Source organism: Rhipicephalus microplus, chromosome 1 (assembly GCF_043290135.1).
Source record: "Rhipicephalus microplus isolate Deutch F79 chromosome 1, USDA_Rmic, whole genome shotgun sequence".
NCBI classification, from domain to species: domain Eukaryota; kingdom Metazoa; phylum Arthropoda; class Arachnida; order Ixodida; family Ixodidae; genus Rhipicephalus; species Rhipicephalus microplus.
The window spans coordinates 43,921,171-44,810,999 of NC_134700.1; the positions used below are offsets into that span (position 1 = coordinate 43,921,171).

Here is an 889,829-nt window from a genome sequence, read left to right on the forward strand (position 1 = left end):
GGCGAATATGCGGGCGCTGGCGTCACCTCCCAATTCTAGCCACCATAGCGCTGGCTCGTACAAGTGAAAAGGGACCGCTGGGAGCCCACTGCTGCTTCTCGTGTTTGCGCTGCGAGTATTGCACCTCGCTTCATGTTTTCGCACGCGTACTTGCAGCGGCAAGGTTCCATTTGGCGTTGCATAAGTCTGTTGCCAGACTTTGGGGTGGTTATTGCCAGACTGCCGTTAAATTTGGCAGAAAATTTTTCTCCTGTAGTTGTGGCTTCTTCGTAAGAGTTTGGTGCTATCCGCGGAAGCGTAGCGTCCCCCGTCGTAGCGCGCGGTCGACGCGACACGATCAGCTGAGAGAGAAAAAAAAAAGTAAGGGGAAAGGGGGGCAGCGCATCCCCTCCTGCGACTCTAATCACTTTTCCCCGTAATCCCTAATACTGAGACGCGATATATTAATCGCACAGCTGCGCACACAGCAAGAGAACGCGCCTCGACTTCTGTAATGGGAGGTTTATTCCGTTAATTAAAACGGCCTCTTAATTGCGCAGCAGCGCCGCGCTCGACTTCTGCTAGGCTCGGTTCCTTCCGTTAAATAAAACGGAATTGAAACGGCCTCTTAATTGCACGGCAGCACTGCGCTCGACTTCTGCTAGGCTCGGTTCCTTCCGTTAATTAAAACGGAATTGAAACGGCCTCTTAATTGCACAGCAGCACCACGCTCGACTTATGCTAGGCTCCGCACCGAAGAAGTGCACCGCGGATAGCACCAAACTCTTGCGGAAAAGCCACAACTACAAAAAAAATGTTCTGCCATATTTAGCGGCAGTCTGGCGACAACCACCCTTCCAGTCTGGCAACCACTTATGCAACGCCAAATGGAACCTTGCCCTTGCAGCTATATTTTATTATGTAAGTGCTATGCACCTGCAACGCTTTCAGCGAGCGTCGTCGTGTCCTCAACCTTTCCTCCGTCGCCGTTGCGCGTCGGTAGCGGAGGCCATGGCCTGTTTTGATGGCTTCCAGCGACGGCTGCGCGTAGCCGAGCGGCAATTTAGCGTGCGAATGCAGCGTGCGTGCAAGTGGATGCTTTGCGTGGTTCGATTATGCCGGATTACGCATGCATGGAACGTGAATGTTCAAAACTAAGCCTGGTTGTAAAACATCCCCGAAAGGCCCGGACCGTTCACGCTTGCTAAAAAAAAAACAAACAAAAAACACGCGATTCTCGTCACTGCGACAAAAATTGGTCGAGACCAAGCGACAAAAGCGGTCACTAAGTGACTGCCACATCTTCGAACGCGCTGCAATTCATCGATTTTGAAGCTGCCGTGGGCTGGATATTCATCGGGTCGCTGAAAAAATTGGCTGTCGATCTCCCCCTCTACCGTAGACTCTCCTCGTAGGTGTTGTGAAATCCCCCCTACCGCAGACAGGCAATTGTTCCCTGCGTTGCTTGTGCTGATATTCCGCGCGGGGGTGGAATATATGATTGATTCTTTCTTGCAACACTGCCAAACTGCGTACGAGGGGTCACTAAAGTCTGCAAAGATCTGTGGCGAGCCGCCCCATAAAAATTCCCGTACTGCAATTAGAGGGCATAATCAATTTCCATTCCAAAAGATAAAAAACGCGCGAAAGCGGGCATTCTGCCTCGCTAGCGAGTAATTCAAATGCATTATGTGGTTTTCAAATATTGTTAAGATTGACTTTTTTTATTCTAGGCACATTTTGAAGATTCAAGTTTTGAGTAGCACCGACAAGATGGACTGAAAAAGCCGAGGCCGGATGCTGTCCCAACTCTCTTTCCCTATCGTGGTAAGAACATATCTGAACTCGTTATATCGAGCCGTAATATGTACACAAATTTAATTTTCCTTTGAATTTGAGAATAGAGTTTGGGTCATTCAGAGAAAAGACAAACTAATCTAAATGCATTGCCTCAATTGCATGTGGTTAAACCCCACAAATCAATTGCATGTGGCGTTTCGCTCTTATTTTTTACTCGGAACATCTATTAGGAACAGTAATATGCTTTGTGTGGTGCAGACCATGCAAGAAAGTGCATGATAACATTTTGCTTGTAATTTTTAGTCTGCAAAGCGAAAATGAGTATTGAAACTGTTTGCTGAGTGAGATTGCATAGGCAAGCATGTTATTGTAGTAATGTTCGTATGTTTAATTTTTTCCAGCTGCTCCAAAACACCGAAAGTCCCCGAAGAAACGCGCTTCTGCCATGAAACCTGCAAATTTTTCTAACACCAAACGTGTTTGCCCATCTGGAGACATTCCACAGCTGTCTATGGATCCTTGCGACATAATGAGTTTTGAGAACGGTGTTCAGTTGAGTGCTCATGTTTCAGCAGCCGTTTTACAGCCAGATGCTCTTCCTCATGACACTGCTGAATTCGCGAGAGGTGATCCTCCAGAAGCCCACTTGCTGTCACGTTTGCCCACCAACAAGGCAGCAAGCATCAGTACCAGTGATCCCGAGTCCAGGCTTGCTCACGCATTGGGAGCCGTCTCATTTCCTCTACTGCCTACAAACAATCTAGAAAGTGATGCGGACAGTGCTGCTGAGTGTAGGTGCGAGTGTACATATGTGTGTGTGCCCCTGCCATTTGTTCCTCTAGCCAATGACGCAGACAGCGCTGGTGAGTTTCGGTGTCATCATGAGACAGTAGCCGCCTCTCCACCACACCTGTCTGCCAACAATCTAGCAAGCGACACAAACGCTACTCCAGTTGCATTCGTAGCCATTCTGAAACAGCTCCCTCCCAACACCGTAGCGACTGATGCAGGTCTCACTCCTGCACAAGAGCAGTCGACCATGCCAGCTGCATTTATGTTTGGAGGCAACACAACTCCCACATTGTCGATGTTGCATCGGGAAAATTCCGAGCTCCGGAAAAAAAAAACGCCGACTTAAGCAGAAGGTTTAAAAACGTGGTAAAACTGCATGAGCAGATGAGATGAAAAGTACTTAGTCTAAACAAAAAACTAAGGTTAGTTCAGCAAGAACTGAACGCACTAAGATCATCGACATTTCTTGCTGCAGATCAAACGAAGGCTCTAACAACAAAAGACAGGGTTCGCAAGTGGTCAATTCAGACCATATGCGAAGCCCTCCAAATAAAGCACGCATGTGGTACAACAGGCTACGAATTGCTCAGGTCTCTATCGTACCCACTGCCATCTAACCGGACATTGATTCGAAGAATGCAAAACATTCGCTTTCTGTCTGGTGTACTTACTGAAGTGCTGGGTGTTCTGAAGCGCAAGGCAGAAACAATGGAGGACATTGAGAAAGATTGCGTCCTCTTCATGGATGAGATGGAAATTAGTCAAGGGTTTGAACATGACCGCTCTCTGGATTGCCTTTTTGGGGGTACAACACTTCCAGAGTCAACTGACAACGTTGCAAACCATGCTCTCGTGTTTATGATTGGAGGTCCAAACACGAGGTGGAAACAGGTCATCGCTTACCACTTCACTGGTCGTTCTACTGACGGAAGTCTTTTAAAGGAACTTATATTTCATTTAATTGCGCTTTGTTTTGAGGTGTCCTTGAGAGTTCTTGTTGTAACAAGTGACATGGGAAGTGCCAACAGGAAAGTGTGGCAGCTGCTGGAGTTTTCAAGCCACAGGCACTCGGAAACTGTCTGCTCTATACCACACCCTCACTTGGATGGTAGGGAGCTGTATTTCATGGCTGATCCTGCTCACGTTTTGAAAAACATATGTGGGCAGCTTCTCCGCTCAGGAAGTTTTACCCTGGGGAAGGAGACGCCAGAGGAGCATTGCATCCCAGGAAAAACTTAGTCTTGAACATGTTGAGGCTGTTCTCGAATATGACAAAAAAAAAATGACCTCAAAATCGCTAACAAGCTGTCGGACATTCATGTCAGCGATGGGCATTTGGCAAAAATGAAAGTAAACATCGCCGTGCAGTTGTTCCGTGAGGCACCTCCTGCCATTCGCTACCTAATCAAGCTCAAAATCTTGAAGCCGGAAGCTGAAGCAACTGCCTGGTTTTTTGACCTTGTCACTAAGTGGTACACTTTGATGTCATCACGACAACCCATCGTTGCTTTAAGTCATTTTGACCGCGCAAAGCACCAGGAAGCAGTTAGGACATTGCAGCTGGCATGTGCTACGTTCACTCGGATGAACATGGGAGCAACTGCACACTGGAAGCCATCGCAGGCCGGTCTTTTGGTGTCGACGACTGTTGTGCTGCGCCTGTCAGAGGAGCTCCTGGCGAGGCGTGGGTACTTGTACCTCCTCACTGCTAGGCTGATACAAGATTGCCTAGAAAACATTTTCTCAGTTGTGAGATTGAAGAAGCCAGTTCCAAGTGCGTATGATGTTACATGTGCACTGAAGGCCATTTGTGTCAGCCAGTTTGTACACACCCTTAAGACTTCGAGCTACAACATTGACGACAGCAGTCATCTGGCTGACTTGCGTGACCCAAGCTTAAAAAAGCTAGAGGAAGACCCCATTCAGCAGGCTGAGGAGTTAGAGAACTTGTTTGTAATTGGCCTGACGGAAGCAGAGTGCGACGTCGTAGCGTACATCGGTGGTTTCCTTCTGAGGTCTGTCTTAAAGTTTATAGACAACCGCAAAAGCTGTAAAGCAGTACTGACTGACGGTGCTCCTGGGAAATACAGCAGCCTCGTCCAGTTGAAGGAATACGTAAAAAATGCCGGGAATCTCATCCAGCCAAGCATGCCTGTAATGACAATTTTGATGGATTGTGAAGAAAACTTCAAAACTTTTGCTGAAATGGGTGAAGTCATGAAGGTGAAAAAACCATTTTCAAGCATGCTAAGTGCCCTGCAGAAGTCTGTAAAAATGCACTTGGGATGTTGCAGTTTGCACAAGCCTACTGTAGAAAAGCTGCTTCTCGAAAAATATGTCCGAACAAGACTAAAGATTTACCTAAGGCAGCAGCATATACAGAGTAAATGGGGCAGCAAGCAAAACCTGTGCTGCGGCAAACTTGGAGTAGTTCAGCAGCCAGCGAGAACCGTAGAGCGTAGGCAGCTGCGATCATTTTTTTTTTATGTGAGGACACTTGAACGACTTGGGTGGTACGTTCAATCATAATTTAGGACTGCCTTTGTTAAGGACTCTATGCAACTTCATTGCCATACAATGAGGATAAAGGAAAATTGATGCTTCTTTGTATAATTTACATTATAGTGTGTTCAAAATAGCTGTAAAATATTTTAATGCTAACATTTTCTTTTGCTGTTCCTCAGTACCAGCCCGAAAAAAGCATTCAAAACCAGGAATACTGGTGTGCCTTCATTCACATTGCACCTTTCTCTTCAGACGTTGCTCTCCATTGTGCCAGTTGCTCACGATGTGTTTTTATTCTCGACTAATGTCATGTAATTTTCAGTGGGGTAATTTAAATTAACCCAGTGGGGCTTGGGGGATTTTCTTACTGATTTATTTCCCCAGTACTTTGGTTCATGTATGTATCTGTGCTCAAAGTACTACTTATGCAGTCGTCGTGTAAAATGCTTTCTTCTCACTGTCATCAGTGTAGCAAGCCGTATTCTTCTCTACTTGCTTTCTTTTTCATTAGTTACCTCTGCGTTGGTCTCATCAGCATTGTCCACCTGTGTAGCCCATCTGGGCTTTAATCTTGCTCGTTGCCTGTGTGTTCAGTTTTTTTTCAACAGCTCCATTAGAAAAAAGTCACAAATGAGTGATATCACTTTTACATGCATTAGTCTGCTACATAAAGTGCTTCTTGAAATTCGATGCCTTTATTAGCTCGGACACATTTACTTTGTGTGTTTGTTGTATTTCCCATGTACTCCTGTTGTTCAAGAAGGGGGCATCTGCATGTCACGCAAGCAGTGCAATAAAATAATTTTACGTGAATTTTGTCTTGCTTTATGCGTGTAATAAATGTACGCTACAAGGCATGATGACTTGGATGTTCAGCCATAGATGTAATATTTTGTGTTGCCACCTCAACAGTATTTTTGTTAGTGTGTGTAAACATGTTAAATTACAGATTGGGCACGTGCCCAGTACGGCAGAACGATTCAAGCATAGGCTGGGGAGGTTCTATGGGCAACAGTGGTTTAGTCTGTGAGGGCCATTTTTTCTTGTATCAGAAACTTTACTACCACACCGATATTTTCTATGCTAAAGCATTTGCGGTGTAACCTAATAACATGTAGTGCCTTGTATCTGCACAAAAATGCGTAATTGAATAATAGTGCATAATAAATGAGAGGGTAAGAGTGCCAAAACAAATAAAATGACATAAAAGGCAAAAACCAAAACTGATAATGAAATTACCATCTCTCTAATCAGGCGTCATCGTGCAATTACCTAAACACAGAACCTTTCCGGGTTAAGAACGACGGCGAAGCAAGGCGACATAAAATCCCCGGCCATTTCCGCGCTTCTACGTGCAGCTAGTGCCTCCAAAGGAGGCACTGGCAAGCTTTTACCAAGGACGTGAATGCCGCATTAAACGAATAATCCCGCGATCTCAACTGTTCCTAGCAGCAGGAAGTTTTTGGAAAGCTTCTTGGCGATAACCGCTAATCGCGTACGATCGTTTTGAAGCAGGTCGTTCTAGAGATAGTCTGTTCCGCGCCTACGGAGGCGCAGCGCATGCCGGCTCCCTGGGTCGAGCGGGCACTAGGGGACCAATATGGTGGCCCGTCAAGTTTGGCGGCCGCCGCAGCCACCGTTAGGCAACCTTGGACTCTGCTGTCGCCACCCTAAACGACGAAGACGCCGCGTATGTAGGCTCCCTAAGAAAAATGGCACAGCAGCGCCACTAGTTCTCACGTTGGCCACGGCGACCACTTCATAGAGCGCGCCTACGGGGAGCTTCGAAACTGACCTGGTTCTAGTAAGGTTGCCTTACACTGCAGAATCTTGTGATTCCCAACTGCTTCCAAGGCGTGAAGCCTATGAAGGTGCCCACGACTGGCTGGACCACTTCGAACGGTGTGCGAAGTATAACCAGTGGGCCACCCCTGAAGAGGAGCTATTGAGTGTCTACTGCTATCTAAAAGACAATTCCCAGACATGGCATATCAACCGGGAACGAAGCTTGGCTACGTGCGACGATTCCGCACCCAGCTGTTCAACACATTTACTAGTATCGATAGAAAGGAGAATGCGCAACGTCTCTTAGAAGCTCGCATTCAGAAACCAAACAATAGTGTTGCTATGTTCGCCGAAGACGTGACCCGTCTTTTCCAGGACGGATCCCGAGATGCCAGAAGACAGGAAGTTACAGTCTCTCATGCGTGGAGCGAAAGAGCAACTGTTCGCTGAGCTAATGAGAAATTCACCGGCAACAGTAGCTGACTTCACAAACAAGGTCACTGTGATTGAGCGGGCCCTACAGCAAAGATACCGCCAGCATGACAACATAGTTAACTCCGTCGCGAACACCTCCGTTTCGACTGCAGTAAGCCTCTGCAGAAACGACAAGCGTCTACGTGAAGTGATCCAAGAGAATCTTCGAGAGGAGCTTCGTCAGCTCGGTTTAATCACACCACTACAACCAATGCCGGCGTTGTCGCTTGTCGCTGACGTTGTCCGAGAAGAGTACGTCAAGCTCTTTGCTAACCGCGCTATGGCGACATGCAAAAGCACCTTACTTATGCTGTCCGATGTCCCATTGTCACTCGTCTGATTACGACGGCTCCAGCCACTTGTCAACCACTGACCCTTCATACCCAGCCAATCCTATCGCCACCCACCTCATCACTGCCACCCGCGCTGACATGAAAAATTCCGTACAGTCGACATTCGAACCACGCACCGCGTTTCAACGGAGAACCCCCGCTGAACTACCGGTGCCGGAAAACCAATTTGTGGCGCACTGCTGACGGTCAACTGGTGTGCTATTATTGTGGCAAAGCAGGGCACGTCTATTGAGTTGCAGCTGTCACGATGCTCAACACTAGAAATTTCCTCCTCAACCAGACTACGCCACGTACGACAGTCCATGTACATACAACGACGCTTCTCCGAATCGTCCGCCTTCTCCGAACCACGCCCTCATCACGATCTCTATCTCTGTCGCGGTACAGTTCACCGAATCGTCGTAGTTTTGCCGATGTCACGGGGCTGGTCCCTCAGCTCACGATAGGAAAACTAGACACAGCGACTTCTGGGGGTGGTGTTGTTAATCATTGAAATTACCAACAGCTCTCATTACAGACGAGCGACCAAGCGAAGACGACGATTACAACAAAGACCGTAACAAACATGACGACCACGACGAACACGACACCTACCAGTATACGCGAAGTCATGAGCGCTGACCTCGCCATTCAAATTGACGGTCATCAAGTGATGGCTGTTGTTGACAACGGCTCTCATTTTTCGATAATAAGCCAGCAACTCGCCGACAGGTATGGTGAAGACGCCATGGTACAGATGCCCTATATAAGAACTGCCGGAGGCCAGTTGAAGACACCTGTTGCAAAGTGCACGGCCCGACTTATAATCTTCATCATTCTTCGTGAATGCTCTAAACAGGCGATTCTGGAAATAGATTTCTTGCAAGAATACGGAGCAGTGATTAATGTCTGTGCTAGGAGCAGCCGACCATGAAGAAAATCAGTGACCTCGTTTACGTATCACCGGCGACGACACCGTACTTCCTGCCACGGAGTTCTTTTTTCATACCAGTGCATTGCGACAGGCTACAGAGTGGAACTGGCATCACTGAATGCCTCAGCAAGCCAGCATTCACTTGTGGCATTTCCATCGCCAGGGGTGTCGTCAATGTCGTCGATGAATGCACTGAAGTATTGTTGACCAATTTCAGCAAGGAACGCTGACATTGTTAGAGGCACTGCCATCGCCTGTTTCGACGAACTTGCGCAAATAGAAGATTGTCATCTCGTGAAGGAGGCGGCACCACCTGCTATCCCAACAATAATACTTGTTGACGTTAGTGTGACGTTATGAACCACCGAGTGAGATTACTTTATTGAGCTATTAATCAAAAAGTTCTGCGGCTGCTTCTCTTCCACTTCTAGAGTTGGTCAGACACCACTCACGAAATGCCACATCATCACAGCTAGATGCCGACGCCAGACCCATTCGGCAAAATCCAAAGGAGCACGTGGTTATTTAAAAGCAAGTGAAAATAGTGCCGGAAGACGGCGTTATTAGGCCATCCAACAACCCTTGGGCATCACCTGTAGTACTCGTTAAAAAGAAGGATGGCACCTCGCGTTTCTGTAGCAACTATCGGAAGTTCAACCTGACTACAAAGAAGGACGTTTATCCGCTGCCACATATTGATAATTCCCTGGATGGGTTACGGAACACAGGCTACTTTTCGTCAATAGACTTGAAAAGCAGCTATTGGCAAACTGAAGTGGATGAGGGAGACTGTGAGAAGACCGCCTTTGTCACATTAGACGAACTTAACAAATTTCAGTTTCTCCCCTTCGGTTCGTGTTCGGCGCCAGCCACATTTCAGCGACTTATAGATGCAGTGCTATCGGGACTTGAGTGGCAGACCTGCCTGGTCTGCCTTGATGATGTCTTTTCTTTGACGTTTGAGGAGCACTTAGAAAGCAAGCAGCAGTTCTTGACCCAATACGTTTGACCGATCTTACACTGAAGCACGAAAAGTGTCACTTTGGCTTCAATTATTTCAATTTCTCGGTCACGTCAGCGGCCAAGGCATCCGACCTGATCCAGATAAAATTACTGCCATGGCAGATTTCGCAGTTTCGTCTGATAAAAAAAAATCAGTTCAGCGTTTTTTGGGACTATGCCTATTACCGCTGATTTATTGCCAATTTTTCACGCATCGCATGGCCATTGACTTAGCTCACTAGAGAAGATATCTCCTTGTCATGGGGCGGAGATCAAAAACGAGCATTCACGAGCTTCATCAGCGCATGCGAACCCCTCCCGTCCTCGCCCACTTCAATGAAGATGCGCCAACCATAGTGCACAGAGACGCTAGTAATGTGGGTCTCAGAGCAGTACCTTTACAGTAGCAGGATAACAGCAAAAAGGTGATTGTTACGTTAGTAGGCCCGAACAGAAGCCAACTACATGACGACCGAGAAAGAATGTCTCGCAATGGTAAGCAGTCATCAAATTTCATCCTTAGTAGAGTGAATGGTCATCAGCGATCACCACTCACTCTGCTGGTTAATGAATTTGAAATATCCATTCAGCCGTACTTCACACTAGAGCATTCGGCTCCAAGAGTTCGACTTCACCATTGTCTACAAATCGGGTATATGACACGCCGATACCAGCTGTTTCTCTCGGTCTCTCATTGAAGCAGCGGAGCACGAAGACAACAACACAGCCTTTTTGGGCGTTGTTGACACTGAAACCTTTTCAAGCCAGCAGCGGGACGATGCTGAACTGCTACCACTGATTTGTTACCTCAAAAGACAAACCAATTGCGTGCCGAAATTATTTGCAAGAGGGCTAGTGTCATACTACTTGCGCAATGACGTAGTTTACCAGAACTTCTCACCTAGCGGCAGTAGCTGTTTGCTCGTCGTTCTATTATCCCTTCGATGTAAAATCCTCTACGCCTACCACGAGCTGACCGCCGGTCACTTAGGCTACAGCAGGATATAGGCAAGGAGTAGACAGAACTACTACTGGCCGAAACTTGCCATGGTCGTGAAAACTTATGTGCAGACGTGTTTAGCCAATCAGCGCTGCAAATGACTACCTGTTAAGCCAGCCGGCCTGTTGCAGCCTGTTCAAGTGCCACCAACCCAATTTGCACCAATCGGTATGAACTTTCTAGGTCACTTTTCAACGCCTATAGCCAGAAACAGGTGGATAATCATCGCTACTGATTACCTCACGCGATACGCCGAAACAGGAGCTCTGCGGCAGCAACAGGAGCTGAAATGGCGCGATTCTTTGTCGAAGCCATCGTATTAGGGCACGGCACTCCAGCAATAATTATCACCGACAGAGGTACTGCATCATTGGACATTGTTTTGCGACTACTGGCACTGCACACAGGAAGGCATCTATACTATCCCCAGAATAATCGGCTGACTGAACGTCTCAACAGGGCCCTGGCTGACATGATCAGCATGTACGTAGACATAGCACACAAGAACTGGGATGACACCCTACCCTTTGTCGCATTCGTGTACAACTAGGCTCGTCAGGAGACCCCTCCGAAGACGCCATTCAGTATAATTTAGGGCTGTGATGTTATAACGTTAGGCGCAATGTTCCACCAGGAAAATGAGGCCCATGAGACGGACGCTAAAGTTTTTATGCAGCGAGCGGAAGCTGAACCAACATGACAGTGATCAGTATTATTCACCAGCATGACAGGGACTCCCGGCACTGCAATCTCTGACACAGATTCGTAACGTGGGCGACAAAGTGTGGGTCTGTACACCCATTCGTCGTCGTAGCCTCTCTGAAAAACTGTTGCGAATATACTTCGGCCCTTACAAGGTACTCCAACGCATCAGTGAGGTTAATTTAGAGGTTCTTGCCAACGGCTCTCAGTGTTCAAAGCGCCAAAGACATTTCGCAGAAATCGTTCACATGCTTCGAATGAAGCCATACCTTCAGTAACTATAGTTTTTTTTTCTGCTCATGAGCCTGCATTATCAAGAGAATTTTTCGTTTTTAAAGGAGGAGTAATGCCGTGCTTGTGTGCCAGTGGCGAGGACAAAGAAGCTGCGCGAAAACCTTTAGTCAGGACAAGGACGAAGATGACGTGGCTGCCTTTTTGCAGAGTCTAATAAATGCTATTTGTCTGTCGCCCTCCATTTCATCATCAATCCTGCATCGTCACAATATACATATCCAAGACATGGTGGCGATGACTAAAACCCGCTGAGAGTCTATGTAATTGCTATTGCAATAAAAGTCAAAGACACGTACAGATGAAAAGTAGCCCTTGTAGGCAAGCCTGCTCTGGACGGCCCCTGTAGTTTATTGACCAACGCCCCTCCTTTCTCCCCAAATCCATCATCATTTCATTTGGTTTGCACACACTTCTAGCGTCGAAAACAAAGTTCCCTTGCGGAACACTGTGATTTGACCACGTCGTCGAGGCGTTGCTCTTCAGGCTCCGAGGCTTTGTGCTTGTTTGTCGGCACTGCAGAGGCTGCACATCTGCGCAAGAACAGATTGACCAATGAGTAAACATTCAATGGCACCCTGTTTTTCGCTAGAAAAGAGCAGGCTTCACTATTGGTTTTGCGTCACGGTAACTCAGCATAACGGTGATATTTATGGCAGAATTCAAGCCAATAGAATTGTGATAAGTGGTTCCATCGGTGTTTCACTTGCAGTGCAATATTTTCCAGGCAATTGTTTTCAGATGCCTCCTTAATCCATCAGTAATTAAATCCTCATTAGACAGAGAAAAAGCATGACAGTTTGACTGCCGTGAATCTTGAAGTGCGTAACATGAGCAGTTTGCCACGGTAGATATGAGCTTACCGTGCTCAGCTGCTGACCTGAAGGTCGCGTGAGGTAAGATCCCGTAGGCAGCGTGGTCGCGTTTCAGTAGAGGCAAAATAGCAGAAGCCAGAGTATTTCAGTGCACGTTAAAGAACATCAAATGGTGGCTGCCCTCTACTATAGCGTCCATATAATCATATCACGGTTTCGGGACATAAAACTCCAGGTATTACTGTATACAGTAGCACGAGCACCCAGGGATTCCTGTTCGTATAGCGCCGAATGCTACATTTACATTCTTGTTGATACCCCTAATGTTGAAATAAGCTTGCAGAGTTTCCTCAGCACGAGTACAATAGTGTAGGAAGATTCACAAACTGGGTGTGCAACATGTTCATTACATTTAGCTGCACTTTCTCGAGTCCTGTGACCGAAACTTGAGGGATTCCTAATTGCTATGGACAACTCAAATAGATATCTAGTGCGAAAGAATGCCCTAGTAATCTCCTGTCCCGTGTGTCTGTTTCTTTGTCCTGTTTTCTCTGCACTAAGTCTCACCATGAATATTGATACGAAGTGTCACTACCAAGAAAAACAAGGAAAGTGCGGGTGGAGAAGGAAGACGACGTTGCTTTTACTGCGATCCCTCTGAGTGGGTACGAGCCATAGCTGTGGAATGATCATCATCATCATACTGTGATCACAGACTCATTGCCCATTAAAAACCCCCCTTAAGTTACCTTACCTAGCGTAACAATATTATCAAGTTTTGTGCAGCATGTCATTCAAGTCAGAACAAATATACCGTAATTACTCGAATCTAACGCGCACCTTTTTTCCGGTTAAGTGAGTTCGTAAAACGCATGCGCGTTAGAAGGGAGTACGAACGAAAAAATTACGGTCAATCTATTGCCATCTGCAAATCCAAAATGGCCTCTCCCTACGTGCGTCGGCATGGCGCGTCGGCCATTTCTGCCTATGTGTTTCCCATGTGCGGCACTTCGTACGTGTGCTGAGGAGTTCGTCATCTAGTAGTGCATTAGCATCGACGGCGTGGAAGGGCCGACTCCAAAAACTCGAGTGCACCACAATGCCGCTTTTAAAAGAAAAGTCATCGCGTGTGCAGAAACGGACGGAAATCAGGCCGCATCCAGGTCGTTCGGAGTTCCCGAAACGTGCGTGCGGGACCGGCGGAAACAAAAGCAGAAGATTGTCGACAGCAAAGCTTCACGCAGAGGCTTCAGTGGACCACAGCAGGGTCGGTTTCCCCAAATTAAAGAGCTGCTCGACGAGTATGTGCTTGAGCAACGAGCGGCACAGCGGCCCGTGACGACAGAACTGCTCCAAGTGCGGGCTATGCAATTAGTCTTAAAAAAAGGTCTAATGCAGAGCCAGTTTAAAGCGAGCAGGTGCTGGCTAACTAACTTTATGAAGAGGAAAGGCTTTTCCCTCCAAAGGGGAACATGCATATGCGAAAAGTTTTGCGGAGGAGTACGATGAAAAGCTTCACAGTTTTCAGAGGTTCGTCCTAAACTTGCGGCGCAACAACGGATACCTGCTTGGGCAAATCGGGAATGCCGATCAGACGCCTCTTTACTTCGACATGCCTGGCATCACAACCGTCGAGAAGAAGGGGGCGAAGCAAGTTCGCGTGCTGACATCGGTCCACGGTAAAACTACAGTGACGGCAATGCTGTGTTACACATCAGATGGGCACAAGCTTTGCCCGTACCTCATATTTAAATGAAAGACGCTCCCGAAAGGAGTCGTTTTTTGGAGTGGTGTGATCGTGCGGGCCAGCGAGAAAAATGGGTGCGCGTTGCAATCGATGTCTTACGTTGTTGTTTTTTTTTCGCGGTGGAAAACGGGTGCGTGTTACAATCGAGAGCGGGGTAGAATCGAGTAGTATTAGTGGACATCCTAAACGTCTAGATAAAAAGGCAGTGGCTTAATTTAAGTGGTGACTCAGTAAACAAAACGCGGCTTTTTGTTGTTCTATCGTCACCGGAACAGCACGGCAACACGTAGAATGCGTTCAGCACGGTAGTTCAGCTGTCTCCGCAAACAACACAGCAGATGTACAGACGGTAAGTCATGATGATTGTCACAGTGCGAGCTCAGGACAAGGACAAAAGGTACATGTCTTCGTGCATTTTTTGTCCTTGTCGTGACCTCTAGATAAACACACAATGCCATATGTCAGGCATGAATTTTCTTAAAATATTACACTTATTACTGTCCCACATGAAATGAAAGCTTTCAGAGGGCATATAATGTTGGTAAAGTTACAGGTGATTAAACATCGCTTGACCCAGAATTGCTGGCGAAGTTAGCGCACGAAAGCAGCACCCAAAAAACAAATTTTGTTATGCAGGCAGACATGTTGTGCCTATGAATATTAACTCTTTCGTTACGGAGAAAAAATGGCCGATTTTCAGTGCTTCCAGAAAAAAATTTTTTTCTCTTGAACAACTGCTAGCTTTTAGCATTGCTATATATCAAATCGTAGCTTTTTCATTTGGCTTTCCAACTATGAAAGGACAGTGCTGTGAGGTTTATAGTAATTGAAAGTTTATTTGTCAATTACAGACAAACATGCACAAAAAAAGTACAAACACAAAAAAGTGAGCGAGTATGCTTAACCAGAAAATTATTTTTGAAATTCTGAAATATACAAATTGTTCCCTATTCTATCAGCTATCGGTTAATATATATATCAATGCGGTGCTCTAAGTACTGCATTTTTGGATGCCCGTAAATCTAGCGGCCTTGACGGCTGTGCCACTCGGCAAAGCAGTCGCGCGAGGGCACGAAACAAAGATAAACTTTGCAGGTGGAGCAATAGACACTTGTTCTGTTTTGTGTTTTTGTTTTCTCGTAGCAAATCTTACAGTTTCTTCTTTTATCCATTCTTTTTGGTTGGTGCCGAAGAGGGTCCAATGGTTCGAAGGGGGGGTGAAATGGGGGCGTGTCCTTGCGCGACTTCGTCATAATCAAATATCTGATGAATTAGTTCTTCTCTAAAGGCCAATTGATCAAAATAAATGCTCCTGGAAAGTTCTGGGACTTCTGGGTTGTTTTTTCGGTGCTTTTGAAAGAGAATGAAGCTGTTCACGCACGCGATGTCAACACAGTGAAAAAAGAGAGTTTTCCACCATCGCACGCATTTTCTGAGGACGTTGTAAGTGCCAATGATTTGGTCCGATTTGTCCACACCTAACATCCCAGCATTGTATTCGTGGACAAGGAGCGGCTTTTTGATTACTTTCAGAGCCCACTGGCTCCACCTTCGCTCTCTTCTTTTGGCCGGCACATGCTGGTTTGCCGTGTGCATTGTACTCATCAAGTTCACAGCCCGGCGGTTTTTCCACTGCATGTAGAGGATGCTACCCTTCCGAATCCATCGAATGTCTCCACGCTGTGCCCGTTTTTCCCATGCAGTGTCTTTCAATTCAGCTGGAAAGCAGCGACGGTCCTTGTGAGTTGTCCCGCATGCAAGTGTCTTGCGCTGAAGCAGATGTTCAAAAAGTTTCCCTGATGTATAAAAATTATCCATATAAATTTTGTATCCCTGATCAAGGTACTGTGTACAAAGCCTGTTCACTACGTCATAGGCTAAGCCATGAGGCCCCGGTGCCTCACGCTTACCAGTGTACACGAAGAATTGAAGTGTGTATCCGGTTTTCGAATCTGCCAGTACCCAGAGTTTATAGCCAAATTTAGTCACCTTGTCCCTAATGTATTGCCTGATTCCTGATCGGGCTTTAGATTTGACCATACGTTCATCAACGGAGAGGTCGCGCTGTGGCTGGAAGAAATTTATTGATTGCTGATTTATGTGCCTCAGCAGCCACGACACCCTCCATGTCTTTCCATCGGATGCTGCCGCCGCTGCGTCTTCTGGGTCCCCTACACTCAGAAAGGCAAGCAGCGCGAAAAATCGGTCTCGTCGCATAATATTTGGTGGCAGCAGGCCACTGAATGTTCCTGTGGTCCGCCAATATAAGTGCAGTCGCGGTACTTCAACAAGGCCCATGTAGATGATGAGTCCAATTAGTCGCAGCATCTCCAATGGAGTGACTTCCTCCCAGGAGCCGTCACACCGAGAATAGGTTTGTTTCCCCAATATGTGCATCCAGGCGTACTTATTTGTGTTCTCGCACACCGTCTTGATCACTTCAGTCGTGAAAAACAAAAGAAAAAAATCCAGCGCTCTACAGAACCGACGCGCGTCGCTCCGCATCACTGCTCCAACATAGGCACCTGGTTCTCTCGTTGGCAAAAACTTGACACGGCGCGATGAGTTCGGCAAAGTATCCCGGCCATATGTTGTTGAGGCCCTAAAGAAACAAACAATAGCACTGTCGTGAAGTATGAAGTGCGTTTTTTTATATATACACAGCGCCAAGTCGAAAACGAATCTCACCTGCAAGCGCTTGTCGAAGCTTGAGGCCCCTGCGCAGCAGGAGTGTCGTCGTTCGAGCTAAAACCTGACGATCCCGCATCGTTGCTTGAGCCATCACTACTGCTTAGGTCAGAAAAATCGGCATGAGAAGCGACTGAAATACTTGCTGCAGGAGTCTGCTTTCGAGGAGCGCGACGCTGACGGGACGCCATTCTCGCACGCAACTCGAAACTACTTTCGGTTCAAGTGTCGTCTTCAGCGGCACGGCGGGGCGCGAAATGTAAACAAACCAAGCTGGAACTGTAAGAGGAGTTTTCAAAGAGTATGCCAGATGGCGCGACTTGTCTGTAAAGCGCTGCTTTTATTTTTTGCGGGAGCTTTGAAGTCATCGGACACCCGTGTCTGATGGCCTATGGCGCCGTACTGAAAGAGTTAAAGAGAAGGACACCGTCCTCATGCAATTTGCACACAGCGACTCATGGTGAAACTTGTGCAATTGACAGGGACAAAATAAAAATACATAAATGAGTGCTCACTTACAGCAGCTCACTTTAAAAAGAAGACTAAACACTTAAGCACGATTACGAGCAAAACGTGTAATGGAGCATGAATACAGAGAGCAAAAGATTAAGCAAAATTAGAAAAAAACAATTCTCTATTAGTGACTGCCACCTTCATTTGTCGGCGCACATTTTTATATGAAAAGCATTTGTAATTTCACGTGTTAGCTCTACCAGAAAACGAAAAAAGATTTTTGTATCACACACACACAAAAAATGGGTAGCAATTACATATATCTAAGCACTTGTTTCTCTCTTTGCGATTATCAATTGTTGCACAACAAGTTTAACCATGAATACCTACCGACTCACCCAACCATAAGTTCTACAGCAATTCATTACACAGGAAGTTAGGTAGGGAGTGGCATAAATTCATATACTCCTCAAGCGCAGTGAGAACGTAAATGCCAGCAGGTGTTTGCTTGCAGAAGAGATTCTCAATGAACTCCGTGGCCTCCCTTTTTTTTTTTTCAAAAGAATCCTTATGGGTACTATAGCGTGTCCATAAGAAATTAGGAATTTTTTCAAAAAGGGTACACACATTAAAAAAAATGTAAATCTGAAGGCTTTTTACACTTGTAATAGTTTTGTGCCTTGTGAAATAAATTCAGTTATTCCTACGTACTGTTGGAATGGATATTATGCGAAGCATGGGGCGGGAAAGTGATTGTAGCACATTTTTTAACTGATCGGACCTTTATACAAAATGGCATTAAAGATATCTACAAATTTTATACGCATACACATATGCTGAAGAGAAGCACATGAGTTATAAAACCAATTGTTTACAGCTGGGTGGAGATACTAAACGTCACTAGAGTACTTAAATTCTTTTCATTGCCGTCTCAGTTTGATGTGCAGCCAAGGGCCGCCACAAGAGGCACAGCTGTGCATGATAGGGCATGCGAATGCTGCTATCCTTGTGTGTGAAACAGCCTGGGTGTTCTAGCTTTCTAAACTTCCACGACGGTCGGCTTACTTTCACGTAGTTACCTGTCAAACAACATGGTTGAATGAAAGTTTGAGTGTGTCGTAAGTTTTGAATGAGCACCCAGGCGGAAAGAGTAGCCGCTAAAAACATGCAGCTCACGGCGGTCTGAGCCTTTCATAAAGAACACAAACATTTCGGCCTTGAAACACCATAATCGTCACATCAGTTATGAAGCAAGGTGTAAAAAAAGGCTCCAGATCCATTTTCTTGAAGGCATGTAAATATTTTAAAGGAACGTAAAAACACTGCTTTTTTTTCTCCTTTTCATCCCGACCGTAATGCTACCGCAGTGTACTGGTGAGCCTTAATCTGGGCACTTTAAAGGGGCCCTGCAACAATTTTTGAGCATGGTCGGGAAACACTGCCTATCGATAGTAGAGGCTCCCGAAAACACGCGAGCCAAATATTATAGCACAGCATGCGGCGTGGAATTCACAATTAATTATCAAAGTCAGCTAAAAATTGCTTTATCTTCACTCGACAAATCACCTTATATGCCCAAAAATCACCTGTCAATAACCCATCTATCAGCCATCGGCTGATTTGAACATGGCGCGCTCGCTCGTTACAGAGATTGTCGCGGGAGGCCGCTACTTGTCCGTGTGTGCGGTGGTCTCGTGGGATTAAAAGAGGGTAGTGGAGGCCAACTGTGTGATCAGGGGTATGAACCGGCAGCTCGGATACAGCGTAATGGAGGTGAACCAAGACATGTACGTGTCCGGCGCTCGCTCCTTTGCACAAGGTGGTATTCATCACAGTGGTGTGACGGGCAGGAGGGTCGGTAATAGGATGGGTCGTCAAGCCACAGCTTTTTTAGGGGGACCCAGAGCCCTGAGGCCAACAGTGTAGCCACAGACGGTTCTGAAGTGGCACCAATATTCAGGCCACATGGGGTACAAGGGAGAAGAAATTGACGTAAGCACAAGGGCCCAGCCAAGTCTGACATAGGCTATATTAACATGCAGAGTGGCAGGAATAGCTTAAATTGGGAAGAGATAGAAGAGCAGTTGAGGCAGGAGGAGCTGATGGCATATGAGGTTGTGGAAACACATCTTCGGGACATGGAGCAACCACCCTGCAATCCGGACTACGTATGGGAACATTGCAATAGGACAGAAGGCAGCAAAAAGGGGGGTGGAAAAGGTGCATTTAAACATAAGAGCATGGGTTGGCACACAGTCAAGCAGGGATGCATGAAACATTTATGGTTAAGAGGGAAAGTAGCTGGGCAGATGACACTCCTCGGTTTGGTGTACCTGTGAACGGGAGCAAAGGCCAGAGAGGAAAACCAGGCAATGGTGGAGTGTATATCAAAGGACATTGAGCAATTAGGAGGAGAGTGCGAGATAATTATATCAGGAGATATAAATGCGCACATAGAACATATAGATGGGTATACTGACTCAACAGGCAAAATGATCATGGATATGTGTGAAAGGCATGATCTGATCATTTGCAACAGTACCGATAAGTGTGAAGGGCAAATAACATGGGAAGTAGAAAGGCTGAAGTCAACGATAGATTACGCACTGATGTCACATAGGATGTATTATAAGCTCACGGGAATGCACATAGATGAAGGGGGCTCCAGAGGTCTGGGTAGTGATCACAAACGTATCAAACTAAGTTTTGGAAGAGCAATCAAAGTGGGAAGGAGACAAGATGAGCACCTACAGGGGAATTCATATTCAGAAAGGCTAATAGAATCAGCTACTACCGTATATACTCCCATAATGATCGCACCCCTAAATTTTATCGTCTAATTGCGATTACCCCCCTCCCCCCCCGCCCATAATGATCGCACCCCGAACTTGCCACATCGATATTTTGTGTACCAAGTCTAGCCGATGATCATCGCCTTTATTATCTGTCGAATGAAACTCGCCAACTGCACACACCAAATATATTCTTAATTTTTGCCCACCGTTGACGGAAACGTCCCATTTAGGATTTCAGCAAGGGCAAATGCCGCAGTTTTCACTGAATGCCCGCCATGTGTTTTTATGTCTGTGGCAGCTGAACGCACCTATCATTGTTTCTGTGATCTGAAAGCAGGCATCACTACGCTAATGCCGTAAATTTACTGATTTAAACGAAAGCATTCCTTATTCAGATGGAAGAAACTGTTTTAACGTGCGTGACGTACTCACAACCTCCATAACTGACGAAAAGAAGAAAAAAAAAAAATTGTGGTCACCTCGCTCCGTTAGCTGCCATGTTTGTTTTGACATCCCACACTGTTACCGCAGCGGCCGCCTGTTGGTCGACCTGTGTTCATCCCGCAGCAATGTTTTTTTTTCCTGAGACCAAGTTTTTTTTTGTGTGTGTGTGTGCTTTGTGATCGTCTGTTGAAGTGCCGTTTCACCATGGGGCGGTATGCGAGCTTTACTGCCGCGTTCAAGCTGAAGGCGCTTGACTACGCGCAAGAGCACGGCAACTGCGTTGCCGGCAGACATTTCGGCGTCGATGAAATCTGGATCCCATATTGGAAAAACAGCGCGACAAGCTCATGGCTACTAACAGCACGCGATGGGCTTTCCACAGACCCAAATCTGGCAAGTTCCCTGACATGGAAAAGGCAGTCCTCGAATACGTGAAGGACATGCGCAAGGACGGTTGTGCAGTGTCGTTGGACATGGTACGGACGGAGGCGCGCACAGTTTCTCGCAGGCTGGGAATAGCCACAAAGGCCTTCCGCGCCAGTTCCGGCTGGACGACACGCTTCATGCGGCGGAATGGACTGTCGCTGAGGCGGCGGACGTTGTCGTGCCAGCGACTTTCATACGTATACAAAGACAAGGTGATCGATTTCCACAGGTTCGCCATGAGGATACGCCAGAAGAACGGCTTCCTGCTGTTACAGATAGGCAACACCGACTAAACGCTGTTGACGTTTGACATGCGTCGAAGCACTACTGTGAACGAGAAAGGTGCTCGAAGCGTCCTCGTGAAAACGTGTGGTGTGGAGAAGCAGCGATGCACCGTGACGGCAGACGGGCGGAAGCTACCGCCGTATGTTATTCTGAAACTAAAAACAATTCTGAAGGAAAACTTTCTCCGTGGCATCCACATCTACGCTCAAGTGAAAGGGTCGATGACGGCAGACCTCATGGTCGATTGGATCAAGACGGTTTGAAAGCGAAGAGCAGGAGCACTTCTGCTTCCTTCACTTCTTGTGCTGGACAGCTTTCGAGGCCATCTCGTTGACATTGTCCGTACCGAGCTGAAGGAGCGTTGCACGGAAATCACAGTGATCCCTGGGGGTCTAACTTCGCTGCTACAGCCTCTGGACGTGTCACTGAACAAACCCTTCAAGGACAACGTCCGAAGGCTGTACGCAGAAAGGATGGCGGCGAGCGACCACGATTTCATGCCAAGTGGCAAAATCAGGAGACTGTCCGTGGAAGCCCTCTGCTCATGGATTCTCTTAGGGTGGAATACTATTTCCGACGAGGTGGTCGTCAAGAGCTTCAAAAAGACTGGAATTTCCAACGCGCTCGACGGAACAGAAGATGACCGTCTGTGGGACAGTGAATACACTGCCGGTTCCGACAGGGAATCGTGCGGCGACGACACTGACGCCAGTGACGCTTCGGAGTCTGAGAGAACGTTAGGGGGTCAGAGAGGTAAAAAATAAAAGGGCAGTGTGCCATGCATATAGCTGCTGCATAATGCGTGCATTTTATTACAAAGGTAAGCTTTAATTTACTTTTATTTTTGGCTATGTTCATGATAGTTATCGTAAGAATTATGATTAGCGCCTTTTTTGCGTTTTCAGTGCTTGGCATATTTTTTTCACGGAACATTTACCCCGCGAAATGATCGCATCCCGAAGCTGGAGTCAATTTTTTTGAAAAAAAAAAAAGTGTAATCATTATGCGAGTACATACGGTTTACAAGTTGTGAAAGTAATCACTGAGGATAATAAAAATGTGTGGACGTACACAAATCTAAAAAGACTGTTTTAGAGCTTGCTAAAGCACGTGACAAGTCACCCCGGAAAAGGAGACACAAATCCAAGAGTTGGTGGAATGAGGAAGTTAAGAGAGCCATAGCAAAACGTCAGGAAGCCACTAGAGAACACAGACATGCTAAGCAGCGGGGTGAACTGACAGATGGTGTTGAAAGAAAATGGGACATTTTTCTAAGCTGTAGAAGGGAAGCATCTCTTCTCATCAGTGAAAAGATTAGAAAAAAGGGGGCTCAGTGGCTGGCAGAAGTACATAAAAAGGATAGAAAGACAGCTGCAAAATTTTGGAACCGTCTACACTCCCTAAAAATGAGACAAGCCTAGAGCAGAGGTTTATAACTACCCCTCAAGGTGTTAGGCAAGAAGGGGACGAAGCAATTGAATATAGAAGAGCAAGGATGACAGAAAAACTCCAACAAGGAAGTATTATTTGCGGCCAAAGCATGTCAGTAAAAAAGTGCCTTAAGCACCTTGATAGACAAGGATGAATCAAGTGGTGCTGTGGCTCCATTTTCACGAGAGTGGGAAAGGCTGAGAAGGGTTCCTAGTAGTACATCAACAGGCCCTGACAGCATCCCGATTGCACTGATAAAGAAATTAGGTCTCAAGTCTAAGCGGACTTTGAGAGAGGCAGCGAGCAAAACAATAATCGATGGTGAAGTACCTGATGAATGGAAACTTAGCAGAATGAGCATGATCTATAAAGGAAAGGGGAACAAAGCTGACATAAACAACAATCGTCCTGTAACAGTGACATCAGTGGTTTACAGGCTGGTGATGCAGATTATAAAGGAAAGACTGCCGGCATAGATAGAGGATGAGGGGTGCTGGGGGAACTGCGAAATGGGTTTTGAAAACAAAGGAGATTGGGAGGAAATCTGTTCTCACTGACACAGAGCATCGAAACAGCAGAAAAGGAACACAGGCTCATGTGGCTAGCAGTTTCGAATATCAAGGGAACATACGATAGCATAGTTTAAGAGGTCTTGTGACGAATACTGGACACACTAGGTATAGAGTATGAAGTCACTAAGCTCTTAAAGTATATCTGTAAAAGTAACAAGGTAGTTACAAAATAGGAAAAACAGGTATCCGAGCCCACAGAGATAAAACGGGGGCTTAGGCAGGGGTGTCCTCTGTTTCCCTTGTTATTCATGATGTACCTACAAGGATTAGTGGGCAAAATAGAGGGGAGTGGACTTGGCCGCTTAGGCACAGGAAATGGAGCCTGAGAAACATTCGATACCCTAATTGGTAGAGATGTTTTCTGTCCCAGAAATAATATAGAGGAAAAGGCAAACAAACAGAGTGATTGAGGCGCGCCAGGCAGAACTGTGCTTTTTTGTGTAAAGAATAATAAGATGGGGAGCTTTTAAACGCCTAATATATAAATATAATGCACCCTTCTGATTACCAAGTTGTTTTACCCGCTTTGATTTTTATCCTTTAATCCAGCGTAAATTGAAGATTGCTGTTTGAAACCGGGGAAGATCTCATACTTTCTGAGGTACTCTGCGTTGCCGAGTGAATCGTGAGCCTGTGCAAATGAGGCATCATACTGATGTTCACAATTTATTTCCAAGGCTCGTGTTTCTGGCAGTTTATGTTAGTCTTAATTTCTGGTGGGCAGCTTTATAAGATGTTTTAGCAGCGAAGCTGTTTAAGCTGTCGTTAACCTTGCTCTGTCATAAAAAACCACTATCACTATGAGCCAGCACGTGCTCTCTTTATTCTTTTTACAGTAAAACTGTCTAAGCTATATGTAACTGGTTCTCCGTAGTGATGCAATACTCCTAAAGGTAGGTATGCGCCACATAAATCGGGTAAGCCCCCACTGCCGTGTACAGTAGATGCATGGATCAAACGAGAACAAACCCGTGAAAAGTAGAGAGATAGAAAGAGACAGAAAATATACAACTGAAAGAGAAGCAATAGAACGAAAAGTAGGTAAAATAGGGAATAAACACGTAAAGAGAATTACAACACACAAAATCATTAGCATAAATGAGCAGAGACAAGAAAAACAAATACACAGAGGGTTATCAAAAAAAGAAAGAGATTAGAAGAGAAAGAAATAGATAGAATAAGAAAGAATGTAATAGAAAGAAACAGATGAAGAATAAAGAAATTGAGACAAGGAAAAAGAGGTAGAAAGAAGGAGAAAAAAAATACTGGAACTAAGGCAGGCCACTCTTCCTTTACGCTAAGCACCACTAGAGGTAACCTCAGAGTCCCACAGAGCAGTGTTCTTCATTTTAGCGTCTCTGTTACCACATGTAATCCCCAACAAAAATTTTAGCCTGTTTAACTAGCCTCCCATTTCACTATTTTGTTGCTATTTCTCTCTACACTTTTTTTTCCCAAATGGAGGTCCAAGAACATTACACAAGTGGTGACATGAATCATGTTGGGGCGGGGGGGCAGAGCAGTTTTGACAAACTATGTGCTTGGGCTGGGGAACACCCCTTGCTAGTGTCCTCTTTTGAAATTTATCTTCCAAACATTCCATATATATAAACGGATTTGGCAGCGATGATGTAGTAGTTAGAGCATCAGCTTCCTATGCAAGAGGTCCGTGGTTCGAATCTCGGTGCTGCGCAATTCCCAACCGGATTGAACAAAAAGTCCACGTGGTGATGGAACTGCATTAAGAGGCCTGGGCTGCGGCCTCACCGGCGACCACCGCCAGTAACGCACTCCCTCACTAGAGAAGGATCGGCCACCCTGGTGCAGTATCTGGCCACTACCTCCCTCCCACATGCATACCTCCATAAACTCACGGCCCTCAGTCCCCAGTGACTGCGAAGCAACTGACCATGGCGGCCATCAGATCTTCAACGCAGCAGAGGGTGCTAAGAATCTCTGGATCCGAACAGGTCACCATTGAAACCTGAACTTGGCACTGTTTAACGCTTAGAACATTATCTAGTGAGGCAAGTCTAGCTGTACTATTCGAAGCTAGAGGGCATTAAATGGGATGCAAATAGGGCTCAGTGAGGTTAGGAGGACCGATGAGGCCTATACAATGCTACAGAATGGGCACGTCCTTTGCTATCTGGGCTTGGCTGACAGAATACAACTGGGAGTGGGGTTCCTTATCCACAGAAACATAGCTGGAAACAGAAAAATACTATAGTATTATTGAAAGGGTGGTAGGTATCGTAATTAAACTCAATAAGCGATACAAGATGAACGTGGTACAGGCTCGTGCGCCTATGTCCAGCCATGATGACGCGTCAGTTGAAAGCTTCTATGAAGACGTGGAATCAGCAATGAATAAGGTAAAAACACAGTATACTATACTGATGGGCGACTTCAATGCAAAAGTAGGGAAGAAACAGGCTGGAGACCAGGCAGTAGGAAATTATGGCATCGGAACGAGAAATTCCAGAGGGGAGCTACTTGTAGAATTCGCAGAACGCACTAATTTACGGATTTGGAATACTTTCTACTGAAAGTGAGGGAACTGTAAGTAGACATGGAGTCTATTTTGTTCTTATTTTCACCCTAACGGCGAAAATAAGAACGAAATAGACTGTATAATGAGTGCACACCCAGGCATCGTGTAGGATGTGGAAGTGCTTGACAAGGTATGATGCAGTGACCATAGAATGGTACGGTCCCGAATTCGTCAAGACTTGAAGAAGAAATGACAGAAACTGATACGCAAGAAGCCAATCAATAAGCTAACACTGAGAAGGAAAGTACAAAATAAGAGTCCGCTTCAGAACAAGTACTCGACTCTTATCGAGAAAAGCCGCCTTGGCATTGACGCAATGAATGATAATCTGATGAGTATCATTACGGAGTGTGCAGTGGAAGTTGGAGGTACTGCAGTTAGACAGGACATGGGCAAGCTGTCCCAGGAAACGAAGAATCTCATTAAGAAGCCTCAAAGCATGAAAACCTCAAGTACAACAGACAAAAAAGAGATGGTAGAGCTTTTGAAGTTGATTAATAGGTGTAAGGTATCCGATGTAAGAAGGTATAATATGGAGAAAATTGAACATGCTCTGAAGAAAGCAGGAAACATCAAAGCAGTGAAGAAAAAACTTGTAATAGGCAAAAACCAGATGTATGCACTAAAGGACAAGGAAGGCAAAGTAACTACCAATATGGATAGAATAGTAAAATTAGGGGAGGAGTTTTACAGAGATCTGTACAGCAGCCAGGACAACCACGAACTTAATATAAGAGCTGGCAGTAACCCAGGTGAAACCCCACCAGTAATGATAGAAGAAGCCAGAAAAGCCTTGGAGGGCATGCAAAGAGGCAAAGCTGCTGGCGAGGATTAGGTAACATCAGATCTGCTGAAAGATGGAGGACAGATTGTGTTAATAAAACTAGCGAACCTGTTTACGAGGTGTCTCCTGATGGGAAGAGTACCAGAATCTTGGAAGAATGCTAACATCAACCTAATACATCAGAAAGGAGATGTCAAGGACTTGAAGAATTACAGGCCAATCAGCTTGCTCTCCGTAGTATACGAGCTATTTACAGCTTGCTCTCCATAGTATACGAGCTATTTACAAAGGTAATTGCAAACAGAATTAAGACAACATTAGAATTCAATCAACCAAAGAAACAAGCAGGATTTCAAACAGGCTACTCAATAATTGATTGATTGATTTGTGGGGTTTAACGTCCCCAAAACCACTATTTGATTATGAGAGACTCCGTAGTAGAGGGCTCCGGAAATTTTGACCACCTGGGGTTCTTTAACGTGCACCCAAATCTGCGTACACGGGCCTACAACATTTCCGCCTCCCTTGGAAATGCAGCCGCCACAGCCGGGATTTGATCCCGCGACCTGCGGGTCAGCCACTAGACCACCGTGGCGGGGCGGCTACTCAACAATTGACCAAAATAATAGTATCAATCAGGTAATAGAGAAATGCTCAGAATATGGCCAACCACTATACATAGCCTTCATAGATTACGAGAAGGAGTTTGATTCAGTAGAAATATCAGCAGTCATGCAGACTCTGCAGAATCAGGGCATCGACAAAGAATATATAAACATCCTGGAAGAAATCAACAGGGGATCAACTGCTATCATAGGGCTTCAGAAAGAAAGCAACAGAATACCAATCAAGAAGGGTGTAAGGCAGGGAGATGAAATGTCCCCAATGCTATTTACCGCGTGCCTACAGGAGGTTTGCAGAGGCCTAGCATGGGAACAGTTAGGCATAAAAGTTAATAGAGAGTACCTTAGTAACCTGCGCTTCGCCGATGACATTGTATTGCTGAGTAACTCAGGGGACGAATTGCAACTCATGATTACAGAGTTAGATAACGAGAACAGAAAGGTGGGTCTTAAAATTAATCTGCAGAAAACTAGAGTAATGTACAACAACCTCGGAAAAGAGCAGCGCTTCGAGGTAGCTAATAGTGCACTTCAAGTTGTAAAAGACTATGTCTAATTAGGACAGATAATAACCGCAGAGCCGAACCACGAGACTGAAGTAACAAGAAGAATAAGAATGGGGTGGAGCACATTTGGCAAGCACTCTCAAATCATGACAGGTAGATTGCCACTATCCCTCAAGAGGAAGGTATATAACAGCTGCATCTTGCCGGTACTTAGATGATTGATTTGTGGGGTTTAACGTCCCAAAACCACCATATGATTATGAGAGACACCGTAGTGGAGGGCTCTGAAAATTTCGACCACCTGGGGGTTCTTTAACGTGCACCCAACTTGCCGGTACTTAGCTACGGAGCAGAAACCTGGAGACTTACAAAGAGGGTTCAGCTTAAATTGAGGACAACGCAGCGAGCAATGGAAAGGAAAATGGTAGGTGTAACCTTAAGAGAGAAGAAGAGAGCAGAGTGGATTAGGGAACAAACAGGGGTTAAGGATATCATAGTTGAAATCAAGAAGAGGAAATGAACATGGGCAGGGCATGTAGCACGCAGACAGGATAACCGCTGGTCATTAAGGGTAACTAAGTACGCTGCAACATTGCTATTTTATGTCTGTTTCTTAGGTACATTTATAGTAACGAAATTCACTGTTTGCCACTTTATTCTCCTGCGCGCACTTGCCAGCGCATTCACAATGCACGTAGTTTTATGCGCATTCATGGTCACACGCAGGCATTTAACTTATCATCACTACCTCGTGCCATTGCATATTGGAACGGTCTTCTGGATCATGTTGTATCCATTTGTAAGCGTGAAGTTTTTCGTGATAACCTGATTTCGTTGCACTCTAGTATTGTATAACGCTCTTGCACCTTGATGTTTGTAATCTTTTATATATATATTTTTTTCGTCTGCTTTTCTCCTTTATTGTTATTTTCTCCTTTATATCTGGCAAATATCTGGCGGACAGTATGAATGAACGGCTATCATTGCTTTTCCAGATTGTGCCGTGGTTTTGGATTGCGGCGACAACAGTACGGAGCACTCATGGAATGCACGACAAAATCCTGCTTCATCGGCACGACGTGTAGATGGTTCCATTATCCTGCTACCAGAGGGCGTCGACAGTGATGTCATCGGCTGGAAGACTACAAAGGGAGCGGCAAGACATTGACCATGCCAGAGGGCACGGCAAATATCTGGCGGACAGGATGAATGAACGGCTATCATTGCTTTTCCAGGTTAGTTCTGGGAGTCATACTGCTTTCTACCGTAGCGACGATAGATTTTTGTTGGTTTTGCCGTGCCCTCGGCGATGTTGTGCTATACTGATTGATGTTTGGTCAACAGTGATATTATTGTTGACATCGGGAGACGTTGAGGTGAATCCCGGGCCGCCGATAGAACAGATGTTGCAGACTATTTTGGACAACCAGGCTAAATCAGACGGCAGGCTGAATGCTATTACAGAGGAAATCTCGGCCCTGAACAGCAAAACAGACTGACTATCTGATATTCTTGAAGTAGTCCAGGAAATGAATTCTAAAATTGATTATCTCGAAAAGACGGTAACGTGCCAGGCTGAGCGATTAATAGATTTAGAAAATAGGAGCAGAAGAAATAATCTTCTACTTTTTGGTATTGAAGAGCAGCACAAAGAATCTGAGGCCGATTTGAGGAAAGTTGTTGTGAATCAAATATTTGGCAAGCGTCTGGGCATTGAAGTAAAGGCGATAGAAAGAATCCACCGAATCGGGAGAAAAGACGCAGCAAGATGCCGACCCATAATAATGAAATTTTATGACAGCCGGGAAAAGGAAAGTGTGGTGCATCATTGCAAAAAGCTGAAAGGAAGTTCTATCAGCATCAGCAACGATTATGCACAGGAAACTGTCGCAGTTCGCAAAAAATTGTGGAAGAGTGCCGCTGCAGACAGAACAAATGGCAAAAAGACAACTCTGCTTGGTGACAAGATTAAAATAGACAAGCAACTTTACGCGTGGGACACAGTGCAAAATGAGCATTGTCCGTATCAGTACCGCCCATACAAAAGCCATGGAAGCACAAGTTCTAAACCCGGCTCATTGCGGCATTCGACAAGGAATAAGCCACCTCAAGCATAGCTCCGCTTGATTCTTTTGAATGCTCGTAGTATCGTTAATAAAATCACTGACCTGGAATACATATTGCTGTCGGAGAGTCCCCATGTCGTGTTATTAACGGAAACTTGGTTAAGCACTTGCATTACCAGTGATTGTATTACACCTCCAGGGTAGCATGTTCAGATGGGACAGAGATGCACGCGGTGGGGGCGTTGCTATTATTGTAAAGGATTGTTGTCGGGCCATAATGGTGAACAGCGATATGTCCGAGTCAGTGTGGTGTAAAATAACTTTTGAAAACATTACGTACCTCATTGGTGTAGTTTACAGACCACCAGCGACTCTGCCTGAATTTTTAGATGAGCTTAATGAATTTCTTTGCACTCATGCCAACAGTACTACTCGACTATTATTGGCTGGTGACTTCAACTTGGGACACATTGATTGGGAGGCTTTGTCTAGTCAACATACTGAGATAATGAGTGTAAATAAGCTATTAGAGATTGCCTTCTTTCACAATTTAAGACAGATTGTTAACGATTACACAAGGGTAACACCGGAATCACGATCATTATTAGATTTGGTCTTTTTGTTCAGCAGGATTGAAGATTATAGCCTGTCGATACAGGAAGGTATATCTGATCATGAGATGATTTCGGTGAACATACTGCCATTGTCGAGCAAGCCTTCTGATGACTTAGGGTCTAAAGAACGATTGTTGGTCAAAGATTATGAGCGAGCGAATAATACTTCGATCTTAGATTACTTAGAACAATCATTTATTGAATTTGAAATTGCCTCCCACTCAGAGACAGTCGAGGAATTGTGGGAGCGCTTTAAATGCATCATTGCTACTTGCACGGACAGATTTGTACCAAATCGTTATAAAAGAAAGAAACAGCAAAATCCATGGATAACACGCGATATTGTTCACATGAAACGCAGAATAAAAAGACTATGCAGGCAGCCAAAGAAGTCAACTGAACTATCACAGGCACGCTGTAGACTAAAAACAGCATTATCAGAAGCAAAAAAAAAGTTCTTCAATGAGACGCTGGGAAACTTCCTTAAAAGCTCACCCACCAAATTCTGGCGTTTTTTGGGAGCAAAGAAATAAAAAATAAACCAGATAAGTATAGAAGATGCTCCTGTGACAGATGAACAAAGGATAGCAGATGGTTTCAACGAGTTTTTCCATTCAGTCTTTAATAGAGATGCACAAAGTTCCGTCGCAGACGAGATAAACTATTCCTGCGCATGCCCCATGGAGCCTCTTTCGTTTTATCAGGAGGGCGTGTTGGAAGAACAACTTAGATCCAAAGAAAGCCTGTGGTCCCGACGGAATACCAACAGTATTTTTAAAGCGATACGCCGAGTGGGTGTCTTTCTATCTGGTAATTATTTTTGAACAATCTTTACGTAGCCATTCCGTTCCACAAGATTGGCCTTGCGCTGCTGTTATACCCGTGTTTAAAAGTGGAAATTGTATGCATCCAAACAACTATCGCCCTGTATCCTTAACCTCTGTATGTTGCAAGATCATGGAGCACGCAATCGCTAAACATATTATTCATTTTCTGGAAACAAATAAGCTGCTTTGCGTCACTCAGCATGGCTTCAGAAGGGGCCTATCCACGGTGACACAACTTATAAAAATGGTTCACGACTTTGCGCGGGCTTTGAATGAACACCAACAAACTGATGTTATTTGCATCGATTTTAAAAAAGCATTTGACAAGGTTTCACATGGTAAGCTGCTTTATAAGCTGCGTCAAATTGTTATCAGTAATGATGTTTTAAAATGGATTGAAGCTTATCTAACAGGGCGGAGGCAAGTAGTGCGTGTTATTAATTCTGTGTCAAGCTTTTTGGATGTACTTTTCGGGGTACTACAGGGCTCGGTACTATGCCCTTTATTGTTTTTAGTTTATATCAATGATGTAGCCACAGTTGTTCAGCCGCCAGTGGTCTTGAGACTGTTTGCAGATGACTGTTTAATTTATGCTCCAGTTAACTGTGAAAACGACCCGGAAAAAATTAACCAGTGTCTTGAGGATCTCCATACCTGGTGTGGAAAATGGGATATGGAAATTAACTACGCCAAAACCACTTTTGCGAATATTACCCGAAAGAAAAACGTTCTTGATTTCCAGTATCGTATGGGAAGTCCAATTTTGACAAATGTTTCTAGTTTTCGATATCTAGGCGTTGTGATATCAAATGACCTAAACTGGCGCAGCAACGTTGAAAATGTGTGTTCTTCCTCGTACAAAAAGCTGTGTTTTCTTCGAGTAAAACTACGAAACGCAACCAAAGACGTCAAACTGATGGCATATAAAACTTTTATTCGGCCTGTTTTGGAGTATGCTGCCGTAGTTTGGAGTCCCCACCAAAAAGGCCTAATAAATGAACTGGAAAGAATCCAAAGACTTGCAGCCAGGTTCATATGTTCAAGATACAAAAAAACAGACTCAGTTACCGAGATGCTAAAATCATGTAAATTGGAACTGCTTGAAATCAGGCGACAGAGGAACAGAATAAAATTATTATTTCAGATTCTCCAAGGTCAAATAAATATTGATAAAAGTATGTACATACGGGAACCTGGTAGAATTAGCAGAAGAATAAACCATAGTGCAGCCATTAGAACATATGTCACCCGCACAAACGTCTTTCGGTATTCGTTTTTCCCCAATGTTATCGAAACTGGAATGCGCTACCTGCACATATTGCTGAGTGCACGGATGCAAGGGCTTTTGAACATTTGCCTGACAACTATATGTTACCCAAAAATCGTTGGATGATGTGTTGATGTGCTTTCCTTTTCTAATGCCAATGTTGATTTTTTTTTGTTATTGTTGACAGTTGACATTACTTGAGTGTTTTTATATACCAATTATTACTTTTATGTACTCCCTCCCTGTAATGACCCACAAATGTGGGTTAACAGTATGCTCAAACAAATAAATAAATTTCGTTTGTATACTGATGCCCCCCTTACTCAATGCCCTTCAGTGGGCCTGTAAGGTATTTTGAATAAATAAATAAATAAATAAATAAATAAATAAATAAATAACTGGATGCCTAGAGAAGGCAAGCACATCAGGGGGAGATAGGAGGTTAGGTGGGCAGATGAGATTAAGAAGTTTGCAGATATAAATGGGCAGCAGCAAGCACAGGAGCGAGTCGACTGGTGGAACATGGGAGAGGCCTTTGTCTTGAAGTGGATTTAGTCAGGATGATGATGATGATAATGGACTTGGCTTCAACATCTGTTTCATCAAACAAAGAAAACTCACTGAACAGGCACTGTCAGCATTGATGTACGCAGATGATGTAGTGCTAATGGCCGACCACAAGGGAGATTTTCAGAGATCGACGGACATCTGCAGTAATGAGGGAGATAAATTAGATTTGAGATTCAGTAAGAAAAAATCAGCAGTCATGATTTTTTATGATAATGAAGGTAGTGAGCTTACGATACAGGAGGTCACGCTATAGATAACGAATAAATACAAATATCTGGGCGTATGGATAAGCAATGGGATCGACTACTTAAGGAAACACGAAAGATACGTAACAACTAAAGGTAACAGAAATGCAGCAGTGATGAAAAATAGGGCACTGTGAAATTACAATAGGTATGATGTTGTGAGAGAAATATGGAAAGGAGTCATAGTTCCTGGCTGACGTTCAGCAATGCGGTCTTGAGCATGAGCTCAGAAGTTCAAGCAAGATTAGAAATTAAGCAACGTGGAATAAGTAAGCTTGCTTTAGGAGCTCACAGGAATACACCAAATCAGGGAGTACAAGGTGATATAGGATGGACATCATTTGAGAGCAGGGAAGCTATCAGCAAGATAAAATTTGAGTAGAGCAAGATAAAATTTGAGAAGCAATTGAGAGAAATGGGAAAAGAGCGTTGGGCTAGAAAGGTTTCAGCTACTTTCACATGACGAATGTCGATACAATATGGACGAAGCGAACCAGAAAATTGACTGGTAAATACTTAGAAAACAGCAGAGGGCCAAACCAAAAAGAATTACCGGTTAAGAAGAAGGTGAAGGAAGCTGAGATGACATGTAGAGAATTGGCATGATTAAGAAGTTCGCACTAGAGATCTATCGAACTTTTAAACAAGAAATTGCCAAGGAAAGGATCTATGATAATACTCGGTGTAGTTCTCTACTATTTAAAGCCAGGACGGGAGTATTGCGCACCAAGACTTATCGGGCCAAATACGAAGGGGTAGACACAGTATGCAATGCGTGTGAAGAGGAGGAGGAAACTGCCGAACACTTAAAAATGTTCTGTAAAGGACTTCACCTATAGTTCAACATGATGACGCAGAGTTTTTCAAAGCAGTGGCGTTAAGCGACAGGGAGGGCAAAGTACACTTCAAGCGGGTAGAATTAGCTAGAAGGAGGTTATCTGATTGGTGGCTAAAATCAAGGCATGAGTGAAAATTAAACCGTTCACTGCAAAAAACCTGTCGTCAATATCGCTATTTAAAGGAAAAAAAAGAAAAATACAGTTTTTGGTTCCCGAAGTATTACAGCTTGGAGGCATTAGCCGCCACCCGATCTGAAGGGTACTGCCATATCAATCCATCCATCCATCCGTCGGCTCCGAGGGCTGGAAGAGTTTGGTGGCGCAAGATCGTGCAAGACCGAGCAGGTCTGTTGGTGCAGGAGCAACGCGCAAAAAGAGACAAGTTTTCCTTTTAATATTAGCCCTCGTAGAACGACGCAGCACCTGCTTAACACGAGCACCCGAAAGATTATTCATAAAGCGCCATCGAACAAACTACTACACTCAAACACTGAGCTACAATGTACCCATCCAGTTACATCAATTACAAAAGTGCGTAAATACAAAAATGTTATTATCATGCATGCTTGATGTCTTTATCTAGGATAAATTTCAAATTTATGCCTGAAGCTTGCAAATTTACTTTGTATCAATGCTTTTTAAATTGTATTCATCACATGCATGCTCTTCCCTTTTTTACTGCTGTTTTTCTTCATAACCATTCTTGCATTGTGAGAGAATAATACTTTCTTGGTGGTGACATTATTCACACGTATTTTAACCTGTTAACAGCGTAAACGCATGTATTAATATCTATTCATCACCACACATGAATGTGTTGCATTCATGCAGCTGCAACAACGAAAAGGGTTGTCTGTATTGCACATGTGTGCATTGCTGCTGTTGCCTGGTTGTGCCCCCCCCCCCCCCCCCCCCAGCCTCGTCAAGCTGTATGTTTAAAGCTTTCTTGGTAAGGTAGCCTTCAATATTGTACTTTGTGCAAGTAGTAAATAAAATTTGACTTGACTGGAAATAGAACACATTCTTTACATTGATGATCGACTTTGCGTCATTTGGCGCCTTCGGACGCCGAAGGGCTAGTTTTCCTACGTTGATTTTTGGAGCCGACAACCCGGGAATCTAGCCAACAACGACCTGAGCCTTTCATTCCTGGTGTGAGTGAGCTTCACTTCGAGCTAGACCAGCATGGTGTGGGCGATCTAGTTAGAGCTGTGTAGTGATATGACAGTGGGGTCATTTTTATTGGCTTTCCGTGGGTTTGTGTCGCGATGTTGCTTGTCTATAACGTTGTTGATTCCGACGGTGCTCTGGCTTTTCGAGTTGCCAGTCATGACTAAAAGTAATGTACGAAATTTTGAGCAATTTTCAAGGGCACGACTTTTGCTCTGCTTATCACGTTAACTAGAAATTCATTGCAGAATGTGGTCAATAGTGGGGTGCATTTCGTGAAAGGATGATGCAAACTGTTCAAAGCTGCGTACAGGAAATTCCAGGAAAAAAGTGCTCCGATTTCGAGGAACTTCCGACCATCCTTGTGAAAGCAAAAAATGAAGTGAATTCTAGATCGCTAACGTACCTTCCCGCCGACACTACTGATTCAGCTGTATACTCACGCCTTCACACTTTCTAAACGGTAGGAAGTCCACTACATTGCCTAGTGCAAATACTGCTGAAATATTTGGAGGTCCCGCTAATACATTAGGGCATTGGTAGTACAGGAAGCTAATAGTAAGTGGTTTTTAGAAGCACTGATATAAAGAATACCTTGTGTGCTTGATAAGTGCGTACATTAGAGGAGTACAGCCTAGCAATCAGCTTAAGGTTAACGATATAGTCGTCATTAAGGAAGACAAGGTGCCCACAACTTTTTAGAAAGTTTGTAGATTAACTGCTGTGTACTTATCAAGCGATAATCATGTTAGAGCATGCAAGATTGTCCTAGCCGGAGGTATGGTAGTTACGATGCCAGTACAACTCTTGAGCCCGTCGGAGTTGGGCAAACGAACTTCGTTGGGCGTGGAGAGTGTTGTAAATTGTTTGAACCTTCTCGGGAATAGCACGCACATCGAAAGACTTCGAGAACGATAAGGAAAAAGAGAACGTTCAGTGAAATAGAACACCGTCTTTACATGAATGCTCAACTTTGCGTCTTTTTCATTTGGCACCTTTAGACACTGAAGCGCTGTTGCCCCGCACAAGGTGGGCGACACTGTTTCCAACTATTTCAGCACAACGCCGAAATCCCTCAGGCTGGTTAATATGATCGGCAATGAGCACCTTTATGACTTGATAAAACACTGCGATTCAATGCTGAAGTCCACAAAATTTGGCACGGTGTTAAGCAAAAGTACCATCGTGACATTAGATGCCTTAGTTAGGACGAGGACAATGTCATTGAAGATTATTGTAGCTTTGCGGGCATGCATACCCTTGGCTGCGTGTCATTAGACTTTGCAACATACATGCTGGTGTTACATGTGTAGATTAACTGACGGCCAGGCAGTAGTGACTACCATGAACAGTAGGCCATCAGGCCCGTGAAGAACACAAGAACATGTTGAGCCCCTTAGCCCAGAACAAACAGTGTTTTATTATTTCCCAAAACGTAATATTTCCCAAAAGTAATAAAACACAGTACGTTCTGGGCTAAGGGGCTCAACATGTTCTCGTGTTCTTCGCGGGCCTGATGGCCTACTGTTCACGGTAGTCACTACCGCCTAGCCATCAGTTAATCTACACATGTAACAACTGGCGACAAGGATGAAAGGAAGTTTTATGTAAGTCTTCGTTCCCGCAGCTCTCTGCCATCTGTTCACCATGTCAAGTTTCCGCAACCTCAAGCCATTCGAGAGGGGAGGAGACGAATGGCCCTGTTACGTGGACCAGCTCAAAGCATTTTTCCTGGCGAATGATGTCACCCCAGACAAGCGTACTGCCGTATTCATCAGCTGCTGCGGGCAGAAAAGGTATGCTTTGCTCCGCAATTTGGTCAAGCCCGCCAAGCCCAGTGACAAGACACTGGACAAGAGTCTTCAAGCTCTTGGAAGCCATTATTGTCCGAAGCCCTCTGCCGTCGTGCAGCATTTTCGTTTCAACTCGCGCGTTCGCGCGGAAGGGGAATCAGTCAGCAATTTTATCGCAGCACTAAAAAGCCTGTCCGAGCACTGCAGCTGCGGGGCTGAACTCGAAAACGTGCTCCGCGACCGCGTCGTGTTTGGCATAAACAACGTGGATGTCCAAACAAGACTTCTGGAAAAACCGGACCTCACTTTTGACGATGCTGTGCAGACCGCCCTGGCAATGGAAGCAGCAAAAAGGGACGCAGGTGAGATAGCGCAAGCGAACACAAGCAGCGCTTTCTCGACTCACCATGTTTCGTCAGGTTCTGGGGGCGTCACCTGCTACCCCTGTGGGGACGGACATCTTGCATCAAAATGCAAGCATGTGAAAACAATCTGCAATTACTGTCACAAAAGAGGTCATTTGGTTAAGGTGTGCAATTCGTGACGAAGGGACAGCCAAGCCCAAAGCAATAGCCCCACCAAGGCACGTTCGTTCTCGGCTTGCAGTTCACCGTTGTCGAGTAATCGTCATCGTGTTAATACGGTACGAAAGCAGGACGCCGCTACCACTTCATCTTACGAAGTTTTTGACATGTGGCCGGTCGACTATGCCACGCCGCCTCCGCCTTTCACCGTCACTGTTGACGTTTTTAGGCAAGCCGCTCCGCATGGAAGTGGACACGGGAGCAAGTGTCTCTGTCATGGCCAAGTCACGTCTTCTTAAGCTTTTGCCTTCGGTTCCTGTGCAGCCGTCACAAGTGCTTCTGCGAAGCTATTCAGGGTAACTAAAAAAGGTTCTGGGCAAAGCTGATGTCAGTGTGAAGTTTCATGGCAGGGAGGCCGACCTACTTATTTTTCTGACCGGAGACCGATCGCCCACTCTTCTTGGACGCAACTGGATGCGTGAGCTGGGCATTGGCGTCTCCGATGTTGAAGTGAACATCCACGCACTTTCCGACGTCAAACACCTAGTCCAAGACTACGCCGAAGTGTTTGAAGATGGCCTGGGTTCATTCAAGGGTGCTAAAGCTTCTCTACATGTTCCTTCAGATGCTCCGCCTCGGTTCTTCAAGCCACGTCCACTGTCGTACGCCTTGACAGATGGAGTAACTCAAGAAATCCATAGACTAAGATGAGATTCCATTCTTGTTCCAGTCAAGACACCGAAGTGTGCTGCACCTATTGTTCCTGTGACCAAAAAGGATGGACGCATCAGAATCTGTGGAGACTTTGGTGTTACTATAAACCCAGTGGCCACAGTGGAGCAGTACCCCATTCTAAGGATCGAGGACCTGTGGACTGTGCTTGCTGGAGGTGAGAAATTCACAAAATTGGGTTTGCGAGATGCGTACCAGCAGGTTGTCCTTGACAAGGCCTCTAGGGAGTATGTCACAATTTTGACGCATATGGGGTTATTTCAGTACACCCGGTTGCCTTTTGGTGTCTCATCTGCTTCTGCCATATTTCAGCGCGAGATGGAGAACTTGTTTAGGGGACTGCCCCATGTAGCAGTCTATTTTGACGACATTCTTGTGACTGGCGCAAATGATGCTGAGCACTTTCGCGACCTTTATACTGTACTTAGCAAGCTTCAGGAATCAGACCTCAAGCTGAAACTTGAAAAATGCCATTTCTTCGTGCCACAAGTTGAGTATCTCGGGCACATCATCAGCAAGGAAGGCCTTTCCCCGAATGTTGACAAGGTAGCAGCCATTCTGCATGCTCCTGTGTCTCAGGATGTCAGGGAACTTCGTAGTTTCTTGGGACTTGTAAACTTCTACAGGCGCTTCTTACCCAATCTTTCGTCACTCCTTCGTCCACTGCACTTCTTTGTGAAGGGAAGAAGTGGGAGTGGAGACATGAACAACAAGATGCATTTAATGCCTGCAAGCACTTGGTGACATCAGCTCCAGTTCTTGTGCATTTCAACCTTGCCAGGCCTGTTTGCCTCAGCTGTGACGCATCGCCTTATGGTATAGGCGCAGTTCTGGTGCACAAAGATGCTGATGGCGGGGAACATCCCATTGCTTTTGCCTAGAGGAGCTTGTTAAAAGCAGAACAAAACTACAGTCAACTCGACAAGGAGGCACTGGCTTTAGTGTTTGGTGTGGATCGATTCCACCAGTACTTGTGGGGCATCTCATTCGAAGCACACACTGACCACAAGCCACTTCTTGGACTGCTGGGTGCCAACAAGCCCGTTCCCGTGCAAGCTTTGCCTCGAGTGGTCAGGTGGGCTCTGAAGCTGTCTGCTTACAAGTACGAACTTGTATACAAGCCTGGCGAAGAGCTCGGCCACCCTGATGCTCTTAGTAGACTGCCTCTCCCAACTGACGCCACTGCATTATCACGACCTGCTGAAATCTTCTTGCTAGAGGAGGCATATCCGAGACTCCTTTCACTAGGTGTTGTGGCCCAAGCCACACGAAATGACTCACTTCTGGGTCATGTTGTTCTTGCCGTTCTGAAAGGAGAAAGCCTCCCAGTAGGACCAGAGTGGAACCCTTTCAATACCAGAAGCTCAGAACTCAGTCTCCATGAGGGTTGCCTACTCTGGGGATCAAGAGTAGTGATCCCAAAGTCATTGCAGGCCCAAGTTCTTGGTTTTCTTCATGCTAGCCACCCGTGTATCGAGAAGAGCAAAATGATTGCCAGGAGCCATGTTTGGTGGCTAGGCATTGACAATGATATTGCTAACAGCGTGAAGAGCTGCGCTACGTGCCAGACTCAACATCGAGCTGCACGGCCGGTTCAGCAGACGCCATGGCTTTTTCCACAGCGACCCTGGGCAAGGCTTCACATTGATTTTGGGGGACCATTTCTAGGTCACACATTCTTGGTTATTGTGGATGTGTTCTCAAAGTGGATAGAAATCTTTCCTGTGTCTTCCACATCTGCAGAAGCTACCATTTCTTTATTGAGAATTGCATTCGCTCAGCATGGCCTGCCTGATGTCATGGTTTCAGACAACGGTCCTGCCTTCACCAGTGCCCAGTACCTTGAGTTCTTAACTCGAAACGGAATACGCCGCATTCTTGTACCGCCGTATCACCCTGCCTCAAATGGTGCAGCTGAAAGAGTTGTACCAACTGTGAAGAACAAACTCAAGAAGTCTGGTTCTGGGAACTTCCAAACGCAGATCTCCAGGTTTCTGTTCCACTATAGGACCACACCACATGAAGCGACAGGTCGGCCACCGTGTGAACTCTTTAAAGGAAGAATGTTCAAGACTCTGTTGGATGTCCTCAGGCCAAGCCTACAGGCATCTGTATTCCTAAAACAACTCAAGCAGAAGTTGTATGCTGACAGAGGGTCCCGGCAGGCTCCATCACTGCAGCCAGGTGATGATGTGTACGCGTGAAACTTTCGCAGGGGCACACCCTGGGTGCCTGCCAGTGTCGTGGACGCCACTCCATCATCAGCCAATGTCTGTTTTAAAGATGGCACCTTGGGAAATGCGCCTTGTGCAGACAGAAACATTGGCCTTTCCTCAAACTGCTATCGCTGCAGCTCCACCACAGTTAGAGCCGCCGCTTCATCATGTGCCAGCTGTTCCAGAAGTGCCTCATCAGGAACAGCTACCAAGAACTACCTTCTCTGGGAGTAGCTGTGCCACGGGGAGTGACAGGACTGCGCTCAACAGTGGTGTGCATGTGAAGAGTGACTCTGTCGTGCCTATGCCTAGCACGCCGAAGTTGCGACGTGGCACAAGAACTAGGAAACCGGTGAATAGGTACTCCCCGTAGCCTTCCTCCTAAGAGGGGAGGAGTGTTACAATGTTGGTTCAAATGCAGCGCCCCCACGCGGCGCTGATAGTTGTGTTGAGCTGTGCAAGCCTGGCACAGCGGCAGGGTGGCCGTTTACACAGTTCGTTCTGGGCTAAGATAAAACACAGTTCTTTCTGGGCTAAGGGGTTCAACATGTTCTCATGTTCTTCGCGGGCCTGATGGCCTACTGTTCACGGTAGTCACTACCGCCTGGCCATCAGTTAATCTACACATGTAAGAGCTGGTACCCTAGCATACTTGTAAATGGCCAAGAAAGAGAGCTCTACAAGTTAGCGGTACAGTATAGGCCTTTTGATAAGGTTGAGCACACCGAAGATACAAAACAGTGCTGCCAGCACAAGCAGCAGATTCTGGAGTTGTGAACAGTATACTGATGAATGAATCGTTGGCAAAGCACACAGCGGTAAGGTAAAATAAGTAATGCTGCATGTCCTTTCCTTCTGCATTACTATGATCAGAGCTGCCTACATGAAGAAAAATTTTAGCCAATACATTTACTACACTGAGTCAAACCAAGCAAAAAACACTTACCGGTAGACTGGGTAGGCAGTTGCTGTGGAAAGCATGCTTGCAAAAGAAGACTACCACATCCTCCAAGTGGCGAACATCTGGACAAGCCACACACACACAAAATAAAAAAGACTGTAGACTCAAGTGCTAAACAAGAAATGCAATAGCAACCAAATGAAATGCCGCACCAAGAATGACAAGCAGCTCGACACTTGCAGAGCGCTGCTCGACCACACAGAAGGACGCACGAAAAGAACACACAGGTATAAGCAGGCTGTGCATGCACGAATTGTCACAGCTGTAACTTTAACAAGCACCTACTTTGGCTTTTCTAGCTAGCAACTCTCTCCTTTCTTGAACGCACGGCTCGCCTTTCTTGAACACACGACAATTTCAGCGAACAAAGTCACCTCAGCGAGCAAAATGACCTCCGTGCAGTCTATAGACTGATTGCGAACTTGACTGTGCAGCACAAGACACAAGAACCTCCCCCAGGACTTGGGAGGGCGGACAAGAGAATTCTTTGCTTCTGTGCCCGGCAGTCCTTATGTATTTTGATTCCTCATTTTCAGGCCTCTCCCAGTACAGTGCAGAGAAGGCTGACACCTACCACATGATATTATGGACATGCCAGCTCAATCCTTTTTTACTTCTCCCCCTATTTGGCAACCCAACATGAGGACTGGCAGTCGCCCTTCTCGGCTGCCAGGACTTTCCAGACTAACAAGCCATAGTCCTATGTGTCAGGACAGCGACCACGACCAAGGGAGTCCTGACTAGAGACTCCATCTGGCATTGTAAGGAAGCCTACCCATCAAGGGCTGGTTTTCCCAACAGCCTCTGAACATATTGTTACGTAGGTGTTTGTGCCAGAGTGGATTAGAGGACGCTAATAGCCTAAAAAAATGTCGAAGTGTGTCGGGCTTACAACCGATGGTGTCACATTTTCCTTAGGCCATCTCCAACTGCAACTTAGGATTACTGCAAATCTGTTACACTGTTATACATCTAACAGTAATGATAGGTACAATGCTTCAGTTTGACAATCTGCAATTGGCTGCTGCAGCCGTTCCCAGGGTGTTATCTTGTGTGGAGAAAACATGTGCTAAAGGACGTTCGTTCTAATTTCTATTAGTTTTTACGATGAACACCTACATGAGATATGGAACTGTGTGTTAAACACAAGTTTACTTTTCGCTCATTTTTTTTACCAATACCGGGAAAAAATTTTCAAAAGCATTGCCAACCACATGTTTTTTCTGCGTGTGCTTAAAAGGGTTCTGGACAACTTTCCAGCATGATCAGAAAATGTTGCTGATATGTGGTTTAGGCTATTGAGAACTATGGAGCGAAAAGTTATACTGCCGCACATGGCCTGCAATTTACAAATAATTCTCAGTCAGCAAGAAACCATTCTCTCTTATATCTACAAATGATGCCATAAATCGAAATGATGCCATAAATCGAAATGACGGCACCATGAACCCGTCGTACACTCGAAGGAGGCCGTCGGCTGATGTGTCTGCTGCACAGTTACAGCGGTCGCACTCGCTCACGCTCACAATCACGCTAAGTGAGCTGCACGTTCGCAGAGAAACAAAAACAATGCACAGCATATTCACGGAGTGAATGATGATGAGTGGTACTAAGCGTCCATTCGTTCGTCCATCCATTCGTTCATCCGTCTGTCTATCTATCGCTTATACACTATATGAAATCAACTATACGAAAACCACTAAGGCCATATAGTAATATTATTTTCAAGGACATTTACACACAACGCCGTCTATTGAGCAATTTAATAAGCTAAAGGTGGCTACTTACTATGTACTACTACATAGGAGGAAACGACCCACACCCCAAGGAGCTTCGCCCCTAAAAGAGAAATTGCTCAAGGTCATGATGCGCGCTAGTGGACACAATTCCTTTTGATTCCCTTCGAGTCTTTGTTATCAATTATGTCCTTCAATATTACTGCCAAGCATGTTATTTTGATGATCTAGGTGTCCTTTAGTATCCCTTTAAAGGGACACTAAAGAGAAACAATGAGTTGTTTCAGATTGACAAACTGCACTCAGAGAACTCCCATGTAAGAAATTTCAATGTCATAAGTCCATTCTTAGCAGAGAAAATCAAGGTTGAAGTTTCATGTTTAAATTTTGTGCTGTAATTTTCGCACGTGATATAGAAAATTCCACAGTGTACTTTTCGTATTTTAGCTACATTGGCTAGATGAAATTTTCTGAAACTTAGTTTATTATGTCTATGGCAGCCACTGACGACAATTTACCTCAGTTTTATCGATTAAAATTATGTGGGACTCAGTAAACGCCTTCAAACTTTATGATGTCACAGTGTCTGCTCCGGAAATCTCAAGCTGGCATCTCATTCGAAAGTTCTAAGATTATTTAGATAGTTCCCAGTCATTCGAGTGTGGTTTCCCCAAGCGCGCACTACACATGATTGTATGGTACCAAAAATAGAAAGAAGCACGTTTGGTATTACCATTACTACATTACATTTAGTTGTTACTGCATTCATCTCCTCGCCAGTGAAGATGATTTTTATTTCTTATTGTGATAATTATATGGACAGTCCCGGCTGGTTTTTACCGTTGTCAAAGCTGCCGTCATACACCGTATATGTATACATATTTATATATAGGAACACCCAAGAAAGATAAAAAAAGCTGCCCGCATTTGGCCCCCACGCTTGGCCTCCAGCTCGTCGCGATGTGCCAATGAGCGCTTATCTCTCACGCGTACTTTGCCTCGCACATAGGGGTGGGGAATTTAGGTGCTTATGCACTCGCGGTTATCCTTCAGTCGGGCGAATTGTGTGCCTTGGCCGTTCACCAGAATGATTGCGTTAATTGCCTGGGCCACAAAGGTCAACTTTGCTCGCTGGGCAGGCCTCATCTGCGGAAAGAGTGCTTTTCAAACATAGCGAAGTAACAACTAAGACACTCGTTAGTTCGCACTCATATCTGTACCTGTGATTACGTTTTGTGCATCGTTTTAATGTAAACAGTGCGTTAAGCATCGAGTTGTAGACTATGTTACTTAGTTCTCATCCTGTGTGTGTTGTTTTAGTGCATCATTTGTGCACGAGCAGCGCACTGCACGCTTCAATCTGTTGTCCTTTCTCAGCGTTACATTCCAATTATTACTATTGCATTCATTGCTTCGCCCTTGCAGTGAAACTGTGACTTCTTTTCACTTCTTATGCTTCAACGGTCTCTATCATCAAGCGCGTGTGATCCTCGATGGTTACCCGGCAACAGTGCGGCAAGTTTTTTGGACTAACATCTTTGCGACTAATACATAAATGCGACTAATACATAAATGCGACTAACACATAGAAAGTCGCATATTGAGGCATGCACACAAACGTCACTTCAACAAGATTCATGCACGAACCGAAATACGACATGCCCGAAGTAATTCAATATGAACACAGTTGTGTCCTTTATCTAGCCCACGCGTATTGCTCGCTTAATGATAAAACTTGACTAAATTTGGCGTTGAACACGCAAATTGTCATTTAGGCGCAGCTTTGCAGAATGATGCAATTGGTGCAGAACTTCTACAACAAAACATATATAAAATGTGTTCACCTTCGCTAGTTTTCGCGTCAAGAGTTGGACGCTTTGGTGCGACATGATGGCACAACTGAAGCGCAAATAGCTTCCCTTTGGGAACGACTAAGATAAGGCAGCCAGCCGATACAAAGCCCACACTAAAACTTGTAGAAGCGATATTTGTTGATTTAGTTATATACCATGTTGCGCAGCAACCAGACTGATTAGCTGGGTGATATCCTGCGCTTGAATTCCCTCTGTGTTCCTTCATTTTCCCAACAATACGAGTCTAGCCATGCAGATGTCATCGTTAAAGAACCAAAAAACTCTGCCCTAACGGTATCGAGGACGTCCTTTTTTAATTAGGGGAGGGTTCTCAAGTAATCAAGAAAGACAACCAGTTTAAGGAGGCCACGATGGTGGCTCGCACACGTGCAGCACTTTCCATGGAAACATCTGGAATTTCGTTTTGATTGTCAGTCGAGAGTTTCGCAGTCAAAATTAACTTCAATCGCTGCCTTTCAACAAAAGCTGTCTTCGCCACGCAGTGGTACAGAAGAACGAACCTACCCTCATAGCAACATTCGAAGTTTAGCCTTCCCTTCTGCTGCTCTTCACAGTTTTAGAAACGAGTCTTTCGATGGCCTAGTCGGTGCACGGTCAGTGGAGGAAGCACAGCGTGTGCTAATCGACATGACGATGGGTCGAAAAACTTAGAATTCGTGACAGAAACTCTTCACGTATTCGGTTGGGCGTTTGCAAGCGCTGTGAGAAGTGGCAGAGGGTTCGGTTAGTAGAATTCGAGCGCTTGGACTACCTTCGGTTGGTTCCTTCAGATTATCAACCGCTGACTCAAAGAGCTCCCGACTGCTCTGACAGAAGTAAAAGTGTGGCATGATCTGACAGGCACGACGGATCACCTGACACAAGCCACGTGACATGTGGCAGTAGGCAGCTGAATCATGTGAACAGTGCCAGTAGCGCGAGCACGCTTTTCGGAAGAAGACTTCACGGGGCATGTGCATTACTAGCGGCATTTTTGAGCGTGTGTGGGGCGAGTTCGTATCTACGAAGCCATAAATGCACCATGTAAAAAAGGAGGGGACAGTTAGCGAAGGCAGATGAAACGTCAATGTTATCGTTATGGCATCTCACAGGCATCTACATGATTTACCTTGAAGGTACCAGGTCGAACGTTAAGGTTGCCAGATTAATGTGCTGAGCTCGGAAGTCTGTCGCTACGTCCCCCTATGTGGAATATGGCCACTTAAGTGATCGGTGCCACTTGTTGATGCAGTGCAAGAATATTCACTCGGCGGTTTCTCGCGCTTACTGCACGGTGGCGCTACAGGCACGCTGCCCCTAGAGTAGTTGGACAGCAAAACGATGCATCGCCTGCTATGGTACTTTCGGTTCAAGGCATATCCTTTCGCGGCTTTAAGGTGCCTGCTGCGCAGAGTAGTCAGTGAGGAAACACGTACTATTCTACAACACGTTTGTTGTTTTGTCCAGTGATTGCGCTCTTGAACTCCTTTACGAATGGATCCATAATATTTTGTGGACTTTGTAGTGTACACGTATCCCTAAGGAGTATGGCCACTAGTCTAGGTTCGATCTTAGCGAGAAGGAGGGCTGCGTGCACCATTGCCTCACCTGACTAACGCCGCCGTGCACAAATAGCCAAGGCGCAACACTTTATTGCCTGCGGCAACACCAGTAACGCAGTACAGGGCCCGTTGCAAAATGGTGGCGGGAAAGCAAACAAGGCTTACTTACGCCATGGGCGAAAAGGACACAACAAAGGGTGTCGCGAGCACGTCTCTATGGGCAAAAGTGTTCACGCTGACACGGTGCTGAGAAAAACGGGTCCTTGTGACTATGCTGCGCACTCTCGCGATCAGGGACAACAGGGCCCGATCGCGCAGGCAAACGCAAAATCCATTCACCTTGGCTTCAAAAGGTACGAGTCGGCATAGTACGACCATGTGCGAAGACACCGCATCGCTCTTCGGCTTAGTGTTCAGAAGAGGGTAACGAAGGTAAGCGTTCCCCACGGGCACAAGGTGCCGTTGGCGAAGTTCGAGTGAGCCCCAAACAAAAGAAGCCGATGAACAGGCAAAAATGCCTGCTCACCCTTCGTCGTCTCAAGAGTTTTTTAATGGACACCCGAAGCGCGCGCGCGAAACGTCCAGAGGGACTTGAGCGCAGTGCCACGGTCGACATCAGGGCAAGAAGACTCAACGTCACTCTCGCTTCATCAGAGCCGACCGAGAGTCATGTTAGGACATGCTTGATTGATTGATTTGTGGGGTTTAACGTCCCAAAACCACCATATGATTATGAGAGACGCCGTAGTGCAGGGCTCCGGAAATTTAGATCACCGGAGGTTCTTTAACGTGCACCCAAATCTGAGCACACGGGCCTACAAGATTTCCGCCTCCATCGGAAATGCAGCCGCCGCAGCCGGGATTCGAACCCGCGACCTGCGGGTCAGCAGCCGAGTACCTTAGCCACTAGACCACCACGGCGGGGCTGTTAGGACATGGGGAGAGGCATGTTGGGACATGAGAATGGCAGAAATTTGCAAACACGAGGAATGGTGAGAAGCGTGTGTGGAGCACGTTCATGCTTTGAAACACGCAGTAATATTTTGCAGAATCACTTCAATTTAGCATTTTCGATCACAAACGATGACCACTCAAGAATCACTCACACATATGAACACATGCTGGTTGGTAGATGTCAACGTACATTGACAACATAAGTATGCGAACTCTGCTCCCGATGAAGCACTCTGATACAGTATATATTTATAACATATTCTACATTCTCTATTGTCTGTCAAATTTATGAAAACAGCTGAGCCTGTAAAAAGCCCATGGCACAAAACGACTGCTCAGTTTTTGAAGCAACAAGTTGCATGGTATAACGTCTCTATTATGTCAGACTTGCAAGCATGAAGTGCCAGTAGGCTGTGTTGTACTCTGACTCGTATCCTTAAGAGCTATGTTTCACAAGTCTACGTTAAGCATGCATTGAAACACAATGATCGAGTGTGTGAGGGAACAACACGCAAAGGGAGATTCAGGCACATAAAAAACGAAACACCACAAAAATGTCAGCACATTTGATTTTTAGAACATAACAAACAGTTTACTGTGGTCATTCATAATATCTAACCTTAGAGGGTACGTTTGCAACACAAAAGCAAATAAATATTTCTATGAGTGAGCAACATGAAAAGAAATTAATGAACGTTTCATAATGCTATGATGCACAGAAAAATCTTTGTACAGTCCAGCCCGCTCATAACGAACCTGAGCGTGACGCGGCATCCGTTCGCTGAATCCCGAAGTTTGTAGTAAATGAAACACAGCTTTTAAAAAAAGTTGAGAGTGATAACACGAACTTTTTTTTTTTGCTCCCAAAAGCCCGTGATGCATGAGTTTCGAAGAGCAGAAGCGATAAGGGCGGTCTCAAGTTCATTTAAAAAGGCAGGGTGCTCGTTCGCCAAGGCCCATGGCATAAGCTGCATGAGGCTGCTTATGCCACGATTTCGTCGTTCTCGCAATCCAATTCCTCCAAATTGCTCTTGCCACGTACTTCATTCCCAATGCCCCAATCTGTGCAAAGATCCGCAGTGTTGGCATCATGATCGGCCATAATTAAATTATCGCAACAGATGTCCCACCCGCTTTCCCAGGTCGGAGTCGACGACGCGCTGCCACAAATCGCCGCCGCAGTGGTCCTGTACAGAAGCTTCAGGCTCGGCGTTGGGCCCGACGTCGACGAAGTTGGCCTCGCGAAAACAGTTTTGCGCGCATGTAGCCGTCACTGCGGCCAACGAAATATTCACCATCTCCACAGCTGAACACCGGGACGCCCGAAGCGGCAAATTGGCTGCCAGGTGGTCAGCAGCTTTGAGCGAGTGCTCCGCAACACAGCACCTAACGTGCGGATCACGCTCAAGCCAAGTGGTCATACTTTTGACGTTTTGTTGAGCGGCAGGAAAAAGCATGCTAGTCCTCCCGTCGGCCATCATGACCACACTGCACTCCCAGAGCGAGCAAGACGCGCACATGCGACACACTTGCCAGAACGCGTGGAACAGCTCTGGGCCCGTTCCTAGCCAGAAAAGGAAACTAATTCGAGCCAGCATGGCGGACGTCGCAGAGCGGTGGAGACAGGCGAAGGAGTTGTTATCAAGAGAAGTGAGCAGACTTGCAAGAAAAGGGCAAGGAGTTGACGTAAAGAGAGAGGAGGATGCAGCAGGATATCCACCTTGAAAACCAAAACACACGGGAAGGAGGCAGGTTAGGTAGCTTGCTTAGAAGGTCCGCGAAACTCGCACGTAGAAAAACTTGAAAGAGCGCCTGCACGCGTAGAAGTCAAAGCACGGCTGCCTGGATCAGTGAGTGAGGCGGTGTTCGAAGAATCGGCGGCCGTGGTCAAAAAATCGTTTTGTTGCGCCGGCGGGTTTGCGTGGCCTCACGAACTTTGATATTGCGCGATTCATTCCACACAAATTAACAGCCGTTTTCGCCCTTCCGCACGTGCACGGAAGGCAAGCTGAGTCGAGTGCAAAGTGAGTGAGAACGAGTCCTAAACACGAAACAAATCGCAAATTATGAGAGTCTGTGGGGTAGCGTACGCGCATGCACTAGATGCAGACTGTCGAATACGGTCGGTGGCCGACGATGTTGGCAAATGGTTTGGTCACTCCCAGCCGGCGACGCCAACTACAGTACCAGCGATCAAAAACAGGGTATATGGCGGACCGGTCTTCGAAAGATCGGTGGCAGTGTGAAAAAAACAGGCCTCGTCTGGCAATTCGGGGTGCTCAGAGTAGCGGGGGGACAAAGGACGGAGGGGTGCGTAACAAAAAGCAGTCAGGGCATAGAGGAAGGAAACAGCTTTCCTACCTCCTTGGATTGGGAAGAGCAGCAACTAGAAGGTCGCGGAGGCAGGGTCGGGGTTTAACAATAAGATTGTATGGGCACCTCACCGATGCCTGAATGATGGTCGAAAGTGGTTTCCCAGGAAGTCAGCAAACCGCTGACACCATTCACTGTAACCGATCAGCGGCGCTCGGAGGCGTTCGTTGTAAGTGGGATTTTGTGCCATTGAGCCAATGTATACTTTCATGGCCATGCGGATATTGTTGGTTTTAAGCGAAAGTTCATTTTAAGTGGGGTCGTTATATGTGGGCTCGACTGTATGAAAAGAAACATGCGTGAAAATGCCCTTTGCTGGAAAACAATACGCAAGTGTCCGGAGGTGCATGCTGCTTGAATGAAAAAATGAGCGCTCGTACCATTGTAACCATCTAGCAGATACTGCATTTGTTATTCATCTAAGCTTCATAGCACTATAATGTATCATGCAGCTTTTTGTTAAAAAAGGCCTCCTTGAGAGCAAGGTGGAACACTCAGAAAGCGACGCCATTGGGCGGCACGGCATCTCGAACATGAAGTTGAAGCAGACAAGCGCCATAGCCCACAATCCTTTGCGTTAGCGACAATATTGCTATCCATCTGTTCTTGTATATGCTACCTTAAAATGGCATATATAGTAATTTAGTTGCTCTTAAAGCCCCTTGATCTAAAAAAGTAACAGCACTCTCTTCCATGCACACACTTCCTCCTCAATTCTCCTCACCCGCCTCCGGCGCACGCTACGACCGGCGCCAATTTCACCGAGGGAGCCCACAGATGCATTGCCAAAACGATGGCGCATGATTTCGGGTCACTTGTGCACCGTGATAGTGTAGAAAAATGTAAAAAATGATACGATGAAGAAAACTGAAATTAAAGATTATTACAAGATTGGTTTTTTTCGAAAGCCGTGTAATGCGGCATGCCATTAAAAGCAGCTTTATGGAGAGTTCTATGATGCAGCAGCTTTTCTTCTTCCAGACAATAGCATGCTTTACGTTCGCATCTTATATAGTTTTGCTTGTGAGAACTCTTAGAGATGGAAAAAAAAAGCAGGCAGCAGCGATCACTCACTATATTGGTCATGTCTCCTTTGAGAAGGCTTCCTGTGCTTCACAACAGGGTGGTGGGTTGAAACAGTGTCAGGCTTCAGGTTTTTTCCCCCGAATTGTCGCAAAATATAAGGCTCTAATTGGTATTCAGTGAAATATAGCAAGAATGCATAGAAAGAAGGCAATAATTTAGGCACGATTAATAATTTCATTTACAAAATGGCATGTGACTATTACTAAGTTGCAGTGCTAAAAATCATTAGTAAAGAACTTCTGTGAATCAGTTGGTAATAATTAGGGTCATTACTTACTGCTAAATCTTTGTGGTGAAAACACGATGCTATAATTTCAGCTCATGCTACATCAGTAGAAAAAAGTCTCTAAAAACTGCAGAAGGGTGATTTTAAAGTGTTCACTATCACAGTGAGGAGTTCAGGCATCTGCCTCAAATAGAATATTATCAGCAAGCGAGCGCGTTCATGTGAACATATTGTGTACGTCCCTGTATGCGCGAGAAAACCAATTAATAATCAGCCCCTCAGTCATACATGCGTGGCATTCAAATTCAATGGCAAATTAACAAACTAAAAAAAAGACACAATGTTTGCTAGCTGACGCTGCTGAACTGTTATATCACAGGTGCGCTTATTATTAAAGCGACTTCCTCATCAAACACATAGCCTGCATCCTACATCAAAGGCGCCTGGTGTCGTCGGGATCAGTTGATGTAAAGAATTATCACTGGATGATGTCACCATATGATGGATGACATCACCATATAGATGACGGCATGACGCCGCACAACGCAAAATTCTCGACATCACAGTGAGGTTACACTGCCGTCACGTGATGTTACGTAAATTGCCTTCATCACGCCATGTGACATAACAGTTCATTTTCGCCACCAGAGAGTTATTGTTTTTTCTTGATAAGTTATTCCTGCTGTGCTCAGGTTTTTCTTTTGTCCAGCCTGGATGACGATTGTGTCATTATTTTGCGTGTGAAAACCCCCCTCCCACTTTCATCAAGATACCTCATTTAGAGACCATCACCAGTGTCACCTCGATCTATTAATAAATTCACTTATTTTTTCATTCATGTTGAACGGATCCTAACAATCTCGACAAGCCCGATCGACAATAGTCTATTTCAAACTTAACAACAGTTGCTGACGTTCGAGTTGATAAAGTCTCGGAATATTAGTATTTAGCATATCGAGGAGAACCCCATTTTAATGCAACGCACAGTCAGGTGAGAAAAAAATTTAAGAGCTATACAGTAGAATCTCAATGATGCGCATTCAAATGAAGCGCGCAAAATATTTGTATCATCCCGAATTCTTATGAACCAAAAACAAGTTAAAGCTGATCATGAAGGTGAACAGCAACTTTATTGGGGCCACCTACTTTTTGCTGAAAAAAAGTCCATGATGTTCTTTTGAACTTTCCTCCCTTCATCACCTCTCAGTAAAGCACCGCGGTTTTCTCACCCGTGCAGCTGGCACAAAAAGCGAATCACACTTGGCATCAAAGGGAGAGAAAGCAGCCAAACTTCATGGAACTTCACTCGCTTTGCCACTTAAAGAAGCCAGAAAAATGCGGCGCGAAGTCGGCACAAAAAAAAAAATAGTCACACAGGAGAATCGGAAACGCCAGAGCAGCCACAAAACCATGTCCGCACCAGTCAGAATGTTCCGAAAGTTTTGCCTACTACTGCGAGCTTCGCCGCTTGAGAATTCATTCCGTTTTGCCCATATCCTGAGCATTAAAATTTGTACAAAATTCTAGTTATGCACGCAAAGCACTGAAAATAAACAGTTGACACCTGTACAAATGCTGTTTCGGGAGATACGACAGCAAAAACGACACAAGCGGACGCACCGGCAGCGGTGGCGATGAATTCAGCTGGCAGAGCAAAAGCGAGACATGTTAAATCATGTCGACTAGCTGCTGCTGCACCTTCTTTTACTTCCGGTATTCACAGCGATCGTAATCTAAACCAGGCTCTCGATGAACACGTCCCTGTCAAGACCGTGGAAGTTTGTCGTGCTGCGTTAGTAGTTTGCGATTGCACCAACGCGATTGCACCAATGCCTTTGCCGCCATGTTGAATTTGCAGCTCATTTTTTACATCATGAGGTTTGAGAGCTAGTGCAGCCGGTGTAGCCAAAACCATGAAGCAGAAAGGCAATCTGATATTGCATGAGAGAAAAATTGGTCTTGGGCTGGTTTTTTTGGGGTCAGCCTCGTGGTGTGGCTTTCCAGCCTCTTAGGCGGCAAAGCGAGAGAAATTCCCGTGAGTTTTGCCACGTTCACTGCCTTCGGGGCATAGTGTGAACAGGCCTTCTTCCCACACACAAGCCACGTTGTGTTGTTTGCGTGTAGCGGTCAATCGCGCATTCTTATCATATGCGGTGACTGGGGAAACCATTCATGTAACACCGAATCACGGCGTACTTTATAAAATATAGTTCATCGGAAGCAACCTTAAAATTCAAATCATCGCGAAATTTGCATCAACCGTAATCGTGTCACTGAAATTCTACTGCATTACTCAGGCAAGAAGAGTACTTAAGATATATACAGTATTTGGTGACGCTTTAAAGGCCAACTCTGGCGAGTTTTTGACGTAAATGGATATCAATGATATTTACTGGGTATGCTCATTTGCATGTTTGCATCAATCATTCTAAATTTCGGGCTTGAGAGTTTTGCAGATTCTTTTCAAATGAATTTTATAACTTTCCTCCAAACACTCACCTTGCTTGCTTGAATTAATGGCAACACTGTGTGTGTGTGACGTTTATTTTTGCCTGGCGGAAGTTACGAACTGATGTGCCACTAGAGCGTCTTCTTGTGTGCTATGAATTTTGTGGGTACGGCCGGCGCTTCCTTGGATGAGCGTGCGATTTTCTTTTCCGTTTTGGTGGTCATGCGAAAGGTGACAAATGACGTTGTGTTACGGGCCACACAGGATTCGCCATATGTTCATCATAACAGCGTAAGCGTACGGCACGTACAGGTAGTGGCATCTGGCGGGCATTTTGCGCAATCAGGCAGGTTTGGGCAAAAGATTACGTCAGACGTAAAAGCGCATTTGGTTGGGTTTCGGTTTCGATATTGGGGTTTTTCATTAATAATTATTTTCAAACCAGCTATCGGACGATTGACAAGAATGTGTAAGCAACATAAAAGCACCAGTATCCTGACATGATCAAAAATTGCCGGAGTTGGCCTTTAATATTAGCGAGAAGAAGAGCATCGTACCTCACAAAGAATATTTTCAGCTGATGTTGCGCAGCCACTGCTTCTTACCAAAGCCGTCGTGCTTACCTTGGATATCATTAAAAAATGCATAACAGTTTTTATTCTGGTAGCAACAGTTGCAGGCGCAACCGCACAGCATAGCGCCAGCAAAAAGCGCATAAAACAAAGTGCACAAACTGTCCGCTAACCGAGCTACGTGCAGCCATAGTGAAAAATGGCGTGAGGAAAAAAAAAAAACACAACAACAGATTCATCCGTCTTCAAAGGAAACAGCGAAGGAGACCAATTAGTGCGCAGAAACAGCGGCAAAGAACATGAGGACTCGATAGGGGCAAGAAGGGAGAGAAGAGGTCGCGCGTGCGGAGATGTGGTGGACCAGGCTGGCAACTAGCGCTTTCCTCTTTTCTGGAGCGTGCCGATGACGCAGAGTGTATAGCTTGATCCTAAGATGAGTGGCGTTATCGAACAATTTTAGCATGTTTTAGATAGAACTGCAGATTTTTTTCTTTTTTTTCGCGATGTCAGCCAATGAAGGTCAACTGGAAGCCACTGTGTTATGTTTGGTTGTTCTAAAAACCACAGAATAAAAAAAAAAAGAAACTGGTCATCACGCAACGTTTGCAGTTTCTTCATAGTGCATAGTGTTACGTGGCAAGTTTTATATTGGCAAGTGCCACAATACAGTAGACTCTGTGTAAATGAAAGCTGAAGGAACCAGGAAAATGTGTCCCATTTAACAGGAGTTCCATTTACTGAGAGGTGAACACAGGTGCAGAATACGAGCCCGAAACCAAGTGTACCAGAGGCAATAGTTCTGTTTAAGCAGTAATTCCGTTCAACAGATTTCCGTTCACTAAGAGTCTACTCTATACCCTGAATACCAAGTATTCCATTCGGCCAAATAATAATTGGATAATGTTAGATTGATCACCAAACATAAGCAGTCAAGTACGGCCCTGAGTGTTAAAGTGCAAAACATCTAAGCATCGCTTGAGTAGCCTCCTGTATTATTTTCGCGTTATTTTGTTATTATATATCAGTGTGATTAGATTGCTCAGAACAATTAGTCTCATAGCTTCACTCAAAATGGGGATCAATGTTGTTGACGTGGCTGTAGTAGCACGGACGAGAAACCGCTCACTTCTCAGTGGGGTAACTGGCATGACACATTTAATATGTGCTGCGCACCAGCGTTGTGACACCCGAACATTCACTGAATTTTACATGAAAATGATGTAGTAGAATACTTGTCATGAGTGTACAACTTTTGTAAGATGGTGGATGGATCGTGCACGATGAGCGATATGAAAGCCATATAGTAAAGAAAAAAAAAAAAAAAACAAGAGGGGGGGGGGGGGAGTTTTGTCAGTTTGTGCTTAAAATAACTACCTCAGGTATAAAATTTTTTGTGTGATCAAGAATCATGTCTGACAAGTTGCACAACCATATATGCCACGTAGTTAACTCTCTTAGAGCAAAACAAAATTTAAGGACGTTGTTGCAGTTGTCTGTTGTTTCTACTACTGTCAATTCGCTGCTTAGCTTTATGAACGACAGCCGAGATTTCGCAAAAGTCGTACAACTTGTAGACACAATAATTAAAAAAATAAAATGAACAGAAGAATGGCTCTTATGCCGATCATATGCTCGAGCCCGGGCGTGCTACCTGGTAGCTCATCAGCAGAAGGAACTAACTGTTCTCACCATAACACCACCGCAATCCAATCAAATGTCACGACTCTAACAAGAAAAAAAAAAAAAAAGCATGCTGGCAAGAAAATATTAAAATCACTTCTCTTAAAACAGTTCTACTTTTGTTCGCACCTGAGAGATGATAAACGATTGAGTAATAGGGTGTAATTAAAGTCAAGCAAAAGATAGACATAAATTTGTGAGCAAGAAACAAATGCTGTCATCGCCAAGAAATCGCCGACTGCGCGCTCAGGCACGATCCCAGATGTACAAAAACAAGCTTTAAAATATTAGTCCAGGAAAAAAAAAATCCACTGTATCCTAAAATGGTGCCAGCACTTGCTTTCTGTGCTGGACCGGGTCAAAGTCTTCTTACGTTTTTCCAAGAGAAAGTGCCGAAAACATTATTACACCGACCACTTGTGACAAGTTCACACCATCGCGTATTTTCGTATTTAATTCCGAACGAATAAAAAGGTTTCAGAACGTCTCACAGACTAATTTCCTGTCTAACTGCATCAATCGAGAAAAAATTCAGCACACGAGAAAGAAAAAAACAACAACTGCAACTTCAACCATACGAATGCCTTCCATAAAAAGCAGGGCTTCACACTCTCCAGCGGGTTGCCAGAGCAGGGACGGTGCCGCCCACTAAGCATTATGTCCTCGCTCCCAATAGAGGGGGGGGCGAGGGCATACCGTGGCACCATCTGCCAGAATACTTTTGCGACGTATAAAAAGACATCACCTGGTACCGGCTGTGTGAAGTTCTTGAAAATTCCTGTGATTCAGGTTGTTCTGCCTTGGCTATCCTCACTTCGCAAGCGTCGGTTCTGTTTGTATTTGCTGCGAAAGAATCTGGAGTGTTTGCCACCAAAGATTTTTTAGTGAGCCAACGTACGGTCATCGCTGCACCCTGCACTTTCAAAGGAACGTGTGTGCATGGTGCCATGGACGCACAGTGTGAAGATGCACTCTGGTAAAAGGCGAGTTCTTAAGAAAATTATCTAGTGATATGTAAATCAAAGCATTTTCACCTTTTACAAAAATTTATGTTTACTGAGGCAAGCGCAATAGCGCCCACCTGGCTCTTTCTTTTGCATGGAAAGTGTGCGGCAAAGAGATAACGTTTTGATCAGTGTGGACTGCCGTGTAGGATTCACAGCAACACCTCGCTCTAGTTTTCAGAGTAGTATCAAGTAGCCCAAGGGGAGCAGATATTTTGGTATTGATTAAGATCACTTGACCTTTAAATTCATAAGGGTATCAGAGCTCTTTTGCCGCAATAGCATTATTGTTCACAACAATCGTGGTTTGTGCAGCCTGGTACTTTCACCAGAATTATTACTGGATGATTTTTATAAGACATATAATTAAATAAATGGAGCTTTATCTGCATATATATTGTCTCCCTAATCATTGCTTTCACCACAAGCGCTTCTCTGCACGGGGTGTGTTAGCCACATTTAGCTGACCAATTTTGCAGTCTGCTCCCCGTTCTGCTAAACACTCTACGTTACTGGAGCGCAATGAGCATTGCTAGGTTTAGCCAAGCGTCGTTCGGTCAACCCAATCGCGATGCCACCGATGTATAAAAGTAAAAGAAAAATAGAAATTGTTCATATCTTGCAACAAGATAAAGAATTCTGTTTTGAAACATTGTGAATTTATTTACCGTTTAACGCATGAGAGTTTTTCAATATTTTTCGTCACCTTCACATGGAGCTGGACTACAATCAAAGCCTTCAAGGCAGCCAAAATGCATTTCAAATGCCCTGCCCTGAGGCAGTACATTCATTGCCTTGCCTTGTGGCAAATCAAACCAGAAAGCTTTTTTGAATAGGTGGAAGAGTGGCTGCTGTTAAAAACTAAATTGTTGCTATTGTTACACGAAATTGCTTACTATTGAAGATTCCCGAAAACCCTTTGACGGAAATACCGAAGAAGCATCTCGACATGCCCCTTAATGGTCCGAAGTGTCAGCTCTGGATGGTTTCGTAGAACTTCACCCACATGCACGAGTTCTCAAAGGGCTTGGCTGCGATGACTTCTCAGAGGAGGCACAGACCCTCGTGTGTTGTATAGTGCCGCCGGTGCTTACATGTTTGCTGAACAACTGCTGCGTTTCCCAAGCAGTGCGGATAGGGTGGCTAGCCACTCTAGCATGACTTGCAGCACAAGAGGCTGCCATTTTGACTGTTCCTCCTCGCGTCATGTGATCCCTCACTCCCTACAGTCCACGCTGATGACCCACTCACACCCTCAGCGCCCAAACGTCTGGCGCATGCGCAGTGGTGTAACCAGGCCCTGGAAACTCAGCGCTAGTTTCAGTTTCAAAGAACATGCACGCACGTAGCGGTTGCCGAGCATCCTAAGATCTAATTGAATGGAGTGAGATTGATGTGAACGTTCGCATTTACTAGCTTTCACAAGTTTCTACAAATGAAAAAAAATTGATACCCCTGTAAACAACTTCTCGTTTATATATCTTTTCTTATTCGTTATTTTGTGAATATTAAATCAGGTGAAGCACGGGAAGTGATTGACTTGCGTTCATAGTGCTTGCCTCCACTTTTTCTCGCCCCTCTCTCAGCGATATTAGAAGTTGGATCGCGCTCATCTCGCTCGGTTGGCATGTAAACTGCAGGAAAGATAAGAGAGGAAGTTTTGGCGGTCACGGAACGGAAGCCACAGTGAGCTATGCTGAACAAGTCCACCATGCATTCGTCGACGGTTGCTTAATTGAGCCACACATGTTTTTCCCGACTCTGCGGTATGCTAACCCAGGGATTTCTAGTTCCGCAAGATTTTTTTTAGCGTTTCCTAAAGGTAACACGTGAGTATAAAAATTTGGACGCATCATATGAGCAGGTATTGATTTTGCATGAGTACATATGAGTAAACTCAGTTCTCTGCAAGCCTAACTAGACTTACAGAAGTGCAGTGTCGCTTGACTAATAGGTGAATGCGGCAGCCAAGTTCCTGTCAGGGAAATGTATTTATTGCAAAGCTTGGATTCGAGTTGGCTCGGCTACATAGTTTAAGTTTCTTTTACATTCAACATGCAGTCCAAATGATGTCAAGTAATGATAAGCTGCTTCCTAATCATGAAATTCTTGTAGCCGCAATTTAAAAATTTGTGAGTCTTTACTTCTATAGGTTCACTCAAGTACACGTGATGGACTAAATGCTTCTAAAAAGTATTACAGAGAATATCAATGAAGCAACGTTCTGACAAGTGAACTTTTCTTCATCAAGGCAGCGTTGTTGCCCTGACGAAGACGAGTCAACTTGCCAAAACATTGTTTCTAGCGACATTCTTTCTCGAAAAATTTCTGATCGCTTTAAGCCTCTCCATGCTTCTATGAACCTAAGTCTCGTTTGATACTCATGTTTTGCGAAGAAAACTATGTGCTCCGTGATAACAGACGTGACTGGGTCAAATACGACGTGTTCTACTCGTGATCGTTAAAAATTTTCACATTTGTGCGAATATTCTGGTTTAATGTTTGCTTCCTATGTCTGTCAGAAGTTGAAGCTGCTTTTATAGATTGACAATTTTACACTATGTGTATGTCTATTTTTGTTTTACAAAATGTGCAATAAAAATTTAATTTGATTTGTGCCGATCGAGTTTCGTCTTACTGAGAAATCAGTCAGCATGACTTTTGCATCTTCAGAAAACATGAACAAAATTAAAAAAAAAGATATTTAAAAATTTTTATAGCCATAATGCCCAAGTAGCCAGCGGACCTGAAACAAGACACAAGCGCATTCAGTTGCATGCGAAGTTGGAAAGAAGGGCTTCCGTGGCAATCTTCCTCCTCTCGATTTTTCGTCCTTTCCCTCTATTTAGGGACCTCACCTGTGACGTCATAAGAGAAATTTTCTGTTGGTGACTTATTTCTAGTAGAAAGTCCGGCAACCGCCCGTGGTAAAAGCGGTGCTGCCGCTACCAAGAGCGAATACATGGTATTAGAGCGTTTCTGCCCCTTGTTGTAAAACCACCGACTGGCTCGCTGAGCGAAGCAGAAGGCAAAATACGGTCAGCTAAAAGCCCCTATCGCCTGATTTGATGTGCATACTTTGCAATAATACCTGCTCAACTCATTCATTCCAATATTAATGACAATTACTATATCTTATTTTCAGTGACTCTGCTGGTCTCTGGTATCAATCAATTTGTTTACTGGCAGCTCAGCACATTACAGCTGCTAGCAGAGCAGATGTCTGAATATGCAACACAAAATTACTGCATCAGGACAAAATCATTCTCGCTACCCTGAGCTACAGACAGCTGGAAAAAGCCTGTTGGCCTGGTGTGAATAAACATTGCAAAATTCTATGTGTACAATCAAGAAAGGTCACACATCGTACTCACTGGATGTCAATCCCAACACAGTACACAAAATATTTTCCTGAAAGTTCCTGTCGCACATGCGATAATCAATGCTGGGTTGTTTTCACATTCTTGGCTTTATCGAACATGCATCCAGCTGCTTCTTATTCTAGCGTATGCACGAAAACTAGCACCAAGGCGAGAAATAGATTCGGCATCATGCGTTGCTTAATCATACACGGGCAAACAAATCCTTGCTGTGATTACACGCAAAGAAATCAATCTTTCCAACCTGGTGGAAATAAAGGCAATAAATTCGTATACATATGGATCTGCGAAGTACACCGTCATACAAACCAAACATTTTATCTTCGATTCCAGACTAATCTTTGCGAATGCACAAACACTCAAAGAAAAAAAAAGAAAGAGGCCACTGAGTGATCTGCACATCTGAGGATGAATGCCGAGTTGTTTTGCCAATTTGAGTTTTATTCATCAAGTGTATCCGTGCCGCGACGCTTTCAAAGGACTCATTCACATTAAGACTTACTCATATGCATCAGGGACTGCGGCAACAAGCTTATGAACAAACCTGTAAGTTGGAAAATAAATTGAAACTGGTGCCACCTTAACGTGGGGGCATAGACGAGTGACATGATGTCGTTTACTACGTCATAGCAACAGCAGCGCGGGCCTTTCCAGCGGTCGCTCTCGCTCCCAATAAAGAACCATTGCTCATGTTTGCAGAGTGACGCCAACGTCGTGAATGGCTCTGGTGCAAACTCCGGGCAATTTGAGGATAGGTGCGGCAGAGGGCACAGTTAATGCAGTGCGTTTCGCTGAAGCGGGAGCGCATGCAACACGCGCAGAAGGTGTTCTGCAGTCGGTGTGGGAAACTTCGCCGCCATGTTTTCAGCTTGGCCTAGTAAAAGGACACGCTCCCTGCGCGAAGTTGCTTTTCTGCGATTGAAAAAGAGACCCCATAAAAGCATCAGCGAGGTAAGAAATATTGTTCTCTCGTAGGCTGCCACAACAATGCAGACAACACCAAGGGACGCTTCCCGCGTGCAAAGCTGTATCGGATCCCCGGCAAATCTTGCTGGGAAACCCAACACTGAGCCGTGTTCGCGAAAGATAGAGCAAGCATGACACGAGAGCTGGAAAAGAGAGGTGAGCACGTCAATTTGACTCGCAGTGGTTAAAGCTCAGCTTGCTACCTCACGGCAAAATCAGAGGGTCACGCTCCCATGGCACAGAGGACATGACTCTAAAAATTCTCAGACATTTTAACGCCATGACCGTATAGGCTTAGCTTTCATTTATTTCTCCAAGTACAGGGCTTCTACTGCTAGATGCCACATCAAAACAACAAATATATGACTTTCATAAGCATCAATGCAGCACATCGATAAAGTACAGGGCTTCATATCGACAAAAAATGGGACTGACCTCAAGGCATACGTCGTACACGGTATTGTCACGGACCTGAGAAATGCATTTCGCAGTGACTCAGGCATTCTCGTCTTTTATCGTCTGCTCCACATTATAAACGTGACAATTGAGCTTTGCTCCTTTAGTAAGATTCGCTTTTCGGAAGTGCTTGTCCAGCTTCGAGATCATTTTTAAGCTGCACTGCGTGAGTAAAACGCACAGTGGCAGCACGTTGGCGGAAAAAGAGAAGGCATGATATACATCCTCAATTTCTAATTTTCTACCAGAGATAATGCTGCCTGTCCAGAGTTGCGGAGCCACCATGCATTGCATTGGCGTCCTATGAGGTCCATAAATAAAGCGAGTTTTCAAGGTAGCGACACCCTCCCCTTTCCTCCTCACTTATTTGCCTGAAGCGCCCCTTAAAATGTTCAGAACTTTCATGAAAAAGAGAATGTGATGGTTGAGTTACTAAGGCAAATAGATCAGAATGAAACCAAATGAAAGAAAAGGAGACATAGAATAAAGTTTTCTATTCGAATATACAGCGGAACCCCGCTGCTACATTCCGCACTGCTGCGTTTTCTCCGCTGTTACATTGTTTCTCATTGGTCCCGGCATAGCTCCCATAAAATCTCATGTATTGCGAACCTTGCTGTTATGTCGCAATTGTGAAGACATTCCAGCATGATGTGTCACAACCTAGTCTGCTGAAACCACCTGAGCACCATCATTTTGATTTGACATTTGACACTCTTGGCCTGGCTTGTCTATGAAACAGGCTGCAAGAAGCCGCAAGCAAGTTGGAGCGATTGCTCCTAGATCACCATTTGTGAAAAGTGCTATTACATCATCACTATGCTTACAATGAAAGTTTCCCTACATAGTGCCGGAAGTACCTGACAGTCCCTACGCCGCATATTGCCGCGAACCATGCATTGGGTTTGTTTATTTGTGTTTTGTTTTTTCGGCCTGGCTGCGCCGGCCTGTGCTATCGCCGTTTTCACAGCGTTTCGAACAAACGCTATCGAACAACGCTTCAGGCATTGTTCGATAGAAACAACGCCTATTATGACTCATCTTCATAAGCATATTATGACTCATCTTCAGTCGCTGTTGTGTGTGCAAAGCTTGTTACCGTTGAACTTGTCAATGCAACCTTTGTCAAGCCCTAATGGTGTTGCGTAAGCAGAAAGTTGTTTCCCTTGAGGAAAAGCTGGACGTTCTTAGACTAATCGACAAGCAGCCAGCGCAAAAAAGGGTGGCCGTTGCCAAAGACCTTGGACTGCCACCATCAATGCTTAACAACAACGTCTCGAAACATGCCGAGGTGTAAGGTAATATCGCTCTCTTAGACCTGAAAGCCAAGCAAGCTCGTGGCACCATGAACGAGAACCTCTACGATTCTCTTCTCACATGGTTCAAGCAAGCTCTCACTGCTGCTATCAACTTTGACGGCAATATTTTACGCGAGAAGGTGATGAAAATAGCCGATAGACTGGGCATTGTTGATTTTGCGGTGTCAAATGACTGGATTGACCGTTTCTGCAAGAGGCACGGCATCACTTACAACATGACAAGCGGAGAAGCGGCAAGTGTAAACGTGGAAACAGCTGATGATTGGAAGGCCACATTATCTACTTTCATTAAGGGGTACAAGCCTCGTGACATTTACAGTGCTGACGCAACAGGCCTCGTATTTTGTGTAGCCATTGAAATTGTTAAGCTTGAAGGGCGAAGCGTGCCATTGAGGCAAATGCACTAAAAACTGACTGACAGTGCTCCTTTACTACAATATGGACGGCCCGAACAAACTAAAGCCGTGGGTGATCGGCAAGTGTAAAAACCCATGGTGCTTGAAAAACATTTGCCTGCTGCCATGCCACTACAGAAGTAGCAGTCGTGCTTGGATGGCGTGCACTTTGTTTAAAGAGTTTCTTCAATACATCGATAATAAGATAGTATCACACTGCAGGAGGGTTCTCCTTTTCGCAAAAATTGTGCTGCCCACCCGAGATCTGCCGTTTCTATGATACGCCAAACTTTTTTTTTTTTTTCCATTAAATACGCCAAGCCACTTGCAGCTGTTGGATGCTGGAGTCATAAAATGCGTGAAGCATTCGTATTGAAAAAGCATTGTTAATCGCTGTCTCATGCGTATTGATTATGAACAGCAGCCTAAGACAATTTCTGTACTCAACGCCATGCATTGCATCATATCAGCGTGGAGCGCAGTGAGCGCATCACCTGTAGAGCACTGCTTCACGAGGTGTTGCTTCCATATGAACAGCGAAAGAACAAGCCTGCCTGCCATCGAAGCTCAATAATCGGAAGCAGCCTCTTGTTAGCAAGAGCTCAATGAGACAATGAATCCACTGGGTGCCACGTGTACAGCGTACGATGACTACGTTGCTGCGAATGCTGTTGTCGTGACGTCGAAGCGCGAGACAGTCGCAGAGATTGTTGCAAACTCGATCGCAACTGAAGATGGGGCATCGATGACGACCACGAGCTGCACGATCCTGAAAAGTTGGCAGTAGAGTCAGCCAATCTCAACTTTGGAGAATCCATCGCGGCGCTGGACTACCTTCCCAGGTACATCGCACACCAAAGGTACGCAGAAAACAATGTGGCATTCAAGATCATTGCAAAACGCCTGGTGCTAAACAGTGAGCAAAAGAAGCAGCAGCCAACTATCTTCGAATATTATAAGTCTTAGGCTCACCTTGCCAAAATAAATTGTTTGTAGTCAAAGCGTCTGTGCTCTCATTCATTTTCAGAACTTTCCTCACTTTGAGTTTTTTTTGCTGTTACGTTTTTCCCACCCGGTCCGCTGAAAATTGTATGAACTGCAAATGGTACAACACAAGAGCAAGCGGGATGTCTGTTACTCAACTTGCAACGTTGTGCAGTACTATATTTCACACTGCTAGCCATAGCGTCTCGCATCGTACATCGTAGTTCGTCCAGTTTTCTGAATGTGTTTAGCTCGTGTTTATAATGTGGCACAGTGAACGTGCGTCTTGCTGGATCCTGTCAGTGACTGTGACGTTAGGAAGAGTGATCACAGCCGGCTTGTGCACACGCAAGGAAAAACCACCGCCAGATTGACAAGAACCCTTGACTACAGCACTGCGATGACAGTTTTCCTTTTCTCGAAAAATATGCTTAGTTTGACAAATCCTGATGCCAGGTAATTCTGGTGCGGTATGTGGAACTTCACAGGAAGTGAGAGTTCTACCAGTGAGGTGTCCCTAAGGAATGCGTTTTGGCTCTTTTATGCAATGTTACAGAGAAAGTTGCTCGCTCTATTCAAATGTGAAATGTTCTTGAAAGTGCGTTGAATAAACCCTCCAGCTGTGCTGTACGTGCATACGCACAAATATTTGTAGCAACAGGCATGCACTAGATAAGCATTAGATGCACCCTTGACGTTTCGACAAAAACCGACAAACTCGCCTCGCAGAGCCGCTTCGACGTACGTCTCCAGCGTTACCGAAAGCATTCGCGTGAAATGTTTCATAGCTAGACTTCACGGTGTGTACCATTTCGGATAGCTCGAGGTACATTGAAGAGAGCGAAATCGTTTCCATTTGTGAATCGCAACCCAGCATCACAAAAAAACTCAGATGTTGCATTGAAGGTGCACCCCGGAGCATCCTCGAATTACTTGGGGCAAACTGGAACACTCCTCCTCTGCATTTTGTCTTGGCTATAATTTCGTCTTTTGTATCGGGAAGAATCCGGCCAGAGCCATATGCGCATGTTTACTCGTTTAACCTTTTGAATATTACAGGGGTGAGAATGCTGAGACTAAATTGGGAGCAGTTTTTGGAGCAGCCGATTTTCAATTCTTGAGCAGGAGAACCTTGCTTAGGAGCAGTTAGCCCCATTTAATATGTCGTCCTGAGAGCTTGAAAATACAACTCTTTAGCAACGTGGGGGCATCAGTGCATATTAATTGGCTCATAATATAGATGCATCACTGAAACAGATTTTGAAGGAAGCTTTTAAACAGATTATCACCAGGTATGAACAGCACTACCTTTTTTACATGCCACATGACCTATCTAGCTCTCATAACAAAAAGGAAGCTTTTAAACAGATTATCACCAGGTATGAACAGCACTACCTTTTTTACATGCCACATGACCTATCTAGCTCTCATAACAAACCTGCGAAATAATACTTCAAAAAAAAAAGGTTCGGTTGAAAACTAGGTTTCCCGGAAACATTTACAATGAAAAACACATCACATTCAATCGAAATTCAAAAATTGTGATTGCACAAGAATCTTTGGCAACAGTGACCCTTCGCTTAAAAACAGAAAGTCTGACTAATAGCATCATGAACTTTTAACAGACAACAAAAGCGCGTTGCACTGCCGTTCGCGGCTACCTCGTGCGGGTCCCCTTCCAAGAGTGCAGCACAGGAGCCAAGTAACCTCGTTTCACCGACTACACTCAAACCTCAATATAACAAACAAATAATGAAATATTGGTTATAACAAAGTAAATGAAAAATAGTCTTGTAATAAATATAATGTTAAAAATAAACAATTAAAACAAATTTTTGGATATAACGAACTTATTCTCATGTAAGACGCAACTTTGTTATAATGAGGTTTGAATGTATCTCGCAAAGCGCTTGCATATGACACTAAGTGATAAGCGAATGGTACTGATAATGCCTCTCCATGTGAGCAACCATGCAATACTAACACGCCACATGTTGGCCAGTTCTATCATACGTCATCACCGTCGATGGGGAACTCCCAATAATACATCCACTTGCAATTGCCACCCTCGCCGTGACTCATGCAAAGGCCGTTTCACATGACACAAAAAGTAGCGATTTTCAGTCTGCGAATTCGCTCACAACGAAAAAAAAGCCAGTTCGCTCCTGCTGCAGCGGTCCGCGACGAGATTCCAACATGTTGGAAATTTTTGCTTTGATCGCAGCGGTGGGAGCATTTTTTCTTCGGGACCTGTCGAAATAGGGCCGGAGGGCCAGGGGCCAAGCCAACCAAGCTGTCAAAAAAAGGTTATGTGTCGAAGTTCCATTAACATGTTTGTTTGGTAATGGTCGCTATTGCGCATTTTAAAGTGCAGTTGAATCGGAAAGTGTTTTTAAATGACCAAACACAAGTTCTCTTCGTTACCGTTCATGGAAACTTGTAACGCACAGGTTGTTGCATTATATTTGAAAAATTTTACAGTGTCTGCCACAACGAACGGTGGCAAGAAATGTTGCTTGCTGCTCCAGTCGCAGAGCGAAAATCGGGAACCATTCGCGGTCCAAAACAGTCAGTAGCGGCAGTTGTGAACAGAGCGATTGGAGTGAATAGAACAACTTTTTTCGCTGCAATCGCAGCATGTTAAACGGCCTTAAAGCACTCGCACCGGGCAGCACAGGTAAGAAATTCATGTCCATGCAATCGAACCGCTGAACGTGCAGAGGCTGGTTTTATTGCAAAGAAAGAATAAAAGAAAATGAAGTCACACTGTGGAACGGCCGCCGACCGAAACACCGATCGAACATAAAGCTATGCTTAAAAGCTCGTGCAGCCCAGAGCCGGCTTGCAGCAACGCCTCTTAAAGTGCTCGTTGCGAGTTTCGGCTACAAAACAGAGCAGTGGCGAGGAAAACTGTGTCACGTGATCACTGACGCGTCACGAATAGTGTTGAGGAGCCAACATAGTTTTCAAATTGTTCTACTGGGCGTTCTGTCAACACGGTTTGCAAATAACCAAGTCTCTCTACCTGGGGATGCCGATATGTGGATTTCGCCCATGATGAATTTTTTAAATGCTTTGAGAACTTGCTTGTTTCAATAAATTAGTACCTAATGGGCGTAAACCGGGAATGGCTTGCACGCATTCTGTCACTCACAGAACCCATATTGAGACCCCATGTGGACACGCCGGAGCATCCAGAAGATGTGTCGCATGCAAAGAAAGGACTCCACGTTTACAGTTACTCGCTCACAGCAAGTGTGCACGCGTAGGTGACCGCACCCAGCAGCGTTGACATGAAAACCACAGCGAATGGAGGAATGCGTTATGCATAACAAAGAACCCGAGAGTCAACTCAGCTACACTTGCCACACGACTCCATGGTTTTCACACGGCCAAAGTGGCACCAGAACACACAGCCTAGCTAGTAGAAGCAGCACACTCTATGCACGGCAGCGCATTTTTGCGGGGTTACAGTTTAGAATAGATTATGGTAACACCATGCATGGGAGCCTTGGTCACCAGAGAGGTGCAAAGTAAAAAAAAACATAATATGGTGCGTCCTGTTGCTCAACTCGGCCTTTTTTCACCACTGAAGTTGAGGTTGGCATAAATATTCTAGCTTTCGAAGCTGTTTTAGAGCAGTTCGGCACAATCGTCGAGATTTTTATGCTTTTAGAGCAGCTTGGTGCAAGAAAACGGAAATGTATTAAAAATGCACAATATGCGCAGATGTCTCACCCCTGATAATAATAAATAACACCACCAGGAAAGATCACCTGCAAGGATTGCACCAATTACCTATGTGCATGGCGGAGAAAAAGAGGGGTAAGCGAGAAAGGGAGGAGGGGGGCGCCGAGAACAATGTGTGTCTCTATCTCCTTGAAAGTGGATGGCAATACTGCTCCCACTCGCGACTCCAACTGATCGCTTGCCACCTAGTGGCCGCACCTGGATACTGCGCTAACAGGGTCAACCTTATAAGGAGATATGTCGCCACGTTGCCACGCTTTGAGAAGTGGCTGCTTAGTTCTTTTATTTTCTTCATGCTGCATGCATGATCCCGAAAAAGAAGAAAAAAACGACGTCCAAAGATGATTGAGGTTTGCTGCAATGCATGCAATCGTGGTGGAAAGATGGCAACGTATCAATCTATCACTTCCCGAAGGATGCAGAAGATGCAAGATGAAGAAGTAATGCAAAAAAAAGGTGACGAACACTGCGGTAGTTTGTTCTAATCAATTCACTCTCCCGATGACTTAATTTTCTTTGGTGAGTACACCAGCTAGTGTGTATTTTCATCAATATTCGGGCTTTTATAGGTGTAGAATACAGTTTCATTTATGTAGTGCTTCAGAAATTTCGTTGCGTTATGTATGAGTGTATTTTTCGCATATGCTTGTTTTCGGCGCAAACTGTAGTGCTACCAATTCTCACATTAAGCTGCTGTAATCCTTCCGCCTGAACATTCCTCGTTTCGAATGTTTGTATGTACACGCACACAAACGCATGCGAGTTCAGATTACAGCGATGCCCACTGGCATTCATAACGGAAAACAGAGCGTCGGCCGTCGATTAAGTGGCAAGTGGCAAAACCTGTCGGCACTTATACACATGCCATCAAATATTCCAGTGATATTGTTAGCAATGACAAGGGTAGATTCCAGAATAATCTGCAATGTTCGCGAAGTGGATATAATCTTAAAGTGATCTACTGCAGTCCTAAAGCTTCTCAAACATAGCAGGTGCTGTTTACACTGAGCATCACTGGCAGTTAAACGGGATTACAAAACTTGAGGAGGGAATGTAGCATAGCCCCTTTCTGAAAAAGGCGTCGTCCTAATGCCTTATCAAAATATCACAGCATATTCACGAAGTGCATGATGATGAGTAGGGCGAAGCATTCATCAGTCCGTCTGCGCTGCCAACCGTTCGTTCGTTCTTGCTTCTGTCCGTCCGTGCGTCCATCTGTGCAAGTGTCTGTGCGTCCGTTCATTCGTGTGTCTGTCCGTGCATACACCCGTTTGTGCATCCATCCATCCCTCCATCCATCCATCTAGCACCGCCATCTCGCATCTTTTCATCATATATTCATCTTATAGCAGTATCGCCATCCAGTGGACATTCCAAGGACTAAATGAGAGGTGACACGACCAGACTAGAGGAGCAACACGCGCGCACTCTCTTACCGCCTGCTCTTTGTGTCTAGTTTCCACATTTCACTGCCTTTAGTTCATGGCACGGCAGCCACACCCTCGCTAAACATTGCTAGAACCAAAGACGTTATGCCAAGCGAGTTTAAAGTGTCAACCCTTTCTGGTCAGATAGTGCTCAAAATGTGTCCTTCTGACACTAGTTTTTTTCATCATCATCATCATCATCATCATCAGCCTGACTACGTCCACTGCAGGACAAAGGCCTCTCCCATGTTCCGCCAGTTAACCCGGTCCTGTGCTTGCTGCTTCCAATTTATACCCGCAAACTTCTTAATCTCATCTGCCCACCTAACCTTCTGTCTCCCCCTAACCCGCTTCCCTTCTCTGGGAATCCAGTCAGTTACCCTTAATGACCAGCGGTTATCCTGTCTACGCGCTACATGCCCTGCCCATGTCCATTTCTTCTTCTTGATTTCAGCTATGATATCCTTAACCCCCGTTTGTTCCCTAATCCACTCTGCTCTCTTCTTGTCTCTTAAGGTTACACCTACCATTTTTCTTTCCATTGCTCGCTGCGTCGTCCTCAATTTAAGCTGAACCCTCTTTGTAAGTCTCCAGGTTTCTGCTCCGTAGCTAAGTACCGGCAAGATACAGCTGTTATATACCTTCCTCTTGAGGGATAGTGGCAATCTACCTGTCATAATTTGAGAGTGCTTGCCGAATGTGCTCCACCCCATTCTTATTCTTCTAGTTACTTCAATCTCGTGGTTCGGCTCTGCGGTTATTACCTGCCCTAAGTAGACATAGTCTTTTACAACTTCAAGTTCACTATTACCTATCTCGAAGCGCTGCTCTTTGCCGAGGTTGTTGTACAATACTTTCGTTTTCAGCAGATTAATTTTAAGACCCACTTTTCTGCTCTCCTTGTCTAACTCCGTAATCATGAGTTGCAATTCGTCCCCCGAGTTACTCAGCAATGCAATGTCATCGGCGAAGCGCAGGTTACTAAGGTATTCTCCATTGACTCTTATCCCTAACTGTTCCCATTCTAGGCTTCTGAAAACCTCCTGTAAGCACGCGGTAAACAGCATTGGGGAAATTGTGTCCCCCTGCCTTACACCCTTCTTGATTGGTATTCTGTTGCTTTCTCTATGAAGCACTATGGTAGCAGTTGATCCCCTGTAGATTTCTTCCAGAATGTTTATATATACTTCATCTACGCCCTGATTCCGCAGTGTTTGCATGACGGCTGATATTTCTACTGAATCAAACGCCTCCTCGTAATCTATGAAGGCTATGTATAGTGGTAGGTTATACTCTGAGCATTTCTCTATTACCTGATTGATAGTATGAATGTGGTCAATTGTTGAGTAGCCTGTTCGAAATCCTGCTTGTTCCTTTGGTTGATTGAATTCTAATGTTTTCTTTACTCTGTTAGCAATTACCTTTGTAAATAGCTTGTATACTACAGAGAGCAAGCTGATCGGCCTGTAATTCTTCAAGTCCTTGTCATCTCCTTTCTTATGTATTAAGATGATGTTAGCGTTCTTCCAAGACTCTGGTACTCTTCCCGCCAGGAGACACCTCGTAAACAGGGTGGCTAGTTTTTCTAACACAATCTGTCCTCCATCTTTCAGCAGATCTGATGTTACCTGATCCTCACCAGCAGCTTTGCCCCTTTGCATGCTCTCCAAAGCTTTTCTGACTTCTTCTATCATTACTGGTGGGGTGTAATCTGGGTTACTGCTAGTTCTTATAGTATTAAGGTCGTGGTTGTCTCGGCTACTGTACAGATCCCTGTAAAACTCCTCCGCTATCTTAACTATCCTATCCATATTGGTAGTGGACTAGTTTTTTTAGTAAGTATCAAATTAAAAGCAAATTTTATTGGAGAGTAAGTCACCGATACTCGTCTCTGTAGATTATTTAATTAAAAACAACCATCTCTTTATTTATGACTAAGGTGCGTGGGTGTAATGCATAGACAAACTTTGTGTAGCGTAAATGCGTGTGCATGTGAATTTTAGTGGAATTCAACAATGCTTGTGTGGGTGTCCGAGGAAGAGAAATACGGTGACAAGAAGTTGAGCCAGTGACAGGTGGCAACGGGTGGCACGTGCGGCGGGGGCACAAGGAGAAAAAAAAAGAGAAAGAAGAGAGGTGCGTGGGGAACACGCGAAGAACCGAGCAAGACCTAGCAGAAGGGATCGCCGGACAAGGGCGCTGTCCTTGGAGGTTTCGGGGCTGTGCTTACAGAGGGCCTGGTGCTCGCCTGGTGGTCTTAACGGTGGTTCCAGCTGGGACACCCAGGACCAGGGCGCTGTCCGCGGAGCTCCTCCTGTCTGTTCCCTGGATATCGAGGTCCAGGAGCAGAGGTACCTGCCTAGGGCTACCAACACCGGGTGCAGCTCCTGCTACATCGGCGTGCGCGACAGAGACGACGGGTTCTAGATTACCGTTGCCACATGGGATGGCTGAAAGCCATCTACTAGCGTGAGGACTGACGAAGGCCTTGTCTCCTGCTGAGACCGTGCTACCTGCGCGCCTGAGCTCGCTACGAACAAGGGTCATCGCTGTGCATGGACTGTCCCCTCCTTGGGACGCTGGTTCAACAGACCATGAGCTATCGTGTAGCCACATAAGTTGGACAGTAGCCGCTCGGACTTTAGATAGTCGAAGTGCATATTTCTGTACTTATCTTAGTGATAGTCAATCGAGTCCCTTGTAGTTATAAATTTGTTTCAGATTTACTCCTGTGCCATCTCATATCGTTCATTTCGTTGACCATGCATGGGCGAACGTGACGACCCACCCTTGTTACATATTTTCTGGCATCTACGAGACAGGACGAAGCTCTCCCATACATCTTTGAGCCTCACGTTGCTTGTGTGTGGTGAACGACGATGGACAAGGAAGGGTACGCTCGTTGAGATAGGATAGGAGATGGGACTCCATGGAGAGGCGTTTCTAGCATGGGTTAGCACAGAGCAGAAAGACATGAGAAATCAGTGAACTAAAGAGTACGAAGAAGCAAAGATAGCGGCAGAGGAAGAACTCGCGAGAAAATTAGCGTGTATGGAAGCAGAGCCAGTGCTCCTGGAAGCACGAAGGCGTTTGTTAGAGGCAGAACAGGCGAGTCCAAGAACAGCAAGTAGCGGCAACGATGGTGGTCAGAGTTTCCACAGCCCTCACAAGATGATTCCTCTGTTTAACGAGAATAGGGATGAGCTAGACGCTACTATTCAAAGGTTTGAGAGAGTAGCGTCTAGTCAAGATTGGCCACAAGACAAGTGGCAATGAGTCTTTGTTTGACGAGCGAAGCACTGATGGCAGTAGTACAGATGCCCGCGGAAGACGCTACCGACTACGCTAAGCTGATGCAGAACCTATTGCAGCAGTTCCGCTACACAGAAGAAGGCTACCGTGTAAAGTTTCGAGATACCAAGCCTGAAAACCCTGAAGCAGCACAACAGTTTGTGGGTAACCTTCTTGGCTACTTTGACCATTGGATAGCTAAGACATTGAAGACTTACGAAGTGCTGCGAGACAAGATCGTGTTAGAGCAGTTTCTACGTCGCTGTGAAGAAAAACTGGCAATGTTTCTCAAGGAAAGAACATGTCATAACTTATACACACTGGTAATAGCAGCCAACCATTACTTGGAGGCCGAAAGGATTAGTAATCTAGCCAAAGGCAAGGAAGAAAAAGAAGAGAAGAGGAAGCTGCCTGGCAGTTATAAACCTGTAGGACGACAGGAAGCAAGAAAAAGCCTCTCTGCTTTCGTTGCAGCAAGCCGAGACATAAAGCTTCTGACTGTTGGAACAGATCTACAGCACCAACGTAATCACCATGCTCAATATATAAGCAGACTGGCCAGAGTGCGGACGTGTGTCCTACTAGCTCTGGCAGGCATGAAGCTTCATGTACTTTTCTCAGACATGACCAGATGCTGAGTGAGCAGGAGATGCCGTGCCCATCAAAGTGCATGTAATGAGAATGGTATGATCGACGTCGCCCAGAGCTGTATAATGTCCTGTGGAGGGGGCCAAGAGATGATGACGGTCACGGGTCGTCTTGATGGCTGTTCTCAGCAATACCAGCTTCAAAATGATTGAAGTGAAATGGTCCCTCGTTCCTGGCTTCAAGCATACTGGTAATCGCCACGTTATTCGCCTACTCGATCTGTCTGAACAGTGTTTGCCAGAGGCCAAAAAGTTCATCGATTCGACGTTTTTCAAGGGAGTTGTAGTCACTATTTGCATATAAGACTCTCTGTATAATGTTATCCTTGGCAACATAGAGAGTGTGGCCCTAATTGCCAACCTCAAAGCCAAGCAAACAGACTTAGCAAAGAAGAGAGGGAAAAAATAAGCGAGAAAGCACAGGAAGTTAAAAGAGATGGCTGCTACGAGAAAGATAGAAGAGCAAAGAAAATTACATGTACCACAAGTCAAACTGTTAGACGTCAGTCCGGGAGAACTGCGGGAATCGGAGAGAAGAGATCCAAAATTGAGGGTTTGTTTTCAAGGAATGAGCCAGCTGGAGGCTGAGATCAAGACTATGTCTACAAATGCCGTCGAGCTGAAAATGAAATTACAGAACACTTGTAGGATGGCTTACAAAATGCTGCAGAAAACAAACGCTTCAGGGATGAAACACTGCTGCGACTGGAAACGAAGAAACGAAACGAGCTGTCTGCGTGTGACCAAGTGTTGCTGCTCCGTTCATCGGACAAGAATGAGCTCATGCTTACTTGAGAAGATCCCTTTACAATCACAGAGAAGCGCAATGACAATTCGCAAGTAAGCTTATTTATTGCCAGCCTTCTCAAAAGACATGAGCGGATGGGAACTGAATCATATCACCGATAGGGTCTCTTAGAATAAACGTGTATACACTTTGTTCTGATCAGTCGTGAATTTATGATGAACACATATGTGTTGTTAGTATTCACAACTGTGGACAAGTTGTTTTTTTAAACAACTTTCTTGAGCGGGGGGGGGGGGGGGGGAATAGTTGTAATGCATGGACGAACTTTGTGTGGCGTAAATGCTGGTGCGGGTGAACTTTAGTGAAACTTGGAAATGTTTGTGCGAGTGTCCGAGGAAGGTCCGGACGGTGACAAGCAGCCGAGCCAGCGAAAGGTGGCAACAGGTGGCACGTGCAGCGGCGGCACAAGGAGGAAAAAGAAGAGAAAAAAGAGAGGTGTGTGGGCAATGCGCAGAGAGCCGAGCAAGACCTAGCTGAGGGGCACGCCGGACCAGGGCACTGTCCTTGGAGGTTTCGTGGCCGTGCTTACAGAGGGCTTGGTGCTCGCCTGGTGGTCCTGATGGCGGCTCCAGCTGGGACACGCCAGACCAGAGTGCTGTCCGTGGAGCTCCTCTTGCCTGTTCTTTGGGGATCGGGGTACGGGAGCAGAAGTACCAGTACAGGGCTACCGACACCGGGTGCGACTCCTGCTACATCGGCGTGCGCGACAGGGATGACTGGTTCTAGATCACCGCCGCCACCTGGGCGGCTGAAAGCCATCTACAAACGTGAGGACTGATGGAGGCCTTGTCTCCTGCTGAGACCTCACGTGAGACGTGCCACTTGCGTACCTGAGCTCTCTACGGACAAGGGTCATTACCGTGTGTGGACTGTGTCCTCCTCGGGACACTGGTTTCACGAACCAAGAGCTATCGTGTAGCCACGTAGATTGGACAGTAGCCACTCGGATTTTAGATAGTTTAAATGTGTATTTCTGGGTTTGTCCTGGTGATAGTCGATCAAGTTCCTTGTTATAAGTGTTGTTCGAGATCTACTGATGCGTCATCTCATATCGGTCATTTCGTTGACCATGCGTGGGCAAACGTGATGAACCACCCGTGTTGTTGCAGTGGGTTTCCTCCTCAATTCAAATGAGTGCATGCCATGGCTTAAAGAGCTTCGCCCCTAAAAAATAAACAATAAGTACAGGCAATAGCAATAAAGCACAGTAACAACAACAAAATACAGTCCTCAGGTTCACGCAAAAAACGGCTTGAGGCGCACGACATGGACAACTTTAGGTCTTACACGGTGCCATTAAGAGTTTGTAATGCTGTCAGGAGCGACCTCGTAGTCGATTTTACCGAGATGCTGAAACACTATGTATGGTGCAAAGTAGTGTCGCAGAGGTTTTTCATTGAGTCCACGACAGCATATCAGCGTCCACACCCAAACACGGTCACCAGGCTGGTATTGGTATTGTACTAAACTTCGTTGAAGATTGTAACGGCGGCTGTCGACCGACTGTTGGTTTTCGATGTGGAGACGGGCGAGTTGTCGAGCTTTTTCAGCGCGCTGAAGGTAATTTGTCATATAAAGGTTTTCTTTGTCGGTGACATTAAGTAATATGGCGTCGAGTGTTGTTGCCGAGGTCCTTCCGTAGACCAGCCTGGACGGCGTTGTCATTCAAGTCGCCAGATGGCGATGGGTCGACCGGGGCTCGAGGCAGCTAGTGGGCATCAGTGTTTACTCCTGTACTTTTAAATGACCGTAATGCTGTATTTTTGAAGTATCAGGCTCCATCGTGCAAGGTGACCTGAAGGATTTTTCAGGTTAGGTTCAAAGCGTGGTGGTTGCTCACATATTTGAAGGGCCTGCTGTAGAGATAAGGATGAAACTTTGACATCCCTCAGATGATGGCAATGCACTCCTTTTCTGTTGTGGAATAATTGATCTCTGCCTTGAATAGCGACAGGCTAGCGTAACTAATAACTCTGTTCGCTCCAATAGTCTTCTGAAGAAGGACACCGTTGAGTCCTACGCAGCTTGTGTCAATGTTCACTTCTGTTTTCACATTTTCGTCAAAATGCGCGAGTAACAGAAGCGCTTGCTGCCATCTTTTTAGTTTTTAAAATGCTTCCTCTTGCCTGTTTCTAACTTGAACTCGACATCGGTCCTCGTAAGATTTCCTTGGCGATGCGGGCAAAGTTTTTGACTAACCGCCTGTAATAGGAGTACAGGCTGAGAAATCAACGCACGGCCTTCTTGACGGTGGGAATGTAGTGATGGCAGACGTCTTCTGCGGATCAGGTCTTACTCCAGACTTGCTTATCACGTGGCCTAAGAAACGAAGTTCCTCGTACGCAAAGCTGCCCTTTTCTGGCTTCAGAGCGAGTTCAGAGGTCTTGACAGCTTGAAGTACAGCTTCAAGGCGCTGAAGATGGTCGTCGAAGCTCGAGGAAAACACGAAGATGACGTCGTCCAAGTAATTGAGATAGGTCTGCCACTTCAATCCTTCGAAAACTTCCTGGGCGCCACTAGCGTATCAGACTTGAGCAAACAGCAGCGAGATGACTCAGAGATTCGTCCAATCATCAATCATTTAGAGGGCCAGGGTGCAATCATACCATGCCATTTATCCTGCTCGTTGACGTCGTTCTGCCTGCGAGACAGTGTGCTGTACAAGAACGCTCATTCGAACAACCGTTCATATTTCCTGGTGGTTCCTCGAGATACAAGAGAAGACGTCCTCTTCGCTTGCCATGACGAACCAACATCCATTCATCTAGGCTGCTCAAGGACGCTTGCCAGAGTGAGCGAGATGTACAATTGGCCAGGACTTACGGCAAGCTTCACGAAGTATGTCAAGAGCTCTCCGGAATGTCGGCGCCGAAAGCAACCATCCGTTAAGCCAGTTAGTTTGTTTCAGCCCATTGAAGCACCTTGCACGCCATTCGACCAAGTCGGCATGGACATTCTCGGGCCATTTCCCCTGACAGCAACAAATGGGTGATCGTCGCAACCGACAATCTGACGCGCTACACTGTGTGGCGACGCAAAGCGGTGCTTCTGTGTGCGGTGCAGAGAGCGCATGCGCCCACATGAGAAAGTTACCTTCGAGAGGAAGGGTGATAATAAAAGTCAGTTGTTGTTTGAGACGCGAGTTGTTCACTTGCGCAGCTCTGCCGAGCGGCGCGTCTCAACATTGGTGACCCGGACGTGGAATACAGACACAGCGACCGGAGTGTCGAACCAGCCGCAATATGGATTCAACGTCCACGACCGACGCCCCTCCGACAGTCTCCTCAGTCGACGGTAAGCGGCCCCCATTTTGGACTGCGGACCCCGCACTTTGGTTCATACAAGTGGAATCTCAGTTCGCAGCCAGACGAATCACCGCAGACCTTACGAAATACCACTACGTAGTCAGCAGTCTGCCGCCCGCCATAGCTAGTGAAATCAGGGATCTGTTGCTCGCACCACCTGTCGAAAACGCATATGCAACGCTAAAAGAAACCCTTATTCGCCGAGTTACGCCCTCCGAACCACAACGACTGCAGCAATTGCTTCGCGGCACGAAACTCGGCCACCGTACTCCTAGTCAGCTTTTGCGGCACATGCAACAGTTGCTTGGCGGAACATCAAACCCGATAGATGGAGTATTGCTCCGAGAACTTTTTTTGCAAAAGTTGCCTTCAGGCGCCCGCATGGTCATGGCGGCCTCACAGCACAAGGATCTAACCGCAGCCGCCGAACTTGCTGACAAACTGGTAGCAATGACACCGCCCACACCCATGGCTGCCGTGCAAGCGCAACAGCCTCTAAACGAACTTCAAGAGATGCGTGAGGGGATTGCTCGACTTGCCGAAACAGTATCAGCTTTGCACGCTAGCAGGAGGGCGCAAACGATAACCGAGCCTAACACGCCGCTATCGCAAGAGCAGCACGAGCATATCTGCTCGTATCATCGGAGGTTCGGAAGTAGTGCGCGCAAATTTGTCCCACCGTGCGTGCACTCTGGAAACAGCCGCGGCAGGCACTGAGGGCGACCAGTGCTACTACGTTGCCTCCAAGTCGTCCCTCAGTATTTTTTATTACCAACCGCAACAACGGAGTACGTTTCTTAGTGGACACAGGCGCCGAGGTGAGCGTTATACCGGCGTCACAAGCTGAAAGAAAGAAACCTAGTACATCGCCCTTGCAAGCTGTCAATAACACGGTGATAACAACATATGGCCACCGTTCACCGTCGCTGAACTTCGGTTTCGGCAGAACGTTTAGCTGGGTGTTCATAGCTGCTGATGTCAAATTCGCCATACTAGGCGCAGACTTTCTCCAGTTCTTCGGTCTGTTGGTCGACGTCCGCAACAAACGGCTTCAAGATCCCGTTTCTCGGGGAGCGGTACAAGGCACGCCGTGTTGGCACCCCCCTATCAGCCCAGCCTTGCTCAGTCCGGCTGGAGAAGCGTACTTCACCGCAATACTACAAGAGTTGCCAGAGCTGACACGACAGCCACAGGCATTTCCAGAAGTAAAGCACGGCATCCTGCATCACATAAAAACCACAGGCCCACCGGTCTATGCGCGACCACTTGAGGCTAAACTTGAGGCTAGCACGACGTGAAAATTCGGCGAAGTTCTTTGCGCATTACAGCCTTTATGGTCTCATGCAGATCATTGGAGCATTGTGGTTGTATTTTTGCATAGCATGGAACCGAGCGGCGGTTGAATTATTGGGTGCGCATTTCCAGGGTCTTTTCACTAGTCGTTGCTTCTGACATAAATTCTTGATCACTGTTCAGTGAATTCCGCATCAGTCCGGCAAAAAGCTCCTGCTTAACTCCTCGCATGAAGAGGTGAACTTTCTTGTCATTAGAAATTATTGGGTCAGCGCGACAGAAGAGTTGTGTCATTTCTTCTACAAAGATAGTCAGATTTTCATTTTGGAGTTGCACCCTCGTCTTCAGCAACGTCACGGCTCTTTCCTTATAGGTGATGCTCCTGAACGTGTCCAGGAATGTGCCACGGAAGAGATCCCAGGTCTGAAGGGTAGACTGCCGATTCTAGAACCAGGTCCTTGCCACATCCCTAGATAGAATTAGACGCGACGGAGCTTCTCTTCCGTGTCCCACTGATTGAGGGCGGCCACTCGGTCATAAGGCTCCAGCCAGGACTCCGGGTCTTCAAACGATTACCCACGGAAAGTCGGTGGCTTCCTTGGTTGCTGCATCACAATCGTGGACTGTGGTGCAGCAATTATCATCGTTGCCGCAGTCAAGGTCATGGCCTTGGTAGATGGCCTTGTCAAGGTCATGGCCTTGGAATAGAGGCTCGTACTCCGGTGGTAAACCTTGCTGCCTGCGGCTTGTTCACAGCTCGTGGTCAGGGTCGGTGTCTTCTCCACAGTGTGGACTGGGTTTACAGTTTAACCGGGGCACCCGGTACATCAAAGAAGCACCAACTCTACTAGATGTCACAGGGTCGTGAGGTGGACGAAAGAATCAGACTGTAATTACGCGATGAAACTGTTTATTCCCGGAACTTGTGGCCAGTAAACAAAGGTGAGATTACAGCGATGCCAATTGGCTCTGATAGCAGCCAACAGAGCGTCGGCCGTCGATCAATTGGCAAGTGGTGAGGCACGTCGGCATTTATATTGGTGCCATTAAATATTCTAGCCTTATTGTTAGAGGCGATGTAGTTTCCAGAATAATCTGCAATGTTCGCGAAGTTGGCGTAATCCTAAAGTGATCTACTGCAGTGATGAAGCTTTTCGAACACTGCAGGTGCAGTTTGCGCAGAGAATCACTGTCAGTAAAATGGGGGGATAACAAAACTTAAGGAGAGAATGTAGCAATATATATTATGTCCGTACATTCGTAGTGACATAGTATGCATGCGTATTTCTGCTTTAAATGTCAAATACTGTCAACACGAAGAAGCGTCTATGTTCAGAAGCACACAACCTTATTCTTTAGAAGCATAACAACATGATATGGCAAACAAAAACAAAACATCATTCCTATTACAATCGAAACTACGATTTGCCTGATTTCAAAATACACTGAACCAGGCATAGCTCCGTTCTGTAATCAAGTGAACAGCATGCGTATCCAGCGTCTCCAGAAAACACTGGCAAACGTATCGCTCCAATTAAATTCAATAGGTTTTAAGCTGTCCTCCGACAAAAGTGTTGCCATGGCTTTCTTGAGGAGAAAAGTAGAAAATACCCATTAGTGTTGGGCGTTCGTACCTTTCCATACGTCAAAACACAACAGTTCCTTGGAGTGACTACTGATAGATATCTCACATGGTCTCCTCCAGTGAAGGAATTCGGGGAGAAGATTTTGTCTGCGTCACACATATCTCCATTTTTAGCCGGATTACAGTAGGCAGAGAGTGCCAGTCAATGGTGCTTCTACATACAGCCTACGTCAATGGGAAATTGCGGTATTACCTACCCGTCCTACATAATATATTGTATATAAGCAGGAGGAAACTCGAGGCAGCACGCAACAACAGCCTTCGAATTTGTCTTGGTCTTTCAAAGGTGTTCGATCATCTCAAGCGGACACTGTGGCAGAAGCAGGATTCATGCCTCTAGAAAGAATCTCTTTGCAGGAGACACTTTGGATTCTCCTCAGACATGATGTTATCCATTCCAAAACTCACTTGTTAAAGAATATTTCTCAAGCCAATCTTACATTTTGCTTCGAAAAGGCCGTCGAAAGTAAATGCGGATGAACCTCGATTCCTGCTCAGGTGTCACTTATTATGCCAAGGAACATCGCACTTTGGACACTGTCACTACTAAAAATTGTGCTTTATGTCCCTGAAATCAGTGCAAGAAGGAAAATGCCTCAAGCGGCAACCTATCAAACAGCGTTGCAGTATATCTACAAAGAATATGCTGACATAATGCACATATTCACAGACAGCTCTACAACACAAATGTCATCGGTGTACGGAGGCTTCGTGCCTTCTACAGGATAATCCCTTACCTTTCACCTAGAGAGAGCGACATCTTCGACGACTGTGGAGTTGTATGGAATTAAGGAGGCTCTAATGGTTATTCTATGACACCAGCCGCCTGAAAGATGGGCTGTATTTACAGAATCTAAAGCAGCCCTTCAAAGTAAGTTGAACAGGCAATAGAGTGGGAATCACCAACCTGTAACGTCTGATATCGCCTATTTCCATCACAAGGCTAAGACTGCTAGACATGTTTCAGTGGATACCTGGCCATGCTGGTATTTCGGGAAACGAAAAAGCTGACGAAGCTGCCTGGAATGAACTACAATTTTGAAATTTCAGAAGAGTCCATCATGTGCTCAAAAGTCGCGGGGGCATTGCATAACCCAAAAGGCATCATCTTGAACTGATAAAGTCCATCAGGAGTCATGAAAGCCGTCTTCTCTCTGTCTTTGTCGTCCACAGCGATCTGCCAGTAGCCTGAGCGAAGGTCTATTGAAGAGAAATATTTGGCACCGTGTAAGCAATCGAGTGCATCATCTATGCGCGGTAGGGGATAGATATCTTTCTTGGTAATATGGTTGAGATGGCGGTAATCAACACAGAATCTCCAGCTATTGTCCTTCTTTTTAACAAGTACAACGGGTGTGGACCAGGGGCTAGATGAGGCTTCGATTATGCCCTTATGAAGCATTTTATAGACTTCTCGCTGTATAATAGCACGCTCCGGGGCTGATACACGGTAGGGCCGTCGGCGAATGGATCGAGCGTCACCGGTGTCGATGCGATGGGTTACCACGGATGTCTGGCCCAAATTACGGTCGCTGAAGTCAAAGATCTCCCGATAAGAAGCAAGCACACTGCAGAGAGCAGATACTTGTTCAGAGGTGAGCTTGTCAGATAGCATTGGCTTGAAAAGGTCGGAACAGAAACATGACGAGGGCGACGTTGATGAAAAATCGGGTGGCGGATCGGTGGTCAGAGCGGAAACTGTGTGGTCGACCAGTGGTGTCAGATGCGCAAGTGACATGCCGCGAGGAATAACTTACGCTGAGAAGCCAAAATTGAGGACGGGAAATGAAGTTCGGTTGTCCTTAACGGTAACCACCATGTTGGGGAGTGCAATATTACGTGTCATGGCCACGTTAGAAATTGGGGCAGCAACATAATCACCATCGGGTACTGGAGGATATGGCGAGAGTTGGACTTGGACTGCGGCTTGCGGCGGAAGTCTGAGGAAATCGACATAGCGTAGACGAGGTGGTCTGGTAGAGACGGTCTCTGAGAAGGATGGTAGTTCAAGCCGAAGAAGACCTTTGGAACAGTCAATGAGCGCAGCGTGTGAAGTCAGAAAGTCGAGTCCAAGGATGAGGTGATGAGGGCAATTTTCCAGTATAGCAAACAGAACTGAAGTTTGATGCTCAGAAATCGTTATTCGCGCAGTGCACATTCCAAAAACAGCAGGAGTACTCCCATCCGCTGTACGAACGGTAGGTGCAATCGCAGGCGTCGGAACTTTTTGGAGGCGGCGGCGGAGGTCTGAGCTCATCACGAATATTTGCGCACCGGTATCAATAAGAGCAGTTACAGGTAAACCATCAATGAGAATTGTAAGAAGGTTGCACCGCTGGTCGGGCGTAATCAGAGGATTTGCAGTTCGAGTCGTGTATGCAGCGTCACCTCCGAGGGCTGCACCGGCTAGTTTTCCGAGCTACGGTCGTAGGGAGACTGAGAACAGCGGGGTTGGGGCGAGCGGGACTGACGACGCGCGGGCGATGGCGAGCGGCTGGTCCGACGTTCTGAATTATGCTCTGCACCTGTCTCTGCACGGTAGGACGGGGCATAAGGTGCACGTTCGGAGTGAGGTCCCCAATCATAGAAGCTCGGTCGAGGTGATGAGGTCCAATGGCTGCGGCAATGGCGAGCGATGTGTCCTATCCGATGGCACGTGAAACATATGGGCCGATCATCATGAGTGCGCCATTCAGCTGGGTTTTGTCTTGGGGCGAACGTACGGTTCGGAGTGGTAGCCGCAACGACTGGAGCCGAGCTGGAAGTAGCAGAGGCATTTTGATGAGGTGGCGAAATGCCCATATTCGTGATCTCTTGGCGAACCACGGCCTGTATCATTGAAACAGCATCGAGGTTGTGTCCTGGCGTGCTGACGCTAGACATAGCGGGTGCCATAACCTCAAGTTCCTGACGGATTTTTCTGGTGCCGTTTTCCGGCGCTGGTGGTTGATGTAGTGTGGGCAAATCTTCGCAAGAGGACGTAGCCGCCGTGTTGGGAAGGCAGTCAAATCGGTGAACTATGCGCCTACTTTTCGCCTGTTCGAAGCGACGACATGCTTCGATGACCGACTCCACCGTTGAGCAGTCCTTGCACCACAGAAAATTGAAGGCGTCATCGGCAATTCCTTTCAGGATGTGTCCAACTTTGCCCTCGTCAAGCATGTCCTTGTCGACCTTGCGGCACAAAGCCAACACGTCCTGGATGTACGCGATGTGCGGCTCTGTAAATGTCTGGGCACGAGTCGCAAGCTCTTTCTTTGCAGCCACTTGACGTCCGATGGGTTTCCCAAATAGATAGCGCAATTTCCGCTTACAGACGTCCCAGCTGGTCAACTCTTCTTGATGTGTCTCATACCAGAGTTTTGCCGTGCCATGCAAGTAGAAGATGATGTTCGCCAACATAAGCGTCGGATCCCAATGGTTGCTGCTGCTGAGGTGCTCATATAGAACCAGCCAGTCATCGACGTCTATGCTACTTGTGCCGTTGAATGGGCCTAGGTCACGAGATTGCACCACAACGATCGGTTGCGGGGCTGACGGATCTTGTTGACATTGAGTAGCCTGGTCAGTCATCGTGGTAGCTGCAATGCGCCGTCCGCTGCGAAGATTCAGCTTGTGAGGCTGTATAGCGAGTTGTACCCAGCACCTCCACCAATGATGTTACGAGGAATGAAGTATACACAATGAATATACTGGCGAGCAAATGCGTACAACGCTGCTGCAGTCCAAGCACGTTCCCCACAGCACTTTGTCGTCGTCATCCTCAGGCATCTACTTAGCCCGTGACAACTATTTTTAGAAAGACTGAAATTCGAAATATAGCAAAAAGATATGCCTACCAAGAAAAAGACCACCTTCCGAATTCGCCCCTTAACAACGATAGCTTTCAATTGTATTGACCCAAAAGCGAGCGTGGAACTTCCCCACTCATTCCTTCGTCACCTAGAGACGTTAAAGTATCCTCTTCGACTGAATGTGGCATACACGAATAGTTACATGTACCGCATAGAACGTACCACAAGTCCATGTTGTGATAACTGTGGCGTCATAGAGAAAGTGCAGCACATACTACTAGAATGCCTCACGTACCCCGATGAGATCTAACTGTTAGAATCAGAAATAGACATATTCTGCCAGGAACAATTAACGTTACACAACATACTAGGCCCTATGTGCGGACGTTCAAATCATCGAGTCATATTGTCATTGATCAATTACCTATCCGATATTGGCCTTGTCAGAAGGCTTTAATAATACGACATCTCATATAAGAAAGCCTTGATTTACCCGATACCCTAGCTGTAAATAGTTTTATCAGGTTCACTTGGCCACAACTTTTCTTTTCGTATTTTCTTCCCTCTCCCCTGAAATCTTTCAGTCCCTCAGTCCCCTTCCCCATCCCTATACAGATCTCATGCCAGCGATATATAGATGCCAGCAAAAATCTATTTTCCCAATAAAGAGAGTCTCTCTCTTTGGAATACATGCAATAAATACATGCAACTCAATGGAATACATGCAGTTGGCAGCACGAGTCACAGCGAAGTTACCCTGAAAACTGTTAACACCTTGCCTGTAGCAGTGTAGTGACGCAGCACTAAAGTGCTGGCACCTTCCGGAGAGGCCTGCTACACATAAGCAGCTCTCTTCTTCAACCTCGGGCTTGCTACAGGCTTTTCAACTTGAAGTAAATCTAATGTGGTTCGCCAAAGAGGCTCGATGTTTGTGTGCACAGCACAACTATTTCCACTGTTTAATCTGTGAAATTCTTTATGACAATGACAATGAGAATGAGGTGGTCTGTGGCCAGCACCCTTTCACTTTTGACAAAGCAATGTGATCCCATGCCACAATCAAGAAACTTCAGCACAGCACCAAGCGAAAGTCCCTCCTTGAACATGTTAAGCGTAGCCATCTTTGTTCTTTCGACCAGTGTTGCCAGCACACGAAGCAGTCTGTGGAGTTGCAAATAGCTGCTCCAGCTGCTCAGAGTCCGCCGATGTATTTGCTTGGTACGCTGCCTCTCTCACTTCGATTGCAAGCTGCCTCGGCATCTGGTGAATCCGAGCTACAGGATTAGAGCTGCCAACCAAATACACCGTCTCACAAACTGCACGGTTGAAAGGAACCCAGCAGAAAAGCCACCTTCCAGAACTGTCAACTGCTCAACAGCTTAATTTTTTTGGGCTCGAAATAATCCATTTTAGACCTCATCCTGGGTGGTTTTTAGTTATGATGGTTATTTCGTACGGTGATGTATTGGAGCACGAAAAAAAAACAACAACGCCATATTGTCACGGGGTCGTGACGTGGCCGAAGACAGGAGACATTATGTTAGGATTTAACTGTTCATTTTGGCAAACCTGTGCCCGGTAAACGGAAAGTCCGATTACAGTAGCGGTCTTGCACAGATAGCAGTGAACGGAGCGTCGGCTGTCGATCAACTACTGACAAGCGGCGAAGTGCGTCGGCATTACTCTTGCCATCGAATGTTCTAGCGTTATCGCTGGCGGTGACGTAGGTTCCAGAATAATCTGTACAGTTCGCAGAGTGGGCATGATCTTATCGAAATGATCTACTACAGTCCTGAAGCTTCTCGAAAACTGGAGGCACGGTTTGCGCTGAGAATTGTGTAGTGTATTGGGACGATAACAACTTGAGAATTGGAACGTGGCAATATCCACAAAGTGAATGGTGTTAGAGGACCTTGCTCGTAGATGCACAGCACATTTCTTAACAAGAACATTTCTGTAGGAAGGCTTGTTAACGAGCCTTCTCATGATGCGTAGGTTCAAGGCAGCGTTTTGAGGCACGTTTCGCGGCTGCCATGGCACTGTGTGGACCACGTTGATCGGCACTTCAACCATCTGCCTTTTTATGCCATACTGGCCGCTGCTGTGAGTCAAACGACTAATTCTTACAAATTATTATTATTATTATTATTTGATTTGCATACACAGATACACAAGGATACAGAGGAAAGAGGGAGAGAGCAAGCTGGCAACTGCCACCTGGAGGGGCACAATGCCTGCTCACTCTTTTGGGAGGAGGGAAGAAACAGAGGAAACAAAGATTAGAGGGAAGAAAGAGGAAAGAAGATGAGAAAGGAACAAGAAATGACAAAGTAAAAAAACATAATTAAAAATTAAAAAAAGAGACCGTCTATAAACAGGTGGCCAGGTCCGTTTGGTTCATAAATGTAAGGAGAGCTCAGTGGGACTGGTCGCGTCAGGAAGCACTACCACTCGGAAAGAGGTAGTCGTCTAGAGTTGCGCACTTAAGACCTCGAAATTTATATTCCTTAATCAGCAAAGACCGCTGCGTAGCAAATGTGGGACAGTGCGCTACGAGATGCTCAAGTGTTTCGCAGGAGCCACAAGCTGCACACAACGGGCTGTCCACACATCCTTGACGGTGTAATAGTTCACGCACCAGCACAGAGCCTACTCTTAGTTTGTACAACAGCGCTCGGGAACTACGAAGCAAGCCGGGGCCACAAACACGGGAAGGAAACGATCCATTCGCCACACCCTGGTCTGGGTGCTGCTTTAGGAGGTGTCGGCGTATAAGCAGACGAGCATTGTCCATCATACATAGAATTCCCGGACAGTCACATCCATCACGGTTGCATGACGAAGCAAGGCAATCCACTTCTTCATTGCCCGCAATACCCACGTGCGAAGGTACCCACTGTGCAGATAGACATAACCCACGTTACAGAATATTGTTAATGTATTCTATGATGCTGCTCAAAATAGGGCTGTTGGTCTCCTTGCTGATGAGTCTGCTAAGGGCACCACGAGAGTCGGTGAGGATGAAAACCTTCGATGCTGGTAACCCTTGTACGTACTTAAGGGCGACATCAATCGCTGCTAGTTCGGCTGTCACCGACGATGAGGGACGCGGTATTTTGAAGAACCGCCTGATATCTGTTGAAATGCAGAAGAAAGCTGCAGAAGCGCTCAGGCCATCGCTGTGTACAGAAGCGTCCGTAAATACTTTTGCATAGTCTTCGAAGTTTTCAAATAAGTGTGAATAGGCTAATTGGTGTAGTTCCAAAACAGGTTGGTCACACTTTTTGCATATTCCTGCAATTGACAGATTGGTAGGGAAGGCACATGGCCTGTGCTCTGCTGATGTTGGCAACTCCATAGTTTCGCCACAATTGCCAGTAATGTCATTGAACAAAGCCGCCATTTTACACATCCGAGAAAGTGAGTGCTGTAACAGCCTGTTAAGGAGTGTCTTGCCATGTGGGGCTCGGTTCAGACGCTCAATATGACGTAGCGCTCTCTGGTCAGCTTGCAGCCTTAGTGGCAACTGGTGTGCTTGAGTCAGTAGTGGGATAGATTGTGCTTCACGAGGTAAGCCAAACAGTACTTGGAGGGCAACACGATGATCCCGCTCCAGCTGAGACATTCAAGCAGGCGGTACATTCAAGACTGGCAAGGCATACATCACGCAAGAGAGTACAGTTGATTGGTGAACCTGTAAGGCCATCTTCTGATCAATGCCCTCACCCCTATAAGTCAAGGCGGCTACATACTTGAACAGGGACAGCGATTTTCGCCTCACAGTTTTAACAGCAAGGTGCCAAGAAAGGCGATCATCGATGATTACACACAGGTAGCGATGTTGGTGTACCCACTGTATTGGTGTGTCTCTGAGGTAAATCATGCTAAGGCTTCGACAAGCACGTTGCCTTGGATGATACGCGATCACAGCTGACTTCACAGGTGAAACCTGCAGGGCAACTTCCACCAAGTATTCTGAAGTTGCATTCAGAGCTCGCTGCAATATACCACGAAGACATGGACCATGGTGTGACGGACCACTGACTCAGAGTGTGATGTCATCAGCATAAATCGCTATGCCTATAGGAAAGTCACATTCTTGCGGTAATCGGCCTGCAAGTCCAGCAAGTACGCTGTGAAAGAGAAGTGTTGACAAGACGCTGCCTTGCGGGATGCCACATTTAACAGCGCGAAGTTGACTCTGTACTTCGCCAATGCGCACTTTCATTCTGCGCTCAGATAGAAAATCACGGAGAAAGTGTAACAGACGACCTGAAATTCCTCCATTCGTCAGTGCACAAATAATCGCCTTATGTGGCACCGAGTCAAAGGCTTGCTGTATGTCAAGAAATAGAACATACGCTGAATGTCTGTTTTCTCGAGCAGATTCAAGCGATGACACAAGATCTGCTATGCTGTCGAGGGCTGACGATGGCGACGAAATCCGTTCATGACATCAGGGAAGAAAGTGAGCTCCTGTAATCTGGCGTCCAGTCAAAACAGTACCATAGTTCTATCAGCTTCATAACATTAGAAGCTACTGTAGTGATATTGGCTGGTATGACTTCAGTAGTTGTGCAGGGCAGACGTAGAGCTATCAGGCGTTCTTCAACGGAGTTGAGAGCAGGCAGTTGAAGGGCCTTGGGAAGATATTGGTAGTTGTGCGTAACACTCATCATAGGAACTTATCACATGCTGCCGTGCCTACGAAGTTACGAGATCAAAGTGGATGTAGTCGCGAGGAAGTGAGCGCGCAGACCATCGAAAACCAATGCTTTGGGTGGCGATGTGAGAGAAGGCAGGTGAGGCGGCTTGGGAGGATATTGGTACCCGTGTGTAACACGTGCTGCCGTGCCTACGAAGTGATGAACGAAGTGAACGTAGTCGCGAGAAGGAGAGCGTGTGGGCCATTGAAAACCGATGTGTTTTAGAGTGCCTTGATGCACTCGCTCGCCTCTGATTCATTCATAATGAAGAATCTGCTACAGCGGTCGCCATTACTTGGCCTACTCTTCAATGCACACACTGCAAGCGCGCGGCTTCATAACCTTTTTCTCTCGAGCAAAAGCACTTCATGCTGAAATTGCCTTCACAAACGCAAAATCACTCATGAATGTTGCTAGTTTGAGTTTTCGGGCACGCGCTTCAACAAGTAAATGAATATTTTGTGCCTGAAAGTGTTCCAGAACGTATTAACTTTGATTGGCAGAGCGGTCGCGCAGCTGCTGGCTGCAGCTGAGTTGTGGACAGCTGCAGACATCACTATTCACTTTCATACTTTGCAGGTGGGTATGTTCGAGGGTTTATTTTAAGGACGAAGCTCCTACAGCCGTGGATCTGTCCCTCCTAGATCATGGTACGTGATAGTCCAGTACGAGGACCAACAGACGAACATACAGACAGACAGATGGATAAACAGACAGATGGACAGACAGACAGATGGACGGACAGGCAGACGGATGGATAGACAGATAGATGGACGATTCACGGTTTACCGTTAAAACCCTTCAAAGCTTTGTCCCACTCATCATCACTCACTCCATGAATATGCTGTGATTTTTTTTTTTTTTTGAAGGCACGACAGGTTAGCTTCATCAAGGCAAGTTAGAGATGCAGAACACTGTGTATCAGAAAACAGTAATGGAAAGTGTGATGCCCTGGACTGTCTAAACAAAAACAGGTGCAATAATACATCTACCATTAAGGCACAGAATATATGCTTTTATGCACCACTGACACTATTTTAGCTGGAATATTCAAAGTTCGACACACTGTATTTAGGCAAGCACTATAAATGTCCCAGTCTTTCTTAATATGAGCTTGCAACGCATCTGCTGAAGCAAATAAATTAGTGAAATAAAAAAATCACAGGAAATACACAGAGTGAATGATGATGAGTGGGGCAAAGCGTCTGTTCGTTCGTGCATGCATCCACCTGCCTGTCCATGCATGCATCCGTCCGTGCATTCGTTCATCTGTCCGTGTCTCTGTCTGTCTGTCTGTGAATATGCTTTGCTGGCTACGCCAGAGGGATGCAGGACTGCCCTAGACCATAAAAAGCTTCATCCCTAAAATGTGAAGACAGCACTCGCAGATTTGAAAGTTGGATTAGATACGGAGTGATAATAAACTAAAATTGCATATATAGGAGCCTGAAAGTTCCGTATAATTCCTTATTGTACGCTCGTTCAGGCAGGTTCTGATTTTATACCAGCTAACTCTGCTATCAGCTAACTGGTGCACATGCACCAATGATATTCAAATCCGTTTTAAGCCAGCTGAGACATACTTATGCATATGCAAATAAGGTTTTGTACTGCTGTAGGCAGGCGATCAAATGATCTTATTGCCACAGTTGGTCATTTTCAAGCAATATCAGAACCTCATGCAGGTGCGGAAACTTCACTTCAATTTTGTTTCCTTAAGGATCCCCTGTAAGGGTATTACATAAGGGGTGGTGTATAACAAAAAAAAGAGAAAATATAACGGTGTTTTTAATGGCTTCTGCAAACATAGATGGGTTAGTGATGGCACAGATGGCATTATTGGAAAAGGCTATGACATTATTGGAAATGACATTATTGGAAAAGGCTGTTTGTTCAGTGCAATGGCTATTTCGTCGCAGTTATGTTTGCGGCACGCGAAGGATGGCCAGTCGGTAAACGGTGCCTGACAAAAAAGGGAAGTTGATGAAAAGAAGCTGTGCAGATGCGAACTAAGTTATTAGCCTCTGCACCCGCTTTTGTTGCCAAACCTTGCGAGTTTTTGTTCCCTGCACCTTGTGCAGGTGACTCACCCGCACAGCGGAAGCGTTCTCACGGTGAGTCGGAACGAGAAATAAGTGGTCCCTGTCGCGACACCACTCCTGACAAGATAATGTGGGGCGGTGCTGCCACAATACGTGTGGATGGACGGTAGAATTGTGTGTACTAACTCGATCCAGACAGCCGACCGGCTGTCTAGTCAGGCTTGTTGTCGCGCTAAAGTATTATTTAAGCTGTACATTGACGAAATGACGGAGTTCTTCTTTAGCCGAATAAGCAGGGACAGAGGTCGTGCTTGCTGCCGACTCTGATTCAAGGTTGACACTACAACGAGAAGTTAGTGTCGATGTGTGAAGTGTACGAAGGGCTTGGCAAGTAATGCCAACATTGATACAGCTCAGTGAATACTGTGCGTTTGGTTTAGTGGCTGCCTTGGTCTTTGTTTGTAAATAAGTGTCAGTGTGTAAATAAACAAAAGTTTGCCAGGAAGTGAGCCGTCGAGTCCTTCAACGTGTAGTCGTGATCATCTGAACAATCGGGATTACATCCATCATCCCAATCTTAACTGGCCCAGTCGACAGGATGATCATGGCAGCTTCCTGGAGAACAATGAGACATCCTGCCTTCCTGGCACACACACACACACACACACCAAAAGTCAAAGGTGGGAGTAAAAGAAAAAGATCATCAGGTGATGATAGAGCAGAGATGAAGATATGCACTGCAAGAAACGTGAACTCAGTGCAACACTGATCGGGACGATCAGCTTAGCTGGAATTGGGAGTGACGGCCTCTTATGCTCGGGCATCGGCTTCTCACCCAGAGGGGCTGGCGACTACTGGAGTTATGGAGAGAGCCAGCGGGCGATCAGCGACCAGCACACCTATCAAGGGAGAGACTGAGTGGTGCATGTACACCCAATAACAGCGGAAAATTGGTTCCACTGCCTGCTGACTGGAACTTCTACCCGGAGGTCGTGTGTTGACTCATCTATGCACAGTGAACCACTCGTGGGTCCCTGTTTCGTTTTCTCCGGGAGGACCATGGCGACCAGGGTGACGAGAAGTCAAAGGGCAGATGGGACTACTGAGGACCAGGAGTCGGATCGTAATGGGGCATCGACTGACACGATTGGCGCAAATGTGGTTGCTAGTGAAAGCGCGGATCCTGCTGTTCAAGCTCGAATAAAAGAACTAGAAATAGAGAGTTTGAAGCTCCAAGTTTAGCTACAAAAATTGAAGCTTCAGTCAGACAAACGTTGAGGTAGAACGGAGTGACAGATCTGGTTTGGCACAGCATGCACATCAGTTGCAAGCAGTTCTTCCGCCAGTGTCGGTTTCCAAGGAGCTGGTGCCTGCGTGGTTCTGCAGGGCTGAAAGTATGCTTAGAAGTTGTAGTAATCCCGAAGATGTTCAGGGCGCTATTATTATTTCATTTTTGAATGATAAAGCCATGACATTAGTACCAAACCGAGCTAAGCGGCGGGTCTTTATTACAAGAAGGTGCCTGACTTCATCCTACAGGAACTGAAGCTCACCCTTGAGGAATACAAACGCCGTCTTTACACCTGTCGGAAGGGAAATGAGACATGGGGGCAATTTGTAAGCAGGCTTAAGATCATACTTGACTATTACCTTCGTAGCAAAGAAATTAGCAGTGCAGAAGCTGCGGGCGTTGCTCATCTCAGACCGAGTCAAGCAGCTGATGCGCAAAGACATGCGTACATACGTGCTTCAGCATGAAACAGCCGAATAGCTAAGACCTCATGAGCTGGCAAAGTTGGCGCAGAAATATGATGAGAGCACGAAATCCAACTACTGGACACTCGAAGAATGGTGACACATTCAATCGCCGCTCGACAGATAAGCTAGCTCAGGGAAACGAGAGAAGAGGCTTCCGATGTATGCTTGTGGGGAGAGCAGACACTATCAGTGGCAGCGCTCGCAAACGACATGACCAGCAGCAGAAGAGGAAGAGGACCGTTCCTCTCCCGAGAGACTCACCGCGAGGGCGGCATGTGAACCGTTGGAGGAGAGCTTAATGCCTGGGAATGATGGTGCTAGAATGTCAAGGTTAACATAGATAGAATTAATAAGTGCGGATCGCAAGTTCAACGCGTGTTTAGATTCTGGGGCGGATATCACAGTGATCAGAGAAGAGTTAGTGCCTCAATCAAAGAAACTTCAGGGAGTAGCCCAAGTACGCTTGAGAGGAACATTTGGGCAGGCTGTTGCAGCTGACCTAATGTACGTCCCTTTAGCGCTATACATTCCTGGTGGTGATTCTACCCCTGAGCTGATTGAACTGTGTGCGATCACAAATAAACTTGCAGGAGTAGATGCCCTACTAATGCAGAGCACGTTGGAGAAACTTGAGCAGATTCAAGCAGGGTCGGCGGAATTGGCGGTTCATATAGTGAGAACAGAGCAAGTTATCGTTGAAGAGGTCGATCGTAAAGAGAAATGAAAGTAGATGAGAAGCCAGAGTGGCCAAATACAAAGGTTTCATTTGCCGAGCCTGCGATACAAGTACAGGCTTCAAGTAGGGAGACCAGGGGTGAGATGTCCGTGAGAAAACAACGAGCAGAAAGCTCAGTGAAGATGACATGCGAGCACAAACTAGACAGTGATCGGGCAATGTTTATAGGACAGAAGATAAGAGTTCATTCGGAGTGCTTATTTTTGGCTCACTCTAACTTTGGTTCTGGTTGTTATAGTGTCGATGAACCTAGTGATGAACATGGACAGATGTTCGGTCCCACAAACGCAGATGAGCTCTCCGGACACATTGTTGACTGTTGTCACTATCCTGAGCACGAGAGGCTAGGTGCGGTTGCATAACTTAACACTCTACACGCTCAGAGATATCTCGACAGTGTGATGGCACATGTAAAATATTTCAGGAAATATATACCCACACACTCAAAGTTAATAAGCCCATTTACGGACCTTACAAACCACTTAGTATCTATTTTGCTAGGAAGCTCGAAGGGTATAAATTACTTCAATGCTGTTACACTGGCCCTGAAGGCCGTATTTTTGGCAAGCATCCCTCATCTGAAAAACGAGTTAGTGTTAATTACAGGTGTTTCAAAAAGGCGAGTAGCAGTTCATGATGCTCAAGGGATAAACGGACAAGAAAGACCAATCGTCTTTCTCAGAAATAATATCACTCTTCAGCAAATAAATCGGTCGGCAAGTAAAAAAGAGGTGTTTACTGTTGTGTGGCCACTTAGCCTACCGAATATGCGACCAGTTGGTGCCAGAATCAAGGTAGTAATGGTACGTGACTTGCTCGCTGAATAAAAGGATGTCTTAATAAGTGCGCCGATGCCTTGTCATGATTATACAGCGGGGATCAGTAGAGAAAGCTGAGGGGGACGGGTGAAAGGATGGCCTTGCCGCGGTGGTCTAGTGGCTAAGGTACTCGGCTGCTGACCCGCAGGTCGCGGTTTCGAATCCCAGCTGCGGCGGCTGCATTTCCAATGAAGGGGGAAATGTTGTAGGCCCGTGTGCTCAGATTTGGGTGCACGTTAAAGAACCCCAGGTGATCCAAATTTCCGGAGCCCTCCACTACGGCGTCTCTCATGATCATATGGTGGTTTTGGTACTTTAAACTCCACATATGAAATGAAGGGTGAAAGGATGTTTTTTTTTTCATTTTTTGACTACTACTAATAAATGGGCACGTTGTGAAGTAGTAGTAATGAAGTTTGTTAGATTTAGGCAGGTAGCAACCGCATAATGTCTGAATGTTCATTAAATTGCCATAATGCACTAAGGAATGTACAGGATAGGGTCTATCCTGCGAGTTACAATCCGACCAGTGCGCAGGTGTGGCTACTTGAGTGCGTGCATTTCTCTTCATTTTTTTAATTTCCTCTGTGTGCTCCTCCTCATGGTATTCTGCGTGACTTTGTGCGTTTAGGTGACAACAAACAATTTTGGAAGGGACACTGTGTGATAGTGCTTTGTAATGATGTAGCGATGCTAGCTGAATCCCCTGTAACATATTTTTTTGATGTGTTGTTTTGGTTATTTTTATATGGTGTTTACGCGTGACTCGAAGTGTCAGCAGTGTACCTAGTGTGACCGCACCCCCCCTCCTCTACCCGTACGGTTCTCGAAGTTGTATGTGCAACAAGTGTATATACAACATTCTTGGGTTGGAAGGAAGGAGTTATGTTTGGGGCGCGCGAAGAATGGCCAGTCAGTAAATGGCACCCGACGAAAAGGGAAGTTAATGAAAAGAGGCTCCGCAGACGAGGACTAAGCCATTTGCCTCTGCACCCACTTTTGTTGCCAAACCCCATGAGCCTTTCTTCAGCGCACCTTGTGCTGGTGAGTCACCCGTACAGCGGAAACGTTCTCACGGTGAGACAGGCTGAGATATAAGCGGTCTTTGTTGCGACACCGCTCCAGACAAGATAATGTGACGCTGCGCTGCCACAATACGTGTGGATAGATGGCTGAATCGTGTGTACTAACTCCAGACAGCCGACGGGCTATCTAGTCAGGCTTGTCGCACAAAAGTATTTTTTAAAAGAGTGGCTACTTCGGCTGTTTGGTATTGCAATTTTGAAAGAAATATACTTTCTTAGTGCGCAGGGAACGTTTTCAGAAGGAAGATAGAGCCGAGAGATAGGACAGAGCGCACAGTTACAACCAATTTTATTGCACAGATGGCTGAAATATATATACATTTAAGAGGGCGAGGAGATCACGCACAAAAGAAAGGACGACGCATGCGCCAGACCACCTTATTCCTACCTTGAAATGACAACCTAACCGAGAAGATACTCGTATTTATTATCCGACAAATTGACGGGCGGGGAACTTACACACTCAGTTCCTGCTTTGTGAATCAAAAAAGCTTTATATATTTCATGTGCCTTTTTGTCTTTATATCTTGCCATTACTTGGCATTCGTCAAACTTCGGTGTGCACCCACAATTTGCACAGTGACTTGCCAAGTGGCTGCTCACTGATCTGCGCATCAGATTCGCGTGCTCCCTAAGGCGATCGTTCAGACACCGCTCCATCTGACCGATGTAGTATCCACCACATGATAAATAAATCAGATACACAATGCCTATAATACATTCTACAAACATCTTTGCATGCTTCCTATTGCTTCCTACATTTAAAGTTCTTTCGTAGTTAACTTTTTTACAAAGAGAGCTCAGCTTGTTTTTTGCTGTGAAGACAACCTTTACCCTAGTTTTCTCAATGATTCTTTTTAAACAGTGCGAAACTTTGTGCACATAAGGAATGGCAGACACTCTCAACTTTTGCTGGTCCTGAGATGTGTGCCGTGCATTATTGCCCTACTTAAATACATTCAGAACTGATTCTGATATGCCCGAGAGAAGGTGATCAAGAAAGCCTGCTTTCCTAAGTCGGTTAACTTGGTTGTCAAAACTGGTCTGAACCTGGTGATGGCAAGACCTTGACAATGATGCCATCACACGTGCTTTGGCGATTCCTCGTTTAACAAGCTTGGCGTGTGCTGAACTAAAGGGTAACAGGGACATCTTGGAGCGAGGAGCGTATTTCCAGCAAAAAAAAATGTTCCAGCAGGATCTGCGGGAGGCCTCGCAAACTACTGAGTTTCTTTGGCGTTCTATGGTGATTAGACTAACACAGAAAAAATTGAAATCACCCGTTTTTGGGCAGAAAGTGGTCGTTCTTGGCAATGAAAGGATTCCAAATGACGTGGAGTGCCTTCTGGAACTCAAACCAAAATAATGCGTCCATCCGAAGCTTGATAAGACTGAATTGGTCAGTCTCGTCAGGCAGGCTTCGGGAAGAACCAAAGCTGGTGAATTCGAGAGCTGCGTTCAACAGGGAGTCAAGTGTCTGCCCAAGGAATCCATGAGAGAAGGAGCTTCAACGATTCCGCATGTGGTGTCTGCTCTTAAAAAAGCAGAAATCAAGCTACTTCAGTCCGACAAGAAAGGAGGATTTGTACTTGTTCCAAAACCACTCCATGAAGAAAAGGTGGTAGCACCCTTATCAAGAAACTTCAGAGAACTGCAAAAAGTAGCTCCGGCAAAAGTAAAGCGAGAAGCTGAGAAGCTGTGCGAAATAGCGGGGCTCACTAGATTGGCCCTGTCGGTGAGGACGTGCAAAGGTACAAGCCTCTCTGTTTTTTTCACCACCAAGACCCACAAGAAACTGTGTCCTTTTCGGGTCATCGTATCAAAGCGTGACTCCTGGCAAAAACTCGTTGGAAAGTATCTACAAATGCATATTACAGCCCTGACCATTGAAGATCCGTTCATCATAAGAAAACCCCAGCCCGTCTCAGACTTTCTACCTGATAGGTGTCCCCCAAATGCCTGGGCATTTTCCGTGGACGTTAGGGACTTATTTTATTTCCTACCTCAGGACATTCTGTGCGAGGAGGTGAAAGAGTGCATCCAGCGATATGGTGAGGATATTTTTTGTAAACTTTGTGGAACTGACGTTGATAGCTTTCTTGAACTTCTGAACTTTTATTTGCAGTCAACATTGATAAAGAAATATGACAAATGGTACATTCAAAGACAGGGAGTGTGTATTGGTTCTTGTTTAGCTCCAGTCCTCAGTGACATTTTATTGGCTCGTTATGACAAACGCATACAAGCGAGGCTTGCAGAGACACATGCCGTTGAGGTATTCCGCTACGTTGATGATTTTTTTTAGTATTTTATAGTGCAGAACAGTGCGACACAAGGCAGCACTCCAACGAGATTTTTAGCATTTTTTTTTTTTTGAGAACATGACCAATCTGCAGCTGACGACGGAGTTCCCTGACAATAACCGACTTAGATTTTTAGACCTACAGCTTATGTTTCTGCCAGAACATGTTTGCTGGCAGTACGCTCCCCGCTCCAAGAAGTCCCTGTTACCCTTTGGTTCAGCACACTCCAAGCTTGTCAAGCGAAGAATTGCCAAAGCATGTATGATGGCATCATTGTCAAGGTCTTGCCATCACCAGGTTCAGACCAGTTTTGGCACCCAAGTTAACAGATTGAGAAAGCAGGCTTTTCTGATCACCTTCTCTCAGGCATATCAGAATCACTTCTGAATGTATTTAAGCAGGGCAAGAATGCACGGCATGCATCTCAGGACCAGCAAAAGCCGAAAGTGTCAGCCATCCCTTGTGTGCACAAAGTTTCGCACTGCTTAAAAAGAATCATTGAGAAAACTGGGGTAAAGATTGTTTTCGGGGCAAAAACAAGCCGAGCTCTCTTTGTAAAAGAGTTAACTACGAAGGATCTTTAAATCTCGGGTGCAACAGGAAACATCCAAAGATGTTTGTAGAATGTATTATAGGCGTTGTGTATCCGATTTATTTATCATGAGGTCGATACTACATTGGTCAGATGGGGCGGTGTCTGAACGATCGCCTTAGGAAGCACGAAAATCTGATGCGCAGATCAGTGGGCAGCCACTTAGCAAGTCACTGTGCAAATTGTGGGTGCACACCGAAGTTTGATGAATGCCAAGTAATGGCAAGATATAAGGACAAGAGGGCACGTGAGATATATGAAGCTTTTTTGATTCGCAAAGCAGAAACTGAGTGTGTAAGTGCCCCATCCGCCAATTTGTCGTATAATGAATATGAGTATCTTCTCAGTTAGGTTGTCATTTCAAGGTACGAATAAGGTGGTCTGGCGCATGCCCCATCATTTGTCCTTTCATCTGTGTATGATCTCCTCGCCCTCTTGAATGTATATATATTCCCGCCATCTGTACAATAAAATTGGTTATAACTGTGCGCTCTGTTCTATCTCTCGGCTCTGTCTTCCTTCTGAAAACGTTCTTTGTTCACTAAAAACTGTATTTAAAAAAAAAGTATTTTTTAGGCTGTACATTGAGGAAATCCAATTCCTTGGAGGATGAGGATAGCAAAGTGTGGGAGCACAGAGGCGGAGACACGTCTTTGAGGAAAGAAGAGTTGTTTGCTGCATCAGTGGAGTATCGAGAAGGGGTTCGTCCCACGAGGCGGTCTCAGATAAGACGGGAGGTATTCAATAGAGAGAAACGGAGAGGAGGAAAGCTTGGTGCTTGAGAACGAGATGGGGAAGCGGGGACAGAGGTCGTGATTAGCACCGACTCTGACCCAAGGTCGACACTACATCGAGAAATTGGTGTCGATGTGTGGTTTAGTGGTTGCCCCAGCCTTTGTTTGTAAATAAGTGTCAGTGTGTAAATAAACAGAAGTTTGCTAGGAAGTGGGTAGTACAGTCCTTCAACATGTCGTCGTGATCATCTGAACCATCGGGATTACATCCATCATCCCAAGTTTAACTGTCGCCCTCTCCTCATCGTTGCCGTGGGATCCAATGAAAAACAAAGCATCCAATAGAAAGATGTCATCGCTTTTGACTACAATTAAATACTAAATACTTTACATGTCTGAAAGCACTTGCATGTATCTCTGTGCATAAAATGCGAAAGAAATCAATGTAATATAGTGCATATGTTGAGTCGGTGTATATATATTTCTGAGAGAATGTATACAACAAGTAGCAGTTAAGGGGCATGCGTGTTATGGGGGGCTAATACATGCAGTCAAAACGTATGATCGAGAGTTATGTGAGCATGAACCCCGAATTTTCTATTTGTAATTCTTGCTCCGCAAAAAAAAGACAACGGAGTAAATTCTCGCAGTTAATTACAGATGCGACAATTTCATAATCACACCTTCATGCATAAGAAAAAACAAAGAAGACGTCTGCGACAGGGAAAGTACTATTTCCAGGCACACCCAGAAAAGAACACCAAATTTATGAGAACGGCTCAAACACCATGAAACCATTTGGGGTTGCCAGTTTGCTCAACATTCGATCGTAATAAGGAGCAACAAGTATGTGCACCAACATGAAGTCGAAACCATGCACATAACTTGTAATAGTCTAATCTGTGACTGTGTCAGTAGTAATTTATGCGCCATTTCGAAAAATTCCCCGAAGTACCCGACGTAGCAATGGAAAGGTGATAAGAAACAGTAACAAAGCTCTCAATACTCAGCTGTGTGCAAGAGAGGCATTCGTAGGTTGTCACTGGTCACTCTTTATTTTCACTGTCAATAAAAATCTTATGTGATCGCTTGAGAAAGGAAACACCTTCCATCCATTCCTAGACTGGTTTGTTCACTGTGACATGCAACATGCAGTCATCTTGTGGGACTCATGATGAATCAGACGGGTGACAAGGCAGCAGGCACCCCGTGCGCGTTTAACTGAAGCGCAGTGTGGGCCTATACATGGCGGATGCCCGCAGTGAGGCAGCGTGACCCTTTCTAAGAATTAACACACTATAAGCAGAGGCGCGTGCATCGAGGCACTCTTTCCCCCCTTAGAGTGTCTCGATGCGCTCATTCGCCTCTGATCCGTTCACGGTGAAGGCAAGTGTGTCGTCTGCTACAGCGGTCGCTATTACTTTGCCCACTCCTCAGTGCGCGCACTGCAAGCGCAGCTTTTCAGCCTTTTGCTCTCGAGTAAAGGCACTTTGTCCTGGCTTTGCCTTCACAAACGCAAAATCAATCACGAATGCTGCTAATTATGAGTTTTCAGGCACGCATCGCAACAAGTAAATCAGTGTTTCATGCCTAGAAGTGTTGCAGAATAACACGACCCTTTTTGGAGGTGCAGCATTAGGCTGCTGGCTGCGGCTAAGTGGTGCACAGCCGCTGACAACTATTCACTTTTATTATACTTTCCTGGTGGATATTGTCACGGGGTCGTGACTTCGATGAAGGGAGCCAAACAGTAGGTTGAAGATTAAACTGTTTATTCGACCAAACTTGTGGGTACGTAAAAGGAAAGTCAGATCACAGCAAGACACTGGCACTGCTAGTGGCGAACTGAGCGTCGGCCGTCGATCAACTGACAAGTGGCGAAGCGTGTCGGCATTTATACACCCCCTTGCCATCGAATATTCTTGCATTACCCCCAGCGGTGACGTAGGTTACAGAATAATCTATAATCTTCACGAAGTGAGCGTAAGTTCAACAAAATGATCTACTGCAGTCCCAAAGCTTCTCGAACAGTGCAGGTGCGGTTTGCGCTGAGAATTACTGACAGTGAAACGGGGCGATAACAAAACTCGGAGGAAATGTGGCATTGCCTACCTCTGAAAAAGGCATCGTGCCGGTGCTGTGACAAATTATTAAAGTAAAATAAAAAGAAAATAAACAATAGATACAAGCAATAAAGTACAGTAACAAAATACAGTCCTCAGGTTTGGGCATAAAATGGCTTGAGGCACATGACACGGTTGACTTCAAGTCGAGCATGATGCCGTTGAGAGTTCGTAATGTGTTCTGTCTTAAGCGGGGCGTTGCGCTGTTTGGCATCGGGACGTCGCGGCGCTTTGTGAGCTTTGATTGCGTCTAGTTCGACAAGAATAATATCTTTGGCTGTTCCTTTTGCCGCTTTTTCTTTCTCGGCGTCTTCCCGCTGGTGTGCCAGAGTCCAAGCTTTCATTAGTGGCAACTTTGAATTACGGCATATTTGCTCCGAGAGGCGAGAATCTCTGAGGCCAACAACGAACGGGTCACGCACGAGACGCTCTTGGGCTTGAGGAGACAGATAGCTGCAACGCTTCACAAGTCGGCATAATCCTGCATAGTAAGAATCAACACTTTTGCTCAATTTCTGAGTGCGCTTACGAAAGTGAGAAGACTTGTGGAGCTGCTTGACCGGATGCATGAAGTGCTTGGTAAAATGCTTGATGATGATCGCGTAAGAAAACAGCTCATCCGAAAACAGCAAGAAAGTGTCGAGCAGAGGACGACTTTCGGAGCCCCTACAGTACAATAGTGAGCGTACCTGGACATGTTACAACCTTGTTACGACTTTTACTTCCTTTAAATGATCATGTTTGGTCATCTTTCCAACAGACCGGCGCAACGGAAAGGCCGCGCAGGACATCGGTCCAAAGACCTCACTAAATCATTCAATCGGTAGTAGCGAAGGGCGGTGTGTACAAAGGGCCGGGACGTAATTAATGTGAGCTTATGACTCGCGCTTGCTGGGAATTCCTCGTTCAAGGGGAAAAATTGCACGCCCCTATCTCAATCACGAAAGAAGTTCCCTGGGTTACCCAGTCTTTTCAGACAGGGATAAAGACACGCTGCTTCTTCCAGAGTAGTGCGCTTGCGGCTCCGGACATTTAAGGGCATCACAGACCTGTTATTGCTCTGTTTAGTGCGACTAGGAGCCGCTTGTCCCTCTAAGAAGGTTGTAAGATGCTGGCAACCCCACACCTATTCAATAGGCTAGAGTCTCGTTCGTTATCGGAATTAACCAGACAAATCACACCACCAACTAAAAACGGCCATGCACCACTATTCGCCGAATCAAGAAAGAGCTCTCAATCTGTCAATCAGGCATGTCAGACTTCAAAATGGTTGCGTAGTCCTTGTAACGCGTTTTTCACGTTGGCCAAGATGCAGCGTTGGTGAAGTCGAATGCGTCTGGTTACGGAAGAGAAATGCCGAGCCACTTGCTTTCGAGATTCTGCTGCTTGTTAGTTATCGCTTCTTCCACTTCCTCGGTCAAGGGAAATGATAGCACCTACTTGTTCACTACTGACACCATTTTGTGTTTTGGAGGTTGGCTGAGACACCATATGCTTTGGAGCCAGACACGAAAGATGTGACTGCACTTGTCAGCATCACAAAACCAAGTTCTTTATCAAGAGATGCCCAGTCCCAGTCACCAACGCGGGCGGCACCACAAGGCAGCTGACAATAACACAGGTGGCACCACAACGACGTGACTTGGCTCACTCATGGGCCCTTGTCCCGCATTTGTGTGGGAACTGTAATAGAACTGTTTTCGGGCTATGTGCTTGACTTCAAAGTTCTCTCAAACTTCTGTTTGGGTTGTGAGATCGACCCCAAGGATGATGACCCTCGATACAGTGAATGGAGAGCTCTGCATAAAGGAAGACACTCCTCAAAAAAACTTTTTTTTTTTTATTTCTAGTCATAACACTTGAAAATTTTGTTATTAGCATAGTTCTTCATGCAGATTTCAAATGTGCAATCATTTTTTGTGTAGCTGCTATAAGTATTGAGTTACACCATGCACAACAGCAAAAAGTTACATGTTTTGCCGGTACTCTTTTATGTACTTGACTTTCAGTAAAAGCATTGTGTCTGATCTTAAATGACTCTTGGGAGATTGTGAAGTGCAAATATCTATCTAGATATGTCACTAAAACATTAGAACCAAGAAAAAAATTTTTGTTGAATGACTAATTCTTTTCGATCTGCCTCGAAACAATAACCTAATGCTGGTAGGCGTTGCAACTTCAAGTGATATTTGCATTCTGCATGTGTTAAAGACTATGCGTGCCAAGTTTCGTTACTATAAAATAAGTATAAATGTCTAAAAGACTGCCTGGAAAACGTGAAATGGTCAAAGAAATGAAAGTGAGAAAAACAAGTTCAAAAGCTTGGAAAGTTGGTATTGACAAGGAAACCATTCTTTTTGCATCAAACTGGGGCACAATGAAAAGCAGCTTGCACTGAATGCACTCTAGAAGTCTCCCGCACCATAGCTTGGTCCTTCATGGCTTTTACGGTCAGTGTTCTCGAGACGAGCGCTCTTCGCTGTGTTGCGACGGTGTGCCCTTTTTCCTGCAGTTTGCTTCAGGTTCATCTTCCTGATGCACATGACGTCACAGTGGTCACCATGTGTAGGAGAAAATTCCGATGCCTTCAAGCACTTTTTCAAAGCCCCTGTGTCTTTTATTTTACCAGAGTGCAACAAGGGCCGTGGCTGTCTTCACAGTTGTTCTGGAGGCAAAATTTGTTTTTGGACATAGCAGCCATATCTTGCTGTTCTGCTATTTGGCTGCATTCTGTGTCTTGCCATGAAGGCACCAAATAAGCAGTTTCTCCTCTGTAAGACGCTTGTAGATAGGCATAATTGCCAATCCTTGAGCCCTCCTCAACAGTGTGGTGTGGTGCGGTGCAGGCTCTCCCAGTGCTTCAGCACGCTTGTGTATGCACCAAGAAATCGGTCCTGCGGGGCAAAAGTTGTGGTTACTGGCACCATCACTACAGCAGCAATGAAAATATGATGCCTATATAACAGTGTACATACTTCGGACACTGTCCTTGTTGCTCGTGATGGTGATGTTGTAGTATGTTCGAAGTTTCATAATTGTTGCAACTCTCAGCTTATCGCCTCGTAGCAGTGGTGTTGCCAATTTTTCGTAGCGCAGTTCCCAAGTGTTTTGCAGCATGTTTAGTGCACTCATCTTTGTCAACGCATGTATCACAGTACACATTTGCCTCACAGACTGCAGTGTAGGCCTTATTGTCACCATCCCTTAGGAAGCTGGTGAACGGTAGTGGAGTTTCATAAGACAAGGTCCTCTACCATATATTGACAGCTGCCGCAGGTCCCATTGAATGGGATGAGCAGTCAGTGTTTTTTCGCAAACTGGAAGATGAAAAGCTCACCATAACATTTCATCCTCCCCAAGGTCCCTGTGGATACTGCGAACATGGCAGTACTTCGCAAGAACTTCATAATTGAGGCAGAACCCCATTTCCAGAGACACGACTGTGCCCTCTTTATTGTGGCTTTTATTACCTTTTTTTGTGCCAGGTGCCATTAAACATGACTGGCACATCTCTGCCACCAACTGCATCCATCGTGATGTTTCTTGCCTCTTTCAAGTTTTCGCTCACTGCCGTTATCGCCGCATCACGGAGCTTCTTGGAAGTGCCGTCGATATGTATTCTAATGCATCTGGTTCGGAAGACCGAGAATCACACAAAATGGTGAAAGTTAGTCATGGCCTGCATCTATAGCATGTGCTGCCAGAACTGCCTTCAAGTTTACAGCACAACTGTCACGCAAGCTGCCGCTGTTGATACGAGCGCTCGTTCCTTGGTCCCCGGTCAAAGTACTACGTCTTGATGTGTGCGTGAATGAAAGTGCAGATTCAGGGCAATCCGGATTTTCACAGCACAGTATGATGAATGCTGAAAGCCCTTTGCACTTTCCAGCTGCCTTTTTGCGGCGTCTGGCATCAATGCTGACACGAATAAACATAGTGTCCTGGCAACTCTGAGTGTGTGTGTGGGGGGGGGGGCACGTGCCTTTGTAAATGGTGTGGTTTTTGGTCTACCCGCGTATCCACCATGCATGCGATTTTAAACAGTCAATAAATGTTTGTTACAACTAACAATACTGGTGACAAGGATGGGATAGACTCTAAGCATTTTGCCAACGCAACGAGCACTACCGGGAACAACCTGCAGCTCAAAACAAGGTGGGGACTGAGCACAAAGAGGGTGATCGCAGACAATGGCTCAGGCTGCTCTGGCACAACTATTGATCGCGGCGCCATTACCGTTTGAGGCAACTTCGGAATCGTGGATCAACTATGTTGAAAGGCTAGAGGCATTCTTCGAAGCCAACGACGGGACTTTGGATTCCAAAAAATTGGTCTCTCCTAATCTCTGTCCTGAACCCCGAGACCTACGCTCGTCTATAGAGCTCGTTGGCACCGAGCAAGCCGAAGGATGAAACGTACCATACCAGTGTTCGTGTCCGGATGTGACTGTGTGTTCGAAGAGGCCCTGGAAAGGAATACTCGTGACTGTTTCATCATCGGACTCTGCGAAAAAAAAGTACAGCGGCTACTGCTTGCTAAACCTCGTAGTTTGACCTTGAAAGACGCGCTGGACAACGCCCTGGCCGCGGAGTTTGCCATCTCGAATACAAGTCGCCTTCCTAGATCAAGCAACACGCCAGCCGCTATGGTGGCAACCGGCATGAACGTTTTGGAGCAGAAGAAGCGTCACGGTAACCAAAAAGCCAGTCGGCTACCGGGCAAGAAGCTCTCGTGCCTTCGTTGTGGCGAGAAAAGTCAAGCACTGCCGGAATGCCCACACAAAAACACAACAAGTGCAACAAACGTGGACATTTAGGAAGCCAGTGCTTCGAGAACAGTACTCCAAGCCATCAAGGCATCTTTCAGTCGAACATGGTGGTTGAAGAAGAACCCGAAAGCTTCTATCTGTCCACCGATCAGAGCCCCAAGAACGTGGGCAGCATTGCGTACACTACTACACTCAACTGAGGTGGAGTAGAGCTCCAAATGCAAGTGGACACTGGATCCCTTGTGTGCGTGATTGCAGAAGAGACCTATAGGTGTAAGGCACATTTTTGGCCAAAGTTGTAGCCAACAGACAAAACTCTATATTGTTACACTGGGAAACTGCCTCTACTGGGAGTTTTGAAGCTGGTGGTGAACAACCCAACCAGTGAAATGGAAGGGGAGCTGTATGTGACTTAGTGTTCCGGCCTCATCTCTCTGTGGTCGCAACATTATCCAGAAACTGAACATTCTTGGACCAAACAGCGTCACCTTTGTGCAGGTGGACAGTTCCACTCAGGAAATAGTGACAAAGCTGGAGAGGAAATTCAGCGGCTTGTTCCAACCTGGTTGATGAAGGGGACACCAGCACACATCAACTTGAAGAAAGAATTCTTCAAAGCACACTCACTACCTTATGCCATATGTGACAAAGTGGCTAGGGAGTTGGACTGGCTGTGTGAAGAAGGTATGCTATTACCAGACACCCACAGTGAATGGCCACCCTAGTGGTAACAGTGCTAGAAGGGGATGGCAGTTTGAGGTTGTGTGGTGACTTCAAGGTTACTTTGAACACAGCAAGCAAAGTAGACCAGTACCCACTGCTTAAGGTGGAGGACATGTTCACCAATTTGAAAGATGGCTATTGGTTCACAAAACTGGACTTACAGGAAGCATACTTCCATGTACGGTTAAATGAAGAGTCAAAGAAGGCAGCAATGCTAAATACTCACAAAAGACTATTTTCGTACAACCTTTTGCCTTATGAAAAAGCATCAGTGCCTGCAATTTTTCAGAGTAAAATGGAGGCAGTGCTCAAGGACATTCCAGGCACTCAGGTGTTCCTGGATGACATTTTGGTGACTGAACACCAGCATATGAGTTTGGCACCACCCTACGGAAGGTGTTGTCAGCTCTCCGCGACAATGGTATTAGGCTCAGGAAGGAGAAATGCATTTTTGGTGAAGAAGGAGTGACTTACCTGGGGCACCGAATCCCAGAGAAGGTCTGCATCCCAGTGAAAAAAAAATGGAGGCCATTAAGAAGGCCCCTGAGTCACCCAGCGTCCAGGAACTTCGTTAATTTTTGGGCCTCACATCTTACTATCAGAGTTTCTTATTAAATATGTCCACTATGTTTTCTCCACTCCATACGCTTTTGGGGAAAGACTCAAAATGGTAATCGGGCCAAGAAGAAATGGCTGCATTAAGGGCGATCAAGCAAGCACTGCAAAGTTAAAACCTACTGGTCCACTTTGACTAAACAAGCAAGTCATCTTGGAATGTGACCCATCACCCGAAGGAGTGGGAGCAGTACTTTCACTAGTCATTAATGGGGTGGAACGGCCTATTGAGTTCTGCTCAAGAACACTCACGAATGCAGAAAGAAACTGCTCTCAATTTGAACGGGAAGCCTTTGCACTTGTTTTTGTAGTCACGAAGTTCAGGGACTACATACTAGGTCGCTTGTTTGTTCTGAAAATAGATCATGAGCCAATGGTGGGGTTATTTAAAAAAAACCAAGGCAGTACCTGAAGTGCCAACAGCCAGAATACAGAGATGTAGTCTTATCCTGGGAGCGTATCAGTACATCATTAAATATAAGCCGGGACAGAAGAATGGAAATGCCAATGCCCTCAGTAGGCTTCCTGCAGAAGAAGCTGAAGACACAAGCTGTCAGAGTGAGCAAGTGAGCAAGTACTGTCAACAAGTCTTCTGGAAAGCAGCCCACTGTCACGTCAGCAACTTGAGGAGCTGACCAAAAAAGACCCTGTGTTTATGGAAGTTCGCCACTGAATCGAACAAGGATGGCCAAGAAAGGTTAAAGATAGCAAGTTGCAACCTTTCTGGCGGCTACGACAGGAACTCACAGGGGACAATGAAGTGATCTGCCGCGGTGATTGTGTGGTGATTCTTCAGCAAGAAAGAAGGGCGTTTCTGCTAGAACTACATGACACACATATCAGAGTCAACTCTACGAAAGCTCTGGCAAGGAAACTCGTGTGGTGGCCAGGCATAGGGTTGGAGGTGGAACAACTCTTGCACAATGCAGTGCTTGTCAACAAGCAGCAGCAATGCCTGTATCTAAGGGACCTTTGAGCTGGCCAGTCACAATGCAGCCATGGACTCGCATCCATGTTGACTATGCAGGCCCAGTGGATGGCCAGATGATCCTGGTGATTGTGGACAGCCATTCCGGGTGGGTGGCAGCCACTCCAACTTCATCAGTTATGGTAGCCGCGACCCTAGAACACTTACAAACTGTGTTCGCACGTTTTGGCCTGCCTGTATGCCGAGTCACGGACAATGAAACGTCATTCGCCGGAGTCGAATTCCAAAATTTTATACGCAAAATGGCATACGGCACATTCATACGCACCTTACAAACCACTATCAAATGGTTTGGCGAAAAGAGCTGTACATTTCATGAAAAAACGTCTGAAAAGTATGATAGAGGAAAGCATTACCACAAGATTGGCCAGGTGGTTGCACATTCACCACAGAACGCCATCAGGGCAAAAAACACGTTCACCAGCAGAACTAATGTTTTCATTCACACCAAGAACCAAGCTAGATTTGACAGTAAGGGTTACAGAAGTGCCATTGCTGGGAAAGAGAAGTGGCTACTAGAAAGGTGACCTAGTCTTCTGTAAAAACTTTGGTACTGGTGAACCGTGGCTACCAGGAGAGATGGTTGAAGTGCAAGAAAATTGCCTCTTGGTACTGAAAACTCAAAGAGGGATTCTTAGATGACATCTGGGTCAGATACATGGGAGACACACAGCAGACCTGTCGTGTAGCCGGCACGGCGACACGTGAAAGTAACCACGCTACACCACAGTACGATCCATGACAATAACCCAGTTTAATCAGCGAGTATCGTTTGTATACACACGAGCGCAGTGGCGCCATCTATTGTGAGTCCAATGACTCAGAAGGCCATCTGGTGTAAACGCACAACACTACATCTACCCCCTCCCTTGATAATAGAACACAGATTATGTGCATAGAAAAGAAACAGTCACTACCCGTGACAGAAAACTATAGTAAGTCTCCACTGTAAACAAGTCACTGCACATAGTCCCCGAGTCTCTCTGGTGGTCTTCGCTCCCGTGTAGAGCGACGGAGGGGCACCGGCTGCTCTTCTGGCTGATGGACGACCTCTCGTTCGTCGACACGATCAGCACCCAGTCCTGCGGTCGTGTTCCTCGTTGGTGGAGGCCGTGGTGGGCTTGGCGTATGAGGAGGCAGTGCTGACCCCCCCGGAGACTGTGCAGCTTCCTGTATTGGGATATTTTGGGTCGTGTGGCTCTTTGCCTTCGAGGACGGTTTTCGTGCTGTGGCGTTTCCTGCCGACCCGTCTGTCTCCATGTCCGCCCACAGCGGTTCTTGTCTTGCCCCCGTTTCTTCGTGAACAGCTTCATGGGGTACAGCCGACAGTTGGGAGGCATTCCAGGTATGGCTGTCCTCCAAGTGGAATGACCATCGTCCTACCCGCCTCAGTATTTTGAGTCGAGCCCCAAAACTAGGGGTGCCTTTTATTCCAGGTACCGGGCGTTTCACCCGCACGTAGGCCCCCACTTTAAATTTGGGCTCCCGGGCTGCTCTTCGCTTGTCTGCATACGCCTTATTTCTTTGTTGGTATTCGCAGACACGACGCCGAAGTCTACGCAGTTCACGTGCGGGATGTGTGCCGAAATCCGCTGATGGCTGGCCAACAACATCTAATGATGTCCTCATGTGGCGGCCATGAAGCAACACTGCTGGAGAGATGCCAGTGGCGCTGTGGGGTGTGGCTCGGTAAATACCCAGGTACTCTATAACTGTGGTCTTGATTGGTCGCTGCTCTAGGAGAGCTAGTTGTATATACGATTTCAAGACCCTGTTGAATCTTTCCACTAAGCCATTGGCTTGAGGGTGGTAAACTGCCGAGAAGAAATTCTTAATTCTTGATGCCCCTGTCTGCAAGGAAGCACTCGAATTCACTCGACGTAAACTGTCGGCCGTGATCTGAGACTAGTTCAGTCGGGTAACCCTCTCGCGCAAAGACAGCAAGTAGAAAGTTGATCACAGTGCGAGAAGTGATGTCACTGCAGAACGCAATCTCTGGCCATCTGGAGAAGTAGTCCACTACCACGATGACAAATCGACAGTTGGCCGGAGCACGTTCAAAGGGGCCCATGATGTCTATTGATATTTTGTCCCAAGGCCTGTCAGGAAGCGGGACAGGCTGTAGTGGTGCTTGCCAGTTCTTGACACTCTTGTCCGAGGCTTGACAGGTTCTGCAACTCCGGACGGCGGCCTCCACATGCTTGTCAAGGCAAGGCCACCAGTACTTCTCCCTGATGCGCTGCTTAGTCTTCACAATTCCCGGGTGTGACTCATGAGCTAACTGGATGAATGTATCCCTTAGCTTGGCAGGCACTACAACCCGTTCTGTGCGCAGAAGCAACCCATCTACTACCGAGAGCTCGTCTCGTATTTCGTAGTACGGAGTCAGTTCTGCGGCAAGTCTTTTCCTTGTTGGCCATGATGACTGGATGAATTGCATTACCTGCTATAGTATGTCATCCTCCGCGGTAGCAACCTGAAGATTCTCCCGATGTACAGACGATGTAACCAAGGACACAACCTCTTCATCAACATGGAAGCCCCCTTCTGTGTCTGGCACGGGCAGTCTGGACAAGGCATCTGCTACCTGGTTGTGGGCTCCGCTGCGGTACTGTATTTTGAAGTTGTAGAGCAGCAGTCGTGCGGTCCACCTTGCAATACGAAGTGGCCGCTGTCCTGTGCTATGGGATGAGAGCAGTGCCACCAAAGCCTGGTGATCCGTCAGTAGAGTAAATGATCTGCCCCAGAGGTAAACGTGCCACTTCTCGCAGGCCCACAGACAGGCAAGGGCCTCGCGCTCTCCGGCCGAGTATTTTCGTTCTGTCTCTGTTAATGCCCGCGATGCAAATGCCACAGTACGCACATGGGACCCCTCACTTGCTGCAGTACGGCACCGAGACCGTACGCAGAGGCATCTGTTGCGACAATAACAGGTAGCGTCGGGCCAAACATTCGGAGGACCTTGTGGGATGCTAGAAGTCTTTTTACTCTCGCGAAGCTCTCTTTCGCAGCATCATCCCAGTCGAAGTGCACGTTTTTGCGAAGTAGACGACGCATTGGCTCTACTTGCTCTGCCAGTCGCGGCACGAATTTGGAATAGTATTCAACTAGCCCCAAAAAGGAGCGTAGCGTGGCTGCATCTCTAGGCGCAGGAGCATTGATGATTGCATCAATCTTGGTCTGGAGCGGTGCTATACCCTCTGCGCTGACGCGATGTCCTAAGAACGACAGCTCCGACGTGTTTAAGACGCATTTTTCGTTGAGCTTGAGCCCAGCTTCTGCTATTCGTTCCAGCACTTGCTCCAGGTTTTGCCTGTGTTCGCTCTCCGTCTTGCAAAAAATGATTATGTCATCCAAGTAACATAAGACCCCTTTGCAACCTCCAAGAATTTTCGTCATGATCTGCTGAAACGCAGCTGGTGCCGATGCCAACCCGAAGCAGACCCTCTTGAATCTAAAGAGGCCATCGTGAGTTATAAATGAAGTTAGGTCCCTGCTGTCTGGGTGCAGCACAACCTGGTAGTAGACTGATGCCAGGTCCACCTTGGAAAAGCAGGGGGCTCCATTGAGGGCATGAAGCAGCTCCTCCATATGAGGCAAAGGGAAGTTGTCTGCTACTATAGCTTTGTTGGGTTCCCGGAAATCGACACACAGTCGAATGCTACCATCTGCTTTGCGGGCTACTACAATAGGAGATACCCACTCGGAAGCATTGACTCTCTCAATGACATCAGCAGCAAGTAGCTTCTCAATCTCGTCAAATACCGGCTGGCGGACTGAAAATGGTAGGGGTCTCAGCTTCTGTGCGACTGGCGCGATGAAAGTTTTCATCTTAACTTTGTGTTGCACACCTCTTACAAGTCCCAGGCCAAGCAAAAACAAGTGGCCAAACTTGGTCCACAGTGTTGGCGGCATTCCAAACTTGGGAGGGCCAAGGGATTTTTCATGCCTGGGGCTTTGGGGAAGACTCGAACTCATTGTTGGAAGCTCTCGGCATTCCTGCGTGGACATTTGCAGGCAGCGCAATTCCTCTCCCATGATGCGAAGGCCAAGGGCTTGGACAGCATCCAGGCCAAGGAGAGATGTACCACATGGCGTAACATGAAAAGTTACAATGGCTTCTTTCCCCTTGTATGTGACTATGGCTTGAAATGACCCGAGAACGGGAATCTTCCTGCGCGAAAAATCCAGCAATGTAAGATGGGAACTTGTCAGTTCTACTGCGTTTGCGAACAAGCCTTGGAATTGGTGCTCACCCATATTAGACACGGCCGAGCCTGTGTCCACCAAAAAGTTCATGGTATGCACCCGTGTCGTCGCGGTAACTGACGCGACATTGACATCCACGTAGACGCCTGTGCTCTTATCAGTACGGACCGCCAAGATGCTAATGACACTGGTAGCATCCTCTTCCGGAACGATTTCCTGGACCTCTGCAGAATACCCTTCTCGACCGCGACGGTAGCTGCGGCATGCTCTCTTAAAATGGCCGCGGCGTCCGCAGGCAAAACATGTGCGACCGCGCGCGGGACATTCTGTAGGCGAACACCGTGCTGCGCCGCAGTTTCCGCAGGCATTTACATTTCTAGGCCCGGGGACAGCAGCGGCAGCGGCATTCATATCAGGTGAAGGTGCGCTGTACGTGCGTGAGCAGCTGAAGTGGCGACGGCCCGGGAGGCGCGTGCCATTATCGCCGTTATCTCGTCGATCGTGCCTGGCTGAGCTGTCTCGCAACTGCTGCTGAATGCACTGCACAGGATTGGCGAAGGCTTCGGATTCACGCTGGGTTTCCTCACGAAGCCGTGCTACCTCGACAGCATGATCGAACGTAAGGTTATCGCCCTCCAGCAGCAATCGCTCTCGTAGCCGCGCGCTCGTGACGCCTGCTACGAACTGTTCACACAGGTTTTCGTCCGCTTGAGTGGCGAAATTCCAAAGAGCTGCTAACTCCCGAAGCGCTATGGCGAAATCAGTGATGGGCTCACCCTGCAGTTGACGACGCTCCCGGAATCGATGGCGTTGAAGGCGGACGTTGCAAGGGGCGGCGAAATGCTTCAAAAGCATCTCAACGGCTACTTCGTACTCGTCGGATGGGCGTAGGGCTTCCGTGGTCATGTCTTGCGTTCCAGTAGGTGCAGTGGTTCCGACGATTCCAGCGACGGCATCTGGCGTGGCCGTGACACCGGGTGCAGCACTCGTTGTCTCTGCCTTGGTTTGCGTCGTACTAGGTGGAAGCGCGTCGAAAATGCGCTGTCCTTCCGTCCCAAGACAGTGCAGCAGGAGGGCTCGGCGACGGGGTGCGGGTAGCTCGTTCGCTCCGGACGCCAGCAGAAACCTTTCAAACAGTCGTAACCATCGGGCCCATGGCACATCGGGCGTGCCGGGGGTGGCCAGAAAAGGAGGAGGTGGCAAAAGGCCCGTGCAAGCCATCCTCATCGCCAGAATGTCGTGTAGCCGGCACGGCGACACGTGAAAGTAACCACGCTACACCACAGTACGATCCATGACAATAACCCAGTTTAATCAGCGAGTATCGTTTATATACACACGAGCGCAGTGGCGCCATCTATTGTGAGTCCAATGACTCAGAAGGCCATCTGGTGTAAACGCACAACACTACAAGACCCAACAAGATCCAAGGTGGAATCAAATGAAAACCCATCAGAGAAATCCTTCTCCGAATGGCAGCGAGAAGAACCAGTGCCAAATGCTTCCGCTCCAGCAGAAGAGCAACCACAGCAGCAACAACTAGTTGTGAAAAACCGAGTGCAGCGCTCTCGCCAACCTCCAAATTGATTAGACATTTAGGGGAAGTTTGGAAATAATGCCCTGGCAACCCTGAGTGTGTGTGGGGGGGAGGGGGCGTCTTCGTAAATGGTGTGGTTTTTGGTGTACCCGCGTATCCGCCAAACGTGTGGTTTTAAATAGTCAATAAATGTTTGTTACAACATAACATTTCAGATGCCAAGCTTCCATTTGCAGCAGGTTAAGCATGGCACACCCGCCCCAAGTGTAGTCGGCGCGTCAATTTCACAAAGCAGCATGTTGGCAGTAGCAGCATCTACTGGTCTATGTTCATTCTCGAAAACTGCAATCTTCATTTGGGATGCACTGACGAATTCCATGGCAATGACTATTTCACAACCACTGTCACGAGTTTGGTGTCGGTGTTAGATCTATCCGAAGTTGGTAGGCAGTGACGTTGTCGTTCGTTGTCCCTTTGGAAAGTGTCCGATGCCATTTCACTCGATCTACTTGTGGCCAGTTCTGAACTTTTGATTATCTAGATTGTGCTTCTTGAGGCTTACCATGATGCAATAATGCAGAGAAGCGCAGAACTCGATCGCGACGTTCAAGACTTCGCTCTTTTGCCGGAAAGATAAACGAGAGAGGAGCGCACCACCGCCCAATGGCGGTCTTGCGCTGCTTGCGATATTCAAAATGCGTAATGTACACATTGTTCTTGTTTTTTCTTTATTCTGCGCAAAGCTATGAAACTGGCTACCACTAGATTGTGAAGGGAACGGCCTTTGCAGCATGCGTGCATGATTGGAAAAGGCGGTCAACGCGTCGTTTTTGCGCCAGGACAACGAGAACTACGGCAATTTTAGTGACTTTCATGCATTTTTGAAATCACTTACTTGGAAGCATTTTTAGATAATTACTCGTGCCAATTTTAGCTTGATATTTTCAAAAGTGAAAGATTATAGTCCAAGGATGCCAATACAACTGGAAAAAGAAGAAAAAATTTTCTGAAAAACCGCGACTTTTCGATCCGCGTCTTCCCCATAAATGCCAAAAAAAAAAAACTCTTCCAGCAACCCTGGCTAAATGGCGGCTGCCGAAATTCTGTTTCGCCGGTCCTTCGAAAAGCATGGAATTGCACTACACAACGACGTTGTGTGATAGCCATAGCCGCACCTTTAACAGCCTTCAGGAGGAGCAAGTGAATGGCTCCGTGGCCATCAAAAAGGAGGACTGTGTGAACCACATACACAAAAGCATGGGTGCTTCACTGAGAAACCTCCCGCAGAAGAAAGCCTCAGTGGCAAAGGAAAGCTTGTAACGAAGCTTACAAGTTAACATGATTGGGCACTCAAGGCATGCCAAGAAAACGTCCACGAGATGAAGAATGCTGTCCTTGCCACTTACTATCATGTGATTTCCACAGATGCAAAGCCACAACACTCACGGTGCCCGAAGAGAGAAGACTCATGGTGTGTACACAACAAGGCAGTGCTAAGGCAGCAGGCTCCTCTTACCACTTTCGAGATTGCGCCTATCTACATTGATAGTATGTTTTTGATATTTACAACTTGTATATTTGGCCTGTTTTGAACCCTTTTGGACACCTTGCACTATCTAACGCGTAAAAGAAGCAGTATTTTATCAGTTTTGCTTTTGTGTTTCTTTTTTTTCACCGTGTGGTGATTTTAAAGAGTCTTTCTATGCATGCGAGTGAGCGTGCATAGTTTCAACCATGACGCCGACGTCGCGTGTGATTGCTTCACAAAAACGGCAAATTTCAGGGGATTCTCGTGCATCTGAGCTGCAATATGCAAATGATGACAACAGCACAGGCTCAGAAGACGACATCCACAATTTTGATATCAGAGCGAACGACGAGAGTTTGTCAGACCGCCCCGGAACATCAGCGGTCGTCCACTGGTGAGTTTGGCTTTGTGCTCGGGCCGCGTTATTGCCGGCGCGCGTCGGTGTAGGTTGACCTGATGTCTTGTGAGGATTGGAGCTCTGATCTGCAGGGCGTTCACTTCTTTTGGGCGAGACTACTTGCCGGCGGCAGCGCACAGAGTGCAGTTTCGTGGGCGGAGGCAGCCGTGAGTGAACCTTGGAGCTGCGTTACACAGTGCCGCGCGGCGCTTCGTGAGCACTGTCGACTTTTTGTTTTTTACTGTTCAAGTTATTGGAGAGCTATGCAAAAGCACAAATAAATATGCCTTTGCAGTAGTCTGAATTAACCACAAAGTGCATAAGCGTGCACAGGGTTTCTCTTCAGAAAGGAGGGGAGGGGGGCGAAGAAGGTCAGTCGCAGCATCCCTTCCTTATCATGGCAGTGTGTGGAGCGAGCTTTGCGCCCTGCTGCTCCCCCCCCCCTCGTGTGCATGCCTGTGACTAAGCACTAACTTGCATTTCTTTAAGCACATCATCACCGCTAAAAAAAGAATAAATGCAGTGTCACAGCAAATATTGCCTAAACTGCCTACATTGAAATTATTTCTTTCTTGTTGCCAACGTTAAAAAATCACCGGCATTCTCGCAGGACCGTCCGATGGCATGCGGTGGCGACACAGAAGAACATAAAACAGACATAATCGGATGTACGTGATAAATGTGTACAGTAATATGCTACTTAGCAACACTTGACAGTGTTTTTTAGATGAGGTACGGTCGTCAGGAGCCGATTGTCTACTGACTAGTTACGTGCAGTGCTTCGCATACTTGGTGTACACACCGTGCCAAACCGCTTGCGCCCAACTCCGTTAAAGACCATGCACAGATGCAGCGAGAAGCCTGTTGCCTTAACGCGATGATGCGAGCTTTCTGCAAGTGATGCCCTAGCGGTCCTGGCAGCGAACAGAGGCGCATTCTGGGCTTGGCCTGCCGCCTCATAAAAGGTGTGCTACGCTTGTTGTCTCGCGCTGCCCGCGATTCACAACGCTCAACTCCGCAACAATGAGCTGCTTTCGTTTCTGCAAAGCGGTGCACCCTGAACATGGTCCTGCAAAACGATTCAAGCGGCAACGATCGGCGCCTCAGCGCTCTCAGGTAGTTGCCAGCTATTAAAAGCGTACATTAGGGATCAAGCAGCCCTATGCCAAACACGTAGGTTTTTTTTTTTCGTTCATAAGTCATGCTGTCGTGCTTTTCAGTAGTTGTCACATTGCCTTCGTTCTTTGCCAATGGCATCAGAAAAAGCACCACCGCAATCGTGCTGAAGTTAGAATAATTTATCGGCCAATTTTGTGCTTTTACAGCAGCACAACTGTACACAAATGTGGCAGCATACGTGTACAATATGGCGACTATCACGTAATATCTGCTCACGATGGGTGCTGTCAACATCACTTTGGTGGTAGTCTCAGGTAGTCGCCAGCTATTAAAAGCGTACATTAGGCATCAAGCGGCCCTATGCCAAACACGTAGGTTTTTTTTTTTTCATTGATAAGTCATGCTGTCGTGCTTTTCAGTAGTTGTCGCATCGACTTCGTTCTTTGCCAATGGCATCAGAAAAAGCACCACCGCAATCGTGCTGAAGTTGGAATAATTTATCGGCCAATTCCGTGCTTTTACAGCAGCACAACTGTACACAAATGTGGCAGCATACGTGTACAATATGGCGACTATCACGTAATATCTGCTCACGATGGGTGCTGTCAACATCACTTTGGTTCCAAAACCACCTTGTGGTGCAGCGATGACGGGAACTAGAAAAAAAAGTACCTTTTTGGAGCAGTATGGTCAGCAACTACCTAGTGGCGCAGGTTGGCACAGCTTTCCCACTACAGAGAGCACTGATGCAGTTAAAGTTTTAAATTTGCAGACAATTACTTCATTTTATTTGATTGATAATTGATTGATTGATAAGTGGGGTTTAACATCCCAAAACCACCATAAGATAACGAGAGACGCCGTAGTGGAGGGTTCCGAAATTTTTGAAGACCTGGGGTTTTTCAACGTGCACCCAAATGTGAACACACGAGGCTATAGCACTTTCACCTCCATCGAAAATGCAGCCGCCGCAGCCAGGATTCAATCCTGTGATTTGCGGGTCAGCAGCCAAGTACCTTAGCCACTAGACCATTGCAGAGGGGCTATTTCGTTATATTTGACATCAGCGCTTCCAAAAAGGCAGACGTTGCACAGGTTCTGACTATCTTCCAGAAGGTTCTGCATTCATTGGTGATCATGCATGAAATGATAGCAGACGACGCTATGAGATTTCCTGACCTGAAACTAACATTTACTGATTAACACACATTTCGGATATATGAACTGAACGCTAACAAATTTTTGCTTCAGTTTAATTCTGCGCATTTCAAGACTCGTCAAGCGAGGCATACCTGAGGTATGTTTTACTAATGTGGTGAAAAAAAAAGTCATGTCCTCATGCAATGACCGAGAGCATTAACAGGCAAGCTCTTCCTTTAACATATGGGAGGTTGCCCAAATTTTTGGTAACTTCAGAAGTGGATAGGTTACTCAGAAATGAGCACTTCTAGCAACTGACTTCCTGGGTGCCTACAGAGAAGCGAAAAACTGCAGTTATTTTGTATTTGCATACTATTTCCATAATCTGAAAAAAAAAAAAAAAAGCTCAGCAAATGGCTTAGCGAGATAATGCTAGCATTGCATCATCTACACCTGACAAGTTGTCCAAGATATACAGCAACACTGATCCGAACCGCAAAAAGTTGCAGCTTGTACGATCAACCACAAGATTAATCACCATCAAGATCAATCACAAGTTTGTCCAGGGCACAGTGAATGTTGTATATCGCGTGCCATTATCATGTGAAAAATGATAGATAGGCCAGCTGGGCAGGTGCCATAATTCAAGATTATTTGAGCACAAGTAAAATGCAGAAGAATTTGAGCAAGGCAACCAAGGCAACATCATTGCTCTTGCTGAGAGAGCATTTTATTGTATGCCAAGTCAAGTATATATATAAGACCGAGAATGGATCACGCGAGAAATAACAGAAGCAGACTTGATTGATAAACTGGGTGACCAGTGTGTTAGCGCTCCTTCGATAGCCTTTCTTCATACAAACAGGAGTTCCTGCACATGTAGTGATGATGTTTTTTGTGATGTGTGAGAGCTATAAATTATGTGTATCTTTAGAAATAAGCCAGTTGCAAGACAGCCCTCATTTGTCTGTGTGTGTTAGTCTATCATTTTTTGTGCTCTTATTTTCAAGTTCATGATTAACCAACTAGGCAGAGTCAACGGAATTGTGAAGTTCGTTATATCGAGGTTAACTGCACTGGCATTGCTGGATGTCATACTTGTGACAATTTGCTGGAATATATTACATAGCTGACATTAACTTAAACCATACTTTAGATTCGAATAAACCAAGCTCTTGACTTCATGCGATAGGTCTTGATATTGCTTTTCCTGAAAATACAGCATTTCTGTAGTCACAAAAATAAATAAAAACAACTTGCCTTTGGAGAGTATTCGTCGGTTACAAGCATGGCATAGTTGGTCATCTGTAGAAAAAAAAGGAAATTATGTTTAGTGTGTGGAGTCTCGCAATGAGGAATGCTCTTGGAACACAGGGACAGAGCAGACACCTGTTGAACCAAACAAAACATCACGTACATTTATTCAATGACTTTTACATCGACGAAATCGCCAGCCGAATGATATAGATCACCAGTGACATGCTAAAGTAGTCTTATACAATATTCCAATACGCTCAATTAACATAATAGCAAACACAAGGTAGCGTGAAATTGTAGTTGTCGACTCGCCACGAGACGCCCATGGGAATCGGTGTCATCCTCATGGATCCACTACGACGGACGATCACTCGCGCCCACGGCCTAAGAGAGCTGCTCATGTGCCACCACCCAGCCTTGCCTGCTGGCGCTACCACACTAACCATGATGATGATGATTATAAAACGCACGCCAGCACAATGCCATCTACCACTCGATGATTTTCAACCCTAAATGCTGCCTATCCACGATACACATTAGCACCGCAAGGTGCAAACGACTTTACAGGTGATAGCAACCCCCGAAGCGTCAGCTCAGATCAAGCATTAGCTAGCAGGTCAATGCAGAACTCATTTGCATTACAGCTAACAACAAGTGTAAAACATTTAAAAAATCAAGTACACAATGAGTACTCTTTATGGAGACATGCTGAAACAGCAAAAGGCCATGCCAGGTAAATGTACGATTAGGGTAGTAACTGTTTGCTAAAATACTTAACTAAGCTGAACAGTAGTTTCCTGAAGCATATGCTCCCCACTCTATCGCAGGCCTCTGCGAGAATACTGCTTATAAAGTTGAACTTCATCATCAAAATGCCACATGAGCCACAACGATTTGTTCAATACAAATGGGTACTGCGGAGACCCTCAAGGTGGCAGAAGCATTAAGAAAGAAAAAATAAACAACCAATAAGAGCCTTTTCTTTCTGAGAAATACCTACTTATTTCCTTGTGGCTTTGTGCCACAAACGAGTGGTTGTCTATTTCCATTTTCTGAACAATACGTGCACTATATGATTTAAATCAACAATTTGTTTTACCAAAACGTTTATATATAATGCCAGAAAATCATGCTTATCTCAGCAGAAAAGGAATGAAACAGGAATGCCTTCTATGCACCAACAACAAGCTGCATTTCTTTCACATATAAACCATGTTCTCAGTGACCTGTACCTATATAAAGTACTCTCAATAAATAGAACCCAAAGAGACAAATGAAATAAGTTCCATTTACTGGAGTACTTCTGTTACTGACCAGGGGTGCAGAATACAAGAACGAAACCAATTTTATCAAAAGCACGTGTTCCATTTTATTAAGCAGAAGTTCCCTTTCCCAGATTTCCCTTTACTGAGAGTCTACTGTATTTTAAAAGAGAACTCTAGTGTTTTTTCAATATTCACTGATTTTATAAAACTTTGAACATGTTATCTCGTCGGTACTGTGGTGATATGTACCAAATTATACAACCTCAAGTCATTCAGTTTTTGGAAAACAAATTTTAAAATTTGTAGCCGATTTTATAATCACACTTGTAAACAAGGGCCACCCTGTGTATATGACGTAAGAGACTACTCTTTTAAACACTCATCTTTCCCAGCAGGCGGATAGAGCACTCGCTTTCTTGTACAAGGCGACGATAATGCGAGCGCCGTTCAGTTTTGTCAGCTGCATACAGCGTGTTAGTTGTGGTTGACATCGGGTCTTACAATATTCAGCAAAGAGAAAATAGGTACGCTGAATGTCAGATACTTCATGTGCCCAAGGGTTGAAATCAAAAAGCGATGCTTCTGCGCTCAGAAAGTAGCAGCAATCATCGCTGAACTGATAAGTTTAGACGAGTTGGCACAGCTTGATTCAGCATTGGATGACATCGCCAACTTGCTTTTCGCGCGTCAGAAGATGCACGTGAGCTATGTTTGCACACTGGCCAGCCATGGCAGGGGGTAGCGGATTTTGTGACGTGATTGGCGACGGATTCTCGTGACGTCACCCGATACCCACCATGGACGGCAAAGCAGCTCCCCGTTTTGGTTTTGATTCATTGTTTACTGACATGAAAAATTCGTGTTCTTCGTTTGAAGTACGCTTATGTAAAAGTTCTTGCACATCATAGATTTCTCAAGAGTCCTCTGACGTTCTACTGTAAAACTTGTGTCTCCATGTTTCATGTAGTTAGGTGCTGTCTGCCCAAAAGTGTTGCCTCAGGCTACAGGACCTTTTTGTGGGCCCCGTAATGCAGTGTTTTTCTTTTTCAGTGCACTTCAAAGAGTTGCGCCTGTCCTTTGGCGCAGCATGTGCCAGAGGAGTTTGGCTTGTATCTATCACCTTTTCGGGGTGGTGGACGGTGCCTGCGCGGCAGGCACTTTCACAGTGATTTCGGACCTAACTGCGCTTGCAGAGGCCCTGGGTCCGGCAGACTCTGAAGTCTGTTAGCCCTCTTTAGTCGGGGGCAGAGCAGCTGAGGCTGCTTCAGCCGGGCGCGCTGGTGCTGCAATAGTGGGCACACTTCATGTGAAATTCGCGAGCACAATGAGATGTTTTGCGGCACCTTGGCACATCTCATCAGCAAAGAAAGAAAACGACTAGTTATGTCAGGCAAAACGCTTGTCTTCAAACGACAAGTTGAATTTATACTCTCTTATTTTCTTCTCTTTTTTTCCAGGAGGGGTATGTTTGCGAGTAGGGTGCGTGGATGCCTTCGGCAGTTCACACAGTGGGCGGCAAAGTTGTAAGAATTGGACAGATGTTCATTAGATGCCCATGTAGCACATGTGGCATGCCCTCTGCAGCTCTACGACCCATGTCCGAAGCCCTGACGCTTGAAACAGCGACGGGGATTTGTTATTTTAGGGTCGGACATGTAGCTTGCAATAACTGGTTTCAATGAATTCTGACAGATCGCTGGTTCCAAAGGTATTTATGAAGTATTTTGTAGAGATTTGCTTGTCATCACATATGATGATTATTCTTTGTACCTTCACAACATTCTGATCTTGCCATCCTTCTAACAGTTTGCTTTTGCTCAGCTCGAGGAGGCCATCGTCAGAAATTACACCATGAACTGCATTTGTAGACTTGTGAGGGCCCACTGAAACAGGAATGTTCCCTAATGATATGAGTTTAGATAGCTTGTCATACTGTGCCTTGTCTCGAACTTCCAAAAGGAGGTCGCCGCTTTTCATCTTTGCGATTTTGTAACCTGGACCAATTCCTTGCTTACGCAAGGTTTGTACAGGTTTCCGAAGCGAAAATTCAAGGATATTCAAGGACTTTCCAGGACCTGTCACAAGTTTTTCAAGGACTACAAGCGACAAGCAATGTAGGCAATTTTTTACTTTAAATTTTTCAAAATTGACTTATTTTTATTGGACTTATATAGTACATGCATACTGCAATTATAACAAACATGTCTAGTCTGCACTTTAGCACACTTTAGCTTCATTAGCTTCACCACTCGTACAATAGGAAAGGAGCCAGCATCGAACAGCAATAAGAGTCTCTCACTTCGTTTGCTCGTGGTTTGAAGCAGTCAAACATTATTCCCCATTCAGTTTTGGAAAACGAAAGCATATCAACTCACGCCAAATTAGTTTCTGAAATGGAGAGTTGGTCAGGTTGATGCCGATCCATACCTGCCAAGTTCAAGGATTCTGAATCTGGTATCATCTGTGGCTGCTGGGGAAACCGTTCTTATAACACCAAATCCCGGCATATATTTATATAATGTAGTCCATCCAAGGCAACCTTAAAATTCGTATTATAGTGAAATTCACATCAACCATAATCATATCATCAAGACTTTACTCGATATCTTCTAAAAACTTTCATGCCATTTTACATTTTTCTGACCTGAGCAACCACCGAACTTGATTCATATGAGAATATAATGAAGAAAGTGGCTGAACAAGCGTTGGCTTAGAACTAACAACTCTTCCGAAAACGTAGCATTTGAAGCGATAAAGTAAGGTCAAACCATGCTTTACTATATAAAAAGTAATTTCTCATTACAAAATTTTGTATTGTTTCTTGACGAAAAGAAAGCAATAGTCTTGTAACTTTCATAAAAGTGCATGTACTCACAATGCATGCACTGCGGCAAATGCCATCAGCATTGTTATCATTACTAGACCGCGCTCCTTTGTAAACACATGCCACAGCAGACAAAGGTCACCAGCTTAACCAGTGTGTTTTATGTCCAGCGTCTTTGCAGTATTCATGTTGGCATGATCCATCGATTCAGCCTTATTTTTTTACAATGAAGGCAAGCATTTTACTTTTGAACCACTGTAACCGTCCTATTATGAGCACTTTTTGCATATTTCGTTTGTTACCGTAACTAGTGTTAGCTCGCGACTGCAGCAGGCACGGTGCTCAGGCCCAGCAAGCATGTTTGAGAGCTACTTTACAGGGTAAGTCTTGTTACATTTCTAACATTTCCATCTTTCGCGCAGAGGTCACCAAACTTGTCTACAACAATCAAATGACGCCCTCCGAATTGCACTGTCGACGTTCGCATGCATGATGTTAGGCTAAGGACCAATGCTCAAGTGTGGACTATCTCGAACTATACTCCTGTTGGAAAGTGCCAGAGTGTGCAGTTCTAGTGATATAGACTAGTGTGTTAATTACTACAGTCATGTAGCTAATTCTTTTCTGTCTCATCATATTTTTCTTTTATGCAGCTTGGCTGCATTGTTGCTGATGCAATGCTAAACAATGAAAAAAAAAAAACCGCGAGCGAAAGGAATGTGTCAGCAGCCTCCTTTCCAGAAGCTACAGCAGAACGGGCAGCAGTGCGACTACAAATACTCTTACTAACAGAAATTGGAAGTTGTACTGTGAAGCTCGCTCTGTGTGAGGCACTTTCACCAAACTATTGTTGTCTAATAAAGGCTTTTTGTGTTGAGCAACAGCTCTCCTTAATTGAGTGACCATTTGCGTTCAGCTGGTTAACCAGTAAGGAGCCTGCCTATTTCAATTGGCTGACCAGTTGAGCCCCAGCTTTACCTTGAATTAAATGACCACATCTATTCAATTGGTTAACCAATTTAACACCACATACTTTCGACTGGCCGACTGGTAGAACACCAGTTCTCTCACTCTGGCTAATTATTCGGACACCAGCTAGCTTCATTTGAATGACTACATCTATTTGACTGGTTAATCAGCTGTTCACCACCTAGTTTCAACTGGGTGACCATTTACGGTTTCCTGGAATAACAGTTGCACACCAGCTCACTTTAACTGGTTAGCCCTTGGGGCACCAGTTAGCTTCAATTAGATGACCAATTGAAACCTAGCCTACATCAACAACGAATTATTCACCAGTTATGCACAAATGGTTACAACCCATTGAATATGAACTAGTTTACCAATTGAATATAATGGGTACGTTTCCAAATGGTCGCAAAATTCCAATGAGTTGAAAACCAATTGCTGGCAATTAGTATTTTTCCAAATGGACCAGTTGAACTTTTTTGACTGAGCTGGCTTCCCTAAAACTATTCTTGAATCAGTAACTGAGACAAAACTAGAAAAGTTGAAAGAGTTAACGAAAGAGAAATGAGCAGTGCTAACAAAACTGCTCATGATGGCTAACAGAGTTGAAATGATGGTTTACTTTCTCAAGGTCTCGCACAACATGAAAAAGGTTGCCACAGAGCATGTGTTTTTGGCATCCTGTAAGCTATGAAGCCACTGTAGCAAGGTTGATGGACGGAAACCTAGGAGTGCCATCTATACCCGCCATAAATCTTGTTTCACTTTGTGCATTGCAAAGGTTGCTTCTTGCATACTATTGTCGTGTAGTTGCATGTATATAAAAAAAATGAGACAATGCATCAAGTTCTGCTTAAAAGAACATGAAGCGTCTATCACTTTGGGACGATAAGCAAATCTGCCTGCACATCGCCGGGTGTGTGGCTGTTCTAACATGAAAGGCATGCAAATTATTGGTAAAGGAACCATGCAACATGAATGTGCAGTGATTAAAGCACATTAAATCTGGAAACATGGTTCAAACAAGTGTATTAGTGTACCCTCGCTATCACTATCAAAGAAAAAATTGCTTATTTAGAAAAATATGATTACTGACATCATTCTCTCTGTTTGTGAATTGCATACGTTTGGAGATGCGATTGGTCGCGGCGGCAGTCAGGCGCATGTCACGCCGGCTCCGTCGGAAATCGACAAATGTTGTGGACTTTTGGCAAATATTGTTATGCCTGCGAGTCCACAGCGAACGTCCATGCCTCTGAAAAAAAGCAATCTGTGTCAAGGCCAGCCCGCGAGCCCGCCTGACGTGAACAACTCAACGGAATCATCACGCGGCGGTGCCTCTCTGCCACGCACGCACAGTGAGTCACCTCAGCCAGCGAGCCCGTCGAGCAAGCAATCGGCGCCTTCCTGTCTGGCGAGTCTGACGCAATGCGTGGCGACGTCACTCGTCCTTGGGTGCAGCCACGTGCAGCGCAGCGGCTCCAGATTCGATGAGAATGACCCGGCCCAGCGGCGACCACATTGGAGGATTCTGACCTCCCGACCAGCGGCGCTTCTGGTTGGACATTTGGTTACTCAAAGAATCCACCCGGTGCATATAAAAAAAGCCCTGCGGCGCGTCGCAAGCAGTTGACTTATGTGTCAGAGAAGAGAGCTCGACTCTTCGCGTCTCTAAACTCTCGGCACTAGTGCCGAATTTGTAACGCCTCTGTATATATGCTGTGCATAAACCTTGTTTAACTCACCGTCGTCTCGTCCGCTCGTCTATCAGCTCTGCGCAGAAGCAGTCCCGAGCTGAGAAACCTATGCTGCCAAACGGCTGGTGACCTTCCCGGCGGAGTTCGAAGCAGAGGAGCCTTCGGGACCGTGTTGGCGTCGCCGTCTTTCGTAACAGTGGTTGCAGCGGTGAGATTTCGTGGCGCCCTTCGTAACGTCGTCAAAGGCGCGCTTCGCAACAGTGGTTGGCAGCTGCGGGATCGGCCGGCATCAGCGACATCGATGCGGTGAGTGCCTGACGTTTCCCCTCAGTTCAACAGACTACTCTAGCTCAGGTTGTAATAGTTTAGAGAAGGGCTGTGTGAAGTATTAGAGTGAGCGTTGATCGTTTCAAACAAAGTCAGAGTGCTTTGAAACCAAAGTTAATGCGGAGGGGGTAAACACAGGAGTGTTAAAAATTGCTTGCGCGTCTTGCTAGTAGACTTATAGTGGGTACGGCAAGTAAATTCTTAACAGGGGCAAACAACAAGAGGCTAGTGTGAACGATGGAGAACCTTAAAGTGAAGGAACTCATCGAAATTTGTGAGGAACTTGGCATTACTTTGGGCCGTGCGAAACGAAAGCAAGCGATCCTTGAGATCATGAGAGATGAAGGAGTTTCGGCTGAGGAAGTCGATGGGGCCTGGGAGGATATCAAAGCACGCCGCGAGGAGGCTGAAAGGTGGGAAGTAAAAGCTCGCGAACGTGAAGACGCTGAAAGGCGAGAAGTTGGCAAATGTGAAGAAGCTGAAAGGCGAGAACGCCGTGAGGAGGCCGAGAGACAGGAGCGCCTTGAGTTGAAACGAATAGAATTGGCAATCCTACAGTGTTCGCAGGCGCCTAGCGTAGCTTCTGCGACAGTTCAGGTCAGCGGCCAGAGAATTCGCGACCAATAACCACCGTTCGTAGTAGGCGAGGACATGGCGCAGTATCTCGTCAAGTTTGAACACGTCTGTGAGCAAAATGCTTTGGAGCGGTCTCTTTGGGCGCGGAACCTGTTAGCTGTTCTTCCCGGCAAAGTGTCCAACGCGATAACTTGCTTGTCGAGGAAAGCATTTGAGAGCTATGACGAGGTTAAGGAAGTGCTCTTGAGACGTTATAAGTTGTCACCCGAGGCTTTCAGGCAAAGGTTCCGGTATGCTAAAAAGGGGAATGAGTCGCACATTGACTTCACGTTTAGTCTTAAAGCCAATTTAATTGAATGGCTCAAGGGCGAAGGTGTTTATGACGACCGCGATAAAGTGGTAGAATGCATTGCATTGGAGCAATTCTACCACTGCATCGAGAAGGATGTCAAGTTTTGGCTGCAGGACAAACTTGGTGAAGTACAGCTAAACAAGGCAGCAGAGCTAGCTGAGGAGTATTATACTCGCCGAAAGTTGCATAGCAGGACAGTGCGCGTTGAAAAGGATGAAAGGAAAGAGGGCTTTTCAAAGAAACCTGATCAACGGAAACCCGCTCCGCACTGTAATTTCAAGAAGGACCCGTCTCTTACGAAGGACACCATAGGGGAAGGGGCAAACGGAAGCGGAGAAATCGAGTGAGGTTCCTAAACAATGCACTGATACCACACGGGCGTTTGAATCATGGAAGCCGCTAATCTGCTACAACTGCAAAAAGGAAGGGCACATCGCGATAAACTGTAAGCAAAAGTTTGCTTATGCAACAATCCGAGAATCGGAAAAGAACATGCGGTTGTTAGAGCCGTATCTCGAAGCAATTAGTGTGAATGGGAAAACATGTCGAGCACTTAGAGACTTGGCGGCAACCATGGACGTTGTCCATCCTTCATTGGTGTCTCCGGACGACTTTACAGGAGAATGCGCGTGGATTAGGCAAGTCGCCGAGGAGCAGAGTGCTTGCTTAGTAATCGCTACAGTTGTCATTGAAGGCCCGTTCGGTAAGCTTCGCACCGAAGCGACTGTGTCTGTCGCGCTTCCCGGTAGTTTTCCTTATCTTTTCTCTAATAACTCAGAGCAGCTTCTCGAAGAGCAGGGTAAATCGTTCTTCCCCAACTTAGCGTACATGGCCCTCAGGCGATCGCAAGCGCGGAAGCTTTCGCAGGAGCTTGATCTTGTTCAATGCTGTGAACCTTCAAGTGACCTTGGCGGCAAGTCGACGGAACCTCAGAGAGGAAATTCTCCGTGTGAGTCATGTGAGCAGTCACTCGAGCAGCCCGTCGCTGAAGCGATTGGCGCGGTTTTCGTAGCAGGGGGAGACGACATGGCGCCATTGAGTGAGAGCGAAAGGGGTGCAACGCTCTCGCCTGTAGCGGAAAGTTGGAGTGAGCTGTCGAGGGTTGATCGAGAAACGCTCATTCGAGAGCAGCGCGAGGACCTCTCGATAAAAGCACTAACGGAAAGCGTAAACATAAGGAAAAAGAAAAAGAATGTTTCATTTTTTGAGAAGGCAGGGCCCCCGTATCGGAGCTACACAAATGTGCAAGGCAGCAAGTATGAACAGCTCTTGGTGCCACAAAAGTATCGCCGCCACCTATTGGAACTGGCGCATGAAAATGCGTTGGCAGGGCATCTCGATATGACAAAGACCAAGGCTAGAGTTTCCCTTGAGTTTTATTGGCCGTTTTGCTGAAAGGATATCGAAGACTTTGTACGCTCATGCGACACTTGTTAGAGAGCGGGGAAATCCACGAACAAGTGGAAGGCACCCATGAAGCTTGTGCCAATTATCACAGAACCTTTTCGGCACCTAGTAATTAATATTGTCGGGCCACTGCCAGAGTCAAGGCAAGGTTGTCGGTACATCCTGACGGCTCTCTGTGTAGCCACAAAATTTCCGAGAGCGATACCACTTAAGGAGCTCAATTCTCCTCATGTCGTGGATGCACTGCTATCTATATTTGCACGCGTCGGATTTTCTTCTGAATTCCAATGCGACAATGGTAGTGTCTTCACCAGCTGCCTTACCTCTACCTTTATGGATAAATGTAGAATAAAAGTAGTGCACAGCTCGATCCATCACCCGCAATCTAATCCGGTAGAGCGTATGCATTCTGTTCTGAAACGGATACTAAGAGCTCTCTGCTACGAGCACGAATGTGACTGGGAAGCGTGTATTCCTCCCGCTATGTTCGCTTTGAGATCAGCTTCTCATGAGAGCACTGGTTTTAGCCCTGCAGAGCTTGTGTATGGCAGGAGTTTGAGAACACCATTGCGAATGCTACGCGTGTCCTGGCAGCGATTCGATGAGGACCCTAATGTAGTTGCGTATGTTCTAGACCTCGTTCAGAGGCTTGGAAAAACGAAAGATCTTGTGGAAAGCCATATGAAGGCTGCACAAGTGTTGTTGAAGGAGTACTACGATAAATCGGTGAAGAAGCGTGCTTTTGAAGTTGGTAGTAAGGTAATGCTGCTGCGGCCGTCTAAAAAGAACAAGATTGAGGTTCATTGGGAAGGGCCCGCCAAAGTAATATCGAAGCTTTCTGATACCAATTATGAAGTGAAATTAGGAAGGCGGCCAAACAAAATTTACCACAGTAACGTGATGAAACAATACGTTCAACGTCAAGCGGTCGTAAATTTGCTGTTGAATGCTTCAGAGGAAGAGGGAGCAGAAATTTTGAGTTCTAGTGATGTAATCGAAAGGGGATTGAAGGTAATCTTGGAGCAGTTGAACCTAGAGCCTAAGGCCTAGGTCAAGTGAAGTCCAAAATGAGGACCTGAGAAGGATTGTTTTCGAGTTTGAAAACGTGTTTCCGGACCGTCCCGGAAACACAACAGTGATCGAACATGATATCGAGCTAACTTGTGAGGACCCAATCCGTAGCAAGCCGTATCGTTGTTCCCTTATGCAAAAGCAGATCATGAAAGAGGAGATCGATAAAATGCTGGAGTTGGGAGTCATAGTACCGGGCGAGAGTGACTATACATCTCCTCTAATATTGGTTCAGGTGCAAGGAAAAGATCGGCGTCTTAACGCCATAACTCGAGACCAAACTTACTTGATACCAAACCTAGAGGAGAGGGTGAAAACTGTGTCACAGTCCAGCTATATTTTCATGTTAGACCTCGTGCGAGGGTATTGGCAAGTCCCCCTTACAGAGCGTGCTAGCCGCTATGCCGCATTTGTTTCTCCAATTGGAACGTATCGTCCACTTAAGCTGAGCTTTGGATTGAAAAATGCGCCCTTTTGTTTTTCAGGCTTAATGGACTGCGTTCTTAAAGGCTTCTCTGAGTTCGCTCTGCCGTATCTTGACGATGTCGCCATCTTCTCCAGCAACTGGGAAGAACATGTCGAGCATTTACGCGCCGTGCTGAACAGGTTGAAAGAGGCTGGCCTTACCGTGAAACCTACTAAATGTCACCTAGGGTGTGGCGAGGTTCTTACCTGGAGCACGTTGTGGAGCGTGGCCGGCGTAGACCTTCAGAAATTAAGGTAGCTGTCGTCGTGAGCTATCCATGACCAACCACAAAATCTGAAATAAGGGCATTCTTGGGCCTGGCTGGATACTATCAGCATTACGTGCAAAATTACTCTAGCATTGCCAGCCCTCTAACTGACGCAAAATCCGAGCCGGTTAAAGTAGTATGGGACTCAGAAAAGGAGAATGCGTTTTGCCAGCTAAAACAGGCCCTAAGCGAAAAGCTCGTTCTCATGGCACCCGATTTCTCTAAGAGATTTGTGATTCAATGCGACGCGAGTGATCGCGGCATGGGAGCTGTATTGTGCCAGGAAGACAGTGCTGGTAACGAAAGGCCAGTTTTGTATTTATACAAGTCGATAACTCAGCGGCAGGAAAGAGGCATACAGTACCTCTGAAAAGGAATGCGCCTGCCTCGTGTGGGCCGTTCAAAAGCTAGCTTGTTATGTCTCCGGTTTGAGATTTGTGGTTGAAACGGACCACTGTCCTCTAACCTGGTTAAATAACATGTCGCCTAAAAGTGGCCGGTTACTGAGGTGGAGCATGATACTCCAACAGCACAACTGTGACGTTCGCTACAAAAAAGGAAAGCTAAACGCTAATGCAGACGCATTGAGCCGTGCGTTTAGTTAGTACCTTCTCCACCTTTCGGTTTCTCGCTGGCGATTCGGGGCAAAATTTTGTCCTCATCACGGCCTTAGCTGAGCGCTCTCGTCTAGAGTAAGCTCAAGGAGCCAACTTTATGTTCTATTCTATTTCGTTACCTGGTTGCACGTGTAAAAAAAATTGAGTTCTTATTTTAAGAGTCTTGTGTTCCACATGTGCCTCTTGATGTCGAGGGAACGAAATTCCGATAGACACGTAGCTAGGTATGTGTTGTACTATACTTTGTCTGGTGTTCTGTCGGGTGACCGAGGGCACTTGCTTGTGTCGTGTGTTGTCGAATCATTCTTGACAAGTTGCAGAACCATCGACAAGTGCTGAAACCAAAGATCGTCAGAAGAGATGAGCGAAGCTGGTCGACAAGTTGTGGCGACAAGCCAGTGGAGCTGGGATCCGTCCTCAAGAACGGGATGTGTTCCCGGAACAGAGTCTGGAGCTGCATTCTCCCCATGGCCCTGGAGACGAACCTGGAGGGACCTGGCGAACGAGCGCACCTGACATCCGAGCAACAAGGAACCAGCTCGTCTTTCCGGCGCATTGTCTAGCGGCGGAGGTGCTGTTATGCCTGCGAGTCCACAGCGAACGTCCATGCCTCTGAAAAAAGCAATCTGTGTCAAGGCCAGCCCGCGAGCCCGCCTGATGCGAACAACTCAACGTCGTCATCACGCGGCGGTGCCTCTCTGCCACGCACGCACAGTGAGTCACCTCAGCCAGCGAGCCCGTCGAGCAAGCAATTGGCGCCTTCCTGTCTGGCGAGTCTGACGCAATGCGTGGCGACGTCACTCGTCCTTGGGTGCAGCCACGTGCAGCGCAGCGACAACCACATTGAAGGATTCTGACCTCATGACCAGCGGCGCTTCTGGTTGGACATTTGGTTACTCAAAGAATCCACTCGGTGCATATAAAAAAAGCCCTGCGGCGCGTCGCAAGCAGTTGACTTATGTGTCAGAGAAGAGAGCTCGGCTCTTCGCGTCTCTAAACTGTCGGCCCCAGTGCCGAATTTGTAACGCCTCTGTATATATGCTGTAAATAAACCTTGTTTAACTCACTGTCGTCTTGTCCGCTCGTCTATCAGCTCTGCGCAGAAACAGTTGCGAGCTGAGAAACCTACGCTACCAAACGGCTGGTGACCTTCTCGGCGGAGTTCGAAGCAGTGGTGCCTTCGGGACCGTATTGGCGTCGCCGTCTTTCGTAACAGTGGTTGCAGCGGTGAGATTTCGTGGCGCCCTTCGTAACGTTGTCGGAGGCGCGCTTTGCAACAATATCCACCAGAGACTGGTTTCAGCATTTCAGCGAAGTCGTCAGGAATTTCTGGATACCTATTTTATCCAGGTAGGCCCATTTTCCGGCAATCCACGACTGGTTGAACATCACGCGACGCCCGAGCCCAGCTGAGCCCAACGCCGACGAGGCTTACGCCCGGGCTCCCCAGCCATGGCAGCGTCCACGAAAACGGGCTACGACCGCGGCACGATGCAGTGGGTTAACATCGAGGTGGCAGGAACACGGGAAGACCCCCATACCAGGTGAAGACGAATATCTTCAGATCATGGTTCGCCAACTGCAAGAGAAGCTCACTAAAATGAAGCGCCGAGGCTCAACGGCCGCCGCCCAGCCACAGGCTTGCAAAACAGGATCAACACCCACAGTTTGCGTTGAGTCCCCACGGCAGCTGGCGACGTGCAAGCCAACGCACACGCCTCGAATCCGTTCGGACGAGTTGGTTATTGTGCTTAAACCAAAAATAACCATGGATCTGCATGCTGCGTTGGGCCCAGGTGGGATTGGCACCGCAGTGCAACGCTTCACCGGCAGCACCACGAACGCTGGTATCTCCGTGGGCCGGTGAGGGACCAAAACATTGTTCTTGTAGGTGTGAAAACGGAAAGCCTGGCCTCGAAGCTCATCGGGGACATCACGCTGACGATCGGGGACCGCCACGTACCATTTCAAGGACATTTGAAATCAGCCGGAGAAACCTGCAAGGGTGTCGTCACCGTCGCAGACAATGAAACTTCGGAATCCCTTTGACGCAAGCTCGAGTGGATCGACGGCGAAATTTTGTATGTGCGGAAACTCGGAACATCCAACGTTGCAGTGGTGACCTTCAAAGGACGCTGCATTTCAAGATTCATTCACTACTGCTGTAAAAACGTGCCAGTGCGCTACTACAAGAAAACGGTTCCGGCATGTTACCGGTGTGGAACAGTGGGCCACAGACTGGATGCATGCCCCAATCCGGACAATCAGCAGTGCATTCACTGTGGTGCGAAGCTGGAACTCACTCTGGAGGGCCTCGCGAAGCACGACTGTCAACCCGAGTGGTTTATATGCGGTGAAAACCCTTTCACCAGCTCTGCGCAGTGCGTCAGAAAATTCTGGAAGGCATGGAAGCCCGCTCTACCACAGCGGCAGCATAAACTAAAAAAAACGAAAGAAGAGCCCTCAGCACCTCTCAAGACGGACGAAAAAGCGAAGCTCATGCCAAGCCCAAGCCGATCAAAGCCCCAGCCGGACAGAAGTCGAGGCCGCCTACCTTCGGCGCCGAGGATTTCCCGTCACTGGCAAACCCGCCCAAAGAGGCGAGCAATTGGGTAGGGGTCTCCTCTCAGTCTCCCATCACCACCACTGCCTCCTCCTCCAATCCCGATTCAAAACAATTGGAAGCCATGAAAAAACGCATTGAAACTCTGGAACGCGAAAATCGGCGGCTGAAGGCGTCGCATGCTGCTACTCCTCCACCAGAGTCGCAACTGGTGGCTATGCACACCTCTGACTGCTCGGACGATGAGCAGGACACTCATTAAGACGTATCGGGTAACACTGGTGTGTCTAAAACTGTAGTAGGTGCTTCGAACGACATAGAAGGTCGACTAAGCAGACTAGAGACTAAACTTGAGGAGCAGAGCAAAATGATCCTAGAACAAACCAAGCTTACAGTACAAGAAATTATTCCACAGCAGCTGAACCTATCAGTCCAAGCGACTATGCAAGACCTCAAGCAGAGAGTTTTGCCAATTCTCACAGCCAGTGTACTACAAACCATTTAAATTTGGCTCATACCCCAATTGGACCAACTCAAAACTAGCATTAAGACAACGGAAGAACCCAGACGCAAAATTGTTCATCGTAGCCTGGCAAATTCTGAATCCGAGAGCAACATATCCCAACCGTTAACAACCAAACTGAGTCCCCAACGCCTCTCCAGGCTCGCACGCTGGCTGCAGTGGCGAAAATGACACCTCCTCAATAATAAATCCATGATGGCAGACAGTTCTAAGCATAATAATAAAAGGTCCAAACAACAGCAACTCGATATTTTCCAGTGGAACTGCAGAGGGTTTAAAGATAAGAAAAAGAGGGCCACTCTTAACCTTTTCCTGCAGAATCAACATTTTACCCCTGCAGTTTTGGCGCTACAAGAAATCGGCTTACAGGCGAAATTGCCTAGTTACAACTCACTTCAGGGAAGTGCGTTCACCTGTGTTCTCGTACACGAGGAGTATACCGCTTGTCAGATAGACCTTGATCTCTCAGAGGCGCATGAATACACAATGGTCAAAGTCCTTCCCAATAAAAGACGAAATCCTAGCTTGTACATTCTAAATGTATACAGTTCTCCAAAATCTAGGCAATGCGTCTTCAACGAAATGTTTTATAAAGCGATTAAGGAAGCAGATAAGTACCCGCTGGTGATTTTGGGTGACTTTAACGCCCCCAGCTATCACTGGGGTTACACCCGCGAAGTCCCCAAGGGACGGAAATTGGCAGAACTCATATCCACTCTTCGTCTATCGCTTCTCACAAATCCGATGAAACCCACTAGAATTGGGAATTCTGTAAACTGAGATACTTGCCCGGATCTATCACTGACTAAGAACATTTCCTACGCAACATGGGAAAACTTAGAAGAAACGCTCAGCAGTGATCACTGTCTCCTCAAAATCGCACTCTCCGCCAACATAGGGCGTAGAACATGGAGCCAAGCTAAGCTGACAGATTGGACAGCCTTCCGCTCACAGGTGATCTCCTCTGTGCCAGGGGCGGGAGGATATACGGGATGGGAAAATCAGCTCCTTGCAGCCAATTCCAAGTGTCTTAAAACTATGAAGACCACGGAAGACACCCCCTCCGTCGATAAGTACCTGCTCCACCTTTGGGACGCCTGCCGAAGCTTAACTAAACGATGGCGGAAAAACAAATTCAACCGCAAGCTTAAACTTAGAATAGCCGAGTTGAGTAAGCAAGCGGAGGAATATGCTGCACAACTGAACGAATCCAATTGGACAGAATGATGCAATGTTGTAGCTCAGAAAATGAATACAAGGAAAGCATGGCAGCTTTTTCGAACTCTCGTGGACCCCGCCCAAACCAGAGAAGCGCAAAAGCGGCTCCGTCGAGCCCTGCACAGTTTTCAAGGAACCAACTCCCAGCTGGCTGATGCTTTGTGTGCTAGATACCTATGTCGCACCACGGATTTCAACAGGAACGCATATGAATACGCAGGTAGAGAAAACAGTCAGCTGGATGCCTTTTTCGAAATGTGCGATCTGAAAGCAGCACTGAAAAAAATGCGCAGGGGCACTGCCCCGGGCCGAGACCTGATCACGGTAAAACTGTTAGCAAATCTGTCAGACGATTCTTATCGGCATCTATTGCAGTACATTAACGCGATCTGGGATGGCCAACCACTGCCAACTGAATGGAAAACAGCAGTTGTCACACTCATCTCCAAACCAGGCAAGCAAATCAGCACGGACAACCTCAGACCTATATCATTAACTTCATGTGTCGGCAAATTAATGGAAATAATGGTTAGAGACCGTCTCGCCACGTACCTCGAGCGCAAGGGGTATTTCGCAGATTCCATGTTTGGCTTTAGGCCACACCTGTCTGCGCAAGATATCCTCTTGCAACTAAAACGAGACATTTTCCAACCCATTTTCTCGACGCACAACGACAGGGCAATCCTTTGTCGACATATTGCATGGAATGTAGGAATGCAAAGTATTCATTTTTATAATAAAAAGTGTGCATCTCTAGACATTACCTTGCGGCACTCCAGTCTCCTGGACAAATGTTCGTGACAAAACATTCCCTACCAGGACATGAAAAGTACAGTTGGACAAATTGCTTTCGAGTATGCTCAGCATGTTGCTTCGGACACCTAAATGTGAGAGGTCTCGCAGTATGCCAAAGTGCCATGTGGTGTCGTATGCCTTTTCCACATCTAAGAATACTGAAAGAAAAATCTGCTTATGAACAAAAGCGTCGCTAATTTGTGTCTCAATAGGTGACACGTGGTCAGTAGTGGATCTGCCCTCGCGAAAACCACACAGGTATGGGTGCAGAAGGTTGTTTGTTTCCAGGAAATGTAGTAATCCACGGTTAATAATCTTTTCGAAAAGCCTACACAAGCAACTTGTTAGTGCGATTGGCCTGTAACTCGCTACAGAGAATGGATCCTTGCCGTTTTTCAGAATTGAAATTGCAATGGCCCCTTTGCAAGAAGCAGGGACCTCACCGGAAGACCATATGGCATTACACTGGGAGAGTAAAGTTTTTCGACTTTCGGAGGTAAGTTTTTCAACATCTCGTAAAGCACATGATCAGAACAAGGGGACAAATCACTGCAGCAACCCAGCGATGTCTGTAGCTCAGCTAAGCTAAAAGACTGGTTGTAAGCCTCGTATTTTGTACATTTGCATTCTAGTTTCTGCTTTTCAATTCATGTTTTATATTTTTGGAAAGCTTCACTATAGTGTGACGAGCTGGACACTTGTTCGAAGTGTGCACCGAGGAAGTTTACTTGATGTTCCAAGCTGTCACCTAGTGTGTTCACGAGAGGGAGAGAATGTACTTGTCTTCCTGCCATTCTCCTAACCATGTTCCAGACTTTAGCCTCCTGTGTATATGAATTGATGCCTGATATAAAGTTACTTGTTCCAACTTTTCCTTCTGGCCTGTCGGCGCGTCCTCCGCTGACGGAGAGTCCCGAAGAAGCTTCCATGTTTTATTTTGATTTCTACGTGCATTCCGACACTCACTTTGCCATCAAGAAATGTGTGGCCTGGCAGACAGTCCAGTTTGTGGGTACACTTTGTTGGAGCATCAATAAGAAACACTGTCAAAAAGTCTTAATACTTAATTCTTAATACATAAATGTTCAACCAACTTAAGCAAGTAGCTTCTCTAAACTTTTCCAAGGCCGCTTTGTCTGTCTGCCATCTGGGAACTTGTGGAAGACCTTTGTATATCGATGTGCTTAGAATGATCGGAAAGTGGTCACGTTGAAAAGGATTGTTGATCACCTCCTATTGAAGCAGGGGTACAAGCGATGGGGACACAATGCTGAGATCTATGCATGAGTCAGTTTTGTCGCGTTAGCTACACTGGCCTCGCTGAGCCAATTTCTCGTGGCACTGGTCTGCGCATGCGCAATGATACTCCGTCGCGGCCGCGCGCGACTCGCCGCCGGTTTGCGTGCGATTCGATGCGCTGCGCAGAGGATCAGTGGTGTCACGCACAGGAGCGGGCACCTCCCTCGCACTCGGCCACGGCCGCTAGCGACCCACCGCCGCCGGTGTGCACTTTCCAGAAGAATGCCGTCATAGCTTGGTAGACATATGGATGCCGATGTCCACGCCTTCCCTGTGCAGTCGCCATCTGACACTGCGCTAGAGCCGCATAGTGCCTCTGACTGGCGTTTGCCCCTGTGGTATAGCCATGGAGAAGGAGAGTGCAAATGCTGCTCAACGGTGCTGTAGAGCGAAGAAACTTAACTCATTGGATACCGAAGTATTTGCCAGGCAAAATAAATATACGTGTGTCATTGCAGCACCAGTAAGCATGATAATCAAGCTACTCTTCTGGAAAGCACTTTGGAAAGCTTAGCAAACTGGAAAGCTAAGAAAAATCAGCCAAACCTTTGCTAATGCTACGTATATCTTGGCATAGCTGAGCTAAGCCACTGTCATTTTTTTTTTTCATTCCTTTCATTCATTGCATCCTTAAAGGCCCGAGGGCATTGCATAAGTGGGGGGGGGGGGGCAACAAATACACTGTGCAGGTGTACAATTCAATGTGAATAAATTATTATAAACAATACACATAAGGGGGGCAACATACGTAAGGGGGGGGGGGGCAACAAATACACTGTGTGGGTGTACAATTCAATGTGAACAAATTAATATATACAGTACAGTTCTAAATACGCATATGGTAGTTTGGTCAATAATGACGACAAAAACTAATCAAACAATAAACAAAAAAAACTTTTGACTGGGAACTAGAGTACAAACAACGTGGCAAAAAAATTATACATACAGTACGCTGGTAGGATATATCTACAGCCATGGGTTATTGGGTGGAATCAAAGTGGGATTCCAATTTTGTGCGGAATGATGTGCTGTCAGGTGTCGCAACTATGGAGTCGGGGAGGCGATTCCAAAGTGCAATTGCTTGGGGGGAAAAGGAGTCGTTCATTGCAGATGCATGGCCGTTGATTGGTGCAATGGGGATAGAATGCTTAATGCTAGAAGTTCTGTTAGGTGGCCGTAAAAGTTCGTGTCTTGATTTCCGGCAGAAAAAGAAACTGTGCAGGAGGCATAGGCGCGAGATCAGGCGGCGTGACACGAGAGATGGTAGTTGGATTGATTGTTTTAGGGCGGTAATGCTGATTTCTTTGGAGAACTGTGAGGTTATAAAGCGGGCAGCGCGGTTTTGGACTGATTTTAGTTCGTTAGCGAGATATGCCTGGGATGGATTCTAAATGAACGATGCATATTCGACCTTTGGGCGTACGTATGTCAAGTATGCTAGTTTTTTTAATGTCAGGAGATGCTGATTTTAGATTACGGCACAGAAATCCAAGCGGAGCATCTGAGCAGATGGACTGCACGTGCGGCGCAAATGAAAGAGTTGGGTACATGTGCACACCGAGTTTTGTTGGCAAAGCTAAAGTATGTTGGCTCTTTCCTATTCAACAGATAGGCAACCCAAGAAAAGACGAACTGTTTGGTTAGGCGACCTTGTGCATCGCAGCAAAAGTTGCCCCATAGACCATTATGTGCATTGAAGCCTGCCTCCAAGGACCACATAAGGTTCCGGTAGTTCATCTATCAGAGACTGGAATTCATGTTTTTCCAGACGGTACTGTGGAGATATGTAAAGCGAGCAGACGGTGACAAGTTTGTTCAAAAAAACTGCTCGAACAGCCACTGCCTCAAGGGATGCTTGTAGTGGTAGATGTGTTCACGCTACCCACTGATCAACTATATAGCCACACCACCAGATGATGCAACAGCATCACTGTGGTCCTTTCTGAATATTACATAACGAAGAAGAAAATTGATGTTTTTGGAATTTAAGCGTGTCTTTTGTTCACACAGCTCTCTTGGCGAATGATTGTGTAAGAGTTCCTGGATATCGTTGAGGTTTCTAAGCAGCCCTCTGACGTTCCATTGTATTATTTGTGTATCCATTTTGATTTGATTGTAAATGAGTGCTGTGTGTACTAAAGAAGTATTACGTCAAGTCAAGAAGCCTTGTCAGGCCCCGTAATGATAATTTTTGACTTTCTGGCGCGCTCCAAAGAGCCGCACCTGTGCTTTGGCACCGAAGACACCGTTGGACTTGCTGTTGTGTCCATCACCTCGGACGAGGTGCTGGATGCCTGCTCGCGGTTCACGCATGCAGGCACGGAAGTATTAAGGCTATCTGTCAAAGCAGAAAGCCCTGGGGCTTCAGGTCCGGAGGCCTGCAAGCCTTTTGGTGGCAGAAGATCCTGTGCTACTTCCGCTGAGGGGGTGAGTGGCACTGCCCCCCATCTACTTTGTGTGGTACGTGCGGGCGCTGCGGATTTTGTTCACACTGCCCCCTTTGATGCCACCTCCGCGAACGAAGGACCCTGCAAAGGTAGATGCTTGCGCCTCTCCCTAAACGAGATGGTTTCGTTTACTTTGAGTCCAAGCATTTCTTTTTCATGTTTCCATGAGGACATGTGGGAGAGTAAGCAGGGTGTCTTCCGCCGCAGTTGGTGCAGTGGGGAGTTTTTTCTTCCCAGTTGTCTGTAGCATGTTCGTATAAACTGCACTTTGCACAGGTTTGACAGCCGTGGCAGCTCTGAAAGTTGTGACCAAAACGCTGGCACTTAAAACAACGTCAGGGGTTGGGGATGTAGGGTAGGACCTTCAACTTCAAGTAGCCTGTTTCGATATTGTTACGTAACAAGTCATTATATTGCAAACATATTTACAAAATATATTTGCAAAAGTGGTTACAGTGCTAGCCAGTCTGGTTCCGTGCTCGAGCCGCAAGCGACCTTCCTTCTCTTCGTCGGGTGCACACGCCCATTCACAATATTCATTGCAGCAGCCTGCATGTAGCAGAACCCCCGTCGGCAAAGGAGCCGTTTCAGCGCATCTAGATGTCAACATTGTTGGGTGAGTGGTACTGCTTCAGGCGTGTGACATGTACGATGTCGCTGGCCCGAGAGGTGGATGAAGACGACGAGGCAGCACGAGCGATTTCATAAGTGATGGGAGTCACTGCATGAAGCACTCTGCATGGTCCTGTGTACCTAGAGAGCAGTTTGTCAGACAGGCCAACATGCCTGGTTGGAGACCAGAGCAGAATCAACGAACCGTGCGAAAAGTGCACATTGCGGTGTCGTTGATCATACCAACGCCGTTGGTTTTCTTGGAAGGTCAGAAAGCGAGCACGAGTAGCTACCCGTGCATGGGCAGCCGGGTTGATGGCATCCAGGGCATATTCTGGGGTTGGAGCTCCTGGCAACGGAATGACTGTATCGACGAGCAATGGGAGTTTGTGGCTGAACAACAGGAAAAATGTGGAGTAACCAGCGGTGTCATGGCGCAAAGAATTGTACGTAAATGTCAGGTATCATAGAGCGAGGTCCCAGTCAGAGTGTTCTGGGGAAACGTACTTTGAAAGCATGTCGGTTAGGGTTCGATTCAGATGCTCCCTGAGGCCATTTGTTTGCGGATGGTACGATGTAGTGAGTTTGTGGCACGTTGCACATGAGCGTAGGATGTCCGCTATGACACTCGATTGAAACGTGTGGCCTCGATCGGTGAGCAGCTGGCGTGGAGCACCATGTTTCAAGATCACGTCGTGTAGAAGAAAAGCGGTGACGTCTGTGGCGCAACTTGTTGGAAGGGCGTGTGTGATGACGTAGCGTGTGGCGTAGTCAGTGGCCACAGCTATCGACCTGTTGCTAGCAGAAGACAGAGAAAAAGGGCCGTGTAAGTCTAAGCCAACGTGAAAGAAGGTTGAGAAGAAATGTCGAGAGGTTGGAGGCGTGCAGCCGGAAGCGTCGACGGTGTTTTGTGGCGCTGACATTCCTCACACATCGCAATGTATCTTCTGACGGAGCGTGCGATACCTGGCCAATAGATGCGACCACGAACACCGTCGTATGTGCGGGACACGCTGCAGTGACCGGCAGTAGGAACGTTGTGAAGTTCGCGGAGTATAGCTGAACGGAAGTGTTTGGGTGTAGCAAACAGCAGAGATGGGTCGTCTGGATGGAAGTTATGCCGGTATTATGTACCATTCTGGAGTACGAACGAACGAGCAATGGAATCGGTTTGATGGAAAGGGGTCGAGGCGCTCGATGATAGCCTGTAATACTGCATCACGGCATTGCTCGTCGGCTATGTGGGTCAGTTGGCAAACTGAGCACACGCAGGCGCTATGTCAGGTACGGCGGCCGATTCACCAACTGAACTGCGAGAAAGGCAATCGGCGTACTGATGCAGGCGCCCCGACTTGTATGTCACAGCAAAGGTATATTCTTGCAGTCACAGTGCCCAGCGATCATATCGACTTGTAGGATCTCTTAAGGATGAAAGCCAACAAAGCGCATGGTGGTCGGTGACGATGGAGAAGTGAGTGCCATATAAATATGAACAGAACTTTGAGGGCAAGGCGTTGCGCTCTGCAGGTGTAGGAAGGCGGCTAGCATAGGTGATAACGCGGTCGTGTCCCTGTTGTCATTGGGCAAGAACAGTTCCGATACCGTGACCACTGGCATCCGTTCGGACACCAGTTTGGGGGGATGGGTCAAAATGGGCCAGGATAGGGAGCGTCCTCAAAAGTGTGATGAGGCAAGAGAAGGTGAAAGCTTGAATGGACCTTCATGAAAATGGGGTGTCTTCAGAAGATCGATAAGTGGCTGGGTAATTGCTGCAAAGTATTTCATGAACCGCATGAAGTAGGAACAGAGTCCCACAAAGCTCAGGACATCTTTCGTGGATTGGGGTACTGGGAAACTCGTGACGACACAAATTTTCTTATGGTCTGGACGCACACCAGAAACATTGACAAGGTGGTCCAACACTGTAATCTGTCGGCGGCCGAAGTGACACTTCGAGGAGTTCACCTGGAGGCCAGCAATGCAGAAGACCTCAAAAATGGCCAACAGACGCTCAAGGTGGGTCTCAAATGTAGGTGAAAATACGAGGATGTCACCTAGGTAACACAGGCATGTTGACCATTTCAACTTGTGTAGCAGAGAGTCCATCATACGTTCGAACATGGTTGGCGCGTTGCATAGACCGAAGGGCATAATCTTAAATTGGTACAGGCCATCAGGAGTGATGAAGGTGATCTTTTCTTGGTCGTTCTCGCCCACGGCAATCTGCCAATAACCAGAGCGAAGGCCGATCGATGAAAAGTAGCGTGCGCCATGGAGATAATCGAGAGCATCAGTACGGGGCAAAGGATACACATCCTTTCCCTAATTCAATTTAGATGATTGTGTTGTCCTTTTTTTTAACCAGGATGATGGGTGATGCCCATGGGATTGATGAGGGCTCAATAGTGCCTTTAGTTAACATCTTGTACACTTCGGCTTGAATAATCTGGCACTCCAATGCTGACACACGATAGGGTCGACGGTGAATGGGAGCAGCATCAACTGTGTTGATACGGTGCTGGACAAGAGAAGTTTGGCCAAGTGGTCGATCGTCAAGGTGGAAGATGCCGCGGTAGGAAACTTAAAGACAGATGAGGGCGGCTGATTGCACTGGGGAAGGTCAGGAGCAATCATGGAATGTATTGACATGTCGAAAAGTGTGGCATCGAGTGGGTGACAAAACACATTAGTGCATACGTCGGCTGCGAAAGTGGTGACGTGGTCAATGGCTAAGGACCGCAACGTGGCAATTAACATACCTTCAGGGAGGACTTTCTTCATGAAGCCGAAACTTCTGACGGGAAGATGTATCTGGCTGGTCGCTATAGTTACGACGCAGTGAAGGACGGTGACGTCACGTGCCAGTAGGACATCAGGAATCGGCGTGACGATGTAATCCCCATCCAACACGGGTGAGGTCGTGGCAAATTCGGCGAATTTGAGGTCTTTAGGCGATAAGCGGAAGAAATCCGTGGCACAGAAGCCACATTAAAGTTCAGGTTGAATATCCGGCTGAAAGGGAAGGTCTAAGCAAAGAGTACTAGCGGAACAGTCTATCAGAGCAGAATGGCTCGACAGGAAGCCCATCCCTAAGATAGGTCATGAGGACAGTTATGGAGCAGTATGAATAGAACAGGATCGTAGCAGTCGGCGATGCTTATGCGAGCCGTACACATTCCGATGACAAGAACAGTTTCGCCATCGGCGACACGTACAGCTTCTGTAGCAGGAGGCATGAGTACTTTTCTTAAACGGAGACAAAGATGAACAATGAGGCTCTTTGATTTTCAGGCCTGGCAGTTTTCTTACAGCCAGAGGCTAGTCAGCTAGTTCCGGTCTGGTCAGGAAATAACGTCGTGGTCACGTGTGTGGGGAATCCGAGACAACCTGAAGCTGCCCGAAAATCTCAAAATCGAACGCTGGGACAGCCAGCATAAATGTAAACAAACTCTACAGTCGTGGCAGCAAACAAAACAATGCGCCGCGTGCGCGTTGATTTTTTTCTGCATTGTCCGCTTCGAAATACGTAGCTAAGCTGCTCGCCAAAAAACTTAAATAATATCCTCGAGTGTACGCATTTGGGGTCTGACTTCGTACGCTCGCAAGATCCCTCGCTGTATTCGCGAACGAAACAGCCAGCTAGCGCACGCCTCCTTGAGAACGATGCAAGGTGAGCTGCCGCGGCGCTGATGGCTTAAAAAGCTCACGTCTTTTTAGTACATGAATCAGTCACCGCACAACACGACGCGAAATCACGCGAAAGTGATCGTGTCCCTAAAAGAGCTCGTGGATATATACCCACTCAGCTATCGCGTACTATGTGTCTCAAACATGCATTGACCAACTTACGTTTTTGTCTAAAGCTTAGACATGTTTAGGTATCAGTACCACGAATGCGCATCATATATAAAATAAACTTACACATGAGATGTTTTCGATTTGTTCTGGAACTTGCCTGGGCCTGTTTTCCAGTCATAAGTGGTACTTAACAAGTGTCATGTATATTAGCTTTGATTTGACCTACTAGAGTACATACTGCACGGTATTATTACAAAGAGGTGAAACAAGACAAAGCGAACAATGAAATGGGTATCGAAAGGACGTATACATTTCTAAATTCATTCTCCTTTTTTTTCTCCCGTCATATCGTATATATAATATCATACCACATATGCTGGCCTATACAACGAAGTGGGCTCGCACACCACTCGCGACCACCGAGCACCACCGACAGTCGTGATCTAGGGCCTTCTATCACTATCGAAGATCAATCGAGTAGTCAGGACAGAGGTTTTAAGAGGTTCACGTACCCAAACATACAACGGAGCGAGCTACTTCGATCACAATCGTCTTTGCTAAGTGCACAGAAAGCAGGCACAGCTCCACAAATGACTACCAAGATCTCGACTACTACGAAAAAAAAATATAACTCCAAAGTTGTCACTATGCGTGCGAACGAACATGTAGTACATAACTTTTGAGGCATCTGCATGACGCAATCAGCAGGCAACAGTTCGCCGTGTTGTTCACAGGAGGAAGCTTCACGGGAAACATAACAAAAGCGATGAACAATAGCTTCGAACATTCGCCACCACTCGTAATGGCCTCATCTCACAAGACGGAATAGGCTTTAGAAGATAACGCCATGCATAACGACAAGTGAAGGCACAGTCCTCAAGCGCCCACATTGCAATCCGTCAAGTCCTCACAACGATGGCACCGAGCGCGTATCGTACTTTTCGGTGTCTGCTAGCCCGAAACCTGCCCAATACCTTCCAGAGAGCTTCCACAACTTAATTGTCGTGGAAGCGTCTGGCGGCCCTCGGGCTCCCCGAGGGTAGCCAGAACCGCCCAACCCGAAAAAAACGAACGCCAACGAGAAATGCGCCGCGGGGGGGACGAAGCAGCCCGAGAAAAACAAGCGCACTCAGGCTGGCTCTGGCGGCTCGTGGGTAGCCAGAAGTGGAAAATCGAAGAGCCCCTATAATTATGGACACGTGAGCGCCAGTATCCACTAGTCCTTCTAAGAAATACCCTTCACGTGCACATCAATAAAATTCTTGTTCGTAGGAATCATCAATGGAGGGTTTGGTTCAGACGGAAATGATGTAGCAGTACCTTCAAGAGCTGCACGGTCTAGTTTTCCGCCGGGTACGATAGAAAGTTGGTCGGCAAGGGATGGCGGCGTGGCTGCAGCGACAGGGAACGACGGCATTGAGGGGACGGAGAACTAGCACGAAGGCGACTGTTGGGTGTGTCGAAAGCAGGGTCAGTACGGCTGGGCGAATACTGGCTAAAATCTTCATATGGGTGACAAGGTGCAAAAGACAATTTCCTATGTGCAGGCGTCCAGGAGGCACGGCAGTAGCGGGAGACATTTCAAACGCGGTGGCACCGGAAGCAGATCAGTTTGTCATCGATGTTACATGTGAATAATGGCTTGTATGACGCCGTTCAGCTGGGCGCAAGCTGAATGTTATCAGTAATAACATCGTTGCGGCTCCTATGCTGACCGCCTGCGTGCCCGCCCACGTGTCTATGATGCAACGTCCTGGCCAAGGCTGCGAAAAACCGGCTGTTATCTGTATCGTGGGTCTTATGTTCCGCTCCTTGTACTGTTTCGATTTTTGTCGAATAATGCAGTAAGCCCCTGCTATCAAGTTCACCTGGTTTCCGACTTCCTGGGTCAAGTTATAACATTGGCGACGAAGATGTTGCAAATCAAACTACGGCTTGAACGCCTAGTACCATGGTGAACAGTGGGGTTCTGGTTCACCTGCCAGAGTTTTCACCGGAGAAGGGTGACTTCGACGTCTACGTGCAACGCTTTGAGGCACTCGTTACTGCTAAAAGATAGGCAAGCAAACGAAGCAACAAGTGTTTTTGACGCTTATTGGAGAAGTCGCGTTTATCACGCTTCAAAATCTGCTTTTTTCGAAAACTCCCTAAGAAGCTAGCTACGAAGATGTTGTGAAGACCCAGCAAAACCACTACACGCTCAAGCGTTCTGTAGTATTGGAACGGTACAAGTTCTACCGAAGAGACCAGCCCCCAGGTGAAGGCATCAGTGACTATGTTGAGGAACTTAAAAAGATGGCAGCCACGTACAACTTCGGCACGTTTTTTGAAAAAGCGATTCGGGAGCGCCTTATTGTGGGATTACACAACGACGCCATCAGGTGCAAGCTCCTCGCAACGGAAGACAAGGACCTCACCTTCGGCAGGCTTACAGTGCAGCGCTGGGAATGAAAGTAGCGCAAGGACAGAACAAGGAAGTCCGTAGCCATGACGTGACCAGCAGTACCAGCGCCACTGAAGACGACATCAACTGGCAACGCAAATCTCCAGTACAAGGTAAAAAGAACTTTCCGCCTGAAAGGACCAATGTTGCCTGTACTAGATGTTGTACCTCCCATATCGCAAAGAAGTGTTCGCATTTGTTTAGCAAGTGCTATAAATGCTCGAAAACAAGACACTTGGCAAAAATGTGCAGAACTAAAACTAGCTCGGTGACAAATGTAGCTTTGTGAGAAATGTACATGCTACCAGTGATAAAAATGTTGTTTAGAGTGGAAATAATGCCTAAGGCGGGGGCATACAGTGTAAACGTACTGATTGACGGCAAACTAGTTGAGATGCAGTTTGACACAGGAGCTGCAGTCTCACTAATGAGCGAAAGTGAGTTCCGGAAATTGTTTCCGCACAATCACTGTGGAAAGACTAACGTAAGGTTTAACAGCTTATAATGGAAGTTCCATTACAGTAACCGGACGAGTTGAAGTCCGGGTAACCTATGAAGAGAAGGACAACATTTTGCCGTTGATTATTGCACAAAACGTGGAGGGCTCTGTCATGCCAAATTTGATGGGCCGGGATTCGTTGTCTCAAGTTCAGTTGAACTAGCGAAGTGTAGTGTCTGAAAATACAGTGACACCTGAAATTTTTTCTGACATTTATTTGAAGTGTAAGTAGAGCGAAGTGTTTGAGAAAGGCTTCGGCGTTATAAAAGGTTTCAAAGGAAGCTTGGTGCCGAACGACACCGACCAGCCAATTTTTTGCAAAACAAGGTCAGTGCCTTACCCAATTCATGACAGCATGAAAACGGGGCTCAGAAATTCGGAACAGGCTGACATTATCTAGCGAGTCTAACACAGTGACTGGGTGACACCCCTCGTAATGGTGTTAAAAGTCAATAAAAGTGTGGGACTTCGCAGTGACTATCGTGTGACTGTAAACCCGCATCTTAATATAGATAACTATCAGCTTCCCTTGCCTAAAGATATTTTTGCAACGGTATCAGCAGGTAGAGTTTTCACTGTTTTGGATTTATTAAAAGCATATCTTCAACTCGAGTTCGATGAAAGGTCGCAAGAAATTCTTATAGTGAACACGCACCTCGGTTTGTTTGGATTCAAACGTCTTCCGTACGGTGTAGCAAGCGTCCCTGCGTTGTTTCAGTCGGTCATGGACCAAATCATAAAAGAAATTCCAAGCCCCGCGTGCTACCTGGACAACGTTATGATTGCAGGAAAAACTCCAAAAGAATGAATGCGCAGAAAACACTGAGCGTGTTCTAGAGCAGCTTAAGAAGCACGGCATTGGCGCAAATGCCGAAAAATGCAAATTCTTTCAGAGCAGCGTTAAGTATCTCGGGCATGAGATTAGCAGTGCAGGACTGAAGCCGACAAAAGAAATAGTTGAGGCCGTATTGAAAGCGCTCGAACCTAAGAATAAAGGCGAGCTACTTGCTTTCTTAGGACTTTTGAACTTTTAAAGTTCTTGCCGTGTCTGGCCGAAACACTAGAGCCTATGCACAAACTGCCGAGAAAAGAAAATCAATGAAATTGGTCCCAGGAATGCAAATAAAGTTTCAATGTAGCAAAAAACTTCTCTGTAGTGACGCGGTTCTCGAGCTGTACGACGCAGCAACACGGCTGAAGCTACCGTATTTCCTCGCATAATCCTCGCACTTTCTTTGGCGGAAAACCGATGCAAAGTTGAGGGGTGCGAGAATTACGCGAGGAAAACTTTTCACGAAAACGTACAGAGCGAAAAAGACAACAATTTGTCTGCAGATCGAAATTCGCACACCAGCAATTAACAGCAAGGTTCGAGAAGTACTAATTATAACTTACTTCAACAATAAGAGCACTAATTCAACCCAAGGAGAGATTTATTTGAGACACAAAAAGTGCAAGCTAATAGTCGAGAATCAGAATACCATACGCAAAGCTTGTGGGTGTTACGGACGTAGCGGTAGCGTTCATCACTGAGCAAGAGTCCTCAAATGGTAAGCGTAGGACGTCAGTATTGGGTTGATGGCTATTTAACAGAATCGTCGGTAGCTTCCTTCTGAAGAAATAATGTTTACCATCAATCCCAGTCTTAGGTACACGGCAGGCCCAACGCATCTTGGTGGCTTTCAGCCGCTGTCACCAGTAGCGATCACAAAACTCGTCGACTCTGAAGGGCCTACCAGAGGCCCTGTTGCCATTGTTTAGTGCATGATTAATCACTTTCAACTTGAAAGCAGCTGTGTAGTTTCAGCATCGCCCCGTAACGTGACAAGATTATTGACACAACATACAAAACACGCCGGGACGCGCACTTGCCACTTTGGCTTGGCTTGGATTGGATTGAATCCCAATGCAATAATAGTACGCTTGATGGCATCAGATGGTATCAGATGGTACGTGTTATCATCATCAATGGCTGGAACGAGCAGACAACATTATTGCGGCAATTTTGGGGGGTGCAATAATTACTCGAGGGAAAAAAGAAATCGCATTTTTGTTGGGCAATGTGGGGGTGCGAGAATTATGTGAGTGCGAGGATTACGCGAGTAATTACGGTAACATGTGATGCGTCAGCACATGGCATAGCTGCAGTTATCCCTTATGTGATAAAGGAGGAAGCAGACCGGTGGCATACGCTTCTCGAACGCTACATGCAGCTGAAAGAAACTATGCCCACATTGAAAGAGAAGTGCTTGCAATCGTGTTTAGCCTTGAGAAGTTTCATAAATATCTGTATGGCAGACAGTTTACTATCGTGACGGATCATCAGATGCTCATCTATATTTTTGACCCAAAGAAACAGGCAAGTTCTGTTGCAGCAGCAATGATCCACCGCCGGTCGAATGTACTTTCCAGTTATCAGTATACGAGTGAGTACCGGAAGGGTGGCTCAATTGGAAATGCAGATGGGCTGTCTAGGTTACCGTTGCCGCGGGTGCGTACTCAGGAAGCCGTAAACTATTTTTCACCCGTCTCAGAGTTACCGCTGACGGCTAAAGAGCTAGCGAAAGAAACAGATGAAGACAGCAAGCTGAGAATGGTGAGTGAAATAACATGGCACGGGTGGCTGAAAGCAGTCGACAAAGCTCTAGAGCCATATTTTATCAGAAGGTACGAACTTTCATTAGATATGAACTGCCTTTTTTGGAATAACCGGGTAGTGATCCCCAGTTCATTGGGACAGAGCGTCTTAGACTTGTTTCATGAAGAGCATCCTGGAAAAACCAAAACTAAGATGCCTGCTCGCGTACTTGTGTGGTGGTCTAACGTAGACAAAGACTTTGATAAGTGTGTAAAAAAACGCGAAATTTGTGACAGTGTTCGAGCTTCGGTTCCAGCCGCACCATTATAGCAATGGATGTGGTGTTCCAACAACTGGGAGCGCGTACACATGAACTTCGCGGAAAAAGATGAAAAATCCTTTACGGCCATGGTAAACTCGCACTCTAAGTGGGTGGAAGTTAAACTAATGTCCAATGCCACTGCGCAGAAAACAGTTGAAGTCGTCCGTTCTGTGTTCGCGTCTTACTGTCTACCAGTTGAAGTGGTCACGGACAATGGTCCCCAGTTTGCATGCTCCGAGTTTTAAGAATTTCTTCGCAAAAATGGCGTAAAGCACATTTTCACTCCACCCTACCACCCTCAGTCCAATGTTGCAGCCGAGCGGAATGTACAGACAGTGAAAAAGGCCCTTTTCAAAACACTACTTGTTGATCAAAAGACCAACTGCAGCAGAAGCTTGCAGCACAAAGTAGATCATTTTCTTTTTTCATACAGAACGACATCATTCGTTCATGAATAAGACACCTAGCGAACTGTTCTTTGGTAGGAAGTTACGAGCGCGTCTATCTTTGTTGAAACCAGATACGACTCAAGCAATGAAAAATAAAATGAAAAGGACTGAGAGCAGTGCTAACAAATGTCGCGGTGCGACTAGACTTTTTGCTTCTGGGGATGTAGTCATGGTGAGATCCGTCATAGGAAAAACTATTAAATGGTTTCCTGGCAAAGTGATCAAAGTTGTGTCTAATGTTAGATTTCTGGTTCATGTGCAACCGTGCACAGGGTTCGTACATGCATACCATTTGAGGACAGCAAATAGAGTGCCTGAGAGTACCAGCGATCACGATGCACAACCTGATTAGCCATCTTTCCCTGACAGCAACACTAACACATGTGTGAGAACCGCTTGTCCCCCAACCACCCCTACTGCCACTCTAGCGTTGATGCAACGCAGCACTCGTACTCAACAGCGGCCGGACCGGTTTATGTGCGAATGAATTGATGTAAAGGCAATGAGTGATGGCAAACGAGGTTGTTTGTACTTAAACAGCATTATTGTAAAAAAAAAGGGTGCTTATGTAATAACTTTTTGCCTAAGAAAGAAAGAAGGGATGTTACATGTGAATAATGGCACGTATGACGCTGTTCTACTGGGCGCAAGCTCGGTGTTATCTGTGATAACATCGTTGCGGCCCCTATGCTGACCGCATGCGTGCCCGCCCACATGTCTATGATGTAACGCCCAGGTCAAGGCTATAAAAAGCCGGCCGTTATCTGTATCGTGGGTCTAGTGTTCCAATCCTTGTACTGTTTCGATCCTTGTCGATTAAAGCAGTAAGCCCCCTGCTATCAAGTTCGCCTGGTTTCCCTCTTTCTGGGTCAAGTTACCACCGTCAGGAGTTCGCAATTCCTTGGGGTTGCGAGATCGTGGAGGAATGAATGGGTCACATCGAGATGCATTGATGGGCATTGGTCTGGAGGAGGGGCGAGAGATGGGACAGACGACAGGGAACCCGAGGTTGGCAAATTCGTGTCGTACGACCGCCCGAATAGCGGAGATCGCGGGGTTGTTCGTATTGTAGCATGTTCGAAAGGAGAGGGGGGCTGAAGCGGCGCTGGACTTGCTGCTTTAAGTTCCCGTCGAACGATTCGCGTGACACTCTGGTCAAAAGACGATGTGGCGGCGAAATCCGAGCAGGTGGAAGTAGCCGCCGTGTGTAGCAAATGAGAAAAAGCAGGGTGCACCCGACGGCTTTTTGCTGTTTTGAAACGGCAAAATTCTTGAATAATGTGGACGATAGTCGAGACGTTGGTATAGACCAGTGAATTGAAAGCGTCGTTCGCAATTCCCTTCAAAACGTGACCAACCATGTCAGCTTTAGACACTGCCTCATGAACTTTTCGACAAAGAGCGAGAACTTCTTGTATGTAGGACATATATGATTCAGTTGGCGACTAGAGACGGGTAGCCAACTGCTGTCGTGCAGCTGCGTGGCAACCGGTAGGGTCCCCAAAGATGTCACGTAGCTTCTCCTTGAACGTGATTCAGCTGGTGAGTTTGGACTCATTTGTTTTGCACCAGACACACAGGGTTTCGTCCAAGAAGAAAACATTATCGAGCATCATGGCAGGATCCCAGCGGTGAGTTTGACTGACTAGTTCATACAGGCGAAGCCAGTAGTCGACATCGAGGCCAGGTTGCCTAGAGAATGTCCTGAGACCACGGGGTGTGGGGACCGCGACAAAGGTTGTCGGAGAAGCCGCAGATAGAGAAGGGGACGGGTTGTCACTGGAAGCCATGACGGGAAGCTGGAGGATGCGGCCACTGCGAAGCTGCGTGGTGAAGACGGGGAACGTTCCACCTCCACCAAATATGTTACGTGAGTAACAAGTCAATATATTGCAAATATATTTATAAAATATCTTTGCAAGAGCAGTTGCAGTGCTGGCTAGTCTGGTTTTGAGCTTGAGCAGCAAGTGACTTTCATCGTCTTTGTCAGGCGCACACACGCATTGACAGTATGATTTGCGGCAGCCTACATGTAGCAATATATTCTGGAATTGTGCTTGCGTAAAATGTAAAAATGAGGGGCTTTGTCGTGGTTTCCTTATTTTCACACCTGATCTTAATACTCTGTACATGCGTTACATGCTGTTGGTTCCAGCCCTCAAAGAGCTCACTCTCTGTCAGGTTATTTAGGTTTTGATCAGATACTGCACCTCGGTAATGTTCAAGCAATGATGTGATGTGATAGGTACAAGTGTGGTTCGAAAAGAGGTGAGTTTTGTCAGGTTTTCATACTGGGTCTTTCTTTGAACTTCAAGAAGAAGGTTGCTGCTAGCCATACATGTAGCCTGATGACCTAAACCAAGGGTATTGGTGAGGCATTTTGAAACGACAAACGGAGAGATTGCTCTTGCATTGTTTTCTTGTGTATCACAGAGAATCACATTGAAGCGCAGGAAAATTTCTTCTGGCTTTAAGAAGACATTCAGTGTTGCTTTGGTGCGCCCCATCTTAGGGGGAGGGCGACCAGAATGTTTGGGGAATAAAAAAGAGGCCATAAAGTATACATAAATTCTGCAGCCATACCAGCCGCCCACCATGAAGCCTAACATGGGGACGCAGCAGCACAATTATAAAAAGGCATACCAGCACCAGCTGTAAAAAGCCACTATAACCCAATATTATGTGATCAAGATAGGGCACAAACACAAGGTTAACCCTTGCCGCCTGGAAGATGGAACAGAAGTGAGGAGATGACAGGAAAGATTGAAAGAGAGAAAAAGACAACGAATACGGGAGAGAGAGACAGGAAAAGGTGACCGCCGATTTCCCCTGAGCGGGTCTGACCAAGGGTGCCGTCTACGTGAAGCTGGGGCCAAAGGGGTGTGTTGCGTCTGCCAGGGGGCCTTAAAGGTCCAAGCACCCAGCGTCAGCTCAACCCCCAGGATGCCATTTTTCCCTGGACACAGTTAAGCCACGCACGGCGAGGTGTGGGAGGGACTCGAAACGCCCCTGTTGGCCCGAGTCCGTGGTGTTGCCACACACCAGAAGAATACAAATTTTACAGCCTTGATATAAGGTGCCCCTTATAAATGGATTGCAAAGCTATCCTTGAAAGAAAGCGCACTTTTATTTGACATTTCCCGCATGCCTGTGAATGAATGACATGAAATCTACTGGCCATTAGAGGTTATACTAAGCCATTGCTCAAGTACCTAATGTTTGAAGCATAGTGGTCAATTACTTTCCTGCATGAAGGGAGCTCTTTCTTTAATCAGCACTCATTACCTGCCACGATTGGAGTGCAGTGAACTTTGCGTTGTCGCTACGAACACCACAGTGCCAGCATTTTTGTTGACAACAGCAATAGCAGCCATCTCAGAGTGTCAGATTTTTCTTTTTTATGATAGTTTCTGATACAAATGCAAAATACTAACATATTTTATAATATAAAATATTACATTAAAAGTAAGCTGCATTTTTTTTATTTACAAGTAACAACAATACAGACGGCAGTCAAACATTATTGTGACGCCGTAGTTTTGGCACTTTCCCACATAGCGCGGCTAGTCATAGTGCTCTCTTTCCATGTGTGCGTGTGGCATGTTCTATCGTGCAGTGCGTTTGTGAAAATAACCTTGACGACATTTGGATGCGGTTTTTATTTTCAGTCGCTTTTACCTGTAGATAGGGTGACAAGTCAAGACGAGATGTTTGAGCAGTTTTTTCATGTTGTGTTGGTTGTACCATGTGGTGATCACTTCGCCAGCGTTGATCGAGGGTCATCGTAGTTTCCTCTGCTCTGATCCTTCCATGTAAGTATTGCACTAACACATTTCCAGTATATGCGAACGTTTGTCTTGAGAATTTGTATTCTTTATTATAAGCACTGTGTCATTGTATACCTTGCTGCAGTATATGATGAAATGTGTGAAGTGCACTACATGCTGGTTAGTGTAAGCATCCTTTGTGTTGTGCTTGTACCTTAAGGTGCACATTCATTTTTGCAGCAAGCGCTAGTAATTATGTGCAAGTGAACTCCTTTCACGTCTAGTCAGTGTAGTATTTAATGAAAAATAATCAGTTGCCTTCAGGGTCACATTTTGCCCTCATGAAAATGTGACTGCCGCACACAAGATTGAGCCCGTATTTTTCGGGTCATCTAATTGTCAAGCACCATAAATAATGGGCCACCACAACAGGGAACATTAATAATCGTTACATAGTTTTCCTACGGCCATATGTCGGCGACTGCTGTTCAGACTGGGCTAAGGATCATTTTAATGTTGCACTGCTAAACACGAATGGGTTCACACCATCTATGTTAATTGGTAGAGCTAGTAGTAGTAGTAATAGACTTTTATTCAGCCAAATTTACAGGCCGAGCATTTCGACCGCCTGTGCGATCAGTCGACGCTGTTCTTCTTCCCCTTCGGCGCCGATCCAGTCGAGCCAGGAGGTGATGGAAAGGGATGGGGGAGGGTAATAGCTGGATTGCTGAGCAGTTGGGCAGTAAAACAGGCAGTGTGACAGGTCAGCGTATGGGGAGGGACAATTAGGACAGCAGGGGTTAGACCTATATTTATAAAGGAAAAGGCGAGAGGGGGTTATCAAGCAGTTCATTTGGATGTGCCGTAGAGTTCGAGCCTCGAGCGCCGTGAGTGATGGATGAGGGGGAGGGTAAAGACGCTTGTCGAGCCGGAGCTGGAGATATACCTCCTTGATAGTGTGACGCAAGGAGATCTGCCCATCGTTATTCGCGGAGCTCTCACTGTCTTCCGAAGGTGTGGGCCAGGGAATGAACGGTGCCCGGTGCAATATATCGCGGGCAAGCTGATGAGCTAGCTCATTGCCGTTAATACCCGAATGCCCAGGAACCCAGTGGAGGAAGACAGTGGAGGGTTGAAGAGCAGAGGCCGCTCGCTCGACCTCCTGTTGAAGAGCAGGGGGCAACGTGTTGTTCTGTATGTGACGGATGGCGGCGTGAGAGTCGCAGTAAATCGTGTACTCGGGGAGAGAAGGGAGGGAGGAAAATGACTGCATGGCGTGGACCATGGAAAGGACCTCGAGCGAAAGTACATTTGGCGGGTGTAAGTATGGCCCGCTGGTGTGCGTGTCAGGTGCCGAAAGGTGTGGATGGTAGATAACGTAGCCACACGAGCCCCGAGGAGCCATGTATGAGGCATCTGTGTAGGCGACTCCCTGTGTAGAGAGAGGAGGAGAATGATGCTGTGCTGCCGCATGACGCCGGCCGGCGTGAAGAACGGGAGACATATTGGATGGGAGGGGAAGGATGCGAAGGTTAGAAGCAGCGGTGCTAGCGGCAGAAGGCAAGGTGGGAACGGAAACGGGAATGTGAGGGATACCAGCTTGGGCTAATAGCCATTGGCCTTGACGAGTGAGAGAAAGACGGGCAATCTGAGAGTCGTGGTGCAGAGAAATAAGAGAACGTAATGGATGGAAGAGGCCTGTGGCAAAGAGCTTAGTGGTAGAGGTAGTGAGAGGGAGGTTTAGAGCTGCCTTGTAGAGGCCTAATAGAGCTCTTTCGAGTGTGTTGAGTTGCATTTCGGTGAAATGAACGTAGGGTACAAAGTACAAGAACTTGTTAAGGGCAAGCGCATGTGCAACCCGGCACGCATGAGCCTCGTGGAGCCCCGACTGCCGAGTGACAACGCGTCGCAGGAGGTGGGTCACCGAATGGCAAGTCCTCACAGCGTGATGTAGGGCCTGTGCGTTCTTTGTCGCGTGCAAAGGGAAGCCAAGAACTTTGCATTGCTGAACAGTGGGAATGAGAGAGCTAGAAAGATGTAGGGAGATGAGGGTATTGTGGGAGCGCTGGTACGCAGACCGGTTTAGCAAAAGTAGTTCACATTTCTCCGGTGCAGGGGACAGGCCAGCAGTAGCGAGAAAGGAAGCGATAAGGTCCAGGCCACGTTGCAAAGTATCCTGCACGTGGCCGGGACATCCAGACGTACACCAGAGAGTGATGTCGTCTGCATAAAAAATATGGTGGAGGTCAGGTATTTGGGACAGTTGGGAGGCAAGGGGGGCCATAGCCATATTAAATAGAGTAGGAGATAGTACGGCACCTTGAGGAGTGCCGCGGGTGAGGGAGTGTGGGTTAGACAAATGAGTATCGACTCTGAAGCGAGCAACTCGATTGGAAAGAAATGATCGGATGTAAGAATACATGCGGGAGCCACATGATAGGGAGGAAAGCTGAGCGAGTATGTGGTCATGACTCACGCCATCGAATGCCTTCCGTACATCGACGGTTACAAGCGCATGGATCTGACTACGAGAAGGTGAAAGAAAAGTATGCTGAAGAACAAGGAACATGTCCTGCGCACAAACGTGGCGTCGGAAGCCAATAAGAGAAGGAGGGAAAAACTCTTTCGCCTCAATAAAATCAGACAGTCGAGTCAAGGCCATTCGTTCAAGAGTCTTGCCAACGCATGACGTCAAAGAGATAGGGCGAAGGTTAGAGAGAGATGGAGGTTTGCCGGGCTTCGGAATCATGCAAATTAGAGATGATGTCCAAGAGCTTGGAAGACAGCCGCTGTTCCATGCTTCGTTGAATGTGTGTAAGAGAAATTCCTTCGCGTTGTCGGGGAGATTACGTAATGTAGTATATGTTATTTCATCCTCACCGGGTGCCGAGCGGGTAGATTGAGTGGCTAAGGCAGCTTCCAGCTCCCTGAGCGTGAATGGGCGGTCCAGGTCTGGGTTAGCTTCGCCACAGTAATCTGGGTAGGAAGGTGTGAGGGGGGGTGGGAGATACAGAGATTTTAAATTTTCAAACACATCAGAAGGAGTCCCTTGAGTGAGAGCTTTAGCTAGGGTGGGAGCAGCGGCAGGCTTGGTACCTAAGAGAGACCTAAACAGAGACCATGTAGAGCGCGAGTGCAGTGCGGAGTCAAGGCCGTCACACAGCGTGTTCCAACGAGAGTGCTCGAGAGAAGTGCCGTAAGCGATCATTTCAGCCCGCAGAGCATCAATTCGGAAGGAAAGTTGGAAGTTGTGTGGCTGCGAGCGGAGAGCGCGTTTCAAACGTTTATGACGTCGCCATAATCGGAGGAAGTGAGGATCAGGGTCAGAAATGGGGAGTTGAAAACGAGCGCGGCGACTACAGGATGTCATTGCTGCGGAGATCCGCGACGTCCAGTCGTCGTAAGTTTTAAATGAGTGAGACAAAAGGTTATTACGGAATGCTTCCCAGTCAGTGTGAGCGACTCGTTGTTTCCGCCTATTGTGGGAAAGAGGGGTGGTGATGTGTATGAGAAAGTGATCACTGAAAAAATTTTCAGCAGAGACCTGCCAGTGAAAAGGAAGGGAACTCCGAGAGAACGTGAGATCGGGTGTAGTGGAACGCTGTGAAATAGTGCCCGCTCGAGTAGGGGTGTCAGGAGTATTAAGAAGGGTGAGATGGCGTTCCTGGGCGAGGCAGTGTAGAAGGCGACCTGGTTTGAGTGTTTGGGGGTAACCCCAGAGCCTATGAGGAGCATTAAAGTCACCCCCAAGGAGGATATGGGTGGTCGATGGAAGGGAGTGCAGAAATTTGCCAAGAGCACTAAACAAAGCGGACGTCACAGGGGGGTTATAAAATGACATCAGAGCGAGAGAAATACGGGTAGATGGTTGGTAATAGACCACACCAACTAAATGTTTCAGGAGGGGGGAGGGTACGTCTAGTGGTTCAACGAGAACGTCATTGCGTACATAAATGGACGCAAGTGGCTTTCCCGTCGTAGCGTGATATGCACGGTAGCCTGGGACGGCAAGGGCCGCCCGAGTCTCCTGTATAAGGAGAAAATGGGGTAATGTTTGGCGGGTGAGAAGATATTGGTGGAGAGGGGTCCTATTATGACGAAAGTTGCGGCAGTTCCACTGCAAAATATCGAGGTCCTTTTCACGCGCCATCTAGGTCTTTTGAGTAGAGGAAGCGCCTACGCGTGCGCGTTCCTTCTTTTTTGCCGGGGGAAGTGACTCCTGCAGGGAGTTAAGCATATAGGTGAAAGATTCCAGTTGCTTAGATTGGGTTTCGAGGGTCGTAAGAATCCGGACAATTGAATTTTCTAGCTGGACCAAACGAGTGTGATGTGCAGTGGTGGTGGTTTCGACCATGTCGGCCAATTTGGTTACATGGGAGCTGGAGGTCGGGGCGGTGAGTGTGGTGAGTTGCTTATTTAGCTCCGTGAGTTGAGAGGTAAGAGAGGATGTGGTAGTTGCGAGTGTCTGTGTTAGTGCAAGTATTTTCTGTTGTAGCTCATCTGAGACGCGTTGTTGCTCGCGCTGGTTGCGCTCCAACATAGCCAGTCGCAGATCGAAGGAGCGGCTCTCGTTACTTGTAGATGGTGAAGGTGTGTTTGATGAAGAAGTGCACATGGGAGGTGTTCCCTTAACCTTAGCGGCCTATGAGCCCGGGGGGGATGTTGCGGGAGGTGATAGGAGCTCATGCGCTGAAGAGGAGGGCGGCGAAGGCTGAGTGGCTCGGCGCATGGCTGTGCGACGGATAAAAGCTGCTTTGGCGCATTCGCGTTGCTTAGCTAAAAGGTAGGGGCAGGTGGAGTCGAGAGATGAGTGGGTGTTGACTTGGCAATGAATGCACCAGGGTTGGGCGCAAACGTGAGCATCGGGATCTGCCGGTAGAGGAGACGCACAGCGGCGGCACTTGGCCGGAACGCTGTGTCGGGGGCATTGATGAGCACGGTGCCCTATAGCAAGGCACCGAGTGCAAGTAGGGGGCTTGGGTTTATGTGGACGGCATCGGAAAGAGACGCGTTTGAAGTACACAAAGCGAGGGATGATGGTTCCAGCAAATGTTATGAGGACGGATTCAGTGGAGCCCATCATACGTGCAGCGAGTATATCTGAAGTAAAGGATTCGAGGTCATGCAAGAGCTGAGTTGTTGTGAAGTGACCACCGACGTTGTGTATGACGCCGAGACATGATATTGGAGGACTGAGGGCATAGGGCTTAATGGTGATCGGCTTACCATTAAGTTCCAGACTTGTGAGGGAGAGTAGGAGGTGGGCAGTGAGAGGTGAGTGCGTTTTCAGAAACACAAGGCTCTGAGCAGATTTGGCTTGAAGGGTGACCTCCGCACTGGTCTTGGGAGAGAGATTTGCGGCGGCTGTGATGGTAGAAAGCAGGTCATAGAGAGGCAGTTTCGGCGTGAGTGTTCCGGGTGGAAGTTGGATTCCGACGGTGATGAGCTCGGAGCGGGGGCGGGCGGTCGAGGCAGGTTTTCGATTGGCACTAACGGTGTTCCAGCTGCCTTCAGGGGATGGCGTATTGTCTTCGTTGACTTGCGATGCCGTGAAGTACATTTCCGTCGATAAGTCGGCAGCTGAAGTGATGGAAGGCAAAACTTCGGCGATGGAAGGAACGACGCTCGTCGAAACGCGCTTGTCGACAGACTCGGAATTTCCAATGGGTAGGCCAGATGCAGATAAGGTGGGGAGAGCAGCAGGCGTGGTTGCTTGCAATGCCAACGCTGCATTACGGCTCTCGGGCTCCGGCGTTTGCGTGGCTATCAAGCTGAGAGTAGCAGAGACGCCACCAGCGTTGCACGTTGCTGGACCGTGCGCGCTGTTGAGGAACGCTGCCTGTTGCTGTACTGTTGTCGGCGCGGGGCTGGTGATATTGCCAGATGGTGACAGCGGAGGCACGGCTGTATCAGGCGTACGACCGGAGGAGGCTGGGCTTACCGAAAGGGCGTAAGTTGTCGTTGGTGTCGAGTGCTGGGCGGGACTCTGCATCGTGGAGGTGCAGGCGCGGCGCGTTAGGGTTAGCGCGGCGCCGCGCCGCTTCGTACTTTTGATGGGGCCTGGGGGGCCAGCCTGGGGTCGGACCGGGGCCCGGATGTTGTCGGCGTGTCCCGGAAGTCTTCCAGAAGGAATAGTGAGCTTGTCCAGACACGGGCGGGGCCCGGTAACGGGCCAAGAACACGTGAAAGTGGAGCACTGTATGCGGCCAGCCAAACAAAACGGCGCCACCTGGCGGATGGTAGAGCTATACATTTGCTATAATTGTGTACTCTCGACAAGTCATTGTTGCCTAAATTTCTTTCGAAGGTGTAAAAGAATGCCCGCAAGCACATTGCTTATTTGAGGATATTTTCCCATTATTAGAGCACCTACTGCAAGTGTTCACATAAATTTCCGAGTTTCGACACCTTGATCGTGTGAAGTTCGCTTGATCAGCAGGTCCTGGGCCTATCAAAGAACTAACTGCGTGCAAGCGATATACCAGCTGAGATTCATGCAAGTTCTCGCCAATTTTGTGATTAATCTTGGAATTGCACCAGGGCACTGGTTCACTACTAGGGTGTATAGCTTGAACACTTTCAGAAACGAATGTGCTAACTGCACCATTTGACCCAATTGGCATACAACCAATTGGTCCAATCGGTTCAAATGGCCTAACTTTATACCAATTCCCAAATGGAACCGGTTGAAACCAAGTAGAAATTTTCCTATTGGTTCCAATCGCTTTGTTTAACTGGGTATGCTGTACCTTTTTCGCCAGGGTGGCCTTGAAGATCGTGCTAGTTGTACATAAATATTGACTTGATTTACTCAGGAACAAGTCTTCTGACAATATCGGTGCCCCCTACTGGCTTGCACTTCATGAATTCAATAACTGCCAAATCAGCTTGCTTCGACTGTTGCAGAGAAGCATTTTTTTTCATCGACACAATAGGCGTTTCTTTCAACTCGGCGGATGCACATAACTTCAATGTGAAAACAAGCAAGATGAAGCACCACTCACAAGCGATGGCTATGCCCCGACTTTGCTGCCGGTGCAGCTTCTGCAGCAGGCCGATGCAATCCGACACCAGGATCTTCTTGCAGCCTTCACGCAGGGAGATCTGCAAAACGACCTTTCAATCACAGTAGCCCACTTTTCTAAAACATTTTCAATACGTGGCATATCAATTACATCTAAGTTGTTAAGAGTAAAAATCACACACAACCAAAAAGACAAGGGGCAAAAAAAATGATTTCAATCTAAAAATTTTTTTTACCGCCAAGCTTAGAGAAGCTTTTTACCGCCAAGCCCCGCCAAGCTTAGAGAAATGCTGGCACCCAGAAGCAGGCTCTCAAAGATGCATCAGCCATCTCTAAATGTGCGAGCACTGTTTTTCAACATCAATGCTCTCTCGATCACGGGCTTTTCAGCAGTCAGCCATTTCCCATATGGCAATCTGCCATCTTATAGAGGTCAGTGTCACTTTATAGTGCCACAGTTCATTGTTGGTTTTTGCTGTTTCACGTTTGACTGCTACTGTTGCCTGCAGCAACTAAAGAGTTGTGCTACTAGCATGTGGGCGAAGTTCCCAGGACGTAGGAAGTCAGTAAAAAGCACCACGTAATGCGATAAAAAGAAAGAAACATTGTACTAAGCTTTGCTTGCCCCATGTGGTCGATAAGAAAATGGCTTTTTTTTTTCTTTTTGTTAAGGATTTTAAAAGATGCAGTCTCCTGCAATCGAACAACTTGAAAAAAAGCAGTCTCACTAGTTTGTTTTAGCACCAATTCTGTAGCAAGTATGAAACTATCAACCTGCACAGTAAAAAGCATTTGCTTGCTTTCTTGGTTTTACCAGACTTTCTTGTTTAAGTACAGAATGCTGTTAGTCTAGTCAGTTTATGGTTTCAAAAAGATTTAAACTGCATAAGGAAAAGAGAACGAAAACAGGAAAACATACACACACACAAGTGAAGAACTTCCAACTAACTATTTAGGAAAGCAGGTGGTTTACAGGCAATATAAAGAGCAAAGTACAGTTGCAATGATACAATGAACTACAATATTTTTGTTGCGACAGAAGCCAGGCGCTTCTTGAGACGCTCAAAAAGCTGACGCCGCCAGTGGCACTGCAGTTGCTACCAAGAGGTGCTTCTGCGGGGAAACAGGTAAGGCGCGATATATATAGTGCCGCAAGCTTTTATTTTTTTATATACACCAATGTATCGTGTAAAAACAACATAGATGCTCAGTGATCCTTTCAGCCCTGCGGAAGACTTTCATTTTGTTATTTTCAGGACAGTGAACCACATAAAGTTATTTACCAGGCAATTAGTGTTCACTTTCATGAAAGCAAAACGTGCACACGCTTTTTTATTTGCCATCATTTTTGCAAAAAAAAAAAACACAAGTATAATAATAAAAAGACATGCTCTTATATAGTCACAAATAGTGTGATGCAGTGGTATAGTCTGGGGCAGAGGAGGTTGTGGTGAGAGTGTGGCACACCGGGCCCTTCACACATATTCTCACAATGTTTTTTTCATGACATACAGAGCAGAAAATGATGCTGATAATATCTACCTACCGGCCCCCACTCCAGATCGAAATGATGCACCCCCCCCCCCCCCCCCCAAATCTGCCTAGGCCTCCTGGTGTGATAAGATTACCACGAGGTCACGGCGTCGACACAGGTAACACACGGCAAGTCAAAGAGGGAACTCTTTTAATTGGCTAAACTTATGACCAATAAACTGAACACCAGACTACAGCAATACAAACTGGCACTGATAGCAGCGAACACAGTGTCGGCCATCGATGAACTGACAAGCGGCGAAGCACGGCAGCATTTACAGATGTGCCGTCGAATATTCCAGACTTATCACTTTTCATTATGCAAGCTCTGGAATAAACTCAAGTGTTTGTGTCTTACGCAAAATCTTAACAGAAAGATCTACAATAATTGCGAACCTTCTCAAACAATGACGTGCAGGTCGTGCTGAGCATTCGTGAGAAGTTCTGTGGGGGGGAACTGAATGAAACAACAGTGAAAATAAGGAATGCACATAGCAATATGACGCATGACATAATTTTAATGCAATAGCAGTAAAAAGCTAGTTTGACAAAAACTGGGGTGGCGGCAGTCTTTGGCAGCAATAAAAATTTAGGGCAATGGAAATGAAGACAAGAGCGAAATGGCGTATACAGTTTGGTTTGTCTTGCGGTGCAGTTTGGGCCTCCATCAAGAAACGAAGATAGGCTAATGATTCAGAAGGAATAGCGTGTGTGTTTGTATGTCAATGTGTAGAATTTATGTGAATGTGTGAACTGCACTATTGCGTTCAACTCTTTAAAGGCAAAGCTACAGGGTCCCCCAATTTTTTATTTTAACACTTCATCAAGTTCACTTAGTTTGCCAAACTTTATCAAGTTCACTTAGTTTGCCAAGCTAATTCATTGGGGTTTTTCTATTTCTATGAAAACTCAAGACCAATGATGGATGTCAACAAATCATTTAAAATAACAAACCAAGATCACTTTGCAGAAATCACAGCTAATTACCATAAGTACAGTACATCAAAAGGCAGTCCACACCCCATGTACCAAATTAAAAAAAGCCCTGAATATTTAAAAAAAAATTTAAACTACACATATACACAGACAAATCTTAATAAGAACGCAAATGGCCCACACTGTCAGGACAACCACAAGATAAATATGCAAGCACTGAAGTGGTATAAATATTACCCTCCTTCCTCACATTGGCAAAACAATTACCTCACTTTCTACGCCGACACACACAAAAGAACATCGCGACGCTTTCTCTTTTGTCTTGGCTTCACAACTACTTTTCAAAGGTATAGAGGTAGGCCCAGTAACAGCATTGGCACCGCACCTGCAGCAAGAGCAGGCCTTCCCTGCGAGAGTGGCACTTCTTTACAGCCGATTAAATGTACCTAATCATGAATAACAAAATGTTCAGCCAAGTGCCTTTCGTACACTACAGATATCTCAGCTGGAGGTTTGTCCTTCTATCAAAGTTCCGCTTCCAAACCTTCCTGCGGTCTTCCCCATGCAGCACTGAAAACAACAAAATCTCTTGTTTATTTCCTACAAAATGGCTGGGGTAGTCTATACAGCAACCACGATCGAGCGAAGCAATGAGGGTCCGGCTTCCTTTCCTATACATTAGGATCTTCATCACCTCCGAGCAGACAAAAACATGACAAAAATCTATCACCACAATGCAAAAGTGCACTCAGCGCAGTGGTCACTCGCCAGCTGAGCTGCGCCGAGCACTCATGTGAACATGTTGTTTCCTGTTTTCCCCTCGGGTTAGCTATGGAAGCACCACATGCAGTCGTCAGCTTTTCTTATCACAGCGGCACCCAGGTGCGCTCGCTTTGCTCTTTCCACTACAAAACTTTCTAGAATACTTTAGCAATGACACAGATTAAGTTAAGAGCAAAAAAATAAAACACGAGCACGTGTAAATTACATACACAAGAGTATGAGCTCATCTAAGAATTCTACTTCATCCCTTGGTAATGATATCGAAAAAGATCTCACACACCTATCTCCTCTTTTTGCAATGAAAAACACCTCACCGACTTCAGTTCTCGACTTAGCCTTCAAAGAGCTTTTTGTCTTTTCCAAATAAGGTAAACCACTCTTGCTGTTGCACCTCTCGCAATGCAGGGTGGCATTGTTGCCTGTGCCGGCAGGCCAAGATCGGCTGTGCTCCTGTGCATGCTCATTTCTTTCAGCCCAAGCTCTTTACTTCATCTTGGGAACAAACAATCAATAATCAATCAATCAATCGATAATTTATTTTTTACTTTAGCAAGTAGAGGGCATGGGAAGAAAAAGATCCTGCGAGCTTGACCAGGCTTCCCAGCCAGTTACAGTTCCGCAGGCAGTGATAACATATAGAAACTGGCATATGCAAATAAAAGCACAAAAAAACATACATTATTCTTATGCATACTCACCGAAAGAACACTACACGTACATGCAATTCAGAAAAAAGGAGTACAACATCAAAAAAAAAAGCAAGAAACTGACATTTCAGTTATCTCGAGAAGAAAGCATGCAGCACAAGCCTGGTAGAAGAAATACAAAGACCATTTTACGATAAAAGGCTTAATACTCAGAGCAAAGTTATTCGTAACATCTGGGCTCCATAGTTTGTGATGTTCTTGTTTCAAACTTTTTGAAGAACTGTAAGGAATACAAAGAAGAATATTCAGCTACCTCTCCTAAGTCGGCCAGCATTGAAACATTGTTTATTTCATACTGATAGTGGTAAGAACAAGATGCAAGTTGCAAGTTTTGAAAGCCGTTGGAATATCAACAGCTTGGAAGAGTTGTGCCGAAGGATGATCTTTGGCTAAGTTGTACACGATGCCTAAAGCCTTTTTCTGTAGAATATAGAGCTTTTTAAAGGCTGTATGCGTGCCAGTGCCCCATACAAGTTCACAATAATTCACTTGAGTCATAAACAAAGATCTGAAGAGCAACAACTTGAATCAGTTGGAATAAAGTAACTATTGCGGTATAAAAGACCAACAAGATGTGAGAAAGCTAAACACACGTGACTGATATGCACATCTCATAGGAGCTTTTCTGTGAACCAAACACCAAGAGTTTTAAATGCCGGTACAATTTTTATATTTTTTGAGCCATAAGTCAAAGACTCACAAAATGATACTGTCCCACCCCTAGGGCGGAAAATGACCGCTTTTGTCTTGGCCGCGTTAATTTCTAGTGCATTTAATTTCAACCAGTTCCAGCGCAACTAATATTTCATTAGCCTTTCTTATCAATTCATCAGGATTTCGACCGCTGATTTCTACAAAGAACAAGCTGCTATCATTTACGTAAATTTGACCGCCCTGTCAAAGTTCCAGTTGACAATTGTGGCCTACTACAACCTAACGCGGAAGATTGTACTGCCGAAAATCTGCGACTTTTTGACGCACCACGACTTTCATGGGGCATGTCAGAAAAGAGGACTGCGTGAAAGACTGAGCACTACAAAAGAAGGGGACACAAACATTAGTGTTGACTTGAACAAAATTTATTTGTTAACACTGCTCAATATATATTTCAATTGTCCTAAATAAAAGAAAGAACAACAACAAACAATCATAAATGGTTACAACGAACAAAATATCACCCTCATCGCCAAAGAATAAACTATCAGCCTCATCACTGCTGCTCATGTACACTACGTATACAGCAATCTGAAAGATAATGAATTTCTTTACCTGTCAGGGCAACTGAAGGCCTGCTCACACACATGCAGCCTGTGGTGACCCCGCTCGTAACTGCAGCGGACGATCACCGCGGGTTCACGCTTAGCGATCCACAGGGCCGCTACTGCGTTCACTCGCGTGTAGCGCACCGCTCCGCGCGCGCTCAACTGATAAGGCGTTTAGCGCGGCGCGGCAAATAGACAGTGTTCTAATGTAAAAGTACACAACACTTTATTGCCTCTGGCGGCACCCCGAACAACAGTATAACGTTCGCTCCCGGGACGCGGGTAGCAAAGGCACCCACACGCGGACGTTCACAATCAGGGGAAAACCGCGAGCACGTCGCAGCTGGCAATGGCGAGCTTTGACACGCCGGTCGGGAAAAGGCCCCTCGCGGCTATGCCGCGCACTCTCACGATGGCCAATGGCCCTGGTCGCGAGTGTTAAGGCAAACTTCGTACGCGTAGGCCTAACGCAAGTGCGGCTCGTTGTGGTACGACCACTTCAAGCACTAGGCACCGCTCTGGGCTTAGCGTACGCTACCGAAGCCGACACTCAAGTAAACACGCCTGCCGAGGTGCCCAAGGCACCCCAGGCAGGCTACCGTCCGCGATTCCCAAAGGGGACGCGCACGAAGGAAAAGACGTGCTTACCTAGCGCCGTCCACGGAGAAAGAGACCGCTCCCTCGGCGCGCGCCAGGGGGCGCGCGCAGTGGCGCGCGCCGTGCCCGCACGTGGCGCCATCTATCGCCACGTGGTGTTAACAGAGCAGGAAAGCGAAAGGGTGTGGCCGTGTGGCGGAATGCCCGCGAAATGGTCGCAGGCGCGCCTCAGATCCCCACATCCTCCTCTCCTTAATTCACCCTATATACCGGTCTGCGAAGGCAGCCGGTCGTCGCCCATGCATGCAAAGGCGTCATGCAATGGGCAACAGCTAGCCTCAGCCTCGCTCTGCAACTGCTGCTGAAGAAAAAAAATAAACAGCACAAGAATACACTTGACAAATACAAGGGCTCCGCGGAAGAGGGGTAACGGGAGTTCGTGATGCTCACGCAAGAGCGCGTCCACGGCTCGGAGGGGCAGCGTCACGTAATGTCTGACTTGGGTGATTGCGTGGATGCGAGAGTTCAAGGGGAGGGTTCTGGTTGAGGCCTTCATGCGAGGAACGGGCTCACGTTCATTTCGTCGATGTTGACGACAGCCCTGCGAGTCCGACGAACGCCGCCTCGGTGGGTGTTCGGATGGACCTCGCTGCGACAGCCGGCCCTTCTGCTGGAATAATGGTCGCCAAATCCATTGGCTGCGAGGCGTCCTGCGGCGTCGGTCAAGTCGTGCACAGCGTCTGCGACAGCTGGCCTCGTGCAGGTCTCCAAACACCTCCAGAGCCCAAAGTGGTGTAGGGGTCGGTGGCTTCTTAAGTTGTCGCCACACGCACACACACACGCACACACTCCTCCGATGGTCGGGTCTCTCCAAACGCGCACCGCAAGGGAAGCGCAGAGTGTCTTTGTCCCTCCCCCCACGCTAAAGCACCAATTCACAATCCCCTCCTCCAGCGAGAAGGAAAAAAAAAGAAAACACGAATAAAACATCAAGTAAACAGCAACACTCAAATGACAATCAGCAGCAGTAACTGGGCGGAACAGACTTTTTTGCACGCACTGGCTATAAAGAAGTTAGCTATCTGAGGCTCGAAAGTAAAAATGAGGGCCTTCGGTTGCGGAAATAAGCCCGCCGTCCGGCGCGAAATCACTAAGGTGACCGCTTCCTCAGATTCTACCGGTGCGTGGTCCGAATGCGGTCCGCCGCACCGGGTGTGCGCCGTTGCTTGCACGAAGAGCCACTGGGCGCTGGTACAGGCTCGTCAGACCTCGACGCAAAGGCTTTCAGGTCTGCGATATGGGCACGGCTGAGTTATCCCGAAAGCGGGTCTTTCAGCAAGTACGCGAGTGGAGTCCAAGCTTTTTCCACTCGGTACGGACCAAGCCACTTTGGAGCGAGCGAAGTTGAGAAACCCTTGCTCGCGTCGCTAAGAGCGTGGTTGCGCTTCAGGACGAGGTCACCCACCTTAAATGAAAGGTGGCGACGTTTTCGGTCGTACTGGGCCTTTTGCTCGGCCCTGGCCGATGCCAAACTTTGCCTCGCTCTACTGAGAGCTCGACAAAGCCTGTCCCGAAGCGTAGAAGCGTAAGCAGAACAGTCTGCCGGTTCTTCCTCGTCTCCGAGCTGGCATTGCATGACACTGGTCACCGGATTTGCAAACTCCCTTCCGAAATTAAGGAAGGCGGGAGAGAAACCAGTAGAGCGACTCTCGGAGGTTCGGATTGCAAACGCGAGTTCACTTAAATGGTCTGCCCCGTCCCTTTGACTTTCGGCAAAGGCCGCCAACATCGGTTTGAGCATACGATTGGTTCGCTCCGTCAAATTGGACTGGGGATGGTAGGGCGAAGTGGTGCAGTGATCTATTCCTAGGGAACGGTACGTATCACCAAACACCCGAGCGGTGAAATACGACGCATTGTCCGTGAGCAATCTTTTCGGAAAGCTGAACCGACAAAACACTTCCTGTAGCCTCTCTAGCACCGCTCGCGCTGTCACTTTCCGCAGCGGAAACAGCTCCACCCATTTGGAAAAATGATCAACAACTACCATCAGATGTATGAACCCCTGCTTACTCCTGGGGAACGGCCCCATTAGATCGCAGGTGGCTACTTGCCACGGACGCTCACTGACAATCGGTTTCATCAAGCCGGGCGGCTTGCCACCCCTTGATTTCACCGTTTGACAGACGTGGCAGAAACAGCAATAGCGAAAAATGTCACGCTTCATGCCAAGCCAAGTCACAACCTTGCTCAGTTTCGCAAAAACTTTAAAGCCACTCAGGTGACCGGCAATGGGCTCGTCATGAGAGGCTCGCAACAGTGCCGCTCTCAGACTTTTGGGCATAACAACCTTAAACGGGTCTATGGACTCGTCGTCAGTGGCTATATACTTCAGCAGGAGGCCGTCATGGTCCAGCAAAATGAATCCGCCGGGGACTCAGCGACACACGCTGTTTCAGCCCCCTAATCGCGCCCGCTGCAGAACAAGCAGCGTAACGGCGCGCCTCTCAAGACGGTTTAACGGCGCCCGCCGCAAAGGAAGCAGCGTATACGGCGCTCCGTCCCTCCGAGACTCGAAACAGAATCACTCTGCTAAGCCTTCAGTAGCTCTTCGCTGCCGAAAGCAACTCCCATTCTCCCAAATGGGGGAGTCTGGTATCGCGCCCACTCAGGACCGCAGCAACCGCCGCGTGCACGGCGTCACGGGTTCGCTCTCGGCACGATGGCCTTCGGAAAGTTCCCCCCCGCTCGACCGCTACGCAGTGCGCCGCTTACCTGGATAGCAGCCAAGGTCGTCCTCATGGGGACTCCCCCTTTTCGCCGCTGTTTCACCCCCGCCGCTTGTCAGTGCTAAGGCACCGCGAGCGGCCGTCGCACCGGAATCCAGGTTCTCGGCAGACAACAGGGGGCACGAGATAGCGCGTCAGCTACCACGTAGGAGTGTATTCACCACAAAAGGGGTGACGACACAGGCGAGTGCCGAAGGGCGCCCGTCAATAGAGGCGGTGGCCTCTTTGTGCAACGCGGCATGCCACGGAGCAGACATGTTGCAACGAGCCCGAATCGCGCAGGCGAACTGGCTCGCTAAGACTAACCAAAGGCTTAATGAGCCTTTGATACCGCATTGGGTACCAGGCTGCTAGGTTGCATAGCAGCCAGCGGGCAAAATTCGGCAACGGCTGAGGCCGCGGTGCCGATCTGCGCCCCGGAAGCTCCACTGGGAGCCGTTTCGGAGCGCTGTGACATGAAACTGCCATGCATTCCAAAGGGAGCAGTAGTAGTGCAATTTGCCCTTGTGCACTGTTTGGGTTGGGCTATGGCCCCGGACCTAAAACACGCTACCTCTCCAGTGGGAGCTGATACGTAGCGCCTTGTGTCATCCCGACTGGGGCTTGTGACAAGTGAGGGTGCGCGATTGTGATGCTCATGGGGAGCACTGGCCCTGTTCTCGAGCAATGCGGTATCTGCTAAAAGTGTCAGCGGACAGAACTCACGCGGAGCAGACATAACGCGGGCAAGCGCGGCGAGCCTGATTCGCAAAGGCGGGCCGACTCGGCTAAGACTAATCAAAGGCTTAATGAGCCTTTGATACCACGTTGAACGCCAGTATGGGTGACCCCGCTCGTAACTGCAGCGGACGATCACCGCGGGTTCAGGCTTAGCGAGCCATAGGGCCGCTACTCCGTTCACTCGCGTGTAGCGCACCGCTCCGCGCTCAACTGATGAGGCGTTTAGCGCGGCGCGGCAAATAGACAGTGTTCTAATGTAAAAGTACACAACACTTTATTGCCTCTGGCGGCACCCCGAACAACAGTACAACGTCCGCTCCCGGGACGCGGGTAGCAAAGGCACCCGCACGCGGACGTTCACAATAAGGGGAAAACCGCGAGCACGTCGCAGCTGGCAATGGCGAGCTTTGACACGCCGGTCGGGAAAAGGTCCCTCGCGGCTATGCTGCGCACTATCACGATGGCCAATGGGCCTGGTCGCGAGTGTTAGGGCAAACCTCGTACGCGTAGGCCTACGGCAAGTGCGGCTCGTTGTGGTACGACCACTTCAAGCACTAGGCACCGCTCTGGGCTTAGCGTGCGCTCCGAAGCTAGCACTCATGTAAACACGCCTGCCGAGGTGCCCAAGGCACCCCAGGCAGGCTACCGTCCGCGATTCCCAAAGGGAACGCGGACGAAGGAAAACACGTGCTTACCCGGCGCCGTCCACGGAGAAAAAAGGGCGCTCTCTCGGCGCGCGCGTACCGCGCGCCGTGCCCGCACGTGGCGCCATCTATCGCCACGTGGTGTTAACAGGGCAGGAAAGCAAAAGGGTGTGGCCGTGTGGCGGAATGCCCGCGAAAATGGTCGCGGGCGCGCCTCAGATCCCCACAAGCTTTAGCCATTTCCCGCGTCATGTATCAACATCTATATATTGACATCACCAAGACCCAAAAATCGAAGCTCGAGACCCTGCTTCATCATATTTCTCGCACGATACTGGTTACCCCTCATCATGCAAAGTCTGATAGGGTTCAAGGAACTGTGATCCTACCAAACCTCGAAGAGTTGGCCCAAATTCACCGTTAAGCACAATTCACGCGCCTCAAACATTCCGCACAAGGATTCGCCCTGCTTCGTGAATCAAGCTACGACATATCTGCACCTGTTGCATTTGAAGCAACCCGACCCCCTTGGGTGACGCTCGACCAGATCACCGCCGAACCAGTTCCGCGGCACATGGATAGAGATAACCAAACAGGACGACGTAAATCAAGAGTACAACATCTCCAAGAAACCACTGGAGAGTGGATCTTGTACACAATGCACCTCCATCTCATACCGGCGAGGGTTTTCGAACGGGAATAGCTTCCGATGGACTACCACTGTCACGGGGCTTCCATTACAACATTAGTACGCAATTCATTGCAGAAATCACGGCCATAGTAGAAGCAGTTACCGTGCCCTATCAAAATGCCCATAATTTACTGATACGCACATATAGCCAAGCTGCATGTCGAGCCCTCGCGACAGGTGACATTCCAGACGCGCATTACAACAAACTTACGAAGCACTTAGCTGACCACCCTTCGTTATGTGTTCGTATACAATAGATACCTGGTCACTCGGGGATAAGAGGGAATGAAGTGGCACACGCCATGTCCTGCGTAAATCTCCCAGGCCCTCCTCTGTGGTGGCCGGATTCACTGAAACGCACCGAATTACTTGCTATGACACGTTTAGAAAGGCGCGAACGATTAGATGAGATGCGCAACAATCGCAGGGTTTATCCCAATCCTCCTCATTTCATGACAAGACTCGAGGCATCCCTGATAAGGAGTGCCCAAACTCACTCTTTAATGACACCACACATTCAACACTACATACAAGAAAAAGACGGGTCTCCTGCTTGCATGGCATGTGGTGGCTTTTTGGATAATGCTCACGTTCTGTGGGATTGTCCGGGTAGTCGCGCAGCCTTGGGCGAGAGCCTCAAGCACATACCTATAAACCTAAGACCTGCGACCCTGGAGGAGTGGCTGGCGGACTCCCCCCGGACATCATGAAGACACAGCTCCAGCCTTTGCAACTTCTAGGCCTGTCTGATGAATAGTTTTTTTTTTTAGTAGACCCGGACTGGGGTTATGTTATTTTTAAATAAAGTTGTTCTCGCTTTCTGGAATACACATAGCTTTGATGGGACCTCAAGGTGAGTTCGAATTAAGCTTGTTCGAATTAATGAGGTTCGACTATGTTTATTTTTTGTCGCACACGTGGTCGCGTAATGGTACATCAAGCAGCGAGGCAGTTTCCTTCTTTGCATGCTTATAGGTGTGCGCCCACCTGAGCATACATTGCTAGAAACTGTTATAATCGATAAAATGAAATAGTGGATATAACGAAATAACTGTGGCTCCCTTTCAACTTTGTTATAACGAGGTTGGAGGGTGTTACTAAAATGTACAAAAAATAAATTGCAAATTATTTCTTGAAAAATAAAAATAAAAAAATACAAATGAATCAAATGAGAAAATGAAAGCAAATACCATACAGAAAGACTGGAATTTTGAGCTGACAGGACAGTTTATTCCACCCAACCAAAATCGAATGCATGACCTAAATTTCTTGACATTACCAATTATACCACTTGTATTCGTTAAGAGTATATTAAAGCAAACGTGGCAAGGATTTACGTGGCATGCATACTGACATGCATTTAGATTCCTGAATAAAGTTGCATACTGCATCTAATACATTCTGTGGCAATTTACTAAGCCAGAGGCGCCGAAACTAACAACATTATCTTCAGTTAAATTTAAATCTACTGTGGAAAATGGAATAACTAGAAGTCTTTTCCTATTTAATGAATAGTTCTGGCATAATATAAAATATTGCTCATTTGTTTCTGTTTCTTCGCAGAGTGGGCACAGGGGAGACGTTTTCAGACCAGCTCTGTGTAAATAAAAGGTTATTGGGGGGACATGACATTGAAATTTGGTCTAAAGAACTTTTAACTTTCTAGATTGACTCCACTGAAGTTTCCAGGAATATCTGAGGTACTCATAGTCAGTTCCCTTAGTATCTGTTTGCATAGAAAATTGGCTGTTTGTACATCATATCTGTACAAACAGCCAATTTTCTATATCTCATTAAAACTATGTATTCAATTTTAAGGAGTACCGAAATCACAGGACCATCAAGTGATGCTCGGGCTAACATATCAGCCAGTTCATTTAACTGTATGCCACAGTAGCCTGGGAACCATACTAACTTTAGACATTTCTGATGAGACGAAACTAATGTGTGCAATGTCAATATTGTTCCGAAGCTGTGAGAGCAGTTACACACCGAAAGTGTAATTATGATTGCACTAACTTTGCTTGAAGGCAGTCTTCGAAGCACCTGAGCTCAGCTTGAAAAAGAAGAGTGAAGTCTGGCTGCCCCACTGAGAATGACCAGTCGAGGTAACCAGAGGCGATTCCTACACCTGACTTTTTATTATTCACAGAAGCGTCTGTGGCTATTATGTTATTTGTTTCTGCATGAACTATGAAATCTTTTAATCTACTATTCAAAAATCTCAGAGAGTGGAACATGGAATGTGTAGAGAAAAGTTCATCATATTCTATAGTAATATTCCGATTTAATCCGATAGTTTCAAGTACCGATCTAATGTACGCCTTTATGCTTTACAGTTTCCTTTGGAAAAAAATATTCTGGGGAGTATGAAACCGTGGCCAATGAGAACCAAATAAGGCAATGGTTGCCGGTGCACTTCTTCCTCCCTCAGGGAGCTGGCAAGTGCTGCCACGGTCTTGTTTTTCTCTGTTTTTTCCCTGCTTCAGTTAACATAAGAGGGCATCGAATTGTAACCTGCTAACACGGTAAGAACTACTAATCACGCCCAAGTTCGGGTATTATGCACAGAAATTTAAAAAAAAAAAGTGACTTCTTGTGACCATTTGGGGGTGTGCTTATTATGAAAATGCACCTATTATGCAGTTAAAAACAATATTGTGATGATTTGAACCATTACGATACCTGTAAACAGCTGCTTATGTAAAAAATACGAGACCCTCAAGCTTCGCCGATAAAAAAAAACGCGATAGCAATATCCTGTTCCTATAGTGCATACTTCTAACACTTCGTGCATGAAACCTTTTCGAAGTTGCTATGCACCCACTACGTGGCCTTTAGAGAACAGGTGCAGTAGCGTGTGTGCCTTTTGTAGTCGGTTGCCGGCTTTAAAACACGAAGTCATTATGATAACCGCATGTTATAATGCCCGACTGCAATGGGCGCTTGTACCACGCATTATTACTGCAATATTTCATGTTGTACTGTGAAGCACATATACAAGACGCGTGTGCTTGTTAGAGCATGTGTTACTTTCACTGCATTTCTAAGCAGAGGAAATTATTTTCACTGTGTTCACAATTTCCTATTACAGCTCATTGTGTTGGGTTCCTACCGTTCAAAAAGACAATCAACAATAATACACCATACAATTTAATTATGTTATTGGGCCTTTATTCCTTAAGGAGGAGCCGCATGATTGACACACATGCTGAGCCACCTCGCTCAACAAGATTTGTTTTTCGAGAAGAAGCAGCCAATATGCCTAGTGTTGTTGAGACTTTCCACCCCATTTCAGAGTGGCTTGTCTCCTAGACAGGTGTGTTTGTTTACAGAACTTTTGAAGGTTCGTTGGACTGTATGAAATTGTCTCTTGTACATGCGAGCATAACTTTGAAGCGATGAATTGTAGAGATATATGGGACATTTGATTGCATTATTTCTATGCACTGAAGAAAAAAAAATCAGATGTGTTGCTGTGTGGCAGAACATCCACTTGCCAAACAAATGACCCGAGTAGTTTAGAGTCAAGATTTTTGAAAATATTTATTTTATTTGCATCGTTCTCAATTTCCAAGTCCCCCATAGGATGATGATTTTTCGCTAACAACCAATGAGCCGATGCCTGAATTTCTGTGAAAAATTTTTTTAACACTACTGCATACACACATTTGCAACTTCCCAATATATGTCTGTGCGTACAACATTTTTAGTTACTTTTAGCGCCATTTTGTAACCCAACTACAAAAATACAACACAGTCACCTTCCCTTTGCATGCTTCATATAACACTGAATCCCGAAGCAAATGGAATTTACCTTTTTTTTTTTTTAAGCAAGAGGCGAACGTGGAATAAGGTGTAGCTGCTTCATAACAGGCCTTTTAATACCAGGGCAGCCAGCGATAAGCCTGCTACCGAAAGCTGCATGTACAGTATTAAATCCGAATTGCAACAGCTCCGACCAAGAAACATGCTTTTATTAAATAAATGAAATTTTTATAAATGCCCGCAAGAAAATCAAATTGGTACTCTGAAGCACCCACGAGCTCGAAAGGGCAAGACCTTCTTGAGGCATTTGCCTCAAGCAATTACAAACACAGATCTGCTGGTGGAAGGAATTATAAAAAAGCTGTTATGGATGAAGATCCATCTGATATATACCATAGACTGTTAGCTGCACACGCCGAAAAACATGATGACAGCAGGAACCTTCACCCCTCAGCACGGCGCATGCTTCGGCCTCGCACCAGGGTATTAAAGTCCACACAGCAGCCTCATCAGTAAGCATTTCGTTCTTGCTCTTGCCTTATTCTTTGGGCTTGCTTAAGATACTGCAGTGGCGACAAGGGTGACACCCGGTCAATTGCGTTTCAATGATGAGACCGGTAAAAAGATTGGAATCCTGACCCCCTATCTTCAACGACACCGTGAGTAGCTGGAGCCAGTATCGTGCCTTGTTGGAAGCCTACTTCGAGGGCAACGAGATTACCTAGGCAACAAAATGGCGGGCCCTACTTATTCCATCGTTGAGCGACAGCGTTTTCTGGAAGGGCGTAAGCCAGGTGCCCTAATCAACTCTGACGTACAGCGATGTTGGGAAATGCCTGGAAGAACATTTCAAACTTCAGGCAAACGAAATAGCAGCAAGCTATTCCTTCTTTATGCGAAGATAAAATGAGCGAGAAAGTGTCCGAGACTACATTGCGGAGGTCAGAAGACTGGTTGTAAATGGTAACTTTAGGTCGACACTTGACCGTACGTTGCAAAACCGAATAGTTTGTGGGATTCAGGATGAGGAAACGCGCCGGTGTGAGCTGGGCCGCAAGAAATTGATTCACGAAAAAGCCGAAGAATAATTAGCCTTAGCTTCTGAGAAAACAAAGACACTCAGGGCATGCGGACTCTATAAGCACCAACCGAAGGCAGCAGCGTCAAAGTGGCACAGCAACAACAGAGGCAGGGGAGGAGGATTTGCAGCCTGTGAATTACAGCCAGTCTTTCGTGCGACAGATGCAAAGGGACACATACAATGGCGCTCTATCGACATCTCAGTTTTATTTCCCGTCAATGTGGCAAAAGAGGGCATCTTGCAAGGGCTTGCAAAAGATCTGACACTCCCAGGTCACGAACATTTGCTGTCGATGGAACAGAATGCGAAAGCAAAGAAGAGATGTATGCTCTCATCGCAGCTCAGCCAATAAGCATTTGGTGCAGCCAATCAAGCATACCCTAAGTAACCACGAATATCTGCTGGCGGTCCATTATGAATACAAATGTCTAGCCATACGGATATTCAACACGAATAGCCAATGAACGTACTCTGAAAATCCATGTCCAGTGAGGCTGTTTTCTGGGCGTCCGAACTGTATGTCTAATCAGACATTAAGTTTTGAATTTTGACCGGCTGTCTATATAAGGACATGCCAAGGATATGTGCATTTGCTCATTCATTATTGTAAAATTGGAATCTAGCAAAAAAAATATATATAGATCTGTAGAAACCTGGGTGACCATCTAGTAAAATTTCATTAGGAATGCTACTACAAAATCATTCACACTTTGGCACACGCATTTGACCTTAGGATGCAAATAATTTTGCTCTCTGAAGCAGAAGGATCTGTTTGATTCAATATGTGTATCATTTGTCATAAGAAACAATGTATTTAGTGTTATTATTATCGCATGTGAACTGACGAAAATGCGGATCGAGCACGTCATAGCAGTCATCATGTAGGCAAACTTTTATGCGCCAGTCTTGACACTTCTGACAAGTGGTGCACCGCAGTTACTCGAATTCCTCGAATGTACACGTCATGCTAAACGTGCCCCTCCGGATGTGTTGGGAGAAAAACGCGCGTTATTGCGCCTATTGTCTCAAAACCTGCTTGACCAGCGGGGCGCACTGAGGGAAGGAACACGGGAATAGAGGGTGTCTGTGTCGCGTTGCACGTATGTACGCTAACAACAGATATTAGGTGCCTTCTTCCTCTTCTAACCACTACCATCACCACCGCCCTGAACCTGTCTCTCAGCGGCAAATATTTTTTTTTTAAGTGCGGCCGTGTAGACATCAACAGCAACATTTGAAGTTACAAAAGATATTTTTTTTTACAAGAAACATTGAAATGCAGCACGAGCCCACCACTGTTCTTGACAGAGATTACCACGGCAAGCAGCAGTAACCACGCTCACTCGCACGGAACAGATAAGGCCACGTGTTACATATATGTTCTTTACCTCTCATATCGGACATTTATCTGTTCTTCTGGCACGTAAACTATTGCCCATCATTGGTATAAGCCATGCTAATACGTGGCATATTTCCGGTTCTTCATTTTCTTGCATATTCCTAGCTATTAACCGATTTAAGACGAGCACGTGGTCAGTGCCTGTGGACCTTCTTCAGAAGCACGAGCTACACCCATTAGTTTTTTTCCTGTGGTTGTCTGTATGTAGGTATTGCAGTTACAAGAATAACATTGCCATAAACATGTGCGAGTTGGGTTTGTTGCTGATAACTTCATTTAATAAACCCGCGAAGAAGCAATTTATGCGGCCTAAGAAGTCATCATACTTGAAAGCGGAAGGGCATTGAACACTGAAATCATGTAAACCTACGTATACACTTTCACAATCACAGCTGCGGACTGCGAGTTGTGTGCCTTCATATATGTCGATATTACAGGCTCAATTGACCATCTGCGGAAAAGTGAGCGCCCCCTGTCGTGTAAAGAGGAAAGCTTCACTCAAGCTTTTGGTTGGAAAATCGCTTCGCCAACTAACATGCTTAAGGCAGTGTTTAGCGGCTTAAATGCGCTTGTTTTGCTGCTTTAGGGCCAAAAATGCATGCTCATTATTAAAAAAAGATGGTAAAAGAAGAAAACATTCTGTTTACGTTTGTATACATGGTGTAAAACAAGGATTTCTCGAGTTTCAGCCTGAGCAACAACCAAGTGAGGTGATACCTGCACTCAGCTATCTCGACGGTTCACCAGGCTCATCCCACCTGCTCCTTCAAGGAAGAACATTATGTTATACACTTAAGGTTAAGCCTTGAAATATGTGACGATGAACTAGGTTCGGTGAGGGTGGCTTGTGCACCATCTGTGAGGTGCGGTGTTTGCGTGAAAATTGCAGTGTTCGCCATTACTACGGGTCACATCGTTGGAACGCACTGGGAGAGATTTTTATATATATTGCCAAGCGTGTGACAAAATATATAAGTAGAGCACACTATAAGCATGTCTAGTACAATCTAATATAAGTGCCTCTAGTCAAAATCGCCAAAGTGTCAAATGATGATGTAATAATGAATACACACTTTTCTAATGTGCTTCGCTTGATTTATTCATGTAACAGGATTTTATCCTAATAGACATAAAAGAGCTACAGAAATTCTCGTGCTTCTATGAATAATGGTTCGAGCAGATACATGAAAGCACATCCTCGCGTATAACTGAAAGTATTGTGCGGTCTATTTGAAATGCTGATGTATGCAAGACTCGTGTGTTGCCGTGGTACACTAAAGAGATCAGAGAGTGTTAGTTCAACCAGCGCTGGTACGGCACCCATGGTAAGCCACTTGCGCCACACTCCTCTCTTTCAATAAAGGCTCCTCCTCCTCCGCCAACATTTCACATGCCGTTATCCGAGCACTCTTTTGAGCCCACAGCCTCGTGGATGAGAACCTGTCAAAGTTAGGGCTAATTTCTCTGTTTTGCTGGGACAAAAGCCACGAAAACTAAAAAGAAGGACAATGAAGGCACAACCGATTACACACAGTCACCGGTAGTTTTCGTAGGTACTTTCCCCACTTAAACATGAACTAACAGGCCCAGTTCTTCGCGTTTCTATCTCGCTAAAATAATTCACGCACTGTGTTGGCATATTAGCCCTAATTACAAAAGCAAGCCGGTCAACCACGGCTAACAAATGTATGACTGGCGGCTGGCCGGGCTGATGTTTTCCTACCAATACCAAAACGCCTGTAGAGGGCACTGCCTGTGCCGTTACTGCGCATGCACAGTAGTTTTTTCACAAATAATCAATTGTTCTTGAAAGCCCACTTGGACTCTTTTTTTTTTTTTTTTTGAGAATTCATTCGCAGCAGTGAAGTTCCCGCAGAAAAAAGACAGGTCTTCGAGCTTTGTGTGGGTACGCTGTTCACATGAAACGTTTTTCTTGAATATGCACTAGCTATATACACACAATTATATATACATATATATATATGTATATCCTCTGAAGGGCCTGTCAATGTCCGTGTTGACTGTCCTAGATGGATGTCGAGCAAGTGTACAAATTTTTTACCTTTTTACATTCAATGTACATCCATCAGAGATGTAGGTACAGTGTACATTCATGGACATTTGATGGACATCTGGAGCATCCGCAATGTACATCCTGTCGTATGCCTACCGGATATTTGTCGTTACTTGAAACCTTAGCGCGGGAAGGCCGTAGGCTGCGAGTGATTGTCGATGCTGGATCACCCCTAAGCGTAATTCCCAAGAGCTTGTACAAGAAGCATCGCATGTGGTGGCTGTAGTGCCGAAGATCAAAACTAGGTGACTTTAGTTATGTTCAACTGCGTTGGGTCTCGAAGTGAAGAGTGCCACTCCATGCTCTTGGAGTAAACAGACACAGCAGACACCGTCAGATTGAACCAAAACAACACACATTTATTTAAATGCTTTAAAGTGACGATATTGTCAGCCAGCTGAATTGTTACATCAATTGTGACGAGTATGATATAACATATTTACACAATATTACCATAGACTCAACAATGTAACATACATAAGTTGGCGAACGCTTGACTCCCCATAAGGATGCGCGAGCGATGACCCACGGTGCCGTTCTCACGGGCACATCGTGAAAGACAACCGTTCGCGCCAACCAACACACGCCAAAAGCCCGCTTCTCTCTAATGTGTCGCTACACAGGCTTGCCGCCAGCTGTCATCATCGGCGCTACTGTTCTTACCATGATGGTGATGGTGATAATACAAGCTCGCGAGCACAACGCCACCTACTGCTTGACAGTTGCGACACCGAATGCGGCCTCTGGGCGAGACACATGCGCCACGAGGAGCAAACACCTTTACAGTGAGCATGAGCACCCCCACAACTGTCACGAAGATATTGCGCCACCTCAAACATATATAAATATAAGTGCCACTAGAATAAAAAAAGTTCTTGTGTGGCATGGGTTGAGTGTGTTTGTTGTCCTCAGTCAGGTCGTGCTGCCGACACTACAATCTGGCGACGAGGTTTTTGATCACACCGCAATGGCTACCGCCACACATTTTTTGCCGTCCACCTTTCTTGCCGTCCACCTTTCTTGCCACCCTGGGCACTCGAGCCATACCATGGACCCGCTGGATACACCTCTTCGAGAATAAAAATACACCCTACATTCATCATTGAAGTCCCACTAACTGACACATAGTGCCTCCTTGCCCGTTGGAGTTGGATCTCTTCCGTTTTTTATTATTATGCCAACCCACCTCAACTTGCCCCCCCCCCCCCCGCCCCCCACCTTCGCCCGCTGCCGAATTGTTCTTCTTTCTACCAGCACGCGACACATCTTCTGTCCTTTTCTTTTATTTATTATCCGTGCGCCAGGGCAGGGTTCACAAAGTGTAGAGACATTGCAGCTGATAGGCACAGCGAGCAAAGGTCACGAAACTGCCTGCGCCAACCAACCGACGGTCACTTCTTGCAAATATGAAACCCACCGACAGGGTCGTGTTTTTCGAGCGACGCCGACAGGTTTTGTCGTCGCCACAGCTGTTGCAAAAGGCCCATCGTCGCCATCCTGTAGCGGATGTCTAGAAAACCAGCAAAAATCGCTTGTCGCCCAGAAAAGATCGTGACGACTAGTGCCATATGGTCGCACCCTCGATTCTCGCTTTGGTTGCAATTTGCTTTCATGCTTGTCATTTGCACATACTTCAAGGAACGCAAGACATCGGCTACCTTTTTTACAGTAGCTTCTCATGATTGATTGATATGTGGGGTTTAACGTCCCAAAACCACCATATGATTATGAGAGACGCCGTAGTGGAGGGCTCCGGAAATTTCGACCACCCGGGGTTAGCTTCTTATGTGAGCAGCGAGATGGCATCCATATTTTGTCGTTAATCTTGTTATCGACAGTTTGTTTTGACACTTCGGCGATAGCTTGGTGCAATATCAACGGCGGAGGTGCCGTCGTCGTGCGAGGTTTCCACAAGTTGCCAAAGTGCATCGTAGCACACGCTTCTGGGTGCCCCTCTAGATCATGGCAGATACCACTGCTGCAGTTAAACGATTGTGAGAAAAGAAAGCTGGGAGATGCTTTTATGGAGTGCGCGGGCGGCGCAGGGACAGCTTGAAGAAGATAGCACCTTTAAGGGGGGACGTGGCAAGTAAAACTAATTTTTTTATTAATGTACTGTTTGTGATGAAATTTGGTGTGTGTATGTGGATGATTGTGAGGATTCCAAATATGAAAACCGTTTTCAAATACCTCTTGTACTTTTTGAGTTACAAGCATAATTATACTAATTAATGCTCTTCACACTTAAAGAGATAATTATTGCTAAATGAAATTATTTTTTCATATTATTATGTTCCCAAAGCATCAACTTGTGCAAAGAAGCTATTAGTTGATTTTTCTAGTTCTTGTAACCATAAATAAAATTTCCAAAACATGGATGTTGTTTTGCGCACACATCGCAGTAATTATAAAATGTGTTCTGAAAATTTTAAATGATGAGTAAGAAGAGAGATAAAGCTTTATTGCACTGCTAAAGGCCTCCTGAGCCTAGTGCAAAAAACGGAACGACTCTATCAGTCTTTGTTAGAAAATGACAGATGTTCTAGCGAAGGCACATAGGCGAAAATCAAGAGTTGAGAAAACTGACTTTGAAAGTTCACTCTTGTTTGGAAGTTCACAACATGCCTAAAACACTCAGAATCCTCCTGGGCAGTAATCCTGAGATGCTGTGGCCTTGGCCTCTGTAGAGCGCAACCCAGTTTTGCGCTTCTTTGTCATGGAACAATGCGCCTTTTGAGCCCTCTTTACCCTTTTGGCATCCTTTTCGGCTGCTCGCCGCAAAGAGCAGTCTCCTGGATTGAAGCCCAGTTGAGCAGTGATCTCTTGCAGCGCACTCTTGCAGCCACCATTGAAACGGCAGACTGCATCTGCAACTGCACTTTCCACACTTCGAAGGGAGGCGAACTGGCTCTTGGACTGGAGTGACCAAATGAGGCTGTTCATACTCTCCACAGCGTTCTGGGTTTTTCCCTGCGCACACCTTTCAAGGAGCTCTTTGTTCGAGAGGCGCTTGTAGATTGGCAGCAGTGCCACTCGCACGTGAGGGGGCAGTTTATGTTTGTGAGGCGGCAGCGGCTCTCCCTTGGCCAATGCCTGATTGCGCGGGCACCAGGAGTCAGTCCCACTTGGGCACAGGTCGTGGTGTGGATCCTGGTCTGTGGATGTTACATGGTAATAAGTGGCCATGATGGCCCTCTCCATGCCAGGAACATCGTTGGGGTGGCTCTTAATGGCCCAGCCATAATAATTCGTCAACTTCTTTATCAGGCCCTGCGTCAGCCGGCCTTTGCCACCCATGCTCAGTCCTCGGCCTTTGGATTTGTGCTCATCAAGAAGGTTGCGCAAGGAAGTGCCCATTCTTTTTTTCACATGGTTCACACACTCCTGTTTCTTAATCACCATGTAGCCATACACCTTGTCTTGCGTGAGGGCAAGGTACGTACGGCTGTCACCGTCGCAGAGCACATTGATGTATCGAAGCTTGTACTTGGTAAACGATCTTTCAAACATGATCCTAGCTGCTTCTACTTCCATTTGGCCTGCATTAGCATCGGTGTTCTTTTGGCACTGTGGCTTGTGTTTCTCAAGCCACTCCTCATAGTTGTCGTCACCAGGCTTGGGGCCAACAGCACAGCCTTGGCAGTAGTTGGACAGGACACAGTGGTCCAAGACCAAGCCTGTGTACAGCTCGATTACACAGCCCACGCCAATATGACTTCTGTGCCCCCTCGTCATCCACGTGCCGTCGTAAATGACGTCAATGTTGCCTGGCACTCCTCCTAGGTCCTTGTAAATGTCATGCACCTTCTGTGCACTTTCTGCTTCAATGCGGGTGGCAGCTGATGTGGTGGCAGGGTGGCTGTACTTCCTTTGCAGTCTCTGGTAGGACTTGTGGTGCAGTGCTCGATGCGAAATGTCCATCGCAGAAAAAATGTCATTTATGGCAGATTGTTTTCTGCCAACTGACTGCACAGCCCTCAAAGCACGCACGTTTACCTCAAAGGGGTTCGTTTTTTGTTGCCCGGAGCACCTCGGGGACGACCACGCACTGTTCACTCTGCCACAATTGTCACAAAAAAGTTCCATCCTCGCCGCGAGTCCAAGGCAGTGCGGCGTAGTCTCAAGGCGTATCGACCCTTCGTCGCACTTGTTGCACTTTACTGACGAAAGCAGACCGTTCAGCATCTTCTTATTTACAATGAAGAATGTGGAGTCCTTACCGCCGTCATTTTCGTCGCAGCCTTCGTTCAGAAGCTCGAGCTTCCGCTTTGAAGCGGACTTCGATGCTACGGCATCCAAAACATCCCGCCTTGTCTGCGCCCGCTGCGCGATTTCTTCACTGCTCGGAATCTGGGCCGAAACTCGCGATAGAATGTTCGACGCGCGCACGCCCGGAGTTGCAACGGCTGCCGACGCGGTGCCACCGCAATCGGGTTCGCGAGAGCGTCCATCACGGTCGACGGCATCCGGCGGTCTGACATACGACGATGTGGCACCTTCCACACTCTCGGCCTCACAACAATCAGCGAAGGGTCTGAGTAGAGGCTCCGTGACGCTTGAAGAGCATGCTCCGTCCGGAACTGCGACTGGGACGGCAGCCGCAGTCGTCTGCCCTTTGTTCCAAGCTTTCCGACGCTTGCCGTACTTGTGGACGCTCCGGAACTTTTTTGCGGCAACATAGCACCGCAGTATGAGCAAGCACTCAGAAGAGACCACCGATGTAAACAAAGCTTGGTTAAAAAAGCACGCGAACTATCACAAAAACAGCAAACTGGCAAAAAACGAAGCGCACGCCGGATGATTCTCGACACGGCGGCCGCAGATGCGCTCGCGCTTCCAAGGTTGCCAAGGTGCGCGGCGCAGCTTTGACCAGTAAGAGGTCGCGCCTGCTACCACGTGACCCGCGCAGCCAATTGCCGTTCTTCGTTTTCGTTTTTTTACTTGCTCCTCGCGCTTTTATTTTCACTCGGCGAAATACGAGACCGCGACCATCGGGAAGCCGGCTTTCTCCTCTTTCCAAAGCTACCAAAATGGCGGCCCACGGTCAACAACTTGGCGCGTTTGTGCGGCGTGAACAACACCGTTTCAGGGGCTTTTTTTTCGCACTTTTCGGCGACTAGCCTCGGCAAAAACACTATTTGCGGGATTTGTAGCGCACGTTTCGCTGTAATATTTTAGAACAAGGAAGTTGAAGGTCTGAAAATTACGAAAAAAAAATAAATCAGAAAATCGCATATTTTGACCAAAATCGGCACTTTACTTGCCGCGCCCCCCCTTAACTACCGAAGATGAATTAAGCGCAACTATATCTCTTCACTATACATGCTACAATGAAGCTGTTTGCAAACAGCATAGGCATATGTCAATTGGGAAAGGCTAAGCGACCTAACTTTTTTTTTTCACATTACCGCACTTTTTGCTCATTTCGAAGTTTTCATAAAAGCCGCCTCACATAATAAACGCATTCTCATCTTTTCTCCCATATTTCGAAGAAAAAAGTTCATTCATTACACGAGTAAATACAGTACTTTGCATTTAAAATCTTCCAGCGTGTGCTCTCTGCTGGCTATCCACAACACTTGATCCGCGGCACATTGGAAAGCCTGCTTCAAAAACTCAAATTTTCAGAAAAGCAAGAGAAACGTTTGGAGCACAAGCCACCATTTGCTATGCCTTATTTGAATTGTCTGTATCACAACGTTGTAAAGGCTGCACAGCGGTATAAAATTTGCATCGTCTTCTCCACACGTTGCAAACTTCAAAAACTGTGCCTACTTCTGACTAGAACAGAAAAAAACAGGATATTCCATGCAAAAAGAACCATCAGATGAAATTCACTTGTTGCGATTCCAACATAAATGTTTGAGATGGCTGAGCACAATGTGGCCCGTGCATATGTGCACGCTTTATTGAAGATGACGCTTTAATTTTGAAAAATTTGTGGTTTTAATGCACACCCTATGTTATACATTTTTTTATGTGAACTGTGTGGAGATGTGGCATAGTTCAAATAGTCAGCAAGGGACAGCATGCTTTCTTTGCACTCTCAGAGCTGCCACCATCATCGCTACTTGTGCTAACAGTCATGAAGTGATCTTTCATGTCTATGGGTAACTAAACTGAAGCTTACTGCAGACTGTGAATAAAGCTATGTGCCTAAAATTTTTGATACTGTTGTCGATGCTTCTCTTTAGGGGCAAAAACGTGTTATTTTTGTGACTAAACTATACATTTTTTTGTAAATGCTTTGGCCATCACATTTTTTTTTTCAAAAATATACAAACAAGTTTTTGCTGTATTCATTTTAACAAAAGCTAGAAAGCGACTTCATTTTAACCAAGTTGAGTTGACTTGTAAGAAATAGCTGATGAGTGAACGATTCATACCTGAAGGTTGTAGTCCCGCATGATCTTGACTAGCGAGTCCCGAAGCTGGGGGATGTCCAGCCCCATGGGGATGTGCGAGATCAGCAAGATCGGGTTGACATGTGCACCAATCTTGTGGAGCAATGTCGTGATGAAGGCTGCACAAAAACACATGCACTTTTAACGTAGAGATGATATTTTTTTATACTGCAGACAATCCTCATAAGCGAATAAAGGTGATGAAACTTTGGTACAGGAAGATTCACAATGCCTGAAAACTCGACTTGCTGTGCAAGCTGAAGGAAAAACGAGAAGGGAGACAGGAAAGAGTGCAGACTACCAGCTGTTTAATGTCACTTCACTAAGCCAATATATAATCATGCCACACTGCACTATCACAATGCGCAAAAAAAAACAATAATCCTTTACAAAGATACGGCAGGCAGAGCAGTGAAATAAAAAGAACTTCATTTGTAGCAAACCCCACAATCTTAACCTACGTAATCACGAGGTGTACACTTTTTTTATACCTTTTAACTTCTCCTGAGAGAAACGAGGAACCTCATCAGAGATGAAGACGGTAAAAAAGTTTTCACCTTGCAGATGCCTGCGTCGAGCAAGAAAAAGCGGCGCGCAACCCCGCAAGCGCACCCATCAAGCGGCAACAACGCAGGGCCCCGTGAACCCCTGTTCGACTTTTCCAACCAGCCCTAGCCCCTCCTCATCGTTCGGAGTGCCCAGAAAGCTGTAGAAAATTCAGCCATGACAATCTTGGCTTCGCCTGGCTCACAAGGCCGCCATATTTCTTCAGAACGTTTCTAGCAAATTGAGCCTGCACATGCAGACCCAGAAGAGAATCGCCCTTTTTTAGCTTCGCCACTGCGCCTTCCCTGTACTGGTAGCATTCCTGAGACAGGCATCGAAGCATCATAGCCCTCAACTACGAAAACTTCGAGGATAAAACCTCCCCTACCTTGGGCATTGTTGACACAGCACCTTCATCCTCTTCTGCCATCTCCACTTAGGAGAGCAGCGCAACAAGTTTCTTTACTGCCCCTTCCTCTACTGCTCTGACGTAACTGGGTTATCAGGAACAACCATAGCCCCTTCTTCTGGCATGCTTTCCAAGCGCGCCTCACGGCAAAGCTGTGTTTCAGGCCCTTCTCCTCCCTCTCATCAACATAAATGAAACAGCACTATGCACCCTGCTTGCCTCAATCCCATGGCCCCAACACAAGCTAATTGAAAAAGCCACCCTAGCCCCTGCCCAAGCACAGCAGTCACATACTCTCAAACATGTGGACACTGTCCTCTTTTGCCCTGCTGAAAGGAAGGCATCGTTCCGGCCTGTCACGCAAGAAACCATCTCTTCCTCCCGTTTATGAGATTTTGCATGTGCGAGTTCACTAACGGCGCATTGTGGTTGCACCCGATGTTGCTCCAGGCACAGCCCTCACCAACCTCCTCCACACTGCCAAGATCTGCGGCATCCCAGTGCAAGCAAAGAGGGCGACCACTACCACTAACACCGCAGTGGTGTGGTATACAACGTTGACCCTTCCATAGGCACAGAAGACATCATTGCGAATGTTATGTTGCAACTGCCAATCATAGAGAATTTCCATAATGGTTAGAACATTCTTGCGACGTTTAGCGAGTCCTAGCCCTCCGATGACATCGAACTCAACAACCAGCGCCGCACTGTGTGCGCCTTACCGCTGCGCCCCACTCAGTGCACCTGATGCGCCCACTACGGTCACATAGACGTTACACGCACATCTTTGAGGCGTTGTGCACGATGTGGAGGGCCCCACCTCCAGGCTGAGTGCACGACTGAGCAGCCAAAGCTTTTGTTCTGTAGCGCAAAACACCTTGCCAAAGAACTGCGTTGCCCTTGTAGGCCGGAGGAACATCACGTCCTCGAGCTGCGCAAAGAGTCTACGACGCCCATTTCGCGTAGCGAGGCCTTCGTTTTCGTGTGGGCATCTGACACCAACGCTTCCGGTCCCCCCGAGAAGCAACAAAAATACCACCCAGTCACTAAGGAACTAACCTATGCAGCCACCACCGGTGTCACTGCTCCTGCAGCCACAACCAGCGACAACAGTAGCTCTGCCATCTCAGTCTTGGTGGCAGCAGTCACAGCGGCACTGGAGTTTCTGTTGTCAGATTGCCCCATTTGCCCGCTCTGCAGTGCAGCGCTGGCGACTCAACTGACACTAACCAAGGATACCAAGTGAACGTCCCTACAAAACTAGCCCACGCACATTGCAGACGAACTGCAACTCACTGCGTCGCCGACAAGCTGTGCTTACGGCGATCCTTACTCTGTGCAACTACCATGCCCTGGCCTTCAAGAAAATGAATATTTCCATAAAGGAGGTTGCCTGATTACATCGGTTACAGCAGCCCCATGCAGTGTGCGCGGCCTGACTGTATCAGTGTGCTATGCAGAGACACCCTCCACCCACTCGGGAAGCTGTGCGCAGCTCTCTACAATCAATCAAGGCTTCCTCACGCACGCCTCTCCACGGAATGCTATACCAGTGAAACTTGTGAGTCTGTAGCTGGGACAGTTTCCATTGATAGTACCGTATAAACTGGAATATACGTCGAGATATTTTCAATAAAACAACGAGCTAAAGTTGCCCCTCGTCTTATATAGCGGTGTCTAGCCGACAGTGCACCGCTGTCTGGCAACATGTGGCTTGCATGCGCATGAGAAGCTGGACACGGCCATATTCGCAGCCAAATCCAATAGCAGGTTGTTTTTTTTCTCTCTTGTATGTTTTTTTTGTGTTCGCGAGTAGCCTCCGATCTGTTCCAAATTCTCGCTCCGCTTGACATAGTGTTTCATTTTTAGTGGTCTTTTTTTCGTTCAGTGAATACGAGTAGCGGTACGAGAAGGCAGTACTCAGCTTGATTGATTGATTTGTGGGGTTTAACGTCCCAAAACCACCATATGATTATGAGAGACGCCGTAGTGAAGGGCTCCGGGAAATTAGACCACCTGGGGTTCTTTAACGTGCACCCAAATCTGAGCACACGGGCCTACAACATTTCCGCCTCTATCGGAAATGCAGCCCCCGCAGCCGGGATTCGATCCCGTGACCTGCGGGTCAGCAGCCGAGTGCCTTAGCCCCTTGACCACCGCGGCGGGGCGGCAGTACCCAGCTGCGTTTAAACTAGAGGTTGTTGAGTTTGCAAAAGCGAATGGGAATATGGCTGCTCAGCGCCGCTTTGGTGTATCAGAAAAAAGCGTGCGCTATTAGAGGGTGCAGATAGGGAAGCTGCAGATGTGCGATCCTCGGAAAATGTAATTTCGTAGGCGAAGTGAGGTTCAGCCGCAGCTGAAGATTACACTAGGGAAGTTTGTGTGGGAAGTTCGTGCGTGCTCGCTGCCAGTGACCGTGGATACCATTCGCAAGAAAGCTGTGGAACTCGCTCGCGAAGCTGGGCTCACGAGAGAAGAGCTTCGTGCACCAAACTCTTGGGTGCGTTGATTCATGAGACGCAAAGGATTTTCTTTCCGGTGGCGCACATCCATCTGTCAGAAGTTTGCAGAAGAGTTCGAGGACAAGCTTATAAACTTCCAGGGCTTCATGAACCGGCTTCGGGAGCAGAACAACTACATGATGGGGCAGATTGACAATGCTGATGAGACCCCCGTGTGGTTTGACATGCCTTTGTCGACCATGATCATGCAGCGTGCCGCCAAAGATATGAAGCTGTTGTCCACTGGCAACGAGCATTCGCGCTTCACCGTCATGCTGGCATGCATGGCAGATGGTAGAAAGCTTCTGCCCTTCATACTTTTCAAACCTAAGACAATGCCGAAGGATGTGTTCCTGCCTGGGGTTGTCGATCACGTCAACAAAAAGGGATACATGGACGAGGCTATGATGCTCGAATGGATATGAGTAGCCTGAAACCGTCAGCCAGGTGCACTGCTGCGTCTTAGCAGCATGCTGGTGCTAGATGCGTTTTGTGGTCACTTAACCGACGATGGAAAAACGGACATCGGCATGATACCCGGTGGTATGACGTCCACCCTTCAACCGATCGTGTGCTAAACAAGTCGTTCAAGGACCAAGTGCGGCTGGAGTACCAAAAGTAGATGTCCGGCGACAACCCAAAGACACCGACGGGCGGCCTACAGAGGCCTCCGCTTGCGACTGTTTGTAGCTGGGTGCTTTTCGCCTGGCATTCCTTGCCAGGTACCATGGTGGGAAATACTTTTAAGAAATGTTCTATCAGCAACTCGCTGTATGGCACGGAAGACAACACACTGTGGGAGGCGGCTAGCGACAAACTCTCGTTTTCAGAAGACAGCGGTGCTTCGTCTGACGAATAGGAACAGTTGCGATGGTGGTTGAGGGGAGCTCCGACGATCGGGATGCGGTGCGCCCGATTCACAAATAAATGTTGTTCGGCAATTTTGGATTGTTTTCGTTTTTTTTTTTCTTTTTCGGTAACCTGAACTTGGGGGGTCGATCTATATTCCCACTCGACCTTTAGTCCAGTTTATACAGTATTGACACCTCTGTCGTGAGTGTTTATGTGCGCCCAGTTGCTGCAGCCAGCTACTCGTTTCTCCCGCCTCTTGTCGCTGCACTCTCACGCGACGACATCCAGTATGGGGACTTTAACAGGCACTATACACTATATCAGCTGGAGTGACCCTAGCACAAATATGCGTGGCCGAGAGCTCTCCAAAGCGATACACAGGGCTGGTCTCCTCGTTCTGAACACTGGGGAGCCAACTTTGATACGTCGCAACAGCGCTGCAACTGTGATCAACCTGGCCCTGGTGTCGGAACACTGCTCCTATAAGTGGAAGTTACATTCTGACAGGGCCGGCTCCAAGCACTACTTGATCACGCTCTTATTGTCTCAACCCAGCCGCGGTGCTGTGCACGAGTACAACGTCATGTAGTGGCCACTTTACTGCGAGCTTTGCACGAGTGTCTAGTCCAGCAAGGACTTCTTGGCGTGCATCGCCGACTGCTGAGCGTGCAATCACTCGCTGTGTGGTGCCTGTTGGAACCCACTGGCGCACACTGGCGTAAGGCGCCAGTGTGCGCAGAAGCGGGCACTACACTCTTCCGGACCCAGTGCCTGGTCAGAGTACAACCGCCTGGACGCCGTGTACCGACGAAACTCAACAGTTGCGGGACCACAGCCAAAAGGGCGTGTGCTTGTTTCTCGTGACTTGCGCCGGTGCAGCTGGCACATCGTGAGCGTTATGCTCAACCTGAACACCAAGATGTCTCACTTCACTATTCTCGCCATCGCAGTAGCCCAATAAAACGCGGAGCTGGAGTTTGCTGAGCTGATTTCCTCTTCCTGTGAGATTCCTCCTGCTGCCGCCGAGGCTCCGGCGCAAGCCCTGACCCACACAGCGCCACCCCTCCTGCCACCCGAATCTGCTTTTGTGACGGTCACCAGCTCACTTTGAGGGAAGGATTTCACTCACTCTGAGCTGCAGCGAACACTCCAAAGGAAGGGAACACGCAGCACTCCTGGTGCTGATGGCAACACATATCAGCTGTTGAGAAACTTGCATTCATTTCAGCGCGCTCACCTATTAGAGGCATACAATCGAGTTTTCGCTAGGGGAGGTTTCTCGGATCAGTGATGCTCTGCTGAGGTTGTGTCAGTCTTAAAGCAAGGCAAGCCGTCTTGTAAACTCAAATTGTATTGACCCATCTCACTCACATCTGTGGCTGGGAAAACCATGCAGGGAATGGCCCTTCAGCGACTTCAGTAGCTTGCCGCAGCTCGCATTGTATTTTTACCCTAACAACAGTGAAGCTTCCAACCTGGTCGCGCAACAGCTGACGGCCTCGCTGCCGTCGTCAGTGCCCTTGAACAGGTTCTGCACTGGGAAGATGGCAATCTTGCTCCTACTTGACATTCAGTCCCCCAACCGTTCATCATAACTGTGTGCGCACTTGGTGCTGAGGGCAAACTCCTGAACTATGTGCAAGCCTTACTTTAAAAAGTTCTCGCTTCATTCTCGGCTTGCAGTTCACCATCGTCAAGTAACCCTCACCGTGTTAATACTGTACGCAAGCAGGACGCCGCTACCACTTCATCTTATGAAGTTTTTGACATGTGGCCAGTCGACTACGCCACGCCGCCTCCGCCTTTCACCGTCCCTGTTGACCTTTGCGCAAGCCGCTCCGCATGGAAGTGGACACAGGGGCAAGTGGCTCTGTCATGGCCAAGTCACGCCTTCTTCAGCTTTTGCCTTTGGTTCTTGTGCAGCCGTCACAAGTGCTTCTGCGAAGCTATTCCGGGGAACTAAAAAAGGTTCAGGGCAAAGCTGACGTCAGTGTGAAGTTTCATGGCAGGAAGGCCGACCTACCTATTTTTCTGACCGGAGACGGATCGCCCACTCTTCTTGGACGCAACTGGATGCCTGAGCTGGGCATTGGAGTCTCCGATGTTGAAGTTAACATCCACGCAATTTCCGACGTCGAACACCTAGTCCAAGACTACGCCGAAGTGTTTGAAGAAGGCCTGGATATATTCAAGGGTGCTAAAGCTTCTCTACATGTTCCTTCAGATGCTCCGCCTCGGTTCTTCAAGCCACGTCCACTGCCGTACGCCTTGACAGATGGAGTAACTCAAGAAATCCATAGACTAAGAAGAGATTCCGTTCTTGTTCCAGTCAAGACACCGAAGTGGGCTGTACCTATTGTTCCTGTGACCAAAAGGGATGGACGCATCAGAATCTGTGGAGACTTTGGTGTTACTATAAACCCAGTGGCAACAGTGGAGCAGTACCCCATTCCAAGGATCGAGGACCTGTGGACTGTGCTTGCTGGAGGTGAGAAATTCACAAAATTGGATTTGCGAGATGCGTACCAGCAAGTTGTCCTTGACGAGGCCTCTAGGGAGTACGTCACCATTTCGACGCATATGGTGTTATTTCAAAACACCCGGTTCACTTTTCGTGTCTCATCTGCTCCTGCCATATTTCAGCGAGAGATAGAGAACTTGTTCAGGAGACTGCCCCATGTATCAGTCTATTTTCACGACATTCTTGTGACTGGCACAAATGATGCTGAGCACCTTCGCAACCTTCGTGCTGTTCTTAGCAAGCTTCAGGAATCAGGCCTCAAGTTGAACCTTGAAAAATGCCATTTCTTCGTGCCGCAAGTTGAGTATCTCGGGCACATCATCAGCAAGGAAGGCCTTTCCCTAAATGTTGACAAGGTAGCAGCCATTCTGCATGCTCCTGTGCCTCAGGATGTCAGAGAACTTCAGAGTTTCTTGGGACTTGTAAACTTCTATAGGCGCCTCTTACCCAATCTTTCTTCACTCCTTCGTCCACTGCACTTACTTCTTTGTGAAGGGAAGAAGTGGGAGTGGAGACATGAACAACAAGATGCATTCAATGCCTGCAAGCACTTGGTGACATCAGCTTCAGTTCTTGTGCATTTCAACCCTGCAAGGCCTGTTTGCCTCAAATGTGACGCATCGCCTTATGGTATAGGTGCAGTTCTGGCGCACAAAGATGCTGATGGCGGGGAACATCCCATTGCTTTTGCCTTGACGAGCTTGTCACAAGCAGAACAAAATTACAGTCAACTCGACAAAGAGGCACTGGCTTTAGTGTTTGGTTTGCATCGATTCCACCAGTACTTGTGGGGCATCTCATTCGAAGCACACACTGACCACAAGCCACTTTTTGGACTGCTGGGTGCCAACAAGCCCGTTCCCATGCAAGCTTCGCCTCGAGTGGTCAAGTGGGCTCTGAAGCTTTCTGCTTACAAGTACGAACTTGTATACAAGCCTGGCAAAGAGCTCGGCCACGCTGATGCTCTTGGTAGACTGCCTCTCTTAACTGACACTACGGCATTACCTTGACCTGCTGAAATCTTCTTGCTAGAGGAGGCATATCCGAGACTCCTTTCACCAGGTGTTGTGGCCCAAGCCACACGAAATGACCCAGTTCTGGGCCATGTTGTTCTTGCTGTTCTGAAAGGAGTAAGCCTCCCAGTAGGACCAGAGTGGAACCCTTTCAATACCAGAAGCTCAGAGCTCAGTCTCCATGAGGGTTGCCTACTCTAAGGATCAAGAGTAGTGATCCCAAAGTCATTGCAGGCCCAAGATCTTGGTGTTCTTCATGCCAGCCACCCGGGTATTGAGAAGAGCAAGATGATTGCCAGGAGCCATGTTTGGTGGCCAGGCATTGACAATGACATTGCCTACAGCGTGAAGAGCTGCGCTACGTGCCAGACTCAACATCGAGCTGCACAGCTGGTTCAGCAGACGCCGTGGCCTTTTCCACAGGATTGCGGCGTATTCCAAAATGGAATACGCCGCATGCTTGTACCGCCGTATCACCCTGCATTAAATGGTGCAGCTGAACGAGTTGTACGAACTGTGAAGAACAAACTCAAGAAGTCTGATTCTGGGAACTTCCAAAGGCAGATCTCCAGGTTTCTGTTCCACTATAGGACCGCACCACATGAAGTGACAGGTCATCCACCGTGTGAATTCTTGACAGGAAGAATGTTCAAGACTCCGTTGGATGTCCTCAGGCGAAGCCAGCAGGCATCTGTATTCGTAAAACAACTCAAGCAGAAGTTGTATGCTGACAGAGGGTCCTGGCAGGCTCCATCACTGCAGCCAGGTGATCACGTGTACGCGCGAAACTTTCGCAGGAATACACCCTGGATATCTGCCAGTATTGTGGACATCACTCCGTTATTAGCCAGTGTCCGTTTTGAAGATGGCACTTTGGGAAACCGACACAGAGACCACTTGCGCCTTGTGCAGACAGAAACATTGGCCTGTCCTGAAACTTCTATCGCTGCAGCTCCACCACAGTTGGAGCCGCCGCTTCTTCATGCACCAGCTTTTCCAGAAGTGCCTCATCAGGAACAGCTACCTAGAACTAGCTAGCTGCTCTGGGAGTATCTGTGCCACGGAGAGCGACGGGACTGCGCTCAACAGTGGTGTGCATGTGAACAGTGACTCTGTCGTGCCTACGCCTAGCACGCTGAAGTTGTGACGTGGCACAAGAACTAGGAAACTGGTGAATAGGTACTCCTTATAGTCTTCCTCCTAAGAGGGGAGGAGTGTAACAATGTTGGCTCAAATGCAGTGTCCCCACACGGAGCTGATAGTTGTGTTGAGCTGTGCAAGCCTGACACAGCAGGGGTGGCCGTTTTGGAAACAATAAAAACAGTTCGTTCTGGGCAAAGGGCTCAACATGTTCTAATGTTCTTCGCGGGCCTGATGGCTTATTGTTCACGGTAGTCACTACCACCTGGCCATCAGTTAATCTACACATGTATCAACTTCGAACCTTAATCGACCGAACACTTCCTCATCGTTCTATCAGCACTACATGCTAACAGTTTATTTGCCTGCTCCGACAAGCCTTCATCCGACCACATAGGCTTTGTGTGTACCCTTGCCCGAATTCAAACTCACTACTACTGGTCAAAGCTTACCTAGGATGTCAAGAATTACATTGAAAGGTGTAGTGATTGACACTACAGTAAAGTCCCACCTGTGCGCCCTGCTGGTTTATTGCAGTCTGTTGCATCACCATTGCAACCGTTTGAACAAATCGGCATAGACTTGCTTGGGCCCTTTCTGAAGTCACATGATGGTAACCGCTGAATCGTAGTCGCTACTGACTTTTTAACAAGGTACTATGAAATGAAAGCCCTACAACGAGGCACTGCCAATGAGATTGCGTATTTTTTCATGAACAACATCGTCCTCCACCATAGGGCGCCAACAGTTGTTATAACTGACCGTGGAACAGCTTTTACAGCCCAACTGATGCAAGATGTCATGAGGCTTTGTGGAACCACTCATCGCAAAATGACCGCTAACCATCCACAAACCAACTGTAGTGTTTATGGGAAAGGAGTCAACGGCATAGCCATCACTATGTACAGAACAAGAACAACCTTTATTGACAATGTACATGGTCTATATAATGAGTGAATGCACCCCCTGGGGATGAAAAAACAGAAGCGAAACCGAAACAGAATACATACAACATACTCCCTCCCTTAGTTTTAGTGGTTAGTTGTTAGTACGTATAAGTAACAAAAACCCACGTACACACTACTTCAGTACAGAGTACAGAATAGACACAGTTCAGACAGTAACTAAAAGTTTGTCTGATAGCCTCGAAGCCAAGTCGGTGGCCGGCGTTTTTGGGTCGGCCGCCCTGATTGCTGCGCTGCCGAGGTTGGCTGCTGCAGTACAGGAGATAGAGCAACAGGATCAAAATGTGGGCCAACTGGCCCACATTCAAAATGTGGGCCAGTTGGTTGTGGGCCAGTTGGGCAGTTGGTTCGCTGAACGAAGAAAACAGGAGATAGAGATTGCGTCCCAGAAGGCAGCTGCTGCACAGGAGGTTGCACTATGCCAAGGGACAACAGCCGCGGCTCGCCAGGTTGCAGTACGCTAGGAGACTGCGGGGGTGGCACAGCAGGTTGCTGCACATCAGGAAACTGCGGCTGCGGTACGGCAAGTTGCAGTGCACAAGGAAACCGCAGCTGCGGCACAGGAGGTTGTAGCCCGGCCGGCTGTGGTACAGGGGCTGGAGACTGCAGCACAGGTAGCTGCGACTGGTGGCAAACCCCGTTCTCCGGAACCCTGGACAGCTTGGAGGCATTCCACGTACGGCCGTCTTCAAGCCTGTAATACGCAGGTCTCTTCTCCTCCAACACTTTAGTTGGTGAAAACAAGAAGCAACTGCCCTTAAAGCGAACGAATAGTTTCTTGACATTGACAATGTCTTCTACCGCTATCCTAGGTTTCTTGGCAGCTCTCCTTTTATCCGTGTACAGCTTGCTGCTGTGTTGTTGATGCTGGATTCTACGACAAAGTCACGCCAACTCTTCAGCTGGCTCCTTAGCGAAGGCTGATGCTGAGAGGCCGACAATATCCAGCCTGGTTCGGGGCATTCTACCATGCAGCAGAACAACAGGGGCAACCCGAGTGGTTGCCTGTGAAGTAGCCCTGTAAATTGCAAGGTAGTTCATAACTGCTAGTCAAAGGGGTCGTCCTTCGAGAAGTGAGACTTCAACAAAGTTTTTGAATGTTCGGTAGAACCGTTCTGTTTGTCCATTTGCCTAGGGGGGGGGGGGGAAGGGGTAGCATACTGATGAATGCAGCAGTCTGATGGCCTTGTCTTCCAGGAACGTAATGAACTCATGTAAAGTGAACTGAGGTCTACTGTTGCAAACGATTTCTTCAGGGTATCCTTCGGGGGCGAAAACACTTGTTAAATAGTCTTTCACTGTGCTTGTTGATACCTCACGACAAAAATATACCTCTGGTCACTAGGAGTGGTAATCCACAAGCGATTTGGCAAATCTGCTGTTGTGAGGTGTGCGCTCCAAGGGACCAACAATATCTGAAGCAAGCTTTCGCCATGGTCTTTGAGGCCATTCAACAGGTTGCAATGGTGCTGGTGAAGTCCTGAGAGATTTATCGGCCTCCAGGCAGATGGAACAGTTTTTCACTGCTGCTTCCACTTTTTTTATCCATTTGCGGCCACCAGAACTGCTCACGAAGTCGCGCTACAGTGCGCGTGATACCAGGATGCATCTCATGTGCAGTGAAAATGATCTGCGCAGTGAGAGAGGATAGAACCACAAGGCGATCTGCACGCAGTAGAAGATCATCAACAACAGGAAGTTTCTCTCTATAAAGTGGAACGGCTTCACATCTTCTGGCAAGGACTTGTGTGGCGGCCAGAAACTCAGCACAAAAGACTACACGGTTTCTAAAGAACCATCGTCGAGAACAGCCTGCCTGAACGCTTCCTTTGCCACAGAAACTGGCTCAACAAGCGACACAATTTCTTCCTCCTGTCCACGCTCTGTTTCGGATGTAGGGGCTGGCAGGCCAGAAAGTGCATCTTCAACAGTGTTCGTGCACCCTTCAAGTATTCAACAGTGAAGTTATAACAGATAAGTCTTGCAGAACAGCGTGTGATTCGAAGTGGGTGTCTTCCAGGTCCCTGTGATGACAGCGAAGAGACAAGTGCCCGGTGATCTGTCTGAATTTTGAAATGGCGACCCGAAAGGTACGTGGGCCGTCGCTCACAAGCCCAAATACATGCCAACGCTTCTCATTCACCGACTGAATACTTCTTCTCTTGTGGAGACAGTGTACGCAATGCGAAAGCGACTGTGCGAAACTCTTGGGCATCTTGTTGCTGGAGAACTGCTCTTAGCCTACAGTCTGAAGCATCTGTCGACACGATGACTGGAAGTTTCAGATTGAACATTTGAAGGACTGGACTCGTAAAAGCATTATTTTTACCCTTCTGAAAATTCTACCTGCTTCAGCTGACCAGACGAATGGCTCAATTTTGCGAAGTGGGACTCGCATAGGCTCGACCACTTGTGCCAAACGTGGAACAAATATCCAGTAGTATTCTACACGACCCAAAAATGAACGGAGGGCAGCAACATCGGTTGGCACGGGTGTGTTAACTATGGAGCCAATCTTCTCAGGAAGTGGAGAGATACTACGTGCAGTGACCTTATGCCCTAAAAATGCGAGCTCTGAAACATCAAAGGCACATTTGTTGTTCACTTTCTCAACCTAGTCACATGACCACAAACAAAAACTAAGGACATTCAAAAACCATATCTGCCTGTGGTGGTTTAGGCGTCTAGAAGATTCCTTCAGTACGCCCATGTCCTTTGTCTTAAGAAATATTAAAACACACAAGTGCAATGTGTGTGTCTTAAAATTTTTTCCCCCAAAATCACAGCGAGATTAATTTGCCTCCATTTCGCTTCTATACGTATCCTCACCATTCCGGCATCTTGCAGACACTAGCCCTCACAACACTCAGTGCATTTTGAATGCATAGCCTAAAACAGCAGTTTCAGCGATGCAATGCGGGATGTCACGGTAAAAGCCCATGATTTATGCCAGCCACTCCAAACGTGCATGCACTCTGGAATCAATCCCCCAGGAACACGGGAGACCACAGAGAACATTGATACAACACAATAACACTGCTTGCGAGCTCAGGCTGGCAAGCTTGGGCACATCACGCACATGTGAACTTGTGTGGGCATGATGTTTTCATGAGTTTGCGTCATGTGATCTCCGGCCCCAGTGCTGAAAAAGGCAGACAGATTTGGCCTAAGAAGTCAACATGGGGCGAGTGGGAGGTCACTCGTCTTCTCGCATCATAGTTCTACGCTGCTTTAAAATAGTATGTTTCTCAGCATATAAGAAACTGATTTGAAAAGTTCTTGTAGTGTAAAGCTCTTCATTAGGCACACAACACCTTCCAGTGCCTATGATACCCAGTGAAGAGCCTCCTAAACATATATACAAGTAAACAGTACAGCCAACAGCACTTGCCATTCAGTGTGCTTTTTTTTACTAGCACATCATGGGCAGATCACATTACATTCAAGAACCATATCCCAATGCTCAGTGCTTGTGCGAGACTGTTATATTATAAGTGTGTACTTTATCACTGTAGTTCTTACCTTGCTAATTTAGACGACTGGACACGGACACTTGAGCATAACGACCTCTTCTCACATTATTGAATGTGCATCTCGTTCATCCAGTGTACTTACATCAAGTGTACTTACGTGGCTTGTCAAGTGAATACTTGATCAGATCCCCCCAGAGTTCCGAGTCGTCATGCTCCTTGCAGAAAGCGATGGCCTGGTGAACATCTCCCAGCTTGTCCATGATCTGATGGAGAGCCTCTTTGGTGTTGCCCATGCGTTCTGCACAATCATGTTGACAAGGTTCAATGCTGCCCTTTCTTCAGGAAGTAAAAAAAGCGAGGACAATCATCACATTTACTCTAACGCACCTGTACATTTTGTCGATAAAGGTGCACTATCACTAAGGGTGAATTAGTCTGATATACTGTGAAACTTCTTCGAAATGAACATTATGTACTGCTTCCAGGACCTTCACTTCCAGCGAATCTCGCAGTGGGCAGACTGTGCATCTTATCACCAAACTTGAGCAAGTCTCCAAGCTCGCATTTCGTTTCTGAGGGTTGCACTTTTGCGATAGTTTGCTTGCCTTTTAAGCTGACCCTTGCTTCAGTGTTTATGAGTGCACGGAGAACACTGTCACTGATATAGATAGGGTTCAATAAATGGTTCTTCATTTCCGACTGTTGCAAGACTTTGGAGGAATGTTGAAGGGTTTGTGGGGGTGTTTGTATTGCTGGTAAAGTTGTTTTTACCACATGGCACTCATGTGTCTGGTAGAGTGTCGCACTGGCATCCCCCTGTCGGCGAGACTAGGCAGGTGCGTGGCTTACAGCAACCTCTTATCTTTCGGCTTGGCTCTGCTGGCTAATGGCCATCTCTTGCAGGAGGTCTGTGCATGCGATTCCACCGCTAGGTCTCATGGAGTCAAATGCATTATACTGGAATTTTAGAGCAATATTTATTGTGATACTGTAGCTATTAACGCGATAGTGTTAAAGAGCTGGTTACGCAGAAATTTCGGCATCAGTTTCGTTGGTTGTGAGCGAAAAATCATCATCTTTTGCGCGACTGAAAAATCGAAAACGATGCAAATAAAATAAATAAATGATAAAGATCCTCAAGCGGAGTGGGGTTGTTTGAGACCAGGGTTGTTTGGGTCCAAGTGGGGATTGAACCCGGGTCACTTGCATAGCAAGCGGATGTTCTACCACACGGTCACGGCTCCACTAATGAAAACAGTGAAAAGAAATTTCTCAGCTTGGAAATGCAGCGAAAGTAGCTTTCATGTTGCCCAAACACACACGTCTTGTATACATGCTTCCCAATGCAACACGAAATATTGCAGTAATAATGCATAGTACAAGTATCCATTACGTGATTACATATACGTGATTACATATCAAAATACGTAATTACATATAATATGGCTGCGTGGTTGAAAGCCGGTACCCCACTACAAAAGGCACACACGCTACTGAGCCTATTCCCTTAAAGCCACGCAGTGGGTGCATAGCAAATTCGAAAAGGTTTCATGCACTAAGTGTTTGAAGTACGCACTAGGAACAGAATGTTGCTATTGCAGTCAACTTCAAAAGGTGATGCTTTAAGGTCCCCTCATTTTTGTAGGATTTGGCAGGTGGAGGTTTCCCATTGTGTAAAAGGTGCCAGTACATGTCTAATTGTTCATTACATTACAGAGCGAACATACTCCATTTGTTCCGTGAACAGCTGACTAGACCCCAGCAGATGTCAGTTCTGCCCCGCTCGTGCATTTCACACGCAGTCTGCTTTCAGGTGCTTTAGCAAGCTGCAGCTGAAGCAACATAGTGGACTGCTTGCTCTTTATGTGCACTGGCATCAAAGTGCCAAAGCTACTACAACACCAACACATGACACCATGTTATGATGCCTTAAATCTTAGAACTCCGTGATTCTTAAATCTTAGAACCACAAGCTTGTTTGGTGCACGATGTGTCACTTTCCGTTGAAGTGATGCAGAATTGTATTTGCCATGTGGGTCTGGAACACGAGCAATCGGCAAAGTGGGAAGTTCCTTTAAGGTGTCCCAGCTCCATATACTGTATTTACTGGTATAATTTTAATATGCCCCTAATATTTAGCCTAAACAAATATTTACTCGCATATTTTGCGTTCCCCAACCCGTGCGTGCCAGCTCCCTGGACGGAGAGGCTCTTTGGATGCTTTGGACGGGTGTGCCCCTCGCTGAGGAAAGCAAGTGCAGTGATACATGAAACAGAGTGTGAGTGCAAAGTCCCTGCTTCCGAGGACTTCCCCCAAACTACAATCTTTAGAATACCGTACCCGAACACCCGAACCTGTTGTCGGGAAAAATGCTCTAACGTTTGCCGCCCTCTAACCTCCAACTCTCACAGCTCTTCCACCGTTTCAATTCTGGCTCATAGCCGTCAATATTTAAGAATATCTGATAACTTGAATGCTAAAAGTTTTGGTATGAAATTTTTTGGACTTTCTGCCCGAATTTTCAGTCTAGAACAGCATTATTTGAGCCCCTACCTCTGCCACATCTGTCATCTCAATTTTACAACCAGTGTTTCCTTGAGTGCAGCCGTATCAGAGCTTGAAAGGTAGCCTTCCCTTAATAAGAAAATACGATGAGACGATGCATATCGGAAATCTGAAGGGGTCACTGCCAAACGGAGGTCGACTGCATTGCTCTTCAGGAAGTTCGAATAGTTTGAATAGTAAAATTTCAGTGCGAATCAAATCAAATAGCAAGCACACATAAAAATCTCGGAATATTCGCACAGCCTTAATAATTTTTCTAGCTTCAGGGGCAAAAACCACAACATATTCAGGAGAGGTGTCATAATGGGAGACTATAGATTGATTTCAACTGTATTGGGTTTTTTTAAAGTGCACTTTGCAGAATTGCATGTACATCCAACCATCTGCTAAGAAGGGATGTGATGAAGAGAACATATTGCAGCTTGAGCTGTCTATCGTGCCTTGCTTTTAAGATGATATCTTCCGTTCCCTCCTACATCAAGGGAAGATTTCGTACCAGAACTTGAAAGCAAGTGTCGCTTTCTCCGGGGGCCTCTTTGTCTTTGACTAGTGAGGTGCAACCGATCGCACTGCAATGGAACCAGAAGGACCATGGGCCCATCGTCCCTGCAATGCCTCAGCCTTCAAGAACGACTCAATGCACCAAAACAAGAGTGTAAATCACGCAAAAAGGGAACTGAGCGATTGTTGCTCTCTCAGCCCTGTTACCGTTTTTCACTCAGTTGTATAAAATTTCCCTACACTGAATGTGCTGTGCTAATGAGATGTTGTCATGAACATGTCACCTGGTGGTTGAATAGGGAGAAGAAGAGGGAAAAAAAATGAGCGAAAAGAAGAATATCAATCGAAGAAATGAAGAATAAAGAAAGAATATGACCATACATTGAAGCCGGGTGGAGAAAAGAACACAAGAAAGAAGAGGTTACAAGGTGCATGAGAGGCAACATAGCCGGCAGGGAGAAGAGGAGGAAGACAGGGGGCTAGGAAAGGCGAGAGGAAGACGTGTGATGGCAGGGGCACCGAGTTCGACGGAAGTCCGCCAGCTGAGCTCATGGCCAGGTGCCCCTACCTTCTCAGCACGGTGTAAGATAAAAACACTTTAGGTGGGGACACTCGCAAGACCCGATTGACCAGATATGTAATAAGACCAGATAAAGTAACAGCGACGCGCGTCCGTCGGACCGCTGCCGGCAGCACTGCCCGCCGTGAGTAGACAACTTGAAAACAGAGAGAGGCGTTGCTATAACAATGCGTCCTTCGCAGGAAATTTGAATTTAATTACACAGGAGCGTTGTTCCTGCCAAAGAGTGAAAATTTATTACTATTCTCACCAAGCAGAATGGGGGTTTGAGATGCACGGCAAGCGTGCTGTCCATGCTTCTCTATGAAACGCATGCCGGTGTATGAAGATGGTTCTCGCACGTCCTGTGAACTTTATACTGCTTGGGGCGTAACAGACACAAACATAATTGACATCTTTTCCAAAATATTGTATGAAGCAGCTCATTTCAATGCCCTGGTTTCCACATATTCGCTGATGGTAGGTGGTGCACTCGGATTGGCAAGCTGGATCTGGGAAGCGTGCGAACAGCGTGGTGAGACACGCATGCTTTTGATGACCAGCAAAGCAGAACTTGAACAAAACTGCGTGATTGCTTGCAAAAAGAGAAGCAACTACTTCGATACCTAGACCAATTTGTTGGTGTGCGTTACAGAGCTAACGTTTGATAGCTCTGTAATGCACACGTTTGGTGTTCCAGCCAGCTCTCCGAAGTATATTTATTTTTTGTTTTTTTCAGAATCGTGTTATATGAGAAGTGCTTGCTACATATTGCATCCTTTGTGCTGAGCTGACGGTCCTTCCTAGAAACCGTTTGAGTCCATGCTTTTAGGCATTCGTGATCAGAAAAAACATTGAATGATATTACTTTTTATTTGCATGTAGGGCAACCTGACCGGCAACCACTAACGAAGCACTTTCTTCCCATATTCACTCACTGTGTAGATTTTTTCTTTAACCCGATTTCCTTCATGGCTGCTCACCACATCACAAGTTCATCTTGCAAACTGAAATGATGAAACGCCACTTCATGAAATGCACCAAAAGCATGCTAGCAGCTCTAGCAGCCGAATGGCTTGTTTTTCGCGAGTGACAAGCGTGATGCATTCTGAACGCCGGCATTTCCACTGGCTTTCCCGGTTGCTATAGCAATGGTATGTGAAATTTTTTTTTTTTTTATGTCGCACTGGCTTGCCGCTAGATGAGCTGCCGGCAGCGGTTCCATAAATGCGAGTCTCTGTTACTATATCTGGTTGATGGCGTCCCATAAGAAAGCCGAGAAGTGTCCCTACCTAAATTGTTTGTATCTTACACCGTACTTCTCAGCAATGCCCTGTGAACTAAGGGGTGTGACCAGAAGAGGAGCTTGGCCGAGTGACGTCGTCCTTGTAAGGACGCGAAAGATGTCTTGCGGCTTCGCTCCGTAAAGTGCACCTCACAAGGACGAGCGGTACAGCCACTGCAGGGATCCAACGCTGCTGTCACATAATACTGGAGGGAACGGACGGTGTAGCCGACGGTCGTGCACCTGTGGCATGACGGACTTCCTAAACGCAACGAGCCTCGACAACCTCGCCCCGGAGCCGCTGCCATGTCGGGCCTTGCACCTGTAGTGTAAATATCTTCTAGAATTGTGTATATAATCTGCAAGGGACTGTTATAGCGTAATTTATCACGTATTCTGCTATTCGAAAGTTTTTTATAATTGTTTTCTTTGCCTCATAATGATTTTCGTACTCCTTTCGTTCTTGTGTTGTGCTTAACACCTCGAGACCATGAAAGATGTGCTACTATATTTGTTGCAGTTGGCACATGTGTTGCTGAGCTAGGGGCGAATAGGCGCCTTCAGTTAAATCTCATTCTTGGCCTGAATCTCACCATGATCACGACATTGTGGGAACCGTGGATTAAGAGGTCAGAGCTTCAGCTGTTGCAGAACGTCAAGATAAAGTGACTGCCACTGCGCCAGCATGCAGTGCGACCAAAATAAAAGTCTGGTTTGTGCGCTCGAATCTATCTGCTCCTACGGATAAGCAGCCTTATGACCTCAATCTGAGAAAACAGGCATCTTTGCATGTCACACTGTCGGCATGCAGCTGTCATGGCTGGGAAATAAAGCCACATCTTCAAGATTAGCAGTGTTAACCTACCATAAAGGGCATAGCGGAGAGTAGCATTAACAGAGGTCATTCGTGGAAAGCCAAACCAGCCGCCCACTACAGGCAAAAACAGCGCACACCTGACAAAGATGGACTGAGGAAACGCAGGCACTGAATAACTTCAGTCGACACCTGTGTTTCTTCTGCCTGTCCTCATCAAGTGTGCACTGTTTCCGACTGCGTATGATCCACCAACTAGCTTGAGATCAGCTCACTGCCACTCTTATTATTGTGCCCATGATGTGCACAGGAAAGTCACTGAATGCAGGCTGTGAAGACGCTTTGGTGCACCTTGCACAGGCTTTGGTACCACACAAAGTCTATGATAAGGCCTTTTCTGTTTCTTGCAGGTACGCCAGCGTTTTGATGCTGGCTGTCGTGTATTGAAAGGCTGGATCACGGTGATAGAATGAACAGGTGGCCAAGCAGGGCGTTTCGCCAATGCAACGAGCATGTGATGAAGTTGCTCGAGCTGTCGCTATTTTTTTGCAAGGTGGCAGCAGGGGTACTCCAGGCTGATTTCTTTGCACTTGCCTATTTGAATTTACATAGCCAGCGTGCGTCGTGAGCATTTAAACTGCATGTTTTGTGTCCTTTACTTTTTAGAAAGAGCTTGGTGCAGTGCTGTACACCAAATAGGTCTGGAGTAAAAGTGAAGAGCTACCATCACTTCAACGGGCTTTTCAAGCGAATTACTGCTGGCATTTTGACTTCAGACGTGTGGTTTATTCCTTGCTTGTTTATTGTTACATTTTTTTATTGGTTGTGAGAAGCTTACAGTGACTAACTCTTCACTGCCAAATTAATCATGTTTGTGACATGTCTTTCTTCTGTGCATAAGAAATTTTTTAATAAATACACATATGTAAGGAACGGTTTGCTTCCCCTAACTACTATTGCACACACACACACATGCACACAAACAAATGCACAAAAATGCACACACACCATCACGGAGGTCACCGTGCCCCATTTGCCCTGCAATGATGTGAAAGTGGTGTCAAACACTAGCCTCGGTGCGTCAGTGAGAACCGGCCACCAGCAGCTCATAAACTCAACGCGAACCTAGCGACGGCCGCGAGCAACTAGAGCAGTTGGGTGACGTGTTCCCGGCGCTCATTGGGCCACCTTTATATTGTACCACCGTGGTCTGGATGCATATGGTGTCGCACGTTCAACGTCCTAAGCAAATGAAGTCAGCTCCACTATACAGACACAGTAGAGTGCAGACCACTTTTAATGTAACTATTTATAGTGCAGGACCCCCTTTTTAAACTCCCATTTAGCCTCCCACAGAACACCATGTATACTCAACCACTTTTTGTGCAGCCACCCCCAGATGAAGGACCAGTTATAATGTGGTTGCGAAAAATCTTCTGTGACAAATGCGGTAACGAGCAATGAAGTCGTTACGGAAGAGGGAGAGATACAAAGTGAACGAACAAAGGGTGTAGAGAGAAAAAAGAAAAGGCAAAATGACTGCAGTATGCTGTGCATGTTCTCCGAGTGAGGAGGGCAATTGCATAGGTGACGGATAAGCCTTTGCACTGGCACCGGCGCGGCTAGAACTCTCACTGCTTGCTGGCTCCTGCGCGACTCTACAAAGAACGTGCTGTCTCGCTTATAGATTTTCTTGAAATTAAGTAAAGGGCACTCTGGTGCTGCGATCATTCAGTGACCATGGGAATGATGGGTTTGCCTTGATTTCATGCTTGTAGGCTTCAAACTTACGTGCTTATTGCTGGGTTTTGTTCTGAACAAAAAAAAAAAAAAGAATGCTGTGAACTTCGTAACCTAATATATGAATTGGTGAGCATAAATGTTAAAGTGACGAAGTGCAACTGCTGAACATTTGACGATTCTACTTTTGTGACAAAGCAGCTCGTCACAAGTATGAGGGTGCCAGGCGCATGCCGGTGCACTGGAATGTGGTGGTGGTGCGTGGGATAGTACGCATGCATGCCACGTTCACATACAAGGTTGGACATAGAAAGGCTTGTGGCACGTGACCTAAGCCGTCATGAAAAATCACTGTACTGTGGGGCTTCGAGCTGTGAAGATCAGAAAGGTCAGCATCACTACAGCAATGGAAGCAGTAGGTACCCTGTTTTGAAGGCTGTCGACGTAGGGCCCCGCGAGTGGCCGTCAAGCTAAGAAGACCGGAGTGAAGCTGCCAAGATTTGCCACACCCTTTCACAGCAGTTCCGGGTAGGCTTACAGCTCTTCCACTTCGTGCCAGAATGTTTGCAGCCAGCACCACAGTTATCAAAGTAGCCCGTCGACATAGAACGACGCCATTGACAAGTTACATTTAACCTAGCTGGGCTGAAGATGACGAAGAAGACCAAGATATTGGCAATAAAGACAAGTGGCTCGTTGGGCGGAAACAACAAACGATGACCGTAGAAGGTCGTCGACAACAAACTCTACGAACCCTCAGCACAGCAACAGCTCGATCGACTCCGAACTGTGAGAACGTTTGGGTACCGAGATGCCATCTTGGATAGATGCCGGCTAGGACTAGAGACGACACTAGCGCGGCTTATCGTTAGTTTGGGTTTTGCTGTGTGGGGCAGCTTAAGAGTTTTGTCTGCATGCAGTGTTATTGAGTTAATTTCGAGTGTTTATGTTTTCCCTTGCATTCTTTTTTCGATGAAGTGTGTTTGTCTGGCCACTCCTGTCTCCATTCCTTTCTCAATCCATGCTATGCAAGTGCTGCCAAGATTAAATCATGACAATAATAGATGCCAAGATTAATGCCACTGCGTATATGTGCCATTGTGAGAAAGAAGAGAGCACAAGAAAGAAGAGTAGATGCGAGCTCGTGTTAGCGCTCTTTTCATGGCCGATCCGCCATAGTGGGTTGCACCAGGTGAAAAAGGTCAATTAATCATTCTGGTGACTGGTCTGGCTTAACATCCAATGCTCAGGTTCTGTTTAATCCATAAATCAGGTGACATTTTCTGGTCGAGGTGCGGAGTAATGTTGTACACACTTCAATAGGCAGGAAGGTCCCAGCTAGAGACTATATTGGCGTGGCTAGTGTCATCTCTAACAAAGAAATACTATAACAGTGTGGAGCCTGCAGCTACCACGGCCGAGACTGCTGACATCCTATAATGCTGCAAAGTTCCAACACAAAAGTGCATTGTACACCACCCCAAACTGCTTTACCACAAACATCTACTCTCACTTTAGTTGCACTTGGCATAGCTGTAGGCACAGAACCCACACAAACTTTCATGATTTCCCGCTTCACAAGTTCTCACTTCACCAAGTCATATGGCAACAGTGCCTTCAGCGCTCAAGGGCTGAGTGACCAACAAATGTGAGTTCTTAAACAAAGCCATAAATCTAAAATTGTAGTGAGTCAATGCAAGGGGATTTTATGGGCGATTTCCAGACTTGAAATGCGTCAAAAATAAAATTAACAGATTTGTCAAGAGCAAAAGCAGTGGGTTTCTTTAAGAAAAGTACTAAGAAAAATCTAGATATCTAAAAACTTAGATGACATTGTCTCTAGGATGCCTAACAAACAACGACACATGTCTGCTTAAAATATGTTACATAAAGCAGGTGCAACCGGAGAGACCCGATGCAAGTTCTTTGCCTTCGCAGATAAAACCCATTGTCGAGAGCAAAAAAGTAGAACGAAGATGAAATTTTAGTTAAGACACGAAGTCATTGACCAACATACCAACAAAATTTTGAAAGTTGATGAACCCACCAGTTTTGATGAATTCATGTAAAGCAACAAATAACTGTCCATGGGGAATTGAATCAAAATAAATCTTCAACATCTGCAGAAAACATGTAGTCAGTAGAATTTTGCTCCTACAGAAACCGCACATCGTCTCAACTCTTGGTACTAAAGGGATCATTGACTGGTAACCCAATGAGCTTTTATAGAAAGAATCGGCTTACTAGGTGATGCCAAGGCTCCTCTTCAATTATTATTGTATGAAATGGTACTTTCGGCTTGTGCATTTTTTCAGTTAAGAATGCGCTGAGTGAGTTAACTTTACAAGCAATACTGCTTTTGGCCAATTTATCAAGTTGAAGCTCTTTACATAATGAGCTGCTTTTGTCTTTACGCGAATGGCGCTACTTTTAACCTCACTGAAAGTTCTCACTGTAGTATACAGGCTATTTACAAAGGTAATTGCTAACAGAGTAAAGAAAACATTAGAATTCAATCAACCAAAGGAACAAGCAGGATTTCGAACAGGCTACTCAACAATCGACCACATTCATACTATCAATCATGTAATAGAGAAATGCTCAGAATATAACCAACCACTATACATAGCCTTCAAAGATTATGAGAAGGGGTTTGCAGACACTGCGGCATCAGGGCGTCGATGAAGTATATATAAACATCGTGAAAGAAATCTACAGGGGATCAACTGCAATTATAGTGCTTCATAAAGAAAGCAACAGAATACCAATCAAGGAGGGTGTAAGGCAGGGGGACACAATCTCCCCAATGCTATTTACCGCGTTCTTACAGGAGGTTTTCAGAAGCCTAGAATGGGAACAGTTAGGGATAAGAGTTAATGGAGAGTACCTTAGTAACCTGCGCTTCGCCGATGACATTGTATTGCTGAGTAACTCAGGGGACGAATTACAACTCACGATTACAGAGTTAGATAAGGAGAACAAAAAGGTGGGTCTTAAAATTAATCTGCAGAAAATGAGAGTAATGTACAACAACCTCGGAAAAGAGCAGCGCTTCGAGGTAGGTAATAGTGCACTTCAAGTTGTAAAAGACTATGTCTACCTAGGGCAGGTAATAACCGCGCAGCCGTACCATGAGATTGAAGTAACTAGAAGAATAAGAATGGGGTGGAGCACATTTGGCAAGCACTCTCAAATTATGACAGGTAGATTGCCACTATCCCTCAAGAGGAAGGTATATAACAGCTGTATCTTACCGATACTTAGCTACAGAGCAGAAACCTGGAGGCTTACAAAGAGGGTTCAGCTTGAATTGAGGACGCCACAACGAGCAATGGAAAGAAGAATGGTAGGTGTAACCTTAAGAGACAAGAAGAGAGCAGAGTGGATTAGGGAACAAATGGGGGTTAAGGATATCATAGCTCAAATCAAGAAGAGGAAATGGACATGGGCCGGCATGAAGCGCGTAGACAGGATAACCGCTCGTCATTAAGGGTAACTAACTGGATTCCCAGAGAAGGCAAGTGTGTTAGGGGGAGACAGAAGGTTAGGTGGGCAGGTGAGATTAAGAAGTTTGCGGGTATAAATTGGTAGCAGCAAGCACAGGACCGGGTTAACTGGCGGAACATGGGAGAGGCCTTTGTCCTGCAGTAGACGTAGTCAGGCTGCTGCTGCTGATGATGATTAAAGTTCTAGCGATCGATTTCCTAGCCTTCTCATTGAAAGTTTATGGATATCACTAACCCATCTTTTTAATCAGCTTGACGCAGTCAGAGGCTATTGTCCCTAAAACACTTCACGAGAAGATCTGTCGGAGTCTGATGCTAACAGATGTGTACAGCCCTTAGCATGGCATGAACACCTTCAAGTAGGCACCAGACGTGTTGATCCTGAGGTGCTCTATTAGAACATGCCTATTAAATGCCAGCAACTCATGAGACGGAAAGACTGGTTGAAGGGTAAACTTCGGCCCTTTTTCGACCAGACTGTAGATCTATAAAGAAATTGCGCATATGCTTTCACACATCCGAAATTGCACGTGAGCTCCAAATTTTTGAGCCATCAGAGTTCTGGGCAGAAGCCATGAGCAAGGCCAGAGAAGTGATGGGAGCCTTTTGTATTTCAACAAGAGATGATACCTGTGTTAGCAAACCATCAGTTTTTTGGTTAGATGGTGAAATGAGGTTCTTCAGTGGCCTGCCGCATTCTAAAGAGTGTGATAAAGTGATGATTGTTGATACCCCATGACTGATGGGCATATTTATCGACTACGACGAGAAATAAAGTTAGTTGGAAGTGTGCGCTCGTCAGTGTTTGCCATGTCGTTGTGTTCTAAGGGCACAACCATAGTTACCTACCAAGTATGAACCAACTTGCCTAGCAGCAAGTTTTATTAAATTGATACTGTTGATTGGCAGACCTTACGGATAATGCTGAGTTCAGCTGCTGAGAGTGGTCTCTGGAAATGCCCAAACAATGCCATACTTGGAGTAGACCTGCCAGAAATCCTCCATCATGAAAGCATGCCAGTAATCAGTAAACTTTGTCAGTTGAAAGTGCAAGCCTTTCTAAGGTTTCGCACTAATGTTACATTGGCTACCTCAGCAGTTTTTTCAGGCCTAGCTATGTCATTGAATTGTGGATGTGACCCACAAAGTTTGAATATCATCCGCAAGTTTCAGCTTTTTCATAGCGGTCCCTAATTTCAACGGCAACAGTTATTGGATGATCGAAGGCAGAACTGGAGGAGCAGCTTTACTTCCACGCTGCATTTTAGCAGATCTGTATGGCATTCCATGAGGGGTCGGGCTCCCACTTGTTAATAAAGTGGTTACTCAGTGCAGTGGATCAAGTTCTCTCATGCATGCAGTTTAAATTAGTCCTGCTGAGCAACATGTGGCTGACTTTTTGAGGCCGCTAGCTCACATCTTGACTTCTGCTGTCCACCTTCCCTGCACTGTACAACGGCAGCCCGGAAATAACATATTCTATTACTGTCAAAGAATAAATTTTGTTTAACCTATAATACACCACCTACTACCCCCTAAGTCCTCTTCACTGCAGCCATAAGTCATGCGCAATGCCAACACGCTAAGGTAATAGGGGAGAACCCTGACATGGTCTTTTGAAGTTTTGTCAGCATTCAGGCATCATCAAATCATTTGTACCACAAATTTAGCAGTAACGTCGTGTACCATGGCTACTACAGACAATTATATCTTTACCATTGGCAGAGATCAGCAGACGATGACCAAGAAAAAGCGATCATGGGCTGCTGTCTCCTCTGTCTTGTGCCAATAAGCGCATGCACCGCAAGCATAATCATAAACAGTTTAGTGTTCCGTAGTCGCCATTAATGGCATTCTGTTGCTTTTTCTGTCGGCTCCATCTTTCTGGCAGCGCTACACCTAATGAAGGCCGGCATTTCGTGACACATGGTGCTGAAACCTTGGAACGAACCAGATGCCTTCTTACTCGTGTTTTACCTAATCAACTCGTGAAACATGCTGGAATCCTTGGCTACCCTCATCACTCGATGGTATGAACTTGGAGCGGTAACGGCTTTCTAGATTGTGCACTGACACGTTGAACAAAACCAGAGCACCTAGCATCACACATGCCATTTGGCAACAGAGACAAAGATCGTAGAGTGATGAATATTTGGTCTGACAGGTGCCACCACACTACCAGGCAATTGTAGTTTATTCTCTTGTATGACGACAACCTGCAAAAGGCATGTACACCAACAAAAAGAATTTGAGAACGACCACTGATAAGCGTAAGCTCGGAATATGCGGTTGTGTCCTCAGGAGTGAAGTTACAACAGCAGATACATGAATTGTAGCGTTGACTAGACAGCAGGAGTGAGAGGCTCATTACAGCAACGAGCTCAAGTGATTTTGCTCTCCAGATGCCTCACAAACATCACCCAATGTCACAGCTTTACTAGTCACGGGATGCTAGATATGTGGTGCACAACACAGCTAGGGCAATTCATTCTGTCCAAAAAGAGAAACCTGGATGAGAAAAACAAATTTGACGCCAAGATTATTAGTCCTCTCCTTACATACATTTAATTAAAAAAAAAGATTGTTAGTACCGAAAATTACAGATGTTCTTATACGTTGGCATCTATAAGACAGATTGGAAACTCGAAATTAGAAGGGAGTGGCCTTTGTCTGCCAGATCAGTTGAGCCTCCACAGTAGTTGAAGGAGGAGGAGACATGGAGGACCTAGACTCTTTTCCTTTCACGTGTAGAGTGTTGTGACACCACATTGGTTGCACCAAATCATTTACGTAAATACAACTCGGCCTCCGCATTGCCTCAATCCTGACAAGGCAATATCAAATGCAACTTGCCAGCAGTTCATCAACTTAGTCAAAAGAAACACTTTCATGTTGCTATCTCATAAGAATAAGCTAAGAAATTCTCTTCAACCTTTATCAGCAAGTATGGTTGCAAATAAAGTAGATAAAATTATTAGTAGAAATATTCAAAAAATATTTGATTAAATTTGCATTTACACATAATTATTCAAATTTACATCACACCCAACATCTTGTTATTCACAGAGCTGTAATAAAATTACATGAAATAAAGGTGGCAACCTTAATTACGGCACCTCCATATATATACATGGAGGTGGCACTTTCTTTATGCAAGGTTGCGTGTGCTTGAAAAGTTGCAGAAGACCTGGTACGGCATTGTGAATTTCAGTCACTGCTATGCAGTTGCCAAAAAAAAAGAAAGCCTCATAAGTGAGCTTCACCAGAGGACATTTGCATAACTTGTAACAATGCAGCTAGCAGTTATGAGCACCTAGAAAACAAAAGAAACTGCACTGCATGTTGTACTTATTGAAAAAAAAAATTTTTTGTTTTTTTTTTGCCGTAGAGATGCTTTTGATTTCTTTCTCTGAGGAAGAGCAGTGCCTAGACTGTGACATGTGGAATTGTGGTGAGTGAGCTTTTGAAATAAGCCGTGCCGTCCTTATTTTCCGCCACCATTGCTTACACGCGAGCCACGGCAGCCGCAGTTTTTTGAGAGCTCTTTTCACTTGTTGCTATGTCTCTGCACACACGTGTTTGATGACACGTGGTGACCACACAAACAGAAAATAAAAAGCCCTGACGAAACGATTGCAGCCCTCTCCACTACACTGAAGGTGAGGAGATTCAGGTGAACCCTTTCTATTCCTGCACTGTATTTATTCATTTTGGCTGCCACTCTCTCTATTACGGCATGAAAATTGAAAAATCATTCACAAAAAATTACTGTAGCTGAACCATAGAAACAGAGGCCTCATCCATTTATTGCATTGCTTTTACTTTGTGGCAGCAGTGAATGTTAATTATATTGAGGTTAAAAACACGTGTCCTATCAACATGAGGTTGCAACATGTCAAACACTACATTAAATACAGAATTCCGTTTGATCTATCAAGGTTTACCTGTAGACACAAGAAGTAGCAACCAAGTTGCAGCAAACTTGGAACACAGCTTGTAAAAAAATAAACCATCACTTGCTAGATGAACTTTCACACTACGTTTGATGTTGCCAATCTTGCTCCCTTTGGGAACTTATTCAAATAGCCTTGCTCAAAACAGTTGCCCTTCTGATGACTTCAGAAGGCATAGTCCGAGACAGAATTTTATAATTAAACCAAACAAGTGTAGTAAGAGTAAATTTATAAATGCTTCTTAATGCTCTGCATTTTGCAGCTGTTTCTCACAGTAGTCAAATGTCCAATGCGCACTCCAAAAACAAGCACCAAAGACCCACTGAGTAGAAAGATGGTGGCTGGAGTAAGTTTTTTCTCCCGGCAGAGCCCAAGTGCCTCTTCCAGAGGGTAGCTGTGTGACTGTCGCAGCAGTGGTAGCAGCTTGTCGGGTGCGTACACCGCATACAGGCGTGCCAGCTCCATGTGCTGGGCCTCACACAAGGCGGGGCTGCGTCGGAATAGTGCATCCAGGTACTGAAAAAAACAGGCCAGAGGAAAACACAAGCATCACTGACCAAGTTAGTAGATGTAGTAAGTGACATATTTGTCATCAAAGGTGGCCATTTTATCCTGGTTATTCTTGTAATTAAACAATTAAACAGCTCTCCTGCATGCCACGAAACTGCTGTCCGCATGCTTGCAAAGAACTCCATTGGCTTTCTAATTTTGTGCTCCTGTGGTTTCCAGTAGCTGCCATACTTGTCGCTCCTCTGCCACAAAATTCCACAGATATCAATGTCGTTTTTTCAGCACCAAGCAAACTAGGTAACCCATGCCAAAAAACTAATCCAAATGGAGCCACGACACCTAAATGTGCAAAACAATACACAATATGAGCTGGTCATCAACCCAGGCATACTGACACCTATTGATCAGCCACTGAATGTGGTACTCAGTAGTAGTCTGGCCAGTTTAGTATACGGAACAATTTTTCGAGCAAGAAAAAGTCCGTTCGGAGCAAATTTGGTGCAGGAGAAACTGTGTTTTGGAGCAGTCAAAATGAAAGACTTTCAAATCACTTTGTCAGAACATGTTTACATTTTTGGTGAAAATTGTTATAATCATGCATACTGAAAATTCTGCTGCAATGTGAATAAGGACACAAGACCAATTGACATGCAGAAAGCAGCCATCAATCACGCTTCAAGAAGTGTCACACTATGACTTCACTGCACTGCATAATTGATTGATATGTGGGGTTTAACGTTTCAAAACCACCATAATATGAGAGACGCGTAGTGGAGGGCTCCGGAAATTTCGACCACCTGGGGTTCTTTAATGTGCACCCAATCTGAGCGCACAGGCCTACAATATTTCCGCCTCCAACTGCATTGCACAAGAAGTGTGTTGAAGCAAAACATCAGTGATGAGGCAGGCATGCACGCACGGTTTCTGCAAATAACCGGTGTCATAAGGTTATTCCAAAAAGAAAAAAGTCGTAATCAGAAAACCAGAAGCTTAACAATTAAAGAAAACTTGTTGCGACTGAGAACATACTTTTTGAAATGGCTTGCGTAATCAGTGCAATGAATAATCGCCCCAATTTACTATGGGTGAAGTTAGTTCCGTCGTACTCAGTAATATTTAGAGATTTGGACACCGAATTAAATTCTCCTTTCACATTTAAGGACTTAGGGTTTAGGATTTACCCTTGGCTTTCAAAATATTTAGGAAAATTATAAAAGTAAAACTGACACAAGATTAAATAACACAAAGAGGGCAGGGGCAGTGATCTATGTGAAGATAAAGCGGACAGGCGCTCTTCAAAGCAGCCTTGAAGAAAACAAGTCAGCCAGTTGAAACATTGATATCTACATCGACACCTTGGTTTCACAAATTTTCGCTCTCGACATGCTGTCAAGCTAAGATTGGTGGGTATGAGTCCACATGCTATTCACACTGTTGGGGAATAACAATGGCGTCGCGCGAACAGCCCAGATAACCGAGAACAACAGATTGGTTAGGTGAGAGAAATGCCCCTGTTGGCTTTTTTTTTTTTTTTTTTCAGGGGGGAGGCGGGAAGACGGGGTAAGTGAACATCTGATCACACCTCTCCTACAATCTTAAGTAACCCTTGGATCCGCCATTGACAGGGGTCCTAATAATGGTTCCAGGAAGGACATTATGCGCTTCAGCAAGTGCTGAAGATTCTTCTGCAGATTCTTTCTGTCGAAGGATTGCCTGCGGGTCAAATTCAACTGGGACGAAGACGCCCGACTTTTCTGTATCCTCACGTGATCCCCGAATGGAGATTTTGTTTTCAATGGACGAACTAAAGGCTGCGCTCGCTTTGTGTAGACGTTCTTCAGCGCCAGGACCTGAAGGCATCACTTACCGCGCTCTGTGTCACCTAGGAGATCAAGCTCAGAAGGCACTCTTGCAGCTGTACAACGACTCCTGGCCAACTGGCATGGTTCCACAGGAATGGAAGTCAAGTCACCTGATTCCACTTCTCAACGCCGGCAAATCACCCTTGGACATTTCCTCTTACCGCCCGATTGCCCTCACGAGCTGTGTGGGAAAAGTTATGGAAAGGATGATTTTAACGCATCTGGAATGGTACTTGGAGTTCTACGAAATATATCCAGATGCCATGTCCGGGTTCAGACGAGGCCGCTCGTCAATTGACAATGTAGTTGACTTGGTGACATATGTAGAACATCAGAAGGCCTGCAAACGGTTATCTGCTGCTTTGTTTCTTGACGTTAAAGGGGCATACGACAATGTCACCCACGAAGCCATTCTCAGCGCACTAGAAGGAGTGGGACTCGGTGGCAGGATATATACGTGGGTTCAGAGCTACCTACAGAATAGATCCTTTCACGTGCAGACAGAAAATGGCCCGACACTCGAGTATTACTGCAGCCGAGGAGTCCCGCAAGGTGGAGTGCTAAGCCCGACGCTGTTCAACCTAACACTTTTTGAGCTAGTTGGCAAGCAACGAAGCAGTGTACGACTTTCCATTTATGCTGATGACATTTGTGTGTGAACATCAGGTGTGACTCGACTTCAATTTCGCGCTCGACTTCAGAAGGCAGCATCAGTGACATCGTACCACTTACGCAAACAAGGGCTCGAAATCGCAAATGAGAAGTGTGCAGTCGTGGCTTTCACTAGAAAACCAATGTCCGCTTACGGCATATCAATTAACGGGCAGTTGGTGTCATGCAGCTGGAGTCACAGGTTCTTGGGAGTCGTGATCGACCGAAACCTGTCTTGGACACCCCACGTAAACTACGTGAGAAAGCGGCTGACTACCATTTGTCACTTATTCAGGTTTCCTGCTGGGAAAAGTTGGGGAATGTCTGTCTAGTCTATGTTACATCTGTACAAAGTATTATTTACTGGAATCCTGCGGTATAGCCTACCTGTTATATCTAACACGTGCAAAACAAACTTGCGTACAATCCAAAATATTCAAGTCCAAGCAAGCGCTTAGGATATGCCTTGGTTTACCCCGCTGTGCATCGACAGCGAAAACAATTGCCATTGCACAGGACTACTCGATCATGCCGCACATCACCATTGAAACAATGCGTACGTACCCCAGGCAACATGCTAGGAATCCTTCCCACTACTTGGCAACCCTCGCTACTGAGAGGCGCCGCACCAAATTTAGTGCAATTGTCTGTGCTCATAGTGCGTCGTTTACTGCAGGTTTTACGCCTGCTGAGAAACTGGTGTATCCTCCGTGTTGCCTGACACTTCCACAAGTACGTGTTTCAATTCCAGGAATACAGAAAAAATCAAATTTGCCTTCATCAGCCCTAAAACAATTGAGCTTGAGCCTTCTACACGAAATGTACAACAACCACATGCACATATACACCGATGGTTCAACCACAGCGTCTGGTTCTGGTGGTGCGATGGTGATCCCAGCTAGAGGAATCACTCTGCGAATCAAACTGTCACATGTCACTACATCTACGGCGGCAGAACTTGCAGCTTTGTGTGGCGCCCTAGAGTACATCAAATCCCAAAGACCGAGTAAATGGGCTCTGTTTTCCGACTCGAAACCAGCCCTACAGAGCATGCAGTCAGTCTTTCGACGAGGTTGCCATGAACAATTAACTTACAAAGTTGGCAAGCTTGTTCACCACGTCACAGAAACAGGCCATGAGGTCAAGTTTCAGTGGCTTCCTGGCCATTGTAGAATCAGTGGCAATGATTCCGCAGACAACGCAGCTCGCACATCGTACCAAGTAGAGCACACCCTTCCGATTCCTTTGTCAAGGACTGACGCTGCAAAGCAACTTCGTCACCTGGCACGTAGTCTGAGTCTGCAGGAGTGGAACACCTCAAGCTTAAGACTGTGGGGATCTGAGGCGCGCCCGCGACCATTTTCGCGGGCATTCCGCCACACGGCCACACCCTTTTGCTTTCCTGCCCTGTTAACACCACGTTGCGATAGATGGCGCCACGTGCGGGCACGGCGCGCGGTACGCGCGCGCCGAGAGAGCGGTCTCTTTTCCGTTGGTCGGCGCCGGGTAAGCACGTGTTTTCCTTCGTCCGCGTCCCCTTTGGGAATCGCCGGGCTGCAGCCTGCCTGGGGTGGCCTTGGGCACCTCGGCGGGCGTGTTTACTTGAGTGCTAGCTTCGGTAGCGTACGCTAAGCCCACAGCGGTGCCTAGTGCTTGAAGTGGTCGTACCACAACGAGCCGCACTTGCCGTAGGCCCTACGCGTACGAGGTTTGCCCTAAAACTCGCGACCAGGCCCAGTGGCCATCGTGAGAGTGCGCAGCATAGCCGCGAGGGACCTTTTCCCGACCGGCGTGTCAAAGCTCGCCATTGCCAGCTGCGACGTGCTCGTGGTTTTCCCCTTATTGTGAACGTCCGCGTGCGGGTGCCTTTGCTACCCGCGTCCCGGGAGCGGACGTTGTACTGTTGTTCGGGGTGCCGCCAGTGGCAATAAAGCGTTGTGTTTTGCATTAGAACACTGTCTGTTTGCCGCGCCGCGCTAAACGCCTTATTAGTTGAGCGCGCGCGGAGCGGTGCGCTACACGCGAGTAAACGGAGTAGCGGCCCTGTGGCGCGCTAAGCGTGAACCCACGGTGATCGTCCGCTGCAGTTAGTAGCGGGGTCACCATAAGACATACCAGACTATACCAAATAAACCCTCGACTAGAACTTCGACCTCCATCCTTGACTTCGTCGACGTGAAGCTTCACTTCTTTGTCGCCTTTGGTTGGGGGTTGCCTTCACAAAAGCATATACAGTCGAACCTCGTTATATCGAACGGCGCGGCGATCACGAAATAGTTCGATATATCCAGAATTCTATATAAAAAAATCACAAAAAAATGCGTCAACAGCTTGCTGAAAACGACCAACGAACCGTTCAAGCGTGGTGCAGTAAATACTCACTTGAAGATTCAAACATAGTATTTATTGTGTTGGTTTAAAATATTGAAAAAGAGTAGCCTGCTTTTTGTTGGCCATGGCGTGTTTGATGACTGCGTCCTCAATATAGTCCAGGCGATCCATAAGTGATAGGCCGGTGCCTTCAATCGCGCCGCAGCGACGGCGTACAAGGGCCAAGGCAGCTACGACCTCAGCTGATGTCGCGAGCGGGGCACCATCAGTGCTTGCGGGATCCACCTTGGCAGTCTTCATTTGGCTGCTAGCAATAGCTTCGGCGACAATCTCCACATCTGTGAGCTCCGCCGTGAGCTCCGCCGTTCGGAGTTAGGCCTGTCGCTCACCACAGGTCCAACTCCGAACAGTGCACGACAGGCCTAACTCCGAACGCACGAACACTGCGACCACAACGACCGATGCCTGTCGATGCTACGGGGGAGGAGCTTGCAACAAGTGCGCACTGTGCCAATGACACCATAGAGACTGCAACGACTGCAAGCTGCGGCGTGAGTCCGGGTGTAAAGTGCGCATATGGGGCGCCCATGCCGGCTTGCCTGACTGCTTTCCCTTTCCCGGCGGCAGCGCGGGCCGCGTCCGAGACAGTCGTCTGCGTCCTTGCCCTCCTATACTTTCCTCCTCAATCTTTACCTCTCACTCCCGCTTCCGCCGCGTGAAGCCGTGCCGGTGCCTTCGTATTGAAAGAAAATAACAGCTCCGCGCTTTTCTCTTCACTTTCCTCATTCAAGAACCTCTACCGCAAGGCTGCAGCGCGCGTACGCCGCTGCGTTAAAGTGGCGCTCTCGGCGCCGTCGATGTGTGCAGCATTCGTAAACGCCCGCCGCTCTACCGCTACTTTTGAGAGTTGCGGAAAAGCTCGCCGCCTGTCAATGGAGCGCGGGCGGTTTGGGGTGGCTGAGTTCGATATATCCATTATATGTCAAACTTTGTTCGAAATAAAAAATCAATAATGCATGCGATTTCCCGCGTGATATAGGAACCGTTCGATATAGGCAATAATTCGATATATCCGTGTTCAATATATTCAGGTTTGACTGTAGAATCCTCATCGGATTGACCGACAATGCGGAATGCGACATCTGCTGCACCAAAGAAGACATCGACCATCTGATATGCCACTGCCCTCAACTCTGAAAGACAGAAGCTTTTGGACGCATTGCGACAATTGGACGATCGGCCACTCTCTGTGCAGATGCTACTGGAACACCGTCATCGCCTTTCGAAGGCTCAAAAAGCAGTCAAAGCTGTCTTGTGCTTTTTGAGGACGACAGGCCTACGTGACCACCTTTAACTTTAGTGTAGTGCCGCCGCTGCATACGCGCCAGCCGATTGACTGACAATCCTCCTTTTTTGTTTTTTCTCTCTCTTTCTCTTCTCTTTCCTCTCTCTCTCATCTTTATGCCCCCTTCCCATTACCCCAGCGTAGGGTAGCAAACCGGGCATGTGCCTGGTTAACCTCCCTGCCTTCCCTCTTGTTGTTTATCCCCCCCCCCCCCCCCTCAGCAAGTGCTGAGGACTAATGCAAGTACACTCGAGCCTTGTTATAACAAAGTTGAAGTGGAGCCACAATTACTTTGTTATATCCATTATTTCGTTATAATGATTATAACAGTTTGTGGCAATGTATGCTCAGATGGGCGCACACCTATAAGCATGCAAAGAAGGAATCCTCATCCTTTTTATCACTATTCCGATAAAAATGAGACCTGGCAAGCTACTGAAGAGGCACTTACGAACTTGCTCTCTAGTAGCCTAGGCGCCGAGTTCGACCCGAATGCAGTAGAAAAGGCCCATCGTTTAGGTGGTCCATATATACGCGAGAAAACTCGACCAGTGATAGTAAAATTTGCAAGCCTTAAAGCAAAAGAACTTGTGCTGGCACGTCGATCGAAGCTGAGAAGTCATAAAGTCTCTGTATCGGAGGACTACTGTCAGGCTACAAGAACAGCGCGCAAGATGCTGCACAATTATGCAAAATCATTGCCTGGCTGACCCGCTTTTCAGCTTCGTTACGACAAGCTCGTTGTTAACCACAGAAACTATTGTTATGATGCTTCCGCGGGCATTGTTCGCGAGACTACTGCGCATTCTCGCAGTAATGGCAGCGAATCCCGCATCGAAAATGGGGCGCACTCAACTTCTGATCACAGCCATGACCTTCACGCACGTTTATTGCCTGATGCCGCACTTTTGTCCCGTGCGCGGACATCTAATGCCTCCTCATAACAATCAGCAAGGGGAAGTGGCAGTATCGTATCACGTCCTATTTCGGTGCTCTACACGAACATCCGTAGTATAATGGGAAAGCGGGACGCTTTTGACGCTTTTATCGATTCTTGTGAAGCCGACGTGATTGCCGTGACCGAGACTTGGTTGAATGCTCATGTTTGCGATAACGAAATTTTTACTACTTCCAAATCGTGGAACATTTACCGCCGTGATAGAGATGGAAGACAAGGTGGTGGCACTTTGCTTGCCATTTCGAAGCGTTTCAAGTCCTTTCTTATAAACGTGACGTCTACATTGGAAGTGATATGGTGCGGGTTGGTTGTGAATAATAAAACGCTTGTTCTTGGCGTCTGTTACCGCCCTCCAGATACAGACATCAGCTTTGTTCAGGAGTTTCACGATAACATTAATGAAATTACAATGCGGTACCCATCTTCTTCGATAACTATTCTCGGTGACTTCAACTATCCTACCATAATGTGGGCCTCATCGTTACCAGAAGTCGTACCATTTTCTTCAAATGGCCAATGTTTTCTCGATACTTGCAACCTGTTTAATTTTACGCAGATGGTGAATAACCCAACTCGCGTCACCAATTCTTCATCGCACATTCTTGACTTGATTCTTACAACAATGCCCGACAACATTCATGCACTAAACTCACTTCCTGGTCTCAGCGATCACTGTCTGCTACATTTTTACATACGCAACAGCATGCCAACTGCTACTAAGAAACGCAAGGTTATCTATAACTACAATGCTGCAAACTTTGAGGCAATCAACAACGAACTCTCTCTATTTTACGACACTTATTTACATGACTTTGATAATAGAACCGTGCAGGAAAACTGGGATCTGTTTGTTAACAAAATCTACGAACTTACTCGTACCTTTGTTCCCTTAAAGTCTATACCTGTGAGCTCTTGCTCACCCTGGTACAATACATACCTAAAGCGACTTTCTAACAAAAAGAAACGCTTGTTTCGTGCTGCGAAACTCCAGAGTACGGAGAAACGCTGGCGCTCCTACGAGAGTGCTGCGCGAGTTTACTCGTCAGCAGTTTCGGATGCTAAGGCTAACTTTCTATCTAACACTCTGCCATCAATGCTTGTAAGCAACCCTAGAAAGTTTTGGAAAACTATTACAAATACCAACGACAGTGAAATCGTACTTGTTGACTCGGACGGCCTTCCCGTATTTTCCGAGATGTGTGCAGCACGCCTGAACGAAAATTTTGTCCGGAACTTTTCAGGGTCGTCTACTTCTGCTACCGTCTCTTTACCAGCGCGCAACTATCCATCAACGTCCGTTATAGTGACTGAGGCCCATGGAATTGTAAAACTAATTGAATCGCTCAGAATATCCTCTGCTTGTGGTGTTGACAACATAAACGCAAGAATCCTTAAAGAAACTAAGCATGCCTCATCTATGTTCCTGTGTAAAATATTCCAACAGTCTTTGAATGAAGGTGTGGTGCCACGCGTTTGGAAAGAGGCAAAGGTGGTTCCGCTACACAAATCAGGAAACAAGCATTCTGTTACTAATTACCCACCTATTTCACTTACTTCTATACCATGCAAACTTTTGGAGCACATAATTTTCTCTTACTTGGTCAACTTTCTAGAATCAAAATCGTTCTTTAGCACGTCACAGCATGGATTTAGGAAGTCATTCTCATGTGAAACACAGTTGCTTTGTTTTACCCATTCGTTACATATCATTCTAGATCGGAGTTCACTGGTCGACTGCATCTTTTTAGACTTTTCGAAGGCTTTTGACAAGATTAATCATCACCTACTACTATATAAGCTTAGGACCCTTAATATTGATGGCGGCATTCTTGCTTGGATCGAGTTTTTCTTAATTAATCGCTCACAATTCGTTGTTGCTAACAACTACAGCTCACCCTCTTCTCCCGTTACTTCTGGTGTGCCCCAGGGTTCTGTGTTGGGCCCTTTACTATTCCTTATTTATATTAACGATTTACCCGATGTTGTAACTTCTTCGATTCACCTTTTCGCCGATGACTGCGTTGTTTACCGAGAAATCTCATCTAACTCTGACGCTAGTTCTTTGCAAAGTGACATTAATAATATTGCCACCTGGTGTAGAACTTGGCACATGGACCTCAACACTAACAAATGTAAAGTTTTACGTATCTCACGAACTACCGGACCCCCTGTTAACTACATCTTAAATGACGTTGATCTAGAGTCTGTAACTTCGTATAAATACTTGGGGATTCATATAACATCTGACTTGAACTGGAAACATCATATTACCTATGTTATTAACAATAGCAACCGTATGCTAGGGTACCTACGACGCAACTTTAGCCGTGCCCCTCAAGCCGTGAAACTAACCATGTATAAAACACTAGTTCGTCCAAAACTTGAATATGCATGCTCCATTTGGGATCCTTTTCAACTGAACTTGACTCACTCGCTTGAAATGGTACAGAATAACGCAGCACGCTTCATTCTATCTAACTACCATCGCACTAGCAGTATTACGTCAATGAAACAGAGCCTTTCACTACAGTCACTTGAATCACGTCGCAAAGCATCTCGTCTCATACTTTTTCACAAGATAATCAATCATCCACTTTTGAAAGCTCAGTTCATTACCACTCCTGCCTATTGCTCAGCTCGTTTAGATCATCAACATAAGGTACACGTCATTAGCTGCCGCACTAACACTTTTCATCATTCCTTCGTCCCACGCACATCCAACGACTGGAACCACCTTCCCTCAGACATGGTTTCCATTTAGAGTCACGACTTGTTCTCATCTACAGTACAGAATTACTTACGTGATGACACGTGAAGTGTATATTGTACATATATATTTTTGTACTCTGTTTGCCCCATTCTGATTATACTTACACGTACATTCATTGTACTGCCTAACATCGAATTTTCATGTTTTGTAATTTTTATAATTTTGATGTTACTATGTTTGCTCTTGGTTATAGTTTTTTTTTCTGTACCCCACTCCCCTCTGTAAAGCTATGTGCGATTGAGGGTAAAATAAATGAAATGAAATGAAATGAAATGAAACCGCCTGACAGCCCGATGTACCGCTATGTGACCATGCGTGTGATGAAAAATGAACACAGTCGAATCTCATTATTGCGAACACGCTTAGTAAGAAATTCCAGTTAATTCGAACTCATGCTGAGGTCCCATCAAAGCTATGTGTATTCCAATGGGCAAAAACGCCCTGTAATTTTAACACGCAAGCACTTGTGACAGTTAATTCGAACATACGGCGCTCCCAAAATGCTCTCAGCACCGTGCCCAATCCCGCGGCGCCACCCCTCAACAGTGCGCGTGAAGAAGGAAAAGAAGAAAAGGAAAGAAGACTTTGGTGGATTGTTTGCTCTCTCTCAAATGCCGGTCTGCAACAGGCTTGTGCCACGCTTCGCCCTTTTCCGCCTTTGCACGTAAAGACCCTTCTCCTTCCAAGGCCGTGCGCGGAGAGAGAGAGGAAAAAATTTAACTGTTGTGGATAACTGTTCTTCTTCAAAATACCCAAAAAATACTAAGAATTTTTCTAGATTTTTACGTAAACTCCTTTCTCGGTACTGAGGGTAGCAGCGGAGACGCAGCCGTTGCCGTCGTCTTTAAGGCGTGTAAGTGGACAAGATGTGCTCCGGGAGCCTTCTTGTAGTTAGGAGAAGCCCTGTAGCCAGCGCCAGCACACTCCACTCCAGCGAAAGTGGACCATGCACGTAACCAAAGCAGCATTAAGATTGTGCATAAAGACCGACAGCTACGTTCTTGTGACAGAGAAGACAACTTGAGGATGTATACAAAAAAACCCATGAACGGCTGCGGATGTCTAAGGCTGACCCAAAACACCATCGCCATAAAACTTGAAGCTGAGGTGCTGTCATCTTCAAACTCCAAGCTCATCCTCACTCAATTCAGGTGGGGTAACAAGAGAGGTTTGACGAGCGCATGAGTTTTGCAGCGCTGGTGCGTACCCATGTGCGCGTGACGACATAGGAGTGACTAGTGACCCTAGATGCAACCCTGTGTCCGATATAACAATGCAAGCAAAATTAAAGTTACTGAAAAGTGTCATAGAGGGCCACTTCGACACTTTAAACACGTGGCAGACTTTTGCAAATATTTTTTGTAAAACAAATTTTTCCTGAATCTTAGGAACAGCTCTCTATTGAATATCTGGCATATTAGTATGGCAATTATTACTGTTTAACATTGTCAAATTGCGAAGCTGACACTTTAATTTGATATTCGGCTTGCAAAGGTTCTTTTTAAGCTTGTTCGAATAGTGAATTTTTGGTTTGAAGCGAATAGTGATTTTGGTTGAATAATTTCGCATCAAATTCGAATGGTAGGTATGACATATTAAAAAAAAGAACATTTATCATGACCCAACTAACCTGCACAACATTTCTTTTGAATTGAAATAGGGGTTCTATGCAAATGCCATTTATTTTTTCATTCGAAAAAAGTCAAAACAATATTGAGTAGTAGTAGTAGGATGCGAGTGATAGCCTGCAAGACACTATATGTTTTAAAATTTATTATACTTAGATCATATAAGCCATCATAATAAGCTTCATAAAATGAAAAATTGATTTGAGGGTAACATATTCCTTTAAAGGGGCCCTGCTACACTTTTTCAAGTAGCCATGGAGCCAGTAAACATGCTTGTTACCTCACAAATTTACTGCCACAAAGTTTCTAGAATCAGTTCAGTACGAGCAGAGTTCCAAAAATTTGTCGCACGCTGCAATTGCATTTTCTTGTCTTGTCTTAATAAAATAGCTGGAAGCTATGTAGGGAGGAATGGCACAGCGAAAGAAAATACTCCACACGCACCTTACGACCTTGAGCACCTTTTTTTTTCTTCGAATATGCGGCTTTTCAGTACAATTGCAAATGTATTCGTGGACAACCGGCGGCCTTAGTAACGAGGAGCGCATCACGCTCAAATCAGCCAATGCCTGTGACCAGAGCCGTATATTTCTTCTTGGCTGTGACAAGTGATTTTTGAGCTCGTAGTGTTATTTGCTGAGGAAAGAAAGCAGTTTTGAAATTTTATTGTGAACTACAGGCCATGTGCTGCGCTAGAGTATTTGCCTCGTGTGTTTTCGGTAGCCTCGACTACCAATCGGCAGCGTTTTCTGACAATGTTCAATTAGTGTTGCAGGGCCCCTTTAAATTTGAAGGGGGGCTTCACGGCAAAGCAAATTTTCTTTAAGTAAGCTAACGTGCTTGCTTGAACGAGTTGCTACGACATGATTCACATAAAAAACACCACCAATTACGAGGGACAAGAAAAGAAGGAGACAGACAGCAGCACTGACTTACAACAAGATTTATTTGCTGAAACCGCACAATATACACTTGACCAGTATCCGACAAAAAAGGGAAAATACAAATCAAAGAAAACAGCATTCACCTAACACCCGAGTAATCATCGTGATAACGCCCCATGAACAAAATGTGTGCCAACGTTCTGAAGAAAATTAATTCTTTTTGTGATAGAGCAATCGAAGGCCTGCTGACACACGCACTGCCTAGCCTTTCTATTTCTGCAGCCTCATAAATTTCACGTATCAACTGGTCCCGATGACGCCTAATGACAGTACAATGCTGAAAGTCGGGGACACAACTGCAGTCTCGGCAATGAATGCTGAGGTGGCCCAATACTGTAGAAGAGACGTTGTAAGCGTGCTCTTTCAGCCGCTCATTTAAGCACCTGCCTGTTTGGCCGATGTACCACTTGTCGCAGGACAGGGGTAGAGAGTACACCACCCCTTCGATGCATGGAACGTACTTCTTGCGATGCTTGATTTTGCAGCCTTGCTCTTCCCTGGAACCAGGATTCACAGCCTTGCACAACCTAGCCAGCTTTTCTGGGGCAGAAAAAACCAGGTGTACGTCGCACCTGCTGGCCACTTTTTTGAGGTTGTGGGTGATGCCGTGAATATGGGGAATAATGACAAAGCTTCATTTCTCCCGCTCCTTATCCTTTGTACGGACGGGTTCGAGCATTAATCTCTAAGCTCATTCTGATTTGTCGGAGTGTTTTTACTGTTTAGCACTCCTACATTGCAGTGAAACCACCTTTACAAGCAGTAACCTGCGGCTTAATATAAATTTATTCGTTCATTGCGAATACTTCAAAAATATTCTATAATTTAAATTCGAATCAAAGTGAATTCGAATACACAACTATTAGTTTGAATATTCAAAGCATTCGAATATTCACACAAGCTAACTTCTTTTCAATTGAGAATGTCAATGTTACTGTACCATAATCACGAGAAGCACACACTTTTGTCACGCTCGCAAGTGTAGTGCAGTTTTCAAACAATAGACGCACATTCATTCGTGCAAAGGTCTGTCAAAAACCACTATGTTGCTGAAACAGGCAAATTCAAATTGTTTCTAAAAGTTGAGTGCCTGAATTGACTACTAGAAAGTGCTGGGTGCACGAGAAACAAATTTAACAAGCCGAAATCGACGATCCAAAAGCGTCGGTCACCGGTGATAGATTTGAATAGGCGTGGTAACGAAAGAGTTAGGTGAAACTAACAAATTGTACTTTTTGGACACGATATTGTCACGTGACTACAGAACGACCACAACATCTGTTCACAGGAGCAGCACTGGACATCGAGCCGAACCGATTGATTTGTGGGTTTTAACGTCCCAAAACCACCATATGATTATGAGAGACGCCGTAGTGGAGGACTACGGAAATTTTGACCACCTGGGGTTCTTTAACGTGCACCCAAATCTGAGCACACGGGCCTACGACATTTCCGCCTCCATCGGAAATGCAGCCGCCGCAGCCGGGATTTGAACCCGCGACCTGCGGGTCAGCAGCCGAGTACCTTAGCCACTAGACCACCGCGGCGGGGCGATCGAGCCGAACCGAACGTTAGAGCACGAGCACACCAACAGTCCTCTTCTATTTTCACACCATGGCACATACTCGTATCGGCATGGCTAAACCTCGTTTCATGCCTGTGGCATTACCCCCCTTCCAAAAAAAAAGTACCACCCTAATGATCAATGCCGATTAAAAGTTGAAATGAATGCGTACACGCACAAACAAGCATGACGAAGCAGTGTCAGGTGACTCAGGGGTAGTGTGGCTTCATCCGTGACACATGAACAATGTCGGCCTGCAGGGAACATCGAGGACGCCGAGCTGTGTCTTCAAGCAGAATTTCGTGGTTGACATCTGTGAGGCACCGTAGTACTCTATAAGGACCGAAGTAGCGGTGAAGTAACTTTTCCGAGCGGCCCCTTTGGCGAATGGGGATCCACAGCCAGACCAGATCACCGAGTTGGTAAATAACATGGCAATGACGGGAATTGTACCTCTGCGAGTCGATTTGTTGTTGTTTTCAGATCCGCTCAAGTGCAAGCTGGCGGGCCGCGTTGGCAAGCCGGATAAAGTCGTTCGCATCAGAAGGAATATCGGTCATGACAGGCAAGAGCATGGCATCCAGCATCGAATTGCTTCTCAGCCGTGAAGCAACTGGAAGGGAGTGAAACTCCTAGTCTCTTGAACCGCAGTGTTGTAAACGAACGTTACGCATTGCAAAATTTCATCCCAGTTTTTGTGATCGCGGATGACGTACATAGATAGCATGTCAGCGAGCATCTTGTTTAATCTCTCCGTCAGACCATTGGTTTGTGGATGGTATGCGGTCGTTTTGCGGTGAGCTGCTCCACTAAGTCTTGCATCAATTGGGCTGTAAAGGCTGTTCCATGGTCAGTGATAAGAACTGTTGGCGCTCCATGGCGGAGGACGATGTTGTTGATGAAAAAATATGCAATCTCGTTGGCGGTGCCTCGTTGCAGGGCTTTCCTTTCGCAGTACCTCGTTAAATAGTCAGTAGCGACTACGATCCAGCGGTTGCCATCATGTGACTTCGGGAAGGGCCCAAGCAAGTCCATGCCGATTCGTTCAAACGGCTGTGACGGGGGTGCAACAGGCTGCAATAAACCAGCAGGGCGCACAGGTGGGGCTTTACGGCACTGGCAATGATTGCACGTTTTAAAGTAATGCTTGACATCCTGGGTGAGCTTTGGCCAATAGTAGCGAGTCCGAATCCGGGCAAGGGTACGTGCGAACCCTAGGTGGCCGGAGGAAGGCTCGTCGTGACAGGCAGATAAAATGCCAGCACGTAGCCCTGGTGGAACGACGAGGAGGTATTCAGTCGCATAAGGTTCGAAGTTCTTTTTGTAGACGATGTCGTTGCGGAGACAAAATGACCCTGAACGTGCGAATGCCGATGGTGGACTCGAGCTGCGACCTTGAAGGTGTTTGATAAGTTGTTGGATCTCTGAATCATTCCACTGTTGTTGGGCCAAGTCAGATTCACTGACCGCACAAAGAAAATGGCCATCGGTATCATCGTCACGCGATGTCGTCGCGAGGGGAGCGCGCGAAAGGCAATCAGCATCAGTGTGCCTGCGGCCCGACTTGTAGACGACTGTAACATCAAATTCTTGAAGGCACAAGCTCCACCTCCCGAGGCGCCTTGAAGGGTCCTTGAGATTGGCCAGCCAACAGAGGGCATGATGGTCCATAACTACTCTGAATGGACGGCCATACAGATACAGTCGGAACTTCGTTATAGCCCAAATAACAGCAAGGCATTCCTTCTCCATGGTCGAATAGTTAGTTTCCGCAGATGACAGAATGCGACTAGCATAAGCGATGGGACGTTCATCGCCGTCTTGCCACTGGACGAGCACAGCACCAAGACCGATGTTGCTTGCGTCAGTGTGAATTTCGGTGGCGGCTTCTTCATCAAAGTGCCCAAGTAAGGGTTCACTCTGAAGGCATGGTTGAAGCTTGGAAAAAGCGGCTCTCTGCTCTGGACCCCACACAAAAGGTGTATCCTCCTTCGTTAAGCAGGTAAGGGGTTCAGCGGTGTTGGCAAAACTCTGGACAAAGCGGCTGTAGTTGGTGCATAGACCCAAAAACCGGCGCAAATCCCGTTTGTTCGAAGGTGGAGCAAATGCAGCCACGGCCATGGTCGTTTCTGGGTCTGGTCGAATGCCATCGTGATTGACAAGGTGGCTGAGGAACTTTAGTTCTTCGTAGCCGAAATGACACTTCTCCGGTTTTAGCGATAGGCCTGCGGATCGAATAGCGATGAAGATGGACTGAAGTCGTTGTAAATGTTGCTCAAATGTTTTGGAAAAAACAACGACGTCATCTACATACACGAGGCAGCATTCCCACTTCAGACCGCACAGGACGGTGTCCATAATCCTGTGGAACGTTGCCGGTGCAGAGCACAATCCAAATGATAACACTTTGAATTCGTAAAAGCCATCAGGAGTTGTGATTGTTGTTTTTTCCCTGTCACGTTCATCGACCTCGATCTGCCAGTAGCCGCTGCATAAATCCATTGATGAAAAATATCGGGCATGTCGAAGTCGATCCAGAGAATCATCTATGAGTGGGAGAGGGTAGACGTCTCTCTTCATCACTTTGTTGAGCTTCCGGTAATCGACGCAAAATCGAAGAGTGCCGTCTTTCTTTTAACAAGTACGACGGGTGACGCCCATGGACTGTTCGAGGGTTGGATGACGTCGTCGTCGAGCATCTGCTTGAAAACATATTGCCTCTTGTTCTTTTTGCGACACGTGGTAGGCGTGCTGTTGTATAGGCCGTTCGGTAGGGTGCGTAATAATGCGGTGCTTCACGGTTGGGGTCTGCTTGATTTTGGAGGTGGACGCAAAACAGTCACTATACGTGACTACATATCTACATATGTAGTCACGTATATGAATATAGTCATATGAATCATACATATCTGCTGCTGCAGCGCAGAGAATAGCTGGCAATTCACGTCAACTGTACTGGCTAATGCAGTGTCGCCTTCGGCAGCAGTGGCAATCGGAGCGATAGTGGAACATTCTTCGTAATCAATGGCTTCAAAGTTTGCGATCGCTGTTCGCTTTGCCAAGTGTTGGTACTGGCCACCGAAATTCGTGATCAGAAGCTGAGTCCTCCGATGTCTCAGTTGGACGATGGTGCGCACAACACAAATCTGCCGAGCCAGGAGCACCGAGAGGTTAGTTCGCGGTGACCATGAACATGGAAATGTTCATGGTCACCGCAAACTTCTCTGCTTGTACTCAGAGAAGGGGGCCGCTCAAGGGCAAACGTGCATCGCGTGAAACGGCAATGCAGTGCAACAGCGCTTCTTCTAGCTTGGAATGTGCTGCCGTTCAAAGCCTCTTCCTGTGGTCGCCAAACATGTCCCCTTCATACGCTTGCATAATCTGCTCTTCGTTCTACATGTAAGTGCTCAGTGTGCTTTTCTTCGCATTGAACTTTTCTATCACTTTGTTTCGAGATGCTCCCACTTGCAACGCCTTCAATATTTTCACCTTCGCAGCCAAATCCTTTGTTTCATACTTCTCGCTCTTTGCTGCGGTAGTTGGGGGCAGGAGACAGAGGGAAAACCATCAACGGCGTCACTCGTGCAGAGGTCACGCGTGCGCGCACGAAGTAGACAGCATAAACATGCACACACACACACACACACACACACACAAAAAATGCACGGTGATAAAAACAAAATAAAAACCAGCGAACTTTAAAAAAAAAACAGCACACAGTAAGACTGCAGGTGGCACCGATCACGTACAGATAAATATTTTAAAGCACACAATTTAAACCAGTGATTGCAAGTGTAACAGAGACGTGAGATCAGCCACATGTCGACCAGGAAATGTTTCCACGGACCAAAAATGTGAATATATCAGCTTCTTAGTCAGCTAAACCTACTCTATGAGGATGGAGCTTGGCTATACAGCTAACGACCCCGGATACGTATGCATTTGAATGAGGCATATGTAGAAGTGAATGAACTTCTGCGAGAATAAATTTTTCATTCGATGAAGATGACTCTACTTTTTCTGTAGTCCTCCTTGGGGTATGCAAGCTCAAATTTGGCACTCGTGAATATTTGGTCGACATGTGATTCGAGTAAAGGTGTTTTTTTTTTTCCGACGGAATCTGAAAGTTGTCGTAAGATGCGGGGTCAGTGTAAAACTGCGTCGTATAACCAAGGTCTTTAATACATTGTTTCTAAGGGAACTTTGCTGGAACCAAACCGATTCATAGTAAAATGCGCGTTGTCGCGAAACCAGGGGACGTATAATCGAAGTTTCACTGTATTTGTCTTTTGGAAGTTTGGATAGTAAAACTCTAGTGAAAGTTGGATGCGACCAGCATTTTGAAAATATTTAAAATACTGAATATTTGAACACCTCTACGCAAGTTTGAAAATTTTCAAGAGGGGAAGGGGGTTTAGACCTCTCTACTCCCCTGGCTAAACCAGTGTGAATGCCCACAACCAAGGCCGCGCGAGACGCTTTTTCGTCACTGTATTGGGCAAATTCAAAGCATCAACACAGTCTCAACCATACAAAACTTCACCTACTGTATAGAACCACATCATTAGGCACAAATTTTAGAAGAGGCTTACTTGCATTTAGAGAGTTCAACCTTGTATTGTTGCACAAGAATACCTAAATAACAGCACTGCAACTAAACTGTTTCCTGAGAATAAAATTGTCTCTATCTCAGCAAGTGAATTCCCTTCTAAGTTTGTCGGCCTTTTCCAGTTATGTCGAATTTTTCGCACACGAATGACAACTACAGCAGCGCAAGTCAAGAAACAGGTACAGCATAGACTGCTTGTAACATAATTCTTCGGAGTACTGAATATCTGTACTATAAACCAAAACAATACTTTTTAAAGCCTGATTAAGGGGAGACACGGGTCTTTTAGAGCAAAAAATTACCAAAAAATCAATTTTTCAAAATATTTTTTTTTTGAAATCTCGACGTCCAAAAGAATCTATTGCCGGAATATTAACGCGTTCCGATTAGTATTTATTTTGTAATTGCGTTCTAAGGAGACTTTCATGATCACTCTCGCTCGAAAACGCGCCCCCAAAACGGGCAATTTCAATGCCGTCGTCTGCGAAAACCGTTAGCCGCAGCACGGCCATTTTGGAATCATTTGAAAGCTAAATTCTTCAGCAATCCGGTTTTAGCGAGAAAACAACTTTAAGTCTGGCGACTATGGAGCTACACGCCACCGAAAAGGAGGGAATACTCGCACGGCATTGGCGCGTTTATACCACGTGGGGCAAATCCTGCTCTACGATTGGACGACCGAAAATTTTGTCTGCCCGACTGTGTGCAACAATGCGCGACTCCTTGTCACAAATTGTTCGGACGCGACGATGGCTGGCGGGCGACGCAAATTCGCGACAGCTCATGCCTACGGCAAAAAACGCAAGCGTCGGTCTCGGATACCTGAAGCAGCGTCGGGTGAATCGACGGCGACGAGCTCCGCGACATGCGCCAGCGAGTGTACGATATCTACCGAAGCTGCAGCCGCGCAAGCGATGCCTGTGGCCGACGACACGAGGACAACGCGTGTCGATACGCATTTTGTGACAGAAGCGGAAAAAGTGGCAATTGAGCATCGCGCGGAAGAGCAACGACAGAAGCTGTCTTCGTTATCAGCTACCCGCCGAAAGCGGTCGCTTATCGGAGATTCCCCGGAAGCGGGGGGGTCCGGCACCGAGTTTACGCTGCTAAGCCTACCGCTTCTGAACCAACTGCTTCGGTGCGCGAAGTGCGAATTCTGCTCTGGCCCATTGAACGTTTCACGGGGCGACCGTGAGTACGGATTGGCAGTTAGAATAGTGGTGAACTGTGCCGTCTGCGGAGATGTCAGCGCCGGATGGAGCTCGCCGAGAGCAGGGGGGAATGCGACCTGCAACCCTTTCGAAGTGAATGTGCTTGCGGCTCGTGCAGTTATGAGCACGGGCAATGGGCAGACCGTGCTAAACGACATTTTTTCGGCCCTGAACTTGTCTCGTCGTGGAATGCACAACAAAACGTACCAAGACTACGTCAAAACCAAGATGAACCCTGCCGCGATGAACGCATCCGCGGTTATTATGAGCGAGTGCGCAACAGCTGTGAAGGCCATCTATTCTGAACTGAATTTCGGGAACCCCGGCAATATCGCAGTTTCCTATGACGGGACTTGGCTCACTCGTGGCCACTTGTCACACATTTGTGTGGGAACTGTAATAGAACTGTTTTCGGGCTATGTGTTGGACTTTAAAGAACTGTAATAGAACTGTTTTCGGGCTATGTGTTGGACTTTAAAGTTCTCTCGAACTTCTGTTTGGGTTGCGAGATTGGCCCCAAGGACGACGACCCTCGATGCAGTGAGTGGCGAGCTCGGCACAAGTGCCAAAAAAACTCTTCGAGCAAGCCTGGCCAGATGGAGGTGGAGGCTGCCAAAATTCTGTTTCGCCGGTCCCTCGAAAAGCATGGATTCCGCTACACAACGATGTTGTGCGATGGCGATAGCCGCGCTTTCAACAGCCTTCAGGAGGAGCAAGTTTATGGCTTAGTGGCTATCGAAAAGGAGGATTGCGTAAATCATATACATAAAAGGATGGGTGCTGCACTGAGACACCTCCTGCAGAAGAGCAAGGGGGAAGGTCGGCCAAGCCTAAGTGGCAAAGGAAAGCTCACTGCTGAGCTTGTAACGAAGCTTACAAATTATTATGGTTGGGCACTCAAGGCACACCAGGGAAACATCGATGAGATGGAGAATGCTGTCCTTGCCACTTACTATCATGTGACTTCTACTGATGCAAAGCCACAACATTCACGGTGCCCAAAGGGAGAAGACTCATGGTGTGCCCACAACAAGGCAGTGGCAAGGCAGCAGGCTCCTCCTAAGCATCGGTACAACCTCCCGGAATATGTTGCAGAAGCGCTCCTTCCAGTGTACACTCGCCTCTCAGATCGAAAGCTGTTGGAGCGCTGCCAAAGAGGCAAAACTCAAAACTCAAATGAGAGCCTCCATTCAGTGATCTGGTCGCTTGTACCGAAAACCAAGCACGCCTCGCTCTTCACAGTCGAAACTGCTGTTGCGGAAGCGGTTGCTCGGTTCAATGCTGGAAAGAAACGTGCTTCTGAGGCCATTTTGAAGGAGCTGCATTTGAACCAAGGCAACACAGATGTTGAAAGATGTCTGGAAAAGGACCAGCAGCGGCTAGTGGCATGTGACAAAAAGCATACCAGAGCAGAAGACTTCAAGAATGCCATGAAGAAGAGGCGTGTGAAAGAGAGTGATGGTGATTATGAGCCTGGTGGCTTCTAGAGCAAAAAGGGCTCCCATCTGTTGCTTTTTTGACAAGAATTAAACCTATATATAGTCTTCAAACTTCTTTTTGTGTTTTCTCAAAATCAGTTTTTTGCCTATGTGCTATACTGTTGCCCACAGTATCTTTTGATCTAGTGATCAGATTTCAACGATTCTTGTTGCAATTGACAGCTTACGAGTTCCTATACACAATAAGACTACTAAAATTTATATTTAGTCAAGAGAAAAATTTTTATGCGCTGATAAATCTCATGAAAATTCCCATGTTCCCAACCATTATATTACATATGGCAATAACTTTTATAAAAATAGAGCTAAAATTACAGTGATAGTATAGTTGTGATCCTTGATTATTCTAGACTATGTCCATATAAAGTGCTCAAGGATATTTAATGATTAAATTGCAGAATTGGGCAATCCAACTATTCATTATTTATTCAATATCTCTAAAACTACTTGAGATAAAAGAAAACGGATTGCATATATCTTCACAGCAGGTTAAAAGATACGTTGCCTGAAAATTTCATTTGAATACGATAATAAACAAAATTTTTTTAGAACACCCTTAAGAGCAAAACATGACCAAGAGGCAACCCCATCATTCCGACAATCACAGCATGCAATTGGTGCGCAAGTTTGCATCCATTTATATCTGCGATGGCAATATAACGAATGCGAGCAATGAGTGGGTGGGGGGTGTATGCTGCATCGAAAAGTTGCAAATTAACTTCTCGAACCTCCTCATTTATGCATGCTTTGCATATGTCAAATGGCAATTTGAATTTAGCACACATTTGATTTTCAAGGTGCATACGCAATGTCGAAAACAGTGACAACCCCAAACCACCCCTTGAGTGTTGAACATTTTATTTTGCATATTTTTATGTTGTAGGCCCGTGTGCTCAGATTTGGGTGCACGTTAAAGAACCTTAGGTAGTAGAAATTTCTGGAGTCCTCCACTACAGCGTCTCTCATAATCATATAGTGGTTTTGTAACGTTAAAACCCATATGTCAATCAATGAATCAATTTTGCATATTTTTCAGAAAATGGTTACAGCTGAGGCACAGTCAGCCCTAACGGCTTAACTAGTGCTCGTTTTTGCCTGTCCACCCCCAAATAATAACGGTGGACATGGTTTCATAGACATATTTTAAATGTACAAAGATCGAGCTCTTCCATGATATGCCAGTTGACTAGAACCGTAATTACTCGCGTAATCCTCGCACTCGCCTAATTCTCGCACTTCCCACATCGCCCAACAAAAATACGATTTCTTTTTTCCCCGAGTAATTATTGCACCCCCCGAAATTGCCCCATTAATGTCATCTGCTCATTGCAGCCATTGATGACGATAGCCCGCACATCTGGCGCCATCTCTTAAGCATCAAGCGTACTATTATTTCATGGACATTGAATCCAATTCAAGCCAAGCCAAAGTGGCAAGTGCGCGTTACGGCGTGTTTTGTATGTTGGGTTGGTAATCTTGTCACGTTATGGGACGATACTGAAACTACACGGCTGCTTTCAAGTTGAAAGTGATTGATCATGCACTAAACAATGGCAACAGGGCCGCCGGTAGGCCCTTCAGACTCGACGAGTTTTATGTTCGCTACTGGTGACGGCGGCTGAAAGCCACCAAGACGCGTTGGTCCTGCCGTGTGCCTAAGACTGGGATTGATGGTAAACTTTATTTCTTCAGAAAAAAACTGCCGACGATTCTGTTAAATAGCCATATGCCCAATACCGACGTTATTCCAACGTTAGACGTAGAGGTCCCATAGCCGCCTACGCTTACCATTTGAGGGCTGCTGTTGAGCGACAAACGCTACCGCTACGCCGTAACGCCCACAACCTTTGCGTATGGTATTCTAAATCTCGACTATTTGCTTGCACTTTTGGTGTCTCAAATAAATCTTGCCTTGTGTTGAACCTGTGCTTTCATTGTTGAAGTAAGTTATAATTGGTACTTCTCAAAGCTTGCTAGTAGTTGCTGGTGTGAGAATCCCTATTTGCCGCCAATTTGTTTTCTTTTTCGCAAAAAGTTTTTCCCGCGTAATTCTTGCACCCCCCAACTCTGCATCGGTTTTACGCCAAAAAAAGTGTGAAAATTATGCGAGTAAATACGGTATATAAAACAAGTTGAACAGTTGCCCTGTCAGTTAGAAAAGTGGCAAAAACAGTTTGTTTGTGTTGACGAAGCAAAGCCACCGCCTCTGGTGATAAATGTTAAAAATGTGGGGCTCACAAGCAGAGTTTCCAGCTTGGCTTGTTACCAGCATTGTTTGAATACTATTTGTATCGAGAAGTCAGTAGGCAGTCACTTGTAGCGGCGAAACATTCTTTTGACAAATACCACTTTCTTTGTCATGCTAGTTATGAAGCCAGAATAGCCCCCCTTGCTCACACGAAATAAAGCTTGTGGCTGCTGCCTCAAACGCTCAGCTACGGTGTCTGGTGGCAGCTGGTCAGTGGATTTCACCAGCAGCTCGTTGGCCTTCTCCTCGTCCAGTCGAATGAGGAGTGCCAGCTTCTCTTGAACCACACCATACAGGCCATGCTTCTGGACCAACGAGAAAACTGCATCCGCTGCACCGATCCTGCACCAAAGACACGCAACACTCGGTCAGTGTGTCTCGTCATTCTCCTGTGCTTGCCATCGGTGCACTGTTGCTCCCCAGAAATAATTCCCCTGGCAATGGCTGCTCGAAAGCTCACCTTTATCAAGATAAAACGATTCCTCAAACCCCGATCATAATATATGTTTGCATTCTTGAACTGCCAATGGGTTAGCCATCAGGTCTATGCGTTAATGTACAAATGTACATGAAGTACAAGTGCTGCTGGTAAATGCCAGGCATTCTTTTATGCCAGGGATAACGGGATTTGACAGAACAACAAACAAAGCCTTCAGATTCCGAGCATCACTCACTCGAGGTAGATGGCAATGGCAAGGTCAAACTTGCCCTCAACAGAGTAAAGGTGGGCCAGGCCTTTGAGCAGCGGCACGCTGGACGGCTCATAGCTGAGCCGGTCTCTCACAGCATTCACAACAGTTGGCACGCTGTATAGTGCTGGGTCCCACACAGTGATGAGCTGGAGAAAGCCCTGTAAAGAAAGAGCACATTCATTTTGTGTCAGCACTGAAATTTGACACGTTACTCCTTTGCAATATACAAGACTGCAAGCCATCTAACAAAGGGCACACAACACACCAGAGACGTGCTTTCTTCTACCAGGTTTATTGAGACACCACCTGTATGTTCGAGCAGTTCGATATTTTGTGCTGTCATAAGGTATCATAACTCATTCTGTTCCTGGTGTCCGAGTGACAGCTAGACATGGTTGCAGTCAGCTGCCCTTTTTTATTTAAAATCCTGGTCAATGTGTCTTGTGCTACTGATCCAGTGTCAAAACTTTGATGTGTCATGCTTATGAAGATGATTGCAGCTTTTAAGAACAACTTGAGTGTCATGATAAAAAATTTCCCTAATCAAACATAATAACTGTGATATTTTTATGGGTGAGATGCATACCCCATACATTCCATAAGATTAAAAATATTTGTAATTGCTCCTTTAACTGTGAACGTCACTGTGGTGAAAAAGTGGCATTTATTATATTCTTTAAGAGAAAATACGATTCACAAGTGTTTCCTTTGCCTGTAGTGGGCACAATAAACACACAGTGGGCATCCTGTTTATAGAAACCCTCCTTTTGAGCAGTCTTCCAAGTTTTTTAGGGGCAAAGTTAAAGTGGCACCCGTTTGTCCCTCGTAGTAGTGCGTAATATGTCTTACGCTTTGACCTGCAAGGTGGTGCCGGAGGGAGATTTCTTTTGTGCGTTGTTGAACAATAAAAAATTCACAGCGTGCGCGTTGACTAAAAGCCGCATTCTTCTGTCTCTCATTCCCCATTAGCAGCCATTGGCATGTACATTGAGCACTATCTGACAAGAAAAAGTTGCTAAATTGTACTCGCTGGGCGTAACCTCCTTGGTTTTAGAAACGTTTAGCGAGTGTTGAGCCACAGTGCCATTAATACAGTGAACTAGTACATACCATGAACTCGTGGTGGTTAAAGGTGGGAAATAGACACGAAGCACAAGCTGTAAGAAAAAGTGCGTGTGGCATGTCTCGTTTAGTTCTTGGGATGTCCGTTGGATGACGGTGCTTCTATATGCGGAATATATGATGAAAAGATACGAGATGGTGGTACTTGGAGTGTTGACTAGATGGACAAACGCACACACAGACAGATGCATGGACGGATGGACGAACGCAGGGGCGGATGCATGGACGAAGGCAGGGACAGACGCACGGATGGACGTGCAGACGCACGAACAAGTGCACACACAGACGGGCAGATGGACGCACGGACGATCACACAGACAAACGCATGGGCGTACCGATGCTTTCCCCCCCTCTTTATCATTCACCTTGTGAATACGTCGCCATTTTTTGTTTTTTTGTTTTCATACCGTTTTTTCAGTGTAGGTATTGTGGGCATTACTCCTACACTTGATCTTTGCATCTTGTAAATATTCAACCCCGCTTACGTTTAAACAGTGCGACTCATGCACGAGGGTCAATAAAAGACAGAGTCTTGCTGCCTAAATGTTGTTTAACAATTGGTAGATTATGCTGTCTGGTCCCTTAGTCCTCTGGCTCTACCGGTGCTTCTACAACTTCCACTGCAATACATTCTTGGAGCTCTGTTCAGGTCACCGTTTGCACCAACAGACTTTAGCAATGTGGAAAGAAGAGCGCTCCAATGCTGGAGCATTCATCACACTTGCCCAGATGGGAACTCTTTTCTGCTTGGTAGCCATGCCTGAGAAAGATGCCTCTGGAGCTGGCTGGTCTTTATGGAGATGACGCTGAAGACTGGCTCAGTACACTTTGCCACTAGAACAACTTTGGCAAAATCACCTTCTATTTGACCGTGTGGTTAAGACCTGGTTTAGATAAGACCTGGTTAGAGACACTAACGGCGAATAACAATTTATGTCAGACTGAAAACTCAATATATGACCACATCTAAAACAGCAAAATTATCAACAATAGTGTCCTACATAACGAGAAATTAAGCTAAGTATCACGAAGTGTGCATCACGAACGGGACATTTTGGAAATGATCCCAATGACACGAGAGCCTCCCACTAGTACATTTAATTACTAGAAATCAAACTGGCTGCGATGAAAATAAAAAGCTTCTGAGCATCAAAAGATGTAATAAAATGCTGCTTGTCTGTTTCTGTTTGATTTATATAAAAATCAAGAACCATCTGGCGAAATTAGGGAATGGCACGAGCGGTTCAAAAGTTCCATTTTTGCCTGCTAAGGCTGGAAAGGTGGCACCATCTGGCACGGCCTGGTTGAACCACGCGAGCAGAAAATTGTTCATTCGCTGGTGTTGCTGCCGTGGCTCCCACTACTTTACCTCTGCTTCTACTAGTGTCCGCGGCCACACAGAAAAGGTGGGCGATGTTGGTCACGGCAACAGTGACACCAGACAGACTGCTTTCTGGTGCGTTATTTGAAGTGCACTATTGCAATGCGGATCACAAGTACGTGATTTTATTTCAAAACAAGCACTTCCTCGGCACAACAGTCGCCTTACAAGGTTTCTGCACTGCTCTTTCAACAATGAACGCAGACTTAATATGTGCCTTTAGCGTCCCTTTAACGATGAGCTGGGCCTGATCAATGGGACCTCATTTTAGGGGGACGTACTTTTCAAAAAAACTTTCTTGTGTATAGTTGGATATTGATGAAAATTGGCACCGACACTAACAATGGCCTCACAGTACTTCCATAAAAACTTTGAGGCGATACCACAAAAACTTAATGAGAGACACATTATTTCTTCATTGAACCTCGCAGAGGGGCTGGAGGATTTATAAAATGATAAAAATAGTTGGTAATTATTGTACATCCCGCCAAATGTATGCCACTGTACACCCCGCCAAATGTATGCCTAAGGGGGCTGCGTTTTAAAAAACATTTTTTGCTAAAACTTGTAGTTAACGTTTTCTCCTGCGACACTGCAATGAGCACACTTGCACTACAAACAAGAAGCCCTACGAAAAATTCTTTAAGAGTAAAATGAAAAACTAATATTGCAGCCCCTGAAGCACAGTTCAAGGAGCGTTACACAACAAACGGAATAAAAATCTGTGAAGTGGTTGCCAAGATGTCTGCTCCACAAGCTGAGCATAATGCCAAAAATGCCAGGCCTGCGCGGTAGGTGCAGCACAGTCACAGCAAAAGCTAAAAGAGCGGCCTTTCAGAGCCTTTTCAAAACACTCATTGGGTAAACACTGCAAACACACTTGCATGGTTCCCACTAGGACATTGATAATAAACTTTTGGGTAGTAGGCCGTCATGCGCTATGCTGTTTTTCGCCAATCTTCTAAGAAGCGTGGCATCTGCTAAACACTTGCAAGGAATTTTGTGTCAATTGTCCATGCGGTGGCTGATGACAATGAGGAACTATGGCTTGAGTGGGAATAGGGGTACAAGAACAAGCTTTTGCATTGGTTTGAAGCATTGGACGGCTCACTCGTTAGGCTATTCGCATTGTGCGACGACTGGTTGTTCTTTTGCTGTTGTAAAATGCTTTATAAGCCGTATTAACGTGATTGCTTTCCCGACATCAAGCCTACCTAAGGCAAGTTTGATAACAAGTCACAAGCACCGGTGTAGTTCAGTGCTAGAATACTGGGCTGGCACCCAGCGGACCCGGGTTCGAGCGCCATTTTCCTATTAGTGCTAGATCATGCCTGCCTAAGGCAGGCAAGTTTGACAACAAGTTACAAGCACCGGCGTAACTCAGTGGTAGAATATTGGGCTGGCACCCAGCGAACCCGGGTCCAGGCGGCACTGTGTTATTAGCGTAAGGTTTTTTTTTTAATTTCATGTGGTGTGGTTACGGACACCGGCGGCAGTGGCAGCGGAGGACTGCGTGTGGCCCGAAAAGTGATCTCATAACAGCTTTTGCTGTAAAAAACGGTATTGAGAAAACTGCGTTTAAAGTTTCACTTCCTCTTTATGTCTCTAAAACACCTAAAAATTGTGATCTTAGGTTTGTCTAGTGATATTCGACTTCTCAGGCATGTGGCCTCTGCTCAGTGTGCCCTTGTTGCCTATCTTTTTCTTGCAAGACCTCCATTTTTTGATCTACAAAGAACAAGTATGGATTTATAGCCAAGTTCTCTGTATGAAGGAGGGGTGAGATAGGCATGACAGAAAAGATTCTAATTGAATAAGACCATATACTGAAACGATTGCACATCTTTCTTGTGTTCAAGCTGTCATTAGCGTAATTAAGTACTTTTTGATCACAAATAATCACAGAACATTTTTTATATATAGAGAGATGTTTTATTACATCAGAAAAATGACTCCCTTCATCACAGTTTATGCGTTCTTTCCAAATAACAAACAATTATGGGCAGGAAACTGGTGGCACAGGAATTTGTAGCAGTTTATTAAACAACGCAAGTCGAGCATGTAAAAATTGATGCCCCTGCATCATACATGCTTTTTTGCCACTCAAGCTATGAACCGCATCATGATAAGGCCAGTCACGAAAACTCTAGTCTACGAAGCTTTCATTGTCTCAGAGCCTTCATAGACACTCGCGGCGCTAGAAAGCACAGCTCCAAGCACGTCTAAATCGCATCACAAAAGCTTATTGACAGCACTCCATATGACGGTGAAGTGCGTGGCCGCGTGGACAGTGCAGCCAGCGCGTGATACACTTGGCGGCGGCATTCGGTGACGATTCGCGAAATGTGTAGCTACAATGACATAAAATCGCTGTGCACTGTGCTTGATATCGCATTTTCAAGTGCCGACCCGCGAAACTGTTAGCCGCTGTTTCGAGCCATCCTTGGCCGTGGAGAACGGGGGGAGGGGGGGGGGGGATGACGAGCTTGACTGTAGGGTCCGCTGCCAATGCCTAAAATACCAGTCTGCGGTCTACGGTTCCGGGGAGCTAGCGAGTGATGTGCTTCGTTTCTTGCAAAGAAACAAGTTTCCACGAGTGCGCTAACACATTATTCTTGCCGGCAAAGTTCATTAGTTCATCTCCCCGTCAGCGAAGTTAGGCCAAAAGACGACTTCGATGACGCGCCGCGCTCGTAGACCACTCACCTGCTCGTAGTAATCTGATCGAGCATCCGCTTACAGCTCCTAACTAAAGTGTAATTATATTCTAACTGATCATCGAGCAGTGAACACATCATGAAATAGCGATTTTTGACAGCCATATCCTCCCGATGCACAAGCAACAGACGACGATCTCCCGGAGCGAGCATTGGGCCAATGGCAAGGTGAGCTGAGGCAAGGTGAGCTGAGGCAACATGGCAGACACAGCCAATCAGGGGCCTCGAATCAACCTTCAAACATTTGCTTTTTGTGTGTTTGTTTTCAAAGGGTGGAGCCAACTCAGGCAGGAAATTTGAACACAGAGAAATGCTCTTTCTGATCAGGCCAGAAAGCCGGCTCCTGGCCGCGTCATCGCAAAGCTATAATTTTTTGAAAATCGCTGTTTTCTCGCGATTTCCAGAATATTTTTCCTACCTAGGAGGTAAAACAAATTTACAAATCTTTTCTGCACGGTCTTCAGAGTAGATATTTTGGAATCAGATAGAAAAAAGGCACCACAAACTAAAAACTTGATTTGCGAAAAATCATTTTTTTTGTCATTTTTCGCTATACGAAAGCTGCGTCTCACCTTAAACACTGCATGACATATTTTCTTGCACAATTCCATCCACTCAGACAATATAGGGGAGCATGTCTGAAAAACCGACTCACACACTTACATAGAAGACGTCCTGGCAGAGACTGATAGCGTGCGCCACCTGCTTAAAGGCATTGAGGCTGCGGCATTCAACGCCCTTGAAGTGCCGCACCCGGCTACAATTTCAGAAGTCGTCCCCAAGACCCAGCACCTTGATGAACTCATCTGTTATGTTTGCATCCTGATACATATTGCATACCTGCCAAGTTCAAGGAACTTCAGCAACGAGGGGGGGGGGGGGGGGGACGTTGAATTATTTGCCCCTATTTTTTTTTTTTTCGGCACTAAAAGAAACCCAAGGACAAACAAACAAAAAAAACATCGCGAAAAACAAGAGGAGGTAGGGAGAGGGAGTCTTATTCGCAAGCGCCAACATGAGCATCACGATCTTATAGTAGCTTGGAGTGGCCGAACACACGAAATTAGGGTTTCCCACAGAGACGGACAAAGAGGTGTAAGTTCAGCACCTCGTCCTTCTCTCTCACTGTTCTGTGTTACGCGCTGTTTTTCCGCTTCGCGACAGAAATGTTTTACATTACTCCAAATGATTATCAGTGCTTTTCTCAAGTCAGCGATCACACTGCTTCTCACAATTAAACGGTGTGTATATGGACAAGTAATTTAAAATGTGCAGTACACCGCGGCTTGCGCCAACACCCCCTTTTGAAATAAAAATAGACTTTCCCGCAGGGCATCGGCAGGTGTACTGCGGTGAACGTAGCTTACGCAGCCTTGTGAATGGGATAGAAAAAGGTGGAAATACATTAAAACGCCGCTATGCCTGCCCCCCCTTTTTTAATAATGATGCTGGATTTAGGGCACAACTTTTTGGCTCTCTTCAATATCCCCGAATATCTATTGCCGAGACAACACAACACAACTTCAACAGAATGAAGTTTCAGCAACGACCAACGAGGCCGCCAGCAACGGCAACATTCGCAACACTTCGACTTTGTTCACATGCAAAAAACGCAGCATGCGCTTGCAGGTCAAATCGCAAACATGTCATAGCTATCATAACCAAGTTTGCTGACGTGAAAGTTTACAATTTCATTTCCCGTAAAGTCCAGCAACGCATTTTTGTCTTAAAGGTTTGTCTTTTTGTCTTGAAGCATTTTTGTCCTGAAGTTGCGTCATCTCACAGATAGGTATCCGTTGTGCTCAGCGGACCAATTACGAGAGGCATTGTTGCTTTATCTAGTTGATCGCGTCTCTCAAGTGCCCTGACTTCATTAGAATATACCTTGCACCGTAGTTTCGAGTTAAGGTTCGAGAGCTTGGTTTCATAATTGACGGCTCAAAGTGGAGGTGGTCAACATGAATTGCAATGAGTGCAACTGAGAAAACTTTGAGGCTGGTGGGGCACGTTGGAGCAGCGCAGCTCAGCGCAAAAATAAATTATTGTAAAAAATAATTGGCACTTGTATTTACTCGCTTATTATGGGATGTCTAGTCAACATGAAACTCCAACATGAGAGCACTTGAATGAAAGTGCAGAACTAAGCCAAGTTTGCAAAAACTTCCATTGCATCAGCTTATGATGACTTGAAGGCAAAAGCCATCCAGTGTGGCGATTTACTATGCATATTATGTCACACAAACACAGCCTAAATCTCATTTACTTATGCTAAAACTACAAATATTAAGTTAATGTGCTTCATCTTGGACATGCTACTCACTTCCATCTTTCGTTCAAGGTTGCATTAATGTGCTTAATCTTGGACATGCTGCTCACTTCCATCTTTCGTTCAAGGTTGCATGAGAGAATTTTCGAGAGAATGTTACAGTATGCGAATTCACTTGTAAATGTATGAACAAACATATATCCCTTTTTAGGCATATTCATGCACTATCTGTAACTGCATTGAATCAGCATGGCATGATTTCAAGGCTGTCAACATTAAATCCTAAGAAAGAAAATGAGGAAATGTGTTATTTAGCATAAGTTTTGGCAATTAATGTTCCTGTGTACGTAACTGAATAACTCTTCTGCAATCAGTCAGCTCCATTTCTAGCAAAAAAATAATAAAATATTAGGCTCAAAATGCATGCACAGTTTGTTTTTCACTTTGACTTCAAGCAAAAAAAAAAAAAAAAACTTTGTTCCTGAACAACTATCAAACATGGAATACTCAGCACAATGGAGTTAAATGGCCACTAGTTGTCCACTCAGCAAGCCTGCATGAATGTGAGCACCGAGTTTCAAGCCATTTGTAAAAAACACACGTCAGAAGTACAATGGTACACACTTCATTGAAGGAGCCATTTGATCGCATGTGACCCACTTGAAAAGTTGCTTCCACTAAAGCAGCTGGCAACAGTGCTGTGAAACCAGGAACAATAGTGCTGTGAGGCCATGGTTAAATGTAAATAGTACTTGCACCTCGATCAGTACTTTTTAAGGTTAGAAGCATGTAGTGCAGGTTTACATGTGCTAAACATCACAACTTTTACATTATAGCATGTTTGAAAAATCCCGCCTTTTAGTATTTAAATCCTGCCACAGTATTTGAGTTTGCCTTCACTTCGGCCCAAGAAAGTGACATTCGCACACAGGCCTAGCTTATATTTTTAAGAATATGTATTGAGAAAGTTAAACAAAAAAACACATTTTCTAAAATAATAATATATATAGTATTCAAACTATTAAATTAAAAACACTACTCAGCTAAATCACTATTTACTTTGAATTCCCTCTGAACCTCGTTTACCATATGCCCATTCTTACAGGAAGGCTGACAGCTTACTGAACACTGACAAAAACTGAAGCAGGCTAACCTCAAGCTCTAGAGTAAGCTATGTTTGGCCAGTTTGTGCATTGAAAGACATGGTGCCAAAATTCAAATGAGAAGAAAAAAGAGACAAAAAGAGGACCAATAGCCCCTACGGCTAGTCTCATTTTCCAGAAACAGGCAAAATATAATGGTACAGTGATAATGTGCGAACAGCTATTTTGCTACACATGCAGAAAAAACAAACATGAAAATTCAAATCGACACCTGAACAACCCAGAAACAGTTGAATCAAACTACAGACATTCACTGTTGTGAAGCAACGCTGACAGCCTACTGATGATAAATGACCTTTTTTTTCCCCTAATTTGAAAGCACTACTGTAAAAAGGCATGACTCTGGGTGTACGTGCAGAAAAAAACTCGCCTCAGGGTCCAGCTGGAGGAATTCGTTGAGCACCATTTCGTAAGCCGTGGGATCGAGGCCCCCCTGAGGCAGCACGTGGGCCAGGCTGCGCAATTGTCGAAGGCACGCAAAGCGGTACACTAACTCCTCCCAGAAGCGTGCATCAGCCCCGAACACAGTCGGACACATCTCGGCAGCACGTTCAAACTGTTGGTTCTGAATCAGCTGCTCCAGGTACTGCATGCCTACACCCTGTAACCACACACACACTTTCCTCACCCACAAAAAGCATAAAGCAAAATGTAAAAAGAAAGCAAAAAAAGAAAAAAATTGGAATCCTTAATGTATCGATGTACAAACAATAAAATTATAATCGCAAAAACAAAATGAAGTCACGGGACCCATAGAGTTTCCTAAATATACACTAGATGGAACTCTGGCGTTAGTGTCTACGGGAGCCGCAACGCACAGCGTTTCAACGAGCATGAAAATGATGGGTATTACACGAATTGTCTAATCTTCGTACTTCTGGGTCCGTGTGCGTTCGTGTGGCTTGGAGCTGTTTTGTCACGAAACAAAAATCAGCAAAAGTTCAGCGGTTGCACTCCACTACCTCATTATTTTAACCTTAGCTTTTGAAATCGGCTCACGAAGTTCAAAAGGCTTCATTGTTTCTTTCGAATCAAAACCCAAACACAGCAATGAGCGAAGGCACAAGTGCGGTTCGCCACCCGCAAGTACGAAGACTAGGCAAATTCGTGTACTGCCCATCATTCCCATGGTCGCTAAATGATCGCAGCACCAGAGTCCCCTCTAGTTAATTTTAGGAAACTCCATGACGAGACCAATGGAACCAATGCCAATCACACAACTTTTAAAGCAGCCTTACGAATCAATCAAGCATGTTGTTTTCGTAGCTTCTTTTGGTACCGAGGAACATACAGATATTGCTGTGCATGTGACAATGTCAAAAACAAAGTTATAATTTTGTTTCCATGGGGCAAATAGTGATTTTAGAGTGCAGAAATACATAACAGCTATTTTTGTGATCAGGAGTGATGCCTCATAACGTGGCAGTGATAAATAATGGCAGTTGAATTCTATAAGGGCTTGTTTTCTTTGTTAGCAAATATTAATGAGAACTAGTAGACAATCATGCCAAGGAAAGTAAAAGAGATGCTATTAGAAGTATAGTGGACTCTCAGTAAACAGAAAAAATAGAACTGCTGCTTAAAATGAAACGCGTGCTCCTGATATTATTAGTTTCATTCTGCTATTCTGCACCTTTGGTTATAATTAGTAATTGAAACTCCTGTTAACAGAACCTACAACCAATATTTATGGTACCCGTTTCCTTGAGTGCAACGAAAAGCTTACCGGTTAGAGCTTGTAATTACGGTATGGTAACGCGGAAAACACTGCAGAACATTTATAATCAGAATTTTTCTATTTGCGATGATTATGCAGTCTTAAGAAGAGATGCTACTCGAAGACAATTTTTTTTAATATTCACCCTAGAGCAATGAAACTTGAGCTGTTTATAGAACTTTTTATGCTGATTTCAAATATATAATTAGTTTTCTTGCAAGTTACACACTTTTAGCTCTGCAACATGACAAAGTGAAAGCCTTAACCCTTTTGCCCCCCCCTTTTTTCATCCCTGAACATCTGTAATTTTTTACCATTCCTAGTTCATAATACTTCAAATAAAGTGTACAGTGCAAATAACTAATTAGGAAGCACATACAAAATATGTAATACGCGTGAAAAATAATCGACTTAAAAAGTCCATATTTCATCTAGCCTAGTGAAGGCATACATAAAACTTTTATTATACATTAAAATATTGAAATTTAAACTAGATAATTGCATGTCATACTTTCGAAAAAAATTGGGCAAAATTTCATGCAGATCTGAGCACTAGAAGTGCCCGAAAAAGGAGGGGCACATTGAAAAAAACAATGGCAGAATTTGTGTTTTGAGAAAAACTAGTTTTAAAGTTAAAATTGAGTGTTTATTTATGAAAGATATCATTAAATCAGATTAAATTTGCGCACCAAAAAGAACAATCCTTCTTGTAGTGGCCACTGCAACTAAGATACGCCAGCGCCATGAGTTCGTCCCTCTCGGCTTTTTGGAGCCAACTCCTCACAGACATTTCACTCACAGACAGGGCCATGAAACGTTTGCCAAACTTCCGCTCCATCTGGCAGAGCCTTGTGCCAACTGCAAGCTAGGAAGAAGTTCGACAGGACTGCAAAATCCAAACTAAGTCCAGTGTCATGCCATTTGGCAGCTATGTTTGTGCCACATACCGTCGTACATAATGGCAATGTCGTCCCTGCTAAGTTCTCTCACTGCGAGCTCTTTTGACCTCTCCAGATTGGCGCTGATGTCATCCATTGCTGCATCACGAACTTTCCGGCTGACGGGTGTGAATGACTTTTGATGCATTGGCTTTTGCAAGCCAACAACTGCCGCAAATCGGACCAGCTGCTCGTAGCCTACTTCTACAGAGCGCGCCGTGCAACGGCTTTCACTTGCGAGCAATGCCTTTTTTTTTTTCATAACGGAGATAATTATACAAGAAAAGCATTGTTCGGCTGCGCTGCTCGACAAGACATGGACCCAGCAAATCGGTTTCACAGCACATACAGGCACGCAGCGGCCAATGGCGGTCCCCGATTCGTACCATGTGATAAGCCAGTCGTGGTGCTCGAAAAACGCGCAGAAGAGTGCTTCTTTTTATTATTTCTTGTAATGCATCAGAGAGAGAAACTGTTGTTATTTGAAGAGTGAGGCTCGACTCTTGGCCTCATGCAATCAACAATGGCGAGCGGCGGCACATTATCGGCGACAAGGTGCTCGAAGACTGCACACTTTCGACTTTTTAACAGGCACCTTGTGCTGTTTAGATGCAATTTTAAAGCATTTCCAGTTGCACCTTGTGCTGTTTAGATGCAATTTTAAAGCATTTCCAGTTAAGTCTCGACCTGTATAATTTTTTTCATAACAGCAGAGGTACTAATCTTATCAAAACAGGCGAAAATAAAAAATCGGTAATTTTGAAAAACACTCGTGTTTTTCGACCCGCATCTCCCTATAAGAGACATGCTGCAAACAGTAGATGTGATCTCGATAGTGATTATACGCCAGTGTAACGCCAGCAGTGATGAAAAGTAAAACCTTAAGTCCAAACACGCAATGTTTTGTTTGTCCAGCCTGCGGTCCCGCGACCACTGCTTTCTAGCATGATAAGCTATTTTACAAGAGTACCAGCACTTTCTCAAGGCTTCTTATCCAAGTACTTTTGGCCATGCACAGGTCGTTTTTTCCACTTTAGCCAAGTCGAACTAAGCCAAATATTCAAAAACAAAACAATGCGCTTACACGTGATCAATAATCCACACATAGTAGTTGACGTGCGGCCGTAGCTAGCTGGACGGCTTTGATATGTCATCGCTTGACAACTTGAGGGAGTTAAAGGAACGAATTTCGGCATGCATGCGGGCGCGAAATATGGACCTTTATCAAGTAGCTCCAGAGCGACATGCTTCTACGGACCACAGCGGTAGCGACGAATCTGACGGACCACCACTACTAGCTGCACGCATGAAGTGGTAGCAATTTTCCACAGCGCTGTAGGTCGACAGTTTTTCACATGCCGCAGCAATCACATTCACAAACTCGCATGCTCCTTCCAACCCGCCCTATGCGTGTTAGAGATTCTTCACTGATCTTCCACGTGTCACCGAGTGGCAGGGTATGCATACAAGCCTTTCTTTCAATATTCGATACACATCTACTCAGTTATGATAAAAGAGTAGTGATCAAGATTACCATGTTTTCACAATATTACGATGCATTCGGTACAAAGGAAAGGTACTGCACTACTGCGATACAAATACATTTTTTAAATGTATCTCAATACAGGAACTCAAAAGTATCTCTGAGATACAACTGCATTGCGACACTGTCCAGTTCTGTACTACAAATCTTGTGAAGGGTACAAACGACCACCACAAGTCATTCAGTGTAGCCAGAAGGCAGCAGCTTCATTCTGTTATACAAAGTTTTACAACCTGGCAAAAAATAATAAATGTCCTGGTGATGTTTTCTTATCTAAATAAGTGCTACTTTCATAACACCACCAAAAATACCATGCACAAGAGACTACAATCGTCAGTGACAACTGTTAGAACGCACATTGCTGGGCTGAGGGTTTAGGAGAAAGGTGCAGTGGCACCAGCACACCTTGTACAAAAATTTCCGTGTATTTCGCTTCCCCGCCACTGCTTGTGTTCACTCTCCGCTCGTCCCACTACCCCTATCTAGTTCACTATAGTCATCGATAAGGACAATCGAACTTTCTTAACCGTCCTTAATTTTGGCTTTTCAGCACATGTGATTTCTCGCGGCATATCACTTGCACATCTGACACCATTGACTGACCACACATTTCCTGCCCTGACCGCTAATTCGCCACCCGATTTTTCCTTACCGTCACTGTCGTCACGTTCCTGTTCCGACCACTTCACGTCAATAATATCCGGCAAGCTCAATTCTGAACAAGTCTCTGCTCTCCGTCACGTGCTCGCTTCTTATTAGGACATCTATGACTTCGGCAACCGTAAATTGGGCCAGACATTCGTGGTAACCCATCGCACCGATACCAGTGATGCTCGACCCATTCGCAGACGACCCTATCGTATCTCATCCCTGGAGCAAGCTATTATACAGCGGGAAGTGGATAAAATGCTTCATAAGGGCATAATCGAACCCTCATCCAGTCCGTGGTCTTCACCCGTTGTACTTGTTAAAACAATTACTGTATATCCAAAAAGTCAACGATGATGAGCGGGGCGAAGCTTCAAAGGGTTCTATCGGTAAACCGTGAATCCTCTGTACATCCGTCCGCACCTGCTGAGTGAGTCATAGGACTAGGCAGTCACGTACCAAAATAGACAAGCGTGTACACAACCACGGCTTTAGGAGCTTCAGTTCATCCCTAAAAGAAGGGCAATAGCTGAAAATTCTGTGTTGACTACCGCCATCTCAACCCTATTACCACAGTCCCTTAATACCGTTCTGGTTACGAAACTTCTCCGTCACTCTATGGGAGAGCTTGATATGGTGCCAAGAGCGGCCGCTATGCGGCGCAAGCAGTCCTAGGGGGGCCATCGCCCCGCTGCGCCCGGCGGAACGCACTGGCCGTGGCGGCATCCCGAAGGCGTTGTGTGGTGGCAGCTCGCGGTTTCTGCATCAGCGAAACGCGAACTTCATGTGCCAGTGCACCGTGCTCAAGGTGGACGGCATGAAAATTTGAATGAACAATGCCTAAGACGTGCTGTGTGACGGGTTGCAGCTCCGGATACCGAAGCAACAAAGAAAAGGCGTCGCTCTTCTGTTTCCCAAGTAGCTCCGAACTCCGAGAGAAATAGAAGCGAGCTATACCACCGTTGGAAGCTGGCGGTTTCAGCTTCGAAAGTAAGAACGTTCGGGTGTGCGAAAAGCATTTTGATGCTAGCGACGTTGTGAGAACCGTCGAGCACATCGTGAACGGGATGGTCGTGTCGCTTCAGCGACAGAGACCGAGGCTTCGCACGAACGCCGTTCCAAGAAGTTTCGACGGGTCCCGGCGTTCCTGACAAAGCCACAAACTAAATCGAGGGGCTATTTGAAAGTACCTAGCAGCCGTCTTCTTGCTCTCCTGAAAATTGTTGAAGAACATGTAGAGACGTACACGGTGCAAAACATTGCATGCGGTGACGTGTACGCGAGGATTGTTGAGGGCATTTTGCTCGACAGCCGCACAGCGTCAGCAAGCGTAGGTTGTCTGTTGCACTTTTTAGGGACAACAGCTGAGGTTGTACACTTTTTTTTTGAGATGTAGATTACATTTCATCACTCGGGAAAAAAACAGAGCCTCGCGGGCAACTGTGCGCAGTTCATGCCCTGCAAGTGGTGGGTGGAAGCCACAGTGTTAAGCATAATGGCTGTGTATGTGAGCACGCCTTCCCATTTGTATATAGTGTTGTATATCTTGTATACATTACACTGTAATATTTTCGTACTATTCATATTTATCTGCATATAGTGTAAATAGTGTATATTCAAATACAGTTTATTTTAGGCAGTGAGCTAAGGCAGAGTGCAGCTGTTAATGAAACGAAATACACATTGTACAGTAGAGTCACAGATTCTTCTCCAAAGTGTTGTTCTCAGTGTATTTTGTGTAAATAAATGTTTTCCAACTTTCTCCCCATTACATGCACCATATGTTAATCTCCCATTCATAAGTACACACCTGACTACTAGGCGGCGTATCATTAGCACCAAATTTACGATTTATTGCATGCCTTAAATCATAACCGCCCTTCCCCCCCCTCCCACCCAAAAAATAAAAACAAATGTGTGATGAGGTACCTCGGTAGTGGCAGAGGCGGCCAAGCGGCTAGCACTGGCATCAAAAGGAACTTCCAGATTAGGCTGCTGTACTTCCGTTCCCGGAGAAATCATGGGTTGTCGGCCGGTAAATAATAATGCCCTAAACAGTAAACACGAGGAAACGTCAAGCGGCGGGTGTCCCGTGTAAACTGCGTGGAAAGAAGTGATCAATCAAATGTTGGGCACGTTTAGAGCGGTCGCGAAAGCCCTCGGCATCGAAAGTCCCCGCGTCAAAAAAGCGATCGGCGCTCACAAACGTGTGTCCAAAACAACGGCGCATTTGGGCATAAACTCAATTGAAAGGTCTGGAATAAAACTTCCGGCTCAACCATTCAGTTCATTTGAATACTTGGGTAGTAGCGCGCGAGAGGCGAGCCGGATATAAACCAATGTGCTTGCTCCTGTACTACCCAGTCGTGTTTCATTTCGTTCACCTTCCTCCCCCTATTAGCGGCCCTACCAGAATATAAAGCTCACCTACCGCATAAACATAATCGCCCTTTGGCCGGGCGCAAATACAAACATGTTGTCGAGCAGATCAAGCAGTAGCTGCTCGCATCAAGAGCATGGAGCATAAGCACCGTCTTTCAACACTTGCGAGCGATAGCTCGCAAGTACCGCTTTGAGGCATCGTAAGTATGCATATAATTGGGCTATGAGACAATTATTGACACAATGCGTTATCGCGCGATGTGAGAACACTTTTAATGCGCTGCTGTTTATAAGGTGGGCCCGCCCTTCCAAGTAAACTACGCGTGCGTTCCAAAGTAAACAGCTCTCATTCGTCGTCGACACTGGATACCGTTTCAACTTATTTATCTGGTGGCATTGATGCGTTCAGAGACGTTTAAAAAAAGGCAACAGGAAGAACAGCACGCACATAATCGTGTCGAAACGTCGGCCGCAGTGCGCATACAAGCCCAGCAGTGGCGGCGGCTTGTGGCCCCCATACGACGGGTGGCGCCTCTAGTGACAGATTTTGTCCCTATATCAACATTCGGGCGGAGTTTCGTGACCAGAAAAGCATTGAAGAACTCTGCTATTACCAAGAAAAATGTGTATCCTCTTCCACGCATAGATGATGCACTCGATTGCTTGCACGGTGCCAAGCATTTCTCTTCATTAGACCTCTGCTCCGGCTACTGGCAGATCACTGTAGATGAATAAGACAAAGAGAAGACAGCGTTCATGACTCCTGATGAACTTTATCAGTTCAAAGTGATGCCTTTTGGATTAGCTCCCGCAGTCTCCTTCGAGGCATGAAGTGGTCTATCTGCCTTTGCTATCTTGACGATGTTATTGTTTTATCGACTACAGTTAAACCTGCTTATAAGAAATCTCCACGTAAAGGAGTCCTCAATATAACAAAGTGTTTCTATTCCCCAACGCTGCTCCATAGAAGCGCATGTATTTGTGACCTCTATGTAACAAAGTAACAGCGAGAGACAACCTTGATATAACGAATTTTCCCCGCGGACAATCTAGGAATTTCGCTTCGCATTTTAGAATTTTGATACGAGTATGCATTTCACGCAGCTGCTTTGTTGCCGACAAAGCACAAAGCGGCGACGGCGCGCACAACACACCAGGCGAGAGCGAGCGCTCATTACTGCGCACAGGTGAGCGAGAGGCAGGCATGCACCCCAACAGCCAGAGAGCCATAGTTGCCACCGTTCTCGCCGCCGGGGGTGCATGTGCAGGTGTGCCCACCCCCCTCCTCCAAACAAAAAAAAAACTTTACATATTCCACGTACCGTGCAAATCGATAATATGCGAAGCACAAAATAAAAAGGTTGATATGTCACTTTAAAACTAGATGGACGTAAGTTATGCGGTACATGACTTCCATGTCATGATTACCATGTTTAAACGCGTCATTCACCTTCGTCGTCTGTTCCCGTCTTGTGATACCAAATTTCATATATGTGGAGCTGGCGAAAGGGCCAATAGCACACTATGAGCGTAGCATGTAGTCATGTATTATATGACATGCAAGTAATGATAACGTTTAGGAGTGTCATTTACTTTCCTCGTTTATTCATGTCACGTGATATCAAATTTTGTGCATGTGGAGCAAGCAAAATGGCCATGAGCCTGCTATGAGCGTATCATATAGTCATGTTTTACATGACATGCATATCATGCTTATCATGTTTGGACGTGTCATTTACCTTCGTCATCTGTTCACCTCACGTGATACCGAATTCGGTATACAGTCGAGCCCGCTTATAACGAACCTCAGCGCGACGCGGCATCCGTTCGCTGTACCCCGAAGTTCGTAGTAAATGAAACACAGCTTATAAAAAAGTTGCGAGTTAAAACACAAGCTTTTTTTGCCACCAAAAGCTCGTGATGCACGTGTTTCGAAGAGGAGAAGTGATAAGGGCAGTCTCGAGTTCATTTAAAACGGCAGGGTACTCGTTCACCGAGGCCTGTGGCATACCGTAATTACTCGAATCTAACGCGCACCTTTTTTCCGGTTAAGTGAGTTCATAAATCACATGCGCGTTGGAATCGAGTACGAAAAAAAAAATGAATACGGTCATTCTATTGCCATCGGCATTTCCAAAATGGCCGCCCCCTTTGTGCGTTGGCATGGCACGTCGGCCATTTCTGCCTATGTGTTTCCCATGTGCGGCACATCGTACGTGTGCTGAGGAGTTCGTCATCTTGTAGTGCATTAGCATCGACGGCATGGAAGGGCCAACTCCAAAAACTCGAGTGCATCACCATGCCGTTTTTAAAAGAAAAGTCATCGCGTGTGCAGAAATGGACGGAAATCGGGCCGCATCGCGGTCATTCGGTGTTCCCAAAACGTGCGTCCGGGACTGGCGGAAACAAAAGCAGAAGATTGTCGACAGAAAAGATTCACGCAAAGGCTTCAGTGGACCAAAGCAGGGTCGGTTTTCCCAAATTGAAGAGCTGCTCGCCGAGTATGTGCTTGAGCAGCGAGCGGCACAGTGGCCCGTAACGACAGAACTGCTCCAAGTGCGGGCTATGCAATTAGCCTTGGAAAAAAGGCTAATGCGAAGCCAGTTTAAAGCGAGCAGGTGCTGGTTAACTAACTCTATGAAGAGGAAAGGCTTTTCCCTCCAAACGGGCATCTGCGAAAACGGGCATCTGCATGAACGGGCATCTGCGAAAAGTTTTGCGGAGAAGTGCCATGAAAAGCTGCACAGTTTTCAGAGGCTCATTCTAAACTTGTGGCACAACAACGGCTACCTGCTTGGGCAAATCGGGAATGCTGATTAGACGCCTGTTTACTTCGACATGCCTGGCACCACAACCTTCGAGAAGAAGGGGGCGAAGCAAGTTCGTGTGCTGACATTGGTCCACAATAAAACTACAGTGACTGCAATGCTCTGTTACACGTCAATGTGGGCACAAGCTTCCCCCGTACCTCATATTTAAATGAAAGACACTCCCGAAAGGAGTCCTTTTTTCAAGTGGTGTGACCGTGCGGGCCAGCGAGAAAAATGGGGGTGCGTTGCAATTGATGTCTTACTTTTTTTTCCGTCGTGGAAATCGGGTGCGCGTAACAATCGAGGGCGCAGTAGAATCGAGTAAATACGGTAAAAGCTGCATGAGGCACTGGCTCCAAAGTTTCGTTGTTCTCGCAATCCAATTCCTCCAAATTGCTCTTGCCACGTACTTCATTCACAATGCCCCAATCCATGCACAGGTCCGCAGTGTCGTCATCATCATCGGCTGCAATTAAACCATTGCAACAGATGTCCCACCCGCTCTCCCAGGTCGGAGTTGACGACGCGCTGCCACAAATCGCCGCCGCAGTGGTCCTGTTCAGAAGCTTCAAGCTCGGCATCGGGCCCGACGTCAACGAAGTCGGCCTCCCGAAAACAGTTTCGCGCGCATGTAGCCGTCACCGCTGCCCACGAAATATTCACCATCTCCACAGCTGAATACCGGGACGCCCGAAGTGGCAAGTTGGCTGCCAGGTGGTCAACAGCTTTGAGCAAGCGCTCCGCAACGAAACACCTAACGCGTAGATCACGCTTAAGCCAAGCGGTCACACTTTTGACGTTTTGTTGAGCGGCAGGAAAAAGCGTGCTAGCCTTCCCGTCAACAATCATGACCACACCGCACACCAAGAGCAAGCAAGACACGCAAATGCGACACACATGCCAGAACGTGTGAAACAGCTCTGGGCCCGTTCCCAGTAAAAAAACGAAACTAATTTGAGCCAGCGTGGCAGGCATCGCGGAGCGGTGTAGACAGGCAAAGAGATTGTTATTAAGAGAGGAGAGCAGACTTGCGAGAGAAGGACAAGGAGTTGCGATAAAGAGAGGGGGAGGATGTGGCAGGAGGTCGACCTTAAAAACCAAAACACACGGGAAGGAGGCAGGTTGGGTAGCTCAATTGAAAGGTCCGCGAGAGTCGCACGCAGAAAAACTTGAAAAAGTGGTTGCCTGCCCAGAAGTCAAAGCACGGCTGCCTGGATCAGTGCGCTGCGCGGTGTTCGAAGAATCGGCGGCCGTGGTCAAAAAATTTTTTTGTTGCAAAAAACTTGAAAAAGTGCTTGCCTGCACAGAAGTCAAAGCACGGCTGCCTGGATCAGTGCGCTGCGCGGTGTTCGAAGAATCGGCGGCCGTGGTCAAAAAATCTTTTTGTTGCACCAGCGGGTTTGCATGGGCTCACAAACTTCGATATTTCGCGATTCGTTCCGCGCAAATTAACAGTCGCTTTCACGCTTCCGCACGCACGCATACGGCATGCTTGGCCGAGTGCAAAGTGAGCGAGAACATGTCCTAAACACGAAATGAATCGCAAATTTTCAGAGTCTATGGGGTAGCATACGCTCGTGCACTAGACACAGACTATCGGATACAGTCCGTGGCCGACGATGTTGGCAAATGGTCTGGTCACTCCAGGCTGGCGACGCCAACTACAGTACCAGCGATCAAAAACAGGGTATATGGCCGACCGGTCTTCGAAAGATCGGTGGCAGTGTGAAAACACGGGCCTCGTCTGGCAATGTGGGGTGCTAAGAGTATCGGGGGAGACAAAGGACGAAAGGGTGCATAACAAAAAGCAGTCGGGGCATGGAGGAAGAAAACAGCTTCGGAGGCAGGGTCCGCGTTTAACAATAAGAATGCATGGAGACCTCGCTGATGCCTGATCGATGGTCGAAAGTGGTTTCCCAAGAAGTCGGCACACCGCTGACATTGTTCGCTGGAACCGATCAGCGGCGCTCGGAGAGGTTCGTTGTAAGTGCAATTTTGTGCCATTGAACCAATGTATATTTTCACGGTCACGCGAATATTCGTTTTAAGCGAAACTTCCTTTTAAGTGGGGCCGTTATATGTGAGCTCGAATGTATGTGAAGCTACCAAAACGGCCGCGAGTAGGCTATTAGCGTAGCAGGTAGTAATTTTTACATGACATGCATGTCATGATTATCATGTTTGGATGTGTCATTTACCTTCATAAGTTTGCATCACATAATACTAAATTTGGTATATGTGAAGCTAGCGAAACAACCACGAGCACACCATGAGCGCGACCTCTAGACAAGACTTACATGACATGCATGTCATGATTTCCACATTAGGATCTGTCAGATATGTTTGCTATGCAGTCATGCCATACCACACAGTTTTCCAATACGTGAGTGAAACCACCGCAAGATCACCAAGACCATAAAATGTAAATCATGACATTTATGACATACATGTCATGATTTTATCGTAATGACAAGTGACGTATGCTCGACATACAGTCATGTTATGCCACATCAACTTTGGTATAGATACCATTATCGAAACAGCCAAGAGAGCTAAAAGCCGTAGGAGGCGGCTAGATAGAAGGATAGATAGATAGATGGACAGATAGATACACTTGAAGTAGCCGAAGTTCACTATTAAATGCTAGGCCTTTATTTAAAAAAAAAAAAGAAAACTACTTTGCACGTCGGCCATGCCACACTGCATATGGAAGGTGCTTTACCAATAGTTCTCCACGGTATCTGTGTCTGTGTTTATCTCTTTCACTATTGGTTTTCGACGCCGGGCGTGCGTGCATAGTTTCACTGCACGCACATGGTATGGCCCGCGACGACGGTCAGCTTTGCTTTTTTTTTTTACTGTGATAACAAATATATGAACAGTCTTGGCTGTTTTTTTGCCATCGTCGCTGCTGCCATCATTCATCGTATATGTATACGTATCTATATACACGAAAACTCAAGAAAGTAAAAAAAAGCCACCCATGCTACGTGCCCAGCTCGTCACAATGTGCCGACACACGCTTATCTCCCACTCGCGCATACTTTGCCTCGCTAGGCGGGGGGGGGGGGGGGGGGGAGGGTATATGCTTGTGCACAAGCGCTAACCTTTAGGTCGCGAGGATTGCGGGGAATAGCCCGCCTCCGACTTTGACCCTAACGATTGCGTTTAGTTGCCAGGCGCACAAAGATCACTTCGCTTGCTGGACGGGAACCGTTTGCAAAAAGAGTGCACTTTTCGAACACAGCGAAGTATCAACTAGGGCACTTGTTCGCACTCATCTGTATTTGCAACTACGTTTCGTGCTTGGTTTTTGTTCAGACAGCACGTTAAGTGTCGAGCGGTAAACATTTTAGTTCGCTCTCCTCCTGTGTATGTTGTTTTCGTGCGTCATTTCTGCGTGCCCAGCACGCTCCACGTTTCGATCTGCTTGTTGTTCTCAGCATTACGTTTCAAGTTGTTGCTGTCGCATTCATTGCTTGGCCCTTGCGGCGAAACTGAATTTTTTTTTTTTAAATTTTGAAGAACCGTGTCGTCACCACTGAACAGATGCCAAAATAGGCGCTGATGGAAACTCTCCGAGACATCAGTGACGACGAATATTCGGAGGTCGATTTGTCACGTGCATTGTTTTGCGCTACGCCGCTAGTTCACAGGCTGGTAGCTTTCATGATTGGCCAATCAGTTCTGGCAACACAACGGCGCATTAAATGCAATGCAATGAACGAGATAGCGAAAAATTTTAAAGTTATAAGAAAAAAGGCTGGCAGCCAACTCTTTCGGATCCGATTTTGCAGAAATCCTACAAAACGCTGGAGTGAGCAAATACGGCCGCTCCAAGGAGAAATGCTCTCTTCACACAGTCTCTTCGCATTGAAGCCGCACTAATATTAAATGAACCGCTCTTAAAATTCAAGTTCATTATTGCTACTCGAGCGATTTCCCCCTCCCCTCCCAGCGTTGTTTCACATGCTCATTCAAGACGGGTGGTTTACTTTCTGTTTGAGCATTCAACGGCACTTGTAACACGCAGGAAATGTTATCTTATACGCTTTCCAGGTGATAGAAATGGGCCGGCTCATTTAGATCTCTGCTTCACCAGCGCTCGCACGCTTTTACCCGTTCATGAAAGTTTCCATACGCGGGAGCATGTTATCAATTTAGACTTGTTACGGAACATGGCGGCGATGACGAAAACCCGCCAAGAGTGTCCCCATAAATGCTATTACAATAATAACACAGTTTCTTACTGTAAAATAAGTCTTTTTGGTTAGCCCCCTTTTGTTTAATTAGCACATTTATTTTCCGAGTTGTACCGAACCTGCACATAACGAAATACTCTTTATAATGAATTTTTCTAGAAATTTATCAATTTCGTTATAACCACGTCTAACTGTACTTTCGAAAACCACCTTACCGGTTCGTCTACAGTTCTTGATGTTTTTTGAGCGCTTGATGTTTTTCAAAGTACCAACCTAGTGCTCGAGTTATTCTAATGTCACTTAGGGCAACGCCATATCTGCATATTCGGCCATCTTGTTGATGCTGCGGGCGTACAACTGGGCCCTGCTAGAGTCCGAGCAGTTTGGGACTTCCCCACACCTCGCTCAGCCAAAGACGTCTGAAGTTTTTTGGGACTGTGCTCCTACTTCCATCGTTCTGTCGAGAATTTTGCTGAAGTAGCCCATCCTCTAACCTGCCTACCCAAAAAGGATGTCGCATTCAGCTGGGGCCAACAGCAACCATACGTTTCCTTGTCGCTCGTTGCCATTTTTACCAACCGAACAGTCTTGGCACACTTCAACCCATCTGTCACCACGGAGCTCCACACCGATGTCAGTGGCCTTGACATAGGTGCAGTGCTGGGGCGACAGCAACAAGGAATGCACCGCGTCATCGCGTACTCACGCTGACTGTTGTCGTGTTCAAAACAAAATTATTCGATTACAGAACGCGAGTGCTTAGCTTTCGTCAGCTCTAATGCGAAATTCGAATTGTACCTGAATAGCAGACACTTTTCAGTTTATATGGACGATCATGCGCTTTGCTGGCTCTCTTCGTTTAGGGACCCTACGGAATGCCTTGGTTGCTGGGCGGTACGCTTACATACACTTTTTGATTGTGATATGTGGGGTTTAACATTCCAAAACCACCATATTATTATGAGAGACTCCGTAGTGGGCGACTCTGGAAATTTCGACTACCTGGGGTTCTTTAAGGTGCACCCAAATCTGAGCACACAAGTCTACAACATTTTCGCCTCCATCGAAAATGCAGCCACCGCAGCTGAGATTCGATCCCGCGGCCTGCGGGTCAGCAGCGGAATACCTCAGCCACTAGACCACTGCGGCGAAAGAAAAGTACACTATTCCGTATCCTATATATCCGGACAACTTCACAAGGATGTCAACTGCTTGTCCCGTCACCCATTCGATACCCCTGAAATGATCGAGGATGGACACGAAGACCTCGTTTTCTCGATTACAGCCTTCACCAACATAGCTGCTGACAAACGCCGCGACTCCTCCTTGCACCCTATTATCGTTATCGATAGTGACACGTGTCTACATGTGGACGATAACGATGATGGGGCATTTAGTGGGCACAAGGTAGTGGGGCTCTAGCTTCTCTCGAGGCCGAAGAAGACGATCTTGTGGCTCAGCTGTTGAGGACACGCTGCTTTCGTCGTCCCAAGGTGTACCTGTGTTTTATTCGCGTTGTACCGCGACACTGGTGGTTCTTGGCCGCAACCCTGTCTGATGCTCCACACGCCCGCTGGGAGTAGCTCATCTAGTCCAGATGCATTGTCACCTGTAGAAACACCGGTGCATCGCTCCAGTCGACAGTTGCGAGGCCTTGCGCCAGAGCCGACTCACTCACCGGAACCTGCTAGGCACCCCACACCTCAACCAATGGTCAACGCAAGCCCGCAACAGGTGCCCCAAGGCAGCTTTCCGACGCACCCATCTCAGGTGACCCTCTTTCAACCCCTCGTTCCCGATCGCTTTAGTGGCGGTGCCCACGAAGACGTTCACGACTGGCTTGACCACTACAAGCGTGTTGCCAAGGTAAATCAGTGGTCGGAACAGGAGAAGCTTTCACGTGCCTGTTTCTACCTTGACGACGGTGCTCGTACTTGGTATGAGAATAGAGAAGGCAATCTGTCAGCTTGGCCCGACTTTCGACAGAAGTTCGTCGATGCCTTCGCCAATATCAATAGAAGGGACCGTGCGCAGCAGTTATTGGAGCTACGGGTTCAAAAACCCAACGAAACCGTTGCAATGTTTGCCGAGGACATGACTCGTCTCTTTCAACGAGCTCTCTTTTAACCCGCACATGACGGAAGATAAAAAGTTGAGTTACCTCATGCGCGGTGTCAAGGAACAGCTTTTTGCCGGGCTACCGCGCAACCCTCCAAGTACCGTGGTTGACTTCATTAAGGAGGCTACGACTATCGAGAGGGCCCTTCATCAACGCTGCAGGCAATATGACCGCATGTCCTGCAATGTCCCAATCAATGCTATCGCCATGACGTCTGAGAGTCAGAGCTGCTTGCGAGACTTGATTAGGAAGATAGTTCGCGAGGAACTGCAGAAGTTGCGGAATCCGATTGCTGAAAATCCCATCGCGTCGATCGCTGAAGTCGTACGCGACAAAATCCACCAAGCGTTGTCTACGGCTAGTCCTGATGCTCAGCAGCATCTTATGAGCTACGCTGCCGCTCTCAGACGTCCACCACCCGCTATGCTGACGCTGTACCACCAGGTGCCGATGGCCCCTTCGTATCTGCCACAAGAGCAGACACTGCACCAACCACCCACGCTACAGCCATACAACCAGCCGTCCACAGCCACCCCATGGGCATCGACGCGTCCACCGACCCGGAAAACAGATGCATGGTGCACAGCGGACAGATGTCCACTATGCTTTCACTGCGGAGGTGCAGGACATATTGCCCGTCATTACTTGCATCGAGGTGATTCATTCCGTCCTCATTGACCTTGGTTTGACGGTCGACGTGCTAATGACGAATACACTCCGCGCCGTGACGACACCTCTTTCTATGGAGCCCGTTCTCACTTTGAGGACGGCTCTAGCACTGCAGAAAAGGCACTGCCTGCTCACCCTCCTGGTCCAAGTTGTCGATCCCGCTCTTCGTCCCCCGCGCATTCGCTTTTGTCGCACCACTGCACCTACGCGGACCTTAATACAAGAAGGTCACCTAGCCGGCGCCGGGGAAACTGAGAGCGGCGACCTCCGGGGGCAAGGTTGCAGGCCATAAAGATGTCAACAAGAAGCCCCCACAGCATGACGTCATACAGCCGAGAAGCCGTGAAAACGATGAAATCGTGACTGCTGACCTTAGTGTTCTTTTTGACGGCCAGAAAGTAACAGCTTTAGTCGACACTGGTGCCGACTTCTCCATTATCAGTCAGGACCTCGCCGACAGCCTCAGAAAAGTGAAGACGCCTTGGACGGGCCCTCATATAAGAACAGCAGGAGGCCAGTTATTGATGCCCTCGGGATGATGTACCGCAATAATTGACATCGGAGGTTCTCCTTTCACGGCGTCGTTCGTCGTAATCGCCGCATGCTGCAGAGATGCAATTCTTGGCATGGACCTTTTACGGGAATATGGTGCCGGGTTTAACGTCCCAAAACCACTATATGATTATAAGAGACGCCGTAGTGGAGGGCTCCGGAAATTTTGACCACCTGGGGTTCTTTGACGTGCACCCAAATCTGAGCACACAGGCCTACAACATTTCCGCCTCCATCGGAAATGCAGCCGCCGCAGCCGGGATTCGATCCCGCGACCTGCGGGTCAGCAGCTGAGTACCTTAGCCACTAGACCACCACGGCGGGGCAATGGTGCCGTCATCAACATACCAGAGAGCTTGATTACGTTTTGCAGCAGTTCGGGCTTACCCAATTTTCCAGAGGCGCGACCAAACCAACTGCGTCTTACTGATGATGATGTGGTTCTCCCTCCGAGGTCATGCACGCTTGTTTCTGTGGCCCCCGCTGCTCAGTTTGACGCCGAAGGAGTTGCAGACCGAATAAGCTCGCTGCTCTTTACCCACGGTATTTCTGTCACACGAGGTATCTGCAGAGTCGCTGCTGGACGCACGGACTTGCTGCTGACCAATTTTAGTGCTGAGCGCCGGCACCTCCCTAAAGGCACGGCTGTCGCTTACTTCGACGATGTCGTAGATGCCGAAGGCTGCTTGGCGGTAGTCGACGAGTCGCTAAATCTTGATTCAGCGCCTGTTCCGGACGGTAGCATTACTTTGCCGAAAGATGACCGACGCAGACTCCTTGAGCTACTGGCCGAATTTCAAGACTGCTTTTCGACAACATCAAGAGTTGGCCGCACGCCTATAACCAGGCATCGAATAATTACCGAGGAAATGGCGAGACCTATTTACCAGAATCCTTATCGCGTGGCTCCAAAAGAACGTGAAGCGATAGAACAGCAGGTAGACAGAATGCTTAAAGATGACGTCATTCAGCCTTCACAGAGCCCCTGGGCGTCGCCTGTAGTCCTCGTTAAGAAAAACTACGGCAGCCTGCGCTTCTGTGGGGATTACCGGAAGCTAAATCAGGTGACCAAGAAAGACGTATATTCACTACCGCGTATAGACGACTCTCTCGACAGACTTCGACATGCTCAATACTTCTCTTCAATGAACTTGCGGAGTGGATAATGGCAAATCGAGGTGGACCCGAGATACCGCGAGAAGGCCGCTTTTGTGACACCAGATAGGTTATATGAATTTAAGGTCTTGCTATTCGGTTTGTGCTCAGCCCCTGCTACCTTTCAAAGACTCATGAATACCGTGCTTTCTGGGTTGAAGTGGAAAACATGCTTAGTATATCTGGACGACGTCATAGTGTTTTCCGCGACGTTTGACGAGCACCTTGAAAGACTTGAGGTGGTCTTACGAGCCATACAGTCCGCGGGCCTGACGTTGAACCCTGAGAAGTGCCACTTTTGCTATGAAGAGCTGCGATTTCTCAGTCATGTCATCAGTCATGCTGGTGTTCGTCCCGATCCTGAAAAAAATCACAGCCGTAGAACAGTTCCCTATGCCGACCGATAAAAAGGCTGTCAGACGCTTTCTTGGCCTCTGCGCATATTATCGACCATTTATCGCGTACTTCGCACGCATAGCATCACCGCTAACTTGCCTCATGAGAGAAGACGTCACCTTCGAGTGGAATAACGAAGAGGAAGCTGCTTTTAACGATCTTCGCCAGCGACTACAAACACCCCCAGTCCTTGCCCACTTCGATGAGAGAGCCTCTACGATGCTTCACACCGATACTAGCAATGTTGGTCTGGGAGCTGTGCTTGTGCAGCAGCAAGAGGGCACAGAAAGGATAATCGCTTACGCAAGCAGAACGTTAACACGCGCTGAGGCTAATTACTCCACGACTGAGAAGGAATGTCTCGCCGAGGTATGGGCAGTTACAAAATTTCGTCCGTATTTATATGGCCACCCCTTCAAAGTAATTAGTGACCACCACTCATTGATTGATTTGTGGGGTTTAACGTCCCAAAACCACGATATGATTATGAGAGACGCCGTAGTGGAGGGCTCCGGAAATTTTGACCACCTGGTGTTGTTTAACGTGCACCCAAACCTGAGCACACGGGCCTACAACATTTCTGCCTCCATCGGAAATGCAGCCGCCGCAGCCGGGATTCGAACCCGCGCCCTGCGGGTCAGCAGCCGAGTACCTTAGCCACTAGACCACCGCGGCGGGGCAGTGACCACCATTCACTGTGTTGGTTAACTAATCTTGAAGACCCTACCGGCCGATTAGCGCGTTAGAGTCTCAGGCTGCAGGAATTCGATATGGCAGTCGTACATAAGTCACGGAAGCGGCATATGGACGCCGACTGTTTGTCTTGTTCACCCATTGAGTCTGCGGCCCTACCCGAGGAGGAGGAAACATCATTTCTCGGTGTCCTCGACATGACCACCATTGCGCGGCAACAACGTGACGACGCTGAGTTGCTTGGCTTAATTACCTATTTGGATGGCAGATCTCGGAAGGCGCCAAGAGTTTTCGCAAGAGCGTTGTCATCATTTTGTTTACGTGGCGGAGTACTCTATAAAAGAAATTTTTCGTCGACGGGATCTGCCTATCTACTCGTCATCCCAGCAGCCCTTCGCACCGAAGTACCAAAAGCATGCCACAACGAGGTTACCTCTGGCCACTTGGGTTACACAAGAACGTTGGCCAGGGTACAGCAAAGGTATTACTGGCCAAGACTAACCATAGCCGTGAAGCACCACGTTCGTACCCGTCTCGACTGCCAGCGACGCAAGTCACCGCCAACTAAACCAGCTGGCCTCCTGCAACCCGTACAGGTCCCAATGACACCATTCCACCAGATCGGCATGGACATTTCGGGCCCACTCCCTACTTCTGCTGCAGGCAACCGATATGTTATCGTCGCGACGGATTATTTGATCCGTTATGCCGAGACAAAGGCTATCTAGAGAGGTACAGCAGCGGAGGTGGCAAGATTTTTAATCGAGAATATTGTACTGAGGCATGGTGCACCAACCGTCGTAATAACAGACAGAGGAACCGCATTTACAGCAGCTCTGTTGGACCATGTTTTGATGCTGAGTGGAACAACGCATCGTAAGACCACCGCATACAACCCGCAAACGAACGGGCTGACAGAGCGTCTAAACAAAACCATTGAAGACATGCTTTCGATGTACGTAGACGTCGAACACAAAAATTGGGATACAATCTTGCCTTACATAACGTTTGCATACAACACGGCCAAGCAAGAAACGACCCGCATGACACCTTTCAGCCTTGTTCATGGACGGGAAGTACGAACCATGTTAGATGCAATGTTACCGCACGAAGGCGACGACATCGTCCCGGATGCCGACACGTTTACGGAACGCGCAGAAGAAGCTAAGCAACTTGCACGTTTATGGATCAGCGAGCAGCAAGACTACGATGCAGGTTGCTACAATGCTCACGGCAGAACATTCGTCTACCAAACTGGCGACAAAGTATGTGTTTGGGCGCCCGTACGAAAACGAGGACTTTCTGAAAAACTCTCAAGATACTTTGGACCGTACCTAGTTGTGCGACGAATGAGCGATGTCACTTATGAAGTTGTTCCCGACTGTTCGTATAGTACAAGGCGTCGCCAGCACCATCCTGAACTCGTTCACGTAGTCCGCATGAAACCTTACGTCAGCGAGTGATTGCGTGATACTTTACTTTAGAAAAAAAAACTGCATTACAGACTGCGCATCAAGGCGATGCTCTTTAAGAGAGAGGCAAATGACACGTGTCTACGTGTGGACGATAACGATGATGGGGCATTTAGTGGGCACGAGGTAGTGGGCCTCTAGCTTCTCTCGAGGCCGAAGAAAACGATCTTGTGGCTCAGCTGTTGAGGACACGCTGCTTTCGTCGTCCCAAGGTGTATCTGTGTTTTATTCGCGTTGTTGCTCCTTACAGATATTCGTCCTTCACGACGACATCTTGCACAGCTACAACGCCCACCCTGATATTGCCGAGCTTTTGCTTGTTGTTCCTGCGCATCTCCACTCAGAAGTTTTAGCTTAGTTTCACAATGCATCCACCGCTGGACGCTTAGGGGTGCCACGCACATACAACCACGTTCACCAATGATTCTTTTGGCCTGGCCTCTGCCGTTCTGTCGACAGTACAGTTCTGTCGGACAGTACGTTAAGGCGTGCGACCTCTGCCAGCATCGCAAGCCACCTACGCTGGGGCCTGCTGGTATCCTTCAGCCCAATGAAATACCAGATGAGCCATTTTTCCGAGGCGGCCTCGACCTCCTAGAACCTTTCCCCGCGTCGGCCACCGGTAATAAGTAGATTGCCATCCCTACCGACTACACAAAGTGGTATGCTGTTACACAGGCCCTCCCCACCAGCTGCGCTACTAATCTAGCCGATTTCATTCCTCATGGCATCATTCTGCATCATGGTGCTCCTTGTCAATTGATCACTAACGGCGAACATTGTTTTCTATCGTAAGTAGTCGACGACCTCCTCCGATCCTGCTCCACCCACAAGTTCACTACAGCATACCAGTTACAAACCAACTGCCTCACAGAACGCCTCAACCATACCCTGACAAAAACGTTAGCGGTGTACTTCTCCTAAAATCACAAAGATTGGGACATCCACTTACCTTTCGTTACCTTCACATACAGCTTTTCACGTCATGACACAGCTGGCTTTTCATTTTTTCACCTACTGTACTTTGGTTATGACTCGCCTTAAACCAGAGACACCATGCTCTATTCTAACGTTACCTCATCGACTGCCTATGCTTGTAATGCCTTGGCTTGTGCTGACATCGCCCGGGATGTTTTATGTGCCTCGCAGGTTAAACAAAATACTGTTTACAATCACCGGCACCGCGACATGCAGTACTCCCCTGGGTCGCTGGTCTTGATGTGGTTACCTTGACGACGCATTGGTCTCTGCCAAAAAACTCATGTCCCATAACAATAGCCCTTACCGCGTCATATGCAACGTCACCAGTGTGACCTATGAGATTGCTGCACTCTATCCCACGCCAGCAACAGCTTTAGTCCTGACCGATATAGTGCACATTGCGAAACGTAGACTCTACTACTCAAGCCCCGAGGATTGATTGCATTTTCTGCCGCCAGCGGGTAATGTCATGGGCTGAGTAGATACTGAAAAATGACAACGACGAAGTGCTGAGCAGAACTGAAACTGCAGCAGTGTTGTATGCATTTGCTAGCAAATATATTCTTCACATATAGAGTAAAACCTCGTTAGTTTGAACTTGGTTATTTCGAAATTCTACTTAATTCGAAGTATTTCCGCCGTTCGTTATTTTGCAGTGTATGTTGAGTTTATAACAAGCGGCAGTCAGCACAAGTCTGGTTGATTCGAAAACTTTGGGTGCAGTGTGACCATTCCAAATCCCGATTTTGCCACAAATCAACAGAAACAACAAGCCTTAAGAGCCACAAGCCAACGTACTTTAACGTTAATAATGAGTGGTAGCTGAAGCACCGCTGCCTCGCTACTTAGAGCACAAAAAATAAAGCTATATAAAAAATAACAGTCTCGTCATCAACTAAAATATGCGCTTGCGGGAAAACAAGACATGCTTCCCTCCAATACACCAATGACTTGCGGACAGCATGTCGCATGCTTCTCCCAATGTCAGCGTGCCCAAATTTATTCATTCTTTCCGAGAATTTAAAAAAATTAATAAAGGACAGTCTAGAGAAATCCGCGTCGTATGCGAACCTCTGAGTACCGGCTGCTCCAGCGATTCGCGCACCTGCACATCTGGCGGAGTTCTTGCCTGCAACGCCTACTTTCAAAAGACAGGTCGAAAGATTCAATGATGATGTTTTTCAGCCAAAACACATTGCGAATTTCGTCACACTGTCCATTATTAAATTCTTTGTTTTACGAGACAAAATGGGCGCATGATCGCATTATCACGTGCTAGCGCAGCGAGGAGCAGGCACAATGCTGCCTGCTTGTCACTAGTGTTGCAGTGAATATGTCTTGTTTTTCGCTAGCGCACAGTTGGTCACGTTTTTTTTTTCTTTTTTTTTGCGGTGACAACAATTAGGCCTTGAGTTCTCCCTTGTTTACGGCAAAACTGTGACCAGGTATTGCTGGAAAACATAACCCTTAGAGCCACAGACTAGCCGGCACAGCAAATGACCAGCCCTGATTAATTTGAATAATTTCAAGTTCTCTACATTCCATATTTTGTATGTTTTGTTCATTCAAAAACGCGCTTAATTCAAGATTTTTCATGTTCCCAGTGACTTCGAATTAACGAGGTTTTACTGCACCTTTTTTCCCTGTAACAACATCATGCATGTCATGTGCCTCATGACACCCATGAAAGTCGTAATGTTCCAACTGTCCTTCTATTAACTTTGTGTGTACTCGTAGTGACAGGTAATAATAACAGCGTAAAATGAAAAATAGACTGCTCATAACGCCAAAAAATGCCATGCATGCCGTGTGCGCCATGACATATATGATTCGGTCATAGAGCTCTAATGACGGTATTATTAACTTGTTGAGTACCAAAATATACATGACATATTAATAGATTATGAACAACACAAACAGCTGATCATAACACAAAAACCTTCTCATGCATGTCTGTAGCCATGACATACATCATCCGGTCATAGAACTCTGACAGCCACTTTATTATTTAGCATATACCAAAATTGACACATGATAAGAGGCCATAACTTCCATGACTAATTGGTCCCAACATAAAAATCATGTCGAGCATGTCACGTGCGTCATGACACACACGTCAAAGTCGGCTTCAATGGCAGAATTTTTATCGTGTTGAATACAAATATTGACATGCTTCGGTAAAAAAGCATGACTAACATAAATGACTAGCAATGACAGAAATTGGATTAGCTTAACCTGATCTGGATTACCTTAACCTGGCTTAATTCGAATAGCTTAACGTGACCATGCCTCGGAATGCAACAGGCTTAAAAATCTCAACTCACTCCAAATTCACTAGCTTGTGATTACCTTAATGTGGATTGGTTTAATCCAGCATCAGCATTGCCCTATTATGGTCCTACTCAGTCATCCAACTGACTAGGCAACCTCAACTTACTTAAAATTTGATGATTTGAGATTACATTAATTGAGCTTAATCAAAATTATGCATATTGGCTTAATGTGACCACGCACACAAACAGCTAGTCACTCATTGACATGTTCAGGATTAGCTTAACCCGTATTCGTTTAGTCATGCTTGATTTGAGAGAACATAGCTTAGTCAGGTCTAATCGACCTCATATGTGTCGAACGCAGTCGAGAAGGGTGAATTGAAAATTTCCGTGGTTGCAGCCATTTGCTATCCGTTTTGTCAAACAACTACGCTGAGATCATGTGTGTGCACCTGTGCGCAACTGCTACGCGGTGTTCAGCACATTGTCGTACCTAAGCTAAGCTAGCCCTTGTGTGTGCAAGGTGGTTGTCTGTGTTCCCAGCGATCTGGGCGCGATGAATATTCAGTGCATGGTCTGTGCAACGAATGCTTCGGAAATCGACCAAGATGTCCTACCCAAAACAGTACAAATTGCTAATGTTGGAGAGAAAAGTGGCTTTAATCAAAGAAGTGGAAAAAGCATGTCGAAGCAAGTCGTACATGGCCAAAGAATTCGGCATCCCTTTGTCAACCCTTTTGACGGTGCTTAAGAACAAGCAAACGGTTTCGGAAGGCTTTAAGCAAAGCTTCTCAAGCAAGTGGAAGCACGTTTGAGCTTCTCAAATCTCAGACGTCGAAGCAGAATTTCAATTGTGGCTCCACAACGTTCGAGCAGCCTATCTTCCAGGGACAACCCAAGTGATAATGAAAAAAGCAAATGTTTTGGCATTGCAGATGGGTCATGCGCATTCCAGCTGCAGCCATGGCTGGTTCGAGAGGTTTAAAAAGAGAAACTACGTGTCATCGAAGCCCATTCACGACGAAAGGGTAATTGTCGACGAACAGGCTGCAGATGGTAACTGCGATCATGTTGACGACAACAGGAGGCTAGAGCGAAGAAGTCAGGAAAGAGCCCGTTGTATTAGAAATAAAACTCAAAAAACAATAGGATTGGGCAACCCAATCCCTACTATCTTTTGAGTTTTATTTCTAATACATCGTGCCCTTTCCTGATTTCTTCACTTCAGCCTCATGTTGTCGTCAACATGATCGCAGTTACTAATAGTCGAGTTCAGTGCTCTGTCTCGTCTCTTCTCTTATCCCCTCCTGCCCTGTCGTTTGCGCTGGTAAGCACTCTTTATCATGTTATACCAACACGCCCAAAGGCTGCAGATGCATGTTGCAACCTACGCCTGGCCACGCTGCGAAATGAGTACTCGGACAAGAGCATTTGTAATGTTAACGAAGCTGCTCTCTTTTATAAGTTATTTGCTAACCGCCCTTACACACCAAAAGGCGAAGCCTGCTCACGCACCGGACAATGCAAAGACAGAATTACCATTCTTTTTGGTGCCAACCCTACCGGCGATGAAAAGCTGCTGCTCCTCATCATTAGCAAGTTGCTGAATCCCCGGTGTTATTGAAATGCACGGCTTCCGAGGGATATGACCTACCGCGCGAATAAAACGGCCTGGATGACAGCGGCACTTTTCGGAGAGTATGTCTGTGCACTTGACCAAAGGATGGCTAAGAAAGGTCAGAAGGTGTTGTTTATTGTCGATAATTGCCCTGGCTACGGAAAAATGGACAACTTGGCGGCTGTTACGCTAGAGTTCCTGCTGCCAAATATGAGTTCCGTTCTCCAGCCTATGAATCAGAGAGTCATTGAGATGGCCTGAAAATATTATAGGAAAAGCCTGCTGCATCATATTCTGTTGTCATACGACAATGAGAAGAAGTATGAGATCGATCTGCTGGGTGCAGCTAATCTGATGGCCCAAACCGGGTGCCAACTACGCCCGCTGGCGAGTGCGAACTGCTTCGCTCATGCAGAGTTTTCTCGCACACCGGCATGAATAGAAGAAGACATTGGAGAGAAATTCAGCGGCTGTGATGAGTTGTGCAGTGAAGTGCACAAGGCAACCAGCTGCGTGAGCAATACTGAAGACGGCAAGATTGCCTTTGAGGAGTACGCGCTCTACGAAGCGGACGTCCCCATTACCAGTATGCTGTCAGACGCGGATATTGTTGAGATGCCCATGAACGACGCAGATGACCAGGCGTAAGAGGAAGAGCACTGAGAAGTGCCTACCACGACATATACGGGTAAGATGCTACGCTTGCTCTGCAACAAGGTTAAATGCAGCGATGGTGGCCAACGGCTTATGCGATGTGTTGAGCAACTGGAAAACACCTTTGTCGGACTGAACGCGAACGCGAAACAGGCGAGCATCACGCAGTTTTTTTGTCCTCGGTAATAAATTATTTTTCCTTCCAATTCTCGTGCCTCTACTACAGTAGCTCTTTCGTGTAGTGGGGCTTTTCCCGACAACACTGGCTTTCTTTTTGCAGTGACCTGGGCAAACATTTTCGGCGTTTTGCTTAACTCGAAATACCACTTATCTCGAAACTTTTCCCCAATTTGACAGCTTCGAATTAAAGAGGAATTACAATATTTCAACTCAGCACACGACTAGCCTGACACAAGAGAATAAGGGACAAAATGCAGCGCTGACTCCCAACTGAATTCTTACTGGAAAACATCAACGAAAAAGGAAAACTTCAACCTTCACACCCATGTGACCACACTAAAGCAAAAAAAAGAGCAGGTCAGCTGACATTGTGATCAAAAAGCCCTGATTGATTGATTGATACGTGGGGTTTAACGTCCCAATACCACCATATGATTATGAGAGACACTGTTGTGGAGGGCTCCGGAAATTTAGACTACCTGGGTTTCTTTAACTTGCACCCAAATCTGAGCACATGGGCCTACAACATTTCCGCCTCCATCGGAAATGCAGCCGCTGCAGCCGGGATTCGGTCCCGCAACCTGCGGGTCAGCAGCTGAGTACCTTAGCCACTAGACCACCGTGACGGGGCAATCAAAACAAAAAAAACCCTGACACACCCTATGTGTACTCTCCAACAACATAAAACTTTAAGGTGTATTATCAGAGAACCTAACCTTACTATCATGTAGGGCTGAAGAAGGCACATTAAGAGGATTGAATCAAGCAAAGAGGAAGGAGCAACAAAAGAGAAAGCTAAAAAAAGAATGCCTGAATCTAGTACAAGTAAACGAATTACGTGGCAGCACATCGCGAACAAGACAATTCTAGCATAGCTTGCTCATTTTTTTATATTATAGGTATGCTTATATTATTTCTCGTGTGGTTTGATCTCTGCGTGTCGATAGAACTTAAGCTTCAGGAAAGATAGATGCGCAATGGCACTGCAGAACATGTTGAGACACATGTGAGTATACATCGTAATCATCATCAGCTTGACTACGCCCACTACAGGGCAAAGGCCTCTCCCATGATCTGCCAATCAACGTGGTCTTGTGCTTTCCATTGCCATGTTATAACTGCAAACTTTTTAATCTCATCGACCCACCTGACTTTCCGTTTTCGCTTTGAGCATTTGCCTTCTCTGGGAATCCAGTGAGTTATACTTGATGACCAGCAGTTATCCTGCCTACGTTCTAGGTGCGCGGCCTATGTCCATTTCTTCTTGATTTCAACTATGATATCCTTAACCCAGGCTTGTTACCTGACCTACTTTGCTTTCTTCTTGTCTCTTAAAGGGCCACTCATTAGGCCCCATACCGAATTTTAGTTAGACAGTGGAAGTTGTTGGGTTGGAAGTTGTTATTTATCTAGAGTTTTATTAGTCTTTTCAAGCAACAAATTACATTAACTACGCATGCCGTGTTGAATACTTTTCACCATATCACGTGCCAGTGTCTGCAACATCAGAGCACGCAGAGGACCAACATCACTGCATTGCCGTGTACGTAGGGCCATTCATACGGGCACGTCATGCCCTCATTCTCTAGGCGTGCGCCGGCGGAGGAGAGGGGAAGAAGCGTTCATCTTGAAATTTGATCCGTTTCCCCAGCGCCTAGCGTTGCAAATTTTGGCAGACGTGATCATGAACGCCTCGTCTACGCATTGCGCTTGTGAGCTCAAAATCGTCAAACCTGGTGAGTGGCCCTTTAAGGTTACACCTATGATATTCCTTTTTATCGCTTCCTGGGTCAATTTAGACCGAACCCTCATTGTAAGCCTCCAGGTTTCTACTCTGTAGGTAAGTACTTCCTTTTGAGGGTTAGGGCAGATTACTATTTATTATTTGAGAATGCTTGACGAATGTGATTCTAGTTTGTGGGGATCTGAGGCGCGCCTGCGACCATTTCGCGGGCATTCCGCCACACGGCCACACCCTTTCGCTTTCCTGCTCTGTTAACACCACGTGGCGATAGATGGCGCCACGTGCGTGCACGGCGCGCGCTACTGCTGCGCGTGCCGAGGGAGCGCTCTCTTCTCCGTTGGTCGGCGCCGGGTAAGCACGTGTTTTCCTTCGTCCGCGTCCCCTTTGGGAATCGCCGGACTGCAGCCTGCCTGGGGTGGCCTTGGGCACCTCGGCAGGCGTGTTTACTTGAGTGCTAGCTTCGGTAGCGTACGCTAAGCCCACAGCGGTGCCTAGTGCTTGAAGTGGTCGTACCACAACGAGCCGCACTTGCCGTAGGCCCAGCGCGTACGAGGTGCCCTAACACTCGCGACCAGGCCCAGTGGCCATCGTGAGAGTGCGCAGCATAGCCGTGAGGGACCTTTTCCCGACCGGCGTGTCAAAGCTCGCCATTGCCAGCTGCGACGTGCTCGCGGTTTTCCCCTTATTGTGAACGTCCGCGTGCGGGTGCCTTTGCTACCCGCGTCCCGGGAGCGGACGTTGTACTGTTGTTCGGGGTGCCGCCAGAGGCAATAAAGTGTTGTGTACTTTTACATTAGAACACTGTCTGTTTGCCGCGCCGCGCTAAACGCCTTATCAGTTGAGCGCGCGCGGAGCGGTGCGCTACACGCGAGTAAACGGAGTAGCGGCCCTGTGGCTCGCTAAGCGTGAACCCGCGGTGATCGTCCGCTGCAGTTAGAGCGGGGTCACCATAAGTTATTTCACTCTCCTAGGTCTTACTACCTGTCCTAAGTAGACGGATTTCTTTACAACTTCCAGTGTCATTCCACCTATCGCAAAATGCCGTTTTCTGCCGAGAATGTTGCACATTATTTTAGTTTTGTGCATATTAATTTTCAGACTTACTTTTCTGCTTTCCGTATACAGTATACAGTCCCTTTGCAAAACACGCCTGTGTTCCAACAACCTAACGTTAATGCACATACTTGTTTGGCCTATGTATACATGACCATAGGAAAACGGTAAAAGATACACGGTGCCCTTCCCACTCAGTACAAAAGGAGACCCCGCAGTCTTTTTTAGACAATCTTGGCACGTGCTTCTTTAGCTTTCGTTCAACCATCCCACATACCTTACTCAACTTATTAGCCAATTGTGACAGGTTCGGTAAATAATGCGTGTCGGGCTATGTAAATAATCCCGGTCGGTCTAGCTATCAAATGTTCTTCTTCGACAAGAGAAGAAGGTGAGCGTTTGATTTTCTTGAAAAAAAAAAATATATATATATATAATTTCACAAACACAATAAGAACACGAAAAGGGAATGCTAAAACACAGAAAAGATAAACTAACAAGCACTGGCCAGGCAGAAAGTAAATACAGTTCTCAATAAAGAAGGCAACCTCTAAATGTCTAAATGGTCTACGGAGTTGACCCATTAAAGTTCTCGTACGGTTAGACAGAATATGGACACAGTTCTCGTCAAAGAGGGGAACCCTCTACGAGTCCAAATGGCCATTGAGTACAGCCACTGAAGTTCTGGTATTGGAGTCCGGATGCACAAAGAGACAGATAAGGCTCACCAGCGGTTCCCGCCCATGAACGCTCTAGTAAGGAAGCCGCCATGGTGAGAGTGCACAAGCTCGGAGCCATAGCCCGATGACTCGCTCGCGCTTCCATCAGTAGACGAAGTCATCTGCGGCGCTGTCTTCTGTTCGAACATCAAAACCAGGCTGTGACAGGAACTCGCCAATAGCCTGGTTGGTTAAATGGTCGCCAGGACCCCGTGGTTGTCGTCGCCTTGACGTCTGGGTACCAGCACCCGATGACAGATGCCTTGACACCTGGGTACGTACCAGCACCCGATGAGCTCACACATCGCACCCTAACCACATTCTTCCAACCACCAGCACGACTCTTCTTCTTCCTCTTTCTTCCATGTAGTCGCTCTGCATATTTCTGCGATTTTCTTGTAATTTTCTTCTTTTTCAATGGCCAGTGTTTGCCACACTGGCGCAGGTAACACATTGTCACTAGCCCATCTTCCCGCGCCAAATTCGAAAATCACTTCACTCATAAAAAAAGTTCCCCCTTTTAAAAAGTTTGTTTTTAGAAAAAAAATAAACCACAGTTCAGTGCACGACCAATCAGTAAGTGTCATCTATGCAAAAAGCATCCTTAACAAATGTACAAACCATGCAACCCAACGCTAAGTATTGGCTTTTGATTGCACGTAGATGATTATGAGAGACCCCGTAATGGAGGGCTCCGGAAATTTCGACTACCTGTGTTTCTTTAACATGCACCCAAATCTGAGCACACCGTAGTATCTTTTCCACGAGGCTAACGTTAACAGCAGGCATATGACACAGCTTGGAGGAAGCCACCAATCTCTTGCATAAAAATAGCGCACATACAATACTCGGAAGCATCAGACCGAAGCATATATTCTCTTTTTAAGATCAGGTGCTTTGACTGCGGCTACGGAAAACAACGCTGCCTTGAGCAATCCAAGCGCTTGTCTTTTTTTTTTATGTACGTGGTATTGTTCTTCACCTTTCTAGTAATCTCAGTGAGCCGTTGCGCTTTTTCGCAATAGTGAGCCATGCGGTCTTGGACGTTGAAGTTCGGTAGTAGCTTCTCTGACCTCTCTTTCTCCATGATCACAAAGAATGATGATGACGTTTGATGTTTTATGGCGCAAGGGCCGTTTCACGGCCAAAGAGCGCCAGTTCATCTTACTAAAAAAAAATGGACAATGATTGTGATAAGCGGCTGTATAAGGGCCATAAAATTCCTCGCGGTAAGGCGGGTAAAAACATACAAGTGATAAAATCATGACCATGCCGTGAAAGGTGTGTGTGGTGTGAATAGATGACAAAAGTTGGTGATAATAAAAGACGATGGTGGATATGTATGGCATTAGCACAAGTGCCTCACTCCTTCATACCCTTGCGTCCAAGGGCCGTGAGGCAAGTGCTTTCTTGTGTAACCACCGCAGCAAAAACCTCTCTGGAGAGGTCATGCTACGGGATGCCCGGGTATATGATATGAAAACTATGAATTTCATTAAAAAACGCTAACAATGATTTATGGCTAAAAAGCGGTTCCCTATCGACGAACATTGCAGGGTGTAAAGGTATATGTTGTCGGTAGGGTAATGGAAAGTGTTGTTTTCTTACAGTGTCCAATTGTTTGCACTCAATTAAAATGTGAAGGACTGTCAATGCTTCACCACATCTGTCACACAATGGTGGATCGCCACCAGACAAAAGGTGTGTGTGTGTGGTGTATGTGTGTCCTATCCTGAGTCTCGTTAGTATTACCTCTGTATGACGCGATTTCGATACGGGCAGCCAATGACCAAGGTGTGGCTTAATATTGTGTAGTTTGTTTTGTGTGTGTGTATCCCACTTGCTCTGCCAGTATACTCTGAGGTTTTGTTTGAGAGATGGCTTAAGATCAAGGGCCGGGATTGATATGGGTGTAGGGGCAGTGCTTTTATGGACGGATGCAGCGAGCTGATCTGCCCTCACGTTGCCTTGAATCTCACGGTGCCCTGGCACCCAGCACACTACAACATGTTGTTTGAGTGTGTAGAGTGTGCATAAAATGGAGTAAAGTGAGACAAGGACTGGGTTTTTGTGTTTTTTAAGAGTGTGCAGAGCCGTTACCACACTGAGGGAGTCTGTATAAATTACTGCTTTTTGTATGTGTAATTGTTTGATGTGTTTAGCTGCCACAAGTATCGCGCAAGCTTCCGCTGTGAAGATACTTGTGCCTGGATGTAGAGGGCCAGCATCCGAAAAGGATGGGCCGACAACAGCGTAGGACACAGAGGAGTTGGACTTGGAGGCATCTGTAAAGAACTCAGGACGTGTGTATTTGTGTTGAAGTTCCAGGAAGTATGTTCGAATATGGGCAATAGGTGCATGTTTTGTTACTTCTAGGAAAGACACATCGCAGTCTATAGTCTGCCATTGCCATGGTGGCGGGTATGCTACAGGAGCCATTAAACTGTGTTCAAGTGACACTCCAGTTTCTTCAGCTAGACCCTTCAGGCGAACTGAGAGGGGCTGCCTCATCGAAGGCCTGTTTTGAAACAGAATGGAGCTCGACAGATCAATAATAGTAGAGTATGAGGGGTGCTTCTTGTCTGCTTTCACCTTAAAGAAATAAACAAAGGACATGTAAGTTCTCTGCAGATGAAGCGACCACTCATTTGACTCAACATAAAGGCTTTCTACGGGGCTGGTGCGAAAAGCACCCGTAGAAAGGCGGATGCCCAAATGGTGTACGGGGTCCAGCATCTTCAAGGCACTTTGAGTAGCAGACTGATAGACAACGGCCCCATAATCTAAGCGGGTGCGAATGAGACTTCTATAGAGGTTCATGAGACATTGCCTATCACTACCCCACATAGTACGTGACAACACTTTTATAACATTCATGGCTTTAAACATTTTGTTTTTAAATACTTGATGTACGGTACGAAGGTCAACTTGTTGTCCAAGATTAAGCCTAAGAATTTATGCTCGGCTTTGACAGACAGACGTTGGCCGTTCATTCGAATGTCAGGTTCCGAGTGCATGCCTCTCTTTCGAGAGAACAAGACACACGTGCTTTTTTGTGGGTTAAGTTGAAATCCGTTTTCATCTGCCCATTTGGAGACCTTATTTGAACCCAGCTGAACCTGCCACTCACACATGGCCAAGTTGCATGAATTGAAGCCAAGCTGAACGTCGTCGACATATGTAATATAGAACATATTGCGGGGAATGGACAGGTGCAAAGAGTTCATTTTGATAATAAAAAGTGTGCAAATAAGCACACCACCTTGTGGCACGCCTGTTTCCTGGACAAATGTTTGGGAGAGCACACTGCCCAGACGGACGCGGAATGTCCGGTTTGACAGGTAACTTTCGATTATATGAAACATTCTTCCGCGCTCACCAAGGTGAGACAGGTCTCTTAGAATTCCGAACCGCCATGTTGTATCATACGCCTTTTCGATATCGAGGAACACAGAGAGAAAATATTGCCTATGGACGAAGGCGTCTCTGATCTGTGCCTCGATACGAACAAGGTGGTCTGTGGTGGATCTACTTTCTCGAAACCCGCACTGAAATGGGTCGAGCAAATTGTTTGTTTCAAGAAAATGTACAAGTCGACAGTTTATCATTTTTTCGAAGATTTTGCACAAGCAGCTTGTAAGTGCTATAGGCCTATAACTCGAGGGTAAAGAAGGGTCCTTGCCCTCTTTCAAAATGGGAATAACAATAGCCTCTTTCCAGGAGGTAGGAATAGTGCCAGAAGACCAAATAGCATTGTACAAACAAAGTAAGGTCTTTCGGGTTTCGTTTGGTAGGTTTTTTAACATTTCATACATCACACGGTCAGAACCTGGGGCAGAAGTACTGCAGGAGTTTAGAGATGTTCGGAGCTCAGCTAGACTGAAAGCTTGGTTATATGCCTCGTATCTAGTGGATTTCTGTTCGAGTTTGTGCTTTTCTATTCTTGTTCTGTATTTTTGGAAAGTGTCAGTATAGTGGGACGAGGTGGATACCTGTTCGAAGTGTGCACCGAGGAAGTTTGCCTGATCTTCCAAGGTATCACCTTGAGTGTTTACGAGTGGAAGTGTGTGTACTTGTTTCCCTGCTATCCTACCGACCATGTTCCAGACTTTGGCCTCTTTGTGTGTATGAATTGATCCCTGACAAAAACTTCTGCCAGCTTTCTCTTCTGGCCTGCCGGCGCGTTCTCCTAGCTTGAGACTTTATTTTCTTGAAGGTGTCAAGATTTTCGGCTGTCGGTGAGTTTCGAAGCAGCCTCCAAGCTCTGTTTTGCTGTTTGCGCGCGTTTCGGCATTCAGAGTTCCACCATGGCACACGCCGTTTTCCAGGGTGTCCATTTGTTTGTGGGATGCATTTTGTTGCAGCATCAATCAAAAACGCTGTGAAGAAGTTGACAGCAACATCAATGTTCAAAGTACATATGTCATTCCAACCTAGACGAGCGATGGTATAAAACTGTTCCCAGTCGGCTCTGTTTATGAGCCACTTGGGAACACGTGGTGGACACTCAGTTACTGTATTTGTGCTCAAAACTACGGGGAAGTGGTCACTTCCGTACAGATTACTGACGACTTTCCACTGGAGTAGAGGCACAAGAGATGGAGATACTATGCTTAGGTCTATGGAGGAGTAAGTGTTATTGGCGAGATTATAATATGTTGGTTCTTTTCGATTTAGGAGACACGTGCTCTATGAGAGAAGGAACTGTTCGATCAGTCGACCTCGCGCGTTATACCGAGAGTCACCCCATAGCCTGCTATGCGCATTAAAGTCTCCAAGGAGAACATAAGGTTCCGGAAGTTCAGCAATCAAAGAGTGTAAATCACGTTTTTGCAGCTGATAGCTAGGAGGAATGTAAATAGTACAGATTGTGATCAGTTTGTCAAAAAGAACCGCTCGAACAGCCACTGCCTCAAGGGATGTTTGGAGTTGTAAGTGTGTGCATGCAATTCCTTGATTCACTATGATGGCAACACCTCCGGATGATGTCATGGCATCATCTCGGTCCTTTCGAAAAATAACGTATTTACGAAGAAAATTTGTGTGTTTTGAATTTAGGTGTGTTTCTTGTACACACAGCACTTTTGGTGAGTGTTCGTGTAGGAGTTCTTGGATGTCGTCAAGGTTTCTGAGGAGGCCCCTGACGTTCCATTGTATAATTTGAGTGTTCATGGTGAATGTAAAATAATGCTGTGTGTACGAAAAGCGAGTGGCTGTTTAGACGGGGAGTTTGAGTTCACTTAACAGGGCCGTCACCAGGCCCTGTTATTTGCTTTTTTGTTTTCTTGGCGCGCTCCAAGGAGCCACGTCGCTCTTTCGGCACCAAGGGTGCCGACGTATCCATTGCCTCCTCGGAGGCACTGGATGCCCGCACGTGCGGGCTGTTAGTTTGGATTTTGGGCCTCGCCTGGTGAGGGGAGGCCTTGAGACCCGAAGACTCTGGAGTCTCCGGTCTCTGTTTGGGAGTAGGCGGTGTAGCCTGGGCTACAGCCGCCTTGGGGGCAGGTGCCACAGCCGACGGCTCGCTCTGCGCGGGCCGAAGGGGTGGCGAGGGCTGGTGCAGCGTTGCCCCCTGACGCGCCGCATCAGCATATGTTGCGCCGTAAAATGGCGACACTCTTCGTCTTGCTTCCATGAATGTGATGTTTTCTTTGACTTTAAGAGTGATTATTTCTTTTTCTTTCTTCCAGTTAGGACACGAACGCGAATACGCGGCGTGTTCCCCGTCACAATTCAGGCAGTGAGGCGTAGTAACACAGTTATCAGATGGGTGGCCGTGGCTACCACATCTTGCACAAGTTTCCTGACCCCGGCAGTTCTGCGAGCCATGACCAAATCGTTGACATTTATAACATCGTCTTGGATTTGGAATGTAGGGACGGACAGAGAGTTTGATGTAGCCTGTGTCTATAGATGAAGGCAGTGTGCTAGATGCAAAAGTGAGTATTATATGTTTGGTAGGTATTTCTTTGTTGTCGCGTCTGATGACTATTCGTTTCACATCCGTGATATTTTGCTCTTTCCACCCTTCAAGCAGTTCCTGTTCAGACATTTCAAGAAGGTCTGCTTCTGAAACAACTCCGCGTGAGGTGTTCATCGATCTATGAGGTGAGACAGATACTGGGATATTACCAAATGCTACGAGACTGCCAAGTTTTTCATAGTGGTGTTTTTCAGGCAGCTCAAGGAGAAGGTCTCCGCTAGCCATCTTTGTAACCTTGTATCCTGGGCCAAAGAGCTCGGTCAGAGATTTAGCAACAAGAAATGGTGATATGGCTCTGGCTTGTTTTGTTAGGTTTTTGCTGTGCACAACATGGAATTCGGGAAAGCATTGTCTGGGTTGGCTGAAAATTGAGATGTCATCGGTGCGTCCCTTCTTAGGCGGAGGACGATCTAGGAGACGGGGAAATGCAGGTGTTCCCATAGTAGTGTACTTTTTTTCGGCAGCAATGGCGACCACCCACCATGGAGTCCAACCAGGGGACGCTGAAGCACTTAATAGCATAAGGCTGCAGACGCCAGCCGTACATTGCCACTATAACCAAATATAACTACTCAAGGTTGAGTAATTACACAAGGTTAACCCTTGCCGCCAGGAAAAATCGGAAGTAAATGGAAGAGAGAAGAAGACAGGACAGATTTAAAGACGAGAAAAGACTAAGATGTAGGAAAAGAGAGATAGGAAAAGGCGACTGCCGATTTCCCCTGGGTGGGTCAGCCCAGGGGTGCCGTCTACGTGAAGCCGGGGCCAAAGGGGTGTGTTGCCTCTGCCGGGGGGCCTTAAAGGTCCAATCACCCAGCGTCAGCTCAACCCCCAGGATCCCCTTTTCCCCGGGCACGGCAAAGCCACGCATGGCTAGGCGTGGGAGGGAGTAGAAACTCCCCCGTTAGCTCGGGTCCGTGGTGTCGCTACACACCAAACGCCTACTTTCGCAGGCGCCCCTGCGGGGCCTTGCCACCAGGAAAATTGGAAGTAAACAGAACAGAGAAGTAGACAGGAAAGCTAAAAAAGTAAGAAAGACGAAGATGTAGGGAGAGAGAGATAGGAAAAGGCGACTGCCGATTTCCCCTGGGTGGGTCAGCCCAGGGGTGCCGTCTACGTGAAGCCGGGGCCAAAGGGGTGTGTTGCCTCGGCCGGGGGGCCTTAAAGGTCTAATCACCCAGCGTCAGCTCAACCCCCAGGATCCCCTTTTCCCCGGACACGGCAAAGCCATGCACGGCTAGGCGTGGGAGGGAGTAGAAACTCCCCCGTTAGCTCGGGTCCGTGGTGTCGCTACACACCAAACGCCTACTTGCGCAGGCGCCCCTGCGGGGCACAAAGAATGATGTCTGGAGAAGCTTTTCTTGGTGGTGTTCTTCACATTTTTTCAGCATGTTGACGTGGAAAAGTTGGAAAAGTTTTCTGCTGTGTCTTAGGTCTAGCCAGGAGTCATAGTCATTCTTCTTACTAATTACTGGAAATGGTTTCTCACAATGCAAAAATAGCTTGTTGCTACTTGTGGGAAGCAAGATGAAAGCATGGTCACCAGCTTTCAGTTCTTGTTGCTCGCTGTAGGGGTCATAATACCTCTTTTGCAACACCTGTGCTTGGCTCAGATTTTGTCGTGCTAGCTTGAGTGTTTTTTGAATTCATTCCGCTAAACCCAAGACATATCTGTACGTTGTCTTAAGCTGTTCATTTTCCTGTTCTTTCATCCAGAAATCTTTCAATATACTCAGAGTTCCTCCAAAATGTCGACCATAAATAAGTTCAGTCTGTGAAAACCCGGACCTTCAAGATAAGCGGGGCTTCACGATAAGCGAACAAAAGAAGTGCTAGCAAGCAATCCCAACATTTGGGCTGTTCTTGAACCATATTGCGGAGCATTTTGTCTAGTGTGTCATTAAACCTCTATACCATCCTGTTGCGCATAGGGTAGTATGGAGTCCCGCTCAGATGCTTCACAGCCAGTAGTTTGTTCACCTCCTTCATTAGATCTGAGGTAAAACATCATGCCTGGTCACACCCGATTCTTCGTGGGAATCCGATGTGAAAAAACATCTTGACAAGTCCCTCGGTCACTGTAGCTGAATCGATTACTGTCAAAGGCACTGCATCAAGATAGCGTGTGGCGAAATCTACAAGAGTCAAAATATATCGATGACCTTTGCCGAAGGTGGAGTTATCAGTCTAAAAATGTCGACCGCCACACGTTCAAAAGCGGTGTCGATCGACGGCATACGCCCTAGAGGTACCTTGCCTTTTGGTAAAGTTCTTTGACAGGCGTTACATGATCGGACGTATCTGCAGATATCTTCTTGTACCCCAGGGCAGTAGAATACGTCCAGAACTCAATCTATTGTTTTTTGACACCCTGATGACCTGACATGACATTATCATGAGCCAAACGTAATATTTGGTCTCTCAGAGACTTCGGAACTATGACCTGTTGAATGCTCTTGCCAGGGGAGAGGAAGTACTGCCGGTAAAAAATACATTCTTTACAATGAAAGAAAACAATGTTAAGCCTTTGCCAACAAACCTCTTACCCACTCTGGCTTTGCAGGTGTCAAGTGTCTGGTCTTTTCCTTGTTCTTCACGAAAATCTTAGGGAGATATCTGCCCAGAGAGTTGCAGCCATTCGCGAACTCTTGAGACCTGTGACACCAACCAGTAAAGAATTTGGTCGATTCCCTTCGTCCGCAGAATGAATGCCCTTCTAGCTGAATTGATCCCGAGGTTTCCAGGAAACATCGGGGTCATTGGCGTCGCGGAAACCCGGTACGTTTCTGACTATGACATCACATAATAGGGACGGCATTCACTTGACAATTGTCGTGCCGGAGAAGTACAGAGATCTGATATGTATCGTCGCCTCATGGACTATGGCGGTGCTACAATCAGCCAAACACAACGTCGTGGTAGTGCCAGTCAGTGCTTCATCATGTACTAATGACGGGCTTACTACCAACGTGTTGCTTCCGGTGTCCCTTAGGACTCGAACAATTTGTCCATTCACTTCACGTGGTAACACTGGCATGGGACGTTTCTTACAATGCGCTTGCGTCTTCACTGTGCCCGTAACATTTGCATTTTGGTCCGAGCCGTCACCATCAATCGTGGATTGTTGTGAACCAGTCTCGTCTTAGGGTAAAATCAAACAAGAGGTAGTTGACTTTGAAGCCCAATTCATTTTCTGACAGCCCTTGAAATCATGTCCCCATTTACGATAGTTGGTGCAATATATTTGCTTTGGCTTACTTCGACAGTCGGAAGCCTTGTGCCTCTTACGGCCACAAAGCATTGTACCTCTGCTCTTGGGTTTGAACTCAACTCAGCCTTCCCAGTTGTGCCTTCACTGTTATCCTGAAATATCAAGAAGTTCTTCAATCTCTTCGCTTCGATATGTACATCACCTACCTCTGCCATGGCTTCCGTCGTCTTGCAGGTCTTCTCCTGAAGAAGAGCACCAGCTGACTGCTGCAGTTTGCCATGAATTGCCCGGCCACAATAAAGTCGCGGACAGAATCGAAGTTCCTCTCCGTCTAAGACATTTCTATCCACCTCTCAAAGAAAGTTTAAAGTCTTGTGGCACGGTCCCTGGATGAAAGAGTGCACGGGTACGGCCTGCTGCGTGCTCCGAAACCGGCGTGACAGGTCTAGTTCCCGAACCACCGCTGCGGCGCCACCGGAAAGGGGACAGTTTTCGCGAGCGCCCATAGAATCGCAAGTGCAGCGTACTTGCAGTAGCTGCAATTGAGCGCGTGCATCTGTGTGCAACCCGCGAAATATTTTATTATCCATCTAGCGTGTACCCACAAGGTAATTACCAATCTTGCTTTTACGTAGCTGTAGCCCTTGCAAATTTTCGGTATTGTCTTGCCCGAGATGCATGAAGATGCACACCGATCAGGTTTCGCAGAAGTAAGAATTGTGAGCTCATTTTACTCGGATCCCACAAGGTCACAACTAGCTGATTCGGAAGAGCTACATCTTTCCTAATGCATCGAAATTCATTATAGTATTTGTGAGTATGTCGCTCCAGAAAACGTAGCTTCAGATTTCATGATTTCATTTAAAATAAGCAACCTCAGCAATTGCAGTTGCCACTGTTCATTTAACACAAAATAAGATAGACTTTTTACTTCCTCCAAACACGTCCATAGTATTCATACAATACAGTATCAGATGCAACAGCCACGAAATATGCTTCGCATGTGTGCGATCTCATAACAGTGGACTCGAGCCTCTTTAAAATTTCAGTGACTGTAAGTTCAGTGCTGGCAACTAAGCGAGCAGTTATGAAGTGAATAATGTAAAAACTGTGAGAAGAAATACATTCAACACAGAACACACAATCGGAACAAACTGCGTGGAAATATTTTATTTATTCTCAATTTAGGGCTGATCCCGACGTTTTTTAATTTGCTTTTACTTCTTTACACCTTCCCGTAATAAACTAGTTGAAGATTGCTTCAAAGCTAGGTAGGCAATATTTCTCAGGGAGAATACCCGAGCGAGAGCATATTACTTGCTGACACTCACTCACACACACCAAAGGTGCCCCGTTTCATGGCCGACAAGCATATCTTTACCTTTACTCCCGCACAACCGCTGGCTGCAAATGTTGCTGCATCCAGGAATTTTGACATGACCCGTTTTCTCTTATCTCAAGTTTTTTTTTTTTTCTGATTCCCGGCTTATCTCTAGTTTTCTTCTAATGCCTGCCTTTAAGCTCTTGGCACCTTTGTCATTAGTTCCGGTTATTTCCGAATGCTGTCGCGTTGTGGACGCTGTGCATATCCCACAAGGTCATGTGGAACTGATGTTCGTTTTCGTAGAACAGCTCGAGCACCCCTTCCAGTGAAGAAGTTCGGCTGCCTGTGGTCATTTGCGGAACGGCACAAAGACTCAAACTTACATCTGCAAAACATGCGAAGGCAAAAAGGTGCCGAAGAGCAGCTGGTGGGCGACAAGATTTTATTTTCGAAAAAAAAATATATGTTGGCAGCCGACACACACGTCGAGAGCCTCTAGCTGGGAGATTGTGAAGAGAGTCATTTGGAAAGAGCTGCGGTAGGAAAAAAAAGATGGCATAAACAATCTGCTACAATAGTTTGTGTTTACTTTTCCCATTATTTGCTATTGTTGTTTTCTTCTGCCTCCATTTTGTACGCCCAACTTTTGGCTTATACGTCTATCGACAATAAAATCATCCATTCGGTGTTTTCATATTAGCCTCCCCACGGGCACTGGTGAATCCCGATAGCACTCCAACATGCTTGTCTGCTGGCAGTCTCCGTCACGCGGCTCTGTCATTCGTCACTGTTTATTTGTTCTACTACGTATCATCGACAAATTGGCACCTGTGCTCGCTGAAACGAAGGCACGTGTATCGGCTGCCCTACAGCAGCCATGGTTTTGCGATTTGTAAACATTAAAACGTGGCTAATAGTCACTTGACCCGGCCATATATATATATATATATATATATATATATATATATATATATATATATATATATATATATATATGAAGGAAAGGAGTGTACACCTAAGCGCTCGTTTTTCCGTGTTTTTACACAATTTAATGAGATCTAACAGACAATAATGCCAAGGAAAGTATAGGGGAAGATATTAGACCAAATTTTAATGTAAATATGAAGAAAAGTGGGTGAAAAGATAACTTGCCGTGGGCAAGATCAGATATATATATATATATCAATGAGATCTAACAAACAGTAATGCCAAGGAATGTATAAAGGAAGTTATTAGAACAAATGAAGCGACAATAAGAAAAAAGAACAATGGGTGAAAAAATAACCAGCCGTGAGCAGGAATCGAACCTACGACCTTCGAATAATGCGTTCGACGCTCTAACCACTGAGTTATCACAGCGGTCTGTGATAGCTCAGTGGTTAGAGCATCGAACGCGTTATACGAAGGTCGTAGGTTCGATTCTTGCTCACGGCTGGTTATTTTTTCACCCAATTTTCTTTCTCCTTATTGACATTCCATTTCTTTTAATAACTTCCCCTATACATTCCTTCGCATTATTATGGCACAGTTGTTATGTGAAAGCGCATCTACTTTCATATTTATAACCTTGCGGCAACCGAAGTTATTCTTCTGCATATAAGCCTTATATATATATATATATATATATATATATATATATTTCTGTTTAGTATGGACTATCAAGAAATTTGAATTCCACTTCTAATGATGTATAATTTCGCAGCCCCTTCAATAAAGTTACGAGGAGAGCGTCACAATGTTTGCAGAAACCACTTTTATCCAGCATGTGAAGCTGAATTACTTTCCATGAATAACAAGAAAAATATTCAAATTATGTTTGTTTTCTACGTTTTCAGCATATAAAAACTATGAACGTACATTTTCAAGTGTCCTAAAAATTATATGTCAAGCATTCTGGCTGAAGAAACGTGAAGGTGCTGAATAGACATCACAAAAATCGAAACACTTAGTTTAACACACCTCCATAAATAGAACAACGACTTTGTCATGCATTCAGTGCCATATAATTCAGCTACATCCATTGTAGTTTTTTTTTTTTCAACCTCAAAGCGAGAAGCTGGTTCTGAAAAAAAAAAATGTCTGGTGCTAGGCCCACAGACAAAAATTCAATTCGAGATAGCGCCTTTGTACTCTACTAAAAACGTGATATGTCATCACTGCAATATATGAGATAAAAAAACACTGATTAGAACAACTGAGTGGGTCACTGTTGTGACAACGACCAGCTAATTTGCTGCGGCTGCTGCCCCGAGGGAGCCGCTGCAACTCGTTTCCCCGTCCCTCCTGTCCCCGCCCTGTCGCGCTTCAGCGGCCGCAACTGGAACTACGGCTGACACGCGCTCTCCCACTGCAAGCGGCTTGACGCGGCGGGCCGTACCGAGCGCTTTTTCATCCAGCGGCCGTGCTTGTGGCATACTGTCTTCCAGCTGCGCCGTCTTCAGGCTTACTCTTTCGGAATTTCTCACGGTAGCCATCAGCCGTGAAGCTAGAATCTACGCTTGAGCAGTGCTAATTTGACTTTGTCGTACGAAATAGAATCGTCCGGCGACAACCATCCAAATACTTTCACAGCCTCTCCGCTCAGGCACTAACTAAGAGCGGTGGCCCGCTTTTCCCATGGGGAATCTTGACCTGTCGCCACTTTCTCGAACCTCTTCAGGTAGGCGTAGAGGTCATCTCTTTCCTCGTTGAAAATGGGTATAAAATTGTGCGGTTTCACTACCGCAGATGTGTTCCTTTGGATGTCCGTGTCAGCCACCGTAGGCTCACTGGCACCAGCCCCAGCTACTCTCAACTGTAGTTCCAGCGTCCTTTCTTCTATTTCCAAGTGTTGCTGGCTTGCTTCTCAGCTTTGGCTCTCCGTTTGTGCTACTTGAAGGCGTAGCTGTAAATTGTCGCCTTCCAGCTCCAACTGTCTTTCCTTCATATCTCTCTCCGCAGCTCGTCCATCGCACTCTCGCGCTTCTCGAGCGCCAAACCATGCCTGCTATTGCGCTCCTAACCCCATGCGTTCTGCCAGCGCCATAAACTCTTGCGAGCCCATTTTCCTCTTCTTTTTTGGTTATGCAAATATATCTGTAGTGTCAAATGCTCACGTCCTGTCGTAGCAGACGCCAATTTCTGATAGGTTCGGTAAATAATGCCTGTCGGGACAGCTATCAAATGTTATTCTTCAACAAAAAAAGGAGGTGAGCGCATTTGATTTGCTTGAAAAAATAATATATATATATATATATATATATATACTTGCACAAACACAAAAAGAACACGAAAGGGAATGCTAAAATGCAGAAAAGATAAACTAACAAGCACCGACCAGCCAGAAAGTAAATACAGTTCTCATTAAAGAGGGGAACCTCTAAAAGCCTGAATGGTCTACCGAATTGACCCATTAAAGTTCTTGCACAGTTAGACAGAATATCGATGCAGTTCTCGTCAAAGAGGGGAACCTTCTACGAGTCCAAGTGGTCTTTGAGTACAGCCGCTGAAGTTCTGGTATTGGAGTCCGGATGCGCAAAGAGAAAGATACGGCTCACCAGCGGTTCACGCCCATCAACAGTCTAGCAAGGAAGCCGCCGTGGTGGGAGTGCACAAGCTCGGACCCGTAGCCCAATGACTCGCTCGCGCTATCGGTAGACGACGTCATCTGCGGCGCTGTCTTCTGTTTGAACATCAAAACCAGGCTGTGCCAGGAACTCACCAATAGCCTGTGTGGTTTAATGATCACCAGGACCCCGTGGTTGTCGTCGCCTGCAAGGTGGGTGCCTTGACACCTGGGTACCCACACCCGATGAGCTCGCACAATGCATCCTAGCCGTCTTCTCCCAACCACCAGCACGACTCTTCTTCTTCCTCTTGCTTCCATGCAGTCGCTCTGAATCTTTCTGCGATTTTCTGGTGTTTTTCTTCTTTTTCAATGGCCAGTGTTTGCCACACTGTCGCAGGTAACACAATGTCAGTAGCCTATCTTCTCGCGCCAAATTTGAAAATCACTTCACTCGCGCACTTCACTCACAACAGCGACAAAAAAAGTACACATACTACAAATCAGCTAGCAACATTCTTCGAATTGTGGGACAGTCTGTGTATGTACGGAAGTATTGCTGAACATTTCCTATTATCAGGAACTGGATGAGTAGCGATACTGTCTGCATTCATTTTAACTTTCATGGTCGACATATAAACAGTAGGCTGGATGCTAGCGTCCAGAAAACCTGCGTCTGCTAGACTCGTCACTTGTTCCGAGAAACTGGTGCCCATCTGATGAGAGCAAGACCTAAAATGTGTAGAACGCAAGCATGAAAAAGCAATGCCATTCTTGACTTTCGAATGGCCTCAATTGAAATTTAGGAGCAGTTTTGCTGAATGAGGACTATACTTCCACACACATGATCGTTTTGTACTTATAATTGACTGCCTAAGAACTGTAGGTAGTTGTTAAGAGGTAACCCATAGGTGAATTCGAAAGCCCAGACCACATTTTTTGAAAACATTAATAATGCCAGTTACTGTTTGTTCAAAAGTGGATGCCTAAAGAAAAACAAGAAAATTGTCTACATACCTAATTATTTTAAACGCTAGGTCTTCAAGACACTGAAGACACCTGAAGACACCTGAAGACACTTTAAGACACCTGAAGAGACCTGTCTACCCTTTCTAGAAAAATGTTGCTCCGAACAGGAGCAACTTGCGATCCTATGCAAACACCAGAGTGTTGGAAGTAAAGGCGAAAAAAGCGAAGATAATACACTTAGATATATTTTTGCTGCAGAAACACACAAACTATTCAGGCCATTCGATGTTATTAAGAATAGTATTATTTTTTCATGTTTGCGTTCTGCGCAGTTTCGGTCTTGCACTCATCAGATGGGCATCAGCTTCTCATAACAAGTGACGAGGCAAACAGACACAGGTTTTCCGGATGCTAGCATCCGACAAACTGTTCGCAAGTTGACCAAGCATAACAAGTGACGAGGCAAACAGACACAGGTTTTCGGGATGCTAGCATCCGACAAAATGTTCGCAAGTTGACCAAGCGGGTTACGAATAACACAGACAGTATCACTACTCATCCAGTTCGAGAGCACTGGAAATCTTCAACAGTACTTCTGTACATACACAGACTATCCCACAATTTAAGAATGTTGCTAGCCATTTTGGAGTAAGTGTAGTTTTTTCGTCACCTAATAAGTTGAATAAGGTTTGTGGGATGGTTGAACAGAAACTTAAGAGCGTGTCAGGAGTACCTAAAGAAGGCTGCAGGGTCGCTCTTTGTACAGAGTAGGAAGTGTATAATGTGACTTTTACCATTTTCCTGTGGTCGTGTATACATAGGTAGAACAAGTATATGCATAAACATCAGGTTGCTGGAACAGAGGCATTGTTTTTAATAAATTTATACTTACATATGTCCCAACATGTTGCACAGTGCCACCTATCTTTCATGAAGCTCCAATTCTACCAACACACAGAAATCAAATTACATGAGAAATAATTGAAGCATACCTATAATATTGATAAGAAGTATCACTACCAGGAAAAACAAGGGAAGTGCGGGTAGAGAATGAAGACAACGTTGCTTCCACTGCGATCCCTCTGAGTGGGTACGAGCCATGGCGGTGGAGATCATCATCATTATACGGTGATCGCGGACTCAGGGCCCATTAAAAACCCCCATTAATTTACCTTGCTTTAAGTAACAATTTGGTGGAAGGTGCTGGGTAGGACGAACCCAAAGACGGAAGCTTCCCTACCAGGACTTCATCGCAGCCGCCGCCTCGCCGGACTTCCACCTTCCCCGATCGTAATGGCCCAAGAGCAGCCATCCAATGCTTCGAGGCTAACTCCGATGGATTCCGCGCCGTACTACACAGTGCCGCCAAACTTCGGCAGAACCTGAGGAGAAGACGTCCACGTGTGGCTCAAGAACTACAAGGAGGTGAGCAGAAGCAATGGCTGGGACTCGAACGAACAGTTCAATCATGTCGTATTCTCGTTAACTGACATCGCCCTCATGTGGTACGAGAACTAAGAGGACATGTTCCCTACTTGGGAACGTTTTGTTGAAGAAGTGCAGAAGTGTTTCGGTGATTCGGATGCAAAGAAGAAACGCGCGGAGCAGACTTTGTCTCAGAGGGCACAGCTTCCAGGAGAAACATGTACGACATACATTGAAGAAATATTGAAGCTGTGCAAGATCGTGAATGGGAGGATGTCTGAAGAAGACAAGGCTGGACACATTCTCAAGAGTATAGCCGAAGACGTGTACAATTTCTTAATTGGGAAAGAGTGCTTGAACTCCGTGTCCGACGTGATGAAGCATTGTCGTACCTTTGAATCCCTCAAGATGCGATGAATTTCTCCGAAATTCGGCCGCCTGTCCAACGTCCCCACTGTGGCTAGTGTTAAAACAGTGCCACCTAACGACTTTGCTTTGACCATACGGCAGATTGTCAGAGATGAGCTGTTTCGATGTCAGCAGACCTATCATCGCCCCAGCGATTTTCAGGATGTGTACGTAAACGAACCAGAACGTGTGCGGACTCCTGTTTCTCTTCCACCATAGCAACCATCGATCAACGTAGCAGACGCTTATGAATATCAAGGCACACGGCAGGCTGGATTTCCCCGTCATCCAACTCCCAACTACGAACGAAGTTTTCGGCCGCCTGTTTACCCAACATCGCCTGCCTACAGTGCCCCTGAAGGGCGGCACCACTATCCCATGCCTTCCGAGAGGAGTCGTTACTCTGAGCAGCCACGTGCCCCTCGACCAATTCCGGTATGCTACTACTGTGGCGTCCCGGGTCATATCGCACGTTTTTGTGACCACCGCCCATATCAGCGACAGTCTTGGCCCATGTATCACCAACATTTCGACCATCCGCACTCCACGTCACGGAAACCACGCGCACCTACCGGGTCACGCTATCCCTCGCCGGCCTCTGATCGAAGTTTGACGCCACCACCAGCTCCCCGTGCTCCACAATTGCAGTCGCCACGGCGACACGCACGTACACCGCCGCCGGAAAACTAGTCGGTGCGGCCAGTGGGGGTGAAGCCACAAGATCACAGGTGCTATCTAGAGATATACCCCCGTCAGCGTTTATGTTGAAGAACAAAGTTCATGTAGTTGTCGATGGAGTGTCTACTATGGCACTTGTGGATACAGGCGCGACAGTCTCGGTGATGAGTGTAAATTTTTAGAACTTGCTAGGACCAAAAGTGATGTTTTGCTTGAACCGTGGGGTGACATTTCGTGGTGTAAGTGGTGACATGTTGTGTCCGGTGGGATATTGTACTGTGGACGTCTCGCTGTGTGGCAAGGTGTTTTGTACAGAGTTTGCGGTTATTCCGCGGTCTACACATGACGTTATCTTGGGTATTGACTTCTTGTGTAAGTGTGGGGCAACTGTAGACTGCAGAAGTGGGCATTTTTCTATACACGGTACTTTCCCAACGGCGCTTTTGGAAAATTCCTGTCAGGAGGAATGCACCTTTTCCTCTCCGTGGATACAGTCGTTCCTGCATTTTCTGCTGTGTTTGTTCCCGTGACATGTTCCAGTAACAACTGTGGCACATTTGACGCCACGCTCGAACCGATTCCCTCGGCATGCCTGAAAAAGAACATTCTCATTCCCCATTGTATAGTGTCAGTCGTTGATGGACGGGCAGGTGTGTGGACAATGAACAGTTCCATGGAGCCTGCAATTCTGCCAGGCGGCATGAAACTTGCAGTATTTAGACCCGAATCATGTACGACGCTGGTTGCGCTTCTTGATGCTACAAGCCAAAATGAACATCTAGGCTTAGAAGGTTCAGAAGATGCCCAATTGCTACAAATGGTCAGCAAGTCACTTGACCAAAGCGAATGTCATACACTGCTCGACGTTCTGTTTAAGCACTCGAAAGTGTTCGATTTTTCTAAATACAGCCAAAGGCCCTCAATCCCAGCGTCCCGGATAGGTCATCGGATCCACACCGAATCGGTGCGTCCCATTAGGCAGAAACCTTACAGAGTGGCACCATCGGAGCGCAAGATCATCAACGAGCAAGTCCAAGAGATGCTGGAAAAGGGAATAATACAGAAATTGGCAAGTCCGTGGGCTGCTCCCGTCATTCTAGTGAGGAAGAAGGATGGTACATGGAGATTTTGCGTTGGCTACCACCGACTGAATTCTGTTACCAAGAAAGATGCCTATCCACTGCCGCGCATCGATGACGCTCTAGACTGCCTGCATTCCGCGTCTTACTTTTCATCTGTCGACCTGAGATCAGGTTACTGGCAAATTCCGATGCACGCAGCTGACAAAGAAAAGACAGCATTTGTTACAACTGACGGACTTTATGAGTTCAACGTTATGCCATTCGGATTATGTGATGCTCCTGTGACATTTGGAAGATTTATGGACTCTATATTGCGTGGTTTAAATTGGCATATATGCATGTGTTACCTTGATGATGTCGTAATTTTTGGGCGTACGTTTGAGGAGCACAATACTCGCCTAGACCTCGTGCTCAGCTGCATTGAAAAAGCTGGCCTTGTATTGAATTAAAAAAAAAAGTGCCACTTTGGCGAGCGACCGACATTGGTGTTAGGACATCTCGTCGGCAAAGATGGCATTAGACCTAACCCACAAAAGACAGCGGCCGTTGAATCGTTCGAGCGTCCTAAATCTGTGAAACAACTGCATAGCTTCATTGGGCTCTGCTCGTATTTCCGCCGGTTCGTACCCAAGTTTGCGGATGTCGTTCACCCCGTGACGAGCCTTCTACGCAAGAACAGCCCGTTTCAGTGGATCTCCGAGTGCGATGCCGCTTTTCACAAGCTGAAGTGTTTGTTAACTTCGCAGCGGATTTTTCGGCACTTCAATGCTTCGTCGCCCACGGAAATTCACACAGACGCAAGTGGCATCGGTATCAGTGCCGTTCTCGTTCAGCGTTCTGGCAAGAAGGAACACGTTGTGGCGTACGCAAGTCGTTCTTTAAGCAAGCCTGAACACAACTACACAGTGACCGAACAGGAATGCCTAGCAGTAGTCTTTGCCGTGCAACAGTTTCACTCATACATCTATGGTCGCCCGTTCACTATCGTCACAGATCACCATTTCTTGTGTTGGCTGGTCAACCTTCGTGACCCATCCGGCCGCCTCGCACAAGAACATGTCTTCACCATTTCATACAAGAATAGCCGTCTACACGCTGATGTGGATTGCCTCTCCAGAATGCCGCTACTATCGACAGATTGTGAATGCGATAACTTTGACCACCTTATCGCTGCTCTGTCGTCTGGCTTTCCCGATGCCGTGACTTTCGCCGCTGAGCAGCGTAATGACCCAAGCTTGAAAGCTCTCTTCCCTGGAGCGAGAAATTCATTAAGCGAAGGCCGATTCTGCGTCCGAAATGGTCTTCTTTACCAGAGAAACTTGTCCACGATGGGTGCCCACTTTCTGCTAGTTGTTCCTGCGTCTCTCCAAACGTCTGTTCTGCGGCATGATGACCCCACCTCTGGCCATCTAGGCACCGCACGAACACTTAGTCGCACGAAAGAGCGGTTCTATTGGCTGAAAATGAGCAAGACAATCGAGAACTACGTGGCCAGCTGTACGCAGTGCCAGAGCCACAAGCGGCCCTCCTCGGGACCAGTTGGTCACCTGCAACCTGTAAAGCCTCCCAGTTCCCCTTTTGAAAAAGTCGGCATTGATCTGATGGAACCATTTCCACGCTCCTCAAAAGGTAACCGGTGGATAATTGTATGCGCTGACTACCTGACGCGGTACTGCAAGACGGCTGCCTTATGCTCCGCCACGGCAGTCCAGGTTTCGGAGTTCCTGTTGAATTCAGTCATCCTCCGACACAAACCTCCTCGCGTGATAATAAGTGACCGTGGACGGCAATTTACCGCTGATATTGTCGAATCATTACTTCATTTGTGTGCTTCCAAGTTCCGACACTCAACTGCGTATCATCCACAAACTAACGACCTCACCGAGCGCACAAACTGAACGTTGATCAACATGTTGTCAATGTACGTCGCCTCCGATCAAAAAAACTGGGATGAAGTTTTACCATTCGTCACGTACGCCTTCAACACGTCGAAACACGAAACGACAGGCTACAGCCCTTTCTATCTGCTCTTCGCTCGCTCACATCGACATACGCTGGACACTATCTTTCCTTTTGTCGTCCATGACGATTTAACAATTGCGGAAACTTTGTGTCGTGCGGAAGAGACACGTCGACTTTTTTTGCCTGCCTACATACACTGGCAGCGCAAGAGTCCTCCAAAACTCGCTACAACAGTCAACACAGGCATGTAACCTATGCCCCCGGTGATCTAGTGTGGGTGTGGAGCCTGTAAGAGATGGGAAGGAAGGTCGCTGATGATGGCATCCCACCGCTGCCACCAGTTGTTAAGGTCGGAAGGAAGGTCGCAGGAGGATACGAAAAACAAAACAGGTTTATGGCACTATTTACACATATTTACAGAAAAGAAAGGTTAGTGGTTTCACAAACCACGAGCGTGATGGTTGAACCGTTACATGGTTCAGAGCGACGTCCAGCACACTGCGGCGTCGTTTTAAGCCCTGTTGGGCTCCTCCTCTCCGAGTGGAACACCAATCACACACACACAACAGGTGAGGGGGACGAGCATGCACGGTCCACGTGAACGTCCAATATTGAGTCGTGAACACTGCACTGCAAGGTGGCACCAGCAGGGCTCTTCGTCGTCGTGTGTGTGCCGCTAGTCAAGAGTTCCCACGATCCTGACAGCGTACATCAAAGGGTCTGCCGCACAGCTCGCCTAATTGGCGGGGTGATTTGCGGTGGCCGCCGCGGTCTCTTCTAGGAAGATGCTGTCTTTGTTGTCCTCCCTCGCCGTGGCGTCGTGGCGACATGACGACTCATCCTCCGGCTAGCCGGGACAATGCCTGGCGGGTACAGGCTGCTGGCCGGTCGTCTACTTGATTTTTTTATTCACATACCCTAAAGGCCCTTGCCGGGCATTACATAGGGGGGGGGGGGTTACAGTAAACGGGATGAGGGTTAGGTTACATTTGAACAAATAAACAGTTGGTAACACCACTAAAGCACAGCAAATAACAATGAAACACTATCGTACAAAAAAATAATTCACTTTTTTTTTTTTTTTTTTTTTTTCATACAATATTAGGTGAGCTTTTTAACATTTCTACAAAGGCGTCGAAGTTTCTTACAGACACAACATCATGTGGTAAGTCATTCCAAAGACGGAGTGCGCACAACAGAGGCGAGTTATAGAAGATGTTTGTACGCGCATATGGAACTAAAACTTTGAAGGGGTGATCTAGGCGCGGAAAATAGTGATGGGCAGGCAATATGTAAGTGGTAGCAAATGACGAATGATTATGATAAAGTTTGTGAAAATGGGATAGCAGGGCCAGCACTCTTCTTTTCTCTAGTAATGGGAGGCTCAGTGATGCTTTGATATTAGTGATGCTCGAATGACGCAAGTAGTTTCTGGTTATGAATCGGGCAGCTTTATTTTGCATGGATTCAAGTTTGTTAATTAAGTAAATTTGATGTGGGTTCCAAATGAATGAAGCATATTCTATTTTAGACCGAACAAGTGAGGTGTATGCTGTAAGTTTTGTCTTCCAGTTAGCTTGATGTAAGTGGCGTCTAATGAATCCAAGTGTTTTAGATGCTTTAGATGTTATTGCGTCAATGTGGGCATTCCATGACAGGTCGGCGGAAAGATGGACGCCTAAGTACTTTATTGATGAAACGTGTTCTATTGGCATTGCATTAATGAGATAGGAATTGATCGGGGGCTGGGTAGTATTCGTAAAAGTTATTACTTTTGTTTTGGAAGCGTTAATTTTCATTTGCCATTGATCGCACCAAGTAGCGATGCTATCAAGGTCTTTTTGTGAAGCAGTGTGGTCGTTTGGGTTAGTAATCTTTCTATAAATCACACAGTCGTCGGCAAATAAGCGAGTAGTAGATGCCAGATTTTTAGAAATGTCGTTAATGTAGATGAGAAACAGTATCGGTCCAAGTACAGAGCCTTGGGGTACCCCGGATTTAACTTGAATCAATGTAGATGAACAATCATTTACAGTCACGAATTGATAACGATTACACAAAAAGTTATTTATCCAAGTGGTAACGTTTCGGTTTATCTTAAGGCAGTCTAGCTTCATTAATAGACGACTGTGGGGAACTTTGTCAAATGCTTTGGCAAGGTCGATAAATACGGCATCAATTATTGTAGACGCATGAACGGCATAATGGAGGTCAGTAACTAATTCGAATAATTGTGTTTCGCATGAACGCCCGCGCTGGAAACCATGTTGGTTAGGAATAAAGTAATTTTGCTCGGTTAAGTACGTCATTACTGCAGATGATATGATGTGTTCTAATAATTTGCAGGGTATGCTGGTGAGTGAAATGGGCCTGTAATTAGATGGCATCGATGAATCACCGGATTTAAATATCGGCGTCACGCGAGCGATTTTCCATGTGTCAGGCACACATCCAGTGTCAATTGACTGCTGAAATAAAGCTACAAAAATACGGGATATGACTGGCTTAGTAATTTTAAGTAACTTCGGGCATATACCATCTGGTCCAGGGGATGAATTGTTTGCAAGACGTTCAATAGCCGATTCGATACCTTCCGGAGTGATCACGATGTCATTCATTGTGGCGTTAATGGAGTCAAATTTTAAATCGGCCGAAATGGGCTCCTCTTCAGTGTAAACAGATCCAAAGAATAAGTTCAGTTCTTCTGCAGCCTCTGACGGTGACAACAGTTTATCGTCTTTAGTTAGATGAATTGGCTGTCCCGAACATTTCCTAGGATTTACCACTTTCCAAAATTTTTTAGTATTGTTTGTTAGCAGCGCAGGTAGATCCTCATTAAAAAATTTGTCTTTAGCTGTTTTTATTTCTCTGTCGCATATCTTTGCATAGTTTCTGTACTCTTCCCATGCAGCATCGGTGCCCGAGAATCTTGCCTTAGAATACAAGCGCTTTTTTTTGTTGATGCACCGCTTGACATGCGAGGTGAACCATGAGTTGTGAGTCGAAGATGTGATTGTAATTGTAGGAATGTATTGGTTTTTTAGTTGCATGAGTTTCTCGTGAACGATTCGCCAGTTTTCATTCGTGTCACGAGAATGGAGGCTGGTGAGAAAGTGATCAGAGAAAGACGACAGGTCGGACAGAATGTTCAGTACGTCAGCTCGTTTGTAGTCGTACAATACTTTCATCTGTTTTTCTGGTTTTACCACTTTTGTCATGGCCTCGCAGTGTAGAACATTGTGGTCACTAATACAATCAAGTACGTGGACGCGCATATTCTCAGGTTCAGTAGTGAGCACTAAATCAAGAACAGAACTTCCGCGTGTAGGGACAGAGACCATTTGAGTCATGTTAAATAATGAAAGTGTATCAAGGAAATCAATACATTCATTTCTTCTTGTACCACCCGTAGGTGTGCATGTCCGCCAGTCTATTCCCGGATAATTAAAATCACCGGCTAATATTATTGGTGATGTTGGATGTTTGCATTGAACAAAACTAAGTGAGTCATTCAAATTATCGACAAACTCGATAGAAGCGTCTGGCGGACGATAGCATACCCCGACAATACAAGTTTCACCTGCTGACAGTTGCAGTACAATCCACAAAATTTCTAAGTGTGCGTCTGTGTCTAATAGTTGCGCCTTAAAATGACTTTTTACGGCAATCATTACGCCGCCACCCCGCTGGTATGACCTGTCCTTTCTGAAAATATTGAAATCAGCAGACAGAGCGAGTTCGCCGTTCGATACATCAGCATTTAACCACGTCTCCGTACCGAGAACTAGATCCGCAGTGCAGCATTCAACGATTGTGGCAAGTTGATCTTGTTTGTTCAAGATGCTGCGAAAATTACATACAACGAGAGATAAGGTATGCGCACAACGATTCCTGCGTCAAGCCGTGTTTACACGTGGTTCGTGCCTTGGTATTTGAACAATTGTGCTGTCATTAGTATTCCCTAATCCGTACAATCTATTTCCCAGGAGAACCTTATCAAAGAGCAGCTTATACTTTTCGCCAGGCTTTCGTTCTACCTTTACGAAATCGCGAAGTTTCTTTCTTATCATCTGTATCCTTGGCGAGAAATCCTCCTCTACCCAGACTCGAGGGGAAGATTTCTGTAGCTTGTAGGCGTTTCTTAGAATGCTACTCTTATCTTTGAAGTTCAAAAATTTCACTACAATCGGCCGAACTCGATCATCTGTGACTCGCCCTACTCTGTGGGCACGTTCTATTTCACCCGATTGAATTCCAAGATGCTGTGTGACAAATTCAGATACTATTTTTTCTGTGTCCTTCCATTTTTCTGCTGTCTGCTCCGGAATACCTTTGAAGACTAGGTTATTCCTTCGCATTCTGTTATTCAGATCGTCGACCAGTAAATCTGCTTGCTCTGTCTGTTTCGTTTCAAGGCTTTTCAGCTGGGCGTGTGATTCTTGTAGGACCTCGTTCACGCTTGTAACGTCTTTACGTAAGACGTCTATAACGTCAAGTCGCTCTTCTATTTTCGAAAGTCGCCGTTTTGTATCTGTAATAGTCGTTTGAAGGTCCTTCAACTTGCTTGAAGTTTCTTTCTGGAATTTGTCAATTGTCTGTCCTATATCTTTCACCAAAACTAATAGCTGCTCTACTTTGTCAGGCCCTGGATTTGTTTCGATGTCACCAGCGCAAAGCAGTATGTGTGCAACACTGAACAAAACTACAAGTAGACGGCATCCTGGTCTCCAGTAACCAAAAAACGCCGTTGAACGGAGCCAGACAGTGAATTGCTGTTTGAGTTGTATGTGGCGCGCAAGGAAGCGTCCTATGCGCGCGCGATACGTACACACATCAACACCCATAGCAAACAAGAAATAATAGAAAGTTGGGATTTGCAGCCAGTGACAATGGTAATAATCGAGGTGAAAAAAGGTGCTACACACTTACCTACACAAGGTAAACAGCCACCGTTAACATCGAGTACACGGCCGCAAATCCCGCAAGTCCGTCGTCGCCGCAGCTACTTGTAGGTAACCATGGACCACGGGGTGCCGCACTTGTCGATGCCGTTGACAGCGCAGTGCGATTAATTGGGGATTAAAAGGAGCGCCACTCTCCTGTCAGCTCCGGCGCCGATCACGCCAGCTTCCCCGTCGCCCGATGAGTCGCCGAAGGCATCAGTCACCGCTTCTGCTCGAAGAGACTACAAAAGGGTCCGCATTTGAAAGACGGGAACTCGCCTTTGCTTGCCGCATGGTCTGGATAATTGCTCAAATCTTCGACAGCATCTGTCAGACTGGGCGCCGAAGGGATTGAGAGCCTTCCCAGTGGACCGGCTTACGCACAATGGCGTCTGGCCTGGAAATTCGTCTGGGCAAACTTAACAGCTCCTCCGCCGCCCGGAAAACCTCGGCAGGCCAGCGCTCCCAACCCCTGGGCACGAAGAGAATGGTTGGTGACGAGGACGATGGCCTGGCTTTCTCCCTCCAGCTGCGAACTCGTAAGCAACTTCCAAACCAGCTCAAAAATGATCGACAACAGCAAGGCGAACCACACAACACAATACCATGCTGAAGTCAAGCACATTGGACCCGCGTAAAACCCTCCAGGCTTCTCAAGAAACACAAACAAAAGAGAAACCTGTACGCTAAAATTTTGAGGCAATTTGGTGCCGCCAAAGTTACAACAATCATGGACGGGGAGATGCTTACCAAAAATGGAACAAATAGCCGTGCGAGAAAAGCACACAAAGGCAAATACAATTTGGCCCCATATAACCATAATTACACTCTTTGAAAACTATCTTTTTCTTACCATCCGTTCTACTAAGTTGTAACTTACATCTAATTTCATTACTAATTTCATGAAACACAACCAACTACATGGTTTTTACATGAAAGCTGCCAGACACTATACACAAGGTATCTGTGCACATTCTTCATTCTCTCAATAAACCGAAATGTGTAAATCCTTAAAACGCATTCCTAATCTCAACGTTTGGTATATAACATAATGCTCAGCTAAAGAATTCACCTGATCCCTGAGCACATACTAAAATCACAAAGGGAAATGCAACTCCTGTACTAACACGCTCATTAACTGAATGTAGCCTCATGTCAACCCCTGTCTTTAAAGAACGCACAGGACTTTGCTGTGCGCCCTAGCACGACATCATACTCTCATTCAAAGAGCGCTAGCACACCAATCGCACACCTAACCATAGGCCATTTCCCAGTAACTCCACTAAAACACTTACAATGCTTTTAAAAAATCTAGAAGGGAAAAACTGCTGCTACACGAACTAGCCGGGGAGGTGCTACAGGAACACCACTTTAAAACCAAATATAAACAAATACATTTCCAATAAAACTCCTCTGTCGAACTCTCCTGCTTACAGCTGTCCCTCACTTTAGTCGCACACGCGGCGGTCGCGGTCTTGGCGGATTTCGAGGACGCCCGAGTCCACAACGTGTACGTGCTACCAGCTGAACGGCAGCGTTACGCCTCATTTGCGATTTCGGCCGACTTCTGTCAATCTGGCGGAGGGAACCCGAGAAATGCAAGGGAAAGAGCGACGGTGTCCTCTTTGGTCTAGCTCCCGAGCGGTGTTTAGCTATTGTGGCCTTTCTTCTAGGACCACGACGACACTCTTTTCCATGAAAAGCTCTGAATCTCCATCGCGCATTCCGTCGGGAGGGTGCGCGCTGTGGCCTACCTTTTCGCCGCTGGCGCCTTACTTCCCGCCACAAAGGCCTCTTCCCCGCACTGGCCGATGATCTACTCTTCCGTCGTTCGCCCGGCTGATTGCTACTTCTTTCATGCCTTCGCTTTGTCGCTCGCGTACGCTTACCTCTTTCCCGGCGACGTTTGTGACTGACCTGTCCCGCACTGCTTTGAAATTTGTCGCAGGTTGAGTCATCGATGGTTTTACAGCTCAAGGATGCACCATGACACTTGCTGTGGACGGAATCGGAAGACTGGCGCTTTACACGAGATTCTATTTGCGAATCCGCTTTCTTTGTACTTTTCTTCTGGCGGCTAGGACGCATGCAAACCGAGTCTGACGCCGATGCAGAACCCCTAGTTCTGTTCACTACGCTCAAAGATGTTGAGCTTTTCTTTACACCCTTACTGTCTTTTGTCTCGCTCGCAGCTCTCCGACGTCGCTTTCGTCTGCGCCGCATTTTGCAGTTCGTTTCTATGCCTTCCGATCGCTGCTTAAGTTCTATCACCCTATCACAGCACTTGTCAGCTGTCGACGCCGTGCCGTCTAAATGATTTTCGAAAAAATCACCCATTACACACTCTAGACCGGCGGACAGCTTGACGCTCTTAGGAACAGTGCAGCTGCTTTCCTTCAAACACTCTAGCTCGCATTGCTGAGAGCTGTCTGAGACTGCACTGATATCCCCGCTACCTACTTTCGTTGCTTCTGAGCTTTCTTCGGTGTCCTTGCGTACTTCCACACTGTTTGCAAGTTTCACCATTGCGACAAACACAGTTGAGGTCTGTACCAGCTTTTCTACAGCTATCCATCTGTTTCGCTACCATTTATCTGGCACAGCACCTCATCGCACTCGCTCTGACCTTCAGTGGCCTCTCTTATTAGAGCAGCATCTTTCGCAGCTCTCACATTTGGTTCGTCTTCGAACCTGCTGCGCTTTTCAAACGTGCTAGCCTTCTCTAAAGCTCTGCGCTGCACCTCGCACTTCTCGTGCGCTACACTTGCGAATGGCTGCAACTTTCGCCGCATTGCTTCAATTTTACGTTCCAGTTGTTCGAGCACCAAGGCGCGTGCTCGATCACGCTCTTTTCTATCCCTTTCCCGTGCCTCTCTTTCGCGTTCCTCTCGTTTCCGTTCCTCTCGTTCCCGTTCCTCTCTTTCGTGTTCCTCTCGGTCCCGTTCTCTTTCTCGTTCTCGTTCCTGTTCCTTTCTTTCGCGTTCCTCTCGTTTCCGTTCCTCTCGTTCCCGTTCCTCCCCTTTCCGTTCTCTCTCGTTTCTGATTTCGTTCTTCCAACCTTTTTAAAGCTTTCAATGCGTACCCAATATCCTCCTCATTAGCGCTTTCCAAAATTAGCTCTAAAATTTCTGACCTGCCCATTCCTTCCTTAATCCTAATACCAAGGTCTTCACAAATGTACAAAAGACCATCTTTTAGCAGTGTCTTCACCTCCATAATTGCCGTTGTACTTTAGTCCTGCATATCACACAAATGTATGGGATCCCTCTAACACACAAATAGGTGATCTCCCTAACTCACACACAATCCAGCTTCTAATCAACGCACACTCAAGAAATGAAGCCTGGAAAGTTATAGCAAAGACCAAGCACTCACTACAGCACAGCACCATGTCGTGAAGTCCATCTCACCGCTGCCAACCAGCTGTAAAGGATGGGGGAAGTTGCTGATGATGGGATCCCACCGCTGCCACCAGTTGTTAAGGTCGGAAGGAAGGTCGCAGGAGGATACGAAAACCAAAACAGGTTTATGGCACTATTTACACATACTTACAGAAAAGAAAGGTTAGCGGTTTCACAAACCACGAGCGTGATGGTTGAACCGTTACATGGTTCAGAGCGACGTCCAGCACTCTGCGGCGTCGTTTTAAGCCCTGTTGGGCTCCTCCTCTTCGAGTGGAACACCAATCACACACACACAACAGGTTGGGGGGACGAGCATGCACGGTCCACGTGAACGTCCAATATTCAGTCGTGAACACTGTACTGCAAGGTGGCGCCAGCAGGGCTCTTCCTCATCCTGTGTGTGCCGCTAGTCGAGAGTTCCCATGATCCTGACAGCGTACATCAAAGTGTCTGCCGCACAGCTCGCCTAATTGGCGGGGTGATTTGCGGTGGCCGCCGCGGTCTCTTCCAGGAAGATGCTCTCTTTGTTGTCCTCCCTCGCCGTGGCGTTGTGGCGACACGACGTCTCATCCTCCGGCTAGACGGGACAATGCCTGGCGGGCACAGGCAGCCGGCCGGTCGTCTACTTCATTGGGGATTAAAAGGAGTGCCACTCTCCTGTCAGCTCTGGCGCCGGTCACGCCAGCTTCCCCGTCGCCTGATGAGTCGCCGAGGGCATCAGTCACCGCTTTTGCTCGAAGAGACAACAAAAGGGTCCGCATTTGAAAGGCGGGAACTCGCCTTTGCTTGCCGCATGGTCTGGATAATTGCTCAAATCTTCGACAGCGTCTGTCAGACTGGGCGCTGAAGGGATTGAGAGCCTTCCCAGTGGACCGGCTTACGCACAATGGCATCTGCCCAGACGAATTTCCAGGCCAAACTTAACAAGCCCAATACGCAGACGTGGCTTGAGCCAAAAGCTACTGGCACACTACGCCGGTCCTTTCGTGATACCTCATCGTCTCAGCGAGGTCAACTATGAAATTGCACGTGTCACCACTAGTGGCCGACGTTCATGCAAGACAGAGGTGACGCATGTTGCCCGCCTGAAGCCGTTTACACGAAGGATGCGAGAATGACTCGCCCAGAGGGCTTCGTCTGAGACCGGAGGAATGATAAGAAGTATCACTACCAGGAAAAACAAGGGAAGCGTGGGTAGAGACTGAAGACAACGTTGCCTCCACTGCGATCCCTCTGGGTGGGTAAAAGCCATGGCGGTGGAGATCATCATCATTATACAGTGATCGCGTACTCAGGGCCCATTAAGAACCCCCATTAATTTACAGTAATTACATTTTTTTTACAAAAAAAGGGGCAAACAATGCATTAGCGTGCCTTCTACAGCCGTACATGACAGTAAAGTTAGGTTCTTAGATAGCACGATATTTATGCTGTTATGCTGTTGAATAGTACACGTCGGGTGTATCAGTGTTCTTTTTTTTTTCATTGCTCAAGATGCCAGCTGACCTGCCGTTTTCTCGATTTAGTGTGGTCACATAAGTGTGAAGGTTGAAGTATCGCATATTTCGGTCTATAAGTCGCACCCTTGTATAAGTTGCACCCCCCTCAAAATAGCAGTTTTTTTTTTTAAATAAAAAAAGTATATAAGTTGCACCAGTGTACAAGACACACCTGTTCACCGGCCATCGAGTGCCCCGTCATGAGAAAGCACTGCGAAAATTCATGCTTGAGGCGGCCGTCGCATTTGCAAGTTTCCAGATTTTGGCAGACACGCGTGCGAGCTCTTCCCAATATACATAAACACAATATTTTCAGTGAAAAGTATTTTTATTATTGTAATGGCTAGCAGCATCTAATCAAATCTATCAAAATTGTCTTCTTCAGGGTCACTTATGAATGGTGCAGCTATTTGGGGTTGTACTTCTGGCGCATCGTCCTCCGGCACGTCACTGCCGTCCTCTGACTCGCTCGATTCGGACTTATTATCATCTGTCACGCAGGGGATCAAACCGGCCTAGTGAAAGCTCGCCACAATGGTCTTATTAGTTGCTTATTTCCATGGTTCACTCCCTCATTTCCCCACTTCGTCAAACTCAGCATGTCTCATTCACTTTGTTTTAGTGAAGCTGTGTTCACCCCCTCACATCCATGATTCCCACAAACGTCACAGGATGGCCTCAAAGCTGCGATTAAAAGAAACATCGAGTGGCTGAAGAATCTTGGTCACGCCACCGGGTGATCACAGGCATACAATTTTTCGAATGAATGAATTAATAAACTTTATTTAAAGCCTCGCAGTGTTCTTGGGGCGAGGCGGGGGAAGAGGGGATGAACCACTGTCCTATCGCACCTTCTGTCGATAATGATGGCGATAACTCAGGTGACCCCTTGAAGTCCTTGGACCCGGGCGGCATCTTTGGCTTTCTGGACAGCCCGAAGTTGGTCAGCCAGCTCGTTGCTGGTGAATGCCTCCTCTCAGCGGCAGCGACGCTGACGTAGCCGATCTAGCCAATCTGCTGCAGCTACCGCGGCAGTGGCCAGCCCCTGCCCTCGTGCAGTGATAGCAGCAACGGTTTGCCTCGGAGTTCGTCCCTGCCTAACATGCGTTGGGAAGTGAGCAGCGGCAGCAACATAAACTTTTCCGGCACACTCCCAAAGCATATGCTACAGCGTGGCACGTTCTTTGCACACTTTACATGCGTTCGTCGGGTATAAGCTTGATTAACACAGGCGTAGGATCGCCGGGCTGAGCTATGCATTTGTTTGTAATAATATCAGGGCCTGTGTTTTGTTTAATTTGTTGTGTGATGGTGGGCATTTGCATCTGTTAAGTCTGTAATGTGTGGTGTGATTGAATGTGGTCAGGTGATCACCCCACCACCATTACGGTTGTTGTTGTGTTAATAATGTTGTCATCACTCCGCATTCAGAGGTATAGGTGGGGCAATTCAGTTGCAAGTTAGCACTGCGGTTTGTCCCTCTTCTGTTGTGTTCGCGTATTCATGCATTGAGTGATAACACGTTCAAACGTTCAAGTACTGTCTACAACTAGCCCAGTTTTCAGTCCTTCCCCAAGTTGATAACATCCCCTGTTCTACCTGTGAATCAGAGCCCACGAGTGGGGGCGACAAGTGCTGCTCAAGCAGAGATCTAACGAGCCATTTCTTCTGCGTTATTTGGAAAGTGAATGCAATACCATCTCGCCGCATCCTACACCTGCCATCAAATACTCAAGAAGATGGGAAATGCACTACTTGTATCTAACAAGCATGAAAAGATGCGGGGAAGGGGGGCCTCGAGCAGCCACTGTACATTTTAATTCTAGGGGTATGGTCGCAATCGCTGGGGCAGCATCAGTGCAAGGCTCGCAAACCCATCTACGTGCTGCGCTCTCCGCATAAAGAGACTGGGAAAAGGGAATTTCGCCCAGGAGCGGACGTATTTTCTTAGACCAGCGTTTTGTACAGTTACGTGATAACAGACCCAAGAGAGTTTTACAGCTGCCAGCATTACTTGAAAGAACGCTACAATTTCTCGCTATTACGTGTTAGAAAAAGATCAACGTAGATGACAACGAGCTGTTCTGGGCTTCGATTCGCACGCTACAGTAGGAACCCACCGAGTTTGGCTGCAGTTTATTAAAAATAAACCCCTCTTTCTACGCAACAAGAGGCTCGCTTTTCTTCAAGTGGCGCCAAAACTCATTCGAACAGCGAACCACATCGATGGCCACAAGGTAATCGACTTCATGCTTACGGGTTTAATGTACCGACTTACAGCTGCTCAATGCTTAGACCCAACATGGAAGCTCTCAAATTGAAGCGTAAATAAGAGAGAGCTCAATTAACACGCGTTATCAAGGAGGCAGAAGCTATGCTCACCTAAGACAGCGTTACGGAAGAGGAGCATTGCATTCTGCCGAATCTCAATAAACGCCTCAATCAACTGCACATTGACTTGAGAGTGACAGACTCCGACATCGTCCCTCTGCTGACAACCAGAAAAGTAGAGGCAGAGTTTGGCTGCATTGTCGATTACAACGATTGAGCCACAACTACGTCAGTGAAACTCAAGTACCGGATATGGCACTTGAGAGAGTCCCAGAACCGTGCACTAACGACAACACCAACTGAAACCGTTCAAAGCTCGCCATCTAACTTCTCAAAATCGACCTCAAGAGGTTCGATGGCCAACCCTCATCGTGGGCGCTTTTTTGGGAGCAGTTTAATCAACTGATCCACAAGAATGATGGGCTCAGCGACGTTGACCGCTTTGTCTATGTACGTTCGGTTCTGACTGGCGACACGGCATCTGTTATCGTGGGACTTCCAGCAATGACAAGCTGCTATTCTGAAGCCCTAAACATATTAAAACAATGCTTTGCCAAAACATATGCCATCATCTAGGCTCACATGCAGCGACTCAATGACATGAGACCCGTGAAGCCCTCCAATAATCTTCAAGGACTTCAATACCTTTACGACACAGTTAAATCTCAGATACGCGACGTCAAGACTTGGAGTATCAGAGGCTAATTACTCTCTAATGTTCTACACCATCCTTCTGAAGTCGCTTTCTCAGGACATTGTCCTCCTCTTCAGCAAGACCATCGCATGCCAACACCAAGAGCACACAAGCCAGCAAGGACAGTACACCCATGACCAGAAAGCAAGGATTCAGTCTTTACTGCTTTTACAGCGAAAGCTGTTATGAGATCACAACTCGGGTCTCGTGCGGCGCCGTAGTTGTCTGCCGTAGCCATCCCCGCCGGTGTCCGTAACCACTGTCGCATGAAATAAGAAAAAAAAAAAAAACCTAGTACCAATGACACAATAGGGCTCGAATCCATGTCCGCTGTGTGCCAGCTCAGTATTCTACCACTAAGCCATGCCGGTGCTTGGGACTTCTTGGCAAACTTGCCTCAGGCAGGCTTGATGTCGGGAAGGCGATCGCATAAATACGACTTGAACAGCGTTTCAAAAAAGTGAAAGAACAACCAGTCGTCGCACAATGCGAATAGCGTAACGAGTGGGTCAATCAATGCTTCAACCCATTACAAAAGCTTGTTCTTGTTCTACTATTAACTGTGGTGCGTACCCACTTCAGGCATAATTTCTCATCGACGTCAGCCAGTGCATGAACAATTGGCACAAAATTCCTTGCAAGTGTTTAGCAGATATCACGCTTCTCAGTAGAATGACGAAAAATAGCATAGTGAATGCTGGCCTACTACCCAAAAAAGTTTTATTATAATGCAAGTGTACTAGCAGCAGTTACCCAATGACTGTTTAGAAGAGGCTCTGAAAGGCCGTTCTTCCAGCTTTCGCAGTGACTATGCTGCACCTTCCGAGCAGGGCTTGCATTTTTTGTTAAAACAGAAATAGAGCCTCGAGAGCAAACAGTCTCCCACATTTTTGTAAGAAAGAACATGTCGAAAGGCCACGTTGACGAATTTCGAATTAGAACGACATCCTCTTTGCCATATCGTTTCACAATGGGGTGTTAATAAACTAGCTACACGAAAAAAACGACTGCTTTTTTTTGTGAGGTAAACATCCATTGCACAGAGCAATGTGACTGTCTGATTCCTCTCAAGGAAAAGAAAAAACTACTGAGTGCGACTCGATGCTTTCCCTGTACATTGCAAGATCATTTGGCAAAAAATTGCAGGAGAAATGTCACATGTACAAAATTCAATTGACGCCACGCAAAACAACGTGCGATTCTTGGTTGCTGAATTCAATTAGCAGTCTGCAGACGCCAACAGCGTCGACGCAACTCGAAATGATTGGAACTGGCAATTCTAAATGGCATGCATACCTCCAAATTGCTGTAGCTTGGGCAGCCGGCAAAGAAGGCAAAGTTCCTAGTTCGAGTTTTATTCAACGGAGGCAGTCGGTGCCGTTTCGTGCGAAATGATTGGCTGAGAAATAGCGTTGTCATGTACTCGATTACGAGAGCCTTGCAGTGGAACGTTTTAGGGGACAACATGGCAAGAAGATTTTTCCACGCGTGTTTGTCACCCCGAGTTCAGTGTGTGGTTGCTAGTCAATGCAGATAAAATAGAAGCTCTCTTCACAACAAATATCAGCCACCAATCAATTTCGCGACCGACTAGAGGCATCATGGACAAGAAGACCCCCGGGACATTACTTCTTTGACATCAATCAAGCTGAGAGGTCAAATGCTGTTGACATCTTGACCAGCGGCGACTATTACTGATCCTTTGTCCCTGGAACCATGGATAATTTAGGAAATGAACTATAAGTTCTCGAAACCTCTTTAGGCTGGACGCTACATAGTCGCTACATGACCGCCCAGTTCTGAGGATGTTGGCATGAAGAACTCAGGAAGTGGCCCTCGACCTCGGAGACAGTCGGGAGTGAGGCTGCCTGGAATTACCGCACCCTTACACAGCATTTCATAAGGGGCTTGCAGCTTCCCCACATCGCATTAGAAAGGGAGCAGCCCACACCAGTCAGCCATTTTTTTATGCAACGGGAGGCTCAGTTTTCTTCATTACATTTATTGTTTTGCACTTGCAGTGAAAATGATTTTTTTTTCTGATTTTGTGGTTCGATGGTTTCTATGGCAAAGAGCGTGCTGTCCTCGGTAGTTGCTCGGTAACAGCACAAGTTTTTCTAAACAGTTGGCTGTTCTGCACACAAATGCCACTTTAACAAGAATAACGCTTTGATAAGTGACCAAAATACATTGCTGATGATGATGTTTTTCGCATAATTTTGGCGCTCACCCACAAAGGGGGATCTGCGAAAAACCGAACAGCAGGATCTTTATAGCAGTCGGTTATGTACCTAAAAACGTCCAATGAAAATTAATTTTATAAAATGAAATCGTAAATATTGGACGAAAATGCTGCACAAACGCCTGCCCAGCCTGCCCGCCTGCCCGCCCGCCTGCCCGCCCGGCCCGCCCGGCCCGCCCGGCCCGCCCGTGTGCTCGCCCACTTGCACACCTTCCTGCGCCATTGCAGTACATGTGGCTACAATGCACTTTACTAGTAGGCAGACACCATGAGTACAACAAAGGGCAGGCGTTAGAGAAAGATCGCAGAGGCAGAACAGATTAGGATTGCTACAGCATGCATCAGAGCACCTTTGTTGCATCTGAAAATGGAGGAAACTTCCTTCAGTGCAGTTAAGTTTATAAACTGACTAAACATACCCCCTTCATGTGATCATAGATTGTTAGTGAGTTCTTTTACCAGGATATTTCTTATTAGCTGAGTGACAATCTGGTGTGACTGCCCCTGCGCATTTGTTTTCGTGGTGAAATTTTCTTCAAAATGAACTCAGTAGCAACTTGAGCATCTTTCTTTTAAGTAGTCTTCCTTTCCTTCCAACCCTGCACTCTTTCTTTCTTTCTTTAGTCTATCATTTCTTTCGTTTCAAAGAAAAGGAGCAAGAGCTAAAGACCATGTGGCCTGGCAGAGGCTAAGATGTCGATTCTGGTTGCAGTGCTGGCTGATACAAATTGTGAAGAAGACAAGGAGCGACGTTATCATCATTGGGAATTAGACCGGCATTTGAAACAAAGAAGAGATGGACGGGTGGGCTTCACCATGGGCAAGACGGCTCGATCTTTTTTCTACATTTTGGTGCCGAAGCCTGGGAGGACGGACGTTCAGAAGCGAGTAGAAGCGGCCTTCACGAACTTCGACCGCAGTCCCAGCCTCAAGGAGTTTTGTGAAGCCGCCGTTGGTTGAAGCTGATGTGCGAAGCCAAACCGTTCCCGAGAACCAGATCAAGAAGCATGACACCTCGACATTGCTTGAAACTTCGTGCTGCGAAGCATTTGTGACGGACACCACATTGACTGTGACTTCACCTAGTGACATGACCGGCCAGTGATCTCTCACGTTTCCAACACTGGACTGGATAATGGAGGCCCTGTTCGCAAGGCGGAATGAAGTGCGCAAGGCGGTCACAGAAGCCATCGCCAACATTGAACGTCTAATACACGTGGAGCGTCCGTCAGTGAGTGAGTTACGATATATTCATCGAATATTGATTGAGCCTTACAAGCTTCTTAAAGAAATGGACAAGGAAGTAGAAGACGCAGTTCATATCAATCGCTTGGAAACTGATACGGGCGAAGCAGGGTTTTATAAACACCAGATCATTCTAGCCAAGGTCAGAGTGGAGTATAAGATTGCGGACTTATTAAATGCTCGAAAAGCTCGCTTGGAGACCATGCGGCAAAGGATTTGGACAGAAGTACGAGCTGACATGTACTTTTTGTCTGTGGCGCCTCCATCTTGCCTCTGTTTTTGCAGCAGCAATCTTCTCCTACGGAAGCTAGAAGACTCAGACTCACGACGAATTGCTGAACGCGCTGCAACCCGAAAAGTCACTAATTTCACGACTGTAACGAGCACTCAAGCACGCACAGAACCGCTACTTTCAATGAAATGGCCCACATCATCAGAACTCCTGTCAGAGTACACTATGAATGAAGCAAAGGACACGACAGTTACAACAACTCAACTGCATATGGTGGAGGGAAAAAGTTCTACTAATGAAAAGTGGGAAGCCTTTGAAGTTCTAAACTCGGTGAATACGTCGTAACTCAGATTGGTGGGCGATCCAATTGCCGAAGACGTTCGATGTCTGCGATGACCAGCGTGACGACCTTGAATGTTTGACTCTGCCTTTCGTAGAGGGCCTCGATGATCAGGTCCAGTGTCGGAAACGTGAGGCCCTGTCACGAGGCAAAGTCTGAGTCAACTCGTCATTCATCGCAGACAGTTTGCACAACGAATACCCGTCACTTGTCGGGCTGTCGTTCATCATGACCTTGTGCATATCAGGCCATCGTCATGAAGAGCGAGTCAGTACTGAGCCAGAGAAGATATGAAGGCTCCCGTCTCGCGAGCCTACAGACGGTGCCTGCACTCACGGGGCTGCACTGCCAAGATGTACTTCGTTGACCTGTAGACTGCCTTGCCTTGTGAATATCGGGCCATCGTCGTGAAGGGCGAGTCAAGATGGAGCCGAAGTAGACGTGAAGGATCCCGTCTCGCGAACCTCTAGAGGATGCCTGTACTCACGTCAGTTCATAGGTGCTCCTGGTGGTCTCAGTTGCAACCGTAGTCGCGCTCCCAGGTCTCGGCGGTGGTTATGCCTTGCACATCAGCTTTACGCACGACGGCTTCACAAAAGTCCCCGAGACTATGACGGCGCTCGAAATTAATGAAGTCCGCTTCGTCTCAACTCTGAAGGTCCTTCCTCCCGGGTTTCATGGCACCAAAATGTAGAGAAAAAACGAACCGCTGTGCAAAAAAGCTGATAAGCGAGACCTAACCACCGCCAAGACCTGGGAGCGCGACTCTGGTTGCAACTGAGACCACCAGGAGCACCCATGGCCAGGAGCACCCATGGAGTGAAGTGAGTACAAGCATCCTCTAGAGGTTCGCTAGACAGGAGCCCTCACGTCTACTTTGGCTCCGTCTTGACTCGCCCTTCACGACGACCGCCTGATATTCACAAGGCAAGGCAGTCTACAGGTCAACAAAGTACATCTCGGCAGTGCAGCCCCGTGAGTGCAGGCACCGTCTGGAGGCTCGCGAGACGGGAGCCCTCACGTCTTCTCTGGCTCAGTACTGAACCGCCCTTCACGACGATGGCCCAATATGCACAAGATCTTGATTAACGACAGCCTGACACATACCGTATTTACTTGCATAATTGACGCACCCCTAGTTTAGTCACGGAAAATGCGATTTTTTTTAATTCCGCCCATAATAGCCGCACCCCGAACTTGGCCATGATCAGAAACAATTCTGCCCCCCCAGCGGTACAGTTGGAATGCGATCCCTGTACCTGAATAAACAAAGAAAACAAATCGACGAGCAAATAGAAAAAATTTGAAGTGCAACAACCTAACCAACGAGTTTGTCGAAATAAAACTTGAGAAAAAAACTGTCCATAAGTGAAAAAAAAAAAAAGGCCGATCCCACGTACAGTGGGCGTCGATGATATGCGAAGCACGAATGAGGAAGGTTGATATGCCACTTTAAAATCAGCACAAAGTAACGAGGCGAAGGTAAATCATTCTGTAGATGACTTCCAAGTCATGATTATCATATTTAAGCATGTAATATACCTTCGTCGTCCATTCATGCCACGTAATACCAACTTTGGTATATGTGGAACTAGATCGACGTCTGCGAGCACACTATGAGCGTCGCATGCAGTCATGCTTTACATGACATGCATATCATGATTATCATGATTGGCCGTGCCATTTACCTTTATCGTCTATTCACGTCACGTGATACCAAATTTGGTATACGGGGAGCTAGCGAAAGGATCGCGAGTGCATCGTGAGCAGGGTATTTTGCTATTTTCTTACGTGGTATGTGCATCATGATTATCATGCTTTCACGAGCTATATACCTTCGTCATTCATTATGTCACGTAACACCAAATTTTGTATATGTGGAGCTAGCGAAATGGTTGTGAGCACATCATGAAGGGCCCAATGTACTCCGACGTAACCTTAACGTGCACGCACGCTAAGCGCAGCAACGCTACGCTAGTGAAACGAAGAGCACTCCAGGTGTGATCGGCGCGACCAGGTGCCGTCGACGCGGCCCGGCGACAACCGGCACGAAACTCAACATGCTGCATTTCGCACCGATGACGTTACCCAACTCAACCCAAACAGCACTGCATCTGCCTCTTCATGATGGAGGGATGCCAGGCGCGCTCTAATGTGCATGCGTCAAAGCAACGCAGCGCGGCGCATGCTCCGACTACATGACAGGCAGATTGGCGCCTGCCATGGAATCGCCGACGTGAAGAGACGAAATGAATGCCGGCAGGCATACACACCGGGCCACGTTGAAGTGCATTGGCACCTTGAGTGTGGCATTTAGTCATGTTCTTACATGACACGCATCTCATGATTATCATGTTTACAACAGTCACATACCTTTGTGATCCATTAATGCGACGTAATACCAAATTTGCATTTGTGAAGCTAGCAAAATGGCCGCGAGCACATCATGAATGTTGCGTGTAGTCATGTTGTTGCATGACAGATATGTCATAAATATCATGTTTGGACGTGTCATTTAACTATGTCGCTCGTTCAGGTCGCGTAATACTGAATTTGGTACATATGAAGCTAGCGAAACGGCCGCGAGCACATCATGAGCGCAGCAAGTAGTCATGTTGTTACATGACACGCATCTCATGATTATCATGTTTGCACCCCTCTCATACATTCGTCATCCATTCATGTTCCATAATGCCAAACTTGTATATAAGAAGCTAGCGAAACGGCTACAAGCGCATTATGAGCGTGGCCTGTAGTGATGTTACATGACACGCACATGATGATTATCATGTTTGTACCAGTCACATACCTTCGTCCCTCATTGATGTGCTGTAATACCAAATTAGGTATAAGCGACCATGAGCGCGTCATGAGCATGGCATGTAGTCATGTTGTTACATGACACGCATCTCATGATTATCATCTTTGCACCAATCACATACATTCGTCATCCATTAATGTCCTGTAATACCAAGTTTGGTATATGCGAAGCTAGGGAAACGGCGACGGGCGCATCATGAGTGTGGTATGTAGTCTTGTTATTACGTGACACGCATGTCATGATTTTCATGTTAGGGTCTGCCGCTTGTCTGCGCCATGCAGTCATGTCATACCATACCAGTTTTTCAACATGTCATGCGAACGAAACCACCGTGAGAGCAGCAAGACTACGAAATGTAAATCATGACATTCATGACATACATTCGTGACTAGTCACTTACGCTCGTCATACAATCATGTTATGGCGTACCAAGATTGATATCGAAACCATTATCGAAATGGCCAGGAGAACTAAAATCCCTAAGCTGCTAGATATATAGATGGAAAGAAAGATAGATGAATAGATAGAAATATGGACGGACGGACGGACAGACGGACGGACAGACAGACAGACAGACAGATAGATAGATAGATAAGCTTAAAGTTGCTGAAGTTCGCTAAGAAATGCTTCACATTTAAAGCAGCTGTTCCATCGATTCCTAATACCCTCCAAATCGCCGTGCTCCTCGGAGGTCACGTGTACAACGTCGGGGGCTCGATCGCCATCAGTACCATCAAAGAAAAAGAAAGAAAAGCCATTTTGCAAGCGATGTGCATATGTTGTGGTTTTGTATTGAACTTTGGTTCCACCATGGGGAGGTACGCAAGCTACACAGCTGGATATAAACTGAAGGTAGTGCAGTACGCCCTGGAGCACGGCAATCGATCTGCAAGCAGGCATTTCAGTGTTGGAGAAACCAGTATTCCGTACTGGAGGGATCAAGAAGAAAAACTTAAGGCGACGAAGAAAACACAACAGGCTTTCCGTGGTGCCAAGATCAGCAGGTATCTGAACGTCGAAGAGCAACTGGTCTGGCATATATGAGAGCTATGACAAGGGCTGTGCTGTGTCATTGGATATTGTGGCGACTGAGGCGCGGAGAATAGCCAGAGCGCGGCGCATCCAAGCAAAAGAGTTCAGGCCAGCACTGCATGGACAACTCATTTCATGCGATGACATGGCCTCGCACTGCGAAGGTGAACCATTTTGTGCCAGCGCTTGCCCGTAGCATATGAGGACAAAGTGGTGGACTTCCACCATTTTGTTATAAAGCTCTGACAGCAGAAAAACTTCATTTTGTCCCAGATTGGCAACGCGGATCAGACCCCTCTTTGCTTTGATATGCCACGGAACAGGACAGTGGAGGAAAAAAAATGCCAAAGCATCATCGTCAGAACGTCGGGCGCTGATAAACAACGATGCACCATAATGCTGGCGGTGACAGCGGATGGGCGCAAGATACCGCCTTATGTTATTTTTAAATGTAAGACGCTCTTAAAGGCAAATTTCCCTCAAGCATCTTCGTCAGAGTCCAGGAAAAAAGCTGGCTGAGCGCGGAACTTATGGTGGATTGGGTGAAAACAGTCTGGGGTAGGTGGCCGGGTGGTCTGTTGTTCCCGTCCATGCTTGTCCTGGACAGTTTTTTATGGGCACCTAGTAGACCGTGTACGAGATGAGCTAAAAGAGCTTCGCACATATTCTGGCAGTGATTCCGGGCGACCTCACATCAATACTGCAGCCTTAGGACGTGTCCTTGAATAAGCCTTTCAAGGACACTGTTCGAAGGCTGTACACCACCTGAATGGCTGGAGGACATCCAGGTGGTGGACAGGTGATAAGATTAAGAAGCCACCAGTGGAAACACTGTGCGCTAGGATCGTGGAAGTGTGGCAGGCGATCTCTGACAAAGTCGTCAAAAAAAGCTTCAAGAAGACAGGTAGGGAGATGATTTAGACTCCAACCAAAAGTTTCGAAGAAACCAGACGTTTCGGAACCGACTTGATTCCTTCCTCAGGAGTGAATGCGGAGGCTACGTAGCAGCGTCGTCTTCAAAGCACTCGCGGGGTGGCTCATGACCCACCCCTCTCTCTCTCTCTCTCTCTCATTTCGCTGTGGAGCGCAGTCCGTGTGAATACACTGGGGGAAGGGTTCCGAGGGAGCGATTGATATCATGGGCTGTCCTCTGTATGTGCCACGACTCAAGTAACAACCTTCTCCTCCAGTTCAGCTCGCTTTCAAGGATGGCCGTCGCTTCAAAATTTATTTTGTGATCCAACGTCTCAGCATGTTCGGCGACTGCGCTGTGCCCTTTGTAGAACTTCCGCACATCGTTGGCGTGTTGCTTCAGTCGTTCCGGTAAGTTTTTCATCTCGCCGATATACGACGAGGGGCACTCGGCACACGCAATTTTGTAAATGACACCGGGGCGCCTGTCCACTGCTGGCCGGTCTTTCTGCACACATGCAGAAAATCCTGCACGTGTGCAGAAACTCCTGCACACATGCAGGATTTTCTGGCGCCCCGGGATCGACCGAAGAAGACTGGCACAGAATTCAGCAGCTGTGATGAGCTGTGCAGTGAAGTGCACAAGGCAACTGACTGCGTGAGTCATACTTGAGATGGCGAGATTGCCCTGGAGGAGTATGCGCTCTATGAGGCACTGCAAACAATGCATATGACCATGCAGACGAGGAAGAGCCTTAAGAATTGCCTACGACGACAGCAACACGTAACTTGCTGCGCTTGCTCCGCAACATGGTCAAATGCAGCGGTGGCAACCGTGGCTCATGTGATGTGTTGAGCAACTGAAGAACGTCTTTCTCGGACCAAATGTGAATGTGAAACCGGCGAGCATCACGCAGAAACATCCCCGGTAATTAACTTTTTTCCCCTGCAAATTCTTGTGTCTTTACTACTGTAGCTCTCCCGTGCAGTAGAGCTTTTCCTGACAGCACTGGCTTTTCTATTACAGTGACCTGGGCAAAAATGTTCTGCGTTTTGCTTAACTCGAAATACCATTTATCTCAAAATTTTCTACGAATTTTACGGCTTCAAGTTATCGAGAGATCACTGTATATCAAGACGCACGAAATAAGCACGCAACTTAGTAAGCTGCATATGGCAACTCATTTTAACAAAATTCACGAGTGCATTTAGCTCAGCCAAATGAAGTGTACAAAGAGCGCAGCTGTAGAATTGCGTAAGCATGTGCACAGCATAATGATAGAGGTTCGTGCTTTGTCAGAAACATTTCCTTTATAGGCTAGTTCATGCATACTGAGCTGTAATAGAATGCAAAAACAATCAAAATGATAAGTGATGCTATTTGCTTCTGTTAATCCGGTGATGTGCAACAACCCCTAAGTGCCTTGTTTGTACTTTTTCTTCCTCGTCTCGATAGATGCACTAAGGTGCATCACTAACTCACCCAAATTTTCAGGCTACTGTTTTTGTCAGTGACTCACTTGTAATGTGTACCTCTTGAGATCACGACTGGACAATGCAAACTGCACGGCCTCCTGCGGATGGAGAGAAAGTACACAATCAGCCTAACAACATCAGAAAAATAGTTTACTGGTCACTTTTCTACATCAGGTACCAATTCAAGATTCAATGCTCATGCTAGGAATTTTTCAGCCTCACTTTGAGAGAAAAAAGCACATAACACTTACAATTACGTATTTCTAAACATTGTAAAAAACGAAGCCATTCTTCAGAGCTCAGCTAGGTAGTCTTATTGAATATTACAAGATCACCTTTGAGTGCCCAAGCTTCACCTAAGTAGCAGAACTGGCACTGGACTGCTTAAAAGGGGCCTCAAACACTTTTCATGGCCTCATTAGTTTACATGTTTTTTTTTTTTTAGCTGGTCGCGTACGCTGAAGGCTTAAAAGATAAGTGCAGCCAGAATGGCGGCAATAGGGGCACTCTGTGCAAAGTTATTCGGCGTACAGATACCGAAATACAATGAAATGAATGTTTACCCTCAACTCGATTTTTGCGAGCTCACCTGACTGTTTTTCCCTCGACCTGTGACGTCGGATCATTGCCAATGAAATGAACTAAAAGCCCTACCCTACAGGAAGGTCGAATGCCATATTGGTAGTTATGAGTAACATATTTAGGATGCCATTGCAATGGTAACTAATAATGTGGTGCTTGAAAAGGGACCGACACGTACGAAGTGAGGCTGCTCGCGAACGCTTTTATGTTTTGTAGCTTTACTTATCTTTCTTTTTGCGATGGCGTCTATATATCAATGCTCTTACATTTCATTCTCTGAGTTTCTTCAAACAACAGTGCCTGGAGCGTCCCCAGCGCCTTTTCTCCAGCACCATGGCGATCAGCGCATTTTTTTACTGCTTTTGCAGTTTTCAAGCTGAAAATGTCGGAGAGCTTTATTCCCTTCTGCATTTGGTGAAAAACCTTGCTAAAGAAAAAAAAATCCAATAGTAATCCCTAATTTGATGCGATGCTGCGATAACAATTAATGTTAAATTTATCGAATTACAGGCCTGCACCTTCCGTTGTTATTCGCAATAGCTCTAGCGAGTACCCCTTATTTGCAGTTATGCAGTCAGCACTGATGTTTTCCAGCGTTAGAGGGTCCCTTTAAAAGCCACTGACCGTCTTCTGTGGGCTCAGCATTACATGCGGACGCATAAACCACTGTCCTTTCTCATGCAGGTGAGGATATGTACCGGAAATGTTTTTTTTTTTTTCATCTAACGAGCTGTACTTAGTTGTGCTACCGAGCCCAATGTGCTGTGTTCAATGATTTGCGATGTTGTTTGTTTTGCCAAGCTATCATTACTTGCTGGTAATATTGAGAGCGATTCGGGACCTGATATGACCCCACTTTCTAAACAGCTACAGCTCATTGCTAATAATATAAAGGAAATAAAATAATAACAGTTATTTGCGATTGGCAAAAAAATGAAAAATCTCACAAAGTAACAAAAAATTGTGCAGTCTAAAGGTAGATGACCTGAAAACTGTTACAAAAGAAATAACTTGTTATTATACAGTGTACAAGAAAATGCTGACAAAACTGGTCAAAAGCTCGAGACAAGTGTTAAAAAAGATATTCTGAGAACATACTCAAGGTTTATTATTGTTACTATAGAAAGAATCCAGAGGCATAACAAACTTACTAAAAAGCCAAGGCCAATCACCTTTAAATTGCTCGACTCACGTTACAAAGCCAGCGTCTTAAAAAACTGTTTGAAGCTGAAGGGCACGAATTATGAAATAGGCGAAGACCTCTCAGCTTGCGTGTGCGATATTAAAGGCAAACTTTGTCACTTTACTAAGGAGCACAGGGCATTTGAAGCAAAGGTATCTCTACTATATCTCTGATTGTGGACAAATTATGACTCAATTGGGCGCTTTACCGCTGGGACGATACTAAAAATTATAGTTATCTCTTCATCCACATTTATTTGCAACCATTTACATTTCAATTGCTTCTTAAGACATCTCCTATACACTCCCTGGCATTTTTGTCTATTAGTTTCCATTAATAATATGCCTAACAAAGATAACAAGCCCTAAAGTTTTGACTTCTCTTCATTTAAAAATGATGCCATCCTTTAAAGAACGAATGCACTCAACAGGTAAACCAGCCAAAGCAGCATCGAAGCAACACCCACGACAGCTGAAATAAGCGTCATCAATCTAAACGCTCACGGCATTGTCAACAAAACGAATGACCTTGAATCATTGCTTTTCTGCCTCAAATCAGACTTCATTGCACTGAGACGTGGCTTACAAGTGACGTTAGAGATGTCGAGGTGATGCTCCCTCATTATGCAATATTTTGTAAACATAGATAATCATGAAGGGTAGGCACAGCCATTCTTATAAACAAGAGAGACCACTTTCAGGTGCTCCCTGATATACGCTTACATGTGGGTCTTATTGATTGATTGATATGTGGGGTTTAACGTCCCAAAGCCACCCTATGATTATGAGAGACGCCGTAGTGGAGGGCTCCGGAAATTTCGACCACCTGGGGTTCTTTAACGTGCGCCCAAATCTGAGCACACGGGCCTACAACATTTCCGCCTCCATCGGAAATGCAGCCGCCCCAGCCGGGATTTGAACCCGCGACCTGCGGGTCAGCAGCCGAGTACCTTAGCCACTAGACCACCGCGGCGGGGCTACATGTGGGTCTTAATCTAACGTTCTAGATTCAATCAATGTTTCTTAGTGAGCACTTCCGATATGATCGAGTGGAAATTGACGTCATGAAGAGTATAGGGGACCAAAAACCTATCTTTTGTAATATACCTCTTCGCGGGAACATGTTGTACTTAAATACTCCAACCACTTATCACGATTTCTGTAATGCCGATGCCCGCATCCTTGGTCAACTAATCGAGGAGTATGCTGCCTTTCCAGAGCTATTCAATATTGCAACCTGTGGGGGTGCTGATACCCCCTGTAAAGTTGTTTGCGGCGTGCAGTGCATATGTCTCGCCCCAAGGTCGCATTTCGGGTGACGACCGCCGGGTGATATGGCGTTGTGTTCGCGTTGAGTACCACTGTTGGTAGAGTGAAAGCGCCAGTGGTGACCCCTGGCGGAAGGCAGGCCTTGGTGGCGGGCGAGAGTTGAGCGAGCCTCTTCTACGCGTGGCGGCTGCCGTGAACGGTTGTCTCTCGCGATGGGTCTGCCGTGGACGGCACCGCGGGCCGCCTGCGGTAGGCCCTTGTGGTAAGTCAAGCGTTGGCGACGCCGCCTTGGGTGTGTTATTGTGTGTTTGCCATGTTTTGGAGTGTATGGAAATTTTGTGTAAGAATGTCTTAGTGGGTTGATCACGATTTATGTAACGATTTGGCGAACGATATCGTCGTTGTAAATTAGTTAAATAAATATATGTATGTTATTTGGTTTGTACCGACCGCGTCTTCTGTGTCCGTTCACTCCAAGAGCGTGGTGTGGCGAGGCGCTCACCTCGTCGAGACCCCACACTGGCTGTCCAACGTGAAGCTCTTGGAGTATCGGACGACAGTTTTTGCGGTTCTGTACAAGCTTTTGTTGATTGATGTGTGGAGTTTAACGTCCCAAAACCACCATAAGATTATGATATGAGAGACGCCGTAGTAGAGGGCTCTGCAGATTTCGACCACCTGGGGTTCTTTAACGTGCACCCAAATCTGAGCACACGGGCCTACAACATTCCCGCCTCCATAGGAAATGCAGCCGCCGCAGCCGGGATTCGAACCCGCGACCTGCGGGTCAGCAGCCGAGTACCTTAGCCACTAGACCACCACGGTGGGGCTACAAGCTTTTGTTAGAGCCAGGATGGAGTAGGCCTGGGGGGGGGGTGGGGGGACTTCTTTGCGAGCGTCGGTGGTGTGGTTTGTTGAGAAGCGAGAAGATTGGTTTTATCACGTGTTTGAATTTGTCGGCAGGTTGACTTTTTATTTTTTTTTGCTCGCAAGTGTTGTTCTTTTTTGTAGGTGTTTAGTTTTCAAAACCGTTGTTCAATTGGGACGAGAGCCATGCGGTCTGCATCCTGGGGTGAGCAAGGCCAAGAGCACGTGGTTTGTAGGCCAGGCCCGAAGCGAGTGAGTATGAAAGCCTCAAGGGTGGTCCGATTTTCTGTAAATAGCTTCTTCTATCTCTTTGGGCCCAGGGAGCCGGGCGTCGTTGCTGACTTGTATTGCAGCTCGGCGCCGGGGCGTCGTGACACTGCCCGGGGCAGTGGACGCCGATCGCTCGGTAAGCTGCTGTGTGCGGCGAGCGATAGGGCCACCTCACAGAGTGGACGTCTCCTCGCGGCTGCCTCTTCTGCGCCTAGGCTGGGTGCTGTGTGGATGCCGGTTGTTGCCGAGCGACTCATTAGGCCTAAGCCTCTGCGCAGCCGCCTGTCGCACGTGGCACAACTAGGTGGATCGTGGCGTTGAGGTGTTGCGCTCTGCTTCCCTCACTTTTTTTTTTTGTCTTGCGATGCACGAGTTAAGAAAAGTGATTTTTGTTTTATTTTGATGGGCGTCTCGGCCGCCGCCGATGTATTAGCTAGCAGTACTGACCATCGTACCACGTGGCCGAAAAGCCCGAAGCTCCCTTCCCTAGGCCCTGCTCCATTGTTTGTTTCGAGTTTTTTTGTTGTTGATGTATTCAGCGGGAGGGATGTCAACCACAGCCAGCTGTCTTCTGCACATCGTCAGAGACACTGGCCAGGAATGCGGTCGTGAAATCGGGCGATGAAGATGCCTGGGACCTGCGCAACTGCCTGCAGTCCGGCGCCCTCGTGAGTGCTGGTCGCAACTGGAAGACATGTCGGCGCTAGCGACGGTTCATCGCGCTGACGGCAACGTTGCTGTTACAGGGCCGGTACAAAGGTGAAGTCGAGCTGGACAGTGCAGCAGTGTCGACCGGCGGCGGTGTCGTGGTGCAAGGACATTATGGACATGCGATGTAATTTTTTTCGTTAAAGCTTGTGTAGCTGTTCTTTGTTTTCAGGATATGGTTTGATTTAAAGTTGGGGAAATGTGGGGGTGCTGACACCCCCTGTAAAGTTGTTTGCGTTGTGTGGCTCACTCCTACTTATACTCATCAGTATTCACTCATACTCACCAGTACTCACTCATACTCGCACTCACCATGCTCAAATGAGTATCAATGAGTGTGAGTGAGTGTACTCATTAGTGAGTATGCCGAGCTATGCCGGAGACCCGCGCTACAGACAACCGTTCACGGCAGCCCCTACGCGCAGAAGAGGCTCGCTCTACTGTCACCCGCCAACAAGGCCTGCCTTCTGCCAGGGGTCACTGTCGGCGCTACCACTCTACCAACAGTGGTACTCAACGCGAACACAACGCCATCTATCGCCCGACGGTCGTCACCCGCGTTGCGTTGCGTTGCAATGTGTGGCGCACGTGGCGGCTTATTATGCCTTCAACAGTGCAGACACAATGTCCAATAAGCCCCCAATCACCCTTGATAATTTATTCTATCATTCACATAACGCGGGCTTGTACAAAAACACACAACGCAACTCGTAATTACCTTTTCATTCGGCTGTCCGCGATAACCCTACGTACGCACACTGCCAATGAACTTTAACCGCGTACGCAGATCCATAAATAAGGCCCCCTGCAATCGTCAGTGCGGGCACGGAGCCAACGAAGTCTCCGCGTGAGCGCGACCCACAGAGGAAGAAAAACATCTTCAAATATGCGCACAATTTCTCGAATGCAAAACTGCCGTACGCAACGCATTCCAGCTGAAGGTGAGGCAGAGAGGGGAGGCGCCGTCTCGACGGTCGCGCCGGGCCACAGAACACCTACCAGTGGCCAGGCGGCCCGGGTGGCCGCGGCGCCGACGTGGGGGCGAGGCCTCGGCGCCCGCCTGTCCCGCTAGTGCAGTCAGAAGGGGCTAGGGGCAGTGGAACGAACGAAGCGGTCAAGCCGGATGGCATGGCAACGTCTTGGGTTCTGGCGGGTAATCATAGCGACGGCCGTGTAGTATACTGAAGCTGTCGAGAGCGTCTCTATTTCACGCGCGTGCGTCGTAGCCTAGGAAAGCGCGTTTTGGGTGCTTGTAACACATTACTGAGATTATAAACGATGTCTCAGCGTCTCCTACGCGTCATGGCACACAAATGAATGTGCAGGTGCATCGTAATTGCGCTGAGTAATTGCCTGTTTGTGGAGCCTACCGAGCCTAAAAGAAAGCAACAATTGTTCAGCTCGATTGTTTCTTGAGTAAGCTGAGTACACGTAACGCAACCTCAATGTTAATATTGATTATCGGCCTGACAACGACCACTGCAGGACAAAGGCCTCTCCCATGATCCACCACTCAACTCGGTCCTGTGCTTGCTGCTGCCATTATGTACCCGCGAACTTCCTAATCTCATCTGCCCACCTAACTTACTGTCTCCCTCTAACCTGTTTGCTTTCTCTGGAAATCCGGTCAGTTATGCCTAATGACGAGCTGTTATCCTGCCTATGTGCTACATGCCCGGCCCATGTCCATTTCTTCTTCTTGATTTCAACTATGATATCCTTAACCTCGGTTTGTTCCCTGATCCACTCTGCTCTCTTCTTGAGTCTTAAGGTTACAACTACTATTTTCCTTTCCATTGCTCTCTGCGTCGTCCTCAGTTTAAGCTGAACCCTTTTTGTAAGCCTCCAGGTTTCTGCTCAGTAGGTAAGTACCGGCAAGATGCAGCTGTTATTTACCTTCGTCTTGAGGAGATAGTGACAATCTATCAGCCATGAGCTGAGAATGCTTGCCGAATCTTCTCCACCCTCTCTTATTCTTCTAGTTACTTCAGTCTCATGGCTCGGCTCCGCAGGTACTACCTGTCCTAAGTAGACGTATATACCTTTTCTAATTTCAAGTGCACTGCCACTTATCTCGAAGCGCTGTTTTCTTTCGAGGTTGTTGTTCATTACTTTCGCTTTCTGCCGGTTATTTTGTAGATTCCAAGAGAAGGAAAGCGGGAAAAGGGGAGACAAAGTTTGGTGGGCAGATGAGATTAGGAAGTTTGCGGGTATGACGTGGCAACAGCAAGCAAAGGACCGAGTTGACTGGCGGAACAGGGAAGAGGCCTTTGTCCTGCTGTGATGATGATGAGTATGTGAATGTAAAAGTACGTGGGTGAGTGCGCCTGAGTATGGGTAGGCGTAAGTATGAAGGTGACTTCTTATGTGAGTGCGGAGGTGAGTGAGGGCTTATGATCTTGAGCAGGTGTGAGTATGAAGGTGAGTGAGTAACTGCGAGTCTTAATTGAGGTGCACGAAGAATTGAAGTACAAAAAGGAGACACCTGGACACGGCGTGCTGTCTCGAGGAGTCTTCCTTTTTTCGCACACCTCAGTTAATATGAATTACCAACTCGCCCAGCAGTCCGCGTTTCTCTAGGAGTGTGAGTAGGCGTGAGTATGAACGTGAGTGACTGTGAGTAGGTGTGAGTATAAACGTGAGTGACTGTGAGTAGGCGTGAGTATGAACATGAGTGAGTACTCATCAGTGTGAGTAGTCGTGAGTATGAACGTGAGTGAGGGCCTATGAGTGCTAGCTGGCGTGAGTGTGAACGTGAGTGAGTACTCACAAGTGTGAGTAGTCGTGAGTATGAAATGAGTGAGTACTCATCAGTGTGAGTAGTCGTGAGTATGAACGTGAGAGAGGGCCTAGAGTGTGAGTTGGCGTAAGTTTGAATGTGAGTGAGTACTCATGAGTATGAGTAAGAGTGAGTATGAACGTGAATGAGTACTTTCAGTGTGAGTAGAAGTGAGTTTGAACGTGCGTGAGTACTCATGAGTCTGAGTAGGAGTGAGTATGAACGTGAGTGAGTACTCTGAGTGTGACAAGGAGTGGGTATGAACGTGAGTGAGTACTTTGAGTGTGAGAAGAAGTGAGTATGAACATGAGTGAGTGTGAGTATGCGTGAGTATGAATGTGAGGAAGTACTTTGAGTGTGAGAAGGAGTGAGTATGAACGTGAGTGAGTACTCTGAGTGTGACAAGGAGGGAGCATGAACATTAGTGAGTACTCATGAGTACGAGTAGGCGTGAGTATGAACGTGAGTGAGGGCCTATGAGTGGGAGTAGACGTGAGTATGAACGTGAGTGAGGGTGAAGGCTGAAAAAATTGTGGTGAGTGAGTATGAGTGAGTAGTCTCTCAAAGTGCCGATCTATGGTCTCCGGTGCGCGGCACCGCGGGCTTCGCGCCGGGGTCCCACGTAGTAAGTCAAGCGTTGGCGACGACGCCTTCGGTGTGCTCTTGTGTTATGTTGTTTGAGTGTTTGGTAATTTTGTTTAATGATGAGTTAGCGTGTTGATAACGATTGATGTATCATTCGGCGAACGATATCGTCGTCTAAATTAGTTAAATAAATGTATGTATGTTGTTTGGTTTGTACCGACCATGTCTACTGTGTCCTTTCACTCCAAGAGCGTGGCCTGGCGCACGCTCGCCTCGTCGAGACCCCACAAACCTCAGACATAGAACAACTATGGCACAGATTCAAAGAAATCATATTTTTCTAGCTATAAAAATGAAAAAGACAAGAAAAAACAATTTATGGATTAATCGTGACACCGTTCATGCTAAACATAAAGTAAAATACTTAAGGAATACATAGAAAGCTAATACCAACAGCACATCAACACTGTCATTGGTAACATCAAAAGTCAAACACAGGCGTCAAAGCAAACTATTTTAACAATACTCTTTCAAACTTTTTAAAAGCTTTCTCTCAGAAGTCACTGAATCATCTTAAAAGTAAAAAGCAAAGCAAATTCCCAGTTCCATCAGAAGGCCTATGTAGAGTGAATCATTTTAATGAATATTTAGATCAGTTTTTACCGTGAATGACGGAAACATTCCACATGCTCACTGATGCAACCGAATACACTTAAAAGCAGCTGTTGTAACTGTTTAGACTATTACTGAATGACAACACTAAAAAGACACTGGGTGTCATGAGTATGTGAATTATTGGAAAAGAGTGAGATGAGGAAGAAGGAATAAAATGGTATCAATAAAGGTATTTAGAGTAAAAAAGAAGATCGTACACTGCAGAAGGTAGAAAAAAAAAGAACACAAAGAAGAAGAGGTTAAAGAAGGAGACGAGAGGTGACGTGGCCTGCAGAAAGAAAAGGAGAAAGAAAGCGGTTTGAAACAGCAAGAGGCGTGGACGTGCGGTGTTCACGGCAAGGCGTTCGCTGCAAGTCTGTAAGCAGAGCTTTGGTAAAGTGCCCGAGTATTCGCAGCAACGCACTGTAACCTGCAGGGCGCGACCAGGAGGGCGACCAGCTCAGCCCAATGAGACACAGCTTCTGGAGCAGCCCTGAGGTTCGGCGGCTATCCTCTGTGGGCTGGGCTCCTGAGGACGAGCGAGCCAGCCGTGGCGTGTACCTGACGCAATGGTTACCAGATACTACAGGGAACCCAACCAGCACCCCGACTATGTATTGAACGGTCGTGCTGCATTGAAGCTTCATTCTTCAGGGACACCACGGCACTTTGACCTGGATCCAGAGCAGCCACGTCTGGCCCAGCAAGCCATGTTGAAACTGTAAATAATCTTTATGTGTTTTGGGGACATAGTGTGTGCTAGGGACCTTGGTTTATATTGTTGGGTTTTCACCACTAGTTATATACATAAATTAATTTTTATCGCATAAAGAATTTGTCGTCATTCAAAGTGTTCCTGTTTCGTTTACCATCTAGAGATCATGACACTGGGACCAGATAATATGCCGAATATATTCCTAAAAAGATGTGCAGAGCGGTTAGCAAATACTTGTGCTTAATTTTTAATAAATCATTATCAACCTCTACAGTACCACAAAACTGGAAAGTCATAAAAATCGTTAAAGTAAATAAATGCAGTGACAAAGCTGATGCCTCAAACTACAAGATTATCTCCCTAACCAAGCTCAGTCAGTAAACACCTTCAACACATGGCGCGTAAAAGCATAACCACATACTTTCAAGAAGAAAACATGCTTTTGCATTATAAACACTGCTTCCGAAAAGGTCTATACATAGTCACCCAGCTTGTTGAGCTAATCCACACAATATTACTCTGCATCAGTAAGCAAACACAAATAGATCTTCTCCTACTAGACTTTTCAAAAGCTTTCAATTGTGTCTCACACATTAAACTCATGACTGAAATTAAATCAACTCTAGTAAATGATCCGATCATTTCCTAGATACAAGGTTACATTATCAATCGTTTCCAGTTTGTAAATATTAACCATAAGGCATGATGATGATGATGATATATGGTGTTTTTTGGCGCAAGGGCCATTTGATGGCCACAGAGCGCCAGTTCATGAGACAGGAATGTGGACAATGGTTGTGATTAGCGGCTGTATAGGGGCCATAAAATTCCTCGCAGTAAAGCGGGTAAAAACATACAAGTAATAAAATCATGACCATGCCGTGAAAGGTGTGTGTGATGTGAATAGGTTACAAAAGTTGGTGATAATGAAAAACGATGGTGGACATGTATGGCATTAGCACAAGTACCTCACCTGCTAGTACCCTTGCATGCAAGGGCCGTGAGGCAAGTGCTTTCCTGTGTAGCCACCGCAGCAAAAACCTCTCTAGAGAGGTCGTGCTACGGTATGCCCGGGTATATGATATGAAAATTATGGATTTCCTTTAAAAACGCTAATAATGATTTGTAACTAAAAAGCGGTTCCCTACCGACGAACATTGCAGGGTGTAAAGGTATATGTTGTCGGTAGGATAGTGGGAAGTGTTGTCTTCTTAGAGTGTCTAAATGTTTACATTGAATTAAAACGTGAAGAACTGTTAATGCCTCACCACATTTATCACACAATGGTGAATCACCACCGGACAAAAGATGTGTGTGTGTCGTGTATATGTGTCCTATCCTGAGTCTTGTTAGTGTTACCTCTGTTAGACGTGATTTTGATACTGGTGGCCAATGGCCAAGGTGTGGCTTGATAACGTGTAGTTTGTTTTGTGTGTGTGTATCCCACTTGCTCTGCCAGTAGTCCCTGAGTTTTCGTTTGAGAGACGGTTTAAGATCAAGGGCCGGGATTGATGTCGGTGTAATGGCGGTGCTTTCGTGGGCGGATGCAGCAAGCTGATCCGCCATCACATTGCCTTGAATCTCACGGTGCCCTGGCACCCAGCACACAACAACATGTCTGTTGAGTGTGTAGAGGGTGCACAAAATGGAGTAAAGTGAAACGAGGACAGGGTTTTTTTGTTTTTTAAGACTGTGCAGAGCCGTTACCACACTGAGGGAGTCTGTATAAATTACTGCTTTTTGTATTTGTGATTGTTTGATGTGTTTAGCTGCCACAAGTATCGCGTAAGCTTCCGCTGTGAAGATACTTGTGCCTGGATGTAGAGGGCCAGCATCCGAAAAGGAAGGGCCAACAGCAGCGTAGGACACAGAGGAGTTAGACTTAGAGGCATCTGTAAAAAACTCAGGACGTGTGTATTTGTGTTGAAGTTCCAAGAAGTATGTTCGAATATGGGCAATAGGCGCATGTTTAGTAACTTCTAAAAAAGACACATCGCAATCTATTGTCTGCCACTGCCACGGTGGCGGGTATGCTACAGGAGCCATTAAACTGTGTTCGAGTGACACTCCAGTGTCTTCAGCTAGACCCTTCAGGCGAACTGAGAAGGGCTGCCTCATTGAAGGCCTGTTTTGAAAAAGAATGGAGCTCGACAAGTCATTAATAGTAGAGTATGAGGGGTGCCTCTTGTCTGCTTTCACCTTAAGGAAATATACAAAGGACATGTAGGTTCTTTGCAGATGAAGCGACCACTCATTTGACTCAACGTAAAGGCTTTCTACGGGGCTGGTGCGAAAAGCACCCGTAGAAAGGCGGATGGCCGAATGGTGCACGGGATCCAGCATCTTCAAAGCACTTTGAGTCGCTGACTGATAAACAATGGCCCCATAATCTACGTGGGTGCGAATAAGGCTTCTATACAGGTTCATGAGGCATTTCCTGTCACTACCCCACGTAGTACGTGATAACACTTTTATAACATTCATGGCTTTTAAACATTTTGTTTTTAAATACTTTATGTGGGGTACGAAGGTCAACTTGTTGTCCAAGATTAAGCCTAAGAATTTATGCTCGGCATTGACGGACAGTTGTTGCCTGTTCAGTTGAATTTCGGGTTCCGAGTGCATGCCTCTCTTTCGAGAGAACAAGACACACGTGCTTTTTTGTGGGTTAAGTCGAAATCCGTTTTCATCTGCCCATTTGGAGATCTTATTTAAACCCAGCTGAACCTGCCGCTCACACATGGCCAAGTTGCATGACTTGAAGCCAAGCTGAACGTCGTCGACATATGTACAATAGAACATATTGCGGGGAATGGACAAGTGCAAAGAATTCATTTTAATAATAAAAAGTGTGGAACTAAGCACACCACCTTGTGGCACGCCTGTTTCCTGGACAAATGTTTGGGAGAGCACACTGCCCAGACGGACACGGAATGTCCGGTTTGACAGGTAACTTTCGATTATATGAAACATTCTTCCGCGCACACCAAGGTGGGACAGGTCTCTTAGAATTCCGTAACGCCATGTAGTATCATAAGCCTTTTCGATATCGAGGAACACAGAGAGAAAATATTGTTTATGGACGAACGCGTCTCTGATCTGTGCCTCGATACGAACAAGGTGGTCTGTGGTGGATCTACTTTCTCGAAACCCGCACTGAAATGGGTCGAGCAAATTATTTGTTTCAAGAAAATGTACAAGTCGACAGTTTATCATTTTTTCGAAGACTTTGCACAAGCAGCTTGTAAGTGCTATAGGCCTATAACTCGAGGGTAAAGAAGGGTCCTTGCCCTCTTTCAAAATGGGAATAACAATGGCCTCTTTCCAGGAGGTAGGAATAGTGCCAGAAGGCCAAATAGCATTGTACAAACAAAGTAAGGTCTTTCGGGTTTCGTTTGGTAGGTTTTTTAACATTTCATACATCACACGGTCAGAACCTGGGGCAGAAGTACTGCAGGAGTTGAGAGATGTTCGGAGCTCAGGTAGACTGAAAGCTTGGTTATATGCCTCGTACCTAGTGGATTTCTGTTCGAGTTTGTGCTTTTCTATTCTTGTTCTGTATTTTTGGAAACTGTCAGTATAGTGGGACGAGCTGGATACCTGTTCGAAGTGTGCACCGAGGAAGTTTGCCTGATCTTCCAAGGTATCACCTTGAATGTTTACTAGTGGAAGTGTGTGTACTTGTTTCCCTGCTATCCTACCAACCATGTTCCAGACTTTGGCCTCTTGTGTGTATGAATTGATCCCTGACAAAAACTTCTGCCAGCTTTCTCTTCTGGCCTTCCGACGCGTTCTCCTGCCTTGGGACTTTATTTTCTTGTAGGTGTCAAGATTTTCGGCTGTTGGTGAGTTCCGAAGCAGCCTCCATGCCCTGTTCTGTTCCTTTCGCGCATTACGACACTCTGTGTTCCACCATGGGACGTGTCGTTTGCCGGGCATTCCAGATGTTTGCGGTATGCACCTGGCTGCTGCGACAGTTAGAAAAGCTGTGAAGTACTGCACAGCTTCATCTATGTCTAACCTACATATGTCTGTCCAACTCAAACGTGTAGTGTTGTGGAACTGTTCCCAGTCTGCTTTGTTCATCAGCCATTTGGGAACATGTGTAGGACATTCATATGTTGTTTGTGAACTCAACACTACAGGAAAATGGTCACTTTCATATAGATTATTTATGATTTTCCATTTCAGTAGGGGTAGGAGTGAAGGTGATACGATGCTGAGGTCTATAGACGAGTAAGTTTTGTTGGCAACGTTATAGTATGTTGGCTCTTTCCTATTCAACAAACAGGCACTGGAAGAGAAGAGAAATTGTTCAATGAGACGACCTTGTGCATCACAGCGAGAATCGCCCCACAGTCCACTATGTGCATTTAGGTCCCCAAAAAGCAAATAAGGTTCAGGCAGTTCGTCTATTAAGGACTGAAATTCACGTCTTTCAAGACGTTGGTGGGGAGGTACATACAAAGAGCAGATGGTGACGAGTTTGTTTAAAAGTACCGCTCGAACAGCCACCGCCTCAAGGGATGTCTGGAGTGGTAAATGTGTACACGCTACTCCTTGGTTAACAATAATGGCTACGCCACCGGATGACGCCACAGCATCATCTCGGTCCTTTCGGTATACGACGTAAGCACGTAAAAAATTTGTATTGGAGGATTTTAGGTGTGTTTCCTGTACACACAGCACTTGAGGTGAATGTTTGTATAAAAGCTCTTGGACGTCGTCGAGGTTTTTAAGCAGGCCTCTGACGTTCCAATGAATAATTTGTGTTTCCATATTGGAAGTAAAGTAGTGCTGTGTGTACGTTAAGGGAGTGACTTGTTTAAGGTGAAAGGTCAAGCTCAAGTAAATGGCTATTATCAGGCCCTGTTATGAGCTTCTTGGTTCTCTTGGCGCGCTCCAGAGAGCCGCGCCGCTCTTTTGGCACCAAGGGTGCCGCCGTATCCATTGCCTCCTCGGAGGCACTGGATGCCCGCTCATGCGAGCTGGTTTTTTGAAGCTTGGGCCTCGCCTGGCGAGGGGAGGCCTTGAGACCCGAGGACCCTGGAGTCTCTGGTCTCTCTTCAATAGTAGGCGGAGTAGACTCAACTACTGCCGCCTTGGGGGCAGGCGCCACAGCCAATGGCTCGCTCTGCGCAGGCCGAAGGAGTGGCGAGGGCTGGTGCGACACTGCCCCCTGGCGCGCCGCATCAGCATATGTGGGGCCATAAAATGGCGAGACTCTTTTTCTTGCTTCTTTAAATGTAATGTTTTCTTTTATCTTTAAAGTGATGATCTCTTTTTCTTTTTTCCAGAAAGAACAGGAACGTGAGTACGCAGCCACAGTTCACACAGTGTGCAGGTGCTTCGCAGTTGTCGGACGCATGGCCCACGACTCCACACAGAACACAAGTTTTCCGGCCACGACAGCTTTGCGAGCCGTGGCCATATCTCTGACATTGGAAGCAACGGCGGGGGTTGGAAATATATGGTCTCACGGATGTCTTTGTGTACCCAGTCTGAATAGTTTCCGGCAAATCGCTCGAAGCAAAGGTCAGTACTAAGTGTTTGGTTGGGATTTCCTTTTGATCTCTTCTGATCTTAATACGCTGTACGTCTGTCACGTTCTGGCTCTTCCATCCTTCCAGAAGTTCAGCTTCCGTCAGCTCAAGCAAATCTACGTCCGATATGACCCCGCGAGATGAGTTCATGGACCTGTGTGGCGTAATACTGATGGGTGTGTCTCCAAACGTTGTGATGGTGTTCAGTTTATCGAATTGGTCTTTGTCACGTATTTCAAGGAGTAGATCTCCACTGGCCATTTTGGTAACCTTGTACCCGGCACCGAGACTTTCGGTTAAGCATCTAGAAACTACGAAGGGGGATACAGTTCTGGCTTGCTTGTTAGTTTTTTCGCAGTGTATAACGTGGAAATGAGGAAACATTTGTCTTGGCCGGATGAAAAAATTGATGTCTTCGGTGCGTACCCGCTTTGAGGAGGCACGATCACTGAGTAAAGGGAATGCTTTCTGCATGCTAATTGTATGTTGTTCAGCAGCGTTGGCGGCCACCCACCACGGAGCCCAACGAGGGGACGCTACAAGTTTGCGGATGCTGAAACCTGCAGACGCCAGCCGTACAACGCCACTATAACCCAATGCGCCTAGACCAAGGTAGGCTATTTGCACAGGGTTAACCCTTGCCGCCAGGAAAATTGGAAGTAAACAGAAGAGAGAAGTAGACAGGAAAGCTAAAAAAGTAAGAAAGACAAAGATGTAGGGAGAGAGAGATAGGAAAAGGTGACTGCCGATTTCCCCTGGGTGGGTCAGCCCAGGGGTGCCGTCTACGTGAAGCCGGGGCCAAAGGGGTGTGTTGCCTCTGCAGGGGGGCCTTAAAGGTCCAATCACCCAGCGTCGGCTCAACCCCCAGGATCCCCTTTTCCCCGGACACGGCAAAGCCATGCACGGCTAGGCGTGGGAGGGAGTCAAAACTCCCCCGTTAGCTCGGGTCCGTGGTGTCGCTACACACCAAACGCCTACTTGCGCAGGCGCCCCTGCGGGGTTAACCATAAGGCATTTGCTCTTTCTGCCGTCACATACCGAGTGCCTCAAAGCTGCGTATTGATTCCAGTTCTTTTTCCAATTTTTCGTTGATGATTTACCATGTGACATAGGTGTTGAAATTTGATTGTTTGACTATTGTATACTTCATCACAAAATGAACTCTGCCGAGGGTCACATAATTTTAATGAAGCTGCGCACTCAGTTTTTAAATGGTCTACTGACTGGCAAATGACCCTTAAGGCTCATTTACACTGAAGACAGCGCGGCAAGGCGGGCAAGCAAGCTTTTCGTAGCGATGAGGTGGCCAGTGTGCGCACCTGTTCAGACCACTCGCATCCTATGAATAGCCGCGTAGCAGAGAAGACGGGCACCTGGCGCTTTTGCATAAATGTCGCTATGACGTGTCAGAGTCTCTCCAAAACATACACTCGCACCACCACCACACCTCTGCTGCATGGCGTTCTGATTGGCTGTGGCAAAGTGAAGAGCCTCGGCAGGCAAAAAAAAAAATTGCTCGAAGAGTGATCGCCCTTGCTGCTTTGTTTTTCTCCCGTTTTGGCAAACTCGAGAAGATGTTTTTCCCGCTTCCCACCTTGCCGCTTCATCGCTTTGGCTGTCCCACATTCAGTGTGAACGAGCCTTTGACATTAATAAATCAGCTGCCCACACAATAACCAGAAAAAGATATGTCCGAGTTCGCATATACTGCAAATTTGTACAGCTAGCTTGAGTTCAAGAACACAAACACCTCGCTTTGTTACTTTCACACATTTTTAAATAGGACTCCCACATTAACACAATTACACAAATCGCCTTAAAAAAGTTCTTTCTGAGAAGAAACTTCCATCTCGCGCCACCTGACATCAAGCTTCTAGCATAAGAAACATTTATCAGAACTGTTATCACATATGCTAACATTAGATGGTTCCCATACACTCAACATAACACTGGTGGTCTAGAAAGGATCCAAAGAAACACCATAAGTATAGTGCCCACAAATACACCGGTTAGTGTGCGGAGCGCAAGCAATCCGTCCAAACAGAGGATGGTTCCGCACGTGATCGCTATGTGCAGATGCCCCAATTGGCGCTGCATGTCGACTGGGTCTCATCCTGTTGTTGCAGGGGCATCGCCACATGTAAAATCAGTGTGCGAGATCTACCCCCTGCTGTACTGTGAAGTTCAACGGTGCCAAATGTAGGCAGCAACATCCCAAGATGTTAAGAGCTATCGCGCAATACAAAGACAGGACATTTCTTTTGCGCCGCTGGGTCAAAGCAGTTATTGGTCGAAGAAAAAAAGGTACTTAGTTCGCCGCACTGACAGACGCAGTACGGCTTGCAGAATGAGAAATAGGATTCAAAGGTCTGACAGAAGACTGTCGTGTGCGAAAAACATTCCGAGAGTGTCTGACTTCATCGAACCATCTGTCTAGGTTACGGTGTCGTGTGCCAAAAACATTCTGAGAGTGTCTGACTTCATCGAACAATCTGTCTAGGTTACGGTGAACAATGTCGAGAACAAAATCACCATTCAGATACAATTTCAAATATAATCTTTACCTAGAACAAATTGAGAGCATCGCTTGACATTCGAGTTATGTATTTCTTCCCAATTTCAATATCGTATTCCCAGAGCAACAATGTGTTGTGTCGTGTTGTGTCTTGGTGGCCCCGGCAACGACGAAAAAGAACAATCAAACGTTCAAAATATAGCCCACCGACGCCACCGGCCGGCACGAGCCACCACATGATGGGGCACAGACGGCCGAAAATAATCTTCGCTTCACTCGAGTGCTCGTCACCAACTGTCTTTATTTACAATATATACACACGATAATACATATCTCTGCCATGCAAGGTGTCACATGACAATGAAACCGAAACTAACACAACCTCGCATCATTTCCCCTTATAAAGAAATAACATGTGGAGCTCTAAGAACCTTATACAAACAAAAGACAATAAGAAAAATGCCAGGCCTGCGCAGACGGCACAGCATAGTCACAGCAAAAGCTAGAAAAGCGGCATTTAGAAGCCTTTTTTGAACACTCATTGAGTAACTGCTGCAGGCACACTTGCTGTGTACCCATTATGGCATTATTAATAATAATTTCTGGGTAGTAGGCCGGCATTCGCTATGCTATCTTTCGTCATTCTTCTGAGAAGCATGGTATCCGCTAAACACATGCAAGAAATTTTGTGCCAATTGTTCATGCAGTGGCTGACGATGATGAGGAATTGTGCCTGAAGTGGGTATGCGCTACATTTATTAGGCAATCAAGAACAAGCTTTTGCGATGGGTTGGAGCATTGGATGACCCACTTGTTATGCTATTCGCATTCTGTGGCGCCTGGTTGTTTTTTTGCTGTTGTAAAATGCTTTATTACTCATATTAACGTGATTCCATAATCGACATCAAGCCTACCTAAGACAAGTTTGCAAACAAGTCCCAAGCACCGGCTTAGCTCAGCGGTAGAATACTGGGCTGGTACGCAGCGGACCCGAGTTGGAGCCCAACTGTGTCCTGGGTACTAGGTTTTTTTTTTAAATTTCGTGCAACAGTGGTTACCGACACCAGCGGCGGTGGCAGCGACGGCGGACAACTATGGCACCGCCCGTGACCAGGGTTTAGATCTTATAACAGCTTTAGCTGTAAAAAATCAGAGTATATCAGCGTTCCAAGCTGTAGAATTCGAACGTTATACAGTAAATACACAGAACAACACACGAGTGCAGTACACTGATTCCAAAATACAAAGAAAAGAAGAATTTAGGACAAAGTCCTTAAACCTGGACCACTTTATAGGCAAATTTTTACAGCACCGAAGCACATTGCGCTCTGAAGTGCTCTCTTGCGCAGCAGCAAGTTATGTTTCCAAAGATGCGCCTACCTGCTCGCTTACACACTGCTCAGGCACAGCGGGGAGCGTAGAGGAATAACTTGAGTCTGACGACTTATTTGCAATAGCTGTGTTAGTTTCAGCATGACTTTCAGCATAACTTCTTTACGGTCGCCGTCGGTTGCTCCCGCCGATGAGACACTCGTCTTTAACGCCTGTGCCCCGATCCTCATCTCAATCTGTAGCCTCGCTAGGACCCACTCGTCAGGGACTCCCCCGCTGACGTGCCTACTCGGCTGACTTTGTCAGCGCCCCGGTCTCGTTCATCATCTTCGGTCCGCTTGGTCGGACCCAACTCGTCCGTAGCCTCATTGATGACGCACTCCGATGACTGGTGTGGGCAGCTCCCTTCCTAGCGCAATATGGAGAAGCGGCAAGTCCACCAGGAACTGCTGGGCAGGGTGCAGCAAGTCGGGGCAGCCTTACTCTGGACCATCTCAAAGGTCAACGGCCACTTCCCGGGCCCCTTCACGCCGACATCCTCATAACCGGGCGGTCATGCTACTCTTGTCCCGGTGGCGCTGGTCGTTTCCCACGCCTTCACAGCTCGGCGTTCCAACACCCAGTGCCAGCTTATCTTCTAGGAATTTTCTTTCTCAGCTCGGGTTGCCTTCAGCACAGCTTGCTTCTTGTTCGGCACGTCTTGCCTCTAGTTTGACTCACGGCACTTCTGCCCCTTGTTTTCCCACTCTTTTAGGGGCGAAGCTCCTTAAGGCGTGGGCTGTGCGTCCCCTGTATGTAGCCACCTCTCGTTTAGTTCTTGCAGTGTTCACTAGATGACGGTTGATTGATTGATTGATTTGTGGGGTTTAACGTCCCAAAACCACCATTTATTTATTTATTTATTTATTCATGATACCTTACAGGGCCCGATAGGGCATTGAGTAAGGGGAGCAAGTACGAAACAAAAAATATCAGAGATAAATGCATTATTAAATACAGGGAAACAAAATTGAAAAAAAAGAAAAAACGGGTACAGTGTAGTTACACATTTTTACACATGGCAAAAAACAGCAATTAATTGAAAAAAAAAGAAAAAAAGGGTACAGTGTAGTTACACATTTTTACACATGGCAAAAAACAGCAATTAACAAAAGAAAAAAAAAAGGTGACGACATGATACTATTTCAAGAAATGCTTACGCAATTGGTCAAGAAATGCTTTATGGTTACTGATAGATGCAATATTGTCGGGAAGATCATTCCATAGAACAATGGCTCGGGGAAGTGCTGATGAATTGAAAGTGTTAGTTCGTTCACTGATGCGTTTAATGCTATATTGATTATGCAAGCGGCGTGATATGCGTGAAGGCGCTTCCAGTGGTAAGGGAGATGGCCTGATGCTATAGCGATATTTATGGAATAAAGATAAAAGAGAAATGGAACGTCGTACATTTAATGGCACAAGCGGTATGTCATGTTTGATCTGCGTTATGCTGGAATGTGGGCTGTAGTTGGAAGTAATGAAACGAGCGGCTCTGTTTTGTACAGACTCAAGCTTGTTAGTCAGGTAGATTTGATGAGGAGACCACACTGGTGAAGCATATTCTAATTGCGGACGAACGATGGTTTCATAGGTGAGTTGTCTTAGACTGCTTGGCGAGTTCCACAAGTTCCGGCGCAGGTATCCAAGTGACCTGGATGCCTTGGCAGTAATGGTGTTAATATGCATGTCCCATGAAAGATTGTGCTTGAGATGGACGCCTAAATATTTATACGATGATGCCTGGGCTACTAATGTGCTATCTATGAGGTATGAAAAATCGGAATTGATGCGCTTGCGGCTGAAAGTGATAACCTTGCATTTAGTAGAGTTAAGATTCATCTGCCATTTGTCACACCACTTTGCAATTAATATAAGATCATTTTGAAGTACGAGGTGATCTTCGGTGGATTCAATTGAGCGGTAAATGATGCAGTCGTCAGCGAAAAGACGCAGGTTAGAAGATATGCCTGTGGGTAAATCGTTAATGTATATTAGGAACAGTAAAGGACCAAGGACACTGCCCTGGGGCACACCTGATGTTACGTCACAGAGAGATGAGGTAAAACTGTTAGCTGAAGTAAACTGCTGACGGAAAGAAAGAAAGTTACGAAGCCATGATAATGTTAAAGAATCCAGACAGAGAGCTGATAATTTCGAGAATAAACGCGAGTGTGCCACACAGTCAAATGCTTTAGCAAAATCTAAAAAAATACAATCCGTTTGAAGATTAGCGTCCATGTTAGAGTGCAAGTCAGTTGTGAATTCTAGCAGCTGCATGTCACATGACAGTCCTTTTCTGAAACCGTGTTGCTGAGGAAAAAAGAAGGAATTATGTTCAAGATGAGCGTAAATATGGGAGGCGATAATGTGTTCAAGTAACTTACAGCAAATGCATGTTAGTGATATGGGTCGGTAGTTATGCGGGGAATTTTTATTACCGCTTTTCAAAATTGGGATGACCTTGGCGATCTTCCAGTCCGTGGGTAATAAGCCTGATGATAATGATTGCTGAAAAATATAGCAAAGAATTTTACTTGATATTAGGACTGTGTTTTTTAATATTTTATAGTTAATGTTGTCAACTCCAGCACTGGTTGAGATCTTGAGATTTCCTATGAGATTAGCGATACCTTCAGCGGAGACATCAATCGCACTCATGTACTGATAATCATGGTCAGGAACAATGGGTATGTTGGAATGATCTTCCCTCGTAAATACAGAAGCAAAATATCTGTTAAAGACATGCGGGCATTCGCTATCATCAAGTGGCTGCTGTTTGTCGTCACACAGTGAAATGTGATTACTAATGCTATTAGGAGACACAACACGCCAAAACTTTTTAGGATTAGATTTCAAGAGAGAGGGAAGATCCTGGGAAAAATATTTCTTTTTTGAAGTTCGAACGGCGCAACAGTAGCTTTTTAAGCATTCGCGATATTTTTTCCAAGCCGATGATGTAGGTGCAAGCTTAGCTTTTCTGTAAAGACGCTTCTTTTTATTACGATGACGATTCAGATGTTTGTTAAACCAGGGATTAGTTTTATCATTGGAAATGGACACCACGGGAACGTATCGGTGCACTAAATTTGTTAGCACGTTCTTAAAAAGCACCCAGTTCTGCTCAACGGTCCTATCAAAAAACGAAGGTAAAAATGTCCGAACGAAAAATTTGTTAAGTGCAATATTCATATCCTTATAATTAGCTCGATTGTAATCGCGGATTTGAGTGATCGTGCTACCTTGAAATGCAAGAGGAATGGTAAGTTGTAATTGGATAAGCCTGTGATCACTAAAACCGTCAAGGTATAAAACATCACCAATTGACTCAGGAGCATTGCAGAAAACGAGATCTAGAATATTAGTACCGCGGGTTGGCTGATTAATTGCTTGGAAAAAATTGAAGTCTAAGGTGAGGTTTATAAGCTCTGTTGCATTTTGGCAAGAAGATGACAATTGAGACCAATCTATTTGCGGAAAGTTAAAGTCACCAACCAGGTAAGTAATGTCGGCTGGGTATTTACCGATAGCCGAAGTAATGGAACTTCGAAGTTCGTCAATGAAGGAACTATTGGAATCCGGCGGACGGTAGCAGACGCCAACCAGTACCTTTGCCGTTGATGTAGTACAGGCGGCCCACACTATTTCAAGGCAGGAGTCGGTATTCACCAGAAACGGCGCTAATCCTTTTTTGATAGCTATAAGAACACCACCGCCTTTTTTAGCTTTGCGGTCATGTCTATAAAGGCTATACTTATTTGGGTTGGCAAAAATTTCACTGTCCATTACATTCGGATGCAGCCAGGTTTCCGTAAGTGCAACAATATCGCTATCAGCATCTTCCAAGAAGGAACACAAATCATCACGTTTAGGAAGAAGGCTTCGAATATTAGTAAGAAATAAAGATAGTGTTTGAGAACTGCTGCGACTAGGTCTAGGTATTGCTCGAGTTTTTTTATCCCTGCCTAGCTATCTAGCAGCTGCTATAACAGTGTCTGTCGCACTATCATACACATACGTTTGTTGATCAATCAGTAGTTTATCAAAGACCAGCTTGCCTCTCTTATCCTGCATCTTGGCAAATTCAAGTAACTTTCGCCTTGCTAACCTGGTCGCAACAGAAAAGTCTTCTCTAATTGAATAAGTCGAGCCTTTGAGCTTATGCGCAGATGCAAGAATTCGCTGCTTGTCCTTGAAGAATGCAAGTTTCGCAACGATAGGTCTGCGCTTATTCAAGGCAAATTTCCCTAGTCGATGAACACGCTCAAAATGGCTCTCAGTGATAGTAACATCCAGCTTTTGGGAGCAGAAGGTAATAATTTTCTGCTCAGAATCATCCCATTTTTCTTTTTCATCATCCTCAAGCCCAAAGAAAAGCAAGTTCGACCGCCGAGACCTGTTCTCAGCATCGTCACATCTTTCTGTAACCTTATTTAGTTTCGCAGCCAGGTCACACAAGGAAGGATCAAGGCCACTGTGCTTAGGTATGCTAAGTGACTCTATTGTGTTTTCCAGTGACGTAACACGGCCAGACAGCTGCGTAATTGCCATATCTGTAGCACGTTGCTTTTGCTTTATGCCCTTCAGCTCATTAAGTATTTCCGTTTGACCGGTCTCAAGCCTACGCATGGTATCCAATACTAATGAAAGCACACCCTCCTCTGTTGTTTGCACAGGGGGCGGACCAGGATTTGTCTCTACATCGCCGGCCATTAAGAGCAGCAAGGACATAGCAGCGGAACAACATCGCGACACTGAGCAGATAAAGCGCTTCATCATAGCACAGTACTTTGGTGGGCACGACACCGCGAACAAACAGTAGTCACTACTCCTTGGACCGGCAGCACCGCCTAGGTAACTAACCTGCACAATCAGGACGGGTAAATGACGCATGTCTGATGCGGTGTAGTGCCCAAATCCGTCGGTGGTACGGTAGCTTTTATATCCTGGACCAGCTGTGACGTGGATCGTTGACGGAAAACTTTGTTGCCAGGTAGAAGCAACGATGTCATCCAGTATCAGCGTAGCTGGCGATGAAACATGGAAAGGCGGCAGCAGAAGGTCGTGACCATGCTCACGCTGGGCAGCCGTCCAGCACACCGCGCCACAGAGGAGAGCACCCTGCACGATCAGGACGGGTAAATGACGCATGTCTGATGCGGTGTAGTGCCCAAATCCGCCGGTGGTACGGTAGCTTTTATATCCTGGACCAGCTGTGATGTGGATCGTTGACGGAAAACTTTGTTGCCAGGTAGAAGCAACGAATCATCCAGTATCAGCGTAGCTGGCGATGAAACACGGAAAGGCGGCAGCAGAAGGTCGTGACCATGCTCACGCTGGGCAGCCGTCCAGCACACCGCGCCACAGAGGAGAGCACCCTGCACAATCAGGACGGGTAAATGACGCATGTCTGATGCGGTGTAGTGCCTCTCATTTGATTATGAGAGACGCCGTAGTGGAGGGCTCCGGAAATTTTGACCACCTGGGGTTCTTTAACGTGCACCCAAATCTGAGCACACGGGCCTACAACATTACTAGATGACGGTACTTGTAGATAATGATGAAAAGATGCAAGATGTTATAAACTAGACGGCGGTACTTGTAGTTGATGATGAAAGATGTGAGATGTTATAAAACAGGAATGATATCACATATGGCGTGTGTCATTGGTGGAAGGCAATCGTTTGATTTAGTGCGGCGACGTATGCTAGGGGGGGGGGGGGGGGCGTTGTAATAAAGTCGAGTGGGCAAAATGTAGGGAGGATTCATGGTTTACCAGGTTTACCTTTGGAGGTTCGCCCACTCATCATCATTCACTTCGTGGATATGGCGGCACTTTATGAACATGGTCCCTTTCATCTTCAATAAACTTTAGACTTAGTATTGACTCTCAATGTCTTCTCCCAGTCCATCCTTGCAACCTCCGACGACAACGTGACTGGGCAACACAAGAGAAAGATCCTGGCAGAGGCTCGCCAATTAAATGTCACGAATTTATTTATCTTGCTTGCGAAGAATGGAGTTGAGAGAGAGATGGGAGATGCATGTGGCAAAACAAACACACTTTATCACCCAAGACAGACAAAAACAATACACAAAATTGACGTTATATAACACTCAATATTACTCAAAAACCCACTAACAATCAATAGCTTAATAACTCTCAAGAACATTTGCATACATGGGCGAACCCAAACTGACTATCGCTCAGTCCCAATCCATTGCTAGCTCTAGCCGCTAGCCCTAATACAATATGGCACCTACAAATGAATATTGTTACGGCTTCTCGCGTTGCGACTCGTTGTTTCTGTTGTGTTAATGGTTCGTTGCTGCTGCCATAGACGTATTCCCCAAGTTCCTACTGTCATTGTCCTCTTTCGCCGAACGAGCCCCTCAATCTCATTGCCGGTTGGTTCCGGTCTTCCTTGTATCCTCCGGATCAGTTAGGCTATGCCTAACTCGTCAATGACGTCTTGACTGTAGTGCGGGCCGCATACGTTCTGTCTCAAAGCCTAGAAGCTGTAGTCCACCCAGGAACTGCTGTGACAGGTTGCAACAAGTCTGGGCAGCCTCAGTCGATTTTTTCGATATGAATGGCCACTCCACAGGCCTCTTTGTGGACAGCCTCAAAACCAGGCGGTTCTACTGCTTTCATTGCCGTGTGACACTCGTTTCCCACGTCTTCGCAACTCGGCATCCCAGAAACCAGAGCCAGCTCATCCTCTAGAAATTTTTCTTTTTGGCTCGGGTCGCATGCCACGAACCTTCCTCCGACCAATCTCACATGGCTAGTGCACGTGCTCTCGAGTGACTCTTTTCTCCTCGTGCACCGTCGCTGCGCTTCCACGTTCGGCACATTCCTCGTGGCTCTCCTTTACTGATCAGAATTTTTTTCTCACAGGTTATTTCTACTGCACCCACATAACACCATGGGATAGTTCACACCCAGACACGGCTGCGAGAGCAATTTTGTTGGCCTAATTGGACGAATTCTCCATTAAGAGGATTAAAATGGAACGCTATGCACAAGATTGTTGTCAGTGAGCCCGGTGTTTTATCTCTTCTAGTCATCAAGTTGTGACCATTTAGGCTTCAATAACAAAATCACATAGTATTTCCTTGATCTTCACAGCCTTATTTTCCCAATCGCCAACAACCGCTTGCATCTTAGATGGCTGGCGCATAGCCAAAATCATACCTATTTTGGAATCAGGTGATAGCGTTTCACCTCTTAATTATCATCTTGTCTCATTAACCAGCACAATCTGTAAATTACTTGAGCATACTGTACATACTGAATTCACCACCTATCTTGAAGATCACAGCATTATTTTAAGCACGCACTATTTTTAAGCACGGTTTTCGCAAGGGCTACTCATGCGACACCCAACTCGCCGGCTTTATTTAACGACATCTGCGAACCGATAGATGCTGGTTTTCAAGTTGATGCCATACTTTCAGATTTTTCAAAGGCATTTAATCGCGATCCACACCAGAAGTTGTCGCCAAAACTTTCCTGACTTAACATTCACCTTGAAATAATCACATGGACCCTCGATTTTCTCTCTTTGCGAATTCAGTTCACATGTATTAACGATTCGAACTCATGTTTTTCTGATGTATCATATGGAGTTCCTTCAGGCAGTGTGTTTGGACCTCTACTTTTTTAAGTATATATTAACAATTTACACACTTGCATAACGTCACAAATCAGGTTATTTCCCGATGAATGTGTGCTTTACTGACTAGTAATATGTAACACAGATAGTCAACTTTTACAGACTGATTTAGATGCCATAAAAACATGATGTTCAGGCTCCTTAATGCTATTAAATATTCTAAAAACTAAGCTCAAGTCATTTACTAATAAGCCTAGTGCCACCTAGTGCCTTGACAACAGTACCGTTAAGCTTGCCCCTATAAATGAATACCTGGGCATTATTTTTCAATCAAACTTATGTATCAACCACATTAATATTACGCTTGTCTCTGCTTAATGCACGCTTGAACTCCTCAAACATACTTTATAAGAAGCCCCAAAGCATGTTAAACTAGCATACACAACGTTGCTCCGTCCAAAATTAGAATATGCATCTGCCGTTTGGAACCCTCAACAAACATATACAGTCGATCCCTGATATATCAAACTTGGATATATCAAATTATTGGCTATATCGAACAGTTGAGAAATCCCCTTCAATATCCCATGCAAAAGTATGGGTCCGGTGCACCCGTATATCGAACACTTGCACAGCAAGACATTCATTATATTGAACGCTGTGCCGCGCCGAAGCACAGAAAGTGCATTTTTCCTAGCAAATAGTATTACTCATTTTTGGCCGCATTCTAACAACTGCTGATCCTTTTTCGCGTGCAGGCGATAAAAAAATAGTGTTATTCCATCAAGCTGATCTGGTTCGTTGCGCAGCACTTGCAAGTACACCTGTAAGTTTGATGTGCAATCTGCAGGTCTTAGCATGCGGGCATAGTGTTTTCTGATAGACCGATTGCAGAGGGCACCGAAAGGAGAACGCGGAACGACTCGGCGATCTCATTGCAATATTGGCATTCCCTTCCTTGTTTGTTGGCGCACAATGGCATGCGAGCCTGAAAAGCATGGCCTTCGAGATGTGCAACCTTGTGATGTACTTTTAGAGTTTTCGGTTTTAAAATAGGCGTCACGGAGGCTACGCTTTTTTTATCATTTTGCATCAAAGCCTCTGAAGCAGCGACTTCCAGCTACAAAGCCACAAGTGACATCGATATCCCCAACATGTTGGCAATAGGAACTTGGACGAACTCGGCGTTGTGCCTTTTGCCGCTTGTGGTCTTGTGTACTTCTTGCCTTGTTCTTGACAAATCTTCATTCGGAAGTTGAACTGAACGTTGACCCTCACGTAGCAATAAGAATTATGAATGGTACTTGAAGGGACCTCAAGTAAAACACCGTCGTTAATGTTACTTATGGGTCAAGTGACGACTTCGGGTGCGTCATGATCGCTGACAACCACGTACGGTGCCTCATTGAATTCTGCGACTTATCAAGGATTCCGGGCACCATCTCCAACAGTGAGCGACTTCGTCAGTACAGATGACGACGTAGATGTTTCTGACTGCATCGATGCTGAGATTTTGGCTGCTGTGTTCGATGCCACAAAAGTGTAGCCGTGCAGTTATGAATGCTAACGTCTTCGCTGCCACTGCTAACCAACCTTTTGCCACGCTACAAAGCTTGCATCCGCATACTGCATCAATCAATGCTGTTGAGGCTGAATGAGCTGAATTCGCTTACTTGAAAAGCTTCAATGATATTGAGGATGACTTGAACTTGATGGCTTGCAAGAAGCAAGACAATTTTCAAACTATTTTCATGCGAAATAAAGTGTGGTAACTTGCAGTTTGCACCTTGTTTTTACTATACTGTGAGCAAATCATTATGTTAGTGCTTGTAACGATTTCTGAGGCCTGAAATGCTTCAGTTTAGGTTTGAAATACGCATATATTGTATTTTAAATTCTTGAAATATCGAACTATTTCACAATCTCCTTCAAGTTCGATATATCCCACATCAACTGTATCACTATAGCATAGAAGCCCTGCAGAATCAGGCTGTGTGATTTATTATTATTTTTTTTATGACTGACATTACAGCAGTGTGACCTCGTTAAAAAGAAAGCCGAGTTAGAGAACTTATCACTTCGCCGTAAAATTTAACGGTTATCACTGTTCCATAAACTTTATCATCATCATCATCATCATTTTCTCCACGATGAATTTTTTCAGTCACCACCAGCTATCTTCCCCGTCGTGATCATGCATATAACGTCAAACTTATAAACTGCCAGTCTTTATATTATGATCATTCGTTTTTGCCCTACACAATAAACTAGTGGAACACATTACCATGAGACATGGCCGCGAAACAAAATCGTAGCCAATTTCAAGATTTTAATCATGCACAAATTGCCACCTAATCATAGTTTGTTAATTTTCCTTTTTCGTGTAATCTGAGTAAATTTCCTGATGAATTCAGTTGATGTTTCATGTTGTTGGTTTGTTTGAAAATGATTTTTGAATATTGTTTCTCTACAGTTACATTCCACAAAAATTTTTCCCAACTTTTGAATTGCATAACATGTAAGCGATGTCTGTCTTTACCATGTAATACCCTCATCATGACGGCCTTTGGAGGTTTTTCTGAAATAATTAAATAAGTGGAGCTTGCAATCCACTATTGCAGAGTTTGCCAGAATACAGACAATAGTGCTAAGACTGCAGTGACTCCGCTTCCAAATGTTCTCCTTTCGGAGAAGCCATGGCTGAAGGCCGCCCTAAATATTAACGCTGCCGAATAGAGTCAAATAAAATTCTTGCTAAGCATTGTTTCTTCCACAGTTAAACGGTCAAATAACAAGGAATAGATAAACTTCGCCCCGCAGTCAATGATGATAAGCTATCACAACCTAAATTTGAGGCCTTGCTACGCTCGAACTATTGTGTTTAAGTTCAGTGTTTTTCCCCATTCCATCGAATACTAGAATTCATTACCTGGTTCTGTTCGTTGATGCCCATCGCAAAGTTCTGTAGCCGAAATCTTTAACACGTGTAAAACACACTCATCTGTTTGCAAATCGTATTTGTTTGTTCCTTTTTTTCTATGTTCTCATATTTTTGCCTTAACATTTGCACGTTACTATGCTATTTGCTAACATTATTCTCATTTATTTTAGTTTTATTTTTGTGTATCCTTGTATACCCACTCCTGCCAGAGTGCAGTTGGCACTGCAGTATGAGTAAATAAATAAATAAATAAACATTATCTGTCCCATGGAAAGAGTGCCACATGATTACCGGTTCCCCAATAGCCTCATAGACTACTACTCCAAGTGGACGGAAGTACAGTTTCGTAATGAGGTGTCGATGCACACAGAAACAAGCTTTCTACTTCTCAGTATTCATTTGAGAGGGCTACCCCGACAAAGTTGTGTGTGACAACAGCCCTCAGTTCTGCTCCGGAGAATTAATCCAGTTCTTGAAGAATTGTGCCATTTGCCTCTCTCTATTCGATGTAGTACTCCCAGGCAAATGAACTTGTATAGTGCTTCAGCCTTGTGTTCAAAAACTTCATACAGACAGCTTTGCTGGAACATCGGCCACTGTTCCCGGCGGTCATAGAGTACACTGGCATTTATCCATGGATACCGTACGTGACAACGGGGTTTCCCTGGCTCTGTTGATGCATATAAAGCTGCCAAGGACACGTGTGGACGTTGTCGGATACCTGTTCTCTTATTTCTACAAAGACCAAGCCATCGAGCTCAGTTTGCTGCGTCGTAGAATGAAGCAAAAGCAAGAGAGCAGCAAGAAGAAACAGTGAGCTGCTAAGACGACCAGCATTGCTGTTGGAGACTTTTTTCAGGTGAGGAAACCCTCTGTCAAGAGGGACCTCTCGTTTCAAGAAAACTCTTTTGCTTCAAAGGAGACCTCTCGTTTGGCAGTCCCCATAAAGTGGTGGAACGGCATGGAGTCTTTTTTCACTTCCATGATGACAAGACATGGAATTATTTTAACCTTGCCAAAGTTTCTTCCAATCCTTATAATTTGTATTCACAGGAGAGTTGGAATGTGCCAAGGGCTAGCACACCTGTGTCGCTGTCACTGGGAAATCCAGAGCTACCAGCTGCTCACGAGACACCACAATGGCGGCTGCAGCTCTGCTTGTTCCTGTGGCCACCCATGAAGCTCACGACACCGGCACACCTCAACCACAAGCAGGTGCGCCTCTTCCTGCTGGGGTGGCCAACCAAGCTGCTTCAGACCAGGGCTTCCATGAATCACAAATGTCCTGCTCCGGCACATGTCAACCACAACGTCAAGGCGCCCTCTGAAATGTGACGACTATGTGTTTTTTTACTCTTGCAGTCTGTTTCTTTTCTTTATTAATAATTAGTTAGTGACACCTTCTTTAGAGAGAAGAAAGTTCCAAATGTGTTGTATAAAGTATTCTCTTGTAGTCATGTCAACTGTTTCTGGGTTGGTGCCTGGTCACTGGTTTGGTTTTACACCTAGTGACGAGAGTTGTGCACTCAGTTTACAACTGCACAACTGAGTTGTGCACTCAGTTGTTCACTCAATTTAAAACACTAACAGCGTACTAACACTAAAAATTTTAAGGGGATGAATATGTTGTGTCGCTAGTTTCGGTTTCATTGCATAGTCTAACAACATCGGTAGCGCTGTTGTTGTCTTGTACATATATGGGCGTCCTAAAATAAAGTGGGATTTGAGGCCCCAGGTTGCAACCTTCCTTCTTTGCTAGTTCAGTTATTAGCAGGCATTAATGGTATCCTGGCTTCCTTCCTGAGTCTGTGTTTGCACGCCCTGTCTTTTGCATTCCTCGAAGAATGCATAAGTCCCTTATACATTCCCCTAAAATTACTCAAAGGCAAAAGCCACGTTCCTCAGTTGGTGCAGTGATCTTGCCCGACCACCTACCGGAGGCATTGCACATTTCTAACATGGTTATTCACAACCTCCAAGATCGGATGTGTTGCAGCACTTGACCTAGTTTTTCATGGCCTCCACTATGTGGGACAACCTTTGACGAAGAGACGATGTCATGTGATGATGTCATCATGTGGTACAACTTTATTAGGTTACAGAGTACTAGAAAGGCGCAGCGGAATGAACAAAGCAGCTGCGCCACATCTCGGCTGATTCTTCGGCCGATGACAGTAGCGGCGGCGCTGTAGTCACTTTGTACTGAAGATGTGAAAAGCACCAACATTAGAAGCTTATGTGTAATAGGCTGAGAAACCGCGTAATTGGTTGCTTTTAGCATGTCTAATGCATTGCCTTTATCGGTGTATGCACGCCTGCTAATCGCCATGGTGCATGAGTGAATATGCAAGCGTGCCAAATTGTGTCGAAGCGTTCCCTGTTTCAGGAACCTGCCGACCCAGAAAAGATAAAGAACGACGTACAATCGGGATTCACAAGTAACTTTTAGTCTTTTCAAGAAAAAAGTGACTGTTTTGCCACAAGGGCAAAGCAATGAACGCGATACCAACAACTCGGAATGTAACGCTGAGAACGACAAGCAGATCGAAACGTGCAGCGCGCTTCTCATCACAAATGACGCAAGAAAACGACACAGGGCGAGAGCCAACCACAGTCGCACTCCGCTAATATGAACACCGCTTCAACGAAATTTCCACTACAACGAAAAATTTACGATTCCCCGTCAGCAGTCTATAGAGTCAATGCATAAATATTGTCGCCACAACGAACACTTTTTCTTCAATCGTCCTGTTTCAATGAAATTTTACGATGCAATCCCAGGCTCAGAAATTAATTGCTATGCAGTAAATCCAATCTTTAACATTTTGATGCATTTTCAGAGCCTGAAGATGCGTCAACGAAGTCTAAAACACGCGTTGGCACCACCAGAAATTGCCGCTATACCGCCGCTACGGTGGCTAGAATAGGGAAGTGTGATGAACGCGCCGGCTAGTGCGCAACGCATTGGGAGGATGCGGATGATGCGGAGGATGGCCCAATGCGGCTCAAGCACCGGAAACATGGCTACTAAGCGCCCAACTTGGTTTCAGCATGGCTTCAGGCCAGATCCCCTCGAGGCACTCGTTTCTGCTTGACCCCATGGCAACAAACTTGATCTCATTCGATGCGTGTGAACCTGACAGCATGAGATATGGTCAATTCAGCGGCCTTCTGCTTTTGGTCCCCAGGAGTGATCTCTTTTTTGGGGCCCTCTATAATGATGCTAACTACTCGAATGTAGACTGCAGGCTCAGCCCAGTGAGTTGCGGGCTCTGTCAGCTGTTTGAGATGCACTGAAAGCCCGCACTTACGAGCCTTGTTCTTCTGTCCTGGCTTTCATAGAGATGACACCAACCTTTTCAGCATTGCTCTGTTGGCCAGCCCACTTGCGGCTAGGCTCACCTTACCACTTGGCCTCAGACAGCGTCTTTCACAGGCTGACCTTGGTCTTTCGGAGGGGGTAATGTGGAAATTGAGCGAGCCCTCACATTTGGTGTATCAGTGGCCAGCTAGTGCGAGCACTGGGAACCGCCACTAATAGATTACATGGCCACCGTGCTTTTGCCACCAGGACTTTTTTTATCTGCCGCGAGCAATGCGTCGGTCTTCCCTGCACAGAGCTGCGCTGACACACGTATCTGAACACGCTGGCAGACATCATGATGATGATGAATGATGCTTTATGGCGCAAGGGCCACCGATGGCCAAAGTGCGCCAGAACATGATGTGGCGTGTGAATGGTGATGGTGTTAAGTATGGGGGCCTGATATTCTGTGCAATAACATGCATAAAACAAATAGCATTAAAAATCACGAGATAGACATCAGTAAGCACAAAGAGAATGAGTGGCGGGAGTTCGTATAAGTAGCACTGCAAAAATAATTGATTAGCCCAAATGCTTCGTCAATTCCCTTGAAACTAAGGGCTGGGAGGCCAGTACTTTGTTTAGAGTAAATATCGCAACAGCAGCCTCTATTGAGCGGCCTTGCTACGAATTTCTAGGACAGCTGACCTTGAAAGTATAAACAGTTTATAAAAACTCTAAAAGTGACTAGTGTTTCATGAGAAGTTCTTAACCTAAAAAACATTAAAGGACGGAAAAGAATTTAGTGCTTCTATAGTAATGGAAATTCTTTCTGCTAAAGAGCTCTAGTTCTGCCCATTGTAGGAGGACATGCAACACTGTCACTGGCTCAACACATTTATTGCCCACTAGGCGAGTGACCCCCGGACAAAAGTTGTATGTGAATACTGTAAGGGTGCTCCATTCTTAATCTACAAATTGTGGCTTCTGTAAGACGTGTTTTTGATGTTCGTGGCCAATTAGCTGTGATTTGACCATGTGCAGCTGATTTTGTGTCTAACTGTCCCATAGATGCTGCCAGTGTGACTTCAGTGTTTTAAGCAAAGAATTGCCCTCGCATCATGCTAGCACTTGTCAAGGTGCTTTGCCAATCCTCACTGGCCACCCATTGTAGCCCCCTTTGCACTTAGTTTGCTTTCGTTCAGCACTTACACTGGATGAGATGCTAGCACACTAAGGGGAGAGAGGCGGGTGGCCAATAAGGATGGGCAAAGCACTGTGACATGAGCTGGCATGACACAAGAGGAAGGCACTGTCCGGGCAAGTTTGGACATGGTGTCTACATGCAGGGAAGACCAACACATCGCTTGCATCAGACAAAAAGGCCTGGCAGCAAAGCCACGGTGGCCATGTCAATGGCATTTGAGCCGCACATGGCCAACACTCGAGCTAGGCAACCAAGCCGAGGGCACACTCGATTCTCACAAGTCACACACAAAAAAAAACAAACCTGCATATCCCTATTGTAACTTCCATCCACAGCGATCGAAAGTACCTTCTGTTCTAGGGCATCTAACAAAGGAGCTTCTATGTTGGCCGCCTTATATGAAACAAGTGACATTGTCTTCATTTTTCCACACAGTTCTTCATACTTGCCAAACATATCCCAGAAAATTAGCCCAGCACTATCACTGTTCCTAAGCGGGATGTTACATTGAACTAAGCACACCATGAACAAGCATCCTGCTCGCACGAACCACACTGAAGGTACTGTCACTGTGCACAAAACTGGATGGTGTGCACTATGTCACTGCACTGTTTTGGTTTCAGCTGATGCCAATAGTTTTTATAACATAAATGTCATGTCGGATTAACAACACTTTTGGTTCCAGTGTTGACTCTGCTTCTATAGCACTGTAGCAAACATTACATTTGTACTGCTATGATTCAGCAAGCTTTATTCAAGTTAACAGGTCAGAGCTAGTTGGTACAGTGACGTGTTGAAATTGCGAAGAACATGAACACAGAGATAATGAAAATGACACACAGAGAACTCCTGGAGTTTTTAATCTGCATGCTGCCCTGCATTCGTGCATGATATTAGGCAGTACCTTAACCATGGAAGTAGGAAAAGGTAATTTTATTATTCAGTTGTGTTCCTCATAATCACTATGATGGCTGTCACGCTGGCTCTCCAAAAGTGTCATGAGTGACAGGGCATGAGGCCTGAGAATGCGGCGGTGGTGTACAAGACCCCGACGGTGCCCATACGCGCCACGTTGACAACGACATTGGACACAGATGCTCGGGGCACACAACCCAAGACGTGATGAAAAATTCCAGAGGATGAGCTGACACTGCGCTGTGGGGCTTCGAGCTGCGAAGGCAGGGGAAACCAGCATCGCTAAAACTACGGAAGTAGCATAGCCACCCGGTTCTAAGGGATGTCGGCGTGAGAGGCCCGGAAAGTGGCCGTCGACCTCGGAGGCCCCCAATGAGGCTGCCCGGACATGCCGCATCTTTGCAAAGCAGTTCCTGGTGGACTTGCAGCTATCCCACTTCGTGCCAGGATAATAGCAGCTCACACCAGTTAGCAGAGTGAACTTGTCAGCAAGGGAGCCCATGGCGAGCTAAGCCTACAGGGTTCGTACAGGTTTCCAAAACGAAAATTCAAGGACATTCATAACTTTTCAGGACCCCTTGCAAGTTCTTCAAGGACTCAAAGCGACATGCTAAGTTGAAATTTTTCACTATAAAATTTTCGAAAATGACCAATCTTATTGCACTTACAATAAATATATAGATATTGTTACGTACAATCCAAATGGTGTACGAATAACTGTTTATTGGGGCTAACTTGTGCCCGAAAAGTAAAAGAAAATGCAGCGGCGTTCCTAACAGGCGATCAGCAAAAGGGGATCAATCTCTGAGAGAACCCTCGAGCAGTGCACCACTTCTTTTTCATCAAAATCCCGTGCTGAGGAGGCGTGCGCCGTCACGGCCTTTTCTTGTTCGATCATCAAGCCGCTGGTCTCTTGAGGGGCGCACGAACTAGCGCGCGCAGTTTGAATACTGCGTTTGCCTTGCGTCATTATCCCTCCTCCAAAAACGCATCGTCGCGATGCGTAAAAGCAGTGTTGCTGAGATGGTCTGAATGCGTGGTTTTCATTGGAGAAATAGGTATTCGTCATGATCGGGTGTGTATAGTTCGATGTTCATTGCCTGTCGTAGTATGGCTTCATTCTGACTACATGCACGATTTCTGTGCTCCTTCGGCACCTTAATGAGCTCACTTGTCCTTCCGGTGACACCTCGTAGTTCAAGGAGCTGACGCGACGAAGGACTCGGTAAGGGCTGAAATAGCGGTGCATAAGCTTTTCGGAAAGGCCAGGCGTCCACACGGGAGTCCAAATCCAAACTCGGTCGCCTGGTGCGTAGTTGGCTCCTCTCCGACGAAGATTGTAACGGTTTGCATCCACGCATTGTTGTTGCTTTATGTGATGTCGCACCAACTGCCGTGCTTCTTTGACTCGCTGAATGAATTCGCTGGTGTCAGGCTTGTGCTCTGTATTGTCGCCTACAGGCAGCATTGCATCTAATGGTGTGGTAACTATTCGACCATAGACTAGCTGGAATGGCGTCACTTTAGTAGTCTCCTGCATAGCAGTATTGCAAGCGAAAGTGGCGTACGGCAGTATTTTGTCCCACGTACGGTGCTCCAAGTCAACGTAAATGGACAACATATCGGTTAGAGTTCTATTAAGTAGCTCGGTTAGCCCATTCGTTTGGGGGTGGTAAGCTGTTGTTTTCCTATGACATGTGTGGGTAAGTATCATAATGGACTGCGTCAGATTGGCTGTGAATGCAGTTCCTCTATCCGTGATAACCACCTTTGGGGCACCATGCCGTAGTACAATGTGTGGGGATCTGAGGCGCGCCTGCAACCATTTCGCGGGCATTCCGCCACACGGGCACACCCTTTTGCTTTACTGCTCTGTTAACACCACGTGGCGATAGATGGCGCCACGTGCGGGCACGACACGCGGTAAGCGCGCGCCGAGGGAGCGCTCTCTTCTCCGTGGTCGGCGCCAGGTAAGCACGTGTTTTCCTTCGTCCGCGTCCCCTTTGGGACTCGCGGACTGTAGCCTGCCTGGGGTGTCCTTGGGCCCCCCAGCAGGCGTGTTTACTTGAGTGCTGGCTTTGGTAGCGTACGCCAAGCCCAGAGCGGTGCCTAGTGCTTGAAGTGGTCGTACCACAACGGGCAACACTTGCCGTAGGCCTACGCGCACGAGGTTTGCCCTAACACTCGCGACCAGGCCCATTGGCCATCGTGAGAGTGCGCAGCATAGCCGCGAGGGACCTTTTTCCGACCGGCGTGTCAAAGCTCGCCATTGCCAGCAGCGACGTGCTCGCGGTTTTCCCCTTATTGTGAACGTTCACGTGCGGGTGCCTTTGCTACCCGCGTCCCGGGAGCGGACATTGTACTGTTGTGCGGAGTGCCGCCAGAGGCAATAAAGTGTTGTGTACTTTTGCATTAGAACACTGTCTATTTGCCGTGCCGCGCTAAACGCCTTATTAGTTGAGCGCGCGCGGAGCGGTGGGCTACACGCGAGTAAACGGAGTAGCGGCCCTGTGGCTCGCTAAGCGTGAACCCGCGGTGATCGTCCGCTGCAGTTAGTAGCGGGGTCAACATACTGGCGCCCAAAGCGGTATCAAAGGCTCATTGAGCCTTTGATTAGTTTTAGCCGAGTCGGCCCGCCTTCGCGAATCAGGCTCGCCGCGTTTGCCCGCGTTATGTCTGCTTCGCGTGAGTCCTGTCCGCTGACGCTTTTAGCAGATACCGCACTCCTCGAGAACAGCGCCAGTGCCCCCCTTGAGCATCACAATCGCGCACCCTCAGTTGTCACAAGCCCCAGTCGGGATGACACGAGGCGCTACGTATCAGCTCCCACTGGAGAGGTAGCGTGTTTTGGGTCCGGGGCCACAGCCCAACCCGAACAGTGCACAAGGGCAAATTGGACTACTACTGCTCCCTTTGGAATGCATGGCAGTTCCATGTCACAGCGCTCCAAAACGTCTCTCAGTGGAGCTTCCGGGGCCCAGATCGGCACCGCGGCCTCAGCCGTGGCCGAATTTTGCCCGCTGGCTGCTATGGAACCTAGCAGCCTGGTACCCAACGCGGTACCAAAGGCTCATTCATTAAGCTTTTGGTTAGTCTTAGCGAGCCAGTTCCCCTGCGCGATTCGGGCTCGTCGCAACATGTCTGCTCCGTGGCATGCCGCGTTGCACAAAGAGGCCACCGCCTCTATCGACGGGCGCCCTTCGGCGCTCGCCTGTGTCGTCACCCTTTTTTGTGGTGAATACACTACTACGTGGTAGCTGACCCGCTATCTCGTGCCCCCTGTTGTCTGCGGAGAACCTGGATCCCGGTGCGACGGCCGCTCGCGGTGCCTTAGCACTGGCAAGCGTCGGGGGCGAAACAGCGGCGAAAAGGGGGAGTCCCCATGAGGACGACGTTAGCTGCTATCCAGGTAAGCGGCGCACTGCGTAGCGGCCGAGCGGGGGGGAACTTTCCGAAGGCCACTGTGCCATGAGCGAACCTGTGACGCCGTGCACGCGGCAGTTGCTGCGGTCCTGAGTGGGCGCGATACCAGACTCCCCCATTTGGGAGAATGGGAGTTGCTTTCGGCAGCGAAGAGCTACTGAAGGCTCAGCAGAGTGATTCCGTTTCGAGTCTTGGAGGGACGAAGCGCCGTATACGCTGCTTGCTTTGCGGTGAGCGCCGTTAAACCGTCTTGAGAGGCGCGCCGTTACGCTGCTTGTTCTGCGGCGGGCACGATTAGGGGGCTGAAACAGCGTGTGTCGCTGAGTCCCCGGCGGATTCATTTTGCTGGACCATGACGGGCTCCTGCTGAAGTACATAGCCACCGATGAGGAGTCAGTGGACCCGTTTAAGGTGGTTGTGCCCAAAAATCCGAGAGGCGCACTGTTGCGAGCCTCTCACGACGAGCCCATTGCCGGTCACCTGAGTGGCTCTAAAGTTTTTGCGAAACTGAGCAAGGTTGTGACTTGGCTTGGCATGAAGCGTGACATTTTTCGCTATTGCCGTTCCTGCCACGTCTGTCAAACGGTGAAATCAAGGGGTGGCAAGCCGCCCAGATTGATGAAACCGATTGTCAGTGAGCGTCCGTGGCAAGTAGCCACCTGCGATCTAATGGGGCCGTTCCCCAGGAGTAAGCAGGGGTTCATACATCTGATGGTAGTTGTTGATCATTTTTCCAAATGGGTGGAGCTGTTTCCGCTGCGGAAAGTGACAGCGCGAGCGGTGCTAGAGAGGATACAGGAAGTGTTTTGTCGGTTCGGCTTTCCGAAAAGATTGATCACGGACAATGCGTCGTACTTCACCGCTCGGGTCTTTGGTCATACGTGCCTTTCCCTAGGAATAGATCACTGCACCACTTTGCCCTACCATCCCCAGTCCAATTTGACGGAGCGAACCAATCGTACGCTCAAACCGATGTTGGCGGCCTTTGCCGAAAGTCAAAGGGACTGGGCAGACCATTTGAGTGAACACGCGTTTGCAATCCGAACCTCCGAGAGTCGCTCTACTGGTTTCTCTCCGGCCTTCCTTAATTTCGGAAGGAAGTTGGCAAATCCGGTGACCAGTGTCATGCAATGCCAGCTCGGAGACGAGGAAGAACCGGCAGACTGTTCTGCTTACGCTTCCACACTTCGGGACAGGCTTTGTCGAGCTCTCAGTAGAGCGAGGCAGAGTTTGGCATCGGCCAGGGCCGAGCAAAAGGCCTAGTACGACTGAAAACGTCGCCACCTTTCATTTAGAGTAGGTGACCTCGTCCTGAAGCGCAACCACGCTCTTAGCGACGCGAGCAAGGGTTTCTCAACTTCGCTCGCTCCAAAGTGGCTTGGTCCGTACCGAGTGGAGAAAGCTTGGACTCCACTCGCGTACGTGCTGAAAGACCCGCTTTCGGGAAAACTCAGCCGTGCCCACGTCTCAGACCTGAAAGCCTTTGCGTCGAGGTCTGACGAGCCTGCGCCAGCGCCCAGTGGCTCTTCGCGCAAGCAACGGTGCACACCCGGCGCGGCGGATTGCATTCGGACCACGCACCGGTATAATCTGAGGAAGCAGTCACCTCAGTGATTTCGCGCTGGACGGCGGGCTTATTTCCGCAACCGAAGGCCCTCCTTTTTACTGTCTAGTCTCAATTAGCTAACTTCTTTACAGCCAGTGCTTGCAAAGAAGTCAGTTCCGCCCAGTTACTGCTGCTGATTGTCATTTGAGTGTTGTTGTTTACTTGATGTTTTTTTCGTGTTTTCTTTTTTTTTTCTTCTCGCTGGAGGAGGGGATTGTGAATTGGTGCTTTAGCTTGGGGAGAGGGACAAAGGACACTCTGCGCTTCCTTCGCGGTGCGCGTTTGGAGAGACCCGACCATCGGAGGTGTGTGTGCGTGTGTGCGTGCGTGTGGCAACAACTTAAGAAGTCACTGACCCCTACACCACCTTGCACTCTGGAGGTGTTCGGAGACCTGCGGTCGTTAGGCAGCCCGGTTGTGCCCTGCTCCCGACCGTCGCTGATAAGCTCTGCTGGCCTTTCTATCACTGCTGCTGCACGAGACCAGCTGTCGCAGACGCTGTGCACGACTTGACCAACGCCGCAGGACGCCTCACAGCCAGTGGATTTGGCCACCATTATTACAGCAGAAGGGCCGGCTGTCGCAGCAAGGACCATCCGAACCTCCCCTGAGGCGACGTTCGTCAGACTTGCAGGCCTGTCGTCAAGATCAACAAGATGAAGGTGAGCCGTTTCCTCGCATGAGGGCCTCAACCAGAACTTTCGCCTTGCACTCTCGCATCCAAGCAGTCACCCAAGTCAAACATTACGTGACGCTGCCCCTCCGAGCCGTGGACGCGCTCTTGCGTGAGCATCATGAACTCCCGTTACCCCTCTTCCGCGGAGCCATTGTATTCCTCAAGCGTATTCTTGTGTTGTTTTATCTTTTTTTTCTTCAGCAGCAGTTGCAGAGCCAGGCTGAGGCTAGCTGTTGCCCATTGCATGATGCCTTTGTATGTATGGGCGACGACCGGCTGCCTTTGCAGACCGGTATATAGGGTGAATTAAGGAGAGGAGGATGTGGGGATCTGAGGTGCGCCTGCGACCATTTCGCGGGCATTCCGCCACACGGCCACACCCTTTTGCTTTCCTGCTCTGTTAACACCACGTGGCGACAGATGGCGCCACGTGCGGGCACGACACGCGGTAAGCGCGCGCCGAGGGAGCGCTCTCTTCTCCGTGGTCAGCGCCGGGTAAGCACGCGTTTTCCTTCGTCCGCATCCCCTTTGGGACTCGCGGACTGTAGCCTGCCTGGGGTGGCCTTGGGCACCCGCAGGCGTGCTTACTTGAGTGCTGGCTTCGGTAGCGTACGCTAAGCCCAGAACGGTGCCTAGTGCTTGAAGTGGTCGTACCACAACGAGCCGCACTTGCCGTAGGCCTACGCGTACGAGGTTTGCCCTAACACTCGCGCCCAGGCCCATTGGCCATCGTGAGAGTGCGCAGCATAGCCGCGAGGGACCTTTTCCCGACCGGCGTTTCAAAGCTCGCCATTGCCAGCTGCGACGTGCTCGCGGTTTTCCCCTTATTGTGAACGTCCGCGTGCTGGTGCCTTTGCTACCCGCGTCCCGGGAGCGGACGTTGTACCGTTGTGCGGGGTGCCACCAGAGGCAATAAAGTGTAGTGTACTTTTGCATTGGAACACTGTCTATTTGCCGCGCCGCGCTAAACGCCTTATTAGTTGAGCGCGCGCGGAGCGGTGCGCTACACGCGAGTAAACGAAGTAGCGGCCCTGTGGCTCGCTAAGCGTGAACCCGCGGTGATCGTCCGCTGCAGTTAGTAGCGGGATCACCATAGTTATCACTGCGGCGAAGCTGGCCATCTTTACCGGATGTGTGAATATCGCCGAGCTGGACTTCGCTGATGGGCTGATGGGCTTTAACGTGCATGTGTAGTCGGCCCTTAAAGGGGCCGTGCCACAATATTTGTGGCTTGCACGCTTTTTGCTGCAAGCTTTAATTATAGCTCCAACAAGCATAATACACGCACCAAGATTCATTTATTCTCACTAAATAATTTATATCATCATTGATATGAATTGTTTCCAGTTCCTGCTTGTAGACATCGAGTTGGGCAGGCACGTAGCAGTGTAGCTGACTTAATCACGTGACCACAAAGCTTTGCACGTGACATGCTGAGCATTGTCAGCTCTGGCACACATGGGCCACACAAGCACCTGCAAAACAAACTCGCCGCTACCTGCAGCAGCCACGATGCTTTGCCGGCATGTACGGGGCGGAAGTCCAGAGGTCGCTAACCTGGCTACAGATCTGGTGTGATGTCACCAGGTCTTTCATTGCACTTCCCATAGAGCTACGTCAGTGTTGAACACTCTCGCGATGGACCTCTATTAGTAGAATGAGCGTTTCGGTATACTTGAAAAGTGACTTAGAACCTATTCTTAAACCCACACCGTGCTTGCTATAGCCTTGAAATTTGGTGGAACCACTTCATTAAAAGTGTTGGCTCGTGCGCAGTTGACACTCGCAGCACTTTGCTTCACAACCAAGAAGTAACAACAGTGACAGCAGTTAACTTACACTCATCCTGTGGATGCATGTGTGTTCTTTTCTAGCACCCTTCTTGGTTTGTTTAAGCAGCACACTTCTAGTGTCAAGCTGCGACAGTTGTTCATCAGAACTCGTCCTGTGTGCTTTCGTTTCGTGCGTCCATGCTTGACGACACGTGGCATGTATGGTGTTTCGTGGCATGTATTCTAATTTCTTGCTATCACATTCACTGCTTCACCCTCACCACAAACTAACTTTTTTTTTCACATGCACTTTTGAAAAATAGGATCATGTGAGCCCACGCCCTATTACTAATTCAGAAATGGGAAGTTTGACGGGTTCACACACTGATGTACAACATTTAGGAGGTCGCGATATCGATATGAGAGTGCACTGCTCAGGAAATTCAAGGATTTTGATGGATGGCCGAAAATTCCAGGACTTTCAAGGGCTTGAAAATGCATTTTTCAAATTCGAGTGTTTTCAAGGATTTCAAGGACCTGTATAAACCCTAAGCCTAGTCTAGCGAGGCTGAAAACTGCGACCAAGACTGGGACACCAGTGATGAAAACGAGCGGCTAGTTCGGCGAGATCAACTTATGGCAACCGTAGAAAGTAAAGCAGGACGTCAACCGCGTACTCGACAAAGCGTCAACACGGCAACGGAGAGAAACTGATGTGAGTTGCAAGAACGTTGAACTGTTGAGGCGTCGTATTAAATTAGAAGTAGCGACTAGGGCTAGGAATGGATTTAGACTGATTTACAGTCTGTTGATGGTGCTGTTATTAAGGTAATTTTGTGTCTGCGAGTGTTTGGTTTTCCTTTCGTTTTTTGCATTTTTGTTATTTTTGGGCGTGATAAAAGGCCTTTGTTTGCCACGCCCATCTCCTGTCTCTCTCGATTCCACCCGCTGCAAGCACTCCTGGGATAATCTCGACAAAGACACACCATGTTTTAAAATGACATGTGTTTGTTCGTGGTGTTATATCAGGGTTTGTACAGGATTACCAAGCGGAAATTCGAGAATATTCAAGGACTTTCCATGACCTGTCACAGGTTTTTCAAGGACTAAAAGTGGCACGCAATGTTGAAATTTTTTCACTCTAAATTTTCAAAATTGAGTCATTTTTTACTGCATTTATATAGTGCTAGCATATTTCAGTTATGGACATTTAGACGAACACCTCCTAAATTCTTTTACGAAAAATGCGATGGGCTGGCAAAAAACCTGGACTGGGCTGCATTTTCTTTGTCAATGCGGCCAGATCATGCACAAAAATTTCAATTTCCGGCAGATGTTTTTGACAACCGTACAAACGTATGTGGTTCAAATCCAGGAGACTTGGCAAGTATGCCAATCAACCACATGAAGGAGGCCGCAATGTGGATTTGGAATGCTCAGAAAATTCAAGAATTTTCAAGGATGGAAAAAATTTCACTTTCAAGGTCCTTCAAGGTCCTTAAAAATCCATTTTTTAAATTGAAAAAGTGCCACACAGGTGCTCTGAGGTGGCGGCAGTATTACTCCCAGCCACAGTATGAAGGAACAAATTTGCCAGACGCATGGTATACAATCGGGTCCACATATAACATTCCCCCTTAAAACGAACTTCTGCTTCAAACAAAAGATACTCACGTGACCATGGAAATATACATTATTTTAATGGTGCAAAATCACACAACAAACGTCTCTGAGCCCCGCCGATCGGTTACAGTGAACTGAGTTGGTGCTCCGGTGACTCCCTAGAACACCACTTTCGAACATCAATAAGCATCGGTGAAGTGCTCATAAATTTTCATTGTTGAAGGGAAACTAAAGGCAACTATTAGGTCGACGTTGACTGTTGAAGTAGCGGTCCAGAAACCTCATAGTGTTACTTTTGTGCCAAGGAAGAGCTGATCTTGAAATAGAACCCCGTTTTAGTGGTCAGCATCAGGTTAGAACACTTCAAATTACCCGCCTCAAGAAGCAGGCCGATTCACATCACTGTTGCCATGCACAACGTTGCCTGGCTTTACTGCGCGGTCACTAACACTACTAGACAGAACGAAAACAGCGGGAGTCACAGCAGCAACAACTCCCATTGATCAATTTTTTGCCATTAGCTCCAAGATGGCAGACGTATTTTGGTTCAACTGCGCCCCTCTAGATGGCATGACCTGGCCAGTGTAACTATGCGAAAATTGAATTTTTGAACCACTCCTGCTATTCTCCATAGTAACATCTGGCAGTTCTTTTTCCGACAGAAACAAACAAGCAGCATTTTATTGCGTCTCCTGATGCATGAAAGGTTCTTTATTCAGTGCAGCTAGATTGATTACTAGTGATCAATTGTAGGCGGTTCGTCTGGCGTCATCGGTATCATTTTGTTTATGTCCTACTGCGGAGCATGTATTCTTGTGCATTTACCTTAATTTCTCGGTAAGTAGGGCACTACTGTTGGTAATATTCTTGTTTTAGATGTTGTCATACATTGAGCTTTCACTCTAATGTAAATTGTTATTTCACTTTAGTGTCCATTTAAATGCTGACTATGCCTCCACAGCAATCTACTTGTCGCTCTTCCCAACCGCTCTTCCCACCCCTACATGGTGCAGTACCTTGTAAGGATGGGGGAACTGGTTAAAAAAAATAGTGAAAAAATAAAGGAGCGAGAGCACTGGCAGCACTGGAGCGACAGAAAGAAGAGGGAAAAGATAGGAAAGAGGGGGGACATCGTTGAATGAGTTTTAGGGCAGGGCACCACTCGGCGAGAGCTACATAGCATCAGGAAATTGCAAACAGCAGGTCGATCAGTGAGAGCTATGCCGGCGCCGGAGATCATGTACGACACAACCGTTCAGCACAAAATTCAGCTAGCGAGTCCCTTCATATGTCCCTGTATTCAGCTGTGATGGTGACGGCTTCGTGCGCAAAGGTAACGGCTACATTTCTGCTAAAATGTTTTCACCAGGCCGTCTTCGTCGACGTCCAAACTGATGCAGAGCCTGAAGCTTCCAAACAGGACCACTCCAGTGGCAATTTGTAGCAGTGCATGATCGACTTCGACATGGGACAGCAAGACACTTGCTGGGATGATTTCATTGCAACTTTTATCGTGTTCTTATAGTGCCTATAAATTTCTATTTTCAAAACTGGTGCCAACAACAACACTATTTAACCTGAAATTTCGCTTTAAGCACAGTTAGAGACCATTATTCATGTTACCGGGCAAACCTTACCTTGCGGAACTCTATGGGGTGTGATCTAGTTCTCTAATTCAACAAGCAAAAGCTAGCAGCACTGAAATGGGACACGCCGGCCATCTTACACCACTGCACTGACATGACGCGAGTGGTTGGAAAGAGAAAAAGGCGCTATTTCTGCTACTCTAAATGGCAGCACAACCCAGCATATTCGCCTCGCGGCGGTGCTCTAGTGGCTAAGGTACTCAGCTGCTGACCCGCAGGACGCGGGTTCGAATCCCGGCTGCGGCCGCTGCATTTCCGATGGAGGCGGAAATGCTGTAGGCCCGTGTGCTCAGATTTGGGTGCACGTTCAAGAACCCCAGGTGGTCGAAATATCCGGAGCCCTCCACTACGGAGTCTCTCATAATCATATGGTGGTTTTGGGACGTTAAACCCCACATATCAATCAATCATCATCAAATTAAATCAATCAACCCAGCATATTGAGTGGAATGGGTAGAGGAAAATAAAGAGACAGGTAGAGGAGAGGGTAATAGCAGGAGAGTGGCATTCATCGCAGAGTACGAGGAGGATGGCTTTTACAGTCATGTTCCAGTTCAGTGCTCCGAAAGCATTAAAGCATTGCTTTGAAGGCCTGGTTGTGTGTGGGAAAGGAGGAGCGAGGAAATAATAAAACAAGAGGTGCCTTTGGGCAGACACAGGAAGGTGTAGAACGAATGCAAAACCATGGAGCACACGCCATCAGGAAAAAGTACAGTGTTGGTAAAAAAAAAAGCTGATGTCTGCGTGGCTCTTCTGTTTGTAATTTACTTAACAAGCGATTCACCAGATCACATAAGAAATCTTGGACACTGGAAGTTGTTGCATGGCCAGTGAGAAGCTTTGTACCACTTTAAGTTTTTAATTGGTTCATTATGAGTCATCAAAACATGATGCAAAGAGGTGAGCTTGAAATCTTTGCCACTCGCCCCATGTAGACTTCGCAAGCCAAATTCTCACCCAGCCCTCTTCGGTATCGGAGAAACTCGGAGTTGGAAGATCACACAACACAGATGCATCAACACGTCATGTGCAAGCAAGGTTACATTCGCATGACATGCCCATGCTAGGTCGTGCACGCATGTGATGTTTTGTAGTTTCAATGTTCTTTGTATTGTACTGGCTGTTTCTGTGAGATGGATCTCTCTACGCGAGCACATTTGGAGAGGATGGCATGGATTATGTATCCTTACCCCGATACACAGCATCCCATCACTGGAACTGCTGTAAGAGACGATGCACCAAAAACGCGTCAAGCGTCATGAGCGCTGGCGCCAGCATGAAAGAATGGCGAAAACACGAATGTAAACAAAACGGAGGCAGCTTAGCCTCGTATCATTCGAAGTAAATAAAATAAAAATGAACACGGATTCCGTTTACATGCTTCTATAAACATAAATTCTTTAAATCACGCAACAGGTTGCAGAAAAAAACATATGTTACCTCGAGTGATTTTTGCAGTCCTGTACTACTGCGACATACGCTGACCATTCCTCGTGGCATGTCACCTCCACCACATCGGGGTGCATGCGCGCCTATGAGGTGAGGGGCAATTGGCATTCAGTCTGACATTTAACCTCTTTTCGGGGCACATAGCATTGTAAATCTTGGCAGGTGAGATCGTGAGTGTCCAGTGAATGCATTTCTCTTGCTTGCTCGAAATTCTTAAACCTGGTGACGGGCTCTTTGAGGTGTTAAGACAGAGAAGACATTGACCTTGTGCAATTAGACCCGATTATTACAAGGCTAAAAGACTCCTGGCTTTTTAGTGGTGTAGCCATTTTCTCCTGCGCTGCCATTCACTGCCTTGCCGGAAAAAAAAACTCGGAAACTCGATGGTGGACACTTAACTAACGACAATAAAAAGAGAGACTGTGTTCTGCAAACTGAGTGAGAAAAAGGACAATTTCATGGCTATGCTAAACCATTGGTGCCTTTGTGCCATCATAAACTATAAGTTTTCTTTTTCTTCTTTTCTTGTCCTAGCACATGTCACGCACATCTTTCTTTAAAAATTTGTAATTTACTAAAATTTATCATTCTTATATTTACAATTTCGGGGGCCTAAAATTGTGGTTTGCCTGCTTATTTTTGGCACCTAGAACCCAATTTTTTAGTGCCTATATATCTAGCTTCTAGTGATTATAAAGAAACTCTGAACGATAAGACGGTGTCTTCTTGAAAGGAAATAGCAAAGGAATAGGCTGACCTAAATTTAGGACTTCAACACCCTCATTCATATCAGATTAAAGTGAGATAAAGCCGAAAAATTAAACTTTGGTACTTGAGGAGCTTTGAGAACCATGCAAAATACTGACAAAGTTTGGTTGAAAAGATCGCGATGGCATACCTCATACTTTTCATGCTGCAGGAGCCAGTCCATGTGGTCATCCTGGTCTCGAGGCTTGGCTACTATCACATCCTTAGGGCTCACTACAAAGAACAAACCCTCCTCCGGGAGGCTCTCTGCATGAAAAATAGAAGAGAAATCGAATACACTTGTCTAGGGATGTGCCAGCACACAAACATGAAATAAATTACTACCAAAGCTTGAATGCCCAAACAAGCCTTTGCAGCCTAGTTTTTTCCCTCATGAGGATGGTTTCGCTGAAGAGAGCGAATTCGCAAGGGTGAATTTATGCTTTCATTTGCATGCCATGAAAACAATTATCCAGCACATTTGATCATGAGAAGTTAAACCTGAAAAGGCATATTGGACATACCTGGGAACTAGTGATGGGCAACTAATAAATTTGAGGCTCAAAGCAAATTTCGCTTTGTATATTTCAAGTTGCATATCCAACATATTATAAAAAAAAAACCTAGCATTTCTGTCATAACTCAACTAACTAGCTAAGAATTTTCAATAATTGGAACTAGTATATGTTCGTATAAATGCGTGGGGGTGCTATCACCCCCTATAAAGTTGTTTGTGCCTCGTGGAGCACACGTGCTTCGTGTATAGGCCGCATTTATAGTTAACCACCATCGAAGAATTTGTGGCATCGAGTTTGCGTGCGAAATCATCATCATCATAATTAGCGCGGTAGCGCCAGCAGTGACGACTGGCAGCAGGGCTGAGTCGCGCTTCTTTCTGGTGTGTAACGACTGGCGTGAATGGTGTCTCCAGACAGGGTACCGTGAAAGCTTGTGACCACGGGCCATTTCCTGCGGGTCCCTAGCAGTGAGTCGAACAGCGAGGCCAACGCCTTCGAGTTACTTTGTGTTTGTTCTTATGATGATGATTGAGTGCATTGCAATATTGTATAAAGTAGTGTTTTAGCCTGTTGATCATGTGATCGCTAGTGATGTATTTGATTTGGCTGACGATATTGTTGATGTAAAAGTAGTTCAATAAATATTTTGTTTAGTTTGCTTCTACCTTGTGTTCCGAGAGCGTGCCTCATTTCGAGACCTCACAAATGTCACATTGATCTGAAGGAAGTGGAAGCAACTTTGAATAATAGAAAGATTTGAATAGCAGTTATACAAGCAGTAATACATGTTACAGTTTAAGATTCACTATAATTAACAGATATGAGCCTATCTAACAAGTTTCTAAACATAAAAAAATAATAACAGTGAACATAATGTATTGTAAATGAGTTCTGCAGAATCCCACAAGGTGGTGGAGGAGTTAAGAAAGGGCAAATGAATAATCACTCATTTAAAGCACGAAGCCAGTCACAAGAAATCAAAATAGATTTCTCAAAAAAAAAAAAAGCTTCAGAGTTTTCCAAAAACTTGTCCTGACCCAGAGTTTGAACCCAGGACCAATGCCTTTCAGGGACGGTTGCTATACCGATTGAGCTAAGCAGGAAGCTGGCTATTGGCAGCGCAAGGGCAAACTCATCGACAACTCCCAGCACAAGGACAGAAGTAATGCAAATGAGTTCTGCAGAGACCCACAAGGTGGCAGAAGTGTTAAGAAAAGGCAAATAGACAACCACTTATTTGCAGCACTAAGCCACAAGGAAATCTGCACTAATTTCACAAAATGGCGAATCAGTTGACAGCTCGAAGTGCACGGACACAAGTAATGCAAATGAGTTGTCCTAAACTCCACAGAACTACAGTGGACTACTCTTAAATGAAACTCGAAGGAGCAAGAAAATTTGTTCCATTTATGAGAAGTTTCATTTAAGTAAAGCCCACAAAATGAATGAAATATGACTTTATTTCAAAAGCACCAACTGTGGCTGACTGAACAAAAACATTTTGAAGTATACAATACTACTAGAGAATTACAGTCTAATCTCTATAATTCCAACTCGAAGGGACCAAAAATTTGTTTGAAATAAAAGAAGTTCAAATTAATGAAAGCTAAGTAAACGGAGGGCTTCCCATGCAGTGGCGCATGTGCATTGAGCTAACACACGAGGGGAAGTTTCAGAAGACTTACAATTATTCACAAATCACAGGACATCCATCATTAATTGAAGTAATGGGTGATGCATGTCTGTACACGTTTGCCTTGCAGCGAGTCAATCATTTCGCACGCAGCTTGCAAAGCATATCTACTTCGGTTTCAGCATTCTCCTGGCAAGAGAAGTTGAGCGTGGCAATGTCCAGCGCCGAAACTCGAAGACGACAATGACGACTGCATCGCCGCTACTACCCTCAGCGCCAAAGGCGCAGCGTGGCCAGCACGTGACAAGAAAGGAAGAGCGTCTCCACGCGGAGAGAAGCAGATCGGCATTTGAGATAAACCAACACTCCACCACTGTTTTTTTTTCCCGCTCCCTTCACATGCGTCCTTGAAAGGAGAAGGGTTACTTGGAAAGGACGAGAAAGAGGAAAGGGTGACACCGGCGCATGAGAGAACCACACATTGCGAAAGCTTTTTCTCTCTCTCCTTTCCACGTGGCAATCAAAGGAGAAGGGTCTTTATGTGGCAGGGGCGGAAAAGAAAGAAGCGTGCACCGGCACATCGCAAATCGGCATTTGAGAGAGAGCAAATATTCCACCGCAGCCTTTTCTTTCCTTTTCCTTTCCTTCGCGCTCAGCGTTGAGGTGTCGGAGGTGCGGCCACGGGATGGAGCGGGGTGCTGAGAGCCTTTTCGGAGCGCGGTATGTTTGAACTAACCGTCGAAAGTGCTTGCACGTTCGAATTATCGGGCATTTTCAACCAATGAAATACACATAGCTTTGACGGGACCTCATAGTGAGTTCGAATTAGCGTGTTTGAATTAATGAGATTTGACTGTAGAAAGAAAAATGTTTCTGATATTTCTAACTCTGAAAAAAATTTGGTGATAATAATTAGCTTGACCTTGTTAAAGGACTTTCTCACAATATAGGAGCGCATTGCTGAAAGATTGGGCAGGAACTCTGTACCACCATCGTGTTCAAAGTAGCACTGCAACAAGATGACAGCATCTCTTGCTGCACTGTCAGCCACTGAAATGGGCTCTGGATCACACACCATCTCATTACCCCTTGAGCACGGGTCCTCATCTTGAACTTCAGCTATAGGTTCCTCAAGGCTGTCCTCGAGTTCATGATGAGACGTCGATTGCTGCTCGGCGTGCACGGACATGTGCAATCACTGAATTGGCTTGGCTAGGCTAGCGTTGGCATGTTTCATGGTTGCGAGACCATGAAATGTTCCGATTACCCGAAACTTGTTATCATTAAAATATAGGAGACCAACCAAATGTGCCTAAATAGCTTCAATTATGCGGCTTTTTCATTTAGCCGAGTTTCGTTTAATGGGAGTCCACTGTAATTTGTATTACTTGTGTTCGTGTGCTTCAGTTGTCGATAAATTCATCCTTGTGTTGCCAATACCTAGCTCCCTGCTTAGCTCAATTGGTCAAGCAACTGCCCGGAAGGTGTTGGTCCCAGGTTGTTGGTGAAACCCCGGACCTGTACGAATTTTTTTGAAACTGAGAAGCTTTTCTTTTGGAAAAATTCGTACGGATTTCTTTATCCACTACAAATGGGAGGTTGTCTAACTACTAGCATTGCACATCGAGGAGGCGTGTCTGCGCTTGCATGCTTGGCAGTGCACTCTCCGCCGGCAATTGCGGACCAGATGTCCTTTTGACGTGCACCGGAAGCATCGACCGTCTGTTACAAGTTTGTTGCGCTTCTCGGCCAGAGTCATGTCACTCGTGCAGTCCTCTGTCTTGTGATCGGTAGCAGCGCAGAAAAAACAGGACGAGGGGGAAGATAGTGTCTTGTTTTGAAGAACGGATGCTGTAGGAGTCGCGGACTGCTTCTTGAATGATCTATTTAATACAGGTACGCTGTTGTTCGATGTCGTTGGCAAATTGTTCACTAAAGAACTCTTTTCTCGACATTCAACTTCGATGCGGAGAAATTTCATCAGCTGCTCAAGTTCCTGATCAGATGAAGCCTGGCTCGTTTCCGTCGTGTTCTCCATACTTTCTTTTTTGAAGTATTCTACGACAATGTCAGCTGGTATGACTTTGAGCAGAACTTCATTCAGCATAGCCGCGTAGGATGACTCCGTGATTCCAAGACTACGCAGTCCCCTCCTGTTTAGTTGAACTGTGTCGAAAAGCTTGCGCAGAGCAGTGACATCACTCGCTAATTTCACTGGTTTGAGCGTGCGCAAATTTCCTAAGTACTTCTGCTCAATGACTTTCTTGTTTCCAAACCGACGTTTCAAAATTTCCAGCGCGTCATCGTAACAAGAATCTGTCACCTGAATACCGGCGACGGCCTGAGCTGCAGGTCCATCTAGAAGTGAGGCCAAGTAGTGAAACCGGTCTGTGTTGGACAGCCTTGGGTTCTCGTGCACGGAGTGCAGGAACATATCCCAAAAGGGTTGCCACTTGATCACGTTTCCATCGAAACGAAGAAGCTCCAGCTTGGGAAGTCGTGCGCCGAACTCACGTTGTGGAAGTCGTTCATGCTCGCTCGGTGCACCCTCACAGGTCCTTGCGCCCATGGCTGGAGTTGTAGACGACGCCGGCGTAGCAGAAGTCTTCAGAACTTCAATGTGGTGCTCGAGCAACGCCAGAGTACTGTTAGCGGCGTCATCGTATTGCATGACCACCTCATAGTCGTCTGCCGCCAGGTCGTCAGTGATCAGGGTTTCAACCTCGTTGTTCAAGGCTTTAAGTTCCACGTTGCTGGCGCGTAGGCGGCCGTGCAGCATTCGAAGTCCAGAAAGCTCGAACTCATTGGACTGGAGCACCTGGTTGACCTCGTTGATGATTCTCGTGTTCATCGATCGCCGCGAGGCCCGCTTGCTCTTCGCTCGCTCCATGTCGGTCTAGCTCGCAGCGCAGCTCACCCACACCAGGAATGAAAGGCTCGGGTCGTTGTAGGCTTGATTCCCGGGTTTCGGCACCAAAAACGATGTGGGAAAGCCACGCTTCGGAGTTTAAAGGCACCAAATGAAGGAGACGCAAACGCCAGCATCCATGGTAAAAGAGCGTGTTCTATTTCGGCTGGTCTCTTCCTCTTCCTCGTCGTTCTCCGTCTCTTGGTGCGCGCGCTATTCGCGCGGGAGGTTCAAACAGCCCTTTCATTTGAACCTACTGTGTACATATAACCTCAGCACCTTTGTGACCACGCCTATGCTCCTCATCAGCGTGTTGTCAATGACTTCAAGTTCAAATTTCAGCCTATTCTGAGTGCTCCTGCACAGCTAACTTCATTTAAGTAGTAAAAGAGGCAGTGTTCCGTCAATTTCCCTTTTGTGCTTGAGTTATGGCGTTGGCATAGTTCACAAGTACTGCACAAGAACGGCAAATTTCGACAGATTCCAAGCAATCTGGGTGTCAATCTTTGATTATTCGTTCTGCAAACTGGGATCGCAGAAAAACACATACAGAGGAAGAACCACATAGCGCAAGCGCTCACTGCGTGGTTCTTGCTCTGTCTGTGCGTTTTTTCTCATGCTCCCAGTTCGCTGAACGAATATGGTCTACCAGCTGGCCCAACTTTCTATACTTTTGCAATCAATCTCTGAATGATGGTAGCAGCCAAACTTTGTTTCAATGCTTCAAGACAATGCTCTGCGTGGTGGCATGATGGATACTATTGAAGTTATATTTTTTTTGTAGGGGTCTAGCCTTTATACCTATAGAGCTCGTATTTGCTGTATTATTATTTAAGGGCTTTGTGCTGAGAACATTTTTTTTTAATCTTCACTTTGAGCAGAATAGCGATGTTTTCATATCATGTTTACTTGCGTAATGATCGCACTCGCATAATGATCGCACCCCTAAATTTTGTCGTCTAAATTCGACTTCTCTTTTCACCGCGTAATGATCGCACCCTGAACTTGCCGCATCGACATGTCATGTGCCAAGTCTAACTGAACGCGCCTATCATTGTTTCTGTGATCTGAAAGTGGGCATCACTATGCTAATGCCGTAAATTTACCGATTTAAATGAAAGCATTCCTTATTTAGATGGAAGAAACTGTTTTGACGCGCGTGATGTACTCACAACCTCCATAACTGACGCAAAGAAGAAAAAAATGCGGTAACTTCGCTCCACGGTGTGCTTCGCTGCATCAGCCGCCATAATTGTTTTGGCATCCCGCACTGTTACAGCGGTGGCCGCCTGTCGGTTGACCTGTGTTTGTCCCGCAGCCTAATTTTTTTTGCTGCCTAATTTTTTTTTTCCCGAGATTACTGGTTTTTTTTGGTGCTTTGTGATCGTCTGTTGAAGCGCCGTCTCACCATGGGGCGACATGCGAGCTTTACTGCCGCGTTCAAGCTGAAGGCGCTTGACTACGCCCTAGAGCACGGCAACCCCGCTGCCGGCAGACATTTCGGCGTCGACGATATCCGGATTCGATATTGGAAAAACAGGGCGACATGCTCATGGCTACTAACAGCACACCATAGGCTTTCTGCGGACCCAAATCTGGCAAGTTCCCTGACATTGAAAAGGCAGTCCTCGAATACGTGAAGGACATGCCCAAGGACGGTTATGCAGTGTCATTAAACATGATATGGACGCAGGCGTGCACAGTTTCCCGGAGGCAGGGAGTAGCCACAAAGGACTTTCGCGCCAGTTCCGGCTGGACGACACGCTTCATGGGGCGGTATGGACTGTCGCTGGTATTTCCAACGCGCTCGATGGAACCGAAGACGACCCTCTGTGGGACAGTGAAGACACTGCCGGTTCCGACAGGGAATCGTGCGGCGACGACATTGACGCCAGTGATGCTTCGGAGTCCGAACGAACGTTAGGGGGGTCAGAGAGGTAAAAAAATAAAAGGGAAGTGTGCCATGCATGTAGCTCCTGCGTAATGCGTGCATTTTATTACAAAGATAAGCCTTAATTTACTTTTATTTTTGGTTATGTTCCTGATAGCTACTGTAAGAATTTCGATTAGCAACTTTTTTTGCGTTTCCGGTGCTCAGAATATTTTTTTCACTGAAAATTTACCCCGCGTAATGATCGCATCGCGAAGTTGGAGTCAATTTTTTTTTTAAACAGTGCGATCAATATGCGAGTATATACGGTAGTTGGGTAGAGCACAAATTGAAAACAGACAAGAAGGGAACAGGACAAGCACTAATCTAACAAATGAAAATTTATTTGAAAGACTGCATAGATATATACAGTCAAACACAGATATATCGAACCCACATATATCCAATTTCAGGGCATATCGAACTCGTAAGCTATCCCCTTGAAATTTCATTGAAAAAGTACAAAAATTCGCACGTTTATATCAGACGGTATTTTTACCCACTTTCGGATATAGCGAACAGCACGTGAGCTGGAAGGTTCCCTTTGGCACTCGCAACGCCAGACGACCTTTGCGTGACTCCACGCTTCCGCCAAAACCCGAAACGCTCGAAAAAAGGTAAGGGAAAGAGGGCTCGGACTGCAGAGTGTCAAACTTGCTGAATGGCTCTTTTTTCTTTTTTTTCGTTCCTCTCTCTCTCATGCTTTCTCCGAATACCCGTTGGCTCGGAGAGCAGGAACGTAGGAGCCGACGTCTTCCTCTTTTCGCCTTTCCTTTTCATTTTTGTTGCTGTTTTGCGAGTTTTGATCAGCCAACCACAGCTCGTGCCTTTTGCTACTGCCCGTACAGGCGGCCATCGCCTCATGAGCACTTTGTTGCTTCCATTGTCGCATCGCCTACGTACCAACACATGCGCAGCATTCCTTTTTTGCGTGTGTGATGTGCAAAGCTACTGCGAACTCCTTGAATTGTCGACTTCTCGCGTATCTATGGCCAGCGTCAAGAAGCGCAAAGCCCTTGACTTTGCGACGAAGTTTAAGGATATTCAGCGTGTTGAGCCAACCACAGCTCGTGCCTTTTGCTACTGCCCGTACAGGCGGCCATCGCCTCACGAGCACTTTGTTGCTTCCGTTGTCGCATCGCCTACGTACCAACACATGCGCAGCATTCCTTTTTTGCGTGTGTGGTATGCAAAGCTACTGCCGTCTCCTTGAATTGTCGACTTCTCGCGTATCTATGGCCAGCGTCAAGAAGCGCAAAACCCTTGACTTTGCGACGAAGTTTAAGGATATTCAGCGTGTTGAGCCAACCACAGCTCGTGCCTTTTGCTACTGCCCGTACAGGCGGCCATCGCCTCACGAGCACTTTGTTGCTTCCGTTGTCGCATCGCCTACGTACCAACACATGCGCAGCATTCCTTTTTTGCGTGTGTGGTATGCAAAGCTACTGCCGTCTCTTTGAATTGTCGACTTCTCGCGTATCTATGGCCAGCGTCAAGAAGCGCAAAACCCTTGACTTTGCGACGAAGTTTAAGGATATTCAGCGTGTTGAGCCGGGCGAGAAATGTTCGATCATCGCAGACAGCTTCGCGATACCACGGAGCACTCTGAGTACCTTGTTGAAGAACAAAGCAGATATAGAGGCAAAGGCGGCAGAGCAGCGAATGTCGGGAGCTTGTCACGTACACGAGAATGTAGAAAAGGCACTCTATGCCAGGTTTTTAGAAGTGCGCGTGAAGAACATTCCGGTGGACGGCCCGATGCTGATGGCCAAGGCCAAATAGTTAGCCGCTGCGCTCAGTGAAGACAACTTCGCCAACAACACTGGGTGGCTTCACCGATTTAAGCAGGGCTACAACATCATTGGCAAAACTATTTCTGGAGAAAGCGAAGCTGTCAGCAGCCAGGACATCTAGCAGTGGATGACGGAGTGGCCGGAAATCTCCGTGTGACGTTTTCTACTGCGAAGACCTTCGATGCCTGGCGAGATGTGAAGACGGACACAGTGATCAACTGCTTCTACAAGGCAAACTGAGACGACGGAACTTGCAGAAATCGGTGAAGACGGCAATAAAAAGGGCATAGACGACGCATTTCGCGAATTGTTGTCCGTCTTCCCGGCAACAGTTCCACACGAAGTGTCTGCAGACAACTTCGTGGAAGCGGACTGCTATGTCAAGGCTGACAGCTCATGTGACGAAGAGGATTGTCCAGACAAGGCACTGGCTACACGCACATACTCTACCGCTGTAGTGGCGGCAGCGTTCGGCGTCATTCGCCATTATATCGGCCACATGGAGGGAACCGGGCTGTCGCACCTAGAAAGCCTTGATAAAATTAAGACTAGTGTCTTCAACTTCACTTTAAAAACAAAAAAGCAGGCCGAAACCAGCGTTTTCTTTTTCACGCAAATAAATAAATTTGTTGCAGCATGTCTGTGGAATTAGTTGTCATTCTTGAAAGCCTCTATTGTACGTGATGGTCCGCTACAGGTAAGCTCACAAAGCATGTATCTTTATATCAAATTTTTTATATATTGAACTAATTTGCGATTTTCTTCGAATTCGATATATCCGTGTTCGACTGTATACAGGAAACCATACGCACTGCAAGATTATACCCGATCAATAAAACGAATTTCTTGTTTTTATAACGAAACTGATGGCTGACTAATGCAACTGCCAACCCACTTGGCAATGTGGTATGCCTCAGCTATCTCACGTGAACATTGATAATGATGGCTATCGATGATTGAGGTCTGTGCAAAAGAAGGGGGCAACTGCAATCCCGGCAATGACTGGCAAGGTGAGGCAAAACCTCACCTTTCAAAGGAAATGTCTAAATTGGGCAGCCTATGCAGCAAAGTTGAAAGATGCATAAGAAGGGCTGCAAAGGCTGCTGATAATGCTTCCACAACCAAGCACATTGAGAAGTATACCGCATGCCCTAACAGGGTATTACATAGAATATCTTCCTTGTGCGGCAGTCCCTACATCGGAAAGACTGCCAGATGTGTCAATATCAGTCTGCGAGAGCATGACAAATCGTCGAAGAATGGGGTTTCGTCTCACCTCGTCAGCCATTGCCCTGATTTCGGTAGCACGCCTTCCTTTGTACAGACCTCGATCATTGATAGCCATCATAATTAATGTACAGATCAGATAGCTATACCACATGACGAAGTGTGTTGGCAATCGCATTAGTCAGCCATCAGTTTCCTTGTCAAAACAATCAATCCGTTCCATTGATCAAAGTAATCATGCGTGGCGTATGGTTTTCTGTATTCCTTGAAATTCCTTGAAATAAATTTTCAGTTTTTAGACCAGCGCTTGTCCTATTCCCTTCTTTTGTGTTTTCAATTTGTGCGCTACCCAACGATAAATAAGTTCCAACACTTTCAGTTCTACGGTTTATTGCTTGTCTTTTTGTTCCATTCTCCTTTGTTTTGATAAATTTTTCATAGTATTTGAAATAAATATCCTTGAAATTAATACTGTTTGAAAGAGCGAATCCTCAATCAATTGATACCTGCCACTTCAGCATCAACCAATTTCAGTGCGGGAAAAAACAATTTTCTGAGCATCAACCAATTTCTCTGCGGGAAAAAAAAATTTTCTGAACTACCCAAAAATTTTATGGCATGGCACTTGGTTGCAACAAAACCACCATAACACGGGATGTTACGTATGGTAGAATATACCATATAATGCCGAGCAAGCACCCTCATCTGAGCAAGCCAACCCCTTCCTTTTTTGGAACATCTGAAATAAACGCCAAATAAGCGCCAATGGCCGGTCCAAAAAAAAGCAGCACCCCCTTTCAAATCTGGTCTGATTGTCCTTCACCGCAAAGGGGGCACTAGCTCAGTATTTCATGGTACAACTATATACAGTCGATCTCAGATATATCGAACTCAAAGGATATCATGAAATAGTTCCATATATCGATAATTTGAAATAAAAAATATGCATATAGCGGGCTTACATCAAAGCATCCAAGGCTTCGAAACAGCTTTCGGAAATCATAACAAGTGCTAACATGACAATTCACTCACAGTATGATACAGAACATAATGTAAACTTTGCAAGTTCCCACATTGCACTTTATTTCACATTAAAATAGCCCGTAAATTTACCTAGATTCTTGCGCGCCATAAAGTTCCAGTCATCCTCAATATCCCTGAAGCTTTCTAAATAAGCAACTTCATTTCCCTCGGCCCCAACAACATTGACTGACACTGAATACCGATGCAAGCTCTGTAGCGCGGTGTAAAGGTTGGTTACCGGCGGAAACCACACAGGCAGCAGATCTCCACGGCACCGGCAACGTCAGCCATCGATGCAGACAAAAACATCGATGCAGGCAAAAACCTCGACATCGATGCAGGCAAAAAAAGCTACGTCATCTGCACCGATGAAGTCACTCACTGTCCAAGATGGTGCCCGAAAACGCGAAGCACTATACGCTGTCGTCAACGTAGTGGAACTCCACAAATTAAGAACTTGGCATACACAACCTTAATACGACCCATACACCAAAATAGTGTGGGACCCTCACACAGCAATAAAATGACACAAATCGGATCGAGTCCAATGCCTAGCAGCTAGATTCATCTTAAACAAATATCGTTGTTGTCCCTCCCCTACTGAACTATGCTGAAAGGCAAATCTTCCGGCCTTAGAAACAAGGATAGCTGTGGAAAGATTAAAATTCCTTTTTTCTGATTGTCCATGACAAACTTAATTTTAATGGCCCGATTTTTTCACATTATCCCCAAATCCATGTTTCAGGCACATACATAGTATATTTATTGAAGCTCCACTGATGCAAAATCGACTCCTTTAAGTGTAGCTATTTTCTGCGAGTAATTAATTAATAGAACAAGACTGAGAAAATTGCGCTACAGTTGCTGCGGAGAACGAAGTTAGGGAGACGACAATGAATTAAGTGGACACTACCAGCACAAACTATCAACTGAAGTTTATTGAAAAAACTTGGAAGAAAAAAAGACTTCCAGGAAAAAGAAAGGTCAGTTTACGAAAAGGGTGGGGCGCGGCCATCCATCTTGCTCAACTGTTTTCAGATGCTACACGTGGGTTGACTACGATTACCATATGTGGTGCTGATTCAAACTAATTATCCGAGTATGTTGATTCCATTGGTATTTCTGGCTTCTGATGAATTCGATTTTCGCAGGAGTTAGTATTATGGAGCTGGAACTGACTCATGCACTTTCTTGGTCTGATAAGTGAAAGAATTCCCCTATTGTGCGTGTAGTCTTATTCTTTGATTTGGCCAGAATTGTCGTTTTTTCAAACATTGGGCTGCACCCATACTCCCTGCAGTGCATGGAAAGTTTGCCTGTGATCGCTGTCAGCTGGCATGCATAGCGATGCTGCTCTTTGAGCTGCTGCTTGATGCTTCTTCCCGATTGTTCAATGTATGCCTTGCCACATATTAATGGGGTAGAGTATGCGACGCCTACTTCATATTCAATGGATTTTTTAGCACGACGTGTTTGGCATGCTTCTTTCTTTGCATCGAGGTTTTTGGCACATTCCTCTCATTTTAACTGGAGCTGAGAAGACAAAATTCAGCTCATGCCTATCTTCTTCAACTTATGAGATGCTTTGAGAATGTATAGGACCACTACCGCTTTACCATGCTTGATGGCTTCCTCACTTTTCTTTCATTTCATCTCTTAATAATGAATGCAAAATGCTGCCTAATTCACTGGCTTCTTCTCCTTTTCTTACTGCATTCTTAAACGAGCTCCATAAACTTGGGAATTTAGATTGATTGATTGATACGTGGGGTATAATGTCTCAAAACCACCATATGATTATGAGAGACGCCGTAGTGGAGGGCTTCAGATTTCGACTACCTGGGGTTCTTCAAAGTGCACCCAAATCTGAGCACACAGGCCTACAACAATTCCGCCTTCATCCGAAATGCAGCCGCCACAGCCGGGATTCGATCCCGCGACCTGCGGGTCAGCAGCCGAGTACCTTAGCCACTAAACCACCGCGGCGGGGCACTAGGAAATTCAGGTGATTCGGTGTTCTTGAACATTAATCATTAACACCACAGTGCAAACACGACGAGTGCATTTATGTTTTTTTTTTCTTTTCTACTTTTACTCTTCCCAAGCAGTGTTCTTGAATCCATGTTCACAGTTAAGTGTTTATTATTGCATTGTACCTTATTGCTTATCCATTCCTGTAGTGACCCTCCTAAGATTAACAGTACTAATAAACAAACAAACATGAAAATAGAGAAAATAAGCGTGTGGTAACAAGTCCTAATTAAGTCGAGGCTTAACTGGTGTTGCTTGATTACTTGAAAAAAATTGGCAAGGACGGCGACAAAAAGAACCACTTATTATACAGCTCAGCTTGCTGCATATTACCTTGCTTGGCAGAATGTGTGTGTGTGTGTGTGTGTGTGTGTGTGTGTGTGTGTGTGTGTGTGTGTGTGTGTGTGTGTGTATATATATATATATATTGTTACGTTTGAAAGAGACTGGTAGACGTTGAAAGGGGCCGTTTATTAGGTCGCGAGGGGCAGCTCAGAAGCGGCCGACTGGGTAACGATCCTCCTGATCCTCTTCTTCTTCTCTCGCTCTGGGCGACAAGTGCGTTCACCGTATACGCTTCTTTTTCTTCGTGCATATACGCAACATTCCTCTCCGCGCAGACGAAGGCCGCCGGACGAGTCAGTCGAGTTGTCGTGGCGTGTACAGTTTCAGGCGGGCAACATGAACCACTTGAGTTTTGGCAGCTCGTCGACCACTCGCCGTGAGACGAGCTATTACATAGTTGACCTCTGTAAGTCTGTCGACAATCACAAAAGGTCCATCGTAAGTGGCCAAAAACTTTTGGCATAACCCGCGCTTGCGCATCGGAGTCCACAACCACACCAGATCACCACGGCGATAAATCACTGGTCGATGGTGAATGTCATAGCGTGCCTTCGCCTTGTCTTGCGATGCCAATGTGCGCAGTAGAGCTATGCGACGCGCCTCTTCGGCGAGGCAGAGAGTCTCGGCGACAGTGACGTTGTCGTGGTCACAGAAAGGCAATATCGTGTCGATTGTGTACCGGGGCGAACGGGCATAAAGCAAAAAGAAAGGGCTATAGCCTGTAATCTCATGCTTCGCGGTGTTGAACGCGTAGGTAATGAAAGGGAGTACGTCATCCCAGTTCTTGTGGTCGCAGGAAACATACATAGACAACATGTTGATAATGGTGCGGTTGGTACGCTCCGTCAGCCCATTAGTTTGGGGGTGGTATGGTGTCGAGTGACGCAGGCGAGATTCACATAAACGGAGTAGCTCCTCCACGACATCCGCTGTGAATTGTCGTCCACGATCACTGATAATCAGGCGAGGTGGGCCATGTCGGAGGATGACGTACTGTAACAAAAACGACGAGACTTCACTGGCAGTTGCGGAGGGGACGGCCGCCGTCTCGCAGTAGCGTGTGTGGTAGTCGACGCAAACAATTATCCATCGGTTGCCCTTAGCCGATTTTGGGAAGGGGCCCAGAAAGTCAATGCCCACTTGTTCAAAAGGTGCGCCTGGAGTAGGCATCGGCTGTAGAAGACCAGCTGGACCAGTTGATGGACGTTTGTGACGCTGACATTGCATGCAGCTTGCAACATAGCTCTCAACAGACTTCTGCATACCAGGCCAATAAAAGCGCTCTTTAGTCCGGTGAAGTGTCCGCGCCAAACCTAAATGTCCAGATGTAGGGTCGTCGTGCATGACACTCATAATAACTGTTCGCAGGCTCTCCGGGACCACTAGAAGGAAACGCGCGCCACTACTGGAGAGGTTTCTTTTGAACAACAGTCCATCACGCATACAGAAACGGCGGGCACTAGTAGAAGCGGATGCAGCGGCGAATAGTGGTGCCAGTTTAGCATCCTTCCGCTGTTCTGCTCTGAAACTGGGATAGTCCGGGAACGTAGGCGACACAGACGCTACAAGCTGGTCAAGGTCATCGGATTCACAGTCTGTTGTACTAAGTGGCATACGTGAAAGACAGTCCGCGTCAGCATGTCGACGACCACTCTTGTAAGCGACGGTAAAACTGTATTCTTGTAGCCGGAGTGCCCAGCGTGCAAGGCGACCACAAGGGTCACGGAGGTTGACAAGCCAACACAACGAGTGGTGGTCGGTTACGACTGTGAATGGGCGTCCGTACAGGTAAGATCTAAACCGCTGAATTGCAAATAATACCGCCAGGCATTCTTGTTCCGTAACAGTGTAGTTTTGTTCCGGCCTGCTTAGGGAGCGACTTGCGTATGCGATGACGTGTTCGCGGTCGCCGTAACGTTGTACTAGGACGGCGCCAATACCTATGCCGCTAGCATCCGTATGAAGCTCTGTCGGAGCAGAAGGACTGAAGTGCTGAAGGACGGGTCGTGACGTCAGCAAAAACTTCAATTGACGGAATGAAGAATCGCACTCCGGAGTCCACTCAAAGAAATTGTCCTTTCGTAAGAGGCATGTGAGAGGATACGCCACGTCGGCAAACTTCGGAATAAAGCGGCGGAAGTACAAACAAAGCCCCAGGAAACTACGAAGCTCCTTGACGGAACGCGGCGCATTGAACGCCTCAACTGCTGCTGTCTTCTGGGGGTCAGGGCGGATGCCATCCTTGTCAACGAGATGCCCGAGCACAAGCGTCTGGCGGTCTCCGAAGTGGCATTTCTTCGAGTTTAAAATTAGGCCAGCGTTTCGGATGCAGTTCAAAACAGTATCCAGACGAGAGTTGTGTTCACTGAACGTGCGGCCAAAGATGATGACGTCGTCGAGGTAGCACATGCAAATGTTCCACTTCAAGCCACGCAGAATGGTGTCCATAAACCTCTCGAAGGTTGCCGGTGCATTGCACAGTCCAAATGGCATTACGTTGAATTCATAGAGCCCATCAGGGGTTACAAAGGCAGTCTTTTCCTTGTCCTCTGGGTGCATCGGAATTTGCCAATAACCGGATCGTAAGTCTACGGAGGAAAAATAAGAGGCCGAATGTAAGCAGTCTATTGCGTCCTCTATACGGGGCAGCGGGTATACGTCCTTTTTAGTCACGGCATTCAGTCGGCGATAGTCGACGCAAAATCTCCAAGATCCATCCTTCTTCTTAACAAGGATTACCGGTGCTGCCCACGGACTGGCTGACTCTTGTACTACTCCCTTTTGCATCATTTCCTGCACTTGGTCGTTGATAATTTGTCTTTCTGACGGGGAAACACGATACGGTTTTTGGCGAATCGGACTTGCCGCGCCAGTGTTGATGGTATGGCGCGTTCGAGACAGGGGGATAGGGATTACTTTGCCCTTCTGCGCAAAGTCAAATACCGAAACGTACTTCAACAGCACATTCATTAAAGTTCGGCGCTCGCTTGAGCTAAGCGACTTATTTATCGTTGCCATAAGCGCCCCGTCTAAATTGTGACAACCAGTTCCGTCACGTTCTTCCGGCACGTCTGTGAGCTCGACCACTGATAAGGTCGCGTGTTCTTTGCTGACCGAAGCTAATTTCAAACCATTGGGTAGGGTCACGGGCTCAGAGGAACAGTTTACAGTCCATAGGCCAGTTCTTCCGCCATCAATCGACACCACACAATGGGGAACCAACACATTCTTCTTCACGCAGTTTATGTGCATTGGTTCTACGCTCGCATCGAAGCTGTCAGAATCAGCGCCGCGACAAACAACAGGAACACGTACGGTAGACAACGCAGGTATGAACGTATCGCCACAGACACACAGCGTAGTTTGGTCATTCACTGGAGTTTCCAGAAGTTCTGAAGGCATCTGGCCACTCACAAAGACTTTCCCCGTGCGACAGTCTACAGTGGCACCACATTCTCGCAAGAAGTCCATGCCGAGAATGACATCGTGTGTCGACCGAGGAATAATCGCAAACTCTGTCGTTATCATAAGGCCTCCCAAAAATACCTCAGCACTACACACACCAATAGGGCGCAATGGCTCTCCACTCACTCCACAGAACGTCGAAGTTTCATCCCAGGTAAAAACAACTTTCCGCCCTAACACGTCTTTAAAAGAACCACTCATCACGGAAATCGTTGCACCTGTGTCCACCAACGCCATCACAGGCACATGATCCACCAAAACACGCACTTTGTTTTTAAACATACACACAGGAGGTATTTCTCTTAGTAGCACGTTTCCAGCGACCTCACCCCCATTGGCCGCGCTGGCTAGTTTTCCGGTGGCGAAGAGGGCGCTTTGCGACGCAGCGGTGAAGGAGAACGATTAGCACGAGGTCGCGGTGGGGGCGTTAAACTCCTGTCAGATGCCGGGGAGTAGTTGCGGAAGTTGCTGGGCCAATAGTTGTCATCAGGTGGTATGTGGGCCGGCCGCCGGACACCATGAGGCTGTTCGAAGGGTCGTGAAAAATCGCATGGTTGGTGATACCGAGGAGTCACCCGACGGTTGCAAAATCGCGATATGTGGCCTGGCACACCGCAGGAATAGCACACCGGCCGAGGTCGAAACGTCGGTCGCTCGTCGATGAATAGAGCGTCATCATTTGCTCTTGTGTGACGGATGTACTGGTTGGGTGCGTCGTACCGAGACGTCGGGCGTCGCGGAGGCATGCGCTGAGAGCGTCGGTCATACCGCGACGCGGGAAATCTGGTTGTCATTCTTGACTGTGGGGCTGGGCTGTACTCCACAGTTGCCGCGCTCATCGTCGGTTGGCATTGGGTCAAAGGAGGCACATCCATAGCCTCACGTGGCAGACACAACTCGCGATGGTCAGCTGTCGAACACGACATTTCTCGGTGCGACAGTTCCTCACGAACAATCTGTCGAATGGTAGAGAAAAGGTCGAGGCCAGGATTCGTGTCCACACTGGCAACAGTTGTAACGTTAGCCAGCCGACCAAACTTGGGCGCAATTCGACGCATCTTGAGCGTTTCAAACGTTCGGCAATGCTGAATGACGTCGGACACAGAACTGAGGCTTTCTTTTCCAATTAGAAAATTATACACGTCCTCAGCAATCCCCTTCAGCAGATGCCCAACTTTGTCCTCTTCCGACATGGTAGCACAGACCACCTTGCACAGCCTTAACACTTCTTCTATGTAAGTGGTGCATGTCTCACCTGGTAGCTGTGCCCGTTGCGACAGTGTTTGCTCAGCCCGCTTCTTTCTAGCAACCGAGTCGCCGAAACACGCCCTGAGCTCTTCAACAAAAAGATCCCACGTCGTGAGTGCGTCCTCGTGGTTCTCGTACCATAGCAGTGCGGTGTCGGTCAGGGAGAACACTACGTTGGCTAGCATAGCGGCTGCATCCCAACCGTTGGACTTGCCCACACGTTTGTACTTGGTGAGCCAGGCGTCGACATCTTCTTCGGCTTTTCCTCCAAAGGGCGGTGGAACTCGGTAGTATGGAAGCGGGCCAGATGGTGCCGTCCTGGAAACGCCTGCTTCTTCGGGCATGTCGAAGTCACTCACGGCAGATGGTGGGAGACCGGCAAGTCGACGGCTTCGTCGAAGCTGTGGCAGTGATCGTTCCGTAGTTGAAGCGCTTACCCAGCTCCTCCACCACTCTGTTACGTTTGAAAGAGACTGGTAGACGTTGAAAGGGGCCGTTTATTAGGTCGCGAGGGGCAGCTCAGAAGCGGCCGACTGGGTAACGATCCTCCTGATCCTCTTCTTCTTCTCTCGCTCTGGGCGACAAGTGCGTTCACCGTATACGCTTCTTTTTCTTCGTGCATATACGCAACAATATATATATATATGTATGTATATATGCACACACAAAAGAACAAAGGGCGTTTGGGTCCAGTTCAATATTCATGGAAAAGTCAAAACAGACGCACGTACGAAGCAGTTTTATTGACGCTTCGCTCGGACCCCGAGCGAAACCTCAATAAAAGTGCTTCGCACGCGCGTCTGTTTTGACTTTTCCGCGCATGCGTGTGTGTGTGTACACACACACGAGTAATAATTCAATGCGAGTAATAATTCAATGGGCCAGTTAGTCTTCGTAAAGGTATGGAATATGGCACAATGGGAGCGTTGTCAACAAGGATGAATATATTTATTTCCCAACAGTTTCGGGAGGGGTCATCCCTTCGTCAGGGGATAATATATATATATATATTGTTAAGATGTTTATTGGCGGGCACTCGGCGCTCGGCGATGATGCACAACAGCGACAGCGACAATCAATGCAGGGACGGACTCTCTGCACGAGCTGCTCTTCTTTTTACGAATAGAAGGCGCTGAAGAGGATGACCCACTGTTCGAAGGCTTCGCCACAACTACCCCTGGTACGAAGAGGGAGCCGCCTGGCGACCTAACAGGTGGTTACTATGAGCGGGTCGAAGTAGGCCTTGAGGCGCTCCACGTTGACAAAGTCGCACCCTCGACGGCGCATGTCCGAAAATGGTTCGATGGGTTCGATCAAGTAATTTACAGGGGAAGTGCATTTGACGACACAGTAGGGGCCTTCGTATTTGGGCGATAGTTTTGAAGATAGGCCAGTTGCAGTGGTAGGGATCAAGAGCCAGACGAGCGCTCCAGGGAGGAACGTGGGCGCAGTAGTGCTGGTGTCAGCACGAATGCTTTTTCGCCGCTCTTGATCATGCGCAGTAAAGATCTTTGCAAGCTCTCGACACTCTTCAGCAAGCTTGGCTGTAGCAGAAATAGGCGCCCACTAGGACGGATCTGGCTTGTACGGAAGTATCGTGTCGATGGTGTGTGACGTGTGCCTTCCATATAATAAAAAGAAAGGTGAAAAGCCAGTAGTGCTCTGAGGGGCGGTATTATGTACGTAGGTGACAAAGGGTAGAATGGCATCCCCATTTGTGTGATCGGCGGCGAGGTACTTGGAGAGCATGTCGCCGAGCGTACGGTTGAAGCGTTCGGTGAGGCCATTCGTCTGCCGGTGATAAGCAGCAGTTTTGCGGTGAACAACGTTGCACTCTTTGAGAATGGCTTCGACGACTTCAGACAGGAAGATGCGGTCTCGATCACTGAGCAGGTCCCGAGGTGGACCGCGTCGATGGAGGAGGTCGTCGCAAACAGCGAAATAGTGAGCTTGACGACGCAACGCGAGAGTGGATGGAATGGATGGATCAGTCAGCAAGTCTATCGGTGAGGCAATCCATTGATCCTTGCGCTGTTCAGTAGCAACGCCATGAATGCTAATGGAAGAAATGGCAAGGTGAGACGCTGAGTTGTGGGCATTGTTGTCAGGCAAGGGAGAGCGCGACAGGGCGTCAACGTCAGCATGTTGCCTTCCGTTGCGGTACAGCAATTGGATGTCATAGTCTTCCTGGCGAAGTGCCGAATGGGCGAGACGGCCTAAGGGATCTTTCAATGACAACATCCAGCATAGTGCGTGATGGTCGGAGACGAGATCAAATGGGCGACCATACAAATAAGGTCGGAACTTTGTAAGGGCCCAGACGATTGCCAGACATTCTTTCTCAGTGACGATGTAATCAGTCTTAGCTTTTGTAAGCGTACGACTTGCATACGCCACGAAATATTCCGGGAACCCTGGTATGCGCTGCGCAAGGACAGCGCCGAGGCCGACACCACTGGCATCCATGTGTACCTCTGTAGACTGATTGATTGATTTGTGCGGTTTAACGTCCCAAAACCACCATTTGATTATGAGAGACGCCGTAGTGGAGGGCTCCGGAAATTTTGACCACCTGGGGTTCTTTAACGTGCACCCAAATCTGAGTACACGGGCCTACAACATTTCCGCCTCCATCGGAAATGCAGCCGCCGCAGCCGGGAATCGAACCCGCGACCTGCGGGTCAGCAGCCGAGTACCTTAGCCACTAGACCACCGCGGCAGGGCATGTACCTCTGTAGAGGCCGTAGGGTCGTAGTGGCAGAGTATGGGAGGCGACATCAACAAACGACAAAACGTTGTGAATGCGTCGTCGAGCTGTGATGACCAGAATGAAGAAGCCCGTTACTTCTGAGGAGCTTCATCAGCGGCGATATGATAGTCGCGAAGTTTCGAATGAAGTGCCGAAAGTAGGAACACAGTCCTACGAAACTGCGCAGTTCCTTGACGGATGTCGGATTGGGGAACTCGGTCACCGCCCGAAGCTTTGCTGGATCGGGAAGAATTCCATCCTTGGACACGACGTAGCCACTTATTGTCAGCTGCCTCGGCACTTCTTTAGGTTAAGTTGCGGACTGGCGTCACTCAGACGTGTTAAAACATGCCGCAGGCGTTGAAGATGTGTGGAGAAGTCCGGAGCGAATACGACAATGTCATCGAGGTAGCACAGGCACGTGTGCCATTTCAGATCACGCAGAACAATATCCATCATGCGCTCAAAGGTGGCGGGCGCATTGCACAGCCAAAACGGCATGACGTTGAATTTGTACAAGCCGTCAGGGGTGACAAAAGCGATCTTCGGTCGAGCGTCCTCAGCCATAGGTACTTGCCAGCACCCTGAGCGCAAATCGAGGGATGAAAAGAATTCGGCTTCTTGCAGGCTGTCAATCGCGTCATCTACCCGCGGTAGTGGGTACACGTCCTTACGAGTGATCTTGTTGAGGCGTCGGTAGTCCACACGAAACCGCACAGAACCGTCCTTCGCAACGAGAACGACAGGAGTGCCCAGGGGCTGTTAGAGGGTCGAATAACATCGCGGTGAAGCATGTCGTCGACTTGCTCGTTGATTACACGCTGTTCAGTGGGAGATACGCGATATGGACGTTGTCGTAGTGGTGTTTGTGCACCTGTGTCGATGCGATGCGTAACTGCGGATGTGCGACCGAGAGAAGGTTGAACGACATCGAAAAAAGAGCGGAATTCTTCGAACAGGCCCAGAAGCTAGGAACGCCCGACCGGCGTAAGGTTGTCGAGAATGAAGGGACCGAATACATCAGCGGATGATGAAGCAGATGTGGAAACAGCACTAAGCGTACTGGAACTTCGGCAGTGCGTGTCATCGGGTTGTTCCACGACTTGTGCGTCTTTGATGGGTTCCACGCTGCCGAGATTTCCCCTCGCACCAACGTAACACTGTACGGGAATGAGTTCAGAACAAAAATAGTGGTGCTGCCGTGAGTGACTTGCACGACCACGAAAGGAACCCGCAAGCCTTTTCTGATGAAAACACAATGAGATGGCGAGAGGAGTGCAGCGGTGTAGACCGACATTGCCACGGACGAGTTTGCAGGCACTTGCGTGTCGTCGCTGATGAGTAACTTGCTTGCAGCAGATGGACTGTCGGCCAGCGTCAAAGAAGAGAATTGTGTGAGCTCTATTTCTGCTGGTGCGCAATGAATGACGGCGTCGTGGCGGGAGAGAAAATCCCATCCTAGGATGATGACCCGAGAGCATGAAGGAATTATGATGAATTTGACGGCATACATCTTGTCCTGAATCATGAGGCGGGCTGTGCACATCACTGTAGAATTAATGCTTTGGGCGCTGGCTGTACAGAGGGAGAGCCGGAAAGTGGCGTGATCACTTTGCGCAGTAATCGGCTAAGTTTTGCGCCCATGACGAATATGGCGGCTCCAGTATTTACAAGGACAGATGCACGAACACCATCTGTAGAAAACAGATTGAAGATGGAGCTCGGAGGCGAGGAAGAAGTAGCAGGGGCACGCTCTGCATATTTTTTTTTCCTGTTCTGTAACAATAAACCGAGGACGTATCGGTTCTGCGGTCTCTCTGGTCCTTCTGAAACTTGGTGCCGTGACCAGGATTATCTGAAGACAGACGCAAAGACTTCAACCCCATTCGCAACAACGGGTTGAAGAACGAAGCAGCGGCGTCTGGCTCAAGGACGAACCGTCGAGAGAAGGACCACGACCGACGACTGTTGGAGACGCACATAAAAAGGCAAGAGCTCTTTCAACTCGTTTTAAGCATGAATAAAGAGGTCCTATCAAAGAAGCGGAAGACGCTTCGAGCAGCAAATGTGACGACGCTTACGAGCGAAATCGATAAAAAGATAGAAGAAGACGCCGATCGAGCGCAACTTATGACGCTTCTGAACCAGATGAAGAGCGTGACACAGACGCTAAGACAAGTTAACGAACAGATAGAACCGTTCATTAAAGAAGACGACGCGGAGGCAGAATTTGAAAGAGTTTTGCATTATGAGATAAAGATCGTCGCTGCAACGACAAAAATAGAGGAGCAATTACGCGCGTTAGAACAAGCGACGCAACTGACTACGAGAATAGTCACAGAACAGGCGAGATCAGTGCAAGGTACTAACCAAATCTCGGAGACGCAAGAGCTTGTTAAGTTGCCACGCCTTGAAATGATCAAGTTTGATGGGAAAAAAACAGCATGGCCAAGGTTTTGGCATCAGTTCGAGACATCGGTACATAACAGAGTGAACATGCCGAAAAATAAAAAATCTAATTACCTTCTGGCGTCTCTGAGCGGGGAGGCTGCATCCCTCATAGAAGGTTTGCAATTTTCTGATCAGAATTATGAGCACGCAGTCGCTCTTCTGAAAGAAACCTTCGGACGAGAAGATAATTTAAAAGAGACCTACATAAAAGAGCTTGCAAATTTGGAAGCAGTGAAGAGTCCTAAAGATGTAGATGGGTTGAAGAAACTCTTCCAAAAGTTGCAAGTGAACACACGAGCATTGCAGTCTTTAGAAGTGGAAATGGGTAGTTACGCCACAGTGATAAACACTGTTGTAAAATCTGCGCTACCGGTGGATGTAAGGATTGAGATGAAGATGAAGGAGATAGAGAAAGGTGACAACAGACAAGCAACCACGGAATCGAACTCGGCGTCAAGAGACAGCATGAGCAGTTTGAAAGAAATAATGCAGTTTTTAAAGATATACATACGCAGCAGAAAAGAAACTCGAGAGGAAAAATACGACGTTACCCAGTCACCACACAGTACGAGGCAGACTAGAACATCTGCGCTTCAAAGCACCTTGATGAAAAAATGCATCTTCTGCGAGATGACTGGACACTACACGGAAGATTGCAGAAGTAGCATTAGTATGCAACAGAACAAAGAAGCCTTGCAACGGGAACGAAGGTGCTTCATATGCACCAGACCTCACCACACGGCGAAGATATGCCGCGCTAACGTACGCTGCAAAACATGCAAGGGAAGGCACGCGACATCCATGTGTCGACCACGTGCGCCTGCAGAAAAGTCAACACAGAAGCAAAGCGGTAATGATGTTGAGCAAGTGTGCAAAAGCGCGCAACCTGACCGGTTAGACACCAGCAAGTCCTGCAATATGCACGCACAGCAGTCTGATGAACACAAGTGCATACTACTGCAGACAGCCTTTCTGTGAACGGAGGAAAAAGACAGCGGTTGCTACGCACGGATTCTGCAGGACAACGGGAGCCAGAGGACATTCATCCTCAAAAGATTGTCGAGAAAACTAGCGTGCAAGGTAAAAAGATCCGAAAGGATTACCGTAGAATCATTTGGAGGAGGAGAGATGGAACTAGACATGAAAGTCGTCGAGGTCAGCGTGAGGAAGGATCCCACATCGGAGCCAGTCACGATTGAGGCACTGGAGAAAGAAGTTATATCCTGTGACGTGCTACCATCGCCACCGTTGACAATACACGAAAGAGCAAGATCGATCGGAATTTGTTTGGCTGATGACAACGAGAAGACGGACAAAGAAAGAAAAAATATGGACACTTCTATATTAATTGGAGCAGATTATTACCGGACTGTAGTCACTGATTGCATTTGCGAGATTCATCCAAAAGTAATGACAATAGAAACAATATTAGGATGGACGATCCAAGGTCCTGTAGGACTTCATTGTGCGCCGATAAAACCATCGACGGTTATGGTACTCAAAGTCAGTGCCAAGTCGGACACGGCTGTGGACGAACTGCAGAGATTCTGGGACCTGGAAAACATGGGCATCAAGGAGAAACCAGCAACAAAGATGAACGATGAACATGTGCTGAAGTACGTCCGACAAACAATGGAGTTCAAGGAAGGAAGATACGATGTACGGCTACCATGGAAGGAAAATGTGACATTGGACAACAACAACACCGTTGCAGAGAAGAGGCTTATCCAGATGACCAAGAATTTATGCAAGGATAAAGATGAGCTCCTAGCCTACGACAAAGCTATTCGAGAGTACTTTCGAGAGAGCAAGAAATATTCGAGAGAGCAAGAAATAGCAGAAAACGTCGAAGAAGATGCTGGATCCGATATACAGAACGAATTTGTATACTACATGCCGCATCAAGTAGTAATTAAGAAGGACCGAACAACGACAAAAATACGAATCGTCTTTGACGCATCGTCAAGCCATAATCCAGGTGAATCCTTGAATGATAACTTGGAAAAGGGGCCAAACCTAAACCCCGACATCACAAGCTTGCTATGTCAGCAGACGTGGAAAAAGCATTCTTGCAGATCAAGATACATGAAAATGACTGAGACGCACTGCGATTCATGTGGTGGGAAAGAATACCCAGCGAAGATATGCCAACCCCGAAGATAAAAACGTGGAGGATGACGAGGGTTACTTCCGGAACTACACCAAGTAGCTTCCTTCTAGCAGCCACGATTCATCGACATTTGGATAAATTAGAAGAAAAATATCCTGCAGTTGTGGAGCAACTCCGGAAAGGAATCTACGTCGATGACGTTTTACTAGGAGCCGACGAATACTCGACATCGACAAAGATCTACAAAGAAGCACGATGACGTTTTACTAGGAGCCGACGAATACTCGACATTGACAAAGATCTACAAAGAAGCACGAGATATTTTTTGCTATGCGGGAATGAATTTAAGAAAATGAATTTCAAATGACGCTGAGCTAAGAAAACTCTTTGATGATGAAAAAGAAGATCTGGATCGAGGGATAAGAAAAGAGGGACAAATCAAGATTTTGGGACTGAAATGGAATTTCGTAGACGACAGGTTGAGCTTTCCCGACACTACATGGTGAAATGACAAGGACATGAGACAACTCTCAAAAAGACAGGTTTTTCAGGACACGGCAAAGCTATATGACCCTTTAGGTTTTTTGGCAAAGCTATATGACCCTTTAGGTTTTTTGACACCATTTTCAGTTAGAGCAAAAATATTGCTGCAAAAAATTTGGATGGATAAACTGAAATGGGATGACCCGTTACCAAGCCAGCATAGATCAGCTTGGAAGGACTGGTCGGAGGAGCTTCAGCACTTAGATGACTTCACTGTTAACAGACGTTATGACAACAGGCAAGCTGAAGTGAAAGCATCAACTCTACACGTGTTCTCCGATGCGAGTCTAATGGCATATGGAGCAGCAGCATACATTGTAACAAAATACTCCGATGGAAGCAATGAAGCAAATTTAATCATTGCAAAGGGTAGAGTCGCTCCAATCAAAAAGAATACACTAGCAAGATTGGAGTTGTTGGCGGCCACACTCAGACTGGCTAGTCATGTAACTGAGAATTTCATCAGGAAACTAAGGAATGTGAAATTCTGGACTGACTCTCAAATCGTATTATGCTGGATAAAGTCTAACAAGGCGAAAGATCTGTTTGTTCGCAACCGCGCAGCAGAAATTTAGAGCAAGTCCAATGAGATGTCAATGGGGTTATGTTAAAAGTGATGAAAATGCTGCGGATTTGATGACAAGGGGGATGAAGATGAAACGTTTGCAGGACAGTGAATTATGGTTGAAAGGCCCCACGTGGATCAAGAATGAAAAACAAAGGCCTGATTATGACATCACGCAAGAATCGGACAGTGATGACAACAAAGACGAAGAAAAGACCGTGGCAAGCTTAACTACCACCACGAGTGAAGAAAAAATAATTGATGTGAGCAGGTTCGGATCATATAGTTACGAGTTAGCGCGTGGGTGATGCGTTATATAGGAAACCAACGAAAACAAAAGAAAACAGGTTCGCTGACAGGAGAAGAATTGGACAAGGCAGAGTTTGTGCTGATAAAGCAGTAGCAGAAAACGCTACAAAATGCAGTTACACGAATATATGACAACATGAATCTGTACGGCACGAACATCTTCGAAGATGATCAAGGTGTCCTAAAAGTAAAAGGGAGGCTTCGGTGGAGTGATTTGAGCTTTGGTGAGAAGCATCCTATTATTTTACCAAGAGAAAGTCACTTTTCAGAACTCCTAGTTCTGAACGCGCATCAAGTGACAATGCACGGTGGCGTTGCGGCAACATTGACACATCTAAGAACGAAGTTTTGGATTGTGCGTGCCCGACAGATGGTGAAATATGTGATAAAGAAATGCATCACATGTAGGAGATTCAATTCTAGACCAATGGCACAAGAAATTGCACCAATACCAGCTGACAGGATAACACAGACGAGGCCATTCGACACAGTTGGTATAGACTTTGCTGGACCGCTAAATGCTCGAGAGGAGAAAAGCAAGAAAATTACAAAGTTTTACATTGTGATATTTACATGTGCAGTTACAAGAGCCATACAACTGGAGTTGGTCAAGAGGATGTCATCAGAAGCGTTTATACAAGCATTCCGAAGATTTGTAGCTAGAAGAGGATTGTGTACAACTAGTTACAGTGATAATGCAAGAGCATTCAAGAAATCTGAGAAAGAGATGAAGAAGATATTAAAGATGGAAGATGAAAGGGTTCAACAGTACACCAGTAACCTGAAAATAAAATGGAAGTTTATTGTAGAGTTAGCTCCATGGTGGGGAGGATTTTATGAAAGACTGATCACAAGCTTTAAGACATCCATGGCAAAAACTATAGGTGCTCGACTTTTGGATGAAGAAGAACTACGGACTGTGGTTGTTTAAGCAGAAGGAGTACTTAACAACCGGCCTCTTACTTATGTGTATGACGATCGTAACGAGCCACAACCCATCACCCCGGCGGAAGTTATAGGAGGCAGGCAAGCAATGAACAAGCAGGAAGAAAACAGACTGGGAGAATACAGTTTGCTGAATTACTGGAGTGCAAGAAAACAGGCAATGATAACATGGTGGACCAGATGGAAAAAGGAGTACCTGAGGGAGCTTAAGTGTGCCAGCAAAAAAAGCGTCACGCAAATGTACAAGAAGGAGATGTACTTCTGCTTGGAGAAGCGCAAAAAAGAACTCAATGGAAACTCTGCAAGGTCGTAAAGATTTTCCCAGGCAAGGATGGACTAGTGAGAACGTGCTTGCTTCGTACACCTGAAGGAAAATTAGTCAAGAGGCCGATTCAACTGTTGTATTCGCTTGAAGGTTGCTTCGGTTGAATCTGGCCGGCGGGAAGATGTAAAAAACAGATTGAAGATAGAGCTCGGAGGCGAGGAAAAAGAAGCAGCAGGGGCACGCTCTGCATATTTTTTTTTCCTGTTCTGTCAACAATAAATCGAAGACGTATCAGTTCTGCGGTCTCTCTGGTCCTTCTGAAACACCATTCACAAGCACGTCTATCACGTTCGGTGGGCTTTCCAGAGGGCTTCCGCAGTTCGACAGTATCGCAGCTTGCCTCGTGGACAGCGACGACTAGTTTTCCTGGTCAGCGTCGAGTGAACGTGGCTACATCGGCGACCGTGAACGTCACCGAGATGGTGAACGGCGGGTAGACAGAGCGGGGCGGGACGACGGTGACATAGGCGGCAATTGGTCATAAAAGCGGCTCGATTGCCTGGGAAAGTTGGAGGCGACCTGCGGTTGCGGCACACGATTGCTATAGTGGTGCTACATGACCGACGCAACCACAAGCAAAGCAGATGGGGTGATTGTCAGCAGTGCGCCATCGGTTCGTGGGTCCCATCCATGTCGCAGAACGCGATGGGCGAGCCGGTTGCTGATATGAGTGCATGGTAGGCGGCACTCGGGGCACGTGGGTGTCGCCGGCGTATGTAGGCGAGACAGTTTCTCCGAAGGCCTGAGGCCTCGCGACGGGTTCGGTGTAACTTATGGGAACAGCGACAGAAATTTGTGGGGGTGGCCAGGCGACAACTTGGGCATAGCTCAGTGCCGCAGATACAGGAGGCGGCTGGTGGTATTCAGGAATGACCTCCGCGATTTCCTGCTGAATGGCTCGGCGGAGCGGAGATAGAAGTGTACTTGATAGCTGTTGAGCATGTTGATTTCGGCGAGCAAGGTTGCGTGGTCAGGAACTACTGACAAAAGATCAGCATCACGTGGTGGTGGTCGACGGGTCATCAAGCGCTGCCACCGCAGCTCGTCATAACTTTGGCATAACGTAATGACTTCTGCCACAGTGCGGAGGTTCTTTGCCAGGAGCATGGTGAAGGCATCGTCGGCGAGGCCTTTTAGAAAATGCGTAAGTTTGTCAGCTTCTGACATGTTCAGGTCGACTTTCTTGCACAAGCCAAGGATGTCCTCGATGTAACTTGTGAAGGACTCACCGGTCTGCTGGGCTCGTTCAGGTAAACGTTCGGCTTGCAGCTTACGAACGGCAGGACGGCCAAACACGTCGACAACGGCGGTTTTAAAAGCGGACCAAGTCGGGAAATCAGATGCGTGGTTGTTGTACCACATGCCGGCCACACCCGCGAGGTAGAAAAACAGGTTGCCGAGTTTACCTGCCTCGTTACAATGGTTGGGCACGCTCACGCGGTCGTACATGGCCAGCCAGTTCTCGACGTCGGTGCCATCCACGCCGGTGTTTCGGTGCCATCCACACCGAAACATGGCGTCGGCGCAGGAAGAAGCGCTTGCTGAGCAGCGTCTTGGCGCATGGTAGAAGGCACGGTATGGGATCGAAGCTCCAAGGGCATCGAGTGCGAACCGAAGGTGTTTGAAGGACACAGCACCTCCAACAAATTGTTAAGACGTTTATTGGCGGGCACTCGGCGATGATGCACAACAGCGACAGTCAATGCGGGGACCAACTCTCTGCACAAGTTGCTCTTCTTTTTACGAAAAGGGCGACCCAGTAGAAGGCACTGGAGAGGACGACCCACTGTTCGAAGGCTTCGCCACATTGTGTGTATGTGTGGTAAAAAAACGCTGCCCTGGAGAGTTTGCGTCATGCTTTGACGTAGAAAATCGGTGTGCGGGGCCGATTTAGTATTTCAAGGTGCGCGAGAATCATCATGATGGTGATAGCGGTAAAACTATGAGCGCGCCTATGCGCGTGCTCGTGCGCGTGCTCGTGCGCGTACCACGTGCGCGTACCACGTGCGCGTACCACACTTTCGCCGAAGTGGGGTTCCATGACACGTAGCTGAGGACGACTGTTCTCCTGCACCATAGAGAGGATGAAAAAAAATGATAGAAAAAAAAGGCTGGTGTCAATGGCCCACCATTACCCTACTCCACAGACAATTATGTCTACCCAGAGAACCTCGAACTTTCTGTTCTCGCTCCAATGAGCTTAATCTGCTGCATTTGCGATGCATTACTTATCAATGCCGCCAGACAGTCTGCACCTCTATGGCAGGCCTTTCAAAGTTGTCAGCAACCATCACAACTTCTGTTGGCTAGCTAACTAGTCTGCACCTCAATGGCAGGCCTTTCAAAGTTGTCAGCAACCATCACAACTTCTGTTGGCTAGCTAACTAGAAGGACCATTCAGGTTGCCTCGCAAGGTGGAGCCTGCGACGTCAGGAATTCAAAATCACCATTGTTTACAAGTCGAGGCAAAGACCTCCGATGCTGATTGCCTATCCTGCGTCAACAGGTACCTAAGGTCCCTAGATGAAACAAGCTTTCAAGGTAGCTCCCGAGCCACGGGGACAGCTCGGCTAACCACAGAGAGCAGAGAGCAAGGACAAGTTCGGGCCACGCCCCGGCTGCTCGTTCTGACCCTCCGTGTCCGGGCCTCGTCTCGGCGTTGAAGTCCTCGGGTGTGTCCTGGACTGGGCGTCGCCCCACCTCGCCACCCACGTTGGTCTGAAGTGGCGTTCGTCACGGCCAGCTGCTGTTCTCGTCTCGAAGCGAGACGCTGTCCCAGGTTTGTTCACGGCAGTAGGCGGTACGCTGTTCTCGGTGGTGTACAGGCAAGCCCAGGCGTTGCCCACCGTACTGGGATGCCCCTGGCGGTTATCTTCTAGACCGGGCCCCGCCTCGGTACGAACTTCGCAAGCACAAGGCACACCGCCTCCCGACTACCAGAGAGCTCAAGGTCAAGCCAACGTTCACGCCCCAAGAGTAGAATGTGAGTGGACGAACAAGAACATTAACTCCCTTTCGCGTAGGACCGTGAACGCGTGTATATATGTGTGAGTTTATGTTGTGTGTATCCCCTTGTCCGTCTTCCTGTATATAAAAGTCTCTCGTTGTCCTCGAACATTCTCTGTCCTCATCTGGCTAACCTGCGCCCACAGTTGCCCACATATGTATGTATATTATATATATTGTAACGAGGAGAAATAAGACAAAGAGACAACGCCTTTGCTGCAGGCCGGCTGTTCTTTTTCTGCCTCCTCTTCCTCGTCCTCCTTCTCTTCCAGGTATGCGCCGAGCACGATCGCCGCTTTGTCATCATTACACTCGGCCACGCTGCAGCTGGTCTACTCCTGTAAGAAAAACACAAACCAATGTCACGTTTGCCGCCGTATGCAGTTCTTCATCCGCGACACATGCACCGTAAAGTTATTCCGTTTTCTCTTGTCTCTGCGCGTATCAGAAGCTGTGGATCGTACTCGCCAAGTGTTATCTCCCAAGCGCTCAGAAATAATGTAAGGGCCGTCGTACTTTGGGTGCAGTTTGTTTGAAGACGATGGCGCACCTCGCTGTAGCCACACCTCATCACCTACACTGTATTTCGGCGCGGGACGGTGGCGTCGGTCGTAGTATCGCTTTTGTGCCTGTTGAGCATGCACAATCCTCCTACGCGCCTCCACACGGATATCGCGACAAAGTGTCTGGCGTGCAGCGGAACGCCCTACTTTAACGGGAGTGTCCAAACCGAACGTAGCATTCAGTTGCGGGAGCTGACCATAGACAATCTCGTAGGGGCAAATTCCTGTGGAGCTGTGTGCCGCCGTGTTCACTGCGTACGCAGCTGCTTGGAGATGATCATCCCAGTCGGCCTCACCTCGTTTGTGATTCTTACAGTACGGTGCGAGTCTAGCCTGGATAGTCTGGTTCGACCTTTCGGTCAGTCCGTTCGCCTGTGGATGGTATGCCGACGCGAAGTGATGGTCCACTCCAGCTTGTTGTAGGTAAGTGCGGAGCTCGCGACTGCGAAAGGTGGTCGACCGGTCTGAGATCAACTTGTTAGGAAGACCGTGTCGCCATTCGAAGCGATCTTTCAGGAATCGGATGACATGGCTAGCAGCAAGCGAAGGCACGGCCGCGACCTCTACGAACTTGGACAAGTAGTCCACAGCGAGTATAATGTAACGATTGCCCGCTGTCGTCATTGGAAGAGGCCCGATGTGATCTATGCCCAACGTGTGGAAAATTGTCTCTGGAGGCTTGATCGGCGTAAGAAGTCCATGTCGAGCTCCAGGACGTCGTTTGTGTTGCTGACAAATCTCGCAACTGGCAACGTATGAACGCACGCTTTTATCCATTTTCGGCCACCAAAAACGTTCTTGTGCCTTGCGTAAGGTGGCTCTGTAGCCAACATGGCCTCCCTCGGGAGTGTCATGGATGGCGCGTAGTACGCTCGATCTTAAGGTGTCAGGAATGACCAGGAGATGACACTCGGTGCTTTTATCGGCCCAGTGACGCCGATACAGCGTTCCATTACGTAAGACAAACTTGGCATTGCGTCCCGCATCGCCAATGGAGTCTATAACGGATGCGAGTCTTCCATCGGCTTGCTGAGCCTTGGTCACGTCCTGTTGCGAAAACAGGATCCAGGTTTCTCGATTTCGTGTGGAGAATTCCTCGATCGGATTTCGCGATAAAGCGTCCGCAAGCTGATTTTGTGCTCCAGCACGGTGACGGATGTCGTACGTATAGTCTTGGAGCCGAACAATCCATCGGGCAAACTTGTGCTTGAGGTGCTGCTTCTGGAACATCCACGCAATCGCGGAGTTGTCTGTTACTACCGTGAAGTGTCGGCCAAACAAGTAGTGGCGGAACTTTTCATCCACACTCCATACTACAGCCAAACACTCCAGTTCATTCGAATGATAATGCCGTTCTGCGTCCGATAGTTTACGACTGGCGTAGCAGATGACGTGCCCACGCCCACTCGAGTCACGTTGAAGTAAAACCGCCCCCAGGCCAATCTGACTCGCATCAGTATGGACTTCTGTCATCCAATCTTCATTAAAGTGGCAGAGCACCGGGCTATGTGTAAGCTGGTGTTTGAGGGTTTGGAAGGCGTTATCCTGCAAAGGACCCCACTGAAATTGGGCGTTTTTCTTCAGTAAGTCCGTGAGTGGAGCAGCAGTTGACGCAAAGCTCGGTACAAACTTGCGCAAGTATGACGCCATTCCTAGGAATACCTGGAGCTGTTTTATAGATGTTGGTGCAGGGTATTTGGCAACGGCGTCTATGCGTTCAGGCAAGGGTCGTACGCCATTATGAGATATCTGATAACCAAGATAAGATATTGTCGTCAACCCAAACTGGCACTTCTCGCGGTTAAGTCGAAAGCCGGTGTTGTGTAGCCTCTGCAGAACCGTGTCGAGATTTTGTAGATGTTGTTTTTCTGTTTCCCCGATGACTAGAACGTCATCGAGGTACACGACGCAGGCACGGTCTATCAGTGTGCCTAACACTGTGTTCATGGCACGCTGAAAGGTGCTTGGAGCAGTTCGCAGACCGAACGGCATCCGATTAAACTCGTACAAGCCAGATGGTGTTCGGAAGGCCGTCTTAAACTTATCTTCTTCAGCCACGTTGATCTGCCAATACCCTGCTTTTAAATCTAGCGACGAAAAGAACCTCGCTTTTCGTACGGCGTCAATAGCGTCGTCAATGCGTGGCAGCGGGTACGAGTCTGGTATGGTGTGCTTGTTCAGCTCTCGGTAGTCAACACAGAATCGGAGATTGCCGTCCTTTTTACGGACTAGGACAACAGGTGCTGCCCACGGGCTAGAAGATGGCCTGATTATGCTTGCGGCAAGCATTTCTTGCACCTGCTGGTCAATTAATATCCGCTCTCGTTCGGCATATCTACGTAACGGTATGGACACCGGCGGATGATTGTCGGTAGTAATATGGTGCACTAGCACGCTAGTTCCGGGAAGCTGAGTAGTAGTATCAGCGAAGAGCGATGCGTGCCTCTCGAGTATTGCGGGAAGTGTAAGTGGCGTCGTCAGCTCACCTTGGGATTGCGCCGGAGGCACACTTGGAGCCACAGGATGGAGGTTGACGGTACTTCCTTCCACCGTGAGGCGCACTTCCCCGGAGAGCAGGTAGTCGGCCCCTAAAACCATGTCTGTGGGCAGGTCGTCGAAGACGGGCACCGAGGACAAAAACTTGCTGCCGGCCTCGGTGTTGAGTTGCAGGTTTAGGGCACCGACCGGTAGTACGTCGCCACCGAGACCCCGCAGTGGTGGCTCAGTCCAAGGCTGGAGAGGTTCGGAGGCGTGGCGGCGAAGCAACGCCGTACGTTGAGCTCCGGTATCAACGAGAGCTGTCAGTTCTCCGATGCCGTCGACGCGGACCTTGAGGGTTGGAAGTGGGCGTGATTGATATTGCATCGCTTGAGGTTGGCTTTGTGGGCAGCTTTTATACCCATGCCCGATGCGGCCACACGTATAGCATCCGCGTCTCGGTGAAGCTGACTCCTTTGGGCCAACTGCAGCCGCCCGGCGATGAGACGTGTCCTGCAACTCCATTGCCTGGCGTACGAAAGTGGAGATGTGGACTGGGTGGTTGTAGGCGGACAAGACGGCTGCGTGCGTCGAGTCATGGATCCCGTCGATGATGTACTGCCTGGCTGCGGAGGAGGTCCACTGTATATCGCAAGCTTGTAAAAGGTCCAGCTTGTCGTAGATGTAAGTCGCGACGTCCTCGGTTGCACCTTGCCGGCGTGACCGCATGGTCATGAAACGGTCGTCGTAAGCGCTCGGAAGCGGCGCAAACGCGGATATCAGGGCCGCGCTCCATGTTTGCCATGTAGCGTATGTACTGCCTTGGAAACGATGCCACGCTTGGGCAGATCCTCGCAAACGTCCTTCAGCGACCGACTTCTTAATCGTGTCGCTCCACGAGTATTTAAGGGCAACCGAGTTTATCACGCTTACCCAGTTGGTAGGGTCATCCTTGAATCCATGAAAATATGGAATTTCGTTCTCGTTGAACGATCCAAAAGAGGCGCAGCCAAACCCGGATGTCTTGAGCTCTTGGGCGAACAGAGAGAAGCCTCGAGAAATGGCCTCGCTGCAGTCATGATGCGGTGCCGCCGTGGAGGCTTGGACGCCGTCCGTGATCGGTGGGGAGTTCGAGAGCACTCGTCCACTTCGAAGTGTAGTGGACGCAGGGATATCGGGGTCAGTAGTTCGCGACTGCGCCATTGTAACGAGGAGAAATAAGACAAAGAGACAACGCCTTTGCTGCAGGCCGGCTGTTCTTTTTCTGCCTCCTCTTCCTCGTCCTCCTTCTCTTCCAGGTATGCGCCGAGCACGATCGCCGCTTTGTCATCATTACAATATATATATATATATATATATATATATATATATATATATATATATATATATATATATTCAAATACCACGGGTTCAGCTAACGCTTTATTCAAGCAACAGCGAAATGGCGCCGATGATGAAGAGGCACAGGCGAAGACTGATGATGGTTATTGACAGATGAGGATGACGTCCAATAAATTCTTACACTAATTTCCCCCGTCGACGGAAGCGGCCAGCCTGGCCGCGAATTACGCTAGAGAACGCATACGATAGGGCTTGAGACGCGAAACGTGAACAATCTCTGTCCCGCGGCAGCGTTGGTCAGTTGAGACATGAACAGGTGTGACAAGGTAGTTCACCGGTGAGGTCTGTTCGATAACTTTGTAGGGGCCAAGATAGCGTGACTCAAGCTTCTCGCATAAGCCAAGCGTTCGCGCAGGAGTCCACAGATGTACATCGTCTCCAGGGCGGTAGAGAACGACACAGTGAGTGGCATCGTAACAATGTTTGCGATCTTCTTGGCTAGCTTTGGTGTTTAAACGAGCAAGACGACGGCATCGAGCAACACGGGACAGAAACTGGTCGCAAACGAATGGTGAAGAGTTGACGGCGCCAGAAAAGAATGAAACGTCGAGTGGTGATGTCGGTTGGCGTCCGTATACTAGGAAGAATGGAGAATAGCCTGTGGTTCGTTGAACTGACGTATTATATGCATACGTGACAAAGGAAAGTATGGCATCCAAATTGCGATGGTCCGGTCGGATATACTTGGACAGCATGTCACACAGCGTGCGATGAAATCTTTCCGTTAAGCCATTGGTTTGCGGGTGATAGCTAGATTTGTTTTATGAACTGTTTTTGATGCTTGAAGAACTTCACTGAGTGTGCTTGAAAGAAATGCCTTGCCCCGGTCGCTCAAAAGAACACGAGGGGCTCCGTGACGTAGGTAAATAGAATGCAAGAAGAAAGTTGCTACTTCCGAAGCAGTTCCTGAAGTGATCGAGGCTGTCTCAGCGTACCGGGTCAAGTGATCAACCGCGGTGACGATCCATCTCTTGCCGTCTGATGTAGTTGGGAGGGGCCCGAAGAGGTCAATTCCGACGACGGAGAACGGCTCTGATGGACAAGGAAGTGGTTGTAGGGTCCCGACTGGAGCAGTAGTGGGCCGCTTGCGGTGTTGGCAAAGTGTGCACGAGGCAATATATTTAGCTACCGTCGTGGAAAGACCTGGCCAGAAGAATTGACTGCGGATGCGCTCGTATGTTTTGTAGTAACCCAAGTGTCCTGACGTTGGGTCGTCGTGGGAAGCGCGCAGAACTTCAGTGCGTAGTGCGCGTGGTACGACGGGAACCCATCGGTGGCCTTCCGGGTGGAAAATGTATCGATGTAGCACATCGTCCTCCAACTTGAATAGTCGAAGTTGTTTCCGGAGTCTGGCATTTGGGGAAGATGAAGCGCCAGTAAGCCGACCGATGATGTCAGTGCAATAAGAATCGGCTCGCTGGTGAGTGGTAAGTACTGACGGACGGGTGGATGAAGGTAGAGAAGAAATCGATGATATCGACGAGGCGTCCTCCGTATAGCCGATTTGACAAGGGGATGTGACGTGCGCCGATGACTGCGGCAAAGGGCACCGTGACAAAGCGTCGGCATCTTGGTGTTATCTTCCAGTCTTGTAGATGACGTCGAAGTCATACGATTGTAACCGGAGAATCCAGCGGCCAAGTCGTCCCGACAAGTTTTTGATTGTGGACAACCAGCAAAGAGCATGGTGGTCTGTCACAACAGTAAAATGTCGACCATGTAGATACGGACGAAATTTTTGGATGGACCAGACAACAGCCAAGCACTCTTGTTCGGTTATTGAGTACCTCTTCTCTGCAGAGGTCAGAGTGCGGCTTGCATACGCGACAACTTTCTCGCGAAAGGCATGGTCGCGCTGGAGGAGTGTGGCGCCGATTCCTTGTCCACTAGCGTCAGTGTGTAATATCGTAGGTGCCTTGTCATCGAAATAACAAAGCACCGGTGGGGATGTGAGTGCCTGCTTGAGCTCTTGAAACGAGGCTTCGTATTGATCATTCCAATCGAAGGAACCGGTACTAGCAAGGAGCTTGTGGAGAGGAGCGGCAATAGTGGCAAAGTTGCGAATGAAGCGGCGAAAGTACGATGCGAGTCCAAGGAAACTGCGTAGTTCTTTGGAACGAAAGGGTCGCGGAAAATTGAGGACTGCGGAAATTTTGTCCGGATCGGGCTGGATGCCATCTTTACTAACGAGATGTCCTAGAACTCTTATAGCTGTGTTGCCGAAATGGCACTTCTTGTGTTTAATTGAAGTCCAGCATTGGAGAGACATGTGAGCACTTGATCTAGGCGTTGTAGATGATCAGCAAAAGTGGAAGAAAACACGACAATATCATCGAGGTAACATAGACAAGTTTTCCACTTGAGGCCACGAAGAACAGTGTCGATCATCCTTTCAAATGTGGCGGGAGCATTACATAGGCCGAATGGCATTACGTTAAACTCGTAAAGACTGTCCGGCGTGGAAAAGGCGGTCTTTTCTTTGTCTTCTTCGTTCATTGGTATTTGCCAATACCCGGACCGAAGGTCAAGGGTGGAGAAGTATTGGGCGCCTTGCAATGAGTCAAGTGCATCATCTATATGGGGCATCGGATATACATCCTTTCGGGTAATCTTGTTGAGCGCGCGGTAATCAACACAAAAACGTACCGATCCACCCTTCTTTTGTACCAAGACAACGGGTGATGACCAAGAACTGGTAGAGGGTCGTATGATGTTTCTTTTTAGCATATCGGTCACGTTTTCGTCGATGATTTTGCGCTCGGCCAAGGAGACTCGGTAGGGACGACGGCGTACAACAGTCTGACCTCCAGTGTCGACGCGATGATGCGCAACTGTGGTCTGTCCTAGTGCCGAAGCCTTAGCATCAAAGGAGACCTAATGTTTTGTTAGCAAATTTAGCAACGCCTCACATTGAGAAGCCGAAAGGTCAGGATTTATACCGGGAGCAAAGGAGGAGGAAGTAACAGACCGGGCCTGTTGTGGCTGAGCTGTCAAGGCGTCAAGAGAGATCAAAGATACTGGTTTGGTATCCACATAACATGACAATGCAGAACCTTGAGGTAGGAGGACAGGCTCCGGGGTAGGGTTCAGGCCAAGGATTGTCGCAGCACTGTCTTTGAACCGCACCAGGCTGGAGGGGACTACAACGCCGCGAGCTAGACAGTGGCTGGAAGGGGTGATAAGGACGTCACCATTGGCAATATTCGGAGAAGTGATGGCGATGAGTTGCTCCAGACCCGGGAGCAGTATGGTATCGGAAGCTGTGAAAAAACGCAATGGTTTCTCGTCGGCACGTTCGCTGCAGTGATCGGTCTCGGTCATCTCGACTACACGTTGACGGCAAGAAATTAATGCAGATGCTGATGAAAGAAAGTCCCAACCTAAAATTAGTTCATGAGCACATGAAATTAAGACAGCGAAGGTGATGTGGTGACAAATACCATCAATGAAGACACGCGCTGTACATTGGGCCGATGGTCTAATTATTGCTCCATATTGGCCCCAATCAAAGATGATCCAAGGTAGGGAGGGTGTCTTCACTTTCCGCAATCGAGAACACAAGTCGGCACGCATAACTGAAATAGTTGCTCCCGTGTCCAGCAAAGCCAACACCCGTACACCTTGCACAGTTACCAATAACATGTTTGATGGTCGTTCAGGAGGACTTGTGACATTTCGCCGCGATGCAGTTTTCCCTCCAAAAACTGCACTGTTTAGTTTTCCGATCGCTGGGCAGCCAGTTGAGAGACAGGTCGAAGGGGTGAAACAGAGCGTCGGCGTGGCGAAGGGGAGCGTGGTCGGGAGGCACGTGTATTGTTGGTCGTGTTGGAAATGCGCATAGGAGACGGGGATCGGTGGTTGGCAGGACTGTCGCCATAACGGTAGTAACCTCGTGCACATGTGTCGTCTCGTTCAAACGCGGCATAACCACGACATTCATCTTGCTGCCGACGTCGACAGACCCGGGAAATGTGTCCTCAAATTTCGCAGTAGTAGCGAATAGGCCGTGGGGCCCGCCAGGAGGAATGGTAGCTAGGGTTCGGTGGACGGGCGACTACAGGTGCGAGATGTTCGTGATCAGGCACAGGTGGTGGTACTTGAGACGGCGAGGGTTGCATTGAAGCGATCTGTGCATACGAAGCGGGTTGGGTGCATGGTGGAGCACGGTGGGTGCTTTGAAACGCTGACATTTCTTCCCTAATAATGCCACGCAGATCGTTAGAAGCGGGTTGAGCGGGAACGTTGTGAGAAGGAGGTAAACTGTAGGCTTGCAGTTCCTCACGAATTATGGTTCGAATGATGGATCGGAGCTCCATACTGTTTGCCAGGGGGTTCTCAGAGAAGTCGGGTCGCAGGCGGATTGACTGCAAAGTATCAAGCCACTGGCATACAGAGACGACGTCGGAAACCGTCGAAGGGTTGTGCGCGACGAGGGCGTTGAAAGCGGTAGGTCCGATACCCTTCAAAAGGTGCCGGACACGATCACTTTCTGGCATGGTGTCGTCGACACGGCGGCAAAGTGCAAGCACATCCTCAATATAGGAAGTGTAGGACTCACCGCAATGTTGAACACGTTCTGCCAATTTCTTCCGAGCAACTTCTGGACGGACGGTCGGTGTGCCGAAAATGCGTCGGAGCTGGTTTTTGAAGGAAGACCAATCGCGGAAGTCGCTCTCATGATTTAGGAACCACGCCTTGGCAACCTGAGAGACGTAAAACTGGACGCGTGCTGATTTCGATGCCTCGTTCCAGTTGTTGTAGACACCTACGCGGTCATAGTTGTCGAGCCAGTCTTCGACATCTTCGGCAGGCAGACCGGAGAAGATTGGAGGCTCCCGAGGAAGGTTGTTGACCGGGCTAGGGTTGGCGGTGGGTGGTTGAGCCGGCGGGTGGTTCGGTTGGGCTTGCTCTTGCGCCATAGTGCTCTGCTGGCGTAAGCGACGTCCCGAACGGAGCTCCAGGAGGTGGCTTTGGATGGAGAGAGGTCGAAGAGATCGGGAAGCATCTTCCACCACTTGAAATACCACGGGTTCAGCTGACGCTTTATTCAAGCAACAGCGAAATGGCGCCGATGATGAAGAGGCACGGGCGAAGACTTATGATGGTTATTGACAGATGAGGACGATGTCCAATGAATTCTTACTATATATATATATATATATATATATATATATATATATAGAGAGAGAGAGAGAGAGAGAGAGAGAGAGAGAGAAAGTTTTAGTGGATCTAGTGTTTTGCAAAGTTCAAAATAGAAGACGAACGTGCGAAAACTTTTTGTTCTAACGTTTCAGTCGGGGTCCGGCTTTCGTCAGGAAATACAAAGCCTAATAGACTGGCACTCCTTATATACATGGTACTACAGGGCCCCTAACACATGTGTAACTATATCATCACAGATATGATATATAACAAATGCATAAATAGATGTGAACATTCGTTCGATGTGAGTGTGGCATGATGGTACGACAAGACTTGCATATAAATCATACTTTGCAATGAAAAAAAAAATTTAAGTGTAGGCGCATGTGCCATAAAAAAAAGATAACTAAATCAGTGCTAACATCGAGAAAGATAGAAAAAGTCTACAACTGCAATGCCTCATAAAAACATAACATTAACAGGTGTAGAGCAACCATAAACAACGGTGAAAATGTGCAGTGAAATTGTGCAACAAGATGCGCCAAAATAGGCTAACATGAGTATACCAATAACCAACAGACAGTGAGAATGTGGAACAAGATGTATCAACGGGATGACATGAGTATACCAACAACAAACAAAAAGTGGAAATGTGGAGCAAGATGTACAAGAAGTTGACATGTGTATATCAACAACAAACCAAGGACAGAAGTAGCAAAAGCGGTGAGTGCAGTGAAAACCTTCTAAAACGAAGCGTACGCGTCATAACGGCTAATAAAAGCAGGTAAAAAAAAGTAAATGCATGGAACTGCGAAAAATGCCACAATCACTGAAATGAAACACTACGTTTAATAGAGCAAGCTAGTGTGGGTTTTACGTTGGTAGGAATGTCAGTGCACTTGCACTTTTGTTAATGCCAGACGATACTACTCTGAATTTGTAGATGCAATTCTCGCGTCTCTCTTTTATGGTGCGTTTTAATACCAGATCCTAATACCGTAGCCATTAGCTCTTTGGGCGAGTGTCCTGGCATGCTGACATGTTAATATAGAGGCAAGTTGGAAAATATGACAAAGTGCTCCTTGTGGTTGTTGAATCGTAATCTAAATGGTGTTTCGGTATGCCCTATGTACTGAAAATGAGAAGTTGAGCGTTCAAGCAGATAGATGCAGTTGCTGGTGTCACAGTTAAAGTTTCCTTTAATTCTGAGTGTCAAATTTGAGTTTGAGCTCTTAACTAATGCTGTGGTTGTCATGTGGTTGCACACTTTGCAATGTGGCTTGTGGCACAGACGATGACCAGAATGAACGGAAGGGGTCGTTGTTTTAGACCATTGTTTATGGTTTCTCTACACATGTTAATGTTATGTTTTTATGAAGCATTCCAGTTGTAGACTTTTTGTATCTTCCTCGATGTACGCACTGATTTAGTTATATTTAATACACATGTGCCTACACTTCAATTTTTTTTTACAAAGTATGACTTCTGCACAAGTCTTGTCGCACCATCATGCCACAATCACACCGAACGATGTTCACATCCATTTATGTATTTGTATATATCATATCTGTGAGGATATATTTACATACGTGTCGGGGGCCCCTGTAGTACCATGTATATAAGGAGTGCAATTTTATTAGGCCTTGTATACCCCGACAAAAGCCGGACCCCAGCTAAAACACTGGAATAAAAAGTTTACAATATATTTATATACATATAATACCCAGCCAGCTTGCATCCAGCCTTCGAAATGATGCCCCTGGGCATCTCCAGTCGTTCTCGCTAAGAAGAAGGACGGGTCAATTCACTTCTGTGTTGACTTCCTTCGTCTTAACCAAATAACTCAAAAAGACGTTAACTCCTTACTGAGAATTGATGATTACCTTGACTGCCTCCAAGGTACAAAGTTCTCTTCTATTGACTTATAAAGCAACTACTGGCAAGTCCCTCTGGCACCTGAAGGTCAGCCTAAGACGGCCTTTGTTACGCCTGATGACGTTTACGAATTTTGTGTCATGCCTTTTGGTCTTTGCAACGCCCCCGCAACATTCGAGCGGATGATGGACAATCTTTCGCGTGGCCTGAAGTGGAAAACATGCTTGTGCTACTTGGATGACGTAGTTATATTTTCACCAGATTTTCCAACGCATCTCCGCGGGCTAGATGAAGTACTGCAGTGCCTAACTGACGCTGGCCTTCAGCTCAACCTGAAGAAATGCCGCTTCGGCGCAAATCAGCTCACCATCCTCGGCCATGTTGTCTCTAAAGACGGTATTCTTCCTGACACCGCCAAGCTTCGTACAGTAGCAGAGTTTCCTAAACCTGCGTCTCTGAAGGATCTGCGCAGGTTTCTTGGCCTCTGCTCCTATTTCCGCCGCTTTATTCGGAATTTTGCGATGATCACCGCCCCCTTGACTGAACTTCTGCGCAGTGACTCGAAAAGTTACGCTTGGTCACCCGCCTGTGACGATGCTTTCGAAAAGTTGCGCCGCCTGTTAACCTCGCCGGCAATCTTGCGTCACTTCGACCCGACTGCTGCGACGGAGGTACACACCGATGCTAGCGGTGTTGTACTCGGCGCCGTGCTCGCGCAGCGCAAATCAGGATTCCAGGAGTACGTAGTCGCACATGCAAGCCGCACCCTCACTAAAGCGGAGAACTATTCTTCTGTGACGGAGATGGAGTGTCTGGCAATTATTTGGGCTCTAGGTAAATTTAGACCCTACCTACTTGGTCACCGGTTCGACGTAGTCACCGATCACTGTGCGCTTTTTTGGTTATCCACATTGAAAGACGCCTCCGGCCGTTTAGCTCGGTGGGCTTTGCGGTTGCAAGAGTTCGACATGAGTGTTGTCTATAGGTCTGGCCAACGTCACACTGATGCTGATGCCCTCTCCCGTTCACCTGTCTCCTCCAAAAACTCTGCATGTGTATCTGCCGTGGACGAAACAGTTGTGTTCCCAGCAAACTGCGACACGGCGTCTGAGCAATGTAAGAATGACTGGATCAGCGCACTTCTGCTATTCTTTTCAGACTCATCGACTTCTTCTTGAACATTGTGCCGTCAAGTGGCTCACTTTGAGATCTGCGATGGCTTCCTTCATCACAGGAATTACATGTGTGACAGCCGAAAGTGTTTAATGGTCATATCTCACCATCTTCATGCTGCAATATGTTCTGCTTTCCACACTTACCCTCAGTGCGCACATGCGGCCGTCTTCAAAACACACGCTCGACTTTCCTTCCGGTTGCATTGGTGAAGCATGTAAACCATTGTGCGCAAGTAGATTCAGTCATGCCCACAGTGCCAACAATGCAAAGCTCTCCCTCATCATGCCTCTGATCCGATCCAGCTACTCTCTTGCCCAGCCAGGCCTTTTGACCGCGTCGGAATTGATCTGCATGGACCTCTTCCATTCATGGCTTCCGAAAACCATTGGATTGTTGTCACTGTCGACTACTTGACACGATACACAGAAACAGCCGCTTTGCCTGCTGCCACAGCATGCAACGTATCGTCTTTTATCCTGCGGAACTTCATTCTCCGTCACGGCGCACCGCGTGAACTTCTCAGTGACAGAGGACGTGTTTTTCTCTCTGAAGTCGTCAACGCACTCCTAGCCCAATGCCGGATCAATCACCGAACTACCACCACCTACCATCCGCAAATGAATGGCTTTATGAAAAGATTCAATCGTATTTTAGGCAATATGATATCCAACAGAATCGAAAGTTGGGCTAGTTGGATATGCATGATATAACTGTCCGTTCAAACGCACGAATAAACAGAAAGGAAGAGAGGACAAGCGCTTTTTTGCAGCTAAACGGTTTATTAGAAAGGGAAGAATATATAATCAGGCAATCAAAAAACAATGCATGCGTGTGCAGGCAAAAAGTACACTTGTGGCACCTCGAGAACGCATAGTAAAAGAAGAAAGATTATCCCGGAACATAATCTTTTTCAGAATACTGAAGTGGTTTTTCTATCTAACAATCAACTTGTGAGTTGACGGAAGCTTTTCACATAAGAAAAAGAGGAGAACAATGCGTCAGTCAGCCAGCCTTCGGTTTTGCTGCACGATAAAGAGTTTGCTTTTCGTGATTATGTTCCGGGATAATCTTTCTTCTTTTACTCTGTGTTCTCGAGGTGCTACGGGTGTACTTTTTGCCTGCACACGCATGCGTTGTTCTTTGATTGCCTGATTGTATATTCTTCCCTTTCTAATAAAAAGTTTAGTTGCGAGAAAGTGCTTGTCCTTTCTTCCTTTCTGTTTATTCGTGCACTTGAATGGACAGTTATACCATGATATCCAAGTTTGTTGCCTCAGACCACTCCGATTGGGACCTCATTCTGCCTTTTGTGACGTAAACATATAACACTGCTCCACAGGCGACTACGGGTTTTTTGCCTATTTCCTCTTATATGGCCGAGACCATTCCACCACACTAGATACTATCCTGCCGTACCACCCTAATTCCTCCGAGTCTATGCCCATCTCTGAAGCTGCCCACCGCGCCGAGGAATGCCGTAAGCTCGCTTTGTCGTTCACAACCATCGAACAACGAAGACGAAAATTTCGACGTGTCGATAACCAGCCGTACCCTAACTTTGTTCCGGACATCCTTGCGTGGCTTTGGGTTCCTGCTGTCCCTACAGGCCTTTCCTCGAAGCTTGTTTAAAAATACCAGGGACCCTAACAGGTTGTCCCACAGACTTCACCTGTTAACCACATCGTCGAACCAGTTATGCCATCCACAGACCAGCGCTTTCGCGATCATGAAACCGTTCACGTACAACGTTTGAAACCGTGTTACGATACGCTCGTACTCTATTCTCCGTGAGTCACCAGGATGGCTTCTTTTCCAACGGGGGACGAATTGTAATGAAGGAGAACGCCCACTACTGCAGTGACATCGACACATTGGCACGAGGCGCTAGCTAGGACTGCCAGGTTGCTGCTGCAATGCTGCCCGTATACTCGGCCAGCTCTTGCTGCTTCTGTTCCAACGCCGGTACTGCTTTTGATCTTGCATTTACATTATAATATTAAATATATACGTGTCAGAATGGTTTTTGCTAAGGTGCAGTTGGAAGTTGCCACTCGTGTTCATCCATTTATGTCACTGTTCCAGTCCTTTAACACTTCTACCCATTTATGGCCGAGGGCTGTAGCGCACTACTAGATGGCACAGGCAAGCAGTTTAGCACAGGCAAGCAGTTTAGCACAGGCTTGCCTAGCTTGTAAACTTTACAGCCGATTGTACATTTACAAATGTAGTACACCATCAGCCTTCAATGGACAAGAGAAAGTGTTGCTTACCTAGGCAGTAGTCACTGGCTCGGTAAGCCCGGAAACCCCGCACAGAAAGAATGTCACTCGAATGCTCAACACTTTCGCCGAAGTGGGGTTCCATGACACGTAGCTGAGGACGACTGTTCTCCTGCACCATAGAGAGGATGAAAAAAAATGATGGAAAAAAAAGGCTGGTGTCAATGGCCCACCATTACCCTACTCCACAGACAATTATGTCTACCCAGAGAACCTCGAACTTTCTGTTCTCGCTCCAATGAGCTTAATCTGCTGCATTTGCGATGCATTACTTATCAATGCCGCCAGACAGTCTGCACCTTTATGGCAGGCCTTTCAAAGTTGTCAGCAACCATCACAACTTCTGTTGGCTAGCTAACTAGAAGGACCATTCAGGTTGCCTCGCAAGGTGGAGCCTGCGACGTCAGGAATTCAAAATCACCGTTGTTTACAAGTCGGGGCAAAGACCTCCGATGCCGATTGCCTATCCTGCGTTAACAGGTACCTAAGGTCCCTAGATGAAACAAGCTTTCAAGGTAGCGTCACTCATTGTTCTCGAGCTGTCCTCCTCACTCTCTCGCTTACCCCTTCTTTTCTCTGCCATCCGCGTCTGTAATTGGTGCATTCCTTGCACCTAATCTTGCAAATAGCTGGTGGTGTTATTTATTATTATGCAAAAGATTCAAAACGAGTACGCATGCGCACGTGGCTCCAGCTGGATTCTTGACGTGATTAAACATGAAATCGTAGACAAGACGTAAACTGAAGAGGAGGAGTGTTTCAGTGTGCGCCAAGTCAGCCAAGATTGTTTCACGGTGCTCGTTCAATGCAACATCGGCATTTTTCAGCAATGCTGTTTTTCTGTAAAACAACAAAAAATGGTTTCGCTCTGTTCAACTTACCTCGTGCTATCCGAGATGAAGCACACCGCGAAGTGTAGCTATGAAACAATTCACACGAATGCTTTCGCAGAACTCCGTTGATGTGGATCTGCGAAGCGAGTTTATTTGTCATTTTTTATTGAAATGCCAGGCGTGCGTCTAATGCGCGCCTAGTGCATGCCAGTTGGTACAAATACTTGTGCGTATGCACATATAGAGAGCAGCTGGAGGGTGTAATCAACGCACCTTCAGAAACATTTCACGCTCAACCAGTTGACCAGAACGTGACATAAAGGAGCCGAAATGCACTGGTTCGGGACACCTCACCAGTAGAACTCTCACTTTTCACGGAGTTCCGTGCACTGAACCAGAACCAGCTGGCATCACGATTGTCCAAATGGGCACATTTAAAAAAACCGTCATCCAAGTAGTGCTAGTCAACCATTCGTACCAGTCTTGCCATGGTTTTTTCTTGCATGTGCACAAGCCGGCTGTAATCACTCGTCACAACGTCACACCCTGTAGTCACTGGCAGGTTCCAGGAAGAAGCACGTCCACTGTGTAACAGCCCAAACAAAACACATTCCGAGAACTGGACTAGTTATAACTGGACGAACTAAAATGTACGACGCGAGATGCCATGGCTAGTGGTGTAAAATATAGATTGCACAACGCTGCCAGTTGAGTAACGCACACCCCGCCTGCTTTTGTATTGTACTGTTTATGTTTATATAGGTAACCGTTGATTTTACAACTCATTTCCTTTCACTTCATTTCATTTACATCTATTCACCGTGGCAACTAAACTCACACATTCTCTTTTTTATGAAAGTTTTGAACCTTCTAGGGAGTACTCCAGGAACGTAAGTGAGTAGGAAAGGGGAAGGTGCCGCTACCTTGAAAACTTGTTTTATCTAAGGACCTTGCATTGACCCACAGCCGCAGGACAAACAGGATGACAATTGCTTCTCGGGAACCTTAAGCATCAACGGCTTTGCAGAACGACAGCGAGCCGACCCTGAAATCAAGGGCCTTGTGGAATACGTTGCGGGCACGGCACGTTGTTGCGGGCGTTGCGGGCACGAAACAGCAGTTGCGGTCACGGCACGAATACAAGCATGGTGTTCAACGTGTTCGTATTTGCTTGTTTGTAGGTTCCACTTCTTGTCACCGCTGCGAATTCAAGTGCAACTACCGCATTCACCAAGACGGAGCACGAGCCACCGTTCTCAAGCTATCTGAATCTGTCGCCGATGCCACTTCTATTCACGTGCAGCAAAGACGCCTGTATCGGAAGCATCTACCAATCAACGACAACCACGCCCTGAACTGCTGCCGACTTAACTAGCCCACCGGACGCCCACCTACTCAGTTGCGGGCACGGCACGAATACAAGCATGGTGTCCACCATGTTCGTATTTGCTTGTTTGCAAGTGAGGCACGATACTTCATTTAAAAGCAATCGTTTGTCACTAATAGTCGTGCCGTGCCCCCAAACACTGGCGCTGATAGTGTGCGATTGTTGGCCTATATTTCTTAAGCATGTCACAAGTGGTGACGTCGAGTTCAATCCAGGCCCGAGCTCAAACTCAGATGACAAACTTGAGCAGATTTTGCAAACTTTGAAGGAGCAGTCAAAAAAAATTAGCTGACATTAACGTGATCAGAGAGCAGTCCAAAAGGAAGTAAAAGAAAATGGTACTGCCATAAAAAATATTGAAGACCGCCTAGCTAAACTTGAGTCCTCTCTGTCTAAACTGGATGACGCACAAGAAACAGCGACCTGACTGAACGAAGTAGTCGAAGTGTTATATAGAAAGGTTGATGACATTGGAAATCGCCAGCGCCGCAATAATCTTGTTATTTTCGGCCTGCATGAGCAAGACAGGGAAACACAGGAAGACCTGACGAAAGTGGTACAGGACAAAATTTTTTCTGTAATCAGTTTATCGCCTAAAAGCGTGGAGCGTATGCACCGCATTGGAAAAAGACAGTCAAAAGCGCGACCGGTTATTCTCCGACTATACGACTTCAAGGAAAAGCAGGAAATTATGCGAAACTGTTACAAGCTAAAGGGTTTGCACGTCTCAATCAGTGATGACTTTTCAAAACGCGTGCTACACAGCAGAAAGTGCCTTTGGGAAAGCGCTAAAGACGAGAAGTTGAGTGGAAAGCGGGTGCGCTTAGCTTACGATAAGCTCTACGTAGACGGCAAGGCGTATTACAGGGACGATTCCACTGATTCGCGTAAAGAGTGCCGAAACGCTCGCCATTACGAGAAAGACACCAGCTTGGACGGCAGTGAAAATTTTTCCTGACGAGTTAACAGTTATGAATGTTAATGCACGCAGTATCTGTAACAAGTCATCACTCTTTGAGGCTGCGCTCTTTGAACATGAACCGGATGTTGTAATCATGACAGAAACCTGGTTAAGCGAATCAGTTGAAAATACAGCGTTCCTGCCTCCCAATTATACTGCCTGTCGCAAGGACCGAGGATCCATGGGAGGAGATGTTGCCATTGTTCACAAAACTTCAATTCATTGCACTGAAATTTTCACCCCACAGGAATTAGAATGCGTTGCGTGCACGATACAAATGGATGGGCAGTGTTTTGTAGTTATCGCAGTGTATCGCCCACCTGGCACCCCTGAAGAATATATGATACTTCTTAATAATTTCTTAACTGATAAGTTTAGCCATTCTAATCATAAGATCATACTGGCTGGAGACTTCAATTTACCGCATATCGATTGGGTGAATTATCAGGAAGGTCAAAATGAACAAACTATGTCTCAGGTTTTTTTTGGATTTGGCTTTCTCCCTTGACCTAACACAAATTGTAACTACACCTACGCGAATCCACGAATCAGGAGAATCACTGCTCAACTTGGTCTTCTTGAGCAGATCTGCCGCGCAATCTAAATATCAATGTGAAGTATTAGAAGGGATATCTGATCACAAAATGGTGATCACGCATATAGATACCACGCGCACTCGGGTAAAAAAGAATAAACCTACGACAGTTCTCAATTTTTCTAAAGCAGATGATACTGGAGCAATAGATCATTTAGAGCAGGGATATGATGCTTTCACTCAATATATCTCTCTGAATACTACATCAGTAAATGATGCATGGAACATGTTTAAATGCATTGTTTTGAAAGCAAGAGAACTATTTGTTCCAAAACCCACCAAGAAAGTTAACAGAAGAAACCCATGGACTAAGCGAAAAATAATTCAGAAAAAACGACTCTTGAAAAGAACGAGGGCTAAAAAACCATTGTTAGCAAAAACACGTCATTACGTCAGTTCCCTTTCTCAGGAACTCAAAATGGAAATTATTCAAGCGAAACACAGGTACATGAATGAAACTCTTACCAATTTCATTAAAACATCACCGGGAAAATTTTCGAGGTACCTTTCAGGACCAAAACCTGGCATCCGATTTCTGAAGAGTGATAATGTAACTATCACAGATAATTACAAGATGGCTTGCCGATTTAATGAATATTTTGAATCTGTTTTCATTAGGGACGATGGTTCAACTCCTCAAGTGCGAATTATTAATGAGGAGCAATGTCTACCTGAGCTAACTATATCACAAGAAGGCATTTTGGGTCTCTTACTTAAAGTAGATGTGAAAAAATGCCCAGGACCTGATCAAATTCCCAATGCCTTCTTAAGGCGTCATGCCGAGTGGTGTTCATTTTTTCTGTTTCGACATTTTCACAAAATCACTTCAATCCAGTGACGTTCCGATAGATTGGAGGTGTGCCAAGGTAATACCGATCCATAAACAGGGTTCCAAAAATGACGTCACGAATTTCCGACCAATTTCCTTGACAAGTACTTGTTGTAAAACACTGGAACATATTTTGACTACTCCAATAATGAAGTTTGTAGAAGAAAATGGTATTTTAGGTAATAATCAGCACGGTTTCGCAAAGGGTATTCCACAATTTCAATTCTTACTGAGGTTACGCATGAAATTGGTCAGTGTTTAGATGGAAAAGGTCAAGTAGAAATCATATTTATTGATTTCCGAAAAGAATTCGATAAAATATCTCACAGAAAGTTGTTTAAAAAGTTGTCTTGTTTGACTGGTGACAGTCAGCTATTAAAATGGATAGAGGCATATTTGTCAAATAGACAACAATTTGTTGAATTAAATAATGTCTCCAGCACCAATAAACCAGTCAAATCAGGCGTGCTGCAAGGGTCCGTAATAGGCCCTTTACTTTTCTCTATATCAGTGACATGGGTGCCAATTTTTCTCAGCAAATAGCTATAAAACATTACGCAGATGACACCATTGTGTATGTGAGGATAAGCTCCACTGACAATCAGCTGGAGCTTGATAACCATTTACAAAAAATTAGTCTTTGGTGCGACGAATGGCAAATAAAATTGAATGCATCAAAAACTCTCTTCATGCACATGACACGTAAAAAAGACCCGTTATCCTTTTTTTACAGCATTAAAGGCTCAGTGCTGACTAAAGTAAAGAATGTTAAGTATCTAGGTGTCCATCTTGCACATGACTTGAACTGGTCCATGCATGTTGACAGTGTTTGCAATAAAGCCATGTGTAAACTTTGGTCGTTACGACGAAAACTTCACGATGCCACCCCGAAGCTAAAACAATGGCGTATAAAATGACTATTCTTCCAGTACTGACCTACACAAGTCATCTATGGGAACCATACATTAAAACAAATGCACTAAAATGTGAGCGTATACAAAACAAAGCCTTAAGGTTCATTTTCAACTCCTATTCCAGAACTCAGTCTATTAGTGAGCTCAGAGACAGAGCCAGTTTAATGACGGTGAAACGAAAAATGCAACATAATCGACTGATATTCTTTTTTCACATACTCAATGGAGACTACAAGGTTCACCTAAGGGAACACATCGAACTACAGCCATTTACCACATCCAGAACAAAACACTCGAAACATATCACACCACTTAGCTACAGAACAGATTTATTCAAGTATCCGTTTTTGGTTCAGAGCATCGATGACTGGAATCAATTACCTCAACACATAGTCGAACATTGCGGTTTACAAAGGTTCGAAAAGGCTTTGTCAGAATATTTGTAACCAAAATGCTTGTTCCTTGTTGGTTGAATATGTTCAATGTACTATATCAATATGTTCAATATGTACTATATCACTTCAAATCTTTTTTTCTTTTTAGTGACGCTACGAGATGTATTCGAACATGTTTCTTTTATCCGTGACCTATGCAGGATGTATGCTGATATAGTTTTGCGTTTTTGTTTTGTTTTTTCATATAGTGTGCGTCTTGAGCGTACAGTGTAAAACTTGTTTCCACATATGTTCTTTGTAAATGCCAGATATGTAACCCCAACTCCCGTCTTGGCCCTTGGGCTGACAGTATGAATAAATATATAAAAAAGAATACCTCGAGGGCAAAGTTGCCGTTGTTTCAAAGGGATTAAAGCGAGGACTACCGTAATTTTTCTTGCTTAACGGCATACTCGTCAAGAAAAACTTTGCACCACACCAGGCCAACTACCTCACCATGGTACCTTCAGCGTTACGTCCAGAAGTTCTGCATGCTCTGCATCACGACCCGATGGCTGGACACCTTGTATTTTCCCGTATGCTAGCAAAAATACAGAAAAAGTACTACTGCCTGCCTCCCTGCCAACGTCACCCACTACGTGAAAACCAGCCGAGACTGTCAGCTACGCAAGACACCACCAACTAGTCCAGCTGGACTTTTGCAGCCCATCAAGCCACCTCGCCGGCCATTCCAGCAAATTGGCATGGACCTACAGGAACTGTTCCCGACGTGAAATTCCGGAAACCAATAGATCTCCGTAACTACTGACTAAATCACCCACTACGCCGAGACAAAGGCGCTGCCCAAAGGCAGTGCCCCCGAGGTAGCAGTTCTTCATCCAAAACATTGTCCTGGGTCATGGTGCCCCAGATATGCTCATTACCAACAGAGGTATGGCCTTCACCGCGGAGTCAACTCAGGCGATCTTGGCACACAGCCAGACAAACCACCGCCCGACGACAGCGTATCACCCACAGATTGACAGCCTCACCGAGCGGCTAAGCAAGTTAATCGCTGACATACTGGGCATCGACGTCGAACCCAAGACATGGAACACCATCCTTCCGTATGTGACCTTCACATACAACATGGCAGTGAAGGAGACGACACAGATACCGCCATACAAGTTAGTCTATGGAAGGAATCCGTCCACTACGCTCAAGGCCATGCTGCCTAACATCACTGACGAAGAAAACCTCAACCTCACAGGCTACACAAAAGTCACAAGCTGTAGAAGAGAGCATGGTTACCTTGCATCCTCGCTCCCAGAGGCACCATAATTTGTTTGCAACTGCCAAGGCGCGCCTTGCTAGCATGGCATGCAGTGGCTCTGGGAGTTCGAAAACGAAAGAAGAGCCTGTTCACGCTGCGCCCACTTATAAAATGTCATTTGGGTACCAGTGCACTGTGATCTGATGTGACAACAACCAGGGAAAGAGGAAGAGATTGCTGAGCACAGCCAGTGAAGTTCACAGGGTATCGCGGCAATCGTACCGGTGCAGTGTTTTGCGATTGCACAGATTTCCGTCCACAACGAAAACGCTGAGCTCAGCCCCCTATAGGGTATAATCGCAATCAGCCGGAAAAACTACGAGCCCAGTGAAGTGTACGAGTAAGTATACTTAGTGCGTATATTCAAGCGCGACTCCAGCTGTTCCACTTTACAGCAGCGATTTGCGTGCAGTATGCCTGTAGTATGCGGCACAAAACTATTGCTATACTCTTTCGCAGGCCGCATGTCAATAATAGGATATACGTATTGCGACTCACGTGTGGATGCACGCGCCGCGCATGTTTAGTACAACTGTAAGGGCCTACTATCGCGATGAAAAGAGATGTGAACGGCGCGGGAAGCATGGCTTTTGACTTGGTCGAACTGCGTCATGCCTCGACTGTCACTAGGCAAATCTACATGTGCTTTCGGCCGGCGTCACCATAGCATTTTAAAATCTTGTTCTGGCTGGCAATTTTGCACCGCATGCGAGTTCCCAGTTAAGACGCACAAAGGTTAAGATGCACAAAGAAAGCAGCTTTAAAACAACACTAAGATGGCAGCGCCCGGTCGTCACATTCAGACGTTATGAGCCCGCGAACTTCGAACACATTTAATCGATTTTTAGTCACTTAGCCTTCACTTAGGCATGTAAAACATTCTTTTTTTATTATTGCTCGAATGAATTCAGCTTTCATATATCACCCGGAGATTATTAAATGTTTGAACTTTGTGAAAATATATTTTTTTACAATTTTTTGCCTTTTCCAGACCCACTTCTCCCCTTAAATTAGTAAGTCGATATCTGCGGCTCTATTTCTCTTTCAAAAGTATGCCATGCAATGTTTAAAGTCAGAAGCTATTGAATACGGACTGCCTGCAGTAGAGAAGTCCGCTGTAAAGAAGTCCAGACCACCTTGCTCACCTCACATTTTAGTCAATAATATCCGAATGTCCGTTGTACCAGAATCTATAGCAAACAAAGCTCAATCAATGAAATAAATAGGACTGTCGGAATAACACCGCAAGTTAGCATGTCAACTGAATGTCTGTTGTGCCCGATCCATTGTAAAGAGAATGTACTCAAGTTTTATCACCTCTGATAGAAAAAAAACTGCATCTATAGACAATATTTCGCTGACCATAAAATGCATCTAGCTGCATGATTTGCAACGAGTTTACTATCAAAAGGTTCTTCAATGTGCTTAGTGAAATGCAGTTGCCTTAATTCAGTTTAACATGGCCTACTCTAAAGCTAACCAATGTAGGGCTTGGCCACCAGAGATAAAAGAGATCAAAGACATTAGAGTGCTGTGGCTGAGACAGGGGATGGATGTGCCATATGCTAGGTGAGGCTGCTTTGGCTTAAAGACCATGCCAAGCGCCTGTTCGTGGAGTGGATGAGGTCCAAAGAACCAGAAGTCACCCCTGCCAGGCGGCTGAAACAGGCCTCGCCAGGAATGCTGTGCTCATGGATAGTCGAGGCTTGGGCTTGCATTCCCGAGGCGCTCGTTTGTCGCTCATTCAAAAAGTGCTCCATCTCGAACGCGCTTGATGCCACTGAAGATGATGTGCTATGAGAGAACATTTCCGACAAGGGAGCTTTGGAAAGGAGTGCATCCGACGACAACGATGAATGAAGTGTGTCAATAAATGCATTTTTCCATTTTACTTGGGCTATATTCAGGTGAAAATATTTTTTCTCGCATTTGCTATGCCCAAATTACACCCCGGACTATATGCGGGTTCGAGCTATGTGCGGGCTTTTCAGTATTTTCTGGGAAGTTCATGCGCTTCTACATACACCTCAATTATGGGCCTACAGTGGACTCCTCTTAAACGGAACTCGAAGGGGCAAGAAAATTTATTTCATTTATGAGAAGTTTCATTTAGGCAAAGCCCACAAAATTAATGAAATATGACTATTTCAAAAGCACCAATCGTGGCTGACTAAACAGTAACGTACGCAATACTACTATAGTTGATTAGAAAGAAAAATGTTTCTAATATTGCCGACTCGGGAAAAAGGAGGCGATAACGATTTGCTTGGCCTTGTTCAAGCACTTTCTCACAAAGTAGAAAAGCATTGCAGAAAGGCTGGGTAGGAACTCTATAACTCTATGCCACCATGTGTTCAAATTAGTGCTGCAACAGGATGACAGCATCTCTTGCTGCACTGTCAGCCAATGAAATAGGCTCGGGATCACACACCATCTCTTTACCACTCAAGCAGAGGTCCTCATCTTGAACTTCAGGTATACGTTCCTCACGGCTGTCTTCTCAAGTTCACGACAAGACGTCGATTGCTGCTCGGCATGCGCGGACATGTGCAATCGCTGAATTGGCTTGGCTAGGCAAGCTTTGGCATTTGTTTCATGGTTGCTAAGCTGCTGTGGCCACTTCCGCCGTTCATGGATTTTGCCCGTTTTGGTTTCATTTAACCAATGTAAGCTAAGAAAATTGTTCCAATCACCCAAACTTTTTGTCATTAAATATATAGGAAACCAACCAAATGTGTCTAGATAGCTTCACTTACGCAGCCTTTCCGTGTAACCGAGTTTCGTTTCAGGGGAGACATGGAACTTGATAGTGAAATATATTAGTATTAGGCCTATAAACATGATTTTTTCAGGGAATATTCAGTTTTGTACACTGATAGAAAATATGTAATTACATTTGCTTTAGATCAATCCAAAAAAAAAGTTACAATTATTCTTATTTTATGAATTCGGGATGTGACTTTCATAAAAAGTAATGCATCAAAAGAGCTATAATTGCACCTACATATTGCTGAATATTATAATAGTGCAAATATGCAATTTTATGCTGGTATCTAAATTTTACCCAAAGTTATGAAGTTTTTATGACACAGTTTCTCAGCTCTCAATTTTCACTGGTGATTTCTGGAAAATTTCAAAATTTTGCAATGTCCTTAAACATTTTATAAAGGTTCTTGCACACTTCAATACCCTAGCATTCAAAAAAAAAAAAGATCAAGAAAATCAATTCAGTATTAGCGACACAGTGCTCATCCCAAAATTCAAAACATGCGAAAATCTGTATTTGAGAAAAATGCGAAAAATCGAGAAAGTTGTGGAAATGAAAATTTCATGCATGAAAGCCAAAGCACTTTTATTCGCAATCACTCAGAAAGCCCCTGCAAAGTAGTCTGAAGCAGGCTTTTGCTTGTGCTTCTTCTTTGCGGCTGCCTGGAACGCCTCTGAAGATGCACGTTTTTTCTCCGAGCCGACGGCACGGCGATAGTCTTTTTCAACCGCCGGCTGGTTGCCTGTGCATGTTTGATCTAGCTGCACTTCACGCAAAATAAGTGAACTAGACTCCTTGTTCCCTAAGTTGAAATGCATAACAGCATCTGCCATGGCATTCTCAACGGCAAAGAATGACGCGTTCTTGTCCTTCGATGAGAGGCTCCAAATGACCGTATGCAAGGCCTCATTCGCATTCTGCGTCTTCCCTCTCGTGCATCTCTGCAAGAGCTATTTGTCGGACAAGCGTTCATAAACATGACGCAGTGCATTGCTCACAGCCTCTGGCAAATTGTACTCGCTTTTTGGGATGGGCGCATTCCTTGCCATAGCTGCATTATGCTTGCACTAAGACTCGGGGCCATGTGGACAGAAGCTGTGGTTTGATTTCTCGTCAGTGGATGTCACATGATGATACGTAGCCCACACAGCCTTGTGCATCTCATCCACATTCCCAGAATGAGATTTCAAAGCCCAGCCGTAATAACATGTCAATTTTGTGATGAGGTCACCCGTGAGGCAGCCCTTGCCACTAATGCGCTCGCTGCTGTCCCCTTTGTGCTTCTGCACGAGGTTCCGAAGCGAAGTTCCCATGCGCTCCTGCACATGGTTCGAGCAGTCTTGTTTTCAACATTTATGAAGCTGTACACCTTAGCTTCTTTGACAGCATTGTACGACCGTCTGTCACCATCACAAAGCAAGGTGATGTAGCTGAGTCCATGAAGCGAAAGGGAACGCTGAAATCAAATCATTGCTGCCTCTGCTTCCATTTGGCCAGGCTTGCAGGAGGTATTTTTCTGGCATGAATATTTGGCTTTCCATTCGGAGTATTCTGGGCTCTCGGGTTTTGGACCACATTCACAGCCAAGGCCAAAATTAGAAAGCACAACATAGTCTAGCACATAAGCTGAAAAAACTATCACAGTGGCTATTCCAATGTGAGAGGTGCGTGTTCTTGTGTGCCAGCTTCCATCAAAAGAGACGGCAATATTTTCTGGGTTGCTGAAATTGAGGTCCTTGTAGAGGCACTTTACCACTGTGGCACACTTAGTCAAATGTTCCGCACAAGCTCTCGTTGCTGCTGGATGAAGCTTCATTTTCAAGTACTCTTAGTACGTTTTCGTGTGAAGGCCCTGATGTGAAACACCGATAGCGGCAAATATGTCATTCAGAGCTGTCTGACCATTCCCAGTGCTCTGAAACGCACGCGCCGTGCGAACGTTGATTTCGAACGGGTTGCAGTTACTGCTGCCACCAACCTGTTGCGAGCTTCATTTCGAACCAACTTCTCCGCAGTTGCTGCAGTGAAGCTTCAGCTTAACGACTACGCCGTACTCATGCGTGTCCCATTCAATGGTCAACTGATCACGGCACACTTAGCAAGCAGAATGTTCGTTTAGTAAACTGTTCACCATGTGAAGGTCAACCATGGTATATGTCGGGGCCGACGAACTTTCGGTGCCATGTTAACTCGCGAGAACCCTCATTTTGCGATCAATTGCCGAAACCGAGGAAAGCTTCGCTGCTTTTTGCTGGGCACAATGCTAGATGAGTTCTCGGTCAGCCAATGTCAAAAATGTCGCGTCTATCCTCGCAGCTCGATCGCACATACTTGAAGTACTGCAGGCAGCGGTCGCAATCGCCGCCACGCTTCCTTCGGCTGCGAGATCTGCTGCAGCAGCATTCTCTGCTATCTTAATCACAAGCGGCGGCGTTGTTTCCTGGCGCCTTGTTGAAGTATCACCACAATCAGCTGATTCTGACGGCACCGTGGTCGCCATCGCGATCACTTGTGTTGCAACGCCGCTTTATCGCAGCATCCGTTGCACTCTTCCGCCAAGATCTGCAGATATATTGACGTGCGTATGTGCCAGTGGTGAGGATAACGAAGGAGCGCGAGTGTTTTTGGCCGAGGGCAAAAGACGAAGAAGTCGTTGCAGTCCGTTTCCTGCGATCGATAAATCGTATTTGTTTGAGGCGCTTTGTGTGCTCGTCAATCTCGCGTCGTCACATTGGTGGAAGTGCTGGGTACGTCTTCATGCTTGGCACCCCTTCGCGGACCCGACATTCAAGCCCGGAATCACTACCACCCGTCGACACACCAGTCCACCGTTCCAGCCGCCGTCTGCGAGGCCTAGCTCCCGAGCTCAATCCCTTTCCAGAAACTGCCAGCAATCGCTTGCCTCCTTCAACCACCATGGCCATTTCAGCTACATCGCACATGACACTTCAGAATCCCATGATTCCTGACTGCTTTCATGGTGAGACCTATGAAGATGCACAAGACTGGCTGGACCAGTTCGAACGCTGCGCGAAGTACAACCAGTGGGCCACCCCAGAAGACAAGCTCGCGAATGTGTACTTCTACCTGAAAGACGACGCCCAGACGTGGTACATCAACAGGGAAAGAAGCATGGCTACGTGGGATGACTTCCGCCACCAGCTGATTGACACCTTTAGTAGTCTTGACAGAAAGGAGAATGCGCAATGTCTCTTGGAAGCTCGAATTCAAAAACCAAACGAGTGCGTCGCTATGTTCGCCGAGGACATGACCCGTCTTTTCGGCAGGGCGGATCCCGAGATCCCGGAAGACAGGAAGCTGCGGTATCTAATGCGAGGCGTGAAGGAGCAACTGTTTGCTGGACTTGTGAGAAATCCGCCAACAACAGTAGCTGAGTTCACGAAAGAAGCCACAGCTATTGAACGGGCCCTACAGCAACGGTACTGCCAGCAGAACCCGGTCAACGTTCGAGCGAGTAGCCCTGTCACGACTGCGGCGAGCCTCTGCGACAACGACAGGCCTCTGCGGGAAGTCATCCGGGAGATTTTGAGGGAGGAGCTTCGGCAGCTTGGTTTAATTCCAGCAACTGAACCGACGCCGGCATTGTCTTTTGTCGCTGATGTTGTCCGGGATGAGGTCCGCCATGCTCTCTCTTCATCCGGCTATAATGGTGTGCGACGACATTTTACTTATGCTGATGCAGTCCGACGCCCCGTCGTCGTTCCTTCAGCACAGCAGACCCCAATGACTGGACCACCACTAACCCTGAAAACACAGCCACTGTCAGCACCGACCACTTTCGCAACCTCACCGATTCCTCCGACAAGACGAATGCCGTATAACCAACATGCCCCACAACGTCGCCCCACAACTTGGCCCAATAGTGAGTCTCCACTTACCTACCAGCGTCGGAAAACCGATTTGTGGCGTACCGCTGACCGTCGACCGGTATGCTTTCATTGTGGCGAAGCTGGGCACGTCTACAGAGTTTGCCGTTATCGCGACGCTCAGTACTAGAGATTTCCTCGCTACCCTGATTACATTGCGTACGACGATCAACGCATGTACAACTACACCCATGTGAACACACCGCCGCAGAATCCAGTAATGCCCAGATCACGTTCTCCATCTCCTGCGCGGCCCAGTTCACCTAATCGTCGCTGTTTTGCCGACGTCACCAGGGGCAAGTCCCCTAGCCCGCGACGGGGAAACTAGACGCAGCGACCTTGGGGGGTGGGGTTGCCAATATTCGAAATTCCGAACAGCCCCCATTGCAGACAAGTGAATGCTCGAAGCCATCGATACCGAAGAAGACGACAGCAACGACTAATTCGACGAATGAGACAACTGCCGACGCAGCCAACGTTATCAGCGCTGACCTCGTCGTTCACATTGACGGCCACCAAGTGACGGCACTTGTGGACACTGGCTCCCACTTTTCTATAATAAGCCTACAGCTAGCCAAAAGACTAAGGAAGGTGAAAATGCCATGGCAGGGACCCAATATAAGAACTGCAGGAGGTCAGTTGATGACACCGGTTGGAAAGTGCACGGCCCGACTCTTCATTGCTGGTTTCACCTTTGTCGCCACCCTCGTCATTCTCCAGAAGTGCTGTAAACAGCTCATATTGGGAACGGATTTCTTGCGCGAATACGGGGCTATGATTGACATCCGTGACAGAAGCGTAACGTTCACTGTAAGCTCTGAGACTGCTACAGATGAGGAACACCAGCCACCTCGCTTCCGTATTGCCGATTACGACGTCATACTGCCGCCACGAAGTTGTTCTCTCGTATCCGTGCACTGTGACAAATTACAAAATGGTACTGGCATCGCTGAACACATCAAGGAGCTCGCATTCACTAGCGGCATTTCTGTTGCCAGGGCTGTCATCACTGTTATTGACGGATGCGCTGAACTGCTATTGACAAATTTCAGCAGAGAACGCCGACACATGGTTAAAGGCACAGCTATTGCCTATTTTGACGAACTCTCGCAAACAGAAGATTGTCATTTAGTGGAGGAAGCAGCAGCGTCTACTATCACTACACCGACACCTGTAGACGTTGGTCCAATGTTATCTCCCATTGAGCGAGACCGCCTTCTCACGCTGATCAACAAGTTCCACGGCTGCTTCTCATCAACATCAAGAGTTGGTCTCAAACGGCACTGACGAAACACCACATCATCACGGATTCCAATGCCAGACCCATCCGGCAAAATCCTTATCGAGTCACCCCAAAGGAGCGTGAGGTAATTCAAAAACAGGTGAGAACGATGCTAGAAGATGGTGTTATTCGGCCGTCTAAAAGTCCTTGGGCATCACCTGTAGTACTCGTCAAAAAAAAGGATGGTAGCTTGCATTTCTGCGTCGACTACCGTAAGCTTAATGAGATCACAAAGAAGGACGTCTACCCTCTGCCGCGTATTGATGATTCATTGGATAGACTACGAAACGCACGCTACTTTTCGTCTATGGACTTAAAAAGCGGCTACTGGAAAATTGAAGTGGATGAGAGAGATCGTGAGAAGACCGCCTTTGTTACGCCCGACGGACTTCATGAATTTCAGGTTCTTCCTTTCGGTTTGTGTTCGGCGCCAGCAACATTCCAGCGTCTCAAGGACACGGTTCTGTCGGGACTTAAGTGGCAAACCTGCTTGGTGTACCTCGATGACGTGATTGTCTTTTCGGCGACTTTCGAGGAACACTTACGAAGGCTCGAAGCAGTTTTTGAAGCAATACGCTTGGCCAGTCTTACTCTAAAACCAGAAAAGTGCCACTTCGGCTTCCACGAACTTCGATTCCTCGGTCACGTCGTGAGCAGCCAAGGGATCCGACCCGACCCGGATAAAATTGCTGCCGTGGCAAACTTCCCAACGCCATCAGACAAAAAATCAGTGCGACGTTTTTTAGGACTTTGTGCCTTTTACTGCCGGTTTATTGCTAATTTTTCGCGCATCGCATGGCCATTGACACAGCTTACTTGGGAAGATACCCCCTTCAGATGGGGCGAAGACCAACAGCAGGCATTTCACGAGCTTCGTCAGCGAATGCAAACACCCCCCGTGCTGGCCCACTTCGATGAAGACGCACCAACAATACTTCATACAGACGCTAGTAATGTGGGTCTTGGAGCAGTGCTCGTACAGTCGAAGGACAACAATGAAAACGTGATCGCCTATGCCAGCAGGACGCTGTCCCGAGCTGAAGCTAACTACACTACGACGGAAAAAGAATGTCTTGCAATGGTATGGGCAGTCCTGAAGTTTCGCCCTTATTTGTACGGCCGCCCATTCACCGTTATCAGCGATCACCACTCTCTCTGTTGGTAAGTCAACTTGAAAGATCCGTCTGGCCGCCTTGCGCGATAGAGTCTTCGGCTCCAAGAATTTGACTTCACTGTTGCCTACAAGTCGGGAAAACGACACGCCGATGCCGACTGTCTTTCTCGGTCTCCTGTTGAGACGGCATCCCCGGACAACGACGATGACGACACGGCCTTTCTTGGAATTGTGGACACTGCCACCATTTCTCAACAGCAGCGTGGCAATGCTGAGCTGCTACCACTTATAGATTACCTACAAGGGCGAGCGAATAGCGTTCCGAAGTTATTTGCGAGAGGGCTGCCGTCGTACTGCATGCGAAATGACGTTCTTTATAAGAGGAACTTTTCACCCACCGGCAGCAGCTACTTGCTCGTCGTTCCTTCTTCGCTTCGCCGTGAGGTACTGCAAGCCTGTCACGACGAACCTACCGCTGGTCACTTGGGTTACGCAAGAACATTGGCGAGGATAAGGCCGAACTATTACTGGCCAGGACTTGCCGAAGTTGTCAAAACTTACGTGCAGGCATGCCTAGATTGCCAGCGCCGCAAGCCACCATCCATCAAACCAGCTGGCCTGCTGCAGCCTGTTCGAGTGCCGGCGACACCGTTTGCACAAATCGGCACGGATTTTCTGGGCCCCTTCGCAAAGTCTGCCACTGGAAACAGGTGGATAATCGTCGCCACGGATTACCTGACCCAATACGCGGAGACAGGCGCTCTGCCACGGGCAACGGCAGCTGAAGCGGCGCAATTTTTCATCGAAGCCATCGTCTTAAGACACGGTGCCCCCGCAATAGTCATCACCAACAGAGGTACTGCGTTCATGGCTGAGCTTTTCGACACCATTTTCCGACTAAGTGGTACAGCTCACAGGAAGACAACGGCGTATCATCCCCAGACCAACGGGCTCACCGAACGCCTCAACAAAACCCTGGCTGACATGATAAGCATGTACGTAGATGTAGAGCACAAGAACTGGGACATCATTTTGCCCTACGTCACGTTCGCGTACAATACGGCTCGTCAAGAGACCACTCGGAAGACACCCTTTAGTCTCCTTTACGGACGCGAGGTTACAACAACGTTAGACGCAATGCTCCCTCATGAAAATGATGGCAATGAGAAAGACGCCCGAGAGTTTACCCAGCTAGCAGAAGAAGCCAGACAACTAGCCAGGGTGCGAATCACCAAACAGCAAGACGACGATGCCAAGTATTACAACCTCCGGCACAGACCCGTCATATACAATGTGGACGACAAAGTATGGGTCTGGACACCTGTTCGTCAGCGTGGGCTTTCCGAAAAGCTGTTGCGAAGATACTTCGGACCCTACAAGGTTCTGCGACGCATTAGTGACGTCAACTACGAGGTTGTTCCGGATGGCGTGCAGTGTTCAAAGCGGCGCAGACATTCACCAGAAATTGTCCACGTGCTTCGGATGAAGCCTTACTTTCATTGACTAACTGTGCAGTTTTGGTTTCGCCTTGCTTCTCAAACGTTTAACATCGGGACGATGTTTTTTTAAAGGGGGAATAATAATAACGCGCGTATGTGCCAGTGGTGAGGACAACGAAGGAGCGCGTGTGTCTTTGGCCGAGGGCAAAAGACGAAGAAGTCGTTGCAGTCTGTTCCCTGCGATCGATAAATCGTATTTGTTTGAGGCGCTTTGTGTGCTCGTCAATCTCGCATCGTCACAATATTCTTTGGCAGTTGCAATGATTTATGGCACTCTGAGTGCGTATCGCCACTGGTAGAAGTTGTAGCGATCGAAGGCTGCCTTTGTGTCGGGCTGCTGCATCGTGGCGACTGCCGGTCTCCTGTCCCGCTCGGTTCTGCCGACGTAGCCTGTGCTGGCTGCGATGACTCCATGGTCTGCACAGCACATTTTTCTCCGTCACTTGCCGAATTTTCGTAAAGTGTGCGGAACTTTTGAGCACCGTTCTGTATCTCAATTTTGATCGCAAAACTACAAAACTTCCGAATGGTGGTGACAACGCGCGTGTTTGCAGCCGTGCACGCGTGATCACCAGTGTTGTCAGTCCCCGCGCTCCAATCACAAGCTGCTGTTCACTCACGTGACTGCTATGGACCAATGATACCGCACGGTTTTGTCGCTTGTTTTTTGCCTGGTAGCGCAGACTGGCTGCAACATTAAAGGTTTGTCCTGGCGGGAAAGCGAGCTCAACAGAAGCTCTTTAAAACGAGACTAAGATGGCCGCAATCCGATGAGTGGTTAGTGCGATCCGAGCAACGCAAAAGAGGGCTGTTGTCAGCAATTTCATATGCGAAACCAAGTGCTGGGATGAATAAACACGACATTTTTTGGCTCAACGACGCATCATTTCGAGTTCATTTTTTTGCTGGCAGATGCGGGACAACATGAAGATAACGAAAATCACCAAACTGAAAAATCGATTTTTTTGGCGCTTTTTTCGTCGCCAAGACCCGTGTCCCCCCTTAATGGGAGTCCACCGTATGTACATCGTGCGCGAAGTATGTGATTAGGTCATTACTTGTTTTATCAGCACAAAGTAGCTCCAGCTAGCCAAGGAGCTGATACTTTCACATTTTCTGTCTGTGTAAACTTCTCCCTGTCGACATACCGCTTCGCCTGTGCTTTCGATGCACTCGCAGTCACAGGCTCGTGCACCCATAAGGACGGTACGCAGCTGTTGATGATGATGATGTTTGATGTTTTATGGCGCAAGGGCCATTTCACGGCCAAAGAGCACCAGTTCATCTTACTAAAAACATGGACAATGATTGTGATAAGCGGCTGTATAAGGGCCAAAAAATTCCTCGCGGTAAGGCGGGTAAAAACATACAAGTAATAAAATCATGACCATGTCGTGAAAGGTGTGTGTGGTGTGAATAGATGACAAAAGTTGGTGATAATAAAAGACGATGGTGGATATGTATGGCATTAGCACGAGTGCCTCACTCGTTCATACCCTTGCGTCCAAGGGCCGTGAGGCAAGTGCTTTCTTGTGTAACCACCGCAGCAAAAACATCTCTGGACAGGTCGTGCTACGGAATGCCCGGGTATATGATATAAAAATAATGTATTTCTTTTAAAAACGCTAACAATGATTTATGACTAAAAAGCGCTTCCCTACCGACGAACATTGCAGGGTGTAAAGGTATATGTTGTCGGTAGGGTAATGGAAAGTGTTGTTTTCTTACAGTGTCCAATTGTTTGCACTCAATCAAAATGTGAAGGACTGTCAATACTACACCACATCTGTCACACAATGGTGGATCGCCACTGGACAAAAGGTGTGTTTGTGTCGTGTATGTGTGCCCTATCCTGAGTCTCGTTAGTATTACCTCTGTATGACGCGATTTCGATACGGGGAGCCAATGACCAAGGTGTGGCTTAATAACGTGTAGTTTGTTTTGTGTGCGTGTATCCCACTTGCTCTGCCAGTAGTCCCTGAGTTTTCGTATGAGAGACGGCTTAAGATCAAGGGCCGGGATTGATATGGGTGTAGGGGCAGTGTTTTGTGGACGGATGCAGCGAGCTGATCCGCCCTCACGTTGCCTTGAATCTCACGGTGCCCTGGCACCCAGCACACTACAACATGTTGTTTGAGTGTGTAGAGTGTGCATAAAATGGAGTAAAGTGAAACAAGGACTGGGTTTTTGTGTTTTTTAAGAGTGTGCAGAGCCGTTACTACACTGAGGAAGTCTGTATAAATTACTGCTTTTTGTATTTGTAATTGCTTGATGTCTTTAGCCGCCACAAGTATCGCGTAAGCTTCCGCTGTGAAGATACTTGTGCCTGGATGTAGAGGGCCAGCATCCGAAAAGGATGGGCCGACAGCAGCGTAGGACACAGAGGAGTTAGACTTGGAGGCATCTGTAAAGAACTCAGGACGTGTGTATTTGTGTTGAAGTTCCAGGAAGTATGTTCGGATGTGGGCAATAGGCGCATGTTTTGTAACTTCTAGAAAAGACACATCGCAGTCTATAGTCTGCCATTGCCACGGTGGCGGGTATGCTACAGGAGCCATTAAACTGTGTTTTAGTGAGACTCCAGTTTCCTCAGCTAGACTCTTCAGGCGAATTGAGAAGGGCTGCCTCATCGAAGGCCAGTTTTGAAACAAGATTGAGCTCGACAAATCATTAATAGTAGAGTATGAGGGGTGCTTCTTGTCTGCTTTCACCTTAAGGAAATAAACAAAGGACATGTAAGTTCTCTGCAGATGAAGCGACCACTCATTTGACTCAACATAAAGGCTTTCTACAGGGCTGGTGCGAAAAGCACCCGTAGAAAGGCGGATGCCCAAATGATGCACGGGGTCCAGCATCTTCAAAGCACTTTGAGACGCAGACTGATAGACAACGGCCCCATAATCTCAGCGGGTGCGAATGAGGCTTCTATACAAATTCATGAGACATTGCCTATCACCACCCCACGTAGTACGTGACAACACCTTTAAAACATTCATGGCTTTTAAACATTTTGTTTTTAAATACTTTATGTGCGGTACGAAGGTCAACTTGTTGTCCAAGATTAGGCCTAAGAATTTATGCTCCGCATTTACAACAGACAGACGTTGACCGTTCAGTTCAATGTCGGGTTCTGAGTGCATGCCTCTCTTTCGGGAGAACAAGACACACGTGCTTTTTTGTGGGTTCAGTCGGAATCCGTTTTCCTCTGCCCATTTGGAGACCTTGTTTAAACCTAACTGAACCTGCCGCTCACACATTGCCAAGTTGCATGACTTGAAGCCAAGCTGAACGTCGTCGACATATGTACAATAGAACATATTGCGGGGGATGGACAGGTGCAAGGAATTCATTTTGATAATAAAAAGTGTACAACTAAGTACACCACCTTGCGGTACGCCTGTTTCCTGGACAAATGTTTGGGAGAGAACACTGCCCACACGGACACGGAATGTCCGATCGGACAAGTAACTCTCGATTATGGAAAACATTCTACCGCGCACGCCAAGGTGGGACAGATCTCTTAGAATTCCAAAGCGCCATGTTGTATTATAAGCCTTTTCGATATCGAGAAACACAGAGAGAAAATATTGTTTATGGACGAAAGCGTCTCTGATCTGTGCCTCGATACGAACAAGGTGGCCTATGGTGGATCTACTCTCTCGAACCCGCACTGAAATGGGTCTAGCAAATTGTTTGTTTCAAGGAAATGTAAAAGTCGCCAGTTTATCATTTTTTCGAAGACTTTGCACAAGGAGCTTGTAAGTGCAATAGGTCTATAACTCGAAGCTAAAGAAGGGTTCTTGCCCTCTTTCAAAATGGGAATAATGACAGCCTCTTTCCAGGAGGTAGGAATAATGCCAGAAAACCAAATAGCATTGTACAGACAAAGTAAGGTTTTTCGCGTTTCGATTGGTAGGTTTTTTAACATTTCATACATCACACGGTCAGAACCTGGGGCAGAAGTACTGCAGGAGTTTAGAGATGTTCGAAGCTCAGCTAGACTGAAAGCTTGATTATATGCCTCGTTTCTAGTGCAGTTGTGTTCGAGTTTCTGCTTTTCTATTCTTGTTCTGTATTTTTGGAAAGTGTCAGTATAGTGGGACGGGCTGGACACCCGTTCGAAGTGTGCACCGAGGAAGTTTGCCTGATCTTCCAAGGTATCACCACGAGTGTTCACGAGTGGGAGTGAGTGTACTTTTTTTCCTGCTACCCTACGAACCATGTTCCAGACTTTGGCCTTTTGTGTATATGAATTTATCCCTGATAAAAACTTGTGCCAACTTTCTCTTCTGGCCTGCCAACGCGTTCTCCTGCCTCGAGATTTTATTTTCTTAAAGCTCTCAAGGTTTTCCGCTGTCGGCGAGTTTGAGATTTCTCCTGTGCTCCTTTCAATTGTACGATAGTTTCGTTACTACACTACAGGTAAACCTGAAGGTTTACCTGTAGTGTAGTAATGTTGTGAGAGTCCTCGTGCATAAAAAGCACACCACAATACACCGAGGTTGTGCACTGAAGATTTTGCCAACTAGTTCCGCTTCACCAAGGTGTCAATTCTGGCTCTCATATCACATATGCAACACAGAACATCTAAATATAACTGAAAGACAGCAAGGACCTTCCGTTCTTTTGTGAAGCATGTCTCATGTTTGTTTTGTTTTCACGTTCAACATGAGTGGAACCACTTAAGTTTGTTTCACAACACTGGCGTGCCGGCGTTGCCGGAACAGATTAACATTCCCGCTCGACTGCGGTGGTTTGTCAAATTGACAAATAAAGCAGAAGAAACTGTGTAACTGACAATTTCTTTGCTGTAGGTGACCACTATGGTATTTGTTTTACTGTCAAACAAAATTCCATGAAGCCTGCAAAAACTTCACACTAAGTTTTTGACTTTCACCAAAACTACAGTTGTCGTCACTCCCACCAAACAGTGTTGTGGACATTCACCACACCATTGGAGGAAGACCGAACGCAGATATGATTCTGTTTTAAAAACTGCTACTCACTTTCCAGAGAAACTGCTGCAATGTTGGACATTTCAGACTGTATGCTTTCTATTGCAATACAAAACAAAAAAGCGATGAAGGACGGTAGACAGTCCCTATAATATTCAAAGATATTTTTTTTGCCTCATTTGTTCAATTCAAAACTTATTTTTCGTACACCCCTACTTGTTCACTACATATCATTGAAAGTGCTACCATGAGGGTCTCACCTGTACAGTGTTCCCACAGGCACATAATATTGCTTACTCAATGGAGCTGACATCCCCAATTATATTGCCACATTTGTTGTTCTTGCAAAAGCTCGGAATTTATACTGATTATTGGTGATGATTACAATATATTTCTTAGTTGCCTTGTATGAACTTGCACAGGCAGTGATGTCTGCTTTTATGAGTGCACTGAAGGATACCACCGGCTTGAATTAGGAAAATAAACTGTGGTATGAAGTTGGTGCTTGTGCTCTGTGCTTTACCTTCACGTGCCCCCCCCCCCCCCTTTTTTTTAACTACAATACCAGCATGCAACAAGTACAATACGATCTTTGAAAACTTTTCAGTTTCTCAAGTGCAGCTGAAAGAGATGGCAAGCAAGATTGGCCACTCACAGCTGAGTTGTCATCGGTGTTCTTGAGCACAGTGAGAGCCACAAGGCTCCCGGAGCAGAGGTGTGCTAGGCCGCACACATAATAGTCAGTCTGGAACATGGACACTGCACAAGCAGAGTTAGCACAACATTGTTAGGGGCAGTGAGAATGAATCGAAAACAAAAATGAGTAGTTTGGAAAGCGAATTCGATAAAATATTTCTTGGAACACTTTAGAATAGTCCTTATGCTTTACATGCAGCAGTTTTCACACAACAGTGTTTAAAAGCACTCAATAAGGGCAGATAACTGAGCTATGTAGTCTCCACTGGAAATATACTGCTGTTCCTAGATTAAATCCTAACACTTTCGAAGGACTACGTTTGCAGATGCTATATGCTGCGAGTTTGAAAACAACTTCTGCCCTACAAGTCTGCCCACTCCAAACTGAAGGAGAGGGTCATTGCCACACTGTGTCTGGGATCTTCAAGCCTTGCAAGCATAAGATAAAGTATAGCCTGATATACCAATTGGCTCAGCTGTCACAAGCTAGTTACCCTCATTTGGCCATTGCATCACTTCGCGTGAAAGTTCACTGCGACGCTCAACTCTCCGGCACCACCATGAGCCGTTAAGGGTTTTCTACCTTTTGGTACGGGCAAAGACCGGTCAATTAGTGATAACGGCTTCTGCCCGGTTGTGGTGGTGCCTTAACAGATAAGCATAAAAAAGAGCATTAGCGAGGTGGCCGGTGGCGATGAACGTGCCATTTTGACTCTCTGTCGGCGAGCTTATCACAGTCATCTGCCGATAACTGCTCCGCGAGGTGGTACAAGCGCGTTATGGTGCCGTTCATAAAATAGCCACCGCTGCATCCTGTTAGGCCGCTTGTGCAAGCTGCTCGCAAAAAACGGAACAGGCTACTAGCGTCACCCTAGCATGACCTCGAGTGAATCATGCGCGAAGAGCGCACAAACACACGTATATATACATTGGACTGCAAGCAAATTGGCATGCATAGGGGAAAATAGCTAGGGCAAGCGACATACTGCCCGCAACTAGCCAGGGGTGACTGGTTCGACGTGGCCGTACTGCGATTCAGTGGAACGGTGTGAGTTGATTGCGCACGGGCGTCGCTTAACACCCGAAAAACCCTAACTTGTTAGCGGAGGGGTTGTTTTCACTTTTCATTAAAAAATACACAGAGAAAAAAAAAGGTTCGGCCACTATGTTGGTTATAGAACTATATAGAACGAACTACTGATATAAGGACCGTTTATAACGGCCCTTTCAAGTTCGTTTTAAACAAGTTCGACTGTATCGACTGGTGATCACAAAACTTGAGGAAAGCAACGTGGCATTGTCCCCCTCTTAAAAAGGCATTGACCCGATGCTTTAACAAAAGACAAAGGTACAATAATAAAGACAAACAATAAGTAGAGCAACAACAAATGCAAACCTAAGGTTCAAGCATGGAATGACTTCAGGTCAAGCGCGGCACCGTTGAGAGTTCGTAATGTCGTCAGAAAAGACCTCGTAGTTGAGCAGGCCGATACGTTGAACTATTTTGTACGGCCCGAAGTACTGTCGCAGCAGTTTTTGACTGAGTCCACGTTGGCGTATCGGCGTCCATACCCAGACACGGTCCCCGGGCTGGTACCCAACGAAGCTTCGTCGATTATTGTAATGACGGCTGTCGATCGCCTGCTGATTCTTCATGCGCAGGTGGGCGATTTGAGGAGCTTCTTCAGCGCGCTGAAGGTAGGCGGTGACGTCGAGGTTCTTTTCGTCAGCGAAGTATGGAAGCATAGCATCATTTCCGGGCTCCTTCCAAAGACCAACTTGTACGGCATCATCTGCGTCGTTTCTTAGACAACCGTATTGTATGCGAAGGTCACGTACCGAAGAATTTCATCCTACGTCTTGTGCTCGATATTGACGCACATAGCCAGTGTATCAGCGATAGTCTTATTAAAACGTTTGGTGAGGCTGTTGATCTGTGGACGGTAGGCGGTGATGCGGCGGTGACTTGTCTGGCTGCACCTCAGAATCGCCCGAGTTAGATCCACCATAAAGGCTGTAACTGTATCAGTAATGAGGACCTGTGAAGCTCTGTCACACAGAACAATGCCGATCCCTTGCTACCTCGGAGGCGCTGCCCATAGAGAGGGCCTTTGTTTCGGCTTAGCGTGTGAGGTAGCCAGTAGCTACAACAATCCACTTTTTCTTGGAATTCTACGTCGGAAACGGCCCCAGTAAGTCTATGCCGATTTGCTGGAACGGCCAGTGAGGTGGCTCGATGGACTGGAAAAGTCCGGCTGGCCTAGTCTGTGGTGTCTTTCGTCGTTGACAGTCGCGGCAAGTCCTGACGTAGCAAGTGACATCAGCGGAAGATCGTGGCCAGTAGTACTTTTCTTCTATTCTTGCGAGCGTATAAAAAACAAGGTGCCCTGCCGCCGGGTCGTCGTGTAGGAACCAGGTCCTAGCCAGGTCCTCCAAATAAAAGTAGACGCAACGTAGCTTCTCTTCTGTGCCCCAGTGGTTCAAGGCGACCACCCTGTCGTAGGTCTCCAGCCAGGTCTCCAGACCTTCAGACAATGACCCACGGAGAACTGGTGGTTCCCTTGGCTGCTGCATCACGATTGCGGGCTGTGGTGCAGCTGTTGTCATAGTTGCTGCGGTCGATGTCATGGTCTTGGCCTTCCGAGTCTGTTCTGGTAAAAGCACGTACTTTGATGGCAAAGCTTGTTGCCTGCGGCTAACTCGCTGCTCGTTGCTGGCAGCAGTGTCTACTTTGTGGCGTGGGCTGAGTTCACAGCTTGACAGGAGTGTCCCGTACATGGAAAAAACAGTACCTCCACCAGATGTCACGTGGTCGTGACGTGGTTGAATGGAGCACACTGCTAGTCGAATAATAAACTGTTTATTTTGGCGAACCTGTGCCCAGTAAACGGAAAGTCTTATTACAGTAGCAGACTTACACTGATAGTGGCGAACAGAGCACCGGCCGTCGATCAACTGACAAGCAGCGAAGCGTGTCGGCATTTACACCCTTGCGACTGAATATTCTAGCGCTATTGCTAGCGGCGACGCAGGTTCCCGAATAATCTGCGACGTTCACGAAGTGGAAGTAATCTTAACAAAATGATCTACTAAAGCCTCGAAGCTTCTCGAACATCGTAGACGCGGTTTGCGCTGAATGTAGTGTAATGGGGTGATCACAAAACTTGAGGAATGGAACGTGGCAGTTTTGAGATTGTGGGAATTGAGGCTGGCCCGCTGCCTTTGCGCGGGCTTTCCCGCCTTTTCTGCCATTCTCATGCCCCGACATGTCTGCCCTTCTTTGCTGTCTGCCGCGCTGGGAAGGGCGAAGTGACGTTTAACTCCCTCACCCGGTAGCGGATGTTGACTGTGGCGCCGCGCAGGGAGCCTCCCGAGAGGTTTTCGCGCGCTGCGTCAGGGGCAGGCAGCACTCTCCGGGACAGCAAACGGTGAGCCACGCAATCTTTTCCGTTTGTCGACTCCCGTCGCTCGAGGCTCGTCAGACTTCGCTGACGGCGCCTCGCGCCCGATGCGAACGCTCACCTTTTGTTGCCCCACTGCGTACTCACGGCCGAAGGGCGGTACGGTGTCCTAGTGTGTGGCCTAGCTACGCCGACCCGTCTCCCTCCGAAGCCATCGCGAGCGCCTTTGCCCTCGCTCGAGCAACCGGGCCTTGGTCCCGGTGTCTCCATGGATCACCTTTACCGCGGAGACGTGCTCGTGCCATCCTGTGTAGTACTTTGTGCCCGTGGCGTAGATAAGCCTACTTGCTTTCCCGCCGCGCCTTTTTGCAACGGGCTGTACTGCGTTTGGTGTTGCCACAATAAAGTGTTGCGACTTTGAGCAGTATCGTGTTCTCGCCACGGCGACGGTTAACGCGTGCCCTGTGGCTCACTAAGACCGGACCCACGCTGGTGGCCGTACTCCTTCGGGATACGTGTACACCACACTGGCGCCCAACGCGGTATCAAAAGCTCTAGCTTTTGACTGCTCTTAGCGAGTCAGTTCGCCTGCGCGATTCGGGCTCGTCGCAACATGTCTGCTTCGTGGCATGCCGCGTTGCACAAAGAGGCCACCGCCTCTATCGACGGGCGCCCTTCGGCGCTCGCCTGTGTCGTCACCCCTTTTTGTGGTGAATACACTCCTACGAGGTAGCTGACGCGCTATCTCGTGCCCCCTGTTATCTGCCGAGAACCTGGATTTCGGTGCGACGGCCGCTCGCGGTGCCTTAGCACATGCAAGCGTCGGCGGCGAAACAGCGGCAAAACGGGGTAGTCCCCATGAGGACGACCTTGGCTGCTATCCAGGTAAGCGACGCACTGCGTAGCGGCCGAGCGGGGGAACTTTCCGAAGGCCACCGTGCCGAGAGCGAACCCTTGACGCCGTGCAAGCGGCGGTTGCTGCGGTCCTGAGTGGGCGCGATACCAGACTCCCCCATTTGGGAGAATGGGAATTGCTTTCAGCAGCGAAGAGCTACTGAAGGCTCAGCAGAGTGATCCGTTTCGAGTCTCGGAAGGACGGAGCGCCGTATACGCTGCTTGCTTTGCGGCGAGCGTCGTTAAACCGTCTTAAGAGGCGCGGAGCGCCGTTACGCTGCTTGTTCTGCGGCGGCCGCGATTAGGAAGCTGAAACAGCGTGTGTCGCTGAGTCCCCGGCGGATTCATTTTGCTGAACCATGACGGGCTCCTGCTGAAATAGCCGCTGACGACGAGTCCATAGACCCGTTTAAAGTGGTTATGCCCAAAAGTCTGAGAGCCGCACTGTTGCGATCCTCTCACGATGAACCCATGGCCGGTCACCTGAGTGGCTCGAAGGTTTTTGCAAAACTGAGCCATGTTGTGACCTGGCCCGACACGAAGCGTGGCTTTTATCGCTATTCCGTGCCTGCCACGTCTGACAAACGGTTGAGCCAAGGGTTGGAACGCTGCCCGTTCGTATGAACCGATTGTCAGTGAGCGTCCGTGGCGCGTACTAGCTGAAAGATCCCCTTTGGAAAAACTCAGCCGTGCCCACATTGCAGACCTGAAGCCCTTTGTCATGGTCTGACGAACTCGCGCCAGCGCCCTGCGGCACTTTGCGCAAGCAACGGGCACATCCGGAGCGGCGGACCGCATTCGGACCCCGCACCGGTATAATCTGAGGAAGCGGTCACCTTTGTGATATCGCGCTGGACGGCGGACTTCTCCGCAACCGAAGGCCCTCAGTTTACTGTCTAGCCTCAGTATAGGTTGGCTTCTTTACGGCCTTTTCTCGTAAAGAAGTTGACCCCGCCCAGTCTGCTGCCAGTGTTTCCTTTTTAAGTGTTCATGTGTATTTTATGTTTCTTTTGTCTAATATTAAGTGTTATTTGTATTTTATGTTCCTTTGGCGAGATATTGAATGTCATTTTGCTCTGTTTTTACTTTTTTTCCCGTGTTTGTTTCGTCTACCGCAAAGGGAGCTGTGTGTGACCTTGAGTGTCGGTGCTCGCCGAAAGAGAGAGACTAAGGACGCTATGCGCCTACGCTCGCGCAGCTGTCGGCGGTGTGTGTGCGTGCTTCTGTGCATGTGTAAGTGCATGACGCTTCAGTGCGAGCCCGCGAAGAGTGCGTCATGGCTTCCCCCATCAACGCAGACACTGGAGGTGCTGGGGGGGCATTGACCCACTGACGTCAGACCGTCTGGCTGTTCTCTGTTCTCGGCTGTCGCCGAAGAAGCCCTGCTGCCTTTCCCACCATGGCTCCTGCGCGAGGCCAGCTGAAAGCAGCTATATGCTGCCGGCCAACGCCAGGGCGCCTCGCAGCCAATTTTGGTTCGGCCTCCCTGACCACTGGAGAGGCCCGGCTTCCCGCAACGTCCAGCTCCGTCATCGAGCCAGAAATGCGGGGCCTCCGAACAACCGAAGCGGCTTTCGTCGAACTCGCGGATTATCAAGAGCAGCAACAAGCCATCAGTGAGCCCCCTCCCGTACCTCTGACCTCGCACTCGGGCATCGCACCCAGCGGACACTGTCACGCCCTTCCGCCCCTCCGCGCAGTGGACGCTATCCCCCTCCAGCACCGCGAACACTAGTGCCACTTTTCTGTGCTCCTTTCCGCAGTTATTTTCATAGTGTCATGTGTTTATTTTGTTATTTATGTTTTTGTTTCTCCTTTGTCATTATTTTTTTAGCAGCAGTAACAGGGCTGGACTGAGGTTAGCTGTCGCTCATAGCAGTGTCATTTTAACTGCATGGGCGACGTCATGCTGCCTTTTGCAGACAGGTAAAGGGCGAATTTAGGAAAGGGGGATGTGGGAATTGAGGCTGGCCCGCTGCCTTTGCGTGGGCTTTCTCGCTTTTTCCGCCGTTCTCATGTCCCGACATGTCTGCCCTCCTTTGCTGTCTGCCGCGCTGGGAAGGGCGGAGGGACGTTTAACTTCCTCACCCGGTAGCGGATGTTGACTGTGGCGCCGCGCGGGGAGCCTCGCGAGAGGTTTTCGTGCGCTGCGTCAGGGGCAGGCAGTACTCTCCGGGACAGGAAACGGTGAGCCACGCAATCTTTTCCGTCCGTCGACTCCCGTCGCTCGGGGCTCGTCGGACTTCACTGACGGCGCCTCGCGCCCGATGCGAACGCTCACCTTTTGTTGCCCCACTGCGTACTGACGGCCGAAGGGCGGTACGGTGTCCTAGAGCGTGGCCTAGCTCTGCCGACCCGTCTCCCTCCGAAGCCAACGCGAGTGCCTTTGCCCTCGCTCGAGCAACCAGGCTTTGGTCCCGGTGTCTCCGTGGATCACCTTTACCACGGAGACGTGCTCGTGGCACCCTGTGTAGTACTTTGTGCCCGTGGCGTGAATAAGCCTACTTGCTTTCCCGCCGCGCCTTTTTGCAACGGGCTGTACTGCGTTTAGTGTTGCCACAATAAAGTGTTGCGACTTTAAGCAGTATCGTGTTCTCGCCACGGCGACGGTTAACGCGTGCCCTGCGGCTCACTAAGACTGGACCCACGCTAACCAGCATAGAATAGAGGCTTTTACCAAATCCATAAATGCCTCTAAAGCATGGGGCCTGAAGGTTTGTCACCTGCATTGCTTTCTTTGGGCCCCGGGCGAAGTATCCAAATATCTGTGGATCATTTGCACTAAGTCCTTAGAAGAATTTTCATTACCCAATGACTGCAAACTTCCCAACGTAGTGCCGGTTCACAAGAGTGGACCGTGAAGTACCGTAATTACTCGAATCTAACACGCACCTTTTTTCCGGTTAAGCGAGTTCATAAATCGCATGCGCGTTAGAATCGAGTACGAACAAAAAAATTACGGTCAATTTATTGCAATCGCAAATCCAAAATGCCCCCCCCCCTACGTGCGTCGGCATGGTGCGTCGGCCATTTCTGCCTATGTGTTTCTCATGTGCGGCACTTCGTACGTGTGCTGAGTTGTTCATCATCTAGTAGTGCATTAGCATCGACGGCGTGGAATGGCCGACTCCAAAAACTCGAGTGCACCACGATGCCGCTTTTAAAAGAAAAGTCATCGCGTGTGCAGAAACGGACGGAAATCGGTCCGCATCGCGGTCGTTCGGAGTTCCTGAAACCTGCGTGCGGGACCGGCGAAAACAAAAGCAGAAGATTGTTGACAGCAAAGCTTCACGCAAAGGCTTCAGTGGACCATAGCAGGGTCGGTTTCCGCAAATTAAAGAGCTGCTCGTCGAGTATGTGCTTGAGCAGCGAGCGGCACAGCGGCCCGTGACGACAGAACTGCTCCAAGTGCGGGCTATGCAATTAGTCTTAGAGAAACGACTAATGCGGAGCCAGTTTAAAGCGAGCAGGTGCTGGCTAACTAACTTTATGAAGAAGAAAGGCTTTTCCCTCCGAAGGGGAACATGCATATCCGAAAGTTTTGCGGAAGAGTACGATGAAAATCTTCACAGTTTTCAGAGGTTCGTCCTAAACTTGCAGCGCAACAACGGCTACCTGCTTGGGCAAATAAGGAATGCCGATCAGACGCCTCTTCGACATGCCTGGCACCACAACAGTCGAGAAGAAGGAAGCGAAGCAAGTTTGCGTGCTGGCATCAGTCCACAGTAAAACTACAGTGACGACAATGCTCTGTTACATGTCAGATGGGCACAAGCTTCGCCCGTACCTCACATTTAAATGGAAGACGTTCCCGAAAGGAGTCGTTTTTTCGAGTGGTGTGATCGTGCGGGCCAGCGAGAAAAATGGGTGCGCGTTGCAATCGATGTCTTACGTTGTTTTTGTTTTTTTTCGCGGTGGAAATCGGGTGCGCGTTACAATCGAGGGCGCGGTAGAATTGAGTAAATACGGTAGTTTTTTGAAATATAGGCCAATTTCACTCACAAGTGTTGCATGCAAAATACTTCAACATGTTTTGTTTACCAATGTTATGATAAAATGGAAAGTTCGATGACGTGTGAGACATGCAAAAGTACTCAATGGTATGTGCCACTGCCACGTTTACGCACAAAAATGGTCAAAGAAAAGCGCCCCAAGCAGTGATGTGAAGCCCACAGAGGAGAAGCGAGGATTGTCCTGTGGAGCATCGAATGATAAAGAAGATCAAAGGAATCAGCGTCGCTCTTCTGGCCAAAGCAGCAGGCGTCTGGCTCTGGAGGTGCTGGGTAGCAGCTGTCGACCATGGTAGACGATGGAAGACACTCCGGCACTGGACCAGTGGTACTTCGCCACACCTGCTGCTCTTCACCTCTTTAGCAAGATGGCTGCGACCCACTTGGCAGTTTCCAGAGTGTCACGTCATTGCTTTGGCCAAGTGGTACATAAGACACACCAAAGACACAGTTATGCCAAACCTGCCAAGACCAACGACCACCTGGGTACAAGTAATGGAGACAAACAGATCATAAAGCGGATGCTGACAGGCAGCGATGATATGACATCTTCCAGAACGTCAGCGACAAACACGACGGGAGAGAGAGTTTGGCCAAAAGGTACATAAAAGACACCAAAGACTGAGTTAGGCCTAGGCGGCCAAGACCCATGACCACCCAGGTACAAGTAATGGAGACAAGCAGATGATAGGGCGGATGCTGACAGGCAGCGATGGTATGAAATCTTCCAGAATGTCAGCGACGGACACGACGGGAGGGAGAGGCTACGTCACTACTAAGCAAACACCATAAACCGTAAAGGCGTTCGACTAGTGCGTGTCCGCATGAGAGTAGCCACAGAGAGGCCATTTCAGCTAGAGTCTGGCTTAGGGCTAAAGCACTGAACCTGACTTTGCTTTACAGTGAAATCTTGATACAACCAATCTCAAGCAACTGCTAAAAATTGTTCGTTATTTTATAAAGTCGTTGTATCGATAGTACTAAAAATGTGCGCAAAAATTCTAAACGCAAACACGTGAGTCGCCTACCTATGTTCAACCACCTTAACTTTTTCGTTACCGTGCCAAATCGGTTGTTTTTCATTTCTCCGGAAGATCATTTTTGCCAGTTTGAAAAGAACTCCAGCACGCATTGCAGCATACCAAACTTTGCGCCATGAAATTCTCTTTCCAAAAAATGTGTTTTAGAGCAACAAAAATATTTTAGAATGAATAAAAATATTAAGTGTGGAATTTTTGGTTGCCAGATGATAAACAGTGCAATGAAAAACATTTATGTGCGAAAACATTCAAAACAAAGAAAATTCAGAATATAAAAGTTGTAGATAAATTACCCAGAAATAGTATAACAAATAATAAATATTGTACAAAATGTTTCTCTTCACGTAGACAAAGAAAATCAGAACCGCAATACTGCTCCGTTACTAGTGCCATGCAGTAAAGCATTGCATGGTTTTTTCCTGAGACACAAGTGTACTCGTACACTTTTCTCAGTAAATCTTTGTTGTCTTGTGATAAAAGTCTGCAGGTGTTCCAATATAGATGGATACCCATGATGTGAGTAATCCCTCTATAAATGAGATGTCCAATGAACTTCGCTACAGTCGAAGACGGTTATATCGAACCCACATATATAGAATTTTCAGGTATATTGAACTCCCAAGTTATCCCCTTGAAATTCTTCGTAAAAGTATGAAAATTCACACGTTTATATCGAACGGTATTTGTACCCACCTTCGCATATATCGAACACCGTACGGGCAGGAAGGTGCGCTTCGTCACTCGCCGACCCCCTTCCCCCCCCCCCCCCCCCCTTGTGATTGCCGTGGCAGCGCAGAGCTGTGCTCACGCGTGGAAGGCGTGCTTTGGCACTTGCAGCGCCTGGCGACCTCCAGCGTCGCCACGCCTCCGCCAAACCCCAAACGCTCGAAAAAATATAAGGGCAAGAGGGCTCAGAGTGCACAATCTCTAACTAGCGGAACGGCCTTTTTTTGTTTTGTTTTTTTTTTTTCTCTTTCTCTGTCATGCTTTCTCCATGTGCCCGTTGGCTCGGCGAGCTGGAACAAAGAAGCCGAACACCTCGTTTCCTCTTTACTTTTATTTTTTGTTGCTGTTTTGCGAGTTTTCATCAGCCAACCACAACTCGCGCCTTTTGCTGTTGCCCATACAGGCGGCCATTGCCTCGCAAGAGCTTTGTTGTTTGCACTGTCGCGTCGCCTACGCACCACGGTATGTGAAGCATTTCTCTTTTTGCGTGCATGGTGTGCGAACCCGCTGCGGACTCCTTGAATTGTTGACTTCTTGTATAGCTATGGCCAGCGTCAAGAAGCGCAAGACTATTGACTTTGCAACGAAGTTGACAGCTATTCAGCGTGTTGAGGTGGGCGAAAAATGTACGACCATCACGGACGACTTCAGGATACCATGGAGCACTTTGAGTACCTTGTTTAAAAACAAGGCAGATATCAAGGCAAAGGCGGCAGAGTGGCGAACTTCAGGAACCCGTCATGCGCACGCTTCTGCCCACGGGAATGTAGAAAAGACACTCTATGCCTGGTTTTTAAAAGTGCACGCGAAGAACATTCCGGTGAATGGCTCAATGCTGATCGTCAAGGCCAAATTGTTTGCCGCTGCACTCGGTGAAACAACTTCGCCAACAACAGTGGGTGGCTTCACTAGTTTAAGCAATACCACAACATCGTTGGCGAAACCAATTCAGGAGAAAGCGAAGCTGTCAGCCGCCAGGACATGCAGCAGTAGATGACAAAGGAGTGGGTGGAAATTTCCGCGAAGTTTTTTCTCGCGGAGGTCTTTAATGCCTGGCAAGGCGTGAAGACGGACACAGTGGTCAACTGCCTCTACAAAGCAGGCTTCGAGGCGGCAGAACTTGCGGGAACCGGTGAAGACGTTAGACGAGCGCATAGACGACGTCTTTGGCGAGTTGTCGTCCCATTTCTCGGCAGCAGTTCCACACAAAGTGTCTGCGAACGACTTCGTGGAAACGGTTCGCGATGTCCAAGCTGACAGCTCATGTGACGAGGAAGATCGTCCGGAAGAGGCGCTGGCTACACGCGCGTACTCCGCCACTGAAGTGGCGGCAGCATTTGGCATCATTTGCCGTTGTATCGGCCACATGAATGTAACCGGGCTGTCGCACCTGGACAGCCTTGATAAGATCGAGACTAGCGTATTCAACATTTCAGAAATAAAGAAGCAGGCCAAGATTAGTGATTTTTTTCATGCAAATAAATCATTCTGTTGTGGCGTGTGCGCAATTAGTTGTTACTCTTGAATGCGCCTATTGTAGGTGATGATCTGCTACAGGTATGCTTTCAGTGCCTCTATTTTTTTTATATTGAATTTTTTATATATCGAATTAATTCGCGATCCTCTTCGAGTTCAATATATCCGTGTTCGACTGTATTTCATCTAGCGTCACCTCTTTCCATGAGCCACTTCATTCCGTATAGGTTGGCGTTCCAATAAATGCATCCAAGCATATTCCTGTGCATTCCATATTTAAAAAAAAAAAGACAATACTGCGCACAGTTCAAAAACGTTTCGCACTGCTCCGTAGGCAGGGCCAAGAGGTACTCCGGGGGCCTTCTTGTCATTAAAAGCTTTGCAGCCAGTGCCAGCACACCACGCCCCAGCGAAGTGTGGACCCCGCAAATATTCAGAGTAGCTACAAGATTGTGCACAAAGGTCAGACGCTGTACGCACTTGCGGCGGAGGAAACAACGTGGGGATGTAAAAAAAATAAGCCCATGAATGGCTGCGGATGTCTGAGGCTCACGCAAAACATCGTCACCATAAAACTGCTGAGGTGTCCTCATCGTCCAACTCTAAGCTCGTCCTCACTCAATTCAGATAGGGTTGCAAGAAAGTTTCAGGCAGAACATATGTGTTGCAGTGCTGGTGCGCACCTATGCGCGCAAGACGATGTCATAGGAGCGACTAGTGACGCTCTGCATCTGATATAACAACACAATCAAGACCAAAGCTGCTGGAAACTGGCAGAGGAGGTTAGCTCAACACTTGAAACACTTGGCAGATTTTCATAAATATTTTTTGTAGGAGAAATCTTCCTCGATTTCTAGGAACAGCTTTCTATTGAATAGCTGGCATAAATTTCTCACAATTATTAATGCTTAACATTTTCAAATTGCAAAGCTCACACTTAAGTTGAATATTTGGCTTTCAAAGGTTCTTTTCATAACAGAACTTCGATGTTACTGTAGCATAATCACGAGGGGCACACACTTCTGTCAAGTGCGCCAGCCTAGTCCACTTTTTTAATAACACACGCACATTGGTTCACACAAAGGTCTGTCAAAAGTCCCTATGCTGCTGAAATGGGCGAACTTAAAACGATTCTGAAAGTTCAGTGCCTGGACTAACTACTAGGAAGTGCTGGGTGCTCGAGAAGTAAATTTAATATGCCAAAATCGACGATCCAAAAGCTACGATCACCGGTGATCGATTTAAATAGGCATGGTAACAAAAGAGTTAAACAGCGATGCGACAAGTGCCCAGGTAAAACTGCCCAACGAAAACTAACGCACCGGGGCAAAACCTGACGAGAGATATGGGTGGGACCGTTTTCTCAACAAATCTGTGCAGGGTTGGGCATCGCCTCGTTGACGTAGGCACCATTTTTTTTTCTCCTCTCTCAGTTGCGGTGTGGTGGTCACCCTTTTTGTGTTCTTTTTTTCACGGGCTTTCTCGGTTTGGCGGTGCAAGCACCGTCTGTTTACGGCATATGTGTGGTGCGTGCGGCGTGTTTTGTCTGCTCTGTGTGCAATTTGCATGTGGCGTGCATTGTATTGTTTCGCTTGTGGCATGAGGTGCGATGCGATGAGCCACAAGCCTTCTGTTCGAAGGAATGTGATCGAAAAGTACTTCCAAGGGTTATATCATCATGAAGACAGCTACTCCCATGGCTACATTAAGTGAGACGATGAGCTTAAGGGGGGACACGGGTCTTTGGAGCCGAAAAATCGCCAAAAAAGCAATTTTTTGTAAACAGCATTTTCAGAAACTACAGGTATTCAGAAACTACAGAATCCCACTACAGTAGTGTCAATACACTCCAATCCGATCTTGACGCCATGGCCACCGCCACCACCCAGACAGCTACCCAGGTCTCTGTACTGGAGGCTCGACTGGACGATGCGGAGAATCGTTCCAGACGAAACAACTTGTTGTTTTACGGCCTAGCGGATGACAAGCCATCCGAAACGTATGTGCAGTCTGAGGAGCGTATTACTGGGTTTTGTAGGGACCACCTAAAAATAACTGTCGAATCCAAGGATGTCGAGCGTGCCCACCGTCTTGGCCGCCACTCGCAAGGCCGGTGTCGGCCTATTATAGTGCAGTTTACATCCTTCAAAACCAAGGAAGCCGTCCTTGCTAAGGGCCGCCAGCTTAAACATACAGATTTTAGCATCGGGGAGGATTTCTCGCATCGGGTCCGGAACGCACGGAAGCACCTACTGGCTTTTGCTAAAGTAAAATCAGGTCCCTTCCTTTTACGGTATAAGACCCTTTTTATGAGCTCCAAACGATAAGTATTTAAGGAGGCAACTGAAAATGTAGAAGAAAGCTCGTAGCAGTTGCCTTCACGCCCCAGATCTTCTAATTGTCCCGTTTTTGGTCACAAAGCCAATCTTTCTTTTTCGGTCATTTTAACCAACATACGTAGCTATCTTTCCAAACGCGACCACGTGTCCGACCTTGTATCTTCATCTAACAGCAGCCTACTTATACTAACTGAAACGTGGTTGACCTCTGACGTCACCGACAGCGAAATTTTGACCGACTTGCCTCACTTTAATCTTTTTCGAAAAGATCGTCCCGGCACCCGGGGCGGCGGCGTCCTGATTGCTACTAACGAACAACTTTCATGCTCCCTTATAAACATTGATTCCGACCTAGAAATATTGTGGTTGCTTTTTCGTTCCGTACCACAGTCTGTACTATTAGGTGTTTGTTATAGGCCTCCCAAAAGTAGTCCGGATTTCGCGCGCCAGCTTAATGGTATTTTAGCCGAACTTACGACCAAATACCCAAATGCTCACGTCCTCCTCCTGGGGGACTTCAATTTTCCTAACATTGATTGGTGTAATCTAACTTCATCTGCACCCAATGCAAAGGAGGCCAACGATTTCCTTGATGTTTGCCTCAACTTTAATCTCACTCAGTTGATAACACAACCTACACGTGTTACTCAAGATACTGCTAACATTCTTGACCTAATCTTAACAACTGATCCTGAGAGCCTTTCTTCTATAACATATCTTGATGAAATAAGTGACCATAAGGTCATTCACGCTAATTTTACCTTCGTTCCTCAAATGCGCCAAGCCTGCACTAAAGCTATTAGGTTATATGACAAGGGTAACTACGCGGCCATCACTCGCGAACTTGAAGTTTTTCTTCCGACGTTCCGTGATGGTTTCTGGGAGCGACCCATTAACGATAACTGGTTAATTTTCAAAAACAAGTTAAACCAGCTAGCTGACCAATTTATCCCTAAAGTAAGCTTTCGTCCCACCCGCCAAAAACCTTGGTTTACTAAAACATTAAAAAGGCTTGAAAATAAGAAGAAACGCCTCTTTCGGGCTGCGAAGAATAAAAACACTGATTCTGCATGGGAAAAATACAAGGTTGCCGAGAAAGCATATTCAAGTGAAGTGCGCAACGCCAAGCACTCATTTTTTCATACGGAACTTCCAAAAATTCTTGCTGATTCACCGAAGCGTTTCTGGCAAATAATAAACCCTCCTAACATGCCCCCCATCACCCTTACTAATGATACTGGTCAAGAATTAAGTTGTTCAGAATGTGCCAATATATTCAATCCCGCCTTTTCGTCTGTGTTTACGAATGAATCTGACCCCGTTGAAACAGAATTAGTCCCTGTTAATCTGCCTGAAATGCCACCCTTTAACATAGGTTTCAATGGTATCCTGTCTTTAATAGAAAAAATGAAACTGTCATCCTCGGCGGGTACCGACGAAATTACATCCAAGCTGTTAAAGAACACAAAGCACATATCAGCCGAGTTTTTGTTTTTGCTGTTTTCCCAGTCACTTTCCTCAGGTATTCTGCCTCTCGACAGGAAGTGTGGGAAGGTCATTCCGGTTCACAAGACAGGTAAAAAAGACTGCCCGTTAAATTATCGCCCCATATCATTAACCAGCGTGTGTTGCAAACTCATAGAACATGTCATATACACTCATGTCATGCATTTTCTTGATTCTAACAATTTCTTTCATTCCTCTCAACACGGATTTCGAAAAGGCCGCTCATGCGAAACCCAACTAGCCCTTTTTCTTCACGACCTGCATGCTAACCTCGATGGTAACCTTCAAACTGATGCTATTTTTCTCAACTTCACTAAAGCTTCCGACAAAGTTCCACACCAGCGCCTACTAAAAAAACTTTCTCAAATAAATCTACCAGCTGAACTTCTTAATTGGATTGCTCAATTTCTGACTAACCGCCCTCAGTTTGTTTTCGTTAACAACGTCAAATCTAACTCGCTTCCTGTTAGGTCTGGAGTGCCACAGGGATCTTGGCCCGCTTTTGTTCCTAATCTACATTAACAACTTACCTAACAATTTATCCTGCAACCTTCGTATGTTTGCAGATGATTGTGTCATCTACCGCAAAATAACCAACACTTTTGATCAAGCAGCACTACAGAATGACCTTAATGAAGTATTAAACTGGTGTGACCATTGGCTTATGACCCTTAATCCTAACAAATGCAAATTAGTTTCCTTCCACCGCCGCAAAAACCCACTCCAATTTTCCTATGAAATTGCTAACATGCCAGTCGAAACAGCCGTATCCTATAAGTATCTTGGTGTAACATTAACCCCTGATCTTTCCTGGCGAACGCATATCACTAACATGATTTCATCAGCCAACCAATCATTAGGATTTCTAAAACGTCACCTACGTCACTCACCGTATCACGTTCGTCTTGTGGCCTATCAGTCGCTAATCCGGTCCAAACTAGAATACGCATCACCCATCTGGAGCCCTCACCAAGTTTATCTGATCAACGCTATCGAAGCAGTTCAAAATCGTGCCGCTGGCTTCATTCATTCTTCTTATTCTTACGATGTCAGTGTTTCATCCCTTAAAAATGAATCCGGTCTATTAAGTCTTTCCTTTCGCCACAGAATTGCTACGTTGTCACTGTACCACAAGTTGTATCACAGCTCACTCCACCAACCACCTTACATCGCTCCCGCCGCACGCATTTCTCCCTGCACTGGCCATCCACTTCAAGTCTTCCGACCCCGATCTGGCACCTCAACATTTTCTGCATCATTTCTCTGCCGCGCCGCCAAAGAATGGAATGACCTTCCCCCCGATGTTGTTTCAATCACCTGTCCATCACGTTTTATTCAAAGTGTGTCAATGCATCTGCAATGTTAATCTGTGGCTTTTGTATCTTTGTTGTACAACCCACCCCTTATGTAACACCCCCCCTGTGGGGTACTTAAGGAAATAAAGTGAAAGTGAAAGTGAAAGTATTTTTTTACAGGTGTACTGACTTTCATATCCCTCCGATCAATATTTTAGCTGTAATATTAAATTCCTAGCCCGTGCGCGTGCGGAATTCGCGCAGCTCCGGACACCAAAAACCAGTTTTTTATAAATTCGTAACTCCATGCCCACAGCTGCACTCGCGGCCATTTTGGTATCGTTTGAAAGAGCACTTTTTCGCCTTCAAATTCCCGCCACTGTGCCTTCTGTGTGTTCATTGGTTGCGGAGAAAACAACCATCAAAAAAGAGTAAAAACGCATGCTACGATTGGTTGTTTAGTGCACGTGACCGTTTCTTAGAGCATGATTGGCTGAAGTCGGCTTGTGGCGTCTGCTCTGGCTGCGTTGTGCGCGCTTTGCTGGCCCCCGTCGGCGCTATCCTGAATTCTGCGATCGACGATGGAGCGGTGTGCGTCGGCGTCTCGAGCGGGAAAGTTCCACTCACTACACAGATTCGGAAAGAAAAGAAAAAAAAAGCCTCATCGCTAACACCACGAAGCGTCGGGCAGCACCAGCAGCGAGCGTCGAGGACGGCCGGTCATCAGCGCCAAGCATCGCCGCCGCCGAGCCGGCTGGTGTAGGCCTAACGGCTCCACCAGCGTGTGAAAGTGCGAGTGGAAGTGGCCGCGTTCGCATTGATACAAAAATCCTGCAGCCAGCAGAGTTGCACGAAAATGCGAGAAATGCCGAAGCCAAGCTATAAGAGCAGCCGTCAATTTCAGCAACGACGCGAAAACAAGATCGCCTGGCTGCTGCCGGTGACGGTGCCGCGGCCGACTCGGCTGACAACGTGAGCTTCGTCGTCATCAGCTTAGACTGTGTGAATGACTTGTTGAGGTGCGTGAAGTGTAAAACTTGCGGCGGTGATGTGAATATCAGCAAATGCGATCGGGAGTACGGTCTGGCTGTGAAGCTTTTGATTACGTGCGTCAACTGTGGTGACATTTCGTCAGCGTGGAGTTCGCCGCGTGTGGCCAGGGACCAAAACATAAACCCATTCAGCGTCAACATCCTCGCAGCGCGTGCAATGCAAAGCACCGGCAATCGTCAAACGGCGCTCAACGACATTTGTTCTGCCATGAATATATCGCACCGGGGTCTGCACATGAAGACGTGGCAAAACTATGTGAAAAAAAAAACTGACGCCTGCAGTGGCCTCTGCTTCCGAGGAGTTGATGACCGAGTGCGGGACTTCCGTTCGAGAGCTCTATCGCGAGCTCGGTACAAACATACCTGGCAACATCGCCGTTTCCTACGATGGGTCTTGGATGACTCGCGGACATTCTTCCCACATCGGCGTCGGAACGGTGATTGAGCTTTTTACAGGGTTTGTATTGGACTATGTTGTCTTAAGCAATTTCTGTGCAGCCTGTGAGCAGAAGCCTAAGGAGAACGACCCTTCGTACCAAACGTGGGTGGAAAACCACCAATGTCAAAAAAACACCAGCAAGAAAGCTGGTGAAATGGAAGTTGAGGCCGCACTTATCCTTTTCCGAAGGTCTCTCTCCAAACACAACCTCCGCTACACAACCGTGTTGTCAGACGGAGACAGTCGGGCCTACCTCGCTTTGCAGGAAGAAAAGGTGTACGGCTACATGGACATCCTGAAGGAGGACTGCGTCAACCACGTCCAGAAGCGCATGAGGACAAACCTGCGAAAGCTGCTTTCCCAGCACAAGGGGCATGGCCTTGGGGGCAAGGGCAGACTCACTGGAGATTTGGTCAACAAGTTGACATCATATTATGGGTGAGCCTTGAAGTCCCACAAGGGGGATGTAGATGCAATGCACAGGGCTGTTATGGCAACCTACTTACATGTCACTTCACGTGATGATGCACCCAACCACAGCCTTTGTCCAACAGGCCCTGACTCGTGGTGCCGGCAAAATGCAGACGAGGCCAAAGGACAGCCGCCGCCAAAGCACCGCTACAGCTTGCCCGCCCATGTGTGTGAAGCGTTGCTGCCTGTCTACGAGCGCTTATCGGATAGGAAGCTGCTGGAGCCGTGCCAGCGTGGCAAGACGCAGAATAACAATGAAAGCTTGCACACCATGATCTGGGCGCTTGCACCAAAGGAGCGGCACGCTTCACTGTTTACTGTTGAGGCTGCTGTCGGTGAGGCCGTCATGAAGTTCAATGCTGGCTATACAAGAGCTGCAACAGGCATCCTCAAAAAGCTCAGCCTGACCCCTGGCCGGCAAAACTCGAAACACCTGGCAGAGAAGGACAAGCGGAGGATGACCGCATTTGCTCGAAAGCATGTGTCGACTGAAAATGTGAAGCAGGCCCTGGGAAAGCGCCACAGAGTTGACAAAGGTCAAAAGGACTATGTTCCTGGTGGATACTAGGCACTTGCTAGTGTAAGCATGTAAATATTTCCTGGTGTTTCTCATTAAATTTGACGTTTTGTGTTTTTGCTCAATTTCTCAAAAGCTGAATTTCTGACTTCTTGCAAGCTTGCCGAAACAATATCTCAGCACTGCGGGTAGATAGAGCTATACCGTATTTACACGATTGTAAGACGACCCTTTTTTTCAAATTTGACAATCCAATGTTGGGGGGTCGTCTTAGAATCGAAATCGAACCATGTACCTTAGAATCGAAATCGAACCATGTATTGTCATCTCGAATAGTTTCCCGCTCAACCCAAAGCGCATAGTTTTCCGCGTGCTTATACAAAAGCTTTTCTTTTTTTAGCATCTACTGCGCGCATTACGAGTGCCTTTATGACGAGCGCACGGCTCTTGAGGGAGCACCGGTAATCGATGGAAGAGCCGCCGTAGGGGGGTACTGGTAGTTGACGGAAGAGCTCCTCTTTGTGATACAATTTTCTAAGCGGGCGCGTCGCCACGTGCTCCTGTCGCTTGCGTCCACGACCGGCTCTCTCGAGTCACTTCTGTCTGACATGAGTGCCGTGGGCTCGAAGAACACTCGGCGCTCGTTTACGGCAGTGTTTAAGCGGGCTGCTATTCTTCATGCGGAGGAAACCAACAACTGTGCAGCAGGACGGAAGTTCGGAATCAGGGAATGTGTGGTGCGGAAGTGGCGGCTTCAGCGCGAGGAAATTTTCTCGTGCGACTCCAAGCGCCGTGGCTTTCGCGGGCCGAAGTCTGGCCGCTTTTTGGAACTAGAGGCGAAGCTTGCGGCCTACTCACACTTGACGACGACGTGCTGTGGGACTGCAGCAGCAATGACGGCAGCAGCACCAGCGAGGACGACTCCAGCGACGATGAATAGTCCTCCGCAACCACGTGAATAAATTTCCCTTGTGTAAAATGCACGAGTTCTTTTTTTTTTTTTTTTTTTGAGATGCGATTTTGGGGGGGTCGTCTTACATTCGAGTCGTCTTACAATCATGTAAATACGGTAATTCTTTTTTTACGACAAAGCCAATGGGGTGGTGTTTGAAATGTAGCAAACAGATTTTTGAAATTTCTTTCGAGCAAATTTTAAATTTGCTTTATTTCTGGGTGACTGGTGGCACAATTTCAAGTGCTCAAGTTTAGTTAGCTGTAAAATCTCTTACAAGCAATTAATGAAAAAACTGCTTGCTATGTTGCAATCACCAGTGTTTCTAGTATCTGACATATGCAGATTATAGTTTTTTGATGAATACTTTTTTTTCTATTGTTACGGAAAAACATGGCGGATTACCTCTAATTATCTTGAGAACTCATTGGCTGATGGAAAAAATAATTGCATATTTCAAATCAGCAGAAAAAAAGCAACAAGACTGGCAAGTTTCGTTAAGTTTGCTTAAAAAGTAAGCGAAATTGTTCCAAGACCCATGTCCCCCCTTAAAAAGAGGTGCTTGGCATGCCACCAATAAGAGGTATGCTGTGCGGACATCAAGAAGCTTGAACAAGTCACCTAATATAAGAATCTATCGATTGCTTCATAATGTGTCACTATGCACTTTTATTTACCATTCAAGAACGCAGTAGTAATTTCAACCAGAGACTCAATCCAACAGACTGACAAAACTAATTGTTCGGGGGTGCAATCGCAGTACGATTCCATTTTTTTTTTTCTGTGCTTTTCGCCACTTTCAGTCGTGTGTGATTGTTCCACGACGCACGCACTATGCGTGCGTTGACCACACAGCATACCTCTCATTGACGGCAGTCAATAACTTTTGAAAGAGCTTAAGCTCATTGTCTGACTTAAGGTAGCAATGGGAGTAGCCATCGCCGTAATGATCGAACCCTTGAAGGTACTTTTCAATTACATTCTGTTGGTCAGATGGCTCATGCATTGTTGCATCGCACCTCCGTCCACAAACAAAACAACACAACGCACGCCACATGCACGCCATGAACCGTGCAGACAAAACACACCGTGTGTCCGCGCCTCACGCATGTTGCAAACAAACGACGCTTGTATCACAAAACAGAGAGAGAGAGAAAGAGGGTGAAAAAAAGAAACAAAAAGGCGTGACTACCACCCTGCAACTGGGAAGGAGAAAAAAAAAAGACATAACAATGCCGCAAAGGCGAAGTAATAAATGTGATAGCGACAAACTGGAGCATCACGCAAAAAGTGGCAAGCAGATCAAAACATGTTTTACATTGCTTGCACACAATTGACGCACAAAACCTACTCACAGGTACATACGAACGCCAATAATAGTCTCAGTTGTTACTTCACTGTGTCTGAAAAGCATGCCTTTTTCGCAAACAAGATTGTGCAGCGAGTGCAGTAACCTTTATGCGCCCGGCAACTATAACAGAATTGTTCCAGTGAAAGCCCAAGGCATACGATTCTCCCCACCGCGAGATAAGCACATGCATGCGTGAGCGTCTACTCCACTTCACGGGTCAAAGTATGCGTGGGCGATGAGTGCATCAGCGTGCGTCGCCAGGTCATGATGATATGGCGACGCGCGCTCATCGCACCACCTCGCTGCTAACGCTCGAAACCTGATAGCCCTCCCCAAGATCGCCATCAGCACTGGTAAGTGGTAGATATAAATAGCTTGCCGTTTCACCGTTGAAGGATGTGCTCCTTCGTGGCTCAGTAGCTAACGGCTCGCACTCACAAGCAAGAAGTCAGACATTCGATTACGCGCGCCGGAGTCTTTTTCTGGATTATTTTTCTTTCTAGCGTTTTCATATATATAGATACGTATACATATACAATGAATGACGGCAGTCACCAACGTCAACGCGGACGGCAAACTTTCAGCCAAGAGTGTCCATTTATTTTCCATCGCAATAAAAAGAAAATGTTGCATACATCATCAAGGCGAGGCCCCACCCAGCACCGATTTGTTGTGAAAAAAGCCACGCGCTAAAACAAGTAGCAGGCAACGACGATGGCCATAGGGCTATTGCACATTTGAATGGGGCGGGCAAATAAAGAAATATGCGGCCGTTCTAATGATGATGATAGTCACAAGTATGAAGCTGGGCATTATTTTTATTACAGCCGCGAGTAACTTTTTAAAATCGCTATTAGTTATATTAAGGTGTTCTAAAAATTCATGAGGATAAAATTCGATATGCTATTGTGAAACCTTCTGTTGTCTGAATTTCGTACTAGTGAAAAGTTTTTGCATTAAATGAATAGACATTTGGTGGGAAATTTTCGAAAAAGTTGTTAATTTGAAAAGTCTTTATTCTGAAGTTCACTATATTGAGATTTGACAATGGTTAGTTCCTGCATTGAAATCTAGTAGATTATTGCATACATGTTTATTCGTGGTGTGAACGTTAAGAGTTTGTTTTCTCTTTACGTTGTTGTCTCATGATTATCTCATGGCAACACGCCCATAAAGAAAAATGGCAGTGGCTTAGCTCAGCTATGCCAGTATATACGTAGCGTTAGCAAAGGTTCAGCTGATTATTCTTAGCTTTCCAGAGTGTCTAGGATTAGCTTGATTATCATGCTTACTGCTGCTGCAATGACACACGTGTATTTATTTTGTCGGGCAACTACTTCGGGATCCGATGAGTTAAGCTTCTCCGCTCTACTGCACCGTTGAGCAGCATTTGCACTCTCCTCCATGGTTATATGACAGTGGCAAACGCCAGTTAGAGGCGCTATCAAGCGGCTCCAGCACAGTGTCAGATGGCGACTGCACAGGGAAGGCGCACGCGTCGGCATCCATATGTCTACCAAGGCTATGACGGCACTCCTCTGGAAAGCGCACACCTGTGGCAGCGAGTCGCGCGCGGCCACGGCCGAGTGCGAGGGAGGTGCCGGCTCCGGTGCGTGACACCACTGATTGTCTGCGCAGCGCATCGAATTGCGCGCACACCGGCGGCGAGTCGCGCGCGGTGGCGGCGGAGTATCATTGCGCATGCGCAGACCGGCGCCACGCGAAATCGGCTCAGCGAGGCCAGAGTAGCTAACGCTACAAAAAGTCCTTCGCGACCCTGCTGCATACTCATCATAATCAGTGATCCCAGGGCCTGACGGCTGAGGGAGGGCTACTCTTTTATCGCATTGGCTTTCGCTAAGTGTGGCTTGGGATAGCATGACTGCGTGGGAGCATACCCCACAGCTCTGTGGCCAGGTGTTAAAGAGAGACAACGTAAGGTAAGCATTCACTGCAAGCACTTTAGAAAAGTTCACCCGAGTATGCCTCGAAAACAAAGGAGCTGACAGAAGGTAAGCAAAACACATGCTTAGGAAATGCTTTCCGAAGAGAAAGTCCCTTCCCTCTGCACCCGCTGAAACGTCTCGCGACACAAGTGGTGCCACCGTCAAGACTGCTTAAAGTGAGAGAAGCTGACAGCAGCCCCGCTTTCCCAACAGCATAGAATCAGCGGAGAAGGGAGAGTGTGCTCCGACATGTGAACAACCGAAAACCCACACAATGGCAACCGACGAGTCTCAACCCCAATAATATGTATGCTGGTTTTAGTCTTACTGGTGCTACGTGAGAGCTTTCAGGCACATTCAAGCTGCATGGTGCATCTTTTTGCCAGAAGGACCCCAACGATTTCATTGAAAAATAAAAACATTTCTGATGGTCTCGCCTTTCCATGCAGGCGAACGACATGATGACAGTACTGGATTATCAGCATTGCATTGTTCGGCCAAACATTTTATTTTTTACTACTAAAGCTTTTTTTTTTCTTTTTCTGGAACAAAATAAAATGACAGGAAGCAGAGGATTGCATTGAGAAATGTGTTAGCAGGAAGTGTGCTGGAGCCGATATTTCAATACGTGGACTTGTCTCTTTGGTTTCCATTGATATTCTTAGTACTTGTGTGTATATGCTTTATATCGTCTCCTTCAACAAAAACAAAGGAGGTGGAGAAGGCAACCGCAAAAGTGGGGGTGGGTAACAATGAAAGGCCAGCACAACAAATTGGGCGAGTCAAAAGGAAAGAGAGATTCTGTGAAAGAAAGAACAAGGAGGGAACGGGGGCATACACTTTTTGCTGAATTATGATTGTCAAAAGAAACCACCCCACTTGAAATGGTGGGTTACAAGTTACTAGAAGAAGGAGTCAACTCATATCTGTTTTTGTTGTGTATATGCCACATTGGATGAATGCAAGAGCCTTCTTTCAAACATTTATACTGGCTGGCTAGAGCATATTGAACTTGTGGATAGATACAACTTTGTAAATTTTTTGTTTCTTGGGCACCGGAAGTTCAGCTAAAAGGTGTAAAGTTTGAGGTCATCGAAGTTGTGACCTGCTACAAGTTCTGTGCCACTGATGCCAGAGATTTCCTTGCCGTGTCCGCGTGATGTCTACTAAATGTAACATGCTGTCCAACATGCCTGTTTTTTTGAGAAAAGCATGCGAAAATGACAGCTGCCGTACCAATCTCAACATAGATGTCAGCCGAGTTGCGTGGTGAGGAGTCCTGCTTTGGCTGGCCCTTGTCCTCGGCCAAGGTGCTTTGTGATGGGTCTCGGTGGCGGATACAGCATACCTTGACACGGTCGGCCCAGCCCACAAGCAGGCATCGCTCATCCCGCCAAGTCAAGATGCACCGATAGAGCTCAGGTTTCAGCCTGCATAGACCCTTCTGCTGAAACACTGCAGTCACACAGCGATTATAAAATACACCAAGTCAGGTTAAATTACCGTGTATGCATCGCCGACTTATAAGTAGACTCCAAATATAAGCCAACCCTCAAACTTGCATCCCCTTCTGGGCAAAAAAACAAACAAAAGCAAACAAACTTGACTACGAACACAGACTCATGCTGCGGCCTTAACTCACCCTCACCAATCATTTTTTCAGAAGAGGTAATGATTTAAAGGAAATATTGCTCGTCATCACAAGAGAGAATGACGCAGTCATTGCCAGTATGTGAATCACTGCTGCTGCTCACAGTTAGACGGAATACCGGTGGTACTGAGATGCCACATGTGGACAATGCTGAAAGGGTTGCTGGCAGTCCATAACAGGCATCTTTGACCCTTCATGAAGTTCGTGACCCATTTGTTGAATACTTCGAATATGCGGGATGCACATACGCTTGACAATACGTGCTTTTGCTTCAATATTGCCACGGTCCATTTACCAAGTTTTGTTACCGTCCCCAAACACTGCACAATTCTCAGCGCAAAACGCACGTGCAGTTTTCGAAAAGCTTCCGGACTTTAGTAGATCATTTCGATAAGATCTCGCCTACTCTGCGAACTTTACAGATTATTTTGGAACCTACGCCACCGCCAGCGATAACGCTAGAACATTCGACGGCAAGAGTATAAATGCCGACGCGCTTCGCCGCTTGTCAGTAGTTGATCGACGGCCGACGCTCCGTTCGCCGCTATCAGTCCAAGACTGCTACTGTAATCGGACTTTCCGTTTACCGGGCACAGGTTCGCCCAAATAAACAGTTAAATTTCAACACAAAGTCTCCTGTCTTCGGCCACGTCACGACCCCGTGACATCTCCCAAATGCCCCGTTCCATTTACCAAGTTTTGTTATCGTCCCAAAACACGACACAATTCTCAGCGCAAACCGCACCTATACGAGAAACTTCCTGACTGTAGTAGATCATTTCGATAAGATCACGCCTACTCTGCGAACTGTACAGATTATTCTGGAACCTACGCCACCACCAGCGATAACGCTAGAACATTCGAAGGAAAGAGTATAAATGCCGACGCGCTTCGCCGCCTGTCAGTAGTTGATTGACGGCCGACGCTCCGTTCGCCGCTATCAGTCCAAGACTGCTACTGTAATCGGACTTTCCGTTTACCGGGCACAGGTTCGCCCAAATAAACAGTTAAATTCCAACACAAAGTCTCCTGTCTTCGGCCACGTCAAGACCCCGTGACAATATCATCGTAACAAACACTCAGGCTCTTGCTTTCCTGATCGTAAGTGCAATCTTGTACTGCCTCTCCAACAGCAATCGTCATCCAGACTTCGGTCTGCCAAAAGAACAGCTTGTAGCATCATATGCGAAGGTCTTTGTCCTTTGTTTCATCCCTCCTCTCACGTACTTTTTCTAGACATCAAACTTGCGCTCTGTTGCAACATTGCTTTCTGACTCAGCTTACAGAATCGCTTGTCACTTCAAAGCAGCGCTGTATTGTTGGCGGCATGGCGGTGGCATCTTGGCATCTGTAGGGCAGTGTCGCAATTCGTACACACCACTGTTCACAAGCAAAGCGAAATGCAGAAATAGTGAACAGGCGTGAGCGCATGAGTATAAAAAGATGCAATGACAGGTGAAGATGCTTGTGGGCACATGTAACTGGTCATGTGGTTTTGTCCTTGCAAAGGGTTGCCAGCCCACATGGCACTGCCAGCTTTTTCTTAGAATGCCCATGATCTGTCAACAAATTGTTTCTGTTGTATGAAAACAAAAATGCAGGGCTTACCGCAAGATAAATCTTTTTCTTTTCCGGAGAGAATTGTTAGCCCTCTATCAAAGGTTTGAAGTGACACTTCTGAGGCCTTTTTTTCCCAAGCAGCTCGTATTAATGGCAAGCAGCGATCTTTAAACGCGCTTTGTAGTTTCGTGTGGCTTCGCTATAGTTTTGCAATACACTCAAATTTCATTATAACGAAATTGAAAGGGAGCCACAATTATTTCGTTATATCCATTATTTCGTTATATTGATTATAACAGTTTGTGGCAATGTATGCTCACATGAGCTCACACCTATAAGTATGTAAAAAAGGAAACCGCCTCGCAGCCTGATGTACCGCTAAGCGACCAAGCTTGTGACAGAAAATAAGCACAGTCGAACCTCATTAATTCGAACACACTTAATTCAAACTTCTGGTTAATTCAAGCTCACGGTGAGGTCTCGTTAAAGCTATGATGTGTATTCCGATGGGCGAAAACATCCAGCAATTCGAACGCGCAAGCACTTGTGACAGTTAATTCGAATGTACCGCGTTCGAAAAATGCTCTCTGCGCCATGCCCAATACCGCGCCGGCACCTCTCAATGCTGCGCGCGAAGAAGGAAAAGAAGAAAAGGAAAGAAAAGAATGAGGCGGATTGTTTGCTCTCTCTCAAATGCCGATCTGCGATGCGCCTGTGCGATCGCCCTTTTCCGTCTCTGCACAAAGAGACCCTTCTCCTTTCAAGGCCGCGCGTGGAGAGAGGAAACAAAAAAGAAAGCTGTCGCGGAGAGTCCTCCTGTCTCGGTGCAGAGGGTAGCAGCGGAAACGCAGTCGTTGCCGTCGTCTTTAAGGCGTGGAGAGGGAAATCGCTTTGCACAGCGACGCCGCCTCTCTGTCAAGTGACCCGCTGAGCGCTCTCTTAATCCTCTCCGCTGGATGTGTAAGGAGGACAGCTCTCTCAGCCACGCGTGGCGTGGCTGTAAAGTTAGCCCGGTAGTTATGACAGAGCTGCGCCGAACGAGCGTCAAACTCCGCAGAAAACAATATAATTGACACACTACGGTTGTTCTTTTTTTTTTTTTTTTGACAGACTATTTGATAGACTAATTCAGTTCATTATATCCCTTTACCGGTCAATTTTACTTTGTTACAAAGAGGTTTAAGATGCATGGTTCTCAATGGAGCTTTCAAGGTGCATTTCATTTACTTCCTTACATCCATTGTTTCGTTATAACCCATTACGTTATAACAAGGTTTGAGTGTAGATGGAAAAATGTCCGGCTCTGAAAGCGGTGCTTGCGCATTGGGAAATAGCTGCTTCTGCGACTAGCAGTATCAATGATTCGAACAGCACTCAATCCGAAGGATGACGACCTTTGTCGGACTTGACAGATGACTCAAATTTCCACGTACAGGTCGACCCCCGAATTTGGAAGGTAATTTTATGAAGAAAAAAAAAAGATTCGTAATCAGCAATGTAGAGTAGATTACTGGCACCTATGACTCTAGAACTTCACCAATGGATGTACAATGTCAGGGGTTGGACTTCTGGCCTGGAACATTACAGTTTAATATAATGTAAAGAACACTGGCATTTTTCAGGAGACTAAAATTTATGGAAAGCACTCTACTATTGTGCCTTTCACAGCTCTAGCATTGTCTTCGGACATTAAAGTCGTGATGCTAAATTGTCTGTCAGACCCACCAGCACCTCTCTTTTTTTCAGTGCCCAGGCAAACGCTCTGATTGATATGTGGAGTTTAACATCCCAAAACCACCATATGATTATGAGAGATGCCATATGGAAGGGCGCCGGAAATTTCTACCACCTGGGGTTTTTTAACGCGCACTCAAATCTGAGCACAAGGGCCTGCAATATTTCTGCCTCCATTGGAGATGCAGCCGCCACAGCCGGGATTCGATCCCGCGAACTGCGGGTCAGCAGTTGAGTACCATAGCCACCAGACCAACGCGGCGGGTCTCGGGCGAAGACCACCGCGGCGGGTCTCGGGCGAATGTTCTTTTCAGGCCGTCGAGCGCGCACTCCTCCTCCGCTCGCCGCTACTGCGGGGTGGCGCTGCGCGAGTAGACTACAAGATGCTGGCGCTGAATGGCCGCACCTATTCAGAAGCCTGCAAATTTATGTTTTCATGCGTGTTAATTTGCACTCGTGCTTCTTGACAGCTTTCAGGGATGCAGGGAGGATAAAAAGTAACACGAACATAGTGGCACGCTTTCACCGAGCTTTGTCAGGCCATTCTGCCAGTTTGATATATGCGATCGAGTTTTGTAGCATTCGCCTTTTATTTTATTTTTCAAGCTTTTATAGCCACATTATTTGCATGCCTCAGTACATAATACTGCTGTGTACCATTCTGCATATCTGACAAAAAAAAACTAAGACAGATTGCTTTTGATTGCTTTTGTTTTCATTTCTCATTATTTACAAAAAAAAGCTCGCCAGTCCTCTTATGGATTCACCTGACACGACTTGTTTGCTTGTTTGTTTGTTTGTTTGTTTGTTTGTTTGTTTGTTTGTTTGTTTGTTTGTAGCCTGGAGCCCATAGCACATACCCACTCTGGGGGAATGGCCAAGAAAACATATAGCATCTTAAAGACAATAACTGCACTAAATGCTTACAAAAAAAAAGAAAAAAGATGTAGTAGGAAGACATTATAAAAAAACAAAAATTCAGAGAGTGAGAAAAAACAACAAAATATTCAATAATATATTAACTGTACCTTGATTTTGGGAGCTGTCGGAACAGCTGTGTGTGCCAAACCCAATTAATTTGGTATGTATGTCTCATACTTATTGACATTTCGAAAATTACTTCCCGACTCTTTTTTCTTTGAGTATTTGTTAAAGTGGACCTTGTGTTGAAATACCTTCAGTGCCTGGAATCAAATTGCCCACCGCATCAAATACATCTATGTGGCGATTTCCCAAAATGGAGGCTTCAAAATTTAGAACAGTTTCTGCAGTTAAACTTGTCAAACGGAATAGCTTCCCAGAGAGAATAGGTAGCAGTTTTTTCCTAATTACTGCATAGTTACGACATGAGACAGAATAATGTTCAATAGTTTCAGATTCTTCACAGAATGGACAAAAAGGGGAAAGTGTCAGACCAGCTCTGAGTAAATAAAACTTTAATTGGGGAATACATCACCGGCAGCTGCAGATAATGAAGTCGAGTTTTTTCAATGGACTCCACTGGAAATTTGAGACGACTGAAAGGCAAAAACTATTTTTGTTTTTTTTTCAGATTCAATTCACTAAATGTTTCCTACTTCCCTCCAAATTATTTCTGCACCCAACATGCTTTTCTTACTGCTTGAAGGATAGGAGACAAAACTAGCTTTCTGCCCCTCAGCTGGTTGTGCACTGCTCTCATGATCGGCCAATTTTAACCAGGAGAAGACGTTATATGACGCCATCAAGTTATGTGACCATCCGATAAGTCACAAACATTTATGATATGTGACGTCATATGGTGACGTTTTCACGTAATGATGATTTCTTCCATCACTCGTGTTCACGCCGCCGACACAAGAAGACGTCGAATACCGCCGACAATCAATTTTCCCTTTGATGAGAAATTTAAAGCTATTGCCTTAATGCACTGTACGGCTGTAGCTCCGTGAAATGGAAGCTTCCGCTGGTGTTCGGGGGAGCAGCTTGCAGCAATCAGGCAGAACGATTGGTCTCCTAATAAATATTTGTACTACACTATAACATGTAGCAATCATTTACAACCCGAGTATTTCGTAGATTATGAGTACTGGCGGCTGAAGACAACTCGTCAGGTTTGGCAACGTGGCAATCGGAATCACTGAACGGGAGCGCGCTGCATCTGAACATTCAACCACTTAGTCTGTCAGTCGCAACGCTGCCTCGCGACTGCTGCCGTGTACTATGCTAACATTACGCCCCGAAGGTGAATGGTAGCCCATGGCCACCACACAGCCATTTGGCCTCTACTCTGCTTGTTACCGAATTAGGGTGCCTGAGGGAAGCAGAAAAAACAGAGCTGAGCAGCCGGACAACAACAATCCGTCCAGGATTGATTGATTTGTGGGGTTCAACATCCCAAAACCACCATTTGATTGTGAGAGACGCCGTAGTGGAGGGCTCCGGAAATTTCGACCACCTGGGGTTCTTTAACATGCACCCAAATATGAGCACACGGGCCTACAACATTTCCGCCTCCATTGGATAATCCGTCCATGAATACACAGACAAGCTCAAGCATGACCACAGGCCACATTTTTCATGCCTGTCACCTTGGCTCAAGTTCAAAGTCGGCATTACACTTCAGGCTTTAGCAGCGCCAGTTCAAAACACAGACAATGATCGCAGATATCACCCCGCATATGTAGCTGTTCTTGTTTATTTCACGATGATTTCATTGTTTAATCTAGTGATGAAATAACCTGCCATAGTTCCTCATTTTCTGACACTTGCTTTTTCTCGGTGACAACACATCTGAGGCTTTGTGAAAGGAACGGATGATGACTTAAATCCCAGGAAGCAGTCTAGTGACATTTTGTGCTATTTAGTGCATGAACTCCAGGCTGGCTCATAATGTGCTACGCCAATAGAGAGTAGCAAGCATTGGGGAACATTAGGCCCCCAATCTTTTAGTATTAGCTTCTGGCAAAAGCTTCTCTCAAAAATCGACTTCTAGTTAGTCAGAAAAGCAACTCTCAGTCTAGCGAATGCCACGGTGACAAAACGATCTTCCACAGATTACTTGCATGAGCTAACTGATATCGACCTAGCTAGCAGACGACGCGCGAGCACCTCAATCAAGTAGCTGCGAACGACTCAAGCCTTTGAAATGAGCTGAATGCCCAGAACAACAAGTGCTTCACGATTCTCAATTCCAAGTTTTCATTACACCTTAAACAATGTGAATACAGCTGAAAACCGAGCTGTATAGCAGCTTCGAATGCAGCCACGGCATTCGTTTGCGCCAGAGACAACGCAGCAGCATCTCTACTCCAGTTGCGGCACGTGGCGGCTTAACAATGCACTCGCACTGACGGCCGCTTCCCATTGAAATCTGCTCTTTCACCCAGGCACTGAAAAAGTAGAGGAGGTGCTAGACCCACTTAAGTGACCAGAAATATACCAATAAATCAGTTGACTGAGCTTAACTGGCAGCATACAAATGTTTGCGTTAGACTTGTAGAGCCAGGTTGTACGAGATGAACACGTCTTTTCAATAACGTCTACTTTATTTGGACAACCAGAGAGTCGAAAATAGAGCAGGGGCGCGCAGTGTGCCGGAAGTGGCAAGAGTGAAAGAGACCAAGGATAACAGAGAGGAGAGCAGCACGTTGCTTGGAATGCTGCTCCGCAGGTTTTTATGAACGCGTGGTGCGCGGTGGCGGCCGCATCGCTACAGATTTCTCCCCCCTTAGAGAGGAAGCTGGTGCGACGAACGATTCTCAGTTGAAGTATCATCCCAATGAATGCAGCGCAGAGGTAGTGACGGGAGGAACACTGGCAAGGAGGGGCCCTCGTGTCCAGCGAAGGGAGGCACGGTGAGGCAACTAAGATCGGGCACTTCACTGAACACTGACTTGAGTCGCTCGAGCGTGATTCGCGTGCCCTATTGATGTCAACAATGAAGTTAGCAGGCCAGCGCTCTAACACACGGAAGGGGCCGAGGTAGTGTGGTTGAAGCGGGGCGAACACAGGGCCGTACCGCACGAACACGTGTGTTGCTGTTTTTAGGTCCTGAGCGATGCACGCTGCACGTGGCTGGCTGCGTGTAGGCTGCGGACGAATGTGTCGAAAGACGTCGTGCAGCTTGTCAACGTACTCTGTTGCTGTTAGCTGGGTGGCACTGCCGCTTTCTTTGAAGAAATCCGCAGGCAAGCGAAGCAAAGTGCCATAAATAAGTCCAAAAGTGAAGCAGGAGAGGTCCTTCTTGAAAGAAGATCGAATTCCGAGTAGCGTGAGCAGGAGGCGCTGTCTGAGCGACCGTGTGCTGTGAGTGCTGCTTTGAGGAACCATTAAAATCTCTCGATGAGGCCGTTTGTTTGCAGATGGTATGACACTGTGCGCAGACATGAAATATCAAGAAGTTTCAGGAGCTCCAAAAAGAGGGAATATTCGAACTGGCGACCCTGGTCTGATACAATCGTCAGACATACAAATCAGGATATGCAGGTAGAAACAAAAGCCGCTGCGACGATAGCTGCAGACATATCGGGCATAGGAGTCGCTTCGGGCCAGCGGGTGAAATGATCTACGCATGTCGGAAGGTAGCAATAGCCCTGACATGAAGGTAACTGGCTAACAATGTCAATATGCACAACGGCGAAACGTTCGGTGGGTTGCAAGAAAGGTTTTGATAGAGGAACGAGGTATTGTTGAACTTTTGCACGCCGACACGATGCACACTCACGAACCCAATCCCTGATGTTGGCGTTCATGCCGGGCCAGAAAAAGCGTGAAGAAACAAGCTTTTGAGAAGCGCGAATACCGGAGTGGGAAAAGCTGTGATAAGCGTCGAATATTTTATTACAGAAGGAATTGGTTAGAAATTGTCTGGGTGTGCCTGTGGAGGTGTCACAAATAATTGGCACATCATCAAAAATGACGGCTCCGAGCTGAAATGATGTGGATGCTTCACATAGGTGTTCAAGCTCCATGTCTTTTGATTAGGCTGCAGCTAGATCCTGGAGTTTGAATGAAAAGGATGTTGAGGTGGAGGTTTTGGAGTGACAGCGGGTGGTGGCATCCACACGACTGAGAGCGTCAGCATGAGCGTTGTCAACACCGCTGATGTGGCGCATATCAGTTGAAAACTCCGAGACGAAAGCGAGCTGGCGCACTTCGCGCGTTGTGTATAGTGAGTCAGATTGGCCGATTGAATATGCGAGAAGTTTGTGATCAGTGGAAATTGCAACATAGCGGCCTTCAAATAGGCGTCGAAAATGGCGCACGGCGAGAAAGATGGCGAGCAACTCGTGGCCGAAAACGCTGTATTATCTTTGGGCAGAGGTCATATGCTTGGAAAAAAAGGCAAGGGGGTGCCTGCCACTGATCGTTCACTTTTTTATGGAGTCAACCCCAAGTGCAGAACAGGATCCATTCGTCATGAGTGCCAAGGGGTAACTGGGATTGTGGTGCGTCAGCAGTGCGGCTTCAGCCAAAGCGTTCTTGATGGAGTTGACAGCTTTTTCCGCAGCAGTGTTCCATGGTAGTACAGTTTTCGTGGGTTTGCCACAGACCAAATTGTCGAGGGGCTCCAACAGCATAGCACAGTTTCTAATAAATCGGCGGTAAAAATTTACAAGCCCTAGAATTTGGCACAGCTTGGTTATTGATGTAGGCTTGGGGAACTCGACAAGCGTTTGCGCTTTGTCAGGAAGGGGCGAATTCCACTGCTGTCCAGCCGATGACCCATAAAATCAAGAGATGACACTTAAAACTCACTTCTTGCAGTGTTCACAATGATTCCATTGGCTGACAGACGCTCGAAAAATTGACGAAGATGTTGCCAGCGCTCCTCATGGGATGAGCTTGCCATCAGCAGGTTGTCGACGTAGGTGAAACCAAAAGGCAGACCGTGTATGACCATGGCAATGAATAGCTGAAACATTAGTGCAGCATTGAGGAGGCCGAATGGCATTCTCAGAAACTCAAAAATGCCAAATGGGGTGGTAATTGCCATCTTTGAAACATATTCTGCAGCAACAGGAATTAGGTGAAAGGCTTTGACTAAGTCGATTTTAGAGAACACTGTTGTGCCATGTAGAGCTTATGCGAAATCCTGAATATTAGGCAGGGATAACGGTTGGGAATAGCTTTTGCGTTCAAGGAACGGTAGTCTCCGCAGGGTTTCCAGTCACCTGACTTTTTGGGGACGAGGTGGAGAGGAGACGCCCAGCTACTCGATGATAGTCATATTATTCCAAGTTCCAACATGTGTTCAAACTGAACCCTGGCTACTTAGAGGTTATCTGAAGCAAGTCGCAGTGGGTGAGCGAAAACAGGTGGACCAGTGGTGATAATATGGTGGTGAACATCATGCTGCACAGGTTTCGTCCAGTCAAGCAGTTGCATGCTGTTAAGAAATTCTCGAAGAAGTCCTGCAAAACGGTCATCGGCCACTGTTGTAGTTGGGGCGATTATGTTCGAGTCATGGGAAACAACACCATGGACAGAGAGCAGTGTAATAGTGTCTAGCAGGTGTTGGCGTTTCACGTCGACCAGCATTCCGTGGTGTTTTAAGAAGTCGGCACCAATAAGGGCACGGCATATGTCAGCGACGAGGAAAACCCAACAAAATACACGGCTCAAGCCTAGGTTTAGAGTGAGCAACTGGGATCTGTTAGGGGGACCTTGCTACCGTTGACAATTTGCAGGCAGGGGATCGGGGGTATTGTTCGGTAGGATTCTTGAGCCAGAATAATGCTAACCTCTGCACCAGTGTCCACCAGGCACAGCTGGCCTGTGATTTTGTCCATGACGTGAAACAGGCGACTTTTGGGTTGGCCTTGACCAGTCATCATCATCAATGGTCGGCCTGCCTGTTTCCCTGCCACGAGCAAGGTTGTAGGTAGTGACGCGCGTCCTGTTTAAAATGGCAATGGTGATAACATATCCCAGGTGGTGTGGAGGATCGAGAGCGTTGCGCGCGTCCACAATGCGGGGAGCTTCGGCTGCGGTTTCATTGACGTGGAGTGATGTAATGACGCTCCGTGGCACAAACCAGTTGTTCTAGGCAATCATAAAGTGCATCAATGGGAGAAGCAGGGTCAGATGGCGTTTGTGGAGCGGCACTCGCGTTGTTGAATGACGACGTGACGTTGCACACAGACAGTATGGCCACCTCCAAGACCTTGTCCGCCAGGCTGGCCAGACCGTAGAGGTCCATTGTGAACACAGTGGCGAGTACCATTTGCACATTGCCAGGAAGGCGCTGCAGAAACAGTTCTCGCAAATAGTTCTCGTCAATAGTAGTGGTGTAGCCACTCATGAGTTAACGCATATGACGAAGAAGCTGGCTAGGCCAGCGGTGGCCTAATTCCTCCGCAGAGAGCAACTGCTGTATGCGGGAACGCAGTGATGCCGTTGTTCGCTCCAGCAGAACAACCTTGAGCATGCTGTACGGTGTGATGGAGGGGGGTCCAAAAAGCAGGTCATATACCTTTTCGGCAGCAGCTGGTGACAGCACCAAAACAACAAGATCGTACTTACGTTGTTCCGTGCACACGCCAGAAAGCATGAATTGCGACTCAGCTTGAATGAACCAGATCGAAGAGTTATGGTCCCAGTAAGCTGGTAGTTGGAAAGAGATGGCAGAGACATCATGATTGGTCAAGCCAGTAGCTTCCTTCTTTAGGCACGTCTCATTGCTCAGCATGACTCTACAATACTTCGGCAGTGACGCGAAGGGCTACGGGTCACCACTTTGTAGAGCCACGTTGTACAAGACTGACACGTTTTTTCCGTAACAATGTCTACTTTATTTTGACAACCAGTGAGTCAAAAATAGAGCAGGTGCACGAAGTTACCGGAAGTAGCAAGAGTGAAAGAGACGAAGAAGAAACAGAGAGGACAGCAGCACGTGGCTTGGAATGCTGCTCCGCAGGTGTTTATGACCGCGGGTGCGCGCTGGCGGCTGCATCGCTACAGACTAAAAAATGTGCTGTTATTGATGTTACCACTGACATAGCTTATTATTACAGTGCTCTGCCACACTTGATGTACGTTTGTGCACCATGATGGGACGTTCGACAGCTGTGTGAACGAAGCGTCAGGATGATGATTCTTCAAGAGCACAACCACATCACTTTATGAGGAAGGAAATTCTAATGTGTCGGGAGCACAACCATATCACTTTATAAGGAAGGAAATTCTAATGTGTCAAGTGTGTGTGAATGATGCAAGGCACTCACAAGGGGTCATGGTCCCTGCTAATCATGCAGATGAAATCGAGCACTTGCATGTCATACACCAGGATCGTCTGCAAAAAAAAGGCACATACAATAGTTAAATCACAATGCAACAAATTTCAGTGAAATGAAAGCCTTCATGCAATGACGAGTTTAACAATTCATGACCTCATGTCTAAATACCGCATCTCTTTATTAACATTATTATAGCAAAATTTCACTCCTCTAGAGGAACAAGACAAAAAAGGAAATAGAAAATTCAGCAAAAACCAGCTGTCAAAACTGTTTAAATTACATGATGCTTGCACAATGTGTGCAACTTTGAATCTGCATGCAGTATGGCAAAATGGAGAGGTGGATTTGCTGGCAGAGGTCAGTTTAGCTGGTGACACCTTCAAAGATGTGTGCCCAGCTTTGGGAAATACAGCACCAACTTTAAAGAATAGCGCTGTGTACCAGCCCTGGTGCACTGAAACATGCTGTGTTTAATTTACTCCTAAGTGGCTTTAACTGATCTGTGCACATGGGATACCATAGTTCTCGAACTCAAAATTATAATATTGATTGTTCTCTCACATGACTTTAATGATAAAAAGAAAAACAGTGAAGTGCACATTACAAAGTACACAGTGGACAGACATAACGATGACGACAAGCGCTAACTTCCAACGATCATTTATTAAACCAACGCACAAAAATATATACTTGTCACATGACAACACAATCATATCAGTCAAAGCACAAGGGTGATAAGATAAAACAAAACAGCAGGATACTACACAGCAACACGTACCGGTGAAATTAACTCTTTTGTTACCACACCTATTCAGGTAGATCACTGGTAATCAACCCTTTGGATCGTCGATTTTGGCATGTTAAATTAGTTTGTTGCGCACCCAGCACTTTCTAGTAATTAGTCCAGCCACTCAACTTTCAGAACCAATTTATATGCCCGTTTGGGCAACATCATGATTTTTGATAGACCTTTGCGCGAACCAATGAGCGTGCATTGTTGAAAAAATGGACAAGGATGATGAACTTGACAAAAATACGTGCCCCTCGTGATTATACTCCAAAAACATCGAAGTTCTGTATTGAAAGAAACCTTGGCAAGCCAAATATCGCATGAAAGTGCCAGCTTCGCAATTGGATAGTGTTTAGCAATAATATTTGCCAGAAAAATAATGCCAGCTATTTCAATAGACAGCTGTTGCTAGGAAAGAGGGAAAATTTATTTTGCGGAAAATATTTCCGATGGTGCACCGCATGTTTAAAATGTTGAGACGGCCTTCTCAGCCAGTTTCCAGCAGCTTTAGTTTAGCTTGTGTCGTTATATCAGACACAGGGTCGCATATAGTGTCACTAGTCGCTCCTATGGCGTAGTCGACACAGGCAAATGGGTGCGCATCAGCACTGCAAAACACATGCACCACTCAAAACAGCCTCGCATCGCCGCCTGAATTGAGTAAGGACGAGCTTAGAGCTCGAGGATGACGGCAGCTAGCTTCAAATTTTATGACATTGCAATTCGATTGCAATGTCTTAAATTAGGCACCATGTGCGCCTGTGATACCAAATGGATGGAGTCTTTCAAATCGTCAAATTCTGGATGTGATTCGACATAGCTTCAGTGTACTGTGCATAATCGAGTCGGTCCGGTAGTCGGCGAATTTTCGCAATGGTGCTTTGATTTGTTAGACACCCCCCCCCCCCCCCTTTCGCGTTCATTTCATTGTCAACACGTGTCTTTGAACATTAAATTCTCTTGACATTAAGAAATTTAAATGTTACCAAGCACGCATCCCATGTTTTGATTCTTAGACACGCGAAGCTGCATGCTCAACAAGTTTTGCGCAAGTGCGCTTCTTGAAAAAGGTTGTTTTGATTATAGTGCGGTACCACTTATAGTGCAGATATTTGCTACTCCTGCGACTTACGTTACAAACGGTCCATACGGTAGTTTTTTTTTTTTCATTACTGCAATGAATAGCTCGGTAACACAGCTTCCATTTCTAATCGCCGCCGCCTCAAGATGAGCCTAGTGCTAGCATTAGAAAGAGTTGCCAACACAGTTGTTTCGTCAAATAATGGCACGAATATTCTTAGGCACCAGCTGGTACCCGTATCAGAAAAACTGCGCAAGTACTCAGTGACACGTGCACTGCTTCCTAGGCAACCGTGCATAAGAAGGTGGCTGCAATTTCGCACCTGCATGACACACCACACAATCTAAAGTTAAATTGGTCAAAGAGCTGAGCTTTCAGTGGTGCTTCTTTTTTTTTTTTTTTGACCAATAGGTTGTCACAGTTATGTGCTAGAACTAGTCCGGTATGAAGCCTTCAAATAGGTGTAATATTATGCACTGAAATAAATTACTTAGTTGGAGGAGGTGCGAGCAAATCTTTATTCTCAACTTTAAAAAATCTAAGCCAATACACATGTTTCTATCTATAAACAGAGTCCAAAAATTGCCGGCATGTTAAAATGAGACTGGCAACCTGTCAGAAGAGTCAGACACAGTGTCATCACTATCACATAATGGCAACAGTCCAAAAAATGTCTTCGTGCGCGACCAAGCTGTGTGCATTGTGATTTGTTGCCTTGTGAAATGCAAGTAGTGATGTCCCGCTGTGATTACGGACGTTAAAGTCAAGTAAAAGTAATTTTGCACGGTGAAAACAGCTGCGTAGCGCCCTTGTGGGTGTGTAAGCCTAAGACTGCAAATGCAAAAAAGGAGGAAGATCAGCTGTATGTCAACCAGAAAAAGTTTCCATGGACCAAAAACGTGAAAATATCACCTTTTCGGCCTGCTGAAACTACTCTTTGTGGATAGAGCTTGCCTAAATACTGACCCAGAATACATCTGCACACAATAGAGGTATATGTAGAAGCGCATGAACTCCCCAGAGAATGAATTTTCCATTCTCAGAAGACATCTCGTCTCTCAACTTTTCTAATCGTCAACCTAGGGAAACGCAAGCTCATATTTTGCGCTCGTGAATATTTAGGATGACATTTTGATTCAAGTAAAGGTGCTTTTTTTTTCTGATGGAATCTTAAAGTTGTAGTAAGATGCAGAATCGGCATAAAACTGCACATATAATCAAGAATTTTCATACATTACTTTTATGGGGGTTTTGCTTAGACCGATCCAATCCATTGTAAAATGCGGTCGTTGCAAAACCAGGGGATGTACAATTAAAGTTCCACTGTACTTAAAAAATTTCAATGTTTTCAATTGAATTTTAAGCGAATTAGAATATTGGAATATTCGTTCAAATATTTGCAGTGCTGGAATATTCACAGAAACCTAGTAATGAGTTTATCAAGAAATACACCTCTGATGGCCACTGCCTCAAAGACAGTTTGGAGCTAATGTTGTTGATGTGCCATAAAGCTATGTATCACAGCTACGTAGCCAAAAGACGCAACATTACCCTAACAATTTTTGATGAAAGGTACCTGTTGTACTGTCTTAAGTCTGTGCCAGTCTATTCTTTAGCAGTTATAATCTTTCTGCATTTGCTTTTCGATGTACTCAAACTGCACATTACCCACACTCAACATAACGATCACATGAAAGTAGTAGCCAATTAGTTTGCAAAACAGGAATGCACCACTCGGCAGTAGAAAGGAAACATCAAATTAGGAGTGCTATCTCTCGAAATCAGATAAACTTGGACATAGCGGACATGCTGAAGCCAGAAATATTAAAACTGAGCAAGACACAATCAGTTACATGACGATAAACCCATGAGAAGGAGGGTCATCCAGAGTACTCAGCTAAGCTATAGTGCATATGGGGTAGTGTGTTCAGGCACCCTCATTTGCCAAGCATCGTGTTCAACATGATCCGCGAGGCGGCACTGCTACCGCATAGGCTGGTGAAATAATCAGTGTAGGCTGCTGTGCAGTGACCGTTGCGCGTGTTCGTGCCAGCTTGCTGCTTAACTAATTTATTTTTCTTGCGATTTTTTTGCTGGCCAGTGGCCATGATATACGGTAGCAATGCCGAGTCGTCAGCGTTAATGATCTTGCTTCACACCAGGGCGGAAAACAGGTTATCAGTAGGCAAAAGATGAGCAGCCTTCGCTTTTCGTTGTTCCAAAAGAAGAAGCAAGAAAAAAATTTTGGGAGCAAAAGTCGCATTGCAAAAATGGTGAAGTTTGCATAACACGTGGGAGACCAGAGTTGGTGCCGGGCGTCGTGCTGACGTTGCCGGCAATGCTCCATGCTACTTATCAAAGAAAGCATTGCATCCAAGACATCTGAGAAAGCAGAAAGCTCTGCGGTTGATTCTACCATCTCGAATAAAACTGCAGTGCGCAGTGCTGATGATGAAGCCACTGGTTCAGCTCTGTCAATGGACATTCCTACGGACCCCGAAGCTGATGTAGCTAACACTACACAGACAGCTTTACAGAAACACTTATTTTTTATTTATTTCAAAATACCCCTAAAGGCCCTCGATGAGTATACTACATAGGGGAACATATACAGTATACTCTCAGTAAACTGAAATCTGTTAAACAGAACTACTGCTTAAACGGAACTATTGCCTCTGCAATACTTGGTTACGGGCTTGTATTCTGCAATCATGCTCACCTCTCACTAAAGAGAACTCCTGTTAAATGGAACATATTTTCCCGATCCCTTCAGGTTCCGTTTACTGAGAGTGTACTGTAATAATAAATTGGAAAAGTAAGAGAGTGAAAGTAATGGTAAAAAAGTACAATCTTTACAATTTCCTGGTATACATTGGGTAAGAAAACAACAATACCAGCAAAGAAATAAATGAAAACTACAACATACTTCGAAACTAGGAACTGAAGTAAGTATACACAAGTGGTAGATAAGCTACAAGTGGTAGAAAAGCTAGAAGTGCAAGCATAGAAGGCAGTTACAGAATGCCCTCTCAAACTGGTTACATGAAATACACGAAATCTACAAGAAAGTACACAGATACTAACAAAAGGGATATGCTAATAAAAAAAGTCACGTAGGACACCACATTTAGGTGCTCAGTGCGTAGAATATCTTGAAATTTCGTTATGTTTTTTCCGGTAGCTAGGCGAGATGGTAAATGATTCCATTCAAGGATAGTATGTGGTATGAAAGAATTAGCAAAACAATGAGTGTGACATATGGCTCGTTTTGCTTGGTACTGGTAATCGTGGCAACGAAAAATGACTGCAGAGGGCTGAAAGATATCATCAGAAAGAATTAAACAATATAGTTTATGAAAAAGCAGCGATAAGTGAGCTGTTTGGCAATGATGGGATAATGGTTAAAGTTCGGCACAATCTCTTAGTGCAGTGATGCTTGAATGACGTGAGTAATCTGAAAAAATAAAATGCACAGCATGGCTTGGCCAGGATTCAATATTCTGGATAAGATAGGCTTGAAATGGGTCCCAAATTGCTGAAGCATATTCGATTTTGGGTCTAACAAGTGTTAAGTAGACGAGCTTACGTATAGAGGGAGGGGCATTTTTTAGCGAATGTTTGATAAGACCGAGTGAACGATTAGCTGAAGCAAGGATGACGTCAATGTGACAATGCCACACGAGATCTGTTTGAAAGTGAACATCGAGGTATTTATAACTACTACTAAGAGCTAATTCGGTATTATTTAAACGTAAGATGTTGGTATGCGAGTTTTGTATATGGCAAATGACATTAACTTTGTTTTGGATTGTTTAAGGGTCATTAACCATGAGGTGCACCAAGTATTAATGATTGATTGATTGATATGTGGGGTTTAACGTCCCAAACCCACCATATGATTATGAGAGATGCAGTAGTGGAGGGCTCCGGAAATTTTGACCACCTGGGGTTCTTGAACGTGCACCCAAATCTGAGCACACGGGCCTACAACATTTCCGCCTCCATCGAAAATGCAGCCGCCGGCACCAAGTATTAATATTAACAAGGTCGAATTGGAGGAGCTCACTATTAGCTTTACTAAATATATTGTGGTATAGTACACAGTCATCAGCAAATAGTCTAATACGGGCGACACACAATTAGGCAAATCATTAACAGTGATGCCACCAATGTCTTCCATTTTGAAGCACTTTGGAGCAGCAAAATTTTCTATTTAGAGCGCTTTGGAGCAGCAAAATTTTCAATTTCGGAGCACTTTGGAGGAGCAAAATTTCCTATTTTGGTGCAATCTGGAGCAGCCAACTTCAAACCTGGAGGAGAAGCAAGCTGCATTTACAATCAAGGTCATGAAAGTTCTTGTGAAGAGCTAGAAATAATTACATTCATTGCAAATTTTGCAAATTTCATCGAGCCAGTAATCTTAGAAGCACTACTTCAGTTGATGATGAAAAAAATTGTGGCGTCATGCTGTTGAGCATTCAGGAAAAACTTGTTCGGGCATTATTTTTGTAGCAAATAAATAAAATACTGGTTGAATAAAATTGTATGTCATGAAATAACAATATAAATACACCTATGTGGCAATCAGCAGATATAGTAGACAAACGCTGTGGTGTACAACGCTAGAGACTCACACAGTCTCAACTGAGTTTCCCGAAGATGACTTCAACAAGAATAAAGAAAGGTTCTTTTTCTTTACGACAGATTAGACTGGTAGGCGTAACATGACGTCACTCAGGCAGTCTCAGAAAGCCAACCTTCTCTAGTACCACAAAATTTAACAACTACACAATTTAACAAACTTCATTTATCTTTTGCAGCGATATTTTATGCGACTCCAAAAAATGTCTTCTAGAAAGCACTGCATAGAAAAACAAAACCTCACAGGGTACCTTATGAAATTCAAGGGGAGGGGGGTTGCAACTTGACCTGAGGGGGCGAGCCAGAAAAAAAGGTGGTTGAAAATTTCAGAGGTGGGGGGGGGGGGGGGGGGGCACGTTCCTAATGCGCCCCCCACCCCCTTCCCTGGCTGCTCCACTGGTCAACATGTTTTGTGTACTGTCCAAATAGATTTCATCCCCCAGCGCACCGTGTGTTTAACATGCAGGTAACAACGCACGAGCTGGGGCGACGAACGCAGCCGGAAATAAGAAGAGCCGACCTTTTCAATTCACCCAGCCGACCTATTCAATTCACCCACGAAACAGCACTTTTACGACCTATCTCCCTTTCACTGAGGGCGGATTCGATAACATCACCCCACGTGTTAGGCCTCCCATAGATTGTTACTCAAACAGAAAGGGATGTGCCGCCCGTGCCCAAAGAGCAGGAAATAGCTAAGAAGACGACGGGGAGGGCTTTGTTGCGAACTTTGACTTCAAGGTCGTGATGGCTGGCACGCACGGTACTTAAGACTGGTATACCTTTCTACCTTGTAGACTCAACGTGAACAAACTGTGCGAAAAGTGCTTCGCTTTCTGGAGCGGCCATATAAGAGCCATAATCGCAAGGCGGCCACACCATCGTGGAGTCATTCATATGTGCCATTGGCGCTGTACAGATAGAATCACGCAGTTGTCTAGAGAAGCGGAGTGCATGACTGTCGACACTGTTGTTGGCCGCGGCTTCTATCTCACATTAGCTACAAGCTTCTGTTGATGCTTACATTATAGCACAAGGTCTTAACACGCAGTATGACCATGTTTAGTATCATTACAGCGTGTCTCGTTACATACTTCTGAAGAAAACTCCAGCTGGAGCGGCTGGCTGGGCGCTCTAGACAAGTCTGATTCCATCTGTATGTGCGTCGATGTGCTGGTGACGTTCTGGGCCTGTCTAGTCACCCAAAGTCACAGATATCGAACAAGGCATGAGCAGCAAGTGTTTGTGAGTGCGCCAAATGCGCGGACTTTGGAAATGGCAACCCAGCCACAAGCGCTTCTCATGGATGACCTCAAGCCTTATTATTTGGTATAACAAAACAATGTTGGTTTCATATTCATTGCTAAGAGTGTAAGTGAAACTAACAAATTGTATCTTTTGAATCCGATATTGCGTAACTCAAAATAATGCTAGCCGAAGGGACAATGGTCACTCCAGTTTCCGAAGCAGTTTTCGTGCTGTCAGTTTTCTAAACGCAAAGTGGAGGTTAGTAGCACAGACAATTTATGAGCAGTCTCATTATTTCTCGAGATAGCGCACGCCAGCTACTGCACCCTTCAAGCGATGCGGCAGCCTCCCCTTCCCCTCTCTTCAAAACAAAGCAATGGATAAGAAGCCATCATGTCCGTTTTTTTCTTTAATCGTCAGCTATTGACCCTGCAAAGCTAGAGGCAAATGCGTGAAAAGGCGTAGTATCACAGGCCTTCTGATATTAGAGACGCGAGCGATGGCCTCACTATAGCTGCGTGTATTAAAACCATTGTGCGTCTGCTCCAACCAGGAGGCATGCTTTTACTAATGAGATGACATTTAAAAAGAAAGACTGCGAGAATTTTCCATTTGGATCCTAGCAACCTCGAGTTAGACAGGGCAGGGTCTTTATAAGGGCTTTTACTGCCACAGCGATTATAAACGAGAATGTGCTGGAGGAAGAAATCACGAAAAAGCTCTTCTCTATGATGATCCATGAATAAAGTATATTACAGGAAAAGTGTCAACGCGTTCCCACCATTCGCGTGTTCATTTGCAGATGCAAAACACGAAAAATTAAATCGGGTGTCCAGAAAAAGACGTGACAAACATTCTGGCGGCACCTATGTAGTTATAAATGAAAATTGCTTTATTACATGCCACGCATCTCTTCAAACGAGCTATCAGCAGCATTCCTGGATTGTACGACGTCTGCCGGTGAATCGCTGATAAATCACTGCCGCATTTCACGCAACCGATTAGACTAGACATTATGAGCCCATTTAGACTAGACGTCAGAGCACATTTCGTCGTTAAGCGAACTTGCACTACAGAAGTTGCGTTGGCATCAAACATAGCACCGTGAATTTTAGGATGCATGCACGACCACTGTTTATTCAGCGTAATAAAATAGGTACGTGATTGTGACTTCGATGGTCGGAAGACAATATGCACATGTATTGATGCGCCGCGTAGCTATTGCCAGTGATAGACAGTCTGAAATCCAACCTGGGCACAGTTTAGCGCAATTTTGTTGATATGATCAGGATGGCGCAGTAAATCTGATTTGGCACACTTTGGCGAATTTGGCGCAGGAGTGGGATCACTGCATCAATATAGATGAGGAAAAGCAAGGGACCTAAACACTACGCTGAAGGACACCTGATGTTACGTTCACATAATTAGAATAAGAGTTATTTACCACTGTGTACTTTGTTCTGTGTGAAAAGAACTCTTGCTCAAGCTTTGTGTGCCCGCAATTTATTGGTGCTTTCATCACATTCTAAACCACGAAAGACTTGTTTACTGCAAGCTGTGGGAATTGAGGCTGGCCTGCTGCCTTTGCGCGGGCTTTCCCGCCTTTTCTGCCATTCTCATGCCCCGACATGTCTGCCCTTCTTTGCTGTCTGCCGCGCTGGGAAGGGCGAAGTGACGTTTCACTCCCTCACCAGGTAGCAGATGTTGACTATGGCGCCGCGCGCGGAGTCTCCCGAGAGGTTTTCGCGCGCTGCGGCGGAAGCGAGAGAGACCTCTCCGGGGACCACATTGGGTAAGCACGCTTTTCTTTTCCGCCCGTCAGCCCCCTGCGGGGCTCGTTTGGACTTCGCCAACAGCGCCTTGTGCCCACGGCAAACGCTTACCTTATGTCGCCCCCCCCCCCCCCCCCTTCCGAACGCTAGGCCGAAGGGTGGTACGGTGTCCTAGTGCGTGGCCTAGCTACGCCGACCCGTCTCCCTCCGAAGCCAACGCAAGCGCCTTTGCCCTCACTTGAGCAACCGGGCCTTGGTCCCGGTGTCTCCGTGGATCACCTTTACCGCGGAGACATGCTCGTGGCACCCTGTGTAGTACTTCTATGCCTCTGGCGTGGGTAAGCCTATTTTCTTTCCCGCCGCGCCTTCGCAACGGGCTGTACTGTGTTTGGTGTTGCCACAGGCAATAAAGTGTTGCGACTTTGAGCAGTATCGTGTTCTCGCCACGGCGACGGTTAACGCATGCTCTGCGGCTCGCTAAGACCGGACCCACCCTGGTGCCCGTACTCCTTCGGGATACGAGTCACTACACTGGCGCCCAACGCGGTATCAAAAGCTCTAAGCTTTTGACTGCTCTTAGCGAGTCAGTTCGCCTGCGCGATTCGGGCTCGTCCCAACATGTCTGCTTTGTGGCATGCCGCGTTGCACAAAGAGGCCACCGCCTCTATCGATGGGCCCCTTCGGCGCTCGCCCGTGTCGTCACCCCCTTTTGTGGTGAATACACAACCAACGTGGTAGCTGACGCGCTATCTTGTGCCCACTGTTGTCTGCCGAGAACCTGGATTTCGGTGCGACGACCACTCGCGGTGCCTTAGCACATGCAAGCGTCGTGGGCGAAACAGCAGCGGAAAGGGGGAGTCCCCATGAGGACGACCTTGGCTGCTATTCAGGTAAGCGGGGAACTTTCCGAAGGCAACCGTGCCGAGAGCGAACCCGTGACGCCGTGCACGCGGCGGTTGCTGCGGTCCTGAGTGGGCGCGATACCACACTCCCCCATTTGGGAGAATGGGAATCGCTTTCGGCAGCAAAGAGCTACTGAAGGCTCAGCAAAGTGATCGGTTTCAAGTCTCGGAGGGACAGAGCGTCGTATACGCTGCTTGCTTTATGGCGGGCGCCGTTAAACGGTCTTGAAGAGGTGCGGAGCGCCGTTATGCTGCTTGTTCTGCGGCGGGCGCGATTAGGAAGCTGAAGCAGCGTGTGTCGCTGAGTCCCCGGCGGATTCATTTTGCTGAACCATGACGGGCTCCTGCTGAAATAGCCGCTGACGACGAGTCCATAGACCCGTTTAAAGTGGTTATGCCCAAAAGTCTGAGAGCCGCACTGTTGCGATCCTCTCACGACGATCCCATGGCCGGTCACCGGAGTGGCTCCAAAGTTTCATGCAAACCGAGCAACATTGTGACATGGCCCGGCACGAAGCGTGACTTTTATTGCTATTCTGTGCCTGCCACGTCTGACGAACGATTGAACCAATGGTTGGAAAGCCGCCCGGTCTTATGAACCGATTGTCAGTGAGCGTCCGTGACGCGTACTAGCTGAAAGATTCCCTTTGGGAAAACTCAGCCGTGCCCCCATCGCAGACCTGAAGCCCTTTGTCACGTCTGACGAGCTTGCGCCAGCGCCCTGCGGCACTTCGCGCAAGCGTTGGGGCACACCCGGGGCAGCGGACGGTATTCGGACCCCGCACCGGTATAATCTGAGGAAGCGGTCACCTTTGTGATTTCGCACCGGACGGCGGACTTCTCTGCAACCGAAGGCCCTCAGTTTACTGTCTAGCCTCAGTATCGATTAGCTTCTTTACGGCCTCTTCTCTTAAAGAAGCAGACCACACCCAGTCTGCTGCCAGTGTTTCTTTTTTTAAGTTTTCATGTGTATTTGGTGTTTCTTTTGTCTAATATTAAGTGTTATTTGTATTTATATTTTTACTTTATTTTTGCCACAGATTAATGTTTTTGTTTCTCCTATGTCATCATTTTTAGCAGCAGTTACAGAGCTAAACTGAGGTTAGCTGTCGCTCATAGCAGTGTCATTTTAACTGCAAGGGTGACGTCCGGCTGCCTTCGCAGACCGGTAAAGGGCCAATTTAGCAGAGGGGAATGTGGGAATTGAGGCCGGTCCACTGCCTTTGCGCGGGCTTTGCCGCCTCTTTCTCCATTCTCATGTCCGGACATGTCTCCCCTCCTCTGCTGTCTGCCGCGCTGGAGGAGCAGAGTGACGTTTAACCCCCTCACCCGGTAGCAGATGTTGACTATGGCGCCGCGCGCGGAGTCTCCCGAGAGGTTTTCGCGCGCTGCGGCGGAAGCGAGAGAGACCTCTCCGGGGACCACATTGGGTAAGCACGCTTTTCTTTTCCGTCCGTCAGCCCCCTGCGGGGCTCGTTCGTACTTCGCCAACAGCGCCTAGCGCCTGCGGCGAACGCTTACCTTATGTCGCCCCCCCCCCCCTCTTCCGAACGCTAGGCTGAAGGGTGGTACGGTGTCCTAGAGCGTGGCCTAGCTACGCCGACCCGTCTCCCTCCGAAGCCAACGCGAGCGCCTTTGCCCTCCCTCGAGCAACCGAGCCTTGGTCCCAGTGTCTCCGTGGATCACCTTTACCGCGGAGACGTGCTCGTGGCACCCTGTGTAGTACTTTTATTATGCCTGAGGCGTGGGTAAGCCTATTTTCTTTCCCGCCGCGCCTTCGCAATGGGCTGTACTGCGTTTGGTGTTGCCACAGACAATAAAGTGTTGCAACTTTGAGCAGTATCGTGTTCTCACCACAACGACGGCTAACGTGTGCCCTGCGGCTCGCTAAGACCGGACCCACGCTGGTGGCCGTAATCCTTTGGGATACGAGTCACTACAAAGCTTAATGTGTGGAAAAATAGCAATCCTATATACGAGACCGCAGCAATTTTCTCACGAGACTTTTTCGGGATACCGAGACAATCATGCCAATCAAGGGGGGAGAGCTGCACTGCAATGAAGGCTGAGCTAGGATGGGAGTGTCTTTCTGACGGCCAGAAGCAGCGATTAAAATTTTTTTACTGCATCTACTACAATAAAACTGGAATTAACAGAGAAATATACCTACACAACCCTCATTACACTTCAAAACGTTTTGATCATAGTTGCGAAATTCGGGAATACCCAGCTAAAACGAACATGTACGCCAATTCATTTTTCCCTAGAACGATTAAACAGTGGAACAGGCTAACTGAAATTCAAGTACATAGTTGGAACGAAGGTATATTTTATTCACTGCTGTAAACCCGTGTTGTAACCTGAACGAAGATGTATTGATGTGTGAACAAAATTCTACTATGTGTGTGAACGAAAATGTATTTCAGTTATTTATGTGTGAACAAAGTTGTATTGTGTGTGTGAACGGAGATGTACGTCATTTATTGATGTAACCCCCCTGCTATAACGCCTTCGGGCGCTGCGGGGTATCTGATGAATAAAGAATAAACCATCATCTCGCACCAACGAAATGTTTCATCAACTGCTTGTCATTTTACAGCCTCACAAAAGCAGTCAGCTCATGCCAGGGGCGTAGCCAGGGGGCGGCCTGGGCCTATCCTCTCTCCCCCCCCCCCCCCCCCATAATTTTTTTTGCCACGGCATAGAGAGTGAAAAATGACCATTCCGAGGGGATGCCCACTGGCCACACCAAAATCATGGTGGTGCCTCCCCCCCCCCCCCCCTCACGAAATAAAATTCTGGCTGCTGCACGCCTTGCTCAGGCAATGCAAACCGTGGTGAAGCAATTAGCTCTCTCCTTCAACCATGTCATGGCTGTACTCGAGAAGCAAGAGTTAGTGACGATTTGAACAATGAGATCGCAGAAGGCAACCTTGACTTAGCAGACCGCTTACTCAAGAGGATTCCATCTGATAATAAATATGTGGCACAAAAAAGTGATTACCGGTTATGTAGCATGAAAGTGTCTAAAACCAAATGACCACGCAGAGCATCTATTTCTTTCTCGCCAGAGCTAAACAACTAAACTGAGATAAAGTTTTGAGTTTCCACATATTTGTGACAGAGTTGGGCCTTTCAACCCTTCTGATAGCTTATTTGATGCAGCGAAGAAACCAGAGAGAATATTTGTTGCCTTTTTCAGCAAGCTATGGCTGCGCAGCAAGAAAAACAATGTGATGCTGCTCGCAAATAATCTCTCACTGTACCCTGGACTGCAGCCAGCACGCAGACCTACTGACAAGTTCTGTGCGTTTGCAAGACCTAATTTTTTCACTGAGGGTGTCAACTGCCTTGAGAGGCATACTGAAGCAAAAAGAAGATGCGTCCAAAAATCAGTCGACATTTATAAAGGTGCAACCGTGAAAATTTATCATGAAATGATAATTCTTCGGAATGGTGATGAATTTGACCAGTGCTTCTACTGACAGCAGTATGCACACCCAAGTGCAAATAAACAGCTTGTTCCCACAGCCCGGCTGTTGTGCCCAGTGAAGTTTGCACAGTGACTTTGACTGCAAAATGCTAAGTTTTGACAACGGCGCGGCCGCATTTCAGCAAGCGCGAAATTCAAAATCACACGCGATGTATTAAATTTAGGTGCATGTTAAAGGACCTAACATGGTCAAAAATATCCCGCAGTGTTCTACTACACAATGCCCCAAAGTCAAATGGTAGTTTTGGCCCCTAAGCCTCATAATTATTATTGCGTAAGGAAACTATCGACAATAACAGTGCCGCACACGTAACGAAGAAAATCAAAGCAGTGGCAGGGTGCAGGCTAAGACTAATTAAATAATAATTGAAAAAAAATTTCGGGTTCATAAATCTTCCTTTGATCTATCATCTCCCCCTTCCCCTTTCTCTTCCGTTCATTGATCGAGTTATAAAAACTGCATAGAGTTTTGTTTACCAAGCTTTGAAAGCTTTGCTGTCATGTGCTAGTCTCTGCTTCTCAATTCGAACTGCGCGCAGTACCACTATTGTATTTTGTTTCATTTCATATGCACATATGACCGCTTGTCGCTGATATGTTAGTAATTAAAAACAAGATATTATAAAGCGCGACATATCAAACCTTCAAAGTATCTGAAGCACATCGGGAGTGCTGTGCGATATGACAGGGTAGTGTCTATTCTCCCGGCAACCGGGATAATTGTTCAAAAAAATTTCTCCCGGCAGTAGCCTCCCATTGGCTCTCACATGTCACGTGACTAACTGCCGGGGAGAACACCCCACCACCCGTTCTGGGACCACCTGAGACCGGACAGACGAAGCCTTGCGTGCGTGACGAGCCCATTCGTACACGTGTCTCCGCTCGCAACACGTGCAACGTGTGTTGCTGCTTCGTTGCCGTATTTATTTTGCTCGTGGTATCTTTTATTTATTACGAGGCATCAGACCATCGAGTGTTTTACTAATGCAAGAGGCTGAGGACGGCAAAGTGCAGCTTGCGGTCGGTGATCGCTTCGGCACTTTTGAAAACCTCAAAGCGTGTATCTCCCGCTTCAGTGCAGAAAACTGCGTGCAGTTATGGAAACGGGACGCAAGGACCATTGCGGCGGCGAAAAACCGCGTGGGGAAACTGGCCAGCAAGATGTCGGAGTCACTGAAGTATTACCAGCTTCGATACTGCTGTATCCATGGCGGCGCGAAGTTTATCAGCACCAACAAAGGCGCGCGGAAATCATCGTAAGTAGTTTTATGCGGCTATGCGTGTGCTCTTCATTTGCATTTTGGGTTGAGTTACTGAACTGTGCTGCACTAGTAGGTGGTTCACCTTTTCCGGCACCTTCTACGCCGTGGTGCCGGCATGGTGCAGCCGCGTGGGCCGCTGAGCAGACGAGGTTGCACTTAGGCGTAACTTAAGCAGCGTGTTTTGCCCAGATATTTGCACCTCATAATCTGTGCACATGTACGGTTTGCCATCGGTGGGTGTTAGTTGAATGAATGGAGTAATTAAGCAAACAAAAATACGGCCTGCACCGTCTCGGCATCTTGTCATTCGTTTGGGGTGGCGCATTGTGCCTGCACCCCTGAACTCGCGTTGCACATTTTCTCAACTCAACTTCTCGTGCACAGCCGTGAAGCGGTTCCGATCGCTGCAGGTGATTCGAACGGACCTCTAGTATTTGCGAACCGTCTACCACTTCAAATCGCAAACCCGGCGAGTCATCACTGTTGCTGGCATGAGAGCGTCTTCCCGTAACAAATGTGGCACGTCGTTAAACTGTTAAGCTTGCCTATTCATGAGCTGCTAATGGAATTTCGCCCTTGTAATGCATATACTATTTCTATTTTCTTTCCCCCATTCTTTTTAGGACATTCAAACGGGACTGCAGCTTCAATATCTACATTGCTGCGGAGAAGGAAGGAAAGTTCCTGGAAGTGAGGTCACTCGACTTGACACACAATCATCCCGTTGACCAGGAACTTTTTCGGCATTTACCTCAACAGAGAAGGTTGGCACCAGAGCTTCAAAACAAGGCTCGTGAGCTGATGAAAATGAAGGCCAACAAGATGATGGTGAGAGAACAAATGGAGAAGGAGAGTGGTAGTGCTGTTCTTCTCAAGGACTTGTCAAATATTGCAGCCAAACATAGACTGTTGCAACCAACGAATGATTTGCCCGAAGTTGTACGCATGCTTCAAGAGAAGCACAACGCAACAGTACGTTTGCTTACAGATGAAAACCGTGAGCTCCAGGCTGTCTACTTTCAAGATGATGTGATGAAGAAATCATTTCAATGTTGGCCTGAAGTCATCTTTATCGACGCTACGTACAAGTTGTTAGAGACAAGAATGTCTTGCTTTCTTGTCATCATTGAGAATGGTAATGGAGAGAGTGAAATTGTCGCTGTTGGGTTGTTTTCGACTGAAGATGCCGACACGCTTCGCTGGTTTTTCGAAGAGTTCAAAGATTTGAATCCCAGTTGGAACTCAGTGAGGGTGACCATGGCGGACAAAGATGTGAAGGAACGACCGGTAATAAAAGAATTATTTCCATCCTCGGCACTCCATATATGTGCTTTCCATGTCCTGCAAGCATTCCGCAGAGAAGTAAGTGTGCAGAAATTGGGAATCACAAAAGCTGAACAAGACACTGCTCTGGACTTATTGCAGCAAATGGTCTATGCAAAAAATGAAGACCAATATGATGAGCTTTTTGCCTTGCTGCAGCAAACAGCAGCAAAGGGAGTAGTGGAATATTTCACTACCAACTGGCATGCCATTCATACAGAATGGACAATGGGATCATAGTGGTCGTGCGGCAACTTTTTCAACTCCACGAACAACCGAGCAGAGTGCTTGAACTCTAAGCTAAAGCAGATTGTAGAGCGCTTTAGTTCTCTGGAATTGTTTGTTGAGCGATTCTTCGCCTTGATCAACACTCAGCGAAATGAGAAAGCTCACAAAGCAGCTGTTATGCTGCAAAAGAAGATAGTAATACCAAATGGCGATGAAGCAGCCAAATTGTACGCCACCCTGCTTACTCCCTATGCATTTCGTCATTTAAATGAAGAGCTACAAGCTTCCATGACTGCGACAGAAAAAATCAATTCTGCTATTACTGATGGCAAGATTTGTACAACTGAAGATTGTTCGTGTGCCTTCAGGAAATCAATGCTGTTGCCCTGTCGACACATTTTCGTTGTACGAACGGCATCCAACATGCCCAAGTACGATAAAGGACTATGTGCTGAGCGCTGGTTTTTAGATACTTATGTAGCCAATATCCAACTAAGAAAGAGTGATATGTGCAGTGACGTAGAGCATGTGCAAGTAAGCACTCACAGCAATGAAAAAAAATTGTCAGCACATCAAAAGTTCAAAAAAGCAGCTGGCGTTGCATCGAAGCTTGCAAGTATGGCATCAGAATGCTCCACGGAAATGTTCAAGGAGAGGCTGGCTCTCCTAGAGACAATTCTCGACCATTGGAGAAATGGCTCTAAAGTTCATGTTACTGCACATGAGCCTGCACATCACTTGACAGCTGCAGTTGCAGCTGAAAGTGCAAACTCGGAAGGTTTTCCGGGGTCTGTTGTGGATGTACAGAGCAATGCTGATCAGAATTTACTGTGCAGAGCCTCGGAAGAGGCGAAACATCACCAGGAGCTCTCGGAAGCAAGCACTAAAGTCAGCGAGCATTCAAGCAGCCAACACTGCAATAGACAAGATGAAGCCAGCACAGATGAGAATTCTTTGTCGCAGCCTTCTGACCTTCAAAATATCAAAGTGCCAGTTGCTATGAGAAAATGTGGTCGTCCTAAAGGTCATGTGCTAACAGTTATTGGCCTTCCAAAAAAACGCAAGAGAACGGCAAGTCTGGGACCATTCTCTGAGCTTACAATGAGAGAGAAAAAGCTAGCCATGCTCAGTTGGCTGGTGGGGAAGCGGCAAGCATCAGATGCTATCAAAGGCAAACTACTTGACGAAGAATCTGTGGAAGCAAGGCCTGAAGACATACACGACGGCATTCGAGATGAAATGGTTGACATTAACCTAGTACGGCGTTTTTTCACAGATGATGCTTGGAAAGCTGTGCAAATGGTCCTTAGTGTAAAAAAGGACGAGGAGTGGAAGTGCACAAAATGCAAAACAAAACTAGATGACCATGATGCAGTATTGTGTGACTGGTGCTTATTATGGTACCACCTTCCATGTGTTGGTGTAAAACAGAAACCCAAGACAAAACTGTGGAAATGTGGCTCGTGTACAACCACTGCTACAGCGCAGTAGCATGTTGCCTTTGTGAAAAAAGCAGCACCTCCATATACAGGGTGTCGCACATAACTTGAGCCAAGAATTCGAAAGTGAAAGGCACTTAGGAGGCGAATTGAACCTAACGCATACTACTCGCACTAGCCTGTAGATATTCACAAGCTAGTGAGTACCTACAGGCTAGACCCCCTGATTAAAAAAAGCCCGTGAAATGTGAAAAAGAGCCGTGTGACGGACTGCGAGCGCACTGCTATAGTGCTGCTATAGGCTTTCTTTACAACATGGAAAAAATAACAGCGCTAGATGTTTCGTACAGGAAACAATTTAAACGGTAGTTTCTGAAACATGTCAGTGTTCATATTTTGGGTTTCCAGCCCATAAATATTAAAATAAATAATTAAGAATGATTAGTTAATTAGTATGGGGAGAAAAACTAGCCAGAGTCTCTATAGGCTAGTGCGAGTAGTACGCGTTTGGTTCAATTCACCACTGAAGTCTCCCTCATTTTCAAATTATTGGCTCAAGTTATGTGGGACACCCTGTATAGTATAATAGAATTTCGGGATTGTGCAATAAAATATTTTTCTACACTTTTCTATTTTCTAATCTCACCTACAGTATTGGCTGGCCGTGAGAGGCAAAGTTGGAATTACATATGAGTTGGCTTTTGTGCTCCTGTAGAAATTCAATTAACAGTGCTCTCAACTTTCAAAAAAAGGTAGTAGTACTTGCTAACATTGGGATAGTAATGGTTTGCCACATGTGTTGCAATCCAGGTAGTTTGTGCAGTTAGCAATGTTAGGGGTGGTAACTCTTACTACCTTTGCCTTTATTAATGGCATTTAGTAACTGTTCCTACCCTAGCTATTACTAATTACTACCATAGGTAGCATCTTCTAGAGATTTTAAGAAAAAGAAAGGTAGTAACTGATAGTACCCTGTCCATTTTGCCACATCATTTCACCATTGATAACACTGGTCAATTTATGTCTCATTACTATGCAACTTCCAGTAATTTTGCGTTGTGTCACCATCAACACGAAGATTACATGGTTGTAAAAAGTACACTAATGCTACAGTACTAAGTAAATGACTCGCGCGGTCTATATAGCCCCTACTTTAGGATGCATGTCTGGCACAGGTCGGCACTTGTGTCTCGGGGTGAATTATAAAAAATGCCTGCCTAGAGCACTATATCATACTAACTGTTAGTGTTTGGGTCAGCCGTGCTTATAAAAAATTATGTCGTTTCTATTTCATATAAAAGTGAAAGTTATATCTACAGCAGCCGAAACTAGGTACCGACTCATTAACACAGTCTCAGTGCAATTTAATGGTTCACTGTGCCAATATATCCGCTGTTAGAAAGTAATAGTTTCTGAGATTTTATGTACCAAAATCATAATATTAATATGAGACACGCCGTAATGAGGGATTCTGCATTAATTTTGACCATCTGGTTCATTTCTATCTGCCTGTCATATTAGTTTATTATAATTGTGTATTACAATGCATGCAGCACTTGCTTATGGGTCTTTAACTTGAACCTCTTCGTTGTGATAATAGCTGAATGATGCTTAGATATCTCTATTGCGCAACTTTTTTTTTATCTAATGCATCATGCAAGTGACCTTTTATTTTTTTTATGTTACCAGCCCACTGCACGTGTAATTACTGCCTTGCACAAGCGCCGAGAGAATTCCCGGGAGCAGTCCAGATTATTTCGAGATCAACTGTTGGGCTTGAGTGCGCAAATGCAACAGTTAAGTTTCACTGCTCGAATAAATGCGGCCACCAGCGATAACGCTCAGGTCGCGGGTTCATATTCCGGCTGTGGCGGCTGCATTTCCGATGAAGGCGGAAATGTAGGCCTGTGTGCTCAGATTTGGGTGCACGGTAAAGAACCCCAGTTGGTCGAAATTTCCGGAGCTCTCCACTACGGCGTCTCTCATAATCATATGGTGGTTTTGGGACGTTAAACCCCACATATCAATCCGTTTAAAGATGAAACGTTGAGACGATTCGTCTTGTATATGATACAATATGAGTTACTTATTATTTTAATTTGCATAGTTCATGGCCGGATTGCAAAAATTTAGAAGCAACATCAGTTACTACCTATTTCATTCCAACTACTGGGTACTAATGCAGGTAGTAAACAAGTAGTAAACAGTTTGTAACGGTTGCAGCTAGTAACTATTTACTAGCATACGTAGTAAACAGGTTGCAAAAGGTTAGCAATGCTTCAAGAAAAGTAGTAAACTTTGCAGTTACTACTTATTTGCTTGCAGACGCTAACTTTTTACTCACTTTTTTAAGAGTGTATAGGGAGTGCATGTTCGTCTGCCGTTAGAATGCTGACAAATTTTACGCTGCCGGGAGAACTGCCAGGAGATTTGTCCCGGCAGTTACTCACCTGACATACGAGAGCCAGTGGGAGGAGACTGCCGGGTGAAATTTCTTTGAATAATTCTCCCGGCAACCGGAAGAATTCTTCAAACAAATTTCTCCCGGCAGTCGCCTCCCATTGGCTTTTATATGTCAGGTGACTAACTGCCGGGAGAATTTTTTTTCAATAATTCTCCCGGTTGCCGGGAAAATAATACAAAAAATTTTTCCCGGCAGTTAGTCACGTGACATGTGAGAGCCAATGGAAGGCGACTGCCGGGAGAAATTTTTTTGAACAATTATCCCGGTTGCCGGGAGAATAGACACACCCATATGACAGCCCATGCTGTGGTAGCACCATGCTGTGGTAGCACCATCTCGTGGCTTTCAGTATGAAATGCGGCAGCCTAGGCTCCTCCTTGAACACACTACCTCATATTCTAGTACACTATAGCTAGGCTAAGCTCTTAAGATCGAAAAGTCGAGCAGGGCCGACGAATGCATTTGAAGCAGAGATCAAACAATCGGACTCATCTCTGTCGCTCAAAGGGCACGTGCGATATTATCTGATAACCCCGCCCAGGAGACCTGAAGTTGAAGAAGAGAGGATGCACTCCGCCCGTTTTGGAAACGGGCGGAGTGCATCGCCTATAATCCACCTTATGCCGCTATAATCCGCTATAATCCACCTTAAATGCCGCTATAATCCACCTTTAATGCCGCTATAATCCACCTATAATGCCGCTATAATCCACCTTATTTCGTCTGCCTTCTCCATCATCAATGCTGTGGTGACGGGAAGGTTGGCTGCTTTGGCATTTCACAGCCACACCGTCAACACCGCTTCAATGTCCAGGAACTTCAAGCTTCGAACCCACTTCCGCTGGCTGTAGAAGCTCTGCTGATATCTATTGAGAACCTTCTGCTGGTTCTTCAGCACCGCTGAAACCGTAGACAAAGGAATGCCAAACTCCTGCACGATGATTGATTTCGTTCGGCCTCCTTTCGCCCCTTTTTTAATAAGGGCCACCTTCCTTTCTAGCATTAGCAACTTGCACTGCTTTTGTGATGCCATGCTTGCCGAACTCAAGCCAAATTGCCGCTCCTCAAAGTAAGCGTTACATTTGTATCGCGTGCGTTGCGGAGATAAATCACACCTCAGAAAAACAACGAGCACTGCCAAACGAGCGAGAAAAACGACACAACTACGCGACTACGCCAAGCGTGGGGCAAGGAGCCAGGCCTGATACGTGGGAGTCACATGACGTGTCACAGGGTTGCTTGACAAAGTTGATATGCCGCTAGGCTCAGACTTCACATTCGCGGAAAGTATCAACATAGCGGCAGGCACGACTAAATAAGAGATAAAAAGTAAATATTTGACGGATTTCAAGTGTACCAGCATCGTACGAATTTTTTGTAATGGCCTGGTGGCGGATTTTACATTCAGCTCCCAATCAAAATTTCGAGATATCCACAATCCAATCCAGAAATACTTCGAGATAAAGGGAAAAAAATACATGGGACAAAACGGAGAAGGTTCGGTGCCGCGGGAAATTTCGACTTAGCGGATTTTTCGAGACATGCGATTTTGAGTTAACCAGGTATTACTGTACAGCCGTGCCAAAAAGAGACGCTCTTCTTGCAGTCTCCTCGCATTGAGAGCGCAGCATGTAGAAGAGTTCACGAGCTATCCACGCTGATGCCTGTTATGATAGCATGCGCATAGCAATCGTGATCACGCCTTTAGGATTATAGTTCACAGCTCCTCCTAGAGAGATCACAGCCGTCACGAATCCGAAACTACAAACATTGCGGTGAATAGTCTCAGTGAAACCAACAAGGCAATGTTTCAGCCACGTTTCTGAGTACGGCGCTTGATAGCTTTCATGCTTGGCAGCTAATTCTGGTGCTGCAGAGCAGTACGGCACTGATAGACGAGCTTGGCGCAGCAGGGGTGGTACGGCGCAGGATGGCGCAGGTAGGCAAGTTGGGCGCACAATGGTGCAAAATGGCGCAGCTGTTCCAACCCCCAAATGGTACAGGCATATGTGCCTACATCGAGCCATGATGATCATTTAGTTGAACTCTTCTATGAATACGTAGAATCAGCCATTAATAAAGTAAAGTCACAGTATACTATTCTGATGGGCGACTTTAATGCCAAAGTAGGCAATTAACAGGCCAGAGACCTTGCAGTGGGGGAATATGACACTGGTTTTAGGAATGCCAGAGTGGAGTTATTAGTAGAGTTCGCAGAACATAATAATTTACGGATCTTGAATACCTTCTTCATAAAACGGGCTAACTGTAAGTGGACGTGGCAAAGTTTTAATGGCGAAACTATGAATGAAATAGACTTCATTTTGTGTGCACACCCATGCATTGTACAGGATGTAAAAGCAGTTGGCAAGATCTGATGCAGTGACCATAGAATGGTAGTAGCTTGTATTCACCTTGATTTAGAAAAGCAATGGCAGAAACTGACGCACAAGAAGCCAATTAGTGAGCTAGCATTGAGAAGGAAAGTACAGGAGCTCCGAGTTTCGCGTCAGAATAGATTTCTGACAGGAATGCCCTTTTAAAGAGGCAAATTTTCAAGTGGCACTGGAAATCTTGTTGTTTTAGTGACCTGTCACTTTTTAGGGGCGAAGCTCCTTAGGGCGTGGGCTGTGCGTCCCCTGTAGCCTGTATGTAGCCACCTCTAGTTTAGTTCTTGCAGTGTTCACTAGATGGCGATACCGTCTCCTGTATGTAGCCACCTCTCGTTTAGTTCTTGTAGTGTTTACTAGATGGTGGTACTTGTAGCTGATGATGAAAAGATGCAAGATGCTATAAACTAGAAAGCGGTACTTGTAGTTGATGAAAGACGCGAGATCTTATACAGGAACCGCTCTCCCTTCATTTCACAGACCATAAAGCCGTCATAATGAAGGGACATCGCAAGCCATCCATCGTCTAAGAACAAATAAAAGTTGATTTGTGTATATACACACACAGCCTTTCTCACGTCTTTACATGATGATCGACTGGGCGAATTACACGGAAGATTCACAGTTTACCGATGAATCCCTTCGGAGCTTTGCCCATTCATCATCATTCACCCCGTGAATATGCCGTAATTTTTTTTGTGTGTGTGCCTGTTTTGTGTGTTATATGTTTAGTAGAAAATTTTCGTTGATTGCTAGCAGCAATAAAAATTTGTAATCCTGATTTCTTTGTTTACTTTGTTGTTCTTGTTTATGTTGTTTATCTTCAACTCCTGCTTGAGCATGTTATGACCTGCAGTGTTGCAAAATAAAGTAAAATAAAATATTATGACCACGTCATAAATTGTGGTTAGCAAGAGCCTGCAAGGGAATTTAGCACACAACATGTGACAATACATTGACCAATCGATTCTGTGGTATCTTTATAGCTCCGTTATTTTAGTGTCGTACCAGGTCAGTGGCCCAAGCGGAGAAGCGTCCTTTCCATGAGATGTTGCGAACCGGTCCTTCCCCCTGGTGTAGGATAGTGGTGCGGTACCGAGACAGGAAACTCTTTTCATACAGCACCACCTGAAGAGCAACACGGCAATGCATGCACCATTACAAAATGAAATGTATTCATTGAAGCATTCAATACACCACAAAATCACTATTAATAACCTACCTACCTACCTACCTACCTACCGCCTACCTACCGCCCTACCGCCCGCCCGCCCGCCCGCCCGCCTGCCTGCCTGAGATGCGTGTCATGTAACAACATGACTACATGCTACGCTCATGATGCGCTCGCAGCCATTTCGCTGGCTTCACATGTATAAAACTCGGTATTACGGGACGCAAACGAACGACATAGGTAAATGACACATCCAAACATGATAATCACGACATGCATGTCATGTAGCAACATGAATACATGCCACATTGATGATGCACTCCTGGCCGTCTCGCTAGCTTCACATATGCCAAATTTGGTATTACGTGACGCCAATGGATGGCGAAGGTATGTGCCTGGTGCAAACATAATAATCATAAGATTGTGACGTCCCCACAAACACGGACTGAACCGCGGACCTTTGGGGATGTTTTCGCTCGTTTCTCAAATCCACGCATAAAAAAAAAGGAAAAGAAAACCTTTGGTGTAACGGATGGGCATTCCGGAGTGAAGTACCAGAAGGATTATTTCTACTATTCTCACGGGCTCCCCCGCGCAAACGCGAGGACCGGGCGGCGCCTTGTCGTCTACAGACCGTGTGACAGTGTACGGTAGAGATAATCGGCGCGCACCCTTCAGATCTGTGGCATGGGGGAGCAGCAGAGCACCTTTTGTTGGTTCGGGGAATGCGACCTTTGCGGCAAGCGCCTGTGCCGGGTCCAGTATGCCTTTCCGTCAGCCTCCGTGGCTCCAGGGCTCATTACTGCGTTCTGCGCGGACGGCCGCCCGCGGCGGTGAACGACGAAGAAGCGGCGGCTACGGAGAATTTCGCGGAAGACACCGAGCTGCATGGAAACGTTGAGACTTGGTCTGGACATCGGTTCACCAAAGTACCGGAAGCATCGAGACCATTGTTCGCCCATAATTAAACTGTCTTCAGACGGCTCGCCCATCACTCTCACTGAGGCTTGAGTTTGTACATTGTTACTTGCTCGGCTTTGTTTGGGAGAGGGTTTTCTACTGGTGTAGGCCGCGGGGGCGGCCGCCGAAGATGATACACTCGGACTGAGAAGAAAAGATATGCCGCGTGGAGTGGCGACTGGTTTGGTGCCCCGGTAGGGCGGTGTCGGGTCCTACAAAAAGGGACTACGAGACGATACGAGGGAGGTCAGAGATACGATGCAGAGAGAGTCAGAGAGACGGAGCGTTGAGATTGAGATGGTAGAGAGACGGAATGGAAAAGGAAGATAACGGTGCGAAGAGATAGTGATGAGGGGCGATGAGATGATGAATGGGCAAGGACGATACGATGAGGAATGAAAGTTGGGGATAGGAGGCGAGTGAATGGAGCATTACAAAAGAGGACTAAGATGGAAATCACTGAGAGGCACGACGAAGGCAACGGTGACGAAGACGATGAAGGCGCCGACGAATCGGACAATGACTCCAGGAAGAAGCCCTGAGCATCGACTCGAACAGCCAGTTCCGAGGCCCCCGTCAACATGGACCTTTCGTGAGACGGACTTTATGCATCCTATTTAGATTAGCTTTGCGGAAAGGGAGGTGGCGTGTTAAGACATTTGGGGGGTTTTATTCATTAATGACTTTACCATTTGTGTCGTGATGCATCTACTTTGTATCGTCGCACCATTATATTGTCAAAGTTATTTCCCTTATGTATTCTGCGTCGCACGTCGCGAGTGTGTAAATCATGTGTCATAATTTTGTGTAGTGGTTGATGTACGCGGGTATACAATGTTTGCAGTTAGTATTAAATTCAATGAATCAGTTAACAGAAACAGGTCGTAGCGTCTCTTACTTCCCGGCCCCAGCACGAATCCCTGTATGTGGAAAGTGATTGAGACACGTAGCCAAGAGGGAACGGGATAGAAAAAGGGTTGAGTGTTCTTTCCTCTCTTTGGCGATCGGTGGCGTAGCGGGGGACGTCTCAAAATGCATGTCATGTGAGAACATGACTGCATGCCATAGTCAAGGCACCAATACATTTCGACGAGACAAGGTGCGCGTGCTCGCCGCCATTGCCACGTCAGGTGCCGGTTCTGCTATATACTTACAGGCGCACGCCGCGCTGCGTTGCTTTGGCGCATGCACGCTTCAGCGCATCTGGTATCCCTCCGTCACGAAAACAGGGAGACCCAGTGTTGCCTGGGTAACGTATCGGCGGGAATTGCCTCACGTCGCATTTCGTGCCGGTTGTCGTCGGGCCGCGCTGACGGACGCTGGTCACAACGGTCGCGCCTGGCGTCAGACTATAGAGTGCTTGCATTTTGATAACGAAGCGTTGCCGTGCCCACTGTGCGCGCGCGTCACCGCTACATTGGAGTAAAACGGGGCCCTCATGATGCGCTCGTGGCAGTTTTGCTAGCTCCTATATACCAAATTTGGTGTTACGTGACGTGAATGAATGACGAAATATATGACTGGTGCAAACATGATAATCCTGACACGCGTGTCATGTAAGAACATGACAACATACCCCACTCATAGCGTGCTCGCGGCCGTTTCGCTAGCTCCACATATACTAACTTTGGTATCACGTGACGAGAATAGATGACGAAGGCAAACGAAGGTTTGAATGCACTTCATACAACTCCTTGTCACTTGTTATAGTAATACTGCTGTATATAACGTCAAATTGGGGCATTGCTGCTTTCTTTATGGAACAGTATCTCCAATTTGGACCATGAAAGGGCAGGTTTATATTGAACTGCTTTTTAGTCTCAAGGGGCAGAATTCTAATGCAGTCGGTGGCCTGCAATATGATAAGGAGGTGTTGTGTGTGCCTTTGACAATTAATATGCAAAGTCTTATTATTATATACTACACATTTAAAGTACATTTGATATAAGCTGTTTTTATGATGTTTCAGGTATAGGCTGATGCGTGATCACATATCACCGGTGTGCATGATGAAATGATGTATCCTAAATGTACACGTTGGAGAGGATCCGATATCGTGCCCATACATGACACTGAGTTCACATTTTCGGTTTTGGTTTAAACTTCAAATTTATCTTTTTTTAATAGTCCTAGAGTGTTGAAAACGTTGAAAGCACGTCAGCATTACCCGACGAGATATTAGTTCAAACATTTTCAACACCTTCTGACTATCAAGAAACAGGGGAATGAAAATGGTAAACTCGCTTCAGAGTTCACTCCTTCGACGGAACCTCGCAGGTGCCGATTACTTCACCAAATGGCCAACGCCAGTCTGCAACCGGCGCCCCAAGGCCCCCCATCGACACAGCCTTCACAGGTAAACATCTTTCAACCGCTGGTTCCCGATCACTTTAGTGGCGGCGCCCTTGAAGACGTTGACGACTGGCTTGAGCACTATGAGCGTGTTGCCAAGATTAATCTGTGGCCTCAACAAGAAAAGCTCTCATGCGCCTATTTCTACCTTGATGGTGATGCGAAAATTTGGTATGAGAACAGAGAAGCGAGTCTCTTGGGGCGACTTCCGACAACAGCTCGTCGACACGTTCAGGTGAATCGGCGCGACATGGCAACAATGCTAGGAAATGGAACTGCCAAAGTAGTGTGGCAGGTGGTGCAGAAGCACCATTGAGCTGTAGAACAACCGATGACGCCACCCGAGGGGAACCTCCTAGGAGTGGGAGAAATGGTCGCAAACGTTGCCACAAGAAAGCGGAACGACTAAGGAATATAAAAGGCGGCTTTCGGCCGGGCGAACGAGCCCAGGGTAAATCATCGGCCAATTCAACAACAAGGCCTTTGTGTCGTGCAGCAAAATGCCAGCGGCGAAGCGGTAGGCCATGGCGCAAGTCCACGCGACGGTATGCGCGGTGGAGATTTAGAGCTTTTCATGGAAAAGAGTGTCGACGTGGTCCTAGAAGAAAGACCACAATAGCTAAACACCGCTCGGCTAGACCAAACAGGACACCGTCATTCTTTCCCTTGCATTGCTCGGGTTCCCTCCGCCAGATTGACAAAAGCCCGCAGAAATCGCAAATGAGGCGTAACACTGCCGTTCAGCTTGTAGCACTCACGCGACGTTGCCTCGGGCGCCCTCGAAATCCGCCAAGTCCTCGACCGCCACGAGTGCGATTGAAGTGAGGGACAACTAGTGAACAGGGGAGTGTTCTTAGTAGCATGCTTATGCTTATTTTTGGTTTTGAAGTAATACTCGTTTGTCCTCTCCCAGGCTAGTTTGTTTGGATACAGTTTTCCCTTCTAGATTTTCTAAGGGCATTGTAAGTGTTTTTAGTTGAGTTACAGGGAAATGGCATATGGTTAGGTGCGCGATTGGTGTGCTGACACTCTTTGGATGAGAGTATGATGTCGTGCTAGGGCGTACAGCAATGTGCGTTCTTTAAAAACATGGGCTGACATTAAACTACATCCAGCAAATGAGCGTGTTAGTACACGAGTTGCATTTCCCTTTATTATTTTAGTATGTGCTCAGGGATCAGGTGAAATTCTTTAGCTGAAGCTTTATGTTATGTCGAACGTTGACATTAGAGATGCGTTTTAAAGATTTACACGGTTCGATATCTTGAAAAAATTTACGTTCAGATGAGGGGTTAAGGATACCTAGGTGAGAGAGATATCGCCTATGGTTGGTGCGTGTTGGTGTGCTAGCGTTCTTTGGATGATAGTATGATGTCGTGCTAGAGCGCACAGCAAAGTCATGTGCGTTCTTTAAAAACTTGGGCTGACATGAAACTACATCCAGCAAACAACAAAACGAAGTAAACTTGGTGTTAGCACACCAAGTTTACTTCGTTTTGTTGTTTTTGTGATCACTTAGGGATCATATATGATCACTTGAGCTGAAAGCACTGCGTTCACCAAATTTTGAGATTAGATACCTTTATAGGATTGATAAGACACAGTTTGATCTGTTGTGAGTGAGTTTTCGTTGGCGTCAGGGTGTCCCCCAAGTAGGCACTCATGACTACGTTAAGTGTGCAATTCAGAGAATGAATAATGCTCACAGTTACCTTGAGTTGGGTTCAGGCTGCATTTGTGCGAAAACCATTGTAGATAGTGATGTTTCATTAAAGTTAATGATAGATTAAAAGATGTTAGTTACAACTCAGTAGTGCGGATGGTTGGAGAAAGCTAGTTGTAAAAGAGTGATTCTCGTTAATGGGGCCAAATTTTATTTGCCTTTGTGTGCTTTTCCCACGCGGCAATTTGTTTCATCTTTGGTAAGCATCTCCACATCCATGATTGTTGAAACTTTGGCGGCACCAAATTTTCTCAAAATTTTAGCGTACTGGTTTTCCTTTTTGTGTTGAGAAGCCTGGAGGGTTTTAAGTGGGTCCAATGTGCTTGACTTCAGCATGGTATTGTGTTGTGTGGTTCGCCTTGCTGTTGTCAGTCATTGTGAGCTGGTTTGGGAGTTGGTTTCGAGTTCGCAGCTGGAGAGAGAAAAGCCAGGCCCTCGGCCTCGTCGCCTACCATTCTCTTCGTGCCCAGCGGTTGGGAGCGCTGGCCAGCCGAGATTTTCCGGGCGGCGGAGGAGCTGTTAAGTTTGGCCTGGAAACTCGTCTGAGCAGATGCCTTTGTGCGTGGGCCGATCCACTGGCAGCAGCATGACTGATGGCCTCGTCGACTCGTCGAGTGACAGGAGGGCTGGCGTGGCCGGCGCCGGAGCTGACAAGAGGAGCGGCGCTCCCTTTTGATCCCCAATCACCAAGCCGACCAGCCGACTGCCTATGCTCGTCAGGCATTGTACGTACTAGCCGGAGGACGAGACGTCGTGTCGCCAAGACGCCGTTAACCATTCGAGAGAGGCCAACAAAAACAGCATCTTCCTGGAGGAGACCGACGGCCACCGCAAATCACCCCGCTAATTGAGCGAACAAAATCGGCGGACCCTTTGAAGTATGCTGCCAAGATCGTGGGAACTCTCGAGTAGCGGCATACACACGACGCGGAAGAGCCCTGCTGGCGCCACCACAGTGCAGTGTTCACGTGGACCGTGCATGCTCGCCCCCCTCACCTGTGTGTGCGTGATTGGTGTTCGACTCGGAGAGGAGGAGCCTGACAGGGCATAAAACGACGCGGCAGAGTGCTGGACGTCGCTCTGAACTATGTAGTGTTCAACCACCACGCTCGTGGTTTGGGAAACCACTATCCCTTCTTTTCTGTAAATATGTGTAATTAATGTCATTAAACCATGTTTTTGTTTCTCGCATCCTCCAACGACCTGCTTCCTCCTTCGTCAACCTTAACAACTGGTGGCAGCGGTGGGATGCCATCAGCGAGCGACCTTCCTTCTCATCTCTAACACTAGCTAAAGCGTAATTATATCTTAAGTGATCATCGAGCCGTGAACACGTCACGAAGTAGCAATTTTCGAGAGCCATGTCCTTGCGACGCATAAGGAGCAGACGACGATCTCCCGGAGCGAGCATCGGGCCAATGGGGAGACGAGATAAGGCAACATGGCGGCCCCAGCCAATGAAAGGCCTCGAAACGACCTTCAAACATTTGCTTCTTGTGCACTTGTTTTTAGAGGGGAGGAGCCAGCTGAGGCGGGAAAGTTAAACACGGAGAAATGTTCTTTCCGATGAGCCCAAGAATCGCTGTTTTCTCGCGATTTCCAGAAAAAGTTCCGCTACCTAGGTGGGTGAAATGAATTTTCCGAAGCACTTCAGCGCAGTTTTCAGTGTTGATATTTTAGAATCAGATAGAAAAAGGGTTCTAGTACCTGAAAATGGATTTAAAAAAAAAAACGTTTTGCCATTTTTCGTGATTTCAAAGCCGTGTCACCCCTGAAGTAAACAAAAATGGCGGTACCCACGCTAGCGCAGCAAAAGCAGACGTTTATAAATTTTGAGTATGCATAACACGCATACGAGCACATTTTCCACTGCTAACCTTTGGCGGGAGGGTAAAATTAGGCCCGCACCGTGTTAAGAAAATTCATTAATGCGGGATCCCTGTCCAAAAACACTTCGTTGCGGCGAGATACGTAATACATGGGCTTCTATAAACGTTCCCCGGGGATTCGGAAATATTTCGTTGCCGCGGAGATTTCGTGCTCGCAGGAGTTTATTATTGCGGGTTTCGACTGTATTATATAAATCATCTGGCCTGACACAGTTTCACTTGGGTAGCCAAAGTTTGAAAAGCCCTCCGCTCAACACAATATTATTTGCAAATTATAACGCCTCAATAAATACTTTCAAATTTACATATATCTGGACATTTTTTTCAACACAGTTGATTATGGTCGAAAATTGACCGGGTACACTTGATATGGAATGACCCATTCATACATACATATATATATATATTGCAAGGGAGTTTAATAGTGACGTCAGGTCGTAGGCAGGCAGCCGGTATGGACACAAATGCTCGAGCAGCCCAGCGTCTAGAGCTCGTGCACACGCTCGCGCTTCGCACTCAGAGATAGTCCCACTAGTCAGTGCTTTGCGAATTTTCCACTACAATATATATATACCCAGCACCTCCACCACTTGTGAGGAACCGGTTTATTCGGCCAGGCTCGAGCTAAATCACGCTGGTGATGATATTTTTAGATGAAGATGTACAGGTGATGATGATTACAAAGAGAGAGTCATTCGCTTGTCGCGCTCACAATATATATATATATATATATATATATATATATATGGGGAGCTATATGTACACAAGGTGAATTTCGCAAAACATGAAGTACCATCGCCTGCCTATCTTTTTGACACTTACTAAAACTGCATTTATATTATAAAACACTGTCATAAACAACTATTTTCTGGCTGACGTCATCCACTGGCTTTTATGAATTGTAGATTGACACTGCATGCATTGGCAGCAGACCCACGGCTAGCTAGCACACAGTGACAGCTCACAGCACCGGTGCAAGCAACTAGAGGTTTCACACGTCAGCGCCCTAAAACACAAGACCAAGCAGACCGCATGCCGGTTTATAGTCAATATATTTTCCCAAATCCTAAACCTTGAATACTAAAACTCCAGTGTGAATCGAATCGAACAGCAAACATTATTTGAAAAATATTTGAACATTTGCAAACCCCTAGTTTATTTTGGTACCGTGCTTTATAGTTGTCATATCTGCAGCGTTTATGTGGAGGTATTTTCTTTCGATGCAGTTAGCCAAGACACCTCTGGTTTGAGAGCCAACTAAATCACTCTATGAGAGGTTTGGTACCACTAATTCTAATGAAAGTGACCTGTCCAAAGTAGGCTGTTGGCGCCAATAGAATGCACCAAAAACGAGAATGACAAGCTGCTTCACATAACCGCATGCATGTTCTTTTCTCACGATGATTGGGACGATTAAACGTTCTTTGTGTCATGTTTCTTGTAAAGTGCCCATACAATTGAATCTCATTAATTCGTACACGCTTAATTCTATCTTCTGGTTAATTAGAACTGACGCTGGGGTCCCGTCAGAACTATGTGTATTCCAATAGATAAAAACGCCCTGTAATTCGAAGGCCGAAGCACTTGCGTTGGTTAATTCGAACATACCATGCTCCGAAAATGCTCTCAGCACCACGCCCAATCCCGTGGCGGCCCCTTTGACACCTGAACGCTGCATGCGAAGCAGGAAAAGACGAAAAGGAAAGAAAAGGCTGCGGCAGAATGTTTTCTCTTTCTGAAATGGTGATCTGCGATGAGCCTGTGCCACACTTCTCCCTTTTCTGTCCCTGCCACGTACACCCTTTTCCTTTCAACGCCGCGCGCAAAGGAAAAAAAAAACAAAAAACGCTGTCACGTAGTGTTGGTTCTCTCTCAAATGCCAATCTGCTTCTTTCTGCATGGAGACGCTCCTTCTTTCTCGTCACGTGCTTGCCATGCTGCCACTGCGGTGCAGAGGGTAGCAGCGGAGACGCAGTTGTCGCAGTCGTCTTTAGAGAGTGTGTGGCGCTAGGCATTGCTGCACGCAACTTCTCTTGACAGGAAATGCAGAAGCCATAGTAGAATTGCTCTGCAAGTTGTGTGCAAAATTGATTGACTCACTGCAAGGCGATTGTGTGCAGATGCGCATCACCTATTACTTCAGTTATTGACGGGTGCCCTGTGATTTGTGAATAAATGTAAGTTTTCTGAAACTTCCCCCTCTCTCCTGTGTTAGCTCAATGCACATGGGCCACTGCATGGTGAGCCCTCTGTTCATTTAGCTTTCATTAATTAGAACTTTTTTAAATGCGAACAAAGTTTAGAGCCCCTTCGAGTTCCAATTATCGAGATTCGACAGTACTTGAACGTGAACGCAAAGCAAGTGTTGATATAAGGCACGAAAAAAGACGAAGCAAGTTGTCTTATAATGTTACTTTGTTGGTATTGCTTTTTGTGCAAATAATCACTGTTGCCTTAAGTCTGATAATGACCATTTTGTTTAAACAAAACCTCAAATCAGAAGTACCTAGGCGTTCATGAGCTGCTCAAGGACTGCCAGAACCTCACAAATCAAGAAGACCCCAAAAAGAATCGAGGTGCTAGTCTTTTCACCCTCCTTTTTTTCTTTTAAAGATTATTTTGCTAAGCAAGATACAGCTCTGAAGCTATCTGAATTTTTCTCTTAACAGTTATTCCAAAATGACAGCACCACATCAACAAAAGGTCGTGCATAGCTGTGGAAACCTTCTGAAGCACAATTCTTAGTATATTTTTGTCGACAGCACATCAGAAAAATGCACTAGACTTCTCCATCTAACTTCCTAACAGTATATATTTGTCTGAAAGAGAAATGCCCTCTAACTTGAACCAGTCACTTCATATGTCAAGTTTCCGCTCAATGGCTGGGTAGTGAAACGTAGACAGCACCTTCACCACTGCTCTGGTGTGTGGAGTGCAGGTCTATAACAGTGCAAGCGCACAGTCACCTTGTCGACGCCGGTGACAAAACGCCTTCCCGAGCCGGAGCGATAGAAGTTAGGGTCGATAGCCACAGCACTGACGGGGCGGTCAAATGTCAGCATCTGGTTGTGGTCACTCGTGTACAAGCCATGAATGACAACCTGCATTCACAAGATATTTTTATAGATGCTCCATTCGTTCGGAGCAGAACTTAATTCCAGCAGCATTTTACAAAATGGTTGCCAGAAGGATAAAATGTAAAACCGCCTAGAGATGGCCCCATGTGCTGTATGATTATTGCCAGTGTGCAAGTTTGTACGAAGAGAGGAGAGAAAAGAAAAAAAAGAAAGGCATACTATAACACAAGCAGTCGTGCACCTTTCTATTAGAAAGATCTTTACATAGTGGAAACACAAAGTAATGTACAAAAAGCACCAGCATAAAAGTCAGACATGACTATATTCTCGTATTTACTCGTGAAATGAGTGCACCTTTTTCTATAAAATCAAAGGGAAGTTGGTGGTACATTTATTATGCGGGGCAAATTTCATAAAAAGTTTTTCTAGATGAGCATAAATGCGGTAATGCAAAAAATGTCCTTAGTCTTTTGCAATTGACATACGCATACAGTGTTTGCGAACAGCTTCTTTGTTCCACTTCACTCATCTTCGGTGGTTGATGGCACTATCGGTTGTTGATGGCACAGTGGTTGTTGCCAGCTGTCTCCGTGCTGCCCGCGCATGTCATGAAAGCGTTTCGCGGCTATCTTTACTCACAATTTTTAAACCGCAACAGTGGTATCAGCTGTGATCTAGAAAGGCGTCCAAAAGCGTGCGCTACGACACACTTTGCCAACACCCCGGCAACCTCGTACGACAACCGCTATGACGCCCTTGACATGGTAGCAAGTATTCAACATTCGAGCAAGCTATCACCAAAGCATCAAAACGAATCGTCCACAACAACATTAATGACAGAATACGGCTGCCCCCTCACTGTCCACATGAGAAAGAGAGAACAAAGTTTCTTTATATTCGCTCAATGGCTTCTGGGCAAGTGGGTGGGGTTCTCAGTCCAGAGCTCCACTGGCCTATGCAGTTCACTGGGCTTGGTCCAGCAAAGCCAGCTGGCTTACCCGACCCTTGCTAGAAAACCATCTCCATGAGAAGTTGCTGTAAAAAAAAGTAGCCTATGTCTTGCGTTCCTTGAACTACGCCTGGATAGCAAGCATGAAGAGCGAAACGCAACCAAAGCGAGAATCAGGGGTGCTACCAGATTACGGAATTCGTCACAATCCTTTCTGAGCGACAAGCGACTTTCTTCTGGTTTTCCAGAAAGCTGCGACGCGATGGTGACAAAGGGCCCTTTGCGACAGCCATGAGGACAGCAAATCCTGTCATCATCGCTCGAAAATTACGTGCATACAGTTGGGCCACAGAACACCTATATAGATTGGGCCTTAAAGTTTCGTATTTGCAGGAAGTGACCATCGGTTGGCGTGGGCACTTTCGTGACCTTTGCTCGCTGTGTGCTTACCAGCTGCTATGCCTCAATACTCGCACCATTCGTGCACCTTGATGTGGCGCATAGATAATTAAAAAAGACTGGGGACATGCCGTGCAAGGATAGAAAGAAAAACAATACGGGGCGCAGCAGCGGGGGAAGGTTGAGAGAAAGCGAGCAGAGGTGGCCGAAGGGGGTTGGCATAATAATAAAAAATGGAAGATATCCAACAGGCAAGGTGGTGCCATTTGTCGCTTAGTGGGACTGCAGCGGATGAATTTAGGGGGTGTGTTTATTACGCGGGGAAAAAATGCGAATTTAAATGACTGAAGTTGGGGGTGCGTTTATTATACGAGTGCATTCATTACGCAAGTAAATACAGTATTCAAATACCAAGAACAAAGTATGCCTGTCTGAAGCCCATCATTCTGTGCGCCACAAGCAGTATCTCCACATCATAAAATGTTGAAATTTTACAATTAGTTTACTCATAGCTGTGACAAAGACTTGAAAGCTTACACCTTAGTTGTTCAGTCAAATCCTGTGCTAACATGGTAAGGCCCTTTGCTTTCTCGCTTTCTTCGCTATGTGCACACCAGTGGTCTGCATGATAACCGCTGCAGCAAGAGTGCTTCAATGCGCGAAAGGCTTCACCCCACTACACAACTGGGTGGCAAAAAAGCTTCTTCATGAAAAAAAAAAAGAAGCAAATAAAATGCGTGCTTCATGAGCCACCCATTTTTTTACACAATTTGTAAATTTGACAGCAGAAGAAAAGAAATTTAGTGCTTTTGACAAGACATGAAACGATATTTAATGTAGCGTTACACAAGAATGAGAAGGGAGGAGGACACAACACATCCCTTGTCATCCCTCTGTTAATAAATGTGACTTTCAGACAGCAGAGATGCTTCAGCTGGCCATAACCTACCCAACGCAAAGGAAAAACCTTAGGCAAGTAGGTATGTGCCACAGGGCAAGCCCCACTATTAAGTACAGCAGGTGCAAGCATTCAATGAAAACACGTGAAAGAGACAAAAATAGAACTAAAATAAAAATAAAGTGAAACAGTCTATGGGAAGCTGCCATAATAGTATCTTTTATAACACACCTTGCCATCTCGTGAACAGCTGGCCAAGTGATCACCCTGTTCGTCAATGCTCAGCTGGAGCACAGAGTCCTTGTGCTGTACAAAAGAAAGAAGATGACAGAAACAAGTGCTAGGTTGACAAAGACAGGAGTCTCGACATTAGTGCCATTAAATACTGCTACTCAAAATTTTTAGCGATTTCTTTGAGCTCCGTCAATATCACACTTGCTTTTGCACAGAACTAAATGTGCTGATAGTAGAATTAGTGGAACACACACAAAACTAAGCTGACATAAGGATTACGCTATATGACATGACTTGACTGCAGTGCCATAACAAATTTCAAAAGCTGATGAAAGTGGCAGATTTGTTTTTAAGGAGAGACGAGAGTCGAAAAACACTATTTTCCAAAATTACATACTTTTCGTTTTCATTTGCTTCTGAAAGTATAGTCTCTCTACTTTCACGAAAAAAAAGCCTAAATTAAACACGGAGTAGGGTAAAATCGCTTTTGAAGAGCACAAAGTGGCTACTAAAAAGTAAAAGGAGCTCAGTGTTCCCTGGAAACCTGGAAACTGTCACCTGGCTACTTGCCTTTGCATTTCACATGAGCAGTTCCCCAAAGCCACATGCTCAAAATAACAATGATTGCCAAGCTCTCAAAATAGAAGAAATAGATATCTTTTCAGCACATAGCACATATACCTTTAAAATTCTTTTTTTCTTTTTTTCAGAATCCACTTCTGGGCAAATTCTAGAGTTTAAACATCATCTCTTTGGTATTTCTCATGGCCCAAATGAGATGAAATTTTGCCCACATACTCATTAACATGTGAAGGGTGCAAATATATCCTTTAAATCTTGATATTGCCTGTATAATTACTGTGAACCTAGGGTGAATAATCGGGGCTGATGATTCTAAGCATTCTTACATAATTGTTATGTATATTAAAATGTCTTGCATGCACTTTCTTGACAGTTATTTGCATTCCACAGTCAATGTAGAGCAATATGAGCAATGGCTGAGAACAATAAACTTTTTGCGGCATAAAAAGTTTCTCCAGAACTTTTTATGCCTTATGGTTGGTGGTGCAGTTTTAGTTTTATGCCATGACATTAAACATTGTCATGGCATAAAACTAAAACTGCGCCACCAACCATAAAACAAATTATGTTTTTGAAATCAGCATAAAAGCCTATATATACAGCAAAAGTTTCATTGCCCTAGGCTACAGATTAACACAACTATATATATATATTTTTTTTTTCTATCGCATCTCCCCTTAAAACCAACCTAGCCCTTTTTTTTGAGCAAAATGTTACAGCAGGAATGATTAGCTGAAACTGACAAAAAGTTTGCAAAATGCATTGAGTATTGCTTATTTGTGAAAATTACGAAGTAATGCAACACTGTCATGACGAGTTAAGTAAAGGAGGGGATTGCATGGAAACACTAGTGAGAGGCACACTCATATTTTCTACTTATACACAGTAAAATTTGCAGTAAATAAACAGTATTTATGTAAATAGAACAAATGCCACCAACACCCAGAATAAAAGAAAACAAGAAAAGAAAGTAGTAGTGCTGCATACTGTGTCACAAAATTTGAAGGTTCACCACAAGCAAAGGGTTGATGTCGTGCTCACAGCCCCTTGCAAACTGGCTAAGCTGTGCTACACGGCTAACAATTGTGGGAAAGAGAAAGTGAACAAGAAATGTTGCACAAAAAAACATAGCGTGCATTTTGTTTCGTGTACTGATGATGTGGCGTACACAATTCCATTCAACTCCACAAAAGTGTACATTAGACCATCTGGCCGATGTCTAAATGACAGACACACAGAGATTACATTGCCATTGAAGGCAGGTGGCACGCACCTATCTCTGCCCTGCAAAGAATTCGGGTGCAATCCACAATTCACGAGCACTAATGTTCTTTGAAAATCAAAACACACACTTGCCAGGACAGAAGCTGGATAGATAAATGCAAGCTCAACCACATGCATCAGTGTTCTTTCGGTAGCCTCCACTGATAAAGAAATGGCTTTCTTAAATAGTTAAAAGTTGACACATATTGATTTGGATAACGTCTTTGCTGTGTTAAAAAGACTGAACATGCACAATTCTGTGCTCTCGTGTGAGAAAAATGTCTCATAAACTGCAGTTGTAAGTTTTGCCCTGTGAAGTTCTTTCCTGCGCTCATACATATGTTGCACCAACTGGTGCAGCATAGGTCCAAAAATGAGAGTTTTCTTCAAAATTACCGATTTTTTATCTTCCCCTGTTTTGATAAAACTAGTACCTCTACTGTTCTGGAAAAAAAAAAGACATGTCGAGACTTAACTGCAAATGCTTCAAAATTGCGTCTAAAGAGCACAAGATGCCTGTTAAGAGGCCCAAAGTGTGCCATCTTCGAGCACCTTGCCAATGATAATGCGCGGCCGCTCGCCATTGTCGATCGCATAAGGTGAAGAGCCGAGCCTCACTCTTCAAACGACAACAGTTTCCCTCGCTGATGCAGCACAAGAAATAACAAAAAGAAGCATGCTTTTGTGCATTTTTCGAGCGCCGCGACTGGCTTATCACGTGGTACAAATCGGAGACCGCCATTGGCCACTGCGCGCCTGTATGAGCTGTAGAGCCTACTTGCGGGGTCCATGTCTTGTTCAGCAGCGCAGCTAAACAATGCTTTTCTCATGTACTTATTTCCGTTATAAATAAAAAAAGCCATTGCTCGCACGTGAAAGCCGTTGTGACGGCACGCTCTGAAGGAATAGGCTACGAGCAGCTGGTTCGATTTGCGGCAGTTGTTGGCTTGCAAAATCCAATTAATCAAAAGTCACCCACAGCCATCAGCCGGAAAGTTCGTGGTGCGGCAATGAATGACATCAGCGCCAATCTTGCCAGGTCGAAGGAGCTCACAGTGAGAGAACTTAGCGGGGACGACATTGCCATTATGTACGATGATATGTGGCACAAACGTAGCCGCAAAACGGCATCGGCACTGTAGTGTCCCTTGACACTGGACTTAGTTTATATTTCGCAGTCCTGTCGAACTTCTTTCAAGCTTGCCGTCGGCACAAAGCTCTGCCAGGTGGAGCAGAAGAAGTATGGCAAGCGTTTCATGGCTCTGTCCGTGAGCGAAATGTCTGTGAGGAGTCGGCTTGAAAAAGCCAAGAGGGACAAACTCATGGTGCTGGAGTATTTTAGGCGCAGTGGTCACTACAAGGATTTTTCTTTTTGGTGAGAAAATTTCATCACATTTAGCGACATCTTCCGCAAATAAAAACTCAATTTTTACTTTAAAACTCGTTTTTCTAACAACACAAGTTTTGCCATTTTTTTCTATGTGCCCCTCCTTTTTCGGGCACTTCTAGGGCTCGGATCTGCGTGAAATCTGGCCCAAATGTTTTCCAAAATATGACAAATTCAAATTTCAACACTATATTATATAATAAAAAATTGTATGTAAATATTTACTACGATAGGTGAAATATGAACTTTTTACGTCTATTATTTTTCACGCTTATTACATATTTTGTATACACTTCCTTAGTTATTTGTATTCTACACTTTATTTGAAACATCGTGAATTATGAATGGTAACAAATTATGGACGTTTATAGATGAAATAAGAAGGGGCAAAATGATTAACGTTTTCACTTTGTCATGTCTCGGAGCTAAAAGTATGCAACTTGAAAGAAAACTAAATTATATATTTGAAATCGGCAAGAGAGTTCCATAAACAGCTCAAGTTTCATTGCTTTAGGGTGAATATTTAAAAATAAGTGTCTTCGAGTAGTACATCTCCCCTTAAAGCTGCAAAAAAATTCAAGATAAAATGATGACCATTTGTAATGTTAGACATAGTAAACAACACGTGCCATGTAATGTGGTAGTAGTGCAGCATAGACGTAGATCACAAATATCTGCACTGTAAGCAGTACCACACTATAAACAAAATAACCTTTTTCAAAAGCCGCTGTTGCGCAGAACGTGCTAGGCATGCAGCTTTACGTGTCTATGAATTGAGGCATGTAATACAAGGTGCTCACAACCACTTGAATTTCCGAATGTACAAAAATGAATGTTTAAAGACCCACGTTGGCAACAAAAAAAAATGTGGAAAAACAGCATTACAGACATGTGTCGACATTTAAGACCGCCTAGATTATGCGCATTCGATTATGCGCCTAGATTATGAGCATAATCTAGGATTATGCGCCGAATCGTGATCAAAATTTAGCGCTGAACGATACCATTTGTTCGACTTCACAAGCGCACCCGATTTCAAGATGTTTCGACTGAATTCTGAACCACCCAATTTCAAGATCTTGCAACTGTATTCTGAACCCATATTTGAGTGTTACATGTACACCACAAAGAGTTTTGTTGATTCCTTCCCAAAACAATTTTTTTTCGCACCATGCCACAAGTGTCAGTAGTGGTCGGCCACGACCACAAGTGACAAGGAACCAACATTGATTAAGCCTAGCCTGCGGTTCAGCATGTTGCAGTGCCACAAATGAGAGCTCAACAAAGCGCGCGCCTCGAAATTCTAACCACTTCGTGAAATCGAGGCCCCAAGCAGATAAGCTGGCACAAAGAAGAAATAAGCATCAACGGATGCTGCATGCGCTTTTCCTCTCCCCCTTGAAGGCGCTGCCGCCTCGCTGACAAACCTCCTCAGATCTAACACCCAGTGAACTCCAGAAACATTCCGAAGAAAACGGGCGTGGTGTTGCAAATCTGCGTTACGTTACGAGAGAAGTCCCACCCTTTCCACAGCATTGGCAGTGCAACGCGCCGACGAAATGCCTAGAAATTTCGAGGCCCGGCAGCTAGTGCATATAAGTTAACAGCGGAGAAAGTCGCAGGGGAAGATGAAGAAGTTTTCCGCCTGCCGATGAATGTCCTACAAGCAGGAAAAAGTGTGTGTTAACCACCCTTGGGCGAAGACATATTACCTGCGAAGAAGTTTCGCTATAGAAGTGCGGTCAGTTGACGACTAGAGAGTTTCCTGAAAAAGAAACCTTGGAATCAGCGGCTCAACAAGCGGCCCCGGAAATTAAAGGGCCACTCACCAGGCCCCATACCAAATTTTAGTTAGACAGTGGAAGTTGTTGGGTGTGCGATGAGAAACATTTTGCCACAAACGTTTTTTGAATCGGTTCATCACGAGCGGAGAAAACGGGTTTTTTGAAGCCGCACGAAACGAGAATGAGAAGAGGCAAGCTCGAAATCCTTGCCGCTCCTCCGCGTAGCCTTCGCAAGCCATATCTCTTCCCCAACCTCTCCTGCATCCGACCAAGATATGACGTGCGCATGACGTGCCCAAAAAAGTCCAACCCCCGAGCACGCGAGCGGCATTGCTTTGTTGAACAGCGTAACTTTGTGGTCTTCTACCTGTTTCTACGGGATCGTTTGGAAACGCTGGCTTAGACGTGATAGAATAGATAAGCACTATGAGTGCGCAAACACGTAGGAGCGTTCCACGGCGGTCGTCTGCTCCATGCGCTGACCGCGGGGACACATGCAAAACGCCGACACATTAGCCCCACGTCTTGTTGTGATTCACGGGAGAAAAATGGAAAAAAGACGCTCACATTCGCTTATTGCGTCTCATTATTTATCTAGAGTTTTATTGGTCTTTTCAAGCAACAAATTACATTAACTACGCATGCCGTGTTAAATAGTTTTCGCCATATCACGTGCCAGTGTCTGCCACATCAGAGCAGAGTCATCTACGTAGAGGAACAACATCACTGAATTGCCGTGTACGTAGGGCCATTCATACTCGCACGCCATGCCCTCATTCTCTAGGCGCGCGCCGGCGGAGGGCAGGGGGAGAAGCGTTCATCTTGAAATTAGACCCATTTCCCCAGCGCCTAGCATTACAAATTTTGGCAAACGTCAACATGAACGCCTCGTCTACGCATTGTGCCTGTCAGCTCAAAATTATCAAACCTGGTGAGTGGCCCTTTAAGTGAGCGTTTACTTGAAGAGAAGCATTCAAGGTTTGTTCCAAGAACTTCAATTGAATACAATTGACGAACATTTTGTTGATGTTTGGTGCTTTGTGGCGCCTGGGTCATTCGATAGCCAAAGAGTGCCAGTCATGGGACTAGAGATGTGGAGAATGATTGTGATTAGCCACTGTATAAGGGCCTTAAAATTCCTCGCACTAAGGCAGGTAAAAACATCGAAGTAATAAAATCATGACCATGTCATGAAATGTGTGTAGCGTCAATGGATGACAAAAGTTTGTGATAATAAAAGCCATAGTGGACATGTATGGCATTAGCACAAGGGCCTCGATCGTTCACATCATTGCGTCCAAGGGCCATGAGATAAGTGCTTTGTTCAGTGTAGCCACCGCAGCAGAGACCTCTCTGGAGAAGTCGTGCTATGGAATGCCCGAGTATATCACATGAAAGGTACGGAGTTCTCTCAAAAAGGCTAACAACCATTTATGAGTGAAAAGTGGTTCTCTACAGACAAACATTGCAGGATGAAGCCGTATCTGTTGTCGATGGGGTAATGGAAAGTGTTGTATTCTCAGCGTGTCCAAATGTTTACACTGGACTAAAACATAAAGTACAGTGAGTGCTTCTCCACGTCTATCACACAAAGGTGGATCGCCACCAGACAAAAGAAATGAATGCGTAGTATATGTATGTCCTGTTCTTAAACTTTTAAGTACTACTTCTGTGTGGCATGACATTGATACTGGTGGCTAATCACCAAGTTGTGGCTTGATGACATACAGTTTATTACCTGTGTGTGTCCAATGGGCTCTGCAAACAACGCCTGAGCTCTCATTTTATTAAGTGTTTCATTTAAAGTCCAGTGCAAGAATTGGTATAAATGTATTGGTAGCAGTTTCGTTGGCGGATCTAGCTAGCTGGTCTACAAGATTGTTGCCTTGTATTTCGCGGTGTCCTGGCACCTAGCAGGCTACAACATGCTGTTGTAGATTCTGTGTATATTATTGCCTTCTGTAGTTTTATTTGTTTAATGTGTTTAACGGCCGCAAGTATCGCATAAGCTACGCCATGACAATACTTACATCAGAGTGCAGAACGCCAGCTTCCAAAAAAAAGGGTCGACGGCTGCGTATCAGACAAAAGTGTTGGACTTTAAGGCATCCGTAAAGAACTCAGGACGTGTATTTATGTTGTAGTTCTAAGAAATATGTCTGAATATGTGCTAATGGCGCGTGCTCCGTAACCTTTAAAAATGACGTCGCTGTCTATCGTCTGTCACTGCCACGGTGGCAGGCATACTGCGGGAGCCATCAAACGGTGTTCAAGTGGCACACCTATTGATTGATTGATATGTGAGGTTTAACGTCCCAAAACCACCATATGATTATGAGAGACGCCGTAGTGGAGGGCTCCGAAAATTTCGACCACCTGGGGTTCTTTAACATGCACCCAAATCTGAGCACACGGGCCTACACAAGTGGCACACCCGTTTCCATCGCTAGGCCACTCATATGGAGTGAGTAGGGCTTTCTCATAGAAAGCCACCGAACTTGAGATGTCTTTAATAGTGTAATCTGAAGAGTGTTCCTTGTCTGCGTTCACTTTAAGATAATATTTAAGACATGTAACATCGCTGTAGGTGAACCGACCATTCGTTCGATTCCACGTACAGGCTTTCCACGGGGCTAGTGCAAAAAGTGCTCGTAGAGAGGTGGATGTCTAGATGATGAACAGGATCAAGCATTTTAAGGGCAGTAGCTGCCGCAGACTGATATGTTATTGACCCATAGTCAAGGCAAGCACGTATGAGATACAAATTCATCAGACACTTCTTCTAACTTCCCCTGTAGTGCGTGACAACACTTTTAGGTGGCTTTCATGCACTTGTTTTTTAGATAGTACTTGATGTGTGGTATGAAGATTAGCTTGGTGTCCAAGATTAGGTCTAAGAATTTGAGTTTAGTATTAACAGAAAGACGTTGCCCATGCAGTTGAATATAGGGTTCGGAATCAATGCGTCTCTTCCTGGAGAACAAGACACACTTGCTTTCCTGTGCATTTAGTCAGAACCCGTTTTCTTATGCCTAATTGGAGACTTTGTTGAAACCAAGCTGAACCTGCCACTCACACATGACCAGATTGCAAAACTTAAAACCAAGCTGGATGTTGTCGACATGTATGCAGTAAAACATAACTCGAGAGATGGACAAGCGCAAAGAATTCATTTTGATAATAAAAAGTGTGCAGCTAAGTACACCACCTTACAGCACTCCTGTTTTTTGGACAAACGTTTGGGAAAGAACGCTGCCCACTCGGACACAGAATGTCCGGTTTGAAAAGTAACTTTCAATTATGGTAAACATTCTGCCCCGCACGCCAAGGCGGGACAAGTCTCTTAATATTCCAATGCACCATGTTGTATCATAAGCCTTTTCGATATCGAGGAACACGGAGAGAAAGTATTGCTTGTGGATGAAAGCATTTCTGATCTGTGCCTTGATACGAACAAGGTGGTCCGTGGTGGATCTACCCTCTCGAAACCCGCACTGAAATGGGTCGAGCAAATTGTTTGTTTCAAGGAAATGTACAAGTCAGCAGTTTATCATTTTTTCAAAAAGTTTGCACAAGCAGCTTGTGAGAGCAATCGGCCTATATCTCGAAACTGCAGAACGATCCTAGCCCCTTTTCAAAATGCAAATAATAATAGCCTCTTTCCAGGAAATAGGGATAGCGCCAGAAAACCAAGTAGCATTGTACAAGCCAAGTAAGGTCTTTTGCATTTCGATTGGTAGGTTTTTCAACATTTCGTACACCACTCGATCAGAACCTAGGGCAGAATTACTGCAGTAGTTTAGTGATGTTTATAGCTCAGCTAAGTTGAAAGGTTGGTTGTATGCCTCGTATTTTGTACTCTTGTGTTCTAAATCCTGCTTTTCTATTCTTGCTTTATATATATGGAAAGCTTCAGTACAGTTTCAAGAGCTGGACACCCGTTCAGAGTGTGCGCCGAGGAAGTTCGCCTGATCTTCCAAGCTATCACCCTGCCTGTTTACGAGTAAGAGCAAGCGTAATTGTCTTCCTGCTACCCTACCAACCATGTTCTAGACTTTAGCCTCCTGTGTATACGAATTGATCCCTGTTAAAAACTTGTGCCACCTTTCCTTTCTGGCCAATACCGACCCGTTCCCCTGCCTTGAAATTTTATTTTCTTGAAGCTGTCAAGGTTTTCCGCTGTCGGTGAGTTCCGCAGCAACCTCCATGCCATGTTATGCTTCTTTCGAGCATTTCGACATTCAGTGTTTCACCATGGGACACGTCGCTTGCCGGGCAGTTCAAATGTTTGCGGGATGCTATTGGCTGCTGCATCAGTAAGAAAAGCTGTGAAGTACTGCACGGCTTCATCTATGGTTAACCCATATATGTCAGCCCAACCTAAATGAGTAATGCTGCAAAACTATTCCCAGTTGGCTTTGTTTATCAGCCATTTGGAAACATGTCGAGGACTTTCATATGGTGTTGGTGTACTCAAAACTAACGAAAAATGGTCACTTCCATGGGTATATTTATGACTTTCCTTTCCAGTAGGGGTAGAAGTGAAGGCGGTAAGATACTGAGGTCTATAGACAAGTATGTTTTTGTTGGTGATGTTATCGTACGTTGCTGTTTTCCTATTTCACAGACAGGCACCGAAAGAGAAGGGAAACTGCTCAATGAGACGACCATGTGCATCCCAGAGAGAATCACCCCACAGAACGCTATGTGCGTTCAGGTCCCCAAGGACCAGGTAAGGTTGAGGTAGTTCATCTATTAGAGACTGGAATTCACGCCTTTCAAGACGGTGGTGTGGAGGTATATACAAAGAGCAGACGGTGATGAGTTTGTTTAAAACTGTTCGAACAGCCACCGCCTCGAGGGAAGTTTGAAGGGGTAATTGCGTACAAGCTATCCCTTGACTAACTATAACAGCTACACCACCAGCTACAAGATTACGTAGTTACGTAGAAAGTTTGTGTGTGTTTGTTTAAAGTGTGTCTCTTGTACACACAGCACTCTTGAATTGTGTCTATGGAGAAGTTCTTGTAGGTCATCGAGGTTTCGAAAAGAGCCTCGGATGTTCCACTGTACTATTTCTGTCTGCATATTAAGAAGAGATGCTGCTGTGCGTACTGAGAGTATCCTGTCTTGAAGGGAACTTGTTGATTCAGGTGGCAGGACTGTCATCTGGCCCCGTTACTGGCTTTTTATTTCTCTTGGCGTGCTCCAAGGAGTCAACGCCGCTCTTTCGGCACCAAGGGTACCGTTGTATCCATTGCCTCCTCGGAGACACTGGTTGCCTCCTCGGAGCTGGTGGTTCGGATTTGAGGCCTCGCCGGGTGAGGTGAGGCCTTGAGACCAGAAGACCCTGGAGTCTCCGGTCTTGATTCACTATAAGGCGGAGTAGACTGAATTACTGCCTCCTTCAGGCGCCACAGCGGACGGCTCGTTCTGCGCAGGTTGAAGGAGTGGCGAGGGCTGGTGCGGGGGTGCCCCCTGATGTGCCGCATAACCATATGTGGGGCCATAAAATGGCGAGACTCTTCTTCTTGCTTCTTTGAATGAGATGTTTTCTTTTACCTTCAATGTGATGATCTCTTTCTTTTTTCCAAAATGAACAGGACCGTGAGTAGGCAACATGATTTCCGCCACAGTTCACACAGTGTGTCGGTTCTTTGCAGTTGTCGTAATTGTGGCCAGAGACTCTACCTTGTGCACAAGTTTGGTGACCATGACAACTTTGTGAGCCGTGGCCATATCTCTGGCATTTGAAACAATAATAGGGATTAGGTATATATGGCCTGATCGAAGTCTTCATGCACCCAGCTTGAATAGTTTCAGGCAGATGACTGGAAGCGAACGTGAGTATTAGGTGTTTTGTTGGTGTTTGCTTGTTGTCTCTTCTGATAATAATCCTTTGTACATTGGTCACATTCTGACTCTTCCACCCCAACAGAAGTTCCGCTTCGGTCAGGCCAAGCAAATCAGCATCAGATACCACTCCACAAGTACAGTTCATTGATCTGTGAATTGTTACAGTGATCGGAGGGTCACCAAAAGTTGAAAGACTGTGCAGCTTCTCAAACTGTTCTTTCTCTCGAACTTCGAGAAGGAGATCTCCGCTGGCCATTTTGGTAACTTTGTACCTGGCCCTAAGAGTTTCTGTAAGACACCTAGCTACTACGAAGGGGGATACTGCTCTGGCTTGCTTGCCACTTTTCTCACTGTGTATGACATGAAAATGGGGGAAGTTTTCCTTTTATCAGTTGAAAATACCAAAAGTCTTTGGTGCAAACGCACTTTAAGGTGGATCACTTAACAAAGAAAAAGCTCTATGCAGGCCTGTTTAAATTTTTTCAGAAGCGTTGGCAGCCACCAACCACAGAGCCCAACGAAAGGACGCTACAAGTTTGCGGATGCTGAAACCTGCAAACGCCAGCCATTAAACGCTACTATAACCCAATGCTCCTAGACCAAGGTAGGCTTTTTGCACAGGTTTAACCATAGTCGCCAGGAAGTTTGGAAGTAAACGGAAGAGAGCAGAAGACAGGACCGATAAAAAGTGAGAAATACACACGAGTAGTATGTAGGGAGAAAGAGAGATAGGAAAAGGCGACGGCCAATTTCCTCTGGGTGAGTCAGCCAAGAGGTGCCATCTGCGTGAAGCCAGGGTCAAAGGGGTGTGTTGTCTCTGCTGGGAGGCCTGAAAGGTCCAATCACCCAGCATTGGCTCAACCCCTAGAATCCCCTTTTCCCTGGACACGGCTAAGTCACGCACAGCGAAGCCTAGGAGGAAGTTGAAACCCCCCCCTTAGCTCGGGCCCGTGATGTTGCCACACACCAAATGCCTGCTTGCACAGGCGCCTCAGCGGGTCGACGAACATTTTAGCCTACAAGTGTTTAGAGTTAATTATAGCATAAGATTGCATTGTGGCGCGTGTTCTTGTTTGTGTCCATTCTTTTGAGTGTATTTTGTAGTGTTGTGTAGCCCATTGTTTGAGCACCTTGTGATTGGTGACGTATTGTATTGGATTATTTCCGAGTGTGCCCATTTATGTGTTGTCGACTCTGCATCATCTGAGAATATATTTTTGTTATCAACTCTCGACTCTGCCTCGTTTGTGAAACCACTCTTTATCTTGATACCAGCCGATACTCTCTCCCCCATGCAGTGACAAAATTTTGAAAGCAAGATAAGATTGGATAGATTTGTGTGGACCCACAGACACATAATCTACGAAATATCAATGAATAGTACAGCATCGAATGTACTTGATTATAATTTTAAATTGCATGTCGCCCGACTGCACGCTCTATATGTATTCGTTTTTCGGGTAAACATATAACTGCCCCCTGCATCACGAGTTTTGTGTTGGCTGCCACAGTCTTTGCGAATGCTCTCTCCTCGAGGACCATTTCACAGAAACAGGCAGAAGACTTGTATGGGAATACAAAGGCTGATGTCTGTGCTTTAGCAGTGCTTTTTGGGAAGGTCACGCATATTTACAAGGCCCGAGATAAGGTCATAGCAATGCCCAGGAAAACTTTGTTGAAAATACATGACAACACAGTGCTTCATGTGCGCGCGGTTCCCTGTGTTCACCTAGCCAGCTTTTTCTCACGAGAGCCCAGCATTCTTTTCCTCCATGCGAAATCCCCTCTAGGTCACATCTCCCTCAGCACTCAGTAGAACCGAAATTTCGACCTAGCGAGAAAAAAAAAAAAAAAACTGGACGTGGGGATGGTGGTAAATTAAATTGTTGACACAAAGGCTTTAGCAACTCTCCAATGCACAAAGGATGCTCTCTTGTCATTTTGCTGTGATATTTTCATGCCTTCTCATGACACTCGGCTAAGATTTGTTTTGTGCTTGCCAGCTGTGGGTGAGGCGAGTTATAGCGAACCCCACCAGCCTCCCAAATCAGTTATTGCAAACTTCCTCTGAAAAGCAACCACGTACATACATATTTGTAGTCATTCCCACAAGCGAAAAAGTTTAATATCACCTGTCTCGGGTAAGAATAAAAGAAAAATCTGGACAACAGAGAAAACTGCCACTAAAGTAACCCATCATCCAATATCCCCACATCGGCGGAAAAAAGAAAGGGACAATAGAATCTGTCACCTTGGGACCAACAGCTTTACAAAGGCGTTTATTCGTAAAGTCCTTCGTAAGAGAAAAGATGAGGGCAAGCGTGACACCAACGACGCTATGTGTCGATTCCCTACATCGTGAGTGGCAGCGTATACTAAGAAAAGCAGGAGTTGACGCTGCCCACAAGCCTTTCACCACCATCGGCAATTTCATCCGCTGGCCCAAGGACCTTGCACATGCGGAAAAGTGCAGGGCGTCGTGTACAGGATGGCGTGTGCAGATTGGGAGAACCACGAACTTTTATAAAAGAATGCAACAGCACAGGAATGACTTTCATCAAATGAACAATGAATGAAGCACAGTGGCACAGCACTGTGAGCGGTTTGGCTATTATACCAGTCCCGACAGTGCAGTATCTTGGAAAAAAAGGAACCTTCACCGACTGCAACCCTTTAAATTCTTAAATTCTGGCACACTCAGCAGACATCGAGAAACATCAACCGCATCTCAGGGACACAACCCTACTTCTACTACCAGGGCTCGCGACGAGTCGCGGCAAACCTTACACGAGCAGCACATCTCAGGCTTTATCACCCCTGAAGAAAAAACCGATCAGGCTTCAAAACATCGCGTTTCTTAACACAAATACTTGCTGTAATTTTCTGTTTTTCCGTTCTTCTGTTATCCCATACAGGCAGACTTCTGGCGAATCTTCACCTTTGAAAGAATACAGATGTCTGTGTTGCACACCCTAAACCTAGGGTGTCGAGCTCATTGCTGCATTTTTTAGCCTGCCTGCATTACTTGGGGCGTACAAAGAGCGCAAAAGCACAGGTATGAGAAACTTGAGCCTAGAAAATGCCCTTGCCACCAAGTTTTTTGCAGTATAGACTTGATATGTCGGGTTTAACGTCCCAAAACCACCATATGATTATGAGAGACGCCGTAGTGGAGGGCTCCGGAAATTTCGACCACCTGGGGTTCTTTAACATGCACCCAAATCTGAGTACACGGGCCTAAAACATTTCCGCCTCCATCGGAAATGCAGCCGCCGCAGCCGTTATTTAAACCGGCGACCTGGGGGTAAGCAGCCGAGTATTGCAGTATCGACTGAGCGAACACAATGACGGGTGAGGTACCACCGAGATGCTTCCACGTGTCAAACCTGTCTATAAATAAAAAGGAGTTTGAACAGGAAAGAAAAGTAAAATGGGGGAAAAATGGGCGTTGTTATGTTGTGTTGGTATGGAGTACTGTACTGCAGGCGTGCTGAAAAAATATGGGAGTAATATCCTCTAGAGTGTCCTCCAAGAATTCGTTGAAAGGATGCCGTCGTGAACGGTATTAGCTCCATGACCAAATACACTGCAAAAAAGACTGCAAATAGCTATGCGCCTTGGCAGTAAACAATATACATTGCATCAGATTTTAGAGGTGTGGTGCTATCAATATTTCAGATTACATTGTGTTAGCGTAACATTAGGTTTTCAGTCATGATGGCATTTCAATGTATCTCACCTAATTAGTGTAATTTGTGGTGCCATTTGGATTCCACACCATTAAGTAAGAGTTACTAATAGTTATTATTCATTGAATATGTCTTTATTCAAAGATAAGAGAGGCTTTTTCTCAAGAACCTCCACTGAAACGAGTTCCAAGGGCGTGGGGGAAATGGACAGTTTTATAATGTAGAAAATCAAATCTGGGGCTTTACAAGACAGAACATATACGATTTCAAGTACAAAGCATGCCATAAAAGGGTATTTTAGATATTTGTAACCACAGGTCGGCAAAATAAATGTAGCCCACGCGAACTCCCTAAATAGTTTTTTTTTTTCCACGCAGGACTCACTAGGACCCAGAAAGACCAAAATTTTACTGAAGCGAACTTACTTGGACTCCAACTCATGCATATTTTCGTCAAATGAACTCACTCGGACTCATACTCGCCAAAATTTCAGCGAGTGGGCTCACTCGCACTCACACTCACAATAATGCAACTCAGCCAGACTCGCTCAGATGTAAACTGAAGAATATTTTCGTCAACCGGACTTACTCGAACTCAGAATCATCATAATTTTCGTGAAGCAGGCTCACTTGGACTCATACTCACCAAAGTATAACTCAGCCCGACTCGTTCGGACTCATACTCACAAAAGTACACTAAAACCTCATTACATTGCTCGGTTATTTCGAAACCCCCCTTAATTCGATGGATTTCTGCAGTCCCATATTTTGCAATGTAAGTTTGAATGGATATTTTGAAGCGGCGGCCGGCACCAGCCTGGCTAATTGGAAAACTTTGGGTGCCATGTACCAGTTCCAGATTCCGATTTCGCCGCAAGTCCGCGGAAACAACGGCCCTTAATAGCTACAAAGCAATGCAATGTAGCAGTACTAATGAGTGGCAGCTGAAGCACCCCAGCCTCGCTACTTCATACGCAAGAAAAAAGGAAAAATGAAAAACGGCTTCGTGGTCAACCAAAACGTGCGTCTGCATAAAACGAGACATGTTTCACTGTAACACAGCGGTGACGCGCAGGCAGAATATCGCATGTTTCTCGCAACGTTCTCGCAACATCAGCAGGTCATGCTTGACAACTTCTTTCTGGGATTGTAAAAAAATTAATAAAGAATAATTTGGAGGGGGAGACGCTGCTAGTGTCAGCCAGTGAAAATGGGGCCACGTCGGCTCCTGCTTTTTGAATAGTTTTCTGCGGTTTTCCCATCGGAACCTCGGAGAATTGTGCGTTTTGCGAAGCAGCAAGATGCACAAATTTTGGTGACATCAACTTTATTCCGGTGGGTGCTTTCCTGAACATTTCCTGGAACATTTAACATTTGGTCCGCATTAGGCCTACTTCGCTGGGCAGGTGGTGAGTGAGGCCTCGACCTAACTTCGCGGCCTCCTACGTCTTCGTGACGGAGGGAGGTGATAGCAATTATGCAAGCGACTGTAGAAGTGGAAGGGATGGACACGAGTCCTGGGGACCTGGAGGATGCTGGGTGGACTGCGGCATTTCGTTCCCGGAAGAGTGACGTGAGACACTGATCGTCAGCAGGCGGCGGTCACCATGGTGAAGTGAAGGCGTCCGCCGGCTCTGGCAAGGTACTGAAAGCGGTGCGACGAGACTCGAGGTGGGCTACAGGATTCTCACGGATGTCGAGGCTCCCAAGGAATGATATTAGGTTATAGTCTTTCACGAGGCGGGCTGAACGTGGCAAAGGCGGACATTGTTCTCGTAGTTCAGGCTCTATCTATGAAGGCAGGCCTGACAAAGGATCAGGCGAAGGAGGATATCGTAAGCCCCAGCAAGGTGCAAAATATCGTTGTCGTCTCTACCCTGCACGAGTTCAATGCGGTGAAGTATGCACGGGTCTGCAAGATTTACACTCGGATGGGGTCGTTTGAGGTGTCTGCGTATATCGCGGCCCCGGAAAACACCTGTATGAGTGTTCTTCGCAACATTGACCCATTCATTGATCATGAAGCGCTCAAGCGCATTGTTGTTACTGGTCAGAACCCAATGGTCTTGGAGGTGAAGCGCATTAAGACCACATGGGCTGTAGTGGTGCTCTTTTTTGCCGATATGAAGGTGCCTAACACAGTGGTGTGGGAAACGGCACTTGTGCCCTGCTACCTTTAGCGTCACCAGGTGGACGTTTGCTATGCCTGTAGTCAAGTAAGTCATCGGGCTGACGTTTGCCCTAGAAATGCGGAGGAGAAATCAAAGTGTCCTGGATGTGGAGTTCCAGTGATCTCGGGCCCGACAAATGAAGTTCAGCATCATGTGTGTGAGCCAAAGCGTAGGTTGTGCGGTGGCCCACATCTTGCAGATTGCAAGGAATGCAAAGAGCGCTTTGAGGTGCCGTATGTGGTTCAACGCTGAAGGCGGCGGCGTCGACAGCACAAGAAAGCAGCAGGAGGCGGTTCAGAACAACGTCAGCGGGGCTGAAGGAAAGACTTCTATCTTTCGCTCTCGCTCTCTGTCTCGGTCCAGAGAGTGCTTGCGCTCCCGGTCCAGGGAACGCTCTCGGTAGGCGACTCGGACAGGTGCGGCTGGGCAGATGTCTTCGCACCGTCAAGCGTCGGCGCGGTCCAGCAGCCGGAGTCGGGGGCAACCTGAGAAGCATACAACGTAGACAGATAAAGTCAAGAATCAGCCGAAGCCTGGGCCTTCTGAACGAAGAGGCCAGTCATCGGTGAGAGACAGGTCCGAGCATGTTGTAAATCCCCGTATTCAAGCTCTCGAGGCCGAGTATAAGCAGTTGAGGAGGAACTTCGTGGAACTTAAGGCGGCTTTTGAGTCAGTCTAGGAGAAGGCACAGGACGATCATAAAAAAGATGGAAGAGCAATCACAAAGTACGGCTGCGGTTGCGGCAGTAGAATTGGAAGCTACCCCATCTTCTTTGAAGGGTGGCGTAGATGATAGGTTGGCAAGTATAGAGACAACATTAGATCGTATGATCAATGTTCTGTCCTCTTTATAGGGTAAGATCACGGTATTGGAGCATCCAACGGCTCTTGCTAAGGGTACGCATGAGCTGGCACCCGAATCGCAGTTTCAGGGTCCCGGTCCTAGCAGGAAGACGAGCACGGCTGATGATATGATGGTGTGGGCTCCATAAACATGGCAGGGGCACCGAGGAGATTTAGGATCTTGCAGTGGAACAGTGCCAGTTTGAGCAAGCGTAGGGCTGCACTGGTGCAGGTAGTCCAATCAGCAGAAAATAAGCCAGAGGTCATTCTCTTACAGGAATTGTTGATGGGAGAGGATTTGACCTTTCCCGGGTACCAAGCTGTCGCCAGCCGTGGAGGCATGGGACGGGGCATAGCAATCCTGGTTGCAAAGGGGTTGTCTTTTCTCGCGCATGATATAGCTCAGTACAAGTCTCGGCTTGAAGCCCCATTGGTGGAGATTATTCCGGGTCGCAAATGTCGAGCCTGTATTTTTGTTTTGAATGTATATAGTTCTCTGCCAGACAGGCAGAGAGACTTTCGGACTTTGCTCTCTGCCGCGATTCCGAAAGCTGGGGGTAAAGCCTTGGTTGTTGCAGGAGATTGTAATGCTCCCAATATAGAATGGGGACACGCCCGCAGTACTGTTAAGGATACGCGTTTAGCGAATCGGGCCTCGGATTTAGAGTTGGTTTCTGACGAGAAGGGAAGATTCGGTTAAGAGAGATACCACTCCTGATCTGGTATTCCTTAGGGATGCGGACGGTGAGTGGGGTAACTTGCAGGAGGACTTAGGCAGCGATCACTACACTCTGGAGACACTCATTGGGATACGGCCACCGCCAACTTTAAGCATAGATATGTGGACTGGGATCTCTTCAGGTGCATTACTGGGGAGGATGCCTCGGATGACGATAATTTTGCAGGGCTTCTCTCTCGGCTGCAACAGGCAGCAGAAATGCTACAAAAGAGATCGAAACGCAGCTGGAAGTTACGAAAATGGATTCAAGATTGGCGCATTTACTGGAAGCTAAAAATGGCCTGCTTAGTCGGTGGCGTACGCAGAGGCATAATAGGAGGCTTAGGGCGAGGATATCCTTGCTCAATAAAAAAAATTGAGACTTACGCTAAAGAGCTTGGCCGGGAACAAAAGATGGCGAAGTGTAATGAGACGGACAGCCGAATGCGCAGAGGTAGCAGGTGGGACCTGCTGAAAAGTCTTCTTAATTACAAGGCGTCGAAGGGGGCGGCTTGTCTGACAATGAATTGTATCATTAGGAAGCAGTTGCATATGGGAATGACAGAGGAGGAGATGGCCCATGATCTTGCCACCCAGTACCTGCCTCTTGGAAAGGAAAATGTGACTGGGGATGACGTGTTGGGCGATTATGGAGTGCCGACAGGCCGTTGCTTGATGCTCCATTCAGGGTGTCAGAAATTAGGCATGTTCCGTTTACCCTAATGATAGATCTGCTGCTGGCACAGACAGGATCACAAATAGGCTCCTATGTAACCTTGACGATAAGGCGATTGAAATTCTTACAAAAGAAATTAATGACCTGTGGGCTACTGGGCAGGTGCTGATTGAGTGGCGTACTGCCACGGTGGTTCTCATCCCTAAGCCAGGTAAGCCTCTACATGTAGACAACCTGCGTCTGATTTCACTCACGTTGTGTCTAGGCAAGGTTGCGAACATGCGATTCATAATCCGGTCACGGAGCACATGAAGCAACACGAACTCTTCAAACACAATCTGGTCAGGTTCTGGCGAGCATTGTCCACACAGAACGCCCTTCTCATTCAGCGGGTCATCATGGATAATCATACACTTGATGTCAAGAGGATTTTGGCGTTGGATTTTGCTAAGGGGTTTGATACGGTTGCTCATAAGCGCATCCTGAGAGAAATCTCGTGTATGAGTTTGGGACGTAAATTTTATCTGTTCCCGCAATCTTTTCTTGCGGGGCGAAAAGCACGTCTTAGGTTTGGCTCAGCCTGGAGTGACGAGTATAAGTTAGGAGAGAGAGGCACGCTGCAAGGGTCGGACTTATCACCTTTTCTTATCAATATTGCTCTGCACAGGCTGTCGCAACTGCTGGCTGGAAAGCCTGGCATTAAGCATGCTATTTATGCGAACGATATTACTATTTGGTGCACGGGCGGCTCTCTGGCCACGCTTGAAGAGTCCCTGCAGGAGGCGCTGGACGTCACTGAGCGTTTTCTAGGGAGGTACGAGCCTCTCCCTCTCTCCGAAGAAGTCCGAGCTTTTACTCTTTCAGAAGGCGCGCCAGAGCATGCGGAATCTCGAGCCTTTCAATTCCCTTCCGGTGAAGCTGCAGTCTCGAGAGGCGACGGTAGTTCCTAAAGTGAATTCTATGAAGATTTTTGGTCTATGGATTGACACGTGAGGCTGTAACGGAGGTGCAATTGAGCGACTGAGGGGTCAGGTAAACAACATCTTGCGCCTGATCTCTCGGATTACGAGTAAGCGTGGTGGTTTGAGAGAGGATCTACTCCTATGGGTGTTTGACGCATTCTTTATTAGTCACGTAAGTTATACGGTTCCATATTTGCACTGGACTGGGACAGAGAAGAAGATTGGTACGCTTATCAGAGTCGGGCTCAAGAGGATTCTGGGAATTCCACAGACAACTAGCACTGAGTGGCTAATGAAGTTTGGTTTGAACAACACGGTTGAAGAGCTGATTGAAGCGCACTTTGCGGCGCAGGTGGCGCATCTGTCCTGCACCAAGGCTGGTTTGAGGATATTGGATGAGGCTGGAATTGCAGCTCCTAGAGTAGCGGTGTCTGCAGGAGTTCAGCTCACACGTGACGAGCAGGAGGATATCACGGTGGATTCTATTCCGCACAACGTTCATCCGGTGCACCATACAGGCCGCCGTGTGGCTCGAGCTTGGGCTATCCTGCGAAAAGTAGGTATTGGCACTAAAGCGTGCTTTTTGTGGACACTGCGCAGTACAATATGCGGCAGGCCTTTGGTGTGTGAGTCATCTACGGTAAAGGGCAGCTGGTGTCCCGGGTTACAGTCTGTACAGATCAGGTGACAGTTGCGGAAGAGGTCGCCATTGCGTTAGCTCTTCAGGCAGCAGAGGCGCCTTCTCTGATTTATTCGGAGTCAAGGTTGGTCGTTCAGGCCTTCTCTCAAGGTTTGATTTTGCAGCAGGTGGCCAGGCTCATTCGGAGTGGTCGCAAAAAGGCTAGATGGGTTGGTTGTCGCAATATGTCTTGGTTTCCAGCGCACGTTCAGGGCATTGATGGAGTCAATCCTAGTGGCAGCATTCATACCCTTGCATGTGAATGCACGAACCATGTGGGGAATGATAAAGCGTCTGGGGGGGGACACTGACCTCAGAAAGAATCCTTTGACAACGTTCCATGAGATTACGTCCAGCTACAAGCTCAGTCGGAGGCGTTTTCCCCTTCCTAATGCTAGGCTCAACAGAGCTCAGGGAATCACTTTTCGGATTCTACAGACGAGCACATATCTCTGCCCACGAACTTATCGCAGAATAGAGCCGGACTTTCATGAAGGGTGTATTCGCTATGGCCTCAAGAGTTGCTCGCTAACCACATGCTCTGGCAATGCCCTGCGAATGTGGGCGTTGATTTATGTGATGAAGACTCGTGGCGGTTGAGCTTACACAACCCGGACTTGGGTCTACAACTGCTGGGGTGTATTCGCTATGGCCTCGAGAGTTGCTCGCTAACCCACACGCTCTGGCAATGCCCTGCGAATGTGGGCGTTGATTTATGTGATGAAGACTCGTGGCGGCGGAGCTTACACAGCCCGGACTTGGGTCTACAACTGCTGGCTGTCCGGAGGGCCCGGGCCATCGTGGAGAGTTTTTGCCTTCCTGTGCCGCCCTGGGTAGAGCCGCCGACTGGTTGAGTGGGCTTTAGGACCTCGTTCAACTAGTCCCTCTGGTGTTAAAAAAAAGTTCTTTGTATGTATGTGTATGTAGGATAAAGTTTGGCAGAGTTTGCAATGTATGCAAACCCCGGATTGCAGGTTGCTTTAGCAATTCCCGCACTTGCACTGCTGGCTGAATTCTTGCCTTGCCGGCAAGACAACACCTACTTCGGAAACTAAGTTTGAAAGTTTCGAAGATACTCTTTTCCAGCCAAAACACATCACGAGTTTCGTCATACTGGCCATTATTAAGTTCCTAATCATACCAGAAAAAATGTGCGAATGGTCACATCATGACGTGCTGACACAGCGAGGAGCAGACGACATGCTGCTCGCGCATCACTACTGTGTTGCAGTGAAGATGTTTGTTTTTCGCAAGCAAACATTTCAGTTGACCAGGCCAGCGCTTTTTTTTTCCGATGGAAGCAGTGGGGCTTACCAATCCTCCTTGTTTGCGGCAAACCTGTGATCTGGTATTGCTGGATAACACAACCCTTGGAGCCGCAAGCTAGCTGGCACAGCAAATGACGAGCCCCGATTACTTTGAATAGTTCCAAGTTCCCTGCATCTTACTTTTTGTATGATCTGTTAATCCTAAAACCAGCTTAATTTCTCGTGGCCCCAGTGACTTCAAATTAATGAGGTTTTACTGTAGAACTCAGCCCGACTCACTCGGACTCAAACTCACCTAAGTAAAACTCAGCAGAACTCAGTCAAACTCAGCCTCATGCCCTAATCTGATACCCCTGTCACACATGACAACTTGACAACTTAAGCGCACTTTGGCGCGAGTACACTTCGGCGCGAGTTTCATTTGTAAGACGTCAGAAGGCTTAGTGTTGCTCCCTCCAAAGTAGCCGGCAAGTGTGTTCCCCAACCTCACTTCGCTACTGTGTGTATCCTCTGTACCAGCGGTTTGCACAAAAATATGCTGTTGCTTAAAGTGGCACTCGTAATATTTTTAAACCATTGTTTCCATCATAAGGAATCCTGCTGTGTATTCAAACAACTCCTACTAAAGCAAAAAACCTCGCTACTCTCACCCTTGTACAGTTTTCAGCCAAGTCCGCTAGAAGGATGCAACAGCACATGCTGTGCAACAACAGTGGTGTCCTACACAAAGGCCACACGTGTATGTGAGTCGTTCTCTAGTCATTTGCGATGGCTTGTGCCACGGGTGCTACTTTCACGAAGACAACTTGGTCCGACGATGAGACACGGGCACAAAAATAAAGATATGTTGCACTACAAATTTGCCAACTGCCACTGCCATCATTTCCAAAGTAGACTTCACTTTCTCATGTAGCAGCGAACAGCCAAAACGACACTCGCTCAAAGTTGCCATGTGTGAAAAAGGTATGACTCATGAGTGAGTTTGCCAACCTATGGCCTGCAGCCAATGCAGCCCCTTCCCCCTGTTTTGCAGTGACACAACATCTTCAAAAGAATAAAAGAGTCCCCCTCGGTTCTTTTGTCTCGCCAATAGAGAGGTGTCCCCTACATGAAGATATCTTATGCACACCTCATCGCTGTTCCTAGTTGCAATCTTGCGAGCAACAAATCCTGCAATCTAAGACAAAACAGAGCGAAGGAATGTGGAGAGGCTCTCTGGATACTCGATTCAGTCTGCGCAATCATGGTCCTCTGATTTTTGGACGGCAGACCCTGAAGGCAGACCTTCATAGATGCACCAGCTCAAGTGGGAAAGGCAGATGCACCCAGAATACAAATAATACTTTGAGAACTGAAGTGCGCAAAGCAAAGGTGATATTTATATCACTTTTCCTTTGCGCACTTCCGCAAAGGTGATAATTATATTACAAAGCACCTCGAACAAATACACTTTATCGATCACAGGAAGAAAGACTACAACGTCTTCTTCATCTCTGATTTCGGCCGGAAACCTTTGATCTGCTTCGTTGTCACCGCCACTGGCACATACGCGCATCATTATTCCCCCTTTAAAAAAAAAAAACAACGCCCCGATGTAAAACATTCAAGGAGCAAGGAAAAACCAAAACTGCACAGTTAGTCACTGAAAGTAAGGCTTCATCCGAAGCGCATGGACAATCTCTGGTGAATGTCTGCGGCGCTTCAAACACTGAATGCCGTACAGGACAACCTCGTAGATGATGTCACTGATGCGTCACAAAACCTTGTAGGGTTCGAAGTACTTCTCAACAGCTTTTCGGAGAGCCCACACTCTCCAAAAGTGTTGTGTCCAGGTGTCCAGACCCACACTTTGTCTAGGTGTCCAGACCCGCACTTTGTCGCCCACGTTGTATATGACGGTTCTGTGCCGGAGGTTGTAATGTTTGGCGGCGTCGTCTTGTTGTTTCATGATTGGCAACCTGGCAAGTTGTATGGCTTCCTCTGCTCGCTGCGTAAACTCTTCGGCGTCTATCTCATTGCCATCATTTTTATGAAGGAGCATCGCGTCTAACGTTGTTGTAACTTCACGTCCATAAAGAAGACTGAAGGGTGTTTTCCGAGTGGTCTCCTGGTGAGCCGTGTTGTACGCGAACGTGACGTAGGGCAAAATGTCGTCCCAGTTCTTGTGCTCTACATCTAGGTACATGCTTATCATGTCAGCCAGGGTCTTGTTGAGACGTTCGGTGAGCCCGTTGGTCTGGGGATGATACGCCGTTGTCTTCCTGTGAGCTGTACCAGTTAGTCAGAAAACGGCGTCTAAAAGCTCGGCCATGAACACAGTATCTCTGTCAGTGATTTCTATTGCAGGAGCACCGTGTCTTAAAACGATGGCTTTGAGGAAAAATTGTGACGCTTCAGCTCCATTGCACGTGGCAGAGCTCCTGTCTCCGCGTATCCGGTCAGGTAATCTGTGGCGACAATTATCCACCTCTTTCCAGTACTAGATTTTGGGAAGGGGCCCAGAAAATCCATGCCAATTTGTGTGAACGATGTCGGCGGCACTCGAACAGGCTGCAGCAGGCCGGCTGGTTTGATGGATAGTGGCTTGCGACTCGGGCAATCTAGACGTGCCTGCACGTAGGTTTTGACAACTCCGGCAAGTCTTGGCCAGTAATAGTTTTGCCTTATCCTCACCAATGTTCTTGCATAACCCAAATGACCAGCGGTAGGTTCATTGTGGCAGGCTTGCAGTACCTCAGGGCAAAGCAAAGAAGGAATGACGAGCAAGTAGCTGCTGCCGGCGGGGAAAATGTTCTTCTTATAAAGAACGTCATTCCGCAAGCAGTACGACGGCAGACCTCTCGAAAATAACTTAGGCAGGCTGTTCGCTCGCCTTTGTAGATAATTTATGAGTGGTAGCAGTTCAGGGTCGTCGTGCTACTGTTGAGAAAAGGTGGCAATGTCCACAATTCCCAAAAAGGCCGATCGTCGTCGTCAGCCGGCGATACTGTCTCAACAGGAGATCGAGAAAGACAGTCGGCATCGGTGTGTCATTTTCCCGACTTGTAGGCAACAGTGAAGTCAAATTCTCGGAGCCGAAGACTCCAGCGTGCAAGACGGCCAGATGATTAACCAGCAGAGCGAGTGGTGATCGCTGATAATGGTGAATGGGCAGCCGTACAAATAAGGACAAAACTTCAAGACAGCGCACACCATTGCAAGACAATCTTTCTCCATCATAGTATAGTTAGCTTCTGATTGGGACAGCGTCCTGCTGGCGTAGGGGATCACCTATTTCTTGCCCTTCAACTGTGCGAGCACTGCTTCAAGACCTACATTACTAGCGCCTGTATATAGTGTTGTTGGCGCGTCTTCATCGAAGTGGGTGGGCACGGGCGATGTTTGCATGCGCTGACGAAGCTCATGAAATGCCTGCTGCTGGTCTTCACCCCATGTGAAGGGGATATCTTCCCAAGTAAACTGTGTCAATGGCCATGTGATGCGCAAAAAATTGGCAATCAACCACCGGTAATAGGTACAGAGTCCCAAAAAACCTCGCACTGAGTTTTTTGTCTGATGGCGTCGGGAAATTAGCCACGACGGCAATTTTATCCAGGTCGGGTCGGTTCCTTGGCTACTCACGTGACTGAGGAATTGAAGTTTGTGGAAGCTGAAGTGACACTTTTCTGGATTTAGAGTAAGACCGGCCAAGTGTACCGCTTCAAAATCTACTTCGAGGCTTCGTAAGTGTTCTTTGAAAGTCGCCGAAAAGACAATCACGTCGTCGAGATACACCAAACAGGTTTGCCACTTGAGTCCCGACAGAATCATGTCCATCGGATGCTGGAATGTTCCTGGCGCCGAACACAAACCGAAAGAAAGTACCTGAAATTCATAAAGTTCATCGGGGTGTAACAAAGGCAGTCTTCTCACGATCTCTCTCATCCACTTCAATTTGCCAGTAGCTGCTTTTAAAGTCCATGGACGAAAAATAGGGTGCGTTTCGTAGTCTATCCAATGAATCAGCAATACACGGCAAAGGATAGACATCTTTCTTTGTGATCTGATGTAGCTTCCGGTAGTCAACGCAGAAACGCAAGCTGCCGTCATTTTTTTTTTTTTTTTGACAAGTACTACTGGTGATGCCCAAGAGCTGTTAGATGGCCAATTAAAACCATCTTCCAGCATCGTTTTCACCTGTTTTTTACTTGACTCACGCTCTTTTCAGACGACACGATAAGGATTTTGCCAGATGGGTCTGGCATCAGCATTTATGATGATGCAGCTTTTCGTCAGTGCCATTTGACCAACTTTTTATGTGGATGAGAATTAGCCGTGGAACTTGATCAGCATGAGAAGGCGGTCTCACTCAATGGGAGATAACGTTGGACACTAACGTCGACAGGTGTCGCTGAAGTGAAAGTAGATGCTGCTGCTTCGTCCACTAAATGACAATTTTCTATTTGAGTGAGTCCGTCGAAATAGGCAAAAGCCGTACCTTTAACTATGTGTCGGCGTTCTCTGCTGAAATTAGTCAACAAGAGTTGATTGATTGATATCTGAGATTCAACGTCCCTAAACCACCATATGATTATGAGAGACACTTTAGTGGAGGACTCCATAAATTTCGACCACCTGAGGTTCTTTAACGTGCACCCAAATCTTAGCACACGGGCCTACAACGTTTCCGCCTCCATCAGAAATGAAGCCGCTGCAGCCGGGATTCGATCCCGCGACCTGCGGGTCAGCAGCCAAGTACCATAGCCACTAGACCACAGCGGTGGGGCCAACAAAAGTTCAGCGCATCCGTCAATAATAATGATGACAGCCCTGGCAACAGAAATGCCGCTAGTGAATGGGAGCTCCTTGATGTGTTCAGCGATGCCAGTACCGTTTCGTGAGATCTCTCAGTGCACGGATACGAGGGAGCAACTTCGTGGCGGCAGTATGACATTGTCATCGGCAATATGGAAGCGAGGTGGCTGGTGTTCCTCAGCAGTAGCAGTGTCCGAGCTTATAGCGAACGTTACGCTTCTGTCGCGGATGTCAATCACAGCCCCGTATTAGCACAAGGAATCCATTCCCAATGTGAGCTGTTTACAGCACTCGTGAAGAATGAGGAGGGTGGCGACAAAGTGGAACTAGCGATGAAAAGTCGGGTCGTGCACTTTCCAACTGGTGTCATCAACTGACCTCCTGCGATTCTTGTATTAGGTTCGTGACATGGCATTTTGACCCTCTTTAGTCTTTCGGCTAACTGTAGGCTTAATATAGAAAAATGGGGGCCGATGTCTACAAGAACCGTCACTAGGTGGCCGTCAATGTGAACGACGAGGTCAGCGCTGATAACGTTGGTTACGTCGGCAGTTGTCTCATTCGTCGGATTAGTCGACGCTGTCGTCTTCTTCGGCATCGGTGGCTTCGAGCTGCCATTTGTCTGCAATGGGGCTGTTCAGAATTTCGATTATTGGCAACCCCACCCTCCAAGGTCACTGAGTCTAGTTTCCCCGTCGGGGGCTAGGGGACCTGCCCCTGGTCACATCAGCAAAACTGCAACGATTAGGTGAACTAGCCCGCGCAGGAGATGGAGATTGTGATCCAGGCCTTACTGGATTCTGCGGCAGTGTGTTCACGGGAGCATTGTTGTACATGCATTGATCGTCGTACGTAGCGTAATCAAGGTAGCAAGGAAATCTCGAGTACTGAGCGTCGTGATAATGGCAAACTCTGTAGACGTGCCCAGCTTCGCCACAATGAAAGCATACCGATCGACAATCAGCGGTACACCACAAATCGGTTTGCCGACGCTGGTAGGTAAGCGTGGACTCACTACTGAACCACATTGTGGGGTTCACATGTTGGCTATACGGCATTCGTCTTGTCAGCAAAATCGGCGAGGTTGGGAAATTCATCGGTGCTGAGAGCGGCTGTGTTTGCAGGGTTGGTGGTGGTTCAGTCACTGGAGTCCTCTGTGCCGAAGGCGCGACGACAGGGCATCGGACTGCATCAGCATAAGTAAGATGTTGTCGCACATCACCATAGCGGGATAAAGAGAGAGCCTGGCGGACCTCATCCCGGACGACATCAGCAACAAAAGACAATGCCGGCGTCGGTTCGGTTGCTGGAATTAAACTAAGCTACCAAAGCTCCTCCCGTAAAAATCTCCCAGATGACTTCCCGCAGACACCTGTCGTTGTCGGAGAGGCTCGCCGCATCCGTAACAAGTCTACTCGCTTGAAAGTTGACCAGGTTCTGCTGGCGGTACCATTGCTGTAGGGCCCGTTCAATAGCTGTGGCTTCTTTTGTGAAATTAGCCACTGTGGTTGGGGGACTTATCACAAGCCCAGCAAACAGTTGCTCTTTCACGCTTCGCATTAGATACCGCAGCTTCCTGTCTTCCGGCATCTCGGGATCTGCCCTGCCGAAAAGATGGGTCATATCCTTGGCGAACATAAGCTCTCATCTGGTTTTTGAATTCGAGCTTCCAAGATATGTTGCGCATTCTCCTTTCTCTCGAGACTAGAGAAGGTGTCAACCAGCTGGTTGCGGAAGTCGTCCCACGTAGCAAAGCTTCTTTCCCTGTAGATGTACCACATCTGGGCGTTGTCTTTCATGTAGAAGTACACATTCACAAGCTTGTCTTCTGGGGTGGCCCACTGGCTGTACTTCGCACAGTGTTCAAAATGGTCCAGCCAGTCTTGGGCATCTTCATAAGTCTCACCAAGAAAACAATCAAGAATCATGGGATCTAGTAGTGTCATGTGCACTATAGCTGCAGTGGCCATGAGTGGCTGAAGGAGGCAAGCGATTGCTGCCAGTTTCTCGCAAGGGATTGAGCTCGGGAGCCAGGCCTAGCAGATGGCGACTGAAACGATGGACTGGTGTGTTGACGCGTGGTAGCGATTCCGGGCTCGAATTTCGGGTTCGCGAAGGGGTGCCAAGCATGAAGACTACCCAGCACCTCCGCCAGTGTGACGACGCTGGATCGTCGAGCACACAAAGCACCTCGAAAAATACGCTTTATCAATTACAGAAAAAAAGACTGCAATGTCTTCTTCGTCTCTGCCCTCAGCCAGGGACACTTGTGCTGCTTCGTTGTCGCCGCCACTGGCACATAGGCGCGTCAATATGTCAGTTTCTAGTGTTAACGATTCACAGCTCCCACAGGATCCTTGTCTCAGCATCTTTAGAATAATTTCCAATAATTTATATTCCAAAAAATTATTCATCAAGCCTACCAATGAAAAACACGAGCCGGCCGTATTATCAGACTACATAAACACTACGTGCTTTCAATAAGCGCCTGTAAAATCTGATCTTGGAAGCAGGATGCACACATGTGCACCCATATGCTACTCATGATTGAATCCACATGCATACGAATGTACTGCAGAAACACATTTGTGAAGGAAAGATAGGCGCGTAAACCGCAATATATCATTGCTGCAGGCAAACAGGCAGCCGCCAATGGTCGTCGAGCAGACCTTTCTGCCCACCACAATATGACGGCATTGGCTTCACTTGGAGAGCACTCCCTTCACTCCAGCAGTTTTCTTTACATCCTCCGAAATTATAACTAAAGAAAAAAAGTGTACACTTAAATGCCCATTTTTTGTTAGATACAATATTATTGAGATCCAACAGACAATCAAGCCAAGAAAAGTATGGGGGATGTTATATGGTGTAATTGTAATGTAAATGTGAAGACAGAAAAGTGGTTGAAAAGATAGCTTGCAGTGGGCAGAAATTAAACCTGCGACCTTCGAATAATGTGTCCAATGCTCTACCAACTTACTCAACACAATGGCTATCCCCCATCCACTTTATTGGGTATATATGTGAATTAAATGTGCGTGTGTCAGTCAGCACCACCTGTAGCCACGATGACAAGTGGGAAAGACTCTTTTTTTTTTTACTGTTTTGGCGTCACAATGCGCGTGATCTAATTACGAGCCCGCAACAGACCAATAATCCCTCATATACCTTATTTACTCGCGTAATCCTTGCACTCGCATAATTCTCGCACCCCTCTGATTGTTAAAAAAATACTATTTTTTTTCCTCGAGTATTTATTGCACACCCAAAAACTGCTGCGAGAATGTTGTCTGCTTCCAACCACTGATGATAGCACAAGACAGGGCACCAGCTTAGCGCGCATCGTGCAAACTGCCACTAGGAGGTTATACTAAAACTTCTGGAGTGGCAGTCCTGCATAACCGCTATAGTGACTCTGCTACTCACCGTAGCGGATGATCACCGCGGGTTCACGCATAGCGAGCCACAGGGCCACGACTCCGTCACCTACTCGCGTGTAGCGCACAGCTCCGCGCGCGCTCAACTAATAGGGCGTTTAGCGTGGCGCGGCAAAACAGAGTGTTCTGTTACAAAATGGACAACACTTTATTGCCTTTGGCGGCACCCCAAACAACAGTACAACGTCCGCTCCCGGGACGCGGGAGGCAAAGGCACCCGCACGCAGACGTTCACAATAAAGGGAAACCGCGAGCACGTCGCAGCTGGCAATGGCGAGCTTTGACAAGCCGGTCGGGAAAAGGTCCCTCGCGGCTATGCTGCCCACTCTCACGATGGCCAATGGGCCTGGTCGCGAGTGTTAGGGCAAACCCGTACGCGTAGCCCTACGGCAAGTGCGGCTCGGTGTGGTACGACCACTTCAAACACTAGGCACCGCTGTGGGCTTAGCGTACGGTACCGAAGCTAGCACTCAAGTAAACACGCCTGCCGAGGTGCCACAAGCCACCCCAGGCAGGCTACAGTCTGGCGATTCCCAAAGGGGACGCGAACGAAAAAAACACGTGCTTACCCGGGGCCGACCACGGAGGAGAGCGCCGCTTTCTCGGCGCGCACGTAACCCGTGCCGCGCCCGCACGTGGCGCCATCTATCGCCACGTGCCGTTACCAGAGCAGAAAAAGCAAAAGGGTGTGGCCATGCGGCAAAATGCCTGCAAAATGGTCACGGGTGCGCCTCAGATCCCCACATCCTCCTCTCCTTAATTCACCCTATACACCGGTCTGCAAAGGCAACCCGGTCGTCGCCCATGCCTGTAAAGACGTCATGCATGTAAAGACGTCATGCAATGGGCAACAGCTAGCCTCAGCTTCGCTCTGCAACTGCTGCGGAAGAAAAAAAAAAGAACACAACAATACACTTAAGAAATACAATGGCGCCGCGGAAGAGGGGTAACGAGAGTTCATGATGCTCACACAAGAGCGCGTCTACGGCTAGGAGGGGAAGTGTCACGTAATGTTTGACTTGGGTGACTGCGTGCATGCGAGAGTGCAAGGCGACAGTTCTGGTTGAGGCCCTCATGCGAGGAACGGGCTCACCTTCGTCTCGTCGATGTTGACGACAGCCCTGCGAGTCCGACGAACGCCGCCTTGGTGGAGGTTCGGATGGACCTCGCTGCGACAGCCGGCCCTTCTGCTAGAATCATGGTCGCCAAATCCAGTGGCTGCGAGGCGTCCTGTGGCGTCGGTTGAGTCGTGCACAGCGTCTGCGACAGCTGGCCTCGTGCAGGAGCCATGATAGAAAAGCCAGCAGAGCTTATCAGCGACGGTCGGGAGCAGGGCACAACCGGGCTGCCGAACGACCGCAGGTCTCCGAACACCTCCAGAGCCCAAGGTGGTGTAGGGGTCAATGACTTCTTAAGTTGTTGTCGCCACACACACGTACGCACGCACACACACCACCGATGGTCGGTTCTCTCCAAACGCGCCCCACAAAAGGAAGGCGCAGAGTGTCCTTTGTCCCTCTCCCTACACTAAAGCACCAATTCACGATTCCCTCCTCCAGCGAGGAAAAAAAAGAAAAACACGAAAAAAAAACAAGTAAAAAAGAACACTCAAATGAAAATCAGCAGCAGCAACTGGGCGAAGACGACTTCCTTGCAAGCACTGGCTGTAAAGAAGTTAGCTAACTGAGACTAGACAGTAAAAATGAGGGCCTTCAGTTGCGGAAATAAGCCCGCCGTCCGGCACGAAATCACTCAGCTGACCGCTTCCTCATATTATACCGGTGCGTGGTCCGAATGCGGTTCGCCGTGCCGGGTGTGCGCCGTTGCTTGCGCGAAGAGCCACTGGACGCTGGCGCAGGCTTGTCAGAACTTGACGCAAAGGCTTTAAGGTCTGCGATGTGGGCACGGCTGAGTTTTCCCGAGAGCGGGTCGTTCAGCAAGTACGCGAGTGGAGTCCAAGCTTTCTCCACTCGGTACGGACCAAGCCACTTTGGAGCGAGCGAAGCTGAGAAACCCTTGCTCACGTCGCTAAGAGAGTGGTTGCGCTTCAGGACGATGTCACCTACCTTAAATGAAAGGTGGCGAAGTTTTCGGTCGTACTGGGCCTTTTGCTCAGCCTTGGCTGATGACAAACTCTGCCTCGCTCTACTGAGAGCTCGACAAAGCCTGTCCCGAAGTATTGAAGAGTAAGCAGAACAGTCTGCCGGTTCTTCCTCATCCCCGAGCTGGCATTGCATGACACTGGTCACCGGATTTGCCAATTCCCTTCCGAAATTAAGGAAGGTGGGAGAGAAACCAGTAGAGCAACTCTCGGAGGTTCGGATTGCAAACACGAGTTCACTCAAATGGTCTGCCCAGTCTTTTTGACTTTTGGCAAAGGCCGCCAACATCGGTTTGAGCGTACGATTGCTTCGCTCCGTCAAATTGGACTGGGGATGGTAGGGTGAAGTGGTGCATCTATTCCTAGGGAACGGCAGGTATAACCAAACACCCGAGCGGTGAAATACGACGCGTTGTCCGTGATCGATCTTTTCGGAAAGCCGAATCGACAAAACACTTCCTGTAGCCTCTCTAGCACTGCTCGCGCTGTCACTTTCCGCAGCAAAAACAGCTCCACCCATTTGGAAAAATGATCAACGACTACCATCAGATGTATGAACCCCTGCTTACTCCTGGGGAACGGCCCCATTAGATCGCAGGTGGCTACTTGCCACGGATGCTCACTGACAATTGGTTTCATCAAGCTGGGCCGGCTTGCCACCCCTTGATTTCACCGCTTGACAGACGTGGCAGGAACGGCAATAGCGAAAAATGTCACGCTTCATGCCAAGCCAAGTCACAACCTTGCTCAGTTTCGCAAAAACCTCAGAGCCACTCAGGTGACCGGCCATGGGCTCGTCGTGAGAGGCTCGCAACAGTGCGCATCTCAGACTTTTGGCCACAACCACCTTAAACAGGTCCACTGATTCCTCATCGGTGACTACGTATTTCAGCAGGAGTCCATCATGGTCCAGCAAGTATGTATCCGCGGAGGACCCAGCGACACACGCCGGTTCCCGTCCCTGCGCCCGCCGCACGACCAGCAGCGTCTCGGCGCTCCGTCTCCCTGAGACCGTCGCTCAACTCGCGACAAAATGGATCATCTTGCTGGGCCTTCAGTAACTCTTGTCTGCTCAAAGCGATTCCCATTCTCCCAAAGGGGAGCCTGGTATCCTTCCCACTCAGGACTGCTGCCATCGCCTCCGCTCGTATTGGCGTCATGGGTTCATTCCCTTTCGCTCCTTCTCTCGCCCGCTTGGCGGCGCGCTGCTTGCCTGGCCCGTGGAAAGGAAGAAAGAAATTTATGTAGCGCGAGGCGAAAAAACGGACACAGGAAGGAATAGACTGAGAGGACAGAGCGCTCGAAAAAACGGACACAGGAAGGAATAGACTGAGAGGACAGAGCGCTCTATTCCTTCCCGTGTCCGTTTTTTCGCCTCGCGCTACATAAATTTCCTTTAAATGTTTCACGAACAAGCCCACATCACCACTCTTGCCGTGGAAAGGGTTTGCTCGTCGGCGCACTCACCCTTTGCTCTACTCGGACGCTCCGCCGCCGTTTCGCCTGCGCCGCTCGCTTGCGCAAAGGCACAGCTAATGGTTGTCGCACCGGGATCCAGGCTCCTGGTAGACACTGGGGCACGAGATAGTGCGTCAGCTACCACGTTAGTGCTCCCCTTCCGATACTGCACCGAAAAGTCATCATGCTGTATTAGGAAAGCCCAGCGCGCTAGCCTCCCTGCAGGCTCACGGAGCCACATCAGCCAGCTAAGCGCGCTGCGATCTGTTTTCACCACAAATTTTATCCCATCAAGATAGACATCAAACTTCCGCAGTGCAAACACGAGAACAAGACACTCCCTCTCGGTCCCGGAATAATTCCTTTCCGCGGGTATGAACGAGCGGCTGGCAAAGGCCAACGGCTACAACACACCATCGTATTCCTGCAGGAAAACTGCTCCTAATCCCAGATCGCTTGCGTCAGTCTGGAAAACAAACGGTCTGGTCAGGTCGGGGAGCTTGCGCTGCGCCGTCTCCGCAATGGCGCTAGACAGACGGCAAAACGCCTCTTGCTGCTCAGGTCCCCATCGCTACTCAGCTGATTTACCCAAGAGCTTGGTCAAGGCCGCCTGCACTCGGGCACAGGACGGAATGAACGACCGGTAAAAATTGGCCATTCTGAGAAAGTGGCGCAGACCGCATACGTCTTTGGGCGCGGGAAATCGAGGATCGCTCGAAGTTTCTTACGATATGGCTCAATGGAGCCTTCGCCCAGCGTGAAGCCAAGTAACTGAACTCGGGTTTGCGCTAGTTGGGCCTTTGCGGGATTTAACGTAATCCCGGCGGCTCTCACCCTCTCGAGCACATCGGCAATGTGGGCCATGTGCTCTTCAAAGGTTGGTGAATAAATCACGATGTCGTCGAGGTAGCACATGCCGTAAGACCACTTTGCTTCCCCGAGGACGCAGTCCATGAGTCTCTGAAAAGTCGCAGGAGCATTGCAAAGACCAAAGGGCATACGAGTGAACTCAAATAACCCTCTGTTGAACGTGAACGCGGTCTTCCACCGGTCACGCTCATCCATCTGGACCTGTAGGTAACCTTTCGAGGCATCCAATGTGGTAAAATACCGCGCAGTGCCGAGGTTTCCTACGATGGAGCTAACCATTGGGAGCGGATAGGCATCCTTAAGAGCCACTCCGTTCAGACGGCGGTAGTCTACGCACAGGTGATAACTGCCATCTTTCTTAGGCACCAACACAATTGGAGACGCCCAGGCGCTGGAAGAACGGCGAACAATGCCAGCTGAGAGCATCTCGTCCAGCAAGCCATCAATTACCTGCCTCTTGGCCTGGCTGACGGGCCTGGGGTTACACTTCAAAGGAAGCGCGTCGCCAGTCTCAATCGAATGGCTCACCAAATCAATACAGCCGGGTTGATCGGTGAAGAGCTCATCGTATTCGCGTAACAGTGCCGAGAAACGAGCCTTCTGTGTATCATCCAATTGAGTCGCACAGGCGATCAAAGAATGCGGAGCCTCTTCGTGTCGTGCCGCTCGATCCCGATGGGGATTTTGAGCTGACGAGTGCGTAGCGCAGGAGCCTGGCCCCGAAATTTACACGTGACACGGTTTCGACGCTTCAACTGCACAGGCAACAGAAAGGGCCGGTGGGCTGATGAACGGCTTTAGCTCGGAAAAAGGTCCATCGCGATAGCCTCCATTCGCAATATCCACTACGATACCGGTTTTTAGGAGAGAATCCCGATCGAGAATCACAGGAACACTGAGCCCTGGAAGATGAATGAAACGCGTGCGTCTCTTTCGGCCTCCCCATCTGACAGTCAACCTCGCGGCGCCCGCCGACTGGGCCACACCTTTCGCGAGGGTGAATGTCGTTCGGCTGTACCACAAGCGCACCGAGCGCTTCTGGAAGTGGGACAACACCTGTTCGCCAAACAACGAAGCGCTTGCGCCCGTGTCCAGCAACGCCGAGAGTTTGCGACCAACAATGGTGACCGAAATAAATGGCGCGTGCCCACCAGCAAGACTGCTTGCCCGGTACGCAGAGGGGAGAAGCAAGGGTTCGACCGCTCGTGCCTTCACTAACAACCTGCGCCCCCGTTTCCCTGCCTTTAGAATCTCGGCTGTCCCGCTCCGCAGGTGCACCTCCGGTGGATGGCTAACAGAAGCAGTATCCCGGAGATAATCATCAGTCGGAAGAAGTACAGCCGAAGTGGAAGTAGCAGCAAGCAGGATGGGAGTAGCAAGCACAAGCGAGGTATAGACAGATGAGACGGAAGTGGGTAAAGTATGGTCAGCAGCAGCGGGCGGGATCCATACAGCCATCCTCGCAGTAGAAGTACTTCCAGTCGGAGCATGTATAGTTTGGGTGTGCCCAATTGCAGGCAACATGGCAGGAGCAGGCGCATCAAGAACACGATCAGCTGGGACGCCAACAGGTGCAGCCCCAGTGAGCACACTCTCAGTCTGTGCCTGAATCATCTTAACCACTTGCAGGACAGGACAGTAACTGTATTGGTCACCGTCGATGTGCCTTGATGACCAGTTGACTCCGCAGTAGTGCAGCAGACCCACCCAAAGTGTCCACTACACCGCAAACATGTCCTGCTCCTAGAGGGCCAAGCGGCGAAGTTAGCCCAATGCCGCGTCGCGCCACAGTGGTAAGATGTGGTATCGGGGTTTCGGTTTTAGAACCGGTTGGCTGGCCCCTAGGGGAGGTTGTACATATGTATATATTGTCACGTGATCACAGAACGACCACAACGTCTGTTCACAGGAGCAGCACTGGACGTTGAGCCGAACCGAACGTTAGAGCACGAGCACACACCAACCGTCCTCGTCTTCTTTCACACCATGGCACATACTCGCATTGGCACGGCTAAACCTCGTTAAATGCCTGTGGCATTACCCCCCCCCCCCCTTCGAAAAAAAAGTACCACCCCGATGACCAATGCCGATTAAAAGTTAAAGTAGTCGCGTACACGCACAAAGACGCGTGAAGAAGCAGTGTCAGGTGGCTCGGGGGTAGTGTGGCTTCATCCGTGACACATGAACAATGTCGGGCTGCTGGGAACATCGAGATCGCTGAGCTGTGTCTTCAAGCAGAATTTCGTAGTTGACATCTGTGAGGCGCCGTAGTACTCTATAGGGACCGAAGTAGCAGTAAAGTAACTTTTCCGAGTGGCCCCTTTTGCGAACGGGGATCCACAGCCAGACCAGATCACCGGGTTGGTAAATGACATGGCGATGACGGGAGTTGTACCTCTGCGAGTCGATTCGTTGTTGTTTTCGGATCCGCTTGAGTGCAAGCTGGCGGGCCGCGTCGGCGAGCCGGAGAAAGTCGTTCGCATCAGTAGTAATATCGGTCGTGTCAGGCAACAGCATGGCATCAAGATCGTAATTGCTTCTCGGCCGTGAAGCAACCGGAATGGAGTGAAACCCGTAGTCTCTTGAACCGCAGTGTTGTAAGCGAACGTTACGTATGGCAAAATTGCATCCCAGTTTTTGTGATTACGGTCGACGTACATAGATAGCATGTCGGCGAGCGTCTTGTTTAATCTCTCCGTCAGACCGTTGGTTTGTGGATGGTATGCGGTTGTTTTGCGATGAGCTGTTCCACTAAGTCTCGTGACGTCTTGCATCAATTGCGCTATAAAGGCTGTTCCACGGTCAGTGATAAGAACTGTTGGCACTCCATGGCGGAGGACAATGTTGTTGATAAAAAAATACGCAGCCTCATTGGCGGTGCCTCGTTGTAGGGCTTTCGTTTCGCAGTACCTCGTTAAATAGTCAGTAGCGACTACGATCCAGCGGTTGCCATCATATGACTTCGGGAAGGGCCCAAGCAAGTCCATGCCGATTCGTTCAAACGGTTGTGACGGGGGTGCAACAGGCTGTAATAAACCAGCAGGGCGCACAGATGGGGCTTTACGGCGCTGGCAATGATTGCATGTTTTAACGTAATGCTTGACATCCTGGGTGAGCTTTGGCCAGTAGTAGCGAGTCCGAATCCGGGCAAGGGTACGTGCGAATCCTAGGTGGCTAGAGGAAGGCTCGTCGTGGCAGGCAGATAAAATGTCAGCACGTAGCCCTGGTGGAACGACGAGGAGGTACTCAGTCGCATAAGGTTCGAAGTTCTTTTTGTAGACGATGTCGTTGCGGAGACAAAATGACCCTGAACGTCCAATGCCGATGGTGGACTCGAGCTGCGACCTTGAAGGTGTTTGATAAGTTGTCGGATCTCTGAATCATTCCACTGTTGTTGGGCCAAGTCAGATTCACTGACTGCACAAAGAAAATGGCCATCGGTATCATCATTCCTTGATGTCGTCGCGAGGGGTGCGCGCGAAAGGCAATCAGCATCAGTGTGCCTGCCGCCCGACTTGTAGACGACTGTAACCTCAAATTCTTGAAGGCGTAAGCTCCACCTCGCGAGGCGCCCTGAAGGGTCCTTGAGATTGGCCAGCCAACAGAGGGCATGATGGTCCGTAACTACTCTGAATGGACGGCCATACAGATACTGTCGGAACTTTGTTATCGCCCAAATAACAGCAAGACATTCCTTCTCTGTGGTCGAGTAGTTAGTTTACGCAGATGACAAAATGCGGCTAGCATAAGCGATGGGACGTTCAGCGCCGTCTTGCCACTGGACGAGTTCTGCACCAAGACCGATGTTGCTTGCGTCAGTGTGAAGTTCGGTGGTGGCATCTTCATCAAAGTGCCCTATTAAGGGTTCACTTTACACTCTGAAGGCACTGCTGAAGCTGGGAAAAAGCGGCTCTCTGCTCTGGACCCCACACAAAAGGAGTATCCTCCTTCGTTAAGCAGGTAAGGGGTTCAGCGGTGTTGGCAAAACTCTGGACAAAGCGCCTGTAGTAGGCGCAGAGACCAAAAAACCGGCGCAAATCCCGTTTGTTCGAAGGTGGAGGAAATGCAGCAACAGCCATGGTCTTTTCTGGGTCTGGTCTAATGCCATCGTGACTGATAAGGTGGCCGAGGAACTTTAGTTCTTCGTAGCCGAAATGACACTTCTCCGGTTTTAGAGATAGGCCTGCGGATCGAATAGCGACGAAGACGGACTGAAGTCGTTGTAAATGTTGCTCAAATATTTTGGAAAAAACAACGACGTCGTCTAAATACACGAGGCAGGATTCCCACTTCAGACCGGACAGGACGGTGTCCATCATCCTTTGGAACGTTGCCGGTGCAGAGCACAATCCAAATGATAATACTTTGAATTCGTAGAGGCCATCGGGAGTTATGAATGCTGTTTTTTCCCTGTCATGTTCATCAACCTCGATCTGCCAGTAGCCGCTGCGTAAATCCATTGAGGAAAAATATCGGGCATGTCGAAGTCGATCCAGTGAGTCATCTATGCGTGGGAGAGGGTAGACGTCTCTCTTCGTCACTTTGTTGAGCTTCCGGTAATCGACGCAAAATCGAAGAGTGCCGTCTTTCTTTTTAACAAGTACGACGGGTGACGCCTATGGACTGTTCGAGGGTTGGATGACGTCGTCGTCGAGCATCTGTTTCACTTGAAAACGTATTGCCTCTTGTTCTTTTTGCGACACGCGGTAGGCGTGCTGTCGTACAGGCCGTTCGGTAGGGTCCGTTATAATGCGGTGCTTCACGGTTGGGGTCTGCTTGATTTTGGAGGTGGACGCAAAGCAATCACTAAACGTACGTAAAATCATGCATATCTGCTGTTGCTGCGCACAGGATAGCCGGCAATTCACGTCAACCGTACTGGCTATATCAGTGTTACCTTCGGCAGCAGTGGCAATCGGAGCGATAGTGGAACATTCTGCGTCATCGATGGCTTCAAAGTTCGCGATTGCTGTTCGCTTTGCCAAGTGTTGGTACTGGCCGCCGAAATTCGTGATCAGAAGCTCAGTCCTCCGATGTTTCAGTTTGACGATAGCACGCGCGACACAAATCTGCCGAGCCAAAAGCACCGAGAGGTTAGTTTCCGCGATGCCACTACTCTTGTTGTCACAGTCGCTATCCACCGTAACCAACATACTGGCTCGCGGCGGCAGTGCGATGGTGTCGTCAGCAATTCGAAGTGTTGTGGTCGGCGCAACTGCATCCTTTCGTCGGGCTGTATGGTCGTTAGATAACGTTATGAGCAGGTCGCGAAGGTTAATAATGGCTCCATGCTCGCGGAGAAAATCCATTCCGAGAATCAGGTTTTGGGAGCATTCGCGCAATACAACGAAGGAAACAATGGACGTCGACTCACGAATTCGGAGGCGGGCAGTGCACATTCCTAGCGGTGTCAATAGGTGACCTCCCGCAGTGCGGAGGTTGGTTCCATGTCCCCAAGGTGTCGTTACCTTTCTTAGCTGTGCAGCGAGGTCAGCGCTTATAACAGAATAATCGGCACCCGTATCTACCAGAGCGGTCAGCGGGTGGTTGTCGGCAAGCACAGAGATACGAGCAGAGACCTGTTTGTCGTCGATGGCACACGTCAGTGAAAGAATGTCGTCGGATGTCGGCAGGCAAATCGGGGGAGGGTCTTGTAACGGTCGATCAACAGCGGCCTCACCCCCAGAGGTCGCTGTTCTTAGTTTCCCCGGCGCGGGCTTGTGGATCTAGGCGATCTTCCTGCAAGGACGTCCGCAAAGGTTGATTGTTGGCAAGGTGACGTGGAACGCCGTGGAGATGGTGAGCGGGATTGGCGACGCGGAAGGGTTGAGGATCGTTGGCTTGCCAAGTATTCGACGATAGCACGGGGCCGCTTACCATCTCTGGGTCCACGAGCATACGGACGAAAGCCGGGAAGACCCATGTGCCTGTAGACGCACTCACGGTAGATGTGACCTGGTTCACCACAGTGATAACATAGAGGCCGGTTGTCGGGAGCACGCCATACACTGGATTTCCGTGTAAGGGTGGGTTGCCGTACTGCGGTGGTCTCGAGTAGAACGACGGTACCGTCTGCAAGGTGGACGGACGGGACGGATAGCCAACAGCCGGTGCAGGAGTACGTAGTGCTTCCGCGTACGTTAATAGCGGAGCTTCGGCTGGACGCGGGGCCGTCATGGGTTGGACTTCGCCTGCACACAGAGTCGTCATGGGGTGCACCAGCTGCCGGACCTCTTCGCGAACGACATCCGTTAAAGCAGCAACATGGGGCGGAGAAGACACCACATGCAGCTTTTGCAGCTCCTCGCGCACAATACTGCGCACGAGCTCCGTCAGGTCTTTTACAGTCGTGACGTAAGGTGTTGGTAGGGCCGACGACACTGACGAAAGACTGCCAGGACGTTCATACTGGTACGAACGCTGCCTTAGCATTCTCTCCATTGTCGTGGCTTCGCGAAGGAAATCCTCTACAGTGCTGGGAGGGTTCCGCACTAGTCCCGCGAACAGCTGCTCCTTCACTCCCCGCATTAGGAGGCGCACCTTCTTCTCTTCAGTCATTGAAGAGTCGGCTCGCCTGAACAGCCGCGTCATGTCCTCAACGAACATGGCAACACTCTCGTTCGGACGCTGGTTTCGGGAATTGAGGAGTTGTTCCGCTTGCTCCTTTCGGTCAGAGCTTCGGAAGGTATTTCGCAACTGGTTGCAAAACTCTAGCCAGGTTGTTATAGTGGCTTCATGGTTTTCGAACCAAGTGCGCGCAGAGTCCTCGAGATAAAAGTAGACGTACCGAAGCTTTCGCTGGTCGTTCCACTCGTTGACGCTGCCGCAACGGTTGTAGTCGTCGAGCCAGTCGTCGACGTCCTCATAAGGGTCACCGTGGAACGGCTTCAGAGTACGCGGGACGTTGAAGAACCATGAAGGAGGCAGCGTTGATGTTTCTTGGGTTTGCGTTCCCGCACTAGCCATAGTACTGCCGAGTTGAGGAAATGGTCCAAATTCAGGAGGTAGGCCTAGTTGTCGCCTGCTACGCCGTAAGTCAGCTGGTTCTTCCAAGTCGCGGCTAGTGTCGGGACCTTGCTGCTGATTGCAGTGCATACAACACTACCCAGCACCTCCACCAGAAAATGTCACGTGATCACAGAACGACCACAACGTCTGTTCACAGGAGCAGCACTGGACGTCGAGCCGAACCGAACGTTAGAGCACGAGCACACACCAACCGTCCTCTTCTTCTTTCACACCATGGCACATACTCGCATTAGCATGGCTAAACCTCGTTCCATGCCTGTGGCAATTTAGTGATGCTTGTGTATATTAACAGAGTTCCTGCTTAGCTACCGGCTGCTCCATACTTCTTGTCGGCCGGCACTTCAGCGCCGTGCCCAGTGTTTTCCGTGAGGTGCGTCCGCCACACGATACTACATTTTGGCAATGAGGATGGGATCCACGTGCATTCAGACAAGTTCGTGACCACCGAGACTGCACAGTCCAGACCTTTACGCGTGGGGCAGCTCCATTTTTATTTCCTCCACATCTGGTCTGTCTCAGTAGCAGCATGTTCCCCACAATTCCACCAGCTCCGTTCCTGCAATGCCCTGGCCTGCCTCCGATTCCGTGGGAGATATAACGTTGCGCCGTGCAAGTGTACGCCGATGCAGCGGCCCCGGACGCTACGCCAGACACTAAAAAGGCATTGCTGCTCAACGCGCTTGGAGTGGGGGGGATTGCAAGCTTACTATAAGGCTGCTGACGGACAGACGCTGCTTGACGGCAGGGCTGCACTGAGGTTAGCTGTTGCTCATAGCAGTGTCATTTTAATTGCATGGTCGATGTCCGGCTGCCTTTGCAAACCGCTAAAAGGCAAATTTAGGAGAGGATGATGTGGGAGTCGGGGCTGTTCAGCCGCCTTTACGCGGGCTTTGCCATCTCTTCCTGCCATTCTCACATCCCGAGAAGATTCCCCTCTTCTGCTGCCTGCCGCGCTGGGTAAACAGAGAGTGACATTTACCCCTCTCAGCCAGTAGCGGATGTCGACTGTGGCAGTGCGCAAAGTCTCTCGAAACGTTTCGCACGCGCGCGTCGGGAGTGAGAGAGAATTTCTCCGGGACGACATGGGGTAAGCACGCATTTCTTTTCTGTTCGTCAGCTCTATTTGTTTGGAGCTCGTTCAGACTTCGCCAACGACGCCTTGCGCTTACGGCAAACACTTACCTTTTGTTGCCCTCTTTCGTAAGCTAAGCCGAAGAGTGGTGCAGTGTCCTAGTGCGTGGCCAGGCTACGCCAACTCGTATCTCTCCGAAGCCAACGCGAGCGCCTTTACCCTCCCTCGAGCAACTGGGCCCTCGTTCCCTGTGTCCAGGTGAATCACTTTTACCACGCAGATGTGCTCACGGCACTCCTGTGTAGTACTTCTCGCCCGTGGCGTGGATAAGCCCATTTGCTTTCCCACCGCGCTTTTGAAACAGGCTCTGTACTGCGTTTTGGTGTTGCCACAGACAATAAAGCGTTACGACCTTGGGCACTACCGTGTTCTCGCCACGGCAATAGTTAACGAGTGCCCAGTGGCTCGCTAAGACCGAACCCACGTTAGTAGCCGTTATCCTACGATATATGTGTACACTATACTGGCAACCAACGTGTACACTAGAACATGCAACATCACTAGCACAAAATCTACGTACACTACAATGCGCCTCTTCGCTTTCTGCCCTGAACAATATGGCGGAGCATCAGCTTCAGCCACGGAGCCCCTCCGCCACTCCAGAAGTTTTCGCTTTCTGCCCTGAGCAATATGGCGGAGCATCAGCTTCAGCCACGGAGCCCCTCCGCCGCTCCAGAAGTTTTAGTATAACGTCCTTGAACTGCCAACACCTCCTCTAGAATGATCTATGCAACTTGAGCCGAAGAGCTGGTTCCTGGCCCTCTCCTGTTCTCTCCTCCTCCACTTCCCCAAACAGTGTCGGCTGTGAGCGCTTGCTATGGCGGCCACTTTAACTCTCGCAGCCTTTGAGATTAAAGCGATGTCTACTGCCGTCTCGTAGGCAACACGGTCATGTTTCTGCAAAGGTGTCACTTCCAAATCCAGCGGATGTAGTAGTGACGGCTGTGAGCATTCCTTACAGAGAAAGCCCATAACTATGAGGAACCTCCCGTCCCCATGGGAAAGCGTGTGACGTTACAGCGACCTTTCTATGGCAGGCGTTGGAACTGCTATATCACGGAGCCTATATCACGTAATTTAATCTATATATTGCTATATCACGTAATTTAATGCTATATCACGCAATTTAATCCAAGCCAAGCCACAAGTAGCAACTACGCGTTTCGGCCTGCCATGGCGGCGTTAGTGCTAGTCCATGCAGAGTGTGTGTTACTTCATTCTGTGATTTTGCTACGGGTCGAGACGCAAGCTACACGGTGACCTTTAAGTTGAAGGGGATTGACCATGCATTGGAACAGGGCCGCCGACAAGCACTTTGGAGTTGATGAATTTTGTGTCCGCTACTGGCGACGGCAGTACGCACAGCTGAACGCCACCAACAAGACGCGCCGGGCCTTCCATGGGCCTAATAAGGGAAACTATCCGTAGGTAGAGGCGGCACAACTCGACTATGTCAAGGGTCTCTGTGCGGACGGGTGTGCCATATCCATCAAATTATTGAAGAACCAGGCGTGCAAATTGCCAGAAAGGAGGGCTTCCCAGCGCCAGATTTCCGTGTGACCAATGAATGGGCCACACGCTTTATGCTCCAAAATGGATTTTCCCTCAGAAGACAGATGACTTTGTGTCAGTGGCTACCCTCAAAACAAGAAGACGAGATTGTACATTTTCATCGATTTATGATCTGGATCCGGCAAGCAAAGGGCTTTTTGCTCTCGCAGATTGCGAATGTGAACCAAACGCCACTCATTTCGACATGCCACACAGCACAACAGTTGAACAAAAAGGTGTGCGGAGTGTGCACATCAGGACAACAGGCGCAGAAACCAGTGGTGCACAGTCAGGCTCGCTGTTACAGCAGACGGGTGTAAGCTGCCACCTTTCGTAATTTTTAAAGGAAAGACTCTCCCGAAGGCAAACTTCCCCCTGGTCTTCATGTACGGGTGCAGGAGAAGGACCGCATGACCGCTAATCTGATGGTCAACTGGGTGAACACTGTTTGGGGAAGGCGCACTTTTGTACCCGTCGCTGCTGGTCGTCGAGAGCCTCCGCGGTCATCTCGTCGACTCCGTTCGGACGAAGCTGCAGGAGCTGTAGCCCCGCGGCAGTGGTCTAGTGGCTAAGGTACTCGGCTGCTGACCCGTAGGCTGCGGGTTCGAATACGCGGCTTGCGGCGGCTGCATTTCCGATGGAGGCGGAAATGTTGTAGGCCCGTGTGCTCAGATTTGGGTGCACGTTAAAGAACCCCAGGTGGTCGAAATTTCCGGAGCCCTCCACTACGGCGTCTCTCATAATCATTTAGTGGTTTTGGGGCGTTAAACCCCACATACCAATCAATCAATCAGGAGCTGTGGACTGATTTGACTGTTCTTCCTGGCGGCTTGACATCGATGCTGCAGCCTCTAGAAGTCTCCTTGAACAAACCATTCAAAGATAATGTTCGGAGGCTGTATGTAGAACGGATGACCAAAGGCAATCATGCCATGACTCCCAGTGGCAAAATAAGGAAGCTGTCAGTGGAGCTCCTTGGCACATGGATTACCAAGGCATAGTCCATGATTTCTCCAGAAATCATAGTCTGCAGTTTCAAAACAACTGGAATTCCAATCACTTGGACGGGACGGAAGATGACATGGTGCACGACAGTGGCGATGGAGACAATGTCGAAGCTGGTGGTGACTCAGATGGGGCCGCTTTCAGCGACTGTAGTTTCGACTGACTCTGAGTAGTTCAGCCAAGAGACTTTATTTGTGGCCAAGAAACTTCATTTGCTAGTGCATTTAGTGCTGCAAATAAATCTTGCTTGTGTTGAACCAGTGGTGTTATTGTTAAGTTAAGTTTTGATAAGTACTTCTCAAAGCTTGTAGTTAGTTCCTAGTGCGAGAACCCCGATTTGCAGCCACTCTGTTTTCTTTCCCACTTTTCTTAGTGCCCTGTGCGTTTAGCGGAAAACTTTCCTCGCATAATTCTCGCACCACCCAACTTTTCATCGGTCTATCGCGAAAAGAAGTGCAAGTATCATGTGAGTAAATACGATAATACCCGATACTACTTCTTATACTAAATTTGATACTAATCAGGTAGTACTACCTGATACTAATCCCTCATATACTATCAGGTTCAGTCCCTGCCCAAGGCCAGTTATCTTTTCATCCACTTTTCTTTCTTTACATTTATAGTACAATTAGCTCTTACAACATTCCCCATACTTTCCTTGACATGTTTGTCTGTTAGATCTCATTATTATTGTGCCTAACAAAGAAAACAGGCCCTTAAATGTACACTTCTTTCCTTCATTTATAGCGAGGGTTTCATTCCGGCAGACTTGGTGCTTTCAGGTAATATACAAAAGATTATTGGTCAGCTGCTCGCTCGTAATAACATCATGTGCTATGTGATGCCAAAACAGTCACAGAGTGTTTCTGCCTTGCCGTCATAGCTACAGGTGGCACCGACAGACACTCCCTCTTTTAATTTACATATACAGTTAATCCCAGATGTATCGAACTCAAAGGGAATTGCGGAATAGTTTGGCATATCTATAATTGGTAATACAAAATATGCGTATTTAAAGCCTAAAATTAAGCATTTCAGGTCTTCGAAATCATCACAAGCGCTAACATGACAATTCACTCACAGTTTAATGAAGAAGATGTGGCCTGAGAGTTACCGCACCTCACTTCACATGAAAATAGTCAATAAAATTGTCTCGTTTCTTGCGCGCCATCAAGTTCCAGTCATCCTCAATATCACTAAAGTTTTTCAAATGAGCGCATTCAGCTTCTTCAGCCTAAACAGCATTGATTAACGCAGAACACCGATGCTCAGTAGTGTGGCAAAAGGTTGGTCATGGCGGCAGTGATGGCATGCATATTCATAACTGCATGGATACACTTTTGCAGCACTAACAACGGCAGCCATGATCTCAGCATTGATGCCGTCAGAAACAGCTACGTCGTCATCTGCACTGATAAGTCACTCACTTTACAAGACGGTGCCCAGAAATGCTCATAAGTCCCAGAATTCACTCAGGCACGGTACTTTAGCAGTCACAATCCATCCCAAGCTGTCACCTGGCCCGAAAAGAAAGTTTACGACGGTGCTTTACTTGACGTTGCTCTAAGCATTGAGTCCTTACGCATTTTTATCCTTACGTGCAGGTCAACGTTCACTTTAACACCAAAATAAGGATTTATCAGGAACGAGGCAAAAAAGTGCATAATATAACATTGAGTTTTCACAGACGACATGTTGGCGATATCAATGCCACTTGTGCCTTTGTAGCTGGCCACCGCTGCTTTCAGCTGCTTTAATGCGAAAAGCTAGAAGAAGCATAGCCTCCGAGACGTGCGTTTTAAAACCAAAAACACCCAAAAACACCCAAACATCACGAGGTTGCACATCTCGAAGGCTGAAGAAACTAAATCGACCCCTTATCTTCCCACCACCTTTTTAATGACATGCTTTGGCCGCAAATAACACACACACACACAAAGTAAAGAAACACTCAACGACAAGCACAAGCCGCTTGTGCTTGTCGTTGAGTGTTTCTTTACTTTGTGCGTGTGTTTTTTGCGGCCAAAGCATGTCAGTGAACAAGTACCAACTAGGCCAACAATCGGTATTGTTACCTTTTAATTGCTATGTGATACCTTGTGTAAATACAACATCCCTTTGACCTTCCGCCTTTCACTCTTCTCCGATTCATTCCCTACATTTGCCCTTGCGTTATCCTCGGCGGCCGTGGTAAACTGGCCTACAACCCTCAAAAGTGATTTTGCTACAGCCTGAAGCAGCGTATGCCGGAAACCTGAATTTTGGAAACGACTCACTTGTGAACAAAAAGTACCTTTGACTTTGTGGTGACATGAATTGGTCAAAGATGACCTTAAGCAAGACACTGCTATGCCTCTCTTCACAAGCTTCGAGTGAGAAGAATCAAAAGGCAATAGGGCCCTGTACGTGCGTGGTGAGTACGATTAGCACACATGTTTGCTGTCACTGTGAACTGACTTTAAATAAAAAAAAACTGCAGAGAAGCATTGTCAGGCATTCCAAAAGTAAAATTCAACCTAGTTGCATGAAGAATACACTTCACTATCTCTTCAAGGTCATTGTTAGAGTCAGTTTTTACAATTAATAAAAAGCGATCTACGTATCTACAGACACGAACAACGTAACCTTTTGTAAGCAGCCGAGATAACGAACAATTTACATCTGCTAAATATATCTCAGCGAGCACTGGCGCCACACAAGACCCCATGCATATGCCTCGTTTTTGCACGTAAAAGTTCTCCTGGAAACTCACAATCGTAGAGGTAAGTCTCCAGCAGTTCCAGAAATCCCTTTACCGATACACCACTTGAGTTTTGAAATGCCACCGCACCAGAACTTATATGCTATAAGTATAATAAATTTTGGAACGTAACATCTACAGATTATCACTTGCATTCTACTGAAAATCAAATCCTCCTACTATTCAAAGTTGTTTCCACTTTTTTTTTTTTTCAACAAAAATGAAAAGGGCATTTTAAGAGGCTTTGTTTCAATTCTTAAATATTATTGAGCAGTTTAGTTGTGTCACAACAAATATGCCCATTTTTCTTCATAATACGGCCCAACTGCTACATAAGATGCACTGACATAAGAGACAAATGGATATCAGGGATACCAGTGCGTCACAATAAATTACAGGTTGATAAGGAAATGCATACAAGGTACCCTGTTTATAAGAGAAATCTCATAAAAGAGACAATAATTGCTGCCCCGAGCATGCCTCTTATAATAGAGTAACTGTATGCGATATATACTACTCAATTTCGAGTTGCAATTATTTGTCCAAAATCACTATTCGCTTCGAATCTAGAATTCACTTGCACAAGCCTACTGCTTACAAATGTTTTTATCGTTCCTGAAAAAAAAATTCAGTAGTGAGTCAGTGCTTTGTTTTGTGCGCCTCTTTTGTATGATACCACTGCTGGTGCTCTTGTGAGCATCAGTGCTTCTCTTCTCCTGCTTGACACATGTCATAATGCTTACTATCAATATGACATACACCAGAACTGTTCCAGGAACATTCAGGACAATGGTCAACACTGACCCGTAGGAACTTGAGCTTTGCGAAATTCAAGAGTATACAATGAAACCTCGAGCGATAAAAATGTTGCAGTGATACAAATTTGTCTGTAATCCCAGCCAAGGCCCACTTGCCTGTGGTGTGCACGAATAAAATTGTTGCGAACTGACTTTCACCTCACCACACTTGATACAAACATAAGCTACCACTCAGATACGAACATTTTCATGACCCATGCTGCCACGAAGATTGCAAAAGTCACATGCCGGTGCAGGAACTCTAGTGCAGTCATGCACATTGCATTGCCGCTTTGGCAAACTGTTAGCACTGCCCATCAGCAGCTTGGGACTCTTCTGAAGTGCCACACCTCTGAGGTCCATCAGCAGTATCCTCCAAGATGCAGGCTCTGATGCCCTTACGTGTGCCTTCATTTTAATATTGCAGATCACAGTGACATCACTTCCTTTTTTTCTACACATTTACGCATGCTGCTGTTCTCAATGCAATATTATACTGCAATTACACACGCCTGCCATGTCAATGCAAGCCCTGTCCTCATAATCATAAATCCTGTGAAAAGTGGACGAGGACCTAATAAAGAAAGCATGGCAAGGGAGCTGAGCCTCAAAACATCAACGTGCACGACTGCTAGAAACGTGCCCCAACCCCACAATGTAGAAAAAAATTACAGTCAACATCCAATTCTATTGACGTCCTCACCCAAGAAGTCAAGCAATCTGATAAAACCAATTCACACTTTCTTTTAAATTCTGCTCATGTGGTCAAATAGGCACAGCCATAAAAAAAAAGAACTTCAATGCCTGGCAGTACACTCCGACATTTTGGTGGGCACCAAGGCCTTCATGAACGCATTCAGCCCATGCCACAATCCCCAGTCAACTACAAGCTATAACCAAATTGTAAATTTGGGTCTCATGACTGATGCCAACACCAGCGAAAGGCAAAATAAATTACCGACCCTCTCCCACGAAGCAGTTAAAAACGATGACACAGAACGCAAAGGCTGTGGTGGAAGACTCGTACGGCTTTCCTAGCTGTGAGTAGCATGTTGCCTACTGAGGTCACACTGTCACTGCCGAGGTGCTTGCAGTATCATATGCATGTGTTTGCCGAAAAGCGTGCATTACAGCATGCCCGCTCTGTTCCTGACTGCACACAGGCGTGGCAATGGCGAGTTGCTTTTGTTCTTGAAGGTGGGGCGTCTGTGCAGCTCACTTAGCCCTGTTGCACAGCGAGGCAGCATGAAGTAAAGTAGGATTACCAGCTGTCTATGTAGGATCGACAGCAACTAAGTAATACTGGTACACTTGCTGCCAGCCATCATCACGCCTCTGTGCATTTTAAATGCTTATTCGTAATGATATGGCCTCAATGTGCCGTCGCACTGGCACCTTCAGACTTTCAGTATGCTTCACCCTGTCACACTTTGGAATTGCGGCAAAGCAGACTCGGTCTCTGCTACAGCCATGATCGCATATTCATAAAAGAACTAATTAGAACCTATTTGATGGTAGATGGGGCACAGCGTGCCTTCAATTACGCCATGAACGCATACTCATAAAAGAACTGATTAGAACCTATGTGATCATAGATGGTGCACAGAGTGCCTTCAATTAATGCCGTTCACGACCTGCAGTGTGGGCAGAAAATTCGAAAAATTGAACGACAAAGAGTTGCAGCGTGCACAACTTTAAAACGTTCTAATACAATGACATCTACAGGACTTGCAAATGTGAATTAAAAGCATCTCAATATTATGGCATGTAACAACAAAGGACAGTGATTCCGAAATTTGGTGGCGTTCATTTAACACATGTGGAGCGCTTTGCTGCAAAACGTTGGTATGTTACAGAAAATCATTTGAACGTTAGGAAAGGGATGTGAAGAGTCACAAGATATTTGCTTTCAATTACACAAGCACATGACCTGTATCTCTGCAAGTATCAGTACAGTTGCTCATGACATTGCTGGGCCCTGAGAAATTGAAAGGTACGCCAGTTTCTTATTTCACATACCACGTAGTTTTCATATTCCCCAGTGACACAAATATTTTTTGTGACCCTCCCCCTTCACTCTTTCGAGATTCGTATTACTGAAGTTTTACTGTACGAGAAAGCTTTCCACAGCAACTATGGTTTCTGTCATTATGTGGTTTGACAATATTAGAAGCCGGAAGCGCACTAGAGTGGATGAAATGTCAATTGTTATTGCAAGTTTTTTGCAGCTTTTGCTTGCTTACACCAATTACAATGTAGTATCACAATAACTTGTGCATTCAACAAAGGACAACACAATGCATAGGCACTTACCAGCTGAAGCTCTTTGTTGCGAATGTTATTGCCCTGGTGGTCCAGGATGTACACCAGACCAGAGTGCATGCCCAGTGCTATGAACTGAAAAATTTAAAAACACCTGCATTTTAAACACTGATGCAGCCTTTTAGTCCCTAATTTATCCAACTACGACAGACATACAGGAAAGGGAGAAAAGCCTAACCTTTCTTGCTTCTAGCAATCTTGCCATTAATAAGTAGAAAAGGGCCGACATAACAGGTACGGGCCGATTTCTTAACTGCAAGACTATTCTCAGTAAGTGCACAACTGCTAATTTTCAGTTAAGTAAACAAAAATCTGGATGTCTGTGATCTTCAAAAGAACAAAAATGTACACTTTAATCTCAATACAGCAAACTTCAACTTAAGAAAATTCTTCATTTAACAAAAGAATGAAAGAAACTGATCACAGCCTCTTTTTTTTTTTTCATATACTACAAACAAATGAAACCAATTGCTAATGAGGCCGTTAAGGCATTACTACTTGTAGTCTTCAGCTGCAATGTGCTTATTCTAATACATTTGTAAAGAAATTGATATAGAAAAAACCACTTGCTCCTAATAAGGAACGAGCCTGCAACCTTTGAATAACATACTAAGCTACAGTGGTGGTGAATAGTCATCTTTTGTTTCTTTGTGAGGTCAAGAGCAGTTACTGTGGCACTTCTTGCAGACAAGTTAAATAATTTTTCCTTCTTGTTTATGGTGTAGTGCATGGCGTTTGCGAAAAGGCAAACAGACAGGGAAGCTCGGACATCATAGCCTGTGACATTATCTTAGTTATATTTAACCTCTGTTTGCTCCCTGAATCACCGTAATTTTCATGTGGATATCTAAGAGGTGGCTTATGAGGTTCCGCAAACCTGTGGAAGGATGTGTACAAGGCGGACAGGAGGGCGTCTCAATCGACTATGCCAACACTAGTTTGCACAGTTGAGACAAAAGCAACAATAACTACAGTCATTCGTCTGCACATTTTTTGAAGTGCGGTTGCGCACCAATGTATGTCAATGCACTAGTCTGGTGAAGCACAAAGCTAAAAATGTGCCACAGATTATTAAAGCTCAAGCTATGTCTTTCAATACTGACACATGTGCCAATCAATTGACCTCTTAAATAAGGAAACAGACTTTACCATTGGCAAGTGATTGGACTGATATGGTGCCACTGTGCATGGTTAATAACACTCTTTGTTCAGCTAGCTGGTGCTTTGCATAAAGAAAAAAAAATCCAGCCAAAGGTGAACACAGGGAACGGTAAAGATATAAAAGCAACAAGTTATTATTTTTTTTTTAAGACTACCAACCTACCAACTGTTTTATCACCAAAGCAAAGCTCAAGCAATATATATACTCACATGGTCATGACACAATCACCTGCACAGCAATTGAGCAAACCAAACAGCAAAAATAAAAACTGATGTAAATTCACAGAGTCTTCCCTTTTAGATAATAGAAAAATTTGCAGGATTCCAGCTGCTTTCCAGTCTCCTTCTATTTTCGGTGTTTATTCACCTTTGGCTAGATATTTTTTTCATTGATGCATGAATGAATAGATTGAGATTTCCTCACAATAAAGTTTAAGGTAGCGCATGGTGATGCCCTCTCACTTACGCCATTGCCTGCTTGCACTGAGTATGTTTTCAAATATATGTTGAAATCCAATGGCGGAGTCGGGGCAAGTTTTTCTGCTCCTTTCAGAGCAAGTGTGTTCCAATGACAGAGTGAGAGCGAGAGTCAAAAGTTCCAATGAGAGAGCCGGAGGGGATTCAGAGCGGGAGTCCCTCCGTGGAGCAGGAAAAACTGCTCCGCCGAAATCGGTGGAGTGGACCGGAACTCAGCGCGACGCATTTTTCTTTAACACATTTGCCTGCTTGGGGGCGCGACTGGCGCGGCGCGAGTTGTGTTGATAATGGCGGACGGCATGGACGGCTCGGCTACCTCGGCAAAGCGTGCGGCAATGCTTCTGCTACTCGATAGCGACAGCTCTGAGTCGGAAAGCTCAAGTACCGACACAAGTGATTCGTCAGACAGTGACAGCGACGCTAAAGCTTGCGCTTACAAGCGGGAATTCAACAAGTTGTTCGGCATTCCCGCGAAGAGGCCCAAAGTCGTCGGTTTCATCGAGGACGTCGTTCGGCAGTACTCGGACTATGAGGTAAAGAAATAGAAAAAAAGAAGGAAAGCATTATGCTCAAGCTTTAACACGTTGTGGTGTTTTCGTTTGTTTCTTTTCTTGAGCAGTTCCGGAGGCACTTTAGGCTGGCTCGACCTGTGGCCGAAAAGTTGGTTGCGGAGTTTGCTGTCTCGTCAATGTGCCCTTCGAGCACACACGGAGGAGTTCAAGCGAAATCCGCGGAAACGCATGTCTTGACATTTATCTGGTTAGTTACACCTCCCCACCTTCACCCCCCCCCCCCCCCTTTTTTTTTTTTCTTTGTACGATGCCTGCACAAGAACGCATTTGACTATAAGCCCGTTGCTTACAGCGCAGTGTGATCTGAAGCTGTTTTTTTTCTTTCGGGTACCTGTAATCCCCCTGCGCAGGTACGCGGCCAACAAAACCTGCATGCGAGACGTGGCAAGCCGTTTCGACATGTCAGAAAGCACCGTGTACAGATTTCTTCAGAGAGTAGCGCAGTTCCTGACGACACTGGGACCATCGGTGATCAAGTTTCCCGCAGACTTGGAGAACCTCACTAGCAGTTTTGAGAAGGTTTGTTTTGATTTTATATATCGTCAGGACCAATAATATTGGCCGCCCAAGCTATACTGATCATATCACAAACACGAGTGCACATTTTATTCTGGGTTATTTCAAGCTCAATTTTACGCTGAGGTGGAACTTTAAGAAAAATGTGATAGGTCGTGATGATAATACCGAGCTTCATCCAGTTGTGTTCGAAACATTCAACTTATGTCTCTCCTGCAGTCACAGTCGATTCCTTGCATGCGGATGATGCTGCCTGCATGCTTTGTCATTTCTGTTCAGATGTATGATACAATATCGACGAGGTTTGGTTTTAAATTTAAGAATAAATTGCAATTACGTACTTCAACTCCCTTTAGGAAAAAACATACACAGGCTTTGTTTTGTTTTCTCTCCCATTTTACCATTGTAAAAAGATAGGTAGATAGCAAGAAAACGTGTAGTATATGGTGTGGACAGCAATGTATGTTATCTTAACTAGTTCTCAAAGTTGAATTTGGCTTGCATTTTGCATCTTTAACAAAATATATCGTGCTGAGTCATGAAGCGTATGCTGTGATTGTAAGTTAATGAGCTTGAGCACCAGTATTTCCTGTTAAAACTCCTCGCAAATGCTCATTTCTTGCTCAGGCATGGATGATATCACTCATTAAAAGAGTACAACTTGCTTGCAGGTGTCTGGAATGCCTGCTGTTATTGGCTGTATAGATGGATCGTATGTCAAGATACAGTGCCCAGCCAACAAGGTTGCCTCCACATACTGCAACAGGCACCATTACCTTTCACTAACGCTGCAAGCCGTCTGTGACCACAAGAGGCGCTTCCTCGATGCGTTCACTGGAACCTCCAGCAAAATGCACGATTCTCATGTGTTTAGCTTATCGCCTCTTTCAAAGAACATAGCTTCTGTATGTCAGGGCCGTTATCATATATTAGGGGACGCAGCATATCCGCTGCGGGAGTACTTGTTGTCACCATACAGGGATTACGGTGCAATGAATAAGCAACAAAAAGGCTTCAATTTTAAGTTTTCAGGCACACGAGTGCTCATTGAAAATGCATTCAGCACACTCAAGAAGCGCTTCAGGCAACTCATGTACCTGGAGTTGCACACTATCCACTGGCTCAATAAGTTTATCATAAGCTGCTGTATCCTTCATAACTTGTGCATCGATTACGGTGATGAAGAGCCAGACGATGATAATGATGACGATGGAGTACCCAATGCTATTCAGTGGGAGAACTGCACTGATAACCACAGTGATAAAACTGATGAGGAGCGAGCTTTGCACAAGCTTGGCGAAATTAAGCGTGCAAAGGTCTTGACTAAGCTCCTGCGAAGTGATTGTGGGAAATAACACCATAATTCTCTGTTTTGTCTGAACTAGCCCTTTAGCTCCCCACAGTAGTTGGGAGGCTGTGTGTGTGCACCAATGCGCAGCCCCCTTTATATACACAAGCACATGTTTTGCACTGCACATTTTACTTCAACATGCTAATAGTACTTTAGGCCACTGAAATCATTCATTGTCTAAGCCAAGAAAGCGGCTCAAAAGCTTCATTTTTTCTTCATGCTGTTTTGCTTTTTCTTGCCAAATGCGCTCCTTCTGTTCTTGCCTCTATTCATCACGCTTCCTTCTTTCATTCTCGCGTTCAGTTCGTTTTTTTTTTTTCGTTTTCTTCCTGAATTTTGCTCATTTCATCAAAAAAGTGATTCATTTCCAGCATTCTAGAAGCCGAGAGTTTCGGCTTTTTGGGCTCAGGTTCCTTCGTTGTGCTGGTCAACTCCTGGCTAGTTGAACCTTGGCTTGTCAGCTCCTGGCTCCTCGATGCTTGGCTTGTCGACGATTGGCTCGTCGACGGTTGGCTGGGCGATCTTTTAATAGAGACTATTCCAGAGCTGTCCCCGAGCTCTTCTGGCTCAAGGCTGTCATCTAGCCAACGTATTTTGGCTATGTGGTCTTCAAAGGGAACGTGGCAAGGAGAATTCCCCGATTTGTCGTTATGTGCTGCAGCGCTTCTTTTTTGTCGCATGACTATTTTGTAGCGGCTGCAGCACTGGTCCCCTGTTTTAGGGACCCCAACAGCCTCTGTGATGTTGGCCGCTATTTTGGCAAACATTGCTTTTTATTTTCAAATGTCTTCATTGGCCCTATTTGGGAAAAATACTGCTAGTAGTAGTCGAGCAACAGCTTTGTTTCTCCCGCCGTCCACTCTCAGCCTGTACCTGAAAAGAAAAAGTGCTTGAGACATTTGTACAGACGTTACCAGTTGCACGTCACCCGACACAGGTGTTAGAGAGTTGTGGTATTCTGCTGTGTTGGTATCACTGTAGAGCTTATAGGCATATATAAGCACCAACCTGTTTTAGTTTGTCTTGATATCGATTTTTCTACTTTGATTTTTGTCGTTACAGTGGTTGGTGTTCTTTGCACTGATCTAACTGTATATATCATGTATAATTCATTACTTGAATGCATTTGTATCCTCTCCTGCTAGGGCCTCTAAATGGGCCTGCAGTATTCTCTAAATAAATAAATAAATGGACTCACTGCGTTGCTCGCTCTTTTGGCTGTGTTCTGGCACTGTGAATAGAAAAACGAAATGCATTGTTATTCATACAGCTGGCATACATGAAGCGATATAACGACCAATGATTTGTGTTCTGTGACACAAATTGCTGTACATTAAAGCACCATGTGAATTTCATGCAACTATGTATGCAATTAAGCTAAGCCATGTGAGGCTTCCTAACACAGCTTCACAAAACAGTAACCCTATGTTTGCTATGCTATCTCATCACGACACAAACTTTTGAATAACAATTTCACGTAAGCATACATGGTGGCATGCAAGTTCTTCAACAGTAACTCAACACATTGCGCACATTCTTGATTGAATTCCACACTCTCATCGTGATGCACAGAGTTTCTGATCAGCTGACTGTTAATCAAAATGAAGCACGATCTTTCAGGCCTGAAACAGGCAGTGACACTCCAGGAAAAGCAACGTAATTTCTGTGGACTGAGACCAATTTCTAATTTGGATGTGCTCAATGTACTGACCTTGGTAACATTGCCAACCCATTAGATAGCAGAACATGCACTCAGGCTGCTACTTCTGCAGCTAAAATTTCCTGGGAGTCAAATTCTCGGGTGCGTAACACTGGCTTATAGCTTCTTCGAGACATATAAAGGCAGACAACTGCTTCTGTGCCGCTTCCACTGAAAGGAGAGTGCACTGGAACTTGCCAGATAGTAGTGCAGTACTGAAACGCTCGCGCTGCGTTGTGCTTGTACGATAAAAGCGTTACTTTGGAGGTATCTCGCCGCAAATGCGTACCTGCCAACCTAGGGACTTCTAAAATCGGGAGACTCGCCGCGGGAGCGGAGTAGGGGGCAGAAAAAAATTGTTTTGGACGATCGGTCAAATTGCCCTTATACCAAACACGCTTGTCACCAACACGGTTCGTTTCTATTCGTGTGGCTACATTCTAAAGTGATAGAAAGTCGCTTCTTACTAATGACGCCGTTCCGTGCAAGAACAGCGAAGTCGCGCACACGTTTACTTTTGGCTGTATATTTACAGCGGTGTTTGTGCAATCAATGCGTCGAAGGTTTTCGTTCTACACGGACACAGGCAAAAGAACAACGGTATGACACAGGCAATGCATTTCAGTGACACGATCGCATCAGCAGTACAGCAACGTTGCAACATGAACATAGCGCGTGCAGACAATCGCTCCACGCAACACGTGTGTTGCATTCAACTTACAATTACAGCACAGTGTTGAAATTGAGGAGACACTTACCATGTTGCTCCGCATACTGCGTGGTCACCATCGCAGACATCGTGGACAATAGCTGTTGCACGCTTGGCCTGATATCCATTCCACACAGGTGAATAGCGCTGAACAAGCAAACGAACGATGCGGCGATGCTGGTAAAGCACGTGGGAAATAGACAGCGGAAGAGACCACGCGCAAGGTATCCTGGGTAACGCGGCAGCTTCCGCCTTGCTCCAGCAGGGCGGGCTGTGTTCCGATGGCGGATTTGGAGGATTTGCTCTACGCCAGAGTCGAATGCTCGCTCGCGAAGTCGGTCGGCTGCACCGACTCCGCCATTGGAATTCAACATTAGTATAGAAACATGCCCAAAAAATGGCAATGCTCTTTGCCCGATTGAAGGACCTTGTGGTTGTCTTTAAAAAGGGACTGCCAAGCCCTCGGTGTCTGAATTGACTGGTAGGAAGCGGCCACACCTGGTGAATGTTGTGCAGTCTCTCCACAGGGATGACCTGAAGCTCCTTCAATCCAACAAAGAAGGCAGTATAGTGGTCTTAGCATCTCATGTTTAATGTGAGAACACCTACAAAAACACTGTAAAAAAAATTCCTAGGAGCAAAAGACTTATTCTGCCAAAGCCAAGAAAAAGGCTCTTGAAGAATTCACCAAAGACGGTCTTCGAAGTTTTCCTGAGAGGTTCCCAAGAACTATGACTTTAAGCATTTTTTACAGTGAAGATGGATAAAGGTTCCCCTTTTCGGAGCGATTGTTTCTGAAGCAGCAACCTGGCATAAATGTTTGAGAGTATGCCTGCATAAGGGCTTGATCTTACTTAACTCTTTCGTTACCATGTGACAACAGTCATTTTTCATATGTCTCAGGAAAAACGTTATTGCCAGCTTGAAAGTACTCCAGCATGCATTGCAGCATACCAAGCGGTGAACAATGAAGAGCTCTCTCCAAGAAATATATGTTGTAGAGTAAGGAAATATTTCAAATGAATAAATATTTGAAACAGTGTGTAATTCTTCATTGTCAGCTGGTAAACAGTGTCATAAAAACACCGTATCTTCAAAAATACCTACAACGAAGAAAATTCAGAATATAAATTTTGAGGATGAATGACCCAGGAGCAATATAAACAATAATCAATGTTGTGGAAAGTGTTTCTATTCATATGAGCAAAGAAAATCGGAACCGAAGTACTGCTTTTATGCTTGTTCTTTGCAGTGAAGCATTGCTTGGATTGTTTTTCTGAGACACGAGTGAATTCGTACACTTTTCTCAGTAATATTTTTTTTTTTTGCAATAAGAGTCTGCAAATGTTTTATAATAGATAGATGCCCTTGATGTGAATAATCTCTCTGAAAATCAGATGTCCAACAAACTTCGCTATTTCGTCTAGCGTCACATCTTTCCTTGAGTCATCTCACTCCACATAGGTTGACGTTCCAATTAATTCCAATATATTGCCACGTTCCTTTCCTCAAGTTTCGTTATCGCCCCATTACACTATGTTCAGCGCAAACCGCACCTACAGTGTTAGAGAAGCTTCGAGGCTGTAGTAGATCATTTTGTTAAGATTATGCCCACTTCGTTAACCTTTCAGATTATTCTGGAACCCACGTCATCGCTAGCGATAACGCTAGAATGTCCGATGGCCAGTGTACAAATGCCGACATGCTTCGCAGCTTGTCAGTTGATCGACGGCCAACGTTCTAGTCGTCGCTATCAGTGCCAGTGTCTTGCTGTAATTTTAGTTTTCTGTTACATGGCCACAAGTTCGGGCAATTAAATAAACACTTTTCATTTGTATAAGTCGTCTGCCCTTCGTCAGTGTCATGACTTCATGACAATATATGTAAGCATATTTTTTGCATTTTTGTACATAAATAAGTAAAGAATAATATCACGCACGATCCTAAAATGTCTCGCGCTGCTTCGTAGTCAGGGCCAAGATGGGCTGGTGACCTTCTTGTCATGATGAGAAGCTCTGCAGCCAGCGCCAGCACACTGCACCAGACGATGTGTGGACCTCACACATAACTAGGTAATAAGAGTGTGCACAAAGATCAGCAGCTACACACTTGCAGTGGAGAAGACAAGTTGAGCTCGAAAATAAACCCATGAACGGTCGGGAATATCTCGGGCTGATGCAAAACTTCGTCGCCATAATACTGAAGCTGAGATGCTGTGATCCTCAGACTCTAAGCTCGTCCTCACTCAATTCAGATGTAGTTGGAAGATTTTCGAGCAGTGCGTGTTTTTTGCAGCGCGGGTGCGCACTCATGCGGGAGTGATGATGATGCTGTTGAGGAAGGAGAGGCGAGACGGCGGCGATGAGCCTGTGTTGAGGTCACAGCTTTTATTTGGGATGCAGGGGTAGGCGGAGTCGCCGCTGCAGCGTCCAGCCAGGCCGGGAGCTAGGCCGTTCTGCCTTCCTCGTTGCTCGCGCATCAGGAGCCACGCAGCTCACCTCTTTTTCTGCGCGGCCTGCTGGCCAGTCTAACGTGGCACTACAATGCCATAGGAGCAGCTAGCGACACAAGATGAGGCCCTATGTCTGATATATTGATACAAGCGAAACCAAAGCTGCTGAAAAATGGCTGGGAAGGCCACCTTTATACTTTACACATACGGGGAACCTTCAGAAATACCTTTTTTTTGTAGAACAAATTTTGCCCTGCTCCTAGCAAGAGCTGTTTAATGAATAGCTGGCATAAATTTCTGGTAATTTTACTGCTCAATACTGTCAGATAATGAAGCTGACAGGTTGAACTGATATTAGAGCTACAAAGATTCTTTTGATTACAGAAATTTGATGTTACTGTAGCATAAGTACTAGGAGCATGCACTTGTGTCAAGTTCGCCAGCCATTTGCATTTTCTCAACAAAACACGCACATTGGTTAGCGAGAAGATCTATCAAAGTCACTATGTTGCCAGAATGAGCAAATTCAAATTCATTCTGAAAGTTGAGAGGCTGGACTGATTACTAGAAAGTTCTGGGTGTGCAACAAATTCCATATGCCAAAATCGAGGATCGAAAGCGTCAATAACGGGTGATCAATTTGAATAGGCGTGGTAACGAAGAAGTTCCCAGTGAAAGACTCGTTCATCGTTCACAAACCATCACAAGTATCGCTGTACTTTGCTCAACACATGCTCACTCGGGGCGCAAGGTTCTCTAGCTGACGTCAAGGATCGTTATTATTCTCTACCCCAGCCAGCTTTTGCTGATGGTGTCTAAGAAAATATTGAAAGGTATGGTGCAAATCGCTTTCAAAACGCAGTAGGAACAGGTGTCATACAGTTCACAGACCTGTTTCTGCTCTACCTTTCTTTCACCATCAACTGATAAGACAACGTCATGCATGAGGAGCTAGATGGGTCCTGCATAGTACTGATTCAAGATGACCTGCTGCTTGTTTCAGACTGCTTCAGGAAACTGCGAGGAGTCACCGGGTAATTTAGTGTCATAAGGACTTTCGGGTATGCCGACAATTTTCTGGTTCTGTTCTGGACAACATTTAAAGAGACCAGCGATAAGATCGATCGGACATCTGCCAACTCCTGGATGCGTTTTCTTTGATTGATTGATTTGTGGGGTTTCATCTGCCAACTTGTGGATGCATTTTCTTTGATTGATTGATTTGTGAGGTTTAACGTCCCAAAACCACCATATGATTACGAAAGACACCGTAGCGGAGGGCTCCAGAAATTTTGACCACCTGGGGTTCTTTAACGTGCACCCAAATCTGAGTACACTGGCCTAAAGCATTTCCGCCTCCATCGCAAAATGCAGCCGCCACAGCCAGGATTCAATACCGCGACCGGCGGGTCAGCAGCCGAGTACCTTAGTCACTAGACTACTGTGGCAGGGCTGGATGCATTTTCTTGGGTTCTTTAAAACCAAGGAGCTCTCCACAAACAGTCAACAACGTTTCCTTGACCTCGGGTTATATTTCAGTGCATGATTGATTGATATGTGGGGTTTAACGTAATAAAACCACCATATGATTATGAGAGACGCCGTAGTGGAAGGCTCGGGAAATTTCGAGCACCTTGGGTTCTTGTGCACTCAAATCTGAGCACACCAGCCTACAACATTTCCGCCTCCATCGAAAATGCAGCTGCCACAGCCAGAATTTGATCCCGCGACCTGCAGGTCAGCAGCCGAGTACCTTAGCTACTAGACCGCCCCGAGGAGCTATATTTCAGTGCGGCGCACAAATCCTGGCAGAAGTGTTGCCAAGTTAGCAGTTCTCTCGCTAAATTTAGCGGGTGAAATTTAGCAGGTGTTAAGTAGGTGAAATTGTTGCATTGCAGGAGGCGGGATTTTGGCGATATTAAAGCCTTGCTTGCTTTTATTTCGACAGTTTTTTTTGTTTGGACTGAAGACACAAAAGTAAAGCACTTTTCCCCAAGATCCCTGTAATTGCATATATTTATTCATGAAAATAAAGCTCATTGACTGATTGATTGATTGATATAAGGGCAAATTATCGTATTTACTCACGTAATGAACCCACTAGCATAATAACCCTCCTTCCCCTTGGTCCTTCAAAAAAGAAAAAAATACTAATGTATCTGTTCATTTTATTTCAGTGTGATAGCCAGTGCCATTTCCAATCAAAACAACGTTAAATCAAGACATTATAGCAGAAAATAACAACGCTAAAGAAGTCAGAGCATAGCTTTGCAACCATGCTAAACAGTTGCAAGCAACGCAAGCGCGGACATCGTCAATATAAATTTAAAGTCACGCTTTTTGCGCCAGAGCACCATCTGTCGAATACAGGAGAAACCTTTTTGCTATTAGGGCCACACAAGCAGAGTGGCACGAGAACAAGGCAAAAAACAAACGCATGGCGTTTGAGATGGCGGGTTGTCGACGTGTAACCCCGCGCACACCATCTCGGAGACCATGCAAATCACCCAAAGCAAAGCACCCACTGCGTTGACAGCATGTCGCCCGCAACGTTTGTGCGCCGCCATCCGATGCTGTGCTTTTGCTGTCGGGTTTGTCTGCTGCACAGGGTGCATTCGGTCTCTACGCTAGCTACACGGCTGGTTTTAAAGTTAAAGTTGGTTGAGCAGGCGCTGGAGCATGGGAACCAAGCGGCTGAACGACACTTCGGTGCCAATTCGTGCGCGTTCGTTAAGGGAGAAAACAAGAGCTTTGGGCTACAAAAACAACTCGTCGCCCATTTTCCAAGCAATAACAAGCAATGCCGTCATGCGAAATTGTTGTTGTTATAACTCCCGTGACGTTTTTCTCTCGTGTAATGAACCCTCCGCCAAAACAAGCTTCAACTTTTCAGAAAAAAAAAAAAAAAAGATGGGTTCATTACCCGAGTAAATACGTTATGTTGCATCTGCTGCTATGCCCTGCCGAACTATGTCGGAGAGCCGCAGGACTGCGAAGTGACTACACCGACTCAGTACCTCAAAGAACTCTGTTCTTAATGCATGATGTTTAATATACACATATGTCAGCTGACATAAGGCACTTGCGCGGGCATCTGCGCATGCCCAGGGCTTTCTAGGTTATAACGCACATGCAGAATACAACATTCTCCCTCCCCTCAAAAACTTGAACAATCATTCAGAAAGAGTAACAATAAGTAGACACTACATAGCACTCAATGTCATTCATAGTCCTTTAATGATGACGGTGGTCTTTGTTTCGTCAAACGCCTCAGTTCTGGAAAGTTCCAAGAAACTGAGATCCCAAGGTCTGACGGCTGAGGTGCATCATCGGAATCGTTGGCGAGTTGCGACTGTAAGATTCTAAAGGAGTAGCAGGCCGAGAGCAGGGTACCAGCCTATTCCGATTCCAGGTGCGACTATCGCATTCTCTCTTCTGTTGTCCTGACGAAAGCGTTCGAAGCTAAGCAGGGAGGGATGGGAGGGGCAAACAAAGAACGTCAAGCATGCCTTGTGACCTTCAGCACTTTTTTCTTTTTCTTTTTTTTCTTCGAATATGCGGCTTCTGCAGTGCGATCGCGCGCACCCGCGTGGACCAGTGACGGTCTTTTGCGGCGATCTCTGTAACAACCGAGCGTGCCATGTTCAAATCAGCCAATGAATAATAAATGGGCTTGCTATGAGTGATTTTTGAGCGTCTAACACCATTTGTCTAGAGAAAAGAAAGCAATTTTTAGCTGACTTTGGTAATTTATTGTCAATTCCAGGCCACATGCTGCGCTATAACATTTGGCTTGCATGTTCTCGGAAGCCTGTACTACCAATCGGCAGTGTTTTTTCACCATGCTCAAAAAGTGTTGCTCAAAAAGTGTAGCAGGGCCATTTTAATGTTTTCAGCTGGTGGAGCAGCCTTCGTCCGAGTGAAGTAATAAGAATTCATACAAGGCTTTGAAAGCCCGTTTCTATAATAGGTCAGCACCATCTGCACTGATTATTATTACAATGTGCATCAGAAAGTACTATGTGTTTCAAGAAAATAAAAAAGAGAACATGAGAGAAAAATAAAAAAAAGGCAAAAAAGCGAAGAAGCACACACACACTTGCGGCGATCACTGCGCACACACCTGCGCAGCCTCTGTCTCGTCACTGGTTAGCCCGGCGTGACAAGGCCACTTCCTGCAGCACGCTTCTAATAAGGAAAAAACCCACCACAGCTTCACCGGAGGCTTACGTCACCACTGGTGGCTATAAAATCGAAGCTGCCAAGCTTGGTTTCATCATTGCTCCGATGAAACTACGCTCATCAGAGATGACGCTACGCCATCTCTGATGAGCGTAGCGTCAGTATGCTTGATACGATGCCGTACCTATAGATCGAATAAACAGCTATGTTTTCATGTTGGGATCCATTCTTCCTCGACCCGGCATCCCACATCTGGTGGTCCCACGTGGTGACCCAGAAACCGACAAAACTACACCGCCATGGCCGACTTCCAAGATTATGCCGCTCTAAGCCCGCAAGTACAACTACAACAGCAACTGCCGAACTAGCAACAGAAGCATACTGGCAAGGCTTCCAAAAACCTCACTGTGCCTGCCAACTCTGACAAAGACATCAAAAGCTCCTGCAGACGGCATGCTACACATTGCTCCACACGACACCTGGCATGTTGCTCTCAAGTTTCCGCTGCTTTAGCCGAGCTCGCCCAAGGTATGGTTACACCAAGCTGAGGCCCAGTTCTCCTTAGCAGGCATCACTTCTCCTTAACAGGCATCAGTTCTCCTTAGCAGGCCGTCGCATCTTCATCACCGACCAAGTCATTAAGCAACGTTACCTTACCGACAGCGGTTTCAACATTTGCTGCTACCCAGGATCCCACCTTAAAGGTCTTCACCCGCCAACATTTTTCGAGCTCTGATCGGCGATTCAGTCCACAATCAAGACGTACGACTTGCTGCACCTGCACATTACCGACGTCTCCGAGACAATCACCGACTCGGACGTTCTGGCTCACTATAACCTCCTTCCGGACTGCCACAACGACCGGCTCATCGATGCGAAAACGGGACATTCCACACCAGTATTGAACTTCTCAGCACGAAAACTTCCGACAAATAACATGAGACAAGGACGAGCACAGAATTTCAACTAATTTATTACTGCTACGACACACATATTGTGTTACAAAAAAAGACGATAACATCACTTGCTTAAGCAGAAACCAAAAGACGCAAAAACAAAAAACTCACAAAACCAAAAAAAGTCAAAAAAGACTGCAAAAAGCCACATGCTCACCCCGGACCCTCACGTGCAACACCAATTCTTTACAGATAGTGCTATTGATCGTTTGCTGATGCAGCTGCCTCGAGCGATTGCTCCAGCTTCGATTACAAGCCTTATGCTTTCGTTAGAATGGGATGCGAAGACCCTTGTCTTTTCGAACAATGGCTGGCACCCACATTCGGAACAATGAGCGGCCAAAAAACCATCCCGTCCTGCGCTTCTTACTGTCTGGCAATGTTCCTGAAGTCTTAAATTAAGGCACCTGCCTCACTGACCTACGTACTCAAGTCCACAAGACCGAGGTACATCATAAACAATCCCTGTCGCACACTCAACAAACTTTTTACGGTGCTTAATCTTGCAGCTGCTCACGGTGGTTTCTAGGGGACTAGTTCCGACAGATAACCGAGACAATTTATTCGGTGTGGAAAGAACCACTGACACGCCCGCTCTTTGGCCTATTTTCATGATTTTATGCGAGATACCATGCAGATACGGTATCACCGCCACCGTCTTAGGAGTCGGTTCTTGTAAAGCGTCCCCATCAACACCTACTCTTGACTGTCTGCGAAGCTTCTCACAAACAGAAACTAGCAACGAATAGGGATAGATTGCTGCCTCTAGATGGAGAATCTGCCTGTTGGAACTTCACTGCACTGAGTGGAAGCAAGACTTCGTTAAAGAGTTAACCTCGCCCTCAGCCCCCGCCTCTCAAATTCGTTTATAATGAAATGCAGTGGCTCTCAAAAATCCTGGAACAGATTGAACAGCATTTTCGTCTATGCAACCAGGCCTCACACACAAATTTCGATTTCTGAGAGATTTTCATGGCAACTGTACAAATGAAAGAAATGGTCGAAATCCGGGAGTCTCCCAAACAATGCGGGAGACTTCACAGGTGTGTGATAATGATAACACCAATACATATTGTTCCATTCTGGTGGCAGAATATAGCACAATGCCGTTTTTGTAGCCTCCGGGACTAGCTGCGGCAATGCGCCGTAGCCAATCACAGAGGCCACTTTTTATTTTATTTTTATCAGAAATGAAATATTTTTCGTAAAATTTCAGAGAAGATACGTAAAATCGTAAGGCCGGTAGAAATTCCTACACTTTACGAAAAATCGAAAGAGTTGGCAGGTATGTCTCTGCCTTCCGGTTGCCGCCTCCTCCACACAGTCTTAGCACCCCTCTCCCCCCCCCCCCCCCCCCCGTAGAACGTGTGGAGATAGGTTTGCACTAGGCTTACCTACTAAGCGCAACCGTGTAGGGATGCGACGTCCTCCACTGCCGCTGCGTGCGACGACGCTGCGGCAGGGTTCATCGTTTTTTCCGAAACGGTGCAGAAACCACGCACGAGGAAGGAAAACAACAACGGGTTTATTAACCCAAGATGCAGCACAGTGCGACACTCACGGGCTTGCAGGCCGTATAGGGAACTCTGCAAGACCGAGCAAGTACGCTTGCCTAGGGCGCGACGACTCCTGCACATGGGCCGAAGTCGAACGCGCGACCGAGAATCCGCCTGCTGAGCAGCGTGTCGACTGCTCGTGGAGGCCTGAGAGCATCTGCCGTGACGAGCGAATCGTCGGACGCAACATAGCTAGTAGGAGAGGAGGATGTCACGCGCGCCCAAAGAGAAACGGTGCTACGTTGTGTCGTAGGCCCGTGCAGCACGCCAGCGTAGCGTGCCCAGACATGCCAGGGCGAGACTTAGCCGACGCTTGACTTGCCCAGACCAAGAGGTGCCTCGGCAGCCATCTTGGCGGATGCCGGTGCTTATGCGTGCCCGAGCTACACTGTTGGCGCGCGCGCGACAGGCCGGGGAACGAGGTGCCAGGTAGGAGGGCGCTTTCGATTCCCACAAACGTGAACCCATCGCCAACATGCCCAGTTGAGGTTGATGGCACACTGTCAGCTGGTCAGCCTGAGCTATGCTTTGACTCATTTTCAAAAGGGCAGCGTATCGACATGCTGCCCTTTTCAAAATGAGTACTATAAACGAGCTAGCTCAAACCAAAGTACTTCTCTAGCTTTCCCTTGATGGGGCCTAGTCGTGTCATCTGTCAGCAGGAAATCATTAGTGCCTATCTTCTTCATAACACTGTAGGGACCTGAGCGTCCTGGTGAGAGTTTGGTTGAGACGCCTGTTGCTGCATTACTTAGGGTATGGCTGTCCCAGAGAATGAGGTCGCCTGGCTTCAGAGTAACTGGCCGCTTATGGTGGTCGTAATATGCCTTTTGTTTTGCCTGAGCCACAGCTTGTTGCCTGTGAGTAAACTTAAGGATCTGGGGCAAACACTGGCAAACTTCTTCAGAGAAGGCATGATAGGCTGTAGCAGGCAGTTAAGCATTGTCCTTGGAGCAAGGCAACTCCCATAAAGTATGCAGCTCCCTGCCATAACAAAGGAAGTCTAGTGTAAAACCTGTCACAACACTCTCCCCGGTGCGGAGGGGAAAGGAAATTTCAGGGATATGTGAATCCCACTCCTTATGATTGGTAAAGTAGGCCCAAAGACATTTTTTAACTGTACTTTTATGGCGTTCTACCATCTGTCCTGCAAAGCGGCAAGGCACAGTATGACAGTCTTTGATGCCCCATTGCTTCAGAAGGCTTTACCGAAGTGTGCGGATGAATGGCCGGTCGTTGTCGCTAGAAATTGAAGACTTGCCGCACACAGTCAACAATGTTTTGGGTGGTGGCGGCTTTCAGAGGAAACAATTCAATGAACTTTGTAAACTTCTCTACCACTACCAGCAGGTACTGGTGGCGCCTTGTTGTGAGCGGTAGTGGTCCAATGACGTCTACACTAAGCTTCTCTATTGGCCCAGTGGCCCACTGGCTGTTCATAAGGCCTGCTAGCTTTTGGTGATGGGCCTTGTTGAGCTGGCAAACTTTGCAGCATCTGACATGGTCAGATATGTTTGCTCGCATACCTAGCCAAACGAAGCGAGAAGAATCATGGTGCAATGTCTTGAAAAAACCTGCATGACCGCCAGTGAGGTGATCATGTGTCATTTTAAACCCTAGAGTCCGAAAACACGCTGGTAGCCAAGGCACTTTTTGGTTTCCTCTTTGCTGGTTGAGTAACCCACTGGACTCCAGTTGTGTCGAAGCAGCCAAGTCCTTAATTAGGCGTGATAGGGGGTCGTTCTCCAGTAGTGGCGTACCCTGCATGACCCTTTTCAGTTTGGCAAGCAATGAATCATCGCTCTGTTGCTCAACCACATGTTCAACATCACTCAGGAGAGTGATATCATCTGCCGTAGAAAGAAGGGCAACTAACTCGGATGGTAACGGGGAAACAATGTTTTAGGCTGAGTCTGGCTTGGGTTGTCCGGACAGTTCAAGGGAGCTTAGCTAAGCGCAACAGCTGAAATGCTGGCAGGTCCTTTTTTATGCTTGACTTTGCAGTTGAGACCTTCCAGCCGAAGGACCTTCTGCGCAACCCTTCGTGAGGCCTGATCTGTATGAAACATCCAGGACAGAGCAGAATGGTCGCAATGAATTTCAAATTCCATAAATTAGAGGTAAGGCCTGAATTTATCTACTGCCCAAACCACTGCCATGCATTCCCATTTCTGAACTGTGTACTGTTTCTCTGCCTCAGTTAAAACCCTGCTTATAAATGACACAGGTCTCAATTCCTTAGCGCTTGCCTGGCGAAGTACAGCTGCTATTCCAATACCACTAGCATTCGTCTCAACCACAAAGGGCCAGTTGAGATCAGGGAGGTCCACCACTGCATCATGAACTAGAAAGTCCTTTAGTTTCTCAAATTCACCCTCTTACTGACTGGTCCACTGCCAGGTTGCACCTTTCTTCAAAAGACTGGTTAGGGGGTGAGCTATGAGAGAAAACTGAGGTATAAAGCTTCGATAATACCCCGCCAAGCCTAGGAAGACTTGAAGATGTTTGACTGTCTTTGGTCGAGGGTATTGCAACACAGCAACCACCTTGCCTTGATCAGGTCTACACTGCTCAGGTGAAATGACATGTTTAAGGAACTTGAAGGAATTGCGGCAGATTTGGATCTTGTCTAGATTAATGATGAGGCCTGCTATTCTGATGCACTCTAATACACACTGAATGTGTTCTACGTGGTCATCAAGAGTGTCTGAATAAACTAAGACATTGCCGAAGAATGCCATTGCAGATCTGTGATTTACACCATCCAAAACAGTGTCCATCAAAGTTTGGAAGGTTGCTGGCCCACCTTAACACTGAAGTGTATCCTAGTAAACTCATACGTGCCCTGGTGGCAGATAAATGCAGTCTTGAGAATATCCTGCTCAGACACTGGGAACTGGAAAAACCCTTGCGAATGGTCAAAACTTGAAAACCATTGTGCTTGAACCAACTCTGCCAAAAGCCAGTCAGTCCTGGGCGAGGGATACGCAGGCACCCTTGTACGGCTATTCAGTGATCGATAGTCAATACCAAGGTGGAAGCCACTGGACTTCTTTTCAACCAGAGCAGGAGCACTTGTCCACTCGCTGGTGCTTGGGCATATGAGTTCATTTTCCAGGAGATCAGTGATACAGCTGTCCATATTGGCCTTTTTTTTTTCTTCAGCATTGACAGGGCATAGCTTGCAACGTACAGGTTGGCTATGCCCAGTGTCAATGCAGTGTTCAGAAAGTGTAGTGCAACCTGGAGTAGTAATGATTGCACTGAAGTTCTCAAGCACTTATGCTAGATGAGGGTCTACGTTGACCTGAGCCGTGAGGTCTACGAGATTATTGGCAGTTGAGATCTCCGAGTTGGCAGCAGGCTCAGGTCGCTCGGCAAATATCACTTGCAGGTCATCGGTCTCTTCGCTGTCCAGCCCTCCTTTAACGTGGCACTCTCCTTTGACGAAAGGCACCATGCACTGTGATTCAGTCCTGATTGTCCAACCTCCAAGTGCAACATGAAGTGATATTGCGGTCACAGTCAGGAAGTCTCTCCCAAGTACTACGTCCCTACCAAGGTTGGGCACACACAAAAAACACTGCCAGCGAGAGCCTGCTACCCAGTGTATCTTGTATTGGAGCAAGGTAGAAGATTGGGACCAGCCTGCGGCCAAGCGGAGCGCACATATCTCTCTTTTATGGCTAGCCCTTGTGGCTTCGGCGGCAGCCATCGCCTGTTGTCCCAGAAGGCATACACTGTCTAGGAGCACCTGGAACGTCGTCACTACAATGCACATATCGAGCAGGGGTTCCTTTCGGCCAGAAGTAGTCGCAACAGTCGTAGATGCCCGCCGGTACAGCACCTACCAATGTCAGTTTCCTGGAAACCAACTGCCTGGGCACTCCGCCTGCTTGCGCCCCGGTCGACAGCAGTTGAAACACGTGGGCAGCACATTTTGCCTAGTCACAGTGAACTGGCGGGAAACATGGCCAATCCCTCCGCAGCGTTGGGAGGGGACCTGTCGTGTGTTGGGGGCTACTGCCAACAGCGGCCGGTGGTGAGGCGAAGGCTAACAGCTGCATTGGCATAGGAACCATAGAGGCCGGATGTAATGATCACGGACATATGACGATTGAACCACTGCAGGGTGTAGTAGCCAGTGGTATGGCGAGAACGATGCGGTAGGTGCAGTCATACCCACAGCGGCCGTCACTGGTCGCGGTCCGAGAGCGTTAGCGGCCGCCATGTGTGGTTGAAATGCCAGGTACTTTTCAACCCAATTTGCTGGCGGTGGCGGCGGTTTACACTGCCAACGCCGCCAAGCTCTCTGCATCAAACCATCTGCCGTCGCAGCGAGCTCCTTCAAGGTCGTAAATGAAGACCCTTCAGCCAGGTCTTGCAGATGCGGCTGTATCTGGCGGAGCACCCGCTGCCCCTTTTCTTCGTCAGTCACTGGCTCTCCGATGCGATCGTAGTATGTTAGTATCATGTATACGAATCCTTTTAACTTATCCTCGGGGTGCTGCATTCACTGCTCAAGCTCCTTCGTCAGGCAGCATTTTGAGTCAATGAAAGCGAACTCCGCGTGAAAAGCTTGTGCGAATTCGTTCCACGAGGCGAAAGCGCCTACGAACCGCCACCAAACCTTTGCGCTGCCCTCCAATTTGCGCTGCCCTCCAAAGATTTTAGGGCCAAGATGGTGAAAGCACAAAAGGCTGTTTGACAAGTAAAGATTAAATCTAGAGCCAGAAGACACATGTCAATATGACTGCACGCACGTATCAGGCTCCTTTGTATCACTCCCCGAAGCCCCTGTGATTGAAACCGGCTGGCGCTGATTGGGCTCTCCCCTTTACAGATAAATGCACAACGGAATGACTAATAATACAAAAAAGGTAAAACGTGAAAATGGAAAAAATAACAAACATGAGGGAATAGGTGATATTGTGAGAGAGAGATGTGCAAAAATATTTACATTCTGCGGACCCATTTATTTGCTTTTCGTGTATACGTACGACCCGTGCAGCACTTTGAATGAGGCCTCTCGCAGCCTTCTGTCTTTCTCTCTACTCTTTTTTGCTTGCTCCAGCGAATGAGACGAAGAGAACTGTTCGACACAGCATATGTCACCCATGTAAAACACCACTAATATGTCGCTCTCTCCAGTTTCCTTCTTGCACAACCATGTCTATGGGGCAAGTTCACATAGCGTCGCACTTGTTAGCGAATCCTGACGAAGACCGGTCCACCAGTCGAAACCGTTGGAAATAAAATTAAGACAACCGCTAAGTTGTGCCTCTCTTATATAGGCAACTTACTAGTTGTACACTGTATCCTCTCATCTTTGTCTAGTTTTTGCACCATACCACTCTGTTGGCTTAAATCGAGATTGATTGATATGTGGGATTTAATGTCCCAAAACCACCATATGATTATGACAGATGCCGTAGTGGAGGGCTCCCGAAATTTTGACCACCTGGGGTTCTTTAATGTGCAGCTAAATCTAAGCACATGGGCCTACAGCATTTTTGCCTCCATCAAAAATGCAGCCGCCACAGCCGGGATTCGATCCCACGTGTTGAAAATGATGTCGAAGACGAGGAGTGGTGATATCATCATTATGATCAGGGCAGTGCATTTGAAATAAAGAAGAGGTGGACGGGTGGGCTTTGCCATGGGCACGGCGGCTCGTTCTTTTCCTAAACATTTTGGTGCCGTGAAACCCGGGAGACAAGACCTTTAGAAGTGAGACCAAGCGGACTTTACGATTTTTCGCCCGCATTTGAAGCCTGGGGGACTTTAGTGATGCCGCCGTCGGTTTAAGCTGATGTGCGAAGCCAAACCGTTCCCAAGAACCAGATCAAGAAGCATGACATTTCGACATTGCTTGAGACTTCGTGCTGCGAAGCGTCTGTGACAGATACCACGTTTACTGCGACTTCACCTCGTGCCGTGATTGGCCAGTGATTTCTCACGTTTCCGACACTGGAACGGATAATGGAGGCCCTATTCGCAAGGCGGAATGAAGTGCTCAAAGCCGTCACGGAAGCCATCACCAACATTGAACGTCTAATACCCGTGGAGCGTCCCTCAATAAGTCAGTTACGACATATTCATCGAATTTCGATTGAGCATTACAAGCTTATTAAAGAAATCGATAAGGAAGTAGAACAAGCAGTTCATATCGATTGCTTGGAAACTCCGACGGGCAAAGCAGAGCTTAATGAACACCAGATCATTCTAGCCAAGGTCATTCTAGCCAAGATCGCGAACGTATTAAATGCTCAACAAGCTCGCTTGAAGGCCATCAGGCAAAGATTTGGACAGATGTGCAAGCTAACGTGCACTCTTCATCTGTGGCGCCGCCATCTAGCCTTTGCTTCTTCAGCAGCAGTCTTGTTCTATGGAAGCTAGACGACTCAGACTCGCGACGAATTGCTGAACGTGCTGGAAGCCGGAAAGTCGCCGATTTCACCACGGTAACGAGCATCCAAGCACGTACAAAACAACTGCTACTTGCAAAGAACTGGCCCACGCCTTTAGAACTTTCATCAGCGTACACTATCAATAACACAACAGTAACAGCAACTTAAATGCACATGCTGGAAGAGACTTGTACGAAGGAAAAGCAGAAGGCATCTGGAAATCCAAAAGATCAGTGGAAATCCAAAAGATCAGAGCTTGAGGGTGATTGCACGCCGAAGACGCCAGATTTTGTTGTATTGCAGTCCTCACGTCTGTGCAACCTAATGCCTGATGAAAGGATATCAAGGTCATTTCGCCAAGGAATGAGAAATTTAAAGTCAACGAGAAAACAGAAGCCTACTGCTAATACTTATCAAAACTACGGCACTTCAGGTAAGCCACAGAAGTCAAAAGATTATAGAGACTGTGGTTGGCTCTGCATACTTTTGCGAAGATGTGAAAGTCATGACGTCAACCCCCCCGAATAAGACTGGCCAGACAAATGCAGAGTGAAAAGGCTGATGCTCCCAAGGCAAGGGCATCCAATAAAAATAAATCAAAAAAAGTTCTGAGGAACAGTTACACCAGAAACTTGCGGAAGAGTCTGCGTAATAGACCTTCCTGCCCAAGGAAACCAATCGTAGAAAGCAGTTTCCTGAAAGTGACGTGTTCACTGGCAAGAGCGTGGAAGGCTAATTGCCGAAAGAAATCCGGATTATTCTATAAAAAGACTGACACAGAACTCGTATTGATTAACATTGTATAATCTGAACCCATGTGCGATCTTAGTGTTCTCCATCGTCATTCGCCACTGTGGGGGCCCGGAGGATTTTGAAAATTATGTAGAAGACGAGGACTGGTGATATCATCATTAAGATCAGGTCAGTGCATTCGGAATAAAGAAGAGGTGGACGGGTGGGCTTCGCCATGGGCACGGCGGCTCGTTCCTTTCCTCAACACCGCGACCTGCGGGCCAGCAGCCAAGTACCTTAGTCACTAGGCCACCGCGGCAGGGTCCTTTAGGTTTAAAAAAAGAACTGGTATATTAGGGCACATAATTTCTAGTCAAGAATTTTTTTTCGTTTACTGTATTTGTTCTTCAATTTTGTGCGAGTTTGGCACAAATGTTGAAAATACAGTTTTTAGCCGGTTTTCAGGGCTCCTGTCACGGGATAGTTCATTTGGAAGTGGAAAAACTGCCTGGAAGTGTTAGCTCCGCTCAGGGGAGGCACTTCTTTTATTTGTGTCTCATCAGTCCAAGGTCGACAAACGCACCATCACGCTCTCTGCCATAGAAAATGCTTTAATCAGTTCTTGCTCTGATCAAGTTGCAAAGAGCTTCTCTCATAAAGTTCACAGATTAACGATGGCAACCCGTCCCGACTAGTTCCATCAAGTTCACTGAAAGTCCTCCCAAAAGAGCAGTGATGTTCATTCTTAGACTGTCACCTGAGCTTTCGACAAAGGAGCAAGGGTTGCTGTCATACCCTATCTAAATGGCATGTCCAACACTGCATCAAGAAAGCTGCCGTACGTGTCAGGGTTAACGTGGGTTGTTCAGCACCCAAAAACTTGGTTAGCTGAACAGAAGAGTGAACAAACCGAGTCCTGCAGATCAACTATGCATGAAAAAACATGTCACATGCTTTGTTTGGTGTAAGGTTGGTGTCATCTACGAGGTTCTCACGTCTCACGGTAAAACAGAACAGGCGCTGTACAAATAAATTCCATGGACAACATTTCTATAACATCAGAGATAAAACAAGTAGCAATTTGAAAATACATTGTACTGAGTGTGGATGCACCCCAAACTTCCACCAGACGTGCCCAGTGCGCCACTATTGAGACATCTGTGCCCTTGAGATATACGAAGCCTTTGTCATCTGTATTGCAGGTTATTCATGTGTCAGCTCCCCATCTAGGAAGTGTCTAAGTGCCTCTGTAGTTGAGCACTTCGCACTATTAGTGATATCAGGGCACCTGCACATGCACTAGAAAATTTTCCTCTTGTCTTCACAGAAAGCATATATACATTTGCGAAGCAAAAAAATGCATCTGTTAGCAGTCAGCACTAGTCCTGTTTTCGTTCTTTTTTGGTTTGTATTGCACTCTCTTTCTGCTACGATTATGTACTACCAAGCTCAAGTTCATACACTTACATAGTTAATTGCTATTTCCTCTGTACAGTCACTTCAGTGCTCCCTTTCATTATGTTCCCAGCTGTAGACTGGTGACTTAAGAATCCTGAATCCTAAACAGTGCTCACCTTAGGGTGTACTGCAATACAGCTGGCAGCACCATTGCGCAAGATTTCCGGCATGTCGTTGAGGATTCGCTCATATCGAAGCTTTGGCTCCATTTCCTGCAAAATAAAGAAGACGATTTGCAGTGTTCTTCTGCTATGGCTATTTTACTGGCATCCTGCCAGTACAATCTCAGGTGTCTATGATGGTTGATTTTGCGTGAGGTTTGCAGAATTTTTGAAATGCTGCCAGAAATAAAAGACAGGCGACCGGATCAAGAAACATTTAGTGCCATTTAATTGTATCTAGTGAAATAATGTTTGGCTTGTGTATTGTGTGGTGACAACGCCAATATTTTTTCCCATGCTCAAGGAGTGCTGAGGGTCCCTTAGAACTTTTCTGAAACAATCTTTACAGCACCTAAATTCAGGAATAGATAATATCGTATTTATTTAATTACAATGTGCACCTTTTTTCGGAACGAAAATGGGCCTTAAAATTTCACCAGTGTTGAAATTGGGCACAAACCAAAACTGCCCTATAGCTACCCATCGTTATGGCTATTATGTGGTGTGACCATTTATTTGCCGACCTCTTCACACTGGCAACAATGATAGTGCATTTGCTTGCAGCTTTCTGCCTATTTGGAGGCATTTGCAATAGGTTGCAAAAATATTGAGAGAAATCTCTTCCCTTAAGCATTCTTCATTGATTTTAGTAAGGCATTCGATAGCATAAATCACAAAATCTTACTATAAAAATTATTGTCGAATGGCCTTAGAGGCACTTAATTAACATTATTTGAGCCTTATCAAATGGATTTCAAACAATGAGTTTGCATAAAAGACAAAAAATCCTGTTTTCTTTGCATACTAAACGCCATGCCACAAGGTAGACTATTAGGTCCGCTGCTTTTTAACCTCTACGTTAATAAGAGAACTAATATTGATACCACTGTTCAATTTATCATATACGATGATGACACTACTCTTCTTATTTCTTGTCTGGTTTGCATAAATTAATGAAGCAATGCAATGATTTACTTTTCAGCTATCTGAATGGTCAATCACTAACTGCCCCCAAAAAAATCATAGAAAAACTACATGTTATTTCACGCTAAAAAAAAATCTCTGACTTGCAAACAAACAATGTTTATTGGTACAGAACTGCAAATTCTGGAACATAAATTACTAGCCGTTACATTTTCTTTGCACCCTACTTGGAATAAACACGTAGAAAATGTCTCCAAAAAACTGTCAGCTATTACAGGTGTTTTGTCTAGATGTAGGTATCTTTTTCCACAGAAAGCAAAACTTAACATTTGATTTTCTTCCCATTTAACTTATTGTAGCTTCATGTGGGCGACTACTGGAACGACAAACATTATGAAAATATTTTCATTGCAAAAGAAGACGATTGGGCACATTGACAATAAGGGTTTTTCGGAGACAACACGGCCAGCTTTCCTAAATCATAAAATCAATAGACTATCTCTACACTTTTTGCCTGCTTCATATTTTTTTATTTCTCTAAAAGTGCCTTCAGAAATTTTCTTGTGTCTATTGCATCTTTGATATTTACAGTCACTTCCGCCAATACCAGAAAGTGACAAGTGGTATGTTCCTATGTTTCATAATAAATAGCCTACAGTCATTACAGCTCAATGTGCCACATATGTTAAATTAATATAAAGATGTTAAGCGCTTTTCAGCGAAGGAACTTAAGATGCATTTTGTAAACATGTGAGGATAGAACGTGATTCTTTTTTTTTCTTTGGTATTATTGTTTTCAATGTTTACTAGTCCAGAGTCGTTTATGTGAAATTTTTTTTAACTCTTGCATATATATATATATCTGTCTTCTTGTGAATCAAACTTGTTTTACAGCAAAAGCTGTTATGAGATTACAACACTGGTCGTGTGCGCTGTAATTGTCCGTCACCCCTACCACCGGTGTCCATAACCACTATCACGTAAATAATGAAAAAAAGCTAAGTGAATACAAAGCAGCAGCAACACAATGGGATTCAAACCTGAGTCCCCAGCATGCAAGCCCAGTGTTCTACCACTGATCCATGCCCATGCTTGCAACTCCAGTCGCAAACTGACCCCTAGGCATGCTTCATCTCCGGAAAATTATTGCGTTAGTATGATGCGAGTACTCAAGGACATAGACAAGACAATGATAGGGTGAAACCGGCTTTAATAAAGAGGAGCTACGGCATCAATGCAGTCGTGGTGCACATGCGCCTAGAACAATACTACGAAACGGCGTCTTGACTATGTCAACATGGAGCACAAGGCTGCCAGATTACGTGACGTCTCACATCCGACTCCTCTTTTTTTTTTTTTTTTTAAGTTGTCGATGGGTTTTTGAGATCACACCCGACCCCGTTTTTTCATGTCTCACAGTCTAACAGCAACCAAAACATCAATATCTTCCCAGAATATTGAAAAAATAAGGTTCTTCTTAAAACTCTTCATCTTTGTCTGAGGCTTGGTCTTTCTGCGTGTCTTAATGTTGTCCCGAAGTTTCTGCTAGCACTCTATCAGATGTTCCACTTGCTCAGTACATAAATCCCACATATTGTGCTGGTCTTCTGCCTCTTCTTGCACTGTTTCAGCGATGATTCCATCAATAATATGGTCACCTCTTACCTTTATCTCTTATTTCTTGTCCAGAGCCCAGTGATATTTGAGCTTCTTTTGAGCCTCTTTCGCACGGCTGTCGCGATAGAAGGCAGCTGCTTCCTGTGACACCTTTTCCATTTTCATGTACTTCACAGCAGCTAGGCTTCCTTGACTCGGCTTGTGTTGCTCATTCTTGATTGGCTTAGCAGCTGGCTTGGTGGCTTGTTTCTTGGCCGTGCCCCCACCACCTGCTGGTCCCTTATCTCTCGAAGCCTCAATCTTACAGCTGAGATGCCATCTGAGGACACAGAGAACTGACACATTTTCGTAGGTGGCTTCCTTTTGTTTCTCCCTTTTCAATTCATTATCTTGCAGTGGCTGGCTAACTCTCTGGCAACGTGCTGGTTCCAGCCGTGCCGTCTTGATGCTTGAGTCGCTAGCATGAAGCTCTTGAGATTGTCTTTGAATAAAATCGTCATCCTCCTTGCTGGATCTATGCAGGCAACATATGTATGATCATACATCTGGCAACAATTCAGTAGAATGGTCAGTACCTTTGTAGAGCCCAAATCATTGTCATCAGTGCCAAAGTTGTCTACATGCTGGTGCAATACGTGTTGAACTGCAGTGACTTCTTGTTGTAACTGGGGACTTACATAAGCATCGCGCAGCTGCGGCTATGGCGATTCCATTATGGTATCATTCGAGTAAAGTTGCGCCGCGTTTGGTTCGTGTAGCATCCCATTAGGTAACTCTTCATTTGATTTGACAAATAACCATGTGGGCTGGGGTTTGTGCGGCAATGGCGAAAACAGCGAACCGAATATAGAAGACGTTTGCGTAAACAAAGGCATAGAGCTATCAGATAGCACAACTGCATTAGACATTTATGGCAGCGGCTTGTCCATGCATTGCATAACAACACCCGTGCTAGGATGGCGAATTTCTGTTGGATGAGGTGGCCGGACAATGAGCTCAGCGCAAGCGGCTTCAAATCGGTCTTCCCCCAGGATCTAAGGCAAGAGGTTTCAAGCCCGAACTAGAACCTCAAGCACTGCTAAAATAGGCCTCACAGTGATGTGAGTACATAAGTGTCATGGCGGCACCACCACCTACAACAGATATGGCAGGCTTGGTCCATGGTAGCAGGTTCGAAGATTCAACAAGACTCAGCCAGAGCATTGTGTGTTTGGAACCACTGTCTGGAAACACATAAACAGGGCCTACAAGTGGAATGTAGGCTTCAATTACGGCACACTGCACAAATGGATCTTTGAGTGGCTCTGAAGCTTCAAAGCACACCATGGAAGGAAGACTCGTTTGCTAGCTCTGAGCATTACATCAAGAATGAGGGCACTTGAATGCAAGATGGCCAGTCTGCCGACAATGATAGCATGTGGCCTTGCTTAGGTCGTCCCCAGGGCGATAAGCAGGTGCGCCATTTCTAGAACTGATTGCAGAGTAACGACTGTCTTGCTTTTACAATGGTAACGAGGAAATGCTACACAAGACTGATGACTGAGCCAGATCGATTTGTGACGAAGATGTGTCGTTCATAATACTAATCTGCTGCACAGGCATGGGAGGCATTCGTGATGATGTTCTGGCTGCGATCGGCGGCTGACTTGGGAAAACAGAGGCATGCTCTATAGTTCGGTTGAGTTGGGCGGCGATGGCAAAAAATGCGCTCACAGTTGGCAGCCGCTGTGCAGTTGGTAGCCGCTGTGCCCCCTGTAGGGCATATTCGATGCGCTGAGAATCTGTCAGTTGGACTGAAATTCTTGAAATTAAGCGCAATTTCCATAGAGTAGGTAACGAGGCTCTCACTGGGTGACTAGACGCGTTTGGTGATTATGTGCTGCCACTACAAAAGTGCAAGTTTGTCTCTAAACTGGTTCTCAAACGCAGCTTTAAAATTCTTTCACGTGTCCAACTGGTTTCCTGCCATGCTTTTCCAATCTGCAGCAGTGACACGGAGCTTACCAAGCGTTACTGCTAGAAGAGTAGATGGCGTCCATGACGCTAAGCCTTAAGTATGCTCGAGTTCTTCAAGCCACTCGTGAGCTGAAATGTTACCATCACCACTAAAGGCTGGTAACGAGGCCGAAAGGTCAGGCAACGTAGTGACTTGAACTGGAAACGTCGGGCGTTGAGACAACATCGAAAACTGCTGTAGTAGGTCACTCACCACTTGCGTATTTAAAATCGATTCCTCAGCTGTCGAGTCGGGCCCACCGGACAATTGACGGTTCCGGGCAATGTCATGAATCAAGCGTTCTATCATGTCCTATCATGTCTTCCTTTGAGTCAGTCGTCTCTAGGTTACAGCGCGAAAGTTCATGGCGTATAAAGTCCGCTGTGAACCTATGGAGGTCTTCCACAGTGTCCTCATTTCACTTAAAACAAAAAACGCCAGGCCAGCGCGATAGGCGCAGCACAGTCACAGCGAAAGCTAGAAGAGCGGCCTTTCAGAGCCTTTTCAAAACACTCATTAGCTAACTACTGCAAGCACACTTGCTTGGTACCCACTAGGGCATTCATAATAAACTTTTGGGTAGTAGGCCACCCTTTGCTATATTTTTTGTCATTCTTCTGAAAAGCGTGGTATCCGCTAAACACTTGCAGAGAATTTGGTGCCCATTGTCCATGCAGTGGCTAACAACGATGAGAAATTATGGCTGTAGTGGGTATGCGCCACAGTTAATAGGGAAACGAGAACAAGCTTTTGTAATGGGTTAGAACATTAGATGGTCCACACGTTATGCTAATCGCATTGTGCGACGACTGGTTATTTTTTCGCTGTTTTAAAGCGCTTTACAAGTCGTATTAACGTGATTGCTTTCCCGACATCAAGCCTGCCTAAGGCAAGTTTGACAACAAGTCACAAGCACTGGTGTAGCTCAGTGGTAGAATACTGGCCTGGCACCGAGCGGACCCGGGTTCGAGCCACTTCATGCCATTGGTGCCACAGTGCCATTGATTGGTGCACCCAGCAGACCCGGGTTCAAGCCCCACTGTGTCATTGGTGCAAGGTTTTCTTTCTAACTTCACGCAATGTGGTTACCGACACCGGCGTCGGCGCCGGACAACATGCAACTGCGCGTGATCGAGTGATCTCATAACAGCTTTCGCTGTAATAAGCGGCATTGCAGTTGATGGACGGGCAGGCAAGCTTGAAGATGGCTTAACGCCGGCAAAGGCAGAGATGCGGGCCACCGGCACCAACCACTAACTCACACAAATTAATGAGTGGCTCGAGCTTCCGTGGCATGGTTCTTCGACGACTGCGCCAAATGTGAGGACTCGGCGACGTAGACACGGCGATGATAGGGCAAAAAACGGCTTTAATAAACAGGGGCTACCGCATCAATGCAGTCATGGTACACATGCACCTAGAACACTACGAAAGAGAGTGTCGACTAGCTCGACATGGAGCACAAGGCTGCCAGATTACGTGACATCACAAAAAATAATAAAGTATTTTAGCACAGCCAAGAAACAACCAGATGTCAAACAATGCTAATTGCATAACGAGTTGGTCGTGGAATGCTCCAACCCACTACTAAAGCTTCAGGCCTAATTCTTCATCGTCGTCAGCAGCAGCTTTAAAAAATGCACAAAATTCCTTGCAAGTGTACAGTGGATACCACACTTTTCCGAAGAATAACGAATGATGGCATGGTGAATGCCTACACAAAAATTATGATGAGATATAGCGCAGGGAGTACTGTGTAAGTGCACTTGTAGCAGTCACACAAACAGTGTTTGAAAAAGGCTCTGAAATGCCGCTCTTCCAGCTTTCGCTGTGAGTGTGCTTCGCATTGTGTGCATGCCTTGTGGTTTCTTTCATTAATCTTTATAACATCTACATCTTGTTTTGTACATTTGTGTTAATATTTTAGTTTATGTTTGAGTTTCTAACAATGTTCCTAATTTTTTTTCATACAAACGCCACGTATGCCTTGTAACAGAGTATCAGGCCAGTGAAGCTGTGGCATCCTCCAGAACTTTTGTATTTCTGGAAATAAATTTATTGTATTCTAGGTCTCGTGCGCTCATGCATTGTAGTAACGCCTCCTCTAATTTATGAATGCCAGTCAGATTTGCCCTATCCATCCGTTCACCACTCTCTACTCTAGCCCTTTCCTGTCTGGTCCATCGCCTAGCTTTCGTGCGTGCCTCGCAGTCATGGGAGAGAAAGCCCTTTATGCGTGTGCCTTGAGATGGAAATCCTATGAAGTAATTTTTTGTTCAGTTGTGTACAGATCTGTACACAAATGAATGTCTTGCATTTCTCGTGTTCCCAATGTCGCCGATCACACTGGCTCCGTACAAGATATAATGTACTGAGATAGCGCGTGTCACCGTTCGTGGCGCTATGCGGGGAATCAATGGGGAAGTGTCACTGCAGTGCCACTGCATGCTCTGCTCTGTGATGGGGCTGCGGCATTGCTTAGAGCCACAATAAAAGAGCACATAGGTATAAATGTGAGAGACGTATGATATTGGAGTGGGAAACATGTCTATCGCATCTCCGGAAAAGCGCCCAGAAGCACATGTGACGCAAGTAGCGCTACCCATCATGAACGTCGCATCATGACCACTCTTTGAACTAAAGTGGTTCGACGGCTCCGTGTTGAGAAGCGCTCGTTCCCACTGGCATTGAAAGAGATACAAGAGGCGTTGGTTGTACAATATGTCAGCCATCTTATTTAAGAATGAATGCAGCAGCCACGAAGACTTGTCAAGTCTGCCACGAGAACATTGTTAAACGTTAACAAAAATGTTATTTTTCATATAAAAAGACCAGCAACAAAAATGAAGCCTGTAATTTAGGCGTGCCGTAGACTTGCATTCATGACTTATAAAAGCTGTAGAAGTGGATCTTCGAGTGCACGTCTTCAAGCAAAAGCTGTCACGGTCCACACGCAGGGCGATCTCCAGATATTGAAGATGAGCTAGCGAATGAACAAAAAATATTTGCACATTTCATTTGTTCATGAATTTTGCATGTACATCAGGAGCTGGGTGCACAGTTTATTACTTTCTTCAGTGAAGCAGAACGAGTGTGCATTGAAATCAGGGATTGTAGTACCTTCTTTTTGGGTCATGTAAATCGGGTGTGCGTTGGAACCGGGGACACATTTGAATTAGGTAAGCATATGGTATTTTTCATCAAAAGCTCTCCTGGAAAAGTTTTATGACAGCTCGCGCAATCGAAAAAAGAAAGAACTGGGCAGAAGCAACCTCGAGCCATGCCACTCATAGACTTGTCATAGACTTGTCAAGTCTGCCACGAGAACATTGTTAAACGTTAACGAAAATGTTATTTTTCATATAAAAAGACCAGCAACAAAAATGAAGCCTAACTTGACACAATAGTCTTCCGATAATGGGAACATCTTCCACTACTGCTTAACTTGTTCTTTGTGTCATACCAAGTCTTCCGATAATGGGAACATCTTCCACTACTGCTTAACTTGTTCTTTGTGTCATACCCACAAAGTCTCTTCCTCTTTGTTGTTATTCTCAGTGAAAACAAGAATGACACAAACATCTGTTTTAAAACAGTCCTTAAATTATTTCAACATTGATCACATAACAGACTCATTAATTAATAAATTTCTACAAATCTGGCACCAGAAAGTTTTTTTCATACATATCTATTTAACTATAAGTGCATACAATTGTAGGTAAATAACGCATTCCTCGCTTCTGCCATACTGACCATGTCTACGGGCACATGTGCTCATATGCTGCTGGCCTCATTTTATCTTAAGAGATCTATTTGTGAACTGCCTACCTGAATAGGTGCATGCTAGAGCAGCAGGTCACAATTTTTTATTGATTACAACCACTGCAGAGATGACTGATCAGCCCTCTCAAGGGTCAATGATGCAAACATACAGCACCACAGATTAGTCCCAAATTGTTCATGCTGAACATGCATCTGAGTTTGAAAAATAGACGAGCTTTTTAACTCTTTCAAACAGCGAAATCTGTTATCCGAAGAGTATGTACAAGCTTTCTTCTACCACCGCTGCTCTGCTTCCATTCCGAGGTGTGTTAAGCCAAACACATCAGCAATCACTTGGACATCTGCGAGCGCGCAGCAGCAAGTTTGATTCTGTCTTGAGGGTAGACCCGTAAACCAGTCGTAACATCACCAGTGGTGGCGGGCTACTGTTTCCACCTCTGGCAGCCTTGAGAGTTGGTGGGACTTGAGACAGACTTGAGAGTTAGTGGGAGAGAAATTTGACCCACGAATATCTCTAACCCTGATATTACGCAGTAGTGTGAATGCAATAGCAAAATGCCTTAATGTTATACAAAGTAAGGAAATCAGCTAACTCTTTGTCAGTTATGTTGGTGCCGCAAAATGTACCAGGATACAGAAGATCGGAAGGGATCACAGGTGACGGAGCAAGCGTCGACTGGACGAACGGCGCACTGCTTTTAGGCATCGTGACTGGACGAAGGTGACGACCGCTACGGAGATCCAGAGTCGGGATGGTTATCAGTATTTTTTTTTTCGGTCGTCAGCGATTGTATCAGTACTCACAAATAATTATGCGGCGAATACACGCATGCCTAATTGAATATGGGCAGTGTCCCGTAAATTGTGCTAACAGCGCATTCCAAATCACAATACGCCTTCCCGCAGGGCACTGGTGTATTGGGGTGAATATGGCTTAAGCAGCATTCGGCACGGGTTAGAACAAGGCCAAGAAAGTTCGAACACCACAGTTGCACCCCTGCCTCACCAGTGTTTATGAGCTTTTACTCGCGGATAAAGCATATGATGCACGGAGTGATGCTTTCGATATGAACTATGGGTATGGACTCGATATGGATTGCAAAGAATATGTAAGCGAATGAAGAACTGGAAACACGTCGCGTATTAGCAGGTCTTATACGAAGGCTGCACAGTACACTTAACACGTAATATTTAAGCATATATATCCAATGAAACCTGAAGAGTGGTTACTAGCGGCCTTATCTGTGGCTTGCGAGTAAAAATTCCAATGCTTGCACGGTTGCTGTTGCTTGCTGCTGTAATCTCTGCCAAAAAGAGTGGTGGACCTATGCCGCGTTTTGGTGTTTCTAGTCAAAAAGTAATCCTTTGTAACTTGACATGCTGCTGCAGAGGTCCACATGGGTGCACTTGAAAAAAAGAGATCTGTTTCTTCTGCCACTCAGAAACCAGCTCACCGTATGCGCAACGCAACACAAACAACCTTCTTTCCCGTGCTCCTTTCCTCACTACACTTCGCTGGTCGAGCAAGTTTCGCGACAATAAGCACAATAGCGCGCGTTTTCTCACAACACATTCAAAGAGGCACAACTAGCACGATGGGTACGTTCAAGGAATCTGAGCAACTGTGGTGCACCGTTTTTTTGAGAAGTGTCGAGGCTGGAGCATGAAAGTTTGCCTGCTATGATGCGCTCAATGATCAATTTCGTCTAAGTTCAAATGAAATAATAATACTAATAAATGCATTGTTCCTTTTGACATACGACACATATATTAAATCAACCAGTGTTTTGTTATTTTTAAGAAGTGAAACTACTTGTCATCCTTGCATCAAATACATGTACCAAAGTTTGAATAAACTTTACAGTATAGTTTTTAATCAAATTTTACATGATTGGCACCTGGGCTTCTGCATACCCATATATATTTTCTCTACATTATAATTTTACAACAATAAATGATCATCAAATGCACACATCCTTGGCATGTCCCTGTATGGACATCCGGTCAACGTTAAAAACCGAATATCCGATCAGACATTGTCATAAGAGGTCACGTGCCAGGTGCTCGAATGCAGTGATGGTGCGCGAGGCCCCAATAGATTGCTTTGTGACAGATATCCAGTTTGAACGTAAAGAAAACAGCTACACAGGACATGGATTTTCATAGTACATCCACTGGCTGTCGATGTTGGATATCTGAATGGCCAGACTTTGTATCCATAAGGGACTGCCAGCAGATATCCGTGATTACTTTGGTAGTGAACTGATAGTGAAGTGAACAATTTCAGTGGTGGCTGAAATGGATAGTCCAAAACATGCACATCAAAAAGAGCTCCCCCGGCAAAATCACGTACTTGTATTTCCAGATGCCCAATTTGGGTTAAAAGACTTACGATCGTAGACACAATTATAGCACAAAGGCATGGGCAAAAACAGGTGGCAGTGGTGCATAAGTTCACTCGAAAGTGGTTCCAGTTAGTTACACCTGCAAAAAGTGATGTGCATTGATCTGGTATCTCCAAATATGACTATTCGATACTGGCTCACTGATTACTCACAGGAGTATGACTTCAGCTGTTCACAGACAGGCACTGATAATAAGAAACAATGCCACCTACAGTGCCAGTTTTTGCTGATTTATTGATTGATTAATCATATGTGGGGTTTAACGTTCCCAAACCACCATAGGATTATTAGAGACGCCATAGTGGAGGGCTCTGGAAATTTCGACAACCTGGGATTCTTTAACGTGCACCCAAATATGAGCACACGGGCCTACAACATTTCCACCACCATCGAAAATGCAGCTGCCGCTGCCGGGATTTGATCCCGTGACCGGCGGGTCAGCAACCGAGTACTTTAGCCACTAGACCAACGTGGCGGGCCACCAGTTCTTGCTGAAGAATCGAAAAAACTGGTTGCTTCTTGGTAGCGATAAGATCAGGTGTTACAACAGTTTCTTACCAGATTTGTTTTTCTTACGATCGCTGTCCCACAGCCCCAAATTACCTAAACAACAAATCAGAACAGGACTCATGGGATGACAACCATTGAGACGAGGAATAGCTAACCAGTTCGATGGTTAAAAGAGACAGTGATCTGGTGGAAGCATTTCAATAACTCTGTGAAACATATTCTTATAAATATACTTTGGATTCCTGAAAGATTCTATCTCATTTTTATTATTCATGAACAAGCAATGTGTCTATATCTATAACTTAGTGAATATAAAGGGGAAAAAGTCTTTCCCTCCATAGAAATGAATACTTTATTTATTTATTTTTAGAAAGGGCTTTCTGAAAATTTCGGATCTGTAGTGTTCAAATCAACCCGATGGGGTCCTATTTGGTGTGAGAATTCAAGCTTCAAAGAGCCAAAAATTACTTCTCTTGGTACCACTCTAAGCAAGGATGCAAATGAAGCAATAAAACAAGTGATAAGATGTACGATATCGGGTATTTACTAGTAAACAAAAAGTTGCACTGGGCAAGAAATTTCTATTTATAGGGAACTCGTTATCTATTTTACTACCCTGGACCTTACTCAAATTGTACAATCTCCAACTCACCTTAATTCTCTCCCAAGACTGTTTTCTTCAGTTTTCATTTATTTCAAACTGCACTTCAATGTGATTTAATTTATAGCACCTATGACCACAAAGCTGTGCACATATCTAAGTGGGAGCACAACGTTATCAGTTTCACGACTTTGTTCACACTGATAACTAGAGGCCGAGTTTTTAGGCACTAAAAATCGTGTTCAAGAATTAAAAATAAGTCAGCAAAATAAAGTTTTAGGCCCCCGAAATTGTGAATATAAGCACAACAAACTTTTCCAAATACTCATATTTTCAAGGAGAGACGTGCACGACCTATGTGCACAACAGGAAAGCAAAAAAAAAAGTATTCAGTTTGTGATGACACAAAGGTGCCAATGGTTTAACTTAGCCATGAAAAATTGCCCTTGTTCCTGCATGGTTTGCAGAGCACGGTCTCTCGTTTTATTGGCAAGCATGGTGAGCTAAGTGTCCACCGTCCAAATACACAGACTTCTGGATCTCTTTCTTTTTGGCATGGAAGAGAAGGGCAGCACAGCAGCAAATAGCCAGGCCACTAGAAGGCCAGAATGTTCTTATAGCCTTACATTGGCCAGGTCAAAAGCCTCATCTATATGTGCCAGGTCGATTTCTACTCTGTCTGTGAAGACTTTAAGGTATGAGGCTAAGTGAAAAGAGCGAATTTTTTTCTCAAAATATTGCTTTTCCATTTTTTGGTTAAGTTAAATGCACAATTTATTGCCCGTCATTTTGCTGCATAAAGCTTCCGTCTACACAGTTGGCTTCCCAAAATACAGTCAGAAATGTTAGACCACGCATCATTTGCTAAACCAAAACTCACAATGCCACTTTTGTGTGCATCATAAAATTAGCTTGATAAGTGGTATTTTATTGGCTATTTATAATCATATCAAGTATTAATGTGTCATAATGCTCTAAAAGCATTGTCAACACATCATTTTTAGTCATCAGTCATATAAACTTCTCACTAGATGAGCGCGCAAAGTGGTGCATGTGTTGTTCACGCTCAAAGACACTTATGTGAGCCCGTAAACTATTAAATTTATTTTCTTTGATGCGAGGGCACTTATGTGAGCCTGTAAACTGTCATTTTAATAATGGTAACAGAAGCACATTTGCTATTTTTAAGCAAATTGGGATCGAGCCTGGCCCCTATACTTCAAAAATGTGCCTCACAAACGATCAGCGCCCTATCATCAGAGCACCCCATCATGTCACTGATGCTGCAAAACCAGTTCGAAACAAATTAGGGTTGCCGCTCGAGAGAAGGCACAAAGTATTAAGGTCCATGATGAAACTGACTACAAATATTGAAAATTTGAGTTCTCCTGGGTATCTTGTGTAAGCACTACACCTTAAACCCTTTTTTTTGTCAATTTTCTCAAAATTTATATTTTTAGTCAATCAACATGTCTCATTAAAACTTGGCACTTCCTTGTCATATTATTATGCGTGCAATGAACCTCAATGAGCTAAATGCTGCCACAAGATTTAATATGGCTGCCTGTTATACGAAGGTGCCCCTAGGTCTAGTGCATACTTTTTTGATTATCTATTTACTATGTTTTTACGAGTCATGCGATCTCTACTGTTTTGGGTCATTGCACAGACTAAAGCTTTTTATATGAACCTGCAAAAAATTAAAATTTTTTTACCGAACGGAACTTGACTTAAGAGTGTTAGCGTAAGGCATACTTTTAATAAAATTTCTAACTATGAAAAATTAACAGATATGACTTGCTTTGTAACGCTCACATGTGCCTAAAAAGTTGTGCTTTATAATGCAGACTAAAAAACACCAGGCCCGCGCAGAAGGCGCAGCACAGTCACAGCAAAAGCTAGAAGAGCGGCCTTTCAGAGCCTTTTCTGAACACTCACTGGGTAACTGCTGCAAGCACACTTGCTGGGTACCTACTATGGCATAATTTCTGGGTAGTAGACCGGCATTCCCTATGCCATTCTTTGTCATTTTTCTGATAAGTGTGGTATCCACTAAGCCTTGCAAGAAATTTTGAGCCAATTGTTCATGCAGTGGCTTACGACGCTGAGGAATTATGCCTGAAGGGGGTATGCACACATTTATTAGGCGATCAAAAACAAGCTTTTGTAATGGGTTGGAGCATTGCATGACCCACACCTTATGCTATTCACATTGTGTGATGCCTGGTTGTTCTTTTACTGTTTTAAACGCTTTATTACTCATATTAACGCGATTCCTTCCCCGACATCAAGCAAGCCTAAGGCAAGTTTGCGAGCAAGTCCCAAGCACCGGCGTGGCTCAGTGATAGAATACTGGGCTGGCACGCAGCGGACCCAGGTTCTAGCCCCACTGTGTCCTTGGTACTAGGTTTTTTTTTTTTTTATTTCGTGCGAAGTGGTCATGGACATTGGCAGCGGCAGCCGCACGTGACCAGACCTGTGATCTCATAACAGCTTTTGCTGTGAAATTTCTCGCAATTATTGATTTTTAAAAACTTTTTTCCTCACATGGCCTCATACCTCAATGGGTTTGAGTGGTTTGAGCTTGCACGTGATTCGATTTATTAATATGTGGGGTTTAACGTCCCGAAACCACCATATGATTATGGAACGCTGTGGTAGAGGGCTCCGGAAATTTCGACCAACTTCCTCATTTAATATAATGTACGTTGCATCACTTGTTGAGGTTTGACATTCGCACGGAGTTTCTGACACGCCAGCGGAAGCTTGGCTGTCAGCAAATGCTCACTGCTCTTGCAAAGCAGGCCTCGGGGAGGCGTGCTTGCATGTTACAGCACTAGTGTCTCACGTAGAAGCTATGCAACAGCGCAGTCCACCATTACCGCTGAAGCATGACCCCAAAAATCACTTATGGGCACGCCTTACATTCCACGAAAGTATGTTGGTGCGACTGCATGCCGGGCGAGGGCGACAATAAATATAGATATTCAACCACTCCGAAGCTGGTGCTATCTTGGGTGCTTCACCCCTGTGCTGGGATCTTATGAGCAAAAACCAGTACAGGGAGTATGCACTGAAACTCGGCCGCAATATGGTGCAGCGGTGCCATTTTTTAATGTTTTCACGCAGCATAGAACCCATGCCTGCCACTGTGTTTATGTGATGAGTGCTGTGTGATGTTCCCCAACTTTCTGTGCTCTCGTGTGTTGCATTTATAATACTGTGGCGTTGGAAGTTTCAACTTTTGCGTGTTATGGACTTGTATAAATGACCTCGGGTAGCACGATGTTTTTGCTACGTGTTGATATTGTAACGAATGCAACCGATCCTTTTGCTTTGCCATGGTATTGCTGTGAAAAATGTGCTGCGCTGTGACTGTGCAGTCACTGTTCTGGCCTCTTGCGCGATGACCACATCACTGAAGCGGTGAGACCCCTTGGTGCTATCCGACGAGTACTTCACGAACTATGTTGCCTTTTATCTATAGTGTACACCGGGCGAATATTCTAGACTCCATGGTTCACAAGATAAACTTCTTGGCGTGGGAGACAATTGCTGGTGTGGTGCCCAGCCCATCACACTTTGTTATCACTCTTCACAAAATCGGTAGCCAAGTTACCAATATGTTCCTCATGTTTTTGCGCCTGAGCTTGAGCTCGCGCAATCTAATCGCGTCAGCTGAACACTGATTTATCTTACCGACGCTGTGCAGCTCCACCACTCAGAGGAGTTCAAGGAAAAGCTACTGTTACTGTGGCGACTGATTAAGGCTGACAGAGAAGTTCTGTGCGCACACTGCATGTGCATATAGCTGACTTCAGTGAGGCATGCTCACAAGTTGGAGCAGTGCACCGTGCAAACTCAGTATGTAATACAACACAGATTCGTCCAGGTCTTCACGACGGATTCTGCTCAACCCTAGAGTTCTGCGCCTTGACGACAGCTCTGTTGTTTACGCACACTTCTAGTTCGACTTTTGCCAACACATAGAAGCACGTCCATTGAAAATTTTCATCATTTTGCTTGTTTTTTGTGTGGTTGGAGCAACCATAAACGACGCTATTGATCATCACTGATTTGATGTAACTCAATGAGCAACAACGTGCTGCTTCGTGGTCACTTATACAAATCCAAACAGCACACAGTAATAGAAGAAACTTCCAATACTGCAGAGTTATAAATACAACACACAAGAACACGGAAGGCCAAGGAATACCACACAACACTCATGACATAAGCACTGCAAACACAGTGAGAAGCCTTGGTCGCCTACTGAGTGAGAACCTCAAAAATGGCACCAGGCCTGGCGCACCACAGTGCCACATTGCATTTGTGTTTTAGTACATACTCCCAATATGATCATGAGGCAAAGTAGCATATAAGTACAACAATACGGCGCTGCTCGTGCACAATTAATCCTTGTGGTGAAAACTTACTATACTCTCAGTGCTGCTGCAAGCTCGCAGTGGGGGGGGAGCTCAGACCAGGGCTTCGTGGCAGCTGCCACTCAGCGAGCCAGGTCCATTAGCGAGAACCTAAAATCTGCCGATTGTCCAGATTCTTGCTGGCCAGCGACTCCTCCCACAAATCCACTATAGAATGTTGCCTGATGCGATTGTCTGTTTAACATAAGTACCATTACTCCATACAATATGGAAAGCAGAAAAAAAAATTGAAAATTGCCTTGGTCAGTGCGATGTGAACTGAAGTTGCACCACTGCACCTTGAAAAATCTGTACGGTACTTGCCTAGCAATTGGCTCAAACAGGGACATAATTTCCTTGCAAAAAAGCAAAGTTGCGACTGCTTGAGAACAGTAACGTGGGAATCTTGATGCATTACCCCGCAAAAACAAGTGCAAAAAAAAAACAGTTCACAAAACGTGAAATCGAACTGACGACCTGCAGCACTACCGCTTCCTCAACTGCGCATCAACTCACCGTAACCACATAACAACAGTGTCTTAAAACTAGGTGTTAATATAAACGGAGCTCGTCATTTTTATCAACGGTAACAGAGCCCGTCACTATTGTTGTATCGCTATTATGGCGGGCCCTCATTAGTACGATTATACTATGCTGACGGGCCCCCTCACTCTAACGATAGTACTGCACTGATGAGTTCAGTCACGGTAGTCACTGCCTTCACTGCCAATACTGGACTTGGTTAATAATGATGATATGTAGGTTTCAGTGGCGCAAGAGCCATGCTTGGCAAAAGTGCGCCATGACAAATGATAAAGAGTAGTAATGATCCGTGCTTTACGATCGCATGTAAAAGGATGTAAACTATGATTCTGTTGTGTGGCTGTGCAGGGGCCTAAAATTCCATGTCCTAAGCAGGGATGGTAAAATCAGCAGGGATGGTGCATGATTAATCATAATCGATTTTTGTTTTTTGATTAACCAAATTAGTCTATTAAAGAACTTTTCGGTTAATCGATAATGGCTACCGCCACCCTAACTCCCTACACCAACCCTTGGCCAGTGCGCATGAGTGCGAGGTATGCGATGCCGAAACGCAAAAGTCGAGCTCACTTCATTTTTTTTTTCACTACAGTGCATATTAGTACGCTAGTAGAACAAGCCCAAAGCCGTCTGCGACCTTACTTCATAGAGACAAAAATGAACTCGCCCTGGTCTCTATCCAGGCTGGATTATGTGTGGGCATTCACTTCATTGAACGAGAGCAGCAAGGTAATGAAACAACGTACAACAGAGACGTTTGTTGTTTTCTGTACATTTCGAACGTGCAAGCGCATTGTCTATTTGCTCGTTTTGCTTGTGTTCGTTATCGGCAACGCACTGGTTCATCGTATTTTACCGCACAAACTTAGCTCTCCTTGCCTTCGATAACAAGCGAGCTTCTTCGCCTGCTGTGTTTGTGACATATTTTTAGATATTTTATTTAACTATCAGGCCGGCCATGGCAGATAGTAACTAAGTGCTTAGCTGCTGACACGAAGATCGGGGGGGGGGGTTCAATTATACTTAATGTATGCTCGTGCATGCGTTTGTGGCCCTTGTGACCTGGAACCCGAACTAACTTGATTAAATTTATGTGCTGTGAAACCAGTAATTTGAAAACACTCAGAATGCCTGAATGAGGGGTGAACATACCGATAGCGAATCCGTCAAAATTATTGCTGAGCTTATTGATGTTGCTATAGTTTACGCAGAGCTAGAACGACTGCTAGAAATTCTTCTATAAAGATGGGCAGGAAATTTGGAAGACGAAGAGAAAACGACCAATCTGGAGTAGGAGGGACAATTCGAATTACACATATTTTTCTTCACTTTGTGAAGCATCCATCCGTATGACTATATTTATTGGAGTATGTCACAGGTAATCGTTAATATAGCATTTCATAAGCGGAGCAACATTAGTTTTGCATTGTTTGAAAATATATAATCAAACCCTCTTTTAATAAGGTTGTAACTTTACTGATTATATAAAAGTCCTGAATTTGAATATTTATTTTGTCAAGAAGGCTTTGCATAACTAAAATTTGAGGCCTATGAAATGCTCCAAAAAGCAAGTAAGGATGGGTAATAAAAACTGTTTCTAAATGCCAAACAGGGGATTCACACAGCCTTAGAAATGACTGTACTGCTAAAAACATAAACTGGATAGCAAGTGAAGGGAGCCTAACTTTAATATACAAGACCTTGGTTGCCACAAAGTGCGGAAGACCTAAGAATAATCTCAAACCTTGTCTCTCAAGCTTATAAGCAGGAAGACTAGCGTTATAAGATGCACCCGAACTAAAGCACTGAGTGAGCATACATGCAGTGCGAGCATCTTATTTACTTCCTCCTTGTTGTCTCTGTGTACTTGTGTATCTGTATAATCAAATCAAATATTATTAATAATTATAGAATAATAATAATAATAATAATAGTAATAATAATAATACAGTGAAACCTCGTTAAACCATACCCATGTAAACCGTAGTTTCGTTTTAAAAGTAGTGAAGTCAAATCCCCGACTCGGTGGCCATTGAACATAATGCATTTTGTATCCTGGTATTTTGTAAGCTGGTGCATAATACATTATGCACCAGCTTATTGGGTATGTATCGGTTAATAAGTAGTTTTTCCAATTTTCATTGCGCACTCGCCGCGGCACGTCGTCCCCCACTGGGCGTCCTGACAGAACAGCAAGCCCCAGAGATCAAAACGCCTCACTTGTTTGTGTTGATGATGATGATGGCAGCTGTATTGGTGAGCGCCATCTCTTGGATTTTTCTGCAACAAGAAGCACTTGGCCGGCAAGGCTTCTGGTGTTGTCCACGCAATGGCGCTTTGCACAAACACGCAAAAGTCATTAATTTGAATATTCATGCATAAACTGTACCATTTCAGCAATGGCGATCCAGAGATCATAATGACTGACGATAACCCCATCAATGAATACTGCCTGAGCAACAAGGTGAAACGGGAAGTGACCCGTCCAGCCCTGGACAGAGCGATTAAACGCATAGGAGCACACACCGCCCAAGGGCTGGACGGCATGCCTGCGAGGCTGCTCAAATGCTTAGGAGACGGGGCCAGGCAGGCAGATATCTTCTCAAGCATCATTGCAAGAGAACCAATACCAGAGGATTGGCGATGTGGCAGAGTGATCCTAGTGCCGAAGAGAGGAGGAGATGCAGAGTTGCTATGTGAGTACAGACCCCTCACAGTAACCAGCGTGCTATACCAAACTTCCGCACAAATCTTAAAGACGTGGATGGGTGGCTGGGCAGAGCACGACAAAAAATTGATGGAGCTGCAGAATGGTTCCTGCAGCGGACGGCGCCTCGAGGACAATGTATTTGTGCTCACCCAGGCCATCGAGATAGCACAAAAGGAGAACAGAAAACTGTACACTTGTTTTCTCGACGTCGCAAAGGCGTACCACAAGGACCTTTGTTTCACTGCATGACACAGATTGGCATGCCGAGGACATGGGTTAGTCTGCTGCGACGGCTGTAGACGGACAATACGGTGGTGGCGTGTTTTGCCGAAACCCAAGCCGAACCAGTGACGGTAAAGCGGGGTCTCAAACAAAGATGTCCATTGTCGCCGCTGCTGTATATGCTGTATACGACCAAGTCTCGAGAGGGCGCTGCTGACGGATGGAGGTGGATTCTCTCTTGCCCACTCATATGGCGGAGCACCAATGTCTTGGAGGCTTCCGGGCATGGTATACGCGGATGATATTGTCCTGATGGCTGACAGCCTGGGTGACCTGCAGCACCTTGTTTCATTATCGGCAAATCACCTAAGCAAACTTGGACTCTGCTTCAATGCCAAGAAATCAGCGGTGCTGGTGTTTGCAGGCACAGATATAACTGCGGCAGTGTTGCTGCCAGAGGGTGGGCTGATTCCATGGAAGGAAGAGTACAGATACCTCGGTGTCCAACTCAGTACATCAGGGCAAGTTCTACACATTCACGAGGAAAACATCCGCCAAACATCACACAAAGCGGCGAACGTCATGCGCAAACGAAGTCTTTGGGGCTGTAGCTGATTCCTGCTGGCTCGGGAAATGTGGAAGTGTGTGCATGTCCCATGCTTGTCGTTTGCCAATGCTGTACTAACCTTTCAACCAGGAACCAGACAGTGGCTGGAACGAGGGCAGCGGGAGGTTGGTCGACTGGCCTTGGGATGCCACGGACGAGTTGCTATAGAGGCCATTCAAGGAGACGTTGGATGGTCTTCGTATAAGGCCCGAGAAGCCAGGAGCAAGATAGCCTACGAGGGCCACCTGCATCTCATGGATGACAACAGGTGGGCAAGACACTTGTTCCAATACACCAGCCTGACTGGAATAACAACCCACTGGACTGCGTGGGTGTACATACTGCGCCGAAAGTTTGGTTTCTTCGCCAAACCTGTGAAGGCAAGCACAGAGTGGGGATGGGCCCGTGCTGTCCAAGAACAGGTACGGGAAGAAGAGAATGAGCAGTGGCGGAGGGCGATGCGTTCCAAGGCAACCTTGACGGTATAACGAAGTTGCAAGAATGAAATAGAAAAAGAGCGCATGCACCAAAACAATGGCGGTAGTGGCCTTCTGTTCGAAGCGCGGGCTGGAGCACTACGAACCCTTGTGTACCGTCGCCGATTCGACGAGAATACCGATGACACGAGTGCGATGTGCCGGGTGTGCGGGCAGAAAGAAGAAACCATCCCTCATCTAGTTCTACGCTGTACATGTTTGGGCCCACACCAACGAAAGGGAACCACACTGCCCGAGGCTCTGGGGTTTGTTCACAAAGATGACCCAGGGCCACCCACAGGCGATGGAGCGGCTGGTACAGTGAACTATGCGGCAGTATGCACCACCAACACAGGGCTGATACAGTGGTGGCGCACGACGCAGCGGTAATGATTTATGTGGACAAAATTGAAGGTGCGCAGATGCGAGTGTGTACGTCTGTGGAGTGTTTTGTTTATTTACTTTTTAAGTATTTTTTTACTCTGGCTAGGGCAGATTAATCTGGCCCGCCCGATACAAAGGGATCAGCCTCAAATCATCATCATCATCATCATCAAACACGGTGTGCGCTTGCTTTGCTTTCTTTGTTCCTTTGGCGTCATGCATAGGTGTTCTCTGGTTGATCCATGCCGAACAACTCTCGCGTCGTTTTTCACGTGTTGTGTATGTGTGCCTGTGCTGCTCCGTACTTGTGTCATGCCGAAGCTGGAACAAAAGTATCGAGTGCTGAAAATAGAGAAGAAATTGGACATAATTCGTGCTATTGAAAGTGGCACGAAAAAATTGGCGCTGGCACGCGAAAAGGACCTGCCGTTAACCCCCGTGTGTGGAATTTGGAATTCCAGAGAGAAGTTGCTCAGCAGTGCTGCTGCAACTGCGAAAAGGTGCCGGCTACGCGGTTCGGCATTTTCGGATGTAGAAGAGGCGCTGGTGAAGTGGCTAAAAGCTACACGGTCAAAAAATCTGCCTATCAGCAAACACCTGCTCGTGGAAAAGGCCCTGGTTTTTGCCTCCCAGCTCAACCATGACAACTTTGTGTGCAGCAATGGCTGGCTGGCCAGATTTAACGCGAGGCACGGCATTACCACAAGGACCGTTTCGGGAGAAGGTGCTGCTGCTGACATGGATGGCACGGAGCAGTGGCAAAATGGTCAGCTGAAGAACATCTTGCGCTATTCTTTAAGCTGCTACCAGACAAAACGCTCGCATTCAAAGGCAAGACGTGCACCGGCGGCAAGCATGCAAAAGACCGAATATCAGTGGCGTTTTGCGTAAACATGACTGGAACCGACAAAACTCCGCTCCTCGTGATTGGAAAGTCGGCGAAGCCTAGATGTTTCAAAGGCGTCCGGTTGCCATCAGGGGTCATTTATCGCAGCAACACCAAAGCATGGACGACGGCAAAACTCTTTGAGGAGTACGTACGCCTCATAGATCATCGTTTTGCGGCTAAGAACAGAAGAGTTGTTATTATTTTAGACAACGCTTCGGCGCACGTCGCCCTGGACAACCTGACGGCTGTGAAGTTGGCGTTTCTGCCACCAAACACAACAGCGATTGCCCAGCCCTTGGACCAAGGCATCATTCGAGCTATAAAACAGCTCTACAAGAAGAATCTACTGCGCAGATTTCTTCTCGCCATTGAATGTGGCAAATTATTCTCCTTCGACCTGATTGGCGCGATTCACCTGCTCGAATACTCGTGGCGGCAGGTTGAAGCAACGACAGTTCCAAATTCCTTCAAGCGTGCTGGCTTCAGTGTATGTGCGGGCGACGCAGATGACACCAGTGACACCATCAACCAGACTTCGGACATCGTAGACGAAGCTTGCAAAACTCTGCAAGCTGAAGTGCTGGAGCGGCAGGAGGTTGCAGAAGGCATTTCCTTTCCCGACTTCAGAGACACAGACAACGATGTGCAGACATCTCCGGACATGTCGGACGAAGCCATTGTTGCTTCGGTTGTCGAAGTGTCGCCAAATGATAGTGATGAGGACGACATGGAAAGCGACAACACGGGTGATCCAGGTCCCACAGTGGCCGAAGCTGCGCATTGTGTCAGCGTCATGCGGGTATTTGCCGAGAAGAGGGGGCTGGCGGAAAAGCTGGCTCACAGCATAAGTGAGTTTAAGGCCGCTGTCATTGCTGCTAGGCCGCCCCGTCGACAAATGAAGATTACAGACTTTGTCATGCGAAGTTAATAAATTACTGCACGTTTCTTGTTCTTTCATCGCACTCCCTGAAGGCTTCTTTTTTTGACAGGTAAGTGAGCGACCTGACGCTATTTCGGTTAAGCAGTACTACCGTTTAGTACGTACTTTTTTCGAGCTCCGGCCAACTACAGTTTAACGAGGTTTTACTGTAATAATATTTTAACCAGTGTGGTCCCTGAAAACGCCTCCGATTTCATTGCATTCGAGGATGCAGATTTCGAGGAAATACAACCTGCTGCCAAATCATCCATGGATAATGGCCATAGATCCTTTATTCTCTGACATCACCCATAGACGACAATTTACGTGTATCCACTGGGCGAAAGTACGAATTTCTCGCATTGTCCGCTTGGAAATACGTAGCTAAGCTCCCCAAAAAGCTGAAATAATATCCTCGAGCGTACGCATTTGGGGTACAACTTTGCACGCTCGCACAATCACTCGCCGTGAACGAAACAGCCAGCTGGTGCATGCACGCCGCTTCTAGAACAATACAAGGTGAGCTGCCCCGGGGCTGATGGCTTAACAAGCTCACGTCTCTTTAGTACAGCCACTGTACAACACGACGCGAAATCACGCGAAAGTGATCAAGTCCCCAAAAGAGCTTTAGGATATATACCTGCTCAGCTATCGTGTATTATATGTCCCAAACACATGTTGACCAACTTACGTTTTCGTCTAAAGTTTAGACATGCGCAGGTATCGGTACCACGAGTGCGCGTCACATTTGAAATAAACATTCGCATGACACGTTTTCGACCCATTTTAGAACTTGCCTTGGCCTGTTTTCCAGTCCTAAGTGGCACTTAACGAATGTCATGTATATCAGCTTTGATTTGACCAACTAGGTCATAGTACATGCTGCGCGGCAATATTACGAAGAGGTGAAAAAAGACAAAGCCAACGATGAAATGGGCAACGGAAGGGTGTATACATTCCTGAATCCATTCTTTCTTTTTTTTTTTTTTCTCGCGTCATATCGTATAATGCCATACCACATATGCTGGCCTATAGATCTAAGTGGGTTCGCACGCCGTTCGCGACCAGCGAGCATCACCAACAGTCGCGATCTAGGGTCTTCTATCACAATCGCATATCAATCGAGTAGTCTTGACAGAGGTTCTAAGAGGTTCACGCATGCAAACACGACGAAGAGAGCTAGTTCGATCACGATCATCTTCGCTAAGTGCACAGAAAGCAGGCACGGCTCCGCCAACGACAACTACACAAAAAAATTAACTCAAAAGTTGTCTCCATGCATGCCTACGAACATGTAGTACATAACTTTTGAGGTATGTATACGACGCTGTCAGAAGGCAACAGTTAGCCACATTTTCCACAGGAGGAAGCTTCACGGGAAACATAACAAAAGCGATGAACAGTAGCTTCACACATTTGCCGCCACTCGTAATCACCTCATCTTGCAAGGTGGAACAGGCTTTAGAAGATAACGCCACACGTAATGACAAGCGAAGGGACAGTCCTCAAATGCCCTCATTGCAATCCATCAAGTCCTCACAAAGATGGCACCGAGCGCGAATCGTACCTTTTCGGCATCTGCTAGCCCGAAACCTGCCCAAAACCTTCCAGAAAGCTTCCCCGACTAAATTGCCCTGGAAGCGTCTGGCGACCCTCGGGCTTCCCGCGGGTCGCCAGAACCTTCCAACCCGAGAAAAACGAAGCCAACTGGAAGTGCGCCGCGGAGGGAGATGGAGTAGCCCGAGAAAAACTAGCGTGCTCTGGCAGCCCTCGGGTAGCCAGAAGTGTAAAATCGAAGAGCCCCGCTATCAGCCATGTTCCAATGGGCTCGATTTGCCCGCTGCCTTCCCGGATATCAAGTATATTATCACTCAACCGCATGGGCATCGCATGTATCGTCATGTGACCACGAACTATTTAAGAGCCTGTTTCACCAGTTGCCGCTGAGTTTCGGTGCTGTTATGAGGACGGGATACTTATTGCTCTTCAAGTCAGTATGGCTCACTGTCACGTTTCCGTTGAATCAATATGACTGATCTCGCGTGGCGGCACCCAAACCCTACTTTTCATGACTTGTGCATACATTTTTTCATTGCCTGTCTGAGACAATTGCTGAGAAATCTCGGGCCGTGTTTTCTGTGCTGTGGGGGTGTTTATTGTTGTCAGGAGATGTCGAGATGAATCCGGGACCAATCATAGAGAAAAAGAACAAGGTCTTCTTAAAGCATTGCATTCACTGCCAAAATACATGACAGTCAGAATAAGGTTCTGGAGGCGCTCAAAGAAATTAGAGCTAATCAAAAGGCTGCTGACGATAAGCTTACAGAACTTATGGCTTGACTGGCAGGGATTAAGCACAACCTTGGTTGCCTAAAAGAGTTGGGGGCAGAGTTTTAACAGCTGAAAGCTGTGAACTCCTCCCTTGCAGCCCAGATGGACCAGGTTGTAAGGCGCCAAGATGACCTTGAAAATAGGTCGTGCAGAAATAACCTCGTCATTTACGGAACGAAAGATACAGTAGGTGCGAGTTGAGAAGACTCTCACGTGCTACCTCTCTGCTCAGACCATCTGGGTGTCCAGGTGATGTCATCGGACATTGAACGGGCTCACAGGGTGGTTCGTTTTACTACCTCAAAGAATAGGCCCATTGTAGCACACTATCGTTCCTTCAAAAAAAAGCAAAATATACTTACGAAGGCGCACAAGCTGAGAGGAACCATTCTGTCAATAAGCGAGGATTACTCAAGCAAAGTTCATTCGGAAAGAATAAAACTGGTCGCATTTGCCAAAGAACGCAAAGAAACATTCAGGCTTTGCTTCAATAAGCTGATTATATGGGCCGAAACGTTTGTCTACCCTTCCTCCAGTGATGACGGACAACTGTTGCAATAACAATCAAAGCCTTTCGTTCGATGCCAAGGGCATGATCAGATAGAACTGGTGTTTATTGTTGTAAACTGTCGGAGCATAAAAAATAAGAAGAATGCGTTTTTAGACCTTGTAGCTACTATGAATGCCCACATAATTTTTGGCACCGAGTCGTGGCTCGACGACAGTATTTACAACACAGAAGTGTTCCCTTCACATATGAACGTCTATCGCAAAGATCGCGATGTGCCCGGCGGCGGAGATTTCATATTGGTTAATAGCACATTAAAAAGTGTGTCTGTATCAAGTACCAGCCTACAGTCTGAAGCCGTGTCGTGTAAAATTGAGCTGTCACAAGGGCAGCGCATTGCAGTGGGCTGTTTTTATCGGCCGCCTAACTCCAACAGTGTGCAGCCATCGAAAGCTTTGTACGAAGCACTGGCTACGTTAGGAACCGAATATATTTTAGTCGGAGGCGATTTTAACCTTTCGGATGTTGGCTGGATAAATAATGCTCTCGTCTTGCACTCGCGGTCTGGCTCCTACGTAGCACTGTAAGAGCTCATTAGAAAACACACATTGCATCAGTTCGTTGCATCTCCCACAAGGTGCACTGGGCAATGCGCTAACATACTAGATCTTGTTTTTTGTAATCGTCCTGCCTTCATAAGGTCAGTCACAATTATGAGAGGGATTAGTGATTATCAGGTAGTAGTTGGAAGTTTGGTTTGCCCAAACTTAAACTTAAAGAAAATGTCACCGCGAACCATTTAATTTTATGAAAACAGTAACTATGAGGCGATATCCTCAAAGCTTACTTCGTTTTTCACCGAGTTCCAAGAGTGTTCCTCGATCATGAATATCAACAGTCTTTGGGAACTTTTTAACACCGAGCTTGCTAGTTTCGTCAGTAGTCGTGTACTTTCCAAAGTTATTTCAGGAAAACGGAGAGCTGACAAACCCCAGCTTACCACAAGTCTAAGGAAGTTAATTAAAAATAACGCACTTTCAAGCCTTTCCATTCATCAGGTACTGCTGATGTTCAAGAACTATTCAAAAACAATTAAAAGAAGCGATAGCTTTTTTTTGCTTCCCTGTCAAAGAAAGCTTATTACTAAATTTCAAGGAAGTTTGGAAATATATGAAATCAAATAAGATGGACTCTGTTGGCATTCTGGGCATAACTGATGGAAAAACAACCTTTTCGGAAGCTGCAAAAAAGGCAGCCTGCTTAAACTAGTATTTTCAATTTGTGTTTTCCTAACCATTTCAAGGTGAAATGCCATATAAGACACCCTAGCAATTTGGACCTATGGATAAAATTGTTATTTCGGCTAGTGATGTGTGCACTTTTCTTGAATGACTTCAACTCAACTCGGCTCCAGGAACGGATGCCATTTCTAATCACGTATCGAAGAGGTATGCAAGTGCTCTAGCACCCCTCCCCCCCATTTTTAGCCATCTTATTTTCAATATCGCTAGAATGTCAGAAACTGCCGTCTGAATGGAATCTAGCTAATGTTGTGCCAATACCAAAGTCTGGAAACGAAAATCATGTTGCCAACTACCGGCCACTTCCTTTAACCAGCCTATGTTGAAAAACTCTTGAAGACATTATATATAGTGGTATGATAAAACACTTGGAAACAAGTACTTTTTCTGTACATTTAAGCATGGTTTCAGGTCTGGTTTGTCATGTGTTACATAACTGTGCGAATTTTCTCATGATGTTTTAAGTTCATATGATAAAAGTTATCAAGTCGATTCAGTATTTCTAGACTTTCAGAAAGCGTTTGACACTGTTCCACATGCTGTTTTATTATATAAATTATCTTTTTTAGGTCTCCCTGCATCTGTTTTTGGTTGCTTGAGGGATTATTTGCCTTCTAGAAAACAGTTCGTACGAGTAAATGGTTCATCTTCTTGATACCTCAGGGTAACTTTCGAGGTGCTACAGGGTGTGGTATTGGGTCCATTACTCTTTTTAGTCTATATTAATGACTTGTGTGAGACGCTAACATCAAAGGTGAGGCTGTACACAGATGATTGTGTTATCTATAGATCAATAAACAGTATGAACAATATCTGTGCTTTACAACGTGATGGTGACACTGTGGTAAAGTGGTGTAAGAAATGGAAGATGTGTTTGAATGTAAAAAAATGTGTTTTCCTTAGCTTTACCAGAAAACGCAAACCATTCCACTCATCCTAAAGCTTGTCAGGAGCATAGCTTGACTGTGTCGAACATTTTGATTACCTTGGTGTATACTTGTCTGCAGATTTATCTTAGAATAAGCATATAGATTATGTAGCTGGCAAGGCCAACAGTGTATTACACTTTATTCAACGCATTTTCAAGTCTCCCCAAAAAGTCTGAAAGAGGCTTTGTACATTACAAATGTCCGACCTATTTTTGAATATTCCTGTACAGTGTGGGATCTTTAGTGTCAAACTCTAATCTATAAACTTGAACGCATACGAAACCACACAGCATGGTTTATTAGTAATAATTACAATTTTAACTTCCGTGTTACATGAATTATGAATCACTTAGGATGGAAGCCTCTTGAGCAGCGCAGGAAATTCTTGCGATTAAAGTTTTTACATTCTATATTCTGTGATGAAATCTGCATTAACAAGAGTTTATACATGATGAGCCTACACTACGTGTCACATAGAAATGATCACACAAAAAAAATTCACGAGGTCGGTTGTCGTACCAATTCCTTTGCAAATTATTTTTTTTTTCTTTTGTCATTCGCAAATGGAATAATTTGGATGCACGTGTTGTTGATCTTTCATCAGATGCTTTTTGTTCGTCACTACAAGATGTGTGCTTTTTGTGAATGCGCAGGAGCTGGTGCAAAATGTATGCCATTTTCGACGTCACCAACATGCGTTTTGTTTGAATGTAATACTGCTTTTTTCCCTCACTCCCCCTACAATAATGCCCACTTGGGCGATGTAAGTTGTATTAATAAATAAATAGATATAGCGGACAAGAGTTGAAGAATAAGATACACAGGATCATGGAGTTTCGTATAAACATACTAGAGGCAACTTTGGCACTAGTGTCTGTGGGAGCTGCAACACACAGTGCTGCAGCCAGAACTGGAATAATGGGTAGTACAGGGGTTTGCCTAATCTTCGTACTTAACGTTCCGTTTGGCTTCGCATGGCTTGAAAGAGTTTTGTCACAAAACAACAATCGACAAACGTTCGGCAGTTACTTCACCACCGTAACCCTTTAGGCTCACCAATGCAAATCAGGTCACTAAGTTCAAAACGGCTTTTTCTTTCATTCAAAACAAAAATCAAAACACAGCAATAAACGAAGCCACAATTGCATTCACCGCCCATAAGCACGAAGACAAGGCAGGATCTATGTACTACCCGTCTATCCCATGGTCCCTAAACAATCGCAGAGCCCGAGTCCCCTCTAGTTAATTTTAGAAAATTCTATGCACAGGACAGGCACTGACAGGCGCGCTAGAGTAAACAGGCTTCGAGGCCAGTATGTTTCTTAATCTTCATCCTCCTCTCATGTGCACGGTATCAACCAAGATAAACGCATACTAACTCGCTCAAGCTTCCATTCTTATACAAACAATGTTTCTCAAGCAATGGGATATGTTTTTGAAAGCAGCCAATAAAAATGTTGATTAATCGATTAAAACATCTTGCCGAAAATAATTATACAGAGGCTAATTTGACTAACGATAAATCAATTAAAATTTTCAATCGACCATTCCTAGGTTTAAGGCGGGTAAAACATGTGGGTAATAAAATCAAGAGGGAGACACAAAATGTGTGCCGAGGAAATAAATTGCAATGTTCGAGTTGATAAAGCTTTTGTAGAGGTATGGAATTAGCACGATTTCTTCGTCAGCACCCTTGCAACCGAGGGTCCTGAGGAAAGTGCTTTCTTTAATGTGCCACCACAGCCGTGACCCTTGTTTAGAGGTCATGCTATGGATCTCCTTGAAATGTGGAGTGTAAACTATTGTATATTGCCGCATGTGAGTCGAAATTTTTTTTTTTAGTCGGAGTCGCTTATACGAGAATTTTTACATGACTAGAGGGAGGGGGTAACAAAGGAACGTAAGGCAATCAACCCTTACCAAGGTTATTACTATGTGCCTATTTTATATTTATATTATAGCGAAAACAATTAAAATTCATATAGTTTACCCAATTTCTGAGTACTGTACTAAGTGCTCTGATGGTATGATGGTTCAACGCGTCGAATGCAGCCTCCCGAGATCCTCTTGCACGCACGATTCTCGGAGGCCGGAGGAAAACCTTCGGCTTCAGCATGGGCTTTGGATCGGTTCGCGACCTGTGCCGGAGTGCATTCTGGGCGGTGCACGTTCATTCTGCACAGGCTTAGCAAGCTCACGCCGTGCTCACACTCTTTCGGTCGCTTTGCTCCAATACGCATAGAAATGGATCCAACGCATCAACGCACCTACAGTGCCGCGTTCAAGCGAAAAGTAATCCTTCACGCCGAATCGATGAGCAACCTTTTAGCGGAGTGCGATTTCGGCGTCTGAGAGAAATCTGTGCAATGCTGGTGCAAACAAAAGAATAAATTTTTCGCGTGCGCTGGATCGCAAAAATCGTTCCGGGGACTGAAGGAAAGCCCTGCTATCGAGGAAGCTGTCGACAAATGGATCGGCAAACAGTGGGAGAAAGGCCTCAGCCTGTCTTACGAGGACATTCAGGTGAAGGCTCGCAGTGTTGCGAATGGATTAGAAATCGCCTGCAGTGAATTTAAAATTTCTAAGAAATGGGTGACTAATTTCATGAATCGGCACGGGCTGAGCCTCGGACAGCGTAACACTATTTGTCAAAGAACACCTGAGGAATATGATGGAAAAAAAAAAGAAGCCTTCTTGAACTCCGTCAGTGAACAGAAGGCGGGGGGGGACACGCCTACACATTTGGCCAGATCGGCAACACCGATCAAACACCTGTCTGGTTCGATATGCCGAGCAAACGGACTGTGTCAGCAAAAGGTGAGTGGCAAGTGTGCTTGGCGACTACTGGCAATGAGCACAACCGTTTTACGGTAATGCTATGCTGCACCGCAGACGACCATAAGCTGCCACCTTGTATTGTCTTTAAGAGAAAGACGATGCCCAAGGAGAAAGTCTCCCCTAAAGTCATTGTACGTGTCAACGAGAAGGGTTTCTTTAGAGAGGAAACTGTGCTGAAATGGTTCCGCCTCGTCTGGCTCTGGGGCCCAGTGGGTCGGTCTTCTTAAGCTCAAAAGCATGCTTGTGCTGGACTCGTTCCGAGGGCACATCACGTAACGTGTGGCCAACGCGGATTGCCAGTTGGCGATAATCCCGGGTGGCTTGACCCCTGTGCTACAGCTGCTCGATGTGGCACTCAACAAGCAATTTAAGGACCGGGTGGTGGCACCTTACAAAGACTGGATGGACTAGTATGACAAGCCCTAGATGCCGACGAGGCGTGTGAGGCAGGCTCCTTTGAGCACTGTGGCACAGCGATTGTCCCGACATTTGGTACGAGCTGCTAGAGAGCATCGTGCGCGGAGCTTTTATAAAGTGCACAATCAGAACTACCACATGAAAACCTAAAGCTGGAGTATTCGGAGTTGGCTTATACGCGCCATTATACTTTTAAAACATGAACAGTGCTTCATGTTTGGAAAGTGAATCCCTGCCAATAAACATGACAGAATGCAGTAAAAATTACTGTCAGTAGGGCAACGATAAATAATTTTTCCAGGTAGTGTGCCATTCGCTGCGCTAGACGAGGATGTGTGAAAAACCATAAGTGCTTCTCTACATTTATCACACAAGGGTGGGTCTCCATCGGACAGAAGGTGTGCGTATGTACTATGAGAGTGCCCCATTTGTAGCCTGGTAAGTGTTACTGGTGTGTCGCATGACCTGGATACCCATGGCCAATTTCAAGATTCAGTTTGATAACATGTAGCTTAGTTTGTGTTTTGTTATCCCATGAGCACTGCCAATGAGTCCTGAGCATTTATTTTAGGAAGTGTTTCAAGTCAAGTGCAGGTACAACTGTGGGTGTATTGTGGTAGTGTTGTCCAGGGTAGATGCAGCTAGCAGGTCAGCCAACACATTTCCACCATTCTCACGGTGCCCTGTCACTCAGCACACTACAACATGTTTGATTGCATAGATTGTGCATAAGACAGTGTAAGGACACAAACACAAGAATAACATTTTCGTTTTTTCAGAGATTTCAAAGCTTCAACGGCAATGAGAGAATCCATATATATCACTGTACATTGTAGTTTCAACTCTTTAATATGTGTGAGCATCTGTCACAACCATATGGTGGTTTTCGGACGTTCCCACATATCAATCAATCAATCTTAATATGTGTGATGGCCACAAATATCCCATGAGCTCCTGCAGTAAATATGTTTGGGAGTGCAGGATACCCAAAGCAGTTAATGATGGGCCAACAGCTGTAGAAAACACCAGTGCGAGACTCGAGGCATCAGTAAAAATTCAGGACATGTGTGCACTGTAATTCAACAAAGTATGTACGTATTGTGGTATCGCAAAGCATCGAATGATAAGTCAAGACGATACATTGCCATGAAACCACTGTCTTATTTTGATGGCAATCACTTTTATACCAGTGATGTCATTGACTGTGCCCTCTATACACAACACATTCCCGTCTCATCAGGAAAAAAAAAAGGAAACAATAAAAGTCAGTCTACTTTTTGCGCACTCACTTCACAGCACATGACACGAACGATGTTCTTGCAGTCACGTGAGCTCACAGTCTTGATATCGCATTGGCATTCTGCTCCTTCGCTCTGACCTGATGCTTGATGGTGCAGTTGTGGCCAACTGCATCCAGGAGATGTCCTACTGATCAGGAACTTCTAGCATAGACTCCATTACTGTGCGCTGTGCACTGTCAAAAGGGGGTAGTACTTCCCTGGGTGTATTATGATGGCCCCACTTCTGATTAACTCATGACGATAGGGTTCTTTAGCTTAGCCATCTTCATTATGTGAAGATCCAGGTCGCAGGAAAACTCCGAGGCTGCCCTGCATCTCGCTGTAACCACGTCAACTATTGCTTGCATTTGTCCTGACCCTGCTTTACCAATTACTATTAACTGACACATTCCATCTCGTCCTGTTTGCCAGAAAAAACGTATTTGTGTTCACTCATCTTTGCATCTGGATCGGCAAAGAAAACTTGTGCCTCGCATTTGGTCTGCCTTGCCTTATTTTTACCCAATCTCTTGGCTCAATAGTAGACTCTCTTGTCCCTCGTTTTTCATCAACGTACTTCTTTGTTTGTTTTTGTTGCTTCAACTTTCATGGCGACACGCGACTCCTTGAAAAATTATTTCTCCGGGAGGCCAACAACATTCAGTCTTGTTTTGTGTTTTCTTCCATGCAGCAGCTAAGCCGGTGAACTTCTGTAGTTGCATATGGGGTGGCCCTGTACACACCAAGGTAGTCGCAGATTGCATCCTTCATTGGCCTTCGCTCCGATGCTGCAACCTGAATATACTCCTTGAGAATGCAGTTGAACCGCTCAATGTACCCATTGCATTGTGGGCAGTGCAATGTTGTAACACAGTGCCCAAATTGCGATCTCGCAAGAACTGCTCAAAACATGTCGACATGAAGTGACGCCCACTGTCAGTCACAATGCTTTTTGAGTACCCTTCTCTCAAAAGAATTTCCAAGAGTACTTCACTACTGCCTGTGCAGTTATTGTGAACACAAAGGCCACCTCTGGCCACTTGCTGTGGTAATCAATTATAGTGATTGCAAACCTGCACTCTAGAGGGGACCACTCCATCGGCCAAACGATATTGATTCCAAGCATTTCCCCGGCTTCTCAGGCCACTGTACAGGCTCCAACGAGGCTCTTACAGTTTTTGTAAATTTATCTAATGCTTTGCAGATAGCACAATTCCTAATCAGAGATTCAACATCACTGTCCATTCCGGGCCACCAGTAATGTTCTCTTAACCATTGTTTGGCCCTTACAATTCATCGTAACCAGCCTGGAAGTGAGTGCTGTTGGGTGAACAACCCGTTCAGCACGAAAGATCAGTTTGTCTATAACAGACAGTTCTTTTAACACGAAAAAACAACCTTAGCTTTCCCGCTAAACAGTCGTTTTCCAGCCATCTGAACATAACATACTGCACCACATCACTTAACACCAAATCTTCAGTTGCTTGCAACTCACCCTTTGTGATCATGCTGGAAACCACAGCCACTTTTTCTTCCACAGGGTCATTCTCTACAGGGGTCAAAGGCAACCTGGAAAGCGCATCTGCAACAATATTGGTATTCCCCTCTGTGTACTGCTCGGTGAAGTTGTGTCTCAAAAGTCTAGCACACTACCGTTCAATACAGAGCGGGCATCCTCCAACCCCTTGAGGATAGCAGTGTCACCAAAGCCTGATGGTCAGTTTGTAAGACAAACTTGCGACCCCACAGATAAGCATACCAATGTTTGCAGGCCCATAAACATGCCAGCGCCTCTGGTTCCTTGGTAGAGTAGTTGCATTCTGGTGGCGTTAGTGTCTTCGAAGCGAATGCATGCCACTGTACGTACTTTTTCGTTGAACACCTGCTGTAGCACAGCTCCCAGTCCATATGTCGAGGCATCAGTGGTCACTTGTAAGGCAAAGACTCATTGAACAAGGCCACCACCACACATTACAACAGCATATTCTTGACCTTGCAAAAATTCTCCTCGGTGCTCTGGTCCCACACGAACTTCTGTTCCTTAAAAAGGAGCCGTCAGAGCGGCTCCACAACCTCTGCCTAATTTGGAAAAGAATTGGAGTAATAGCCTACGAGCTTAAAAAAAGACTGCAGTGAAACTACATTGGCAGGCGTTCATGTTTTCATCAATGCTTCCACCTTTAACCCAAGCGGGGCAAGGCCACTTCCACTAACATGATGACCCAGAAAGGAGAGTTCCTTGGCAGTAAATAAACATTTGTGATTTAACTGCTGCCTCACCTCAGCGATCCAATGCAATACCTCGTGACGGTTATGGTTGTGCTCGTTCTTAGCCTTTCCAAAAACTATGATATCGTTGATACAAAACAACATGCCCTAGCAGCCCTTCAAGATATCTTGCATCATTCGCTGAAACGCTGCTGGTTTCCAACGCGAGACCAAAAAACTGTCTGCGGAACCCAGATAGGCCTTCGTCGTCGTTATTTCACGACTCTCTTCGACTAATTCCACTTGATGGTAGGCCGAAGCAAGATCCAACCATGCTGCTCTCCTCAACACATGCAAGAGCTCCTTTGTGTGCAGCAAAGGGAAACAATCAATGACTACTGCTTTGTTTGGCTCGCACAAATCGACACATAGGCGAATAGTTTCATCTTTCTTCTGTACTTGATCTGGGCGCACCTTCACCAAATATACAAAGTTTTCCCCTAGTCCCTACTTATCAGTGAAAAGAAAGGAAAACTCGCACAATTCAGGAGGAAGTGACTGGTGGCTGACCATGACTTGTAGGCACTCCAGTGTAGAATCAATGATCTGTAACTGTAGCTGGTGCATCGTATCTAGTCCCAGTAATGTCATGCCTTAGGGAGCAACGTAAGAGCGGAGGCAGCCAGAGTTGTTCCCACGTAAAACTCTGGCTGTAACATCCTGTCTGCACCAGATTGTGGAATCGCCAAGCGCCGAATTATAAGTCAAGATGATACATTGCCGGGAAGCCACTGTTCTTTATTTTGATGGCAATTGCTTAATACACCAATGACGTCTTTGACAGCACCCCCTATACACAACACGTATATGTGCTATAGGCATGTGCTTCTAACTTCTATGAAACACACATCGCAATCTCAGTGATGGTAGCAAAACTTTGCTTTTGGAGCAGATTCTGGAGCCAGAACAAATGGTGTTTTGGAGCAGCCTTAGATGTCTTTGGAGCAGAAAAAAAAATGCTAGTTTAGGGCTGCTATTGGTGTTTTCAGAGCAGACGCATAATTCTAACGACTCCTGAAGTCTAAAACAATATTTAGGCATCTCATGAATATTTATATTCATTATTAAACATGCAATATGCTCGTATGCAGCTAGTATACTAGGACAGCGCCTCCTAGAAAAATTATGCCTGGAACGTGAGCAGCAAACGTGCCGCCCTACCCTTGGATTTTACCCTCCCCTCCGGTATGGGGGCGAACGCCTGCGGCGGTCGCCCCCTGTGAACACAGAAATGCTCTCACAGTTGCCTCCGAGCAGCTGTGATGTCACGTGACAGAGCGGTACGGTAATGTCACGTGACAGAGCGGTATGGAGGCAAGTGGTCCCACGCGGCGGACGGTCGCAACACGCGGTAGGAGGCATGGCCTCTAAGATTTTGTGCTGGAAGCAAGCTCTCAATTGAAGAGAGAGCCACATTCCAGGTATAGTTTTCTAGAAGGCGTTTTGACTAGCAGTATAGTAACATCATTGGCATGCATCATGAGGGGGGGGCGGGGTCAGGAGACTTAGGAGGTGATTTAGCTTTAGCCTATAATAAAATTGGATTATTAGTCAAGTATAGAACAATGAATTTACTTAAAAGCTGTTTATTATTTAATGCATATCTGTATTTATTGCCTCTCAGCAGTGTGAACTATAGAAATCGTGAAAAGGTGAAAAAAAAAACGAGACTGAATAAAACAATGCCAATGCTCCAGCTCGACCCCATGCTTGATTGTTAAATTTTATTTCAAAGCACGACTTACTTTTGGTATAAATAAAAAAACAACCCATATTAAAAAAACTAATTGGCCATCATGGCTTGATTTGAGTGACTCCTAGTGATTTTTTTGGATATAGGCTACTGAGTAGGTTGCTTTTGTTTAGACTCACTGAATGGTCCCATGATTCAACTTCATTCTTTTTAGTTTGCCAACACCATTTTGGAGCAGGTTTGGAGGAGTTTTTAGCAAATATGGCACTTTGGAGCAGCATGAAGCAGCATTTCTTTTTTGAAGCAGTTTGGAGCAATTGGAGCCCCACTTCCATCACTGCAATCTATAATCTGCCACTGCCACAACGGGAGACCTGTAGCGGGATCTACCAGGTGGTGTTGAAAAAGTGGCACTCCCGTTTCCTCAGCAAAGCCCCTCACACGAAGTGAGAAGGGCTGTCTCAGCGAAGGACGGTTGTGAAATAGTACAGAATTGGACAGATTGTTGTTTGTGGAGTGTGTTGAAGATTGTGTGTTTACATTAACTTTGAGAAGGTTAATGTACATGTGAAGGACATGTACAATCTCTGTAGGTGCAGCGACCACTCGTTGGGTTTTACGTAAAGGCATTCTGCGCGGCTTGTTCTACACGGCTTGTTCAAAAAGTGCCCATACAAAGGCCAATGCCTAGACAGGGTCAAGCATCTTTAAGGCACATGCTGGCACAGATTGATATACAACAATCCTGTTATCTAGGCGCATGTGAATGAGGCTCTCATAAAGATTCATCAGGCACTTTCTGTCTCTGCCACATGTTGCGCCTGACAGCACCTCTTTAAGCCATGCCAACAGGGTTTGTAAGATTCATCAAGCGGAATGACAGAGGCATGGTCCCATATACAAGAACGCACTCTAAAGACAAGTTCAGATGAATAGAAACCAACCAGCTGTTAAGAAGAAAATATGGCGGCATTACTGTGCAGGCATTGATGTAACTGCAGACGGATTCTGGCGACCGACTCTACGTCTACTTCGAGAATCCCAGAGAGCCAAGGTTCCTGCCCGAGGTCCGTGTCTACACTGTAGGCGACGACGTGCTCCTGGATTTCGCAAGTTGGACATTATCTCTTGACCTAAGTTCATAGTAGAGCCTAAAAAATACCACCTGAGCTCCTTTCTCTCGTGAAACAGGTGGATAACCTTGCATCTGATGAAGACAAAACTGATAAGTTTAAAGTTTACTTGGTCTTTTCTTTGGTACATGTATTTGCACATTTAGGGACCCCGTCGAATTCGTTAAAGGGTCCCTAACAGCATTATAAAAAAAAACACTAAATGACAATTGTCATTAGCAATGCACTAAATAGCAATTATTATCAAAAACACAAGAAACAAAGTAACAAAGTATAGTTTTAAAGCAAATGGTAATCATTGCTAAACCATTAAAGTATAAATGACAAAATAATTTAATGTAAAGAATACAAAAAGGTGGATATATATGATATGTATAAGTGTGAATTTAAACATGTGTGTAAGTCAATACTAGAAATTTTTATATATAAAATAAAAAGAATTACTACGGATCTAATTTTTTGTTTGCGCTAAGAAAGAGGTGAGTGACGGGGCTGTTTTTGGAGAAGCAATCAGGCTATTCCAACCGGTAGTTCGTCTGAATTGAGCCTTGACATGTTTTTCTAAGCGAAAATGCACAAACCAGGTCTTCGGCTAAGGGTAATTGTATCTGAGAGTAACTATTGGCAAAGGTCTGTCGCAAGCTTTCTGCAGAGCAAGTTCACGTTGCTTGATGAAGATCCATTCCACACCAAAAACTCTGATACAGTGGTCACATTTCTGCAGCACAATCACAAAATGGAAACGTCGGAATTTTCAGTGGACATTAACTCTTTCATTACCACACCTGTTCAAATCGATCACCGGTGATCTACGCCTTTCGGTCATCGATTTTGGCATGTTAAATTTTTTTCTCGTGCACCCAGCACTTTCTAGTACTTAGTCCAGACACTCAACTCTCAGAATATTTTTGAATTTGCGGATTTAGGTAACATAGCGACTTTTTACGAACTTTTGCGTGAACCAACATGCGTATGTAGTTGGGAAAATGCACTTGGTTGGCGAACTTGACAGAAGTGCATGTCCCTCATTATTGTGTTACAGTAACATCGAAGTTATGTAATGAAAAGCAGCTTTGCAAGCAAAATATTGAATTGATGTGTTAGCTTTGCAATTTGACTAAGTTGAGCAGTAATAATTACCAGAAATTCATGCCAGCTAATCAATAAAGAGCTATTGCTAGGAGTTCTGGAAAATTTATTCTACGAAAAAATATTTGCCAAGGTCCACTGGATATATAAAGTGTGGAGGTGGCCTCCAAAGCCAGTTTCCAGCCACTTTGGTTTTGCTTGTATAGTTATATTACACACAGGGTCACATCTAATGTCACTAGTCGCTCCTATGATGCAGTAATCACGTGCGCATCAGCACTGCAATATACATGTGGTGCTTGAAATTGTTTTGCGGCCCCACCTGAATTGAGTGAGGACGAGCTTAGATTTCGTGGATGACAGCACCTCAGCTTCCAAGTTTTATGGCAACAATGTTTTGCATCAGCCTGAGACACCCGCCGCGGTTCATGGGTTTGTTTTGTTTACATTCTGAAGTTGACTCCTCTGCTGCAAGTGCGTATAGCTTGTGATCTTTGTACAGAATCTTACAGCTACTCAGGTTACGTGCGAGCTCCACACTTCGATAGGGCGTTGTGGGGTGGCGCTGGATGCAGAGCTTCTCCAAACGGCAACAAGTCCCCCGGAGCACATGTTAGCTCCGACTATAGAGCAGTGCGAAACGTTTTAGAACTACACGCAATATTGTCCTTTTTTTATTACGATATGCGCAAAGATGCAAATAAATATACTTAAATGCATATATTGGAAAGCCAACCTATGCGGAGTGAGATGGCTCATAGAAAAAGGTGACGCTAGATGAAAGAGAGAAGTTCATTGGACATTTGATTTATAGAGGGATTATTCACATCACGGGTATCCATTTATATTGAAATACCTGGCGACTCTTATCACAAGACAAAAATTTATTGAAAAAAATGTACATTTGTGTCCCACAAAAAGTTGACCATGCAATATTTCACCGCATGGCATGAGCAACGAAGCAGCACCTCGTTCTGATTTTTTTCGTCTATGTGAAGAAAAACATATTGTACAACATTCATTATTTTTACACTGTTCTTCGGTCATCTATCCACAAATTGTATATTCTGATTTTTCTTTTTTGAATGTTTTTGCAAATATAGTGTTTTTAGACGATGAAAGTGCTGAACAGCGCAAACGATAGGAGGAGATCAAGCTACAGGTCTTGATGTCAAGGACTTGTTTTATTCTTTACCTTGTGACATTGTGCGAGATGAAGTTAGCCAGTTCATTGAGCGTTATGGCTCCACCGAATTTCAGAATGGATGTGGAATTCATATTGACAGCTTTTTGTAACTTCTGCACTTTTATTTAAATTCGACCTTTGTACTTCACAAAGACCCCTACACTCAGCGGGAAGGAGTGTGCCTTGGCTTGTGTTTAGCTCCGGCTCTTAGTGACCTTCTACTCGTGCAGTATGATAAGAGTCTTGTGGTTAACCTTCATCAGACAAGCACAGTTAAAGTGTCCCGCTACGTTGATGATTTTTTAGTGTTTACCGCATCGATCAATCTGACCCTCGGCAAACCACGAGTGAGATTTTTTTACCTATTTCGGCGTGAAATGAAGCAACTAGAATTAACGTCGAAGCTTATTTCTGACAACAGGCTACCATTTCTAGACCTGGAAATTCTTTTTTTGGTTTACCATGTCTGTTGGCGGTAGGAGCCACGCTCAAAGAAAAGCCTTCTTCCTTTTACGTCCGCCCATTCCAAGCTAGTCAAGTGAAGCATGGCTTTTTCCTGCCTAAAGGCAGCTCTAACTCGCTCTTGTCACCACCAGACAGAATGCAGTTTGTCGCACCAAGTTCACTGCCTTCAACAAGCAGGCTTTCCTAATCCCCTGCTAACTTCCGTCACCGAGACTCTCCTAACGTCACTAAGAGTGCGTGATAAGGGACAAAGCAACAACCAACTCAACGAGCCTCATTCTAACACGGCTGCTATTCCCTGCGTACACGAAGTTTCCCATAAGCTAAAGAAGGTCGCTGGTAAAATAGGAGTAAAAGTTGTGTTCTGCGCACGTCACAAGCTCGCTAGGCTATGTCGCAGGGTCAATAGCAATGGATTTAGGAAAAATTGATTGATTGATTGATTGATCGATTGATTGATATGTACGGTCTAACATCCCAAAACCACCATATATGATTATGAGAAACGTCGTAGTGGAGGGCTCCGGAAATTTCGACCACTTGGCATTCTTTAATGTGCACCCAAATCTGAGCACACAGGCCTACAGCATTTTGGCCTCCATCAAAAATGTAGCCACCGCAGCCGGGATTCGATCCCGTGACCTGCAGGTCAGCAGCCAAGTACCTTAGCCACTAGACCACCGCGGCGAAGGAACCAAAGAAAAAAGCATGCACTAAGAAACGCGCTACGCGCTACGTTGAATGTGTTTTAGTGATTGTATACAAGATAATATTCACTAGTGGGCTCTGTTACACTGGCAAACAGGCCGATGCATAAATGATCCATTGAGAGAGCACGCTTACTCTCTAAAAGGCTTCGTTCCAAGCCACCTGGCGGACCATTGTAAAAAGTGTAGTTGTCAGCCAATTCTTGACAAGTGTGTGATCATGGGGCGATATAAAAATCAGCGCGAGCGCGAGATTACTCTAACCTTCCACATTCAACAACTTGGGATTTCTTGTGTTAGCGTGCCCTCAATTTTTCTTCACCCCTGTGAAATAAGTTATCTAGGGTCCACTGATATGACCAATTATTGATATTGCATGCCGTATGGCACATGTATGTGCAATTCTGATTATGCTGCATGGTTATGCGCAGATTCTGTTTTCCTATATATTGCAGTTCGTTTACAATAAACTTTGGTTGTTAGTTTAGCACTCTGTTCTCGTCTCTTCTAACCCTCCTGTCGTTTGCACTGTTCGGCAGTTTCTTTGTCTACTATACAGCACCAACCAGCCCAATCAAGCACTTTGTTAAAGTGTTTTTTTATTCCACGGTTTACCAGCTGGTGACAAAAAAAACTGCATTTGTCACATTTTAATTCATTGTTAATATTTTTTGTTGCTCGACAACATATGTTTTTGGAAAGAGCATTTATTTCTGCAAAGTTTGGTATGGTGCAATACATGCTGGATTATTTTTCAAGCTGGCAAAAAAGATGTTCCTGAAACAAATGAAAAACAAGCATTCGCGCGTGATAATGAAAGACTTAAAGACCTTTATTATTCCATCCCCCAGAAAGATTTTTAACATGTGTTGAACAATGTATTGATCCGTACGGTGTTATCAATTTTCAGAATGAGGTTTGTATGTCTGCCACAGGTTTTCTTGAGCTTTTAACAATGCACCTCACCTCAACTTTTGCTGAATGGTCCGACCAAGTGTTCTTGCAAAAAGAGGGAGTGTGCATTGGGTCGTGTATCGGCCCCATTCTGAGTGATCTGCTTTTGGCCAGCATCGACAGGCATATGTCAAAGAAAGTTAAAGATGCAAAGGTGTTAAAAATGTTCTGTTTCGTAGATGATTACCTTGTACTGTATCAATTGAGTGATGATAACCATGAAGGAATGGTTTCCTGCATCTAATCCATTTTTTCTGAAGGTTTACCGCCCATTATCATAACCCATGAATTGCCACAGAATAATGAAATCAAGTATCTAGATTTGAAAATTAGGTTTGCAGATGAGGTTTGCTGGATGTACGAACCGAGAGGCTTCAAGCATCCCCTACCATACCAATCTGCGCACGCAGAAATAGTCAAAAGGGCTATAGTTTGAATAATGTCTTGGAAGCGCGTTGAAGACATTGGACCCAGGTTCAACCACTGTGTCGTTCGTGCAAGGTTTTCTTTCTAATTTCACACGATGTGGTTATGGACACCGGCGGCGGCGGACAACAACTGCGCGTGACCCGAAAAGTGATCTCATAACAGCTTTTACTGTATTTAGAAAAACAGTCTCCTTCAAAGTCATAGTGACATCTATGTACATGTGTATAGCGAGTGTAATAAACAAGCGAGGCCCCCCAGTAATAGCCTTCTACATGCATATCGGAGTCTCTTCCCAGTAAACGCCTTGACCAACCCTCTGTGAGTGCCATCTGTCGCATCAAACGGAAACAGTCCAGGCGGCGAACACAATCTGGACGTGGCGCCAGGCGCAGTGTCATCACTTAACTTACTCTTACACTGTGGATCTAACACAATGGTAAACCACACAATCATCCACATACAGACATACTTTGTATGAGACGTCCTGAGCAATACTATTGGTGTAGACCAGAAAGAGCAAAGGCCCCAACGCACATCCGTGAGGAGCTCCCGAAGTAACAGCCACATATTCAGCTTGGTAGCCATTAACTGCGACACGTTGCATTCAGTCTTGTAGATAACACATTATCCAATCAAGCAATGCAAGAGTAATACCAAAGTCCTTCAATACTTTCACTGGTCACGAACCTTTTGCGAAAGTTTGATATAGATGACAGGAGCAACAGCTAGGGCTGCCCTCGCCCACGGCGGGGCATACGAGTGGCGACGGCGCTGCAATGGTACGGCACGCGACGGAGCTGCGAAATACTAAATGTACCCAAGAAGGTTCAATGCATCTTCAGAGTAATCTTAGCTTCAAAAAAATTCAGGAAAGCTCTTATACAATGAAATTCAGCGCCGAGTGAGGCCTTGTGGCTAGAAATTCAACGGAATGCTGATTCCACTGTAAGATATGCTACCACTATAAAAGCATGCTTTTTTTTGTGAAGCATGTAGTGAAAATTAGTGTAATATCCAGAGTTCCTCAACGATTCTGGTGGTTCTTAACATGTTGCGGAAGTGTTGTAGTTGCTACTTTTGACAGCACATATCCAACCTTATAAACAATCGTTTTTTTATAAAAAGATATATATCTTAGAATTGCCTCGTATTGACTAAACCAACAGCCACTTTAAATCAATCAGTGCTTTGAATTCAGCAAGTGATGAGGATCAAGCAATGCTTCGTATGAAGTTTGCCTCGTTTTTTTCTGTTTTGTTTTGCGTTGATTTATCACTAGAGTGTTGTGATGCATTCTAAGTTCGGTTGGCCATGCAATGTAGTTTCCCAGTCCTTTACTCTGCTGTGTAGCTTAGTCATGCTGTTTTCCTGGTCCTTCTTTATTGTTTTCACTGTTAAGGCGGAAGCCTTACATGCCTCCTCAAACGTGAAAATTGACTGACTGCGTCCCGCACTGGCAACGTCAACATGTGACGCAAAAAAGTTTTCTCGTGTTCATTACGCATTATTATTGAAAATTTACTTTTCACGCTTTTACAACTTGCTCAAGTTTTGTTATAGGCGGTAACAGCACACAAACTCACGGGACGAAGAGAAGTCGTCCCGTGAGTTTATGCGCTGTTACCGCCCATAATGTATCACCAACTAGCCCAACTATCAGTCTTACGCAAGTTTTGTACAGCATTGTGATGCAACCTCTTGGGCTGTCGCCCAGCAAACTTCTGTTGGTAGCGCTGAAGTCTCTGTTCCATGCAACGGGTCTGTGCTTTGAATTTTTCAAGCTCTGAGGAGATGCATGTAGCTCAGCCTGTTTGGAATAACACTCAACACGTTTGGTCATCTCAGTGCCTGTAAAATGAAAACGCTGAGCGTTTCACTCATCAGGCTTCTGCATTACCTACTGGCATAGAACGGGGAAGAGGCAGCCAGTATGCTCACCTTCATTAAATGCATCAATCAATCAATCAATCAATCAATCAATCAATCAATGAAGCTTTATTTTCATAAATAGATATATGCAATTACAGGGATTATTTGGACCGATAGCCTAAAGTGGCTAGTGGACGGTCCAATACAATGTGCAACATAAAAAAGTGTACAGGTCAGCTCTGAGGTAACAACATAAAAAAAAACAATCATGTGATACAGATAACACAGTAATACATTTTTTCTTGCAGATATGCATACTTATTAGCTTGCAGCTAGTTTCTATACATAGGCACTTATTAAAAAAATACAATGAAAATCGAATCACACACACATGCTTACATGTCTTGACTCCACAGAAAAAATGATTTACATGCCATGCTGAAATTACGTGCCGTTTTAATCTCTAGGGGGACCGTGTTCCATATTTTTGTTCCACTAAACTGTATCAGTCTTTCTCCGTAAACATTAAAGCATTTGGGCAGATTGAAATTACCATTCGAAGCATGTCGCGTATTGCGTTTAGGAATTGAAAAAAGATGAGCAGGCAAAGGTGAATTTCTATTAATTATGTTATTTACTGAAACAGCAATTTTTTAGTCACGCAACATCGGAACCGAGAGAATGCGTTGTGATTGGAAAATATTACTTACTGATTCACCTTGGCTTATGATTTTCAGTGTACGCTTTTGAAGTCGTTCAAGAGTTTTTAGATAACTGTTGTACGTCACACCCCACGATTCCAGACAGTAACCTATGTGACAATGACACAATGAAAAGTAGAGTGTGCGGAGTATAGCTTGTGGAAAATATTGGCGAGCTTTTATTAGAGAATAGCAGCCATAGGCTAGCTTTGCGCACACACTTTGTACTTGCTCATGCCAGTGTAAGTGTTCATCAAAAGTGACGCCTAAATATTTAAAACAAGGAACTTGTTGAATAGGAGTGTTGTTTATTGTTAGGTTAAGAGATTCAGCGTCAATATGTTTCCTACGAGAGTGAAACACCATATACTTTGTTTTAGTACAGTTAACTGTCAGCTGATTCCTGGCAAACCATTCCGAAATGTTCGATAAATCGGTCATCGCGTCATTTTGTAAATCTGCTAAGGAGTGTCCTGTGAAAACTAAAACAGTGTCGTCCGCGTACATCAGTGCCCTTGACCTTTGTAGGGATCGCGGGACATCATTAATATAAAGAGAGAACAATATAGGGCCCAAAACTGAACCCTGTGGCACCCCGCATTTAATATAACCGTAGGATGATTTGATGTCACCAATGACTACCTTTTGTTTGCGTGCCGATAGATAACTAGAAAAAAAATCAAGCGAGTTACCTTTTATCCCATAAGAATGCATTTTTTCCAGTAAAATGGAATGACTAATAGCATCAAATGCCTTTCGTATGTCTAAAAATACTGCTATTGCTATGTTGTTTTCATGTAGCGCGGAATTAATATATTGCGTAAGCATCGAAACAGCAGTTGAAGTGGACCTGTTTGCAACAAAGCCGTGTTGCTGGGGACAAAGTACATTCTGTTCACCCAGGAAGTGCCTTAATTGCGACGAAATTAGTTTTTCAAGCGTAGTGTTAATACTACTCAGAACAGATATTGGTCTGTAGCTGTCCGGAAGATTCCGATCACCAGATTTGTACACTGGTATTACTTTGGCGGTCTTAAGTATACTAGGATAAGTTTTAGAGGAAAATGCATGATTAAATATATGGCATAAGGGGCCACACAATACATCAATATTCTCCTTTAAAATCCTTGATGATATGGCGTCATGTCCAGCTGCCTTGTTCCCTGGTAACTTATTAATTACTTGTCGGATGTCATCCTCAGTTACATCACATAAATCAAAATTATTGGTAACAGTACAGGGTGCATTTAAATTCTGCATATGAGTAGGGAACTTCCTCGCAAGGCTGAGACCAATATTAGTAAAGTAATCGTTAAAGTTGTCGGCCACTTCACGAGTTGGGTTATCAGGTGTAATGCGTTCTTTGCTACCCATGCCAGTGACGTCTTTAACAATCTGCCATATTTTCTTCGTGTTACCATCATTTTTTTTCACTAGGTTGGTATAGTAGCACTTCTTGGATTTTCTTATCATTGCTACTGACTTGTTTCTGTAAAGCTTAAAATTTTGATGGTAGTATTCATTGCTCCTGTTATTTTTCCATTTGACGTAGTAAAAATCTTTCAGCTTCAAAACCTCAAGTATATTTCTATTCATCCATGGACATATGGCATGGTCATAATTTCGGCGCGACCAGCTACGCGTTGATCGTTCAATGACATCCATAATGCATTTTACATAATGCATCATTATCTATTGCAGCTATGTCAAAAGAGCTCATGCACAGCGTCGATGCAGCCACAGCATCCAGTTCAGCTGATGCTTCCCATCGACGCTTGGTAGGCGGGCGAGCTCTGCATCTTTTTGCACTATACAAATATGCCATGAGCCCGTTGAAAACCCTCAGCACAGCATCGGCAAAAGTTTCAAAACGTCGCAATGACTTCATAACACTTCCGATTAGCCACAGATCCATGCAAACGATGTCACTTTGATTAAAGTGCTTTTCCCACACACGCACATTTTGAGAATCAAATGTAAAACCACCACTGTCTTGTCACGACATTGCACGCTTCCACTTTTTCCGGCATTCGCTGCCCACAGGCAGCGAGAACTTGGTAGACTTTTTCGTCATTTGTTTCGTAACTGGATCGCCAATCAGGTACACAGCAGTTATACAGCGCCCTTCCAGATCTTCACGCATAACACATTAGGCGCAATAGTAAACATATGGTGAAGACTGCAAGATGACACGCCACGATATTAGGCATTGACCACATAGCGGCACCAGCATCCAGCTTCCCCCAGACTGCCCAATGCTCCGCGCAACGGTGCAGCATCACCCCGCTGCCTCCACTCGCAGCGCACAAAGCTCTTCCATAAAGTTACGGCAAAGCATCACGACCTGTAACATTATTGAAGGACTCTGGTAATACTAAAGTGTACTAGAATGAGAAAATGGGTCCACATGGGGCTCCGTGCTGAAGTGTTTTTTTCTGAAAATGCATATGGCGCCGCCGTCACCTTCACCTGAAGGTTACCATGGTTACCGTTGACGTTGCCATGGTTACGGCTGTACGCGGTGGCTGGCAGCGGCCACTGTCACGCATTAGTCGCGTTTCAAGTGTATTCCGGAACATTGCAGCAACATTCGTGCAAAGCCAGGGACAGTGTTGCCCCACGTCTCGCGAGTAATTTAGCTTACAGGAGGCACTACATTAATTTCGCTGAACACCCCACACGTGACTAACAGCCGCAGGGCTAGCTTCACTGCGTCCAATTCTTTTTTTCGCACTAACAAGGTTGAACAAAGCAAACAAATAGTAGAAATAACGCGTGAGCAGCCGTGCTTCGCACAGACAACGCCCCGCCAGGCAGACAACAGCTCGGTGCTCTTGCAGTCACCACAGGCGCTGCCAGTCGCTGCTCCACCGACCAAACGACCCGGATGAGCTAGTGCTTTAGGTGAAGGAGACTACAGTGCCACTGAAAAATTTCGCACATTTCACTTCACCCGCGTCACATGCCGCCTGCTCCAGTGCACCGACTCCCCTATTCTTGTACGCTGTAGTATTAGAGAGGGATGAGAATTTATGTAGCAGCAAAACATGGGGCACAAAATCGATTTAACGTCTCAAAACCACCATATGATCATGAGAAACGCCGTAGTGAAGGGCTCCGGAAATTTCGACCACCTGGGGTTCATTAACGTGCACCCAAATCTGAGCACACGGGCCCACAGCATTTCCGCCTTCATCGGAAATGCTGGGACACAGATACAAACGCTTTCTGAGAGTCTAGAAATATGCAGTCAGTCTGGGCATCATAGTCAAATGATTAAAAAAAGATCATCACTGAATTCTATGAGCTGCATTGAACAAGAAAGACCAGACCAAAACCCATGCCGAAATTCGATGAAAAAAGTTGTTACTTCCTAGATGGTTCCGTACGACGCTGTAAACTATGTGCTCCATTGTTTTACTACAAACACTCGTCAGGAAAATTGGCCTGTAGTAGGAGACAATACTTTTTGGGCCACCCTTACTTATTGGAATCGCATTCCCGACTTTCCATTCCCAAGGTAAACAAGGTGTTTGCAATGATTTCTCAAAGATTATAACAAGTAGTGGCCAATTATATTAGAGCAAGCCTTTACCATGTAAGATGGTATACTGTCAGGGCCATTTGCAGAAGAAGCCTTCATTTTGTCAAGCAGCTTAAGCGTACCATCATGTGTTACCACCAGCTCCAGCATAGGCTCAAAGACATTGTCTGGAATGCATGGTACATTACTGTACCAAAAGTGCGTAAAACAAACCTGCCGATTGAAAGAAGAAGCTTTATCGGTGTCATCAATTAAAAATACACGACCACTGTTTATGCTGAGGATGCCAATTGATTCTTTGCTGATCGATTGTAAACACTTCCACATTTTTTTCAGGTTATTTTGTAACTTTGGGCCCAATGCAAGGAAATATTTTTTTTGGCAATCTTGTTTTTATATCTTTCCCAGGCGACTTAAGCGCCACGACCACACCAGGATTGGGTTGCTTTCTATAAGCATTCAGGAAACTATGTCTCTTGTTGATAATTCACTTGACTTCCGAATTAACCCAAGGTACTATATTATTTGGCAAACATATGTTTACTTGGAACATGTTTGTATTTAGTGCTTTAGTGTGAAACAAAATGTAGCCCACAGGTTGTTGCAATCCATGGACTTGGCTAAATGATTGAATTCCTAATGAACTATGGCAAGCTCATTCGATAACAAAGCATAATTTCCTTTATCAAAAAGATACATTTTCTTAGGCCAATCATGCACACAAGAAAAAGGGACTATATGAACATAGGCCATAATAAAATCATGGTCACTAGTCCCAGGAATAATAGCATTATCATGCACAAGCGATGGTTCATTTGGAAAGAGCTGGTCTAAGACAAAACTATTGAGGCCACACCTAGTAGGTTGAGTGACAAACTGATATAAATCACTGACAATATTTGCCTCATTAAATGCCATAGATAGGGAAGATAAATTGCCAAGGACAGGTTTATTGTCAACCCACCTCACTTCAGGCATATTAAAATCACCACCTATAAGATAGTCGCTGTTTATTGTAGAGAGAAACTTGGAAAGGGATGTGAAGGGTTCAGGCAATGAGCAGGCAGGGGAATGGTAAAAAGAACCAATTGTCGGAGACTGCGCTGTTTTAAAAATTGACAATGCACCCAACTGACTCGGAACAATCAGATAGGGTTAACACGACAAACGACTCTAAGCACAAATCAACAAGAAGAATGACACCACCATCATGCTTGTTGCGATCAGAATGATAGACATAAAAACCAGGTGGAAAAACTTCTCAGCTACTAACGGATCTCCTTATAATTAGATTGTACCTCAATTATTTTTTTCTGCCACACGTTACTATGCTGGGAACATGAAACAAATTACAGCATATCCGCGGAGAGATTGATGATGAGTGAGGCGAAGCGTCTGCCTGTCCGTGAGTGCATGCGTACACTCCTATCCCTCTGGAGCACACATTGGACAAACCGACACTTCGCCCTACTCATCATCATTCACTCTGTGGATACGCTGGCTAGACAGAATGGAGGGACGACCGACCAGGTGACGCTGTAGGGAGCTTCGCCCCTAATTGTGAGTAGGCTCATAAAATACAAATGTCTGCATCATTCCTCCTGACAAGCTGAACAGCTGACGTGCCGAAACACAAATGATACAACAATGGATAAAATAAATATATGCGTAAGCTTTAAGCATTCGTTTGTGCTTCATTCGTAATTTTTCTGTTGCTTTAAAATATCAGCATGTATATGTAGAGAACGCTTAATCTATCTATTACAGATGCAAGCGTTCAAAATGTTTACTAGTAAATTTTAGTGCATACACAGGCAGCCATCAATTCTTTAAACAAGCACAAACTCGTCACATCGCAACAGCCGCGAAATGCAGTCCGGCCCACCATCAGAATGTGGCAAAGAGAACCATTCAGGTTTCGTGCCGAGCTCCAAGCTCTTTCCACCTTTATTTTGCAGCGGTTGTAGCGGCGAGCTCTAAATCTCACTAACCAGATTCTTTGAGATATGAAGTGCTCCTAGTCAGCAGGGCCATCTTTCGGAGGCGGTGTGCGGAATAGATGAGCAGATGATCTCCTGTTCCGCAAATGGATCGCAGCACCCTCCATTTTGAAGACGGTGAGCGGCCACGCCACTTTCGTGGTGAGCCCCTGCACTTCCCATCTGGCTCCATGCAGTAACATAGACTTATAGGGATGAGCTGACAGTGAGCCCTGGATTGTTTTATTGGGGCCACCGTGTCATTTCGCCAGAGAGAGCACACTCTTTCATGTTGGAAGAATTGCACGAACATCATATGGCCATCGCGGCAATGAGCAGCCTCGCACACGCGCTGCTTTCGATATCGTGCTATGGAGCACGATATAGAAAGTTTGGTAAAAAGTCGTCCACACTGTGTGCAGTTCAGGTTCTTTGACGTTTGCCAGAAATTGACAAGCACTGGTCTCGACTACATGTCGACTCATCTGGTCTGGTGGAAGGTAACATTATTATTGTGCTGGTAACGCAGGTACAAAATGGATAGAGGCAGGATAAAAGGGACGGCTGATACCACAATAGAAGTCCTTCAGAGTATTTTTACTCATTTTAGCTTGCCTCACACAGTTGTCTCATAATGTTCCTTAATTCCCTAGTGTTGTGACAAAGACATTCTTTTGGAATATCAACATATTTTTACAGCGCAAGACTACGAGTAGTTACCTCGTAACAACAGAAGAAGAGACAAGGAAAGAAAGAGCGCTGACTTTAACTGAAATTTTATTTTCGAAAACGCCGGAAATACATACTCGTGACAGAACATCACCGTGCAACCTATTGCATCACAGCAAGATAATCATCATCTCATTATATGGTTACAATGCCACAGCTCAGCACAAGTTCACAATCTATTGCGTCAAAGCCAGAAACTCGATTTCTTTTTTAGTCAGAGCAAGCGAAGGCATGCTGATACATCGATCACCCAGCATTTGCATTTCATTGGCCTCCGTAATCTCTCGTGTTAGCTGGTGACAGTGTTTGGCTACAACAGTGCACTTTTCGAATTCCGGTCTGCAACCCCAATCCCTACAATGAATGCCCAAATGACCTTGCACAGCTGAGTATACATTCTAATGATGCTCCTTTGAGTGCTTATTCAGGCACCGGCCCGTTTACCCAACATATATCTTGCTGCATGACAACGTGAGCAAATAAACCACGGCTATCACAGATGCTACGAATAGCCTTCTACGTTTGATAGTGCAGCAGCTCTTTCGTGTAGACTGCGCATTCACCCCTTTGCAGAGCACTGAAAGCTTTTCTGGGGCAGAGAAAACCACCTTCACATTTACCTTATCACCTATCTTTTTCAAACTGTGAGAAACCAAACGTAGATAGGGAATTACAGCCACACGCTTTGAGCTACTAGCCACGTAGTTCACTGGTGCTTCTCGTCCCTGTTTAATTGTCCTAAGCAACTTTTCCGTCATTGAGACCAGCACATGATCGGGGAAACCAGCGCTTATCAGACGGGAAGCCTTCTCAACGAAGCTGCTGATTAACGAGTGTCCCCAAGACTTTCGGAGGGCATTTCTTGAACAATGATTAGCAATCCCTCTCTTTACGAGCTTTGAATGAGACGACGAGTATGGTAAAAGAGGTTGGTTTCCTCTGGGCTCATATTTCCAGCAAAGGTGATCACTTGAGATGTTTAATCTCAAATCTAAAAACCTTAGCGAAGCATCCTGCGGAGGCTCATGCGTCAGAATAAGAGGTGCCATGCACTCATCAAAAAGACGTAATACGTTTGAAACGGCAGCTTCGAAGCCCCGATCATCGCAGTACAAAAGCACAAAAAAATCGTCAACAAAACAAAACACCTTTACAACAGCCGTTCGGTCGAAATGGCTAGCCAAGAGTCTGTCATGGTGAGCGAGAAAAATGTCACTTAAAACGGATGCTATGCAATTCCTGCTACACGTACTCACTTGAGAAGTTTTCTGGTGACGATGCACACTCCTCTTTTTTGAATAAAAATGCCTTCGTACCATGATACAAACATTGTCTTTAAGTAAAATAATGAGAAAATAATGATAAGGATGGCGATTTTGCTGTGTTGCCAAATGAAGTGCTCCTCTCAAAGGCCAGCAATGCTATAAGTTCAGTGTTTGAAAGCCGAAGCGACTTAACGCTGACAAAAGTAAAAACTGAAGCCAAGAAGTTGTGCGACGCGCTGAAAATAAGTAAGCTTGCAAGATCCATCGACAAAAGCAAGAAGCTTAGCTTAGATTTATTCTTTACGGTCAAGACTAGCAAAGTACACTGGCAGCTTCGTTTCATTGTTTCGGAAAATGGGATGTTGCAGAAGGCAGTGGCCTTGTTTTTATAAGATAAGCTAAACTTGCTGACCATTGATGACCCTTTTCTGGTGAAAGGTTCTAATGACATCATTTCATTTCTTTCCCGTAACAACAATGGCGTAAGCGCCTGACATTAAGGATATTTACTACTCTTCACCTCATGACACGCTACTACGGTGCGTTGAGGACTGCATTGACAACTTTGGTTCAGTTGCGTTCCAGAATGCTGTGGGCATAACAGTCAGTGGCTTTCTTGAGCTCGTTGGCTTTTACTTAAAAGTAACGTTTGTATCATGGAACGAAGGCACTTTTATTCAAAAAAGAGGAGTGTGCATCGGTTCATGTATAGCACCCATGGTAAGTGACATTTTTCTCGCTCACCATGACCGACTCTTGGCTAGCAACCTCGACAGAACGGCTGTCATAAAGGTGTTTCGTTTTGTTGATGATTTTCTTGTGCTTTTATACTACGATGATCGGGGCATCGAAGCTGCCGTTTCAAACGTATTACGTCTTTTTGATGAGTGCATGGCACCTCTTATTCTGACGCATGAGCCTCCGCAGGATGCTTCGTTAAGGTTTTTAGATTTGAGATTAAACATCTCAAGTGATCACCTTTGCTGGAAATATGAGCCCTGAGGAAACCAACCTCTTTTACCATACTCGTCGTCTCATTCAAAGCTCGTAAAGAGAGGGATTGCTAATCATTGTTCAAGAAATGCCCTCCGAAAGTCTTGGGGCCACTCATTAATCAGCAGCTTCGTTGAGAAGGCTTCCCGTCTGACCAGCACTTGTTTCCCCGGTCATGTGCTAATCTCAATGGCGCAAAAGTTGCTTAGGACAATTAAACAGGGACGAGAAGCACCAGTGAACTGTGTGGCTAGTAGCTCAAAGCGCGTGGCTGTGATTCCCAATCTACGTTTGATTTCACACAATTTGAAAAAGATAGGTGATAAGGTAAATGTGAAGGTGGTTTTCTCTGCCCCAGAAAAGCTTTCAGCGCTCTGCAAAGGGGTGAATGCACAGTCCACACGAAGGAGCTGCTGCACAATCAAACATAGAAGGCTATTCGTAGCATGTGTGATAGCCGTGGTTTATTTGCTCACGTTGTCATGCAGCAAGATATATGTTGGGCAAACGAGCCGGTGCCTGAATAAGCACTTAAAGGAGCATCATTACAATGTATACTCAGCTGTGCGAGGTCATTTGGGCATCCATTGTAGGGATTGTGGTTGCAGACCGGAATTCGAAAAGTGCACTGTTGTAGCCAAACACCGTCACCAGCTAACACGAGAGATTATGGAGGCCAATGAAATGCAAATGCTGGATGATCGATGTATCAGCATGTCTTCGCTTGCTCTGACTAAAAACGACAGCATGCCTTCGCTTGCTCTGACTAAAAAGGAAATCGAGTTTCTGGCTTTGACACAAGATATTGTGAACTTGTGCTGAGCTGTGGCGTTGTAACCATATATAAGATGATGCTTACCTTGCTGTGATGCAATAGGTTGCACGATTGCATGGTGATGTTCTGTCATGAGTATATATTTCCAGCGTTTTCGCTAATAAAATTTCAGTTGAATTCAGCGCTCGTTCTGTCTTTGTCTCTTCTTCTGTAGTTACGTCGTAACTACTTGTAGTCTTGCGCTGTGTAAATATGTTGATTCCCAATCACCAACTAGCCCAAGCAGTCTCATCTATCCAATAGTCTTATCCCATAGTCTTATATCCTAAACGTCTTACCTTTTGGGATATGTATCATGTGACAACTGCCCCTTATTATCCGCAGTCAAACAGGGCAGCCGAGCTAGCAGTGCGCACTGTCAAGTAAGCACTAGAGAAGAACTAAGTAGGGTAGCTTAAATGTCGACTTGCTAAATTCTTGCTTCGTTACAAGGTAACATTGGTAAAGGACAAGAAATCGCCCGCAGAGATGTTGAGTTGCCCAACCAAGAACCAGACTAAGTGGTCATTTGCCGGAGCGAGATGGCACAAAAAAGACGGTCAATAGGAAGGCCCCGGCACTGCCTTCCCGTATGTTCACTCCTAGAACAAGAGTTTAGTCACGACATTATAACGGCAGTGGACAGAGATTACTGCTTGGTACTGTGACGGCTACTAGCGGGGGTCGCTGCTCACTGCTGATCCGGAAGAACAGCGACAGCACGTCGACTAAGTGAGACTTCAAGACCAGCAGCAAGATGCCTTCGTGACTCATTCAAGAGAGAGTAAAACAAATATTGACATTGAAGGCTCACCGCCACATCAACTACCCGCAGGAGAACCCTGAACAAATCGACGAAGGGGCGGGTACTGACCAGCCTGCAAGCGTTGTGGAAGATCCAGTCCTACCCAAAACTTCAACTCGACAAATAAAAGTTCCAGGAGTACTATATCACGCTGATTGTGAAAATGCGCCAGGGCGATTCTGCATGGAGTGTGCACACAGCTCTTCGTAGACTGACGAACACGGCGATCTTATGTCTTTGGACATAAAACATTTGGAGGGACACTTCACAGCGAGATAAAAAGAGTGGCATCAGTATATTATGCCCCGCTCTAGACTGGTCCCTTTCACTCTGAATTCCAGATTTCACACCTATCTTTATTGCAGAACTTTTAGCCGTAGTATTGGCCCTTCGAAAACTGCCAACATCAATGAATTCTGCCGTAATATTAACAGACTCCTTGTCGGTCTGCAGTGCGCTCACGGCATCTGGTGATTTGAAAGCATTAGGTGAATTCAACTCCCTAGTACCGTATCACTTAACCCAGGTGCGATTAGTATAGGTGCCAGGGCATAGAGGCGTAACTCTAAATAAAACAGCTGATGCTCTAGCTAAAGTGGCGTTAGACGGACTAGCTATCAATATCACCCTTACAACAGCCTTTATAGTAGCTTCTAGATTTCTGAAGCAAATGATGATGCGATAAATTTCTACACCATCTTTAAAAAATTATTTGGTTTTCAACCATCTAATGACACCCTGGAAACCTTCCTCATGTCATAAGCGATGCCTGGAAGTTTTAATCACTCGATTACGCTGTCGTATTCCTTCATTAAATTTTTATTTGTTTAGAGCAGGCTTGACTTCCTCTCCACTTTGTTCTTTTTGTGGAGAAGAGGAAACTGTGGAGCATTTTTTCATCTCTTGTAGAAATTTTTCACCATTAAGAAAGGTATCACTAGAAATACCATTACGAATCTTTGGCTTAGGTTTGACAACCTCAAATTTACTATCCTTAGGTGCACATACTCTAGGGCACAGCAACGGAAAGTGCGCGCGGCCATGCAAGATTCATTGTACAGTCTAAGAGATTTACTTAATAACCTCAATGCCACAAGGTTCTTAGTTAACCCATGTTGGCTCTAAAAAAATATTTTTTTTCACATTTATCATTTTTTGTTCATTCAGTAAGAACTAATTCATCTAAATTTCTCTTAATAATTTACAAAAAAATCAAAATTTCTGTTAATTTTCTTCTTGCCAGTATTTAAATATATACATTCGCTTTTTTTTTTTGGTTAAGCTACCCGATTCTAGGCCGATCCCTCAGGGTGGGTGTGAGCCACAAGTTTAGGTTCTACATCTGCATCTACCGCTAATAAACCCTATTTCACTTGTGGTCCTGGCCTGTGTCCGCTACATTACTTCACCCACCATGAAGTCCAACTCGAGGACGCTGCAGCGGAGGATATCCCACACACGGCTAGACGTGGGATAATGTCGAACACGCCCCCCCCCCCCCCCCCCACCCGTTAGTTCGTGTCCTTGGTGTCGCCAGCCACACAGCAGGCGTCTGCGCGAAGCAGATGCCTCTACATGAACTCGGTTAATTACTCCAATGCAAAAGCAGTAACAAACTAGCTATTCAACAAAATGGATGAATGATAGCTTACCTCTTCTTCGTCCGACAGTTCCTGGTCCTGTCACAAAAGAGATGAACACAGAAAATGTGACACATCGTGGAAGGTACCACGCAATAACGTTTGTAAGCATCACTGCGCGCCGCTGCCGACGACTGCCACAACACATCGCAGCTCGGAGCAAACTTTCATATTTTTGGACGAGACCATGAAAACGGGGCAATATTTACCTGATCACCGTCATCAGCTTCCATTATGGCGAATCGAATGTCAGTTGATACAATACGTAAATACACTCAGCTGGGCCGATCACTCGCTGACATAACCTTACAGAGCACGAGACGTTAAGATCAGCAGCACGTTTCGTTTTGCTTTGGAAGCCGACGATTCGACTGCGTGTCCGTGAGATAGCGTATGCAGGTTGAAAGCAAGCATACGCAGGCGCACGTGAGCTGCAGCTTTCCGTATCAAACGCTCAGAGCGACTGTTGCCGCCGCAGCCGTGTTTTGTTCCCTGGTGTGCACGTGACCCCCACTGCGGCTACGCATCGGCTGCGCTTGGCTCGAAGATCGAGCTCGAAACGATGGTCATGGTGGCTGTATTCTTTAGATCGGGTGGCGGCTAACGTCACCTAGCCGTAATACTTGATGAATTAACCACTAGATTTCTCTTTTTTTTTTCTTTAAATAGTGAAGTTGATGACTGGTACTTTAACCTCTTTCTTGTTAATTATACCCGCCTAAAGTCTATTTTGCCCTCCCTGTCCCTAAACACCAGTGCTTCGAAAAACTCTGCGCCATCATCCTGAACTACTATAGGGTGAAGCCCGGGCAAAACTATTCAAGAACCCATCTCAGATTGGTATTTGCTCAGAAACAGAGAAAAAAAGTTGTGCTTGAAGGATGTGGCCAGTGTGTTTGCACATGAAAGTTGGATGTGTTTGCTATGTTGCTGGTGTACCAAACTTGTCTAAAACGTGTGACATATATAGCCAGTCTAAATGAGTTTAGCAAGGTAGGACAACTCAATGTTGGCTCGATCCTTTCTATTGTTGTTCTCTTCACAACTGAACTTTTCTCATGGTAGGAAGTTTCTTGTGTGTGTGTGTGAGTGCGTGTGTGTGTGTGCGTGCATGCGCGTGCGTGTGTTTTGCAGTCAAATGCTTTAGCCTTAATTAGTACATGGTTTTTCATTTATCAATCTTGTGAGGATTACAGGCGATTAATATAGCAGGTCTGTGCCGCCGCTTGGGCTTTGTGAAAAGACACACCTGTGAATAACATATGCTGCTATCAACATATCAGCCAAATCTTGCAGCTGCAAGTGACTTTTTTCATATAGATGACTGTGATCACTTCGAATTTTCGGATGTCTGTATGTGGTGTAAAACAACTGAAAGCATGCTATTGGCCTATAGCCAAAATAAATCAAGAGTAGCGTTTTAATCGAATGTGCTTCTTGCCACAGTGTGCTGCCACATGCTGGCACTGCTGTCCAAAATTTAACATTGCATAGTCACACTCGCACATGGGAATGGCAACACGAAAAAGCAACGGTGTTTCTTCAAGCATGCTCTAGCTCATAATGTGTGCTTACATATCGCACTTCTTTACTGCCATTCCTCCCTGTAGTTTTCGGCGCAGCTTGTTGGGACCGACAAGAAAAAAAAAGAGAAAGCGGTTGAAGTGCGCAATAAACCCTTCAACTTGCTTTGAAATATTTCTGGCAGTGGATTTGCGAGACATTAAGTTTTGATGATGAGGTCAATTAATGATTACTCAAAGAAGCATTTCATTGTTTATTTAAATTATCTCATTCAGTATGGATTATGACACTATAGTAGTGGCTCGTCATTAAAGGCAAAGCACTATGTGGGAGAGACAGCTGGGGTTGGCTAGTGTTGTGAAAGGTAGAAACTGCAGCACCACCCGAGGCTTTCGAATCCACGCCGTTTGGAGAAATTATTGTATCAGCAAGCTCATTTCACAGTAATGGACTGATTATTAAGTTATCTCCCTTGGAATGTTTACTGGCCCTGTAAATTAAAATTTAGAAATTATGTTAATTTTGCTCAGTTATGAGAAGTTTTTTTTTTATTGTTTCAAGTTATGTTTATACTGTCATCTGATAAGCTTTGGATACTAGTATCTTGAAATTTTTAGACGTCATCTATCATTGTCAGCATTAACTGTGTTGCTATCTGGCACCTGCAATCCCATTTGTACACAGAATAAAGCGTTCATCTAGGCTGAAAGCTGCTTTGCATATTTAAAGCTCAGTTTATCAATTATGCACCACCATGAAACATTGTACATTTTATTCTATGCATCCGAAATCTGCCAGTTGCACTCTTTGAGTCATCATAATATATCACGCAATAGTCGTCAAGTGTTCAATAGAAAACACTGATATACTGATATACATGCAGAAAGGACCAATGACTTATATGTGGGCAGTGTGTTCAAAAAAAAAAAGTACCGTTAAAATGACAGTAATGCATCTTGAAGATCCGATAAAGGAACAAAAGACTAAAAACCTAAAGACTAATATATGCCATAGAAATGACCAATCAAACTTATTCAAAAGCTGGTAGCACTGGTAAGACTGTGTATCAGCCTGATATGAGACTGGTAGCACTGGTAAGAAAATGTATCAGACTGATATGAATGTCTACAAGAACTGGTAAGACTTTGTATCACTCTGGTACAACTTATGGGAAACTGTATCAGACTTATTCAGATCTCTATCAGAATTTTTACTAGTGTCTTTACAGAACATTATCAAGTGTTCGACAGTTTCATCTTCCTCTGCACACGCACTGCATACCGTGTCTACCCCTTTGTATTTGGCCCGATATGTTTTGGTTCGCAATACTCCCGTCATCAAACAGTATACAGAACTACCCCGAATATTATCATAGATCTTTCCTTGGCAATTTCCTGCTTAAAAGTTCGATAGATCTGTAGTGCGGACATCTTAATCATGCCAAATCTCCACATGTCAGTCTCCGTTTCCTTCACTTTCTTCTTAACCGACAGTTCTTTTGGGTTTGGCCTCCTACTATTTTTTAAGTATTTACCAGTCAATTTCCTGGTTCCCTTCCTCCATTTTGTATCAACATTCTTCATGTACAAGTAGCTGAAAACCTTCCTGGCCCAACGCTCCTCCCCCATTTCTCTCAATCACTTCTCAAATTTTATCTTGCTGCTAGCTTCCCTGCCCTCAAATGATGTCCATTCCATATCAGCTTGTACTCCCTGATTTGGTGTATTCCCGTGAGCTCCTAAAGCAAGCCTACCTATTCCACGTTCCTTAATTTCTAATCTTGCTTAAACTTCTGATCTCATGCACAAGACCACATTGCCGATACGTCAGCCCAGGAACCATGACCCCTTTCCATATTCCTCTCACAACATCATACCTATTGTAATTCCACAGTGCCCTATTTTTCATCACTGCTGCATTCCTGTTACCTTTAGTCGTCACATATATTTCGTGTTCCCTTAGGCACTCGGTCCCATTGCTTATCCATACGCCCAGATATTTGTATTTATCTGTTATCTCTAGCGTGCACATGACTTCCTGTATTTAATAAGCTCACAACCTTCATTGTCATTAAAACCATGACTGCTGATTTTTCCTTACTGAATCTGAAATCTAACCTCTCTCTCTCATTACCGCAGATGTCCATCAATTTCTGCAAATATTTCTTGTTGTCAGCCTTTAGCACTATATCTTCGGCTTAAATTAATGCTGGTAGTGCCTGATTAACGAGTTTTCCTTGTTTGACGAAAGAGAGGTTGAAGCCAAGTCCACTTTTCTTTAATTCGGCCTATAAACCTTGTAGGTAAGCGATGAATAACAAGGGTGACAGAGGACACCCCTGCCTAAGCCCCCGTTTCACCTCTTTGGGCTTGGGTGCCTGTTTTTTCCACTTTATAACTACTTTGTTACTTTTATAGATTTCCTTTAAAAGATTTGTGACTCCATCTTCCACACCTAGTGTGTCCAGTATTCCCCACGAGTCCTCTTGATCCACGCTATCATATGCTCACTTGATATCCAAAAATGCTAGCCACAGGGGCCTGAGTTCCTTTTATGCTATTTCGACGCACTGCGTCAGTGAGAACAGATTGTCTTCCAACCTCCTGTGTTTCCGAAACCCATTCTGCAGTTCCCCCATGCATCCCCTAATCCTCCATCATTCCAGCAGTCTTTCCTTTATAAGCTGACGCCAGCCTGTAGACAACTGATGTCACTGTTATAAGACGGTAGTTGTTTATGTCAGCTTTGTCCCCCTTTTCTTTATAGATCATGCTAATCCTGCTAGGTTTCCATCCATCGGGGACTTCACCATCGATTATTGTTCTGCTCACTGCCTCTCTCAAAGTCTGTTTAAACTTTGGACCCAGTTTATTTATCAGCATAATTGGAATGCGATCTGGACCTCTTGATGTACTAATACTTGGAACCCTCTTCTCAGCCCTTTCCCACTCTCGTTGTGAAAATGAAGCCATTGCGCCATTTGATCCATCCTTGTCTATTGTGGTGCAGAAGGCACTTCTTTGTTGAAAATTTTCTGTCACCCTTGTCCTTATATTTTCAATAGCTTCGTCCCCTTCTAGTCTAGCCCCTTGAGCAGTATTTATAAACCTCTACTCCAGGCTTGTTTTATTTCTTAGGGAGTTTAGATGGTTCCGAAATTTCACAGCTGCCTTTCAGTCCTTTTTATGTACTTCTGCCAGCCATTGAGCACTCCTTCTTTTAATCTTTTCATTGATCAGGAGGGATGCTTCCCTTCTAGAGCTTAGAAAGATGTCCCATGTTCTTTCAACATCGTCTGTCGGTTCACCCTGCTGCTTAACATGTCTCTGTTCCCTAGAGGCTTCCTGACGTTTTGCTATGGCTCTCTTAACTTCCTCATCCCACCAACTCTTGGGCTTGTGTCCACTTTTCTGGGGTGACTTGTCACGTGCCTTAGCAAGCTCTAGCCCAAACAGTCTAATTAGGTTTGTGTATGTCGACACTGTTTTAATATCCTCAGTGATTACTTTCTCAATCTGTTTAGTAGCAATTTCTATTTCCCTTTCTGAATGAAAATTTTCCTGTAGTTGCTCATCTTCTCTCCTTCCCACTTTCGCTGCTCTTCCAAAAGTTAGCTTGATACGTTTGTGATCACAACGCAGACTTCTGGAGCCACCTTCATCTACTTGAATTCCCCTGAGCTTATCATACATCCTATGTGACATCAGTGCGTAATCTATTGTTGACTGCAGCCTTCCTACCCCCCCATGTTATTTCCCTTTCACACTGCTCAGTACTGTTGCAAATGATCAGATCATGCCTTTCACACATATCTATGATCATTTTGCCTGTTGAGTCAGTATACCCATCTATATCTAAGTGCGCATTCGTATCTCCTAGTATAATTATCTCGCACTCTCTTCCTAATTCCTCAATGTCCTTTGATATACACTCCACCATTGCCTGGTTTTCCTCTCTGGCCTTTGCTCCCGTCCACAAGCACACCAAACCAAGGAGTGTTATCTGCCCAGCTAGCTACTTTCCCTCTTAACCATAAATGTTCCATGCATGCCTGCTTGACTCTTCGCACACCAATGCTCTTATGTATGAATGCACCAATTTCACCACCCTGTTTGCTGCCTTCTGTTCTATTGCAATATTCCCATATGTAGTTCGGATTGCAAGGTGGTTGCTCCATGTCCCGAAGATGTGTTTCCACAACCCCATATACCATCAGCTTCTCCTGCCTCCACTGATCTTCTATCTCTTCCCACTTTAACCTATTCCTGCCACCCTGCATGTTATTATAGCTGACGTCTGACTTAGCTCGGCCCTTGTGCTTACGTCGATTTCTTCTCCCACGGGCTACGTGTGGCTTGAATATTTGTGCCCCTTTAGTACCGTCGTTGGCTACACTGTTGGCCTCAGGGCTCTCGGTCCCCCTAAAAAAGGTGTGGCTTGACGACCCATTCTATTACCTACCCTCCTGCCCGTCGCACCACTGTAGTGAATGCCATCCTGTGCAAAGGGGAGAGCGCCGGGCTCGTACACGCCTTGGTTAACTTCCATTACGCTGTATCCGAGTTGCTGGCTTATACCCTTGATCACTCAGTTGGCCTCCACTACCCTCTTTTCAATCCCACCAGACTGCCCCCAGACCGCTGGTACTGCGCATATCACATGCACCCTCCCAGAAGCTTTTCGGAGCTTACGCATCCCATCGTCCAACTGTCTTTGAAGGTTTTGATCCTTGCCCTCAACACATCATTGAGCCCAGCATGAATAATGACGAGATTTTTGCCCTCCATGTTGTTCTCTACAACTTTCTGAGCTTTGACCAGTGCATCCACCCTGACTCTCATATCTTCCTTCACTTTCTTGAAGACGCCATCCCTAACCCTCGCCCCGTTAGAGTCCCCCACCACCAGGACCCTTCTACGTTCCAAGCGCTGGCTTCCTGTTTGTGATGGTGCTCCTGTTGGCTTCACCTGTTTCTCTCTCTGCCGTCTGTCCTGTGTTTCTGCCCTGCTCGAAGACTGCCGCGCCACCGAGCTGTATGTTCTTGGATCCTCCGTGCTGTGGTCAAACACTGCGGCCCCCTGACCTCCCTTCTCACCTGTTCCTTCCCGCCTGTCGCCTTTTCCGCTACCCACGCCTTCCGTCTCACACTGCTCGGGGCCGGAACAAAGCGCCATTAGCTCCTTTACCCGCTGCTCGAGCTTGGTCCGCCCTTCCCGTTCTTTTCGAAGGTCACCTTTCATTTGCTCCAATAGGCTGGTGGTAGCCTCCTCTCACTCACGCGACGCTCCGAGCTGTTTTTGCAGTTCTATCCTCTGCTCCCGTTCTGCCCTAAGCTCTCCCTGAAGCCCCTTGATGCTAGCCTCCATGCGCTGCACGGCCGCCTTCAGTGTCTCGAACAGCCTGCACACGAAGCTCGCCTTCTGCGTGTCGGCCAAACTCGAGAATTCCGTCTCGTCGAAGTAGCACCAGCGCTTGCATTCTTTGCAGTGCGCCAGCTCACTCTCGCCCGTGGGTTTCCCAGCCTCCTTAGCCATCGCCCGCCTGACCATCGGACCAAGCGCCCGACAGCCCTAATCATCATCATCAGCAGCAGCCTGACTACGTCCACTGCAGGACAAAGGCCTCTCCCTTGTTCCACCAGTTAACCCGGTCCTGTGCTTGCTGCTGCCAATTTATACCCGCAAACTTCTTAATCTCGTCTGTCCACCTAACCTTCTGTCTTCCCCTAACTCGCTTCCCTTCTCTGGGAATCCAGTTAGTTACCCTTAATGACCAGCGGTTATCCTGTCTACGCGCTACATGCCCGGCCCATGTCCATTTCCTCTTCTTTATTTCAGCTATGATATCCTTAACCCCCGTTTGACCCCTAATCCACTCTGCTCTCTTCTTGTCTCTTAAGGTTACACCTACCATTTTTCTTTCCATTTCTCGCTGCGTCGTCCTCAACTTAAGCTGAACCCTCTTTGTAAGTCTCCAGGTTTCTGCTCCGTAGCTAAGTACCGGCAAGATACAGCTGTTATATACCTTCCTCTTGAGGGATAGTGGCAATCTACCTGTCATAATTTGAGAGTGCTTGCCGAATGTACTCCACCCCATTCTTATTCTTCTAGTTACTTTAATCTCGTGGTTAGGCTTTGCGGTTATTACCTGCCCTAAGTAGACATAGTCTTTTACAACTTCAAGTGCACTATTACCTATCTCGAAGCGCTGCTCCTTTCCGAGGTTGTACATTACTTTCGTTTTCTGCAGATTAATTTTAAGACCCACCTTTCTGCTCTCCTTGTCTAACTCCGTAATCAGGTTATAGCATCCGCCTCGCATGCAAGAGGTCCGTGGTTCAAATCCCGGCGCCGCTCAGTTCCCAACCGAAAAAAAAAAATCCGCGCGTTGATGGAACTGAAATAAGAGGCCTGAGGTGCGGCCTCACCGGTAACCACCGCCGGGAACGCACTCCCTCACCAGAGAAGGATTGGCCACCCTGGTGCAGTATCTGGCCACTACCTCCCACATGCATACGTCAAATAACTCATGGCCCTCAGTTCCCAGCAGCTGCGAAGCAACTGACCATGGCGGCGGTCAGATTTGCAACGCAGCAGAGGGTGCTAAGAATCTCTGGACTACAGGCCGCCTTTGGAACCTGAACTTGGCAACGTTTAACGCTAGAACCTTATCTATTGAGGGAAGTCTAGCTGTACTATTCGAGGAGCTAGAGGGTGTTAAATGGGATATAATAGGGCTCAGTGAGGTTAGGAGGACAGATGAGGCCTATACTGTGCTACATAATGGGCACGTCCTTTGCTATCGGGGCTTGGCAGACAGAAGGGAACTGGGAGTGGGGTTCCTAATTCACAGAAACATAGCTGGCAACATAGAGGAATACTATAGCATTAATGAAAGGGTGGTAGGTATTGTAATTAAACTGAATTAAAGGTACAAGATGAAGGTAGTACAGGCTTACGCGCCTACATCCAGCCAGGATGACGCTTCAGTTGAAAGCTTCTATGAAGACGTGGAATCGGCAATGAGTAAGGTAAAAACACAGTATACTATAGTGATGGGCGACTTTAATGCAAAGGTAGGGAAGAAGCAGACTGGAGACCAGGCAGTAGGAGATTATGGCATCGGCACTAGAAACGCCAGAGGAGAGCTACTAGTAGAATTCGCAGAACGCAATAATTTGCGGATTTTAAATACTTTCTACCGAAAACGAGAAAACCGCAAGTGGACATGGAGGAGCCCTAATGGCGAAAATAAGAACGAAATAGACTTCATAGTGACTGCACACCCAGGAATCGTGCAGGATGTGGAAGTAGTTGGCAAGGTACGATGCAGTGACCATAGAATGGTACGGTCTCAAATTCGCCTAGACTTGAAGATTGAAAGACAGAAACTGATACGCAAGAAGCCAATCAATGAGCTATCACTGAGAGGGAAAGTACATGAATTCAGAGTGTCGCTGCAGAACAGGTACTCGGCTCTTAGTGAGGAAACCAACCTTAGCGTAGATACAATGAATGATAATCTAACGAGTATCATTACGGAGTGTGCAGTGGAAGTTGGAGGCAGGGTAGTTAGACAGGACACTGGCAAGCTTTCCCAGGAAACGAAGAACCTAATTAAGAAGCGTCAAAGCATGAAAGTGTCAAGTACAACAGACAAAATAGAACTGGCAGAGCTTTCAAAGTTGATTAGTAGGCGTAAAGTATGCGATGTAAGAAGGTATAACGTGGAGAGAATTGAACACGCTCTGAAAAACGGAGGAAGCGTCAAAGCAGTGAAGAGGAAACTTGGGATAGGCAAAAGTCGGATGTATGCACTAAGGGACAAAGAAGGCAAAATAACTACCAATATGGATAGGATAGTTAAAACAGTGGAGGAGTTTTACAGAGATCTGTACAGTAGCCGAGACAACCACGACCTTAATATTATAAGAACTAGCAGTAAGCCAGATGACACCCCACCAGTAATGATAGAAAAAGTCAGAAAAGCTTTGGAGAGCATGCAAAGAGGCAAAGCTGCTGGTGAGGATCAGGTAACATCAGATCTGCTGAAAGATGGAGGACAGATTGTGTTAGAAAAACTAGCCACTCTATTTACGAGGTGTCTCCTGACGGGAAGGGTACCAGAGTCTTGGAAGAACGCTAACATCATCTTAATACATAAGAAAGGAGATGACAAGGACTTGCAGAATTAAAGGCCGATCAGCTTGCTCTCTGTAGTATACAAGCTATTTACAAAGGTAATTGCTAACAGAGTAAAGAAAACAGTAGAATTCAATCAACCAAAGGAACAAGCAGGATTTCGAACAGGCTACTCAACAATTGACCACATTCATACTATCAATCAGGTAATAGAGAAATGCTCAGAGTATAACCAACCACTAAACATAGCCTTCATAGATTACGAGAAGGCGTTTGATTCAGTAGAAATATCAGCCGTCATGCAGACACTGCGGAATCAGGGCGTAGATGAAGTATATATAAACATTCTGGAACAAATCTACAGGGGATCAACTGCTACCATAGTGCTTCATAAAGAAAGCAACAGAATACCAATCAAGAAGGGTGTAAGGCAGGGGGACACAATCTCCCCAATGCTATTTACCGCGTGCTTACAGGAGGTTTTCAGAAGCCTAGAATGGGAACAGTTAGGGATAAGAGTTAATGGGGAATACCTTAGTAACCTGCGCTTCGCCGATGACATTGCATTGCTGAGTAACTCAGGGGACGAATTGCGACAGCCCTAAGATCAACCCTAACCCCATTATCCAGCCGCCTCCGCTAACTCTCCCACCTCAACAACTGTTAGAAGCTGCCGCCTAGCCTGCACACACACACGTGTTCGTCTAAAACCGATGGTCTAAACCACGGTGTAAGTCTAAACCAATGCTTTCTCGAATATTTCCTTTGCCTGCCGAATTATTGGCGGTCACTTGGGAAGCGGCGGTCGTCGGAACTATGGTGGTTGCGCCACTCAAGTAGGGGTGTCCTTAAATATGTTTTTACGTTTTTTGGAGCTTATATGCAGCGAAAATAACGTAAAAAAGTTTTAAAAGGCGTAAGCGTAATAATATATGAACCCTCCGTAAGTGACACCGTCATTCAACAAACAACTTTTCCAACAAGGCAATGCCTTTAAAACCAGTAGCAAACACAAAAATTGCCATTCTCAAAGGCTGAGCACGAAGACCCTTATTACTACGTAGGCAGCGCCTCTAAAAAAGATGGGTGTTTCGCGTTCATCCGGCAGGCAAAAAAAAAAAAATCTAGGAGGCATTGGTCTAAACCAAAGCCTCCTAGATTTCTCTTGCCTGCCGGATGAGCGCGAAACGCCCATAATTTATGGCGACGCTGCCTACGTAAGAGTCTTTGTACTCGGCTTTTGAGATTGGCAATTTTCGCAATTTTGGCACTACCACGGCCGCTGGATAAAAAAGCGCACGGCACGGCCCACCACGTCAAGCGGCTTTCAATGAGAGAGCGCGTGTCAGCCGTAGTTCTAGTTGTGGCCGCTGCAGGGTGACGGGGCGGGGACAGGGGGGATGGGGAAACGAGTGGCAGCGGCTCCCTCGGAGCAGCAGCCGCAGCAAATTAGCTGATCGTTGTCACAACAGTGACCCACTCAGTTGTTCTAATCGGTGTTTTTTTTTTTAATCTCATTTATCGTAGTGATGACATATCACGTTTTTAGTAGAGTTGGTAGGCGTTATCTCGGATTGAATTTTCGTGTTGTGCCGACTACCAGACGTTTTTTTTTTTTCTGAACCAGGTTCTCGCTTTGAGGTTGAAAAAAACAAATTACAATGCACATAGCTGAATTATATGGCACTGAATGCGTGACAAAGTCGTTGTTCTATTTATGAAGGTGTGTTAAACTGAGTATTTCGATTTTTGTTACGTTTATTCAGCGCCTTCACATTTTTTCAACCAGAACGCTTGACAACTAATTTTTAGGACACTTCACAATATACGTTCATAGTTTTTGTATGCTGAAAATGTATAAGAGAAACATAATTTGGATATTTTCAATGTTATTCATTGAAAGTAATTCAGGTTCAAAGGCTGGATAAATGTGGTTTCTGCAAACATGATGATGCTCACCTCGTAACCTCACTAAGAGGCTCTGAAAGTATACATTATTAAAGTGGCATTCGTATTTCTTGATAGTTCATACTAAACAGAAATATATATATATATATGTATATATATATATATATATATATATATATATATATATATATATATATATATAAGGAAAAGAAGTGTATACCTAATGGCTCGTTTTTCTGTGTTCCGTGTTTTGACACAATATTAATGAGATCTAACAGATAGTAATGCCAAGGAATGTACAGGGGAAGTTATTAGAACCAATGAAATGTAAATAAGAAGAAAGAAAAGTGGAGGAAAAAATAACCAGCCGTGAACAGGAATCGAACCTACGACCTTAGAATAACGCGTTCGATGATCTAACCACTGAGCTATCACAACGGTCTTCCATCCATCCACTTTTCTGGGTTTAAATGTGAAGTTAGAAGTAGGAGTGTCAGTCAGCGCCATCTATAAAGCCAAGCGACGAGTGTGAAACACTCTTTTATGCGCATGTTTGGCGTCACGTAGCATGCGAACTTATTACGAGCGGGCAGCTGATTAATAGTCCCTCGTATACAACCTAATGACACCAAGTCTGCCAGTACGAGACCCTCGTTAATGAATAAGGGAAAGAAGTGCATACCTAAGGGCTGGTTCTTCCGTGTTGTGACACAATATTAATTATTAATGAGATCTAACAGACAGTAATGCCAAGGAATGTAAATAAGAAGAAAGAAAAGTGGGTGAAAAATAACCAGCCGTGAAATATATATCTATCTATATATATATATATATAAGTAAAAAAGTGTATACCTAAGGGCTCGTTTTTCTGTGTTTTAACACAACTTTAATGAGACCTAACAGAAAATAATGCCAAAGAATGTTTTGGCGAAGTCATCAGAATCAATTCAATGTAAGAAAAAAGGAAAGTGGGCGAAAAAATAACTTGCCGTGAACAGGAATCGAACCTACGACCTCCGACTAACGCGCTCCATACCCACTGAGGTATCACGGAGGCTATCCCCCCAGCCACTTTATTGGGTTTTATATATGAATTTAAACGTGGGAGTGTCAGTCAGCGCCATCTGTAGCCATAATGGAGTGTGTGGAACAACCTTTTATGAGCCTCTGTGGCGTCACGCAGCACGTGAACTTATTACGAATGGGAAGCTGACCAATATCTCCTCGTATACAACCTAACTAGAGTATACTAGAAGTGTTGAGTGACGTGACCACGCCTCGCCGCCTGATCCCTTCCACGTTGCCCGCAGCGGCGGCGCTGCAGTCGAATAGTACTGAAAGAGCCGCGCGCCGCGTGCAGGAACTGCTATGCGCTTAGGCTCCTCCGTCGCGATTTCTTGATGCAGATTTCTTTGCACCTGCTCATCATTCATGTTTAGCACATGATGCAATAGCCCTTGAAGTACGACACGCCCATCTACTGAATTTGAGCTCCATAAAAGCCCTTGTGAGAGATCAAGAATAATTCAGAAAGGGTGTGTCTTATACTGATTTCTTCTCTCTTAACTCTTTCTTCGTTGGTTATGCGTCTACAATATGCAGAATAACTGAACTGATTTATTGGGAGTTAGCTGTGCTCAGAAAGTTGTGAGATTAAAAAACAAATACTGTGTCAGATGCACACAGAACCCAAAAGCCACAAGGAAAGAGGGGAGAGGAAGGGAATCTGATTCCCCTACACCATAAAATGTTTTAGTAATTTAAGTTTTCAGGATATACTAAAATAGTTACAGTCGATCACAGCGATTACCCATTTATTTATTTATTTATTAGAATACCCTCAGGGCCCGTAGGGCATTACAGAGGGGGTGGGTACAACATATATAACACACAAGAAAAAAGACAAAATAAAGAAACAAGTATCAGATGCGCAAATCAGGAAGGCAACATAAGTCAACTAAAAATGTATAAGAATTCAAGCACATACAAGACAAAGATAGATAATGGAAACTGCGTATAGTTACAAGCATTGCTGAGAAATTGCAGTCTTGAATAACAAAGGGTCTGTTATTGATACAACGGAAGAGGGAAGGTGGTTCCAATCGGCGGCTGTTTTCGGTAAGAAGGCTGCTGAAAAAAATTTGGTGCGGCAAAACGGAATGGCAACCTTATGCTGATGATCAATGCGCGATGAGTGGTATGACGGTTGTGAAATGAGGTCTCGCTTCATTGATGGATTGTGAAAAAATATCTTATGAAAAAAATGCAGTCGCGCCAGTTTCCTCCGGACAGTTAAATTGGGTAGGTCAAGGTTAGATTTCATTTCTGATATGCTAGCAGTACGGGAATAATTAGAACAAATGAACCGAACTGAGCGGTTCTGAACAGATTCTAACGCGTTAATTAAATTTTGCTGCACGGGATCCCATATAGCGGACGCGTACTCAAGCTTTGGGCGAATTAGTGATCGGTATAATAGAATTTTGAGGGACAGCGGAGCGCGAGAAAAGTTGCGGCGTAAGTATCCTAGCGTTCGGTTAGCGTTATTACAGATGTAGGTAACATGCGTGTGCCAAGATAGATTGTTGGTAATGTAAACGCCGAGGTACTTATATGAAGATACATGCTGGAGGGGAACGGCGTTAATTCTGTAGGTACAGGGGGGAGAAATAGATCGCCGGGTTATTGACATGCATTTAGATTTGTTAGAGTTGAGAGTCATAAGCCATTTATTGCACCAGGTTGAGACAGTGTCAAGGTCTGACTGTAGAAATTGGTTATCATATTCATTGTTTATTTCGCGGTAAATTACACAATCATCTGCAAATAACCTTATAGCGGAGTTAATGCTGTCTGGGAGATCATTAATATATATAAGAAAGAGTAAAGGGCCTAATACGGAACCTTGGGGTACGCCGGATGTTACTTTAGAAAGAGGTGAGTTATAGCCATTAGTTGTTACAAACTGAGTGCGATTAGTCAGAAAGCATTCAATCCATTTAAGAATGTTCGGGTTTCTTGTATTGCCTAAGTTATTAGGAGTTCTGCTGCACACCACACCCCCTCAAAAGAAAAAAGAAATCCTGGGTAGCCCTGCGCCAATAGCTTACAGTAGGCAAAGCGGAACATAGCATGTCTCTACAAATGCGCACTGTAGATTTCACCTTTTCGTGTATTGCGGTCTCAAAACTAGTACAAGTCTAACGTAGTCGGACGAGAAAAGCACCGCCTAAAATAGTAGCTAGGCTTGGAGGCATTATATATATATATATATATATATATATATATATATATATATATATATATATATATATATATATATATATATATATATATATATATATATATATATATATATATATATATGACGCTATGATGACTGGGAGACGTGGCCTGGCTCATACGCCATGTTCATTCTATTAAGCACTTCTTCCTCATCGGCTTCTACCAACCATCGCTTCATACGTCACACGGTTCCCCCTCCCCCCGAAAGAAGGCATGGATTACGAACAAAAAAAAGTAAACAAGGAGAGGTTAAAGAGTCACAACTGCCAAAATTCACAATTGTTTCTATGCTCCAGGGAAGTTCCGAAATCTTTCCAATACTTCTGGGGAGAGCGCAGCAGTCCGGTTAACGCTGGAGTTCTGGTGGGCGAGGCTGGTGGTTGTGTCCTGGGTAACACAAAAATGTTTTGCACGTGGAAATAGGGGTAATCTAGGCTGGTATTCTTGTGAAGAACGAATGAGGTTCGAACATCTTGCATAATCGATAGTTCTGATAATGTAGGCATCGAATTCCTCGTCGTGGGTGATACACAGACCGTACAGGCAGCTTGCGTGCACGTTGATCGAGGTTGATTGGGCGCTGCCGGTGTTCCTGTCGAGTAAAGGGGTGTTTTTGTGGCTTTTGAAGATTTTTCTATAGAGACGTCGGAGATGTTTTGATCGAAGGCGAATTTTCAATCTCTGGTGGAGAATGTATCCACGACGATGGGCCTTGTTGCAATGTCCTTTGAGCCTTAAGAGTGGTTTCGATGGAGTTTTCTTTCGTCGTTGACATTGTTGAAGTATACGTTGACATTGTAGTTTCTTGGTTTCGTCGACTTGCTTGTGGTGTGACATTGATCGTGGTGTGCCAGGATTCTTAGAAAGTTTTCCGCAGGCTTCTACAACGCCGACCAACGCAGCTGTTTCTGGCGCAAGACAATGTGGGGGGTTTCGCGCACTTGAATCTTCTGTATTCTAAACCGCTCATTGTTGGTGGTTGCCCGAAGAGTACTTGTGTCATCCGAAGTTGCACCTGGGCTTTTGTTTTCATCGTTGACAGTGAGATTGTGTACTAGATTCACGTTGCTTCGATCTATTGATTGATGAACACTGGACGCTTCTGCAGAAGACTTTTCTTCACAAGATGCTGATTGTGAATGCTTCTGCCTTTCTTGAGCTGCTGAGCTGAATACTTTGAACGAATAAGATTTCTGTGAACATTCGTTGTCGGGTTTGTTTCGCGCGGATCTCATCGCGCGGAACTCATCATGCGTACATGCCGTCACACGTTAGAAACCATCTGGGCTTTGTGTGTGACACGAAGCATCATGAGATTCGGGTGGTTCAGTCACATCTGAAGTGTTGTGGTGCAGTGAACACGTTGAAAATGCCGATTTCATTGCTCTTGGGGAAGCTGGCCTTAGGTTTAGTCTTTTGGTGAAATAGTCTAGATTCCTTTCTGTATACGGAGGCTTTACCTTGTCTGTTGCGACGTGCAAGTTACCAGACGGTGTTCAAATGCGTGACGTTTTTTCGGAAGTGATATATGATGGTACAATGGTGGTATATTTTCTCTGAGGTCTCGTTTGGAAAATAGGCTTACTGCGGGAAGACTTCGCGTAACTGTGATGGGTGAGTTGAAAAGCCTTCCACTGATGAGGTATGGACAGGTCTTCATCGTATTCTTTGAAACGGGTGATCATTTCTTCTTTGATCCTTTTCCAAGACTCATCGTTCTCGAAGATGTGGGCAAGGTAAAATTTGAATGCCTCACCTGAGATGTAGTCAGTAAAGTTGGCGACCATCTCCCGTTCCGACCATGATGCAGCGGTAGCGTGGAGCTCGAACAGGTCGAACCAGTTCTGTACAGGTCCATCGTACGCTGCTCCGGTGTACTTGGGGATGGGAAGGTCAGTCGATGATTCCGTCATGATCCTCGTCGATGTGTACTGCTAGGTGCTGGTTCGGTAGTACATTTATGGTCAGGGTGTCTTGCGAAGAACCTTGTCGACGATGTGCGACTGATGAAGGGGCTGGCAGGTCTCCATCCTGTCGACTCATGTGACGCTATGATGACTGGGAGACGTGGCCTGGCTCATACGCCATGTTGATGATGATGATGATGAGCTCTTATGGATGGCGCTCACCCACAGAGGAGGATGGGCCAAGAACCGGGCAGCAGGATACTTAGATGAAACTAAAATGAAAATGAAGCCAATCTGAAAAAGTAGTTTAAATATAATACTACCAAAAAAAACAAAAATATTTGCTGAGCAAGCGGTCAAACCATCTCTTGTTTTTGATAGACATAACTACGAATTATAAACTAAAAATCTGAAAATGTTGGGGTTCACTAGCACGGTAATCTTTCTTTTAGCTGCGTTGATGTAATCACAGTGGAGCACGCCATGTTTATTCTATTAAGCACTTCTTCCTCATCGACTCCTACCAACCATCGCTTCATACGTCACACACACACACACACACACATATATATATATATATATATATATATATATATATATATATATATATATATATATATATATATATATATATATATTTATATATTGTTGTAAAGCCTTTGAACAGTGGGTCGCCCTTTTTCATAAGAAGAAGAGCAGCTCGTGCAGAGAGTCGGTCCCCGCATTGACTGTCGATTCCCATCCCGATAAGCTATTGAATATTGTTAACTGCTCCTTACAGCACACATGGATTCCAAGCGCCTGGAAAATTGCTAAAGTTGTGTGCTGCGAAAAAATCCAAGCCTCGGATATGTCCTGGATAACATTCGGCCATTTTTGCTTACTTCAAACCTAGTTAAAATAATTGAAAGAATTCTTCATAGAAGGCTCAGTGAATTCATCGCTCGCCAGGACATCTTTTCACCAAGGCAAGTAGAATTTAGACAGGGGTGCTCTGTATGGTCGGCTCATGTTGATTTGGAAAGCCGAATTCACCTTGCAAAAGTATCTGGTGAGCTTTCTGCACTAGTCACGTTAGACATCGCAAAAGCCTACGATAGTGTAGAATACAGTACATTAATTTCAAGATTAGTGGACTGTGAGGTGCCAAAGTACGTTATATCTTGGGTTCAGGAGTTTTTCTTTGAGAGACAATTCTTTTGTTGCCACGAGGGAATTACTCCTGCCTCATATAATAAAACAAGAGGTGTTCCGCAAGGATCAGTCCTGTCACCTCTTTTATTTAATATATTATTATCATCTATTCCCGTTCATAAAAATGTTCCTCTTTACGTCTACGCCGATGATATTTCTTTTTTCTCGTCATCCCGAGATATCAATAGTTTGTATCAAATCTTACAGTCATATTTGAGGGAGCTTGAGGTATGGCTTGGCGGGCTGTCTTTTTCACTTAATGTTAGCAAATGTGCTCTGCTTGTATTCCCTTTATCCGTTCCCGTATTTCTTTCACTGCATTATCGAAATGATCCGATTCCACAAGTAACAGTGCTAAAATATCTTGGTATTGTTTACGTGGACAATTTAAATTGGCAGCAACAAATAGAATCAAACACCCGTAAAGCAGAAAACGCCATAGGATTGCTCCGCCGGTTTTGCAATAGGAAGTCAGGGATGCACAGAGATACGTTACTTATGATATACAAACTTTACATACGCCCAATGCTGGAGTTTGGCTGCGTTCTGTTTTCTGAAAGTGCTGAGTACAAATTAAGACCTCTTATATTGCTAGAAAGGCAAGCTCTGCGGCTGTGTCTCGGGCTACCTAGGTGTGTCGCGAATAGCGTGCTTTATTTGGAAGCTAGAATCATTCCACTTGATGCTAGATTTCGACAGCTTACTGTGCAAACATTTTTAAAACTTTACGATGCACCCTTCTTGTGGTCACAGACAGTTTTCATCCAACATCCAGTTTCTTTCTTTCAGCGCCCGTGGTTTCGTTATAAAAGATCCCAAGTCATTTTCGTCGAGTCTCTTATCAAATCTATTAACTCCCCAAACACAATGCCCGGTGCCAGTTGACTTAATTTTCGATGATATTTTTCCGAAAAGTGCCAAGTTACTTCCAAAGCATGTTCTGGAGGGCCTCCTTCAAGACCATCTCAGTCATTTTCCTAAATACGTAGTAATTTCGACAGATGAAACGCAAAATCTTCAGAAGGCCGTAGTAGGTATTTTTTCTCATCAGCTTAATTGGTCTTTTGTGCTCCGATTGCCTGACTTCACACTAATTTATCTCGCAAAATTCCTGGCTAATACATTGGATCTTCTAAAACTAAATTATCAGCAATCAAAAGCTATTATTATTTCGGATGCTTTGTCTGTATGTACACATCTAACGTCCACAAAGCAGTCTCCTCTTCTCAGGATATTTTGGTCTCTCGTACCGCATAGCCTATCAGAAGTTCGGTTTATTTGGGTCCCCGGGCATGCTGGAATTGTACTAAATGAAATGGCTGATTCGCTCGCTTCCGCATCTTTAAATTTCCCTGTGGTGTTAGTAGTTCCACAGTTTCCTTTTATTACTGCCGAACAATTCAAACGCCTGTTAATCTTAAAAATCAACGAAACGTCTCTCCTACAATCTGAAGAATTTCGGCACTTGCAATTCACATGGAACACCGCAAAATGCCTTTCCCGTCAATGTGAGGTGAAACTCACAAGCTTTCGCTGTAGAGTTCCTCGATTAAATTTTTATCTCAACAAATCAGGATTTTCATTAGCTAACCTATGTGCAGTTTGCAATGAACCGGAAACAATAGATCACTTTCCTCTCACATGCCGCCGCTTCGCCTCACTGCACCGAATAATTCTTGAAAGACCGATTGGTATGCTCGGATTGCCAATCAATACATCCACCCTATTATCGTTTGGAGTCAGTCAGTTGGGTGTGGGCCACAGTGCTATTCTGTCAGCGCTACATAAATTCATTCAGGCAACCGGAAGGATACGCTGCTAGTGGCAGTGCAATATATATCCAATTCTTTGTCCCCCTTCCTAATTCTTGTTAATTTGTTTTATATATTCTGGTTTATCGCATTCTTCTGCACTTTTTCACGTTTTTTTCAAAGGAACATTATTATTGTTCCTATCTAATTTCTCTTTCTTTTATTTAGCAAGCGTTGTAAAAAAATTACCTATTATGAGGTACAGTGTGGCCAATCCACCATGTGGGTATGAGCTAAGATCTCGTAGGCGACAAGACAAGACTGTCGCTGTCGTGAATCATCGCGGAGTGTCCGCCAATAAACCTCTTAACAATTCGGTGAAGAGTGCTGAGAGTGCTGTTTCCTTCAAACACGTTTGGTCCGCATTCGATGCCCTTGGAGCTTCGATCCCGTGCCGTGCCTTCAACCATGCACCAAGACACCGCCCAGCAAACGCTTCCTCCTACGCCGTCGCCATGTCCCGGTGTCCCCCGCATCCGCGACCCTCCTGTCTTCACTGGAGCGAATGGCACCGACGTCGAGGACTGGCTGGCCATGTACGAATGCGTGAGCGTCCCCAACCATTGGGACGAGGCAGGTAAACTCGGCAACCTGTTTTTCTATCTCGCGGGTGTGGCCGGCATGTGGTACAACAACCACGCATCCGATTTCCCCACTTGGTCCGCTTTTAAAACCGCCTTCGTCGACGTGTTCGGCCGTCCTGCCGTTCGTAAGCTGCAAGCTGAACAGCGTTTACGTGAACGAGCCCAGCAGACCGGCGCGTCCATCGCAAGTTATATCGAGGACATCCTTAACTTGTGCAAGAAAGTCGACCTGAACATGTCAGAGGCTGACAAAATCACGCATGTTCTAAAAGGCATCGCCGACGATGCCTTCACCGTGCTCCTGGCAAAGAACCCCCGCACTGTGGCAGAAGTCATCATGTTATGCCAAAGTTACGACAAGCTGCGGCGGCAGCGCTTGATTACCCGTCGACCGCCACCACGTGATGCTGATCTCTCGGCCTTGTCAGCAGTTCCTGACCACGCAACCTTGCTCGCCGAAGTCAAGTCGTTCGTGCGTGAGGAAGTTGCCCGCCAGGTCTCTCTACTGACTTTTGCTTCCCCACAACATGCTCAACAGCCATCAAGTACACTTCTACCTCCGCTCCGCCGAGCCATTCAGCAGGAAATCGCGGAGGTCGTCCCTGAATACCACCAGCCGCCTCCTGCATCTGTGCCACTCAACTACGCCCAAGTTGTTGCCAGGCCGCCCCCACCGATTTCTGCAACTGTTTCCCTAAATTACACCGAAACCGTCGCGAGGCCCCAGGCCTTTGGAGAAACTGTCTCGCCTACATACGCCGGCGTCACCCCCGTGCCCCGAGTGCCGACTACCATGCACTCATATCAGCAGCCGGCTCGCCAATCGCGTTCTGCGACATGGATGCGACCCACAAACCAATGGCGCACTGCTGACAATCGCCCCATCTGCTTTGCTTGTGGTTGCGTCGGTCATGTAGCACGCTATTGCAATCGTGTGCAGCAACCGCAGGTCGCCTCCAACTTTCCCAGCCAGTAAAGCCGCTCTTATGACCAACCGCCGCCTATGTCACAGTCGTCCCGCCCCGTTCCGTCTACCCGCCGTTCACCATCTCCACGACGTCGCTCACTGTCGCCAATGCGGCCACGTCCCCTCGAGGGCGACCAGTAAAACTAATCGTCGCAGTCCACGAGGCAAGGGCTGCGACGCTGTCGAACTGCGGAAGCCCCCAGGAAAGCCCGTCGAACGTGATAGACGTGCTTGTGGATGGCGTTCGTGCATCTGCCCTTGTAGATACTGGAGCCGCCATATCCGTGATGGACGAAAAACTTAGCCGATTACTGCGCAAAGTGACCACGCCGCTTTGTGGGCTCTCCCTCCGTACAGCCAGCGCCCAAAGTATTCACCCTACGGCGATGTGCACAGCCCGCCTCATGATTCAGGGCGTGATGTATGCGGTCGAATTCATCATTATTTCTTCATGCTCTCACGACGTCATCCTAGGATGGGATTTCCTCTCCCGCCACGACGCCCTCATTCATTGCGCACCAGCAGAAATAGAACTCACGCCATTCTCTTCTTTGACGCCGGCCGACAGTCCATCCGCTGCAAGCAAGTTACTCGTCAGAGACGACACTCAAGTGCCTGCAAACTCGCACGTTGCGGTGTCGCTCTACTGCGCAAGCCTTTCTGACACCGCTGCACTCCTCTCGCCATCTCATCGTGTTTTCATAAGAAAAAGCTTGCTGGTTCCTTTTGCGACCGTGCAACTCACTCACGGCAGCACCGCTATTTTTGTTGGGAACTCATCTCCGTACAGCGTTACGTTGGTGCGAGGGGAATGTCTCGGCAGCGTGGAACCCATCGAAGACGTGCAAGTTATGGATCAACCCGATGACATGCACTGCTCAAGTTCCTGTACGCTTGGTGCTGTTTCGACATCTGCTTCATCATCCGATGATATATTCGGTACCTGCACACCCGACGACCTTACGCAGGGCCAGCGTTCCCAGCTTTTGGGCCTGTTGGAAGAATTCCGCTCTTCTTTCGATGTCGCTCAACCTTCTCTCGGCCGCACATCCACTGTTACGCATCGCATCGATACAGGCGCACAGCCACCGCTGCGGCAACGTCCATAACGCGTATCTCCCACAGAACGCCATGTAATCAACGAGCAAGTCGACGACATGCTTCGCCGCAATGTTATTCGCCCCTCTAGCAGCCCCTGGGCATCTCCTGTCGTTCTCGTCACGAAGAAGGACGGTTCTTTGCGGTTCTGTGTGCACTACCGACGCCTCAACAAGATCACTCGTAAGGACGTGTATCCACTACCGCGGGTAGATGACGCGATTGACAGCCTGCAAGGAGCAGAATTCTTTTCATCCCTCGATTTGCGCTCAGGGTACTGGCAAGTACCTATGGCTGAGGACGCTCGACTGAAGACCGCTTTTGTCACCCCCGACGGCTTGTACGAGTTCAACGTTATGTTGTTTGGGCTGTACAATGCGCCCGCCATTTTTGAGCGCATGATGGATACCGTTCTGCGTGACCTTAACTGGCGCACGTGCCTGTGCTACCTCGATGACGTCGTCGTTTTCGCTCCGGACTTCTCGACGCATCTTCAACGCCTTCAGCTTGTTTTAACACGTCTGAGTGACGCCAGTCTGCAACTGAACCTAAAGAAGTGCCGATTTGCAGCTTGGCAGCTGACAATACTCGACTACGTCGTGTCCAAGGACGGAATTCTCCCTGATCCAGCCAAGCTTCGGGCCGTGACCGAGTTGATTGATTGATTGATTTGTGGGGTTTAACGTCCCAAAACCACCATTTGATTATGAGAGACGCCGTAGTGGAGGGCTCCGGAAATTTTGACCACCTGGGGTTCTTTAACGTGCACCCAAATCGGAGTACACGGGCCTACAACATTTCTTCCTCCATCGGGAATGCAGCCGCCGCAGCTGGGAATCGAACCCGCTACCTGCAGGTCAGCAGCCGAGTACCTTAGCCACTAGACCACCGCGGCGGGGCCCGTGACCGAGTTCCCCAAGCTGACATCTGTCAAGGAACTGCGCAGTTTCGTAGGACTGTGTTCCTACTTTCGGCGCTTCATTCGAAACTTCGCGACTATATATGATATCGCCGCTGACGAAGCTCCTCGGAAGTAACGGGCCTCTCCATTCGTGGTCTTTACAGTGCGACGACGCTTTCACAACACTTCGTCGTTTGTTGACGTCGCCTCCCATACTCCGCCACTACGACACTACGGCCTCTACAGAGGTACACACGAATGCCAGTGGTATCGGACTCGGCGCTGTACTTGCGCAGCGCAAACCAGGGTTTCCGGAATATGTCGTGGCGCATGCAAGCCGTACACTCAAGAAAACTTTACTCCCTAACTTGTGTAAAACGGGTGTACGCATTAAAACACGCATATGAACACTCTTTTTGCGCTCCATTTTTAAGTTTGAGGTGTTTTTTAATAAACGCCCTCAAAGCACCCCATTTACACCCTTACATTTGGGGTGTTATGAACAAGGCTACAAATGATTTATTGATATGTGTGGTTTAACGTCCCAAAACCACCATATGATTATGAGAGATGCTGTAGTGGATGGCACCGGAAAGTTCGAGCACCTGGGGTTCTTTAACGTGCACTCAAATCTGAGCACACGTGCCTACAAGGCTACAAATGAACGGCATTTTCGGGCAGTTTTGCTTATACTGTTAGTATATACATAACCATTTTGATACCAGCAAGGTTCCTACTACTAGCTGCTTGCCAATCTAGTAATGAATCGAAGCAGGAAGTAATGTGACCGGAACGCAGTTTTTATCGATAAAGCACGCAAACTACTATAAGACGGAAGATACAATATGAGCGCCACTTGTTCAGTAGAGTAAGGGCCAATTCTCCTGTATCTGTTTCTTTTATCTGTGTAATTTGCGTGATTAGTCAACACTCACAAAGTGCACTGATTTGCCTGAACAAGGTACTGTTGCGCGCATTGGCATAGCCATGCATAGAACACTCCCCCCTCCCCCCGTCCCCCATAAGATCGAATCTTTTAAAGCTGGAGATAAAACGTCCGCAACCTGCAAAAAATACAAAAACAAACAACAACAGCCATAGTTATGTTTAGCCATAACCACCACGTCAGCAGGCCATCAAGTCCCTCAAAAACGAACATTGACGTCATGTATCTTTAGCAGGCACGTTTTATTTAATTACAGTAGCGAATGTTCCTCTTCATGTGTCCTTAAAAGTGCGTCATGGAAATTAGGAAGAAGACACTGACCATAAATAAAAATGCAGAATAAGGAAAATTTGGTGACCTTGACGCAGCCTTGCTCACAATGACGGGAGCCTTGTAGACTAAATTGCGAACAAAGCTCTCCTCAAGGGAGCCGAAACGCATTCTCTAGTTCTCTCTCATCTCTCTCTCTCTCTCTCTCTGTTTTTTTTTTTTTGTGGATCCCCTTCTTTGAATTTATGTAGCTTCCCCAGCAGACGTGCTTCGGTCAAAGCCTTGACTTTGTAGGTGGTGAGAAAACAACATTGATGAAATATTTTCAGCCGTGGTCTTGTTCCAAGGTCTGCAAGCTAAGTACAAATGTATTGTTGCAACGTGAAAACAGAAGTAGTAATTAACATGTTGAGAAAGTAGCAGCAGGTCAGTATTTTTTATTTACTGCGCGCCAGAGCGTTGCTCTACTTTCTTGTTATTGCTTGCTGCATAAAAGCGTGCAGATGCGCGTATGCGCTGTCGTCTTCGTCTTCCTAGCAGTACACTCGGGGCAATATGTTCTCATCGAATAGTGTGACGGCCGATGCATGCAATGTTGCAATGTCTTTACCGAAATGAAAGTGCTTATAAAATATCGCCTGCGGGACCCTGAATGTGCAGTCTCTAAAGACCCATAGAGCGAAGCAAAAAGTATCAGCTTAGCTTTTTCACCAGTATACACTACATTAGGTCGGTGAAGGTACGCTAAATATTGCTCCTGAATATTACAAATGCGCGTTCTGACTAGTAGCTCGTGCTGGCCGCACTGCACCGTCACAATGGTCACTCCGATTCAGATGCGCTGTTAAAGAACGAGTATAACGCAACAAATCAATAACCTTGGCTGCCCGGGATTGCTCTGCACGCGGGTGCAGAGCGCGGAAAAGGGACCGGCGTCGTCTTACATGTCACCTTGTGCACTGGCGAAAAACCCTCCCCTGTGTGGGCGTATGGTGCGCGTGGCTTCTCGATCGGTAGAGTTTATTAGTCGGTGTTTAGTTTGAAATGTGCCTGCGCTCTGTGCTCGACCTGTGTGTTCTGTCAGTGCTGATTATTGCTAATGTTGTTGTGGTTATGTGGGGTTTAACGTCCCAAAACCACCATAAGATTAGGAGAGACGCCGTAGTGGAGGGCTACGGAAATTTTGACCACCTGGGGTTCTTTAACGTGCACCCAAATCTGAGCACACGGGCCTACAACATTTCGTCCTCCATCGGAAATGCAGCCGCCGCAGCCGGGATTCAATCCCGTGACCTGGGGGTCAGCAGCCGAGTACCTTAGCCACTAGACCACCGCGGCGGGGCCCGTGACCGAGTTCCCCAAGCTGACATCTGTCAAGGAACTGCGCAGTTTCGTAGGACTGTGTTCCTACTTTCGGCGCTTCATTCGAAACTTCGCGACTATATATGATATCGCCGCTGACGAAGCTCCTCGGAAGTAACGGGCCTCTCCATTCGTGGTCTTTACAGTGCGACGACGCTTTCACAACACTTCGTCGTTTGTTGACGTCGCCTCCCATACTCCGCCACTACGACACTACGGCCTCTACAGAGGTACACACGAATGCCAGTGGTATCGGACTCGGCGCTGTACTTGCGCAGCGCAAACCAGGGTTTCCGGAATATGTCGTGGCGCATGCAAGCCGTACACTCAAGAAAACTTTACTCCCTAACTTGTGTAAAACGGGTGTACGCATTAAAACACGCATATGAACACTCTTTTTGCGCTCCATTTTTAAGTTTGAGGTGTTTTTTAATAAACGCCCTCAAAGCACCCCATTTACACCCTTACATTTGGGGTGTTATGAACAAGGCTACAAATGATTTATTGATATGTGTGGTTTAACGTCCCAAAACCACCATATGATTATGAGAGATGCTGTAGTGGATGGCACCGGAAAGTTCGAGCACCTGGGGTTCTTTAACGTGCACTCAAATCTGAGCACACGTGCCTACAAGGCTACAAATGAACGGCATTTTCGGGCAGTTTTGCTTATACTGTTAGTATATACATAACCATTTTGATACCAGCAAGGTTCCTACTACTAGCTGCTTGCCAATCTAGTAATGAATCGAAGCAGGAAGTAATGTGACCGGAACGCAGTTTTTATCGATAAAGCACGCAAACTACTATAAGACGGAAGATACAATATGAGCGCCACTTGTTCAGTAGAGTAAGGGCCAATTCTCCTGTATCTGTTTCTTTTATCTGTGTAATTTGCGTGATTAGTCAACACTCACAAAGTGCACTGATTTGCCTGAACAAGGTACTGTTGCGCGCATTGGCATAGCCATGCATAGAACACTCCCCCCTCCCCCCGTCCCCCATAAGATCGAATCTTTTAAAGCTGGAGATAAAACGTCCGCAACCTGCAAAAAATACAAAAACAAACAACAACAGCCATAGTTATGTTTAGCCATAACCACCACGTCAGCAGGCCATCAAGTCCCTCAAAAACGAACATTGACGTCATGTATCTTTAGCAGGCACGTTTTATTTAATTACAGTAGCGAATGTTCCTCTTCATGTGTCCTTAAAAGTGCGTCATGGAAATTAGGAAGAAGACACTGACCATAAATAAAAATGCAGAATAAGGAAAATTTGGTGACCTTGACGCAGCCTTGCTCACAATGACGGGAGCCTTGTAGACTAAATTGCGAACAAAGCTCTCCTCAAGGGAGCCGAAACGCATTCTCTAGTTCTCTCTCATCTCTCTCTCTCTCTCTCTCTCTGTTTTTTTTTTTTTTGTGGATCCCCTTCTTTGAATTTATGTAGCTTCCCCAGCAGACGTGCTTCGGTCAAAGCCTTGACTTTGTAGGTGGTGAGAAAACAACATTGATGAAATATTTTCAGCCGTGGTCTTGTTCCAAGGTCTGCAAGCTAAGTACAAATGTATTGTTGCAACGTGAAAACAGAAGTAGTAATTAACATGTTGAGAAAGTAGCAGCAGGTCAGTATTTTTTATTTACTGCGCGCCAGAGCGTTGCTCTACTTTCTTGTTATTGCTTGCTGCATAAAAGCGTGCAGATGCGCGTATGCGCTGTCGTCTTCGTCTTCCTAGCAGTACACTCGGGGCAATATGTTCTCATCGAATAGTGTGACGGCCGATGCATGCAATGTTGCAATGTCTTTACCGAAATGAAAGTGCTTATAAAATATCGCCTGCGGGACCCTGAATGTGCAGTCTCTAAAGACCCATAGAGCGAAGCAAAAAGTATCAGCTTAGCTTTTTCACCAGTATACACTACATTAGGTCGGTGAAGGTACGCTAAATATTGCTCCTGAATATTACAAATGCGCGTTCTGACTAGTAGCTCGTGCTGGCCGCACTGCACCGTCACAATGGTCACTCCGATTCAGATGCGCTGTTAAAGAACGAGTATAACGCAACAAATCAATAACCTTGGCTGCCCGGGATTGCTCTGCACGCGGGTGCAGAGCGCGGAAAAGGGACCGGCGTCGTCTTACATGTCACCTTGTGCACTGGCGAAAAACCCTCCCCTGTGTGGGCGTATGGTGCGCGTGGCTTCTCGATCGGTAGAGTTTATTAGTCGGTGTTTAGTTTGAAATGTGCCTGCGCTCTGTGCTCGACCTGTGTGTTCTGTCAGTGCTGATTATTGCTAATGTTGTTGTGGTTATGTGGGGTTTAACGTCCCAAAACCACCATAAGATTAGGAGAGACGCCGTAGTGGAGGGCTACGGAAATTTTGACCACCTGGGGTTCTTTAACGTGCACCCAAATCTGAGCACACGGGCCTACAACATTTCGTCCTCCATCGGAAATGCAGCCGCCGCAGCCGGGATTCAATCCCGTGACCTGGGGGTCAGCAGCCGAGTACCTTAGCCACTAGACCACCGCGGCGGGGCAAATGATTATTGCGAATGTGCACCATCCTGAATACTGGACCTGTGGATTCATATTGTGGAGCACTCTAAGTGAAATAGTGAGTACCGCTCTCACGTTATTCCGTTCAGCGCTTTGTTAACTGCGTGAGCACGAGAATAACGCCTTCAAACAATTTTGTTTTCAACTAGTTGATGACAAATCAGCATATGTTTACTTAGCGAGAATACTTGTCCGAACTGTTTCACGGGTATGATGGCGAAATGTGATTGTGGGCAAGTTTTTTGTTTGTTTGTTTAAATTGTTTGGAGTACAAAGCAGAGTGAGCGTGCGCCGCTGAGGTTCAGCGAAGAAATCAAACGGATTTTTGCGATGCCCTTTGTTGGCAGCCGTTTTTAACGGGGCCCGCTCGTGCTGCACATCAATTTTAGTTTACTAATTATTACATGTGTGGGGACGGCGCCTGTTAGCTCTAAGCATCAACCGTATTTAAGACGCATATGCTTGGGCATGTTGGTACTTCATTTACTCACTTTTTTTTCTTATTGCACAAAAAGACCGAGAACGGAAAACAAGGGCTTGGTGTCCATGTCGTTTTTTTTTTCGTTTCTTTTTCGTTTTGTGTGGTAACACTACCGTGAGAACTCGGATTGATGCATCGTGTGAAAACACACCATATTGCTTCGCGTTAGGTGTGCCTTGTGAAGTTTGCCTACTTGCTAATACATTCAATTTCGTTAAATTCGTCTTCACCGGTATTTTCATTCACCCGCAACGTAGCGTGACACTGCCGACAGCCGTGCCTATGTAGCGGATCGAGCACTGAAGCTGGACTTTTGTTTGAACAGACCTTTCGTCTGTGTGTGTGGTCGAATTGCCTACTTGAACAGCGCAGACGCTTGTTTGAACATAACTGGTAACGTTCGAGCACATTTTATTCAGACTGTTTCCATCATGTGTAACTTTCAAAATATTTCATTTCATTTCATTTCATTTATTTTCTCTCAATGCACAAGGCGTTACAGAGAGGAGTGGTGAAAAACAAACAAACAAACTGTACAAACAAATGGAGCATGTTTAAAAAGGGTATGCGTTTATGGTATTCTTGAAGTTGGTCGGGTCAGTGATGGATGCAATGGAAGCGGAAAGGTGATTCCAGTCCGTGCTTGTTTTGGGCACGAATGAATTAAAATGGAGGTTTGTACGGCTGCTTGGAATTCCAACTTTGAAGTGGTGATCGCTGCGGGATGAAATGTAGGATGGCGGCAAAAAAAGCGAGTTACTCAGTGAGTGCATGGTATGGTACAACTTGTGGAAGAGGCACAAGCGCGAGATTTTGCGGCGAAATGATAGGCTGGGTAGATTTAAGGTTGACTTCATATGGGTTACGCTTGCTGTACGGGAATAGTTCGACAAAATGAAACGAGCGGCGCGATTTTGAATTGCTTCGATGCTACTGATATGGATGTTTACGTGGGGATCCCATACAGATGATGAATATTCTAGCTTTGGTCGGACTAATGTTTTATAGAGCAGAAGTTTCAGTTGCATCGGGGCAAGGGAGAAGTTACGGCGTAAATAACCAAGTGTGCGGTTAGCATTGTTTTTAATAATGTCAATGTGAGACTGCCAGGAAAGGTTGTCAGAAATTGTAATGCCAAGGTACTTGTATGAGCTAACTTTAGTAAGGAGAGAATTATTAAGTACATAGTTAGTAGAAATATTACATGTTCGACGTGAGACTCTCATTACTTTGCATTTAGTAACATTAAGCTTCATTAGCCAAGTATCGCACCAAGATGAAACATTGTCTAAGTCACACTGAAGGGCAAGGTGGTCAGAAGGGGTTTTAATTTCTCGGTAAATAACACAGTCATCGGCGAAAAGTTTAATAGAAGAAGAGATGTTATGTGGCAAATCGTTAATGTAAATCAGGAAGAGTAGTGGGCCAAGAACGGATCCTTGGGGGACGCCAGAGGTTACGGGTGAGAGGGGAGAGTTGCATTCATTCGCAGTTACAAATTGGGAGCGGTCTATTAAAAAGCATTCAATCCATTTTAATATGTTAGCATCAAGATTAAGTTTGCTTAGTTTTAGCAGTAGAAGTTTATGGCATACAGTGTCAAAAGCTTTAGCGAAGTCGAGAAAAATACAGTCAACAATGGAAGAAGCGTCAATGGCAAGAAAAAGGTCATTAGTAAGGCAGAGAAGTTGGGTCTCGCATGAGTACTGTTTCCGGAATCCATGCTGGTTATCACTAAGGAACGAGTTGTTTTCTAAGAAAGTGATTATGTGGGAGTAGATGACGTGTTCCATGAGCTTACACGGTATACTTGTTAACGATATGGGCCTGTAATTGCGGGGGTTATGAACGTCACCTGATTTGTGAAGAGGAACCACCTTTCCCGCTTTCCAGTCGCCCGGGAGGCAATGACATTCCAAAGACTGTGTGAAAAGCTTACATAAAATGACAGATGAGTAAACAGAGGTATTATGCAAAAACTTTGCACAGATACCGTCTTCACCTGGAGCACTGGCTAATTTCAAGTTTTCTATCAATTTTTGTATGCCGACACAGTCAAATAAAAGGGGTTCCATGGCAACAAAGTTGTGGGTGGGGGTATCGGGAAACGAAAGCGCTGTAGGTTTAACAAAGCACGATGAAAACACAGAGCTTAAAATGACACAACACTCTTCTTTTGGTACACGGCTGTTATCATCATGAATTAATTCTATCGCCTTTTTTTCATTTCCCCTAATCATCTGCCAAAATTTCTGAGGGTTAGTTGCAAGCAGAGAGGGAAGCGTTTGTTGATAATAATTTTCTTTTGCGACGGATAATGCGCGAGTGTACTCGTCAGCTGCGTGATGATAAGCGGACCACCTTTCCGCGTTGTTAGTTAGCTTTGCCCTTCGAAAAATTCGTTTCTTTTTATTCAGTAGTCGTTTTAGTGTAAGCGTGAACCAAGGGGACTTTGCGCTTTGCCTAATTCTGCGGAGCGGAATAAAACGATTGGTAAGTTCTGCTACCTTCTGCTTAAACAAATTCCAGTTTTGTTGCACGGACCTTTCCAGAAATTGCGAAAGGTAATCGTTTAGGAAAAGCTGAAGCTCATTATTAATTGAAACATAGTCGGCTCTTTTGTAGTCCCTAAAAACTTTTGAGCTATCATTTCTTTTAGTTGCTTTAGTCATGTTAAAATGAATAGCTAGATGGTCGCTTATGCCCGGAATAACTGATAGGGATTTAATTAGGTCGGGATGCGTGGTCAGCACCAAGTCTAGAACTGAGGAGGTGGACGAGGTAATGCGGGTTGGAGCGTTAACCAGCTGGGTAAGGTTAAAGTCTGAACACACATCAAGAAAGGCAGCACTGTCAGCAGAAGTTGATGAAATTATTGGGAAAGGGGGAGACCACGAAACATCAGGGAAGTTAAAGTCACCTAGGAGAAACATAGGTGCAGCCGGAAACCTTACTTGCAACTTATTTAGTACATCGTGTAATTCATTTGCGAAACCGGTAGTAAGGCTAGGAGGCCGGTAGCAGCCACAAACAACGATATCTTTGTGGTTAATGTGAACACACGCGACAACAATTTCAAGCGGCGAAACAACAGGCACGCTGAACGAGCTATTCTCGTCGCTAATGGCAATCAATACGCCGCCCCCGCGCCTCGTACCCCGGTCACAGCGGTAGAACTTAAACTTTTTTGAACAGTTAAATATTTCGTTATTTTCAATTTCCGCGGACAGCCAAGTTTCAGTTACTACGACGACATCAGCTAGACATGTATCTATTAGCGCAGATAGGGCATCACGCTTGTTAGTAACACTTCGAGAATTACATAGCAAAAAAGAAAATTCATGAGCTCGAAAATGCTTATCTAGCTATCGATGTGAAGGAGGAGCGCTGGCCCCTGCGCATTCTGCATTGCTTACTTCGGGAGCAACGTGGACGGGGTTATCATAAATAGGTCCTGCCTCGGTTACACGATCGGTGACCGGACAATAAACGTAGGCTTTCTTGTTGATTAGTATCTTGTTATACTTCAAGTAATATGGCTGCCCAGTGCTTTTCGCGAAATTTAAAAGCTTTTTCTGCACGTGGCGCGTGGCCTTGCAGAAATCTTCGCTAACTGACACGGGGGTGCTGCGAAGCATCGATTTCTTAGTAAAGACACTTTCTCTTGTTTTAAACGAACTGAAGCGAACAATAACAGGTCGACATTTGTTCTGTACATATGTTCCAAGCCTGTGTGCACGGGAGATGGCTTCATTAGGAAGTTCCAGTTTAAGAGACGCAGACAGGATTTCACGGATTTTTAGCTCCGATTCGGCCCAGGTTTCTGAGGCAGAATCCAATATCCCATAAAAAATTAGGTTCTCCCTACGAGAGCGATCCTCGAAGTCATCAAGCCGTGAACTGAGAGCGATACTTTCGTGTCGCACGGCAGCCGTTACAAGACTTTGTATCTGTGCATTGTCGGGAACGCTCTCGAGGGTAAGAACCTTCTGTTCAAGTACAGTTAGTCGGGTGGTTAAATCTGTTACTTTGGCATCAAGTAGCAACTGGTTTTCTTTAACTTCGTTAATAGTCTTCTGCAAGTTGTCATGACGCTCATCCAAGTGTGCGGTTAGTTTGCTGATGGCGGCTAATACTTCGCTATTCGGACCAGGATTCTGTTCAATATCCCCGCAAAGAAGAAGTTCCTTCATAACAACAAAACACTCTGCGACTATATCAAGCAACACATGTGGGCATGGAAGGAGCAGCAGACAATAGTTGCTAGATCGCTTAGCGCTATAATCTTGGAAGGGACCAACCTGTACAAAAAGCAAAAAGTGGTTGGATGAGACCATGGTGGCGGCCGCTCCGTTCCACTGCCCACTGAGGCGCGCGGTGCAAGGCTGGCTGTATTTGTAGTTTTCTGGGTGGCTTGACGATGTCGATGCGGTTGGCTTGGTGGCAGCGTAAGGGGTTACCGGAACGGGAGGTTGAAGTGGCTCCGGGCAACAACGGCTCGGTTCGGGCTGGGGAGGGCACGTGCCGTTTGGCGTGCCAGGCGCATGTGGTTCCACGCAGTCTGGCGAGCTCGTGCTGATGACTGCGAGCAACTGTACAAAAAGCAAAAAGTGGTTGGATGAGACCATGGTGGCGGCCGCTCCGTTCCACTGCCCACTGAGGCGCGCGGTGCAAGGCTGGCTGTATTTGTAGTTTTCTGGGTGGCTTGACGATGTCGATGCGGTTGGCTTGGTGGCAGCGTAAGGGGTTACCGGAACGGGAGGTTGAAGTGGCTCCGGGCAACAACGGCTCGGTTCGGGCTGGGGAGGGCACGTGCCGTTTGGCGTGCCAGGCGCATGTGGTTCCACGCAGTCTGGCGAGCTCGTGCTGATGACTGCGAGCAACTGTACAAAAAGCAAAAAGTGGTTGGATGAGACCATGGTGGCGGCCGCTCCGTTCCACTGCCCACTGAGGCGCGCGGTGCAAGGCTGGCTGTATTTGTAGTTTTCTGGGTGGCTTGACGATGTCGATGCGGTTGGCTTGGTGGCAGCGTAAGGGGTTACCGGAACGGGAGGTTGAAGTGGCTCCGGGCAACAACGGCTCGGTTCGGGCTGGGGAGGGCACGTGCCGTTTGGCGTGCCAGGCGCATGTGGTTCCACGCAGTCTGGCGAGCTCGTGCTGATGACTGCGAGCAACTGTACAAAAAGCAAAAAGTGGTTGGATGAGACCATGGTGGCGGCCGCTCCGTTCCACTGCCCACTGAGGCGCGCGGTGCAAGGCTGGCTGTATTTGTAGTTTTCTGGGTGGCTTGACGATGTCGATGCGGTTGGCTTGGTGGCAGCGTAAGGGGTTACCGGAACGGGAGGTTGAAGTGGCTCCGGGCAACAACGGCTCGGTTCGGGCTGGGGAGGGCACGTGCCGTTTGGCGTGCCAGGCGCATGTGGTTCCACGCAGTCTGGCGAGCTCGTGCTGATGACTGCGAGCAACTGTACAAAAAGCAAAAAGTGGTTGGATGAGACCATGGTGGCGGCCGCTCCGTTCCACTGCCCACTCATATTCTTGTTATTCGGAGTTTTATTGCCATCGGCTGGCTTTGGCGTTTAACGTCGCTAAGTATTTCAGATGTTACAGGTATTTTAGCAATGTGGAGCGTATTATTAGTTTTTTTTTGTTGCACGAAATCATTTTATGTTATACATAATGCATGGTATCCAAGCATGTGTTGCAGCCAAAATGTAAGACTGGGAAGCATATTTATCTGGGAACACAATACGCACAGCCACTCAACAGCCTACGCTGCATCGGGAAGGAGTTATGCTCTCTCACCCTGCCAGCATGATTGAAACAAATGGCCCTAATTTAGCAGTATGCAATGGTCATTGAGCGAAAGTAACAGGGTCACTTTATTCGAAATTTCGCAGCCAATTTTGTGGCTATGGCAAATATGTTTGAAAAAAAATCGTGCTGATTTAATGCACTAAAAACAGTGAACTGCTTGAATATTTCGGAGAGAAAAAAATTTTTGGTCACGTGGTTGCTTTTCAAACTTTTCATACTGTTGTTTGAGTGTTGTTGGTGAAAAAAAAATATTTTACAAGTACCACTCCTCTTTTATATACCAAGTTTGGTACAGGTTAAGTAAAGGGGCTTATGTAAGGTGTTTGAAACTCAGCAATATTATTACAAATTTTCGGCCACATACGTCTGCAAGAATTAGCCAAAGTGGGTTATGTTTGCATTTTCTCATTGCTATACGGCACTTGGTATGAATATCTGAACTGTGACTACTTACTTCACAGAAAAGATATTTTGATGAAAAATTATTTTTAGACATCTTAAGCTGTTAACTTCTACGAGAAAAGATCACTCATTTCACAGAATTGTCATCTTTGTCCGTATTGAGACGCAATTTGCACCATGTGGTGGTCTAATTAAAAATCACCTTTTACCTAAATTGAAAGCAAAGAAACAGTTCTTTGTATGTGACAAGTTTCATCATTACAATTTCTATTTTAAGGAATAAAATGATTTTTGAATTTTATCATCAACGGCAATGGGGAACTTCGAGGCGTCGGCTGCCGTATGGTCAAATGGCTAATGGGGAACTTGGAACTTCAAAAATCATTTAGAGGCAAAGCTCTTGAGGCCGCGGGTCGTTCCCTACTCTGTAGTCGTACTGGTATTATGTAGCCACTTTATGAGTTGCAAAATAGATAGCGTTAGTGGTTTTCACAGCATACACACGGACAAAATGATGATTCCAGGGGCGAATCGTTCGTCCTGTGAGCGCGACAAGCGAATGACTCTTTATTCTCTTTGTAATCATCATCACCTGTACATCTTCTTCATCTAAAAATATCATCACCCGCGTGATTTAGCTCGAGCTTGGCCGAATAAACCGGTTCCTCACAAGTGGTGGACTGTGCTTTTCGCTCCCTCAAGTTCTCTCGCCCGTTCTCGCTCGCGCTCCGCTCGGGTCGTCGCATACAACCCCCTGCCATGGCGGCCCAAGAAAACCCTGGCCTATCCAACGTCACCGTCTCACTGCAGCCACCGCCACCCGCTCCGCCCAACAACACTCGCCTGCGTGATCCACCTGTGTTTTCCGGTCTCCGAGGCGATGATGTCGAAGACTGGATCAAGAGCTACGACCTCGTCAGCGATTTTAACAGGTGGGACAATCCACAGAAGTTGCGCAGCGTCCCATTTTACTTGTCCGATGTTGCGAAAACTTGGTTCTGGAACCACCACCCGGATCTTCCCGACTGGGACACTTTCGAGCAGCAAATTCGTCAGATATTTGGTGCCCCTGCAGTTCGCACTGAGGCAGCAAAAAAGAAACTCGCTCAACGCACGCAGCTGCCGGGTGAATCTTACACCTCTTATATTGAGGATGTCCTTGCACTGTGCAAGCGCGTTAACACCGGCATGTCTCAGAACGACCAAATACGCCACATTATTAAAGGCATCAACACCGTCCACTTTAACGCCCTCGCCACGCAAAATCCTGCCACCACCCAGGACGTGATAACCATCTGTCAGCGACTTGATGAGCTTCAGTCTCTTCGCCTTTGCTATGATGCCACCGACGTTCGTTTGCCTGCACCCCTCGACTTGCGTGCGCTTATTCGCGACATCGTTCGTGAAGAGCTGCACGGGCACTGCTCTTCCTGTGCTGCGGAAGTTACTTTACCTCCGGAAAAAGATAGCTTGCGAGACCTGATTAAACAAGAGATCGCCTCCGCATCGCGTGCGACGTGTTCCAACAGTCCCTGCGTGCGCCAGACGCGCACGTACGCCGAAGTTGCCGCGCTCTCTGCCGCACCCACCATTTCTGCACCTACAACAGCAGACCATACGCCTGTGGCTTCGTTATCACCGCCAGTGCGTGCACCACCTTACTACGCACCTCAGCGCCCACCTCGACCAATCTGTTACTACTGCGCCAATCGAGGACATATCGCTCGGTTTTGTCGAAGGCGCCAACAAGACGAGCAACGCGGCTACGCTCCCGAAGAACATCGAAGCTTCTGTCCGACCATGAACTACTTACGGCCACTCTCCCGATCGTCCTATTACCGTTCACCGTCACCTACTTACCATAAGGACATGCCTGGGAATTCCCGTACGTCTCGCCGCAGGTCGCCTTCACCGGGTCGCCGTTCAGTGTCGCCTCTACGGCCCGCCTCCCATTCCACGAACGCCCACGCGGAAAACTCCCCAATGCAGTTTTAGGAGGGGAAACCGCATCCCTTGGACAGCTAACAATTCCTCCAGGGCAGCCATCGAATTTGATAGTAGTGTTTGTAGAAGGTGTACGTGTTGACGCTCTTGTAGACACTGGCGCTGCCGTTTCGATTATTCGAGCTGATTTTTGTTCCCGCCTTCGAAAAGTCACCACACCTTATGGCGGCCCACCTCTACGTGCGGCAACCAATGCTCTCATTCGTCCACTTGCACAGTGTACCGTTCGTGTCTGCATAGAAGGCATTCGTCATCACATTGTTTTCGCGGTATTTCGTGAGTTCACCCACGCTCTCATTCCGGGGTAAGATTTCTTGTCTTCTGCGTCCGCTTTAATATCATGTCATCAGCGCCTCTTGCATCTAAATGCCACTGACTCTTCTCCGCTTGAACAAGATGGACGCATCCGCCTTGTCACCAAGTCAGATTATGTACTTCGGCCATACGTCGAAGAAATTATAAGTGTTAACTGGCGGAACATGGGAGAGGCCTTTGTCCTGCAGTGGACGTAGTCAGGCTGATGATGATGAATTGCACCGACATTGTGGATGGCAACGTACTAATTCTCCCTTACGGTCATACCCTACGTAGGGGCATTGTGATCACACCGGGGCTTATTCGCTTCTTCGATGGGTGCACGTACCTAACCGCCATAAATCAAACGCCTGAGTGTGTACTGCTCCCTTGTGGCTCAACAGTATCTTGCGCGGTCGACAGTGAGCCTGTTGCGATTGTTACTCTTCCGAACAACAACCACAACGATGTTCCGAAGTCGAAATCATTTCCATTCAATACCTCTGCCACACCTGTGTCCGCAACAATAAGCAATGACTTAACACCTGATCAAACTGAAGACTTGCTCGCCCTGTTAAATAGACACCGTTCTCTATTTGACGTGAACTAGCCCGTCCTCAGCATGACTACTACCGCTACTCACAGCATCCAGACTGACGGCTCTCGTATTGTACATCGGCGTCCATATCGCGTGTCTCCGGCAGAACGCAAGATCATCGAGGAAAACGTCTCAGACATGCTACGACGCAACATCATACGTCCTTCCTCGTGTCCCTGGTCATATCCAGTTGTTCTCGTTCAAAAGAAAGATGGGACAGTGCGTTTTTGCGTCAATTACCGTGCGCTAAACAAAATAACGCGCAAGGATGTTTATCCCCTCCATCGGATCGACGATGCACTGGATTCATTACAGGGAGCAGAGTATTTTTCCAGCCTCGACCTTAGGTCAGGCTACTGGCAGATACCAATGTCAGAGTCTGATAAAGAGAACACCGCCTTTTCAACGCCAGATGGGTTGTACGAGTTTAATGTGATGCCTTTTGGACTCTGTAATGCGCCCGCCACCTTCGAACGCATGATAGACGGCGTATTGCGTGGTTTGAAATGGAAAACATGTCTGTGTTATCTCGATGACATAGTAGTGTTTTCATCCACGTTCTCGCAGCATCTACAACGTCTCGACGAAGTCTTCACATGCCTTGCAAAAGCCGGTCTACAGCTTAACACCAAGAAATGTACCTTTGCTAGCAAGACAATCAAGGTTCTCGGCCATCTTCTCAGCAGAGAAGGAATTCGGCCCGACCCCGAGAAGCTTGCCGCTGTCCTCGATTTTCCTCGTCCACTACGTCAAAAGGACCTGCGCAGTTTTCTTGTGTTATCTTCTTACTTCCGCCGCTTCATACGTGGTTTCGCGGAACTTGCGTCTCCGCTCCATCAACTCCTCGCAAAGAACGTCCCCTTCATTTGGTCCGAAGACTGCGAAAGCGCTTTCACGGCATTGAAGCAAGCCCTCACGTCGGATCCGGTACTGTGCCACTTCGATTCCACCGCACCCACCATCCTTCACACCAACGCAAGTAGTCATGGTCTTGGTGCGGTACTCTTGCAGCGTGACAAAAACTCACGCGAACGCGTCGTTGCTTACGCAAGTCGTGCTCTTACCGCTCCAGAAAAGAATTACACTATCACCGAGCAGGAGTGCCTTGCTGTTGTTTGGGCAGTGCAAAGATTCCGACCATATCTTCACGGCCGTCATTTTACCGTCGTGACCGACCATAACGCCCTATGCTGGCTTTCATCGCTGATAAACTTATCGGGTCACCTTGGTCACTGGGCGCTTCGCTTGCAGGAGTATGATTTCGATGTCGCCTACAGATCTGGGAAGAAGCATCTAGATGCTGATGCTCTATCGCGCTGTCCTTTGCCCAGCTGAAGCAATTCACCATCGATACTCCAAAACGACAGCACCTCTCCAATCGCAGCGCTAAGTTCATCACCTGCCACCCTATCCGTTCTTGTTTCACAACAACGTGTCGACCCATACTGCCGCACCATTGTTGACCGCTTGACCGGCTCTACTACTCCTCCAAACGCCAGACTCCGTCGTGAACTTAAACAATTTAAGCTTGTCGGTGATGCTTTATGTCGCTACATTTACCACATCGATGGCAACAAGTGGGTACCCGTCATCCCACGTTCTCTGCAACGTGAAGTTCTGGAAGCCTTTCATGATGATCCAACCGCTGCTCATCTAGGCCACCACAAGACTTACGACAAAATACGAAGTCGTTGTTTTTGGCCTGGCCTCTCTTCAGCCGTCACTAAGTACGTCGCCTCCTGTGTCCATTGCCAACGGCGAAAACGACCGACAACTGCTCCGACTGGCTTAATGCAACCTCTTCCTTGTCCCGCCTCACCTTTTGAAGTCGTTGTAATCGACTTGTATGGCCCTCTTCCTATATCATCCAATGGGAATCGCTGGATTATCACGGCAGTCGACCACCTTACTCGCTACGCAGAAACAGCTTCTATACCATCTGGGACTGCCACTGAGATCGCCGATTTCTTTCTTCGCCACATCTTTTTGCGTCATGGAGCTCCACGCATTCTCCTCAGTGATCGTGGCAAAGTCTTTCTATCTTCCATTGTCGAGCAAGTTTTGCGTGCCTCGAAAACTGTTCACAAAACCACTTTTAGCTACCACCCGCAGACCAACGGATTGACTGAACGGTTTCATCGGACCTTATCGGACATGATCGCCATGTACATTCACCCCAACCACACGAACTGGGATGCAATTCTACCCTTCGTGACATTCGCCTATAATACGGCTGCTCAACGCACTACCGGCTTTTCTCCATTTTTTCTCGTCCATGGTCGCTCGCCGAGTTTCGCTCAGGATGTCTCCTTCCTTTCGGCCCCTGCACCCTCGACGGCTCTTTCTCTGAAGAATTCCTATCTCGTCTCGCACACTGCCGTCACCAGGCCCGTGTTAACATCAGCCTCTCTCAAGACACTCGAAAATCTCGCTATGACTCGTCTCGCCGTGTTGTGAGTTTTTCCCCTGGTGACGAAGTTCTTCTATGGACTCCACTACGCGTCCCCGGCCTATGCGACAAATTCATCAGTCGCTTTATTGGGTCATACACGGTGGTCGAACAGACATCTGTCAATTACCGCGTTTCTCCTCTTAGCGCTAGTCCTGATCATCGTTGCCGAGGAACAGAGATAGTGCACGTATCTCGTTTAAGGCCTTATGCGCGACGCATTTCATAATATTGTCAATTGACCAGGCGGCCGCTTTCACCGCGCGGGGGAATTAGTGTGAGCGCGACAAGCGAATGACTCTTTATTCTTTCTGTAATCATCATCACCTGTACATCTTCTTCATCTAAAAATATCATCGCCAGCGTGATTTAGCTCGAGCCTGGCCGAATAAACCGGTTCCTCACAGTCCATACATTTGTGATTTCGTCCATTCGTCTGTGCATCCATCCGTCCGGGCTTCCGTGTGTCGGTCTGTCCGTGAGTCCGTCCGTCTTTCTGTCCGTCCATACTGGCGTCAGACTGTCTGTCCATCTGTTTGTGCTTCCGGACGGACGAACGCTATGCCCTACTCATCATCATTCACTCCGTGGATATGCTGTGATCTTCTTCTCAAAACATAAATTGCTATGACAAAACTTGTCACCACAAAGTCTATTTTAATTCAACCACCACAAGGTGCAAGTTGGGTCTCACTATAGATAAAACAACTATTTTGTGAAATTAGCGAGTTTTTCTCGATAAGTTTTACAGCTTGAGAGGTCTAAAATAATTTTTCCTCGAAATATACCTTATGTGAATTAATTATTCACTCCTCAGATATTCAAAGTGCAGTATTGATACAGAAAATGCAGATATAACACATTTCGGCTAAATTGTTTGAGGCGTATGTGGTCGAAAAATGGTAATACTATTACTGAGCTTCAAACACTTTATGCAAGCCCTTCACTTAAATTGTAGACCAAATTTAGCACGGAAGAAGAGGTACTTATGAAACATTTTTTTTCACAAACATCCAGACGAGGTTTCGGGAAGTTCAGGAGGCAGCCACGTGACCGAAAAATTATTTGTCTGCGAAATATAGCACTTGCCTTTCTTAATGCAGTAAAATCAGCGCGATTTTTTTTTCGAATACATTTGAGATGGTCGCCAAAAAAACTGAGACCTCTGACGTGGAATGACCCAATAGCCAATTCTTCCATTATATAATTGTGTAAATGTGAGCCAGTTCAAGAACACTAGTATCATTCACACTTTAATACGTAACTGTACAGTACTTAATTTTACAAGTTACCTGCACTGAATAGCTTCTCAATGCGCATACCGTCATGTATGCTCAGTGGCATTGTGCTTTTGTGCAATACAGATAAAATATGTATATGTTCTTGCGCGTCATACTGGATTCCTTTTAATAAACTAATCGATTGAGTACCATGGTAGATCTGCCGGAATACACTTGCAGCTGTGTTGATGCATACTTAAGCATGGAACTTGACATTCACTTAGATTGGTCGATGCATGCAGCTAATGGAAGATTATCAACTTGGAGCAGCACCAACTTTTATTTGCCTGCGCGAGCAAGCTGAAAGGGTAAAGAAAGGTTCATATCTACGGCACGGAAGGTATAATGATTCTGCCAGAGCACGCTTTTTATAGAGTTTATTGCTCAGCATACTTTTACTAGCATTTCTCCCTACAGTGGAGCCCGTGGCCACTGAATATGCTTGCTATGCACTCAATTTATACTTACACATAAGAGAGCAGTTTGTTATGCAGGGTGCATACTGTATGTTGCACTGTTTGTGAAATTTTGGTCATTGTTCCTTGTGTATTTATTTTAGGTTTCCGGGATTGAATTTCCTGTACAGAAAGAACAGCTTCGCCCCACTTCTCTCGAAGGCACCAGTCATCTCAGCTGCTGAAGATGATTGTGCAAGCAGCAGTGACGAGTGGTTTTGCAGTTAGAAGTATACCAACACTGACATTACATTAATACAACACCAATTACATCACCTTGTTGAATGTCCTCATTTTTTGAAGTCGAAATTTTTACTGCGAGATATAATAGGTTGTAAATGTGACTTTAGAAACTCGCGTACTCTTTTTACATGTTTTTTATCTATTGTATAGGTGTTAATCAACGTCATACCTCTCAGTCGTTTGCCCGACTAGCGCGAAAATTTTTGAAAGTTGTGGGAATTTATTGTATTGAAAACAATGAATTTCTAATATATAGAGAGAAAAAAACTTGGTCACGTCAGATATTTCAAAATTTTGCAGAATGCCATCAGAGTCCTGTTTGTAAGACTTGCAGTTTTTCTATAATAAAGGCAGATGTTAACATATGGGCTTTATTGTTTTTTGCTTCGACGTTATGTTCGGTTGAACCTTACGCTACAGGTACTGCTTGCACTACTGTAATGTGGTGCGTGCGTGCATGCGTGCGTGCGTGCGTGCGTGTGTGTGTGTGTGTGTGTGTGTGGGTGTGTGCGTGTGTGCGTGTGTGTGCGTGTGTGTGTGTGTGTGTGTGTGTGTGTGTGTGTGTGTGTGTGTGTGTGTGTGTGTGTGTGTGTGTGTGTGTGTGTGTGTGTGTGTGTGTGTGTGTGTGTGTGTGCCTTCCGCGTCTTTGTCACTTACGGCCCAGTCTACGTACAAGTATATACACTGGTCTCATGCAGCTCATTCAAGACCATGGCACCTTATTTTGTCAGCCGCAGAGAAGGTTCATATATGCTTCTCCCTGAGAACAATTGAGGCTTGGGCCAACTGGTGATGCACATTTGATGGAATGAAGTGCTATGAACGGCTCTCCTCAACACACAAGTCTAAGCGTCACCTCCTGTATTTCTGCTTTTGTTGCCCGTCAATTGCGCTTCATTGATCAAGTATGCTCATCCATATAACTTGCATCGTTTCAAGGGTGTTTTTAGTGTTACACCCCACTCGCATGGGTGTAGCTTCATCCAACACCCATAGTTTAGGGGTCTTCATAAACACCTAATAAAGTAGGGTGTAACGTTTCTTTACACTCTACGGTTCAGGGTGTTTCTAAACACCTTATTGTTTAGGGTGTTCCTAGACACACTAAGAGGCTGTTGGCCATAAGACAAAACAAATACACCCTTAAGGGTCTAAAATGTTTAGAGTGCGGGAAACTTCGGGCCTGCTGGCAACGCAAGTGAACCTTGCGTTTTCCTCCTGCCTGTCACCCATGCTCCAGGACATTCAGCAGTGCCCCCAATCCCGCTGTGGGTCATCGAAAGGAATCTAGCTGCCCTATCGCCGTCGACAACATCTTATGCGCACACTATAATGCAGCAACCACCGTCCACCGCGCACTGTGGGCTTCGCGGCTGTGCCAATTCACAGACCGCTAACCCGTTCATCCTGATCATGCAGGTTTTTGCCCGCATCATCACCGACCTGCTCGTGTCTGCCTTTCTGACAGCTTCGTCTGCCACTCCGGGAAACTTGGGGCCTGCTGGAAACGCAAGTTTCACTTGCGTTTTCCTCCTGCCTATCACCCATGCTCCAGGACATTTAGCAGCGCTCCCAATCTCGCTGTGGATCATTGAAAGGAATCTAGCTGCCCTATCGCCGTCGACAACATCTTATGCGCAGACTATAAAGCAGCAACCACTGTCCACCGCGCACTGTGGGCTTCGCGGCTGTGCCAATTCACAGACCGCTAACCCGTTCATCCTGATCATGCAGGTTAGTAGCTCGTATCAAGCACTTACTAAAAATCAAGTGATTACTTTTTGGTGCAGCTGCCAAGCCCACAGTGCTGCCTTCTACTTGTTTCTGAATGTATTGATGTCACACGCGCCTTCCTACTGCTGTCGTGGGATGTAGAGACAAACCCCGGTCCTGGCAAAATCGTCCTCGAACAACTGAGAAAGTTGTTTCCGGCCAGGCCACTCTTATAACCAAGATGCAGAGCCTCAAAACCCAGTTAACAAGTACAAACAACACTATCACTAATCTAAGCACCCGTCTCGCCGACTAAGAAAAGCCTTACCAAAGCCTTCTAGCGCTCCGAACAGAAGTCGACGCCCTTAATTCTAAGACTGGTCAACTAACCCATCGTATGTGTGACATTGAAGAGCGCCTTGGTGACCTCGAGAACCGTTCCCAACGCGACAACTTAATATTTTACGGGTTTCCCGACACCAACCCGAAGGAAAGATACACACGATCGGAACAATAAATCATTAACCACTGCCTCGAAAGCTTTGGTCTCACAGTCGACGCACTGAAACGCGCTGAAAACGAGCAATTACACGCTTTCGCAGGCTTGGGCGCGCGCGCTCCCAATGCAGACGCTCCCGCGATCTTCAGTACCATGGAACTACAGCGCCGCTGGTACTGTCACCCGCCGGATACGTGGCGCGACCACGTCGTTAACTCCACGGTCCTATTATTTGCACCAATTCTGCCAGTACAAGACCCTCGGTAATGAATAAGGGAAAGAAGTGTATACCTCAGGGCTCGTTCTTCCGTGTTTTGACACAATAATAATGAGATCTAACAGACAATAATGCCAAGGAATGTATTGGGAAAGTTATCAGAACCAAAGCAATGTAAATGAGAAGAAAGAAAAGTGGCTGAAAAAATAACTTGCCATGAGCAGGAATCGAACCTACGACCTCCGGATAATGCGCTCGATGCCATAACCACTGAGCTATCACGGCGGCTATCCCCGTCGTGATAGCTATATATATATATATATATATATATATATATATATATATATATATATATATATATATATATATATATATATATATATATATATATATATATATATATATATATATATATATATATATATTGTAGTGGGGAAGAGGGAGATAGACAGTATCTAGTTCTAGTTGGAGCACCTGAAAGACGACGAAGAGCTAAGCTCGTGACACTGACTGACGCCCCTTGAACCAGGCAGTTGGTTTTATTCAATAAACCTCATTATAATTTGGTGGAAGTGCGGGGTAGTCTTCGAAGCTGGAACTACGAAGTCGCACCTTACCTGCAGTGCCAGCAATGCCGGAAGAACCCTCCACCCAAGGTACCTTGCAAGTTCCCGCCTCTACATGTCCCGGCGTGTGGCCACAGCGTCACCTACCGATATTCAGCGGCATTGACGGCCAAGACGTTGAGGATTGGCTGGCTACTTACCACAAGGTGAGCGCAGCGAACATGTGAGACGATGCGGCTAAGCTGAGACCTATGTAAGCTTTTACTTGTCCGGCGTCGCTAGTCTCTGGTTGCGCAATCACGAAGCCGACATTACCAGCTGGGATTCATTTAAGGCCTCCTTTTCGCAAGTCTTCGACCGCCCTGCTGTGCGAAAACTCCGCGCAGAACAACGACTTCGTGAGCATGCTCAACAGCCAGGAGAGACCTTTACCAGCTACATTGAAGACGTTGTTGACTTGTGCAAGCGGGTAAACCCAGCAATGCTCGAAGCTGACAAAATCAAACAAATCCTCAAGGGCATATGCGATGACGCATTTCAAATGTTGTTAGCCAAGGACCCACAAACCATTGCCGTACTCGTGAGCTTGTGCCAGAGTTTTGACGAATTGCGCGAGCAACGCGCCCAAACACGGCGCTCTCTGGAACAACGTGATTCGATCGCGGCCTTGACTTTCGGAGACCGAACGACATGTTGGCTCGCATAAAGCAGTTCGTGCGTGAGGAGGTCGCTCGGCAGCTCTCCTTTTTATCGAGCGCGCCCGAGCCAGCACAAACGCATCCTTTGGCCCCAGATCATCTGGCAGCGGCCATAAGGCACGTCATACAAGATGAGGTAGCAGACGCTTTGCCTTTCGCTCGTTCACCACCTCTGAAGGCTGCACCCTTGACGTATGTGCAAGTCGTTGCAGCCAGAGCACCTCGACAGCCCACTTATGCTACCTCACCGATCCCTGTTCGGTCATCACCAGTTCCGTTCAGCCGGCCGATGGCAGCGTTTCCGAATCCGTGGCGCACCGCAGACAACCGCCCGATTTGCTATTCTTGCAGTTACGCAGGACATGTGGCTTGCTTGTGCCGCCGCCGCCCTCTCGTTCAGAGCGACACCATGCAAAGATCATCGCACGACTCTCGATGCTTTAACAACACGGCACGTCAACAAGGATCCTCTTCAACCGACCGCCCTCCCTCAGTCAGTCACCGATCTCCATCTCCCCGACGGCGCTCCCTGTCGCCTATGCACCGTCGACCCTGCCCTTCAGACGCGGAAAACTAGATGCCGCAGTTCCGAAGGCACGAACTGCGTCGTCGTCGAAAAAATCAAGTCCTCGCATTTCTCCGACAAACCTCATCGACGTTTCTTTTACAGTGTTTTTTATTTTTATTGGGGCATAACACGTACAGGGTTTGCCCTCGAGGTAAGGCAAAACGAGGACTTAAACCCCCTGACTAGGCCGTATCTCGCTGGGGCAGCAGAGACAGCGGATTCGAAAGTTGAAATACCACTAGAACATAATAAGTCAACATGAACATAATCGCTAAGCAACAAGAAACATAACAATGCAGTGACCAGTAATGCTCATTTACAGTAACACTTAGTACCAATGCTAATGCAGTAACCAAAGATATTAACATTTACAGAACACATCCAATTCAGAAGCAAGAAACATGTTCATTATTGACTGTTCCAAGATGTTTTGTATACCGTTGAATTTCTTGTGCTACAGGCGTGTTCTCATGATGTGATCCTCGGCTGGGATTTTCTGTCTCGTAATCATGCGGTTATTGACTGTGCTTGTGCTGAAGTGGCCTTCTCTGCGTTGTGTGCCTCGTCTCCGGAATTTCCGTTGAACAATCTGTTTGCCGCTGACGACATCGACATACCACCGACTAGCGCAGCCTTTGTTCCCGTACCTTGTGCCGATGTGTCTAAGCCTGCAGTGTTGTCTACGCCTTCCCAAACATTCCACTCGAAAACGGAGGAGCGCATCCTGCGGCGCCTACAGACAAATACGCTGCTCTGTCCAGCCATACTAAAATATTACGACCCAAAAACAAGTGGGCAGTGCCAGTACTGTGGGGAAGTGGCCAACACTTACCATATGGTCTGGGCCTGCCAAATGAACCCAAAATTAACCCCCTTTCCCAACCCCACCAAAGAGGACTGGGAGACGACCCTACTCAATAGCTCCACACTAGAGGAACAGCGAACTCTAGTTCAGTGGGCTCGGGTGGCGGCCTCGACTAATGACATCCCGGACTAGGGATGTCAACCAGCCCGGTGGGGATAAGGGCTATCTGGCACAGCCAGCATCAATAAAGGTTTTTTTCCTCCTCCTCCTCCTCCTCCTCCTCCCAAACATTCCAAAGTCGCAAGAGCCTCACGTTGCCATTTGCTGTTCTAGATATTTCGGCGGGTGCTACCAATTTGTTTGTCACAAATTCCTTGCCGTCTCCCACAACCTTGCGTCGCGGAGAATGTATTGGAACATTCCAAGACTTAGACGTTTCCTCCATCTTCGACCTTGACGGTGCAAGTGATTTGCAGCTTAATGCATTAACACCATCTGTCCATTCAATTGTCCACAAAAACAATAATTTGTTTGGTCCCTCAATTATTGGCGAACTTAAAGAACCACACCGCGAAAAGCTTCTAGAGCTTCTTCACCAGTTTCGCGGCTCGTTTGATTGCCAGCAGACGTCCTTAGGCCGAACGCACACCGTTGTCCATCACATTAACACCGGCTCCCAAGCGCCTCTGCGACAGCGTCCCTACCGTGTATCTCCTGTTGAGCGTCTTGTGATCACCGAGCAAGTGGCCGACATGCTTCAATGGGGCATCATTTGGCCGCCCAGCAGTTCCTGGTCTTCACCTGTGGTACTTGTGAGGAAAAAAGACGGCTCGATTCGCTTTTGCGTCGATTACCGCCGTTTAAACAAAGTCACGCTTAAAGACCCTTTGCCGCGCATCGATGATGCCCTGGACTGCTTGCAAGGCGCTGAATTCTTCTCGTCACTAGACCTACGGTCCGGTTATTGGCAGGTCCCCATGGCACCATCATATCGTCCAAAAACTGCTTTTGTGACGCCCGATAGGCTATACGAATTTAATGTACTGCCCTTCGGCCTTTGTAGTGCGCCAGCCACATTCGAAAGGATGATGGATAGCGTCTTGCGTGGGCTAAAATGGAAGACATGCCTATGCTACTTGGATGATATCGTTGTTTTCTCCCCTGATTTCGACAGCCACCTCCATCGTCTCAGCGAAGTCTTGAGCTGCCTCACAAGCGCAGGCCTTCAACTAAACATCAAGAAGTGCCACTTTGGAGCTGGGAAGCTCACAATACTTGGTCACGTTGTCTCAAAACAGGGCGTCCTCCCAGACCCAGAGAAGCTTCGTGCTGTCGCCGAGTTCCCGAAGCCTACGACCGTGAAAGCGCTTCGCAGCTTTGTCGGACTATGCTCGTACTTTCGCCGCTTTGAGAAAAACTTTGCTTCGATAATCGCACCACTGACACAGCTGATCTCTGGCGATGGACACCTCTCTGATTGGTCGCCAGCATGCGATGATGCTTTTGCAACATTACGGCATCTACTTACTTCACCACCTATTTTACGCCACTTCGACCCTACTGCTCCAACCGAGGTGCGCACGGATGCCAGTGGCATAGGACTTGGCGCTGTCCTTGCTCAACGCAAGCCTGGCTTCTCGGAGTATGTAGTTGTGTATGCCAGTCGCACCCTAAACAAGGCAGAGCACAAATACTCGGTTTCTGAAAAGGAATGTTTGGCCATTGTTTGGGCATTACAAAAATTTCGTCCTTACTTATATGGACGCCCATTTTATGTAGTTACAGATCACCATTCACTCTGTTGGCTCGCTTCATTGAAGGATCCTTCGGGCCGGCTTGGACGTTGGGCGCCACGTTTACAGGAATTTGATATTCACGTCATTTACCGCTCAGGCCGCAAGCACACCGACGCAGATGCTCTTTCTCGTTCGCCCCTTCCTTCAGCCGTTGCACCTGTTTCCTTCGCCGAAGCATCGACAGCATCGTTACCGCTGACATGCCTTCGTAACAACGCAAGGACCCTTGGATAGCCTCGCTCATCGACGTTTTCTCCGCGTTTTTGGTGACACCACGCCAGCGTCTACCTCGTGCACTACGTCGGCAAATTCCCCATTATGCAATACGGGATGCCATGTTGTACCGTCACAACTATCAGCCGGATGGTAGGAAATGGCTTCTTGTTATACCTCACCATTTGCGCTCCAACATGTGCGCGTACTTCCACGCAGACCCTCAAAACGCGCACGCTGGCGTTTTGAAAACATACGACCGGCTTCGTCAGCGATTTTTCTGGTGTGGAATGTACTCGTACGTTCACAAATACATACGCTCCTGCACTGAGTGTCAGTGACGGAAAACAACTTGTCATGCCTCTGGCGAATTACAACCATTGCCGTGTCCAGGTCGGCCGTTTGATAGAATCGGCATCGACCTCTACGGCCCACTATACTTGTACTCCTGCGGGAAATTGCTGCATTATTGTGGCCGTTGACCACCTAACCCGTTACGCTGAAATTGCCACTTTGTCAGCCGCTGCTGCTCGTGATGTCACCTTGTTCATCTTGCATAGCTTTGCCCTTCGCCATTGCGCGCCACGTGAGCTGCTTAGCGACCGTGGGCGTGCGTTTCTATTGCAAGTCGTCCAGGAGCTTCTCAGTGAGTGCAATATTATTCATCGCACCACTACAAGCTATCACCCACAGACAAACGGTTTGACAGAGCGCTTTAACCGCACGCTCGGTGATATGCTTTCTATGTACATATCCTCCGACCATTCCCATTGGGACTTCGTGCTCCCTTTCGTGACGTATGCGTATAATACGGCCACGGAAGCAACTACTGGGTTTTCACTTTTTTTTCTGCTGTACGGACGTGAGCCCTCTTCTACGCTTGATACGATACTTACTTACCGCCAAGATGCTTCAGAATACCGCCCAGCCTCCGAACTTGTTCAGTGTGCTGAAGTGTGCCGCCAATTAGCGCGTTCATTTACGTCCGTCGCACAAGGTCTCCAAAAAGAACGACTTCACCAAGACAAGCCTGCTCAAAGCTTCCCCGTAGGCTCATTTGTATGGCTTTCGGTTCCATCCCAGTCCCCCGGCCTCTCCAGAAAGTGTGCACCCAAGTACAATGGTCCGTACCGCATCGTTCAATGCACGTCACCAGTCAACTACGTCGTCGAACCAGTGACACCTGCCGAGGACAGACAATGCCTTGGTCGTGAGACAGTCCACATCAGCCGCTTAAAACCTTACTATGATCCCCTTGTGCTTGCTTCGCCGTGAGTCGCCAGGGTGGCTCCTCTTCACCACCGGGGCAAATGTAGTGGGGAAGAGGGAGAGAGACAGTATCTAGTTGGAGCACCTGAAAGACGACTACGACGAAGAGCTGAGCTCGTGACACTGACTGAGGCCCCTTGAACCAGGCAGTTGGTTTTATTCAATAAACCCCCTTATAATATATATATATATATATATATATATATATATATATATATATATATATATATATATATATATATATATATATATATATATATATATATATATATATATATATTTATATATTGTCACGAACAAAACAAGACGCTGGGTACGTGTACTTCGGCTGTGTCGGCCATCGTGGAGACAGCTACATCTCCCAGAGCAAGAATCAGCCGCCGCCTGCGTGGGTTACCCCCTGAATTTGGTCCCTTGGCATCGACACCCAGAAAGATGGCAACTGCGATGACAAGCCAGGCGGTCCAAACCAGCGATGGCCATGATTCGCTTCTCGCCCATGTTTTTCACGTGCCACAGACACCAAAGCCGTTCCTTGGAGACATCTTCGAGGATGTTGATGACTGGCTAGACCACTTTGAACGGGTTGCCAGTATCAACGAATGGGACGATGTTCGCAAGCTGCGCCGAGTTTATTTCTACTTGGAGGATTCTGCGAAGACGTGGTACGAGAACCACGAGGGCTCCTTTGCAACATGGCAAGAGTTTAGCCGACAGCTCCGTGACGCCTATCGCAACACCGAAAGGAAGGAGAGGGCCGAACAAGCCATATCCAGCAGAAACCAACGGCCGAACGAACGTGTATCCATGTTTGTCGAGGACATGCTTCGACTCTTCAAGCGCGCGGACCCTGCCATGCCTGAGGAAAAGAAGGTGCGCCATTTGATGCGCGGAGTAAAAGAACAGCTTTTCGCTGAGCTCGTGCGCAATCCACCGACGACAGTCGCCCAGTTCATCAGTGAGGCAGCTACGATGGAACGTACGCTGCAGCAGCGGTCGTCACAATACGAACGCCAGATCCCGGCCACCACATGCTCTATCGGCTCTGACAGCGAGAGACAGACCCTCGCAGACTTCATTCGAAGTATCGTTCGGGATGAATTGCGACAGCTGCAGGCAGTGGGATCCCATCCACCCGTGTCAGCCCTCGCGGATGTAATCAGACAAGAAGTCCGGCAGGCCGTCACACCCCTAGCCCCAATCACACCGCCGATTCCCCAGGCCCCAGTCCTGACATACGCAGCGGCATTGCGATCCCCTGCGCCACCGGCTACAGATACTGCTATGCGGCCAAGGTACCAGGCTATGCAGCCATTCCTCGACACTGCTTCAAGCCCACCTCTCGGCTCAAGGTTTTCGAGCCCACCCACCTATCTGCCGTCCATCTCAAGACAAAGTGGTAGCAAGGCAAGCACGTGGCGCACCTCGGATAACCGTCCGCTCTGCTATCACTGTGGCGAAGCGGGTCACGTATACCGGAACTGTCAATACCGGCAACAAGGTCTCCGCGGCTTCCACCCTGATGCTCGATGCCCGCGCTACGGTGAGCGCCCCCGCGAAATTGAAGCCTATCTCACGGGCCAACGTACTCCTTCAGCTATTCGGCACCACCAGTCGAGATCACCATCGCCTCGCCGGTCTACGTCACCCAGTTTGCCCTCATCGTCTTCCGCTCCTTTCAGGAGCCGGTCACCAAGTCCCCGCAGGGGAAACTAGGAACGGCGACTTCTGGGGGTGAAGTCGCGGCCCGGCGAACTGTAAAAGACCCTCCTTCGACGCAACGACCAGACGAGGGCGATTCCGGTTTTGCAGTGTTCTCCGACAGCAAAAAGATTGTTTCTGCCGAAATTGCCGTCTTCATCGACAATCATGCTGTTAACGCCCTCGTCGACACCGGTGCCGACTATTCCGTAATGAGCGCAACACTGGCATCTGAACTGAGGAAGGTTACGACGCCTTGGCAAGGACCTCAGTTGCGCACGGCAGGTGGCCATCTGGTGACGCCTACTGGTATGTGCACGGCACGCATTCGAATACGTACGTCAACATTTGCGGGCTCTTTCCTCGTATTGCGCGTGTGCTCTCGGCCAGTCATTCTAGGAATGGACTTCCTTCGTGAATACGGCGCCGTCATCGACCTCCGTGAATTACTTGTGTCGTTCGAGGATCCTTTTTGCGCTGCAACTGACAGTATGCTATTCCGGAAAAGAGCGCTCCGCGTTACCGACGATTCTCTGACTCTCCCACCTCGAAGCAGCCTCTTTGTCAAAGTAGAATTGGGACAGGACTTGTCTGACGCGGTAATTGCAGAGGCCAATTTGTCTCTCCTTATTTCACAACAAATCTGTGTTGCCCGAGGAATCATTCAGCCTAGCAATAGGCATGCTCACCTGCTGGTCACGAACTTCAGCGACGAATATCGCCACCTAACGAGACACACTGCCATTGCATATTGTGAAAAACTTGCCGATGCCGATGGTCCATCTACGTTAGCTTCATTTTCATCGAATGGCCACCCTGACGAGGCCTTCGTGAGCACTCTCGACGTAAACGAGAGACTACCTTCGGCTCAACGAGAAAGCCTTTTGCAAATACTCGGCTCATTTCAAGACTGCTTTGCCACTACGTCAAAGGTTAAACAGACACCACTTGCTCAACATCGTATCATCACGGAACCTACTGAGAGACCTATCCGACAACATGCCTATAGGGTGCCGCAAAAAGAGCAAGATGCTATACGTGACCAAGTCCAGCAGATGCTTCAGGACGACGTCATTCAGCCATCGACCAGTCCCTGGGCTTCGTCAGTTGTGCTAGTAAAGAAGAAGGATGGTACGGTGCGTTTTTGCGTTGATTACCGTAAACTGAACAAGGTCACCAAAAAGAACGTCTATCCTCTACCCCGGATAGATGACTCGTTGGACCGTATACGCAACGCTAAATATTTTTCCTCCATGGATTTGCGTAGCGGCTACTGGCAAATCGCAGTGGACGAGCGCGACCGCGAAAAAACGGCGTTTATTACTCCCGACGGTCTGTACGAGTTTAAAGTGTTGCCTTTCGGTCTATACCCAGCACCTCCACCAGTATTGTCACGAACAAAACAAGACCTGCAGCTAGGAGTTCACTTGAACCAGAGCAACGAAGATGTTCTCTTCTTCTTCGCGCCCAAAAACGCGTATGAGCCACAGTGGCTCGTTCATCAATGGTGGCAATATATATATATATATATATATATATATATATATATATATATATATATATATATATATATATATATATATATATATATATATATATATATATATATATATATATATTGTAAGGCAACGTTTTGGTTGCAAGACACTTCTTTTACTTGCCGAGCCTCTGCCCCACAACACATGTCAGGCTGATGATGATGAGTATGTACATATGATAAAATGACGCGCATGAATAATGCTCACACCTATTCCCCCCCCACGCTTGAGCGGCCAGCCAGGACGCGTTTTAGACGGAAACGGAACGTCGAACGAATGGCTTCAGACGCGATACGTGGATAATCTCCGAACCACGACAGCGACGATCCGAAGAAAGGTCGCTGGGAGTGACACGGTAGTTCACTGGTGACGTTTGTTCATTGATTGTATAGGGTCCAATGAAGCGTGACTGAAATTTATCGCACAATCCTGGAGTACGATTGGGCGTCCAAAGCAACACTTCATCCCCAGGACTGAAGGAGACGTCGCGATGAGAGCTGTCGTAGCGCTGCTTGTGATCTTGCTGATTGGCTTCTGTATTAAGGCGAGCCCGTTGCCGACATTCCTCGAGCCTTGTGATGAACTGCTCTGATACGGTTGCCGAGGCGTCAGTTGGAACATTTAGGAAAGAGACGTCGATGGTGAATGTCGGTGAACGGCCGTACACGAGGTAGAAAGGCGAGTAGCCAGTAGTTCTTTGAACAGTGGTGTTATGGGCAAACGCCACAAAAAGCAAAATCGTATCCCAGTTGTCGTGGTTTGGTGTGATGTACATCGATAGCATGTCTGTTAGTGTCCGATGAAATCTCTCTGTCAGCCCATTAGTTTGGGGGTGGTAGGCTGACGTCGTCTTATGTACTGTGCCACAGGTTGTGAGCAGGTTTTCGATTATGATGGACAGGAACGTCTTGCCGCGATCACTCAGGAGGACGCATGGTGCACCAAGACGCAATAGAATGGCGTTGAGAAAAAAGTGTGCGACGTCTGAAGCAGAACTTGTGCGTAGTGCAGTAGTCTCTGCGTACCGTGTCAGGTGATCGACAGCAGTCGCAATCCAACGATTACCTGCTGGTGTGATGGGGAGAGGTCCCAGTAGGTCTATGCCAACGATGGCGAAAGGAGTCTCGAGACACGGGACGGGTTGCAGAAGGCCGCCAGGAGACAAAGTTGGCCGCTTCCGCCGTTGACATAGATTGCAAGATGCAACGTATTTGGCCACAAATGTAGAGCTGCCAGGCCAGAAGAAACGTTTCCTGATGCGGCTTTGTGTTTTGTGAAATCCCAAGTGGCCTGCACATGGGTCGTCGTGAAAGGCTTCGAGGGCTTGGTGACGTAGAGAACGCGGAAGTACTGGAACCTTTCAACGTTTTGGCTGCAAGACACTTCTTTTATTTGCCGAGCCTCTGCCCCACAACACATGTGAGGCTGATGATGATGAGTATTCTGAGTATGTACATATAATAAAATGACGCGCATGAATAATGCTCACAATATACACACACACACGCACACGCACACACACACACACACACACACCGATATATATATATATATATATATATATATATATATATATATATATATATATATATATATATATATATATATATATATATGGCCGGGTGAATTAACTATAACCCACGTTTTAATGCTTACACATCTCAAAACCATGGCAGCTGGTGGGCAGTCGAGTACAAGTGCCTTCGTTTCAGAGAGCACAGGTGCCAATTTGTGGATGATACGTAGTAAAACAAATAAAGAGGAAGGAATGACAAAACCACGTGACGCAGACTGCCAGAAGACAAGCGTGTTGGGGTGCTATCAAGATTCGTCAGTGCCCGTGGAGAGGCTAATATGAAAACACCGAATGGATGGTTTTATTGTCGATAGACGTATAAGCCAAAAGTTGGGCGCACTATGTAGAGGCAGAACAAAACAACATTAACAGATAACGTGAAAAGTAAACATAAAGGATTATAGCAGACCGTTTTGCCATGTCTTTTTCCCCTACCGCAGCTCTTTACAAACGACTCTCCTCACAATCCCCAGGCTAGAGGCTCGCGACGTGTGTGTCAGCTGCCAGTATATTTATATTTTTTTTTCAAAAATAAAATCTTGTCACCCACCAGCTGCTTTTCGGCACCTTTTTGCCTTCGCATGTTTTACAGATATAAGCTAGATAAGTCTGTGTGCTGTTCCACAAATGACCACAGACAGTCGAACTTCTTTACTGAAAGGGGTGCTCGAGCTGTTTTAGGAAAACGAACATCAGTTCCACATAACCTTGCGGGATATGCACGACGTCCACAACGCGACAGTATTCAGAAATAACCGGAACTAATGACAAATATGCCAAGAGCTTAAAGACAGGCATTAGAAGACAACTAGAGATAAGCCGGGAATTAGAAAAAAAACTAGAAATCGGAGAAAACGGGGAGGTGGTGTCAAAAGTCGTGGATGCAACAACGTTTGGAGCCAGTGGTTTTGGGGAGTACACGTAGAGATATGCTTGTCGGCCACGAAACGAGGCACCTTTTGTGTGTGTGAGTAAATGTCGGCAACTAATATGCACTTACTCGGGTATTCTCCCTGAAAAATAATGCCTACCTAGCTGTGAAGCAATTTTCAACTAGTTTATTACGCAAAGGTGTAAAGAAGTAAAAGCAAATTAAAAAAACGCCGGGATCAGCCCTAAATTGTGAAAAAATAAAATCTTTTCACGCAGTTTGTTCTGATTGTGTGTTCACTGTTGAATGTATTTCTTCTCACAGTTTTCATATTATTCACTTCATAACTGCTCGCTCAGTTGCCAGCACTGAACTTACAGTCACTGAAATTTTAAAGAGGCACAAGTCCACTGTTATGAGATCACACACATGCTAAGTATATTTCGTGGCTGTTGCATTTGATACTGTATTGTATGAATGCCAAGGACGTGTTTGGAGGAAGTAACAAGTCTATCTTATTTTGTGTTAAATGAACAGTAGCAACTGCAATTGCTGAGCTAGGTTGCTTGTTCTAAAAGAAATGATTAAATCTGAAGCAACGTTTTTTTGGAGCGACAGACTCACAATTACTATAATGAATTCCGATGCATTACAAAAGGCGCATCTCTCCCAAATCAGTCAGTTGTGACCTTGTAGGATCCGCGCAAAATTCTCACAATTCTTACTTCCGCGAAACCTGATCGGTGTGCATCTCCATGCATCTCGGGCAAGACAATACCAAAAAACTGCAAGGGCTGCAGTTAAGTAAAAGCAAGATCGGTAATTACCTGGTGGGCACGCGCTATATGGATAACAAAATATTTCGGGTTTCGCACACAGATACACGAGCTCAATTGTAGCTACCCCAAGCGCGCGGAGCGTGCGATTGTATGGGCGCTCGCGAAAACTGTCCCCCTCCAGTGACGCCGTAGTGGTGGTTCGGGAACTAGACCTGTCACGCCGGTTTTGGAGCACGCAGCGGGTCATACCCGTGCGCTCTTTCATAGAGGTGTGTGCCTAGACGTCGGTGCACCGCCGCCGACACCAACGATGTGTTTTTTGGGCATGACGATGAAATTTATTGTTTGGTTGTCAGTTTTCTTGGCTGGTGAAATTTTAGGGGCGAAGCTCCTTATGGCGTGGCTTGTGCGTCTCTCGTATGTAACCACCAGTGGCACATACTCGAAATAGCGGTCTTTACGATTTTGACCTCCAAGGTGGTTCCGGTGAGAGATTTCTTCTGTGCGTTGTTGAACAATTAAAATAGTGCTCAATGCACATGTTAATGGCTGCTAAGGGGGAATGAGAGACAGGAGCATTCGGCCTTTAGGTAACGCGCACGCTGCGATCCCCATTAGTAGCTATTGGCGTGTACATTGAGCACAATCTGACAAAAAAGGGTTGCTACGTTATACTCGCTGGGTGTAACCTCCTTGGTTTTAGACAGGTTTAGCGACCGTTGGGCCGCATAGCCACGAATACAGTGAACTAGTATATACCATGAACTCGAGGTGGTTAAAGGTGGAAGTATACCCGAAGCGCAAGACGTAAGAAAGTGTGCATGTGCCACCTCCCATTTAGTCCTTGAAATGTCCGCTCGATGGCGGTGCTTCCATATGGAGAATATATGATGAAAAGATGCGAGATGGTGGTACTTGGAGTGCTGAATAGATGGACGAAGGGACGCACAGACAGATGCATGGATGGACGCATGAACGGACGAAGGCGCGGATGCATGGACGAACGCAGGGACGGACGCACGAACAGACGCACGCACGGACGGGTGGATGGATGCTTGAACGGTTACACAGACGTACGCAGGAACGGACGGAAGCAAGAACGAATGGACGGACGAATGCTTCGCCCCACTCCCCATCATTCACTCCGTGGATATGCTGCCATTTTTATTTATATTTTATTTGTGTCGTAAAGCATCTTTGGCATTCAGCACGCCCTGTACTGGTACTCAAGACCTCTGCTCTGCTGGGGGGATCCTCCCTAGCTGCAAGTTCCGCTGTGGAGGAGATGGTGGTGGACCTGCCTAGCGGCATGGGTAGACCTGCCACTTCAAGGAAGCGGCTCAGCTCTTCAGTGACATCAGAAGCAGCTGATTCCGAGTCTGATGCTACGTCGGATGACTCGGATGCATTTCTACCTACTATGGGCGTGTGTGACGAGGCTGACATGTTGACGGGTGAAAAAGAACCTTGAGTCCTTTATTGCGCTTGCTTATAAAGCCACACCAACAGGAAAGAGGGAAGGGAAAGGACACGGCTCGTGTCGAGGGGAAATGATGACGTGTGTTGCACTATCACATCACGATACATCCCTCTCTTTTTGAAGGTGCACATAAAAGAATAACAACTAGTGTAATGCACGTATTAGCAGCACACAAACACAAAAAAAGGAAAGAGTTCAGGACAACTGTTTGAAATTTGAGTCGTATTGTAGGTGCTGAGGTGGTCTGGACTGGCGGCTGGATCTTCGTAATGATGTAGTGGGGTATGTCACCATGACTGGTGGTGCATTAAACAGGTCGGGCAGGCCGGGCGTAGCAGGTGCAGTTTGTTGGACTCTGTCAGTACTGGGTTCGCTTTCCAGGGCACCCTGGATGAAAGCTTCACTTGTAGAGAGGATGTTGCCTGTTCCGACGAAGTCTTTTGTTGTCTTCTGTCAATACTTCGTACGATCTTGGAAACACCTGCTTGACCACTTTCGGTTTCCGTGACCAATACTTTTTCTTGATCCTAACAGCCTGTCCCTTGTCCAGTGGTGGCAGATCCCGTTTGGAATGTTCCTTTTGAACACGTTTACACACTTGCGTTGTCTTCTGGTCACTGAAATCTGGAAGTGTCGGCCTTAATCGCCTTTCTTGGAATAGTTCTCCGGGAAATCGTCCATCTTCTAAGGGTGTTGACCTGTAGCTCAGGAGGCCCAGCCAGAAATCTTCTCGTGCGTCTTTTGTTTTCTTCAAAATTCCTTTAGCTACTTGCACACCCTTCTCTGCTAGTCCGTTGGACCTTGGGAATTGCGGGCTTGAGGTGACATGTCTGAAGTCATACTTGCTTGCAAACCGGCTGAAGTCGCGACTGCTGAATTGAAGTCCGTTATCTGTACACACCTCATATTGAATACCATATCGCGAAAATATGGCCCCCATCTTGTCGATGACGGTTGTCGCCGATGTGTCATGCAGCTCCTCCACCTCTGGAAAATTAGAAAGAGCGTCATACACGGACAGATACGACTTTCCTCCGCATTCGAACAGGCCGACGCCGACCCTATACCAGGGGTATTTTGGTGTCGGCCTCATGATAAGCGGCTCGTCAGGCTGACTATACGCATAGCGTTGGCACACAACTCACCTGCGTACCATGTCTGTGATCTCTGCATCAATGTTCGGCCAAAAAATGAATCTTCTTGCCCTCGCCTTACACTTATTGAGGCCCATGTGGCCTTCGTGGACTCGTCTCATTATCTGACTCCTCATGGACACAGGCACTATCACTTTGGTACCTTTCAGTAAGATGCCTTTCATGACTGACAGTTCACCTGTGAGAGGTTTCAGCTCTCCTTCAACGATATGGCCAGCGCGAATGGCCTGTATTATGGAACGTAAATAGGGATCGATCCTTTTCAGTTTCCTCTTGTAACCGCTTCAGTGTGACATCACTAACCAGAGCCGTAACCGTACTCACGGCATGTATTTCCACGTCGGCGTAAGTGTCCGCATCGTCCTGGTCCGGCTTCACGGTTGTGGCTCGCGACAGCATGTCCGCCAAGATGAGTTCTTTTCCTGGGACGTACAGAAGAACACAATCATACTTGAGCAGGCACAAAAAAAAACCTTTGTAATTGAGGTGGCATATCAGCGATTGCTTTTTGAGCTATCGCTATAAACGGCTGATGATCGGTTTCCAAGATTATCCGGCCACCATAGATGAAGTAGTGAAATTTTTGGCATTCGAACGTCACTGCTAATATTTCCTTTAAAATCTGTGAATAACGCTGTTCCGCGTCAGTCAGCACCCTTGATGCGTACGCCACAGGACGCCATTCACTTCCGTGATACTTCTGAGGGTCAAAGATTGTAAGCAGTGGCTCTTCGCTAAGACTGCCGCAGATACTCTGCCATTCATGCGTGTGGTTTGGGGTCCATGCAAATGCAGCATCATGCTTGATTAGACTGCGCAAGGAAGCTGTCCTCTGCGACAAGGAGAGTAGGTACTTGGAAAAATAATTGGTTACGCCCAAAAGACGCTGCACTCCCTGTTTATCAGTCGGCATGGGTGTCTATTTCATACACTCGATCAACCGTCGGTCGGGTTTTATACCGTATTTCGAGATAATATCCCCAAGAAATTCGATTTATTGAACACCAACCTTGCACTTCTCGGCGTTTAGCTTCAGCCCAGCTTGCCTTGCAGCTTCGAGGACTGATCTCAAGCACTGGTCATGTTGTTCCTGCGAGGTTTCCCAAATAAAAATGTCATCAACATACACATAAACGCCCGGCAAGGAGTCAAATATTTCGCTGAGACTCTTGAAATACTTTTGATGCTGACGCAATTCCAAAAGGCATCCTCAAGAACCGATACCTCCCAAAAGGAGTGGCGAAATTGCAATCTTTTTATGTTTTTTTTTCTAAAGGCACTTGGTGAAAACCAGCTTTCGCGTCCAGTCGACTGAAAACCTTTGCACCAGCTAGTTCTGCCTCAATGTCCTCCTGTCTTGGCATCTCGTAATGCTCCTGTTTTATGTTAGCGTTGATTGCCCGGGGATCCATGCAGACCCTTAACTTTCAATCTTTTTTCTTGACAATTACCAATAGCCTTACCCTTTCAGTTGACTCGTTCACTTTGGTCACAACGCCCGCCGCTTGCTCCATCCGCTTCAGCTCGCTGCGAAGGGGTTCCTTCAGGGCTAACGGGACTCGGCGGGTGGCTTGAACCACTGGGACAGCATCCGCGGAGAGGACCATCATGTAGTGTAGTTGCACACAGCCGGTACCTTCGAACAGTTCGCCGAATTTTGCATTACTTGTTCGGAGCTGTTTGCTGCCATGGCGTCGACTGTCCTGGTCACCAGCCCGAGCATTTCACTCGCCTTGAGCCCGAGTAATGCCTGTCTTCCTTTTTTTGAGACGTAGAAGGTCAAATGCTGGCGTCTGTCACTGATGACCACTTACTATCTGATGACGCCTATGTGTCCAATGATGGTCCCATCGTATGACTGCAGAGTGGTGTTGCTGGGTTTGGTAGGTGGCATTGGTCGAAGATTCCTGTAGACGGAATACGGTATGAGGTTAGCTTGAGATCCCGTGTCAACTTTGAATTTGACTTCCTTGCTGCCAAGGCTCGCTGTCACCATTCAGTCTCGTTCATTCTGTATGCTGCTGATATACACATCTAGAATTTCAAAGTCATTGCCATCGTCGTCACCCTGTAGCTCGTCAACGCGTGCAGCTCTTCTGCAGCAAACAGCAAAGTGATTCCTTGCCTTACAGATTCTGAAAGTTTTGCCATAAGCAGGGCAGTCGCGTGGGCTGTGTTCTTTACCGCAACGGGAGCACTTGAGGGCTTTGGGATGCTAGGTCGAAGCCCGAGCAACATTGACCTGTTCCACTGGTTCTACGCTATGTGCCCATGCTTCGCATTGCTGAGCAGCTGCCTCCGATGCTTTGCACATTTTTTTCGGCTTTTGCCACCGTGAGCTCATTGTCTTGCAGAAGTTTAGCTCGCAGGTCGTCGTTGCCAATGCCAATCACAATCTGGTCGCGTATCATGGAATCTGTCAGTTGTCCGAACTTGCACGATCAGGCTTGCATCCTAACGTCTCGAGAGAACTGTTCAAAGCTTTCCCTCGCTGTCTGCATCCTCTTACAAAACAGATACCGCTTGTAGACTTCGTTTGTTTGCGCAGCCCAGTATGCGTCAAACTTGCTAACGACAGTCTCATAATCGTCCTTGCTTACACCTTCGCTGAATGAGAAGTTGTTAAAAACTTCTAATACATCTTCCCCCCCGGGCCTCAATAGTATTGCTGTCGTAAGACGGTGAGTTAGGCCAGTTGGTTAGGATCCATCGTGAACTTACAGCGCAACTTACTTACAGCGCAACACCAGAAAAAATACAGGACAGGAAAGGAACAAAAGAGAAAGAAACGACGGCGCTGTCTTTTCTTTCTCGTTTGCTCCTTCCCTCTTCTGTATTTTTTCTGGTGTTGCGCTGTAAGTATTGCTGTCTTCGTCTCCTTGCTTAGGGGCTTGTCATGCGGCATTGTTACCGTGAAGTGTAGCTCCCGCTTTTGCTTAAATCGTAGCCAATTCTTGCCAATATCACCTGTCATTAGAAGTGGTGCTGGTGGCTTCAGCAAATCCATGTTTCTTCGTGAGCACGTTCGGGGTCCTGCTTCGGCTTGAAGGTGTTGCACTGGGCAGCCACTCCTGGCACCATGTAAAGTTCCGTGCGCTATGTGCATGCTGAGGCATTGACGAGGCTGACATGCTGACGGGTGAAAAAGAACCTTGAGTCCTTTATTGCGCGTGCATATAAAGCCACACCAACGGGAAAGAGGGAAGCGAAAGGCCACGGCTCGTGTCGAGTGGAAATAATGACGTGTGTTGCACTATCACATCACGATACACTAAGCATCGACGGCCAAGAAGGAAGTCGGTGGCATAATACTCAAGTGAAGAGACCATTATATACAACAGCATCGTGACTACGACAGTTGCTTATGTGCCCGTCGACGTCACGGTAAGCCTGAATGCTATTTCGAAACAGAAGCTTTATGACTTTTTCTTCAAACTTGCCCCTGGTCTAATTCAAGATGTTCGAGTGAATCCCAGGAAAAATATCATTGCCGTAGAAACAACAGATGAGAAGATGGTGCAAACCCTGCTAGGTTTATCTCAGCTATGCAACGTCAACGTGCGGGCTTTTGTTCCACAGGGCGCTAATGTAACAGCTGGGGTTATATCGGATGTAGACCTAGAGCTTTCAGGCGACGTTTTGAAAAGTATAATAGTTTGCACGCCACTATGCAGAGTCATCAGCGCTCGAAGGCTTGGCTCTTCGAAGTGTGTGAAGATTCTTTTCGGGTGCGAAAAGCTACCTAGTCTCATAAAGGCCGGACTAGTGTGTACCCGGTCCGACCACTCATACAAAAGCCTCTACAATGCTGCAAATGTCTGAAGCTTGGACATATACAGGGTTTCCGTACAAGTGTTGTGGTCTGTGCTAAATGTGGTGCAAATCACAACGTAAAACTTTGCAACAGTGCAACATCTCGCTGCCCTAACTGTAATGGCAAACACTTGGCAACGGACAAAGAATGTCCCAAGCTAAAGGAAAAAATGGAATGTCCTGAAAGAGAAAGCTAAAAAGATAGCATCACGAGAAAAGACGCCTAGTCATAGCAACCATCAAGGAGCTGGCAACGGCACAACTGAATATGCACCTGTACGTCCGAAGAATAGTACAGTCAGAGAGAATTGAAGCGTTGAAGGGAGGCGCAATTTCAGCATTTCGGCAACATTGTGGCCGGCGCTATTATAAAACCGTCGGACACAAGCTCCTCAAAGGCCACGCCTCATCAAGTTTCGGAACCAGCTTCCACCAAGGCCATGTCTACAGCAGAAAATACTGTAAACAGGGCACCAGAAACGGCTCCAGCCAACGATGATGCCCAAATTGTAACCATGCTTAAGATGCTTGTTAACGTCGTCAGATCTCTCATGGCGGGTCGTCAAACGCCAGCAGCATTAGCCGCACAACAGCTCTTGGATGCTCTCTTTCCAGCTCTTGACAGTCTTCACTAAAAACAACATGAACACCTGTCGCGAGCACCGTCCCTATGTGCTGCAATGGAACGTCAGGTCTCTACTACTGCGCCATTCTGATCTCGTTCTTAGGCTCCTTGCAATGAAGAATCCACCGGATGTTATAGCGCTCCAAGAAACCAGTGTGAGAAATGACGAGCTCAGACTTCCGGGTTACGTGGGCGTTCACAGCAATACCAGATGCACGGTAATGGCGTGTGCATCTTTCCAGTGTACAAACACCACGCATCCACGAAATGCTTCGAAAGCGTCATCGTACATATGATCTGATGTTCATTTCGCAGTGATTGGCGCAATTGAACTCTGCGACGCTGACTTTGAATGTGTAGCAGTTGCTATTAATCTCAGGAACACAACTACGACTGTGGCAAGCATATATTTTCGACCAATGCGATCTTCGGACCTCAAATTGCTGGAGTGCCTGCTATCTCGGTGTGGCTCGTCATTTCTCCTGTGTGGAGATTTCAATGCCCATCATCCTCGTTGATGTTGTTGCCCACAAGACAATCGTGGAGTGGAAATCAATGAGTTTATTGTTAAACATGATCTGCAGAATCTTAATTACGGCTCATCCACATTTGTCGGCAGGGGAAAAGAACAATCCACCATTGATCTTGCCATATCAACGAGAAATGTGCGTTTTGCTTGGTCAAGCGAGGTTGACCCATGGGGTTCAGATCATCTGCCCATTTGGCTGGTTCCAGAGAATTCTCCTAGCAGCCAGAGTGCTGCCTACACAGTGAAAAATTGGGACTGGTTCCGTCAGCTGATTGCGGGGGCGCCATCACACGATAACCTGTTCAGACTAGTGAGTGTATGTCTGCAGCAAGCTACAGTACGACGGCTGCGAATACAAGCATAGACAATCGAAACCCTGACCTAAAGCTCTTGAGACTACGTGCTTGTCGACGACGTGCTTACAAGAGGGCACATTGTTTCAAAAGACGCTCTGATTGAACACTTTATAACCGCTTAGATGCAGCAATTAGACGGCACACAAAACTTCGTTGAAGAAGCTGGGCCGCATTGTGTAGCTCGCTGCATATGGCGAGTGGTTTTAGGCGCATATTGAAGGCTCTCCGAACACCATAGGTCTGCAAGAACCCAACTACAGCATTGTGCATCGCGACTGGACGGTCTCCAAAAATTCTTGCGGAAGATTTTGCCAATATTTTCACCTTTCCTATGTCAAAAGACAATGCAAGTTATCGTTCCGTAACAATTTTATATGGGCCTTCATGTCAGATGGCTGAGGCAGAATTTACCGTCCAAGCTGCGTTATGCACTTAGCCTTTGTTGCCTTCGCAGCGCCCCAGGCGAAGATGGTGTTACGTACCAAGCCTTGCGAAACATCGATGAGGTATTTCATCAAAGTATACTGGACGAATACAACTAAGTCCGACAAGCGAGTCTGATTCCTGCTGAATGGAAATCGTCTGTGGTGAAGCCAATTTTAAAGCCTCGTCGACGTGCACAACTCCTGAAGTCATACCGGCCAATATCACTAACTTCTGATGTTATGAAACTGATGGAACGTATGGTGCTGTTTCGTCTGGACACAAGATTTCAGCAGCTCACTTTCTTCCCTAATGTCCTGAGCAGATTTAGTCGCCACCGTTGAGCGCTCGACAGCATAGCATATTTTGTATCATCGCTTGAATCTGCTCGAGCAAACAGACATTCAGCGTTTGTTTTATTTCTTGACATACAGCAAGCGTTTGACTCGGTGCCACATAAGGCGATTATTTGTGCACTGATGAATGAAGGAATTTCAGGTCGTCTGTTACACTTTCTCCGTGATTTTCTATCTGAGCGCAGGATGAAAGTGTGCATTGGAGAAGTACAGAGTAAACCTCGTCCCGCAAGGCAGCGTCTTGTCACTGCTTCTCTTTAACAGTGTACTTGCTGGACTTCCAGGCCGATTACCGCAAGAATTTCACTTTCCTATAGGCATAGCGATTTATGCTGATGACATCGCACTCTGGGTCAGTGGTTCGTCCCACCATAGTCCACGTCTTCGTGGTATATTGCAGCGAGCTCTGAATGCGACTTCAGAATAATTGGTGGAAGTTGGCCTGCAGGTTTCACCTGCGAAGTCAGCTGCCATCGCGTATCATCCAAGGCAACGCGCTCATCGAAGCCTTAGCAGGCTATACCTCGGGGACACACTGATACAGTGGGTACACCAACATCGCTACCTGGGTGTAATCATCGATGATCGCCTTTCTTAGCACCCTGCTGTTAAAGCTGTGAGGTGAAAATCGCTGTCCCTGTTCAAGTATGTAGCCGCCTTGACTGCTAAGGGTGAGGGCATTGGCCAGAAGGCGGCACTAAAGGTTTACCGATCAGTTGTACTCTCTTGCGTGATGTATGCTTTGCCAGTCTTGAATGTGCCACCTGCTTTAATGTCTCAGCTGGAACGGGATCATCGTGTTACCCTCCAAGTACTGTTTGGCTTACTTCGTGAAGCACAATCCAACCCACTACTGACTGAAGCACACCAGTTGCCGCTAAGGCTGCAAGCTGATCAGAGAGTGCTACATTATATTGAGCGTCTGAACCGAGCACCACATGGCAAGACACTCCTTAACAGGCTCTTACAGCCCCCACTTTCTCGGATGGGTAAAATGGCGGCTTTGTTCAATGACATTACTGGCAATTCCGGCGAAACTATGCAGTTGCCAACATCGACAGGGCACAGGCCATGTACCTTTCCTACCCATCTCTCAATTCCAGGAATACGCAAAAGGTTTGACCAACCTGTTTCGGAACTATACCAATCAGCCCATTCACACTTATGGGAAAACTTCGAAGACTACGCAAAAGTATTTATGGACGCTTCTTACGCAGCGATGACCTGAGTGCGTTCACCCCGCCGCGGTGGTCTAGTGGCTAAGGTACTCGGCTGCTGACCCGCAGGTCGCGGGTTCGATTCCCGGCTGCGGCGGTTGCATTTCCGATGGAGGCGGAAATGTTAGAGGCCCGTGTACTCAGATTTGGGTGCACGTTAAAGAACCCCAGGTGGTCAAAATTTCCGGAGCCCTCCACTACGGCGTCTCTCATAATCAAATAGTGGTTTTTGGACGTTAAACCCCACAAATCAATCAATGACCTGAGCGCATCTGCAGCTTTTTTATGCCCTTCAGCCGATATCAGGTGGTTGTTTAAAGGAGCACTGACATCAAATTCCAAGATCGAGATGTGCCCACTACCGATCACTTGGTATGCATTGGTCTTCTTGGCCAAACTTGAACGGAATCTGTCGCGTGGAGTTCATTTTAATTCGATGTCAAACACCGTAGAAAAGCTAAGGAGAAAAACGAAAAATAGACTGCCCTACGACATCGACACCAGTGCTACGTGTTCGGTGTGATGCATTCTACAAATACCATCCTGAGTGACGATGCCCTAGTAGCGATGACGTGTACGATCCAAGTGTTCTTATCGTGGCACCGACTGGCACCGAAGTGCAGAAACGTACTCGCTCGTCCACGGCTGGGTGAGCGCGTGCAGGTGAAGTCTAGCCCGGCCGTGGCTCCTCGCGTCTGATCTTCATCGCACTGGTTTGAATGATTTCGTGAAGTTATCAAGATAAAAACTACCTTAAAGGAATGACGAAAGAAAAGAGCATGCTTAAATGTGTGCTTGTCGGTCAGCATGTCGGGGAATCGTTGTGAGTTGCAGGCGTCTAGCTCGTAGCACGGAAAAAGCGCAATGAGGGTGTATATTCATACCACGTATGTGTTACACCTCAACACTACCACAAGCTGTCAAAAGATGAAGAGCGTGTAGTAAGATATCATCGCTAACAAGTAGCATGCAGGTATCGTTGAATCGTAGTTTATTGGTAGACTTTGCGTCCACGTAAAAGTGGTAATACCATGTTAACCGCTAGAGGCTGGATAGGTGGGGCCATCTGGAGGCGCGAAAAAGAACCTCACAAGCAGGCAACGTATTCTATTCTCCACTGATGCTCATTCGCGATACCCATATTGCACTGACCCCTCTGTGTATCTCTGAATGCTTTGCACGCCACACACACCGAAATAGCTGAGACACACGAGCGAGCAAGGCTGAAATGTGCATCCTCGGGCCCCTCTGCAGTGCTGCTTGGAACGGCGTCCATTTCGAAATCACTGTTCTGCAAAAGGTTGATCGAAGCAAAAATAATTTGCGACGCCGCTAATCACAGTGATTTCAAGCTCCAGACTATCGTATTGAACCGGAGTCGACACTTTGTACGACGACGACAGCAATGTAGGTGACAAGGCATGACTGAATGTGTCCGCCTAGCAGACGAAATGCTTGTGGAGCAGCTGAGCCTGACGTCACTCTTTTTGGTGGAGAAGTGGTCAGCTGTGGCGTGATCTGGAGGTGACCGTGCTGGAGGTGACAGTTCAGGCTGTCAAGGTGGATGGACGTGTTTTTTTAGCGCTCCGGGTCGACTGCGCAGATAAGTGTTGTTGCATGTTTTGAGCTTGTCTCTATAATTATAAGGCAGCGGTTGAAATCTTGGTAGCACTTATTTTACGGTACGGCTTTTTCGAGGGCCAGTCACCAGAAATTTATTAGTTAGTGCGGGTGTGTGTGTTTGAATTTTTTTGTTGTTGTTTTTTTTTCTTTTGCCACCCCGTTGGGGAGGTGCGCGTACATTGAACACGCAAATTTTTGTAGTAGAGCTTTGACTTTCTTTTTTTTTCGTAGTGCAGGGCTCGAGTTTAGTAATTATCGAGTATAGGGACAATTGGTGTCAGAAAGGCATGGTTAAAAAGACTGTAAAGTGTTCAGGATGTGGAGTGGGTTTGAAAGTGGACCCAAGCGTAGAAGCGGATGGAGAAGAGGCTGACGCGAAGTGTAGGCAATGTGAGGTCGAGGAAAAATGGAGAAAATGATGATTGCCCAGAGTGAACTGCTGATGAGATTCGCCAAACTCGAGACTGCGTTGGCGACAGAGCAAGAAAAAACGAGGGCAACGGGAGAAAGACTGAAGTCCGCCGAGGAAGTGCTAGCGAAGCTGAACAAAGAAGCGACCTACCGAGAGAACAGTAGGGAACCGGCACCCAGAACGGTGGAGAAGGAAAAGCAAGCAAGCTTGGAAAAAACAGGTTTAGCCGGTTCAACTGTCGCAAGGCCCAGCTTCAGCGAGGTAGTGGTGGGGCAGGAAGGGAACAAAAGAGCCGGCGTCACAGGTGCAAGTAGCCCCCAGGTGCAGAACGCTCCAGCGGAAAAGTCACAGCATGTGATAATCGCCGGGGACTCAAATTTAAATCGATGTACAGAAGCCATCAAAGAGAGGGTAAGAGGTGACAAGAGGGTTGCAGTAGGGGCGTTCGCAGGACGCAAGCTGGAAGCAGTCATGAAGCAAGCGAGCGCAAAGCTCAAAACGACAGCTGATAGACGCAACCTCGTGATAATTTCAGGCGGTTTAAACGATGTACTAAATGAAGATGCAGCAGGACTAGCAGCCACACTGGCGAAAGGCGTCGATGACATGCGCGCCACTTCTCCTAAGGTGCAGGTAGTGATATGCACGATACCGGAGGTACCGGTGCGTGATAGCAACCTGCAAAGAGCGGTGGTCAACGCAAACAAAGAGATATGGCGGATGAGTCGAGAGAAAGGCTTTGAGGTGGTGGAAATAAACAGAGAGGTGCATAGGTGGGGGGGGGGGGGTTTCAACGAGACAGAATTCACTTCGATGGGCGGCTAGGTCATGAGGTGGGTTGGAGACTTGCAGGACGCGCAGTAGCTTTTTTGGGGGGCAAGCGAGCCCTTCGGGGTGCAGGATAGCTAGTAACGAGGAAAACAACCAGGGAGACTCTTCGACAGGTGGTATGGACAGATACGATTCCAAAGTGGCACCAATATCTAAGATACGTAGAGTCCGGGGCATAAATAGACGTAGCCACGAGCGCCGAGCCAACTCAGACATAGGGTATATTAACATGCAGGGTGGTAGGAACAGGCTGAAGTGGGAAGAGATAGAAGAACAGCTAAGGTAAGAGATGCCGATGGTATACGGTTTTGTAGAAACACATCTCAGGGACATGGAACAACCTCCGAACAATCTGGACTACGCGTGGGAGTATTGTAATAGAACAGAAGGCAGCAGAAAGGGGGGTGGTATTGGGGCATTCATTCATAAAAGTACAGACTGGCAAAGGGTCAAGCAGGAGCGCAAGGAACATTTATGGCTAAAAGGGAAAGTGGCAGATCAAATGACGCTCCTTGGTTTCGTGTACTTGTGGACGGGAGCAAAGGCCAGAGAGGAAAACCAGGCAATGGTAGAGTGTATATCAAAGGACATTCAGGTGTTAGGAAGAGAGTGCGAGATAATTATACTAGGAGACATGAATGCGCACATAGAAGATATAGATGGGTATACCGACCCGACAGGCAAAATGATCATGGATATGTGTGAAAGGCTTGATTTGATCATTTGCAACAGTACCGAGAAGTGTGAAGGGCAAATAACATGGGAGGTAGGAAGGCTTCAGTCGACGATAGATTATGCACTGATGTCACATAGGATGTATGATAAGCTCAGGGAAATGCACATCGATGAAGGTGGCTCCAGAAGTCTGGGTAGCGATCACAAACGTATCAAGCTAAGTTTTGGAAGAGCAGTGAAAGTGGGAAGGAGACAAGATGAGCAACTACAGGAAAATTTTTATCCAGAAAGGCAAATTGAAATAGCCACTAAATAAATTGAGAAAGTAATCACGGAGGATAATAAGACAGTGTGGACATACACGAATCTAATTAGACTCTTTGAGATAGAGCTTGCTAAGACGCGTGACAAGTCGCCCCGGAAAAGAAGACACAAACCCAAAAGTTGGTGGGATGAGGAAGTTAAGAGAGCCATAGCAAAACGTCAGGAAGCCTCTAGGGAACACAGACATGCTAAGCAGCGGGGTGAACCGACAGATGATGTGGAAAGAAAATGGGCAACCTTTCTAAGCTGTAGAAAGGATGCATCCCTTCTGATCAATGAAAAGATTAGAAGGAAGGGAGCTCAGTGGCTGGCAGAAGTACATAAAAAAGATAGAAAGGCAGCTGCGAAATTTTGGAACCATCTAAACTCCCTAAGAGATGAGACGAGCCTAGAGCAGAACTTTATAACTACAGCCCAAGGTGCTAGGCTAGAAGGGGACGAAGCTATTGAATATATAAGAACAAGGGTGACAGAAAAATTTCAACAAAGAAGTACTTTATGCACCACAATAGACAAAGACGAATCAAGTGGTGCAATGGCTCCATTTTCACAACAAGAGTGGGAAAGGGCTGAGAAAAGGGTTCCTAGTAGTACATCAACAGGCCCAGATGGCATTCCAATTAGGCTGATAAAAACATTAGGTCCGAAGTCTAAGCAGGCTTTGAGAGAGGCAGTGAGTACAATAATATTCGATGGTGAAGTTCCCGATGGATGGAAACTTAGCAGGATGAGCCTGATCTATAAAGGAAAGGGGGACAAAGCTGACATAAACAACTACCGTGCTATAACAGTGACATCAGTGGTCTACAGGCTGGCGATGCAGATTATAAAGGAAAGACTGCAGGCGTGGATAGAGGATGAGGGGGTGCTGGGGGAACTGCAGAATGGGTTTCGGAAACACAGGAGGTTGGAAGACAATCTGTTCTCACTGACGCAGTGCATCGAAATAGCAGAAAAAGAACACAGGCCCCTGTGGCTAGCATTTTTGGATATCAAGGGAGCGTACGATAGCGTAGTTCAAGAGGAATTGTGGGGAATACTGGACACACTAGGCGTGGAACATGTAGTCACTAATCTTTTAAAGGGTGTCTATAAAGGTAACAAGCTAGTTATAAAGTGGGAAAAACGGGTATCCAAGCCTGCAGAGGTAAAACGGGGGCTTAGGCAGGGGTGCCCCCTGTCACCCTTATTATTCATGATGTACCTACAAGGATTAGAGGCAAAATTAGAGGGAAGTGGACTTGGCTTCAACCTTTCTTTAGTCAAACAAGGAAAACTTATTGATCAGGCACTACCGGCATTAATGTACGCAGATGATATAGTGCTAATGGCCAACAACAAGGAAGATTTGCAGAGATTGATGGACATCTGCGGTAATGAGGGAGATAGGTTAGATTTTAGATTCAGTAGGGAAAAATCAGCAGTAATGATTTTCAATGACAACGAAGGTAGTGAGCTTAGAATACAGGAGGTCACGCTAGAGATGACAGATAAATACAAATATCTGGGCGTATGGATAAGCAATGGGACCGAGTATCTGAGGGAACACGAAATATACGTGACGACTAAAGGTAACAGGAATGCAGCAGTCATGAAAAATGGGGCACTGTGGAATTACAATAGGTATGATGTTGTGAGAGGAATATGGAAAGGGGTCATGGTTCCTGGGCTGACGTTCACCAATGCGGTCTTGTGCATGAGATCAGAAGTTCAAGCAAGATTAGAAATTAAGCAACGTGGAATAGGTAGACTTGCTTTAGGAGCTCACGGGAATACACCAAATCAGGGAGTACAAGGTGATATGGGATGGGCATCATTTGAGGGCAGGGAGGCTAGCAGCAAGATAAAATTTGAGAAGCGATTGAGAGAAATGGGGGAAGAGCGTTGGGCTAGGAAGGTTTTCAGCTACTTGTACATGAAGAATGTCGATACAAAATGGAGGAAGCGAACCAGGAAGTTGACTGGTAAATACTTAGAAAACAGCAGGTGGCCAAACCAAAAAGAACTACCGGTTAAGAAAAAAGTGAAGGAAACGGAGACTGACATGTGGAGAATGGGCATGATTAAGAAGTCCGCACTAGAGATCTATCGAACTTTTAAGCAGGAAATTGCCAAGGAAAGGATCTATGATAATACTCGGGGTAGTTCTCTACTGTTTGAGACCAGGACGGGAGTACTGCGAACCAAGACATATCGGGCCAAATACGAAGGGGTCGACACAATATGCAGTGCGTGTGGAGAGGAAGAAGAAACTGCCGAACACTTGATAATGTTCTGTAAAGGGCTTCACCCTATAGTTCAGGATGATGGCGCAGAGTTTTTCAAAGCACTGGGATTTAGGGACAGCGAGGGCAAAATAGACTTTAGGCGGGTAGACTTAACTAGAAGGAGCTTATCTGATTGGTGGCTAAAGTCAAGGCACGAGTGAAAATTAAACCCTTCACTGCGAAGTACGAATCCTCAACATCATTATTTAAAGGAAAAAAAGATAAATGTAATGGTTAGTTCACTAAGTATTACGGCTAGGTGGCGTTAGCCGCCGCCCGATCTAAAGGGTACAGCCACATCCATCCATCCATCCATCCGTGAGGTAGCGCCACTGCTGGTGCTGCCAGCGCTAAAAGCCATTTTTGATTAGTGCTAGATCCCAGTAATATAAATCAATAAAAGAGATAGTTATCAACCCCCCAGTTGCGTTTTAGGTCGTGAATCGTTGCTACGGTCTCTATAGCTACTCGCTGACGCAAAAATATTGGCACGAGTAAATTTGATGACACTGCTCCTTTAAAATACTTCACCCCACATTGTCGGTGACGGCCAAGCTAGCAGCAACTGATGCTGCCCTTAAATACGTACAAGAAGAGTTACTAGCATCGAAGGTTGTCATCCTCACCGACTCTCGTGGTGCGCTTAGCAGACTTACCAGCAAGGAGACCAACAGCCCTATTCTGAGCAGCATCATGGAATCCACTAATACTGGTGTCACACGGGCACTTTTAATCGCGATCAATGTGAATCCGGATTAACCACAATCGGGATTAGGTGCTGCTACACTGTCATATTCAATCACGATCAGGCGGGATCGGGATCAAGACTATCGCGATCCGCTCTTCGCGATATGCGCGAGAGATCGCGATTTTGTTGTCGTCTTCATCTCCTGGCCGAGCTTGTTGAAAGCACAAAAAAATCCAGCACAGTTCATTAAAAACACTTTAAAACAGCTAGATCTTTATAAAAAGCAAATTTTCAGCTGTTTATATAGGGAAAACATCTGAAATATTGCATATTTTAACATTCGTTAGCATGTAGTTACGGGATGCGTGTTTGACGCCTGCGAGAGAGGGGAGACGCCCATGCCGTCTGCTACGGCGCTCATTGGCTACCACCTCTGCAAACGTCATTTCCGCGTAATGCTTGACGTCCTCTTCTGTCCGCACCGCGCACGCGCGGTGAGGAGCGGGTGATCGCGGTGCTGCGTTGTGTCGTTTGAGGTTGTTGCCGAACTACAGAAGCCGTAAGTAAACAGTGTCGGGGCTGACTGCGCGGACAGGCGGCATCTGCACACTCGTGGCATTACGAGGAGTAGTAGACGGACAAGATTCACGCGTTGGAGCGAGACGCACGGCCGTGGACACGGGGTTCCATAGCGTGGGGAGCTCGTTTTTCGCCACGCGTGTTTAGATTATGCCTAAGTTTTAACCACCCTAGTTGTAGTTTTAATCCCCGTTCTAACGGCCGCACCTAACAGCCGTACGCTACCGTTCATGTTTTGAGCAGTTTTCAGTTCATGGTCGTACTTGCGAGTTTTAAACAGATCGGTACGACTTGTATAAATCCAACATTTTGTAATGTACGTACCAACCGGCCCCGTTCAGTTCGATAATGAAGGTGAACTTTTTAATTCTGTTTCTGAAAACACTGCTTACACTCGAGCGCAGCGTGTTCAAGTGAATATATGTCAAGTTTATTAAAACTGTTATGGAAGAGCTATATTGCAAAAAATATCACATTAGCTGGTCCCAGAGTTAAGAAAAACTGCCAGGAACCTATTGTGAATATGCGTGTTGCCTGTCTGAAGCCATCCACATAAGGGCAGCAAGAGTGACTCACAGCAAAGGCTTATTGTGGAAGCGTAGAAATAATAAAGTGAGTTGGTTGCAATGAAAAATAAAAAAAAAATGCTGCGACAGGAGGAACCTGATGACATTATTTACAGGATTTTTGCTTTCTCTGTCCATTAGTTCTTGCTTACTTATAATAGAACACCTGATCCTCCCTGAAGCCCGCAACCTTATAGCTTACACTGTGAAGTTAGAAATTACTAATACTAATTACTTTATTTGTGTGCATTGAATTTTCGACTCCCCCTGTGATGCCCTCAGGCCTTGGGAAGTAATACAAATAAAACATCTCGCATACACAACCATGCTCTTGCAGAAATTTACTGAAAGCTAAAGCCACCCATAACCGACATTCTGTTTTTTTTTTTGCGCCATCTGCCTGTGATGTATCTTTTTTTTTTCTCTATTCGTCATTGCAGTAAGCTGGTCAGTACATCACAGTGATATAGTTGGAAGCCACGCACATCTTGTCAAATCTAGTTTTTGTTTCGCTCTGCAACTACCTCATATCTCCCTGATTTTGCTTCAAATATAACCCACGGTCACCTGCAAGTTATACACGTGCGGTATTTTGGAGAATGACTGCTGCACAAAGTCCGCAAATCTGCGGCAGGCATTACGAACCGACCCTGCAATGTTAAGTAACTCGGCAGTTTATTTTAAAACAGGACATGCTCAGTTATTGAACAACTGTTTCACGTTTTGCGCTGCTCTCGCTACAGGTAAAAAGAGGCTGGGGCGTATTATGAGCACTTCATAGTTTAAACTAGCAATTACGAACGATACGCATCGATCGTGTAGGCAATACCGTCGGTACCCTCGATATTGGTCAATACATGAACGTTGACAAACGGCCGTACCTGCACCAGCGTAATGAGCCGACCGGAATAAAACTTGACATGTGCTTAAGAGCCGTCACGAACACGCTGCGGTATCGACGGGAAAAAGCGAGCCCTCATGCTAGTGACGCTGCGGCAAACAAATACGTCTTGTGTGCAGTCTGTTTAAGCAATTTGCCCGAGACTGTTTACTTATGGTATCAGTAGTTCGGAAACAACCCAAACGCAATCCGATTCACAAAACACACCAAACCACACAGCTGCTCTCAGTACACCCCCGACGCAGTTTGCCCGAGACTGTTTACTTAAGGTGTCAGTAGTTCGGAAACAACCCAAATGCAATTGCATTCACCAAATACACCACACACAGCTGCTGTCAGTACCGGCGCTACCAGCGAGTCCGCGGCGGCCGTGGCTGCTGGCGCGGCCACCGCAAAAAAACAGCAAATTCTAACTGAACGCGGAAATGACGTTAGTGGTAGCCGCTACCAATGAGCGCCGTAGCAGACGACATGGGCGTCTCCCCTCTCTCGCGCGTTCTCCAGCATACGGTTGTCAAACACGCTTACGGGATAAGCAGACGACAAGCAGTCGACCGTTGCCTTCCACGCTTGCTTCAACCCGCACCATCGGAGCTGTTCGAGCAGCTCGAAGCAAATCGAATATGAGTGTTGCAAACCTATCGACTACGTCGCAGCGTACGCCCACTTCGTGGTTGAAAGAAGAGACCTCCACATTAATTGACCGCTGGCAGGAAAGACTGGGAGACTTGAGGTGCCAGAAGAGAAACGCTGGTATATGCAACGAGATCGCCACTTCGCTCAGACTGGACGGCTACGAGCGGGGGCCATCAGAAATCAAAGTCAAGATCAAAAATCTCACGCAGCAATACAGGTAAGTGCACGAAATACACTGTGAAATGGTGTATTTATGAAATTACATTGTAGTGGCACGCAGTTTTTCACGTCCTTGCGTTCTTTGCATGAATAACACTGCTGATAAAGCCTCTATAGAAATAGTGTTCGCTGATTTTTTGTCATTGAAGTGTTCAGTGCTATTCAGCCTTCTGAGTCCCAGCAATGGGAAATTTGTCAATATAATAAACAAATGGTAACACAGCACAACACGGCTTTCATAGCACTTGCCTCCTTCTGAAAAAGTGTTTTCTAAGCTGCTCGTGGAACCCGTGCCAAGATCTAGTGAATATTGTCGCAGTCGGTTTCTTTCCCGTTTCTCAGGAGCACTCGAAATAACGGGACTGAGCACGAACAACTTTTACTGCTACCGCCTAAGAAGTGAATGAGTTTATATTCATTTTTAGATGTCTTAAGTGTATTTAAGCATTAGTTTCTGTTCGTAAAAGGTTCAAGCACACACAGAAATCCATATTTGAGAAAAAAAATTGTTAGTTTTTTCCATGCGGAGCGAATCTGACAATGTACAACATAATGGGTGTTGGGTCACAATGACAACAAAAAAATGACAGTGTGCTCATGTGCTCTCTCGGAACTCTTCAGAGAAGAGCACTTTTTTCGCTGCAGTTATATTTAAGAGATTTTGACGTCACTTATTTTCCTTGGTAGGTTACGATGCCATGGCCGAGAAAATATTACCATTAGTATTCGTAGTGTCAGCTTTGAAGCAGTAAATGGAAGTATATATGTAATGCGATATGTCCTTCTCCGTCTCTGACCTCAACTATGGCTTACTTACTGTTTCCCAAAACAGTCCTCTAAGAGTGCCGATATAATGCACAACGTGCTGCGGGCAATTAACATCATCGTTTGAAAAACTACGCGACACTTCTCACCTATAGCACTAAGAAAAATCACCTTTGAAAGTTTAGCAAAAATACATCACCCTAAATTCTGGGTCTCAGGAGGTTAGAGTACGGGCCTATATTCCCCAGCTCAAGGGTAAAAAATGTGGTCAGGCGAACGTACCACAAACCCCTTATGTAAACTACAGTATACACGCTACAATTACTTCCTACTCTTTCATTTTGTGCATGCATTTATGCTTTTTGCAGACACTACGTGAAGAAGGGACAGGCGACTGGCTCAGGATCAGTTAATTGACCCTATTTCCGAAAAATTCATTCTTTCTTGGGATGCCTCCCGGTAAAAGACGCGAGTCTCGTGCAGAAGACAAGCTGCGGAGAGGAAGGCACCACTGTGGAAGAGGTATGTGAAATACTTTTTTTGTTTAGAAATTCCATGGCAACAAAAGTGTGCTGATGTGGCCCTCGTGCTCGCGAGTGAGAGATTGAAAGTGCGTATTCGAGATATTTTTAAATGAACAGAAATAATGTGCGAGACATACTGTTTTAGTAGCATTGTTTCTAGAAACATTTTTATTGAGTTCTGACCAGCCAGCGCAAGTCATTGCTGTTTCCCAGCTTTCTTTTTCTTTTTACGCAGCTCATCAGCGGTATGGTGTGCAGTGGTCGCCAGAACAATGAACATAGTAGCCCTGAAGTAAGCGAAAGCACGGGAATCTCTTAAGATCCACCGCCCGAAGCAGCTGAAGAGGAACCATCGGCTGTTCGTTCCACATCCCAGCTACGGCGCAATGCAACTAAAAGGAGGCGTGGCACCACCTCCTCAGAGCTGCGCACGCTGAAGAAATGGAGCTGAGAGAGTGCCACTTGAAGCTTCAAGAAAAAATGTTTGATGCAATAGGTACACCTTTTGGTACGCTTAACTAACACCCTTGTGTTGATAAATAATATTAAGGAAATAAAGAAAACAGTACTACAAAAGTAGGTGATGTCAGTGCCTCCTTAATTCTCTTTCCTCTGTTTGTAGTATTGTACAAGAGCTCTTCTAACTGCCTCTCCACCGACGGCGCTCTCACAAGTGCTGCTTTCTGGTTGTTCAAACTGTGTGTTGCTGGTTAGAACGTCGGAGGTCCAGTGTTGCATCACGCCTTCTCCGCACTCCTCGCAGGTCCCAGTGAACCACCGATATCCTGGCAACGTAGAAATAAGATCCATACGTCTATGTCTATCGATAACATCTAATTAACATCCCCATAATGTACCATCTTTACAGTATAGAGAGCTGACGTATTATTAACGTCGCATACACTTCTCCCTTAGACAAAAACCAGACGTTGCAAATGATGTCGCCTATACGTGCTCACAACATCAAATGCATCGCCGAACTTTCTGTCTTCTAAAACCCCTTAAGATGACTTTTATAATGCTAAATTTATTCTGGCATGTAAAATCTAGAAAGAGCTTGGAAATAAATTGACATGTAATGTTCAAGCGTACGTAATATGCATAGACTTACATGTGTGACCATAAAATTAGCATGCGTGGCGTTAGTGCTGCTGTACATGATAGCACGAAATAGTGCACGCTGAAGGTGTTTTTAGGTGTGGAGCACTTTAGGGGCCTGTGTGGTCGTCGCTTGGCGTACAATTAGAAAAGAGGTAGCAAGCGAGAATTAGAAAGAGATGGAAAAAGAAGAAAGGTAGAAAGGGCAAGGGAAATAGATAATTAGAGGAGCAATAAAGACAGAAAAAAAACTAAAAAGAAAGAGAACAGGCAAAAAGATAGCTCAAGAGAAACAAGGCAGACTTCCCCTCTTTCTTCAGGCTTCTTGAAACCACTAGTGCAAACCTGCCTTAATTTATGTTTTTAACCACCGTACTGCCCCGTTTGAGCAAACATACAAGGTTGACCACATCCAGAATTCAAGTCAGTAAATCCAGAATGTTTATTCAACCTCAAGAAGGAAACATATATGTCCTCTGATCAAAGTAACAATAAACACACTAACAATTTTCTTAGAATTATGTATGCAACACCAGCTTCTTCATTCAAGGGCTTCAATACAAGCTAGAATGAGGTGTTCATCTTGGATATAGACGAGCGTGCAGGGCATGGCTGCCCTTTGATGCGAAAAAATGTTGGAGAGAGTCCAAAGGTATGTTCTCTCTCAAAACACTATGCATAAGTTCAATGTAACGTTACTATACAGTTTACACATTACACTATAAATGAAAACACGGGTGTCGACAACACTAAAAAGAATGCTGGGGTGCCTGAGAATACATTGAATATATTTTTAATACCACCACATTAAAACTTATTTTGGTTTCGGTATCAAAGGTAGGCTTTGCTGTGACGTGTAAAGTCTTCCCGTGACGTCACGGGCAAAGTGCAACTCGTGAAAGATGCACCTGCTGTCCTTTGCTGTCAGTCACACGTGGTTCATGATGAGTGAACAGCTGTCCAGCACCCCCAAAAAGTGATTTCTGCAATTTAGGCTGCATGCTGGACGCAGATTTCACAAACCTACTGAGCTATTTCGAAACGGCATAACACTATGATGGTGGTGGAGCTGCTTTGCACATGCTGGGAGGCATGGGCATAGCCAGGAGGTGGCACATTGAGCCCGTGCTGCCCCTCCCCTCCGAATTTTGTTCGCCATAGCACAGAGAGAGAAAAATGACTATTTCAAAGGGGTGCTCTTCCAGAAATAAAGACGGTGCCCCCCCCCCTTCCCCCCATAAAAAATATCTGGAGTCCCTCGTGGACACCCTGGTGGCTTAAAGCTTAAACTCCTCAGGACCGTATAATAAAGTTCTTCACTGACTGACGCGTTTGCTGAAAGGTGACAACTTTAAAATCAAAGTGACATATTTTATAAGTGTTTCCCAGCTCCTGTTCGGGAAAGCGTTAGCACTGCATGTCAAGAAAACTAAAAACGTCTGTTTTGCTGCACCTCAAAATCGTGTCGGTACTCCTTTAGGCTTTTCGTTGTGCCAGGCAGAGCGAACAGAAATGATGAAATCTTTAATGATTGGCTCACACCCACTCTTAGAGATTGGCCAAGAAACTATTGAATTATATCTAAATATAATCACATGGACTATTGAATTATAGAATTGTTGGAGTGAATTAACAGTGCTAATGTGAACTTTCGAAATGATCATCAACATAAATTGGTACGCGCTCTCCTCGTCCTTTTTAATCTCTCAGTGCTCATCATCTTCTGCTTCGCTACCAAAACCAATGCCTCCTACACCTACGCCGATTTCTCCAGTGTGGCCTGTAATAAAGCTGATGGGTGTGAGGAGAAAAGTAACTGGGAGACTGAAAGAAACAGAGCCAGGACGAAGGATATAAAAAAAACGAAAATCATTGCAAAAAGAGAGAACCAAGGAAAGAGAACAAAATAGAGGAAAACGTGGAAAGAAAATGAAGAAAGTGAGAAATAGGAGAGACAGCGAGACAAAGGTAGGAAAGAAAAAGGTAGAAACAAAGATAAAAAATTTAAATGGAACAAAAAAAACAATAAATGGGTCTATTATCACCAGCTATATAAGAACGCTATTGTAGCAGCAGGTAGGTAATATTGTTTGAAACCACCTTAATTCAGCCCACGTATGGAGACCATACAGCCTAGACACACGCGAACACACGGAGAAATCGTTAAGGCTGTCCGCCCCCCCCCCCCCCCCACAAAAAAAATAGTGGTCCACCAGTTTCTTGCCATCATTTCGCTCCGCCTCATATAGTAGGCGCAATGAATACGCAGCACGAAAACTTGCTCTTCCACTCAGTGTACCGTAACCGCTTGAATTTACTGCTTGACGAGGTTGTATCATTATAGGTAGGTGTAAATCGGCTTCTTTGTAATTCCTTAGAACACGAGGCAGTAATTGGCAGACTAAGTTGCTGCGAACTATTGACGTGTCACAGTGTTGCTCACGGCAATCAGCATTTAATAAATGATGCCCACAGCTAACCTCATTAGTCCACCTAACTATATTAAACTGTCGAACAATTTGCCTGCTTTTCCGACTGACATGGTCTGACAGCGCTGAAGTACTTCCGCACTTCGCTAAAAAGCTAGCAATGTGCGCAGGTGACAGCGTTGAAGTACTTACACACACACTTCGCTAGAAATCTAGCAATGCAGGAGCAATGGCCACCGGAGATCACGGACTATGCCTCCGGGCACCTTGCGGCTCTATTCGCCGCGTCTGTGCAAAGTGACATACTGGCTGTGCGAGTGGGCAAATACCGTCCGTTTCAGATGAACTAGGCCATAGAACGGGTCCAAATTTTCTTAAACTTAGAAAAGTGGTTGACAAAAGAATACGGCACGAACTTCACGTGCAAAGCCTCGAACAATATGTACTGGCGGGTACGGCTCCGAAGGGGCTGCGCTTGTCGCTAACACCATCGATGCATAACTTTGCCGAAGGGGAAATGAAACGGTGGAATGAAATTCTCGATCACGCCACACAGGAGCTAACGAAGGTCACCATGGAACACTGTAGAAAGACTCTAAACGCACTGACAGACGAGGAGCGGTATTTAAGAAATAACTTTTCTCTTTCGGAGTGGGAAGCTAAAGAACTAGACGTATTTGAGCACAAAAAAAAAACGGAAGAAATTGAAAAACTTAAGAGGAAGAAATTTGCGCGGGACAATGTGTCACAAGCTATACCCACTGCTCCTTACAGAAAAAATACCAAATCATCTCACGTTCAAAAAAATTTGCCACCAAACCCCAAAGAGCCAAACGTTATTAACCTTTCCGACAAAGAACTTAGCAAAGAAGAATTGAGTATACTATCACGCAGACTTACATTCTGCCCTGGCAACGGAATGTATGATGAATTCACGCTCCTAAAAGACCTAGACAACTTCGCACGAAATTTACGATTGGAGGAATATTATTTTGATAAACCCGAAAAAGGTAACGCACTTTTTCGTGGGGTAATCGGACGGCAATGGACCCCAGACGCCAACAGAGATCGACATCTGGATCTCTATATAGACGCGGTTCAAAAAGATGTTATACATGCGTACAAAGTGCACAAACCAAGCATGAATAACATATCAAAAAGAGAAAAAGAGGCACTACTCACGTTGAGCAACTGCGAAGATCTCGTCATTAAACCAGCAGACAATGGAGGCGCGATTGTTGTTCTGAATAGATCGGACTACATTGAGGAAGGAAAGCGACAACCAAATAACAAACAATTCTACAAACACCTCGACTTTGACCCTACCACGGAGCACAAAAAGATCATTGTAACAACCCTAGAGGATCTCACACGTGAAGGCGCTATTATTTCAAAGCTTAAAAGGCACTTATTACGGTACATTCGGCGCCCCCTGGTCGTTTTTACATGCTGCCGAAGATTCATAAAGAGAATAACCCTGGCAGACCCATTATATCAGGCACGGGAACGTTAACGGAACCCATTTCCAGTTATATTGATTCTTTCATCAAAGACATACCACCCACACATGAGTCCTTCTTGCGTGACACAAACCACTTCCTTCGGGAAATAGCAGACGTGAAAATTCCAGACGGTGCATTTCTCGTAACATTGGATGTTAGCTCACTCTACACAAATATCCCACATGACGATGGTGTAAGGGCGCTTGTTGAATCGTATGGCACACACAACCCTGTCGCTTATCCAAGCAAAAAAGTAATTGAAATCCTCACAAGACTTGTACTCGATTTGAACAGCTTTGAATTTAACAACCAGTACTATCTTCAAATCAGTGGTACGGCAATGGGTACAAGAATGGCCCCAAACTACGCTAACATATTCATGCACCACATAGAGTCCAATTTTCTTTCATCTTGTAATATCAAACCATTACTCTATAAACGGTACCTAGATGATATATTCAAAATTTGGACACATTCGGAAAACGAGGTCCTTAAATTCATACAGGCATTCAACCAGGTACACCCCAGCATTTATTTTACACACACCTACTCTAACCCTGAAATAAACTTTCTTGATGTACTCATTCGAGTTGACGATGGTGCGTTAGTAACTAACGTATACAGAAAACCTACGGAAAGGCAACAACACCTGCACTTCAAAAGCTGCCACCCGCGACATTGCAAGACCAGCATTCCCTATTCCCAAGCACACAGATTCCGACGAATCTGCTCCCGCACCGAGGACTTCCACAAAAACAGCACACATATGCGCGAAGTACTCCTTAATCAAGAATACTCGCCAGCTATCATCGATGACGCCATCAAAAAAGCTGAAAATCTGGACCGCCAGATTCTTCTCAACCACCAGAAAAACACCGACCAACACCGCAACAAAAACTTGCTATTAACTTTCACGAGCAACCCACCGAACATAAACACGGTCCTAAGAAGACACTTTAACATATTGGAACACAGCGTGCGACTATCCAAAATTTTCACTTCTCCTCCTTGTGTTGTATACAGAAGGCCGAAAAATATAAAGGATCATTTAATAAATTCAAAGATAGGTGTGAAACCTCAAATTGGGTGTCACCCTTGCGGAAAAAGCAGATGCAAGGTATGCAAACACGTGCAGACTACGACAGTGGCGAAAAGCACCCACTCGGATTTTAAGCACAGGATAAGACGTGCACTAGACTGTGACTCAGACAACGTCATATACCTCCTGGAATGTGGGGTATGTGACAAGCAATACGTGGGCCAGACAGACACTCCGTTTAGAATTAGATTCAACAACCATCGGGCACATGTACGATCTCTGCCAGGCCTTCCACTTTCAAAACACTGCACGTTAAAAGACCACAGCTTTGATGACATCAGGGTTAAACTACTAGAAAACAACTTTCGAACAATCAGAGAACGGGAACAACGGGAATCTTATTTTATCTACAAATTTAACACGATAAAATACGGAATAAATGAACACCCAGGCAATCTGTCTGCGTTACGATCGCTAAAAGACGCAAACGCTTCTCTCTAATCAGTCCGGTTTCATTACGACAATAATATTACCCGCTAACAAAGCTTTTGGCCTATGCATCTGACAACATAGAAATGATTTGCCTCATCAGGCACAGCCGGAACGCACAGATAAGTGGTCCCGGATGTCGTACGGTCCCCCCCACCCTTTCTTCTTTCTTTTTTTTCTCTTCTTTAAGTTTCAACGCACATTCTGTTCCTTCACTGACAAGGAGCTGACAGCTAGGTGGTTTCGTTAGCTTTTTCATACATGCGCGCATGTCTTGCCAGTGAACCGCAACTTCGTGGTGACTGTCCCGGATGTCGTAGAGTCTCCCTTCCCCCCCCCCCCCCCCTGTTCTTTTTTTTCCTTCTTTAATTTTTAGCGCACATTCTGTTCCTTCACTGACAAGGAGCCAATGCATATAATGAATATCGATGGCGGTGCCTCAATCGCCGGCTTTTTCGTTCCTCCCGACGCCACCAGCACGCACTCAAAGTGCTTAAGCCCTCCCCATTAACTTGTCATACACTTCAAAGAGGATCAAGCCGCCAGCGGACTACACGGAAAGGTGAAATACAAAAACGGCGGCTCCCTGCCAACTTGGGGAATAGTGGGATCGGGGGAGGTATTGTTGACAATGATGACATTGCTCATCTACCTCTGCCCTACTCTGTTGAAATGCTGCCCCTTTCTAATTACGCCGTGCCGGTCTTGCTTCTTCTCCTAGATTTTATATATTTTATTTAATGTTTGTCCTCCCGTTTCACTGTTTTTTTTTCTCTCTCTCTTTTGACCCCTTCCCTCCTGTCTCGACAGTCTATAAGAAGACACGGAACATGTGTAAATAGTATTATGCCTTGAAAAAGACGGGGTTCCCGTCGAAACTTCGGCACAATAAACAGTTGTTATGTGAAAGTGCATCTACTTTCATATTTATGACCTTTTATTCTGCATATATATATATATATATATATATATATATATATATATATATATATATATATATATATATATATATATATATATATATATATATATATATATATTGTGGTAAAGCCTTTGAACAGTGGGTCGTCTTCTTCAGCGCCTTCTAGTGGGTCACCCTTTTCATAAGAAGAAGAGCTGCTCGCACTGAGTGTCGACCCCCCATTGACTGTCGCTGTCGTGAATCATCGCTGAGTGTCCGCCAATAAACCGCCTAACAATTTGGTGGAGAGTGCTGAGAGTGCTGTGCCCTTCAAACACCTTCGGTCCGCATTCGATGCCCTTGGAGCTTCGATCCCGTACCGTGCTTCCAACCATGCACCAAGACGCCGCCCAGCAAACTCTTCCTCCTACGCCGACGCCATGTCCCGGTGTCCCCCGCATCCGCGACCCTCCTGTCTTCACTGGAGCGAATGGCACCGACGTCGAGGACTGGCTGGCCTTGTACGAATGCGTGAGCGTCCCCAACCATTGGGACGAGGCAGGTAAACTCGGCAACCTGTTTTTCTATCTCGCGGGTGTGGCCGGCATGTGGTACAACAACCACGCATCCGATTTCCCCACTTGGTCCGCTTTTAAAACCGCCTTCGTCGACGTGTTCGGCCGTCCTGCCGTTCGTAAGCTGCAAGCTGAACAGCGTTTACGTGAACGAGCCCAGCAGACCGGCGCGTCCATCGCAAGTTATATCGAGGACATCCTTGACTTGTGCAAGAAAGTCGACCTGAACATGTCAGAGGCTGACAAAATCACGCATGTTCTAAAAGGCATCGCCGACGATGCCTTCACCGTGCTCCTGGCAAAGAACCCCCGCACTGTGGCAGAAGTCATCATGTTATGCCAAAGTTACGACAAGCTGCGGTGGCAGCGCTTGATTACCCGTCGACCACCACCACGTGATGCTGATCTCTCGGCCTTGTCAGCAGTTCCTGACCACGCAACCTTGCTCGCCGAAGTCAAGTCGTTCGTGCGTGAGGAAGTTGCCCGCCAGGTCTCTCTACTGACTTTTGCTTCCCCACAACAGGCTCAACAGCCATCAAGTACACTTCTACCTCCGCTCCGCCGAGCCATTCAGCAGGAAATCGCGGAGGTCGTCCCTGAATACCACCAGCCGCCTCCTGCATCTGTGCCACTCAACTACGCCCAAGTTGTTGCCAGGCCGCCCCCACCGATTTCTGCAACTGTTTCCCTAAATTACACCGAAACCGTCGCGAGGCCCCAGGCCTTTGGAGAAACTGTCTCGCCTACATACGCCGGCGTCACCCCCGTGCCCCGAGTGCCGACTACCATGCACTCATATCAGCAGCCGGCTCGCCAATCGCGTTCTGCGACATGGATGCGACCCACAAACCAATGGCGCACTGCTGACAATCGCCCCATCTGCTTTGCTTGTGGTTGCGTCGGTCATGTAGCACGCTATTGCAATCGTGTGCAGCAACCGCAGGTCGCCTCCAACTTTCCCAGCCAGTAAAGCCGCTCTTATGACCAACCGCCGCCTATGTCACAGTCGTCCCGCCCCGTTCCGTCTACCCGCCGTTCACCATCTCCACGACGTCGCTCACTGTCGCCAATGCGGCCACGTCCCCTCGAGGGCGACCAGGAAAACTAATCGTCGCAGTCCACGAGGCAAGGGCTGCGACGCTGTCGAACTGCGGAAGCCCCCAGGAAAGCCCGTCGAACGTGATAGACGTGCTTGTGGATGGCGTTCGTGCATCTGCCCTTGTAGATACTGGAGCCGCCATATCCGTGATGGACGAAAAACTTAGCCGATTACTGCGCAAAGTGACCACGCCGCTTTGTGGGCTCTCCCTCCGTACAGCCAGCGCCCAAAGTATTCACCCTACGGCGATGTGCACAGCCCGCCTCATGATTCAGGGCGTGATGTATGCGGTCGAATTCATCATTATTTCTTCATGCTCTCACGACGTCATCCTAGGATGGGATTTCCTCTCCCGCCACGACGCCCTCATTCATTGCGCACCAGCAGAAATAGAACTCACGCCATTCTCTTCTTTGACGCCGGCCGACAGTCCATCCGCTGCAAGCAAGTTACTCGTCAGAGACGACACTCAAGTGCCTGCAAACTCGCACGTTGCGGTGTCGCTCTACTGCGGAAGCCTTTCTGACACCGCTGCACTCCTCTCGCCATCTCATCATGTTTTCATAAGAAAAAGCTTGCTGGTTCCTTTTGCGACCGTGCAACTCACTCACGGCAGCACCACTATTTTTGTTGGGAACTCATCTCCGTACAGCGTTACGTTGGTGCGAGGGGAATGTCTCGGCAGCGTGGAACCCATCGAAGACGTGCAAGTTATGGATCAACCCGATGACATGCACTGCTCAAGTTCCTGTACGCTTGGTGCTGTTTCGACATCTGCTTCATCATCCGATGATATATTCGGTACCTGCACACCCGACGACCTTACGCAGGGCCAGCGTTCCCAGCTTTTGGGCCTGTTGGAAGAATTCCGCTCTTCTTTCGATGTCGCTCAACCTTCTCTCGGCCGCACATCCACTGTTACGCATCGCATCGATACAGGCGCACAGCCACCGCTGCGGCAACGTCCATAACGCGTATCTCCCACAGAACGCCGTGTAATCAACGAGCAAGTCGACGACATGCTTCGCCGCAATGTTATTCGCCCCTCTAGCAGCCCCTGGGCATCTCCTGTCGTTCTCGTCACGAAGAAGGACGGTTCTTTGCGGTTCTGTGTGCACTACCGACGCCTCAACAAGATCACTCGTAAGGACGTGTATCCACTACCGCGGGTAGATGACGCGATTGACAGCCTGCAAGGAGCAGAATTCTTTTCATCCCTCGATTTGCGCTCAGGGTACTGGCAAGTACCTATGGCTGAGGACGCTCGACTGAAGACCGCTTTTGTCACCCCCGACGGCTTGTACGAGTTCAACGTTATGCCGTTTGGGCTGTGCAATGCGCCCGCCACCTTTGAGCGCATGATGGATACAGTTCTGCGTCCTACTTTCGGCGCTTCATTCGAAACTTCGCGACTATCATATCGCCGCTGACAAAGCTTTTCGGAAGTAACGGGTCTCTCCATTCGTGGTCATCACAGTGCGACGACACTTTCAGAACACTTTGTCGTTTGTTGACGTCGCCTTCTATACTCCGCCACTACGACACTACGGCCCCTACAGAGGTACACACGGATGCCATTGGTGTCGGCCTCGGCGCTGTCCTTGCGCAGCGCAAACCAGGTTTCCCGGAATATGTCATGGCGTACGCGAGCCGTACGCTTACTGAAGCCAAGACTAATTACACAGTCACCGAGAAAGAATGTTTGGATCGTCTGCGCCCTTGCAAAGTCCCGGCCTTATTTTTATGGTCGCCCATTTGATGTCGTCACCGACCACCACGCACTATGCTGGTTGTCGTCATTGAAAGATCCCTCAGGCCGTCTCGCCCGGTGGGCACTTCGCCTGCAAGACTATGATATCCGTGTTCTGTACCACAATGGAAGGCAACATGCTGACGCCGACGCCCTGTCGCGCTATCCCTTGCCTGACGACAATGCCAACAACTCAGTGTCTCACCTTACCATTTATTCGATTAGCATTCATGCCATTGCTACTGAACAGCGCAAGGATCAATGGATTGCCTCACTGATAGACTTGCTGACTGATCCATCCACTCCATCCACTCGCGCGTTGCGTCGTCAAGCCCACCGTTTCGCCGTTCGCGACGACCTCCTCCACCGACGCAATTACAACGGTGACGGCCACAAGTGGCTACTAGTCATACCTCGCCGTCTGCGCTCTGACATATGCGAATTCTTTCATTCTGATCCGCAATGTGCGCACTCCGGGGTATTGAAGACTTACCACCTCATTCGCCAACGGTACTTTTGGCGCGGCATGTACCGCTACGTGCAGAAATTCGTTCGCTCCTGCATAGAATGTCAGCGCCGCAAAACTTCAACGCAATTGTCGCCGGTAGGTCTGCAACCTCTACCTTGCTCTGCCAGGCCGTTTGGGCGCGTTGGCATTGATTTGTATGGGCCACTTCCACTAACGTCTGCTGGTAACTGCTGGGCCATTGTTGCTGTGGACCACCTCACGCGATACGCCGAAACGGCCGCTCTTCCCGCGGCTACAGCGAGCGATGTGGCCTCCTTTCTGCTCCAACGATTCATTCTGCGACACGGTCCACCCCAGGAAGTGCTCAGTGACCGAGGCCGTGTCTTCCTGTCTGAAGTCGTTGAAGCCATTCTCAAAGAGTGCAACGTTGTTCACCGCAAAACTGCTGCTTACCACCCGCAGACGAATGGCCTCACCGAACGCTTCAACCGTACGCTCGGCGACATGCTCTCCAAGTACGTCACCGCCGATCACACAAATTGGGATTCCATTCTACCCTTCGTCACCTACGCATATAATACCGCCCCTCAGAGCACTACTGGCTTTTCACCTTTCTTTTTATTATAGTGAAGGCACCCGTCACACACCATCGGCACGATACTTCCGTACAGGCCAGATCCCTCTGAGTGGGCACCTATTTCTGCTACAGCCAAGCTTGCTGAAGGAGTGTCGAGAGCTTGCAAAGACCTTTACTGCGCATGATCAAGAGCGGCAAAAAAGCATTCGCGCTGACGCCAGCACTGCTGCGCCCACGTTCCTCCCGGAAGCGCTCGTCTGGCTCTCGATCCCTACTACTGCAACTGGCCTATCTTCAAAACTATTGCCCAAATACGAAGGCCCCTACCGTGTCGTCAAATGCACTTCCCCAGTCAACTACTTGATTGAACCCATCGAACCATCTTCGGACATGCGTCGTCGAGGACGCGACATTGTTAACGTGGAGCGCCTCAAGGCCTACCATGACCCGCTCATTGTAACCAGCTGTTAGGTCACCAGGCGGCTCCCTTTTCGTACCCGGGGTAGTTGTGGTAAAGCCTTTGAACAGTGGGTCGTCCTCTTCAGTGACTTCTAGTGGGTCACCCTTTTCATAAGAAGAAGAGCAGCTCGCGCAGAGAGTCGATCCCCGCATTGACTGTCGCTGTCGTGAATCATCGCTTAGTGTCCGCCAATAAACCGCTTAACAATATATATATATTTGAATGTAAATGCAAGGTCAACAGCGGTAGCGGCGTCGGTACCGAAGCAGCAAGAGCAGGCCGAGTATACGGGCAGCGTCGCAGCAGCAACCAGGCAGTCTTAGCTCGTGCCTCGCACCAACGTGTCGATGTCGCTGCCGTAGTGGGCATTCCTCTTCTACATATCGTCCCCCGTCGGAAAAAGAGCCATCCTGGCGACTCACAGAGAACAAAGTACGAGCGGATCATAATATGGTTTCAACCGCTGTACGTGAACGGTTTCACGACCCCGAAAGCGCTGGTCCATGGATGGCGTAAAGGGTTTGACGATGTAGTTAACAGGTGAAGTCTGCGAGACAATGTGGTAGGGTCCCCGGTAATTTGAAACAAGTTTCGAAGAAAGGTATGTAGAGACAACTGGAACTTAAAGCCACATAAGGATGTTCAGAAAAAAGTTAGGGTACGGGTGGTTATTGTCACGCCGAGATTTTTGTCTCCATTGGTCGATGGTTGTGAACGACTGGGCGAGCTTACGGCATTCCTCGGCGCGGCGGGCAGCTTCAGAGATGGGCGTAGACCCTGAGGAAGGGGGGTGGTAGGGCAGAATGGTATCTAGTGTGGTGGAAGGGTCTCGGCCATATAACAGGAAAAATGATGAAAAGCCCGTAGTCGCCTGTGGAGCAGTATTGTAGGCGTATGTCACAAAAGGCAGAATGAGGTCCCAGTCGGAGTGGTCTGAGGAAACATACTTTGATATCATATCCCCTTGGGTACGGTTGAATCTTTCCGTCGTCGGTGGATGGTAGGCAGTGGTAGTCCGGTGAATGATTCGGCATTCGGTAAGGAGCGCGTTGACGACTTCAGAGAGGAATACACGTCCTCTGTCGCTGAGAAGTTCACGTGGTGCGCCGTGACGCAGAATGAAGTTCCGCAGGAGAAAAGATGAGACGTCGCGTGCTGTGGCAGCAGGCAAAGCGGCTGTTTCCGCGTATCGCGTCAAGTAGTCGACAGCGACAACGATCCAACGGTTTCCGGAAGCCGTGAATAGTAGAGGCCCATACAGATCAATTCCAACGCGGTCAAAAGGCCTGGCTGGGCAAGGGATTGGCTGGATCGGACCAGAGGCGTGATGAGGGAGGGCTTTGCGTCGTTGGCACTGAGGGCATGACTGAATGTATTTGCGCACAAAGGTGTACATGCCTCGCCAATAAAACCGGGAGGAAAGCCGAGCGTATGTTTTGAAGACGTCCGCATGTGCGCACTGAGGGTCAGTGTGGAAAGCTGAACATATTGCAGCACGAAGATGGCGAGGTTTGACGAGTAATTACTTTCGGCCGTCGGACTTGTAGTTCCTGCGATAAGGGAGGCCATCGCGTACCTCGAAGTGAGCCGCTTGACGGCGCAACGTTCGAGAAGATGGAGAAGTCGACGGGTCTGAAAGGAATTGCAGAAGAGTGCTGATCCAGTCATCCTTACGTTGCTCAGATGCCATGTGACAGTTTTCTGGGAACGACACCATTTCGTCCACGGCAGATAGACATGCAGAGCTTTCGGAGGACACAGGTGAACGTGATAGGGCGTCGGCATCAGTGTGACGTTGACCAGACCTGTAGACAAGACGCATGTCGAACTCTTGCAACCGCAAAGCCCGGCGAGCTAAACGGCCGGAGGGGTCTTTCAATGTGGATAACCAGCAAAGCGCATGGTGATCGGTGACTACGTCGAAGGGGTGACCATATAGGTATGGTCTAAATTTACCTAGAGCCCATATAATTGCCAGACACTCCTTCTCTGTCACAAAATAGTTCTTCTCCGCTTTGGTGAGGGTACGGCTTGCGTATGCGACTACGTACTCCTCGAATCCCTATTTGCGCTGCGCGAGCACTGCGCCGAGTCCAACACCGCTGGCATCGGTGTGTACCTCAGTCGGAGCAGTCGGGTCAAAGTGACGCAAGATTGGCGGCGAGGTTAACAGGCGCAACGTTTCGAAAGCATCGTCACAGGCGGGTGACCAAGCGTAACTTTTCGAGTCACTGTGCAGAAGTTCAGTCAAGGGGGCGGTGATCATCGCAAAATTCCGAATAAAGCGGCGGAAATAGGAGCACAGGCCAAGAAACCTGCGCAGATCCTTCAGAGACGCAGGTTTAGGAAACTCTGCTACTGTCCGAAGCTTGGCGGTGTCAGGAAGAATACCGTCTTTAGAGACAACATGGCCAAGAATGGTGAGCTGATTTGCGCCGAAGCGGCATTTCTTCAGGTTGAGCTGAAGGCCAGCGTCAGTTAGGCACTGCAGTACTTCATCTAGCCTGCGGAGATGCGTTGGAAAATCTGGTGAAAATATAACTACGTCATCCAAGTAGCACAAGCATGTTTTCCACTCCAGGCCACGCAAAAGATTGTCCATCATCCGCTCGAATGTTGCGGGGGCGTTGCAAAGACCAAAAGGCATGACACAAAATTCGTAAAGGCCATCAGGTGTGACAAAGGCCGTTTTAGGCTGATCTTCAGAGGCCAGAGGGACTTGCCAGTAGCCACTCCGCAGGTCAATAGAAGGGAAGTACTGCGCACCTTGGAGGCAGTCAAGGGCATCGTCGATTCTCGGTAAGGGATAAACGTCTTTTCGAGTTATTTTGTTAAGACGACGGTAGTCAACACAGAAGCGAAATGACCCGTCCTTCTTCTTACCGAGAACGACTGGAGATGCCCAGGGGCTATTCGAAGGCTGGATGACGCCACGCTTGAGCATGTCAGCTACTTGGTCATCGATAACCTGGCGCTCGGCTGCGGACACGTGATAGGGTCTCTGACGCAAAGGCGCATTGGTACCCGTATTGATACGGTGACACACAGTGGACGTGCGGCCGAGGGGAGTATGCTGGCAGTCAAAGGAGGAACGGAACTTCTCCAGCAGTCGTAGCAGCTGACCACGTTGCTAAATAGTTAACGTGTCGGCGATGGAGCTGCTGAGTACGTCAGGCCTTGTAGTCTGCGGCGAAGAGGCACAAGTCACTCCGGCGACTTCGTGTTTGGCGGAAGGACCAGTCGACATGTCAAAAATTGCAGAAGGTTCGAGACTGCAAACCCGCCCGACGCACTCACCCCGAAGCAGTGTTAAAGGACATGACAAGAGGTTCGAGGTGAGCAGTCTGCTGACGCCGTCATGAAGTTCTAGAAGGGCATAAGGTAGCGGCGAACACTTGCGGCGAACGAAAAGGGCAGATGGCGGGAAAAGGGAACTCGACTCGGCGAGCGAGTTCATTTCATTTCATTTCATTTATTTACTCTCAAGGCCGAAGCATTACAGAGAGGAGCGGGTATACATCGTACAGAAAATCAGGAAATACAGCAAATCTAAATTATATGCGCACAATGGCGATCTGAAAACCATAAAAGAAAAGAAAGACTCCGTGATGTGAAGAAGAGGCAGGGTGGTTGTAACAACAATGTTCAACATGGTTGCGTCTTTGAATGACACGCGCACACAAAAAACTAACAAGAGAAAACACAGCGTGACTTAAGTGGCGAATTCACGCGAAATGGTTAGAGAGGGCGTTTTTAAACAAAGTGAGGTCAGTGATAGCAGCGATAGGGGCGGGAAGGTGGTTCCACTCATTTGCAGTTTTCGGGATGAATGATTCAAAATATAAATTCGTGCGGGCGCTAGGAACGCCCACTTTAAACTGATGATCGTTGCGTGAGGAAACGTACGATGGGGGCTGGAAAAGAGTGTTGCTAAAAGACGGAATACTATGGAAGATCTTATGGAACAGGCAAAGGCGAGATATTTTACGCCGCAGTGAGAGAGTGGGTAAGTGAAGATTGGCTTTCATCGAAGTAACACTGGACGTGCGATGGTAGTTTGACATGACAAAACGTGCCGAGCGATTTTGAACCGCCTCGATGCTGTCAGCGAGGTAATTGGTATGTGGATCCCAGACTGATGACGCGTACTCGAGTTTGGGTCGGACTAATGTTTGATAAAGCAGAAGTTTAAGGTTAGTCGGAGCCAAAGAAAAGTTTCTGCGCAGATAACCTAACGTGCGATTCGCATTGGTTGTAATATAATCGACATGCGTGTTCCAAGAGAGATTGTTAGAAATATACACTCCAAGGTACTTGTAGGACGAAACCAGATCGAGATTGCTGTGGTTAAGTGTGTAGTCGCACGGTACATTATGAGAAATACAACGGGAAATTCGCATAGCCTTGCATTTAGTAACGTTTAACTTCATTAACCATGCGTCGCACCATGATGAAATGTGATCCAGGTCTGTTTGAAGGGCAAGATTATCTGCGTTAGTCCGGATTTCACGGTAAATTACACAGTCATCGGCAAATAGTTTGATGGATGATGAAATGTCTTTAGGTAAGTCGTTGATGTAGATAAGAAATAGTAGGGGACCAAGAACTGAACCTTGCGGAACGTTGGACGTTACAGGGCTAGTCGGGGAACAATGGTCGTTAGCAGTTACAAACTGGGTGCGGTTAGATAAGAAACATTCAATCCACTTTAAGACGTTAGCATCAATATTTAGCGCGTTTAGTTTCAGAAGAAGTAACTTGTGGCAGACGGTATCAAAGGCTTTTGAAAAATCTATGAAAACACAATCAACAGTAGATGAACGATCAGCAGCAGAGAATAAATCGTTAGTGAAGGCCAGAAGCTGTGTCTCACATGAATAATATTTCCTAAACCCGTGTTGGTGAATGCTAAAAAAGGCGTTACTTTCAAGATAACTCACGACGTGGGTGTAAATTACGTGTTCGAGAAGTTTGCATGGTACACTGGTTAGTGAAATGGGGCGATAATTTCCGGGACTATGAGCGTTTCCTGATTTAAACAAGGAAGCCACCTTCCCCACCTTCCAGTCCTCTGGGAGAACACCTTCTAATGACTGATCAAAAAGTCTCGACAGAATAATTGAGGAATGAACGTCAGTGTTTTTCAAAAATTTAGAAGAAATGCCATCGACGCCTGGTGACGACGAAATTTTTAAATTTTGGATCAACTTGCGTATGCCAGCCCGGTCAACGTGTACAGAATTCATCACAATGAAATCGCGAGCTTGAACACCTGGAAGGACGGCAGGAGTAGTGTTCGTAAAGAATGAAGAAAATGCATGGTTAAGGGTGATACAAACGTTCTCACTGGAAATTACTTCGTCCGTGTCAGTGGTAAGTTCAATCTGTTTCCTATCACCCCCATTAACGACCTGCCAAAATTTGTGGGGATTGTTTTGCAGAATTAACAGTAGCGTTTGCTGAAGAAAGGACTCTTTTGCCGCGCGTAAAGCACGCCCGTATTCATCGGCTACCTTTTTGTAAACCTCCCATCTTTCAGATAAATTAGAACGCTTGGCTTGGCGGTAAAGGCGCTTCTTTTTATTGGACAGGCGTTTCAATGTTGGCGCGAACCACGGGGATTGACTGTTACATGCGATTTCGCGTAGTGGTAAGTACTTGTTAACTAGTTCGGCAACTTTATTTGTAAACAGCATCCAGTTATCGTTGACAGATCTTTGGTTGAAGTCTTCTAGAAAAACGGAGGTGAAATGTTCAAGTTCGGTATTAATGGTTCCATAATCAGCTCTACTGTAGTCCCTGAATCGCTTTTTACTTTTTTGTTTACGGGGCGATGCGCAGGGGAGGTTGAAAACGATTGGTTCGTGATCACTGAGGCCTGGCAAAACAGAAAGCGATTGCACGAGATCGGGGTGAGAAGTCAGAACTAAGTCTAAAGTTGAAGCACTTGAATGTGTAATGCGAGTTGGGCACATAACCAGCTGCGTTAAATTGAATTGCGCGCATGTGTTAAGGAAGCAGGCGCTTTCAGAGGAGCCAGAGCCAGGCGATAGATGGGAGTTGTTCCACGAAATATCAGGAAAGTTGAAATCACCTAGGATTAAAATTGGTGTGGCAGGGAACCTCACGTGCAAGTCACTTAAGACGTCATGAAAATCATTGGAAAAACCAGATGGCGCATTCGGAGGGCGATAACAGGCACAAGCAATGACATCTTTGTGACTTATGCGGATTCGAACGCACACCAATTCAAGGGAACATACAATGGGAATTTTAAAAGACATGAATTCCTCTGAAACAGCGATCAAGACACCGCCACCAGAACGCGAGCCACGGTCACACCTAAAAAAGGAAAATTTGTTGTCGCACTGCAGGATCTCACGGTTTTCAACTGTTGACGACAGCCAGGTTTCGGTCAAAACTATCACATCAGAAAGGCACGTGTTTACTAACGAAGACAAGGCATCACGCTTGTTGATAACACGTCTGATATTACAAAGCAAAAAACAACAGTCAGGGTTAGAGGTATTACAACTTGTGTTAGCATCTAGCTACAGTGGAGAAGATGGGCCTCTGATGACAGGATCATCGCGATTAGGAGGATTTGAGGGGTCAAGCGAGTCCGTTTCTATTTCGCACACGTGATCTGAAGATGCGCAGTAGGTGTATACATTATTGCCAATGACCACTTTATTGTATTTAAGAGAAAATTTGTGACCAGTCGACTTGGCGAAGTCGATTAGTTTTTTCCGGGTGGCGCGTGTAGCCTTGCAGAAATCCTCACAGATTGATGTATTTGTGTCACGAAACTTAGAATTCTGAGACAAAACACTATCTTTAGTTTTGGAAGAAGTGAAACGTGCTATCACGGGCCTAGTTTTATACCGCGAAAACGTTCCTAGCCTGTGAGCACGCACGATAGCATCGTCAGGTAGCTGCAAGTTTAACGTAGAGGTAAGAATCAATGGGACCTTTTCTTCAGAATCGGCCCAAGTTTCTGACGCTGAATCTTCAATTCCGTAGAAAATCAGGTTCTCACGACGAGACCTATCCTCGAACTCATCCAGACGCGCTCGGAGCGAAGCCTGTTCACTTTGAACGGCGGTGGCTATCATTTCCTGCACGTGAGGGCCGTCTAGAAATTCTTCAAACGAATCGGCTCGTTTTTCTAGATCAGTTAGCCGAGTGGTCAAATCTAACACTTCTAATCAATCAATCAAAGCTCGTTGGTCTCAGTATCCTGTCAGTGTGATGTAATTGAAAAGCACTGTAAAAAATTTTGTATCTGCTGTGTGGATTAGTTCGTGCTTGGAAAACGAGCTAGAAACAGTGATGCGTGAGCATGATAATGGTCATATGCCAGCATTTGTGTAAGTTAATAGGCTATATCAGTAGTTCCGCTCATCCAGTGGAGGCACCTATTTATGGTAAAACTAGTATACAGCTTTTCCAATCTCACATAAAGACTACAGTATGTGTAATTCCTCTTGAGTTTGCCTACAAAAGTAATCTAGTGCATCTCCATGCAATTTCGGACACCACAGTTCACAGCAGGCCTCTCCTGTTGCCGTGACGGCAGCTTTTCTTCGTAGATAATTTTATCTCATGATGCTATTTAATAAATAAACTGTACAACGTTGTGTGGCATACCACAGTTTTAAAGAACAAGTATAATGCATTAAATGACAAAAATGCATATATATATATATATATATATATATATATATATATATATATATATATCAATTTTGTGTCACATAGTACCAAGCCATCCCCGCATAAGCGGTACACGCATTTTTTTTTAAATTTTATGTCGCACTTTATACTTCCTACTTAAATCACAAGCAGCATGATCGATAAAGTCACGAAAGTTAGTTTTCATTTGCACTAGAATATTGTGACATGTTCTGGTGTATTGTTGATCCCTTTATTAGTTATGTTTCTCATCATCCTTGGACGTTAAGTCGCCTCTGAGAAATTCCGAGCAAGATGAATGTCATCCGATAGTTTTATGACACAATGTGGCAGACAATTACGCATACGCTGGATACTCAAGTTTGTGTCCAGTATAGCTTTTATCTGCTGCACTGTTGTACGAGAACATCAGTTTCTGTTGTAGTAGGATGTTTCGAAACAGACATTTACAATGAAGCACAAATTAGTGAAATGTCTTTGTATGTATTGATACTCGTAAGACCCGAGGGCATTTCAAAGAGCTTTTTAGATTCTAGAACTAGCTATACTTACATGTGCTGAAATGAGTAACATCGTTATCACTAATGCATGCATTAGTCATCTGCATTTGCTGTGTTTCTAAAGTAGGCATCATCTTTCTCAATTCTTCTCTAAGTTCAGGAGTGGAGCATCACAATTTAAGCCAAGCATTTTTTTTCTCATGATAATATAGAGTATCAGTACTGCTGGTGTGCTTTTGCTTGGAATGTCTTATAGTATTTCTTTTCACTGTTTCTGGATAGCTCATACTGATTCTCTTTTTTCTTGTTTTCTTAGGATCAACTACTTGTGATGAGTAGCCATGGTGCATTATGAAGCTTCCAAGAGGACCTTCTTTTCAAGAGGAACTTCGTTGAAGATTTTCGTGCAACAATTTTTCATTCACATCACTTGAAGCATTCAAAGCGACTTTCATTAAACTTTTGTACATTCTCATAACTTTGAAACTTTCAAGGGGAACTTCGTCGAGGATTTTTGGTCAGCAATTTTTTATTCACATCACTTCGAAGCTTTCAAGGCAAACTTCATTGTACACTGTTGTACAATAATTTTTCATTCACATAACTTCAGGCTTTCAAGGGGAACTTCGTTGAGCAATTTTTCATTCACATCACTTCAAAGCGTTCAAAGTGAACTTCATTGAACTTTTGTACATTCTCATAACTTTGAAACTTTCAACGGGGACTTCGTCGAAGATTTTTGGTCAGCTATTTTTTATTCACATCGCTTTGAAGCGTTCAAGGCGCACTTCATTGTAGACTTTTGTACAGTAATTTTTCATTCACATAACTTTAGGCTTTTAAGGGGAACTTCATTGTGCGATTTTTCATTCACATCACTTCAAAGCGAACTTCATTGAACTTCTGTACATTCTCATAACTTTGAAAATTTCAAGGGGAACTTCGTTGAAGATTTTTGGTCAGCAATTTTTTATTCGCATCTCTTCGAAGCGTTCAAGGCGAACTTTATTGAAAACTTTTGGACGACGAAGTGTCTCTTCATAGAACGCTTCTGCTTTCGGCTCCGAGCATTGTTATCAAGTTTTTCGCTTTCTACGGGAGACGCTGCTCCCTGCCCCAAGGCGACGGACGCGGAGTCATCCACTGGTCCGCCCAGCCAGAGGTCTGCTATGGCGAGCTCCTCGGTAAATCAGCGCGCCTGGCCCAGAACCAGTGAGGCCAACGGTGATAGTCACTGCATCATGGCTGTGGACGTGGAGCCTTCTGCGGCTATGTCCGACCATAGACCACTTTTGGCAAGCTCGTCGCGGAAACGAAGCACCTGTTCGAGCACCAGCGAGGACACGGAACTGTACTCGGCCACTGGCGACGACTCGTCGGATGACGACTTCGAGACCGTGAGAAGCAGGAAGGCCAAAAGAAGAAGTATCAAGTCGTCTTCACCAGCAGGGACATTAACGTCTCAGTCAAAAGGAGAATGCTGGCCGCACACCATCCTCTTCATGCCCGAGGACTCCACCATCAGCCTTCGAGCAGTAAACAGGCAAGCTCTCTCTATGTACTTTGAGGGGGTAGCACCAAACGACATTAAGGATATCCGGGTGAACACGCGGAAGAATATTCTAGCTGTGGACACAATGACTGCCAGCGCCATAGACAAGCTTCGCAGAGTATCAGATTTGGGAGGCATCAAAGTACGACCGGTTATTCCAATGGACGGTGCCTGCACGGCGGGAGTAATCTACGACATTGATTTGGCCATAGCAAACTCGGACCTCCCAACTCTCATAAAACCAGCGAACGAAGGAGTTCTCATCGCGAATGTACTTCGCCTCGGAAACACCCGATGTGTAAAGATAATGTTCAAAGGAGATTCCATTCCGTCGCATGTCAAAGTGGGACACTTCCGACATCCTGTTCGACCATTTGTCCCTAAACCACTCCAGTGCCATAACTGCATGAAAATTGGTCACATCAAGAGTGTATGTACAAACACCACAGTATGCCCCCGATGCGCTGAGCCGCACACTGCAGACGCATGTCGGGCAACAAGTCTGAAGTGCAGAAACTGTGATGGTCCGCATGATGCTGCATCCAAGGAATGCCCTCGGATTAAGAAGGAAATCGCCATTATCAAACAAATGGTTAGGGACAATTCAACCCACAGAGAGGCTGCTGAAAGGGTACGGCGGCGACGTAGTCGCCGACGGAGGCGTGGAGGACAGAGTGTTGCGCATAACCCATTTCCTCCGAGCACGAGTGAAGTAGTAAGCACGAAGCGAAAAGAAGTGGAGAAGCTCACAGCTGCGGATGAGTGGCCTACGCTTCCGCGTACACAGCCTGCAAAGGAGCCTCCTGCGAGGCCTCGCCGCCCTACACCTTTCACCGAGTCTACTTCCGTTGAGGATGTGTCAAGGGTCGATCGACAGATCATCCCGATGTTACGATCCCTCGTCGCTGTCATGGCAGACATACTAAGAAGCCTGGGAACTCCAACCGCTCGAAGCGGGTTACAGGTGTTGGACGCGCTGAGCCCAGTCCTCGCCTCCCTCGCGTAGAGTCATGGCAGGAGATCAACAATCGTTCCGCAAAGACGTCAGAGAAGCATCAGTCATCCAGTGGAACGCAAGAGGACTTAGATCACGGATTTCCGATTTTCGTCAGTACGTGTTTTCTAACCTTTTCCCAATCATCGTAATATGTGAACCGAAATTATCAAACCCGATCAGGCTATCTGGCTACGAATCAATCCCGTCCAAAACCCGAAACGAAAGCAGCAAGGTCATTGTGTATATTCGTCGGGAGCTTACCTACATCATTCAACCTGTGTCGCCTCATGATGAGAACCAATATGTTTGCCTGACTGTGAAGCAGAAAACCCTCACCTTCACATTAATAGGTGTCTACTTATCTCCCTCAGCCCGTTTTGATTGCCAAAGACTGGATGACATTCTTTCGAGCGTCCCGGATCCGTGGATAATTATAGGAGACTTCAACGCCCACCACCCAATCTGGGGAAGTTCAAAAGTCAATACCACGGGCCGGAGGCTGGCTTCATTTGTATCGACTCATGAACTGTCTCTACTTAATGATGGGAGCCCTACATTTCTGCGAGGATCAACGTACAGCAGCTGTTTGGACTTGACGTTCGTGTCACGTCGCTTCGCCACAAGCGTTAAGTGGTTTTTAGACATCGAGACACATGGTAGCGATCACATCCCCAGTTATCTCACCATCGAAGGCTTTGCTAGCGACCACCCGCCGAAAACCGTACGGAAGATCGATCTTTCAGCATTCAAAACCAACATTGAACACGCTTGTGAAAAAGGCTTAACCTCTGACATTGAGCAAGCGATCAAACAAGCAGCGCAGAGTGCGATGCGCACGCTGGCATATTCTTCAAGGCCCTCAGAAACGGACATGGAGTTAGAGCGACTCCGTGCGACTCGTCGGCGTGCGGAGCGTAGATATCGACGCACAAAATCCATTCAAGATCTACGGATGGCCAGGCGCATGCAAAAGAAGATCCAGCGTCGTATAGACAAACTGGAGTTTCAACGGTGGGCGAAATTTTGCGCGAGTCTAGACCCTCGCAAACCGCTTTCTCAAATATGGCGAACCGTGCGAGGCCTACGCACATTTCCCCAACAACGTTTTCCGTTTAAAGCCTTGGCCCTTTTCCAAAATAGAAGGGATATCGAGGTAGCGGAAGATTTTTGTAGGAAGATTGCGGGCCCACCAAATTGCACAGAAGCCCTTACTGCTCATTACACGCCACATTCCCTTGACCCGCACCTGGACCTGCCTTTTTCAATGGAAGAACTGAATGTGGCTCTTGCTTCATGCAATCGATTGTCATCGCCTGGGCCGGATGGCATATCATACCGCCTATTATGCAATCTCGGTGATCGAGCACGAAGTGCTTTGCTGGAAGTATTCAATGAGTCTTGGAGAGATGGAACGGTCCCCAGAGAGTGGAAAACAAGCCGGTTGGTTGCACTTCTCAAACCTGGAAAATCGCCTCTAGAACTGACATCATACCGCCCAATAGCGCTGGCTAGTTGCGTAGGGAAGCTGATGGAGCGAATGATCCTTGCCAGACTCGAGTGGTTCCTAGAACGCCATAGAATATATCCAGACGCCATGGCCGGTTTTCGTCGTCTTCGGAGCTCCATTGACAATGTCATTGACCTGGTGACCTACGTACAACACCAGAAAATGAGCAGACGGTTATCTGTCGCACTATTTTTAGATGTCAAAGGAGCATATGACAATGTTTCTCACGAAGCCATACTTGACGCCCTCGAGTCAGTTGGTTTGGGTGGGCGAGTGTACCGCTGGATCCAATGCTACCTACATATGAGATCATTGTTTATGCAAACTGATGATGGGCCGACTTCTGAACATTATACACACCGTGGTGTTCCTCAAGGTGGTGTATTGAGCCCCACACTGTTCAACCTGGTTCTGATCGGTCTAGTTGAACGCATACCAGATTCCGTGCAGATATCTCTCTATGCAGATGATATTTGTGCCTGGACATCAGGTGTAACACGTCCTCAGGTACGTGCGAGACTCCAGAAAGCAGCGAATTCAATATCGGCGTACCTTAGAGAACAAGGCCTCGAGATTTCTCCTGAGAAATCGGCGCTGGTCGCGTTCACGCGGAAGGCAATGACGTCATATCCCATCACCATCAATGGACACAGTGTCTGCTACGCCAGGACCCACAGGTTTTTGGGGGTCACGATCGATCGAAATCTCTGCTGGAGTCCCCATGTGGCCACTCTAAAGAAGCGCCTAACGGCCATCGCACAACTTTTCAAGTTCCTCGGAGGCAAAACGTGGGGCACATCAGTGCACGCGATGTTGCATTTGTACAAAACGCTGTTTCTGGGGTACCTGCGGTATAGCTTGCCGGTTCTGACGAACGCTTGCAAAAGCAGTATACGCACAATAGAAAACGCCCAGGGCCAGGCACTCAGAGTTTGTCTTGGATTACCACGCTGTACATCAACAGCGGAAACCATCGCAATCGCCAAAGATCATCCGGCCACAGTGCACATTACTTTGGAGGTGCTTAGAGCTCATATTAGACACCTTGCTCGCGCCCCTGCCCACCACCTAGCTTCGCTTCCAGAAGATCGACCGAGTGCCTCCTTCTGTAAGAGAGTATTGACTTTCCGTGAGTGCCTTCCAACAGTCTACACACCTCCGGAACGGATACTAACACCTCCTTGGTGCTTGGACCGACCAAAACTGCGCTTGACAGTGCCGGGGATTCGCAAGAAGGCGGAGCTCTCGGCGCCAGCTTTAAAGCAGATGATTCTACTCATGCTACACGAAGAATACAAAGATCATGTCAAACTTTACACGGATGGCTCGACAACTGTTGGAGGATCTGCAGGAGCTGTGATCTTCCCAGCAAGAGCCGAAACCATCCAGTTCAGAACGTCACACAAGACGACATCGACAGCCGTGGAGCTCGCGGCACTCCGCAGCGCACTCCGCAGGATTGACCAAGAGACACCACAAAAATGGAGCATTTTTACTGATTCGAAACCAGCTCTCCAATGTCTACACAATACTCTACGTCGTGGACCTCAAGATCAATTGGCGCTCGAAATACGACAACTGTACCATCACCTAATAGACGAAGGACATGACATATCTTTTCAGTGGTTACCAGGCCATTGCGGCATCATCGGTAACGAGCATGCCGACAATGCAGCTAAGAATGCTCACGAAAATGGAGTGATGGAACCCATTCCACTATCAAGAAGCGACGCAGCAGCAAAGATTAATACGCTTGCGCAGGATGTCGCAAGGTCTATGCGGAATACGCCCGGTTTTCTCCACACCCGTCTTCACCGCCTGGACCCATGCCTACGACTTACTATTCCATCTGGCCTACCCCGATCCGAGACGACCCTTCTCTGCCGTATGTGGCTTGGGGTGTCTTTCACGAACGCTTTTGCCTGCCGCATCGGAATGAGAGACAGCGCTACATGCGACCATTGCGACAATGACGAAACAATTGAACATATTTTATGTCAGTGCCCCCAGTACAGCTCTCAGCGACAGTCCCTCTCAGCAGTGTTTGCTCGCCTCGACGACCAGCCATTTTCTGAGCAGTCAATCTTGGAATGTCGGAAAGATCGAGCTTCACGCCAGAAAGCAACGAAGGCGCTGATGAAGTTTCTGCGAGCGACCCGCCTCGTAGAACGATTGTGACACTACTGTGTGCGAGTGTGTGTATGTGTGTTTGTGCTTCTCTTCCTCCCTTTCCCCTTACCCTTTCCCCAGTGCAGGGTAGCAAACCGGATATGTTTTCTGGTTAACCTCCCTGCCTTTCCGCATTAAAATTTTCTCTCTCTCTCTCTTATTGAAAACTTTTGTATAGTAATTTTTCATTCACATACCTTGACTTACATTCAAAAACCGATTTCTTTTTATGTTAATAAATGTGTTTGAAAACAATGTGCTGTCTGCTGCAATAAATCTCCAAGGTTTTAAGGACCCAGCATAAACATGCAGGTTAGACGGCAGCTTGTGTTTGATGATAATGTCAGGCTGTTTGGGCTTTCTTTACCAAATATTACTAAAATTTTGTGAATGAGAACCTTTTTTTTCTATGCACATCCTCAGGCTTACTGCGTGCATAGTTCTGTGTGCCAGACGCCCGCGCTCCCACTGCAGTCAGGCTCTTTGCTGGTGTGGTATGCCTATAGAAAGCATCAACGCCGTGAAAATGGCCTTATTAAGTTTGATGTCTGACAGCAATCCGGCCAGCTTTACATCTTTGATGCTTTACCGCATGTAGTTGGTGTGTTAGAACTGCAGTGCCATGGCAGTCTTGCTCATTGCTGCTCGGCTGTACTTTATAGTGTTCGATACCCACTATAAAGTACAGCCGCGCAGCTATGAGCAAGAGTGCCATGGGACTGCAGGTGTAACACACCTACTACATGCGGTAAGTGTGAACAGTGCATGAAAAAAGCTCTTATTAAATAAATGACAATGTCTTTGTATATCTAATAAATGTCTATTCAATGTCCATGTGCAACGTACCTGCAACCTTACTCGGATGAGCATTTTATAGTTGCGGGTACATATAGTCTTCGTAATTTGGATTTCTATGGCTATTTAAGAGGCGTTTACAATGTCCATGAGAAACATACCATAGATGTCGATACAATATTTGTGGTTCACTGGGATGTTGTTCAGTAAGCAACAGGCATGGATTACCGTCGGTGCATTGTGAATTTTGCCTTCCATGCGCTTCATTGTGTATCTGAACCTTGCCTTCAACCGCCCAAAGGCGTTCTTCACTATCCTTCTGGCTTCCGATAATTGGTAATTGAATGCTTTCATCTCCGGGCTAAGGCATGCACGAGACTAAAAGGCATGGAAAAGTTCGCCGTCACAGGAGAGGCTTGGTCACACAAGATCACTGGAGGGACCACCTGTTTACAAATCTCTACGACGGGCGTCTGGAACAATGGGCCTTCAATGCACTGGGCCAAGCCAGACCACACATATACAAAGGTGTCATGGCAGCGACCGGGTGATCCAACTTTCACGTACAGGGACCGGTAGCGGTGATCCACTAACGCGAGCAGGATGATGCTGTACCTGCAAATAGTATGGGGGGCATTTACAGAAAGCACAAAGCCTGTAATGTACTTCAATGACGCAAACGCCAGCAGGCGTTTTTTTTTTCTTATCCTCACCCGGGCGGCACAAGCACTTAAACAATCAATATTCAATGCAGGAGCCGAACAAGCTATCAATATATATGTCTCGAGTTTTACGACTTGTCAAGCCACTTTGCTACTACGTTCAACGAAATAACTTTTGTTTTTGCACAGATACATAATGTATTCTGTGTTTGCGTGATTATACGTCCATGTGCGTGCGCATTAAAAGTACTTACCACTTTTTGTAGTTGTAGTAGTCGTTTGCGAATTCTTCCGGCGGCGACACTGGAAAGTGGCACCCGTCAAGGGCGCCAACCACCTGAGGGAAGTCGCAGACAGCGCTGCATTCCACGATGTGGGTAGCCATGCCGTCTGCTGTTGGCATCTTCAGCCACTGTGGTTCAAGTTCAATTATAACTGCTTCGCAGAATTCTCTGTATATGGTATTCATAATCGAGCTCCCAATGCCGAAAAGATCAGCAATAGACTGTCTTCAGAAGACGAACAAAGCTTGTAAAGTCCCACTGCAACTCTTTTTTTTTCACTGACATCTCGACGCATCGCAGTCATCTTATGCTGCAGAATGGGCCGGCAGGATTCCACGATGTATCGAAATGTTCCACTTGATACGCGAAAACATTGCTTGAAAAACTGTTCCCCAATATTTAGTAGAGTGTCCTGAAACCATCTATCGTTCCGATGGAACTTTCACTTTTCACGATGAACGACCACATTACCAGAGACTGCGGCAGCTGTGCATAAGGTCTTGGTGAGAATGCAGCGTCTCTTCATTTCTTGGGTTGCCGCTCTTGCAACCTCCATGTCCAGGTAAATATTGGTAGGTGCCATCAAAAGAGATGCAATTCTGCGCTTTTCTGTGGCACTCATTTTGCAAGCGCAGCAGAAATTCCGCGGCGCCTGACACAAAAATGCAGACGACAGAAACGTGCGAATGTCAGCAATGGCAAGTGCCGACGATGCCTGACGTAACGAATAGAAACAAAACAAACCTAAAGTTTCTCACAATTTAGACCCCTGTGAGCATGTAAAGTACTTCGTAAAAAAAATTAGTTTCATAAACAACTTGTAAATTGCGTCGCACGCATTGTACAAACTTTAGGGCACACTAACGCCACCTGGTGCATTTCATGAGAAGAAACGTTGAACCGGATTAGCTTGGGCCGTGTAGCAGCGGTCACAAAGTTGATCGCGATCAAAAAAACCTATCCGGATCACGCCGATTGCACTTAAAAGTGCCCGTGTGACACCGGTATAACAATATTCTGTCACGTGGGGTATGCCTAGCTGCACAGTGGGCACCTTCGCACGTGGGTATTGCGGGCAATACAGAAGCGGATTGCCTTGCTTCGTCATGCAACCATCATGACTGTGAATGTCCAGGAATTATATGTACGATGGACAACGCTCATCTGCTCATATGCGGACACCTCCTACAGCAGAACCCAGACATGCGTGTGGCGAATGGATCGTTCCCTCCCCGTGTTCGTGGTGATGGCTTGCCTCGTAGTTCCCGAGCGCTGTTGTACAAACTAAGAGTGGGCTCTGTGCTGGTGGGTGAACGATTAAACCGTCAAGGGCATGTGGACAGCCCGCTGTGCACCGCTTGTGGCTCCTGCGAAACACTTGAACATCTCGTAGTGCACTGTTCCACATTTGCTACGCAGCGGTCTTTGCTGATTAAGGGATATTAATTCCTAGGACTCATGTGCGTGACTTTAGACGTTTACCTCTTTCTGAGTGGTAGTGCTTCCCGACGCGACCAGGCCCACCGAGCTCTCCTAACATTTATGAACCAAACGGACCTAGCCACCCGTTTACAGATGGTCTCTTTTTTATTTTTAATGATGTTTTTTACTCACACTCGTCGAAGTCTTCGTCATTTTTTGTCCCTTTCTCATCTTCTTTCCTCTTTCTCTCCTCTAATCCTTGTTTCCTCTGTTTCTTCCCTCCTCCCGAAAGGTGGTGGTGGTAGTGGTTACAATGAAGAGGAAAAAGGCACCTAATTTCTGTCTGCCTTCAGGCGACACGGCGCAGTGCCTTATAGGGGCGGGGGAAGGAGGGATAAAAAGAATAGAAGGAAAGTAGAAGCAGAAGAAGACAGCCAACGAGAGGAAAAAGAAGGAGATAGGAAAGTGGGGATCCGGTCGAAGCAGTCCAAGGGCGGGGTGCCACAATGCGAGAGCTACACGGCATCAGGAGACCGCGGAGGGCGAACCAGTCGGCGGGAGCTACGCTGAAGTCGGAGATCGCGAGGGCACAACCGTCCAGCTTGAAATCCTGCGAGCGAATCCCCGAAAGAGTGAGCAGGCGTTGTGCCCCTCCAGGTGGCAGTTGCCAGCTTGCTCTCTCCCTCTTTCTTCTGTGTCCTTGTGTATCTGTGCATGCAAATCAGATAATAATAATAATAATAATAATAATAATAATAATAATAATAATAATAATAATAATAATAATTATTATTATTATTATTATTATTATTATTATTATTATTATTATTATTATTATTATTATTATTATTTTTTTTTTTTACTAAAGCTGGCTTTCTTTAGCAATTTATTCTGTCACCAGTAAATTATCGGTCCTTTCATAATTCTGCTCTCTGGTAAACACTTCGCAATCAATCTGCCTGCCCGTTACAGTTATATGGCTGGATCAGAAAAAACGCCAAGCCTGCGCAATGCGCACCACAGTCACTACGAGAGCTAGAATAGCGGCCTTTCACAGCCTTTTCTAAACACTCATTGCGTAACTGCTGCAAGCACACTTGCTTGATACCCACTGTGGCATCAATAATAAAAATTTTAGCGTAGTAGGCTGGCATGCGCTTTGCTATTTTTTATAATTTTTCTGAGAAGCATGGTATCCGCTCAGCACTTCCAAGGAATTTTGTGCCAATTGTTCATGCAGTGACTCACGACAATGAGAAATTATGTCTGAAGTGAGTACGCGCCACAGTTAATGGCTGAACAAGAAGAATGTTTTGTAATGGGTTGAAGCATAGGACGACCCACACGCTACTCTGTTCGCATTGAGCGTGGACTGGTTATTGTTTTTTCGCTGTTTTATAACGCTTTTTAAATCGTATTAACGCGATTGCTTTTCCGACATCAACCTTGTCTATGGCAAGCTTGCCAACAAGTCTCAAGCACTCGTGTGGTTCAGTTGTAGAATACTGGGCAGGCACCCAGCAGACCCGGGTTTGAGCCCCACTGTCTCAATAATGCGGATTACGTACATTACCCAAGACATTACGTACTAAGTACGTAATGTCTTGGGTTTCCTCCACTTTGTCATGCACTCGTCAGCAATCAAACCTAGTAGTCTGCGCCTTACTTCACCAGTGTTCTATCTTCGACTAACTAAATCTAGATGCCGATTTTTTTCAATGGTGTTAGAAACAGTACATCACTAACGCAGCTTGCTGTGTGATTTGCTTCATAATATTCGGAATATCAGGGAATCCAACAAAAGACACGAAGACCACAAAGGAGAACAACCACAGAGAGCAAGCATTAGACTTCAAACATGATGTTTATTGAAAAAAGCCCAGTCACACACAACCCAGCAACGCATGCATAAATTATGCTATTCGAGTCTTTTGACAATTGCGCACCTAACAGTGCACAGGTGTTAAGGTGTTACAAACAACACATTTTCGTGAAACACTATAGAGTCGACACTACCGTGCAATAATATGTAGCAACGCGAATTCTTTATCTGTAAGGAAAACTGATGGTTGATTTACACATGAGGCTTTGCCATGTTTTGTTTCATTTCGAATGCTTTAAATATTTTACGTTCAAACTTATTTTTTATTCCTTTGCCAATGACACTCATTGATTTGAAATCAGGGACGTAGAGCCATTGCAGTGCAGTGGTGAGTTTCCACCAGTACCTGTAGTGAGTAGAATGCGGTGTTCACGCAGTCTGTCATTGAAGCGCTGATTGGTTCTTCCTAACTTTGTATACACGGCCACGTGACAAGGAAATTTCGAAACTCACGTACGTCTGCGCTGCAAAGGCTGTAGCTGCGCGCCGCTGATTTCAAATCAGGGTGCCATACAAAAGGAGTTGAGAAATAACATTTATTATGAAAGATGCGAAACCTATCAATATAATAAAAAAGGCAACGTGACATATGCGATGCGAACCTGCAGTTTTTAATCAGCGGGCGCACGCGGCGTTGATATTTTGATTTTATGGAAAAGCGCTGTTTGCGACACTTTGACATGCTTAATTCTTGGCTTTGTGTTGTTATATGTGCAACAGACTAAGCTCTGATAGCCCATTCCCGCATGCACTTTGGTTCATGCGTGTGGGGGATTTCTTTATAAGTATTTAGTTTTTAGTCCAGCACTTATCTTGTCTGGTTCCTTCGCTGTTTTCGTGCTTTTGGGTGGTTTTTTTTTAAGTCTAGTTCGCTAAAGATAATCACATTTATCGTCAATTGAGTGACGTAACAACTGTCCCCACACACTTCCTCTTCTCTTGATAACATCCCATCATGCGCATATACGAAATGACTTCGTCAACACACGACGTGATCTTTTTCACCATTCATCCATAAACTTTATATACAGGCCAGTCGACCTCATTTCAGCAAGTTGTACGAAATATTCAGAAAGATAATCTGAATTGTGCATAGTGTTTTACCGTAAATCATCATTATTCGAGAAATCGAAGAATTGATAAAACTGCCAAATAAATTAAGAACCCTCTATATGACAGATCACGAAACGGCATTAAACTCTCAAGAGATATATCAGCGGTTCAAGAAGTGCTGTGTCTGGTCGTTCTGGCACAAGAGATTCGCAACGACGGGGCTGGGGCAGCTTGAAGATACTAAATTTCCTTCAGTAGAAGGAAACTTGACATTTATTTAGAATAACTACAGGACAAGCATTTTGCCACATGATGGACATATCGTGAAACTAGAAGAAGATGTCTCCACTGAGCCCACGTCCGCCTGCTGGTCGACGTTTTTTACTAGGCATTGCCACCACAGTTTAACGTGTCCCTTTCTTGATGCGAGAAGAGCTGGGGCATATGTCTCACGCTCGTGCAATGGAGCAAAAAAAAAAAAAAAAGACCACTGCTCGCCACGCTCAATTATCGAGGCTGATTTTCATCCGCCGTGACACCGCTCCCCTCAAGCAGGGTGGTGTGGGGAAGCGCATATTGAGATTCTAGTAGGTGCAGAGCTAGCAACCGCGCCTGCACGCGGATTGGCTGCTTCAACTCAAGACGCTCTGAAGTCATGCCATAGCAACGGGAGGTGAAGGACAACACGACCGCGCCGTTGTTTCGTACTCCATTTCGCCGGCCGTTTTTTTTTTTCTGCACTTGCTTGTTGTGTCAGCTATGCAACTGGTGCGCCGGTGCAACGCGCTGCTAGGTATTGTGTTCTCTGGTGTTGACCTGTGGAATGCGTGCGCGCTGTGTAAACCTAGGTTGTAAACGCGTAAAGATTACGCCGAAATGACAGCATGTGCGGGGTCATCGCGCGTGCGCCGGCACGGCCGTATGCTTTGCTTGCGCATATCGCGACGGCCACGTCTGCTGCCATTGGGCGGCACGAACGTTTTGAGGGCTAAAGTGCTCGGTTCACCCAATAGCCGCTTAAAACCGGCTTGACTTGGCTTAAAATGTACGAATAGATGGCGACAGAATCGCTGTATTGGACATTTTTTGGGGGACGTCTAGGGGGTGAGAACAAAAGGTCTACCGTAAGGTTCCTCTTGTGAGGATCTTTACCGCGTGGTGGTTATTTCTCCACGGTCTTTGCTTGGCCGGGAGCTGTATGCATTCGCGAGAACCACCTCTGCGCATGGATACGTGGTCTAGTTTTGTAATACTGTCTCTAAGAAATGTGGCAACTACTTGCCCGAGCATTAACACCGTGTGTTATGCTATTTGTGGATGTATGCCGTACGTGTATGTCTGGTAAGTGCGTGTGTTGCGTGAAGATCGATATGTCGCTTGGGTGAAGTGTATGCTTGTGCCAAAACTTTCATTGAAGCTTCGTCGTGAGTAACTGCGTGAGACAGATACGAAATGTACAAGTTGGAAGCGATGGAATATTATCAGGCGTTCACACGACGTTATTTTCCAGGTGGCTTAAATATACTGTCACCGATGACAATAATCGGTTTTCTCAGCTATGTAAGTTCTTGCGGGTGTATACAAAGAAAAAAAGAAATTAAATGAAATATATGCTGGAAGCACTATAAATCTACCCCGACTGTAGGATGCCGGATCAAATGAAAGACGAATTCTTCGTGGCCTCGGAGGAAGGAAGTCTGCGCCATACGGGGGGGGAGGGGCGAAAAAAGTAAACCACGGATTTGGACTCAGCCCACCAGTACGTTGCCTGGTCCCAAAGCTATGTGAAATGTGTTGTAATTAAGCCTACATTGCCTGCTCGACTCGTTTCGTTATGTTTGGTTGCCGCGAAGAGTAGCGGTTCTTCGAAACATTCCGCATGTCTTTGATTCCTTCCCCGTACCTTTATATACATACAGACTACGATTCCGTAGTCTGTATCGCTTTGCATTGTAACAAATTAAAGTTTACCTTGCAGTGTACTCCCCAATTTCATGACAAGTAACACTTGTGCGTATTGCCGATAAAGCATGTTTTATTGTTATGGGTGCCGCTGTGCAAAGAACAATTCGTGCTAGAAGTGTTTGTTAACTCATGTGTTAGTTGCTTCCAAAATAACAATTGATATATTTAGCGTAGATGGTGAGAGGCGTTGTATGCACTACAATATGCTGACCCAGTTCAGACGAGCGACAAAAAAGAGATGAAAAAGCTGAACCTCGTTTGAAACAGCTTTCTACTTGTCTGTGTGTTTAAAAGAAGGTACAAACTAAAGCTTAGGAAAAAAATTGGCAGCATATCCATGGAGTGAATGATGGAGAGTGGGGCGAAGCATTCGTCCGTCCATTCGTTCTTCCTTCCGTCTGTCCATGCGTCCATCCGCCCGTCCGTGCGTGCGTCTGTTCGTGCGTGCGTCCCCGCGTCTGTTCATGCGTCCGCCCCTGCGTCCGTTCACGCATCCATCCATGCATCTGCCTGTGTGCCCGTTCGTCCATTTATTCAACACTCCAAGTACCACCATCTCGCATCTTTTTATCATATATTCCCCATGTAGAAGCATCGCCAAGCAGCGGACATTCCAAGGACTAAACGAGAGGTGGCACACGTACACTTTCTTACAGCTTGCGCTTCGGGTCTACTTCCCCCCTTTAACCACCTTGAATTCATTCATGGTATATACTAGTTCACTGTATTCATGGCACTGCGGCCCAAAGCTCTCTACACCTTTCTAAAACCAAGGAGGTTACGCCCAGCGAGTATAAAGTAGCAACCTTTTCCTGTCAGATAGTGCTCAATGTACATGCCAATGGCTGCCAATGGGAAATGAGAGGCAGGAGAATTCGGCTTTTACTTTCTTACGGCTGGCGCTTCGTATCTACTTCCCACCTTTAACCACCTTGAGTTCATTCATGATATATACTAGTTCATTGTATTCATGGAACTGCGGCTCAACGCTCGCGAAACCTTTCTAAAACAAAGGAGGTTACACCCAGCGAGTATAAATTAGCAACCCTTTCTTGTCAAATAACGCTCAATGTACATGCCAATAGCTGCTAATGGGAATCGCACCGTGCGTGTTAACTAAAAGCCGAATGCTCCTGTCTCTCATTCCCCATTACCAGCCATTGGCATGTACATTGAGCCTATTTTTCATTGTTCAATAACGCACAGAAGCAAATCTCTCACCGGCATCACCTTGGAGGTCAAAACGTCTTACTTGTTACATCCTACAATGGCTACGAGGGACGAACGGTTACCGCTATAAGGCGCTTCGCCCCTAAAAGAGCATTTGTTGCTTGCAATACTACGTAGCCCGAGTACGACATACATACTAGCAGAGTCATTCAATGATACTAGGCATCACTGTGCACTGTGCAGGTAATGCATCATAGAAGTGTTGTGCATGTTTAGCAGTCTCGTTGTCTAATACGCCCATAGTTTATATGGAATAACTGCTTCATACCTTTAAGTGCTCCTGCATCAGAAATCCTATGGCCTTTTACTTTGCAACAGTGGACGAATGAAGGTAGAGGTAATAAGCGTCAGCTGCAAGCAACACCGGTGCACTGCCAGCGCTGGCTACATTAGCATGTCAGTACACTTGCGTGAAGGTCAGACAGTCTAGTTACCGTGTACTCTAGCATTATTCCTTGGTGGGCTACATGCTGGTTAGCATGTCGCCCTTTCCCTCAAGTGTGGTTTAATTGTGAAGTTTTTTTTTTCATCTTGAAGTTAAGATCACTTCTGGAATGGAGTTAATTACCACACCATTGCCAACACAACTTTCTCAATGGTGCGGTAGTGATAGGGGTGCAGTAGATTACTTGTACTCTGTTAAGAAAGTGACCGACATTTACAATCATCGCATTAGTTTTTATATTTATTGCATGTACATCACAAGAGAAAATTGAGCTAGTTGACCGAGATTCAACAAGAAAGAAGACGAGGCATGCAGGCACAGACAACAGAAAAGAACAAGCCAGTGAAAATGTGACTGTCAACTGAAAGGGCACACTGTGCCCTTCTAATGATCAACCATTTTGAAAAAAATGGAGAAGAGTGAACATTTTCTTACGGAAGGCCTCTTTGCACTTGAAGATCTGAGCTGGCAGTAGTCCCCTAGATAATCAAGAATGTTGCTAAACCTTTGATCGAAGCAATTAATGTGTTTTGACCTTGTGTTTGAGTAGCCACTGTTAAATGCTTAAAGAGAGAAAAGTCTTTCACATCGTCAAGTTCGAACCTAACTGTTGTAAGATGTAAACAAGAAAAGACATGTATATATTTCACCCATGCATTCTTTATGGCATGGGCTAAAGAAAGTACATATAATATCAACATTGCTCTTGCAGCCATCGATAAGCGTTTAGCTACTTCAACATTCTTTCACTAAGGTGCTATTAGTTCAGAAGGTCCAAGTATCATATGAACTTGTCATTGTGATGCTGTGCTTCAGTAAAAAGAAACACAATCTTTGCAGGTCGTGTCCTGAAAAGTATAATGGGGCAAGGTTCCCAAATTTCTGCAAGTGTTCTTCAAGGATGCAATGAGACCCAAAGATAGAGCATGCACATCACGAAGGAACAAAAACGCCAGTAAAAATGACTAAGCTTTTTGTGTATGTCAGTGGAGAGGAGGGCAGGGACATCAATACAGTGTTATCAGATCAGAACACTGAAGTGTGCACAAACATCGACAGAAAGAGGTAATGACAACACAAGCCCTTACATCTAACTAATCATTTATTCACAAAACTGCACAATATTAACTTCACTTTACTTCACTTTATTACTTTAGAGACCCCGGTGATGGGGTATTACATAAGGGGTGGGTTAACAAATATACGTTACAGAGAGAGCTCTTCCGACAAACAATATGCATTTATGTTTTGAGCAAGCGTTTATGAACACGTGATGGCTGCAATGTCACGGGGAAGGCCGTTCCAGTCCACTACTGTGCGAAGAAAAAATGAGGCAGCAAAAGTAGTAGTGCGTGCGCGTGCGATTGAATAAGGGTGGGTTGTGCGGTGAGATATGCGCGCTGGTGGGATGATGTAAGGTGCTTGATTGAGGGAACTGTGAAAAAACTTCTGAATCAAACAGAGGCGGGCGATGCGGCGACGCACAGAAAGATTAGCAACATCAATGTCACGTTTTAGGGATGATATGCTTATGTCGTATGAATATGAAGAGTGAATGCACCTAGTGGCACGATTTCGTACAGATGCTATTCCGTTCATTAGGTATATCTGGTGCGGGCTCCAGATGGGCGCTGCATATTCTAGTTTAGGTCTGATGACCGATTTGTAAGCCAGAAGTTTTATGTCTAGTGGTGCGCGATGCAAATGACGCTTTAGGAAACCGAGCGATCTGTTCGCGGATGATATGATGTTGTTGATGTGTGCGTTTCAGGAAAGGTCAGATGTTAAGGTGACGCCTAGATATTTATATGACTTAACTTGTTCGATAGCGGAATTAGAGATTAGGTATGAGAATGATAAAGGATTACGCTGGCGTTAAAATGAGACGAGTTTGCATTTAGTGGGGTTAAGCTTCATTAACCAAGATCACACCACTGTTGCACGAGATCAATATCCTGTTGGAGTGCAGTTTGATCAGAAATGTTAGTAACTGTGCGATAGATGACACAGTCATCGGCAAATAAACGGATATGGGAAGATACATGAACGGTAATATCATTAATATATATTAGGAACAAGAGGGGTGCGAGTACAGATCCTTGAGGACGCCGGATGTTACTGGGAGAGAGCTATAACGGGTATTTTTAGTGGAGACGAACTGAGAGCGGTTAGTAAGAAATTGTGTGATCCATGCAAGAATGTTGGGGTGCAGGTTCAGCTGGGAAAGTTTTAACAGTAGGCGCTAGTGCGGTACCCAATCAAAGGCTTTTGCGAAGTCGAGAAAGATTGCATCGGTCTTAAAGCGATGGTCGAGAAAAGAGTGTAGATCATGAATAAATATAGCAAGTTGGGTTTCACAGGATAATGATTTACGAAATCCGTGCTGGGAAGAGTGAAAAAAATTGTTGGTGTCAAGAAACTGTATAATGTGAGAATACAAGACATGTTCCATGATTTTGCAGGGGACGCTTGTAAGAGAGTTGGGTCGATAATTTAAGGGAGACTGTCTGTTACCTGATTTGTGGACTGGAATGACATTTCCCTCCTTCCAGTCGTCTGGTAAAATTCCTGTTTCGAGTGACGATGAGAACATCATCGAAAAGTACACTGCAATAATTTCGTTAGTATTTTTTAACATTTTAGAGTTAATATTGTCTACGACAGCCGATGATGAAAGTTTTATTTTGTCAATGAGTGATGAAATGCCACCAACGGATAACACAACAGGGGCAATCACTGGTAATATCGTTGTAGGTGACGTAGGAAACAGTACGTTGGCTTCTTTAGTGAACACTGATGAGAACGCGGTGTTAAAGATATTGGCACAAAAAGTGCCGCTTACGTCTTCATTTTTATCGTTTGTAAGCTTGTTGTCTCGTTTTAGTTGCGGGTTTATGATTTCCCAGAATTTTCTTGGGTTAGATTTCAGAATTTTAGATAAATCATTGTGATAGAATGTCTGTTTCACTTTTATAATTTTAGCGTGATAAGCATCTTCCGCAGCATAGTACTAGCCCCATGCGCACGCATTATCATTATACTTCGCAGCTCGGAAGAGGCGCTTTTTTATTTTCAAGCGTTTTCAAGCTTTTGGAAAACCATGGTTTATTTTTATTGGTAGTAAAGCTCACCATGGGGATGAATTCTTTAGTCAAGTCAGTTATCTTGTCCTTAAGCATTATCCAGCTGTCATTGAGAGAACAGGAACCGAGATTGAGTTCGAAGTATGGTAGGTAACCTCGTAATTCACGATAAATAATTGATAATTACCGTTATCATACAAGTGAATCATTTTGCTGAAAATGGGGCGTATTTTGGGGGTGAAGTTAAATATGGTATGAATAACTTTGTGATCGCTGATTTCATGTAAGTATGCAATAGATTTTAAGCTTTCGGGGCTATTTGTTAGTACCAGGTATAAAATGTTTGGGAATTCACTAGTGAAGCGCGTTGGTTCGGTTACCTGTTGGATGAGGTTAAAGTTGAGGCAAACATCGACAATTTTTCTTGCTTCAGTATTTCCAGAGGCTGGTGCAGCCTGATTGAGCCAATTAATAGAGAGAGAGAGAGAGATAAAGATGCAAGGAAAGGCAGGGAGGTTAACCAGACGCACATCCGGTTTGCTACCCTGCACTGGGGAAAGGATAAAGGGGAGAAAAAAAGGTTACACAGAGATGAGAAGGTAAACACAATCACGAGCACACTCGTGGGGCACACACAGTCTACAGGCGGTCGCTCAGGTTTGTTGACTTTAGGTAAAGTAGCAGTGCTTTAGATGCTTTCTGCGCAACTGAGGCAGATGCCCAAGGTCCTAGTATCTTTTGCACGCAAAATGGTCCGGGGTCAAGTTGATTTAAAACCGTCCGTAGCTGGCATCGCTGTGTGTCGTAGCAAGCGCAGCTGCACAGGACGTGTTCGATGGTCTCTTCAGCTCCGCAGTAGTCGCATGTAGGAGTGTCTGCCATACCAATGCGAAAGGAGTACACCTTTGTAAATGCAACACCCAACCAAAGGCGGAATAACAGTGTCGCATCAGAGCGGGAAAGTTGTGATGGTAGCTTTAGCTTGAGCGAAGGATCAGGTTCATAAAATTGACACCTTTGGAAGCTGGTAGACGACCAGAACGTGCGTATGAGATCTCGAGCCAGCAGGTAAAGTTGTCTTGCTGCATCATTCCTTGATAGAGAAATCGAGACTTCACGGGTTCCTTCATAGGCTGAGCGGGCTGCATCATCGGCTAATTGATTTCAGGTAATGCCAATGTGTCCAGGCAGCCATTGATATATAATATCATGCCCTCGTGCTAGAGCTTCATGATGGCAATGTCTTATTTCTTGTACCAATTGGTCATGACTCCTCCTACGCATGGCAGACTGCAAACTCTGAAGCGCTGCCTTCGAATCACAGAATATGACCCATTTTCCTGGACGTTCTTGAACGAGATATTGTAAAGCAGCCCTTATAGCAGCAAGCTTTGATGCCGTAGATGTAGTCATGTGCGACAACTTAAACTTGTGAGACGGACCCATCAGTGTATATCTGCGTTCGATCTAAGTAAAACTCATGTAATAATAGCAGCGTTGCTTGCTTCAATGCTACTCTGGAGTGATTGCTTTTCTTTTTGATTCCCGGAATTTCTAGACGTACTTGCGGCTGGTCGTGGCACCACAAAGGACATGCCATTCTCGCAGCTGGCGTTAATCCTGATGGAATGCTGTTTAGGTGCTTGGCTATGACGTCTGAAAACGTAGCACGTGGTATTCCGGAGGGTAGAAGGGCCAAGTGGTGGTCGGGGACACGGCTAGCACGTCGAATGTGCGCTCTGAGGCAATCCACAACTCTATATGTCCTGACCGGATGGTCTTTGGCAAGCATGATTGTGGCATAAGTATAAGCGCATCGGGGCAGTCCTAGGCAGATACGCAGTGCCTGACCCTGCAAACTCTCCAATGAATGAGTATTGGATTTGCAAGTGTTAGTCAGTACCGGCAAGCTGTAGCGCAATAGACCAAGAAATAGGGCCCTGTACAGCTGTAGCATGGAGACCACAGAAGTTCCCCATGCTTTCCCGCACATGAATTTCATTATATGCACAATAGATTGCAGTCTCTTCTTCAAGTACGCACAATGTGGGCTCCACGAAAGACTTCTGTCGATTATTATGCCCAGGAAACGATGCGTCCGTGCAAATTTGACACTCTGCCCATTGATGTAAACAGGGTATGGCGTCATTGCTTTGCGTGTAAACGCCATCAACGCACACTTCACAGTTGATATAGGTAGGCCTTGTTTCTGAAGTAAGGCTGTTGTGAGGGTTGCTGCCCGCTGTATTCGTTCACGCACCTGAGGGCGAGTAACTGCAGCACTCCAGAGGCCAATATCATCGGGATATATGGATAGGCACACCGACTTTGGCAGAACCTTCACCAGAGTAATGAGGGCAACATTGAACAATTTGGGACTTAAAACACCTCCCTGAAGTACTCCGCAGTAGGTGTAATGTTCAGCAGTTGTACCCTCATATGTTTGCACAAAGAAACCCCTGCCAGTGATATAATCTTTTATCCATTGAAACATTCGTCCACCAATGCCCATTGCTGCGAGAGAAGTGAGGATGGCATCGTGAGCTACATTATCATATGCACCCTTCACGTCAAGAAAGAGTGCCACTAATACGCGCTTGCGACTTTTTTTCTTGCTGAACAAATGTCGATAAGTCAAGGACACAGTCGATGGAGGAGCGGCCCCGACGAAAGCCTGCCATGCAAGAAGGGTATTTGGTGCATCGTTTCAAGTACCACTCGAGACGAAATAGAACCATTCTTTCCATCACTTTTCCGAGGCAGCTTGCGAGGGCAATAGGGCGATAGGCTGTCAAGTCCAATGGTGATTTCCCCGATTTCAAAAGTGGTAATTATCGACTTATTTTCCATTCTCGGGGAACACTGCCGCTGAGCCTGGAGTTGTTCAAGCATGTTAAAAGTTATTTTCTGGCTTTTTGTCCAAGGTGTCCCAACGCACTATAAGTAATACCATCAGGACCTGGCTATGACATGCGCTTAGAAGCGACTAATGCACCTTCCAGTTCTTCCATGGTGAATGGAATGTCCATTTCTGGTAGTCGCGTCTCAGGAACGATCACGGCGTCAATTCTCTCGTTCATAATATTCCCGGCAACTCTCGTGCAAAATTTTCCAGCCACCTTGAGTTCTGTTTTTCCATGATGGAGTGCCAAAGCTTGAAAAGGGTGCCGTTGTTGCGGAGAGGGGCGAAGACCACGAACTGTTCTCCAGATATAAGACAGCGGTTTATGAGGGTCTAGAGATTCGCAGAATGCTTTCCAGCATTCGCTTTCCAGCTTGTAAATGCGTCGTTGAATCTTTTTCTGGAGCCGCCTTGCTTCCCTCAGATCGTAAATTGATCTTGTGCGTCTGTATCGTTGTTCAGCACGCCTTCGTATAGCTCGTAATCTTTCCAGTTCAATGTCAAACTGTGTTATTTTAGACGGAAATGGTAATTTACATTTGGACGCTTGCATAGCTTCCGCTATGGTATTTTCTTGGCTGCAGGCGAGGCCTTCTTGGCAAGCGTCCTCAACACGCGATGTAAACATCGACCAGTCAGTGCCAATTACAACACCGGAAGATAAATTTTTTATGATACCATCGATCGTCACGTAGGTGGGTATGTGATCACTCCCATGAGTCTCGATATCGCAAAACCATTTAACTTTGTGAGAGAAGCACCGTGACACCAATGTCAGGTCAAGGCAACTGCCATACGTGAGACCCCGCAGATATGTGGGGGTACCATCGTTCATGATGGAAAGGTCGTAATCGGAAGCGAATGTAACAATGTTCCGGCCCCTGGCATTCATCCTAGTGCTCCCCCAAAGCATGTGATGGGCATTGAAGTCACCGGTGTTGATCCAAGGCCCATCGATCCTCATTAGGATGTCTTTTAATCTGTCGCAGTCAAATCACGATGACGGAGATATATATCCACCAATAAGCGTGAACGAAACTGCATTCTTCCTTACACGAAGACACACGTACTGATTGTCGTCATTTGAACTTATTGGGTGCGAAAGATAAGTCAAGTCTGTGCGAATGTACACAATTACTTTGCTTCGCTCTTCGCAAGTGGCTGAACAAAAAGCTTCATAACCGGACAATCTATAAGGCGTTGATACGTTTGGTTCCCATATGACAAGTATAGGGAATTGATTGGCCCGAACAAATTGGCGAAAGTCCGAGATACAGGACTTCATGCCTCTGGCATTCCACTGAAAAATCGACGCACTTTTAACTTCAGTGTGGAAGATGAGATTTTGTTGGGCCATTGTGCTTATACGACGTTAGCAAGAACTGGATTCAGTGCATCCAGTATTTGCAGTGCATTCTTAGCAGACGGAGATTGTATGCTGCTCAGTAGCATGCGAATCGTGGCAATTAATGATTGCACGATTGCAGTCACTTGCCTGTCTTGGTTAGAAAGATCTCGAACCGGGATCGCGGACTGGCCGTCATGAAACTCCTTCGGTTCGCTTGATGCTGCTTCCCTTTGAAGTGCAGGCCACTCTGTCGCAGTTGGGGTATGCTCACTGCCTTTGGCCTTACAGCCTTTCTCACAGCATGTGGTCTGGGAGGCAAAGAAGGTGGTACTGATGAGGGATCTGGCAAACGTGTCGAGGAGGTAGCGGGCGTCCTTGAAGACCGACGTCGACGTGAATGACGCCTTCTGACTTTAGCTGTGGCTTCTCAATGAGATGAGTGATCGCGCACCATCTCCTTCAAGATGGCAATTTTCTTCTGAATCCGCGGGCAGTCCTTCGATGTGGTTTCATGGTATTCGTTGCAATTAGAGCATTTCTTTACAGTTGCGACGCACTTATCCGCTTCATGCGGCTCGGAGCAGCGGTGGCTTACCACCGAATTCTCGCAGACGCTGCTCACATGTCCAAGTTTCATGCATTTACGGCACTGGAGAGGCTTTGGAATGAAAGGCCGCACAGCATGTCTGAAGTACCCCACCTTCACATGAGAGGGGAGTGATGTGCTCTTAAACGCAGTCTTCACACAGCGAGACTTGCCTAGCCGAGTGACATCAACAATTGGAGTATCAGTTGTTGACTTGACAAGAAATTGTAAGTCATTATTGTAAATAGCCACATCTATGTCGTAGATCACGCCGGTTACTACATCACATCCCAAGGGAACATGAGAGCGCACCTGGTTGCCGTCCAAGTCAGTTACACTGCGCAGAACGCCCAACACACTTGCGTGCAAAACGTCCACAGCCAGTATATTCTTTCTGGCATTCACTCTTATGTCCGTGATCTCATTTGGCACGAGCGTTTCCAGAGACCTCGACACAGACTGTCTGTTAAGGCATTTCATGCTGACGGTAGGAAGTGCAGGCAGAAACAGGATGGTATAAGTATTCGATTTTGGCGCTTCATTTACAGTTTGAATAGTTGAGGATGAGGATGTCCTCATGTTCCTCCTCTTCGCTTTGCGGCTCAGCACAGGTTGGAAACCGTCATCTGAAAAGTCCTCACTGCTGAGATAGTAAGCATGAGTATCTTCACTGTCGCTGTCACTCGCTTGTCCCATCCGCTTCCTGGAGGCGGCCGCCGCTGACGCCGCTGGTGCCGGCAGGCGCCCGGGGTGGTCTACATCCATCCCCTCCAAGGGAGCAGCGAAAACTGATAAACAGACTTAAATTACAACTGAAATACGCCGGAGTTAGCAGAAGTAGCTCCTGTTCAAAACACACTTCTTCATCTTCTCACCCAATTAATGGAGAGAAAGTTAAAGTTATTGGAGAGAAAGTTAAAAGTATTCAGCTTTATGGGCAATTAATGGAGAGAAAGTTTAAATCCTTATAAAGCAGAATACATGCGTTAGGGTGTTTATTAGTTAGCTGGGATAAGATTTCGTTAAGTTATCGGGGGAAGTCACTCAGTTCGAGGGGGCCTATAGCATACGCCAAGTATTATTGCTTCGGGAGGGGCACGGCATATTACCCATAATGATTCCAGTTGCGAAAATGTGTTGATTAGAGAGCATGATAGTTCTTTTTTAGTGGCGTTGAGTACGCCTCCGCCACGTGCATTTTTACGATCGTGTTGAAAGACGTTAAAAATTGGCAAGTCGGCCAGTACCTCTGTATCTGAAATGTCGTCACTGAGCCATGTTTCTGTTAGTATCAGTACACTACTGCCGTATGATTGTACTAGATTAGACAAGGGCACGCGCTTGGGAAGAAGACTACGTATGTTAGTATAAAGTACAGAAAATGACAGGTTTGCTCTTGCGTTTGTACGGAGCTGATGGCGTGCTTGCTGACGGCGACATGATCCCTACAATACAGCTCTGACGATTCCCGCTGCATTGTCAAAGATATATCGCTGCGCTCCGATGTGCAGGGTTTTGAAGCGTAATGAAAATGGTACGGAGTTGCTTCTAGCAAAAGTTACAAGCTGTTTTCGTGCAGTTCGAACTGGACGCGTGAGATCTTCGCCAATGCTGAAATTAGTGCTTTTTAGTTTTGAACCGCTAGAAATGATTGATTCTTTAGTTTTGAAGGATGGAAGCTTAACGATAATGGGTCGTTTCCGGTAAGTGTTGTAACGCCCTTGACGATGTGCGCGCTCTACATCTTTATTCTCGACTGTGAGACCAAAGCTTTCGAGGCAGTGCTTAATGATTAATTGTTCCAATCGTGTGTATCTTTCCTTCGGGTTGGTGTCGGGAAACCCGTAAAATATTAAGTTGTTGCGTCGGGAACGGTTCTCGAGGTCACCAAGGCGCTCTTCAATGTCACACATACGATGGGTTAGTTGACCAGTCTTAGAATCAAGGGCGTCGACTTCTGTTCGGAGCGCTAGAAGGCTTTGGTAATGCTTTTCTTAGTCGGCGAGACGGGTGCTTAGATTAGTGATAGTGTTGTTTGTACTTGTTAGCTGGGTTTTGAGGCTCTGCATCTTGGTTATAAGAGTGGCCTGGCCGGAAACAACTTTCTCAGTTGTTCGAGGACGATTTTGCCAGGACCGGGGTTTGTCTCTACATCCCACGACAGCAGTAGGAAGGCGCGTGTGACATCAATACATTCAGAAACAAGTAGAAGGCAGCACTGTGGGCTTGGCAGCTGCACCAAAAAGTAATCACTTGATTTTTAGTAAGTGCTTGATACGAGCTACTAACCTGCATGATCAGGATGAACGGGTTAGCGGTCTGTGAATTGGCACACCCGCGAAGCCCACAGTGCGCCGTGGACAGTGGTTGCTGCTTTATAGTCTGCGCATAAGATGTTGTCGACGGCGATAGGGCAGCTAGATTCCTTTCAATGATCCACAGCGAGATTGGGAGCGCTGCTAAATGTCCTGGAGCATGGGTGATAGGCAGGAGGAAAACGCAAGTTTCACTTGCGTTTCCAGCAGGCCCGAAGTTTCCCCCACTCTAAACATTTTAGACCCTTAAGGGTGTATTTGTTTTGTCTTATGGCCAACAGCCTCTTAGTGTGTCTAGGAACACCCTAAACAATAAGGTGTTTAGAAACACCCTGAACCGTAGAGTGTAAAGAAACGTTACACCCTACTTTATTAGGTGTTTATGAAGACCCCTAAACTATGGGTGTTGGATGAAGCTAAACCCATGCGAGTGGGGTGTAACACTAAAAACACCCTTGAAACGATGCAAGTTATATGGATGAGCATACTTGATCAATGAAGCGCAATTAACGGGCAACAAAAGCAGAGATACAGGAGGTGACGCTTAGACTTGTGTGTTGAGGAGAGCCGTTCATAGCACTTCATTCCATCAAATGTGCATCACCAGTTGGCCCAAGCCTCAATTGTTCTCAGGGAGAAGCATATATGAACCTTCTCTGCGGCTGACAAAATAAGGTGCCATGGTCTTGAATGAGCTGCATGAGACCAGTGTATATACTTGTACGTAGACTGGGCCGTAAGCGACAAAGACGCGGAAGGCACACACACACACACACACACACACACACACACACACACTCACACACACACACACACACACACACACACACACACACGCGCGCACGCACACACACACACACGCACACACGCACACACTGCATGAGACCCTACTTTATTAGGTGTTTATGAAGACCCTACGTGTGAAGACACACGAAGACGACGAAGAAAGAGAAGAGGCTTGACGCACACAGGCTCCACTCTTTTGCTGCAAAAGGTCAGCTATTCTGTCTTGCTGCTCTCTGAATTTATTCAGGGGTTGCTTTCGAACACCTTGGGATTCCGTTCGACACGGAGTCGAGGCTCTCTCAGTGGCCATTCGGCCGCAATTACCAGTCGTACTATAGGCCAGCGGCTGCCGGTTCCAACATGGCTGGCTCATACCCGCTCGGGTATGTCTGAGCCAGAGGCCGTTTCTGTACAGCCTCCAATGGCAGGCAGTCACCCTGGTCCGGGGGATTCGCCTCGATCAAATGGTTCGACATTTTCGCCGGACGGGGACAGGGCGCTGCTCGATGTAGATTTGCAGAATGCGCCAGTTACTTCCGTTCCCGCAATCCCCGACGTTACTAACATCCAGTTGCCTGCTGCAGCAGGTGAGGCGCAAAATGGTAGGCTGCCTGCCGAAAGTGGTCAAATGATGCAAGCTTCTTTTCACCGCGTGATCGCACATCAGAAACAGATCCACGATATTTTATTCGATGCCTCATGTAAGGTACCTAATACCCATAGGTCCCAGATCATTGGTTTGCTCCGACAAATTGTACAGGAGTGTGCTGATATCCGAGCAATTGCAGAAAACCAGGGTGGGCGAATGGACGAACTTCGTCACCAGTTGGCCCTGTCGAGACATTCGGCTTCTCTCGGTGCGGCACTCTCGGCTCCTCGGCCTGTCCAAACGGCCGTGACTTACGCGGCGGCAGCCGCGCGGAGCACGGCGCGTCCTACCGTGGTCCCGCCCGTTTGGCCTGAGACTTGTTCTCACCCTGTACTGCCATCCCACTGGTCTGAAATTGCTGACCAACACACAACGCACACCACCAGGCGAGAGCATGAACATATGTTTCTAACCCCACTCATTCCGTCTACCAATCCTGCCAATGAGGTCACGAAGATTATTAAGTCAAACATTGACCCCATGAGGGAAAACATTGGCGAACTGACTATCAGAAAGACACGTCATGGATTAACAATATTAACAAACGACCATAACGCTATTACTAGGTTAAAAAATGCACTTGAAAAGAACGCAATCACAAGCATGTCATTGTCAGTCCGATTGCCCCAAAAGCGAAAACCTCGTGTCAAACTCACTGGTGTAGACTCCGATATTCCAGCCGCCAACATCATCTCACAGCTAAACATGCGCAGTCCGAACCTACATTTAGACCCGACCACATGCCGAGTGGCAGTATCGTACAAGGAGCGATCGCGCAACTTCACTCATGTGCTCGAAGTGGATCCTTCCACCTGTCGCTCACTGCTTGCTCAGGAACGAGTTCTCGGTTGGACAGCATGTAGCGTGAGTGAGGACTTTCATGTGCCATTGTGCACATATTGTGCAACGTACGGCCATACAAGAAAGTCCTGTCCTGTCACCAACGAACCTGACAAAGTGGTGTGTACGAAGTGCACGGGTACGCATCTTGGTGAAGCATGCACTCTTAGGATGAACGATCCAGGAATTGTTTGCAACGAATGCCAAAAGGTCGCAATACCTAGTTCTCATCCAACTGGACACGAAATGTGTCCTATATTACGAGAACGTGTCGCCCGCATGAGGGCCAGAACAGACTATGGATAATCCAGGAGGCGTGTACATCAAAGAAGGACGCAGCGGCCTCTATAACGTGCAGTGTTATTTACGATTTCCTGCATTAGTGCCCGCATCCTTTTCGACTCATTTATATGGATCACATGGAGGTCGCTGCTTTTGCCGCTATTCTTCTAATTACGACATATTCATACACGAAATTACACCATATGACACACACTTACAAGTAACTGCACATCCCACAAAATTACACGATATTTCTTTCCTCAAGATATTTGCTAGTTGCGCGGGTCACACTGCAATACATGAAAAAAGGCTCCTTACAGCTTTTCGCATTTTCGTTTTAGGAAAGGCGTTGCGCTTGTTATTTAAAATTGATCAGAACTATCATGACTCACAGCAATAACTTAAAATTTTTACAGGCTAATCTAGACCATACACGTGATGCCACAAAATTATTGATAGAACACATGACGCAACAACACTTCAATTTCGCCTTCGTGTGTGACCCGCACATCCGCGCAGGCACTGTTCAAGGCATACCACACACCATAACAAAGTTCCACGCACCAAACAATCCTCGCGTCATGCTTCTAGTGCACAACACTAATTTTGACTTTTTCCCTTTACACGTAACAGATTTGGTTGTTGCAGTAAAGTGTGAAAGCCTTGACCAAACATTAATACTGATTGCTGTGTATGCACCGCCGCAAAGACCTATTGACCCAGTTCTGGATGAGTTGCAATGTGTAGTTTCATTGATTACAGATTGTACTGTCATCATAGCCGGAGATTTCAATTCTAAGCATAGAATGTGGGGGCCAGCTATAGGGGATGCTCGAGGCTCTCAAGTAGTCCAATTCGTGGCGGCGAATGACTTAGTCATATTGAACAACCCCAACTCCCCTCCAACTTTCACAACTCCGTATGCAGATTCATGGATAGATTTAACCATGGTTTCGCATGACCTCACTCGCGATGCTTACCATTGGAATGTTCTCCGAATTCCTACTCTCTCGGACCACAACTACATTGAATTCTCGTTTTCGCAAGCACATACCAGCAGTGCTAAACGATTGACTAATCTAGGAAGAACGAAAATTCTTAACAAATTAAAGGACGATACTTGGTTCACAAAGGTACTCGGCTGCAACATTGGGTCACCTGAAGCCCTAAACATGGTTATAGACAAGTTTTATGCGATATACTCCGCTTTAAGCCAACGTTACGCAAGACGCATAACATCGCGTAGTAATTTAGGTAATGGTTGGTGGACACCAGAATTGACTATTGAACGTAAGCGTGTTCGGGCTATGCGACGACGATACCAGCGAACAGCTGACCCCGTTCTTCGAGACATGTATCGCAAATTATACGTTGATGCATTCTCAACCTACAAGGACAAAATCAGGAAAGCAAAATCATCGTTTGATAAAGACATTTGTGACTTTCTCACTAAGAAATGTTTATATGGTGATGTTTTCAAAACCGCATTTCAAAAACACCACCAAGTAACTTTTCTTCCTCCTCTAGATTTACCTAACGGCACTCGCACGGCTTCTGTAATGGAGTCCGCCCGGCTACTACTCGATACATTGGTAGTAGTGGACAGCTGTTCTGAAGATAACATGCACCACACTATCATGCGTAACATTGCGGCTAGTCCTTACCCGTGGCATACTTTTGACCCTCCTTTTACAATATCTGAGATAGAGTGCGCCATGAAACAGGGTAACTTACACTCTGCCCCTGGACACGACGGATTAACCTACTCGTTCATTAAAGGATTATTTGAATACCATCCTCAATTTTTCTATTTTATCTTCAACACCGCCTTAAGAATCGGACACTTCCCACAGGCTTGGAGAAGAGGGAAAGTAATATTCATACCAAAGCCAGGACGTCCGCTCAATTCGCCTAATGCATATAGACCAATAGTTATGAACTCTGTATTAAGTAAAGTATTAGAAAGACTCTTAAATGCTCGTCTGTATTATTTCCTGCACAATAATAATCTTCTTCACAATAATCAATACGGTTTTACGCACAATAAAAGTGCTACTTTAGCACTATACACACTGCGAAGCAAATTGGCTGCATACAAGGCAGCCAAACTTCCTACCATACTCATATCGCTTGATTTTGTTGGAGCATTCGATAGTGTTTGGCATCCTGCAGTCTTGAACTTTTTACGCAAGCACAGGTGTCCACAAAACTTGTACTTTCTACTCAAATCCTTTTTATCGAACCGCACTGTAACTTTTTCAACCAACGTTGCAGAAGAGACAGTTCGTACAACGATTGGCAGCCCACAAGGATCCCCTATCAGTCCGCTACTGTGGAACATAGTAATATACAGCTTACTCAATCTTCCCGTGCCACCCGACGTACACATACAGGCGTACGCGGATGATACCATCATTGTTATCACAGATAAGTCAAGACTCCGATTACAAGCAAAGGCTGAGCATGTCCTGGCTTTGGTATCTGGTTGGGCACGAGAACAAAAAGTTACCGTAAGCGCCGAGAAGTCATTCTTCGTGTTCTTTAATAACGGACACATGGGTACATCAAAACGCTGCCCATCTATCCGCATGGATGGCATTTTTCTCAAACACAAGAAAGAAATTAAGATTCTAGGCGTATTATTTGACCCCTCTTTAAATTTTCATGCCCACATTGACTATATTAAAGGAAAGGCTGAAGTGTCCACGTCCCGGCTCCTCACCTTTGTTAAATCGCACCGTTCATTAAAAAGTACACTCATTAGACGACTCTACCGTCAAGTAATATTGCCCTCTCTCACGTATGCATCTCCGGTATGGTGGCCTATGTTCCCATCAAAATTCATTAGGGCGCGAGTTTTATCAGTTCAGCGAACCGTCTTAATTTCCTTAACAGGTGCATTTTACACCACACGTACGTCATCCCTACAGATTCTCGCTAACGCGCCTCCGTTACCACTAGAGTTGGACAGACAATCTGCAGAATTTTCCTCATTTATACTCCGGAACGTAACTTATTATGGTGTAAAAACATTCAAACCGGCTGACATACTATATCCATGCAGTCCGTGGGCTCATCACCCCAGTAAAAAATATAAATTTACTTTCACTAAACTCTCACCATCAGAAGAAGCGGTTATTTTCAAAACAAAAGCCATTCACGTATACACTGACGGCTCATACACGTCCTACGCGGCGGGTGCGGCATATATTGCTTTGACAAAGGATGGAAAAATTATAACTGTTAGAAAATTTCAGATCCGCAACGCTTCAAGCGCATACGACACGGAATTAATAGCATTCCAAGAAGCCCTTCATTTCGTTTTTACAAACAACTTCAACACGCCAGCCCACATTTACACAGACTGTCTATCGCTTCTAATGAAGCTTTCAAGTCTCACTGATAACAATGAAAGAATTCGGAACATTAAGCTGCTTCTTAACCATATAATCTCGTCAGGCAAAATTATAAAAATGTTACATGTACCTGGCCATATGGGAATTTTGGGAAATGAGCTAGCTGACGCTGCAGCTGCATTAGGAGGAAAATCAGGCTTCGTGCGTTACGCCAAAATATCTATTAGGTCAGTACGAACTCAGTTTCATAAAATCTTGAATTCATATTGGCACACCCATTGGCAGACTGAGGGACCTGAGACAACGCTATTTCATTGGATCACAAGTCCGTACAAAATTCCTCAATGGTTCCCGCCTCCTAAAAACCTAACACACTTATTATCTGGTCACGGACACTTTCAGTATTATCTTCATCGATTCAATATAACTGCATCGGACAGGTGTATGTGCGATGCACCTTGCTTGAGCGAACAACACTACTTCAATGAATGCCCAAACACACAACACATTGTGACCCATTTACGTGTGCCCAAAAGTGATACAACACTACCTGCGCATTATTATGGGCTATTGACCAATAGAAAATCTCGCGCGTATCTACTTCAGTTAGTGACTGTCATGCGCAACTCTGTTTCTATGACATCCACATGACACGTATTAGCTACCAACACTATATTAGGACGTCACTTCATACTCCGAATCACCTCCCTATCACAACTTTTGCGTGAATGCTCTCGATTACAGTCGCAGTTATGCCAACAAAGGTGGGGGAAAACCTCGGCGACTGATAACGATAGCATCACTGCTCCATTTTCCCTAAGTACTCGAACCATAGGATTCGCAACGCTTGCGCAAGTACCTAATCCTGCCCCCCCCCCCCCTTTTTTTTAAAGCTTGTTACTATTGCGAATGGCGCCTTGTCTAAGTTCGCAGCGGCAAACAGGCTGCCCAAGGTTCCCTGCTGCATCGCTGGTTGGAACGACAGCCCGACGTGCCTGGCTACATGACTCCTGGTGAAGAAATGGGCTTCGACATCACACAGGCCACTGCTACCATCCTCGTCAACGTTTACCCATCCTCAAGACCACTGGCTCGCATCCCACTTCGTTGTTTGTTTTTGGACTTTCTGCATTCAACGACAATGCATTTAAAATAAACACACACACACACACACACACACACACACACACGCACACACACACACAAACACACACACACCCACGCAACACGCACACGCACACACACACATACACACACACGAACTCCAAAAACTCAAGTGGGGGAAATACACTGCTGCTGCATATCGACCTGCTCATTCCTGAGAAGCTAACTAGTTTATTTATTACAGTTTCATGCTGCACTCACTAGGTTTTACCCATGTTATTTTTTTTAACTAATTGGCTTTTTCAAATAAAAATAAAAATTTGGGAACTTTCCCCTCTTAATTTATGTTAGATTGGCTTGAGCCTGTTATACCTCCTGGTGGTACGGGCTACCCCCTTTTTTCCTTTTAGTTATTTTTACATAGAGGGGGCGGAAAAAGCACGCACACACGCACGCACGCATGCACGCACGCACCACATTACAGTAGTGCAAGCAGTACCTGTAGCGTAAGGTTCAACCGAACATAACGTCGAAGCAAAAAACAATAAAGCCCATGTGTTAACATCTGCCTTTATTATAGAAAAACTGCAAGTCTTACAAACAGGACTCTGATGGCATTCTGCAAAATTTTGAAATATCTGACGTGACCAAGTTTTTTTCTCTCTCTATATTAGAAATTCATTGTTTTCAATACAATAAGTTCCCACAACTTTCAAAAACTTTGGCGCTAGTGGGGCAAACGACTGAGAGGTAGGACGTTGATTGACACCTATACAATAGATAAAAAACATGTAAAAAGAGTACGCGAGTTTCTAAAGTCACATTTACAACCTATTATATCTCGCTGTAAAAATTTCGACTTCAAAAAATGAGGACATTCAACAAGGTGGTGTAATTGGGGTTGTATTAATGTAATGTCAGTGTTGGTATACTTCTAACTGCAAAACCACTCGTCACTGCTGCTTGCACAATCATCTTCAGCAGCTGAGATGACTGGTGCCTTCGAGAGAAGTGGGGCAAAGCTGTTCTTTCTGTACAGGAAATTAAATCCCGGAAACCTAAAATAAATACACAAGGAACAAAGACCGAAATTTCACAAACAGTGCAACATACAGTATGCACCCTGCATAACAAACTGCTCTCTTATGTGTAAGTATAAATTGAGTGCATAGCAAGCATATTCAGTGGCCACGGGCTCCACTGTAGGGAGAAATGCTAGTAAAAGTATGCTGAGCAATAAACTCTATAAAAAGCGTGCTCTGGCAGAATCATTATACCTTCCGTGCCGTAGATATGAACCTTTCTTTACCCTTTCAGCTTGCTCGCGCAGGCAAATAAAAGTTGGTGCTGCTCCAAGTTGATAATCTTCCATTAGCTGCATGCATCGACCAATCTAAGTGAATGTCAAGTTCCATGCTTAAGTATGCATCAACACAGCTGCAAGTGTATTCCGGCAGATCTACCATGGTACTCAATCGATTAGTTTATTAAAAGGAATCCAGTATGACGCGCAAGAACATATACATATTTTATCTGTATTGCACAAAAGCACAATGCCACTGAGCATACATGACGGTATGCGCATTGAGAAGCTATTCAGTGCAGGTAACTTGTAAAATTAAGTACTGTACAGTTACGTATTAAAGTGTGAATGATACTAGTTTTCTTGAACTGGCTCACATTTACACGATTATATAATGGAAGAATTGGCTATTGGGTCATTCCACGTCAGAGGTCTCAGTTTTTTTGGCGACCATCTCAAATGTATTCGAAAAAAAAAATCGCGCTGATTTTACTGCATTAAGAAAGGCAACTGCTATATTTCGCAGACAAATAATTTTTCGGTCACGTGGCTGCCTCCTGAACTTCCCGAAACCTCGTCTGGATGTTTGTGAAAAAAAATATTTCATAAGTACCTCTTCTTCCGCGCTAAATTTCGTCTACAAGTTAAGTGAGGGGCTTGCATAAAGTGTTTGAAGGTCAGTAATAGTATTACCATTTTATACGCCTCAAATAATTTAGCCGAAATGTGTTATATCTGCATTTTTCCGTATCAGTACTGCACTTTGAATATCTGAGGAGTGAATAATTAATTCACATAATGTATTTGGAGGAAAATTATTTTAGACCTCTCAAGCTGCAAAACTTTACGAGAAAAACTCGCTAATTTCACAAAATAGTTGTTTTATCTATGTGAGACCCAACTTGCACCATGTGCTGGTTGAATTAAAGTATACTTTGTGCTTAAATCGGAAGCAAGTAAACAGTTCTTTTTATGTGCCAAATTTTGTCATAGCAATTTATGTTTTGAGAAAAAGATCACAGCATATCGACAGAGTGAATTATGATGAGTGGGGCATAGCGTTCGTCCGTCCGGACGCACAAACAGATGGACAGACAGTCTGACGCCAGTATGGACGGACAGAAAGACGGACGGACTCACGGACAGACCGACAGACGGAAGCCCGGACGGATGGATGCACAGACGAACGGACGAAATCACAAATGTACGGACGAACGATTCGCCCCGCGAATCATCATTTTGTCCGTGTATATGCTGTGGGAACCACTAAATCTGTCTATTGTGCAACACATCAAGTGGCTACATAATACTAGTACGACTACAGAGAAAGGAACGACCCACGGCCTCAAGAGCTTTGCCCCTAAATGATTTTTGAAGTTCCAAGTTCCTCATTCGCCATTTGGTCATCTGGCAGCCGACGCCTCGAAGTTCCCCATTGCCGTTGATGGGAAAATAAAAAAAAAAATATTTTATTCATTGCAATAGAAACTGTAATGATGAAACTTGTCACATACAAAGAACTGTTTATTTGCTTTCAATTTAGGTAAAAGGTGATTTTTAATTAGACCACCACATGGTGCAAATTGCGTCTCAATACGGACAAAAATGACAATTCTGTGAAATGAGTGATCTTTTCTCGTAGAGGTTAACAGCTTAAGATGCCTAAAAATAATTTTTCATCAAAGTATCTTTTCTGTGAAGTGAGTAATCACAGCTCAGATATTCATACAAAGTGCAGTATAGCAATGAGAAAATGCAAACATAACACAGTTTGGCTAATTGTTGCAGACGTATGTGGCCGAAAATTTCTATTATTGTGGCTGAGTTTCAAACACCTTACATAAGCCCCTTTACTTAACGTGTACCAAACTTGGTATAAAAAAAGGTGCAGAACTTGTAAAATGTTTTGTTTTCACAAACAACACTCAAACAACAGTCTGCAAAGTTTGAAAGGCAACCACGTGACCAAAAACTTTTTCTCTCCGAAATATTCAAGCAGTTCACTGTTTTCAGTGCATTAAATCAGCACGATTTTTTTTTTTCAAACACATTTGCCATAGCCGCAAAATTGGCTGGAAAATGTCGAATAAAGTGACCCTGTTACCTTCACTCAATGACCATTGCATACTGCTAAATTAGGGCCATTTGTTTCAATCAAGCTGTCAGGGTGAGAAAGCATAACTTCTTCCCGATGCAGCGTAGGCTGTTCAGTGGCTGTGCGTGTTGTGTTTCCAGATAGATATGCTGCCCTGTCTTACATTTTGGCTGCAACACATGCTTAGATACCGTGCAGTATGTATAACATTAAAGTGCTTTTGTGCAACAAAAAACTAATAATACGCTTCACATAGCGAAAATACCTTTAACATCTGAAGTACATAGCGAAGTTAAACGCCAAAGCGAGGCGATGGCAATAAAACTCTGAATAACAAGAATATTTTGAAAGTTACACATGATGGAAACAGTCTGAATAAAATGTGCTCGAACGTTACCAGTTATGTTCAAACAAGCGTCTGCGCTGTTCAAGTAGACAATTCGACCACACACACAGACGAAAGGTCTGTTCAAACAAAAGTCCGGCTTCAGTGCTCGATCCGCTACATAGGCACGGCTGTCGGCAGTGTCACGCTACGTTGCGGGTGAATGAAAATACCGGTGAAGACGAATTTAACGAAATTGAATGTATTAGCAAGTAGGCAAACTTCACAAGGCACACCTAACGCGAATCAATATGGTGTGTTTTCACACGATGCATCAATCCGAGTTCTCACGGTAGTGTTACCGCACAAAACGAAAAAGAAACGAAAAAAAAACGACATGGACACCAAGCCCTTGTTTTCCGTTCTCGGTCTTTTTGTGCAATAAGAAAAAAAAGTGAGTAAATGAAGTACCAACATGCCCAAGCATATGCGTCTTAGATACGGTTGATGCTTAGAGCTAACAGGCGCCGTCCCCACACATGTAATAATTAGTAAACTAAAATTGATGTGCAGCACGAGCGGGCCCCGTTAAAAACGGCTGCCAACAAAGGGCATCGCAAAAATCCGTTTGATTTCTTCGCTGAACCTCAGCGGCGCACGCTCACTCTGCTTTGTACTCCAAACAATTTAAACAAACAAACAAAAAACTTGCCCACAATCACATTTCGCCATCATACCCGTGAAACAGTTCGGACAAGTATTCTCGCTAAGTAAACATATGCTGATTTGTCATCAACTAGTTGAAAACAAAATTGTTTGAAGGCGTTATTCTCGTGCTCACGCAGTTAACAAAGCGCTGAACGGAATAACGTGAGAGCGGTACTCACTATTTCACTTCGAGTGCTCCACAATATGAATCCGCAGGTCCAGTCTTTAGGATGGTGCACCTTCGCAGTAATCAGCACTGACAGAACACACTGGTGGAGCACAGAGCGCAGGCACATTCCAAACTAAACACCGAATAAGAAACTCTACCGATCGAGAAGCCACGCGCACCGCACGCACACACACGGGAGGGTTTATCGCCAGCGCACGCAGTGACATGTACGACGATGTCGACCCCTTTCCCGCGCTGTGCGCCCGGCGCGCAGCAATACCACACGCAATACCGGGCAGGCACGGAGGAAGGCGGGCAGCCAAGGACAGCGCTGCTTTTTTTTTTTTTTTTTGCGGCAGCGATCTTTTGCGTTATACTCGTTCTTTAACAGTGCATCTGAATCGCAGTGACCATTGTGACGTTGCAGTGCGGCCAGCACAAGCTACTAGTCAGAACGCGCATTTGTAATATTCAGGAGCAATGTTTAGCGCACCTTCACCGACCTAATGTAGTGAATTTTGATAAAAAAGCGAACCTGATGCTTTTTGCTTAGCTCTATGGGTCTTTAGAGACTGCACATTCAAGGTCACGCAGGCGATATTTTATCAGCACTTTCATTTCGGTAAATACATTGCAACATTGCATGCATCGATCGTCACACTATTCGATGAGAACATACTGCCGCGTGTGTACTGCTAGGAAGACGAAGACGACAGCGCATACTCTGCCTGATTTTACTCCAGTTTTTGAAGCAGAGCTCGTGGCGATTATTTTAGCTCTTCAAAAACTTCCATCAAATGAAAACAACGCAGTCATAATGACGGATTCTCTTTCAATTTGTGAAGCTCTGACAGCTTCAGCGAACTCTCGAATTCTAAGCACATTCAAAACATTAGTACCCCCCCCCCCCCCAGTTGAGACTCCTGGGGTTACTATGGGTTCCGGGACACTGTGGATTAAGATTATATGAATTGGCCGATTCCTTAGCACGAGCCGCACTTGATGGGATAGTTTTGTCCATACTGCCAGATGTTGAATATATCACGGCAATAAGATATCGAAAATCAGCAATCTCCACTGATACGATAGAAAAAGTAACTACATGGACAGACTATAACCACCTCATGTGTCCATGGCAACCCCACTGGAGCCAGTCCAGAAAGCTCGAAGTCTTAATTACTAAATTTCGATATCGTCCCCCCCCCCTAAACCTGTATCTACACAGAGCTGGTCAGACAACATCACCCCTCTACGCATTCTGCGGAGAAATGAACTCACTGGATCATTATTTTTTGTATTGTCACCGCTACGATATACTTCGAAAAAGGTTACTAGTTATGCCATTTCTGAAAATAGGCGTTAGATTGACGGCGGATGCGGCACTAAGCTTGGTGCCTCAGTTTTGGGACATTACCACAGAAATGCTTTCAATGCCGTTTGCGATTATGTTCAGGCAACCAAGCGTATACCTTTGTGATCTTCAATAAAAAAATTATTTATTACTCCCCAGGGCAGAGTGAAATAAACGCAGCTGAGTGGTAATCATAAAACCTCAAATCTCAAAATTGCTAAACTTGATTTTTTTTCGTTTGCTCTTTTTATGTTGTTTTTTTTTTACATTAGTCCTATTATAATACCAATTCATTACACATAGGTAAAATGATCACAGAAAAACTGCACTACACTTTCTTGGCCAATCCCCCTTAGTGGGTATGAGCCATCATGCCAGGGAAACAAAACAAAACAAAATATGCGCATCTGCACGCTTTTATGCAGCAACCAATAACAAGAAAGAAGAGAAACGCTCTTGCACGCAGTAAAGAAAAATACTGACCTGCTGCTACTTTCTCAACCTATTAATTACTACTTCTGTCTTCACGTTGCGACAATACATTTGTACTTGCAGTCCTTGGAACAAGACCGTGGCTGGAAATATTTCATCAATCTTGTTTTCTCACCACCTACAAAGTGAAGGCTTCGACCGAAGCACGTCTGCTGGGGAAGTTACATAAAGAAAAAGAAGGGGATCCACAAAAAAAAAAGGAGAGAGAGAGATAGAACTAGAGAATGCGATTCGGCTCCCTTGAGGAGAGCTTTGTTCGCAATTTAGTCCACAAGGCTCCCGTCATTGTGAGCAAGGCTGCGTCAAGGTTACCGAAATGTCCTTATTCTGCATTTTTCTTTATGGTCGGTGTCCTCTTTCTATTTTCCATGACGCACTCTTAAGGACACATGAAGATGAACATTCGCTACAGTAATTAAATAAAACGTGCCTGCTGAAAATACATGAAGCCAATGTTCGTTTTTAAAGGACCTGATGGCCTGCTGACGTCGTTGTTATGGCTAAACAACTGTGCTGTTGTTTTTTTTGCAGGTGGTGGTTGTTTCATCTCCAGCTTTAAAAGCTTCGATCTTATGGGGGATGGAGGGGAGGTGGGAGTGTTCTATGCATGGCTCAACCAATGTGCGCAACCTTACCTTGTTCAGGCAAACCAGTGCACTTTGTGAGTGTTGACTAATCACGCAAATTACACAGATAAAAGAAACAGATACAGGAGAATTGGCCCTTACTCTACTGAACAAGTGGCGCTCATATTGTATCTTCCGTCTTATAGTAGTTTGCGTGCTTTATCGATAAAAACTGCGTTCCGGTCACATTACTTCCTGCTTCGATTCATTACTAGATTGGCAAGCAGCTAGTAGTAGGAACCTTGCTGGTATCAAAATGGTTAACGTATACTAACAGTATAAGCAAAACGGCCCGAAAATGTTGTGCCTTTGTAGCCTTGTAGGCACGTGTGCTCAGATTTGGGTGCACGTTAAAGAACCCCAGGTGGTCGAAATTTCCGGTGCCCTCCACTACAGCGTCTCTCATAATCGTCTGGTGGTTTTGGCTCGTTAAACCCCACATATCGATCAATTATTTGTAGCCTTGCTCATTACACCCCAAATATAGGGGTGTAAACGGGGTGTTTTGAGGGTGTTTTATTTACGAACACCTCGTATTTCATAAATGGGGCGTAAAAAGGGTATTTATATAAGTGCTTTTAATGCGTACACCCGTTTTACACCTTTTATGGAGTAAAATATTTTAGATTGCGGAGTGGCAGACGAGGCTGTCAGAAAGGCAGACACGAGCAGGTCGGTGATGATGCGGGCAAAAACCTGCATGATCAGGATGAACGGGCTAGCGGTCTGTGAATTGGCACAGCCGCGAAGCCCACCTTCGCGCTTTCTTTCATGACGTCACAAGACTGAAATGCCAACATCAAGTCTACATGCTCAGAAAGTGTTACTTGGGATGATAAAATAGTGAAAAATGTGCTGATGTACAAGTGACTTGCATTTCTAATCAAATAACCTTCGTTAATCTTCCTAACTTGTTCGTTCTTAGTTCTGACTACTACCTGGCACTAATTATGCGATTGGTTACGAGGCATCCGCCGCGGCTGGGTTGAAGCTTGGCCGTATTTTTGATAGAAGTGAGAATGCTTGAGGCCCTTAGGCTTAGCTTTAGGTGCTTGTTGAGAAATCTCAGTTGGTTGAAATTTCCAGAGTGCTCCACTACAGCATCTCTCGTAATGGTATCTTGGTTATGGGACCTTAAATCCCAACAATTATTGTTATTTATTTATTTAACAATACTGCCAATCTCATCAGAGACTATAGCAGCGAGGGCATATGAGAAATACTATTCCTTCACACATTATTATTATTATTATTATTATTATTATTATTATTATTATTATTATTATTATTATTATTATTATTATTATTATTATTAAAGCTGTCACAAGAATATGTGCAGGCCAACAGGCAGGCTGAAATTTGAATGAAATTTTATGAACCTAGTGTGTGAAGTTCTGGCTCTCTCGGAAGACAATGTACTTTGCCTTTACCAATAAGGAACGATGTTGTTCCTGGTATATGCCGTCAAAATTATGACGTCACAGCTACGGGTGACACGCCCTCTCACGCCTAGCCATGTGTGGGTTAGCTGTGTCTGAAAGAAAGGTGTGGTGAGAGTTAAGCTGAAGCTGGGTGCTTGGACCTTTGTGAGGTCCCCTGGAAGAGGCAACACACCCCTGATCCAGGCTTCACCTACAGAGCCCTCCTGAGCTGACCCATCCAAGGAAAGCTAGCAGTCACCTTTTCTCGTCTCTCTATACATATCTTTATCTTTTCTCTCACTTTTATGTTTCCTGTCTTCTCCTCTCTTCTATTTACTTTCAATGTTCCTGGTGATGCCCCACCGTGGTGGTCTAGTGGCTAAGGTACTCGGCTGCTGACCCGAAGGTCGTGGGATCAAATCCTGGCTGCAGCGGCTGCATTTCCGATAGAGGTGGAAATCTTGTAGGCCCGTGTGCTCAGATTTGGGTGCACGTTAAAGAACCCCAGGTGGTCGACTTTCCGGAGCCCTCCACTACTACGTTTCTCATAATCATATGGTGGTTTTGGAATGTTAAACCCCACATATAAATCAATCAATCAATCAATCAACGCAGTAACTTTCACTCACTTCAAATAATTACATATTGAAAAAGATTGCACCAAAACAGCAATTAGCCTTATTCTCTGGTCCAACCTATACTCCGTTTCACAAGCTGTTAGGAGTGCGGCCAAAGGTAGAGCTCTCGTCCAATGAAGGCTGTGGAGGCACAAGAAATAGTCCCTGAAATATTTCAGCGATCCAATACTATTTCGCAAGCTGCACTCACAGAAATTGAAAACACGATTGGGATACACTGTTTGAAAGCATGCAGTGTTTAAGTCATTAGTGAAATTAAGACACACAGCCCGCACGGACGCATCTCTGCGGAGTCTTTTTGTGAGGTGGTGATGCACCGTTTCTTGGAAACATGGTGTCCCCTGAGTTGGTTGGGTCTGTGCAAGATGCCCCTCAAGCTGAGTGACCAGTAAGCCATCCTTCGAATGTGCGCAGTATTCCCAAGCTGGCAAAGTAGTTAGCTCTAAATATTCTTCAAGGGCTTCACGTCGAGTACAAAGACAGTGCAAGTGCGGATACACTTAATAGGAGGACTGCGAAACTGACCCAAGTGAGTGAGCGAACGCTATATTGGTGAAAAACCGACACAGTTATAGCAGAGTCATTATGTTATAGCTACTCTGGTTATGTGTGAGGTCCACTTGTCGCTGGGTGCGGTGTGCTAGCGCCAGCTGCAGAGCTGCAGGCCAGCGGAGCCCAGCTTGGCCTCGAGAACAGAGCAGCGCAAAACCTTTTAGAACTGCTCGAGATATAGATTTTTCATATGATGTGCAAAAAGCTAAGAAATATGCTTCGACGCATGTATAGAAACGCCAACCTATGCACATATAGATGGCTCATGAAAAGAGGTTACTGTAGACGAAATAGCGAAGTCCATTAGACATCTGATTTATAAAGGGTTTATTCACATCATGGGCATCCAACTATATTAGAACACATGGATGCTCCTACTGCAAAAAATATATTAGTGAGAAAATTCAACAAGTTTTCTTGTGTATCACGAAATACCGAGCAATGCTTCACCGCATGGCACAAGTAACGAAGCATCACCTCAGTCTCGGTTTTTTTTGTCTATGTGAACGGAAACATTTTGTGCAATGTTTATTTTTTTTGCATTGTTCTTGGGTCATTTGTATTCAAATTGTATATTCTGTGTTTTGTTTGTCTTGAATATTTTTGCATATATTGTATTATTTATTGGACTGTTTACCAGCTGGCAACCAAAAGTTATATATATTTTCACATTTTCATTCGTTTAAAAATATTTTTGTTGCTCCACAATTTATATTTTCGGAAAAAGGGTTTTATTGTGCAAAATTTGGTATGCTGCAATGCGTGCTGGAGTACTTTCAAACTGGGAAAAGCGATCTTTCCAAGACTTATGAAAAATAACCATTTTCGCAAGGTAAGGAAATAATGAAAATAAGAACTTTAAAACCAAATAAAAATATCTTACAGCCAACGCTTGGCACTAATAATCTGTCAGAAGTGGCCAAGCATGGAGGAATATTAAATAACACAAGCCTCTCAAGCTTCCCAATTTAATGTCAGGGATGCCTTACCCTGCTCTAGATATGATTTCTTTGCTCTAATAGCAACATTTTGTTGCTCCGAATCCCATTGCAGCTGTATCACACCTGCTTTTCCAGCACCTTCTTTAGTGGCTACCAAGGTAAAGGCACTGGCTCCTGTTTCCTCAAGCATAACATTTATATAGCACATTTTACACAGTTTCCGCAGGTCGCGGGATCAAATCCCGGCTGCGGCGGCTGCGTATCCGATGGAGGCAAAAACGTTGTAGGCCCGTGTGCTCAGATTTGGGCGCAGGTTAAAGAACCCCAGGTGGTCAAAATTTCCGGAGCCCTCCACTACGGCGTCTCTCAAAATCATATGGTGGTTTTGGGACGTTAAACCCCATATATTGAAATCATTTTACACAGTTTGGATCAAAGTACAGTACAAGTTTTCGATATGTTGGAACCACATCAAATGCAAATTCTTTTGTATTAGTGTATATTGCTTCTAATTTGGCCTGTGACTGTATAGGTTGCAATGGCAACCAGAGGCTGGAAGAATTATTTGGAGGTTATGTTTCCAGACAAGTTTCATCGGACATTTCCCGTGTAGCAATTCTGGTGGGTGCACGACATGTACCCATGCTGTATTGTATTTCTTGCGGATGCACCCGGATAAGTGCAACATTGGGTTGCGCGATTAATCCTCTCTGTTTGCCGTTGAATTTGTTTCCAGTTTTGTACTCCCACATGCTGCACAGATAATATTCCTCACAGTTTGGGTGCCTCACATGGCAGCGTTGCTTAGAGAAAGCGTGCCATCACGCAACTGCCATCAACAGCTCAACGACATGGCACTGATGGTAGCGGGGATCGAGAGGATAGTGAGAGCGAGCGATATGGCTGCCTTCTCTGAAATTATGGTGCATATAGCTGGCCTTGTGGTGACCACCGCAAGAAGTAATTTACATGGGTTTAGAGTATACTGTGTGCCATTTATATGTCACACTTTTGAACGTGGTTTGGTCGAGTGCAGTCTGTCAGGCCTGCTTGTAGCATCAAGACTGCTTTCATTGAGTGTAGCACATATAACTTTGAGCCTACTTTTGTGTACTCCCACTAAAATAAAAATGGTCCTACATCGGCCAGGATTGCCAAGCTCGCTATAACTTCCGAAGGGTACTTGAATATAAAATTGTATTTCATTATCATCATCAGTGTAACTATGCCCCTGCGAGACAAAGGCTTCACCCATTGTTAGTTTATGCCTAATAAAAAGAACAAGAGTAGCATAAAAATATACAGACAATATCCTTTGCTTTGTGACAATATGTGAAATGGTACAAGATTGTCTGTCTTTCACATTATAATGCAGGATATTGCCACATTTGTCATAACACACAAATTTGTGTAATTTTTTGAGAGGCTATTTGTCTTTTTAAAGCATAATGACCCTGATTGCCAGCCACTGAAATGCACTCATGGTAAGTCTTTATTGATTCTGAAGAAACTGGTAGAGCGAATGTGTCCACTGGCTCCGTACGCAGTCAATATTTTTATGCCTTAGGTTCTATATCACACCAATTTATTTGTGCGCAGAAAATGATTCTTCCTGTTTTTTCAAGGATTCACGTTGCACCATTGAGGAACACGTGTGGAAACTTGGGCACCTCGCAACCATGGGGATTCACAGGACACCACCTGCAAAGTAATGCCTGCTATTAAAATACAAGTACAATTCTGCACAATACAATTAATCCAATAACATCTAGGCATTTCTTATCAGTTGTGAATGCGAAAGAACTGGAAACAACCAGTTTTGGCAGCCATAGCAGTAGCCTGTGTGTCAATGCTGCTTTTCCCCCGGCATTCAAAATTATTATGTTGTTTTCATACATTGATTTTCTTTCTGATGATCACTAAGACAAATATCGAAGCCAAGCAAGAACATGTACATAATATGTAGCTGAATCAGACAAGAAAACTGGAACTATCCAGTCCAGCAGCTTGATAGAGGGCCAGCCAATTGCATGGTTAAGATGGCCGAGTAGTAAGAGATTCCTGGTTGAGGTAGTGCCTGTTAGAGTGCTTTGCCTAATGACTTGTGTTATTAGGCAAAGCACTCTAACAAGCACTACCTAAACCTTCTTTTCTGTTTCATTGACACCAATTCGCGGCCATTTGTTCAAGCTAAGCGGAGCTAGTTGCGAACCAAACATTTTGTACTTTCAACTTGAATTTCTCACGTGGAGAGCAGAGCATTACCTTACTTCAGCTCAATGAGATGGCCCTTGATTTTCCGCATCTGTGATACATAGTGCGTATGAAAACGGCATTTCTCAGCGAACATCAACCTCTTTGTCTTTGCAGGGAGCAATTATATTTTTTCTAGTTTTTTGTGGTTTCTTTTTTTAAGTTTTTGTGGTTTCTTTTTACCTAGTATGTTGGACAGCACTACGACAGGGTGTCTAGTCAAGTTGTAATCGATTTTTAGGCATAATCTTTGTTGTAAATTTCAGTAAACAGACGTTCAAACTGATTGTCTCCTATCGGTGTCTATGGGTCTTATGACGACGCTATTGATGACGGGAAGGCACCTGCCTGAAGAAGAAATGCAAGTGCTTCCTACAAAAAATTGCTGCTGATCTTTCACATTCTGATGACCCTGAATTTATTGGCGATGATTCTTACAATGGCAGCCATGTGGAGCATGATAGTGAAGACAGCAATGGTTAACAAGATGCCTCAATTGGCACAATGCCTGAAACAAAGAGTGCGGTGAAGTGGAGGAGAAGAGCGTCAAAATAATGTGCATTGTCAAGTGGGAAGACAGTATGGTTCAATGACGGAAGGAAGAATGTGAACGGTAGCTTAGTGTAACAGAATTATGACTGAGGTCGACTTCATCAGCTGTTTTGTGTCCTACTGTCACAATTATTGAACAGAAGGAAGAACACTATCTGAATGTTCTCCCAGTTTTTGTATATAACATTCATGCTCTACTGAGTGGATGAAATCTAAGAGCAAGCAACGGTCTCGAAAACTTGAGTTGACCTAAAAACAAACACGGCAACATGTTTAACTGAAGTGTCAGCTGCTGTTTCTGATGAACAATGTAAAGGAGGAGAGGATGAAAAAGAAAAGTAAAGCAAGGAAATGTTTACTGGCCGACAGAGGCGCAAGATCACTCTCTCACCACCACACAACGTGAGATATGACGTTTAAGGCAACTTTCCTGCAAACCGTAAGCTTGGATGAAGAAGGAAAAGCAGAAAAATTTAGTATAGAGATATATCTAGAGCGAATTCTTCAAAGCGTGTTTTCTGTAGACTCCAGAACAGAAACTGCGTTGAGGGCTTCCACACCTGTTATGACCCAGAGGCTTCGTTTGGAGACAGCCATGTTTGGTCAGTTCTTTTTTGTTGTTGTTGATCAAAATTAACTTTTTTCCCCTCTTTTGCTGTATGCTAAAGACTGAAATAAAGAAGTCTGAAATAAACTTACCAGCAATTTTGTTTTGGGGACTGAGAAGGCTATTGTTCTTATGCAGGGCAACTAGGTGTCATCATTCAATAAAGAGAGTACATGTTTAAAAAATAACACATGCTCTTAAAATGACACATGTTTTTCGTTGACATAAGTTGTACCTACATTGGTACATATTTGTTGACCGTGGCCGACAGTGATCAAGACCAGCAATAGTTACATCATGAATCGGGTAATCCCTTGCTTTACATCGACAGCTTGAAACGTCATTAAGCGGGCAAGAAGGGATCCCAGGACAGCAACTTCAATATTAAAAAAATAATATTGACGATGAAATCATCAATATCAGTGATATTAATGATAAAATTGAGCTAAACAGTGGAATTTTCATGTGTAAGCCTGCGTGATGTCAGTTGTTTCTGATCTGATTTGTTCCTATTAAGGTTTTAAATAAAGAAGCAACCCACAAATTAGATGAGCAGCGCCACAAAACACATGCAGTAAGAACAAGTAAACAAAACAAACACTTTCTCCCCTCCTCTATCAAGTGAACGAATTGGTCGAAGCGCAAACCTTTAGATATTTTCGCTCGACCACCATAGAAATAATAGTGCGTATGTGCTACGTTACGGTCTCGAATTTTATTCGGGCAAATTTTCATTCATGCCAGTTGGTTACCTTTACTACAAATGCATGACCTCCGAGATAAAAAAAATGTCCAAGGTAGCAAGAGTGTACTGACCCAACTTCTACGCTCCCGCGCCCTAAATGATCTAAAAAAGACCAGCAAGATTAAACAGTGTTAATAACAAATACAGAGAGCCCCTATACGCGACAAAATTGAGGCAAAGTCACAAAAATATCGGCAGAAGTAGCGTTCGTCAGTTTTGGCGACTACGTTTACAAGTCTGGCAACCAGTCACAGTTGTCGCCGCTTTAGCCCACATGATGGAGGAAGGAAAAACCAAGGAGAATCCCTATGCTATCCCAATGCATTGCGAGAAGTGTGGCGGAAGGGACGTCAAACTTATGGGGCTAACAAAACAGCCGACACTCCGCGGCGTCCTCTCAGCGCTGTCTCGCTTATATAGTCCCGGCGTTAACTTGACGCGTATTGTATGGTTTGCATGCAGTAAAATGTTGCGAGCACACCTTTCCCAGACTGTTCATGCGTGGCAGGCCCGAGCGCGGCATGCTGAAATACTTCGTGGAGTGTTTTTGTGCGATGGCACAGAAAGCACCAGTACGTGTCGGAATGAAAATCATTCAGCCCCTGCATCATCGTATTCGAACTCACCCGGCAGTGACTTACGCGTTCTGCTCACCGCAAGGCTTTTTGTCTCTCACTCTCTCTCTTAGCCATATTTTCTGATCTACGGGCCTATTAGCAGTTCTTTGCTCGTATATAGTGTCAGTGTGGCAATGCACGATTTTATAGGTAGCTTCGTAGCTATTCTATGCTACGCTGCATCATAGTACTTGACGTACTTCACGTCGGTAAGAAGGCACAGCTGTATTGTATACGTGATCGTGCACGTAAAGTGTGTATTTCCAGGGCGCACACAACTAACACGCAGCGAGCGCACAACGTACAATGCATACACACTTAGCCCGGCAACAAGAAAAGTTTATTGTCCTTCCGCATGAACGACACAACTTCTAAAAACGTGACACGATGCACACAACAGTAAAGCGAAAGTTCGCGTGTGTTTTCAGTTGACACAATGAGTAAGAACCAACAGAGCGTACAGCTGAGAGCTCCGCATGCAAATGCCATCAACAGTGAAGCGAGCATACGTGAAAAGTGCCACCAGGTACATCCGGCCGTGCACGTGATTCGCACCGAGTATACACTACAGCTGGCATCGCACAGCTCTTCTAAAAAAAACACGCAAAAGAAGCAGCATTCGTGGACTGACTCGCTGCCGGCAGAGAACGCCGCTTCCAAGGCCGCTGCAGCGGCTGGTCACCGGAAAACGCGAAGTGTTTATCTGCTTTTCCGCTAGGAGGTAGTGCGAGTGTTTGCAATGCGGCGGCTTCACGAATATGACGTCTGGCCTCTCCTATATTTTTCCTTCCTCCATGGCCCACGCTATGTTGAGGTCTATTTGTTTCATGCCCTTTTTCTGTGTACATGTGCTTGTGAACCGACCAGCGATCACGATCGCATTTACGTAAATCGCGTGCTTCTTTTTATTCATACTGCCATGTTTATTGTTCAGGACTGTGTTACGCAATTGCCAACGTTGTCGAAATACATTACGCTTGCCTTATGCGATTCCGTGAAGCGTCACCGTCGACAGCGTGAGGTACGTAAACAGTGTTTATATATGTGTGTATATTTTGTCAATGACGCAGTTCCTAATTATACATGTCATTGCATCGCTGTTTGATTGCTGTTCGATCATTGCATCACTGCTCGGAGGTTTTGCTTGACAGCGAATCACTAGCGTAATCGCACGAAAAAGAAAACGAAGTCGCAACGCATAATTTACCGGTAGGAAACGTAGAATTGAGTCCGGATTCTTGAATGGCGCAAGTTTCGAAATGGTTCCGGGATCTCCAATAAGGTGCTTGCGATCAAATTTAAACAAATTTAAATGTGACGACCTTCACAAAAGACAAAGTGTTCACAGTGTACTTATATTTATGGTTTCGTTTGAAAAATTGAGAAAGTTTCGGCTCTGTGTGCGTCTTCCTCCCTACATGCTTAGTTTATTTTGCGCTGTTCACACGCACGCACACACAAAAATTTGGCGCAGCTAACCACCTTTATGATAGTGTAATTAAGTTTTTTTTCGTCTTAAAAACGATTGACCTCTACAGTGCTGTTATAGCAATTCTAGTTGAACCAAGCATCAAAACTGGCTATTTATCGTCTTCTTGAGCATTTATGCTCATGCAATAATGACACTGCAGAGTTCACAGCTTTATATTGCCTGACAACATGAAAGAATTTCAAGTGCAGATGTCATTTATGATTAAGGAAGTTAAAGGATGTTATCAACGTTGCCTTGAACAATCTAGAATCAAACAAAAACATCAACATGATTTATGTCAAGTTCAATTGTGACCTAGTTCAGGTACATACCGATCTCATTCATACACTGTGTCAACAGCAACTATACTAAACACGCTGCAAGAAAGTTTATCAAAAAGTATACCCATTTTTTGATGGGCTGCACAAACTGAGGCCAGTCTATGAAAAGCTTCAATGTTATAAAAACACGTTGCAGGCATTTCGTTGATTTATTTGGCATATCACTGGCTAAATAAAGTGGAAAGTAGATACGACGTTAACGTTGTTTTTTGAGCCTGCCAATAAGCTAGATAATAATTTGAGCAGCTGTGCAGAGAATGAATGACAGATGAGAAGCAGACTGACATCTTTTTTTAAAACGCACTGACGAATTCACTAATTGCCATATAGGTGTGGCTCATAAGTTTACTTTTAGTTGCAGCCACTTCCATGTAGAGGGGATGGGCTGCTGTATTAATCGGGGTTAAATGAAATACAACAGTTCGCTATCCGGAAGCTAACCTTATAATCTATGTTGACATTGTTAAGAGTAAGTGCATGCTGCAATTCGATGAATGTGCAGTTTTGTACAGGTACAGGAATGAAGAACGCATCGGACTATTGAGGCTTGGCATATCAATAACAGTGGTAGCTCATGCATGAATTAACAGTCTATCAACCAACACAAAAGGAAATCAAATGCCATAACAGTTATCATGTACATAGACTCGCATGCATGCTGGATTGATAGGTCGACCTATTGCTTGTGCATGCAGAGATAAGTTTTCACGTATTCTTTTTTTTTTTTTGCCACTATGCACCTTTGAAATTGTTAGACAGTGTTAATGGTATTGTGACATCTTTCTTGGGTTTGTGCTCACATGTCTAGTCAGAATGAACGCTTATCCAGTAGCCTAGCTTTCTCTCATCCTAACCAGTACGTTGCGCAACATAGCAGAGAAGCTTTCATGCTACACTATGGAGTTGTTTCATTCACAGTTCGTAGTCGTAGACTTTCATGCGCACCATAATCAGAGCTGAAAATTGCAGTACGTATGCTATTACCTAACTCTGCTGTCTTTTCTGCTTACAACATGAGAAGAAGTGACACTGAGAAGCCGCACTGAATTTATTTATTTTATTTTTATTTACATAATACTGCAGGCCCAGTGAAGGGCCCAAGCAGGAGGGACGTATTTACAAAGCTCGTAATAAGGACAACAGAAGATCAAGAACATGAAAAGCGCGAAGAATAAGGACATAACTCAAACAATGAATAAGAAAGACATTTAACACTTTAACGATAGAGGTCAAGATACAATATGTTCAATTGAGTCTATGCTATTTATGAATAATGCTGGTAATTGATTCCATTCGGTTACAGTGCGCGGGGAAAAGGAGAATTTGAAAATGTTAGTTCTAGCATTGAAGGGCGTTAGAGAGTCGGCATGCCGGTGTCTTGTTCTGCGAGTGGTGAGTGGTTGGATGTATTGTTCTGGTCTCATTGACAATTTGTTATTCTTTAGAAGATAAAGAAATTTTAATCTTTGGATATTACGTCTTAGTTCTAAGGTTGGTATGTTATGGTCTCTCATGAGTTGGGTTGGGGAATCGCTCGAACGGTATTTAGAGTAAACAAACCGAACCGCTTTATGCTGAATCATCTCAAGTGCATGAATGTTAGTTTTTATGTAAGGGTCCCAGATTATACATGCATACTCCAATTTAGGTCTTACAATAGATGTATAGGCTAGCATTCTAACACTTGCAGGAGCATGTTTGAGCTTATGTCTTAAAAGGCTCAGTTTACGAAAGGATGACGCACAAATGTCTGAAATGTGCTTGTTCCAACTTAAAGTGTTTGTTATGGTAAGACCCAGGTACTTATATTCTGTAACTTCGTTCAAAGGTTGTCCTGAAAGGTTGTAAGGGAAGGATAGAGAATTTTTCTTATTGGTTATTTTCATAAAAACTAATTTGTCGGCATTTAGGTTCATATTCTACTTAGTACACCAGTCATATATATTACAAAGATTGGAATTCAATACTGATTGGTCTTCTCGGCATGTTATTTCATTAAATAATACACAATCATCTGCAAACAGCCTTATTTGAACAGGGCCAGTAATTACATCCACAATATCGTTAACGTTTATGAGAAACAACAAAGGACCTAAGACACTTCCTTGCGGGACACCAGATGACACGGGGAGGGATTGTGAACAGTCATTATCAATGCGAACGAATTGCTTGCGGTTACTCATGTACGAGGATATCCAGTTAACTATAAATGCAGGAAGACCAGTAAATTGTAATTTATTGATAAGGTGAACATGGGAAACAACATCAAAAGCTTTAGAGAAATCTAGAAAAATAGCATCTACTTGGCCCGACTTGTCAAGAATGGCGGCAAAACTGTGAACAACCGATGTTAATTGCGTTACTGTAGAGAAACCTTTTTTAAAACCATGTTGAACAGAAGAAAGCAAATTACGGTCATGTGAAAATTTGTGAATGTATTTAGCTATGATATGCTCAAGAAGTTTGCAACACGATGATGTCATTGAAATTGGCCTGTAATTACAAGGGCATGCAGGGTCACCTTTTTTGAAGACGGGTACCAAGCGGGCTATTTTTCAGTCAGGAGGTACAATTGCGGTTGAAAGAGATGCGCGAAAAATTATAACCAGAAATTGAGCCAACATCTCGGCATAACGACGAAGAAAAATATTGGGCAATATGTCCGGGCCTGGGGAAGCTTTTGTTTTAAGGTTAAGGAGCAATGAAACAACACCAGGTAAAGATATAAAGTCATCATCGGGAGCTGAAGGCACAAGGATTGTAGGCATGGGATCACTAAACTCGCTCACGATCCTAAACTCTAAGAAATGTCGTTTTGGTTAAACAGAGACATTAGTACTTGGACATATCGTTGACAAAAATGTAGTAAGGCCAGACCCACGAAAAATCGAGGCTGTCAGCTCTTTCGAACCGCCAAAATTGATGTGGGAATTGACGAGCTTCCTGGGCCTATGCTTATTTTTGTCGTTTTGTTTCGAGGTTAGCCGACGTGGTGCATCCCCTAACATGTCTTCTTCAAAAGGGTGTCCCTTTCAACTGGGCTTCAGCTTGCAACGATGCGTTCCGCCAGCTTAAGTTTCCAGTAACGTCGTGGCCCATACTGCGTCACTTGAATGCGTCCTTGTCTACGAAAGTACATGCGGATGCTAGTGGCATCGGCATTGGTGCTGTACTTGTGCAGCGTCATCAAGGAGCTGAGCACATAGTGGCTTATGCCAGTCGCTCTTCCAACAAAGCTGAGCGCAACTATACCGTAACAGAAAAAGAATGCTTGGCAGCTGTTTTTGCGGTACACAAATTTTGACCTTATATTTATGGACGTCCGTTCACTATCCTTACCGACCATCCCGCTTTAAGCTGGCTGGTGAATCTTCGTGACACGACTGGTCGACTGGCGCGTTGGGCCGTTCGACTTCAGGAGTACAACTTCGTCATCTCGTTCAAGTCTTGACGCCGCCACGCAGATGACGACTGTCTCTCCCGCTTTACCCTGAAGTTGACTGAGTGTGAAGAAGACAGTTTTGACGACTGCCTTGCCTCCATTTCTTCCACATTCCCAGGCTTAATTACTTTCAAGAAAGAACAAGAGGCTGAAATTAGCTTGGAGTCATTACTTGTCGCGGCATCGCGTCCTCGAGCCACCGGCCGCTTTTGTGTCGATGATGGCCTTCCATACAAGACAATATATTAGGAAGGCGCACGCTTCCTTCTAGTAGTACCACATAGTCTACAATTTGACATACTGGAAGCCATGCGTGACGATGCAACAGCTGGTTATCCGGGGTTCATCAGAACTTTGAGTAGGACACAAAAGCGCTTTTACTGGCCCAAAGTGCGGGACACAGTCAAGCACTATGTCACATGTTACGAACAATGCCAAGACTACAAGTGGCCTACGACTCCTCCACCAGGCCTTCTCCATCCACTGCCACGTCCTCATCTACCATTTGATAAAATTGGTATCAATCTTTTGGGCCCATTTCCACACTCGTCTAACAACAATCGATGGGCGATAGCATGCGTCGACCATCTGACTCGTTACGCAGAAACTGCGGTGATACCATCCGCGTCAGTGGCGTGCATGATCATGTTTTTGCTTAGATTCATCATTCTTTGCCACGGCCCTCTCAGAGTGATCATTAGTGACCGTGGTCGTGAGTTCTTTGCGGACGCTGTCGAAGAACTGATTCGTCAGTGCGATTCGCAGTTCCGCCATTCATTCCCTTACCACCCTCAGACGAATGGGCTCATAGAACGTACGAACAGAACTCTGACTAACCGGCTGGCCATGTACGTATCATCTGACCACAAGGACTGGGATGACGTTTTCCCCTTCATTATCTATGCGTATAACACGGTCAAACATAAGACAACCCATTACAGTATTTTTTACCTCCTTTGCGCACGTTCACCGTTAAGCTGCATCGCTATTATTCTACCATTTGACAACCATAGCGAATACTTTGTCTCCAAGCCACTCTGCCTAGCCGAAGAATCCCGGCGTATTGCTGGTCTTCATACTGTGGCTTCGCAACACCGATCGAAGGAAAGCTATGACAGTCGCCATCAGTCTGTCGCATACTGCAAAGGAGACTTTGTGTGGTTGTGGATGCCACAATGTAAACGAGGCCTATGCGAGAAGTTTTTACCCCAGTAGAGTGGCCCATTCGTCATTGTTGATCGCTTGAGCAATTTTACATACGTCGTAGCACGGCTGACAACAGCTGGCAACCAGTCAAACTGGACCCAGCTGGTACATGTCGCTCGCCTTAAACGGTTTCACCCTAAACATTTCGAGTGATTCATACTCGCCCAGCGGGCTTCGTCTGGGAGCCAGGAAATGCAACGGGTATGAGCCCAAACAGGAGAAAGACATGAACTGGTGCAGATACCGACGCCATTATTACCTCACCACCAACCTCGCCCTGCTAATAGACACCCCTTGACTTTAACCGCAACAATATGAATATCCGCAGGGTGCGAAAGTGCATACACAGTTGAGAAATGAAAAGTCTTTGCATGGGCCATTAGTGATTATGCCAGTAATGAATTAACGAGCTGCGCACGTTGTGTTGGTGCATATCCAATAGCACTTAAATTCAGCACTTGAACGTTCATTCAAACCAGATAAGGAGAATTGCCGTTTCTTTAAATCCGGACAACCGGCTTTTAAAGCCGGATTCATTTTTCTCCGGTTTAACTCGAAAGCCGGTTTGGCGGATAGTTGCAAGCCCTATTAGAATGTGCCAGATATCTGCAACAACTGTTCTGTGCTGCCGTGATATATCTTAGTGATGCAATGTGGCCCCACCAATCTGGTCTCACATTTACAGCCACGGTAACACGGTATGCTTAAGCCGAGATGTGTAAACAAAGTGAAATTTCCTAATGTTGCCTTCAAATATTTGCTTGACGATGCGAAGCACTTTCGAAAGTGCTAGTAAGTTTGGTTACTTTGCCAACACACTGAGAAAAGTTAGTATGTTAGCCTAATTGTTGCCTTGTGCAACAGAGCTGTTGGTCAGTCGCTGTTCTTTGCATGTTACTGTAATGTGGTGTCGCATCACTAAAATTTTGTGTTACACTTTCTACACAGTGACGTCAGTCAGAGTCGCACTAAAGAGGGTTTTCAACCGCGAGAATGAATATTTAGGCACACTTTGGAAGTTAATTAGGCTATGTTCTAAACCTTTGCAAAGTTCAACACTTTGTGCTGAGTGTCCTTGCGTACGAAGGAAGCCTACAGAAGGCTTCTTAGGGCCTCTAAATTCGGTGGCACCACCCAATCAACATAGTGTTTAAGGTGCTTCAAAAAAGTTTCTGAAAACGCTTTAATGTTGGAAAAACTTTTTATTTACTTGCTTCCTTACTGATTACTCTTTCTGTAGTAGAAAACAATGTACAATACTAAAGACATTAATTATGACTACTCAAAGAATAAACTAACTCTTTAATTGGTGGCAACAAGTAGTCAAGTCAATTAGGGAATTGGTCCTTCCTGTTAAGAACCCACCGCTACTTTGACACGGGTAAAATTTTTCTGCATAATTGCCATGACCTTGTGCGGTTTGACAGTATGAATGCGCAGTGTGCGACTGAACACGTAACTGAGCAAAAAACTGAAAAAAGTGCCGTGCTCTTAAACGGCGACTCCGGCAATTTTCCTTGGTAAATGGATCTCAATAAAATTCACTGGGTACGTTCCTTTGCACATTTCATTCATTTATGCCAATTTACATGCTTGAGAGACGCGCTGATTGTATGCACATGAATATTAAAGATTGCCTCGAAACGCTCACCTGGCTTGCTGTATTAATATCCTTCGAATAAATACACAGAAACACAATCTGGGCATTAAGGCTGGCGTTAACTTCATGGTAACACTATTTGATGACGGAAGACCTAAGGTACGACGTGGCAATATAGTCTAGAACACTAAAATGCTTCGATCGAAGGTTTTTCAACAGCCTTGATTATCCAGGGGACTACTGCCAGCTCAGATTTTTAAGTGCAGAGGCATTTGAGCAAGCGATCAGAGCCTGCGGACTGCTGTATTTCGATCTTCTAATCTGTCTACCTTTCCTACACAGGCCTCGCTGCTGTATCTACGGGTCGGTTGCATATCGCCCTCCTGGTGAACCGGCAATCCCGAAACTTCAACACGTGTTCTGCAAGCAACTGGATTCTATCTACTACTGCTATCTGCTGTCTCCGCCACTGGTGTCGCTGCTGTGCCTGTATTCAGGATACTTATGCTGCCCCGTGGCCATCCAGCAGCATCATTTGAGCGAACGATCAGAGCCTGCGGACGGCTGTATTTCGATTTTCTAATCCGTCTACCTTTACTACACAGGTGATTAGAGTGCTTAATTTTTACATTTTATTTTATTTTTCCTCGTGACGGCAGTGCTCTGATCGCTCGTTTTGATATGGCTCCTACCGTTGCATCGCTTTCCAAAGAGTTTAAAAGCTTTAAGGTGTCAATTGGAAAAAAATTAGTTACCGTTCATAACACGTTGGATGTAAAATCTGCAGTGACTGGATGTCATCTTGAAAGTGTGAACAAACTGCAATCTGAGATCGATGACATCAAGAAAGCCATGAATTTCATGAGCATTAAGTTTGAGGCTGCCAAGTCGAAAGACAGTGGCGTCATATCTGACAATAAGCACCTAAAAGAAAATAATCAGATGCTGCTGCAAGAGATTAGACATTTGGAATAGTACTCTCACCTCAATAATTTGGAAATAAGAGGTTTTCCAACAACGCAAGGCAAAAACTGCAGAAACATTGTTGAGCTTCTCGGCGAAAAGGTTTGTTGCCCTATTAAACCTGAGGACATCGATACTGTACGCAGAGTACCAACGCACGACATAAATAACAAAAACATCATTGTGCGCTTCGGCTCGCGCGACATGCGCACAGAGTTTCTGAAGAAGGCTCGGAAGTTCCGCCCAAAAACAGACTTGGTTGGTTTTTCGGCAGCGCAGGAAAAGCCTATATACGTTAATGAGCACCTGACGTCTGATGATAAGCGGCTGTTTTCTAAAGCACTTGCATTCAAGAAACAAATGAAGTGGGCTTTTCTGTGGACTGACAATTGTGTTATTAAGGCAGGAAAAACTCTCGATAGTGTGGTGCACAGAATTGTCAGTGATGTTGATCTACATGTGTTCAACGCATAGGCGTGAAATAATGTTAAGCTTGGAGAAAAGAAAACACGATGGTTTAATTTCCTCCGGGTGACTTTAATAACATTTCTTCGCAGAACTAGGGTTTTTCTTCGATTCACTTCAATGCTCGTAGCCTTCCTAAAAACCATGACAGTTTTACCGCTCTACTAGCTTCCCTTAATCATCAGTTCTCGGCTATCTGTTGCTCCGAAACTTGGTTATCACTTGGTCATGGTGACTTGTATGGCTTTCCCGGTTATATAAGCGAATATTCTCACCGAACTGTATATTGTCTTGGTGGCTCTGCCATTTTTATATCAAACAACAATCTGTATAAAAGGCGCAATGATTTAAACGTAACTGTGGCGAAATGTGAATCTCTTTGGCTGGAAGTTGATCTGCCGGGTCTTTGTCAGAATCAACGAAAAACTATTCTTGCTACTGTCTATCGATCCCCTTCCAGTGACCCCTCTGCTTTTTGTAATGCGCTTCATCACTTGCTCGATAACTTTACTGCTGAGCGCAGGAATATAATAATAGTGACTATATTCGTCTAACCATTCTGCTCTCGAGTATAATACTTGTTTTTATAGTTTTGGGTTTGAAACGTTAATATCTGTACCAACACGCTGTTCTGATAACGGCTCACAGTCATCACTCGATTATATACTCACGAACATTGATGACGTCAGTCATGCTGGTGTCATTTAGAGTGACATCACTGATCACTTTCCTGTAATACTATATCTTGAACAGGTCATCACTTGTAGCAACGTAATACGTCAAAAGTATTGCCTTGATTCAGACAAGTGCTGCATGCTCATTGCCGATGAGCATTGGTCCAGTGTATATGCCGCGAATGCTCCTAAACAGGCCTTGACCACGTTCTACGACGCTGTTTATTCAGCAGATGAGCGTTCAACTACATTGCAATAATCTAACAGACGCTAATTCCCCCCACGATGCCCTTGGTTATCACAATGACTGATACAATCTTTTCGCAAAAAAAGAACAACTTATATAAAAAGACGAAACGTCAGCCTTTTATTTCACGCTTGAAATAACGCTATAAAACTTACTCCAGCACATTGGCTTCACTTTTAAGAAAGGTGAAACAAGGTTATTATGAGCGGGAACTGCAGAATTGTGGACGTAACTCAGGGAAAAATTGGCAGCTTTTAAAAGAATTTTTGAATTGCACTCAGTCACGCAGAAAAGTGACCTCTATTCGTGTCGACAACGTCACCCTCACTGTGGCCAGTGACGTGGCCGACGCCTTTATTGTACACTTTTTAACTAGCCTTGCAGTCCCCTCCGCCTCAGACTATGTACCTCCGTTTTCTCACAGCCCTCAGGCGATCTTTCTTTTTCCTACTTTTGTGCTTCTGAAATTTCCTCAATTATTTCGGGATTAAAAGCTACCGGAGCTGGGTTAGACAACATCCATTCAAAGCACATTAAACTTGTAAGATCTCTTGTAGCGCCTATATTAAGCCACGTTTTTAACCGCTGTTTGAAGAACGGTGTTTTCCCGGATAAATTAAAAGTTGCGAAGGTAGTGCCAGTATTTAAAAAAGGTGATACCCTCAGCATGTGCAATTACAGGCCCATATCTGTCCTTCCCTTCCTGGATAAAATTTCGGAAAAATTAATTGAAATAAGAATATCTAAATATTTAAGGAAATTTGACATACTTTCTCCTTGTCAGTTTGGTTTTAGGGCTAGTCTTTCCACTGATACTGCAATTGCTTGTTTCACTGACAAAATCAGGTTATTCAATAGGATCTGTCTTCGTCGACTTTACTAAAGCAATTGATAGTATTGATCATTTAATCCTATTTTGCAAACTTCAGTACTGTGGAATAACTGGTCCCTCATTAACGCTATTACAGAGCTTTCTTCTTAATAGTTTTCAGGTGGTCTCGGTCGAAAATTTTACATCCAATCCCAACCCCATTATTATAGGTGTTCCGCAACGTTCAATTTTGGGTCCGTTATTATTTTGATATTCATAAATGATTTACCACGCTGCCCTTATTATTCTTCTTGTTTACTTTACGCTGATGACTTGACTCTCTTTTCTCATCACTTGGATTTAGCGACTCTCGTGTCAAGGCTTCAAGCTGACCATAATTGTCTTTTTGACTGGTGCAACTATAATAAATTGTTGATTAATCCTTCTGCAGTGGATGCGTGTGCCGCCGGTTAATGAACGACTAGACAACTTGAGTGCCCATCGGTACAAAAGCCCCTTTATTCCAACTTGAGCATGCTTATATCCATAAACAACACTGGCGCCACCTGCGGAAGTGATCGTGGAACCGAAATCAAACAGACCAATATACAACACATTCCCTTCCTTAACAACAACTATATGGATTAGTGATTTACCAGTTTAGTGTGTTAGCACATATGCAAAAAACACTATACAAAAATACAACCTGTACAATGAATGTAACTATTTAGTACTACGAAAATCACACAATTTACAAAAGGAATCCACCACACTGGATACGTCCGCTTCATTCACTTTAGCACAACTCTTGCTACACCTTGTAGCCATACCACTCTGGTAGTAGTCTCTTTCTTGGTGGTTGCACCCTGCGTTGTTGTGTGACTGCTCCTGGAGACATAGCTGACTGCGTCGCAGCAGGCGACCCGTGCGCCTGCGCAGCCGAAGGAGACATAGGTGCCTGCGCATCGTACGCAGCAGACGTGGGTGTCTGCGCAGCCGAAGGAGATGTGGGTGCCAGCGCAGCCGAAGAAGACGCAGCTGAAGTCCTGGTAGTTATTTCTGGGCTGGGGCCCCCACATGTTGGCCGAAATCCTCCTCCCCTAGCTGTACCGTTTCCTCCCCACGTACAAAGGGCGGCAGAGGCTCGTGGCACCTTTCAGAACTTGGATGCATTCCACATTTTGCCGTCAGCCAGGTGAAAAGATGGTCCCTTCCTGCTGATCACTTCTCTTGGGTGGCTGAATTCCAGGACGCCTTTAAATCTAGCAGTGGGTTACTTCACTCTGAAGAAGTCACCAACGTCAACTCTGGTTTCTCTTGCAGCCCTCCGAGTGTCCGTGTATCGTTTGCTGTTCTGTTGCTTTTGCTTTACCCGCTCACGTAAGCGCCGGAGTACCGAGTTAGGGTCATCAAAGAAGGTTACTGACGGATGTCCGACGATACCCAACCGAGTTTTTGGCAGCCGCCCGTATAGCAGTAGAGCTGGAGCCCTTGCCGTTGTAGCATGTGGTGTGCATCGGTAAACACCCCGGTACTCTGTTGGCGCCTGACGCAGGGGTCGCTGCTCAAGAACCGCCACTTGAATGAAGCTTTTTAATACTCTGTTAAAGCGCTCCACTTGGCCGTTTGCTTGTGGATAGTATACTGACGAATGTTTGACCTGGATGCCGCGATCTAGAGAAATACCTCCAACTCTCGAGATGCAAATTGTGGACCGTTATCGCAAATTACCTCTTCTAATAGTGCGCCTGCAAATAATACGTTGCAGGCGTATTATATCGGAACTTGCGGGAGAAGTTGCTGCTTGAAGGGTCTTCTTTTTCGTTCGCTCGAGCTGTACTAATAGCGATGCAGTTTGAGCAGGCAACCAATTATAGCAAAGAATTTGCTACTGCAGATGTCCAGAGCATAAATGCTCGCGAGAACACCCCTCCGCCCACATCTTCTGCCAGCGACCCCTCGAAGCGGTCGCGCAGCCAACAGGGCCATTGTTACCGCTGCGGTTCACCTCGGCACAATGCATCCTCATTGCGCTGCCCCACCAAAAACAAGTGGTGTAATGGTTGCGGTATTATGGGTCATTTACGCTCAGTCTGCAACAGAAACGTCGCTCCTGTTCGTGAACTAGACGGCGAAAGTTCGATAACTGAAGAAGTATTGAGCATTCTTGCCGTGACGACATCCACTCGTCTCGCAATCTACGTATCGGTAGCAGTTGGGGAAACGAAGCTAACTTACCTCGTGGATTCAGGGTCATCTGTATCGATTTTGACGCATGACCTATTTAGGCAGCATTTTGAAGGTCGCCAGCTTTCAGCTGCTCGAATTAGACTACTGAACTATTCGAAGAAACCCATTCTAGTGTGAGGTTGCTTCTTTGCTGATGTCACGTACAATAACTGCACAACAAAGCTTCTTTTTTTATGTCGTTGAACAAGACACTTCGCTTTTGGGTATTGATGTAATTAGGGACCTCAGTCTGCAGATTGATGGGTCGTCACTACAGTGCCTACCGCAGTCATGAAAGAGGTGGAGGCGTCCATTCACCTTCTATCAGAATTAGTCGAAGAATTTGGTGTTATTTTCGATTCAGGACTTGACATCGCAAACGGTTTTGTTCATCGCGTCAAAACATGGTCGACAGTTCAGCTAGTTGCTTCAAAACTCAGGCGCCTTCCGCTCTCACTGCGACCACGAGTCTCGGAAGAACTGCGCCACTCGAAACAAATGGACGTGATAGAGCGAATAGAGGCATCCGAGTGGGTGCCCCCCATTGTTGGGGTTGAAAAGAAAGATGGAGGTATCCGCCTTTGTGTAGATCTTCGGCAGGTAAACAAAGCCGTCGTAGCCACCGACCTCCACTAGGGAGCTGGATGGCGCACCGGCGCTACCCGAAGCGGGAGCTTGCGAAGCCACCGGAAGTGCCGCCGCGTGTCCCGGAAGGAGGTCGTCTGCTGCGCTACGCGGTACGCGCGACGCGAGTTATGCCGGCGTGCTGCTGTTCTTTGGATCGCGTTTCGTTAATTTCTTTTTTGTAAATACTTACTCGTGGTTAGAAGAGTAAGCCAAGTAACAATAAGGGCTATGTAGGCGCAGATCAGGGTTTGTTTAATGCGCTTTTAATGAGACAGCCTATGCACGTAAAACTGCCTTTTTTCTGACGCGCGTCCGTTTTCTTTTTCTCAAGATTCAGAGTGGCTGTCCGGTCTTGTACAAGGTGTGGGATCTAGCGACGCAGGCCGCGTTCATAGAAGCTGTTACGGCCGCTTGCACGTATCTCTGCGGGTTTCTGAGTGTTTGTTGTATTTGTTTGGTTTGCTCTCGATCTTTTCCTTTTTTTTCTCGTGGTAGAGAGTGGCCGTCACTTGAGGGTTACGGGGGGCGTTGCCAACAGTGTTTTCAGCCCGGATTTGGTAATCCACCAAATCACTGTCCCCAGAAGACAGTGATTGGTCTGTGTATCGGGGGTTGGAGCCTAAGTAACCCATCAAAACCACGACACAAGGTCATAGGGTCGAATCCTCAGCTTACCTTAACCTTTACTGCACCTAAATGAGAACTTCAGCAACAAAGTTTCCTATAACTCAGACGAAGCTGTTCCCTGTTTTATTATAACCAGTGTGTTTTAAAATAAAAACCGTTTGAATAGAATTCACTCCACATAAGCTTGATATCGATTTATAGTAACAGAGAAGATGAAACTGAAGAAAAGGACCTGAAGGCCGAATGGCCTGTTTATTGGAGCTGATGTAGAAGACACGTACTGGTCAATTTGTGTGAATCTTTTACTGGTGCTTGAATAGGATAAGCTTTGTCAGCTGCTTGCGGATGTTTGATCCAGTTATCTTGGCCGTCGCCGTCTTCGCGGTGTGATGCATCCTTATCTTTATATAGGAGGCGATCACACACTTTACCAGTCGCACAACGTGGTTTGAGTCAGCCGCGAATTCGAACATGTGATCATGTAACTCGGGGTATAGCTTCTCAAGGTGACCGGAAAGCTCTGTCATAACTGAAACTGTCAATGAATCGGAAAGATTCCCCTTCTTTGGAAGGCTTGTGCCATGTAAGTTGTCTTCTCTGCGTGTCACTTTCTCTGTGGTCTGGCAGATGTAAATTGTAGATGATGACGGCTTTTGCAGTCTACCACGCTTTTTCCGGTCAAAGAAGGCCGACGGACTTCTCTCCGACACAGTTGCTGCGTGGCATGTAGCACAAGGGATCCTTCTGCGCACCATGAGGCAACAAAGCCCGCAATGTAGCTGGTGATGTTCCCGATGTACGGCAAGAGCGAAGGAAGACGCTCAGCCTCCCTTTCCAACTCACTTTCCTCGGAAAGCTCGAGATCATGCTGGAGATCTCCACCACCATTCTGCTTTGCCACAGTCATGTCCAGCTCATCATGAGCCCCGATCCCACTGCTTACATACAAAATCTGGGTTTCATCAAGAGCGTCACAATTTCCTCGTCCTCCTTTGACCTCAGTGTGCACAACTAGGCGTTTATAAGCTGCCACAAATTGCGCAACTGTGGGGTTGTTGTTCCACCCTCCTTTGCAGCGTATGGCAGCGAAGAGGAATTCAATGTGGTCTTGCGAGAGCTTGTACATCAGCAGGTAGTGCAATGGGGCAGCTTCTCCAAGGAGCAAGGAAGATGCCAGCCCGATGGTGCTTTCAATGCTCACGAGAAAACCAAGAAAGGCAGTCTTCCGCGAAGTCTTGAAAATGGCCATCCCTGTTGGGGGATTGCCATTTTCACATGACAGCTCTACTGTCGAGCACGCTTGCAACGTCGAAATCAAGAACAGGGAGAAACCGCGGGTGCTACAATACAGCACTAAAACTTGGATCATATACGCAGAACCGTAAGCCAGGCATAGCTTCTGCGCCGCATGGGTCCCAGATCATGACTCGTCAAGCATCGGCACATTAAACCTCCCAATCAATCAATCAATCAATCAATCGATCAATCAATCAAATGCTCCACCGGGGAGGTCACCAATTGCAGTGTTCCCACAACCAAATAGCAGTCGGCGGTTTAACGACGCGTCGTACATATGGGCACTCCAGGCCTTCGGATTTCGGACTGCACAACAGAGAGTGCGGTCGCAGATATCGTCTTCCACTCACGCACTGCTAGTCTACCGCGCGAGAAAGGCGCTATCGGGAATTCTCTGGAGCGGCGTCGCAAAATCGCGCACGGCGTGCCGTCTCAAATATCACTCAGGTGTGTGGCCTTGGGCAGTGGTATATATCACTTTTGCCGTGCATGTGAGAAGCTACATCCGGGAAAGATCTTGCAGGCCATGACTTTGCGTAGTAATGATTGGTGCACAGACCCGCAGGTCGCGGGTTCAAATCCCGGCTGCGGCGGCTGCATTTCCGATGGAGGCGGAAATGTCGAGGCCCGTGTGCTCAGATTTGGGTGCACGTTAAAGAACCCCAGGTGGTCAAAATTTCCGGAGCCCTCCACTACGGCGTCTCTCATAATCATATGGTGGTTTTGGGACGTTAAACCCCACTAATCAATCAATCAATCAATGATTGGTGCACAGAGAAGAAGAAGTCTCACCTTCTGCAAGTGTTCCGGGAAAGCAAACAGCGTTGGGATGGCGTCGCTTTTCAGACGCGTCCTTGAACCCGAGCGGTCAAAACACGCCTCGGTAAAGTGGCTGCTGCAAAGTCTGCTGCCTGGAGATGGCTTCCATTTGTCCCTTTTGAGGTTAACAACCCAATGCTGGTACAAGTGGGGCTGGGAACGCGGAAACCTGCAAGACGAATACCGGACAGCTTTAACACGCCGTTCAACGCATCGCAAATGCTCCGTGCTCATGCTCCGTGCAAGTCAGTTACGGGGAATTAAGAATGATTTAAGGGCACTTACGCATGAAACGTCTTTCCAGAAGACTTTTCTGGCCTGCTTGTGCAATTAACAGCACAGCAGGCAGGCATTCTTTTGAGAGAAGTCCAGAAAACACGCACGCCGGCAGCAGTCAGGCGGGAGCAAGCACCGGCTTCCGGGACAAGGCCGCCGACTTCCGGTGGCTTCAAGCCGGCGCGCTCTAAGCGCCATCCAGCCCTAGTGGAGGTCAGTGGTCGTAGCAGACAGCTTTCCCCTCCCTCATACAGGAGAGCTATTGCAAAGTTTAGTGGGGGCAACCCACTTTTCCAAGCTTGACCTTGCATCAGCGTACCATCAGGTCATGCTTCACCCCGAGAGCCACGATTTAACTGATTTTATAACACACGACGGCCTCTTTTGTTTTAAGCGCGTGTGTTTTGGGCTCGCGTCGGCACCATCTTCTTTTCAGAGTATGATGTCGAAAATTCTGCAGGGCTGCAGCGGTGTCCTGTTCTATATCGATGACATCATTGTGTTTGGGAAGGGCAGAGAGGACAACATGGCGAATCTTACCGCAGTGCCGAGGTGCATAAAAGAGGCAGTACTCAAATTGAACACGAAATGCGTCATTGATTCGCTGGAGCTTGCGTTCTTGGGCCACAGGATCACCGCAAACAGTATTGTGCCATTGAAGGAAAAGGTTGATTTCATCCGAGACACTCCAGAACCTACGGATCCAGCGAGCCTTCGTTCATTTCTGGGATTGGTCGAATATTATTCTAGGTTTCTTATCAAGTTCGCTCACGTGGTTGAACCAATGCGTGTCCTGCTAAGAAAGGGGCAGCGATTCATTTGGTCTGACGAGATATACGCTACTTTCAGAAAGACCAAAGACGCGTTGGCATCTAGCTCTATACTGAGAGTGTTCGATGCTCTTCCAGTCTTAGTGTCGACGGACGCATCAGAGGGTGGAGTTGGAGCGGTCCTACAGCAGGTGGACAGGCATAACCTGCACGCTGTCACTTTCGCGTCTCGAGTCCTTTCGCCAGCTGAGAGGAAATATTCGGTAGGAGAACGGGAAGCGTTGGCCTGTGTTTGGGCGTGCGAGCGGTGGCACGTATACTTATGGGGACGCGACTTCACGTTGCCCACTGATCATCAAGCCTTGGTGGCATTGCTTTCAACCCAAGGAACAGGAAGGCGCCCCTTGCGGGTAGCGCGATGGACAGAGGGCCTACAACGGTACAACTATACCGTCGAGAACCGCAAGGGGTCGCAAAACCAAGTGGCGGACGCACCCTCACGCCTGCTCGCGTCGTCTTTCCAGGAAGAAGAAACGCTGTTTGGCGAGTTTGTATCAGTTCTCGAAATTCTTTCCTGCATTACCAGAGAACAGTTTGAGCAGTCCCAATTGCAAGATAGCGCACTGCAACAAAGCAAAATCTGTGTGCAATCGTCGTGGCCTACACAAAAATTGTTATCGGCCGAGCTTCAGCCATTCTTCAAAGTACGTGACAAACTTTCTGTGGTAGACAATCTTATCTTGCGTGGCGAACGGCTTGTGGTTCCCACGTCACTCACGCAGCAGGTAATCGCTGCAGCACACGAGTCACATCCCGGAGTGGTGCGAACAAAAGCGTGGCTGCGAGAAAAGTATTGGTGGCCGGGCATGAATTGCCAAGTCGAGCTAGCTATCCAGTTGTGTAGCATATGCCAGGAAGCAGACAAGAGCGTCAAGGTGTGAGCTACACCCTTGCAACCGGTCCCCTTTCCAGAGCAGCCGCGGGTAAAACTCGGCATTGATATTTTAGGCCCATTTGAGAGGGCGCCCTACGATTGCAGATGTGCAATCATGCTTGTAGAATAATATTCCAAATAGCCCGAAGTGCATTTCTGTAGCGAGACGACAACCAGCACAGTAATACGCTTCTCAGTCGCAGTGTTCGCAAGCGAAGGCTACCCAAAAGAGGTTATTTGTGATAACGGTCCACAGTTTACATCTCGGGAGTTGCAGGTATTTCTTCAATATCGCGGCATCCAGGTCAAACAATCGTCCGTATACTATCCACAAGCAAACGGCGAAGTGGAGCGCTTTAACAGAGTATTAAAAAGCTTCATTCAAGTGGCGCTTCTCGAGCAGCGACCCTTGCGCCAGGCGGTAACAGAGTACCTGGGTGTTTACCTATGCACACCGCATGCTACAATGGCAACGACTCCAGCTTTTCCGCTACATGGGCGGCTGCCAATAACTCGGTTGGATATCGTCGGGCATCCGTCGGTAACCTTCTTTGATGACCCTAACTCGGAACTTCGGTGCTTACGTGAGCGGGTAAAGCAAAAGCAACAGAGCAGCAAACGATACACGGACGCTCGGAGGGCTGCAAGAAAAAACAAAGTTGACGTTGGGGACTTCGTCAGAGTGAAGAAACCCACTACTAGATTTAAAGGTGACGTGGAATTCAGCCACCCAAGAGAAGTGATCAGCAGGAAGGGACCATCTTTTCACCTGGCTGACGGCAAAATGTGGAATGCATCCAAGTTCTGAAAGGTGCCACGAGCCTCTGCCGCCCTTTGTACGTGGGGAGGAAACGGTACAGCTAGGGGAGGAGGATTTCGGCCAACATGTGGGGGCCCCAGCCCAGAAATAACTACCAGGACTTCAGCTGCATCTTCTTCGGCTGCGCTGGCACCCACATCTCCTTCGGCTGCGCAGACACCCACGTCTGCTGCGTACGATGCGCAGGCACCTATGTCTCATTCGGCTGCGCAGGCGCACGGGTCGCCTGCTGCGACGCAGTCAGCTATGTCTCCAGGAGCAGTCACACAACAACGCAGGGTGCAACAACCAAGAAAGAGACTACTACCAGAGTGGTATGGCTACAAGGTGTAGCAAGAGTTGTGCTAAAGTGAATGAAGCGGACGTATCCAGTGTGGTGGATTCCTTTTGTAAATTGTGTGATTTTCGTAGTACTAAATAGTTACATTCATTGTACAGGTTGTATTTTTGTATAGTGTTTTTTGCATATGTGCTAACACACAAAACTACTAAATCACTAATCTATACAGCTGTTTTTAAGGAAGGGAATGTGTTGTATATTGGTCTTTTTGGTTTCGGTTCCACGATCACTGCCGCAGGTGGTGCCAGTGTTGTTTATGTATATAAGCATGCGCAAGTTGGAATAAAGGGGCTTTTTGTTCCGATGGGCCTTTAAGTTGTCTAGTCGTTCATTAACCGGCGGCACACGCCGCCACTACATTGGCCAGTCCGGAAACACTCATGGCGCGGGAAACAGTCAGCGAAAATGACGAAAATCACACCCCCTCCTAAAGGAGCATCCTCGTCGCCAATGTAGTGGCGGCATGTGCCGCCGGTTAATGAACGACTAGACAACTTTAGTGCCCATCGGAATAAAAGCCCCTTTATTCCAACTTGCGCATACTTATATACATAAACAACACTGGCGCCACCTGCGGCAGGGATCGTGGAACCGAAACCAAACAGACCAATATACAACACCTTCCAAAACTTGTTTTATGCTTTTTTATTTACAAAACAAAAAACTAGCATTCATTCCTTACCTTTATGTGAACTCAGTAGTTATTTCTTTAAGTGATCATACGTCATTTTTAGGAGTTATAATGGACACACATCTGATATTTCAGCAACATATCAATTCTGTTTGTAAAAATATTTCATACGGTATCAGGGCATTGGTCAAGTCACGAATGTGTTTTAACATCGAAACTCTGAAGGCATTGTATTATGCATTCATACATAGTCATCTCAGTTATTGCATTACATCATGAGGTAATTCATATTGATTGCACATGTGCGTTCAAGGTATTGCAAAAACAAGCAATGCGACTCATAACTTTCACTTCACGTCAAGCGCCATCACATGCGATTTTTTTGCCAGCTTGACGTATTACCTATCCCCCAAATGTACGTTTATAATGTGTGTGTATTGTTTTTCAAAAATTTCCACCGCACCCTCACTATCGACGTCTTTCCTATTGCCTTGTTCAATAATTCCAAAAAAACTAGATTCGCGGTCGCCCATAACCTGTTAATACTTAAAGTTCGCACTAATTCTGGAAAAATGAGCATTGCTTTTCATCAATTTCATTATGGACTTCTTTATCACATGATGTGAAAGACTTAACGTACAATCATGTTTTTAAGAGAAATCTGAAAAAGTCTCTATTAAACGTATAACTGCTGCATTTTCTTAATTTTCGATATCTTGCTTTGTTTTTTTTTTTAAGTTCGAAATGTTCTGTGACTTGCTCTTTCGTTATTCGTATTTTAGCTTTCTTAATGTATTAACATAGGAGGTCCCGCCTGCGGTTTACTACCTTTGGACCTCCTCCTGCATACTTACTCACAATGTACATTTCTGATTCTAATAAAGAAACGTTGATTGATTGATTGATTGATTGATTGATTGATTGATTGATTGATTGATTGATTGATTGATTGATTGATTGATTGTCTAGAAAATGTCTTGCAACACTCTGAGGCCTTCCTTAAGAAAATGTTCACTCTCCTCCATTTTTTCGAAATGGTTGCTCACTAGAAAGGCACAGTGTACCTTTTCAGTTGGCAGCCACGTTTTCACTGTCTTGTTCTTTTCTGTTATCTGTGCCTGCATGCCTTATCTTCTTTCATGTTGAACCTTGGTCAACTAGCTCAATTTTCTGTGGTGATGTGCATGCAATAAATATAAAAACTAATGTGATGATTGTAAATGTCGGTCACTTTCTTAACAGAGTACAAGTAATCTACTGCACCCCTATCACTACCGCACCATTGAGAAAGTTGTGTTGGCAATGGTGTGGTAATTAACTCCATTCCAGAAGTGATCTTAACTTCAAGATGAAAAACAAAACTTCACAATTAAACCACACTTGAGGGAAAGGGCGACATGCTAACCAGCATGTAGCCCACTAAGGAATAATGCTAGAGTACACGGTAACTAGACTGTCTGACCTTCACGCAAGTGTACTGACATGCTAATGTAGCCAGCGCTGGCAGTGCGTGGGTGTTGCTTGCAGCTGACGCTTATTACCTCTACCTCCATTCGTGCACTATTGCAAAGTAAAAGGCAGTAGGATTTCCCATGCAGGAGCATTTAAAGGTATGAAGCAGTTATTCCATATAAACTATGGGTGCATTAGACAACGAGACTTCTAAACATGCACAACACTTCTATGATGCATTACCGGCACAGTGCACAGTGATGCCTAGTATCATTGAAGGACTCTGCTAGTATGTCGTACTCGGGCTACGTAGTATTGCGAGAAACAAATGCTTTTTTTTCTAAGCGTTAGTTTGTACCCACTTTTAAACACACAGACAAACAGAAAGCCAATTCAAATGAGGTTCAGCTTTTTCATCTCTTTTTTGTCGCTCGTCTGAACTGGGTCAGCATATTGTAGTGCATACAACGTTTCTCGCCACCTACGCTAAATATATCCTTTGTTATTTTGGAAGCAACTAACACATGAGTTTACAAGCACTGCTGGCACCAATTGTTCTTTGCACAGCTGTACCCGTCACAATAAAACATGCTTTTTCGGCAGTACGCACAAGTGTTACGTGTCATGAAATTGGGGAGTACACTGCAAGGTAAACTTTAATTTGTTACAATGCAAAGCGATACAGACTACGGAATCGTAGTCTGTATGTATATAAAGGTACGGGGAAGGAATCAAAGACATGGGGAATGTTTCGAAGAACCGCTACTCTGCGCGGCAACCAAACATAATCAACCGAGTCGAGCAGGCAATGTAGGCTTAATTACAACACACTTTCACATACCTTTGGGGCCAGGCAGCGTACTGGGGGGCTGAGTCCACAATCGGTGGTTGACATTCTTCGCCACCCCACCTGGCGCAAACTTCCTTCCTCCAAGGCCACGAAGAATTCGTCTTTCATTTGATCCGGCATCCCACAGTCGCGATATATATTTATAGTGCTCCCAGCATATTTTCAATTTTATTTCTTTTTTTTCCTCTGTATACTCCTCTAAGAACAGACATAGCTTTGAAAATAGATTATCGTCATCGGTGACAGCATACTTAAGCCACTTGGAAAATAAGCTCGTGTGAACACCTGCTAATATTCCATCCATTCCAACTTGTGCATTTCGTATCTGTCTCACGCAGTTACTCACGACGAAGCTTCAATTAAAGTTTTGGCACAAGCATACACTTCACCCAAGCGACATATCGATCTTCACGCAACACACGCACTTACCAGACATACACGTACGGCATACATCCACAAATACCATAACACACGGTGTTAATGCTCGGGCAAGTAGTTGCCACATTTCTTAGAGACAGTATTACAAAACTAGACCACGTATCCATGCGCAGAGGTGGTTCTCGCGAATGCATACAGCTCCCGGCCAAGCAAAGACCGTGGAGAAATAACCACCACGCGGTAAAGATCCTCACAAGAGGAACCTTACGGTAGACCTTTCGTTCTCAGTTCTCACCACCTAGACCTCCCCAAAAAATGTCCAATACAGCGATTCTGTCACCGTCTATTCATACATTTGAAACCGGTTTTAAGCAACTATTGGGTGAACCGAGCGTTTTAGCCCTCAAAACGTTCGTGCCACCCGGTGGCAGCACACGCCGCCGAGAACGATAGTGTTTCAGTTCACCCGGTGGCACTATCGTGTACTAGAATATTCTAGTACACTATAGTGGCACGGACGTTTTGAGGGCCAAAACCACCTTTTCTTCCTCCATGAGGGTGGCCAGAGTTGGGAGGTGTGAAAACCGGCCGCTCCAAGGTGGCTCCCACTCGCGAGCCTGCAGTAGTAGCGCTGTAGTCGGAGGCACTGCCAGCTCTTCCGTTGCAATGCACCCGCGATGGTCATTTCGAGTTTTTCGCCCGTACAACAGTTTTGTCAAAGTAAATATCAACCAACAATTTAACCAATTATAAATACACGTATCTTTCGCTGAACGAACATTCCATTAGAGAGAAGTTTTCGACGGATCGTCGTTCCGACAGCACCACTGTTTATATGCTTGGCGGAACGAAAACGATTTTATTTTCTATAACATTAAACTATGTCTTAACGGAATAAAAAAAAGCTTGCTCTAGCGGAGCGTGGTATTTTTGACTATGTTAGTTTGCGAACATTACCTTGTGCTAACCCGCAATTGATTGTGACAACGTTTGCTGCTAAATTTGCCTGGACAGTGCGACTTACCAAGTGCAGTTATGCATTGCCATCTTCGCAGTGCTGAATTTGTATAACACTTGTGGCAGTATTATGAATCATGTGCAAAAACTGAGACAACACTTAGATTCATGGCTTCAACAAAGTTTAGCACAGTAAGTCACTAACGGACATTTTTTACGTGACACATGGCTTCAATCGCTTGACCGTTTTCTCGCTTTTTGCTTGGGCCAGACCATTAAAAAAAGAACTCTCGTCACGCAATATAATCTGACCATGCACTGCTTTGTTCAAGTCTTTGCAATATTCAATGCAAGATATTTCCGGAAACTGCTTAGAGTTCGTAGTAGGCTGGCTACTATATTCGAATGCAGGGGCGCTGTGCTTAACACTTGTGTCAATTTGGTTTCTAAAGTCTCTGCCGGGTTTTACAGAGACTCTGACGGATACAGAAGTCCCCTTAGATCCCAATTTCCAGTCGCATGCCTTAACAGCTCGTTGATTCATTTGGGCAATCCTCCAACGTGCTAGGGCTGTCGGGACACTTCTTTGCTGGTACGTAGTCTGATGAAGCACCATTTCGTCTTTTTCGTTCTCTAGGCAAACTCTTCGATATATATTTGGGCAGGTTGGGGAATAAGGTGTGTACCGCGTCATTTCTTAAACTAGTCTTGTCACGCTCCATTGTTTTTGTCCTTCTAGAATATGCACGAATTCTCGCACACTGAACTTAAAAACCAAGCGAGAAGACATAATTTTAGGTAAATAAATGTATTTATCGAAAAGCAATGACCGAGGTTTAAAGAGCACCACAACACGTTCAATATCTTCACTTCACGATGCCTTCCACACATGCACACTGGTCTTTTCTGCCCTTAAATAATTTCAAAACGTTTACCATGCGTCAAAATGTTTTACGCAGACGGCGGAATTTTCCTCGTGTGCTCTGTCCGCCCTTGCGATGGTGCGCTCAAATTATGCTGACTATCTTTGCATGCCAGAGCGCACGAAAAAGGGAAAAAGTTTGAGCGCACGATATGTATATCGCGTGACCAGCAGCCTCCCCCGGCGTACACTGCACCTGCAGGGGTCTCCGCCATGCATCCGTAGGATGGATGCATGGATGCGGCTGTACCCTTTAGATCGGGCGGCGGCTATTTCCACCTAGCCGTAATACTTAGTGAAGTAACCACTATATTTATCTTTTTTTTAAATAGTGCAGTTGAGGACTGGGTCTTTGCAGTGAAGGGATTATTTTCAGTCGTGCTTTGACTTTATCCACCAATCAGATAACCTTCTTCTAGTTATTTCTACCCGCTAAAAGTCTATTTCGCCCTCCCTGTCCCTAAACCCCAGTACTTTGGAAAACTCTGCGCCATCATCAGGAACTATAGGGTGAAGCCCTTTACAGAACATTATCAAGTCTTCAGCAGTTTCCTCCTCCTCTCCACATGCACTGCATACTGTGTCTACCCCTTCGTATTTGGCCCGATATGTCTTGGTTCGCAATACTCCCGTCTTGGCCTCAAACAGTTGAGAACTACCCCGGTTAATATCATAGATCCTTTCCTAGGCAATTTCCTGTTAACAAGTTCGATAGATCTCCAGTACGGACTTCTTGATCAGGCCAATTATCCACATGTCATTTTCCGTTTCCTTCACTTTATTCTTAACCGGTAGTTCTTTTTGGTTTGGCCACCTGCTGTTTTCTATTTACCAGTCAATTTGTTGGTTCGCTTCCTCCATTTTGTATCGACATTCTTAATGTACAAGTAGCTGAAAACCTTCCTAACCTAACGCTCCTCCCGCATTTCCCTCAATCGCTTCTCAAATTTTATCTTTCTGCTAGCTTCCCTGCCTTCAAATGTTGTCCATCCTATATCACCTTGTACTCCCTGATTTGGTGTATTCCCAATGAGCTCCTAAAGCAAGCCTACCTATTCAACGTTGCTTAATTTCTTATCTTGCTTGAACTTCTGATCTCATGCACAAGACCGCATTGCCGAACGTCAGCCCAGGAATCATGACCCCTTTCCATATTCCTCTCACAACATCATAACTATTGTAATTCCACAGTGCCCTATTTTTCATGACTGCTGCATTCCTGTTACCTTTAGTCGTCACGAATATATTTCGTGTTCCCTTAGGTACTCGATCACATTGCTTATACATACGCCCAGATATTTGTATTTATCTGTTATTTCTAGCGTGACCTCCTGTATTCTAAGCTCACAACCTTCATTATCATTAGAAATCATGACTGCTAAATTTTCCTTACTGAATCTGAAATCTAACCTATCTCCCTCATTGTCGCAGATGTCCATCAATCTCTGCAAATCTTTCTTGTTGTCAGCCATTAGCAATATATCATCTGTGTACATTAATGGTGGTAGTGCCTGATCAATGAGTTTTCCTTGTTTGACGAAAGAGAGGTTGAAGCCAAGTCCACTTTCCTCTAATTTGGCCTATAATCCTTGTAACTACGTCATGAATAACAAGGGTGACAGAGGACACCCCTGCCTAAGCCCCGTTTCACCTCGGTGGGCTTGGATACCTGTTTTTCTCAATTTATAACTACCTTGTTACTTTTATAAATTTCCTTTAAAAGATTAGTGACTCCATCTTCCACCAGCCTGTAGACAACTGATGTCACTGTTATAAGACGGTAGTTGTTTATGTCAGCTTTGTCCCCCTTTTCTTTATAGATCATGCTAATCCTGCTAGGTTTTCATCCATCGGGGACTTCACCATCGATTATTGTTCTGCTCACTGCCTCTCTCAAAGTCTGTTTAAACTTTGGACCCAGTTTATTTATAAGCATAATTGGAATGCGATCTGGACCTCTTGATGTACTAATACTTGGAACCCTCTTCTCAGCCCTTTCCCACTCTCGTTGTGAAAATGAAGCCATTGCGCCATTTGATCCATCCTTGTCTATTGTGGTGCAGAAGGCACTTCTTTGTTGAAAATTTTCTGTCACCCTTGTTTTTATATATTCAATAGCTTCGTCCCCTTCTAGCCTAGCACCTTGTGCTGTAGTTATAAACCTCTACTGTAGGCTTGTTTCATTTCTTAGGGAGTTTAGATGGTTCCAAAATTTCGCAGCTGCCTTTCTGTTCTTTTTATGTACTTCTGCCAGCCACTGAGCACCCTTTCTTCTAATATTTTCATTGATCAGGAGAAATGCTTCCCTTATAGAGCTTAGAAAGATGTCCCATTTTCTTTCAACATCATCTGTCGGTTCACCCCGCTGCCTAACATGTCTGGGTTCCCTAGAGGCTTCCTGACGTTTTGCTATGGCTCTCTTAACTTCCTCATCCCACCAACTCTTGGGCTTGTGTCCACTTTTCTGGGGTGACTTGTCACGTGCCTTAGCAAGCTCTAGCCCAAACAGTCTAATTAGGTTTGTGTATGTCGACACTGTTTTAATATCCTCAGTGATTACTTTCTCAATCTGTTTAGTAGCAATTTCTATTTCCCTTTCTGAATGAAAATTTTCCTGTAGTTGCTCATCTTCTCTCCTTCCCACTTTCACTGCTCTTCCAAAAGTTAGCTTGATACGTTTGTCATCACAACGCAGACTTCTGGAGCCACCTTCATCTACTTGAATTCCCCTGAGCTTATCATACATCCTATGTGACATCAGTGCGTAATCTATTGTTGACTGCAGCCTTCCTACCCCCCATGTTATTTCCTTTTCACACTGCTCAGTACTGTTGCAAATGATCAGATCATGCCTTTCACACATATCCATGATCATTTTGCCTGTTGAGTCAGTATACCCATCTATATCTAAGTGCGCATTCGTATCTCCTAGTATAATTATCTCACACTCTCTTCCTAATTCCTCAATGTCCTTTGATATACACTCCACCATTGCCTGGTTTTCCTCTCTGGCCTTTGCTCCCGTCCACAAGCACACCAAACCAAGGAGTGTTATCTGCCCAGCTAGCTACTTTCCCTCTTAACCATAAATGTTCCATGCATGCCTGCTTGACTCTTCGCACACCAATGCTCTTATGTATGAATGCACCAATTTCACCACCCTGTTTGCTGCCTTCTGTTCTATTGCAATATTCCCATATGTAGTCCAGATTGCAAGGTGGTTGCTCCATGTCCCGAAGATGTGTTTCCACAACCCCATATACCATCAGCTTCTCCTGCCTCCACTTATCTTCAATCTTTTTCCACTTTAACCTATTCCTGCCACCCTGCATGTTAATATAGCCGACGTCTGACTTAGCTCGGCCCTTGTGCTTACGTCAATTTCTTCTCCCACGGGCTCCGTGTGGCTTGAATATTTGTGCCCCTTCAGAACCGTCTTTGGCTACACTGTTGGCCTCAGGGCTCTCGGTCCTTCTAGAAAAGCTGTGGCTTGTCGACCCATTACATTACCTACCCTCCTGCCAGTCACACCACTGTAGTGAATGCCATCCTGTGCGAAGGGGCGAGCGCCGGGCTTGTACACGCCTTGGTTAACTTCCATTACACTGTATCCGAGTTGCTGGCTTATGCCCTTAATCACTCAGTTGGCCTCCACTATCCTCCTTTCAATCCCACCAGACTGCCCCCAGACCTCTGGTACTGTGCATATGGTCGCATGCACCCTCCCTGAGGCTTTTCGATCCTTACGCATCCCCTCCTCCAACTGTCTCTGAAGGTTTTGATCCTTGCCCTCAACACATCATTGAGACCAGCATGAATAATGACGAGATTTTTGCCCTCTATGCTGTTCTTTACAACTTTCTGAGCATTTACCAGTGCATCAACCCTGACTCTCATATCTTCCTTCTATGTCTTGAAGACGCCATCCCTAACCCTCGCCACGTTAGAGTCCCCCACCACCAGGACCCTTCTATGCTCCAAGCGGTCGCTTCCTGTTTGTGATGGTGCTCCTGTTGGCTTCACCTGTTTCTCTCTCTGCCGTCTGTCCTGTGTTTCTGCCCTGCTCGAAGACTGCTGTGCCACCGAGCTGTATGCTCTCGGAGCCTCCATGCTGTGGCCAAACACTGCGGCCCCCTGACCTCCCTTCTCGCCTGTTCCTGCCCGCCTGTCGCCTTTTCCGGTACCCACGCCTTCCGTCTCACACCGCTCGGGGCCGGAACAAAGCGCAATTAGCTCATTTACCCGCTGTTCGAGCTTGGTCCACCCTTCCCGTTCTTTTCGAAGGTCACCTTTCATTTGCTCTAATAGGCTGGCGGTAGCCTCCTCTCACTCACGCGACGCTCCGAGCATTTTTTGCAGTTCTATCCTCTGCTCTCGTTCCACCCTAAGCTCCCCCTGAAGCCCCTTGTTGCAAGCCTCCATGCGCTGCACGGCCGCCTTCAGTGCCTCGAACAGCCTGCACACAAAACTAGCCTTCTGCGCGTCGACCAAACTCGAGAATTTTGTCTCGTCCAAGTAGCACCAGCGCTTGCATTCTTCGCACTGCATCAGCTCATTCTCGCCCATGGTTTTCCTAGCCTCTTTAGCCATCGTCCACCTGACCATCAGACCAAGCAACCGACAGCCCTAAGCTGAACCCTAATCCCGCTATCCAGCCGCCTCCGCTAACTCTCCTACCTCAACAACTGTCAGAAGCTGCCACCTAGGCCACACACACACGTGTTAGACTCTCACTAGGTCCCCTTTGTGTTCGGCTCTAGCTGTTTAACAACTTTGGCATGGTCCGTCATTTGGTTACATCTACATAACTGAAACAGAGGTTATAGCAACTGCTAAAAATTTGAATTCACGGAAGGCTAAAGACATTGATGGCATACCTATTTCGGTCCTTACAAAAAATATAGAAATCCTAGCTCGAACCTTAGTATTACTTTTTAATAAAGCGTTCCATGCGGGTATATATGCTGAAATTCTAAAAATAGCCAAAGTAACCGCAATTTATGAAACTGGAAACCAAAATGAACTCAACAATTACAGACCTATATCCGTCTTAAGCTGCATTAATACGTTGTTCGAGAAGTTATTAGCGATGCGAGTAAAGAATTTCCTGCATAAAAACGGTATTATATCGCCAGACCAACATGGCTTTCAGAAAACCAAGTCAACTCTGTCTGCAGTACTTTCCGTGACAGATGTAATTAATGAGGCCCTCAACAACAACCAATTTGCTATAGGTGTGTTTCTAGACATTAGAAAAGCGTTTGATACAGTTCATCTTGAAATATTAAGCCAAAAGCTTGAGCGATACGGATTCAGAGGCCTGTCCCTCCAGTTTTTTAAAAGTTATCTAAATGGGCGATACTAAAGGGTAGTTATTGACGAGCATGTTTCCAGTTTAAGACCAGTAGATGCGGGAGTACCACAGGGCTCCGTTCTCGGACCCATTCTTTTTACGTTATATATTAACGATTTAACCAATTGTCTTTCTAGGGTAAGTGCTGTAATGTACGCGGATGAGACAGCGCTAGTTTTCACCACCCCGTCACTTCACACTGCGGCACATATTTTAAACGACGAACTTTTAAAAATCAGCGAGTGGTTCACAACAAATAGGCTTACTTTAAACACCGATAAAACCAAATATAGTTTTTAAACCCCCTTGCAAGCCTGTAGACTTCACTATGGGCAAGCTGAAGATCAATGATAAAGAAATAGAAAAAGTCGGTAGGATCTCACATTTAGGCGTAATGCTGGACGATGCGTTAAACTGGAAGCCCCATTTAGACACACTGGGGAAGAAACTTTCCTCTGTCTGTTTTACCCTGACCAAAGCTCGACAGCATTTTGAAATTGATATCTTGCGCACCATCTACTTCTCTCTGTTCCAATCTCAGATAACATATTGCATCGAGTGTTGGGGATTCACCTATCACACATACATCAAGCACTTAATATGCCTACAAAAAAGAGCCTTGAGAATAATAAACCAAGTTCCCCCTCGTACACCCTCTCAGCCTCTATTTTCCAAAACCGCAATAATGCCCGTGCTTACGCTACGAGATTATCGTATAACTCTCTTGGTATATAAAATAATTTGTAACAACTTGCTCTTTCCTAGAACTATTTTCCAAACACCAGGTAAAAGTAGTCGCTCTGCCTCCGAAGGCAAATTTTTAATCTCTCTCTCTCATAACACATACGGACAACGCCGTCTCAAGTACGCCGGGGTTAAAGTTTGGAAAGATCTCCCGTCATCCGTTTTACAATCAACCAGGGTAGATCAGGCTTTAAAAGACTTTTTCTTGCATCACACAACATCCAGCTTATCGAAGAACAAAAAGTAGGAAAAAAATTGAAAATAACATCAACTTATAATACCTTGTACATGTTTTTCCTACTGCTGCTGTTTTGGGGACGACGATAAAATTTGCAGCCTCTACCACTGACGATGTACTGCAGTCCTGACGTGTGGTCTTCTGTATGTGTGAGAACTATACACAGCTGTCTTATTCATAGTTTTTGTATAAACCGAGCGTTTGTTTTTAGCACTGTAATTTATCTTGAATGTGTCTTTCCTATTCATACACATGCTTTTTATGGACAATTTTTTGAACACCTGTATATACTACATTTCCCCCCAAACATGTGGTTCAGTTCAGTTCAGTTTATTCAATCATTCAAAATACAAAATTCGTAGAGTGTAGTATGCAGACGAGGGTCCCAAAGTCAAGCGACTGCAGGGGGACCCTCGGGTAAATATAACAATAAAATGATTAATTAAAACAGCACGTAAAATACGTAACACAAAGAAAAATAAAGAGTGAACTTACATAAAATAACATCAAGTAAACAAAACAGGCAGTCAGAATGCGACACAAGAACAATATTAAAAAGATTATATAAGTAAAACATAATCACGCCAAAAAGCAATAACGTAAATTTGCAAAGACTTTCCCATTTCATGCCCGGATACCAAGAATCGTTAGTAATCATCGTTGTCAACCTAGTTATGCAAGATGAAGTTTTTAAGATCACGTTTGAATGCATGAAAAGATGATGATGATTTTAGTGTATAGGGCAGGATATTCCACAATTTGATGACCGCGAAGGCGGACGTCATTTTGCCATAATTGGTGTTACATTTAGGTAAAAGGAAGTTGTGACTGTGGGCGAATCTAGTGCTATTGGTGTTAGTGAGTAAACTAGCATCGATTAAATCAAACACAAGCTGTTTGTTAAGTTGTTTATATAACAATGTGATTAAGTGGAATTTAAATAAGCCAGACACAGTAAGAATACAGTTAGCCTGAAAGAGTGGGGTAGCATTAGAATAAGATGAACTGTTGGTAATAATGCGCATGGCCTGATTCTGAATGTGCTGTACAGACGAAATATGAATGTTATATGTATTTCCCCATGATGTAATGCCATAGGTGATGTGACTATGTATGAAGGCAAAGTATAAAGACAATAAGGCTTCAAGTGAAAAAAAAGGACGAGATTTGATGAGTGATCTTATACCAAATGCTGTTTTTTGTTTAACGTAAAGAATATGATTGGTGAACTTTAAATGAGGGTCCAATTTTATGCCCAGAAAACACACACAGTTAGACGCAAGAATGAAATGATTGTCAATGAACACTTGTGGAATGAAAGGTAGCATTTTTTGTGATGTTTTAAAAACCATGAATTGAGTTTTGAGCGGGTTTAAAATTAAGTTGTTTAAGCGACACCATTCAACGACATTAGTCAGTTCCTTGTTCAACATATTGATCAGAGTAGGTAATGATTGATGCGAGATGGAAATGGTCGTATCATCAGCGTAAAGAATAACTTTAGAATCTCCAAGGCAGTCAGGCAAATCATTAATATAGATACAAAACAGTAAGGGTCCAAGAATAGAACCCTGTGGGACCCCTTGATTAATTATTTTAACATTAGAATAAACGCCCCCAATGCAGACTGATTGTTCACGATCAAGAAGGTAGTTTTTTATGAAGGTCAAGAATGGGCCAGTGATACCCAAGGACTCTAATTTGCTAAATAAAATATTATGACTAATAGTATCAAAGGCTTTCGTGAAATCAAGAAATACAGACCCTGTGAAATTACCGTTGTCGATGGACGTTTTCAAGAAATCGGTTAATGATAGCAATGCTAAATTCGTAGAACTACCAGCCCGGAAACCAAATTGACAAGGCTTTAGCAGACTAAATTTATTGAGGTACTTATTAATACGTTTCACAAATAATTTTTCAATAAGTTTGCTGATGGAAGACAAAATAGAAATAGGACGGTAGTTACGGACATCTGTCGTATCACCTTTTTTGTATACTGGGATTAACTTGGCTTTTTTCAGTGAGCTCGGAAATATACCTTGTTTGAAAATGACATTAATTATATTGCTTAGGACTTCTGATGTCTGGAGCAATATAATTGCTCCAGACATCTCAGACATACATAGCTATACATAGCCAAGTACATACATAGCCCCTGATTCAGCTGTATTATGTTTTTAATGGATCCATTACTAGCCAATAGGCTAAGGATGCAGACATTCATGCATGCATTTGGTGAAAATGAAAAAGAGACAATAAACAATCTTGAATCTTGAAACTAACCTGTCACCCCGAAGTTCTTCAAAACAGCCGCGTACCCCGTTCACGTGGTCAATGTCACTGCAACGTTGCTTGGCCCGTGTCCCACACCTACAATACTCCCAACGCAATTTATTGATTACGAGAGAAAAAATAATAATGGTGTTCACAAACACAAAGAAATGAAGGAAAACTTATCTCTTTTTGCACGCTGCTCCTGCACCAACGAACCTGCTAGACCTCGGACGGCGGTGGCTCGACCTCCAATCCCCGCGCTAAATCACGACCTTGTGGAGATCTCGCACACTGCGGCACCGCTCGGTAAGGGAAACACGGCGCGCTTTTCACAGCTTCCGATTCTAGCCACCCTACCTCCGTGGCGAACACTCCGTTCACCCAATAGCCGCCTAAAAGCGGCTTGAGTTGGCTTAAAGTGATATAGACGGCGAGAAAATCACTGTGTTGGAAAACTTTTTCCAGGTGATTTAGGCGTTCTTTATTCTGTGGCTTAGGTAGAGTTTCCCACTAACTTGTGACACACTGTCTGTGACGAATTCATGGTATTCTAGTTGTGATATTTTTTGTCCGTTGTAGGTGTTGGATTGGACTGTAATCTGTTTGAAATGGTGAGAACCGCCTCTGCCGGGGTGGACGTGGTCGCTTTATGTTAGAAAGTGATTCTTACGCAAGCCGTTGCCGCTTTTTGTTAATTCCTGTGATGTCGCCGTGTTCACGAGCTTCTCATCCGTGCTTATCGAGCAGATAACGTCATTCGTCAGAAGTGTTTGCCACCAAATCTACAAGCAGTGATAATGATCATAAAATAAAGGCCGTGTGGAATGCGATTTGTGAATGTTCGCTTGACGCATGTACTACGCGGATGTATAGTAGGTGCATGCGTGTTGCTTGAGGACCGATCAAACATCTGGTGTCACTTGGGGGGAAGTATATACTTGTGCCAACGCTTTCGTTGAAGCTTGTTCTTGCGTAAGTGCGCGAGATAGATATAGAATGCACAAGTTGCAATTGGAGAACGTTCTTGTACGAGTAGTTTAATTTAGCGGTCACGGATGATGACAATCCGTTTGCTTAGCAGTGTGTGTTTCGATTGTGGTAACCAACAGTGAATGTAGGTGGGATGTGTATGTGGGTGGGGAAATCAGTTTTCTTTGTTGCGGTGCCTTCCAAACAAATCCGTTGTTTCTTTTCTTCATTGCGTTGGTCTCTTGATGCGGCACTAAATTTTGCTATGTGCTGTTCTCGACACTTTCTCTCGTTGTAGAATGCACTAGTAAATGTTGACGCGCAAGTTAAGTCGAAGTGTTCAAAGTTCCTTGCAGCAATCACATTTCTTTTGTCTGTGTGATCAGTTGGACGCACGTTATTTGGCGTGCCTTTGATAACACAAAACGTTTTTTTTTTTCGTTAACTGAACTGTCCGGAAAAAATCAGGGATATGTGTCCCGACGGCAAAGTCGGGACAGTCCAGCAAAATTTGGGACGGTTGGTAGCACTAGTTTAGGCAAGCGTATAAAAAGGGAAAAAAACAAATGGAATAAAATAGAAATTTCATTGCTTGGAGCATTGTCGAGCTTAAATTGCTAACCCCTAAAGGTATTTGTAAATGATAACATTGCCGCAATACAGTAGTGTGATGGGTAGACGTGCACGCAGTGTATTGCGGTAAAGCATATAATGCGCGCGTGCGCGCGTGTGTGTGAAATGGAAGCGTAGCACTGCTATTAGGCCTAATGTGATGCGCCGTGCTTTGTCTCATTACTGGTCATGCGGCAGACAGCATCGGCACCAACTTCACCCTTTGTAAAGAGTTCATATGTTCCCGTCATAATTATTTTTTGATTGTGGCAAGTGATTCACACTGCAGTGAGCTTCTAGTATATCGCATGAATAATTTAAAATTGTTGCATGGCCCCCAATTAAGAAGTGAAAAATACCTGTGACAGACTCCATGGTACTCCAGATTTTGTGCCATTACAAATGTGCTCTAAAATGAAATTATTAGATTTAATCAAATATATACTAAGGCTAGGTGTAGGAGATGCATGTGCATGTTTCGCAAATTTTCTTTTAAAAGCTCATGGTTCACTTTATTGGCTTTTTCGAGTTACCAAGAAAGAAAAATAGCTACTGAAGAATGGTCTAAAATTAAACGTACAGTCTCTCAAGGGGCAGGTTGAGCTTAGCGAGAAACTGATTTGTAAAAAACTATTTTGTTCCAGAACTAAGCTCAAGGTGGTTTCAGAAAACAAGTTAACCTGCGGTGATGACACGTGTTCAAGCATCTTACAAAGTCTGCTTGTTGTTAAACGTGGGTGTAATTGGACAAGTGCCTGTCATAAGGTGCGAAGATAAATTGCATCTCTGATCATCAAGCTTTCAAAAATTGACTTTGAAGGAGATGCTAAAAATCTTTTTTGAAGAGGTGAGCAGCAAGAATCATTACTATATTAAATTGTCCAAACATATTCGGTTAGCACTGAGGCTTGCAGGTATGTTAAATGAGCATGGTCACTTAAGTAATACCTCAGAGGTCAAAATTATTGGGTGGACAGCAAGGTATGCATGAGACAGGATTATGCAAATTGCAGAAATAGAAGCAATAAAGTAGTCGAGAAGACTTTGTTAACAGTACATTTACAGGCTTCATGCAGAATTTGGTTTCTAGCTGGGTGAATTTACTTTTGCTGATGCTTCCGATGGCATCATTACAGTTCATAACCACTGGTTTTATGCACTGCACGTAACAATCTTGTTTTTTTCAAGGTTCATGTACTGATTAAAAAGTATAGCATCAGGAAACTTACATGCTGTCCTAACGCTTAATCAGGCTCACCATAGAGGTGATTGGTGACATTTTAGTGAGTTGTATGTCGGACGTGACCACCGACGGTAACGCAATCTCTCATCAGAGAAGGATAGGCCGACATGGTGCAGTATTTGACCACTACCTCCTACATGCATACGTCAAATAATTCACGGCCCTCAGTCACCAGCAGCTGCGAAGCACCTGACCACGGCGGCAGTCAGATCAGCAACGCAGCAGAGGGTGCTAAGAATCTCTGGACCCAGACAGGCCGCCATTGGAACCTGACTTACAAACGTTTAACACTAGAACCTTATCTAGTGAGGCAAGTCTAGCTGTACTATTCGAGGAGCTAGAGGGTGTTAAATGGGATATAATAGGGCTCAGTGAGGTTAGGAGGACAGATGAGGCCTATACGGTGCTAAAGAATTGGCACGTCCTTTGCTATCAGGGCTTGGCTGACAGAAGAGAACTGGGAGTGGGGTTCCTAATTCACAGAAACATAGCTGGCAACACAGAAGAATACTATAGCATTATTGAAAGGGTGGTAGGTGTCCTAATGAAACTCAATAAGAGATACAAGATAAAGGTAATACAGGCTTACACGCCTATATCCAGCCATGATGACGCTTTAGTTGAAATCTTCTATGAAGACGTGGAATTCGCAATGAGTAAGGTAAAAACGCGGTATACTGTACTGGTGGGAGACTTTAATGCAAAAGTAGGGAAGAAGCAGGCTGGAGTCCAGGAAGTAGGAGATTATGGCATCAGTACTAGAAATGTCAGAGGAGAGCTACTAGTAGAATTCGCAGAATGCAGTAATTTACGAATTTTGAATACCTTCTACCGAAAACGAAGAAATCATAGGTGGACATGAAGGAGATCTAATGGCGAAAATAAGAATGAAATAGATTTTTAATGAGTTCACACCCAGGCATCGTGCAGGATGTGGAAGTGATTGGCAAGGTACGATGCAGTGACCATAAAATGGTACGGTCTCGAATTCACCTAGACTTGAAGAAGGAAGGACAGAAACTTATACGCAAGAACCCAACCATTGAGCTAGCACTGAGATGGAAAGTACAAGAATTCAGTCTCGCTTCAGAACAGGTTCTCGGCTCTTATTGAGGAAACCAACCTTAGCGTAGACACAATGATTGATAATCTGACGACTATCATTAAAGAGCGTGCAGTGGAAGTGGGAGGCATAGTAGTTAGAGAGGGCACTGGCAAATTTGCCCAGAAAGCGAAGAATCTCATTGGGAAGCATGAAAAAGCATGAAAAAGCATGAAAAACTTGAGACTTTCATGTCAAAGCATGAAAGTCTCAAGTACAACAGACAAAATAGAACTAGCAGAGCTTTCGAGGTTGATTAATAGGTGTAAGGTATCCGATGTAAGAAAGTATAACATGGAGAGAATTGAACACGCTCTGAAAAATGAAGAAAGCGTCAAAGTAGTGAAGAGGAAACATGGGATAGGTAACAATCGAATGTATACACTAAGGTACAAAGGCAATATAACTACCAATATGGAGAGGGCAGTTAAAATAGTGGAGGAGTTTTACAGAGATCTGTACAGTAGCCGAGACAACCACGACCTTAATACTATAAGAACTAGCAGTAACTCAGATGACACCCCACCAGTAATGATAGAAGTCAGAAAAGCTTTGGAGAGCATGCAAAGCGGCAAAGCTGCTGGTGAGGATCAGGTAACATCAGATCTGCTGAAAGATGGAGGACAAATTGTGTTAGAAAAACTAGCCACCCTGTTTACGAGGTGTCTCCTGACGGGAAGGGTACCAGAGTCTTGGAAGAACGCTAACATCATCTTAATACATAAGAAAGGAGATGACAAGGACTTGAAGAATTACAGGCAGATCAGCTTGCTCTCTGTAGTATACAAGCTATTTACAAAGGTAATTGCTAACAGAGTAAAGAAAACAGTAGAATTCAATCAACCAAAGGAACAAGCAGGATTTCGAACAGGCTACTCAACAATTGACCACGTTCATACTATCAATCAGGTAATAGAGAAATGCTCAGAGTATAACCAACCACTATACATAGCCTTCATAGATTACGAGAAGGTGTTTGATTCAGTAGAAATATCAGCCGTCATGCAGACACTGTGGAATCAGCGCGTAGATGAAGTATATATAAACATTCTGAAAGAAATCTACAGGGGATCAACTGTTACCATAGTACTCCCTAAAGAAAGCAACAGAATACCAATCAAGAATGGTGTAAGACAGGGGTATACAATCTCCTCAATGCTGTTTACCGCGTGCTTACAGGAGATTTTCAGAGGCCTAGAATGGGAACAGTTCGACGTAAGAGGTAATGGAGAGTACCATAGTAACCTGCGCTTTGCCGATGACATTGAATTGCTGAGTAACTCAGGGGATGAATTGCAACTCATGATTACGGAGTGAGACAAGGAGAGCAGAAAGGTGGGTCTCATAATTCATCTGCAGAAAACCAAATTAATGTACAACCTTGGAAGAGAACAGCGCTTCGAGATAGGCAATAGTCCACTTAAAATCGTAAAAGACTATGCGTACTTAGGACAGGCAATAACTGTGGAGCCGAACTATGAGATTGAAGTAGCTAGAAGAATAAGAATGGGGTGGAGCAGATTTGGCAAGCACTCTCAAATTATGACAGGTAGACTGCCACTATCTTTTAAGAGGAAGGTATATAACACCTGTATCTCTCTGAATCTTAGCTATGGAGCACAAATCTGGTGACTTACTAAGGGAGTTGAGCTTTAATTGAGGACGACGCAGCGAGCAATGGAAAGAAAAATGGTAGGCATAACCTTAAAACACAAGAAGAGAGCACAGTGGATTAGAGAACTATTGGGGGTTAAGGATATCATAGTTGAAATCAAGAAGAGGAAATGGACATGGGCCGGGCATGTAGCATGTAGACAGGATAACTGCTGTTCATTAAGGGTATATAACTGGATTCCCGGAGAAGGCAAGCGGGTTAAGGGGAGACAGAAGGTAAGGTGGGCAGCTGAGATTAAGAAGCTTGCGGGTATGAATTGGTAGCAGCAAGCACAGGACCGAGTTAACTGGCGGAATATGAGAGAGGCCTTTGTCCTGCTGTGAATGTAATCAGGCTGATGATGATGCTGGTGATGTGGGAGGTCTGTGTACATAACAGCATAGTAATCTTGCAAGGCTGTAGCTTTATTTGTGTAACGATTAAAGCTTTTTTTCCTGTTTCTGCCAAGCAAACAAGTTCCAACAGCAGGATTGGCCCTTGGGTAAAGCAGGTGGTAAGACTGAGCTTATTCACAAGCCCTTCAAGAGCACCCACTGAAGGAACTAGTATCTACAGGGCAAAACTTCCAGTGCACCAAGAAGGGCAAGAGGGGACAGTGCAGGTTAACGTTTCAGGAGGGTGTCTTCTGAACATCATCCTCCTCTATCCACAAGCTTGTATGACCAATGTATAGCAGTCTCCTACTAACATAAACTAGGTATAAATGTTGCTTCTCTATTACAAGATGGCACACCATATGCCTTTTGAGAGTTTCCTCACCACAAGCCCTTACGTCAGCGAAGAGATATATTTTCCACGGTGTCCTTTTTTGTGCTAAACAGTTGTCTCAAAAAACAACATGCACATTTTGACAGTGTAGTTGGTGACCACAGAGATGGCTCCAGCCATCACGATGTATACTCCACTCAAAATGTAAGACACTGTAAAATCGTAGTCCGGTGTGCGTGCATAGGAACTTGAACATGTAAGCAGTGACCACTTATCCTGTGTTCTCTGCTCTGGCTCATGCTTGTCACACACCTGTCCAAAATTGTGACAGAGAAATTAGTTCTAGCAATGCTGTCTCAGAGCTAGGACTGCGTACACCCACAGGAACACCATGGTGGAGCGAGCAGAGGTTCATATCTTATGTAGTAATAAACTGGCAACACCATGGTGACACAAGCACACTTGCATTAATTTTTTGCATTAATTTATTGAAGCACACATTGCACCGTTAGGCCTAGCTGTGATCTCTTTTCGTTATTGTCAACATAGTTTTCCCATTGGTAACAACACAATAAGAAAAATTTCTTTGTGGGAGCCCCATATTTTAAGCTTGCATGATTCCGGTGAAGCACTGTGCGAACAGTGATATTCAAAATGTCAGCACTTCGTGTCCTATAATACTGAAGTGGTTGTCACATTCAGCCGGTGATCCTGCAGGAGCTCTAGCATATACTCTAAGGTCATTTTGCATCAGCAATATCACATACAATAGTTTAACAATGGTTGTTATTGGGCAAGAGGGTGCATAGCTTCGAGGAGGTAATTAAGATAAGGGGGAAAACTCTAGCTGCCTAAGCACCACAAGAAAAATGAAAAAGCACAGGGAAAGAGCGTCACTCACAGCTGAACTATATGAAATATTTACACCGCACCACACATTCGCATCGTCTAAAATTTTCCCTAATAATATTATACCAACCAGCCTAGCAAAGGTACTTTTAAGGTATGCAGATTGACACTTGCATAAGACAAGAAACCAGGACACGAGTTAACTGCCATCTATCTTTATTTGTGGCTTCAGTAGAAAATAATTAAGTAAACTGACACATTTGCAGTGTGACAATGTGCGATGTAACAGCCATAAAAAACATCTCATTACATTGCCAGCTCGATAAACTTTCCTGGTTTTCAAAGTTGCAACGTATGTGTCACTAATAAATATGCCACTTCTTTTCTAGCTTGAACTGCTTCCAACAGTCCACATCTGTCAGGAGTGATTTGTCTGGTATTTAATCTGAACTGGCATACCCTAATACTTGTGCAGCAATCAGCCAGATTTGTCTATCTACGTTTACCAGCCTGTAAGTCCACGTCCAACGACACCCGCTCAACCCTTTCAGTGATCATAATACATACGGGTCATTATAATCATCAGTTACCTGCCCAACTGTTCTTTCATTCATTCACTCACTTTATATTTCTTGAAAGTAGAGATATGTGACCCCTACAACTGTTTTTCTAAAAACAGATGAAGCACAAGTATAACACTTGCTATAATGGCTTAATTAAAAAAATTATTTCACGATGATAGCCCAGAAGCTTTTTCTAGAAAATATGTAAAGCCCACATGTAGAAGTATGTGTCCCAGGAAAATTGTGAAACTGCCTAATTTGAAGGGTGGGCAAATATTCTACAATTTCTCATACCAAATTGAATACTGTTCTTTTTGATTCAGTCGCTGTTATTCGTAAAACTAAATATTTTGTAATAGTTTAATAATACTTAAAATGGTAAGTGCAGAGAAAGAAATAGAAAATGTGTAAAAGTATCATAAATTTCATCCCGCTGGCAAGTTATACGCACCTGCATCAAGTACAGCTGGCTGCTTCACTCTAGGAAAGTAATTTTTCTACCTATACAATTGTCACTTACCCTATCTTAATATTATTACGTCTACGAGAGGGGTTTATTTAGAGCCGACGTAACGGTCGACTCGACGGTATACAGCAGTGAATGCGCAGCAGCGAGCTTTTGCCACCAACCAGACGTCCTCTTCTTCTCCCACTACCACGTTCCCCGCTGCACAGGTGCGCATACCTAAATTACACATGTGGTAGCATTTCCCTTCGCGCAGACGGAGCCCATTGGGCGAGTCAAACAGTCTCTCGAGGAATAAAGGGCTTCAAACGTGCAACATGGACAAGTTCAGTTTTTGCAGACCGTCGGCCGTTCGAATGGAGATGCGCTATGCGGTAAACTAAATCACTGATACGGTCTACAACAAGATAAGGTCCCGCATAGTGCGCTAGCAGTTTCTCGCTCAAACCGCGTTTTCTAGTTGGTGTCCACAGCAACACTAGGTCGCAGCAATTGTACGTCACGTGTCGGCGTCGGCGGTCAAAATGTGCCTTCGAGCGGTTTTGCGAAGCAAGAGTGCGCAAATAAGCAAGGCGTCTAGCTTCTTTGGCCCGACAGATGATCTCGGATATGCAGGGATCATGGTGGTCCAAACACGGGAAGATGGTATTCGGGGTATGACGAGGTGGTCAAGCATACAGAAGAAAGAAAGGACTGCAGCCGGTAGTTTCATGCTGAGCGGTGTTGAATGCATATGTGATAAAGGGTAGAATACTGTCCCAGTCCTTGTGATATGATGCAACATACATAGACAGCATGTTCGAGAGAGTTCTGTTCGTTCAGTTAGACCGTTCGTTTGGGGATGATATGGCGTAGAGTGCCGAAACCTTGAAGCACAGACACGAAGCATCACTTCCATCACGTCTGCTGTGAATTTTCGGCCACGGTCACTGATTACGATTTTGGGAGGTCCATGTCGAAGAATTACGAAACCTAGCATGAAGGAAGACACATCAGCTGCAGTTGCCGATGGTATGGCAGCTGTCTCGCAGTACCGTGTTAAATCGTCGGTGCAAACGACTATCCAGCGATTTCCATCAGAAGACCGGGGAAAGGGTCCAAGGAGGTCAATCCCGACTTGCTCAAATGGAGTTCTAAGGGGCGGCACCGGATGTAATCGCCTTAAAGGAGCACTTGTTGGGCGCTTATGACGTTGACACTCGTTACATCTAGACACGTATTGTTCCGTCGTCTGGCGCATTTTGGGCCAGTAGAATCTTTCTTGAAGACGGCAAAGAGTTTTCGTTGTGCCTAGATGACCGGATGTTGGGTCATCATGCATAGCCTACAAGACATAAACGCGAAGACTCTTTCGAACCGCCAGAAGATATCGTGAGCTGGTGTTGGTGTAGTTCTTTTTGTAAGCTAACCCGTCTCGGATGCAGACACGCGTAGGCGATGATTTTGGTTTGGTAGCAAGAAGCTGTTGTATGGTGCTGTCCCTTTGTTGCTCATCCTTAATGGTCTTGTTATCGGGAAATAGTTGGTCAAGTGATGCAATGTAGGTATAGAAGGTGTCCGCGTCACATTCCGTCGTTGGAAGCGGTAGTCGCGAAAGACAATCTGCGTCAGCGTGACGTCGGCCGCTTCAATAGGAAACCGTGAAGTCATATTTTTCTAGACGAAGTGCCCAGCGCGCCTGCCTACCAGACGGGTCACGCAGATTGACCAACCAGCAGAGAGAATGATGGTCTGTCATGACGGTAAAGGGGCGTCCGAACAGGTAGGACCGGAAGCGCTGCACTGCGAAGATTACTGCAACGCATTCTTGCTCTGTGACAGTGTAGTTATGCTCGGATTTGCTGAGCGAGCGACTTGCATACGCTGCGACGTGTTCTTGATTATCCAAGCGTTGAACCAGGACAGCACCTACACCAATACCGCTGGAGTCTGTGTGAATCTCAGTGGGAGCCAGAGGATTGAAGTGTCGAAGAATCGGCTGAGACGTCAAAAGAAACTTTAACTCCGAAAAAGCAGACTCGCATTCCGGCATCCAGTCAAACTGCGCACCTTTCTGAAGCAGACACGTGAGCGGGTATGCGATATTGGCAAAGCCAGGAATGAATCGGCGAAAGTATGAACAAAGCCCCAAAAAGCTGCGCAGTTCTTTCACCGAGTTTGGTTGCTTAAGAGCCTCCACTGCGGCCGTCTTGGCGGGATCCTGTCGTATGCCTTTTTTGTTTACTAAGTGTCCAAGGACGAGTGTTTGGCGCTCTCCAAAACGACATTTCTTTGAGTTGAGCACCAAGCGTGCTTTGCTTAGGCAGTACAGTACGAGGCCAAGGCGTGTGTTGTGCTCACAAAAGGTGCGCCCAAAAATTACAACGTCGTCCAAGTAACACATACACACTTCCCACTTCAATCCACGCAGAATGTTGTCCATAAATCAGTCAAAAGTTGCGGGCGCGTTGCAGAGTCCGAACGGCATCACATTGATTTCAAATAGTCCATCTGTTGTAACAAATGCCATTTTCTCTTTGTCTTTCTCGTGCATTGGAATCTGCCAGTAGCCTGACCTCAGATCCACAGACGAAAAGTAAGAGCCCGATGATAGACAGTCGATAGCATCATCAATCCGCGGGAGTGGGTATACGTCTTTTTTAGTGATGGCGTTGAGGCGGCGGTAGTCAACGCAAAATCGCCATGTCCCATCCTTCTTCTTCACTAGAATTACTGGAGCGGCCCACGGACTACATTATTCTTGAATTACATTTTGCTTGAGCACCTCGCAAACCTGTTCATTGATCACTGCGCGTTCCGAAGGTGATCCACGATATGGTTTCTGTCGGAGAGGTCTGTGAGATGCCGTGTCGATTCGGTGCTTTATACGAGAAGCAGGGAATGACGGTGAATCATGCTGAGCGAAGTCAAAAATACCGGCATGTTTGCGCAGAATACTCGCCAGTTCATTACGTACTCGCCATTCATTATGGCGGGTGAAAACTAAACTCATTACTGACACGGTTGCACCTGTGTCCACCAACTCCATTGTTGGCATACTATCGATAAGCACTCGAACCTTATTTCTAAACATGGAAGCTAACAGAGGTATATTTGTTGAAATCGAAGACTGTCCGGCGACCTCACCTCCAACGGCCGCGCCGGCTAGTTTTCCGTTGGAGGCGAGAAGTGGCGGCGCCGAGGAGACGGTGATCGGTTAGCGCGAAGGGCAGGTGGTGGTGTCACACTGCGGTCAGAGGCCGGAGATTGGTTTCGTAGCGGTCCTGGGATCTCGTAAAACGCGCTTCCCGGGAATGTTGGTGCTCGGGTAACGCCAGAACGGTTAAATATCGGTGATCGGTGGTACCTTGGCGGCTGCCGGTAGTTGCAATATCTGGCAATGTGTCCTTCGAAGCCACAGTTGTAGCAGATTGGTAGAGGACGCCCACCAAACCAATACTGAGACCGCTTAGCAGTGAAGAGTCGGTGACGAGCTTGCTGAGCGGGGGCTGCCCACCTATGTGTGGTGGGGCCGTGACGAAGGCGTTGGCCATATCGCTGGTCGGTCGCGAATGAGTCGCGGCGTGGCCACGGAGTTCCAGTTTCGCTGATGTCTGCCACACATACCGATGGTGGCAAAGGAGCTAATGGCGCCGCTGTGTAATAGGATGGATTGGTAGGTGGATGAGGAATGGTTTCGTCAGCCCTAGCACCTTGTCGCTGCAGCTCTTCACGCACAATTGCCCGAATAGTAGTGGCAAGGTCAGTGGGCGGGCTCATGTCGACGCTGGCGACCGTTGTCACATTTGCCAGCCTACCAAATTTCGGGGCGATGCGACGAGTCTTCAATTTTTCAAACGTGCGGCAGTGATGTTGGACGTCGGAGGCAGAGGTGAGGTCATCCCTGCCTATCAGAAAATTGTAAACGTCTTCCGCTATGCCTTTCAAAAGGTGTCCGACCCTGTCTTCTTCAGACATCTGCGGGTTTATAATCTTGCAAAGCTTAAGAACGTCCTCTATATAAGTAGTGCACGTTTCTCCAGGAGTCTGAGCTATTCCAGCCAGAGTCTGCTCCGCGCGTTTCTTCTTTGAGTTGGAGTCACCAAAACACTTCTTCAGTTCATGAGGAAAAAAGAGCAAATGTTGTCAAAGACTCTTCGTGGTTTTTATACCACATCAGGGCAGTGTCCAGGAGAAACAGTGCTACGTTATCCAGCCGATCGATAGAGTTCCAGTAGTTGTACCGGCTCACCCTTTTGTAGTGCGTTAGCCACGCGTCCGCATCTTCTCCTGCCATTCCCGCGAACGGGCAGGGTTCCATGTAGTGATACCTAGGTGTAGCCAGCGTAGAGCTGCGCGAAGTCGAGACGGTTGATTCCTGACCTTCGCTCTGGGCCATGACGACTGTTGTCGGCGGCAGACCGCCAAGACGACGGCTCCGGCGAACTCCGAACAGCTGTGGCTCTGTGGTACGTTGATGTGCAGTACCCAGCACATCCACCCTTCTGTTACGTCTACGAGAGAGGTTTATTCAAAGCCGACGTAACGTTCGACTCGACGGTATACAGCAGTGAATGCGCAGCAGCGAGCTTGCTTGCTTGCTTGCTTGTTCCTTTCTTTTGTGGCTCTCACCCACTAAGGGGGATTGGCCAAGAAGCCGGTGGTTAATGCAAGTAAATACCTATAGATTTTCTAGATTAGGGGAATATTATTACTGTGTTTTGACTGTGAAATTAATTTGGTGCAATTTCAGAAAAAAAAGAAAAAAAGGGGGGGAGAAATAATAGAATTTGTTGAATATCTGTGGTGGAATCGTTATATGAAATTCTCCTGAAAGTTCAATCATTGCAGTGTATCAGCTAAATAATAAGTGGTAGTGTGACTAGTAAAATTCGAGAGCTGATCGCTGACTCAGCAAGGTAACCTTCTTGTGTTATATATGAATTCGCAGAGAGCCCCGCAGATGTTCCTGTCGCTGTGTCCCAATGAAGTGGCCCCAAAAGACAAAATATTAGGAGTAATAAGTGATATTCCTAATTTTCTGAATAAACTTTCGAAGCAGTTTTTTCTTTGATTTTTGAATCGGTGACATGAGATAAGAAAATGGTCGATATGTTCAGGTTCGTTACAGCTTAAGCACAGAGGGGACGGCACCAGACCAGACCTGTTTAAGTAGAAATTAAGAGGTGGTACACAGCAACGTAATTTTGTTGCCAAGACTTCCAATTTACGCGTGGGACACCATTTATTATTCCATGTGAAGTGCAGGTGCGAGAAATCTGGATTCGGTATCATGGTTTTTGATGAGTCTTCAAGAAGAGAAAGTTTTCTAAACCTCGCTGCTGTTACATAAGCTGTAGGAGGCATGATTGGCACAATCGGAAGATCAAGAGATGTTCGGGCAAGTTTGTCAGCCATCTCGTTTATAAATATACTACGATGGCCTGGCACCCATATCATTCGCACTAGACGAATTTTTGCTGGTATTAATGATTAAAAAGTCTCTAGTACTGCTGATGTCGACGAAGATGATAAGAATGAACACACGAAATACGAGTCAGTCACTATCACAGCTGTCGAATGAGTCACAGGAAGTTTACGAATAGCTAGTATAACGGCCGTTAATTCCGCTTCAAATATTGGTGTATAATCTGGGAGGCGTAATGAAAATGACCAGAATAATGAGAGAGAAAAAATACCCACACCTGCCTTCTCGCCACTCATAGATGCATTCGTTGCAATTACTGTATTAGTACCTAATTGAGACAGGTGTTGTTCTAATTAACCAATCAAATATTTAGAAGGCAAGTGTTTAGCGTTCATGGGGAAGATATCGTCAAATTCTATTTGCACTTGGCCGATTGGTTTGACAGATGGTGTGATCTCGAATATATTAACATTTAAAGCATCGAGAAGTGTTTGAACAAATAGCACTTGGGGTTTATATACACGGGACCAATGCTCATTGAAAAAGACACCAGGTTCGGCAAAGAATACAAATTGTCGCCTTCTTAAAGTGGATTCAGAAAATTTTAAATATGTGTTTACTGTTAAAATACGAAATCTGCAAGCAAGGGTGGGTATCCGAGCTTCTTGATACAAAACATTGTTAGCTGTGAATTTTGGCACACGTAAACAACTACGTAGGGCTTTCCGCTCTAAGAGAATGAGGGGGTTTATTTTGTATGCGGGTCCACCAGAGAATAGTACACATCCTAATTCAAGAATTGGACGAACGTACATGCGATAAATCATGATCAGCGTATCTCTGCGAAGACCGGAACGGAGGCGGCCAAGCCTACCTATCTTTCCAACAGCGCGTGTAGCCTTAATTTTAATATATTCAATGTGGTCACGCCAGCTCTGTTTTTGATCGTACAGTACACCCAGATATTTAATACAATTAACCTGGGGTATTCTTTCTTGATGGTACTGAAGAGAAAAAGTAACTGGTGCGTCCAACGGAAAAACTATTATAGCACTTTTAGTTACGTTCAGGTTCATATGAATTTTCTGAAACCAGGTTTCCAATGTTGCCAAATAACACTGTAAAGTCGAATGTAGTGAATAAATATCGTTGTCAGATGCAAAGAACGCGATATCATCTGCATATTCATATACTTGTACCTTATCACTCTGTGGTATTGAACTTAACAGAATGTTAAATAGCACAGGCGATAGAACAGAGCCTTGAGGAACACCTCTCGTTTGGCCATACTTCGGCGTGGAAACACCTCGTTGGAAGCATTAAAATTTTCTGTCTTTTAAAAATTCGTATATCCAATTTGTCATGTACTGCGGGAACGTATGCTCATTTAGAACATTGATAAGAATAGCATGTTCAACACTGTCATATGCCTTGGCTAAATCAAGGGTTACTAGGGCCGCATATTGTCGTCTGTGCCGAGCGAGCTTTATACGAGCCTCTAAATCAACATGCGCCCACCATATGAGTAACCTGGTCTAAATCCAATCTGGCACGCACTGAGTATCGCATTATCTGTTATGAACTTCGTAACTCTAATGTAAAGTATTCTTTCTATTAACTTAACTACGTGTGATGTTAAAGCGATCGGCCTAATGTTATCTATCTGCATTCCTAGTCCCTGTTTTTTAAGAAGCGGTATTATTTTTTGCAAGTCTCCAGTCAGGAGGTATCCAACTATTTTCAAGTGAATAGTTGACAACGTTAAGGAGGTCTTCAGGAGAGATGTCGAATAATATTTTTAACATTTCTGAAGTGACGACATCTGGTCCAGGACCTGTGTTTGGCAGAATACGAACGACGTGCGCAAGTTCATCCCTACTTACTTCAATAAAATCATTTCCGAATGACAGTTTTGCACACTTTATTTTGATTTGTGATGTAAATCTCTTCTCCAATTCTATTGCAATTTCCGTTAATGTATCTTCCAAATCAGTTGGAAAAAAAATAACTGAGTCAATATTTACGTGTGCTGTAATAGCTTTACGATTACGAAGAAATCTGAATAGAGCTTTCTTGTTACGACTTTTGGATAAGTAGCTGTACCGTTTTTCTTCATAATCGTCTTTCGCTAATGAAACTGTTCTCCTAAAGGTAGCTTTAGCAAATAAATAGTTTCTTCAATTAGTCGGACATTGGTTGGTGAGGAGTTTTTTCCATGCAGCGTTGCGGCGTCTATAATCTCTGGCGCAATCCGCATTCCACCAGGCAGATATGAATTTTCCCTTTGTTGAAGATATAGTGAACTGTGATTTTTTGATTGTACACTTTAGGGTGGAACAAAGGCTCATAGCTTTCATATTTGCTTCCATATTGGGCAAGGAAGACAGCGTTGACTGTAAGTTCTTTTTAAATTTAGAGTAGTTTACAAAACTTTGCACCTGGCGATCTACCGTCACTAAAGGAATGCTGACTTCAGCAGCGAGCTCTTGCCACCAACCAGACGTCCTCTTCTTCTCCCACCACCATGTTCCCCGCTACACAGGTGCACATACCTAAATTACACATGTGGTACAATATTTAGGTAGATTTTAAGGGCTTGATTTTTCCTCCAAATACTCTATTCCTGCCTTTAAAATTGCTAGGAGTCCTTATCATAACTGCAAAGGGAGATACAGTCAGTATTTGATGTACTTGTTTTTATATTGCAATGGAAAGAATACATCAACTGGGAAATAGCAATAAAAATTTTGTATTAAAATGTATTTCAAATTCAGTTTGCTGCACAACATGTGTACCAAACAGTGGCCCACAATTATTGGGTATATTTGCGCCACACTATGCCATAATGAAGCGCATGCATGAAACCTGAAAGACACGAGCTCACGCATGCAGGTGCAATTGTTATGTAGTCGTCCGTTGCAAATTGCTTGGTAATTTTAAATACTTGGCTGTGCAGATGGCTGTTAGATTATTCTCGATTGTCTAGACTGACTACAAAATGAGCAATGCTAACAATGTTCTTGGCTTTTAGCAATCATACTTTAAAAACATTTCCTTACGCTGTCGTTGTACAACTAAACAAAAAAAGTGCATGCTGTTTAGCATAGTGTTATTCACAAAATAAATGCCAATTCATTATTTCAAGATAACTAAACAGTCATCTTTCATAATTACCATCAAACTGCAGGTGAGCTAACACAACAACGAATCTTGCACTGATGTCACTATGCCTTCATTATGAATTCACTAATTTGCTTGCTTGCTTCTTTTTCACAAGTTAGTCATACCGCTATACAATACATCACAACTAACTCATTTATCAACTTCAATATTTTAATACTTTGAATCAACCATCATATTGCAAAGTCTTAAAACAAGTCATGTTTAAGACCAACAAGTTTTCTTGTGCCCTTACAGCGCATCGAAGGCCCTGAAGTGTCAAACAGGCCAAAAAGCGTTGGTAAGGCATTGTTGGCTTGTTGTCATAGGCACTGGACAAATCTATTTACAAAAAATGTTAAAGGCACATGCGTGCACATATTTTGGTTTGGTTGTACGTTAACATAAAGAAAGGAAGGAGTTGTGCTATATTATTGGCACAAGCCAAGAATGTGCTTAGTATTGCTAACATTATAGTTAGTATGGGAGTTTCAGAATAATTCAACCCTACATTTATTTGACCATATATCTGTAACATGTGGTACGAATTGTATTTGTTGGTAATTTCACAAATGAAAACACCATTATCAGCAAATCATGACGCAATTTAGGTGATAGCAAAGAAGGGGCATTGCCAGGTAAAATGTTAAAATGAGAAATAAGCTGGGCTTAGCTGAGCACAAAGTGAGTTCAATTTGATGCGAAGCATCCAGAGTACCAAAATGTGTTAGTGCCAAGGTCCAGATGACTTAATTTTAAAGTAAATGTTTATGACTTATCTTGTCAAATGTGTTAGAAGATTCTAAAACAATTCAGCCTATGAATCACTGCATCAAGAGAATGGCAAAATTTATGAGTAAATAAGTGGAGTTTAACATTGAAGCGCGTTTTAGGTCTATACTGCGTAGTTTAGTATAAAATGTAGGACGATGTAGATGTACTTAACTGCTTCATAAGCTTTGTTAAAATATAACAGTGGTATTACAACATATGTGCAAGTTAAAATGATGAAAAATAATAAATGTTTTATTCCCACAAGAAAAAAAGAAAAATGAAAAAAATCACAGCATATTCATGAAGTGATTGATAATGAGTGGGGGGAAGTGTCCGTCCATGCATGCGTCTATGCGTCCAATCGCGTTCGAGAATGCAGACGGCGCACGGGTAATACCGATGAGACGCGTGCCAAGGAAGCCGAGCACAAGCGTCTTCAACGTGCCCGCCACTCTGCTTCATCCATGCCCCACCAGCGATCCAGTACGTATGGTGACTATCCAGGAGACTGGGAGATGCACTCATTCTATTCATACCCAGGCACAGCCCGTGCATGCACCCAATCGGAGAGTAGGGGTACAGATGCACCTAAATATTTTTATCCAACTGCAGTTTCTATGTACTTCTTAAGAAAGCGCCGTCTATTATACTGTTCGGCAGATACTGCCTTCTTTTTCTTCTCGTCTCTTCTTCTCTCGGTTACGCGTGACACTTGTACCATATCTAAGGACACAGTGAAAGAAGAAGCGTTGGCACCAAAAAGACTTATTTGGTTTGCATGCTCTTATGGTATGTGGAAAGTATGAATATTTATAGCAATTTGATTTGGAAGTGTGTTTATTAAGTGTTTGTGAGAGCCTCTAATGTGTTAACTTAAGACGACAGAAAAAAATTTGTTCTGACATGTCAATGTTTATGTCACTATGAATTAATTGAAACAAAAAATTTAGTCTTGCTATTTTTGCCTTACCTTGTAGCGTTAATAGACCTGCTTTGGTTTGCAACTCAGTAGGAGAATTCGTTAGATTGCATTTGTTATAAATAAACCTCCCTGCCTTCCTGTGCACCCCCTTTTAATCCTCGTGATTAGTTACATTGTATACAGAAACCAAACAATGCTCTTACAATTACATTAGTAATGTATTATTATTATTATTATTATTATTATTATTATTATTATTATTATTATTATTATTATTATTATTATTATTATTATTATTATTATTATTATTATTATTATTATTATTATTATTATTATTATTATTGTTATTATTATTATTATTATTATTATTATTATTATTATTATTGTTATTATTATTATTATTATTATTATTATTATTATTATTATTATTATTATTATTATTATTATTATTATTATTATTATTATTATTATTATTATTATTATTATTATTATTATTATTATTGCATTGATGACATTGCACTTGTTTTGCAATTTACTCATTAAATCAGTGTTCCACTCTTACACTGTTCAAAGCAGTATTTATAATGCCCTTACAGAGACCTATATATTTCAACTGCATTTAATGAACTCAAACATATCAACCAGTCCTGTGGTTGTCGTCAGCACAGTTTACAGGACAAGAATATTTTCGCTATTTCAGGACATCTTGAGGACATTTTGGATTTTCAAAGGAGGTACATATTAGGGAATAACTGATGCACGGCTACCTGTTGTTCATGCAGCCTTACTTTATCTTTAAAAGATCAGGTGATGACAGTATGAGGCAGAGCAGGTCGACCTTTTCATAGTAGCTTTATGCCTTTCTATAAATTGCAGTGCCATATCGTCCTCTGGCAGAGAGGTGCAAGGCAATATGAGAGAAGGGAGTGCCAGCCCCTTTAAACTGCGACGCACTACACAGCAATATTTGGTTGTGCATATGTCCTGTGCTTTACGCAAACTGTTTTTTGGCTGTTTGCACTGCTTGGAATACCCTGTGCCTTTTTCAAATGAAGCTTGTACTGGCATGCAATTAACTGTTAATGTTGTCAGCATTAGATGTACAAAAAAACCGTCATGAAGGCAGTGAGCACTTATTTGCCTTGCACTACAGGTATTCTTGGATGTAGTGAATAGCCATAAAGGAGAAGATAATAATAATAATAATAATAATAATAATAATAATAATAATAATAATAATAATAATAATAATAATAATAATAATAATAATAATTCCCACCAACTGGTTTAACTATAAGAAATTATTCCAGCTGATTCCATTTCCAGCCCAGCTGGTTCCATTTTCATTTTGGAGTGGTTCTTGCTGGGACCAACTGGAACAAGTTGCTAACCTGTTGACTTCCACTTGGTCCCAGATGTACACAGCCATGGTTCCAGTTAAAGTGAACTGAAACCGTGGAGTATTTTCACCTGGAAAAGAAAGAATGTGGAAAGCGGTGCATCGACAGGCAGAAAAAAAAACCACAAAAAAGATAAAACACAGAAAAGAACAAAGAAAAAGGCGAGCTCTCAAAGAGAAAGAGAGAAAGAAAGAGGGACACACACACCGAACTTCTCTTGCCCTCATTTTTAGGGCTCCTCGTTTTTTCCCAATGCGTCACTTTTTTACCATTACATGGTTAAATTTTCACTCCTATGCACAGATAGACTGAATTGATGGCACACTCAGATTCAGCGTACCTGCTCGTTGTCACATCCTGTCCCAAAATTCTCATGCCTGTCGTGCCAGAAAACAGCTTCGCGATGCAAATTACTATCGTGTGGCTGAGGAGCTGGATCATACACAGATCATAATGTCAGACTGATCGCACGAAGTAACGTTAATAACTTAGTAGTACGCCACGCATAACACAAGCGTTCTGTGGGCCCTTAAGTTATGTCGTGTTAACTGCAGAAGTGGAAGGTGTGCTTTGCCAGCATATTATTCAACTATGACTATCCAGGAGCCGACACTACAGCTGTGTTTTGTATGAATATAAACGAGAGTACGGCTTGAAATGTTATGGTACACTGAAAATACAATTCAAAATATGGTAATCGGCATTCCTAAGAGTTACACTTTCTTGTAGAAAACTGACACATACCTATGTCAAGATTCGTGCCAGATGCACGTCTTGCCCAAGGGTATTTTTGAAAAATTCGGCAGATTACACGTAGCTTAGGAATCGACGTTATGTGAAACGTGCGGAGGCATGCTAAGTATGAACGTGTTGTAATTTTTTATAGCGGCACTTCATGAAATTATGCCAAATATACGTTTAAATGTTGCACGCACATACGTACATTGAAGAGTTCCAACTGTTTACATAACCAGTTGTTTGCACTTGTGCCATGATTGTTGTTTGTTTGTGGGATTTAACGTCCCAAAACCACCATATGATAATGAGAGACGCCGTAGTGGAGGGCTCCGGAAATTTAGATCACCTGGGGTTCTTTAACGTGCACCCAAATCTGAGTACACGGGCCTACAACATTTCCGCCTTCATCGGAAATGCAGTCGCCACAGCCGGGATTTGGTCCCGCGACCTGCGGGTCAGCAGCCGAGTACTTTAGCCACTAGACCATCGTGGCGGGGCTTGTGCAATGATTCAAACATGAACTTGACTATAGGGGAGACCCGCTCAAGTTTGCTCACCGACGCCAGCGCTTGCCCTTCCCCTGCCAGAAAAAGCGCACACCAGTAGCGTGTAGCGACCCTCCCGCTCCCTTTGGCTTCCACGCATTTGCGAAGCGTGCGCTGCACGTGAAACTCCCCTCGTTCCGTGATGTCACTCCAACAGAAAGGGAGGAACTATTGCTGCGTCGTCAACGATCACAATAGCCATGCAAAGACAAAGGCGTCGACCGCACCAGTGAAATTCTACCGATTCCCAAGCAGATAGAACGAAAGGAATGAATGAAAGCAGTGCGCTGAAACAAGTAAGAAAAAAATTTTTAAATAAAAGTTAGCATGCGCACAATGCATTCAACATAACGGGTGTTAATTCCTGCGTCACCATTCCTCTTATCTATCGAGTTACTGGAAGATGCACGTTCCCATCTTAAAAGTATAAATTACTATAATACTTTCAATTTCCGTCTTTAGAGCAGTGTTAGAAAATCGCGAAGAAATATGTTTATGCTGCTACTATTATTCGATATTGTTTGGGACGCAGTATTTGAAGTGTACACATGTGGTATTGGTGATGCGTGGTTATATATATTTTTATATCAACGCAGCGCCGACGGAAGTGTGTGGTTTCCAGAAGCTTGGACAATGCTTTGTAGCACACATTTTGTGGTAAACTGCACAAAATGACTCAAGTCTGCACCCGTCGTGTGTGCTGACAGTGTTTCCAGCGGCTTAAAATAAAGGGGCACCTCACGCGAAAACGGCGCAGAGGTAAGACAGGCAATGAAGCGCATAACTATCCATTTATTTTAAAGCATTTCCTGAGGACTCTTGATTCCTGATTTCAAGCTCAGCGAGAATTCGTTCCACGTATGCGCAATTATGAAGTAAAGCTAAAATAAAGGGTTTTGATCAAACATGACACTTTCACACCGCCACATTTTAAGGGTAAGATTGAAACGCGGTTAGTAACGAGCACATTGCTTTTTTGGTAGTTTTCATACAAAGTAAAAATGATTCAGCAACGACCATGCAAAATGTTTATTCGATAAGTTTTCATACGTAGCTATCTCCGTGAAGTTCTGGTATGAAGTGTTTCTGTGCACACAGATGGGCACAATTGCAGATTGTTTTAGTGGGGCATTTTGCTATCGTATATGTTTTCATAGAGTTTGATTTCATAAGCAGTATTCGCTTTATTTTGTGAATGTAAGGCGTTACTAACAGGATCGTGGAAAACCCTTAAACGTATACTCATTTTCAGACTTCTTGTACATTTTATACTTGAAGATGATAAAAAAAAAATTTATATGGCGCACTACAGATGTGCTCAATGTTGATCACCGTACAATATCTGAATAAAAAAAACTCCAACGTATGAACGTTGTTGTGAACGGCACGATCTAGTCTATGCCACAACCTTATTTTGCTTAGGTGGAAGCGTCATTCTGTGAGGGCAGCCAGATCAGCATAAAATTTCGTGGACATGCTGTGCCGTAAGGTATTGCTCAAGACGACCCAGCAACGTAAGATGAAGAGAACTCTGTTTTCCTCGATGTCTATGACACGCTTTCAAGTGATTTAGAATCGCTAGAGACGCCAGCGATGCAATTACGTTTGCCTCTGGAAATGCGAAGCTCCCGCTTGAGTGGACACAACTACGAAAAAAAAAGGAAAAAAATGCATTAGCCGTTGTTTCACGTCCATTGGCAGATACAGTGAACTAGTTGTTACTGAGTGTGCAGGGGCAGCCCGAACAACACGGTGCATTTTCGGTAGTGACCAAGATAATACGCCTTTATAGCAATGTGCTTTTCTGCTGCAGATTAGACACACACAAAAAAGTTTCTCTGAAAGCAGGGTGCTCATCATGATGGTACGCACGCTGTTCGTGAACTCGAAGTACCCGTGATGAGAACGGTGATAATGCAAGAAAAGACATGCGAGATAGATGCTAATTTTCGTTGTGGTTCAGAAATAAGCCCCAAATAGACAAATTATTTTTGAAGTGCTGTGTATATACCGCACGATAACTTGGGTGGGTGCTAGTAAATTAAGGTGTCCCAACTAATAGCAGTCACAGCGCAAGAACCGCTTAACCTAAAGCACGAAAAGTGGCCTTACCCATGCATCCTGCAACAAAAATAGTCTATAGTACACACGGCAAACCAAATAAAAGAGGCATATAATTATGAACGTACAGAAAGTTGTGTTCCCCTCTAACTCCACATGGTAAACAGCGTCGTCTTTCACTTGCGAAACGCACTTCGCTCTGACGAGGACGGCGTCGTCTGCTACAACTTGCTTTGCATCGGCTACATAGCTGAGCAGACGCTGCCCTTTTACCAAATTGCTGCCACGAAAAAAATCCTCAATTGCAGTGATGCTATTAAGTGCGGATAGAAGCGTGTGCATCATAACCGCGCGCGACGCTAAACTCTCAAAAACACGCGCAGAACGCATGCAGCGTGCGAGCAAAGCAACGCGTTTTCAAGGCAGGTTGAAGGGGGCAGCGGAGGGGTCAACACTCGAGTAACCAGTTTTCACCCCACATTGACTGACAGCGCCCGGCACTGCAGCGCCTCCCTCGGCTTATGTATCTTCTATTAGGAACACCCGAAGCAATAAGCTGATATGAAGTGCTGGTGCGGGCGAGGATGATGGCCCTGGATGCTGTTGCATAAATCAACTTAAGCGCATGGCACCTAGCAACAATTTACGTTAATCCAATGTCACGGCTGCATCATAGGAGTATGTATGTAATATTTATAAAATTGGATAGCTAGCACGGCAACCCTTGCAACCACAATTGACATTTCATGACCATATTAAGGTATTAGGCTATTTTAAAAGTAGGTCGGAGATCTGGCACGGCTTTGTGGTAGAATATGTTCGATTTCCGCGCAGAATGCTTGGGTTCGATTCATGCTGGGATTGTGACATCTATTCTTTCCATTCGTCCGGTCAGCGCTGCCGATGTAAGGCTTTTTAGATGCGAAGCATCTCTTTGACTCACGTGTAACGCCATACGTACGTCTGTGCGAACGCACCGCGGCACGTTTCCCCCGCTGCAGGTATTACAGCGGCGCCAAGTAGGTCAAGTTGCAGCTGCGCGCAATCTCACCCGCAGCAGCTGCCGGCTGCTCCACCCGCTCGCAACACACATCTCTCCCGCTTCACCCTCTCCACTGCCCGCCACGCTCGACCGCACGTCGAGTGGAAACACTCTTTGAGCTTGTTATCTGCGATGAAACTTATACGAAACTCAACCCGCCTCCGATGTTTTTCCGTTTCAAACAAACGTTTGCTCGAGTAAACATTACACCGAGTTTCGCTTCAAGCCGTTCTTCCAGCACCCGCGTCGACGTCCGTTTCAACTGGGTCAACGCCATGCACGCCACTGCTGCTTCGCATCCCAGCAGGGTTCACTTAAAGAAAATGGTTCATAATTTCTCAACGCTCACGCGTCAAGATTTTCCACGTGAGTTCTCGTCATTCCTGGGTAGATGCAAAGTGTCAATTATTTGTGGCCCATACCCGCCCGCGGGTATGATTCACTGTTTGGCCGGAAGTGTTTGGCGACGCACGTGCCAGGATTGTGACCTTATTCATGTTTTAACAGGCGCGTCGTATTCGTCAAACTACGGAACCCTCCCATACTAATTTTGGTTCACGCAAGGTTAAGGAGGTGATCACGAGAGCACCCAGACGTAGGCAGCTAGATAGATAGATAGATAGATAGATAGATAGATAGATAGATAGATAGATAGATAGATAGATAGATAGATAGATAGATAGATAGATAGATAGATAGATAGATAGATAGATAGATAGATAGATAGATAGATAGATAGATAGATAGATAGATAGATAGATAGATAGATAGATAGATAGATAGATAGATAGATAGATAGATAGATAGATAGATAGATAGATAGATAGATAGATAGAAGAAATGCTTCGCCTGTCCTATCTTTACTCACATTTGTAAAACAGCAACGGTAAAATAAATATGAATTACCTTGCTTAGGTTTAATCAATCACAAGACGGCTATTTCTGTATGACGCGTTCTTGTCGATGATCTGCATGCTGTGATAGTGCTTCTCGTATTGCTGTTGACATGTGCGGTAATTCGTTCCATTTATGCACTCGGAACTGCATGCATGCTTTCATGGCGCGAGGGCACGCGTTGCTGTTACATGCAGCATTCAGCATTTCTTTTATCAAGCTACACGATAGGACATGGCACAGCGCTTATACAGCGCTGCGCAGTGCGATGTCCACTCATACTCTATGAATGGGTTTTCGCGCTGATAGCCACAATGAATTTTCAGATCCGTTTGCCGGTGCGCAAAGTTTTCACACCGTGAAAGTGCATGCAGAATATATATATATATATATATATATATATATATATATATATATATATATATATATATATATATATATATATATATATATATATATATATATATATATATATATATATATGGGAGAGAAGTGTATACCTAAGGGCTCGTATTTCCGTGTTTTAACACAATATTCATGAGATATAACAGACAGTAATGCCAAGGAATGTACAGGGGAAGTTATTAGAACCAATGGAATGTAAATAAGAAGAAAGAAGAAAGAAAAGTGGATGAAAAAATTACCAGCTGTGAGCAGGAAACGAACCTACGACCTTCAAATAACGCGTTCGATGCTCTGGTAATTTTTTCATCCACTTTTCTTTCTTCATTCTTCTTATTTACATTCCATTGGTTCTAATAACTTCCCCTGTACATTCCTTGGCATTACTGTCTGTTATATCTCATGAATATTATATATATATATATATATATATATATATATATATATATATATATATATATATATATATATATATATATATATATATATATATATATATATATATATATATATATATATATATATATATATATATATATAATGAGGCGTTTTAGAGTTGCACTCTTTTATAAAACAGGAGAGCGGTCACGACACGTCAAGTGGTAATGGCGGAACCAGCCTGAGTCGCCAGCCAACCAAACGTCGTCTACTTCACCGACTGAGTCATACCACCTGCCCTTCTGAGTAGCATTCATCTTCTTCACTACATTTTCCTCCCCTCCGGAAAAGAGCCATCCTGGCGACTCATGGGCAGGAGACAATAGAAGGATCGTAATATGGTTTTAGGCGGTCTATGTGGACGGTCTCACGTCCACGGCGTCGTTGATCATGGGGCTGTTCAAGCGGCTCCATGATGTAATTGACGGGTGAAGTTTGTTTAACCACACGGTAAGATCCGTCATACTTGTACATCAGTTTCGTTTAGAGACCAGGGCTGGTTGAAGGGATGCGAAGCCAGACAAGGTCATCCGATGCATAAGAAGCCGGAGGCGTCGGGCTATCGCGGTGGTGTTTCTGGCGTTGCTGTTCAGCACTTGTGAAGGAGCGGGCAAGCTGACGACACTCTTCCGCGTATTTAGCAGCTTGTGACATCGTCGTCGACTCAGCAACATCCGGGTGGTAAGGAAGGATGGTGTCTAGTGTGCAAGAGGGCTCGCGACCATAAAGGAGGAAATATGGCGAGAAACCAGTGATTGTCTGGACAGCAGTATTATGCGCGTAGGTTGCAAAAGGTTACTGTCCCAATTGGTGTGATCGGTTGCGACGTACATCGACAGCATATCTCCTAATGTACGGTTGAATCTTTCTGTAATGTCATTTGGTTGAGGATGATACGCGGTGGTGGTGCGATGAATGACTTGGCATTCCTTGAGAAGCGATTCGACAGCGTCCGACAAAAACACACGCCCTCGGTCACTCAGGAGTTCACGTGGGGCACCGTGACGTAAAATGATCTGATGCAGTATGAAACGACCGACGTCGCTGGCTGACGCAGAAGAGAGTGGTGAAGTTTCTGCGTAGCGCGTAAGGTGATCGATAGCGACGATTACCCAGCGATTTCCAGCCGGTGTAATCGGAAGAGGTCCATACAGATCAATACCAACACGGTCAAACGGTCGGGCAGGACAAGGTAAGGGTTGTAGTGGAGCTGGAGAAGTTGGAGTGGGATTCTTCCGGCGTTGACAAGCGAGATAGGAACGTACGTAGCGACGGACGAAGCGATACATTCCACGCCAGTAGTAGCGGTGGGACAGGCGGGTGTAGGTTTTTAACACTCCAGCATGGGCGCATTGTGGGTCGCCGTGAAAGGAGGCGCATATGTCTGAGCGGAGACTTCTGGGAATGACTAGAAGCCATTGGCGTCCTTCGGAGAGATAATTACGTCTGTATAGCAAACCATCTCTGATAACGAAGTGCTGTACTTGACGGCGCATACCTCTAGGGATATTTTGCGAGGGAGTTCGATTGAACAAGTTGATAAGTGAAGCGATCCAAGGATCTTTTCGTTGCTCCTGTCGCATGTCACTGACAGTAAGTGCAGATACGTCGGGGGCAGGCGAAGACGGCGGCTTGTCACTACATCGTAGAGGTGATCGGGACAACGCGTCTGCGTCGGAATGTTTTCGGCCAGATCGGTAAACGACGTGGATGTCGTACTCTTGTAGCCGAAGCGCCCAACGGGCAAGCCGGCTGGTGGGATCTTTTAACGAGGAGAGCCAACATAATGCATGATGATCTGTAACCACGCTGAATGGGCGCCTGTAAAGATATGGTCGAAACTTGCCTATGGCCCATATGATGGCTAGACACTCTTTTTCGGTGACTGAATAGTTGGCTTCTGCTTTTGTGAGTGCACGGCTGGCGTAAGAGACGACGTACTCATCAAATCCAGGTTTACGCTGGGCGAGCACAGCACCGAGGCCAACTCCGCTAGCATCCGTGTGTATTTCCGTCGGGGCAAGAGGATCAAAATGTCGCAGTATAGGAGGTGACGTAAGAAGGTGGCGGAGTGTGGCAAATGCATCATCACAAGCTGACGACCAACTAGAAAGGTCTTTGTTGCCGGCAAGAAGGTCCGTCAAGGGCGATATGATGGAGGCGAAGTTGCGAATAAAACGACGAAAATATGAACATAAACCGAGGAAGCTGCGAAGTTCCTTTAAGGTCTTCGGCTTGGGAAATTCGGCAACGGCACGGAGTTTCGTCGGATCCGGAAGAATGCCATCTCTAGATACAACATGGCCCAAAATTAGGAGTTGTCGAGTGCCGAAGCAGCACTTCTTCAAGTTGAGCTGTAGACCGGCGGCGGTGAGGCAAGTAAGCACTGTCTCGAGCCGCTGAAGATGCGTTTAAAAGTCGCTTGAAAATATTACAACATCGTCTAAATAGCACAGACATGTCTGCCATTTCAGGCCACGGAGGATGTTGTCAATCATGCGCTCGAAAGTGGCAGGCGCATTGCAGAGCCCAAATGGCATGACGTTAAATTCATATAAGCCATCAGGGGTAAGAAAAGCCGTCTTGGGGCGATCAGCCTCAGCCATGGGAACCTGCCAATAACCTGAACGCAGATCTAGTGACGAGAAGAACTCCGCGCCTTGTAAGCAGTCAAGGGCATCGTCTATGCGAGGTAGCGGGTAAACATCTTTGCGCGTGATCTTATTCAACCGGCGGTAGTCGACGCAGAATCTTATTGAGCCATCCTTTTTCTTGACTAGAACAACTGGGGAGGCCCACGGGCTGTTAGAGGGCTCAATAACACCTCGCTTCAACATGTCGTCAACTTGTTCCGCGATTATGCGACGCTCAGATGCCGATACCCGATACGGACGCTGACGTAAAGGAGCGTGAAGGCCAGTGTCGATTTCGTGAGATACAGTGGAAGCACGGCCCAAAGTCAGTTGCTGGTGGTCGAAGCTGGCACGGAAGCGCTCGAGGAGGGCGATGATGTCGGTGCGCTGCTGGGCCGTAAGGTTGGGGTCGATGCAAATTGCGTCGGTGAATGATGGGGAAGAGGATGACGCGCAGCAATCAACAGCATCAATAGGTAGCGTAGTCGAGTGGTCAGAAACTACACGTGCACTCGAGGGATCAATGTCATCGGCAAAGCCCAGGCACTCTCCGCACAGTAACTTGGAAGGCGAGGGAAACGGATTTGATACATAAATTGCACTTGATCCATCGTGAATATTCAGAACGGCGAAAGGAATCAAGAAGCACTTGCGGCGAACAGCGGTTACAGAAGGCGTAAAAAGAACAGTTGAGCCACTAGAGACGTCACAGGAAAGCGGAACTAGGGCGGACGAGAACGGGGGTATCGAAGTGTCGGCGGCAACGAAAACTTTCGCAGGTGAAAGGGGCGAGTCGAGTGAAGCAGCGTCGCATAACGGCGCGAACTCCACTTCCGCGCGAGCACAGTCGATGACGGCATGATGAGTGCAGAGAAAGTCCCAGCCTAATATAGTGTCATGGGAACACTGCGGGAGCACTACGAACTCGACGACATATATATTGTCAGCAATAACGACACGTGCTGTGCATGCAGCAAAAGGGCGAATTCGTTGCTCGCTCGCAGTGCTTAAAACGAAGTCGTGTAGAGGCATTGTGACTTTTTTTAGTCGACGGCAAAGTTTTTCAGTCATTACAGACACTGCGGCGCCAGTATCGACCAATGCAAAAACAGGTATACCTTCAACGGAGACTGCAACGACGTTGGACGGCGAAAAACAAGGTCTTGTGGAGTTCGAAAGATCCGCAGTTCTTGCCCCCGGAACCGCAGCTCCTAGTTTTCCTCAGGGACAGGGCGAGGTCGACGGAGCATAGGGGAAAGGGAACGGCGTTGAGGTGAAGGCGACCGGTGTCTGTTGAAGTTCCGGCGAGGTAAAAATGTGTCCATGGTGGTAGTCTCGCCATATACAGCCGGCTCCGGTCGTGGGGGTAAATCATAATTGTTGGGCCTGACGTCGTCACGCAGGAAAAACTCACGCCGTCGACAAAATCGTGCCACGTGACCCGCAATTCCACAGGCGAAGCATATGGGGCGGTTGTCTTGAGTGCGCCAAGGGTTCTGAAAGCGTCGAGGTGGTGGTCGGGAGAAAGGACGGGCAGCCTGGTACGTAAGCTCAGTCGGTACGACAAAGGGACGCGTGGACGTAGGCGTTCGCGACAAAGAAACGCGGCCGTTCGCGACAGGTGGACGTCGGGTTCCGTTCAGTGCTTCGGCATAGGTCAATGGAGCAGCCACAGGTGGTGCGTGAGCTGTTGGTAGCGCCTCGGACACTTGCTCCTGGACTACTCGCTGTATTGATGGCGCTAAAGTAGATGCGGCACTTTCGGAGGTATAAGGCACGAAGGACAACTGGCGTGTGACCTCCTCTCGTACAAATTGCTTGATCTCGAGAAGCAAAGTGGTGTGATCTATAGAGCCAGCCGACGTTAAAGCGGAAATGGTTGCACATGGCGCGGTAGCACGACGAGTGGTGTCACGCTGTTTCCAGAGCTCATCATAGCTCTGACACAGTTGGATCACTTCCGCTACCGTTTGCGGGCTTTTGGCGACAAGCATCTGAAATGCGTCGTCAGTCACGCCTTTCAAGATGTGTTTGATCTTCTCGGCTTCTGTCATGGCCGAGTTGACACGCCGGCAAAGGTCGACCACATCTTCGATATAACTGGTGTAATGCTCACCATTCTGCTGAGCCCTGGTACGCAAGCGCTGTTCGGCCCGTAGTTTGCGAAGTGCTGGACGGCCAAACAAGTCCGCAAACGCCGTTCGGAAGGCCGACCAGGTGGGGAGGTCTCTCTCGTGATTACGGTACCACAGACTGGCGACGTCGGTCAAATAAAATTGGACGACAGTAAGCTTGTGTGCATCGTCCCACTTGTTGTGCTTGCTCACCCGGTCGTATTCGTCGAGCCAGTCTTCCGCGTCTTTGTCGGTTCGACTGAAGGTAGGTGGATCGCGTTGCCGAAAGGAGCCGAGACAGACAGGAGCTGCAGTAGTTAAAGCCGAGGCGGCCGCCTGCTGATCATCGTCCGTGGACATCGTAGCAACTGGAGGCAACGTACGGTTTCGCAGTTCCAGGATTAGGCGTTGCCCAGCACTCTCCACCAATTATAATGAGGCGTTTTAGAGTTGCACTCTTTTATAAAACAGGAGAGCGGTCACGACACGTCAAGTGGTAATGGCGGAACCAGCCTGAGTCGCCAACCAACCAAACGTCGTCTTCTTCACCGACTGAGTCATACCCCCTGGCCTTCTGAGTAGCATTCATCTTCTTCACTACAATATATATATATATATATATATATATATATATATATATATATATATATATATATATATATATATATATATATATATATATAATAAAAAGAACTCGATGGCAACATCCACACGGGCGCGCGCGTGCGCGCACACGCATGTTTTAATGCCGAATACCCCTAGCTGCCTGTAGCACGTGCACGCAATCGCGTTCCTTTGTACTTACCCCCGCACCTGTGACCTGTGGAGCATACAAAAGAACGCAAGGGCTCACGTACGCCAGCCGCTTGGAGCCCCCGCACTGACACTCTGTATTGATGGCCTACTATTTCGCTCCTGCAAGGACTGTGTGCCGCAAGGAAAACGTAAAGGTGCAAACGCCGTCCGGCTAGCTCATACCTTGAATATTCACTGACACCAAACGCTACTTTTTCTTCAATGCCAACGCCTTATCGATACTGCAATTTCTGCTAAACGAGCCATGAAAAATTACCAAGGAAGCACCGGACGACTAAGCCCAGCTGCACAGCCATTCTCGTTTAAGGAGTTTTTGAACACTCATTTAGGAACCAAATATACTGTATCCTGTCTATGGTCGGTGGAGCTATCGGTACGTGTACGTTGCATACTCACAAACTCGCATTAGTCTTGTAACATCGCGTTTTCATGCACGCGCTGCAACGGTACAACACGCTCCCACGTTCTGCAAGCAAGGGTGCCAGTCGAGCAGACGAAACTTCTGCGGCCGCAGCCCCGCAGCGGCTTGCGCTTCGCCTTCCCATACTGCCTTGCGCCCGCCTTTGGTGCGTGCGCAGAAAGCATACCGGCAAAAGCTCTAATTTCGGAACTTTGCTACTTAGCGCTGTGCCCTCTTTGTTCAGTGGTGGTCAGTTGTGTAATTGACTGAGTGGACCATTCTAACCGTTGATAGCTGGCGGATTCTGCTACCGTATTGTGTTGAAGTTTTCATGTGATCTTCCAGTTGTGCTTGTCAATTGTGTTGCACTTTTCGCATGTTTATTCGCGTTAATTTCACTGTCTAGGTGTGCTTGAAGTGTTCGTGTGCGGCTGCTGAAAAGCCAACCCTAACATCACCCGTTCACTCATTGCCAGAGACTCAATGTTGAAGGACCTCACAGGGTCTTTCACATTGAGCTCCAAGACACATGTCGAGGTTCGCTCATTCAGCGGTGTGCGAATCGAGCAATTGTTCATCTCAATTGCTAATGCTCTCGCAGATGTGCACGTGGTCGTTTTTCACATTGGCACTAACAATGTCGGCGAAGAACCCTCCTTGCTGATTGCCAGGTTTCGATCACTGATCTCCAGAATTTTTGATGTCAATCCATCAATCCGTGTGGTAGTGTCTGCGATTTTGTCGAGACAAGCGAGTTTGCGCAAGTGCCAGTGGACGCATTCTGTCAGAAAATTGGAGGCGTACGTTCAACACGGATGCCGGGGAGACGATAATTTTGCAGGCGCTTACCACAAAAACGGCTACGGTTTCGTGGACGGCACACGCGAGTTGATGGGGATGCTGAAGGCTGACGGCGTGCACCCGACGAAACGTAATAGCCATTTAAGCAATTAATGTGGATGTTACATAGGCGCCAGCTGCCTAGTCGGTAGCAGCTGCGTATGATCGAAGTTACGGGTTAGCGACGAGTCAACGACTCATACTGCAATTGTTGCATTTAGAAGAAACGACTTCAATCCTCCGAGAAAACGCAGGCGTGCTTGCAGCGCTACAGTGCACGTGCTTCATTGCAACTGCCCCCGGAAGATAAAATTAGGTGAAATTAGGCATGTGCAGCTGTGATAGCCGTCCTACGTATAATTTCCGCGCAGTGGGGTACCGTGTGGCGAAGGCCGCGTAAACGTGGACGTTGGAAAATTTAGTTGGTGGCATTCCGCTACGGCCTTTCTCGTTTTTCCCCGAATTAGTTTGTTATGTTGGCACTGCAGGTTCACGAACGACCTTTGAACATGAGTTGCATGCTTAGATCGTCGGAATCGAGCAGCTGCTTGTTGGTGATGTTTTGCAGATGCAGAGCCCTCCGAAATGATTTGATTGGAGTGAAATTAGAGTGATTACAGTGATTGCAGCAGCAGCAGCAGTCACGGCCGAATGTGCACGCTCTGAATCGCCTCACTCTGTATTTCCAGGCACCCGAACTTCCTTGCTTGGCAGGCACTACTGCTGAGTATCGCCCTGGTACCCCTCGCAACATCGCTCCGTCACGCCCGCGTGTCGCCAGCTACAGTGTTCAAGGGATACGCAAGCAGCGGTTGCGCATCCTGCTCTGCACATCCAAAACGGGGCTATAAGGACCACTTTGGACTGCCTGGAATCCATTGCAGCAGCAGCAGTCACGGCGGAATGTGCCCGCTCTGAATCGCCTCACTCTGTATTTCCAGGTTGATGTGCGAATTTTATGTAACTATTCTGTGCTGTAAAAATTACTGTGACTGCTGCTCAACGCTGCTTTTGACCTGTATACAATGCCTACCTGTGCTGAACTTGCTAAAAAAATTGAAGCGCTTGAATCTGCGTTTAAAGAGCAATTAGAAACTGCAGTTAAAGAGTTCAAGGCGGAGGCTAGGAAAACACTGAATGACAAAGGCCTTGAAGAGCATGCAAAACTATGCGAGAGCGTTAAGCTCCTCAGTGCTCAGTACGATAACATGTGTGCGAAGCAGAATGCGCTCATTGCAGAAAATAAAGCGCTAAGGGCCCATAACGAGTCTCTTGAAACCCGTTTGGCTGAACGTGAGCAATATTCTCGACAAAACAATATAGAAATTAAAGGTGTACCAACGACTAAAGGCGAGGACTGTACTGCCATTCTAAAGCGCATGGGCGATGCAATAGGATGTACTGTAACACCTGCTGACATAGACACAGTGCATCGTGTTCCCACAAAATCAGCAGTGAACAACATCATTGCTCGGTTTTGCAGTCGTGACAAAAAAATGACTTCATCCGCAAAGCTCGCAAGGCTCGGCTTCGCACCGGCAACATTGGCTTTTCGGAATCTTCTGACCAGGCTATTTATACGAATGACCACCTTACTACTGAGAATAAGAAGCTATTTGCTAGGGCACTGGCTCTCAAGAAAGAGCACCAGTGGAAATTTCTCTGGCCAGAGAACTGTCGCATCCTAGCACGCAAGTCTGAAGATACCAGGGTCTTTCGAATAAATACCACCTCTGACCTTTCGATTTTCATTTAAACGACGCCTTACATATTCTGTATCGACCACTAAGTTTTTCTTTTTTTTTATGTCTTCGATTACCGTTAGCAACCTCAAACATTCGCTTACGTTACAGAAATAATCGCTAATTCATTTTAATGCTCGCAGCATCCGAAAGAACTATGACACAATTACCACTTTTCTTTCTCTACTGCACCACCAGTTTTCGTTTATCTGCCTTTCGGAAACGTACTTGTGCGACGCAGACTGTAACATGTATTCTTTTCCACAGTATCAGGCAGAGTATTGTCACCGATCTTATGACGTGCATGGTGGAGCTACGATTTTCGTTTCCAGTGGGGTTTCGTACACGCGCAGGTTTGATCTGTCTTTCACCGTACCACTGTGCGAATCTGTGTGGATCGAATGTGGCAAGTCACCCCTAAACAACGGAAAAAAATTAATCATTGGCAGTGTGTATCGCTCTCCTTCATCTCCTGTTCTAGAACTTCTGTCAAATCTTGATAGATTACTTCACAAGCTATCTTTTGAGAATAAGCAAGTTGTACTGGTAGGGGACATCAACATAAACTTATTAGATATGGAATCCAGTGTCTACTCAGCTTACACGAACTGCTTCAGTGGCTTCGGCTACGAATCACTTATCACTGCTCCAACAAGATGTGGCCACCAGGGTTCCCAATCTCTTTTAGATCATGTCTTATGCAATTTTTCTCCCGCCCCCGAGGCTGGCGTGGTTGACACATACATTACAGATCACTTCCCCGTTTACATACCATTTAATGCTAGGCGCTCCAGTGTCGATAGCTGTTTTTACACATCTGTGCTGGATCATGACAAGTTTATTGATGCTATAGCTACAACTGACTGGTCACTTGTTAAGTCCGATATTCTTGATAATTCCTGCTCCGACGTAGAGGCTATGCTACAGAAATTCTGCGCTTTATTTTTAAAGGCCGTAACATCTAGTACATCAACTGTTAAATGCAAAAAACGGTATAAATTTCCCCACAATCCATGGATGACAAACGGCTTATTGACAAATGTTCGTAAAAAAGATAACCTTTACAAAAAAAAACAAAAAGACAGCCTTTTAAAACTTCGCTTGCCCGCCGATACAGGAAATATTGCAACAATTTGAAAATTTTACCCTGAGAAGCAAAAAATCGTTATTATGAAAATGAGTTGACCAAACATCAGGGGGACCCTAAAAAACAATGGAACCTTTTGAACAACTTTTTAAACGAATCATCTGAAAACTCACCTATATCTGAAATAATATATATTAATATTTCTTTGCAACAGCCAACTTCTATTGCAAATGCTTTCAGCGATTTTTTTCTAGCATTCCTACTACACAATCGGGCATACCAAAATGTTCCGTTTCTCGGGTCGCTTCTTCAATTTTTCTTTTGCCCGTAACCGCTGACGAAGTATGCTCAGTTCTCTTGAATCTAAAAATTAAATGCGCAGGTCTTGACAATATTTCGGCGTATCACTTAAAACTGGTTGCGCGTAATATTTCTGGGATACTTAGTGATATCATTAATCTAATGTTTCAGCAAGGCGTATTTCCTAAACTTTTAAAGAAATCTAAAATAGTTCCGGTATTCAAAAAGGGTGACAAAAGAACAGTTTCTAATTATCGGCCCATATCAGTTCTTTCTTCCCTCAGCAAAGTTATTGAAAAACTGTTCGTTGATCGTTTAAGTAATTACCTAAGCAAATTTAATATACTTCATCCGTGTCCATTTGGCTTTCGTTCAGGCAGTTCGACAAGCTTAGCACTAGTTTCATTAATAGATTACTTGAAAAAATCAATTGACTCTGGTAAATTTGTTGGATCGGTCTTCCTAGATTTCACCAAGGCCTTTGACACCTTTAATTATGCCACCCTGTTTAACAAATTGGAGGCCTATGGGGTAACTGGAGCTCCATTAACCTTCCTGAAAAATTATCTGCACAATAGAGAATGCTCGGTGTACGTATCAGGCGCTTCTTCTGAAACTAAGCTAATCAATCAAGGCATGCCCCAGGGGTCTATTTTGGGTCCTTTATTATTTATTATTTATAATAATGATCTTGTCGATGCAATTAAATCAACTCACTGCGTGTTATACGCAGACGACACGACTATAATTGCAGCTGAGGACTCTCTAACTGCTCTTACTTTACACTTGAACAACACACTTCTAGATATTACTAAATGGCGCTACGAGAACCAACTTATTATTAACCCAGCCAAAACCAAGTTTATGATATTTAGGTCCGCTCAAAGGCCATTGCCTTTTCATCAACCCTTAACCCTAGGTCCTCACTCTATACCCACCTGTGATACTGTAATTTTTCTTGGTGTACATCTTGACTGCCATTTAAAGTTTAATCTCCACACTGATCACCTCAGAAAGAAAACTGCATTCGGAATTCGGGCTATAATAAAAGCTCGTGAAGTTTTTCATATAAACGTACTTATGTCTCTGTATTTCGCCTTCATTCATTCCCATATCATGTATGGTATCGCTGCTTGGGGAAACACGTATGACTGTCATCTATCACCCATTCAGAACATACAAAATCAGGTGATCCGCATTATCACTAATAGCTCACGATACTCCAGTGCAGGCCATCTACTCCAAGACAACAAAATTCTACCTGTTCGTAAGTTATTTTTTTATAGCATAGCCGTTCTTCTGTTTCAATTGCGCAATGCACTGCTACCGTTTGAGTTCATTGATTCAGTTTTCTTACAAAACAACAATGTAACCAGATTTGCAATGAACCTTAACTTTTTGCTACCCGCGTCGCGCACAAATTATGGAAAAATGACCACTGCCTTTGCGGCCATTACTTTTTGGAATAACATGCCTCTTTCTGTTAAAACGATGCCCACATTGTCATCATTCAAAAAGTCGCTTAAAAGTTTTCTGTTAAGTTATTAGCTGCCTGTATATGGGCTTTTTGGGGGCTTTGCGTTTTTGGTTATGCCATTTAGATCATTGCATTTTGATTGACAATGTCCGCCACTGAACGAGATGTTTTTTTTCCCGTTCTTTCTTTTTTCTTTCCTTATTTGCCTTGCTTTTTGTTGCCTGATGTGTCGCTTAGCCTATAATAATTACTTATCACTCTATATTGTATAATTGATTTCCATTCACTCGTTGCTTGTTAATTTGATCTGATTTATTGATTGTTATAATGCATCGAGGGCCCCGTTACAGTTTTTAACTTTGGGACCCTCGTCGAGGGTCCCGTTACAGTTTTTAACTTAGGGACCCTCGTCTGTATATTAATATTACTGTACTACTTTTTTGAAATTAATAATAAACTGAAACTGAAACTGATAACGCGTACAGTGGGGCTATTTGCGACTTTGGCAACCAATGATATAAGCGGGTTTTACTGTGTGTTCATTATTATAGTATATTTGAAAGGCGCCAACAGGTAAGCTTACTGGTGCAGCCAGTATTTCTGGTGCACAGCCCTTATGCAACAGCAGCTCCCTTACTCAGAAGTGCAGAATACGCAAGCTCACAAGAACCACTAAGCAGACCAGTGAGGTTACCTCCATTATGTGCATTATCGCTGCCATGAGTTGACAAGCGTCTGGTGTATATGCGAATTTCCTATTGCGTGTCACAGGACAGATTAATACTGTTAGGAAAGATTACTGTTATTGTTAGGAAAGATTACTGTTATTGTTATAAACACAAATCATATTTCATCAAACCCTATTAGCCCATTTTATTCCTTTAATTGGAATAGTCAAAATTAGATGTCTGATATGTCTTACTTGTTTCTAAAACAGGCCAGTAATGTCTAATATATAAAGTAAAAATTCTGCAAGTCTTCTACGTAATTGGGTCATTATACACCGAACGTTCCAGCCATTTTGGCGACCATCTCAAATCTATTTGAAAAAAGAAAAACTTGCTGATTCACTATGTTGGAAACAGTGAACTGGTAGAGTTTTTTCTGTGTGAAAATTTTTTTTGGTCACGTGGCTGCCTTCTGAGTTTCCTGAAAATCTTGTTTAGGCATTGTTTGTGGAAATTTTTTTAAAAGTACCGCTTTTTCTTTCTATACCAAATTTGGTCTACATGTTAAGCAAATGTGCTTGTGCGCGGTGTTTGAAGCTCAGTAATATTAGCGCAATTTTACTAACGCATACGCCTCCAAGAGTTTAGCCGAAATGTATTATGTTTTCAGTTGTTTTTTTTTTCAATACTGCAGTTTGTATGAATACCAGAGTAGTGAATACTTACTCCACAAAAGGTGTATTTTGCGGAAAAAATATTGTTCGAACTCTCATGCGGATAAAATTTAAAAGAAAAAACCATAAGTTTTACAAAATTGACATTTTTGTTTATATTCAGATCCGATTTGCACCTTGCAGGGGTCTAATTGATCACCTTTATATTTAAATCAAAAGCAAATAAGCACTTTTTTTTTCAAATAGCAGAGCTCTTCATTAAAGTTTTTTGTTTTAAGGAGGAAAAAATTTTGGAACTTTCCTATTGACGGCAATGCGGAATTTCAAAGTGGCTGCTGTCGTATGACCAGATGGGAACATGGGCTCCAAGGGAAAGTTCAAAAATTACTTTCTTCTTTAACACAAAAAAACTAATAATAAAGTTTGCATATAAAAATAACTGCTTTTGTGCTTTTTAGATATAAAGGTGACTTAATTATAGCACCACAAGGTGCAAATTGAGTCTCAATATGAAAAAAAGACGACCTGCAAAATTTGTAATTTTTTCGTAAAGTTTAGCTGCTTGAGATGTCTGAAATTATTTTTTCCTAAATGTATGCCTTTCGTTGAGAAAGTATTCACTACTCAGGTATTCATACAAACTGCAGTATTGAAATAAAAAATCTGCAGACATAAGATATTTTGGCTAAGTTCTTGTAAGCGTACGCGCCAGTAAAATCGCACTAATATTACTGAACTTCAAACACCTTACACAAGCACCTTTGCGTAACATGTAGACCAATGTTGGTATAGAAAGTAGGAGCGGTACTTTTAAAATAAACTTTTCCACAAAAAACACCCAAATGGCATTTCTGGAAACTCAGAAGGCAGCCACGTGACTAATTATTTTTTCCCTCAGAAGAAGCTCTACCAGTTCACTGTTGTCAACGCAGTGAATCAGCAAGGTTTTTTTTTTTTCGAATACATTTGAGATGGTCGCCAAAATGGCTAGGACGTTTGGCATGGAATGACCCAATTGCAATTCTTTGATTTTTTCTGCATGCATATTGTTTCGGCACTAGATATACCACCTGGAAGAGGCAAAAGGTGAATTAATGCCGTTGTGCTGAAGAGAAAGTCAAACTATCCGAAGAACAGGGAAGGGACTGCTATTAACTTGAAGAAAGCGTGTACGAATGGGTTACAAGAAATTCCTGTTGTGGGATGCTGTGTGACACATTACAAGAAACTGAAACTGGGGAGTTCACATAGCTCCAAGTTTCGATGATGATAATCAGGGAAATGAATCAACTTTCATTGAGCCCAACTATGTTGGTGGTGAACACGGGCACCAGACGAGGTGGTTCACTGGTTGCAGGACCCATATGTTCTCTGCAGATACTGGCCCTTGTTCGTCAGTGCAAGCCGAGCTGGTAGGAGGGGGCTGGATATCAAGGTTTCCCACGCCAAAGAGGTTCGGTAGTGAGGGTGTTGGGGGAAAGGGAAGGAAGGGGGTTTTTGAGGTCTGAGCACTCCACCTAGATATGTGGCAGGGAGCCTTTTTCTCTTTTGCAAAACGAACAGAGCGTGGTATGTTTCGCAGGGCACATGCTGTTCATTTCATTAATTTAACCTCAGGGCACATAAAGGCCTTACAGAAAAGGTAGGGTTGTACAAAAACAAAAAATCAACCAACGCAACATAGCAATACAACGTATTAATTAAAAATAGTGCAGCCTTGAATGATGACGCATCCTCCATGCAGGCGATAGAGGGGGGAAGGCTCGTCTGTGCTAAAAAGGAGTCTGAAAACAAATTAGGGCAGTAAAAAGGAATGATAACCTTGAATGAAAAAGAAGTGAAGATGCAATGATACGTAGGAAGATGACGAGATGAGGTCCTGCTTAAGTTAACATTTATGGTAGCTGATATTTTGAGAATTTTAGGTTTGAAGCGAATTCGAAGCAAACAGTGATTTTGGTTGAATAATTTTAAACAAAATTTGAATAGTTCGTATCAGATATATAAAAAATGGCCATATTTATCATGACCTAACTAACCTGCACAATATTTTTTAAAAGTAAAGTAAGGCCTCTGTGCAAATGGCATTTTTTTGTTCAAAGGAAGTCAAAACAACTTTCAGTAGTAGCAGGACTTTACTTTCGATAAAATGCAAGTGATAAACTGGAAAATATGCTACATTTAGAAATTACTATACTTAGAGCATATAAGCTGGCATAACAAGCTCTTAAACATGAAAATACAAATGGTGAAGTGATGTAGCGATATGTTTATTTAATTGGACCCTACAACACTTTTTCAAGTAGCCATAGACTGGATTGACCTAAAAGCTTATTGCTTCCCGAATTAACTGCCGCAAAAATTTTTATAATTTGCCTGGTATAAGCGGAGTTGCAAAGTATTGCCACACGCTGCGATCGCATTCTCCCTTCTCTCATCCCAACGAAAGCGCCGGAAGGTAAGCAGGGAGGGATGGCATGGGGGATAAAAATATGTCACGTGTGCCTTGTGACCAAGAGCACATTTTCTTTTTTTTTCTCTTCGGATCCGCGGCTTTTCAACGCGATCGCGTACGCACGTGTGGATAAGTCGCGACCCCAGTAATGTCGAACGCACCGTGCTCAAATGTTCCATGTTCTTTCGACCACCATGTTCTTTGGAATATTCAAAGCATTCGAATATTCGCACAAGCCTGCTTTCTTTTCACTTATTATATTTATGTCTTTTTTGCTCTCTCTGTGCAATTGGTTTCTCTCCTTCTTTTCTCTTTCTCCCCTTTCTAATGGCTCTGCCATCTTCTTTCTCACTCTCTCCTTTGCATCATCCCTTGCCTTTCTCAATTCTTATACTATTTTAAGCTATTCTTTTTTTCTGTCACCGTGTGTATATAGCTGGAAAGTTATCATGATGACCTTTAAATTGTACGTTCGCTGGTTTGAATATTACCTCGTGTAAGCAAAAAACACAAGAAGTATTCTTCTTTTTCTTTCCGTCTGCTGCTAAAAAGTGGTTCATTGCAGATGGGGCCCATCTAAAGCTGCACTGGCTCGGAGGTTCCAGATAAGGAAATGATTTATACTCCAACCAAAAATTTTGAAGATACCCGACCTTTCGGAACCGACTTGATTCCTTCCTCAGGGGTGACTGCGGGGGCTACGTAGCCAAAAAAAAAAGATTCAAAACTTTTGATTGGAGTCTAAATCATCTCCCAGTTTCATTCCCAACCAGACACAACAATACGAGAGGTTTCAGAACTACGAATCCTTGGCCTTCTGATTCACAACAGAACAAAAAACAGCACCACGCTAGACAAGCTACGGAAAAATGGAGAACAGGTAGGGCACATGATCCGCCGAGTGTCAAACAAGCGCGGGGGGCTACGAGGAAGGGACGCGATTCGGCTCGCCAATGCTTTTTTAACTAGCAGGATTCTATATTCAATACCGTACTTACGAATGACTAAACACGAAGAGAACAGAGTCGTTGCTATTCTTAGGAAAGTAATTAAGCGCGCACTTGATTTACCCATCAGCACTTCAAATCAGAAACTCTCTACATTGGGAGTAACTCTATACAAGAGCTCCAAGAAGCCCACCTCACAAATCAATATATGCGTCTTGCGCAGACGCCCCCCAGGCGGCGCCTACTGGACCGCCTCTTGATCCGGCACGAATGCGAAATCGAAAACGCGGAGCGTATTACTGAACTTTGGAGAACAAAACTCTGGGTGTCCCCGCTTCCCCGCAATATGACCAGGGAGGCGCACCAGGGTAGAAGGCAAGCGCGCGCTGAGGCACTTGAACAACGGCTTGGCTCCCGTAATGGGGTCTATTACGTCGATGTGGCCGGGCCGTCACCTAGGGGATACTACACGGCGGCGGTAATACATCAAGGAACGCAGGTGGACGGCCTCACTTTCAAAGCCACAAGCTCAAGTAAGGCGGAGGAGGTGGCCATTGCACTGGCAGTATCCCATCCAAACTCAAAACAAATAGTTACAGACTCTCGAAGAGCCTGCGAGAGCTATCTTGCAGGAGAAATCTCTCCATTGGCTAATAGACTTTTAAAATTCAGCATCAGGAACCGCGATACTACCCCAAAACGTCTTATATGGACTCCGGGACATCAGGGTCTACAGGGTAACGAAGCTGCACATGCAGTGGCCCGCGTGCTTACTTCACGGGAAACTCCCCGTTTTCCTTATAGACCTGAACGTCCTACACCTTTAACACGGTTTCGAGAAATCAAAGAATACTACATTGAGCAACGCCGCTTGTATCCCGCACCAGCGAAGAGACTCTCGAAAACGGAGGAGCGCATCCTGCGGCACCTACAGACAAATACGCTGCTCTGTCCAGCCATACTCAAATATTACGACCCAAAAATAAGTGGGCAGTGCCAGTACTGTGGGGAAGTGGCCAACACTTACCATATGGTCTGGGCCTGCCAAATGAACCCAAAATTAACCCCCTTTCTCAACCCCACCAAAGAGGACTGGGGACCCTACTCAATAGCTCCACACTAGAGGAACAGCGAACTCTAGTCCAGCGGGCTCGGGTGGCGGCCTCGACTAATGACGTCCCGGACTAGGGATGTCAATTAGCCCGGTGGGGATAAGGGCTATCTGGCACAGCCAGCATCAATGAAGGTTTTTTCCTCCTCCTCCTCCAACCAGACAGACTTCTGTCGAATGTTTACTTTCAGGTGCCAGTTAGCTTGCCAGTATCCATTCAAATGTTATGACTGGCAGTGCAAGGACCCATTCTGCAATAGACGCTCATTGGCGTACCTGCAAAATGTGGTATGCATCCAGCAGAAACGCAAGAGGTGTCTGGGTGCGCTTCCGGGAACGCGCATCAGCGTTGCTAAGACAGGCAGTTCGCAACTGAGGAGAAGCGCATGCCCGGACCGAGGATATGAAAAGCGCACCGCGTGTGTGCTCAGGGCTCTCTCTGTGGCCTTCGTTATGGCCAGTCCTGTCTCCTGTAAAGGCAAATCTCAACGCCTTGTGTTTTTTGCCCCTGTAAATATGTAAATAAATCGCGTGTTTCTGTCGTCAAGAAGCCTCTCAAAGGTGTCTCCTTCCCCGGCACCTGGGTGAAAGCCTGTGCCTCTAACCTCGGTCACATCAAGGTGTGCTTGCCAAAATGATCGCTGTTGTATGTATTGTGCTCAGAATTGACAACAATGAAGGCATGGCTAAACGTGTTGCTGACTTATGACCAGCCTTCTTGCAATGTGTGCCTGTTTCAAATATATGAGGGCTGTGTTTTCTTTTTTTCAAGTCCTTATTGATTTGAGATTAAAACTACAGCGAATTCAAGACGCTCATGTTTGGAACATTTAAGTAGACTTTCGAGCTGCCCCTCTGCATAGTTGCCACAGCAATTGAGGCATCTGTTTTGGCTTTGTAGCAGCTTTTTTATGCCCCTCCCTGCCCCACATTGAAGACAGCCAAGCCAATTCTTTATGCCCCTCGCTGTCTGTAGATTGTTGTCTACACAACCTGCTTCGATATTCCTCTACTGTTTTTACAGTTTGCTGTCACCAGGGTCGCAACCTTTTCTCAAACAAAAAAACAGGCCCTTCAACGAGGGAGGAAAGTAGGGTGCGAGGATACCAGGAGATGAATGTCCAACAATAGACACCATGTCAGGTCTTTGGCATACAGTTCCATTTCAAATAATATTGCTTTCCTTGAGTCAAATAAACCTGATGTAAAAGCAAAAATGGCTCACTGAGCTAACCTACTAGTCAAATTGCTGGCATAAAGGTATCCATGGTTAGAATGATGCTTCATTTACCTCACTTAAAAAAATGGGGAAACCCTTAAGCTTCGCTTTTAAGAATTGAACACGATAACGATACCCTGGCCCTAGTGCGTACTCCAAGCACTTGGTGCATGAAATCTTTTCGAACTTGGTATGCTCTCACTACGTGGTCTGTGGGGAATGTGTGCTGATAATGTGTGCGTTTTGTTATGGCTGGCCCCCTTTAAACTATGAGGTCCTTAAGATAATCGCTTGTTCTGATGCCTGATTACAATGCACGCTTGTATCAAGCAAAATTACTGTGATATTGCATAATGAATTGTGAAGGCTGTAAACAGTACGCATGTTTTTGCAAAGCCCAACATTATTTTCACTGCATTTCCAAGCAGAGAAAATTATTTTTCCTGAATTTCCATGCAGATGTGTGGCTGTGTGGTAGAACGCCAGCTTGCCATTCAAATGGCCTGGGCTCGATTTCCCCGCAAACTGGGAAATTTTTATTACTTATTTTATTTGCACCTTTCTTGATTTTCCGGCTGCTCACAAGGTTCATCACCCACAATCAACGATGCCCACGATATTTTTAAAACTATCGCGTTGAAACTGGCATAATTGGGTAACAATGTACGACTGATTGAATAAGCTTTTACAGCTTATGCCAACTCACATTCGTATGATGTTGGAATCCCAAGGTCCATTGTTAGACTAACAAATGCCATGGCTTTCACTCTTATGTCTGTTTAGGCGTGCAGCAATTAACTGGCCAGAAAGTGTAAATAGATCTTTCTTTATTTAAAAATATGCAGAAGTATAATAAAATCAAGCTCCTTTTCCCTTGTGAAAATTTAGTTGTATATGTATTTTTAAATGGTGTTTGAAAATCGCAGCAGCTGTGCCATTGCACCGCTTCGTGGCAAAAGCTTAGTAATGAGTTCTAAAGAATTTCTGCACGTTGCCTGCTCCAGCTCACACAATTGTTAATCTGGCTTAAAATTATATAGTATATATATTGCATTCTCACTTTCAATTTTGCTTATTATGCAGTTTAACTCACCCTTCGTGGGTTCCTCCATATTTTTCATATAACATAAATTTTACCGACACCACGAACTCGAGTTAACGCGGGGTTTCGACTTCTCCCACGCCTAGCCGTGCGTGGCTGAGCCATGTTCGAGGAAAAGGAGATCCTGGGGCCTGAGCTGAGGCCGGGTTATTGGACCTTCAAGGCCCCCTGGCAGAGGCAACACACCCCTTTGGCCCCGGCTTCACGTAGACGGCACCCCTGGACTGACCCACCTAGGGAAAATCGGAAGTCCCCTTTTCCTATCTCTCCCCTCTCCGTTCACTCGTCGGAAGAAGGCGCTAGATCATTTCAGAAGCCAAAACGAATGTGGCTACCACAAGACCGTTGCTCTCTACGCGACAAATTTTCTAGAAGCACTAAAAGGGGAGTCAATCGCTGAAAAGGCGGAATCATCAGTGCAAGCAGAAAATGAATTAAACAGAAAAACATTACTGATCTCCATCATAGACACTGTGATCTTCTGTGGGAGGCAAGGTGATCACGAGAGACGATTATGGGAACCCCAATATGAATATGAGAAACGCTGTAGTGAGGCGTTTCGGAAATTTTACCACTTTGGATCTTTAACGTGCACCTAAATCAAAGAGCACGGGCCTCGCACATTTTCGTCTACATAAAAAATAAGACAGGGATTCCATTCCGCAACCTGTGGGTCAGCAATAGAGCACCATAACCACTGGACCATCATGGTGGATAGTAAAAATGATGGTTTGAGTAAAATTATTATGCGCTACTTTTCATCCAGTTGTAACAGTGCCCGTTCAACTGATTGAGATATATTCCTGAAAATCACTTTTATACCATGCCAGAGTGTTTCCGTTCTCTCCCACTGCCTACTTCTTGCTTTTCAGTGACACTATCACTTGCAGACGTGGTTCGCGGATACAAAAGGTCTGAAGGGCAATGCAACAAACCAAGTTTGCATGTAACGATTCTCGTAAACTTTGAGTAACATAAGCGGCGTATAATATGACATGTAATGAGCAGAATAATCTTAGTGTCAATTGGAGAAAATAACCAGCAGTATTCCTCTGTGTCATCTATCTATTCTTCGCGTGAAATATCGCTTGCACAAAATTTGTTTCATTCCTTCTAAAAAGTTATGGTTAATATGTATATTGTTCTTAATATTGCATAATAACATGTCCATGTCCACCCATGTTTCTTAATTTTGTGCATTTATTGTTGTGCGTTATGTCGCAAGTTGCAGAAATCGCTCGGTTTGCCCTAGCTTCCTATCATGCCTATGCCGTCTAAGGCAAAATTACACAAAAAAGGAGTAACGGAGCCCAATAGGCGCGCGCGATGAACGGATAGACCGTTGAGGAGCAACCACAGAGAAAAGTGTCTCGCGCGAAACCACTTAGTCTCCGAAGGGATGAACCGCCTGGGCATTGCAGGCAGCGCGAAAAGCGTTGCCAAGGTGACTTGCCCTCCTTCTCCGCAGAACACATCTCCTTCTCCTTCTCTGCAGGCTCAGTCTTTCCCGTATTTTGCCGGCGACGGTTCGCTTTGAGTCATGCTTGGAGTGCTCGACCACGGCTGCCTGAATTCGACGATCTAAGAAATACAACGTGGTGCTTGTGTGTACGCTTGGATGAGCATGGGCTGCTGCTTTTGCGTTTCGCTGCACACATGAAGTCTGGAGCAAGTCTCGACACATCACCACGTCGCGCTGTATATCTCTGGTTTTACCTTGAATTTATATGAGTCTGATGACACCGCATCTCGGGTCTAAGAGAGTGGTAATTTATGTGCTGTCACGAATTGATTTTTTCGTGAAGGGCATCTACCAGTCTCGAGAGGCAAAACGAAAAAAAAAAGAGCTGCACGCGAAAATCAGTCTGTGTTCATACAGGTGCCACCGGGATGAAGTGATCGTGAACTGATAATTCCACGAAATGGCGACGAATTTGATCGGTGTTACTGCTCACGGCAGTATGCGCACTCGAAAATAAAGGTTTTCTTCTTACAGTCTCACAGTGGCGCCAAGTGATGTTTCCTTTTCACTGTACAGTGCAATATATCGGCTACAGCAGCAGTATTTTGGTGGGCGTGTAATCTTTTAAGGACCCATGATTGTCAAAATGGTTCCCAAGTCTTCAGCTACAGCACGCCTCTCAATCAAATGACAGTTTTCTCACCTTAGCCACATAATTGCAATTGCATGATGCAACTATCGACAAGAACGGTGCCGCGCGCTTTACGAAGGAAGTCGAAGCTGTCGCAGTATGCTGACTACGACTCCATATTGCAGTAAAATAACAAGACACTTTCGGGTTTATAGATGCTCCTTCGATACCTCAATCTTCCTCATTTTTATTCGTTCACCAACCGAGCTTCAAAAAAAACTGCAGGCAGTTTCCCCAGAGATGACGGCTTCGCCATCGTTTGTTAATACCTGCATTCGGAACATGCATCGCAGCTTTGACATTTTGTTTTGTTTTGAACGCAGTAAGAACACACCCATTCAGAAAGCTTTTTGCGGACGTGTAATTAATTAAACACAAGACTATTAAGCGCGATGTATGGATGCGCATGTCACGGAATTTAATCCCAGCCGCGGCAGCTGCATTTTCGGCGAAGGCGCAAATACTAAGGTGCATGTACCTACATTTAGGAGCACGTTAAAGCACCCCAGGTGGTCGAATTTCTAGAGCGTTCCTCTACGGTGTCTCTCATAATCATATGGTGGTTTTGGGACGTTAAATCCCTGCTAGTACTAATATCAAAGCACAGAAGTGCATAAGAAAAAATGCGTGAGCTGACAGCCCGTGCTAAGGTGGCGCCATCTGGCGGCTGTCGATACTAACTGCGGTAGCCACATATTCTCCCTGAACACACTACCCCATATTCTAGTACACTATAGTACTAGAAGTGTTGAGTGGCATGACCGTGCCTCGCCGCGTAACCCTTCAGCGTTGCCCGCAGCGGCAGCGATGCAGTCGAACAGTACTGAAAGAACCGCGCTCCACGTGCAGGAACTGCTATGCGCTTCGGCTCCTCCGTCGTGCTGCCGTGAAGCAGATTTCTTCGTACTTGCCCATCATTCATGTCTAGCACATGATTCCATAGCCCCTGAAGTATGACACCCGATCTACTAAAATTGAGCTAAATAGAAGCTCTTGTGAAAGATCAAAAATAATTCAGAAATGGTGTGTCTTATACTGATTTCTTCTCTCTTAACTCTTTCTTCGTTGGCTAGGCGTCTACAGTATTCAGAACTGAGCCGATTTATTAGACGTTAGCTGTGTTCAGAAAGCTGTGAGTTTAAAAACCAAATCCTGTGTGTCATGCACGCAGACCCAGAAAGCCATAAGCAAAGAGAGGAGAGGAAGGGAATCTGAACCCCCTACACCACGGAAAGATTTCGCAATTTGGGTATACTAAAATATTTACACGCATTCACAGTGACCACCAAGTTCCAAAGTTAGGCGTCCTGCGGCACACCCCACCCCCTCAAAAAAAAATTCTGCCATGGGTAGCTCTGCGTCAATATTTTACAGTTGGTGAAGATGAATATAGCATGTCTCTACGAATGCACACTATAGATTTCACCTTTTCGGCAGTATGTCTCATGACTAGTTCAAGTCTAACGTAATCGGACGAGAAATGCACCGCCTAAAATTAGTAGCTGTGCTAAAGGGAACTGCACAAATATATATATATATATATATATATATATATATATATATATATATATATATATATATATATATATATATATATATATATATATATATATATGGTGGGGTGAAATTCAATGGATCCGGTGGAAAATGCGGTAGACAAAGAGGTCGACAAACGTGCGAAAAAACACTAGTTTTACTAACGTTTCGGCCGGTGGGCTTGCCTTTGTCGGAGTGAATGGTTACACATGGCACACAGGGCACATATATAAGCCGCTTATTTGCGTATCACATGGCTAAGTCATTATCAGTAGTTTAAGAAACAAGATTATATATCACCAAAGGCACGCGGCTATAGTGCATATACAGCTGAAAACGCGTATCATTACACAATAGAGAATTGGCACGTATTAGATACCCTACAACTTGTGTGGAATGAAACAGGTCTGCAAAATAACAGACTGCGCACGCAGTAGCTCACTTGGTCATACGTTCTGCGGGATAATCACTGCCTGAAAACATTCAGTAAGCCTTAAAAAAAAAGAAGTTTAGAGAGATAAACAAAATCACAAAGCAGGCAGATCAAAATGAATGCAAGTGAAATGGTGAAGCGACAAAGGCCCCCTACATTATGTAGGTAATATTTGACAGTAGGCCAACATCGTGCAAAGAATATACACTTGTCAGTAAAACAAAAAAAAACAATTTATTAAGGCAATACGCAAGTAAGCGTACCCCGGCTCTCGTTCATGCCGGCAGATGGTGTTTTGAATTTGTGGATTAAAAATGACTCTTTTACTTCGCGTTCATGGTGTGATTTAAAACCCTATTCCAGTATTGTAGCTATCATGTTACTGAATGAATGACCTGCCTCGGTGACATGCCTTGAAATCGGTAAGTTAGGAAGGACATGCACATGAGCTTTATGATTATTGATACGGTATCGAATAGCAGTTGCAGTATGACCTATGTGTTGTACATGACAGATTGGGCATTCTAGCAAATATACGACATTTGCAGAATCACAAGTGAAACTGCCTTTAATTTTGAACTTGAAGTTCGTCGCAGTACTGGCTGCCAGTGTTGTTGTGGTCATGTGTGCATACACTTTACTGCGGGGCTTTTTACAAGGACGGCAACCAAGCGTCTGGACGTTATTGTTCTGTCTGGTTTTAGAGGAAGTTAATAAATCTCGCAAATTTTTGTCTCGTCTGTACACAACACGTAGTGGTTCTGGAAACGCTTTTGCAAGGCGTTCGCTCTACATAATTATGTTGTGGTGTTTACGGAAAATATATGCGACGTTAGGTGCCGATGCGTTATGGGTTAAAAGCAGGTTAACCTGTGAATGACTTTTAGGATTTTTCTTGGGGATGCAGAGTGCTGTACGGTCTTGTGCGTCAGCACGCCTTACTGCGTCATCGACTAACTTGGGCGGATATTTCTGTTTAAGAAGTGCAGTGCGTAGCTGGTTGCAGTTATTATCAAAGTCCGATTGCTCAGAGCAAATTCGCTAGCGTAAGGCCTGGCTGTAAGGTATGCTAGATTTGCAGTGTCTTTTGTGGCTGCTTTGAAAGTGTAAATATTTCTGTCTGTCAGTCGGCTTGCGGTACAGTTTAGTGCTTAATTTTCCATTATCGAGACATACTGTGACATCGAGAACGTTAATGGTTTCTGGTGAATATGTGTGCGAAAAGAATATGGAAGGGTGAGCATTGTTAAAGTCCGAAATAAAAGACAAAAGTTCCTTTTCTCCATGTGGCCAAATCATGAATATGTCGTCAATAAATCTTTTATAATAAAAAGGTTTTAGCGAATGACCCGACAAAAAAATTTGTTCTCAAGGGATCCCATAAATATATTCGCATAGCTTGGCCCGATCTTAGTACCCATAGACGTACCACTTACTTGAACATAATGCACTCCATTGAATTCAAAGTTGTTGTACTGAAGAGTCATTTCAAGCAGTATAGCTATAGTAGAGCTATCAATGGACTTGTCGAGAGCGGAGTGATCGTAAGCCTCAACCACGGACCTTATACCATCCAAGTGCGGCATGCTTGTGTAGAGAGACGCAACATCGAGAGTGACAAGGAGAGCGTTGTTAGGTATAATAAGGTTGGTAATATCGGAAAGGAAGTCGTTAGTATCTCGCAGAAATGACTGGAACGTAGGGGGTATCTGATTTATCAAGCTATCTACGTAACGCGACAAGTTTTCTGTCACGGTACCTATGCCGGAAACAATTGGGCGACCAGGATTGTTGTGTTTATGGATTTTCGGCAACAAATAGAACCTACCAGCTGCTGGACTAAGAGGGATCAGAGAATCTGCCCTATCATTTAGTTTTTTCTTCTTTATTAGCTTTCTTATTGTGCCGTCTAATATCGCTTTATAATTCTCAGTCAGATCGGCCTCGAGTCGCTTATAAAACGACCTATCATCAAACTGACTGTTCGCTTCAGCAATATATTTGGTCGTGTCTATGACAACGATGGCACCTCCTTTGTACGCAGGTTTTATTGTGATGTTGGTGCGTTCGCCAAGGTTTGCTATAGCTTTTATTTCTAGGGTCGGTAGGTTTCAACGAAAAGATTGGGGTTCATTATAAGCTTTAATGATATCTCGCTGCACTGCTTTAATAAACATGTCCAAGTGTTTGTCACGTTGTGACCCCGGTGTCGGTAAAGCGGTTGGATCGTCGGCGGGAGTCGGCTGATCGAAGAAATATTCGCGTAGTCTCATATTTCGTGCGAAGTTGTCTAAATCCTTGTATAACTGAAGTTCATTATAGTTAGCACTTGCTGGACAGAAGCTTAAACGACAGGATAAAAGAATGAGTTCTTCTTTAGATAAGATAGCAGTTGAAATATTAATAATGTTGTCGGGTGCAGGTTTACACGTTCTTTCGTTGGCCGAAGATGGAGGCGTTGAGTTTCGAAGTTTTACACTATCTGTGAGCAACTTTTTGCGTTTCTTTGCGTTAAGCTCGAAACGTTTCTTTTGCTCATATGCTCATAGGGACGATGATTCTTCAGGTGAAAGGCTAAACTGATCGAGTAGCTGGAGCTTCCTATTTATTAGGGATTTCAGGAAAGATCGATAATGGTTTAATATAATGTGTACTAGCTCAATTGAGGCGTTCTTTAAGGTGTCAAACCACTTCCTCGCGTTGCACTTCGATAGCTTTGATGTTGCTGGCTGTAGACAGAGACTTAAACCTCTAGGCGGAACGGAAGCCGCTGAATATGCTTCTAGAGTAGACACATGTAGCTCGTAACGGACGCGTTTCTCGACAGACTTCCTAATTATTTGAAACTGCTTAGAACACTTTGAACTCACGATACTATTCGACAATGAGTGATGCTGTCAATTATTCGGTTTTCTTTTTAAAATGTCTGAGTATTTGCGTCGAAGTGGGTACCTCGAGCCCGCAAGGTAAACTGCCACCTTTCGTGGGTCTTGTGGAGCCAAGCTGGCTGATGTTCCTGGTGCAAAATTCCTCTGGGCAGAGCAGGAGTAGCATTTCTCGTTCCGGCGCACACAAGGATGATCCGATGACCGCTGGTTGGCGGACGCTGTCGACGTTGATTCGGCGAGAATGGCGTTGCTCCGTGGCTCCTTCAAGGTGGGTTCGTTGCGAGAAGAACTGGCATGACCCGGGATATTTTTGGTCGTCCGGCTAGCCCCAGGTTGCCTTTTGCGGGTTTTGGCGGTTTCTGGCGTAGTCCGGTGGCTTCTTTGTGGGGTAAACCCCCGAGGGTACTGGGGCGAAGATACAGTGTCGCCCCAACTATTTGAAGTTGCTTCACTTGGGGAGTCGAAGCAAAGCTGGCGTATGTGACTTGCCATCAGCGCGACGCCCTCAAAGCTCACGTGCAGTCCATCGGCTGCCAGTATACTCGTCCAGGTGGCAGCCATTCGAACACGTGGTCCAAAAAAGACACATCCCTACAGCGTTCGCAAAAACTTCGTAATAGGCTGTTGAAATGGCTTGCTTCGCGGTTGAAACGATGGAAAAATACTTGGTTATTATTTTTGCGACGTTGATTCGTGGCCCTTGGCAAGACAAGCGTGGCGTACAGACGGCTTACTTCGGGTCGCTCTTCACGGATTAGGAGTAGAAGGTTGCGATAACACCGAAAGGTTGCTTGAGCACTTCTTTTTGCCAAGTCGTTGCTCCCGACGTCTAGAGCCAGGGGGGTGGGGGTGGAGGAAATAAGTTTATTTACAGAAAGGTAGAGAGGTCGGCCTGAGCGATACCTTGCTCTAGCCTGCTACTCTAAACTGGGGGAAGGAAAAGGGGAAAAGAAAGAATAATGGATGACGATGGTGAGATGGAGAGGTGAGTATGTAGTGTTCTTTCTAGCTGAGACACATTTTATAGCCGCGCACATAGTACAGTTGTTTCTAAATGTAATAACTGCTCTTGTGACCGCAGTTGCACTGTTGGTGTCTGGCCAAGGGCCCAACATGGTCTCATCAGTTAATGACCTACTGCGATATTGTTCAGTAGAAGAAATCAGTGTTTGTCGTTCACGTGCTTATGCTGGGCAGACACAAAATATGTGCTCAAGTGTTTCTGGCACATCACAGTGTTCACAATTAGGACCGGTGTCACTGCGACCGATGATATGTGCGTAACGTCTGGTGCACGCTACACCAAGACGAATGCGGGGGATCATATTTGTGAGTTGCCCTTTCAATTTAGGGGGCGTGCGGAACCTCGTTTCCGGGTCCCATTTATGAAGTCACTGATGTCGCCGTTCCGGTTTGGTCCAGTGCTGAAGTGTGTAGCTGCGCATCACGCAGCGAAGCAGGGCGTTCGTGTCAGCTCGTGAAAACGCAATGCGTACTTCAGGGGCACTGCTTAGGGCATTTCTAGCTTCAGCGTCTGCCTCTTCGTTTCCCATCACGCCGCAATGAGCGGGAATCTACTGGAAAGTTATAAGATGACCATTTGTTGAAGCAACCTGAATAAGTTCTGTGATTTCTATTGCCAAGCTGTAATACGGACCTTGCTTCATGATGCAATTAATGGTTCGCAAAGCGGGTTTGGCATCACAGAAAATCGTCCAGGCTCGAGGTCGCTCTCCGGAAATAAATCTTATTGCCTCCCGGATAGCGACAAGCTCTGCGGCAGTTGATGTGGTTTTATGGTACACTTTGTATCGTCGAGGAATATCCATGTCTGGGATGACAAAGGCTGCGGCGGAGATGTTTAGCGTGGTGGATCCGTCGGTGTACACGTGCAGAGAATCACTGTACGTTGTATAAATGTGATATAGGGTCAGCTGTCTGAGGCCAACAGAAGAAATGAGCGACTTCTTCGTGATTCCAGGTATCGTAAAAGAAACAGGTGGTTTAGGCAGGACCCATGGAGGCACTGCAGGGGCATTTGGCGGAGAAAACCTTGATGGTTTAATGTTTTCATGCCGCGATATTACTCTTGAGAAACTGCAATCTGGGTGAGTGGCGGGTATTACTGACAGTGGGTGCTGTCTGTGTCTGCTCAGCAATCGGAGGGGAACTCTAAGTGGCTCGCAGAGCATGTATACACTGATAGGACAAGCCCGAGCCTCAGCGATTGTCCCATTTGTTGAAGTACAGCGCGGTAGACCCAAGCATCTTCGTAAGCATTGAGCTTGAACACTCTCTAACGTCCTCACACAACTAGGTCTCATATTGGAGAGCACCGGCATGCTGTATCGAATGTATCCCACAGATAGAGCATTGTACAATCGAAGTAGCGATAATTCTGACGGGCCCCATCTTGCTCCTGCTACGTGGCGAAGAACGAGAGCAAAGCTCTTCAATTTAGATTTAAGTACTGCGACATGCCTCGTCCACGACAGATCTCTGTGTACGACAACCCCAAGGAACTTGTGCGTCACAGCAGGTATCGCTGTCCCTTTAATAAATATCGGGTATTTCGACCTATGCTTGCGCGTGAACGCAAGCACTGCGCATTTGTCGATTGAAAGAGTGAGCTCCTGACGTCGTAGATATTTGTATGTGATCGTCACTGCACGCTGTAGTCGAGCTCGTAATTGCGGACGAGTAGTTCCGGATGCCCATATGCATATGTCATCAGCGTATGCACTGATCTTCACCGTGCTGGGAAGTTCTGCTGTTAGGCCGATCATTGTGACATTGAATAGGATCGGGCTGAGAACTCCTCCTCGGGGAACACCACGATGAACCTTATATCGATCTGTGTCTCCGTTATTTGTCGTCATGTAAATGGTGCGGTCCCTAAGGTAGCTAAAAATCCAAGCGCGCAGTCGTCCAACGATGTCGAAATCTTCCAGTGCGTTAAGGATCGCATAATGCAGCACATTATCGTAGGCACCCTTAATGTCTAAGAAGACCGCCATCACTAGTCTGCGTCGGCTTCTTTCCTCTTCAACGCTGGTGATCAAGTCGACCACACCATCAATGGCAGATCGGCCTCTTCTGAAGCCGTTCATAAATTCAGGAAAGAAGCTGTTCCTCTCTAGAAGCCACTCTAATCTTGACAGTACCATTCTTTCCATCACTTTTCCGACGCAGCTGGCTAAGTCGATTGGTCTGTAGGAGGAAAGTGCATGAGGACACTTCCCCGGCTTAAAAGCAATGCAATAATGCGACTACATTACCAATGAGTTGGGACTTCTCCTGACTCCCATGAGGTGTTATAATGAGATAACAGGATACGTCGTACTTTTGTATCAAGATGGTTGAGTGCAGCATACGTGATTCTGTCAGGTCCTGGTGCCGATGATCGGCGGGAGGCAGAACTCGCACCGTCAAGCTCATGCATTGCAAAACGTACATCAAGGCGCTCGTCAGACGATGGAGGCGCAACGGTAGTAAGAGGCTCATTAGTGGCAAGACCATCAGTGGTGTCCACGATGAGGCTACAGTATTCACTGGCTATCTCAACTTCTGTCCGTATGGTCCTGATGTAGAGCAACAGCTTGAAATGGTTGACGTTGTTGGGGAGTTGTCTGCAAACTTCGTACCACCCGCCAGATCTTAGATAGAGGTTGCCTGGGGTCCAGAGATCCACAGAAATTTCTCCAACGTTGCCTGTCAATCTTTTCAAGATGCCGAAGAACATGTCGTTGAGCTCGACGACAGGCGGAAAGGTCTGAAGGCGACTTCGTTCGTCTGTATCAGCGTTCGGCACGGTGACGGATTGCACGAAGGGCCTCGTATTGGGAGTCAACTGCTGATCTCTGCATCGGTAGGTTAACCTGTTCGGTTGTGTCACGCAGTGAAGAAGCAATGATGTTCTCTACCTCGGATGGATCAGTCGTGTGCTCACAGCCAGACTTGACAGATGCCTTGAACAGTGTCCAGTCGGTTTGACGGATGTAGCGTGTGTGCGTGCGGCGAAACCACCTGAACTGAACTTAGGTTGGAAGGTGGTCCCTGCCACGAGTGTCCAAATCTGTGCACCAACATGCGGAAGACAGGAGGCTTCTGGAAACGAAACAGAGGTCGAGGCAGCTGCTGTAGGACATGTCACGAACAAATGTAGGTGATCTGTCGTTGAGTACGCTTAGTCCATAGTTGCATATAAAATTGGCCAAATTCCTTCCGCGATAATTCGTTGTAGTGCCACCCCAGAGAGGATGATGTGCATTAAAATCGCCGATCACAATGTGTGGCCTTTGTGCTGCTTGGAGAATAGTCCCCAGGTGGAAGCAGTCCATCTGTGCGCTTGGGTGTATGTATCCTCCTATTAGTGAGAATGTCCGCTTTTTATGTGTTACAGTCAGGCTCACGTAATCATTGCTGGTATGCGACGCGACTTCATGTCTCAAGAACGTCAAATCACGGCGTTTAAAAACGAGAACTTTGCTCGTACGTTGATCACTGCGAGACCAAATCTGGATATATCCAGATATACGAAAAGATGAAACCATATTCGGTTCACATATAACGATAACAGGAAATTGATATTTAAAAACCCATTGTGTGAAGTCTGACAGATGGCCACGTAGGCCTTGAGCATTCCATTGCATAACAAGCGAATGGCGCATGCGTTCTTCGAATATCAGTGCCATGTTCACTTACTGAAGAACCAGTAGAAGAGGCTCCAAAACCTCAAGTAGCTGCACAGCCGCCTTAGCAGCGGGAGTGTTTAGGCTGCTGAGAATCTTACGCATCGAACCCATCAAATTTTTAAGCATAGCCTTGACATCTGCGTTGTCCACCTTCTTGTTTTCTTCATCGGGGGTAGGGGCACTATGTCATGATGGTGCTATCGTAGCTCTTGACGGTAGTGAAGGCCACTGAGTCTCCGACGTGGCGAGAGCCAATGACTGGTTACATTGTACTTGCGTGGACTGTATTGGCATTTGAGCATCTGTATCCTCCTTTCTGGCTGACAAAAGTAGGCTAGTAGGTGGTGAGGGCACGGTTTTGTGTGTCGAATTCGATAACCTATGAGCACTGCTGCTTCGTTTGCGTCGGTGTCGCGAACTATGTTCAAGGCGCCGTAGAACCCTTGCAGCTTCTCTACGAGTGGAGTGGTCTCGAACCATCTTCTTCAGGATACAATTTCGTTCCTCATTTTGGGACATTCCTTTGATGTTGCGTCGTGAGCGCCTGAGTAGTTTGGGCATTTGGCCACAGCATTGCAGTTATCACCATCATGAAGGCCACCGCAATGCTTGCAGGTTACTGCACCCTTGCAAACTGCACTAACGTGCCCAAACTTCATGCATTTATGACATTGCAGAGGTTTTGGTACGTAAGGACGTACCGAGTGCCTCACGTATCCAACTTTTACATGTGTGCGTAACGTCTTCGACTGAAACACTACTTTAACACATCGCGTGCGTCCAAAGCGGTGGAAAGCAAGCACGGGAGCCGACGATGACAGCAGTTTCTCGATACTCGAGTCTGTTATCTCTTCATCCACATTGTATATAACTCCTGTTGTCGTTTCTTCGTCATACGCGGAGAATGCGCGCACCGGAATGTTTCTTAATTGAACAATCGCTTTCAGCGTGTACAATAAAGCCTTCGTAGTGACCTCTACGGACAGTGTGTTCTTTCGAGTATTTCTACGACTTTCCCTGGAGCGACGAGCTCAAAGTACTCTGACAGGCTCTGCCTATTTAGAGAGTTCAAGTTGTCTGTCTTCGATGTCGACACATACGAAATGGTGTACGACCGCATGCTACTCGCCTTTGTATGTGCTTGCCGGCCAGTCGGCGCTGTCCAGCTGATTTTCCTTTTCAGGCGTCGGCTTAGTACGACCACGTAGTCGCTGTCCGAAGCCATATCTTCAACGGAGGAGTCATCAGAATTCTCAACGTGGACCACGCTTGGGTCGGGGTGAGAACTTGTGTCAGACGCACTATGATGTGGTCGGCCCGGTCCCGGTTGTTGGAGGGGGTTTTGATCCCCCGTTCTAGGGGGGAACGCCCCTCCGAGGTGTGTCGATTATTGAAAAGTCTAGGCAAAAGAATTCGAAAACTCACAGAGCTCGAAGCAGAGGCTGTTCTCTGTAGAACCAGAGTTCTTGTTGACGGAGGAACTAGGTCAAGCAGTGAAGGAACATCCCTGACCAAAGCGCCCGACTGCGTTACGAACGCCGGTGTTTCTTGTAGCAGTGGGTCGAAGTACTGCAAAAAGGTACTTTGTCTGTGAATCACCCAAGATAGCCGTGGTTATTCCGGACTTGGGATACTTCCAGGTGGCGCAATTTGACGTTGTCTTCCGGATATCCATAGCAGGAAAATATGGTGATGTGAAATTCAATGAATCCGGTGGAAAATGCGATGGAAAAAGAAATCGACAAACGTGCAAAAAAACACTAGTTTTACTAACGTTTCGGCCGGTGGGCTTGCCTTTGTCGGAGTGAATGGTTACACATGGCACACAGGGCACATATATAAGCCGCTTATTTGCGTATCACATGGCTAAGTCATTATCAGTAGTTTAAGAAACAAGATTATATATCACCAAAGGCACGTGGCTATAGTGCATATACAGCTGAAAACGCGTATCATTATACAATAGTGAATTGGCACGTATTAGATACCCTGCAACTTGTGTGGAATGAAACAGGTCTGCAAAATAACAGACTGCGCACGCAGTAGCTCACTTGGTCATACGTTCTGCGGGATAATCACTGCCTGAAAACATTCAGTAAGCCTTAAAAAAAAGAAGTTTAGAGAGATAAACAAAATCACAAAGCAGGCAGATCAAAATGAATGCAAGTGAAATGGTGAAGCGACAAAGGCCCCCTACATTATGTAGGTAATATTTGACAGTAGGCCAACATCGTGCAAAGAATATACACTTGTCAGTAAAACAAAAAAAAAAACAATTTATTAAGGCAATATGCAAGTAAGCATACCCGGGCTCTCGTTCATGCCGGCAGATAGTGTTTTGAATTTATGAATTAAAAATGACTCTTTTACTTCGCGTTCATGGTGTGATTTAAAACCCGATTCCAGTATTGTAGCTATCATGTTACTGAATGAATGACCTGACTCGGTGCCATGCCTTGAAATCGGTAAGCTAGGAAGGGCGTGCACATGAGCTTTATTATTATTGAAACGGTATCGAAAAGCAGTTTCAGTATGACCTATGTATTGTACATGGCAGATTGAGCATTCTAGCAAATATACGACATTTGCACTATCACAAGTGAAACTGTCTTTAATTTTGAACTTGAAGTTCGTCGCAGTACTGGCTGCCAGTGTTGTTGTGGTCATGTGTGCATACACTTTACAGCGGGTCTTTTTACAAGGACGGTAACCAAGCGTCTGGACGTTATTACTCTGTCTTGTTTTAGAGGAAGTTAATAAATCTCGCAAAGTTTTGCCTCGTCTGTACACAACACGTCGTGGTTCTGGAAACGCTTTTGCAAGGCGTTCGCTCTGCATAAGTATGTTGTGGTGTTTACGGAAAATAGATGCGACGTTAGGTGCCGATGCGTTATGGGTCCAAACCAGGTTAACCTGTGAACGACTTTTAGGATTTTCCTTGGGGATGCAGAGTGCTGTACGGTCTTGTGCGTCGGCATGCCTTACTGCGTCATCGACTAACTTGAGCGGATATTTCTGTTTAAGAAGTGCAGTGCGTAGCTGGTTACAGTTATTATCAGTCAGATTGCTCAGAGCCAATTCGCTTAAAGCGTAAGGCCTGGCTGTAAGGTATGCTGAATTTTAAGTGCCTTTGTGGCTGCTTTGAAAGTGTAAATACCTCTGTCTGTAAGTCGGCTTGCGGTACAGTTTAGTGGTTAATTTTGCATTATCGAGACATACTGTGACATTGAGAACTTTAATGGTCTCTGGTGAATATGTGTGCGAAAAGGATATGGAAGGGTGAGCATTATTAAAGGCCAATCATGTGGCCAATCATGTGGCCAATCCACATGATTGGCCACATGATTGGCCTTTGGAGACCTTTGCGGGTCACGCATTGCCCGGAGGCTTCTTCGTCCTTTTCGGAACATGGTGGACCTTCGCGGCGTGGCTCAACTACGTCCGAAGCAGGCAGAACAAGCAACGATACCTTTGTCATTGCACGTACGCGTTGCCCTGTCTTACCGAGTAATTCAGCATTGAAGGCATCGTCAAGATCATCGGCGCATGCGCATGCATTGCCAGAGAGTACCCCGCAACTTTCGAAGGCGACCAATCCGTGTATGCGGAGAGCTTACAACACCAGACTATGAACGCATTTTACCTTCTCAACGGTGTCGTAGACATCATGTACAAGGCCGGGTTCCCGTTTCCACGGAACGTGGACTACTCATGTGGCCACTACTCAATCTCCATGTGGCCAATCATGAATATGTCGTCAATAAATCTTTTATAATAAAAAGGTTTTAGCGAACGACCCGACAAGATCTCTTGAGAACAAATTCTTGTCGGGTCGTTCGCTAAAATTCTGTCGGGTCGTTCGGTGTTCGTTCGTGTTTATCTCGTCTTCAAGATGGCTCAATCACCCCATGACGTCAATCAGTTATTCAAATCTCATGCAGGTATCATGCTCACATGTTTTCATTTAAACATTCGCTCGGCAAGGTATAAACAGGACGAATTATCGGTCCTTTTAGACGCTATGGATTTTCAGTTTGACATAATCATGTTAATCGAGACCTGGTATGACACAAACAGCAACATATACGAACGTAACGGGTATCGCAGTTTTTTTATAAATAGAGCTACACGTCAGGGTGGTGGCGTGGCTATCTTAGTAAAAAACGAACGAAAATCTGAAATTATTGCGGAAATCTGTACCATTACGAGTGATATTGAGTGTTTATGTATATTATCCCACAAACAAGTTTTCTGTGTTGCATATAGACCACCAGACGGAAACTCGGCTTGTTTCATCAGTCATTTAGATAAGATGCTAGGCTATGTAAATGACAATAGATATAAATTAATACTTGGGGGTGACATTAACATAGACCTATTGCAACCTTCCCATAATCGAGTGGCCCTTCTCAGCACTGTCGAGTCAAATGGCTATACGCTTTTAGGAAACACTGCGACGCGCGTCACTCCTTGCACAGAATCATTGCTTGACGTGTTTATCACAAATATGAGCACAGAAAACGTGATATCAGGTGCCTTGTGCTCCGGTATCAGCAACCACTTTCCCATTTACATGCTCGCAAGAACATCAGTAAAACATAAGCTGCAGGATGCAGAAGCAAAAATAACAACTCAGAAAATCACCGCTGAAACATTGCATGCTTTCCTTTCAAAGCTTCGAAAAGAAGACTGGGAAGACGTCAGACGTAGTGAAACTGCAGATGCAGCTTACGAGGCATTTATTTCCATTTTTAAACGTATCTACCATGAGCATTTTATCCTAATAACGCAGAATATAAAAAAGGGTAAAGGTCGTAAACCATGGATAAACCGTGAATGCATAAAAAGAATTAAACAAAAAACGAGATTGTTCAAAAAGTTTCTTAAGAGTAGACTGGATACTGACTTTGATATCTTTAGGCAATATAGAAATAAGCTAACCTCTTTCCTTAGAA

At 46.1% G+C, this 889,829-nt stretch overlaps 4 protein-coding genes, 3 long non-coding RNA genes and 1 pseudogene across 13 annotated transcripts in view; 5 read left to right on the forward strand and 3 right to left on the reverse strand.

Moving 5' to 3' along the window:
* The first annotated feature begins 908 nt into the window (after positions 1–908).
* On the forward strand, positions 909–5,889 carry LOC142818068 (uncharacterized). Its single transcript, XM_075896339.1, has 2 exons — positions 909–1,806; positions 2,181–5,889. Exon 2 carries the CDS (start codon positions 3,916–3,918, stop codon positions 5,098–5,100), a length of 1,185 nt encoding a protein of 394 aa, XP_075752454.1. The 5' UTR covers positions 909–1,806; positions 2,181–3,915; the 3' UTR covers positions 5,101–5,889.
* A 5,980-nt stretch (positions 5,890–11,869) lies between these two features.
* Positions 11,870–646,912, reverse strand: lt (vacuolar protein sorting-associated protein light). Of its 6 annotated transcripts, none has more exons than XM_075896056.1 (23): positions 646,618–646,912; positions 646,421–646,447; positions 634,649–634,749; positions 589,487–589,582; positions 565,131–565,214; positions 514,024–514,098; positions 511,436–511,570; positions 501,383–501,502; positions 477,330–477,397; positions 465,414–465,607; positions 440,722–440,825; positions 417,328–417,448; positions 371,450–371,565; positions 323,375–323,428; positions 249,426–249,656; positions 240,389–240,564; positions 239,864–240,056; positions 215,908–216,100; positions 200,818–200,958; positions 187,223–187,359; positions 161,833–161,932; positions 119,680–119,724; positions 11,870–12,129 (listed from the first exon to the last, which is right to left on the reverse strand). In XM_075896056.1, exons 4-23 carry the CDS (start codon positions 589,577–589,579, stop codon positions 11,882–11,884), a joined length of 2,628 nt encoding a protein of 875 aa, XP_075752171.1. In that variant the 5' UTR covers positions 589,580–589,582; positions 634,649–634,749; positions 646,421–646,447; positions 646,618–646,912; the 3' UTR covers positions 11,870–11,881. The 6 variants fall into 6 exon arrangements, with proteins under 6 accessions (XP_075752171.1, XP_075752137.1, XP_075751924.1 ...); XM_075895859.1 differs by lacking the exons at positions 646,421–646,447; positions 646,618–646,912 and adding exons at positions 41,529–41,605; positions 51,096–51,209 and having other exon boundaries at positions 11,906–12,129; positions 634,649–635,370; XM_075896022.1 differs by lacking the exon at positions 634,649–634,749.
* Positions 392,335–406,789, reverse strand: LOC142818045 (uncharacterized). The gene is made up of 2 exons (XM_075896268.1): positions 405,472–406,789; positions 392,335–402,760 (listed from the first exon to the last, which is right to left on the reverse strand). Exons 1-2 carry the CDS (start codon positions 406,664–406,666, stop codon positions 402,729–402,731), a joined length of 1,227 nt encoding a protein of 408 aa, XP_075752383.1. The 5' UTR covers positions 406,667–406,789; the 3' UTR covers positions 392,335–402,728.
* LOC142818097 (uncharacterized) lies at positions 472,519–477,316 on the reverse strand (annotated as a pseudogene).
* Positions 492,253–500,362, forward strand: LOC142770634 (uncharacterized). Its single transcript, XM_075872690.1, has 3 exons — positions 492,253–492,524; positions 493,154–493,817; positions 500,336–500,362. Exons 1-3 carry the CDS (start codon positions 492,253–492,255, stop codon positions 500,360–500,362), a joined length of 963 nt encoding a protein of 320 aa, XP_075728805.1.
* Positions 646,913–720,956: 74,044 nt separating the features above from the next.
* LOC119182899 (uncharacterized) lies at positions 720,957–726,951 on the forward strand. Its single transcript, XR_005111308.2, has 3 exons — positions 720,957–723,373; positions 724,509–724,662; positions 724,900–726,951. It is a non-coding gene; the product is annotated as an uncharacterized LOC119182899 (long non-coding RNA).
* Positions 726,952–794,664: 67,713 nt separating this feature from the next.
* LOC142767785 (uncharacterized) lies at positions 794,665–805,526 on the forward strand. Its single transcript, XR_012885128.1, has 2 exons — positions 794,665–794,877; positions 802,259–805,526. It is a non-coding gene; the product is annotated as an uncharacterized LOC142767785 (long non-coding RNA).
* A 46,403-nt stretch (positions 805,527–851,929) lies between these two features.
* The window catches only part of LOC142761892 (uncharacterized), a 94,524-nt gene continuing 56,624 nt past the window's right edge, over positions 851,930–889,829 (forward strand). The window contains exons 1-2 of one of the 2 annotated variants that reach the window (XR_012883831.1): positions 851,930–852,217; positions 861,078–864,784. This is a non-coding gene — a long non-coding RNA (uncharacterized LOC142761892). Of the gene's footprint in view, positions 852,218–861,077; positions 865,471–889,829 lie in introns of those variants that run through there. The other variant, XR_012883830.1, reaches the window with a different exon arrangement.

Excerpts from the sequence above, each read along its gene's own strand:
- LOC142818068 (XM_075896339.1), top strand. The coding sequence starts at position 3,916 with ATGAAAGTAAACATCGCCGTGCAGTTGTTCCGTGAGGCACCTCCTGCC.
- LOC142818045 (XM_075896268.1), bottom strand. The coding sequence starts at position 406,666 with ATGGCGCAGTCGCGAACTACTGACCCCGATATCCCTGCGTCCACTACA. Across the intron at positions 402,761-405,471 it reads GCCTCCGGCGCAATCCCAAG|GAGTAGACCAGCTGCAGCGT; the intron begins GTGAGCTGACGA and ends TTTTTCTTACAG.
- LOC142770634 (XM_075872690.1), top strand. The coding sequence starts at position 492,253 with ATGCAAGAGGCTGAGGACGGCAAAGTGCAGCTTGCGGTCGGTGATCGC. Across the intron at positions 492,525-493,153 it reads AAAGGCGCGCGGAAATCATC|GACATTCAAACGGGACTGCA; the intron begins GTAAGTAGTTTT and ends CATTCTTTTTAG. Across the intron at positions 493,818-500,335 it reads AAGATGTGAAGGAACGACCG|GATGTAAAAGCAGTTGGCAA; the intron begins GTAATAAAAGAA and ends TGCATTGTACAG.
- lt (XM_075895809.1), bottom strand. The coding sequence starts at position 635,353 with ATGCATTCTTATGGGATAAAAGGTAACTCGCTTGATTTTTTTTCTAGT. Across the intron at positions 200,959-215,907 it reads AGCCACCATCTTTCTACTCA|AACGCATGGGCAACACCAAA; the intron begins GTGGGTCTTTGG and ends ATGATTGTGCAG. Across the intron at positions 161,933-187,222 it reads TGCGGGACTACAACCTTCAG|ATCTCCCTGCGTGAAGGCTG; the intron begins GTATGAATCGTT and ends GTCGTTTTGCAG.